Source organism: Hypanus sabinus, chromosome 20, assembly GCF_030144855.1.
Source record: "Hypanus sabinus isolate sHypSab1 chromosome 20, sHypSab1.hap1, whole genome shotgun sequence".
NCBI lineage: Eukaryota > Metazoa > Chordata > Chondrichthyes > Myliobatiformes > Dasyatidae > Hypanus > Hypanus sabinus.
In genome coordinates this window covers 28120930-29162761 of record NC_082725.1, presented here as the reverse complement: position 1 = coordinate 29162761, position 1041832 = coordinate 28120930, and the positions used below count along the sequence as shown (strand labels likewise).

Below are 1041832 nucleotides of genomic sequence, written 5' to 3'. Positions count from 1 at the left end.
GGAACCACCAATTCCCGTACGAATCTGGAGAGACACGGGGGCTGAGCTGTCGTTGATCGGCAGTAAGGTAATAGAATTTGGTCGAAAAACGGGCATGGTAGCGGTGAAGGGGATCAGCAAAAAGATAGAAATGGTGGCCTTACATGAGGTCATTATGGATTGTGAGCTGGTGTCTGGACCCGTTGAAATAGGGGTGCCATCAGAGTTCCCGAGAACTGACGCGGACGTCCTTCTCGGTAATGATTTAGCAGGTGGTAAGGTTTGGGCAGCCATGATGCCGACCCGCTGACCGGCGAGTGCTGTGGCCCTGCCCCTAGATTCCCAGATCTATCCCGCATGCGCGGTCACTCGCAGCCTGTCGAGAAAGGCAGCTGAGAGCAAGAGCAGTTTAAATCTGGCCAGTTTCGATTTGGCCAAGACATTTCTACCGACCCTGTACCACGAGGGTTTAGAGGGTGGTAAAATGAAGAGTAGTAAAGTAAAAGAGGATAAGGGAGCGGAGATAGATCTGCCTTTAGCGAGGAGAAAGGTCCTAGAGGCAGAAAATAAAGATGAGGAACCGATAGAGCGGTTAAGAGGTCCAGAGTTGGACATGGATGATCTGTCTGGTTTGGCAGAACTGTTAGAGGAAGTTGAAACTTCTAAAGGTGTTCCCGATAATGAAATGAGGGCAGTCCTAGATGAAAAGTGTGCCCTTACTTCGAAGAAGTCTGCTGGGTTGGCAGATGAGGTTGCTTCAGCCCGCGGGGTTGAGTTTACTCCAGAAGGGAGTTGCCCAGAGAGTACCTGGGAGAAACGGGGGAACTTAGAATTTAAAGAGGGTACGGGTATTGAAAGCCTGGAAGAGGCCAATGTCCCGTTTGAGTGTGTCCAAGATGGGGATGCACGTGGTACTGAACCTAGTAACGGAGCTCAGAAGAAGTCTGAGGTATTTGATTCAGTGGAACGAGACGGCTGTCCTTGTGGGTCATATAGACTTGGTTTAGGGGAAAAAGGGTTAACCTTGGTAACTGTGGGAAGTGTGTGTTCCCAGGTGTTTGTGCTCGAAGGTGTGTTCAAAGTTAATGCAGAATTTAAGAATGGGGAGATGAGGATTACTATTGAAGGAAACAGAAAGTCTGTAGTTCCCAAGTCGAATGAAGAAATTTTAAACCTGGCAGGTCGCTTACAGAGTGAGCCGGGAGATAGTGGGGCCCCCCACTCTATTGTTATGCCAGGATGGGGTGTGAAGAGGCCGAATTCGAAATGCTGCTTGAACAAAGAGTTCGAATTAAAAACCAATAGCCTGAAGGGTCCTGACAAAAGGGCTAGCCACCTGGGTAAAATTAAAGAATTAGGTGGAAATGGTCTAAGTTTGGGACACAGTGTTGATAAAATATCCCCTATGAAAGAGGCAGGTGGGAGTTTACCATGCCAAATTACTCAAGTTCCCCACAGGGGAACTCACCGGAAAAGAGGCGACGGTTAATGGGGATGCCATTTTAAACAGCAAAGCAGGTTGTACGGGATTGCGCCAAAGCCTGTGAATAATAAAGACAGCCCCTTGGAAACCTGCCGGTTAAGTAAAACGAACGAAACTATTAGTATTCGCATAAACTTTTGTAGATGCACATAAGCGAAGATCACAACTCCTTAGTTTTGTTGCTGAAAAAAAAAGGTGATTATTAAGTTGAAGTCTGATGCTATGAGACTTTAGTAAGGTACAAGATGTTACAATATTAAAGGAAATGCCACTGTAATTGTTAACCGTTTGGATGTTGAATTAAATGTATACCATATTGCTCTGTAGTGAAAAGAAAAGCTTGTGTATTGTGTTAGATTCTAAAGTTCTGTAAGACTCTGTACAACTCCGTTTTTAACCGCTGGTAAAAACGCTGTTAAGAGGGGAGGTGTTATGCCCGCAGCCCCCTCCTTTGTGAGAATCACAACAGCACTAGTTGGGGGGTGCGGGAGTCAGTAGACCCAGGAAATGGGAGAGAGACGTGTCGGATGCCTCGTTCACAGCGATGCAAAATAATGCGACATTGACCATTGTCTCCTGGAGACAACGTTTGTGGATTGGGGACTATGCTACGTGCAAGCCCTCGGGCAAAATGGGCTGGTTGAGAGAGGGATTGCATCATCCCAACCTGATTGACATCTGAGACCCCGTGAGGAAGTATAAAAGAGGGTCTGGGGAACAACCCCTTCAGACGCACCAGAAGAAATGCTAACGATCCCGTAGTAGCGGGAAGCCATTTGAAGGAAGCCACGTGTGTTCAATTCCGTGGCTGGAATCAGTGGCTGGAACCACAGAAAACAGCTTTTAGCTAACAACGGGAGAATCCGCTCCCCCGGCTCAATGGATTTGTTTCAGAAAAGACCCGGGCAAGTTTCTTTTCTCACAAATCTCTCTCTCTCTCCAACAAGTGAAAACCCAGCAGTCCCCAAAGGCTGAAGCCTGCAGGAACTGAGTGACTTTTATATTTCCATCAGACAATATATTATCCCCTAGACAAACGATCAAGCTGTTTCTTATTGATGGTTATTATTAGACTCATGCTTTTAGATTGAGTAGTGACGACGTATATTATCTGAATGTTTGTATTAATCTTATTTTTGTGCCCCTTTATAAATAAAGACTTTTAAAAATAGTACCATCAGAATTCAACAGACCTCTCTATCTTTGCTGGTAAGTGACCTAGTTACAGGGTACATAACACAATATACAAACATCTTTTTAATAGGCAGATGCAGCATTTAAATCAAAAATGCCTGATTGATGACTAATCACATAGCTGATAGCTGACACAAAGGGAGCTGAACAATAATGAACTCAAGGAATTGCTCTGAGCCTCGAGAAAGAGATTCTGTTGTACGCAGTTCTCCATGCACAATAACACTAGGGAAATCTATTAATGAACAAAAGTCTTCCCTCTAAAGAAAATGGTTGAATGAGGATATTTACTTAGAATTAAGGCACATATAGAAATGTGTATAGTTCTAGTCAGTTTTTGTTATCCTCATTGATAGGATGAGGTTATGCAGAATAATAATTTACATAAGCTCAGAAAGAAGAGGAAGATACATGGGTAAGATTTTCCATTAAAGAAATAATCAGTATTTGATATATTGCTACAGTTTCTGGATTTTTTTTCTTATAAAATTAATTTGTACTGGTGATAAAACCCAAGGTTTTATGACAAACTTATTTGCATAATTTAATTTTAATAAAACTGAGGTGAAAATGAATAAAATTTTTAATCAACAGCCATAAAAGCGGTTGCTCCAGTGATAAAACATATATTGTTATCCCAGCTTGCCAGATGATAAATTGCTCACACCCATCCTGTCTAATCCAAACTGCTCAGCTCGGTTAGATTGACCTGGTCCTTTCTGTCAGTTTACAAGTGATAAAAATAAAGACTAAGTCTAGCACAGCACCGAAGTATAGAAGTCTACACAGAATAACAGAGCACAGGCAGCAGGAAGAGAAATAGAAAATCTGGATGCCTGAAAGTGAAAACATAAAGAAATGAGAAGCCAAAAGTAAAATGCCAGATCAGCATTTGGTTAAAATATAAACAAAAGACAAAGGACTCAGGATGTTCACAATTTCAACAAAGAGGCTCACCAAAATGGTGCCAGTGGAGTTTAAATCTAGCATGTAGTAACCATGTGCTCTCATTTCCCTGTCGGGCCAATGTGGACCAGGTAGACTATGTGCCAGCAGAAAGGGTATACAGTGGGGGTTATGTTTGTAGCACACACTGTAGTTTAAGTGTTTGTCACTCTCTGTATGGTTTAGTGTCTGTTTTGTCCTGCCACTTAGGGTGCTCAGTTTAGGTAGGAATCTGTAACTGGGTTTAGCTTGAAGGGTCATTGAATGTTCAGTGTTGTGATCTTGTAACTTAGAGGACTAAGTAATTGTTTGACTTTGATGTCTGGTTGAGTGTTCCACTGTTTGTAAATAAATAGTTAATGTACTTACAATCAATGTCTTCTCTCCCATTCACTGAATCTGTGAATCTGCTTCCCTGTAACAACTCAAGACCCAGAAAATATTTGAAACGGATGAAGATTAACCATTTTACCACTACTCCTGTTGTAGGCTCCTTTTTCCACTCTTAGAAGGGCTTTCTCTGGATGTGGGCCAATTGATGATCTGTTAGCCACATAGTGTTAAAGGAGTTAGGAAATGCCATTAGAATTGAGAAGTGGACTTTGGGGGCTTGCTGTCATTCAGCTTCATGGCTTAGATACCAGGAGCCTTTCATACCAAATGGACGCTAGATGAATGAAAAACAAAATAGAGAGAGTACAGAGATTTACTGGAATGTTACCTGGGTTTCAGCACCTAAGTTAAAGAGAAAGGTTGAACAAATTAGGTCTTTATTCTTTGGAGCATAGAAGGTTGAGGGGGGACTTGATAGAGGTATTTAAAATTATGAGGGGGATAGATAGAGTTGACATTGATAGGCTTTTTCCATTGAGAGTCGGGGAGACTCAAACAAGGGGACATGAGTTGAGAGTTAGGGGGCAAAAGTTTAGGGGTAACATGAGGGGTAATTTCTTTACTCAGACAGTGGTAGCGGTGTGGAACGAGCATCCAGTAGAAGTGGTAGAGGCAGATTCAATATTGTCATTTAAAGTAAAACTGGGTAGGTATATGGACAGGAAAGGAATGGAGGGTTATGGCCTGAGTGCAGGTAGGTGGGACTAAGTGAAAGAAAGCATTGGGCATGGACTAGAAGGGCCAAGATGGCCTGTTTCTGTGCTGTAATTGTTATATGGTTATATAGGAGACGATAGAGGTATATACAATTATGATGGGTATGGATAGAGTGAATGCAAGCAGGCTTTGTCCACTGAGGTTAGGGGAGAAAAAAAAACAGAGGACATGGGTTAAGGGTGAAGGGGGAAAAGTTTAAAAGGAACATTGGGGGGGGGAAGCTTCTTCACACAGAGTGTGGGAGTGTGGAATGAGCTGCCAGATGAAGTGGTAAATGCGGGCTCACTTTTAGAATTTAAGAAAAACTTGGACAGGTACATGGATGAGAGGTGTATGGAGGGATATGGGCCAGGGGCAGGTCAGTGGGACTAGGCAGAAAAATGTTTTGGCACAGCCAAGAAGGGCCAAAAGGCCTGTTTCTGTGCTGTAATGTTCTATGGTTCTCTGAATATTAGCTAGGAATGGAAGCACCAAGGGATTATTTTGCAAACCTGAGATTGGACTCTCAGAGTGGTGAATGCTATTCCTGGTAATGCTGTCTACAAAATGCATGACACATGGTTGTGTTACTCATAGCACTTAAGTGGTAACATCAGGAATATATGAATGCATGCTCCGTGATAGAAAACTCACACCATTCAGCCTTGGAAATGTAGTTAAAAAAAGGATGCGTCCATCCTTGTCCTTCGGGTCTTCGCAGAATTTTGAAGAAAATTCTGAAATTAAAAAAATTACTTCATCTTGCTGTCATCCATCAGGGTCTTCAGTACCTGCTTAAATGTCTCAGGGCTTTTGATGGCTTTCCTGCTAAATGTGCCCACCAAAGACTAATCCTGTCAACCCTTCCTGTCAAGCTTTACCACCCAGTTTCGCCCCACAGACTTTGGCTAAAAATCAGCTATCACCAACATTCCAACACCCTAAAATGGCCATTCATTTTCCAACAGTTGTAGCAATGTTTGAGATGATTGTGGGAGAGTAACCAGGATGAAAACACTTTCACTAAAATGTAAAGTGATTGACTGTGAATTGTCAGCCCAACTTACATCTTTTCTGAATTTTATGTCCATAATTGGCACCGGTTTACAAAATTTTGCATCGCTTACTTTGGTACACCTTTATCCCAATGCCTCAAGTATTTTCCACTCACTTCACTGCTGTCACCTCTGTTCACTGTCACAACATTTTAGTTGAAAACTGGTAATATTTTCAAAATGCCAGGAGAAAAATCATAAATACACTTGCCCTCATCACCTACTATATCTATCTACTGTCACAGCAGTTTTGTTTAGGAAAAGAAATAAGAAATGGAAGATGACTAATGCTTATTCCCCAAACTGTTAAGCACTGCTATTATGTCCATTAAAACACCCTAAACTTCGTTCCCAGTTGATATATTGTGGACTAACATTCCAATTCACACTTAATTATGGAGAAAAAAACCATAAAACCCAAAATTTAGCACTGTTGCCTCATAGCAGTTGGATGAGTCACTCTTGAACTAATGTGTTCCGTGGCTTTGTTGTGTGAGCTGATTTGGAAGGGGAAACAGAGATATTTATCAGTGAGTAATCCAGGTATTATTGTGAGAGTTTCATATGGAACAAATGGAATAACATCAACCATAAATACTTAAGCACTTCAAAAAAATGTTTTTTAAAGTAATATTATATGAAGTTAGAATGCACGTGAAACTTCAGGTAATTTTTGCTGTTTTGTTTAAGATAATTTGTGCAATTAATTATTTTATGTTTGCGATTTAAAGCCAATTTTTAAATGTTCTACGTGTTTGGGAATATTTCAATCATGTATGGCTTTACTACATTTTATATAATAAATAATTCAATGAAACTTAAGACACTTACACCAATAAAATAGACAAGTTACAGGTAAAATGGAAATCTTATCTGAGCAGCACTTTGTGAGCAGTAATTTCAAAGCAGTAATTTCAGTTTGAAAAACAAGTCAGCATGTCATCTATAATAAGTGGACTTCTTAATCAGTTTCAGATATTACCACCAGCCTACCCCCCCCCCCCCCACCCACCTCACTTGTCAGTTTCGGTATCAATGTACCCAATGGCAGACCAACATATTTTTCAAAGCATCTCATTGAATGCTGGAAGGGGCTAAATGGCCTTTTTCATTCTTTCTATTATTGGTGTTCTGTTATGTGTTATGACTAAGATGCTATTCTTGAGTGAAATACATCAGTCACCACAAACATAAAAACTGGGGTTCTTCGTTTTTACTTGGTCGGCCTTGTGTTCAGAATGAGTAGGAAAGCAATGAGATGGTACTAAAATGCAACAAAGAAATTTAAGTACCCCTTATCTTTTTTTAAGGAGCAGTGTCTGATTCTTGAACACACAAATACTTTCTTAAGGCCTGGCAAGAAATTTAGGTTTGGATTAGGACTGATTTTAAGCAACCTTGACCAATGATAGTATGGGACAGCAGCTAGCAATTGTCAGCTGATGTCAGTCTCTACTAATTTTTAGATAGATAACAAATTCCATCAATTTCGCCATAAACTAGCTTGTGCTAGTCTGAATTATATTTGCTACATTCTGAGATTTCTAAAATGATTATTTGTGCAAAGGCATTGTGAGTGCCATTTAGCCATGTTTAAAATAAAACACAGCACAAATTGGCACCTACTGTCAGTCGGTGTACAATAAAGGAGTCAGAAGTATAACATGATCATGTAAAATGATAGGTTTAGTCAACTTGCAGTACCCAATGCAAAATGTAAAACTTTCACTACTGTGAAAGTGAAGGAAAGGGTAATGGATGTATGCAGAGATAGCTGATAATGTAAGAATTGAATTCTAGTCTATGTTCACTTTATCAGAAATAAAATCTTTACATGAAAATTCTCACTTCAGCTCTGTGGTCCAGGGTACTATGGAATAGAAATGAAAAATTTGATTTAATGAAGGAAAATTCATCATTTGTCAGAAGCATTTATACAAATGACCAACGACACAGTTCCACTGCCCTTCCAATATTTGGTTTCAATGATTTTAACAAAAAACTCTACCCCAAAAGTATTACTTCTTGTCAGAAAATAATCATTAAGTTTTATAAATATTATATTCAGCAATGTGAACCATAATCTCCTTTTAAATAAATAATCTTCCATCTATTTACAATTATGTGATTTTATTTTGTCTTTGCTGACATTAAGTCACAATATTTTCAATGTGTAGGATTTTCCTGCAAGGGTCAGTTAATGTCATCAATATAACAATTGAAATCAGAGATAGAAAGAGGTGAAATATAAATTTCTGGACTAGTGACTAATCTTGCACAAGCCATCATGTATGAAAGAAAGTGCAGTCAGAAAACACAATAGTATTTCCTACAGCTATAGCATTATCTATTTGGAATGATGCCTTCGCTATCATATGAGGTCTAAAAGCCATCCATGTACATGAAAAATTATGAGATTGGTTTTCTATGTTAAGTACTGATTCACTCTATCAATCCCTTCATTTCTGTCAGATGGCTCTTACAAGCAACTTGTAATTATGTGTTCTTACTGAGAACAACTGATATGGGAACAAATAGCCTTCTATATCATTGATGTTTTTCATATTTTAACCTCAACACCCTCTCAATACAGCATACTCCAAATTAATATTGGCTTTGCATAAACTCACTAAAGGTTAATTTTTCCTGTGAGGTTTGAATAATACTTTGAAACTTCAGATAGAAATTTATACAAGAGATTCAATATAGCCATTATTTCTGAACTATGAGTGTCAAGAAAATCGCAAAGTGAAAGCTATTTAGGATGGGCGGGGACCCTCATAGAATTTGGTGGTAGAAGCATGTATCAAAGCGTAGAGTCTGTGGGAATGATCTCTGTTTGTCAAAGCAACAATAAAAGGCTAGGGCAGAAATTAGAATGTTGTGTAACTGGGGATTTGGGAAAGGCTTGGACATAGGAGTTCAAGTTTTCTCATGAGGCTAGGACAGGGGTCAGCAACCTTTACCACTGAAAGAGCCACTTGGACCCGTTTCCCACAGAAAAGAAAACACTGGGAGCCGCAAAACCCGCTTGACATTTAAAATGAAATAACACTGCATACAACGTTTTGTTTTGCCTTTATGCTATGTATAAACAAACTATAATGTGTTGCATTTATGAAATTGATGAACTCCTGCAGAGAAAATGAAATTACATTTCTGCATGCAACAAAAACATTTTGAACTCCGAAAAAAAGACGTTGGGTTGAAGGTTACTTTTAAGTAAAATACTCAACGTCTATTTGAGTCCTTCTTGTATTTATGAAAAACGCCAAACTTAAATTTGCCGCCAGCAGCAAACCAAAAATAACGTCAGCCAGCTGTCAACCTGAAAAATAAAAGGACTATTTCACTGAACAATGAAAACATATGAATATACGTAAAATAATAGGCAATTAAAATATTTATCATACTTGTTCAGGTTGACTCACACCTGACAATGCAATCGTATTTAGTAGGGATGGATCGATGCTTAGGGGAGTGACCGGGAAGGATAATGTGTTTTTTTCCTCTCTGAACTCACAGAAGCGTTTCCCAAACGATGTTTGCATTGCGATGATTGCAGAATGTAAATACTCCGAATTTATCATGTCGTGACCTTGTTTGAACTCTCTCAAATTGGGGAAGTGAGACAATGTGCCTTTCTGTAAATCTCTGGCAAGCAACGTCAACTTGCGCTCGAATGCCAAAACATCCTCCAACATGTGCAGGGCTGTACGTCCTTACCCCGTTGAAGAGCTGTGTTCAGCGTGTTCAGGTGCGCTGTCATGTCTACCATGAAGTGTAGCTTTTCCAGCCACTCTGGCTGTTCCAGCTCAGGAAAGTTGAGCCCTTTGCTGCCCAGGAAAGTTTTCACTTCTTCCAGACACGCGACAAAGCGTTTCAGCACCTCCCCCCTGGACAACCATCAGACTTTGTTGTGCAGCAGGAGATCAGAATATGCAATTTCCAGCTCGTCCAGTAACAAACGGAATTGACGGTGATTTAAACTTTTTGCCATTATTTTATTGACAATCTGAATGACAACATCCATTACTTCTGTGCATTCCGGAGGAAATGTTTGAGCGCACAGTGCCTCTTGGTGCAAGATGCAGTGAAAAGTCAGCAGCTTTCTGTCCAGCGACTTCTGCAGTAAAGCCACAATTCCCTTGTGCGTTCCCATCATATTCGGTGCCCCCATCAGTAGCTACTGACACCAGATGGGTGGTCTTTATTCCTTTGGCTCTTAAACAATTCAAGACAGCCTCACAGATGTCCTCCCCTCGTGTTTGGTCTTTTAGAGGTATCAACTCAATCAGTTCTTCCTGTGGCCCGGCAGAGTTTACATACCGGCAGAACAACGCTATTTGTTCAATATCACCTTTGTCTTTAGACTCGTCACAGGCAATCGAGTAGGCCACAGCTGAATTGATGTCTTTAATTTGCTGTCTTGTGATGTCTTCTGCCATTTTTATGGTTCTGTCTTTGACAGTCTTTGCAGAGAGGGGCATATCCCTGATTTTCTGCACAATTTCACTCTTGTTTTTAAAGTCCGTGAATAGATGTTCTGAAATCTTAATGAAAGATTCTTTTATATATTCACCATCTGTAAACTGCTTCCCGTGCCTGACTATTTCCTGAGCGGCAATATAACTGGCGTATGTCGTTGATTTTCCAGACTTCATCCATTTCTGGAAATGATTTTTGCTCAGATCAACCTTCCGCATCAGTTCCGAAACGGCTTTTTCTCTCTCATCTCCATCCGGATATTTTTGAGCAAAGGCTGCGTGTTTATTCTGGAAATGCCTTGCGACATTTGACTTTTTGTTGTTTGCTAGTTTCTCATTGCATATTAAGCATACCGGTAAACCAGTCTCGTCAACAGTGAAAGCAAATGAATCTGTCCATGTATCATTAAACGTTCTGTTTTCTTCAGTCACTTTTCTTTTTTTAGAATTCTCCATAGTTGGCTTACCTTGGATCGAAAAATTAAAGAAATCGCGCACTGACGGGTGTCAGGTATTGGCAGTGGTGACGTATATTAATAGCGATAAAAACACGTTGTAGCGGTGTGCTCACGCAGTCAGTAAACTGCAGTCGAATAACTTTATTCGAACTAAACAGCCTTGCTTTTAAGCCTCCCTCAACCCAGCCCCCATGGACGCAGATGCTGCAAAAGACGCGTACTCACAAACCCCCGTAGGCTATCTCCCTTAGCCGGAATGCTGGCTAATTGTGAGGAAATGTGTCGCCACACTTAGATTGTACAAGATCACCATAATCTTCAAATTTAGAATTACATTTCAAAAGCTAACAAACTAACATAAAATACATTTTAATTAAATACTGACCAATTATTTCCCAAAGCCACAGGGAGCCGCAGCACAGAGGTGAAAGAGCCACAAATGGCTCGGGAGCCGCAGGTTGCCGACCCCCGGGCTAGGAGAACCACGCTCTAAATACTGTCTATCAGAAAAACTTAACCTGATTTGGTCACTTTTGATTCAATTGCTGATATATTGGTGTGGGGTGAGGTGAAGATATTTACAGAAGTATTTTGAGTCCTGTTGAAATTTTGAAAAGGGTTCCTGAAATTTAAATGTTTTGCTTTTTTATACATTTTATAAGCTACAGCATGGGTGAGTTCAACAGAATCTAGTTTTCCACATTTGGAATTTATTAATTATTTTACTTCATCACTAATCAGAATAACAATGAATTTTGGTAACTTTTAGCTGCAGTCATCTTTAAACATGGCTGCATGTTGGAATAGGTCCATAGTGACTGTTCTTTTAAGACATATCGAACCAATAAGCTGACGTTGTTACCTTCAATACAAGGATAACATCTCAACTAATGCGAAGCAATGCCTAGAAATGAACAGGAGAAGATATTATATCATGTATAGAATAATTCATGAGTGGATAAATCCAAATATTAAATATATTTGATATTAGCATGCAAATGAGTGTAGGTGGTGTGATGACATTATCACATAAAGTATAATGTAAACACAAACTGTTTATTCAATAAAGTAGTTCAGGCACGTTCAAAAGCCATGTGTATTTCTACAGTTTATTCAGTGCATCATTTACCAATGTAACAATTATGTGCAGGTGTTTGATCTATGAAGGTTTAAATTATAAACTCTGTGCATGATGACACTTTGTCACTTTGTGACAGATATGTCTTTGAATTATGTGTCTGTTTTGTACTATAAGATGTAATGATCCACTTTCCATCCATATTAATACACTGCACTAAAATACCTAGAAACTATGTTGTCCTTTTTTTCTTTTCAGAAAGTTAACTTAGCAAATATGTTTTCCAGGAATGCATCCTTTCCGTATATTGACAGGTAGCTGTGTATGTGTCACCTCTCGATATGCCATAACCAGTAACAAGTATAGTTCAGGATAAAAAGAAAAACTGACTCAACGTCTAAGGATCACAATGACTGAAAATATCAGCAATGTCAAACCCTGCTATCCACAAAGAGAAAGTGGTTGGGATGACACAACATGCCAGTACACTTGCATTCAGCCCTGAATCAGTGGCAATGAAAGACACTATAGTATTCAGTAGAACGGCCAGTCTGCAGACTGACACACGGGGGATAGAGCTTCACTCAAGGTGGAAAGCTGACAAATATGTTGCTAAAGTTGAAAGTTTTTCACAGACTTTCTGGAAAAATTGAGCTGTTTTCAATTGAAAAATAATACTGGAGAAGTCAAAGATAATTCTGAAAATGTACAGATATGGAATATTATCATAAATGATTGCAAAACAAATTATTCTATTAATGGAGAAAGTGCAGAGAAAAAAGAAATCATAAGCGTGATGGCAGATTTCAAGTTATAAGACCATAAGACACAGGAGCAGAATTAGGCCATTCAGCCCATCAAGTCTGTTCCACCACTCCATCATGGCTGATACCAGATCATACTCAACCCCATACACCTGCCTTCTCACCATATCCTTTGATGCCCTGACCAATCAGGAATCTATCAACTTCCACTTCAAATACACCCAGAGACTTGACCTCCACAACAGTCTATGGCAGCTTGTTCCACAGATTCACTACACTCTGGCTCAAAAACTTCCTCCTTGCCTCTGTTCTAAAAGGTCATCCTTCAGTTTTGAGGCTATGCCCTCTAATTCTGGATACCCCCACCAGAGTAAACGTAGTCTCCACATCCACCTGATCTAGTCCATTCAATATTCAGTAGGTTTTAATGAGATCTCCACACATTCTTCTAAATTCCAGTGAGTACAGGCTCAAAGCTGCCAAACACTCCTCATACATTAACTCCTTAAATCCTGGAATCATCCTCATGAACCTCCCCTGGACTCACTCCAATGACAACACATCCTTTCTGATATATGGAGCCCAAAACTGTTGGCAATCATCCAAGTGTGGCCTGACTAGTGTCTTATAAAGTCTCAGCATTATCTCATTGCTTTTACACGCTATTCCCCTTGAAATAAATGCCAACACATCATTTGCCTTCTTTACCACAGACTCAACCTGTAAACTAATCTTCTGGGAGTCTTGCACAAGGACTCCGAAGTCCCCTCTGCATCTTCAATGTTTGAATATTCTCCCCATTTAGACAATAATCTGCATGATTATTCCTTTTACCAAAATGCATTATCATAAATTTCCCAGCACTGTATTCCATCTGCCACTTTTTTTCCCTATTCTTCCAATTTGTCTAAGTTCTGCTGCAATTGCATTGCTTCCTTATCACTACATATCCTTCCACCTATCTTTGTATCATCCACAAATTTTGCCACAAAGCCATCAATTTTACTATCAAAATCATTGACAGCTGAGGACCACCTCTAGTCACTGGCAGCCAATCAGAAAAGGCCCCCTTTACTCCCACTTGCTGTCTCCTGGCTGCCAGCCATCCCTCTATCCAAGCCAGTATTTTTCCTGTAACAATATGGACCACAAATTTTAGCTCCACCCCTATGTTTACAGAAGAAACTAGAAGTGACTGTAAAGTGACTTTACGGAAGTGACGAGAGCAGCATTTCTACACTGAAGAATTATTGCAGAGGAACATCTGTTTCTGCCATGTAATGATGTTGAAAAACTAATTCACACCTTTTTAGTGACATTCCAAAGCAATCTGTTGATAAACTTCAACTCATTCCTGACACCACTACTAGAGTTTTAACCAAAGCAAGGATGAGGGAATATACCACTCCTAAACTAGGTCCACTGCATTGGCTTCCTGTATCTTTTACAATTGATTTTAAAGTTCACTTACCTGTTTTTAAAGCTTTCAATGGTCTGGGACCGGAGTATATCACAGAATCATTTTTGTTTTATAATCCTGCTCGAGCTCTCAAGTCTTCTTCCACCAGCCTCTTACATTTAAATAATCTCCCTCAAAAGAAATAAGGCAGGTCAGCTTTTTCGAACTACATTTCTAAACTGTGGAATTCAATTGCAAAAACTATAAGGGATGCAGACTCGGCTGACACTTCTAAACCATCGCTCAAAACCTATTTTTTTAGCCTCGCTTTTAACTAATCTCTGTCTTTTATTTTCATGCAGTGAATAAACGGAGAAATAAACTAGTCTTTAAAGATTGGGTAGTCGCAGTATAATTTTCCTTCAGTGAGAGAACTCCTGGTTGTTTATATCCGATAAGACTTAAAATCTTTCAGTTTAAAACGTTGCAGTCGGCAAAACCAAACCATCAAGGAATAAGCTGCCAGAAGAATGAGGTGAATCACCTGCATGAGGTGGGCACAATTATAACATTTAAAGACATTTGCAGAGATTAATGAATAAAAAAGAGTTAATGGGATATATGTCAAGTTCAGGCAAATGGGATTAATTTAGAATTGGAACCTCGTGGGAATGAGCTGGCCACAGAGCCTCTTTCTGTGCTCATTAACTGCATGACTCTGAAATACAAGCAGAGATTTTGGGGAGTATTCAGCTGATCCAAACAGGATTTGTTGAGAAAGAACTAAACCAAACATTCAAATGATGACTCTTCAGCATAACTGGAACAGATAGAAAACAACTTTGACTTAAGGATGATGAGTCCAAAGGGAATTTCAGTGATAGGGTGGAGAACAAGGTTGTAGAGTTAACAATACCCTCAGAAACATTTAATTAATAGATGAAGGACAGCTATCAGATTGTAATAAAAGTGGAACAAAATAGCCTGCAAAACCATGAGATTAAAAAAAAATGACTTTATAAAAGCAGTTGTAAATGAGTGTGTCCCCACAACATCACTCATAATCTTCATGAACCAGAAGCGCTGGATCAGCCATGTGATCTGTGATCAGCTATCTGCTGAGGGCTAGTTCAGAGGCATTCAAGTCCAATGACTAAGATAGTTATAAGAAGTCCAAGAAAGCCATCTCACAGGTTAAGTGGCAATTCTGGACTAAACTTGAAACAATGAAGGATGCTCAACAGCTCTGGCAGAGCTTGGATACCTCTTACCAAGTGAAATCAAGCGACATAAGAGACAGTAGCGCCTTGCTTCCAGATAAGTTCAATGCCTTTTAATATCGCCTCGACCACAAAAAACATGGAGGGACCATCAAAAACTCCCATATCCACCGATGGTCCTGTGATTTCAGTCTCTGAGGCCAACGTGAGAGCATCCTCCAGGAGGGTGAACCCACAGACAGCATCCAGCCCAGACTGGAGTATCTGGCCGAGAATGAAATACCTGTGCTGATTGATTGGCTGGAGTTGTTACTGAGACCTTAAGCTTTTCACTTCAGCAGTCTGAGGTACCTACCTGCTTCAAGCACACTACAATTACAATGGTGCCTAAGTTGCAGTAATGTGCCGCAATGACTATTGCCCAGTAGCACTAACATCCACAATGTGAAGAGTTTTAAGAGACTGATGATGGAACATATTAACTAAGCCCTCTTCTGTATTCCTTTTTCACTTATAATTGTGGTCCTGTACGTAGTTCTAACTCCATAATCAAGTTCACACACGACACCACAGTGGTTGGCCTGATCAGAGGGGATGATGAGACGGCCTACAGGGACGAGGTCCAGCACCTGGTCACGTAGTGCGCTGACAACAACCTGGCCCTTAACACCCAGAAGACCAAGGAGATCATTGTGGACTTCAGCTGTGCTAGGAGCCACACTCACGTCCCCATCTACATCAACAGTACTGTAGTGAACCATGTATCAAGCTTCAGATTCCTTGGTGTCCACATTTCTGAAGATCTCACCTGGTCCCTGAATTCCTCCATCCTGATCAAAAAGGTGTAACAGAGCCTTTACTTCCTGCGGAGCATCAAGAAAGCTCACCTCTGTCCCCGGATACTGACGGACTTTTACCGCTGTACCATTGAGAGCATACTCACCAACTGCATCTCAGTGTGGAATGGCAATTGTCCCGTATCGGACCACAAAGCACTCCAGCGTGTGGTGAAAACTGCCCAGCGGATTATCAGCACCCAATTGCCCACCATTGAGAACAGCTACCATAAATGCTGCCTGGGAAGGGCGAAAAGCATTATCAAGGATGCATCTCACCCAAACCATGGGTTTTTTACTCTCCTCCCATCTGGTAGGCGCTACAGGAGCCTCTGCTCCTGCACCAGCAGGCACAGGAAGAGCTTCTTCCCTGAGGCTGTGACCCTGCTGAACCTCATATCACCGCACTAGGCAGTATTGCACCCATATTGTACAGTCTCAGTACTTTTATATTTGTGTGCTGTAGCACTTACTTTTTATTCGCAGTTTTTTTGTAAAACAGTGTTATTATAGTGTTAAATAGTGTTATTCTTGGCATTTCTGGTTAGATGCTAAGTGCATTTCTTTGGCTTTGTATCTGTACTTGGCACAATGACAATAAAGTTAAATCTAATCTAATCTAATCTAATCCTGCCTGAGAAGCTACATGGACCTACTCCAATTTGCCTATCAGCACAAGAAGTCCACAGCAAGTACCATTCCACTCAACCCTGGAACACCTCGACAACAAAGTTGCATACATCTGGATGCTCTTTATCAAATACAACTCAGCATTCCGTACTATCGTCCCATCAAAACTAATCAATAAGTTTCAAGACTTTGGCCTCAAGACCACCAGGTGCAAAAGGATCCTCAATATCCTCACTTGCAGACCCCAGTGAGTTCAGATTCTCCTCTACTATCTCCATCAACACAGGTGCACCACAAAGCTGTGTGCATAGCCCCTTGCTCTACTCGCTGTACGCTATGAATGTGTGGCTAAGCATAGCTCCAGTGTCATGGTTAAATTTGCCAATGACACCATTGTCATAGGCCGAATCAAATGTGGCGATGATCTTGCCCTTCAACAGAAAATCCCTCAAAAAGTAATGGATATCAAGCTGCCCATCAGAGGTAAAGTCCTCCCCACCACTGAGCACATCTACACAGAGTGGTTTCGGAGAAAGCAACATCCATCATCAATGACCAACCCACTCCCCCCTCCCTATCACTGAGGTCATGCTCCTTCTGGCATCAGGAAGAAGGTACAGGACCATCTGGACCCACATCACCCAGCTCAGGAACAGTTATTACCCTCAACCAGAGAGGATAACTTCACTCAACTTCACTTACTCCATCACTGAACTGTTCCCACAACCTATAGACTCACTTTCAAGGTCTCTTCATCTCATTTTATCGGTACTTATTGTGTATTACTTCTTTTACTTCTTTAGTTTTGTATTGCACAGTTTGCCATCTTTGGCACAATGGTTGTCCACCCTGTTGGTGTAGTCATTCATTGATTCTATTATGGTTATTGGATCAATTGAGTGTGCCTGCAAAAATATGAATCTCAGGGTTATACATGATGACTTTGAGAATAAATTTGCTTTGAACTTTGAGGAAAAAGAATGGCTGCAGAGCCCTGAGATGCAAAACAAATAATTTGCCGAAAATCAGATACAGAAGAAAATGGTGTGGATAGTCATCTGATCTGGAGCTCTCTGAGGAGAGAGGACAGGTGATTTATGGTTGGTTACATCAGAACTGCTGCATTCTGACATAGAGAGTAAAGGCTGAAATTATTGGATTTGATAAGTGGTCTGAAAGCTGAAAATTATCTAATAGAACTTAGAAGAGTGCAGCACAGTTGTGCCGACCCTTAAACCCTGCCTCCCATATATCCCGTCACCTTAAATTCCTCCATATACCTGTCTAGTAGTCTCTTAAATTTCGCTAGTGTATCTGCCTCTACCATAGACTCAGGCAGTGCATTCCATGCACCGACAATTCTCTGAGTAAAAAACCTTCCTCTAATATCCCCCTTGAAATTCCCACCCCTTACCTTAAAGGCTCTATCTATTCCTCTAAATATTTTGTATACCTCTATCATGTCTCCTCTCATCCTCCTTCTCTACAAAGAGTAAAGCCCGAGCTCCCTTAATCTCTGATCATAATGCATACTCTTTAAACCAGGCAGCATCCTGGTAAATCTCCTCTGTACCTTTTCTAATGCTTCCACATCCCTCCTATAGTGAGGCGACCAGAACTGTACTCCAAGTGTGGCCTAACCAGAGTTTTATAGAGCTGCATCATTACCTCGTGACTCTTAAACTCTATCACTCAACTTATGAAATCTAACACCCCATAAGCTTTCTTAACTACCCTCAGATCTCTCTGCTCCTCCACACTACCAAGTATCCTGCCGTTTACTTTGTACTCTGCCTTGGAGTTTGTCCTTCCAAAGTGTACCATTTCACACTTTGGGTTGAACTCCATCTGCCACTTCTCAGCCCACTTCTGCATCCTATCAATGTCTCTCTGCAATCTTTTACAGTCCTAAACACTATGCACAACACCACCAACCTTTGTGTCATCTGCAAAGTTGCCAACCCGCCCTTCTACCCTCACATCCAGGTCGTTAATAAAAATCATGACAAGTAGAGGTCCCAGAACCGATCCTTGTGGGATACAACTAGTCATAACCCTCCAATATGAATGTATTCCCTCCACCACGACCCTCTGCTTTCTGCAGGCAAGCCAATTCTGAATCCACCTGGCCAAACTTCCCTGGATCCCATGCCTTCTGACATTCTGAATAAGTCTACTAAGCCTACCTTAACAAATGCCTTACTAAAATCCATGTAGATCACATCCACTGCACTACCCTCATCTACATGCCTGGTCACCTCCTCAGAGAACTCTAACAGGATTGTTAGACAAAGCCATGTTGAGTGTTCCTGATCAGACCATGATTCTCTAAGTGCCCAAAGATCCTATCTCTAAGAATCTTTTCCAACAGCTTTCCCACCACAGACATAAGGCTCACTGGTCTATAATTACCTAGATTATTCTTTTCTGAACAAGGGGACAATATTCACCTCCTGTGGACAATGAGGACATAAAGATCCTAGCCAGAGGCTCAGCAATCTTTTCCCTCGCCTCGTGGAGCAGCCTGGGGAATATTCCATCAGGCCCCAGGGACGTATCCGTCCTAATATATTTTAACAGCTCCAACACCTCCTCTCCTTTAATATCAACATGTCCACAACTTCAACCTCACTCATATTGTCCCTACTGTCATCAAGTTCCTTCTCATTGGTGAATACTGACAAGAAGTGTTCATTGAGGACCTCGCTCACTTCCATAGCCTCCAGGCACATCTTCCCGCCTTTATCTCTAATCAGTCCTACTTTCACTCCTGTCATCCTTTTGTTCTTCACATAATTGAAGAATGCCTTGGGGGTTTCCTTTACCCTATTTGCCAAGGCCTTCTCATGTCCCCTTCTTGCTCTTCTCAGCCCCTTCTTAAGCTCCTTTCTTGCTACCCTATATTCCTCAATAGCTCCATCTGATCCTTGCTTCCTAAACCTCATGTATGCTGCCTTCTTCCCTCTGACTAGATCTTCCACCTCACTTGTCACCCATGGTTCCTTCACCCTACCATTGTTTATCTTCCTCTTCAGGACAAATTTATCCCTAATATCTTGCAAGAGATCCTTAAACATCGACCGCATGTCCATAGTACATTTCCCTGCAAAAGCATCATCCCAATTCACACCCACAAGTTCCAGACTTATAGCCTCATAATTTGCCCTTCCACAATTAAAAATTTTCCTGTCCTCTCTGATTCTATCCTTTTCCATGATAATGCTAAAGGCCAGGGAGTGGTGGTCGCTGTCCCCCAAATGCTCACCCACTGAGAGATCTGTGACCTGATCCGGTGCGTTATCTAATGCTAGATCTAGTATGGCATCCCCCCCAGTCGGCCTGTCAACATACTGTGACAGGAATCCATCCTGAACACACTTAACAAACTCTGCCCCATCTAAACCCTTGGAGCTAATCAGGTACCAATCAATATTAGGAAAGTTAAAGTCACCCGTGATAACAACCCTGTTATTTTTGCACCTTTCCAAAATCTGCCTCCCAATCTGCTCCTCGGTATCTCTGCTGCTTCCAGGGGGCTTATAGAATACTCCCAATAGTGTAGCTACTCGCTTCCAGTTCCTGACTTCCACCAATACTGACTTAAAAGAGGATCTTGCTATTTTACCCACCCTTTCTGTAGCTGTAATAGTATCCCTGACTAATAATGCCACCCCTCCTCCCCTTTTTCCCCTTCTCTATACCTTTTAAAACATTGAAATCCAGGAATATTGAGAATCTATTCCTGTCCTGGTGCCAGCCAAGTCCTTGTAATCGCCACTACATCATAATTCCATGTATGTATCTAAGCTTTCAGTTTATCACCTTTGTTCCTGATGTTTCTTGCATTGAAGTACATGCCCTTCTTCCTTACTACCTTTATACCCGTTATTCTGCTTCTCTTTCCTCAAAGTCTCTTTATATGTTAGATCTGGCTTTACTCCATGCACTATACTTGCAGTTCTCGTATGAACTTTATCCTCCTCCACCTCACTATCTGCTCTAACACCGTGGTTCCCCTCCCCCTGGAAATCTAGTTAAATCCCCCTGGAGCAGAACTAGCAAACCTTCCCGCAAGGATATTAGACCCCCTCCAGTTCAGGTGCAACCCGTCCCATCGGAACAGGTCCCACCTTTCCTGGAACAAGGCCCAATTGTCCAGAAACATGAAACCCTCCCTCCTGCACCAACTTCTTAGCCACGTATTTAGCTGCATTATCTTCCTACTTCTAGCCTCACTAGCACGTGGCACAGGTAGCAATCCTGAGACTGCAAACCTGGAAGTCCCGTCCTTCAACTTTGCACCTAACTCCCTAAACTCTCTTTGCAGGACCTCCTCATTCTTCCTATCCACATCATTGGTCCCTACATGGACCACAACATCTGGCTGCTCACACTCCCTCTTGAGAATATGGAGAACTCGATCCGAGATATCACGGACCCTGGCACCAGGGAGGCAACAGACCATCCGGGATCTCCCACAGAACCTCTTATCAGTCCCCCTAACTATCGAATCCTCTATCACTACTGCTCTCCTCTTTTCCCTGCTTCTCTTCTGAGCTGAGAGTCCAGTCTCGGTGCCAGAGACGCAACCACTGCAACTTGTCCCTGGTAGGTCGTCCCCCCCCAACAGTATCCAATTATTATTGATGGGAACGGCCACAGGGGTGCTCTGCTCTTCCTGTCTATTCCCCCTTCCCTCTCCTGTCAGTCACCCAGCTACCTGTCTCCTGACTTTTAGGGGTGACTATCTCCCCGAAACTCCTGTCTATTTCTGCCTCTGCCTGATCTGAATTTCATCCAGCTCCAGCTCCGGTTCCCTAACTCGGTTTGTCAGGAGTTGCAGCTGGATGCACCTTTTATAGGAGCACCCGACTGCCCTAACTGCTGCTTCTATTACCCTCTTCTAAGTTAATTGGATTAATTAAAGGAGCTTACCTGGCCTTATCTTACTGGGAGCAAGCTCATCCTCAGCCTCCTAGATAGAAGATGTTGTCCTGCTCTTCAAGGTTTCACTGAACTTATGCAGGAAGGAAAGGTCAGAGAGGGAATAGAATGTATAGTAGAATGATAGTGATAGACAACTGAAGTTCAGGATTGTCCTTGAACTCTGAATGGAGGTGTTCTGAACGTCAGACACTAATTTGCTTTAGTTTTATCCAGGGTAGAGGAGAAACCGGAGGCCCACCCAATGCACTACACTGGAAAGGAACAAGAGTGAGTGATCTGTTGCTTTGTCCAGTGGGACTATTTGGGGATGAGAGATGGGAGAAATGTACAAGTTAAAATGACAGATTTTGCATCTCCTAGAATTGAATGTGATTGTGACGTGAGGAGAGGACTGGTTGTTCAAAGCAGAAAAGCAAACTCGGGAGCGAATCTTCCAGAATGTTGAGAGCGGGGAAATAGATGATGTGTCTGGTGGAGGAGTCTCATGATGAAAAATTTGAAGGACAATCCAATGAATGTGTAAACCAGTAGGTGGAATTGTGCAGAATCTTACCCTTGATCAGCTAAGACAGGGGTCAGCAACCTTTACCACTGAAAGAGCCACTTGGACCCGTTTCCCACAGAAAAGAAAACACTGGGAGCCACAAAACCTGTTTGACATTTAAAATGAAATAACTCTGCATACAACGTTTTGTTTTGCCTTTATGCTATGTATAAACAAACTATAATGTGTTGCATTTATGAAATTGATGAACTCCTGCAGAGAAAACAAAATTACATTTCTGCATGCAACAAAAACATTTTGAACTCCGAAAAAAAGACATTAGGTTAAAGGTTACTTTTAAGTAAAATACTCAACGTCTATTTGAGTCCTTCTTGTATTTATGAAAAACGCCAAACTTAAATTTGCCGCCAGCAGCAAATCAAAAATAACATCAGCCAGCTGTCAGCCTGAAAAATAAAAGGACTATTTCACTGAACAATGAAAACATATGAATATACGTAAAATAATAGGCAATTAAAATATTTATCATACTTGTTCAGGTTGACTCACACCTGACAATGCAGTCGTATTCAGTAGGGATGGATCGATGCTTAGGGGAGTGACCGGGAAGGATAATGTGTTTTTTTTTCCTCTCTGAACTCACAGAAGCGTTTCCCAAACGATGTTTGCATTGCGATGATTGCAGAATGTAAATACTCCGAATTTATCATGTCGTGACATTGTTTGAACTCTCTCAAATTGGGCAAGTGAGACAATGTGCCTTTCTGTAAATCTCTGGCAAGCAACGTCAACTTGCGCTCGAATGCCAAAACATCCTCCAACATGTGCAGGGCTGTACGTCCTTACCCCGTTGAAGAGCTGTGTTCAGCGTGTTCAGGTGCGCTGTCATGTCTACCATGAAGTGTAGCTTTTCCAGCCACTCTGGCTGTTCCAGCTCAGGAAAGTTGAGCCCTTTGCTGCCCAGGAAAGTTTTCACTTCTTCCAGACACGCGACAAAGCGTTTCAGCACCTCCCCTCTGGACAGCCAGCGATAAAAACACGTAGCGGTTGCTACACGCAGTCAGTAAACTGCAGTCAAAGATAGCTTTATTCGAACTAAACAGCCTTGCTTTTAAGCCTCCCTCAACCCGCCCCCCATGGGCGCGGATGCTGCAAAAGACACGTACTCACAAACCCCCGTAGGCTATCTCCCTTAGCCTGAACGCTGGCTAATTGTGAGCCGGTTCGGATGTGTCAGGAAATGGGTCGCCACAACATCTTATTTAGATTGTACAAGATCACCATAATCTTCAAATTTAGATTTACATTTCAAAAACTAACAAACTAACATAAAATACATTTTAATTAAATACTGACCATGTAGCGGTGTGCTACACGCAGCGCTAAAATTACGACACGGAGTCGGTAACTGCAGTCGAAGGAAAAAACCTTATTCGAAATCTTCAGCCTCACTTTTAAGCCTCCCTCAACCTGCCCCCCATGGCGCAGAGGCTCCAAAGCTCTGTGCTCGCAAACCCCCGTAGGCTATCTAATTGTGAGTCCGTTCGGATGTGCCAGGAAAAGGGTCGCCACAACCAATTATTTCCCAAAGTAACAGGGAGCCGCAGCACAGACATAAAAGAGCCACATGTGGCTCCGGAGCCGCGGGTTGCCGACCCCCGAGCTAAGAGGAGAGAGTGAGACCAGAAATGTAGGAGTTAAAGGAGATGTAGATAAAACCCTATCAGCAATTGTAGAGGTGTAGTTGTGGTTAAGGGAACAAGGAAGGCGTCTCAGCAGCATTAGTGTAGGAAGTCTTGTCGTCACAATAGATATAGTGGAGATGGAAAAATTAGGAAAATGGAAAGGAGTCCTGGTGGATAACAGAGAGGAAAGTAATGTAACTGAGACTTCTGTGGCAATCAGTGAGCTTGTAATCAATATTTGTCATGAGCCTATTCCCTGAAGTGGAGACAGAGAAGGCAAGAAGTGGAGAGTTAGCGTAAGGGATAGATTGTGCAGAACTAACGGCAGAGTACAAGTTGCAGCAAAAATAATAACTTTTTTCCCTTCTATATGAGTTCAGGAATAGCACCAATGTGGACAGACAAAAATGTGCAGGATGAAGTATTGAAGGAATGAAACAAGGCAAGTGAACGTGATGATGGATGGAACTGCTTAGAACTCTATTCCAAGCTCTGTCATATGAGGGATTACCAGATGGACAAAGAAAAAGATTTAATGATGTGCTCAAAAGCTTAATAAATAAATATAGCAAACCCATTGATTCCTGGAAATCACCGGCCATGGAGTATTTGTGATGGTGTTGAGAAGCTGGAGACCACGTACTGGTGGCACAGAGATGTCTTGCTTAAGTAGAGAATTATCTGCCCACTCTCTTGAGTCTGAACCTGCCTTATCAGTGGAAGACCTTATAATTCCAAATTGGCCTTGTCTGTGACCTGGAATCAAAAAAAAAATCAGAGTGGCAGTAAGTTGGCGAGGAAGAGAAGGGGTGTTGGAAAGAAGGATTAGCATAGAGTGCTCCTATGTAAATCCATGACCAAACAGCATATCAAAAGGAAATCAGTACTATCAATATAATACTTTCACAGAGATTTATATATATTTACTTATTAATCACATATACATCGAAACATACAGTGTGTCAACAACCAACACAAACTGAGGGAGTGCTGGGGGCAGCAGGCAAGTATAACAAGAGGGAAAATCATAGAGGGATTAGAACTGGACTTGGACAGAAATTACAAGATTCAAGATTCAAGTACATTTATTGTCAAAGAAAGTATAAACTACACAACCTTGAGATGTGTTTGCTCACAGGTAGCCACCAAGCAAGAAACTCTAAAGAACCCAATTAAGGAAAGAAAAAGAATAAAAATAAAACGACCAACACGCGATGTGCAAGAGAAAGAAAGGAATACAAATCATGCATACCATTGAAGCTAACAACAGCTTTCTGAACCAAAACTGAGTTTGCAGATCAAAACCCCAGAGCAGCTTGAAGAAGGCCAAAAGCCTCACTTATCAATTCATCATATTAGTGACACAGAATACTGCTGCTGGGGCACTTTTCATAGCCTTAGTACTGTGGAGATGACCAGAGTGATGAATACCATGGACATGACAGACTGAAACTGATGGAAAGATGAAAGATTTCAAGAGTGAGTTATAGATCCTTGGCCAGTCAGAAAACACTTAAGTTACATTAATGTAATTAATCAATGTCAACATGGATTTGTGAAATTGCATTGGTCAAACATGCTAGTTTTTGAGAATGTAAGGGGCAGAAAAAATAAAGAAAAGCCGATGAAATGTGCATTTGGATTTTCAGAATGCTTTTAATAAAGTCCTACATCAGAAGCTAGAAAAGGAGTTAACACAGCATTTGAACCCCACTGTGTCTCTCAGAATCTGATGCTGTACTCATCAGCTCTGAAATAATGTAAGCTAATGGGCCACATCAACACACGTGGGACTGAGGTTAAATATTTACACAATGGAAAATGGTTGGCAGAGAGGAAACAGACATGAGCAATAACTGTTTTTTTTTTCAGTGTAGCCTATAGTGATTTAGTGAAGGAAGACAGAATGATTAGAGATCTGACTGAAACGTAGAGGATTCAGGCAGGATTCAACTGTGTGGATGCAACTCGAATGTTAGCCCTGATTGGGGGGGGGGGCATAGAGTGAGGGGCTACAAAGTCAGATTAAGATCAGGATATTTGGGACTGTGAAAGTCATGGAAATCACAAAGGGGATGTTTGTAATAAGGTGAAACCAAAGTTGATCACACGAGCTATGCATGCAGTGCCATCTAGTTAGTAGATAAACAAACACACTTAGTGAGGGCGAACATAAACAAAAGATCATTCCAGAACTGTAAGGTACAGAATAGAGCTATTGCTGGCAATCTAAAACAAGACAGACACTGTAGACATAATACCTTTGGAGCTTCTATGTAATAGGTGAACAAGGACAATTAGGAAGCAGCAGTTAGAATGAGAGCATCTATCAACTGTATAGTTCTAAAAGCATAGTTCCAACTTGGCAACATTGGTCTCTTCCTTTTCACAGACATTGTCCTTCTGCTCTCCACTTCTTCCTCTGTTTGCAAAATAAACCACAATTGCACCCTTCATTTTTCACTGTTGTAATGATAGGTCTTTGACCTGAAATACCTGCTCTGCTTTCTTCTCTGCAGTTGCCGCTTGAATTGCAGAACATTTTCTGTTTTTACGTTGAAGGAAGTAAAAATGGATTAGAGTGATGCATTTAGTGTCCATCCACATATTTTGTAGGAAATTTGATAATATTATTGTAATAATGTAAAACCATTACTGAATATAAGGCACGTTGTACAAAGGTTGATATCAATCTATATTAGAAATCTCAACCTGTGCCATAGACATTAGAAACTTAGGTGAACAAACAACTGTGCAGAACAAAGAAGAATATAATTATTGAAAACCTACTCAGAAAGTGAGTAACCACAAGTAGTGGTGCACAAGGCAACTAAAACAATTAAATCATGCAGCAACTGTAAAGTGACTATTAACTAATAGGTAACACGAGTGAATCTGCAGATGCTGAAAATAAATAAAAACACAAAATGCTGGCAGAACTCAGCAGGCCAGACAGCATCTATGGGAGGAGGTAGTGACAACGTTTGGGCCAAAACCCTTCATCAGGAGTGAAGTAACATGGAATAGTCAAGGGGGGATAAGAAGTGGGGGGGGGGGAGGAATAAAGTAGAGAGCTAGGAAGTGATAGGTTGGAGGGAAATGGGCTAGGAGGAAGGTGGAGAATTATGGGAAATAGAGAAAGATAGGCTGGGCTGGGGGGATATTATAGTGAGGGGTGAAAAAAGAGAGAGAAAGAGAACCAGACTGAAATAATAGCTAGGGATGGGGTAAGGGGGGGGGGGGGGCAGGGGTATCAACGGATGTCTGTGAGTTGGATGTTCATGCCGGCAGGCAGGAGGCTACCCAGGCGGGAGATAAGGTATTGCTCCATCGACCTGCGTGCGGCCTCGTCTTGACGGTAGAGGAGGCCATAGACAGACATGTCGGAGTGGGAGTGGTCTGTGGAATTGAAGTGCGTGGCAACCGGGAGATCCCGCCACTGCTGGAGGACTGAGTGCCGGTGTTCGGCGAAACGGTCTCCCAGTCTGCAGCAGGTCTCCCCAATGTATAAACAGCCACATCGGGAGCACCGGATACAGTATATCACCCCAGTTGACTCGCAGGTGCCTCACCTGAAAGGACTGTCTGGGGCCTAGGATGGTGGTGAGGGAAGAAGTGTGGGGGCAGGTGTAGCACTTCTTCCGTTTGTAGGGATGAGTGCCAGGAGGGAGGTCCGTGAGGAGGGATGGGGGGGATGAATGGACAAGGGAGTCGCGTAGGGAGCGATCCCTGCGGAAAGCCGAGAGTGGGGGAGAGGGTAAGATGTGGCTGGTGGTGGGATCACGTAGGAGGTGGCGTAAGTTACGGAGGATTATACGTTGGATCTGTAGGCTGGTAGAGTGATAGGTGAGGACCAGGGGGACTCTATCCCTGGTGGGCTGGTGGGGGGATGGAGTGAGGGCAGAGGTGCGTGAAATATGGGAGACGCGATGGAGGGCAGAGTTGATAGTGGACAAAGGGAAGCCCCTTTCTTTAAAAAAGGAAGACATCTCCTTTGTCCTAGAATGAAAGGCCTCATCCTGAGAGCAGATGTGGTGGAGGCAGAGGAATTGAGAGAAAGGGATAGCATTTTTGCAGGAGACAGGGTGGGAGGAGGAATAGTCTAGGTAGCTGTGGGAGTTAGTAGGTTTGTAGTAGATGTCGGTGGATGTGTCGGAAATAGACCAGGTGAATTTGAGGGTGGGGTGAAAGTTGGAGGGGAAGTTAATGAAGTCGACGAGCTCAGCATGTGTGCAGGAAGCAGCGCCAACGCAGTCGTCGATATAATGCAAGAAAAGAGGATGACAGATACCGGTGTAGGCTTGGAACATAGATTGCTCCACATGGCCGACAAAGGAGATATCTTCCTCTTTTAAAGAAAGGGCTTCCCTTCATCCACTATCAACTCTGCCCTCCATCGCGTCTCCCGTATTTCACGCACCTCTGCCCTCACCCAGTCCCCCCGCCAGGGTTAGAGTCCCCCTGGTCCTCACCTATCACCCTACCAATCCAACGTATAATCCTCCGTAACTTCCGCCACCTCCTACGGGATCCCACCACCAACCACATCTTCCCCTCCCCACCACTCTCGGCTTTCCGCAGGGATCGCTCGGTACACGACTCCCTTGTCCACTCATACCCTCATCCCTCCCCATAGGCCTCCCTCCTGCCGGGGTAGCCTCCAGCCTGCCGGCAAGAACATCCAACTCACAGACCTCCGTTGATACCCCTGCCCCCCCCCCTTACTCCTTCCCTATCTATTATTTCAGTCTGGTTCTCTTTCTCTCTCTTTTCCCCCCTCACTATAATCTCCCCCCAGCCCTACCTTTCTTTCTCTTTTATTTCCCATAATTCTCCACCTTCCCCCTAGCCCATTTCCCTCCAACCTATCACTTCCCAGCTCTCTACTTCATCCCTCCCCCCACTTCTTATCCCTCCTTGACCATCCCATGTTACTTCACTCCTGATGAAGGGTTTCGGCCCGAAACGTCATCACTATCTCCTCCCATAGATGCTGTCTGGCCTGCTGAGTTCTGCCAGCATTTTGTGTTTTTATTAACTAATAGGTACTGGACAACGAACCACATGCACTATTACCACATCAAGAGCTTTATGTAGAACTGGTGAGAGCTAAGTTCTTCATGAAATTAGACAGTGCATTTATACATTTAATTAAATTTCAATAAAGACAGCCAAAATTTCTCACCATTAATCCACAGAGTTGTTACTTTTATACAAAGCTTTCAGATGGAATTAAGTCATCATTTCCATGATTTTTCTACAGCAGAGATTTCAGAATGCAGAGGTAGGTGATTTTGTTACCTGGTATGGCTACGCTTGATTGTTAGTTTTCAAAACAAAACCTAATTATCATTGTCCTTTTAGATTATTACAGGGACTTCTAACAAATATGGTGAAATATCAATCTTTATCTTCCAGCTAATGGATGATAGTTTTCCAATAATCACTGAGAAAAAGCAATTTAGATGATTTTTCTAAAATGAATCGAGAAGCAAACTTATAAGGGCTGCAGTGCTTCTGATAACATTACAATAGATAATATAAATTGTAAACAGGTCAAATATGTTTGAAATGGACACATAGGCTAAGGTAATATATCATAAATGAATTAAATTCAGGATATACCTGCTGTATAAATATGAATATTTTTGACTTAGGCTACACATTCTTAACTGGTTTGCAAAGAGATCTTTAAGGTTTGATCTCAATGCTGCAGAACTAGACCACCAAAGACATCTTTGGAAACATGCTTGTGACAGAATGCTCCTTCCAATTTCTGTCAAGAAAGCAATACTAACTTCCTAGTGTTTTTAAATGCTCATTTTAAATGGGTCTAGGATTGATTCATGGAGTCATGTAGAACACCAAATGTACAATTAAGGAGTCATGGTCGATTTATGCAGCCATGACAGGCATGACGAGTTACGGTCAGAAAATTGGTCTTCAAGTGCTATCATATCTGTTTCAGTGCTTTGTCTGATGTAATAATGGGAGATAGATATACTTGTGATATATCATCACTGTTAATGGGGCAGATTTTAGTTATGTATGTATTCTCAAGGAAGCTTTGAAGGGGCAGACTCATCAGGATAGTCCAATTCTATGATTCTTCATTTAGCTATTTTCCTGTTCCAGTATTGTAAAGCACTGCATTCTACCCACAGGAGTTAGCACAGCAGAATGTTAATACATCATAGACTCTAAACATATTTGAGTTTCGTTCATCCCAGAGGGATACCTAATACAGCAAAAGAAAAGTTATGATGCACGTCTCAATGACTTATTTGCAATTGGTAAAGAGAAGCAAATAATACAGCATGAATATGTGAGAGAATTTAAACCAACAAACAAGCACAACCTGCAGAAGTATGATATTAATGAGGCTGTACATGTTTAGCATACCAAAATTATCTCGTGGAAAAGAAATGAAACTCAGAAATATCTGAGTTGATTGAATTTTTGCTGCAAAGAACAATCCAGAACATGTCAATGAAATACACCCAGTTGCCACTTTATTAGGTGCATCTGTACACCTGCTCATTACTCAGCCAATCATATGGCAGGAACTGAATGCATAAAAATATGTAAACATGGTCAAGAGGTTCAGTTGTTGTTCAGACTTGACATCGGAATGGGGAAGAAATGTGATCTTAGTGATTTTGACCATGGAGTGGTCTAAATCCAGTAAGTGGCAGGCCTGTGGGCAAAATCTCCTTGTTGATGAGAGAGGCCAAATGAGAATGATGGACTGGTTTAAGCTGACGGGAAGGCAATAGTAACTCATATCACCACACTTTACAACAGTGAGTTGCAGAAGAGCATCTCTGAATGCACAACTTCTACTGCAGATCCTTGAAGTGGATGGGTTATGGCGGTGGAAGACCATGAAATAAACTCTGTGGCCATTTCATTAGCTATAGGAGATACCTAACAAACTAGCCACTCAGTGCAAGTAATGATGAATTTATTCTTGGAGTGGATACAAAATGAATCAAAATGATGGTACAAAACAACAGTGACCTGAATCAGAATGTAACACGTTCTTCAGATCAATTAAAGGTCACAATATCAGAGTACTACGAATACCTAAACACTTAAGAAACTAGTTAAGACTGAATGCATATTTGCTTGAAACTTGTGAAATGCTGTTCAAAGTGGGGAAGCAGTGAGATGAACTTAGCTGAAAATATTTAACTAGATCATGCATGTATAAGGTATGATGACATTATTGTATATAAGCACGCAGTTGCTTAAAAAGAGGAGTGAACATATTATTTGAACCTCACTGGGTCTCTTAGGATTCACTTGATGTAGTACTAACTAGCTCTGGAGTAGTGTATATACAAAGTCCTTCCATAAACCATAATTGCCAAATTAACAATTAATTGAAGCAAAGTTCAAGTTGAATGTTTAGCAATTATGTACTTTCCATAATTTTGACAGATGGGTTTCTAAAGAACTGCAAAACTACGTTAAGAAATGCTCAGATTCGAGACAGTTTTGTGAAGGACTCTGTAGGAAGGAAATATTGCAGCATTGTGCTGTAATGGTTGTGTAGGGTGGGTGGCGGGAGAGCATGGTAGTTATTGTAACAACCGAGGTTACAACAGCAAACAATGTGGGTTCAATTCCGCCACTTTTTGTAAGGAGTTTGTACATTTTCCCTGTGAACACATGTGTGACCTTTGGTTTGTTCCCATATTCTAAAGATATCTGGGTTAGTAGGTTAATCTCTCATGAGGTGTAATTGGGCATATTTGTAAAAATGAACAAAATAAATATACTTTTATCGCCTACGGAGAAGCTTTTCTACTTTTCAAGTCTTTCATTTCCCAAAAAGCTGTCAAGAAAAGGTGTCTAATGTGCTTAAATGCAATAACATCATGGTGAAATTTCAAGTCAAAAATTTGAAGGTGTGGGCCTTTGATATGACTCTGACGTCCAGCATAACCACAAGGGAGTTAAATTTAAACAACTAATGCATCTCAACTTAAAGGCTAGTATGGCAAATGGTGTCTAGGAAATAATTGCAACAGTTTAAAATCAGTGCAACTTACTGATCCGTAAATCAGGTTGAAATCCCTGCACTTGGAATAGCATATGAAATATGCATATTTACATGCAGAATAGGTAGAAATACCAACAAATGCTGATGGCTACAAATGCTGGCTCAGTCAGAGATACCCATATTTTGTGAATATATCAACAAAAAACTCCTTTCAAATTGTCATTTATTCTGAAGACCCTAGATTCTGAAGGCAAAAGCTTAAAATTCAAGACTGTATCCAAGGGTTCAGGAAGCACTACTCCACACCGGGAGGTTGGAATCTGTGACTTGCCCTCAGCAAAAAAAAAATCTGTTGAAGCTGAAGACCAAATGTGGATTTCAAAACTGAGCTAAGTTTTTCTTGAGGCTGTAACATCAAGGGTAGCAGAGTAAATAGATTTGAGGTACAGATAATCTTATTGATTGATAGGCCAAGTTAGAATGGAAATGATTTACTCCTGTTCTACTTTATTATTACTTTTTGGCAGAACTAAAATAAATGTAATGTAGAATTTTATACCATGCAGAAATTTCTGTAATGAAATAAATTAATGCCACAATTACTTTCTGCTATCAGAATACACTTACATTTATATAAGACTACAATACAATCCAGTTTCTGCTTTTCCTATTTTACATGTACAGACATGAAGAACATGAATAGTCATTAAAAGTTATAACATCTTCTAAAGCAAGTGGGAATGAGAACAGAATCTAATATCCCTAGTTTTATTGCTACAGTAGGTTTATTTAAGTTGTAATGAAGTCGGTAATGTCTTCTTGTCAATTTAGCATGACAAGCCTAATAAACAGATGCAGTAATGAAGTGCTAAATTTTGTAATAATGGCCACAAGTCAAGTTCAATATATAAAAAATTAAGATAGCTTCCAGCAGTAGTATTCAACTTTAAATGTAATTTCTGCGCTATGAATAACATAATTTGAGAGGAAATGAGTCTTTGGTTAATAGTGCAGCAAGAGTTTTTTTTCATGTAAATCACACACCATTAAGGTCCTCAGCATTAGAACAGAAAAGGCTCCTGGCTGATGACACTAGTGTTTGCTGAAAGAAGTCTTTTATACAAGCAAGTTTAAATTTTACTTTGAAAGGACTAAAAATGTTTCTCACACTTTTTATGCATTTGCTTATACTTATTTGGAATAATTCAATGGAAGAAAATAACTATTAGTTGACCTGAAACCAAAATGCACTTGCAATGTAATTGTGCAGTTTCTGAAGTTGTTTCATATCAGAGTTACCAGAAGAACACATTACAGTGCAGAATAATCAAGTTTTTTATACACCTAACATACCTCTACTGCCTATTTACTGCCTACTAGGAATAACTCCAGAACTTAATTTCTTTTTTAATTAATTTGAATCATTGTTTTAGTCATTGTGTGTGTCTGTGTCCTTTGATTCATTTTGTATTCTACTATTTTCCATTTTCATTGCTCAATCTGTATCTTCCATTTTGTGGGACAGTCTTTGCAGCCGCCATTTTGTGAACTGTTTGGTGAATTGACTCTTTCTTCAGGATGATTTGATCAGAGCAGTTGAATGCTGACACAAGGAGTTTCTGCTAAACCTTGGTCCATTACCATCTAAGAAGCTGCTTACTATGTAAAATGGCAGGTTTGCAGAAGGAATAGCCTGTGACTAGTTAGCTAAGCCCAGTGTTTGCGTGGCCTGGTTTGACTGATTTGACACAGTCTGTTTTGGGAAAATCAAAGGAAATCACTCTAAGGCATGAGGCTAGAAAAAAAGCCAGTAAGCAATACAGCTACCCCTGGGCTACATCCAATAAGAATTTGGCACTGGCCAGTTAGATGGACTTGAGCCAACAAAATTGAAACATCATAGATTTATCTGATAAGGAAAACAATTAGAATGAAGGATTTTGAGAGCACAGGAATGACTAATCATCACAAGAGTGGATAACTCCATCTCGGAAATGTGGAGATTACATTGGGATTAAGAAGAACACCTTGCCAGTGTAGACTCCTTTTCTCCGATATTGCCTTTTCTCTTATTTGATTCTTCATGAACGGTCAGGAAAATCGAGTGGGTGTCCACAAAGGTATTCAATTGTGTAAATGCATGTGCTTGTGAACTCAGAAAATGAAGGTTCTCGTCAATAACAATAAATACAGATTCTTTGTTATTGAGGTTAATCTTTGTAACACAAGTTGACAGGTTGTGACCGAAGGGTTATTGCTAGGATTAGCGTTTGGGCCCTTACTATTCACAATATATATCAACAATCTTGCAAATGGCATATTTCCAGTATTGTTGGTGCAACTAAACCAGATGGATTTGTCAGTATAGAAGATGGCATAAAGGGATAAACTGAGTCTTCAGCAGGATAATGTGGGAAAAATGTGGGATCAACAGCTCTGGTGTAGAAAACTTTGTGAAAAAAGCAGTACTTGGACAAAAGTTGATAGAATGAATAATGTTGATATTCTGAGGGAAATGGTATGCTTGTGCACAATTCACTGAGAACCAATATGTGAATGCATAAAGCAATTAGAAAGAAAAATAATATGTTAGGCTTTCTTTGCAGCTGATTTGAATGAAGTGGGAAGGAGTTTTTGCTGCAATTGCATATGACCTTGATGAGCTGGCACCTGGAACATCCTGATCTGAGGATGTATGCTATTCTGACCTCTAACATGAACCCCCAGAGATAATGCCCTGTCCATAAAAAAAAACCTCCCCCATTCAGGAAGTATAGAGGATTCACAGAAAATCCCATTTGCTGACCGGAGACACATTCCAAGGAGCACGCAATAAGTTTCAAGCAATGTCCTTCAACAGTGCACTGAGCAAAAGACTGTAAAGTTATCATACACTGCACTGATTGCAACAGATACAAGCACATATCAACACTTCATTCAGTGCTGGACTACTTTAGCTCCAGCACATCAACAGGAGAACATAGCAGGAAGTCAGCTGGGCATCTATCAGATACAGCTACTTCCTCATGCACAGGGGTATGCAGGAAAGGCTCTCAAGGCATATCTTGCTCTAAAGTATGTCTATCCAGTATCTACCTGAAAGATCTTCCTGAGCAATAAGTAAAAGCATGTGTGATATTTGACCATCAGAGCAATGTGTTATTGGCAAAATTAACATTCTCTGACACAGTCAGTGTTCAAAGTTCTGTTTTCCTATATGTTCTAAAGACATGTTCTGGAGCATCAGTTGATGGAAGAAGAACCGATGGATTTGTCATGGAATCAATAGGAGGAGAAATCTGCTTATCCTTGCCAGCCTTCATTGACTACAACCAAGTTCCCAATAACAGGAATGAACTCTCAACTACTAAAGCTGCACAAGGTCATTCACATCTTTAGGCCATCGCTGAGAAGACTCCCCCCGTTAACTCTTCTGCTGGGATTCTCCTGTTGCTTGGCAGAGACAACATCCATGTACATAAGGTATATGAAGAATACAATGGTTAGCACAATGCACCTTATGCCCAATGACTGGACCGAGGTTAGGTCATTGTGAGTGAAGTCTTCCCTGATGGTGCACATCAGCCCACCATCAGCACATTTGTCTTAAATGTTAGTCTTTAACATCCTGGAGAACAGATGCCCAAGTCATTTCAGATGCTGTGAGAGTAGAATCTGTGTGAAAGTGATTACTTACCTAAACCAAGCATGTTGATGTACTTATCTCTGCTCAACCAGCTTTAGGCAAGCTTCCTTTTGTCCCATGGAAGGTGGTTATAAATTGGTATCTTGCATTTAGATGAGGGCTTCCTTAGAAACATGAACAAAGAATCTAGCAAGGATGAGTCAAACAGTCCATTGGAAACCAGAGATGAATGATCATTGCACGGAGTTCATATAGAGACTATTCAGTAGCACTTATGCTGAGTTAGCACCAGATCCCAACAAAGAAAGCTGGCATTGGCCCAACTTCGATGTTTACTGCACCCACAAACATGCACCAATATGAACTGTCCTTGACTCAAATGCACAGTCCAAGGGCAGATTACTGAAAAATGTGCTCTTGCAGGGTCCAGGCTTCACTGACAGTCTGCTCAGAGTCCTCAAGCACTTCAGAACCGAGTCCGCCTCAGTGATAGCAGAGAGTGAAGAGATGATCCACAGTTTCCTAGTGAGAGAGGATCAACCCGACCACCTCAGATTCTTGTATCTTTGTGATCACCAACTGGACAAGGTTCTGGAGTACAGCTTGAGAGTTCATGAATTTGGTAACCGTCCTCACTGGCTGTGGCAGTCTATGGCTTTAAGAGCACAGATGTCAAGGGAGGGAAGGAATTTGGGACTGAGACATGGAAGTACATAGAAAGGTGTTTCTATGTTGATGATGACCTTAAATAAATTCTCTAGTGCAGAAGAAGCAATCAGCATTCTGAAAGCAGCGTAAAATATGTTGGCACATTCTAATCTCAGACTGCATATGATTGCATCCAACAGTACTGAGATCATGCAATGTTTCCAAAGGTCTTGGACAGGACCTCCCTCCTATATAGCACAGTCTGGACCTTGGGTTGGATCTCATTACCAGCACCCTTACTTTCCAGGTCACTGATACCGAAAGACTCATTATGCATTGTGATGTGCTATTGATTATCAACAATATATTTCACCCTTTTGGATTTGCAGCTCCTGTCAGTATCCAGGGAGGTTTTTAAGTTATGAAAGTTGATCTTACACACTTGTAATGCGATGGCCCAGTCCCTGAAGAAAAATATGAGCATTGACAGCAGTGGTGGTTTTCTCTTCAGAATCTTAAAGGCTTTAAAATTCCTAGAACCTACATAACTATTCTGCTACTACAACACCAGAAGAAAAAAGTCTGCATCATCTGTGATGCATCAACTAAAGCCATTATTTCTGTTGTGTTCCTGATGGTCACAGAGGCTGCTGGACATAGTGAAGTTGGATTTATCCTTGGCAAGGCAAAACTTGCTCCCAAACCAGATCTCATCATACCAAGATGTGAACTTGGAGCTGCTGTTCTAGCAGCTGAGATGGAAAGATGATAACTAAAGAACTGGACAAAGAACTAGATGATATCCAATTCTTTACCTAGAGCAAGATTGTGCTTGGTTATATTTTTAATGAAACAAGAAGACTCTACGTTTATGAACATAATAGGATCCAATGTATCAGATGATCAACCCAGAAGAATCAATGATACTGTGTTATTACTGATCTCAACCTGGCTGATCACGTCATCAGAGGGCTCCAAACTAATTGGCTCACCTTCTCCTCATGATTAACTGGCCTGGCATTTCTTGATGACCCCTAGAAGAAACATCATCACAGCTGCTATTTTCAAAGTGAGAATGGTTAAAGACTGTATAGTAAGACTGTTTCAAGACCAGTTTCTGAGACTATCCTTCCTTACCATGATGCACCATCAATAACTCACTCTGAGACGTAAGGCGAGATATCGGCTTTTATTGACTGGAAGAAGGAACAAGCAGTGAGTGACCACCATACTACATCCTGGAGACTGAGAGGCCGGGCTCAGGCCTCAATCGCCTTTATACCGGGGTCTGTGGGAGGAGCCAAGGGAGCAGCCAGCAGGGGCGTGTCCAGACAGGTATATGTAGTTCACCACATACCAAAGACTTAGTGAAGTGATCATTTGATTCAGTTCATTTGATTCTGATCATTTGATCAGTTTCAGTAGTTTAGTTAGGCATTCTGTAGATGCAAGGTGGGGAGTGTTCTGGCCTCTAGAGGTAGAGTTCGTTTTGTATGGACATCTCTTTCTGTATGTAAGCTGTTTATTTTATATCATTTCCTATGCAAGTTAATTCAGATTCAATTTGAAACATATGGCAGGAAGATATCCATCTCCATCCTCTCTTTAGATGCTCTTGAAACAGCAATATCTTTTTCACAAGTTTGGTAAGATCACCCTTCATTCTTATAAATTCCCAAGAAAAGAGGTATAAGTCATCTAAATGCTTATGACAGGGCAACCTACTCAACTCAGGAATTAACCTAATCCAGGAGAGATTCACTGTCTCCGGCACCACTATATCCTTTCTTAAATAAAAAGACCAAATTTGTACACAGAATTTGTACAAAGACCTGAACAAAGCTGTGGAAGAAGCAGCTGGGGAGATCAGAAGTTTATTATTTTTAAAAAAAATCATTCATTTGAGCCAAAATTTGGGTAGAGTCCCATTTGTTCAATCTTACATTACAAATCATAAATTTTGTTTGATTAAAAAGCTGTCTTTCCAATATGACAATTCCAATAAACCATTTGTTAAGAATGTGCGGATGGAAATTCAGATTAAAGAACTTCACTGAGCTGACTCATGATGAAAGAAAAACATTTGAGAGAATATTCAAAATCATGCAAGGCTACAGGGAAACATCTTGGGAATGTGAATAACTGGACAGATCCTGCTAAAAAAAAATACACAGCTCAAAAAACCAAATGAATTCCTTCAATGCTTTATCAATTCTCTGATTCCACGATTCTTCATTCATGATGTCAAGTGTCCTCATTCTGTCTTACAAGATTTGATGATTCTATGAAACGATTATTAACTACTCACTGTACCAAATGAAATTGCATCTGAGTTTGGCATTACTGTTAATTAATTTACTAATAGTTATGCACGGACCATTTCATTGATCTCTGGGCCATTAAAGTTTCATGTTAACTATTTAATTAAATAAAGGGACATAAAAGGAATGCCGCTCTTACATTGCAAAGTGCTGATTAATGAGTGAACCAACATGCAAAATGCAAGAAGAACTCAACAGATCAGGCAACATTTATTGAGTGATATGAACAGCCAATATATCAGGTTTATCCAACAGAATAGAATAGGTTAATAGGCCATACCAAAACCCATCTAGTTAAAAAGGTAGAATAATATAAACCAACTAACCTGTGTTACAATAACCATTGACACTGCACTGGACGTTCTCATCCTAAGTTATAAAAGTAATCCGCCTAGGTTCCTGTTGTATTTGTAACAATAGATGTGAGATTGTGTTACCTATTGATTAGCTGGCATCAGAGGGCACTGAGTTCCCGTGTAGCCGTCCACACAAGCAAAACTTTAATATGTTCCAGAGAGAAAACAAAATTAATATCAATCCCGCAAATTGGAATTAACTGCAAAGTGGAAACCTTGAGAACTTACTGTTTATCAACTGATCAACTGCTGATAAACAGTAAGCACAAATCAAAAAGGTTTATGTCTTCATTCTGATTCCTACCTTTCAAAACTTCTATAAACGTTCTGAATGTGATGAGTGTGTGTCCATTGGAGCCTTTGTCAGTAGATCTTCAGGGTTTGAGGTAGTTCCTCTTCTCCTCAGTACAGCATTTGCTTTCATTACTGTTATTACTGTCATTACTGTTAGTTTTAGGTCAAATCCGCAATTAAATTTAGTTAGTTTTCAATCACAATACAATTCCTTTACCCTTTCCTGGTCAAAATTTATCTTAGTCTTCTAAGTCCCTGTTGGCCTTCAGTTTGACTATTCAGTGGACTCTCTGTGTGTCTTAACCCTGTGTTCCATCTACCATCTTGCCCCTGTCCAGGAGCTCAGGGGTAGTTATCGGCCGGGCAGTCCCCTCATCTGCGTCAGTTTTGCCCTACTGGTCTTGTCTCTCTCAGAGACTCACAGCAGCTCATGATCAAATGATCTTCACATTCTCTTCGTCTACTAGTCTTGCTTCCCAAGCTCAGAGTACAATGATTCATTGGATCCTGTATAAAAGTGGCCCCACATTAGGTGCCAAATTGTTAGGGAAATTAATTTGATAAAGAAATTAAATTAAAGTTGGACACAAATAAATTGTACACAGACTTCAAAGTGAGTAGATAATATCTGTATTCATGAATAAAGGAAAAATGACTCACTAACAGTGTGATAGTCAAGTTTTCCAAAGAACAGTAGTCATGGACTTTTTAGACAGGCATGCAGAGTAACAATTACATCTGTCAAAGTTAAAAAAAAATCAGACCTGTGTGTCTTATCAATTCCCACGAAAAATGCCAGAGCCAGTCTCTTGTCTAGCCTTAAAACACAGAGGTAGGTTGCTAAACATCATTGAAACTAAGACAGATTATTGCAAGCATGCTGATTGCTCAGGCCGAATGGTTAACCTTTATTTCTTACATATACAAGGCTGCTTAATTTCTTCGATCCAGTAAGTCATGAAAGTACTAAAGTATATTTTGTTTTATATATTAGGACCTGTCAGGTGAAGGAAAATCAGGACACTTTTTTATTTGTCAGAAACTTGACAGTGCACAAGGTCTTTCTTATAATTTATGACCTTCACTGTCTTCATCTTATTTACACGGCTGTGCTATGCACTAAGGTCTGCACTAGGCATATTGCTAATTAAAGGAAGGTACAGGGTATTAACAACTCAGATATTTTAACCCTTTTTTCATAATTTTCTTCCACAAGCTCATTACTGAATTGTACTCATTTGGGTGAACTGACAGATACAAAGTCACCATCATTACATAATATTAGCTTTTCAGTCCACACTCCCCCCCCCCCACACACACACATTTTCCATCTATCTTTCTTTCCGATGAGATTCAGCTATCTGCAGCTGTTTGCTGTCTCCACCTCTGAGCTCCCAGCCTCTGTCAACATTTCCACCCTTCCCTCCTCCATCTACCAAACACCCTTCCTCACCTAGATCCACCTGTTGCTTGCCAGCTCTTTGCCCATCTCTTCTCTTCTGCTCTTTATGCTGGATAACTCCCTTCTGTCTTTCAGTTCAGATGAAAGTTCACATACTAAAACATCAGCTCTCCATTTCCCTCCAGAGGTGCTGCCTGACCTGCAGAGTTCCTCCAATAGTTTGCTTATTGCTCTAGGCTGAATACAAGTTCATCCTGGTGGAATTAAAGGTGAAAATGGAGATCAACAGTCCAAGCTTCAGGATACAAATGTAACAGCAAAAAACAAACTGTTGGAAGAACTCAGCATGTCATGCTGCATCTGGAAGGGAAGAGGAAATGCTGAAATTTTGCAGCAAGACCTGCATCAGGATATATGCTGCTCATACCCCAGAGATCCTCCGTCAGTTTGTACTTTGCTCCAGGTTCCTGCAGCTGCATTCTTCACTCTCTCTCCAATTATTTAACGTCTGTGCTATTATATCCCTGATGAGGATTAACCATCCACAATACTTTAACATGCATTGTTCAGCAGTACATAGTAAGCTCAGAGCATCAACTTGGTTTTAAAGGTCCACTGATGTTTTTTTTCTAGGTCTGGAACCAAATTGATGACAGAGATAATCGATTTCCATGCTGTCTAGAAACCTGCTGTTTTCTAGACTATTGACAAATATTAGTTTAAACCATCACTAAGTCAACAATATGCAAGAACATTTTTTTTCATGCGGAACATGAGGAACGGATATGATCTATGAAACATTTAAGGGAGTTGTGCCAAAATAAGTCAGTTACATAATAGGCTATACCTTCAGTAAAATAGAAATGTATCAGCACAGATTTAATAACAATGACTATTTTAGTATTCAGTGTAGTCTTTTTTATATTAACAAAGATACCCTTGAAAGTTAATGAGCCCTAATCATTACAGTAGGCCATTGAGACAGGGTCTTTGTTATACTGAACAGCTGTTCACTGCGGAATGTCCTTCAGCAAACTGACAATGACTGTCAACACAAAGGTGCTGCACAAAATGCAATTAATTCTTATTCACAGACCTAACATATTAGCAGCATAACCTTTGTCCACTGGTCAAGTTCAAATCAATTATGAATTTTTGCTCCTATTACTGCTAAACATGGAACATTAGACCGAAGTACCACTTTCATTTCTTCTGACTCATACAACTGAAGCCATGCTCAATCATTATTATAATCAAACGTTGAAAAGTCATCTGGAACAGCTTTCTTAAGAACAGAGTATTTTGACCCATGTGTTAAAATTTACAATATGACAACCTCTATTTACATAGTACCTGCAACATAGCAAACTCATTCCAAATCATTTGACAATAGTGTTCCCGAGGCTCAAGAAACTGGTGCGGAGTTACATAAACACTTATGAAAGCAGATGACCAAAAGCTTGCCTGGAGGAATTGATCTTGAAGAGCGATTTAAATGAAAGAGATCTAAGGAATTGGAAAGGTTTGGCAGAGAACTTCAGAGATTGGGATACGTTAAGCGCCTGAAGCCAAACACAGAGATCTCAAAATTTTAGAATAAATGTAAACTTGTGTTAAGGAGGTTCTATGTGGCAGATTTATTTGGTAATATGTGAAATCTATCATGAACACTATTGTTATGAATTTTGAGCCTTTTCCAATATTAGTTTGAAAGTGCATGTATATTGGATACATGCTGTATTATTTCTCAACATGGTATTCACTCTTCAAGCTAGGAACCACTGCTTCAACTAGTGCAGCCACTTTGGATTAGATATACCTTTCAACCACAGATTTGTTATATACTTACTTACTGCCCATCTCTGGTGGTGCAAAGAGCTTCTTTCATCATGTCAGTAGCTTCCGCTTGGTTTTCAGCCATGCAAGTCCTGGATGGAGACTCAGGAATTCCATCACACTCAGATGTAGAAGGAATCTTCATTGCTGTTTCTGTAACAAATTTGTTTCAACAGTCAGGATTTTTAGCCCTGAGCTGAACCCACGAACATGGAGATCAATGGAACACTCTTAAACTGGCCTCCATCCTCTAACCTGACTGGCACTGGTAACCCTATCAAAAACCAAAGCATAAAGCTGTGATTTCAGCTGATATAGCTCACTGGCTCACTGAAGCATGCAAGCCTCCAAACCCTACGACAAGGTTGTGGCGCTCCTCAGGGACTTGTTATATGGATGAGCATTATGTGTGCCGAGTAACACAATGGACATTGCAATCTGTACACGCTGTCTTAAGGGAGTATGTACATTCACTGCATGACTGTGCTGTTTTCCTCCTGCTACTCCTGTTTCCTGCCATAGTCCAAAGACTTACCAGTTGGAAGGTTAATTGGTCATTGTAATTTGTCCCATGATTAGGTTAGGGTTAAATCAAAGGTTGCTGGGTGGTACAGCTCAAAGGGCTGGAAGGGCCTATTCAGTGATGCAGCGCAATAAAATAAAAAAATAAAAAAGATAATTGAGGAGGAGACCCAAGTTCAGGGGTTATAGTAGACCTCTATAAACTCTACGTGCTGAAGGAAATGCAAAGTTTTATCTTAAAGAGGAATGAATAAAAATATTCAGATGCAACTCAAATCTACCTTCAGCTTTACCCCAGGAGTGATAGCGTAAGAATAGCAGCGCCATTCATCTGAACGTGCTTGTCATTGTTATAGATAAAGATAAGCATAGGGAGAAGACTGTTACTTTCTTAAAGATTTTCGATCATTTACTAAAAAAACAGTAGATACATATTCTTCAGATTATTTGAACCTATTTGACTCATTTTATCATTTTGACTTTATCAGAACTAAAAGGAATATAATGCCAAGAAATTGCTTGTCACTGGGAACTTACTCTGCATGCTTTTTACATTCAGAAACAGTGAATAAGGGAAAATTGGGGCCTTGGGGATGAAGTCCAGCCAGTAAAGGAACTCATTACACACAAAATGCTGGAGCAACTAAGCAGGTCAGACGACTTCTATGGAAATAAGTAATCAGTCAATGTTTTGGGCTAAGTCCCTTCTTCATGACTGAAATGGAAGGGGGAATATGCCAGAAAATTAAATTACCTGTTGGCTCTGACATTCATGATCGTAAAGGTGCTTTGAGAAGCTGGTCAAGGAACACATCAACTTAGGCATGAGCTGTTGTTGAAATAGGCCCTCAGTAGATGCCATGTACCTGGTTCTGCACTCATCTTTTAAGCTGCTAAATAACAGACATCTATGTCAGACCACTATTTATTGGCTACAGCACCACCTTCAAACATAATTTCAAACAAACATCTCCAAACTTAGAAGCCTAGGACACAACACCCATTCTGCGACTAGATTTTTGATTTTCTAATCAATAGACTGTAGTCAATAAGAATAGATAACAACACATCCTCTAAGATTATCCTCAACAGCTGTCTCTTGCAAGGATGTGTCCTCAGCCCCACCTACCCCACTCTGACAATTGTGTGGCCAAATTTTGCGCCAACTCCATCCACATGTTTTCAGATGACAGTAGTGTAGTGGGACACATCTGAAACAATGAAAGGACAGGGTATAAAGTATTAGAAGAAGATGTGGAGTCTGATGTCATGGCAACTTTTTCCTCAATGTTAGCAAAATGGAAGATCGGGTCATTGACCTAGCTAAAACAACCAATGCCTATTGGTCAGCTAACAACCAATCCCAGGCTAACATTCACTATTGGTCATCTCAAATGCATTTTGGTAACAGTTTGAATACTTGTGTTCTGGATGCACTGTTGAGTTTTTTGTGGCTGCGTGGTTTTACTGAATAAAGTTAATTTCATGTTCTGGCTTTGTTCTATCTTCTCCTGGCTCAAGGTCTCATCAGCAGTTTAAGGCTTGCAAACACAAAAAAATTGGCGACAACATGCTGTATTATATTGACATGGCAATTTCAGCAGAAGAATTACTCACAATCTTACAACAGCAGCAAGCTCAATTTGAGGCAGCCCAACTGAAGTTAATTGAAGCATTGATCAGCAGGTTATCAGTGAGTCCAACATCTGAACAGAACTCATACAAGTCACTTGTGTGATGGAATGGGGTTTGCTGACCGTGAAGTTCTAAACTCTATCGCAGACTTTAAGTCCTATCCGACATAAATAACCATGAGCACTCTCACTAAAGGGAAATTTTGCTGTAACTACCTAATCTTCAAAACTAGTTTAGTTAACCGTTTATTCTCCACAGCCAGTTAGGCTGCCAGAACCTACTATTCAAGCAATGGGTGCCTTCTCCCCATCAAGAAGATACTTCCAGCTAACAAAGTAGTTTAAAATATAATTAATTTATTTATACCGATGCATGTTTATCTGCAAATAACATTCTTAAAAAGTATTTAAAACTCACAGAGGATTTCTACCTTAAACATTTCTCAATTCACAACCTATTTCTGAAACTTAAAACATTTCATAAGCATAAAACATTCTAAGACACAAAGGACAAAGGATTTCTAAAACACAGGTAGGATTTCTATAAACTAGAAATACATACCTATGATGGAGGCAAATTAATCATCCATCTGAAACTGAAGCTGGAGGAATGGATTCTTGTTCACCCTATGTTTCGTCCACATTTCTTGAAGTTCTATACCCCATTCCAAATAAGCCTGAACTACTCTCGACATTTATGTCCTTTCTCTCCCACTTGGGTGACTTCACATGGATATAATATTTTCCCAGATATCCTTTTAACACAAATTATCTTAAAGCGTTTTTTGGAGACAGAGACTTTAGCTTAATGTTCACAGTTCACAATTGATACTGTAAAGCTAACTTATTTGAGCACATGGAACTTTCCAACTGTGAAGTGCTCAGTTATTGATATACTAAAAGATATTATCAATCTGTTGTGCTAGTGTCCTTGAACTAATCAACCTATGATTTAGCTTCTCTGTTTGAAACAACCCAAATTAAGCAATTCATTACCTTATTGTGCATCTATCGAGCAGTAAAGCTGGTACAGTAAAGCTTGTTCAAATAGACAATACTTTGTTTTAACTTCAAACTGATTCCTGCATTCCAATTACATTTTAAGAACTCAAGACTGGCTTCATTTTATGACCAGATATTAAATAAACTGTCAGTTAAAAGTTTACTTACATATGTTTATGATCTTACAAGTGTCAGCTTTGTTTGGAAAACAAAGTTAGCAAACCTGAGATTTCCTGTCTAGGACAGTCAATATCCATCACAGTTGTTGCTTCCAGTTTGATTATGCCTAAAAATGATCATAAGATACTGACATCTGATGCTGTAGGTATCTTTAGGATGGCAGCAATATCTCCAGGATCTGGGCAATGACCATGCTCATTTATGGTGAACCCCACATACTTGATTAAAGACATCTGGAGGTTGTACTTTTGTGCCAAAGTCACAATCCAAAATATTGTAGATTATTCCATGCATATTCCATGCATTTGCATAGTTCTGTCTGATCCATGCCCATCATAATGATGCCATTCAGGAAGTGGCAAAACCATCAATAGCAATCAGCATGGTGTCCATAACCTGTTAAAAAACTGAAGGAGCTCCCTTTACCCCAAAAGGCAGGAAGATTAAGGAGAAAAACTGTGCTGTAATGGTGAGAAACTACTGTGAATTTTCTATCACTTCTACCTAGAGGTAGGTGTCAGCCAAGACCAACTTCACAAAGTAGCTTCAAATGTTCAATTTTGTGAAGAGATCTGCTGGTATTGGTAACGGGTACTGGTGTGTCTGCAGATTTTCACAACCATACAGTACTGTTGGCTTTAATAATGATGAGTATTAGAGCTGTCAACATGAATACATTGACAATTTTGATCAAACCAGCTTGTTGCAGGCAATCTAGTTCTTTCTCCACAATCAGTATGGTTGACAAAATCAGTGCAGAAACACTGCAGATCATCTTCTGCAAAGTTGAGGAAGATGTCATACGCTTCTACCAACACCGTACAATTGTGGACACCTTCCTAATGTTTGGATGCAGAATAGTCATTCCAGGAAGACTTCGATTAAAAGTACTGAAACAATTCCACCTTTGTCACCCGGGCATGAATCGAATAAAAGCCCTTGCTAAAAGCTCTGTGCAGTGGCCAGGCATAGATGAGGATATCACAGCCATTTGGAACCAGTGTATTCAGTGCTCAAGAGCAGCAAAGAATCCAAATACAGCCAATTTTCAACAATTGCCTCAGACTAACAGACCTTGGAGTACATATTGACTTGGCTTGCCCAATCATCTACCTTATCCTGGTTTACACCTACTCCAAATGACCAGCTGTATTACCTCTGAAGTCAACAATGGCAGAGGCTAACATTTATCAGCTTTTTCAGATATTCAGATGCTTTAGGATGCCATAATTGATGTTCATCCAATCAGGTTCAAAGCTACCCAAATGGAATATGGGGTGATGCACCTCCAACCTGACAGTGGCGTCATCAGAGCAGAAGAAAGACCCATTGACCAACATGTCGGAATGGGAATGGGATTAGAGATAAAGCAGTTTGCCACCAAGAAACCTTGCATTTTGCAGATGGAGTAGAGGTGCTCAACAAAACAATGCCATAATCTACGTCAGGTCTCACCAATCTAGAGGAGCCTGCCTCGCTAGCACCTGATACAGTAGATCACCCTAAGAGATTCTCAGGTGAGAGAAACACGTAGAAGGACTGTTTGGGGCCCTGAATGGAGGTGAGGGAGGAGGTGAATGGGCAGATGAAACATTTCTATTGCTTGCAGGAATAAGTGCTATGGGGGAGATAAGTGGGGGCGGGGAAGATGGATAAGGAATTTGTGAGAAGACAGATCCCTACAGAAGGAGAAGAATGAGGGTGAAGTAAAGATCAGCTTGGTAGTAGGGTCCTGTTAAGGTGGCAGGAAAGTGTGGTGAGTGCAGATGTCCAGGAAATGGAGGAGATGTGGGTGAGGGCAGCATCAATGCTGGAGGAAGGGAAACCCTGTTCTCTAGCTCTGTGTTTGATGATCTGCCTGACAAACCTGTTGTATCTTTGAGAACATGTGACCACATTTGTTTGCTGTGGCGATGTCTGTATGCAATAACTTCATAGAGCTTCCCTATTCATTTGACATTCTGACCTGGTACCTAGGGGTCATAGTCATTGCAATACTGCCTGGAATACACTGCACCTCCAGACTTGAATGACTTCATCTGACAATAAAGATCTGTGTGGCTGTTTTTATGCACTTGACCATCTAGATTGTGTATTGTTGATGTGATCAAGAAGATAATTAAGATTCACTGAAGCACATGCATATTTTTTGAGGTACAATTTTCAGTTAATTTAATCTCCATATGAAAACTTGAGACAATGTAGAGCTCTCAAGGACTTAAATCTCAAAAGCTCACAAGAGACACACAACAAACGTTTCTTTTTCAGTCCTTTGAAATGAATATGTATGATAGATTTTAATAAAATGCAAATATCAGTCATTTGTAATTGTGGAAAGAATGCTGGCCTACCAAGCTTATCAATTGCTGTAGTCTCAGTGGAATCTCCTGAAAGGCCTTGAAATTCATTCTCGGTCACTTCTGCTAGGTATACACAAAGAAAAATTTCCCATACTATGTATGAGATGATGCAATTATAGATTATGCTTAGCACTATCAAATTTGTTGAATTTCTTGGTAGCTAGACATTCTGTTCTTCTTTAGTGTGACCATTCAAACTTTGTAGAATCCCAGTTATTCTACATATGAAATAAAAGCAGCAATGTGAATTTTTTCCTTAATGTCATGATATATGCCAGAATACTATGGCCTGTACCCCTGTGGCCATTCCCCTCAATAATATGTGTACTACTTTGGATACCGATGGGTTGGCTGGGGTGATGAACTATTGGGGGGAGTGGCAGTGAACCGAGCCTAGCGCAGTGGCAACGAGAGGAGAAGAGGAATGTAGTAGTGATAGGGGATTCCATCGATAAAGGAAAAGACATGGGATTCTGCGGACATGAAAGTGACACCCTGATAGTATGTTGCCTTCCAGGTTCCAGGGTCAGGGACATCACAGATAGTGTCCATGGCATTCTAATTTTGGTCCATGAGCAACCACAACTCTTGGTACATATTGGCAACAATGATAGAGTTGTTGGGGAAAGTTTAAACTAATTTATCAGGGGGATGGGAACCAGAGTGATAGAGCTGAGGTTGGGACAACAGGTGTAACTACCCACCAATTTTTGCTTTATTACATGACCTTTCTTTTGCCTTTATGATGTTTTTGAATTTCCTAGTCAGCCATGGTTGTGTCACCCTGCCTTTTACCTGTTCTGCTTTAGGACATATCTATCTTTTGCCTTCCAAATTTCTCCCAAAAACTCCAGCCTTTGCTGTATTGCCACAATCCGTGCTAATATCCGCTTCCAATCAACTTTGGCCAGCTCCTCTTTCATGCCTCTATAATTTGCTTTACTGTACTGGAATTTTAATACATCTGACTTTAGTTTTTCCCTCTCAAATTGCAGAGCAAATTCTATCATATTATGATCACTACAAATTCTCTCTCTTAAGAGCCAATCTATCTGCATAATAAAATCCCCCATGACTATTGTAACATTGTCCTTACTACATGCCTTTCTATCTCCCATTGTAATTGTGCCCCACATCCTGTCTACTGCTTGGAAGACTGCAGATAACTATCCTCAAGGTCTTTTTACCCTTAGAGCAAATAGAGCAAAAATTGGTGGGTTATTAGAGTATTGGAAGCTTTCAAAATCCAGAAGAAGACAACTAAAAAAAATAAGGAGGGAAGAGAAGAAATATGAAATTAAGGTGGCCAATAATATCAAAGGGTGGATATTGGATGGTTGCAAAATGACATTGGAGAGGTAGTAATAGGGAAGAAGGAAATGGTGGACAAACTGAACAAGTATTTTGTATCTGTCTTCACTATTGAAGAGACTGATGGAAGTTTGAGAGTGTAATGAGGCAGAAGTAAGTGCAACAGATATTTCTACAGAGAAGGTGGTTGAGAAGAGAAGCCTGAAGTTAGATAAGTCACCTGGACCAAATGGAATACACCCAGGATACTGAAAGATGTTGTTGATGATACTGTGGAGACATTAGTAATGATCTTTCAAGAATCACTAGATTCAGGCAGAGGATTGGAAAATTGCAAATGTCACTCTACTCTTCAAGAAGGAGAATGGAAGAAGAAAGGAAATTATAAGCCAGTTATTTGACCTCAATGGTTGAGAAGGATACAGTTCACTTATACCCAGTGGCCACTTTCTTAGGTACACCTGTAGACCTTAATGCATAAAAGCATACAGACATAGTCAAGTGACAAACAAGAGAAAATCTGCAGATGCTGGAAATCCAAGCAACACACACACACAAAATGCTGAAGGAACTCAGCAGGCCAGGCAGGTTCTATGGAAAAGAGTGTAGTCGAAATTTTGAACCAAGATACGTCATCAGGACATGGTCAAATAGTTCAACTGTTTTTCAGATCAAACATTGGAATGGGAAAGAAATATGATCTAAGTACTTTGACTGTGGAATCAGAATGAGAAGCAGAATCAGGTTGAATATCACCAGCATATGTTGTGAAATTTGTTAATTTAGTGGCCACAGTACAATATAATACATGATAATAGAGGGGAAATAAATCAATTACAGTAGATATATATATCTACTATATATATGTATATATATATACACACATATTAAATAGCTAAATTTAAAATAGTGCCAAAACAAATAATAAAAGTGAGGTATTGTTCATGGTTCAATGTCCATTTAGGAATTGGATGGCAGAGGTGAAGAAACTGTTCTGAATCATTAAGTGTGTGCCTTCAGGCTTCTGTACCTCCTTCATTATGATAACAATGAGAAGAGGACATGTCCTGGGTGATGGAGGTCCTTAATGCTGGATGCCACCTTTCTGAGACACCGCTCTTTCGTGCAACGGAGGCTAGTACCCAAGATGGAACTGACTAATTGTACAACTTTCTGTAGTTTCTTTCTATCCTGTGCATTAGCCTCCCCCTCACAATACCAGGCTGTGATTCAACCTGTCAGAATGCTCTCCACTGTACATGTGTAGAAACTTTCGAGTGAACTAGTTGACAAACCAAATCTCCTCAAACTTCTAATGAAAAATAGCTTTTGTCTTGTTTTCTTTATAGCTGCATCTATATGCTGGGACCAGGTTAGACATATTGACACCCAGGAACTTGAAATGGCTCACTCTACTTCTGACCGCTCTATGAGGATTAGCTCATTTTACCTAGTCCTACCATTTCTGAAGTCCACAATCAGCTCTTTGTTCTTACTGACATTGAATGCAAGGTTGTTGCTGTGACACCACTCAGCTAGCTGGTATATCTTGCTCCTGTATGCCCTTTCATCTCAATCTGATTGATTGCTGGTGCCAGACAGGGTGGTTTGAGTATCTCAAAAACTACTGTTCTCCTGGAGTTTTCATGATCAACAGTCTCTAAAATTTACAGAGAATGGTGCAACAAACAAAACAAAAGATATTCAGTGAGCTGCAGTTCTGTGGGCATAAATACCTTGTTAATGAGAGGGGTCAGAGAAGAACAGCTGGATTGGTTCAAGCTGACAGGAAGGTGACAGTAACTAAAAATGACAAGTGACTTAAACTAGTAGTACAATCTCTAATCCTGCCATCTAGAAGACTAGGAGAAATAAGAGCAGAGGAACACATCCAATTGTGAATTTCCTTCTGAGTCACCTGAAAAGATAATAAAGTTAAATTCCAATAATTCAGCACACTTAGGGATTTAGCGATGCCAGATGGACATTTTCCAAGCCATTGAATGTAAAATACTTCAATCCCCTTTTTGTTACAAGTGACATAGTAGTAAATGTATTTTCCATTGAATCAGATGAGTTTAAAGGAAACACAGGAACCAGGGCCCTGATGAGTGAGAAAAGAATGAAGCATACATCAGTAGGTAAGCCAGACATCAAAGCATCAGTATTTCCAGGAGCAATACACAACAGTCACAGGGACTCAGTAGGTCAGGCAGCATCTGTGAAAGAAAAGAGACCCCCCCCCCCCCAATGTTTCAGGTTGACGCCTTTCATCTGGATACATCGTCACTCCATCATTTTTACTGGGTCCAGATCCTGGAGCTCCCTGCCCAACAACACTATAAGTGTATTGTCATCATGACTACTGAAATAGTCCAGGAAGGTGGTTCTACAGCTCTTTCCCAAGGGAAATTAGCAATGTGCATTGTGGCCTAGATACAGAAATCAATATCTCATGACAGAATGTTAGTTGTGTTCTCCCTTGAACCTTCAATTCATTTTGCTGGGTGAACAAATATATTCTATGTCTAATCTTAATTATACTTGAAGTAACTGAATTGCTAGTATGTTTCAGAATTTGTTCTGAGGAATCAAGTTGCTGTGGATCTAGAGTCATGAATAGGACAGACCAATCAATGGCAAGGAAGTCCCAGCTCTGGTAATGAATAGAACTGTCTTTCTTTGCTGAACATTATCACAACACTCTATTATCACCATTATGCTAAGCACTGTGATTTCAACATTCCTATTTAAGTCTATATTTCAAAAATAGGCTGTAATCTTGAAAAGTCAATGATCTCAACTCATGAAGAAGACACTATGGGGTCTTTATCTTCTCTTAGTAACTGTAACTTACCAGTCCAGCACTGCTTCTAATGATTTTGCTCATTTCATTTTTACTTGAGTGAGTAGATGGAAACTATGATCATGGATTGTGCTGCGACTGATGATTCGGGGGATTATAGTACCCATCAGTTTTCTGCTCTTTAAAATGGCTGTTCTTTTAGTTCTTTGAATATTTGTCTTATATATTTGGCATGAGCTAATCTGTAGGGCTTTGGAGTAATTTAGTCAAACAATTAAATTGACTATTTTCAGCGTACTGCTTCAAAATAAATTAACTTGAGAGGGAAGTCAAATATCCAGACACATAAAATGGCTGACTTGCTTCTGCATTAATTGGTCTTTTTGTTTATTACACCACTAACTTTCTTAAAGTTAAGGAGTAGGAATTAATGAACTGTTCAGAGTTACGGGTGGTGAATAAATTGAAGCCCATGTCCATGCTGCAAGTGTGAAGTGCCGTGTTGTTAGCGCTTGATCACTATTGTAACGCTGGACTATTTTGTTTGGTTGAGATCATGGGTCTGAAGAGTTAGGCTCACTGACAAAGCAATTCCAGAATCACATCAATTAAAATTCTGTCAACATAGAAAGACTAATCCAACCAATATCTTAAAAAGCTTAATAAGTGGCCCTTGTTTGTAAGTACCAAAGGTCCAGAAAATGAGAAAAATTGCCAGTTTAGCATGAAACTCCCATGGCCATTGCTCTCCCTGCATGATCAAGACACTAGAGATCAGGTCTATTATACCAGAGTCAACAGGAAATATAATCTCCTTTCAGCATTTAGGAAAACCCAGCAGTTAGCAGAATTCATTTATTTTTATTAAGTTTCTCACAGATACATACCCAGGTTTTATCATGAATCAGGCCAACCTCTTCACTTGACTAACCTGTGAAGTTCACTTGAGGGATAAAGCAAAATCAAAATGAAAAGTGTAGGCCATAGACCTTCCCAAATTCTCTGGAGCTCCATTTGCAGCTGCAGCAGAAAGCCATTCAACAATTATGTTCCTCTGTTTTTACATACCATCTGTCCTTTGGCTGAATCTGTGAGTCACTTGAGTTTACATTTGGGGTTCACTGACCTTCCTCTACTGGGGGGCAAGTGGGAAGATGAAATGCAGATTTTGTATCCATCAGCTTTGCAATGTGACTTAAATGTTCATTTGAATAAATGAATGAGGTCAAATATGTAAACTTATCTCAGTTTTTGTTGGCCAACTGAAGTTTGAAATACTTGTTCATTAGCAGTCAGAGTCAGAGGATTGGGAATTAACAGTCCTCAATGCATGTTTGTCTCCAATGTATCCTTGCATTTAGAAATTTACAAAACTCAACAAAAATGTGTCTGGATATTTGACTTCCCTCTCAAGTTAAATCAACAAAAATAAATGAATAGAAAGGCAAAATACTGTTGCTGATTTCACTAACTAGGGACATTTCAAACAGTTTAGAATTATTGAGGAACATCTGAAGTACCAGCATTTGTATAAGAAAAGATGTAATAAGCTCATACAAACGTCAGAGAATTTTTTTTCAGTGATATTGACAGAAAATAATATTGTCAAGGATGCCGGGAATAAAAGGTTCAGTTCTTACAAGTATATTAAGAGTAGGAGCAGGGCACTTAGTTCTTCAAGCTTGCTTTGCCATTTAATAAGTTCCAGTCTAATGTTACTGTAACTTCAATAATTTATTTCTATCAACCCCTAGTAAACTCTCCATTCTCTTTCTAAAAAACAATCCATCTTCCTCTGTTTAACTGTGTATTGTGTAGTATGCAGTATAGCAGTTAGCTTAATCCATTTCACTCTCAGCCAGAATAACCTGGCTTCTCTCTACGTTCCTTTATGTCCTGACTCATCAAGAATTTTTCAGCCTCAGCCTTGAATATATCCAATGAATTTGCCTCCACAACTGCCATTGCAAATTAATTCCACAGATTTGCCACAGTCTGGCTAAAAAATAATTCTCCTCACCTTTGTTCTAAATGGATGTTCCTCTATTCTGAGACTGTTTCTGGTCTTAGACTCTCCAGCATAGGAAACAACCTCTCCACATACATCCTATTGAGGTTTTCCAACGTTTGGTAGGTTTCAATGAGACGATCCTTCATACTTCTGACTTCCAGTGAGTACAGACTCACAGCCATCAAACTCTCCTCATCTGACAAGTCTTTCCATCCCAGAATAATTTTTGTGAGCCTCTTTTGAATCCTCGCCAATATCAGCACATTCTTTCTTAGATAAGAGGCTAAAAACTGCTCACAATACTACAAGTGATGCCTTACCTGTGTTGTACGAAGCCTCAATATTACACCCTTGCTTTTATATTCTACTCCTTTCAAAATGTTAGAAAACATTGCTTCTGTCTTCCTCATTACTGACTCAACCTGCAGGGAATCCTGCATCAGGCCTTCCAAATCCCTTTGCAACTCAGATTTTTGAATGTTCTCCGCTTTTATAAAACAGCCTACACTTTTATTTCTACTACCAAAGTGCATGATCATATGGTTCCTGACACTGAATTTCATCTGCCACATCCTTGCCCATTCTCCTGATCTGTCCAAGTCCTTCTGTAGCCTATTTGCCTCCTCAGCACTACCTCTCCCTCCACCTATCTTCACATTATCTGCAAACTTGGCCACAATGCCTTAAATTTTGTCATCCAAATCATTGATATGTAATGTAAAAAGAAACGATCCCAACTCAGGCCCCTGAGAAACACCACTAGTCACTGGCAGCCAACCAAAAAATGTTCCTTTTTTTGCAACCTCTTTGCCACCTGCCAATCAGACAAGATTCCATCCAAGCTACTATCTTTCATGTAATACCATGGGCTCTTAACTTATTAAGTAGTCTTATGTGTGGCATCCTATCAAAGGCCTTCTGAAAAATCCAAGTACACAACATCCACCAATTCCATTTTGCTTGTTGTTACTTTAAAGAATTCCAACATATTTTACAGGCAAGATTTTCGCTTCTGCCTATTTTATCATATGCCTCAAGGTAACCTAAAACCACAATCTTAACAATCAACTCCAACATGTTCTGAATCACTGAAGTCAGTCTAAATAGTCTATAATTTCCTTAATTCTTCTTCTCTCCTTCTTGAAGAGTAGAATGATATTTGCAATTTTCCAGTCCTCCAGAACCATGACAGAATCTATTGATTCTTCAAAGATCATTACTAATGCCTCTACAAGTTCTTCAGCCACCACTTACATGCAGACCATTTGGTCCATGTGACTTATCTATTTTCAGACCTTTCAGTTTCCTAACACCTGTTCCCTAGTAATGGCAACATCCTTCTCTTCTGCTCTTTAATACTCTTGAAGTGGCAGCATATTGCTAGTGCCATCTACAGTGAAGAATGATGCAAAGTACTTGTTCAGTTAGTCTGCTGGTTGCTTGTCCCCCATTACTACCTCTTCAGCATCATTTTCTAGCAGTCTAATATCTGTTCTCACCTCTCTTTCACAATTTATATATCCAAAGAAACTCTTGGCATCCTCTTTAACATTTTTGGCTAGTTTCCCTTCACATGCCATCTTTTCATGCTTAATAACTTATTAGTTACCATCTGTTGTTTTTTTAAAGTTTCCCAATTCTCTAACTTCCCATTAATTTTTGCTCTATTTTACGCTCATTCTTTGAGTTTTATGTTGGCTTTGACTTCTTCTGTCAGATATGGTTTGTCATCCTGCCTTTAGAATACTTTCCTCCATTGGATGTATCCATCCTGCACCTTCCAAATTGCTCCCAGTAATTCCAGCCATTGCTGATATACCATCATCCCTTTGACTTTTTCCTTCCAATCAATTTTGGCCAACTCATTTCATGTCTCTGTAATTCCTTATACTTCACTGTACTGCTGATGCATCTGACTTCAGTTTCTCCTTCTCAAATTGCAGAGTGAATTCTATCTTCTTACGATCACCAATCTCTTAGAGTTCCTTTACCTTAAGCTCTCTAATCAATTCTGGTTCATTGCACATCACCTGATCCAGAACATCTGATCCCTAGTGGACTCTATCACAAGCTGCTCTAAAAAGCCTTGTCATAGGCATTCTACAAATACCCCCTCTTGGGATCCAGCACCATCTTGCTTTACCCAATCTACCTGCATTTTGAAATCCCCATGGCTTTCATAACATTGCCCATTTGACATGCATTTTCTACCTCCTGTTGTAATTTGTAGACCACATATTTCAGAGGTTTGTATATAACTTCCATCAGAGGCTTTTTGCCCTTACAGTTTCTTAGCTCTACCCTCAATGTGTCACCGGGTTCGGACATAGCCCAAGTGTGGAGTAAAAGACACTGAAACGGGTTGATATTTCACAGACTTTAATACAAACAATGCTAAAGGGTAAAAGAAAACAATAAACGCTAGTCCAAACAGGGCCATTGACTAAAACACTTAAGTGGAAAATGAAGCCTACACCGCGGCTGAAAAGAAGAGCTAAGAGTAAAATAAATACCGCTAGACTTCAGAGTTAATTGACTCGACAGTCCACTTTCTCAGGCAAGGCAGAATGCAGATAACAAAATGTAGCTATGTCCAATTCTCAACAAATACTATGACGGAATAAATGGAGTTAAATACTATCACAATGAAATAATAATTAACTGACACGTGCATATTCACAAGTGCAAATGCTGAATTTGATGCGCTACCGAATCTGTGGTTGTGACACAATGAGTCTACATCTCTTGATCCTATGTCACCTCTTTCTCAGGATTTGATTTCATTTCTTTACCAGTAGAGCCACCACACCTCCTCTGCTAACCTGCCTGACCTTTCAATACAATGTGAATCCTTGGAGGTTAAGCTGCCAGCTATAATTTTTTCTTAGTCATGATTCAATGATGCCCACAGTGTTGTGCATGTCTATCTGGAACTGTGCTACAGATTCATCGATTTTATTCTGTCTACTGTGTGCATTCAAATACATCTTCAGCCCTGTATTCATCACCCTTTTTAATTTTGTCCCCCTTTTACATTGCAAGTCACACCATTGACTGCAATTGTGCCTTATCATCCTTGGGTCCTTACTAAGAGCCTCACACACACTGCCTCTGTCTGTAAATTAAATGCCCCAGCCTCAGCCCCAGTTCCCATCCCCCTGCCAAATTAGTTTAAACATTCCTGAACAGCTCTAGTAAACCTATCTGCAAGGATATTGGCCCCTCTTGGGTTTAGGTGTCACTCATCCCTTTTGTATAAGCTGTACCTTCCCCAGAAGGGATCCCAATAATACAGAAGTCAGATCCCCTGACCCCTGCACCAGTTCCTGAGCCACACATTCATCTGCTAAATCATCCTATTCTTACCCTCACTGATGTGTGGCACAGGCAGCAATCCAGAGGTTACTACCTAGATCCCTAAGATCTCTCATTAGGACTTCCTCACTTTCCTACCTATGTGATTTGCTCCAATATGTACCAAGAATTCTGGCTGTTCAACCTTTCCCTTTAGAATGCTGTGGACATGATCCGAGACATCCCTGACCCTAGCCCCTGGGAGGCAACATATCACCTGGATGTCCAAATTGCATCCACAGAATCGTGTCTCTATTCCTCTAACTATGGATCACTACTGCAATCCTCTTCACCTTTCTTCTCTTCGGCTGAGCCATAGCACAAGACTCAGTGCCAGAAACCTGGTCAATGTGGCTTCCCCCAACCTCCTTGGTGTTCTTATTAAGGAGAACAGCCACAGGGGTACTCTGTACAGGCTGCCCATTTCCTTTCCTTCTCCTGAAATCACCCACTTACCTGCCTCTTGCAACCTGGGGGTGGGGGGGGTGTGATCACCTCCCTGTAGCTCTTATCTATCATTTCTTTAGCTGCAGTTTCACGTTCCCTGAGGAGCCTGCCTAAAATTAACTAATAGCTCAATCTCAGAGAAGCTCAAATGTTTTCTTTCACATGCACCAAATCAAAACGTCTTTGAGAAGAGAATAAGCCTTTCAGCTTTTGAAAGGGTTTTTTTAAAACTTTGTTGTTGGTTCATCATTTCAGATCCTAGACCTGCTGGCAAGAAGATTATGTGGTAGAGTCCAATAATATCAGCAACTGAGGAATACTGCTTTGCAGATGGGTATTTGATAAATCACACAATGTTCCTCTTAAGTAGCATGGTGTGGTTAAATAAAAAAGAGATTTGAATTTAAATAAGCATCTTATCTTTATTTTGGATGCTGATCAGACTGTGGGTTTTAAAAGGATTTTAGCTGGACGCATGGTTATGTTCAGAATGAAGGGATATGGATCATGAGCAGGCAGAAAAATTTTAGTTTAATTTGGCATGGTGTTTGGTGCAAACATCACGGGTAATGGGGCCTGATGCCCTGATCTACTGTTCTATGTTCTATTAACGGCAAGACCTCTTTCAGCATTGAAAATGCTGGAAAATCTTAATAGCACAACACAAAATACTGGGAGAACTCAGCAAGTCAGGCAGCATCTATTGAGGCAAATGAACAGTCAATGTTTGGGACTGAGGCTCTTCATCAGGACTGGAAAGGAGGCGGCAGAAGCAAGAATAAAATGTTAGGAGGAGGGTGAGGAGCACAAATTGGCAAGATATAAGTGAGTTCAGAAGAGAGGGGAAAGTTAAGTAGTTGTGGGAGGGGATAAAAAGGAATGATGTAAGGAGTGGATGGGTGGAAGAGGAAAATAACTGAACAAGGAATTTAATAGGAGAGGACAACAGTCCATGGATTAAAGACAAGGAGGTGGGGAATCAAAGGAATGTGGTGTGAGGAAGCGGAATATAAGGGATGAGAGGGTCACCAGAAAGAGGGAAAACAAAGGGATGTGGGGAAAAATACAAGGATAACAAAAGGAAGTGGTTAACGGACATTAGGGAAATCAATATTGAAGCCGTCAGGTTGGAGATGACTAAGATGCGGTATGAGGTGTTGCTCAGCAGATCAGGCAGAATCCATAACAAGAGAAAAGGTTGCAGATCGCTCATCAAAAGTGGGAACGAGAAAAAAGTACATTAACTTCATATTATGAAAGGTGTCAGGACAAATGGTACTCCTGTCGTGTGAGGCCATGGTTACTCAGGTTATCATTGGATAACTAAAGATTGCTAGGCTAATAGCAGCAGTTAGACAGTATTAGTACAGAGAAAGAGCCATAAAATGTTGTGAAGTGCAGGTTGGCCAGGTATGTTGATGAAGAGGGAAAACCAATATCATATGATATTCTAATAATAGTGTTTGAAAATGTAACAAGTTAACATGGAAGCAAAAAATATTTCAGTGGAGCCTTGACTGATTACTTTATTATCTTCAGTATTTTTATTATCTGTAGGTGTTACTCTGCCTTTTTAGGGAGATGACAGTGTATGGTGGATTGGGACAGACTGACACTACTGTCAGCCCCAACCTTATCAAGGCCTGTGTCCTATTATCTCTTTAAAACATAGGCTGGGTTGACACTGAGAACTCCAAGTGAATATCAATCGATCAACCAACTCTAAAACATCTGAGTCTGTCATTTATTTCAGGTGTGGGCAGCAAATCATGGCAGCGTGCCTGCAAATTTTCCAGCCATTCATTTTCCTCCAGGGAGCACAATTTCATCCAATCAAGGTTGTGACAAGATCTACTGAATGAGTAATGATGAAAGGAGAGATTCTTACTCGAGGCAGCAAGTTGAGAGTTTGTTTCCTTCAAAAGGAGATAAAGATTTCCACCATAATCTATGACCCTTGTATCTGACAGCACTCTAAAATGATCTTAACATTTCTACTTCACATCAATAAAACTACACCAAACCTGAGGGGTTTAGACAGTGCTGTTAAGAAATTAGTACTTGAAAATGAAGGGCAATTAGCAGCAGCGGGTGACTTTCGGTTTGATGTATGGTCCTGTCCTTTTGTCTAATGACTCAGACCTTGCACACTGTCTGGCCACGGGCAGGGTAATTTCCAATGAGTCAGGGGTGTTCATGTGGAATTTATTTCAAGCTCCAGTGAAGAATACTGGACCAGATTTTACTGCTTTGTAGCCAGTTGTCAAATGCTGAACCATCAATTTTTCCAATGGATATTTACATAACTTAATGATAATAATTATGGAGAAGCTGGCATGACATAATCTCAGCACAAAACTGTCATAATTCACTATGTGAAGTCTGACTCCAATACCTGATATATCTTAACACAGGGCATAGAACAGTATAGCACAGTACAGGTTCTTTGGACCACAATGTTGTGCCAATTTTTTGACCTACTCCAAGATCAATCTAACCCATCCCTCCAAAACAGCTCTCCATTTTTCTTTCATCTATGTGTCTATCTAAGATTCACTCTAACATCCCCCCTATATTTACTTCCAAACATCAAATTATGCCCCCTCGTATTAACCATTTCCATCCTAGGAAGAAGTCTCTGGCCATCCACTTGATCGATGCCTTTCATTTTTTACATCTTTATCAAGTCACCTCTCATCCTCCTTTTCTCCAAAGAGTAAAGCCCTAGCTCCCTCATCCTATCCTCATAAGACATGCTCTCTAATCCAGACAACATTCTGATAATTCTCCTCTGTGCTCTCTCTAAAGCTTCCACATCCTTCCGACAATGAGGCTATCTGAACTGAACACAATACTTCAAGTTAATTATAATTAATCTTCCATTAATGAATGGTACTTTGCATTTCTGACTGTATCTCTATAATTACTTGAAATGTGTTCCCGTAATTCTTCTAAATAATACTCAAAGATTAATGTTAATTTGATCACACTAATGCAAAATTGGATCTGCAGCACCAGAACAAAATGGTTAAAACTGTAAAATGTTCCAAATTATTTTCAATTGAGAAGTTGACCATTTGGGACAGCATATCCCTGCTGTAATGTATCTTCCAATATGATATACTTCTCACTGTATTCCATCTTGCTCCTCCATTAATATTTCCTTCATATGCTTAAATATATCCATGCCGATTAACTCAACCACTTTGAGAGTTCAAGTTGATTTAGTAACCATTCTGAATGAACACTGTCATAAACATCCTGCAATGGGAATTGCCATTTCCTCAGTTCTGGCGTGATCTGTGACAGCAGCAGCCCCATGAGAAGGTGTTACGCTAATTCTTATACCAAACAGGAGAACGGTGTGAAGTATAGAAGAAGAACTGAGACACTGTCAAAATATTATTAATTCACTAAAGGCAAGAGTAGAAGGTGAATCCCATGAGGCAGGTGTAAAAGCCTGACCTTCCAGTGTCGAAGAATTGCTTGAGTTTGTAAAGCCAGTCTGGTGCTAAGCCTAATTTAATAGTCATAACTGGTTTTAGCTCAGGAGGTTATGAAAAGTCTAGCATTCATCATTACATGGTTGCAGTGACACTTTTCTTTTAGAGAGAAATCAAACCCAAGATTTAATAAATTTTGACAAGGTTCTCTGAAAATTAACCTACATTTAAAGTTCTTCTTTGAAACTGGGTACAATTCATTATCTTGGGTAGACATTAGCTCGACACTTGTTATAATTTATAAGAATTATAATTGAACCATTATGGAACTTTAAATGATATTGCAATTTATGTCAGACAATTGTATTTCAGAGTACTGTCTCATGTCCTGTGCAGTATTATGAATATTGTATTATGACACCAGGTTATTCAGTATTCTGCAAACCAATCTGACAGACAATGTGCAAAGGGTTAAAGTGTCACGACTTGCCTGGAATTACCCTGTCTCTAATGCACTCATTAAAGATCAAGTAGAAAACATTTATAAAATAGAAAAACAATAACAGCCTTTTCTTATCTATTTAAAGGAAGAATGTATGTCAATCCCACATGCTGTTATTGAATGGCATCAATCATTAAATTGCTTGACAAATGACACTAAAAGAAGCAGAGTGCTATAAAATGGTTGAGAATTGTAATGATGTGTTCACAATGACCTCTACAATCCTTTCACCAACAATTCCCTCTCCTTCAAGCCTTTGCTGATGAGTTTTTCTTCCAAAGTGAGCAAGCTTCTTAATGGGTTTAGGTACTTCAGCAATCGTTTGTCAAAACAGTTTAATAAAAATAACATTAAATTTAATGTGTTTCAGCAGCAACTCAGCATTATGCACCCAGCCACCTACACACACACACACACACACACACACACACACACACACACACACACACGTAATTTTGCTTTCCAATTGCAATGCGAAACAGCTCTGCACAAGTTGGACTATCTTCTTAATAGGACTATCTTCCCTAGTGCTCTTTCCAACATCAGAGCTGAGACAAACAAATTACAGAACAGCACAGGTTTTCAAAAAAAAATGTATCTGCAACTTCTGTAAGTCAGAGGTATGCTGCAGCTCCTGCTTACTAATGTTATCCACTTAATCTTGGTTTGCTGCACCCAGTGAGCTCTCCAGCAAGTGGAAGCATTTGTCTTGATGTCTGCAACAGCTTACTGAAAAACACATCCAAGCTGCTGAAATGTGTTAAACAAAGGCAAGAACTGTAAATTCTTATTAAAGTACTTGAGGAATATATTTTACATTGCTTTCTCAACTTTTTGCAGAATCATTGAGAGAAAAAAGTCCCTTGGAATAAAATCTTTTTTTTGCCTTCTTTTGAAAATTGCTCTGAGTATCTTCAAGTTATTGAATATTATCACAGCAATGCAGGAAGATCTAGATCCAAGATATATTCCTTCAAAGATGAAAGTAATTTTGACAAACAACAGAGGCATTTAATATTTTTCCAGTGTGAGATTACAGTATCTTAAAGAAATTCATCTAGAGGATTAATAAAGTGTCGAGAAAGTATTGCTTGGGTTCAAAGATACCTCAGAGCACAAGCTAAAATATAGTGATGACTTCTGACAGAATATTGCACTGTCTGCTGACAGAGATGCATCCAACTCACATAAGCTCTAAAAAGCACCTTGTTCAAATCCTAAAAAAAGCAACAAAGTTGAGAAAGCAAGAATTTTCAGATTATTAAAGTATTCAAGCATATAAACTGAAGGTACTGGTGGACTGCAGTAGAGCATCTTTATTGTTTTTTTTTCTTAAAATGTGTTTTGTATCCCCTAATTGAAACATAATAGAAAGCCATTTGCTTTTTGCCTCAGTCCTGTATCGTGCCTTGGTGCTTTAAGGCTGTTATTCAGTGCTTTACCTGTTTATTTTCTTCTCCCAATGTTAGCTTTCCCTTGCTCAGATAGTGATATTTGATGTTGTTATCTCATATTTCCAACTTCCTCTATTTACTCCCAGTTCACCCAGATCTAATTCCAACTGTTCTACTTAGTGCTTTCACAATACTTTCTATTTTTAATTATGGGAAAACAGAGGGTTTCTTCACACTTTCTTCACATCATTAACACAAACTAAAATATTCTTGTAGTAAACTGACTGCAGTCCTTGAAAATTAGTTACCATCTACTTAATTTGTATTTTTCTCAAGACATCAATTCGGTTAAGTTTCATTTGTTAATTATCACCATTATATCAACAAGACCATTTCATGTAAACAGACTAATTGTTATTTTATTTCAATCCCTTTCTGCACCATGCTTCCCTCAGATACCTCATCACTCTTTCTTTCAGAGGACTTTCTATTATTGTGGCCTCTACTGGTGTCACACTGGAAGATTTATCTCCTGTGCTTTCCTCTTAAATTGGCAGCGTAGTCACTTCTTTGTATTCTTGTGACATATCCGTCAAGAAAAGACAAATTCTATTCGTAACTTCCCTTAACACTGCTGTAAAGTCTGTCTGTGGAACATACCCTGAGCACCTTTGGTAATGCGGACAAAAATATTTGAATCATTTTCTTTTCTTTAAATTTTTTCTACATCTTGCCTCCTTAAAAAAAATCTGTAATGGGAATATATTAGCAGATGTGTTTTGGATGCAGCACTTTTTTTCCCCCAAGAAATCTTTTTTAGTGTTATTTTTTGTTTAGTCATTTTTACTCATTTTCTAAATGTTATTTCCTGAAATTAAATGCTCCATTATATTCTAGACCTTTACAATTTTAAATGATAGATGAAGCCATATCATGGTTGCCATGCATTATCTTCAATCTGGATAGCTTCCGACCTGATGCAATACTTTATATTTAATCTGGGTGGCCTCCAACCTGATACCTTCTCTCTTCTTACCTCCTTACCCACCTATTACCTCCCTCCCCTTCCCTTTCTTCCATGGCCTTCTGCCCTCTCCTATTAGATTCTCCCTTCTCCAGCCTTTATCTCTTTCATCACTCGACTTCCCAGCTCTTTACTTCTCCCCTCCCCCTTTCCTGGTTACATCTATCACCTGCCACCTTGTACTTTTTCTTAAATCCTCCCCCACCTCTGACTTCTCATCTTTTTATTCCAGTCTTGATGAAAGGACTCAGCCTGGCCTGGCTTGCTGAGTTCCTCCAGCATTTTGTGCGCATCTGCAGATTTTATCTTGTTTGCCATACCATTGCCTATCATTAGCAAAATATTCACTAATCCATGACCTGTATCTAATTATCTCACATGTATGTACTGTATATGATGATATAACTTGTAATAATTCAAATGCATGTACAAAAATAGTTATACCTTCTTGATTCTCACTCTGATCCCCAGATTTCGATGGAACAGAACATGTAATGCAACAGTACTTGTTCAGCAACACAGCATGCTGAGCTTAATTAGCATACTCTAACAGGCATGCCAGCTGAGATCAGCTAACTCACTATAGACAAATAATGAGTACAGGACCTTTTGTTCTTTGCTAGATGCTGCCTTTGCACACAAAGTTAGTAATGAAACAGGTTTCACTATTTTTCAAAGCAACACGCACAAAATGCTGGAGGAAGTCAGCGGGTCAACAGCATTGATGGAAATAAATAGACAATCGGCGTTTTGGGGCCAAGAACCCTCCTTGGGACTGAAAAGAAAGGGGAAAGATGCCAGAATATAAAGGTGGGGAAGGTAAAGGAAGTTAGCTAGATGGTGATAGATGAAGGCAGGTGGGGAGGAAGAGTAAAGGGCTGGAGATGATAGGAGACGAGAGTGGATCTTAGGAGAAGGGAAGGAGGAGAAGATCCGGGGAGGTGATAGCAGGTAAGAAGAGATAAACAGCCAGAATGGGGGGGTGGGGGGGGGGGAAGAAGAAGAAGAAGAAGAAGAGGAGGAGGAGGAGGAGGAGAAGAAGAAGCAGCAGCTATCCTTTTTCCCTGGCATCTTTTCCCTTCCTTTCCAGTTCTGAAGAAGAATCTCGGCCAGAAACATCGACGGCTTATTCATTTCCATTGATGCTGACTGACCTGCTGAGTGTGTCGCTCTGGATTTCCAGCAGCTGCAGAATCTCTTGAGTTCATATTATTCACCATGAGTCAATCAACAGCAATCTGCTTCAATGAACTCGACTCTAAATGATAAGTGTCCGAGACATGGGCTGAAGTCAAATCCTGATAATATCCACAAATCCCTAAGATATGCAGGATACAACATGAAAAACTTATATTGAGAATACTCTCAGAGTATTCCAAGGATTTAAAAAAGCGATGTACCTTTATTTCATTTAATATTAGCACAGTTGGTAAAATGATTGAAGAAGTTCAAAAGACTAGGAGAATTTTAAAGTTACTTTATGCCCCAAATCACTTAGTTTATCTTATTTCATTTTGGGCTAAAATTCCATTTACCCAGATCAGATCCCAAGTTATAAACGTACTCTCAACTCCCATGCCAAAGTACAGTATACAGATCCAGGAAAATCCCATGTCACCAGGGGTATAGTTCCAGAAAAGGATGTTCAGCTGTTTCACTGAACCACAGAAACCATGAGTCATGCCTCAAAATACACTCAGTGACCACTTTATTAGGTGCACCTGTACACCTGCTCATTAATGCAAATATTTAATCAGTCAATCATATGGCAGCAACTCAATGCAAAAAAACATGCAGACATGACCAGGAGTTTCAGTTGTTGTTCAGAGCATGGGGAAGAACTGTGACCTAAGTGATTTTGACCAAGAAATAATTATTGGTGCTGGACAAGGTGGTTTGAGTATCACAACAATTGTTGATCTCCTGTAATTTTCACGTCAACAGTATCTAGAGTTGCGCTTAGCCACATACTTATAATTTAAAAATGAGTAGAGCAGGGGCTAAGCACATGGCCTTTGGGTGGAGCTCTGCTGATGGAGAACATGGATGAGATGTTGCCAATCTGAACTGACAGCAAAGAAATAGAGGATCCAATTGCTCAAGGAGGTACTTTGTTTTCATTTAATATCAGCACAGTTGGTAAAATGAACGAAGAAGTTCAAAAGACTCGGGGAGGTGGTCCTTTATTTTTTCCCTTTAAATTGTGGTTATTTCAGGTCTTTTGCTCTGTGGCTATTTGTAAGCAAGCAAATCTCAATGTTGGATAGCTTATACATCCTTCAATAATAAATCCATTTATTGAGGCCAAGGTCTGGAAGTTTATTGATTAGTTTTGACAGGATGATGGTATTGAATGCTGAGCATTCTTGTGTATGCTCCTTTGCAGTGCAGGTGTTCCATAGCTGAGTGAAGAGACAATGAGATGGCATCTGCTATGGACCTGGTGCTCCAGCAGGCATTTTGGTGCAGACCCAAGTGGCTTCCTAGGCAGGAGGTGTTACATTTCAAAACAAAGAATGGTGTGGAAAACGATAAACATGCAGTGAATGGCAGTTCTGTGGGCAAAAATGCCTTGTTAATGAAAGAGGTCAGAAGAGAATTGTAATGTATGGATCTATTTCTTTTTGGAGCAATGACTCTGCATCAACATTATGTATTTATCTATTGTCTGCCCATGCGCTGTTGTCTACTCATGTGCATTATTTTTTTTCTCTCTTTCTCGCTGCAATCTGGATGTATCAGTTAAAGCTATTTCCTGCATGTGTGCTTTTGTTTAATTGATATGTAGTTGTTCACAAACACAACAAATTGACAATGAGTACAAACATGAGTGTCAGAAAATATCACAAATTGCACCAACAGTTATGGGATGAAGCAGTGAGAGGTAAACAGCACGAGATCATCATGAATAACAGTAAAAGACATGTTGAATTTAAAGTCAAAATAATGTGGCGATTGCTACAGTCGGGAAAGTTGATTAATTTGATAGTGCTAATGAAGGCAGAAAGTCATATATAATGAAGGCTGAACTGTATTGTAAAGCGAACAACATGCAGGAGCAAAAGAAAGCCCCTTCTCTTCTTAGCTTAATGGATACAATGACGTGCAGTCTCTTATACAACTTAGTAGCCCCTGAAAAGCCAGCATGCAAGCAATTTGATGATATTGTTACAATTTTACAAAATCACTTGAGCCCAAAACCGTTGGCAATAGATGAGAGATTTAGATTTTGCACAAGAAACTAGTCAAAAAAAATGAAAACATTTCTGAATACATTGCAGAACTGCACAATTGCACTGTTTACACATGTGCATTATTCTCTAACTCTCTCTCTCTCTCCCTCTCACTACAAGGTGAAGACACCAGTTAAAGCCATCTCCCATATGTGTGCTTTTAATTAATTGATATGTAGTTGTGCACAGACACACCAAGATTGAGCAGACTGGTTCAAACTGACAGAAAGGTGACAGTAACTCAATCATGCATTGCAACAATAGTGAGCAGAATAGCATCTCTGAATGTATAGCACATCAAACTTTGAAATGGATGGGCTACGTCAGCAGAAGACCACAAGCATACATTCAGTGGCCACTTTAGTGGGTACAGGACGTACCTAATAATGTGGCCACTGAGTGTATTTTTACAGCAGAAATGTAAATTAAGTGTTCATTAAAGATATTGGAGAATACATCAATAAAACTTTTAAATGTTCATAATTTTTTAAAAAATAATTATTTCCTGTTATTTCCTCTTAAAATTATTACCTCAGAATACAAAATACAAATAAACCAATTAATCATATTCCAAAGTGACTGCAAGTCTACAGTCTCTTGTATTTAATGAGTGAGGATTCTCTCAGGCTAAATATGGGACTGGTACTGACTATATTCCTTGGAATTTTTAATTCGGAGGATCTTTCCTGAGTCCCACACACAAGAGCCATTACAAAGAAAGCATGGCAGCATTTTGACTTCCTTAGCAGTTTGTGAAGATTCAGCATATCATCTAAAACTTTGACAGACATCTATAGATGTGTAATGGATAATATATTGACTGATTACATCACAGCCTGTTATGGAAACACCCAAGCTCTGGAACAGAAAAGCCTATAAAAAGTAGTGGGTACAGATCAGCACATCACGGTTAAAGCTCCACCCCCCCCCCCCCCCCAATTGAGTACAGTTACATGCAGAAAAACAACATCCATCATCAAGGATCCTCAACATCCAGGCCATGTTCTCACTGCTGCCACAAGGAAGGCCATTCAGAAGCCTCAGGACTCACAGCACCAAGTTCAGGAAGAGTTTTTGCATCCTCAACCATCAGGATCTTGAACCAAAGCAGGTAACTTCACTCAATCTAATTTGCCCCATCACTGAAATGTTCCCACAACCTATGGATTCACCTTCAAGCACTCTTCTTCCCATGTACTCAAAATCTATTGCTTATTATTGTTTTTTTTTTACATTTTTTTCTCAGTTCAGGCTAGTAGAATCTGAGGTACAGGTATAGCCAAGCATGCTCATTTGTCAGTTACTAGGAACTTCTGGACTATACCAGTGGTGTTTAGTATTGTGGCTTTCTGAAGATTTACATAGATATTGTTCTGTAATCCTAATAGTTTAATGCTATTGTGTAGTGCCTTTGGGATGTCACCAGTTCCAGATATTACTATCGGGACAATGTATACCGCCTTCGTTTTCCAAAGTTTTCAATTTCATCTTTTAATTCAGCATATTAATCTCAGTTCTCTACTGATAGTTAAATCCATGTTCTGATCAATCATTTCTGCATCTCCCCAATACCTCAACCCCTTTTCATGAAAATTACAACTCCATAATAAACACAAGAGATTCTGCAGGTGCTGGGAATTCAGAACAATGCGCAAAATGCTGGAGGAACTCAGCAGGTCAGACAGCGCCTATGGAAAGGAATAAGCAATTGGGCTCCGTCTCTTCATCAGGACTATAGATTCTGAGTTACCAAAATTCAAAAAAATCACTCTTTTTTAAAGCTATCTATCTGATAATTACACTACCCTAATTATCCTATGTCTTATGGTCTTATGTCTTAACAGTTTAATTCTCTGAAATCAGTCTTTTACATGTTTTGACTTAGCCTATATAATACAGGCCAAGTTTTAGAGATGTATTATTATCAAATTACGTTCTGATTTCTACAGAAATATTAGTGCCATATAATAAGCTAAAAAATTAATGCTATACTAAACTTAAAACATTTGATACCTTAATATGTTTTATATCATTATATACAGTAATATTACAGTAAGATTTAGGAGAAGTAGGCCAATTGGCCTATCGAGTCTGTTCCGCCATTCAACCATGGGTTGATCCACTTCATCCACTACATAGACTTTGCAAGGCAGAAACAGGTCATTTAAACCAACAGATCCCAACAACCTTCTTCCATTTCATCTGTCTTGATCAATGTATCCTACTCTTCTTTTCTTCTGCAAATGCTTAACTAGGCAGCGCCTATGGAAAGGAATAAACAATTGGGCTGAATCTCTTCATCGGGACTATAGATCCTGAGTTATCAAAATTCAATAATTCCACTCTTTTTTAAAGCTATCCATCTGATAATTATACTTTACTTGCTATATAGCCTTAATAAGCTGCATTGCTAATTTTAGCGATTAGTATGTTTGTATCCCTAGTTCACACTGCTGCCACTTAGATAATTATTTTCCTAGTAGTTCATAACCTCCTTTTCCTCTACATGCAACTTTGTACTTAAATACATTGATGTTCATTTTCTAATTATGTTCAGAGTTTACCACCATCTAAATAAAGAAATTTAAATATGCTTTTATATAATATTTTGACGTGACCCTCCTTTGTATTAACTATTACACCCACCCCATTTCACCCACATACCCTTGTATATTTAAATACTACCTTTAATTCTTGAATTCACTGCCCAGAAATTCCTTTCTCTAGTTCAAAGCAACAATGTTTAGGGTACAAAATATTCAACACACACTCACTAATGTTATCTTCTCAAGCAATCCCCAGGATCAAGGTTGATATGCTTCCACTCTGGTGTCATGGACTCTGAATTGTTACTGATGTTTGGGTGGGACTTTCAGACTCTTCCACAGAGGGTGCAGGAGGTTTCTGATGGGGCAAGTATGTGAGTAGTTTGGAAGGTGGTACAATACTTCTGCCATGGAACTGAGATTTACAGTACTATCCTGAAAGTTATAAACCAAAAGTCAGTGGGACAGCTGCATTTTTCTGAACTGGTTTTGAAAGTTTTCCTTGACTTATTAATCTCTTGCTGTGACAGAACTTGAAATTAAGTCTTTTAATGAATCTGATGTCAGGCCTGCGCTACAGAGTGACTGCGTGCAATTAGGACTCATTTCTGGAGACGGTGGTTTGGGAGAAGACACTGACTTTGGTTTCCTTATTCTTCCAGTGGATCTGAAGGATTTTGTGATGCATCGACGACAAATAACTGATATTTATGTATGGCTCAATAAGTCACTGATGAACAACTGCAATCCTGCTATTGATCCTCTTCCTTTTTCCTTCTGTCATCAGTGAAGCTAACTTTAGAACATAATGGCAGATATAGAAACAAAAATTAATTAAATATGTCCCAAGGTTATGCTTAAAAGTATCGATTAGCCATAACATTGATATAGAAATTTGATGTCTATTACTGGCTTTACTTATTCAGCAAGTAATGTAATAAAACTGATTAAACTTCACTGAATGACTTCTTATTGTTGAGAATTTATATGAAGTGAATATTGCTTGAGTCAGATTTTGAAATATTACATAAAGTATAATTTCTATATTTATGTAGAGACTTGATAGAGAAATATAAAATTATGATGGGTACAGATAGAGTGAATGCAAGCAGGCTTTTTCCACTGAGACTAGGGGAGAAAAAAACCAGAGGACATAGGTTAAGGATGAAGAGGGCAAAGTTTAAAGAGAACATTGGGGAGGCTTCTTCACACAGAGAGTGGTGGGAGTGTGGAATGAGCTGCCAGATGAAGTGGTAAATGCGGGCTCACTTTTAACATTTAAGAAAAACTGGGACAGGTACATGGATGAGAGGTGTATGGAGGGATATGGGCCAGGTGCAGGTCAGTGGGACAAGGCAGAAAAATGGTTCGGCACAGCCAAGAAGGGCCAAAAGGCCTGTTTCTGTGCTGTAATGTTCTATGGTTCTATGCCACAGCTTTACATACAACAACATTGCACTAAGAACCCTTCAGATGGCTCCAGACCTTGATCAGTATTGATTAACTATTTTGTAGACTAGCTTTTGAAGTTTTTAAAGAAACCAATTACATTTTACAATAATACAGAAATTTATCTCCATGAGTTATATTTACTTCTATTGTCACTAAATTTTTCATGGAATCAAAAAATATTATGAAGCAGCGAAGGCTGAACTGATGATTTTTAACACAAAAGACGCTTTAGTTAAATCCCCCCTCATATTCATCATTTTCATCCTGCACATAATATTTTTGATTTTTGTGTTGTCCTTTGAGAATTCAATTGAAAAATGTACTCATGCCATAAATAAGAGCAAAAGATAAGCTGCTTTATCCAGTGGGTGAAGCTGCTGTTCAGGCAATGAACAAGCTCTGACAGATGGATGAAAATGATGGTGAAGAGAAAGTGGTTTAACTTTTCTGGGAAACGGTTGCTCACCTGATGCATAGGCCCCAGCAAGTCTGTCTTTTGTTGGCTAACTAGAATAGTCCTAATTTCCAACCAATAAATATCCAACCAGCTTGCCTCCACCAACACTCTTATCCACTTGGCAGAACTTGTTCTTATGCTGAACATCTTTTCTTTTGATTTCTCACACTTCCTACAAATAAAATGTGTACCCATGGGCACTCATATTGCTGCCAGCTACACCTGTCCTTTTGCTGGCTATGTAGCCAAACTTACCCTGGCAAGTACTTACCCCTCTTGACTGTTTCTCCACAACATCAACAATTGCTTTAATGCTGCTTCCACTATTCATGGTAACCTCGTCAACTTTGCCACCATCTTCAATCTTGCCCATAAGTTCACCCGGACTATTTCTGACAGTCCCCTTTCCGGATCTCTGCATCTTCATATCCAGAGACAAATTATCGAGTGTGTGGATTCATATTAAGGCAAACGTGGGTAAAAAATATTAATGATCCAGGTTATTCTTTATAACTACTCAACAGTTCCTTGATCACGGTTCATTGATTAACTTCTGATTCCAAATCATCAAAATAGGTGAATTTATGCTCTCAGCCTATGAGTTGGATTTGAACTCAGGTCAGCAAATTTAGTCCAAGTCCTGGATGGTTAATTACCAGACTACCATACCTTATTAAGTGTTAATTTTAACAGTGTGCAAATTATTTGGTTGCTGCTATAGTGGAAGGAATGATATGCATGCTCTTTTGTATTGTATTCTGGAATCTAGTTGGTAATCAAGACAGGAAAGATGACAGATCTGCCATTTTGCTCTTCAGTTTATAAAAGCAAATGTTTCAAAATATGAATGATAAAGGACCATTTAAAAATTTTTGAAAATGTGTATTTATAAAGGCAGAATTATGACAACCTAGAAATAATAATGCTGCCTCTACTGCCGAGCATAATAATGTAACTCTCCAAGATATTGTTCGCCTTGAATTGACTATTACAGTGCACTTTTACTTGGCCCTGCATGTTTCATCCTGATAAAGTACAGCTCCTCAAAACTTTAATGCCCATGTTTGAACTGCCACAAAATCTGGCTCTGTCATCACCCCTGCATTTTCGACCTAAGGTGCATCTAGGTTAATTCAAACCTCCCTACGACCCGGTCCATGCCATATTTACAACCATCACTGTAGGTACAGAAGTCTAAAGTCCCACACCATGAAGTTTAAGAACAACTACTTAACTTCACCCATTTGGTTTTTGAACCAACCTGCAAAACCCAACTCACTCCAGACACATTGAATTCTTTGCTTTGTTTTAATAACGTTTGCTTATAAAATGTATATATTTTATGTTTAATTCATTTTGTGAATGCTGCTTGTATGATGCTATGTGGCTACAATACCGCAGTAAGCTGTCATTGCACCTGTGTGTACATTTAGTGTATGACGAAAATTCAAGTTTGACTTTGATTTTTGACTTAGTTTTAAAATCATCATTCCCTCTGTCAGTAGCAAACTCCTAGTGAGCAACCCATTGATCCTTGCTGTGGGACATCCAAAAGAATGAGATTTGTTTACATTGCATTGTCACTCATTCCAATTTTCTACGTCCTTATAATCTTTATCCCTTCCTTATTATAGATGTGCAGGAAGGGGGAAGAAAGCCTATAATTCACTGTGCTTTCAAATTATCAACGTAAAAGCATGGGTCAGCTGCCATTCATACTTCCTGTCCTTCAGTATGCCTACTGAGGATTTATAGATTTTCATCTTGTCTTAGAATGATCAAGTAAAATCATTCATCCGTATCAGTTCTTTTTCATAAGCTTGATATTTCCAAAGACGTGTATTTGTTTTTCAATGGATTTACCAGTATTTTGTTGATGCATTCAGAATTCAATGAATATTTATTACACTGGACAATATATATTTCCTGACTACTTTTGGGTGTAACTTATGGAATTTGGGCTGCTGACCCTGAAAATCACCACAAAATTTCCTATCAAGCACAGTTTTTTTTAATGAAATTGCTTATATTTGTTATTTCAATTCACAATTCAAGTCAGAATAGTTGATGCTAAGATGAAGGAAGACATTTTTTTGGTCCGCAAATCAAACTGGTCATCAAAGAGAGGTAATTCAAAGAAATTCAGGTGGGACCGGAGAAAGTTGCACAGAAGGCATTCCAGGAAGTTGCTGAAATAGCAACAGAGCTGGTTGACAACATGCTTCAAGCATACAAAACCATGAAGTGCAACACATTACAGAAGATTAATTTTTTACATTCCCATTTAGACTTGCTCCTCGCTGTCAGTGATGAGCATGGTGAAAGATTTCACCAAGACATTGTGGTCTTGGAGAAATGGTATCAGAGCAACTGGTATCTATCAATGCTTACTGATTATAGTTGGGCATTTAAGCGAGAAGCCTCAGACATTGAGTACAAATGAAAACCCTCAATGTTTTTGGCTTAGTTGAACTATTACAAAATGTCAGCACTGTTATGCAATTGAATCCATTATATTCCATGAAAGTTAATACAAGTAGTCTGAAAATGTACTTGTGTTTAGTTTCAACTCTATTATAAACAAAAATAAATTATGAGCCAGCAACACTTTTGAAAAATAATTGCTGTCTAGTGTTATCGAAGTACATAGATTACATACAACTTTGACATTAATCTCCGTACAGGCAACTATAAAACAAAGAAACCCAGTAGAACCCATTAAATAAAAAGACCATTAAATACCCGATGTGCAAAAAAAAAGATCATGCAAACGCAGTGATGAGTAAACCTCACGAATTGCGAGCTGAAAACTGGCACATCCCTCTCCTCTGGCCCCAGCACCTTGATCTTTTTGATTTGGCCTGGCACTTCCATCAGCCAAACCTTGGCTTGTTTCCCATTCTTGGACTTGGGGCCCGGGACTCGCTGCCTCAGTTCGATCCGTACCTGACCTCTCCAATCTGGCCAGGCGTTTAAATTGGTCAAACATCGGCTTGTCCCGGACCCTGCCACTCTGTCTCGCCTTGCCTTAGTTCTGCTGCTTCATATCACTTCCAAGTCCGTTGCAGCAACGGCCAAGTATTGGCTCGTTCCTCGCTCTTTGGCCTAAGCCCTGCCACCTCAATTCAGCCCATACACACCACGCTACACCTTTAAGACATCAGCTCAGACCTCGAAAGTGCCAGGTCGTACTGGCAGCTCAAAAGCTCCACTCTGATTCACAAAGGTCTTGCTTTGTCTTTAAGCAAATTGTTGAAAAATCTCTGACAGTTATGAGATGTACACTCTTTGGATCAGCAATCATTAACTTCATGTTCAGTCTCAGTCATAGTGCTCTTTATTTAGGTTTTTTATGCCTTTTATTTATGTTCATTTAGACCCAACTCCCAACTTGTTGCCTTTTGATCCTTGTTAGGTAATGTTGCAAATTTGGTGTTTGTTTCATTAGTGTCTCCGTTGCTAGACAACGTCAAATGATGGAAACTCAGCTTCTTCTCGCTGAGGAGCTTCCTGTGAATATGTACATTTTGGATTCCAGAAATGATGTAATACCACACAAGCTCCTCTAAACTCATACTGTGCTCATATGAGTACAGCATGAATATTTATACATATGAATATTTATTCTGTCTACTGAATCTTTTCATTGAATTATAGGGCCAGACATTGTGTTTCTACTAGTCAAATGTTATGAAGTGGTGCAGCGATGCAGCTAATAGTACCATCTTTTCATAGGGGCACAGACAGAAGTTCAATCCTGATTTGGGTTCTATTCTCTGTGCAGTTTGTGCATTCTCCCTCCTTCCAGGTAAGCTGGTTTCCTCCGGTATCCCAATGATAAGTTGGCCACCATAAATAAATGGTAAAATCTAGGGGAAATTGACAAAAATGTGGGGAAGAACATTAAAAAGATGGATTTAGAGTAGTATTAGTGTAAATGGGTTGCTGATAGTTACTGAGGACTTGTTGAACCAAAGGCTTTCTTTCCATGCTTTCTCTATCTCTGTTAATCTACACTTCAACTATTCTTCAGGTTAAATCTATTGCATCGATCTCCTCTCCTTTGCAAATATTAAAAATGACTGTAAATTAGACTCTTTATCCCCTTTTCCTGAGAAAAATGTTTTAAATCTTTCTTCATATTCTGTCTTAATTCAATTATTAAATTAAACTCAATCATTCTGCTTGCTTTGACCCTCTTTGACAACACTGATGTATTCATAATTCTATGCATAATGCAAATGCAAATCTTTGACATGCCATTCTGCAAGCTATACTGTTGCCCCACTCTAAATAAACAACCATTAAATACCATGAATTGTATGCAACGCTTATTTCTGAAAATATCTCAATCAGTCGTCTTTCATTGGTATCACCAATGACAGCTCCATTCAACATATTCAGACACTGAGGAAAATAATACTCATAATTCAGCCATTAGCATGTGTATTTGCTATGTAAAAAAACATTTTTATTGTGCAATCAGTCACTAGAGGGTGTTGATAACAACAGGATCACAACACAAAGAATTCCGAATTCCCCTCACCAGGGCCCCCAAGCTCTTAAAGTTCACTTTGGTTTTCACAGGACCATTGTGAAATTGTACTGGGTAAGGAATGCCTTTTTTTTAAATGGTACTCATTTCCTTAGACCCACAAGCACTATCAGAGTTGTTTTAAAAGATTCATATCAAAAAATATGTAATTTAAAAAATATGTAGAAATTGAGCAGTATACACCAAGAGAACAATTAAAATTCATTTTCTGATTCCAAATTAGACTTTTGCTTTATCATTCATTCTCAGAGATGGGCATCACTGGCGAGGCCAGTTTTTTTACTTGTTCCTGATTGGGCATCTCAGATTCCACAGTGATGAATAGGCCATCACAGCTAGCACAGAATATGTAAGGGCAGCAGACTTCCTTTCTTGAATGATTGAAGTAGCAGGCATAATTTTTAATAATTACCCATATGTTTCATTATAGTTTTACCTAGTTAATCAAATTTAAATTTCTTAGCTGATATTGTAGTATCTAAGCTATCCTTTCTAGACCAATAGTTTAGGCCTCTGATGATTGTCCAATCAGTTCACTATTTTGCCACTGTAATCTCAACATTGGCTTGCTAAATATTTATGATTAAAATGTTCATTTTAACATCATACTAATTTTAAATTGTCTTAATGAAAGTGCACCATATTTAAGTCCATCGAAAATGTTGTTCAATAGGAAAAGAAACAATTATACTGTAACTGCATTGAATAACTGAAGATTTTACACTCAAATCAATGCAAGTAATCTTACCACTCAATCTAATCATCCAACGTTACAGATCACTCATTATAAACTATGCACCAATGGTGCACTGTTATCCAGAGGAGTAGGAGGAAGCTCTGTTCTGTTGAAGGTGCATTCTTTTGGATGGGATGGTAAAGCAAGCTCCAGTTTGCTCTCTCTGTTGTAAAAAGTCCCACGAAATTATTTTAAACAAGCATATCCTCCTTAACCATGCCTATATCCATTACTCTACATTATTTAAAAGCAGTTTGATATTATCACGTTCTGTTGGAACATTTCCTAATCTGCAATAATAAGCCTACTTCAATGGGACAGCCTGCGAGTTATGTAAAAATCACCATAAGGTTTATCTGTCTATCTCTTGCACCAGTTGTAACTTAATCACCCACTCTACCTAAATGAAAGAAAAATCAATGGTGTTCATAAAGCATGATGGTGATGCTCCAAAACATCATAAATTTAACTCCAGAGCTTTATCTGCCATACTATATTGAACCAAACTGCCTAATCTTAAACTATAGCACAGTGTCTTTATTATGGTACAATGAACTTTATTAAACAATAAAAAATATACACCAGGGAAAATATTTTTGTTTATTCTTTATATTTTCAAAATGTGTTCCTTCTGCTTGTTTGTTGAACCCATGTTTCAAAATATTAAAAGGGCACTTGTTGCTACAGTAAAATTGTGTAACAATTGCAGCTTAAGAAATGAAAATCTGATTTTTTTTGTTTTACATACAGTGTTTTACTATGGTAATGAAACTAAGTGGTTCTGTCTGATTTCTCTACTCCGTACAGTTCAGACAGTTTTTTGAACTGAAGTCCCCAGTCTCCAAGGTAATTATAATCCTGCTCCGAATGTGCAGTGACTGAATCCAGTGAACTGATCGATCCTGCCGTGGATCCATGGCCTTCATATGCATATGTCTGGAGAGAGTCATATGGAGGAACACTCTGATCCAGGTCTGCTTCCTGCAGTTTTTGCTTAATAAACTCATGAATGTCAGGGCTGTTGAGGGCTGAGGGGGGTCTTTGCCTGGGTAAGGGTTGCACATCAGGCCTGACATCCCGCCGGTATCTCACTTCCTCAGCTGCTGCAGGGTTTCTGAGTGCTGTAATATCAAAAGCCTCTGTATCCTCTTCTCCTCCTCCCTCATCATCATATGTCACCACATTCTCTCGAATATCTTCTTCTGAAATAATGAGTGGCTCTTTCTTGCCCCGCTTCAGAGTGATGAACAGAACAATGATAGCTGTAAAGATAAGACAGTGGAAGTAATGAGATTTCAGGGAAAGACCAATACGGAATTTACTTCTTACATTTAATGCAAACGTAGGGTAAGCTACTCACACAGATGCTTCACCTGAAATTACCAAGTGCAGAAAAATTGCACCCATTGCTTCCAGCTCTTAGGATTTTAATTTAACAAAGTAGCATAAAGAAATTCAGATATTCTACAGATGCAACACAGGCATAATGCTGAAGGAACTCAGCACAAAAGGCAACATCTATGGAAGAAAATGAACAGCTCATATTTCAAGCCGAGATCCTAATCTCAGGACACCATGAGTTTTTTACAACCTATTAGTGCTTTTGAAGTTCCACTACTGAGGTAAAAAAATGAAATCAAATCATTAGAAAGAGGTGACATAGAGTCAGAAGGTATTCAATCATTGTGGATAGAGCTGAGGAATTTCAAGGGAAAAAAAAACACTTTGATGGGAGTTGCATACAGACCCCCAAACAGTAAGTAAAGATGTGGCCTACACATTATAAGGGGGAGATAGAAAATGCATGCCAAAAGGGCAATATTACAACAGTCAAGGGAGACTTCAATATGCAGGTAGATTGGGAAAATCAGGTTGGTGCTGGATTACAGGAGGGGGAATTTCTAGATTCTACAAAATGGCTTTTTCTAGCAACTCAGAGCTGAGCCCCCTAGGGGATCAGCTATTCTGGATTGGGAGTTGTGCAATAAACCAAAATTGATTAGGGAGCTTAAGGTAAAAGAACTTCAAGTGGCAGATGATAATAAAATAGAATTCACCCTGAAATTTGAGAAGGAAAAGCTAAAGTCAGATGTATCAGTATTACTGTACTGATTACAGAGCCATGAGAGAGGAATTGTCCAGAATTTCTTGGAAAAAAACACTGGCAGGGATGACAGTAGAGCAGTAATGTTTGGAATTTCTGGAGGTAATTCAGAAGACACATGATATATACATCCCAAAGAGGAAGAAGTATTCTAAAGGAAAGATGATACAACCGTGGCTAAGAAGTGAAGTCAAAGCCAACATAAAAGGCAAAGAGGGCATATAATAGGGCAAAAATTAGTGAGATGTTAGAGGATTGGGAAGCTCTTAAATACCAACAGAAAGCAACTAAAAGGTCATTAAGAAGGAAAAGATAGAATACAAAGGTAAACCAGTCAATAATATTAAATAGGATACCAAAGTTTCTTCAAGAACATAATTTGTAAAAGAGAGGTATCAGACTACTGGAAAACGATGCAGGGGAGATATTAATGGGGGATAATGAAATGGTGTGGCGACCCACTTTCTGCGCAGGTGAATCGGCTCACAAATAGCACGCTTCAGGATACTGGCCCACATTACCTCCAACAGAGGTGCCCAGTTCACCTCCAGCCTGTGGTCAGCTGTGGCCAGCCTGTTGGGAACGCAGCTACACCACACTACTGCCTGCCACCCATAGTCGAACGGACTAGTGGAACACTTCCACTGTCACTTGAAGTCAGCTCTCATGGCCCGCCTGAGAGGACCTAACTGGGTAGACGAGCTTCCCTGGGTCCTGCTTGGAATTCGCACAGTGCCCAAAGAGGACCTGCACGCCTCGTCGGCCGAGAAGGTGTATGGCGCACACCTGGCCGTCCCGGAAGAGTTCATACCAGCCCCAAGGGGGCAAGAGGAAGAACCTGCAGCAGTCCTGGACAGACTACGCGAAAGGCTCGGCAACCTGGCCCCCATGCTAACTTCACAGCACCGATGGACCCTGACCCATGTACCCAAAGACCTGCAGAACTGTAAGTTTGTGTTTGTACGAAGGGGCGGACACTGGACACCACCTCAGCGGCCTTACGAGGGGCCATTCAAGGTGATCAACAACAACGGGTCCACGTACATTCTGGACATTGGGGAGAAAGAGGAGGTTTTCATGATGGACCGACTCAAACCAGTCCATGTAGACGGTGCAGCCAGTCGAGATTCAGGCACTGCAGCGCAGAGGCAGACCTCCCAAACAGAGGCTGATCCAGACTGTGGACATTCGTGGGGGGGGGGTGTATCGCTGGTTCTGGGGGAGGGTTATGTGGTGACCCACTTTCTGCGAAGGCGAACCGGCTCACAAATAGCCAGCGTGTGGGGGGAGACTTTGGTAATGCACCTCTGATGTCATTTCCGCCCAGAGAGGGCGGGCGCTAGGGATTAAGTGCCAGCAGTTTGAATAAACTAGTCTCAAAACGACTTACCGACTGCGCGTCATTATTTCAGCGCTGTGTGTAGCACATCGCTACAATGGCGGACAAACTGATTAAGTATTTTGCATCAGTCTTCACTGTGGAAGACACAAGTAGTATAGTAGAAGTTCCAGCTGTCAGGGGGCATGAAAAGTGTGAAGTTACCATAATTTGGAAAGCTGAAGGACTGAAGTTAGGTAGGTCACCTGGACCAGATGGTGTACATTCCAAAGTTCTTTAAGAGGTGGCTAAAGAGATTGTAGAAGCATTAATAACGATCTTTCAAGAATCACTAGAATGGTTCCGGAAGACTGGAAGACTGTAAATGTCACTCCCCTCTTCAAGAAGGGAGAGAGGCAGAAGAAAGGAAACCACAAGCCAGTTCATCTGACCTCAGTGGTTGGCAAGATGTTGGAGTCGATTATTGAGGGTGTGGCCTCAGGGTACTTAGAATCACATTATAAAATAGGTCATAGTCAGCATGTTTTCAAGACAAAATCTTGCCTGACAAATCTGTTGGAATTCTTTGAAGAAATAACAAGTAGGATTCACAAAGGAGAATAATTGACATTGTGTACAGTACTTTGATTTTCAGAAGGCCTTTGACAAGATGTCACACTTGAGGCTGCTTAACAAACCATGAGCCCATGGTATTACAGGAAAGATTCCAGCATTGATAAAACAATGGCTGATTGGCAGGAGGCAAAGAGTGGGAAAAAGGTAGCCTTTTTGACTGGCTGTGACAGAAGGGAGCCTTTTCTGACTGTGTTGGGACTGATCACTTCTATGTTATACGTCAATGATTTGGATGTTGGAATTGATGGCTTCGTTGCAGAGTTTGCACATGATATGAAGAGAGGTGGAGGGGCAGATAGTTTTGAGAAAATAGAGAGGTTACAGAAGGAATTAGACATATTAGGAAAATAGGCAAAGAAACTGCAGAAGGAATACAGTCTCGGAAAGTGTATGGCCATGCACTTTGGTAGGAGAGATAAGAGGGTTAACTATTTTCTAAATAGAGCTAAACTTAAAAACTGAGGTGCAAAGAGGCTTAGCAGTCTCTGTGTAGGATTACCCAAAGGTTAATTTGCTGGCTGAATCTGTGGTGATGAAAGCAAATCCGATGTTAGTATTCATTTCAAGAGGACTAGAATACAAAAGCAAGGATGTAATGTTGATAATTTAGGAAGTACTGGTGAGGTCTCAGTTGGAATATTGTGAGCAGGTTTTGGTCCCTTATCTTAGAAAGGATGTGCTGAAACTGGAGAGGGTTCAAAAGAGGTTCAGGAAAATGATTTCAGGATTGAATAGCTATCATATGAAGCGTGTTTGATGAACTGGGATCTGTATTCACCAGAATTTAGAAGAATGAGGGGTGAACTCATTGAAACCTATCAAATGCTGAAAGGCCTTGATAGAATGGATGTGGAGATGATGTTTCCTATGGTGGGATAGTCTAAGAGCAGAGTACACAGACTCAGAATAGGGGCATCCTTTTAGAACAGAGATGAGGAGGAATTTCTTTAGCCAGTAAGTGGTGAATCTGTGGAATTCTTTGCCACAGGATGCTGTGGAGGCCAAATTTTATGTATAGTTAAGGCAGAGTTTGATATATTCTTGATTGGTCACAGCATGAAGGGATATGGGGGTGGGGGGTGGTGAGCGGGGAAAGCAGGAGATTGGGTCTGAGAGGAAATTTGGAGACTTGATGGGCCAAATAGCCTAATTCTGTTCCTATATCTTATGGTATTTTAGTCTTGTGCTAAAGTAGAAAGAACAGCAGCTAATTTAAGCACAGCAAGCTTCATAAATTGGTGATTTGAAAAATCCTTTTTATTTTATGATGCTGAAAAGGGATAAATATTGGCAGCACACAAGGGATAAATGTTTTCTATGTCACTCATTTGTGAGAGAACAAGGATTTGGTTTGACTTCTCATTTGAAATTGCACAGAGGTAGTGCAGTCTTGTGTTAACACTGCATGGATGGGTTAGCCTAGATTTTATTCTTCAATTTAAATCTTTTAAACTTTAATCTCCTAAATCTCTCTTAAACCTATCACTGTCTGACTGCTTCTTAAAAGTAAAATGGAATTGATGAATTTATTTTGAATTTTTTTTAATGGGTGATCAGGTCCATCTCTAGGAACCTGGTGTAAAGTCTCATACTTGGTCAATTTTACCATGACTCATGCAATTTGGAATAGTTGTTGTTTTCCTGTTCAGTGTTCAGAGTACAGCAGATTAGCATTTGTATTTATTAATGAGCAAGTTTGCTGATGTTCAGAGTAAAATAAATGAAATAAGAATGATAGCTAATTATGTGGCCTGGAACGATTTTGTGTCCACTGTGTGAAAATTTGTAGCTACTGCTAATAAACTGTCACAGAACTATCACAGGTCCATTTTAATTTCAAGCTGCACGGCATCTGGTTAAATAAATGATTTGTGCCTTAATTTCTTTGTTATCAGTGTATTTGTAAACAGATTGAAAATGAGATTGACTCAACAGGTCCGAAGATAAATGGGTTCATAAATTGTGGCCACAAGAAGTAGTTTGTAGACATCAGGAGCTGAAGGCAAGGAATTGGCTTGGCAAATACCAACTAACTGTAGCTTTCTCACTCTTTTACATTTTGTCTTTTACACTCTCTCTTTTATCCTCTCTCACTATCTGTGCCCTACTATAATTCATTCCAACCATGACAAACTTTGACATGAAGATAACACATAATTCATTGTTCTGAAAATTTAAAGTGATCCTTTCTCTTTAAGATCCTATTCTAATCTCACTTCCTATTTTTTTTATAACCTCCAGCTAGACTGAATAGGGGCGGCCCAGTCACCCACCACTGGATCAGTGTTAAACTACTCATTTATCCTTCCAAACACTTGGTCTGGAACTTGCATTCAACGAATGTCTCTGAGAATGGCACGGCCAGGTGAGATAAAGAGTACATGCTGACCCAGAAGAAGACAAGAAGGAGCCCAGACTTCAAACAAGTCTAGACCTTAAATAAAACCACAGCTCTCCAGTAAACAGCCCTATTATGAAAGATCATCTTGCATGCAAGCAGTGGTTTCATGGAAGGCAGTTACTAGGGATGCATCACTGGTAGTATGCCTATACAACCAGAGGTGTATCCCTGGTAACTACCCTGTGTATTCCTGGTATCCCTATTAGTGCCTTCCACGAAACCACTACTTACATGTCAGAATAGCAGTACTAACTAGCTTCATTCACCAAGAAACAACATTTCCTTGTCTACCTGCATTTAGGCAGGGAACTTCCCCTGGTGCCCCTCCTCCTTCCCTTTCTCCCATAATGCATTCCCCTCTTTTATCAGATTCCTTCTTCTCCAGTCCTTTGCTTTTTCCATCTACCACCTTCCAGCTTCTTATTTCATCTCCCTCCCCACCCACCTAGCTTGTCCTCCTTTCTCCCCCACCTTTTTTATTTTGGCACCTCCCTCCTTCCTTTCCAGTCCCAATGAATGGTCTCGGCCTGAAACATCATCTGGTTACTCACTTCCAAAGATGCAATCTGACCTGTTGAGTTTATCCAGCATTTGAAATGAGTTGGTTGTGTCAATGACCAAGACATCTGAAGATGTGCCCGGGACAATCCGAAGTGTTGCTATGATTCTACTGACAACATAGTATGCCCACAACTTACTTAATCTAAAGCACGTGTCTTTGAAACGTGGAAGGGAACTGAAGAATGCTACGGAAACCCACATGGTCACAAGGAGAACGTACAAACTCCTTACAGTCAGTGGAGTCTGTAAGGACTCCCAATTGATTTATGAAGTGTTGCATAGACCACTAGAAGGCAATGTCAAAATCTTGCAATTAGTAAATTTTTGCAATACTGGATGCTAATCGAGGAATCAATTTTGTATTTAACTTTTATGGATCAACTCAAGTCAATCTGTGCCACCATGCAGAACTATTCTGCTATGTGCAAGTCACTGCAGAGTGACAAATATTTTTACATATAAATGGTGCCATAAAGCTGGAGCAGAACAAGCTTCTCGTGAACTGTTCAGAAAATAAAAGACTTTAATGGCTAGATAGGTCAGAACTATTAGCGTAGATATTTGTAAAAGGCCAATAGCATTTTTGATATTCAGAAACAGTTCAAGACATTTAAAGATATTCCAAGACTGTTAAAAATATTACTAGAAATTTAAGACTTTCATCCTCACGCTGGGGCTATACGGCGTTGAGTCGCGTCCCCTGGGTGGTGGATGGGGGATCCCTCATGTGAGGGGTGCACCGGATAATATGGAAGAAGGTGCCGCGAACCAACATAGCCTAGGAGAAGGACCTCCGATTCCAGACCCGGGTAGATAGGACTCGTTAGCCTTGGATGGCAGCCTATCTGGGAGAGGGTAAACTCTGATTTCAAACCCGGGCAGGTGGAGCTCGTTAGCATGGAAGTGCCATCGCCTAGGGGAAGTGACCCCGACAGAAAACCCCTGGTCCTCCAGGTTGGGGGTTGTGCAATGGGCTAACAACCCGTTCACGTAAAACAAGCAATTGTTACAGAAACCGTCAACAGATTGCCAACCACTAATCCAGATCTCGGGAAAAGCAGGGCCCCATTCAGGAGGCTGAAGACGCACTGCAACCAAACCCGTCAGGAAGCCGCAGGGCTGACAACACTCCTTCACCCGAGGAAAACCATAATGGCAGTTCCAAAGCTGCTCTCACAGAAGAAATCTATCCTAATTGGAACATGGAATGTGAGATCGCTTTAGGAGACAGGTAGGTGCGCACAGGCAGTGAAGGAAATGAACCGATACCACCTCACACTCCTGGGCATGTGCGAAGCAAGGTGGAATACTTTTGTTGAGACCAAACTGCAGATGGGAGAAACTCTGCTCTATTCCAGCAAAGAAAAAGAGGAAGACCCGCATGAGGCTGGTGTGGCCGTGATGTTGTCCAAAGAAGCAGCCAGAAGTTTGATAGAATGGGAACCAGTGTCCGACTGTATCTTCACAGCCAGGTTTGAGTCCAGATTCCAGAAGGTATCCATTATCCTGTGCTACGCCCCAACTAACAACGCAGAGGAAGAAGAAAAAGATCTCTTCTACACCCAGCTTCAAGCAGTAGTTGGAAAGGTACCTAAGCAAGATATCTTGATCGTCATGGGAGATCTGAATGCCAAAGTAGACAGCGATAACACTGGCAGGGAGAGAGAGATGGGCAGAATGGTTTGGGGAATATGAATGAAAATGGAGAACTCCTTACCGACTTCTGTGCCTTCAACGAACTGACCACTGGAGATACCCTCTTTCCCTACCAACGCTGCCACAAGATAACCTGGGTCTCGCCTGACCATCAAACAGAGAACCAGATTGATCACGTCATAGTCCGCCCGCACTGGAGAAGTTTATTGCAAGATGTGAGAGCCAAAAGAGGAGCAGATATTGGATCTGACCACCATTTGGTTGTTGCAAAGCTGAAGATGAAGCTGTCAGCCAAGAAGAAGCAACAGAACACGCGAATAAAATTTGATGTTAGAAAACTACAGACGGAAGAGAACAAGAAAGATTTCCACATTGCCTTGCAAAACCACTTTGGGGCTCTTCAAATAGAGGAACAAGATGAGAGAACAGCGGAACACGCCTGGATTACCTTCAAGCAGGCCACTGTAGGAGCCTGCGAAGAAGTACTGGGAAGATCACCAGTCAACAGTAAACCTTGGATCAGGGACGAGACATGGCAGAAGGTGGAGGAGAGGAAAAAGCTCAAACAGGAGTTGAATCAGGCCAGAACCCGGCAACAGAAACAAATTGCTGCCAACAGGTACAGCGTGATGGCCAAGGAGGTGAAGAAACAGCTCAGAAAGCTCAGAAAGGACAAGAGGTCATACTTCAATGAAATAGCAGAGCAAGCAGAAACAGTGGCCAGTAAAGGGGACCTCAGGGCACTCTACATGACAACTAAACTTTTGAGAAGGAAGAAAAACAATTTCAACAGATCTGTTAGAGACAAGACAGGCCATCTGCTCACTTCGGTTAAAGATCAGCTGGCGAGATGGAAGGAACACTTCCAGGAAGTATTGAATAGACCACCACCACAGAACCCACCTGACCTGGAGCCTGGAGACCCACTCAACATCAATATAGGTGAAATCACCAAGCAAGAAATTCAAAAAGCCCTGAAAAGCCTGAAGAACGGCAAGGCTGCTGGAGAGGACAACATTCCTGCAGAAGCATTGAAAGAGGGTGGAGAGGTTATGGTGGAACATTTGTATATACTGTTGAATTTGATATGGAGAACAAGAGAGTTCCCATCAGATTGGAAGAAGGGCCTCCTTGTGAAGCTGCCAAAATCTGGAGATCTTTCACTGTGTGGCAAGAGGAGGGGGATCACCTTGTTGTCCATTCCTAGCAAAGTTCTCACCAGGGTCATCTTGGAGCGGATGAAAGACGCCATTGACCAGAGACTTAGAGATGAGCAGGCAGGGTTCAGGAAAGAGAGATCATGCATTGACCAGATAGCTACACTTAGAGTCATTGTGGAGCAGTCAATAGAATGGCAAACTCCACTATATGTGTGTTTTATTGATTTTGAGAAGGCATTTGACAGCCTGGACAGAAAGTCAATGTGGAGCATCTTACAACACTATGGTGTACCGGAAGAGATGGTGAATATCATCAAGCAGCTTTATGATGGCTTCTCATGCAGGGTCATCCACGATGGGAGACTGTCTGAAGAGTTCCTGGTCACTACTGGAGTCAGACAGGGATGCCTGCTGTCACCTCTACTTTTTCTTGTGGTACTCGACTGGGCTACAAGAACAGCCTATGCTGGCTCAGAGAGAGGCATCCAATGGACGTTAACAGGGAAATTGGAAGACCTGGAATTTTCAGATGATCTCGCTCTTCTCTCACACCGGCTTCAAGGTATGCAGAAGAAAGTAGATTCCTTGGGAGAGACCTCACAGCGAGTAGGCCTCAAGATCAGTCAGGAGAAGACCAAAGTTCTAGACATTAATAACAAACAAGAGGAGCCATTACGGATTGAAGGACAAATGGTTGAAGATGTAGACAAATTCACCTACCTCAGAAGCAAAATCAGTAAATCAGATGAGGACATCAGAGCAAGGATCGGAAAAGCCCAACGTGCTTTCATAACCCTGCGACCTGTTTGGAGATATACGGCCATCTCTGTCAAAACAAAGCTCTGTATATTCAGCTCCAATGTGAAAGCCATCCTGCTATATGGATCCGAAACATGGAGAATCACTAAAACCAGCTGCAACAAGATCCAGACCTTTCTCAACAAATGCCTCCGGCAGATCCTCCGCCTCAAGTGGTACGACAGAGTGACAAACCTAGACCTATGGAAGAGAGCAAACCAAGAGCCTATTGTATTCCAGATAAGGAGGAGGAAGTGGAGATGGGTCGGCCACACCTTGAGGAAGAGCCAGTCGAATGTCACTCGACAATCACTCGACTGGAATCCACAAGGGAAGAGAAGAAGAGGTCGCCCAAAGCAAACCTGGAAGAGTAGGCTTTTGGATGAACTGAAAGCTGCTGGTCAAACTTGGGGGACTGCAAAAACATCTGCTAGAGATGGCAGAAAGTGGAGGACTTTTGTTAAGTCCCTATGCTCCATAAGGAGTGAAAAGAATTAAAGAAGATAAAGAAGACTTTCATGTCTGTATTTCCTATCAGTTGCATGGGTAACTGTCGATATTCCTCTCGAATATTGATACCTATTTTTGTACATGCAATGTAGGTGAGGGCAGCCTACAGAAGAAATGCTTAATTTAAACTAGAAATAATATACAAGGCTATTTATAACTTACATACATCAAAGCTAGTAAAAGATTATTTCCTTTAAACATTTAATAGGATTAAATTACAAACTATTGAAAATTAATTTACTGTGGCAGTAAAAATGATACTGGCATTATGATAGAACAAAGCAATATAGAAATGGTAATATCAAAATTTTAAAATTTGGTAGAATAATTACTGTATATAATAGAGAGACAGACAATGTAATGGCTTAAAATAGGTTAATAAAATGGCAATCTGCTGTAAGTTTTGTCATCGCTTGGGCATTAAAAGATACAAACATCTATCACTGGATGACTTATAACCTCTCCTTTAAGCGTTAGCTCAAAGACCTTTCATGGTGAACTGTAATTTCTATTTAATGCACCCACTTTCCTTACGACTGGAGAATCTTGTGAGATGTATATCACTAAGCTAATAACAATTTCTCTTTTATCCAGCTGTTTTATATTGGAGACTGATCTTTCCAAAGTCTGACATAACAACACAACTGTACTGCAATGGAGTGTCAGCAAGATTATCTTCTCAGCTTGTCCCTGAATTGTACTGTGCTTTCTGCCCATGCAGAGGCATAGTGTGCATAACATTGACTGTGTGACAGCTTCAACAGAAATGCAAGGAGCCGCATTAATCAAGGAACATAGGCTTTTTTAAAAATCTCCATGAAGCCTCTGACTCTCACTCCAGAGGGAATGTGGAAAAAATTTCTTAAGCTTGGATGCCCATAGAAATTTACCTTCCAGACGTTCTTTGCCTTGAGGAGACAGGTAAGCAATAACCAAAACTAATGAGTCCAAAACAGAACCGATCTTAATAAAAGATTGAATTCCAGCAAGGCTACTTTATTGACACCACGCATTCTAAAACAATCTACTTTGATGCAATATTGTACCACACTCCCAATAACCATCCCATTGGAGTGAAGCTAATCGAAAGCTAAAATAGGAGACTGTTCTACCTATGACAACTATTTGGAGCTAGTACACAGGTCATATTTATTGATTATGCATTTTCATAAGCTGAAGCATTGTTAACTCATTCACTCAAGCAGTTCAAATTGACATCATGATCTACATGAGGATCATGGGTTAAAGGTCATGTTCCTGTATTGTATTGTTCTATGCTTATACACTGGATGGGCCTTACATTCAATACCTGCAAGGGAAAGATCCCACTGTTAATACCACCTTCTGACCAGCAAGGTGTCCATTGAGACCCCAAAGCTTTGGACCACTTCTTATATCTCAGATATCTCCTCTGAGGAATGGCAGATAGAGAAAATTAAGTTTGGCACTGCCGGTTGCATCCTGGAACTGCCTTTGGCCAGCAGAGGAAAAGGATGTTTTGAGATCATGATTTCATATTTTATTCAAAACTCATCAAAAGGCTCTGTGATCCCATACTCCTCTGAGACATTGATTACCTGCAACAGGTATTTCAAAGCACTGGAAAAATATCACCAATGCTATCTATGTGCAAAATCCTCCAAATTTACTGGGAGGATAAATGAATCAGTATTAATGCCCTCCTGAAGGCTAACAACACCAGAACTGAGGTACCAGTTATTAGTCATAAGACAACGCATGTTGCTTTCTTGCCCAATTCCAAATATTCAAAGCAGACACTTCATTCTGTGCTCTGCTGTGAGAAGATATCTAGGCAGACAGAAGAAAAGATTCAAGGATGTTCTTAGAGCTGCCTTCATAAAATACAACATTTCCATTAACTCTTGTCTATCTCTGGCTTATGGCCACAGAAAAAGAGGACAAGGAACATTTGGGATGGCACTCATGTCCAAGCACAGAGGCACTCAGCAGAATGCTCCAAAGGAGCATTCCACCTCACCAGTAAGCCAACTGGCCCTCATCAGCCACCTTCTGCCCCACCCTTGAAAGAGGCTACAGGATCCATATTGTCTTTATCAGCCACTTGCTGCCTCACAGAACTGGAATGGAAACAACAGAGTAGCCATGATCTTACTGAATGGCAGATCAGACTCTTATTTATGTTCTTAATTTCCTATACTTGATTCCAAAGGACTACTTAAGAAGTACGTGACAGATAGAATCCAGAAGCATTCACTTAATTGTGAAAGTAATGAATCTAACTATGATTAATAAACAAGCAATAAAAATTCTGTTATCTGGGAACTAGGAATAAAAATATTCAATTTTTGATCTTGCTGAAAAAAATGCTTTTTGGTTAGGCTTATATTTCTAATTCAGATGTATTTATTCCTCATAGCAATCCAATCCAAACTTATACCTGCTTTATTAAATACATGTATACTGTATATTTGTTTGTACATATCTGGTCAATATCTGTCATACTGCGATTTTGTAAACGAATAAGGAAAATGAACATTTGCAATTATAAAGGAAGTATAATGGAAGTCCATTATTACCAGTGCTAGCATGGCCTGAGGGAACTAACTGATTGAATAATGTGTCTCTGGCTTAGAGAGATCATTTAAAGAATGAGTAGGTTTGTTGAAGAACTGTGTGGCCATTCAGAGTACAGATTATTTTCAAACAACCAGCTACCATTCATTAATCAGGAATACACAGAATCATGAATCATCTGATATAGATATCTCCAAGCATCAACCGTGGATCAATGAGCAGCATTCATTCCCAGATATGTTCCATCAAGTTTGTGTTAAATACATTTAAAGGAATGTAATTGATAGCCTGCAGTAATTTTAGTGAAATAATCTCGTTTTAGAATTTAAATGATGTATATGCCAAATAAATCCTCCCATCATTTACTACTTTGCAATTACTCCCAAGTGCCCATTGCTTTCTATCACATTAAACCAAACCAATTTTTTCGCATTGCACACCCTTTTATCAAACTGCTCATGAATTAGTTTCACAATCGCTGGTTTGTACAACCTTCCCTTCTTCAAAGAGTTATTTGTTGCAATAAAGAATACTTCAAAATCATCTGCTTATTTTTCATTTTTTATTCCCTTTCCAAATGGGAATCAAACATTTTCAAATCGCATCATATCAACAGGAAAAAAAACTTGAGTTACTAACTTGGCTATACATGGAGATTTCCCAAATGTCATCTTTCTAGTGATTGTCTCTTTGTCCTGCGCTTCAAGCATATTTAGTGACGATAATCTTATCCCTGCAGAACTCACTGTGAGATTTATTTTTTTTCCTCCATTACTGGTGTCTAACAATCCCATGAATCCTTTTATTATGTCCTGGTAGAAAATATAATGTTGCACCAGGAACGAAGCTATTGATCATAAACAGTCACTGCACTTATCTTTTATGATTAGACAATTTAGCTTGAATAGGCAGTAATACATTATTTGAATGCAGTGGCTGGTGACCACTGCTCTCTGTGGGGAAAAAAAATCCTAGCTTTTTTTTTGCACTCCAGAAACGAGTCCTTATTAGATAAGACAATGGACAGATCAGTTAGCTATTGACTTGACAACAGTGATGCAGCATAGCATTTCAAACACCTGCTAGTAATATTGCAGATACAGCTTTCAATTATGTAAATGGCAAGCAAGTGAAACAGGACATCTGCTTAAAACAATAAAATACTCCAAACACGCTGTTCATTGTGCAACCTTCATCCTGGCTAATATCCTCGTTGACATTTTTTTTCTTTCAATCATCTGGCTGACTGCTTCAAAATGCACACTGCGTGATTACAAAATAAATTGGAAATGAGCACTTAGCATTATGAGCATACACACTCCCTTGGTTAGCACTAAATACATTATTATCTGACCCAAATTGTATTGATTTAGTTCCACGGTTGATGATACATTGATGTTTTCCATATTGCCTCAGTCATGTGAAAGTTTGAAGCTGGAATCTCCCTCAAATCTTGAGCCGACAATTATTACAAACAATTCCACCTGCTTCATAGAACAATGTCACAGGCTAAGCTGCAGTTTTGCTGTTCGACTTGACTATTTGTTTTCTGCATGTCTTAGCCCATCTGTTGGTGATTTTTAAAATCTATACGACCTGTAGAATACAAAGTTCACCTGGCTGGATTTTCATCCTTCCCAATCTATAACATTCAGATTGATGTCCTGCAGGCTATTCCCTAATTCCAACCATGTCTTACAGACCCGTAACTCCTATGTTGTAGCAGTAAAGCTCCCAACCTTAATTTAAATTTCTTTCAGACTCACCCCTTCCTGTCACTTTTTCACCTAAGTCTTCAGTGTTTCAGGAAATAAACCCTCAGTGGCCACTTTATTAGGTATCTCCAGTACATGGTCATGCTGCTGTAGCCCATCCACTTCAAAGTTTGAGGTGTTTTGTGTTCAGAGATGTTCTTCTGCACACCACTGTTGTAATGTGTGGCTATTTGAGTTACTATTGCCATTCCTGTCAGTTTGAACCAGTATGGTTGTTCTCCTCAGACATCTCTCATTAACGTGGCATTTTGTCCTGCAGAACTACCACTCACTAGATTTTTTTTTGTATTTTGCACCATTCTCTGTAAACTCTAGACATGTTACATGTGAAATTCCCAGGAAATCAGCAGTTTCCAAGATACTCAATTCAGCCCATCTGGCACCAACAATTATTTCATTCTCAAAGTCACTTAGATCACATTTCTTCCCTAATCAGATGTTTGGTCTAAATAACAACCAAACAGCTTGAACCTGTGTGCATGCTTTTATGCACTGTTACTACCAATTACATATCAGCAATATTTGCTTTGATAATCAAGTGTACAGGTGTACCTAATAAATTTACTACTGACTGCATGCTTGTCTGAATGTATAGCTTCAAATTAGATGTACATTTTCTTCATGCAAAATCTGAGAATCTGGTTCAAACACTGATGCCATAGATCAAGGGATTCACTTCTATTGTGTGTCCAATAATACACATTGTATCAAAAAGGACAGGCAGGTAGGCAAAGGGGGATGAGGTTGCTCTGTTGGTAAAAATGAAATCAAATCTTTAGAAGGAGGTGACATAGGTTCAAAAGATGCAGAATCCCTGTGGATAGAGTTAAGAAACTGCAAAGGTAAAAAAAAATGGATGAGGGATAGAAATTTCAATGGGAAATAGAAAAACAAGTTATAAGGGCAATGTTACGTGAGTCACAGGGGATTTTAATATACAGATAGATTGGGAGGATTAGGTTGATGCTGGATCCAAAGAGAGAGAATTTGTTGAATGCCTAAGAGATGGCTTTTTAGAGCAGCACGTGGTTAAGCCCACCAGGGTAATGTGTTTCTTGATTGAGAGGTGTGTAATGAACCAGATTTGATTAGGGAGATAAAGATGGCAGGGATCATAATATGATAGACTTCATCCTGCACTTTGAGAAGGTGAAGGTAATATCAAATGTATCAGTTTTACAAATGAGTAAAAGGAATTACAGAGGCATGAGAATGAAGCAGGCTGAAGTTGATTGTAAGGGAACACTAGCATGGATGATGGCAGAACAGCAATAGCTGGAATCTCAGAAGGCAACTCAGAAGTTGCAGAATAGATAACATCCAAAGATGAAGTATTCTAAAGGAAGGATGAGGGAACCGTGGCTGACAAGAGAAGTCAAAAATGGCCATGAGTTCATAAGCAGTTGGTACAAGGTAATAATAATAATACTTTTTTTTTAAAGTATTAGAAATGGCTGGCTACATTGGAAATGACAGATATGTTCAACTGCACAACAGATAAATTGATGATGTATACAGAACAAATTCAGCAGTAATCTGATGCAAATTAAATAGCCACTGAAAATCATTGCCAGTGTTGCTGAGTGCAATGGGTGGAGAAGCATACAATTTGCTTAGAAGTTTGACTGCTCCAACACAGCCAGCCAAAATGAGCGGTGCTGATATCATGAAGGTAATGCAGGAACATTTAGAACCAAAACTATTGTTGATTACAGAATGATTTAGGTCTCATAAGTGCAATCAAAAGGAAAGGGATTCCATTTCAGCTTACATGGCTGAATTGAAGAAATTGTTGGAGCATTGTCAGTCAATGTTGAGCTTAATGATGAACTGAGAGATCATTTAGTTCGTAGAATCTTCAAGAAAGCCTTGAAAAACAACTCCTACCTGAAGTGCAACTCACATTTCAAAGAGCAGTTGAAATCACTGTATCAATGGAAACAGCAGGGAGAGACTTAACTGAGTAGCAGTCAGGGATGAAATGAGCATGAACAAAATTGTAATGTCTAAACAGAGACCAACTTGGCCAAGCAGATTGTGTTGCCATTATGGCAGAGGCTCACATACACCATACCAATACAGGTTTAAAGGCAAAACCTTCAGGAAATGCAACAAAGTAGGACTCATATGAAGAGCATGTTGGGAAAACCAAAATAAATGGTCTGCACTGTGAAGAGAAAAATATATATAAAAAGTCAAGTTGCAGTTTCAAAAAGGGCACTAATTACATGATGTTGATGAAAAATCTGATAATGATTAAGAGTGACACAGCTGTGGATAGCCTTGAGATCTACAATGTGAAAACTAACAAGATACAAGTAAAGTAGGTTACACCAGAAGTTGACAGCAAATTAATTGAAATGGAATTGGACACTGGCTCTGCTATTACAGTCATTCCACAAAATGAATTGGAATGACATTTCAAAGATTTTGAACTAAAGCCTCCAGATATCCAGCTAAGAACTTATACTGGAGAAAAGATAGCTCCTTTGCAAATGATATTCATAACAGTGAAATACAATAGTGTGGGGCCGTAACAACTACAACTTAACCGGAAATCCATTCACTATTTGCAAGCTGCGTCCTCTGCAATAGAGGCAACTGAAAGTGAATTAAGAAAGGCACTGGATGATGCCACAGTGCTGTTCAAGGATGTCATTGAAAAACTCAAACATATCAAGGGTAAAAGTGCCACACCCAAGTTTTATGAAGCCCATCCAGGTCCTTATATATCTTTGATAAAGTAACCAGTGAGCTATTTTGCACGGAGGCTGACAGAATTCTTTCTAAGTTTGAGTGGAGCCCATGGTAAATGCCAGTGGTTCCAATAGCAAAGAAAAACGGATCTGTCAGAATCTATTATTATTTAATCTCACTATCAACCCAGTACTGCAAACCTTTCTGGAAAGAAACACTTCAGCAAGGTGGACAGCCGATGCCTACCTGCAGATGGAGATGGAAAAAGAGCCCCAAGTGTTTCCCACCATTAACACTCATGAAGGGGTTTATCGCTTTATTTGACTTTTTTTTTTGAGTTGCATCTGCACCTGCATTCTGACAGAAAGCTATGGACCAGGTGCTGCAAGACTCAGTGCTACATGGGTGACATCATTGTTACTGGTAAGGATCACAAGGGACAACTCCAAAATCTCATGACAGTTTTAAAAAATAGAAGATTGTGGACTTAAAATATGATGCAAGAAGTGTGAATTCTTTAAGGCAAGCATCACTGACTGTGGTTGCACCATTGATGCACAGGAATTACACAAGTGTATAGAGAAAATTCAAGTGGAGGTAGATGCCCCTAAGTCAAAGCCTGTGTCACATTTGAGGTGCTTTTTAGGATTTGTCAATTACTATAACATAATCCTGCCAAACCTGGCTATTGTGAATTTATTACTACAGATTCAGAAGAAACGGCAATTTACAAAGCAGTGTGGGGTGACTTTTTACATTTTAATTACACATTATGATCCACATTGTCGAATGAATTTTGCCTGTGATGCTTTGCATTTGGTATTGGTGCAATCATGCCACAATTTATGAATGATGGAAATGAATGCCCCAAGCCTCTTTTACTGCTGCACAGAAAAATTTTTGTTTGGGTAGTAAAACATTTTAAATGTACTTGTAATGGAGAGAATTTACTCTCATTAGTGATCACCAAGCACTGATGTCCATTTCCAGTCAACAAAAGGGTGCTCCAATAACAACAGCAGTATGAATGCAGGGATGGGCTCCATTTCTTGGAGGACACAATTACAAGATCGAACTCAAGAGGATAGTTTATTATAGGAATGCTGATGGATTGCCCCATTTACCCTCGGAAAAGGAAATAACTGAAAACTTTACAAGAGGACACTCCTCTTGATACATTCTCCCAAATTCAAATTTGAGTTCCCCCTATTACGGAAGAGATAATCGAAAGGTAGCCAGAAAAGATGCCACATTGTCTGAGGTCTCCATGACAACCTAAAAAGGCTGGGATGTGCAGCAGACGTTCCAGTTCTCCCACTTTACCAGCACCAGGCTGAACTTCCCCTTGACAAGGGTTGGTTTATATGGGGATTAACAGTTGTTGTACCACACAAGCTGAGAGCCACAGTACATTCCAGTCATCTAGGCCTAGTCAAAATGAAAGTACTGGCTCGAAGCTTTGTCTTTTGCTCTGGAATAGGTCAGCCGATTGAGCAGTTTCCTATGTACTGTTTGGGACGCCAGCACATCCAGTAGAAGCCAAGAGCAGCACCACTCCATCTCTGGGAATGGCCTGCATTGCCCTGGCAGAGGATTCATGTCAATTTTGCTGGAACATTCATGGGCACAAATTTCTTGGTTGCAGTGGATGCTGCTACAAAATAACCAGAAGTGTTCCCAATAGCTTCCACTACAGCCTTGACAATGGACCAGTTTGTGGTGTAACAATTTCAGTCATTCCTAAAAATGAATGGAATAAGACAGCTTACATCTGCACCATACTACACAGCCACAAATGGTTTGATGGAAAGTTTTGTCCAGAGTCTATTAAATGTACTGCAAGCAATGACAGCAGAACACACTACATGAAGATCGAACCCAAAGCTCGCAAATTTCCTCCTTGCATATCACTCTATAGCTCACCAGCTATACTGATCCTGTATTGACTCTTTCACTAATGCTTGGACCTCCTCACCCAGTCTCAGCTGAGACAAATTGAGGGCTCCTCAAAAAAGGAATTTGATGTTTCACACAAGCAGTCCTAGCAAAGGACTTCAGAGGTGATCAAAAGTGCCAACTTGAACAGATTAAGAACAGAAATGACCCGCTCTCCTACACAGTGGAGACTGAGTCTGCTATCATCTGCAGATGACACATCAATGAATTGAAGAGAGCAAGGTCAATTGTTAGAGAAGGAAGGCGAACAGAGCTGTCAGAACCACTCCTTGCAGTCCCAGAATCAACTCCTACAACCACCATGGAGAAGGCCTTAGAACCTGAGATTGTTTCACAGCCACATCTCACCTGCCAAGCAGAGTCACCCCATCCTTCCCACTTGCAGGAAAGACATTTTACCAGAAGAGTAAGAACTCCTCCACAGTGAGTCTTTAGATCTGAATGGGACACTTTAAAATTATTTACCATGCTCTGGATGTCTATAATGTCTATATAGTAGTGGTATTATACAATATAGAGTGTGTGTGTGTGTGTGTGTGTGTGTGTGTGTATATAGACACACACACACACACACACACACACACGACTAGAGAGCAGTATTGTACATATTGAGATGCATTCGATTTTAAGTTGGAATTTTTACTAAACAGGGAGTTATTTGATATTTTATGTATTTAATATTTCAGTACTGTTTGAGTAATATTGTTTTATTAAGCATTGTTTCTTTGATTACATAATTGATTATGGTTTATATGTCAGAAGTACATAAATGGATTTATGCCACCACATCATATACCAGCTCCTATGTCTTTCTTTAAATTAGTTTTTGGAGCTACGAAACATAAGAGATACAGAAAAATCTTTTTATAGATATATAAAGAGCAAAAGAGAGGCAAGAGTGGAAAATGATGCTGGAGAGGTAATAATGGGAAACAGAGAAGTGGGGGTGGGGACAAACTTAATAAGTATATTGCATTACATTTCACTGTGGAAAACACTAGCGGTATGCCAGAAATTCAAGAGCATTGAGGGGCAGAAGTGAGTGTAGTTGCTACGATTAGAAGAAGGTGATTGGAAAGCTGAAAGGTCTTAAGGTAGATAAGTCACCTGAACCAGATGGACTACACCAGAGTGTTATGAATGAGGTAGCTGAAGAGAATGTAGAGGTACTCATACTGAACTTTAATGAACCACTATACTCTGGAATCATTCCAGAGGATTAGAAAATGTCAAATGCCACTCCACACAGTAAGAAGGGAGTGAGGCAGAAGAAAGAAAATTATAGGTCAGTTTGCTTGGGAAAATGTTTGTGTCCATTAATAATGATGAGTTTTTGGCATACTTGGAGGTCCATGATAAAATAGGGCAAAGTCATAATGGTTTCTTTCAGAGGAACACTTGCCTAACAAACCTATTGAAATTCATTGAGGAAATAACAGACAGGATAGACAAAGAAGAGTCAGTGGATGTTGTTTACTTGGATTTTCAGAAGGCCTTTGACAAGATGCTGTACATGAAGCTGCTTAACAGGGAAAGAGCCCATGGTATTACAGGAAAGATACTAGCATGGATAGAGAACTGGCTGATTGATAGGAGCAAAGAGTTAGAATAAAGGGGACTATTCAGGTTGGCTGCCACTGACTAGAGGTGGTCCGCAGGGTTTAGCATTTGGACTGCTTCATGTTATGTGTCAACTATTTGGATGACACAATTGATGGCTTCCTGGCAAAGTTTGCTGCTGATACAAAGGTAGGTAGAGGAGCAGTTAGTGTTGAGGAAGCAGAGAGTCTTCAGAAGGACTCAGACAGATTGGAAGAATGGGCAAAAAACTGGCAGATGGAACATAGTGTAGGGAAGTGTATAGTCCTGCACTTTGGTATAAGGAATGAAGTCATAGACTATTTTTTAAGTGGGAAAAAAATACAAAAATCGAGGTGCAATGGGATTTGGAAATCCTTGTGCAGGATTCCCTAAAAGTTAATTTGCAGATTAAGTCAGTATTATGGAAGACAAATGCAATGTTAACATTCATTTCAAATATAAGAACAAGATGCTGAGACCTTATAAGGCATTGGTCAGATCACATTTGGAGCATTGTGAGCATACTTTGGCACTTATCTAAGAAAAGATGTGCTGGCATTGGAGCCAGTCCAGAGGAGGTTCACAAAAATGACTCTGGGTATGAAAGGTTTAACGCATGAGGAGTGTTTGATGACTCTGGGCCTGTACTTGCTGGAGTTCAGAAGAATGGGGTGGGGGGGAATCTCATTGAAAACTATTGAATATTGAAAGACCTAGACAGAGTGGATATAGTGAAGATGTTTCATGTAGTGGGTGAGTCTAGGGCCAGAGGGAATAGCCTCACCATAGAGGGACATCCATTTACAAACGTTTGTAGAACAGAGAGGAGGTGGAACTTCCTTAGCCAGAAGGTGCTGAATTTGTGGAAATCATTGCCATAGATAGCTATTGAGGCAAAATTATTGAGAATATTTAAAGCGGGGTTTGAGAATCCCTTCATTTGTCAGGGCATCAAAGGTTACAAAGAGAAGGCAGGAGAATGGAATTGAGAGCAAATGATAGAATGGTGGAGCAGACTCAATGGGTTGAGTGGCCTAGCTTGACTACTATGACTTATGGTCTTGTAAAACATTGTTAATTGAAAAAGCTTTTGATCGCCCCTTCTGATATCTCAATTCTTGGTTTTGTGTCAATTTTTTTACTCGGCAATGAAGCAACCGATGGTAATCAGAATGAAAAAAAGATGAATGATACATGAGCATCTCATCTTATTATGATCGGTGGGTTCTCTGTGACAACTGAAGAGGCAATGGGGTGCCTTGTAGCTCTTCTGAGTTCAGTCCTAACCTTGTGTGCTGCCTATGTGGAAATGTTTACTGGAAGTGTTGGCCAGAAGGCTGGCAGTCTATGTTAATTATTTGAAGTCTAGTTCCCTTTGAAAGTACTGCTTACAGACAACATGCTTAAATCACTTGCATGAAGGCTAGAGAATTTCCTATCCTGTCTAGGTTACAGATTGGTGAGTGGAAAAATAAGGCAACTGCTGCTTAAAATTATGTGAACAGAAAATGAGCGTGTAAGCACCTTCTCTCAGCTACAGCCTTTTTAATATTAACAGAGCCTTCTGTAATTTAAACATGGATTGTATTTGGATCTGCCAGCACTGAAAAACAAAAGAAGCTACTTTGATCCACCTCTGATAACTGGCTCAAACACTGCTTTGGATACACTAGTGTGACATTTCATTACTCTATTGAAAAGAGTCTGTGTTGCAAAATGTGCATTATCCAGATTAGATATAAAAAAATAAAGCTCTGTAGCTCACTGTTATGGAGTTTCAGTCAGCTGTAAATGATTGCACAAACTCATTCAAATAAAAGCAGGGAAAACTCCCAACCTCTTGGTTAACACCACTGAAACAAATAGCAGCTGTTTGCGAAGTCTTGCAGATCACAAATTGCTCCCACATTTGTGCATATAAATTACTGACCAGGCTTCAAAAAATAATTAAGTGGATGTAAATTAATGTTGACTTTCCTGAGAGACATAATGATGTGCTAATTCATTCTTAACTTCTCTGCTGAATTAAACCCCATGAAAGAAAAGCATGTTGATTTTTAACAACACCTCAAACAGTAATTCTCGATACATGCTAATTTGGAACTAAGAACTACCTTCCTTAGCTTTCTAGCTTGGATCTAAAGAATGGCTATGTATAAAATTTGAAAGGCGTGAACATCTTACTTGGAGCTTGGTAAATTGATCATAAGAAAAAAGGCTTTACAGCAGGATGCTGATTTAACATTGAAGGGAAATGTAATCTGCCATGCAGATCCTCAAAGCACCAGAACTATTCCACACATCACTGCCTGCCCTGCTCCACAGCAAAAAAAAATCCACATAGCTTACCAGTTTTATTAGTGTTGGTTTTCTTCTCTATGAGCTTATTGGGAAACTGACAACACAAGTTATGCATTTGCAGAGAAATGAGAACAGCTTCTCGCTTCTGGTAATACATTAGTTCAGAAAAGGTTGCATCATGCAGTTTCAAAACAAAATGTAGGGGATCCATTTTTGTGCTCCTTATTTTAGAAAGGATATACTGACATTGGGGAGGGTTCCGAGAAGATTCTCAAGAATGATTCCAGGAATGAAAGGGTTACCATATGAAGAATGTCTGGCAGCTCTCGGGCTGTACTCCCTGGAGTTCAGGAGAATGAGGGGGGATGTCATAGAAATATTTTGAATGTTAAAAGGCCCGAAGAGATTAGATATGGCAAAGTTATTTCCCATGGTAGGGGATTCTAGGATAAGAGGGCACAACTTCAAGATTGAAGGATGTCCATTTAGAACTGAGATGAAGAGAAATTACTTTCGTCAACGGGTGGTAAATCTGTGGAATTCGTTGCCACGAGTGATTGTGGAAGCCAAGTCATTGGGTGTATTTAAGGCAGAGATAGATTGGTTCTTGATTAGCCAGGGCATCAAAGGGTATGGGGTGAAGGCAGGGGAATGGGGATGACTGGAAGAGTTGGATCAGCCCATGATTGAATGGTGGAAAAGAATCAATGGGCTGAATGGCCTACTTCTGCTCCTATATCTTATGGTATTATGGAATTAGGGGGAATAATAGTGGTGGATAATAGGGAAAGTTTACAGTTCGATGGTGGGAACCTTCCATTTTTATGGCACTGACTGAGTGGAAATTGAAAATTGTGTCCTGCAAGTTACTTCTAAGGGTGGGAGATGGTGTCAGTTTGTTTGAAATAGATTTCTTGAGTCAAAATGACATAATAATTGAAACACTAATTCATAGAAACACATGCAAAACATGGACTGTTTACTCTTTTCCATAGATGCAACCTGGCCTGCAGAGTTCCACCAGCATTTTATGTGTGCTACTTTGAATTTTCAGCATCTGCAGATTTTCCCATTTTAATAATAAATAGATATAGCTAAAATTTGAATCTATGGTGCATTTTTCTTCACAGTATATGAAAAAATGTTAAATTTTCTTTTCAATCTTCCAAATATTGGAAGATCAGAAAGAGTTAAAGCAGTGAAAAGGATTTTAGCAGTAAATAGATTATTGTTTGACTCTAAAAGATGCTTTTGTTGTTTGTAAAGTACAAAACATTGAGGATACTTTAAGAAGCTAATCAAACATCATGAATTAGTATAGTATCTTGTAGGACTTTCCTGAGAAACTTCACTAAATACAACTACAAACAAATCAAAAACAGGGATGACACACACAAAATGCTGGTGGAATGCAACAGGTCAGGCAGCATCTATGGAAATGAATTATCAGTCAATGTTTCGGGCTGAGACCCTTCTTCAGGACTCATTGCTGATGTATCCTATGAAGGGTCTCAGCCTGAAAAATTGACTGTTTATTCACTTCCATAGATGAACACCTGACCTGCTGAGTTCCTCCAGGATTTTGTGTGTGTGCTTTGGATTTCCAGCATCCACAGAATCTCTTGTGTTTAAAAAAGTAAGGATGACTAATTCCTCAAGTGCATGTTGGGTGCTCACCCCAGTTATGAAGTAAACACTGACAGAGTCATAAGGAGTTGAAGAATCCTTGATTGAGTTCCACTGTCTATTCATCTCCTTTCTGTTGTCGTCCATTTTTGAGGTGGAATTTTCAAAAAACAAGGTTTCAGTTTGACTGTGAAAAGATTTTTTTTATCCAGAAAAAAATGGGCATGAAAAATGGGTGCAACCAGGAATAACCTGAACCGCATATTTACACTGAAGGCCTAATTAAACTATCAATCTGCACATCTTTGGAATACAGCAGGAAACAGATGCACCAAGAATAAATCTGCTTGGTCACAGAGAGAACATGCAAACTCCACAATGCCTGTAGATATGTGTTTGTATGTGATGGATAAAAGTGAACATAAGTTATCAGATAAAAGACTGGGTTATACAAATAAATTTTACAGAAATATGTGGATTTCCACTTCTTCATGCAATTGATTATTTATTCTGCTTTATAACTTTTGAATGAAGATTATCTGTACAAGAGCTTAACAAAGAATGTTGTAGATGTACAGTTGAGCATATCCTAACTGATTGCATCATGGTCTGGTGCAGAAACACCAATGCTCAAGAATGGAACGGTCTGCAGAAAGTAATGGACCACCACAGACAATACTCTCCCCACCATTGAATACACTTACATAGAGTATTGCCACCAGAAAGCAGCACCCATCAGCAAAGACTTTTACTATCCAGACCATGTACTTTTCTCACAACTACCATGGGTAGGAGATGCAGAAGCTTTAGATCCTACACCACTAGGTTCAGGAATAGTTTTTACTCTACAACCATCAGGCTCCCGAACCAACAAGGATAACTTCATTCATCACTACTCCGAACCAGATCTATGGACTCGCTTCCAAGGACTTTTTACAGCACGCATTCACAGTATTATTTTATTTGTACCTTGTGTTCTCTTGCCCATTGTTTGTTTGTCAATCTTTATGTATAGTCCCTTTGTAAATTTTGTTGTGTTTTCCTGTAAACGCCTGCAAGAAAATGAATCTAAAGGTTGTATATTATAAAATATATGTACTTTGAAACTTTGATCAGCCATTTGTTTCCCACAGTATATTTTTGAGCGACTATGAAACAGACTGCTACTCCATTATCAGCAGGCCAGACAGCATCTATGGAAAAGAGTAAACAGTCGACATTTCAGGTTGAGATTCTTTATCAGGAATGCCCTGGCCTGTTGAGTTTGTCCAGCATTTTGTATGTATTGCTTGGGTTATCAACATCAGTAGATTTTTGCTTGTTTGCCATTTCATTATCATCCACTTTCCGCAACGACCCAACACCTTCAGTACAAATTCACTTTCATTGAGCTCATGCTGTTCCCACTTCCACTGAAGACTTACCTAACAGGATCACAATGCAGAGCAGGATGGCTATCAATGCCCCAGTACTCAGGCCGGCTGCAGAGAGATATGCTTCAGTGCTGCACGTTCGAACTTTGCCACTCCTCTCACAAGCACACACCCTGATCGTTAGAGTGCTGGTGCTGCTCAGAATGGGACTCCCACTGTCTGAAACCACTATTGGCAGCTGGTAGACCTCCTGAAGTTTCCGACTGAATTTTCTGCGTCGTATCATAATGCTAGCTGTACTGTCTATAACAACAAAAATAACAATTAAAACACAATTCACTTTTAGTGATGTTCTTGTATTACCATTTCTTTATCTGCCAAAAGTAGAGTTAAGCTATGCAATGTATTGATTAGCAAGGATGTTCTTGTATTTATTTTTGCTAGAACAAAATTAACAGCAGTTAAGTATTTGGAATCATAAATCAAAAGATTATGTATTTTTTAATGAAAGTTTCTGAATTTTTGTAATAACAGGGCAAAATCATTTACTTTTCTGATGATTCACTTAAACCATGGCGTTTTTGTAGTATTGGGGATAAACAGAAACCTTATAACAGAATACTGAGTGATTACCACTTATTACTTGACCTTGAAGTTCGTTTGATTCTCCATTCATTTTGGAAAAACGGGAGGGTCAACTGATCGGAAGATGTTCTTCTATTTCATTTTCAGTTTTACAGGACCAACAAGTAATCAATTGTTTACATATTATGCTCACATAAGTCTTGCTACACTTGGATATATTTTAGAGAAGAGATATCACAGTATATGTATGCATATATAGAGTGAGAGGCAAATATAGGGAGGAATTTATAAAGCACATCCAGGAGATGATTTTTTTTTTGCTAAGCAAAGCTATTCCATAAGAACAGAAGACACAGGAGCAGAATTCGGCCATTTGGCCCATCAGGTCTGCTCCAACATTCAATCATGGCTGATCCTGTCCCCCGCTCCTCAACCCTATTTCATGGCCTTCTCCCCATAACCTTTGATGTCATGTGCAATCAAGAACCTACCAATCTCTGCCTTAACCACATACAATAACCTGGCCTCCACAGCTATCTGTGGTAACAAATTACACATATTCACCACCCTCTGGCTAAAGAAATTTCTCCGCACCTCAGTTTTTAATGGACTCCTCTCTATCCTGAGCTGTGCCCGCTTGCCCTTGACTCCTCCACAATGGGAAACACCCTTTCCACATCTACTCAGTCTAGGCCTTTCACCATTTGAAATTTCAATGAGATTCCCCCCCTTATCCTTCTAAACTTCAGTGAGTACAGACCCAGAGCCATCAAACTTTCCTTGTATGATAACCCTTTCATTCCCAGAATCAACCTTGTGAACCTCTAGACCCTCTCCAATGCCAGCACATCTCTTCTTACATGAGGAGCTCAAAACTGTTCACAACACTCAAGGTGAGGCCTCACCAGTGCCTTATAAAGCCTCAGCATCACATCCCTGTTCTTGTATTCAAGACTTCTTGAAATGAATGCTAACATTGCATTTGCCTTCCACACCACCAACTCAACCTGTAAGTTGACCTGTAGAGTGTTCTTTGCATCTCAAGTCCCTTTGCATCTCAGATTTTTGGATTTTCTCCTCATTTAGAAAATAGTCTGCACATTTATTTCTGCTACCAAAGTACATGACAATGTATTTTCCAATATTGTATTTCATTTGCCACTTTCTTGCCACTCTCCTAATCTGTTTAAACCCTTCTGCAGCCTACCTGTTTCCGCAACACTTCTTGCCTCTCCACCAATCTTTGTATCATCTGAAAACTTGGCAACAAAGCCATCTATTCCATTATCTAGATCATTGGTATACAGCCTAAGAATCAGTCTATACCAGAGAAGAAGTTATATTGAATTTTGTCTTGTACAATGAAGCTGTATAAGGATTTTGAGAACAGTGATCATAGCACTATGTTTCAAAGTAGTTATGGAGAAGTCAAGGCCCTAAATTGGTGGCCGGGGGAGGGGAAGAAGAACAGCTGATTTGAATAACATAGGACAGTGCCTAGTGCAGGGGTCGGCAACGTTTACCACTGAAGGAGCCAATATGGACCCATTTCCCACAGAAAAGAAAACACTGGGAGCCACAAAACCCGTTTGACATTTAAAATGAAATAACACTGCATACAATGGTTTTTTTTTGCCTTTCTGCTATGTATAAACAAACTATAATGTGTTGCATTTATGAAATTGATGAACTCCTGCAGAGAAAACGAAATTACAATTCTGCATGCAACAAAAACATTTTGAACTCCGAAAAAAAGACGTTGGGTTGAAGGTTACTCCATAGTTAGCCTACCTTGGATCGAAGAATTAAAAGAAAGCGCGCACTGGCGGGTGTCAGGCATTGGCAGTAGTGATGTATATTAATAGCGATAAAAAACACGTTGTAGCGGTGTGCTACACGCAGCACTAAAATAAAGACACTGCAGTCAAAGGTAACTTTATTCGAACTAAACAGCCTTGATTTAAAGCCTCCCTCAACCCATCCCCGTGGGCGCGGATGCTCCAAAAGACACATACTCACAAACCCCTGTAGGCTATCTCCCTTAGCCGGAACGGTGGCTAATTGTGAGCCGGTTCAGATGTGCCAGGAAATGGGGTCTCCACAACGTTTTTAGATTGTACAAGATCACCATAATCTTCAAATTTCAAATTACATTTCAAAAACTAACAAACCACGGGGTGCCGCAGCACAGAGATGAAAGAGTCGCACATGAGATGAAAGAGTTGAAAGGGTTGTTGACCCCTGGCCTAGTGAAAGCAGACTGGGAACCACTGCTTGAGATGTAAAAGCATACCCACAAGCAGGGGCTTTTTAAAAGTAAGATGGTGAAAGCCCGGTTCAAAGATGTTCCTGTGAGAGCGAAGGTCAAGGATGGAAATTTTAAGAAACCCCAGGCGACAAAAGATGCTGAAGTCAAGAAAATGGAAAATGGAATTTAATCATTACAAATGCAGGTGATGTATTTTGGGAAACTAAACATGGTAGGATATACAGAGTTCATGGTAGGGCCCATAAGTGTGTTGATGACTAGACAGACCTAGGGACACAATTCTATATATCCCTGAAAATATAGCACAGGTGGATAAGATAGAGAAGAAGACGTAGGCGATACTTGTCTTCATTACTTGTAGCATTGAATGTAAGAGCCGGGACATCATGTAACAACTGTATACATTAATAGACTGGACACACTAGAGTAATGTGTGTAGGTAAGAGTGCAGAGAAGATTCACAAGGGTGTTGCCTACATTGAAGTATTTCAGTTATACGAGGCAAAGTCATAGTCTCGGTTTATTCTCACTGGACTGGGAAGGCTGAGGATGTATATAAAGTGATGAGGATATCAAATAGGGTAGATATTAAGAATCTTTTTCTCCCCCCATGGTGGGATGCCTAATGTATAGGATAGGAGGTTTAGGTGGGATCTGTGGGGGAATTCTTTCATATGAAGGTTGACTCTAGTCTGGAATATGTTGCCTGAACTGGTATATGAGGCTTCATAACACTTAAAAAGTATCTAGACAAGAACTTGAATTTCTATGACACAGAAGGCAATGGACGTAATGCGGGTAAATGGGATTAGTGCAGATAGGTACAATGGGTGGCATGGACATGATGGGCTGAATGGCCTGTTTGTTAGGCACAGGAGTACATTCAGCCAGAGACTCATTCCACCGAGATGCAACACTGAGCGGCATAGGAAGTCATTCCTGCCTGTGGCCATCAAACTTTACAACTCCTCCATCGGAGTGTCAGACGCCTTGAGCCAATAGGCTGGTCCTGGACTAATTTCCACTTGGCATTATTTACTTATTATTATTTAATTATTTATGGTTTTATATTGCTATATTTCTACACTATTCTTGGTTGGTGCGACTGTAACAAAACCCAATTTCCCACGGGATCAATAAAGTATGTCTGTCTGCCTGTTCTGTTATTTGACAATGACAGATCTGTGACCAACTCTGGATATCAATTGGCTTACATAAACCTATAAATAATTGGTGTAAAATTAATAATTGTCCTTGAACTATTCATCATTTGGGAAAGGGTGCTCAAAGTGTCTTTAATATTCCTTGTTTGCCTATGGTTAGCAAGGACATGTGGGTTGAATTCACGCCTGTGCGATCAACTTCTTTTATTTTATTACTTATATACAAACCCCATTTCCAGAAAAGTTGGGGTATTTTCCAAAATGCAATAAAAACAAAAATCTGTGATATGTTAATTCATGTGAACCTTTATTTAACTGACAAAAGTATAAAGAAAAAATGTTCAATAGTTTTACTGACCAACTTAATTGTATTTTGTAAATATACACAAATTTAGAATTTGATGGCTGCAACACACTCAACAAAAGTTGGGACAGAGTTAAAATAAGATTGAAAAGTGCACAGAATATTCAAGTAACACCGGTTTGGAAGACTCCACATTAAGCAGGCTAATTGGTAGATTTTTGTTTTTATTGCATTTTGGAAAATATTCCAACTTTTCTGGAAATGGGGTTTATGTAGCGGTGTGCTACACGCAGCGCTAAAATAACGACATGGAGTCGGTAAACTGCAATTAAAGGTGATTTTATTCGGACTTCACAGCCTTGCTTTAAAGCGTCCCTCATCCCGCCCTCCCCGGGCGCGGATGCTCTAAGGGACAAGTACTCACAAACCCCCGCAGGCTTTTTCCCTTTGTTGTGGACCTGGCCTTTGTGCCTGTGTGCTGGCTATTTGTGAGCTGGTTCGAGTGCGCTAGGAAGTGGGTCGTCACAGAACCACCCCCCCCAGAACCGGCGATACACCCCCCAATGTCCACAGTCTGGGCCGGACCCGGTTTGGGAGGTCGGCCTCTGCGCCGAGGTGCCGGAAACTCGACCGGTTGTGCCACGTTCACATGGGCCGGTTTGAGTTGGTCCACCGTGAAAAGCTCCTCTCTCTCCCCCCAACGTCCAGCACGAACGTGGACCCATTGTTCCTGAGCACCGTGAACGGCCATTGTAGGGCCATTGCAGCGGTGGCCGATGCCTGCCCCGTCATACAAACACAAATTTACAGTTCTGCAGGTCTTTGGGTACGCAGGTCGGGTTCTGCCCATGCTGCAAAGTGGGTATGGGGGCCAGGTCACCGAGCCTCTCGCGTAGTCTGCCCAGGACTGCTGCGGGTTCTCCCTCTTGCCCCCTTGGGGCTGGTACAAACTCTCCCGGGATGACCAGGGGTGCGCCGTACACCAACTCAGACGACGAGGCATGCAGATCGTCCATGGGTGCCATGCGGATGCTGAGTAGGACCCAGGGAAGCTCGTCCGCCCAGTTGGCTCCTCGCAGGCGGGCCATGAGAGCCGACTTTAGGTGACGGTGGAAACGCTCCACTAGCCCGTTCGACTGTGGGTGGTAGGCAGTTGTGTGGTGCAGCTGTGTTCCCAAAAGGCTGGCCATAGCAGACCACAGGCTGGTGGTGAACTGGGCGCCTCTGTCGGAGATAATGTGGGCCGGTACACCAAAGCGAGATATCCAGGTGGCGATCAGGGCCTGGGCGCAAGATTCGGAGGTGGTGTCCGTGAGTGGGATCGCCTCTGGCCATCTTGTGAACCAGTCCACGATAGTCAGGAGGTGCCGCACTCCGCGCGACACTGGCAGGGGGCCCACGATATCCACGTGAATGTGGTCGAAACGCCGGTGGGTGGGATGGAACTGCTGCGGTGGGGCTTTGGTGTGCCACTGCACCTTGGCCGTCTGGCAGTGCATGCACGTTCTGGCCCATTCACTGACCTGCTTGCGGAGACCGTGCCAAATGAACCTGCTGGAGACCAGCTGGACGGTTGTCCGGATGGAGGGGTGCGCTAAGTTATGAATGGAGTCGAAAACACGGCGCCGCCAGTTTGCGGGGACGACGGGACGGGGTTGGCCGGTGGCAACGTCACAGAGTAGGGTCCTCTCACCTGGGCCTACGGGGAGGTCCTGGAGCTGCAAGCTGGAGACTGCAGTTCTGTAACTCGGGATCTCCTCGTCTGCCTGCTGCGCCTCTGCCAGCGCCTCAAAGTCTACCCCTTGGGAAAGGGCATGAATGTTAGGGCGAGAGAGCGCGTCCGCTACGGCAATGTCCTTACCCGAGACGTGCCGGATATCTGTCGTGTATTCAGAGATGTAGGACAGATGGCGCTGCTCGCGGGACGACCAGGGGTCGGACACCTTCGTGAACGTAAAGGTAAGCGGCTTGTGGTCCGTGTATGCGGTGAAGGGCCAACCTTCTAAGAAGTACCTGAAATGCCGGATTGCCAGGTATAGCGCCAACAGTTCCCGGTCGAAAGCACTGTATTTGTGCTCGGGTGGCCACAGGTGTTTGCTGAAAAACGCCAGGGGTTGTCAGCGACCCTTGATGAGTTGCTCCAGCACCCCACCGACTGCCATGTTAGATGCATCCACTGTGAGGGCGGTAGGGAAGTCCATTCTGGGGTGCACTAGCATCGCGGCATTCGCCAAGGCTTCCTTCGTTTGAATGAAAGCGGCGGCGGACTCCTCGTCCCAGGTAATGTCCTTGCCCGGACCCGACATCAGGGCGAACAGGGGGCGCATGATTCGGGCAGCTGAAGGGAGGAAGCGGTGGTAGAAATTGACCATACCTACGAACTCCTGAAGGCCTTTGATCGTGGTGGGTCGGGGAAATGGTGGACTGCATCTACCTTAGCGGGCAGAGGAGTTGCCCTGTCTTTAGTAATCCTGTGGCCCAGGAAGTCAATGGTGTCGAGCCCGAACTGGCATTTGGCCAGGTTGATTGCTAGACCGTATTCACTCAGTCAGGCATAGAGTTGACGGAGGTGGGACAGATGCTCCTGACGACTGCTGCTGGCTATAAGGATGTCGTTCAAATAGATGAACGCGAAGTCCAGGTCCCGTCCCACCGCGTCCATTAACCGCTGGAACGTCTGTGCGGCATTCTTCAGGCCGAATGGCATGCGGAGGAACTCGAAAAGGCCGAATGGAGTGATGAGAGCCGTTTTGGGGACGTCGTCCGGATGCATTGGGATTTGATGGTATCCCCGGACGAGGTCTACCTTGGAGAAGATCCGTGCGCCGTGCAGGTTTGCTGCAAAGTCCTGAATGTGCAGCACAGGGTAGCAGTCCAGTGTTGTAGCCTCATTCAGCCTGCGGTAGTTGCCGCACGGTCTCCAGCCCCCTGTCGCTTTGGGCACCATGTGCAGGGGGGAGGCCCATGGGCTGTCAGACCGCTGGATGATCCCAAAGTCCTCCATCCTCTTGAACTCCTCCTTCGCCAGTCGGAGCTTGTTCGGGGGAAGCCGCTGAGCGCGGGCGTGGAGGGGTGGTCCCTGGGTCGGGATGTGGTGCTGTACGCCGTGTCGGGGCATGGCCGCTGAGAACTGTGGTGCCAGAACCGATGGGAAATCCACCAGGACTCTGGTGAAGTCATTGTCGGACAGCATGATGGAGCCGTGGTGTGGAGCTGGCAACTGGGCTTCTCCCAGGGAGAACGTCTGAAAGGTCTTGGCATGGACCAGCCTCTTCCTTGGCAGGTCGACCAGTAAGCTGTGAGCCCGCAAAAAATCTGCGCCCAGAAGCGGTTGGGATATGGTGGCCAGTGTGAAGTCCCACGTGAACCAGCTGGAGCCGAACTGTAGCTGCACCATACAGGTGCCATAGGACCTTACTGTGCTGCCATTCACGGCCCTCAGGGGGGGACCCGGTGCCCTATTGTGGGTGTCGTAACTCGTCAGAGGTAAGACGCTGATCTCGGCATCGGTGTCGACCAAAAAGCGGCTTCCCGACCGCTTGTTCCACACATACAGGAGGCTATCCCGATGGCCAGCCACCGTAGCCATCAGCAGCGGCAGGCCCTGGCGTTTCCCGGGAACTGGCAGGGTGGGCGACAACGGCGGGCTTCTGCGCCCCACCGCTGGTGGTAGAAACACCATTGTTCGTTGGGCTCCCCACCCCTGCCTCTGGGGCTAGCAGGCTCTGTGGCCGGGCCTGGACTGGTTTGCTGCTGGGAGCGTGGCTGGGAGATCTGTGCGATGGACGCCCCACTCACCTTCTTGGAGTTCCACAGCAAGTCCGCCCGGGTTGCCACCTTCCGGGGGTCGCTGAAATCCGCGTCGGACTGCAGCAGGCGTATGTCCTCGGGCAGCTGCTCCAGGAATGCCTGCTCAAACATGAGGCAGGGTGTGTGTCCGTCGGCCAGAGACAACATCTCATTCATTAAAGCCAATGGAGGTCTGTCTCCCAAGCCATCCAGGTGCAGTAAGCGGGCAGCCCGCTCGCACCGTGAGAGTCCGAAAGTCCTTAGGAGCAGGGCTTTGAATTCTGTGTACTTGCCATCCGCCAGGGGAGTCTGTACAAACTCCACAACCTGGGCAGCTGTGTCCTGGTCGAGGGAGCTCACCACGTAGTAGTAACGTGTGTCCTCTGAGGTTATCTGCCGAACGTGGAATTGGGCTTCTGCTTGCTGGAACCATAGGTGAGGTCGCAGCGTCCAGAAGCTTGGCAGTTTCAACGAAACCGCATGAACAGATGCGGCGTCGGTCATCTCCGGTCCAAAAATTGTTTGGACCGTCTGGGTCACCAATTGTAGCGGTGTGCTACACGCAGTGTTAAAATAACGACACGGAGTCAGTAAACTGCAATTAAAGATGATTTTATTTGAACTTCACAGCCTTGCTTTAAAGCCTCCCTCATCCCGCCCTCCCCGGGCGCGGATGCTCTAAGGGACACGTGCTCACAAACCTCCGCAGGCTTTTTCCCTTTGTTGCGCGCTGGCTATCTGTGAGCCGGTTCGAGTGCGCTAGGAAGTGGGTCGCCACATTTATATAATTTCCAAGCAAATCTTTGGTGTACCTCCCAAATTTTAGTGAATAGATTTTTCCAAAATTCATACCTGACAAACATTTTTATTAAGTCAGTAATTGGATACAAGGGACTATTCACTTCATTTTAATTTTTTTGTCAATTTAAGCACATCTGTTCCCATACATTAACAGGATCCTTAAATATGAAGCTGAATGCAATTTGAAATACTTACATCTGGAAACTCATTTAATCAAATATTAGCTGCAAAATACATTAATGTTAAATTCAGTTACTGTTTTGAGATGGAGGGAATAATATATTCATAATAAATAATATTAAGATCACTGGTATGAAGTATGGATATGTTAACATTCTCGGAGTCTAATTTCAACAATTTTGTGATTGAGGTTGTTTTGATTCTTTGAGAATATATGTTCAATGAGAATTCTGGTGCATGGATCAGATGTTTCAAATTTATTCAATTATACAAAAGTAAATCAGTCCAGCTGGATGATTTTTGGAAAGAATAATATCAGAAAAGTATATATTTGAACCTTTTTCTTATTAACATGAAATCATGCACTTTTAAAAATTAATTCACAAAATTGTCCTCGAAGTAGTAAATCAATACTTCTACAGTTAGCAACTCAACCAAGCCAAGAAACAAGTTCCTCCTCCCTTTTTTGTCTTCCATGACCTTCTGTCCTCTCTTAATAGATCTCCCCTTCTCCAGCCCCTGTAACAATTTCACCAACGAACTTCCCAGCTTTTTACTTCATTCGTCCCCCTCCCAATTTTACCTGTCACCTTGTGTTTCTCCCTCCCCTATCCCACCTTTTAACTCTGCTCAGCTTTTTGTCTGCAGATCCGCTGAAGGGTCTTGGCCTGAAACATCAACTGTGCTCTTTTCATAGACGCTGCCTCACCTGCTGAGTTCCTCCAGCATTTTGTGTGTGCTGCTCCAATTTAATCAGTACATTTGAAAACATATTCAGCGTTTATTTCCTAATATACTTATGGGAATTTACTTATGCCTAAATTCATATTAGTATGTCTTTGAATTCACAATTAGCTTATCAGCTAACTGAAAATACCATAGTTGTGATTTTCAATTCCTTTGACCAGTATGTTGAGATTTAAATTGTAGCTTATGATATACTTTCAAAATCTCAATGTCAAATTGGAGAAGTAATCTAGCAACTGCATGAATACCAAATTAACTGTCTGGGGGCTCAAGTTACATGATACCCATTATAGACAACATAGTGCCAATAAACGTGGAAGAGAAAGAGAAGCAAACTCAAACCTTTAGAGGAAGTAGGATATTGAATGGATTCACATTAAAAAAACTATTAAAGGAACAAAAAAAAACCTCCTGCTTAAGAGGAAAAGGAGTATTTTAAAGAACATGAGCAGCATTGAGGACATTTCCCCTCAGGTCTGCACAACTACTGAAAAAATATAGACGTACAAAAAAGCTGGATGAACTCAGCAGGTCGGGCAGCGTCCGTTGAAAGAAGTAGTCAACATTTCGGGTTGAGACCCTTTGTCAGGACTGAAGAAGGAGGGGGCAGGGGCCCTGTAAAGAAGGTGGGGAGAGGGTGGAAAACCAATCAGAGGGAAGATCAAGGGGTGGGGGAGGGGAAGCAGGGAGGGGATAGGCAGGAGAGGTGAAGAAGGAATATAAGGGGAAAGCACTATGGGTAGTAGAAGAAGGCAGAGTCATGAGAGGCGATAGGCAGCTGGAAGAGGAGATAGAGTGAAGGTGGGATGGGGGAAGGGAGAGGGAGGGAATTACCGGAAGTTGGAGAATTCGATGTTCATACCAAGGGGCTGGAGACTCCCCAGACGGTATATGAGGTGTTGCTCCTCCAACCTGAGTTTGGCCTCATCATGGCAGTAGAGGAGGCCATGTATGGACATATCCGAATGGGAATGTGAAGCAGAGTTGAAGTGTGTGTCAGCCTGGAGATCCTGTCTGTTGTGGCAGATGGAGTAGAGGTGCTCGATGAAGCGGTCCCCCAATCTGTGTTGGGTCTCACCTATGTAGAGGAGGCCGCACCGAGAGCACCAGATGCAATAGATTACCCCAACAGACTCACAAGTGAAGTGTTGCCTCACCTGGAAGGACTGTTTGGGGCCTTGAATGATGGTTAGAGAGGAAGTGTCGGACAGGTGTCGCACTGACGCTTGTAGGGATAAGTGCCAGGTGGGAGATCTGTGGGGAGGGACGTGTGGACCAGGCAGTCACGGAGGGAAGGATCCCTGCGAAAAGCAGAGATGGGTAGAGAGGGAAAGATGTCCTTAGTGGTGGGGTCATGTTGAAGGTGGCGGAAGTTGCGGAACACTGGACCTGCTGAGTTCATCCAGCTTTTTTGTACGTCTTGATTTGACCACAGCATCTGCAGTGTACTTTGTGTTTACTGAAAAAATATGATGTTTGATCTTCTGTCTGCACCCTTTCTCCCCAGAACAGGGTAGCGCCTTATTGGAACATTTTTCTTACAGTAATTTCAGGTTGATTATATTCTGAATGTGATTCATTACCTTCGTTATCCCGTAGAGTAAAATTTGGGTTTGGTGGGAAAGTGTCCACAAGGGCAAAGTGAAATCGTGGTCCATTTGCAAAGTCATCCTTGTCTGTAGCACTTACTGTATGAATAACCTAAAAGGAGCAAATAAAAACATGCAAATTCTGTACATCTTACTTCTGCCTAATATAAATCTTGGTACATCAAATAAGTTTCTCCTCATATGTTTCCACAAAAAATTGCGACATGATTCACTTAAGGAAATGGAAATATATCATTAGTTTACATTTACCTGGAAACTACATTAAAGGAAGGAACACAAAGTTTTCCAACTCAAAATTTTATCCTTGATAGATTTTGCTGAACAACAGTATAGTAAGTTAACATTTGAGCCTTGAACACTGCTTGCAAAATGTAGTTCTGTTAAGTTCAGTAGATCTTGTTTTATGATCTTCAGAAGAAGAATAAAACATTAATAAGTATTACACAGCAAGCTCAGTACTACTGATCAGGGATGAATTTCTAACCTTTAATATGTATAATATTCAGGCAATCTTACGGTTAACTTTTTTCCATATTATAAATTATAACACAAGTCTGCGATGGTTATTGCAATAAAAATACTTTGTACCTGACCAGGTTTGGCATTTTCACAAAGGATAGTGTCATAATCCTTCACAATCTCTGGTGCATGATCATTAAAATCAAGAACCTGAATGGCAACAGGAACTTGCATAATCTGGGATGGATTGTCTACAAAATAATTAAAAAGAAAATTATATAAATACTCTCATCCTCTCATGCATAAAATTTGTGCAAATATACACATAGCACAATAACAAAACTAATATAATGTTAAATCATGCATTTCTGAGTGACAATTTGACAAATTTGCAAAAAAAAAGGATCTGGAATTGCCTCCAGTAAATAAAACGTCTAGAGCAATGTACCAATTTTCCAATATTAATAAAAGTTCATAAGATAACTAGCAATTTCAGATTTAAATGATATTGGGCATAGATTATAAATACAATTTTTAATTATCAGCTTTATTTATTATGAAGACCAACTGAATTGCATGTTTGTTATTTTTCTCCTTTTATTAGATGTGTCAAGCAGATTTATTTCCTGTGTGAATAAACTGAAAAGCTACTTGTTTAATTAGTTTACAAATATAATACATTAACATGTTGTAGACTGGAAAATCAAAGTTAATGGATCAGAATATTAGGCAGAGTTAAAACTAACAGCTAATTTGGTTACTTAAATTTTTCAACAAATAGGTTAGGCTGAAATTGCCACCAACATTTTTGTCGCAACCAACATGGTTGCAGGAAGGGTGTGATTGGCAACTAAATATTACTGGATTTAGTTGCTTCAGGTGTGATAGAGTAGGAGGGGCCAGAGGAGGAGGTGTTGCATTGCTTGTCTGAGAAAATCTTATGGCGGTGCTTTGGAAGGATAGATTAGAGAGCTCCTCTAGGGAGGCTATTTGGGTGGAATTGAGGAATGGGAAGGGTGTAGTAACACTGATAGGAGTGTATTATAGGCCACCTAGTGGGGAGCGTGAGTTGGAAGAGCAAATGTGTAAGGAGATAGCAGATATTTGTAGTAAACACAAGGTGGTGATTGTGGGAGATTTTAATTTTCCACACGTAGACTGGGAAGCTCATTCCATAAAAGGGCTGGATGGTTTAGAGTTTGTGAAATGTGTGCAGGATAGTTTTTTGCAACAATACATAGAAGTACCGACTAGAGATGGGGCAGTGTTGGATCTCCTGTTAGGGAATGCGATAGGTCAGCTGACAGATGTATGTGTTGGGGAGCACTTCGGGTCCAGTGATCACAATAGCATTAGCTTCAATATAATTATGGAGAAGGACAGGACAGGACCTGGAGTTGAGATTTTTGATTGGAGAAAGGCTAACTTTGAGGAGATGCGAAGGGATTTAGAGAGAGTGGATTGTGTCAAGTTGTTTTATGGGAAGGATATAATAGAGAAATGGAGGTCATTTAAGTGTGAAATTATGAGGGTACATAATCTTTATGTTCCTGTTAGGTTGAAAGGAAAGGTTAAAGGTTTGAAAGCACCATGGTTTTCAAGGGATATTAGAAATTTGGTTCAGAAAAAGAGGAATGTCTACAATAGATATAGGCAGCATGGAGTAAAGGAATTGCTCGAGGAATATAAAGAATGTAAAAGGAATCTTAAGAAAGAGATTAGAAAAGCTAAAAGAAGATACGAGGTTGGTTTGGCAAATAAGGTGAAAGTAAATCCGAAAGGTTTCTACAGTTATACTTAAAGCAAGAGGATAGCGAGGGATAAAATTGGCCCCTTAGAGAATCAGAGTGGTCAGCTATGTGTGGAGCCGAGGGAGATGGGAGAGATTTTGAATGATTTCTTCTCTTCGGTATTCACTAAGGAGAAGGATATTGAATTGTGTAAGGTATGGGAAACAAGTAAGGAAGTTTATGGAACCTATGACAATTAAAGAGGTGGAAGTACTGGCGCTTTTAAGAAATTTAAAAGTGGGTAAATCTCCGGGTCCTGACAGGATATTCCCCAGGACCTTGAGGGAAGTTTGTGTAGAAATAGCAGGAGCTCTGACAGAGATCTTTAAGATGTCATTAGAAACGGGGATTGTGCCGGAGGATTGGCGTATTGCTCATGTGGTTCCATTGTTTAAAAAGGGTTCTAGAAGTAAGCCTAGCAATTATAGACCTGTCAGTTTGACATCAGTGGTGGGTAAATTAATGGAAAGTATTCTTAGAGATAGTATTAATAATTATCTGGATAGACAGGATCTGATTATGAGTAGCCAGCATGGATTTGTGCGTGGAAGGTCATGTTTGACAAACCTTATTGAAGTTTTTGAAGAAGTTACGAGGAATATTGCTGAGGGTAAGGCAGTGGATGTAGTCTATATGGACTTCAGCAAAGCCTTTGACAAAGTTCCACATGGAAGGTTAGTTAAGAAGGTTCAGTCGTTAGGTATTAATGCTAGAGTAATAAAATGGATTCAACAGTGGCTAGATAGGAGATGCCAGAGAATAGTGGTGGGTAATTGTTTATCGGGATGGAGGCCAGTGACTAGCGGGGTGCCTCAGGGATCTGTTTTGGGCCCAATGTTGTTTGTAATATACATAAATGATCTGGATGATGGGTTGGTAAATTGGATTAGTAAGTATGCCGATGATACTAAGGTAGGAGGTGTTGTGGATAATGAGGTGGGTTTTCAAAGCTTGCAGGGAGATTTATGCCGGTTAGAAGAATGGGCTGAACGTTGGCAGATGGAGTTTAATGCTGAGAAGTGTGAGGTTCTACATTTTGGCAGGAATAATCCAACTAGAACATACAGGGTAAATGGTAGGGCATTGAGGAATGCAGAGGAACAGAGAGATCTAGGAATAACAGTGCATAGTTCCCTGAAGGTGGAGTCTCATGTAGATAGGGTGGTGAAGAAGGCTTTTGGAACGCTGGCCTTTATAAATCAAAGCATTGAGTACAGAAGTTGGAATGTAATGTTAAAATTGTACAAGGCATTGGTAAGGCCAAATTTAGAATATTGTGTGCAGTTCTGGTCACCGAATTATAGGAAAGATATCAATAAATTAGAGAGAGTGCAGAGACGATTTACTAGGATGTTACCTGGGTTTCAGCACTTAAGTTAAAGAGAAAGGTTGAACAAGTTAGGTCTCTATTCATTGGAGCGTAGAAGGTTGAGGGGGGATTTGATCGAGGTATTTAAAATTTTGAGAGGGATAGATAGAGTTGACGTGAATAGGCTGTTTCCATTGAGAGTAGGGGAGATTCAAACGAGAGGACATGATTTGAGAGTTAGGGGGCAGAAGTTTAAGGGAAACACGAGGGGGTATTTCTTTACTCAGAGAGTGATAGCTGTGCGGAATGAGCTTCCTGTAGAAGTAGTAGAGGCCAGTTCAGTTGTGTCATTTAAGGTAAAATTGGATAGGTATATGGACAGGAAAGGAGTGGAGGGTTATGGGCTGAGTGCGGGTAGGTGGGACTAGGTGAGATTAAGAGTTCGACACGGACTAGGAGGGCCGAGATGGCCTGTTTCCGTGCTGTGATTGTTATATGGTTATATTTTGTATATAGGTTGAAATTAATCCATAAATTGCATTAAAAAGGTTGCAATTCAAATCAGTTTAACCATTTATCACAAAGAACTCATTCAAACATGCAACAGGTAACCCCAAAATGAGGACCACATGGTTAAATGGAATCTTTTTAAGGATGGTTGAAAAATGCCTGACCAACTTGACAGCACACTAAGTTCAGTAATTTTGGAAGGTGTAAAATAATTAAAGGTTTAAGCTCCCACACTTACCAAGTTCTGATGCACAGACTGTAATGTTGTGCCAAGGTATATCTTCCCTATCAAGTTCCCTTGTGGTCTTTATAACTCCACTGTTAGCATCTATGCTGAAGTACCTCTCCACTTCTTCATCATCTTCAATGAAGTATCTAGCAGGAAGTAATTTAAAATAATTGAAGGTTCACAAAAGGACCCAACAATGTATTATTTCTTGATCTGATATAAATTGATTTCAACTTAATTTCGCACAGGCTCTTAGTATCTTCCCATTTAACTAAACAATCTGAACATCAAAATCTTTATCATGATGTGTAGTTATTGATCAAGAAAGTACTTTGTTTATTTAAATCCTGATCTCATTTACCTGGACAACACTGTGTCATAATAAAAAGTTGACAAGCTTTCAATTAAAAAGAAAGTTGGAATTAAAATGAAGAGTTGGGATTTATAACGCACTTCCACATCTTCTGGATATCCCCAAAATACTTGGCAATCAACTAAATTGAATATATTCACTGTTGTAGAAAAACAGATTGTGTAAGGTACAAGCAAAATCAATGAAATAATTCCTTTTCGGCCAGTGCCTCTGAGAAAGGTTGTACAACTGTTTTGTAGCTGGACAATAAATGTCTTGCTCATGGACCTGCCATGAGAAGTGCTGTGGAGCAACAGGACAAATAAAAAAAAATCTTGAGATACTAAAGGGACTTCCATTCAGTACAAAATAAATCAGATATGTGTCCAGTTGTTTTGAAAGGTTGAGATTAGGATTAACTGACGCAGAGTTTTGGATGTTTCTGATCAGTAGACAATGATGGCAGAGAAGATGCTGTGGGCGAGGGTACAGGAAGTGCTATGAGATGGGCACTAGCTTTGGTGGTTGAGGAATGAATGAGAAGTTCGAAAGCATAGGTGGTAGTATAGTGCTATTGGTAAGAGATGGAATTACATCTAGAGAAAGAGGTGATGTATCAGAGAATATCGACTCTTTGTGGGTGGAGTTAAGAATCTACAAGGGTAAAAAAAACATTATGGGAAACATATATAATCCTCCAAATAGTAGCCAAGATGTGGGATTGAGATTGCAAAAGAAGCTGGAAAGGGCATGTAATAAGGGTAATGTCACAATCGTAATGAGGACCTCAATATGCAAGGGGATAGGGAAAATTTGATTGGTGTCGGATCACAAGAGAGGGAATTTGTTGAATGTCTATGAGATGACTTTTTAAGAACAGCTTGTGCTTGAGCCTACAAGCAAAAATGTTATCTTAGAATAGGTGTTGAATAATAAACCCAATTCTATTAATGTAAAGGCACCCTTAGGAGGCAGTGGTCATAATGTGATTGAATTCACACTGCAGTTTGAGAGGGAGAAGCATAACTCACAAGTATCAGTATCACAATGGAATTAAGGGAATTACAGAGGAATGGGAGAAGAGCTTGCCCAGGTGGATTGGAGGGGGATACTGGCAGGATAGATGACAAAACAGAGGTGGCTGAAGTTTTTGGGAATAGTTCACAAAGCACAGGATAAGCCCCACAGAAGAAGTTGTTCTCAAATGGCAGGTCTAGGCAATCGTGGCTGACAAGGGAAGTTAAGTACTGCATAAAAGCAAAGGAAAGGGAATCTAAAGTAGCTAAAGTGAGTGGGAAGTTGGATGATTGGGAAGCTTTTAAAATCCAACAAAAGGTAACTAAAAAAAAAAGAATAAAGCAGGATATGAAAAGCCTTTTCAGTTATATAAAGAATAAAAGGAAGGTGAGAGTTGATATTGGAACACTGGAAAATGAAGCTTGTGAGGTTATAATGGGGACAAAGAAATGGCAGATGAACTTGATGAGTACTTTACAAATACAAATACAAATATAAATACTTTATTGTCACCAAACAATTGATACTAGAGCGTACAATCATCACAGTGATATTTGTTTCTGCGCTTCATGCTCCCTGAAGTACAAATCAAAGTAAATATAATAAAAATTTAAATTTTAAATCATAATTAGAAAATAGAAAAGGGAAAGTACAGTAGTGCAAGTCAGGTCTGGATATTTGGAAGGTACGGCCCAGATCCGGGTCAGGATCTGTTCAGCAGTCTTATCACAGTTGGAAAGAAGCTGTTCTTAAATCTGGCCGTACATATCTTCATGCTCCTGAACCTTCTCCCGGAGAGAAGTGGGACAAAAGTGTATTGGCTGGGTGGGACTTGTCCTTGATTATCCTGGCAGTCTTTACTGTACTACAGTTTTTACTACAGTCTTTACTTTGCTTCAGTCTTTACTGTAGAAGACACAAGCCATATGCCAGAGGTCTATGAGTGTCAGGTAGCAGGAGTGAGTGCTATTTGCTATTACACAGGAAAAAGTGCTAGGCAAACTGTAAGGTCTTAAGGCAGATAAGTCACCGAGACCAAATGAACTACAGCCCAGAGTGCTGAAAGACATTGCTAAAGAGATAATGGATAGATTGGTTATGATCTTTCAAGAATCACTTGATTCCAGCATGGTCCCAAAGGATCAGAGGATTGGAAATTGTCACTATCACTCCATTCTTTGAGAATGGAGGAAGACAAAAGAAAGGAAATTATAGGCCAGTTAGCCTTACCTCAGTGGTTGGGAAATTGTTGGAGTGTATTATTAAGAACAAGGCTTCAGGGTACTTGGAGACTAATGATAAAATAAGTCAAAGTCAGCATGGTTTCTGTGGAGGGAAATCTTGCCTGACAAACCTGTTAGAATTCTTCAAGGAAGTAACAAGTAGGGTGGACAAAGGAGAGGTAGTGGATGTAATATACTTAGAGTTTCAAAAGTCATTTGATAAGGTGCCTCACATGAGTTTGCTTAACAAGGTAAAATCTTATGGTGTTACAGGAAACATACTGGTATGGTTAAAGGTATGGCTGTCAGGCAGGAGGTATTGAGTGGAAATAAAGGTGGCCTTTTTTGGTTAAATGCCAGAGACTAGTGGTGTTCCTCGGGGTCAGTATTGGAACCATTACTTTTCATGTTGTTTGTCAGTGATTTAGATAGTGGAATTGATGGCTTTGTGGCAAAGTTTGCGGATGATACGAAGATAGGTGGAGGGGTAGTTAGCGCTGAGGAAGCAATGCAATTGCAGCAGGACTTAGACAAATTATAAGAATGGACAAAAAAGGTGTCAGGTGGAATACAGTGTTGGGAGATGTATGATGATGCATTTCTATAAAAGGAACAATAGTGCAGACTATCATCTAAATGGGGAGAAAATTCAAACATCAGAGGTTTTGAAAGGACTTAGGAATCCTCATGCAAGACTCGCAGAAGGTTAATTCACAGGTTGAGTCTGTGGTAAAGAAGGCAAATAAAATGTCGACATTTATCTCAAGTGAAATAGAATATAAAAGCAAGGAGATAATGCTGAGCCTTAATAACACACTAGTCAAAATGCTCTTGGAGTATTGTCAACAATTTTGGGCACCTTATCTCAGAAAGGATGTGTTGTCATTGCAGAAAGTCCAGATGAGGTTCATAAAGATAATTCTGAGAATGAAGGGGTTAACATATGAGGAGCAATTGGATGCTTTGGGCCTCTACTCACTGGAATTTAGAAGAATGCGGGAGGATCTCATTGAACCCTACCAAATGTTGAAAGGACTAAATAAGGTGGATGTGGAGAGGATGTTTCCTCTGGTGGAGGTATCCGGAACTAGGGGGCACAGCCTCCAAATTGAGGGGTAACCTTTCAGAACAGAAGTAAGGAAGAATTATTTTACTCAAAGTGTGGTGAATCTATGAAATGCTCTGCTACAGACTGTGGGTATATTCAAACGGAAGTTGATAGTTTCCTGATTGGTCAGAGCATCAAGAGAAATGGTGAAAGAGCAGGAGTAAGGATTTGAGTGGGATCTGGGATCAGCCATGATGAAATGGCGCAGAGGACTCGATGGGCTGAATGGCCTAATTCAGCTCGTATGTCTTACAGCCTTCTGGTCTCTTTTTGGGAGATGGGGAATTAGTTGGATTGAAGGAGAACCAGATAAGTACCTACTTAAAAAAGTAACTACGTGAGATAGGTTTCCAATATCAGCCTGAGATCTGCTCAGCCAGGTTGACTTCAGGTCATGCTGGTGTACATCTCAAGAGCTGTGAAAATTTACTTCTGCATGAGCAGTCTATGGTTAAGAGAGATTAGGAAAGGAAATTGAAAATAAAATGACTGAACTGATGTCCTGGTGTGTTTTGCAGACTATTGGATGCCATTGAATATGTCTGAATTCTTCTGTGTGTGAGCGTGACAGGAGATCCAGAATAACACTCTAAATTTGTATTAATATTGATTTTCAATATCATCACTTGCAATTAAGATTGAATTGTATAGCACACAAAGGGTGTCCGTGGATGAACATGACTGAGTTATTTCAGTGAAGTTGATTGAGGTATGACCATATTCAGGAAGCTGGTGAAAATAGTCTGGTTCTTCTTCAAATTGCATGCTGAGTTATATTATGTGCAACAGAAGGGGCAGATTTGTTTAAAAGTCCCATCCACCTCTTTAGAGAGAGAAGTAGAACTAAAGTTCACAGCAGGTTGTGAATCATTTGGAGATATAACAGTTTAATCAAGTACAGAGTTAAGGTAAGAAAATACAAATAATTAAGACCTGTGATGGCACGGAAGCACAGAAAAATAAATGACAAAACCTTTGAAAGAAAAAGAGAAATATAATTAAAATATAATTTTAATTTGAAGATACAAATAATCCTCACCAACATCTATTGTCTATATAGTCAGCAATTATGATCTGAAATTGTTGGCACCGGAGACCGGAAAGCATCTTGTCTTAAACTGGGATATTGTGTATTAAATTTTGTTGAACTTCATTGAATCAACAATGAAAAATGCAAGGTATGATAGTACAGGTCCAGATCTTCTGTCATTTTAATTCTTCTCACTATTCCATCTTAGATTTCACCCTCCTTGACTTCCCACATTAGCTTATTGATTTCTTTTCAAATTTCCTTCCTTCTCTGTCATTTTCCCTGCGTCCATATTTATCTGAACTTGATAAATTTCAAATATTTACTGATCATGTCTTGACATGATAATTTTCTTTCTGTCTTCATTGGTGCTGTCTGGTTGACTCAATCTTTCATTTTTTATATAAATCTGAGAGAATACCTGAAAATTACAATTATTTTCTCAGATTAAAAATTGATGTGTGTGATTAATTAGGAAAAATCACTTTAATTAGGAAAAATCAAGGTGCTTTGAAAGATAATATCACTCTTTAATGCTGTTTTCTAAAAGAAATTTCATTTCTCTGTTGAAAGCCAAAGCTAAATTATTTATAGCATATCAAAAACTTTGTGTGTTTAAACATTACAACTGTAATGGGTCTTCTCTGAGGGAGACTTTTATAAACCTTCCTTCAGCCAATTGACACCATATATTGTATTGATTTTGTGACTGATGCAAGACCTTTTTTTTGATGAAAATTTCAAGTTTGCTTTGAAATTAAAACCAATTGACTTCTCAATCTGGGCCATTTTCCCTAACTCATTAATTTATCAATCAAGGCAATAAAAATATTGAAAAGTTTAATGCAATATATTTAAATAAAATATTTCATATTTCCTTTGTGCAATACGATGCCATATTTCAAAAATGTTCCCTTTAAATTATCTACAGTACTGGATATAGGAATTCAAAGGATGTCTGTTTAAATGGAATATGTTCACCACTAGTCAGTTCCAATTAAACAATTGTTTCATTTATGTCAAAGAACTGTCAATCAATTTCTAGTGTTTTAGAAAGATCAAAAGCAGATTTTATCCATCACTGAAAAGGAGTTGCTGATGAGTAATGTAATTTTTTAATGCCTCTAAATGGAAGTCTATCCACCTTTACAATGAGCTCAATATTCAGGGCTCCTGTTTCAAATTGGTCTTGTTTCATAGTTCCTTTGCATAATGTGTTGTTCTTTCTAGCCATTGTGGGAATAAAACATGGTGATAATGTTGCAGAAATCATGGACATACAGAATATATATCATTCTGACAGTAGCTCAGTGCCAGTATAAAAGTACTGGATGATTCTTTTATTTTAATGAATTTAATATAGAAACACTTCTTCCCACTTCTTATAACTTCTCATCAAGGCACCATTTCCCAAAAAACAGCAGCACATACTGGCCTATGAACTCCATTAAAATAGTCATACTGTCCTACCAGCTGTAAGCATAGAAATTAGCCCTTTGGCCCAAATAATTTATCTAGACCATAGTGCCTATTTATGCCAACCCACAGTAGTCTTGTAGCCCTCTACTCTTTTCCTATCTAAGTACTAGTCCAACTGCATTTTATACATTGTATGAAATTGTCTCTGAAACTCATCACCTAAAACTGCTACCTTCTGAATGAAAAGATTGCCCCTGAGATCTCATTTAAATTTACTCTCATCTCTTATCTATACCTTCTAGGTGAAAAGCTCTGACCATTCCTAGCTCTGTCCCTGATAATTTTATAAACCTTAAAAGGTCTCCCCTCAGTCTACTATATTCCAGTGAAACATAATAATTGTGTCTGCTAAATGTTGCAGATGCTTGAAATCAGAGATAGAACAACAACTGGTAGAGATGCTTAGCAGGTCAGGCAGCATCTACAGAGAGAAGAAGATGAAATGAACAGTTCATATTGATATTGGAATTAAGTCACAAACATGAAAAAATTATGCTGTTTTACACTCTTTTATGATTATTGTCAGCAGAGGCTAATCAAACTCAACATATTTTGCAGATCAGCAAAGATAAAATGTGAATTTTTACTGAAATACCCAGACTGGAGGTTTTAATTAAATAAAGGAAGGACATACCTGATGTGGCTTTTGGCACTGTCAGGGTCTTGTGCAGTTACTGTTCCAACCATTGTTCCTGGTTTGGCATTTTCAGAAACCTCCATCACATAAAAAGGGAGTGAAAACTCTGGGGGCTCATCCACATCTCCAACAATGATTTTGAGAGTGGCAGTGTCCTTGAAGGGACCCATGTTCCAAAAACGAGGATCAATGTGAGTGTTTTCACCTTCAATCATCACAGTGTACACTTTTTTCTTTTCATAGTTCAGTGGCTGGAGCATGAGTAGACCATAAAGATAATCCCATTATTAACAGCCCATTAGATTTAGTGGGATACAAAACAATCAGGTTTGGAAATTTAGAATAAATATATGGCTGTTACCTTCTTTAGAATAATAACTCCTTCTCTGGTGTCTTTGTCAGTAGTGATGGTAAAAATGCCTAATCCATCTCCATCAATGATGCTGTAGCTCATGTCTGCATTCACACCAATGTCAGGATCAATTGCTTTAATCTTACCTACAGCTGTGCCCACTGTAGCTGACTCAGGGACATAGAGCTGGTAGTGTTCTACAAATGGATAGAGGATCATAACTAAACAATAATTTCTGACAGAACAACATCACAGATAGAATGTCAACCATAACTTAAAACTAAAATATGACACGCAATGCTTTCATTTTGTCTTTTTTTTAACACAGATTGAGGCAGTGGTTGGCTATAGTCCCCTTGGCAGGAAACACAGGCAATTTTATCTCACAGCTCTCATCTGTTCCTAGATCCGCCCCTTGCCCAAAATCAATGTGACTCACATTATGTCCAGCAGGAACTGTGCCAGTTAACTCAACGGTAATGAATGCCAGTGTGTAGTCTAGAGTGGGGAAATAGTTTGGGACAGATCAGGCTGACTACAATTACTTTCACTATTATTTTAATAAAATTACCATACACCCAAACATCTCCAGGTGCCAAATGATTTTAAGAGGTCCTGTAGTTATTAAATATGTTGGCCTGCTTATCCATTGTCAGACTTCCACCTTGAATGCCTTGGTTGTCATCTGTCAGGTTAGGTTTCAGCCCTCAGAGCCACTATACACCTCTGTTTGAAATACACACCCTACTGCTTTGAGTCCTTTGACTTGAAACTTAGACCACACCTATTCTATGTTCTTTTAGGAAAAGGGATAATAAGTAACATTGATTTTTTCCATTACTAACTATCTTTTTAAAGCAACAATAAAACTGAAACTGCTCAATATGAAATTATGAAAAAAAACAGAATCTTAGTGGATCAGGTGGAAAGAGGAACAGCTAACATTAGTCACAACTGGGAAAGGGAAAAAGCTTATTCTCTGAGCTTTGTCTGACTTTGCTTCTCTCTAGCTTGATGGCTCTGCAACAACTTTAGATTCCTGTCTACTCATGCATCCTGTTTATCTTAGGAATGGCCTTCTCCCTAAATTTTTTGGTCTCTTTACCTATGTCTTGCCTGTATTTGGACGTCCTTTGGTCACATTTCTCACACCTTTCTTCAGTTTGACAATAATGTTTGCTATATGTTTCTGCACAGGATATTAAGCATGCTTTACAAATTCAAATTGTTATTGTTAGGTCACAATTAACAGCCTGAAAATACAGGTGAGATCTTACTTTAATCCAAACTCTCCTACTGCTGCTGCTGTTGCTGCAACATCCACACATTCCTCTTTGGAACTTGGATAGGAGCTTCCGCAACTTAAATTTTGAAATTAAGTTTTCATTTACAACAACAACTTAGTCAAACACACCAATGACAGTGGACGTGTTAACATTGGGAAGAAAACTATATATTTTTTCATAGCATTTACTTTTTTATCCAGCCAGGCCAACTGTCAAAGGGCTGTGGTTGCTAATGCAACTGCCTATCAGAGTTAGGAAAGCAGACAGATGATAAAAACAATACACACCACCATGCCATCTCCAATACATTTGCAACATGACATTGAGACAGACTGTAGTTTTAGAATATGCATCACATTGATTGAAAACTGACACATACTTTGCGGGAACTTGGGAGGATTGTCATTGGCATCAGTTAACGTGATATTAATAGTTGTGGAACCCGACAGTCCTCCTATCTGTCCGGCCATATCTTTGGCTTGAATGACGACAGAATACTGTTCTCTTGCTTCCCTGTCCATATTGGGTAAGGCTGTTCTGATGATTCCTGCAAAACAGTGTAAGAAAATCAATAGTTTAGTATACATGGAAAATAATATTCTGAAACAATACAATTTTATGGAAGTTTCAATATAGAGCCTGGGCTGGTAAATATTAAAATATTACAAAGAAATAGATTACAGTCAGAAAGTATTAGTAATGTCCACATCACCCTATTATAAATTAAGTACAATCATGATGCTTAAAGTTAGTACATAGCACGAGAAAATTTGCTTTGAGTGTGATTAAACAAGTACATTTCATCATTTTCACATACTTCATGTAACTTTGTTTCATTAATAACATCAGTTTCAAACTTTTGGACTTTAATTAACCAGAGAATGTTGATGGACCAAACCAATTAACATTTAATTTCATAAATATATTTACATCTGCAATGATTGTAAATAACTCATAATGTAATTAAAATGCCTTTTTTCACAACATTAAAAATGATGTGCCTGACTCTGCCCAAAGACAACTTTTTTAATATTTATCCTATACTGAAATATTTCCCCATCAACAATTTATAATAGTGCAATAACTTCAAAGTTGACTGAAGTACAACCTTAACAAATTGAAACTTCTTGTGAATAATAAATTGGATGCTGAGCATATCAACTAACTGGTAAATAAAAGGGAAACAAGTTTTAATTATATTGGTATATCAGTATAGTATAGAACAGATGTAGAGTGTCTGGCTTGATTAATCCATTCCTTAAGCAAAACAAGTTAATTGAAAAGCTGCTAATCTAGTCCCTGGCATCAAACTATTGCAATTAGGAACATTTATAAAAAATGAGGTATTTAAGCTTGAAAGATAGACAAGAACATGTCAAAATCAGGAAGATACTAATGACACAGTAAACGTTAATTTTTGAAACACTGCAAATCAGGATATCTGATCAAAAAACTAGTGAAAGCAAAAAAATCATTGCAACATGTAGAGAAAAATATATCTTTATAAAGAAATATAATTAACATTTATGGTCTCTAATATAAGGTAGCAGAGGCACAAAAATACATAAATTCAATTAGGAATTTGATGTTTCAGCTTCTGGGACAATTCAGAACAGAAGGTGACAATTAAAAAATAAAGAGCCACCTATTTGGACAGGAAAAAAACAATGTTTCTCTTCTCTCATTATGCCTTGAGCCTTTGGAACTCCCGAACTCAACAGGCTGTGGAAGCAGAATTTTTGATTATTTTTTAAGGCAGAGTAGAAAGGTACTTTCTAAGCAAGAAGATGAAAGATTGTCGTAGGTAGATAGAAGCACAGAGCTGAGGTTACAATTAGATCAGCCATATCTTAAAATAATTGTGGGTCAGGTTTAAATAGCGACTCCTGCTTCTTTTTACTCATGAGTCATCTTTGACACTTAATAATATTTTTAGTCAATAGCAGCATAAGAACAACTGATATGTGGGACCTGAGCTCAAGGACTGCTTAACTTTGTTCTATTTTTCTATTTACCATGTATGAGGGAAACTGGGATAGTGCAGGACTGGGAAGGGGAAGTTTCGGATTAGTTGGTTTTAAGAAAAATCACCCCTGATGTACATGGTATGATTCCAAATTTGTTTGTAGTTTCACCAGAGAAAAACTTCTTTTTGAATGCCATCCATAGAGATCCTGTCATATTAGCACACTGAGGTACTACAAGGGACAAACAATAACATCATGCAGAATTTTGAGAGGCATTAATAGGGTAAATGCTAAGAGATGGATTCATTCAGCTGGAAAGTCAAGATCTCAAGGGCAAAGTCATAGGATAAGTGATAGGTTATTTAGTTCTGAGACAAGGAGAAATTGCTTTATACAGTGGGTCTAAATTTCTAGTGGACTCCAGCTGAGAAGGCAGTGTGTTATTCATCACCGAGAATATTTCAGGTTGAGATTGATTTGGGAACATAATTAAAGGGACCTGAGTGTGATTGTGACCAGAGATCCTCCCTCACTTCATTCACCAAATGTGACAGAGTTAAATGTAAAGAGAAAATATGAGAGAAGGAAGTGGAGAAAAGGAAACGTGCCTGGAGGCAGGGAGGTAGGGAAAGTCTTTAATGAATACTTTCCTTCAGTGCTTAACAGGGAGAGCGATTTTGACAAATGTGAGGTCAGCATAGAACAGGCTAATATGTTGCAGCACATCAAGGGTAAGAAAGAGGCAGAGTCAGAACTGTTTGACAGATTAGTCACTGAGGCCAGACATGACATACCTCCGGCTAACATGGGAAGCGAGGAAAGGGATCGCTGGAGCTTTTATGGGGAGATTATTCCTGCATCTTCCCTCGGCACAGAGGATTGGAGATTGGCAAATATTGTTGCATTGTTCATGAAAGGTAATAATGCTGGGAAATATAGACCTGTGAGTCCTAGTGGTGGGCAAGCTATTGGAGAGGGCTCTTAGGGACAGGATTTATAAGTACTTAGAGAAGCATAGTCTGATTAGGTTTACTCAGCCGGGCTTTGTTGAGCCTAAATGAATTTTTCAGCAGGTGACAAAACCAATTGATGAAGGTAGTGTGGTAGATGTGGTGTATATGGATCTTATCAAGGTGTTTGATGTGTTTCTTCATGGTGGACTCATTCAGAAATTCATGAGGCATGGGATCCATGGAAACATGACTATGTAGATATGGAATTGGCTTGCTCACTAAAGGCAGAGTGGATAGTAGAGGGAGGGTATTCTGCCTGAACACTGGTGACCAGAAGTGTTCCACATGTCCACAGGTGTTCAAAGAGCCCTTCTTCCTGTGATTTTTATAAACTACTTGCATGAGGAAGTAGAAAGTTTGCAGAGGACTCAAAGGTTGGTGGTATTGTGGATAGAAGGTTGTTGTAGGCTGCATAGGGATATAAATAGGATGCAGATCTGGACTAAAAAGTGGCAGATGGAGTTCAATCCAGAAACATGTGGACTGATACAGTTTGGAGATTAAACATGAAGGTGTGGTACAAGGATAATGGTCAGACCCTCAGCAGTGCAGAGGAAAACAGCAATCTTGGGGTCCAAATTCAGAGATCTCTCAACGTTTCTGTGAAGTTGAAAAGCTGTTTAATAAGGTATATGGTGTGATGGCCTTCATTATTCAGGGGACTGCATTCAAGCATTGTAGCTCTATAAAACAATGGTTAGACCACACTTAAGAGTATTGTCTTCAATCCTGTCTGGACATGCACCCCCCCCCCCCCCCCCGCCGCTGACTGCTCCTGTGGCTCCTCCCACAGACCCCGGTATAAAGGCGATTGGAGGCACTGCTCCTCCCTCAGTCTCCAGGATGTTGTGTGGTAGTCTCCTTGCTGCTGACGGTGCTTTCTTCCAGCTAATAAAAGCCTATCTCGACTCACCTTTCCGAGAGTTATTGATGGTGTATCACCTGGTTACCTCAATACAGGAAGGACGGGGAAGCTTTAGACAGGGTGCATGAGAGATCTACCAGGGCTGCATGGAATAAATAATGTGACTTATAAGGAAAGCCACACACATGAAATGCCAGAGGAATTCAGCACGTCAAGCATTCTTATTCTGGTTTCGGTCCCTTTACCTTCCAGTACCAATGAAGGTTCTTGGCCCAAAACATTAGCTTTTCTTCCCTCTATAGATGATGCCTGACCTGCTGAGTTCCTCCAGCATTTTGTGTGTGTTGCTCAAGATTCACAGCATTCTGCAGATTCTCTTGTATGTCTTATGAGGAATGTTCAGCAAACTAGGACTCTTCTTTTTGGAAAGTAGGATAAGACAACTTGATAGAGGTAAAAAGATCATGAGAGGCACAGGGAGGCAGCCAGCCCCTTCTTCCTAAGAGAGCAATGGCTAACACCAGGGGATATCCATTTCAATTGAGTGGAGGAAAGTAGATTAGGGAGATGTAAGAGGTAGAATTTTTTTCACAGAGAGTGGTAGGTATTTGGAATATATTACCAAGTGTGATTGTAGAGTATGATAAAATAGGTACATTTATGAATCTCTTAGATAGGCTTGTGGATGTAAGAACACGAAGGATTATGGGGTGTGTAGGGGGAAAGGGTTAGATTGATCAGCACAACATCATGGCTGAAGTGCTGTAATAAGCTGTACTGTCCTATGTTTTATGTTCAATCAGAAAGGAAAGGGTTGGTGGTGTGTGGCGATATTGATTTTAGTCAGCATATTTGGTGGTGAAAATTGGCTTCAGCGCACCTTCTTGCAGATATGTTCTCAGAATGTTTTCCATGGCCATTTTGAGCTTAGCAAGATCCTGAGGATAACAATGCATCAGGTAACCAGTTTCAGTGATAATGGTTCTGAAGTTTGAACACTAAAAGTGAACATTTACAGATCTTGACATCCTTCAGTTCTGCACAGGTGTGCCACCTAAAATATTTTGCTGATTTAGAAAATCTCAATTCCCCTCCCCCCCCCCCCCCCCAAACAGTCTACTGTGCCAAATATGACAGACTAACAACAGCACTCCTGCATACATTCAGGCCCAGGATATCCATGGCAGGTCAACAGAAGCAGGTAGGCTCCAAGGGGTGAGCTTTCTGAGCAGATGCAGTCATATGGTTTCTATCTCCCTCCTGAGGAGTTCCAATTGATTCTTTTGTACACCTCTTTCTTCTGCAAGTGAATAGCATTAAAGGGAATTTCAGAACAACAGCAGGGGATTAGAAATAGCAGTGATGGCTGATTTCATTGTTGCTGGGGCCTCCCGGCAGATCTTCAGGATGCATGAGTTTAAGTATCAGAAAATCGTAACAAAACTAGACCACCTGGACAATCGCTGCTTGCTGCAGGTCAGATCCAGGATAATTTGGCCCAGTACTCGTATTCTGCCCAAAACCTTAACCATGTTTCATTTTACTGACCCGCAGTTCTGAATGGTTGAAGGAACTTTAATCAGTGATCAGACTTAACAAAACTGATCACGCAAATTTGACATTATTCATTGTATTTCATGTACTTTGGTAACGAGAATATAGGTAACAATAGGATCACTATATGAACTATGAGAGAATACCCAGTCCTTTGCATTCTGAAATGGCTGCTGAAAGAAACACTGTTATTAACAGCTCAACACCGATAAAGGTCAAATTGCCTTAAGTTAAATATTATAGGTTATTATTTGTTTGCAGGAGTACATCATATCCTCCCATTTGACTAACATTACAGCATATACCAAAAGGAAAAAAAATCACCAAATATGCAACTGACATTTGACAAACATTTTTATTTTCATGATCAAAGTGTCTTTTGCATCTGAATATTTATTTCTTCCAGTTTTCCAAACCCCATCAATAGTAATTAAAGATTATAGCTGGCTGTCAACCACGTTCATACCTCAATTTCGTGCAAAAGTCATAGAGTTTAAATCTAAAAAGCTATCAGAATAGGAAATGAGTTCTATTTCATTCTTACTCACAAAACATTTTTGTAACAAGAACCCTGATATTTCTCCCAAGATATTTTAAAATAAATTTCCTAGTTCTTTCCATTAAATATGTTGTATGTTCATCTTCTCCTTGGTAAAGTGCACTAAACCAGATGACTTTACATTTCAAACATACTGTAGCATGCAAAAGCATTGTAGATTCCTAAGAGGCATATAATAACACAAAATATAAAATGTGAACATCCATTGGACTCAAAAAAATGTGGGTCAGACAAATTTGTGGTACATATCACAGACCTCACCATAATTAAGGTTCTAACAGAGATGATTAGCATCCAGGAGAATAAACAATTGCAAAAGACAAAATCAAAAACTCTGCTAAATCTCTCCTTGAACCTACTAGGTGATCAACCCAAAATACATGAAAGCAATCTAATATTATTCTACCACGACCCATTGCATTTCTCAGATAACATTCACATAGTTCCAGAGGCACATATCCACTAATTATTTAGTTATCAGTATCTGTAATTATGCTCAGTTTTCAATCCTCTTCCTAATCAGTTCTTCATTCAGTTCGTTTTTTCCAGGATTTAATCAACATAGTATACCCATTTTTGCCAGGATCCTTTCACACATGCCCAGCTCTGTGGGGAATAAGAGAAAGTAAATAATTCTTCTAATCTTCTGCCTTGCTTTAGGCTTGTTAATTTCATACTTCTGTTCCCTAGTTTGGCAACTGCAATTTAAATTAAATTAAACAGCAGCTAGATGAATAAGGTAATGATTTTTTACCATTACTTTCACGATGTGTTCATGTGAGTTCAAATCCAGCTATAAAGAACTAAACACATTACCCAAACAATAAGCTTACCTTAACCATGTTAATAAAAAATCTAATCCAACTAATCTGTATCATAGGCAACACACACAAAATGCTGGAGGAACTCAGTAGGTCAGGCAGCATTTATGGAAATGAATAAACATTTTGGACCAAGACCCTTCAGATAAGGAATGGAAAGGAATAGGGAAGATGCCAGAATAAGAGTGGGAGAGAGAGAGGTAGGTGGAAAAGTGATAGGTGGAACAGATAAAGGAAAAGGAGAGTAAGGAACCTGGTAGGAGAGAAGTGTGAACCTTGTGAGAAAAGGAAGGCAGGTGAGGAGAAGAGATAAGAGGCCAGGGTTGGGAATTGAAGAAGAGGGACAGGAGAGGGGGAAAAATTAATGGAAGTTGGTGAAATCAACGTTCATGCCATCAGTTTGGAGGCTGCCTAGATGGAACGTGAGGTATTGCTTCTCTAACCCGACAGTGGTGTCATTATTGCAAAAGAGAAGGTCATGAAGGTCATGGACCAACAAGTCAGAATGGGAATGAGGATAGAATTAAAACAGTTGGCCATCAGGAAATCCAGTTTCTTGAAAATGGACTGGAGGTGCTCAACAAAGCAGTTCCTGAATCTCTGTCGGATCTCACCAATGTAGAGGAGGCTGCATTGGAAGCACCAGTTACAGTAGGTGACCTCAGCCGATTTGTATGTCAAGTGTTGTCTCTCCTGGAAGGACTGTTTGGGGCTCTAAATGGAATTGAGGAAAGAGGTGAATAGGCAAATGTAGCCCTTCTGCCACTTGTAGGGATAAGTGCCAGGAAGGAGGTCAGTGGGGAGGGACAAATGGGCAAGGGAATCACGGAGTGAGCAATCCCTCCGGATAGCGGAGAGTGATGGGGAAGTAAAGATGTGTTTGGTGGTAGAATCCATTTGAAGTTGGTGGAAATGGAAAATGCAGAGGATAATGTGTTGGTTGCAGAAGCTCGTGGGGTGGTGGATGCGGACAAGTGGAACTCTATCCCTGTTTTAAGATAGCTGATAAAATGGTTGAGTGCAGAAATGGAGGAAATGTGAAAATGGAGAGGAAGCCAGTTAAATTAACTTATAGTTTATTTGGAACTAAGTTTGAACTTAAGTTTGGGCTTAAGACAGATTGAAAATTGATATTGAAAGTACATTTTCTATTTGATTATCTTCCAAGGCAATGCAATTGGTCCCCAAAATAATCTGTTATAAAATGGAATGCTCTATGCTAAAAGTCACGGTGTATTGAATTGAATTGACTTTATTTCTTACATCCTTCACATTCATGAGGGCAAAAATGTTTACATTACGTCTCTGGCTGAATGTGCAATGTGAAAATTATAGTATTTGTAATAAATAGTATGCACATTAAGACATACAACAGAGCAGTCAATATAACTTTGAAATACAACTGTGTCCGTGCGAATTAATCAGTCTGATGGCCCGGTGGAAGAAGCTGTTGTGGGGCCTGTTGGTCTCGGCTTTAACGCTGTGGTACCATTTCCTGGATGGTAACGGCTGGAACTGTTTGTGGTTGGGGTGACTGGGGTCCTCAATGATCCTTCGGGCCCTTTTTACAAACCTGTCTCTGTAAATGCCCCGAATAGTGGGAAGTTCACATCCACAGATAACCATAGATGGGCTGTCAACATCACTCTCTGCAGAGATCTGTGATCGAGGGAAGTACAGTTCCTATATCAGGGAGTGATACAGCCAGTCAGGATGCTCTCAGTTGTGCCCCTGTAGAAAGCTCTTATGATCTGGGGACTCATGCTGAATTTCTTCATCTGCCTGAGGTGAAGGAGATGCTGTTGTCTTTTTTTTAACCATATAGCTGGTATATACAGACCAAGTGAGGTGCTCGGTGATGCATGTACCAAGGAACTTAAAGCCATTCATCCTCTCAGTCTCAGATCTATTGATGTCAATAGGGGTGAGCCTGTCTCTGTTCCTTCTGTAGTCCACAATCAACTTCTTTGTTTTTGCAACATTGAGGGAGTGGCTGTTTTTTTGACACCACCATGTCAGGGTGATGATTTCTTCTCTGTAGGCTGCCTTGTTATTATTTGAGAAATGCCAATCAATGCAGTTTCATCTGCAAATTTAATTAGTAGATTGGAGCAGTGAGTGGTGACAACGTCATGGCATAGTCAATCCATGGTCAAACACAGAACAACTTTAACTTAATAAAACATTCGAAGCATTTTGCAGAGGTGAAATCACAACTTGCAGATTGATAGAGCTGTAGGAACTGCCATCTCACACCTCCAGGGACCTGGATTTGACATCCTGACCTCTGATGCTGAGAATGGAGTTTGCGTGTTCAGTTTGTGAACTCATGGGTTGGCTCTGGTTTGTCCAGCTTCTTCCCATATATTAAAGGCTTGCAGGTCGGTGGGCCACTTGACCATTGTAAATTGTTCTTAGTGTGATAATGAATGGTAGAATCTGGTGTGAGATGAAGGAAGCACAAAGAAATAAAATGAACGTCCTTGATGGTTGGCATGGACTTGAGGTGTCAAATTATTCTGTTAGCCTTTGTTAAAATTTTGCGTAAATATATTTAAGACATCTGCATTAATGTTTCTAATATTACATTATTCAATCATAATTGAAGATACAAATAGCAGGTGCACATTGTACCTCACTACTAATGGTCAATGCTTGGTTTGAGGGAACAGGCCTGATATAGTGAGCAGGATGGTTGATAGGGTCTTCATTGATAACCCAGCTATTTTCCAACATCCAGATGATTCCAGTCAGCAGACTAACAACTTCTCTTTACAGAACCAAATCAGAGAAGATACAGAAGTATAGAATTAAGAGAACAAAGAGCTTTATTTTCACTTCCATGACTCACTGTTGGTTTGTGTTTCAACACAATTGTCTCCATTCCACCAGAAGCCCCACCATCCTTTCACTTCCTGTGACGCTTGTAATGGTATTCTTAAGAGTTATGGCACTAGGGTCAGCCGTGGCTCAGTTGGTACTATCAGTGCCTCTGAGCTAGGAAGCTCAGCTTTTGCTACAGAAACAATAGCATGAATAACCACTTTCAGACAGAGTCTGTCAAAAGTAGGTTCTGTCGATTGTCATGTAAAGACAAATCTCTGTTGCTTGCAATAAATAAATAAATACAGTGATTTTGCTCCAAAATCATTCCTGGACTGATCAATAAATATGCTTCACAAGTCACTGATAGAATGCACTATCATGATATGAGAACTTGCTGCCTGCAAATTATTTGCTATATTTTGCCCGCCACAGTTCCTGAAGAGACAAAGGATTGCAAAGAGGGAGTGAGAGTTTAAAAGAAGTGACTGGGGACAGTTGGCATATTTTAATAGGTTTCAGTATTTGCATTTGATGACAGAGAAATGTATACAATATACATCCTGAAATTCTTTTTCTTTGCAGACACCCACAAAAACAGGAGAGTGCCTCAAAGAATGAATGACAGTTAAAACGTTGGAACCCCAAAGCCCCTCCCCAGCTCCCCCTCCCATGCACAAGCAACAGCAAGGCAATGACCCCCCCGCCCCTCCAGCAAAAAAAATCAGCATCCTCCCCCCACCACCCAGTGGGAATGGGAAGTTGAGGCTTTGTCTTATTGAGGCTTCAGCGAGGAGAAGTGTAGGCTGTAGGTAGATTTATTTTTGTTATATATTCGTACTGTATTTCTTACTGCACATTTTAGAGCAGCGAAGATGCCAGGCAGGGTAGGACAGTGGAATGTTCCTCTTGCCGAATGTGGGAATGCAGTTTCCCTGACAACTATACCTGCAGGAAGTGCATCCAACTGCAACTTGTAACTGACGTGTAAAGGAGTTGGAGCTGGAACTGGATGAGCTCCGAATCATTCGGGAGTTGGAGACAGGTGGATGGACACAGGGAGGTAATCACACCTAAGGTGCAGGACACTGATAATTGGGTGATAGCAGGAGAGGGAAGGGGATAGATAGCCAGTGCAGAGTACCCCTGTTGCCGTTCCCCTCAATAAAATGTACACCACTTCAGACACTTTTGGTGGTGGGAGATGACCGAGCAGAAGAAAGCCATATCGGTCAGATCTTTGGCACTGAGCCTGAGTTTGTGGCTCAGAAGGGAAGGGTGGAGAAGAGGCAATCTGTAGTGATAGGGAATTCACTGGTTAGGGGTACAGAAAGGAGGTTCTACAAATGAGAATGAGATTCCCTAATGTTGCCTCCCCAGAGCCATGGTCAGACACATCTTGGATCAAGTCCTTTGCATTCTTAAATGGAAGGGTGAGCAGCTGGAGATCTTGGTCCAAGTGCTAATGTATGAGAGGGCAAAGTGAATTAATGAAGTTAGGTTTTAAGTTAAAGGATAAGATCTCCAGGGTTGAGATCTTAGGATTGCTACCTGTCCCTCATGCTAGTAAGGCCAGAAATAGGAAGATCATACAGGTTAACATGCGGCTAAGGAGATGGTGCAGGAGGGAGGGCTTCATATTTTAGGATCAATGGGCTCACTTCCAGAAAGTGGCACCTGTACAGAAGGGACATTTGCACCTGAACTGGAAGGAGACTAATATCTGAGCAGCAAGGTTTGCTAGTACCACATGGTTGGGGAGTGGGGGGAACTTAACCTCGAGTTCCAAAGGGATGGAAACCAAAGCGCCTGAACAGATAGTTGAGTGGGTGTGGAGAAAAATATTGTTAAGCCTCCATACAAAGTGAGCAAATCAAATAGTTGAGCATGGTGAGCTAATGTTCTGAGCTGTGTATAGATCAATGTAAGGAATATTGAAGGAAAGGCAGATCAGTTTAGGGCATGTATAATTATTGCGTTGCAGATAATTAGTGAAACTTGGTTGCAGGACGCACAAAACTGGCAGCTCAGTGTTCCAGTGTTCCGTTGCTTTAGGTGTGATAGAGCGGGAATGATTAAAGTGGGAAGGGTGGCAGTACTAGTCAGGGAAAATATCACGGCAATGCTCAGTCAGGACTGTTGAGGCTTTACGGGTAGAACGGAGGAATAAGAAAGACATGACCACATTAATGGGATTATATTATAGACCACCCAACAGTCCTTGGGAGTCAGTGGATCAAATTTGTAGAGATTGCGGACTGCTGCAAGAAACATAAAGTTGTAATAGTAGCCCTGATGAGGGGTCTAAGCCCGAAACATTGGCTCTTTCTTCCCACCCACAGATGTTGCCTGACATGCTGAACTCCTCAAGCACATTGTGTGTATTGTTCTGATTGTGGGTGAGTTTAACTTTCCACAAATTGACTGGAACTCCCATACTGTAGAAGAGCTGGATGTGGAAGAGTTTGTCAAATGTGTTCAGGAAAGTTTCCTTAGAAGTCCCAACAAGAGAGAATGTGATACTAGATCTCCTATTTGGGAATGAGATAGGGCAGGTGACATAACTTTGCATCTAGAGATCCGAAGGCTAGGTTGGGTCCTCAAGTTGAGATTCTAAATTGGGAAAAGGCCAATTTTGATAGTATCAGGAAGATCTGACAAGAATGGACTGGGACAGTTTGTTATCTAGCAATGGTGTACATAGTAAGTGGGAGGCCTTCAAAATTTTGAGCATGCAGAGTTTGTATATTCCTGTTAGAATAAAACTAGGGATAACAGGTTTATGGGACCTTGGTTTTCAAGGAATATTGAAGCTCTGGTTAAGAGAAGGAGGAGTTAATGTAGCACATGTAGGCAGTTAGGATCAAATGAGGTGCTTGTAGAGTACAAGGAATGCAAGGGACACCAAAAGGAAATCAGAAAATCTAAAAGAAAGCCTGAAGAAGATTAATCTCGAGATTGTTTACAGCATACATACTTGATCATAAAAGTATCTCGAACTTTCAACATTGAGAATCCTAAGGGCTTTTACAGATACATTAACAGCAAAAGTAAGGGACAAAATTAAACACACAGTCTATAGAAGTGAGGCAAAGCAGCAGTGAGGTCATGGACCCTATGCAGATTACAGAGGAGGAGGTGTTTGCTGTCTGAAGCACTTCCAGTTGTTCCTAACTGCCTACACCAGCTATGCACCTCCTTCTTTTCTTAACTGGGGCCTCAACATCTCTTGAAACACACCCCTCCCAGGGCCTGAAAAGATGTTCCCTTGGCTCCTGTGGGAGTCTAGTGCAGAAATTGTAGGGGTCCTAGCAGATATATTTAAAAAATCCTTAGCCACAGGTGAGGAGCGGGAAGATTGGAGGACTGTTGTTCTGCTGTTTAAAAAAGGCTCTAAGAATAAGTCAGGAAATTATAGGCCACTGAGCCAGCCTTCAGTACTGGGTAAATATTGATAAGTATTATAAAGTACTGGATTTATAAATATTTGGATAGACATGAAGTGATTAGGGATAGTCAGCATGGCTTTGTGCATGGCAGGTCATGTCTAACCAATTTTATAGTTTTATGAGCAAGGAAAGTTGATGAAGGGAATGCAGTGGATTTGTCTACAGGGGATGTTATATTCAAATTGTATAAAACATTGGTGAGGCCTAATTTGGAGTATTGTGTGCAGTTTTAGTCACCTACCTACTGGAAAGATGTAAATATGAATGAAAGTATGAGGATAAAATTTACAAGAATGTTTCCAGAACTTGAGAACCTGAGTCATAGGGAAATGTTGAACAGGTTAGGACTGTAACCTCTGGAATGTAGAAGATTAAGGGGAGATTTGATAGGGATATACAAAATTATCAGGGGTATAGATTGGTTAAATGCAAGCAGGCTTTTTCTACTGAAGTTAGGTGAGACTACAACCAGAAGTCATAGGTTAAGGGTGAAAGGTGAAAAGCTTAAGGTGAACACAAGAATTTCTTCACTCAGAGGGTTCTGAGGGTGTGAAATGGACTGCCAGCAGAAGTGGTAAATGTGGGTTTGATTTCAACATTTGAGAGAAATTTGGATAGGTACATGGATGGGAGGAGGGGTATAGTCCAGGTGCAGGTCATTGGGACTAGGCAGATTAATGCTTTGGCTCAGACTTGATGGGCTGAAAGGCCTGTTTCTGTGCTGTAGTGCTCTCTAACTCTATTACATTTCTGACATGACAACAGTTACCATGCACCAAATGCACATTATTGGCTATGAAGAACCTGGGTTCCTTTGAGGGCATAACTTTCATCTTCACAAAAATTAATATTCTTCCCCTCCCTCACGACAAGCCCCCCATCCCTGGAGAACTGCTACAGAGCACCAGATTAATGCTTTGCAACTTGACAGCGTCTCTGAAAACAGGTGCAAATAGAGAAAATAAAACAAATATATATATATACATATATCAGATACTGGAAATCTGAAATAAAAACAGAAAATGTTGGAAATATTTTCTAATTTCAATGAAAAATATCAACATTCAAGGCAAACCCCTTCAATGGAGAATGGTTTAACCATTTTCATGCCAGTTTTATCATCACTGCTTTTTTGGTAGATCTACCATTTCAGGTGGATGACAAATTCCACTCTCACTTCCCAACAATCAGTGACATAGATTCAGAGTGATGCTTTGGATAACTGAAACTGTCTGGAAGCAGATTTCTTTAATGAAACTGGTGAGTCATAGACTGCAGTGAAGCTCCTTTATAAAATTATTTATTGGCAGAGTATGTGTCAACTTATGACACTCTGGCATCTAGCTTACTTCAGATGTTTAGCTACTGTACAAGTAAAATACCATACTGCCTGATGAACTCAATAGGTCAGGTTGCATCTCTGGAGATAAATGAACAGTCAAAGTATCGCGTTGAGTCCCTGTATATGGACTGGAAGTTAGAGGTAAGATAGCCAGTATAAGTAAGTGACAACAAGAGGTGGAAAGCAGTAGATAGATCAATTTGAGGGGGAACTGATTGGCAGATGGAGCCAGATGGGGAAGGGCAGAATTTAAATATTGATGGAGACTGAAAGGTGGTAGGTGGAGGAAACAAAGGGCTACAGATGGTGGCATTTGAAAGGAAAGAAAAGTAAAGAGCATGGAACCAAGGAAGGTGGGGTCGGTAGGTGGGAGAAGGGGGAGAGAGGTGTGTGTGTGTGTGTGTGTGTGTGTGTGTGTGTGTGTTTGAGAGTGAGATGAACAAATGGATGAGCTGGAGGAGGGGAAAGAAACTAGGTGATGGAGGCAAGGTGTCTGAGTTAGAGGAACTGGGCAGGTGAGAAGGAGAGGAAAAGGGACAGAAGGGGAGAAGATTACCTGAAGCTGTAAAACTCAATGTTCATGCTGTTGGCTTGTAGACTACCCGGGAGGAATATGAGGTGATGTTCCTCTGGTTTGCATCTAGGCTCACCTTGGTGGCGGAAGAGGTCGAGGACAGACAGGCTGGTGTGGGAACGGCAAGGGGGATTAATGTAGTTTGCAAGCAGAAGCTCAAGAAGGTCATGGCAGGTGTAACACAGGTGCCCAGCAAATCAGTCACTCTTGGTCTACCTTGGTCTCGTTGATGTAGGGGAAGTCACATCAAGAGCACTAACTGTAATTGACAGACTGAGAAAGATGCATGTCAATCTCTATCATTCACAAAAGGGCTGTTGAGGTTCCTGAATGGTGATAAGGGAGGGGGTGTACAGACAAGTGTGACACCTCCTACAGCTGCAAAGGAAAATACCTTGGAAGGGAGGGATATGTGAGGACTCGTTCCTCCAGTTCTCTCTATAGATGCTGCCTGGCCCATTGAGTTCCTCTGATTGTTTGCTTTTTCTCTGGTTCTGGATTCAAGCATCTGCAGTCTCTTGTGTCTCCACTTAGCTACATTATTGTAGCTCTGGAGTCATATTCATCCAACCGGGTGAGGATGATAGATATCTTTCCCTGAAGGACACAAATGAAACAAGTTGGAGGGGTTTTGTTGATGATAATATCGGCTTACTTTCAAACTCCAGATCTGATTTTAGATTCAACAGCATCCAAGGTAGAATTCAATCTCTACCTTCTCATGAATTATCCATGCCTTTGGATTACTAATCCAATAATATAACTGCTATGCCACAGTACTGACACCAAATCTTTCAGCAAAATACATGGATGCAGCACAAATAAAAACCAGCCAGGACGACAGAGGACTGATACAGAATGCACAAAGAACCAGAGAACATTACAGCACAGAAAGGGGACTTTTTGCCCTTCTTGACTGTGCCAAACCAGTTTTCTGCCTAGTCCCACTGACCTGCACCTGGGCCATATCCCTCAATACCCCTCTCATCCATATACCTGTCCAAGTTTTCCTTAACTATTAAAAGTGAGCCCGCATTTACCACTTCATCTGGCAGCTCATTCCACACTCCCACCACTCTCTGTGTGAAGAAGACCCCCCCCAAAGTTCCCTTTAAACTTTTCCCCTTCACCCTTAACCCATACCTGTTTTTTTCCCCCCCTAACCTCAGTGGAAAAAGCCTGCTTGCATTCACTCTATCAATACCCATCATAATTTCATATACCTCTATCAAATCTCCCCTCATTCTTCTACACTCCAGGGAATAAAGTCCTAACCTATTCAAACTTCCTCTGTAACTCAGTTTCTCAAGTCCTGGCAACATCCTTGTAAACCTTCTCTGCACTCTTTCAACCTTATTACTATCCTTCTTATAATTCGGTGACCAAAACTGCACACAATACTCCAAATTCGGCTTCACCAATGCTTTATACAACCTCACCATAACATTTCAACTCTTCTACTCAATAATTTACAAAGGCCAATGTACCAAAAGCTCTCTTTACTACCCTATCTACCTGTGACGCTACTTTTATGGAATGTTGTATCTGTATTCCCAGATCACTCTGTTCTACTGCATTCCTCAGTGCCCTACCATTTACCTTGTATGTTCTACCTTGGTTTTTCCTTCCAAAGTGCAATACCTCACACTTGTCTGTATTACACTCCATCTGCCATTTTTCAGCTCATTTTTCCAGCTGGTCTAAGTCCCTTTATCTATTGCACACTAACACTATAAGAGCCAAACTAATCAGGGAGATGGGAATTAGTCCCTTTCTTCCAGTGACCTTTGTAATTGGGTATTAGCAACACCTTTCATTGCTCAATGTATATTTCCTGTAGTGATCTACTAATCTGTCAAAATTATTGGTATTAATCTCAGAAAGGTTATTTTCCACCGACCAATGAATGCTAAATTGTAAAAGTAGGGAAATATGAATCAATTTCATTAAACTATAGTGTGATTTTATCTATTCTTACTGACTTTGCCTGGTACAATTACTGTAGATTACAAGCTTAATTAAAAATTTCATGCCACTGGTGTGTGACTATTCTTTGCAAGTTAAAGGGTCTGTACTGTAGTGACACAGATAACAGCACTGGAGCTAATAGACCTACTACATGTATCGGTGATTTAACGATGCACAGGGACTAGTTCCAGAGAAATCCTTTGCCACATTTCCAGAGACTCTTGCATTTCAGAGGATGTTTTGTGCCACTGCCTCAGGTCTACATGATGCTGACGAATTCAGGTGCTGTGAATACCAAGCTGTCATTTCACTGCTGTCCCACCTTTGGCAATGGTGTGATTTTCTGCTCATGAAAGCTGCCAATCACTGAGAACTTGCAAAACCTTATTCATGGTTTCCTGTAAATATGACACATGGGCCTAAGTAATCATGGTTTTTATTTCACATTGCAAAGGCCAAATACCAGTTTGCAGCACAGACAACCAACCATCCATCACATGGGAGATAACTGAGTAAAACTGTGTGTTGCACTTTACTCAAATCACTTTGCAAGGAGGCAAACAATTAACTCCTGGTAGAATAACTGCCTCCACGTGTAGAAATCCTTACCAAATTCATGCAATTAACACAACTTGGAGAGTATTACTTACTTCTTGTTTGGGCAACTTCATTATGTTTTATAATGAATAATATGATCAGGCAATTCAAATGCTCATCAAGATACTTCTTAAATGCTGTAGTTCCCTTCCAAATCTCTTACTTCTTACATTAAAATCTACAGTCTCTAGTTTTTATCTATCTCTGACATGGGGAAATGTTTCCTGCAGCCTGTCTTATCTACAATATAACCCTCTATTTTAAATACCTAATTTATGTCCTAATTTCGCAATTTCAATGTGAGACTAATTGAAAGAAATAAAAAGCCTGGAGATGCATGTCTAGATTTGTTTTTACTTTAGCTGGGCACACACTTACGTATATGGTATCATATACGCACCTTGATAAAAAAATTTAATTTGAACTTTGAAGTTCTGGTGGCAGCACAAAGGAATGGATATTGCTGCTTCTGTGAAAAGGCAATAATGTCCATTCTGATTGGAGCGTAACAGTATACATTAGACGACACTTGACTTTCTATCGAGTCAGAGTCATACCACATAAAAATATGTCCTGAGGAAAGGTGTTGGCTGAAGCATCAACTCTTTATTCCTCTCATAGATGCTGCTTGACCTGTTAAGTTCCTCCAGCATCTTACATCTATTATTGTAGAAACAGGTCATTTGGTCTACCAAATCCAGGCCAAAAAGCCCATAATAATACCATATTCTAACACTTGGCTCATAATTATTTATGATCAGGCAATTCAAATGCTCATCAAGATACTACTTAAATGCTGTAGTTCCCTTCCAAATCTCTTACTTCTTACACTAAATCTATGGTCTCTAGTTTTATCTATCTCTGACATGGGAAATGTTTCCTTCAGCCTGCCCTATTTACAGTATAACCCTCTATTTTAAATACCTAATTTATGTCTTCTGCTCCAAGGAAAATAGATTCAACTTATTCAGTCTCCTCTCATAACTCACCATTGCTGGCCATCCGGAACATACCTGCTTTTTGTTACTACAATCACGGAGGAGTTTGAGGACACACACTCAATGCTTCAGCAACAGGTTTTTCTCCTCTGCCACCAGATTTCTGAATGGTCCATGAACCCATGAAGGCTACCTTTGCTCTCTCCTTGCACTATTTATTTATTTTTATACTGTATATTTCTTACTATAACTTTAAATTAAGTTTTAATGTATTGCACACATTTCAATGGTAATAAACTTAATTCTAATTCCAAATTTGAGAATTATATGCCTCATCCCAGTCAGTATCCAGTGAATCTCCTATGCATTTCCTCTGGCACTATCCTCTAATGCAATGATCAGCAGTGCATGCAGTTCTGCAGCTGAGTATAAAAATTGTTTTATGAAGTTTTATGTTATGAAGTAACCTCCTTGCTCTAGTATTCAATGCCATATCTAATAAAGTTCATAAACCTTCTTAACCACATTATCTATGTACCTGTGCCACCACCTTCATGGATTTTTTCATTTGTACATCATTAATTGTTATCCCAGTTATTTCTAGTTCTATCCTTCTGTCTATTTTCATACCTTATCCAACTGATCTGTATCAGCATAATGCTTTTGAACATACCTACTTCAGCTATGCTTCAGGAAAGTAATTTCCTTTGTGCACAAGTGCCTCTGCAGTTATATGATATTTACCGATGTTTCACTTGAGCTAAGTAATTACTCATAACAGACATCTTTAATAGAGTCTTAAATCATGTTTTTGTTTCATAGCATTGCACTTTTCTCCAATCTCTGAGTAGTCATTCAATCTGAATTTTCTCATTTTGCTGTTCACCACTGTGATTATGTTACTGGCTGGTAACCTAGAGGCCTCAAGTATTGATACAGGGCTATAAGCAAAAATTTTATTAAGGGAACTTATTTATCAATTAAATTGCTCTGCATTTTGTTTCTTAAATTGTACTGGTAATGGTGAACTTGAAACTGTTTGATTATCATGAAAACCTTCTGTTCACCAAGGAAATCAGCCAGTCGTTACACAGTTTGGCGTATGTGTGACACCAGACCACAGAAGGTCATTACAGGTTGAACACCCCCAGTCCAAAATTCCAAATCTGAAAACCCCAGAAATCAGAAATATTTTTGAGCACTGACATAATGTTGCAAATGGAGAATTCCACAAGGTGCTGGGAAGGTTCCCACGTGATGTGCAGGTGTCTGCGTAACAAAGACAATTCTAAGAAGTGATCTCACATTTGTAATGAAGAGAAGTTAATGAAAAATAGAAATATACTACACAAAGCATAAAATGGAGATCTTGATTGTGTATTGAAAGTGTGGATTCATCAGCAGAATGAACATACGGCACTAAACGGCTTGCTGATCATGAAACAAGCAAATATTTATCATGACAAACTGAAAATTGAAGGTAATCTGAATATTCAATAGGCTGGTTGCTGAAATTTAAGAGAAGACATGGCGATGTATATATATATTAAATGTAATGCCCTGGTTAAGATTTTTACTACTATGCTGTAGGTATTTTATTTTAGCAGTTCTGTGAGAGCCGTCTACTCTAATTTTAGCATGTTTGAGTTTGAGCTATTTTTTAAAAAAGACACAATATTTATCTTGAGAAATCCACAGTTATCTCTCATTGTTTCTAGACTTGGCCTCTAAATAGGACAGGCATTGAGAAATGGAAATTTAGCCTATGGTGATTCCATCCAGTGTACCCTTTCTATTCTGGTCATGGACTGCTGAATCATGTATTGTGGTTATTGTGCCTAGTTATTTTTAGTTCAATTCATCTACTTTTTTGTATCCAACTTAGCTATTTCTATCTGCATAATGTTTTTGATCATAGCATCACCAAGGATTGCTTCAATTTGTTCACACATGCCCAGTTTAGTTGACCTTTAAGTTGCACTTTTGGATCTTGTGTCAGTGGCAGAAAGTGGCCAATGCCATCCAAATTTGACTAATACTTGCACCTGTGCAGGCCTGAGAAAGGGGCTCACAGGGATTTGTACAATGCTGTAAGCTTTAGTGAATCAGCAGTTTGTTAATTCATTCCAAATTATAGTGAACTTAATGGAAATAAAAAGTTGAGCGATATAAAGCAACACACACAAAATGCTGGAGAAACTCCACAGGCCAGACCACATCTATGGAAAAGAATACAAACAACGTTTCTGGCTGAGACCCTTCATCAGGACTGTTGAAAAAAAAGATCAGGAGTCAGAGTTAGAAGGTGGGGGAGGAGAAGAAGAAACACAAGATGATGGGTGAAACTGGGAAGGGGTGAAGTAAAGAGCTAGGAAGTTGATTGGTTGAAGAGATCCAGGGCTGGAGATGGGGGAAACTGATCAGAGAGGACAGAGGGCCATGGAAGAAAGAAAAGGGGGAGGAGCAGAGGGAGGTGATGGGCAGGTAAGGAGTTAATGTGAGAAAGGGAAAAGGGGATGGGGAATGGTGAAGGGGGGGAGGGGAGTATTGCCGGAAGTTCGAGAAATCGATATTTATGTCAGCAGTTTGGAGGCTACGCTGCTTCTGAAATATATTTCCTCTGAGGCCAATGGAGCCAAACATCAGAAAAGGAATGCCATGTGCAAAAAACTGTAGTTTTACAGCAAGTAACAAGGGCCAGTTTCTTCATTGTTTTGGGTGTTGATCAGCAGTTGCTGGAAACTGCGGGTATGAAAAATAGCAAATCTGTAGAAGTATTTAAGCATATAAAATTCTCTTATTATATTTGGCTCTGATTATTGATCAACTTTGGAATATTTGTGTTCATTAAGTAACTGCACATCTGCCTTCAAATGACATTTAGCGTGTAGGTTTATTGCCATGTAAGTAACAAACATAGTCATGAAGTCATAGTACAGCAAGAACCAAGCCATTCAGCCCATCTAGTCTGTGCCAAACTGTTAGTCTGCTGATTTCCATCAACCAGTACCTGGACCACGTGTGGCATAATTAACAACAATATTTCTTCTAAGCTATTAAAATTAGGCATAAATACTAAAATTGATCAGGTTTCTTCTTATGACTGGATGGGAAGTACCAGATGAAAAAAATCAAACTGGAATTCATTCTCAGTCAATAACAGTAAAAAGACAATAATGCAGTACTTGCATTTTATATTTTGCTCCTGAAATTGGATGTCATTGGTGTTAATGGGACCCAGTTTTTGAAATGGTATACAAAGCAGCACCATTACCAAATTGCATATTTGGTGCTTCTGAAGGTGGAGGAGTTAGAATGCACGGTAATTATGGGAAAGATTGAAGGGAAGAAAGCAGGAGGAAGGCAAAGACAAATAATAATGGAGACAGCAACCAGAGAACTGGAAATGAATACCAAAGAATTGATTCACTTGACCTGAAACAGGAGTGTGTGGGCCATGGCAGTCAAAGCTCAAACTGGGCATGGCACCTGATGATGATGATGAAGGTGGACAAATTTCCAGGTATGTTTGATTTAATTATATCTCAGTTAAGCTAACACATCATCACGTCATGCCGAAATAGTAAATGAAGAAAATAGCAGAATTTTGAAAACTTTGTTATTATTGACTCCAGCTGCATTGTGAGATAAATTCTTAATACTAAACAAATTTAACATGATCATTCACCTGTTAAATAGGGTTTAGTCCTATTGCTAACATGGTGGAAAATAGAGTTTGGTATCAATGAACTAAATATTTGTATGGTAATACTTCAAAAGCAATTCCAATATACCAAGTGATTAAACAGAACGGGTATTACTGAAAATGGTGTATATATATAAGTATTTACATGCTTCAAAGGAATCAATGAAATAGCCTGTTTACTTGTGTAGTATGGTCGAAATCTCTTCCTATGGTTTCCAGCAGAGTTTACTGCGCTCACCAGCAGGCCTGTGCGCAAGTTCTGGTAACACCTAAAACTCATCGAAGAGCCAGTCATGTGTCAGTCTTTAGCAGCATTCTGGATCTTGCAGAGAAATGGACAACTGTAAATATCATCAGTCTTTTCCTTCAGAATTTTCTTCCAGTTCCATTACAAGACCCTGAGTAATTACCATGCATTTTTGATGTGTTTGCCTTCTTGGTGACAAAAGGAAAGACCCCATGATTTTCTCTGGATGTTATACTCTTATCATCGGGGCCAAGTTAATTGCAAAGTATAGTTATCTGCCGTCTGCAGGCTTACTTGGGCTTCTGCTACCTTTATCAAATAGGTTTCAGTTTCTTAACAAGAAGATCAAAGTGAAATGAAATGGAAGTAGTAAACAATACTGATTGAACTGCTGTGCAGGTTTGCATAGCTCTATTTAAGGATGTTTGAACCTGCTTAATATGACTTAACTTTGTAAGGGAGAAGTAATTATATGTGGTTCATTGTGAATGTTGTTTTATATTGTACAATTACTGCTGGGCAATGGAAATTATTAAATTGCTTACAGCTACTGTTACTTCTCTATAGCTCATACAGATCAACTGTAAACCTCACTTTAACAATACCCTAGCCTAAATTTCAGATTTTCTCCAAATGTATTCCATAGATTTGTTTATTTTCTATAAAATGCTGCCCTGGATATTGGCAATATTCTTATGTTTGTTATTCTGGAGTTCCTTTGGAAAACAGTGAATCTTTGTGTATCAGTCCTGAAATTAGAAAATGCTACAAGTAATGGCAAAACGGGCCATGGAGTTTTCATTATCTCTTCTAGACCGTAAGACCATAAGGCAAAGGAGCAGAAATAGGCCATTTGGCCTGTCGGGTCTGCTCCACCATTCAACCCTGGCTCATTCTATTTTCCGCTCCTCAGCCCCATTCCCCAGCCACCTCTTCATAACCTTCAATGCCGTTGCCATGCAAAAACCTATCAATCTCCACCTTAAGTATACCCAATGACCCAGTCTCCACAGATGCCCGTGGCAACAATTTCCACAAATTCACAACCCTCTGGCTAAAGAGAAATTTCTCTATATCTCTGTGTTATATGGACACCTCCCTATCCTAGGCTATGCCTTCTTATCCTAGCCTCCTCCACCATTGGAAACATCATTTCCTCATATACTCTGCTTAGGTCTTTCAATGTTTGAAAGTTTGCAATGAGGTCCCCATTCATCTTTCTAAATTCCAGTGCGTACAGGCTCAGGGCCATCAATTATTCATCATATGCTAACCCTTTCAATCTTGGAATCATCCTTTTGAATCTCCTCTGAACTTTTTCAATGCCAGCACAACTTTTCTTAGATAAGGAGACCAAAACTGTTCACAATACTCAAGGTGAGGCCTCACCAGTGCCCAATAAAGCTTCAGAATCATATCCCTACCTTTATATTCTAGTCTTCTTGAAATCAATGCTAACATTGCATTTGCCTTCCTCACCACCATCTCAACTTGCAAGTTAACCTTTAGGATGTTCTGCACGAGAAATCCCAAGTCCCTTTGCATCTCAAATTTTTGGATATTCTCCCCATTTAGAAAGTAGTCTGCACATTTATTTCTTCTACCAAAATGCATAACCATGAATTTTCCAACACTGTATTTCATATATCTTTCTCTTGCCTATTCTTCTAATCTGCAGCCTTCTTGTTTCCTCAACACTACCTGTCGCTGCACTAATCCTTGTATCATCTGCAAACTTGGCAACAAAGCCATCTATTCCATCATCTAAATCATTGATATACAGCATTAAAAGAAGCAGTCCCAGCCCCTGTGGACCACGAGTCACTGGCAGCCAACCAGAAAAGGATCCTTTTATTCCCACTCACTTCTTCCTACCAATCAGCCAATGCTCTAACCATGCCAGTAACTTTCCTGCAATATCATGGGGTCTTAACTTGTTATGCAGTCTCATGGGTGGCACCTTGTCCAAGGCCTTCTGAAAATCTAAATATAGAACACCCACTGCATCCCCTTTATCTATCCTACTTGTAATCTCCTCAAAGAATTCCAAGAGGTTCATGAGGTAAGATTTTCCCTTAAGGAAGCCATGCTGAATTTGTCCTATCTTATCACCAAGTACTCCATAACCTCATTCTTAAACAACTGACACCAACATCTTCCCAACCACAGAGGTCAGGCTAACTGGTCTATAATTTCCTTTCTGTTTCCTCTCTCCTTACCTTAAAGAGTGGAGTGACATTTGTAATTTTCCAGTCCTATGGAACCATACAGAATCCAATGATTCTCAAAAGATCATTAGTAATGCCTCCATAATCTCTACTCCTACTTCTTTCAGAACTCTAGACTGCAGTTCATCGGGTCCAGGTGACTTCTGCCCCTTTAGGTCTTACAGCTTTTTGAGCACCTTCTCCCTTGTAATGGTAATTGCACTCACTCCTCTTCCCTTACACCAGGCACACTGCTAGTGTCTTCCACATTGAAGACTAATGCAAAATACTCATTTAGTTTATCTTCCATCTTCTTGTCCTCATTATTATTTGTCTGGCCTTATTTTCAAGCAATCCTATATCCATTCTCATCTCTTTTATTTTTTATATACTTGAAAAGCTTTTTCTATACAATCTGATATTCTTTGCTAGTTTGCTTTCATACTTCATCTTCTCTCTCTTTATAGGGATTGATTCTTTTAGTTGCTCTCTTTAAGCTTTTAAAAGCTTCCCAAACCTCTATCTTCCCACTAGTTTTTGCTTGGTTGTATGTCCTCCCGTTTGCTTTTACATTAGCTTTGACTTCCCTTGTCAGTCATGGTTGCACTATTTTGCCACTTGAGTGTTTCTTTGTTTTCAAAATACATCTATGTTGCACCTTCCTCAGTTACCCCACTCAAGCCATTGCAGTTCTGCTGTCATCCCTGCTAGCATCTCCTTCCAATTTACTTCAGCCAACTCTTCTCTTATGCCACTGTGATTTCCTTTACTTCACTGAAATACTGCTACATTCGACTTTACTTTCACCCTATCAAATTTCATGTTGAACTCAATCATATTGTGATCAATGTTTCATAAGGGTTCCTTTACCTTCAGCTCCCTGATCGCCTCCGGCTCATTACGTAACACGCAATCCGGTATGGCTGATCCCCTAGTCAGCTCGATGACAATCTTCTCTAAAAAGCCATCTCATAGGTATTCAACGAATGTACTCTCTTGAAATCCATTACTCACCTGATTTTTCCTCTCAACCCGCATGTTTAAATCTCCCATGACTATCAGAACTTTGACCTTTTGACATGCCTTTTCTATTTCCCCATTGTAATCTGTAATCCACATTCCTGCTATTGTTTGGAGGCCTGTATGTAACTGCCATCAGGGTCCTTTTGCTTTTGTAGTTTCTTAACTCAACCCAAAAGGATTCATCATCTTCCAATCCTATGTAACATTTTTCTAATGATTTGATGCTATTCTTTACCAGCAGAGCCACACCACCCCCTCTGCCTACTTTCCCATAGAATGTGTAATATTGGACATTCATCTCCATCAGCCATGATTCAGTGATGGGCACAACATCAGACTCAACAATCTGTAAAAGTACAACAACATCATCTGCCATATTTCTTATACTCCGTGCATTGAGATATAACACAGTATCCTTTTTGATTCTGCATCCCGAATGCACTCACCCTGCTGGCTGTAGCTTTATCCTATCATCCACCTGCTCTTGCAGACAGTCTGACTGCATGCTGTCTTGGCTTTTTCACCATCTGTCCTATCCTCAGTCCCTTCACTCTGGTTCCCATCCCCTGCCAAATTAGTTTAAACTCTTCCCAACAACTCTAACAAACCTGCCCACAGGAATATTGGTCCCCCTTGGGTTCAGGAGCAACTGCTGACTTTTGTACAGGTTGTACCTTCCCCAGAATTGATCCCAGTGATCCAAAAACCTGAACCCCTGCCTCCACAAACAGCTTCTCAGCTATGCATTAATCTGCCAAATCATCCTGTTTCTACCCTCACTGGCGTGTGGCACAGGTAGCTATCCAGAAATTACGAACTTGGAAGTCCTGCTGCTCTGCTTTATGCCTCGCTCACTAAACTCTCTCTTCAGGACTTCTTTGCTTTTCCTTCCTATGTTATTGGTACCGTTATGTACTAAGACATCTGGCTGCTCTCCCTCCCCCTCCAAAATGCTGTGGGCACGATCCGAGACATCCCTGACCTTGACACTTGGGAGGCAACATACCATTTGGTTGTCCTGTTCACATCCACGGAATCTCCTGTCTGTACCTCTGACTATTGAGTCCCCCATCACTACCTCTCCTCTCTTCTTCCTTTTTGCTTTCTGCACCACAGGCCCATGCTCACTGCCAATAACCTGGTTTCCATGGCATTCCTCTCAGGAGTGGGTCATCCTCCACAACAGTATCCAAAATGGTATACTTATTATTGAATCCTATGTTGAAGTGGATGGATAGAACTATCAGTGTCCAACCTAGCAGAATGAGTTGATCAAAGTTAAATATTACTGCTCACAATGCACAGATGTACCTATGTACATTATGATTTTATTGCTATACAACTGGAAAGATTTGAATAAAGTCAAGTATCTTAAAGAATGCTCAGAAAACACCTGCAAAAAAATGATCACAGATCATCTACAACTGCAAGTCCGGACAATATACAGGTGGGTGCCTACAGCTTAGAGATCTAAGAGGCAAAAATTGAAAAAAAACTATCTTTAAGATTGCAATTAGTTTAGTTAGGAATTGTAATTACTAGCTTAATTAATTTTGTCAACATTGTAAGCCAAAGGGCCTAGTCCTATGCTATGTCTTATGTTAAACAAACACGAATCTGATAACGTTTTGGAGGAGACTAGACTGGATATTCAAACAGCACATTGAGAAGGTAAACAAAACAAAAAGAAATAACTCCACTAATGAGATACTTCAATAACTGCTTCTTGAGGGAGTCAATTATTCTCTCCATATACTAAGCAGTCAAGATACAAGTTCCTTTATTCCCAGGTTTAGTCAAACATGTGCGAAGAAGTCACTCAACATAAGTTTCCAGTGTGACATAAGTATCACAACTCATAAAGTGATTGCAAGACCTAAGCATAAATTTTTGCAACCAGTAATATCCAATTCCAAGATTACACTTTGTAGATAAATATATCAATATTTAAGAGGCTCCTTTTGAGATCATTCCCGGTCAGCATCTAGTCACAGCAATACATCACTTTGATTCAATGGCTCCATTTGTGCCTAATATCAATAAAGGTCACTTGTGTAAAAGCCTGCCATTAGTGGCCATATTGTGGCAATCAGATATTCACAAAGTTTTCCCCTCTTCCTGCACTTACACAGAGGCCAATTGTTTTAGTATTAAGCTTTTGGCCTCTTCACATCTTTAAAAGAATACACTAGTATGTGTTAGTTCTCCCAAACCGGCTAGCAGAAACTAGGACTGGTTTGCTTAATAGGACATTTGTTCTGGTTACAACCTGCTTATACAAGCTACAACAACTACCTGGATGATCTAAAATATATTTCTCATAAAATGGGAAGCATAAGCCCAAACCTCTTTGAGCAATCGTTTTCCCCATGTTGTTTCGGACTGTACAATCAGTATTGGGTTGCTTAGTTTATGATACATAACATTTGTTTTCAACTCAGGTATAAAATCGCAGAATAACATAAAAGGTAAGCATTCAGTGCAGACTGGTCCCTCCAGCTGTATCAATTTCACCTGCATTCATGCTACTGCTTCTGAATCAACAGATCATGCGTTGAGGTCCCACTTCAACAAGCCTGCTGTGTACAATGAGGATCCTTTTCTTCATATACTCTTCGGTCACCAGACTTGTACACAAGAACAATAGTTGGTAATAAAGGACTTTGGAGAATCCAGTAGATACGAAAAGCACCACAGTAAAAACAATTTAATCCTATTCCCAAATCCATTCCCATTTCTCTGCAACTCTTTCATTTATTTATGCTATTTCCTTTGAAAACTATTATTGACTCTATGCCCATCATGAAAGCAATATAGATCATTGTGGAAAACTTGAAGTTGATTCCGGTTGAGTAATAACTGGTGAGGTTAATTGTCCATAAATAAAAAAATCGGATTCAAGCTAAGATTTACGATCTTTGATTCACATCATTCAAGAGGACTGAACTACAGTAAAAGGCTTTTACCCAGTAGAAATTCTTCATCCAGAATGCCTCTACTGAAAGATTTAGCTGAAGAAAATGGCACACAATGCCAATTATCTTTGAGGTGCCAATCTCTTCAGAGTAAATTCAGGTATGAATCAGAGTTAAGTTTATTTTCATTGACATATGATGTGAATTTGTTATTTTGTGGTAACAGTAAAGTGCAAAACATAAATATAACTGTAATACTAGAAGCGTTCATGGAATGTTCAGAAATATGATGGAGAAGGTGATGAAGCTGTTCTTTAAAATGTTAAATGTAGGTCTTCAGGCTCCTATACCTCATCCCAATGGTAGTAACACAGAGAGGGCATATCCCAGATTGTGAGGGTCTTCAGTGATGGATGCCAACTTCATCAGGTACTGTCTCTTGAAGATGTACACAATAGTAGTGAAGGTTGTACCCATGTTGGAACAGCTGATTCTACAACTTTATGCAGCCTCCTGCGATCCTGTGCATTGGAACCTCTGTACCAGGTGACCAATCAAAACACACTTCACCATGTGCTATAGAAATTTGCAAGAGTTTTTGTGACATACCAAACCTCCTCAAACTTCTAATGAAGCAGAGCCAATTGTCATTGATCCTCTGAGATGCTGACACCCAGAAAACTTGAAGTTGCTTAACCTTTCCACCGCTGAGCTCTCAGTCAGGACTGGTGTGTTCTTTCCTGACTTCCTGATGTCAACAATAACTTCCATTGAGAGCAAGGTTGTTTTTTTTTGTGTGTGATACCACTCATCCAGTTGATCTATCTCACTCATATAATAATAGAAAATTACAGCATCAACCCATCAACCCCATGCCAAACCATTTAAACTGCCTACTCCCATTGAACTGCATTGGGACCATACCCTCCATACCCCTACCATCCATGTACCTACAGTATCCAAACTTCTCATAAACATTGAAATCGAGCTTGCATGCACCACTTGTGCTGTCAGCTCATTTCACACTCCTATGGCCCTCTAAGTGAAGAGGTCTCCTCTCATGTTAAACTTAAACTTCTTACCTTTTACCTTTAACCCATAACCTCTAGTTGTAGAAGCCAGCCCAACCTCAGTGGAAAAAGTCTACTTGCATTTCCCCTATCTATACTCACATAATTTAGAGTAGCTCTATCAAATCTCCTCACAATCTCTACATTCCAAGAAATAAAGTCCTAACCTATTCAATCTTTCTTTATTACTCAAGCCTTCCAGACCTGGTAACATCTCTATTACATCATTTCTGTACATAAGTGACCAAAGCTGCTCACAATACTCGAAATTAGCCTGAACAATGTCTTATACGACTTCAACATAACATCCCATTTATGAGGACCAATATGCCAAAAGCTTCCTTTAATGGCCTATCTACCTATGATGTAACTGCCAATGAAATATGGACCTTTTTTCCCAGATCTATTGGTCCACAACACTCCTCACTGCCCTAACCGTTCTCTGTGTAGGACCCATCCTGGTTTGTCCTACCGAAGTGCAACTCCTCGCAATTATCTGAATTGAATTCCAACTGCCATTTTTCAGTCTATTTTTCCAACTAGTCCAGGGCCCATTGCAAGCCATCTACTACCATTCTCTGACTTACCCGATAAAACTAATGTCTAATCTAATTTATTACCTCATCTTGAGTACTGAGTGAGTGAACCTTCTCCAATATATTTCTTCATTGCCATTTGAGATTCTGCTAACAACAGTGCAGTCCTCAGTGAATTTATAGATGGCGCTAAGCCACACAATTATGAGTGTAGATCGAGCAGAATAGTGGACTAAGCATGCATCCTTGAGATGTACCCGTATTAATTGCTATTACCAATCTTCACTGTGGTCTCCTGAAGGATCCAGTTGCAGAATGCAATACAGAAGCCCAGGTTTTGAAGCTTGTTGAGTGGTAACGAGAGGTGATGGTATTGAAGCTGTAATTGATAAATAGTAACATATGTTAAACAATATCAAACCTTAGCGGAGAGCCCATGAGATTACGTCCACTGTAGTGCTGTTGTGGCAGTAGGTAAACTGCAGTGTGTCCAGGTCCTTGTTCAGGCAGGAGTTAATTCTAGCCATGCCAAACCTCTAAAAGCAGGCAATTGTCATTGAGGCAGTTGACCCTGTTCTTCTTAGGCGCCAGTATGATTGAAGCAGATGTTCAACTTCTGTAGTGAGAGGTTGAGGATGTCCAGACCCTGACCTTTACTGTAAATGCTTTTGTATTTTGAGTTCAGCAGGTATAAATATGGCACAGCCTTATGATAGCTTCTCCAAAGAAAAAGTAAATGTGAATCCAAAGAGCCCAGGTGAGCACGTGAATGGTGGCTATTAAAAATGCTCCCTTCAATAATCTTATATTCTAGTCAAGATGACATGACAATGTCTATAGCTGTGGACGGCAAGATGTAAATTTGTGAGGCATTTTCAGTCAATAAGCTATTAATTCTTTAGTTCAAGATTCAGTTATCAATGTCAGATACAGTATATATGAGATGCTATTGAGCCATTTGAAACAATTTGTTGCCTACATTGCATTGAATATTGAACATCTGTATTTTTGTACTGGTAGTACAATTTACAAGCCTCCTCTGATTAAAATTTAATTATTGAATTACTTCTCACTTAGAGTGCAAGCCACAGTTCTTCACCTTCAGCAAAAAAAATGTGAAGAAGTGTTTAACATTACCTTAAGTGCACACATTGTTCATTCACAGTTTAGCAGGAATATGAATTCCAATGGAAATCAAATTATTTAAAAATTGACCATTGCTTTAAAGCTAGCAGGGCAAATTTATCACAATGAGCTACATCTTCAATAATATTTGATGATATGAAACTTCTGATATTTGATAGTTCCAGAAGCTATTCACAACCAAATGTTAAAAGAGACAGAGACTTGGAGAAAATGCAATACAAAAGTAACCATATGAGTCAGCAGAACTGTTGTGAAAGAATTGAAGTATTCATTCAGTGAATACACAGAGCTATTCACTGTTTTATAGCACTAATGATAAATGATAATTGACAATTGACACACGGACTGAGCATGAAGAGGTTATGATGCTATTGTATATTAATCTCAGCTCTATTGATTTGCAGAAGTGCTTCAATGTTTGAAAAATTCATGATGTTAAATGGGCCCTAAGATAAGTTCCAACAGAAATAAATAAGAAATGCTCTGTCTTTTAAAAATCCAGCTCATCAACTAAATTGATGGTGAGCAAGATGTTCAAAGAAAATTGGGACTGTCCTCTGATTTACTTAGTAAAAGATAGGCAACAAAAGTTATATTATCATTAAATTCTAAAGCAGTATGTCCTCAATAAAGAAATAGGTTAAATATATTATGTAAGCATTTATTTCATAGCACTGGTGAAATCTTGTTGTGAATAGTAAATGTGCTTAACATTTTAAAAATTAAAGGATGTTATGACTAGCCATATAAATATATCATTTAAACTTAATCAGTAGACAATGTCTCCTGGCAGACAATTCAAAGTCAGCAATGGCTTATTGTCTGAGGCTTGATCCACAAATTCTTAATAATCAATATTTCTATTATTTTCTTAATAACACAATGAACATTACTCCAGTCTTATTCTGTCTGAGAGCTCAAAGTAAATTTATTATTAAAGTACACATACATCACCATATACAATCCTGAGATTCATTTGCTTGCGGCACACACTGTAAATCCAAGAAACACAATAGAATCAGTGAAAGGCCACACCAAACAAGTCAGACAAATAACCAATGTGCAGAAGATAAGAAACTGTGCAAATACAATAATAATAATAAATAAGCAATAAATATTGAGAACACGAGTTGAAGAATCTTTGAAAGTGAGTATAGAGGTTGTTGGAACAATTCAGTGATGACGGTGAGTGAAGTTGAGTAAAGTTATCACCTCTGGTTCAAGATCCTGATGGCTGAGGGGTAATAACTGTTCCTGAACCTGGTGGTGTGAGTCCTGCAGCTCCTCGACCTTCTTTCTAATGGCAGCAGTGAGAAGAAAGCATGCCTTGGTGGTGGTCCTTGATGATGGATGCTTCTTTCCTGCAAGAGCGCTCTGTGTAGATGTGCTCGATGGTTATGAGGGTTTTACCCATAATGGACTGAACCATATTCATTACTTTCTGTCGTTTTTTCAGTTCAAGGCCATTGGTATTTCCCTACTAGGCTGTGATGCAGCCAGTCAGTATACTCTCCACAATACATCTGTAGAAATTTGTGAAAGTTTCAGGTGTCATGCCAAATCTTCACAAACGTCAAAGAATCAACAATGTCACTTTTTTAGTCCTATCATCTGTATTCTCATCTCGTTGGAATGAAATCACACCATGTAACCTAATTTTTGCTAGAATTTTTTTAATTTTGTAATTTCTCAGTGGTTCTCTACAATGAAAAGGAAATTATAAATGACCTTGCAATTTCATCCATAAGCCCCCTGAACATAAGTTGAGGAATAAAAGTGTACTTTACTGACTTCCAGATATTAGAAATTAATCAGACAGAAAGAGCAATTTTAGAAATGCCTGTCTGACTTGACACCTTAATTAAAACAATCAGAAAAGAACACGGAAATGAGAATGTTCCTTCTCAATTGGTGCTCAGACAAATAAAGTTAATGTAAGCATTAGGTCCAATCCCAGTCAAGATGGTGCCAGGGAACAACACCACTTTGGGTAACATCTTCCAGATAGTCCATAAAGCTGTTACTTTCACTTTTACATCTTTTTATTTTAAATATGTTTCTTTTACTGTTAGAGCTTCTGATCCACACTTTGAAGATTAATTGAGCAATCTAATGCTTAGCTGTCTCTAAGAAAGTTCCAGGAATTTGGCAGCCTCAAAGCCTATAAGTTTAGAGAAGGGGCACGATTTCTCACTGATTAAAGCATCAAGGAAGATTGAAACATCAAGGTGAGTGCATGTTCAGCACCATCTAGCAGCCTTGCTGCTCCCAGGCAAGGCCCCTGTGTTTGAATTGTCTCTCTCCATTGATGTTGTCAGAGGTTGATACCCAAGTGCTGGGTTTGCAGTTTATGGATTCGACAGTAGTTCACTTCACTCTTTCAGTTTTTTGCTTTTATATTCTGTATTTTCACCCATTCTTTCTTGTTGCTGTTTGTGTGATTTGTTTGCTTTTGCATGTGGGGAGATTTGATGTTCTTGTTTCAGTTTGCACAATTTGTTTTTTTTTTGCGCATGCAGAGTTTGATGTTCTTGTTACTGACCGCATGATTTGTTTTTTTGTGCATTGTGTTGCTGTTTTCCTTTGAACAGCTTCCACGGTTTTCTTTGTTTCATGGCAGTCTGCAGGAGAGAAGACAAACCTCAGATTTGTATACTGCATACATACTTTGATAATAAATGTACCTTGAACATTAATAAGTTGCAGGCCAAGTACCTTGAAATGTAATTGATCAAGGCTGATATTCTGAGTTGCCACATCAGCAAAAATCAAGTGAATCAAAAGAAGAGCTGAATCAGGGAATGTCCATCAGGTTTGTTCTGAAATGGCTTCAGATTTTCAAAGAAACAAAGACTGAAAGCAATAAGGGCTTCCAGAGTATTGTAGCATTTGACAAAAGTTCTTTACCTTCAGGGATATATATACATGTTTTCATTCCACTGTGCCAAAATGCAATGAATACCAAGTACAGATTGGATGACATGTCTCTTTCAAAGCGATAATTAAAAAGATCTCCATTGCTGTACTTTAGTTGAAAGAATCACTTATCCTTGCACCTCATAGCTTCAAATTCAATTAACACATTTAATCATCTTTAATAAGCTTTGATTAATATGGCTTTCCAAATCAATTGCTTATAAATAGTAAATAAAAATAATTTTTGATAAGATAGAAAAATATGTCTGATTTATCTTCCTGGACAATGTTCATAATGAAGTACTATCAATTAATTTTGTGTTCATGCATTTAGAATTATTTCAAAGTAAATCAATTGAAAATTTAGCATGTACAGCACTGTCAGAAGTCAATAAGTAGAAGTGCGGCCATTTGGGGCTATTGCCTGAAGATCACAGATTTTCAGATTGCCTTTGAAGATTCCATAGCAACACAGTAAGCTCTTGCTGCTCAATTTTACTGTAATAAAGCATGCCAGTATTGGCTTCAATTAAACATTGTGCCACATAAGTCTGCTTGCTGATATTCTGCTGGATGCTTTTAATAAATGTACAACATTATCAGGGACATGCTAATTGTTTAATTCCCGCCTATTTCCCAATGCTAACAACAATGTTTTCTGAATGTTTTTATTTTACTTTAAGCATAAATGAATTCAATTAACCTAGAAATGCATGAATGCAGTGGACAGAAATAATGAAAACTGAGAGAAGAGATTAACTGTGAGGTACTCATCTGTCTCAAAATGAGTAAGTGATTCTCAAGAATCTGAACTTCAGGTCGAGGCGTTGTGAATTTTGTTCCTAATCTTTTGGTTTCTGTGGGCATACGAGACTCCCTTTTGTACACCAAAATTTGTAAATTTTGTAACAAGGTCAGGAAAGAACTAAAACAAAAATATGTTTGGAACACCCAATAGGTCAGGCAGAATTTGAGGTGAGATAAAAGAAAGTTAAATACGATGAGGGGTTTAGCCAGTCACCCTCCTCATATACTGTATATTAAAATGTCTTGGGGGTTTTCTTAATCTTATTTGCCTTGGCCTTCTCCTGTCCTCTTCTATCTCTCTGAAATCAATTTTTAAGCTCTTTCCTGGCTACCTTGCCTCTTCAGTCTTAAGTAGGCTTCTTTCTTCCTCTTGACCAGATGCTGCATATCTCTTGTCAATCTCGGATACTTCATCCAACTTTCATTTCCCTGCCTCGATGGGACAAACCTAACCAAGACCCTGTGCAAGTGCTCCCTAAACAACTTCCATGATCTGATTGTTCATTTCTCTGCATACATTCGTTCCCAATTACATTCCCTAGTACCTGCTTAATAGCATTGTAATTTACACTTTTCCAATTAAATACTTTCCTATACTTCTGCTCCTATCCCTGTCCAAGGGAATGGTAAAGGTCAGTGAGTTGTGGTCACTATCTCCAAAATGCTTACCCACCGAGATATCTGTCATCTAACCAGGTTTTCTTGCCCAGTATCAGATGTTACCTAGTATGGTTTCTTTTCTCATTGATTTGTCTACATATTGTGCCAGGAATCATTTCTGGGCACATCGAACAAATTCCACCCATCTACAGCTTTTGCACCATGGAGATGCCAATAGACATTAAGGATTTTGAAGTCATCCATGACAACAATCCTGTTATTTTTACACCTTTCCAAAATCTGCCTCCTGCTCTTTCCCCACTCTCTCTGTTGCTATTTGGGTGTCTCTAAAAGTTCTTCATATAGAGAGTTTGTTCCCTTTCTGTTTCTGATTTCCACCCACTCTAACTCAGAAGACAAACCATCCAAAATATCAGCCATTTCTGCAGTTGTGATATTCTCTCTGATTAGTGATGCCATTCCCCCCACCTCCTTTTCTTCCCTCCTTGTCCTTTTAGAAACATCCGAGGCCCAGAATATCTAGTAGCCATTTCTGCAATAGTTTTAGTCAAGTCTCTATGATGTTGTTTTTCCGTGCATGACCCATGCTGTAATTCTCCACAGTCAGTTAACCCATGGGTTGCAAGTACAACTACTAAGTGTCAACTACAGCTTATGTCCAAAGAGTTTGAGATTTATTGTAAACACACAAGATTCTGGAATGATGGAAATCTTGAGTGACACACGTGAAGCGATGGGGGAACACAGCAGGTCAGGCAGGGAATAAATGGCAAATGTTATTAAGTAAGAAGCTAGGAAGTGATAAATGGAAGAGGTAAAGGGCTGAAGAAGAAGGAATCTGATAGGAGAGGACAGTGAACCATGGGAGAAGGAGCAGGAGGAGGCTGTGCAAGGAGGCTATATAGATGGAACACAAGATGTTGCTCCTTCAGCCTGAGTATGGCCTTATCTTCAGTGTAAAGGAGGCCATGGCCCAAAATGAAAGAATAGCAATGAGAAAATGAATTGAAATGGGTGGCCTCTGGGAAAATCTGATTTTTGTGTCATAAGACCATAAGACATAGGTGCAGAAATAGTCTATTCAGCCCATTGAGTCTGCTCTACCTTTCCATCACGGCTGATCCCGGATCCCAGTCAACTCCATATACCTGCCTTCCTTTGATACCCTGACCAATCAGGAAGCTACCAACTTCCATTTTAAATATACCAATGGGCTTGGCTTCCACTGCAGTCTGTAGCAGAGTATTCCACAGATTTACTACTCTCTGGCTAAAAAAATTCTTCCTTACCTCTGTTCTTAAAGGTCGTCCCTCAGTTTTGAGGCTGTGTCTCTGGTTCTGGATACACGCACCATAGGAAATATCCTCTCCACATCTATCCTATCTAGTCCTTTCAATATTTGATAGGTCTCAATCAGATCCCACAAATTCTTCTAAATTCCAGTGAGTACAGTATCAAAGCTGCCAATCACTCCTCATATGTTAACCTCTTCATTCCCGGAATCATCCTCGTGAACCTCCTCTGGACTCTCTCCAAAGACAACTCATCCATTCTGAGATATGGGGCCTGACTAGTGTCCTGTAAAGCCTCAGCATTACCTCCATGCTTTAAAATTCTATTCCCCTTGACATAAATGCCAACATTGCATTTGCCTTCTTTACCACAGACTCAACCTGTAAATTAACCTTCTGGGAGCCTTGCGCCAGGACTACCTAAATTCCTCTGCACCTTTGATGTTTAAACTTCTTCCCATTTAGATAATAATCCACATGATTGTTCCATCTAATACACACAAAATGCTGGAGCAACTCAGCAGGCCGGGCAGTAGCTATGGAAAAAAAATGCATTCGACATTTCAGGCCGAGACTGGGTTGCTTGGCCTGTGGAGTTGTGTTGGATTTCTACCATCTTCAGACTCTCTCTTGCATTCCATCTGTCATTTTTTGCCCATTCTTCTACTCTGTCGAAGTCCTACTGCAATCATGTTGTTTCCTCAGCACTATCTACTCCTCATCTATCTTTGTATCATCTGAACCTTTGCCACAAAGCCATCAATTCCATTAACTAAATCACTGACAAACAATATAAAAAGTAGGGGACTCAAAACCGACCCCTGAGGAACAACACCAGTCACTGGCAGCCAACCAGAAAAGGCCTCTTTTTATTCCCACTTGCTGCCTCCTGTCTGTCAGCCATTCCTCTATCTATGCTAATATCTTTCCTGTAATGCCATAGGATTTTAGCTGCCTTATGTTTGGCACCTTATCAAACACCTTCTGAAAATCCAAGTAAATGACATTCACTACCTCTCCTTTGTCCACCCTGCTGGTTACTTCCTTGAAGAACACTAACAGATTTGTCAGGGAAGATTTCCCTTTGCAGAAACCAGGCTGATTTTGACTTATTTCATCTTTAATCTCCAAGTACCCTGAAACCTCATCCTTAGTAATAGGCTCCAACAATTTCCCACCCACCGAGGTTAGGCCAGCAGGCCTACAATTTCCTTTCTTTTGCCTTCCTCCCTTCTTAAAGAGTGGAGTGACATGAGCGACATTTACAATTTTCCAGACCTTCAGGACCACGCCAGATGGAGCGAGGGTGCTTCGAACCATTGCAATCACATAGCTTTCTGCATGACATCCAACAGTAGCAATACAAAACAGCATTTGACATTACCTTCATGCATCAACTCTTTCAACATTAGTCTGAGTGCATCTGTAACAACATCTAATTTAATTCCTCATCCACAGTGTGCCAAATCAAGTGACTAACTTGCTAGTTGTGCCTTGACAGCACACACGTAAAAAAGAACATCATTAAAATCCCAGGTAATTACTTTTGAATGAAACCTTTTTAAATTCAACATTGGTGATTATTGAGAACGATGGGGGAAAAAAAGTACTTTTTGGTCATGCCTGTTAATGTTTTCAGCCCAAATTAGTAATAACATATAAGAGACTGCAGATACTGGAATCTGGAACAAAATAAATGAGTTGCTGAAGGACAGATAGCTCCTGTAAAGGCAAGGGGGTTGAGGCACTTCATCAGGACTAGGGTCTAAAGGGGAGACAGACAGTATAAAGAACTAAGGGGGAGGGCTGTGCAGAAGCTTTCAAGTGATAGGTGGATCTAGGCATGGGAAGGGTTGATGGGCAATTGGAGTTAAGTAGGGAGGTGGTAGAGACTGTGACAGATGCTGAGAGGTGGTAAGTTGAGACAACAAAGAGCTACAGATGAAATACACTGATATGAATTGAGAGTAATGAATAGATACACAAGAAAGAGATAGGGTACGAGATTGTGTGCAGTTTTGGTCACCGAATTACAGAAAGGATATTAATAAGGCTGAAAGAGTGCAGAGAACATTTACAAGGATGTTGCCGGGACTTGAGAAACTGAGTTACAGAGAAAGGTTGACTAGGTTAGGACTTTATTCCCTGGAGCGTAGAAGAATGAGGGGAGATTAGACAGAGATTATATAAAGTTATGATGGGTATAGATAGGGTGAATGCAAGCAGGCTTTTTCCACTGAGGCTAGGGGAGAAACAAAAACAGAGGACATGGGTTAAGGGTGAAGGGGAAAAAGTTTGAAGGGAACATTAGGTGGGGGGCTTCTTCACACAGGGAGTGGTGGGAGTGTGGAGTGAGCTGCCAGATGAAGTTGTAAATGTGGGCTCACTTTTAACATTTAAGAAAAACTTGGACAGGTACATGGATGAGAGGTGTAGGAAGGGATATGGGCCAGATGCAGGTCAGTGGGACTAGGCAGAAAAATGGTTCAGCACAGCCAAGAAGGGCCAAAAGGCCTGTTTCTGGGCTGTAATGTTCTATAGAGATACAAAAGGTATTGTAAAATGTGGGAAATTGAATTTTGAGACTGAAGACATCGGTGAATAGAGTCTGCAGCACACTGCTTGAAGAGTTGCTGGAGGCATCAAGACAGGTACTTTAATCACTAAGGCATAAACAGACCTCAGAGCTGATGTGTCTACATAGGGTTAGTTGTTGATAGGTACCATGGTCGACAACGGCATGGTGGGACAAACGGTTTAGACCATTGAACCATAGGATATAGAAGCAGAATTAGACCATTTGGCCCATTAAGTCTGCGAGTCTGCTCTCCCATTTCATCATGGCCGTTGCATTTTTCCTCGCAGCCCCAATCTCCTGGTTTCTTCCTGTATCCCTCAAGCCATGATTAATCAAGAATCTGTCAGCCTCTGCCTTAAATATACCCAATGACTTGGCTGCCCGTGGCAATGAATTCACAGACTCACCACACTCTGGCCAAAGAAATTCCTCCTTATTTCCATTCTAAAAGGATGCACCTTTGTTCTGAGCTGTGCCTTCAGGTCTTAGACTCTCCCACCATAGGAAACAGCCTCTCCACATCCACTCAACCAAGGCCTTTCAATATTTGATAGGTTTCAATGAGGTCATCCCTCAATCTTCTGAATGATACAGGCCCAGAGCCATCAAACTCTCCTCATATGACAAGCCTTCCAATCCCGGAATCATTTTTCTGAACCTCCTTTGAATCCTAATATCTGCACATCCTTTCTAATGATAAGTGGTCAAAAGCTGATACAACACTCCAAGTGAGGCCTCACCAGTGCTTTACAAAGCCTCAACCTTACATCCTTACTTTTATATTCTAGTTCTCTCAAAATGCATTCTAGCAACTGTTTCCAAGGTCAGTACAAAGATGCCTTAATGTGCTTAAACAATCACTGCTTAAAACTGATGGAAACAACAACTGTGGTTGGAAGCGCTCATGGAGCGTACCAGGGAGGAAGCGTTGGTGCAGAGCGGTGTTACAATTGCATTTAAGGAAATGGAGTTTTAAACTCCCTATACCGACTTGCTTGCTGGCAAACGTGCAGTCTCTGCTGATTAAAATCGGTGATCTCAGAGCCAGGGTGCTGAATCAGAGGGACATTAGGATCGTGTGTGTCCTTTGTTTCACGGAATCCTGGTTAACCCCTTCTGTACTGGATGCAGCGATTCAGATCGATGGGTTTACTATACACCATCAGGATAGATCTATGGAGTCTCTCAAAAGCAGAGGTGGAGGAGTATGCCTCATGATCAACTGTTCTTTGTGCATGAATATATCAGTGCTGTCCCAATTCTGCTCACCAGATCTGGAATATCCAGCAGTTAAGCGCCGTCCATTTTACCTACTTTAGGTGACCTGAGTAATGGGATGAACATGAACGAAACAGCACACCCTAAGACTTCACCATTATTTTGGGCGATTTTAACCAGCCCTGTATGAAAAAATCACTAAGCAATTACCATCAACAGATCACTTGCAATACCAGAGGAACCAACATACTGGACCATTGCCACACCACTATCAAGAATGCCTACCATGCTAGTCCATGCCCTCACTTCTGGTAGTCTGATCACCTGGTTGTACTTCTGCTCCCTGAGTATAGGCAGAGACTGAAGACTGCAGCACCAGTAGGGAGGACTGAGAAGGTATGGACAAGGGAAGCACAGGCACATCTACAGGACTGCTTTGAATCAGTGGACTGGACTGTATTCAAGGATTCATCTTTGAACCTGGATGAGTATGCTGCAGTTGTTACCGACTTCATTAAAACCTGCTTGGATGAGTGTGTGCCTCCAAAGACTTACTGTACGTTCACAAACCAAAAGCCGTGGATGAACCAGGAGGTACGCCATCTACTGAAGACTAGATCTGTGGCATTCAAGTCTGGCGACCCAGGCCTGTACCAGAAAACCAGGTATGATTTGCAAGGACTATTTCAAAGGGCGAAGAGACAATTCCGAATGAGGTTGGAGCTGATAACGGACATACGACAACTCTGGCAGGGTCTGTAAGACATTACTTCCTACAAAGTGAAACCCAATAGCATGAACGGCAGTGACGCTTCACTTCCACATTAACTTAACACCTTCTATGCACCCTTTGAAAGGGAGAATATAACTACAGTTATGAAGATCCTTGCTACACCTGATGACCCTGTGATCTCTGTCTCAGAAGCCGACATTAGGCTGTCTTTAAAGAGAGTGAACCCTTCAAAGAGGATAGGTCCAGATGGAGTACCTGGTAAGGCTCTGAAAACCTGTGCCAATGAAATAGTGGAAGTTTTCAAGGACATTTTCAACCTCTTACTGCTATGGTCAGAAGTTCTCACTTTCTTCAAAAAGGCAACAATTAAACTAGTACCTAAGATGAATAATGTGAGCTGCTTTAATGAGTAATACCCAGTAGCATTCACATCTATGGTGAAGAAATGCTTTGAGAGGTTGGTCATGAATAGACTGAATTCCTGTCTCAGCAAGGACCTGGACCCATTGCAATTTGCCTATTTCCATAATAGGTCAATGGCAGATGCAATCTCAACGGCTCTCCACACAACTTTAGACAACTTGGACAACACCAACACCTACGTCAGGATGCTGTTCATCAATTATAACTCAGCATTTAATACCATCATTCCGACAATCCTGATCGAGAAGTTGCAGAACCTGGGCCTCTGTACCTCCCTCTGCAATTAGATCCTCAACCGACTAATCGGAAGACCATAATCTGTGCAAATTGGTGATAACATATCCTCCTCACTGACTCAACACTGGTACACCTCAGGGATGTGTGCTCAGCCCACTGCTCTACTCTCTCTATACACATGACTGTGTGGTTAGGCATAACTCAAATGCCATCTATAAATTTGCTGATGATGCAACCATTGTTGGTAGAATCTCAGGTGGTGACGAGAGGGCATACAGGAATGAGATATGCCAACTAGTGGAGTGGTGCCACAGCAAAAACTGGCACTCAACGTCAGTAAGATGAAAGAGCTGATTGTGGACTTCAGGGAGAGTAAGATGAAGGAACACAGTCATAATACTGCTGGCCAACTGTTATTTGCATGAAGGCTATGATCAAATCAATCAGCTCAGCATATGCTGTTGGAGAGTTAATAGAATAACATCTTTAACTTTAAGAAAAATTGGACAAACTTCAAATTAATTGTTAGAATATTTTGTTCTTTTATTCAACCTCTTAAATATAGCAATCTATTTTAATGTCACACATTTACTGAAAAATGGAATCTTGTATTGAACCTGTACCTTATATTTACCATAATTCAGAACATCACAGATTAGTTATTTCGATATTCAGTGTGCAAAAGGTTATCTCAGCAACAAAAGAACATTTTCCCCTTTTGCACAGGCCTTCAATTTAAATCAGAGACTGCACCCACAAGTTATAATTTGACAATGGAAACAGTCTATTTAATATCTTTAAATCAACCACTTTCATCAAGGAACCATTTAATAGTTCGTTGATGCTTGTATGTTTTTCACCTAGCATAAAAAATTGACTGCATCAGAAAGAAATTATGTCCTGTATTGAGGGAAATTTTGCATTAGAAAAAGGTGTAACAATAAATCTGTTGAAACTGGCTTTAATTTAATGATTTCTGCACTTAACAGTATGGAACTGTACATTGTGAACCAGCAAATGATCATTGAAATGGAATAATCAAATTTAAATCTTATTTTTTTGTTTAATTTTGTGTTTAGAGGGAACCAAATGAAAGACAAGAGATCCAGGTATGACTGCTGGAAATCATTTTCACATATGAAATGGCAATTCTGGCAAAACTTGACTCAGTGAAAGATACTCGACAGCTGTGGCAGGGCTTGAATGTTATCTCCAAGCAACATAGGTGACAAAATGTTTCATTCCCAGATGAGCTCAATGCCTCTTCTCACTTTGACTGTCAAAACATGGGGTGCATCTTCTCAAACTCCAACAGCCCTGTGATTTCAGCCTCTGAGTTTGATGTGAGAACATCCTTCAGGAGGGTGCAACCATGGAAAGCATTCGTCCAGACAGTGTACCTGGCTGATTACTAAAGACCTGAGCTGATCAACTGGATGAACTGTTTACTGATACATTTAACCACTCGCTTTGGCAGTCTGAGCTACACACTTGCATCAAGAAGAATGCAGTAACTTTCTTCAGTGACTACATCCACTGTGATAAAGTGTTTTGAGAGGTTGGTGATAAAATATATCAACTCCTGCCCGAGGAGCAACTTGGATCTACTGTCACATCAAGTCAACAGTAGATGCAATTTTATTGGCTCTTCACTCAACTCTGGAACATCTGGACGGTGATGATACATATAACAGAATGATTTTCATTAACTACTGCTTCTCATTGAATACCATCATCCCCTCAGAAATAATTAATAAACTCTTGGCCTCAATACCTCCTTACCTCCTTGTGCAACCGGATCCTTGATTTCCTCACTTGCAGACCCCAATCAGCTCAGATTGACAACAACATTTCCTCCACAACACCATCAGCATAGCCGCACCACAAGGCTATGTGCTTAGCCCCTTACTCTACTCCCCTTATACTTATGACTGTGAGAATAAGCACAGCTTCAATGCTATATTTACGTTTGCCGAACACACCATTGTCATTGACCAAATCAAAGGTGGTGACGGATCAGAATAAAGTCAGCAAATGTAACATGCTGACTTGTTACATTTCAGCATGGTTTGGAAGCATCAATGCCCTTAAGTAGAAAATCCTACAAAAAGTAGTGGATACAGCCCAGTCCATTATATAAATCCCTCCCCACCACTAAGCACATCTACATGGAGCTCTGTCACAGGAAAGCAACATCCATCATCAAGGACCTCCACCATACAGGCCCTGTTCTCTTCTTGTTGCCACCAACAAGGATTTGCAGGAGCCTCAGGATGCGTACGTCCAGGTTCAGGAACATTTGCTACTCCTCAACCATCAGACCAGATGAACAAGAGGGGATAATGTCACTCACCTTCATTCAAGCCAACACTGAACTGATCCCACAATCTAAGGAGTCGCTTTCAAGAATGTATCGTCTTATGTTCTCAATATTTATTGTATATTTATTAAAATTTTCTTTTTTTTCTTTTTGTTTTGCATAGTTAATCATCTTTTGCACATAGGTTGTTTGTGTGTCGTGTTGTGTGCAGTCTTTTATTGATTCTGCTGTGTTTCTTTAAATTCACTGTGAATATCTGCAAGAAAATGAAACTCACGAGTTGTATATGGTAACATTCTGTATATGTACTTTGATTATAAATTTGCTTTGAACTTTACTTACCTTTCTTGAAACTTGTGCCTGAAATCTTGCAGAGAACACAATGGCAATTTAAAACAAGCTGACACAGAAATGCCCCAACAGTGAGGAGTGAAGCTTTGCAGCTACTTACTCGGTTTCTTATACAGATGCCCGGTAGCAGAATTCAAGCTGAGAGATCATTTGAGAGACCTCAGAAGTTACTTTGACAACATTAAAGAAAAGCACATCAGAGATCAACTTTAGGTGCTATTTACATAATGCGACTTTGGAGTACAAATGGAGCGGAAGATGAACAGCGATAAGCACCCGCAGGAGTCAAACCAGCAGAATCATGAGCCCTAGGGGCAACTCCATCTTGCTGCTTACAGACGTCCACCAGCACTACAGAAAAGGGTCCAGCATGGGAACTCATTTGGCCAGATACCATTCCAATCACATAAGTTGTACATGCAGAGGGCAAGTTTCTTCAACAAGTCACTGTGTCTCAGGAGGTTTAATTAACTGTGTCAATTCATGATTGGTATCTGCAGTTGCTGGAACAAGATAGGTCTTGTCCAGAGGTTAGAGCACACAAGTCTGAGACGTCAGTCCAGTCCAGTGCCATACTAATGGAGTGTAGTGCCATACTGATATTAGTAGCAATGGCTTTTGAGTTAAGCATTAAAATCACCTCCTCTCTATGTTTTGTTGGGGTCTCATCAACAAGAACAAGCAATGAAGTTACCTCCAGCAGCCTGTCCAATACTGAAGTCAAAATCACAGGAACTAAAACTGGTGATCATATTTCTACTAATTGGTGCAGAAGTTCCTTTGTGTGAACAGTGACTAAACCTATGTTATTTAATTGGGATGTGTGAAAGGGACATGTGAGCTGCTACATAAATACAAGCCTTTCCTAGTGACCACCTTTATCAGTATACTGTTTATTGCACAAGAAGAGTGGAGTGTAATAAAGCTAGCTGACTAAACTGGTAGGATGGTTTCTAACTCCCCAGAAAAAAAGCCTTTCAGTTTGTCAGAAGATATAATTATAAGTTGAACCAGACTAATGGATGTAATTTAAGGTAACTCATACTTCTGTTAAACTGCACTCTCCTGCTTTATTCCTCTTTCAACTAAGTCCTCCCATTTCCAATGAACTTTGCAGGCTTGCTGAATAACAGTCAGAAACATCAATAAAACTCTGGTACATTCTAGAAACGACATTAAATAACAATAATTTTACCAGTGCCTAGTCTTCCACATCAACTTTCACAACCTAGGTCATTTTACAGGTTTCTGCTGTCAGAAGGGTGTTGATTATAGATAAGGGAAAATGCAATCTCTCCAGCTTTTTTTTAATGCCACTGTTCTTTTCCTGCCTTATTGTCATATGGCTGATGCAGATGCAGATTTAGTTCCAAAACAAATTGCCATCTAATCCTTCCATCAGTAACCACTCTATCTTGGTTTTGTTTGGCTATCCTATTCATATGGCAATACTGTGGTGACTCATTTCCTGGCACATCCGAACCGGCTCACAATTAGCCAGCTTTCCGGCTAAGGGAGATAGCCTACGGGGGTTTGCGAGCACAGAGCTTTGGAGCCTCTGTGCCACGGGGGGCAGGTTGAGGGAGGCTTAAAAGTGAGGCTGAGGATTTCGAATAAAGTTTTTCCTTCGACTGCAGTTACCGACTCCGTGTCGTAATTTTAGTGCTGCATGTAGCACACCGCTACAATTGGTGACCCCGACGGTCCAAAAATGACCGACGCCGCCTCTGTTCATGCGGTTTCATTGAAACTGCCGGGTTTCTGGACACAGCGACCGAACCTATGGTTCCAGCAAGCCGAAGCCCAATTCCACCTTCGCCAGATCACCTCAGAAGACACCCGCTGCTACTACGTGGTGTGCTCCCTCGACCAGGACACAGCGGCCCAGGTCGCGGAGTTTGTACAGTCGCCCCCGGCAGATGGCAAGTACACGGAATTCAAAGCCCTGCTCCTCAGGACTTTTGGACTCTCACGGAGTGAGCGGGCAGCCCGTTTACTGCACCTGGATGGCTTGGGCGACAGACCTCCTTCGGCTTTAATGAATGAGATGTTGTCTCTGGCCGACGGACACACACCCTGCCTCATGTTTGAGCAGGCATTCCTGGAGCAGCTGCCCGAGGACATACGCCTGCTGCTGTCCGACGCGGATTTCATGACCCCCGGAAGGTGGCAGCCCGGGCGGACTTGCTGTGGAACACCAAAAAGGTGAGCGGGGCGTCCATCGCACTGATCTCCCAGCAGCAAACCAGTCCAGGCCCGCCAACCCCCGGCCCAATGAACACTGGTGCTTCTACCACCAGCGGTGGGGCGCAGAAGCCCGCCGTTGTCGCCCCCCCCTGCAAGTTCCCCGGAAACGCCGCTGATGGCTACAGCGACTGGCCATCTGGATAGCCTCCTGTATGTGTGGGACAGAAGGTCGGGACGCTGGTTTTTGGTCGACACTAGTGCCGAGATCAGCGTTTTACCTCCGACGAGTTACGACACCCGCAGCAGGGCACCGGGGCCCCCCCTGAGGGCCGTGAACGGCAGCACAGTAAGGACCTATGGCACCCGTCAAGTGCAGCTACAGTTCGGCTCCAGCCAGTTCACGTGGGACTTCACACTGGCCACCGTAGCCCAACCGCTTCTGGGTGCGGATTTTTTGCGGGCTCACAGCCTACTGGTCGACATGCCCAGGAAGAGACTGGTACACGCCGAGACCTTTCAGACGTTCTCCCTGGGTGCAGCCCAGTTGCCAGCCCCTCACCTCGGCTCCATCACACTGTCCGACAACGACTTCACCAGGGTCCTGGCGGATTTCCCATCGGTTCTGGCGCTGCAGTTCACAGCGGCCATGCCCCGACACGGCGTACAGCACCACATCCCGACCCAGGGACCACCCCTCCACGCCCGCGCTCGGCAGCTTCCCCCGGACAAGCTCCGACTGGTGAAGGAGGAGTTCCAGAGGATGGAGGAATTGGGGATCATCCGGCGGTCCGACAGCCCATGGGCCTCCCCCCTGCACATGGTGCCCAAAGCGACGGGAGGCTGGAGACCGTGCGGCGACTACCGCAGGCTGAACGAGGCTACCACACTGGACCGCTACCCTGTGCCGCACATTCAGGACTTTGCAGCAAACCTGCACGGCGCACGGATCTTCTCCAAGGTAGACCTCGTCCGAGGGTACCATCAAATCCCGATGCATCCTGACGACGTCCCCAAAATGGCTGTCATCACCCTGTTTGGCCTTTTCGAGTTCCTCCGCATGCCGTTTGGTCTGAAGAATGCCGCACAGACGTTCCAGCGGTTAATGGACACCGTGGGACGGGACCTGGACTTCGCGTTCATCTATTTGGACGACATCCTCATAGCCAGCAGCAGTCGTCAGGAGCATCTGTCCCACCTCCGTCAACTCTGCGCCCGACTGAGTGAGTACGGTCTTACAATCAACCCCGCCAAATGCCAGTTCGGACTCGATACCATTGACTGCCTGGGCCACAGGATTACTAAAGACGGGGCAACCCCTTTGCCCGCTAAGGTAGATGAGGTCCACCACTTCCCCTGACCCACCACGATCAAAGGCCTTCAGGCATTCGTAGGTATGGTCAATTTCTACCACCGTTTCCTCCCTTCAGCTGCCCGGATCATGCGCCCTCTGTTTGCCCTGATGTCGGGTCTGAGCAAGGACATTACCTGGGATGAGGAGTCCGCCGCCGCTTTCGTTCAAACGAAGGAAGCTTTGGCGAACGCCGCAATGCTAGTAAATCACAGAATGGACGCCCCTACCGCCCTCACAGTGGACGCATCTAACACGGCAGTCGGTGGGGTGCTGGAGCAACTCATCGCAGGTCGCTGGCAACCCCTGGCGTTTTTCAGCAAACACTGTGGCCACCCGAGCTCAAGTACAGTGCTTTCGACCGGGAACTGTTGGTGCTCTACCTGGCAATCCGGCATTTCAGGTACTTCCTAGAAGGTTGGCCCTTCACCGCATTCACGGACCACAAACCGCTTACATTTGTGTTTACGAAAGCGTCCGACCCCTGGTCTTCCCGCCAGCAATGCCACCTGTCCTACATCTCTGAATACACAACGGATGTCTGGCACGTCTCGGGTAAGGACAATGCCGTGGCGGATGCGCTCTCTCGCCCTACCGTTCAGTTGTCCGGATGGTTTCCAGCAGGTTCGTTTGGCACGGACTCCGCAAACAGGTCAGTGAATGGGCCAAAACGTGCATGCACTGCCAGACGGTCAAGGTGCAGCGGCACACCAAAGCCCCACCGCAGCAGTTCCATCCCACCCACCGGCGTTTCGACCACATTCATGTGGATATTGTGGGTCCCCTGCCAGTGTCGCGAGGAGCGCGGCACCTCCTGATTATCGTGGACCGGTTCACAAGATGGCCAGAGGCAGTCCCGCTCACCGACACCACCTCCGAATCTTGCGCCTGAGCCCTGATCACCACCTGGATATCTCACTTTGGTGTACCGGCCCACATTACCTCCGACAGTGGCGCCCAGTTCACCTCCAGCCTGTGGCCAGCTATGGCCAGCCTTTTGGGGACTCAGCTGCACCACACAACTGCCCACCACCCACAGTCGAACGGGCTAGTGGAGCGTTTCCGCCATCACCTGAAGTCGGCCCTCATGGCCCGCCTGCGAGGAGCCAACTGGGCGGACGAGCTTCCCTGGGTCCTACTCGGCATCCGCACAGCACCCAAAGATGACCTGCACTCCTCGTCGGCTGAGTTGGTATACTGCGCGCCCCTGGTCGTCCCCGGGGAGTTCCTACCAGCCCCATGGGGGCAAGAGGAAGATCCCGCAGCAGTCCTGGGCAGACTACGCGAGAAGCTCGGTAACCTGGCCCCCATACCCACTTCACAGCACGGGCGGAACCCGACCTGCATACCCAAAGACCTGCAGAACTGTAAGTTTGTGTTTGTACGAAGGGGCGGGAATCGGCCACCGCTGCAGCGGCCATACGAGGGGCCATTTATGGTGCTCCGGAACAACAGGTCCACGTTCGTGCTGGACGTTGGGGGGAAAGAGGAGGTTTTCATGGTGGACCGACTCAAACCGGCCCATGTGGACCTGGCGCAACCGGTCGAGTTTCCGGCACCTCGGCGCAGAGGCCGACCTCCCAAGCAGGTTCCGGCCCAGACTGTGGACATTGGGGGGTGTATCGCCGGTTCTGGGGGTGGGGGTTATGTGGCGACCCATTTCCTGGCACATCCGAACTGGCTCACAATTAGCCAGCTTTCCAGCTAAGGGAGATAGCCTACGGGGGGTTTGCGAGCACAGGGCTTTGGATCCTCTGCGCCAAGGGGGGGGGGCAGGTTGAGGGAGGCTTAAAAGTGAGGCTGAGGATTTTGAATAAGGTTTTTCCTTCAACTGCAGTTACCGACTCCGTGTCGTAATTTTAGCGCTGCATGTAGCACACTGCTACAATACCTCCTCCATAAACCTACTGAATAATGGCCAAGCTTCAGCTTTCAAAATCCTTCCTCTCACTAGATCCTTCTTTGTCAATCACATCAAATGTGCACCAACAACAATAAGCACCATATCCATCCAAATTTTGCAACTTCAGTACGACTCTCATGTGATCTGGGTGTTCTCTCAATGCATAATATACTTGGACATTTCAAGTAATATCAAAGCTGTACAGGACTGAAATAGCCCCTTGGCCATCATGACCTTGCTAACCTTTTTGTCCATCTACATTAATCCCATTTGACCATGTTAGGACTATTCTTTCATTAGTGTCTATTTAATTGTCGATCAAAATGCCTCTTGAACACATTGATCGCATCTGACTGCACCATCTATGGCAGTTGAGAAGAAGGACCACAAAGGTAGTAATCTCAAGATTACTGCCTGTGCCACGTGACAGTGAGAGTAGGAATGGAATGAGGTGGAGGATAAATGCGTGGCTGAGGGATTGGAGCAGGGGGCAGGGATTCAAGTTTCTGGATCATTGGGATCTCTTTTGGGGCAGGTGTGACCTGTACAAAAAGGACGGGTTACACTCGAATCCTAGGGGGCCCAATATCCTGGTGGGGAGATTTGCTAAAGCTACTGGGGAGACTTTAAACTAGAATGGTTGGGGGGGTGGGAATCAATTTGAAGAAACTAGTGGAGAGGAGGTTAGTTCACAAATAGAGAAAGTTAGTAGACAGTGTGTGAGGGAGGATAGGCAGGTGATAGAGAAGGGGACCGCTGAGACCGAAGATGTAAGGGAGAAGGAAGAAAGAGGTAATAAAGTTGATCATATCGTTAGGGATAAACAGAGAGGAAGAGGTGGAAAGTTTTTTAAATGCATCTATTTTAATGCTAGGAGCATTGTAAGAAAGGTGGATGAGCTTAGAGCATGGATTGATACCTAGAAATATGATGTTGTAGCTATTAGTGAAACATGGTTGCAGGAGAGGTGTGATTGGCAACTAAATATTCCTGGATTTCATTGCTTCAGGTGTAATAGAATCGGAGTGGCAAGAGGAGGAGGTGTTGCATTGCTTGTCTGAGAAAGTATTACAGCGGTGCTTTGGCAGGATAGATTAGAGAGCTCATCTAGGGAGACTATTTGGGTGGAATTGAGGAATGGGAAAGGTGTAGTAACACATAGGGGTGTATTATAGACCACCTAATGGGGATCAAGAATTGGAGGAGCAAATTTGTAAGGAGATAGCAGATATTTATAGTAAGCACAAGGTTGTGATTGTGGGAGATTTTAATTTTCCACACATAGACTGGGAAGCCCATTCCGTAAAAGGGCAGGATGGTTTGGAGTTTGTAAAATGTGTGCAGGATAGTTTTTTGCAGCAATACATAGAGGTACCAACTAGAGAAGGGACAGTGTTGGATCTCCTGTTAGGGAATGAGATAGGTCAGGTGACGGAGGTATGTGTTGGGGAGCACTTCGGGTCCAGTGATCACAATACCATTAGTTTCAATATAATTATGGAGAAGGATAGGACTGGACTCCGGGTTGAGAGTTTTGATTGGAGAAAGGCTAACTTTGAGGAGATGCGAAAGGACTTAGAAGGAGTGAATTGGGAAAATTGGTTTTATGGGAAGGATGTAATTGAGAAATGGAGGTCATTTAAAGGTGAAATTTTGAGAGTACAGAATCTTTATGTTCCTGTTAGGTTGAAAGGAAAGGTTAAAAGTTTGACCATGGTTTTCAAGAGATATTGTTAACTTGGTTCAGAAAAAGAGGGAGATCTACAATAAATATAGTCAGCATGGAGTAAATGAGGTGCTGGGAGGAATATAAAGAATGTAAAAAGAATCTCAAGAAAGACATTAGAAAAGTTAAAAGAAGATACAAGGTTGCTTTAGCAAGTAAGGTGAAAATAAATCCAACAGGTTTCTACAGTTATATTAATAGCCAAAGGATAGTAAGGGATAAAATTGGTCCCTTAGAGAATCAGAGTGGACAGCTATGTGTGGAGCCGAAAGAGATGGGGGAGATTTTGAACAATTTATTTTCTTTGGTATTCACTAAGGAGAAGGATATTGAATTGTGTAAGGTAAAGGAAAACAGGTAGGGAAGTTAAAGAGGAGGAAGTACTGGCACTTTTAAGGAATATAAAAATGGATAAATCTCCAGGTCCTGACAGTATATTCCCTAGGACCTTGAGGGAAGTTGGTGTAGAAATAGCAGGGGCTCTGACAGAAATATTTCAAATGTAATTAGAAACGGGGATGGTGCCGGAGGATTGGCATATTGCTTATGTGGTTCCATTGTTTAAAAAGACTTCTAAGAGTAAACTTAGCAATTATAGGCCTGTCAGTTTGACGCCAGTGGTGGGTAAATTAATGGAAAGTATTCTCAGAGAAGGTATATATAATTATCTGGATAGACAGGGTCTGATTAGGAATAGTCAGCATGGATTTGTGCATGGAAGGTCATGTTTGACAAATCTTATTGAATTTTTTTGAAGAGGTTACGAGGAAAGTTGATAAGGGTAAAGCAGTGGATGTTGTCTATATGGACTTCAGTAAGGCCTTTGACAAGGTTCCGCATGGAAGGTTAGTTAGGAAGGTTCAATCGTTAGGTATTAATATTGAAGTAGTAAAATGGATTCAACAGTGGCTAGATGGGAGATACCAGAGAGTAGCAGTGGATAACTGTTTGTCAGGTTGGAGGGCGGTGACTAGTGGTGTGCCTCAGGGTTCTGTACTGGGTCCACTGTTGTTTGTCGTATACATTAATTATCTGGATGATGGGGTGGTAAATTGGATTAGTAAGTATGCAGATGATACTAAGGTATGTGGCATTGTGGATAATGAAGTAGGTTTTCAAAGCTTGCAGAGAGATTTTGGCCAGATAGAAGAGTGGGCTGAATAATGGCAGATGGAGTTTAATGCTGATAAGTGTGAGGTGCTACATTTTGGTAGGAATAATCCAAATAGGACATACATGGTAAATGGTAGGGCACTGAAGAATGCAGTAGAACAGAGTGATCTAGGAATAATGGTGAATAGTTCCCTGAAGGTGGAATCTCAAGTGGATAGGGTGGTGAAGAAATCTTTTGGTACATTGGCCTTTATAAATCAGAGCATTGAGTATAGGAGTTGGGATGTAATGTTAAAATTGCACAAGGCATTGGTAAGGTTGAATTTGGAGTAGTGTGTACAGTTCTGGTCACCGAATTATAGGAAAGATATCAACAAAATAGAGAGAGTACAGAGAAGATTTATAAGAATGTTACCTGGGTTTCAGCACCTAAGTTACAGGGAAAGGCTGAACAAGTTAGGTCTTTATTCTTCGGGGCGTAGAATGTTGAGGGGGGACTTGATAGAGGCATTTAAAATAATGAGGGGGATAGATCGAGTTGATGTGGATAGGCTTTTTCCATTGAGAGTACGGGAGATTCAAACAAGAGGACATGATTTAAGAGTTAGGGGACAGAAGTTTAAGGGTAACACAAGGGGGAATTTCTTTACTCAGAGAGTGGTAACTGTGTGGAATGAGCTTCCAGTAGAAGTGATAGAGGCAGGTTCAGTATTGTCATTTAAAGTAAAATTGGATAGGTATATGGACAGGAAAGGAATGGAGGGTTATGGTCTGAGTGCAGGCCAGTGGGACTAGGTGAGAGTAAGATGGCCTGTTTCGGTGCTGTAATTGTAATATGGTTATATTGTGTTCCAGATATCAACCATTCTCAGTACAAAATAAAAAATATTGCATTTCATTTTTTATTGTTAAAGGTGACAAATGATTATTTAAAAAAACAATCGATTTCATAATTTCCTTCCCTATTTTTGTTCTCAATTACAGAGTGTTTAGAACTTCAGTCCCATTGACTGCATCCCTTGATTCCTTCTTCATTGTCTCTCCCACATCCATTGTCTGAATGCAAGGAAATGGTGAATCATACATACAAGAGATTCTGCAGATGCTGAAAATTCAGAGTAACAAACACAAATCGCGGGAGGAACTCAGCAAGTCAGGCTGCAAAGCTGTAGAGGAATAAACAGTTTGTATTTCAAGCCGAGATCCTTTATCAGGGCTGGAAAGGAACTGTGAAGAAGCCAGAAGAAGGTCAAAGGAGAGGAAGGGGTACAAGCTGTGAGGTGATAGGCGAAGCCAAGTGAAGGGAAAGGTGGGTGGGTGGGGAGGAGGGATGAAATGAGAAGCTGGGAGGTGAAGAATGAAAAGGGTTAAGAGCTGAGGAAGGAATCTCACAGGAGTGGACCACAGAGAAAGGGAAGGAGCAGGGGTACCAGAGAAACGAAATAGGCAGGTGATGAGGAGAGGTAAGAGGAGAGCAAGAATAGGCAATGGATAAAGACAGAAGGAGGATTGGAGATAAATCACTTGGAGAAATCGGTGTTCTTGCTGTTAACTTGGAGGATATCCACGCATCGTCCAATGTCATGAAATTAGAGGAGGCCGTGGACCAACATGTCTGAACGGGAATAGGAAGTAGAATTAAAATAGGTGATGATGGGGAAATCCTGTCGGTTGAGAACTGAGTGAAGATGGTCAATAAACGAATCGCGCAGTCTACATTGTGTGTCAGCAACATAGGAAGGCCGCACCGGGAGCACCAGATACCGTAGTGAGTTGCTATGGATTTGATCTGCCAAGTGCAGGTACAGAGTCCAGAATGGACTGATATCCCACAGCAACCTGCTGGAGAATCTGCAGTGAACCACCAGTTTGCCATCAGCTCAATCTATACCAAAGTGCTCCTTCAGCATACCAAATGATTTGCATGCTTTTAAATATTTTATTAGACAGATTTTTAGAGTCAGTTGAAAAAGAAAAATAGTTAAGAATGCAGCTCCAGCTGCTATTAATATTCATAGCTATCTATAAAAATACTTGGGTTATTTCTGTTTCATATAACAACTGGCTGTGCTTCACAAAAGGCATTGCTTAAAGAGCTGGCCATATACTCTAAGCTTCTAAAAACCTCCACCACCGGATGTCAAGGGAATCAAAGCTACAGAAACAATGAAATAAATTGATTCAGCTGAAAATCCATTGGTATAAAAATCCCTTCATTTGCAACTGAAGGGAGTGATAGTCTTATTTACAGTATTTGAAACATCATAAGGCAGGTTTTTAAATAGCTAATGGCATTTCTTGCATATGATGCAAGCATATTTGAACCAATTTTGTATATGTTGCCAGTAGCACATTTTAGCTGCTTTACAGTATATTTGCAAAGTTGGCTTTATTAATCTTTTTTTCCTTTGATATCCACAAAAAGAATGAAAAATACAGTGCTTTTACATAATACATTGCAATCCGAAATCACCATCAATGAAAGATCACCATCACCAAATATATCCTTCTGCAAAATAATTCAATCAGTAGCTCAGTTTTTGAAATGTCCAGATGGGAGCATCAGGTCATGGAAAAGGCTTTTTCTATCTCAAGGCCAATTCTGTAAATTGTTTTCTCATTTAGTTAGTAGTTAAATATGTATTTTTATGTCACTGGTAAATGCAATGCCGCAACATAAAACAAGTAGCAGGAGAGGTGAAAATATGCAAGGAGATGATGTTATAAAAGGAGTTAATAATTATACTGTACCAGCAATTTTATAAAATTTACAAAAATTCATAACAAGAACTCTGGCAAGTGGTATCTCTAACTATGACTTGGGAGACGCTTCTGAATTATCAGTTTCAGAGACAAAACTCCTTTCAGAAATATAATTTTATGAAGTGACAATTATCTCTCATTATAATGAAATCAAACAAGATCAAGCAATTATTGATAAATATCTGTACAGAAGGTTTCTTGTCAGTATACTCAAAACATGATTACTAAGGTGCATGCACATTTCTGAAATTTGATTAATCTGAAAACTTTGTATATTTAGTGCACAAAACAGAAGACGCATTTAAATCACTTAAAATGCCAGGTAATGTCTTTCTGCCTTTTACCCGCTTCAGTGTAAAATTTAATGAAGAATTTACTAAAACTAGTGGAGAAATCTCCCTTGCTGGGATCATCTCAAGCTGTGACATAAATATAACATGCTAAATTGAGAACTGGCTTTTATGCACAATGAGCTGACAGAATAAAACAGCCCAAGCTGGGAATACAAGACTTTAGATAAAGATTCAATTAATGTCACTTTTCATATTGTTCCCCTTTACAAGTGCGTGTAGCAATTTTTTTGATAGCTACAACTACTCCCTCAGTGAAGCCAATTGTCCTCCTTTCTGCACATTTTGTCAATCATCTTCATTAATGATTCACTGATTCCTTGAATCATTGATTCGCAAATGGTCATATCGTTTGCCCAGAGGTACACAAAATGCAACAATCTCATACTTTGATGTTAATTGTTGTACATTCTTTTAATAAGTTCAAAGCCTCTTGAGTGGTGAATAGGAAAACAGGGAAAAGTTTATTTGCTCTTTCCTCTGAGAATATTACTCACATTCAGCCAATGAGATTGTGCAGATTTTATTTGCAACACATGATTGTGCTGCTGGATCCAGTTCTAACCGAACCATCAGGCTCGCTGATGACACAACTGTAGTTGGTCTCATCAACAAAGACAACAAGTCAGGATACAGAGAGGAGGAAGAGTGGCTAGCAGAATGGTGGAAATACAACAACTTGAGTTCCAACATGGACAAGACAAGAAGATGATTGTGGACTTCCAGAAGTGCAAGCTGACCACTGCTCACTGCCCATAACCTGCTCCTCATGGACAGAGTTAGGAGCACCAATTTTCTGAGAGTGCACGTTACATGCAATTTACCTGGTTCCTCAACACCATTTCTTTGCTCAAGAAAGCACAGGAGTATCTCCACTTCCTGAGGAGATTGAATTGAGGGAGGATCTAACCACCAACCCCCCATTCTAACCTATTTTTGCAGAGCACTATCAAGAGCGTCTTGACCTGTAGCAATACCAGCTGGTATGGCATCTGACGACGTCCCTACAAAGGACTGCGCTGACTGCTGAGAGGATCATCAGGGTCTCTCTTCCACACATTAGAGACGTTTATCAGGATTGCTGCATTGTCTATGATGCCTCCCATCCATCCAACCACCTGTTTGACATTCCCTGCCCCACTATCAGGTAGGAGATACTATAGCATTAGGACAGGTACTGTTAAGATGGGAAACTGCTTCTTCACCTAGGCCAGGGGTCGGCAACCCGCGGCTCTTTTACCTCTGTGCTGCGGCTCCCTGTTGCTTTGGGAAATAATTGGTCAGTATTTAATTAAAATGTATTTTATGTTAGTTTGTTAGTTTTTGAAATGTAATTCTAAATTTGAAGATTATGGTGATCTTGTACAATCTAAATAAGACGTTGTGGCGACCCATTTCCTGGCACATTGGAACCGGCTCACAATTAGCCAGCGTTCAGGCTAAGGGGAGATAGCCTATGGGGGTTTGTGAGTACGTGTCTTTTGCAGCATCCGCGCCCATGGGGGGCGGGTTGAGGGAGGCTTAAAAGCAAGGCTGTTTAGTTCGAATAAAGCTATCTTTGACTGCAGTTTACTGACTGCGTGTAGCACACCGCTACAATGTGTTTTTATCGCTGGCTGTCCAGAGGGGAGGTGCTGAAACGCTTTGTCGCGTGTCTGGAAGAAGTGAAAACTTTCCTGGGCAGCAAAGGGCTCACCTTTCCTGAGCTGGAACAGCCAGAGTGGCTGGAAAAGCTACACTTCATGGTAGACATGACAGCGCACCTGAACACGCTGAACACAGCTCTTCAGGGGAAAGGACGTACAGCCCTAAACATGTTGGAGGATGTTTTGGCATTCGAGCGCAAGTTGACAGTGCTTGCCAGAGATTTACAGAAAGGCACATTGTCTCACTTCCCCAATTTGAGAGAGTTCTAACAAGGTCACAACATGATAAATTCGGAGTATTTACATTCTGCAATCATCACAATGCAAACATCGTTTGGGAAACGCTTCTGTGAGTTCAGAGAGGAAAAAAAACACATTATCCTTCCCGGTCACTCCCCTAAGCATCGATCCATCCCTACTGAATACGACTGCATTGGCAGGTGTGAGTCAACCTGACCAAGTATGATAAATATTTTAATTGCCTATTATTTTAAGTATATTAATATTTTTTCATTGTTCAGTGAAATAGTCCTTTTATTTTTCAGGTTGACAGCTGGCTGACGTTATTTTTGGTTTGCTGCTGGCGGCAAATTTAAGTTTGGCGTTTTTCATAAATACAAGAAGGACTCGAATAGACATTGAGTATTTTACTTAAAAGTAACCTTCAACCCAATGTCTTTTTTTCGGAGTTCAAAATGTTTTTGTTGCATGCAGAAATGTAATTTCGTTTTCTCTGCAGGAGTTCATCAATTTCATAAATGCAACACATTATAGTTTGTTTATACATAGCATAAAGGCAAAAAAAAACGTTGTATGCAGTGTTATTTCATTTTAAATGTCAAACGGGTTTTGTGGCTCCCAGTGTTTTCTTTTCTGTGGGAAACGGGTCCAAGTGGCTCTTTCAGTGGTAAAGGTTGCTGACTCCTGACCTAGGCTGTAAGACCGCTGAACTCCCTGCCATCAGCCAGGTCTCATCATACATGAATTGTAAGTTGCATTATACTGCTTACGTTTTAACTTCTGACATAAATACACCTTATTATTTGTTAATTTATTTGTGGGGATATTATTTTATGTGTTGCATGTCTGACTTTATAACTATGTTGTGCACCTTGGTCTGGAGGACCATTGTTTAATTTGGTGAACTTGATTTTTAATACTGCAGTGCCATTCAAGAAATTCTATTGATTGGATTTTTATAATTCAATTAAGAGCAAAGTCAACTTTGATAACAGGCACCAGCAGCCTCAGATGTATGTAACTGACATATTATGATTGTCTCAATCTCTTGAAGTTGTTGGCCTTTGCTGTCAAATTTTGAAAATAGTCTCCTTGAACAGGTAGAAGAAATTGAACTTCAGTAATGACAACCAATCAGATGGTTGATAAGTATGTAAAGGCCAAGCATTTGGAGGGCACCACGATCAACAGTGCCCTGACAACGTCTCCTCATATGGTGATGAAATCTTCCAAGGTTGGAGAACAACTCAACCTAACCATGATTGAAGATCTTCTATTGTACTGATTAATGTGGCCTAATTTCAATCTTAGATTAAAAAAAAATCCTGAATGCTTGAAAAGAACTTAATAAATATATTGATTATTTAAACACCTGTTCAGGTTACATTCAGGATAGCCCTCACCTAATTTTTACCTGATCCCTGTGTGTGTATTTTTGTGTATATGACAATAAAAGTGCAAAGCAAAGTACATTGAACAGCCAACATTGCAGCCTGGTATAGAAAAATTGATATAAAAATTAATGGAAAACTATGCAAAAAGTATCCTGGGTAAAGCCCTACCCACCACTGAGCACATCTATACAAAGCACTGCTGCTAATAAGCATCATCCATCATCAGTGACTCCCACCACCCAGATCATGCTCTCTTCTTACTGCCACCATAGGGAAGAAGGTACGGGAGCCACAGGACTCACTCCACCAGGTTCAGGAACAGTTATTATCTATCAATCATCAGGCTCTTGAACTAATGGGGTAACTTCATTCAGCTTCACTTGCCCCATCATTGAAATGTTCGCACAGGACTTTCAAGGACTACTCAAATTTTACTTATTTTCTAATCTTTTCTTGTTCTGGTTGCAAGTTATCATACTAAAATGTTAACACTGCTTCTCCTTCCACAGATGTTGCCTGCCTTGCTTTGTGTTTCCAGCTTTCCCTGCTTTAATTGAGATCTACAATGTTTTATGTTTGCTATTTACCAATAGCTTGTCCAACCAGTTCACTTGTCAGGACAACACTTAGAATCAAAGTATTTTATTTTATATGAAAGTAATAATTAAACAGGATCAAGAAAAATAAACCTGTTAAAAGGTGCCATGATGATTACACAATTTGCCAACAATTTTATGCATCTAAATGCAATATATTTCTTTGATTTATTAATGTTCAGTTTACAGTTCTGCTGTAATGAACAGCAACATTACACCAAAATTCTCATGCTGAATTTTGACTTGACAATTTCATTTATAAATTTTGCCTAATAAAATGCTGTTCAGAATCATTTCACTATTATAAAGAATGGCTGCACATTGTTGCCTTCTATATGTGAAATGATTACTCTTGTCCATTTTTTATATTAGATTATCTTATTGTAATAACCATTGTAACTTGGACATCCAACAATTAGGAAATTTTCACTTTTTACTGAAACTTGTTAACAATGTTGTGAAGTTTGGATAACGATGTGAACTTTCACGTGGATTGTCATCTTAATTCCAATAACATTTATAAAGCAAATCCTGTGTGTGTGTGTGTGTGTGTGTGTGTGTGCGCGCGCGCGCGTCCAACAAACACAAAAAACAAGCTTGCACTTCCTATCATTGTTGGAAGCACATATTTAACTGACACTACTATCAAAATACTTAGTGCATTAATTGATAGTGCACCTGGAAACCCATCAAGCTGGAAATCCTACGTTAGGTGAAATGAAAATTATTTGAAAGATTTCATTTCATGCAATATTTAGAAGTAACCCTTCTTAGAGATACTATTACAATTATATAAAATATTTTTCATCAGGGTGTTTGTTTGCCTTATCTGACTGTGGAATGGAGCCTTACACTGCATAAATTTCTCAGTTTTGCTTGAGTGTTTTGACAAATGAAAGTGACAATAACTACTGTATGACCTGCTTCTTGAGAGAAAACTTCAGTAGATTTAGCAAGAGTCAGGAGCTAGCAGTATAAATTTAAAAGCAAATGAAAAATAACACTGAAAGCCTTGTCCATGTTTCCGTGTTCTGAATGTCTTTGTATTGAACAAATGTAGCAGCAGATGTTGGCACGTTACATTTTTATACAGTGACAAGAAAGTTTACTGTTTCATATCTGCCATTATGCCATAATTCTAAAGTGGAGCTTTAGAATGAGAGAGACCAACTGCTGAGTTTGACGTCTTGAAGCAATGAGCCCTCAAGGCGCATCTGTCTCATGTGGAAGAGCAATGCTGGCGTGACAGTAACACACACAGATCCCAATACATCTGCTAATGTGCGCAGGTATCTCTTTTCTTGTTACTGACTTGTGAAATAAAAGTGAAAGTCATTGCAAATAGCAGATATAAATTAACAATAATAGGCCAAAACATTCAACACATGTACCTCTGACTGGGCCACCATCGCTTTTACAGAGGCAATTAATCAATTAAGTACAAAGAGTGGAAGCAATGAAGCTGACAGTGTTTTATAGGAGACTAAATTCCCTCAAGGCCAGGTCATTATGCTAATAAGTTAAGATCCTTGTTACCACAGTGCATCAAACAGGACTGCTGCCAATTTGGCTAGATTATGGTAGGCAGCAGTGTTTCATAAACCAATACCAAGTTCTGAACTAAGTATTAGGGCAAGGGGAACAAATGTAGGATATTCTAAGTAATCATTTTATAACATAGAAAATGTGGTAGGCATTATGATCACAGTAACCTCACACTATTTGCAAGGTGTGACAAGACAAATATGATCTAGGATGCATGGGATAGTCCTCCCTTCTTTCATGAAATCTGTTATATCTCCTGATAGAATAAACAGACCTTTAAGTGAATATCGCGTCCAAACAAAATCAAATTCAAATCTGAACTGGCATGACAACCTAGGTTGCATTCAAATCTCTGGAATGTGTCTTGAAAGTGCAACTTCTCAACTAAGAATCAAGAGTGTCCCAATGGGCACATTGGAGAATATTAAATCAATTGAAGGTTAATGATCAATTGATTGAAAGCTGTGATTTTTTTAAAAGATGGAATTTTAAAAACTTGATCTTTGCCAAATATGGAGTCAACACTTCTCCGCTTCCCTACCCAGAATCAGACTGCAGAACTGTCTCTCATACCTAGACTAGAACATGCAAGTTAACATAATGCTAAATGCTGTTTACAGTAGTGGTACTCTGCTGTTTCTGGCAGAGGCCTGTTGCAAAGGTTCATGCAACCCTTCAGACTGATTGAAATCTCAGGCGAAACTGATAGGTATGCAGAATCATATAAATATTAAATGCAGCCCTCTGTTGTTTCCATAACTCAGAAAACTATAACCAAAAGTAGATTTACCTTGAATATATTTTCAAGTCTAGTCCCAAGGTATTATTCCTTTCCCTCTTATTTCTTCTGCTCTCCTCTTTTAATTTGTTTCTATTTCTCATTTCATTTCTCCTAATCCCTTTTCTCTTTATGACAGAATATTATGTCCCTTCTCTCCTTTTTCCCCATATTGTTGTACAATTGTATCTCTTGCTCTGGGTCTGAAATTATTGGTTGGGAATTGAATAGAAAGGGATAGTCCAACAAATGGTCAAGCCTATAACAAGTAAAATGAGTTAACATATTTTTGATGAAAAAATTAAAAATGCTGCTGCCTGTTTTTTGTTACACTAATTCAGCTTCAAGTTGCTTCATATGTTGGGAATGAATTTTAGATTGTGACTGTTAATAAAGGAAATAAGCTTTGGCAAAGATCTTTATCTATAAATTGACACATTGCATTCACACAAAATGCTGCAGAAACTCAGCAGGTCAGGATGCATCTATGGAAAAGAGTAGATAGCTGACATTTTGGGCTGAGACCCTTCTTCAGGATATTGCACACATCTCTCTCCTGTTGCTTGATTTGTACTACTATTCCTTACCATTGCTGAAACTCTGTTGAAATCTGTCCATTCAACTTGGGATTTTACCCCATCACAATCCTCTCAGTCTGCTAGGATTTGTCGGATCAATTGCATTGCTGCTGATCAATGGAACAGAACATAAGGAGCCGAGCTGATCAGGAGCAATAATGCAGGTTCAAAAGTAGAAGGATGGGTAACAGAACACATTGAATATAAAGACTGAAGATACAGAAGGGTCATGCCTGGTGAAACCAGTGTAACATGAGTTCTACCTGCAAATAGGAAAAACATATTGATTATTTGTATAGACCTATGAAACAAAGAGGATATTTCTACAGATCTGAAAACCCATATAAAAACAGAACACTACTTTTGAAAGACTACTGGTTTCGTGTTCATCGGTTTTCTAAAGGGTGTGGGGTATTTGAGTTTTTTCACCTGAAGCTTTCTCTCTGTCTTTCACTCTACTGATATTACATGACCACATAAGTATAATCCCCTGAATATTTTGAATATTTTCTATATTAATTCCATATTTTATGAAAGGCTAAAATTAGTTTTGTTTCAGCTTGCTGAACAATGCAATGCCTTTGTTGCAGCCAATCTTTAAAATAATCCAGATAAAGAGATTACACTTAAAGATAATGGCATCATTTGAAAAGAATAATTGCCCAGGTGTGCAAAAAGAAAGCATCAGGGCACAAAAGTCATCTCACCAGTTTCCAGCCTGCATCAGTGACACGGGCATTAAAAGTAGGCCAACTTGGTAGTAAAAAAGGATAAAGACAAAATAATGGGACTGTATTCTGCGCTAAGTTTTGAGATGGTGCTAACCTTTCACAACAAACAAATCTATCCATAAACCTTTAACAAGCTCTTTGACACTGCTCTCCCATTTTGTGATGTCAGTTGTAATGAAAAGTAAGTTATAGGTGACCTGAGATGTCCAAAATGATGATATTATCAAGCTGGCTGAGTTGCCAGACAGACTGAAAAAGTTACACAAACAATAAACATATTTACAAGAGTATATACAAAAAGTGGTGATATTCACATGGATCTTGAAATTGATGCTATGTTGAAATACTAATTCCAAGCAATTATGATCCCTGAATATGAACTTAAGTGTTTTAGGGTCAGTGAGATTATTCAGCAAAGCTTATTATTTTGTAAATAGTGGACACTTTTGTTATTTTATGTATAATATTGTTTTCATTTGCATTCTGATTTGAATGTGGTTAATATTTTGTGTGGAGAGATGACACATGAACACAAAATTAGGAGCAGGAACAGGACAGTTGGTTCCACCATTAAATGAGTTATGGCTGATCACACTATAATGTCAACTCTCCATTCCCATCTACCTACAGTAATGTTTAATTGCTTTGCTTATCAAATATTTATCTACTTCTCTCTTAAAGATCTTCAAAAGACACTGCTTCTACCACCCTTTGAGAAAGGACATGTAGTACTCTGAGTGAAAAAATTGCTTCATTTCTTTCTTAAATGGGTGACCCCTTCTTATTAAGCTGTCACTCCAAGTTCTAAGTTCTCCCACCACAGGAACTATTCTCTCTCACTCATGCCAGCAGTCACAAGTCGACAATGTTGTGTCTTTGCACAGCCACATACATATTAAATAAAAGCATGCAAGTGGGAGATGGCTTTAACTGGTGTATGAGAGAGAGAGGGAGGGAGGGAGGGAGGGAGGGGGAGGGGGAGGGGGAGAGGGAGAGGGAGAGGGAGAGGGAGAGGGAGGGAGGGAGGGAGGGAGAGAGAGAGAGAGAGAGAGAGAGAGAGAGAGAGAGAGAGAGAGAGAGAGAGAGAGAACAATGTGCAAGTGTATACAACCAATCAGTATGTAGTGTTGGGGGGGTGGGGTCATTGCTCTAAAAGTAATAGATCCATACATTACACTTGCTCCCCCTTTAGATTAATGCAACATAAAACTGTGTATTAATAAAATTTTCTATTTCCCTTTTATAAACCCATTTTCCAAATCAATGTGCTTTCACAATAACAGTCCATAACTAACTTCACAGTTCTAAAGGTTCAGTCTTTTGGGTGGCGCTCTGTTCTTTCAAGATAGCACCTCTGGACCAGTGGAGTGGCATCAGGTCTGGCAGATGTCCTGTCAACAATAACGTTCTTGTAGTGCCTTTGGAGCTGTGGGTTTGGTAGGTGTCTTGTCTAAAGCAACGTTCTCGGCTTCCAGTGTCACACTGCTGCCAGTGACATCATCACTGAGAGATAAGTCCAGTGACAGTAATGTGTCCGTCTTATTAGATGCAATCAACTCAGGTGTGTTCTTCGGTTGAGCATCCGGTATCTGGTCCACATCGCGTCTCCATGTCTGATCTCCAACATCCACTGTATACATCAGTGGTCCAGTTCCAGTGCTATACTACCAAGTGTCCACTTGTTTTCTCGGGAATCATGCACAAGGATTCCTGTCCAATCTCGATGTTCCTTGCTAGTTCACTTGGCAACATGCTGAACTGTTAATTCTGCATTTCCCTCTGTAGGTTTTCAGGAGGTCTTCAGTTAACCCATTCACCGCTGGCCGGTAAAGAGCTAACTTGAAATAACTGATGTCATTTTTCTTCATGAGCAGTCGGAATTATTCTGATGTGTGTTGTGGTCTGTTGTCACTCACCATTGATCCTGGTAAGCCACTTCCAGGGAAGCAAGTCCTCAGTCTTAGCTGGGGTGGTTGACTTCATTGGTATAACCTCTGGCCACTTCAAGTGAGCATCCACAGCGATCAGAGACATGGAGCCCATGAATGGCCCAGCAAAGTCAATATGTACTCATTGCCCTGGTGACAATGGCCACTCCCACAGATGCACTGGTGCCTGTGGGGTGCACTTTAAACTTTTCGACATCCTGAACAGCTTTTTGGCCAAGTCTTCAATCTGTTTATCTATTCCTGGCCATCATACATAGCTCCAGGTGCACTCTTTATCTTGACTGTACCCTGGTGTCATTTGTGCAGATTTTTTCACACTCTGGTGTGCAATTTAAAAGAGAATCACAATATGACATCCACACACAAAATGCTGGTAGAACACAGCAGGCTAGGCAGCATCTATAGGGAGAAGCGATGTCGACGTTTCGGGCCGAGACCCTTCGTCAAGACTAACTGAAAGGAAAGATAGTAAGAGATTTTGAAGTAGAGGGGGGAGGGGGATATGCAAAATGATAGGAGAAGACCGGAGGGGGTGGGATGAAGCTAAGAGCTGGAAAGGTGATTGGCGAAAGTGATACAGAGCTGGAGAAGGGAAAGGATCATGGGACGGGAGGCCTCAGGAGAAAGAAAGGAGGTGGGGGGGGGAAGCACCAGAGGGAGATGGAGAACAGGCAAACAACTAAATATGTCAGGGATGGGGTAAGAAGGGGAGGAGGGGCATTAATGGAAGTTAGAGAAGTCAATGTTGATACCATCAGGTTGGAGGCTACCCAGCTGGTATATAAGGTGTTGTTCCTCCAACCTGAGTTTGGATTCATTCTGACAATAGAGGAGGCCATGGATAGACATATCAGAACAGGAATGGGACGTGGAATTAAAATGTGTGGCCGCTGGGAGATCCTGCTTTTTCTGGCAGACCGAGCGTATGTGTTCCACGAAACGGTCTCCCAGTCTGCATCGGGTCTCGCCAATATATAAAAGGCCACACCGGGAGCACCAGACACAGTATACCACACCAGCCGACTCACAGGTGAAGTGTCGCCTCACCTGGAAGGACTGTCTGGGGCCCTGAATGGTGGAGAGGGAGGAAGTGTAAGGGCAGGTGTAGCACCTCCTATCTTTCTCCTGAGGCCTCCCATCCCATGATCCTTTCCCTTCTCCAGCTCTGTATCACTTTCACCAATCACCTTTCCAGCTCTTAGCTTCATCCCACCCCCTCCGGTCTACTCCTATCATTTTTCATTTCCCCCTCCCCCTCTACTTTCAAATCTCTTACTATCTTTCCTTTCGGTTATTCCTGACGAAGGGTCTCGGCCCGAAACGTCGACATCGCTTCTCCCTATAGATGCTGCCTAGCCTGCTGTGTTCTACCAGCATTTTGTGTGTGTTGTTGTTTGAATTTCCAGCATCTGCATATTTCCTCGTGTTTGCTCTTTAAATCCACACATCTGTGTTCTTTGACATAGGTCTCATCTTGCTGAGAACTCTGGAAATATAGGGTTACAATGAGCTGGCCATCCTTGCATGGTGATCTCTTTGGCTTTTGACAAAGTTGAATCATTCCTTATTTCCCTGTGTGCTTCAGAATTTATTACCGGCAACTGGTCCACCAATGCAGTGTGGAAAACTTCTGCTGGGTCGCAGTGTGAGGACTTCTTCTTCAGTTGCCAATAGTGGAAGATGTGACAAGCCAACCTTGTTGTTTGATGCCCTTGAGCTCTATGTCATCAGAGTGGACTCCTTGGAAAAGTTCCCAACGTTGTAACCGGGTAGCAGTCATCGCTGGAATTCCCTTCTTGAAACTGAAAATGGACACAATGGGCTAGTGATCTGTCACTATCATCCATAGAGATAGTGGCGAAAATTCCTTATTCCCCATGCTGGATTAAAGGTCTCTCAGGTCAATCTGTGTGTAGTTGTATTCTACACTCATCAGTGATCCTGTTTTTGAGCTTTCCTTCTGGGTGTCCACTTGTCTTCTCGGTAATTGCATGCCAGGACTTGCTATTCAATCTCGAAGCTCCTTGCTGCTTAACTTGGCAGCTGTCTGAACTGTTTATTCTGTAGACCATACCTAAATTCTCCTGAGAAGACAACATCTCATTCTAGGTGTTAGTTGAGTAAACCATCTCTGAAATGTTCCCTTTAACATCCTTTAATAAGGAGACCAGTACTGTACGCAGTTTTCCAGACTTGCTTTTATCAATACCCTATATAAATAAACACACTCTCTGTACTCAATGCCTCATTAATAAAAAAGCACATTCTTTTAGATTTCCCGATTATTGCTTCACTTCAGCAGTAGGTTTTGACAAGTACTAGGGTGTCCAGATTCTTCTGCATCTTGTCATCTCTCATGCTTAGACAATCTGCTTTTATTGTTTACTAATGGAATGGACAATGTTACATTTTCCCATCTTAGTTTCCACTTTATACTGCTTGCCACCACTACCTCCAAACCCTTGGCAATTTCCGGCTTATTTTTGAATACCTTAATGGCGTATTGTTCCAAAGCTAGGTAAATATCGGACCCTAGAGGAGAATAACTGCCTCTTAAAGGAGGCTTATCTAGAAGACATTTTTGTCATTTCTTCAAGCTTCATATCTCCCTTGATGTCTCTAAAAACCAGTGGCATTTTAGGCATTAGCCAAATTACAATGGCGTTATTATTATTATTATTATTATTAATAATAATAATAATAATAATAATAATAATAATAATAATAATAATAATAATAATAATAAGTACTTTATGGATCCCAAGTGGGAAATTATTTTGTCAGAGCAACAACATCTAAAAACACATTTAGCAATAATAATAAATATAATAATATTAGCTGATAATAAAATACAGAATAATATACAGATAATTTACTAATGTGCAATTATAATGTATGAAACTAAGATAGAGTCAATTGTACTATGATGTATGTTTTCCTGTTGCACAGAGATGAACTGTTGTATATGCTTATTGCATTTGGTAGGAAAGATTTTCTGTAATGATCCTTGTGACAGCAGAGCTGAACGAACCTGTACAAAAGGGTGCTACGCTGCTTATCAGCCCATCATGAAGAGGAGTTACCTGATTGTCCATAATGGATTTTGTTTAGTGACCTCCTCTCCACCACTAACTCAATTATCATCTTATTGATGTAGTTTACCCAGCAGATTTGATATTTGAAATTACATTAAGGCATGGAACTTTTTTTTGTAATTAGATAACCACATGGCTTCCATGTCTTATCCCCCCTTGTTCGATCTCTTCCCCCCCTGTGTTCATGACACTTCTCATGCTTTGAATTTTTTCAATGATTTTAAGTTCCCTGGCCCCCTCCGTCGTATTTTCACCATGGACGTCCAGTCCCTATGTACCTCCATCCCCCACCGAGATGGTCTCAAAGTTCCTCTGGTTTTTTTTTTGATTCCAGACCTAACCAAATCCTCTCTACCACCACTCTCCTCCGTCTAGCGGAATCAGTTCTTACTTCTCAATAACTTCTCCTTTGGCTTCTCCCACTTCCTCCAAACCAAGGGTGTAGCCATCGGCACCCATATGCCTGCCTTTTTGTTGGCTTTGTGGAACAGTCCATCCCCCTCTTTTCCTTCACTACATCGATGACTGCACTGGCGCTGCCTCCTGCACACACACTGAGCTCGTCGACTTCATTAACTTTGCCTCCAACTTTAACCCTGCTCTCAAATTTACCTGGTCCATTTCCGACACCTCCCTCCCCTTTCTTGATCTTTCTGTCTCCATCTCTGGAGACGGCCTATCTACTGATATCTACCATAAGCCTACAGACTTTCACAGCTACCTGGACTATTTCTCTTCCCACCTTGTCTCTTACAAAAATGCTATCCCCTTCTCACAATTCCTCCGTCTCTGCCGCATCTGCTCTCAGGATGAGGCTTTTCTTTCCAGTACGAAGGAGATGTCTTCCTTTTTTAAACAAAGTGGCTTCCCTTCGTCCACCATCAACTCTGCTCTCAAACGCATCTCTCCCATTTCGCGCACATCTGCCCTCACCCTAGCCACCCGCCACCCCACTCGGGATAAGGTTCCCCTTGTCCTTACCTACCACCCCACCAGCCTCCAGGTCCAACATATAATTCTCCATAACTTCCACCACCTCCAACGGGATCCCACTACCAAACACATTTTTCCCTCCCCCCCCCCCCCTTTCTGGTTTTTGCAGGAATCGCTCCCTACGCGACTCCCTTGTCCACTCGTCCCCCCCATCCCTTCCCACCGATCTCCCTCCAGGCACTTATCCTTGTAAACAGAACAAGTGCTACACCTGCCCTTACACTTCCTCCCTCACCACCATTCAGGGCCCCAGATAGTCCTTCCACGTGAGGCGACACTTCACCTGTGAGTTGGTTGGTGTGGTATACTGTGTCTGGTGGTTGGTGTGGTATACTGCTTCTGGTGCTCCTGGTGTGGCCTTTTATATATTGGCGAGACCCAATGCAGACTGGGAGATCATTTCACTGAACACCTATGCTCAGTCCGCCAGAAAAAGCAGGATCTCCCAGTGGCCACACATTTTAATTCCACGTCCCATTCCCATTCTGATATGTCTATCCATGGCCTCCTCTATTGTCAAAATGAATCCAAACTCAGGTTGGAGGAACAACACCTTATATACCAGCTGGGTAGCCTCCAACCTGATGGCATGAACATTGACTTCTCTAACTTCCGTTAATGCCCCTCCTCCCCTTCTTACCCCATCCCTGACATATTTAGTTGTTTGCCTGTTCTCCATCTCCCTCTGGTGCTCCCCGCCCCTCCTTTCTTTCTCCAGAGACCTCCCGTCCCATGATCCTTTCCCTTCTCCAGCTCTGTATCACTTTCGCCAATCACCTTTCCAGCACTTAGCTTCATCCCACCCCCTCCGGTCTACTCCTATCATTTCGCATTTCCCACTCCCCCCTCTACTTTCAAATCTCTTACTATCTTTCCTTTTGGTTAGTCCTGTCGAAGGGTCTCAGCCCGAAACGTCGACATCGCTTCTCCCTATAGATGCTGCCTGGCCTGCTGTGTTCTACCAGCATTTTGTGTGTGTTGCTTGAATTTCCATCATCTGCAGATTTCCTCGTGTTGTCTTCCATTTTATTGGGAAGGGTAATTAAAAGTTCAAATTACACTTATTATCAAAGCATGTATACTAAAAACAGTTTTGAAATTCTTCTCCATACAGGCAGCCACAAAATAAACAAACTCAATACAATCCATTAAAAAAAGACCGGCAAACACCCAATGTGCAGAATAAACACAAACCATGCAAACAATAAAATTAAGCAAATAACTGTAACCCCCTGGGTCGCCTCAGGCTCGCTCAGCTCGTTCTTGTCTAGGTGGAGCAGCCTTCGGCCCCGTCAAACTGGGTAATCAGCTGGTGTGGATGCTGTGTGATGTCCCCGCCTCGCCCACAAACAGACAGTACACCATATGCGATTAAATGAGTACAATTTATAAAGGTTACTATAACTAAGTGATTAATAACGATACAGTATATATGAAGAGAAAATTAAAGAAAAGGCGCCAAACTTATCAAAGTCCAAACCACTTCGTGCACAACCGTTGGAGCTCAATTACTGAAGTCTTCTGGCCACCATTCGATCCCCTCCGAACTCCTCGACTCGCAGCTCAGGACCCTCCAAACTCCTCGACTCTCCAAACAGCTCAGGACCCTCCGAGTGGTCAACCAAGCACATCTAGCTTCATCCCCCCTCCTCGGAGAATCTCCCGGCCTCGGACCCCCCTTTGGGGTCCAATCCTTGCCCAGCTTAGAGCATTGCGTCCTCTCTCTCGACCCCCTCGCGCCGATCTGCCCAAAAGCCCGACAACAAAAGCTTATAGACTCAGAAGAAAGAACATTAATCCCCATTTGGTTTACAAAGGAATACCATTCTCGTTATCAGTAAATTAGCATTCCTGCTAGTTAACAAAAGGAAACCCTTTCCCAACAGTAACAAAGAAAAAAAAGAAACCCCCTTTACACACTTCCTCCACCAAATAAATGTCATGTCCTCATGACTACTAAATAACTCGCCACCTTTCCTGCCAACACACCGTAACCCAAGCACAAACAGTGACATCTCCTCCCCACACAGTAACCCTCACGCCCTGTTCCTCAGGCGCTACTTAGGCTAACTATCTGGGAGTTCCCTAACCCTTCTGAGGCCTCCGTACCCCCTCACCTAAACCCTTCAGGCTCGGACACAACTGGGGATACCTTGGGTCCACTACCAACTCCTCTCTCAACCTCTCACTCATGCCCCACACTGCACACAGCTAACCCTCCCCGCTACACCTGACTCAATGGGAGAAGGGCCAAAGGTCTCTTCCTCAATCGAGGGAAAGTCAGCAAAAGGCAGCATGTACCACACATCCAGCACATCATCCATCGAATCTGTATTCTTCCTCATTCCTGTGATCGGTAGCTGCTGTTTGATCTTCTCCAAACGGAAACACGTGGCCTGCACTGCTCCCGCAGTCTCTTCAGCCTCCTGTTCAGTATTCACTGCACTTCTCTCCAGCTTTTTCTTCCTCATGACTTCTTCCAGATCAACTTTCAGGTTTTGCACTTCATTTGAACTGTCGATGGTCATCTTCAGGTTCCCTTCAAGCTTCCGCTTCTCTCTTCTGAGATTTGTCTGTAATTTCTTCACCTCTGCAAACTCCCCTCTCCGGGTTCTCAGTTTGCTATTACCCTCAGTCAGACAACTTTCTTCATTCTCTCCAACGTGTAAGTCTTCCGAATGGTTCCAGGTCACTTTCTCCAGTCTCTCCGTCTTCATTTCAAACTTGATTCCGTAGAGACAGTCTCTCACGAGCTGCGACCTTCGCCAGCCCTGGCACGTGTACCGAAAACACTTTAACTCGGTAGTTCTCAGCTGCTCCTGCAACGACCTCACTTCATATTCTCCTGAGGCAAATCCAAATACCAAGAGATCATCCACATACACCAAAACTCCAAACGCCTCCACATCCCCTATGGTCTTCCACTTGCACTGCAGGAAGGTTGCAAGGGCTCCAGATATGCCCTGTGGCATCTTTTCGGACCCGAAGACTCCTAGGGAATTTATAACGGCCGTCTTCTCCTTGTTGGCCCCACTCATCGGGATCTGGCAACATCCACTCCTCAGATCCAGCACCTTAAACCACTTCACACCACTTAGACAGGCCATCGCCTCTCTGGCCCTCAAGGCCATATTCTGGTCACTGACAGTGCGCCTCTTCAACGCAATATAATCCATACACACGCTGCCTACATCTTCCACGGCTGTAGGGGCCAGTCGCCGCAACCTCTCTCTCTCCGAGGTGTCTTCAGCAGTCAACTCCCCTCCCTTGTGGTATTTCGCAGCGTCCACGAAGAGGGTCTCACCCTCAGATACTTCCCCCAGGCCGTACCACCACTGGCTCTTGTTTGAATTCGGTATCAGCCCAATGCTGCTACACACGTCCGCACAAGCAGCTCGAAACCCTGGGTGCATCGACAATGCCTCCAAACAACGCTCACCCGTCCTCCGGGCAGGCTCCCAAGCGCACCAGCAGGATTTTGGTTCTTTCTCGAACAGAAACGCTGCCCGTCTCAACAGTGTCCGGACACATCAGCATTAATGATTCATGAACCTCAGTCTCCTCCACATGCGCCTCTAAGAACTCCATTTTCACTGACCAACAACCGTTGTCTGGATAATCACCGGCACTGGTACCCCGAATCTCCAGTGCCCTCAATGTTGTCAAGGGTAAATGCTTCCAATAACGGTTATGAAACAAACTGTACAGCAACTTCACCGGCGCCCCGGTGCCGAGGATGGCTTTAACTTGACTTCCATCCATCCGTAACAACACCTGTGCGCATGGCCCCTCTAAGCCTTCAGGAATAGGGTCTGTTCCTTTCGGGAGTTCCTTGGTACATTGCTGGGAACGTGCTCCCCCAGAGACCCCAAGCCGTTCCCCACTGGGCCTCCTCTAAGTTTCCCGACACCTCTCGAATCAACGGAACAACTGATCCCCTTGACAGATCCCCTTGGCACCACAAGCAATTTATCTGCCCCCCTAGGCAAAAAGGGATACCCTAAAAACTTCCCACCAATCTCCTGCCACAGATATAATAAGCCCCCCAGCTGCGGCATTTGACTTCCAGTCGAACCACACGCATTTTCCCACACTTTCCCAGAACTGGCAGCGGTCACTTCGAGGTAATTGCGCCTGACAGTTCTAACAAAGTCACCAGCCCGCCTACTCAAACTTTCAACCCGTCCCTGTCGCTTTTCCTCAGCCAAGCACTGCCACTCACCCAACAACTGAGGGGTCCGCTCTGCCCCTTTAGGGCTGGACATTATTCCAACAACCGGGCGGAGCCCACCACTGCTGAAACATCCCAACCTGTCACTCCTCACTCTCCAAACAGTACGGACAACCCATGGTCCCACCACCATTTCGTCAGCCAACAGCAACCACCCCACCCAACACACACGCAGCGATAACCAGCAATCGCACACCCACAAAGGCACACCAGCCCTTCGCCGCAGACACAATTTAAAGAGGGTGATCACACAGCTTCCACAGAAATCAACCCCGGACGAGCACCCCACAATGTAACCCCCTGGGTCGCCTCAGGCTCGCTCAGCTCATTCTTGTCTAGGGGGAGCAGCCTTCAGCTCCGCCAAACTGGGTAATCAGCTGGTGTGGATGCTGTGTGATGTCCCCGCCTCGCCCAAAACCAGACAGTACACCATATGCGATTAAATGAGTACAATTTATAAAGGTTACTATAACTAAGTGATTAATAATGATACAGTATATATGAAGAGAAAATTAAAGAAAAGGCGCCAAACTTATCAAAGTCCAAACCACTTCGTGCACAACCGTTGGAGCTCAATTACTGAAGTCTTCTGGCCACCATTCGATCCCCTCCGAACTCCTTGACTCGCAGCTCAGGACCCTCCAAACTCCTCGACTCTCCAAACAGCTCAGGACCCTCCGAGTGGTCAACCAAGCACATCTAGCTTCATCCCCCCCCTCCTCGGAGAATCTCCCGGCCTCAGACCCCCCTTTGGGGTCCGATCCTCGCCCAGCTTAGAGCATTGCGTCCTCTCTCTCGACCCCCTCGCGCCGATCTGCCCAAAAGCCCGTCAACAAAAGCTTACAGACTCAGAAGAAAGAACATTAATCCCCATTTGGTTTACAAAGGAATACCATTCTCGTTATCAGTAAATTAGCATTCCTGCTAGTTAACAAAAGGAAACCCTTTCCCAACAGTAACAAAGAAAAAAAAGAAACCCCCTTTACATAACATTCAGAACTGAAGTTCATAATAGCGAGTCCACAGCCATGAAGCCAGTATTCAAAGCGTTTAGGAAGATTTGGAGGTGGTCAACCTAATTAATTCTGATATTTAAACATTTATGGTGTAATCAAAGAATAAGTACGATGGCAAAGATAAGGTTCAAAACAGTATTATTTATTCAGGGCAAAGTATGCAGTATGATGAAATGTCTTATGTAACAGAAGATTGAGAGATGGTTTTTTATGAGAAGGACGCAAATATGTTTATCTAATGATATGAAAAGTAGCTGTAATATCCCAAGGGACATTGACAAGGTAAATCTTGAGATTTTGCAGGATCACATTGTGGAGATACCTTTCACTTAGATAGCAAGAAGTTTCCACTATTTCCTGCACTAAATGTCAGCTATCATGCAGGGTAATTTGAAATTCAGGTGCTTATAAACCAATAACATAATATTGGGAAATAAAAAAAATATATAATGTATATTAAACATATTGGACTAATATGTTTATATGGTCTATGCAAATTCAGTTTCCATTGGACCTCTTGAAAGGCGAAGATCAGTGATTGGGTAGCAATTTACTAGCACCTCCATTCACTCCTTGACGATTGTGGAGAAGGAAATCTTAAGCACGGAAGTAACAATAAAGGTTCCAAGGCTTTAGAAATTATTAATGAGAGTGTTGCTGACAGAAATACAAATCAAGATGGGTAGGTGAATATGAAAACCTCTGTCCCTGAATCTGTACTTACATTCTACTGAATCCTTGAACCTGGGTACAGCTGAGAATGAGAAATCCTTCATATAACACAAAGCTTAAGCAAGCAACGAACATGTATGTCAGTAAACTGGCACCTCAGTGCTTTTAGAATAATCTCCTCATGTGTTTCTGTGCCCTTAGTGATCCCTCAGGCTGTATTCATCTTACACCATCTGTTGACAGGCTTGCTTTTTCAAAAAATGTTCATGATTTTTCATTTAAAGTTTTGGAAATATTTTAATAATATTCCATGCCAAGTGCTACTTTCTAATCGATTACCTTATTACACTGATAATGAATAATGCTTAGTTTATCAACTGTCATGCAGCCACTTTCATTATAAATTGTTATTTATCAACTATTATGTAGTAATTAGATGGCTACCTTTGGCAGCTTGAGGTGCACAAATTAGCTGTTGTATTTACAATAATAGCCCAGAATTTTCAGCGGAAATAACAATAAGGCTTTCTGTTTTCACCATAATATTAGAGGCAATCTAACATCAGTTTCTGGAAAGGTGCGTAAATGAAGATGGAAATTCAGAAGCTGCTCCTTCACCAGCGAAGCATCTTTGTTGAGCAGATGACAATTCAAACTATTAAATTGCTGACTATTGTTATGAATGATGAACAACTCTGATGGGCAGAAGGGTACAAAATCGCCAATGCCCCCCCCCCTTTTAGAGAATCGCAAATCGCTACTATTTCGACACTGTTATCAAGGAAATAAGAGAGACAAAAGGGACTCTGCCAGGGCAGTTGTTATTGATACACAGCTCATACAAGTTAATGAGAGAGAGACAACTCAGAGATACACAAAGTGGAATGTCTCCTCCTAACAAAAGCAGAACGGAACCACTGATTACTGCTATTGTCTCTTAGAGAAGGATTGTTTATTGAGTACTGTTCTATTCATTGACACCCCTCAAGGGGCAACCAGAGTGTGCTGGTTTGATGGGTTGCATCATCCCAACCTGATTGACACCTGAGACCCCGTGAGTGGGGATAAAAGTAAGGTCTGGGGAAACACCCCTCAGACGAACGAGGAGAAACGTTATGAGACCGATGGGGGCTTGTGTGTGTGTCCACCCTTGCCTGGGTGACGAGTCCACCAGGGAACGGTCTAGCTAAATGACGGAGGGGTCATACGTGAATGGCCACAACAACAACGCATCGACGGATCAAGATCGTAAAGGAAAGTCGCCAAGTCAATAGCGGTTACTGTTCTCTCTCTCTCTCTCCAACAATTGCAACACAGCGACCAAAAACTATCGCAGCCTGCATGAACTGAACTGAACTTTATATTTCCATCTGACAATTCATTATCCCCTAGACAACGATAGAGCTTATTTCTTATTGATTATTATTATACCCGCACTTTTAGTTTTAGTACTGATGATGTATATTATCTGTATATTTGCATTGATATTATTTTTGTTTATTTTTACTAATAAATACTGTTGAAAATAGTATCACCAGACTCCAAAGGACACTTCTGTCTTTGCTGGTAAGACACCCAGTTACGGGGTTCGTAACAACTTGGGGCCTCGTCTCGAGATTAGATACCAAATTGGAGGGCCAGTGATTCGGGCTTTTAGGTCCAGACTTTGATCTGGTTGCGCGGGTAACCAGACGGGAAACCAGCAAAGATGGACGTAGACAAATTTACACAAAACCCGACTTTGAAGGCGCTAGAGGATGCCACAAAGACGGACTTGGTAAATGTTGCGAAAGGACTAAATCTCGCAGAGGTGAGGTCGTCAATGAAAAAGTGGGAGATGCTGAGGGCCATAACTCAGTATTATATTGAGAAGAATGAGGTATGAGGTTTTCGGCTGAGGTATTGGCAAATATCCCTGAAAAGGTACCAGCTATTGGGACGGCTCAGTTAGAGTTGGAAAAATTGAGGCTGGATACGGAACAGAGGAAAAGGGAGTATGAGCTACAGTTAAAGGAGTTAGAGGTGAAAAGGGAGAAGGAAAGAGCTGAAAAGCAGAGGGAGCATGAACTTAGGTTAAAACAGCTGGAAGCAGCTGAAAAGGAGAAGGAAAAAGCTGAAAGGGAGAAGAAAAGAACTGAAAAACAGAGGGAGTATGAGGAGAAGGAGAAACAGAGGCAACATGAGCTGGAAATGGAGAAGTTAAAGCAAGAGAGAAGGGTCCAAGGGGCAGACCAAGAGGAGAGATTTAATGTTAGTCGGGAGTTTAGGTTAGTACCTCCGTTTGAGGAGACGGATGTTGATAGTTATTTCTTGCATTTTGAAAAGGTGGCAGTGAATCAGGAGTGGCCCAGAGATCAGTGGGTGGCGTTGTTACAAAGTGTGTTAAAAGGGAAGGCACAACAGGCATATGCGGCGTTGTCTGTGGAGGAGGAGGAGTCTGAGAATTATGAGAAAGTAAAGGAGGCTATTCTTCGGGCCTACGAGTTGGTACCTGAGGCATATAGACAGAAGTTCAGAGATTTAAAGAAAGTGTGGTATCAGACGTATGCAGAGTTTGCCTATGAGAAGGGTGTGCTCTTGGATCGTTGGTGTGCGGCAGAAATGTTGGAAGAGGATTTTTGGCATCTCAGGGAGTTAATCCTGATTGAGGAATTTAAGGGTTGTGTTTCAGATGATATCCAGATGTATTTGAATGAGAAGCCGAATAAGTCTATATCAGAATTTGCCAGGTTCGCAGATGAATATGCCCTAACCCACAAGACAAAGTTTTCCTCGAATAAGAGTTACCAGAGAGACCATAGGAACGGTAGAGAAAGCCCGATGGCTGAGGCAGAGATTCAGCCAGGAGCTAGTGGTAAAGGCAAGGAGGAAGAAAGGCAGGTTGGCAGGAGGGTTCCTGGCTTGACCTGTTTTAATTGTGGAAAGGTTGGTCATATTGCATCTAAGTGCTTTGCTCCAAGGAAGGAGACAGAAAAAGGGAACGCAGCAGTCCCTACAGGGTGTATTGTGCCGATCAGCAAATCAACAAGAAAGCCCCAGGTAGATAAAATACGAGAGGGGTGTGAGAAATTTATTTCAGAAGGGACCATGTCTGTGAAAGAGGGAGAAACACCAGTTCCAGTGTGGATCTGGAGAGACCCTGGAGCTGAGCAGTCATTGATTCTCAGTAAGGTACCAGATTTTGATCCTGAGATGGGAGAGGTAGTTTTGAGAGGCATAGGAAAAGGGACAGAAGCTGTAACTTTGCATGGGATCATTATAAATTGTGATCTGGTATCTGGACCAGTTGAAATAGGGGTGCGATCAGAATTTCCGAGAGCTGGCGTGGAGGTCCTTCTTGGTAACGATTTAGCCGGTGGTGAGGTTTGGTCAGCATTTAAGCTGCCGAGCCCGCCTGTAAGTGTTGAGGACCCGCCCCTAGGTTCCAAGATCTATCCCACATGCGCGACCACTCGCAGCATGTTGAGAAAGGCAGCTGAGAAAGAGACCAGTTTAATTCAATCCAGTATCAATTTGGCTGAGACGTTTTTACCGACCCTGTACCAAGAGGGGTTAGAGGATGGTAAAACAGAGAATAGGGAGGTGAAAGAGAGTAAAGGAGAGGGGGTAGACCTACCCTTAGCCAGGAGGAAATGTATAGAGGCACGGAATAAAGATGAGAAACAGATAAGGTAGTTAGAAGGTCCAGGTTTGGACATGGATGATCTGTCTGGCTTGACAGAACTATTTGAAGAAGTTGAAAATTTTAAATGTGTTCCCGATAGTGAAATAAGGGCAGTCCTAGATGAAAAGGATGCCATTACCTTGAAGAAGTCTGCTGGGTTAGCAGATGTGGTTGTTTTAACCCACAGGGTTGAGTTTACTCCGGATGGGAGTTGCCCAGAGAGTAGCTGGGAGGATCAGGGGAACTTAGAACTTGGAAAGGGGATGGGTATTGAAAGCCTGGAAGAGGCAGATGTCCCATTTGAGTGTGTTCAAGATGTGGATGCACATGGTACTGAACCTAGTAATGAAACTCAGGAAAAGTCTGAGGTATCTGATTCAGTTAAAAAAGAATGCAGTCCTTTTGGGTCAGATGGACTTGGTTCAGTGAAGAATGGGTTAACCTTGGTACTAGTGGAAAGTGAGAATTCCCAGTTGTTTGTGTTAGAAGTTGTGTTAAAAGTTAGTGAGAAGAAGGCTGGTGATGTGAATAATATTATTGAAGGAGAAGGGAAAAGTGTAGTTCCTAAATTGACCCTAAAGAAAATTTAAAGTCTGGGTTGGTGTCAGAAGCAGTAACCAGGCTGAAGGAACAATGGCTTGTTAACAAGGTGCCAGTGAATCAATTACAGCTTGATTTGGAATGTAAAGGTACCCCACTCGCTAATGTTATTCAAGGGTGTGCTGTGAAGAGGCAGAATTTGAAATGTTGTTTGGACAAAGAGGGATCATTTGCAGATGTTAAACTGAAAACTTATAGAAGGGTCCTGAAGATAAAACTAATGACTTGCTTAAAAATAAAGAATTGTGTTGAAGTTCGGAAGATGGGCTAAGATTGGAAAACATTGTTGATAAAATCACTCCTATGAAAGGAGTATGCACACTGGTGAGCAAGCTAACCAAGTGAGAGTTAAGTGGAAAAGGGGCGAAGGTTGACAAAATGCCACTTTAAATAACAGGATCTGGTTTTGAAGGATTTCGACAAAGCAAGTAAATAATACAGACAACGCCATGGAAGATTGACTGTTGAGTTTAAAAGTAAAATAAAGATTAGTATTTGCATAAACTTTTGTAATGTACTATAGAATAATCACACACGTATTGGTTCACATTTTGTAATATATACTTAAAATCACAACTCTTTAGTTTTTGTATTGCTGAAGAAAAGGAATAAAAATAGGTGGTTATTAAATTGGAGTCTGATGCTACATGAATTTATTAAGGTACAAGATATTAAGATATTAAAGGAAGTGACAATGTAATTGCTAAATGTTTAGATGCTAAGTTGAATGTATATCTGTATTACTCTGTAGCTAAAAACTCTTTTGTACTGTGCTAGATTCTGTAATTTTCTAAGACTCTGTATTAGTTAATTTTCCCCTTTGGTGAAAATTCTTAGAAGGATGGGGGTGTTACGAATGATGAACAACTCTGATGGGCAGAAGGGTACAAAATCGCCAATGCCCCCCCCCCTTTTAGAGAATTGCAAATCGCTACTATTTTGACACTGTTATCAAGGAAATAAGAGAGACAAAAGGGACTCTCCCAGGGCAGTTGTTATTGATACGCAGCTCATACAAGTTAATGAGAGAGAGAGACAACTCAGAGATACACAAAGTGGAATGTCTCCTCCTAACAAAAGCGGAATGGAACCACCGATTACTGCTATTGTCTCTTTGAGAAGGGTTGATTATTGAGTACTGTTCTAATCATTGAAACCCCTCAAGGGGCAACCAGAGTGGGCTGGATTGATGGGTTGCATCATCCCAACCTGATTGACACCTGAGACCCTGTGAGTGGGGATAAAAGAGGGTCTGGGGAACACCCCTCAGACGAACCAGGAGAAATGCTACAAGACCGTTGGGGGCTTGTGTGTGTGTCCACCCTTGCCTGGGTGACGAGTCCATCACAGAACAATTTAGCTAAAGGGCGGAGGGGTCAAACGTGAATGGCCACAACAACAACGCATTGACGAATCAAGATCGTAAAGGAAAGTCGGCAAGTCAATAGCGGTTACTGTTCTCTCTCTCTCTCCAACAATTGCAACACAGCGACCAACAACTATCGCAGCCTGCATGAACTAAACTGAACTTTATATTTCTATCTGACAATTCATTATCCCCTAGACAACGATAGATCTTATTTCTTATTGATTATTATTATACCCACACTTTTAGGTTTAGTACTGATGATGTATATTATCTGTATATTTGCATTGATATTATTTTTGTGTATTTTTACTAATAAATACTGTTGAAAATAGTATCACCAGACTCCAAAGGACACTTCTATCTTTGCTGGTAAGACACCCAGTTACGGGGTTCGTAACACTATCCAGTATGTTCCTGAAAAAAGTGGATTTCCATCCCCTCAGAATTGTTATTTTGTTTTAAAATTACACACAAAAGCTTTATTATCTTAGAACTAACTTAATAACATGTATTACTTCATTCTGTAAAGTATTTAAATTACTATCTGGTCCAATGTCCCTGAAAACTCTTCAGTTTAATTCATAGCTAGCAAGGTTGGCATCACAAATCACCTACAGTGGATGCCAGACAGCAACTGACATTGGTAAAAGGGAAGTTCATGCCCACAAACCCCTTGAAGTTACTTACTTGTTTTTGGGATTTGGCTAGCTTTTGTTGTTGATTTTTAATTGTCCCTTGAACAGAGGGGCTTGCTGGGCTAGTTCTGAAGGTAGCTCTACGGTAAGCACATTATCAGACAGGCAGGAAGAAAATGATTGAAAATGAACACTTTACATGATAACTAGGTCATTTTGAAGTTACCAACACTTTCAATTGTTTTCTAATTTGCAGAATTAAATTTCTCCGGTTTATAGGCAGTAGTTGCACTTGATATTCCATGTGTCTGCATGTTAATCTTGTAACAGAACCAGAACGATACCTTGTCCTCACTTTTGTGAGCAGGTACACTTAGTATCAATAGTAAACACTATCAATTTATCTTTGACCACAAAACTCATATCTGTATAACAGTGACTACTCTAACTTATTTTGGGACATACTGCTGTTATGCAAGTGACCACATGGTTGCATATCTTGGTATTTTTCTTTTAACAGCAAGTCTTTCCTTTACCACATCATCATCACTACCATCTTCATCACCATCATCATTACTACACCCTATCTTTGTTATATGTGTCTTCAGACAACGTGGATTCACAGTTATGCATCGAACCTATTTCTACCAACTTCTCCAGATATGCATCCAAAATTCACAATTATGCGAAGCTGTTGGGACGAGAAGCACTGCTTTCCCGCCAATACAAGTCACGTGCGTACGCCTCACAGTCTCACTCCCACCAGTCTCGCACTGGTTTTGGCAGCGTGTGGATGTGCTATCTTGCGCTCTTAAACTTCTGTTGTTATTACCTATGGTGCACTGATTTTGTGCTTGAAATATTTAACTACACCTCCTAAGCGTCCTATGTCAAGTCCTGGGCCATCAGCCAAGCAGCAGAGAACCACTTTAACACTTGAAGAAAAGTTGGAAATTATAAACAGGGCAGCGTCAGGTGAAGGTAACACAGCTCTGGGATGCTACCTTGGCCAGAGTGAGTCCACGATCAGAAAGATAAAGAAAAATGCTGAGAAAATAAAAAGTGCAGTGATTGCTTCATCACAAGTATCTTCAAAGATTGTTACCAAAGAGTGTAACCCGATTATGACAAAAATGGAGAAAATGTTGAGTTTGTACATTGAGCATGAAACAAAGAAAAAAAAACAACACAGCTCCGATCATCTTTGTCTGAAAACTTTGGAAATTTATGGTCGCCTTTGTTCAGAGGCTAGTGATATTGTTAGCTTTAATGCAAGTAGGGAATGGTTTTTTATGTTTGTTAGTCATCACAGGCTTTACAACTTAGCTGTGCATGGTGAACAAGCTAGTGCTGATCTCAAAGCTGCTGAATGCTACCCTTTGCAGTTGCAGGCTATGATAGCTGAGTTAGGCATCACACCAAAGCAGGTGTTTAATGCAGACAAGACTGGGATTTTTGGAAGCATATGCCGAAACGCACTTACATAAGTAAGGATGCATTAACTTTCTATGATTTATTACATTGAATATTGCCTTAAATTGATGAAATATAATATGAATGTTGCCTTGTGGTACTGCTTTTGTTTTGTATTGGTGTGAAAATGTGAAGAAATTACAAATAAAACATATTTAGGAAGCCCTACAGAACGCATCCCTATTTTCTCCATTTAAATAATTATTTACATTATGCGTTTTCCATACCATGCATCGACTTTGAGGAGCATATCGCCCGCATATAATGAGTATACGGTGTATTATCATCATCAGATAGCTTCTACTTCTTCTTCTTCTTCTCCTTTGCTTTTGAGGGCATTTGGCCAATGCTTCAATGTCAACCACTTTTGCAACGAACTTGTTGGAAGTTAAAACAAATTAGATGGTTTAACAAATGGAGATATTATGAACGTGGACAGAAGCACGACAAAGTTTTGAAGTGATTTTTGCAATAATTCATTTTTGCATTATTCATGTCCAATTAGTTATTTCCTTGATTAAACCAATTCACTTTTAAATGAATGGTGTTTATTTTCACAGCAAAAATAAATAAGCATAAATGTTAAGATATTTGCATTAGAACACGGAGTGGGCAACACAACAAGTATTAGGCCCTAAGATTTATTTTTGAGACTGAAATGCTCCAAAGTGCCTCATGGTGCTACTGGGTTGGTGACACTTCAACAACTTACCTTGGGCCACATAGAAATGGCAAGGAACTGAGTGGGAAATAGTGAAGTGAGCAGGAGTAAAATAGAGAATAGCAAGACAAATCGGAGACAAGAAGGAACCAGGTGAAAGTGAGAAAACAAATTAGGGACAGAATCCAACATTAGCATTGTAGTGGAGTTGAGTGAAACAGTCCCAGATCTTGATAACAGAAAATGTGACAATTGCAGTTGTAAATGTTAAATATTGAAAATTCTTAAACACAAGAGATTCTGCAGGTGCTGAGAATTCAGAGCAATACACAAAATTCTGAAGGAATTCAGCAGGTCCGGTAGCATCTGTGGACGGAAATAAACAGCTGACACTTCCGACCAAGTCCCTTGATTAGGACTGGAAAGGAAAGGGTAAAAAGCGAAAATAAGCAGACAGAGGGAGCTGGGGTCATAGTTCTACTGACGTATGCAATGCCACATACTATTTGTATTGTTCATTAACATGCTCCAGGATGTCCCTTGGGTCAGGCCACAAGATGATCAAGCTTTCCTAAACAGAGATTTATTCCAGGTCTAACAAATCTGCATACAGACATGATACTCCAATAGTACTTGCAGGACACCTAATGTCTATCTGAGTCATAGATTCTCATGTCTCAATACTCTTGCTTCAACAACATGACGGATGGCATCTATGAGTAAGTGTGACCTCTCCTCCCTATACCAGATGCTTAGCAATCCACTGTAGAACCAGCTAAAGGCAGAACATCATTCAATTATTGGGTATGAGGTTGGTGAACATACTGAAAAAAGTATTAAAGAGAGCAAGGGAGGAACATTTTTATCACAAGTTGCAGTTGATACTTGTAAATCCATTACAACAAATTGTGGGTAGTAAAACTGTGAACTGAAGAAGAGAAAAATCCATATCAGTAAAACTGTGGAAGGAAGTCAGCTAAAAATGTAGCACTTCCTTTATGAAATTATATTTTTGTTGAATGCACCAAGGAGAGTTACTGCGTAATAAGTAAATATTCCTGCCATAAATCATTGTCAGTAGGGATGTGCCTTCAGTGATTTGCATTAGCAAATATTGGAGCAGTCCAAGTAAATTTCTGTGTACGTGTGATAATTCAGTAATATTTTGTTACTGAAGATATAATGAAGTAAATACTGAATGTAATTTAAGTAATGTGTTTTGAAGAAGACCTCTGCTTTGGTAGTAGAAAAATTAGCACAATGGCGCACACAATGTAATTTCATGTAACTTCCTTGCTATCTGACAGACATTTTGCTTGTGGAGTGCACAGTGGAATCTATTGGTGGCTCTCAATGTCATTGGTAGCAATTTGCCTTTGGTACTATATAGGTGTGTGAGGATTGACTGTCAGTGATACTCACATCCCAACTTTTGTTCTACTCTCTCCTGTGGATCCAATCTGCTGTAGCAGCACAGTTGTTGGCCATTATCTCTTCTTGCACTCTGTGCTACAGAGTGAAGATTAGTTTTTTCCCCTCTTTGATTTTGATCTGTAGCACTGTGACCTGCTCTGATCATTAGCAGGGCCATAGCTCACAAGTGACAGTGACACTGCTGAGGAACAACTGTGTAGTGGTTATTATTTCAGGTTGCAGTTAGCAAAATGTTGATTAACAATGAAGCAGAATGAAGCAGATTAAGGGGTAATTTCCCTCAATAAATTTTCCATTTGTTTTAAATGTTCTGGACCAATGCACACATTTTAATTAAACCTCTGCCAGACTCACAAAGGTGTTAATTAATACATAAGACACGCATAGGATTAAATTATGAATAGATAAAAAAATCTCACTTTCATCAGAATAGAAAACCACTTAAAAGTCCTTTACCTGTGAATTAGTTAATCCATTTTAAGGTCAAAATTGTTATAGTTTTCAATTATGGATTTAGAAGCAGATCTCTCTGTTCCTTCGATTTTACAAGTGATTGAGCATTCAGAGCATTAATTTTAAATTCAGTTGCTGTAGCCCACAATATTTTAATTCCTAGAACTCATTTTAAAGTTCTTTATGATTTCCAACTTGTTCTTAATGAAATCTATGTACATAGTGGTGCTGGAATATCTCAGGGGCTTTACACTTACCAGGTGTGTCCAAGACCAAGATTCAGAGAATGATCTGGAACTTACCTTCCCAATGGATCCTAGCCAAGTGGACAGTTAAAATTGCTGAGGTTACTTACAATGGCAGAAATCTATTTATACCTACTCTTCCAGAAATGTACCCAAAGCTTGTTGCGACATATGCACATTAGATTTGTCAATGCCTTTAGGAACTGCAGCAATCTTTATCAGATGGCTTAAAAGGGAAATCTCAGGGAAATTGGGTGGCTCTTTTATAGTCTTGTCCCACCTTAACACTACAGTTGGCATTGGAGGGGGTCCAAAGGAAGTTTATGAGAATGATCCCGGGAGTGAAAAAGTTAATGCATGTGCAGTGTTCGATGGCACTGGGCTGGGCCTGCATTCATTGGTTAAGGATCTCATTGAGACCTATTGAATATTGAAAGACCTCGATAGAGTACACATGGAAAGGATATTTCCTATGGGGTGGGGGGTGGAATATAGGACTAGAGATTATAGCCTCAGAAAGGTATTATTTTAGAACAAATAAGGAGGAATTTCTTTAGGCGGGGTGAGGAATTTGTGGACTTCATTGCCACAGATCTTTATGAAGGCTAAGTCATTGGGTATATTTAAAGCAGAGGTTGATTTGCTCTGGATTCGAAAGGAGGTCAAAGATCATGGGGTGAAGGTAGGAGAATGTGGAGAGGGATTATAAATCAGCCATGATGGAATGACAGAGCAGACTCGATGGGCCTAATGGCCTTATTCTCCTCCTCTTATGTCTGATGATTTAATATAATCATACACACTCTCTGGAACTCTGTCTCTTTCTGATATTAGCCACTTTGTATAGTGTTACCAATTTTTATCGTACTTTTGTGGAAGTATCTTCAGTCATTTATGTTCTCTATGGAAAAACGTCTGAAGAATTCCTCATATCTCCACTGTAACTACACTATCCCTTGCTTCATTATATCTGTCAATATAAATCCATCTCATATTCAGCCTTTATGCTATTTCTTTGGCTTGTCATTGATTTCCAAACACAACATGTGAAGCATGAGTGATTTTTTAAATATTAAAGCTATAACATGAATCCAAATTCTTACTGCTTTTTTTTTCTTCTCATATAAAGGTGATATACAGAACCAAGGTCAAATAATACATTGATTTATGTTTTTATCTGCTAAGTAATGAAAAAGTCTTCTTCCTATAACCTCAAAGCTAATTATTACATATTTAAAAATTAAATTACTCTTGACAAAATATACTTCCAATTTGATCATTGTAATTAAAGCAGATTCTTACGACAGGATAGTGTAATGCTATCTTGGGTGCCTAAGACTTTTGCACATTACTGCATTTACCTGTAGATTTTGGCATCTAGTTTAGCAATGTATACCACATGCATCAAAAATGTTATATAATTCTTTATAATTATTGAATGTTGCTGCTTTTTACTCAATTGGGGTACAAACCAACACAGCAAATTCCTAATAGATGTAAATGTCTATAGTGAATACAGTTAATCCTTGATCAATTAAACAATATCGCATCATGAACTTTCCTATTAATTTCTACTGGACAATCATAAAGCTTGGCATTATAAGCTAAGTATCGCTACTAACCGTGGGATAAATGTTGATGTCATTAACCTTTCTTACACTGAAAATTAACTCTTCAGTCATTCATTTCACTTTCAGGTCTTGAGCCAAATTTCACCTAAGCTGGTCAATCTCATTGATTATTTGTCTTGTCCGTTCTAGTGCTTGAGGTCCTGTCTCCCTCACTAGTTATTTATCAATGAGTATCTTCAGCAATGTAATTGGCACAGCATTTGAATTTAAGGGTGCAGGGCCAATTTCAGCTCATGGCAGAAACTGTTGGATGCTCTACTCCAGAGAGGATTTAGTTCCTTAATTGCATTCCCTTTCTGAGCATCCATTGATGGACAACAAGTGCTTTAGTTATTTTTAATTATAAACTTTGGCAACACATGAGAAGACCATTAGCTCTTTTAGGAAATCCTTGTATTTAATAAGGTCATGTCTGATCTTTGTCCATTACCCTCGTAATATAAATCCATCAATCCTACATTTACAATAAAATATTGAGTCAAAAGAATTACTCTCTGTGAATGAGGGTCCCAAATTTTTTCAACAGTTTGTGTTGTAGAAGTGTTTCTTAACCTCAGACCTAAAAGGTCTGGTGCTATCTGAGCAATGAATCCTAGTGTCAGACTCACCAGCCAGCAGAAAACTATGGTTTCAGAACTTTTTAAAAATATGTAATTCTGTTTAGTTCCAAAGAGACAAAGGAGTAGTCTGATCACTATGTGGGAAGTTAATATTCAGCCTTAGATTAAATATATCTGCTAAACAGTCATAGACTCTGAGTTGCACAGAACAGAAATGGGCTCATTGGCCCACCATATTCTTGACAATCTTTTTGCCCATCTACACTCATAGTTTGCCCACATTATGTCCATATCCTTCCACAGCTTTGAGATCTCAACATTTCCTTGTGTTAAAAAAAAACTTTTCCCTCAACCCCCCCCCCCCCTTTAAAACTCTTCTCCCTCACCTTAAAACTGAGTCCTTTTGATTTTATATTCTTACCATTGAGAAAAGATTCTGACAGTCTGCTCTGCATTACCTAATCTTCTTATAATTTTATATACTTCTGTCTGGTCACACCTTAGAGTTCTTTGCTCCAGAAGAAACAAGCTCAACTTGTCCAAGCTTTTATTAAGATCCTCTGATCCAGACAACCTCCTGTGAAGAGAAGTTTTAAAGGTCGCACATTTCAACAGGGACAAGGCAACGCGGTGAAATTGACAGTTACCTTTGTACTTTGAAGAATGGAATATGTTTAAGCAATGCTAATATCTGTCACAGATTAAAGTACTGGATTTATTCCGAGGGAGTGGCCTTTCAGTGAAGACTTCTGATAGAGTCATTCAACCATATAAACAAAATGATCCTGGTTAATGTCTTTTACTGTAAAGTAAGTACATGTTCGGCACAGCATTGCGGGCCGAAGAGCCTGTACTGTGCTGTAGGTTTTTTATTTTTTGATGTTACTGCCCATTAAAACAGAAGAAAAAGAAATGATAGAATTGCTTAGTCACATACATTCCATTTCTACTGATCCATTAATTTAACAGAATATGCAGGGAAAATAAAGAGCTCAGATCATAATGACAGTCTAATGTTGAGTCAGTAACTCAAATCACATTCATCATCTTCTATGGAGCTAATTGTGGATACTCTCCCAGAGGAGTCCCTGACCAGGTAATTAATTATGACTGGCTTCATAGCGGGTGTCAGAAAGGTGCAGCGGCAGCTGAATGTGTGCAAGGCAGATGGAGAGGAGACTATTAAATGCCGCTTCTATCGAGTGAAAGTATGTCCTATTGTAAATTCGTTTCTGGTTTTCAGCAGAGGCTTTCAACTGAAGAACAGCAATCACAACAGAATCTGGTTCGATATTAGAATGAGAGAGGACTGTTAATTGTAAAGGCAATTGATTAGAAAGAAAACCAATTTCAGTGAAATAAATAGACAAGTAAATAAAAGTTAAACAAAATTAATGCCCACTTGCACAGTGCCCTAATGATATAAAATGATCTACTAAAGATGGTTGAGCATGCAAGTTAAATATTTTCAAACAGTAATTGTAGGGAAAAATGTGTAAAACGAGATGTGAAGATAATACATTGATTATGTTTGGCCCAGTATAGTTCTGAAAAAAAGTGAAAACATTTATAGGAAAATCTTAGCTTCATGTTGTTAGTGTGAAAGGGCAATATGGCTTCTTGCATTTGACATACACCTCTCTTTGAAATTTCATAAGGAATCTTGATTGATGTATAATGGACATGACCCATTTTCACTGTAGTCAAGTCATACCATAGGGGACAATTTTCATGTTTCTTTTTATTCCAACCATAGACATGCAAGTGGGATCAAAACACCAGAGAATAAACATGTGTTGAGCTCTGGCCTGCCTTGATATTTAAGGAGGTGGATTTCAATTGAAATAGGAAGAGTTGAAAACACAGATTGGAGTTTCATCAATAGTTTCCTATTGGGCTAACCTTGAACAATTACAACTCTATCAGGTTATCACTAGTCCTGCCCTCAATCTTTTTAGTTTGATTCTTATTTTCAGCAGATCACTGGGACTGAGAATCTTGACTCCCATTTCAGTTTTGAGTTATTGAGGTAGTTTTTCTCAGTGATCATTGTCCCTAAGCCGAATCATAGGTACGTACATGTGAGATACAGTCTTTATTTTAGGTGTTAAGATTGTCATATTTCGAACTCTAATGTACCTCAGTAACAGTACTTTTACCTCAGAGCCAATTAGTTATGGGTCTGACTCACACTCACTTCAATGCAATAGTAAGGTGCCAACTTTCTGAGGAGATTTTTCAGTCAGGGCCTTGTCTACTAAATGAGATAGACATTGAGGCATCAACATTTCTTCTTATTTCTGATGCATGCTTATTGAACACCAGTTCAATATTAACTTCACCTTCAACTTCAGTTCAATATTAGTCCAGAACCATAGTCTTATTGTGAAAACATGCCTTAGGTATAAATTTAGTTTATAAGCCACTTACATGCACAAATTTTAAAAAAAATAGCAGAAATAGTTGTTCTCTTAAGAGTCAGCCTTGAATTTGGAATAAAACTAAACTCTCAGGGAAAAAAAAACATCTTCAATTTGTAGCATTACAATGGGACTATGTGGGTTCTCATTTTCTTACAACAAAGAAAGAAGCCTGAAGCAAGAATAATTTCATCAATCACATTCTCGTATTATTTCCCTGTAACCTATTCTCCCTTACATGCTCAACTTCACCCTGATTCTCCTATCACTCACCTTCACTGCAAGTAATTTACAGAAGCCAATTAATCTACAAAACAGCACATTTTGGGGACGTGTGAGGAAACTGGAACTCCAGAACAATACCTATATGGTTGCAGAGAAAATGAGTAAACACCACACCGTCAGCACTAAAGATCACAAACAAACTGGAACGAAGAGGCAGCAGAACTACCTACTGCATCCCAATACCTACGCCATCCGGCTATATAGTTGCACACTTCAGATACCACAGAAGTGATGGTGATGGCATCCATCTCTCTCGAAGGAGAATGGAGTGGTGACACTGGAGTAACCACTTCGGGGCACAAGCCTGGCTGGAAGGTATAGAGATTCTGGGGTGCCCCGCCGCCAAGGTCCTCCTCTCGGTCTCACCAATGTAGTCCAAAGGAAGACAAAGCAATACATTTGGCACCAGCTTGGCTGTGGGAGCTACTGGAAGGATGTTCAGTGACGTCCAACTGCCTTAGGGGCTCCACTCTCTGGGTTTACTCCTGTTGCCTTTGTCTCTCCCAAAGTTGCCCACAAGTAGGGTTGTGGTCATAGCTGGGGTCACAGAAGTATCTAGAAGATCATCCACGCTCTAAAACGCTAAACCTGCTGTAGTGACGATAGCTTCACTCTGCTTCTGAATTTGTTACCATCGTCAATGGAACCAAATCGACTGAATGACAAGCACAATGCATAATCATCACTAAACGGTGCTGATGTCTTTGTTGTTAGTCCATAATGGTACTCGTACCTTGAAATCCATCCACAGTTGATAAAACTAACAACAAAGCCGTATTTCCCTTAATGGAATTTTAATCCTCAGCTCTGGTACAAGTGAAGATTATATTGATTCATACAACCTTGGCCATTATATTAACACAAAAAGGGATGGTGCACAAATGATAATATTGATCTGAGGTATAATTTCCAAAATCACTACTAGAGAGAGAGAGAGAGAGAGAGAGAGAGAGAGAGAGAGAAAAGGAAGTCTCTGAATTCTACCTGTTTTGGGATCCACAGAAAAGTATGGTTGTCCCTGCAGAATACTGTACACCACCCTCGCACTGTTCCCATATGTAGGATCATCAGCATCCGTAGCTGTAATCTGAAGGACTGAAGTACCTGCACATAGATACAAACATAGGGAAAAGGTTTTAATGGAAACTGCACCTAACATTTCTCAATGCCACTTGGGCGTCAAGAAATTGTTACCAAAGTTTTTGACAAACATTCAAAAAACATTGCAATAAATTTTATGTTTATATACTACTTTGACTGGAAGGAAAATAATTTCAGTAAACTTTATTCCCCGGTGCCAGAGACAGTGAAGCAATCGTACCAACTGCCTTGCCAGAGGTAAAAATTCAGAACTACATTCATCTACATGCTGTTTAAATTTCTTTGTTCAATGACTGAAGAACAAACCCCCCACATCCTCCAGCCCCCTCCCAATGAGCTTTTTGGTCACTTCTAGAATGTTATATCAGCTGGTGTGATTTTCCTTCGAATTCTTTTGCAATAAAATCCAAATTCACAGTTTTCTATGCTTCAAATAACACTACATCTCAGAGTATAATTGCAAACTCATATTACAGGCTTCACTAATGGAATGTTAGTCCTATACTATATAAAGGGCCTTTATGAGCCATTGCATGTCAAATATTTGGCTGAACTAATGAGAATTGAAATTTACACCAATGTTTTAAACATTTAGACGTGTTTTTTCTGCCACTGAGAAACCAATTAATCATGATATTTTGAGCCTTCCATAGAAACAAACATATGCTAAGGTTGTTTGTATAAATTAGTCATGAACAATAAAGGTTTTTGTCACTTATTATTGCCTATTCTTACAAATAAACCACTTGTGTTACTATTAAATGTGTCTGCATATGACCAAAGTAAACACAAAAGTGCTGTCCAAAGCCTGCTAAGGATGTAAAAGAGGCAAGGTAAGAGTAGGTAATTTAGCCCATTATTCAAAAGCATCATGTGCGCTCTTTTACCTCCATGCTATTTTTCTTCTCTAACATGGGTAGTGGCGTGGACTGAGGCCTCTACCAAAGGAGTAAGGCACTCCTTCCCTCTGCTAACCTGAAGGTCACCCTTGGGAAAAGTGTAGAACCTGCTTAACATCCCAGATCAGAGTCACATGGGAAGTGGTAGTGGATGATTGTGTGAACAGCTGTTGCTTGTTACAAGTCCTGGTTATGCAACCACGAATGCCAAGCAGACAACCTTTGTAGAGTATTGTTAATGGCTGGGCACCCCTCTTGAAAAGAGACTGCCCAGAAGAGGACAATGGGAAACCACTTTTGTAGAAAAGTTTACCAAGTACAATCACAGTCATGGCAAGATCATGATTGCTTATGTCATACGACACAGGATATAATGAACAAAGCAAACAGCATTACACTTAATTTCCTTAATATCTAAAATCATACCTTGCTTCCATTTAAAATGAGTGACCCTGAGTTCGAGACCACCTCATGAAGGGATATATCCTCTATTTATCAAACTTGACTGGGACACAGAGAACCTGATAGATTTGATAGCCATCTACATATAAAAAACTCCTTCCCCTTTCTCTGTGAATGGCTCAGAAACTGTGTAGGCATTTTATTGTTTTTTTATAAAAAATTTTATTGAATTTTCAAATAGGTTACAGAAGGAAAAGAAAATTATTTTAAAAAATTATCAACCCTTCCCCCCTCCCCCCTAACATATCCCCGTAGAAAGAGAACAAAAAAGAGAGAAGAAAAAAGAAAGAAAGAAAGAAAGAAAGAATGCCTGGATATCGGAAGATCCCCAGATGCTCCATGGAGTTCATAATAGCTTTATTATATATATTTATTTCTTTCCCCAGATAACCAATAATTTTATCTTCGGAGCACCTATATGTTTAATCCTATCTTTTGTAAATAAGGGAGCCAAATTTTCAGAAATATTTCATATTTATCTCCTAAATTTTAAGTAATTTTTTCAAGTGGAATGCAGCTAAAAATTTCATTCTTCCAACGATCTATACTTAAGTATGAATCCGATTTCCAAGTAACTGCAATAGCCTTTTTGGCTACTGCCAATACAATTTTTATGAATTCTTTCTGATATTTATTCAGTTTGGATTTCGGTTTTATCCCTTCAATATCACCTAGTAAAAATAATGTTAGATTATGTGGAAGTTGTGTTCCAATAATTTGTTCCAATAAGATTCTTAAATTTGTCCAAAAAGGTTGAATTTTAAAACAAGACCAAGTAGAGTGTAAAAAAGTACCAATTTCTTGATTACATTGGAAACATTGATCAGATAAATTTGGGTTTAATTTATTTATTTTTTGTGGTGTAATATATAATTGATGTAGAAAATTATATTGCACTAATCTTAACCGGACATTTGTTGTATTTGTCATACTGTCAAGACATAGTCTTGACCAACTTGTTTCTTCAATTTTAATATTCAAATCAGTTTCCCATTTTTGTCTTGACTTATGAATTCCTTGTTTAATTGCCTGTCTTTGAATCAAACTATACATACAAGAAATAATTTTTAAAATTTTTCTTTTTTGAATTAAAATTTCTATTTCATTAGGTTTCAGCAATAACATTGTTTGACCCAATTTATCTCTTAAATAAGCCCTTAATTGGAAATAACAAAGAAGAGTGTTGTTTGATATTTTGTATTTATTCTTTAATTGATCAAATGACATTAATACACCTCCTTCAAAACAATCTCCTATATATCTAATCCCTTTTTGAAATCAATTGTATAAAAGTTGGTTATCCATTGTAAAAGGAATAAGTTTATTTTGAATTAAAGGTCTCTTTGCTAATAAAGATTTCTTTATCTCATTATCAACATTTATCTTATCCCATAAATCAGTCAAATGTTTTAATATAGGAGATTCTTTCTTTACCCGTATCCATTTAGATTCCCACTGATATATAAAATCTTCTGGTATATTTTCTCCTATTTTATCTAACCCTATTCTAATCCATGCTGGTTTATCTTCATCAAAAAAAAAGCTGCAATAAATCTAAGTTGATTTGCTTGATAATAGTTCTTAAAGTTTGGAAGTTGTAACCCTCCTAGTTCAAATTTCCATGTTAAGGCATTTTATTGTTGTCCCACCTCCACACTCAGTACTATTGAAACCTTGTAAACATTGGCTGAAATGCTAATTTAAGTAACTTTTAAAGAAGAATTCTGCTGCAGGGAATGCAAGCAGGCCTCAGGAATCTGGGAGCCATCACTATACAATTTATTCTATAGAACAGCATAATGCTTCAAATCCATTTGAGTTACATAAAAAAGTTTTAAATGCATAGTATTGAGAACTCTGTTATTGAGGTGTTTAGTTAAAGAAGATTCAGAGTGTGTGTGTATTTCTTTACACAGCAAGTTGTTGACACATAGACCAAACTACCTAGTTGAATAGCTGAGAGTAATACCTTAGAAACTTTTAAATCTACACTCAATAGTTATTGCAACAGACTATTTGAACAGGAATTTGACAGGCTTTGTTCGGCCAAGTGGCCTGTTCTTGTCAAAAAATGCTCAAATGTTCTAACGTTACAAGAGTGGTGTACTGAAAACACATGTCAAATCTTGAAGTGGATGGACTACAGCAGCAGAAGACTAGAAACATTCTGTCAGTAGCTACTTTATTAAGCACAGCAAGTACTTAATAAAGTGGCCTCTGAGAATACACTTGTTTATTTCAAAAATCATACTTTAAAAATTGTTCTCTTTGATTTCAACTGATTGAAATTACTTTTGTTTTAATGTCCTGATAAAAACCTGTTGTCAAATATCAGTCTCATATTAATTTGACATTGACATTTTTTGCAAGGAAATTATTTAATTTCTAGATAAGAGAGTTTAGAATTCAGGTGGTAACATACCAATTGCCCTTTAGAAGTTCTGCTTGCTATATAGTTCTGTAGTGCAGTTAATTCAGCTGAAAAATGGATATGGCTGTTGCAGTCTGCCTATGTGATAACATCCATTTAGTGCAGTCAATCAATTTTTACTCTATGGCCTAGAACAGTGAAAGGGTCAGTTTTGCTCTTTGCTTTAATGAAGTTTAGCAGAGATATGGGTGTCTGTAGAATACATTCTATGAACTTTACATTGTGCTAATATTCTGGTACTTTCAGTGGTGAATATGGTTATTTTCAGATCAATATGTCTATTTTTGAATGTCCTAGAGGTTCTGAAACATTTTCTTTCCATCCATCAACCAACAGCTGCAGTCACAGTATCCACTCTTTTTGTCTAGGCATTTTTCTTAAAGTTGTCTCTCTGAATCAGAATCAAATTTAATATCACAGGCATATGTCATAAAATAGGCTGTTGTTTTGAGTATATACACACATATATGTGAAGCTTTACATCAAATTTGGTACCTTACAATGCTTTTGCAATTATATGTAAGGCTCTCAGTACCAGTAAAAATGGTGTTGACTGTTCAGGCTAACAAAATGGCTTCTCTGTATTTTATAATGAAATGGCTTCTCTGTAATGCTGTAATGGGACTCTGTGTCTCGTATGTTTGAGTTATGGTTCTGATAAGGGGAAGAATAGCCAATGGAGGGAGAATTGTTATGCTATCTTGTCTGTGTAAGCTGAGCGCGAGTTCGCGGTCTTTATCAGGAGGAGAGCTAGGAGGACAGACGTGTGTGGAGCAGGCAGTGGTTCCAGAGCGATTGATACTGGACATTGGAGGTTCGGATGGTGGCCGAAGGCTCGGAAGGTCGTTGTGGAAGGAACCAGAGGTGTGAGCTCCAACGTATTAAAATATGTGCACAAACTGATAAACTGATTATTACTTTGGCGCCTTTAGGTTAACTGTTTCTACTAACCCATCACTAAGAAATCACTATAAAGTTGCAATTACTTACTGGCCTTTGGGTATTGTCTGGTATTTGTATTGTGAGCGTGTACTGGGGGGGGCATTACACCGTATTTACACCAACGTATTGCACTACTGACGGGGCGACGGCGGTTCACCCTAGGCGAATGGGGGTCAACTGGGGGCATGGAGGCTACATATGCATTTCACAAAGTCCACAACTTTACAAAGGTCCCCCCCCCCACAGCCCAGCCACTACCACATAATGCCATGTCAAAGATGATGAGATATAGGAGCAGAAGTTGGGCATTCGGCCCATTGAGTCTGGTCCATCGTTCAATCATGGCTGACTTTTTTTATCAACCCTATTCCCCTGCTTTCTACCCTCAACTCTTTCCACGTCCACTTTATCCAGTTCTTTCAGTATTTGGTAGATTTCAATGCGACCTCTGCAATGTTGACATTAAAGTTAACAGTTTGTAAATATATCTGACACTTACAAAGACATTTAAAACACTTCTAAAATAATAAAAAATAATATATTTAAAAAAGTAATGATGAGTCCTGTTGAAGGGTCTCTTCAACAGAAGGCCAGGGATGTCGGACTTCAGACTCAGGCCAACATGAATACAGAGGTGTGTGGGGAGCACAAAAAACAACATTTTGTGGCTAGCCATGTTCATCAAAATGATGCCCATCATCTCTGAGATCCCCCTGTGCTTCTCCTATTTCCTTTTCTACGTAGCCCAAAAGAAAATGAATTCATTCCTAAGGAAAGAGAATTGCACAGACAATAATGCAAATTGTTGGTTTCATTTCTCTTGTGAAATACAATGAAAGTTCAAGGTTCACAGTAAATTTATTATCAAGATCACCATATACAACCCTGAGATGCATTTTCTTGTGGGCATAGTCATTCAATCCATAATAGAGTAACAACCATAATGGGATCAATGAAAGACTGCACTAACTTGGGTGTACAACCAGTGTGCAAAAGAGAACAAACTGCAAATACAAAAGAAATAGCAATAATAAATATAAAAACAAGCAATTAATATCAAGAACATGAGATGAAATGTCATTGAAAAAGTGATCCCACAGGTTGTGGGAACATTTCCATGATGGAGCAAATGAAGTTATTTCCTTTGCTTCAAGAGCCTGATGGCTGAGGGTTAATAACTATTCCTGAACCCAATGGCTTGAGTTTTGAGTCATCTTTGCTTTCTTCTTCATGGCAGCAGTGAGAAAAGAGCATGAACTGAGTGGTGGGGGGTCCCTGATGCTGCTTTCCTGCAACAATGGTGTAGATTTGCTCAGTGGTGGGGAGTGCTTTGCCCATGATGGACTGGGCCATTTTCTGTATTACTCCTAGGCTTTCTGTTCAAGGGTATTGGTTTTTCTACACCAGAATGTGATGCAGCCAGTCTATATACTCACCACTACACATCTATAGAAGTTTGTCTAACTTTCAGATGTCATGCCAAATATTTGCAAACTTTAAAGAAAAGAGAGACACTGCTATGCTTTTTTTTGCAACTGCACTTATGGCTGGATCCAGGACAGACCCTCTGAGATGAGAGATGAGAAGATCCTCAGCAACCAAGGAATTTAAAGTTGCTGACCATCTCCGCTCTGATCCTCTGATGAGGACTGGCTCATGGACCTCTGGTTTCCTCCTCTTTAAGTCAAAAAACAACTCCTTGGTCTTGCTGACATTGGGTAAGAAGTTGATGTGGCACCACTCAGCCAGATTTTCAATCTCCTTCCAATATACTAATTCATCACCACCTTTAATTCAGCCTATGACAGTGATGCCATCAGTAAACTTGAATATGGCATTGGAGCTGTGCTTAGCCACACTGTCATTACTGTAAAGTGAGTAGAGCACTCAGTCTCGTGGTGCGTCTGTGATGATAGAGATTGTGGAGGAGATGCTGTTGCCTATCCGAACTGACTGGGGTCTGCGAGTGAGGAAATCGAGGATCCAATTGAAAAAGGTGGTATTGAGGCAAAGCTTTGAAGCTTATTTATTAGTTCTGAGGAGATGATGGTATTGAATGCTGAACACACATTTGAAGTAATCATACTTTGTTTGCAGTTACCTGCATTGGCTGGAGTCCAATTGCCTAGAGTATCTTACTTAAAGCACAATTGGGTTTATTATAGAGCTTGCAGTAGAATGCACTGTTGTGTCATACAGAAGGAATGGGTTGTGACTGGTACAGGAGCACAGCAGTATCACTACACTGAGTAAGTGATTACTTGTTCGAAATGAGCTCAGAATACTACCATTTGAAATGTTATTGGTTATTTGCTTATTGTTACGCACACTTATTGTTATTTTATCTTTATTAAAACTTTCCTTTTGTCTTACTGGATATTGAAAACCAACTCAGCTAAGAATTGGTTGCAAGAAAGAACTACAATATTTTGAAATTCCAGGCCCTTACCTCTTACTGTATGTCAAGCAAGGACGTGCGTGAGCTTACACAAGTGTTCGCTGGTCCTTCCATATTATAATGGACTGCAGTGACATATAAAAGAGGCCTAGCATAACAACACACACAAAATGGTGGAGAAATGCAGCATGTCAGGCTACATCTATCGAGGGGAATAAACAGGCAATGTTTTGGGCTGAGAAATAGGCAGCGAGGTCTGAATGATGACTGGGCTGCAAACATCAAGATGCTGAAGATCTGCCTCCTGCCAAGTTTTGATGGAAAGCTAAGCTGGAGAAAGAACTTGATCATACACACAAAATGCTGAAGGAACTGAACAAGTCAAGCAGTATCTATGGAGGGAATAAACAGTCAATGTTTTGGGCTGAGACCCTTCATCAGAACTACATCTCCTGTCAAAGTTGCCATTAAAGTTCACTGTTTTCCTTAAAAATAACCCAATGTTCAAATATTCTAAACTATTAAAACTGAAGCAAATATTTTTAATAATTAAAATAATTTTTCAGTAATTATTACAATGAAGTTTTTAAAATTATGTTCTTCCTTCACTCCTAGTCTACATGACCTGAACACGATTGGTATTTTGCCTTCTATGATTGATTGGAATTTGGAATATTGGAAATCTGATGAGGAAGTGGGGGCAGGTGCACTTATAGTACTTGAATCGTCAGTGCATTAAAAGCTACTGACCAAGTACGGGTAAATGGGGTTAGTATAGATAAGTACAAACAGGGCCAAGAGCAGAGGTCCAAAGGGTTTGTTTCTGTGTGGTACAACCTCATGACTCTCACGGTTCTATGTCTGGTCAGGCTGTGGCAAGGTGTGAGAGTCAATTCCCCAGCATACTGCTGGTGCTGTTCCAGCAAGACTGAGGCTACACACTACAGTGATTAATGTTGGATTTGATTTATTTTGTATGACTGTATACAGGTAGTCTCATTCACTTCGATCAGCACATTTCATTCCAGTGTATGTAAGGTCTTAGGAGACAACGGTGTCATGGGAAAGAACAGCAGTGGAGAAGAACATTATTGTGGTGCTGTGTGGTACACGGCATTATCCAATAAAAGCTTCAAATTCTTGCAGGGATCCATGTTTATGGCTGAGTTCTTCTTAAGTATTTCTTCATGGAATGAGAAAGTTGCCTTCATCCATCCTTAATTCCGTTCTCAATAGAGCGGCTTGCTGGGCCATTTCAGAGTGTTATTTTAGAGAGCTGCGAAGAGTCAATGTCATTGCGGTGAAGTGATGTACAGGTCAAACCAGGTAATTATGGCAGTTCTTATGGAAGTTTGGCATGTAAAGCAATAGGGTATTTTTACAGCCACCATCACAAATGTGATGTACCACAGATTTGCTTAAAAGATGCAAATGGATTCACTCTCTGGATTTATGGCCAATAATTTAACTGCTAAATTTCCTCAGATATCGTTGATTAAGGTTCACAATTCCGTATGACATTCTTCAGCTTGGAAGCTAGGATCAGCCATGGCAACTTGCTGACAAGTGCAATGTGCAGAACAGAATAAATAATTTACACTTGAAAGCACATCATCTAACAACAGATCCCCAGTTTAACCTGCCACAGATGCTGGAGTTAGCAATGCTTTGTCCCTTAGGGTGCCTGTTTTACCTGTGTCTTGTTGTTTAATGTTATTTATATTCTCAATGAATGACAAGGTGATGGATGATTTAAACAACCACCTGCCAATGTTCAAGCTCTCTGTGCAAAAATCTAGTAGATTATATTGTCCTGGTAATTGTTGGACCTGCTCTAAAAGGTCATCGCTTTAAAGATTTTAATTAAGCCCTTCTCTCATACAAAATCCTTACAACATTTCAGAACATTTCTCACGACCGGTACCAGCTAGAAGAATGGGGAAATCGTCCCCTGGAAGTTAATCTTCGTGTCACATGCCATTCTAACTTGGAAATAGATCACCATTCTTTCCTTCTTGCTCAGATCAAAATCCGGGGACTTATTCCCTAAAATCATTGTGGTTATACCCATACCACAAGGACTGCCACTGTCACAAAATGCAGCCTACCACCACCTTCTCAAAGGCAACTAAGATGAGCAATTAAATACTAAGCTAACTCTGAGAACCCCACTTCCCTTGAAGGAAACCACACCAACAGAACAAATGTTCTTCAACCTCATCTACACTAAGTAAATATTAAAACTTGATGTTGGTAGGGTTGCTCGCAGAGCCTAGAGGTTAGGTCACAAATGTTTGATCACCAGTCAAGGTGCTGGTGATTTCACTGCTTACTTCACTTTTTTTACACCTGTCTTTCATCTTAAATGCACTTCTAGAACTGTTAGAGCTTGCGATTTACAGTTTGGGCAGCCACTGAGAGATCCAGTACTTTGCTGTCTCCAAGAAGATTCCAGTAAGAGAGTGTGAGCTCAAACACCCACAGGGCAAAGAAACTTGGAGACGGGGCTCAACTGATGTTTCTCCGGTTAATCACCTATTGAAGCTTTGAGGAAGATTGAAACATGGAGGCAAATGTAGAAGGTGAGCAAGGGTTCAGTGCTAACAGCCTGCATTTTGATCACTGCTGGAATCCCTCTGCTGCTGGAGAAGGAGTCCATGTGGTGGCCTTTTGCTGTGTGGCAGCTCACTGTGCCCGAAGGGTCGGCCTCTGCATTCGAGTGGTGACTCTCTCTTTCGGTGATGCCGATGAAATTAGTTTTTGGTGTTTTTGATTTACTTTTTAGCTGGTTCAGCAAAAAACTGTGGGAGAAGGACCTGTTCCAATGCTGTACTGTTCAATGTTCTACGTATCTTCATTCCTTCACTGTGCAGGAACTCCTTGGGGTATACATACAACTCAAGAACTGCAGCAATCAAGAAGGTGAGGTGTTTCTTTGTTCATAATTTTGTTAAGGTTCGCAGTGAACTAATGACTTCAATGCCATTTCAAAACGTGATATGTTTGTGAAGGGCCTTTGTAAACACTCAAGTAACAAACAACCCACTGGAAGATGGGTCTATTCCACATAAAATGCTGAAGGACTTCAGCAGACCAGGTAGCATCCATGGAAAAAAGTGCAGTCGACATCTCAGGCCAAAACCCTTCGGCAGGACTGGAGAAAAAAAGCTGAGGAGTAGATTTAAAATGTGGAGGAAGGGGAGAAAGAAACACCAGATGATAGGTGAAACCTGGAGGGGGAAGGTTGAAGTAAGGACCTGGAAATTCGATTGGTGAGAAAGACAGAAGACTGCAGAAGAAAGAAAAAAAAAGGGGGAGATGCACTAGAAGGAGGCAATGGATGGGCAAGTAGATGAGGTGAGAGAGGGAAAAGTGGATGGGAAATGGTGAGGGGGTGATGGGAGCATTACCGAAAGTTTGAGAAATCGATGTTCAAGCCATCAGGTTGGAGATTACCCAAATAGGATATAAGGTGTTGTTCCTCTAACCTAACAACTGTGGAGGAGGCTATGGATGGACGTATTGGAATGGGAATGGGAAGTGGAATTAAAATGGGTGGCCACTGAGAGATCCCACTTGTTCTAGCGGAAGGAGTGTAGATGTTTGGTGAAGCAGCCTCCCAATTTATGTTGGGTCTCACTGACATACAGGACATCACACCGGGAGCACTGAACACAGTAAATGACCCCAACAGACTCACAAGTGGTGTTGCCTCACCTGGAAGGACTGTTTGGGGCCCTGAATGGTAGTGAGGGAGTAGGTGCAGGGGTAAGTGTGCCACTTCTTCCACTTGTGCAAGGAGGTAGATCAGTGAGAAGGGACGAATGGACAAGAGAGTCACATAGAAAGCGATCTCTGTGGAAAGCATAAAGTGAGAGGGAGGGAAAGATGTGCTGGGTGGTGGGATCCTGTTGGAGGTGGCGGACATTTCAGAGAATTACGTGCTAGAATTATGTTTTTTATTTTCTCCAGTCCTGCTGAACCATTAGGCCCAAAACATCGACTGTACTTTTTTCCAAAGATGCGGCCTGTCCTGCTGAGTTCCTTCAGCAGATTGTTTTTGGATACAGTTTCCAACATCTTCAGTCTCATGTGTCAATAAAAATGTTAATTTTTTTATATATGATCCTCTCACTGGGTCTCGTACTCCAAATTAGCTCATTAGCTAACTCTGCTAACAGCCACGTGACTCAATAGTGGGAAGGCCACCTTTCTTAGCAACATACATCTAGGATCTGTATGATTTGAGGTTAAACCAAGCAGGAACATTGGAATTAATGAAACTTTGATATGTGCAACTGTTCTGTAAATACTACCCATACATAGTAATAAGTAGCCCAGAAATGACAGATTACACATCAGCCTAACGTTATAAAAAAAGTATATTAACCAATTTTCAACTTTATCAAACAGTTAACAGAGAAAGAAAAATAAAAGTAAAAGGGCCCATTACAGTTAAACCAGTCTAGATGTGCACATAAACATTGGAGCTCATCTCTGTAGTAGGTGGGAGTATTGCTTAATTCACTGTGCTGAACTCCCATCACCAACCACAGGCAGAACTTCCCTTCTTGGAAAAGACCATCTCATGAAGCACTCCTTCTAAAAGGATGTTCCCTTTAGATGGGATGCTCCAGGCATCTTCTCTCCATACCTACTGCTAAAAAGCCCCAAACCAGATGACTGTCCTTCAGAAATCCCTTCCCACCCTGCTCTCTAGAACCTTCTCACTCATCCCACAATCCTGATCGGCTGACACAACATTCCTAAGTTGGGCGACATTAATCCTTAACTTTAGTCAAAACCAAAACCTCTTACCAGCAGGTCACACCACATTTACAGAAACTGCTATAATAAAATACCTCAGAGCGTAGCAGTAGAAACCTTAACCATGGCACTACAATTAATTTTCTGTAAAATGCAAAACAACAAAGCTACCAATCCTCTGAATTACAGATCATTAACATATCACACATTATAATTCCAAAAGTCTAGTGTGAAATTATTGTTGAGGACCTACATAAGGGCTAAAGCAGGCTTCAACTACTTCAGTGATTAGTACTCAACCAATTCAGATATTATTAAGTTATAATAAATCAGGTACATTCACCACGACTAACATATTTCTATCATTTTTTTTACTTTTAGTAGTTTAATAAACATTTATCAGCATTTGATGATGAATACAAAAAGGAAGAAAAAAATATACACTCAAAGGCCACTATATTTGAAATACCTGTACTCCCGCTCATTAATGCAAATATCTCATCAGCCATACATAAGACAGCAATTCAATACATAAAAGCATGCAGACATGGTCAAGAGGTTCAGTTGTTATTCAGCCTAAACATCAGAATGGGGAGGAAAAGTGACCTAAGTGACTTTGACCATGGAATGATTGTTGGTGATTTGAGTATTTCAGCAACAGCTGACCCCATGGGATTTTCACACATAATAGTCTCTTGGGTTTACAGAGAATGGTGCAAAAAAAAGCAAACAAAGGAAATCTAATGAATGGCAGTTCAGTGGGTGAAAATGCCTTGTTAACTAGTGAGTTCAGAGGAGATTGGCCAGACTGTTTTAAGTTGACAGTAAGGTGTCAGTAACTCAAATAACCACACATTACAACAGTGGTACACAGAAGAACATCTCTGAACCAACAACACACTGAAACTTGGATGGTCGCAACAGAAGATCACATTGGGTCCCACTCCCATACCTAATCAAGTGGCCGCTGGGTGTACATATTGAGAATATAGAAACAGAAAGTGTTTCCTTTTCAAGTTTTCTCCTTTCTTCTCTATTATTTTTTTTACCGAAGTAGCCCTCAGCCAAACAAATGCTGCTGTCTTTCACTGCAGCTTTCCAAAATCTGCATTATTTTATTTTCATAAACTCTTATAATGTTTGAGTCAATTACGTTTTTGTAAACAGAAGGCACCTTTTAAGCAGAACTTATATTGAAGGGGAGACCAACTTACAAAATAGTAACAATGAAATTGTTCAATAATCCAATTGTTGTGTAGGAAAATTATTATGAGAGAAGTGTGGTGGAAATGAATGATCACATAGACTGACAGTGAAATAAAGGAAGAGACGTGAGATCCTGAACAGGATCCTTGTCTTGGACACAAAATCAGAGGTTGTGGTGGAGGGATGTTATTCTGATTAGAGGTCTATGCGCACTATGTAAGGACCAGTGCTGAGACCTCTGTTGGTTATAATATACAACAGTGGCCCCCAACCTCCGGGGACCACTCTGATCACCTCTGATCTGGGCCGATATTTACGTGCCAGGCGACACCTACTTAATTAGCTTGTTTATTTTGGCTTTTTTTCTTAACAATGTGCTATCTGTGTTCCGGCTACCACTACACCCCTGCATACTTCGCATCCAGTATCATTCTGCGGGCCAGATGTTGGAGACCACTGATATATAAATGACTTTGACAAAAATGTAGGCAAGATCAATAAAAAGTTTACAGATGACATATTATAATGTTCTGTTCCTTCTGAAGTACTTTTGCAGTCATATAGATCTTTGGTTAGACTACATTTGAGTGTTGTATATAGTTCTAGTTGCAGTATTATTGGAAGGATGTGGAGCACTAGGAAAGAGAAAATCTTCACAAATATGTTGCCTGGTCTAGAGAATGCTATGGTAAGTAAAAGGTAAGTTTGACAGATTGGAATTGATTGCTTTGGAACATCAGAAGCTGAGGAGACAGAAGTATATAAAATTACGTGAGGCATAGATAAAATAGTCTTTTTTTCACCAGAGTGGATATGTCTTTAAGGTAATATATAAGGCAAGTTATTTTATAAAGTGAGTAATAGGTGCCTGGAATGGACTGCTGGGGGAAGTAGTGAAAGCAGGCATGATAGCAGCATTTAAGAGGCATTTAGATAGGAACATGGCCAGGCAGGGATATAGTCTATATGCGGATAGGTGGGTTTGGCTTGGACTAAGTGATGGGTGGCACAAACTTCACAGGCCAAATGGCCTATTCTTTACTGTGCCGTTCTGCATTCCATGTAAATAGCTGGAGTTTAGAGCATGAGAACTGTGATCATGAACTACACTTATGTTAATGTCTTGGATTACTTCTCTCTGTGTTGGGAAATAATAATGAAGTACATCATCAACAAGACAATAAGTACTTCAGAACAAATGTATTTGAAATGAAAAATACCCATTTGGTCCATAAAGTTCAAGCCAGTAATTAAAGGTTAGCCAGCCAGATTAGCCAAATAGTCTCACTATTTCTTCATTACAATATTATTAGCAGAAGCTTATGACTTTGTGTGGACCATTGCCAAATACAGGTTTACTAAAGGAGTTAAATGCAAATAGAACAAGAATAGTGAAAGAATGACATTGAAGCTATGATCCAGCACTCTAAGGCATTAACTTTTACAATGCCTTGTAGAATTTCAGAGAGAACATGAAAACAGTTGGAAGCCAGTGGCATTTTCAAAACCAGTACATTAAAGTCATTGCAATAAGTGCCTGCTTTTCAGAGTCAGAAATGATCCCTGTTCTTTTTTAAAATTCAAATATCATCTCTCATGATTTGCATCACATTTAAATTAAGGGACCCATTCTATCTGAAGAATAAAAAAGTACAGTATTGTTAAGGATGCCTGCAACCAAACTAATAATACCACTGCTCCATCCACCAAAAGCAGAACTTCTCAGCGGCAGAAATTTTAATTCTGATTCCAATTTCCATTCTCATTCTGATACGTCAATCCTTGGCCTACTCTTACACCCACAGGTTGGAAGAATAACACTTTATATTCCATCTGGGTAGCCTCCAGCCTGATGGCTTGAATATTGATTTCTCCTTCCAGCAACAAAAAAAATCACTCCCCTCCCCTCTTCTATTCCATACTCTGGCCTCCTACCACATCTCACCTGCCTATCACCTCCTTCTGGGTCCCCTCTTCCTTCCATTTCTCCTATGGTCCACTCTCCTCTCTTTTTAGATTCCTTCCTCTTCTATTCTTTGTATTTCCTACCCACATGCCTTCATATATCACCTTCTAGCTATCCTCTTTCTTCTTCCCCCAACCTTTTTATTCTGGCATCTTCTCCCTTTCCTTTCCAGTCCTGAAGAAGGGTCTCAACCCCAAAACATCAGCTGTGTATTCATCCCCCTGAATTTTGTGTATTTTGCTTAGGATTCTCAGCATCTGCAGACTTTCTCATGTTTATACTACAGTCTTTTGTAGAAGAAAACTCCTAAAATGTGTGTTTGTAACAATCACTTTCATCAATTTGGTATTTTTCCGATTTATTCAAAGTCTTGCTTTCAATTTATTTGATATTATAGAGTCCTTTAACTGGAACCTAGTGGCAGAAGTTCTATCTGCTTTGTTCTAGGATGTGAGGAACAAAAAGATGAGCCCAGCAGAAGAAAAGATTCTCGGTTCAGGTTTCCTTGAGTTCCCACCTCTCTCGCTGAAAAGGATCTGACCACATTGAAGTATACAAAAGTCACAGAAAGCAAACAGATCAAGTTGCATATCTTTTCCCATTTTAATGATGATACGATGTCAATAGAATTTCTGACTATAATTTCTATCTATCAGTGCACAACAGTCAGCTACAAATCATAGATACAAGATTACCTCACAGATGTGAAGTGAGAAAATTCTCAGTAGTGGGATAGTAATGGGAATTAGCACCAAGGAATTATTCCTACATAAATGCCAGTAGTTAAGATTTTTGCAATGCAATGTACTCTGCTTGTAAAGTTTGTCTGGAGAGTAGTCATTAGATTTCAATATCAGAAAGGGAGTATAATGCACAGCTACTAGTATAAGTTTTATATTATTTTTAAGTATATAAAGGGTAAAAGAGAGTTGAGGGTAAATATAAGACCAATAAAAAATGATGCTGGAGATACTATAATGAGAACTGCAGAGATGGCAGAGGAACTGAATGCATATTTTGCATCAGTCTTCACAGTGGAAGACATCTGCAGTATACCAGACATTCAAGAACATCAGGGAAGTGAAGTATGTGCAGTGAAAATTATGGCTGAGAAGGTGCTCAGGAAGCTTAATAGTCTGAGGGTGGATAAGTCTCCTGGGCCTGATTGAATGCACTCTCGGTTTCTGAAGGAAGGAGCTGGAGAGTTTGAAGAGGCATTAACAATGATCTTTCAAGAATCGATAGATTCTGGCATTGTACTGGATGACTGGAATATTGCAAACGTTACTCCACTATTTACTCCACTGGGATGCAGTAGAAAGGAAACTATTGACCTGTTAGCCTGACATTAGTGGTGGGAAGTTGTTAGAATCAATCATTAGGGATGACATTACGGAATAGCTGGACGCACATGACAAGATAGGCCAAAGCTAGCATGTTTTCCTGAAAGAAAATCCTGCCTGACTAACCTACTGCAATTTTTTGAGGAAATTGCAAGCAGGGTAGACAAAGGAGATGCAGTAAATGTGGTTAACTTGGATTTTCAGAAGGCCTTTGACAAGGTGCCATACGAGGCTGCTTAGCAAGGTCAGAGCCCATGGAATTACAAGGCAGTTACTAGTGTGGGTAGAGCTAATCAGCAGAAAACAGAGAGCGACTAAAGGGATCCTATTCTGGCTGGCTGCCGGTTACCAGTGGAGTTCTACTGGGGTTGGTGTTGGGACTGCTGCCTTTTGCGATGTATGTCAATGACTTGGACTATGGGATTAATGGATTTGTGGCTAAATTTGTCGATGATACAAAGATAGGTGGAGGGGCGGGTAGTGCTGAGGAAATAGAGAGCCTGCAGAGAGACTTAGATAGTTTAGGGGAATGGGCAAAGAAGTGGCAAATGAAATACAATGTTGGAAAGTGTATGGTCATGTACTTTGGTGGAATAAATAAACCTGCAGACTATTACTTAGATGGGGAGAGAATTCAAAATGTAGAGATGCAAAGGGACTTCAGATTCCTTGCACAGGATACCTTAAAGGTTAACCTCCAGGTTGGTGGTGAAGAAGGCAAATGCAATGTTGGCTTTCATTTCTAGAGGTATGGAATATAAGAACAGGGATATGATGTTGAGGCTCTATAAGGCACTCGTGAGACCACACTTGGAGTATTGCGTGCAGTTTTGGGCTCCTTATTTTAGAAAAGATATACTGCCTTTGGAGAGGGTTCAGAGAAGATTCATGAGAATTATTCCAGGAATGAAAGGGTTACCGTATGAGGAACGTCTGGCAGCTCTTGGGCTGTATTCCCTGAAGTTCGGGAGAATGGGGGGGGGGGGGGGATCTCATAGAGATGTTCCAAATGTTAAAAGGTCTGAACAGATTAGATATTTCCCATGGTAGGGGAAGTCTAGAACACGAGGGCATGAATTCAGGTTTGAAGAGCATCCATTTAGAACAGAGATGCGGAGAAATTACTTTAGTCAGAGGGTGGTGATGCATCATCAATAACTCACACTGAGACGTAAGGCGAGATATCGGCTTTTATTGACTGGAAGAAGGAACCAGGAGTGAGTGTCTATCATACAATGTCTTGGAGACTGAGGCCGAGCGTCAGGCCACAGATCTCCTTTATACAGGGGCCTGTGGGAGGAGCCACAGGAGCAGTCAGCAGGGGGCGTGTCCAGACAGGCACATAGTTCACCACAGGTGGTAAATCTGGAATTTCTTGCCACGAGTGGCTGTGCAGGCCAAGTCACTGGGTACATTTAAAGCAGAGATAGATAGGTTCTTGATTAGCCAGGGCATCAAAGGGTATGGGGAGAAGGCAGGGGAGTGAGGATAACTGGAAGAATTGGATCAGCCCATAATTGAATGGTGGAGCAGACTCAATGGGCCAAATGGCCTACTTCTGTTCCTACATCTTATGGTCTTACTATCAATCAGGGATCCTCCTAGTGAGCTGAATTTCATACCTCTGCTGAATTCTCAACCATTTGTAAGCGTGAAAAGGGAAACCCATGGGCTATCTGTCAGGATCATGGTATTCAAGGTCTACAAATGAAATTTTACAGTTCTTTAACCATAGGATTTATTATGGATGGGGTGTCTGTCTTATGGAGGATGTTTGTGTGAGACCCCTGCCGCTATTTCACACTATACTGTATATGCCATCCTATTCTGGAGCTCATGCATTATGAGCTTATGAGGAGACTGGTGCTTTCCACAAACATGATCCAGATGCTCACTGCAAGAGATTAGGAATGGAGTGGAATTCCTGCTTTATGGAGACGTGTTTGCCCGTATTTTTCTTCATTGTATTTGAAAGTGCATGAGACCTGAAAATAGCATATGTCAATAGAAACAAGAGGAGAGTGCACAGCATTCTGCATGTCACTTCTGTTCTTACCATAGACCAAGTGCAGCATCAGAAGTAATATGAAAATCAGTGTGAAGAAATTCATCTAAAAACTGGGAAGACATTGCACCGGGAAGTAATCTATTCACGGGGAGCTGTGATCGACCTCTGCTCTGCCACAGAGAACATGCAGCAGCTGTGAAAGGAGAGACCGAACAACTAGAAAAAAAAACCCAGCCACTAACCATAAAAAAAACCATAGAAAGCACATCTCCCCACCCCTTCTGCTTTCCACAGGGATTGCTCCCTATGCGACTCCCTTGTCCATTTGGCCCCCCCATCCCTTCCCACTGACCTCCCTCCTGGCACTTATCCTTGTAAGCAGAACAAGTGCTACACATGCCCTTACACTTCCTCCCTCACCACCATTCAGGGCCCCAGACAGTCCTTCCACGTGAGGCGACACTTCACCTGTGAGTCGGCTGGTGTGGTATACTGCGTCCGGTGCTCCCGGTGTGGCCTTTTATATACTGGTGAGACCCGACACAGACTGGGAGACCATTTCGCTGAACACCTATGCTCTGTCCACCACAGAAAGCAGGATCTCCCAGTGACCACACATTTTAATTCCACATTCCATTCCCATTCTGATATGTCTATCCATGGCCTCCTCTATTGTCAAAATGAATCCAAACTCAGGTTGGAGGAACAACACCTCCAACACCTCAGGTTGGAGCCTCCAACCTAATGGCATGAATATTGACTTCTCTAACTTCCATTAATGCCCCTCCTCCCCTTCTTACCTCGTCCCTGACATATTTAGTTTTTTTTCCCCTCTTTTTTTTCTCTCTCTGTCCATCACTCTGCCTGTTCTCCATCTCCCTCTGGTGCTCCCCTCCCCCTTTATTTCTCCCTAGACCTCCTATCCCATGATCCTTTCCCTTCTCCTGCTCTGATTCTCTTTTGCCAATCACCTTTCCTGCTCTCAGCTCCACCCCCTATCATTTTGCATTTCCCCCTCCCCCTCCTACTTTTAAATCTCTTACTATCTTTCCTTTCAGTTAGTCCTGATGAAGGATCTCGGCCCGAAACGTCGACAGCGCTTCTCCCTATAGATGCTGCCTGGTCTGCTGCATTCCACCAGCATTTTGTGTGCATTGCACTAACCATAGTCACCATTTACTCTTAGAAACATGGAAAATCTACAGCACAATACAGGCCCATCGGCCCACAAAGTTGTGCTGAACATGTTCTTACCTTAGAAATACCTAGGCTTACCCATAGCCCTCTATTTTCCTAAGCTCCATGTATCCATCCAGGAGTTTCTTAAAAGACCCTATTGTTTCCGCCTCCACCACCACCGCTGGCAGCCATTCCACACACTCACCACTTCTGCGTAAAAACCTAACCACTGACATCTCCTCTGTACCTGCTTCCAAGCACCTTAAAACTATGCCCTCTCGTGTTAGCCATTTCAGCCCTGGGGAAAAGCCTCTCACTATCCACGTGATCAATGTCCCTCATTATCTTGTACACCTCTATCACGACACCTCTCATCCTTTGTTGCTCCAAGGAGAAAAGGCCGAGTTCACTCAACCTATTCTCATAAAGCATGCTCCCCAAACCAGGCAACATCCTTGTAAATCTCCTCTGCACCCTTTCTATGGTTTCCATGTCCTTCCTGTAGTGAGGTGACCAGTACTGAGCACAGTACTCCAAGTGGGGTCTGACCAGGGTTCCATAGAGCTGCCACATTAGCTCTCGGCTCTTAAACTCAGTCCCACGATTGATGAAAGCTAATATACCATATGCCTTCTTAACCACAGAGTCAACCTCCATAGCTTACACTTCACCATAATATGTAGATCCCGGATCAGTCCCGACCAGCATCTGAGCACCAACTGATAGACAACCTCGTGGTTCACAGTGGGGGTCCATGGCATAAAAAGTTTGGGAACCCATGCCTTAGGAGTACATGATATCTGACTTGAGTAATCACACTACTGCAGCACAAACCACCTCAGATTTGAATTATATTGGAGAATACACACTATTAATACATTTTCTGCAAGATAACATAAGGAGATTAATCTGCAAATAATAATCAACTTGATTCATTCAAAATCTGTTAAAGAATGTACAAATGATTTAAGCAGAGCTTACCAACTTCAGACATTTCAGGGACAGAGGCAGAGTAAGGACCCTCCAAGAAAGCTGGTGCATTATCATTTATATCCTGCACCTTGATGATAAACTCGCTCTCAGGTTCAAGAGGCTTGTTCGTTTTCCTGTCCAGAGCTTGAGCGTGCAGAATATAATGTATCTTCTGTTCACGGTCCAGACTTTTGGTTGCATGAATGTCCCCTGTGCTGTCATCAATAACAAATATAGAGCCAGCACCTTCCCCTGAAAGGATGTATTTGACCGATCCATCACCTTTGTCTGCATTTGAGTGAAGCTGCAAAAGAAATGACAGAAACAGAAGTAGACATGTAAGCACATATGTGTTTTAATCACATCCAGCCATCTCATCTCACCGAGCTTATTTTTTATTCTTCTTCAAGTATTCCCCAAATACTTCCTGTAATAGGATTTCAAGGACATTATTCTTATCTCACCTACATGCCCATTCTTCATGTGCAACTAAACCGAGATCATAATCTTTTATGAGGACGCTCCAGATTAACCCAATCTTGTTAGCCAAAATATATATTCTTTTGTGTATAAGGGAACATTTATTGGGAATGGAAAGGCTATTTAATTTTCATCCCCTATCTCAGGTCACCTTTAGCACTGTCATGCCAGCACAAAGCCAAACAAGCAACAATTTATCTTTTATATCATTATACTACACATTCTAATACTTTATCTACTGGACACTGGGAAGCTTGTAATTAAATCTTGAATTACGAGGTCTTACCTCACATCAAACTAACATTTTCTTTTAAGAAAAATTATAATCTATGACTAACAGTTGAAAGTAATTCCACTCATCTCATTACTGAGGTTTGCTTACTCACTGATATGAATTATTCAGGACTTATTCCATCTTTTACTTCAGCTTTTTTCACATTTTAAATTGAGAGGACATTAAGAAACTCTGGCACCACCATCGAACACTTAAAAGGGGCAATGTCTCAGGAAGGGAGCTTCAGTCATCTGGGACACCCAACCATTTGTATCATGCTCCTTTCCCAGTGCTGAGGTCCTATACCTCGGGATTAAATGAGAGCATCTTCTCCAGAGGCATCAAACAACCTGAAAATCATTAGCACTATCTCAGATTATATCTTTTTTCTCTCTCTGAATCCTGCATGATTTTATTTATGTTCATTTTGTTGTCTATTTTGTATATTTGTAAGTTGTGTACAATTTGTATTAATTTAGGTTTATGTTAACACGCATGTCCTCACCATGTAATATAATGAGCTGCTGCTAGAAGCTAATTTTCATGGCATTTATATATATTGTATGTTTGCCAATGCCAAGGATGACCCTGAACTTGAACTTGGAAAGAGCAGCATTTAACTAGCAAAACATCCACTAACTACTTGATTGAGAATACATTTTGTGTTAAAACATTTTGTTGATCTGATTTCTGATTAGTATAATAATTGAGCTCTGAAGATTTCTCAGTAATTCTGCAAATTTTTTAATGAACTCACTCTTCGTAGATCCTCTACCAGTTTATTTAGATTTGAGGAGTAGAAATTGTGGAGAAGGAGTCTTCAAACATCACCCATGCGTTTCTTTTCTCAGGGCTGGGCAATCTTAAAAGCACACCGTTACTGGAAAATAATATTTGAATTTAATTCAAATTAAAGGGATGGAGACAATTAAGGCTCTCAGAAGAAATGAATGCTGAGCTTGGCTTGTTCAGTGCCGAAGGACATCTTTCCTTAAGCATGGCTTGTATTAGGAAGTACAGCGCTTAACTTCTACCGCACTGTGATTGTCTGTTTGTTCGTTATTTGTCATATGACGTCAACAATCACAGTCTTTCCATGTCCATGATTAACCCAATCTTGTTCGATCGTTCTTGGCAGAGTTTTTCACAAGTAGTTTTCGATTGTCTTCTTCTAGGCAGTGTCTTTACATCACCCCGCCATTATCAATACTCTTCAGAGATTGCCCAGCTCCAAACTGTGATAAGACTATTAAATATTTCCCTAGCACAATAAATTGGATTTCTGACCTTCCAATCTAACTCATTTCGATTGTGTACCTTATTGTTTATCTGCAACATATTTTCTCTGTGGTTGTTACACTTTATTCTGTGTTGGTATTATTTTACTTTGTTCTACCTCAATGCACTGTGTAATGATCTGATCTGTTTCGAACAGTACAGAATGTAAGGCAAGCTTTCCATTGTAACTTGGTACATATGGCAATAATAAACCATTTCCATCCTATTGCATTTCCATGCCTGATTGTAACTCTAATTTAAAAAAATGAATGGATATTTCAGACCAAACTGTACCAGATATTAAATTCTGAACTTAAGGAAATGTTGACTGGGTTTCTTGAAGATGCTACAGGACTAGGGAATACATGGATGATCCTAATCAATGGTTCTACAGTTTTAGAGGCTTCATAATCTCTGTCAGATCTGCAGCCTCCACTACCAACATCTATAGGACAACTGCTAATCACCTTTAACCCTGAACCAACTTTTGCTGGGTACCAAGGCTCACCTAACATTTTGTGAATGATACCTGATGATTTTATGTTCATTCGAGGTTGTAGCTGAGAATATAAAGATCAAGTTCAAAAACAAGTTTATTGTCATTTGAACATATACATGTATACTGCCAAATGAAATAACATTCCTCCAGACCAAATAAAGTGTATACAACTCACACACACACAACACATAGGTAATATTACCAAAAATACATGAACAAATAATAAACATGTGAAAACCTGCAGATGCTTGAAATCAAAGGCAACACACACACAAAATGCAGAAGGATCTCAGCAGGCCAGGCAGCATCGATAGAAAGGAATAAACAGTTGATGCTACAGGCCAAAACTCTTCATCAGGTCTTGTTCCGCCTCAATGCACTCAAGGTCCTGATGACCTAAGCTGCCAGGAAATCTGTTAAAGCTCATTCGCACAGTAAATTTTTCTCTCTGCCCAACTTCTAGTATCATCGAGTCCAGCAAAGAAGCTGCAAACACTCCTTGGAATTCTTAAAAAATGTTCATTGCTCTTTTCTTACTTCTTGTATGTCAAAGTCTGGGCAGATAATTGGAGGCTTGTCTTCCAAAGCAAGCTGGAAGAGCAGGCAAAATTCTTCACTTATTTGTACAACTCTGATAGATACTATATGGAATACTGGCTCAGAAGTTTTTCAATTATATTAGATCCTCTTTTAGATGTCATACTGTAAATAAAGTTCCACAGCTTGAACAGGATATGATACAATCTGATTGGTGGTGTCAATAACATACCACCACCCTGATAATGATCATATGCCTCCTCAACGTCTGGCTTAGCAGAAAGGAACAAGAAGGGTTTGCATCACAGCATCATATATCATCACCAAACAAATGTAGATGAAATATTGCTCTTGCAAGTATTCAAGTATTCTGATCTGTGAGTTGGTAACATGGAGCACCACAAATCTCTCACAATCCTATCTCTATTTACATGTGAACCTGGACCTTCACCGGTCTGGGGTCAGTTCTGGTCCTTTATTATTTTGAAAAATGTTTCAGCAAAGTTCATGAATAGGCCGAGGGGCCTTTTGATGCTCTCTTCCCGGTTTGTGATAACTCCTTGAATAATCTGCATCCTTTTAATTTGATTTAAAATCAGATTTTCTTTTCTAACAGAGATGTGTTAAGGTTATACAGACTTTCAACTATTTTGATGCTACTGATCAGACAGGATACAAGAACCCACTTCCAGTTCAGAACAAAATCTTTTATTGTGCACAAATCAGAAAATGCATTATAAACACATCTCTTATACGAAACTATTAGTCCAGATTTCATATTATTAATTTTTATTAATATTTTATATTTATAAGTTACCTGTCAGTGGAGTGAATATCTGTTAGTTGTAAATGTTCTTTCATACATTTTTATATTTTTATATGAAGATGGTTCTTAAATAGAAACAATGAAAGAATAAAGTAAAAATGCAGTAACAGTCTTCCACACCCCTGTACTGGAAGAGGAAATCATTACATGACAGCGGCATACAAAATGCTGGAGGAACTCAGCAAATCAGGCAGCCTCCATACAGGGGAATAAACAGCGGACATTTTGGACCACGATCCTTCCATCATCATTCTCGGCCCAAAATGTTCACTGTTCATTCTGCTCCATAGATGCTGTCTAACTTGCTGAGTACCTCCAAAATTTAGTGTGTGTTGCTTAAGATTTCCCCCAACTGCAGAGACTCATCTGTTTACTACATGACAAAGTATGAAGCCCCAATGCAAAGTAACAACACAAAAGCATTGTGGAAGTATATTTGCTAAAATAATCCATAGATGTGCAAGTCACATACTTTCAGATGATTGCTCTTTGGGTTTGTATTGTTATTACTATAATTATTCTTTTTGACATGTATTTTGCTGCAATTTCTCAAAATTAAGCCTTTCAAGGCATAGAGACTGCAAGCAAGCACAATATAATAACATGTAAAATTTTGGAGAATAAAATTGAAATTAATAGATACCCCAGAGTGATTACAAGCCTGTAACCTAATCAGAAGGTTGGGAAATTTCATAACATTGCACCTACAAGAATGAAGCTTAAGTGAGACAAGATTATTGCATTGAAATAGTTCCCTTGAATGCAAAGCTCATTACTCATTCTACAGTGTCTTTAAGAATGACAGTTTTTGAAAATGTGCATACTAACTGTCAAAATGATCCATTTCAGGATAAGCAAATACACTTAAACTGTAGTTTCAAAGAGAATCTTCTAAGTAAAGTGTTTGAAAAAAACATTTAAAATCCGACACTTCATATAAATCCTTCAGGTTACCTTGAAAGGAAAATTATACTGTGAAAGCGTATTTAAGACTTTCCAATTATTGAACTCTGGCATATGAATAAGCTGCTCAAAACAATGAGAGAGTGAAAGTACAATTTACTGGAACCCAGAAGAGGCAGAGAGTAAAATCAGTAAATGCAACCATAAGAACGTTTGGCTGAAGCTTGTATACAAGGTATCAGTAGCATGAAATCAAGTTGCGAGTGAAATCAAAGAAAGCTAAGAATTTCATTCATTCACAATATTCTTAAGACAAAAATAATTTCCAGAGAATGATCTTTAATTCATATTCCAAAAACAGTTATGAATTGGAACCTTTAGCACTTCCACAACATGCTGTAGATGATCAAGATCTATCAGTGCATTAAAAGTTTTTAGATAACATGTGCGTTACTTCTGTTATTTATGTTCACAATATGGAGGAATATATTAAAATCTTGGGTATAAATTTGTACTCTGCAATCATTTGTAAGAAATTAATGTCTACAGCTGCATTTTGAATTCTTTTATGTTCCAGAATTTTTCTTTCTGAGAATCATCCTAGATAATTGAAACCCGCTGCTGACTTAATGGAAATTAGTTGTTTACAAAGCTCTGAATCTTCCATATGGGTCATAAGTGTCTGATTTAATTGGATGAGGAGACTGGACATGCACAATCACTATCCATTCACATTTGGCCAACTATCACCATGTGCAGTCATTTAGAAACAGGCTTTTACATCACCTGTGAGAACTGCTCTTGCATATCTAATCAGAACCTCTCTGAACAAGTCCCTGTCCAGCATAGGACAGCCATTTCTAGCAGAGCCTTTTCTGCAATTTATTTACCAGGTTCTTCTTTGGTTTTCCTAATCTCATGGTCCAGTAGTAAATAACCTCCCTCCTCTGCACTGTACAGAGCTCACAATCCCCTTCCCAAATCTATATACCCGGAAGAAGGCCCCCACCCTGCTGACTCCTAAAGATCTCACATCAACTGTTGACCTCCTTACCCTCAATAGTAAACTAAGCCTGACAACTAGCCTTCCTACCCAACTATCTGTACACTGATGATCTACCTCCTTCAACTCTTGCAGCTGACTCTCACCCCACCCTTTTCATTATCTCATTTCTGAGCTTTAGATCTACCAATTATCTCTAGGTCTTTTTCGGATACAGCTTGCCTTTGTGGGTCTTTCCCCTTGGAGCCCTGGACATGTTCCTGGTTTTACCATTCTTAATCTTCAACCCCTGCAGTGGTAGAGCTCAATATGAAAAGCACTTTAATTCCAGGGAGATTCGCTCAGTTGTGCACAACACATTAAGGCCCAGGGATTATAGAATTTCCTAGTAGTTGGGGCTTAAAAAATGTTCAGAAGCCTGTCATAAACTGACAGTTGTGGTTAGGTCCCCAACACAAGAAAATCTGCAAACTCCGGAAACCCGAACCAACACACACTAAAAAAGCTGGAGGAACTCAGCAAGTCAGGCAGCATCTATGAAAAAGGGTGGACAGTCAATGTTTTGGGGCAAGAAACTTCATCAGACCCTTCATTGTGAATAGGCCCTGGTCAATGCAGATAAACGTACATGTCAACAATTACTTCTCCAACAACTGGCCCTTTTAATCATCTCATCAAACCCTGAGTTCATCTCTAGCTATTTCCCCAAATTATCTTCTTGACCTCCCACTCATGTAGCATTGAACCAATCATCCAACTGAACTCCCTGATCTCCAACAATCAACATCACCTGCCACCTAACTCCAATTGCCTTACAATCCATACAACTCACTCACCCATTACAATCTCCTAGCCTAGGATACACTCCCCACAGCAAATCATTCTCATCCATCAAAGTGTTCTCCAACAACTTCCCCTTGTCGACTGTGTTCCTAGCTTCAGAGTAAAAAACTACAAATTTTATCATGTCATGTACATACTGCTCACACATGATAAAATATCAAGGCCTGCAATTCCCACCAAATTTCCTCAAAGCACCAACCTATCCCTGTACAGTGCTTCAATGAGTATTTTAGGCATGCTACAATTTTCATGTTTACAATTGCTCTATATATGTTTTTTTACAAATGTATTTACAGAATGAGATATAAGCATACTTAATTGTCACTGTCAACACCCAGGTCTTATGCTGAAACAAAATGCATTCCTAAAAGACAAGAGATGCAGAAATATTTTATTTACTCTTATTTAGCACCATTTTCAAACTGCAGGACATTGCATACTGTTTCCAAACTGATGAAGCTCTGCAGAGTGTAATTACGGTTATTAATGAAAGACATGGTTCAACAAATAATACCTGAATGTAATTTAAATAAAGGGCAATGCACTAGGAGAAATGTCTATGATTGAACCTGCTCTACATTACAACATCAAAACAAAATACTTAGTGTGCTACTAAAAGCTAAATATTTCAGAAGGCGTGTGATAACTTCTCTCACATGCACAGAGTGGCTACCAATCACTTCCCACTTGGGCACTCAGTGGAAAATGGCATGTCAAGTAGAAGATTGGAAAGAGTTTTTGAAAAATCAAAAAATGCTCATTGATCCCTCTAGGCTTTTAGACTTTATTTTGCTACAGAGTGTGATATTTTTATGTTTTAAAAAAATGACATACTGCGAAAGTGTGTGCCACAATGGACCAGAGCACGGTTATTTAGTTTGAATCTTTCACCCATGTATTCAAGCCTCATCCAAATTTATTGGATGAAAGGTTCCACTTACTAAATGAATACAAGGGTCTTAAGTTTTCTCAATGAAAATATTAAGGTAATCAAAAGCACATGTCAATCCACTTAACCACAAAATGCTCAATTTCATTCAAAGAGAGCACAGTAGCAGACAATGTAGAAAACATCAAATATTGCAGTAAGGAGCAATCTTCAAGGCCAACAAAATATACTGCAAAGGAAGCATGATTTTGTGACATACTTGTGTATTAATGTAGTTGTTAATAATGAGAACAAAAAGTAGAATATTTGCTTTAGACTCTGTGATATAATGATTCCAGGTATTTAAATTGAACATTTCAGAATCAGGTTTAATATCACTGGCATATGTCATGAAATTTGTTGTCTTCGCAGCATTTGTTTTTGGTATTTGTTTAAAAGACTTAAAAGTGATTTAAATGTTTTCAATGCTAGGAAAAAAATGAATTATAGTGTGTCTGTGTGTGTGTGTGTGTGTGTGTGTGTTAGATTAAATAGAGCAATTAAAAATAGAAATTAAAAAAAAGTAATGAGGTAGTGTTCATGGGTTCAATGCCCATTCAGGTAGTGGATGACAGAGGAGAAGAAGCTGTTCCTGAATTGTTGATGGCGTGCCTTCAGGCATTTGTGCATCCTCCCCAATGGTAGCAATGAGAACAAGGCATAATAACCTGGGTGATGGGGATCCTTAATGATGGATGCCATCTTTTTGAGGCGTCTCTCCTTGACGACAATGTCCTGCATGAAATGAAGGCTAGTCCCTATAGTGGCACTGAGTAAGTTTACAACTTTATCACCGTCCCCCACCCCCTCAACCTTTAATGCAGCCAGTTAAAATGCCTTCACGGTACATCTGTAGAAATTTACTAGTGACTTTGGTGGCATATTAAATCTTCTCAAACTCCTAATGAAATATAGCTGCTATCATGCTTTCTTTGTAGCAGCATCAATATGTTGGGTCCTCAGAAGTATTGACACCCAGGAACATGAAATTGCTCACCCTTTCCACTTCAATGTTTCTCAGTTAAAAGGGACATTGAAATAATAACAGATAAAGTAAAATAAAAAAGACTGGAAATGTGCATGTGCAATCATTACTTTACAAGAGTATCTTATGAAATGAAATGTCAAAAAAATACAATTAAACAAGGTTAAAAAAGCTTTTAATACAATTGTAACGTGACAACTGAATACAACTGAAATTCTGCTCTTAAAGAAGTACTTAGTAAAAATCATTTGACAGGCTATTATAAGAACGAATATCACCAATTTCTAGTCTATTAGAAAACAATATCTGGTAGCTTTGGAGTATCTACAACAATAAATTTAATTGGACAACTGCATTTGATATCCTCTACAATTGGCCTTTGATATCAGTAGCAATTTTGATTTCAAACATATATGTTAAGAATAACTGATACTCATCTTTCTCATCAATTCAACACAATTTCTATTACAATGTATCAAAAACACTCATGTTTCCTTCTTAAGTAATGCACCTGTGAAGCATCTGAGAAGTTGATACACAAAGGCATCTGCATCCATCCTCATAAAGCCTCAATGTGTCTGTCAGCACGTAATCCTGCACCACAGAAAGTGCCAATTGCAATATTTATTTTAGAAAATTGCATACTTTGGATTCATTTTCATAGATTTATTGAGAATGCCTGCAAGAAAATGAATCTCAGAGTTGTATATGGTGACATATGTGCACTTTGATAATACATTTACTTTGAACTTTGAAGACCAATAAGTTTCAGGTACACCAAAGTTCATCTTTCACCTGATTAATGGTCTTCCAGTAGCAGCTAATTTTGATGAACAATCCATAAATCACAAAATCCTCTGCAATAGGGCTGGTCAGAATGAACCATTGTCCAAGAGGAGGCTGATGATTGTTTTATCCTCACTACATTCCTGTTGAGTATGTTGTAGATTGGCAGTGTATCACTGGGTATGCAGGAAGGAACTGAAGGAGGAGAAACATTCTTGCTACTGATCAAGTGAGTGAGCTCTTGGTGCTTGTTTATCAGTTCTCGCAATGATTTTTTGAAGCTGCAGAAGAAGCATCCCAGAGGATCCTTTATGTCCTTCTCCCACAAGGTCTGCAGGACATTGGGCCTGTTGTCAAAGTTGTTCCTTTTTCTACAGAAGCTTTTCTACGAAGAACAGATTGTGTGACAATGAATTGACCATTGCATGACATTTATATGTAGCTTGATGCAGACACAATGATCACCCTCGGAATGAGGGCAAAATCAGCTGCATTTTACCTCTTTGACTGGGGGCCTGGCTATCACAGCCATATGGAAATGATCCATCCTGTGCCTGCAGATAAAATGGTGTCTGCTGCATTGCAAGAGTGGGATGTGGGCCAAGCCTATGTCAGGTACATCAACACCAAAAACTAATGGCAGAACTCCACAAACCACAATGATAAGAGCAGGATTAAAGCTACTTTTTTACAGGAGCAAATCTATTGTAGTTTCCCACATTCCTCAGTCATAGAGTCATAGAACACCACAACATTGAAGCAGGCCCTTTTACCCCATCTAGTCTCTGCTAAACGATAAATCTGTCTAGTCCCACCCGGCCCTCCACGTTCCGGCCATGAGTGTTCCTATCCAAATTTTTCTTAAATTAAAATAAACTGATCCGGCATCCACCACTTGCAGTGGCAGCTTGTTCCACAGTCTCAGAGTGAAGAAGTTCCCCCTCATGTTCCTTTTAAACATCCCTCTTTCACCATTAACCCATGACCACTAGTTGTAGTCTCAGCCAACTTCAGTGGTAAAAATTTGCTTGCATTTACCCTGTCTCTAACCCTCATAATTTTGGATACCTCTATCAAATCTTACCTCAGTCCTCTATGTTCTAGGGAATAAAGTCCTAACTTATTCAATCTTTCCCTGTAACAGGTCCTCAAATCCCAGCAACATTCTTGTAAATTTTCTCTGCACTCTTTCAATCTTACTAAAATCTTTCCTGTAGGGAGGTGACCAAAACTGCACACAATATGCCAACACACACAAAATGCTGGTGGAACACAGCAGGCTAGGCAGCAACTATAAGGAGAAGCACTGTCTACAGTGCATCTCCTTATAGATGCTGCCTGGCCTGCTGTGTTCCACCAGCATTTTGTGTGTGTTGTTTGAATTTCCAGCATCTGCAGATTTCCTCATGTTTGCACAGTACTCCAAGTTAGTCCTCACCAATGCCTTATATAATTTCAATATAACATCCCAATTCCTGTACTCAATACATTGATTTATGAAGGCCAATGTGCTAAAAGCTTTCTTTATGACTCTCTCTATCTGTGACACCACCGTCAAGTATTTATAGATGTGTATTCTCAGATTCCTTTGTTCTGCCACACTATTGCTCACTGAGGAGTGATGAAGGACATAACTGGGAGTCAAGTGATTTAAATTTAAAATAACCCTTCACCACTTTCCCAGTGCCTGGTGGAGATTTGGTATAATCTCAGAGCAGATCTCTTCAGAGAAATTTATATCTAGCAGCAAATTAGGAATTTGCGTGACCCTTCCAATTTACACCCATGACTCCTTGAGGTCAAAGTCATAGGATTTCTATCCCTTTTGTACTATAAACAATAGGAAATAATAGTGAAAGCCTAGAATCTAGTTGATGTTGTGTTGAAACATAATTGACTAATACCATTCATTATTCAGTGCTATTGCAAAAGAAAATTGTTTTCTTTACGGGTGTGTGGCATGACCATTTTGTGTGTTGAAGCATTGCACACTTTGAGGATCATTCCCAAGCAACAGACTGTGATGTTTGCTAGCTACATATCTACACACATCCAGGTCCATCTCCCATCCATTCCTAAATGAACAAGCTGATGCCTTGCCCTTCTGACCACAATTTCCATCAAAACACAAACCATATTCTCCTTTCTCTCTTAGAAAATGGGAAAAGGCCCTTTGGCCCACTGAGTCCCTGTCAGTGATCAACCATCCATTTGCATTGTCATGTGGCATGCCAAAGTGCTTGGGTATGGACTGTAGCTTTTTGTTGGACTGCAGATCATGGTCTCTTTGGGGATTTTGCTATTGCTTGCTTGGTGGACGGTGGGCACTGATGCTTCCTGCTGGAACAAGTAGGGGAGGGAATGGGGGGGGGGTGTTGAAGCTGTGCTGCTGCTTGTGCATGGGAGGGGCTAGGTGGACTTTGGGATTCTAATGTTTTTCTGTCATTCATTCTTCAGGGCTTTCTTCTGTTTTATGGATGTCTGTGAAGAGTAAGAATTTCACATTGTATATACATACATTCACTGATATTAAATGGAGCCATTAAACCATTGAACCATTGATATTCAAGCCTGGTCCTGAGGCAGAAGTTGTTGGGGAGCACATTTTACAGCTACCCTGACCTTAGGGTGCAATGAGAGTTTTCAGCAAAGATCCAAAAAAAAATACAACATTGCTGCTCCACTGTTGCATTATTCTAGCTAAATCTTCTCAATTTCTAGGCAACCTGTATTGAGTTGTGTTACAGCTGTTACTGTAGCTGTTGCAATGGTCGAGCAAGTGAAAGGTCACCCAATATGTCTAACAAGATTTTAATTAAAACTTCAATCATTTTACATCTGCTATTATAAAGTCCTACTGAAAGCAGTAACAGAGCTGTTGAGACAGAATACCAGAACAAAAGGTGCTTTCCTTCAAGTGTTTGGGTATTTCAAGAATCCTAACCAGACAGATCCTGAAATTATGCAGAAGTACAACTAATTTCATATAAAATTCCAAGTGGATATTGAGAAGGGGATTATTTAACACAGAGAAAGAGACACTCAGCCAATAGGTAGTGCAGGAATGGCAACCTCCTTTCTTGCAGTAAAATACTATCTGATCACTGACAGCTTGTGCAAGTAAGTAACAACTTCTCCCAGCACAAGTAAATTTCAAAACACAAATTGTTCAGTTGAACTAGGCTATGAATGTGACAGAGATGCTGTTATTCAGATGCTTCAGCTGTGGCTGAAGTTTGACTCTATTTTTCCCTCGCAATAACTCTGTACTTTGAGCACTTTCAGGTTTAATAATGAGTACAAAGTGTTTACCACAAATTTACCTGCTAACTTCCATTCTCTGGAGCAAATCTCCCTAAGTAAAATAATATTGACATAGAGATGGCATAATATTGGCAAGACCCAATTTACAGAGCACAGCCTGAACAAACCTGAGAAGCTAGAATGAATCAGGTGTCAATGCCGTGAAGCAATTTAAGATGTTTGTAAATACTTCTTAGATTCTCAAAAACTAATGTAAACTAACATTACCACTAAAAATCTTTAAAACGTATATAAGAAATTTTAAAAAATGTAAAATACTAAGGCCAGCAGATCAGAAAATATATTTATTTTCTCAATTAATTCAACAATAAAAACAAGGTGAATATTACCCCTCTATTGTAATAAATGGAGATGTTAAATAAGTGCCTTACATGGTTTAATTAGGTGGTTTTCCTGATGTGATTGTGGGAGAACTGCAGGTGTTTGAGTGTGTATTGCTGGACTGCAGAAGTCCAGCTATGGAGTGCAGTGGCAATGCATTTGTAATATTGGAATATCTACTCTGGGGACTGTCAGAGAGCTCTGCCTTGACAGAGTCTTTTGTGATTGTCCTCTCTGTGACTGATTACTGACGGGAAATCTGAGTCATTGTGTGTGGGATGTTGCTGCTAACCTGAAACTTTTAAAAATTCATGTATCTTATGTCCCCAGACAGGTGAATCTTAACCCAGTGTGATTAGAAAAATAGAAAAATAGAAAATCTACAGCACAATACAGGCCCTTTAGCCCACAATGCTGTGCCAAACATGGACTTACTTTAGAAATTATCTAGGGGTACCCATAGCCCTCTATCTTTCTAAGCTCCATGTACCTGTCCAGGAGCTTCTTAAAAGATCCTATGATTCCGCCTCCACCACCATCACTGGCAGCCATTCCACACACTCACCACTCTGCGTAAAAAACTTACCCCTGAAATCTCCTCTGTACCTACTTCCAAGCACCTTAAAACTGTGCCCTCTCGTGTTAGCCATTTCAGCCCTGGGAAAAAGCCTCTGACTATCCACACGATCAACACTTCTCATCATCTTACACATCTCTATCAGGCCACCTCCCATTCTCTGCCGCTCCAAGAAGAAAAGGCCATGTTCGCTCTACCTATTCTCATAAGGCATGCTTCCCAATCCAGGCACCATCTTTGTAAATCTCCTCTGCACCCTTTCTATCATTTCCACATACTTCCTGTAGTGAGGTGACCAGAACTGATACAGTACACCAAGTAGGGTCTGACTAGGGTCCTATATACCTGGAACATTTCCTCTCGGCTCTTAAACTCAATCCCACGATTGATGAAGGCCAATGCACCGTATGCCTTCTTAACCACAGAGTCAACCTGCACAGCAGCTTTGAGTGTCCTATGGTCTTACACCCTAAGATCCCTCTGATCCTCCACACTGCCGAGACTCTTATCATTATACTATATCCTGCCATCACATTTGTGTTGAAGTTGTATTGTACATTCTAAATATGTCGTACGATAGCATAGAAATGCTGATTTTTGTTTCTGAAATACAGGACTATTGAAATCAATGGAACCCAATTTTGGAAGAGAACATTAACTGACACATATTATCAAAATGCACAAATGGCATATGAAGTTCCATCAATAATATTGAATGCCAAGGGAATCAAGAGCTTTGGAATAGGGGTATTAAAAGAAATTGAGATAGAGTTTTAGCCAATAACTGATTGAAGGGCTAAGCGGTGATGGGGGCGGGGGGTGGGTAGGCCATACATCCTTTATTCTTTTATTTGTTGCTTACTTTATATTGACTAGAAATCAATTAATGATGTAATTTATTCTAAAAGCATTCTGTTCTCTGTGTCAACATGTAAATAACCCTATCCTTATTTTGTCTTTGACTGAAGATGCAAAAGCTGAAAGCAAGTAACATCAGGTTCAAGGGCAGCTTCTATCCAACTATTATAAGAATAGAGAATGGTCCCCTAATATAATAGAAGGGACTTTTGAACTCACAGTCTACCTTGATATGGCCTTGCATCTTAATGTCTGCCTGCACTACACTTTCTCAGTTATACTTTATTCTGTATTCTGTTATTGTTTTCTCTTGTATTATTTCAATGTACTAATTAAATAACCTGTATAGAAAGCATGCTAAACAAAGTTTTCAATGTACGTGTGACAATAATAAATCAATTTACCAATAGAGAAATACATTAGCTGTCATTAATATTACCTTACCTCCTTTTCCTTTCCTGAGAGAAGCTAATATTTACAGGATACTTCAATCAAGGTATTCAGGCTGATGGTCAAACAGAGGCTAGGTACCTTTAAATTAGTTGATTTAGGCAGAATGACTCGGGTGTCAGTACAAGCATGAAAAAAGGATTTTTCTTCCAATTTGTCGGCTTGAAATAGTTTCAAGTTTGAAGATCAGTCAACCCCCAAAGCTCTTCCTGCCCATTAAAGTGAGTAGAAAGCAAATCCTACTGGGCTTATGGACCCCCATGTTTGAATTCCCAATGTAAATTCTAGTGCTTTAAACTCCATGTTAGAGTAATTAATTTGTGCAAACAACCTATGTACCTAATACCCAGGATATAAGTCTAAATACAACTCCATTCCTATTCATGCAATCATTATCTCTGTCAATGCAGTCTGCTGTTTTCTGTCTGTTCAATGAATGCTAAAGTGTTTATTGGAATTATGGATGAATTGTACCCATCATAAGAGATTAGTGGGTAAAATAATCCTTTGAATTCTTCTCTGGCATCATATTGCAATACTTCTTCTAAACAGAGGTGTTTAAGACCATAAGATATAGGAGCAGAATTAGACCATTCAGCCCATTGACTCTGCTCCATCATGGCTGATTTATTTTCCCTCACATCATTCTCCTGCCTTCTCGCTATAATCTTTGACAGCCTAACTAATCAAGAAACTATCTGCTGTAAATATACCCAACTATTTAGCCTGCATAGTCAACTGCAGCAAAGAGTTCCAGATTCACTATGGTCTGGCTAAAGAAATTCTTTCTCACCTCTGTTCTAAATGGATGTCCCTTTATTCAGGGGCTATGGCACCTTCCCTGAACTCCCACACAATAGGAAACATTCTCTCCACATCCATTCTACCTGGACCTTTTAATATTTGACAGGTTTCAAGGAGATTTCCCCTCATTTTCCTAGATTCCCCCAAGTACATACCCAGATCCATCAAACACTCCTCATACATTAACCCTTTCATTCCCAAAAGCATTCTCATGACAATCCTCCAAAGCCACCTTAACTTTTCTTAGATATAGTCCCCAAAACTGCTCATAGTATTCCAAATGTGGTCTGACAAATGCCTTATGCAGCCTCAGTACTACATCTATGTTTTTATATTCTAGTCCTCTTGAAATAAATGTTAATATTGTATTTGCCTTTCTACCAGAATCATAATCAAGTTTATTATCACCGGCATGAGTCATGAAATTTGTTAACTTAGCAGAAACAGTTCAATGCAATACATAAAATAGAAGAAATATATAAAATAATAATAATTAAAAAATGAATTACAGTATATGTATATTGAATAGATTAAACATCCTGTAAAAAAGCAGAAATAAAATATATTAAAAATTGAGGTAGTATTCACGGGTTCAATGTCTATTTAGAAATCAGAGGGGAAGAAGCTGTTCCTGAATCGCTGAGTGTGTGCCCTCAGGCTTCTGTACCTCCTACCTGATATTAACAGTGAGAAAAGGGCATGTCCTGGGTGCTGGAGGTCCTTAATAATGGACGTTGCCTTTCTGAGACACCGCTCCTTGAAGATGTCCAGCGTACTTTGTAGGCGAGTACCCTAGATTGAGCCGACTGTATTTACAGCCCTCTGCAGCTTCTTTCAGCTCAACCTGCAAGTTAACCTTCAGGGAATCCTGCACAAGGACTTCCAAGTCCCTTTGTATCTCTGATTTTTGAATTTTTCCCCCATTTAGAAAATAGCTTACGCCTTTATTCCTTCTACCAAAGTGCATGATGATACATTTCCCTACACTATATTCCATCTCTCACTTCTTTGTCCATTCTTCCAAACTGTCTAAGTCCTTCTGTAGACACCTTGTTTACGCAATACTACCAGCTCTCCAACTATCTTCCTATTGCCTGCAAACCTGGCCATAGAACCATCAATTTCATCATCCAAATTATTAACATACAACATAAAAATAATCAGTCACAATACTGACCCCTGTGAAACACCATTACTCACTGGCAGTCAATCAAAAAAGGCCCCTTTTATTCCTACTCTTTGCCTCTTGCCAGTCAGTCAATCCATAAGACTATAAGATCATAAGACATAAGGGCAGAATTAGGCCATTCAGCCCATTGAGTCTGCTCTGCCATTCCATCAGGGCTGATCCCAGATCCCAGATCCCACTCAACCTCATGCACTTGCCTCCTCGCCATATCTTTTGAAGTCCTGACTGATCAGGAAAATATCAACTTCTTCCTAAGTATACCTTCTGACTTGGCCTCCAACGCAGTCTGTGGTAGAGCATTCTCTGGCTAAAAAAATTCCTCCTTACATCTGTTCTAAAAGGTCACCCCTCAAATTTGATGCTGTACCCCCTAGTTCTGGATACCTCATCATAGGAAACATCCTCTGCACATCCACCATCCAACCTATTTAGTCCTTTCAACATTCGGAAGGTTTCAATGAGATTCCCCTGCATTCTTCTGAATTCCAGTAAGTACATATCCAAACACTCCTCACATATTAACCGCTTTATTCCCAAAATCATCCTCATGAAACTCCTCTGCTGTTTTCTGTCTGTTCAAAACTGTTGACGATACTCCCAAGTGTGGCCTGACTAGTGTCTTATAAAGGCTCAGCATCATCTCCTTGCTTTTATATTCTATTCCCCTTGAAGTAAATGCCAACATTGCCCTTGCCTTCTCTACCACAGACTCAACCTGTAAATTGACCTTCTAGGGTCTTGCCAAGGACTTCGAAGTCCCTCTGCACTCTAATGGTTGAACCTTCTACTCATTTAGGTAATATTCAGCACTATTGTTCCTTTTACCAAAAAGCATTATCATACATTTTCCAACACTGTATTCCATCTGCCAGTTGTCTTCCAATTTGTCTAATTCCTACTGCAATCTCATTGGTTCCTCAGCAGTACCTACCCCTCCACCTTTCTTCATATTTTCCACAAACTTTGCCACAAAACCACCAATTCCATTATCTAAATCACTAACAAACAATGTGAAACGTAGCAGTCCCAATACTGACCCCTGAGGAACACCACTACTCACTGGCAACCAATCAGAAAAGACCCCAGTATTCCCACTCATTGCCCCCTGGCTGTCAGACATTCCTCTGTCCATGTATCTTTCCTATAATGCCATCGAGTCTTACCTTATAACCATATAACCATATAACAATCACAGCACGGAAACAGGCCATCTTGGCCCTCCTAGTCCGTGCCGAACCCTTAATCTCACCTAGTCCCACCTACCCCCCGCACTCAGCCCATAACCCTCCACTCCTTTCCCGTCCATATACCTATCCAATTTTACCTTAAATGACACAACTGAACTGGCCTCTACTACTTCTACAGGAAGCTCATTCCACACAGCTATCACTCTTTGAGTAAAGAAATACCCCCTCGTGTTTCCCTTAAACTTCTGCCTCCTAACTCTCAAATCATGTCCTCTAGTTTGAATCTCCCCTACTCTCAATGGAAACAGCCTATTCACGTCAACTCTATCTATTCCTCTCAAAATTTTAAATACCTCGATCAAATCCCCCCTCAACCTTCTACGCTCCAATGAATAGAGACCTAACTTGTTCAACCTTTCTCTGTAACCTAATTGCTGAAACCCAGGTAACATCCTAGTAAATCGTCTCTGCACTCTCTCTAATTTATTGATATCTTTCCTATAATTCGGTGACCAGAACTGCACACAATATTCCAAATTTGGCCTTACCAATGCCTTGTACAACTTTAGCATTACATCCCAACTTCTGTACTCAATGCTTTGATTTATAAAGGCCAGCATTCCAAAAGCCCTCTTCACCATCCTATCTACATGAGACTCCACTTTCAGGGAACTATGCACAGTTATTCCTAGATCTCTCTGTTCCTCTGCATTCCTCAATGCCCTACCATTTACTCTGTATGTTCTATTTGGATTATTCCTGCCAAAATGTAGAACCTCACATTTCTCAGCATTAAACTCCATCTGCCAACGTTCAGCCCATTCTTCTAACCAGCATAAATCTCCCTGCAAGCTTTGAAAATCCACCTCATTATTCACAACACCTCCTACCTTAGTATCATCGGCATACTTACTAATCCAATTTACCAACCCATCATCCAGATCATTTATGTATATTACAAACAACATTGGGCCCAAAACAGATCCCTGAGGCACCCCGCTAGTCACCGGCCTCCATCCCGATAAACAATTATCCACAACTACTCTCTGGCATCTCCCATCTAGCCACTGTTGAATCCATTTTATTACTCCAGCATTAATACCTAACGACTGAACCTTCTTAACTAACCTTCCATGTGGAACTTTGTCAAAGGCTTTGCTGAAGTCCATATAGACTACATCCACTGCCTTACCCTCGTCAACATTCCTCGTAACTTCTTCAAAAAATTCAATAAGGTTTGTCAAACATGACCTTCCACGCACAAATCCATGCAGGCTACTTCTAATCAGATCCCGTCTATCCAGATAATTATAAATACTATCTCTAAGAATACTTTCCATTAATTTACCCACCACTGATGTCAAACTGACAGGTCTATAATTGCTAGGCTTCCTTCTAGAACCCTTTTTAAACAATGGAACCACATGAACAATACGCCAATCCTCCGGCACAATCCTCGTTTCTAATGACATATTAAAGATCTCCGTCAGAGCTCCTGCTATTTCTACACAAACTTCCCTCAAGGTCCTGGGGAATACCTTGCTAAGCAGTCTTATGTGTGGCACCTTATCAAATGCCTTTTGTAAATCCAAATGGGTACAACATCCTCTGCTTGTTATTTCCTGAAATAATTCTAACAGATTTGTCAGGCAAGATATCTCCTTAAGGAAACAATGCTGTCTTTGGCCTATTTTATCATGTGCCTCCAATAATCTCAAAACCTCATCGTTAATAATGGACTCCAGCATTTCCCAACCCGTGAAGTCAGGATAACTGGCATAGAATTTCTGGTTTCTGTGACGTGCTGAGCTTTTAAGACTCTTGAAGAAATAAAGGCACTGGTGGGCTTTCTTGGCTGCAGAATCAAAGTGGTTTGAGGAGGACAGGCTGTTGTTGATGTTCACTGCTAGGAATTTGAAGTTCCCAACCCTCTCCACTTCAGCAATGTCGATGTAAACAAGGACAATGTGCAATAGTTCACTTCCTAAAGTCAACGACCAGTTCTTTTGTTTTGCTGATAATGACAGAAATGTCATTGTCATGACACCATGTGTGGTGAACTACGTGTGCCTGTCTGGACACGCCCCTTGCTGACTGCTCCTGTGGCTCCTCCCACAGGCCCCTGTATAAAGGCGATCTGAGGCCTATGCTCGGCCTCAGTCTCCAGGACGTAGTATAATGGTCACTCACTTCTGGTTCCTTCTTCCAGTCAATAAAAGCCGATATTTTGCCTTACGTCTCAGAGTGAGTTATTGATGGTGCATCACCATGTCACTATGTTGTCTATTTCCTTCCCGTACACTGATTCATCACAATTTTGGGGCACCACTGTTGAGAATAATTTTGGTGGAGATGTTGCTGCTTATCCTTATTAATTGCAGTCTGCTGATCAGGAATTCAACAATACAATTGTAAAAGGAGGTGTTGAGTACCAGATCTAACAGTTTGCTTGGAATTATAATACTGACGGCTTTGCAGTAGTCTAACATAGGTGCCGTTACTGTCCAGATGCTCAAGATATTTGTGTCTGTCGTAGACCTCCTGGTCAAGGAGGCAAACTGTAGTGGGTCGAGGTTGTATGGGAGGCTGTAGATGCATTGAAGCACCTCATAATGGTGGATGTCAGAACCACAAGTTGGACATAATTATGGTTCAGTTTCCCAAGTGTTCAAAGGTCAGAGTGCACTGACACATCATAGTGGTGATGAAGATGGTAAATACTAGCTTAACATGGGAAACATTGAATAGATAAACACTTTATTTTCAGTTTCCAGGTAGAATTTTGAATTATAGTTCTATCAGCTGATTATCTTTCTCTTTATCAAATACAGCAGATAAGGAAGATGCTTCACTGACTATCAGAGCATTGATACTCTAAATATAACAGCAGATCACAAAAAGCGTTACTGATTCTTAGAACATTGACTTCCATTTACAGTGTATTGTGTTTGACGTTCACAGTGTGGTCTCTACTACACTGGGGAAACCAAAGTTAATTTGAATGGCCTTTTTGCAGAGCACCTGTACTTATGTCACATCAAAAAAAGGATCCTGGGTTTTCAGTTGCCTATCTCTTTAATTTACTATCACAATTCCACTCTGACTTCTCTGTCTATGGTTTTCTGTACATTTTATAATGAGACACAACATAAGCTCGAGTAACAACACCTCATTCCTTGCCTGGGCATGTTGTGGCCAGCAGGACTCAATATTAAATTCCCTCATTTCAGATAACTTGCTTGTTTTTCCTATTATATCAAGACTGTCCATTTTAACATTTTCTGCTCCCATTTTTCTTTCATTTATACACTCAGTGGCCATCTTATTAGATACCTTCTGTGAGTCATATAGTCACAGCTGTGTATGTTCATTGTCTTCCACTGCAGTAGCCTATCCTCTTCAAAGTTTGACATGTTGTGCATTCAGAGATGCTTGTCTGCACGCCACTGTTGTAACATGAAGTTGTAAGTGTTACTGTCACCTTCCTGTCAGCTTGAAGCAGTCTGGCCATTGTCCTCGGTCCTCTCTCATTTACAGGGCATTTTCACCCACAGAACTGCCACTGACTGTATGTTTTTTTTTTGTTTTCACACCATCTTCTGTACACTCTAGAGACTGTTGTGTGTGAAAATTCCATGAGATCAGAAGTTTCTAGATACTCAAACCATGTATCTGGCATCAAAAATTATTCCATAGTCCAAGTCACTGAGATCTGATTTCTTCCCCATTCTGATGTTTGATATGAACAACAACTGGAACTCTTGACCATGCATGGTAGCGTAGCAGTTAGCCCAACACTATTGCAGTTCAAGCATTGCAGTTTAGAGTTCAATCCTGGCGTTGTCTTTAAAATAATTGTTCAGCCTACCCACGGAATGTGTGGGTTTTCATAGGTGTTCCAGTTTCTTCCCATAGCCCAAAGACATACCGGGGTAGTCAGTTACATAATTTCATCCCAATACTGATGTTCCTCTTTCCCATCCTTTTCACTCCCCCTCCCTCACTGTTAGCTGGTCTACCATCGCTTTCACTCTTTCTCAGTTTCTCAGTTTTGATGGAAGCTTTACAAACTATAATGTCAAATGTTTCTCTTTCTAAACACGCTACTTGATCTTCTGAGTTTTTGTTCCCCAGCGTTTTTGGTTTTATTTCAGATTTCCAGCATCTGCATGGTTTTTATTTTCTTCACATGACTTTTCAAATCTCTTTGACACATTTTGTAACATAATCTTCACAAGATGGTTTCATTGGGAATGTTATACTCCAATGCTAATGTATGACTTCAATATAAATTTTGTTTAATGATATTCCTATAATGTTTCATTGCACTACAGACACCACAGAACTACAAGTTTTTACAATTTAAATTTCTTCTGACATTGATGACAATATTTATAGAATACACAGGCTATATCATCCAGACATATTATTTAGTATTTATGGATTTTAAAAAAGTTAATGTTAAGAAATAAGTAGAACTGAATCCAGCAGATGTAATGTGGTGAGTCTTAGAACTTAAGAAATGGAAACAGAATGTGATATTCAATTACCTGCACCTGCTCCCATTTTCAACTCTGTTTCCACTGCAACATCACTTTCCTACAGTAAACCCATTGCAGTTGATTACGTTTATTTTCTACAATCAATAACTGAATCTCCACAACTCCCTTGCAGAGATTTTCAGAGATTTACTTTCCTCCAAGTGAAGAAATGTCTTCCCACATATTTTATGAAATCACATATTTCATGTATTTCTAACAAAATGAAAAGATCGTTCAACACATTAACTCTGTCCCAGCTCTCAGAATTATTCCAACAGTCCCATTCTCTAACTGTTTCTCAGTAACCTGTTTTTGCTTGTCTACTTTTGGCTGAAATCCAGTTTATCCCCTTCCCAATTTTCCTGGTATGATTTTCCAATCTTTCACAAAAGTAGTATTTTGAGTTAAATGCCAATGAAAGCAAAAAGTTCAGAAGTTCAATGATTCATTTACTATCAAAGTATACAACTTGAAATTCTTCTTCTCCGGATAGCCATGAAACCAAGAAAGAAAAGAAAGGCAGCTCGATCATCAACCCCCAATCCCACCCAAAGATGAACAAAAAATGGAAGAGGCACATCAACTCCCAAATCCCCCTTCCTGCACAAAAACACCTGATGTGCCTGTTCCATTTTGTTCAATTTTTGGGTTTTGGGTAGAATATAATTTAGGATTGATTGGGTGATTAATTTCTTATTTGCACAAATTGTCTTCTTTTGCACTTTTGTTGTTATCACTCTTTATTTATAGTTTTTCATAAATTCTATTGCATTTCTTTATTTTTCTGTAAATGCCTGCAAAAAATGAATCTCAATGTAACATACACATAGTTTGTTAATAAATTAGTTTTAACTGTGACTTGCAAGGTATCATTTTGGCTCCTGAGCATCCAAAGTATTCAAGTAAAATTGTCCTCTACTCCTTGACCTAGCAACACAAATCTAGAATTATAATCTTTGTAAGCAATGATAAACATGAAATATGGTCTCACGCTGCCTTGGGAATTCATTCCATTAACCAATGAAAGCAGGGAGTGAAGATTATGCACACAATATAATATGCTGAAGTGAATACTAGTGATTGGGAAGCAATTTTGAGATAAATGTCACTCGATAGCCCTATATTTAAAAAGCAAAATAAGAAAGGTAATTGAACTAGCTTACTGAAGTTCTTTTATCCATCTCTTTCACAAAGAATCACAATATCAAAGTCCAGCCACCATCATTTAATTTGATAATTAATTTTAAAGTGGATAACTTCAAACACACTACTCTGAACTGATTCTATGACCTACAGACTCATTTTCAAGGACTTATAACAACTGATGTTCTCAGTATTTTTTATTTGCAAAGTTTGTCTTCTTTTGCACATTGGCTGTTTGTCAGTCTTTGCCTGTTTATGTATAGCTTTTCATAAATTGTTTTGTATTTCTCTTTCATTGTAAATGGTTTCAGAAAACAAATCTCAAGGTAATATAAGGTTACATATGCATTTTGTGTTTGCTAATACATTTATTTTGAAATTGAGCATTGGACTTGAAAGTAGAAACCAATGAGTTGACCTTCAATGGACTTGGTACAATACAGTTCTCAGAATAAATGACAATATATCTGGAATCATGATATATGACGTCATCCTAAAAGTCTACTTTGTCTTCAGGATTATTCATGTGTAGTTTAAAGTTAAGATATTTTCACATCAAATTGGAGTTTGGTGACTATTTATGGTAACAAGTTTAAATATATGGCTGGCATTTTACAGAGGACAAACCCAGATGCCTAATTTATTGTAATTATTTACAATACTATAAGATGTTTGCATAGTTTTATTTGTCACCACGATCTCTTGCTGTCACATTTTACCTGTTTTTTGCCAATTTCTTGTATTAAAAATTCATGTTCCATATTTTGATACCAACTACCTATGTATAGCTCTCATGCTATAATTATTAACACACTATTAATGCTGTTTTTGCTCCTGTCACAACACAATTTTACACCCACTCTCTCCTTGTACTGCAGGGGAACCCCTGTAGTTATACTAAATTTAATTCTCTGATTTCCAATGCAATGCAGATTTCCAATTAAACTGCAAGTAGTATAAAACCAGGGTGTTATGTAAAAGGATTGAGTAAAATAGGTAAATAATCATGCATGTAAGTTTTAGTTACACTGTCTGCCAGCTTTATCAAAAGATCACCTTTAGCCTCTAATTCCCTATGTACAAAATCAAAACATGCAGATTTAACAATTTATTTGCAACTTTCCAGGATGAGGTTTTCCTACTGAATTATTTCCGGATTAAGTTATGCTTACTATACTAAATTGTGACCACTTTCATCAAATTTTGTCAGAGACCCAATTTCACAATTGTGTTGTATACAGTACATGCTCAGTTCAGCGATAAAAGATGTTAACTCCAAAAATTCATATTTACTTCTCACGAATGAATAAACTGTGAGAAATTAATACTTCTGTTTTCAACTGCTTGGAAGTTCACAGGGGTGGAATATTAGAACATTCTTCAAATAATTGTATGAATTACATAAATCTCTCCATCTTCATTTTGCTTTGAGCCTGTGGATATCTACATATGGAGGTGCGCATTGACAAGGCAGACAATTTCACTCTTGTTCTAAATGTTATTGGAAGCAAGATTACATCTTGTACAAACAACTAGTGCGCAGAGACAACGTACAATATCAGTCTCTGATTTTTTAATGAGTGCTGTCTACAATCCGAAGGGAGTATACTCAAAACAAAGTAATTATTCTAGGTGGAGCTTTTCCACTATCCAAATATTCATCAATAGCCGACATAGGGCCTTAAGCTGCCAGACAAATGCTAATCGGCTTTGTTTCTGTTTTGACTTGGTTCCCAGCATCTGTAGTATTTAGATGTGTGGCTGCTTGTCCTTTTGGAGAGGAAAAACCTGTTAAATATTTCTGTTAATTGCAGTCAATGCCTTATCAATAATTAATGGCAGGAGTTGTTTGAATGATGTTGCATGTTTAAATGAGTGTTTTAGCTAAGGTCTGTTTCAACTGCAGCTGGATGCTACTTGTTTGCCAAGAAATTAGCTTGGATCAGATTTTATTCTGAGAATTACAATTTAAATAATTGGCTGCAAGCCTCTTTTTTGAATGAAGAATAATACTTCAGTCAATTACGCATTTAGCAATTATAAAAAAAGCAAAAGCAAAACTGCAATTGCCGGAAACTTGAAATCAAAACAGCAAACATTAACTCAACAAGCCAGGCTGTATCTGTGCAGAGAGAAATAAAGTTAGCTTGTCAGATGGATGATCTTTTTATCAGAACTAGAAAAAGTTAGAACTAAGGCAGAGGTGCAAGGTTGGAGAAGACAAAGAGAAACTCTGCGAGGATGGAAGCCAAGGCAGAACAACTGACCTGAATGGTGCTCATCAGAACACAGAGCACAGAACGTCACAACACATACAGTACGATGTTGAGTCGACTTTATAACCTACTCTAATATCACTCTAACCCTTCCCTCCTACATAGTCTTCCACTTTTCTATCATCCGTGTGCCTACCTAAGAGTTTCTTAAGTGCACCTAATGTATCTGCCTCTACCACTTCTGGTAGGTGTTGCATGCACTCACCATTCTCTGTGTAACAAACGTACCTCTGACTCTCTTCCATTCACCCAATAATTATGCTCTCTTGCATTAGCCATTTCTGCCCTGGGGAATAAAAAATCTCTGGCTCTTTTCTGAATCTATGCCTCTTACCATCTTGTACAACCCTCTTTCAAGTTGCCACTCATCCTTCTTCACTCCAAGCAGAAACACCCAAGTTCACTCTACATACCCTCATGGAAAAAGGTTTTACCATCTGATAGCAGATGGGGAAGGTTTATTAACTGCAGCAGATCTATCCAGTACAACCTATGCACCTTTTCACCATAGAGAGATATAAATGCTCCTTCCGGGTGAAGTAGCCATTTACTTATACATCTTCCAAAAGGGCTAAGTGAATTTGGTGATCTTTACAGTGGAGAAACCAAAAGCATCCTAAATGGCCATGTTGCAGAACACACCTATTCAATCCATTTAGTAACCCTGTACCTCCCACTTTAATTCTTCAGCCCACTTCAACTCAGAGTTCTCTTTCTATGGTCTCATATACTGTTTTAATGAACTCCAGCTTAAGATCAAAGACAGCATTTCATCTTCCAACAAAGCACAAAACAAACCTCAGCACTCTACATACTTTGAACAATTCCAGGTAGCTAACCTTTCCAGTTTACATGAGGAATAGTCAGTTCAGATTGAGAAGTCATGAACTTGGAACAGTTTGGTCTCACAATTTCAGCATGTTATTTTATTCTCTCTGTTGCTTTCAGCTCTCTCTATTTACATCTCCTCCAAACAGACAATGATTTATGAGCCTTTCTCACCTTCTATCCGTAGCATTTGATTCATTCCGTTTCTCTTAATCTTGTCATCTCCACTCCTGTCCCTAATCCTCAGCTTGATTTTTTTAATAGAACTTTTTATTGTTCTGATGAAAGGTCACCAACCTGAAATGCAAGTCAAATTCTCACTCCAAAGATGCTGTCTAGAGTATTTCCGGAATTTTTTGTTTTTAGTTTTGCAGGTAAAGTTAAGTAAAATCAAAATTGTTAATCTATCATTTCTAGTTCTAGTGATAGGAGAGAATACTAAGAATTTATAAAACAGAAGACAACCAAACATGAAGGCACAGTTCCTCTCATAAACTCAAATATTGAACCATAGCCACCAGTGGAAAATACAATTATAGTATGATACGTTTTAATATGTTACACACCAGCAGCAATAGATATGAAATTGAGTCAGGTTTTTATAAATAAACATTTATTAACAGCTACTCAAAAACATTGAAAAGTAAACAAACAACTAACTTAAATGTAAGTTAACAGTGTTATGCATCTATAGTTATCAAACAGTCAAACTTAAAGACAATTCTTAACCGATCTTACTCAAGCACAGTCTTAAAGTGGTAGTTTAATAAGTCCATATGATTCATAAAGTAAGTGAGAGGAGAGACTTCCTGAACCAGCGATGACACGATTCTTGAAGAAGACGAAACTGCTGATGCAGATCCCAGCCGAGAAATGCCTTTCCCGGAGAGATCACGAAGAATAAGATTTCTCAGAGTAACTGAACTTTCACTGGAGGTGGACACCACACACCTGAGACCTTGCAGGGGTTAACCAAACGTACGTGTCAAAGTCCCCGTATGGATTATTCCAAATGTCAGTCATGTTTAAAATTCACAGAACGCTGCTGATTTTTACCCAATTTTTTGGGTTCGTATGAAGCTGGCAAATCTTCACTCTCTCTCTTGACTCTCTCTCCCCTTCTGCGATTACGTAACCACTGACTGTGGCTCCCCAACAAAACAACTACGCAACAAACTATGGTCTCCCCTTTTATACCAGCTGGAACATGCCATCATGTGACATCATATCACCCCACTATCAGGAGACAATTACATGATACCAATATCATGAGACAATTACATCATGCTCACGAGAAACTCACGGGACAGGTAACACATAAGCATGAAAACAAGTGCAAATGTACCTAATTTATCTCATAGCTATATCACATGGAAAGAAATGCATATTTAAATGTGATCATGTTTTAAAACATGTCATGGAATAATATTATTTAATTAATTTGGATTTTTCAGTGCAGTTGTATTTTATTTATTAATCATTTAAAATATATATCTGGTATTTACTTCATTTTAGCTAGCAGTCATTTCAAATATGGCAAAGATCTTAAATATAGGAAAGTGACCATTAGCTAACATCTGATAATAAATAACTCAAAATCAACTCAAATAGTTTATTATTTTCCCTGTGGAGAGGTACAATAAACATGTTTTGCGTTCATTCCATATTTCCCTTGACAAAGTGAATACTACTATAATTTATATTCTAAAACAACCAATTGCCTAACATTTTCCTAGCAGAATCCACCAAGAAATATCAATAAATTATTTCAAGTAAATCAGAATAAGGCTTATTTTCACTCCTGACTTCCTGAAGTCCACAATCAAATTGTTGGTCTTGCTGATATTCAGGGCACACATTGGAAAAAAAAATCACAAACACGATACTTGGACAAGAATATTCACACAAGCTTTTTTGAGATTTGTTTGATATTGATATTGATAGTGAGATTGAGTGAATTTCAATTGTCTCATTACTTTGGACAAAGCTGGGAAAGTGTTTTAACTGGTCTGCCAAGGATGGTTGAAGTTGGGAAATGGCAATCTCATTATGTAGAATCCAGGTATGTTATACAGAAAAAAATAACCCAGTTCATTAAAACAGTGTGAAATCCAGGAAACACTACCCCTTTTTAATATGGCAGATGAAAGCAACTTAATGTATCCGTCTGAATCAACTTTGGAAGTGTGAAGCATTTGAAATCTACATTTAAGGTTTTGTTACCCCGAACAATGAACAATAAATAAAAATGTAATTTTGGGAATAGTAATGGTATTCCACAGAAGAAAACATTTTTTCATTTATTTTTCATTTATCAGTTATCAATGCTCACATTAGCTTGTCTGCACAGTATGAAACTTAAAATATAACCAAATCAAAAGAAAACAATACATCAGAGAAGCTTTATAAATGACAAATAGTTTCTTCATGATACTTAACAACACCAAATTATTTAGTAAACACGGCTTCAATAGTCAACCACAGGTATCTACTGTAATTGTTTCCAGTATTAGCTACCAAACATTCAATTTATTTGCTCTATTAGCGTGTGTTTGTTACACCAGTAATAGATATTCATTCAATGGTGAATATTAGACATTATCAGAATGGTGAATGTTTACCTACAGTAATTGCCACCCTTTTGGCACTAGATCATCATTATTTGCAATGAACTAGTCATTTGATGTCAGCAACATGACAAGTTCCACAATCAAAAACTAAATATTTTTGGCTTTTAGATAAAGTCACTAATAAACTACTATGTATCAATCATTTTCTGTTTCAAGAACAGTAATTAGCTGCAAAATATATAAAGCAACATGTACAAAGTTTTTATATCATTAACTGTATTAGAAAGTTTGAACAAGTGGCTAAAACACTCTACATAATTTAGTGCAACACATTAAAGTTAATTTTGAGCAAAGTTCATAAAATGTAATAACTTCATACAGGTTAGAACATCAGAGATCAAATACCTAAAATTGAATTCTTGGATGGCAATACTAAACTCATTATAAGGTTATTTCATCACACATTGCATTCTACCTCTGAAATACACTCAACTGACCCCATACTACCAACCAGGGATCAACGTCCAGGCAATAGAATCATACAGCACACAATGAAGCTGTTCAACCCATTATGCTTGTGCTGGCTCTTTGAAAAATATTATTCAATTAAACCTTCACATCTGTTGTATATCACTGCCCTCTCAAGCAGTGCAGTCTAGTTCTAATTAACTCACTCTAGAAATATAAAAAAAATCATCTCCTTCCAACTCTATACACTCTTGTAAACTCAACTCAAGCATTTGGAAAATGTCCATAATTAATCTGTCCAATGCTTTTAAATATCACAACGTGGGAAAACATATTCTTAAATTGAACGGGGCATACTTCATGAAATCTGGGCCTTGTTTTTTTTGGAATCTGCCAAATGATCATGGCAAAGTTTGCATCCAGGGGATGTGATCTGTGCTTCTTTTAACTAAAAAATGTCTGATAAATATTTGTTAGAATAGGACAATTGAGAATTTATTAACCAGATTTAACTTTTCACCAGTGATGTGATTTGAAAGGAATAACCTTAAGAATTATTTATTAATGTGACAATGTGGAGCTGTAATCTTACCTTGCCCACGTACTGAGCTTCTGGTCCTATATGTTCTTCTAAAACAAAGAATTGGTTCCAGACCCAACCACGCTTAGGTCGATGATGTACTTCTTTCTCTCCCTCCAAATGCTTGTTTTGATTTCTTGTCAGCTTAATAGTGTTCTGGAGAGTTGATGCGAAGCAAAAAATCCCAAGGCAGAGCAGCACCAAACACAAAGGAAGAATGGGTGGAATTTTCATGGTGAGACCAAGACAAGTTTGGTTGAAATTCCTTTACTGTTGTCAAATGTTTTTCCAAGTGCAGGTCTGGCACAGTTTAATCCAGTATCAGAAGGCAACCTGAGAAGATCTACACATTTTCATGGCTTGACCATCCACTGGGGAAAACATCGATACTTATTCACATTATGGAAAACAAATATCCCTCAAGCAGGATGGTGATGGACTGTAGAGAATCTTAACAAATCCTCCCAGGACTTAACATGTTTGACCTATAGAGAAGATAACAGAAATAATAATTAAACATAATCAGAAAAATACAACCCTTCTGCAAGACCTTCACCTGAATATCATCAACTAAAGCATTTGAAACAGCATTTGAAAAGCATCAACAGAACTATTGTTATTAGATTATGAAATACCTCTTGAAGCCTAATGGTCAGAAACATAAATAAGAATTTCCAAACAAATTCAACGAAATGAAAGTAAGGCAACACCAAGCATCCACTGATCATAACATCTGCCATGAACCACTGCAACCAGATTTAAAATGTACTGTTTCTAAAATGTAAAATGTTGCTTTAAAGAATAACCCTTGGCATATTTAGAGCCAAAATTGTATGCATGCTGATAAACATTTTAAAAAATTACTAAGATTTCCTGATTACAATATGAATCCAACAGCAATGAATGCATTGGATTTAAAGGACTAAAATTGATTTAAAAATAAATACAAGAATCTCTCAATCTTTTTAAAGAGTCCTGAAAATTAGTACAGTTAGTAGTAACTTTGGAGGAAGATTAATTGATTAATTCAGTTGGGGAGTTTTGTGAACAAGTTCATTATTTATTGCAGTGTTTCTTAAATTAATGTAAAAGGTAGCAGAAATTCAAGTTGCAAGAAATGCAAACTGCACTGATAATCATGTAAGTTTTTTCATGATTTATGGAGACTATAGACTGTGTGCTGTTTCCATAGCTCAGTGGTTCTAGAATGTAAAGATAAGACTTTATTTGTCCTGAAGGAAATTACTGTTGCAGGGTTGCTCAGTCAGAAATATATATTTTAATATACAAAATGTCAGCATTGAGGTATGAAAAAGAATACAAAATGCACGTTAAAAAGTAATAGTTCAATATACAGATGTGTAATGAAACCATATACTTATATACTTAAGGAGGAGATGTAGAGTTTTGCAGCCACAAGAAAGGATCTCCTGTGGCATTCAGTGCAAGTTGGTGGAATCAGACTGTTACTAAACATGCTCCTCTGTTTTTCCAGCATGTCATGGAGGTGGTGAGAGAGATTGTCCACAATGTTCTGTAACTTTTGCAACATTCTCCCCTCAGACACAAACACCAAAGAATCCAGCTCCAGCCCCAGAACAGAACAAGCCTTCCTGACAAGCTTTCCTAAACTGCCCAGAACAGGCTTCCTTGCAGCATCTCAAGGTCAGAGCCTCCCAAATAGAAAAACAAACCATTGAGACTTACTCTTTTTCTTGTAGATTATTGAAATCTCAGTGCATTACCCAGTGATCTCACTTATTTTGTTTAATAACTTTTCATGTGGTACCTTATTGATGCGTGTATGAAAACCTAAACACACCCTACCGACTAACCACCTATTCTGGTGGTCACAACTTCAAAACACTCTTGACAAATTTGTCATTATTACCTCTAAGGGTCACAAAATCCTGAATTGTGGCATTTCCTCTACCTAGTAAGCTGCACTTTCCAATTTCATCATTCTTTAAAAAAATTAATGCCACCTGCCTTCTAACCTAACCATAATCAGAGGGGGGTTGGGGTTAAGGAGAGACAGGTGTGAAAGGTGTAAATATTAATGCCTTTGAGTCTGCATTTCAGAAGCAGAGTCCAATGCACAAACTGCTTCTCCCTCTTCTTTTCCCTTCATGTCTATTCTGTTTCATTTTTTGATTATGGGCCACTGATCTGAATTCTTAGTTTTTTTTTCCATCTGACCTTCTTGTTAGTTTATGCAGAATTTTGTTTTATTCCACACTTCTAGCATCGGTCTTACTTTGGTTTTGCAGCAATGATTCCTGATTAACACTAAACTTTGGAAACAGGGCCAATCTCCATTCTACCTGATGAATGAAATTTCTGAGCAGGTTTATGTTCAGACTGTTAAATTCTTATCAATCTACTTCTGCCAAAGCTACCATTTCTTTAGTGTGGTTGGTGTACAGCAAGATCTATAAACATGCTTTCTTTTTTCTTAATGAGATACTCATTTTTAAACTTTTTATTTAAAATTATGTTAATTCATCTGATGTCACAGAAGCTAGCCAGCACATAAGCAAAACTATGACATTTCCAATCATGTGTTTTTATGGAAATGTATACTATAAAACCAAAATATCTTAAGATTTGGCTACAGACAGTACAGAATGCTGGGTAGAAGCTGATTATTCACTTCTGGGATCTAAAATTTGGGATCAAATTCATCAAGGGTTGAGAAGATTTAAGACTCATCCAGCTGCAATCTATTTTGGACCAAGGTGAAATGAATTTAGACAGCTAAATTCAATTCCCAGTGGTTCTGGGGCATCAAAACAATACTACCACTAAGCTGACAATCTCATACAGAGAGAGGAGGCATGAAAGTGCAAGATGTTTCACACTAGTGAATTAAGCTATGCTTTAGAAGTTAGGTGGGGGATTTAGGTAAAAATCCATCCTCTGCTCTATGCCCTAAGAATGCATTGGTGTCAAGCTGAAGAAGTGAAGTTCAACTTATTGTTATGAGTGATGAACAGACCTGATGGTCAATGGGGTGCAGAGTTAACCATTCCCAACCCCCCTCCTGAGAACTATGAACTATTGCTGTTGTTATGCTTCTCATGAGAGAGAGATAAAGCCCAGGCAAGAACATTTGCTACAGATAACAGGGGGAGAGAGACTGTTGGTTTATTTGCTCGTTAACATTCCTCAGGAGATAGCAGGAGTGGCCTGATTTGGTGGACACGTTCATTCACAGTTGATGGATAGCTGAGACCCCGTGAGTGGGGATAAAAGACAGGTCTGGAGAGACACCCTCCAGACACACCAGTGGGTACTGACTGAGTGTTGAGAACCCACAGAACGGTGGGGGCTTCGGAGACCGAACCAGGAGATCGGTCAGTAAAACTCACAGTGTTGCAGCAGGGCCGGTGGGAACTTGTGTGTGTGTCCACTCATGCCAGAGTGACGAGTCCACCACAGAAGAACGGACCAGCTGAAGAACAGAGGGGTCATAACTGAATGACCACCACAACGACACGACGGATTAAGAAAGCCACAAAAAGGTTTGTCTGCCGCATCTGTTGCTGTTACTGTTGCAACTCGCTCGCTCTCTCTCTCTCCAATGATTTCAATACAACAACCATAACTACTTCAGTATTTATGAACTGAACTCTATACTTTCCTATGACAATTCATTTACCCCTAGATATTGATAGAGCTTGTTTATTATTGATTATTATTCCTACACTTTTAGGTTTATTACTGCTAACTTGTTTTATATGTATATTTGCATTTTTGATAATGTATTGTGTAGTTTACCAATAAACACCTTTAGTTTGGTACTACCAGACTCCAATGGATTCTTCTTTCTCTGCTGGTCAGACACCCAGTTACGGGGTATGTAACATTATATTGTATTACCCGCAAATCAGACAACAGATGATAAATTTTTACTTTCAACTACAGCTGGACCACAATAATAATGATAATGGGTGACTACAACTTGCAGTTTTCTGTTGAAATCTCTGGCTGGGCCAAACAGTCTTCCAACATGGATTGTCATCCAAATAATTTTTTTGGAACTTTATAATTCAATATTGAAATGTTAAAAATAGGAATGAAGATCAAAACCATTTTTTTAAATAAAGAGCAAGTAAATGCAGTGAATTGAGAGAAAAAATATATAACTAACATGTAATTATTAGCATTTGAAAATGTAACATATTTAAATAGATTAACACCTCTTACTTCGGTGGAATAAATAAAATGTCTTACTTAGGTTAAGCACTTAAATGCTAATATGTCAGGCATTATTTTTAAGTGAGGTTGAAGAAATCACACTCAATTATGAATCATTAGCTCTATTTATAATAATAACTCGATAATGATTCACTAACTGATAGGATTGGTATAAAGTAAATGCATTACTTCTGTTGGAAAGCTGAGGCATTTTCAATCACAATTATCTTCAATTAATCCATCAACTTAATTATAATATTACCACATTATTAAAGAATATTATGAGCAGATGGTGTGGTGGAACATGCAAAATAGATATCGTCATGAAACATCCAGGCAATTCGGCATTAAAATCCTTTGAAAGTCTGCCATGGATGTTAATAGATGAGCAAGGTTCAACCATTTTAAATCATCATCAAGTTCATTTATTTCAAAATAAAACCCAGAGAAACACCTATTATTACAAGTAATGATTGGTTCAGAATAATCTTTATCATATTTTTATTGTGCTCCAACGACCTCAGGAACAATATATAAATAAAATATGTTTAATCATTTCAATCTGCAGAATGCACTTAGAAAGACAAGATTCAGTTGAGAAAATCAACCGTAACGATTAAAGATTGAACATTGAATTCAGCCTGGTCTGATATATGTATTTGCTCCTCAAAGATGCACATCAAAAGCACCGAAAGTGATGTCAGGAAAAGGCCCACAGCTAATTCATTCTAGGTGACTGCTCCTGATCAATCCTGCTTTTTATTAGCATTTTTATCCTCAAAGTGCATTGACTATGCTATAACCTTGAGGTAGTAAGATTAATGTGTTCTGTCTGATTGTTTTGCAGATACTTTCTTAGCCAGAGTTTGCCTAACTTTTAAAATCCAACCAAGCACTTGTCCAGAAAAATGCCCTGGACCCCACATATAAATATGTTTGCGAAGAAAGGAAAACAGTGCCTCTACTTCCTCAGGAATTTGTGAAGACTTGGCACATCATCAAAAACCTTGCCAGACATTGATAGATGCATGGTGGGAAGTTTGCTGGCTGGCTGCATTATGGCCTGGTACAGGAATGCCAATGCCTTTGAGTGGAAGATCTGACAGAAGGTAAAGGATTCAGCCCAGTACATCACAGGTAAAACCCTCCCAACCATTGAGCTCATCTATAAACGGTGGTACATGAAATGTTTCCTAGGAGAGCAGCAACCATCATCAAGACCCTCAACACTTCAGCCATGCTCTTTTCTCACTGCTGCCATAAGGTATGAGGTGCAAGTGCCTCAGGACTCGCACCACCAGGTTCAAGAATAATTACTACCCCTCAACCATCAGGCTCTTGAAAAAAAGGGAATAACTGCACTCATTTAAGGACTTTTTTTCTTGTTATTTCATACTTATTATCTGTATTTGTTTGTTTAAAGCTCCAGAGCTTACAGTTTACAGATCCTGTTCACAGTTACTATTCTATAGATTTGCTAAGTATTGCCACAGAAAAAAAAATTCAGGGTTGTATGTAGTGACATGTATGTATTCTGATAATAAATTTTTATTTTGACTTTGATCGCATGTCGGGCCAGGTGCTGTATGTTTGGGGCTTCCAAATCATCAGATAGCTGATTTTCAGAGTTTTACTCCAAATTTTAACATCAAAATACAGTCATGGTCAATCCTGATTTCAAAGCAGAGCACTGTGAGATTTAGTCTTCCAATTATTGGATACATTCAGGTTACAATCTGTCCCATTATGTGAATTACAAATACAATTTATGAATTGAACACCACTTCTGAAATTCTGTTCTGCTCACATCAATGAACTGAATCTTGGAAGTGGTGTTCAAAGGTGTATTATGCCTTTAGTTAATGCAAAAGAAGACACTATTCTAAGTTGATTCTTTGAATAAATGAAAATGGCTAGTTCTGACGCTTATTCATTGATTGATCATTTGAAGTGACTTTAAGTTTATTTGACAAATTCATTAATAGCAAACTTATGCCCACTTTGATATCTGAATCAGGTTTTTTAATTATTATTTATTAGGAAGCTATCTAAGTATGAAGGACTGGTCAGCAACTGCCAGCAGGCTGGATGGAGAGCGAGGTGTCTCCCAGTGGAAGTTGGTTGTAGGGGATTCACAGTCTGTTCCTTAGCCAGAGCCTACAGCAATTTGGGCATCGAGGGAGAGAGGAAGAGGAGAGCCATCCGCAGTCCTCCGATGGGGCAGAGAGGGCCTCAAGGTGGCTGTGGCTCAAGAGAGGGGAGCCATGGAGTCATATGTAGCTAGCCATCTGGACACAAGCTGGGGTCCGATCAGCCCCGGCTGGGTCACCCGGAGGAGGGCTTATGATGTTGAAAGACCCGAAGCACCCAATGATTCCAGGAACATCACTGATGATGTGTCCAGAAGTATCAGTAGATGTATGCACACAGTATTATCATTGGTATGTGTCGTAAAATTAGTTAACTTAGCAGCAGCAGTTCAATGCAATACATAATATTGTTATGTCCGCAGCCCCCTCCTTTGTGAGAATCGCAAGAACACTAGTTGAGGGGGGGGGTCAGTAGACCCAGTAAGTGGGAGAGAGAGACGTGCTGAATAGACACAGGAAAGGGGAGAGAGAGAGACGTGCCGAATACCGCGTTCCACCGGGATGCCAAATAAGGCGACATTGACTACTGTCTCATGGAGACCACGTGAAAAGCCCTTGGGCAAGGTGGGCTGGTTGAGAGAGAGATTGCATCATCCCAACCTGATTGACACCTGCGACCCCGTGAGGAAGTATAAAGGAGGGTCTGGGGGGGGGGAACAACCCTTTCAGACGCACTAAGAAGACACGATAGCGATCCCGTCGTAGTGGGAAGCCATTTTGAAGAAAGCCACGTGCGTTCCGTTTCTCCTTGTGTGATAACACCGAAATGGACTTCGAACTAACAACAGGGAACCAACGCTCCCCTGATTCAACGGATTCGCTTCATAAAGACCCGGGCAAGTTTTCCTCTTCTCACCAATCTCTCTCTCTCTCTCTCAAACACGTGAAACCCAGCGATTCCCAAAAGGCTGAAGGCTGCAGACTTCTGAGTGACTTCTATATTTCCAACGGACAATATATTATCCCCTAGACAACAGTAGAGCTTATTTCTTAATGATGATTATTACTATACCTACGCTTTAGATTGAGTATTGACGACGTATATTATCTGAATGTTTGTATTAACCTTACTTTTGTGCCCTTTTATAAATAAAAACTTTTGAAAATAGTGCCATCAGACTTCAACGGATCTCTCTATCTTTGCTGGTAAGTGATCCAGTTACGGGATACGTAACAATATAGAAGAGGAAGAAAAGAAAAAAATATATTATTAAGTAAATTAATTACAGTATACACATATTGAATAGATTAAAAATCATGCAAAAAACAGAAATAATATTTAAAAAGTGAGATAGGGTTCATGGGTTCAATGTCCATATAGGAATTCAATGGCAGAGGGGAAGAAGCTGTTTCTGAATTGCTGAGTGTGTGCCTTCAGGCTTCTGTATCTCCTACCTGATGGTAACAGTGAGAAAAGGGCATGTCCTGGGTGCTGGAGGTCCTTTATAATGGACGCGGCCTTTCTGAGACACCACTCCTTGAAGATGTCCTGGGTACTTCATGGGCTAGTACCCAAGATGGAGCTCACTAAATTTACAATGCACTGCAGTTTCTTTCAGATCTGTACAATAGCACCCCACCACCAACACATATGAGGCAGTGATGCAGCCCCTGTTAGAATGCTTTCCATGTTACATCTATAGAAGTTTTAGAGTGTATTTGTTGTCATACCAAATCTCTTCAAACTCCTAATGAATATAGATGCTGTCTTGTCTTCTTTATAGCTGCATCAATATGTTGGAACCAGGTTAGATCCTCAGAGATCTTGACAGCTAGGAACTTTTAACTGTTCACTCTCTCCACTTCTGATCCCTCTATGAGGATTGGTATGTGTTCCTTCATCTTACCCTTCCTGAAGTCCACAATCAGCTCTTTTGCTGATCCCAGTAGATAGTTTCATATAAACCCAGGGAACAAAATATGATTTTGTAGAAACTATTCAATATTCAGTATCAGTATTTATCTGAAATTATAGTTTCATGTCTTATGTAAGACAACTGAAGTCTCATTTCAAACTATTTACAGATGGAACATAACTACCTACAAACTTAGCTCTAATCGGTAGCATTGTAAATGATGCATAATATTGGCACTGTGATAATCATTATATTGACTGAAACAGAATGAGTTTTGGAGTCAGATAGAACTTACAAATATGACCATTTATTGTGTAAGTGCTACAAATGAGGTAGTAATTTCTAGACAAAGCATAGGTAAACATCAGTTAAAAAGAGAAAAATATGTTGTACTTCATTGTAAGAGAACCTCAATGGGACCATAACTAACAGATGTTATGGAGTTTTGATCTTCTTTCATAAGTAAGGACTGAGACAGAGATGGAAGCACAACGAAGGTACATCAAGCTGATTCCCCAGATGGTGGCCAGTGATAGGAGGAGAGGATGGGAAAAGTAGTCCCAGTTTCTGTGTAAGTCTTAAATAATGTTAGTGAGGTAGGTAAATTTCAGGGTGAGAAGAATATATGAATAACTGAGTTCATAATCGGTATTTAGTTTCCTATGAAATGGGACAATATTAAAATCTGGATTGTACTCATGTTGTAATGTGAGTATTATTAAAAGTAAGTTAATACTAATCGGGGAAGCTATTGGTAGCAAGAGGTGGGATCCGGGGTTGGCGGGGTCTTTACTTCTGCTCCTTTTACTCCCAGTATGCATTGTACATAGTTCCTCCACCCATGCCGCACGAGGTACCCGGAAGCCTCCATATTGTAAATATCATTTGCCGTCCCAGATAAAGATGCTCTTTTGGCCATCAAGTTGTCGCATGCTCTTTTTGTAAAGTAGAAGTTACCACAATTCATGTAGGCATTCTTTGCTCCAATACTGCCTGACAATCTCATTCTCTCAGCACAATTATCCAACAGTGAGTAAGTTATGATAGAAATAGAGGATTATACTGATAAGTAAGAAATATGACTGATATTCTCTGCAACAGAGTTTTAACGAAGCAGAAAATTTGAAATGTCTAGTGGATAATCCAAAATCCATAGAACAGGTAGCCAGCAGAAACTAATGCCTCAGCGAAGACAAAAAAAAATGTTAAAATGAGGAAACATAAGCATAAATAAACTACCATACTGAATTGGGATGGCATGTATATCACTTTCTTTTTTTGCACATAATTTGGATGAGTAACTTGAGTGACCAGGTGAAGAGGAACAGGTAATCATGGCCTGTGCAGGGACACATTTGCAATAGTATACCAGCAGGATATACAAGAAGGATTTGGTTAATGGTCTTGCCACCTGGTGGTCCCAGAGGCAGGTCTGATACTGTTAAAGGATGGGTATTAGACATCCTTAGGCAAACTGCTTCTGACAGATGTCTATTATATTGGAAGGCTGGAGAACTACCAGACTTTATGACTTTATGATAGAAGGTCTTTAAGATGGAGAAGAGCTCCAAAGCCTCACAAGGAGTAACTTAAAATGAAAACTTATGGGATACATCCTGCTTATTATGGTCACACAGATTAATTGATGTAATTATTTTCCTTGTATTTCCTCCAAGAGGGCCATAAGCATGCTGTAGGCTTTGGAGGCTTGCATGCCTCAATGACCTGGAGAGCTATGTTGGCTGGAGTCAGGGCCTTGTGCTTTGGATCTTGATAGGGTCACCCTTGTCAAAGTGGAAAGACCACACTAAGGGTGGTCCGCCGATCCTCCAGGCTGGCGGTTTCAGCTCAGGGCTAGCAACTCCGACTGATCAAAAAAACAATTGCTACGGAAACAGCAATGTAGTGTCCTTCTATACAGACAGAGATGGAGAATCTTCATTGCTGGACTAAACGCCAATGGCATAGCGTAGTAAGCCTCCTTATATTTGTGTCATGTCAACAACACATTTATCATTTCTTGCAGTATGACAGGCCTCTTGCATTTAACTATGTGGTGTGGAATTTTCTAATGATTAATTCAACAGCATTTCCAATGTACTTTTGTTGCTTATTTTTCATCTTCCCTTAATGTGAATGAGGAATGCAATTTGGTAAAGTAGCCCCCGATATGCAGAGCTGAGTTCAAAGCACAGCATACTTGCAGTTTCTGTTGGGATAATTATCATACCATGAAAGTTTGATTTGATTTGACTGCCAGTTAAACTATTTTCAAAGCATATCTAACTGTATTAATGTTAAGCCAGGATAGTTATTAAATAGGCAAAATATTAAGACTTTTACTTCATTGCCGCTGTTCTTTTTTATTTTAATCAATATAGAGTTTAATTAGGAGTATTCATGCTTGAAAATTAGATAGTTTCTTAACAATTCAGTCCAAGAATAAGGGACAAAGATATTTGCTTGGTGAAACTCAGTGCTTTAGTAACAGATATAGGAGCGTGTGGCAAAATTCAAATATATAGAATGCAATCATGTATTAACTTTTCCATACGTAGTGTTAATCTCATCTCTTTGAGCAACAATGACAATCTAACCCTAAGGCTCAGTAAGTTACAGAAGTACAACTGTTGGGTGTTCATTTGGGTGAACAGCCATTTGCCGTAGTGCAGGGGAATTAAAGGTTATGGGGAAAAGGGACATTTGGGAAGCTGACTCCATGACCAGATCAGCCATGATCTTACTGAATGGTGGAGGAGGTTTGATGGGTCAGATGGTCCACTCCTGCTTCTTACTTATGGTTCCAGGCTCCACTCTCTGCTATAAATAGTATCATCTTCTCCCTATTCACCTTATTATAGTTCCATAGAATCATAGAGTGATTCAGACCACTGAGTCAATGCCGACCATGGTGTCATAGAGTCAAAGAACGCTACATCACAAGAACAGATTCTTCTACCCATGTAGTCTGTACCAAACTATTAATTTGCCTAATCCCATTGATCTGCACTCAGACCATTGTCATCCATATCCCTATGCAATCTTCTCTTAAAGGTTGAAATCAAACCTACATCCACCACTTCCACTGGCAGCTCATTCCACCCTCTCACCACCTTTTGAGTGATGAAGTTGCCCCTCATTTTCCCCTTAGACATTACACCTTTCAACCTTAAACCATGATCCTCATTTCTGTAGTCACCCAACCTCAGTGGAAAAAGCCTGCTTACATTTCCCCATCTATACCCCTCATAATTTCGTATGCCTCTTTCAAATCTCCCCTCATTTTCCTACACTCCAGGGAATAAAGGCCTCACCAATGTCACCTTTCCTGTAACTCAGATTCTCAAGTCCTGGCAACATCCTTGTAAATTTTCATTGCACTTAATCCTATTGATTTTCTTACTGTTGGTAGGTGACCAGGACTACAAATTTGGCCTCATCAATGTCTCATACAACTTCAGCATAACATCCTAACTCCTGCAGTCAATAGGCTGATTATGAAGGCCAATGTATCAAAAACTCTCTTTACCTGTGATGCCACTTTCAAGGAATTATGTATTTGTGTTCTCTGATCCCTCTGTTCTACCACACCCCTCAGATCCTTACTGGTCACCATGGAAGTTCTACCCTGGATTGTCCTCCCAATGTGTAACTCCTCACACTTGTATGTATTAAATTCCATCCGCCAATTTTTTCAGCCCAGGTTTTCCTGCTAGTCCAGATCCTGCTACAAACTTAAATAACCTACCTCTCTATCCAATAAGCCCCCAGTCTTAGTGTTATCCACAAATTTACGAAGCCCACCAGCTAGTCCCAGTTATGTACGATCCACCTGTATTCCTCTAAGTTCTATTTCTGCATGTACCAAGCAAATGCTTCTTAAATGATATTGATGGACGTGCTTTGAATACATCATCTGGAAGCTTGTTCCAAACACTATGACCCTCTGCGTGAAAAGCTATTATACCCTTTAATCATCCTAAAGGCCTTAAGCCTTTTCTATTCAGGAGAGACTGTTCCTAGTTTAATCTTCCCTGATATATATATAACATTTTAGTTTGGATTGCATTCTTATAAATCCAAAATGCTTCTTCTCCAGATCATCAGAATCTTTACCATACTACAGGGACTTATCTACTCAGAGCTCCAATTATGGTTTAACTATTCTTCCAACTTTAACATAATTTCTCTACTCTTCATTCTGATCTTGTAGAAGGCACTCCACTTTATTTATAGCTTTGGTCAAGTGCCCATTTAATTGTTCTCATGTCCAACCCTAGAAGATTCCCATTGATTTCGACTGAGGTTGTTTCTTTTATCTCTGCAGCAAACAAATCAATTTCAGATCTGACTCATTCTTTGCAGTTGGCAATCAATAGACTACGGTTTATCTAATCAATACACTGACATAGAAAGTTCAAATTAAATGTAAATATTTCTCTGTCAGGTAATAAATGAAGGAAATATTGTGAGTTTGCATTCCTGTTGTTCAGTGTCATGGACTTTGTTCTCCTCGCAGGCAATCCTTTAGCATCAAAGATTTCCATTAGCGTCTAGCTTTGATAAGTGAAAAATGCCTGGTGTAACTTTTTTATTGTGAGGTGGTTGTATGAGCAAGGAGCCTACAAATGATTTAAAACTAGGCTGTACTGCAGTCTTAGGAGAGGTACATGGGGATAGAGAGCCTAATGGTAAAGTGCTATATCAACCTTCCTTCAAATGGCAGTAAAATGAACTGTTCTTTGACTTCAGGCAATAGGATGGAATAAAATCCCCTGATTATCATTAGTGCTGAGGTGGAGATGGTTGAGAGCATCAAGTTCCAATTTTCCTATATACTAGGGATCGTGTCACTGCTCTTGGAGGGGCGCGGGGTTCACGTTGCTTCTCTGGGAGGGGCCACTGGGTCCAGATGCTCTCAGAGATGTTATCAAGATTCTGAGATTTATAGATAGGACTGTAGTTTATACTGGCCTCTTTCAGTTCTACGTTTTTTAGTGTTCTCACCCATTCTTTCAAGTTGCTGATTGACTGGCTGTGGGCTTGGGTGATATGTTAGTCTTTGTGTGTGGGAGGTGCTGGGGAGAGGGGTGGGGGTTTGCAAATTTTTGTTTTCTTTTCATGTATTTCTTTCAACTATTTATATTTTCTTAATAAGAAGATCTTATTAGGGAGTGTAATGTAAAGGCACCCTTGGGAAGACAATGATGGTAATATGATTGAACTCATACTGCAATTTGAGAGGGAGAAGCATAAGTCACATGTATCAGTATCACAATGGAATAAAAACAATTACAGGGACATGAGAGAGAGGTTTTCCCAGGTGGATTGGAGGAGGATACTGGTGGGGATGATGGCAGAACAGGGGTGGTTGAAGTTTCTGGGAATAGTTCACAAGGCGCAGGATAGACATATCCCACAGAGGAAGAGGTTCTGAAATGGTCGGTGTAGGCAACCATTGCTAACAAGAGAAGTTAAGAACTGCATAAATGCCAAGGAAAGGGTATATAAGGTAGCAAAATTGAGAGGAAAGTAGGAAGATTGGGAAGCTTTTAAAATCCAACCAAAGGCAACTAAGGAAGCTATAAGAAGGGAAATGATAAAACATGAGGGCAAACTAGCCAACACTACAGTATAAAACAGGATACTAAAATATTTTCAGTCATTTAAAAAGTAAAAGGGAGGGGAGAGTTGATATTGGGCCACTGGAAAATTATGCTGGTGCGGTAGTAATGAGGGACAAAGAAATGGCAGATGAACTTGATGGGTACTTTGCATCTGCCTTCATTGAGGAAGACGCTAACCGTGTGCCACAGGTCTGTTAGTGCCAGTGCTACTACAAAGGAAAAGGTGTTCGGCAAACTCAAATGTCTTAAAGTGGATAAGTTGCCTGGATCAGATGGAATACATCCCAGAGTCCTGAAAAATGTTGCTGAAGAGATAACAAATGCATTGGTCATGATCTTTCAGGAAGCACTTGATTCTGGCATGGTCTCAGAGGACTAGAAAATTGCAAATAGCCCTGCACTCTTTAAGAAGGGAGGAAGGCAAAAGAAATGAAACTGTAGGCCAGTTAGTCTAACCTGAGTGGTTGGAAAAGTGTTGGAGTCTGTTATTGAGGATGGGGTTTTGAGGTACTTGGAGACTAATGACAAAATACATCAAAGTCAGCATGGTTTCTGTAAAGGGAAATCTTGCCTGCCAAACATGCTTGAGTTCTTCGAGGAAGTAACAGCAGTGTGGATAAAGGAGAGGCAGTGGATACCACTTGGATTTTCAGAAGGCATTTGAGAAGGTGCTTAACAAGATACAATCCTGTGGCGTTACAGGAAAGATACTGGCATGGATAATGGAATGGCTAACAGGCAGGAGGCAGCAAATGGGAATAAATGGGGTCTTTTCTGGTTGACTGCCAGTGACTAGTTGTGTTCCTGAGGGGTCAGTATTGGGACCACCACTTTTCACATTGTTTGTCAACGATTTAGATAAAAAATGATGGTTTTGTGGCCAAGTTTGTGGATGATACAAAGATAGGTGAAAGGAATAGGTAAAGCTGAGGAAGCAACGTGATTGCAGCAGGACTTAGACAAATTGGAAGAATGGGCAAAAAAGTGGGAGTTGGAATACAGTGTTAGGAAATGTAAGATAATGCATATTGATAAAAGGAACAATAGTGCCACCTATTATCAAATGGGGAGAAAGTTCAAACATCAGCGGTTCAGAGGGACTTAGGAGTCCTCGTGGAAGACTCCCAGATGGTTAACTTACAGGTTGAGTCTGTGGTAAAAAAAGGCAAATGCAATGTTGGCATTTATTTCAAGGGGAATAAAATATAAATAAAATATAAAAACAAGGGGATAATGCTGAGTCTTTATAAGACTCTTGTCAGGCTACACTTGGGAGTATCATCAGCAGTTTTGGGCTCTATATATCAGAAAAGATGTGTTGTCATTGGGGAGAGTCCGGAGGATGTTCACAAGGATGATTCTGGTGTTGAAGGGGTTAACATATGAGGAGCAATTGGCAGCTTTGGGCCTGTACTCACTGAAATTTAGAAGAATACATGGGGATCTCAATGGAACCTACCAAATGTTGAAAGGACTAGATAGAGTTGGCTTGGAGAGGATGTTCCCAATTTTGGGGGTATTGAGAACCAGAGGGCACAGACTCAAAATTGAGGGGTGAACAGCGGAAAGGAGGATTTATTTTTAGCCAGAGAGTAGTAAATCTGTGGAATGCTCTGCCACAGGCTGTATTGGAGGCCAAGTCCATGGGTATATTTAAGGCAGAAGTTGATATTTTCCTGATCGGTCAGGTCATCAAAGGATAAGGGTGAGATGGCAGGGGTAGGGGGTTGAGTGAGATCTGGGATCAGCCATGATGGAATTGCGAGCAGGATCAATGTGTTGAATGGCCTACTTCTGCTCCCATGTCTTATGGTCTTACTTTTATGGTTTTCTGTATTCTATGGCTAACTGGAAAACACAAATCTCTGTGTTGTACAGAGCATTCATACTTTGATAATAAATTGAACCTTTGAACCATTAAATGCCAAACTTATTCTTGACCAGCCACATGGGGTATTATGGTCAAGAAAGCACTAAACACCTCTATTCCTCAGAAGTTATGAAAATTTGGTATCTCTGCCATATTATAAAAATGCACCACATAAAGCATCCTACCTTGGAATCACAGCTTGGAATGGCAACTATTCTACCCAAGATCCCAAAGAATTGTCGAGAGCTGTACTGGACTGTGTTCACATCACACAAACCACCACTTCAAGTACTCTGTCTACATTTCCCACTGTCTCAGGAAAGCAGCCAACATAATCTAAGACCCCATCCCATTTTGGTCATTCTCTCTTCTCCTTCCTCCTACTGGAAGAATCTTAGAACAGGTACCACCAGATTCAAGTTCAGCTAATATTCTGCTGCTATCAAAGTCTTAACTGGACTTCTTATATGCTAAAGCTGAACTCTTGATCTCAATCTTATTTGTCATGGCCCCAGCACTTCATTGTCCAGTTGCAATGCACTTTCTCTGCAATAATAACACTATATTTTGCATTCTGTCTTTCCTTTTCATATTACTTCAATGAACTTATACATGGAATTATCTGCCTGGATGGCATGCAAGCTGAAGTTTCTCACATTATCTCGGTACATGTGACAATAACTTGCCTCTTATATCTAAAATCTGTGGGCATGTTTCATGAAATCCCAAACTTTCAAAAGCAGGAATAATCATAGAAAATGAAAGTTAAATCGATTAATATTTAGTTGGGTAAAAGTAGACGTCCTCTACAAGGACACCTTTCTCCCTCATTCAATTGAAGAAACCTAGCTTTCTTCATCTACCTCCGCCTATTTCCAGATGTGCAGTAAGGCTAAATTAAAACTTCAAAATAAATAAATAGCTAGCAGTTTTGTGAACATGTTAATACAAAAAAAAAGTTTGAACTGTTTTACATTATCCCCTCTCCCCACATAACAGTTATACACATTTGGTGAAAATTTAGAACACTTTGCAATATCTTAATAGAGAGTAATTATTACATTGATTAAATTACCTACTGCAAAGCATGATAGTCATGCCAACCTTACATTTTTTAACTACATTGCTAGCTGATAGCTTCACATTGTGTGTAAGATGGTTAATAATAATCATTGATAACACAAAAGAGAAGCAAAGGTTAATTCCAATGATGGATAGATTGATCTGGGAGTTATCTATGCTAAGGCAGAAGCTGCTACTGGATTTATAAATAATATCATTAAGGATCAATGTATTGATGAGGAGGAGGAAGATTAATCAATTAATTCCTGGAAACCCTAGGGATGACAGTGTTGAAATGAGAAGAGGAGTCTCTGCTGGTAATACCCTGATAATATCAACCTCACTATATATAATTGATAATATATAATATTAAATACATAATATTTGATAAAACCTAAGGAAAATGAACAAGTTCCATTGATGCAGCCCAAATTTTGATGAAGGATATTGGCATGGTCAACTCTACAGAGACATGAAGGTACGGGATCATGCACCACAAACACTGTCATAAATATAAGCAGAATGGACACATTTCAAAGCTCAATACAAAAAAAAATTCAACATCTAATCTAATCAATAATCTTAAATAATACAGATACTTTACCTAATGCATCTAATATGTGCATTAAATGAGCATCTATATTATTTAAGATTATTGACTATCAGTGGCTCCAGATCTAAACAAAGTAATGACCAAAACTGAAATAAAAGAATATTAAAAAGGCACTTGAACAACACAACATTTTAGACAGCATCTATGAAAAGAGAACCTGAAGAGCTCATTGCTTTTCTTTTTTGCACAGATGCTGCCTGAACTGTTCAGTTTTTGCCGCATTTTCAATGTTCATTTCAGATTGCTAGAATCTATATATATATATATTTTAAATTTTCATTAACAAGAAGCTTTAGAACCAAGAACTAACGCAATATACAGAGCAACATATACAAAATGCTGGAGGAACTCAGTAGGTCAGGCAGCACCTATGAAGAAGAATAAAACATTGACATTTTGGGCCAAGACCTATAAAAAGAAACTGCATAATGAGAAAACCGGAAAAGAGGATCCAGAAATTAAAGTCCAGACCATTACAGAATGCAGGAGATAGGTCTCCAACCTGGTGTTTGGTGTGTCTGACCAAATGAGAATGAGTGGCTCTAAATTCTAAACACAATTTTGATCTGAAAACTATGTCACAAGCTGACTTCTGTGATTGAAACCAATCAAAGTCAACTTTTATGACTAAATGAAAAAAGGTGGATGAAGAGAGAGGAGAGGGTAGGGAAAAGAATGGATCAGAACGGCAGAATGAGGTTAGATGTATTTGATAGCCTGAAGGGTAAACAATGTCATGTCTGATTAGGCCAAATTTCCTGTTTCTATGGTGTAACTTTCATGTATTTCAACAAATCTAAATACTACTGAGCCTAAAGAAATGGCAGTATAAAATACGTTCAAAACACATGAAGATAAATGAGCTGATGAAGCTGATAAGAAGAGTGAACTGAGTCATAATTAAGCTGCTGAAGAAATGTTCAAAAATGAGAGATTTACTTGAACCAGAATTGAGAGTAAAGGAATAAGGTGTAGAGCTTATGAATTGCTTGAATGAGTTAGCACAAGGTTTATCATAAAAGCAGTTAAAATATATATTCTCTGGTCTATGTTTCTAATCTAAGGTGCTGGCTAATAATTCTCGATTTCTTTATTTAAAAAAATAAAAGCTCACATTGTTTTCCTTGATCTTCAACAAACAGAACATCAGGAATATTAAACTTCAAACCATGGAAGGAAGATTAAAAATCAACTTGGAAGTGATGAGACTTGAGTTATTAACTTCACATTCTGTTTGCTTACAAAAGTTAAAATAAACATCTGTATTAAATATTTGTTACAATGATCAATTGTGAGGCATATTATTTTGGACCAACATGAAATGCTTGTGCATTTGTATAATTATTTCTAAGTAAATCAAAATTTCTTCAGCTTTCTGTTGCATTTATATTTCAAATATGCCCTTTTCAAGAAGCATAAAATGTTGCTTGGACGCCTGGGCAGAGATTGTGGTCTGTACATGAAATTGATTGGTGATCAGACTGAAGGAAGGAAAACCACTGCAAGCTTGAGACAAACCTGCAAGGTTGAGGAATATAAGAGAATTCATTCATGGAGAAACTTCTGGACATAACATGGTAGATAGGGTCTTTGCTGAGGGCACTGAAGGACAATGTATATAAATGCAAGTTATGAAATTTACCTGCAGGAGGAGGAGAGCTCTGTACTACTGAATATATATATATATATATTCAACAGGAAATACTCAAAGACTAAACTAGATCAGAAAGATCTCAGTAGCCACAGTTGATTATATCATATACCCAGAAAAATATGCTCATTTTTTTTCTTCACATTGTCTAATCATTCTTCTGTTCCTTATCACTATCAACACCTCTCCTCAGGAAAATTATGCCGAACAGTCCTGTTACAGTATTAGAGTATTATTTTCTAATCAACATGGAGACAGACTCTGCTTCAACAACAGGGAGCCATATATATTATAACCATATATAATAATCTTTAAGTTAATACAATTTTAATGCAGCAATAATAGTGAACAACTGATACTGCACATAGCACACTTGTACTGTAACTACGGTACATTATCAAAGCTAGCTGTTTCACCCTTTCTGCGACCTTTAGTATTGCCCTCCAGATGCAATAATTCCAATGTTAAAACTGAGCATGTGTTAGGTAGGGAGCAGAGAGGTGAAGGGTGAACAAACAATCCAACAAGTTAGGGCAGAAGCAACAACATTTTTATGACTTAAAATTTCCAAAGAATAATAAAGTGGAGGGTGGCCAGGTAGTTTCAGAATAAACAAATATACTGATATGAAAAACTTGGATAAGTATTTCTGAATTAGATGAGCTAAAACAGTGGTGATTGGGCTACGATTGACTTACATAATGTAAAAACCTAAAATATAACAAGTGTATTTCTCTCCCTCAAATGTCTGAGTTAGTTTGCTTAACTATGCAAACAGGCCTAGTAGTATAAATACAGAACATCCAGCCTACTGGAATGTTCTCCTAATGATAATCCCTTTCACTAAAAGTCCATTATGGCAGTTTCTGTGGTAACTTCATGACATTTAGGGGTTGGACCAGCGTGATACAAGCAAGACAATAGAGACCTGTAAACAACTGAATTAAAGGATATGGGACAGTTACAGATGGGGAATGGATAAAGGTCCTTAAATAATGAGGGAACAATATAAATGAGTTCTGCAGGGGTGGAAGTAGAATAGCCATAAGCTTGTTCCCAAGATAGTTATTCTCAGCAGGAATTCAGTGAGAAATCGAAGCCTGCTGAGCATCAGTAATCTAGATGAAACGTTGGTGATAAAAGCACTGCTGAGTAAGGTTTAATTGATGAATCAAAGGAGTGTTTTTGATATGGTTGGATATTGACCAGACACAGGAGTCTCCAAAGAACATGAGGATCTTGTGGCGTGAATGATGTCAGATGCAGCTGATAATGCACCTGTGCTTCTGATTTGACCATCACAATTGAAACTTTGTACACAAGTGGAATAACAGAAACCAATTCCCACAATGTGCATAAGAAGGCTATAACTTGTACAATCAAGGAGAGTACATGATCTGCACTTATAATGTAATCAGGGCCTTCTTCCACCTGCACAAGAAAAATCAATCAATTAGAACACATTTCAGTTTGACCCACATGTGACTGAATCTTTTCAGATGAGAGGGCAGTGCTTAGATTTGAAAGTAGGTAGCCCTTGTGACATATTATAACTAGACTATTTTGTCCAACACAAGATTACAATGATTTCACTCATTTTCTAACTTTCAATATCCTATATTTCCAGCTGTGTGGCAAGCATATCCTCTGAAAACATATACCTAGCGATCCTTTTTACACAATGTCAATAGTTGACGATAAAGGAAAATACAGAGTTGCTTTTGAATGGAGGAAGTGCTGGTGGAGAAAAGTCACACAAAATACTGAAGGAACTCAGCAGGTCAGGCAGCAGCTATAGAAATGAAGAAGTAGTCAATGTTTAGGGCCAAGACCCTTTATCAGGACGGATGAAGAGCCTCGGCCTGAAATGTCGACTGTTTATTCATTTCCATTGATGCTGCCTGACATGCTGAGTTCCTCCAGTATTTTGTGTGTGTTGCTCTTGATTTCTAGCATCTGCAGGATCTCTTGTGTTTACAGAGAGGATTCAATTGGTCAGTGAGGACTGCCCAACTACTCCTAATGAACCTGTAAGGAATGTTGATGTTGGAATAAAGGAGGAGGAACAAGACAACTCTGAATGCAGTACAGACACTGAGTTCTAGACCACAATTGCACTGTTAATCTTTCCACATTACAGATTGGGTTTGAATTTAACAATAAATGTAGTTAATGCCGACATGATTAATTTCAACAACAACCACATTGCCCAGGCTGGTAAAATCATCACTTGTTCCATTAACATTTGTTATGTTTTGTAAACTCCAAAATATAAAATCTAATTGCAATAAAAAGACAGGAGCCCAAGAGATAACTTGTATACATTTGTTTTAACTTTAAGCTAGGCCCGCATATCACATAGCAGCATCAAGACATATGCCATGTACATGGTTTTACATATATCCACAATGAATTATTTAAACAAGAGTATACTCAACTAATATTACTCAAATGTTACAGAAATAATAAATACACAAAGTTCTAACCACTTAGCTATAAACTCCAACTCAATATGGAATGTATCTCAATCATACACACAGTCTATTATATAATGCAACGACTATATATGAGATCCACAGCATAGTAAATTTTAAATAGTCCCATTCAGGCCTAAATATGTAATCACTGTGGAGGCTTTCTTGCGCTTGTGGGATAATTCCTTCCTTTACAAGAGGGATAACTCTGCTTGGCAGGCTAGTCTTGAGGCTGTGAGACAATCTCAAAACTGGGACCTCCTCTGTAGTGCCTGCAGCAGCTGACTCTGGGACTGCAGGAAGTGGACACCCTTCCTATGGAGATGTTGACACCCTGAACAGTGTACGGCAAGCCTTACTGGACAATATGGATCAATATGTGTGAGTGTAGTGTCTGATGTCACCATTTCCTTTACTTTTTGGAAAACCACTTCACACTGCTTTGTCCATTGCCATTTCTTCCTGATCTTTAATAATGCCTTCAAGGGGTGAAGAATAGTAGCCAGGTTTGACAGGATCCTGTAAAAGCAATTGACAAATCTTAAAAAAGACCACAACTGTGAAACACAGACAAAGTGGTTGAGGAACTCAGCAGGCCAGGCAGCATCTATGCAAAAGAGTACAGCTGACGTTTGGGTGAAGTAGTTAAAATATGAAGCAAATTGTATCCCTTTACATCCAATGCACTCAGAAAAATTAGTATTCATTTCTCATTGGCTATTTCATTTGCTTCAAAATACTGCTCAATTTGCTCAGCATACAAAATCCAGTTATCTGTTGTGGATTCAAACATGTTAATCTTTCTGATGTAGTCAGCCATTTCTGCTTTTTTTAAAAACGATTCTTAACACCCAGTACTCAATGCTCATGAATCTATGAATTCTTACAATTTCTGCCTTTATTTTATACTTGTATGTTTCTTGTTTTAGCGTGACCATTTCACGGCACTTTTTTAAAACCTTGAACATCTCACTACGCTTCCCCAGGTAGGTAGTCATCTCTATTTCATTTTTAAAATACTTTGTCACCACTGTTATGTTTTGAAATTCCAAAACATATAAATTAATTGCAATAAAAATACAGGAGTCCAGTAGATAACTTGTGTACATTTGTTTTTACTTTAAGTAAGGTGCACACATATCACATGGTACCATCATGACATATGGCACTATTCAGAACATTTGCAAAGACAGCTGTATAAAAAGGGCCTGAAAGATCTGCGTAAGAAACTTACTCCTGATATCTCCTCTGTGCTTACTTCCAAGCACCTTAAAACTGTGCCCTCTCATGCTAGCCATTTCTGCCTTGGGAAAAAGCCTCTGACTATCCACATGATCAATGCCTCTCATCATCCTTTACACCTCTATCAGGTCACCTCTCATTCTCTGTTGCTCCAAGGAGAAAGGTCAAGTTCACTCAACCTATTCTCATAAGGCATGCTCCCCAATCCTGGCAAAATCCTTGTAAATCTCCTCTGAACCCTTTCTATATTTTCCACATCCTTCCTGTAGTGAGGTGACCAGAACTGAGCACAGTACTCCAAGTGAGGTCTGACCAAGCTCCTAGATAGCTATAACATTACCTCTCAGCTCCTGATCTCAATCCCATGATTGATGAAGACCAATGCACCATATGCCTTCTTAACCACAGAGTCAACCTGCGCAGCAGCCTTGAGTGTCCTATGGTCTCAGACCCCTGATCCTCCACACTGCAAAGAGTCTTACTATTAATATGATATTCTGTCATTATATTTGACCTACCAAAAAGAACCACCTCACACTTACCTGGCTTGAACTCCATCTGTCACTTCTCAGCCCATTTTTGCATCCTATCAACACCTCCAAGCAAGTTCTGGATCAAAAAAGCAATTTTCCCTTGGATCTCATGCCTCCTTACTTTCTCAATAAGCCTTGCATATGGTTCCTTGTCAATCGCCTTACTGAAATTTATATGCACTATATCTATAGCTCTAAGTTCATCAATGTGTTTAGTCACATCCTCAAAAAATTCAATCAGGCTCATAAGGCACGACCTGCCCTTGGCAGGGCCATGCTGACTACGCCTTATCATAGTATACTTCTCCAAATGTTCATAAACTTGATGCTTTCCAAAAGCTCCTGCACATCTTCTTTCTTAATGTCAACATGCTTAAGCTTTTTAGTCCACTGTAAGTCATCCCTACGATCGCCAAGGTCCTTAGTTAATACTGAAGCAAGTATCTCTGCTGTCTCCTCTGGTTCCATACACACTTTTTTGCTGTCACACTTGATTGATTGGTTGCATTCACTCACATCTTATCCTCTTGCTATTAACATACCTGTAGAACGCCTTGGGGTTTCCCTTAATCCTGTCTGTCAAGGCCTTCTCATGGCCCCTTCTGGCTCTCCTATTTTCTTTCTTGAGCTTCTTCCTGCTAGCCTTATAATCTTCTAGCTGTTTATCATTACCTAGCTTTTAGAACCTTTCATAAGTTCTTCTTGACTAGATTTGCAATAGCTGTACACCACGGTTCCTGTACCCTACTATCCTTTCCCTGTCTCATTGGAACGCCACGCAAATATCCCCTGAACATTTGCCTCATTACTTCCATACATTTCCCTGAGAACATCTGTTTCCAATTTATGCTTCCAAGTTCCTGCCTGATAGCCTCATATTTCTCCTTACTCCAATTAAATATTTCCTTAACTTGTCTGTTCCTATCCCTCTTCACTGCTATGGTAAATGAGATAGAATTGTGATCACTATCTCCAAAGTGCTCTCTCACTGCGAGATCTGATGCCTGACCAGGTTCATTTCCCAATACCAGATCAAGTACAGCCTCTCCTCATGTGGGCTTATCTGCATATTGTGTCAAGTAACCATCTTGTACACAGTTAACAAGCTCCATCCCATCTAAACCCCCCACTCTAGGGACATGCCAATCGATATTTAGGAAATTAAAATCTCCCGCCATGACAACCCTGTTATTATTACACCTTTCCAGAATCTGTCTCCCTATCTGCTCCTCGATGTCCCTGTTACTACTGGGTGGTCTATAAAAAGCACCCAGTAGAGTTATTGACCCTTTCCTGTTCCTAATTTCCACCCACAGAAATTCCGTAGAGAATCCCTCCATGTCTTCCTCCTTTCCTACGACCGTGACACTCTGATCAACAGTTCCTCACCCCCACCATTTTTACCTCCCTCCCTGTCCTTTCTGAAACATCTGAAATTGATAAATGGGGTGAGCTCAGCATGGGTGCATGAAGCAGCACCTATACAGTCGTCAATGTTACCAAGAAAGAGTTGTGGAGCATTACCGGGGAAGGCTTGGAATGCAGACTGTTCTATGCAGCCAAAAGTAAGGCAAGCATAGCTAGGGCCCATCAGAGTGCCCTGGTCTACACCTTGAGTATGGAGAAAACTCAGACAGAGGAGGGTGGTTGTGGAGTGCAGCTGGTTGTTTTTTCATTGAGAAAGAAGCAGAGGGCTTTAAGGCCTTCTTGGGGGATAGGAGAACATGAGGACTGGACATCCATGGTGAAAATGCGGCAGACAGGGCCAGGGAATTAAAAGTTGGTGAGAAGATCGAGAGCATGAGAAGTGTTGGGAATGAAGGTGGGAAGAGACTGGACCAACGGGGATAGAATGGAGTTGAGGTATTAGGACACAAGGTCAACGGGGCAGCAGCAGGCAGAGACAATTGGCCTACCTGGACAGTTAGGTTTGTGGATCTTGAGTAGGAGGTGGAAGCAAACAGTACAGTGTAAGACAATTATGAGCTTGGTGGCAGTGGGTATGATTTCCAGAGCTGATGATGTCAGTGATGGTGCTGGAGACAGTTTTCATCAACAAAAATATATTGTAATATATTTAGGATATTACTCAAAATTTACTGAAATAGTAAATACACAGCAACATTCCATTCCAAGTTCAGAAGCCCCAAGATGACCAATTCACTGCCTTAGGCAACATACTAACCCGGTTAGAGTCACTGACTATAACTTGTGCACACGTCAAGCATTGGTATACCTACTGCATTAGATACAACACTGCACCTCTCAACCTCAGTGTTTGGTAGTCAGATCAGGGATTGCCTTTCAAGTTTCATTGCTTCTGTGCATCAATATTTAATCAGATCTAGGACAGTGACCTTATATTCCCATCCTGCCTAGCAACCTTCTGAATTTTTAATATTCAATTCTTGAGAAGTTTTCTCATCCTCACTGTTAAGATTGGTTGATAAGAGACAAGAAAACACTAGTTATACACAGGGTACTGAGCTAACTAATGCAGAAATTTATTCTTACCTGCTTGCACTAAATATGTCCGTACTCATTATACTATGGTGCCGAAAATCAGCTCTGTTGAAATCACTTTTTTTATGTCTTCTATGTTTAATCTGTCCCGTAGTGTCTCACATAAGAGTGGGAAGTTTTACATTCAATTAAAAATGGTATTACCATGTTGAAATGAATTAATATCAGCAGCATATTAAGGTAAGCATAAAAATGCAAAATCTTCAAGGTAACGTTTCTACAACCCTATCGGCCAAGTATGAGAAAATGGTATGGTAAACATGTTTGCCTGTTTCAGTGCACATTTTAACCTCTGTTACTTGGACATTCTGTATGTCAAACAGTACTGGCAATAAACATATTGATTTCTGACCCCTTAGTTATTTAGGTGTTGCCTAAACACACTTTCTGCCTTTTTTTGGGTCATGTTTATCATTATATGCAAAGATTTGTGTACGTACCTTTGATGTTCTTGGTCTCATTTGCTTAAATGGATAAGCATTCCCATTCTGTATTAGAGTTTCAGGAAATTTCTTGCAGTTTATCCCAATTGCACCAAAATATTAAAATTATTCATAAATAGGATATAAATTTTTTGATGAATTTGTTACTTACTTCTGCTAAGAGACATGATCTTGCTACAGAAATTGAGAAAATTAATAGCAGGAAAGTTTTGGAAATAAAATTGTTGTCATGCAGTGGATTAATTTGTAATTACTTGAATAAATTACAAGTGATAAGAATGCAAATTTGCAAGATTCCATGCGAAATCTATAGCTCAAAATTACAATATAAAGTACTGTGAAAAAGTCTAAGGCATATATATGTAATATGCAAGAATATAATGTTGAAATTTATGAAGCACTGGTGAGGTCTCACTTGGAGCATGTTTGGGTTCCCTACCTTTGAAAGGGTGTGCTGAAACTAGAGAGGGTTCAAAGGATTCCAGGATTCCACAAAAATTATTCCAGGATTGAATGGCTTGTCATATGAAGGGTGTTTGATGGCTCTGGGACTGTATTCACCAGAATTCAGAAGAATTAGTGTGACACCATTGAAACCTATCGAATGGTGAAAGAGTGGATGTGGAGAGAACATTTCCTAAAGTGGGAATGCCTAGGACCAGAGGACACAGCCCCAGAACTTCCTCATAGAGTGGAAAAGTGGAGGAATTTCTTTAGCCAGAGAATTCATTTCCACAGGCAGCTGTGATGGCCTAGTTTTTATGTGTATTTAAGGTAGAGGTTGATGGATTTTTGATTGACCAGGGCATGAAGGGAAATGGGGAGAAGGCAGGAGTGGGGCTGAGAGGAAAATTGTATCAACCATGACGAAATAGTGGAGCAGACCCGATTGGCTAAGTGGCTTAATTCTGCTCCTACAGTGCCTATAAAAAGTATTAAGTCCACCCCCTCCCCCTTGAAGTTTTGATGTTTTATTGTTTTACAATATTGAATCACAATGGATCACAGTAATTTGTTTTTTTTTGCATTTATAGCAGAAAAGACTCTTTTGTGTCCAATTTCTAAAAATCAGTCTAAATTTATTACAATTATTGAAAACAGAATAATTGAGCGCATAATTACTCACCCCCTTCATGTCAGTATTTAGTAGCTGCACCTTTGTCAGCAATTACAGTCTTGAGTTTGTGTGGATAGGTCTATATAAGCTTTGCACATCTGGACACAACAATTTTTCCCCATTCTTCTAGACAAAACAGCTCAAACTCTGCCAGATTGCATGGGGATTGTGAGTGAACAGACCTTTTCAAGTCCAGCCACAAATTATCAATTAGATTGAGATCTCGACTCTGACTTGATCACTCCAGTACATTATATTTTGTTGTTTTTAGGTCATTCCTGTGTAGCTTTGGCTTTATGCTTGGTGTTACAGTCTTGCTGGGGGCGGGGGGGGGGGGGAATCTTCTTCCAAGTCACAGTTCTCTTACAGACTGCATCAGGTTTTCCTCCAGAACTTCCCTATATTTTGCTGCATTTATTTTACCCTTACCTTCACAAGCCTTCCAGGGCCTGCTGCAGTGAAGCATCTCCAAAGTATGATATACCCATGGCCATGATGATGTGCGGTGATTACCAAAAATCTCAATGTTGGGATCATCAGACCATAGAACCTTCTTCCAGCTGACTTCAGAGTCTCCCACATGCCTTCTGGCAAACTGTAGCTGAGATTTCAAATGTCTTTTTACCAACAGTGGCTTTCCCTATGCAGTTCTCCCATAAAGCTGCAACTGGTGAAACACCCAGGCAACAGTTATTGTACACACAGTCTCATTGTCTCCCATCTCAGCCACTGAAGCTTGTAACTCTTCCAGAGTTGTGACTTGTGTTTTTCAAAAACCTTTTCCCTGGAGTTGCTCGGCATGTTCTTTTGTGTTAATGGTGTAGATTTTGCTAGGACACTGACTCAACAGCAGTTGGACCTTCCAAATACAAGTATATTTTTACTACAATCTATTGAAACAATTCAACTGCACACAGGTCTCGAAAACAGATTCCCATTTTACTAATTATATGACTTTTGATCAATTGTCTGCACCAGTGATGATTTGGTGTATCATATTAAAGGGGAGTGAATACTTATTTAATCAATTATTTTGTGTTTTCTATTTGTAATTAATTTAGATCAATTTGTAGAGATTTATTTTCACTTTGACATAGAAGTATCTTTTTCTGTTCATCAGTGTCAAAAAAGTCACATTAAAACCAGTGTAATTCAATGTTGTAAATACTGTAATAAAACATAAAGACTTCCAAGGGGTGGTGAATACTTTTTTTTGTCACTGTGTATCTTAATGTCTTATTGTCTTATGTAGCCAGGGTATTCAAGACTTTTGCACAGTACTGTAGTAATTTCATCTATTGCACTGTACTGCTGCCACAGAAAAAATATTATGACATATGTGCGTAATGATAAACCTGATCCTGATTTGGGTCTCTATTGTGGACTAAGAGTGGGAAGGGAGCATGAAGAGGGGAATTGTGGTTGAGAAAAGGTAAGGGAGAGGGGAAGGAGTGGGAAGCAGCACAGAGACATTCTTTAATGATCAATAAACCTACTGTTTGGAATCAAATGACATTGCCTGGTGTTCTCAGGGCTGGGTGTGTCTGCCCCATTCCAACCCACTGCCCCCGCACCCCTTGTCTGCTACCTGTCTCACACCACTCCCACAGCAATCCATTGTCGCCATCCTCAACATCCTTTGCTTACGCCAGATTTACAAACTCGTGCTCTGATCCATGTTGACAAATGCAGTACTGTGCAGAAGTTTTAGGCACAATAGCTATATATATCTAACACTTTTACGCGATACTGTATGTTGAAAAAATTCCAAAATGTAACGACTGTTGTGATTTTAGAAAATCAATCTCTTAGCAATTAAGATTCCAACTCATTGGGTCAATTTTGTAAAGTTTTTTTTAAAAACCTGGTAAATGGAGAAACAATGAACTGAATGGGTTTCAGCAATTAAGTTACAGAGAAAGGTTGAACAAGTTAGGTCTCTATTCATTGGAGCGTAGAAGGTTGAGGGGGGATTTGATCGTGGTATTTAAAATTTTGAGAGGGATAGATAGAGTTGACGTGAACAGGCTGTTTCCATTGAGAGTAGGGGAGATTCAAACTAGAGGACATGATTTGAAAGTTAGGGGGCAGAAGTTTAAGGGAAACACGAGGGGGTATTTCTTTACTCAAAGAGTGATAGCTGTGTGGAATGAGCTTCCTGTAGAAGTAGTAGAGGCCAGTTCAGTTGTGTCATTTAAGGTAAAATTGGATAGGTATATGGACAGGAAAGGAGTGGAGGGTTATGGGCTGAGTGCGGGTAGGTGGGACTAGGTGAGATTAAGGGTTCGGCACGGACTAGGAGGGCCAAGATGGCCTGTTTCCTTGCTGTAATTGTTATATGGTTATATGGTTAATGCAGAATAGCAGCTGCAGAACAAAGTAGTTAGCAGATGTATCAGATGGGTTTGCTTTTACATAGAACAGTAAAATTATACAGGTGAATACAAGTAGAATGAAGTTTTGTTACCTGAAACAAAGGGTTTGGAGGCATTTGATCAAAGAGATTGTAAATGCTGTTGAAAATGAGTTGAACAATGGCACAGGAGCAAATAATGCAAAACACAGAGAAAAAATAGGGTAATAGGCTTTATACTAAAAAGAGATAAGAACAGATGTTAAAGCATTTACTGTCTGGAATAAAGAGAGTGGCTGTGAAGGATTAAGCTGTTGTAAAGTCTGGGGTCGATTTAATTTGCTTCTATGGACGTAGGCTTAAAAGTTCTTTAGCAGAACGCCAAAACAAAACAGAGCTATAAAGTTGAAATATTGCATCCTATGCTGTGCATTAGCATCTGTCAGGTTATCAAAATCAAAGCTCAGTTTATTGTCAGATGCATAACTTCGTGTGCGCAGGTGCAAGATAAACTCACTTGCAACAACATCACAGGCACCTAACAGTCTTTCACAAGAAAAACATAAATTAGATGTACCTGTAATTTATACAGCTTTTTTTGTTACTTGAATCCTGAGTCTTCAGCAGGAAATTGAGATTTTTAACCATACTGGTCCAAAATAAGACTAATTTATTAAGTGAAAGAGCAACCGTGTTTTAATAAATGAAACTTAAAATAAGATCCGTAGAGATTTTGAAAATTCAAAAATGGTGAATACTCTTTCAAATGGTAGGCAATTATTTTACTTCAATAACAATACAAACATTTGACCAGTTGTTATTCACCCATGTCGGATTTCTGCTTTGTAACATTTCTATGATACGTTCCAGCCCCCGGCTGTCCATAATCAATGGACGCTGTCAAATACAACCCTCAGACAGCTACAGAGAAAAAAATACAATTGCAATTAGACAGCTGGTGTGCAGCTACAAGAAGGAAATCCAAGACAAGAATTAATCCTTCTACTTATCTGTTTTGCCCTTAACTAATACCTGTGTGGGAATAAAAATGAGTAAAAAAAACCACTGCAATTAAACTCTGTATTTTCTTCAACATCTTGCTAATCTCCCAAATTACAATAATCCTACTGCTCTGTTTCTTAGCTCTAAATGTTGAATTTGCATAATATTTTTGGACATATTAATTATTTTTATGCGCTTTAATGCTTTTCAATAGATAGCAGTAATTCTTCTGATCAATAATTTTTTTTTAACAGTACAGCATATTTATTGGGGCTGAATGATAATTACAGAGCATGGTTACTATTTTCTTTATTACTTATAAAATTACAATAATAGAATTACACTTTTCCCTAGAAATTGAACCATTTATTAAAATAAAATATGACAGTGAACTGTAGGTGTGAAGACCAGATCAACCCAGCGACACTGTACTCCTACTGACCGTTTGTTTGCTAAGAAGCCATTCATCTTACCACAACCTGGCTGCTTGTTCTTGTCTCTTTCTATTCTAGAATTCACATTTACAAATCAGACCATCATATCACTTTAAGATGAGCTGGGTGATGTAAATTGATTGGCTGAAATTCAGAAGAAAGCTGTGGCAATTATGCCCAGTTTTCAGGACAGGCTATGCCTGCAAGTTCTCCGTGGCAGGTGCCCCCATTTCAGTATTCCAACACCCTATTCCTGCCCCAGTATTGAAATGGGAGGAGGGGGAAGCTAGTGAAACAAACACTCTTTTAATCCAAAGGCAGGGAAGCTTTCAGAGGCAACCATTTGTATTGGCTGGCAATGTGCTCAAGATGTTTTAGGAGCGGAAACCATAATCATGCTGCTAATAACTTGCAGTTTGCCTTCCACTTCTGAGCCAGCTGTCCAGTTAGATTAAGGTGAGTTGCCAGTTGCTGGGTGTTGATGGAGTAGCAGTAGAGCAGCAGAGGTTCTTCAGAAGCCTTGGATAAGGGCAGATTTAATTCATGAGCTCCTAATGAGAACAGGCACATCCAAAAGAAACATGGAAAGTTTACAAGCCAATCGTTGGCTATCCTTTCTGGATTATTCCCATTTAGGTGGAATGAAATAGGGAAAAAGCCCCTTACTTGAAGGTGTCACTGGGTTTATTTTAATTCTTGTTAAGCACATCTTTTAATATTATTGCTGCTTTACAATATCCATTATTGCATATAAGCATCTTTCCACCTTTCTTAATTCCACTTATTGGTTTCCCATACCTCAGTCAGAAAAGCTTTGGCATCTATTGAGGTAGCATAGGAGCATTCATTCCAATCCTCCTCCATTCACTACTTTTGGACTTCTTTCCTCACCTAGCATGAAACATTCCCTCAATATGAATTAGCAAGCTCCAAAACCTGGGCCTCTGTACCTCCTTCTGCCAACGGATCCTTGACTTCCTCATTGGGAGACCACAGTCAGTGCAGATTGGAAATAACATCTCCTCCTCGCTGACAATTAACATTGGTGCACCCAAAGGATGTGGGCTTAGCCCACTTCTCTGCTCTCACTACACCCATGGCTGTGTGGTTAGGCCGGGCTCAATTGCCATCTGTAAATTTCCCAAAGGAACAGCTATTGTTGGCAGAATTTCAAATGGTGATGAAAATGCTTGCAGCAATGAGATAGATCAGCTGATTGAGTGCTGTCACAAACGATCTTCCACTCAACATCAGTAAGACCAACAAATTGATAGCGAACTTCAGGAAGGGAAGAATCAAGGGAACACATACCAGTCCTCACCGAGGGATCATCAGAGGAAAGGGTGAACAGTTTAAAGTTCCTGGGTGTCAACATCTCTAAAGTCCTATCTTGAACCTAATACAATAAATCAATTACAAAGAAAGTACGACAATAGCTATATTTCATTAGGAGTTTGAGGAGACTTGGTTGTCTCTCACAAATTTCTACAGGTGCATCACGGAGGGTACTCTAACTGGTTGCATTGTAGTGGTGTGCTACACGTAGCGCTAAAATAACGACACGGAGTCAGTAAACTGCAGTTAAAGAAGATTTTATTCGAACTTCACAGCCTTGCTTTCAAGCCTCCCTGATCCTGCCCTCCCCGGGCGCGGATGCTGTAGGGGGCACGTACTCACAATCCCGCGCAGGCTTTTCCCTTTGTTGGTGAAGCAGACCTGGCGCCCTTTTGGGACAGGCCTTTGTGCCGGCGCGCTGGCTACTTGTGAGCCGCTTCAAGTGCGGTAGGAATTGGGTCGCCACCTAACCCCCCCCACAATGTCCACAGTCTGGGCCGGACCCTGTTTGGGAGGTCGGCCTCTGCGCCACAGTGCCGGAAACTCGACTGGTTGCGCCAAGTCCACATGGGCCGGTTTGAATCGGTCTACTGTGAAAACCTCCTCTCTCCCCCCAACGTCCAGCATGAACGTGGACCCGTTGTTCCTGAGCACTGTAAATGGCCCCTCGTAGGGCTGTTGCAGTGGTGGCTGATGCCCGCCCCTTCGTACAAACACAAACTTACAGTTCTGCAGGTCTTGGGGTACGCAGGTCGGGTTCTGCCCATGCTGTGTAGTGGATATGGGAGCCAGGTCACCGAGCCTCTTGCATAGTCAGCCCAGGACTGCTGCGGGTTCTTCCCCTTGCCCCCTTGGGGCTGGTATGAACTCCCCGGGGACAACCAGGGGTGCGCCGTACACCAACTCAGCCGACGAGGCGTGCAGATCGTCTTTGGGTGCTGTGCGGATGCTGAGTAGGACCCAGGGAAGCTCGTCCGCCCAGTTAGCTCCTCGTAGGCAGGCCATGAGAGCCGACTTTAGGTGACGGTGGAAACGCTCCACCAGGCCGTTTGACTGTGGGTGGTAGGCAGTTGTGTGGTGCAGCTGAGTCCGCAAAAGGCTGGCCATAGCTGACCACAGGCTGGAGGTGAACTGGGCGCCTCTGTCGGAGGTAAGACACTGATCTTGGCACCGATGTCTACCAAAAAACAGCGTCCCGACCTCTTGTCCCACACATACAGGAGGCTATCCCGATGGCCAGCCGCCGTAGCCATCAGCGGCGGCTGGCCCTGGCGTTTCCCAGGAACTTGCAGGGCGGGCTACAGCAGCGGGCTTCTGCTCCCCACCGCTGGTGGTAGAAATACCATTGTTTGTTCGGCTCCCCACCCCTGTCTCTGGGGTTAGTGGGCTCTGTGGCCAGGCCTGGTCTGGTTTGCTGCTGGGAGCGTGGCCTGGTGATCTGTGCGACGGACGCCCCACTCACCTTCTTGGCGTTCTACAGCAAGTCCACCCAGGCTGCCACCTTCCGGGGGTCACTGAAATCCGCGTCGGACAGCAGCAGGCGTATGTCCTTGGGCAACTGCTCCAGGAATGCCTGCTCAAACATGAGGCAGGGTTTGTGTCCACTGGCCAGAAACAACATCTCATTTATTAAAGCTGATGGAGGTCCAAGCCATCCAGGTGCAGTAGACGGGCAGCCCTCTCGCGCCGTGAGAGTCCGAAAGTCCTTAGGAGCAGGGCTTTGAATTCCGTGTACTTGCCGTCCACTGGGGGACACTGTACGAACTCCGCAACCCGGGCCACTGTGTCCTGGTTGAGGGAGCTCACCACGTAGTAGTAACGTGTGTCCTCTGAGGTTATCTGCCGAACGTGGAATTGGGCTTCTGCTTGCTGGAACCATAGGTGAGGTCGCAGTGACCAGAAGCTTGGCAGTTTCAACGAAACCGCATGAACAGATGTGGCGTCGGTCACCTCTGGTCCAAAAATCGTTCGGACCGTTGGGGTCACCAATTGTAGTGGTGTGCTACACGCAGCACTAAAATAACGACACGGAGTTGGTAAACTGCAGTTAAAGAAGATTTTATTCGAACTTCACAGCCTTGCTTTAAAGCCTCCCTGATCCCGCCCTCCCCGGGCGCGGATGCTGTAGGGGGCACGTACTCACAATCCCGCGCAGGCTTTTCCCTTTGTTGGTGAAGCAGACCTGGCGCCCTTTTGAGACTGGCCTTTGTGCCGGGGCGCTGGCTATTTGTGAGCCGGTTCGAGTGCGCTAGGAAGTGGGTCGTCACAGCATCATCATTTTTCATGGAGGGGCACTGCTCGGGAAAAGGAGAAAGTTGCAGAAGTTTGCAAATTCAGCCAACTGCATCATGGGCACTAGCCTCCCCAGCAGTGAGTATATCTTTAAAAGGTGATGCCTCAAAAAGGTAGCATCCATCATTGTGTACCCTTATCACCCAGGACATGCTCTCTTCTCTTCTCATTGCTCCAATCAAAGAGATGAGACAAGACCTTGAAGAAACTTTTTAGGAACAGTTTCTTCCCTTCCATCATCGGATTTTTGAATGGATAGTGAACCCACGTACACCAGCACGCTATTTTTTCTTTCTTTTTCTCACTCTCTTTTTACACAACTTGTTTAATATTACACACACACACACACAATATATATATTGTTTTGTGTAGTTTTTATGATATATGGCAATGTACTGCTGCTGCAAAATAACATATTTCATGAGATATGCCAGCAATATTAAACCTGATTCTGATTCTAAAATAACACACACAACATTTTGGAGGGACTCAGCAGGCCAGGCATCCATGGAGAAAAGTGCAGTCGACGCTTGAGCCCCAGATCCTTCTGATCCCTTTTTTTCCCAGTCCTGCCAAAGGGTCTCAGCCCAAAAAGTCAACAGTACTTTCTTTTCCCCCATAGATGCTGCCTGGCCTGCTGAGTTCCTCCAGCATTTTGTGTGTGCTGCTCGTATTTCCAGCATCTGCAGAGTTTCTTTTGTTTCTGATTCTGAAGTACAAGCTTTCTGCAATATTAGATTCCAACCTGAAAATTCGTTGAATTATTGCTAAGTTTTCTATCTACTGACGACTGTATAGGTTTACCATAGCCAGTAGATATCACTATGATTTATTAGCTTTTATTCGAGAAAATGTGGACCACAAAGCAATATGAGCAATACTATAACCACAATAATGTTTCCTGGTGGATAGATTTCAGTAAGTTATCAGAAGTCAATTAACAGTATTTTTGGCACGCCGAGTAGTCCTGAAACTAATAAATCTTCATTCTGTTCATACAAAGCTGTACAGAACAGAAATGGGCTCTCTGCCCACCATTTCCATACCAACATTTTTCCTCATTTACACTAATCACAGTTACCAAATGCATACTGTAAATCCATTACAATCATGCCATGGCAAATCAAGATCTTGTCTTTATGCTTCTTAAAGGTTATGAAGTCTCCACCATCACTTCAAGCAGCACACTCCATACTCCAACCACCTTCTGTGTGAAAGAATTCCACGTTAGGTCCCTTCTAAACTTCCTACTTCTCATACCTGAACCATTACCCAGATATCAACTACTCTCTGTGTTAAATTCTTATTCCTCAACTTGCCTTTGAGAACCACATGCATACATAATTAGGTCATAACATTTATCATTTTAATGACCACCTTAACTCACTATGCAGAACAATCCTATTAAGTTAATGCACTCAAGATTACAAAATACAGATGGAGCCTTTTTGGTGTCTAACATTTACTAATCAAGTCAAATTCAAAAAGCAGGGCAACATTTTTTTTTAAATCAGTATATGGTTAAAGAGAAAAGTAAGATGATATATGTTTAATGATATAACTATTTCAACATCTTTCTTGCATCTCCTCACAAAGATAGCACAGAATTAGCTGGTAAACTAAATGATGGAGTGTTTTATTGAATATAATGAGTTACAGGAGGAAAAGAAGAATTTTTCCCATGTGTTGCAGATCAGTCCTCCCTTAGCAGAGAACTTACAGAAAGTTCCATCCTTAGCTTTGTTACGATAAACACACTCAGAGTTTACAGAATATAGTACTCTAAGATCAGGAATGGGCCAACTAGCCCACAAAGTCTGTGCTGACAATTAATTCTTCCAGCTTCTCATTAGCTAGCTTTATTTTTGCTAACCCCTTCCAAGTGCAGATTACCCCCTTTCATTATATTTCCCCTCTCATTTGGGCACGGAGATGACCATTTCAGTTGCCTTTGCTTTAAACTCCTGAGGTTCTGTGATTGCTTTCGCATTTACTTTTCTCAAATAGAATCATATACTTTCTGCTTTGCACACCACAAGTGTTGAATTCTATCTTGATATTTATACTAATATTTTCCCTCATACTATTGGCCCATTTGAATCAGACATAAATGTAAGTGGCTTTGACATTTTCTGTCACCTAAACAGTAGGCAAATAATGAATTGGTATCAAGTGCAAGCCGATTTTGGAAATTATTGCTGATGGTCCATAAACCTAATCCCATCCTCATAAGTCATCTTTCACTTAACCACTCTCAAAATTGTTTTTATGAAAACCGCAAAGAAAAGTTACTTGAAACAAGCATAAAATTAATATGGGTATTAGTTTGACAGTTCATGCTAGGTCAGTTTATGGAGCTGCTACACTAATGTTGACAGTATAGCAATTATCACAAACCTGTTCATATTCTTTTCAGTTGCATATAAAGATGATTGCACGAGCAGAGTGAAAGGGACAGAACAAGTGAAAGAAGTGAATTTTTCCTCCCAATAGTTAAAAAGTGCTCTGAACTAATATTCAATAATTCTATCAACTATAAACTTTATTAAGTGTTATGATAAATACTGATAATTAATGTGGATTTATGATTGTGTAGGTTTTGGAAACAATTGTTTCAATGATATACAGCAGAATTATTTCTTACTAAACTGCGTGGACAGGATAACAAATGCCTTGGAATACATTATGAATTTGAAATGTGAGACGTGATTCATCAGGCAGTTTCCATCTCATTTACTTAAAGTCTTTCCAGTGATATATTGAAATGTGCTCCACAATTTTTCCTAGTTTAATATGCTTTAGGAATGTTGCTGCACAATTTAATGCCAATTTCAGCAAAATAATGTGCAGTTTTATACATTCAACAAGTGACTACAAGGAATTAGCTTGAGATTGCAGTAACTCATTTCAAATAGTGGCTTAGCAAACAGGAAAAAAAAATGGATCAATGAACTTCATACTCTGGACTAAATTTGACCCTGAATTCAAAAATAGAGAGGTTGGGTGTATTATCCCATTGTTTCTGAATTCAATCACCAACTCATCATTTGCAATCTCCTTGCAAAATTTTCGTGCCTTAAAAATTTAATTACCTTTGTTTTAGATGATGGAAAAGTACAGGCAAAAATGAAGACACGGCTGTGTGGGAAAGCTGGTGTTACAGAGATGATATTGCTACCCAATGTAATTTGGTATGCAGGGAAGAACTCTGAAAACAACCATATATATTATTCTGATTACAAAATTAACACATGACTCAATGCAGGAGAAGTATTGGTATGAACAATATGGTTTGACATGTGTAGGAGCCTTGTTGTGAAGACATTGGGGGTCAAAAGATTTTCCTGTACCATACAAAGTTTTGGTGAGACCACGCCTGGAGTACTGTGTGCAGATTCCATTTTTTATCTGATAAATTGCTACAGAGCGAATATATGGAAAGTTCACCACACTGGTTCCAAGATTGGCAGGATTGTTAAAAGAAGAGAGATTGGATTAGTGGAGTTCAAGGGAAAAAGAGGGACCTCACTAAAAGTTACAAAATTCCTATAGAGCTTGACAGAACCTAGAATAAGTTGATGCTACCGAACGTATGCAACAGCTTACATGTAGTTCAAAAGGCAAGGAATTTGGCTAAAAACCTGACTAACGACACCTTTTCTGTGGTAAATTGTAGTAAATTATCACTGCAAACAATGAAGAAATGAGCAAAAGCAAAGCAAGTTTGAAGGATGAACCGTGCTGACACATTGCAGAATCGGTGCAGATGGAGTGAGCCATTCGGAGAGGAGAGTTCCAGACAGATGAGTTCCAATGCCTATATAATTGACCCAGATGTGAGGTTGGATTGCTCCGGGCTCAGAGCCCACTTGGAGAAATCAAGAGTGGCTTCGGGCTGGGCAGTGGGATCTAAGCCCAGAGCAACTCACTGGGTGGCGTGTTCTGGGCATGCAGCCTTTTTTGCTGTGATAATGCCTGGGTCCAAGTGGGAGGTGGAATACGCTGTTTGGACAATTTAAATGATATACTGGAAAGACGGTGTCAGGATCGGAATTGAGAGATAATTTCGCTCAATCTCCCGCGATGTTTACTTGCTCTCTCTCAATGGTGCAGAGGCAATGAAGACTGCCCCCGGCTGCTGTGCTCCATGCCTGCTAATATGATGGACTGATATCGAGGCTTGGGCTTACTCTGGGCTGCAGATCTAAAGACTCATTTTGGTTCAGAATGTTGTTGCTCCTTTCTATCGTTTGCATGATTTGTGTTTTGTTTTCCTTTCTCGGCGCATCGGGTGGTTGGTCGGTCTTTATCTTTTCAATTGGATCCTTTCAAGTTTCCTGCTTTGTGGTTGTCTGTAAGCAAACAAATCTCCAGGTTGTATATTTATACATTCTTTGATAATAAAATGTACTTTGAATCATTGAATAAAGAGTCACAGTGTCAGAATATAGGGTTACACATTAAGTAACTGAGATGAGGAAAAGTTTCTTCATCCAGAAGGTGAAAAATAGCAGAATTTTCTACTACAGGAGGTATTGGAGGCCAAGTCAATCAATATATTTAAGGAGGTAGATAGATTTGGAGACACCAAAGACATGAAACTATATGAGGATGGAAAAGGAGTGTTGAGATTGTAGATCAGCCATCTTAAATGATGAAGAAAGCTTGAAGGTCCAAAAATCTTTTACTCCTGTTTTCTACAATTTTATAACAATGCAGTCCTGCCTTCCAAACCAAGCTCAAATATGCAATTGAATTGATCACCAGCACTCCCCATACAAATCCACAAATAGAGAATGCTTCCTTGGTATCAGAGCATCTATTCACGTTGAAGGGAATGATTTGGGAGTTTTTGCAAGAGAACAAAGACGAATCAATAGCTTGTAATAGAATATGAAGCTTGTCACCTCAAGGAGCATAAACATTTTGAAATGTAACTTGATTGTATACACAAAGAATAAAGGAACAGAAGACTATGCTGACGTGGTTAAGTGCAGAAAGGTTCTGGTAAGAGCGCAGTAATGGCATAGACCAAATAATGGCCTGCTTGTGTACTGAAAATATTGTGTGCACTATTGCATTTTATGTCACTTTTCACAACCTCAGGACGTCCCAGAAGAACTTTACAGTTAATAAAGTACTTCTGATGTTTAGTCACAGTTAATAACATCATAAATAATAAATGAAATAAAAACATAAAAGAGAACTGTGAGCAAAATATAATAGTTCAATTCTTCGAAATTCAGCTATTAAAGAAAAGCTGCCATATGAGCCTAACATAATGACACCATATTCCAATTCATAACTTGGACCTAGTTCTAGTGCTTTCTTTGTTAAGCATTCCATAATTACCCGACTAGCAGACCACAGTACGTGCGCTTGCAACACTGTGTGTCAGACAGAGTGGTCAGCAGCACTAGGGCTCCACAGGGGACTGTCCTGTCTCCCTTTCTCTTCAACGTCTACACCTCAGACTTCAACTACTGCACAGAGTCTTGCCATCTTCAAAAGTTTTCTGATGACTCTGCCATAGTTGGATCCATCAGCAAGGGAGATGAGGCTGAGTACAGGGCTACAGTGGGAAACTTTGTCACATGGTGTGAGCAGAATCATCTGCAGCTTAATGTGAAAAAGACTAAGGAGCTGGTGGTGGACCTGAGGAGGGCGAAGGCACCGGTGACCCCTGTTTCCATCCAAGGGGCCAGTGTGGACATGGTGGAGGATTACAAATACCTGGGGATACGAATGGACAAAAAACTGGACTGGTCAAAGAACACTGAGGCTGTCTACAAGAAGGGTCAGAGCCATCTCTATTTCCTGAGGAGACTGAGGTCCTTTAATATCTGCCGGACAATGCTGAGGATGGTCTATGAGTCTGTGGTGGCCAGTGCCATCATGTTTGCTGTTGTGTGCTGGGGCAGCAGGCTGAGGGCAGCAGACACCAACAGAATCAACAAACTCATTCATAAGGCCAGTGATGTTCTGGGGGTGGAACTGGACTCTCTGACGGTGGTGTCTGAAAAGAGGATGCTGTCCAAGTTGCATGCCATCTTGGACAATGACTCCCATCCACTCCATAATGTACTGGTTAGGAACAGGAGTACATTCAGCCAGAGACTCATTCCACCGAAATGTAACACTGAGCAACATAGGAAGTCATTCCCGCTTGTGGCCGTCAAACTTTACAACTCCTCCCTCGGAGCATCAGACACCCTGAGCCTGACATCCTGGACTTATTTCCACTTGGCATGATTAACTGATTATTATTTAATTATTTATGGTTTTATATTGCTACATTTCTACACTATTCTTGGTTGGTGTGGCTGTAACAAAACCCAATTTCCTTCGGGATCAATAAAGTATGTCTGTCTGTCTGTATATAAGAACAATTTGAGAAACTGTCACATCCCTTCCCATTGCTAAAGTAGGACACCTTTTTACTCCCAAGTTTGAATTTGCTGGTATTGAAGCTCAGTTTTCAGAATAAGGAGCATCCAAGCACAAACCTTCAGATGCTGGATATCCAAGCAACACACACACAATGCTGGAGGAACTCAGCAGGCCAGCAGCATCTATGGAAAAACGTACAACTGGCGTTTTGGGCCGAAACCCTTTGGCTGGACTGAAGTATGTTGTAATATGAAGTATGTTACAATTTGGATTTGACCTACTACCCAGTTTTCAGCCTCCCCCATCACCCCGTTCACCTTTAATTGTTGGGGCTAAATCCAAAAGGCAAACAATATCTGGTGTCCAGCAGAAGAGACAGGTGAACAGATGTACCAGTCTTCTGCAAGTCTGGGAAGAGAAACACAAACAGCTGAATCCTGATAATTTCATTCATAATCATCGGCACACTGGCTTATACTGGGTTTACAGCTGGTGCAGAGATATACTGGCCTTGGAGGTTCACTAAATTGATTCTGGAGATGAGGGGGTCAGTCTATGAAGAGGGATTAATTAACCTGGGAATATATTTGTTGGAATTCAGAACAATGAGAGGGAATTGTATAGAAATATATAGAATTATAAAAGCGACAGATAAGATAAAGGCAGCAAAGTTACTTCTACTGGTAGATAAGACTAGAAGTAGGCACTACAGTCTCAAGATTTGGGGTAACAGATTTCGGATGGAGATGAGGAGAAAATGCTTTTCTCAGCAAGTAGTAAATGTATGGAAGCATTAGGGGCTATATCATTCAATATACTTATGACAGTTGCATAGGTTTTTGCATTGCCAGAAATTTAAGGGTTCTGGGGAAAAGGAAGGTTAAAGGAGCTAAGTCCATGGCCAGATCAGCCATGATCTTATTGAACGGAGAAGAAGGCACGCTGGGTAAGATGGCTGACTTTTCTTCCAATTCCTTATGTTATGTTCCTATGTTCGCACAGTTCTCAAAGAGTTTTTGTATGAAATTTCTGACATTGTAGCATGTGCCAGATATAAGATCACAGTTCAATATCCACCATTGTGTATAAGCAGTTTGTACATTCTCCCCATTTTCCTTTTCCTTTAGGATGCTCCAATTCTCTCCACATTCCAAAGATGTACTAGTTAAGGTTAGTGATTTGTGGGCATGCTATTTTGGCACCAAAAGCTTGGTGACAGTTGTGGACTGCCACCAGTACATCACATCCTTAATGCAAATGATGGATTTCACGTCATGTTTTGATGTTTCAATATACAGGTGATAAATGAAACAAACCTTTATTTTATCTTAAACATAATTAGCTTTACAATCAAAGCAAACAAGTATTTTAAAGTTATTGCTTAGATATCAATGTGAGGCAAGAATGAGACTGGAAACAAGTAAGATTAATCCAGAAAAGCAGCAAGTTGTGTGCATACATCTACTGATGTTTCTGGACACATCATCAGTGACGTTCCTGGAATCATCGGGTGTTTCGGGTCTTTCAACATCATACACTCTCCTCCAGGTGACCCAGCCCGGGCTGATCAGACCCCAGCTGGTGTCCAGATGGCTAGCTACACGACTCCATGGCTCCCCTCTCTTGAGCCACAGCCACCTTGAGGCCCTCTCTGCCGCATCGGTGGTACTGCGGATGGCTCTCCTCTTCCTCTCTCCCTCGATGCCAAAATTGCTGAAGGCTCTGGCTAAGGAAGAGGCTGTGAATCCCCTACAACCAACTTCCACTGGGAGACACCTCGCTCTCCATCCAGCCTGCTGGCAGTTGCTGACCATTCCTGCATAGTTAGATAGCTTCCTTTCAAAGGCCTTTTCCAAGTGATCTTCCCAGCATCATCACCTGTTTCGTAGACCAGACACAAGGACAGTGTCTGGTTGCAGGGTGGTGGCTGTGATATGGTCGGTTAAATTATTTCTTAAACATCATGTGCACGTTAAGAATACAGAACGAGGAATCTGGGATAAAAGATTGCTTATGTCAGATTCTGAAAATGAATGTACCATTCTTTATTTTGCTAAGGAGTGCAATGAGAATGATATGAAATTTTCTACACGCCTTATTAAAATAAATGTTGAAATAGTACATGATATTTGGTGGCTCTGAAATTCCTGTAGAATGACCTGAAGTTCTGGCATTCCTTCATGATCATGAGGAAGTACGGAACATTCACAAAAACTTTTCAAAGCCATGTTTGTTTGCACTGTTCTTTATGCATTCAAATGCTCAATTTCTCTTGGGCTTCAACATCAGAGAACAAAATTAACATTGATGACTTATAAATCAGAATTTGATATCATCACATTAGTACTGGGTAAACATTACTGGAGGGGTTAGGGGAGTTAGTATTATGGTTTGTTACTACTTCCTCTACCACCTCAGCAGGTCAAAGAAATTTGGCATATCTCTGTAAACCCTCACCAATTTTTATAAATAGACCATGGGAAGCATTTCAACTGGATGTATAAGGCAACAGCTCTGCATGTGACTACAATTAACTGGAGAGTTGTGAACTTGGCTTAGTGCATCACAGCAACCAGCCTGCCCTCTGTGGACTTGGTCTATACTTCTTACTGCCTCAATAAATATCCAGCATTATCAATGATCCCACCCACTCTGGATATTCTCTCTTCTTCCTTTGCCCATTGGGCGGAAGATATTAAAGTCTGAAAGCATGGACTAATTGGTTCAAGGACAGCTTCTATCCCACTGCTATCAGACTCTTGAATGGATCTAGAATAACATGGATTCTTGATCTTACAGTTTTCCTTGGTGATAACATCTTCTCATCGCTGACAATTAACACAGAGGCACACCTCAAGGATGCATACTTTGCCCACTGCCCTACCATCTTTACACTCATAACTACGTGACTAGGCACAGCACAAACACCATCTATAAATTCACAGATTACTCCAGTATTGTTGGTAGAGTTTCAGGAGGTAATAAGGAGGCACACTGGAGTGAAATGGATTAGCTGATCAAATGGTATTGCCAAAGTAACCTTGCATTCAATGTCAGCAAGACCAATGAATTGATTGTAAACCTCAGAAAGGGGAAGTTGGGAGAACACATGTTAATCCACAGTGATTGAGCACATGAAAACTACCTCGTCTACTATTCCTTTTTTGCACTTTTTAAAATTTATTGCAAATGTAATTTGTTATGCCTTCACTGTACTGCTGCCACAAAGCAAATTTCATGCCTTATGTCAATGATAATAAACCTGATTCTAAATCTCATTTTGATCTTGCACTTTATTGTTTACCTGTGTTGCACTGTTTAGGGAGCTTCTACACTTTATTCTCCATTGTTACTGCTTTACCTTAGTCTGCTTCAGTACACTGTCCAATGATTTGATTTGTCTGAGCAATATATAAGACAACTTTTACAATATATCTGGGTACACTTAACAACACTGAACCAATACCAATACTAATATTGGTTAGTTAGCATTGGGGAATATTACTGGGCGTGCTAGTACAGTAGAGAACAGCACTGCGATCCTAATAATCATGGCTGAGCACTTATCTTTAGTGCTGTGGGTTTATTACTGTGCTGGGGCATGGCATGTGCTACAGTATGCCATCTCCATGGCCTATACTCATCTCTGCAGTATCTGGACAGCAAAGACACAAATGCTAGACTATTTTTTATTGCCTTCACTATTACAATTCCAAGCAAGCTCACTTCCAAACTCCAAGGCCTGGGATTCAGCACCTTCCTTTGCATAAGATCCTTGACTTCCTTATCAAAAGAGCACAATCAACAAAGATAGCAGGCAACATCCCCTCCACAATTACCCTCAACACTGTTGCCCCAAAGGCTGTGTACCGATTGTCTACTCTTCTTCCTATACACTCATGACTGTGCGGTCAAGATCTGCTCTACCTCCATCAACAAATCTGCGGACGATTTGTAAAGCAGGCTACATAATCAAAGTTCCCAACTATCATGGACATTCGGTCTACACCACACTCCATCGGGCAGAAGATAGCAGCCTGAAAGCACAAACCATCTGGCTCAAGAGCAGAATGTTTCTCTAGTATGATAAGGTGGACACTTGATCTTCAATCTATCTTGTTACAGCCTTGCACCTTACTGTCTTCCTGCACTGCACTTTCTTATAACTGTAACACTTAATTCTGCATTATGTAATTTTCTTACCTGGCATTACCTCAATTTCATTGTTATAAAGAAATAATATGCATTGATGGCATGCATAAAAAATAAAGCTTTTCATTGTGCCTCAGCAGCAGGTGTAGCAATAAAAAACAATTTTCCATTTTCACATGCTCATAAACTGAGCTCCAGGACATTGTTGACTCAGTCACTGACATATATGAGAGGTGGGCCTTATGTTCAAAATTCACAAGACCAACATCTGCAAGATCAAGATCCATAACCAAAATCAAATACCAAAATGCCTCTGCGGTACCACACTTCCCTCTAATAATAAATGTTCATGATAAATTACTAGGAAGTATGATCTACTTCCTATATTTTGGGTGCCACCTACTGTTGAAGCCAGAATTTGAAGATGAATTTCACCACCTCCTCTAATACAACACTATAGAGTTTAGCTGATGGATGAAAAAGATATTTGAAAATGTATCTTGATACAGTACAACACTCACAGCAAGCCAGCTATCTGGTGATCTCTGCAGTTTGATATGTCCTGAGACCTAGACAATAGCAAACATCTCACGGTGCAGCAATATATCATGAGACCATAAGGCACAGAAGCAGAATTAGGCCATTCGGCCTATTAGATATGCTCTGCCATTCCATCATGGCTGATTTATTATGCCTCTTCACTCCATTCTCCTGTGTTCTCTCCAGTATCTTGGCACACTTACTAATCAAGAAGCTATTAACCTCCTCTTTAAATATACCCAAAGACTTGACCTCCCCAACCATCTGCAGCAATGAATTTTGGCTAAAGAAATACTCTGGTTAAATAATTTATACTTCATCCCTGTTCCTCCTGACTATTTAGCTAAAGGAGTTCCTCCTCATCTCCATCCTCAAGGGACATCCTTCCACTTTAATCTTCTACCCTCAGGTCCTGGACTAACCCAGTATAAGAAACATCCTCTCCGAACCCACTCTCTCTAGGCTTTTCAATGTTCAGTAGGTTTCAGTGCGATCCCCTCTCACTCTTATAAACTCCCAGAGCCATCATACATTCCTCATTCATTAACCATTTATTATCAGAATCATTTTAATGAAGCTTCTCTGGACACTCCACTGCCAGCACACCTTTTCTTAGATAAAGGGTCTCAAAGCTGCTCACATTACTCCCCATGCCGTCTGAGCAATGCCTTATAAAGTCTAAGTATTATATCTTTGCTTTTATATTCTAGTCCTCTTCAAATTAATGCTAACATTGTGTTTTCCTTTCTTACCACAGACTAAACCTACAGTTAACCTTTAAACAATCCTGCACGAGGACTCCCAAGTCCCATTAGACCTCTGATTTCTGTATTTTCTCCCCATTCAGAAAACAGTCTATGCCTTTATTTCATCTACCAAAGTGCAAAATCATATACTTCCTAGCACTGTATTCCATCTGCCACTTCTTTGCCCATTCTTCTAATCTGTTTAAGTCATTTTGAACTCACTGCTTCCTCAACATTATCTGCCTCACAACCTATGTTCGCATTGCCCACAAACCTGACCACAAAGCCAATCAATTCTGTCATCCAATTCACTGACATATTCCATGAAAAGAAGCAGTCTCAACACCAACCCATTTTGAACACCACTGGTCACCAGCAGCCAACCAGCAAAGGCCCATTTATTCTCACTCTTTGCCTCACATCATTCAGCCAATCTTCTATTGGAACGATTTTGTCCCTATAAAGTCCTCCAAATCAACTGGAAGTATAAGCAAAGTTAATGCCTTATCCCAGGCTAATATCTACAAAACTGAGGCAATCATCAGTTGGCTATGTTGGGAGGGCCACATTGTTTTGTCTAAAACACATATGTATACATGATCAAACGTATCCCTGAATCTAACGATATATTTGTTGATTTGTTATTCCTAAAAATTGATTATTTAAGATGTATACATTTTATAATAGATAGGCAAGATGGCGGCGCGATGCAGCACGCAGTGGCCACTCCAGGAATGAATATCTGTTATCTGTAAGTAGGGGCCGTGTACAATCCTGATTTGATGGAGACGGACATGTGAAGCACGAAGGAACATCTGGTGAAACTTTTTAAATGCTTGTTTCGCTGCCGCTGCTACAGTGTGATCGGAAAAATCTTCAGGAGGAAGGCCCCAAATCCTCGGCTTTGCCTGTTGCTTGGTGGCTGGTGCTGGAGTTGAAGTGTTCAGCAGAGATGGTGCTTGGTGCTCGGTGTCAGAGGGCTGGTCGGAGGCTCGAAGTTTTCGGACGGACTCGGAGTTGGCTGTGGTTGGGGCTCCCAGAGTGCTGTATCGGCAAGCTGCGGTGCTGGAGGTTCATGGCAGGAAGAGTTTTTCTTTCTACTACCATCTGCATGAGATGATGGGCTGTTGGGACTTTGAGACTTTCTTTTAAACCATGCCATGGTCTGCTCTTTATCACATTACGGTATTGCTTTGCACTGTTGAAACTATGTGTCATAGTTATGTGGTCTTTGTCAGTTAGTCTTTTATCAATTATAGTATTGTCTGCACTGTTGATACTATATGTTAAATATAATTATATGTAACTATGTGGTTTTGTGTATGTCTTGTAGCTTTAGTTTTGTCTGATGGGTTTGTAGTTCCTTTCCGGGGAACGTGCTAAGACAGTAGCGCGATATCAATACGCAGCAGCCTCTCCGGACTCTAGATTGGGGATTACCAAACATGATGTGGTTTTTCTTGTGTGGTCTGTTTTGTGCTTTTTCATGATAGCATTCCAGAGAATGTTGTCCCATTTTTTAACTGCATTGTATTTGTGGTTTTTAAATGACAATAAACTGAATCTGAATGTACATCAGATTGAATATGAAAATGAATCTGTTACCAGTATTCCAATCTTACATTTTGATGTATTTTCATGTGGTTTCCTACACTGGTCAAAATTCTTATATTGTTCCAGTTATTTGTTTAATATTTCAAATGTAATTACCATAACATAACCTTAGAAAACTAGCTTCATCAGTGTCATTGCAATTATATGGTATACCGCTTTTCATTTTAAAATTATATTTTTATGAATCTTCCAGACAGAAGTTTAACCTGCAACCCCTCCCACAAGAACTTACTTGCCAACCTCTGTACAACTGAAGCATCTTCTAGAATTAAACCATTTGCTTTTCCACTGATAATGATCCAACAGCCACTAATAAGACCATAAGTCAATCTCCAATATCTGGCCCATGATACTTCTCTGTGCAATGGGATCCTCAATTTCCTCATTTGTGACTTCAGTCAGTTCATATTGCAAACACCTGCTCCACCACAATTTCCCTCAGCACAGGTGTACCACAAAGCTGTGTGCTTAACCCCCAAGCTACTCAGTTTACACAGATGACTGAGTGTCCGAATACATCTCCAGTGACATATGACACCACTGTTATCAGTAGAATCAAAGGTAGAAATGAATTAGCATAGAGGAGCGAGACTGAACAACTGATTGAATAGTGCCATAACAACATCAACCTGTCACTCAACATCAGGAAAATCAAAGAGCTAATTATTGACTATAAGAGGAAAATTACAGAATTTCATGAGCTGGTCCTCATCAGAGGATTGGACGTGGAGAGGGTCAGTAACTTTAAACTCCTTGATGTTATCATTTCAGAGGATCTATCCTGGAAAAAGTACGTAAATTCCTCCTCACAGAAGGTGTGACAGCCTCCAGTTTCATAGAGGTTTGCATAGATTCAGCTTGTCATCCAAAACTTTGACAAACATCTACAGAGTATTCTAACCGGTGGCATCACAGACTGGTATGTAAACACCAATGTCTAGGAACAGAAAAGTCTGCAGAATGTGACAGATAAAGTCCAGTCCATCACAGGTAAAGCCCTCCCCACCATTGAACACATTCACATTGAAAGGTTCAAACGTTTGTTTATCATTTAGGTATGTATGCAGTATACAACTCTGAGACTCTTCTTCTCCAGACAGCTGCAAAACAAAGAAAAATCATGGAAATCAGCTCAGAGAGAAACCCACTCACCCTGCACAAAAAAAAGGGCAACACGATAACCAAACTCCCCTCCAAACGATTCAACCCCCGCATGAAATGCCACAAGATAATTGACCTCCAAATCCCCTTACCCTAACCCCCCACACGCACACAAAATGAGAAAGAACGGCAAAAACACACAATGTAAAATCCATAAGACTGAAAAATAGTCCATAGTCCAAAATCCATAATGTAGAAACCTTGGTGTCACAAGAAAGCAACATCCATCATAATGGACTCCACCATCCGGGCCATGCTCTCTTCTCACTACTCCCATCAGGCAGGAGATACAGAAGTCTTTGGTCTCACAACACCAGGGTCAGGAACAGTTCTTACCCTACAATCACCCTGAACCAATGTGGATAACTTCGCTCACCACAACTCTGAACTGATTCCATAAGCCACAGACTCACCTTCAAGGACTCTACAACTCATGTTCTCAGTATTGTATCTTGTGGGCTTGCATCTGAATTTCCAATTAGTGTTTCAATCCCATAGATAAAACACCAATACTAACAATTATCCCCAAATAATTCAGAGGTAGGTACAGGAAAACTTGCCCATCAAACTTGATCAATGTGATAACATTAAATAGAAATCAAACTTTATCCAGGTGTGGATTCAATTTTACGCATCCTATCTAATCTCCAGAAGGGGTGACCCTGTATGAATCCAATATCCATTTCTGGCTACCACTGCGAAACTGACAAAGAAAAACTAATTTAAGCTATTGTGCGGAATAGAAATAACAAGATACTACACAAAATTAAAGCAATTTCAGAGTGTTGAATGTTTGCTCAGCTTACTTTGCAGTCATTTCTTTCATTTAAACAAACTTTCATTAAATCTTTGAAAGAAAAACATGAACAAAATTCAATCTCCCACAATTTTATCCCTTCTCTCAAGTTGTGTGAATTCACAGGTTAATTGATATAATGCAGCCTCATTAAAAAGCAGCTTCAACTGCCGTTCAACTGCTCTTCCAAAAATCATTCATTCTAAACTATTTCTCAAAAGGAGTTTTCTATTCTATCCCTTAACTATCCAATGATTAATATTACTGCTCCTCTTCAGAGAAATATTTTTCCTGCAAATCTGATTTTAATGTTCTCAATTAGGAATTGCATTCCATTACCGAATATTAGTTTAATTCTCTATCCATTTTCTCCACATTACCTTTTTTCGTCAGTTTCATGCTTCTTGACGTCCTTAACATTTGTATTTCAAAGCTTGCCATGTCATTTTTAATCTCCATTGTTTCATTTCATTTTCTTATACTCTAATAAGATCTCTGTGCCCTTCCATCAGTTTGTCATGTTTAAATATTTTGAAGCTGCTGTCAATGCTTGTAGGTTAGGTCCTATTGAGATGGTATGGAAATGCCTTCCCAGTAGAACTCTATCTTTCTTCACAAGGGAATAGATAAGATCTTATGGAACTATTTTAAAGAATAGATAAATACACTTCAGTCCTTGCAAATATTAATTTCTTGAAGATTTCATTAGCAAACAAATAACTTGTATACTGCATTTTGTAGTTGAATTTGTTGTGTTTCCTACATTACAACAGTGATCTTGTTCCAAAAAGAGCTTTTAAATGAACCAAAGCTGAAGAATGTGCTATGAAAATACTAAGAAAAGGCAATGCTTCACATGGGTCATTTGGGGACCGCTTCATTAAATCTTTTCACTAAATCCACCACAACAGACTGATTTCCTGCTGACCACCCATTTTATTTCTACTTCCCATTCCCATTCTGACATGCAGCTCCAATACTGCCATATAACCATATAACCACATAACAATCACAGCACGGAAACAGGCCATCTCAGCCCTCCTAGTCCATGCTGAACTCTTAATCTCACCTAGTCCCACCTACCCGCACTCAGCCCATAACCCTCCACTCCTTTCCTGTCCATATACCTATCCAATTTTACCTTAAATGACACAACTGAACTGGCCTCTACTACTCCTACAGGAAGCTCATTCCACACAGCTATCACTCTCTGAGTAAAGAAATACCCCCTCGTGTTTCCCTTAAACTTCTGCCCCCTAACTCTCAAATCATGTCCTCTCGTTTGAATCTCCCCTACTCTCAATGGAAACAGCCTATTCACGTCAACTCTGTCTATCCCTCTCAAAATTTTAAATACCTCGATCAAATCCCCCCTCAACCTTCTACGCTCCAATGAATAGAGACCTAACTTGTTCAACCTAATGAGGTCACAATGAGGTCACACTCATGATGGGTCAGCAACACCTTATATTCCATCTAGATAGCCTCCAACCTAATGGCAGGAACATTAATTTATCTAACTTATGGTAATTTCTTTCCTCCCATTCTCCCACTTCAGTTCCCCATTCTTTCTCCCCTCTTACCCCTTCCCTTCTCCTCACTTGCTCATCACCTTTCTCCGGTTACCCTCCTCCTTCCATTTCTGCCATGGTCTACCGTCCTCTGCCATCAGATTCCTTTTCTTCAACTAAGAAAATGCATGCCTCTCACTTTTTTTAGCTCTATTCCATTTCTCATTAAAGGGCCCAAATGACTGCAAAGTGCACTGGAATGGGATAGGGGATTGCACCTTGAAGTCATGAAGAAAGTATTCATGCCAGAAAACAAAGTTATAAACCATCGCTGATTGAATGATTCAGTGCATTGGGGTAACATCAGCTATTGACAGCAGATCTCTAGGAAATATGCTCGATCTATCATTCTATGATCTTCAGATTTATCAGGGCATTGTCAAGGGAAAAGAGCAGTCAACATCTATTTGCCCTGTGACTGGAACATTCCTTCAAACATTCCTGGTACTGATCTAGGGGATCAACATGAAAATTCTAGATTAAATGTAATTTTTGAAACAAAGGAAGTAAGAGTAGGAATAGGTCTTTTGGCCCTTCCAAACTGTGCTCCAAAACAACATAATCACAGCTGACAACCCAAATTCACCATGACCTTCTGCTTAATCCCCATGATCCCTTAGGCACAAGAACTATACCTAACTCTATCTCGAAAACATTTTGGCGATTTGGCCTCAATTATCTTCTGTAGTAGGAAATTTCAGAGTTTACCATACTTTTGTTTTGAATATATTTCTCCTCATCTCAGTCCTAATTGGTTTAATGCAGATTCCTTAGTCTGTGACCTCTGGCCCTGGATTTCCCTACCATTGGGAACATCTTAAGCCTTAAACTTAATGTTACTCCTCACAATATTTTTTGCCTCAAATCAGAAAAACAGACAGTATACATTAATATTCGTGTACATTCCAATTATTTGGCTAAACAAGATTTATTTCTTGACCTCAGAGTACCCTAAATCATTCAGAGCCAATGAAACATATTTGAACAATGGTTATTTGTCTAAAGTAGGTAACATGGCAGCTGGTTTTTGTATGGCCAGCTTCTATAAACAGCTATATAATAATGACCAAAAATCTGCTTCCCGGATGTTGATGTGCAAACACTGAGCAAAATATCTGGTACATTTTACAAGGGAACACACACACAATGTGCTGGCAGAACTTAGCAGGTCAGGCAGCATCTACGGAAATGAATAAACAGTTGACTGTTTATTCATTTATTCAACAAGGACTGGAAACAAAGGGGGTAGTAGCAGAATAAAATAGTGGCGTGAGGGAGAGGAGGTCAAGCTAGCAGGTGATATGTGAAGACATGTGGGTGGGGGAGGGGGATGAAGTAAGAAGAGGGAGATAAGTGGAAAAGACAAAGAGCTGGAGAATGATAAATCTGATCGGAGCGGAGTTTGGGTCATAGGACAATGCAAAGGAGGAGGGGCACCAGGGACAAGGTGATAGGCAGGTGAGGAGATGAGGTAAGAGGCCATTGTGGGGAATGAATAAGATGGAAGAGGAGGGGGGAATACAGGAATTTTGAGAAATTGGTGGAGAATTTTCCATAGGGAAATTTCACTTTTTGTGGATGGAGCTGAAGTGCTTGATAAAGTGCCCCCCCCCCCATATATAATAGGTCTCATCAATGTAGAGGAGGATAAAGACTATAAGACATAGTAATAGAATTAGGCCATTCAGCTCATTGAGTCTGCTCCACCAATCTATCATGGCTGATCACAGATTCCACTCGACCCCATACACTTGCCTTCCTGCAAAATCCTTTGATGCCCTCGCCGATCAGGAACTGATCAACTTTCAACTTAAATATACCCAAGGTCTTGGCCTCCACAGCAGTCTGTGGCAGAGCATTCCACAGATGTGCTACTCTCTGACTATAAAAAAAATCCTCCCTACCTCTGTTCTATAGGGTCACCCCTCAGTTGTGAGGCTGTGCTCTCTGGTTCTGAATAACCCCACAACAGGAAATATCCCCTCACATCCACCCCATCTAGTCCCTTCAACATTTGGTAAATTTCAATAAGATCTACCTGCATTCTTCGAAATTCCAGTGACTACAGGCCAAACGCTCCTCACATGTTAACCTCTTTATTCCTAGAATCATAGTCATGAACCTCCTTTGGACTCTGTCCAATGACAACATGTCCTTTCTGAGATATGGGGCTCAAAACTGTTGACAATACTCCAAATGCAGCTTGGCTAGTGTCTCATAAAGGCTTAGCATTATCTCCTTGCTTTTATATTTTATTCCCCTTGATATAAATGCCAACATTGCCTTGACCTTCTTTACCACAGACTCAACCTGTAAATTAACCTTCTGGGAAACTTGCACGACAACTCTGAAGTCCCTCTGCACCTCTGACGTTTGAGCGTTCTCCCCATTTAGATAACAGACAGCTCTATTGCTCCTTCTAGCAAAATGCATTATCATACATTTCCCAACACTGTATAAAAGCAGACTTTTTATAAGGTCTGACAAAGAATCAGTTTAATATCTCAATCAAATGGCAGTTTCACCAATAGTTCCATAGCGTTAATGAGGAAAATTATAGTAAAAATTGTCAGTTCTAGTGACTTGTATTTTACCTGCAGTGTTTTCTAGTTGAGCACAGAATTACTCTTCTCACATTCGTCTTCAGTCTTCTGTTCAACTTCATTAGTGGCCGCCAAACATCAATCAACCACAAACTATCCTCCAAGAACCTTCAGTGACCAAATTCGGAACTATTTCAGGAAAGGTTCAATTTTGCCGCATTCTTTCCTCTTTCAAATTTGTTTATATTTAAGGAACTGTACCTTGGTCCACATCAATTCAAAATGTCCAATTATATCCTGGTTTTCATCCCCTCAAAAATGATCAATAATCTTCAAGACCTTGACCTCAATGCCTCCTTATGCAACTGGATCCTCAATTTCCTCAGTTGCAGACTCCAGTCAGTTCAGACTGGCAAAAACATCTCCTCCACGATCTCCATCAACAAGGTGCATCACAAAGCTCTGTGTTTATCTCCCTGTTCTACTCACTTGACACTTACGACGGTGAGGCTAAGAGCAGCCTCATTTAAATTTAAGTTTGCTGCTGACACCAATGCATTGGCCGAATCAAAGTTGGTGATGAATCAGCATAAAGGAGGGAAATTGAAAATCTGGCTGAGTGGTGCTATAACAACCTTTTACTCAATGTCAACAAAACCAACGAGCTGATTATTCACTTTAGGAAGGGAAACCAGAGGTCCATGAGCCAGTCCTCATCAGAGGATCAGAGGTGGAAAAGTTTAGCAACTCTAAATTCTTCTGTGTTATTATTTCAGAGTAGCATGCAGGGCCCAGCACTTAAGTGCAATTAAGTAGAAGGCATGGCAGCACTTCTACTTCCTTAGGAATTTCTGAAGATTTGGCATGACATCTAAAACTTTAACAAAACTCTGTAGATGAGTGGTGGAGAGCATTTTGACTGGCTGCATCACAGCTTGGTATGGACCTAGCAATGCACTTGAACAGAAAATCCAACAAAATGTAGTGGAAGCGGCTTGGTTCATTACAGTTAAAGCTGTCTCTGCCATTGAGTACATATACATGGAGCATTTTCGCAAGAAAGCAGCATCTATCATCAGGGACCCCTACCACTCAGATCATGTTGTTGTCTTGCTGCTGCCTTCAGGAAGAATGTACAGTTGTCCCAGGATTCAACACCAGCTTCAGGAACAATTATTACCCCTCAACCATCCAGTTCTTGAACTAGATAACTTCACTTGCCCCATCATGGAAATATCGCCACAACCTATGGACCCACTTTCAAAGAATCTTCATCTCATGCTTTTGGTAAACATTGCTTATTTACTTATTTATTATTATTATTATTATTATTATTATTATTATTATTATTATTATTATTATTTCTCTCTTTTTGAATGCACAATTGTTGTCATTTGCTCACTGGTTGGTATAGCCTTTCATTGATTCTATTATGGTTATTATTCTATTATGGATTTATTAAGTATGCCCACAAGTAAGTGAATCACTGAGTTGTATATAGTGATGTACATGTACTTCGGTAATAATATTACTTTGAACATTAAAGATTTATTTGTCATATGCATCCATTCATTAAATGTGCTGTGATATCATGCCAACTAGGTTTGGAGCCCAGAAATATTGTTTGGCATAGTCTCCCATTTTCATCACTACTGCATCTTTGCCTGCTTCAGAATGAAAAGATTAGTTGTTTCTATATTTTAATTGTACTGCATGGTAACTGGCACCTAGAGAGCACCAACTTGTGTTAAATTAAAGGCAGGTGCATAGAAATAATGATGTACCTGAAAAGGCACAGTAAATGGGCATTGCAGTAAATGTGCCTTTCCAGTCACTGTCGAATCTTCACTGCGCTCCTGACATGAAGCTTTGGAAATTACATAGGTTTATATTTGTATGTATGTAGCCCAATGCTCTTATTGATTGCCTGACTCTCGATGTCTTAAGAACATGCCCTCTGTTTGCAGCGGGGCATTTGAAAGGCAAGTTTTTGGGATCAGCTCAGCCACGTGGACATTCATGTTAGACAGCTTCAGGGTTGAGGGTTTTTGTTATTGGAGTAGTGGTGGGAAGAACAACAGAGACCGATGCAGTTTGGCGACAGCTGCATCACAGCAGTTGCCAGTCAGGCTTGAACTCAAAACAGGACTGCCTTAGGGACTCCAGCTCCTGATTTTTCATTGGGGTTTACTCCCAAACCCTTTCCCATGAGTAGGTATGAGTGGATACAAGAGCTGCAGGGGGAGGGGAAGCTTGCTACATGGGCAACAGCTTGCTCTTCATATTGTACTGTCCTGGCTTGTATATCATAGACAGCCAGGACACAATATCATGGTCAACTCCAACTAATGGAGGGCCTTATCAGTAGGAGGGCAAGGAGGCAAATACATAATCAAGGGGTGGACTGGAGGTTAGGTGAGGGATGGGGTGTGACTGGGTGTCATGGGAACAAGGTAGCAGAGAGAGACCCAAGAATGACAGTACAAAATAAGCCTTCCTGCGGGGAACCCAGTCCAGTGTTGTACTGGAAAATTCATGTCCTGGGATTGCCCACAGACAGATGTCCCCCGAAAATGCGAAGGAAGGGGTGGCGTGGTAGCGTAGCCGTTAGTGTTTACTTTACAGTGCCAGTGACCCGGGTTCAATTCCTGCCACTGTCTGTAAGGACCTTGTACACTCTTGCGGTGCATATGAACTTCCTCTAGGTGTTCCTGTTTGCTCCCACATTCCAAAGACATACAGGTTAGCAGGTTAAATGGTCACGTGTGTAATTAGGTGGCATGGGCTCGTTGGGCCTGAGGGATCTGTTATTGCACTAAGTCTCTTATAAAAAAGTTATCATCAATACTCCAAAAGGAACTTTGCATTGGTCACCAAGGGAAATCACATCAATGGTGCAGAGATGCTGCCTAGTCAAGAATCCAGAGTCACATACAGTGACGTGGATATAGTCAATATTGTGACTCAGTCTGGGGAAAAGAATCAATTTCACTGGCATAAAGCAGCATAAAAATGTTGTGTAATTGAACTTCTAAGCAGAGTCTCTTGTAGTTTAAAAGTACACATAAACCTGGAACACTATATGTTGGAATAAATATCCACCTAAATTAACTTGGTCCATTAAAAATGGTTGCCTCTGTTCCAATATATAACTTCCAACCACCTAATGTTATCAATCTGTTTTCTCCAAGGCATAAAATGTGGGCTACACCATAAAACTTAGCTGCATGGAAAACAAGTCAGTGATAAAAAATGCTGTTTTTCACTTGTTAATTTTAGATATTAATAATTTATATCCTGTATAATTGAGCATTGCAGGATATGCATACAAAATATGAAGTAGATGTGAAAACTAAAGAGGTTTAAAATATATTTATAACTTTTTCCTAGTCTTTCAAAAGTCATCTCATAAATTGGCAACTCATTGTTTCCTTTAGTCACAATTCATAAATTTTTGTCATATTAAGTTGTTCCCATTATGAAAATATGATATTGATGATCTAAATTGAGCACTTTTTAGACTTTTTGAAGAATATCTTATGGATCAGCCTCCTGAATCATTTCACTACTGCATTTAAAAGCCATTTTTCAATTTATATTTTTCTTTCATTTAGTGAAAACTGCCATCTCATACAGCTGTGGTGCCTCCATTTGAAGTAGAAATGTTTGCCTTCAATACACTAGGGAAAATCACACTTGAACGCCTGATCAACCAAACACCAAATGAATATTTAATATACAGTGGCCCCAGTAAGATCATAGCACAAGCAATCAATTATAAAAATGCATCCAATAGCCAGATTTGACATCATACTTCATACCTGCCATTTTCTCTTCCCCAAAAAATATAAATTATAACAATACATTAGACCACTTTAATTCAGAATCCACCAATGGTATCAGCCTTACCTTGTCTGAATGCCCTAACATTTAGCAAACTACTCAATTTGTAAGATTTAGGCTTTTCACTGCATCAATGTCTCCGCTGATCCTACTCCTCTGAGAGGCATGCGACTGTGTGATTTCAAATCTCTAATCTCTGATGAACAGTTTCTGCACGTCTTAAAGGCTTCCTCTCTGATTGGTTAGGCCTGTGCCTACCTTCCTTTTAATCTCTCCTGTTTCCTTCCCCCCCCCCCCACACACACACACACCAACCCTCTCCCTCTCTCTCTCTCTATCCCTTTCTCACTCACTCACTCACTCTCTTCCCTTTCTTATCAAGCACTTCAGGACAAAATAACAGTAAATGCAGGAAGCACATTGTATCACTGTACACAAGAAAGTTAATTAGTTAAAGGCTTGAAGCTGTATTCACACTACCAGTGAGAAATGGTAAGAGCTAAGCATCAGTGTACACTCATCAATCCTGGGCAGAGGGGTTTTGGCAGTCAGGTAGAGTGGGAGTTAACTGAGACAGAGAGATACGAGTCCTTTGGAAGAGAGCTGTTAATAAATTTAACACCCTGTGCAAAGCCACTGCATCTACTAAACACTTAACTTGTGGCTCATTCATCAAGAAGTCAGAGTCCAGCACCGAATGTATGCTTCAGCTCCGGGGATGTCTGTTAGTACTCTGATTTTGAAGAGCTCAAGGTAAATAGCAAACCTTCCCCAAAACTGCACCTAACTCAACAGGCATAAGAACAAATTGGAAAATATGCAAAAAAAAATTGCAGCAATTTCTTTTTGAAACTAAGTCACTGGAGATAATTTATACCCTTGTCATATGAGAAACAGCAATTCAAATAGACTTCATGCAAAATTCATGGTGAAATTGGCACCTTGTTCCACATGCTGTCTCCTCGAGTTTGAATAAAAAGTACTGAGAGATGGAATAACAGCTGTGATTTTACCTAGCATCGTGGCCACCCGAGCTACAGTATAATTAACAGAGCATCTGTGCATCACATCTGACAGACACCATTATACGTGCAATCACTTTGGAGGAATGGGAGGTGGGTGCAATGGGCCAGCTCGGGCAACAAAATGTGAGGCTGACTGCAACGTGCAGCCAAGTAAAGAAATGCACGTTGCTGATTGGCCTCTTAACTTTCTGGTCAATATTAGAGGCTGCCTGGTTGAAACCTTCCGATCTTTGATCTTTCTCACTCCTACCACTTGCTGCAAGCAAATGAGAAAACACTTCACATTGTCCGTGTGGAATTGCATCATACAGGGGAGAAAAAACCCAGATTCAATACCCAGCCTGTAGTTTGTCTATTTAATTAATCAGAAATAAAATACCAAGAGCATTGTAATATACCTCACTGTATCCTGAACTGTTCAGGAATGATGGATTGATGAAGGGAAGTCAGGCATTTGAACTCTCAAGCCTGTCATTCAGAGGAGAGGATGCCAGCAACTGGTCCTCAGCTGACATTTTAACAAAAAACAATTATACTGCAACTAAATTTCCATGCAACAGCTCATACAATCTTACACTCTGAAGTGAAAACAACATGAATCTCGACTAATTCAGTAACAAAGTGAATTTATTGACAGTGTGCTGCTGTGCTAATGCTTTCCGGCAAATTACGTAGACATTTCCCTTATGGAGCATTTGGATTTGACAAGCAAATGGTTGTCCTTTGAGATCAACAGCAGGGAAATCTTAAATCTACTGCCAAGAAAAGATCTGCATGATCTGTCCATACAGAAGACACGACTACATTTCAGTTCCATATTTCAACGCGCAACAAATTCATCACCATGGATAGAGCACACTATATACTATTAATTACTCTCATGAATAGAAGGATAACGCACACAAATAAATTCTATTGGCCACTATTTTTGAAGAGTGACAGAAGTATGTGTAGGCGAACATTTTGTGTCCAGTGACCATAATGTCATTAGTCTCAAGATAATTATGGATAAGGATAAGTCTGGTCCTTGAATTGAGGTTCTTAATTGGAGAAGGGCCAATTGTGTGGAAATAAGAAAGGATCTAGGAAGAGTGGATTGGGATAAGTTGTTTTCTGGCAAGGATGTGTTCAGTAAGTGGAAGGCCTTCAAAAGCGAAATTTTGAAAGTGCAGAGTTTGCATGTTCTTGCCAGGATGAAAGGCAAAGTTAACAGGCATAGGGAACCTTGGTTTTCAAGGGATATTGGCGATCTGGTTAAGAAAAAGAGAGAGGTGTATAGCAGGTATAGGCAACAAGGAACAAATGAAGTACTTGAAGAGTACAGAAAATGTAAGAAAATACTAAAGAAGGAAATTAGGAAGGCAAAAAGAAGACATGAGGTTGCTTTGGCAGATAATGTAAAGGTAAACCCGAAGGGTTTCTACAAGTATATTAAGAGTAAAAGGATAATAAGGGACAAAATTCATCCCCTAGAAGATAAGAGTGGTTGTCTATGTGTGGAGCCTCACGAGATGGGGGAGATCTTAAACAGTTTTTTTGCATTTACTCAGGAAACTGGCATAGCATATATGGAAGGAAGGGAAACAAGCAGTAGTGTCATGGAACATATAGAGATTAAAGAGGAGGAAGTGCTTCTGCCTTACAGCGAATAAAGGTAGACAAATCCCCCAGGCCTGACATGAGATTTCCTTGGACCTTGAGAGAGACTAGTGTAGAAATTGCAGGGGCCCTGGAAGAAATATTTAAAATGTCTTTAGCCACGGGTGCGGTGCCGGAGCATTGGACAGTAGTTCATGTTGTTCTGTTGTTTAAAAAAGGCTCCAAAAATAAACCGGGTAATTACAGGCTGGTGAGCCTGACATCAGTAATAGGTAAGTTATTGGAAGGTGTTCTGAGAGATTGGATATATGAGTATTTGGACAGCCAAGCGCTGATTAAGAATGGTCAGCATGGCTTTGTACATGGTAGATTGTGTTTAACGAATCTTGTAGAGTTTTTCGAGGCGGTTACCAAGAAAGTAGATGAAGGAAAGGTTGTTGATGTTGTCTACATGGACTTTAGTAAGGCCTTTGACAAGGTCCCACATGGGAGGTTAGTTCAGAAGGTTCAGACACTAGGTATCCATGGAAAGGTTGTAAACAGGATTTGAAGTTGGCTGCATGGGAGAAGACAGAGAGTGGTAGTGGATGATTGCTTCTCAGACTGGAGGCCTGTAACTAGTGTTGTGCCTCAGGGATCTGTGCTAGGACCATTGACGTTTGTTATCTATATCAATGATCTAGATGATAATGTGGTAAATTGGATCAGCAAGTTTGCTGATGACACAAAGATTTGCGGCATTGTGGAGAGCGAGCTTCCTCGCTTCGCTTTCAAAGCTTGCAGAGGGATTTGGACTAACTTGAAAAATGGGCCAGCAAAACGGCAGGTGGAAGTTAATGCATACAAGTATGAGGTGTTTCATTTTTGGAAGGACAAATCAAGGTAAGACATACACAGTAAATGGTAGGGCACTGAGGAGTGCGGAGGAACAAAGGGATCTGGGAGTTCAGATACTTAATTCCCTGAAAATGGCATCACAGGTAGACAGGGTTGTAAAGAAGGCCTTTGGCATCCTGGCATTCATAAATCAAAGTATTGAGTATAGGATTTGGGATGTTATGGTGATGTTGTATAAGACATTGGTGAGGCTAAATTTGTATTGTGGCAGTTGTAATCACTTAACTATAGGAAGGATATCAGTAAGATTGAAAGAGTGCAGAGAAGATTTACTAGGATGTTACCAGGTCTTCAGGAGTTGAGTTACAGGGAAATATTGAACAGGTTAGGCCTTTATCCCTTGGAGCATAGAAGAATGAGGGGGGATCTGATAGAGATCTACAAAATTATGAGGGGTACAGACAGAACAAATGTGAGTAGGCTCTTTCCACTTAGATTAGGAGAGATAAATTTGAGAGAACATGGCTTTAGGGTGAAAGGGGAAGATTTAGGGGGAACATTAGGGGGAACTTCTTCACTCAGAGATTGGTGGGAGTGTGGAACGAGCTGCCATCTGACGTGGTAAATGTGGGCTCACTTAAGTTTTAAGAATAAATTGGATAAATACATGGATGGGAGAGGTCTGGAGGGTTATGAACTGGGTGCAGGTCAATGGAACTTGCAGAATAAAGTTTTGGCACAGACAAGAAGGGCCAAATAGTCTGTTCTTTGTGCTGTAGTGTACTATGGTTCTACGGTTTATTTTAATGAGTACGATAATTCACTTGCTAGTGCTAACTAACATTAACAGCTATCATGGCACTGATTTCTAACTTGATCCATTTCAATCTCCATAAATAAGGTTTGTGCATCATGAAGCTCATGAGCATTTTTGACTGACTTTCCAATGGTTAGTGAAACCAACTTCCCATACAGGAGCAACATTGGCTAATCTTGCATTTAAGGGTCATCGAGTTACAGAAACATAGAACATAGAGAGAGGCCCTTTGGTTCAGCTGGTCCAGGCTGACCAAGATGCTCATCAACTCCGGTCCCAATTATCTGTGCTTGGCTAATACCCCTCTGAACTTCACCTTTCCAAGAACCTGTCCAAGCACTTCTTAAATGTCAAACAAGAGAAAATCGGCAGATGTTGGAAAACCAAGCAGTACACGTAAAATGCTGGAGGAACTCAGTAGGCCAGGCAGCACCTATGGAAAAAATTAGAGTCAACATTTTGAGATCCTTCATCAGGACTGGAGTAAGAAAGATGAGGAGTCACAGTAAATGGTGGGGGGAGGGAAGGAAGAAACACAAGGTGGTAGGTGAAACTGGGAAGTGGAGAGGGGTGAATTAAAGAGCTTGGAAGTTGATTAATGAAAGACACAGGTTGAAGAAGGGGGAATCTGCTAGGATAGGACAGAAGGCCATGGAAGAAAGAAAAGGGGGACAAGGATCAAAGGGAGGTGATGGACAGCTAAGAAGATAAGGTATGAGAGGGAAGTGGGTATGGCGAATGATGAAGGAGAGGGTGGGGGCCATCACCAGAAGTTCAAGAAATCGCTGTCCATGTCATCAGATTGGAGCAAGGAAGATTATCCAAGCCTGTAGCAGGATCTGGACCAGCTGAGAAAATGGGCTGAAAAATAGAGGATGGAATTTAATGCAGACAAGTATGAGGTGTTGCACATTTAGAGGACTAACCAGGGTAGGACTTGTTCAGTGAGCAGTAGGATAATGAGGAGTGCTGTAGAACAAAAGGATCTTGGGATACAGATCCATTATTCATTGAAAGTAGAATCACAAGCAGAAAAGGTTATAAAGAGAGCTTTTGCATATTGAACGTCATAAACCAGAGTATTGAGTACAGGACGTGGGATGTTATGTTGAAGTTAGAGGGAAGATTTACAAGGATGATGTTAGGATATGAGGACTTGAGTTATAGGGAAAGTTTGATTAGGTTGGAACATCATTACCTGGACTATAGGACAATAAGATTGGGTGAGATTAGAACTACAGTTCATGGGTCAGAGGTGAAAGACGATATGTTTAAGAGGAATCTGAAGGGAAGCTTCACTCTGAGGGTGCTGAGAGCGTAGAACGAGCTGCCAGTGAAAGTGTTTGATGCGGGTTTGATTTCAAAATTCAAGGCAAGCTTGGGTCTGTACATTGATAGTGGTATAAAGAGCGCTATCATCCGGGAGCATGTTGTTGGGACAAGGCAAAATAATAACTCACCATAGATTAGATGGGCTGAATGGCCTGCTTCTGCACTGTAGAGTTCTGTGCATCTATGTCTCTATGATTCTAAATTTATCTCCTTTCACCCTGAACCTATCACTTTAGTTCGGGAAAACACCTTATCTGTGCCCCTCGATCTTATACATCCTCCATAAAAATAAATATTAAAGATTATCTTTATTCGTTACATGTACATCAAAACATACATTGAGATGTGTCATTTACATTAAATCAAATCAGCAGGAATTGTGCAGGGCAGCTTACGAGAGTTGTCGTGCTTCCAGCACCAACATAACATACCCACAACTTACTAACCCCAATTGTTAGTCTTTAGATTGTGGGAGGAAACCGGAGCATCTGGAGGAAACCCACATGGTCTCAGGGGGAACATACAAACTCCTTTACAGACAGCAGCAGGAACTGAACCCTGATCTTACAGCTGGTGGTGTACGGTGTTGCACTAACCCTTACACTACTGTGCATATTTAGTGTGTGATAGAATGCTAGAAACATAGAAAACCTACAGCGCAATACAGGCCCATCAGCCCACAAAGCTGTGCTGAACATGTCCCTAACTTAGAAATTACCTAAGGTTACCCATATCCCTCTATTTTTTCTAAGCTCCATGTACCTGACCAGTAATCTCTTAAAAGATCCTGTCGTATCCGCCTCCACCACTGTCACCAGCAGTGCATTCCACACACTTACCACTCTCTGCGTAAAAAATTACCCCCAGCATCTCCTCTGTACCTACTCGCAAGCACCTTAAAACTGTGCCCTCTTGTGCTAGTCATTCCAGCCTTGAAATGGCAACTGAAATGAGCAACCATGGGAATATAAGAAATATGAACACAAGTAGGTCCTGTATTAATGATTCAATTGAATTCCATTCAGTGATAGAATACAATCCAATGATGGAATATTGGCCTTAATTCCACATTCCTGCTTGGTCCAATAACCATGCTTGCGTGCCACTGTGGTTAGCATGACACCATTACCTCTTGGGGCTTTCCAGCATTCGGAGTTCAATTCTGACACCATTCTGTAATGAGTCTTTGTATGTCCTTCCCGGGGAATGCGTTGGTTTTCTCCAGGTGCTCAGTTTTCTTCCCACAGTCTAAAGATGTACCGCGTAATCGGGAGCAAGTTACAGCTTGTGATTCAGCTGGGAGCTCGGAGAATTCGACCGTTGTATGTAGGATTTAAGCCTACCTGGTCAATACCTGTGGAGGAGGGGAAACTGCGCAGGCACGAGTGACGTCAGCGTCGAGCGCGCACTTTAAAAGGCAGGACTTCTTGTCAGAGCGGGCAGCGGAGTCCGTGGAAGCAGAGTCCTGAGCTTTGGCTAAGTGGGCTTCGGCATAAGGGGTCTTCGGTAAGCCTGTGTGATTGCTCGCTGAGGGGTAGAAGGTAAGGTCGCTAGGTGCTTTTTAGACTTATTCTATTAATCCAGTTCAGGTATGGGGGAGACAGTCAGAGCAGTGGTGTGCTCCGTATGCAGTATGTGGGAAGTCAGGGTCAACACAGTTGTCCCTGATGACCACACCTGCAAAAGGTGCATCCAGCTGCAGCTCCTATCAGCCCGAGTTAGGGAGTTGAAGCAGGAGCTGGATGAACTACGGATCATTCGGGAGGCAGAGGCAGAGATAGATAGGAGTTATCAGGAGGTAGTCACACCAAAAATCCAAGAAGTAGACAGATGGGTGATGGTCCAGAGAGGCAGGGGGAGCAGGCAGAGAGAGCAGAGCACCCCTGCGGCCATTCCCATTAACATTAAGTATACCGTACTGGATACTGTTGATGGGGATGACCTACCAGGAATGAGTTGCAGTGGTCCTGCCTCTGGCAGAGAGGTTGAACCCTCAACTAGAAAGGGGAGGAGGGAAGAGAAGAGAGCGATAGTTTTAGGGGATTCTATAGTCGGGGGGCAGATAGGAGATTTTGTGGGGCAGATCGGGAGTCTCGGATGGTATGTTGCCTCCCTGGTGCCAGGGTCCGGGACATCTCAGATCGGGTGCAGGCTATTCTTGAGAACGAGGGCATGAACCCAGATGTAGTGGTCCATGTAGGGACCAACGATGTAGGTGAGGTGAGTGAGGGGGTCCTGCTTAGAGAGTTCAGGGAGTTAGGAGTGAAGCTGAAAGGCAGGACCTCCAGGGTGACAATCTCGGGATTGCTACCTGTGCTACGTGCGAGTGAGGCAAAGAATAGAATGATTATGCACATTAATACGAGGCTGAGAGCATGGTGCAGGAAGGAAGGGTTCAGGTTTTTGGATAATTGGTCTTTGTTCCAGGGACATTGGGATCTGTTTCGAAGGTACGGTCTACATCTGAACTGGAGGGATACTAACATTCTTGAAGGAATGTTTGCCAGTGCTGCTCAGGGGGGTTTAAACTAGATGTGCAGGGGGCAGGGATCCAGATTACGAGAGAAGATGATACGATGAGGGATGAGGGACAGGTGGGGAATTCACATTTCCCAAATATTAATTGTGTAAAGGAGAAAGGTGAGACAGAACATGTGTTGGAAAAGTTACATGTACAGAGGGTTGGTCAGAAGGAGCATGGGGTTAAATGTGTAGAAGGTTTGGGTGATCTTGAGAAGGTCATCAAAATTCAAGGTGCAATTAGCCCGATGGAAGTTCAAGGAGCTGGGTTAGGTACAATAGATAGTGTTTTAAGCAAAGAGAGGAGGAATGGGCTAAGAATTCTATACTTGAATGCACGTAGTGTCAAAAATAAGACAGATGAGCTTGAAGCTCAGATGAAAATGGGGAACTACGATATTGTTGGGATAACGGAGACATGGCTGCAAGGGGATCAGGCCTGGGAATAGAGTGTACCAGGGTATACGTGCTATCGTAGAGACAGAAATATGGGAAGAGGGGGTGGGGTGGCCCTGTTGGTGAGGAATGAGATTCAGTCCTTAGCAAGAGGTGACTTGGGAACAGGGGAAGTAGAGTCTGTGTGGATTGAGCTGAGGAATAGTAAGGGTAAAAAGACCCTAATGGGTGTTGTGTACAGGCCCCCAAACAGTAGCAGGATTATTGGGTACAAGTTGATTAGGGAGTTAACATTGGCATGTGCTAAAGGTAATGCAGTCGTTATGGGAGATTTCAACATGCAGGTGAACTGGGAGAATCAGGTAGGTGCTGGACCCCAGGATAGGGAGTTTGTGGAGTGTCTAAGGGATGTATTTTTGGAACAGCTTGTGCTTGAGCCAACCAGGAACTAGGCTATTTTGGAATTGGTGATGTGTAATGAACAGGAATTGATAAGTGATCTTGAAGTAAAGGAGCCATTAGGAAGTAGTGATCATAACATGATAAGTTTTTATCTACAATTTGAGAGGGATAACGGCAGATCAGAGGTGTCAGTGTTGCAATTAAATAAAGGAGACTACGGAGCCATGAGGGAAGAGCTGGCCAAAGTTAAATGGGCAGATGCCCTGGCAGGAAAGACAGTGGATCAGCAGTGGCAGATATTCTTGGGGATAATATAAAAGATATAAAAGCGGTTCATTCCAATGAGAAGGAAGGATTCAAAGAGGGGGAAGGGCCACAGTGGTTAACAAAGGAAGTCAGAGATGGTATAGCATTAAAGAAAAAGAAGTATGACAGGGCTAAGATGAGTGGGAATACAGATGATTGGGAAAGTTTTAAGGAACAGCAGATCTTAACTAAAAGAGCAATACGGAGAGAAAAAATCAGGTATGAGCTCAGTCTAGCCAGGAATATAAAAGGGGATAGCAAAAGCTTTTTTAGCTATGTGAAGAGATAGTTAAGAACAATATTGGCCCCTTGAAAATGAATTGGGAGAAATTGTTATGGGAAACAGGGAAATGGCAACAGAATTTAATGCGTACTTTAGATCTGTCTTCACCAGAGAGGACACAAGCAATCTCCCAGATGTATGGATGGGCCAGGGTCATAAGATATCAGAGGAATTGAGACAGATTGACATTAGGAAAGAAACTGTGATGAGTAGACTGGTAGGACTGAAGGCTAATAAATCCCCGGGTCCGGATGGTCTGCATCCGAGGGTTCTAAAGGAGGTGGCTCAGGAAATTGCAGATGCATTGGTGATCATTTTCCAATGTTCCTTAGATTCAGGATCAGTTCCTGAAGATTGGAGAGTGGCTAATGTTATCCCACTTTTCAAGAAGGGAGGGAAGGAGAAAACGGAGAACTATCACCCTGTTAGCCTAACGTCAGTCGTGGGGAAAATGCTTGAGTCCATTATTAAGGACGAAATAGTGGCACATCTTGATGGCAGTAATAGGATTAGGCTGAGCCAGCATGGATTTACCAAGGGCAAATCATGCTTGACTAATCTGTTGGAGTTTTTTGAGGGTGTAACAAGGATGTTAGACGAGGGTAAGCCAGTGGATGTTGTGTACCTAGATTTTCAGAAGGCATTCGATAAGGTGCCACATAGGAGATTGGTGAGTAAAATCAGAGCTCATGGCATTGGGGGCAGGGTTTCAACATGGATAGAAAACTGGTTGGCAGATAGAAAGCAAAGGGTAGCAGTGAATGGGTGTTTCTCGGACTGGCTGGAGGTGACTAGTGGGGTACCACAGGGCTCTGTATTGGGACCACAGCTCTTTACGATTTATGTCAATGACTTAGATGAGGGCATTGAAAACTATATCAGCAAGTTTGCTGACGATACTAAACTGGGTGGCAGTGTGACATGTGAAGAGGACGTTAGGAGAATACAGGGAGACTTGGATAGGCTGCGTGAGTGGGCAGATACTTGGCAGATGTCATTCAATGTGAATAAATGTGAAGTTATCCACTTTGGAAGCAGGAACAAGAGGGCAGAGTATTGTCTGAACGGTGTAGAGTTAGGTAAGGGAGAAATGCAAAGAGACCTAAGAGTCCTAGTTCATCAGTCAATGAAGGTGAATGAGCAAGTGCAACAGGCAGTGAAGAGGGCAAAAGGAATGTTGGCCTTTATTACAAGGGGAATTGAGTACAAGAGCAAGGATGTCCTTTTGCATTTGTACAGGGCCCTGGTGAGACCACACCTGGAATATTGTGTACAGTTTTGGTCTCCAGGTTTAAGGAAGGACATTCTGGCAATTGAGGAAGTGCAGCGTAGATTCACTAGGTTGATTCCTGGGATAGCAGGGCTGTCTTAAGCAGAGAGATTGGAGAGATTGGGCTTGTACACACTGGAATTGAGGAGATTGAGAGGGGATCTGATTGAAAGGTTTAAGATAATTAAAGGATTTGATAGGATTGAGGCAGGAAATATGTTCCAGATGTTGGGAGAGTCCAGTACCAGAGGGCATGGATTGAGAATAAGAGGTCAGTTATTTAAAACAGAGTTGAGGAAGAGCTTCTACTCCCAGAGAGTTGTGGAGGTGTGGAATGCACTGCCTTGGAAGACGGTGGAGGCCAATTCTCTGGATGCTTTCAAGAAGGAGCTAGATAGATGTCTGATGGATAGGGGAATCAAGGGATATGGGAACAAGGCAGGGACTGGGTATTGATAGTGAATGATCAGCCATGATCTCAGAATGGCGGTGAAGACTCGAGGGGCCAAATGGTCTACTTCTGCACCTATTGTCTATTGTAAGTTAATAGGTCATTGTAAATTGCCCTGTGATTAGGTTAGGGTTAATTGGGGTTGTGGGGTTGCTGTGGTGGCATGGCTCAAGTAGACAGAAGGACCTACTCTGCACTGTATTGCTAAATAAATAAATCTTTGATTTCCCTAAAATCTAAAAGGCTACCTCAGTCATAAACATACTTATTGATTCTACATCCACAGCTCTCCGCAGTATGGAATTCCAGTGATTCACATTCCTTTCAGAGAAGCTCTTCTCTGAATCAGTTTTAAATACAGTAGGTGATCCCTTTTCACTTCCAAACTTTGAACAGTAGGTCAAAGCAGATATATTCTGTCAGCACTCACCAGTCACACCCCAATAAGATTTCATGTGTTTCAGTAAAATAAGAGATTAAAAAAAGCAGTTTAGACTCAGTGTACTGAATCTTTCCTCCTCAGATAAGACCTTCATAATCTGCTGTGCCTTCTAGGTAAGAATTTTGTTTCTAGAATGAGTCAAAACTGTATGTAATAATCCATGTGTCATCTCACCAAAATCCTTGGCACTTACAGCAAAACTTATTTTACTGTTGAATTCCATTCTCTGTAATAAAGGCCAATATTGCACTTAACTGCTTAATCATTTGCTACTCTAACACTTAGTGTTTCTTGGACTTGAAAATCCTCTGAAAGAAATCATCATTCAATATTTGAATAAAGTTCAGCTTTTCTACTCTTTTTTTTCCAGCTAGGGTATTTCCCCATATAATGATGTACCTGCCAAAATCAAGCATACACACAGTTTGTTTACATATTGTTGCCGGCTCTATAGGTCCTCCTGATATTTCTTTTTCTACAGAACTATGAATCATATGTGCATTTGATTCAACATGCCTGGTCTTAATGTCTGACACCCAAAAGGATACAGTCATACAGTCATTCGATTCATGCCTGATCAGAATTGAAAAGGAACTGAACAATCTGCAGTTTTCACAAAGCTGAATGTCCAGCCAGTACCCATTTCTTTGACTAATAAATGAAATACAGTACCTCATGGGCTACTACCTGAAGTCTCAACAGCTCACAGATGGTCTGTTTCTAGGGATAGTGGCCACATTATTTTGTAAACCTGGAGCTACAAAACGTAAAGGTGAAAATAAGGAACATGCTGGCCCAGTGAGAATGAGGCGGGATTAGAATATAGACCTCCATCCCCTGTCAGTGACACCAAACATACTAGTAATTGCTCCATGGCCTTCTTTTTCCAAAATTTGTTATATTAACACACATGCATTGCTACATATAATATGTTTAGTGATGTGGTCCACTTTTTCCCCTTTACATTCCTAACAATTTTTACTTAAAACTATGGTTAAACAAATTCAGACCATAAGACATAGAACACAGTCCTAAATGGATTTCCCTCTATTCTGAGGCACTACCCTCTGGTCCGAAACTCCTCCAATATAGGAAACATCTTCTCAACATTTACTCAATCTAGGCCTTTCAATATCTGATAGGTTTCAATGAGATCTCCCCCATCATTTTTCTAAACACCTATGTGTTCAGTCCCAGAGCCATCAAGCACTGCTTGTACATTAACCCTTTCAATCCTGGGATCATTCTTATGAAACTCCTCTGGAGCCTCTACATTGCCAGAACATCCCTTCTTAAATAAGGTATCCAAAACTGCTCACAAAACTCCAAGAAAGGCCTCACCAGGGCTTTATAAAGGCTCAATTCTACATCCTTGCTTTTATATTCTAGTCCTCTAGAAATAAATGCTAACATCGCATTTGCCTTCACCTCCACTGATTCAACCAGAAAATTAAAGTTTAGAGAATCCTGCATGAGATCTCCCAAGTCCCTTTGTACGCTCGATTTTTGAATTTTCTCTCCTTTCAGTCTTTTCATTTCTCCTACCAAAGTGCCTGACCATAAACTTCCTGACACTGTATTCCATCTGCCACTTTTTTGTCCATTCTCCTAATCCAAGTCATTCTGTAGCCTCTCTCCTTCCTCAAAACTACCTGTCCTTCCATGTATCTTCATATTGACTGCAAACTTAGCCACAATGCCATCAATTCCATCATACAAATCATCGACATATATCATAAAAAGAAGCGGTCCCAACACAGACTCCTGTGGAGCACCAGTAGCATCAGCAGCTGACAAGAAAAGCCTCCCTTTGTTGCCACCCTTTGCATCCTGCAAATCAACCAATGTCTTATCCATGCTACTCACTTTCCCGTAATACCATGGGCTCTTATCTTGTTAAGCAGCTTCGTATGTGGCTCCTTCTGAAAATCCAAGAGCACAACAGTCACCAATCATCCTTTGTCTATCCTGCTTGTTGTTTCTTCAAAGAATTCCAACAGATTTGTCAGGCAGAATATCCCTTAAAGAAACCATGCTGACTACAGTCTATTTTGTCCTTTGCCTTTAAGTATTCCCAAACTACACGCTTAACTATCAACACTAACATCTTCCCAAGCACTGAGATCAAGCTAACAGTCCTATAATTTCCTTCATTTCCGCCTCTCTCCTTCTAGAAGAGTGGAGTGACATTTGCAATTTTATACTCCTCTGGAACCATGCCAGATTCAGGTGATTATTTAAAGATCATTATGAATGTCTCCACAATCTCTTCAGTCACTTCTTTCAGAACCCTGGGCAGCAAGCCATCTGATCCAAGTGATTTACCTGCCCAAGAATTTTCTCCTTAGTAATGGCAATTTCACATACTTCAGCCCCCTGATACTCTTTAAATCCCAGCAAGCTGTTGTTGTCTTCCACAGTGAAGATTAATGCAAAATACTTACTCAGTTCTTCTATCATTTCTTTGTCCCCCATTATTACTGCTCCATCATAATGTTCTAGTGGTCTGATATCTACTTAGTTTTTTTAGTTGCTTTCTTTTAGTTTCTAAAATCTTTCCCATCGTCTAGCTTTCCACTAATTTTTACTCTACTCTATGTCCTCTCTTTGGCTTTTATATTGGCTTTGACTTCTCTTGTCAGCCACGGTTGTGTCATTCTGCCTTTAGAATACTTCCTCCTCTTTAGGATGTATATATCCCACGTCTTCTGAATTGCTCCCAGAAATTCCAGGCATTGCTGTTCTGCTGTCGTCCCTGCCAGTATTCTTTTCCAATCAATTTTGGCCAGCTGCTCTCTCCTGCCTCTGTAATTCCTTTTACTCCATTGTAATACTGACGTATCTGACTTGAGCTTCTCCCTCTCAAATTGCAGGGTGAATTCTATCATATTTTAATCACTGGCCCTGACGGGTTCCTTTATCTTAAGATCTGTAATCAATTCCAGTTCATTGCACAATTCTCAATCCAAAATAGCTGATCCTTAGTTGGTTCAACCACACACTGCTTTAAAAATCTATCTCTCAGACTTCTAGAAATACCCCCTCTTGGGATCCAGCAGCAACCAGATTTTTCCAATCTACTTGCATATTGAAATCTCACATGACTATTGTAACATTGCCCTTTTGATATTCTTTTTCTTTCTCCTATTGTTCTCTGTAGATCACACCTTTATTACAGTTTGGGGGTCTGTATGTTACTCCCATTTGGGCCTTTTTTAACTCTTGCAGTTCCTTCACTCTTACCTACAATGATTCAACACCTTCTGATTCTATGTCTCCTCTTTCTAATGATTTGATTTCATTTTATACCAACAGAGCCATACTACTCCCTCTGCCTACATGCCTCTCTTTCAAAACAAAGTGTATCCTTAAACATAGAGCACCCAGCTGTAATCTTTTTTCAGCCAGGATTCAGTGATACCCCAACAATGTACATGACAATCTGTAATTGTGCCACAGGTTCATCTGTATGCTGTGCGCAATCCAATATAACACCTTCAGTCCTGTATTCACCCTTTTCAATTTTAGAGCATTCAACCATAAGATATACAAACAGAATTAGGCCATATGGCTCTTCAAGTCTGGTCTGCCATTTCATCACGGCTGATCCAATTTTCCTTTCAGCCCCAATCTCCTGCCTTCTCCCCATATCCCTTCATGTCTGATCAATTAAAAATCAAGATTTTGTCTACCTTTTATATTGCAACATTCTTCTGACTGCAGTTTTGCTCTATCATTAGTCTCTCCTGGCTAGCTGTATCACTACACACTGCCTCTGCTTGTAAACCAACTACCTCACCATCAGCACTATCACTCCGGTTCCCATGCCCTCTGGAACTACTCAGAAAACTCACCTGCAACATTATTTGTCCCCCTCAGGTTCAGGTGTGTGGTGAACTATGTGACTGTCGGGACACGCCCCTGCTGACTGCTCCTGTGGCTCCTCCCACAGGCCCCTGTATAAAGGAGATCTGCGGCCTGACGCTCGGCCTCAGTCTCCAAGACCTTGTATGATAGACACTCACTCCTGGTTCCTTCTTCCAGTCAATAAAAGCCGATATCTCGCCTACGTCTCAGTGTGAGTTATTGATGGTGCATCAGGGTGTAAACTGTCCCTTCTGTAAAGTTCGTACCTTCCCCAGAACAGATCCCAATGATCCATAAATCTGAACCCCTGCCCCCTGCACCAGTTCCTCAGTCTGCTAGACCATCCTATTCTTACACTAACTGGCGCATAGCAAGGGTAGCAATCCAGAGATTATGATCCAGGAGGCCCTTTTTTTTTCAGCTTTTTACCTAGCTCCTTAAAATCTCTCTTCTGGACTTCCTCACTTCTCCTACATATGTCGTTGGTGCCAATATGTACCAAGACTTCTGGCTGCCTACCCTCCCTCTTTAGAATGCCGTGGATCCAACCCGAGACATCCCTGACCCTGGCACCTGGAAGGCAATATACCATTCGTGTGTCTCTATTGCTCCCACAGAATTTCATCTCTGTTCCTCTGATTATAGAATCTCCGATCCTCACTACAGTCTTTTTCACTTCTTCTGAGACATACCAGACACAGTGCCAGTACCCCAGTCACTGCGGCCCCACCCAGAAAGTCATCCCCCTCAACTGTATCCAATGTGGTATTTTATTATTCAGTGGGTTGGCCAGAAGGCCCATTTCCCACCAGCTGGCCATTTCCCTTACTTCTCTTGACAATCATCTCATTACTTGCCTGCTGCAACCTAGGGGTGATAACCTCCCTGTAGCTCCTAAATATCACCTCCTCTTTCTTCCGTATGATCACTCTCCGAAGGGTTCCTTTACGGGTTTCATAATAAAATCTGGTTCATTACACAACTCCAAATCTAGAATTTCCTTTTCCCAAGTGATCTCAACTGCAAGCTGCTCTAAAAAGCATTCTGCAAATTCCCTTTCTTGGGATCCATCACCAACCTGATTTTCCTAATCTAAATACATATTGAAACCTCCCCCCCACCCCACAACTACTGGGAACCAAGCTAGGTACAGGGCTATTTAAGTAATAATGCTGCGTTTGTTCTCATTGACTATTTATCATACTCAATTGAGGAAAAGAGGGAATCTTATCTTCCCCTGGCATTCCTCTCCGCCCCTTCTGCGAGCACCACTGTACCAACTCCAAAAGTAGCTGGGCCGCTCAGAGCAGCTGTCCTGATTACGTGATTATAATAGGAAAAGATTTTCCAATATACAGGTGGACAGCAGCTTAGTCCTTTATTATACCAAACAAATTACATTTATCCATTCTCTAAACAGCAGAAAGACCAATCACATACAGAGAGGTTTTCTGAAAAATTCTTCCTAAATTTTATGGAATCTACACAAGAGAGTGTTGGCCATATGCCACAGTCCTTAAAAGAGTATGTATTAATATTACATAAGCCACATATGTTACACAGGCTTTGAACCGGTAGTGTCAAATGCTTGATTTTAGGCTTTATTTGTTTAGATTAATTGAGTTAGTGAACTAATGGGTACTGAGTTGGCCAGAAAAATGCTGTACTTTGTGGCAGCTTCATCATTTTAATAGAAACAACACCAAATTAAAAGAGAACAGAACATGTCAGAGCTACATCTTTGGACACAATCAGTTGAATAATCTTTTCAATTCAAACGAAGAGCTTGCAATAATATTTTTAGAGAGTAAATAACACAGTGAAAACTGATAATTAAGCTGGGAATGTGTCTACATTGAATGATATTCTATGGAAACTACTCTGTTAAGTGAAAGGCCTAAAAGCTTGTACCACCAAGTTCAAAGACGGCTTCTACCCCACTGTAATAAGACCACTATATAGTTCCCCAGTACAACAAGATGAACCCTTGACCTCACAATCTACTGTACCTTGTTATCATCTTGCATTTTATCTGCACTGCATTTCCTCTGCAGCTGTCGCACTTTACTCCACATCGTTCTCTCTCAATAATCTGTGTAACTATTTGATCTGTCCGAAAAGTACACAAGGCAAGCTTTTCACTGCATCTCGGCACATGCGACAATGATAAACCAATACCAATAGAAAAACACAATAGGTTAACAAGTCTTAGTGCTAAAGATGATCCTAGAATAACAGTTAGTGGGGATTGGGTTTCCAGAAAATAGTCAATATTATATTTTTCTGCAATGGGAAGTTATATCAACAGCATTAAGAAATGCAAGTTGAGAAATATTTATTTATTTACTTATTTGCACATAAATAAGGATTAACAGCTAATTTTAATCACGATATTTAATATTACAGTGCTACATCCATCCCAACCAAGGTGCAAAAATAGTCTACTGAAACCATTGACGTTTCCAATTTGCATTGAACAGCAAAGGGGAGTGAATTGATTAAAGAGGTGTAGAATGCAACAGAATAGAATTCTATAGAAGACAAGTTAGATTGAGTAGCCAATACCATTACAAAAGATCCCAATACAAATAGTATGACTATGTGGCAATTAAAATGTGACAAAAAAACAGTTGATAAGCATTATTCAGTGTTCTCTTCACATGATCTAAATGCAAATTTGATAATAGTCGTCAACTAGACCTGACATACACATATATTCAGTTGTTTGACCATTGACACAGAAATAGGACCTTGAACTTGAAGAAGTTGTAGAACTTAGTTGATTCCTAGTTTAGTACAATGAAAGACTTTTACTGGATTTTGTAATATTGCAATAGAACTGGTCCCATTACATCAGTTACTAAAGAAAGGAAATAAATGTGTGTATATATATATATATAGCTTTCCTTGTTGCGAATGACTTATAATAAATGTAAGTACAGTCTTGGAAGGCAACCTTTGTTACTTCACAATAAATTTTACGTTTGATGCTGTGAATTGTGGAGTGAGTAATGTATTCATGTAATAAATAATGGCCAAGAGAAATCAAATGAATTTACAACACATACACTAATGAAGAGTGAAAGAAACTATGCTCAAATGGAGTAGAGGAAAATAGTGTCAATGCCTTAAAATTAAGTAACTAAATGCTAAAATAAACCTGACATAAAACAGAAAAGACGAGCAACACACACAAAATGTTTGAGGAACTCAGCAGGCCAGGAAGCATCTATGGAAAAAAGTACAGTCGATGATTTTGGCTGAAGCCCTTTGGCAGGACTGAAATGTCGACTACCTTTTCCTATAGATGCTGCCTGGCCTGCTGAGTACCTCCAGCATTTAGTGTGTGTTGCTTGGATTTCCAGCATCTGCAGATTTTCTCTTGTTTGTGGTAAGACAGAAAATGCTGGATATGCTCAGCAAGTCAGACAGGATCAGTGAAAATAGCTGAGTTAATATCTATTGTTGGGACCTGTACCTCATTGTGAATGTAGGTGCTAATTTTTCATTACTAAGTGCCTTGGAACTTCAGAGACAGTTAATCACCAATTTTATTGGTTGATTTCATACACCATCCAGACCAAGTTGAGTGAGGATGAAATTCAAGGTGTAATATCAAGATTTCCATTGCTGAGGACAACTTAAACAAAAATGAAAAACCCTGGAATGTTAGCTGAGTATTATGTTTACTGACTCGCACCTTGACAGCTACAAAATTGTGTGACGTGAAGGAAGATTGAAACAAGAATAATGAAAACTGTAAGCTACACTGAACACTCAATCAAAAAGTACACTTAAAAAGCAAATACATTAAGTTAGCTTTGGAAGTCAAAACAGAATTAATTAATCAGATGCTTCTGTCTGGAAGTTATGCATTTTGCATTGGATCTTGTTCTATTCAAACTTGCAGTGTGAATCTTTGTGCTGAATCATACTTGTGCATTTAGGTTCACACTAAACTACAACCTATTTAATTATTTCAGTAGAGAAGAGATTAAAACATACTTCAAATCACGCTTATCTAACATTAGGAATTGAAGGATAACAATGTATGAGGAAATGCTATTCTGACATCTGAAGCTCATCTCACACTAGATCTTATTGCATTTTGAACAATTTCAGTGCTCCTGTCTCCAACATTTATATTGCAAACATTTATCACAGAGTAGATGGAAGGATTTGACAATTGGACCAACAAGTGTTAACATATGATATTTCAGTAGTTAATAACCAGGATTAAAACAACTGATTTTTCATAATTTGAGATAAACATACATAACATGATATACACTCTTAAATGCTACTTTCTTAGATATAGGAGTGGAACCCTGTGTGGCCTTCTACTGCTGTAGCCCATTCATAGATGCTCTTCTGCATATCACTATTGTAACACCTGGTTACCTGAGATACTGTCAACTTCCTTTCAGCTTGAATGAGTCTGACCATTCTTCGCTGACCTTTTTGAGATGGGTGGCATTACTAGTCAGGGAAAATGTCATGACAGTAATTAGTCAAGGCAGATTGGAGATGTCATCCAGTGAAGCTTAATGGGTGGAACTGAGGAATAAGAAAGGTATGACCACGTTAATGGGACCATATTATAGACCCAAACTTACAGAGATTTCCGAGGATATTACCAGGAAACTGGATGAAGGCAAGGCAGTGGACATTATCTACATGGACTTCAGCAAAGCGCTTGACAAGGTCCCACATGGGAGGTTGGTCACAAGTCTCAATCACTAGACATTCAAGATGAGGTAGTAAATTGGATAGAACATTGTCTTTGTGGGAGAAGCCAGAGAGTGTGAGTAGATGATTGCCTCTCTGACTGAAGGCCTGTGACTAGTGAAGTGCCGCAAAGATTGATGCTGGTTCTGGTGTTGTTTGTCATCTATATCAATGATCTAGATGGTAATATGGTTAACTGGATCAGCAAAATTGTAAATGACACTAAGACTGGGGGTGTAGTGGACATCAAAAGGGACTATCGACGCTTGCAGTGGGACTTGGACCAGCTGGAAAAATGGCAGATGGAAGTGAAGTGTTGCACTTCAGAAGGATCAGCCAGGATAGGTCTTATAGAGTGAATGGTACGGCACTGAGGAGTTTGGTAGAACATAGGGATCTAGGAATACAGCTCCATAAATGCTTGAAAGTGATGTCAGAGCGTGATAAAGTTGTGAAAAAAGCTTTTGGAACATTGACCTCCATAGATCAAAGTATTGAGTACAGGAGTGGGGGTGTTCTGTTGAATTTGTAGAAGTAGTTGGTGAAGCTTTATTTGGAGTGTTGTGTGCAGTTTCAGTCACTTGCCTACAGGAACTATGTAAATAAGGTTGAAAGAGCTCAGAGTTCTGGGATTTCATGGCTCTGGGGTTGTGCTGATTCTAGACTGGTGCCCCTGATTGCAGCGTCATGGGAGAACACGGAACACTGGGAGCAATGGGTCAGCTGCCAGGTGTTGTGTGCCCAGAGAGCTGCGCCATTTTGATGCTGACTTTCCGAGTACAGATCTCAGAAAGAATGACGCAACAGACTTTTAACATTGGAAATCGGCAAATTGTTTGTTATGTCTCCCCTCTCGCTGTGAAACACGGTCTCCTCTTTTTCCCTGATTGAGGAGAGAGTGCTGATGATTTTTTGCTGGTGGAGGTGGGGGGGGGGGGCAGTCATAGCCTTGTTGCTGCTTGTGCATGTGAAGGGGAGTTGGAGGGAGCTTTGGGGTTTTGGGGTTCTATCATTTCAACTGTCATTCATTCTTTGGGGCACTCCTCTGTTTTTGTGGATGTCTGCGAAAAAAAAGAATTTCAAGATGCATATTGTATACATTTCCCTAACATTAAATGCATCTATTGAAACCTATTGAAAATTTACTAGGATATCATCAGGACTGGAGGACCTGAGTTATAAGGAAAGATTGAATACATTAGGACTTTATTCCTTAAAACATAGAAGACTAAGGGGAGATTTGTTAGAGCCATACGTAATTATTATGAGGGGTATAGAGTAAATGCAAGCAGGCTTTTTGCACTAAGGTTGGGTGAGAATACAACTAGAGGTCATGGTTTAAGGGTGACAGGGGAAATGTTGACAGGGAACATGAAGGGAAACTTCTTAAAGAGCATGGTGAGCATATGGAACGAGGTGAATGTGGTGAATGTAATTTTAATTTCAATGTTTCAGACAAGTTTGGATAGGTACATGTATGGGAAGGGTATGGAAGAGTATGGTCCGGATGCAGGTCGATGAGAGTAGGCAGTTTAAATTGTTCAGTACTGACTAGGTAGGCAAAAGGGCCTTTTTCTCTGCTGTAGTTTTCTATGGCTCTTTGACTGTCTCTTTAACAAGACATTTTTGCCCACAGAATTGCCACACACTGGGTGTTTTTTTTACACACTTGTTCGTACTACTGGAGCTGGATGTCTGAGGTCAAGAGAGTGGAACTACCCCAGTGCAATGGCTTTTCCTCTTTATAGACTCTTAGAAACATAGAAAACCTATAGCACAATAAAGGCCCTTCAGCCCACAAAGCTGTGCCGAACCTATCCCTACCTTAGAACTACCTAGGCTTTACCCATAGCCTTCTATTTTTCTAAGCTCCATGTAGCCATCCAGGAGTCTCTTAAAAGACCTTATCGTTTCCACTTCCACCACTGCCGCTGGCAGACCATTCCACGCACTCACCACTCTCTGTGTAAAAAAACTTAGCCCTGACATCTCCTCTATACCTACTTCCAAACACCTTAAAACTGTGCTGTCACTTACACACAACCCTGTAAAAGTATCAGCAGCAACAGAACACACCTGGAGTCTGGTTTTGCTGTTAACAAAACACAATTTTATCAGGGACTACGTAATAACCAGGCAAGTCAAGAGTTACTGGTGTTATGCATATATAGGTGTAAATATATAACTACAGTGTGTTTTGCTTTACAAAAGCATTGATTTCAATCTGGCAATCTGCAGCCACAGAAAGTAACGTGAAAGTAATGCAAATGGCTAGGGCAGCTCAGTTACTACTGTCTGGCAACTGGAGCTGTGAGTTTATGAGGCCTTGTCATATCATAGGCAATGGACAGCAAAAGAGATAAACAATAATTAATTTATCTTCCCTGATAATTTGATTAAAATTTACCTTGTTGGCCGGTGGAAACATTTGCCTCCAATTTGTGTAAATTTGGGACCCATGATAGTGTAGCAGATTCTGTATCAGAATCAGATTCAGTTTTAATGCTACTGTGATTTGTTGTGAAGATTGTTGTTTTGCAGCAGCCGTCCATTGTAAAACAAAATAATAAAAAATACAATGAGTAACATATGTAAACAACTAAATAATGAGTGCAAAAAAAAGTGAAGAAGTTTTCACTGTCCATTCACAAATATGATGACAGAGGGGAAGAAGTTGTTCCTGGAACATTGAGTGTGTGTTGTCAAGCTTCTGCATCTGCTCCTTGATGATAGAAATGAGAAGAGAGCATGTAGTGGGTGATATGGGTCAGTAATGATGGATGCTGCCTTCTTGTGGCATCACATTTTGAAGGTGTCCTCAACGAAGCTGGATGAGTTTACAAATTGCAATCCTGTGCAGTGGTCCCGATGTACCAGATTGTGATACAAAGAGTACAAATGTAGAAATTGGCAAAAGTCTTTTGTAACATTCCAAGTCTTCTCAAACTTCTAATGAAATACAGCCCCTGTCATACCTTCTTTGTAATTGCCTCAATATTTTGGACCCAGGATATACATTCAGAGATACTGACAACCAGGGACCTTCCTTTAGTCTATAATCAATTCCTTGGTCTTACTGACATCAATTGCAAGGTTATTGTTACTCAACCAACTGATCTCTCTTGCTCCTGCATGCCTCCTCACCACCACCTGAAATTCTGCCAACAATAATTATGTCATCTGCAAGTTTATAGATGGCATTTGTGCTGTGCTTAGCCACACAGTCATGGGTGTAGAGAGAGTAGAGCAGTGGGGTAATCACGCATCCTTGAGGTAGGCCAACGTTGATTGTCAGTGAGGAAGAAATGTTAATTTCTATCTGTATTGACTGTGGTCTCCCAGTGAGGAAGTCAAGGATCCAGTTGCAGAGGGAGCTACTGAGACAACGGTTTTGGAGCATGTTGGCTAGAAATGAGGGCATGATTGTTTGGAATGCTGAGCTATGATCAATAATGAGCAGCTTGACATATGTATTACTATTATCCAGGTGATCCAAGGTCGAGTGAAGAGCCAGTGAGTCTGCATCTTCTGTAGATCTATAGGGGTGAAAGGCAAATTGCAATGGGAGATTCTGGTCATGGACAACCTCTCAAAGCAATTCATCACAGCAGATGTGAGTGCAACCTGTTTATAGTTATTGAAGTAGCTCACATTTCTCTTCTTAGGGTCTGGTATGTTGTTACCCTCTTGAAGCAGGTGGGAATCTCCAACAATGCAGGCAGTGAGAGATTGAAGATGTCGTTGAACACTCCTGCTAGCGCTATCAATCAGAAGGTTATGGTTCGCTTCCCGCCACGGTCTGTAGGAAGTTTGTACATTCTCCCCATAACTGCATGGGTTTCCTCCAGATGCTCCAGTTTCCTCCCACATTCTAAAGATGTATGGGTTAGGATTAGTAAACTGTGAGCGACCATGCTGGTGCCAGAAACATGATCATACACGTGGGGTGTCTGCGGTACATCTTCGGAATCTGTTGGTCTTTGATGCAAACGACACATTCACTGTATGTTTCAATGTTTTGATGTATACGTAACAAATAAAGCTAATCATTATATATTTGCACTTAATTGCAAGTAGATTAATAACATCTCTTCCCACACCTTTTCCTGGCTTTTACCCCCTTTCTTTCCAGTCTCGCTGAAAGATCCTGACCTTAAATGTCAACTGTTTACTCCCCGTCATCAACAAGCCCGGCTTGCTGAGTTCCTCTGTAATTTCTGTGCATTGTTCCAAAATCTCTCTTGTAAAAGAGCTTGAAAGTTTTCTTAAATTAAAGCATCAATCAACATTTTGCCAACCTTATCATTACACATAGGCAAATACATATTAATTTCATATGCCTTGATGTTATATCAGAAGATCACAAAATAATAGCAGATAACCAAAGCTATGACAGCCTTTCTCATTTATCCAGTCATAGGAACTTAAATGTTTAATGTTGCTTAATAATAGATAGCAGTTTATTCTAGGTATCAATATTGATACCTCTTAAGCAGCCCACCAGAATCAAGAATTACTTGATAAAATTAATGTCCTGACATTTGCTCTAAAATATGCATTTCTATACTCTTAACCTATCATTCCTTATTCTACCTCCACAGATTAATTTGAAGTGATATTCCAGGCTGACTTCTTTATATCTTCAAAACCACAGAGACCTTGCAAATATCACCTCTCTGATGCCTCATTTCCAAAGACAATGCTTAGCTTCTACAGTCTTATGTCACAACTCACCTCCTTTACATTAGAGATTAGCTTAATGGTTGTTCATTGCTTTCAGTCCTTGAATGTATGTCTTACTGCTTCACAATCAGGACTGGGTGCAGTCGTAAAGCTGGAAACTAACTATAGCTTCATAAAACTTATTTATTGCCTTCATTGTTCTTCATTCTGCTGTCTTGGCTATGTAATCTATTATTCTATTGACCAATGATTGAGGTTCAAAATCAGATTTATCACTGACATACTGTATGTTGTGAAATTTATTTTGTGGCAGCAGTAGATTATAAAACAAAGAATTACTATAACTATAAATAGATAGATAGATAGATAGATAGATAGATAGATAGATAGATAGATAGATAGATAGATAGAAAAGTGCAGCAAAAGAAGAATAGTGAGTTGATATTTATGGGTTTGTGGACTGTACAAAAATCTGATCATGGAGGGGAAGAAGCTATTCCTAAAACAGTGAGTGTGGGCCTTCAGATTCTTATACCTCTTCCCTGATGGTGGTAATGACAAGAGAGTTTATCTGGGTGGAGAAGGTCCTTAATGATGGATGTTGACTTCTTGAGGCATCACCTGTTGAAAATGTCTCAATAGCAAGAAGGCTTGTGTTTTTGATAGAGCTGGATTATGCATAGTTTTAATTCTGTGCATTTATTAGGACTTTTGAGACCCCTCCCAGTTTTGTTATTACCCACTACATTAAGTATACAGTATATGTCATCTATTTTGTTTTTCATTTTAATTGCATTGTTTTTGTCTACATGAAGTTCGACCTACTACTGTTCCACTGATTTGCCTAATTTGTAAAAATAATTGATCTGGATTTTGTAGTCAGTAATAAAGGAACACTTGTTATTTCTTATGCTGACAACATATCTCTAACTATCAGTCAGAAGGATTCTTATTCAGGCGTGTAGTTTCAAGCAGTTAGCATAAATTATGGTATTTAATTATTTGTAATATGTTCAGAAGGCAGAACAAAGAAGAGAGCATGGGAACAGCAGAGATGGGATTAAGAAAGAAATTTTAAGTTTATGGCACAGTAGAGCAAATTAGACAGAAAAATTGAAAGTCCCACATTAACTACGCATGTATAAACTTCAGGAGTTGCTGTTCAACATGCCGCAGCTGAGACAAATATCGACCAAGATGAAATTATTTAACTGCCCCTCCTAATTAAATCGCAAAACTAAATTATTTGGTCTTGAGTTCCTGGATGTTGTTAAAATTTAGAAACAAAACATTTGATCTGTTGCTGAGTTATAAAATACTCCATGTATTATTTGTCATTGATAAAACTTTGCTGATATTCACTGTTCTCTCTTTCTACTAAACAATTAGGCATTCCTAGATCCTCTTTTTAATAATGCAGAGTTCATCAGCCCAAATACCCAGAACTCTGGACTCTCTTTCAGGTGGAACTTTGTCAAAAGTGTATGAAAGCCAAGGAACATCAAGTCAAACAGATAATGGAAATAGATAATGAAATCTGCAAAGGAGGCTCTTATTCTTTTAAAATGATGAAAGAATATTGTCTTTTTTTCTCCCTGCATAAACATTGACAGACCTTCTGATTTCACTTCCCAGCAATTCATTCCATCATTTCCTACATTTTTGACCGGTAATTGATAATACTTAATGTAGAAAGTAAGGAATGTTCCCTATATCTGCTTTGTCTATCTGATTGACAACAGACACCCCTTTGACCCATTCCCAATGTTCGGGTACTTCCCAGGATTTTATTAACTTTCTAATACTGGCTGTCTACAAACCCTTCACTGCTTTTATTTCTGCACTATTTACTTTGCTTATATACAACTGTGACTTTTCCTTTTGAGTCCAGTTGTCATGTCTAGGACTCTGATCTCACTTACAGAGAATTAATTTACACTCCTGGGTCAATTTTGTTGAAAATCAGTTAAAAATCATTTCCTGAGTAAGGGAAATCTCTATGAGAGATATTAAGTACAATGGCATAGAGCAACATATCTTACAATGTAAAAGCTTTCTACTGGAATTACCAATTAAGGAAATTAATCCATTCAGCCAATCATGGTTGAGATGTTGCCAAACCTTCTTGAAAAATAGACAAGCCATGATATCAGTTGGATATGAAATCGGAAAAGTAGGTAACATCATATTTTAAAAATCTCTGATCTGTAAGTATCTAAAAAAATGGGATCTGGGCAAATTATATTTATTAGACAACTGTTCAAAAGACATGAAACAGTTATCCAAAAATAAGTCACGAAAACATATTACATCCTTCGTTTTCCAAACCAAAAAGGCTTGATCCATGACAGAGGGTTGAAAGAAGAAATTAGATATAATAGGACAAACAAAGCCACCAAATGCATACAGGAAACAGATCTGGTCAGCAATATTGAATTTCAAGGAATGAAAACAAATTCAAGAATGCTATTATATTACTGTTGCTGAGCAGGTATAGTATTTCCTAATCTAATTTCCAAAGCAAAAATTGATGGGATACTGTGATGAATTAAGCTAAACTTATCAATATTGTTTTAGTAAAAGAATGAAAACTATTGTTCATGCATCCATTTGTGCAGCAACTAACTTCCACTATAAACAAGCAGAGTAAGTACATCATATGGGCACTACGGTAACATCACAGTTAGCGCGGCATCATTGGAGATCAGGGCATTCCAGGGTTCAATTCCTGAACTGTCTGTACAGAATTTGTACATTCTCACCATGAAGTGAGTAGGTTTTCTCTGGGACCTCTGGTTTCCTCACACAGTCCAGAGACATACCGGTTAGTAGGTTAATCGGTCATTGTAAATTGTCCTGTTATTAAGCTAGTGATTGATAGGTGGGTAGTTAGGCAGTGGAGCTTATAGGGCTGGAAGAGCCTGTTCCAAGTTGTATCTCTAAATAAATAATTTTGATTCCATTCCATTTTGAAGCACAACGGATATATTTTTTTAACTCTTAAAAACGTGAACACACATCAAACAGTATAAAATATTCCCCATTACTTCAATTTATGGAGTTCATTTTCTATTTCAAGTTGATAATTGATCTTTCTTTCTATTTTAATTTAGAGATACAGCACGATAACAGATCCTTCCAGCCCACAGGCCTGCCCTGACCAATTGCACCCATGTGACTAATGAACCTACTAAGATGTACCCCTTTGGAATGTGGGAGAAACTGAAGAACCCAGAGGAAACCCCTGTGGTCATGGGAAGATTGAACAAACTCCTTATAGACAGCAGTGGCACTGAACCCGGGCCACCGGTGCTGTCATAACATTTTGCTAACTACCATGCTGACCACTTTTTCCAGTTTTTTCTCCCTCAAAAATACAAGCATTTAGTGTTTTTTTCAATTTTCCAAATATTAATATGAGTGGTGGACACTCAAAGGCATTAGCACTAAACAGTTGTTCCCGGTTATGAATGTGTTATTATTCCCCTGGGAATACAGCATAATGAAGAGCAGGAGTCGAGGAGAGATGACGTTGGATTTGGGAACAGGAGCATTTGGCAGGAATCCAATTCTTCCCAAGAGATTCAAGGAGATATTATTCAAACTGGACCTTAGCATGTTACAATGTTTGAGATAACTGTGCTCCCAATAAAATCTGTTATCCACTAGGAGCACATTCCATTTCTTCTTTTAAAATTACATAGAGGTTAAGTATCGTAAGTCAATTTTAAATGGTGTTAGTCCTTTAAAACTCTGGGATTCCTGCTGAGATATGCCAATTAAGAATGATATTAGTCATGAAATCATGTTAACCAATGTACAGTAGGGCTAGGATCAATAGACATGTATTAGTGCTCAAACTCTTGCTTAACTAAGTCATTGACATTAGAGACCTTAAAGTAAATGCTCAGTTAAGATGGTGCAGAGGTTATTAATTTACCAACTTATTTCCACATTAAGAAGGGAGAAGCTTGTCTCATTTCAAATTCTCAATTGCAATTGGTAAAGAGTGAAGATACATGAACACAATTTTTCCTCGGACAATAATTTTGCTTTACTTTTTAACTGCACTTATTGATGAAAACATGATTATCTGAGTGAGACACAAGAGACTGCAAATGCTGGAACATGGAGAAACAAACTATCTAAAGCAACACACACAAAATGCTGGTGGTACGCAGCAGGCCAGGCGACATCTATAGGAAGAAGTACAGTCGACGTTTCGGGTCGAGATCCTTTGTCAGGACTAACTGAAAGAAGAGACAGTAAGAGATTTGAAAGGGGGAGGGGGAGATCTGAAATGATAGGAAAAGACAGGAGAGGGAGGGGTGAAGCTAAGAGCTGGAAAGTTGATTGGCAAAAGGGATACACAGCTGGAGAAGGGGGAGGATCATGGGATGGGAGGCCTTGGAAGAAAGAAAGGGGGAGGGGAGCACCAGAGGAAGATGGACAGCAGGCAAGGATTGATTGTGAGAGGGACAGAGAGAGGGACCCCATCCTCCCGCCACCCCACTCGGGATAGGGATCCCCTTGTCCTTACCTACCAACCCACCAGCCTCCAGGTCCAACATATAATTCTCCGCAACTTCCACCACCTCCAACAGGACGCTACCACCGAGCACACCTTTCCCTCTCCCCCCTTTCTGCTTTCCGCAGGGATCACTCCCTGCGTGACTCCCTCATCCATTCGTCCCCCCCATCCCTTCCCACTGATCTCCCTCCCAGCACTTATCCTCATAGGTGGATCAAGTGTTACACTTGCCCTTACACTTCCTCCCTCACCACCATTCAGGGTCCCAAACAGTCCTTCCAGGTGAGGCAACACTTCACCTGTGAGTTGGCTGGTGTGATATACTGTGTCCTGTGCTCCTGGTGTGGCCTTTTATATACTGGTGAGACCCAACGCAGACAGGGAGACCGTTACGCTGAACACCGATGCTCTGTCCGCCAGAGAAAGCAGGATCTCCCAGTGGCCACACATTTTAATTCCACGTCCCATTCCCATACTGATATGTTGGTCAATGGCCTCCTCTACTGTCAAGATGAAGTCACACTCAGGTTGGAGGAACAATACCTTATACTCGGTTTCGGTAGCCTCCAACCTGATGGCATGAACGCTGATTTCTCTAACTTCCGTTAATGCCCCTCCTCCCCTTCTTTCCCCATCCCTTATTTATTTATCTACTTTTTCCCCCTTTCTTCCTCTCTCTGTCCCTCCCACAATCACTGCTTGCCTGCTCTCCATCTTCCTCTGGTGCTCCCTTCCCCCTTTCTTTCTCCCTAGGCCTCCCGTCCCATGATCCTCCCCCTTCTCCAGCCCTGAGTCCCTTTTGCCAATCAACTTCCCAGTTCTTAGCTTTATCCCTCCCCCTCCTGTCTTTTCCTATCATTTCGAATCTCCCCCCACCCCCACTTTCAAATCTCTTACTACCTCTTCTTTCAGTTAGTCCTGACGAAGGGTCTCGGCCCGTAACATTGACTGTACTTCTTCCTATAGATGCTGCCTGGCCTACTGTGTTCTACTAGCAGTTTATGTGTGTTGCTTGAATTTCCAGCATCTTCAGATTTTCTCAATTTTGTGTTTTTAAACTATCAAAAGGACTGATGCAGTATTTTGACACAAACATCCACAATTCTGTGAGGTCCTGAAGGACAGGAGAGTAGCAAATGTTGTGCCTTTGTTCTAAAAGAGGAAATGGGATAAAGTATGCAATTATAGGCCAGTAAATCTCCCAGTGACAGGGAAACTATTGGAGAGACTACTTAGGCACATTTAGAAAGGCATTGCCTGCTTAGTCAGCATAGCTTTGCATGGGGCAAGTCAGGAGTATGATGAGCATAAGGAAGTGGATGTTATCTACATGGGCTTTAATATGGTATTTGATAAAGTGCCTCATGGTAGCTTGATTCTGAAGATACAAATGCACGGGATCCAGGGTTAATTGCAAGTTTTGATATGGAATTAGCTTGCCCATAGAAGGGTGGGAGGTTGTCAATCTGACTGGAGGTACAGGGCCAGTGGTGTTCCTCAAAGATTAATGCTGGGATCTCTGCTGTTTATGATATATATCAATGACTTGAATGAAATGTAAATGGGTGAATTATCAAAACTGCAGAGGACTGAGTATAGAGAGGATGTGGAGCAGCTGGTGGATTGATGTGCAAAGAACAACCTAAGTCTGAAGATGGAGAAGACAAATGAAATCATTGCGAACTTGAAGAAGGTGCCGATGAACCATTGCTCCTCTGTGAATACATCGCTCTTCCATAGAGAGTTAAGTGTACCAAATTCTTGGGAGTTCACATCACAGATTACTTCACCTGGTCCCTCAATATCACCTCCCTGAACAAGAAGGCACAGCGGCGCCTCCACTTCCTAAGAAGATTGGGACAAGCAATGCTCTCCCCACCCAACTTAACTGCCTTTTACAGGAGCGCCATTGTGATCGTCCTGACAAATTGCTTCTCCATCTGGCATGGCACCAGTCGAGCATTGGATTTGCAGTCCCTACAAAGGAATGTGAGAACAGCTGGGAAGATCAAAGGGGTCTCCCCTCCATCCATCGGGAGCTCTGCATATGTAGGACCCTTAGTATTATTAAGGATCCCACCCATCAATCCAGCATTCTCATTGACTTTCTACCGTCAGGCAGGAGACTCAGATGCATAAAAACAAGAATGGTCAGAATGAGAAACAGTTTCTTCCCCCAGGCTGCAAATCTTTAAACTCCCTGCCATTTTGTAATCAAAGTGTTACTGGTCAATCTGTTCCGTACCTTACAATATTTAATATTAATGCACTTTAGCTTGTTGTTTATGTGTGATTCATCTGTAGATTTTATCATAAGTTATGTTTGTTATGTGTACTAGTGGGCTTTACACCCTGATTCGAAGAAAGTACACAGTTAAGGGTAAGCCCATTAATAGTGTTGAGGTAGAGCAAGATCACTGAACGTGACTACACAAGTGGATGTGGTGATAAAGGTGTACGGCATACTTACTTTCATTGGTAGGGGTGTTGAGTATAAGAGCAAGGAAGTCACACTGCAGCTATATAAAAGGTTAGACAAACTGCACTTGGGGTATTGCATGTTGTTCTAGTTGCCCTATTATAGGAAGGCTGTGGAAATTGAAGAAGGGTGCAGAAGAATGTTACCAGGATGCTGCCTAGAAAAAGAAAGTATGAGCTACAACAAAAAGTTTGAACAAATTTCGGCTGTTCTCCTTGGAGATTCGAAGGCTGAGAGGAAACAAGATGGAGGTTCTTAAAACGATGAGAGGCTTAGAAATTCTCTTTACTCCAGGGTAGAAATGTCAAATATCAGAAGAGATGCTTTTAAGGTTAGAGCAGGAAAGTTCAAAGGTGGTATGAGGGGCAACTTCATTCATTTTTTTATGCAGTGTCAGGTGCCTGGAATGGATTAGCAGATGTAGCAGTGGAAGCAGGCAGTTTGGTGATGCATAGAAAGGACACTTAACATAAATTGGCATCAAGACTGTCAAAACAGTACAGGATTCTAAGGACCACTGAGAGAATCATCGGTGCCTCTTACCCCACACACCCCCAACGCCATCCAGGACATATACCAGAAGCTCCACTTTCGCCTCTGTCTATCAAACAATCTCTGTGACCTCCTACTAGGTACTGCAGTATATGAACAAGAACTTCTAGGCTGGGTAACAGCTACTTCTCCCAGGCTGTGAGACATCTGAACACTCTGCTACCACCCAGTAAACATTATTTATGATGGAGCCAGTAGCATTATTCTGTTGTATATTTAACTATATGTTGTGTGTGCACTTTACATCAATTTGTATGTCTATAGAATATTTTGATTAACTGTGTTAACATTATTTTATGTTATAAATAATGTATGTGATGTATGTATTGTGTTATTCTCCTTGGTCCCAGAGGAATGTTGTTTCATTTAGCATCTGTACAGTTAAATGACAATTAACTTGAACTTGAATAGCCTGTCTAGTTATGTAGTGTTCAATGTATTTATTCCACAGATATGCTTGACCAGCTATTTAAATTATTGGGTGCTGCTGTTATCCTGAGGAAGAGAAAAATAAAAGGCATTGAAAGGAAATAACTTGAATTGAGCCATATATAAATCAATCATAACCTTGTTCAGAAGAAAGAATGTTAGAATGAAATCAAAAAGGCTAAAGCAATTGCATAAGTAAGAATAGAAGAACAGAGTATTATGACGGGAAGGTGGAATTATTGCGCTATAATTTAAACAAAAGCTAGTTTTCAATCAATCAATAGCCAATTATTTTTGCAGGCACTTAAGATGCTTTCTAAAGTTTTGCAAACATTGCAGCTTGATGTGAAAATGTTGCTTAAGATTATCAATCTCATTTAGAAATGTGACTGAAGAATGTATTGCATTAATGTTGCATGGGATAGGTTACTGAAGAGTCGAGTTCAATAGACATTTGATTAAGAAAGTTTGTATTAAACATGATTTTTTTTGCCTAGAAATTATATTTTCCTTTGCTGATGGCATGCTAAGATACTGTTCCATTTAGCATTAATTCCAATTTGAGGTATTCTTAAAAATACTGAAAAAATTGATCAGAAACAAGCTTTAATTAATATTACATATACCCACAACGAGGCATTAAAACATGACTTACGGTTCCACATGAAAGCACAGTCAATTGAAAGGAAAAGAAACCTACCAGGAGCAACATGATGAGAATATTATGTGAGATGGGTAAAACGTCTCCACTCAGAGAAAGAACACATAGATAATGGAACAATATTGGAAGAAATCACAAGATAACCACTGAAAAATAGTTTGCTCACACATACAAGTATATAACCACTCAAAGAGATTACTCACATCCGAGTACAAAAAGAAAAAGAGGAATATGGGGAGATGGCATGATGAAGAGGAAGAGGAGGAAAATGGTGATGGTTGGTGATAGTGGAAATGACTGCAAAGATGTCATTATGCTTGATACTCAGAAGCTCTAGCTCCAATATTAGCTTGCTGTGTTATGAGAATGTAACTTTGAGAATAAGCATCATAGAGATGTTTATCTCCATTGGGTGCAGTTTGGTACAAAGTGCTGGTACTGTGGAATCTGCCAAGGAATGGGAAAGTAAGCAGGATGATGGTGGGGTGGTGATAGAAGGGTCCATACGTCTGTGCTACTTCAGAGGTGGGATTCACCATTGGATGCTTTGATGAACTGGCTGATGTCGATGGCGAGTTGGCAAGGATAATGCCAGGCCTGACTGGTCAAATGTAGGGGTATAGCAGAGACCACCTTGAGCTCTCACAAGGTGTTACATGAGCACAAGACATCATAACCTCTACTTTGGAGCCAACTTAAGTTTAGTAGGAATCCTGTTAATTAGTGTTCACTGGCTCATGCAGCAGTACTGTGGAGTGCAGGCAGAGGTAACGATGCATCTTTCTAATCCACGGGGGTCTAACTCTGTACTTGCTAAGCATAATCTTTACTCACAAATGCATCTTGACAAATTTAATGAACAACGAGCAGAGGCAGCTTGATATCCTCATTAAGCAGCAAGGTGCCATTTAGAAGTCAATTTCTGCTCTCACTACACACAGGGATATTACCCATCAGAGGCCCTCATTCTCCAGGTGACGAGATGTTTTCCACTGATACAGGGATGCAGCTTGTCAGCAGATTACTTTCCCTTGTGAACAGGCATTTACTGGAAGTGAGTGGATTGAGTTCCTCCTCAAATAGCCATGTGGCACCGTTCCTTGCCTCTCCTTTCTACTCCACCCTCCACTCACACAGGTAAGAAAAGTACCAAGCACTTATGATACAGGATCAGGTCTGGGCCTGGAGTTTGGAGTTCGGCACTGCAGTCTGGAAGTCTGTCATTCCTTGGCACCTGGGTTCAGTCATTGCCAGCATTCACCAAGACATTTTTTTTTCATTCTGGAGACCAAAACAATTCCAGATGTATTAGCAACAACACTATCTGTCAGAGCAACTCAGCAGGGCAGGCAGCCTCTATAAAGGGAATTAAGCAGTCAATATTTCGGGCTGAGGCCATTCATCATGAGTTTGCATTGCCCAAGATTTCCAGCATCTGAAGAACCTCTTGAGTGCCCAGATGTATCAGCATCACAATTGATTATTACTACCTCCAGACATCCACGAACGGAGGGCCAGTGATGTTACACAGAGACATCCATTAAACGTGTGACTTAACAGCTAAATGCTAGAGAAAACATATTTTGGAAGATTGTTGAAACAGATTTTTGTCAGTTCTAAAGCTGCCCCATGCAGTCTAATGTCAGCAGAGTGTCCCTTCAATCTTCCAGTGAAGAGAGAATATATTATAATTTGCTCCAAGTTCTTCCTGAGACTATTCTACCACAATTAACTCTGTGGAGATTTGAGACCCAATTGATAATAAGATGCACTGAAATTTGTATTGCTAAATGACTAACTTGTTGGGTCCAAGTCTGATGATGGGAAAACATGAATCATGCACAAAAATGTTCTGTCTAATTTCATAAATAGTACAATTTCACCTTGAGATATGGTAAATTCTGTTTAATGGGGCCATCGACGAATCAGGGTAGCTGCTTATTTGGAACAACTCTTAAAGAACAAAAGCTAATTGAGAAAGTTACTGGGAAATTTTACAGAGGTAGATTATGATTTATTTGGGACATTATGCCACTTAATTGGGATAGGAGACTGTTTCTGAACAGTTTCTAACTAGCAACTGTTAGGCACAACACCATGTTTAGAGTGAACAATTTTGAAATAGCATCACTGACTGTTTGTGTTCAAAAAGCAGTGATTTTTGTCACTGATAACTGGCAAGTAATGAACAGTAAGAAAGTACAGAACTCACAACATTTTCAAGCACCCAGGCTTGGAGATACCAGAAACAGGAGTAATCTGAAATTATTTCATGACTTCACCAAGTTAGGAACTATGAAGAATTTGACAGTATCTACAATAAACTAGAATATTACAATTAAAATGAATATTTGGAGGATGCAATCATCTAAAACATTGTTTAAAGGCAGTCCACTATCTACACTAGGTGTCTGCACTGATTTTGTTCATTTACAGTTAATCATAAGACATGGCAGTGTACACTGGATCAATTCTTCTGTTGCTAACTTCCAGGAACTATTACCCAGTTTTATAGTACTGTAGTAGTATTAATAGTGTTCTAATTTATTCTGTGCTTTATTTAATTACATAATTTATTACTCAGACTGTAGTTTGTCTTTTTTATGCATTTCTAACCATTTCCATGAAACTACAGCAAATTAGAACAGCTGCTTAATTGGGCAAAAATGCACTGGTGATGATGTGTTCCAATTAACCAGAATCCTAGGTATTGTTATTGTAACCTACCCTAGGGAAACTGATTTTAGATCACGTGTTACTGAGAAAAAAATGTACTCCGAGAGTCAATTTTTAGGCAATATATCAATTACCACAATTTTCCATTGTCATTACAAGCAGACACTGTACATTACCAACTGTGAAACTCAACTTAATGCTGGATTTAGCATCCACTGATAAGACAGAGAAAAGAGCAGTACCTAAAGACATTCCACAGTCCAACCTTCAGCACTCATAACATTGTAACCTTGTATTCTCCACTTGATTAATCATTTACACTGAAATACTCTTATACACAGTATCTCTATTATTTCCCTGGTTGATTTTTCTAAATTAATATCTGTTTCCTGTGTGTGACTTGTCATCTCTGATTCCAGTATTGTCACAATCTCAAATGTATCAGAATTCACTTTATTTTGCCCCCTCAATGATCTTGAATATCCTCCCAGCAATACTTTCATTCTTCAGAATAAGGATGGCTCAGCTCTTCAATATCTCCTCATAATTCTAAAATCTAAAGTGCAATCCTGCTATGAATTCACGCAGAATTCACAATGTAGTCTTTCTCTACACTATTGCCAGTGTCGGGACATTGAATATTGTAGGAGAGCAACTAAAAATGATTTTGTCCTGTTCTTAGATAGTCCCTCAAAGTCTAGATAATTTACTACGATCAAAATGACATAAAGCTAATGAGATATACAACTCTGCCTTTGAGGGACCAAGTACACAGTGTTGGATGTATGACTGGACTAGTGTCATTATTAGCCTGAGGAAGACCTGTTAATTGTAAGCTTTTGACTAGATCTGGTCAGCCTTCACATTTTGCACATAAGTGTGTTTGAATGGCATTTTTTTTAACAAAGTAAAACAGCTAATGCTGCTTTACAATCATGATTTGAAGAAGTGTCTGACATAAGGTAACAGAATACCAGTAGCTGCAGCATAACTTCATGCTCCAGCTTTATTATCTACCGAGCAGTTTGTCTTGCAAAGCATTTACTCTGAAGGACAGAACAAATCTTTTGCTGTTGATTTCATTGCCCTATACATCATTACCTCCTGATATTTTCCTGTTTGCATCCTGCAGTGTAGATCCATTTGGTTTATAATCCCACTGCTTAATTCTTTTTCCTGATCACATCGTTTTACATTTAGCTAAATTAAGTGTCATTTGCTACTCATCAGCTCATTCTACAAACAATCTAGATTTGCATTGTTTTGTTTCCTCCTGTTCATTAATGTCACAACCTCTTCTCTGTAAAATAGTGCTATCTCCATTTACAAATAAATATACTTCTGTTCCCAGTTGTTAATCAATGTTTACACTGTAATCTCCACAGTGTCCCATCAGCAAACTGGTGCCAAATAAATTCCACTCAAAACCACACTTAGATTCCTCAGGTTTAGTCAATTTCAGTCCATGTCAGGAGATCGCCTGATGTTTGATTCTTTCCTACCTAGTGGTATAATAAGACTAGGACATAATGAATAGGATCAGAGTTAACGAAACAGCCCTTCAATTCAATAACAAGTTGGCTCCCGATCTGTACTCTAGCAATTTTCTACCCAAGTTATAAGCTCAAGCTAAAGGTCATCATAGATTCAGAATCCAATTCAGAATCAGGTTTATTATTACTGACGTTCCTCATGAAATTTGTTGTTTTGCCACAGTAGCACAATGCAATTAATGCAAAAAACATACATTACAATAAGAAACTTAAAAAATAGTGCAAGAAGTGAGCAAATTAGTGAGGTAGTCCATGGACTGTTAAGAAATCTGATAGTGGAGGGGTAGGTGGTGTTCTTATATGCATCTTCTGGCTCCTGTACCTTGCCCCCGATAGCAAGATAGCATATACTGGATGGTGATAATCCTTAAATATGGATGCTGCTTTCTTGGACCATCACCTTTTAAAGCTGTCCTCAGTGGTGAGGAGGCTGGTGTTCACGATAGAGCCAGCTGAGTTTATAACTCTCTGCAGCTTTTCGCTAATCCTCCACACCACACAGTGATGCAAACAATTAGAATATTGTCCATGGTACATCTGTAGAAATTTGCTAGAGTCTATGGTGATATACAAAATCTCCTCAAACATTTAATAAATTGTAACTGCTGGTGTGCCATTTTTGTAATTTCATTAATATGTTGGGTTTAGGATGGCTCTTCACAGATGTAGACTGACGCCCAGGAACTTAACACTGCTCACTCTTTCCACTTCTCTAATAAGAGCTGGTGTGTGCTCTCTTGACTTCCATTTCTTGAAACCCACAACCAATTCCTTTGTCTTACTGACGCTGAGAGCAAGGTTGTTGTTGCGACACCACTCAACCGGCTGATCTATCCCACCCCTGTATTGCCTCCTCATCACCATCTAAGATAATGCTGGCAATAGTTGAGTCATTAGTGAATTTGTAGATGACATTTAAGCTGTGCCTACCCACACAGTTATGCGTGTCGACAGAGTATAGCATGCATCCTTGAGGTGAACCTATGCTGATTGTCAGAGAGGAGGACATGTTATTTTCAATCTGCATTGACTGATCCCCCGGTGGGAAGTCAAGGATCTAGCTGCAGAAAATAAAAGAAGAACCTGAAAGCACGTACCACCAGGCTTAAGGTCAGCTTCTATCCTACCGTTAACAGTCTTTTGAAATGGACCTTCCGTACAATAAGATAGACTTTTGGCCTCACAGTCTATATTGTAATGATCTTAATGATTATCATTTGCCAGAATTTTTTTTGACAGCTATTATACTTTATTCTACATTGCTATTGCTTTACCTTATTCTACCTCAATTCCCTCTGTAATGATTTGATTTGTATGAACAGTATGCGAGATCAGCTCTTCGTTGTATCTTGGCTTATGTGACAATAATACACCAATACCTAAATAAGAAATTGTACACGTAAGTTGTATATAACTTACATGTGTGCAAAATAAACAACAAAAATGACACTAGTGCAACACTCGCAGTTGTAAAATTGGGAGAGATAAAACTTTGTACATGGTAGTCCAATATCTATTATCCATGTTTCTTCATCAGTCAAAAAACTCATGAAGGTGGAAAGGATCAGCAACTTTGAATTCCTCAGTGTTATTACTTCACAGTATCTGTCCTAGACCCAGCATGTAATTGCCATTACAAAGAAGGCACAGCATCACCTCTACTTTCTTAGAATTTTGAGTACATTCAGCATGTCATCTCAAACTTTGACAAACTTTTATAGATGTGCAGTGGAGCATATATTGGCGAAATGCATCACAGCTTGGTATGGAAGCAACCATGCCCTGAACAGAGAAGCCTACTGAAAGTAGTGGATACTGCCCAGTCCTCCCCATGACTGAGCTCATCCACAAAAATATTGTCACAGGAAAGTAGCATCTATCATCAAGGACCTCCGTCATTCAAAATCTGCTTTCTTCTCACTGCTCCCATCAGGAAAGAAGTACAGGAGCCTCAGGCTCCAAACCACCAGATTCAAGAACAGTGATTTCCCCTCAACCATTAGGCTCTTGAACCAGTGGGAATAATTTCACTCACCACTATACTGAGCTGATTCTATAACCTATAGACTCACTTTCAAGGACTCTACAAACTACTTTCTCAATACCTATGGTTTATTTATTATTTTTTTCTTTTTTTTGTATTTACACAGTCCGTTGTCCTTTGCATACTGGTTACGTGTCCATCTTTGTTGTGTGCTTTTCTTATTGATCCTACTGTTTTCTTTCCATTTACTTTGAATTCCCACAAGAAAATGAATCTTAGGGTAGTATATGGTGACATATATGTACTTTGATAATAAATTTACTTTGAACATTGAACTTTGGAATTCTTTCAACCTCTGCTCTAGTTTCACGTTTCTGGATGACCACATGGCTGAAGATCTATCCTAAGCCCAACAAGCTGATGTAATTACAGAGAAGGCATATCCACAGCTATAATTCATTAGGAGTTTTAAGGGAATTGGTATTTCACCAAAGACTCGTAGATTTCTACAGATATATTACAGAGCGCATTCTAACTGGTTGCATTGAGGGTCCACTACACAAGATCAAAAATAGCTGCAGGAAGATGCAAACTCAGCTAACTCCATCATGGACACTAGCCTCCCCAGCATCAAGGACATCCTCAAAAGGTGATGACCCAAAAAAATGACATTTACCATGAAGGACCCCCATCATCCAGGGTATGCCCTCTTCTCATTGCTACCACCAAGGAGGAGGTAGAGGAGCCTGAAGACACACAATCAACATTTTAGTAACAGCTTCTTCCTCTCTGCCATCCGATTTCTGAATGAACAGTAAACCCATGTGCACTACTTCCCTATTATTTTTTTTTTCTTTTCTTGTTCTCTTTTTGCATTAGTTATTTAACTATATGTATTCTTATTGTAAATTGTGGTTATTTTATTATGTATTGCAATGTAGTGCTGCCACAAAACAACACATTTCACAACATATGCCAGTGTTATTAAACTTGATTCTGATTCTGTTTCTAAATATACTTAATGATTCATTTTCCACAGTTCCATGGTGTGGGCAATTATAAATATTTGCAATATTCGTCAAAAAATTGTTCCACATTTCTGCTTTAAATGTATGACTACATTTCTGGAGACTATGTGTCCTTATTATAGATTACTTCAGTATCGTTGAGAGGAAATATCCCGTCCAGGGATTAAATATCCATTTGCCCTGTTCAGCCTCTGAATGTTTCAATCAAATCAATTCTCATTCTTCTAAACTTGAATATTAGTTTTGGTTGTTCTCATAAAATAACTATTGTGAACCTTCCTGCACTGCCTCCAAGGCTAATGTATGTTTTCTTAAATAAGCTAACCAAATGAGTATTCAGATTCCAAGTGTAGTCTCACTAACATTATGTACAGTTGTAGCAAGGCATCCATACCATTGTACCCCTTGCTATAAAATTATTATACTATTTTCAATCTTAATCATGGTACTTTATTCCAACTTTCTGCATTTGCACTATGAGGACAACCAGATCACTCCTGACATACTAATAGCCTTGAAGCAACATAAATATTTCCTATCTACAGAACTTCATTTGTCAACAAGATTCTTCAGAAGAAACTCAAATATTTATTGATAGCTCACTCCCTCAAACCTCTGCAATTCCCTCACGACTTGCTATTCTATGTCATACAATACATTAAGCCTACTCTATTCTTGCTATTTCAATGATTTCAAATATTGAAAAATGCATTTCCCTTCTCCCATGATCATCTTTCCACATATACTGAATTGACAGTCACTGCTAATTCCCTTCTCTTCCTTCCTACCTACGATCTTACCTCTACCTTATTTGAATAGCCCTATCTCCATTATACTGGCGTTTCCACTGATTTTATTATTATTATCTTTGAATCAGTTTGCTTACCCCTTTCTACATTTGGGCACTCTACACTGCTACTGTTCTTGAGATATCTGTGAAATCACAGCCTCTCTTTCTCTAACAAGGACATGCATTTCACTCGAGGGAGGACTTCAATCATAATTAGAGACATTCCGCTTTCAGGTAAGCATGCTACATCATTATTCCTGTGTGCATCTAACATTTATCCTGTAGACTAAAATAATGCATTTTGTGTCTGCATTTAAATCCGTATCATTGTGTGATAATACCAAAACTCTGTTGATGCATTGGGATCACAATTCACAGCTGATAGACTTTCATGGAGAATATAGCATGTTGTTTTCATTTATAGAACTTATGTTAAACCTTGCACCCTGTAAGCAGTCTGATCTATTTACAGCACAAATAAGTCTGGCTGATTTGTTCTCCAAAGCATCTTAAAGCTTAATAATATAATGCTAATGGCAGACACACACTAACAAGCTCTGTGTTTACCCTCTCAGCAAACAATGATACATGGCTAAGTCTACACAAATGTTCAGCTGTGTAAAAAGAGAACCAATGATATTTATTATGAGTATCACATTATGTGCTCAATTGTTTGATTAAATGAGCTATAATCAATGTAAGTACAAATGTTGACATTTTAAATTAGTAATCCCTCTGAAGAGTGAGAGGAATACATATTATAAAATGAAAGAACCAGACTGAATCCTTGAGCACAAAAACAGGTAATTTGACTCACAGTAATCATACTTCAAATTGCTGTTTAATTGTTCAGACTTCTCAATAAAAGACTGATATATATATATATATATATATTTAAAAGAAAGCAGAAGTAGGCAACACAAGAGTATCTGCTGATGCTGGAAATAAATAAAAAACACAAAATGCTGGCAGAACTCAGCAGGCCAGACAGCATCTATGGGAGGAGGTAATAACGACGTTTTGGGCCGAAACCCTTCATCAGGAGGCAACTGGGTAGCTATCAACTCTGGAGAAGAAAAGCAGGGTTAACATTTTTAGATTGACAACTTTTTAAATTGCTACATAATTTTCATAATCCTTAAAAGTATGAGATTTGTTCCATCAGGTTAGATGATGGGAAAATGAAAGTGATCTTTTTATGGCAATCCATTAAAAAAAATTAGTCATATGGAGCCAAATATTAAAATGAATATTAAAATCATGGCAGTATGAGCTGCCAGCAGAGATGTCTCTCACTGGCAATTTGGATTCTTTACACTAATGTTCTGGATTGTGTGGACAATGTCAATTGATCAAAATTCACCATTCCTTCTGCTGGCTACTACTGTGGATTTTTGAATGACAATTTTCCATTATTAGGTTGCTAATACAGTGAGGCCAGTTGGTGGCACAGTAACATTAGTGCCTGACCCCGGAGCAAAGGTTCCTGAGTTGGAATCCAGTCAGGCCGCTCCCGACACGCTTTCCATCCATGCCAAATTGACTGTCGAGCTCGCAACCCAGCCTCATAAAAACACTGCGCTGTGAGAAGGATGTAGGAGACCACTCACAGAATCTTTCCTCCAAGACAACCACTTGAAAAAATAAGTGGTCGCCGAGCCTCTGGCAGAGTATGGCACACAAAAAAAATACAGTGAGAATCCCTCTAAAGCATCTATTTCTCAATCTATTATGGAATATAGGCCATGAAAAGGGAGTAAAGTCAATTCTTGGTGCAATAGAAAAAGGGTAACATAGTACTTGCTCATGGAGCTCCATTTCTAAACTTTCATTGCACTGACATCCTTTGAAATGGCATTATTACCTTGAAATTCAAGACTTTCACCAACCTCTCTGTTGGCATGCTGCACATACCAGGAACCTGCCGATTGGAACAGTTCATTAAAATGATCCACCACCAACTTGCTCACGCAACCTCCTCTACCACGAGGCCTCCATTATGATGAGTTTGTCATTGTGAGCAATATTGGTGATGCAATGAATGAATGTACGATTGATGATGTTTATAATTCAATGACTTCCCACACTGATGCTGTCAGGAGAATAATTCTACTGCATGAACACTTTGGGGTGTATAGCTGAGCAGAATTATCGTGAAAATGATATGGGAATTAGACATCATCCATACATGGCTTTAGGGCACATCTGTCTATTAGCGCATGTTTACATTGGTACTAATATCTTATGAATGCTTTATAACATATCTAAATGTATTTTCCACACCAATGAGGTAATTTTACAGCTAGGTAAGGATTATACCAAGTGCACGTCAGACATTCTGACACCAGATGGAAGGGTTTTACTCACCATCATTGAAACTGGCTGCAGCCCATGCCTCATATATTTATATACGCTACTGTTCTGACAGAGGAACGCAGTGTCCAAGGCAGTTGAGCTAATTATTAGAGCTAAATGGTTATCTTGATTAACCATATTCATAGCAAGAACAAACAAATTAAAGTGGATATGGTCAATTAAAAGTTAACAAATTAGTAATCTAGAGAAACCTATACTAATGATTCTGTAATGTAAAATGAAAATTTGCATTTACTATGAGGAGATTAAGTTCACTGTTTACTCAGATTTGATTGGAAAAAAGACATATAGCATTAAATATGAAATTTTTAAGTTCATGCCTCCCAAATATGTTTTAATTAAAAAATTCATCAGGGCTGGACATGACTTAACCATCCCTGTCTCAGGTACCAGAATACCCTGTAATCTAGGCACCCCAGATCAACTGAAAAACTGGCCTAAAAAGCTCCCTACATCCTAGTGAATATCTGCGGCACACCATGATCACGTGTTCCGCTGTCTCTGATACCTTTGCAAAGTCATACCACCCGTTTCCATACTGAACAACAAGTGCCAAAGTGGAGTGCAAACCCATATGTCCTAACCTCAATCTCACCAACTACTCCCACCTATTCCTTCACAAAAGGCGCCTCCCCTGAACTGATAGAACCAAATTGTACTATCACCTCCCTGTCCCACTCCTATCCAACAATTTCTGCCATTTTCTAATCCCAGCCAACCTAATATAAGGTAAGGCTTCATACTTCCCCTATATTGATATAACATCTACCTGTGACTTAGTAAGAGGATGTTTTGCTACAACATCTGCCTTTTTATTACTCCATACACACAAGTGCTGGGATACACCCAATAAAACATTACTACCATTCCCACACTTTCCAGAACATATAAATTAAAATTCATTTCCATCAACAGGTCAGGTCTTCTTGAGTGCTTTGATTAAAAACTCTGCAGTACCGAGGCAGAATCTGAGCAGATCATGACACTGTTTGGCTGAACTTGTTTGACCCAGTGCCAATTAATGATAATGCCCATAAATTCTGCTGCATCGATAGACATCTGTCTGCTTTTTCCCCACCTCTCCGTTAAACCAGAGGATAAATATGGTAGAGCCCACTTGATTACTAATAAGACCCATCTGTAAAGATAAACAAAAAGGTAAAATATACTTCTGCTATAGATGATCAGACACCTTTCACCACCCACAAGACTCCGTCTACCCCCCAGTAACAACAAATCTATCAACACTGAGAGTATATACATATAGCAGGCATGGAACTCCTGGTCAGGCCACTTGGCCACATCCACAAATCCCCAAGTCGATACTCAACACACATATTGACTAATTATCAACCCAAAATATTTACCAACTCTGCTACAATATTTCCAATAATCCATTAAAACTGAATACATCAGATGGGACACCCCCTCCATCCTACTTTGGAAGTCCAGTATGCAAGGCTCAATTCTGCTCTCCACAGGTCAAGAGGCATTTCGCCTAGTTCAATCCCCAATGCATCTCTTGTTGAGGTCTGGAAAGCTCCACTACAGATTCTAAGTGCACTAATCTGTTGGACATCCAACCAATATAGCACTGAACGAGCCATCTCCCCATAAATCGTATAACCATAGTCCAGACAGGAATGCATTAACGCACGATAAATTGTCAATAGAACACCCCTAGAAGTGCTCCAGTCATACCTAGCCCCATAGCACGTAATGACCTGCTTACATTTATCCTCCAGAAACTTTGTGTGTTCTCCAAGTCTGTCTCCCATCCAGCTATAACCCTAAATATTTAAACATGGGAACCCTAGACAGCGAAGACCCATATGTAGTAATGTGAATATTATATAACCTATGTTTCTGAGTAAACACCATATATCTTGAGTTAGCAACAGAAGATTTGAAACCCCAATTCAAAGGCCATTCTTCCATTTCTGATAATGCTGTTTGCACAGACCTTACCACATAGGCAGTATTACCAGCCCCTTTTCCACAGAGCCCAATCATCAGCATATAAAGCCAAATCAAACCATGGCCTAACATTGTAAAAATATCATTAATCATCAGATTAAACAATATTGGACTAATAACATTATCCTGGAGGATCCCATTGAACTTTAGACTTAGTGTCCACTTTATTGGAATACACCTGAACACCTGCTTATTAATGCAAATATCTAATAAGCCAATCATGTGGCAGCAACTGAATACACAATAAAAAACATATGGAGATGGTGAAGATGTTCAGATGTCAATCAGATCAGACATAACACCAAAATGGGGAAGAAATGTGATTTAAGTGGGTTTGATGGTAGACTGACTGCTGATGCCAGCTTTTGAGTATCTCAGAAGCTGCTGATCTCCTGGAATTTTCACATACAACAGTCTCTAGAGTATACAGAAAAAGATACAAAAATTAAAATAAACACATCCAGTGAACGGCAGTTCTGTGGGTGAAAACACGTTATTAATCAGAGAGGTCAGAAGAGAATGGCCAGACTGGTTCAAGTCGATGGGAAGGCAACAGTAACTCAAATTACAACAGTGGTGTGCAGAAGTGTGTCTGAATGCACAGCTTGTCAAGCCTTGAAAGGAATGAGCTACAGCAATTGAAGACCACAAACATCCACACAGTGGCCACTTTACATGAGGTACCACATGAAGTAGCCACTACGTGTACATGCTTAACTGATAACTTGCTTCTCTAATAGCTGTTTAGTTTCAACGTGACCGGTATGGTACTAAGCTAAACTCTCAGGTGCTGCACATCCATAAATGAAAAGGATATTGTAAAACGTTCTAAAGTGAAATTTCCATTTTCAATAGGTACATTATTTTAGAAAGATGGTACACTATAATTACTTAAAAAATTAAATCACTGATCATTTCTTAACCTCACCCAAATTAAAGGAAGGTTCTTTATAATCTTAGGTTTTTTAATCCTGCAAAATCTGGAGTCAGCAGACTGCTTGCATGAGGAATGAAATGGCAGAGAAATTGCTGGTTCAGTTCTGCAAACTGACATCTAAAAAGCCAATCCATATTTCATACTTTATCAAATTTCTCTCTGATAGAATCTCAGACTCAAGCTTTTTTTTGTGGATAATTTTCTTTCCTTTGTAAATGAAGTCACCCATCCACACAACTGCCCATACCCACGTCCAAATGTCACATTCTTCCCGAAACACACCCATTACATTCCCCTCTATCTGTCAGTAGGGTGACAGTAGCTCCTATGATACGCCAATAATTTTTGTACTAATGATATAAATTATGTGACTAGAAATTTGTCTGTCAGTAGCACTAAATGTTTTCCATTATAGCAGTTTTTTTTTGTCAATTCAAAAATTCTACTCCATTGACTTCAAAGGAATTGCTTTCTAGAAGTGCAGTACAGACCTGCCATTTTATGCTTTGAACACAACCAATGATGATTTTACAATCAAAATTGTCAATGTAGCAGAATTTTAGAAATAGAGTTTGACTTAAATGCCTTATAACGATATGTATGTAGCAAATCCATCATGACAATGTTGAGTGAAAACACACTAAAGTTTTACATTCAATGTGCTTGCTTTCACTGTGTAAATCATCTGAAGCTAGCTAAACTTAGACAAAAGATTGCAGCATTTTTGACCAAATTATTTCTAAGCAAACTGGTTTTCCACAACTTCTTGTGCTCACTTAGAACCACACAGCAAAACAGATCTATTCAAAAACACTTGCCACCAGTCCCATCATATCAAATTAGACATTGTGACAATTTTCTGTCAGAAACAATTATAAAGCATGTACAGGTTTCCCCCGTTTATCGAACGTTCGCTTTATGACAACTCGCTATTACGAAAGACCTACATTAGTACTTGTTTTCGCTAACCGAAGAGGATTTTTGCTTTTACGAAAAAAAGACACCCGCTTTATACGTGTGTTTACCCTGAGAAAGACTACAATGACCGTGAAACCTTGCGTAGGTAGTTGTTTGCGTATGCACGTGCGTACGAGCCGATTTTTTTTTCCAAATCGACTTTGGCTCGCTGTCTTCCCGATTTTGATAAGTGAAACTACACCATACATACAATATTTCTACTTTATATAGGGTGAATATTTTTCATATCATTCTTGCTTTTACTATATGTTACTGTTATTTTAGGTTTTATGTGTTATTTAGTAGGTTATGTTTTTGGGTCTGGGAACGCTCAAAAATTTTTCCCATATAAATTAATGGTAATTGCTTCTTCACTTTACGACATTTTGATTTACAAACAGCTTCATAGGAATGCTTTACCTTCGGCTTGCGGGGGAAACATGTAATATAATAATTAAGTATATATGTTACTATTTTAAAATTAACTGCATTTAATTTCAGGATGGATATCAATATGTATATTACTTGCTTTACTCTTCTGACTGCGACTGAATTTGAACCCCATATTGCATCCCAAATATTATGCAACGTACACAGAATGCTGGAGGCCAGGCAGCTTCTATGTTTTGGACCCTTCTTCAGGATAGAAATGGAAGGGGGAAGATGCCAGAATAAAAAAATGGGATGAGGGGAAAAGGCTAACTAGAAGGTGATTGGTGAAGCCAAGTGAGTGGGAAAGGAAAAGGGCCGGAGATGATAGGAGAGGAGAGTAGACCACAGGAGACAAGGAAGGGTGAGTGGATCCAGGGGGAAGTGATAGGAAAATGAGGAGGAGGGTGAGGGACAAATAAACTTTACCAGAAGGAAAAATTGATATTCGTGCCATCAGGTTAGCGGCTACCCAAACGGAATGCAAGGTGTTGGGACAAGATGAGACCACCTAAATAAGATTATGTGAAATGCTTGGATAGGGAAGTGGAAAATTGATAATGGTCAATGTAATTAAGCCAAAATGGAACTCCTCGTGCTATAACAAAATTAAACTAAGTATTTGACTCATGAAATCTGAGAAACCTCCCCTTTTTGTTAATTCTTCACTGGGATCTCAAGGATGAAGATTCTGAGAGTGGATAGCAGAGATGCATGGTGTGCTTGTAGAAGTAAGGCAATAAGGAATACTCAGTCACAGGTTAGCTCAAAGTGAAGGCTCCAATCACTTGACTTCAATTCAGGTGCAGACTGTGAAACTTCAAGCTGGTATAAAAACGTTTGCTGCGTATCTCCAGCAGTTCATATCAAATAACAGAAAAGCCAGAATACTGATCAGACAGGTAATTGCCTGCTTCCTAGCGCTTGAATTAAATTGAGGTTGCTCCAACGATAAACCACAGGGGATCAAATGCAGTTCAGATCGTAAGGACATAAAGTGAATATACTCTCCATGGATTTGTGAATTAAATTCAGGTAAGAGAGTGCATGTCTTCAATCTCTTTGAGATGAACTTTCAAACAGAAGACCGTAGGGCTGGTTATTATGTGAATCAACTTAAACAGTGAAGAGGTAGTTCAGAATAAATCCGATAAGCCTATGCTATTGTTAGGACTGGATTTGTGTCTAAGAAGGGCACAAGTTCAATAAATAAAATAAATCAATTCTGCTCACTAATTTTAATGTCCCAATTGACAACTGAACAGAATCTGTTCAAGGATAAAGAAACATCTTCAAATAGCTAACCTTCCTATGATTCATTACTGGATTCCTTGTAATTTATTAGTCTCCTCTTAATATTTATCCATTATCTTTATGTTGCTATACCAATGATCATAGCAATCTGCTTTTCAAATAACCTGATAAAGGTGATACATATACACATAAACTATTTAATGTACAGTAATGTCAGATTAATCAAAATAATCTGATTTATAATCAAAACTGGAAGTTCTGCAGAAACTTCTGAATTAATCAAAGCAGATTTAATGCTGTCAATTTGCAAATTATGTCAAATATCCACAGTATAATGTATACAGTGTAGAAGTAGTAATACCAATGCAGGTAGTTACATCTGGCAAGGGCATGGTTAAGGAAAAACTGTGCCCTTCAAAGGCTGCAAGCATGTTTCTCAGAGCAAATTGATTAACTAAAAGTGAAGGCACCAAATCCCCATCTGTAATGCTTAACATATTTGCAAGCACTTTCTGATCACTTTTGTCTCAGCATCAACTGTTGCATCCTTTTATCTTTCTTGCTCACCCAACTTCCCCCATGATGCCCTCTTCCTTGTCCTGAACCCATTATTCACCTTACGAGCTCTGATACCCCTATATCCACTGTCCAAGTTATTCTTCTTCCCTTGCTCAATCCTATCCCAATAAATTGATGATCACCCAATTTCCTTCACTGGGTCGCATGCTAGAACACATTGTTCATAGTTCTCTCTTCCTAAGAACCAATAGCCTAACTTTTCAAGGGTTACCATGCATGGTTATTGTTGCTAACAGCAATTAAAAACCAAAAACGTGCAAGTGCTCCAAATCTGAAATAAAAATAGAAAATGTTGGGAATACTTGAAATATTTCAATGCTGCATGGTCATTGAATGCATTGTACTGATAGAAGCGGGGGTGTAGTGCTAGCTGGAGCACACCCAGCATATCTTTAAGAAAAAAGCCGAACTAAATAAGCTAATTAATTAGGTGCCGCCCAGGGTGATTTGAGTATCTCAGAAACTGCTAATTTCATGGGATTTTTACGAACTCCAGAGTTTACAAAGAATGGTGCCAATAACAAAAAAAAAATCCAGCGAGTGGATTTAACAAGACGTTTTCGCTCACAGAACAGCCACTCGCTGAGAACTTGAATAGAGGAAGGGACCACTAAGACAGTGACCATGTGAACGTAAGGAAAAGGCAGAAACTGTTGGGAAGCTGAAATTTTGAGGTCTGTGCAAGAGTAAAGAAACAGTGTTAGTACACTCACCCATGCACTTTCAATAGGGGTATGTAAAGAAGCTCAAAACAAGTATCGTTCCACATACCTCATGAAGAGACAGGCAGAACATGAGGCACTGCCGTTCCCATAATTACACCTTTGGTTTGGTGGAAGTGAGTGGAGTTAAAGATCAAGCCTTTCAAGGTGTAAATGAATTTATGAAGGCAAAAGAATCAGAATCAGAATTATTTATCACATGTACATGAAAACATGGAGTAAAATTTGGATGTGTTAACAACCAACATACCCAAGGATGTGCTGGGGCCGTCCACGAGTGTTACTAAACAATGTTGCCAAGTCGGCTGGTGGTGAATGGGTCTGTTTAAGCATCTGCCCAAGGAAGAATCAAAGGGCTTTCAAACCCTCCCGATATAGGGTGATGTTAAAGTGAGACTGGATGCCCACAGTGAAGACGAGTTGATTAGTTGTTCAGAGCTAGAAAGTGTTGTACAAGTGGTGATTGATAAGTTTGTGGCCGAAGGTAGACTGAGTCAATTTTAGAAAACCTAGCACATTTATTTTTCAACATAGTCCCCTCCAACATTTACACATTTATTCCAGCGGTCATGGAGCATATTGTTCTTGGACCTCCAGAAAGTGTCCACAGATGGGTGATTGATAAGTTTATGGCCTAAGGTAGAAGGAGATGAGTTATACAGCTCTTGTTACAGGCACATGCAGGTCAACTCTTTGAGTGATTATGCAGAAAGTTTGAAGTTAATAACTCATCTCCTTCTACCTTAGGCCACAAACTTATCAATGACCCTGATGAGTTATTAACTTGAAACTTTCTGCATAAACATTCAAAGAGTTGAACTGCATGTGCATGTAACGAGAGCTGTATAACTCACCTCCTCCTACCTTAGGCCACAATCTTATCAATCACCCCTGTGGACACTTTCTGGAGGTCCAAGATCCCTATGCTCCATGACCGTTGGACTGTGTGTAAACGTAGGAGGGGAATATGTTGAAAAATAAATGTGCTACATTTTCTAAAATTGACTCATTCTACCTTAGGCCACAAACTTATCAATCACCCCTCGCAGTTATATTGGATATCAACAGGAAGAGAAAAAAAAAGATCTGAAATAATACAGCTAAGGTAGAAAGACCTACTAGGACAAGAACAGACTTAAACAATGGATCAACGGGACTATTCCATTTTTGAATCTTTGGGGTTAAGGGGGCACCAGGCGGAGGAAAAGTCAACAGCATTTCACCAGACGTCATGTCTAATACAGCTTCTGTAATTGCCACCATCTTCAAGTTGATGCTGCTATCAGACATATGCATCTTTCTGCTACCCAATTTCCTTGCAGCAGCTCAGAGGAACCATTCCCTCAGTGACTTCACGGTTCACTCTTTCCTCTCTACCAACATACACTCCTCTCCCATTTAAGCACAAGGAATGGAAAAGCCTCCTTTAATCTGCTAAACCTCCTGACTGTTCTGGTGAAGGGAAAAGAGAAGGCCTTTCCTCATGACGATGCTAAGGTAAAGCTGAAGATGTGTGCATTTAAGTGATCATGTTTAGAATTCCATAGCAAGATATATGCCAATAAAGAATTCTTCAGTACATCTATTCAAAAGGGATATATTTAATCACGCCAAGTATTTGTTACAAGTATACATGCCTTGTTTGTTCAGTTTTAGTGCATGAGTTTATAAACATCTCATGGTTTCTCTGACTAGGAAGAGGGGAATATTCTGCTCCATTCCAAAGAATTACTAAATTCTGAGGACATCAGTCTACTTTTGTGGCCTTCCTCCTATTCCTTGCTGTGTTAGATTAAAAGGAGAAGATGAACGATCTTGAACGATCTTTTCATTATCATCTATTTGTGAGCATTATCTGTACTCCAGCAGAAGGATATATGAAATCCAGGAATAGAAAGGAGAGGTGAATATATACAGATATAAAACAACATCCTGGGATTTAGGATAACTTACTTCCACTTCAGTTTTGTGGGTTTTGATATGGCTGATGAAGCAATGTGAAACTATTGACTTGTCCACAGAGGGAACAAGAAGGAATGAACAGGAGTGGGTAGTTAGTGTGGTTTTCTGCTCCTTATACAGAGCCTGTATGTGCCTCCAATGCATGGCCTTGATTTTTTTTTTACAGTACCATCCCAAGTTTACTTTAGTCATTTTCCAGAGTCAGCAGTAATCTTCAGACTTTGTTCTTCAATTTTTTTCCTCTGTCCTCCTGATAATCTATTCCCAAATTAGAGCTCAGAAAAGAATGTCTGTTTCAGGAGTATGTTATGGTGATAAGCAAACATAGTGGCCTGAGCTACATTGCCAACAAAGCCAAGTCACTTTTATTGCCATTTCGACCATAACTGCTGGTACAGTACATAGTAAAAATGAGACGTTTTTCAGGACCATGGTGTTACATGACACAGTACAAAAACTAGACTGAACTTTGTAAAAAATAACACAGAGGAAAAAAAACACACAACAACAACTCTAGACTACAGACCTACCCAGGACTGCATAAAGTGCACAAAAGAGTGCAGGGATTACAATAAATAATAAACAGGATAATAGGGCAAGGTGTCAGGCCAGGTGCTGGGTATTGAGGAGTCTGATAGCTTGGGGGAAGAAACTGTTACATAGTCTGGTCGTGAGAGCCTGAATGATTCGGAGCCTTTTCCCAGACAGCAGGAGGGAGAAGAGATTGTATGAGGGGTGCATGGGGTCCTTCATAATACTGTTTGCTTTGCAGATGCATCGGGTAGTGTGGCTGGGACCTCAATCTTGGGTTGTTAGACCAGGAGAGACACCAATATTAGTTTCCTGGTTCTTTTAGAATACTTGGAGCATGTTGCAAAGGCAACATTGTGGTATCTTTCCAATGTGTTGAAATGCCTGCTGTAGACAGTCCAGCTCTCAGAATCACATAAGGTTGTTATGAACACCACAGCTCAATATAGCATAAGTTTATTTTTGCTACAGCTGAGATCTTGATCTTCAAATACATCTTTTCTTCAGTCAACCAAAGTCTGTGTTATTATATGGAAGACTGAGGAATTTTATCATTAATATCTGTATTTGCCGTGAGATGACTACTAAGTTATGGGAAGTACAGTATCAATGTTTTCCCCGTGCCATGCCATGAACCTTTATTATCAGGGAGCAGAATGATGCAGCATAGATCAGTTGGCAGAGGACCTTAGCCTTGCAGACGTTAAATGGCAGCTTTGTGCTATCAAATGATTTGAATAACATGTTCATTATCATGCATTTATAGTCCCAGAAGAGAGAGAATGATGGTTAGACAAGAAGTAGGAGTGAGTGATGCAGGTTATGGATACAGCTACAGTCTGTGCCAGTGCATAATACACATGGAATGCTGCAGGAACTCAGCAGGGCAGGCTACACTGATGGAGACAATGAACAACCGATGTTTCTGGCCAAGACCCTTCAATAGGACCAGCCAATGTTTCAGGACTGACTTGCTGAGTTCCTCCAGCATTTTGTGTTTGCTGCTCAAGATTTCTAGTATCTACAGAATCTTTTCTTGTAGATGCATGCATATGTGAGAGATGGGGGGGGGGTAAGAGGAGAGGGGAGAGGGAGGGGGAGAGAGGGGAGACAGAAGAGGGGGGAATAGGGGGAGAGAGGGGGAGAGAGGGGGAGAGAGGGGGAGAGAGGGGGAGAGAGGGGGAGAGAGGGGGAGAGAGGGGGAGAGAGGGGGAGAGAGGGGGAGAGAGAAGGGGAGGGAGAGAGGGGGAGAGAGGGGGAGAGAGGGGGAGAGAGGGGGAGAGAGAAGGGGAGGGAGAGAGGGGGAGGGAGAGAGGGGAGAGGGAGGGGGAGAGAGGGGAGACAGAAGAGGGGGGAATAGGGGGAGAGAGGGGGGAATAGGGGGAGAGAGGGGGAGAGAGGGGGAGAGAGGGGGAGAGAGGGGGAGAGAGGGGGAGAGAGGGGGAGAGAGGGGGAGAGAGGGGGAGAGAGGGGGAGAGAGAAGGGGAGGGAGAGAGGGGGAGGGAGAGAGGGGAGAGAGTGGGGAGAGGGAGAGAGAGGAGAGAGAGGAGGGGAGAGGGTGGAGAGAGAGAGAAGGGAGAGTGTCCGTAGAAAGGAGCGTGAGTGAGTGTTCTCCAATTCAGTGCAGGCCAGCAACCTATTCTGCGCTGTAATCTGCTGGGGCAGCAGAGTGAGAGTAGCTGATGCCAAGAAGATTGATAAGCTCATCAGGAAGGCTGGTTCTGTTCAAGCCTGGTAGTTGAGTCTAAGCGGAGGATCCTGCAGTAGCTACAGAGCATTACGGACAATCCCTCTCACACTCTCCATGATGTACTGGACAAACAGAGGAACACCTTTAGTAACAGCCTGAATCTTCAGTGGCACCACTGAACGCCACAGGGGATCCTTTCTCCCTGTGGCTATAAGTCTCTATAACACCTCCTCCTTAAGCATATAAGTATGTGGCTTCATTGCACATCTATATTTTGCACTATTACTTTTTAATGCACATTTCGTATTTTTTCATACCTCAATACTTGTGTTTTTGTATTTTAAAGTACATACTTCAGACTGAGCAACTTTGCAGCAATAATTTCCTTAGGGATAAATAAAGTTTTAACATATCTTACCTTAAGTAAATGAAATTTTTTGCAGCATTGCTCCATTAATCAGGGATTCTTTCCTAGAGAAGACAACTCAAACAAATTTCTTTCAGACTCATTCTTCCTGAGCTTTTATGAGCTACCTGGTCTCACTGGCATATAAATCCTCGATCCTGGAATGTGGTCATAAGAAGGAATGAATACTGAGAGACGGATTCCACAAGTGGGAGAAATCTAGAACTAGGTGCATAGTATTCAGCTAAGAGTGGCAAAATGATCTAGCTGGTGGTGCCGCAGTTTTACAATGCTAGCGACCCTGATTCAATAATGACCTCTGGGGAGTCTGCACAGTCTCCCTGCTTTCACATTGCTTTGCTTTCCTCCAGCATCCCAGTGATACCCTAAGGGGTAGCTTAAGCTGCTGCTGTATACTGTCCCTAGCACAGAGTGACGGAAACAGAATCTGGGAGGTGACAATGGGCAAGTGAAAGAAAATAGATTACAGAAAAATCAGTTGTGCAAAACAGAATGACAGGACTGCTCTGAAGGGTAGCATTGACACATGGGCTGAATGGTGTCATGAATGAAATCTGGGAAATTAGCCACTTAACACAGGGATGAAGAAATGTTCTCAACACAGGGGTATATGCATGATTGTAATTCCCTTTCTTGAATGCATTGCTTGTTGGTTACATTCAAGGCTGAAACTGATACTGTAGATGCTGGACATGTCCAAAAGCAAGAGGACCATAACCTTATTGAATGGCAGAAAAGGCTTGAGGGACAGTGTGGCTCACTTCCACTCTTATAAGTTCTCAAGGTTTTCCGTCAAAGTGGAATCTACAAATTGTGAAGAAACTCACAGTTTACTTCAGTGTGATGCGGCCTTTTGCAGCATCTTCTATATCTTTAGGCAGCGTTTCAAAGTATGTTTTCCTCAAGTGATGTGAGAACAGCTGGGGGATGAATTTCAAACTGCTTGCTTCATGGGAAAATGGTGTTGTGTAGTTTATTTTTAAGTCTCAGTCAGGGAGAGAAAATCTCTCAGAAAGAGATGGGTAAACAAGCAACAGAAAGAAACATTCAGAGCCTCAAAGCTCAAATTAATTGATAACAATTTGAAAAACAAAAGTTATTCACAAAAGGATTGATTATTTTCTTCTGAGTATGAAAGTGAATTTACCCTCCATTCTGTAAAACTTAAGGCAGAAAAATTATTCAGTGTGGGAAAAGCTACACTGGCCCCATGTGTATGCCACTGGCTCAGCTTAACAGATGGGAAAATTTTCAAATATCTGCAAAGGATCTTAAAACAGACATTATATTTTTTAAGAGTATAAATGAAGAACTAACACTAATGCATTCAACAATGAGGCCTCATGACTTATTTGACCCAATTGCACTTTGGATTCTTATATATCCTAAAGATGTAGGGCACTGGCCAATAAAATATCGTGCATCTTTCATGGGATTAAAATGAGAGTGCTAGGTCTAATTTCCACTTAACATTTGTGTATTTCCTAAAGTCCTGAAAACAAGAGAATTTTCCAAGTGAAGTGGTTATCAATTGAACTTCCAGGAAGTAGATACATTGAAGGTCATTATAAGACCATAGGACACAGGAGCAAAAATAGGCAGTTTGGCCCATCGAGTCTGCTCTGCTATTTCATCTCAGCTGATCAGTTTTTCCTCTCAGCACCAATCTCCTGCCTTTTCCCCTATCCCTTCATGCCATGACCAATCAAGAATCTATTATCCTTTGCCTTAAATATACAGAAAGGTGTGGCCTCCAAAGCTGCCTGTGGCAAAGAGTTCCACAGATTCTCCACTCTGGCTAAAGAAATTCCTCCTCATCTCTGTCCTAAAAGGGCACCTCTTTATTCTGAGGCTGTGTCCTCTGCTCTTACTCTCTCCCACTACAGGAAACATCCACTCTATCAAAGTCTTTCACCATTCAATAGGTTTCAATTAGGCCAGCACTCATTCTTCCAAATTCCAGTGAATATAGGCCCAGAGCCATCAAACACTCTACACATGTCAAGCCATTCAAACCTGAAATAATTTTTGAGTATCTGCTTTGATCCCTCTCCAATTTCAGAGCATCCATTCTAAGACAAGGGGCCCAAACCTACTCAAGTTACTCCAAGTGAGGCCTCACCAGTGCTCAACCTAACATCCTTGCTTTTATATTCTAGTTCTCTTGAAATGGAAACTAACATTGTATTTGCCTTCCTCACCACAGACACAACCTGCAAATTAACCCCTAGGGAATCCTGCTGAAGGACTCCAAAGACCCTTTGCACTTCAGATTTTTGTATTTTCTTTCCAGTTAGAATACATTCCACCCTCTCATTTCTTCTACCAAAGTACATGATCGTACACTCTGTGACATGGCATTCCATCTGCCACTTTTTTGTCCATTCTCCTAATCTGTCAAAGTTCTTCTGTAGCCTCTTTAGTTCCCCAAAACAACCTGCCCCCCCCCCACCTATCTTCATATTGTCTGCAAACTTTGCAACAGAGCCGTCAATTCCATCATTCAGATCGTTAACATACAACGTAAAAAGCATCAGACCCCTGTACAACCCCCCTAGTCACCAGCAGGCAACCAGAGAAGGCTCCCTTTATTCCCACTCTTTGGCCTCCTGCTAGTCAACCACTGCTTTATCCATGCTAGAAACTTCCCGTAAAACCATGGGCTCGTAGCTTCATGTGTGGCATCTTGTCAAAGGCCTCTGAAAGCACAGATACACAATATAACACAATTCTCCTTTGTCTATCCTGTTGATTATTTCTTCAAGGAATTCAAAGAGATTTCTCAGGCAAGGTTTCCCCTTGAGGAAGCCTATGACCTAGCATGTGCCTCTAAGTACCCTGAAATCACATCCTTAACAATTCACTCCAACATCTTCCCAACCACTAAGTTCAGACTAACTGACCTATAATTTGGTTTCTTCTGCTCCTCTCCTTTCTTGAAGAGTACCATGACATTTGCAATTTTATAGTGCTGATTTCTGAATGTATCAAGAATCTGAAACAATGCCATTCAACTCAATGTTAGTTATTGTAGCATCATTCAATAAATAAATTACTAATTAATTATCTTAAAGGACCAAATTTGAAATATCATATTTTATTGCCTCAATTGTCTTTGAAAGGCATTACACTTAAAGTAATAGGGATTTTCACTGTTCCACCCCATAACTTTTACTACATGATTATTTACTGAACTCCTTTCATTTTTGTTTTATTATTCATCACTTAATTCTCTAGCTTTTCTGGAAAGTTGTGACCCCTTCTGTGAAATCAAAACAAATACATTTGTTAAATTGCTCTATCATTCCTTTTTGCTCCCTGTTATAAATTCTCTTGCAGCATCTTGTAGAGGTAAAGAGAGTGAACAGGTCACAGGTGGAGGTGGACTTGGGCATCATTAGAACTGGCTGGAAGCAGTGTGTGAATTGCATATTGTACTACTGGTTGAGAGGGGCCCCTTGCAACGCAGCTGGATTGGGAGTGAGGAGGCGTGTAGGTTGACAGGTGAGTCAGACTTTAAAACAGTTTTTCATCTGTGCTCAAAGTATAGAGAATTGGAAAATGTAATTGAATGTAACAAAAATTGCTTAGCATAATCATGGGATTTTCTATTGCTTTCTCTTGGTACTTTAAATTTCTTCGAGATCAGCAAGCATGAAATACTAGAAGGGAACTAAAGTAACCAAGAATTGGGTGAAAGAAGGACTCAACCCCTCTGAAATGCTTGAATAAAGCAACAGCAACATTCTCATCTGTGCATTAGACTGCATGTGGGTTAATTAGCTGCTCAACCAACTTTCCTTGTAATGCATTCCCATCAACATGTGCAGGCTCCACTATTCTTCTTTTCCAAATCCTGTTTTGAACATTTTCAGTCATAATATTCCAATGTCTCAGCTGTTTATTTTGTGACAATATGCACCAGTACAACAAAATGTAGCTGGATATAATCATCCAGCACAAAAAATAGAATGGCCGCATAGCATGTGGGTATTCACAGTATTCTTCCGTGGCAATCAGGGGACATGTAGTAAATCATTCTATTTGGTAAAAGAGAATCATTATTCAATGTTCAGCGTATGGTTTAATCATTTTGTTTCCAAAATGTTAGCAGTCGGTATTGATGCAGTTTTAGTGGCATCTACAGCTGATGTGTGAGATGGTCCTATAAAGTGCTGTAATCCAATTTGACTTTGATTTCTGTCACACATCCATCAGGCAAATTGTTCCTATCTTGTGATTCCTGTTAACTCGCTTGAGTGTTGGATCATAAGGGATTTAAAAGTAATTTTATAAATATTCCAATTAAAAAAAACATTGTTTTTTTTGTAGGAATCACAACAAACATTGAACAAATGTGGAAGGATGACAGAAGGGTGGAAGAGGTTAAAAGCACAATATTTTAGGTTGATTGTTCGCTTGGCAGTTAGGGGAAGGCCATCTGCAGAATTAGTAGCTTATCCAGGCTCAAGTCAACAGGAACAATGACTTGAGGAAAGCTAAATTTAACAGTTTGACTCCTCTGATTTAATTAATTACCCCTCCTCTGCAAAAACCATATCCACAGGTAGAGTTGTGTGATTCAGCTCTCTTATGAATTTTAACGATTTCAACATAGTGCAGAAATGATATTTCAAGTCAGCAGGAGACGGGAACTTGAGTTTCTACCATTGGCAAAGCTTACACATGACTATGTGCCCACTGCAAGCAGCTTATAGGGCAGTCCTGATCATTTTCAGTTTCTTTACCATAAAAAGCACATTGAAGTAGAACGTGAAATTCTGAGCTTTTTGATTACATGTCCTTTCAGCAACCAGATATTTGCTTTGTTATCAGTTTGCACATAGAAATGCAAGCTTACCTATTTTAGTAATGGAAGAATTATTTCAACTGCACACCAGTTTTCCGATTCAGTGTTCGTGCAAACTGAGACTGCAATAGCAATGATAGCAGTGTCTAAAATATCTAGGTATCAAGTCCAACTTATGTGGAAGTTCAGTAGATTCAACTGGTCACATGAGTGACAGTGTGATTTTGCAAGCATCTCGTTCTCCAGAAGGACTCAGCAAAGATAAATTAATTAGTGGTGCAATGTCATCAGTGCTGGACACTGGAGCGAAGGCTCCTGAGTTCGAATCCAAGTCGGGCCATCCCTGAGCACACTTTCCATCCGTGCTGGGTTGAGCATCGAGCTAGCCACTCGGCCTCGTAAAAAAAAAAAACAAGGGTCGAGTCAGGAACGTTCATATTGTGACCCGGTTAATCCAAAAGGAGACCAATCCTGACACCACACGCCAGACCAGAATGGCTGACTGTCTGGTGCGACATCCTAAAAAAAGTTCAGAAGATTTTCCCCAATGGTGCCTTTTTCAAAGCTGTAACCATAGAAGCTCCAATCATAGCTTGGAGGCTGGAAAGAAACTGCTAATGTTCATACATCTCCATAAGTTTGAATCTGTGGAATTCATTGCCGCAGATGGTTGCGAAGGCAAAGTCATTGGTCATTGAATCTGGTCAGGTGTCAGATCTCTCAGTAGGAGAGCATTTTGGAGACAGTGATCATAATTCTATCTCCTTTACAATAGCATAGGAGAGAGATAGGAACAGACAGGTTGGAGAAGCATTTAATTGGAGTAAGAAGAAATATGAGGCAATCAGGCAGGAAATAGGAAATTAAATTGGAAACATGTTCTCAGGGAAAAGTACAGAAGAAATGTGGCAATTGTTCAGGGGATATTTGAGTGGAGTTCAGTATTGGTACGTTCCAATGAGACAGGGAAGTAATGGTAGGGTACAGGAACCATGGTGTACAAAGGCTGTAATAAATCTAGTCAAGGAGAAAAGAAAAGCTTACAAAAGGTTCAGAGAGCTAGGTAATGTTAGAGACCTAGAAGATTATAATTCTAACAGGAAGGAGCATTAGAAGGAAATTAGGAGAGCCAGAAGGAGCCATGAGAAGGCCTTGGTGGGCAGGATTAAGAAAAACCCCAAGGCATTCTACAAGTATGGGAAGAGCAAGAGGATAAGACATGAAAGAATAGGACCTATCAAGTGTGACAGTGTTCATGGAACCGGAGAAAATAGCAGAGATACTTAATGAATACTTCAGTATTCACTATGGAAAAGGATCTTGGTGATTATAGTGATGACTTAAAGCAGACCGGAACGCTTGAGCATGTAGATATTAAGGAAGAGGATGTACTGGAGCTTTTGGAAAGCATCAGGTTGGATAAGTCACTGGGATTGGATGAGATGTACCCCAGGATACTGTGGGAGGCGAGGGAGGAGATTGCTGAGCCTCTGGCGATGATCTTTGCATCATCAATGGGGACAGGAGAGGTTCTGGAGGATTGGAGGGTTGCGGATGTTGTTCCTTTATTCAAGAAAGGGAGTAGAGACAGCCCAGGAAGCTATAGACCAGTGAGTCTTACCTCAGTGGTTGGTAAGTTGATGGAAAAAATCCTGAGAGGGAGGATTTATGAATATTTGTAGATGTATAATATGATTATGGCTTAGTTGAGGGCAGGTCGTGCCTTATGAGCCTGATTGAATTTTTTGAGGATGTGATTAAAAACATTGATGAAAAAAAAGCAGTAGATGTAGAGTATATGGATTTCAGCAAGGCATTTGATAAGTTACTCCATTGAAGGCTTATTGAGAAAGTAAGGAGGCATGTGATCCAAGGGGACATTGTTTTATGGATCCAGAACTGGCTTGCCCACAGAAGGCAAAGGGTGGTTGTAGACCGGTCATATTCTGCTTGGAGGTCAGTGACCAATGGTGTGCCTCAGGGATCTGTTCTGGGACCCTTACTGTTTGTGGTTTTTATAAATGACTTTGATGAGGAAGTGGAGGGATGGGTTAGTAAGTTTGCTGATGACACAAAGCCTGATTGCCTCATATTTCTTCTTACTCCAATTAAATGCTTCTCCAACCTGTCTGTTCCTATCTCTCTCCTATGCTATTGTAAAGGAGATAGAATTATGATCACTGTCTCCAAAATGCTCTCCTACTGAGAGATCTGACACCTGACCAGACACAAAGTGTGGACAGCTGTCAGATGTTACAGCGGGACATTGATAGGATGCAAAACTGTGCTGAGAAGTGGCAGATGGAGTTCAACCCAGATAATTGTGAAGTGGTTCATTTTGGTAGATCATATATGATGGCAGAATATAGTACTAATAATAAGACTCTTGGCAGAGTGGAGGACCAGAGGGATCTTGGGGTCCGAGACCATAGGACACTCAAAGCAGCTGTGCAGATTGACTCTGAGATTAAGAAAGCATATGGTACATTAGCCTTCATCAATCATGGGATTGAGTTTAAGAGCCGAGAGGTAATGTTACAGCTATATAGAACCCTGGTCAGACCCAACTTGAAGTACTGTGCTCAATTTTGGTCACCTCACGACAGAAAGGACATGGAAACCATAGAAAGGGTGCAGAGGAGATATACAAAGATGTTGCCTGGATTGGGGAGCATGCCTTATGAGAATATGGTGAGCGAATTTGGCCTTTTCTCCTTGGAGTGATGGAGGATGAGAGATGACCTTATAGAGATGTAGAAGATGATGAGAGGCATTGATTGTGTGGACAGTCAGAGGCTTTTCCCCAGGGCTGAAGTGGTAGCCACAAGAGGACACAGGTTTAAGATGCTGGGGAATAGGTACAGAGGAGATGTCAGGGTTAAGTACTTTTCTCAGAGAGTGGTATGTGTGTGGAATGGGCTGCCAGCAAAGGTGGTGGAGACAGATACGAAAGGGTCTTTTAAGAGACTTTTGGATAAGTACATGGCGCTTAGAAAAATAGAGGGCTATGGGTAAGCCTAGCCATTTCTAAGGTAGGGACATGTTCAGCACAACTTTGTGGGCCAAAGGACCTGTATTGTGCTGTAGGTTTACTATGTTTCTATGTTTTTTGACAGTTTCTTAATTAGTAAGGGCATCAAAGATTTAGGGGGAAAGGCAGAACAATGGGACTGAGAAGGATAATAAATCAGTTTTGGTGGAATGGTGAAGTAGACTAGATAGGCCAAATGGTCGAGTTCTGTTCCTACATTTTATGGCTTAAGGATTTCTCTTTACATATAAATGTCAAGCAGATTATAGAAGAATTGTTAAACTGAATATCGCTACAAATGACAGAAAGCTATCTACGGATAATAAAGTAACTCACCAATCATGGGTAGAATTGCAAAAGATATTAATCAAGTAATTTCCTTTAGATAATTCTGATCTGATTGGTTTTGATCACCACAGCAAAAGGCATGAACTTCTTGGCAGTGTGAATTCATAAAATTACCTGCAGTAATCAATTCATAAAGTAGGAATGAAAGACATGCATTTAAATTTTTATGTTTTAAAGTCTCATTTGTACAAAGGTCATTTTCTATGTCTGATAGGCAGAACAAAATGGAAATCAACTACAGATGATTGGATGCATGCAATGCTTTCCATATAGTGAAAAACTGGGTGAGATCTGTTGAGATTAATGTCCACATCCTTCAGTTTCTGAACAGTCATTGTTGAGATTACAAAATTAAAGGAGAAAGTTTTTCTTCCTTTTGTCTTACTAAATGGTGGAGATTTCCAACATGCAAACTCAAAACATAGAGCCAGTTCAAAACTTGGGCTTCACAGTGACCACATTGCACATTTCTGCTAATGCTGAGCTAAGCAAAACAAGGAATATTCTAAATTCTAAGCTTGGCATTTAAAGCACATAAGCAAGTAGAAAATGTTCAAGCTTTGGCTAAAGGCTCATTTCTGGTTATATTGATAAAGGTGGAATAAAAGAAATCAAGTGGTAGAAAAAGCCTCTGCACTAATCCCGTGGAAAGATGTTGAAAACAACCTGTGTGACCTTGCTACAAGCTCAGGATATCTTGTGGGATACCTGTCTGCTTCTTACTCTCCCTGTAAGAAGACTATACCAAGTTGTTCATAAAGTAATACTGCAGTTATTATCAATGGGAAAAGCTTCGTGGCATGCCTGACACTGACCCTTATCCAACACTGGTTGAAGAAACGCACAGATTGAATATAAATTACTTACAGTCAAGCACAAGTAAAATGAAGGAACAACATTTATATCTTACAGTGCGAGAATCTTTTCCCATTTGCTTTCCATAATCAACCATACTGAATTTAAAAATATCACTGGAAGGAATGCACATTTCAGAAGATAACCCAGGACTGACATATAACTGTAATTTTGATTGCATTTCATCATCAAAGGTGCTGGATTTTGAATGTACAATGTAGAAAGGTCTCTATAGATAATAAAGGTCCCTTAAACAGCACTTGGAAGAACAGTGGAGGCTGGTCACATTTAGGTTCATTTTACCTATTACACCAGCTGCACTAAAGACAAAGACAAATGGTCTGGCACCAATAACTTGCACTTATATAGCACTTTCAATGTAGTGAAACATCCAAGCGGGAATATTATCAAATAAACACTGATGATGAATCACATTCAGTGGTATGAGAACAGATGGGCAAAGTGTTGGCCAAAAGTGTCAGGTTCTATGGAGAGAGAGATGGAGTGGCAAGGAAGTTTAAGGAAGACTTCAGTGTTTAAGACATGAAGGAGGAGCAATTGAGGCAGAGGCCAGAATTGGACTGCAGAAAACACAGATGTTTGCAGGAGGATTAGAGAATATAAAGGAGGGATGTAGGAGGGTCAGGTCAAGGGACTAGTTCTGGTGGTTGGTGGTCAGAGATACAGCTCAACAGGCGGAAGGCTCCCCTCGTATCTCCTCACATCTCGTTACCTGCCTACTTCCTCCTGCTAGTGCCTCCCTCCTTCACTTTCTCCTATTTTTCATTCACGTCTCTTATTAGATAACTTCTCTTTCAGCTCTCTCCTTTTCCCACCTATTACCTCCCAGTTTCTCACTCCATCCCCACCCCCCCCACATCATCCTCCTTGGCTTTACCTGCAACCTTCTAGCTTGTACTTTTTCCCCTCCCCGCTACCCCTCCTTCCGATTCTGACTTCTTCTCCTTTCCTTTTCAGTCTTGATAAAGGGTTACTGCCTGAAACATTGACTGTTCCTGCAGTATTTTGCATGTGTGACTCTGAATTTCCAGCATCTGCAGAATCTCATGTGTTTATAGGGCTGCAATTGATCTGGAGGAGTGGTGGGATGTGATAAGTGGATGGGCTTGATTTTCTCTAAGCTTAGGGATAGTACCATGGAGGGGGGTTACAAAAAAGACAACAAATAACACTGGAAAACAAAAATTCTGCTTCCTTAATATTTTAGGGTGTGTCTTATGGATTTTGGGCTGCTGATAATGAACATAAGCATGGATTTTCCCTCTCATGTACCATTTTTAACCCCTATATTCCAATTCATAACTCGTCAATTAAAATGTTGCCCACAATATAAGCTGTGAAGTTTTCTATTTTGTCTAGGCATGCTTAGGCAGGGCGGGTGCTGCATGACAGGGCAGGTTTTAGAAAGGGTATAAAAGCATCACACACGTACTGTTCCATGCATTGTGCTTACACGTATATCAATTTGCTATCACATTAATGCACATGCTCTATGTGCGCAGCATATTGTATGTACTCATCATAATAAAGTAATTGTATTTTCAGGAGTATTTGTGGGAGCAAAATGTCTCACCAATTTTGCAATAGTCGTGATACTTCCTGTTATATTTATGGCGAGTATACACTTAAATCTCAAAGGTGGAGCATGACCCTTATTATTATGAGCTGTACTTTGGTTGTAAAACTGGCAACAAAGACAAAGCCTGGGTTCCTCACATTTGTTGTGCAATGTATGCTGTCAATCTTGGAGGGTGGCTCATTAGTACTTGGAAATTAATGCCGTTCACTGTACTGATGATATGACGAGAGAAGGATCATGTGACAGACTGCTACTTCTGTCTGATCAGTGCATCGGATTTCCCTGATAGTAACAAGAATTCCACTGACTTCCCCAATCTCTCATCAGCCTTGAGACCTGTGCTGCATGATGATAGTCTTCCAGTACCGATCCACCAGAGACATGGAGTGCAGAGGAGGCAGATGAAGATGCCATGATACACAAGCCAGGAATAGAAAACAACACAGATACTGGAACAGAATTTTAATGCATTATGTTAAGTGAGTCTTATCTGATAGCTCAATCTGAGTTAAAAGACCTGGTCAGAGACTACAATTTGTAAAATGCAAAAGCAGAATTACTTGGTTCAAGACTGCAAGGGTTACCAGGCACAAACATTTCCTTGAAGGATTTCACTATTTGAGGCAGATGCCAAGATTAAGGAAGGCATTTTTGTTTGTCCACGTACCAAACAGGTCATCAATGACAGGCAGTTTAAAGAACTTCTAGTGGGACTGGTAAAAACTGCACGGATGTTGTTGAAAATTTTCTTGGCAACTGCAGAGTACCAAACAAAGTACAGCTGGTTGACAACATGCTTCAAGTATACAAAACCATGAAGTGTAACGTGTCACTAAAGATTCACTTAGACTTCTTCCCTGCAAATCTTGACACTGTCAGTGACGAGCATGGTGAAAGGCTTCACCAGGACATTGGGGCCATGGAAAAACCCTATCAGGGCAACTGGGATCCATCAATGCTGGTTATGACAAAGGGGATCTACCTGTGCAGGTAGGCAAATTCAGAATGAGGCTTATACAGAAAGGACTACTTTAAGTAGCTCTGAAACAGTCTGAATAAAATGATTACTGTAACAAAAGCATGCCTTTGCATACACGGTCTGCAGACCCAGAAAATCAAACAGTAAAATCCCAGAAGTAAGATCCAGATGTCTGATATATCTTCCAAAATGCCACTGCACACATCTGGCCCTTCTGCATGTAACAAGGCAGAAGCACCGAGTGTCTGAATGAGAATCACATGCTTTGTGAATCATGATTTTAGACCCAAACTTTCACAATCATGTGCTCTATAATGTAGCACACCGAAGTGCGATCCCACATAATCCACTTCTTGATATCTGGAAAATAAAGGAATAGAAGAAATTGTTGTTTTCTTCCAGCCAGAGGACAGTAACAAACAAGCTTAGGATATTTGAATCATAATGTTAATAATTAGATGGATATGTTTTCAAGAGGTCAGGTAAGAAGTGTTAAAACTGTATTCTATATACACTCCCTACTGCCTCAAGGAAATAACCAACATAATCAAACATCCCTCCCACCAGGTTCATTCTTACCTCTCCCTCCTTCAAATGGCAGAAGAGACAAAGACTTGAGAACATTGACCAACAGGCTCAAGGTCAACTTCTGTATTTTTGTATACAAATCTTGAATTGATCTCTTGTAAGATAAACTGCAACACTTGATCTCTCAACCTACCTCGCCATGGCTCTTTCACCTGATTTGCCAACATGCACTGCACTTCTTCTATAACTGCAACACTATATTTTGTATTCTGATATAGTTTTCCTTGTATATTGCCTCAGGATGGTCTGTCTGGATGGCAAGCAAACAAAGTATTTCACTGTATCATGGTACATGTGACATAAATCAAGTACCAATTCATTAAAAAAAATAAATATTTAAGCATAACAGAAGGAAAACTTCTGGGCCAAAAAGATCACATACAAGTATGAAAATATATCAAAAGGATTCACACAGAAATTTTTCTACATATCTAATAATATAAGAAGAAAAAGGTAACAACAATGACTAGCAGGTAGCTAAGGAACTTTACATAATTACTGAGGAAGGTAAAGAGGTTTAGGAATTCATCAGTACTAGAAGAGGCACTCTACCATAATCACTCCAGAACATGACAATTACTGTTTTAGTTGGAGACTTACTGCAGCAAAACACAAGATCTATACAGCATTCAATGTCAGCAATAACCATCTAAACAATAAAGAATCCAACCACTTTTGTTTGCCGTTCAAAGCATTACTAGATCCAATTCTCCATCATCAGTAACCTAGAGGTCACTAATGTCCAGAAACTCAACTGGACCAACTATCTAAACACCTCAGCTACAAGAGAAAGTCAGCTGGGTATTCTGTCTGAATGACACACCTCTCGACACCTAAAGAGCTTTTCATCATCTACACACTGTTAAGCAGGATATCCATTTAAATGACACTCCATCAGCCATCCTAAACATTCATTCTTTATAAAAAAGATGTACCATGGCTGCAACATAATCCATCAAAACCTTACAAACCTGCAGCCTCTACTACCAATAAGAAAAGTGCAGTACCACCATCTGTGGTTTTCCCTCCAAATCACATACTATTCTGTCACAGAAATACATTGCTGGCCCTTCACTGTCAATGAGTCTTAATCCTGGAATTCTCCAGCCAACATTACTCAAAGAGCTATATGAATTGTGGCAGTTCAAGATGGTGGCTCATTACCACTAAGCAAAGGCAATTGAAGATAGAAAATGAATACTGACCTCACTATCTTTATTCCACTGATTAAAAAAGAACTGTTAATGTTTCAAGTCAGAAATTGGAGAATTAGGAAGAATGGGAATCTATTCAGGTACCAGTCTCAAAACCATCAATTCTATTATTGCATATATTTTTATTAACAATTTATATGTAGGGGTTAAAGTTTCTAAATTTATGATGTCCAGAGGTGGTGTGAGGGATGCAACAAATTAGAATAGAACATAAATAAACTTGCAGATTTGAGAAATAAATTTCAACACAGGAAAGTATGAGGTGCTGGATTTTGATAAGAATGAAGTGGCCACATGTAACTTGGGAAACATGAACTCAAGCCCATAAGACGGTAACACATAGGAGCAGAATTAGGGTACTTGACCCTTCCGGTTTATTCCGTCACTCCATCATGTCTAATTCATTAACCCTCTCATCCCCTTTCTCTTGTCTTTCTCCCCATAACCTTTAACACCCTGACTAACCAAAAACCCTTCAACTTTTGCTTCAACCATACTCAATTACTTGATGTCCACAACCATCCATGCCAATGAATTCTACAGATTCACTACCTCTGGTTAAAGAAATTTTCTCTCATCTGTATTCTAAGTAGATGTCCCTCTATTCTGAGGTTGTGACCTCTGGTCCTAGACTCACCTGCATAGGAAACACTTGCTCCAACCTACTCTGTCTAGGCCAGGGGTTCATAACCTTTTTTATGCTGGGGCTAATACCATTAAGCAAGTGTACTGTGCATCTCAGATTGGGAACCCCTGGTCTGACCTTTCAATAATTGATAGGTTTAAATGAAATCCCCCTCACTCTTCTAAACTACAGTGAGTATAGGCCCTGAACCGTCAAAAGCTCCACACATATTAACCTTTCCATTCTTGGAATCATTCTCATAAACCTCCTCTGGACAATCTCCATTGCCGGTACATATTTTCCTACATAAGGCGTTCAAACCAGCTCACAATAATCCAAGTGCAGTTTGACTAATGCTTTATCACATCCATCCTCTTACATTCTAGACTTCCTGAAACAAATGCTAACACTTCATTTGCTTTCCTTACCATAGAAAAATCCTGCAAGTTAATTGTTAGACAATCCTGCCCAAGGACTCGCAACTTCCTTTGCCCCTCTGATTTTTTAATTTTCTCCCCACTTAGAAAATAGTATATGTCTTTATTCCTTCTATCAAAGTGCATGACCTTATACTTCCCAACAGTATATTCTATCTGCCTCTTCTTTGATCATTTTCCAAATCTGTTTTGTCCTCATGCAAACTCGCTGCTTCCTCAAAATTACCTGCCCCTCCACCTATCTTCATATCATCCACAAACTTGGCCACAAAGCTATCAAGTCTGTCATCCAAATCATTAAAATATTATTTGAAAAGAAGAAATCTCAATACTGACCCCAGTGGAATACGCTTGACACTGGCAGCCAAACAGAATAGGCCCCCTTTATTCAGTCCTCTAGCCTTCTACCAGTCGGCCAATCTTTTACTCATGCTAGTATCTTTCTTGGGCTCTTATCTTGTTAATCAGTCTCCTGTGCTGTGCTTTGTCAGAAGCCTTAAGAAAACCCTGCTGACTTTGGTCTACTCTATCATGTGCCTCTAAGTACCCCAAAACCTCATCCTTAATAATCAACTCCAACATCTTCATTTTCCCAACTACTTAATTCAGGCTAACTGGCCTATAATTTCCTTTCTTCTTCCTCACTCCCTTCTTAAAGAGTGGAGAGACATTTGTAAATTTCCAGTCTTCCAGAACTATTCCAGAATCTTGAAAGATTCTTGAAAGATCACCACTACTGCCTCCACTATCTATTCAGCTGCCTGGAACCCTGGAATGCAGTCCAGCTGGTCCAGGTGACTTTTCTACCTCCAAACCTTTCACCTTCCCAAGAACCATCTCCATAGTAAAAGCAATTACACTCACTTCTGCTCCCTGACGCTCCTGAATTTCTGGTATTCTGCTAGAGGCTTCCACAGTGAATACTGTTGCAAAATATACATTAAATTCTCTGCCATATCTTTGTTCCCCATTACGATCACTCCAGCATCATTTTCCAGCAGGTCAATATCCACTCTCGCCTCTCTTTTGCTCTCTATGTATCTGAAAAAAACTTTTGGTCTCTTCTTTCATATTATTGGCTGCTTTATGTTCGTATTCCATCTTTTATCTCCTTATGGCTTTTTTTAGTTGCCTTCTGTTTTCCAATCCTCTAACTTTCTACTAATTTCTGCCATTATTTTTTACAGATGTACAGAGAGCAAAGTTTTCCATTTCAGAGGAAGGGCAAATCTGAAAACTATCAAAATAACAAACAGGGGATTCAGAAAACATTTCTGAAAAGTGGATGAAACTTCTGAATCACTTTGATCTTACAGACCGGTGGAAGCAGGCACAAGGACCCTGTTCCTTATACTCTTCACGTATAATGTAGGAGAATATGGAATTCGCTACCTCATGGCATGGTTGAGGAGAACGTATAGATAGATTAAAGTCAAAAAAGAAATAAGTTCAGGAGAGATGAGAGTGGGGATTAAATTAGAAGAACAATGAGGGCCAGAGGCTGGACTACAGCATAAACACCAACACAGAATGTGTGGGCCAAATGTCCATCTGTATGCGGAATATGCTACCTAATTAATCTTTCCCATTCTGTTATATAAACAAGGTTATTAAATTAGATGCAGAGCTTTTTCCTCCTCAAGCATGCAAAGCTTCCAACCTATTTCTAGTGGTAATGTAAGCACATACGTTCTCATTAAAACCCTTTCAGCTGGAGTATTATTTCAGTTACAGGGTTACTGGACCTTAGCCACTGACTTTTTCAAGTTGCATGTTGTGCAGCATTTTAAAATTCACATTTTTGCAGGCTTCTCATTATAATATGCAAAATGTGTGCCTCTTGAGGGTCAAGTTATAATGAGGACTGTGTGTGCTGGAATCTTTAAAATGAATCAACAGTTTCTCAGCCCATGAGCATTGCGGTAAGCGGCTGCTGACAGAATCTAATCCTTTATTCAAGGCAGAATGCTTCTTCTGCACCTGTAAATCTGACAATGGCAGTAAGGGAATTTGAAACATGCCTCTGGCTTAAAGTATCTGCTACACAACAGCCTCGGAGAAATGTGAGGAGGGATAGGGTTGAGATTTGAAAAGCTCCCAGCTTCTGGTTTACCACTATGACAATAACTATAAATAATTACACAAATCTTAATAAGCTTAATGTGCTACTGTAGTATCTAAGACAGTTTTCAAATGATAAAACAATCAACTTTAAAAATTCAATATGACTGCAACCAAAGTAGCTTCAAGGTTTTGGTAAGTTATATGTGAATGCAAATAAAATAAAGACCTTCAGAATGTAATAGAACAAAGAAAGTTTACAGTGGTAATATTGCAGTAAAACTTATTTCTAATGGCATAAGATCGTGATATAAGCATCTTATGGTTGGAGGGCTATGAAGGGAATAATAATGACTTTGTAATTAGGGAGGAGTCCAAAGATCTATTTTCACAATATCATATTTTTGTGCAGCTTTTAGAACACCAAATTTCTATGCAACAAAAACATGAATGGGAATTAGGGACTTTCAGCATGGATGACACTTTCCATATTGTTGGTTTTGGGTTCCCTGATGCATCTATGCATGGTGCCTTAAGGTTATTATAGCACGGGGTAGTAGTGGGGGTAAGCTCCCACTACCTATTAAATACTCCCAATAGTCCTTGAAAACCAAGTCCAGCTCCTGGCCTTTGTAAACATCGCATCTACCACACAGAACGTTGACCATACAGAGGAGCCCTGCATGCAGTGGCCTGTATATGTTTCTGTACAACCTGAAGGGGAACTCACTGAGATGGGCTCAGTCTGATTGCTTCTTCTTCAGGTTGTCCAATGTCCACCCATGCTTATTTAGTCCTTTGGTTCTGCCAAGCATTACCCCATCCCCTCCTTAAACCAATAACCATAGCTCTCACTTCAGCCCCAAGTAGTAACACAGCTGACCTTTTATCGAATTTCACAAATGTCAATTACTGCTTGAATGTGCACAGCTCTTTCCTCTTGAAGAATGGGAATTACTGCACCAGTCAGGAATCTTTCCAAGCTGCATCCACATCAATCAAGGAGGTGATGAATGTACAAAAAGAGAGACTGCGAACAAGAGAGAGGCAATTTTCCCAATGCAAGCAGAAAGGCCGTGGGAAGAAACGTATTCTGTTGTCCAAACAGTCAGGAGCCCAGAGGTGCAAGAGTTGAAAGAATGAGTATGATTCTCTATGTCAATAGAAATATAAAGCAAGAGAAATACAAAACAGCATTTATTCTCTATTGTACCATTGAATTATATTTTCTCAGAATGTGAGAAGTCTATTTCATTCATAAGTCCATGCTAACTTTCAGAGCAATTCCATGAAGCCCAGAACCTATTTATTCCTTATTATTGATCCACTGTCCCTTAACTCCACCCGACCCCTCTTCCCACTCTCTCCTATGCAAGGAACAACATACAGCAAGCAGCCAATTAAATACCACTATTACACACCACTCTCTTACATCACAGTAACAAACACATAATGAATTTAGTGCAGAGAGGACAAATTTCTACACTTTACTATTGGTAAAGTTTGCTGGGTGAATGGAGAGGTCATATGTGGCACCTGACTCTGGCTTTCCATATCCTATGCATCCACATTGTTGAATACAGGACCTCTCACTGGAAACTCAACTTGCTGAACTTTTGTAATTGCTACATTGTTCCAAAACCTGTTTAGGCACTGGATATGTTAAGTGGAAATTCAATGGCTCCTAAGGTACAGAATGCTCTTGAATGAGCCTTGTCTCTGTTTATAAGATTCTACAGGCTCTTTTAACTTTTTTTTCAATTTCAATGTGTCCTGCTACTATCAACTACCTTCATGCATCCTGAAATGATTTTAATTCTTCATTTAGAATCTAACCTCTAATTTATATCACATTGTCGAAGTTCTTTAACTGTATTACAGCAAATCACTTTTTTCATCACAGTATTTCATCTGCCAGCCATCCATCCAGCCTTAACTATCCTACTCAGAGTTCAGTTTACTTCCAAGTTAACAGATCCAAGATTAGCTATTAAGTCTACATTAGCCTGCATTTTTAGTAATTCTTCAGATTCATTCAACTAATGACTTATTATGAAACAAAAGAACTTTCCCAATTAACAGAACAATGGGCTGGGCAATACTCTAGCATTATAGCTTCTCATAATATGTTAACAATTTCAATTTCATCCTTAACGTACTAAATGGAGGCTGATAAGGTATAAGTATTTGATAGATGCATCCTTTGTAAATAACTGTCAAGATCTGCTCTAAAGCAAGTGTGGCCTTGGGGACAAGGTGCCTTTTCACATTTAAAAAGAAGAATGAAATTGCGTTCATAGCAAATTGTCCATGAGCTTTGACTTGTAGGAATGCAGTAAACACACAGCTTGCCTTAGGCAAGGCACTATCTGCATTCATTCCGCAAGACTGCAGACTCCCAGGGGTTCGCAATTTGGAGTCCAAGGACCCCGGGTTAACAGCAGAAGTGCATGGCATAAAAAGGTTGGGAAACTCTGCTCTATAATGTATCTTTGATCAATGTACATTTCTCTTAATAAATCATATTCACTCTCTCCATTGTTTAGAACAAATTATTTGGGCATCGAGCAAGACACAGACCTACAGTTTAAACAGAATTTGCATGCTAATGCACGTATTACATTGTCATTGGATATCCTCACTCCTACTCACACATTTGAGGCTAATGGGGTAGCTTGGGATAGAACACCAGGACTGGAGAACTTGTGGCCTCAGGTTGTCAACATTGGTGGATAAGAATTGTCTTCTGGCACACCATATGAGCAACATCTCAGAAAACTGAGAACCTGCCCATTTGTTTGAGTTCTAAATGGAGCAAATTACTTCCTTGCAATGGGCAAGACACTTAGAATTAAACAGGCTAGATTTCATTCCATAATATCGTGAGACCTCCAGTAAATGGTACCTGATTTAAGGCTGTGCTGTCTTTACGACAGTTATTTAGTTTATAATATTTTCACCTAGTAATTCATTCGATAGTATTTTCTAGTTAGAATTAGAAGTGTTTAAAGTATATTCATTGCATGCAAAATATATCGGCATGCGATGACGTCACATCCGGTTTCGCCGCATCTTGTGGGAAAGTACCGGTTTGAAATTAACGCGAGAGTGGGGGCTCACCACGAGGCACACCTGAGCAGAAGTTGTTTTGCAGGCATGAGAAATCACAGTGAGAGCAACGCTGTAAGTTAATAGAAAATCGATATATTGAACTAAGATGTTAATGCCGATCCTGTTAGAAGTAACGATGGTCGATAATGTTTATGCTTTCGTTAGTTAAAAAGTTGCGGATAGTTTGCATGGAAGTGTATTTAAAGTAGTCAATGGAGCAGGTAAACTCTGCCTGTATACTGCACCTTAGTGTAATGTAGTTATAGTCACCTTTACAAGTATTTACAATTGAAATGTGATATTAAGGAAGGAACAAATACTGTATCAATCTTGTATTGTTTTATCAACAGTTTTCACCATATGTTAATGTAAATGGTTACATTAAATGGTTAATCTTACTGCGATCTGGTTCTTATTGACTGTGGTTTATCTCAACGTTTAATTCTGCGTTTCGTTACACGCGAAGGAGAACGTTACAAAGGCTAATTGGAAATGTCATGCTTAGCTCCTCAGAACAGTTTGATGACATCAGCAGAGGGATGTTTAACAATGGCATGAAATCACTGTGCTCAGCTTTTGCAACTAAGGGTTTACAAGTATTTACCTGAAGTGAGTGCAGGCTTATGTTCATAGTGGGCACAGAATTGTTAAATAGACATGTTAAATAGCCTTACAGTAATGTGAATTCAAGGCCAGGAAAACCTTAGATTGATTGATGTAGAAAGCAGAACACCTCTCAGTGTGTGCTTTTTTGAGTTCAAAGCTGAAGTATACAGATACTCTAAGCAAAAAAAAACTTAAGCCTTCAACTAACAGAATACTACCTATACTGGGAGTGATTGATGTTCATAGCAGATGCTCAAAATAGAATGTATTCAATAGCACTGCATTGTCCCCCTCCATTTTAATGAATACAGTGCTATAGGATATTTAAAGGAATGTACTTGAACAACACAATACCCACTCAAGGTTACATATGAAGGCTATGTAGCTTTAAGAAAAAGCGGTCTTACATGCAAGCTTAAATACAACATACCTTCAGGGACCACTTTATTAGGTACACCTGCTCACTAATGCAAATATCTAATCAGCCAATCATCTGGTAGCTACTCAATGTATCAATGTATAAACACATGCAGACATGTTCAAGAGGTTCAGTCTTAGTTTCCATACATAGCAGTCTCTAGAATTTAGAGTACATGGTGTGATAAATAAGATATATCTAGTGAGTGGCAGTTCGGTGGTTGAAAGTGCCTTGTTAATGGGAGTGGTCAGAGGCGAATGGCCAGACTGGTTCAAACTGACAGGAAGGCAACAGTAACTCAAATAACCACATCTTATAACAGCAGTGTGCAGAAGAACATCTCTAAATGCACAACATGTTGAACCTTGAAATGGATTGGCTACAGCAGCAAAAAGACCACCCCAGGTCCCAACTCCTAGTCCTAATAAAGTGGCCACTGAGTGTAGATTGACGTTTCAGGCCAAAGGGTCTTGGCCCGAAACGTCAACTGTACTTCTTCCTATAGATGCTGCCTGGCCTGTTGCGTTCCACCAGCATTTTGTGTGTGTTGCTTGAATTTCCAGCATCTGCAAATCTTCTCATGTTTGCACTGAGTGTAGATGTTGGCTTTACAAATCAAATCAATCATCTGGAACTGAAGAGTACAGAAAGATAATTCAGTTTTCATCTATTTAAAAGTGGATGCAAAGTCATTCAAAAACAAAAAAAATCTACAGATAATGGAAATTTGAATAAAAAAATGCTTGAACTATTCTGAAAATCAGGTTCCATCTATGAAGAGAGAAACAAAGCCAATGTTTCAGTTTTATGATCCATCCTGAGAAGGATAAATAATCTAGTTGCACTTCAGGAATTTAAAATAATCAGAAGCAAGATATGCAAACACTTCAGAATAACTGAGAACAGCAGATGCAAGAAGACAAAATTATGATGTAAAGGAAGAAATGAAAGCAGCATTATATAAAAGAAAGGTAAAGTTTAAATATTTAAGAACAATCCTTGGTTGGTGGAACTAGATGCAATATGAAGGCTGGAATGCTATTGTACTTTGTTTCCAAAACTGGGTTCCATTGAAGTTAGTGGACTGAGATTCAGAGGAGGACTATAAAAGGCGAACATCACTACATAGTGTACTTAGAACTGCTGACCAACAAAGTATTTCCAGGCAATTTAAACCAACTGGGGAGGATGTTAAAACTTCTCAAACATGCCACTTCAGACAACTACAGAAATCCTTTCAAGAGAAATTTAGTGCTGTGCCGAGAGCACGCCTGCATTTCAACCCTCAAAAACATTAAATAAATGTTAATGATAAACCCTGGGATGACTCAATAGTGTAGCAGTTAGCGCATCACTATTACAGTGCCAGTGATCTGGGTTTAATTCCCACTGCTGTCTGTAAGGAGCTTGTAGGTTCTTCTTGTGACTGTGTGCTATCTAGTTTCCTTCCACATTTCAAAGACGTATGGGTTCAGTTGAGTAAGTTGTAGACATGCTATTTTGGCACTGGAGGCACAACAACACTTGCAAGCTGGCCCCAACACATTTTCAGCCATCATCAACGATGCCCTTACCTGCATCTCCTCCATTTCCCGCACTTCGGCCCTCATCCCATCCTCAAGTCACCACATCAGGGACCGTGTTCCCCTTGTCCTCACTTACCGCCCCACCAGCCTCCAGATCCAGCATATTATCCTCTGCAACTTCCACCACCTTCAACAGGACCCCACCACTAAGGACGTCTTTCCCTCTCTACCCTTTGGTGCTTTTCGTAGCGATCGTTCCCTCCGCGACTGCCTGGTCCACATGTCCCTCCCCACAGTTCTCCTACCTGATACTTATCCCTGCAAGTGCAAGTGCTACACCTGTCCCTAAACCTCCTCTCTTACCACCACTCAGGGCCCCAAACAGTCCTTCCAGGTGAGGCAACACTTCACTTGTGAGTCCTTTGGGGTAATCTATTGCATCCGGTGCTCCCAGTGCAGCCTCCTCTACATCGGCGAGACCCGACGCAGATTGGGGGACCTCTGCTCCGTCCGCCACAACAGACAGGATCTCCCTGTTACCACCTGCTTCCAACTCTGCTTCACATTCCCATTCAGATATGTCCATACATGGCCTCCTCTACTGCCATGATGAGGCCAAGCTCAGGTGGGAGGAGCAACAGCTCATATACCGTCTGGGTAATCTCCAGCCCCTTGGTATGAACATCGAATTCTCCAACTTCCTGTAATTCCCTCCCTCTCCCTTCCACCATCCCACTTTCACTCTGTCTCCTCTTCTAGCTGCCTATCACCTCTCTCATGATTCTGCCTTCTTCTACTACCCATTGTGCTTTCCACTTACATTCCTTCTTCACCTCTCCTGCCTATCCCCTCCCCCACCCCTTAATCTGTCCTCTGATTGGTTTTCCACCCTCCTCCCACGTTCTTTATAGGGCCCCTGCCCCCGCCTTCTTCAGTCCTGATAAAGGGTCTCGGCCCAAAACATTGACTGCACATTTCAATGGATGCTGCCCGACCTGCTGAGTTCATCCAGCTTTTGTACGTGTTGATTCAGAATATGCCGGTTGTCGATGATGCAAATGATGTATTTCACTGTACGTTTCCATCTTTCAATATACATATGACAAACAATGCTATTTTATAATCTGGTAAAAGGTTAATGGAAATCCATGACTTGAAGAATTTTGCTGCAAGAATAGTTGCATATTCACATTGCTGCTGGAGGACCGAAGAAGCCTGGAGTAACTACACATACTCATATTAAAAAAACAAAATCAAAAGGGAATGATGCCTGAGAAGGAAACTATACTGTAAGAAAGTGAGCGTTGTAGTTATGTAAAACTTACATGCAAATGCTGTTTCAAAGTATTTTGCAACAAATAAATTTTTTTGTGGTTTAAGTACAAGTTAGTGTTGCAATTGAGGAAATGCAGCAGTCCATTTTGCAAATGATCACATAATTGCCTTGAAGGGGAGAATAGCATTATAAAGTTGGACAAAGTACCATGATGGGTATAGAGTCATCATGTTATTCAGCATATAAAAAGACAGAGCTTTCATTTCAACTCATCCCTGCAGACTAAGTTGCCTTCTTGAGCTAGTCCCATTTCCTATCCATGTACCTGCCCAAGTACCTTTTAATTATCACATAACACTCTCACTGGGCTTGGCTCGTTAGCTAACTCTACTAACAGCCACGCGACTCAGCGGTGAGAAGGTCACCTTTCATTAAAGGCAACATATGTTTAGGTTCAGCATGATTTGCGATTTAACCAAACAGGAATGTTGCGATGTTTCAATTAAAGAAACCTTGATTTGAGTGAATGCTGTGTAAATACTGCCTGTACATAATTATCGGTCAGCAAGAAATAACAGATTGTACACTGCATGTAACTATAAAGTAAGTATATTGATCAATTTCAGCTTTATCAAACAGTTACCAAAAGAAAGGAGGGGGAAAAGGGTTCATTACGGTTAGACCTTTCTAATTGTGCACACAACTGTTGAATCTAATCGCTTCCAGAAGCTGGGTATAACCATTACTCATGGTGTCAAACCCTTGGTCTGCGTGAAAGAAGCCACCACAGTCTGAACTTCCCTCAATATTCTCAGGCGTATCGGCCCTTCCTCCTTGTAGTCATTCATCTGCATAAAACACTTCTTGCAATGGGGACTCTCCTTCCAATGGCATTCAGCAGCATTTTCCTTCTGTCCTGCTCCGTAGTTCCCACCAAAATACCCCCAAACCTCTCTCCAACCCACTCTCTCTAGATCCTTCTCCCAATTCCACCACCCTGATTGGCTGACACAACGTTCCTAAGTCGAGCCAGAGGGCTTCTTATCTTTAGCTGAAACCAAGACATTCTCTCAGCAAGAGACATTGCATTTGCAGAAAACTGCTAAAATGAAATATCTACAGCATAGCTGTAGAAATCTTACCCAGGGCATTACAATTGTAATTATATCCACCTCTACCACTTCCTTGGTTAGGTTGTTCCATATAGTTTTCACAGCGGGTGGTGGTAAATGAAGATTCAGCTCACAGAACCGTTGATGTACTATCAGGAAGCATTGAATGTTTCAAGACCATGGTTAATCCAAAGGGAATATAAATTATACCACTTGAGGTAACTTGTCTAACATTATCAGATTTCCTAGGCCCATCATTACTTGCAACTAAATGTGACAATTTGAGGATGGTGGGTGATCAGCAGCATAGGAGAGCCCTGTAGTATGAAAATGCAATAGGTATTGAGATTGTGGGTTCAGATGCAGGAAGTGTGAACTAGACTGAGTGACTAAGTAATCAGGATCTCAGGAGCAACGACTGTAGGTAGAGTGATACAGCTGATTAGGTTTTAGGAGTGTGGGGTAATTTAAAGGGCTGACCAAGGGATAGATTTGGGGATTCACAACCAGGATAGCATGTGATTGGGAATCAAGAGGAGAGTAGGTGGAAATCGGGAATCGGCAGATACAGTGATCATAAGTTGGAAGAGTGTTGATGCTACAAAGGAGGGATCAGATGATTGGGATTGTAGGAGAGGTGAACAATAGTAGGTGGGGGTTTGGTACATTGTTCAGAGTCAAGAGACCAGGATGTCACAAGGGGTTGGCAGGGAGCATTATTTCCATGTGAAATATAAGCAGAGGCTCTTACCTTATATGCGAAAGTCTTCCAATAATTAGCATTATTGCAGCATTAACAAAATATAGTTGTACCAGAAGTGACTACTGAATGTCAATCAACCATCAAGCTCTTGAATCAGTGTTAATAACTTAACTCACCTCAACAATGAACTTATTCCATAACTTATGGACTCACTTTCAAGGACTCTACATGTTCTCAATATTATTATTTATTTTTCTTATTTGCATAGATTTTCTTTTGCATATTTGTTGTTTGATCATCTTTGTGTAGTTTCTCTCTGATTCCATTGTATTTCTTTGTTCTATCGTGAATGCCAGCAGAAAATTAATCTCAGGGTAGTATGTGGTGACATGTAGTACTTTGATAATAAATTTACTTAGAACTTTGAGTGTTTTAATGACAGAGAAAATGGCTATTCAGCCCACCAAATCTATGTTGGGTTTCAGGGAGCAATCCCATCAGCCTTTGCATTAATTAACCCTGAACACCTGCAATCTACTCACTCTTGCACATGTGAATGTCAGCACCCCTTTGATTTTTCCTAATGTATAAAACAGTTAACATTTCAGGTAAATGTCTTCATCAGAAGCGGAAAAGGTTAAAGAGGCATTGATTTTTAATCTATTAGAGGGAAGGAAAGATTGAAAAATGAGGTCTATGATAGAAAGGATGTTGGAGGGACTAAATGATAAAATACAGGAAAAGGGAAGAGGTAAAATGTAATGTTATAAGAAGCAAAAGACAAATCTAGAGAAGGTGTAAAACAATTGCTGGTACCCACTATACAAAGCTACATCATTATCTCCCACTTCTACCTAACAGTAAGCTCATTGATTTGAAATATTGACTATGGTTTTCTCTCTCCACAGATCCTACTGTTTCCAACATTTCTATTTCAGCATAAGATACTGGATATAGGTGACGTCACGTGATGACATAGGATTGAGAATTGGAAATCCAGCTCTCCTGTGAAAAAAAATGGTAAAATAATGTTTAAGTGAAGAAAAGTTAGTAAATACTTTTTTAAAATTACTTATAAACTACTCAGGATTGTCTTAAGATATGGCTTCTAAACAGAAGCAGAAGAAAACTACTACTTTGAAGACAACACAAGTTGGAAAAGAATCAAGGCCGGCTGCCATGAAAGAACGTTGGGCTCAAGCGCATTTTACCTCTGGTGATACAGAACAGGAAACTGCGGAAACATCAACTGTTTCCAAAAAAAAAAGCAATAGGAATTGCGCATGCATAAAAGAAGGGGCATGCGCAAACACGAGCAACCCAAGCTACAAATCCCAGCTATGATCGGAACTGAAAGTGAAAGTGAATATGAGGTGGAATCAGATTCTCTGGATAAATCAGACGAAGATGAAGAGACAAACAAAGAAGAGCAACAGGAAGAGGTTGGAGGTGATATTGGAGACATAAAAAAATCTTTGGTGCAAATAATGCATGAATTAAAAGCATTAAAAGTAATAAAACATATTAAAAATATGAAGATTATGTTTGATAAAATGATGAAAAGACAGGACAAAATGGACAAGAAAATTAAAAACTTGGAAGAAACAACGGGAGACACCATTGATAGAGTGAATAAAATGGAAGGTAATATTTCTGCCTAGACATCAGAAAAAAAACGGTTGTTGGAAAAAGTGGATGTACTTAAAACTTTTAGCAGACGAAATAATATTAAGATTGTTGGACTTAAAGAAGGTATAGAGGGAGAGGATCCAATAATTTTTTTTCAAAAATGGATTCCGGAAATTTTGGAAACGGAAGAAGGAACCCAGTTAATTGAAATTGAAAGGGCTCACAGAGTCTTAAGTTCAAGACCTCAAGTTGATCAAAACCCATGATCAATCTTGATAAAATGCTTAAGATATCAAGATAAAGAAAAGATCCTGAAGGCGGCTGCCCAACGTGCCAGAAAGAGAAATGGGCCATTGATAATAGAAGGGAAAACAGTTCTTTTCTATCCTGATATAAGTTATGACCTTTTGAAGAGGAAGAAGGAATTTAACCCAGCAAAAAAAGTTTTATGGGAAAAGGGTTATAAATTTATATTGTGCCACCCGGCAACCCTGATAATTTTTTTGGATGTCAGAAAAAGATCTTTTACTGATTATCGGGATGCGGAAGAATTTGCACAAGAACTCCCAAATATTCGCTAACCACAGCCAAAGATTTAAAAGTGAAATGGATTAAAGATGAAGACAGGGACAGTGAATGGAGTTGATGGATGTTTACGGACAGAAGACGATTTAAATATATTCTTAATTATATGATACAGAGGGAGAAAGGTAAAAATTTGAGAAATATTAATCTAGAGTAGTGATATTGTTTTTTCTTCTCTTACATATACTTTTTTATGTTACGGGGGTGCTGGGGGAACTTCGGATCAATTGCTACGGGATTCACGTTTGCCATGACCCGTACAACGGAGGGGGGTACTGTTGTGTTTTTTTTATTCACAACATTAGTAGGGGGTATTTTGTTTTTTTTTTCTTGATAATCTATTTTTCTTTAATCTTTCTTTCTTTGCCTGGACAGTCGGGGGGGGGGGGGGGCGGGGAGACACATGGCATCACGGAGAATTTTAAAAAGATTCCCCAAGGTACTATGAAAGTTGAAAAGTTAGGTATTACTACAGACTGGAGTAACCCTGTTAAAAATAATGACTAATTTACTGAATTTTTAAAGTTTTAATGTTAATGGGCTTAATGGACTGGTGGGAAGAAAAAGAATTTTAACATACATTATGAAAATGAAAATAGTTATAGCTTTTAGCTGCATTCCACTTGAAAAAACTACTTATCATTTAAGAGATAAGTATGAAATATTTCTGAAAATTTGGCACCCTTATTTACAAAAGATAGGATTAAATATATAGGTGCTCCAAAGATAAAATTATTGGTTACTTGGGAAATATATATACTAAAGTTATTATGAACTCCATGGAGCATGTGGGGATCTTCCAATATCCAGGCATTCTTTCTTTGTTTATTTTTTTCTCTCTTTCTACAGGGATATGTCAGGGGGGAGGGGTTAAGGGGAGGAGGGAAGGGTTGATTTTTTTTTCCTTCTGTAACCATTTGAAAATTCAATAAAAAAAATTATTAAAAAAAGATGCTGGATATAATAAAACATGTTCGATCCAAATACTACTTGAAATGAAGTTTCAGAAACAAAACCAATATGGAATGTTAGTTCAAGCACATAAGAAGTAACTTCAAGAATAATCAATCTGCAAGTGTTTGAGATTTGGAATGAATTAACAAATGAAGGACTAAATGCAGAAATGGAGAATGGGAAGCTTGTATCGATTAGATCGATTAAGAAGAATGGCTCTCCCTCATTCGATGGCCTTGTATGTATATTTTTAAATTAATTATTAATCATTGTTTGCCCTTCAAAATGACAAAGCTTATAATTATCCAGCAGTGTCCTTACAAAAGCAAAAGCTAAATTTCACAAGGAGGCAGTAACTCTTAGACTTTTTTTATTTCTAGCTCATCGTCTACAAAGACAAGGGACTGTATTGTGCAGTCTAATTTTTGCTATTCAATAGTAACTTCTGAAACAGGTTCATTTACAACTGAATAATGGAAAATGCCATGGAGCTTGCATTCAAGAGAAAAAAAATACAAATTAAATTTACTCTTGTTATCAATAATACAGAAGCATTAAACTGCCAATTTTTAGAACATAGAACTTTATTACTTTAAGCAGCAAAACTGCTGACTTCAGTTGTGCCAACAGAAAACATTATAAGCATTAATCTCATCAATTCAAACATATGTGTTTTTTTTAATATATTCATTCAACAGATGTACAGTTTGCAGACTGAGCCAGCATTTGACTGCTGGAGACATCAAACCCGGTGCCTACAGGCCCGAGTCTGTGTCCACTGAAGGCCTGTCCTGGGATTAAAGAACTGTGTCCATTTGTGGATGGGAGGGAGAAATGAGGCTTGGTTTAGGTGCTGTATGTTGCTTGTTGGTGTTCTGTCGAGCATTCCTGCACGTTGCCGGAATGTGCAGGCAACCCTTGGAGGTTGTCCCTTGCACATCAAGTTTGTTGGTTGTTAATGCAAACAACGCAGTTCACTATATGTTTCATTGTACATGAAACAAAGGTGAGGTGGTTCATTTTGGTAGGTCAAATAATATGGCAGAATATAGCATCAATGGTAAGACTCTTGGCAGTGTGGAGGATCAGAGGGATCTTGGGGTCCGAGTCCATAGGACACTCAAAACTGCTATGCAGGTTGACTCTGTGGTTAAGAAGGCACACAGTGCATTGGCCTTCATCAATCGTAGAATTGAGTTTAAGAGCTGAAAGGTAATGCTGCAGCTATATAGAACTCTGGTCAGACCCCACTTGGAATATTGTGCTCAATTCTGGTCACCTCACTACAGGAAGGATGTGGAAACTATAGAAAAGGTGCTGAGGAGATTTACAAGGATGTTGCCTGGATTGGGGAGCATGCCTTATTAAAATAGCTTGGGTGAACTCGGCCTCTTCTCTTTGCAGTGACGGAGGATGAGAGGTGACCTGATAGAGGTCTTCAAGGTAATGAGAGGCATTGATCATGTGGATAGTCATTTTCCCAGGGCTGAAATGGCGATCACGAGAGAGCGCAGTTTTAAGGTGCTTGGAAGTAGGTACAGAGGAGATGTCAAGGGCAAGTTTTTTACGTAGAGAATGGTGAGTGCGTGGAATGGGCTGTTGGCGGCAGTGGTGGAGGCGGAAACGATAGGGTCTTTTAAGAGACTCCTGGATGGCTACATGAAGCTTAGAAAAATATTGGCTATGGGTAAAGCCTAGGCAGTTCTAAGGTAGGGACATGTTCAGCACAGCTTTGTGGGCAGAAGGGCCTGTATTGTGCTGTAGGTTTTCTATGTTTCTAAATGCACTTGAATCATGGTTTGCCTTGGGAAGGTGATGATGATGAGTTGCCTTTTTGAGCCACTGTAGTCCTTGAGCTGCAGAGATGCCCACAATATTTTCAAGTTTGAATGATGTGTAACTAAATGGGCAATATCCAAGTAGTGAAGTTGTCGTGCCTTTGCTGCCCTTCTATTTTCAATTGGTAGAGTGGATGGGTTTGGAATCTCTAGTCTAGGGAGTCTTGTTGAGCTGCTGCAGTCCATCCTCTAGATATAGGTAAGTGAGTTTATTGTGTTCAATGTATTATTCAGCCTCCACGAATCTACCAGTAGCATTTTCCACAAAGTTGTTGTTCCAATGTGACACAGCTTGTATCAAAATAACCTTGCCGGAACTACAGAAGACCAGGTGACATCTCAGCAGAGGAATTCTGATTTGCTGCGAAGGCCAAGTGTGCTGTGCCTTTCCATCATCATGGGAGTCACCGTGCCTCAAACTGTCAACAGAATTCCTGATGGGCGCATCATCCCTTCAACAAATCTAAAATATCATTTTGTGAACTTTCAGAGAGGATATTTGTGAGTGATGGTAACTGGAGACTGCCTGAAGATGTCAAGCCAGCTAAAAAAAAAACAAAGCCCTGGAGAGAAGTGCAATCAAAATTGCAATGAAGATGCAACCGATTCATAATATACACACATAGTGTCCACAAGGTGATGACACCTGCGTGAAATAAATAACATATGTTTGACAATACAAATATTGAAAATACTGATGCAATTGGGAATGCCTGGAATACAAAATGGAAATATGTCATGTATGCAGGATACTAACGGCTGAAATGAATTCCATTAGACTGAGACAGCTCACAATCAATCACATATAAACTGCATAAAACTGAATGTCTATTTGACAATTTGCAAATATTATTTATTAAGTAGATCAAAATCATTATTGACATTTTTTAGTTCACATTTTGTCAGAAAACTTAGGTTTTAAAACCTACATGACCCAAATGACACCTTTGCTTAGATTACCACTAAATTCCTGCCTTTGCGGTCCCTTCAAATACCTGTCCAATTCTTCAAACAGTACTAACGAGGCAAAAACAAAACCTGCAGGAAGAACTCAACAGGTTGAGCATGACATACCATCCTGATGCAGGGGCTCAACATGAAATAGTCGACCATCTCTCCGCTTTCAAAGATGCTGCTTGACTCACTGAGTTCCCGCAGTTGTTTGTCTTTTTGCTCTGGATTCGAGATCTGCAGTCTCTTGCGCCTCTATCCTAATGAATCTGCTTCTATCACTCTATACTGACTTATTATTATTATTATTTTGTCAATTGACTAATCAATTCATCGGATCCATTCTGAGGATCTGTAAAGCATCATTAAAGGAAAATATAATCTCTTGTGTTTCAAATGCACTCATCCATTTTGGGCAGTATTAAATGCACAATATAGCACCACTCTAACTGTATTCACTTCTAAATTATGTCTCACTCAGATCAATGAACCAGATCTTTAGATGTGGAACTCAACGCACCACTACAACAGACATTTCCTTCCACTTCAGCTTATTAACACAAAATCAGTTCGCGTTTTAAACTCAGATGAAGTTTCTTGATTTAAATCATACTAAGTCATGGTATTATGTTGTAGAACACGTACCATTTAGTGTGAGTTATATTGCTGCTAAATGGCAGGCAGAATACAAAAGCAGTGAGAAAATCTTGTCGGCTGCATGTATTGAGATCAAAGAACACAGCAATATTTAAGAAGTCGGAGAGGAGAAAGAAGAGTAACCCATGCATGAAGAAATGTCTTGGTTCATATTTGAACTTGCCACCTGCAGCTTCTGCCTCCATCATATTTTACTACTTCTGGATACAGGGACTAAAAAAAGCCAACCCTTTGCTCCCAAGGGTGGGGAGGGGGCTTTAAAATTCAGAAAGACCCTCAGGCTCTATATCCTGTGATCTTACGCCTGAGCTGCCCTGAGAGACTTTAATTTCTTGCTGGTTGTCAATGGCTTTTGAACAATTCTGATGGTGACAGTTAAAAACCATTATATTTAAATAATTAACATAAATACAATTATGAGACAAATGATAAATAATTAAATAATTAATAAAATAATTATTATCAAAACTCATTAAAACTAGCAAAAAAATATTAACGTGAAATAAGCAGATAATTTTTCCCCAGATCAGGGCCTCCATTCACAGTAATGGCATCACATTTCCTGTTTTCTAGTCTAACGGAGTTGCTCCTTTGTGGCTGGGTTTGGTGGTAAACATGGCAATGGGACAGGCAGTCAGCTGATTTGGTATCTGGCCATCAAGATATAGACAGCATCTATACCTCCATTAGGAGTTTGAGGAGATCAGATACGTCACCAAAGACTCCAGCAAGTTTCTAAAGATGCAGCATGGAGAGCATTCTGACTGGCTGCATCAGTGTCTGGGTGGATGCACTACCACAAGGGATTGGAAGAAGCTCCAGAGGATTGTAGACACTGTCAGCTCCATAATAAGCTCCAAGTCTCCCCACCATTGAGAACATCTTCAAAGGGCAGTGCTTCAAGAATATGGCATCCCACCATGAAGGACCCTCAGTAACCAGGACATGCCTTCTTATTACATCTATCAGGGAAGAGGTATCGTTGCATGGCCCTCACTCAACATTCTAGGAAGAACTCTTTCCTCTCTGCCATCAGACTTCTACATGGTGCACACACGACACTTCCCTATTCCTCTTTTGGACTATTGATTTATTTTTGCTATATCTTAGAGTAAGCTGACGTGCCTGCACTGAATCCACAAAACAGCAATCTAACAACTAATGTCATTGACGAGGAACCAATTGTGAATCTGATCAACATCTTGGAGGATCAGCCAAGCATGCATACAAGTCTGGGATCTGCTGAGGCATGCACCATTTGTTAACAGAATGCACAATTTACCTTATTTACCATATGTCATAACTTATTTACCTTCACCAGCTCTCTGTGGTAAAACACAAGGCTGGAAATGTAACTCATTTAAGTCCATCACTCCTAACGTTGACAGAATACCAGTGAGCTTTTGCTAATTGAATATTGGATGGAGCATGTGGTACAGTGGCTTCGATAGTTTCTCTATGGAATCGATTATTAACTCCAGGGAATGCCTGAGGGATGAAAACCTCCCTGGGTTGCTGGTTATTTAAGTGTTTAGTGTGAATTGGGCTTCCACTGCTTGAAGTTAGCCCCTACTGAGCAACCGTAACTGGCACAAACCAGGAATTTTGAAAAAAAACCTGTGTGTTCCTGTAGGTGTTTGAGCCAGTTTGCAACAAGCTTTATTTTATTTTATTTTTGTACTTTGAGATGCAGCATGGTAACTGGCCTTCCAGCCCAACAATCCTGTGTTGCCCGATTATCCCAGGCTGAGCAAAAAAAACCTCTCAACCTAAACGTCTTTGGAATGTAGGAGGCAGCCAGAGCACCCCAAGGAAACCCACATGGTTAGGGGAAAGCATGCAAACCTCTTGCAAACAGCAGCAGAATTAAACCCGAGTCACTGGCACTGTAATGGTGTTATACTAACCGCTAGGGTCTTTCGTTGTCTCCTTATTTTGTTGAAGGGCTGGGAAAGTGAATGAAGGGATTATGTTCCAATGACTTGTCCACTGTTGTTCAGTTCGTCCACTATTACGTAATGATGTTAAAAGCTATGTTATAAACTTTGTAAAATAAATTTCAGGGAAGCTTTCCAGTTAACGCCCCTCTATCACCACCTACAAAGCATAAGTCAATATCACAACTAATAACACGTTGAAATGGGCCTGTTTGAGCTAGCTGCAGCCTATCAGAGGCCAAATAAATGCACATGGAATTTTAGCCTTTGACTCATATTGCCAAATGTGTTCAAAAATCAGACTCCATACTTACTGTAAAATAGCCTCCCTAGGCATTTATGACTAAACTCATATTGCATTATCAGACCTACTGGTGACCCATTTGAAATCACTGAAAAGCTAAGTGTCCAAACTAGAAATTTGGATACACAGAGCTTCACAGTACTGCAAAGGCCACTTGGTCCCATCACACCTGTGCCAGCTCCTAAGAAGAGCCACTTGGTTTGTCGCAGTTCAATGTTTTTTCAAAACTGGCTTGTACTTTCTTCAAAGCCTAAGCTTTGAACCATCTACAATTTAATGTAAATGCAAAGTAGGTTTTTGATGTTAGCACCAGCTAGAATTATAGTTTTACTACAATGGTGGTTTTACTGCAAGGGTACTGCATTGGTGATTGCGAAGAATAGAAAGAGAAATCTGGCAAAGACCGTGCACAATCCACAGCCAAGCAGTACTTCATTACAGTGGTTTCAGTCAGGCTGGGTATTGGTGTCCATCTCCTTGTCCAGATTTCCCTTTCAAGTCATAAGATTTCTTATTTGCATATTTAGAAGAGCTTCCAACCTGCAACTGGCCAGTGCTTTGGTGGTGATACAAAATGACATTTCTTGGACAATTGTGACCTGTGAAAGCCCAATCTGAGGATGACAGTTTCAATTTAGTTGTATACAGATCAGCTTCATAAGGTGGTGTTCCTACTGACTGAGGTGACATTCTGGTAATGACCTGAATTTATTTGCTGACTTGCCACTCCTTGTCAGAACGCCAATGCATTATGAAAGAAACCATTTTGAAATGCAGTAATTACTGTACCTCAAGCTAATAATATCATACAGCAATGTGATAATTAACATTATTAGTTTATTTTTGAAGTTAATTGAGTAATAAACATTAGCTTGAGTACATGCATAATTCCAAGGTCATGAGGGTGAGCTTTTATCCTTAATGGAGACAGTTGATATGTCATACAGGTAACCCTTAGCTCCGCTGCCTGGTAGGAGATTGAATTAAATTAAATGCCCATTTGTCATTTGCTTGATTTTACTCTTGAAAACTAGAAACGATGCAAAATCAGATTGTGAGAAAACAGGGAGAGAGACCTGTTAAAATATATGAGCAAATTTCACAAATGCAACTCATAACACAGTTATAATATCTGCAATATGTTCTCAATATCTACAGTATGTTCAGAATCTACTTGAATTTACCTTCTGCAATTTTAGATGGCAAATCCAGGATAATTACTGTGTGGAATTCATTGCCATATATGGTAGCAGAGGCCAAGTAATTGATAGGTTCTGGATTAGTAATGGAGTTAAATGTTACAGGGAAAATGGGGTTGAGAGGGATAATAAATCTGCCATGATGGAATGACAGAGCAGGCTCAATGGACAAAATGGCCTAATTCAGCTCCTATGTGTTATGGCCTAACATGCTGGCACAGAAGATTAAGGAGTGAATTAATGAGACCCTGAGAGTTGATTAGGTCTTCAATGATGCATTGAAGTGCATAGATGGACCATGATAATTTTCATGCACGGAACTCATCTGGCTGTCCTCTTCAGCCATTCAGAAGCATTTAAGAACTACCAATAGTTAGATTAAAAACTGATCAATTAGAAAAAGCTCTAAAACACCTTTAAGGAATTAAACATATTGTCATAGAAAATAGACATGTTCTAACACAAATCAAAGCTTAAGGATACGACCTACAATACGGATGGGGTGTTACATTACAGCCAGAAGCACTTTGCTGTTTTGTGACTGTATAAAGAGACAAAGTATTGTTCTTCTTACTGGGCAGCTATACAACTCACTACAAATTGCTCTCACACCCTTCAATGTCCAGAGGAATGTCAAAACGGGGAAGGTAACATGCAGCACATGATTGTGGAAATATCATTCAATTTGGAATCCCAGTGCCGAAATAACTGACAGCATTTTGATGTCAACAGTTCTGATAAGACACAGCAAGCTGTACCAATACCAGCAGATACCACATGAGTGACACTTATCCCTGCACAATAAAGGATGGAATTTGTCAAACATAAAGATACACTTGTGTTCTAAATGTACGTCGTGATCTCCTGCTGCTGTAGCATATCCATTTTAAGGGTTGACGTGTTGTGCGTTCAGAGATACTCTTCTGCACACTGCCATGTAACTAGTGGTTATTTGAGTTACTTTTGCTTTCCTGTCAGGTTCAACCAGTCTGGCCATATTCCTCTGAGGTCTCTCATATTCTCACTCCTCTCTGCCGAGCTATAAACTACAACTTGATATAGAATGCACCTCAACTATATAGAGTCAACAATTCAAAGTGCATGATCAAAGGAAGTATAAATCATACACCTTGAGATTTATTTGCTTACAGACAGCCACAAAGCAATAACCTGAACAACCCAATTGAAAAAGAAGAAAGAGCTGTGCTGAGAAAAAGTGGAAAGGACACACACATATTGTGCAAAGAAAGGCAGCAACCGACAGCATTTTGAACTGAATTAAGTCCTTAGATCCATTCCCTGAAGTAGGAGCTGGAACTGGTCCTCCACAGCATTCTTTATAATACAACTACTCAGTAGACATTCACAGCAAAGTAAGTTTTAAATTGTCCTATTCAGGCCCAAAGATTTAATTGCTGGGAAGGATATCTTACTCTTGTGAGGCAACATCTTTCCTAACAAGGGGGTTTACTCTGCTTGGTGGTTGAGATTTGTAGCTGTGAAACAATCTCAGGTTCTGGAGCCTCCTCCATGGTGGTTGTATAAGATGACTCTGGGACTGCGGGATGTGGTTCTGACAGCTCTGGAAATCTTTCTTCTCCAACAGTTGACTGTGTTCTCCTCAGCTGATTGATTTGTCATCTCCAGAGGTCATCTGATTTAATATCCACTGTGTAGGAGAGTGGCCCAGTTCTGTCCAAGGAACATCTAATTTGATCATCTCTGTAGTACCAAAAAATCTGCAGCCATAAATAATCTGGCAAATACCATGTGAATCCACTTCCAGAGCAAAGCAGGCAATTCCCAGGAATGGAGAGGCGCTGCTCTTGGCATCTTCTGGACACGCTGGCAAGCTGCTCAATCTGCCGATCTAACCCAAGCCAACAGACAGAGCTTTGAGTCAACAATTTCATTCTGTTCACATCTAGATGACCAGCATGAAGCTTCTCCAACACTTCACATCTCAGTTTAGATGGTACAACAACTCTTAATCCCAACATCAGGCAACCCCATCAAGTGCAAGTTCATCCAGTGTGTTGATCAAAATGAGGGAACTGAAATTTCTGGTAGGCATTCCAACTATTTTGGGTTGCATGTACACCTGAGACAGTGTGGTGTCTTTTCTCATTTCCCTTTTGACCATCTCTGCCATTATAGGGAGACTTTCAATATGCATTAGTGAGAATACATTGAGGAATGTCTTCTTTTGAAAATCTTTCAGGAATTTCATTTTCCAAGGGTACGCAGGACAATACATGAGCATTTCTATGAGTAGCTGTCTTCTGGAATTCCATCCTGTAATCACGTCCTGTAAGAAACAAAGCCCATCTCTGCGTTCATACTGCTGCTGCTAGTGGAGACAAGGAGCCACAGGCAAGCTTTAATGGATGATGTAGAGCATAAAGGGTGAGTAACGAGTTTGATGTCACCATTTCCTTTGCCTTTTGGAAAGCCATCTCACATGGTTTTGTCCTTTGCCATTTCAACACAGTCTGTAGTCATGATTTCAAGGGGTAGAGCATAGTATCCAAATTTGGCAGGAAGGTGTTGTAGTAATTAACAAATCCTAAAAAGGACTGGAATGTGAAATGTCCTTCAGCCTTGGGCCATCCACCACTGTTTGAACTTTTTCAGGACTTTTGTGCAATCCTTGTATGTCAATGGTGTGAGCACAGTAAGTTATGCTTTGTTTAAATAATTCACACTTGTCACACCATGCTCGGAGCCCATAACCTTCTAATCATTTGTAACACTCTCTTGTGATTTTGAAGGTGTTCATTGTCAACCTCACTGGTAACAATAATGTCATTAGATGACACCAAGTGCCTTGTGAGCCTTACAGGGCCTGGTCTATAGCTTTCTGCCAGAGTGGTTCAAAAATAAGTCTCTTATAGCAATAAAGTCCTTTGTGAGTGTTTATGTTGTGAACACTTGGACTCTTCTTCCATCTCCATCTATAGGTAAGCATCAGCCAAGTCTACTTCACTGAAGTGTTTTTCTCCAGAAAGGTTTCCAAAGATATCCTCTACCCTGGACCGAGGATATTGATCTACTCTCAGTACTGGATTGATAGTGACTCAGAATATCACCAACAATCCTGAAAAACCCATCCTTCTTGACTACTAGGACCAGTGGTGTTGCCCACGGGTTCCACTCAATATTGGAAAGAATTTCTTCAGCCTCCATGTGATCTAGCTCATTGGCTACTTTATGACAAATGATCTTTATGACAGATGACTTATGGAACTGTTAGTATCATTACCATTGGACAAAAGAAAGACTTTCTAAAATATTTCCCAATGTTGACAAGTATTGTGATAGATGTAAAACTGAGATAACTACACTGACACATATGTTCTGGTCATGTTCTATATTAAAACCGTTCTGGAAGTCAGTCTTTTCGACAATTCCTAAAGCACTTAGAATCAATTTACAACCTAATAAATTAACTGCTTTTTGGAATAATTCCTCAAAATATTCATGGTATTTCTCTGTCGAACCAACATGTCATTGCGTTTGTTACATTGATAGCTAGGAGGGCCATTTTGTTGAAATGGAAGGATATATCTGCTCCTACTTTGTCACAATGGTTCTCTCAAGTGATACTGTGTCTCAGTTTGGAGAAAATTAGAAGTCGAGCCTTTGAACCTTTATTTGATTTTGAGAAGAGATGGGACTCATTTGCTCGTTACTATCATTTCAGTTAACTGATAGATTTCCTCCACAATGTAAGTGTAAATCTTGTTTTGATATATTTTTTTCTTCTTGTTGGCAGCTTGATCTTTATTTTTAGAAGCTTTCTATATGATGCATGGCTCCGGAGTTGTGCCCTCAATGGGTTCTTTTTTTCCTCACTTTTCTTGCTTAGTAGGGGTTTTTTTATTCACATAAATTTTCAATCTTTAAGATAATTTTTGAGGCATTGTAAGTGTTGTTACTTTGATGTACCTGTGTATTTTGAATAATAATAATAATAATAATAATAATAATAATAAAAAGATTTGAAAAGAAAGGAACTAAATGTGCTTTGTATAATGTGGCATTTTCATTCAACACTATTTTACTTTTAATATATTTGAGTTTTCCAATGCCATCTTTGAACACTGCTGTGGCATTATATAGCACCTTTCTTAATTCACTTTCAAATAACTTTATTACAAGTAATGTGCATGCAAATTGTGGATGGATCTCCAATCAAGCTGTAGTTGTCTCAGCCAATCCTGGCCCTCCTGCTTTTATCACATACATGCCCAATGTGGCTTGTTGGTTATTGTACTTCACTGTTTTGAAAGTCATTCCCATAGTTTGCTCCAGTATAAGTTCTTAGTTGGATATCTGCATGGTTCAGTTCAGTATCTTGGAAATATCCCTCAAACTCATTTTGTGGAAAGAGTGAAACAGTCAAGCCAGTTTTCTATTCAATTTTAATTAATTTGCATTAACTTCTGTTGTAAACCATGTTGTTTGTCTCTTGTTAGTGTCCACAATGGAAATATTAAGGCTACCAAGTCCTATGACACTCATCATTATCACATTTTTCATCAACAGTATGTGGATTAGTATTTTTTTAAAACTACAACTTGACTTTTTAACTTTATCTTTTCCATGTGCTGTCCATTTATTTTTGTCTACCCAACATGCTCTATGTATCTGTCCTACTTTGTTGCATTTTCTGCAAGTTTTGTCTTTAAACCTGTGTTGCTCTAGCATAGCTCCTGCAACAACAGTATTACAATTTGTTTGGACAGGCAGATTTCTGTTTAAACATTGCAATTTTGTGCATGCTCACCTCCATTCCTAACTGCAATTCAGTTGTATTTCTGGCAGCTGTTTCCATTGATACAGCAATTTCAACTGCTCTTTTAAATGTGAGTTGTGCTTCAGTTAGAAGCTGTTATTTAAAGCGCTCTTACAAGATTTCACAATCTTTCAGTATGCCATTAAGTCTATCACAGAACTAACAATGCTCCAGCAATTTCTTCAATTCAGCCAGATAAGCCGAAATGGACTCCCCTTCCTTTTAATTCCACTTATGAAACCTAAAGCCTTCTGCAATCAACAAAGATTCCAGTTCTAAATGTTCCTTCTTTACATTAATGATATTAACAAAGCTTACTTCAGCAGTTTTGGTTGAAGCAATTAAACTCAGAAAACTGTGTGCTTTTCTACCTATTGCACTCAGCAATACCAGCACAATTCTTTCAATAGCTATTTCATTTCCTTCAAAATACTATTCAACTTGTTCAATATATCTCATCCAGTTATTTGTTGTGTAATCAAAGCAGTCTGCCTTTTCAATGTACTCTGCTATTTCTGCTTTTTACAAAAAAATTATTATTGTTCAATCACAAAAGAAGAGGAAACGTGCAGATGCGAGAGATCTAAGCATCATACACAAAATGCTGAAGGAACTCAACAGTCCTGGCAGCATCTATGGAAGAGCGTACACTCAATGTTTTGGGCTAAGACTCTTCAACTGGACAGGGCAGGACCGAAGGGTCAACAGTATTCTTTTCCATAGATACTCCCTGGCCTGCTGAGAACTTCCAGCAATTAATATGTGTTGATTATTATCGTTGTTGCTCACTGTTTATGAACCAGTGGCCATATACTTTATTTCTTAATTTTGTCCATTTTCTTTTTTTAAACTTGGCCATCTCCTTCTCTCCTTTCTGAAGAAAAAATCTGCATTTTTTAAGCTCAAACGTCTCTCTCCCCTTCTGAAGAAAATGTGCTGCACTTCAAAAAATATGTAGGTTGTCATCTCAGATTGATTTTAAAACTTGATCATTGTCAACATTATGTTTTGTTACTGCAGAAATTATTGAAAAGAAAAACACAAGAGCCAGAATGCATTTTGTCTACTTTGTTGTACATATGACATGGTGGAGTAATAACGTATGCCATTCCCATACTTCTTACATAATGAATTATGTAAACAAAGAATGCTTAATGAAACAATGTTACTTAAATATTACTGAAATACTGAATACACTGTACTCTAGAAAGTGTTGTGCATGAAAATGTCTGGAGATCACCAGTTTCTAACGAAGTCAAACCACCCTTTGCAACTGTGAAATTAATGTTTGTGCCAAGTTCTATCAGATCACTTTTCCCATTCTGATATTTGATCTGAATCTCTTTACTATGTCTGCGTGCTTTAATGCATTAAGTTGCTGCCATGTGATGGGCTGGTTAGTTATTTGCATTAATGAGGTGTACAGGTGTACCTAACTAATTAGTGTTCAAAAATCAAATGGCTCAAAGTAGCAAGTCATATCATTCATTTCAGAAATGATGTTCCTTATATGTTCCTTTGATGTACTTCATTGCCATTTCTCCTCTGTAGCTGCAGCCTTTCCCCTTGAATGTGCATGGATGTCATTTATGTGTCCCAAGACATTGACAGCACTGGGCCAGAATGAGCAGCAATTTCTGGTAATTGGCTGAGAGGCACAGGAAAGCCTGCTGCCTAAGAGACTGTGGCAGGATGTGATTTAATGTAGAGTCAATCCATGGTCCACTGTCAACATGTTTGATTCCTTCTTCCTCAGCCCCTTCTACCTTCCCATCTATCACCTCCCTTTTTTGTACAATCAATGATTTATCAATTTGCCAAAGAAAATAAACAGATTTTAAACTGTATTAAATCAGAGGGAAAACTTGAGTTGACACTTTCATTTATGTGTCTTCCAATAACCCTACAGACTCTAATGAGATGTCTGTGGTTTGCACCCTTGGATCGTAATGTCAAGAATTTCAGTTGCAGGGACCGGGTTCATGTCTGTTCTGCACTGCTTGGAAGTGAAGACCATATGAATTTATTATCAAATCATATTAAATTAGAAAGCAACAAAGTAGAAATAATAGCAATTTGGGAGTCAAGTTTACAGATCTGGTGCAGACAGGTTTCTGACTATATTAGCTAAAATTGATTCATACTGAAAAAGAGAGTATTTTAAATATCAAAACAGACTTAAAAATATACATTCAGCCTACTTTCCTCTTCTGCAAGGCCCAAAGAAATCAAGTCCAAATATTGGAACTAATCCATTCGTAGAATTATAGCTTATTTAATATTTATATACAATCTTAAGTCATTGTTTTATTGATGAAGATAAAGAACAATTTTACGTTGTTATACCTCACATCTCTGTATGGCACCAAAGCAGAAATAAAATTATAATTTTTCATGACAAATGTTTCTTAAAGTAAAAAAATAATATTAGACCTCATGTAGTTGCTTTAAGATCATGTTGTTATTCTTTGGGATGGCACCTTATAGCATTCTTTCATGATAGGCCTAGTGCTAAAGAACTGCTTGTTCAAACTATTAAGAATGTTGTTGCCAGAAAAAATAAACAGTGATATCAAAATATTTTCATACCAACTTGAAGACTAGAATTGTTAGTGTAATATTCTCTTAGCTGGTGAAAGTTCATGGTTATAAGAAATGAAAGATATTGCACCAGACACATATTGAATATTGTTTTCAATTTAATTCTCTGCATTTCTTAATATTAGCAACCTGAAATGATTGAGTTTCAATGCACTTATTTTACATATGTACACTACGCTTCATACAAGAGCATGACACGCCATATCAATTAGTCTGCAAGAACAATTCCTTTGTACCTTCACCAGATCTTGTACAAGCTAAAAGATATGATTTGGAGCTGGAGGAAAACTGCTTCTGCAGACTCAATCAGCCCTTGCAAACTGTGGGGAAAAACAAGTGAATTCTCAATATGTACAGAAGGTGCCAAATTGTGTACTTGGGATAAGTCGATCTTGTAAGTTTACACTGTAAGCAAAGATTTTGTACAGGCTATACACGCCAAACCCAAGATTAACAATTAACTTACCCCCTCATTCTTTAACAACTCGTATCTCTCCAATTTTTCCGGTCATTGTATAACAAGGTACAGCTTACCAGTCCCTCTAAAGAGGAATAAATTCCTCCATTTCAGCCTGACCCTTTTTGAAACATACCTTAAAGACAACAGTTCTGAAGCAAGTTTCAGTCAGTGGGCAATCTGTAGAAAGACAATTCTTCACTGCTCGCGAATCTGCTGGCCTACAGAAGTCCTAAAAACAATACTCAAATCTATTAGGCTCCCTGACTGAAGGGCAGATAAACAAATGGCAGTTCTGGTTCTGTAATTCCTTACTAATCCTTCTTGATCACCTTAGAGAAATAAATCCTCTGAAAGGATAACCTTTACTAAGTGATTTACACAATAAAATGTCATCCGTGTTCAATTGCACATGCAAATTTGCATGAGAAAGAGCACTGTATGAAAAGGGAATTAGAATTACTTAAAAAATTAAATAAGTTCTGTTTAGGGGCAAGAACATACAAAGAGGTATCAGTTCACAATTTGCAAAATGCATTTGGAGTTTGCAATTATAATGAAAGACAACTGACTCATGTATAATTCTAAGTTTTCAATATCTCCATAAAGGTATAATTATGAAGATTTTTATCAATTTAGCTAGTTGTACTTGATTACAATTTCTCAAAGAAAGAGCATCTACAGTCTACTGTCTCCAGGATACAACCAATCAGAACAATGCATAAATCTTTGCTGCAAAAAGAAATCATTCAGGAAATCAAGTTTTCTTGTTGTTAGGTACACACTGATATTGTTCAGCATCTTTGATCAGCCAGGATTAGGGCAGAAATACAGATGTGAGATCAAGTATGAAGAAGCCCATGCAACCGGGATGATTATATAAAATTGTTGAACACAGGTTCAAATGCATACATTTGTAATCTGTTTAGTTGAAAGTTTGGAGTTTATGTTTAACTTTAATGGAGGAGGAGAGACAACAGCATAGAAATGGAGCCAAGGTTGTGTAGTCAGTACGAAAAGTAGAAATGATACCCTTGTACGTACGTACCCTCCCTCTGGATGACCTAAAGCAGTCCACTACCAATGTAGTGCTTCTTAACTGCCAAATTGTTGGAAGGATAGAAGGCAATTTTGTGCACAGCAAGTTCTAACAAGGAACACTGATAACAACCAAATAATAAATTTTGACTTTTAGATTTAGGAGAAGGACTAGCTAGAACTCTGTACTGAATTTCCATCTCGATGCTTTCGGAAACTATCAAACAATCCTTCTCAGTTTACTGATAGCTGTCAATTCTGACAGTTCAGTGCTCCATTCGAAGCAGAGTAGTCTCTTAATATTGTATTTGTGTCTGTGGACTCCTACATTGTAATGTAAAAGTAATTAACAAGTTACAGTTTTTAAAATTTGTGGCATTTCATTTTCTACAAGTATTCCAAATCTTAGCTCTCCAAATTCCACAACACTGGCATGACTATTGAAACTACAGTTTTTAATGCCGGAGCAATGGTGAATCTGACCTTGATATTCTATTACTGGTTATCTGAAAACTAGATGCCAAAATCTGGAATATTGTGCTGGCCAATAAATATTTGAAAGTAAGTGATGAAACAGTTCAGCATGCCTTGTTTTCTTCCTTTCCTATAGCATACAAAGAATTGGATTTCTGACAATACAGAATTCCTTTCAAACTGGGTATCAAGGACTGATGAATAAACCCAGTCGAAGAGTCTCAGCCTGAAATATCAACCCTTTATTCCTCTCCCAAGATGTTGCCTAACCTACTGAATTCCTTGACCACTCTGTGAGTGTGTTACTCCGAGTTTCCAGCATTTGGTGAATCTCTTGGGATACTGATCAATTAATGTCCTGATTTCTGAGACATAGAGGCCATTAGAAACTCACGATTTTGATCAATGGGTTTGGGACAGCCAAAGCGCCTTTTTGGACCTTGATGGCTCACGCCACGTATTCCAAAGACAGCTTTCAGAACATCTCTGCTTCACTTCTCTCCATACCTCTGTCCTTGACTCATCTTATTAAAAAGATAAACTCCGTATCTTCTAACTAAACATTTTACAATTGTATGGATTCAAAACCACATTCAATATTTTCATACAGAAAATTATTCCAGCTATACACCTCTTCCAATGACACAGAAACATAGAAACGTAGAAAATAGGTGCAGGAGCAGGCCATTCGGCCCTTCGAGCCTGCACCGCCATTCAGTATGATCATGGCTGATCATCCAACTCATAATGCTGTACCTGCCTTCTCTCCATAGCCCTTGACCCCTTTAGCCACAAGGGCCATATCTAACTCCCTCTTAAATATAGCCAATGAACCGGCCTCAACTGTTTCCTGTGGCAGAGAATTCCATAGATTCACCACTCTGTGTGAAGAAGTTTTTCCTCATCTCGGTCCTAAAAGGCTTCCTCTTTATCCTTAAACTGTGACCCTTCGTTCTAGACTTCCCCAACATCGGAAACAATCTTCCTGCATCTAGCCTGTCCAATCCCTTTAGAATTTTATACGTTGCAATAAGATCCCCCCTCAGTCTTCTAAATTCCAGTGAGTATAAGCGTAGTTGATCCAATCTTTCTTCATATGAAAGTCCTGCCATCCCAGGAATCAATCTGGTGACCCTTCTCTGTACTCCCTCTATGGCAAGAATGTCTTTCCTCAGATTAGGGGACCAGAACTGCACACAATATTCTAGGTGCGGTCTCACCAAGGCCTTGTACAACTGCAGTAGAACCTCCCTGCTCCTGTACTCAAATCCTTTTGCTATGAATGCCAACATACCAATTGCCTTTTTCACTGCCTGCTGTACTTGTATGCCCACCTTCAATGACTTGGTGTACAATGACACCCAGGTCTCATTGCATCTCCCCTTTTCCTAATCGGCCACCGTTCAGATAATAATCTATTTTCCTGTTCTTGCAACCAAAGTGGATAACCTCACAATTATCCATATTAAATTGCATCTGCCATGAATTTGCCCACTCACTTAATCTATCCAAGTCACCCTGCATCCTCTTAGCATCCTCCTCACAGCTAACACTGCCGCCCAGCTTCGTGTCATCCGCAAACTTGGAGACGCTGCATTTAATTCCCTCGTCTAAATCATTAATATATATTGTAAACAACTGGGGTCCCAGCACTGAGCCTTGCGGTACCCCACTAGTCACTGCCTGCCATTCTGAAAAGGTCCCATTTACTCCCACTCTTTGCTTCCTGTCTGCCAACCAATTCTCTATCCACATCAATACCATACCCCCAATACCGTGTGCTTTAAGTTTGCCCACTAATCTCCTGTGTGGGACCTTGTCAAAAGCCTTTTGAAAATCTAAATATACCACATCCACTGGCTCTCCCCTAACCACTCTACTAGTTACATCTTCAAAAATTTCTATAAGATTCATCAGACATGATTTTCCTTTCACAAATCCATGCTGACTTTGTCCAATGATTTCACCTCTTTCCAAATGTGCTGTTATCACATCTTTGATAACCGACTCTAGCATTTTCCCCACCACCAATGTCAGACTAACCGGTCTATAATTCCCTGGTTTCTCTCTCCCTCCTTTTTTAAAAAGTGGGGTTACATTAGCCACCCTCCAATCCTCAGGAACTAATCCAGAATCTAAGGAGTTTTGAAAAATTATCATTAATGCATCCACTATTTCTTGGGCTACTTCCTTAAGCACTCTGGGATGCAGACCATCTGGCCCTGGGGATCTAACTGCCTTTAATTTCTTCAATTTACTTAACACCACTTCCCTACTAACATGTATTTCCCTCAGTTCCTCCATCTCACTAGACTCTTGGTCCCTTGCTATTTCCGGAAGATTATTTATGTCTTCCTTAGTGAAGACAGAACCAAAGTAGTTACTCAATTGGTCTGCCATGTCTTTGTTCCCTATGATCAATGTTTGGGTTGGTAGGTTAAATGGGTGCTGTAAACTGACCCTATTGTTTTAGTGAATTGTAGAGGTTGAGGGGAGTTGATATAAAAAATGGCAAGATTCTAAATAATGGGAAACAATATAGGATTTGCATCCATGGGCAGTGCCGACTTTGTGGGCCAAAGGGCCAATTTCCATGCTGTATTTCTCCATAATTTTATTTCTTCCATTTTAGCAGAGAAAACAAAGGAGGAAAGCCAACTGCACAGGTGTGAAGGGCAGAAAGGAGTGGGAGGAGGGGGATGGTTGTGTCCTCATTGAGTGCAGTCCTTCAACAGCCAGGATAAGATGAGTAGGGGCCACCAAAGACATGACATCTCTTGAGCTGAGACATTATAAAACCTTCCAGGTCTGCTTATTAACACTGTGATCCCTTTTCAACAGATTTACAACCGTATTCCTATACACATCTTAAATGTACACCTATCTCTTGGTTTGTCCTTAGATAGTGTTTGTGAGGCTATCCTTTCTGCTTCTTAACAGCCACTCCATATAGCTGTACTTGCTACACCACCACACCACTGAAAATACATGGGATTAGAAAGATGATTCGAGGTAAACTAGGTGCTGATCACTGGAGGAGCTGGTTCTATACATCTCTACTGCACTATTTGGGAGGGTTGCAAGACCAAGCAGATGCACAATTTGTCAGCGAATGAGTTATCAGATTTGTTAAGATCAGGGGTTCCGAAGTTTTTTTTAATGCACTGGACCCCTACCATTAACCAAGTGCTCCATGGCCCTATGTTGGGAAACCCTGGTTCAGTTGAATGCAAATGATAAGCATGGAGAACTCAATTCTTAAGCTCTTAAAGATAGTTGTGTGGAGTCGGGGGATCTGCTTTAGAAAGCCTGTGCCTGAAGACCTTGGTCAGAGTGCTCCAGGTTTGACATATGTCCATAAACACTTTGTTCTATCCCATGGTCCCTGAACTTCCCTCAGTCACTTGTAATGTTGACCACAAAGTTTCCAGTCAGTGATGTCATCACTGAGCGTACCTGCTGAATGATTAGTTCAGGAATTAAATCCTGAAAAAAAAACACTTCCTGGTTGTTTTGCCACACTCTGGACTTGGGAAACTTTTTAAGCAAACAAGTCAACTCAGAAGCTGCCTGTGATCTCTCCCAATTTCAGCAGAGTGTCAAAATCTACGTAAAGTACAAACGTGGCAGATTTGCTCCGAGGCGCACCTGAGAATCTTCCACAAGAACTGTTGAGTTTAAATATAAGCTCCAATTGATATCAGTATGGGTAGAAGCCTGCTTCATAACTCAATAGGTGGACATCTGATGCTAGGTAAAGATTAAATATTCTAGCTGCATCATGACCAGAATAATCCTGTCAAACTTGGTGGCTAACATAATTTCTTTAAAAAATAAGCACTGGCAATACTTATGTACAATCAATTTTCAATTGTTTAATACTGTGAACAACAGCTCTACACAATCTTATTTCTGGCAAAGCCATAATGTGTGGGTGTAGTGGGTGCATTTGTGGTAAAGAGGGAAGCAAGGTACACCAACTTAAGATCACCACTAGCTGCCTTTCAGATGATGGTAGCAAGATGTTTTATGAATGATTGCAGCCCTTCTTGTCAAGGCACACATTCCCACAGCATTGTTAAGGAGGGATTTCATATAGCGAAGAAGTATCTTATCGTTTAGAGCTGGTAATGTTCCTATATCTGCTGGTCCTTGTCCTCCTAAGTGGTAGAGGTCCTGGACTTGAAGAAGCCTTCATGAATTTCTGCAGGATATTTAATATATGCTTCAAGCTGCACTAAGGGACAGGGCATTTGAGCTGCTTGTTCAAGTCCAGATGAAGGAAAACATTCTCAAAAACATTAGTGTAGGAGGAATTACAAGCAATGGTATTCATAGCACTCCATATACTGTCCCCAGCAACTGAAGGTCCATGCAAGTGAGCATTCAGTAAATTTGTACTGAGACCTATGTCAGCAATCACCATGGTGATATCTGTGCTGCCAATATTTGTTGTACTTTCATAACATCTCAGTGTTGATTTGATGCCATAGGTAGCCAAACCTATTTAAAAAGGGCAATGTTCATCTTCTCTATCAATCAATTCAGTGGCTAGCACCCTTGTCTCTGGGTTTGAAGTTTGAAGGATGTAGTCCCATTGCAGAAAATTGAGCACATACTTCAGGCTGTCACTTAGTGAAATGCACTCATAGTACAGCATTATTGAGAAAAGTGTTGCTCCCCACGGGAGACACCTTTCTTTAGATCATACACTAAGCCATATCCTCATTGATCTCTCAGGTACACCCAAAGAATCCTGTGGTCCTCATTAAAGAACAGTGGGGAAATTCTCCTGATATCCTGGCAAAAAATATGAACCAACCAACAGAAACATGAAGAGGACTAGAAACTTAACTTTTTTCAGGGAGAAACTGCACTATGTGATGTCTTTGAAATACAGTTCTATTGATTTCAAAGAATCTGAACTTCAAAACCACTAGTATAAATCTGGACTGTCATGAAGTTGTAAATAGTAAAGTATTTCTAAACTTTTTATTAGATCACTTTAAAATGACCTGTCACAGTACACAATTTCAATTTCTCTCTTGCATTGTATTAAACACAAGTATATTTAAGAGTTGCACCAGCACACTATCGACAAATGATTGAAGTGATCAGATTGCGTAAATAATACAAGTGAGGATATTTATTTCTGCAATGCTAAAGCTCACCAATCAATTTACACCCAAGGATAACACTGGCAATCCTTCAATTCTCCTTTCAACAGTCTGACAGGGTGAAGGTGGAAATGCTCTGTAGCGGAACAGAGAAATTACTGGTTCCAGAATGTGAGTTCCAATTTCAGGATGTTGAAGAATGCACTTCAAACAGATTTAGTTTGGAGTGTGATCTGAATGAAGTGTTGGGGCTTGTGCAACCAACTGAAGCACCAAAGAACAGACTGGAAGATTTGGGAAATGTACCAAAAATCAACATTGAGAAGTTAAATATTAAGCAGTGAAGCCCAAAGCAAAAAGAAACCATCCGTTCAAGTCAAGGAACTTAGCCCAATACTTCCCTGGCAACATTAAGATCTCCATTTTCTGCCGATCATTTAAAAGTTCAAAGATCAAAGTTCAAAGTAAAATTTATTATCAGAATAACTACATGGCACCACATACAACCTTGAAATCATGTTCCTGCTGGCATACTCAGCAAATCTAAAGAATAGTAACTATAAACAGGATCAATGAAAGAGAAACAGCTTATAAGACAACAAACTGTGCAAAGGCAAATAAATAATAGCAATAAATAAGGAGAGCGTGAAATAACAAGATAAAGAGTGTAACAGCTGACAAACTACAACTTGGCTCCCCACCACCAGCTCGAGTTTAGGATTTCCTCATTCACACATCATCAGGTGGGAATTCCGAGCTTCCTGACTCTCACGTCAGGAGATGTGGCAGAGTTATCTGGAACTCAGTGCATTTCTTCTAAGACTTCAGACCATGACAAAAGGCAATTAGAAAACTCCGTAAATAATGGAAAGTTTAGAGGGATAGGGCAAATGCAGATAAATGGGATTAGCATAGTCATGCCTCAATGTGTATGACATGGGCTGAAGAGTTATGCACAGTTTAGTTTTGAAATTCTATGAAGCTATTTATAACCACAAAGGTGTGGTGAGAAGTCACATTGATCATGCAAGAATATGTCACAAAGGTGCAACTTTGAATGGCAAATGATAGCAAATTGAAAAATTTCATGCCAAATTGGTGAGCAGAAGTCAGAATTCATATCACTCCTTTTCAAAACCATTGGGGTCACTTTAAATTATTTCATATGTAGATTAGCTTGTGAAATAAAGTGAACAATATGTAAATGTTAAACAAGATTTCAGAAATTTGTACGTACCAGCTAAAATTTTCGGAAAAAAGCCATTGGGTGAGATTATGTTTTTTTAGTGGCGCTGATTAAGAGTAGAGCATTAGCCCAGGCATCAGGAAAACTCAGCTGAATCATGGGATTGTTAATATCCAATTCACTTGAAAGAAAAAGAAGTCAAATAAGTCCTCCACTGATCTAAAGAACAGCCCAGAATCCTCTCAAATAAGAATTGATCACAGGCCTCAATAAATGTGTTGACTTAAGTATGTGGGTTTATATTATTAACCTTCCTATCTAAAAGCTTTACAGAAAAAAAAAACAAATTCTTGCTGTGGCCAAACTATTTCAGAATGCTTAATCAAGTATAAAAGATCTATCAAATATCAGATGATAATTTAGTTTACTCATCATCTCAAACACTGAATGGAATTAAGTGGTTAGTCATCAGAAGAATAAATTTCTCAGCAAGGGAAAGGTGTTTACAGGAAATGGGACCAAATGTAGAGTAATACGTAAATTGACCACCAAAGTTGTTTTCGAATGTTTAAATCATTTCCAAGCTGCTTTGACCTGGACAGATTCATAAACATGGCTGATAATTCCCTGATGTCAGTCGCACAGTTAATGGCATCAACATGTCCAAAGCTGGCAATTCTGTGATTACTGAACTAAAACTGATATATTTGGTACAACTCACAACCTTTGCTTATAAGGCAGAAGAATACAAAGAGAAAATTCTACAGAAGATCAGGGAAAATTCATGACTTAAAATATCCCTAACTGTTCTACCAATGCTTCACAGCCTCCGCTGGACTCACTTTAATGTTCAATTGTAATTTCAGAAGCATCACTGCTCATTCTCTTAATGATCACAGACCTTGCACGTTATACAGCCCACGACAAGATTCTGCAATGCCTGTCTGACGGACCAGCCCATAACTTCTAGTGGAGGGGCCACAGGTGGTAAGGAATTTAATTAGGGCAGAGGATCATGTAGGGAATGGCTACACACACAGACACACACACACACACACACACACACACACACACACACACACACACACACACACACACACACACACACACACACACACACACACACACATACACACACACAAGATAACCTGGTCCAGAAATTCTATCACATAGTGCAAGGTAATATATTAGCAACAGAATATCTTTGGAAAACATATTATATTTCTGTTGGGGAGCATGAAGGTCTGAATTTCCTTTCTGAGGCCTTTGCCTGTATGGGATACTGACCTGTGAAGATAATTGCTTATGGGGTACAACAGCATGTAACACACATATGAATTCCATTTTTAACCACTAAACGCACTGTAATAGTAACTGTGAACTCTGCTGAGCTAAGCAATGCCACGCTGCCCCAAAGCACAGCCAACCAGAGATAGGGAATTGCTCTCATAAAGGGAAGTAGCCCTCCTAGTCAATAGCTTAAGAAGGAAGCTGAGTAGGATAGTATACACACTTGTTTATACAGCCCCAGAGAATTAGCTTAGACAATTTGGTACTGAGGTCAATTTGGTGGTGGGCATAGATTGGTGATTCAGATGGAGGCTCTGCTGAGTCCTTATGGTTCTCTTCCCCTCTGCTAGGACTTTAACAATTGAGCAGAACTGAAACACCCTCAGTTAATGTTCGGGGCCCATGACTTAAAAAGAGGTTAGGAACCACTACTCAACAGCAACAAAGATCTCTTTTATTTGATGGAGGAGGCCGATAGTAATACATAATAAAATGAAAATTCTGGATTGCATGTTGTGTAATGGACCAGATTTGATTAGGGAGCTTAGGATAGAGGAGCACCTGGTAGGCAGAGATCATAATGCAATAGATTCACCCCACAGTTTTAGAGGGATAAGATAAAATTAGATGTATCCATTTTACAGTGGAGCGAATGGAATTACAGGCATGAGACAGAAGCTGGCTGAAGTTGATTGGAAAGGGACACTACCAGGGATGACAGCAGAACAGCTGGAGTTTCTGGGAGCAATTCAGATGTCACAGGATAGATAGCATGAGACCTTACGATATAGGAGCTGAATTAGATTATTTGGCCCATCATGTCTGCTCCACCTTTTCATCATAGCTTATCCAATTTTCCTCTTAGTTACAATCTCCTGCTTTCTTCCTGTATCCCTTCATGCCCTGACCAATCAAGAAACTATCACCCTCTGCCTTAAATATACATAAAGAATTGACCTCCACAGCTCTCTGTGGCAAAGAATTCCACTCCCTGGTTATAAATTTCTCCTCAGCTCCATTCTAAAATGACCTCTCGATTCTGAGGCTGTGTCCTCTGGTCTTAGACTCTCCCCCCACCATATAAAACATCCTCTCCACATCCACTCTATCAAGGCCTTTCACCATTTGATAGGTTTCAATGAGGTCACCCCTTATTCTTCTGAATTCTAGTGAATACAGGTTCGGAGCCCTCAAATGCTTTTCATCTGACAAGCCATTCAATCCTGGAAAAATTTTCGTGAACCTCCTTTGATCCCTCTCCAGTTTTACTACATCCTGCATGAGGATTCCCAAATCCATTTACTCCTTAGTTTCTTTTTTGTATTTTCTCTCCATTTAGAAACAAGTCAGTTTTTCTACCAAAGTGAATGACCATACATTTCCCATCACTGTATTTCATCTGCCATTTCTTTGCCCATACTCCTAATACAAGTCCTTCTGTTCTGTCGCCTCTCTACTTCTTCAAAACGATCTGATCCTTCAAATATCTCCTGCAAGCTTTGCAACAAAGCCATTAATTCTATCATCCAAATCATTAACATATACAGTAAAAAAGAATCAGTCCCAACACGGACCTCTGTGGAACACTGCTAGTCACCCGCAGCCAATCAAAAATGGTTCTTTTTATCCCCACTCATTGTCTTCTGCCAATCAGCCACTGCTTTATCCATATTAGAATCTTTCCTGTAATACCATGGGCTTGTAGCTTGTTAAGCAGCCTCATGTTTGACAACTTGTTAAAGGCCTTCTGAAAGTCCAAGTACACAACAACAAGCCATTCTCCTTTGTTTATCCTGCTTGATATTTTTTCAAAGAATTCCAACAGATTTGTTACGCAAGACTTTCCCTTGAGGAAAAACATGCTGACTACTGCTTATTTTATCACTAGCCTCCAACTACCCTGAGACCGCATCTTTAATAATGGACTCCAACATCTTCCCAACCACTGAGGCCTATCGTTTCCTTTTTTCTGACTCTCTCTCTTCTTGAAGTGTAGAGTGATATTTGCAATTTTCCAGTATTTCAGAGCCAGTCCAGAATCTTGTGATTCTTGAAAGATCATTACTAATGCCACCACAATCTCTTCAGCCACTTCTTTCATAACCGCTGTGTACACCATCTGGTCCAGGTGACTCAGCTACCCTTTCAATTTCCCAAGAACCTTCTCCCTAGTCATGGTAACTTCACAGACTTTATGCCCACAACACCTGAAACATTCACCATACTGCCAGTGTTTTCCACAGTGAAGACTGATGCTAAATACTTCTTCAGTTCATCTGCCATTTCATTGTCACCCATTACTACCTCTCCAGCATAGTTTGCCAGTGGCCCAATATCCACTCGCACCTCTCTCGTACACTTCATATATCTAAAGAAACTTTTGGTATCTTCTTTAATATTATTGGCTAGCTTACTTTCATATACCATCTTTACCTTCATAATGATTTTTAGTTGCCCTTTGTTGGTTTTTAAAAGCTTCTCAACCAACTAACTTCCCTCTAATTTTTGCTATATAATATGCCCTCTCTTTGGCTTTTATGTTGGCTTTGACTTTTCTTGTTAGTCGCAGTTGTGTCATCTTTCCTTTAGAATACTTCTTCCTCTTTGGGATGTATATATCCTGTGCCTTCCGAATTGCTTCCAGAGCATATCCCAAAGAAGAAGTAGTGTCTAAAGTGTGTATGAGGTATCTATGGCTGTCAGGGGAAGTCAAAGATAGCATGAAAGCAAAAGAGAGTGCATATGATAGAACAAACATTAGTAGGAAGTTAGAGGGTTGGGATGTTTTTGAAAACCAACACCAATCAACTAGAAATGTCATAAGGAAAGAAAAGGTGAAATATGAATTTAAGTTAGCCAATAATATAAAAGAGGAGAATGAATAGCGGACTATTGGAAAATAAGAAGCAGTAGATAAGTAACCTGGACCAGATGTACTACATCTCAGGGTTCTGAAGAAAGTAGCCAAGGAGATTGTGGAGGCAGTACTAATGATCTTTCACAATGACTTGATTCTGGACTGATTCCAGAAGAGTGGGATGTCATTCCACTCTTTAAAAAGAGAGGGAGGTAGAAGAAAGGAAATTACAGATGAGTTAGCCTGACTTCAGTGGTTGGGAAGGTGTTGGAGTCCATTAATATGGATGAAATTTCAAGGTACTTGGAAGCACATGATAAAATAGGCCAAAGTCCGCATGGATTACTGAAGGGGAAGTCTTGTCTGACAAATCTGTTGGAATTCTTTGAGGTTCATTTATTATCAAAGTATACTACTCTAAGATTCTTTGTCCACAGATAGATATTTTTTACTTGGATTTTCTAATGGCCTTTGACAAAGTGCCATACATGAGGCTACTTAGAATGGATAGAAGTTTGGCAAGAGTCAATAAGTTGGAATAAAGGTCATCTTCTCTGGTTTGGCTGTCTGTGTTCTACAGGGGTGTTGGGATCACTTCTTACATTATATGTCAATGCTTTGGATCAAGGAATGGATGGTTTGTGACTAATTTTGCAAATCATACAAAACTAGGTTGAGGGGCAGGTAGAAGGACTAAAGGTGTAGGCTACTTTCTAAGTGAGGAGAATATTTTTAAAAACTCTGAGTTACAAAGGGACTTGGGAGTTCTTGAGTAGAATTCCCTAAAGGTTGACTTCCAGTGTGATTTAATGGTAAGGAAGGCAAATGCAATTTTATTATTCTGTTCAAAAGGACAAGAATATAAAAGCAAGGATGTAATTCTGAGGCTTTATAAGCAATTAGATTGCACTTTAAGTATTGTGTGCAGTTTTGGCCCCATTTTCTAAGAAAATATGTGTTGGCATTTGAGAGGGTCCTGTGAAGGTTCACAAGAATTATTCATGGATGAATGTGTTAATGTATGGGGAGCATTTCATGCTTCTTGGCCTGTATTCACTGGAATTTTGAAGAACAATGGGGATCTCATTGAAAGCTACCAAATATTGAAAGACCTAAACAGAATGCATATGAGGAGGATGTTTCCTTTGCTTGGTTAGTCTAGGACCAGAGGACATAGCATTAGAATAGAGTGACATCAATTTAGAGCAGAGATTAGGAAATATTTCTTTTGCTAGAGTATTGTGATTCTATGGAATTCATTGACACTGATGACCATGCAGGCCAATTAGGAATATTTTAAGCAGCATTTGACAGGTTCTTGATTAATCAGGGCATCAAAGTTTATTGGAAGAATGCAGGAGAATGAGGTTGAGAGGGATAATAAAGCAGCCATGATAGAATGGTGGAGCAGACTCAATGGGCTGAATGGCCTAATTCAGTTTCTATGTCTTAAGGAGAAAAAGAAACTGGTAAGCAAAACAAAAAGTGCACAGAAATCTACTGCAACTGAGAATTATTGGACGTTAAGTGATAAACACAAATGATAAGAAAGGGGGGGAAGGACATAGAGGTAGTTCATACACAGCTCTGAAAACATACCTGCTAGATAAAGGGGAGGGACTTTAATTCTCAAGTGATGCACAGGAGAAATGGAGATACTTACTTTGTGGATGAAGGAAAAAGGCAGCTAAAGGGGGAAGGGGAGAAAGAGACACTTGGCTGAGGTAAAGGAGCAGCACATCTGACAGATGAAGAGGAAGTACATACCTGGGGTAAGCAGAGACAAGAAGGAACACCCAATGCAAGTGGAAACAAGAAGCAGAAGAGGGTTGAGACTCAGGGTGGAAGAAAGTGAAAGGCACATAAGCAGTCTGACGGGAAATTTGGAGGAACGCTTGGTGGAGAAAGATGTGGGACACTATCTGTTTCTCTCTTTTCTCTGCCAGACTGCTTTATCCTCTGCACCTTTTTATAAACTTAAGAACTTTTTAAAAGCTATTTATAAATGCTTTTTGGGAGGGTGATTTTAGATGCATATCATATTTATACTGAGTTAAATACTGTAGGTAATTAGTTTTGCTACAATAAGTGTATGGGACACTGGAAAAATGTTTGAATTTACCCTTGGGGATGAATAAAGTATCTATCTATCCAACTGCAATGCATTTTCCCCTCCCAGGTCTCATACAGTCTGGGTTTGACTGGTCTGCTATCTACTTCAATTTACTTCAACACCACTTCTTCCCAGAGCGAACGTCATTTGCCAGCCGTGACTTGCAGTAAACAATTAGTAGTTACTGTACAAGGCAGTCAAGAGTCAAAATGATAATGTACCGTTAATAGAAGGTCAAGCCCCAAGAAATTGATGTAAACCCTTCCTACAATGATGAAAATTAGGAGGAATAGGTTAACAACAGGAAGGAAATAAATGGACAATCAAAAGAGCAGAGAAGTCTCCCAAATCCAGTAAGAAACAGGAACAGCATTATTGAAAGGTCATGTGCTAAGCTGATTAATTTTAAAATGAAGCTGTCTGATGTAATCTTTTCTGACTGGTGTTTAATTCTCAAGTCATGTGGCAGTGAAATCCTCATCACATTTTCTAACAGAACTTTACCAGAGGATTAACTCCAATAAATTTGCAAGTAAAATCGCTAAGATTATAAGCAACCAAGTTGGTGTTACTGATAATCCGTATAATTAAGCTTCAGAGTTCAACATGAAAGATGCAGTGAGCTTATGTCTTCAACACCTTCAAAGAAGCAGATTATTATCTCTCAGCTATATAATACTTCTAAAAAGCAAGCCATGATTTAGCACAACACTTTAAAGTACAGACAACTCCATTCACCCCGTGACCATGTGAGGTTCCTCCCACAATCCAAAGATGTGGGTTAATTGGTCATTGAAAACTGTCCCATGATTAGGTTAGGGTTAAATCGGGGTTCGCTACGCAGTGTGGCTCAAAGGACTGGAGGGGCCTATTCCACTCTATCTCAATAAATTTATAAATATGGCACTTCTCTCTTCTTTCTCAAGATATTCCGATCGATATAAGAGCCAATAAAGAACTGTGAAAACAAGCTGATGAAAGTTAATTTAATTTTGTGGCTTAATGTTGAAAATCTATTTGGTCACCTGCTGAAGGCACAAAATATACTTAAGTTATGGAAGTCTCATTTAAAACACTGGAGACAATTTGCATGCAGTAGAGTTTTAAAGAGAAGCCAAAGTAGATTGTTAGTCGAGATATGGATATCAACCAGGGCACTGGAAATAAACCTGTTGCTCTTTTTCACAATCTTATTTGAGGGACAAACAATGTCAATTTAGCCTTTAGTCTGAGAAGTGGTACCCAAGCAGGTGCAGCATTCCCTCCAGAGTGTCAGCTCAAAGTTTCACGTTCAAATCTCTGGAATAAGTCATAGATCTACAGCTTGCTTATAGACAGTACTAACATCTGAACTAGCAACAGACAAAAGCCATGGACTTCAGACATCTGTAGATCTACTTCTGCTCCATTACTACATGATTCATACAACAGTCCCTATGCCCCAACAGCTCTGTTCTGCCCAGGATATGCTAGGCCAATTTACCTATGTTTGGCTCATATGCCACTAAAGCTTTCCTATCTACATATCTCTCTGTTGGTACCTAGCTAAATCTGGCATGTTTGGAAGTTTGTATTTCAATTAAGTAAATCAATACTTTCTGATAAATTACTTAAGCTGTGGATCATCTAAATACATATCAAAAACATTGATTTTGAAACTTTAAATGCATAATAATTAAACTCAACATTTACCCTATTTCCTATATTCCACTACCTCAGTGTGAAGAAGATTGAGATGCCATAATGCTGTTCAAAAGTTTGAAGGAGAATACAAAATAAAACCATATCTCATTGCAATTGCAAATCAGAGGAAAGAGATTTTAAAAGACTACTGAATTAATCTCTTGCAGAAGAAGGGGAATTACTTTGCCAGTTGTGATCAGAATGGCCACAACTGGTAAAGTGTGGAAGAATAGTAAAAACTGATTTGATATAAGTTATCAAAAGCAAAGTGGATCGTATATGTAGCAATCAGAAAAATCAGAGGAGGTAAATAAATTGGGCAACTGAAAAGATGACCCAAACACCTTCCTTCTGCGTTGAATCAATTTATGATTCTATAAGCTAGAGGGTTAACAGAATGACTCAAATATTATGAAACTTAGAACAGGTTAGAAGTTGACCTGAAAGATCAAGAAATTCTGATCAAATGTCAAGAGAGTTGGACATCTGTATGATGAGACTGATTAAAGTAGATGAGCCATCCTCACCTCCAGCTGTGTTACTTGCTTATTATCATTTCCAACAGCAATCACTTTAATGGGTTGATTCAACAATTTCCCTGTCCTTGCCTTCACTGAAATCCAGATTACAACTATTCAGAATTGTTGTACCCAGAGTTTGCAGATTACTTAGTTTATGATGCAAGTGATAAGCCAAAATATCTCTCAAAGTATCTCCTAAATACAACTGGTATCACAGATTATACAGCTGCATAAAATGGGAAATCTCAGTTTAAATCAACCGAGCAAACTTGATTCATGTCTGTGAAATTATGGATTTCTAAAATATCCTTCAACATTTACACACTGGTGTAAAAAGGACAAAAATACTTATTGGTTTGTTAAAAACATGTTGTTACGTACTCGTGACACATGACAGTGGAGCCCTTGTCATGTGACTGGGGTTGAAGCTGTACTGGACTTGAGGTGATGGTCTTGTGATGGTGGAATGACGTCATTTTCCCGCCAGTAGAGATCATGTGACGGTTTTTTTTTACAGGTTATAAAAGGTAGACCCCACCCTGTGGGGAGGGGCAGTTCGTGGCTGGATTTGCCAGGTTGACTTCATGCCACTGCGTGTTTTAAGAGATGACGCAGTTTAGTTGAAGGATGAAGTTTTTATTTAATGCCTAAAGTTTAAAAGGTTATTGCCAGCAGGTTCTTTATGATTCTGTTAATTCGAAATTAGAGGAGAGTGAAGATTCGAAGTTGGAAGTTAAAGATCGAGGAGAATCGCTTTCTACGGTGAAAAAACCTTTGTTTGTTTGATCCTTATTTGGAAGGATTTCATTGACTATCTTCGTGTTAATCCCTAGGTTTATCTAGAAAGGATTGAAGGTAGTGATGAAGGAAAGGTCAGTGCCTTTAAGCCGTTCTGTTTCGTGAATTCTTCGTGGGAAGTTCGATGTCAGGGATCGAAGCAAGCGACGTGAAAGAGAACCTAAATCGTCCTATAAAGTCTCTCCTTTTAAATGGACTGTGAGCATATCGAACTTTTGGCAATACCACTTTAAAGAACTGTTTTGGAATACCACTTTAAAGAACTGTTTTTGTAATATCACTTCACGAACTGTTTGGGCTGCCGCTCAGCAGCTGTTTCCGGTTACGGTAGTGTTTGTTTACTTTTTGGGGGTTTGTTTTCTGTGTTTAATAAACGTGTTGTTTGTTATAAGAAACCCTTGCCGAACTCATATATTTATTGTTGCCTGAATACGTAACATTAAATATGGGGGCTGCGTCTGGATTGAATCATTTGAGTTTAAATGCTTGTTAACTTTTAAATCGGTGTTTTGGAAACGGGAATTACTCGGTTCTTTTGTTTGGCTTGTTGTGGTATTCGGCAGCAATGAATATTGATGAGTTTCTGGCTTCGCCAGCTGCGGAGGTGTTGGCAAAGGCGAAAAAAACTGAGGTGTTTGAGATAGCTAGTAGATTGCGACTTAAAGGTATTTTGCAGACTACTTCTAAGGCTGTAATACAGAGGAAAATCGCGTCACACTATGTGGATTCGGGTGTTTTTGATGAATCGATTTTAGAGTCGTTTCAAATAAGTAATCTGGAGATGCAGTTGCAAATCGAATAAATGAAATTGGAGAGGTGTAAATTGGAGGCGGAACAAAAGCAGAGAGAATTTGCATATGCAATGGAGGAATTAAGGACTGGAAATCAGTCTTCTGGTTCTAAAAAAAAGTTTGTTGCTAGTCAAGAAATTAATTTGGTCCCTCCATTTAGTGAAACAGAAGTGGAAAGGTATTTTCAACATTTTGAAACTAATGCTCGGATGTCAGAGTGGCCGAAAGATAAATGGTCAGTGTTGTTACAGAGTGTAATTAAAGGCAAAGCACAACAAGTTTACACAGCTTTAACAGCTGCACAAGCTCTTGATTATGATATTGTAAAGAGTCATGTTTTAAATGCATATGAGTTAGTCCCAGAAGCATATAGGGAAAGATTCAGAAGTTTGAAAAAGTCTGTGGAAAAAACTTATGTGGAATTTGCCTATGATAAAGCTATGTGTTTTGAGAGATGGGTTTCTTCTAAAAATGTAAATGGGGACTATGATACATTGAGAGAGCTGATTTTAATGGAGGAATTTAAAAGAAGCATTCCTGTTGAAGTAAGGACCTACTTAAATGAGAAGGATACTGATAAATTGCAGGACTGTGCTAGATTAGCTGATGAGTATGTTTTGATCCATAAGAACAAATTTCCTTAGGGCAGAATTTTTAAGAGGAAAAATAACACGGAGACTCCAGGTAAATTTGAAATTAAATCGGAGGTTAATGAGAAAGTTGATGAGAAAGGAAAGCCTGTGAAGGAAAGACAGTTTGGTCTTACTTGTAATTATTGTAAGAAGCCTGGCCATGTAATAGCTAACTGTTTCAAATTGAAAAAGAAAGAGAAGGAAGCAGTTCCAGATGCTTGTGTGCAACATACTGAAGCACCTGTGAAGTTACAGGGTTTGATAAACGCAAATGAGGCTTTGTTAGAGTCTGACCAAGTTAGAAAGGGATATGATCATTTTGTAACTGAAGGGTTTGTATCCTTGAAGGAAGGATCTACTCTGGTGCCAATAAAAATCCTTAGGGATACTGGTGCTTCGCAATCATTGATGTTAGACAGTGTGTTGAAGTTTGATGAAGAGTCTGATACTGGTGAGGTGAATTACATAAGAGGTGTTGGAAGTGATTTTATGCCTGTACATTTACATAAAGTAAATTTAAAGTCGGGGTTAGTTACTGGATTTGTTAAAGTAGGATTACAGCATAGCTTACCTGTGAAGGGTATTTCTTTATTGTTAGGTAATGACTTGGCAGGTGGACAAGTTTTTCCTGAAGTGCATTTGACAATGGAGTCAGAGGAACCAGAGTTGAATTCTAACACAGATTCTTCCTGTGTTGTGACTAGAGCTATGGCTAAAAAGATTGATGCGCAGAATGAGGTTGTTATTCAGGACTGTTCAACTCAGGATTCGAGTTTTGAGGATGTGTCAGAGACTTTCTTATCTTCGTTGTTTGAACAAGATTCTGGGAGTAAGTCTGACTATAAAGATTTATCTTTGTCTCGGAAGGAGATGATAGCAGAGCAGAATAGAGACTCTGAGATTATAAAATTAAAAGAGCAGGTTTTACTAGATAGTGAAATTGATAAGGTGCCAGTAGGATATTACTTGGAAAAAGGAGTGTTGATGAGGAAGTGGAGATCGCCTACAATTCCTGCAAGTGAGGATTGGAATGTTGTTTACCAGGTAGTTGTTCCAAAAGCTTATCGAAATGAGATTTTGACTTTAGCTCATAGTGTGCCTTTAGGTGGACATCAAGGGGTAAGGAAAACTGTGGACAAGATTTTAAAACATTTTTACTGGCCTGGTCTAAGAAAAGATGTGGCGATGTTTTGTAAAACGTGCCATACTTGTCAAATTGTGGGTAAACCAAATCAGGTTACACCAGTAGCTCCATTACAACCTATCCCAGCATTTGGTGAACCATTTTCTAAAGTTATTGTAGATTGTGTTGGTCCATTACCAAAGACAAAAACTGGTTATCAGTATTTATTGACTATCATGTGTACTTCTTCTAGGTTTTCAGAGGCAGTACCACTTAGGAATATAAAAGCTAAGACTGTGACAAAGGCCCTTATAATTTTTTTTACTTATTTTGGATTACCTAAGGAGATACAAACTGATCAAGGCAGTAATTTTATGTCTGGATTGTTTCAACAGATAGTTTATAAATTGGGAGCTAAGCAAATCACTTCGTCTGCATACCATCCAGAATCGCAGGGTGCCTTGGAGAGGTTTCATTCTACCCTCAAGAATATGATTAGGACATTTTGTGTGGAAAATGAAAGTGACTGGAATGAGGGTATAAACTTACTTTTATTTGCAGTAAGGGAATCGGTACAGGAATCTTTAGGTTTTAGTCCATTTGAACTTGTGTTTGGGCATAGAGTTAGAGGACCTTTAGCTTTGTTGAAAGAACAGTGGATTAATAAGGAAGTACACACTAATTTGTTGGACTATGTGTTGAAATTTAAGGACAGGTTACATAAAGCTTGTAGCTTAGCTAAGGAAAATTTAAAGTTGGCTCAGGAGAAAATGAAGACTTGGTATGATAAAGACGCTAGGATGAGGATGTTTAAGCCTGGAGATAAGGTGTTGGTTCTTTTCCCAGTGCAGACAAATCCTTTACAAGCTAGATTTCATGGTCCTTATGAAATTGTGTCTAAAATCAATGATGTGGATTACGTGGTAAAAACTCCAGATCGTAGATGGTCAACACAACTTTGCCATATAAATATGTTGAAACCATATTTTGAGAAACAATCTGATACTGTGACTGTTGTGGTTAGTGAGAATGAGTTTGATTTAACTAGGAACATGATAGATGATTCATCTGACTTTCATTCTAAATCCAACATTGTTTCTGTTAGGTTACCAAATTCAACCATTCTGGAAAATATTGATGAAAAATTAGCACATTTACAGTTAGAGCAGAGACAACAGATGAAGGAGTTGATTTTTAAATATAGGGAGTTGTTTCCAGATGTTCCGAGAAGGACTACCATAGCTTCACATGATGTAGATGTTGGGGATGCCAAACCTATTAAACAACATCCATATAGGATGAACATGGAAAAATGTGAACTTGCTGAGAAAGAAATTGAATATATGTTAGAGAATAATATCATTAGACATTTTAACTCGAATTGGAGTTCACCATGTGTTATGGTGCCAAAGCCAGATGGTAGTATTAGGTTTTGTACGGATTATAGGAAGGTGAATGCTGTAAAGAAAACAGATGCATATCCAATTCCTAGAGTAGATGATTGTGTAGATAAAGTTGGAAAGGCAAATTTCCTTACAAAGATTGATTTATTGAAAGGGTATTGGTGTGTTCCATTAACGGACAGAGGTAGAGAGATTTCTGCATTTGTAACTCCATCTGGGTTATATGAGTATAATGTTCTTCCATTTGGGATGAAGAATGCCCCAGGTACTTTCCAGAGGATGATTAACTCTGTGATTCAGGGATTGAAAGATACTGATGCTTATATTGATGATTTAGTGACAGGAAATGATACTTGGGAAGCACACATTATTGCGATGGAGAAATTGTTTGAAAGGCTTTCAAAAGCTAACTTAACTATTAATTTAGCTAAGAGTGAATTTGGACATGCCACTGTGACTTACCTTGGTTATGTTGTGGGTCAAGGTAAGGTAGCTCCTGTTCAGGCAAAAGTTCAGGCAATTTTAGAGATTCCCACTCCAACGGGGAAAAAAACTCTCAGAAGGTTTTTGGGAATGGTAGGATATTATCGGAAATTTTGTAAGAATTTTGCTAATGTTGCCCTTCCATTAACTAACCTTCTGCGGAAGAATGAGAAGTTTGTATGGATGGTGCCTTGTCAAGAAGCATTTGAAAAATTGAAAACAATGATATGTCAACAACCTGTGCTTAAGGCACCTGACTTTGGAAAACCTTTTTCATTGGCTGTGGATGCTAGTGATGAGGCTGCAGGAGCAGTATTAATGCAAAGGAATGAGGGTGATGAGGTTGATCATCCAGTAGCTTACTTTTCTAAGAAATTTAATAAGCATCAAAGAAATTATTTGACAATAGAGAAAGAATTGTTATCTCTTGTTTTAGCTTTGGAATATTTTGAGGTATATGTTAGTACAACTCAGAAACCACTTATTGTTTACACTGATCATAATCCGTTAGTTTTTCTGAGTAAGATGAAAAACAAAAACAGGAGATTATTAAATTGGAGTTTGATGTTACAAGAGTACAATATTGTGATGACTCATATTAAAGGTAAAGATAATGTGGTTGCTGATTGTCTATCTCGATGTTGAATGTACACTGTAATTTTTTTTTATGGAGTGGTTTTTTTTTCAATTGTAACACTCCTACTGTATTGTGAGTTATAAGCTGTTATATGCTGGTGTTGTGTATTGTATATGTTATAAAATTTATACCTTTGTTTTTCTTGTAAGCAATTGTTAAAAATTTTTGTTCTTGTCAGACCAAAAATGTTTTTTTGGAGGGAGGTGTTACGTACTCGTTACACACGACAGTGGAGCCCTTGTCATGTGACTGGGGTTGAAGCTGTACTGGACTTGAGGTGATGGTCTTGTGATGGTGGAATGATGTCATTTTCCCGCCAGTAGAGATCATGTGACGTTTTTTTTTACAGGTTATAAAAGGTAGACCCCACCCTGTGGGGAGGGGCAGTTCGTGGCTGGATTTGCCAGGTTGACTTCATGCCACTGCGTGTTTTAAGAGATGACGCAGTTTAGTTGAAGGATGAAGTTTTTATTTAATGCCTAAAGTTTAAAAGGTTATTGCCAGCAGGTTCTTTATGATTCTGTTAGTTCGAAATTAGAGGAGAGTGAAGATTCGAAGTTGGAAGTTAAAGATTGAGGAGAATCGCTTTCTACGGTGAAAAACCTTTGTTTGTTTGATCCTTATTTGGAAGGATTTCATTGACTATCTTCGTGTTAATCCCTAGGTTTACCTAGAAAGGATTGAAGGTAGTGGAGAAGGAAAGGTCAGTGCCTTTAAGCCGTTCTGTTTCGTGAATTCTTCGTGGGAAGTTTGATGTCGGGGATCGAAGCAAGCGACGTGAAAGAGAACCTAAATCATCCTATAAAGTCTCTCCTTTTAAATGGACTGTGAGCATATCGAACTTTTGGCAATACCACTTTAAAGAACTGTTTTGGAATACCACTTTAAAGAACTGTTTTTGCAATATCACTTTATGAACTGTTTGAACAGCCGCTCAGCAGCTGTTTCCGGTTACGGTAGTGTTTGTTTACTTTTGGGGGGTTTGTTTTCTGTGTTTAATAAACGTGTTGTTTGTTATAAGAAACCCTTGCCGAACTCATATATTTATTGTTGCCTGAATACGTAACAATGTCCATATCACAGATATCAGCCATTGTGGCATTTATTTAATTTATGAATACCATAGCCAATCAAAATTATTTAATAATACACAAAAACCTAAACTTATCAGCATTTACCGGGGCTGTTCAGAACAGTTTCCTTCAATGAAATGAATGCAAATCCAGGCTCTGACCTTTTATTGTGATTCCCCACCAGATTTGATCCAATTTTATATTCTTATGCTGGATTCTATGAGGTGTCAGAGGTTAGAGTGCATGTGGGCAAACCAATGGTCACAATTTTTATTTTTGCAATGAGTTTCCATTATTACTCACAGTTACATAGAGATATGCCAGCCATTAGATTAAGAAATGTTGGCTTTTCTCCTGCAGTAAATACTAGCTAGAAACTGGTGAGCCTTTTTTAAACATGAAATGTAACTTTTAAGATTTGGATCCAGAGGAAAGATCAAACAAAGTGTTACATGTAACCACCTATACATCCATTCCCAAAAACATATCCCAAAAAGAGACTTCTGATTAAGTTACGTTGTAAGCCTCTCATCTAACATGATCTTTGAATTAGCTAATACTCAAGTAATAATTTGATTTTTATTTGCAGTCAATGGTTTTTCTATTGTTACTTATTCAGTGCTGTAATATTTAAATTGAATGTCATTCTGTGCGCTCACTTCTATGACAGAATGTTCAGAACCCACTCAAGAGCCTTGAACATATGATTATGGTTCACATTTAGACTGGGCTGTCAATTCCACCTTTGAAACATGGGTTACTGTATTGTCAGAAGTGCTACTTTCAAATGGGATGTTAAACCAGGGACAGTGCAAGTCGACAGAAATGATGCTTCAAAGTTCTTTCTGAAGCATGGTTAAAATCACACCCTTAACTGACAGCATTCCTGAAATAGACTTTATTAACCTTTTCCTGTTTGTGGGAGCATATTGAGTTTAAATTATCTGCTGCATTTCCTACAATATAGCAATAAATGTGTTCTAAAATGATTCCACAGACCAAAAAATCCTTCGGGAAGTTTTAAGTTTGTGAAAATTATACCACAAATTTTCCCTTCTGTTTTTAACTCACAATGCTTCATTGAATTTAATTCCATTTTGTGCCTCTTTTTACAAAATAAAGTAATCCACTTCCATTAACTCATTGTTGATGATTTTAAAATCACTACCTGGAGTCAAGTCAGAAGCTGGGAGAACACTGGCTATTAAATAGGAAGCCAGCATAGTAGAGAGACAATTTCTGTCCACATACACAACAATAAAAATTAAAACAAAATAAATATTTAATTACTCCTATTCCAGAACTGATGTTCTCTCTGACAACTTACCACTAATGTTATTATTATTAATCACCTGCATACTATTGGTATACTACGATTGTGTTACACAATCTGCAAAGATCAAACAAGCCAGGAGGAACATTGATGGGATGTAATAGCCCACAAAGCACTGTTATCTCCATCTTCTCTTAAACCCCAAACAAACGGCAAAATTGCTCACCTCATGCATGGGCACACACAGTATTCAAAGGTGTTGATAAAATTCTGCTGTGCTTCTAAAGTATCTGTGTAGGTAAAAGACCTTCATTACTTATTTGATCCAATATACTTTCCTTAACAGCTCACAAAATGAAGTCTGCAGAAAGAACCTGAATAAGGGAGGCTTTGAGCAATGTACTTTGGTTGTACTGTGCATTAACTTGCTCTTGTGGCTCAGTTTTACTTTTAATATGCATGCAACATTGCACTGAAAATAGATAACAAGGAAAGGTCAGGTGTTTTTGAAGAGAATAGAGAATGCTAAAGCCTACATGAACCCTGATGTCAAATCCAGGGAAAATTAGCCTCAAATTACAAATATCAAAATGCAGGAAATGGGTGTTGAATCAGAAAAAACAAGGAACTTGCCAATAGCATACAGGGTTCAAGAACTCTCTCTATGAAAAGAACATTTTACATGCTTTCTATTCTACAAAAGAAGGAAAGTAAGATTTCAGCTGCCAGGAATAAAGTAGAAATTTGGGATTGCTTCTATCTTTCCTATTACTTATTCTCTGTGATTTTTCATCACATTCTTATCCTCCGATATAGGATTTGCAGAATTGCATTTCTAGCTAAAATCACTGCCCACTATTCTCACCACCCCTTTTTCAAAGTCCATTTCAAAATACTTGACATTGATTTTTCATTTAAGAGAATAATCTGCTGAATATAGTAGCCACATGAAATTTTATCATCCCTTCTGCTTTTTGCTGAGAAAGTTATTAAGTGCTTCACAGGTCAGTAAAATGTCAATGAAACATCTATGCGTTTAGTTGTATAAAGAACTGTGGGTTTCTACAGCAATCTAATTATTTATTACTCTCCATTGCCAACATTTGCTTTAAAGACAAATTTATTAATTAGTTGAATGTAGATGCAATTAATTTGGAGCTTTATTTGAACATTCTTTTAATCATAAGTCCACATAATAGATCAATAACTATTCTGCAGATTCACCCGATACCAAGAATAAATGGATATATTTCAATATAAATTATATGAAATATTTAATAGATTTTTGTGAGATGTGCAGTGAAAGAACCTAGTGTATCTAAAAAGTAACATAAACTATCTATTGAAATGTAAATGAAAATCTAATAAACTGCAGGTGTTGAAGACCTGAAATAAAATAGAAAATGAAAATAAAATGTCCAGGAGTTCAGGAAAGAGGAGCACTTAACATTTCAGTTCAAAAATCTTCATCAGCAATTAGGCTAAGTGACAGAGAAGATGGGGGAAAGCAAAGAGAATATCTGTAATAGGATGAAATAATGTAGTTATTAAATGTACAGTAATGGCTTGTTTATCCATGTAATGTACTGCAAATGATGTGAAGTCTGGATGATTCTCCAACTTCAGAAAATCGCTTTCTGCTTCTGATACTAACAGAAAGAAAGAGCAAGTTATGAGAAGTTGCAACAGGCTCAGTTGTGAAATAAGGTTCTTTATAAGTGTATTGTAATAGTGCCGGAGACCATATTCAGAGAGGTTGGAGGAGGAGTGGGATGGTGATTTAAAATGGCTGACTGAACCCAAGGGCTCTGCAAAATAATCACTCAATCTGCATTTGGTTTCTCCAACATAAAAGGGGCCGTAGGGCAAACTCCAAGTCCTGTACACCAGACTGAAAGAACTGGAGGTAAATTGCTGCCTTAGTTGGAAAAACTGTTTGGGTCTCTTCATGGTGGGAAAGGAAGTAGTAAATGGACAAGTATTACATTTCCTGTACTTGTATTGAAAAGCACATTTGATCAGAAAGAGATGGGGACAAAACAATAGACCAGAGAGTCACAAAGGGGGTGATTCCTCTGAAATATTCAAAGAGGGGAGTAAGATGTTTGGGAGTGGAACTTTGTTGGAAGATAGACTGGCTTGGATAATGGAAATTGGAAACTGTTAAAGACTTCATATTTTGCTGAAGATGCTGATCTAATGCTTTGCTACCCTCCAGAGTGCATAGTAAACAGGCTGTGTCACACTACTTTAAGGGTGATGAGCTGGCCCAAGATCCAACAGAATTCTACCCAAAGCACATATATTCCTTCCCTCCCCTTTGAGAAAACCTATGTATATTGATATCCCTAGAGAACAATATATTAAAAATCAAGCAGTTAACTATTTGACTTGAAATTTATTGTTTATTGGTGGTATCTTATAGCATTTCCTGGAACTTCTGCTGCAGCTTCTTTTATTTAGCGTCATTTAAGTTAATTCTGGAAAATATTTTTCTGATTAAATTGGATTCCCTTCATAAAAATAAGTTGGTTAGAGAAGTTAGTTAGAGAGAAGACACTTGACTCAAGTTTAAGGTGCTTTCCACCCAGAAAGTTACATCAAAGCAGCACCTTTTGCCTGTTTCCCTCTGGGACTATTCATCTGCAATCAGAAATATGTGTCAACCTCTTCACAACGTAGCCAAGCAGTAGTGGAGCACATTATGGCTGCTATAAAGGAGGCAAAGGCCAAAAAAGAGAGAGACAAAGCACCGGAATTCACAGAGAAGTAATAAGAAGTTCAGTTGAAATAGACGTTTGCCCAAAGGGAAGTCATCTGAGCCAGGGAGACCGGGAGAGCTGGCAGGTCCAGTAGAACAATGGAAAGTTTAATTGAGATCATTTCTAACTCGTTGTAGGTCAAGATTTGAGCTGTATTTTATTTGGAAAGGGCAGAATTCCCTGATGCCAAAGTAGTAACATTTTCAAATGCATGCCTGGCATTGGAATTGAAATTGGTTTATTATTATTGCTCACATACACCGAGAGAAAGTGAAAAGCTGGTCATACAGATCAAATCTTTACACAGTGCATTGAGGTAGAACGAGGTAAAAACAATAACAATGCCCAGAAACAATTCCCAATTGCTAATACTAGAGGACGTCCATTTCAGGTAAGTGGAGAAAAGCTTAGGGGAGATGTCAGGGATAGGTTTTTTACACCGAGAGTGATATGTGCTTGGAATAGCCTGCTGGTGATGTAGGGAGAGTTATGAGATTCTTAGATAACCACATTTATGTAAGAAAAATGGAAATTCATGGGCTGTGTAGTGTCAGACAGATTGTGGAGTAGGTTTAGAAAGGCTGACACTACACATTGAGCTGAAGAGCCTGCACTGCCCTATTGTTCTAAGTTGCACCACAGAATAAAGTGTAACATCTATAGAAAAAGCTCAGTGCAGAATCCTGATAAGGTAGATTGTGAGGTTAAGGGTCCATCTTATCATACTCAAAAGTCATTTAATAATCTAAGAACAGCTGGGTAGAAATTGTCCTTGAGCCTGCTGGTATGTGGTTTCAGTACATGCCTGTCCCATTTCTCATCTGGAATGATTTCAGACAGAAATGATCACCAGGACCATCTTGGCAGAGTAAAATTGAGCATGCGTCTAAAAAAAAATTACATGACCTAATTCAGAAGTTTCTGTGTTTAACACTGGTGACTCCATAGTTACTCTGGTTTGCATTTGCTGAAGGATACAGTGCCGACAACACTGTAGACAATTCCACTTGTCATCAATAAAGTATTATGTTGGCACACAAGAGAGTGGATAGGCATTGCTTCAACAGCATCTACAAATGATAGTTTTTGACAATGGCCTATTACTTTGGTACAACACCAAAATGCCAGAAAAGATTTATGTGCTCGCCTATTTGGGGTGAATGTAAAGCCATGATATTCTAACTCTGGAGGGAGACAGACAGTAGGGATAGGTGTTGGACAATGTACTTAATCAAGATTAGGCAGCCAAAGATTGAATTGTAATCATCTTGCTGCTTGATAAACTGTAAGTTTCCGGAATTATCCATACTATAATCAAAATTACAAGTACTCCTACATCTAGAAAGATTCAAACCTGAAAACTTCTTTCTAGGGAAATGTTACGTTCCTTTCTAAAAATAGCTGGTGGCTTAGAATTTTAACTCCAATAAAACGTGATAACTTTACCAATATAGTGTAAAAGTATCTCTCTGCTGACTTTAATTTTCACATTCCAATTCTATAAAGTATTTGGACACATCTGAGTCATAGAGAATAAACGGTGCAAATCTTTTCTTATAATGATGTGAGGAAGTAGGATCATCTGTTGTGGAAAAGTATACCATAAGGATCCAATATATTAGAGAATAATAAATATTGTATTGACAATAATTGCTTATATTTATATAATAAGTATTGGTGTTTAATTGAATAATGAAACAAAACATGGCACACTGACATTAAAAAAGACTCTTCAACCAACCCTTTTGTTGTCTAGGTCACCAAAATCTTGATTATTGAGATGTATTTATGGAGAATGAAGATAACAGCTGGGAAATTTAGGAAGTGGAATGAAGTTCTCTCACTTAGACCAAGTTAATTTAATATGCAGCAGTCAATGGTTAAGCAACTAAAATCCATATACAAAAAGGGATTTAGTTGGCAATGCACTGAGAGTGAAAAAAGGTTGAAGAGAATTGTTATGAATGTACCACAGCACTGAGTGCTGTGCGGGGTAGCCCCCTCCTTTGTGAGAATCGCAAGAGCATTATTGGGTTGGGTCAGAGGACCCAGGAAATGAGAGAGACATGGCCATTGTCTCCTGGAGACAACGTTTGTGGATTGGGGACTATGCTACGGGCAAGCCCTCGGGCAAAGTGGGCTGGTTGAGAGAGAGATTGCATCACCCCAACCTGATTAACATCTACTACCCTGCAAGTTAAGATAAAATAGGGGCTGTAGGCACAGCCCCTCAGGTGCACCAGAAGAAACTCTAGCGATCCCGTAATAGCGGGAAGCCATTTGAAGGAAGCCACGTGCGTTTGGTTCCCTTGCCTGGGGGCTGGTGGCTGGTACCATGGAAAATGACTTGGAACTAACAACGGGGAACCAACTCGCCCGACTCAACGGATTGGCCTCATAAAAGACCCGGGCAAGTTTTAAGCCGTCTCTCTCTTAAACCCAAAGAGCTGCGGCTTGAAAGGACAGTGACTTTTATTTTTCCATCGGACAATACAATATCCCCTAGACAAATGTTAGAGCTATTGCTTAATTGATAATTATTATTATACCCGCGTTTTTAGATTGAGTATTGACGACGTATATTCTCTGAACGTCTGTATTTATTTTATTTTTGTGTCCCTTTATAAATAAAGACTTTTAAAAATAGTACCATCAGACTTAACGGATCTCTCGATCTTTGCTGGTAAGTGACCCAGTTATGGGGTTCATAACAACAATTAGGGTCTCATCCAGGATTTGAAACCAAATTGGGGAGCCAGTGAATTGGGCTTGTAAGTCCAAACTTGGATCTGGTACACGGGTAGCCAGACGGGAAACCAGCAAAGATGGACATGGATGAATTTATAGGAAACCCGACTCTGGAGGCGCTAGAGGCAGCCACCAAATCTGACTTGGTAAATTTGGCGAAGGGGTTAAACCTCACAGAGGTGAGGTTGTCAATGAAAAAGTGGGAGGTGCAAAGGGCCATAACTCAGTATTACATCGAGAAGAATGTGTTTGCCGCTGAGGTATTGGAAAATATCCCTGAAAAGGAACCAGCTAGTGGGACGGCTCAGTTAGAGTTGGAGAAATTAAGGTTGGAACATGAAATTAAGTTAAAGCAGCTGGAAGCAGCCGAGAAAAGAGAGAAAGAGAAAGAGCTGAGAAAGAGAAAGAGCCGAGAAAGAGAGAGAGAGAGAGAGAGAGAGAGAGAGAGAGAGAGAGAGAGAGAGAGAGAGAGAGAGAGAGAGAAAGGGCCAACAAACAAAGGGAGCATGTGCACCAGCTAAAGGAGTTAGAGGTGAAATGGGAGCAGGAAAGAGCTGAGAGGGAGCAGGAAAGAGCTGAGAAGCAAAGAGAGCATGAACTTCAGTTAAAAAAGCTGGAAGCAGCTGAGAAGGAGAAGGAAAGGACCGAGAAGGAGAGGGAGGCAGAGAGACAGAGGAAACATGACTTGGAGATGGAGAAGTTAAAGCAACAGCAACGCGGTCAGGGGTCAGACCGAGAGGAGCGGTTTGATGTTAGTCTTGCGTTGAGGTTAGTACCCCCGTTCGAGGAGACGGATGTTGATAGTTATTTCTTGCTTTTTGAAAAGGTGGCAGTGAATCAGGAGTGGCCTAGAGCACAGTGGGTGGCGTTGTTACAAAGTGTATTAAAAGGGAATGCACAGTGGGCATTGTCCATGGAGGAGCAGAGTTATGACAAAGTAAAGGCAGCCATTCTCCGGGGTTACGAGCTAGTACCTGAAGCATATAGATAAAAGTTCAGAAATTTATGGAAAGGGTGGAATCATACGTATACCGAACTTGCCCATGAGAAGGGTGTGCTCTTAGACCATTGGTGCACCGCAGAAATAGTGGACGAGGATTATGGGCATCTCAGGGAGTTAATTTTGATTGAGGAATTTAAAGGTTGTGTTCCGGAGGAGATCCGGATGTATTTGATTGAAAAGCCGAATAAGTCCATCTCAGAATTTGCTAGGTTCGCAGATGAATATGCCCTAACCCACAAGACAAAGTTTTCCTCGAATAAAAGTTCCCCGAGAGACCGTGGGAATGATTGAGAAAGTCCGCCGGCTGAGGCAGAGCTCCCGCCGGGAGCTAGTGGTAAGGTTGAGGGGGAAAGGTCAGACGGCCAGAGATTTCAGGGCTTGACCTGTTTTAATTGCGGGAAGAGCGGGCATGTTGCATCTCGGTGCTTTGCTCCGAGGAGGGAGACGGGAAAAGTGAAAGCAGCAGTCCCTCTCGGATGTGCTGTGGTAATCAGTAAATCGACAAGAGAGCCCCGGGTAGACAGAGTACGAGAAGTGTTGGAGAATTGTCTGTCACATGGAACCATGTCTGTGAGGGAGGGAGACACACCAGTTCCCGTATGGATCTGGAGAGACACGGGGGCTGAGCTGTCATTGATCAGCAGTAAGGTACAAGAGTTTGGTTGAAAGAGGAGAATGGTAGCTGTAAAGGGGATAAGTAAAGGAACCAAAATGGTGTTGTGCTGTCTTTACGACAGTTATTTAGTTTATAATATTTTCGCTTAGTAATTCATTCAATAGTATTTTCTAGTTAGAATTAGGAGTGTTTAAAGTATATTCATTGCATGTAAAATATATCGGCATGCGATGACGTCACATCCGGTTTCGCCGCGTCTTGTGGGAAAACACCGGTTTGAAATTAGCGCGAGGGTGGGGGCTTTCCACGAGGCTCACCTGAGCAGAAGTAGTTTTGCAGGCATGAGAAATCACAGTGAGAGCAACGCTGTAAGTTAATAGATAATCGATATATTGAACTAAGATGTTAATGCCGATCCTGTTAGAAGTAACGACGGTAGATAATGTTTATGCTTTCGTTAGTTAAAGAGTCGCGGATAGTTTGCATGGAAGTGTATTTAAAGTAGTCAATGGAGCAGGTAAACTCTCCCTGTATACTGCACCTTAGTGTAATGTAGTTATAGTCACCTTTGCAAGTATTTACACTTAAAATGTGATATTAAGGAAGGAACAAATACTGTATCAATCTTGTATTGTTTTATCAACAGTTTTCACCATATGTTAATGTGAAGAGTGAACAGTAAATGGTTAATCTTACTGCGATCTGGTTTGCATTGGCTGTGGTTTATCCGGACGTTAAATTCGGCGTTCGTTACACGCGAAGGAGAACGTTACAGTGAAAAAGCGGCATTATCAGGTGTTTCAAGTGCTGCAATGTCAGCTCAATCCAGCATCAAGTCGACGCCGCCCAGCGACAGGGGCAGTAAACCGACATCAAGTAAGCCCACCCGGGCGTTATCAGGTGTTCCAAGTGCTGCAATGTCAGCTCGATCCGGGATCAAGTCGATGGCACCCAGCGACAAGGGCAGTAAATCGACATCAAGTAAGTCCACACAGGCAAGAGCCAAGGCAGAAGCCGCCAAGGTGCGACTACATTACGCCAAACAAGAAGCAGTTTTGAAAATGAAACAGGCCACCAGAGAAGTCGAATCCAGAAAGAAAGGGCCGCCAGACAAAGAGAACAGGCCGCCAGAGAAGCCGAAATCCAGAAAGAAGAGGCCGCCAGAGAAGTCGAAATCCAGAAAGAAAGGGCCGCCAGAGAAGTCGAAATCCAGAAAGAAAGGGCCGCCAGAGAAGCCGAAATCCAGAAAGAAGAGGCCGCCAGAGAAGTCGAAATCCAGAAAGAAAAGGCCGCCAGAGAAGCCGAAGAGGCCGCCAGAGAAGCCGAAACCCAGTTGGAAATGACAAAAATATCAACAGAGTTGCAAGTGCTGCAGCGAGAAAGAGAAGAAGAAGCTGCCATGGTGGAAGCAGAGTACATAGAAGAAGCTGAAGGGTCGCGTGATCTGACCGAAACAAGTTCTGCTTTAGAAAGGACCAGACTGGAACGCACGAGCGACTATGTACAATATCAAGCAGACAGGCAGGCTCGTCTCCCCTCTCCATACCTATTCGATAACTTCCCCAGCTACGAGGAAGAGAATTTACCCTCGCGGCTCCGCGTCGAAGTCAAGAATGAAAGAGCTGACAACCGATATTCTTTGACACCAAAGTTACAAAGTTCGATGTGAAGAGACGCGGAGGTTGAATCCAGGATGGCAAATTCCATGAGAAACGTGCGTTCTCAGTCATATAGGTGCCAACGTACTTCTCCAGCCCGCATGCCGCTTGCAGCCGATCCCACGCTGCAGTATTTAGCACGACGGGATCTCGTCACTTCGGGACTGTACCAGTTTGACGATAAACCCGAAAATTACCGTGCTTGGCACTCCACATTCACCAACGTGATCGACGGGGTCCAGCTCAGTGCAACCCAAAGGTTGGACCTTATGGCGAAATGGCTGGGGAAAGAATCACGCGACCAGGTGAGACGCATGCGTTCAGTGTACATCAACAAACCCAAGCTCGCCTTAAGCGAAGCGTGGGAGAGACTTTGGGAGAGATATGGGGTCCCCGACATTATTGAAGCGGCGCTATATCGACGTCTGGAAAACTTTCCTAAGGTGTCAGCCAAAGACCACTTTAAGTTAAGAGAATTCGGAGATTTACTCATGGAGATCCAAGGCGCCAAAGAAGATGGCTATCCAGCTGGTCTAGTATACCTAGATACTCCATCCGGGATTAGACCAATTGTGGACAAACTTCCATTTGGGCTGCAGGACAAGTGGCTGACTGTTGCCTCAGAGTACAAGGAAGAACACGGTGGTCGATTTCCTCCCTTTAAGCACCTCACTGAGTTTGTGCGCAAGGAGGCGAAGAGGCGAAACGACCCTAGCCTCGTAGGTCCAGGAAGCAGTTCGATTTACACCAAGCCAGGTAGATCCTCTTCGAATGTTTTCAACATTGATAAACCCGTGTCAGTGCTCAAGACCGAAGCCCTTACAACTAACAACGACCCTGGCAAGTATTGTCCATTGCATAACAAACCTCACCCCCTGAAAGCATGCAGAATGTTTAGGGAAAAACCCCTTGAAGAGAGGACGGCTCTTCTCAAGGAGAAAAGAATATGTTTTAGATGCTGTTCCTCAACCTCTCACCTCGCCAGAGAGTGTACGATCGCCGTGAAGTGTCTGGAATGTGATAGCCCAGATCACGTCGAGGCCATGCATCCCGACCTGTCACCGCAAACCGAGAGCGCTCCTTCACCCCCACAACAAGACGGCGGGGAGGGAGAGGCTCACTCTAGGTCAATAGCTGTCAGCACGAACTGTACAGAAGTTTGCGGTCAAGCTCAGTCAAGTCGTTCTTGTTCCAAGATCTGCCTCACTAAGGTGTACCCTAAAGGAGCCAAAGACAAGGCCATCAAAGCCTATGTCATTCTGGACGATCAGAGCAATCGTTCACTAGTCAGTCCAGAGTTCTTTAAATTGTTCAACATTGAGAGTGAGCGGTTCCCATACTACCTCAAAACTTGCTCAGGCAACATGGAAACCCAAGGAAGGAAGGCAGAAGGCATCCAGATCGAGTCCCTGGATGGTAAAGTCGTCATCTGTCTCCCTCCGCTCTTAGAGTGTAATGAAATCATGAATAACCGCGCTGAGATCCCGACACCAAGTGCGGTGCTACACCAGCCGCATCTCCACCACATCGCCAAACACATCCCAGAACTGGATCCGAAAGCGGAAATACTCCTGCTATTAGGAAGAGATGTTATCCGGGTACAAAAGGTTAGGCAGCAGGTCAATGGACCACACGACGCCCCCTTTGCACAACGCTTGGATCTAGGCTGGGTGGTGATAGGAAGGGTGTGCCCTGAAGACGTACACAAACCGATGGTTAACACACTCAAGACCAATGTGCTAGAGAGTGGCCGCCATTCAACCTTTCAACCCTGCCCGAGTGTCCCGTGCATCAAGGAAGCACAATAAGGCGTTAACAAGCGCGAGGCAAGCGACGAGTCGCTGGGCCAGTCAGTCTTCGCTCAAACGAAGTATGACAACAAACTTGCACAATCAGCTCAAGATACCATTTCTTTAAAAACCAAAGACACCAAGGTCTTCAGAGATGAAGCAAATAATGGGGTTGCCCCATTGCCTATCAGAGAACCATGCCAGCGCTCACCAGATAACAAGGAGCAGGCAGTCAAACGGTTCACGTCCTTACGGAAAACCCGGAAAAGGAAACCTGAGATGCAGCAACACACCCGATTGGCCCACGAGGTACTGTGCACCCTAATGGCAGAGGTCACAGCCATTATAAACGCACAATCATTCCTACCTGTGTCTTCTGACCCAGAAAACCCCTTTATACTTTCGCCATCAACGCTCCTTACGCAGAAGGCAGGAGCACCTCCTCCACCAGGAGACTTTTCAGACAAGGATTTGTACACAAAGCAATGGAGACAAGTCCAGGCTCTGGCAAATCAGTTCTGGTCTCGCTGGAGACAAAAATATCTACCTTTGTTGCAACAGAGACGAAAGTGGACAGAACCCCGCAGGAATCTTCAAGTTGGAGACTTAGTCCTGCTCAGGGACAAGCAAGCCACCCGCAACAGCTGGCCAACGGCCAGAATCACTGCTACATTCCCTAGCGGGGATGGACATGTCAGGAAGATTGAATTGAAGACTACCGACCAAGGCGATGTGAAAATTTACCAAAGGCCAGTTACAGAAGTTATTCTACTTCTACCCAATGACCTTAAGAGACTAAGTTTGTACTCTGCTCATTGTGACCTTACGAAGGTCAAGCGGGGAGTGTGCTGTCTTTACGACAGTTATTTAGTTTATAATATTTTCGCTTAGTAATTCATTCAATAGTATTTTCTAGTTAGAATTAGAAGTGTTTAAAGTATATTCATTGCATGTAAAATATATCGGCATGCGATGACGTCACATCCGGTTTCGCCGCGTCTTGTGGGAAAACACCGGTTTGAAATTAGCGCGAGGGTGGGGGCTTTCCACGAGGCTCACCTGAGCAGAAGTAGTTTTGCAGGCATGAGAAATCACAGTGAGAGCAACGCTGTAAGTTAATAGATAATCGATATATTGAACTAAGATGTTAATGCCGATCCTGTTAGAAGTAACGATGGTAGATAATGTTTATGCTTTCGTTAGTTAAAGAGTCGCGGATAGTTTGCATGGAAGTGTATTTAAAGTAGTCAATGGAGCAGGTAAACTCTCCCTGTATACTGCACCTTAGTGTAATGTAGTTATAGTCACCTTTGCAAGTATTTACACTTGAAATGTGATATTAAGGAAGGAACAAATACTGTATCAATCTTGTATTGTTTTATCAACAGTTTTCACCATATGTTAATGTGAAGAGTGAACAGTAAATGGTTAATCTTACTGCGATCTGGTTTGCATTGGCTGTGGTTTATCCGGACGTTAAATTCGGCGTTCGTTACACCCGAAGGAGAACGTTACAGGTGTCCTTACATAAGGTCATTATGGATTGTGAGCTGGTATCTGGACCAGTTGAAATTAGGGTGAGATCAGAATTCCCGAGGAAGGACGCGGATGTCCTTCTCGGTAACGATTTAGCAGGTGTTAAGGTTTGGGCAGCCATGACGATGGCCAGTCGACCGGTGAGTGCGGTGGCCCCACCCCTAGATTCCAAGATCTACCCCACATGCGCGGTCACTCGCAGCCTGTCGAGAAAGGCAGCTGAGGATGAGAGCAGTTTAAATCTGGCCAGTTCCGATTTGGCCGAGATGTTTCTACCGACCTTGTACCACGAGGGTTTAGAGGGTGGTAAAATGAAGAGTAGTAAAGTAAAAGAGGGTAAAGAAGCCGAGGTAGATCTGCCCTTAGTGAGGAGAAAGGTCCTAGAAACAGAAAATAAAGATGAGGAACCGATAGAGCGGTTAAGAGGTCCAGAGTTGGACATGAATAATCTGTTTGGTTTGGCAGAACTGCTTGAAGAAGTTGAAAATTCTAAAGGTGTTCCAATAATGAAATGAGGGCAGCCCGAGATGAAAAGGGTGCCCTTATCTCGAAGAAGTCTGCTGGGGTGGCATATGAGATTGTTTCAGCCTGTGGGGTTGAGCTTACTCCAGAAGGGAGTTGCCCAGAGAGTACCTGGGAGGATCGGGGGAACTTAGAATTTGAAAAGGGTACGGGTATTGAAAGCCTAGAAGAGGCCAATGTCCCGTTTGAGTGTGTCCAAGATGGGGATGCATGTGGTACTGAACCTAATAACGGAGCTCAGAAAAAGTCTGAGGTATTTGATTCAGTGGAACGGGACAGCCATCCTTGTGGGTCTGATGGACTTGGTTCAGTGGAAAAAGGGTTAACCTTGGTAACAGTGGGAAGTGAGAGTTCCCAGGTGTTTGTGCTCGAAGGTGTGTTCAAACTTAATGCTGAGCTCAAAAATGGGGAGATAAATATTATTATTGAAGGAAACGGAAAGTCTGTAGTTCCCAAGTTGAATGAAGAAATTTTAAACCTGGCAGATCGCTTAGAGTAAGCCGGGAGATAGCGGGGCCCCCCACACTATTGTTATGCCAGAATGTGGTGTGAAGAGGCCGAATTCGAAATGCTGCTTGAACAAAGAGTTTGAATTAAAAACCAATAGCCTGAAGGGTCCTGACCAGACGGCTAGCCACCTGTGTAAAATTAAAGAATTGGGTGGAAATGGTCTAAGTTTGGGACACGGTGTTGATAAAATAACCCCTATGAAAAAGGCGGGTGGGAGTTTACCTCACCAGATTACTCAAGTTCCCCACGTGGGAACTCACCGGAAAAGAGGCGACGGTTAATGGGGATGCCATTTTAAATAGCAAAGCAGGTTGTACCAAAGCATGTGAATAATAAAGGCAACCCCCTTGGAAGCCTGCCTGTTAAGTTGAAATCGACCAAAAAGATTAGTATTCACATAAACTTCTGAGAATGCACGTAAGCTAAGATCACAACTCTTTAGTTTTGTTGCTGAAGAAAAAAAATAGGTGGTTATTAAGTTGAAGTCTGATGCTACAAGACTTTAGTAAGGTACAAGATGTTAAAATATTAAAGGAAATGCCACTGTAATCGTTAACCATTTGGATGCTGAATTGAATGTATCACTGTATTACTCTGTAGAAAAAAAAACTTTTGTATTGTGTTAGATTCTAAAACCCTGTAAGACTCTGTACCACTTCGTTTTCACCGCTGGTGAAAACGCTTTGAAGAAAGGGGGTGTTATGAATGTACCACAGCTCTGAGGGGCCGAAGGGTGCGGGGTAGCCCCCTCCTTTGTGAGAATTGCAAGAGCATTATTGGGTTGGGTCAGAGGACCCAGGAAATGAGAGAGAGACATGGCCATTGTCTTCTGGAGACAACGTTTGTGGATTGGGGACTATGCTACGTGCAAGCCCTCGGGCAAAGTGGGCTGGTTGAGAGAGAGATTGCATTATCCCAACCTGATTGACATCCGAGACCCCGCGAGGAAGTATAAAAGAGGGTCTAGGGCGGGGGTCGGCAACCCGCAGCTCCAGAGCCACATGTGGCTCTTTTACGTCTGTGCTGCGGCTCCCTGTTGCTTTGGGAAATAATTGGTCAGTATTTAATTAAAATGTATTTTATGTTAGTTTGTTAGTTTTTGAAATGTAATTCTAAATTTGAAGATTATGGTGATCTTGTACAATCTAAATAAGACGTTGTGGCGACCCATTTCCTGACACATCTGAACCGGCTCACAATTAGCCAGCGTTCAGGCTAAGGGAGATAGCCTACGGGGGTTTGTGAGTACGTGTCTTTTGCAGCATCCGCGCCCATGGGGGGGCGGGTTGAGGGAGGCTTAAAAGCAAGGCTGTTTAGTTCGAATAAAGCTATCTTTGACTGCAGTTTACTGACTGCGTGTAGCAAACCGCTACAACGTGTTTTTGTTGCTGGCTGTCCAGAGGGGAGGTGCTGAAACGCTTTGTCGCGTGTCTGGAAGAAGTGAAAACTTTCCTGGGCAGCAAAGGGCTCACCTTTCCTGAGCTGGAACAGCCAGAGTGGCTGGAAAAGCTACACTTCATGGTAGACATGACAGCGCACCTGAACACGCTGAACACAGCTCTTCAGGGGTAAGGACGTACAGCCCTGCACATGTTGGAGGATGATTTGGCATTCGAGCGCAAGTTGACAGTGCTTGCCAGAGATTTACAGAAAGGCACATTGTCTCACTTCCCCAATTTGAGAGAGTTCAAACAAGCTCACGACATGATAAATTCGGAGTATTTACATTCTGCAATCATCGCAATGCAAACATCGTTTGGGAAACGCTTCTGTGAGTTCAGAGAGGAAAAAAACACATTATCCTTCCCGGTCACTCCCCTAAGCATCGATCCATCTCTACTGAATAAGACTGCATTGTCAGGTGTGAGTCAACCTGACCAAGTATGATAAATATTTTAATTGCCTATTATTTTACATATATTCATATGTTTTCATTGTTCAGTGAAATAGTCCTTTTATTTTTCAGGTTGACAGCTGGCTGACATTATTTTTGGTTTGCTGCTGGCGGCAAATTTAAGTTTGGCGTTTTTCATAAATACAAGAAGGACTCAAATAGACGTTGAGTATTTTACTTAAAAGTAACCTTCAACCCAACGTCTTTTTTTCGGAGTTCAAAATGTTTTTGTTGCATGCACAAATGTAATTTCGTTTTCTCTGCAGGAGTTCATCAATTTCATAAATGCAACACATTATAGTTTGTTTATACATAGCATAAAGGCAAAACAAAACGTTGTATGCAGTGTTATTTCATTTTAAATGTCAAACGGGTTTTGCGGCTCCCAGTGTTTTCTTTTCTGTGGGAAACGGGTCCAAGTGGCTCTTTCAGTGGTAAAGGTTGCTGACCCCTGGTCTAGGGGAACAACCCCTACAGACACACCAGAAGAAATGCTAATGATCCCTTAGTAGTGGGAAGCCATTTGAAGGAAGCCACGTGCGTTTGGTTCCCTTGCCTGGGGGCTGGTGGCTGGTACCACGGAAAACGACTTGGAACTAACAACGGGGAACCAACTCCCCCAACACAACGGATTGGCCTCATAAAAGACTCGGGCAAGTTTAAAACCCTCTCTCTTAAACCCAAAGAGCTGCAACTTGAAAGGACAGTGACTTTTATTTTTCCATCAGACAATACAATATCCCCTAGACAAACGATAGAGCTATTGCTTAATTGATGATTATTATTATACCCACGTTTTTAGATTGAGTATTGACGACGTATATTCTCTGAATGTCTGTATTTATCTTATTTTTGTGCCCCTTTATAAATAAAGCCTTTTAAAAATAGCACCATCAGACTTAACGGACCTCTCAATCTTTGCTGGTAAGTGACCCAGTTACGGGGTTCGTAACAACAATACAGATACATAGACTGATTGATGGGTGCTGGTCAATGAAGGGAGGTGACTGGTGATCTTTAGATCATGGAAAAATGAATCAGAATCAGATTTTATTATCACAGAGATTACACTGAGTAATTTGTTATTTTGCCACAGCAGCAGTATAGAGCAATATAGTATGAGGAAACAATATGAACACTTTAAAACTGCATTGCTAGATATCGTAATTAATTTCATTATATTATAACTATCTCGATAATTTAACCATTCTTAGTGAGAGTACAGCAAACATAATAACAGTTTAATGGTAGACTGGAAATTGACATATAATTGGCAGGATGTTGCTTGGAAAACCAGTGGTGGCTATTTCATGAGGTAATACATCAGAGCAAGTTCCTACCCTTGTTATATGGCTAGGCTGCAGACAGCAGCAATGGTGTCATCAGCTTCCTTCCTACTGAGTATATTTTATAGAAAGACCTCACTAAGAACAAATGAATCAATAGCTCAGTGTGTGCAAATTAATAATCAGTAGAGACAGAAGCAAAGAGTTGATAATTATAGCTAGACAATTGGCGGCTAAAATGGATAGTATAACACTGGAGAAATAAAGGTGTGCTAACCACTCAGAAAGATCAAAGCAATAATGGTTAAAACAAGACTGAACAGCTGATCAATTACATGAATGTCATTCATAATATGTGGCAAAAGATGACAAGCATTATGACAGTTTTATAGCTGTCAAACTTACTTGGATAGCAAGCCTCAAATATAATGTACTTTCTGACCTCCAAGCAATAGGAAATATATGTTAGATAAGACTGGTTATTTTAAATATTGAAATAAATATATTTATAATATATACCAGCCATTGGTGTTCTATGCATCAAGACTATTTTACATTATATTCATATTGAACTTTATTCTGCTCTGCTACGATGATCTTGTGGAGGCATTGTCAATATAAGAGAATGAAGCCATCTCATGAAAACATATTTTGTAATACAGGCTCATAAAATCATTAGAAGGTGACACCATAAAGTTTGTTCCAAAGCTGTCAGTGTGAAATATTAATTAGTGCACCCTCATAAAGCCAGATGCACGTTTGTGGAGCAATTTGCAATTCTCAACTTGGGCTCATTGATTAAACTTGCATAACTTGCTTGAATCAGATATGATTTTCACACAGTTCCCTATCATCACTTGAGTAGTTAAAGTAGTGATGTTGACCTTCATCCCAGGCGAGTCAGCTGGATTAAATTGGTCTGAAAAGTGCCGAAACCGAAGTGGGAGAAAGCTTCACATTTCTTTGCAGGTGTTCTGAAGATAATAATGAACACAGTGGGCTATTATTACATCGATGATTGTTCAAAGTTCAAAAAAATTTCAAAGCAAAATTTATTATCAGAGCACAAACGTGTCACCACATACAACCTTGAGATTCTTTTTCCTGTGGGCATACTTAGCAGATCTATAGAACAGTGATGGTGAACAGCATCAATGAAAAACAAGCTGTGCAAATGCAAATATAAATAAATAGCAATAAATAACGAGAGCATGAAATAATAAGATAAAGAGTTCATAAAGTGAGACCATCAGTTGTGGGAACACCAGAAATAGAATGAATGTAGTTATCCCCTTTTGTTCAAGAGCCTGATGGTTAACAGGTTGTAACAGTTTTAAAACCTGGTGGTGCAAGTCCTAAGGCACTTGTACCTTCTATCTGATGGCAGCAGTGAGAAAAGAGCTAGCTGTGCATAAGATGCTGTTAGGCTTTCAATATTACAATAATAACTACTTTTTATTGATGGTGAAATATTGTTGGATGTCCTTACAAACAAGCTCTTGCTCCATGTCATCCTATCCCAAGTCTTTACAGTATTGATCAGATTCTGAAGAGGCATTTAGTCAATTGGAAGGCAGCTACAGTCTCATCTTCTCTACAATACAACTCAATGTCTCACGTTGTCATATACAGCCATCAGAATCAGGTTGGTAAGTCAATGTAATTACATTCCTAATGCATGTAATTCATAAGAATCCATTAATCACAAATGACGGACCTGTTCATTCTCCCACTTCTACTCGTATCTGAGCGTTAGTCACAGCTATGGCAACTGAAATTAATTTACAGTGAAGGTTATGAAATTAAAATCAAGCAAACAAAAATGAATACACCGTCACTAAAAACACTGGAAGGTAAGAATTCATTCTTTATAAAATTAAGATTTGCATAAACTATTAAAAATTCTATGTGCAAACACTTTTTCCAACTTTTTCTATGTGAAGTATTTACTTGTCTCATCAGAAACTATTCATCACACTAGGAACTGCATCGGTGTCATTCAATGCAGCAAATGGCATTAGTTCTGCACGTAATGATAGCTTTGAAAAGTGAGGGATCAAAGGTCAAAGTTCATTTATTATAAAGTATGCATACTTTATGGAACTTTGATATTCGTCTCCTTAGAAGCAGGCTCAAAACAAGGAAACACAATAGAGCCCATCAAAAAAAAGACCGTCAAAAACCCATTGTGCAGAGAAAAAGAAACAAATCATGTTAACAATAAAAGTAAGCAAATAGCATTCAGAACAGATGCTTACAAAAGTGAGTCCACAGACAGGAAGCCAGGCATCACTGCAGCCAGCTCAGGAGCAGGCCACAGCCTCAGTTCATTAAAGAGCCAAGTAAACGTCACTGAGCTGCGAGCTGAACCAGCCCATCCCCGACATCCTGACACTTTCAATCTGGCCTGGTGCTTAAATTGTCCAAACCTCAGGTCATTCCTTGCTCTCGGATCAGGGCCCTGCCACTTCTATATACTCTTGGGGTAACACCTCACTGCTTCGATTCAGCCTGTACCTGACCTTTCCAATTCGGCCCAGTGCTTAAATCAGTCAAACCTCAGGTCTATTCTCGCTCTTGGGCTCAGGCCCTGCCTTGACTCGGATCTGCCCCATCTAATCACCTCAGGTCCACTCCAGCGATGGCTGAATATTGGCTCATTTCCCTCTCGCAGGCCCGGGCTCTGCCACCTGCACTCGACCCAACGTGCCACAGTCATACTGCACCTTTGAGACTTCAAGTTACACCATGAAAATACCAGGGCATACAGACGATTCAAACGCTCAATTCCAAAAGGGAAGTTACAGGCTACTGTCCACTGTGATTGTTTACTAAGTACATTGTACTTTATTATTACAAATTAATTGTAAAAATGCCAACAAGATTACTTCTGATCAGTGCTTCAAACTTCTTTTTTAATTGAACCTCTTTTAATGAGTCAACACGGCTTGATTGTGTTCTCCTAATATGGTAATAGGCTGTGATACTGAAGTTAAATATAGTGGGTTCCAGTTAATTGGGGTAGCCACTTATTAAGGACAACTTTGAAAGAACATAGGGCAATCAAGAAAATAGCCAGAATTCCCTTTGTTTATTTAGGACACTATTCTGCTTAATTGGAACAGGAGACTTGTTGAACAGGTTTAACTCGTGTCAGTCAAGTGCACGTGTGTGGCCATCAGAAACTCTACTGTGCTTAGAATGAACAGTTTTTAAATAGCATTACTTGCATGCATTTGTGTTCAAGAAGCAGTGATTTTTGTCACCGATGGTTGCTGAGCAATAAATAATAAGATAATTCATTACAGTTTTACTCATTGTGAATTCAAACATTCAGGCTTGGAAATGCCAGAAACATCCAGGAGTGAAAAGAAAACGATATCACTAGTTCATCAAGTTAGGGACTACAAAAAAATTGAAGGTATCAACAATTGTCTTGAATATTACAATGAAAATGAAGACTTTGAGGTTGCAACCATCAAAAACATTGTGTGAAAATGGTTCATTAGCTGCATTAGGTGTCTGCACTGATTTTTTTCAAAAGAACGCAGATACATACACTGGATGAACTACACTGTCAATAACTGTTAGGAACTAATACACAGTTTTATAGTAGTATTGATTGTATTCTTAATTTGTTCTGTATTCCATTTAAATACATAATTTGTTACTCAGTTAAATGGTCGTTTATCATTTCTATACTTTCTTAAATATTTCTCTGAAATCTTGGCTAATTGGGGCAGCCACTTAATTGAGCTAAAGTATACCAGACTTGCAAAAGTGTCCAAATTAATTGGAATCCACGGTATTTACATTTGGCTCATTGTTCATTTCCAACAGTGTCTTCAGACCCTTATGAAACTAAGGATGGCTTTTTGTGACCCACTTCTTTATACCTGTGCAAGGCCCCCGTACAAAATCCAGGTTTACTGGGAATGTGTAGGTACCAATGTCCTTTCTTCACTCAGTTGATGAATATTAGGCACTCAGTCAGGAACTCAGCTCTCCTCCTGAATGTCCGCTCGGTAAGGAACATCAAAACCAAACAAGCTATATATTTCACATGATATACGGATGTTTAAAATCGCAACTTTTAATCTTTAGTGTCGTATTTACATTCACAATTCTTGTGCAGCAATCCATAACACTGTGTTCTTCTTTGAATATGCTTTTATCTTGTCAACAATAATTAAACAGAGTTAAATCTGGCTGAAAACTTTTACAATATAATATGGAGATTTTCCAAAAGCTGTTGGAGACCGTCCTCAGTGGAGTAATATAATTATTACAGTATGAGGGGCTACAAATTAGATGTGTCCTTATTGCACTCAGAAACCAAAGTGCAAAATCCTTTGATTCTCAGAACAAAGAGAATTCATATCCTACTTGTCCACATAAATATAGCTGCCACTTAAAGCCAAGTTCAAAGGCAACTCTTAGCCTTTCAGTCTGTACCTGACTAACATGTCAAGTTCACCATATCAAACAGAACACTAAAATGTTTCCGAAGAATAATGCACCTGAATTGACTCTTAATGCATATTTTTGAAGTTAAAAGGAAATAACCCCCCCAAAATCCCAACAAATACTAAGAATGTCAAATTATTGCAATGATGCTTTTAAATATAAAGAAATAAACACTGTGAAAGAAATAAATAGCTCTATTTAATTATTTAAAATGTTTGTTCAAATTCCAGTGGAAACTTGTCCATACTTCTCGTCTTTTCTTTTACTTACTTAGCAGAACAAGCATATTTTATTTACTGAAGTCTGCCCTGTCAGTGCCGACTTGTTTGAACAACTCAGCCCACATGTTGTCCACATTTTATAAAAGTATTAAATCTCAAATGCTAGTAAAGTAAAATATAGTGGTGAGGGTATAGTCAAAGCCCAGTATTCAAAACACTTGCTTAGTGCTGGTGACCAAAGGGAGAATATCCCCCTATTGATTATTTGACTTTAACAAAAAAAACTAAAGAATTCCAATTGCTACAAATTTTAAATAAAACAGAAACTTTTGGAAATAGCCTTCAAGTCCAACAGTATCTGTTGACAGAGAAACAGAGTTTCAGATCCAAGACCCTTCTTCAAAATAGAATTATTTTGTCAACCTTTGTTCCTTCCTGAGATTGATGTTGACCAAACTGATTAAACCAATTAAATTTATCATTTCCCCCAGCTTACTGCCAAAAAAGTGTTTCAGACACAGCCTTGGATAACCAAGGAAATAAAAGATAATATCAAATTAAAAGCTCATTTGTACAAAGTCACAAAGAGTAGTGGGAGACTGAAGGATTAGAAAAACTTTAAAAAGCAAAAAAGAACAACAAGAAATAAGGAAAGGGAAGATACAATAAATTAGCACAAAATATAAAAACAGATAGTAAAAGTTTTTTATAAATATATAAAGCGGAAGAGTGTGGCTAAAGTCAACGTTGGCCCCTTGGAAGACGAGAAGGGGAAATGGCTGAGGCATTGAATGACTATTTTATGTCGGTCTTCACAGTGGAGGACATGTCTAATATGCCAAAGAATGATGTTATGGACGAAAGCGGATGTGAGGACCTAGATAACATCACTGTCACTAAAGAGATACTGATGTGCAAACTAGAGGGCCTGAAGGTAGATAAGTCCCCTGGTCCTGATGGGATGCATCCCAGGTTGCTGAGGGAATTGGCAGATGTTATAGTAGATGCGTTGGTAATCATTTACCAAAACTCTCTAGACTCTGGGCAGGTCCCGGTAGAGTGGAAGGCAGCAAATGTCACACCACTTTTTAGAAAAGGATGTAGGTAAAAGATGGGCAACTATAGGCCAGTTAGCTTAACATCTGCAGATCTGCAGTGAGGAAAATGCTTGAAGCTGTCATTAAAGAAGAAATAGCGAAACATTTAGAAAGGAGGGGTTCCATTAGACAGACGCAGCATGGATTCAGAAAGGGCAGGTCCTGTTTGACAAACTTACTGGCATTCTTTGAGGACATAATGAGTGCAGTGGATAGAGGGGAACAGGTGGATGTCGTATACTTGAATTTCCAGAAGGTGTTTGATAAGGTGCCGCACAAGAGACTTATAAATCAGATATGGATGCATGGAATTGGAGGAAGTGCATTGGCATGGATAATGGATTGGTTAACTAATAGAAGGCAGAGATTTGGTATAAATGTGTATTTCTCCGGTTGGCAGTCAATGAGTGGGGTGCTGCAGGGGTCGGTACTGGGCCCGCAGCTGTTTACCATTTACAGTGATGATTTGGAAGAAGGGACTGAGTGTAGCGTAGCAAAATTTGCTAGTGACACTAAACTGAGTGGGAAAGCAAATTGTACAGAGGATGTGCAGAGTCTGCAAAGGGATATAGATAGGTTAAGTGAGTGGGCCAAGATGTGGCCGATGGAATACAACGTTGGTAAATGTGAGATCACCACTTTGGAAGGATATAATAGAAGAACAGATTATTATTTAAGTGGTGAAAGATTGCAGCATGCTGTTGTGCAGAGGGATTTGAGAGTGCTTGTTCATGAATCACAAGAAGTTGGCTTGCAGGTACAACAGGTTATTTAGAAGGCAAATGGAATGTTGGCTTTCATTGCTAGAGGGATTGAATTCAAGAGCAGGGAGGTCGTGCTGCAACTGTAAACGATACTAGTAAGACCGCACCTAGAGTACTGTGTGCAGTTCTGGTCTCCATTCTTAAGAAAGGATATACTGGCTTTGGAGGCAGTGCAGAGGGGATTCACCAGGTTGTTTCCAGAGATGAAGGAGTTAACCTATGAGGAGAGATTGATTCGCCTGTGTCTGTACTCTCTGAAATTCAGAAGAATGAGAGGGGATCTTATAGAAACATACTAAATTTTGAAAGGGATAGATAAGATTGAAGTAGGAGCTTTGTTTCCTTTGGTAGGTAAGACTAGAACTAGGGGACATTGCTTCAAGATTCAGGGGAGAAGATTCAGGATGGAGATGAGGAGAAACTGTTTTTCCAGAGAGTTGTGAATCTGTGGAATTCTCTGCCCAGGGAAGCAGTTGAGGCTTCTTCACTAAGTATATTTAAGATATAGTTAGATAGATTTTTACATAGTAGGGGAATTAAAGGTTATAAGGAAAAGGCAGGTAGATGGAGCTGAGTTTACGGACAGATCAGCCATGATCTTATTGAATGGTGGGGCAGGCTCGATGCGCCAGGTGGCCTACTCCTACTCCTATTTCTTATGTTCTTATATTCTTATTTGATAAGCATCGCATACTACCATTTCACATATGAAGTATATAGTCAGGATTTTATTCTTTTGAAAGCCATGGTAGTTTGACAAAATACTTGATACCAAGGTGCAGAAAGCTATGATGGCAGAGTTGGAACAATACTCTAGGAACACTGGACTCAGACCAGGAACAAATGGCTTCTTACTTCTCAGTTGCAGCTTTGAATCTTCATTCTGGATAAACTGATCTAAACAGATTCATACACATACTCCTGGCTAGAGTGAACTAGTATAAATAAAGGATTTGATGAAGCAGAGATTGCCTTTGGTTCTCTAGTGATCAGGTATCTATTAGTCTCAAGCACAATCAATATTTGTATAATATTGACTAACAGCATTTGGAATCACTTGGGTGCCATGCTGGTGCAAAGCAATAACATTCTACAGCAGCTCAACAGCTGCATCAAGCTGACAGTTTACATTAATCCTGTAAAATGTTGCTGCCAGATGTCATTTGACATATAAAACCGAAGAGATGGCTGTTCACATGATTGGCAGTTGCAAGGGGTCATTATCGAATTAGTTGTGCAGCATTGATGAATATTCATTAATAAAAGGATTTTGAAAAAAAAATCATTTAAAAAGGACGTGTATTTTCCTATTATTTTAACAAATGCAATTTTTAAAATTAAAACTTTGGAACAGATGTGTGGGAAGGAAAGCTCAATGAAAAATGTGAGACTTTTGTTTTATCAAGCATAATTAAACAAGGTGCTATCACATTGAAAGAAAATTTAAAGCTTCAAGTTTCCACATTTTAATAGCATTGCAGCATTGTAATAACTCATTGTAAAGAGGACAAACAAGAAACAATTTTGTGTTTCTTTTCATTAAGAACATTTCATTAGTAGCTCAGTGAATAATGGGTAATATAAACAAGACTGCCAATTTTCAGCAAGGGTTCACAGAGTGACTAGAAACTGATCTTCAGTCACTACATCTCTGCACTATCAATACCTTTCACTCAGCCTCCAAAATCCATCCCATTATTTTGCACAAGTAATTCTTATCAACCCAGTGATGAATTTCTAAGTTATGATTCACTAAACTGATGATAATAATTTTACTGCCCAATGGAATAAATGTTCCATTGCTTATTGAAGCCTGGTCATATTTGAATGTTAAATTAAACTAGAATGTAAGATTATGATTTGATCTGCAAATGGGTAAAGGACCATTACAAAAAGTTGTAGTCATAAAACAAATGAATGTAATATTGCATTATAATGCCCATCACAGATAAGTTAATAAATAGAACGTGAATATTCAAATTTTGATCAGAGGGAAATTTTAAAGAATGGAAGAGGAAGAAGATGGGAGAAAGAAAGAGATGTAATGGCCTAGAGTGAGAATTCAAAAGTCATGGACAGAATTTGAGGGTTTGACCTATAAACGTAGAATTTATAAAATCAGAGATATATATAATAAGCTAGATTTGAAGGACAGTAGAAATTTCAGTGGTTGCAAGTCTACAACAGGGTGAAGACATGAAGAGATAATGAGGCCATGTAGGATTTGAAATTTAAAGGAAGAATTTTAAATTGAAATGTTGTCAAACCAGGGATCAATGTAGATTAGCATTCAGTTGCCATTTGTGATATGGATAGTCATTTGGAAATAAATCAGATTGATATAGAAGCAAACAAGTAAAATTAGCCTGGACAGAATTGTAATGGTCAAGTTCAGAGGTGAAAAAAAGTTAAATTCAAAAGCATTGCAACTCAAAGCGGTGGTTAAAAACAAGTAATTAAATATAATGACTTACAGAGATGAGTGTGAAAATTTATCATTCGTTTAAAAAAGGATCGAGTGCTTTCTTGGTGTGTATGACAAATAAACTCTTCTCTGGCCTGCTATACCTGGCTGGAAGTCTGAGAAGAGTTTATTTATCACTTGTTGCTTGCACAAAACAAGTTAAAATATTACCAGCTACATATTGTTCTTCACTGTCAAACTTTAGCACCAATGACATAGAACACAATTTTGGAAGTGCAACGCAGTGTGCAGTGAAAAAACTATGTTGTGCATTTAGCATCAGCAACCAAGAACACATTTCTACACCCAGGTACCCACAACATGATACACTGAAGTTCCATCTGTCAGTTCCTATCCCTGCAAAGTAGTGACAGATCTCAATATTGCAAATACACAGAATATTTGGTCTAAGAAGCAATAGCACTGGAAACATTAGAAGACTATAATAAGTAGATTGGAAGTTAAGTTCTACACTGCTTGCATTTTGAAATACGGACAATATGTGGATAGAGTTATGAACACTGGTTTTGATACTACAAACTTATGTGATAAAATTAATCTACTGGAAAGCTTCTGATGTCTTTCTTTCTCAGCTGTTCTGCCAATGAGGTTCTCAGAACAATTGAATCCTCAAGATGAGGAAAAGCTGAAAGTTATCATTTCTCATGATCTGCAGTGCTCACATCTCATATCACTGTTACAGTTATCTCTCCTTGGAGATAATTTTCTCTTGTTCCTTTTTCTCTGTAATGCCTTCCATCAGAACAGCACAAAATCACCCTTACGACAAGTGAAACCCAGGCATCCACAGTGTTACAATGCTATCGACCATTTTTGGGATTGAACTGATTTTTTTCCATTATGAGTTGGAAGGAAATGAGATGGTGATGGTGATAAAAGTGGGTGGCATGTGACTAATAAAACAAGGCAACACAAAGTGATGAGGAGTAGGCTTGAAATGACAGGAACTATGTATTAAATTACCTGCTTTGAGTGTGTGTTAGGAACAACAGTTATTAATGACACCTGTGATGTTGTTGATAGCAATCTATTCTTTATCAGAAATTTTAGATTCAAGTCCAACTCTAGAAATCTGAACTCAAAAATAATTACTGAAACTACTGTTTGTTATTGAAGGTGCCAACTCTCAAGGTATGGCCTGTTCGTTCTCTCAAGTGGCTGAAAACATTCCACTGCAAAGTAGGCCAGGGCAGGTATCACCAGTATTCTGGCCATTTATGACTAAAACTAAAACTGTTTATTTGCTTATTGAAACACAGATGTTTTGCAATCTTTTAATACAGGAGTCACATAGTTATTTGTTTATAAAGAAACTGGGATTCCATTAGTTCATAAAATTCACTTTAATAACTGCGGGTCCTACATTCTTTACTTTTCTCTGGAAATGTGGACGTCAATTATCCATAGACTGTTAAGTTTGCTTCAAGCTAAACTCTTTCCCACCCAAAAAAAAAGAATTAGCACGATTAGAAAACATAGCAAACCTACAGCATAATACAGCTCCTTCGGCCCACAATGGTGTGCCAAACATGTTCTTACCTTAGAAATTACCCAGGGTTACCCATAGCCCTCTACTTTTCTAAGCTCCATGTACCTGTCCTGAAGTCTCTTAAAAGACCCTATCGTTTCTGCCTCCATCACCGTTGCCAACTCAATTGTCAGTTCCACTCAATTGCCCGTTGCCAATTCCACTCACAATTCTCTGCATAAAAATCTTACCCTTGACATCTCCTCTGTACCTAGTTCCAGAGACCTTAAAACTGTGCCCTCTTGTGCTAGCCATTCAAACGCTGGGAAAAAGCCTCTGACTATCCACACAATCAATGCCTCTCATCATCTTATACACCCCAAGTCACCTCTTATCCTCCGTCGCTCCAAGGAAAAAAGGCCAATTTCACTCAACCTATTCTCATAAGGCATGCTCCCCAATCCAGGCAATATCCTTGTAAATCTCCTCTGCACCCTTTCTATGGTTTCCACATCCTTCCTGTAGTGAGGTGACCAGAACTGAGCACAGTACTCCAAGTGGGGTCTGACTAGGGTCCTATGTAGCTGTAACATTACCTCTCAGCTCTTAAACTTAATCCCATGATTGATGAAAGCCAGTGCACCAAGTAAACCAAGTTAATAGTGAGACAAAAATATGCTAATTTTATTGGGGCCCAGAGCTGCAAAACCCCAGTATGCATAAGGCCAAAGGCACTGTGTGAGAAGGAAACAGAGTGAGGCAAATTAGAGCTCTCAAGACCACTAGACATAGGAGCAGAATTAGGTCATTTGGCCCTTTGAATCTGTTCTGCCTTTTCATCATGGTTGATATATTATCCCTCACAACCCCATTCTCCTCATAACCTTTGACGGTGTTACTAATCGTGAACCCATCAACCTCTGCTTTAAATATACCCAATGACCACAGATTTACCACCCCCATCTAAAGAAATTCTTCATCTGTTCTAAAAGAACTTCCTTCTATTTTGAGGCTGTGCCCTCTGGCCCTACACTTCCCCACTATAAGAAACATCTTTTCCATATCCACTCTATCTATGCCTTTCAATACTCAAAAGGTTTCAAGGAGATTGTCCTCATTTTTCTCAACTCCAGTGACTACAACTCCCTTCCTGCCCTCCTTATTTACCTATCATCCTGTAACCTACTTCCTCTAGTATGCCCATTAACTTTCTCTTCATTTGTTTGAACATGCCTTCTCTAAGTGGGGATTTACAAAAACTGATAACTGACCAGCACATCCCTGGAAAGTGGGAGAAAAACAGAATGCTTAAGTGAAGCTCACACTGTCACAGAAAGAATGAGGTCAGAATTGAACTTGAATACCAACTACTGCACTACTAGCTATACTAGTAGTTCCAAGCATTTAGTTCCAAGTTAATCTATCTGTTCCTAGCTTCCAGTGAAAGACCCCATGGGCTAGGAACTGTTCAGGCAGGCTCCCATTAACATCCACCAAAATAGGTCCAACATGACTATTTGACAGCCTTTCTCTGCATTAGCACAACATAGGGTAGCACCACGCTTTATTAAAGGTCTACATATGCTAGCACATCAGATGTAGGAAAGACCTGGAAGGAACATCGTGAACTTTGTGAACTGTGTGGTTAATCCCCAATTACTTTTTATAATCAGCTTTTCATAGAAACACAATCAGCTAGTATAGCTAACTGTTCCATTACACAGTTGCTTTCCTGTCCACTGTCTTCAATATGTGTGAATGTGGAGAACAAAAATGCAGGTACCAATATACTGGAATAACCTCTATCAGGTCCAGTTTACCAAAAGGACAATGCATGATAAACATAAGAAAATAGCCCACTTTAACTTTATACAAAGTCAGAATTAAATTTTGAAGAATATTTACATAATCTATCTATTTTTGGAATGGATGAGGGAAAGAGAAAAAATAAAGAAACATGATTAGCATTTATGAACCATCTCTCACAACCTCAGGATATCGCAAAGCACTCTACAGCCAAAGAAAAATGTTGAAGCATTGTCACCCATACTGTAGGAAATAAACCATAGCACCAAAAAAAAGAATATTTATTAGGTAATAAAACAAATCAACAATATGGAACAAAGTGCAAGGTAACCATACTAAGGATATTTATAATTCCTTCTGTTCATTCTTTACCAGGGGAATTGGAAAAGAATTTCCAACTCTGCAAGAGCAGCAAAACTTCTATGCTGCTACATTATTATTCAACATGAACAGATATAAATATTCCATAAACACAAAAACCAAAAATAAAAATGCATTCTTTGCAAGACATTTCTGTATAGAGTGAAGAAATACTCACTGCTAAGAATCAGGGCTGGATTTTAATTTGTTTACACTGGAAGAAGGATATATTGTTCAGAAGGAAGAGAGAAATCCAAAGTTCAATAGAATACTTAAGTCAGTCACTTTTTAACTTATCAATTACATTATCATGTGCCTTCAGGGATTCCCAACTAATTAACATGACAGAGTCTGACCAACATGAAGTAGTTTCAACCACAGTGATTAAAGAGACATCACAAGAATAGGGACAGAGCCAGGAGTGATGGGGCACAGGCACATTGCTGGAAGAGCTCTCTGGGGTAGTGCCACATTTTAGTGACACCTCCTGAGGTGGTGCTTCAGGGGTTTGTAAGATATAAAAGTACAGTTTCTACATGGCTGAGCAAACTTGATGGTTAAATCTCAAAGGCCTGACTGGAGGTAAATACTGTGGTCAACAGAAAAATTGTGGTGACATGTGGGAATTCAACACCAAAAGTGTTTAAGTGATGTATAACAAACATACTTTTATCTATATACTGCTGTGCATAAAAAGCTCATCACTCTATTGATACACCATCTAGACCAACTTACTCACTGATAGAGTAAGTCCCTGAATGAATCCTGCCTCATATCCCACCTTACATTGACAACCACATTCAGTTTTACAATAAACCATACCTTTCCTGACTATGCATTAAACAGATACAGTCGGCCCTCCTTATCCATGGGAGATTGGCTCAGGGACCCCCCTCCCCCCCGAGGATACCAACAAACGCAGATGCTCAAGTCCCTTATTTAGCCTGTCCAGTGAGGTGCTCTTTAGACCCAGCGGAACCCCGGACTTTATTTAACCTGTTCAGTGTGGTGGACTTTAGGACCCAGTGCAGCTCTGAATCCGCAGTGTTTCTGTTCACGAAAATAATCACGATCACGATTGAAAATAAAGTGGAAGTAATAAAGCGATCGGAAAGAGCCAACTTTACAACACAGTGACAATGGGCGTTGGGCTATAGTTGTTCAACAACTGGAACAATTTTAATGGAGCATGTGAAAGGCCCTGCCCTGATGAAAGCTACAATTATTACTAAGCAACGCAGTGGTTTAATAATTAAAATACACATTTCTTAAGTGTTTTATATGCATAGTAAGGTAAAATGTATACTATATACTAAGACAAACGTTTGACGAACTGACGCTGAATAATACCGGATGTACCTGTTCCGACTTCAAATCCAACTTAAAGATGGACTCAGGAACGGAACTCGTTCATAACCTGGGGACTGCCTGTACATTTAAATTATCTCTAGATTACTTATACTACCTAATACACTGTAAATGCTATGTAAATAGTTGTTATATTGTATTTTTTAGGGAATGATGACAAGAAAAAAATAGTCTGTACATGTTCAAACAAGTGCTGGAGAGAAAACTTCTGGGTTTTCCCGATCCGCAGTTGGTTGAATCCACGTATGCGGAACCTGCGGATAAGGAGGGCCGACTTATCTCCCCATTATCTGAGATGCAGTCAAACAATAGGATACTTCTGGAGAAAATATTACGGGAATTTCTGAGGGGAGTCCCCAGAACAAACAACAATTTTGCAAAGGCACTGGCAATCAGAATCACAATCAGGTTTAATAACACCAGCATATGTCATAAAATTTGTTATCTTTGCAGCAGCAGTACAATGCAATATATAATAGAAAAAATATGAATTACAATAAGTACCTATGTTAGCTAAATTAATTAAGTAGTGCAAAAAATAAAAATTAAAAAATAGTTAGGTAATGTTCACTTCCATTTGGACTTTGGATGGCAGAGGGGAAGAAGCTGTTCCTGAATTGCTGAATGTGTGCCTTCAGTCTCCTGTACCTCCTTCCTGATGGTGGCAATGAGAACAGGACATGTCCTGGGTGATGGGAGTCCTTAATGACGGATGCTGCCTTTTTGAGGCATCGCTCCCTGAAGATATCCTGGATACTACAGAGACAAGAGCCTATGATGGAGCTGACTAAGTTTACAATTTTCTGCAGTTTATTTCGATCCTGTGCAATAGCTCGCCCCACCCCCCACATACCAGATGGTGACAGAGCCAGTTAGAATGCTCTCCATGGTACATCTGTATAAATTTGCAAGTTTCTTTGTGGACATACCAAATCAACTCAAACTCCTAATGATATATATTCACTGTTGTGCATTCTTTATAGCTCCATCAACATGTTGGGTCCAGGGTAGACCCTCTGAGATATTGACATGTAGGAACTTGAAACTGCCGACTCTTTCCAATTCTGATCCCTCTATGATGACTGGTGTGTGTTTCCTCATCGTACCCTTTCTGATGTTCTTTGGTCTCACTGAAATGATTACAAGGTTGTAACTGTGACACCACTCAACTAGTTGATACATCTTAATCCTCTATGCCTTCTCTTCACCATCTGAAACTCTGCCAACAATAGTCATTTCATCAGCAAATTTATAGATGGCACTTAAGCTATGCCTAGTCACACAGTCATGGGTGTAGAAAGGGTGTAGAGCAATTGTCTACATCAGTTGTGATTCCCATGATATATCAAGCCTTTACATTATTATCTTTGTCCCAGGAAAGGAAAACAATCATTATATTGAAATGAGTATACACATACACAGATGTGCAGTTTGCACACTATAGAAACCAACAGGTATACACGATAGATTTTTCTATGTCAAGAATACATACCCTCAAGTCAAACCAGAAACTGGAAGAGCAGTTTAAGCATTACGATGCTTTATTTGTCCTTGAGATTCATAATTGGTTTCCTCTTGAGTAATATTACCCTTTTAATCTGAGGCTGTGCTTTCTGGACATAGACTTTCCCAAGTTCAGTCTATCAAGGCTTCACAATAATTGTTAGGCAGGAGCATTGCAAAGGAATATCTCAACAGAAGCACCATGTAATCTTTCATGACACATTGGCCTCAGTTGTCACCATGCTCTCACTTCACCTTCAATGCTGATTATTAAGTTCAAGAAACCCATAGACTGGTAGGTAAATTGGAAAGGCTCTGATAATACAGATTTAACTGAATCATTGATATGTTAAGATATGCTGACTTTCAACCTGTATGCAACATAATATGATAGAATTGTATAAAATAATGACCAAGTTGGAGCCAACTTTACAACACACTGATAACTTTGCCAATTTTAACTTCCCAACTGCTCGTAAAATCATGTGCTTGTCATTTTTAATATCTTTTCCTCCCACATACCTAATATCAATGATCCAACATGCTGCTAATAGCTCTCCCAATGAATACTTGGGGAACCTTGAGATGAAGTACCAAATACTGAGGAGATGGATTATACAATTACAGATCCTGTGTAAGCCTTCCATTTTAGCATTTTATTGCAGCACCTCTTGTCCTATTGAAGTATGACAATTCCTTAAAATAAAACCAGTCTATAACAAGAATAGGTGTTTCTAAGGATGATTGAATGTTGATTACCTCAATCTACAATTGAACAGGCTGGTCATATCACAGAGAGCAAGCAGTTTCCACAGGACATATGCCATTGCTAGATGAAAGTAAATTGCAAGCTTACCACTGACCAGATGGTACATTGAGACAAAATTGGATGGCACTGAATGAAATTTACAGGATTAACCCTCTGTGAGCTCACTAAATTTATAAAGTGCTAAATCTAGAGTGTCTAACCTCCAAATATCCACTACATTTTTGGAATTGGGGCCTACTGTAGAAAATCGAATCTGTATTGGATGACTAGCTCAGACTTTAATCTCACAAAAGGCATGCATTTCAGATGCAATGGCCATGAAGAAACAACATTGGCCTTTTTTATTTCTAAGTCTAATGAATTTTGTAGAATATAGTTGAAATATCATTTCACCCATGTCCGGAGTATGTGACACTTTCTCTCATGATTGCTTCTGGCACCAATAGATAGGGATTTCTGGTGTCCATCAAAACAAAGTAATCAAACTGGCAAAGAGGAGTTACACTAAAGAATTTGTACAGGAACCAAACTAAGCAAATGTCTGTTCTTTTTTGTTTGGTCATGATTGATCTAACACACTCTCTCAAATTGCAAAAACAAAAGTAAACAAATTGTTACAGTGGATTTCAAGGAATAAAGGTACTTTTCTCCATTGATGGTAGAGACTTGAAGGTAATGTTTTAAACATATTAGGAGAAAATCTGGGACAGTTAGCAAAATGTTTACCATGCTGCCTCAGAACATGAGAGGCATGGTAGTGTAATGGTTAGCATAAAATAGTTACAGCACCTGCAACCCAGATTTGGCATGTCAACATATAAACTCAAAAACTTCTATAGTTGTACTGTAGAGAGCATTCTGACAGTCTGGTATGGAGGGGCTACTGCACAGGACTGAAAGAAGATGCAGAGGGTTGTAAATCTAATCAGTTCCATCTTGGGTACTAGCCTAGAAAGTACCCAGGACAGCTTTAGGGAGCGGTGTCTCAGAAAGGCAGCATCCATTATTAAGGACCTCCAGCACCCAGGGCATGCCCTTTTCTCACTGTTATCATCAGGTAGGAGGTACAGAAGCCTGAAGGCACACACTGAACAATTCAGGAACAGCTTCTTCCCCTCTGCCATCTGATTCCTAAATGAATATTGAATCTTTGGACACTACCTCACTATTTTTTTTAAATATACAGTATTTCTGTTTTTGTACTGTTACGCATCCCGTAACTGGAGAACTTACCAGCAAAGATAGAGAGGTCCGTTGAAGTCTGATGTCACTATTTTCAAACGTTTTATTCGTAAAGGGACACAAAAGTAGGGTTAATACATACATTCAGATAGTGCACATTGTCAACACTCAATCTAAAACGCGGATATATTAATAATCATCATTAAGAAGTGAGCTCTACGGTTGTCTAGGGGTTAATAGATTGTCCGTTGGAAATATAAAAGTCACTTAAAGTCTGCAGGCCTCAGCCCTTTGAAAATCGCTGGGTTTCACGTGGGGCGACCGAGAGAGAGAGATTGGGGGGAGAAGAGAAAGAACTTGCCGAGTCTCGATGAATCTTCCGTGAAATCGGGGGAGCGTTGGTTTCCTCTCCCCGATGTTAGTTAAAGCGGTTTTCTGTGATTCCAGCCACAGATTCCAATCCCGGAATCTAACGCACGTGGCTTCCTTCAGAATGGCTTCCCGCTGCTGCAGGACCACTCTCTCGTGTCTTCTTGGTGCATCTGAGGGGCTGTCCCCCTGAGACTCTCCTTTATACTTCCTCACGGGGTCGCAGGTGTCAATCAGGTTGGGATGATGCAATCTCTCTCTCAACCAGCCCACCTTGCCCGAGGGCTTTTCACGTGGTCTCCATGAGACAATAGTCGCTGTTGTCTTTATTCTGTATCCCTGGTGGGACCTGCAATTTGGCACGTCTCTCTCTCTCTCTCTCTCGGACTGGGTCTACTGACCCCCCCCCCCCCCCCTTTCGACGGGTGCTCTTGCGATTCTCACAAGGGAGGGGGCTGGGATCATAACACCTCCCCTCTTAAAAAGACGTTTTACCAGCGGTTAAAACGGAGTGGTCCACAGTCTTACAGGAGTTTTGGATCTAACACAATACACAAGTTTTTCTTTTCACAAAATACTACCGTTATACATTCAAGTCAGTATCTAAATAGTTAACGATTACAGTGTCCCTTTCTTTAATATCTTAACACTGCAAACCGTACATCAGACTTCAATTCAATAACCACCTATTTATTTTTTCCTAAGCAACAAAACTAAGGAGGTGTGACCTTAGCTTAGGTGCATTTACAAAAGTTTACGCGAATACTAATCATTTCAGTCATTTAACTTAACTGGCAGGTCTCCAAAGGGCTGTCTTTATTATTCACAGGCTTTGGCGCAAACCTGTTCAACCTGCCTGGCTGTCTAACAATGGCATCCCCATTAACCGTCGCCTCTCTTCCGGCGAGCCCCCCCCCCGTGGGGAACTTGAGTAGTTTTGCGTGGTGAACTCCCGCCCGCCCCGCTCATCGGGGTTATTTTAGCAACACCATGCCCCAGACTTAGACCATTTCCACCCAACTCTTTGATTTTACCCAGGTGGCTGGCCCTTTTATCAGTCCCCTTCAGGCTATTGGTGTTTGATTCTAACTCTTCGATCAAGTAGCATGTGGAAGGCAGCCTCTTCACACCCCATCCTGGCATAACAATAGAGAGGGGGACCCCGCTATTCCCCGGCTCACTCTGTGAGCGATCTGACAGGTTTAAGATTTCTTCCTTCAATTTGGAAACTACAGACTTTTCGTTTCCTTCGCCAACAATCCTCACCCCCCGATTCTTAAATTCTGCATTAACTTTGAACCCACCTTCGAGTACAAACACCGGGGAACTCACACTTTCCCCGGTTACCAAGGTTAGCCCTTTTCCCACTGAACCGAGTCCATCTGACCCACAAGGACGGCCGTCCTGTTCCACTGGGTCAGATACCTCAGACTTCTTCTGAGCTCCGTTACCAGGTTCAGCACCTCGTGCATCCCCATCTCGGACACACTAAACGGGACATTGGCCTCTTCCAGGCTTTCAACACCCATACCTTTTTCAAATTCTAACCTCCCCCGATCCTCCCAGTTACTCTCTGGGCAGCTCCCACCTGGGGAAGGCGCAACCCTGCGAGCTGAAACAACCTCCTCAGCCTTTTCAGCAGACTCCTTCGAGGCAAGGGTATCCTTTCCATCTAGGACTGCCCTCCTCTCATTATCGGGAGCACCTTTAGAACTCTCAAGTTCTTCAAACAACTCTGCCAAACCAGACAAATCATCCATGTCCAACTCTGGACATTTTCACAGCTTTATCTGTTTCTCATCTTTATTTCCTACCTTTAGGACCTTTCTCTTCGCTAAAGGCAGATCTATCTCCTCTCCCTTACCCCCTTTCACTTTACTACTCTTCGTCTTACCACCCTCGAAACCCTCATGGCACAGGGTCAGCAAAGACGTCTCGGCCAAATCAAAACTGGCCAGATTTAAACTGCTCTCGTTCACAGCTCTCTCTCTCGACAGGCTGCGAGTGACCACGCCGGCAAGATGGTCCTTGGGCGCTAGGGACGGGGCCACCACACTCTCCGGTCGGCAGGTCGGCAGCATGGCTGACCAAACCTTACCCCCTGCTAAGTCGTTCCCCAGCAGGATGTCCACGTCAGCTCTCGGGAATTCTGAGGGCACCCCTATTTCAACTGATCCATACACCAGCTCACAATCCAGAATGACCTTATACAAGGGAACCAATCTCAACTCCCTACTAACATTAAACCGCTCTGCTTGGTCTAACCCTTGATCTCTTCACTCGTTCTTCATCTTCTCAATTTCCCAGTCATGTTGCCTCTGTTTCTCTTTCTTAGCCCGTTCCTTCTCTTTCTCTTCTGCTTCTAGCTTCTTTAGGTGAATTTCATGCTGTCTTTGCCTTTCCCTCTCTCTCTCTTGCTTTTCCCTCTCTCTCTCTCTGTCAGCCACTTCCAGCTCTTTTAACTTAAGTTCACGTTCCAACTTTAATTTCTCCACCTCTAACTGAACCGTCCCACTTGATGGTACTTTGTCAGGGATATCTTCCAATACCTCATCTTCAATCACATTCTTCCCAAAGTAATACTGAGTTATGGCCCTTCGTACCTCCCGCTTTTTCATGGACGACCTCACTTCTGTGAGGTTCAACCCCTTCGCCAAATTTAACCAGTCTGATTTGGTGGCCGCCTCTAGTGCCCCCACCGTCGGGTTTTCCATAAATTCACCCACGTCCATCTTTGCTGGTTTCCCGTCTGGCTACCCGCGTAACCAGATTCAAGTTTTTTTTTGATTTACAAGCCCGATTCACTGGCCTCCCAATTTGGTGTCAAATCCCAGATGACAAACCCAATTGTTACGTATCCCGTAACTGGAGAACTTACCAGCAAAGATAGAGAGGTCTGTTGAAGTCTGATGTCACTATTTTCAAACGTTTTATTCGTAAAGGGACACAAAAGTAGGGTTAATACATACATTCAGATAGTGCACATTGTCAACACTCAATCTAACGCGCGGGTATATTAATCATCATCATTAAGAAGTGAGCTCTGCTGGTGTCTAGGGGTTAATAGATTGTCCGTTGGAAATATAAAAGTCACTCAGAAGGCTGCCGGCCTCAGCCCTTTGAAAATCGCTGGGTTTCACGTGGGGTGACCGAGAGAGAGAGATTGGGGGGAGAAGAGAAAGAACTTGCCGAGTCTCGATGAATCTTCCGTGAAATCGGGGGAGCGTTGGTTTCCTCGCCCCGATGTTAGTTAAAGCGGTTTTCTGTGATTCCAGCCACAGATTCCAATCCCGGAATCTAACGCACGTGGCTTCCTTCAAAATGGCTTCCCGCTGCTGCGGGAACACTCTCTCGTGTCTTCTTGGTGCGTCTGAGGGGCTGTCCCCCTGAGACTCTCCTTTATACTTCCTCACGGGGTCGCAGGTGTCAATCAGGTTGGGATGATGCAATCTCTCTCTCGACCAGCCCACCTTGCCCAAGGGCTTTTCATGTGGTCTCTATGAGACAATAGTCGCTGTTGTCTTTATTCTGTATCCCTGGTGGGACCTGCAATTTGGCACGTCTCTCTCTCTCTCTCTCGGACTGGGTCTACTGACCCCCCCCCCCCCCCTTTCGACGAGTGCTCTTGCGATTCTCACAAGGGAGGGGGCTGGGATCATAACAGTACATTTTAAAAAATCTATTCAATATACATAATTCATTTACTTGTTTATTATTATTATTATTATTATTATTATTTCTGCTAAATTATGTATTGCATTGAACTGCTGCTGCTCAGTTAACAAGTATCAATTCACATGCCGGTGATAATAAACCTTATTCTGATTCTGACCTCAGGAAAAAATGTCTTTAACTGTGAAGAATTTTGCTAGGGAATCCCTTGGTCTCAAGGAGTAGGAGAAGGACATGAATGCAGGTATGCCTCCATGAGATAAGGGAGGTGAATCAGGGGCAGGGGCAGGAAGGATAATGGACTCCTGCAGTTGTAGGGGTTGCAGGAGTCCATTGTCTTTGAATGACATCATCAAGTCTTTTACATGTCTCAATTAAAAACCTGCATCCCCTTTCTCTTTGACAGCTGCTGTGCATCCACTCAACATCCGATATTTTGGTGGAAGTGAGTGTACGGATTCCACAGACAGGTCTCGTTGAAAAATGTTTTTAATCAACATTTGAGGGCTAGTCCTCCAGGCCTCCGTATTAATTTCTCTAAGCAGATACAAATTACTGCAAACAACAACTCAGCACAATGTCAAATCCAGACTTTCAACTAGCAATGCTTTATTAGCAAAGGTCTTAAAGTGCATTTAACTTCATCTTCATATCAAAATAACAACTATTTACTTTGTATGAAGTATAATTTATCAAATATAGAGGATATTTCCTCCCACATAGAATAATGTTGACAAAAAAAACTTCATATGTTTTGTTTCTTGAGTTGCGATTTCCCTTTGAACAGCAAACATTACACCTAGTAAAACCAATTACATAAAGAGGCATGGAGATCAGTATAAAAGCACAAGGAATCAGTGACTCAGTCCCTCAAGTTGCTGTCTGTCAACAAGGTTGTTGCTAATCTTCCATCCCAGCATCATCTTCCTGCCAATCACATGCTCTTTGATTTCTCCTCCATCCAAAAATCTCTCACTCTTCATTTTGAATGAAATCAGCAACTGAACCTCCACAAGTCTCCAGCGAATAAATTTCTGAAGTTTCCACTTCCTGTGATGAAATTGCACCTCATTTCAAAAAGCCTTATCCCTCATTTTCAAACTATGAACCTCATACTCTGGATTCCTCAGCAAAATATCTTCCCTGCATCTATCCAGTTGATCTGTTTATGAAATTAAATCCTAATCTGTTAAATTCAAGAAGATGAAGGCTCAGCCTATTGAATATCACCTCTATCATAATCCCAAGAGCTGCTTTCTTTTGACAGAAAGAATATCCTCTTTTACATTAGTAGACCAAAACTATACAACACTACATTAGGTATGATTTCATTAAGATATCTTTATTCTTATACTCCAACCCTCAGCAACAGGGATAAAAAAAAAAATCACCTTTCTAACTGCTTTCCAGTTTTCAGCTACTTAAGTGCAAGGATACACAGGTCTATTTTAACATTGATACTTTGCAGTATCTCACCATCTATGTAGATAACTTGATATTTTGTTGTCACTTGCCATCTGACAAGCTATTGTCCATTCATACAATTTATTTATATCCTCATGGAGCAATTTTGCATCCTCATCACTATTCATCTTCCTTAAATTGTGTGTTATCAGCAAACATGGAAAGATTGCATCTTGAATGAGAGAATAGCTGGGCTCAAGCAGCAATCTCTCCAGGATGAACTGAGTTTCATACTGGAAGGAGTCTAATGGTCTCCCACTAATCAGCCAATGGAAAAGATGAAGACAACAGTACTAAAGGCAACAATACCAACTGTTTCCCATTCCCATTCAGATATGTCTGTCACACAGTCCAAACACCTTCTCACTCACCACCATTCACATCCTAAATAGTCCCTCCAGGTGAAGCTGTAGTTCACATGCTGATGTATCTGTGACATTTATTATATCCACTACTCCCAGTGTAGCCTTCTCTACATTGATGTGACCCAATGCAGATTGGGGTATTGCTTTATCAAAAGTACCCTTCCTTCCACCACAACAGCCCGAATCTCCCAGTGGCCAAAAATTTTAAACCCACTTCCCATTCCCACACAGAAATGTCTAACAATTTAGATTGGAGGAACAAAACCTCATAATATGCCTTTGTTGCATCCAAACTGACAGTATGAACATCAGTTTATAACTTCTGATACCCACTTCCCTCTGCTCCTTCCCTGCTTTTTTTTACCCTAATCCCTCTGGCCCCAGCACTCCTATTTTTTCACTCCACTTGATCTTGTGATCGGCCCATTAAATTCTTCTTCATCTCTGTTCTATATGGACATTCCTCTATTCTGTGGCTGTGCCCTCTGGTCCTAGATGCTGCCACTATAGGGACAATGCTCTCCACATCTACCCAATATTAGATACATTTCAGTGAGATGTTCCCCACCCCCATTCTGCTAAACTCCAGTGAGTACAGCGCATACTCCTCATACTTTAGTCCTTTCATTCCTGGAATCATTCTTGTGAACCTATTTGTACCAAATCCAACACCAGTGCATTTCATCTTAGATAAGAGGCCAAAAACTACTCACAATACAGCAAACGTGATCTGACCAATGTCTGTGAAGCCTCAGCATTAAATCCTCGCCTTTATATTCCAGTCCTCTCAAAAAGAACTGTAATATTGCATTTACCTTCTTTACCACCCACTCAACCTGCAGGTTGACCTTTAAGAAATTCTGCACGAGGAGCCCCAAGTCCCTTTGCACCTCTGATTTCTGAATTTCTTCGTCATTTAGAAAATAGTCCATCTATTTCAAGACGTACAAACAAGCTGGATGAACTCAGCAGGTCGGGCAGCATCCGTCGAAATGAGCAGTCGACGTTTCAGGCCAAGACATTGACTGCACAGTTCTGACGAAGGGTCTCGGCCCGAAACGTTGACTGCTCATTTCAACGGATGCTGCCCGACCTGCTGAGTTCATCCAGCTTGTTTGTACATCTTGATTTGACCACAGCATCTGCAGTATACTTTGTGTTTACTTAGTCCATCTCTTTATTCCTTCCACTGAAGTGCATTTCCCTGCACTATATTCCATCTGCCACTTTGCCAATCCTCCTAATCTGTCTCATTCTTTCTGCAGACTCCCTGCATCCTCAACACTACTGCCCGTCCACCTATCTTTATATCTTCTACAAACTTGGCCACAAAGCCATCAATTTCATCATGCAAGTCATTGACATATAATGTGAAAAGTATCGGTCCCAACACCAACCCCTGCAAAACACCTCTACTCACCAGCAGCCAACCAGAAAAGGCCCAATTTATTCCCATTCTTTGCATCCTGCTAGTCAACCGATCTTCTAGCCATGCTAGCATCTTTCCTTCAATACCGTGGGTTATTATCTTGTTTAGCAGCCTTGTGAGTGGCACCTTGTCAAAGGCCTTCTTTAAATCCAAGTCAGCAACATCCACTGAATCTCCTTTCTCTGTTCTGCCTGTTACTTCCTCAAAGAATTCTAACAGGATTTCCCCTGAATGAAATCATGCTGACTTTGCCAAGTGCCCTGGAACCTCATTCTTAATAATGGACTCCAAGACCTTCCCAACCATTGAAGATCATTTTCTTTCTTTCGCCTCCCTCCCTTCTTAAAGACTGGATGTGAAATTTGAAACGACCTACAACAACTGAGAAAGGAACAGAAGAATTAGAAGGACCCATCTGAAGAAGTCATATCAAATCAGGACCTTTTCAGGAAGCCCTTGTATTACCCATGGAACCAGGGCTAAGCACAAAGGAAACAGCATATGTATTCTTGTTAAATATGTCAGGCTCTGCATCCTCATATTTTCTGTACCACTCACAATACATAAGTAAATTACATGACAAACAAAAATATCTTGTGGTAAGTGGGTGTTAACTTTCAAAATTACATGCTGCATAGACACTACATGAATGGCTTGACAGGCTAATTAGCAGCCCCATCCAGGACTGATGGAACTAAATTCACACAGCTAAACAGTCAGGAAAGCCGTAATGTTGTTAATAAGAATTTTAAAAAAAACAATCAGTACTCTCTGTTTAACAGAGTCCCTTGGTGCAATGAAACAAATTGGAATGTGTGGTAGATTAAACGTCGAGATGAGGCAGCAAACAAATATTTAATAACTGGTGACAAAAGGTTGTACCTATCTTCTTCAGTGCTGGCTTAAGCTGAAATTGGTTCCTTCACTGTCCCTGTCTCATTAATGCATATTGCTAATGGTTACTTCAAAGAAATGTTAGCAAGTGCACTGATCTAATTTACAGATTCTTCCACCTGCTTGCTTCACAGGATTGGTTGGAAAAAAAATTGAAAAAGTTGCTTACACGTACAATCTATGATGGAAAGGCTATTACAAGAATAAGGCCTTTTAGTTCCTGTCTGAAAATTTCTAATCTTGAATTCAGGCCCACATAACCGTGTTCACTGACATCCATCATTATACCTTGTTTCATGGAGCCTGAATAATATTGCCTTATAGCTGCATTCAAAACTGCATCACTTAGTAATGTAACAAGAGCTAAAGGAAGAAAGGCCTGATTGCCTTTGTATTTCTTCAATTGTTCCAGAGGTGGCGTGAGCACTTCAATGATGTAATAAGGACTAAGATGAAGCATTATGCTACAAGTTGAACATATATTTACTTCAGAAAACACTACTTGAATTTGAGTGATACGACACATAAAGTGCTTCCCAATATCAGCTGGCTACTGCTTGATCTGACCTGGTGGTGGTGGCATCCGTTGGTCTCGAGAGACCATGGATCTGCGCCTGGAGTGTCGAGGGCACAGGCTTGGGCAGGGTTGTATGGGAGACCGGCAGTTGCCCAAGCTGCAGGCCTTCCCCTCTCCATGCCACCGATGTTGTCCAAGGGAAGGGCACTAGGACCCATGCAGCTTGGCACCAGTGATGTCGCAGAGCAATGTGTTGTTAAGTGCCTTGCTCAAGTGCCTTGCCTCAGCTGAGGCTTGAACCAGTGACCTTCAGGTTACTAGCCTGATGCCTTGCCCACTAGGCCACACACCTAGTGACCTATGACCTATGACACCAATATCTATTGGCTGGGTGGAATGAGGAGATGTTGTGGTAGCCGAATGAATAGGTTTGAACATCCACCAATAAGTAACTAGCAATAAGCTTGTGTAATTTCCTGGTTAGGCTTAACAGGCATAGGGGAGGCCATAAAATGGTCTTTTTACCTGTAGGAGAGGCAAGTACTGGCTCTAGCACAACCTTTATTGTGATTGGTTAAAATAGCAACACTTTTCAAAATAGTGACAAGTTCAGAATATCTATTGTTGGAGTAGTGCATGATTTCATTAAATATCTGCACATGCCATACATTAAAAGCACTTAAGTGACAACAGGTTTGCACAGGCTATGTAAACAGCAGTGAACATATAGGGAATCCACAATCCTGTGAAGATGGGCTCTCTCTAGACCATTCATGCTGTGCCCAATGTCCACATGTCAATGATAAGAGAGTAGACAGACATGATAGGATCAGTTCAAAGTTCGAAGTAAGTTTATTATCAAAGTACATATATGTCACTATATACAACCCTGAGATTCATTTTCTTGAGGGCATTCACATTAAATACAAGAAACACAACAGAATCAATGAAGAACCTCAATAGGACGGACAACAACCAATATGCAAAAGACAGTATACTGTGCAAATACAAAATGAGAAGAGATACAAAATAATAATAATACATGAATAAGCAATATTTATTGAGAACATGAGATGAAGAGTCCTTGAAAGTGAGCCCATATGTTGTGGGAATAGTCTGTGATGGGGTGAGTGAAGTTTATCCTCTCTGGTTCAAGAGCCTGATGCTTGTGATTGTTAGACCTATAAAATCTGAGACCTATCTATTATTCACAAATTCTGGATGGGATGCTTTCCCTCATTTGGAAATTGGTTATATGCAAAATATATGCAATCTGTAGTTCAACTAAGTTTATCCAAGGTACTTAATGCTGGAGATCATTTCTAGCTGATATTATACCTGACACAAAATTGGTCTATCCTGACTGCGAGCAGGCAATCATATTTTATACTCTGTGCTGTCACATCCTCTTCATTAAATGACATCTTTGTTAATATAATGCCCATTTCCCCCCACTGAGAGATAAATTTGGAAAGATAGCTAAGCACTATTGCTGAAATTGATCAGCTTTGGTACAAAGAATACTTTGTATGGATGCATGAAAAACTCAACTGACAAAGACCCAAGTTCTGTTTTTTTTTCCCCCACCCTAGGGGCTTAATGGTGCATTGTTACTCAATATAGCTGTACATCTGGAAATGAGAGACATAAAATTTCTAGACAATAATGTTCTTTTGAGAGTTTTCTACTGTGTGAAGTAGGTGCAGATATTCTTGGTTTCACAGTTTGTTCTGTCTCCAGTGGTATTGAGGTAAAACCTTCTCTGCTATTGACCCTGAAAATCACTTTACATTCTGAGGCGACTCTTGTTCTCCATTATCATGTCCTTTTGTTTGACTTACACCAACTTTCTGAGGACAGTGTTACAAATCTTACTTACCAGTTGATCTGATTAATCATTGATTTCACCAATAACAGAATTTGAATCATTCTCTAGGATGTAGTCTCTGCTTCTTTCTCACTTTGATGTCCATTCCTCAAATCCATTCTATCTTCTATGCCAAGTGTGAGATCACTTCTGCAAGCTTTCTCAACAACTTTTACAGTCTTTTATGTACGTGTGTAGGTACGTGTACACACACACCCACACTTTCCATTACACACTCTCTTTACCAATAATTCAAGCCCCATTTGAACATAACTCCAATTTTTCTGATGTTCCATCTGCCTAAACTACCCAGAGCATTACAGTTTACATTTATGGACCTGCTTATTTAAATTAGCTAATGTTTCAGTTTAGGGTTAGGATGGGCCAATAGCACTAGAACTTCTTAGTGAATTAAACTCCTGTCTACTGTACAGTGCTTCACTGGTGCCAAGTAAAATCTCAGCCAGTTTAGGTTTTAGGAGACAAGGGGAGAACATCTTTGATGAATTCAACAATATCTCCCAGAATTCAAGGTTTAATTAAATTCAATGTGGTCAATTAATTTATACCAATTATTTCAAAAATACTGAAAAAACTCATAGTACAAATCAGAGAGTTTTGCAGAACTAGAGTCAGTCATTTCAACTTTGCTCTAAGTGATAAACTCCAGTTATTATCTTTAAACATGAAAAAGCTAAAAATATAGTTTTGTTCAGAAATGACTTTACATGTCAAGGTGGTAAAGTATATCAAAATTGATCGCTTTTATGCTAAATTATCCAAAATATCTGGTCCTCATTTAAGCAGCACCAGAACTTATAAATTATCAACTATGCTTTCAAATTCTGTCATACTCATACTTTTCATGCATCTGCAATCTCTTTTGATCACACCTCAATCCTGATGCAGGATTCCATCTGAGCTGTTGACCATCAACTGACTTCTTTTGTTCCAGAGCCGAGCATTTGCAAGCCTATTTGCTCTACTCTTGAGTTTTGACACCTTTATTCCCCCTCTCCCCAATTCTAGTCTCCTAATCATTCTCAAACTTAAACTATACATTGTTGGCATTGTGCCTTGAGCTATTAAGAATCTCTTCTCTGAAATTTCCTCCCTCAAACCCGCAGTCTCTTTTTTCTTCCTTTCCACCTTAGGAATGATTCTAAAATCTTAACTCCATGACTAATATTTTGGCCATATGCCACGATATCCCCTTAAGTAATTCAAATCTATTCTGTTGCTTTTGGAAAAAAAATCTGAAATGCCTTACAATGTTTTTATCATATGGTAGGAAGTAGTTGATGGATTTCTGTCATTAAGTGCAGTTGTTTAAATTTATTTTACCCATAATGGCTGGTCTAATCCAAATGGACTACACAAGGTTTCTATACTGGAGAATCAATACACCTATGATTGATGGCAATGGAAACAGAATAGCTTCTCATCAGCCCATTGCATTTGCTCAAAGATATATTACTGTGGTCACATGAATTCGTATTATTTTACCATGCATATTAAAAATGCATTCGGATAACTGATTCATAATGTATAATATATTGAGGAAAATTGAAATAGTACAATAAAACCCTTACTTTGGTTGTTAGCTGCATGGAGTATAAAAACAAGAAGGACAACTTGAAGAACTGTTTGTCAATTTTACATGCTACAGCTAAGATTATTGCTTTTGCAATAGCCTCAAATAGAACCGTGAACTTACTGATGACAAAACATGTAAACTAGGACAAGTCCTAGATTTGACTCCAGAAATAGATTAAATCCCCCCTATAAAATGGTGTGCATCAGTCATCATGTCCTCTCAGCTTGAACTCTCACCCAAAACAATGTTCCCTTGAGAGCTCTTCCACGTCCTACTACAGTTAGTGCCTTCAAAGTACACTCTGTGTTACAGATTTGAAAGCCTGGTGGTCCTATTCCAGCCGCAAGTCTCCATCCTGTACAAACGGATCAAAGTTTTTCACGAGGCATGTCAGATATGGCTTGCTTGACAGCACTGTCACTTCTAATTCACAAGGTTGTGGATTCAAATCTTATTTGGGAAGTATGAACGCAGTAACCTAGGCTGTCACTCCAGGGTAGAACTGAGCTGCCACGGTACCATCCACAATGCCATCTCATAGTGAGCACCCAAGGTCTCTCCTCACCTCCCCCACAACCCCCAGGTAGCCATAAACGCACGTTTTTCTATGCTGGACATGCTGGAGAAATGAAACTAAGATATCTTCAGCATTATGGGTAAAATGTATCCAAAAATCAAGCACCGTAAAGATCGTTTGGTCAGTTTTTGGGAGCTGTGGCATACAGATTGGTTACCTTGTTCCCTACATTGATCATAGTAGTTACATTTCGCAAAATATATTATTGTAAAGTAGAAAGGCTGCATATGCACAACACCTGGAATCAATTGTCTTTCTCCAGTAAAGCTCCCTGGCCAACAGATGGTGCTTTTGCTAATGTTTTACTGAAGTGTGAAGGCTTACTTGCTGAAAATTCAATAGAATAACATATGATAATAATAAACCAAAGCACTTCCAGTTCCTTCCTCTTCAGGGAGAGGCTGGTGGAAGCCAACTGCTAGTTAGCCAGTTTACAACAGTCGACCAACATACAGATATGACAGCGACAATAAACAGCTCATTCTTAAAACAAGTGCGGCCTTTGGGTTGGAACACGTTCCCGTTTGATTCTTACTCAACAGCTGGTTGACCTGTTGTTGATGTCAATTCAAACAATTGATGTTTATGGCTCAATTCAGGGTAGAATTTCTTAAATGACTACTTTGTGCCCAAGATCTGGCTTAAATCTTAAACGCATACCAAACCCAGAAAGTCTGTCAAGATCGCCTGATTTTGTTTAGTTTAACTGTGTAGTTTACCGTATAGTGACTGGACCAGACAAATATCCTAATATCTATTCAGGCTTCTATAGAACTGCAGAATCTGCATTTATAGACATTGCAGGCTTTTTAACTAAGGTGGCATTGTTTCTCATCCTCTCAGTCGAATGCTCAAACACTTTGAATCACTGACGCTGCAAAAACTGTCTCGTTTATCACAATGTTAATCAAGCAATACAGAGATTAATTATAGCAATGCTGGCTTCACTCTACTCAAAATAAGCCAAATCTCTACCAGCCAAAGCCCAAACCTGAAACGGTTATGCTTTTCAGTACTTTCATTCCATGACAAACCATATACTTTGATTCATGAGGCCACCAGGCAGCACAGCTATTTGGCTGAGTACCGCGTTCAGTGCTCAGCGTCACCCTCTTCCCCAATGTACAGTGCTGCCATCTGTGAAGAGATACAGCAGCCAGCTAACTTCCGCATAAGTCATGAAGCGAGCTCGTAGCACAAGAATAGCATTCAAAAACACTGCTTTAATGTTCTAATGACAGTAAAAGTGGCAGAGCCAGTGCAACAGTGAATGATGACTGGACTCACAAAGATCACATATACTTGTTTGCTTTCTATTCAAGTATTTCACATTACACAACAGTGGTCCACGGGGAAAAGAGAAAGAGCACTTTGAGCTTCTTGTCAAGTTGAACATGTGGCAAGGGTCAATGAATAATCGTGCTGCATAAATAGGAGAACCCAAAGGATGAAATGTTCCCATGCAAACAGACCATCTTATTATTGATTTCTCCTACCAATGCCACAAACTGATAAATAAGCAGCCTGCAGGAGGCTGCATTCCAAGATCATAATATAAAGAAACATCAACCTGTAATTACAGCAATAATTTCCAAATGCAGAAACAGCACTTGGTAATTAAACTGAGCCTAATTTTTCAAGATCTCATTTAGGAAGTAAACAGAAGCAATTAGTTGTGACTTCATTAATCACTGGACTATTATTTCCACAAGGTGACAGATTACAAGGAAAATGTCACATGCTTTTGATTTATGATGTGTATGACAGAATCAAAAGACTAACTGAGTATCAGTAATTTATTTTAGAGACCTACATAAAGCTCCTAATCTATATATTTATTTAGTTGTAGTTTTTTGGCATGAGTTAGTGATACAGTTTAGAATTTCCATAATCTTTATATTCAAAATTCAAGTTGTTTATTGTCATTTGTTAGTACACAAGTGTAAAGGAGAGTGAAATGATTGTTACTCCAGATCCAATGTAGCTTATAAAAAATGCAATAAGCATAAAAACACAGTAAATATAAAGCTATAAAATTACCTTACGTACTTAAAGTGATTCTAGGTACAGGTGTATCTGACAGATAATGATAAAGTAGTGGTGGTGTGGTGGGTTAATGGGTATAGAAGCTTTGATCACCCTGATGGCCTGGGGAAGTAACTGTTGTTGAGTTCTTATATGTAAGCATATTGCAATTATATTCTGGAATTCTTTCATTTTTATCTTCCTAGCAAAACTATAATAATTTTTTAAAAGTATGCTAATGATTCACTTAAAATATCAAATAGGAAATATTTCTTAGCATGCATATAATACTGTTTGCATTGTTTATACGACCAAGTGTCCTCAAATAAGTTAAATAACAAAATTTTTTTAAAACCATTTTGTCCGAACATAACATCATAACATAGACAGGAAAGATCCAGACACAGGACAATGAGATAACTTTCTAGAGGTAACTCTGGTTGGATTATCTTACATCAGCAACAATACAATTTACATTTAATTGATGTCACAATTCCAAAGGGCTTCACAGATACCCAAATCAAGAAGGAAGTATTAGAAAAAAAGGTTTCGACCAAGAAGTAGGCTAGAAGAACAAAAGTGAAGCAGAGAATGACGAAGGGTTTCAAAATACAAGGACTAGATGGCTAAATTTGCTGTAACCAGTAGTTACAGAATACACAAGAAGCAGGTGAGGGTGACAGACATTAGTCTACAGAATCAGACAGGAAACAAAAGGGATCACATACAAAATGAATAGGATTGAAGTCAATTGATTGTTGATTTCAACAAAAAGAAAGTCTGTACGAATTGGTAGTTCGTTTCTATCACTTTGTCGCCTTGTGGTGAAAGCTGAATATGAATATCAAAATGATAGTTACGTAATTAAAAATTGCCAGTCTTGTCAGTCTTTATGATTTTTTTTTGTAGATTCTGTAGCGGTGTGCTACACGCAGCGCTAAAATTACGACACAGAGTCGGTAACTGCAGTCGAAGGAAAAAACTTTATTCGAAAACTTCAGCCTCACTTTTAAGCCTCTGTCAACCGGCCCCCCATGGCGAAGAGGCTCCAAAGCTCTGTGCTCGCAAACCCCCGTAGGCTATCTAATTGTGAGTCGGTTCGGATACGCTAGGAAATGAGTCGCCACAATTCTTTACTATTTCTTTATTTTTCCTGTAAATGCCTGCAAGAAAATGAATCTCAAGGACGTCCACTTCCCAGACATCTGCGCTCATCCCATCTTCCCGTCACTTTAACAGGGATAGAGTTCCTCTTGTCCTCACCTACCGCCCCATGAGCTTCGGCCTACTAACACACCATTCTCTGCAATTTCTCCCCCCCCCCCCCCCACCCCCGCAATGCTCCGTGATTCCCTTGTCCATTTGTTCCTTCCTACTAATTTCACTCCTGTCACTTAACCCTGCAAGCCGTCAAAATGCTAAATATTCCCATTCATCTTCAACCCCACCACCATTCAAGGCCCCAAGCAGTTGTTTCAGGTGAGGCAAAACTTTACCTGTGAATCTGTCAGGGTTGAATATTGTATCCGATGCTCCTGACATGGTCTCAGTTACATAGGCGAGACTTATCATAAAATGGAGGACCACTTCATTAAACACCTCCACTCCATCCATCAGAAGTAGAATTTCCCAGCCGCCAATCATTTTGATTCCTATTTTCATTCCCTTTCTCACACATTGCTCCATGGCCTCCTCTTGTGCCACAATGAGGCCACTCTCAGATTGGAGGGACAAGACCTCACATCTTGTCTAAATAATCTCCAACCTCACTGTTGATTTTACTATCCAACAAAAATAATTCCCTCTGCCTTCCCTCTTCTTTTATTCCCCATTCTGGCCACTTACCTCTTCTCACCTACCTAACACATCCCCCTGGTGTCCCCTCCTTCTTCTCTTTCTCCCATGGTCCACTTTCCTCTCCTATCAGATTCCTTCCTCTCTAGACCTCTACCTTCCAAGCTTCACCTATCACTTTCTAGTTATTCTCCTCCCCCTCTCCCCATCTTTTTATTCTGGCATCTTCCCTCTTCTTTTTCAATCCTGAAGAAAGATCTTGGCCTGAAATGTCGACTGTTTATTGATTTCCATAGATACTGCCTGACCTGCTGAGTTCCTGCAGCATTTTGTGTGTGTATCAAAGATCAATGACCGTTTAGATAAAAGTCCATCAACCCGAAATGGTATTGCTTTTTCACATGCCACAGATGCCGCCTGACCTACTGAACATTTCCAGCAGTTTTGTTCTCAGTTATTTTGCCTTTTCATTGCCACAGTTAAAGTTTATTGTCAATATAATAAGGAATTAAACCATTTGGGTTATCCTGCAAACCAAATGTTTGTTTTTCTTTCCATGTGTTTTAGGAGAGTAAACTTTCTGATCTACATGCGACTCCAGAGGTATACTGTGGTTGTCTCTGAAATAACCTCTGAAAACTTTAAGTGAGCCACTCACATTAAGGATCACTGGGGAAGGCAATATACATTTCAATTTATCCCTCCTTCTGCATCCAAATTACACTTCACTGCGACAACAACGAATTGGGAGAAAAACCCATGGAATATCAGTGTTATTGACAAGAGATACCTATTCAGAAGCTCTTCATACCAGTCCTGATATAGTTTGGAAGCACAATAGTTTAAACTTCAAGATCTTTTGTTTGGTTTTTGTGGATACATGAAAGAAGAACAAGGGTCAAAGGTTCTCAGAACAATAAGTTCCAATACACAGAGAAGCCTTGAGCAGCAGGAACAACTTCTCAACTACTTTTAAATCTGCTGTTCCCTTTAAACACATCTACAGATGAGGACTACTTCTCAGAACTTGTAACATGCATGTCCCATAAAATTGGATATGCATCTTGCACAAAGATCTTTTGGAAATGATCAGGACCATTTCTTGTACTTTTGAATTGTTTTAAGGAAAATTGCAAATATAGATCCTAGAACATAGAAAAATGAAGCACAGTACAGATGTTATGCACACTTCTAAAAACCTCCTCCATGGTCAATCTAACTCTTCCTTCCTACATAATCTGAAACGTTCCATTTTATTTCTTACATCCTATCTAAGGGTCCTTTAAATGCCTCTGTTGTATCATCCTGTGTGTGACTGAGCTTGCAATGAGCTTGTGATTCTCCAATAGTGTATTGAGATTCCTTGGCCTTTGACCTTTGTTCTCCTTTCATATAGCCAAGGAAGTTGACACATAGCATAAAAACGCTGAGGATGATATGGTGGCCATGTCTTCAAACTATGTGACAGAACTTGTAGGCAAAGTTTGGATGACATTACACTTGGTTCATGTCCAAATCGTGATTACAGCTTGGGTTGAACATAAATTTGACCTTGGGTCGCCGACAATTGTAAATAATTTCAGAGTGATCCATGCGCATAATCTAATGCCAACTGGTGCTTTCTTGTTTTCTTTTCCTATCTTCTTGAAGGATGAGAGCAGGGCTCTGCAACAGATGTGTGAGTCCTAGCTGAAATGTGTCTAGGGATCTCCTACTATGGTTCTAATGGATAAAAAGCACATCATAAAGCTGCCTGTAATTGAGCGGCAATTATCATCAAATTTACAGTCATATAAAGGTGACAAGAATGACTAATGTGGGAAATGGAATAATTCATACTACTGCAAAAGGGACATGAATATTCCTGTGATGGAGCAGTGGGATTTTTATCCTGAATTGCACTTTGTACAGTTGATTTGGGAGAGTCTAATCATTAACAGAGTTGAAGAATACTCTGCAGCTTGCAAAAAGAAAAAAATACTCTCTTTCCCTGTAAATTCTTCATCTCTGTCTAATTTTCATTATATACCTTTCTGGTCGTTGGCCTGTTACATTTCTAATAGTTTTTTTCCCTTTTTTTCTCTTCACTATTCTTGCACATTTCACATTATGATTTTGTTTGCGTCTATTTTTCTCATTTCTCCCTAATCACTTTGTTTGATCTCGAGTGCAGCAATGTTTAATTTGTAAAAAAGATCACAGCAGCATATTTTATATCTCATCCCATTTTCATTCATGTTGACTTCAATAGGGGAATATCTGTGATGGGTAGCCAGTCTAATATTGCTAATTTTACACTACCAGCCAAAGTCAAAAATGCCTCTTTTTGAAGATGTTTGTTCATGTTTCTGCTCAAGCTCTCATTGCCAGCATGTGAGCTGGAGTGAAGAAAAGGCCTAGAAGGTGCAAGCCGCAAGTGAACTTGGCCAAATATCCTTAGATGTGCAATAGACAGCATCCTAACACACTGCATCACTGCAAGGTACCAGAACCTGCACCGCAGTGGACAGGAAAACTCCACAATGGACTGTCAAAACTGTCTAATGCATCACTGGAGCCAGTCTACCAGCCATCAAAGACGTATATGCAGAAAGGTGCTGGAAAACAGAGATGAGGAAAATTTTCTTTTGCTAGAGACTGATGAATCTGCAGAGTTCATTGCAACAGACGGATGTGCAGGCCAAGTCATTCAATATATTTGAGGTAGAGGTTGATAGGTCTTGATTAATCAATGCATTAAAAGTTACGGGGAGATGGAAGGAGAATGGGACTAAGAGGAATGGTGGATCAGCCATGATGGGATGATGGAATGACTCAATAGGTACAGAATGAGGCCATTCAACCTTTGTCTTATGGCCTTGTGGAAAAAGGTCAGCAATATTATGAAGGATTTCACCCATCCTGTCCATGGACTGTTCAACCCACTCCCATCAGTGCAGCACCTACGTAGTATTCACATTAGGATCAGCAACCTCTGCCCACTAACCCACTGCTCCACACCCCAATCACCACTAATTTACTATTTCCTCTCTGAGACACCAAAGTATAGACACTCCTGTACCTAGTCACTTCATGAACATACAATCTATGCACATAAGCTACTTTGTGTATTTACATTTATTGCATCTTTATCATGTTGTTTAATCTTATTGTGGTTTCTCCTGTGCTACATCGGATGCAGAATAACAATTATTCTGTTCTCCCTTACACCTGCATACTGAAAATGATATTATACAATATTGAATATTACAGGATGAATAAAGGTAATGTTATTGAAGGAAAACAAGGATGTATGTCTCTAACTAGTAGCAGTGAAGGTACTTAGATTTAACTCTGTTACTGTCCAACTAATGTCAACTTGGTGCAAATTTCAGCATACTCAGCTAAAAGATCTTTGTTTCCTCTCCCACATGCAGGTGATTTCTTGTCCTATACATTAATTCCAAATTCAAGAAGGATATGGCGCAGAGAATTTAAAGTGTAAATTGTTCCCTTGTTCCACAAAACCTCATCAAGGATTTCAGGAAAGAGAATTTACTATCATCCTGCCTCATTTCTATTATCCCATGCCCAAGTGGGAGAAGGCACCATTAAACATTTTTAATAACATTCATGTTCAAAACATCATTAATGGACCATTAAATAGCTTGAGAGCTCTGAACCGTGACAGAAATGCACTACTGCACGGTTAATTTTCAGCTCGGCTGACAGAGGAAATGGATTGAAGGGCAGACAAGAATAAAAACTCTTCTAACCTTGGGCATGGGGATAAAATATTTGACTGCCTCACCATGACTAATGAGCTCCTCCTCCGACTTCTCCAGCCTACTCCAACCACCAAACTGGGAGATAACAGGCATTATAGAGCAAATCCTACACGTGCATGGGTGAGATGGGGAAAGAAAAAGATTGAATTAAACTATCAGTGTGTGGCAAGTAATTAACTTCCTATTAGCTAATGTGGTAAGGTAGGCATGACATTCATAGGGAGTACATTTAGAAGGCTTTAGTCCCTCACTAGGTAGCAGGATTCTATTACTGGATCTCTTGAATGAAATGTGTGCTTACAGTTACAATGAACTCAATCAGAGCTGGTAACTGGGCTTCTATGTACTGTTATCACATCAGATGATGATCATGGCTGGCCAAACCACAAGGGGAATTATTCACAAACAAGAGAAAATCTGCACATCTTGGAAATCCAGGTAACACGCACAAAATGCTGGAGGAACTCAGCAGGCCAGACAGCAACTTTGGGGGAAAAAAAAGTACTGTTGGTGTTTCAGGCCAAGACCCTTCGGCAGGACTGGAGTAAAAAAAAAGATGAGGAGTACATGTTAAAGGTGGGGGGGGAGGGGGGAGAGAAACACAAGGTGACAGGTGAAACCAGGAAGGGGAGGGAATGAAGTAAAGAACTGGGAAGTTGATTGGTGAAAGAGATACAGGGCTGGAGAAGGGGGAATCTAATAGAAGAGAGAAGGACATGGAAGAAAGAAAAGGGTGGAGAAGCACCAGCCATAATCCATGGCTTCTTGTTCTGCCGCGATGAGGCCACACTCAGGTTGGAGAATCAACACTTATATTCCGTCTGTGTAGCCTCCAACCTAATGGCATGAACATCGACTTCTCAAACTTCCGGTAAAGCTCCCTCCACCTCTCCTTCACCATTCCCCATCCTCTTTTCCTTCTCTCACCTTATCTCCTTGTCTACCCATCGCCTCCCTCTGGTCCTCCTCCCAAAGGATCTCGGCCCGAAACATCGACTGTACTTTTTTTTCCATGGATGCTGCCTGGTCTGCTGAGTTCCTCCAGCACCTTGTAGGGAAATTATTTACTTCCCCTTACTTTTCATTCGGTTGAGCTAACAACCAGCACAAGCCAAGGATAGGCTGGGAGCAGCCCACAAGTATTGCCACACATTCTGGCACCAACATAGCATTCCTTCAGTGTTCAGCAGAAAACAAGAAAGCAGAATACAGCAAGCAGCAAAACAAGGCCCCCTTCCTCTCTCTCACCCACCCTCAAACACCAGAACAAACATCCAGGCATCCAGATGCCTTCTGTTCTTCTTCCAGTGGATAGACTGTTGAGCCTGAAGGCTGGTATGTCCCCTGGACCTGATGGTCTGCATCCCAGGGTACTTAAAGAGGTGGCTCTAGAAATCGTGGACGCATTGGTAATCATTTTCCTATGTTCTATAGATTCAGGAACAGGTCCTGCTGATTGGAGGGTGGCTAATGTTGTCCCACTTTTCAAGAAAGGAGGGAGAGAGAAAACAGGGAATTATAGACCAACCAGTTAGCCTGATGTCAGTGGTGGGAAAGATGCTGGAGTCAATTATAAAAGATGAAATTACGACACATTTGGACAGCAATAGAATGATCAGACCGAGTCAGCATGGATTTATGAAGGGAAAATCATGCTTGACTAATCTTCTGGAGTTTTTTGAGGATGTAACTATGAAAATGGACAAGGGAGAGCCAGTGGATGTAATGTACCTGGACTTCCAGAAAGCTTTTGATAAAGTCCCACATAGGAGATTAGTGGGCAAAATTAGGGCACATGGTATTAGGGGCAGAATACAGCAAGCAGGAGAGCAAAACAGCAAACAAGCCCCTTTCCACTCTCTTACCCACCCCCAAACACCAGATCAAGCCTCAGGCAAAGTCTAGCCTCCACTCCACACTTTCGAAGGCCAGTCAGCCAGTCACGTGGACATGTGGCAACGGATGTCCAGATTATATACCTCCACACTGTACACGAAGGCCACCAACGAGGACATCAAAAAGGATATTTGTGGATGTTTGGCTGGCAAGTACTGCGGCTGAGGACCAAGGAGGACGAGAGCTGGTAGCTCATCGAGTCAGTAAGATCCTCAGGTTGGTGGGTCCGGAGACTGGATTTTCGTGCGAGAAGGGGGCATAATCCTGTAGGCCAGTCTGGAGTTCAGGGATTCCATCATCTGCTAAGTCTTGGAATCGATCTCGAAGAATGAAGCTTGAAAATTTATGAGAAATCAAAGTCTGATTTTCAAAAATCCGAAGTTCTGGGTCTGCATGTCTATAGTCGGGGAAGTCAAAAGGCCTGTTATCTGTGAGTTTGCTGGAGGCCTGGATGCTTGTTCTGGTGTATGAGGGTGGGTGAGAGAGAGGAAGGGGGCCTTGTTTTGCTGCTTGCTGTATTCTGCTTTCTTGTTTTCTGCTGAACACTGCAGGAATGCTATGTTGGAGCCAGAATGTGTGGCAACACGTGTGGGCTGCATCCAGCCTATCCTTGGCTTGTGCTGGTTGTTAGCTCAAACAATGCATTACTTACACACACACACACACACACACTCACTCACTCACACACACACTCACACACACACTCACACACACTCACACACAACTCACACACACACTCAGTCACACACACACTCACACACACAAACACTCACACACACACACAGACACACACACACACTCCAGTACCTGCAGATTTTCTCTCGTTGTGAATGCATTTCTCTGTATGTTTAGATGTACATGTGATAAAATAAATAAATATGAACTTTAATCCGAATCTCAGACAGTGGAGCAGGTTGAATGTGAACTGCCCCTTTGCTACACATCACAGAGTGCATCCAAATGAAGCAAAGGGATAGAAAGGCACACACGCTGTTGTACCGTTATAGCTGTTCCATGACAGAGCCAGGAACATTGTCAACACAGATTCTCATTCAGAGGCTGCTCTTTGGATTATTGTGCTGGCTCAGATGTGGATTGTTTTGTTCTTTATACGTACTGTGGGTTTCTAATAACAAAACATATTCTGGAAGAATAGAACTAGAACTTTTATTTACAACAGCAACAACTACACGTGTGTCTTACAGCGCCATTCTTCTCGATGTTTCTAGATCTTTCTTGGATTTCTGCGCATGCTCTGAACTCTGTCCAATCACGTTCTGACACATGATATCACCATATCTTCCTTTGCTTAAAAAGAAAAACAATTAACAACTTTGACCAGAGCAAATGCATAATTTAACATGTCTCTATCAGTCTCTTTGGTGTTTTATGAACACGAGTAGACCTTCTAAGTGGTTCACACATTTCTTGTGTTTCGTTGTTATTTTCATGTTTCATTCAGTCTGCATCAGTTAACTGTAACTCTGAAGTTGGCTCCTTCTTGAGGTCTTTTGTGAAGAAATCACAATTCATTTATTAACTGTGTAATCTCTTTTTTATGCTGAGACTTCATCATTTCAATAAACTTCTCAATTCCTTCACTTCTGCTTTCATTTCTTCAATTGGATCCTGATTCTTGCCACTCTTCGGCTTCAGATCAGTATTGAACTGTACCAGCAACTTTGGTTTTGGTGGCATTGCTTTGTCAGATGCTGGTAACAAAGGGATGGGTCTGGGATTTTTCTTTATGACTTCCTTTACTTTTGCCACATACTTTTTTCACCAAATTCAGTCTCTCACAGGCAGATAAACTTAGTATTGACTGTACATTTTTGGCACTACCACAAATGAAAGCCGGTGCTCAATATTCTGTTATACTTTTGCCACACATGTTCCTTTAACTGAAATGTCTGCACCTGAATACCCAATCACTTTTATATTTGTCTGAAGTGACTTTTGGTCTGGTTTTAATGCATTAAACTCAGACTCTGCAAGAACATTTATTTGTGCTCAAGTATCCAGTTTAAACAGAATAATATTTTGGTCCACTTGCAATGACATAGTCCAGTCATTCTTACTTTGTTTGTTTACACAAAGCACATTGATATAAAAACCCTCTCGTTCATTTTCAAGCACTGTATTTATGTGTTTTACTTCCTTTCTACTTCTGTAACAGCATGAAAAATGATTACTTCTACCATAGTGATTGCATATTTTTCCATACGCTGGACACTTTTTAGGTCAGTGCTGCCACCCACAATGATCACAAAGTTTTTTTTCTTTCAGATGTCATCTTGCTCTCTGTTGGTTTCGTTGCCGTTTTATTTTTTTTCTCTAACATATTCGCGCTTATTCAAAACGTGTACGCTGCAGTTTTCAATAAAAAGCTCTTTAGCCTGTGACTTTACAGTTTCTGAAGCTTTGCAGAGAATCAAAACTTTTTTCTAATTCTACGTCTGGTTTTCTTAATAGTCTATCTCTCAGACCATTGTCCAGAATGCCGCAAACAATTCTGTCTTTAATGAGAGAGTCCCATCAGCCTGCAAACTCGCATGATTTACTGCAGTTTCTCAACTCGGTAACAAATTGATCAATCGTTTGACCAGCTTTCTACTTGCATATAAAGAATTTGTACCATTCATACGTCACATTGCGCTTTGGCATACAAATTGCTTCAAGCTTGTCGATTATTGCTTTTAGATTCAAACTATCTCCATTCTCTAAAGTAAAATGGTCATAAAACTCAAATGAGTCGTCCCCTATTACATGGAGTTAGGATTGCTGCTTTTGTTTTTTCCGATTTTTTATCTGTTCTGATTGCCAATAAATAGATTTCAAATCGTTGTTTAAATCTTCTCCAGTTCTCTGCTATGTTACCAGCCAGCTGAAGTGCTTTTGGAAGTTACAACCCTTCCATTTGTAAAGCTGTTAGCAAACACTAAACAAGTTTACACTCTTTTTTTTCCCTGATTACCTTCGCTTCTCCCATGTTAGCAAAACATATTATTCTTCCAGACCAACTTCTGACACAATGTAGTATTTTTTATACGTACTGTGGGTTTCTAATAACGAAACATATTCTGGAAGAGTAGAACTAGAACTTCTATTTACAGCAGCAACAACTACATGTGTCTCTTACAGCGCCATGCTCTTCGATGTTTCTAGATCTTTCTCAGATTTCTGCACATGCTCCGAACTCTGTCCAGTCATGTTCTGACACGTGATATCACCACATGGATGGCAAAGGAAAATGCCACAGGGTGTAAGTAGTACGACTACATCCCTGTAATCTGCTGATCGGGTGTAAGCAACAGGACTGTACCCCTGTAGACTGTTGATGGGGTAATGATTTGCTGCAGGCAATGGCATCCTGCATCAAAAGGAATTTTACACATTTTCTAGATCAACATATATATGCTACTTCTCCTTCCTGAGTTGCCTTTACTTCCTGAGGGAGACTGAGGTCCTTTAGAGTATGCAGGCCTCTCCTTCACATGTTCTGCTGGTCTGTTGTCGCCAGTGCAATCTTCTTTGCAGTGGTGTGCTGGGGCAATGGCATCTACACAGTGATGTCAACCTCAATAAACTGATTAGAAAGGCTGGCTCTGTTATAAGAGTTAAACTGGACACACTGGAGACTGTGGTAGACCGAAGGACCCTATGAAAAATACTGCAATTCTGGACAATATTTCACACCCTTTGCATGCCACCTTGGCTGAACAGAGGAACATTCTTAGTAATAGACTAAGACAACTGCACTGCTCCAAAGACTGCTATATGAGGACATACTTACCCTTGGCCATTACGCTCTACAATGAGTCAAACATTTGCCGGGGAAGCAATGACACCCTGCTGGTAAACTGTGTGGTAACTTTTTTATTCTTTTTACTTCTCTTATAATATTTATATTTGTGCAGTTGTAACACTACTATGACACTATAATTTCCTTTGGGATCAAAAGGTATCTACCTATCTAATGGCCTCTTCAACTACTACTGACAATGTAGGCCTTTCATTGCACTAAATTCGCAAGTCTGGATGGAACGGTGTGGTTTCTGTGCCCTTCTAGTAGTTCAGATGCCACACAAATTTTGCCTTGCCATCTTTTAAATGGTAAATCTTGACCACTGGTAGAAATGGCCTCCTGCTGAGAGCCTTCCTCTTCCTCTTCCTCCTCCTCCTCCTTCTGAAAAATAATCAACACTTGCTCATGTTCCTGGTACTGCTACACTCCAAGGAGAGTGCCTGAAATCAGCATAGTGCGTACCATTCCACTGCCATAAAGAATTGCAGAAGCAATGAAATACCTACAGGATTGATAAATCACCTGCAAATGGTTGACGGTGCCAAGTGCAAGGCCATATTTCTTCCTGCTGCTGTGCAAAGTTAAGTGGGGATTTTAATGAAATCTTTAAGTTCCAAGCTGGGAGGAATTAGGGTTTTGCCAGACCTGAGATGTCTTTTAGCAGTACAGAATGGGGATAGTGAGTTTTGATACAATCCAGGCCTATTTTCAAATATTTGAAGTCATACATTGCCCTGTAATTTCTAGGATTTGTAACAAATAGCCTGTGTGGAGTTATAGCAGAAATTGAGAAAACTATGAGGCTTTAAATAAAACAAATTCATCTCCGTAGGCTGCATGCCCTGGATATGACTACAATATTCTTGCCTTCCATTCTACCATGATTAAATATTTTGTGAAATCAGTGAATGTGCTTAGAAGACAACTTAAAAAAAGCAAAAGTCGCTGTGATGAAGGTAACACCAATTCTCTCTCCCCCTGCAGATACTATTCCATCTGCTAAGCACTGCCAACATTTTATGCTTGTTTCAACAGTTAGATAGAAAGACGAGATTTGTAAAAGAAAATGTATTATACAGATCATCCAGATGTTTGCCATGGTTTTTAACACTGAAGAAGATTTTATTATTTATCAGTTCATTGGTTAAAGTGAACACAAAACTAATTTCAATAGGCCTTTCAACAGCACAGAAAATGGCACTGTCCGATATACTGTAAGGCTTTAAAATCTTTTTGAAGTGCAGTATAAATGGCCCTTCCAAGCTATATAACAAAACAATTTATAAAGATGGCACAGTAGCATAGTAGTTAGTGTAATGCTATCATAGCACAAGCGCCATGGGTTCAATTCCACTGCGGCCTGTAAGAAATCTACATGTTCTATATGTTATCCCCATGAGTGTGTGTGTTTCTTCTGGGTGCCCCAGCTTCCTCTCACATGCCAAAGATGTACAGCATGATAGGTCAATTGGTCACATGGGTCTAATTGGGCAGCAAGGGCCCGTTGGGCTGAAAGGGCCTGTTACCATGTTGCATCCCTAAATAAAAACATGAACCAATCAGTCTTCAAAAAAAACCTGTTTAAATATAATGGAAGAGATGGCTCACAGTAGAACTAGCTGCTCAAGTCATTGTTGTAAACCATTACAACCATAAAACGTCCTCATCAGCGTCAGCCAATATTAAGAAAATGAGTTTACATTATTTGGCTTAAATCTAACCTGCACCTGCAGGTTATTTTGCATCCTTTATCCAGAAATCAAGGATGGCTACCAACCTCAGGCAAATTTTGTCACTCAGCATATCAAGCATGGTTAAGCGCTGATTTGCTCTACCAATTACTGGGATACTTGTGTACTCAGAGTCAGATTGATTATCACTGACATATAACATGACATTTGTTTTTTTTGTAGCATCAATCCAGTGGAAAGACATAAAATCCTAAAAATTACTGGAAGAAAGTAAATAAAAAGTGAAAACAAATGGATTAACATGGAAGTGTTCATGGGTTCCAGAACTATTAAGAAATTTGCTGTCAGTATTTTGTAGGTCAGCTCTCACAACACTAATCTTGGGTAACTAGTTTTCTGTCTTCAGAAACTTGTAGACCATCTTTGTGAATTAGTCCCAACAAAAGTCTTTGAAGCTACAGAGGTATCCCAAGTTATAATATGCCACCTTTAAGTATGTTCTTCAATGGAACCGTTTGTCAGACACAAAGCAGTGAAATAAACAATCTCATTATAATTTTATAATCACCTAAGAGTATAGAACCTTGATGGATTTCGAGTTTGGAGTACTGTCGAGAGGGTCACCAAAAGACTACCTGCTTGTTGTGACTTTCAGATCCACCAGTTTCTCCAGTGACTTGATTACAATTACAACAGTAAGTATTGGCAACAAATCAACAATACTCGCTGACTGACAACACAGACTAATAAATCGACATACTATAGACAAGAATTTCTCTAAGAGGCAAACAGAAATCCATCTGGAATAACTCAGTGCCACAAATGTGAGAGCTCTAAACTTGGAATTGAACAGCTTCTGAGCAACTGCCATTAGGTTAATTTCCACCCGCACGCTAACACCTTTACAATGCCAATCACAATAAACAGGCTGACATTTGAATGGATCCAAATAATTCTGATTAGATCCCAGTCAACCATTTATTCTTGGTAAACCCATTCTGAACAACCTGCATTTCATTCCTTTAGTGAACGTTTTGTGAAATAAATTTCTTTAGTGATGTTACTGCTCGTGTGTGGTGAGTGTACCAGGATTATCGCCATGTCACTTTTGGCAGCTCCAATTTATGATGGTGATGGGATGATATTTTTTCTAAGTGTGTCGCACCAGACAGTCAGCCATTCTTGTCTGGTGCGTGGTGTCAGGATTGGTCTCCTTTCGATTAATCGGGTCATGATATGAACGTTCCTGACTTGACCTTTGTTTTTTTTTCCGAGGCCGAGTGGCCAGCTCGACACTCAACCCAGCATAGATGGAAAGTGTGCTCGGGGTGGCCCAACTTGGATTCGAACTCGGGAGCCTTCACTCCGGAGTCCGGCACTGATGCCATTGCACCACCAGCCAGTGATGATGATGAATTTATTTTCTATACACAGAAAACTGATGCAACAAACAAGCATAGTCAAAATTGCTGCATTGAACACAACATGAGAGATCAGGAGAATTACCAAGTAACAAAGTAAAAGGAAAACTGTGACAAATTCTCTCATTCCCTGAGCTGTTGCCAGCAATTTCACTAATCTAGAGGCCCTCCATTAGTCGAGGTCAACCATGGATGTGGCATCCAAGCTGTCCATGTGATACGCAAGCCAAGGCGGTACAATATGGAGAATAAACAGTTGCCCATGTAACAGGCTCCCCCCTCTTCCACAGCTGATAAATCCAAAGGAATAGCAAACACCAATACAGTCTGGCACCTGCGGCACTACAGAAGTTGACAGACAACGTAAGACTACCTTTGGGACTCCAGCTCTGTTTTTTTTCCATTGGAACTTTGATGCACCATCAATAACTCTCTCTGAGATGTGAAGGCGAGATATCGGTTTTTATTGACTGGAAGAAAGAACAAGCTGTAGTTGACCACCATACTACATCCTGGAGACTGAGGGCTGGGCTCAGGCCTCAATCGCCTTTATACAGGGGTCTGTGGGAGGAGCCACAGGAGCAGTCAGCGGGGGGGGGGGGGCCTGTCCAGACAGGTATATGTAGTTCACCACATTCACCCCCCCTTTGTCTTAAAAGAGAGTCCCCATGGGGTGAAGTTTCTTACAAGTATATTTACAGGTTAAGTCTATCAGGTGGTCGAATCTGTCGCTGCGATCTACGTAGCACCGGCTGTGATTGCACAGGTGCCGGTGGTGGTGATTGCACCGGAGACGGTGGTTGTGCTGGTTCCAGCCTAACTGGAGGTGTCAGCACACTAGGCGTCAGTGATCCCTCATGCATGTGTGAGGCACCTGGTATATGCGCATACGAGACGCTCGGTATAGGAGTGTCGTGAGGAGTCTGTGTAGGGCTCGGTGTACGCGGTGTCACCTCGGGTACAGGGTTCATAGTTACCGTGCAGTGTTCGGGGTAGTGGTCTGCTGCTCCTGCGGGCGCCAGGTCGCGGACGGAGTCCATGTCCTCCCGCCCATCAGGTAAGACCACGTAAGCATACTGGGGGTTTGCATGTAGAAGGTGAACCCTCTCAACCAGCGGGGAGTATTTATTGCTCCTCACATGTTTCTGGAGCAGCACTGGCCCTGGGGATGTCAGCCAAGCTGGTAGGGTGGTCCCAGTGGCAGACTTCCTGGGAAAAGAGAATAGGCGCTCGTGAGGGGTGGCATTGGTGGACGTACATAACAGGGAGCGGATAGAGTGGAGTGCCTTGGGGAGGACCTCCTGCCATCCAGAAACCGGCAACCCTTTTGACTTAAGGGCCAAAAGTGTGGCCTTCCACACTGTGGCATTCTCCCGCTCCACCTGTCCATTTCCCCGGGGATTATAACTCGTGGTCCGACTAGTAGCAATGCCCCTAGCCAGCAGGTACTGGCGCAGCTCGTCACTCATAAAGGAGGACCCCCTATCACTGTGGATATAGCAGGGATATCCGAACAGAGTGAAGAGCTGGCGCAGGGCTTTTATGACGGACATGGTAGTGGTGTCGGGGCAGGGGATGGCAAAGGGGAACCGCGAGTACTCGTCGATAATATTGAGAAAGTAGACATTATGGTCGGTGGAGGGAAGGGGGCCCTTAAAGTCAACACTCAGTCGCTCAAAGGGGCGGGTGGCCTTGATAAGTTGCGCCTTTTCAGAAAGGTAGAAGCGCTGTTTGCACTCAGTGCAGACTTGGTAGTCCTTGGTCATCGTCCTGATGTCCTCAAGGGAGTATGGCAAGTTCCGGGCTTTCACGAAATGGTAAAATCGGGTGACCCCCGGGTGGCAAAGATGTGCATGGAGGGCGTATAGCTGGTCGAGCTGTGCGCTGGCACATGCTCCCCGGGATAGGGCATCAGGGGGCTCTGAGCCTTCCAGGCCGGTACAGGATATCATAGTTGTAGGTGGAGAGTTCTATTCTCCACTGCAAAATATTATCATTTTTGATTTTGCCCTGCTGTTGGTTGCTGAACATGAACGCAACTGAGCGCCAGTCTGTCAGCAAGGTGAACCTTTTGCCGGCGAGATAGTGCTTCCAGTGCCTAATAGCTTCCGCTATGGCCTGGGCTTCTTTCTCCACCGCGGAGTGCCGAATTTCTTGAAGGCTACAAGAAAAGAATGCTACCGGCCTTCCTACCTGATTGAGGGTAGCAGCAAGCGCGAAATCGGAGGCTTCACTCTCTACTTGGAAGGGAATGGTCTCGTCCACCGCATGCATTGTTGCTTTGGCAATGTCCCCTTTAATGCAGCTGAAGGCCGCGCAGGCCTCGGCAGAGAGGGGAAAAGTGGTAGACTTGACCAGGGGGCGGGCCTTGTCTGCGTAATGAGGGACCCATTGGGCGTAATAGGAAAAGAAGCCCAGGCACCGTCTGAGGGCTTTGAGAGTGATGGGAAGAGGGAGCTCTAACAGGGGGCGCATACAGTTGGGATCAGGGCCAATGACTCCATTTTCCACGACATACCCAAGGATAGTGAGTTGGGTGGTTCCGAACACACGCTTGTCCCTATTATAAGTAAGGTTCAGGGCTTTGGCCACTTGGAAAAATCATTGGAGGTTGGCGTTGTGATCCGGCCAGTTGTGACCACAGATGGTGATGTTATCCAGATATGGAAATGTGGCCTTCAGTTGGCACTGGTCCACCATCCGGTCCATTTCCCTCTGGAAGACCGAGACACCATTTGTGACACCAATTGGGACGCGCAGGAAGTGATAGAGCCGGCAGCCCGCCTCAAAGGCGGTGTAGGGGTGGTCCTCTGGGCGGATGGGGAGCTGGTGATAAGTGGATTTCAGATCTATTGTCGAGTGCACCTTGTACTGAACTATCTGGTTGACCATATCCACGATGCGGGGTAGGGGGTATGCATCAAGCTGCATGAACCTATTGATGGTCAGCCTATAGTTTACGACCATCCTATTTTTCTGCCCGGTCCGAACAACAACCACCTGGGCCCTTCGAGGACTTGTGCTTGGCTCAATGATCCCCTCCCTGAGCAGCCGCTGCACCTCTGACTGAATGAAGTCCCTGTCCCCCGCGCTGTACCTCCTGCTTTTAGTTGCCACAGGTTTACAGTCGGGGTCAGGTTGGCGAACAGCGGTGGGGGAGGGATCTTGAGGGTGGAGAGGCTGCAAGTGGTGTCGGTAGCGCAGCTGTCGGTCAGCATGGTGCTGGGTGGGATGTGCGGGTCGGTGTGTGTGTGTGGTCAGTAGCAGGGTATATGGCGAGGTCCCACAAAACTGAGGATTCCTGACAGTGAGTGGTGGGAGGGGCCCGTCATATGCCATAGTCACACTTTCGAGGTGGCTCTGGAAGTCCAGCCCCAATAGCACAGGCGCGCATAGTTGAGTCATGACCAGTAGCACAAATTTCCGATATTCTGTGCCATCCACCACCAATGTCACTACACAACCCACCCGGATGTCTGTGGAATACGACCCAGAAGCCAAGGTGACCCTCTGGCTTACTGGCCATGTCACGAGTCCGCAGCGTTGCACCATGTCCGGGTCAATAAAACTCTCAGTGCTGCCTGTGTCAAACAGGCAGCTAGTCCTGTGCCCCTCCACCAGGATGTCCATCATTGACCTTGCAAGCTGGTGTGGGGCGCTTTGGTCAAGGGCTATGGTGGCCAGAGTTGAACTGGCGTCTTGGTGCCTGGTAAGCACCGGTGGGTAGGGGGCGGGTCATGTTGGCGCCGACAAAGATGGCCGCCCCCATCCGGGCATTCAAGATGGCGGCCCCCATGCCTCACACGCAGCGCTGCCCGACCCCGCTCGTGGTTCAGACTTACAGACCTTGGCAAAATGGCCCTTCTTCCCGCAGCTGGAGCAGGTCGCTTCTCGGGCCGGGCAGCGTTTTTGGGGGTGCTTTTCGAGTCCGCAGAAGTAACACTGTGCGGGCTTGTGACTGGCAGCAGCTGTGGTCGGGTTCGGGGAGTTTGTGGAATTGTGACTGGCAGCGGCGTTGGTGAATTCACTCGCGGGAACCGGCGGCAGCGGGGTCTGAGGTGTCCACGGAACTGGCAGGAAATCATGCGGCTGGACAGCATCAGCGTTGTGCAGAGCAGCCTCCAGCATATCAGCCGTCTCGATCACATGAGGCGGGCAGGCAAGATGGCGGCCCTCATGCCTCACACGCAGCGCTGCCCGACCCCACTCGTGTACATTTCCAGCAGCTGCTGGCGCACATACACTGACCTGATTCCTGTAACAAAGGCGTCTCGTACGAGGAGCTCCACATGCTGTTCCGCCGTGAGTGTTTTGCAGTCGCAAGTCCGCACAAGTGTCTGTAGGGCTCAGAGAAACTCAGCGCTCGATTCTCCAGGCTGCTTCCGCCACGTAGCTAAGTGATGTCTTGCGTAGACGTTGTTCACCGGCTGCAGGTACTGTCTTTTGCGGGCGTCCAGTGCCCCTTTGTAGATCGGCAGGCCTCTGATAAGTGAGTAAACTTTCGGGGTGACCCTCGTGAGGAGAATTTGGTGCATAACACCGGGTTCAGTTGCACTAACCTCCTCCAAGTATGATTGGAAGCATGCAAGCCAGAGTTCAAAGGCAAGAGCTGCTTCAGGGTCTTGGGGGTCCAAATCCAATCTTTCCGGACGTAAAACGCTTTCCATGTTTTAAAACTTCCAGTCAATAAAATTGATGCACCATCAATAACTCTCTCTGAGATGTGAAGGCGAGAAATCGGCTTTTATTGACTGGAAGAAAAAAACAAGCTGTAGATGACCACCATACTACATCCTGGAGACTGAGGGCCGGGCTCAGGCCTCAATCGCCTTTATACCGGGGTCTGTGGGAGGAGCCACAGGAGCAGTCAGCAGGGGGCGTGTCCAGACAGGTATATGTAGTTCACCACAAACTTACTCCCAAATCTTTCTCCATGACTGGGTATAGCTGCAAGGCAGCAGAGGTTTGAGATCAGAGTTTTCCTTTTCCTAGATGAACTGCCAACTATGGCCTAGGAGTCCCATCTACCCAAAGTGACTGGTTTTAAGGCTTCAGTAACATGTCTTTTCCCCTTCTCCTGTCAGTAGAAATAGCTAAGTCACACGTGGCCAGGAGCTGGACTTGGTTGTCAGAAGCTATTTGAGATGGACGCCTTTGGGAGCATTTAAGAGGTAGTGGGAGCTTATCCCCAATTGCTCCCCCAGCTATGACAAATTTAAGATTCAAGATTCATTTAATATCAAACATCGTTAAATTATACAACCTTTAGATTTGCTTACTCATAGGTAGTCACAAAGCAAGAAACCCGAAAGAACACAATTGAAAAAAAACATAAACATTAAAATAAAAGACCAACCCTCGGTGATGCACAAGAGCAAAAGAAATATCACACAAACATTTTAAGTGAACAACAGCATTCTGAACAAAAACTGAGTCATCAAATCTGAACCCCAGAGCAGGCTGGAGTAGGCCCAAAGCCTTGCTTTTCAGTTTGTCATATCAGCAGATAAGGAACACAACAGATGGGGCAGTCTTCACAGCCCCAATACTATGGAGAGAACCATCATGGAGAAAGAGCAAAATCTGCTCCTGCTTCCAATCCCAACACCCTGTCTTTTCAGCTTGTCTGGGCCAGCATTTAAAGGGACCCAACAATGGAACGCTGAACTGCTCCATGCCTTGGAGAGAGGAGCCTAATTTTCCTTATCAGTAATCAGGCATGGAATTAACTGCAAAAGATAATGATCATTTACTTCCAGGTGCAAATATTGCTGGAAAATTAAGAAACTAAGTAATCCAATTTTTTCTATGAGTAGTTGACAATACCCTAACATTAGGTCAAAGCTAGCAGTGATCACTGAACAGCCACAAGAAGTAGTGCAGGAGTCTACTCAGCCCCTTGACCCTGTTTGGGTCAATTGATTGAGATAAATTATTTGTATTTTAACACCATCTACCTTCCTTAATATAGAAAACGGAAGAAATAGGTTATTTGGTCATGCAAGGCCACTCCTCCATTACATATGACCCTCTTCTCAATCCCATGTTCCCTCTTTCCCCTAATAGCCTTTGTTGATAAACCCCTGATGTAGTGCATTCTCAGACCTTGTGGGAAGAAACTGCAAGGGCTCTTGCAGAGATTTCTGTTTCATCGGTGGCCACGGGTGAGGAACTGGTGTACTGGAGATTGGCTAATGTCATACCACTGTTTAAAAAAGTTGCAAGAGCAAACCAAGAAACAACAGGTCAATGTGTCTGATATCGGTGGTGGGTAAATTGCTGAAAGGATGTTGAAGTACAGAATCTACCAATACTTGGAGACGGCCTCTGATTTGGAACCATCAGTGTGGCTTTGTACTTGGGAAGCAGTGTCTGACAACTCTCTTGGAATTCTTCGAAGAGTTCACAAGAGGATAGTGCAGTTAATGCTGTCCATATGGACTTTCGCAAGGCTTTTAACAAGGCACCTCATAGTGGGCTAGTCTGGAAGGTTAGATCACATGGGATTGGGAGGAGATAGGGGACTAGATTCATAATTGACTCAGTGATACATATCAGTGGTAGTTGACCGGAGGACTGTATCTAGAGTGTATTACAGGGGTTGGTACTCAAACATTATTGTTTGTAATTTATGTGAACAAATTGGATATGGATGCATAAGACATGGTAAGTACGTTGGATGAAGATACTGAAATAGACAATAATGAGATAATGTAGAAGATTATGAAAAATTACAGTGGGGAACCATGTTCAGCAAAGCAGATGATCTGAGAACTGGCAAAAGGTTTTCAATCCAGATAAATGTGAGGATTTGTGAGACTTTTTCAGAGATCAAATCAGGGTAGAAATAATGCAGTAAATGCTGGGGCACTGGGGAGTGAGTGCAAGTTCACTATAAAGCAGGAACACAGGTAGATGAGGTGGTGAAGAAGGTGTTGGCATGCTGGCCTTCACCAGGCATGAAATGAGTGTAGGAGTTCTGTTGCAGTTATATTAGTATGGGCTCACTTGGATGATGTATGCAGTTTTGGACACCCTGTTAAAGGAAATTGTTATTGAACTGGAAAGTGTGCAGAAAAGATTTGTTGGAATGTTGCTTTGACTTGAGGCTAGATGGAGAAGGTGCATAGAATGAGACTTTGCTCCCTGGAACATGGGATTTGGAGCAGGTATCCTGATAGATCTACAATCATGGGGAGTTTGGACAAGGTGAAAGTACATTGCCCTTTTCCCAGGGAAAGGGGGTACTTAAAACAAGAGGACATAGGTTTAAGATCAGTACTGAAAGAACTAAAAGGGACAGGTTCTTCATGCAAAGGGTAGGGCATATTTGGAATGAGAGGCTAGTAAAAGTGATTGAGGTGGGCACATTAGAAACATATTAAAGCTAGCTCAATAAGGACATGGATAGAAGATTAGAGGGCTATGAGTCAAATGTAGGAAGTTAAGACGAGCTCACTGCGCAAAACAGTTGGTATAGATGAGATGGGCCGAAGGGCCTGCTTCTCTTGCCCTCGGTTCTCAGTCAGCCAGTTCTGTACGTTGGTGTCAAAAATTCAGATTTATTTGTACGTGCAGTCACAGATTAGACTTTCATATTCAATGTACAAGGACCAAATCCATTTTTTTGTGTTGATAGCAAGAGACATTGTTTAACTTAAAAGTTATCAAGATGACTCTCATAAAAAACAGCATTTACATTCAGGCGTAAATGAAGTCATTCTATTGAGATCTCCATCTTGCAATACCACACTTCTTAATTGTATATCTCAAATGCAATCTTTTAAAATAAAGGTTCAAAGATCCTACATTAACCTACATCAAAACGTCTTACAGCACAGTTCACTGAGAACAGCTCAGCCATTTCTTTCAAAGGCTTCAAAGGCTTTCTTTCAAACTCCAGGTGAATGGAAAGCAGAATCTTTCTTTCTTTTTCAATCTTTTTATTGAATTTCAAATATAAAAAAACATAACATAATATTGTATTAAATAGGTTACGAGTACATTAAACTTAATGTTAAATTAATAACAAGATAATAATATCTTATTAAACTATCGGCAAAAAAAAAGATCATATAATAATCAATCTAACCTGTATTGATTATACATGAAAGGGATTAAGAATAGTCAACAAAAGAAAAAAAATATATAAAAATGCAAGAAAAAAAATATATATATCTAAAAAATAATAAACCTGAACTAAACATGGGCAATAATAATAGTTTATATGTATATGATAGTGTCAAGAACTCCGGAACTCCATACCAGAACAAGAATAAAAAGAGAAAAGGTCTGGAAGCAGCCAAATTAATTCATATGAAAATGTCGAATAAACGGTCCCCAAGTTTCTTCAAATTTAATTGATGAATCAAAAATAGTACTTCTAATTTTTTCTAAACTCAGACAAGAAATAGTTTGAGAGAACCATTGAAATGTGGTAGGAGGATTTACTTCTTTCCAATTTTGTAATATAGACCTTCTGGCCATTAATGTTGCAAAGGCAATCATTCGTCTAATTAAAGGGGAAAGTCGACTATCATCCTCATTTGGTATACCAAAAATTGCAGTGATAAAATGAGGTTGTAAATCAATATTCCAAATTGAGGAAATGGTAGTGAATATGTCCTTCCAATAGTTATGTAAGGTAGGACATGACCAAAACATGTGGGTCAATGAAGCCACATCTAAATGACATCTGTCACATTGAGGGTTAACATGAGAGTAAAATCGAGCAAGCTTAACTTTAGACATATGAGCTCTATGTACGACCTTGAATTGTATTAAAGCATGTTTAGCACATATAGAAGAAGAATTAACCATTTGTAAAATGTTTCCCCATTTTTCAGTTGATATATTGTATTGAAGTTCTTTTTCCCATTCCTGTTTAATTTTACTCGATACCTCTGGTTGTATCTTCATAATCATATTATAAATAAGAGCCACCAATCCCTTTTGACAGGGATTTAAAGTAAAAATCATATCTGAAAAATCTATCAAAGTTGAATTAGGAAAGGATGGTAAAACTTCATATAAAAAATTTCTAATTTGTAAATATCTAAAAAAATTAGATTTAGGTAACTTAAATTTGTTAGAAAGTTGGTCAAAAGACATCAAACTACCTTCAAAAAAAAGATCACGAAAACATATTATACCTTTCCTTTTCCATATGCTAAAAGCTTGATCTGTTAAAGAAGGTTTTAAAAAAAATTAAGTAAGATAGGGCTAACAAGAACAAAGTTTTTCAGAGTAAAAAACTTATGAAATTGAAACCAAATTCGTAATGTATGTTTGACAATAGGGTTAGATATCTGTTTATTGAATTTAACTAAATCAGCAGGGAGAGAAGAACCAAGAACAGAGAATAAAGAATATCCTTGTGCATCATTACATTCTAAATTTACCCACTGTGGGCACAATGGTGAGTCTAAATCTAGTTTCCAATATATTAAATTTTGAATATTATTTGCCCAATAATAAAATCTAAAATTAGGCAAAGCTAAACCACCATCCTTTTTAGATTTCTGTAACTGTCTTTTACTTAATCTGGGATTTTTATTTTGCCACACAAATGAGGAAATTTTTGAATCAATGTTATCAAAAAATGATTTAGGAATAAAAATTGGTAAGGCTTGAAATAAATATAAAAATTTCGGTAAAATCATCATTTTAATAGCATTGATCGACCAACTAATGATAAGGATAAAGGAGACCATCTAGTAGTAATTTGTTGAATTTGATGAAGCATAGGTAAAAAATTCAATCTGAATAAATCTTTATATTTCTTGGTAATTTTTATACCTAAATAGATAAAGTTATCAGTAACAACTTTAAATGGTATCCTGTCATTCAGTAAAGTTTGTGCATTTAAAGGAAATAATTCACTCTTGTCCAAATTTAGTTTGTAACCAGAGAAACTACCAAATTGAACCAACAAGGATAGAATAGCGGGAATAGACCTATCCGGATCAGAAATATATAACAAGTCATCAGCATAAAGTGATAGCTTGTATAACTTCTCATTACCGGTAATACCAAAAATATTAGGAGATTCACGAACAGCAATGGCTAAAGGTTCTAATGCAATATTAAATAATAAAGGACTTAAGGGACAACCTTGTCTCGTACCACGAGATAATTGAAAAAAAGAGGATCTGTAATTATTCATAAGAACAAAAGCAACAGGTTTATAATATATTAATTTAATCCATGATATAAAATTAGAGCTAAAATTAAAATTTTTCAAGGCATTAAATAAGTATGTCCATTTAACTCTATCAAAAGCTTTTTCAGCATCTAATGAAATAACACATTCTGAGATTGTGGGTGGAGAAGTATAAATTATATTAATCAATTTTCTAACATTAAAAAAGGAATATCGGTTCCTAATAAAACCAGTTTGATCTCCTGAAATAATCTGTGATATTATCTTTTCTAACCTAATAGCTAAAATTTTTGTAAGAATCTTAGAGTCTACATTTAGTAGCGATATAGGGCGATAAGATGCACATAAAGTAGAATCCTTATCTTTTTTAAGAATTAAAGAAATAGTAGCTTCATAAAAAGACTGGGGTAATCTCTTCTTAATGAATGCATCATTAAAGATTTCACATAACCAAGGGGAAACCAAAGAAGAAAAAGTTTTAAAGAATTCTATAATATAGCCATCAGGACCAGGAGCTTTCCCTGAATTCATTGATGAAATAGCCTCTCCTACTTCAGCCATAGAAATAGGAGCATCAAACAAACTTCGATCTTCATCTGTCAGTTTGGGAATATTCAAATTGTTAAAAAATTATCCATCATAGACAGATCGCCATCAAATTCTGATTGATATAAAGATTTATAAAAATCTTGGAAAGCATTATTGATTTCTTTATGATCAGTAGTCAAATTACCATCTTGTTTACGAATTTTAATAATTTGTCGCTTAGTCAAAATAGCTTTTAATTGGTTAGCTATCAATTTACCAGTTCGGTCACTATGAATATAAAATTGAGCCCTGGTCTTAATTAATTGATTCTCAATTGAAGAAGATAATAATAAGCTATGTTCCATTTGAAGCTCAACTCTCTTCTTATAAAGTTCTTTGGTAGGAGTCACGGAGCAAATCTTATCAATTTCTTTAATTTTATCCACTAATAAAGCTATATCTAAATATCTTTGTTTTCTTTTACCAGCGGAATATGAGATAATTTGTCCACGAATAAAGGCCTTAAAAGAATCCCAAAGTATTCCTCTGTCAATTTCTTCGGTATAGTTTGTTGAAAAAATTAAGTCAATTTGCTGTTTTATAAAGATAATAAATTCTGGATCTTGAAGCAAAGTAGCGATGAGTCTCCAAGATCTAGTATTAATGGAAGAGTCCGAAATCTTGATAGATAACTTCAAAGGTGCATGATCCAAAATGGCAATAGAATCGTATTTACAATCAGTAACATCTGTTAATAAACGATGATCAATAAGGATATAATCAATTCTAGAATAACTATGATATACATGTGAAAAAAATGAAAATTCTTTATCTTTAGGGTTCAAAAACCGCCATATTTCAGTAATTCCCGAATCGACCATAAAAGAGTTAATAAAGCTGATCTATTCGGAAGAATTCGAATAGGTTTAGATCTATCCATCAAAGGGTTCAAACAACAATTGAAATCAACATTATCAACATATATTCATTTAGATTAGGAAGGGAAGTAAATAAATGTTTAAAAAATTCAGGGCAGTCAAAGTTTGGAGCATAAATATTAACTAAAGCCACTTTTCGATTAAAAAGTGAACCTATAGTCAACAAGAATCTGCCCTGTGGATCAGATATAATTTCATGATGTATAAACAAAATTGATGGGTCTATAAAAATAGACACACCCCTAATTTTAGCGGTACAATTCGAGTGAAATTGTTGACCCTTCCAGAACCTAAAAAAGCACTGATTGTCCTCCTTCCTAATATGGGTCTCCTATACAAAGATAATATTAGCATTTAGTCTATGGAATACTTTAAATATTTTTTTACATTTAATCGGATGATTTAAACCATTAGTATTCCAAGAAATAAAATTAATAGACTTGTCCATCATGCCAATATTAATTGTATATATCATAAAAAGTTAAAAAGACACATAACCCATAATTCAGGAAGAAGGAATAATGATACAGGAGCAACCGAAGAACATGACACCTCACCAATATTAATAATTTAAAGTCGGCCCATGAACTAAAAGCAAAAAAATAAAAAGCAAAAGCGTGAAAAAAGATCCCTATCCCCTCCCCCAACCCCTCGAAAAAAAGCCAAGCGGCAGGCGCACAAACTAATACTAATATTACCCCCATTTCAAGATGGCAACTCCATGAAAATATAAAAAAACTATATAACACCCAGATTAAAGTACAGGGTTGCAAAAAAAATATATATATATATATATATCAAAATGAAAAAAAAAGTGATATAGTAAAGCAAAAGATTGTTAATAAAAAAGGATAAACATTAAAGTTTGAAAAAGTGTAATATACCTTTAAAAAAAAGGATTCCATTTTCAAATACAAGAAAAATGATGTTTCAAAAGCAAAGACTTATGGGAAGAAGAAACGACATTTTGAAAAAACCATATTACAAAATATAAATGTGTTCAATCTATTAAAAAATTTAATAAAAAAGTCATCAAAATAGGATTAAAAAAGGATTCAATAGTCACTACAATATAAAAAAAAGTCCAAAAAATCCAAAACATTTGTCCCATTTCCAAGTACAAGCAAACAAATAAATGCTTACGGAAAGCAAGGTCTTATGGGAAGAAGAAATTACATCTTAAAAAAAATAAGTCATTATCACAAAATATAAACGTGTATATCCAATACAGAGAAAAAATAAGAAAAAAGACATTATAGAAAAATTAAAAAAGCATCTATAAACCATGATAATAATAAAAAAAACAGATCTATAGACCAAAGTAAGAAGCTACAACACAGCTTCATAGGTTAAAACCCAAAACGAAATGGCACCTTCTCTCCAAAAATTCTTCAGCATAACACATAGTTCAACTTATACTAGAAGATCGATATTCTTCGACGAATTTCTTCGCTTCTTCCGGAGTATTAAAGAAGCGCTGACTGTTGTCATTCAACGTAATTCTGAGATTCGCTGGGTATCTTAAAGCTTGTTTAAGTCCAATCGAATGAATCTCTGCCATCACTGGTTTAAAAGCGATTCTCGTTTTCATCACATCAAATGAATAATCTTCAACAATACGAAACTTAAAGTTTCTGTAAGAAATCATACCTTTCTGATGAGCTAATCGGATTAAAAGCTCTTTCTCCCGAGGATAATGGAGGCGAACAATCACAGCCCGTGTCTTGTCGCCCGTCGCCGAAAATCTCGCAACTCTGTGGGCACGATCGATAATAGGTTTAGCCTACATCACCGAAAACTTCCCATAATAAGTTAGAGAAAAATTCAGTTAAGTCACCGGACTCAACATTCTCGGGAAACCCGATGATTCGCAAATTCTGTCTGCGAGATCGGTAATTTTAAACTTATACTGATCAACTGTTTTAGCAGTCGACAGTACCTTCTTCTCCAACGTTTCAATTGTACGTATTTTTTCACAAATTAACTTCTCAAGAGTCGCGATCTTGTCTTCAAGCCGTTGAATATCCGATGCCTGCGATTGAAGCTTGGTATCAAGCGATCTAACAACTCCTTCAAGTTCAGACATTTTCGTGGTAAGTTTATTTTCCAAACTTGCCAGTTTACTTTCCAAATTTGCCGCTTTACTTTCCAATCTACTTTCCAAACTTGCAAGTTTAGTATCCAGAAGATTAGAAATTGCATCGAGAGCTAAAGGGTCTTTAGATGATTTCTTAGCTGTAGCCATTTTAAGTTTAGAAAGATTAGATCAAATATTGTTTTAGAAAAAAAAGTAAATCATAATTAACAACCCATATGATTAAGTACGAAAAGGTTTGATTAAAGGGTGATTATAGTTGAAAAGATGAAGAGCGCCTAAAAGGCAGATGTCTACGTCGCCATCTTGAAACTCGCCCCGAAAGCAGAATCTAATCACTTCAGATCTTAAAGCCGTGATTTTTCCTTTGGATTCCATTAACCCAATTCCAATCAAATCCTTGACTCAACTTATTTTTTCTTACTTTTCACTATTTGATTACATGGAACAAAATCCAATCAATTTTGAGTTTTAAGATTTTGTTGATCCTGCTCTCAATTTCCACCAATTCATTATGTTATTGCTATAATCTCTCATTCTTTTGTTTAGGTGTATGAACTGCTTGCACATAACATAAGAAATAGGAACAGAGTAGGCTATCCGGTATTGTGGAGAAGCCATAAATCCTCTGAGTAGTTTTACATTCAATGAAACACAGTTGTATCAGTCCAAGATACACAATGTACAGGTTTTACTTTCTTAAGTATGTTAAAGTGAATAGAACAATTGCTAAGCAGCTGCTGAAAATGATGTATTCTTATGAAACTTCAGAGTTTCAACAAACATTTATATTAATTTTCCTTCAGAGGTTTAGCTTCATGCCAGCAGGGCAGTTCAAACAACTTGTTGATATTTCTACTATTTGGCAAAAAATGAGCTGAGATCATAGCAATGACATGATGTTACAGGAGTGGATGGAGGATGTTGAGGAAGCTTGAAAGAGTTTAAGTGTTAAGAATGTGAGCAGAATCAGTCTCAAGTCAAGTCAAGCAACACACATAAAATGCTGGTGGAACACAGCAGGCCAGGCAGCTTTGAAAGGGAGAAGCACTGTCAACGTTTTGGGCTGAGACCCTTGGTCAGGAAATGTTCCACTAGCATTTTGTGTGTGTTGCTTGAATTTCCAGCATCTGCAGATTTCCTCGTGTCAAGTCACTTTTATTGTCATTTTGACCATAACTGCTGGTACAGTATGCAGTAAAAATGAGATAATATTTTTTCAGGACCATGGTGTTGCATGACACAGTACAAAAACTAGACTGAACTACATAAAAAACAACACAGAATAAAAAAAAACTACTGTAGACCCAGACTGCATAAAGTGCACAAAACAGTACAGGCATTACAATAAATAATAAACAAGACGATTAGGCAGTAAAGTGTCAGTCCAGGCTCTGGGTATTGAGGAGTCTGATAGCTTGAGGGAAGAAACTGTTACATTGTCTGGTCGTAAGAGCCCAAATACTTTGGTGCCTTTTCGCAGATGGTAGGAGGGAGAAGAGATTGTATGAGGGGTGCGTGGAGTCCTCCATAATGCTGTTTGCTTTGCGGATGCAGCGTTCAGTGTAAATGTCCATGGAAGAGAGGCACCAATGATCTTTTCAGCTGACCTCACAATCCACTGCAGGGTCTTGCGATCCGAGATGGCGCAATTTCCAAACCGAGCAGTGATGCAGCTGCTCAGGATGCTCTCAATACAACCCCTGTAGAATGTGATGAGGATGGGGGGTGGGAGATGGACTTCCCTCAGCCTTCGCAGAAAGTAGAGATGCTGCTGGGTTTTCTTTGCTATGAAGCTGGTGTTAAGGGACCAAGTGAGATTCTCCACCAGGTGAACACCAAGAAATCTGGTGCTCTTAACGATCTCTACCAAGGAGCCATCGATGTTCAGCAGGGAGTGGTCGCTCCATGCCCTCCTGAAGTCAACAACCATCCCTTTTGTTTTGTTCACATTCAGAGACAGGTTGTTGGCTCTGCACCAGTCCATTAGCCACTGCATCTTCTCTCTGTAAGTTGACTCATTGTTCTTGCTGATGAGACCAACCGTGGTCGTGTCATCGGCGAACTTGATGATGTGCTTCGAGCTGTGTCTTGCCATCTTCAGAAGTTTTCTGATGACTCTGTCATAGTTGGATGCATCAGCAAGGAGATGAGACTGAGTACAGGGCTACAGTGGGAAATTTTGTCACATGGTGTGTGGTGAACAACATATACCTGTCTGGACACGCCCCCCCCCCCCCCCACTGACTGCTCCTGTGGCTCCTCCCACAGACCATGGGTCCTCCCACAGACCCCAGTATAAAGGGGATTGGAGGCACTGCTCCTTCCTCAGTCTCCAGGATGTTGTGTGATGGTCTCTTGCTGCTGACAGTGCTTTCTTCCGGCTAATAAAAGCCTATCTCGCCTCACGTCTCCAAGAGTTATTGATGGTGCATCATGGTGCAAGCAGAATCATCTGCAGCTTAATGTGAAAAAGACTAAGGAGCTGGTGGTGGACTTGAGGAGGGCTAAGGCACCGGTGACCCCTGTTTCCATCCAAGGGGTCAGTATGGACATGGTGGAGGATTACAAATCCCTGGGGATACGAATGGACAATAAACTGGACTGGTCAAAGAACACTGAGGCTGTCTACAAGAAGGGTCGGAGCTGTCTCTATTTCCTGAGAAGACTGAGGTCCTTTAATATCTGCCGGACGATGCTGAGGATGTTCTATGAGGCTGTGATGGCCAGTGCTATCATGTTTGCTGTTGTGTGCTGGGGCAGCAGGCTGAGGGTAGCAGACACCAACAGAGTCAACAAACTCATTCATAAGGCCAGTGATGTTCTGGGGGGTGGAACTGGACTCTCTGAGAGTTGTGTCTGAAAAGAGGATGCTGTCCAAGTTGCATGCCATCTTGGACAATGACCCATCCACTCCATAACGTACTGGTTAGGCACAGGAATACATTCAGCCAGAGACTCATTCCAGCGAGATGTAACACTGAGCGTCATAGGAAGTCATTCCTGCCTGTGGCCATCAAATTTTACAACTCCTCCCTTGGAGAGTCAGACACCCTGAGCCAATAGGCTGGTCCTGGACTTATTTCCACTTGACATGATTAACGTATTATTTAATTATTTATGGTTTTATATTGCTATATTTCTTCACTGTTCTTGGTTGGTGCAGCTGTAACGAAACCAAATTTCCCTCGGGATCAATAAAGTATGTCTGTCTGTCTGTGTTGTAGCACAGACGTGGGTCAGCAGAGTGAACAGCAGTGTACTGAGCACACAGCCCTGGGGGGCCCCCGTGCTCAGTGTGATGGTGTTGGAGATGCTGCTCCCAATCCGGACTGACTGAGCTCTCCCAGTCAGGAAGTCTAGGATCCAGTTACAGAGGGAGGTGTTCAAGCCCTCCTTCTGGTTCAGACAATGAGCAGAAAGAGAAATGGTAGCAGAATTCAGGGACCAGATCAGGCAAGGGAAAACAAAAAAGAATAATTTTGATCCTCCTTGCTTCTCATTATAGTAAGTGTTATATTATTTAGTATTTTGAATGCTATACAAATCATAGACACTGTAAATCTCAAGAATGATGGAAATCTTGCTGATGTTAGTGTACAATGCTTCTACAAATTTCTAAACTACAGTTTTCATCTTTTGTGCCTCAGATATTTAAGAAATTATGTGGCAATTGTTATAACAGAAGAGATTTCTCAGCACCGGAGAACAGCTATAACCGAAGACTTACAATCAATTCACTGTGGAGCAGCGATTTGAAATAATACTCACTCTCACAACTGGGAGCGATAATCAAATGCCAAGTCAACCAATAGGAGGTGTGAAGAATCTGAACTATACCAGGTAGATTCAATCATCTCCAGATGACTGGAAATCCATAATAGTATGTTCGTTTAAAATGCCAACTAAACTAACTAAACTCAATAATCCTTTAGGGCCATTGAGTTATAGGAGTTATTAATTGTCTTATTTGGGGAATGCATCCTGTAGATAGGCCTAATTGTCAAACACCATTCTTAGTTTTGAAATTGCCAAATTATTTCAATTTGTTTTCTTCTCCAGTGCTGGGAAATCAATTTTGCTATAAGAATTGTCACATATTATTTTAAATATCTTCGCACTTTTTTCATTCTACATATACTTGGCCTTTGCACACATCTGCTTGACATCAAGAATTTTTCTGCAAGTGACCTTTCTCCCTCTTCCCATCACCATCATGTTCACACAGAATCGATAATCCCAAGGCTAGATACGGGTTACTTCTAGGCCCTTACTTTTATAATATTTTTCAGAGCCCCGTTTAAACTGACTACCTGACAATCGGAAGTTACACAAAGGCAAATGATCTGTTTTTTTTTAAATAAACATTGTTTTAATTAATAGAAACATAGAGAGCCTACACCACAATACAGGCCCTTTGGCCCACAATGCTGTGCTGAACTTGTACTTACTTTAGAAATTACCTAGGGTCGCCCATAGCCCTCTATTTTTCTAAGCTTCATATACCATTAAAGATCTTAGCTGATATCTGTACCTTAAATGTATTCTGAGTTAATTTAATCGATTCTTAGAGTTCTGAATTCTCAAAAATAAGTTTTAAGATTTTAAATTGTTTAAATTATTTTCCACTTTTCCTCTATGTCTTTGATCAACAAGGTTGTACCTTGTGGCCCCATTTGTTCAGTAGAGAATTTTAGAAACTCTATTACTAAACAGGGCTTATGCAGGGGGCAAATGCAAAGCATGGGATACACCCAGCAAAATTCAGTCCAATATCTACTGGTTTTCTGAGATTTATGTTCATTTACATGCTGGGCTAATATTTATAATCTGAACAATATTATCAAAGAACACAATGACTCCAAAGCTATTTTGTAGGTCATTTCACAGCCACCCATATTACTGTGGATCTGATGTTATGTAGTTTGGGCCTGTTTAGAATGGCAAATTCTCCTCAACACTGAAAGCACTTTACAATTTTGCGTGATTTGATCGAGGGTCTTTGGCATGAAACTAGATCATAGCTGTGGCCTGCAGCCATCGACAGTGCTGAACTGACTGACTCGGTGGCTGTGGCCGTGATCATCGGCACCCGGATTGGCTGCACTCACTTTAGCGGCTTGTGGCTCTGCAATTTGATGATATATGTTATTCCTTTGCTTTTTGTTGCCTGCATGATTTTTCCTTTTTTATTAACTCGCCTTCTCTTCTTGCTTTGTGGGGGTTTTCTTTAAAGGGATTCTCTAGTGTTTCTTTGTTTTGTGGCTGTCTGCCTGCATAAAGATGATTCCCAAGGTTGTATACAGTATATACACTGATGCTAAATTTACATTGAACTTTGAGATCCCTATCTCCACCAGATGTTTACATTTAACCACTTTTGATGGGGGTGGGTTGAGTTGATGAATGAATGGAATAAACTGGAATTAATGTTTTAGTGTAAATGAGTATTTGCTAATTGTGTGACCAAGGGAGGATTTATGGAAAGAAAAAACTGTGATACTATATCAAGATAAAGTCTCTTCATCAGATGGCAGTTTTGTAACTTGAATCATTAATTCTGTTTCTTTTTCCATAGATACTGCTTGACCTGATGTGTTTTGGGTGTTTCCTGTTTTTATTTCACATTTCCAGTATTTAAAGGGTTTATTTTGTTTCTCAAGCTAAAACCATAGCTGTTTCTCCTTCAGTAACGTAGCAGGACAAAACAAAAAATACAGAATTGCAGAAATGCAGGTTGCAAAAAGTTATATTGATGAGTTAACTGCTTAAATCTACTTACCTGTGTTTCAAACTTTTAACTGAAATTTACAACTTCCCTCCAAATTTAAATGATCAATACATTTGTACTTGGGCACTTGGTTCCCAGGATTTTACATTTCCATCATCTCAACATTCTGTATTCCTTTCTCAAGGAAAGTTGTTTTTGCTGCTTTTTTATAAAGAAATGTTTAATGCCGTATTCTACTTAATTCTGATTATATCATAAAGACACCAGATTTACCCAGGCTAGAAATGTGGTCTGTGAATCTTACATGAGAAGGGATTTTAAAGGCCTTGGTGAGACCGCCCCTAGAATATTGTGGTGCAGTTTTGGTCCCTTAATCTGAGGAAAGACATTCTTGCCATAGAGGGAGTACAAAGAAGGTTCACCAGATTGATTCCTGGGATGGCAGGACTTTCATATGAAGAAAGACTGGATCGACTAGGCTTATACTCACTGGAATTTAGAAGATTGAGGGGGGATCTTATTGAAACTATAAAATTCTAAAGGGATTGGACAGGCTGATGCAGGAAAATTGTTTCCGATGTTGGGGAAGTCCAGAATGAGGGGCCACAGTTTAAGGATAAAGGGGAAGCCTTTTAGGACCGAGATGAGGAAAAACTTCTTCACACAGAGAGCGGTGAATCTGTGGAATTCTCTGCCATAGGAAACAGTTGAGGCCAGTTCACTGTTTATATTTAGGAGGAAGTTAGACATGGCCATTGTGGCTAAAGGGATCAGGGGGTATGGAGAGAAAGCAAGTCAGGGTTCCGAGTTGGATGATCAGCCATGATCATACTGAATGGTGGTGCAGGCTCGAAGGGCTGAATGGCCTACTCCTGCACCTATTTTCTATGTTTCCATGTTTCTAAAACAGACATAGTCACTGCTTAAACAAGCACCATTTAAAACGTCATTGATTTCTGTATAGGTACAAAATGAAGGTTTCACAGCATCAGAGTGACCATTTTATCAGATGGTCTAAAAGCTCTTATTCTTCAGCATCAGTTTCTTGGATCAGAGTCAACAACACACTTTCTTCCTCAGTAAACATCAGTGCAATTCCACCAGGAGCAACACAACACAAGGTCTTTCATCCCAATTAAACTATGTGCATCTCATCCTACTCATACAAATAAAGAGATGGGGACCACTGAGAGAATAGATAACTTACAATCCTGTAGAAGGCACCAAGAGAAACTCCTCAGTGATAAACAAACGTGATTTTGTCAAACTCACTAAATGTGTGCCTGCTTCCAATAGATCACATCTTCAGAGCACATCAGCAAAGTCTGTCATAAATTCTTTTCACCCAGGCCTAAGGGATTAGAAAATGGATACTGTTAAATCTCTTCTCCCAGATGTGAATATTAAAAAAAAACACCATGGAAAGATCAACTGGTCCATTGAGTTTGCTGCACATCCTGTGGTTGAGCTTTAATGTGCCACCAAGCTCAGTTCTCTCCAACATTTCTACGCGCTTTCTAAAATGCCTTCTCAAGCACATACTCTGTTGAAAGGCAAAGAGCAAGCACCAGAACACTAAGGAAAATACCCTTGGGAATTTTTTCTCCTGTTCACTATGGCCAACTTATTCGCAGGATTCAAAATGACTGAAGCACATACCTGCTTCACATACATTTTAGGACAACACCTCATGTGAACTCATTCTGCTTTCAATCCTTGCAACAGATCAGTTTGTTACTTTCTTCATTCCATTTAACTTAAATGAAATTACCTTGCATAAACCAATAGTCATTAATGAAGGTCTAAAACTGACTTCCATACTCAGGATTATTTTATACATTTAGTCAGGAAAACAATAGTATGAACTACAAGTGTTCAACTTTAACAAGCTAACATTTTCATTAGCAGGATGACAAATTCTAAAGGAGCCTGATAAATGTATCATGCTTTTAGCACTGATGTTTCAGGCACTGTCTTCTTGAAAGAGACCATCCTAAGATAACCAACAATATTCACCAATTACTGTTAGAAGCCCTAATTTTCAAACATCTGATTCACAGCTATAACTATAGCTCAAAGGGTCAGACAGGTTGCTTGTGAATCCCAGTGCCGAACATCCAAACCAGAGATCATGACTTGAAACTCTGAAGGGAGTATCCCATGTTTTGCAAAGGATATTTTTGCAGAGCTTGTATAAGGAGGTGAAGAGGTGACACTGGGTTTACATAAACATTCCTATCAAACCTTCTTCCCACTTTCCGTACACCCTGACCATCCATCACTCTCCCACAAGAACTCTTCACAATTAGCTTGGCTTCAAAAGATAACTAAAATTCCTTAATTCTTGGGAAGCGATGGGACAAATAGGGAACTTAATGGTGATCATACATTTGAAAGGACTTGTTTTGTCTTGCAATTTCTCACTAGAAGAGCTGGGCAATCAATGTGCTCTGCCAAAGGGTCTCACTGGAATTGACATTATCATCTCAGCATGGCATTCAAAGATCAAGTCAGGATAAATATTGATTTGCAGGCAATAATTTAGCAGGGGTAACTTTAACTTCTTGTATTGGTGAAAATTGTAACAAAATGTTTAATTTATACTGCAGATTAAAAAAATTAAAATACTTTGATGAACAGCCTATCTGCATAATAAGCTGCTGCTCCAGCAACATTAGTTCTCCAAGACCATTACAAATGAGATCTAATCTCTCCATTTCACTTTATCTCTTCCCTAACTCCAACTTTCTTTCCCGGGGGGGGGTTAAATCATACTGAAAGGAAATCAAACTTATTTCACTGAAATAAAGATAATTTGTTAAAGTCAATCTAGATTGAACAAGGAACCCAAGAACAATGTTACCATGTACCATCACATTTGATGCCATACCTAGAGATTCTTTCTACTATTATAGCATGCTGTAAATTTGTTGCGGCCAGTACTGAATGGTTCTTCGTGCCAACGGTAGTATCTTAAAGCACATAATTTCCAATGATTGAATTATAAATATCTCATATATTACCATTATTTATAATTAAAAGGATCAGCTGGGGTGTGGAAATGTTTTTTTTTCATTGCCTTTAAACTTATTCTGGCCAGAAGTGGCCTATATTTCTTGCCAATCCACTCTCTTAAATTCAATCTATTGAAGCCAAATGGAATGAATTTCAGAAGCAGAGTACAAGAGATTGAGCGCACACAACTACAAGTTAGACAGTCACAAGAGACCGAAGATGGTGGAATCTGGAGAAACACATAAAGTGCTGGAAGAATCTAGACTAGATTAAGAGTCTTAACCCCAGGTGTCAGCTGTCCATTTCTCTACATAGTTGCTACTTGCCTCACTGAGCATTTCCAGTGCTTTTCTTTTATTTGCTTCAAGTTACTCCAATAGAAAACTTACTTTTTATTGTCTTTCTTTTTTTCTCACAGAGCCAAAATGTAAAGAAATTCAGGTCATTGTGAAGTTTCCTTCCCCATTTGTTCCACTTGCCATTTTCCCATTCATCAGGAATACAATTTACTGATATTTTTGCAAAATGGCTTGGCTTCAAAATAGATGAAATTTCTCAGAGCGTGGCACAGTTATGAAATGACTTTACAAAGTGTGAGAAGATGAGAGAGAAATATAGTGAGAGAGAAGAAGAGTGTGTTTTTATTTGACATATATGTCTGCACTGTACATTGCTATCAAACTATCAAATCCTCTACATTGTGAATGGCAATTAATTAATCAAGTCATAATTGAACAATTATTTTTCTTTCTGCTAATCATTAGGCAGAAATAAACTGGTATTTTGCATATATTTGTTGAAATTTAAATTATTGAATTATAATTTAATCAGATTATTCTACAGTGTGCATTGTGAAATATCAAAGTTACTTTATAATATTTGCATTTAGATGCAGCAAGTAGATAATCCATTATAATTGTTACCATTGTATCTATTCTGGAGACTACTTCTTCATTCAGTATAGCATTATGCTTTAATATTGAACAGAAATACTTTCTTGAATCTAAACTGAACACTCACTGGGAATGAACATTAAGAATCCAGTTTCTAAGTTAGCCAGGTCAATGAAATTCAACTTTCCTTATTTGCTTAATTGTAGGGAGTTTGGAGAGTCTTACTTCAGTAACACAGTAGTGTAGTGGTTAGCACAACACTAACCCAGGTTCAATTCCCATTGATATCAGTAAGGGGTTTGTACATTCTCCCTGTGACCATGTGGGTTTCCTCAGGGTGCTCCGATTTCCTCCCAAAGTCCAAAGGCTACTGGATGGTAGATTAATAGGTCATTGTAAATTGTCCCTAGGCTAGGGTTAAATCAGGATTTGCTGGGCATCAGCTTGAAGGGCCCAAAGGGCTTAATCTGTGAAGTACTTCAATCAAAAGAATAGGGGAATGCTAGTCCTAGCATGATGCACCGGGGGGATGAACTCAACAATGAGACCCAATGGTCAAATGGCAGTTCTTCAACACATTGTGGGCATGAAAAGGGATAAGGGATAGAAGTAATCATAGTTATCCACTGCAACTAAAAAAGATTCCAATTTTCGGAAGCCCAGGTTGAGAGAGAGGAACTCTCCCATTGCATCAGCTTTTCCACTTTAAAAACTCTCCAGCACAGGTTTCATTGTCATTGTCAAACACAATGGATGACCAACACAGCCATCTTCTTTTGATTGAATGTAAATGAACAAAATTAGCACAGATAATGGACTGTCTTCAAACAGTGTTTTCAATAATTGCATCCTCCAAATCCTCATTTGCATTGTAACATTCAAAATGATTGTCCATAGCTTTAAACTCTTCACAGTTCTTAACTTGAAGGATTGAAATAGTTTCATTTTCATTCCTGATCATTTCTGGCAGTGGTGTTTGCTCACTGTGATTTCTGATTGAAACTACCCTGAGCAAAGCAATTCTAAAATGTCTTGCTGCTTCCTTCTCACTTTCAGTGATAAAAATCATTGCTTTTTGAACAAATATACACACAACTTAGGCTATTTAAAGACTATTCACTCTAAGCACAGTCAGGACACAGGGTCTCAGCCCGAAACGTCGACAGTGCTTCTCCCTATAGATGCTGCCTGGCCTGCTGTGTTCCACCGGCATTTTGAGTGTGTTGTTTGAATTTCCAGCATCTGCAGATTTCCTCGTGTTTGTACTTACAAAGACATTGTTTAATTCAATACTCTGTGCTGACACTGCAGGAGGTTAAGTATACAGGTAGGCCCCGTTTTTCAAATGTTCGCTTTATGACAGCTCGCTGTTACAAAAGACCTACATTAGTACCTGTTTTTGCTAACCAAAGAGGATTTTCACTTTTATGAAAAAAAGACACCCGCTTTAAACGTGTGTTTACCCTGAGAAAAACTACAATGACCGTGATGCCTTGTGCGGGCAATTGTGTGCATAGACATGTTTGTACACATGCGTGTATGTGCTGATTTTTTTCTCCAAATCGATTTTGGCTCATTGAATTCCCCATTACGATAAGTGAAACTAGATCGTACATACAATATTTCTACTTTATATAGGCTGTATATTTATCATATCATTCCTGCTTTTACTATATGTTCATGTTATTTTAGGTTTTATGTGTTATTTGGTAGGTTATTTTTGGGTCTGGGAATGCTCAAAAATTTTTCCCATATAAATTAATGGTAATTGCTTCTTGGCTTTACAACATTTTGGCTTACAAACAGTTTCATAGGAACGCTCTACCTTCAGATAGCGGGGCAAACCTGTATAGGCATTGTGGTTCACCTGTGCTGATGGAGATTGTAGAGGAGATGGTGTTGCCAATCAGAACTGACTGTGCAAACACGAGGAAATCTGCAGATGCTGGAAATTCAAACAACACAGACAAAATGCTGGTGGAACACAGCAGGCCAGGCAGCATCTATAAGGAGAAGCACTGACTGTGGTCTGCAAGTGGGGAAAGCCGGGATCCAGTTGCATAAGGTGTATTAAGGCCTAGGTCTTGGAGTTTTGATTAATTTTGAGGGGATGATAGTATTAAATGCTGAAGTGTAGTCAATAAAATGCATTCTGATGTAGGAGTCAGTAGGCTTCATCACCATCCTGTCAAAGCACTTCATTACAGTGGATGTCAGTGCTACTGGACAGAAGTCACTGAGGTAAGTAACCACATCATCGAGGCAGTGCCAATATTTTATGCTTGTCACTCAAGCATTCATAAGCTTGCACAGATGCCACTGTGACTTAGTTGACAGCCCTCTTGTCGTAGTTTTGGTGAACAGCCGGCTCAAAAGTTCTATTCAGGAAAGATTACAAAAAGTTTGCTCTAAAGCTGAGGTGTCAACTTGATACCTGTAGCATTGTTTTGAAGAAAAGATGGTTGTCTCTGTGTCCTGCCATATGTCTATTTCAAATATAATTTTTAAAACAGACTTCCTGATTTTTTTTTAGTTATTTCATACATCACAATGTTTCGCTAAAAGCACTTCATTAACCCAGAATGCTGAATGATGTCTTGAAATTGTGAAGGGGATTAAGGAAAGCCCAAATGTTCTCTTTCATTTTGACACGGTCAGGAAAACGGTATTTCACTGCAAACTTTTCCGCAATTGCATTTTTAGTGGTCACCACACACACCTCCGTTAAATCAAAAGCCTTATTCCCTACACAATTTGTGCTTTTGTTTGGGTAGAACGTCACCAACAATAGGGAAGCAGTATAGGTTCGATAACTCTTGTTCAACATCTTGGCACATTTGCAGTCAGAAGAAGCTTGATTCGGGGTTAAACAGGTTATGAACCAACTCAAGAATCACAATGGCTCAGAAGCAGTAATCACTGATATATGTCAAGAACTTCACTTGTGAAATACACGATCCTTCACATTTTCCCAAAATAATATAAAATCTTAGTCCACTGAGGGAGAAAATGCTAATTCGGACTGAGCTGTAATTGGGTGGGTTGGGAGAGGATTGCCTCTGGCCTCAGAGGATAACCCCACTGGCAAAGTTGTTTGTACTGCTATGGATAAGGGGGAAATACAAGTCATACTATCATCTTATACATAAGGAAGTCCCACACACAATCATTCTGTTATTAATTATTGTAGGCTTCATTCATTCTGAAAGTGGGTTCAATAACAACCAGACTATATTTGGTACTGTTACTTCACAGTGTTTTATGCTCTCAGGTTTTAATTTATATTCATTATGCTGCTTGTGTACAATGTGATCAATGGCTTGTTAAATTTTCAACAGATAAAAGTCATATGAAAGCCTACATAACAGCCTGGCAAACAACAGTTTATAATTTTCATCTCAAATGAGAACTATTAAGAGAAATTTGTTTTTCAATATTTTTTTCCTTGCCAGATTTTTGCTTTCACAATGCTAATCTGATTTTTGGGGAGCTATAAAAGTGACACATCAAACAACAAAAGATGATTGGCTCTAAATGGGAGAGAAGTAAATAGGCAAGTATTTGAATGCATTCATTTGGATCCCTTTGTCTGCCTGCCATGTGGTCCTCATCATTATTTTATTGGCACTCACTCATTTTGTTTACAGAAAAGCTATCAGTACATCTCCAGCACCTCGATATCTCTTATGCAAATGAACTGGCAATAGTTAGAGCATTCCTCTTCCTTAATTAGCAACAAAGGACACTTGATATCCCAGTCTCAGCAAATTAACACAAACATATTTGCCTTTCATGTAAAGGGAAACAAGTTAAATAAACTTCTCATGAAGATACAACAAATTTAATTTAAAAACTATAAAATGTATAATATTTAGCCTCCAATTCTAATAACTTGTGTATCCCAATCTTTATTCAACACCCTTTGTAATGCTCTAACAAGATAGTTAAAAATTGTTTTTCTGGCAGTAATCATAATCACAAGAGATTCTACAGTTGCTGGAAATCCAGAGTAACACACACAAAATGGTGGAGGAATTTAACAAGTCTGGCAAAGTCAGTGGAGAGAAATAAATAATTGATTTCATGAGCCGAGATCCTTCATCAGGACTCATGAAGAAGAACCCTGATTAAAGGGCATGGCCTAGAACATTGACTGCTTAGTCCTCTCCATAGATGCTGCATGAGTTGCTGAGTTCCTTCAGCATTTTGAGTGCTTCCTGAATCCCAATTCTTCAGTGTGATTGGCTGCTTTGTAGCTGGATGCCAGTGATTCTTTTGGACCTACATCAGCAGCAGCTGATAGAAGAAAAGCAAAAGTCTCCAAGGTGATCTTTGTTACGTGATCTTTATGACATGATTTCTACAGAGTCCATTGACAAGCACCATTGCTTCACCACTAATGATGTTGCTGACAATGAAATGCTCTTCTTTGTTTTACACCGGGTAAATATTGACTGGACATTGTAATGCTCTATTGAAACGTGAATAACCCAAGTGCCCTCTAGTCTCTGCCACATTCCAATAACCTCCAAGTCTGAATGAAAACAACTAAGGGAACGGAATCCTATGAGAATCTAATTCCAGGAAATCTCATTCCTAAGTTTCGTATCAGTAAATGTCAAGGCACTTATCATTCATTGCTAGTTTTATCAAGTAAATGTGACTGATTAAAGTTTCCTTTAATGAGATGTTATTTCAAGAATTCCTCTGATGTTATGGTGGTAATTAAAATCTTTGCTAATTATATACTATTATAACTACATCTGTTCTGATACGTTGATAATAAAAATACATTGGTTACTACCATCTCCTGTAATTACTGGCGGTAATGAGGTTATAAATCTCAACTAACCAATTAACTGCCTCTTTGTACAAATTCAAACAAGACATAAAAAGTTAAAGACAATTGTTCAAACAGAACAATGCAGATAAATTGTTTTTTCTCTACACTTGGTACACATCAACTTTTTCCATTAATGCCACATTGGTGGCAGTGAAAGAAAAAATGTGTGAGAACATGGCATCCTTACTTTAAGAAACCATTACAGTGGTTTTATACCTTTTAGAGGCATATAATCTACACATTCACAGGCAGTACCTACCTGCCAGCAGTTACCTGCAGAGTTCACAGCATTTTGAATGCAGTGACTGCTAAGAGTTGAGACTGCTTCATTAAAATGCACACTTTGTGACAGACACAATGCAACTGAATTAAGGCTGCCTTGGAAATGCAGGGAAATAAAATACAGAACTAATTTCCCATTGGAGACTCTCAGGCACTGACCAGGTCCCTACTACTGGTGGCTCCAATCTATTGCAAGCATTATGATCATCAAAGCCATTCAATTTAGCATTATGTAGTGACACTGCAGATTGGTCAATGCTGCTTGGAGGTAGAAGTAGTGCATTCACTTGAGTCAAGTATAATATTCTCCGAAGGGGTTGTCTATTGTTAAGTCCTCAGGTGGCCGCAGAAGCTGACCTGGGATCCACTTATTTCCCCTTGTAGGTAAAAGAGCTACACGTGAAATTACTGTGAAGGAGATAATGTTAATTACACCCATGTCCCAGTTACAAATAGTTCCTGATTTCCTGTGTGTTTTGTTCATTATTCGAAAGAGTGGAAAATGCTTACAAGCTGTGGAATAAATCTCCAACTGAAAGTAATGAATGCAGCAAACGTTGGTGATGCAATCACTTACACAACCAATGGGAGAGGAATGACAAATATTCACATACTAACAGCAGGAGGTGCCTGATGGCTTATATCTCTGCTGGAAATGGGGACAAACACTTCAGAAATATATGCAGAGGGATTATTATTTGTGATTTATGGGTTAAAATGTACAAATGACATAATTTTTACCTCCTGATGAAGGGTTTCAGCCTGAGCCGTCATCACTACCTCTTCCCATAAATGCTGTCTGGCCTGCTGAGTTCTGCCAGCATTTTGTGTTTTTATTTTTTTAATTTTTACCTCTGTTTCTCAATATCTGTACATACATCTTTACTGGCCCACCAATGGTCAAGATCAACCTAGTTGTCTACATTGTTCATTCGTGGCTGACACAACCAGTGCGAGAGTGGCCGTCTCTGTTGCAAAGGACAGCTCTATAAGTGGTCTCATCTCTGCTGGAGCTGCAGTGTTCCTTTCTATAGGCCCGTATGTCTTCTGCTGCCTTCAGGAATTTCTTTTCACCTGACTTATGGCGTTGTTTAAGGGTGCTTCTCCACCAGGTGTGGTCAGCTGCAAGTTCTTCCCAGTTCCTCCCAGAATGGCCAGCATCTTCCTGCCTCGCTTGCAGACATCCTTGTAGCGTGGTTATGGATGGCCAACAGATATCTTGACTGAAGCCGGCTGACCCGCATGGGTTGGGTGTGGCCCAGCCAGCGCAGCCTATGCTGCCTGAGCAGGGTGAACATGGTAGGGAGGCAAGCATGAGAGAGAGCCTCAGCATTAGGCTCCCTGTCTCTCTAGGAGATGCCTAGGATGCAATGGGACACCTTAAATGGCAGGTGTTGAGCCTTTTCTCTTGCCATTTGTACGTCGTCCCCATTTTGCTGCCATTCAACTGTGTGCTGGTAGCAGGAGTTGTACACTGATATCTTTGTTCTGATGAAAATTTGGAGTTCTCCCAGAGATTTATACTGAAGCAGGGAAGAGTTTCTGCAGCCTTCCTGATGTGCTTGTCAATTTCTGCGTCCAAGGAGGAGTTGTCACTGATGATGGACTGCAGGTATGTGAGCTGATGAACAGCTTTCAGTTCATAGTTATCAATGGTAATGACTGGTGGTGCCTCTACTTCTTGTCACAAGATATTTGTCTTTTTCAGGCTGATAGTCAGACCAAATTCCTTGCAGGCCTGGAAAAAACGATCCATCAACCAGCGGAGTGTGGGTTGTGACTGCTGCATCATCAGCAAACAGCATGTCTCTGAACAGAGCCTTCCACATTTTGGTTTTGGCTCCAAGGCAGGTGGAGTTAAACAACCCGCCTTCTGATCTCGTGTGCAGGTAGATCCATTTGATGTAGAACCAAATGCATACCACGGGAGGACAAAGAAAACCCTGAGGAGCCTTGGGCAAGAACACAGCCTTGCTTATATCACCAAGGGGTGCCAACTGTGTTGTACCACATGGTCTTCTTCATGTTGTTATGGAAGGATTCAATCATGCTCTGTGGTCTTGGTGTGCATCCTTCTTTGGAGTGGATCTGAGAGAGCCTATCTCTGCTAACCAATCCAAATGTCTTGGCGAGATCAATGAACACAGCGTAAAGGGACTGCTTTTGTTCTCTGCCCTTCTCCTTGAGTTGGAGCAGGGAGAAAATCACATCCACAGTTGACTTACTGGCTCAGAAACCACTATGACTCCAGGTAGACACATTCAGCAAACTTCCGTAGGTTGTTACGAATTCCCGTAACTGGATCACTTACCAGCAAAGATAGAGTGGTCCGTTGAAGTCTGATGATACTATTTTTAAAGGTATTTATTGATAAAGGGCACAAAAATAAGATTAATGCAAACATACAGATAATATACAACGTCAATACTAAATCTAAGCGCAGGTATAATAATAACCGATAAGAAATAACTCTATCGTTGTCTAGGGGTTACTGTATTGTCCAATGGAAAGATAAGTCATTATCAGTTCGTTCAAGCTGCAGCGTTGTTGGGTTTAAAAGTGATGCGGTTTAAACTTGCTCCAGGTCTTTTATGATGCCAATCCGTTGAGTCGGGGGAGCGGATTCCCCCGTTGTTAGCTAAAAGCTGTTTTCCGTGGTTCCAGCCACCGATTCCAGCCACGGAATCGAACGCACGTGGCTTCCTTCAGATGACTTCCTGCTGTTACGTGGTCGCTTAACGTTTCTTCTGGTGCGTCTGAGGGGTTGTTCCTACAGCCCCTCTTTTATTCTGACTCGCAGGGTCGTAGATGTCAATCAGGTTGGGGGTGATGCAATCTCTCCCTCAACCAGTCCACTTTGCCTGAGGGCGTTCCACTTTGCCTGAGGGCGTTCACGTAGCAGAGCATCTCAATCCACAAATCTGTCTCCAAGAGACAATGGCCATGTCCCATAACTTTACATCGCCAGAGAAACGAGCCAGCCTGCCCGTCTCTTTTCCCAACCCAACAAGTGATCTTGCGATTCTCACAAAGGAGGGGGCTACGGACGTAACAAGGTGGAACAAGAAGACTTGGGTGAAGACTGCCAACATCGCTCAGGAGGGAAATGCCCCTGTAGATGTTTCAGTTACTTCTCTCGCCTTTGCCTTTGTAGAGGGTGATAATCCTGTTATACAGCACCTTTATTTAGCTCCTTGCCAGCTCTGACAGTGTACTTTATGAAGCAGGTGTAGTAGGGTAGACATGCAATACTTGATTATTGCCTGGTGCCCTCCCTGCTAAGCTTCTCTGAAGACAGAATGAGAATCAGGTTTAATGTCACCAGCATATGTCGTAAAATTTGTTGTTACGTAGCAGCAGTACATTGCAAAGCCTATTAAAAAAAAACTGTGAATTACGATAGAACATATATTTAAAAAGTTAAACAAGTAGTGCAAAAAGAAAAGCAGTGTGGTAAAGTTTATGGGTTCAATGTCCATTCAGAGGGGAAGAAGCTGTTCCTGAATCAGCTCCGCATTCAGTTTTTTCATTGTCAGAAGGTACTCAAATGCATCCAGAGCTGAGGTGGTGACAGTGTTCACTCTGGAATATACACAGGTCAACCTAATGGTTCAATCCATATCACCATCTGGGATTATTTCTCCATAGATGGATTTGAGGGAAGCTGTCTTGCTCAGCAGGAGCTGAGGGCTTTCTTGATACCATCATGCATTACCCTGATATTGCCTGTCACTGCTGCAGTCTGGATGTCTTCCCTGAGACGCATCCAGTACTCGCTGGTGCAGCACCTAGAAGTCTGCTGAATGGTATGTCTAACGACCCTGAGAGTCTGTAATTTCCTCTCAGTTAGTGAACTTGGCTAGGGCAACATGCTTGGCTTCAATGACAGAAGTCATCTCGCTGGATTTGGCTTCAAACCAGTTATTTGTTTTTGAGGTCTGCTTCCGAAAGGTGGCTAAGTCTATAGATGGTATTCCACAGAAGTTCCAGTTTCTCTGTGACAGAGCTTCTAGGCTGCTGGAAGCTCAGTTCTTTATCGAGTGACTTAGCAAACTCCAGCCGTTCTGGGAGAGATACTTAGCTGACATCAATGCAAGGATTCCCTTCTTGTTTAGCGCAATAGAGTTTCTTTCACTGTAGTTTGTGCAACACACCAGTGAATGGTCTGCGCTATGGCAGGCACGTGTGAAAAGCATGCTGCCGAGGAATCAGTACCTGATCAGGATCAACTCCACCTAGCCCAGTGTCTGCAGCGAGGGTATCTCCAGAAAGCCGTCTGTTGAAACTTGGTCAGGAAGCATGTGCTGGTGATCCATAAGCTATGATAGGTGTAGAACTCCAGCAAATGCCGTCTGCTCTTGTTCATGTCAAAGTGACCAAGGCAGGAGGGCCATGAGTCATGCGTCACCCAGGAGAACAAAACGTTCTTTACTGGGGGTATTCTAGATGGTGGCTGCAAGGTTTTTATAAAACTCATCCTTTGCCTCAGATGTGGAGCACGGCGTGGGAGCGTGCGCACTGACAAGAGTAACTGGACTTTTGGTAGTGTTGAAGCAGAGTAAGAAGTCACTCAGATCAATTGCTGCCTGGTTCCACCATCTTCAACAATCTGTTCCTCACTGGAAAGCCTACTCCATATTCCCTAGGCTTGTCAGAGCCCTTCCCTTGCAGAAAAAGATGTGGGCCCCCCCTTCCCCCACCGGCAAAATAAAGCATCGGCAGCCACCACCAAGCACTCAAGCATGCAACAAAAGCAGCAAAGACACAGACTTGCAGTACTCCAAAGATGAATCATTCACCCGGTATATGACATACCACAGGCTCTCTCTCTCTCTCTTTCTCTCACTAATAAGGGAGAAAGGGGTGCCTCCATTTCACAGCGAGAGGGGAAACATAGCAAACAACTCACTGGTTTATGAAGTGAAAAGATCTTATTGTGCAAATCTATAGCTCCCTGAAAGTGCAAGCACAAAATATATAGGGCGGTAAAATAATAGGCCTTGGGCATACTTGACTTCATAGCTTGGGCCACAGAGTACAAGAGTCAGGAAGTCCTGTTGCAGGTATTCAGTACATAACACTGGTTACGCTACATTTGAAGTACTGCGTTCATTTGCAGTTTTCCCATTACAGGATTTATTTGGAGCTTTAGAAAGAGTGCAGAGGAGGTTCACAAGAATATCTGGATTGGAAGTACTTGTTAAAAGTAGACACACTTGGATGTTTTCCCTGGAGTTTCAAGGCTGATGGGAGATCTGAATGAAGTATCTAAAACTATGAGGCATAGGTAGGGTTGATTACTCTTGCATCTCCTTTAAATGAATAAGGCTATGCTGGATATGCAAACTTTTTTAATATGAGCGGCCACTTATGAAGTGCATTGTCTCCCTCAGCTCATTACTTTACAGAATTCAGTTGGACTCATTATTGAGTTCAAGGGCAAACTGAGAGGTAAGATGCATGAAATTCTAAGGTCCAACATACTCTTGATTTTTCAATTTCACGCCCAAGTGTGAAAGTCCAGGAACTTGCAGCTGTCACTTTGCAGCCAGCCAGTAGCTCTCAGGACCATCGGCTGGTAGTCAGCGCATTCCAGCCCAATGTTTCAAATTAATGACTGTTCATCAAAAGCAACTTTTTAGTTCTGAAGTCTCATTAGTGAAATACATTATCTTTATTTCTTTTCCACAGAAGCTCCTTACGTTGAGATTTTCTGTTTTTATTCCAGCTTTTGCCACTGGGTAATTACATTTGTGTTAGATTTATAGTTCTCCAGTGAAAATCATTATTTGGTTATAACAAATCCAATTAAGAGAAAATAAGTAGAATCTTCTAGCTATATTCTTTTGAGAAATAACTGTTTTGACAAATCTGAGATTTTATATAAGTTCATAAGAGAGGCCAATTTATGGTTGACTTTGAGAAGAATCACTTCCAAAAGAACAATCTCCAGACAAAAACACACATACACCCACCCTGAATCATTTCAAATTAACTAGTGTTCAACTTACCTATTACTGTTGATATCACTTAATGCAGTAAAATGCCACTAAACAAATGCTCATCCTTTCAGGAACCTTACATTAGAGAAAAATTCAGTGTGATCAATGTGAAATACAACCAGAGATATTGAATACAAATCTCTAGAGGGCCATAAATCTAATTTCTGACTTAAATTGCACATTCAGATTGGAAGAATCTTCATGGAAAACCAAGGACAAAAAGCCTGGATGATAATTTTGATATTGCATTGCGCTTCAAAATCCATTTAAGACCATGCATGATCTTCTACTTATGTGCAGTTATTGCACGAGTTTTTTCACACAGTGAAACTCAAATTTGCTATATAGTTACAAGAGGACAGATAACTTTTAGACTCTTTAAATGCATTGTTGATAATGGAATAGACACAAGAGGACATGAATATTAAATGTACTTGGCTGGTGAAGGATCTTTTGTTACTCTTCCTTTCATCAGATTTGCTTTCAGGTCAGAGCAATAGGATAAACCAAAGGAGGACAATTGGATGGTGGAAATTCTGAGAATGTGAAGAAAACTTGTAAGTATGAGCACAGAAGTAATGATTTTCTTTTCTCATCCAGATTCCCTCTTTCTGCAACTTGGTAGTCCTTTGACCGGTCGTCCACATTATGGATGACATCTAAATTCAATAGAAAGCAGGTACATACCCCTTTTTGATTCCACCTTTTTTGCACATGCACCGGAGTCCCATGCTTCAATAGTGCTGGATGCTCACTATTAACTCTATTACTAATGTCATGACAAATTATGCCAGCATGTATCCACAGAAGTTTTCTACTGCTTGATAACTCTAAATATATTTCCAAATTCAATTTGAGATTTTGCAAAGAGTAATCATGGGTAATCTGTCAGCAGGAGATCATACTTGACCCATACAAAGCAATTTTTCTGGGTTTAAGACTACTAGTCCTAAAGGATTATCATTCTAATTATAAGATTTCCCACTATATTATTAGCATCATGCCATCTTATACTTGTAATGTGCTGCTGGCTAAGTATACTCTCCAGGAGATTGCTATAACGAAAATGTACACAAACATATTTAATTGATGTTTATGAAAAATTAATAGACATATTTTCATATAAAGTTTATTTTGTACAGTCAAAATCTAAGCCCTTCCCTTTCGCAGTCCCTGCATCCAACATCATCACAACAAAAACAAAATAAAAAGTCAATACTCTCTGAAGTGCAATAATAAAAAAAAAGTTTCATTTGTCAAGTGAGTCCGTGTATAAATCATGCACACTACAAAACAAAACCCCAGGGACGATGATCTAGTTGTTTGGTTAGATGAATTTGGTGAGATATATTTTCAGATAGAAATGAAAATGAATTTGAACATGAATTTGTTATGCTGAAGAGAAATTGGTAATGTGATTGATTACAGTTTCAACAGCAAAAAATAACATTGTAACACATACACTGACAATGATCTCTCATCTGTTTTACTATATAAAGAAATTTCTGTGATTGTTACATTAACAGAAAAAAACAGCCCATCACTCTGATGATTCTGAGCAATTTCATCTCATTTTCGATCAGTGAAACTGTGCTATACCTTCCTTGTCGCTATTAAAGGCAAGAACTAATTAACAGGGCCAGAGATACTAATAAATTTCAATGAACTAAGTTCTAGGTTTGGGATTCAGATCCATTACTAAAGACCTTTAATATATTTTTATATCATAACAACATGCTTTCCACCAACACTGAAATGCTGAATCATACTGTAGGAAACACAGCATCTAGGAGGGAGATTGAACATTTGGCTGAGTGGTGCCACAATAACAATCTCGATCTCAATGTCAGTAAAACCAAGGAGCTGATTATTGACTTCAGGAGGAAACCAAAGGTCCATGAGCCTGTCCTCTTCAGGGAACCAGAAAGTAGAGGTTGTCTGCAATTTAAAATTCCTTCAGGATGGGTCACTTCAGAGGACCCATCCTGGGCTCTGCGTGTTAAGTGCAATTATGTAGAAAGGATGGCAGCACCTCTACTTCCTTAGAAGTTTGCAAAGATTCATCGTGACATTTAAAACTCTGACAAACTTCAATAGATGTGTGGTGGAGAGTACATTGACTGGTTCCATTGCAGCCTAGTATTGAAAAACAAATGCCTTTGAATGGAAAATCCTACAAAATTAGTGAATACAGCCCAGTAAATCACAGATAAAGCCCTCCCCACCATTGATCATATCTACATGAAGTGTTGTCGCAGGAAAGCAGCTTCCATCATCAGGGCCCCACCACTCCCTGGTCATACTCTCTTCTCACTACTGCTGTTGGAAAGGAGGTACGGGAGCTTGAGGATTCTCATCATCAGGTTCAGGAACAGTTATAACCCCTCAACAATCAGGCTTTTGAACCAGTGGAGATGTTAATTTGCCCCATCCCTGAACTGTTTTTACAGCCAATGGACTCTCTTTCAAGAACTCTTCATCTCACATTCTTGTTATTTATTGCTTAGTGTTCACATAGCCAAACGTACTGTATATGAACTGGTGATGCAGCCTTTTGCTTTTATGCACCAAAATTCTAGAATACTCCACCTGGAGATTCTGTCTAGAAGTCCGGTTTTAGAGGGTGCTTATGAAACTCAGCGACCACTTCCCAGTGGCAAACAAAACAAACTACTAACTACTTTAATCATACTTTTTCTGGACAATGATCACTGCAACTAATAGCCTGTAACTTCCCTTTTGTAGTTGAGCTTTTGATCAGGCTATTTTGCAGTGCAAATTGAAGTCCTGATGAAGGGTCTCGGCCCGAAACGTCAACGCTACTCTTTCTCCATAGATGCTGCCTGGTCTGCTGAGTTCCTTCAGCATTTTGTGTGTGTTGCTTGGATTTCCCACATCTGCAGATTTTCCCATGTTTGTGGTAGTACCAGGACTGGTGAGCATGAGGAGACTAGACTGCTGTAAACACACATCTGATTCACTAATGAGAATCAAAATAAAGTTTGCAGATGCTAGAAATCTGAAACTAAATTAGAAAATGTTGGAAACACTCAACAAGCCAGGCAGCCTCTGCCAAAAGAGAAACAGAGTTAACGCATCAGGTAAAAGACCCTTTATCAGACTCTCTTGGAATGCTTATTCTTTAAATTACTTCATCAGACCCTTATATTTTTTGCATTTCTTTAAATTTTCAATTCACAAATAACCTTAAATGAAGAAAGAATGAGCCTTTTCATTGTCTGGCTCACAAGCAAATTCAGACCCATTGGCTGTGTGTCCTCTGAAATATTGCAGCATGCTATTCAGTTCAAGACACAATTAGAGATTGAAGATGAATGACAGCCTTATCAGCAGCCCACATCTCATGACGAAAAACATCTTCACAGATCCATAAACCTGATCAGTCAAACTTGTCATCAAAGGAGTCTAATGAAATCCTGATATGATCAGATACATGTTCCAAGGAATTCAGCTTGTTCTATAACCATTTCAATATGTTATTTTGAGAAAATAGTTTGGTGGAGATTAAAAATAATCCTATGCTGATTTTGATTACAAAGTGAAATCTGACATATTTACACATCGATAAAAAATAGGTGAAGGTTAATTCATGAGTCTATTTATAAATATACAAATAGTGCAAATTTTCTCCTGCAAGGCTCAGCATAACAGCCTACTAAAATAGAGATTTTGTGCTTATTTACTTTGCTACACAGATATAAACCTTCACAAAGAGCAAAATAAACTGCAGTCATATTTACGGATGACTGACAGACAGTTAAAAGCATTAAAATTCATGATCTACAGTTCAGGGTTTCCAAATTTACACCTTTCATCGGTTGAATTGTGCCTCCCACTAGTCTGCAACTGATGTAAAGAGGCATGAATGTCTGGGTGCCAGTTAATAAAAAACAATTGAAGAAGTCTATAAAAATTGTTTGTATTAAAGAGCTGGAAAATTGATGTCCTAACTTCCAGTGAACAACAAAACAATAAAAGAACAGCCTGGAAATACAAGTTTGTATAACTGATGATGTGTATTCATGGGCTAGGTTGGCACTGTAAGGAAGATTCGTTCTGTTGTAGCAAAGGGTCCAGCACCAAGCCCTGCCAGACCTAGGCTTTCAATCACAATAGCATCTGCTTCTGTCTCCTATTACCAAACACATTTTGAATCCAATTTATCAAATTGTGCTGGATCCCATAAGCTCAAAACTTTTGGGACCACTGGGGACCACGTCAAAGACCTTACTGAAGTCACTGTAAACCAAATCAAGTGCACTGACCTCTTCAATATATTTTATTATCCCTCCAGAAAGCTCAATTGTTCAGGCCGGTTCTCTCATCAGCAAATTGCAGATCAAACCTTACCAAGTGTCGATTAATCCTATCACTTATTTTTCAGTTATTTCCTTACCACTTCCACTGTACTAACTAGCTTATAATCAAATGGTTTAGCCCTTCTGTCATTTTGAATAAAAGTACCATATTTGCTGGATTCCAATCATCTGATGCAATATTTATGGTCAGCAACAATTTAAATATCTCTCTCAGGGATATTATCCTTTCTTTTGTTCCCCATCTTTATGACTTTTAAGACATCAAGTACTTTCTGCCATTCCATGCTTTTGATTCAGTGAGTGCTCTTGATTTGTGTGAGAACTGTCACTGAGTCATAGGGTTATGCTGCACAGAGACAAGCCCCTTAGCCTGACCATTCCATGCCATTTGAGATGCCTTGCTCTGCTAATTCCAGTTTCTGCAGTTATCCCATATCCATCTATTCCATTTCTTTCCATGTTCTGTTTAAATGCAGAATACAGTAACTTCTGTGTTGTCTTGTATTTAGAGTTCCTCTTGTACTCTCTAAAAATCCATAAGACATCACTCCAATTAAGTTCCTATATCTGGCTTGTCATTCCATTTGGAATAACGTTTATAAGGGACTCTCCAACAAATGGCAGAAATATGCAGTAGTGAACATATGAACATACAGTTTATTGTACACCCCAACATCTATCAATTATAACCAAAAAAGTTCAGGGAAGGTGTTAAATAATCCAAGGATTCAGTTATGTTTAAAGAATAATTCAATTCCCATTAAGTGTTTGACAAAGACGGATTTAAAATAAATGAATAGTGAATTTGTAAACTTATTAGACAATTAAACAGAAAATTTTTCTTATAATCTCAAATGTTCAGTTAAAAGCTAAAAACAAATCTTATTCCATCCTCTTCTATTCTCATGTGACGGTGACTTAATAAGAAATCCTTTTGCTCTTTCACGTATTGGATAAATCACAGAGTAACATATTCTGCACCATGTTGGTTACACTTTATCCATTCACAAATTCTCACATTTAACCTCACCTGTCTGTCATGATTAGAGCTAATTCTTCCTTGATAATGTTTCCTTGATATAACATTGACAGGTATTCCTCTATTCAGTTAGCTTTATGGTCTTGTGATCCCTGCTTTTCTTTGACCTGCACTCTTTTGGCATCACAGAGTTTCACCTTGTGTACTGTTACAAAGGTAAAATTATCACATCTGATTCCAACAAAATTGATCTAGTATTGCACAGACAATGAACATACACTGAACAAAATTTGACCCCATTTTTTATACCAGAAGACTTTGCTCTCTCTAAAGACCACTAAAATATGCTTTCAATGTTGTACTTAAATTCTAATAATTTAGAAAGCTGTTTGATTTCTACTGTCAGCTATGCACTCTTGGTTGCATTCTTGCCTGGATACTGGGTTTTAAAGCATGTTTCAATAACTTGTGAACAAGCATACTGAATATGCTGACAACTCAATACAACATAAAGATGCTGCATTTTTGCATGTGATGTGAGTGCGAATTTAAACTATAGCTTTACTTGCCCTCTCAGGTAGAAGTAAAAGGTCCCCATAGGTCTACTTAAAGGAAAATAAATTTATTTATCCTTAGTGCAGTGTGAAAAAAAATTATTCCTCATTCTTTTCAAAAACACAGTATATAGCATTTTGTCATAATTAGTTTGCTGTACATTTATGCTGTAAGCTCACCATTTCATGTAGTTTTATTGACTGAAACAACAGAAATTGTTTAGACCTAACACATTAACACGTAAGGTTGCATCCTTTTCTACAGATGCTCGTGTTTTTTTCAGCATTTTTTGTTTTTATTTCATATTTCCAGCATTGACAGATTCTATCTAGAGACTTCTAGAAAACGTTAAAATTATCTACAAGTTGGTCTTACTGCCACAAAATTGGATAGTGTGCTTCCAGGAATTAGACCCAGGAAAGCAAAACTGATAATGTATTTCGAAATCAAGACTTTGCGCAGTATGGAGGCTGCTGTCCATGATTTTCTTGGTGCTAGACAAGTGTGAAGGAAGCCATCAGAACAGCTAAGGTGAACAATGGCAGCCCCTTTGGACAAACAATGGAAGAAATACATGATTAAAGGTAGTGGATGGGATGCAGGTTGGGGTATGAGTTAGATGGGCCACTTTGTCCTGGATGCGACAAAGTTGCTTCCAAGCTGTTGGAGCTACACCTATTCAGGCAAGTGGAGAGCAGCATTTCAATGCACACTAGACTTAAAAGTGATGCAAAGGCTTTGGGGCATCAGGAAGTGAGTCATGCGCCAAAGGATATTCAGGCACCTGAGTTGCTCTCATGTCAATGTGGCAAGCCTGTTGAGATTCTGGTGAAAGATGACTCTCTCACCACTTTTCACCTACCACCCCCTACACCCCCCCAAAGACACACACACACACACTAGAGCATCTGTGCATTGATCAGAGATGCCCCAACACACAGAGGAAAAACAGCCCTGAGATGGTTTAAGCCATGTCACATACTGACACTAACTCAAGAGGATGCCTATTAGAAGAGAGATATAATAGATCCAGAGGCAAAGTTGATGGATCACATCTCAATTCTGATCTTCCTTGCCAACTTTAGTCCATCATTTACTCAATTGCTCTTTGAAAGCTGGGCAATGTAAGGGTTTATTGGCGGGGTCACCTTGGCTTTCAGGTCAAAGAATTTTTTGTTTGACTCATCATTCAGTGGGGACAGAGGGAGGGATGTGAAGGAATAATAGCCTAGTTATATGAATATTATATATACAGTATATAGTAAATATTTCTAAGACAAATGCCTCCGCTTAGCCTGCTGTTGGTTTTCCAAGCTACAGTATAATACATGAAGACTATCCTGCACACAAAATGCTGGAAGAACTCAGAATGTCACACAGCATCTACGGAGTGGAACAAGCAGTCAATGTTTCAGACCAAGACCCTTCATCAGGAATTCATCCTTCTGCATTTTGTGTGCTTACTCAGGATTTGAGGCATCTGCAGAATCTCTTGTGTTCATCAGACTATACTGACATGTCTCTAAGATCTGCCTTCATCAAGAAGTGGCTTAGAAGATATGGCCCAAATTTTTCAGGGTCTCATATAAGAAACTTTATTGTTGGAAACCTATAGTATAGTGAGAATATATTGGTGGAGAATGTTGTACTATGGACGTAGAGTAAATACAATTAGCACCCATTGATGTAAATTAAACTCTCCCACTAATTTTATGCAGAAGCAACACATGGTTGTCTAAGAAAGCATCATGTGGGATGAAGAACTGAGGTTCATTTCCTTAAGCTAACATCCGAGGAGTAACTCAATATTGGCTGTCCACTTGAGATTGAAGTTACACAGATCAACTTGCCTAAAGTAAATCATTGAACCACCAACCACATTTTATCCACTCAGTTCAGTTTGGCAGAGCAAGCAATCCACAGAGATTATACACATTGTTAGACATTTCTGTACAGCCACGAGAAGCCTATTTCAAAACCCAATAAGCAAAATAAAACAAACTCATTTAAAAGCCATTGCTTCGTGACAAAGCAAAATCGTGACCAAAATAGTGAGCTATTTCCGTGACAGTTTTATTTTTAATGCAAGGTAATATTTGAAACTGTTTAATTCAGGCAATCTTCTGAAGGTGAAGCTGTCAAAGTTAAATACTTTGAAGTTAGATTTGAAGAGAATGGCACACACTTGGAAGATGTGACATACATATTTTTCTTTTATATTTCCAAGCCTTGAAGTATTGTGCACGGAAGAGATTAAAGCTGAGTTTTCCAGATATTTTGTATCTGCAGATCTATACTTTGTGTATGTTCTCAGTCAATTTCCATAAATATTGGCTCAAAAAACAATAAGATCCAGGTTCTTTTTTAATGGTTAACATTCCAGAGCAAATATTAGCCAGCAAATGTCAAATGGAGATTTACAACTGTCTTTCAATAATAATGTCTGTTCAAGTTTAATTTTAGTCCAAATTGCACAATATTTATAATCTACTCCTACTACGTCGACTCAGGCCTAGGGGGCCAGCATTGGCCAGTATTGGGCTTTTATAATCCAAAAGATATTAAAGCAGGAAAGACAAAGACATTTACAGCAATACAGCGTATGAAATAAAATTACAGGTCTGCTATTGTCTTATCAAAAGATGGAATCGAGTCAAAGAGCTCATTCGCTCCTGTTCCTCTGCAACAGCTGATCACATCTCTCTAAGACCAGAATGGAATTTAACCACTGTTTATGAATTCCCAGCACTCATTAGGAGAATAGGTGGAAAAGTGCTGTGAAATATTAATAGTGGGACATAATCAAGCAAAATATGAAATTATTTTAATGAGGTTTCAATAAGGTTATCAATCTATTTATTTTGTATGTTTTATTAAAACTTCACTTCATTAAACCCCAAGGTGTTACTCTGATAAATCCAAGTATGTACCAATGATAGACCCAACTCATCCACCTTCATAGGGACAGAATGCTTGCAAGACAGGAAAACACCGTTGTTTGCCAAGGAAAGACATAACGATGAAGACGTCGGAGGAAGACTAACATCTAATATTCACAACATAGAGAAAGCCACACATGGATATATCTGACAACTTTCAGTGCCCAGTAGCTAATCAATAAACATTTACAGTATGCTTGCAAAATCAAAACTATTTGCATAGTTAAATTTATTTTGTCAACATGGACTATGATACTATAGAAATGGATGTCCAATTTATACAAGGCAAAAAAAAAACTCAGCAAGTTGAGAAATAACTGTGGAGACAATTCTCCAGATTCCAGTCCATTGTGCCTCCAATTTATCTCAAGTACTGCAACACAGACAGACAGACAGACATACTTTATTGATCCTAAGGGAAATTGGGTTTCGTTACAGTCGCACCAACCAAGAATAGTGCAGAAATATAGCAATATAAAACGATAAATAATTAAATAATAAGTTAATCATGCCAAGTAGAAATAAGTCCAGGCTGAGCCTATTGGCTCAGGGTGTCTGACACTCTGAGGGAGGAGTTGTAAAGTTTGACGGCCACAGGTAGGAATGACTTCCTATGCCGCTCAGTGTTACATCTCGGTGGAATGAGTCTCTGGCTGAATGTACTCCTGTGCCTAACCAATATATTACGGAGTGGATGGGAGACATTGTCCAAGATGGCATGCAACTTGGACAGCATCCTCTTTTTAACCAGATGTTAAAAACCCATCGTAATAAACCATACTGGTTAAGAAAGGACCTAAGCAACTCAAAGCATGAATGCAATTTGACCCATATTGATGGGGTGACACAAGAAAACTGCATAAATGAGATTATAAAATGAACCTTATTAAAAATGGTGATTGATCATTGCAAAACAACAAAATTCAATGGAATAGAGGTATAAATATCATGGATTCTGACTAACTGGGTCATCAATTAATGGGGCAGCCACTTATTTGGGACAAATCTGAAGGAAGAAAAACTAAGTTGAGCAGTTTCTAATTAGCATCAATTAGATGCCACACTCTGCTTATAGCGAACAGCTTTTAAATAGCATCAGTTGCGTGTGTCTGTATTCAAGTGCAATGAGTTTTGTCACTGACGTTTGGGGAGAAATAAGCAGTAACGACAATTCAGAACTGTTTTGCTCACCTCAGTTTCAAGCAGTCAGGCTTGGAGATGCCAGAAACAGTGGGGAGTGAAAATGAGCCTATTTCAGTACTTCAACAAGTTAGGAACTATGAAAAATTTGAAGGTGCCAACAACCACCTTGAATGTTACAGTAAAAATGAAGATTTGGAGGATGTAATCATCAAAAGCATTGTATGAAGGCGTCCATTATCTGCACCAGGTGTCTGTGCTGATTTTCTTTATTCAATCAAAAAACACGGCAGTGTACAGTAGATGAATTCCTCCATTGATATCTATTAGGAACTAATGTGCATTTTTATAGTTCAGAAGTAGTATTGATAGTGTTCTAATTTATTCTGTATTTAATTTAAATACATAATTTGTTACTCAGCTAAATGGTAGTTTGTCTTTTTTAAAAATATAGCTTTGAAACTTGGAACTTAAAAATTTCCATGAAACTTGGGGCAGCTACTTTATTGAGCCAAAATGTTCTGATCCCGATGAGTCTCAATTAACTGGAATCCACCATAATTGTAATTATGGAGTGAGCTAATATTTTCATTTTCATATATTGTTTAATCTTTCTCAGGTTTGGCAGAATTGACATTTTCTGTATATATAAACACAGCCTTAAATCCATTTTTTTCCTGGAATTTGGCTACTGCTGATGTGGTTAGCACTTCAATATCATTTCTACTAGTTTCAATAAAGGCCATTGGACCAATATTAAAATCTTTTCAAACCTTTTCATACAGTGAAGTGTTTAGACACCCATAATGTGAAATACTTTTGTTTGTGTTAAATCAAATCTGCAAGGATTGTGATGAGGTATTCCCCCCCCCCCAAGTGTCACCACATTTCTGTCACCAATGTAGCATGCCTGTATCTTGCTAACCTTAACCCATGTCAGATGTGGGAGCCTCCAGACAAAATCCACGTGGTTGTGGGGAGAACACACAAACTCCTTACAGGCAGTGGTGGAAACTAAACCCTGATCACTAATCACTGGCGCTGTAAAGCAAGTGCGATAACCTCTCTGCTACCATGACACCTATGTGAGACCATTGACATTTTGACTGTGTGATGGCATGACAGCAGAACGGTTAGCATAATGCTATTATAATGCCAGCAACCCAGGTTCAATTCCCGTCACTGTCTGTAAGTTAGTACCTTCCTCCCATCACCATTTGGGTTTCTTCCAGGTGCAACATGGGCTGGAACTGCCTGTTACCATGCTGCATCCCCAAATCTAAAATTCTAAATCTGAAGAAAATACTGATTCTAATTAAAGGCCATTAATCAGAAACTTTAAACATCTTCCTCTTTCCTCAGATGCGCCTTGATTTACCTTTTCAGAAGAACTTAAAAGCTACTTAATTGTCCCTCACTCTGACTCTGCCATTCAATGTCATGACTGATCTTTTACCTCAGCCCTACTTTCTTTGAATCCCTTAATATCCAAAAGTTCTCCTGATCTCAGTCCTGAGTCTCTGACCCCTTGAGATAGTGATCACTGGCTTTAGACACTTCAGCAATCATAGGGCTTTGTATTTTTTAGTTCGATGTGATGCCAACAGAGAGAGAAGATAATCAATAGTCATGAATTAAAGTATAATGCAAGTGAAGGGAAACATCAGCTGTACATTTGCCTATCTAGATCCATGCAGATTTCTTATGATTAAACTAAATCACTTCTCAAAATTTTAAAACTTCTGGCTTTTTCCATTTTCATTAGAAATAGTCATCTGTTGCTGTTTACATTCCACGTGGTAAAAGTCATGAGTTGATGTTGAAGAAGTCACAAATAAATAATACAGTACAACTTGAAGATAGTACACCTGACAGAAACACTGTGCCTATCTATGAAAGAGGAGGCGGCTGCTTAAAATAACATGCCAGGATGCCAGTCAAATGGGCTGTTTTGTCCTGCGATTTAACAAGTACAGCATTTGATTGCTAATGCACAGAGCAATCAACATCAAGGTAAATCCGAGTAAGCTTTTTAACATGCAAAAATGTCACAAATTATAAACAAATTTAAGCATCAGAAGCAATGTATAATGAAGTGCTAAATTAGGCTCCATTTTTAAAAAATGGAAAACTAATCATTGCCAGTCTTAGCAAATAGCACAAGTCAGATTGAATGCTTTATACCACTTAAAAAAGCAATCTACTGGTTATATAATACACTTCTTGGTTTATAAAAATACATTAGCCTTGCACTATACAATGTTTGAACTGTTGCACTTCCATGTAGTATCTAAATATGTCTCCATTTTTCAACTCAGTTTGGCCACAAAGCTGCCACTTAAATGATGCAACAATCTTTCATCAGAAAGGCAGAGAATACCTGTATAACAGAGGAGATTATTTTTTTTGGAGACACAAGAGGTTGCAGTTGCTGTAATATAGTATAACTAAAAGGGTTCGGGAAGTATTCAGTAGGTCAGGTAGATCGTATGGATGGAATCAGACAGCCGATGTTTCAGGTTGAGACCCCTCATCAGGACATGTTAACTTTTGCACATTTATAATTTATGTAGGCAAGTCACCAGAGGGTATTCTGAAGGGTAAGCTATGCAAGAATTTGGAAAGGCAGGGGCTGATTAGGCATATTCAGCACAGTATTATGCATGAGAGATCATGTCTCGCTAATTTGAGTATGCTTTTTTTGAAGCAAACAGTGTTAATTCAGGCAGGGTTGTAGATGTAATGTACAGGAACTTGAGTAAAGCCTTTGATCAGGTCTCACATGATAGGCTGATTGCATGGGGTGCAGGGAGAGCTAGCAAATTGGATGCATGATTAGCTTGATGGCAGGAAGAAGAGGGTGATGGCAGAAGGTTGTATTTCGGGGCAGAGGACCCTTACAGGTGATGCTCCCAGGTCCAATGCTCAGCCCATTGCTTTTTGTCATCGATACCAATGACTTGGATGAGAATGTACAAAGCATGATCTTAGCCAGTAAGTTTGCAGAGGATACTAACGTAAGTGGTACTGTTCTCACCTACTTTAGTGAAGGCAGAGAAGATATACAGAGGGACCTTGATCAACTGAGCAAGTGAGCAAAGTTCTGGTGAGACCACAAGACATAGTAGCAGAATTAGGCCATTTGGCCCTTCAAGTTTACTCTGCCATTCAATCATGGCTGATCCAATTTCCCCTCCTCAGTCCCACTCCCCGACTTTCTCCCGGTAACTTTTGATGCCAAGTCCAATCAAGAGCTCATCAAGCTTTGCCTTAAATACAATAATGACTTGGGGTCCACAGCTGTCTGCGGTAATGAATTCCACAAATTCACCACCATCTGGCTAAAGAAAATTCTCTGCATCACTGTTTTAAATGGATGCTCTCTATCCTGACACCGTGTCCTCTTGTCCTAGATACCCCAACCATGGGAAATATCCTTTTCACATCTACTCTGTCTTTGTCTTTTAACAATTGAAAGGTTTCAATGAGATCCCCCTTCATCCTTTTAAATTCAAGCGAGTACACAGCCAGACTTATTAAATGTTCCTCGTATAATAACCCTTTCATTCCCAGAATCACCCTTGTGAACCTCCTCTGAAACCTCTCCAATGCCAGCAAATCTCTTCTTAGGTGAGGAGCACAAAACTGTTCACAATACTCAAGGTGAGGCTTCACTAGTGCCATATTAAGCCTCAGCATCATATCCCTGCTATTGTATTCAAAACCCTTTGAAATTAATGCTAACATTGCATTTGCCTTCCTCAACAATGAATCAGCCAGCAAGTTAATCTTTAGAGTGTTCTGCACAAGGACTTCTACGTCCCTTTGTATCTCAGATTTTTGGATTTGCTCCCCATTTAGAAAATAATCTGCACATTTATCTCTGCTACCAAAGTACATGACCATGCATTTTCCAACATTGTATTTCATTTGCCACTTTCTTGCCCATTCTTCTAATCTAAGTCCTTCTGCAGCCTACCTGTTTCTTCAACACTACCTGCCACCTATTTAGATCTTCTAAAGCTGAAATCTAGTCACAGCCATGGGTACTTCATTAAGCAGTAAGGAAATGGGAAGCATACATGTATTGCTGGTCTGCTGGTATGATTGAAATGCAATGACTTTAGACTTCCCCTCCTGACTATTCTGCTGGTGAATGCACCATCTCTGGAAAATAAAATCAAATGAGCGGTCATCATCGGTTGATCTGAGGTAGAGTGGTAGGACTTTAGCTCATTTGGGCTTCAGTGATAATGGGTCAAGGCGAGGCAAGTTACCTGTGAAGAACAGAAACAGGAAGTTTGTCTGTGAGGCCGGTGTTCTGTACTGGGTGTCAGATGTGGGAATTTCGGGAGACTCCCAGACAGCCACATCTGCACCAGATGTGTTGAGCTGCAGCTCCTTGGGGACCAAGTAAGGGAACTGGAGCTGCAGCTTGATGACCTTCATCTGGTTAGGGAAAGTGAGGAGGTGACAGAGAGGAGCTATAGGCAGGTAGTCACACCAGGGCCTCGGGAGACAGATAAATGTGTAACAGTCAGGAGAGGGAAGGACAAGAGTCAAGTACTAGAGAGTATCCCTCTGGCTGTCTCTCTTAACAATAAAGTACTCCTATTTGAGTACTGTTGTGGGGGACAGCCTACCTGGGGTTGCAATAGTGACCATAGCTCTGGTCCAGAGTCAGGCCCTGTGGCTCAGAAGGGTAGGGAAATGAAGAAGGCAGAAGTAATAAGGGACACTATAGTTAGGGGCTCAGACAGCTGAATCTGTGGACGCAGGAAAGAAATGCAGATGGTAATTTGCCTCCCAGGTGCCAGGGTGCTGGATGTTTCTGATCGCGTCCACAATATCCTGAAGTGGGATGGTGAACAGCCAGAGGTTGTGGTACATATTGGTACCAACGACATAGGTAGGAAAAGTGAGGAGGTCTTGAAAACAGGCTACTGGGAGTTAGGAAGGAAGTTGAGAAGCAGGACCTCAAAGGTAGTAATCTCAGGATTACTGCCTGTGCCACATGACAGAGATTACAGGAATAGGCTGAGGTGGAGGATAAATGCGCAGCTGAGGGATTGAAGCAGGGGGCAGGGATTCAGGTTTCTGTATCATTGGGACCTCTTTTGGAGCAGGTGCGGCCTGTACAAAAAGGATGGGTTGCAGTTGAATCCAAGGGGGACCAATATCCTGGCACAAAGATTTGGTAAGGCTATTGGGGAGAGTTTAAAATACAATTGCTAGGGGGTGGGAACCTAACTGAAGAGATGGAGGAAGGGGAGGTTGGTTCACAAATAGAGAAAGCTTGGAGTTCGTGCAAAAGGGAGGATAGGCAGCTGATAGAGAAGGGATAAGCTCAGACTGATGGTTTGAGATAGTCTATTTTAACGCAAGGAGTATTATGAACAAAACAGATGAGCTTAGAGCATGGATCTGTACTTCGAGCTATGATGGCTATGATGGATGGATCAGGGGCAGGAACAATTACTTAGAGTGCCAGGCTTTGGATGTTTCAGAAAGGGCAAAAGAGTTTGGGCTGTGATCAGAGATAGTGCCACAGCTGAAGAAAGGGAAGAAGTCATGGAGGGATTGTCTCTGTGGGTGGAAGATAGAAACAGGAAGGGGTCAATTACTATACTGGGTGTTTTCTATAGACCACCCAATAGTAACAGGGACATCGAGGGGCAGATAGGGAGACAGATTCTAGAAAGGTGTAATAATAACAGGGTTGTCATGGTGGAAGAATTTAATTTCCCAAACATTGATTAGCATCTGCCTAGAGCAAGAGGTTTAGATAGGGTGGAGTTTGCTAGGTGTGTTCAAGAAGGTTTCCTGACACAATACGTAGATAAGCCTACAAGAGGAGAGGCTGTACATGAACTGGTACTGGGAAATGAACCTGGTCAAGTGTCACGTCTCTCAGTGGCAGAGCATTTTGGAAATTCCTTGTTATATGCGGGGGATACGTTCCTTGCAGTCTATGCATAATGTGAATAATTATTTAAATGGAGAAAATAGGGATGTGTTCCAGAGGGCTCCTTAAATATGTTTTATCTATAATTTATTCACATTTTCATACCAATACGACACAAAGGCAGTACCACAAGGCACATTCGTATTATATTTCATCAATGTAAGGTAATATTCAACATAATAAATCATAGGAAGTTAGCATACTAGGGTGTACAGTATTCACCGACAGTGGCAGGTGCGTTCGCTGTGAGAGTTGAGTGGGTGTTGTAGTGACGGGATCATATCAAGCACAGCAAGGGGTGAAGGAAGACTCACAGAACTCTTAGAACTCCCGGCAGTAGGAGATGACACCGGTTTGAAGAAAGGGGTGAGAGTTGTTTGCTTGGCAGCATTTTGTTTTTCAGCATAAATTTGCTTGTAGGGAAGACGGGTTGACGGCAGGGAATGACTGAAATGCTGACTCCGTTTTAAACTTGGGTCCATGTCCATCCCCATTTGTGCCAAGTGTTCCGACTTCCACCATTCCTTCACCGTTGGTAAACTCCCGGGATTTTCAAAATCGTCAGTTGCTTGCAGCATCTGAGAGATAGTTCGCCGTAAAATGATACACTTTGAATATTGATCACACCTTGTTCGAGTGGTTGAATCAGCGATGTTGTGTTAGGCGGCAGGAAACGCACTGTTATGTTAGGATGAATGCTGTCCAGATGTTTAAGATGGGCTGGCGCATTGTCAAGCAACAAAAGAACTTTAAAGGCAAGATTCTGTTCCTGGCAGTAGCGTCCCAGAGCTGCGTTACCTTTACCTGATGCCGCGCTGTTTATAATTTCCAGTTTTTTTTCCAAGTGTTAAAGCGGTTCTCTGCCACTCAGCTGATGGCCCAGGACATGACATTGGATGCTTAGGAGGCATAGTTAAATATTTCAAGCACAGAATCACTGCACCGTAGGTAAAACCAACAAAAGTTTAAGAGTGCAAGATGGCAAATCCACACCTTGCCAAAACCAATGCGTAACTGGCGGGAGTGAGATTGTGAGGCGTTCTCACATGAATTGTATCGGCGGAAAAGCAGCGCACCTCGCGGAACTGCGAGTTTTGGACGCATATAAGGAGACATCTGTAGAAATAGCTTCCTCGCATAACTGGGGATCCGTATAGTCTGAAGACGCATATAACGATAGGATGTTATGATCACAACTCTATCTTCTTTACCATAGCATTGGAGAGGGATAGAAACAGTCAAGTTAGGAAAATGCTTAATTGGAGTAAGAAGAAATATGAAGCTATCAGGCAGGAACTTGGAAGAATAAATTGGGAATGTATGCAGTGAAATGTATGGCAGAAATGTGGCAAATGTTCAGGAGATGTTTGAGTGGCATTCTACATAGGTATGTTCCAATAAGTCAGGGAAAGGATGATAGGGTGCTGGAACCATGCTGTACAAAGGCTGTTAAAAATTTAGTCAAGAAGGAAAGTTTACAAAAGTATGGAATGTTCAAAAAACTAGGTAACGATAGAGATCTAGAAGATTATAAGGCTAGCTGGAAGGAACTTAAGAATGAAATGAGGAGAACCAGAAAGGGCCATGAGAAGGCCTTGGTGAGCAGGATTAAAGAAAACCCCAAGACATTCTGCAAGTATGTGATGAGCAACAGGATAAGACATGAGAGAATAGGACCAATCAAGTTTAACAGTGGAAAAGTGTGTATGGAGCTGAAAGAGATAGCAGAGGTACTTAATGAATACTTTCCTTCAGTATTCACTACAGAAAAGGATGTTGGTGATTGTAGGGATGACTTAGGGATGACTTGAACGTATTGACATTATAAAAGAGGATGTGCTGGTGCTTTTGGAAAGCATCAAGTTCGATTAGTCACCAGGACTGGATGAGATGTACTCCAGGCTACCGTGGGAGGTGACAGAGGAGATTGCTGAGCCTCTGGAAATTATCTTTGCATCATCAATGTGTATGGGAGAGGTTCCAGAGGATTGGAGGGTTGCAGATATTGTTCCCTTATTCAAGAAAGGGAGTAGAGATAGCCCAGGAAATTATAGACCAATGAGTCTTACCTCAGTGGTTGGTAAGTTGATGGAAATAATCTTGAGAAGCAGGATGTATGGACATTTGGAGAGAATTAATATGATTATGAATAGTCAGCATGGCTTTGTCAAGGGCAGGTTGTGCCTTATGAGCCTGATTGAATTTTATGAGGATGTGACTAAACACATTGATGAAGGTAGAGCAGTAGATGTAGTATATATGGATTTCAGCAAGGCAGTTGATAAGGTACCCCACACAAGGCTTATTGAGAAAGTAAGGAGGCATGGGATCCAAGGGGACATTGCTTTATGGATGCAGAATTGGCTTGCCCACAGAAGGCAAAGAGTGGTTGTAGATGGATCATATCCTGCATGGCGGTCGGTGACCAGTGGTGTGCCTCTTGGATCTGTTCTGGGACCCCTTCTCTTCGTGATTTGGATAAATGACCTGGTTGAGGAAGTGGAGGGATAGGTTAGTAAATTTGCTGATGACACAAAAGTAGGTGTAGTTATGGATAGTGTGAAGGGCTGTCAGAAGTTACAGCGGGACATCGACAGGATGCAAAACTGGGCTGAGAGGTGGCAGATGGAGTTCAATCCAGGTCAGCTTGAGGTGGTTCATTTTAGTAGGTCAAATATGATGGCAGAATATAGTATTAATGCTAAGACTACTGGCAGTGTGGAGGATCAGAGGGATCTTGGTGTCCGAGTCCACAAGACACTCAAAGCTGCTGCGCTAGTTTACTCTGTGGTTAAGAAGGCATACGGTGCATTGGCCTTAATCAGCTGTGGGATTGAGTTTGAGTTTAAGAGCTGAGAGGTAATGCTACAGCTATATAGGACCCTGGTCAGACCCCACTTGGAGTATTGTGCTCGGTTCTTGTCACCTCACTACTGGAAGGATGTGAAAACTATTGAAAGTGTGCAGAGGAGATTTACAAGGATGTTGTCTGGATTGGGGAGCATGCCTTATGAGAATAGGATGAGGAAACTTGGCCTTCTCTCCTTGGAACGGCAAGAGGATGAGAGGTGACCTGATAGCGGTGTATATGATGATGAGAGGTATTGATCATGTGCATAGTCAGAGGCCTTTTCCCAGGGCTGAAATGGCTAGCACAAGAGGACACAGTTTTAAGGTGTTTGGAAGTAGGTACAGAGGAGGTGTCAGGGTTAAGTTTTTTTTAAACACAGAGAGCGGCAAATGCTTAGAATAGGCTGCCAGCGATGGTGGTCAAGGCAGATACTATAGGGTCTTTTTAGGATCTCCTGTATAGATAAATGGAGCTTAGAAAAATAGAGGGCTAAGGGAACCCTAGGTAATTTCTAAAGTAAGGACATGTTCGGCACAGCATTGTAGGCTGAAGGGCCTGTATTGTGCTGTAGGTGTTCTATGTTTCTATGAAGACCTCAGAGCAAGATTGCTGTAACAGAGGGACATCACAGTCTGCTCTATATTTTGCTTCACGAAAACATGGCTATACCCCAACATTTTGGATGCAGTTCTGCAGCTCGATGGCTTCACTATTCTCCACAAAGACAGGGCAGCTTAGTCTTTTAAAAGGCAGAAGGGATGGAATATGCTTTATGATTAATTCATTGTTGTGCACAAATACTGTTGTTCTGTCTCAGTTATGCTCACCTGACCTGGAACATGTAGCGGTCAAATGTCATCCATTTTATCTGCCAGAGGGACTTTTCCACCATTATCCTGGTAGCAGTGTTCATTCCACCTCTGATCAACGTCAGGCAGACACTGGAAGAGCTGCCTGACATAATCAGCAGGCACAAACCTGCACACCCTGATGCATTGTGGGAGATTTCAACCAAGCCAGCCTGAAGTAGTCTCTGAACAACTACCACCAACACATCTCCCATCGAACCAGATGAGCCAACATACTTGACCACTAGTATAACACCATTAAAAAACCATTCCATACCCACTTTTTGGAAAGTCCAATCACCTGGCTGTAGGCAAAGATGAAAAACCACATCACCATTGGTGAGGATAAAGGAGGTATGGTCAAGAGAGGGAGAGGAGTGCTTATAGGACTGGAGTCAATGGATAATATTCAGGGATTATTATTATTATTATTATTAAGATTATTTTAAGGGCAAGAAAACAATTCCAGTTGAGATTAGAGACAGAATCAGAAGCATGCTCTTCATTCTTCTTTGGAGCATCAGATAATATGGAGTAATTATTATAGAAAATCAAAAAGGAAAATATAGAGGGTGAATGTGCATGGTCTTTTTCGCAGAGTTGGGGAAATTAAAAACAAAGAGGGTATATAGGTTTTGAGTTAAACAGGAACCTAAGGGGCAATTTTCCATCCAGGGATTGGTCAGTATAAGGAATGAATTGCCAGAGGAAGTGATGGAAGCAGGTGTATTAACAATTTTAAACATGGTATTTAAACTTGTACATTGATAGCAAAAGTTTAGCGTGATATGGTCTCAAGTGGGCAAATGAGACATTTTTTTTGAAAATGGGAATGATTGGTCACCATGACCCAATTAGACTGATGGACCCTTTCCACACTAAATGACTCAGAAGTTGCTTTTCAAAATTTTCTTGAATTTGTTTCATTATGATACCAACCAAACCATGAAAACAATAATCTAGCAAATATGCTTTCAAAGGTAATCACTGTTTTTCGCTATTTAGAAATGAGTTGAAGATTCAGTGTTTGAACAAACAGAAATGTGTTTTTTCACATTCATACAAGCTCAGTAAAGAAGGGCATTTACTCCTTTGATCTCATGCTTGCTCTTTAAAAGTGTAATTCACTTTCCCTTTAGCTGCCAAGGGAAGGTGATTTATTTTCATTTTTTTTAACAAAACAATTCTCTTATGAAAGACATATCACTTATTTGGGACAACTCTTAAAGAACAGAAAGTAAATGTGAAAATAGCTTTGTTTATTTGGGACACTATGCTGCTTAATTGGGGCAGGAGATTGTTGCTGGACAATTTCTAACTATTGTCAGACATATCCACTTGTGCAGCTATTAGACATTACACAGTGCTGAGAGCAAACAGTTTTTAAATAGCATCAGATGCTTGTGCTTGTGTTCAAAAGCAGCGATTTTTGTCACTGATTGTTGGAGAGAAATACGCAGCAAGACAATTCAGAAATGTTCTGTTCACTGCATTCAGACTCGGCAATGCTAGAAACTGTCCAGAGTGAAAGTGAAATAATTTCTGTACTTCAACAAGTTCGGAACTATGAAGAATTTGAAGGTATCGACAATTATTTTGAATGTTATAATGAATATCCCAAGATTTGGAGGATGTAATCATTGATCACACTGTATGAAAACAGTTTATTATCTGCACTAGGTGTCTGCACTGATTTTGTTCATTTAGAGTCAATTAAAGGAATGCACCACCATACACTGGATGAATTCCTCCATTGATAACTACTGTTCTAAGAACTAATATGCAGTTTTATAGTAATGTAGTATCATTGACAGTTTTTTCATTTGTTCTGTATTTCATTTGAATACATATTTTTTTTATTCAGTTAAACTGTAGTTTGTATTTTTATAACTTTTTAACTACTTGCATGAAATGGGCTAATTGGTGCAGCCATATAACTGAGCCAAATTGTTCTAGTCCCAATGTGTCCCAATTAGCTGGAATCCACTGTATTTTCTTTGTAAGTTAATGCTTCCATCTACCCATTGATTATTGATCAGATTTAAAATAGTCTGTCCAAGCTAAAGCTGAAAACATTAATTTCAGGCAGAGGTTCAAATTTTGTATGATAGAATATTCTTTTGCACTAATGTAAATCATTTCTTAATTAGCTGGCCAAAGTCAGTCAACTTCAGTCAAAAACAAACTTCTGGAGGAACTCAGTGGGTCTCAACAACACTGCTAGAGGCAAAGAGAAAGCCAGCAATTCAGACTGAGGGCCTGCATCAGGACTGAGATGTAGAAAATAGATAGCCCGTATAAGGAGGTGAGAGGGAAGGGGGCAGACATGGCCTAGCTGGTGACAGCTACGATCAGATGAAGTGAAGGATGATGGGTAGATGGAGACAGAAAAATGAGTTGGTAGCCAGAGGGTTTAGATTTAAAGCCAGTTCAAAACAGAGGGGCAAGCTTTTTTTTACACACAGAGAGTGGTGGGTTCCTGGAATGTGGTGCCTGAAGTAGTTGTAGAGGCAGAAACATTAGGCATCTTTAAGAGATGCTTAGATGGTCATATGAATATGAGGGAAATGGAAGGATACAGACTTTGTGTAAGCATAAAGGATTAGTTCAGTTGACCATTTGATTACTAATTTAACTGGTTTGGCACAACATTGTAGGCCAGAAGGCCTGCTTCTGGGCTTTTATGTTCTAAGTCCCAATTGGAGTCAAACTTTTAGTCATGTGCATGCATTATATATGTAAATTATCTTAAAACTTATAAATTAGTTACATAATACTTCAATACATGATTATCATTTTTTCTGCACTGACACTAAGTTGTGAAAAGAAATTATACAGACCATATGACACAAAGTGGGAGCAAAGAAAACACAAATGACTTCATATTCAGTGTTATGTTAGTGAAAACACTGACAATTGGATTAAGCTGGTTTTTTATATGTGTATCAGTGGGCACAAGATAAAATGAAGAGTTTATTGTCAATTAGCTTTCCCTGGGTTAAGACCTTATTAAAAAATTAATTGAACCCATTTGTGGGCGCAAAATAAGAGCATTATAACATTTGGAGTATTAATTAGGCATAATGCCTTCATTACACACCATCTTATTATGTGGCATTCTTACAATTCCAAAATATTCTGAGTTTCATACTGTGAAAAATCCTCAAACCCAAAGGCTATGTAATAAAACACAGTAGGAATCCTTCTATACTGTTGTTTGCGAAGCATTACAGCATCTAACAAATTGCACAGCAAAATCTGATGGAAAATAAGTCAATATAACGTATTAATGGGACAATTTCTGACTGATGTGATGATTCTAACTGTTTTCATTAAAATACTATCTTTAAGATTCTGATGGCTGCAAAACTGTCTGGTATGGGTGGTGGGGGCTACTGTTACAAGTTACAGAAAATTATAAAATTAGTCAGCTCCATCATGGGTACTAGCCTCCATTAAATCGAAGACATCTTCAAGCAGCAGGGCTGCGTCCATCATTAAGGATCCCCACTGCCCACCACCCGGTTCTCACTGTCACCATCAGGAAGGAGGTACAGAAGCCTGAAGGCACACACTCACCAATTCAGAAATAGCTTTTTCCCCTCTGCCTTCTGATTTCTGAATGGACATTGAGCTCATGAACACTACCTCACTAATTTTGTTATTTTTTTCCCACTACTTATTTAAAAGACATATACAAACTTAATGTAATTCAGCTTTCTCCCCCCTCTATATTTATCATGTATTTTGTTGTACTGTTGTCATAAAGTTAGCAAATTTTATGACATATAAACCTGACTCTGATTCATCAGAACAATGGCAAAAACACACACGTGACACATTGTTACATGTAATAGAGACTCAGCAAATTAAGTGATGCCCTATGCTTGATCAGTAATCTAGTACAAAATATTGGCAATATTCAGAAATAATTCTATGCTTCATGGTCGGTAAATATCTTATAGTTAAGGTAGTTTTCCTCTGCATATTCATCAGAACTCTTTTATTCTCTGTAAGTGAAGTGTAAGAAAAGCTTAGAAATGTAACTTTTCACTGTTATCAGTCTTGGTTACATCTGCTCCTATGTCTTATGGTGTTAAAAGTGGTTGAGAAGGAGAGAAAAAAAAAAGGACCAGTCATGATTGAATGGCAGAGCACACTCGATGGGCCAAATGGCCTAATTTGCTCCTGTGTCTTATGGACACAAGAATTTCGGTCAACAGAAAGTAACATGCAGATTTGTTACCATTATAGTGCAACATCTCAAATATTGGGAAAAGTTTAGGCTGGAATAAATCCCACTTTCTAACTATGTTCAACAAGACCTAATCATTTATTAAACCCATGGGAGGTTCTTTTCCATAATAAAAGCATAGTAAGATACATACAGAATACAAAATATTACAAGCATACCATTTCAAAGAAAATGAAGAATGATACCCTTGATATTATTCCAAATAGAAGCTTGTCATTATAAACACAAAAATCATTTCAACTACTAGAAGACAGGCCACTGTAGAGTTATGTAAGAAAGGGTTGACCTCGAGAGCTGACCCATTCAGTATTTGTGTTGCTTGAAATATTCTTCCTGTATACATGGAGATCCTTTGGGGACATTGCAGTGCACTCCTCAAACATTTCTATAATAATCCAAATCCTATAGGAACTGAGTTTTACTTTAAAGCAAGAGGGTGCATTGAGAATTCTGTCAGGTTTGATGACTATAATAGCTGATATATTTTGACTTAATCAGTTATACATGATTCATCAGTGACAGATCTTCGTGAACAGTTTTTATCTGGATGTGTACTTTGGATGATTTACTCATTCATGTCTTGCCTGCTTAACTCCTTCATCAATTTTAAGGAGACAAGACACATACCTACACCAATGGATGGGAGGCAGTCCTACTGAAATATCAGATTTATTTATTATTATTATTTGTATTTGCACAGTTTGGCCTCTTTTCTATATCAGCAGCAGTCACTTTGTTCATCGTTTCTGTTGTGTGTCTTGGTTCTACCATGAATGCCAACAAGAAAATGAATCTCATTAGTTGCTCACTCTGGTTGTTCAAGATTGTTTAGTGACACTTCAGTGCACAAGAGTAAAGGAGAGCAAACTAATTGTTACTACAGATCTGATGCAACACACAAAAAAGATAAAGATAATGAAACACAAAACATAAATCCCTAAGATAGTTTATAAATAGGCATCCGTTAGTCTCATGAGACCATGGATTTGTGCCTTGGAGGGTTTCCAGGGTGCAGGCCTGGGCAGAGTTGTATGGGAGACCAGCAGTTACCCAAGCTGCAAGCCTTCCCCTCTCCACGCCACCGATGTTGTCCAAGGGAAGGGCACTAGGACCCAAGCAGCTTGGCACCAGTGTTGTCACAGAGAAATGTGTTGTTAAGTGCCTTGCTCAAGGACACAACATGCTACCTCAGCTGAGGCTCAAACCAGTGACCCTCAGATCACTAGACCGATGCCTTCTCCACTAGGCCATGCACCAACACATAGTTTATAAACATAACCTTCTGTTTATAAACACAAATTGATAGTATGTCCATAAAGTGATGGTAGGCACAGGAATGTCTGTACAGAAGGTTACAGACAGGAAATGATAAAGTGGTGGCAGTTGGGGGTGTGGAGGGGTGGGTTAGTGGGTGGAGGTTTTGATCAGCCTTATTGCTTGAGGAAAGTAACCTTATGGTTCTGGTGGTTCCTCCCTGATTGGAGTGGGACAAGCATGCCATGAGTGAGCAGGAGGATTGGGATTTGGTGACATATACATAATTTGATAATAAATTTACTTTCAATTTTGAGGTTGGGTTTTCAATTATTGAGCTCCATTGCAATTTTTCCCTTGTCTGAACAGAGAAACAATTATGCTCTTTCCACCAGGGAAAGGATCCAAAATTAAGTGAGGTTATTCAAGAATAAGTTGCAAAAGCAGAAGATGCCAAACCAGCCCTTTCACCTCACTACTTCCCTTCCCATCATCTAGGGAACCGTACATTTTTTTTCTCAAGTGACACAGGCCGGGCGATCACTTTATGGAACACCAGTGATTAACCCACAGGACTTTCCTCATCTTCTTGTTGCCCATCATTTCAATTCTCCACTCCATCCTCAGCATCAGGCTCTTGAATAAAAGGGGATAACTACACTTCCTTTACCCATCGTTGAAATATTCCTGCAAACAATAATCACACTTTAAGGGCTCTTTATCTCATATTCTCATTACTTATTTGTTTATATTTGCATTTGCACAGTTTGCTGTCTTTGACACTCTTGTTGATCTTTCATTGATTCTATTGTCATTTCTATTTGCCGAGTATGCCCACAAGAAAATTAGTCTTTGGATTGTATATGGTGACATATATGCACTGTAAATTTTGAACTACCTTAATGTGGCCTTCTGCACTGCCAGAACAAGACTCAATCAGTGTCTTATTTTCTGTTTGAGTATTTTGAAGACTTCTGGATTAAACATCATATTCTATAACTTCAGGAACTCACTTCCTATATCAGACTGGCCATGTCTGCTGCAAGTTATCTATCTGTTACAGTGACTCCATTTTCCTCTCTTCATTAGCACACTTAACCTGGGAATCACAAACTTGAGAATATCTACAGATGCTGAAGTCCAAATCAACACACACAAAATGCTGGAGGAAGTCAACAGGTCAGGCAGCATCTATGGAAAAGAGTAAACAGTCGATGTTTCAGGCTGAGAGCTTTCTCAGGGCTGGAAAAGAAATGGAGAAACTGGAAGCCCCGCATGTTACAACATTTTTTACTCTATTGTCTGTTCTATTGCTCTCTAACTGCTGCTATTAACAACCATCACTTTTCACCACAGAAAGCGTGACATCAACTGAGTAGAGATACCCCCTTTGCCCTAGCTATCCCTTGCCCCTCCTTCCCTGCAACTTCAAACTATTAACAACATTAGAAAGAGAAGTAGGAGGAGGCGATCCGGTCCAATGAGTCTTCTCAGCCATTCAAGGGCAGGAATAACTAATGTGAGGCGTCACAATTGGAGACTATAGTCTGTGCGGACTGGTGATAACATATCCTCCTCGCTGACAATCAACTCTGGCGAACCTCAGGGATGTGTGCTTAGCCCACTGCTCTACTCTCTATATACACATGACTAGCTGGCTATTCATAGCTCAAATACCATCTATAAATTTGCTGACGATACAAATGGTAGAAATTTAGGTGGTGAAGAGAGGGCATATAGGAGTGAGATATGCCAACTAGTGGAGTAGTGCCGCAGCAACAGCCTAGCACTCAGCGTCAGTTAAGCTGAAAAAACTGATTGTGGATTTCAGGAAGAGTAAGACAAAGGAACACATACCAGTCCTCAGAGGGATCAGAGAGAGTGAGCAGTTTCAAGTTCCTGCATGTCAAGATCTCTGAGGACCTAACCTGGTCCCAACATATCGATGTAGTTATAAAGAAGGCAAGACAGCGGCTATACTTTATTAGGAGTTTGAAGAGATTTTGCATGTCAACAAATACACTCAAAAACTTCTATAGTTGTACTGTGGAGAGCACTCTGACAGGCTGCATAACTATCTGGTATGGAGAGGCTACTGCACAGGACCGAAAGAAGCTGCAGAAGGTTGAAAATCTAGTCAGCTCCATCTTGGATACTAGCCTACCAAGTAACCAGGACATCTTTGGGGAGCAGTGTCTCAGAAAGGCAGCATCCATAATTAAGGACCTCCAGCACCCAAGGCATGCCCTTTTCTCATTGCTACCATCAGGCAGGAGATACAGAAGCCTGAAGGCACACACTCAGCCATTCAGGAACAGCTTCTTCCCCTCTGCCATCTGATTCCTAAATGGGCATTGAATCTTTGGACACTACCTCAGTTTTTTTAAAATTTACAGTGTTTCTGTTTTTGCACTTTAAAAACATCTATTCAATATACACAATTTATTTACTTGTTTATTTATTATTACTACAGTATAATTATTTTTATTTTATTTTTTTTCTCTCTGCTAGATAGTGTATTGCATTGAGCTGCTGCTGCTACGTTAACAAATTTCACGTCACATGCCGCTGATAATAAACCTGATTTCGTATTCTGTTTCTGATTAATTTAAGGTGCTTGGAGGAAAGAATGGGGGATGACAGAGGTAGTTTCTTTTATATATATAAAAAAGAGTGGCTGATCAGGCCACGGATTTAGTTTCATCTACCTCCCTTTTCCCCCATAACATTTAATTCCCTGCTATACAGAAATCTATCTGTGTTTTAACTGTACTTAATGAGGTAGCCTCTACTGCTTCCCCGGGCAGAGAATTCCACAGATTCACCACTCAGTATATTTTCTCATCTATATCTATTCTTCTGAATCTTGAGCCTATGTTCCCTAGTTCCAGTCTCTTTTTTTAGTGGAAACAGCTTCCCTACCTCAATCTACAGCATCCCTTTCATAATCTTAAACATATGTTTCTATAATATTGCCTCTGATTCTTCTGTATTTAAGTGAGTATAGTCCCAGGTGACTTAGTCTCTCCTCATAGACTAACCCCTTCATCTCCGGAAACAACCTGATAATCCTTTTCTGCATCACCTCCAGAGCCAGTCCATCTTTCCCTAAGTAATGAGACCAGAGCTACATGCAGTACTCTAGGTTTGGCCTCACCGATACACCGCAGTGATAGCTGAACATTCCTGTTCTTAAGTTCAATCTCTCTAATAATGACGGGCAACATACCATTTCTCCTCTTGATAATACATTGTGTCTGTAAACCAACCTTTTGCAATTCATGCACAAACACACTCAAGCCCCTCTGCACAACAGCATTCTACAATCTTACACTACTTAAATAATCTGACCTTCTACATTTTCCTCCAAATTGGATGACTTTGCATTTATCGTACTCCACCAGCCTTGCCCACTCACTTACTCTATCTATATTTCACTATAGACTCTATGCATCCTCTGCACAATTTGCTTTTCCACTCAATTTAGTGGATCAGCAAACTTAGATATGCTACACTCGGACCTCTCCTCCAAATAATTAGTGTGCCTAATGCACTGACTCCTGCCACAGTCTGTCCACTATTGCTAACCACCCATTTATGCAAACTTTTGCTTTCTATTGGGTACCCAATCCTCTAGCTAATATATTATGACCATCTTCCTTCTCTTATGGTCAAGTCTTTTTTAAAGGCACTTTATTGAACACTTCTCAAAATCCAAGTAAACAATATTGACCTGTTCCCCTCTATCCACCTCACACATTATATCAATAAAAAAAATCTCCAGCAAGTTTGTGACACAGAATTTGGCCTTCTTGAATCCATGCTGTGTCTGTCTCATGGAACCACTCCTATCCAGATATCTGATATTTCTTCCAAAATTATATTTTCATGCGTTTTCCTAACTACAGACAATAAGCTAATAATTGGGAATACGGCAGATGCAATCCAAGATGGCAGCGCAACGCAGCATGCAGCAGCCACTCCAAAGCTGATTATCTGCTATTTGTGAAGCGGGATGCCGTGCACAATCATAATCGGATGAGAAATGAACGTGGGAGCAGGGAGGAACATCTGAAAATCTCCAGGAAGAACTCCTTCGTTGCTGCTGCTGCTGTGAGGTCCGGGTCTCTGCTGGGAAGAACAGACCCCCAGTCCTCAGGGTCGTGTTGCCGATGGCCGTTGGCGGGGCTGTCTTAACACGCTCAGCAGAGGATGGTGCTCAGAGAAGCTGTGCCGGAGGGAATGGTCAGAGGCTCGACGGACTCAGAGTCCACTGCGTTCGGGTCTCTTTCAGTGTGTGTTGAGTCTGCAAGGCTGAGTTGGGCGGCGCCATGGAAGTCCATAGCAGGGGTATTTTCTTCTACTGCCTGCGTGGGATGGCGAGTCAATCGGGACCCTGAGGACTTGTGGAAACTGTGTGGTGGTTTCTTTCAAACTTATAGTCTTTTAACATCTTTGGACTATTTTTACTGTGCCCATGGTCTGTTTTTTTTAATCAATTATGCTATTGTTTGCACTGTTGTAACTGTGTTTTTGTGCAGGTCTTGTAGCTTTAGTTTTTGGTCTTGTTTGCCTGGTGGGATTGGAGCTCCTTTCCGGGGAATGAGCTAAGATGGTAGCATGATATTAATATGCAGCAGCCTCTCTGGACTCTGGATTGGGGATTGCCAAACGTTATGTGGATTTTCTGGTGTAGTCTGTTTTGTCATGTGTTTTGGTGATACCATTCTGGAGGAACATTGTCTCATTTTTTAACTGCATTGCAATTGTGGTTCTTAAATGAGAATGAACTGAATCGGAATCAGAATCTAAGTGGCTGATAGTCACCCACCTTTTACCTACAGGTTTACATCCTTTTTTAAAAAGTGGTGTGGCATTCGCTATCTTCCCGTCCACTGGGTCCTGCAAAGAGCCCAGAGAATTTGGGTGAATTATCAGAAATTCACCTACTATAACATCCACCAGTAATATCTGGGATGTATTTCATCAGTACCAGGTGATTGTCTACCTTTAGGCCCATTATTGTGCTCATCACTACCACTTTAATGTCAGCAATTGTACAGAGGTCCTTACCTTCCTTCTCATCCATAATCTCTCTCTCTGGCATCTTAGACATGTACTGCACTGTGAAGTTGGTTGTTCAAGGCCTCAGCTATTTCCATCTTACCCAATAATAATTTCCCTTTCTCAATTTTCAAAAGACCCATATTCTCTTTCACAATCCATTTCTGCATTTTGTAATTAAACAACATTGATTCCTGAGAATTCGGCAAAAGCATGTCCTACTAAGAAAAGTGCTAATTCCATTGAAAATGAATAACATTTTCTTACTTAAAATAATCAGGATTGATCATCTGAGGGTCTTTTGCACAAATGCAATATTTTTTAATATGTTTGTTTTCAATTTTATAAATTATATGAATATATGATAGCCCAGTATCCACAAAATCAGTTGTCCTCAGACAAGAGAGTATCATTTCAATTTGATAAAAAAGTGTGAAAAAAATCATTTAAAACATATAATATATATTCCAGATGAAATAGTAGAGTGAAAAAACTCTTTAAAACTAAAAAGAGTGGATTTACTCTTATCTGGGGGTGCTCAAAATGTGTCCCAAGTTTTTGTCAACACCATCAGATACTTATAAAAAAGCAATAAAATCAGGCAACCCCATGTTCAACTATATTCCTGAGGACCCCCTTTCCACCCTCCACATCTGCTAATTGCAACAAGGTCAAACAAGCTCCTGTAAGTTTGTTATTTTTCCAATAATTTTTACATATATATTGATGTTGCTACTGTCACAACTATGACATAGTATCTCTTTGTATAGAAAGAATTATTTTAAATTATGACATAAATTTATGCATTTTAATTAGAGGCTAGAGGCAGCTAGCAACAGAGGGAAAACAAGATGGCTCCTGTATACATCTCATGCATGTCATGTTAAAAAAATGTGTTTTTGTCACCACTGTCAGACTTCAACACCATCAGGTTTTCTGTCTGACAGTGGTGACACATAGTTTGACAGTGTTGACAAAACATCAAAATTATCCTCAATGGAGGCTTGAATATAATTTATGATCACAATAAATAGTAATATGGCTTGTAAAGTTTCATCAACCTCTTTATTTATATACATAATTTCCCCTTTATTTCTTCCACACACAGGCCTGCAGTATTTCCTTACTACATGTATCCCCATTGACTATAACCAGAAATGAATTTAGTTGCACCATTTCATAATCATTTTATAAAATGTCACCAAATTGAACATATTTAAATTCATAGTAATTTTGCACAATTTCATAGTAATTCCGTTAAATTCTGACCTTCCTTTTATGTATTTTAGGAAGTTCTGGCTAGGCAGCAGCTATCAATGGAGGAGCAAAGGGGAAGAAACAGGGAATACCAAAAAAAGCTGAGAGAGAAATTACATAGTGAGCTAGAGTTAAAGGAGGAATACCTGAGAAAGGAAAAGAAAAGATGGAAGAAGAGAGTAGAGGATGGGAAGATTAAAAACTATCAGTGATTTGAATGAAAGGGACAAAAGGAGTAAGAGAAAGGCATGGAAGCCTAGACAGCAAGAGTCAAGAGAACATGAGAAAGGGCCCAGAACGCCCAGAAACTCCCCCAGATAGTCCATTGGATCAGACTATACAGGGGCCAGCTCGCAGTCGGCAGTCTATAGCAGTGGAAAGGGAAAGAAAGAAAACAGGAGCAAGATATTTGAGAGAGATGAAAGCTTTCAAAAATAAACTTCAGGAGAAAATAAAAGATAGGAACAAACTGAAAAAGCATTGGTGATGAGAGCAAACTAGAAATAAAAAAAACACAAGAATCACGAAGAAAAAATACAGTGCAGATGCTACAGGGAATGACTTAAAAGCTCCAAATCAATATAAGACTAAATAAATAGGAATAATTAGCTTTTTATTGCATCTGACTGTGTTGACAAAAACTAAGTAATGACAGGAAAATCACATATTTTATGAAAAAATTACAAAATCAGGAAGTTGCACCAAAATATTGCTTGATTGCTGAGACCTTGTTCTATGAACATAGAAGTTTAGATTTCTTAGCATTTAAAATTTTTTCTTTCCAAAATTAAAACCCATTTTATCCAAATTCTCAAGAATCAGTGACAAGCTTTTACTTCCTTGAAAGCATTATACAAACAGAAGTAGTTCTCTACTAAAGGCAGTTTGATTTTTACAGCACACTTCTGCTGCAGTAGATTCTCATATGAACAACACATATATTTTCAATGCACTGCTTTCTATCTGAATTCTCTCAGCATTAAACCAGAATATTCAGTACATCATTATAATTCTTGGGGTTTGGCAAGAAGCCTGAACCTTGAACCCTGTGATCCAAATGGGCTCCAACCAAAGCATCCTCACTTTTCAATTCTAATTTTTTTAGAGATACAGTCTGAAATCCCATTAGCCTTTTGATTACATTTTGTTCCCGTTCATTACTTTTCAAGATTTGTGTATTTGGCTTCCAGTGTCCCTTTACTATATTCTAATCACCTTTCCATTAAAAACATTCTGCCTTTGTATCATACAAAATGATTTACTCCATGCTTATCCAGCTCTGCGATAATTTTGTCCATTGTTTTAATCTGTTTATGTCCCTTCACATCTTTCTGTTTTCACACACACACGCATCACATTTCCTTTTCTATGTTTATGCATAATCTGTAATTGAATCTCTGGGTTTCACACATGCAAAACCCAGAGATTCAATCTATACAGGAAATTCACTGGATATGTGGCAGCAACATCAGTTCCCCATAGCCCAGCATAGAACTGAAGAGATTCTCTTATACGGCACTGAATTTTTTTTTTATGTGCCATACACATTCGAGCCCACATTCTGCTAACTTAATATGCTTTGTAAATTTGCATTCTACTCCACCATCTGAGTCATAAATAAATATCGTGAAATGCTCAGTCCCCGTATTGATCCCCATGGAATATTTCAGTCAAACAATGTGTGTTAGCTACAGATCTGAGTTATAACCCTCTGGACTACAAAGGTTTGCTGCAGTGCAGGGGAACTTTGCTGAATATAGACACGAATAGGACTAGAACTTCTACTCTGAATGCGATCAAGAGTGCTTGAATCAGCATCCTTTAAGGTAATAAGAACTTTAGGTTGGTTCTGAGGAATTCATCATCTTGAATGCATATTTGGCTGCATTTCTCTTCATGCATCTGGTTAACATAATATTAGCATTAACTTGGTTCAGGCTATAAAGTGACTATGACTGGGTAGCAACACAACCTGGTCATTACCAAATAGAGTGGACATGGAGAGGATGTTTCCAATAGCGGGAGAGTATAAAACCAGAGGGCACAGCCTCAAAGAAGAACATAATCTATAGAACAGAGATGAGGAGGAATTTCTTTAACCAAAGGGTGGAGAATCTGTGGAATTCGTTGCCACAGATGGCTGGGAGGCTGAGTCAGCAGGCATATTTAAAGGTTGATAGATTCTTGATTAGTAAGGGTATCAAAGGTTACATAAAGAAGATGGGAGAATGGGGTTGAGAGGGAAGATAAATCAGCACGAATGAATGGTGAAGCAGTCTCAATGGGCCAAAAGCCCTAAATCTGCTCCTCTGTTGCATAGTCTTATCGTTTGCAAAATTTGGTAATTTATAATTTATAATGTGGGAACTTGCAATATAGGAAACAGGGAAAATGTAGATCAATTCCACCACTGAATATGGCCATGGCTCTCCCAAATCCTGACCCAACACTTCACTCTAGTTTTTGCCCTCTATCCAAACCCTTTGACTCCCTTTAAGTTTAAGTTTCCATCAATCTCCATCTTGCTTATATTTAATGACTGCCTCCATAACTCTCTGTTAAACAGAACTGTAATCATTTGGAATTAGAGATAAAAGCCTCCTCATCTCCATTCAGTCTACTGAGTTTGCTTCATCGTTCAATCATGGCTGAGTTATTTTCCCTCTCAACCCCATTCTCTTACTATCTCTCCATAAATTTTGATACTCCTACAAATCAACCGGTGCTTTGAATATGGCCAATGATTCAGCTTCCACAGCCATCTGCGGCAATGAATTCTACAGATTCATCACCACCTGGCTAAAGAAATTCATCCTCATCTCTATTCTAAAGGGATGTTGTTCTAATCTGAGGCTATGCTTATGGGTCTTAGACTCTCCCACTATTCGAAACATTCTAGTTCTAGAATGCTAGTTTCAGAAGTTACCCATTTAACTGGAGAGGAGGATTTTACTGGAACAGAATTCTCCCAGCATCAAATCTAATTTCAATAAGATCACCTGTCATTCTTGTAAACTCTAAATAGAACCAATTTATTAAAGCACTATTTATTCCAGGTGTCAACCCAGTGAGTTTTATCTGTACTGCCATGAGCAAAATATTCCTTAGCATGGAGACAATGTCTGTATGGAGCAGTTCAATGACAGTCTCACCAGCAGTGTATAAAGTTGCATCTTCACTTTTAAACCCCGTCAATAAAAGCCAGTGATCCGTTAGCCTTCTGCATTACATATGTATATATGCTGACATTTTGTGTTTCATTTTCACACCAGCCCAGATCCCATTGTACCACAAATTTTTGTAATAACAATCTATTGAAAATAATGATGCACTCTCTCATTCTTCCTTAATTCTCACATTTTCCCAATTTATACTCCACTTTTCAATCTACTGTCTCCTCATTTAACCTACCAATACACGTTTGCAGTATCTTCATCTCTCCTTCACAGCTTGCTAACCCATCTTTCTAGGCATGTACGGAAAATTTGGCTAGGATACATTCTGATCCTTTATTGGCATTAATATAGACTGTAAAATAACTGAAACAAGGCACAGAATAGCTAGTCACAGGCTCTAAGCCATTTGAAAGTCCAAATTTGTGTGATCCATCTCTAGGCTATACCTTACTACAAATCAGAAAAATCCAGCAATGAGCCACTTCTGTGAGAGCTATCAGTGAACTGGTTGGCAAAATGCCTGATCATATTCACTCTCTTCTCAGGAGTCCATGTTGGCTATCTTCATTGGTTCAGTAGTAAATGGTTTCAGGAACATCTCCACCTGCGAATGGGGAATTTGAAGTATAGGACATCCTACGCATCTCAGCCTATATGACCACAGATAGCTTTTTCAGAATGGAAAACACGTCAGCAAGTTGACACAAAGTACACTGCAGATGCTGTGGGCAAATCAAGATGTACAAAAAGGCTGGATGAACTCAGCAGGTCGGGCAGCATCTGTTGAAAGAAGCAGTCAACGTTTCAAGTCGAGACCCTTCATCAGGAATCTGGTTTGGTGTCGTCGTATTCGCATTATACTAACCTCACTGCCATTCTTCCCCAGGCTTTTCTGGAGGACAAGTCCCTATGAAGTTTATACTTTGCAGATATGGAAGTCAGAGTTGTGAAGCAGTTGTGAAAGGATCTTAAGATGTCATCAAAGTAATAAAATATAAAGTAGAAAGTAAAATCCTTTCATTTTAAACTTCCTTGGTTCAGCTACATTTACACAGTTTACACACTTCTTTCATATGATGAATGGTGTTTGGAAAAGCAAGTTTATTAATAAGTAACTTCAGGGAATCCTGTAACTAGGAGAGGTCAACATGGCAAGTCTTTTAATTTTAGAGAACTATACTAAAGAGATTTCAGCTGCAGGCATGTTTCCATTTGAAAAAAAAAGTTCCTATTGATTTGTAGCTGAGACTACTGCAATTTTAACTGCTGGTCTCACTAACCTAAGGAAAGGAATGGCTCACCCACTGCTCAAATCAGAAAGGAGTGAGAGAGATGCGGCAGGTTGCTTCTGGAAAATCAGAACATCTTAGCAGCAACAAGAACAAAACTAAATTTCAAGGAAGGGTTTTGAGGAGGGAAGCTCTCATATTATTTCAATAAGAAAAGAAATTCAGAAGGGAACATATTTGTTAAAGATGGAAGATTTGAAGGATTGGAAACTTTAGCTTTTTAGATGTCTGGAGGAGTGATGGCCATGTCCTTCTTTGAATTTCTGCTACAATTTGCCAAGAAAAGGATAATGAAGAGCCATGATCATGGGTTTTTTCTATTTACTGATACTTGATTTTACACCTCACTAAGTGTGAAAGTCAAGCTGAAGGACAAGTTTGGCATCTCAACCTAATCTTAAATTCAGTACAGGGTCAGGGTTATCTCCAGACCCAACAAGTGTATTTGAATTAGGTTGCCATTGTTTCTGGAGAGGTGAGTCACCCTGCTCAGAATTAACTAAAATCCCAAACTTCAAGTACAATTGAGAAGAAAAAAAAATCTTTCTAGTTAAAAGTGCCATTACAGGTTTAAACCATTTACTTAAACAAAAAAAAAAATAACTAATTTAACTGTGAACTAAACTCCTTTCATTCAGAAGTTTAAATGGGTATTAAAATTCATATGGGAATCCAAATGAGCCATTTCTAAATAACCATTTCTTGAAATATTCCCTCTTTAAAAAATTCTGGCTCTGAGATGGTCTGTTTCCTTGCAATCACTGATTGATCAGTGATGTCAGAAAGAAACACACTGCACATGACCAATAACAGACTGGATCTCCTGCTCCAAGCGCAATTGATTTCAACTCTATGATGACCGCAGAGTACAAACCATGTGCGATCTCATCAATCTAAAATTAATAATATACTCGGAATGCTAAAACAATATCTAGCACATAGGTAGCTCTTTTTAAACATGGTTATATGCCCAACGTTAATTCAAAAAAGTGTTAAAAAACAAAATTTGCTTAGTAGCTTATAAAGAGTCATTAGAACAATTGAGTTTGCCTGTAGGAGAACACAGAAGGAAGAAAGATTGATATACTAGCTTCATAAAACATATATGTCAAGACAAGATCCCATTTCATCAAATACCAATAGCTTCACACCAGCAGTGCAATGTTTTGAAAACATTAGTTCTCATCACTTACTGTACATGGCACAAAAATGAACATGTGAAACCTAGTGAAGTGACAAGACTCCTTACTCGCTAAGCAAACCATAATTTCTGCTGATGCAAGTTTCCTCAAAATAATGTTCAAACTTTTCAGTGATATAGAGGAGCACAGTTAAATAGTTGCAATTTATCAGCTTATTGCTCCAGAGTTTCTTAAACCAGGCAGCATTCAGGTATTGATTCTTTATAAATAAGTTTGGCCTGGAACTATAATAACTGATTCTGATTCTCCATCATATTAGGGGAACACTGCAAGAGTTAAAATGTGGAAGGCTTTAAGGTATCAACAGGATTGAATGTACTGCCCCAGCTTAATTAACAAATGGTTCTCCCTATTGGGAAAATCAATCTGACATATACATGTTATCATCTGCCTTTTGAAACACTATTTATTCCTCCTTCTACATCAGTGACTTCAGCAAAAGCCTGTGATGACCTTTTAGTCATTTCAAAATCTCCCCAATATTACACTCTGAAGAACAGGACATGTCACACTGCTGAAGTGGGATTAGAGCAGTGGTTCCCAACCTTTTTTTGGCCATGCCCCACCTGATCACCTCTAAAATCCTGATGCCCCCTGTGGTGATATATAATTCTTATTATTCAAAAAGTGAATTCCTATTCACCTGGAGGAAGCCTAAAAGACCATTGACTTGGTTTAAACAAGCTTCCAAAGAACATGGCGTTCATGAAAGAGAAAAATAAAAGAACCAAAGGACTGTTAAAGTTCTGAGGAAGAAATTACTAAGAAATTGTGAAAAAAAGAACATTAAGTGATATTAAAATAATAATAATAATAATAATAAATAAATAAAACACTGCCGATTCGTTTCTACAGCATACAAAGACAGATACACCGTTTAAAGGAGATGACACAATGTACACACCTTCACACCACCAAGAACCGAAAGCTACTGCAAAAAGCAGCATTGGCGCGACCTCATACGAGTTTCTTACGCGTTTGGACTTGTTCATTTGTTCCTTCCTACATCAGTCAATTCATTAATTTAATTATGAAAGCCATTTGATGGCTGTAATGATGGTGATACACTATATATACAGTACATATGCAATTACACATGTACATACACACAAGTATTTTTATGTACGCATACTGTATATACACATATGTATTAACTCGTACACACACTCATACTCACACAGACTTACTAGAAAAAAATCACTATTAATAACTCATTCTCGAATTGCCCCCCTTAAAAATAAAATTACCCCCCTGTGGGGCGTACATCCCACGTTGGGAACCACTGGGTTAGAGTTTCACAGTGCACTATTGACCCTAGCCCTCATCATCAATTCAACTCTTTTTTTATATATGCAAAAGGTAGAAGCTCAGTAGTACGGCCTGCTGAGCAGGTCCAACAATCATATCATCATCAAAACTTTCTGGTAACTGTAGGAAATAAGCCGATTTGAGATGTCCTATCAATGACATTCCCTTTTTTCTACAAATTCCTCCTCCATCTTTTCTCCCACTGAAAAATAGCTAGTATAGATCTCACAGTTCTGATGAAGGAAGACCAATCCAAAATGTTAGTCTCTTCTCTTTCCTTGGATGTTGCATGATCTACTGAATTGTTCCAACCTTTTCATTTTTCAAAATGAGAGCAAACAGTATAAATCTAACACTGTTTTGATCAGCAATGGAGAGATGCCATTGATGCAATCGAAACATACCAAAGATTGAGTTTGCTTAAATGGGGTAAAATTGCAGTTTTGTCAGATTTCTGGATCTATAATGATACATTTAGGTCTTACAATACCATTTTTAAAATATGATTTAGTTCAAAATTTTGCAAGGAAATAGACAAGAATATTGGATTTGTTCGGTCGTCATGTGCCATGTCATATGATGTAGGCAATAATGGTCTTTCCATGATCATGATTGTTCTTGGCAAATTTTTTCTATAGAAGTAGTTTGACATTTCCTCCTTCTAGGCAATGTCTTTAAAAAATGAATGACCCCAGCCATTAACAATACTCTTCAGAGATAGTTTGCCTAGCACCAATGGTCACATAAACAGGACTTCTGGTATGCACCAGCTGCTCCTACAACCATTCACAACCTACTACCCTGACTTCATTTGACCATGATCGGCGGGAGGCGAGGTGCTAAGAAAGTGCTAGACCTTGTCCAAGGGTGACCTGCAGTGTAGTGGAAGAAAGCAGTGTCTTACACCTCCTCTGGGAGAGACGCATCTCCACCCCCCCACCCAATATAATATTGGATTAGTAATCATAAAATCATAAACTGGAAAGAGTTCTTCTGTGAGTTACCCATCATCCTCTTTTAGAAATTCCACTCCTCCAGTACTGCTGGAACTCCTTAGCTTATACATACACCCTAGGAATAGCTTTACTATATGGACTACAGCTTACCAGAATCTTACAAAGACGTTCTGAGATGCACCAATTAATTCTGGCCTTGCTGACAACACCTGCGTCCAATGAATGAACAAAAAAAATGATAAGCACCACTGTTTCTCATGTATGCTGAGGGTAAACCACTTCTCATCGTAGTACTCCTAAGAAAATTATAACACAACACAGAAAGCATTCACAGTTTACACTTAATAGGAGGACTGACAGAAGAATTTGTAAACAAAAAATTGACATCTGGAGCTGCTAGCTAATAATTCTTTGAGAAACAATAAAGTATGACATTTGAAAAATGGATCACAGAGAATTCTAATGGATGCCATTTATTAAAAGGACAGTTTCTTTATTATTGGCTTGTGCAGAAGCAACAGAAGAACACAAACTTTCTGTGGTATTTAATTATTCACATGGATCATGAGTCAAAATCTAACTAGGACAGGAATGTTCAGCTCTCCATCACCTCTCAACCTGAGCCTGATCAATTCATTCATTAACCTGTTTCATCTCTTTCATGTTGTGGGCTATTACACTATATGAGATTATTTTCAAAGTAATTAAGTCTGAATTCAATGAATTCAACTATTTTCTTCAATGTAGGTAACCATAATTTTTACACACTTCTATTATTGAATACTGCTTTTATAGTACCAGTTACTTTTAACTCTTGCCCAGAGATTCAAATAATCGCACTTCATATTCTTAAAAATGAATCAGAAATTTTGTCAGAAGATTAAATGAAGGATTCAAAATTCATGTAAGAAACGTGCCAAGATATCAAGATTTATGTCATAAAGGGTAAACAGATATGCAATAAACTTCTTGAAAATTGCCATGTTGTCAGATCATATAGGAATGTTAGAAACTTTTCACAGGCTCTAAGTTTCAGCACATCATTTCCGGTTGATCGTGCATAATCACACAGCTGCCAGCACAAAGCTTTGAAGGCCTGTTCTCTGCAGCCAGCTCTTCAGCTACTCTGAAGTGCATCAACACTCTACCAGCTGTGTGGAAATGTTGCGACAAAAGAAATGGGAAGAGATAGGATAGTTACTTAAGGGAGTTAAAAAGCCTGGAGAGACTGATGAAGAACAATCCCAGAGGGATGGAGGTTCTCTACACCTTAAAGCTACTAAGAATGTCAAAGATCCAACCCAGATTCTATTGGCAAGTTGTTTACAAGACAGGAGTGCAATCTCTGAACTATGGATTAGCATGTTTTGCAGGTCAAGTACAGGAAGCCATTCTGGCTGCTCTTTTAGGCTGAAGAAATTAAATCAGATCTTTTGTCCCACTCTATCTTTCAATGAGTATTTTAATTTAAGCCAATGAGCAGCATATCTGAGACATGCCAGATATGAGCATTAAAAATCTGGTGTGACCACATGGCTTGGAAGCTGAATGTTAGTGGGAATTTGATCTCCACAGACAAAGCAGTACAGGCACCAATGAAGTCACATTTGAGACTGTAGGAAATTACAGAAGGTAGCATGAAACATGGACCTTTAAAAAGTATGGCATCAAGACTAATGGTGATAGGAACTGGTGTGTTGTGAACAAATGTAGTTTATCAGAGCATTGAGACTGAAAATGCAAAGCTCAATGTAAATTTATTATCATGTACTTTGTGTGTGTGTGTATATGTAATATATATATATATCACCATATACAACTCTGAGATTTGTTTCCTCATGTATATGCACAGGGAATCCAAGAAACACAATAGAATCAATGAAGGACCCCACCCAACAAGACAAACAATGAGCAAAAGACAGCAAATGATGCAAATACAAAAAAAAACCAAATAAGCACTAAATATTGAGAACATGAGCTGAAGAGTCCTTGAAATTGAATCCCTAGGTTGTGGGAACATTTTAATAATGAGGCAAGTGAAGATGAATGAAATTATCCCTATTGGTTCAAGAGCCTGATGTTTGAGAAGTAATAACTGCTCCTGAACCTAGTTATGAGAGTCCTGAGGCTCCTGTACCTTTTCTCTGATGACTACAATGAGAAGAGAGTATGGCCTGGGTGGTATGGGTCCATGATGATGGATGTTGCTTTCCTGCAACAGCATCCCTTGTAGATGCACTCAATGGTAGGGAGGGTTTTAACCATGTAAGACTGGGCTGTATCCATTACTTTTTGTAGGATTTTCCATTTAAGGTCATTGGTGCTTCCATACCAGGCAATGATGCAAATTGTGAATATATTCTCCACCACACATCAATAGAAGTTTGTCAAAGTTTTAGATGTCATGCTAAATCTTTGTAAATTTCTAAGGAAGTAGAGGCACTGCTGTGCTTTCTTTGTAAAAACACTTACATGCTGGACCCAGGACAGGTCCTGTGAAATGGTAACATGAGAAATTCAAAGTTACTTACCATCTCCATCGCTGATCCTCCCTGATGAAGACTGGCTCATGAACCTCTGGTTTCCTTCTCCTGAAGTCAATAATCAGCTCTTGGATTTTGCTGACATTCAGTCAGAAGTTGTTGTGGCATGACTCAGACAAATTTTCAGCCTCCTATATTCATGCTTCATCATCACCTTTAATTTGGCCTGTGGCAGAGGTGTCATCAGCCAATCTGAATATAGCACTGGATTTGTAGTTAGTCACACAAACACAAGTTTAAAGAGAGTAGAGAAGGGGACTATGCACATGGCCTTGTGGTGCACGTGCTGATAGGGATTATGGAGATGTTGCAGCCAACATCCTACAACTTATTCATTCATTTTGAGGGAATGTTAATATTGAATGCTGTGCTGTAGTCAACAAAGATAATCCAGATGTATAGTATGCACCTTTGCTGTACAGATATTCCAGGAATGAGCGAAGAGCCAATGGAATGGCACCTACTATGGGCCATGTTGTGACTGTAGGCAAATTGGAGTGGATCTGACAGGAGTTGATATGTTTCATCAGCAACCTCTCACAGCACTTCATCATAGTGGATGCAAGTGCTCCTGGACGATAGCCATTGAGCACGTTATTACATTATCAATTTATTCTTAGCCATGGGTGTAACTGAAGCCTACATAAAGCACTGCAGGTAAAGTTTGTCTGCAGCACATTGCACCAATGACTTGCGGAAGTACAGAAAAGAAAAAAATTCCTAGACCGAACAACTTTCCCACTGAACAGTCAGGAATCAAATTTTACTACAGATGCAAAGATGAAAGCAAATCTACGCTACTCAGAGTCAAGTTACAATTAAACAACATTTTTCATCCCGAATTTGTGCAAATGAATTTCAGGAAACTAGCTACAAGTCTTGCAGGGCATCCCGAATTAATTCTAGAGAATATTTGAAGCCCACGAGAAGTGGATGAATTACTGATACTGGAGCTGAAAGTCCAAGGGTACATGTTGTATCAAAAGGACAGGCAGGAATACAGAGGGGCAGAGTTGTCTTATTGAAATCAAATCAATAGAAAGTGGTGACATGGGGTCAGAAAGTGTTGATTCTTTGTGGGTACAGCTAAGGAACTGCAAAAGTAAAAAGACCCTGATAAGAGTTGTATGCAGACCACCAAACAGCAGTAAGGATGTGGTCTAGAAATTACAATGGAGACAGAGGATACCAAAAGATTCTTCAGATACATGAAGTATAAAAGAGAGGCGAGAGTGGATATCAGACCACAGGAACATGATGCTGAAGAGGTAGTAATGGGGGATAGGGAAATGGAGGACCAATTGAGAAAGTGTTTTGTATCAATCTTCACTGTGGAAGATCCTATCAGTATGATGGAAGTCCCAGGTGTCAGAGGTCACGAAGTGTGTGAAGTTACCATTACTAGAAAGAAGGTTCTTGGGAAACTGAAAGATATGAAGATAGATAAGTCACCAGAATCAGATGGTGTACACCCCAGGGTTCTGAAAATGGTGACTGAAGAGACTGGGAAGGCATAAGTAATGAACTTTCCAAGAACCAATAGATTCTGGAATGCTTCTGGAAGAATGGAAAATTGGAAATGACTTTCCACTCTTCAAGAAGAGGGAGAGGCTGAAGAAAGAAAACTGTAGGCCAGTTGTCTGACCTCAGTGGTTGGGAAGATATTGGGGTCAATTATCAGCATGAGAACTCAGGGTACTTGGAGGTACATGGTAAAATAGGCCATAGTCAACGTGGTTTCCTCAAGGAAAAATCTTCTCTGACAAACCTGATGGAATTCTTTTAAGATGTAACAAGCAGGATAGACAAAGGAGAATTGGTGGATGTTGTGTCCTTGGATATTCAGAAGGTCTTTGACAAGGTGCCACACATGAGGCTGATTAACAAGCTATTACAGGGAAGATTCTAGCATGGATAAAACAGTGGTTGATTGGCAGCGGGCAAAGAGTGGGAATAAAAAGAGCCTTTCCTGGTTGGCTGCCGATGACTATTGGTGTTCCACGGGGTTCTGTGTTGGGACTGGTTTTTTTTTGTATTATGTCAATAATTTAGATGATGGAATTGATGGCTTTTTTTGCAAATGTTGCAGAAGATATAAAGATAGGTGAAGGGGCAGGTAAATTTGAGCTAAAGTGGCTTCAGAAGGACAGACTGATTAGGAGAATGGACAAAGAAATGGCTGATTGGATATACTGTTGGGAAGAGTCTGCTCATGAACTTTGGTAGAGGAAATGAAAGTGTTGACTATTTTCTAAATAGAGAGAAAATTTAAAAAAAAACTGAGGTGCAAAGAGATTTGGGAGACCTTATATAGGATTCCCTAAAGGTTAACTTGCAGTTGAGTCTTTGGTGAGGAAGGCAAATGCAATGTTCACATTAACTTCAAGAGGACTAGAATATACAAACAAGGATGTAATATTAAAACTTGGTAAAGCACTGCTGAGGCCTCACTTGGAGTACTGTGAGCCTGATATATTTAAGGTTCTTTTCAGATGACACACATGTACACAATGATATACAAAAAATTCATGATGATATTTATTTACAAAAAAGAAACATTAATTTAACATGTACAACTTTTAATGATAATGTAAATTTGCTGCAACCCATTTCTTGAGTTAACTTTGGAAACCCAAATGATGTAATTAATGTATCACCCATCCCTGGACGCACTAGCAGTGTCCTTTGCTGATTCTCTACAGTTACGCTTTGAGCTGAGGAGCAGATTCAAATTCAGAGTTCTTCACTGTGCTCTTGGCTCTCTAGCACTGAGATTAAGTGGCCTATGTGGAACCTTTCTGAATTAATTATCAATGCTTACAAGAGAAACGCTTGGTATTCTATTATGCCACACTCTTTTTAACACTTCGTTCCTCATCACCACTCATCTGGTGGTCTCAGCATGTGTTATGGTATTTGCTTTGCTTCAAATGCCTTTCTTTCACCTTCCCTTCCAGCTTCAGCTGAACAAGACTCAAACGCATTTCCGAAGTCTTCTGTATAAAGAAATTTCTACAAAAAAAAAAGCCCTCTTGAGAAGTATTCATTTGAAAAGCAGCTCAAGAGCAAATTTTGAATTGATACATTAATGTATGATCTGATTGTTTCTTCACTGCTTCTTTTCCACCACTCAGTTTTCTATTCAAGGCTAGGTGATGAAGAGATATACAAGCATGACTGATTTTATTTCACTTCATCAATTGTCGAAGCAGAAGTGAATAAAGCTGTGAACCATTATCCAATATCATCTACTCAGAAAGAAACCTCACAAATATAGAATGGAATGCATGGTGGGTGACTATGTATGATTTAAGTAATTGAATGTTCAATTGCTGTCCTATAAAATCAGCAGTCTATATGGACTAACAGTTATAGCTTCATTGGGCACTTCCACAGGTGAAGTGATGACATTGTTGCCTATGATCTTCTGTTTTGGCCAAATTCTCATTCTCTTTTCTTGAGATTCTTATCCGTGAAGCGCAATGTTCACATTAAACAACTCAGCCACACTTTACATAGAGACTGTTGACAGTCATAACCAGGTGCAGCAAATTGTCAAGTTCAGCAAGGTTTTTACACATGACTTTTCATGATTGAATACTATACTGTGTTCCAGATTTGATCATTTGATTGATATTCTCTGCTATCCATGATTCTTTTTAAAACTTGTTGAAAACATCAAGAAAGCTATTTGAGTCAGGCACACACAAAGAAGAATCCTGAAAAATAAGCTCTTAAAATCTACTTCAAAATACAAAAGATTCTTCACTCAAAGGTTTAGTATTTTCGCATTCCTTTTGACAAAAAATCCAGGAATACGTATTAAAACATTTTTCTCAGTATCGTAGTTTTAACCTGAGCTTTTGTAGAGGAGCAGCAAGAATTTTTCCTTAATGTGCTAGTCAATAATTATCTCTCAACTAACATCAAATGAGAATACATGCGCATTATCTAATTATTATCATATTGTAGCGGTGTGCTACACGCAGCGCTAAAATTACGACACGGAGTCGGTAACTGCAGTCGAAGGAAAAAACTTTATTCGAAAACTTCAGCCTCACTTTTAAGCCTCCCTCAACCGGCCACCCCATGGCGCAGAGGCTCCAAAGCTTTGTGCTCGCAAACCCCCGTAGGCTATCTAATTGTGAGTCAGTTCGGATGCGCCAGGAAATGGGTCGCCACATAACCACCCCCCAGAACCGGCGATACACCCCCCAATGTCCACAGTCTGGGCCAGAACCTGCTTGGGAGGTCGGCCTCTGCGCCTCTGCGCCGGAAACTCGGCCGGTTGCGCCAGGTCCACATGGGCCGGTTTGAGTCGGTCCACCGTGAAAACCTCCTCTTTCCCCCCAACGTACAGCACGAACGTGGACCCGTTGTTCCGGAGCACCATAAACGGCCCCTCGTATGGCCGCTGCAGCGGCGGCCGATGCCCGCCCCTTCGTACAAACACAAACTTACAGTTCTGTAGGTCTTTGGGTACGCAGGTCGGGTGCCGCCCGTGCTGTGAAGTGGGTATGGGGGCCAGGTTACCGAGCTTCTCGCGTAGTCTGCCCAGGACTGCTGCGGGTTCTTCCTCTTGCCCCCTTGGGGCTGGTAGGAACTCCCCGGGGAGGACCAGGGGCGCGCCGTATACCAACTCAGCCGACGAGGCGTGCAGGTCGTCCTTGGGCGCTGTGCGGATGCCGAGTAGGACCCAGGGAAGCTCGTCCGCCCAGTTGGCTCCTCGCAGGCGGGCCATGAGGGCCGACTTCAAGTGACGGTGGAAACGCTCCACTAGCCCGTTCGACTGTGGGTGGTAGGCAGTTGTGTGGTGCAGCTGAGTCCCCAAAAGGCTGGCCATAACTGACCACAGGCTGGAGGTGAACTGGGCGCCTCTGTCAGAGGTAATGTGGGTTGGTACACCAAAGCGGGACACCCAGGTGGCGATCAGTGCCCAGGCGCAAGATTCGGAGGTGGTGTCGGTGAGCGGGACCGCCTCTGGCCATCTTGTGAACCGGACCACAATAGTCAGGAGGTGCCGCGCTCCGTGCGACACTGGCAGGGGGCCCACGATATCCACATGAATGTGGTCGAAACGCCGGTGGGCGGGATGGAACTGCTGCGGTGAGGCTTTGGTGTGCCACTGCACCTTGGCCGTCTGGCAGTGCATGCACGTTTTGGCCCATTCACTGACCTGTTTGCGGAGTCCGTGCCAAACGAACCTGCTGGAAACCATAGGTCCGGGCGCTGTGTCCAGAAACCCGGCAGTTTTAACGAAACCGCATGAACAGAGGCGGCGTCGGTCATTTCTGGTCCAAAAATCGTTTGGACCGTCGGGGTCACCAATTGTAGCGGTGTGCTACACGCAGCGCTAAAATTACGACACGGAGTCGGTAACTGCAGTCGAAGGAAAAAACTTTATTCGAAAACTTCAGCCTCACTTTTAAGCCTCCCTCAACCGGCCCCCCCCCCCCCCCATGGCGCAGAGGCTCCAAAGCTCTGTGCTCGCAAACCCCCGTAGGCTATCTAATTGTGAGTCGGTTCGGATGCGCCAGGAAATGGGTCGCCACAATATCACAAAAGTCATTCTCTAAGAATGCTTATTTCATCTCTTCTCAACATATCTCTCCAATTCACCTTTGACTGCTTACTGTGAGAGCATGTTTCACATTCTTATCACTCTCTGGATAAAGAAATTCCTTCTGGTTTCCCTCTTGAATCCTTCATGACTCAGATTGATTATTTATTTATTGAGTTACAGTGCAGAATAAGTCCTTCCAGCTCGACAAGCCACCCCACACAGCAATCCCCTGATTTAACCCCTCCTAATCATGGGACAATGTACAATGGCCAATCAATCAGTACATCTTTGGACTGTGGGAGGAAACTGGAACTCCCAGAGGAAAACCATGCAGTCACAAGGAGAACATACAACCCCTTACAGGCAGGTATGTGAATCACATCTGGTTTGCTTTTCCCACAAATTAGGACACTCTTCTCAACATCAGCTGTATCAAAACCTTTCAAAATGCTATCGAGATTCCTGAGGTTTCATGTAAGCTACATATTTCGACAGAAAGGACTTGCAAATTTTTTCCCTTATGACTAGAACTTTACCTTTCTGGAATAAAGCTTATATTTTTTTTAACTCTCCCAATCTAATATTTTCATATCTTGTTTTTAACCAAATCACTTATTTTTGATTTATGTGTTTTTGTTCAAAATTCCCTTGTTCGACTACTCTATTTTTACTTGATTTTCCATGTCATGTGTAGCATCTTTATTTTTCTTCAATATTGTACTTCACACTTCCCTTCGACAAACTTTATCACAATTATTGATCCAGTTGTACTATCACATTGCTCCATAGATTATGCTCATACGAGAGGCAAGAGGCTAAATTCCCCATACATAATATGAAATGAAAAGCTATTCTTGTCACTATAATCTAATCACTGCAAAGAGAGTATGTTTGCAATATTGCCTCATTTGGATCATATAGATACTTTCAGAGTAATTGGTCCTCAATGTCATTGAAAACTGTTAATTACACATGAGACAGCAAAAATTAGAGGGGAAATGGACTAGAGAAAGAAGAAGCCCATTTATTTTCCAAAAGTATTTTAACTCTTCTTCTCTGCTACAGAAACAGTTGTAAAATGTTAACTATCCATAGTGCAAGTAAGAGGATCAACTGTTCGATTAACTTATTTACTGCTCCAGTTTCTGGACAGCTGGACAACAAATTACCCAACATCTGTACTTTTTATAAACTACTGCCCTTATGTTACTCCAATGAATGTAACAAGCACGGATACCATTGAGAACACAAAAAAGATCAGTAACACTTGTTCAATAACTACCCCTGGCGCAGGTGATTGGATATCAAAGGCATTAATTCTACGTAAGGAAAAAGTGCGACAACTGTACCAGTGGTGATCGCCTCCCTGAAGCTCTAAACAAATTTTGTGCACACTTCAAGCCATGCAACACTACACCCCTACCAATGCTAACCCCTCCCAGGTGAGTAGCTACTGTCTCTCCCAGCAGCAGACGTGAGAAGGACTCTGCAGAGAGTCAACCCCTGCAAGGTGGCAGGCCAGATATAATTTCAGGCTGGATTCTCATGGGAGCGGGAACACCAGCTCACTGATGTCTTCAGACGTCTTCAACCGTTCACTCATCCAGTCTATTGAAACTATACATGCTTCAAGTCAGCTATAGTACCATAACTAATGCACTAAAAGAACTCTACAACTTCAGAACTAAATGACTACTGCCTGGTGGCACTGACATCTATCATTATGAATTGCTTTGAATGGCTGGTAATGGCATATATCAATAATTCCATTCCTGCCACAATGGACACTCACCAATATGCTTACTGACAGAACCACTCTATAAGTGACATGGCATCTGACACACACCTGGTCCCGACATACCTAGAAAACAAAGACACATGTCAGAATGCTTTTCTGGATTTCAGCTCACCATTGAATACTATTGTTCCAAAAACCTTGGTGAACAAACGCCTACCCCTCAGTCTAAATACACAACTGCAGTGCAAAGAGTCTGCATGTTGCTCAGCAGCTGCTTACCAAGGTTACTTTGGCCATTAAAGATCAGTTTTAAGATCCAAGATTTTTTTTTAATTATCATTCTTTAGTTCAAAGTGTAAAGGAGAATAAAATGATTGTGATTCTGGGTCAGATGCAGCATAATAAAACACAATAAGCATAAACAACACAATAACGTAACAAAAACAATAAATATGAATATAAAGCAATCCTATAATCCTATAAAACACTTATATACTGTACATTGACTAGTTGAATGTACATAAAGAGATGTTAGGTGATGTGTACGTAAAGGCGGTGGGGTGGGTTAATGTGTGTCGATGTTAATCAGCCTGATGACTTTGGAGAAAGAATCTGTTTTTGAGTCTAGTGGTCCTGACATGGGTGCAGCATAGCCTCTTCCATGATGGGACAAACAATCTAGAAATGGTGGAGGTGGGGGGGGGGGGGGTCTTGACATTGCTGTACTGAATACATATCCTTGATGGCGGACAGACTGGTGCCAGTGGTGTGGCAATGGGTCTAACTAGCTGTATTTTTTATTGCACTTTCAATTTTCATTAAACTTGCTGAGGTGCAGAAATTCTCTAACAAACAACTTTGTTTTGCCTCCTTGATTAAGTTTCCTTTGTCACTACTAAAGACCATAGATATGCTATGCTTAAGTTTGCTGAATCCATTCTGCATGAATCAGTTTCTTTTAATTATATCATCCAGATATTTCAGCCAACTTCATTCTCTCTACCTGTAGTTGCATTAACCACAAGTAATTAAATATATTTGTGACATCAAATGCATTATTTAGTGTCTGTCAATAGTTAGCTTCACCAGCTGAATTAAACAGATGTAACTGGAGAGAGAGACGTTGGCTGCTGGCCTTTCAATAACTACTGATAGTCAATGGCAGTAAAACTGAACATAAAGTGCTTGTGGTATTGCAAGCTCATGAATAGCATTACATAAATACAGGTCTTTATTCTTATTACAATATACAACAACTTGCCAGGAATAATTGAAATTGCTATTTGCGCATTACGGTTAAATTCACAATTTTCCACCGTCAGTACAAACATCTTGTCTCAGGAGTGATCCTGAAACTTTAACTGAATGCCTAACTTTTTATGGTACACTAATTCCCCAGCTCGTAAACAATAAAACTTGCAAATGTCTCACAGACCCAAGTGATCAATCACAATCAAGTTTATTATCACCGGCATATGACATGAAACGTGTTAACTTAGCAGCAGCAGTTTAATGCAATACATAATTGAGAATAGAGAAAAAATCATAAACTAAAAATCATAATAATAAATATGTAAATTAATTATGTATATTCAATAAATTGGAAAAAAAAACTTGCAAAATCAGCAAAACTGTATATTAAAAAAAAAGTGAGGTAGTGTCCAGCGATTCAATGTCCATTTAGGAATTGGATGGCATCGGGGAAGAAGCTGTTCCTGAATACTACTACTTTGTTCTTATTGGGATAAGCTGTTCCTGGTAACAGTGAGAAAAGGGCATGCCCTGGGTGCTGGAAGTCCTTAATAATGGATGCTGCCTTTCTGAGACATTGCTTCCTAAATGTGTCCTGGGTACTTTGTAGGTTCGTTCCCAAGATGCAGCTGACTAGATTTACAACCTTCTGCAGCATCTTTCACTCCTGTGCAGTAGCCCCTCCATACCAGACAGTGATGCAGCCTGTCAGAATGCTCTCCATGGTACATCAATGGAAGTTTTTGAGTATATATGTTGACATGCCAAATCTCTTCAAACTCCTAATAAAGTATTGCCGCTGTCTTGCCTTCTTTATGACTACATCAATATATTGGGACCAGGTTAGATCCTCAGAGATCTTGACACCCAGGAACTTGAAGCTGCTTACTCTCTCCACTTTTTATCCCTCTGTGAGGATTGATACGTGTCCCTTTGTCTTAACCCTCACTGAAGTCCACAATCAGCTCTTTTGTCTTACTGACGTTGAGTGCCAGATTGTTGCTGCGCCAACACTCCACTAGTTGGCATATCTCATTCTGTACACCCTGTCGTTACCACCTGAGACTCTACCAACAATGGTTGTATCGATGGTATTTGAGCTATGCCTAGCCACACAGTCATATCTCTATAGAGAGTAGAGCAGTGGGCTAAGCACAAACCCGAGGTGCACCAGTGTTAATCACCAGCAAGGAGGAGATGTTGTCATCAATCCACGTAGAATGTGGTCTTCCATTTAGGAAGTCAAGGAACCTATTGCAGAGGGAGGTACAGAGGCCCAGGTTCTGTAACTTCTCAATCAGGATTGTGGGAATGATGGGAATGGGGGAATCAACCCCCAACAAGAGTGCCACAGCATAAAGGTTACATTACAGGCTCATATCCAAAGAACTGAACCATTGATCTGGAGAGCAAATCCCTGAATGGAGATGAAGAACACAAATCTACGCAAGAAAATTTTGAAAAGTAAGTTGGTATGAGTCATGGTGATGAGGAAATTATACTGTTCTCATAGAGATACGACCCGTACTCTAGGTAAGAGCTTCTAGTGTTCATGGAAAGTGATCCTCACAGGAAAATGAGAAAAGAGGATATCAGATGCGCGTGTGTGTGTATGGATTGGGCAAATTCCTTCTCAACCTTTGACTAGCACTCAGCAACTAAAGCAGATATTGGTTAGTCTATAATTAATCTACAATTGTCCACTAAATTTCTGGAGACTCTACTACTTTGTTCTTATTGGGATAAGCTGTGGGTGTGTCTGTTTCCTCTTCATCTTAACAGATATTCAATTTGTTGAACAATTGATTGTTTTACTGTACCCTCTGCACCACTTTTATCTCATTGACCAATACTGTTGTCAATGGACAGAAGGTCGAAAATCTGAGCATGGAGTACTGTTTCAATAAACTCCAAATTCCTGGGCCAGACCATACTCAACTAAACAGTTGCAGATGAGGTCCACTCACAGATGAAATAGGACTTGGCAAGATCTGACAGCAGTTCTAGAGAAGAACTGCATCCATTATCCCTTAGTTCCCATCTGACCTCCGGTCTCCAATCTTTCTCCTCTCCCACTCTAATTTTGGATTAGCATGATAATCCATTGCACATTCTGCAGAAGGTTAAGTGGGAGTGGAAATTCAACAGTATTCTGGCCTCAGGTATTAATAATGGAAAAGAATCAATATGTTCACTTCACACTGACCATGTAGGATAACCCTTTATAAACTCGAGACCAAACTTTTTGTCTAAAATGAAGTCAAGAGTGAAACTAAAGATATTATTGAGAATTCAGATAATGTGAAAAGAAGGATCAACCAACAAATTGTCGTCAGTTAAGATAAAAATTGAAGAATCATTGCACACATTTACTTGCTTGGTGAAAGATGATTACAAAAGCAGCTAAGTAACAGAGAGGTAATGATAATGGTAGTATTTTTGTTTGATACTAGAGGTAGCTTTTGTGTGAGCTCAAAAAGAGGGGCACAGATGTCCTTCCTATTTCTTTAATAATGACTGTCACTTTGAATATTGTAGCATTCTTCTGAAGGCACTCATTAAAACGGATATAGAAGTTCCTCAGTACTTTCTTTTTCTCTTTGATGATTAAGCCAAATTTTCAGAGTATATTTCCAGTCCTGACAAATGTGCTGCAGTAAGGTTACTGCTAAAGTGATCCATCCCTTGACTAAATTTTGGTGAAACAGACACAACAAAATCTAATGGGACAAGACATGTTGAGACATTAAATGCACAATTAATGGTTTTTAAAAACATTTAATGTGTCTAAAGGAACATTTTTTTGATGGATATAGAATCATGTTAAGATGAATGCTATCTTAGTAATTAAACGGACCTAGGGGTATTTCAGATTTGTTCTCCACTCAAAATGGTGTGAAACCATTTCACATCACGTTCTCTTTAGTGTCATCTCTGTAATTAAGTAGAAACTACAAACTGCAAGATCAAATCATCAGTAAGCATTTCTAATTATTTACATTTCATTTACAGGAAATCAAGCTGTAAGTATTAATTGAAACTTAAAACTTCACAATACTATGCCATCACCACTTTTCAATTGATATCAGGAAGTGACTACTATGAATAGAAAGGAAGCTATGCTAGGGAACCAAAGGCTAGTGCAAAAGAGTAGTTCAGAGTTAAACAAGGGATCTGTCCAGCCTAATATAAGGATGCAGAATGTAGAAAGTAGAGTCTTAATCTTCAGCTATGTTATCATTTGTTTAATTGATTTATTAATTGCATGTTTATCTACCTCTGATACCCCTGGGGTTCTGATTAAACCATAATATTCAAAATAGCTTTTAATTAATTTCTGCTAACCATAATATTCAAAATAGCCTTTAATTAATTTCTGTTAACCATATTATTCAAAATAGCTTATAATTAGTTTCTGTTTCTCCTGCTCCTGTTTTTGTAATTAGTTAGTCTACAGTTGTCTTTGGATGACGTTGCAACTTGCTGAGCTGACTGATATTCCTAACCTTTAATAAAATCTTAGCAGGATCAATCTAGCTAAATGTGGGCCACCACTCTTGTGCAATCAAGCTGCAGGAATGCCCAAGGATTACAATGAACATGCAGGATATTTTTCTCCAGTCCTGCTGAAAGGTTTCTACCCAAAACGTCGACTGGTACTTTTCCCCATAAATGCTGCCTGACCTGCTGAGATCCTCCAGCATTTTGTGCGTGTTGCTCGGATTTCCAGCATCTGCAGACTTTCTCTTGTTTATGCCAGATATTTGTTTCTTTTGAGAAATATGCCGGTTAGAAAATTCAGTTCCGAAATGGGTTGCCAATTTACAATGCATTTCCTACAGACTAGCTGCATCAATAATGTGTCCCAATTAGTGAAAGCACTGCCAAGTCTTCATTTTCTAGATGCCAACCAAGGAGATTCAAGATAAATCAGAAATGTTGGAGAAACTCAAAAGGTCAGATAGCATCTGGGGAAACAGAAACAGTCAAGATAATGTTTCTCTTTCCTCAGAACCAATTTGGGTGATGCAGACTTCTCAACATTTGTTTCAGATTTCTGGCATCTACAGAAACTGCAGAGTTTAATCTTTATCTATTTAGCATATCAGAAGATTCACCAATTTCTCATGCTCTGATGATAGGAACAAACAATGCGGGCACTTGGGGACGAGATTAATTTGAAACTGCCAATAACGTAATGATGAAAGCCTACCAAATAACCCTGGTAGACTGTCAACAAGAATTTTGATTGAGGTTTTCATAATCATTACAGTTTTGGATACAGATAGAAAGTCAGTTCATAGTGCCAACAATAGAATTCAAACATTACAGATTAATGATTAATTTCCAGAAGGCAGAATGATGACAATGCAGAGTGTGTAAGGGAGCCGGAAAATGATCTGGCAGCAAATTTCAAAAGGGAACCAGGTATCCAGGAAAGCATCTCATGGATGAAGTTGCATTTCCAGATTAAACTTGAAACAATGCGCAATGTTTGAACGTTGCCACAAGGCTTACATACTATAACCTCTTATAAAGATAAATCACGTGACATGTGACAGTTCACTTCCAGATGAGCTCAAGGACTTCCATGCTCACTTTTCACCATCAAAACATGGAGAAACCGACACCACCTCTCACACCATCCCCCTCTCCCACCCCCCAACCCCTGATGATCTTCTGATTTCAGTCTCAGGTCGACGTGTGAGCAGCATTCAGTAGGGTGAAACCACGAGAAGCATCCAGCCCAGACGGAGTACCTAGTCAAGTACTAAAGACCTGCGCTGGATCAATTAGCTGGAGTCTACATGGAGATCTTCAACATCTTGCTTCAGTATTCTGAGGTACCCTCCTGCTTCAAGTAGGCTTCGATTGTGCCAGTGCCTAAGAAGAACGTGATAACCACTCTCTCTGACTATCATCCAGTAACACTTTTATCCATAGTGATGAAGTATCTTGAGAGGTCAGTAATGAAACACATCAACTCCTGCCTGAGAAGCGACATGGATCCACTCCAGTTTGCCTTCTAGAGTAACAGTTCCACAGCAGATGTTATCTCTTTGGCTTTTAACTCAACTCTGGAACATCATCATCTCTTCAACACTAATCAACAAGCTCAAAGACCTTGACCTCAATACCTTCTTGGCAAATGCTCTTGATTTCCTCACTTGCACCACGATCTCCATCAGCACAGGTGCACCACAAAGCTGTATGCTTCGTCCCATCCTCCACTCACTTTACATTTATGACCACGTGGCTAAGCACAGCTTTAATGCCATATTTAAATTTGCTGGTGACACCACTGTCATGGGCCAAATCAAAGGTGGTGATTGAAAATATGGGTGAATGGCGTGATTACAACAGCCTCTCACTCAAGGTCAGCAAGACAAAGGAACTGATTATTGACTTCAGGAGAAGGAAACCAGAACTCCATGAGCCAGTCTTCATCAAAGGATTAGAGATGGCAAAGGTCAGCATTTTTAAATTCATTGGTGTTATGATTTCACAGGACCTGTCCTGGGCCCAGAATGCAAGTGCAAATACAAAGGTGGCACATCACTGCCTCTACTTCCTTAGGAGTTTGTGAAGATTTGGCATGACATCTAAAACTTTGACAAACTTAGATACATAGTGGAGAGTATATTGACTGGATACATCACAGCCTGGTATGGAAAGACCAATAGCTTTGAATGGGAAATCTTACAAAAAAAAAATAGTGGATAAGACTGTGTCCAACACAGATAAAGCTCTATCCACTAGTGACGACATCTACACGAAACACTGTTGCATGAAAGCAGTATCCATCATCAGGAACCCTCCACCAGCCAGCACATGCTCCCTTCTCACTGCAACCATCAGGAGGAAGATACAGGAGCTTGGGACTCACACCACCAGGTCAAGTAACAATTATTACCACTCAACCATCAGGCTTTTGAATCATCACTCTTCTTCACTTAACCCATAATTAAAATTTTCCCACAACCTATGGACTTACTTTCAAGGACTCTTCATCGCATGGTCTCTATATTTATTATTTACTTATTGTTATCATTTCTTTCACAGAAACATAGAAAATAGGTGCAGGAGTAGGCTGTTCAGCCCTTTGAACCTGCACCGCCATTCAGTATGATCATGGCTGATCATCCAATTCAGAACCCTGTACCTGCTTTCTCTCCATACCCCCTGATCCCTTTAGCCACAAGGGCCATATCTGACTTCCTCTTAAATATAGCCAATGAACTGGCCCCAACTGTTTCCTGTGGCAGAGAATTCCACAGATTCACCACTCTCTATGTGAAGAAGTTTTTCCTCATCTCAGTCCTAAAAGACTTCCCCTTTATCCTTAAACTGTGACCCCTCGTTCTGGACTTTCCCAACATCGGAAACAATCTTCCTGCACCTAGCCTGTCCAATCCCCTTAGAATTTTATACGATTCAATAAGATCCCCCCTCAATCTTCTAAATTCCAGTGAGTATAAGCCTAGTCAATCCAGTCTTTCTTCATATGAAAGTCCTGCCATCCCAAGAATCAATGTGGTGAACCTTCTCTGTACTCCCTCTATGGCAAGAACATCTTTCCTCAGATTAGGGGACCAAAATTGCACACAATGTTCTAGGTGCAGTTTCACCAAGGCCTTGTGCAACTGCAGTAAAACCTCCCTACTCCTGTACTCAAATACTTTTGATATGAGTGCCAACATACTATTTGCCTTTTTCACCGCCTGCTGTACCTGCATGCCCACCTTCAATGACCAGTGTACAATGACACCCAGGTCTCGTTTTATCTCCTCTTTCCCTAATTGGCCACCGTTCAGATAATAACCTGTTTTCCTGTTCTTGCAACCAAAGTGGATAACCTCACATTTATCCACATTAAATTGCATCTGCCATGAATTTGTCCACTCACCTAACCTATCCAAGTCACCCTGCATCCTCTTAGCAACCTCCTCACAGCTAACACCACCGCCCAGCTTCATGTCATCTGCAAACTTGGAGATGCTGCATTTAATTTCCTCATCTAAATCATTAATATATATTGTAAACAACTGGGGTCCCAGCACAGAGCCTTGCAGTACCCCACTAGTCACTGCCTGCCATTCTGAAAAGGTCCCGTTTATTCTTACTCTTTGCTTCCTGTCTGCCAACCAATTCTCTCTCCACATCAATACCATACCCCCCAATACCGTGTGCTTTCAGTTTGCACACTAATCTCCTGTGTGGGACCTTGTCAAAAGCCTTCTGAAAATCTAAATATACCACATCCACTGGCTCTCCCCTATCTACTCTACTAGTTAGCTCTTCAAAAAATTCTATAAGATTCGTCAGACATGATTTTCCTTTCACAAATCTATGCTGACTTTGTCCGATGATTTCACCTTTTTCCAAATGTGCTGATATCACATCTTCGCTAACCGACTCTAGCATTTTCCCTACCACCGATGTCAGACTCACCGGTCTATAATTCCCCGGTTTCTCTCTCCCTCCTTTTTTAAAAAGTGGGGTTACTTTAGCCACCCTCCAATCCTCAGGAACTAATCCAGAATTTAAGGAGTTTTGAAAAATGATCACTAATGCATCCACTATTTCTTGGGCTACTTCCTTAAACACTCTGGGATGCAGACCATGTGGCCCTGGGGATTTATCTGCCTTTAATCCCTTCAATTTACCTAACACCACTTCTCTACTAACATGTATTTCCCTCAGTTCCTCCAGCTCACTAGACCCTCGGTCCCTTACTATTTCTGGAAGATTATTTATGTCCTCCTTAACGAAGACAGAACCAAGTAGTTATTCAATTGGTCTGCCATGTCTTTGTTCCCTATGATCAATTCACCTGTTTCTGACTGTAAAGGACCTACATTTGTCTTGACCAATCTTTTTCTTTTCATGTATCTATAAAAGCTTTTACAGTCAGTTTTAATGTTCTCTGCCAGCTTTCTCTCATCATTTTTCCCTTTCCTAATTAAGCTCTTTGTCCTCCTCTGCTGGTCTCTGAATTTCTCCCAGTCCTCAGGTGTGCCGCTTTTTTTTACTAATTTATATGTTTCTTCTTCGGACTTGATACTATCCCTAATTTCCCTCGTCAGCCACGGGTGCACTACCTTCCCTGGCTTATTTTTTTGTCAAACTGGGATGAACAATTGTTGTAGTTCATCCATGCGATCTTTAAATGCTTGCCATTGTTATCCACCATCAACCCTTGAAGTATCATTTGACGGTCTATCTTAGCTAATTCACGTCTCATACTTTCAAAGTTACCCTTCTTTAAGTTCAGAACCTTTGTTTCTGAATTAACTATGTCGCTCTCCATCTTAGTGAAGAATTCCACCATATTATGGTCACTCTTACCCAAGGGGCCTCTCACGACGAGATTGCTAACTAGCCCTTCCTCATTGCTCAATACCCAATCTAGAATGACCTGCTCTCTAGTTGGTTCCTCGACATGTTGGTTCAGAAAACCATCCCGCATACATTCCAAGAAATCCTCTTCCTCAGCACCCTTACCAATTTGGTTCACCCAATCTATATGTAGATTGAAGTCACCCATTATAACTACTGTTCCTTTATTGCATGCATTTCTAATTTCCTGTTTAATGCCATCCTCAACCTCACTACTACTGTTAGGTGGCCTGTACACAACTCCCACCAGTGTTTTCTGCCCGTTAGTGTTATGCAGCTCTACCCATATCGATTCCACATCCTCCAGGCTAATGTCCTTCCTTTCTATTGCGTTAATCTCCTCTCTAACCAGCAATGCTACCCCACCTCCTTTTCTTTCCTGTCTATCCCTCCTGAATATTGAATATCCTTGGATGTTGAGCTCCCATCCTTGGTCACCCTGGAGCCATGTCTCTGTGATCCCAACTATATCATATTCATTAATAACTATCTGCACATTCAATTCATCCACCTTGTTACAAATGCTCCTTGCATTGACACACAAAGCCTTCATGCTTGTTTTTACAACACTATTAGCCCTTATACAATTATGTTGAAAAGTGGCTCTTTTTGCTTTTTGCCCTGGATTTGCCTGCCTGCCACTTTTACTTTTCACCTTACTACTTTTTGCTTCTACCCTCATTTTACACCCCTCTGTCTCTCTGCACTTGTTCCCATCCCCCTGCCACATTAGTTTAAAGCCTCCTGAACAGCAGTAGCAAACGCTCCCCCTAGGACATTGGTTCCAGTCCAGCCCAGGTGCAAACCGTCCTGTTTATACTGGTCCCACCTCCCCCAGAACTGGTTCCAGTGCCCCAGAAATTTGAATCCCTCCCCCTTGCACCATTTTTCAAGCCACGTATTCATATGAAATTTTCTCCTATTTCTACTCTGACTAGCACATGGCACTGGTAGTAATCCAGAGATGATTACTTTTGTGGTCCTACTTTTTAGTTTATCTCCTAATTCCCTAAATTCACCTTGTAGGACCTCATCCCGTTTTTTTATCTATATCATTGGTACCTCTGTGCACCACAACCACTAGCTGTTCACCCTCCCATTCCAGAGTTTATTTGTTTGAGCTTTTCAAACTGCTTAGTCACCTGATCTCGCTTGCCCAATCAGTTGCTTTCTGCTGAGTCTGAGCTATTTAAATCTTGATTGTCTAATCAACAGCTTTCTGCTGAGCTATTCAAATCTTGATTGACGTGATTGCACAGTCCAACTGCCAAAACTGCCAGAATCTCTCAAGTCAAAGCCTCAAATCTCCACTCCTTCACTCGCCCACTCACTCACTGGCCGCTTTCCTTTGGTACTTGAATAGTTTGTTGCCTTTTGCCAGTGGTTAAAAGCCCAAGTTGGTGCAGTTTTTCATTGTTTCTGTTATCGTTATTATTCTATTATGGATTTATTCAGTATGCCTGCAAGAAAATTAAACTCAGGGTTGTATATGGTAACATGTATGTACTTTGATAATAAATCAAATACATGGCTGCACAACGGCTAACACAATGCTTTACAGTACAGGCGACCTGGGTTCAATTCCCGCCACTGCCTATAATGAATTTGTGTTCTCCCTGTGACCACATGGGTTTCCTCGCACAGTCGCAAGATGTACGGACGGTAGGTTAATTGGTCATTACAAATTGTCTCGTGATTACTTAAGGATTAAATCAGAAGATTGCCAGGCTGCGTGGCTCAAAGGCCGGAAGGGCATATTCTGTGTCATATCTCAATAATTTTTTTAAAAATTACTTTGAACATCTACCTGGAGATAGTTGTTAAATGGGAAAAGGAATTACATAGATTTAGGGTAAATAGGACAAGTGAACTCCCCTTTTCAGAATCAGCACCAGCAGAGCAAGCTGTTGAATCATTCACACACTCTACACAGTCTGCTGGCTGAGATATGGAGTGGAGCACTGCTGATCCCTGTGGTGGTAGGAATCCCAGAATGAACCATTGTCTTTTGGAACAAATGCCTTGGTAGTATGCAAGATTCACAGCAACCCTACTTGCAGAACAGACAGAACATAAGCACATGACTACAGTAAGCCTAACTAATAAAAGGCTGAATAATTTAGGGGAAATCTATAAATCTACATCTTTCTAAATAACAAAATCTGGATCAACTAGGCTTATACTCACTGGAATTTAGAAGACTGAGGGGAGATCCTATTAAAACGTATAAAATTCTAAAGGGATTGGACAGGCTAGATGCAGGAAGATTGTTTCCAATGTTGGGGAAGTCCAGAATGAGGGGTCACAGTTTAAGGATAAAGGGGAAGCCTTTTAGGACCGAGATGAGGAAAAACTTCTTCACACAGAGAGTGGTGAATCTGTGGAATTCTCTCCCACAGGAAATAGTTGAGGCCAGTTCATTGGCTATATTTAAGAGGAAGTCAGATATGGCCCTTGTGGCTAAAGGGATCAGGGGATATGGAGAGAAAGCAGGCACAGGGTTCTGAGTTGGATGATCAGCCATGATCATACTGAATGGTGGTGCAGGCTCAAAGGGCCAAATGGCCTACTCCTGCACCTATTTTCTGTGTTTCTATGTTTCTAAAATCCTGTCTTAGGTACCTTACTCCTTTACATTTGTTTTGAATAAAATAAGAAAGCTTGCAGAGGATTGTCTTTTACTATGTTTCAAGAAAAACAGTATTTAAATCTTCCTAGAGCAAACACGAGGAAATCTGCAGATGCTGAACATTCAAACATCAACACACACAGAATGCTGATGGAACACAGCAGGCCAGGCAGCTACTATAAGGAGAAGCACTGTTGACGTTTCGGGCCAAGTCCCTTCGTCCTGAAGTTATGTGTTGTTATTTAAATCTTCCTAATTTTTTCTCCATCTATGGCAGATTTCCTCATTTCAGTTTTCACAAATATTATCATTTGCCAGTGATGTTTTGAGATAGGTTTTGATGTATATGTGATAGAAATGTAATAGCATCTCTGTACACGTGATAGAAATAGCTCCTCTGTAATGTTCACTGCTGAGGTAAAGGTTTCTCTGTAGAAGCAATGTTTGGGTTATGGCTGGAGATAACAGGACTGTGGTATGCATGTTAGCCAATCGGAGATTGTTGCTTTGTCTTGTGTACCTGTCTTGGCTTGTGTTTCACTGTCTTTTGTCGAGGAGAGATGGAGAGGGAAGACGTGTGTGGAGAGAGCTGGTAGGCCACAGGACGGAGTGGACTGGGATCTGAGGGTCCGAAGGTCAGCAATGCTCAGAGGAGACCAATGGTGGAAGAATGACGACTGAGTGAGCTCCAACATTGAATTGAGCCCTTCTAAAAAATTTCATTACTAACCCTATATTCAGATTAAGATTCATAAAATTCAATCATTTAATTGCATAAGGTATACTGTCTGATAATTTGTGTTGTGGGTTTGTAACTGGGGGTACATTACACAGCATCCACACAGCGTGATTTCCCAGTTTGGCGGGGCCGAAGGCTGTTTCCTCCAGATGAACATGAGCTGGGTGAACCCCAAGGTTACAGATAAACTAATCTGAAATAAATCAATTTGATTAGACCGCAAATATGTGTGTGGCTATGCTGTCATGATGAGCAAAACCCATGACATTCTATACTACCAGCTGTGAAGAACATACTTGCAAAGGCAGAAAGTGTAACTGCTAAAAAATATACCACACCAGATCACTTGTGCATATATTACTTATTTCTATGGAATAATTAAAATTTATTTGCCATCTCCTACAACCATCTGTGAAAATTATAATTTTGTGTGATAAAGAAGCATGAATTTTTGCAATCAGAATCATAATCAGGTTTATTATCACTGGCATGTGTCATGAAATTTGTTAACTTTGCAGCAGTAAAATGCAATACATGATAATATAGAAAGAAAAGTTTAAATAAATCAATTACATTAAGTATATGTACAGTATATTGAATAGATTTAATAGTGTAAAACATAAATAATATATATATAAAAAGTGAGGTAGTGTTCATGGGTTCAATGTCCATATAGTAATCGTATGGCAGACATGAGAAGAAGCTGTTCCTGAATTGCAGTGCATGTTCCTTCCTGATGGTAACAATGAGAAGAGGTCATGCCCTGGGTGACAAGGGTCCTTTATAATGGACACTGTCTTCCCAAGTCACCACTCCTTGAAGATGTTTTGGGTACTATGGAAGCTAGTACCCAAGATGGAGCTGAACTTTAGTAGCTTTCTTCAGTCATGTGCAGTGGCCCCCAGTGCCCCCCCCCCCCATTATACCAGACTGTTTTAGTTGACAAACCACATCTCTTCAAACTCCTACTGAAGTATAGCAGCTGTCTTGCCTCCTGTATAGCTGCACTAATATGTTGGGACCAGGTTAGGTCCTCAGAGATCTTGACATCCAGGAACTTGAAATTGCTCATGCTCTCCACTTCTGATCTATCTATGATGATTTGGTTCATGTTCCCTCATCTTACCCTTCCTGACATCCACAATCAGCTCTTTCATCTTACTGACATTAGTGCAAGGTTGCTGCTGTGACACCAGTCCACTAGTTAGTATATGTCGTTCTGGTACGCCCTCTCATCGCCATCTGAAATCCTACCAACAATAGTTGTATCATCAGCAAACTTATAGATGGTATCTGAGCTATACCTAGCCACACACTCATGTGTATAGAGAGAGAGTAGAGCAGTGGGCTAAACACACACCCCTAAGGTGAACAATGTTGATTGTCAGCCAGGAGGAATATTATTACCAATCTACACAGATTGTGGTCTTCCATTTAGAAAGTCTAGAGTCCAATTGCAGAGCGAGTTCCAGAGGCCCAGGTTATATAACTTCTCAATCAGGATTGTGGGCATGATGGTGTTAAATGCTGAGCCATAGTCAATGAGCAGCATCCTGACACATGTATTTGTGTTGTCCAGGTGATCCAAGGCTGTGTGAAGAGCCATTGAGATTGCATCTGCCATAGACTATTAGGGCAACAAGCAAATTACAGTGGGTCCAGGTCCTTGCTGAAGCAAGAGTTCAGTCTAGCCATGACCAACCTCTCAAAGCACTTCATCACCATAAATGAATGTGCTACTGGGCAATAGTCATTAAGGCAGTTCGCACTATTCTTCTTAGGTTCTGGTATAAGCCCTTTTTGAAGCAGGTGGGAACTTCCAACCATAGCAGTCAGAGGTTGAAAATGTCCTTGAATATTCCTGCCGGTTGGTTCTGTCAACTTTCTGTGAATTTCAGATTTTAGGTTGCTGAGCAGCTTTGAAATAATGTAATTAAAATTGGCTGAAAATTTGTTGTATCATTACCACTAAAGTGCTGTTTTTTCGAAAAAAACTAGCATTAATACACTTCAACATGTCCAATCACAAGGTTGTTTACGTACAAACCTGTCTGAGTACAATGTAAGATTGTTCCTTTATTTCCATAAAGAATACTTTATTTTAATAGTCAAAAATTGAGGTCAGGTTAGTGACTCCTTTATATGATTGGGTCAACCTTCATAGCTTAAAGAACTTCCAAGTTTTTTCGGCAGGACATTTCTAAATTGGCAACCCAATTTATCTGCATCAAAATACTCTCTAGCTATTGTCAAAATTTTCAAATTTAGTTGTCCTCTGCATTTCTGGCTTTCTACCTGGCAGAAGTGGTAACTGATTCTTGAAAAGAGCTAGCAATGAGCTATTGCTCAAAATGAACAACTCCACTGTCTTAGCATCAGCCCCATTATAGTCAACCATTGTGGGATGAATCAGCATATTGACCCAAACCAAAATGTCAACACTTGGTCTTGTGATTCACAATGGAGACAACTGTCATTTTTGCAGCTGGATTCAGCTACCAGCTCAGAGTTAATTTTCTGGAGCCAAGCAGAAGTAGAATTGACTCTTTTTGAAACTAAATGGTCTGCTGCCACATTGAATGCTCGCAGTTTCAACTCCATCCACCCCAAATCCCCATTCTAAACATCTTAGCTTACTTCTGTAAACCTACCTCTGAAGCTGATCAATCCACAAAGTTCCCAAGCCTGCAAGGATGCTGTCCTGCAAGGAATCAATCCACAAACAATTCAGGTTCTTCTCCTAATTGGTCAGGATTCCCACTATCATGGTCATGTGATTCCAATGAGCAGAGATTCAGAAGCAGAGTCCCTATTAGTTAATTTCTGCACAAACACCAACTTGTTTCCCTACTGAATGAAGGCATTCTGAAACACTTTAATGGAATTCAGAATGTAAGGGATACTCTAAAGGTACTGTACAAATTCAAAGTGACAAAGCCTTAATGAGAAGGGATAAATAATTTAACTATCAGTATAACATAAATTTAGTGAGGCCTTCAGATCACTGGGCTCTAGAAAGAAGGCTTGTGCTTACATAGATTGTACAGGATTCCCCACTGCACCAAAGGGCAGGGATTATGGTCAATTTTTGTTTCACATAAAATTACACATTCTGCCTGAGGACATCTGACATCAAATGATAATGAAACAACACATTAGATGGCATTCTTCAGAAACAGTAAATAATGTGACACACAATGAGTGGGAGACAGGGTGGAGAAATATCTTTACCAAATGAGTTATTAGGCACTCCTTCCGTCCACTATCCTGCAGGTCACCTTTGGGCAAGGTGTAGCACCTGTTTAGGTGCCCTGTCAGAATCGTGTAAAGCCATGGGAGCAAGTGGTGGATGGTCGTATGAGCAGCTGGTGTATATCATAAGTCCTGGTTATACGACCACAGACAAACTCTGAAGAGTATTGATAATAGCAGGGGTCACCCATCTTGTAAAGACACTGCATAGAAGAAGGCAATGGCAAATCACTTCTGTAGAAAAAATTTGCCAAGAACTATCATTGTCATGAAAAGAACATGATCGCTCATATCATTCCACATAGTACATAATAAACTAACACCAATGAGGCAGAAATGCACAGGCAAACTTATTCTAACCTGCCAGCATGGACATCTACATTAGATCATATAAGTGTTTCTCCCCCCCCCCCACCTTCCCAAAACCCTCACACACAGGCTGATTCTTACTTCCCAAATTTAATAGATACTATAAATTTGCTAAGGTATAAAATCAGCAGTCAATATGATACTGTTATCTTCTCAGTGGGTTAAAAAATCTTTCTCAACCAACTCTGTAGCAGTTTTTAAAAAATCTAGACAGGACTGCTGTAACAGCTCCTAGCTTCTCTTCAGTTTTAATCAGATTATTGATCCTGCTGGTTCATTTCTTGGATATCTTACACAGCCAGATGCTCCTTCTGATAATAATCTTCCTTCTTTATTTGGGATTGACATTGATAATGAAGTAAAAGCATTGCTTATCTGCCTTGGAGTTCTGGTTAAGTGAAAATGCTAAATCCATCAGAGCAAACATGAATAATATATAAAAGTTTTAACAAAATCTATGTCTGGAGAAATCCAAGAGGGGAAGCAGTCCACTACAAGCAAATGCGCAAATAAAACTTGGGTTGTTGTTGTAAACTTTACCATTAATCAGATGAGAACAGTGTCTACAAAATTGAAAAGGTCAGGATCGTCCATTAAGTCAGCACTTTGCATCATTAGTTAAAATGCATTTTCAGCTGGGATAAGATTAAAACAGAACCCCATGGCCAGGCAGGTGCTATAATTTTATTTCAAACAATTTAAAGCGAGTGATAATTTGATATAGACAGAAATCAGAGTGGGGAGAAATCTTGTTCGATTCATTTGACAAAAGGTGTTTGTTGTCACCTGGAGACCACTCATTCAAGTGCTAAATAGAAAAAAGAGTCCATTTTTGCTTCAATAATCATCTCTTAAGTTGATTTAATGCTGCCCTTCATGAATATAAAAATCAGTTTATTTCCTTTCTCAAGGAAGTGATAACCAGCACTCTTTCTTTAGAAAGTGATTATAGGCACACTTCCGTTTTGCAGGAAGTAGCTAGGCTTGCATAATCCTGTTTTTTTTTTGTTTCTCTACATGTTTCTGCTCTTTTGTACATGAACAGAAATTGTACCTGCAATACTCACAGTATCCACATACAGTAAAAGGGCAGAATGAAGTCTTTGAAGATGCTTTTAAATGTAGAATGTTAAACAAATTCTTCTGGAACAACTCAAGTCATAAAGGAAATTACATATCATTTTTACAACTTTTTGAAGTTTATGCTGATATTTGCACATTGCTTAATGTCATACACCATGTTCAAGTAGCTTAACTCCACTGTGATGTTTTGTTTTATTTCACTACTGAAACAGACCCAGTTTTCTCATCAAGTCTAAGTATACACTGAGAAGAAAGTTGCCCTTGATCAGCTATATCCCACTTAAAATTGTAATGATAAATTTAGATTTTACGATTTCAGAAGTAGAAGCCTAGCAACTAGATCAGACATCTATTTACTCTGGTCACCATACCATAACTATCCAGCCTCTCTGGAGGAAAAAAAATCTAGAAAGGATGACTTTTCAAATAATGTTGCATCAAATCAACAACAAACTTCAAATGACATGACAACTATTATATATGCAGAGTAAATCAGTGGTTCAATGAAGAACAGCTGCTATTGGAGGCAAGGGATGAGACTGTTTGAGCCTTGACGGATTTTTAATTCATTGCTTGCTGCAGATGACGGGAAGACAGCAAATATCCTTTAATTAAAAGAAACAGGAGAGACAAACTATGTATTAACAGTCCTGTGAATTAATGCCAGTTATTCAGAAAGATACTAGAAAAAAAACCTCCTGAAAACAGGATGAATTTACTTTTGGAATTAATCAAAGACAGTTAGCATATACACAATATGCTGGAGGAACTCAGCAGGTCAGGCAGCATCTACGGATGGGAATAAGCCCATATTTTGGGCCGAGACCCTTCATCAGGAATGAGGTCTCAGCCTGAAATGTCGACCGTTTACTCCCAACTGTATATGCTGCCTGACCTGCTGAGCTCCTCCACCACATTGTGTGTATTGCTCTAGATATCCAGCACCTGCATAGCTCTGTTTGGTGGAGACCTCTGACCAATTTGATTGAAGCTTTTTTTTAAAAGAGGTAACAGATTGTATTGATGACAGCATTGTGATTGATACAGTCTGCAAGGAGTTTGGTATGTTCTTCGACAAGTTCCCGTGTTAAATACCTATCCAAGAAGTAGAGTTTATAAGATCCAAGGAGAGCCAACAAATTGCACTATTGAAAGGCCCCAGATAATGATGGTTGGAGGTGGGGGATTAATTAACTGGTGCATAATATCAAAAAGTAGAAATGTTAATATACTACTACATAAAATACCATAATTGTACACATGATTCAGTGGCACACCCCAGGGGCTTACACTGGTACTCCTACTATTTCTTAATAACATTAACTATTTGGATGTTAATGTAGGAGTTAGGAATAGTAAGATTTGAGCTGACATGGACTGTTGATAATGAGGAGGGTACACTAGATGACTGGGCAATCTTGACTGTTAAGATGGACAAAGCAGTGGCAGATGGAATCTAACCTTGATAACTATGACATGATACATTCTGGCAGGACTGAGGACAAGGGCACAGACAGTAAATAACAAAGTCACAGGGAGTTTTGAAAAACAAAAGGAACTTGGCGTGCAAGTTCGGGAATTCCTGAACGTGGCACCACAGAGAGATAATTAATAAGGCAGATGGGATACTTGCCTTTTTCAGCCAGGGTACAGAATACAAGATTTGATAGTTAGGGTACAAGCACATAAAGTATTGTTTAGGGCACAGCTGAAATATCATGTACATTCTGGTCCCACATAAAAGGACGTGATTGTACTGGAGAATACACAGAGGATATTCCCAAGATGCTGCTTTTGATAGAGATTTCAGTTATGAAGAGAGACTGGATAAGCTGGGCTTGATATTCTTGGAGGCAGCTTTCTTGTGGGTGGGGGGGGGGGGGAGAATAATACTATTCAGTTATACAAAATTATGCGGGAATTAGACAGGGTAGATAGCAGGAAACTATTCCTTTCAGCAGAACAACAGAGATGCCCCAAGCCCAGAAAAGTAAATTAAGGGGGAAGGAAATTTAAAGGGGATGAGGAAGAATTTCCCCTACAATCTAAAGGATGCTTAGAATCTGACATATGACATTTGGGAGATAGTAGAGGTGTGTTCTCTCACATTTCAGTATCAAAATGATCACTTGAAAAGGTAAGGTATAGAAGGTTTTTGCCAAGTACCAGTAAATGGGATAAGTATAATGTAGATGGGTGCTTGATAGTCAAGATGGACATAATGGACAGAGAGCCTGTTTTTGTCCTGTTCTGTATGATATATGGACAGAGAAACAATACAAAGTTTCAAGGACAGATAGGGCATCTTGACATACAAAGGCTTATCTTGCCAATTACCAAGGTGGAAACTTCAATTCCTGCACTTATATATACTCGTCGCATCACTTCAGACACAGTCAAATGATGTTTCCATGACTGACTTGTTGCAATTTGAGCTCCAGGAAATGACAGAGTCCTTTATTTCTTTGACATTCTTGCATAGTCACCACAGACAAGCTTCCACTCTTGTTCAACACCCCGGCACAACAGAATGCCAAAGACAGAAAATACAATCAGAACATTTCAAGCTTACATGATAACTTTTGACTGCTGTCAGAGTCAACCACAAAATCTTCTAAGGAATATGGAAAAGATTGGAAGGTGTCACGTACATTTTATTTAATACTTCCAAGTAGTAATTTCTAATACACAAGAACAAATTTGGAATAAATGAAATGCTAAGTTGATTATCAAAAACACTTCAATTTTCAGAGATTTTTAAAAAAAAGATTTATATGCTGTTAAGTTTTTATTCTAATATTTACCCCATATCTTTTGAACTTCTAGATCATATTCTCTTTCCTTCAGTGAACTGAATAGGGTCATAGATTCTGTTATATGCTTCACTTAATACAAAACCCAACAGCAAATTCCTAAACCTTTGCCAGAGATTCCTGGCAAACTGGCATTTCCACAATGGACTCTGTTTGGCTATACAGCAGTACACTACAAACTGGGAATCCTTTGGAGATCAGCCATAAGTTGTAACTTGTGCATTTGTCTTGACATTTCTAGCTTGCTGATGTACAGGAATACCCAGCAAAATCCAGGCAATTTTACTTAAATACTATTAATTATGGCTTAATTATTAGGCATAGTTGTACCACAACATGGGGTCACTAGCCCAGAATGTGTGGCTAAATGCAAATTATCTGTGCTCAGTGCAGATCCACAAAATTTGGACAAGGCCTAACACGTGGTTTCCCTGGTCAGGAGCACCACAGAGTCTTAACATCCTTTTCAATAGACAAAAGAAGAAAAGTGGTGAGTGTGTGTTAGAGGTGGATCAGATCAGATTCAGATTTATTTAGCACAGGTGCATTGAAATATACAATGAAATACATTGTTTGTTTTAACAACCAGCACAACCCAAGGATGTGATGTCGCACATTCCTGCGCCAACATATCTTTCCCACAATGTTCAACACAACAGTAGAAGCAGCAACAACAAAACAACAGCAACAAAAAAACTGACAGCAATGAAGTCAAAGATTGCTAAGTGATTGATTTTAATAGCGCTGAGTTAATTAAATCTCATTGTACTGTGACTAAGAACTATCACGAAGATGAGCTTGAAAATCTTATAGAGGATTAATATTGTAAGCTGCACTTTCACAGTGAATAGTAGGGCCCCGGGGAGTGTTTAAGAATAGAGGGAGCTAGAAGTTTGTTCCCCTGAAAGTGATATCAAGGGTAGTTTGGTGAACCTGGCTTTTGGCATGCTGGCCTTCATCAGTCAGGGCACTGAGTCTAGAAGTTGGGATGGTGCATTGAATCTGGAATGAGTGTAGAAGAGACATATTTATGATGATGCTCCAGTACTCAAAGGACTGAATTGTAGAGATAATTTGTGAAAGCTAAGAATTTTGTTCATTGGAGCACAGGGGAATGAGGGATGAGTTTATAAAGGTGTATAAAATAATTGAGGACACGGATAGGTTGAACATGCAGTCCATTTTCCCTCAAGGTTAGGAAATGAAAAACAAAAGGGCATAGGTTTAGACTGAGGAAAGAGATTAAATAGGAACCCAAGGAGCAACGTTTTTCATGCAAAGGGTGATCCATATGCAGAATGAGCTGCCAGAGCAAGTGGTTTAGGCAGGTATAATAACAGCATTTAAAATGGAGATGGACAGGTACATGGATAGGATGTGTTTAGAGAGATGGGTCAAATATGGGCAAATGGTACTAGCTTAGATGGGCACTTCGTTCAGCAAGGGGCCAAAGGGACTGTTTCACTGTTACAGGACACTATGACACCATTATTGGCATCACTTGAGTGTTTAATGCCAGAATTCTGTTTAAATACTGCAAAATAATGTTATCAAATGCTTCTCCACGCCATCCTATGTGATTAAATTCAAAATTCTGTGTTTTATAATTCAATCTTGCTTTTCTATTTCAGTAACGATTATAGTCGAGAAATGCTCAACCTACTGACTACAAATCCCTGAAGATTGCTCATAATAGATCACAGGTCATTATTGTGACCCCTCAATATCAACTGACTCAACCACTCTTCTGAACAACTAAATATTGCTGCAGTTGATATATCAGGGTGGCAAAGGCTAATACAAAAGAAGGTAAATGCCACCATCTATCCCCACACACACACACATACTCGGGTCCTTGTTTAGCACACAATCCAACAATAATGGAATTACTTATCAATCCATGGATCCCAACATACCCAATTAGAGAAAGCAATTGATTCTTAGATAGGTCTAAAATTTTTTATCCCCAAGCCTTTGGTCAATTGTCCATTCAATTGACTTCACCTTCATTATATGAAAACAAGCTCCTTCCATCTAACTCTTTAAACCAATCTAGATCAGCCCTGGTGCCACAGCTTAAATTAAGGAACATACCTATTTAACCACATTCTACACTGCTGCAAATGCCATGGATTTTATTTTGCCTTTTTATTTAAATAAAGACTAAAAAGACGCAATTCTAATTTTGTTTCCATAATTCAGTATGCTTTCATCATGAATCAGCCTTTTGGTTCCTGTCTGCGGACTTGTGTTTTCTATGATCCTAACTGACTGCAAGGTTTTGGTGTTTTTAATGATTCACTAATCTTATTTTGCATAGTGTGAGGAGCATCAAAGTTGCTGAAATTAGATCTCACTGCTCTCTGGCAGACACTTTTGAGGATGCAGACAATTAGAGATTCTGACCAACTCCAGTCTCTTGTTTCCCTCTTGTTGAAAACGCCAGCGGCCATCATTAAGATGAAAACATTAATATTTTACATTCTGGGAAATGAAAAGAATAAAGATAGCAGAGAAACACTTTTTAATGAAGCAGTTAGTCTTCTGAGGATCTGAAAAGGAAATATCACTTGATGGGGCGAGTCATTTTCTCAAATTCCTAAACCATTGGGCAGTATTTTAATTAACCACAGTCTATTTCATCTGTCAGCCAGCCTCTGAAGCAAAACAATATGAAAATGTTCACTTGTCAGGATCTGCACTCGCTGCTTTAAAATCATTTGGAAATAAATATATTTTTCAGCTTAGTCACCAAAAAAAAAATCCATCACAGTTGGAAAAGAAAGTGGAATATTCTTCCAAGGGTTACTGTATAATTAAGATGATGCACACAGGGGCCAGATATTACTCCTGGATGACATTTACCTGGGTATCTCGAGTGAAGTTCCCGGTTCCAGAGCTGGTGTTGGGACCTTCTACCCAATCAGTACCAAATATAACTGCCTGTACAATGCTTTTACCCAAAAGCCCTGTACTAGAAGACTCCAGGGAAAGGCTGTGCCCTGGACAAGAGAGGGGTACACAACCTGTGGTACCTGGAGCAAGAGAAGAGGCATTCCATGAAAGACAAAAAAAATTGAGAACCTATTGAATTTCCACCTATGACATTCTCATCAAAATTCTATTTTTAGTCAAAAATGTGATCCATCTCCCTAATGTATTAATATTGTCCACTAAAGCACTTAAAGATCCACAATATTACAAAGCAGGTCCACAGATTACTATTCAATGTTTGCTCCTTATCCCATTCTTCTGAAGAATGGAATACTTCCAGTGAGCTTATTGTACATCAATTGCCCTGCTATGTATCAAAAGTGACTCCAAAGATCATTTGGATGCCCAGAGGAGCTAAAGATGTTGCCAGAGGTTCTTGCAGACCTAGGCAACTGCTTCCAGTTTGTCCATGAAACAGCTTATTTTTCTCATCTCATATCCTTCTGTTCACTTCAAGATGCCTGGCATTCTGTTGGTGTCCATGATCTACAACTACAATCAAGCTACGGTTCCTCTGTGGTGGTGGATCCTTGCTTATGAACTTACCGAGCAGCTCTCTCCAACTGTGGCTCTGTGGAAGACCCAATTCCACGCCAACGTTGTCAGGTGCAGCGTTGCAGGAGGTTGAAACGTTGAAAGAGCAGGTGGTGTGCGCTGCTGTTGAAAGTGGGCTCCTGCATTCGAGCAACCTCTCTCTCTATGGTGAGTGACAGTCTGCTCATCAAGTCAGGGAACTCAGATAAGTGACACAGTAGATTGGAATCTCAAAATAGCGAGCTGTTGGTCTCCACTGTTGCAGGAGCAATATATATCCCTCTCTCCCTCACTCTCCCCCTCTCTAATGTTTCCTGGTATTCATTCTTTGTTTTTTTTCTGTTTCATGGATGTCTGTGAAGAGTAAGAATTGCAGATTGTATACTACATACATTCTCTGACATTAAATTGACCCATTGAACCATCCTTTTAAGTTGAGTGGAGATAAGTTTAAGGGAGATGTCAGAGGCAGTTTTTAAAAAAAAAATATATGCAGATTTGCAAGTGACAGGAATGCACTGCCAGGATGGTGGTAAAGAGCAAACAGATTACAGAAATTTAAGGAACTCCTAGATAGCCATAAGGAAGAAAGAAAAATGAAAGGTTATGGTGTACGTAGGAGGAGAGAGGCAGATTGATCATGAACGATCAGCACATCAACATGCATTGAAGGGCTCATATTGTGCTGTGCAGTTTATGTTCTGAAAGTTTCATAGATCTTCCCTGGAATGTGTTCTCTAACTTACCAGATGTTCCTAGCTCAACAATCTCATTCTCATTGCCTAATATTCACTTGATTAATATATAATTTTGCCCAATTAGGTGCTCAGATGCTGAAAAGAATTTATATTTCTTAATTTTAAATATTAAATGAATCAATCTTCCCTCTGCTTCAGTAAACCTTTTCCTACTGACCTTGTTTGGAAATTTTAAAATTCATTAGTTCTAATGTGAAGCCATTCACCTGAAATATTAACAGTTTCACAGATACTGCTTATATATATATTATGCACAATATAAGGGAGTTCCTACCTCTGTAGTGTTTAAAAGAATTTGTTTAATTTTGAAACAATCACTATTATGTTCCATTAAATCATCAAAATGTTCTGAGTTTTGGCCTCTAGTCTTACTTCTTGCTTTATGATTTTAAAAAAACTTTTACTGTCAACTCTTGGAGAGGGTCAGTAACTTTAGATTTTTCTGCATTATTATTTGAGAGGATCTGTCCTGGGACCAACATGCAAGTGCAATTTCAAAGAAGGCACTGCAGTGTCTCTACTTTCTTTTAAGTTTACAAAAAGTCAGCATCTCATTTAAAACTTTGACAAACTTCTATAGATGACAAACTTCTATAAATGTGTATTGACAGGTTGGATCACGGCTTATTACAGAAACACCAATGGCCTTGAACAGAAAGGCCTACAAAAAGTACTGGATACAGCCCAGTCCACCAATGGTAAAATCCTTCCCACCATTGAGTATATCTGCAAGGAGAGCTGTCCCAGGAAAGCATCATCAATTATCAAAGACCCACACCAACCAGGTCATGCTGTCTTCTCACTGCAGGCATCAAGAAGTAACAAACCTTCAGGTCCTACACCATCAGGTTCAGGAACAACTATTACCTCTTAACCATCAGACTCTTGAACCAGAGTGGATAACTGAACTGATTATAAGGATCACTTTCAAGGACTGTACAACTCAGGCTCTAATATTATTTACCTATATATTTTCTTTGTTTTTGGACAATTTGTCACCTTTTGCACATTGGTTGTTTGAACTTGCCTCAAAAACAGATTCTGAAGCACACTCTTGAAGTTACTTTTGTGAAATACAGTCAAGCAGTTCTTCCTACAGGAGACAACTGTGGGGTCTTATCTCCAACTCTGCAGAAATCTTGGATAAGTTTCATTCATCAAATATGAATGTTATTTTTATTAAGTGAGTGTTACTGAATTCCAAGGACAACCACAAAGAGCTTTGATAGTTAATACACCTGGAGGTTGAGCTTACAGTTTGTCACAATCATTGTGATAGACAAGAGGTCCTATAGCATTGTCAGAAACTCTGGGCTACAGAACGTTTTGTTGGATTTCACTGGTGTGTTGGACATCCCGCAGGAGGCCTAGACTGGAAGAAATATTGAAAGAGAGGCAGATGGTGGAAATCTACAGAAAATCTACCCCATAATTACAGTTGTTGCCTAAGAATTCATACAGTTATTACTGCTCTACTGAGAAAATTATGAGATTTCCACAGAGCACAGACTTGAATTGCAAGAATGTCTAGTATTTAAGAGTTTGCAATGGACACACAGAAATGAATGACACAGAAGAAATAGAAAATATGTATTCTAGCTGGATAGATAAAGAACATAACACCATAAGTAGGAATGTGTGGGTGATTTCCATATGGTTGGAGAAATAAAACCTGGAGGACCCTTGTGTGCAAAGAATCTGAAGTAGATTTCAATTTGCATTAATGACACAGAAGAAATAGAAAAATCCTCAAGCCAACTCTGCCTTTCAATAACATCACAACTGATGCCATGCCTCAATTCCATTTCCTGTACAATCTCCATAAACAGAATCTCAGAAATGAATATTCTTAATGATCACGGATTCACACAGAAGTGATCTTTTCAAAGAGTTATAATCTTCAGCATAAATATCTATCGCCTCCTTCTAGTTATGAATGGGTGACCAATTTCCAGCAACTATATCTTCAGCTCCAGCCATAATTTATTATGGAGAACAAGGATACGGCAGATGAGTTCAACGGGTACTTTGGATCTGTCTTCACTAAGAAGGACAAAGACAATCTCCCAGATGTAATAGTGCCCAGAGGACGTAGGGTAACAGAGGAACTGAAGGAAATTCTCATTAGGCAGAAAATGGTGTTGGGTAGACTGATGGGACTGAAGGCCGATAAATCCCCAGAGCCTGATGGTCTGCATCCCAGGGTACATAAGGGGGTGGCTCTAGAAATCGTGGAAGCATTGGTAATAATTTTCCAAAGTTCTATAGATTCAGGATCAGTTCCTGAGGATTGGAGGATAGCTAATGTTATCCCACTTTTTAAGAAAAGAGGGAGAGAGAAAACAGGGAATTATAGACCAGTTCTGAGGATGTGGAAGATGCTGAAGTCAATTATAAAAGATGAAATAATGACACATTTGGATAGCAGTAACAGGATTAGTCCGAGTCAGCATGGATTTACGAAGGGGAAATCATGCTTGACTAATCTTCTGGAATTTTTTGAGGATGTAACTATGAAAATGGACAAGGGAGAGCCAGTGGATGTAGGGTACCTAGTCTTTCAGAAAGCCTTTGATAAGGTCTCACATAGGAGATTAGTGGGCAAGATTAAAGCACATGGTACTGGGGGTAGGGTACTCACATGGATAGAAAATTGGTTGGCAGACAGGAAACAAAGAGTAGGGATTAACGGGTCCTTTTCAGAATGGCAGGTAGTGACTAGTGGGGTACTGAAAGGCTTGGTGCTGGGACTGCAGCTATTTACAATATACATTAATGATTTAGATGAAGGGATTAGAAGTAACATTAGCAAATTTGCTGGGTAGTAGTGTAAAAATGATGAGGATTTTAAGAGAATGCAGGGTGTCTTGGACAGGTCGGGTGAGTGGGCAGATGCATGGCAGATGCAGTTTAATGTGGGTAAATGTGAGGTTATCCACTTTGGTGGCAAGAACAGGAAGGCAGATTACTACCTGAATGGTGTCAAGTTCGGAAGAGGGGAAGTACAACGAGATCTAGGTGTCCTTGTTCATCAGTCACTGAAAGTAAGCATGCAGGTACAGCAAACAGTGAAGAAAGTTAATGGCATGTTGGCCTTCATAACAAGGGGAGTTGAGTATAGGAGCAAAGAGGTCCTTCTACAGTTGTACAGGGCCCTGGTGAGGCCGCACCTGAAGTATGGTGTTCAGTTTTGGTCTCCAAATTTGAAGAAAGACATTCTTGCTATTGAGGGAGTGCAGCGCAGGTTCAAAAGATTAATCCCTGGATGGCGGGACTGTCATATGTTGGAAGATTGGAGCAACTGGGCTTGTATACATTGGAATTTAGAAGGATGAGAGGGGATCTGATTAAAACATATAAGATTATTAAGGGATTGGACACGCTAGAGGCAGGAAAAATGTTCCTGATGTTGGGGGAGTCCAGAACCAGAGGCCACAGTTTAAGAATAAGGGGTAGGCCATTTAGAACAGAGTTAAGGAAAAACTCTTTCACCCAGAGAGTTGTGGATCTGTGGAATGCTCTGCCTCAGAAGGCAGTGGAGGCCAATTCTCTGGATGCTTTCAAGAAAGAGTTAGATAGAGCTCTTAAAGATAGTGGAATCAAGGGATATGGGGAGAAGGTAGGAACGGGGTACTGATTGTGGATGATCAGCCATGATCACAGTGAATGACGGTGCTGGCTCAAAGGGCCGAATGGCCTACTCCAGCACCTGTTGTCTATTGTCTCTGGATTCTCCAGATTGAGGGGACAAATCTTGTCATCGAGTCGAAAAATTCCCCTCAGCATCTACTCTGTTCATTCCAAATGTTTCCCACTGACACTTCTTTTCAAACATGTTTGCTTAACATTCCTGGGAAAGTAAGTGAGAGAGACCAAACTTATGGAAAAAACCCAGAAGTTTTAGCAATAGACAATTTAGTCATTTTCAGCATAAGGATGTCAACTTGTTTATTTCTAATATTAGATATGATACTGTCAACATTAAATTAGCATCATAGGAAAGGAAACAGATTAAAATATCTTAAATGTTCAAGGATTTGACTGCATGTTTGTCATTAGTAATCTGACCAATGGTGGAATGTTAAAGCTGGTAGCTGCTTTTGGAACAGCTTTAACGCAAGACTTGAGCCAATCAAGCAACACAGCATGGCAGCAATTTGCATATATAAATAGGCTACCTGAAGGGGTGCTCAACAGGCAACCTAGTAGCTCTGTAATAACTTTTCGATCAAGAGTTGAAAGAGAGAGTTAATGAGACAATCATATTCAGAAACAAAGACTGATGAACAGAAATGAGATAATCTTGCTTTGAAATCTGGGATGCTTAGATCTCAGCAAATGTTTAAATTCCCAATCTTAAAAACCTCAGGTAACTCAAGACATCTTTACACTATTACTTCCAAATTATCTTTTCTTATTTAAAATTTATAGGCCTGTAAATGTGAAATTTGATTCCTTTAAAGGCATTCTTCATTGACAGATAAAGCTGAATGTTCTGATTTACTACTTATTAAATCAATCAAGCTGGATATAATAATTATCTACCAGAATTATTAGAAATGAGCTTCAATTTCAAGCAGGCTTTCAAGAGTAGTGCTGAAAATGATGCACTTCCTCAGATTGTCATCTGAACATAATAAATGAGACCACTCAAGCAGTTAAGAGAAGAAAGACATGCATGAAATGGTCATTAGAAGTAAAAACATAGATATGTCTGTATACTATCAAGTAACAGAACTTGAGGCTGATATGACAGGATACAGGGACAAAGTTTAGGTACAGTTCATAGTGCAATATCCCTCCATGCAAATAAATGCACAACAAACAACAGATCAATGAAATGTGATAGTAAACGACAAATAAAACATGCATTTGCAGAAGAGCAGGAAAGAAACCTACCGAAAAACCATGACAATACTATGCAAGAAAATCATCAGTGCAACCAAAGCACTGATGAAAATACAATTATTTCAAATGCTACATAATCGGATGTTAACAGCAACGACACAGTTCCAGAACCTCCGCAGAATGCTGAAGATGAAGCTGAGCATACAGACAATATTTAACACCACACTAACAGAATATATGGCATTGACCCAACTAAAACACCTTGCATACCAAATCAAAACACAAAATCAAAATTTGCAAAAATTGTTAATACTTACAATATTATATCACATTTAGGAAAGCTTCAAACATTTGAAGAACTACACACAATAACATACTGTGCAGCATTAACAGCAATGAAGTGCAATGGCTCCAAAACAGAAGCACTCATTCATAGAAACCTAAAACGAACTGAGTAATGAAATGAGAACATTGAAATGGCAGAAGAGATTAAAAAACAAAGTTGAAACCCTAACTGCAGAAATAGCCCAACTAATGCAGCATAAAAAAGATAACTCAAGCAAGAAAGTTAGAGAAGATCTAAGGAAATACTAAGGAAATATAAGGTCCATACAAGATACGATCATCCTAACAAAAGCATTTTAAAGTTTATCGCTACACTAAAACAAAACCTTGGTGGATACAAAGCCAGACTAAATAGATACATGAACTGCACCAGATGAAGAAAACAGAATTGTCAGATCAGAAACAATGAAAAAGGCTTATATGGGACATTGAACCTAAATCCAAAGCACTGAATTACCAACAGAGATAATGAATTTTTGGTCTATTATTTGGTCAAAGAGGGTAATGAATATTAAGAAGCAAGCTGGATTCAGGAGGAAAAAGAACACACACACACACACACACACACACACACACACACACACACACACACACACACACACGCAACTGCTAGCAGAGGTTATAAAAAATACCCACAAATGGAAAAGTACTGGAAATGAAAATATTCCTAATTATTTTTATAAAAATTAATTTGCCTTCATCCATACCTATTAATGCATTTCACAACTTTCTTAAACATTCTGAAGAATTGCCTTCATTTCTGACAGGAGGTAAAACATCTCTGTTCCCTAAAGGGGAAATCACAAAAGATCCATCCAAGTATCATCCTATTACTTGTTTACAAACTATATATAAAATTGTAACATCATGTATCTCACAAATAATCAGCACTCAACTAGATAAGCACAATATACTTACAGAAGAGCAGAAAGGATGCCATAAAGCTTTAAAAGGATGTATACACCAACTGATAAATCAATTCCATAATTCTAAATTAAGCCCGTCGTAAAAGCAGAAATCTTTCATGTTGTTATATTGACCATCAGAAGGCATTTGACTCTCCCTCACAATCATGGTTAATAGAAGTTCTTAAGATATATAAACTACACCCAATACTTGTGAAATTCCTGCAACATCTGATGAAGCATTGGCATATTATAATCACCCATCTATTAACAACCAAAAAAATAACAACAACCTTTATTAAGATAAACTGAGGCATTTTCCAAGGCAACTCTCTAAGCCCACTATGGTTCTGTCTAGCTTTAAACCCGCTGTCTAAGTTACTGAATAGGATGAAAACTGGGTATCAAAGCAGAAACAATGAAATAATTTGCACCTTACATGAATGATTTGAAATAATATGCTCCTTCATCAGTTAAGCTAAAACAATTAATTCAAATAGTAGAAGTATTTTCAAAAGATATAAACAAACTTTGAACTGCATAACTGCAGAACGTGAAACATAAGGAAAGATGCAATGGATTTAATAGAATACAAAATGGATCAGCAGGACACAATACAACCGATAGATGGATATGAAACATATAAGTATCTGGGAAATTAAGAAAATAAATCATAGCATGTTAAAGGAAAAACTTGACAGAATTTATTTTGAGGCTTAAGAAAATCTACCAAACCAAACTCAACAGTAAAAATATAACAAATGCAATTAACACTTTCACTATACCTATACTAATGTATTCTTTCGGCAAAGTATCTTGGTCCGAAACCCCTAGGACACAAACTTATAAATGAAATCACACCTCACTATAAATAAAAGCCTGATCCCTCTTTAGAACACCACAAGTTTGTCCATTACAGATAGGACAATCCATAATAACTGTGCAGATATAATAATACAGAATAAACAAGCAAGAACAACTTATTTAATAGATATAGCCATTCCAAACACACATTACTTACAGAAATCAAAAGTGAAAAACACCAGAAATATGATGTTAAAAGAGGAAATAGAAAGACTTTGGAACATGAACAAGGTATACATTGCCCTGAGAGTAATATCTACAACTGGTGTCTTCCCAAAGGCATTACACAAGAGCATTAAATAATTAGGATGACACAGTAATATCTATGTAAATCTTCAGAAACCCACAATACTAAACACCACTGGAATAGCCCAAAAGATCCTAGCAATTGACAAATGACCATGCTTGGATATGTCCAAATCTCGAGGTTTTACCAGCCTGAACTGAGCAAAAATGAGTAATACAGAGAACATAACTTGTAAAGCCCTTGAAAGTGAGTTGATTTCAGAGTTGAAGTGAGTGATGTTCAGAAGGGTTTTGACTGAAGGCTGATAAGTGTTCCTGAAGCTGGTGGTGTAGAACCTAAGGCTCCAATGGCAGCAGCAAGAAGACAGCATGACCTGGGTAGTGAGATAGATGCTGCTTTCTTGCAGCAGCGCTTCATGTAGATATGCTCAATGGTGGGGAGGGTTTTACTTATGATAGACTGGGCCATATCCTTTGTAGGATTTTCTTTTCAAGGGCATTATTTCCATACCAGACCGTGATACAACAATCAATATACTCTCCAGCACACATCTTTCGAAGACTTAATATAGTCTTAATGCAATAAATTAAACAAACCAATTCACTTACATGGGCCAAATGTTTCAAAAGTGCACTAGTGAATTCAATGATATTAAAGAATCCTAAAAATAGCATCAGATTGACCCTTGGTTGAAGATATGTTAATGATAAGAAATATATTAATACTATTATAAAAGAATGACTGAAAATTAAGTGGTGCATTTATCAAGGAACTAAGAAATCATTTCAATTGCTGAGCTATTTTTAATATCAAAATAAGAGCCAAGAACAATCATGATTTGAAATATGTCCATTCTTTTTTCAGCCTGTGTATTCAATGCCATTAAAGTAAATGAGGTTAGCATTCATGTCCACATGCAATGCCTTGTTCCTTAGAGGGAGGTTTATGTTGCTGGAGAGAGAGCCTATTTAATATGATAGTGACAATTCTAAAGCAATCCAAATTGTTCCCTCTGACATTTTTTCCCCAATTAGTCTAATTGTTAATTATCAAACACTTCTTTCATTGTTTGATATTAAAGTTTTAAAGCAGTGTGCCAAAATATCAATGAATGTGGTTTGTTTAGATATTCACAATACTTCTACCTATTATCGTATTTTTAGCTGAGCAATATTGTATTGCTGTCTGTGAAAAAGGTCGCAGAATTATATACTTGCGATCTTTTATGCTGAAAGACTTCTTAGTAATTGCATCTCCTTTACAATGTGGAAAAGGCATCTGTGCAAGCCCTTCAGGTGCCATGGAAGTTATTCACTGTAACAGAATCAGGCAGGACATATAAGTTACAGATGGCTCCAAGTCAACGAAACTCAAGCAGATTGTAACTGGTGAACTGTGAAAAAAGAGATGCGTTAGAATACTTGGTTTGCAGAATCAGCCGTTAGATTTGATGAACTGTTCTCACGTGGTCATGTTCAACGTATCTTCTTAGAGCTCTGGTGGATTTAAAGAATAAGAAGCATTATGTATCATCTAGTGCACCCAAAGACTCATGGAAATTCCTATAAACTTGGCCAGATTTTCAACGGTTGGAAAACTCCTTTGAGCTAATATTGCTCTTCCACTGGGGCGTCAGTCAAAATTGCTACAAACCTTTCTCACAAGTGTGCATGGCTTTCCATTGGTTAACACAGAGCAAACAGCCCCAAAGGAATTTCTGGACAAAATATTCAAGGCAAAACTAGAACACGACATAAACTTATAATAGCAGATTTACTGGTCCATATTAGTGAATCGATTTAATGAGAAATTAGAGGCATTGGGTAATCATGGAGAGTCAGCATGGATTTTGTAAAGGGCAGTCATGTTGATCTAATCCAAATGAACAGTTTAAAGAAATCACAGAGTGTACAAATAAAGGAAGTGTGGCAGCAGAATGCACAATATTCAGAGGGTGGTTGATAAGATGACACAGTAAAGGGTTCTTACATGGTATGAAAGGAATCACAGCTGCATAGATAAAGAACATAACACCATAAGTAGGAATGTGTAGGTGATTTCCACATGGTTGGAGTAATAATACCTGGAGGATCCTTGTGTGCAAATAATCTGAAGTAGATTTCAATTTGTGTTAATAAAGGCCGGCATGAAAGTTGCCCAATTCTAGATCAGGGTTTTAAATAGTTCTTGTTGTTGCAGAAAGTTGGTGACACAGAGTCAGCCAATGGATAACAAATACTGTTTAATGTTAATAGAATTGTAATAATTAATTCAAAGAAAACTATAAGTGCACATAGTCAAAAAGTAAAATTTTATCTGTCACAGGTCTTCAAATGCAAAGTTCTGGGTTCAGGAACACATCAATACAATCACAAAGAAGTCACATTAGTGGCCATAGAGAGGTTTGAGCAAGCATGTTATGTCACCAAGGACTCCAGCAAATTTGTACGAATGCTCCATAGAGAGTATTCTGGAGGTTCTAATGCACAAGGTCAAAAAAGCTGTAGAGCAGTGGTCCCCAAACTTTATTACGCCATGGGCTAATACCATTAAGCAAAAATTCCATTGGCCGCTGGTTGGGAACCCATGGTGCAGAGGGTTGTAAACTCAGCCAGTTCCATCTTTAGGCTCCCCACCATCGAATACAGCTTTAGAAGGCAATGCCTCAAAACAGCAGCATCCACCATTCCCCAGGACAAACTATCACCAAATTGTTGAAAAGAAACAGTAGCAAATCTTGTGATTCCCCAGCACAACCATGGCAGTGGAAAACAGTGGCAGAAGCAGCAAATTAAATGAAAAATTGCCATACAAGCCTACAATATTTATGGATTATAACCATGTTGTAGTATTGTGGTATAAATTCCAGGCACTAAAGTGAAATTCACAAATAAATGCAGTTTAACATGAGCTTGCTAATATGAATTTATGACAAAGCGGAACACAACCGACTAATAATTGATTATGTGCATCCTTCCAAATAGTTGTTAGTAATGAAATTAAATGAAATGGCAAGAATATATTGCACAACTAAATAGTAAGTTCCAAATCCTGATTGATCTGCTATAAATGCTGACCAATTCAGCTGCACAGTTTGATAGCATTACTTGTCCAGTAATTAATAAATGAAAAGTAATGAATTCAAATATGGTGGGAAAAGTTGCAAGTATATCATTTAAATAATTTGTATGCAAATATAGGATCAGATTGTTGCTTATTTAGATTTATTTTTATTTTAAACTGATAGACTAACTGAAGTGTGTAAGCCCAGGAGAACAATAAATTTAATTCAGCTTTTTGTCTTAGTTACTGTACGTTTTACTCAAAACAGGCACTTTAAATACCCATTTCAGTTTGTTTTTATTTCATTTTCATCAATGTGATAGAAATGAAGTCAGTCTTGAATTTCAAATCAAAATAATAAAAAGCCTTTCAGGTCAAATTTGTACTGTTTCCCCCTTTTCCATGGACTCAAAATAATTTTGTTGTTAATAATACTCATTTTGCTCTAAAGAACTATCAGTATTACACAATCAAATCTAAAAGAAATACACTCTAATGAGATGAGAATCGTGCAATTAGATTTAAAAAAAGGGAATCAACAAGATAGGAATTATTCATTCAATGTTGGGGTTGTAAAGAGTAACACACAGTTCCAAAGTTCTGTGAAACGTCAATAGCACTTTGCAAAATTGAAGAAGTCATCTAATGCAGTACCAATGTGCTCATTAGCAAGCACTTTGCTTCTCACAATATTATCTACATTTTTCACCAGAGTGACAAGAAATATCCTTGGTATTACTTGGAAGATAAATTTTGATGACTCTTCTGAGAATATAGTTCTTCCTTCATTGACTATCTGGTACCATAAACTTGTAACTGCAAAAACCGCACCTCATTCAAGATTCTCAATCTGTCAAAATTCAAAACAGGAAGCAAAATAGGTATGTTTTGACAACTGGAACCTATACGGTGGTCTTCAGTTCCTTGGTTAAAGACACCACAAAGAAAATGATTGGATTATACTTTCCAGATCCCTGCAACAGTCACATCTAATTCTTTTGAGACATTTTCTTGAAAGGAAACACCACATATAACTATTCCTGAAGCTACCAACTTTAGAGAGATTCATTTACTGAGAAAGTCATCTCCATTGATACAGCTAAACACTCAATACAGTGACTAATTTCACTCTGTCTCTAGAATTTACTCCTTTATCTTCAAAACAAGACATGATAGCATAACATTAGTATCACTGCTGACTTGAAATGAATTTTAAGCAGTTTGGCAAGATCCAAATGTCATTTAATTCTTAACTATGTAAGGGTCAAATAGAGACTTTAAACAGCAATCAACAACCTTACCACCTGCTTGAAACAGGATCTCATGCTTTCTCAGTGCATATGGTGAATAAACACTTCTCAGGCTTCCAGCCGGGTACAGGTATTGATCTTAACCAATGTTTTGATGATAAACACTGCCATCTTCATCAGGGATGTCTGGTTATGTCTGGTCCAGCAGTATTTATACTTATTGTCCATTCCTTCTGCTTGGTTAGTCCTCATCCAGTCAGGTTTCCTCTGTCCCACCTTGTTAACAGTCAACTAACCAATCATGACAGATGGACAACAGGGTATAAATACCACTGGACTACACATGACCAGGAATCATCCCTGATGAAAGTGCGAGAGTCCATCATTGAAATGTAGGTCAAAATTGATATCTGTACCCGGCTGAAGAACTGAGAAGAGTTTACTTGTTACTACCTGGCTTCTGTATTTATCAATTGTGTGATATCAGTGTTTGAAACTGCCCAAAATTCTGCTTTAAGTAATTCAGAATGAGGTCCTGAAATATATACAATAAAATTAGTGTCTTAATTAGTTACAAAAGAGATTCTGCAGATTCTGGAAATTTTGAGCAAAGGTTCGAAATAAATTTACTATCAATTTATGTGTATATCACCGTATACTATATTGAGATTCAATTTCTTGCATATATTTACAGGAAACCAAGGAAATACAATAGAATTTATGAAAAACTATACATGAACAATGACTGACAAGCATCCAATGTGCAAAAGGTTTTTTTTTACAAATAAAACAATAAATAATATTGAAAATATAAGCTGCACTGTCCTTTAAAGTGAGTTTGTAGGTTATGGAATTAGTTTAGAGAAGAGGTTTTGAAGTATCCATTCTAGTTCTGAAACGTGATGGTTGGACGCTATTCCTGAACCTAGTGGTGTGGGATCTCAAGCTTCTGTACCTCCTGCCCAATGGTAGTAGTGAGCAGAGAGCAGGGCCTGCTTGGAGGGGAATCTTGATGATGGATGCAACATTTTTTTTTTCCATTCCTGGGTATTGGTGCTTCTATACCAGACCATGATGCAATTGGTTAGGATGCTCTCTCTACAGTGTATCTATAGAACACATATGCTAGAGGACCTCGTCAAGCCAGGCATCATCTATGGAGGGGGATAAATAGTCAATGTCTAAGGCAAAGACCCTTAATCAGGATTTTTAATAAATTGCCAATCTAAAATTGATGTCTAAGTGATAACTCATTGTTTTCACACAAAAATGCATTTATTCAGTGGAACACACACAAAATGCTGGAGGAACTCAGCAGGCCACGCACCATCTATGAAAAAGAGTGAACAGTTGCCGTTTCGGGATGACTCGACCTGAAACCAACTGTTCACTCTTTTCCAAAGATGCTGCCTGGCCTGCTGAGTTTCTCCAGCATTTTGTGCATGTTGCTTAGAATTCCAACATCTGCAGATTTCCTTGCATTTATACATTGGGTTCAGTGATAAGGTCAGCTTTTGATGCCCTTCCCTAATTCATCTCGAGTTGAATAGTTTGCTGGGCCATATAAGTATCCAGCATATTCCTGTAGATCCAGGGTAAGATACAGGCCAAACCAAGTAAAGTGATCAGATTTCCTATTTAAAAGTCAAAAAAGTACTGATATAGACAGTGTTTTAAAAGGACCATGAGCTTACCACAAACAATACTATGCTTTTTTTAAAACCAATTAACCATGTCAAAATCATTATTTGAATAAGACATTCTGAGAGGTGGAAATGTATCACTAAGGCCTTAACTAGAGAATTTCTACTCTATGAGAAATCATTCATTATAATTCAGGTCACCAGATATGCATTATTTAATTATTTAAACCCTTTATTCCTCAGTGCAATGTGAAAATTGACCAATTAAATATCATTCTGATTCCATAAATACAGAAATCATGTTTTACCAATCATTCTAGAATTTACTTTGTCTAGTATGACCATTTTAGCTTGCAATTCTATATGCTTTTTGATAATAAAATGCTTCAGTTTACAAGTAATATTACCAAATCACATACATTACCTTATAATCCATTGTAAATGCATTAAAGTTTAAGAAACAGGCCGGATTTTTGTTTAGTTTAAATATTTAGAAATACAGATCAGGCCTTTCTGACTCAACAGGCCGCATCACCCCACAACCCACTTATTTAACCCTAGCATAATCACAGAACAATTTACACAGACCAATTAACCTGCTCATCAGTACTTCTTTGGACTGTGGGAGGAAACCCAAAGTATATTTGTTGTATATTTACAATATTTATTGTATATAATTTTTCTTGTTTAGTATTTGGTTTATTTTTGTTCATTTTGCATATAAATACAACAAAGAAAATCCTAAATAAACTTCACAGAAAAGTAAATACAGAAACTTTAACCTAATCCAGGAGCACAAAATTAGTGAATTCTTAAAAATGAGGTATTGGATGTTTTGGCCCCTGTGACAGAGGATCAGCAATTTCCCTTTATGACAGAAGTCATTCACAGTAATTTATGACTTCAGAGGCATAAACCCTACACCAAAGATTGTGCACATTGCAATAAATTGTTTTGGCAAGAGGTGAGAATAAGAAAACTCGCACCGCTTCTAAACTTTCATATGTTGTTTCAAGAAGGCAGCATCCATCACCAGGGACCTTCATCTGCCAGGACGTGCTCCTCTTCTTTCATGACTACCATCACGGACGGACACACACACACACACACGTTCAGAAACAGCTTCTTTCCTCTGCCATCAGATTTCTAAAAGGTCCATGAACTCTCCATCCTTATTCCTTTTCTTGCACTATTTACCTTGGCAAATTTTAGTAATTCTTTTTGTCTTGGCATAGTGCAGCTGTAGCAGAACAACAAATGTAACATAAGTCAGTGATAATACATCAGATTCTGATTATTTCAAAACGACAAGTAATTACATTTTCTGAAAAAAGTAAAAATCCATGCATCAAAACCAAAACAGTTAATGCATATATAGATCATCTCGGAGTTCATAGGAGCCATGCACCTACTTTCTGCCTGTCTCTAATGCATTTTGTGTTGTACATTTTTATTATGAGTAATTTGTCACTTGGGTTGGAGGGTGGTAGATGGGAAGAGTGTAGATATGCATTCATGCTTCATATTTAGTCATTTTTAGACTTTAAAGCAGGGGGGAGGTGGGGGTATTTTTTTGTTGACCACTTGGCTTGTTGTGCTAAGATTGTTAACGCTTAAGCACATTTAAATATGCTAAGACTGCTTATTTCTTTATATCACTAGTTTTAGTTCCATTAGTTTTTTTTAAACATTAAAAGACACTCTGTTTTGGCGGTTTCTTAATAAGGGATCAAATGCACTTCAATTTGGAAATTCATCTTTTTCAGAGTGTGTCATACAGAGACAACTCCCTCCCACCCCCCCACCCCCGTTCTCAGTCTCTGAGTGGTTTTTGTTTGCTCCAAAGTAACCACTACAGAGTTTATTTTGTAATATAAAGGTGGTCATTAGATGCTGGTTTATATTACAATAGTGTATTCATAACAAAAGAAGTCTGTTTCATAGATCCAACATCTTGGCCAAAGGAACCGATCTGCTTGATTTGGACACATCAACATTTAGTCTAAATGTAGTGGCCTAACCACGTTGGACTTCAGATCTTTAGAACTTGAGTGAGGTAAGCATACCCCCAAAAATGGCACCAAAGCTTTGCTAAATACTTCACCCATTTCTCCCAGCTGAGGGATTGTTTTAAGATATATCTTGTCTCTAAGTAATAAAAACACTCGATGTTAAATGATCAAGTAAAAGAACTACAAGATAAAAATGCTTTAAAACATTAAACAAAAGCAAAAAATAAATTTAAAAGCCAAGTTATTTTCTAATTTGCACTTTTTTTCCTGAAGCCTTTTAATCCATATTTAACTTAATGTGGTCTAGAATCCTGTGTGGGCTTAAGCTGGTAGAAAAAAAACAAAGAGGCAGTTCCCCAGCATAACAATGGGGAATCTTATCAAAACTGAGCTCTTTGAAAGAACTCCACGTGGATGTAGGAAGAAGGAACATACTGAATTAATGTGGACGTCCATGACCAATTTTTCCTTAAATATTTAAACACCAATGATTCCATTCTGAAACACAATAGGAAGCAACATTCTCTATTTCACAAAGAGATGAAAGTTTCAAGGTATGACTTTCAAAAAGGGCACTTCAATATGTCAATGCCATGATGTCCAGCCAAAAGAAGTCTGGAAGACCAAAAGGAAAGTAATTGCCCAAGCATTGAGCAAAGAATATTCAGTTGTCCGTTCAGTGTTATGGTTTGAAAGCATTGATCCTCTGTGCTTTCCTTTTGTGCTGAAATATAAATGTGTCAGTTTAACTCAGTTGGAATAATCTTGCTCACAAGACTGAATAGTTAAATGTTAAAGCCCCAGTCTCTTGCAGGCAATACTCTAGAGTATTTGCCCAAATATTTCTGCTGAAAGTCTCCTGCTGGAAGGCTTGTGCTTCAGAGGAAACAGAAAACTGAAGACTGACTTGCCATAGAAGATAACAAAGAGGAAGGGAACTCCTGGGATTTGTTCACTAAACTAATTCAATTTATATTGTGCTCCAATCTCATGAGTACAGAGTTTGAATCCATATTCTCCTCACTTAAGAAACAGGTCCATTTAGCTCTGAATAGAATGTAAAAAACAGTGTTTCTGGAAAACTCTCACCCAGACGGGCAGAGATGTGCGTTCAGATTCAAGGTCAGAATGAATTAATTTACTTACATTTCAGGAAGAGAATATATTATAATCTAATTGCTGCCTCCAGAAAGTCATTTGGCAATCTGGATAGCACTTTCTCTATGGTACATCAATTCACAGGCAATTGGAGATACACAACGAATGCACTTTTCCCTGTTATAGAACATCCACTGAAAGGATTAAAAGTTTTCTCTTTCTTAATCAACTGGAAGGATGTCTTCCGCTTTCTGATAACTTTAGTGATGATACCACAACCCTTTGTCCACTGAGCAACCATTAAAAAACTATGTTGAAATATGAAGAATTTATTGAATTGCATTACAAGATGATAAAGCAGTCTGTGAACAAAATAAGACTGAGGTCAAGTTTTACCCCACTAATTATATGTCCTTAGATAATTTTTTATCTTACGAATGTACCACAGCTCTGAGGGGCTGAAGGGTGCGGGGTAGCCCCCTCCTTTGTGAGAATCGCAAGATCACTATTAAGTCAGTTCAGGAGACCCAGGAAATGAGAGAAAGTCATGCAGAATCCACAAAGAGTTGAAATGTGTCCTGGCCTCCAAAAGGCAGAGCCATTGATACCGGCTATTGTCTCTTGGATATGGACTTGTGTATTGAATCCGGTACGATGCATCGAAGCCCCCAGGTAATGAACCGAGGGGGAGGTTGGTGGAGGGATTGCATCATCCCAACCTGATTGACATCTGAGACCCTGTGAATCAGGATAAAAGAGGGACTGTGGGAACAGCCCCTCAGACGCACCAGAAGAAACGCTAGCGATCCCATAATAGCAAAAGCCGGTGGGAAGGCCACATGCGTCCATTTCCATTTGCCCCAGAATCGGTGTGCCTTTACCACGGAAGAACGGCTTTTAGTTAACAAAGGGGAAATCAACTCCCAACGACTCTCAAAGGATTGACATCATAAAAGGACCGGGCAAGTTTTAACCCGTCTTTCTCTCAAACCAAAACGCTGCAGCTTGAATGAACTAACAGTGACTTTTATATTTCCATCGGACAATACATTATCCCCTAGACAACGATAGAGCTATTTCTTATTGATTATTATTATTATACCTGCGCTTTTAGATTTAGTATTGACGACGTATATTATCTGTATGTTTGCATTGATATTATTCTTGTGTATTTTTATCTATAAATACTGTTAAAAATAGTACCATCAGACTTCAACGAACCTCTTTATCTTTGCTGGTAAGTGACCCAGTTACGGGGTACGTAACATTTAGATTAAACAAAATCCAAATGTAATAAGTAAGAGGAAATTTTAAATGCCAAATTTTGCTCAGTGTTTCAAATGATTAAATACTTCTTTCAAAAATTGTTTTTTTTCAAATGCCTGTCAAATCAAAAGGGATCAAATCTTGACAAATACCTTTCTTCCTTAGTAGAAGTAAACTCAACAGGCTAATGTTTCTAAATATTGCAGTTTTAAAAACTCTCCTAAAAAATGAACGAGACAACTTTTTTGGGCTTTGTGGAGTAAACATCCATAAAGAGATATTGAGCTGTGGGCATCACTAGCAAACATGGTATGACCTGAATGACTAACCTTGAAATGAACAAATTGTCTTCTAATCTCTATAATTAAGAAGAATATCTCTCAAAGTAGTCCATTTGTTCAACCATTCCAGCAATCTACAAGGACATCAGGTAGAGAAGTAATTATGGCAGGCCATAAATACTAGGAATGTTGGAAAACTTAAAAGAAAACAAAATTCAAGTGGTACCACACTTAAGAATTCAAACAGTACTGAGAATAAAACCAAGTTAACTATGTCAAGTGTAGCTCCATTAGTGGCACACTCAACTCCAAATCAAAATTTTTTGGTACAAATCCCTTTGTGGATATTTCAACACAACTATCAATGCAGAGAGAATGCTGCTCCATCAGATATGCTGCCTTTTGGATGAAGTAATAAACCAAAATATGGTAGATCCCTCATAATAATTAGTGCTACAATGTTTTCATGTAAATGTATCGCAATGAAATCTCTTGTAATCTGATTTTAGATGCATTGCATCACAAAGACATATTTTTTTTTTATCCTGCCCTTTTCTTCCTCCCTAGTTATTAGTAGGACACAGAGGCTGATATATTCTCTCAGCTTGACAATAAGTAGAATGGAAGACAAATTGATTGCTCCATTCTCTCCAGTCCATCGGCAAATATTCACCAGCAGCTAATTCCACTAAATCTTGACGTAGACTTGAAGAGCTATTACTTGCAAGGCTACACAGCTAGTGCTGGAAGGTATATTCGGGTCTTTTAGATTAACACGGGTAATAGGCCAGATGTCCTCCCACTGCATTGTACGCTTTCTGAGATCTTATCTGCTAATATCACACTGATGCTTTGCAAACTACGTGTCAATGTTTTCTAAAAATGACCAAGTGACCAAAAAAACATTGGAAATCACACTCACTGCCCAATTTATTAGGTACACCTGCTTGATTATTCAGCCAATCAGGTGGTAGCAACTCAATGCATAAAAGCATGCAAATATCAGAAAGATCACTCCCTACTTTGTACATACTTTTCTTATTTTGATTGTTCTTTCTGTCCTCACCTTTCCATGAGTGTATACTTCAGATTACTTTAATGTGGAGATCTGTGACAAATATGATTATATGATATATATGCACAGTATCTGAAATACATCTTATGGAAATGTTTGATGATAAACTTCAATAAAAAATAAATTACAAAAAAAAATAGGAAATAAATGTGGTCTAAGCGACTTGATCATGGAATGATTGCTGGTACAGGACAGGGTGGTTTGAGGGTCTCAGAAACTGCTACTATCCTGGGATTTTCACACACAACACCCTCATGCCATAGACCAATACCATTAAGCAAGGGGTCTGTGAACCCCAAATTTCCAGAGAAAGGAGTGAAAGACAAAAAAAAATCCAGCAAGCAGCAGTTCTGTGGGTGAAAATGCCTCGTTAATGAGGCCAAACTGGTTCAAACTGCACCTGTGTGTTACCCTGCAGCAGCTGATGACTCTGTGATCTCTGACTTGGAGATTGATGCAAGAACATCTTTCAAGAGGGTGGACCAGCAAGGCAATAGGCCCCAATCGTGTACCTGGTAGAAACAGTGAAAACCTATGCCAACCAACTAGCAAGAGATCTCACTGCTGCAGGGCTGGTTCCCACTTGCTTCAAAAGGGTGCCAATCATACTAGTGCCCAGATAGTGCAATGTGAGCTGCATCGATGACTGTTACAATCACACTAAAAGTGATGAAGTGCTTGAGAAGGTTTTCATGGTCAGAATCAACTCCTGCCTATCTTGCCTAACTGGACTTGTTTATCACCCCAATAGGTCTACAATCGATGCAATCTCACTCTCTCTCTACTCAGCCACAGATCACCCGAAGAATAGCAGTACCTATGAAGAGATGTTGTTTATTGATTCAACACCATCATAACCTCAGTACTAATCAGCAAGTAGCAAAATCTGGGCCTCCGTATTTCCCGCTACAACAGGATCCTTGACCAGGAGACCACAGTCTGTGCAGATAATATCACCTCTTCATTGACAATCACACCAGTGCACCTCAAAAATGCATGCTTAGCCCCCTTAGCTCCCTACACCCGAAGCTGCGTGCGGCTAGGCACAACGCAAACACCATCGACAAATTTGCCGATGACTCAACTATTGTAGGCGGAATTTCAGATGGTGACAAGGATGCACACAACAGCGAGATAGATCAACTGGTTGAGTGGTATTGTAACAGCAGTCAGACCAAGGAATTAATTGTAACTTCAGGAAGGGGAAGTTGAGGAGACGCACACCTATCCTCATTGAGGGATCAGCAATGGAAAGGGTAAGTGGTTTCAATTTCCTGGGTGCCAACATCCCTGAAGGTCTACTTGATGCAAACACATTGATGCAATTACAAAGACTATATTTCATTAGGAGTTTGAGTAGAATTAGTATGTCACCAAATATTCTCATGAATTTCAACAGATGTACAGTGGACAGCATTTAACGGTTTGCTTCACAGTCTAGTTGAGAGTGGCCACTGCACAGAATCAGAAAAAAAGCTGAAGGAAGCTGCAGACTTTGCCCTGAAGGAGCACTAGCCTCCCCAGCATCAAAGACATCTTCAAAAGAAGATGCCTCAAAAAGGCAGTATCTATCATTAAGGACCCCTACCCCAACCCACACGTCCCACATGTCCTCCTCTTATTACTACCATCTAGTAGGTGGTACAGGAGCCTAAAGACACACACACAATGTTTTATGAACAGCTTTTTCTCCTCAACCATCAGTTTTCTGAACAACGGTGAATCCATGTACACTACCTCACTTCTGTTTGATCTTTTTCACGAAATAATTTATAAACACACACACACAAAATTTACATAAAGATATTTATAGTTACTAATCTATAAATAATATATATATTTTATTCTAATTTATAGCTCTTTATTAGGTATTGCACTTTATTGCTGTCGCAAAACAACAAATTTCAGGACATATGTTAGTGATATTAAACCTGATTCTGAATCTGAGCTGACAGGAAGGCAACAGTAACTCAAATAATGACATGCTACAGCGGTGGCGCGCAGAAGAACATCTTTCAATGCACAGTACATCAAAACTTAAAGTAGATTGGCTACAGCAGCAGGAGACCATAATCATACACTCAGTGGCCACTTTATTTCGTACAAAAGTTACCTAATAAAGTGGTTACTGGGTGTATATACGTACACATATGCATATGTATATACATAAATACACACATATGTGTGTGTGTGTGTGTGTGTGTGTGTGTGTGTATATATATATATATATACACTAGCTTTTAGTCCCTGTTGAAGAGCACAAACTTGAAATCCTCTCCATATTTTACTGTTTGACCAGCTTTTACTGTTTGCCTCAATGATTTGCCTAGAAACCAGTTAGACTGAGGAAATGAAATTGGATGTGAGGACATAATACTTTTGACAGGGCAGGTGGTAAATATCTTGAGGACTAAAAGCAGCTGCTGAAGAGTCCAATAGTGACACAAACTATCTTGATAAGTTTAGAAAAAAACTCTAATAGAAGCTGCAACAGGAAAGACAAGACCAGAAGGGTATACAAAGCGTGAGTGGACAGCCTAACGCTAAAATCCTTATGGATACACGTTTTTGACAGGATACACCATTTTAGATAACTGATGTTGATGTATGTTATTGGTGGACATCTATTATTAGGAATAGAAAGAATTATTTCTGTATTTCAAGTTGACACTACTGTATAAGTCATCTTTTTCCTAAAAAAAAAAATCAAGAACATTCTGGATCCTTAAGTGGCTGAAACCCCAATATATAGATTTAAGGTAGGTCAAGAAATTAAGTTACAAATATTTATGGCATCTCTTAATTGAACCTGCAACAAGCTTTTGCACAATGATGGCTAATTTTAGGTGAGTACACCACAATGAAGGATGAATGCTCATCCTTAATCCATTGCAGGACACTAAGGTTGGCATAGCTTTTCAGTTTAGCAATAAATGAAATGGAAGGGCCAGTGTTTCAACAAGCATGCATCCAGCCAAGTTTACTGTGGGCTCTTAGAGAAACTAATTTGTTAGATTTTGCTTTGCTCTTTCAAGCCAGAATGGACCTAATTATGTCTCCTCTGACAAGACCTTTAACCTTAGCTCACAGTGAATTCAACATACAAGACATGGCAGATGGACCAGGCCAGTCCTACAAAGCAAGAACCCACTGGCTTCCAATCCAAAAGTCAGAGTACAACAGCTGCACAACTCTAATTAACAAATTACTCAGTTTTGCTTCTCTGGTTTGTTGAAAAATCCCTCCACTCAAAGCTGCCACCGTATTAAGCAAAACAGATGAGGTAGTTGACACAAATTGCCCAACATGTAAAGGAGGTATTCAGACATAATGTGCAAGCTTTGCACAATGCAAGGGTCAAAACTAAATGCAAGTGATATTATACAAATAATAAAATTATAAAACATGGTCCCTTCTTATTAGATTCATCCAAGCAGCATTTGCCCATCTGTTGAAGTGTTCTTATTAACACAAATTATCTCCTGACCGGTTACCAAATGTCATTTCCCTTATGGCATAATAATGCTTTCCATATCCCCTCCCTCGCAGCAATAAATTGATGATTAAATGTAAACCTGGTATTGCTCTGTATAAACAACATACACAAAATGCTGGTGGAACACAGCAGGCCAGGCAGCATCTATAAGGAGAAGCACTGTCGCCAGGAAGAAGGGTCTCGGCCCGAAACGTTGACTGTGCTTCTCCTTACAGATGCTTCGAATTTCCAGCATCTGCAGATTTCCTCGTGATGGCTCTGTATAGTTGGACACATTAAGCTGAGTATTTCAATTAATTTTTTTCTCAAAGTTTAAAGTAAACTTTGATTAATAATCGATTCATGCTATATTTAACTTAATGATAGAATGTCTTTTACTTAAAAGGATATGGAGTACATCTACAATATTTAGGAATACATGATGATGTTGAACATGATGGAGGGATGGGGTGGGGGGGGGTGGGGAAAAAATACCAATTTGGGAACACCTCACACAGAGACCAATTTGTACAATTCAGACGTTAAACTGGAACTTACAGGGATCGTTCATGGCCACTACCCAGAGGATCCATTTTTGCCAAGCTGATGCATCAGAACTTCACTCAGGGGCTACCAGAGGACAGCAGCACAAAAGGCTGAAGGCTAGTGAAAACATGGAGGTGGTGACGGAGCACGACATCTCTGATACATCACGTTAGCACGCTTTTTCCCCATTCTCTTTTACTACTGCTCCCTACCAGATATGTAGAGCTCACCAAATCAAACACATTCCAACTGACTAGCAGCAGTAATCCCAACCTGCATATCAAAGACAACTGCGTGAAACAAAAGACTGGTTGCAATGTGTGAAAGGAGCTCGTGGCCAATGAAAAATGAGTCATAGAAAAGTTCAGCGCACCAACAGGCCCTTCAGCCCATTGAGTTCATGCCAAACTATTTAACCTGCCTAGTCCCATTGACCTGCACCCGGACCATAGCCATCCACAGATCTACCATTTATGTACCTATCCAAACTTTTCTCAAACATTGACATCAAGCTCGCAATCACCACTTGCACTGCCAGCTCGTTCCACGATCTCATGACTCTGAGTGAAGAAGCTTCCCCTCATGTTCCCCTTAAACTTTTTACCTTTCACCTGTAACCCATGACTTCTAGTTGGAGTCCCACCTAACCTCAGTAGAAAAAGCTTTCACCCTATCTATATTCCTCATAATTTTGTATATCTCTAACAAATCCCCTCAATTTTCTATGTTCCAAGGAATTCCCATTCAATCTTTCCTTATAACCCAGGTCTTCCAGACCCAGTAACATCCTTGTAAATTTTTTCTCTATTCTTTCAGCCTTACTTATACATTTCCTGTAGATAGGTGACCAAAACTGCACACAGTACCCCAAATTAGGACTCACCAACGTCACCAACTTCAACATAGCATTTCATCTCCTATACTCAATCCATTGATTTATGAAGGCCAACGTACCAAAATGATTCTTTATAACCTTATCTACCCCATGACACCACTTTCAATGAATTATGGACCTGCACTGGCATGCAAACATTTGGGCACCCCTGGTCAAATTACTGTGAATAGTTAAGTGAATAGAAGATGTACTGATTTCCAAAAGTTAAAAATGAAACATTATTTTCAACATTTTAAGCAAGATTAGTGTATTATTTCTGTTTTGTATAATCTTGGGGTGAAAAAAAAGAAAGGAGCACCACGCAAATGTTTGGGCACCCCAGGAAATTTGAGCTCTCAGATAAATTTAACCAAGGTCTCAGACCTTAATTAGCTTGTTAGGGCTATGGCTTGTTTACAGTCATCGTTATGAAAGGTGATGCAAATTTCAAAGCTTTATAAATACCCTGACTCCTCAAACTTTCTCCTAGCAATCAGCAGCCATTGGCTCCTCTAAGCAGCTGCCTAACACTCTGAAAATTAAAATAAATGATGCCCACAAAGCAGGAGAAGGCTATAAGAAGAAAGCAAAGCATGTTCAGGTAGCCGCTTCCTCAGTTTCTAATGTAGCTAAGAAATGGCAGTTAACAGGAATGGTGGAGATCAAGTTGAGGTCCAGAAGATCAAGAAAACTTTTGAGAGAACTGCTCATAGGATTGCTAGAATGGCAAATCAAAACCCCCGTTTGATTGCAAAAGACCTTCAGGAAGATTTAGCAGACTCTGGAGTGGTGGTGCACTGTTCCACTGTACAGTGACACTTGCACAAATATGACCTTCATGGAAGAGTCATCAGAAGAAAACCTTTCCTGCAACCTCACCACTAAATTCAGTGTCAGAAGTTTGCAAAGAAACATTTAAACAAGCCTGATGCACTTTGGAAACAAGTCCTGTTGAGTGATGAATTTAAAATAGAACTTTCTGGCCGCAATGAGCAAAGGTATGTTTGGAGAAAAATGGTACAGAATTTCCCCCCCAAACAAGAATTGAAAGACTCTTAGCTGGCTACAGAAAGCATTTACAGGCTGTGATTCTTGCCAAAGTTGGTGTTACTAAGTACTGATCATGCAGGGTGCCCAAATTTTTGCTTCAGGCCCTTTTCCTTCTTTGTTATTTTGAAACTGTACAAAAAAATGGAAAAATGATTCTTGCTTAAAGTATTGAAGAAATGTGTCATCTTTAACTTTATGCCTCTTGGAAATCAGGTCATCTTTTACTCACTTGCTATTCACATTAACAGAAATTTTGACCAGGGTTGCCCAAACTTTTGCATGCCACTGTATATTCCTGGATCCCTTTGCTTTATAGCATTCCTCAGTGCCCTACCATTCACTGTGTACGATTCAGTTCAATCTAGCATTTTCCAGCTTCTCCAGATCTCACTGCGATCTTTGATAGTCTTCCTCCCTGTCCACTATATTCCCAGCCTTGGTGTCATTCATAAATTTGCTGATCCAGATAACCACATGATTATCTAGATCATTGATATATATGACAAACAAGAATGGACTCGGCACCAATCCCTAGAGTACTCTACTAGTCACAGGGCTCCAGCCAGAGAAGCAACCACCTACTATCACACTCTGTTTCCTCCCATAAAGCCAAAGTCTAATCCAATTTACTACTTCATCTCAAATACCGAGCAATTGAACCTTCCTAGATTTTGTCAAATGCCTTGCTGAAGTCCATGTAGACAACATCCACTGTCTTGTCTTCATCAATTCCCTGGTAATGTCCTCAAAAAACTATGAGACTGGTTAGACACGGCATACCACACATGAAACCATGCTGATTAATCAGTCCAGGTCTATCCAAATACTCATAAATCTAGTCCCTTAGAATACCTTTCAATAAATTTCCTAGCACCAATGTCAGGCTCACCGGCCTATAATTTCCTGGTTTATTTTTAGAGCCTTTCTTAACCAGTAGAGCATTATTAGCTATCCTCCAATCCTGTGTGCTTGACACTGAAGTGACAGTACAGACCTTTAATTGCTGTCTCTTTCACACACCTTGCATTACAGTTTTAAAGATTAATAACAAATGTCAGAGATTTCCCTCAGAAGCTGGTAGTGCTCAGCATGGTCTACAGCATTTTGTCAGTCATACAGGCCATCAGACAAATATCAGCCTTATTAAAGTGAATCACACAAGAAAATATTTACTCGTGCAATTTAACTACGTCCTATGCTATTAGGTCAAAATTCCAGAAAATTTTTCCTCATCAATCTGAATTTAATTCTTGCTTTTCCTCAATATTTTTCTCTAAAATATTGTTGAAAACATGGTTCGAAAAAATTGTATCACATTTTATGCATGCTTGTGTTTCTCCACAGAAAAGGGTAAACAGATTTGGATACATTTTTAGCGGTGTGTGTATTGAGGCAATGTCCTTGAGTTTTTTTTTTGAGAAGTTACAGGAAGATAACAAACTGAAGGAGGACCCTCAATCCTGTTTCAGAATCAAAACAACGCCATGACAGATCTAATGTTTAGGATCAACTCTCCAACCTGGTCTTCATGCCTTCACATTCCATAGCATAAAAATAAGTCTAATGACACAGACAAAATTATCCTCAGCCTTTTGATGTAGAGTATTTCAAAGGATTTACAACATTCCCTTCATTCCTAAAAAAAAGTTTTATCCTGGGACCATATTATTTAACTCCAGACTTTTCAGTTGAAGGAAGTCACCTCTTGGAATACATCCTGGCCAGCTTTTCAAAATTCTGTTTTGTTTATATGAGATCACTTCTTAAGCCAGAGTCCACTTCCACAACTATAGTTACTTCTCCCAAAGCTAATAAGATCAAATACTTACTTGACAACAACATTTCAGTGAAAATTGATGAGATGTGACGAAATGGATTGAGAAACTAAAGCTTCAGGATAATTGAAGGGACAATCACAAATGGAGCAACACACACAAAATGCTGGAGGAGGAAATCAGCAGATCAGGCAGTATCTATGGAAAGGAATAAAGAGTCAATGTTTCAGACTGAGACTCTTTATCAGGACTACAAGGAAGGGGAAAGAAGCTAGAATAAGGTGGTGGGTGTAGCTGAGGGAGTACAAACTAGAAAATCATAGGGTGAATATAGGTGGGTGGGGAGGAGAAATGAAGTGAGAAGGTGGGAGGTTACAGTTAGAAAAGGTTAAGGATGGAAGAAGGAGGAATCTGATTGAAGAGCGTGGACTATGGGGGAAATGGAAGGACACCAGAGAGAGATGAAAAGCAGGTGAGAAGAGGAGAAGAGGTAAGTGAGGAGCCAGAGTGGGGAATGGAAGAATAGAGAAGGGAAGGGGAAAAATTGCCATAAGTTAGAGAAATTCATGTTCATGCCACCAGATTGGAGGGTACCCAGATGGAATACAAGGTGTATCCCTCAGCCTGAGAGTAGCACCTTCGTGGCAACAGAGGAGGCCATGGACTGACATGTCAGAATGGGAATGGGGGTTGGAATTAAAATGGTTGGCCACCCAGGAATTCCTGCTTGTTGCAGATTCAGGAAGGAGGATGGCACACATTCTCCTCTTTACATTAACAGAGGTTGAGAGGGTTGAAAGCTTCAAGGGATAACATCACCAACAGCCTGTCCCAAACTTACCATGTAGCCCTAAAAAGTGCATTAGTGCCTCTAATTCATCAGGAAGCTAAAAAAAAATACATTTTCTGCTTTGGAAAACAAAATGTAAGGGGAAAATATACAGTTACGAGGACTACAACCTCGTCATAGTCTGGAGGTTTGCGTGCCTCACTGATCTGGAGTGCTACTGTATGTAGTGTAGTGTATGTATGCATGTGTCAGGGCTTCATGCTTTGGCTCTCGGTAGGGTCACCCATGCCTAACAGATCAAAGGGTAGAAGCCAGACTAAAAGTGGTCCACCTGTCCTCCAGGTTTAGGGGTTCAGCTCAGGGCTAAGAACCCTGACTGGTAAAACAAATTTGGAACCAACAATGAAGCAACAATGAAGCATCCTTTCCATCTGACGGGGTCAATAGGAACTTGCATGACTGACAGTCAAGAAAACTGAGAGGAAGCTACTGACACAATGAAGGAAGTCCTGAACGCTGCCAGAGATGGAGTACCTTCACCGTTCCCTAAACGCCAGTGGCATAACAGGCAGTCAGAAAGTGTTCATGGACTGTTCAGAAATCTGACAGCAGAGGGGAATAATCTGTGTGCATCTTGCCACACCTATACTTCCTCCATGATGATAGTAAGGAAGACAGAGAAACACAAGCTTGACATCATTATTAAATCATGATTTCTGATCCTCTTTCAAACTTTGAGTCTGGGTCTCAGTTTATAATATTTCTTTGGCAGGAAAAGTATTTGGTTTCTGTGAGATGTTACTGATATTGAATAAGCATTCTCATTGCTACGACAAAGGTGACAGTTGAAAGCTTGCTGATATTCTTCACCCCCCACCCCATTCAGAATCTTAAAGGAAATTCTCACTAGTTTCTATTTTGTTTCTCCAGCATTAGAGTCTGAAATCAGTGCTAATTCTAGTTGTTCTATGCCCTGTTATCACACTTGAGGGGGTCCAACCAAATTTAGACTTGCATTTCTGATGAAAAGGACTCAGTAGAAGCCAGCAGGAAATAATCTGAATAGAGTGAATGCTCGTTGGCCTGCTGTGTATTTCTGAGGCTTGAGCTCTATGATTCACAGATTTCATTTTCATTTCTGATCTTCCCTTTTCATTAAAAAAAAATCACAAAGCAGATTTTTAGCCAAGCACCTTCAATGTTACATCATTCTGTTTCCACTACACCATGGTTGTCAGACACAGTCAGTCAGCTGTTGAGTGCTATTTGTAGCTATTAGTTTGCTAGTGCTACCTTGCTGTGAGTCATATTGAAAAGCATGCTCAGATCTGTGTGCAGAGTGATGTTCCTAGGCAGCTTATGAAAAAGAAAAGCGGGGGGTGGGGGTGATATACTTCAATTCCAACTTTAAAATGATCTGCAAGTAACTTTGAAAGATTCTGAAAGGATTGGAGATTTGTAAACCATGTTACTTTAATGACCAATGAGTCATGCCACAGATCAAACACCAAGGCATAAAATTACCTGGATAGGGCAAGACCGCATCTCCTGCCCTGGAGCAGGCAGCAAACTGGAGAACCAGCTACTGAGTTACACTGCCATTATAATTCAGGACACACACAGACAAAGTTTAAACCTTGGATACCATGTGGAAATTACCTTGTAGCATTCCATAACTAAAATAAATCATTGCCGGATGAATGTTTATTCAACATATTACTGACCAGTTCCTCAGTTATTCAGCTGTTTTTATTTTCAATTTAAAGACTTACTCATACATATTTCATGTTCAGATGAAAGATGTGAGACTAAGTGAATCTGAAATTCTAATTATGTCACAATAGGAGCTGATCCTTCATCTAAATGTGCTTCTCAAGTCTCAAAGTCCAGCTCTGGTACAGCCTTAAGCCATTGCAGGCATGTTCCACCCTGCTGCCTTGGTGGGAATTCTGCCTAATGAATTAGTGACAACTTAAATCTAGCGCAAGTGTAGCAGTCCTATTGGCATGTACAGCATATGAGAAATCCTCCACTGGCAAAAAATGCACATCTTTGTACATATTACAGAACACTGATATGTTGAAGACATTGGCAAACAATATTAGACTTCATTTTATATACAACACATCTGGATTATGTTCAAGTTAGGCTCCAGGCGATTTACTATCACCATGTTTTTAGAACAATTTCTGCAGGATGTGAATGACCTTAGTGATTCAGCAGAATATTCAGGCTGTAGACTAAGAAATAGGAATAGGAATTAACTTAGATTCCGATTTATTTATCACATGTTCATCGAAACATACAGTGAAATGTGTTGCTTGCATTAACAACTAACACAACTTAAAGTTGTGCTGGAGGCAGCCCACAAGTATTTAGGTTGGCAAGGGATGTGTTTTATTTCTATAGTTTTACGAACCATTCCCAAAATGAAGTAGAAGTATAATGGAGATATTAAAATGAAGGCTGACAATTTCAAAACTAGCACTAGACATACCCATAATAACAGCTCATTCTATTTAAACCCATAATAATTAGATCCAACCTATCAAAGTTTACTATGGTCTGAAAGGAACAACAAAAGTGGGCATAGCTAAGTCAGGATTATAGCTTATGGAATTTGGGAATGTTTCTTGACCTTTAATTTGTATACTTTCAGTTTCTACTATTAATGATTGACAATCAAAAGTCAACTAAACATTATTTAAAAATAGAATCCAATTTGTTCTCTCATGCTTGAATGAAAATAGATTCATTCCCATCTTTCAGCTTGTCAATAAAGGAGGCAAATGCAAGATAATATTTTTTCCATTATTGTTTGTCTCATAAAATGTTAGTTTATTTATAGCAATGATGCTGCCTCTTGGAAGACTGGATAGTTTGAGCAGACAATACCTGACAAGATTCTGAAATGTGTTCCTGAAAATTCACCCAGCATCACCAAAACAAACAAATAAAATGCATTATGGAGAATCATATGATTTTGTGTACTACATTCCTGGCCATGAAACTGCACAGGTTCTTGCCAATGTTATCTCCAGTAGAAAATGCACATGCAAAATCCTCTCAGGGTTTGCAAACAATGCAGAAATAGTCAATGCAGAAATATTTTATTCAGGAAAAATATTTTTCCTCATGTGTGCACACGCTGTTCTGAAGAGTCCCATGGTATTACTTGGAAGAGTAGGGATATATGTATTTTATCTCACATATTTAAACAGATCTTTCAGCTCATCAACCCAATACTGGTTTAGAGAGCATATCCATCATCTACTGACAGCTTCATCAACTGCTCCCCCACCCGCCAATCAATTTACAGCTGAACAATTTACAGCAGCTAACTAAGCTGCAGCATTGTCTTGCTATGGAGGCAAAACCCAAGTATCTGGGAGAAGCTGATCTAGTCAGAGGGAAGATGCATTAACTCCGGAGACCGTATCAGGTCAGGGGTGAAGCAGCTTACTGAAACAGTGTCCAATTGTCCCTGTCCGAATGTCATATGCAACATACAGTCAACTAAACAAGCATCCAGATTATCCACCCAAAATGATAGGCCTCTGTGTGCAGATGATGCATCCTAGCCAGCACAGTACAAAATGAGGAGCAAGCTGGTGCCCATACAATAGGCTTGCCCTCTCCATGTGGCCGATGACTCCAAAGAAATGGCAGAGACCAATGAAGTTTGGAGCCAACGACGTTGCAGGCACTGCCAGCCAGTGTTATACTCAACATGGGACTGCATTAATGACTCTAGCTCTGGATTTGTGCTCAGGTTATACATCTGAACCTTTCCCTAAAAGTGGGTATAGCCACAAGGCTGCTGAGGTTTGAGATCAGAGTTTTTCTTCTCAAGAATAAGCTGCCAACCATGGTTGACGAGCCATCTGTCCAAATTGAAAGCAGACAGTAATAGATTGCTATTTATGGGAAACGGGCACAAAATCATTGTTGCATTCTTTATATTGATAGTGGCTACATATAAAACATATCTGCATCTACCAGGAATGTGAAAGCGCATTAAGTACAAATCTTTCTGCTTTTAAATCCGATATCTCCCAAAATAAACTCAATAATGGAACAGTTATTACCATGCAGTAAAGCTCTTTATTGGTCAAACTGAATGCTCAAGTAGCCCTAAATCTAGTTTAATCACACAAGGGACCCTCCAAATTAAAAGCCATTTGGAAATACTGCACTGTCAGTTTTTTTTTTATCATTTCAATTACAAAAATAGATGCCAAGAATAATATTAAGCCCAGCTCACATTTTGGGGAAACAAGCCAATATTATGGGACTATGAAATTCAGATTTCTTATGCTGTAGGCAGACATTCAGTCCATTGCACCTATGTAGCTCTGAGCCACTTCCATCATCCCTAACCCCGCACATTTCCCTGCCACTTACCCTCTCTCCTGCCTGTCAATAGCTCCAATTTAAAACTGAAGAAGGATCCTGGGCTTAGACCTTACTATTTCTTTTTCCATAGATACTGCCTGACCTGTCAAATGTTTCCAGCATTTTAGAGACCATTATGAATCGACCCACCATGAGCATGCCTACCATGATGCCATTCAATACTAATCCCACTTGCGGCCCAACCACCACCCTCTGGCACCTCATTCCAGATACCAACAACACTGTGTAAAATAATAATTACCCCCCTGTGATCTTCTTTACCACTCCTCCCTCTTGTCATAATCCCACACCCTCTAGTTTTAGATGCCTTGCCTACCACTGGAAACAGACACTGGCTATTTATCCTATCTACTCTCTCAATTTTATATATCTCTATCACATTACTTCTTAGCTTCCTTTGTTCCTGGGAAACCAGCTCTAGCATATCCAATCTGTCCTGAAAAGAATTCCAGGCACATTCTTGTAAATATTTTCTACAATATTTCTAGCTTAATAGCATCAACCCTGTAGTGTGGAGACCAGAATTACACAAGTTACTCTAATTGTGACTTAACCAACATTTTGTACAACTGTAGCATGATGCTCCATCCTGTATTCAATGCCTTGGCCAGTGAAGGAAGCATAGCATACACACTATGCTTCACTACCCTTCTTACACAAGGAAATATTGAAAAATTTACAACTGCATGATTTTTTCTTTGAAAATTGAATTATCTCATCTCACCTCACTCCCAAGAAACATTGAGATCTGTTTCAAAAGCCTGGTATCAGGAATGTGAATAACATGGCATGCCAAATGGAGACAGGTGTGTAATTAAGACCTCGTTGGAGTTGGAGAAGGTATTAAATGGATGATAGACTATCTTATCAATGGGTTCAGAAAATTTTGAAGAGCTAGTATTAGTGGCAAAGTGTCAGGGACATCTTATGCAAGGTTTATCTCCCCCAATCTGAAAATAGATTCATAGATTTCATGCGATGATAATTCGACTGGCATGAGATCATATATTTTATAGAATATATACGAATGGAAGAAGTTTTACTCCATAGCTGAATACTCGACAAGGCTGTTTCTCAAATGCATTTCTGCTTTAGTGTGCAAAATTTTGGGCAACAAATGCAGAAGACTCCAGGCAGGTCAAAGAATCACCTAGCCAACCTGTTTACTGGGTCTGACCAAGGCAACAATTTGCACTTCTAGGCAGCAGGCCATCAAGGCGTTGTCCACGCTGATTAGCTGCTCTCTTCTGAATTTAGGATCATAGCCCAGTGTCCATGAGGAAGGAGCAACAATTTCCATTGCACACTCGGGGCTTTCATTACCACTGGGAATTAGGGTCTAGAGTGCATCCAGAACATTAACTTAATGCCATTTCTGCTTTAATGGTTTCAATTAAAGTCCTTGGGGACAAATAAGTGTAATAAACAAGGCTACATGACAGAAAGTTGTAATTCTAGGACATGCTACCTTTCAGCAGAGATTTGTCACTAACCTGAAATTTGAATTGGTAAATTTGGATTATTATTGCCACATGTATGAAGTACAGTGAAAACTTTCTATTGCATATCATTCAAGTGATTCATTGCAACAGTGCATTGAGGCAGCGCAAGGTAAAACATTAACAGAATGGAAGTGTAACAGCTTCAGTGGAAGTGCAGCAGAGGCAGACAATAAGGTGTAAGATCATAGTGAGGAAGCTTGTGAGGTTAAAATTCCATCTTATCCTACTAGGGAAGAATTGAATTGTTTTGTAACAGCAGGATAGAAGCTGTCTTCGAGCCTGGTGGTACGTACTTTCAGACTTTTATATCTTCTGCCTGATTTGTGGAGGACGGGGAAATGGCAGTTGGCATAGAAGGAAGTATATTTACGATAGGTGGAGGTTTTGCTTATGTTGGATTGATTAAGGCAGCAAAAAGTGCAGATAGAGTCCTTATACAGCTCAAATATACCAAGATAACACTAAAGAAAAATTTGTAGCCTTCTTGTGACCCATACATAGCCTTTGAAAAACATTTTCAGTTTACTGTTTGTGTGACCTTCCTGTATTAACTAGCTGCCATTACAAAACTGCAGAACTGTTCTGAACAAATAATTTTGCGAAAAGCATTCCTTGCTGGAAATAGTGCATTGGAAAATGTTAGCTATAATTTACAAAAGTACGACAAGATATTTTTTCTCATTAGCTTGAATAAAAAAAAAGTGCCAACCATAGTGCACATTTATCATTTACAACACACCTTGTGCAGATAATGAGTACAAGTTCCAAAAGTTAATTAATCTAGCTGTGCAGTTGGTAATTCATCAAGAAAATGGTTCAGTAAAATTTTGAAAGAAAGTGCCACCTTGCCACTTAGGATTAGGATATTGTAGCAACTTTGGTTGCAAATCAGTTATTAGTGGAGAACCAAATATAGATCCATAATTGACAGAAGAAAATGTGCACTATGATACTGGAGGAGAATAAAGTTATGACATAAAGCAAATAATTAAATTCAAATGTAAATTAAATTTAAATTGAAGCGTTAGAAGTTTTCTGACACTTAAAGGAAGTTAATATGAAAAGCCTCGAGGATTGAATAGTCTTTATTTATTTATTGAGATACAGCGCAGAATAGACCATTCTGGCCCTTCGAGCTGCATCACCCAGCAACTCCTAATTTAACCTTAGCCTAATCATGGGACAATTTAGAATGACCAGTTAACTGGTGCAGTTTAGGACTGTGAGAGAAAACCAGAGTACCCAGAGGAAACCCACGTATTCATCGGGAGGACATACAATCTCCTTTCAGATGACATCAGAATTGAACCCAGTTGCCCCAATAGCACTTGCTAACTTGGCACCTTATTAAGCAATTGGTATAGATTTTCTTCCACTCCAGTTAAGTGAAATCAATGTGGGACCCACAGATTCTTCAACAGGTAAGGGCCAGGTAGTGTCTAACAGGAGAGCGATTAAGCTGTTTGAGATGATGCGCAATTTTCAGGCAAGGACAATGAGCAACAAAGGACAGCAGCAAACATTCTCTGGTACCTGCTGCAGGATGTACAACACTTTTACAAGCAGCTACATCCTTTTGTTCTAGCTAACCAGAAAGGAACTTGTGTGGTAAGGTCACATAGACAGTTTAAGTACAAGTTAAACATGGCCTTGTTAATGATGTGGTCGCCATGATGCAGGCTCACATTTCTTCCCAATGAATTACTCCAGTAACAGACACACAAAGCTTAACTAATACCCCAGTGTACTGCTGAGGAACCATTGCTCTGCTGGAGGTGCTTACCTCGGGGCGGAGGAGAACCTGAAGCTAGATGACAAAGGATTAAGTTGAGATGGTAAAGCTTTTTTTTATAACCAGGGTGTTAGGTACAAGGAAGGACCTGCTAAGATAGAAGAGAGTACAACTACAACATTTAAAATTCATTTGGATGGATTCACAGACAGGAAAGGTTTAGAGGGAGATGGATGAAATGAGGGCAAGAGAGAGCAATTCAGGAAGACATCTAAGGTTGAAGGTCATCCAACTCATGGATGAATTGGGCTGGAGGACCTGCTTTAGTGCTGTACAATTCTGGCCCTAAGACCCACATTCTTTTGCCCACATTCTCACTCCAACTATCCCTGCTAACTCATTGACCAGTATCTTATCTGGAGCTTATTCCCCTGAACGGATGCAAACCCCTCCCCAGCTTCCTGTCACCTTTCCAGCTCTGATGAAGGGTCCCGTCCTGAAACATTGACTAGTTCTATTTACGAAGATGCAGCCTGACTGGGCGAGTATTCCCAACGTCTTCTGCTACCACTTTAGGTTTCTAGCACCAGGTTTGATTTAAGATTTTTGCATTCTCTGACATCTTGCTCATTGAATTTGTAACCAGGTGTCTATGCTAACAGCATGTATGCGTACTTAACTGCCAGTTTAATGCTCAGATCCACAGCTGAAAATGTGGCAGAGCAACTGCAGGAGCTCAGTTTGATTTCTGCATACTGATCAACAAGGAGATGATATAATTATATTGCTAGCAGATTATACACAGAGGTGTATCACTGTATAAGAGCCATCATGCGCTCTCCTGTATTAGTTGATAACCGAAATATTGAACTAACATGTCAAACTCAAATAAGAGCAAGAATGGATTAGTTTGAGGTAAACTGTGATGTTTCAATCTGGGACGTAGATAACAGCAATCTTGCAATACAAGAAGCATCTTCACAAAATATATAGGTGTCACAGCAGAACAAGTATATTTTAACAGTTCTACCTAACGCTCGTCAAGGGAAAAAGAGAACATGAAAAAGGAAAATGTGGTGAGAGGAAGCAGTTCACAAAGGTAATTCCAGAGCTCACAGCCTGAGCATCTAGAGGTATGCCACCACTAGTGGATGTGCAAGAGGGAAGAAATGGAGAAACTAAGCTTTTTGAATACAGGGAGGTTGTGCTAGAAAAGTAGGGAGGCACATGGATATCAAAGTTGAAAATGTGACACTTTTTAAATTGAAGGTAGTGCTAAGTTTTGAGCTGCTTAATATCAGATAAGGCACAAATTAATGAGGAAGCAGTAGAATTGGATAAGCTGAAATTTAGAGGCAGGGGATGGGAAGCTGGATAAGAAAATGCTGGAATAGTTATATTTAATGTAACAATTAAAGATTCTAGCCTTTGCAGGTTTCTACCGATTGCAGTATAAATGACTACAGACATGTCCCACATTGATAAACAGGGAGCCAATGTAGTTTGCAGATTTCCAGATTCTCCCCACACGTGCTGCTAATCTGCTCATTACTTCGAGCAGCTTAAATTCTATTTTAACAAGGCCATTTCCTTTTCGAAAAGTTGAAATTTGTCTCTTATTTCATATTCAACAAATCAATCCTGACATCTTTGATATCATGAGAATAAATTTCCCTTACTCACTTTTTAAGATGAACAATAATCAAAAATAGACCTTTAAATAAATCAAGAACTGGATAAACCAGGGGTTCACAAGTTGGGGTCCACGGACCCATAAGACCATAAAATATAGGAATGGAATTAGGCCTTTTAACCCATCGGGTCTGCTCCGCCATTTCATCATGGCTGATCCAAATTTCCTCTCAGCACCAATTTCCTGCCTTTTCCCCATATCTCTTCATGACCTGACCAATCAATAATCTACCAACCTCTGCCTTAAATATACAAAAACCCTCTACAGCTGCCTGTGGCAAAGAATTCCACAGATTCACCACTCTCTGGTGAAAGAAATTCCTCCTCATCTCCATCCCAAAAGGACACCCCTCTAATCTGAGACCACACCTCTGGTTGACTCTCCAACCTTACGAAACATTCTCTCCACAACTACTCCATCAATGCCTGTCACCATTTCATAGGTTTCAATAAGGCCACCCCTCACTCTTCTGAATTCTAGAGAATGTAGGCCCAGAGCCATCAAATGCTCTTCATATGACAAGCCATTTAATCCTGGAATTACTTTTGTGAACTTCCTTTGAAACTTATCCAGTTCTAGTGCACTTTTTCCTACAATAAGGGGCCCAATACTCCAAATTAAGCCTCATCAGTGCTTTATAAAGACTCACCATTATACCCTTGCTTTTCTATTCTATTCCTCTAGAAATGAATGCTAACATTGTATTTGCTTTCCGCACCACAGACTCAACCTGCAAATTAAACTTTAGGGAATCCTGCACAAAGACTCCCAAGTCCCTTTGCACCTTGTTTTTCTTTGTATTTTCTCTCCATTTAGAAAACAGTCAACCCTTTCATTTATTCTACCATAGTGCATGACCACATACTTCCCAGCACTGTATTCCATATGTCAGTTCTTTGCCCATTCTCCTAATCTGTCTAATTCCTTCTGTAGCCTCTCTACTTCCTCAAAACTACCTGCTCCCTCACCTATCTTCACATCATCTGTAAACTTCACAATGAAGCCATTAATTCTATCATTCATATCATAGATATAAAACATAAAATGAATTGGTCTCAACACAGACCTCTGTGGAACACCACTAGTCACCTGCAGCCAGTCAGAAAAGGCTTTCTTTATCCCCACTCTTTGCATCCTGCCAACAAGTCACTGCTTTACCCATGCTAGAATCTTTCCTGTAATACCATGGCCTCATAGCTTGTTAAGCAGCCTCATGTGTGGCACCTTGTCAAAGGCCTTTGAAAATCCAAGTGCATAAACATCAACCAATTCTCCTTTTATCTATCTTGCTTGTTACTTCTTTAAAGAATTCTGAAAGATTTGCCAGGCAAGATTTTCCCTTGAGGAAGCCATGATGACTCCAGCCTATTTTATCATGTGCCTCCAAGTACACTGAGACCTCATCCTTAATAATCGACTCCAAAATTTTCCCAACCACTGAGGTCACCCTAAGTGGCCTATAGTTTCCTTTCTTTTGCCTCTCTCCTTACTTGAAGAGTGGAGTAACATTTGCAATTTTTTCTGTCTTCTGGAACCATTCCAGAATCTGCTGGTTCTTGAAAGATCATTACCAGGGCCTCCACAATCTCTTCAGCTACCTCTTCTGGAACACTGGGATATACAACATCTGGTCCAGGTGACCTATCTCCCTTCAGAGCTTTCAATTTCCCATGAGCCATGTATCTAGTTATGGTAACTTCACACACTGCATGTCCCCAACACCTGGAACGTCCACCATACTGCTAGTGTTTTCTATGTTGAAGACTGATGCAGAATGCTTATTTAGTTTGTCCTCTACCTATTGTCCCCAGTTAATAACAGGGATCCATAGCATAAAACGGTAGACAGCCCCTGAGATATCACAAGTACATGTTAGACAGAATCATCATTCAACAGAATAATAAATTTATTCTAGGGAATAAAAAGCCTGTATAAAGTACTATTTTGACTGGCACAGTGAACCATCCAAATAGAAAGCATATTTTTCACTGTTTTTCTAATACAATTTACCATGAATTTTGCTGATTTTGTCCCTATGCAGGAATTGCATTTACAGCTTAAATGAAGGTGTCAACAGTAGTGGAAACAATTAGCATTAAATCAGATCAAGCAAGTAATGCTCAAGAGTGCAGACATAATTTCTAGCATTACGGCCCTTTGAGGTGACACTGGCTAAATTACAAACTACTGAATAACATTTATTTGGCCGAGTATTATTTTCAAAATACCACAGGGTCTGGGAACATGATTGATCAGCTGGTTGAGTGGTGTCACATCAACAACCTTTCACTCAGTGTCAGTAAGACCAAGGAATTATTTGTGCATTTCAGGAAGGGGGAGTTGAGGAAACACACACCAGTTCTCATTGAAAGATCAGAAGGGAGAACAATTGCAACTTTCTGGATGCCAGCATCTGAAGATCTACCCCGGGCCCAACATATTGATTGAATTACAAAGACGTTTATATTTCATTAGGAATTTGGTATGTCAACAAAAACACTTGACATTTCATGGAGGGCACTCTAATCAGTTGCATTAGCATCTGGTATGGAGGGGTCACTGCACCGGATCAGAAAAAGTAACAGAAAAGGCTGCCAGCTCCGGCATGTGCATTAACCTCCCCAGCATCCAGGACACGTTGGAAAGACAATGTTCCAAGTGGTGGCATCCATCATTAAGGACCCCCATCACCTAGGACATGCCCTCTTCTCATTGCTACCATCAAGCAAGAGATCCAGGAGCTTGAAGACACCCACTCAACATTTCAGGGACAGCTTGCTCCCCTGCACCATCAGGTTTCTGAATGGATGATAAACCCATGAATGCCACCCCAGAGTTTTGGTTTCACTTTTTTTTGGAACTAATTTAATTTACTCTTTTTTATATATATATTTCTTACTGTATTTTATAGTTTTTTATTATGCATTGCAATGTACTGCTGCCACAAAACAACAAATCTGACCACATACGCCGGTGATGTTAAACCCAACTCTGACTGCACTGAATTCAAAACCCAGGGCAGATTGTCACAAGACCATACACCATCTACACCCAGCATCCTTTGCCAGAATGGAGAATAGTTGTCGCAAACAAGAATGAAAGTGATTTAATGAGTGAAGAACAGCTCCCAACATGCACATAAAAAAATGAATTGCTTAAAAGGCATGTATATTAAAATTCAATTTTCTTAAACTTTGATTTGTAGTGTTTTGTATTCAAGATATTTTAATCTTTCAGGCATATTTATGCTTAGCTCTGCAGTTCTCCTAATATTAGTTTAGTAATGTTATTCTTGCAGCTTTTGAAACCATCAGAAAGCTTGAGATAGCACTGCAACAAAATATGCATCATATTATACTTTGACTGTTGCCATTCTTTTCATAGTTAATGCCTTGGGCTTATCAAATCTTGGATATGAGTGACAGAGCATTCATATTATCTTTAAGTGGACTACAAAAATTCAAACCACTGATGCTAGAAACACTCAAATCACATAGCACCTGTGGGCCAGAATGCAGTGTTCTTCGTCTTTGATGTGGAATGTTAACAATTTCTCTTTTTATAACTATTAACAAGCCTTAAAAAACTTACAGATTTTAATAGCTGATAATTTGCAATTGATTTTGTATATAGTGCAAAATTACGTCAAATGCTGATTTCCACCTAATGCGATACCAGTCTGTGGGCACTCTGGCAATCACTTATTAAATAAACAGTACAGTGAGAAGGGGCAAGATATTTCAACATCTTTGTCTTACAAATTTAACTCACATTCAGGCATAGGAATAGCAGTTATGACCCAATAATTTCTCAACAAAATAGTGTGTTTATCCTTCCTGATTCCACGAACACCCGAGAGCCTGATTATTCTTTTCTCCCCCCCCCCCGACCCCCCAACTGCTGTAACATTACACATGGCATCACTATGGGTTTATCTGCATCTTAAAGCACTGGAACTGATGTTAAAAGAAACTAAATTCTGATTCCATGTTCAAGAGCAAGATCCTACAAGTTCTCAATTGGTTAATATATGTATTTAGTAAATACGGCTTTTAGGAAGTCATCATCTCTTCCTGAGAGCTGTAATCCAGGGTTAAAGGAGAGCAAACCATAGCTTTCTGCCCACCTCAGATTTCAAATAAAAATTTGAGGAAAGTGAAGAGCAAAAGAGAATAGACTAAATCAGTCATTCAAACTTCCTCCACCTTTTGAAGTCAATGTTAATCCTTGGGATTAACATCACCAACCTACTCAATCCTACATCTCTGGAATTCCTTGCAGTCTTGAATGTAGTTAACATTCAAGCAACCATAGCATTCGTGTTAAATAATTCCGAAGTTGGAGAGAATTGTTGACTAGACCACATTGCTACATTGCTGAATTTCATTCTGAAACTGCATCTTCGAGCTCAAGGCCTCTAGAAGAAATTGTCTCTTAGTGTGAAATACTCATTTTGCAAGATTGAGGTTGATTCACTGTAGGTCAGGCTGCATATCTGTGACTCAGCTAAATACATCAAAATAAAATTATGCTTGATTGACAAAAGAATATTTTGATTATCTTTTCTCCTCAAGAAGAAGAAATAGGGACTTCACTCTTCATTGCAAAGAAGGGCAGTTTTCTACATATTACCTTCACAGGCCTGGTTAAATCCCCAATTAAGCAATAATTTATTGTCCAGTGCTTTTAGTGTACTTGTAAGATTCGCAGCAAGTTGCCCGCTAATATAAAGAACTGATACTGGGGCTTTGGGCCTAACCAGAACCGCTCCAAGGATTTGGATCTAAGAAGACAGTTTGGTTCAGAATGCTGTTGCTTCCTTCTATTATTTGCATGATGTGCCTTTTTTTCTCTTTTTCTGTGTTGTTCTTTTTTTTTTAATTGTTTTTTTCTGGTTTCTTTTCTTGTGGCTGGCTGTAAGCAGATAAATCTCAAGGTTGTATGATTTATAATTTCTTTGATATTAAATGTACCTTGAATCTCCCAGTGAGGAAAATAAAAAATACAATACCTCAGACAGTAAGAGAGCAAGCAAAGTTCAAACAATTTTTTTTTCCACAACCCATTTCTCATCTCCACTGAACCGAGTCGGAGAATCAGAATCACTATCAGGTTTATTATCACTGCCATGTGACGTGAAATTTGTTAACATTGCAGCAGCAGTTCAATGCAATACATAATCCAGCAGAGAAAAAAAAATTAAAGAATAAACAAGTAAATCAATTACGTATATTGAATAGATTAAAAAACATGCAAAAACAGAAATACTGTATATTAAAAAAGTGAGGTAGCATCCAAAGATTCAATGTCCATTTAAGAATCGGATGGCAGAGGGGAAGAAGCTGTTCCTGAATCATTAAGTGTGTGCCTTCAAGCTTCTGTACCTCCTACCTGATGGTAACAGTGAGAAAAGGGCATGCCCTGGGAGCTGGAGGCCCTTAGTAATGGATGCTGTCTTTATGAGGTACCGCTCCCTAATGATATCCTGGGTACTTTGTAGGCTAGTACCCAAGATGGAGCTGACTAGATTTACAACCCTATGCAGCTTCTTTCAGTCCTGTTTAGTAGCCCCTCCATACCAGACAGTGATGCAGCCTGTCAGAATGCTCTCCATTGTACAACTATAGAAGTTTTTGAGAGTATCTGTTGACATGCCAAATCTTTTCAAACTCCTAATAAAGTATAGCCGCTGACTTGCCTTCTTTATAACTAAATCGATATGCTGGAACCAGGATAGATCCTCAGAGATCTTGACACCCACGACCTTGAAGCTACTCACTCTCTCCACTTCTGACCCCTCTATGAGGATTGGTACATGTTTCTTCGTCTTACACTTCCTGAAGTCCACAATCAGCTCTTTTGTCTTACTGACGTTGAGTGCCAGGTTGTTGCTGCGGCACCATTCCACCAGTTGGCATTTCTCACTCCTGTACACCCTCTCGTCACCACCTGAGATTCTACCAACAATGGTTGTATCGTCAGCAAATTTATACATGGTATTTGAGTTATGCCTAGCCACACAGTCATGTGTATATAGGGAGTAGAGCAGTGGGCTAAGCACACCCCCCCCCCCAAGGTGTGTTGATTGTCAGTGAAGAGGAAATGTTATCACCAATTTACACAGATTGTGGTCTTCCAGTTAGGAAGTCGAGGATCCAACTGCAAAGGGAGGTACAGAGGTCCAAGTTCTGCAACTTTTCAATCATGATTGTGGAAATGGTGGTGTTAAATGCTGAGCTAGATTCGATGAACAGCATCCTGACATAGGTGTTTGTGTTGTCCAGGTGGTCTAAAGCCATGTGGAGAGCCATTGAGATTGCATCTGCCGTTGACCTATTGTGGCGATAGGCAAATTGCAATGGATTCAGGTCCTTGCTGAGGCAGGAGTTCAGTCTAGTCATTACCAACCTCTCAAAGCATTTCATCACTGTCGATGTGATTGCAACTGGGCGATAGTCATTAAGGCAGCCCACGTTATTCTTCTTAAGCACTGGTATAAATGTTGCCTTTTTGAAGCAAGTGGGAACTTCTAGCCCTAGCAGTGAGAGGTTGAAAATGTCCTTGAATACTCCTGTTAGTTGTTTGCCACAGGTCTGCAGAGCCTCACCAGGTATTCCATCAGTACTTTCCACCTTGCGAACATTCACTCTCTTTAAAGACAGACTAACATCAACCTCTGAGACAGAGATCACAGGGTCATCAGGTGCACCATGGATCTTCACAGCTTTAGTTGCGTTCTCCCTTTCAAAGTGTGCATACAAGATGTTGAGTTCATCTGGTAGTGAAGCATCACTGACATTCATGATATTAGGTTTCAATTTGTAGGAAGTAATGTCTTACAGAACCTGCCAGAGTTGCCATGCATCCGATGTCTCCTCCAAGCTCATTCAAAATTGTCTCTTCGCACTTGAAGAAGCCCTATGCAAATCATACCTGGTTTTCTGGTACAGGCCTGGGTTGCCACACTTGAATGCCACAGATCTAGCCTTCAGCAGACAATGTACCTCCTGGTTCATCCACGGCTTTTGGTTTGGTAATGTGCAGTAAGTTTTTGTAGGCACACACTCATCCAGACAGGTTTTAATGAAGTCAGTAACAACTGCAGCATACTCATCCAGGTTCAAAGATGAATCCCTGAATACAGTCAAATTTCAAATAGAAATTGAACTCAATCAATTTCTAACAGGGAACAATACTGTACTATATTTGCAACCATCAGCAAGGTTCTCAATGGCACTAATTTTCTTTTGGTTTTGTTGGGAATTATTGGCAAAGGAACAGAGAATGAGAAATAGACATGAAGAGGAGAGATGCATGCTTAAAAAATTGTCATCATACTTCAGTACTCACATTTCACATAATGTCACGAAACATACTTATTCAGATCTTTGCTTTATCAGACTCAACTTGCCTGCAGATAAAAGCTCAACAAATCACTTAAATATGATCCATGAGTCATAGCTGGGATGCCTGTCCCTTGTACATATTCTACTTAGCAATTGCTGTGTTAATTCTATTTTTCTCCTTGGCTGCATTGGTTGTCAATTGATGGCTGTACCAAGAGACACTGACAGACTCAGTACACTTGTCGTAATGTGACTATGGTATCTGCAACAGAATTAATCTGAAAATTTATGATCCTGTCATTTATCTTCTGATCTACCTGTCATTATTTGTCTGTTTTGTCATCATAAATAACTGAACGTATGGAAGAACAACTCTTGGACATGTAATTTATCATTGCTAGTTGTCAGCGCTTTAACAATTTCCTTGCAGCAGGTCATTTCAAGACACATCATTTTATAACATTTCCTGCATATTGCGTCCTACACATTGGATTGTAGTGTTACTAGATGAGTTGGCAAATACAGTTGTCTCTATCTGGTCTTCTAGAGCCCTCCCCTTGAAAAGACTAATCAAATCCTTCCTCCTCCATATCCATTAGGCAATTTTTGTTAAACCTCACAGCTGTTTCATTGGGACTGCCCCTTCATTTCAGCTCTTCATTTCATTTCTAATTGCGGCTACCTTGCTTTAAGTTAAATACACATTTCACGGCCAACAGTGATGTTGAAGCACAATTTCTCTCACCTTTGGATTAGACCAACAACACCAGTGCTGGAGAATCCACGTTGGGACAATGCTTTCATTAAATATTGATGATGACATTCTCTATTTACCCATTGTTTCTTGGAGTAATGGGAGATCTTTGTATACTTGTATTCAAACCCGAGGAGCCAGCCATCAGTAACAATGCCAGATTTATTGATAATGATCCACCATGTGATGGTATTTTTTGCTTCTCTGAACAGCAGCAATGGAGTTATTAGAGTGCTGGTAGGCAAGGGAGTTCCATTCTTCAGTAGAGGACACAAGGATATGCTGTTGAGTGGAGGATGTGAATTTAGACATGTACCTATGCACCAGCTGCTCTTGCCTTTATTTGTGGAGAATGCCAGCATTCACAACCCACTCTTAATATAACAACTTATTCATGGGATTCATCACTAATTTATGACATAATTGCAATCTTTCAGCCCATTGAATCTATATTGGCTCTCATAGCAATCCTACATCCTGTCACAATTAATTTCCTGTAAACTAATTGTACTGCCCTCACTGAGGTGTTGTAACATTGCCCAGACAATCAGCCAAACTCCATTGAAAGATGACATAAGGGTCAGGGTATAGCCTCCTAGATCCTTGGTTTTGTTACAGACTCAATGGCATGCCATGGTGAATAAGGAGTGAAACAAAATACAGTGTAATTATTGTGTTGTTCCGTTCACATAAGTAAATATACACAGATAAGAACTTACAACATTTACCTACAGGAAAATTAACTAAGATTCTAACAAGTAAATACTGCAGGCAAATAGTATGTGTAAACCATTAGCATCTGTCTAATAAACTAAAAAATAACATTAACATCAACTTACAAGCAATACTTCCGTTGGAGAAACAATAGGATGGCTTTAGACAGAAACGTCTTTCACTCCTGATATAGCCTCTGGCCTTCTGCCAGCCAATGTGTTTTCCTATTTCTTGAATGCATAGGAAATAAGTGAATACAGATCTGAAACAGCTCATTTAAATAAAAGCTAAATGTGCTTAATCACACAGAAAAACATAAGGGGCAGATCACTAATATTTTGTGCGTGATCATTAACTGCCCTTAATTCTCTTATCACCAGGGATAATTTGCAGTAGTCAATAGTCTACCACCCATACATCTTTGGAAGCCAGGAGGAAAACTGAACATCTAGGAGTAAGTGTGTACTTCACATTCTCCTAGATCAGGATCATGGCCAGGACCTCAGGACAGAATGAAATCTAGGTTTGCAGAGCTGCAAAGTAGCAGCACTAACCACCAAATTACAATGCTCTTACACAGAGGCATAATAGAGCACTTGAAAGCACATTTAAAATTCAAGTACACTTATCATATAGATCATGAGTCACATACAGGTCAAACCGCGGAGGACATCAAATTTTCACCACAGTATATTTATGAGTCAAATGGGATTTTACATCAATCCAGTAGCTTCATGGTCTCCATTAACAAATTTTATTCTTGATTATGTAATTAATTTACTTCTTAATTACCATCTCTGAATTAATGACTCGTGTTTTAGAACTACAAGTTCAGTAACACACCCCATGCAACTAAGATACATTACATTTAGTGCACGGGCAATTTGGATTATAAATATACAAGACTTTTCCTCCACGGTCTGACAAGTAAACTAGACTTATGAGCTTCATATCCTACACTGTATCCTTTGATGTATCAGGCACTTCTTCTTCTTTCAAATAGTAATGTTTGTTAATTTTAAATTTTCATGAATCAAGTGTAGGGTTGCGATGTACATCATATATTTCTGCAGCTTGGCACAGTGGTAACACTTTCATCTTAGGATTCACATGAATGTGAGCTCAAGTCTTAATCCATAACTTGTGGTTGGCGGTAATATCTTTGCATATGTTAAACTATCTTTCTTTTCAGGTGGACATATTTTGAGTCAGTAATCTACATTATGTGTGAGACCACATTTATCACCAAGTTCAACTTTGTGACACCACCACAAGCTGAGTTGCTTAAGTGCTGAAGTGCATAGCTATCAGACTGCATCTGGAGATTATGCAGGCAAGCAACTACTTGCATAAACATACTGGATCAATTCTCAGCAATCTAGCAGAGGTAAATGCTTTGCCCATGGCCACACTACTATCAACAGAACCCTTCCTTCTGTCCAAGGACAACCAATCACGTACATAGAACTGTAATTGTACTAAATATGAGAGGTTTGATATGGTGGCTTCATTGCTCAAGATCATAAGAAACTGCAAAGGGTTGTAGAAACAATTCAACACATCATGAAAAACCAGTTTCCACTCTACTGACTACACTTCTCACTGCCTCTCTATAGCAGTCAACATAATCAAAGACCCTTCCTATCCTAGACATTCTCTCCCCACCCCTCCCCCACAAGAAGGCAGATGATATAAAAACCCAGAAGCACATAACACCAGACTCAAGGACATCTTCTACCCCATTGTTTAATTCTATTGTACTGACCCTTTGTATGACAGGACACTTGACCTCACAATCTACCCTGTCACGGTCTTGCATTCTATTGTCTGCCTGCACTATCTCTGTTACTCTGACACTATATTCTGCATTATTTCCCTCTCTACAATTTTGAAGTACTGATGTGACATGATCCATATGGATGGCATGAAAGATGTTTTTCGCTATATTGCAATACGATAGAAATTTAAAGTGTACCAATTTAGATCTGGCATTCAAAAATGAGACATCCTCGTGGTGCTGTCAATTATCACCACTTCCAACAACAATCTTGTGGTCTGAAATCTCTTACTGTGAAGCTACAGCCTCAATTGTAACTCAGTGGGGAGTACAGGAGGATATCAAGAGAACTACTAATCATGTCCAAAAGGGTATTAAAGTAATAAAGTTGCAGCACAGGACTAATTGCCTACTGAATAGCTAATGCAGTTATGAAATTGCATTCCAACAGAAGGACTGAGTCTTTGTGATTTCTACTATATGCAAATTTTGAAAGGTTGCTGAACAATTAAGTGTGGCACGTGGCCAAGTGGTTAAGGCGTTGGACTAGCGATCTGAAGGTCATGAGTTCGAGCCCCAGCCGAGGCAGCGCGTTGTGTCCTTGAGCAAGGCACTTAACCACACATTGCTTCAGTCCACCCAGCTGAAAATGGGTACTGGCAAAATGCTGGGGGTTAACCTCGCGATAGACTGGCGTCCTATCCGGGAGTGGGGGTCTCATATTCTCAGTCGCTTCACGCCACGGAAACCGGCATAAGCACCGGCCTAATGAGCCTATAAGGCTCAGGACAGACTTTAACTTTAACTGAACAATTAACTAGCTTTCAGGAAGTAGCCTAAAGATTGCCTCCATCCTCAAGGACACATCCCAAAATTTGAATGTCAATAACAAATTGAAATATTCAGAAGTGCTGAAAAGGTACATCTCAGCTTCCTCTTAAGGTTCTCCGCCATCACAGAAATAACTGTCCTCAGCCATTTCTATTAACTGTATGACATGAATTCATAATATCAAGAAATAGATGCACTGAACACAAGTCCCTGAGTCAAGACAACATTTTGACTGCAAAACTAAAGACCCACCTCCAGAAACAGCACACCCAGTCATGCTGTTCCTGTACAAACACAACACTGGCATCAAGCACACAATTACAAAATGTTCAGAATTCCCCAGTCAGAGAACAGCAGTCAAAACCATTCCAGCTAATTGTTGATCAATCTTTCCACCGACAAAGTGACTGAAGGTGGCGTCAGTGCTGCGAGCAAACTTATTCAACAGGAACCTGCTCAATGATGTCTGGCTTGGGTTTCATTCAATCCACTTGCCTCCAGAACCAAACACAGCCTTGGCCCAGAACAAAGAACAGAATGCCAGAGGAAAAGCAAGATTGACTACCCTCAACATCAAGGCAGCATTTGGCAACCCATGCACAGGCAAAACTGAAGTCACTGAATATGTAAAAACCAGTAACCGAAGTCAGAGGGTAGTAGTTAGCATGACACTATTACAGCTTGGGGCGTCAAAGTTCAATCACGGCATCCTCTGTAAAGCACTAGTTTCCTGCTTGTGCTCCAGTATCCTCCCACAGTCCAAAGATGTACCAGTTGGTAGGTTAATTAGTCATTGTAAATTGTTCCATGATTAGGCTATGGTTAAATCGTGGGTTGCAAGCTACGGGGCTCAAAGAGCTGCAAGAGCCTATACTGCACAGTATCTCTAAATATAAATAAATTCCATATGTACCATCAAGCCCCAAAGAAACCAGTGCAAGTTTCTTGGTCCTTCTTAGAACACTACCCCATCTTCAGTTGCTCCATCAATGATCTTCCTTCCATCATCGTTTCAGAAATGGTGATGCTAAGCGATGTTTGTATAATATTCAATTCAATTTGCACCTCCACAGCAAATGAATCAGATCGTGCCTGCATCGTGCAAAGTCTCGGCAACAATCAAGTACTGTCACGGGGAAGGTTCTTAGAGGGACAGGGATGGGTAGGGAGGATACGCTGTACTATCCAACTCTGCACTTCTTCCCGCACAACTATCCAGGGCCCTAAATTGCCCACCCAAGTGAGGCAGAGGTTCACCTACAACTCTTTCAGTCTTGTTCATGGAGAGTACTGTCAGCAATATGGCCCCCTCCACATCAGTTAGACCAAGTTTAGACTGGCTGAATGCTTTGATGAGCACCTGTGCTTTATCTGCATTATCATGTTCTAGCTCCTGGATGCAAGCCATTTTAATTCCCCTCCACAAGGATCCACCGGTCCTGTCCCTCCTCCACTGACACATTAATGAGGTTAACCACAAATTAGTGGAACAGCACCTCATATTCCAACTGGGCAGTTCACAACAGCAGCATGAACATCAAATTCTCCAATTGCAGGTAACTCACTGCCTCACCTGTGCCTTTCTTTCGTGATGATCTAACCAGTTCCTCTCTCACACCACTCCCAAATGCTGTTTCTTTTCCTTCCTCCACTTCCGTTCCATCTGCCTGTCACTCACATACTCCATCTATTGAGTTCCCGATCTGGTTCCCCTTTGGATTCTACGCTCTACGTTCTTTCCCTTTTGCATTGCTTCTGCAGCCCTCTGTCACAGCCCAGCTTCTGTCGCTATTTCAATTCTCCTCTCCTCCACCTGCCTATCACCTAGTATCTGCTAATTTTCTCATCTTTGTATCACCTTTCCTCACATTGAGCTACCAATTACATGCTAGTCCTTGCTCTGTCCAATCCCCTCACCTCTATTCTTCTCTTCTCCCCTCTTTCAAGCCAAGATTACACATCTCAACCTGAAACACTGACTCTCCATTTTCCTCCACAGATACTGCCTGACCCACTGAACAGCTTCTTTAAAACTATCATCACTTGCATACTCCAAGACTCAAACTTAGAGCTACTTAACACACCTTTCATTATTATCGGATAAAAATCCTGCATCTGTACACTCAACAGCACTGTGGGAACACCTTCACAATGAGAACTGCCAGGTTCGTACCTGCAGATTAAGATCAATTATTCTGAATAGCATTAGGGAATTGCACAGCATCAGTTATGTGAGGTGGCACTGCAGGTATTTAATATGCAAACAGCAGGAATAAATATATTTGAATAGCCTAACAAATTGGCTGTGCATTCCTTCAGATTGTGGTGACTCAAGGCATCAGCTCACTAACACTATTTCACAGGTACTTAGAATGGATAATAAATGCTGGTCTTGTTAGAATGCCCAGCTAATATTAATTATGGCTATATGGAAGGGAATTAAAATAAACTAGATTTTATGGTAGTGCTGATGAAGGGTCTTGACCTGAAATGTTGACTGTTTACTCTTTTCCAAAGATGCTGCCTGGCCTGCTGAGCTCCTCCAGCATTTTGTGTGTTACCTAGAATTTTCGTACGGTAGGTGGATGAGTACTGATAGCTTGGAAATGAAATGTGAGTGATAGTGTGGCACCCCCGCTCTCTTCATCAATCACTGGTGAATTAATTTGGTATTCAGGACCAGATCATTTATCAAGTAACTTTCCATGGAACCAATGACAATGAATATGCAGGTTCCTCATGGAAAGCATCTTTTTATCAAGCACTGAATGCTTTGCTCATGCTATCCAGACACACCTGGAGCTGTTCCACATACTCCACTTGGCTTTGTATGTTACTTTTCCTTCAGCACCTGCTGCCATAACGGAGATATAGGTATCCCCCACTTTATTGAGAAAAAAATAAAATTGCTTTACGCCGTTTTGCTTCTATGAAAGACCTACATTAGTAACTATTTTCGCTAACCAAAAGAAATCCAAAGGGAATTTTCGCTTTTACGATAAAAGGCAAAAAATAGCATTCAGCGTTTGTTTTGCAGTGAGCCATTACAGAGGCAGCACACACCCTGAGTAGTGAGAGTGGTGTCGCCAAACTCCTTCCCCGGGAACTACACTCAGCATCAGGCCACCATAGCTTTGAAATGCGAGAGATTTTCCCTACAATTGACAGTGCTGCAATGATTGCAGAAACGTATGACTTTAATTTTGAAAAGGTGTGTAGGATTAGGGTAGGTTTGCAGGATGTTTTGAGTGCTTACAAAGAACCATATGATAGAAAAATGCGCGAACCTTCCAGTGTGCTCACTGTCTTCCCGATTCTGGTAAATGAAACTACATTGTATATACATTATTTCTACTTTATACAGGCTGTGTGTTTATCATATCATTCCTGCTTTTACTGTATGTTAGTGTTAGTTGGTATGATTTCGTAGGTTATTTTTCAGGTTTAGAAATGTTCAAAAATTTTCCCATATAAATTAATGGTATTTGCTTCTTCACTTTACGCCATTTCAACTTACAAAAGGTTTCATAGGAACGCTCTACTTTCAGATAGCATGGGAAACCTGCATCTGATTTTGTAGAATGCAACAAAAAGTGATAGTGGGTATAGATACTTCATGTACTGCAACTGGCCAGATTGAAGAAGATTCAAGAGGATCATTTTCAGAAGATGAACGATATTGTCCATAATGATTCTGCTAATGTATGGCTTTCATTGCATCAGCACTCAGCTACATGGACAGGAGTGAGAATTGGTGCGACGGGGAAGTTGGTGACTTTATCCTCCAGGCTACGTTGCTTCTGGGCAATGCTTGTAGAAAATGGTCACTATCACTATGGAATTACCTGGTCCAATTGAAGGCAGAGAATGCAAGGATTAGGGCAGTTTAGGGGAAGTTTAGTGAAATTGATAAAGGTAGTTTTTTTAAAAAGAAAGTTATGTGCCTGGAATGCACTCCCATGGGTAACGGTACATGCTGCAACCTGTACAGATTTATAGTGTATCATTGAATCATTTACTGAAGTTTATTGCTTTCAGTAGTACTTACTTAAGTTTGTTAAAAAGACATGGTTTATTCTTTGTTGAAGTGTATGGTAGTTCTTAAACCTAGATGAAATATTGGTACCCACCTTGAGCCAGGCACTTCCTATGATGACACTGGTTAGTGCCCTGGTGATTTTTTCACTCTGGAACTCCGTTCTGATTTGTATACCTCCAATGAAGGTCTCCCTTGATGTTCTGTGTGAATCTGGCAGCACTCTCCCCTTCCTCCAATGCAGTCACATTATATATTGCCATCTGACTGGGCAAGGCATCACTGAAGCTGAGACAGTTTGCAAATCCCCAAACTTAGTTCTGATAAATTGCGTGCTCTCATTAAGGAACCAAACAAATATTGGTGTTAATCATTTTTATGTGCAAAACAACCTTGCATTATTTCAATTTACTTCTGACCAACTTTGCACCATTTTTCAAGAAAACAGAATTAGAGTCAGGTTTCTGGAATTAAAACAAAACAAAAAACAGACAATCTCTAGGTACATTTAGCAATCCTCATCGTGTCCATTTTCTGAAAAGAATGCACACACACTCAGAGGTCACTTTATTAGTTATCTCCTGTATCAAGTAGTGACCAATGAGTGTTTATTCATGGTCTTCTGCTTTAGGTTCAATGTGCCATACACTCAGAGCTACTCTTGCAAACCACTGTTGCAACACCTGTTTATTTGAGGTCTTGCCTTCCTGTCAGCTTGAAGCAGTCCGTACATTCTTCTCTAACCTCTCTCATTAACGAGTTATTTTCATGCACAGAAACGCTGCTCACTGGATTTTTATTTTTTTTTCTAACCATTCTCTGTAGACTCTGGAGACTGATGTCTGTGAAAATCCCAGGAGATCAGCAGTTTCTGAGATATTCAAACCACCCCATTTAACACCAACAATCATCCTGCTGTCAAAGTCACTTACATCATATTTCTTTCCCATTCTGAGGTTTTGGTCTGAACAACAATAGAACCTCTACACCACGTCTGCATGCTTTTATTCATTGAGTTGCTGCCACATGATTGGCTGATTAGATATTTGCATTAATGAGCAGATGTACATAATAAAGTGAACACTGAGGGTAGCTGCCTGCTAACATCATTTATAAATGTGATCTTGAGAATTATCCCTATTCACTTATCTGTTTTAGTCTCCACTGAATGTGCTAATAAACTACTTATACATTGCTGGAATGTGTTGTAGTAGTGTTATGTTATTAGTGGATTAACAGTGTTACACCCATTAAAGCAAGTTAGAATGGGAAAAGAGAAAAACAACATTTCACACTAATGATTTTGTTTTTGATCACAGTAATGACAAAAGTGAAAATACTGTGGCAAGTTGGGGCTGAAGTACTTTAAGTTGGTCAGTGTACTAACCATAATTAAAGAGACACAACCATTGGAAAAAGCAGAACTCCTACAAACTGCCTTATGGTTCTGATGCATTAAGAATGGAGGGATAAATCATCTTGTCAGTTAAAACAGTCAAAGGAGCCACATTGAGAAGTGCCGGCTTTGCTGTTGAAGTGAGTGAGGTCATCTATGGATGTTATGTCCTAGATGTCTACGTGATTCACAAAGCAGGACGCAAACCAAGACATTTTGACACGGATAGCAAGCTGTTGCACATATAGCCGACTCCCCCTCTCCACGCAGCTGGTGAATTTAGAGGAACAGTAGAGACTGACACAGTTTGGCTCCAGCAGTGGTTTAGGAGCTGCCAGTCAGCATTTAACTCAATGGAGGACTACCTTGTGACCCCAGCTCCAGACTTTTCCTTGGGGTTTACTCCCAAAGTCTTCCCATTAGGTGAGTATAGGCACAGGCAGCAGAGGTTTGAGATTAGTTTTTCTTCTCCCAGATGAGCCGCTAATCACAGCTGATGAGCCCCATCTTCCCACTGGTCTCAAGATGCCTGTATCCTACATTTGCCCCTTTTCCTGTCAGTAGAAAAAGTTCTGTCAGGATTAGTAGCTAAGTCACATGTGAAGGCTAGGAACTGTACTTGGTTTTCAGAGGTTTTTTGAGATGCACATCATTGGGAGCATTTACTAGATAGTGGGAACTTAACCCCACTACCTCCCCTGATTGTGACGAGCTTAAGGAACCAAGAGTGAGTAGAAGAGCAATATTCAACCAACCTTGGTCAGTGGCATATTTTCTATATGATGTGTTTTAACTTCTGAAATAAAAGTGCTTCAGAGTGTACGCACAGTTTCTCAGCTACGTGGACAGGAATGAGAATTGGTGCTTGGAGATAGGAAAGTAGGTGGCTTTACTCTCCAGGACTGCTTCTGAGCAATGCTTGTTGTGGAAAATAGTCATCACCATCATGAATGTATCTAGCCTGACAGAAGGCAGAGGGTGGAAGTAGATTGAGAGTATTCATGCTAAAGGTCAGTGACAAGTGATGTTCTGCAGGGATCTGTTCTGGGACCCCTTTGCTTTGTGACTTATATAAATAACTCAGATGAGGAAGTAGAAGGGCCAGTTAGTAAGTTTACAAATGACACAAATGTGGTGGTGTTGCAGATAACATTATTTGCCATCAGGTACAACATAATACAGACAGGATGCAAAGCTGGACTGAAGTGGCAGATGAAGTTCAATCTGGAAAAAGTGTGAAGAGATACACTTAGCAAGGTTAAACTGGGAGGCAGAATACAAGGTTAATGGCAAGATTCTTAAAAGCAGAGGGATTTGGCTTGAATCCCAAGGCCCCATACTCCCCTCAAAGTTGCTACAGAAGTTGATAAGGTGGTTGAAAAAGCATATGGTATGTTCGCTTTCATGAGATAGTGAATTGTTTTCAAGAGCTGAAAGTTAATGTTACAGATCTATAAAATTCTGGTTAAGCCATACAAGAGTATTATGTTCAGCCCTGGTTGCCTTATTTATAGGAACGATATGGAAGGTTTACAGGGCACCGAGGAGATTTACCAGCATGTTGCCCTGATTAGAGAGCATGTCTGATGTGGAAAGGTCAGGCAAGCAAGGGCTTGTCTTTGGAGTGAAGGAGAAAGACTTGACTTGACAGAAGTGTACAAAATAGTGGACAGCCAGCACATTTCTTCCAGGGTAACAATGGCCAATATAAGGGAACATCATTTTGAGATGAGTGGAGTAACGTTTAACAGAGTTGTCAGAAATAATTTTATATACACACACACAGTGTTAAGTGCCTGCAACACACAGCCATCAGTGATGGCTGAGGCTGATACATTAGAGGCATTTAAGAGACTCATAGATAGAAGCATAGATGAAAAAAAAATGATTTATGGGCTGTGGAGAAGGGAAGGGTTCAATTGAAGTGGCTTTATATAGGTCAGCACAGCATCATGGGCCTTAGGAGCCATACTGTCCTATGTCACTGTAAACAAACACTTGCATCACAGAAAAGCTGAACTTATGTAGAACCTTCAAAACCCACAATTCCCCAAATAAATAAATGACAAAGGGAACAAATCACATGAACAGATTATTAGTGGAAGTTCTTATGCGGACAATGAAGTCCTTGGTTGTTTTTGCCCATGGACATCATCAATTTAATGACCCCGAGGTAACAATGAGCCCTCTCAAGTCAAATGCAGGAGGTGACCTCTGAACAAATCACATGCCCAAGAGAACTTTCTGATGATACATGCGGCAAGAGAAGACAGGTCTGTGAAATTGTTTGGAAGGACCCAGTGGCATTGAAGATCACAATAATCTCATCTTCAGAGATTGTCATTTTTACTGAGGCTCAGCTAAATACTTCCTTGAATTCCACATTTCTTGATGATCTATAGGCTAAAAAAAAAGCTTTTGAATGCATCATTCAAAGCTGCAAGCAGGATGTGGCATGTTAAAAAAGTATTGAAATCCTTTTTTTTATAGATGGGCACTACTTTGTTTCCTGCAATTGTCTCAGTCACACCCATTGTAGAATATCACGGCCATAATATCTGTGGTAAAGGAGTGCTATTGCCAGTATCAGTACCAGGCATATGTTGAGTGAGTAATTCAGCAGTATAATACTGGATGCACCCTGTGCTATTGAAGGCTGTGCTACGAGGCTATAGAACATGCCTGAACAATCTACAGCAAATTGTAAAGCCGCTCACAATCAAGGCATTCCTCCAACTTTTCCCAAAATTGTAATAATCATATCAACTAGAGAACAGTGGGAATAATAAGAGCAGGTCAACTGCTGAATACAAAAATCATAGGAACTGCTCAATGAGAAAATTCAGAACAAATTATAATAGACAGAAGATGGATTAGTACATAAAGTAAATCTGAAATAAAAGTTCCATGCTACTATGAAAACTAAAGTAGTACCTTAACATAACAAAGACATCAAGGTCCTTCACAGAAGTACTGTCATACAAGGCAAACTTTGGCACTGCGCCAAATAAGGAAACAGAAGACCATGGATTTGGATCACGTTTCAGAACCACAGTTTCAGCAATTCTGAAAGCCATTATTTTTAGGGGTTGGGGGGATTATGTATGTTCTCTCTGTGACCATCTCAGTTTCTGTCAGCTGTTCCAGTTTCTTCTACATCTCAATGTTACTCTGGTAGACTAAGTTGGCAAGATCCTGAGGAGCATTGACATATAGAGTGATCAAGGGGCAGTCCATAGCACTTTGAAAGAGGCAACACAAAATGGAGAAAAGGTGGTAAAGGTACATGGCGTACTTGCCTTCATCACTAGGGTCATAGTGTACAGGAGTCAGGAAGTCATTTTGCAGCTGCACAAAACTTTGGTTAGGCCATATGGAGTATTCAATAGTGCAATCACTCGAGTCAAATATAATGTTCCCTAAGGCAGATGTTCCCAACCTGGGATCCACGGACCCCTTGGTTAACAGCAGTGCTCCATGGCAGAAAAAAAGGTTGGGAACCCCCGTCTATCGGTGGGTCCTTAGGTAGCTATAGAGGCTGATCTAGCATCCACATACAGTCTGAGAAAGAGTAAGCGATGGCCGTAGCACACACAAAATGCTCAAGCAACTCAGCAGGCCAGCCTGCATCTATGGAAAGGAGTGAACTGTCGACATTTTGGGCAGAGACCCTTCATCAGGACTGGAGAAATAAAAGATGGGAAGTATGAGTAAAAAGGGGAGGGTAGGACTCTATGACCTTGAACTTCTTCCTCCCCCCCCCCCCCACCTTCTCACTCTGACTTCCCATCTCTTTTTTCCAGTCTGAACTTCTCTAGCATTTTGTGTGTATTTCTTCAATTTCCAGCATCTGCAGATTTTCTCCTGTAAGTGATGGCTGTGGTTAAGCCACATCATCAATATTTAGTGCAGTTCTGGTCACTAGATACTAGGAAGGATGTAGAGTCTATGGACAGGATGCAAAAACACTTTACCAGATTATTAAACAAAATGCAAAAAAATTCTGGAGGAAAACAAGAGAAAATCTGGAAATCCAGAAAACACACACAAAATGTTGGAGGATCTCAGCAGGCAGCATCTATGGAAGAGAGTCAGGTTAGAAGGTGGGAGAGGGAAGGTAGACACACAAGGTAATAGGCAAAACTAGGAAGGGGTAAAGCAAATAGTTCTGAAGTGGTTTGGTGAGAGAGAGACAGGGCTGGAGAAGACAGAATCTAATAAGAAAGGAAAGCAGGAAAAGCATCAGAGTGCAGGCATGGAGATAAAGTGAGAAGGGAAAGGGGATGGGAAATGGTGAAGGGAGAGGGGTGGCCATTACCAAAAGTTTGAGAAATCGATGGTCACACCATCAGGTTGGAAGTAACCCAGGCTGAATACAAGGTGTTGCTGCTCCAACCCGAGTGTGGCCTCATTGCGACAGTCCCGGGGGTCATGGATTGACACGTCAGAATGGGAATGGAATGGTTAATCAAAGTAAGTGGCCACTGGGAGATCCCACTTTTTTCTGGCAGACAGAGTGTATGTCCCTGGTGAAGCAGTCTCCCAATCTACATCGGGTCGCATCCATATACAGGAGGCCACACCGGGAGCACTGGATACAGTAGATGACCCCAACAGACTCACAGGTGAAGTGTTGCCTCACCTGGAGGGACTGCTTGGGGCCCTGAAGGGTAGTGAGGGAGGTGGTGTAGGGGCAGGTGTGGCACTTGATCTACTTGTAAGGATAAGTGCCAGAAGGGAGATCAGTGGGGAGGGACAAATGGATTAGGGAGTTACGTAGTGCGCCATCCCAGTGGAAAGCAGAAAGTTGTGGGGGATTGGGGGGGGGGGGTAAGATGTGCTTGGCGATGGGATCCAATTGTAGATAGCAAAAGTTATGGAGAACTATGTACTGGATGTAAAGGCTGGCAAGTTGGTAGGTGAGGGCAATTTGAAGCATATCCCGGGCGAGTGGCAGGAAAATGGGGTGAGGGTAGATGTGAGCAAATTGGAAGAGTGGTTGAGGGCAGTGTTGATGGTGGAGGAAGGGAAGCCCCTTTTTTTGAAGGAGGGCATCTTATTTGTTCTGGAATAAAAACCTCATCCTGAGAGCAGATGCAGCGGAGACAGAGGAATTGAAAGAAGGGGATGGCGTTTTTACAAGTAAAAGGGTGAGAAGAGGTACAGTTGATAGAGCTGTGAGAGTCAGTGGGTTTATAGTACACATCAGTAGATAAGCTGTCTCCAGAGATAGATATAAAGAGAGGGGGTGGTTGGGGGGGGGGGGGGGGGGAGTGTCAGAAATAAACCAGGTAAATCTGAGGGCAGGGTGGAAGTTGGAGGCAAAGTTGATGAAGTCAACGAGTTCTGCATGGATGCAGGAAGCAGCATCATTGGAGGCGAAGTAGCACAGGAAAAGTGATGAAGTGACCCCAGTGTAGGCTTGTAACATCTACTGTTCTACATAACCGGGACCCATGCAAGTACCCATGGCTACACCTTTATTTGAAGGAAATGGGAGGAACCAAAGTAGAAATTATTGAGAGAGGAACTCTGGTCAGGCGGCACCAATAGGGTGGTGGGAATAAGTTATTGCCTAGACTGGAGTATATTAGTTATAAGGAGAAACTGGACATATTGATTGTTTTCCCCAGAGCAGAGGCTGAGGGATTACCTTACGAGTACATAAAATTATGAGAGGCATAGGTAGGGGTAGATAGTTAATCTTCCCTGAGATGGAAATGTCAAATACTAGATGGCATAGCTTGAAAGAGAGGGAAAAGTCTGCTGCTTCTTAGGAGGTCCACAGAGATCAATAACAGCATCTCCACTTCAGCTTATGGGTTCTGAAGTGGCTGATGAGTCTAATGAGGAAACTGTAATTCACCATTTCAAATATCAATTACATCTTCAAACTTCAGGTGCTGATCATATTAGTTTTATACAATCTTGTTGTTCATCAAGATCATGATTGATCGATGCTCATAATCTCTTTTTAATACAAGTTTAAAGTACAAACATTCATCATAATGTGTAATGTTATTAAAACAAATAGTTCTGCATTAGTACAGGATTTTTTCCAAGGTTTGCAGTAATTTCATCAGGAATAGCTGCACTTGTGCTGATAATTCACTACAGAAAATTAAATTCTTTAATATGTAATGATGAGAATTATGTTCCAGCAAAGCTGCTTTTGCCTTCTTAGCTCCCTTCCGTTTAAATTATTTTTTACCTTGTTATGGCCACTTCAGAATCTTTTTTGAAATCTTCAACAGCACAGGAGATATTTACTACAGAAAAATTATTGGACTTGAAGTAGGGAAATGGAAATACCCAGGATTCCCTGCTACATTGGGGTTATATTTGAGTAATTATATTGATTTGATTTTAAGGGTGTACTAAATTTCTCACTCTAAGTGGGAAGTTTAGTACACTTCAATCAAAGTCCCAGATAACCAAAATTTGGTACAATTGTTCAACATACCAGTATGTTCTGCATATTTATATTAAAAATAAACAGCATAGGCACTGGAGGTAAAGAGCCTTTTTCTTTATGCAAGTACTCAGTTTTCTCAGCTTATCCAATCTGGTTCTCTTTTCCACAAACGTAGATCAATAACTGTGAAATGAGAGAATTGTCAGTTTGCTTAGCATTTGGAGGTAATATCAAATCAATGTTTCTTCCCCCACCATCCCCATTCCTTTCTCCATTCTTAATATATTTGGTTAAGGAGATTGATTGTTCAAAGTCCCATGGGTCACGTGACTAGCTCATGCTTCTAGCCATTGTTCTCGTGGCTGCAGGTAAAGTCAGACTAACGGCAATGAAATGAGGCATGCACCAGTTTAAGCTTTTATGTTTCAGATTCAGAGTTTGTCCACTCTATTTCTCTTTTTCATTGTGCTGCATGTCAAAGCAGTTCAATGCATTTACAAGTTCAATAGTTATAATTCAGAGTAACAGCATTAGATCACAAGACTCAAGATTAAGTGATCCTTTATTGCAAATGCCTGAGTACAATATACTTTTCAGTTTCATCATCTGCCATGTAAAACGACAATGCTACTGTGCAAGGACAGCATAGGCAGAGGAATAGTGTAGGTTAAAATAAAAAATGATGAATGACTCACTGATTTTACTGCAAGCAGGTGATCAACATTGTCATGGTGATGCCAAGGCTGCATAACAAAATGAGGGCCAACGCATGAATATTAGAGAGGCAAGCATCAATCTTCAAACAAAGCAAATATATGGAGAAATCAGTCCGTGGAGTATATCCTGTGGATTGTGTACTGAAATACTGCAGAGGAAAATGAAAGGAGCATTAAGTGGTAACTTTAATGACAATATGCTGATTTCAGACCAGGGCAAATGGAAATATCTGGCAATTTAAGAATGCCATATCCAGCTTTAGATTTTAAACCGCTCTTTCACAGTATGTGACAAGAGGTCTAGTATGGAAAGTGCTCTTGAAAGGCTTGGACTTTAAAATCAAGGAGAGTGCTGAAGAAAGAAACAGAATAGGTTCACAGGTGGATTGAGACAGGATGCTTAAACATACACATGACCATAAGATATAGTAGCAAAATTAGGCCATTTGGCCCACTGAGTCTGTTCCAACATTTCATCATGTCTGATCCATTTTCCCTTGCAGTCCCAGTCACCTACCTTCTCATGTCCTGACTAGTTAAGAATCCATCAACTTCTCCCTTAAATATACCCAATGACTTGGCCTCCACAGCCACCCGTGGCAACAGATTCACCACTCTCTAGCAAAAGAAATTTGTCCTCATCTCCATTCTACAACGACATCCCTCTATTCTGAGGCTGTGCCACTGGTCTGAGACTGGCCAACCAGAGGAAACATCCTCTCCACATCCACTCTATTGAAGCCTTTCACCATGTAATAGGTTTCAATGACACCACCCTCTTGTTCTTCTGAATTCCAGTAAGTACGTGGCCCAGAGCCATCAAACGCAATCCATATGACAAACCATTTAATCCTGGAATCATTTTCATGAACATCCTTTGAACCCTCTCCAGTTTCAGCACATTCATTCTAAAGCACCACAAACCTGCTCACAATACCCTGGTGAGTCCTCAGTGCTCTATGATATTTCCACACAACATCTTTACTTTTATATTTTAGTCCTCTTGAAATGAATCCTAACATTGCATTTACCTTACTCATCATAGACTCAACCTGCAAATCAACCTTTAAGAAATCATGCACAAGGCCTCCCAAGTCTCTTTGCACTTCAGATATTTGAATTTTCTCTCCATTTAGAAGATAGTCTACCCTTTTATTTCTTCTACCAAACTGCATGACAATACACTTCCAGACAATGTATTCCATCTGCCACTTCTTTGCTCATTCTCCTAATCTGTCCAAGTCCTTCAATAGGCGCTCTATTTAAAACTGCCTACCCCTCCACTTATCTTCATATCATCTGCAAACTTTGCCATAAAACATCAATTCCATCATCTAAGTCACTGACGTACAACATAAAAATCAGTCCCAACACAGAACCCTGTGGAACACCATCAGTCACAAGCAGCAATCCAGAAAAAGGCTCCTATTATTCCCACTCTTTGTGTCCTGCCAATCAGTCACCGCTTTGTCCATGTTAGTATTTTCCTGGAATACCATGGGCTCTTAACCTGTTAAACAGGCTCATGCGTGTCACCTTGGCAAAGGCTTTCAGAAAATCCAAGTACACAACATCATGTGATTCTCCTTTGTCTGTTATTTTTTTTTCCAAACAAATTTGTCAGGCAAGATTTTTCCTTGAGAAAACCATGCTGACTGTGGTCTATTTTATCATGTGCGTCCACATCTGAAACCACATCTTTAACAATCAACTCCAACATCTTCCTAACCACTGAGGTCAGACTAACTGGCCTAAAATTACCTTCCTTTTGTCTTCTCTCCCTTCTTGAAGAGCGGAGTGACATTTGCAATTTTCCATTCCTGTGGAACCATGTTAGAATCAATTGATTCTTAAAAGATCATTACAAATGCCTTCACAATCTCTTCAACTACCTCTTTCAGAACCCTGGGGTGCATACCATTCACTCCAGGTGACTTATCTACCTTTAGTCTTTTCAATTTCCAAAGAACCTTCTCCCTAGTAACTGCAACTTCACGCACTTCTGCCCCTGACACGCCCGAGCTTCTAGGATACTGCTAATGCTTCTACAGTGAAGACTGTTGCGACATACGCATTCAGTTCATCTGCCATTTCTTGTTCCCCATTACTACCTCTCCAGCATCATTTCCTAGCAATCCAAAAACCACTCTTGCCTCTTTTTTATCACTATACATTTGAAGAAACTTTTAGTATCCTTTTTAATATTATTTGGTAGCTTCTTTGAATTTCATCCTTTCCTGAGTTTTTTTTTCCAGTTGCATGCATAGTTTTTTTTTATTAAATGTTCCCAATCCTCTAAACTTCCCACTATTTTTTACTCCATTACATTCCCACTCTTTGGCTTTTATGCTGGCTTTTACTTCCCATCGGTCATCGCTGTGTCATCTTGCCCTTAGAATAGTTCTTCCTTATTGGGATGTACCGTACATATCATGCACTTTCTGAATTACTTCCAGAAATTCCAGCCATTTCTGCTCTGCCGTCATCCCTGCCAGTGTTCTTTTCCAGTCAAATTTTGGCCACTCTTTTCTCATGCCACTGTAATTTCCTTTACTCCAGTGTAATACTGATACATATGACTTTACCTTCTTCCTTTTCAAATTGTAGGGTGAATTTGATCATATGATGATCACTTACCCTTAAGGGTCCCTTTACCTTAAGCTTTCTTGTCAATTCCAGTTCCTTGCACAACACCCAATAACTGATTTCCCCCATGGGCTCTACCACAGGCTGCTCTAAAAAGATATCACAGGCATTCTAGAATGTCCCAACATTATTGTCCCAGTCTACCTGCATATTGAAAACCCCCATGACTATTGCAATATTGCCTTTTATGCATGCATTTTCTATCCCCCATTTTAATTTGTAGACATTTTTTTGGGGTGTAGGGAATGCGTGTATCTCCCATCAGGATATTTTACCGCTTGCAGTTCATCATTTCTACGCACAACAATTCAACACCTTCGACCCCATGTCACCTCTTTAGAATGAGTTGATTTCTTTTTTTTATTATTACCAATGGTGCCATGCCACCCACACCTACTGCCTGCCTTCCTTCCTGTCCTTTTGATACAATGTGTATCCTTGAATATTAAGCTCCTAGCTATAATGTTCTTTTATCCATGATTCAGTAATGCACGCTACAGGTTCATCTACATTATTCAGTGTACTGCACACATTTGAATACAACATCTTCAGTCCTGTATTCACTCTTTTTAATTTTGCCCTTTTACATTACGGCTGCTCTTGTTGACTGCAATATTACCCTATCATCAGCCTCTCCTTGCTAGTAGTCTCACCACATTCTGTTGGATGACTAACTACCTCATCCTCAGCACCATCAGCTGGGTTCTCATCCCCCTGCCACATTAGTTTAAACCCCCCTGAACAACTCTAGCAAACCTGCCTGCAAGGATATTGGTTCCCCCTGCCGCCACCCCCCCCCCCGAGTTTAGGTGTAACCTATCCCTTTTGTATGGCTGATACCTTTAGCAGAAGAGAGCCTAATGATCCATAAATCTGAATTCCTGCTCCCTGCACTAGCTCCTCAGCCACACACCTGCCAAATCATCCTATTATTACTCTCACTGGAGTGTGGTATCGGCAGCAATTCAGGGATTACTATTCTGGAACTCCTGCTTTTCAGCTTTCTACCTAGATCCCTAAGATATCTATTCATGACCTCCTCACCTCTTCTACCTAGTCACAAAGAGGATATCCAAACTCTATATTGCACTGGATGACAGGATTGAATTTGAATATTGACATGGTAATTCTGAACTTTACACAAAATCCTTGGTTATTAGTTTCCTTATTTGGCTCGTTGTCAAAGTTTCCCTCATATGACAATACTCCTATGAAATACTTTTATCTGTCCTCTGCTAAAAGGTTCTCCTTGTCTTTATAGTGGTATAAACACATTTTTAAAAAAAAGTGATGGTGATGGAGTTGTCTCCTGACGTGGCCAAGATTATAATTGGTTTCTGATGTATTAATAACCCTATTTTCAATGCAACAACTTATATAAACTGATAAGCTATATGGAGAAAGTAGACACGAGTGCAAATCACCAAAATGCATATAATTTGAGAAACTGAAGGGGAGGACAACAGGGGACAGTTAGTAAACGTAGTATGTTCCTGGTAGGGAACAGAAACCATGAAGAGGATTTCAGAAAAAATAATAATGATAATTAATTGATTCAGTTCTGCTATATTTTAAATATTCAAGGTTAAAAGCCCTTTCGATATAGGAAAGTGGTGCTTCTTTTTTTTTTCTTTTTTAAACAAAGTACAGATCCGGAGTGTTGTCCATCAAGAGTAAAGAGTTGCTCAAAACATATGCAAGTGTCCAGAAAGTTGAAAGAATGAAGAATTACAGGATTAGAGACAGTTATGAGTATCATCAGAGCAGTTTTTACTCAAAACAAATAAGATATTCCAAAGTTTTAAAGGTTTGCTTTTTATTCCTCTTAAGGCTTAGGAGATAAGGAATGTAATGATTAACATAATCATCTGATGCACAATTAAAAGAATCGGGATACTAAAAATTAAAATAAAAACATGCAAAATGGTAGCTGGAAAGCAACTTCTGCAGAGATAAGGCCTAAGAAACTCAAATTGGATTGAATTAACCTCAATTTCTAATGACAGGAATGACCGTAAATTTGGGTAATGCTGAGCCTCCCTCCTGTGGGAAAGCTATCAAATCAGTTGGGAAAGACCTACCACTAAAAAAAAATATTGGGGTCAAATGTTCTTCTTTGTCTTTTTTCCCCAGAACAATGAGGTATAGTAATATCATTGATAAATAAATTCAAACTCTTTTGACTTTCAATTTCAAAAGTGTGATAGATATTCACTATCCTGGGCAGGAGATCTCATGTTTTCTCAGCTTGCTTTCCAAAGAGCAGCTGCCATTTGCAAGAAGAAACAATTATAAGTACACTTCCAACTAAGGCTGCATTGTCTAGTATCCAGTCACAAAAGGAAGTCACTGCTCAGTTCTTAAAATGCAAATTGAAAACAGTAATCAGCTTGAAATTTAAGAGTTTTATAAGCAGTATTTAGTAGATTATCCAACTGTGTAGGACAGATGCTAGCTCACAGCGTCCTGTCTTACTGCTCAGGGTGAAGTACAAGATAATGGGCTGTGTAGGTTGGATTGTTTCAAACAGACAAGCTGATTCTTAAGTTGCTTAGAAGGAGGAATCTTGCAGAACAGATGGATATCTCTTAGCATATCAATAACTAATGTATTTATAGTTTGAAGCTTTGTGTGTAAAGAAGTTAGCTTCACAGAATTTACAGCCTTTGTTGTAATGTGTCTCCAAAGTGCCTTCAAACTAGTTGTGTTAAAAGGATAACCAAGGATTAATGTGCATCTTTGAAAATTAATGAACTATGTTTCAAATTACATTGTTAGCTGTAAGCATCTTCATCTTGGTAGGGAGAGATGACCCACGGCTCAAACGATGAGTACTGGCAGCTAAATCTATCTTAGAGAATAAACAAGTAAACTAGTCTTTAAAGTCTGGGTAGTTACAGTATAATCTCCCATTAGTGAGAGTATTCATAGCCATTTATATCAGATAGGGTTTAAAGTCTTTGTTTGAGTTTAGAACTTTGCAGTCAGCAACCCCAATATCATCACACAAGTCAGAGTGGTTATGATAGATAATATCATTCATTGTAATTATCAATGTAATTCAGGTCTTAAATAGTCAGCAGATTATTAATTAAAAGGAGTCAAACAATGGCATAACATTTTATGAAGAATATGACCTGAAGCAAATTCTACAAAGCACTCTCTTAAGCAAAAAAAAGGCTAGATTGCACAAAATAACAAGTTACTCATAACAGCCATCTATAATATACTGTTAAACTTGCACCATTGTGCAAGTTCAAAAATGTGGGCTGGATTTAAACTGCAGGTCCAAAGAGGTCCAGGCCCAAGAGCTAAAAAAACTAACCAATGTTTGGCTAATTTAAGCTCCGAGGCAGAATTAAAAGAGTAAGGTGTTGAGGCCGAGGTCAAAGGATAAACTGATGTTCAGCTCATTACACCACGAGGCTTAGCTCACCTCAGTACAGAACTACAGGCGGCAGGCCACAGCTGCATCAGCACTTGCCTCAGTAGTGAATTGGCTCCATACCCCTGGACTCATTTTCAGGAACTCTGCGGTTCATGTTCTGCATATTATTTACTTACATTTTTTATTATTTGCATGATTGGTTTTTTTGTACATTGAATGTTTGCTGAATTTTGTGGTGTTTCATGGACTCTACCGTAACTCTGTTCTGTGGCTGTCTGCAAAGATGAAACTCAAGCTTGTATATGGTATACATACGTTAATAACAACAATACTTGGGAAAAAGAAACGTAATATTTGCACTAATTAAAATTTTTTCATAGAGTCAGAACCAGGAAAAGAAATACATTTCATACAGGCTACTTTGCTAGAATGAATAAATGCTTAAAGATGAGGTAAAGAGAGTATATTGGGCAACTGACACGTTAGGGCTTCATTTAGGTAAATTGCTGTTGTTCATTCTGGAGAGCAAAACTAAATCCAAAAGCAAATAGATAAATTGCATTTTGCTGCAAAAGCTGCAGCTTCCAATCTATGGGCTCTGCATTGCTTCATAATCAGAGGAATTTTAATTTTATTGGAGAAACATACCAAGTAATATCTGGACAAATATTTTTGAAACCATTTAATGCTTCATTCAAAGCGATGAAGCAAACGGAATCAAATTAAATCCTGCAATCAAAATTATTACATAGCATGTATTTTATACGTTAGATTGTAATAGGTGCAAAAAAAATACACTGAGAACATAGTGGAGTAGGTGTGCTCTGAAATTAGTCTGTTAGAAATAAACTTTCTATTGGGAGATTCCCTATTGCTCAAAATATTAAAAATAAATAAGCACATTAGAGTTCTCATAATAGAATGTAATTATTTCTCCAATTTGAAGATTATGACATGAAGAGAAGGTCTGTACCCCCGCTACTTTTGAATAAAGAGATTACTCAAATTCAACAAGGAATGCAGTTGAAGAGGACATCTTCCTCCCCAATGCCTAGTGTCACAGAAATCATTATGTCAAAGACTGTGTGCATTGACAACCTGGAAGACTGGAATATAAAAGCAAGGATGTAATGCTGAGACTTTATAAGGCATTGGTCAGACTGTATTTCGAGAATTGAAAGAGGCATTGGAGAGGACACAGAGGTGGTTTATGAGAATTATCCTAGAAACAGAGGAGTTAGCACATGGTGAGTATTTGATGGCTCTGGGCTGGTACTCGCTGGAGTTTAGAAGAATGTAGGGGGATCTCATTGACACCAATTGAATACTGAAAGGCCAATATGAAGTGCACATGGAGAGAACATCTCCAATAGTGGGAGAGTCTAGGACCAGAGGTCACAACCTCAGAATACGAGGGATGTTCCTTTTGAACAGAGGAAGAGGACTTTTTTTTAGCCAAAGGGTGGTGAATCTATGGAATTAATTGCCACAGATGCCTGTTGTGGTCTAGTCATTAGGTATACTTAAAGCAGATATTAATAGGTTCTTGATTAGCAGGGGCATCAACAGTTACAAGGAGAAGGTAGGAGAATAGGGCTAAGTGGTAAAATAAATCACCTATGACGGAATGGCAGAGCAGAATCAATTGGCCAAATGGAGAAATTCTGCTCCTATTCCTTATGGTTTAATTAATCCCTCCCATGAATTCACCTGTGTATTCACCCATGCAATAATCTATCACAGACTATTATATTTGGCATTTTGAAAGACAGCACAATTAGAGATTCTGTGTAACCATGCAAACGTTTAGACAGTACTTCTTTTAAATTTTATGCAACTATTTAAAGAGCCCTATTTATTGCAGTGGTTGTAAAGTGTTTCACGGAGCCTCAAATTCTAATGCAAATTTCATGTACTGCTTGTGAAACCCGAACAAAAATGGAAAGTTACTTATAATATAGATTTCAGAGGTACCTTGAAATGGCGAGCAATGCACACAAAATCCAAATGAATTCAACAGGTCAGAAAGCATTTATAGAAAGGAGAAAAAAAAATTCAAACTTCAAGACTGTTTATGTCATCTCCTGCACACAGGTATAAAAGAGAATGAAATCATTGCTACTCTGGATTCAATGCAGCACACAAGGAAACAATAATAATAACACAAATATAATACATCAAATACCTGATATACATTGACAGTATGTTGATAAAGTGAAACTAGGCACAGGAGTGTCTGTATGCAAGGTGCTCAATGCTTCAGGCTGAAACCTCTGAAATGTCAACTCTCTTTTATTCTCTTGAAATGTTTATTCCCTTCCATAGATGCTGACCTCCTCCAGTATTTTGTGTGTTGCTCTAGATTTCCAGCATCTGCAGAATCTCTTGTGCCTACATCTTGGAACAGGGCAGGCACAAAACAATGGTCCTATTTTAAGAGCGATCAAGCAGTTAGTAAGGTTGCATGTCATTCTCGGGCCCTTATTCATGTTTAATAAGTACATGTTCTCTTTCATCCTTCTAGTCTGGTTGAAAACAAATCATTTAATGCTTGATCCTTTTATACTTAGAACACCCATGATAAAAGAACACTGAATAACAGAGGAGTGGTCTAAGCATCAGCTGCCATTAAATTATCAAAAGTGGTCTACAAGGAAAAGAAAACTTTAATAAATGCCTCAAACCATCTTGAAGCTGAACACAAAGTTACCAAAATTTATAGCCCAGGAACTTTGTAGAGATGTATCAGTTGTAGTAAAACAAAACAAACGCCGAGAACATTCAAAATGGAACTGGAAGGGAAATTAAATACTGGAAATATTCTGCAGGTCAACAGCCTCTAAAGAGAAAAGCAGATGAGGCAACTTTTCAGAACTGTGATGTTAGAAACCCAGTATCTTTTCCATCTCTCTTGGTAGAGACAAAGAAAGATGGAAAAACACAGTGGAATTGCAATCAGATTTAATTTCACTGGCATACTGCAGGTCATGAAATCTATTTTGCAGCAGAGGTACATTGTATATGTGATATTAAAACCTATAAATTATAAAGAAAATATATAAAATTTAAATAAGTAGTGCAAAAAAAGAGGACAAATTGCCCATTTAGAAACAGGACTGTGGAATGAAACAAGCTGTTCCTAAAATGTTGAGTAGGTCTATTCAAGCTCCTGTACCTCCTCCTGGATGGTAGTAATGAGAAGAGGGCATGTCTTGCATGATGGGTGTCCTTGATGATAAATGTCTCCTTTTTGAGGCATAGCCTTTTGAAAATGTCCTTGATGCTGCAGATGCTAGTGACCATGATGGAAATGGCCGAGATTACATTCTGTAGCTTTTTCCAACCCAGTATAATGGCCCCTCCATATCAGACAGTGGTGCAACCAGTACATCTGTAGAAATTTGAGAGGTTGCCTTTGATCACATACCAAACCTCCTAATGCAATATAGCCACCATCATACCTCCTTTGTAATGGCATCAGTAAGCTGGGCTCAGGATACTCCTTCAGAGATGGGGCAGTAATGCCCACTGAAATTGGATAAAAATACACATCTGTAGGAGATGAAACATGAAGGAAAGAAACCAGAGAAGGAAAATTGACTTTTTTTAAAAAAAAGTGCATATATTTGTTACAAAATCAGAAAATTTGAATTCAACATCAGGTCCTGAAGGCTGTAACATGTAAAGGAGGAGATATTATTTCACAAGCTTCTGGTGAGCTTCATTGGAGAGGTGTAGGAGACAAACGTTAGGGAGCACAATTGGATGGAGAATTAAAATGACAGTCAACCTAAGAGTTTGAGGGGGCAACCATGCAGATTGTACAGAGGTATTCTACAAAGTGATCACTTCCTCTAAGTTTGCTCAACTCCAAGATGCAGGAGTCAAATTGCAGCATTCTAAGTAGGAACTACAAGCAAATCATTTTTAGAATTAACATGATCTGGTCTGGCATCAATTGTCCCTTTACAAAATCAATTTTTAAAAAAATCACCAGCAGCATGCAATAGATTTTGACTTTCAATCCCTAAATTCAAGCTTCTAGTTTTGAGAAGCATCTAACTATAATACTGATGGTGAACAACAAACTATTGGTTGAATAATAAACTCTATCATCAACTTTTCTATTCTCTGGGCTATAACTTCTCTCAAAAATTTTGTTAAACCTTGAGCAGCAGAGTACAGAGGACACACCTTGTTTGGAGCTCCTTCCATCTCATGCATTTGCTGGTTGCCATTACTCCAATGAAATCTTCAGAATGAAAAGTGAAAAGATCTAATACCACCAAAGAGTGGAAATTAATAGTTCACCATCATGGAACCACCCATCTCCACAGGCACAAGAACCCACCAGAGGACACCTTCAAAAGGCAGCATCCATCAATAAAGGCCTATACCACAGAGGACACACCCTCTTCTCATTGCTACCATCGGAGAGGTGGTAAAACAGCCTGAAACCCCACAACATTTTATCAACAGTTTCTTCTCCTCCAGATTTCTGAACTGCCCAAGAACACTACCTCAATTCTTTTGCCCTACATTTAAAAAAAAACTAACTCTCTGGAATTTATATGTTGCATTCCAGGGCTGGTCTAAAGAGCTTGTATACGTACTATAAATAGAGAGAACACTGTGGCCAATGAGAAGTAGAGGAAATAGTAGTTTCCATGCAACTTGAGTAAGGGCAACTGAAGGAGGAATTTGGGAAAGCAATTCCCTGGAGCTGCAAGGTTTGCAATTAAGAGTCTCCACACGCTATCTTGAAATCAAAAGCAAGCTATAACCAGATTCCCTACACCTCCAGTATGATGACAAACACAATTGCCAGTATATATTAAAATGGGCAATTGCCATCTGTTATATCGTGGCAAGTTTATAAGTGCAATTGACTCCTTCAGTTTCCCCCAGGCTATTGCAGCTACCAGTCTGCACAAACGAGGCAAAATATCTTCCATCTAAGGAGAGAAAACAACAGCAGAATTAAAATTTTTGGGGCATTTATATACCAACTTTAACACAAGAACATAAGAATAGGATTCAGACATCAGGCTCTTCAAGCCTGCCCCCACATTTAATAAAATTATGGTGGATTTTTGCTGGCCTCTATTATTAGACCATAAGAACAGAATTAGGCCATTTGGTCCTTTTAGTCTGCTCTGCCATTTCATCATGGCTGATTCAATTTTCCTCTCAGCCCCGATCTCCTGCTTCTCCCCATAATCCTTCATGCTCTGACCAGTCAAGAATCTGCCATCTCTGCCTTAAATACACAAAAAGACTTGGCCTCCATGGCTGTCTGTGGTAAAGAATTCCAGAGATTCACCACTCTCTTGCTTAAGAAATTTCTTCTCTTCTCCATTCTAAACAGGCATCATTCTATTCTGAGGCTATGTCCTCTAGTCTTAGACTCTCCAACCATAGGAGAATATTGCTCCAAATCCACTTTATCAAGGCCTTTCACGATTCAATGAGGTCACCCACTATTCTTCTGAATTCCAGCAAATACAGGATCAGAGCTATCGAACACTCATATGACAGGCCATTCAATCCTGGAATTACTTTCATGAATCTCCTTTGAACCTTCTCCAGGTTCACCTCACCCTTTCTATAAACAAGGGGCCCAAACCTGCTCATAGTACTCCAAGCAAGGCCTCACCAGTGCTTTATAAAGTTTTGATATTACATCCTTGTTTTTATAACATATTCTAGTCCTCTTGAAATGAATGCTAACATTATGTGCGCCTTCCTTACCATAGAATCAAACTGCAAATTAATCTCTAGGGAATCCTGCAAAAAGGACTCCCAAGTCCTTTTGCACCTCCGGTTTTATATTTTCTCTCCATTTAGAAAATAGACAACCCTTTCATTTCTTCTACCAAAGTGCATGAGCATATATTTTTTGACACTGTATTCCATCTGCCACTTCTTTGCCCATTCTACAAATGTGTTCAAGTCATTTTGCAGCCTCTACTTCCTCAAAGCTACCTACCCCTCTACCCATCTTCATATCATCAAAATGTGTGACAAAGCCATCAATTCCTTCATCCAAATCATTGATATACAATACAACACATAACATGAACACCACTAATTACCGGCAGACAGTAAGAAAAGGCTCCCTTTATTCCCACTCTTTGCATCCTGCCAATCAGCCATCGCTTTATTCATGCTAGCATCTTTCCTGTAATACCATGGGCTCACAGCTTGTTAAGCAGCCTCATGTGTCACCTTGTCAAAGGCTTTCTGAAAATCCAAGTACACAACATAAAGCAATTCTCCTTTGTCTTTTTAATTCTTCAAATAATTCCAACAGATCTGTCAGGCAAGATTTTCCCTTGAGGAAACCATGCTGATTATGGCCTATTTTATCGTGTGCCTCCAAATTCCCTGAGACATGATTGAATCCAATATTCTCCAAACCACTGAAGTCAGACCAACTCATCTATGGTTTCCTGCCTCTCTCCCTTCTTGAAGGGTGGAGTGACATTTGCAATTTTCAACATTTCTGGAACCATTCCAGAATTCAGTGATTCTTGAAAGATTACTAATGCCTCCATGATTTCTTCAACCACCTTTTTCAGAACTCTGGAGTGTACACCATATGTTCCATGTGATTTATCTACCTTCAGACATTTTGGTTTCCCCAAGAACCTTCTCTATATTAATGATTACTTCACACACTTCATGCCCCCAATGCCTGGAACTTCCACTATACTGCTACAGTCTTCCGCAGTGAAGACTGATGCAAAATACTTAGTTCTTCTACCATAACAATATCTCCAGCATTGTTTTCCAGTGGTCCAATATCTACTCACACCTTTCTTTTATTCCATTTGTCTGAAGAAACTTTTGGTATCCTATAATATTTTTGGCTAGTTTACTTTTTTATTCCATCTTTTCCTTCTTTAAAGACTTTCAGTTGCCTTTTAGAGATGGATCTTTCTTCAGTGGGTTGATCGAGGGATGACTGTGCAAGCACGTGGATGTCAGCGAGTTAGACAGGTGCGAATTTTAAAGCAGACAGCATTACAGAGAAGGCGTCTGAGGAGTGGGTGGCAGAGCAGATGGAGGCAGTGGGAGGGCTTTGGCTCAAATGGACTTCGGTGAAAACCCGTTGTGGCCAGGTAGCTATCTGTGAAGAACAGAGACAGGAAGTATGTCTGTGAGACCAATGTTCTGTATTGGGTGTCAGATGTGGGAAGTCCGAGGGACCACATCCTCCCAGAAGGTCATATCTTTAGGGACCTTCAGCTGCAGCTCAATGACTTTTGTCTGGTTAGGAAAAGTGATGAGATGATAGAGGAGCTATAGGCAATTAGTCATATCGGGGCCTCAAGAAACAGATCAGTGGGTAACCATCAGGAGAGGGAAGGGCAAAAGTCAGATACGCTACTAGAGAGTATCCCTGTGGGAATTCTGCTGGAGGGGGGGGGGGGGGGAGGGCGACAGTTTAACTGGGAGAAGCAACAGCGGCCGTGCCTCTGGCAGAGTCTGGCCCTGTGGCTCAGAGGGGTAGGGAAAGGAATACAATGGCAGAACTAATAGGGAACTCTATAGTTAGGGGATCAGATAGGCGATTCTGTGGACGCAGGAAAGAAACGCGGGTGATCAGGATGCTTCTGATCGTGTCCACAATATCCTGAAGTGGGAAGGTGAACATCCCAAAGTCGTGGCACATATTGGTACCAACGACATAGGTAGGAAAAGGGACAGTGTCCTGAAAACAGACTACTGGGAGTTTGAAAGGAAGTTGAGAAGCAGGACCTCAAAGGTAGTAATCTCGGGATTACTGCCTGTGCCCACGCGACAGTGAGTATAGGAATAGAGTGAGGTGGAGGATATATGTGTGGCTAAGGGATTGGAGCAGAGGGCAGGGATTCAGATTTCTGAATCATTGGGACCTCTTCTGGGGCAGGCATGACCTATACAAAAAGGAAGGGTTGCACTTGAATCCAAGGGAGCCAATATCCTGGCAGGGAGGTTTGCTAAGGCTATTTGGGAGAGTTTAAACTAGAATTGCTGAGGGGTGGGAACCAAACTTCAGACACAGAGGAAGGGGCTGTTGGCTTATAAATAGGAGACAGTACGAAAGGGAGGATTGGCAGGTAATAGAGAAGGGATGCGCTCAGGTGCTGTGAGATGTGTCTACTTTAATGCAAGAAGCATCATGAACAAAGTGGATGAGCCTAGAGCACAGATCAACACTTGGAGCTATGATGTTGTGGCCATTAGGGAGACTTGGATGGCTCAGGGACAGGAATGGTTACTTGGAGTGCCAGGCTATTGATGTTTCAGAAATGACAGGGAGGGAGACAAGAGTTGGGGGTGTGGCACTCCTTATAATACGTAGTGTCGCGACCAGAGAAAAGCAGGAAGTCATGGAGGTATTGAATACTGAATCTGTGTGTGGAAGTTAGAAAGAGGAAGGGGTCAATAACTCTACTAGGTGTTGTTTTTTTAAAAAAAAGACCACCCAATAGTAAAAAGGAACATCGAGGAGCAGATAGGGAGACAGATTCTAGAAAGGTTTAATAATAGCAGGTTTGTTGGGGTGGGAAATCTTAATTTCTCAAATATTGATTGGCATCTCCCTATAGCAAAGGGTTTAGATGGGATGGAGTTTGTTATGTATGATCAGGAACATTTCCTGACACAGTATGTAGTTAGGCCTTCAAAAGGAAAGGCCGTACTTGACCTGGTATTGGGAAATTAACCTGGTCAGGTGTCAGGTCCCTCAGTGGAAAAGCATTTTGGAGTTAGTGATCACAATTCTATCTCGTTTACCATAGCATTGGAGAGGAATAGGAACAGATAAGTTAGGAAAGCATTTGATTGGATAATGGGGAAATATGGAGCTGTCAGGCAGGAACTTGAAAGCATAAATTGGGAACAGATGTTCTCAGGAAATGTACGGCAGAAATGTGACAAATGTTCAGGGGATATTTGCGTGGAGCTCTGCATTGGTAGGTTCCAATGAAACTGGGACAGGATGGTAGGGTACAGGAACCATGTTGTACAAAGTCTGTTGAAAATCTGATCAAAAAAAAAGAAAAGCTTATGAAGGGGCTCCAAAAACTAGGTAAGGATAGAGATCTAGAAGATAGAGAAGCAGGAAGGATCTTAATGAAATTAGGAGAGCCAGAAGGGGCCATGAGCAGGATTAAGGAAAACCCCAAGGCATTCTATAAGCATGTGAAAAACAAGATGATAAGATGTGAGAGAATAGGACCAATCAAGTGTGACAGTGGGAAAATGTGTATGGAACAGGAGGAGATAGCAGCGATACTTAATGAATACTTTGTTTCAGTATTCATAATGGAAAAGGATCTTGGTGATTGTAGGGATGACTTACAGCGGATTGAAAAAACTGAGCATGTAGACATTAAGAAATACGATGTGCTGGAGTTTTGGAGAGCATCAAATTGGATATGTGTCTGGGACCACATGAGATGTACCACAGGCTATTGTGGGGGGGCAAGAGAGGAGGTTGCTGAGCCTCTGGTAATGATCTCTGCATCATCAATGGGGATGGGAGAGGTTTGGGAGGAGTGAAGGGTTGCAGATGTTGTTCCCTTATTCAAGAAAGGGAGCAGACTTAACCCAGGAAATTTTAGACCAGTGAGTCTTAACTCAATGGTTGGTAAGTTGATGGAAAAGATCTTGAGAGACAGGAATTACGAACATTTGGGGAGGCATAATATGATTAGGAATAGTCAGCATGGTTTTGTCAAAGACGGGTCATGCCTTACAAGCCTGATTGAATTTTTTGAGGATGTGATGAAACACATTGATGAAGGTAGAGCAGTAGATCTAATGTATATGGATTTCAGCAAGGCATTTGATAAGGTACCCCACACAAGGCTTATTGAGAAAGTAAGGAGACATGAGATCCAAGGGGACCTTGCTTTGTGGATTAGAATTGGCTTGCACACAGAAGGCAAAGTGTGGTTGTGGACAGGTCATATTCTGCATAGTGGTCGGTGACCAGTGATGTGCCTCAGGGATCTGTTCTGGGACCCCTTCTCTCCTGATTTTTACAAATGACCTGGATCTCGAAGAGGAGGGGCAAGTTAGTAAATTTGCTGATGACACAAAGGTAGTTTTGGGTAGTGTGGAGGGCTGTCAGAGGTTACAGCTGGACATTGATAGGATGAAAAACTGGGCTGAGAAATGGCAGATGGACTTCAATCCAGACCAGTTTGTGTGGTTCATTTTGATAGTTCAAATATGATAGCAGAATATAGTATTAATGATAAGACTCTTGGCAGTATGTCAGATTAGAGGGATCTTGGAGTCCGAGTCCATAGGACACTCAAAGCTGCTGGGCAATTTGATTCTATGGATAAGGCATAAGGTGCATTGGCATTCATCAACTATGGGATTGAGTTTAAGTGCCGAGTGGTAATGTTGCAGCTGTTTTTGACCCTGGTCAGACACCACTTGGAGTACTGTGCTCAGTTCTGGTCACCTCACTACAGGAAAGATATGGAAATTATCAAAAGGGTGCAGAGGAGATTTACAAGGATGTTGCCTGGATTGGGGAGCATGCTTATGAGAATAGGTCAAGTGAACTCGGCCTTTTCTCCTTGGAGCAGCAGAGGACCAGAGGTGACCTGATAGAGGTGTATAAGATGATGAGAGGCATTGATCACGTGGATATTCAGAGGCTTATTTCTCAGGGCTGAAATGGCTAATGTGAGAGGGCACAGTATTAAGGTGCATAGAAGTAGGTACAGAGGAGATGTTGGGGGCAAGTTTGTTTTAAATACACAGAGTGGTGACTGCATGGAATTGGCTGCCGGTGATGACGGTGGAGGTGGATATGATAGAATCTTTCAAGATACTCCTGGATAAGTATATAGAGCTTTAAAAAAAAAAGTGCTATGGATAACCTTAGATAATTTCTAAGTATGTACATGCTCGGCCCAGCATTATGGGCCGAGAGGCCTGTACTGAACTCTATGTTTCTATTGGTTTTTAAAAAGCTTCCCAATCCTCTAACTTCCCACTTTTTTCTGTTAAATACCCCCTTTGGCTTTAACGTCCCTTTTAGCCATGCTTGTGTCATCTTGTGTTTAGAATACTTCTTTCTCTTCTAAGTATATAACCTGTGCCTTCCGAATTGCTTCCAGAAATTCTAGACATTGCTGCACTGCTGTCATCCCTGCCAGTGTACTTTTCCAATAATTTCTGGCCAGCTCCTCTCTCATGCCTCTAAATCTCTTTACTCCACTGTAATACTAATACAGCTTCTCATTCTCAACTTTCAGAGCAAATTTGATCATTTTATGTTCACTTACCACAAGGTTTATTTTACCTTAAGCTCTCTGGTCAATTCTGATTCTTTGCATAATATCTAATCCGGAATAACTGATCCCCTAGTGGGCTCAACTATGAGCTGTTCTAAAAAGCCAGCTCATAGGCATTCTAGAAAATCTCCCTCTTGGATTTCCACACCAACCTGATTTCCCCAATCTACTTGCATATTTTAATCTCCCACGGCTATTATAACATTGCCCTTTTGGCATGAATTTTATATCTCCCATTGTCATTTGTAGATTACATTCTTACTGCTGCTTGGGGATCTGTATGCAACTCCCATTACATTCTGTTTACCCTTACAGTTCCTTAGTTCTGTATATAACAATTCAATAATTTCTCACATTACATCATCTTATCTAAAGATTTAACTTAATTGTTTTTTAAACCAACAGAGCCACGCCAGACCCTTGGCCTTCCTACTTGACTCTTTGAGACAATGTGCATCATTTAAGATTAAGCTCTGAGCTATAACGTTCCTTCAGCCATGATTCAGTAATGTTGAAAGCATCATACTTGCCAGTCTGTAACTGTGCTACAAGTTCATTGACCTTCTGTGTACTGCACACATTCCAATACAATACCTTTAGTCCTGCATTCACACTTTGCAATCTGTACACCTTTTACACTGCAACTTATCTTGTTGATTGCAGTTTTGCCCCATCAGCCACTCCTTGCTAGGTGTCTCCCCACACCTTCCCTCTATTTGTGAGCCAACTAACTCATCTTCAGCACTACCATTCTGGTTCCCGTCCCCATGCCAAATTAATTTAAACTCACCCAAACAGCCCTAGCAAACCTGCCCACAAGGATATTTGACCTCTTGGGTTCAGGTGTAACTGTCCCTTTTGTATAGGTCACACCTTCCCCAGAAGAGATCCCAATGATCCAAAATCTGAACCTGCCCCTTGCACCAGTTCCTCAGCTGACCATTCACCTACCAAATCATCCTGTTCTTACCCTCACTGCCATGTGGTACATGTAGCAATCCAGAGATTACTACCCCGGAGGTCCTGTTTCTCAGCATTCTATCTAGCTCCCTAAAACTGTTTATATCATTGGTAGCAATACATAACCAAGACTTCTGGATGCTCAGGGATACCCTTGAGAAAGTTATTAACATGATCCATGACATCCCTGATCCTGGCACCAGGTCGGCAACATACCATCCGGGTGTCTCTATCTTACCCACAGAACCTCATCAGTTCCTCTGACTAAAGAATCTCCCAAAAATCCGCAGTTCTCTTCACCTCTGCTCTATGATACCAGACTCCGTGCCAGAGACCCGGTCACTGTGGCTCCCTCCCACCCCAACCCATTCCTCTCAATAGCATCTGAAGTTATATAGTTATTATTGAGGGGAACAGCCACCGGAGTATTCTGCACTGCTGCACATTTCCCCTCCTTCTCCTGACAGTCACCCATTTACCCATCTTCTGCAATCCTAGGGTACTTACATCCCTGTAGCTCCTGTTTTATCTCTTTATTCTCCCATACAAGTCAAAGGTCATCAAGCTGCAGCTCCACTTCCTTAATACGTTCTCTCAGGAGCTGCAGCTCAGTGCACCTATTGCAGATGTGTTTACCTGGGAGACTGGCGACTTCCCACATCCCGCACAGTACAAAAACACTGCCCTGGAACCATTCCTCATCTACTAGTGTATAGTGTAGTGATAATGAACAAATGAGAACAGAGAGAGTAACTTACAAGGCAGAGTTCTCAAGGACTCCCAAGTCCTTTTGAACATCCGCTTCTTGAATTTTCTTCCCACCTAGGTAGTAGTCCATGCCTTTAATCCTTCAAGTACATTACCATACACTTCCCTGCACTGTATTCTGTTTCTTGGCCTATTTGTCCAATCTGTCTGGGTCCTTTAGCAGACTTCCTAATCCTCAACACTACTTGCCCTTCCACTTATCTTCGCAAACTTAGCAACAAAGAAATCAATTCTATCATCCAAATTATTAACACGTAACATGAAAAGATGTAGTCCCAACACAGACCCCTGCAGAATACTATTAGTCACCAACAGGCAACCAGAAAAGGGTCATCTTTATTCCCACTCTTTGCCTCCTGCCAGTCTGCCAATTCTCCATCCATACCGGTACCTTTCCTGCAATACCACAGGCCTTTGATAAAAGAAATCAAGAACAAATAAATACAATCACCAATAACATTTCAAATGTTCAAGCCAAGATAAGACCAATTGTGGATTTGAGCAAGTGTAATAGCGTCTCAAATACTAAAATTCACCTGAATTGTTAAGGTTTTTGGAAAAATCCTGTTAAGTAAAACGGCTCAACTCCAGAAGCTACAGGCTGATCAAACCCAAGGCAATCCACTTATAAAGTGAGATTGCACTCCCAAGATATGTCAATTAACCATCATTCCTTCAAGTTACATTTTTTCTACTGCTGACTCAACTTGAATACCTCAGGAAAGTTATTTGATTAATGAGAATAACCAGAGGACACTCATATTTTCATTCTCAGGTTTACAGTAGACACGGGCGAGTGAAAAAGATATACAACACAAGTTTTGTTCACTGTACACGTGTACAGAAATTAAAAGGGGAAGGAAATAAGACTCAGGAAGGGGTATGAAAAGTTGATACAGCACAGTCCATCATTTGAAATTCAGCCAACACTGAACAATAGTAAACCAATTTACTAATTAACTAGTAGATATCTATTCCTCCCACAACAGCAAGTAGGAGCCAGTCCTTACTGAATTTAAAAATATTAGAAGGGAAATTTCAAAATATGACCTCACACAGCTAAGTGTTTTGCTAAAGCCTTTGAGTTGTGTTTAAAAGAAGCAGAATTCTGTTCTCCTTGTCAAGACCTCTTAAAACCCTGCCCTAGTATCATAGGTCATTTTCAGCCCAGAACACCGTTCCCCAAGGTTTCTGGTGGTACACCAAAATGTACATGCTTATTGCACAATTTACTCTAAAAGTCATGCAAAAGACACAAAGGGTCTCAGCCAAAACATTGACTCTTTATTCCTCTCTATAGATGCCGTTTCACCTGCTACGTTCCTCCATGTTCCTCCAAATTTCCAGCATACGCAGAAACTCCTGTGCTCTTACCATTTTATACTTACACATAATGCTCCAAGCAAACCAATTTTGTAATTATATCTTCACTAGCATATGGGCTGCTATTCTAATCATCATTTCCCTCCACCAGTGATACAGCATACAGTAAAGCTACAAAATATACAATGCTCATCCATCCCACTCCGACACCATTTCCCAAATTGGTGACCTCGACTACTAAGCAGGACGAGGGCAGCAAATACAAAATAAAACACTTCCAGCTTCGAGTCTGGTGTATGGCAATCAGACATTCATAAAGCATTCCAATTAACATTCTTCCATTGTTGCTGAAGGGATCCTGGAATTCTCTGCCCACAATAGTGAACAAGCAAGACTGCAGCAAGTCAGCTGTCTCACCACTCCTCCTTACAGGCGTTACTGGTGGTCTTGCCACTGGCAATTGAACTATAATTTTTTAAAAAGCTATCACACTGAGAAATCTCAGAAGATCATCAAATAACTCAGCTTTTTGAATCATCCTTGGCAAGAGTATGAAAGCATACTGTCAAAGTAAATTTATTAGCAAAGTACAGTTACGTCACCATATATATTGAAATTCCTTTTCTTGCGGACAATCACAATACCCACAAGGAACACAATATAATTGATGAAAATCACACACAAGAGGTGGACAATAACAAATGTGTAAAAATAAAAAAAACTGTGCAAATACAGAGAATAATAATAAGTAATAGATTGAGGACATGAGATGAAGAGTCCTTAAAAGAGAGTCCATTTTCGTGGATGCGGTTCAGTGATGGGACAAGTAAACTTGAGTGAGGTTATCCCCTCTGATTCAAGAGTGTGATGGTTGATGGGCAAAACTGTTTCTGAACCTGACTGTGAGACCCATGGCTCTTGTACCTTCTTCCTGATGGCAGCGGCGAGAAGAGAACATTACATGGATGGTGGGGGTCCTTGATGGACATTGCTTTCCTCTGACACTACTATGTGTAGATGTACTCAATGGTGGGAGGGCTTTACCCATGATTGATTGTGTCATATCTATTTTTCTTAACCCTTCCTGATTCTTGATTCCTTCCTCTTTCTACTCATTAATCCTAGCCATTCTTAACCAATACTACCTTCATCAAATGTTACCAACCCCAGCCACCTGTCTGCTTATTAACTCAACCTTTCCCCCTCCACATGGTGACCAAGTGTCTTTCTTCTCCTTTCAATTAATTAATCTCCTAATGACTGTCATCACACCATTCCCCTCCTTTGCACTGGTCACCTTCCCTCTCAACACTGTCCCAATGCAAATTTTTGAGCCAAAACATCAACAATTCATCTTTCCCTGCCCACTGAGTTTTTATAAAATTTTCCCCAGATTGTTTGTTGCTCCAGATTCCAGTATCTCCAGTTTCTTGCATCTCCAAGCAAACACTGCTGCTTTGTATCAGTGATCTTTCAGGAAAGAAACTTGTTCAGAAATAGTGTCACATGTTCCATTGGGCGGGTATCAAGAGGTAGACTAGACAGCAAGATTAACTGAACTACTGGTCTTACTTCAGTCATAATTTATTACTCACAAACAGTACAATCCCCTTTTCTCCACTGAATACATGAAAAAATTTGTTACAGTATTGTGATCATACACAGCCTGAAGGAAGGATTAGCAAGCTGTTCTGTGGAATTGGCAGATATAGTAAGTGTCCTTGACTCTTGATCTTTACTGAATTCAGATTCCAGTCCTGGTGCTCATCACCGACAGCCTGGGGAATGTTAAAGAAACTTTGCATTCATTTTGACAGATCTTTTTTAATATAAAAAGGTACCAACATCTTGCATGATCCTTACTAGTTAACCTTTCATCATGAATAATCTGGAACTTCTGTGGTTGAACTGGCTACTGACTTTAAAAAAATGCTGAATGCAGAAAAGATCACGTTATCAGAACTAAATCTAGCTTAACATCATACTAACATTACTACTAGCTGAGAAATAAGACATTCCTTTTATTAAAAAAGATAAATATTAACTTTATTTGTCACATGTACAAAGCATACAGGGAAAAACAATTTGCAAATCTATGCAGATTGTTATGAATAATCTGCAAGTTTCACCACTCTTCCAGCCCCGACATAATAATATGCTCACAACTCAAAGCCATCTTTATAACTCACATATCTTTGACTAAAATTGCAAACTTTAACAGTTTTTAGACTCCTGATCTATCTCCTAATTTGCTTCTCCCAGTGTTCAAGCACATCTCTCCATCAAGTCCCACCTTCAAAGTGCTTACCCTTCTGTGAACCAAAGCAAATCGCATTCAGACTTGGGAATTGAAGATCTACTGTCTTAATGAACTCCTTGCCCAATACGTAGCACTTTCTACAGTTGTTGCCCCCTTGCCTGTTTTATTAGTGAGTTTTCACTCCAGAATATGGATCCTTTCTTCAGTCTATTAAATTCCCAACCCACCTGGAACTCCATCTAGCCTCATTCTATTGATCTATTATTTGCCAATTGCAAATATTTTGATTTTTCTTATTCCCCGAACAAAGGCAAATAAATCTTCACCTAAAATAGCAGCACTCTGCTCATTTAGAATCACACTTGACTCTACAATCAAGATTAAAATGGATGGCTCCATTGTAACCTCAGAGGGCAAATGTTAGCTCTTAGACACATTTCCATAGCTTCCTCAATCAAACACCTGCCCTTCATTTCTTCTTCTCTCAAACATGGATTTTATTTCTTCAGGAAGTCTTCTTCCAGTTCCCAAACTTGCTGTGCCCAGCCCCTCACAGCCCACTTAAACTTCCAGACAGGACCTAAGGTAGACTAACCAGTCTTCTCTTGCCCCCTGAATACTTAATCCTACCTTATTTCACAAAGGCTCAGTCCCTTCCCACTGACATCATAATGGACTACAATGTCCTCTACCACTTCAAAAGATTCCAGTTCCCTGATCCCAATTAGTTCTTCACCACAAAAGTACTGCCCTTCCTTCCACTCAACAGCAGGAGGCTTTGAGAGCATAGCACAAAGAACAGTACAAATCCTTCAGCCATGATGCTGTGTTGTCCTTTTAATCTACTCTAAAGACAATACAACTCTTAATTCACACATAGCCCTCTTGTTTTTCTTACATCCATGTCTGTAGGCATCTGTTTCTACCATCAACACTGGCAGCACATTTCATGCATCCATCATTGTATCAAAAAAAAACTTACCTCTGACACTCAACTCCCAGACTCGCCTCCAAACACCTTTAAGATTGTGCCCCATCATATTAGCCATTTGCTTATCTGCTTCTTCCTTGAAAAGGTGCACACTCATTTGTCTGACAGTTTATGGTGAATAAGATCACAGCTCCACCAGTCTTCTCAGATTAAAAAAAAAGGTGCATATGGGTTCTCACTGTATAACTTTTTATGAAAATGTTTCTATTCAGGCTCACTTCCTGTCCCACTGTCCTTTACAGTGACATCTGCACTGGGGCCAAAGTCCCACAGTTATCTTGATCAAACTTTCTCCCACACTGCCTCCTTTAAGAAATCCATTCAAGCACACAGATCCTCCAGGTTCTGTTGTAAATGAAGCAAACCACAGAGGTGCCCCCCAAACATCTTCACAAATTATTAGTTTCTTCTCTACAATGGTGAGCAGAGCCCTGAACTGCATCACATCTAATCCCTGCATCCCTCCTCTCTTCCTGGATAGAGAGGAAAGTTACCACAGATAACTTCCTCATTTTACCATTTCCCTGCCCACTCCCCCAATTAGCCTCCTTATTTAAATGGATGAGCCTTCCCAATCTCCACTAGATGCAACAAGCAGATCATTAATACCCTTCCCCCATTTTAGAAGAATTATTCACTTTCCAACACCCTCGTCTCATCTTCTCTACACACCTACCATTCCCTCTCATAGCACTTGTGCCACACAACTACAGGGATGCAACATCTGCCCTTTCATGTCTTCCTTCCCCACCATTCAGGGTTCCATTCTCCCAAGTAGTCTTTCCAGCAATACAGTGTACTGCTTTTGATGTTTGCATTGTGATCTGCTCTACACTGCCAAAGCCAAACACATTTTCGGTGATCACTTTTGCACATCGCCTGTGTTTCATCTTCAGCTACAACTGAGATTAGGGCTGCATGGGAGATTAGTTCTCCACCTAACTCCCACTCTAGCCCATTCGTCTGCACTCTCCTGTGCTTTACAAGCTCAAGGACAAACACCGCTTGGACATATTGCAACTTCCAATCTCAAATTCAAATTGTTCAAGCTTCAGTTGACCAATTGGAGAGCTGCAAGCTCAGACAGGAGTAGATTAGTAATCCAATTTGACCAGCTGTCTAAATACAATCGGCCTTCCTTATCCGCGGATTCCATATGTGTGGATTCAACCAACTGCTGATCAGGAAAACCCGGAAGTTCACTCTCCAGCACTTGTTGCTTGAGCATGTACAGACTATTTTTTCTTAATATTATTCCCTAAACAATACAGTATAACAACTATTTATATAGCATTTACATTGTATTAGGTATTATAAGTAATCTAGAAATGACTTCAAAGTACAGGCAGTCCCCGGATTATGAATGAGTTCCATTCATGAGTTCATCTTCAAGTCGGATTTGAAGTCAGACAGGTACATCTGGTATTATTTAGTGTCAGTTAATTATATGTTTTTCTTAGTATATAGTACATATTTTACCTTCCTATGCATATAAAACACTTAAGAAACATACATATTTTCAATAATTTAACCACTGTGTTGCTTAGTAATAATTGTAGCTTTCATCGGGGCAGGGCCTTTCACACGTTCCATTAAAATTGTTCTGATAGTTGACTGACTGTAGCCTAATGCTTTTCTAATGACCGATGGCGTTTCACCTCTTTCCGATCGCTTTACTACTTCCACCTTATTTTCAGTCGCCATCCTGATTATTTTCGTGAACAGAAACACTGCGGATTTGGAGCTGCGATGCCAGATCCTAATGTCCACCGCACGGAGACACATTAAATAAAGTCCGGGCTTCCGCTGGGTCCTAAAGACTGCTGCATTGATACATGTTAAATAAGGGACTTGAGCATCTGCGAATTTTGGTATCTGCTGGGGGGGGGGGGGGGGTGGGGGGAGGGTGGTCCGGAACCAATCCCCTGCAGATAAGGAGGGCCGACTGTAGTCCTTTTTTTTCCCACTTGTGTATCAGAATTGACCATTTCTGCCAGTCATTGTGTCGGTTCAACACGAAAGCTGCAGATACCAGAAACCTTGAGCAATATACAAAATACTGGAGGAATTCAGCAGTTCATGCAGCATCTATGGAGGAAAGTAAACAGTCAACATTTCAGTTTGAGATCACTTCCCTCCATGGAAGCTGCCTGTATTACTGAGTTCCTCCAGTGTTTTGTGCATGCTGCTTAAGTTATTAAAATTCTGAACACAATTTGCCCTCCTAGGCACAACCCACAATCTCACCAATGAATCTTGTTTCACAAAGCGTATCAAAAGATATTCCCTTTGATCTGCACACCTTTTCCCCCATCAGTTTAACTAAAAGCTAACTTTCATTACTTTTCAGTCCTGACAAAAAGGTGCCTGGCTACAGTTTCCAGCAATTTGATTTTACATGATATTAGCAAGTCAGCTACTATCATTGTTAAGACCTTCCCAGCCCTGCAATGCGTGTCAATGCAGTGTTGCCTCAAATACAAGATTATCACTTTCCTTTAGTGCCTAGTCATTCAATTACATCAAACCACTCCAATATTGACCAAGGACTCCATGTTTATCCCTAATCAAATATCCTTCTCATTCAACAATTGCTCAATTTTCTTTCATCATTCACATCTTTCCACATTAAGATTGTTGCCTCTGCATGTTCAGTACAAATAATCTGCCCAATCATTTATGCTTCACTCAACTAAGAGATTACAGAAAATCAATCCAAGTCTGCTGAAAACTTCAATTTGGAAAATGCTGGAGTGATTGTATCACAGCTGTGAATCTGTTATCTACACAAGTGATCAGCATTTGAATTTAATGTTGGTTTATTCATAACAAAGCACCAGGAAAGAATGGATTTCTCAGTTCATCCCCAACCCACCCTTCCTACAGCTGGCAGTGCATGAACCCTACTCCACCCTGTTCCCCAGAGCCTCTGCCTGGGCTGGACACTGATTTGTGACCTTCTGTACCTTGTAGTCTGGGCCAGGAGGGCTTCAGCCAGTGCAGAGGCCCATTGATAACAAATTTAGCCCAGAGCTCTGCCTTGTGTCAAGGCCTGTATTCAGAAATATTCAGAGTTTAAAGATGGAGATGTTTTATGTACATCAAACATACAGTGAAATAAGTCAGTTGTGCTTATGACCAACACAGAGGATGTGTTGTGGGCAGCCCAAGACTGTTGCCATGCTTCCAGTACCAACGTGGCATTCCCACAACTTACAAATGTTTGTACTAACCCTAACCTGTACGTCATTGGAATGTGGGAGGAAACTGGAGGAAGCCCATGCATTCACCAGGAGAACATACAAACTCCTTACAGGCGGCATCAGAAATTGAACCCTGAACTTCCAATTGCTGGCGTTGTAAAGGTTTATGCTAACCGCTGGCCTAGCATGCCAATATTCAAAAGAGATGCACTATGGTAAGTAGTAACAAATTTAAACTCAAATAAAATAACAAAAAAAACAAGTCATATTGCATATTGAAATGACTGTGACCTATTGCCAGTTCAAAAGAGAAGATTCCTCAGCGCAGTATTGGAGGAATTCTCAGCAAGTTCGGTTTTGATATTAGACTCTCAGTGACAAGATCCGTTAGTGAGCCTGGATCTCACTTCACTGCCAAGAGATAAATGCCAACAGTTCCCCTTGTGTTCATGATCCATCATTCCACTGGAATGTTAGTGAATAAAAGTCCCCAAATCCATATTAAATGAAATCAGTGACAATTCCATTTGTTTTAAAGAAACAAGGGGTTTGGTCCAATGTATTAGTTGTAATTTTAGAAGGCTACCGAAAATTAAATAAAATTCAAGAGCAAAAGTCAGCAGAAGGAAAAGAATTGAGAAATGGTAGAAGTTTTACAGATGTGCAGTAAATCTCAACTAAGTAGCTACATGCCAAAGGAGGAAAGCAGAATATGAATGGTGATGAGAAGTTAGTTGGAGTGTTGTTTGTGGCTGTAATGGCAAGAATCAACATTAAAATGAGCTCAAGACTGAAGGGTTCGAACAGCAGGCTTAATTGTTGGGGAAGCCAACAGAGATTAAAACAGGTGGGGGTATAGGGTAGAGTGAAAGGAAGCATAAAACAAGATTGCCTTTCATATCTGACATTATCCATCAAATTTAATATGCAACAAGACATTACAGTGCACCTAAAGCATACTAGTCATTACATTCATTATTTCTTTGCCTTTACATTTAAAGGGCCCTATTACTTTTTAAAATGTTGAAGACAAAGGTCTGCAGGTTGCTAATAAACTCACAAGTGCTTATACATGAATAAGCATTACCTTTCACAATATAACATGCAAAATGAAAAAAAAGCACAGATATAGTCTTTGACAGTATATCTTGTATCTTACCCCCCTCAATAAGGGATCCCACTGTGGCTTCACATAACCCAACTTCAAAGCCATGTACATGGAGCCCTGATTCAATGTATGCAGGCGCATTAAATCAACTGACATCACCAGAATGGAAAGAGTCAACAAGCAAATATCAATCTCATTTAATAGAAACAGACACAATGGATATGCCAGCTTCCCCATGATTCTTGTAGCAAGTTGTACCAGGGCAGTATTTGAGGAGAATTCCTTTCAGCGATGTCCAACACCAACATCCTTCAGAAGGTCAACTCTGCTTTATCTCCCTGCAGAGTGGAATATTGGGTGTGGGCCACAGGAAACATTGCCAAAACTGAAAAACCTGCTTGTCGTAAGGTTGTTATGAGCTGATGGGTACCATATGCTCTCTAACTGTCCAGATTTATCTTTAAAATCTGAATCTCTATAGGTCTGTTTCTTTTGCTTTGAGGCATGGTATTTCAAATGCTTGCATATGCAGAGAATTACCTTTAGATATCCTGGTCATTCCCATAAAACTAATCTTGGTTTTTCTTTGTAGAGGAGGCTAGAATTTGTTCATGTGCCAGTTATATTTGACTTCATGGCAGTCTATACAATGGATACTCTGTGAACTTCAGTCAAAGTGAGAGAAGCTGATCATGGTGAGTCCCTGAAAGCTTTAGAAATATTGTTATATTAAAAATGTCAACCAGCTCACCGGTACAACACAATCCTCTGACAATGAATCCCAAGGAATGACCCAATATCAATTGGTCTTTGTCAAATTTACAAACTTCTGAATATTTATCCAAGTGCTATGTTACGGTCATTCTTTGACAGGGTATTCTCTCATCTTTGTCAACCACCTCTGCACCAATCACAATTCTCAGATCTGTTAGCACATCTCCACTTGCTTGCTTTAGTCAATGCTGGAAGGGAAGTGCTGCACAGACCGGAATCACTGTCTTCTAACCAATGAGCTACGCCCCTCACTGGCTAGGTTCACTTGTTAACCACTAGCACAGTTTGTTTGCAAATGGCTTGCAGGCAGATATTTTTGCACACTAGCCCAATTATTAGAATTTTTCCTCATATCCATCAAATTCTATGTTACCAATGCTAACCTTGAATTTTCCTGTATTTTTCCTTTTATTAAGCACAATTATGCTACATTTCTTTGTCATTATTTCATACCATAATACACTGATTAAATTGCAGTAGTAATTTTGTTTTTGTAGTTATGTCCTAGCAATATGATTTCTTAACTACAATGACCTTAATCCTCAATTTCACAATGACTATTGTGCTGTAATCTATGGAGTTCAACTTTAAAATAAAGCACTTGTTATCTTGTTTTAAATGTTAACACACTACTGTTCAAAGCCCATTCATGTCAATTTCTCGTTTACCAGATTCCTGGGTTTTCCTATCCATTTTAAAGCTCTGACATCTCTCGTTTGTTATAATTAGACATATACACTCAGTGGCCACTATTAGGGCATTGGTGTTTCCATACCAAGGCCATGACGCAACCAGTCAATATACTCTCCACTACACATTTATTGAAATTTATCAGAGTTTCAGATTCAGCACGTCATCTTCAGAAACTTCTAAGAAGAGGTGCTGCTATGCTTTCTTCGTAATGGCACTTTCACGCTGGACCTAGGACAGATCCACTGAACGAAAAGCACAGAAGAATTTAAAGTTGCTCTCCACTCTGATCCCCCAAAAAGTACTGGCTCATGGACCTTCAGTTTGCTCAAATCAATAATTAGCTCCTTGGTCTTGGTGGCATTGTGGGAGAGGCTGTTGTTGCTGCACCACTCAGCCAGATTTTCAACCTCCCTCTTGTATGCTAATTTAACACCACCTTTAGTTCAGCCAAAGACAGCGGCATCTTCACCAAACTTGAGTATGGCATTGGAGCTGTGCTTTGTCTCACAGTCATAAGTATAAAGCGAGCAGAGCAGGAGCTAAGCACTCAGCTTGTGGTACACCTGAGCTGATGACAATTGTGGAGCCAAGATTAGTGGTAATTGCATTCACTCTTCCCGAACAGTAGCACTAAAGACCTGTCAACTTGATTTGTCACTCCACCAATTTTAGCATGGAGTTAGCAATGATACAGAGACTATTACCTTTTTTAAGTGAGACTTCAATTTGGTGGCAATTTTAAAAGATCTTTCAATGACAGATGTTGGTTGCTTCCTAATTGGGTTTTAAGGGAAATAGAAGTCTTCAAGGGGTGATCAAGACTCTTAAGGGGGTACAGCTAGCGACACCTAAACTTGAGGCATGGCCGAACACTGGTAGAGCAAGCACTTCCAAAAAAGAAAGAAGTTGAGGCACTGAACACTGGAAGAACCATAGCTCCACAGGTGGTGAGCACTCATCATCACAATATGTCTGAAACTCAGCAATCTCATAGGACCTTACTCAACTAGGGGGTGCATAAAGTTGCAACCAGGGGCCCAACAATTCTCTTTGACCTGCAGCACAGAATGAACTCATGTAATTTAAGAGTTAAGTATATCTCCTCAACTTTCTCAACAGATCTACAGGAAAACAGGTTGTGCAACAATACAGCAGTGCTCAATCAGTGAATCTGCCGACCCTGAGGATTCCGAGGTGTTCAAATATTTAATACATTGTAACATACCTGGAGTGTGGTCTTATTCCATTCCCATCAGATCAGCAGTGTCACATGTGTCTTATTTGCAATACTGCACTATCTATTGAAGCCATGAAACCATCAAGATTGCAGGAACACTTCCATAAAAGACACCCTGAAAAGGCTACTTATGGTGTTACTCAGTTCCAGAAGATTAAAAAGACATTTGAAAAGCATTGTACACCCAAGTTATTTCCCAAGAAAACTAAAAACGGCCTTGATAGTGATTTCATTACTTCTTATAACATTTCCAAATTGATAGTAAAATGTGGAAAATCCCATATAATTGGTAAAAGATTAATAATACCTGCTGTACCAGAAGTGCTCACTATACTCAAAATAAATATCAGTATTTTAAAATCAATCCCTCTGAATAATAATTTAAGCTCATTGTATTGAAGAAATGAGTGAAAACCTTAAGCATCAACAATGCAGAGAGATGCAAAAAAAGATTTTAGGATACAACCGGATGAGTCAACTGTTTGAGACAATGAGACCTTGTTAATGGCATATGTACAGTTTATTAATAGAAAAGCTTATGATTAGATTCTTTTGTAAAAAGAGGAAAACAAATATCAAGGGAAAAAACAATCCATGATGAGCACAAAATGTATATTGAGGATAAAAGAATTCTGATTAGGAACATGATTTCATGTCCACAGATGGAGTACCTTATATGACAGGTCACCATACTGGTTTAGTGGCATTTGTGAAAAACTAAATTCCAAGTTTGTTTGTAATCCATTGTGTGATTTATCTTCAACATCGTGCAGCCAAAAATCTCAGCCAGCAGCTCCCCCAACCCCCAGCATGACTCTTGTAATATCTGCTAACAAATTTAAAGCTCATCCATTATATTTCAGAATATTTTGCCAGTTATGCTAAGTTAACAATGAAGAGTTTGAACAGTTGTTTCTTCACACTGAAGTGCGTTGGCTGCCAAGAAGTTGCTGCTTAAAATGTTTCTTTGATCTTTTTCAAACCCTGATTGAACTTTGGCTCAAAGCCTACAAAAAGCCTGGGAAAACTAGACTGAACTTCAACATAGAGATGTGGCATACCTAGCTGATCTGTATGACAAAATGAACAATACAAATATGAAACTGCAGAGTGAGAATTCCAGTTTAATCCAGGCAAATGTGCAGAGTCCACTTTTATTGGAAAGTTGGAACTATACATGGAAGGCATTGGGAGAAGAATGTTCTCAGTACCCCCAAGTGGAAAGTATGGCACTCTCTTTCATAGACTGTGATTTGCGAGAGTACTGCTTGAACCTGCAGTCACTGAAGGATTTTGTGAATTGATTCAAGGTTTTGAATGATTTGGAAATGCCGGACTGGGTAATTAACCCATTTCTTTACAAGGTGGGGGAACAGGAAGAGAGCTTGCATGAAGTTCAAAATGATGAATAATTTCAAAAAAATGTCAACTTCAGTGGTATGTGTCTACACTGTCAGATGAAGTTTCCTGGTCTTTGGAGAAGAGCTAAACTGTTTTTTGCATTTCCATCCTACATTGTTGAATAAGGCTTCAGTGCAGTGAACCACATATTTACAGAAAACAAACCACTTAGACATTGTTAGGCATGGGGACTTTGTCAGGCTGTTACACTCATAACTTGAACCAGATATTTCAACTCTTGCAAAAAACCATCAAGTTCAAGGAGCACATTGACATCAAAGCTGCTGTACTGTGCTCGGGTACTGTGTAAGCTAGGTATAAAGACATAAAAATTTAAAGTGGAATCCCTTTTGTCTTGTTAGCATATGGTAGACATGTTTTACACTATAGGGGTGCTGGAATGTATATTGTGCCTAAGAGGGATGCTGGCAATTATGAAGGTGCTTTGGGGGTGTGTTGGGTTGGAAAAAATAGGTTGTGAAACTCCATTCCAAAAAGAAGAAATTTCATGATATTGGTTGAGAAAATGTTATTTGTTAGAGCAGAGGAAAACTTTACTGCACTTCTTCAAATCCTATTTCAGATTTTTAATTCAGCACGGAGTCTGAACAGGCTATCAGACAGTTCCAGTGTTGCTGCCTTCCTTCTGGTTAATATTGTGCAAAAGCCTAAGTGGATATGAGCATCTGATTCTGCAACATGAACACAAAGTTCTTAGCTTCAACAGTGCCAAAAGTAGATGGCACTGTATACGACTGCGATATTACTTGGGAGGTTAACTGTCACTGCCATGCCTGGAATGTAGCTCCTCCAGCACCTCAACTCTCAACTTTGATGGTACAACAACTCTCAATCCCCTCATAAGGGAACCTCCATCATTCTGGTGCTGGTAAAAATGAGGAAACTGGAGATTCTACTGCACATTTAGCTGTTTTGGATGGTCATGTAGACCTGAGACAGTGTGGGGTCTTTTCTGGTATCTCTGGATCATCTGTCATGGTAGGAAAACTTTCAATTAGTGTTAGGGCAAATACGTCAAGAGTGTCCTCTTTTGTAAATTTTTCCCAGTATTTTTTCCAAGGGTAAACAGCATTTCCACAATTAGTCATCCTCTTGAATTCAATATTTCAATTGTCCTACAAGAAATAAAGTCCATCTCTGCATTTGCGCTGCTGCTGCTATTAGTGGCATTCTGTGGATTGAAAATGGATGCTAATGGCAGATTAGTAATGAGCATAAACTTTTTCCTATACAAGTACTGGTAAAAATGTTTTAAACCCCAAATCAAACCCTCTGAATCTGCACAGAATTTTTCTCAGCACCAATGAGAAACATCATGCAACTGCTAGGGGCATGCACTTTCGTCACTCATAACATGTGACAATACTGCCCCTATACCACAAGGAGAGACATCATAGGCAAACTTCACTGGGCAATGTGGATCATAATGTGTCAGTACAGAAACTGATGTCACCATTTTCTTTACTTTTACAAAAGCCAACTCACACTACTTTTTCAATTGTCATTTCTTCCCGGTCCTCAGTAATGAGTTCAAGGGCTGGAGTACAGTAGCAACATTTGACATGATCCTGTTACAATTCCTAAAAAGGGACAAAATTGTGACAGACCCTTGTCTTGGGGCACCCACCACTGCTGGAATTGTCAGCACATTGGTGCAGTCCATGCACATTAATAGTATGGCCACAGTGAGTGATGCTTGAACTCATACTGAACCCATAATCTTTTAAAACTATCTTGAAATTTTTGAAACGTTCTTTGTCATTCAGGTAATACGGAGTGCCTGGACAGAAAGATATTCTCTATCCAGGGACAGAGGGTATTTGTCTAGTCAGTACTGGGTTGATGGTGATATTAAAAATCACATCCTGACAAACCCATTCTTCTTGGTTTCTGGGACAAATGGTATTGCCCATGGGCTCCACTCAACCTTGGAAAGAATTCCTTCAGCCTCCATGCGATCGAGCTCACTGGCTACTTATCACCATGGTACAAGGAACCAGATGGTCTTTGTAAAATTTGGGTGTGGCATTATCATCTATCACCCTTCACACATTTGAGTGTTCCAATGCCATCTTTGAACACTGCTGTGACATCATCCAAGACCTTTCTTAATTCACATGATTAGATGGTTTGCCAGTCAAGTTAATTGTCTCAGCCACTCAACCCCACACTGCTGGCCCTGCTGTTTTTACCACATACAAGCCCAATGTGGCTTGTTGGTTGTTGTATTTCACTGTTACAAATGTCGTTCCCACAAGGGTTAGCTTTTCTCCAGTACAATTTATTTGTTAGATATCTGCAGGCTTCAGTTCAATCTTTGAAATGCCCAACTCATTTTATAGAATGACAAACAACTGAACCAGACTCCAATTCCCTTTGATTCGCCATTTACTTCTGGCATAAGCCATATTGCTTGGCTCTAGTTAGCTTTCACACCGTAAATCTTAAAGCTACTCAGTCCTATGTTACTCTCATCATCATCAGATTTTTTTCCCCATCAACAGTATGCAGATTAGTGCTCTTTTTGAAATTACTACTTGACTTTTTAATTTTTATCTCTTTCTTGTGCATTTCATGTTTTTATCTGCCTGATAGGTTTTTATATTTTATACCTTGTTGCACTTTTCTGCAAGTTTCACATTGATCTTTCACAACACAATTTGTTCTGATGGGTTTCTGTTTATACATGGCAATTTTGTAACATTCACTTTCATTCCTGACTGCAACTATTGCTTCTGTTTCCATGGATACAGCTCTTTCAAATGTTTTTCTCAATGCAAGTTGTGGTCCAGTCAGATTTTTTTTTAATATTTTCTCATAAGATTCCACAAACTAAATCTCTTAGTGTATCATTAAGCCTATCACTGATCTGACAATGTTCAACTTCTTCAATGCAGCCACATACCTTTCCATTCTCTTTGAAACCTAAAGTATTCTGCAATCAACATTTTTAGTGCTAAATGTTCCTATATTACATTCATGATATCAGCAAAACTCATTTTGGCAGGTTTGGTTGGAGCAATTAAACTTCGAAGCAAACTGTACGTTTTCCTACCTATGACAATCAGCAAAATTGTACTAGTTTTTCATTGGCTATTCCATTTGCTTTAAAACACAGCTCAATTGGTTCAGTATACAATATCCAGTTATCTCTTTTGCAATTGAATGTGTATCTTTCTAATGCAGACTGCCATCTCTATTTTTATATCATTTCTGGTTATTATCACCACTCAGTGCTTATGAGCACATGAATATGGCCTTTTTCAAAACCTCAACTGTCTCTGTTCTTCCTGAAGAAGCACTTTTTATTTTGAACTCAACTGTCTTGCAGCACTTCAGCAGGAAGTTAGTTATGTTGATTTAAAACTTCATCACCACATGTTTCGTATCTACAAAACAAAACACACGAAAAGAAAAAGAATGATACTTATTCATTGGACTTGCAACTGACTTATTGGACATTATTTGGAGCAGTGAAAGAAAAACCAAGAGAAGAGAGACTCTCTGATCAAATCCAAGGTCTGAAAATATAGCCGGAAGGGAATCAGTACAAAAATCAGATCATATGAAAATATTGAATATAGGATCACCAGATTCCTTCAAATTTAAAGGATGAATCCAATGTCCAACTTCTTATTCTCGCTCGACTTAAACAGGACATGATAGAAGAAAGCCAATAAAGATGAGAAGTCAGAGCAACAGATAAGGAAATACTGAAAACCCTTCTTACTCTGGCTTCTCATCTTTTTTCCAGTCCTGATGAAGGGCTCAGCCCCAAACATCCGCTGCATCCATAGATGCTGCCTGGTTTGCCGAGTTCCTCCAGCACTTTTTATGTTGCTTGGATTTCCAGCATCTGCAGAGTTCCTCATGATCTATTCCATTTGATCTCCTCTCAACTTTCTTAGCTACAAAGAATAGAACTCTGGACTCTCCAAAAAGGTAGTCACGTATTCAGATTAGAATGATATCAAAACAACTTTTATTGATACAGCACTCTTTATAGCCAAAGACAATACCAATGTCCCAGAGATAATGATGTAGCTACAAGAGTGCAATAATTTGTTCAGCAGGAACTGACAAACAGCAATCTTCAAGATGCCAAGGAAGGTTTTCCTCCACACAAAAGGAATAATTCAAAATTTCATGCCAACTCTTACACTTATCCTAAAAGAGAGACTAGATCTACTTTTGTATTTCATCCAGAACAATGCTCACTCAATGCTAAAATGCTTATTAGACAATAGTCAAATTTCTTGAGCAGTAGTCAAACCCAGAGTCCAATGATTTGGAAGCAAATACAGAATTATAAAAGGCACTGTGCAGTAAATCAGTAGCTGGACCAGATTAAATCAACAACATAGCGGAGCCAAAACTCTTAGAACACTGAATACTGTTTTACAACATGTTATGCTTACTGTTTCTCTACGCAGAAAGGCAAAGAGCCAAGTACTGGGGCCAGTGCTTTCATCTTATGATCTCAATAACCCAGATCTGAAATGACATTGTCAAGCTGCTTCCATCGCTATTTAAATTCCTTCAAGCCTCTGTCTGTATGCCACTCCAGTTCTTCAAAATTCAAAATAATCTAGTTCTACTTTTTCCAAAATTTAACCACTGCAGCATTAGTATAAATAATGTTGTGCTGTTTTCCAATTTTCCTAATGAGCTGCAAAAATGTTTAAACTGTTTTATTCAGAGCAGGGCTCCAGAGTCTTCACTCAAATAACACGAAGTTTTGAAATACTTTGAACAAATCAGCATAATTGGCTCTGATGCATAGGATCATTAGAAGTTATCTAAAATATTACAATGCTAGATTAAACAGTATGCATTGATTTTGTTTTCCTGCAATTGCTGTTATGTGTGCCTTCAAGTACATTTTTAATTGACAGCAAAATTCAATTCTGTTTCTACGCTGCCAATAAACGCTGTATGATCTCCTCAAAGAATGGGAGATGTTTTGGTGTTGTTACACAAGATATTTTAGCATGTCAGCAAAGACATCTGGAGAGCTGGGCTGCAAAAAAGGTCTTAAAAAAAAGGAAAACCTGAATTCAGATTAAGGCTGTCTGTCTGGAGCTTAGGGTTGGGCAGTTGAAAGCATTTACACAATGATAACATTTGGAAATGTGGAACACAAATTAGACAAGTTCAGGAATGTTCAAAGACTGCAGGATAAAGAATATTGCACCCTGCAATGATTTGTAAAGACGGGATTGAAATTTTTTGAAAAAAAAATTATCCAAAAAAGCTCATTTTGAATTGAAACAAAACACCAAGCAAGTCTGCCTTTCCCTTTCAGATGCTAACTGGCATCCTATTTTGAATGATTGCCCTCTACATAAACACGGGAATTCATCTATTGTGGAATAGTAGCTCCAAGTCGGTCTGTGGGTATTAAGAATGATTTCCCAGAGAACTTTAGTCAGAAGTTGAAAGCAGTTAACATTGCAGTTATATATAATCCAAACCATGAAGCAAATTACACCAGAATGTTATACCTTGCAACTCAATAACCTTGCAATTGCTATTTATTGCAGCCTTAACACTGGAATTTATAGTCTGATGAAGCAGGAGGTGATATTAAACCATTGGTACACAGGGAGATTAAACAACAATAGATTGCAACATGATTAAATTCAGTCTCCTGCATCTAAGAGATTTACTACACTATTGCATGGTCTCATTTATTTATTTTATTGCTTCCAGTGCTACACTTACAAATGAAACATCAACCTTTCCCAGCCATCTCACTTCAAGTTATCTGTAGAGTGTCAATTCAAGATGAACACAATGTAGAATAAAATCAAGATTCACAGAAAAAATAGTGCCAAAGCACCAGGAAATTGAGAGAAATGAATTAGTGGGCTACTAGAAAGCAATTGTAGCAAGACATTTCAGACAGGGAAGTACCATATTTATTATCTACATCAATGATTTTTTGCTCCCTCCATATGCTGGCTGGTGTTGTAGAGCCATCAGCTCTGGACTTGGAGGGGTATTGTCCCGATTTTGAATCAGGCTCTGTCCCAAACTGGGCAGCGGTATCTGTACAGAAGGCAGGCCTGGAAGTCAACTTCCATACTTTGCCACGAAAAACCCACGGACAACTAAACTGTCCATAGGGTCACTATGAGTCTAAGGCACTCAACAACAACTCATTCTAGCAAGAGATAGCTGAGCACTTCAGAACTGCATTGTCTGCAGTTATACTCTTTTACCTGTACTTGGTTAGAGCCTGTTCAATTTACCTCTAGGAGATGAATCTATTTTCAGGTGAAAGACATCTGATCTCCGTCTGTGTTTTAGATCAAGCCCAAGGGCATCTTATGTCCATAGTATTTTCCATTTTTATATTTAATACATGTGCCATTTTATTTCAGAATTCAACAGTTTTAAGGGGCTAAGAATTTTCCATAGGCTAAGTACTGCCTGATCTGTATCAAATAAAAAAACGTTAAAGATGGTGACAGGTTGGAGTTCCTACCCTAGCAGGGTTACAAAGCTTTAGATTTTTCTACTGTAGAGAGTTGCCAATGATAAATTAATGATCAAAACCAATTCTTTTGATTAATGGTATAGTTGGATGTTGGTTGAGGATTATAAGGAGCTGGCAGCAAAGCATAGTAGAAACCAAAATTAGGTTATCCTATGAGTTACAGAATGGTAGAGTAGGTTTGAAGAGCTATGTAGCATCTATAATTTTACTCATATTCACCAATGTTATTTTCCTACAAGAATTCCTCCCTTTTCACCCTAAGATGTTGCAGAATGTTAGAGTCAATATTATCCCACTCGGGATTTTCTAACATGAACCATATTTTTGAGACCCAGATGATGGAACCCCTTGGTTATAATCATTCCACAGCTACAAGTTTTTAGCGACTGTCAGCAACTATGAATGTAATATTCCCCACAGAATACGTAATGCAAATTATATTTCCACTGCACCTGAGTCTAGATACACAGACAATTTTGTAAAGAAAATATGAATGTCTGAAGCAAATAACTTGGAGAGCAACCCACATGATTGACTGAATTTTTTTTTAAATCAATCTTACCAATTTAAAAGTAACACTTTCCAGAATGAGTACAAAATATCCCAAATCAAAAATAATAATTTATGACAGAAACATAATTTAACTGGGCTTTGAAAAACAAAATGGCTAACACTTCAGGAATACTCTAGCTTCTTAGGCACAAGCTGTCTCCACCGAAGATAAAACCAAACATTTAAGCAAATATTTAGAGAGGGATGAGATGCTCGGAGATGTTCATAACCGCAGCAAAATTCAAATTAGAAAAAAAAAATCAATAACTTAAAATTTGTAATACTTAAATTGTGCAAATAACAAACAGAATACATCAGTGGAAAGCAGTGTGCAAATCTATTAATAGTAGAATGAACAGAGCAATGACAATTTCCAGTGAATTATGTGCAATCAAATTACATGTAGAGATGTCTACCTGGATGGGCCCAGCAGGCCACCCGCCATGGTCACCTGTAGTTAACTAGGCCAAGTGCAGAGAACCAAGTCAGGGAGTGGTACAGATGGTCATTGGGCCTAGGTGTTATTATTCATTGCTTCTACTTCTGGAATCTTGGCACCCCGATTCTCCTTCTACCGCCCACCCCCACTAAAATCCTTTGAAAGGCAGCAAAGCTTGGAACAGAGCTTTACCTGCTATCAAAACTACTTGAGCATTTACTTTTCAAAAATGTTTCTGACAAGCTTTACCACCACTACACAAAACAACACTAAAATCTTTTTCCCAGGCTAATTCTCAGAAGTTGTCAAAATATTTGAATTCTCGTTTGCATTAATAGAGCTACAGATACCAAGTATCAGGAATTGGTTCATTGTCATTAAAAAAAATTCTCCGATGTTGGAGAATTTCATTATAAAGCCACAGGGATTTACATAACAAACACCCGCATCAAATAACCATGTTCTTTCAACATGTTGAATCCCAAGGTTACACATTTAAAAACAAAACTGCAATCAAAGACGTCGGATAAGATTTACTGCACTGGAATAAAATAATTTACATCAAGAGATACACGATTCCTTGATGTAATCAATTGTATTTAATTTTATGAAGCTAGACAAAAATAACATTAACTTTTTAAAGTTTAAATTAGCATTCTTCTCCATAAATATTAAATGATCAACCTCAAAATATCTTGAACAAGATTGCAAATTGTCAGGTTATGCAAAACTAAAATTTAATAAAAAGTTCAACTGACACGAGTCATACCGACCTAGCTTTATCATAAAATTGTCATAGACTGTTACTTAAGTTCCAAGAAAATCATCCAAGGTATTTCAAAGTTAAGAATTCAATTTGAATTCAATAAATATGATAAGATTTTGGTCAAATAACATCCATTCATTCTAACGATGTTGGCATGCAATAGGAGAGGTAAAGAATTAAACAGTGGAATATAGTTACTAAATAAGATAGATACTTTATTGATTTCAAAGGAAATTAGTGTCATAGTAGCATTGCAAGTGCATAGATATACAAATATTAGAAGAGCAGAAAGAAAGAATAAAAAATAAAGTTACCTCAAACAGTCTAACAGGAGGGGCCATCACTTCTCCGGCTAAAGGTTGACTAATTATAGAGCATAAAGGGCAAGAGTAAGAAAGACCTCATATAGCACTCTTTGGAGTAGCACAGTTGTCTTAGTCTATGGCTAAAAGTGCTCCTCTTCAGCCAAGTTGGCATGCATGAAGTGCTGAACTGTAAAAGTACTAGTACTAGGCGTGACAGCACAAGACAACATCTTTGAAAATGCAGGCTTGGCCAAAATCATGGTCAGATAAATGAACGGTTAAGTCATCATAACATTTTTAAACAATGAGAAACATGAAATAGGGAAAGAAGAGTAGAAATCAAAGAATGAATCCCAGGATTGGATCCCAAGCAAGCAGCCTCTGGTCTTGTGTTTACAGAGCTCCAGGTTATGAGCCATGTCCTGTCCTCAGCTTCCACCAGTAATGGAGCAAAGCAGCTTAATACAAACTAGAGTAAAAACACCTTTTCCATCTGCACAGTCCACAACCTGATTGCATGAACACTGACTTCTCCAACTTCTGGCAAAGTGCTCCCTTATTCCTTTTCTTCCTGATCTAAGCAGATCTCCCTCTTTCACCAGCACCCCATTTCTTTCTCCTCCTCCACATACCCTATCTGCCAATCACTCACATTCTCCCATTGATACCCACCTCCTCCCCACTATTCCCATTTGCCTAAACTCTCAATTTCACGGTCCACCTTATTTTCCTTATTAGATTCTACTTTCAGCCCTGTATTCCTTCCACCCATCACCTCCCAGCTTGTCAGGATTCCCACACATCTCTAGTTCTTATGTCCATCACTTGGATCTATTTCTTGCCTGCTAGCTCTTGCTCTACACTTTCATACTAGCCATCCCCACTCAATCTTTCAGTCTAGTTCATGGGTTCCAGTCCGGGTGAAAGACCCCTTGCATAATGGTACTGGTCCAGGTCATAAAATTGGTTGAAAACCCCTAGGTGAAAGATCTGAGCCAGGAATTTGGCTGTCCATATTCTTCCACAGATGCTATCTAACCAATTGAGTTCCTCAACTCAGTATAACTGAGCTGGTATCAGGAGTTTTATTGATTGATAAATTATCAATTGATAGATTATCAGCCCCTAAATCAGGGCATGAAAGCTGAAACATCAAACTGCAAGTAAAAGAGAATGACCATGATAGATGAAGACTTATATTTGATGACTACTGACAGGTCTGTTCCATAATGCTGGAGATGTGTTGCTGCTCATGTTGATCTATTTAAATGCAATAAAGTCACTAGAACCAGATTAGTCACCACAAAAATCTCCATGCAGCCCTACAAAGACCAACATCAGTCGTTATGTATCTTTTATTTCTTTGCATTTCCCACAAGACAAATGGCAAAGCAGCTATGAATCCCAGCAAGCTTATTCACATGAAAAGATCATACAGCTCCCTGAGGATCTAGCTTTTCACTGAATGTTTAACTTGTGCTACTGAAATTTACCCCATGGATTAACAACATGGAGTTTATATCAGGATACTTCTGCTTTCTGCTGATGCACTGGAGGTTTTTTTAAAAATTTGAAATCATACTAACTTGCGTTCTTAACGATTGTGTTTTGAAACTTCAGAGTGTTTGTGATGAATACTAACTGGTTCCAAGGATAAATTAGGGACCATTAACAGGGCAAGGAATGTACATGACAAAGAATCAGGTGTATCCAGACCAGATGGTATTAGGTTAAAACAAGAGAAATTGATTTTGAAGGCAACAAAGGAATTTAAAAAAAAATAACACAAAGTGGTTGACACCAGAGGTGAAATCAGGTCCAATTACCATGTTTAAGAGACATCTAAATAGCAAGGCACGGAAGAATATGAGCCTAACACAAAGAAATTAGGTTTCTATCAATCAGAGGTTTCCAACCTGCAGCTAACAGACCCCTTGCTAACTGATATTTGTCCATGGCATAAAAACTTTTGGGAAACACACCAATTCCTTGAAGTTACATTAGTATTACACTCATCAATATAAACCACTAAAATTATGCTAATTTAAAACATAAATTGTAGAAATTTTAGTTACATTTCATTTTCTTCTCCATCCTTCCCCAACGAAGTATGCTTTGCAACCTTCTCCCCTAATTCCGCAGAGTCACCATTTAGTACATCTCATTCAGAAATAGATTTCCGAATTTCCTCTTGCTCTTTTCATGATGGGTTGGGAGAAACTGATCAACAAGGCCTAGTTTGGCAACCCCCTTGAGACAATACATTTCTTCTCTGTACCTCCAAGTGAAAATGCCACTGTATCGAAAAATAACTCCTGGCATGTTTCAGCCAAGGATTCCATTCCTTTAACACCTCTCAACTCTTAGGACTCCCTGAAGTGCTTTACTGCTAGAATATTGAAGTGTCAAATCAGGTTCTCAGACAACAACATGATAAGACCAGGCAATCCTTTTTAAACAGTGTTGATTGAGTGTTAAATATTGCTAAGGTTCTTAAGGTAGCTTCACCACTCTTCAAAATAGTGGGATATCCTGTTCTAGCAGCCACTCGTGCACAGACAGGTCCCGTTTAACATTGCATTTGATAGATGGTATCTTAAAAACTGGAGCGCTACTTCAGTACTATACTTAAGTATCAACAATGAAATTAAAATTTTCTCTGGATTGAAGTTCAAACTCAAACTTCAGATTTATAACTAACAGCATGAACCACCAAGTCCCAAATGTCATACAAATCAAACTAGTTTTGTATAATGAGAAGGCAAAAGCTGCTACCAGATGTGGTAGCTCAGGTGAATAAATTGTGATTTGAATGATAGACAGGGAAATGCCAATTTTAGAGCAATCTAGATGTCCAGCACTAAAGTCACTGAAAACTGATATGCAGGTTCAGCAAATGATGGAAATGCATTTTGTACTGTGGCTCCTACAAGAAGATTTAAGATGAACTTTATTGATCACGTGTACATCGAAACAGTGAAATTTATTGTTTGCATTAATGACCAACAGTCTGAGATGTGCTATGGACAGCCTGCAAGAGTTGGCATGTTCCTGGCGCAAGATAACAGGCCCACAACATACTAACTCTAACCCAAATGTCTGTAGAATGTGGGAAGAAACTCGAGCACCCAGAGGAAAACCACAGTCCAGGGAAGAATGTACAAATTCCATACAGTGACGGGAACTGAACCCTAATCTTACAGATGACACAGCAAAGCATTATGCCACCATGCTGACAAACAGCACAATACATCCTGTTGCAATTGTACAGGCCCTGGGCAAACTGTACGTGGAATATTTCATAGAATCAAAGACAGTTTGTTAACAGGCCCTTCTGCATATTGCACCTGTGCTGTCAATCAAATGTTTTTTTCTCAAATTATCTCCACAGTCTCATCAACTTCCCTCATTTGTACCAATCACCAACACACAAGGTGCATTTACAATGGCCAGTTAATCTATAAATAGAAATGCTGTCGCAGGAAAGCAGCACCCATCATCAGGGACCCCACCACAACACAGGACATGCTCTCTTCTCACTGCTGCCACCATCAGGAAACATGGAGAACTTACAGCACAATACAGGTCCTTTGGCCCACAATGCAATGCCGATCATGTACTTAATTTAGAAATTATCTAGGGTTACCCATAGTCCTCTATTTTTCTAAGCTCCATGTACCTAACCAGGAGTCTCTTAACAGACTCTGTTGTATCTGCCTCCATCCCAATCGGCAGCAGCCCACTCCACACACTCACCACTCTTGGCGTAAAAAGCTTACCCATGACATCTCCTCTGTACCTATTTCCAAGCACCTTAAAACTGTGCTCTCTCATGTTAGCCATTTCAGCCCTGGGAAAAAGCTTCTGACTATCCACATGATCAATACCTCCCATCATCTTATACACCTCTATCAGGTCACCTCTCATCCTCCATCACTCCAAGGAGAAAAGGCCGAGTTCACTCAACCTATTCTCATAAGGCATGCTTCCCAATCCAGACAACATCCATGTAATAGTGATGTGATGTTGAGGCTCTATAAGGCACTCGTGAGACCACACTTGGAGTATTGCGTGCAGTTTTGTGCTTCTTATTTTAGAAAAGATATACTGACATTGGAGATGGTTCAGAGAAGACCCACGAGAATGATTCCAGAAATGAAAGCATTACGGTATAAGAAACGTCTGGCAGCTCTTTGGCTGTATTCCCTGGAGTTCGGGAGAATCTCATAGAGATGTTCCAAATGTTAAAAGGCCTGAATAGATTAGATTTGGCAAAGTTATTTCCCATGGTAGGGGTTTCTTGGACAAAAGGGCATGGCTTCGGGATTGAAGGACGTCCATTTATAACTAGGATGTGGAGAAATTCCTTTAAACAGAAGGTGGTAAATCTGTGGAAGTTGCTGCCACGAGTGTCTGTGGAGGCCAAGCCATTGGATGTATTTCAGGCAGAGATAGATGGGTTCTCCATTAGCCAGGGCATCAAAGGATACAGGGAGAAGGCAGGGGATTGGGGATGACTGGAAGAATTAGGTCAGCCCATGACTGAATGGTGAAGCAAACCTGACAGGCCGAATAGCCTATTTCTGCTCCTATATTTTATGGTAAATGTCCTCTGCACCCTGTCTATAGTTTCCACATCCTTCCTGTAGTGGGGTGACCAGAACTGAGCACAGTACTTCAAGTGGGGTCTGACCAGGGTCCATAGAGCTGTAACATTACCTCTCGGCTCTTGAACTCAATCCCATAGTTGATGAAGGCCAGGCTATCTCTGCTTCCTTTCTTGAATAAGGGAACAACATCTGCAACCCTCCAATCTTCCAGGACCTTTCCCATCCCCATTCATGAAGCAAAGATTATTGCCAGAAGCTTAGCAATCTCTTCCCTCGCATTCCACAGTACCCTGGGGTATATCTTGTCTAGTCCCAGTGACTTACCCAACTTGATGCTTTCCAGAAGCTCCAGCATATCCTCCTTTGAGTCTATATGCTCAAGCTTTTCAGTCTGCTGTAAGTCATCCCTACAATCGCCAAGGTCCTTTTCTGCAGTGAATACTGAAGCAAAGTATTCATTAAGTATCTCTGCTATCTCCTCCTGTTCCATACACACTTTTCCACTGTCACACTTGGTCCTATTCTCATGTCTTATCCTCTTGCTCTTCTCATACTTGCAGAATGTCTTGGGGCTTTTATTAATCCTGTTCACCAAGGCCTTCTCATAGCCCCTTCTGGCTCTCCTAATTTCATTCTTAAGCTCCTTCCTGCTAGCCTTATAATCTTCTAGATTTCTATCATTACCAAGTTTTTTGAACCTTCAGTAAGCTTTTCTTTTCTTGTTGACTAGATTTTCAACAGCTTTTGTACACCATGGTTCCTGTACCCTAACATCCTTTTCCTGTCTCATTAGAACATAACTTTGCAGAACACCACACAAATATCCCCTCAACATTTGCTACATTTCTGCCATACATTTCCCTTAGAACATCTGTTCCCAATTTATGCTTCCAAGTTCCTGCCTGAGCTTCACATTTCCCCTTACTCCACTTAAATACTTTCCTAACTTGTCTGTTCCTATCCCTCTCCAATGGCATGGTAAAGGAGATAGAATTGTGATCACTATCTCCAAAATGCTCACTCACCGAGACACTTGACATCTGACCTGGTTCATTTCCCAATACCAGATCAAGTACAGCCTCTCCTCTTGTACGGTTATCTACATATTGTGTCAGGAAACCTTTCTGAACACACCTAACTCCACCCCATCTAAACCCCTTGCTCTTGGGAAATATTTGGGATCAATATTTGGGAAATTAAAATCTCACAAATGACAACCCTGTTATTATTGCACCGTTCCAGAATTTGTCTCCCTACCTGCTCCTCAATGTCCCTGTTACTATAGGGTAGTCCATTAAAAAAAACACCCAATAGAGTTATTGACCCCTTCCTGTTCCTAACTTCCACCCACAGAGACTCTGTAGACTATGACTTCCTCCTTTTCATCAGCCATGACACAGAAGGTACAGGGATCTCAAGACTCACACCATCAGGAACAGTTTCAATCCCTCAACTATTATCAGGCTTTTGAACCAAAGTGGATAATTTCACTTCACTCAATGTCACTTGCCCCATCATTGAAATGTTCCCATAACCAATGGTCTTACTTTGAAGGAATCTTTATCTCATGTCCACAATATTTATTGCTTATCGATTTATTTCTTCTTTTTGTATTTGCCCAGTTTGTTGTCTTCTGTACTCTGGTTGAAAACACTAGTCAAACACTCTGTCATTGATTCTGCTATGCTCATTATTCTTCAGATTGACTGAGTATACCCACAAATGAATCTCAGGGTTGTACATGATGACACGTGTACCTCGATTTAAAAACTTTGAAGTTTGAAACTAGACAATTTTGCTCTCCTTACCCAAAGTAGGTATTTGCTATTAAGTACAGTAAAGATATACTGAAATCTGTAAAGGCAAGTACGCTGCCCAAGAATAAACAGAGTACAAAAGAGCTGTATTTCCCAAAGAATAGACAGAATAACAAATACGTTGCCATCTGTTTAATAGAGATGGAACATTTCAGAAATTGTCAGCTTCTGGAATATGAGAGAGAGAGAGAGAGAGAGAGAGAGAGAGAGACAGACAGAAGTACATAAGCAGGTGAATGTTCAGAACATGTAAATGGGAATGTGAAACCACTGCACAAATCAGTCTAGTTATGATCTTATGATCTGTGGGGCAGACCTGCAAGGCAAAGTTGCCCATGTCCTATCCTTATTCATACATTTGTATTCAGGAGAGGAGATTATGCAATCTAAACCTAATAAATGCAAGACATGATTTTTATTTTTGTTTAGACTGTAATTCAGTGCTCAAGAGATTGTCACTTATCATGCCTGCAGAGAAACTGCATTCACAATAACCTATTTAATCTGCAAGGAACAGCCCAGATTGATGTGATTTTGAAGGATAGGTGATGATGTGATTGACATTTTCAGGGTATTAGGGAGGAACGATGGGTAAACAGAGATAAACTATTTGCATCTGTTGTGAAAGGTAAGATGGTTTACATCATATCTAAGCTATTTAGGAATAGCTGGGTTGCAATTCATCATAGTGACAGGAATTTGTAATTTTTTTTCCTACATACTGCTATCATAACTAGTTCAACAATTAATTTTAATGTTTGAGATTAAAATCTTCAATTATTTATCAAGATAAAGCATAGAGTACGCCCTTCAAGCTACACCACCCAGCAAGCCCCAACTTAACCCTAACTTAATCATGGGACAATTTACAATATACAATTAACCTAGTAACCAGTACGTCATTGGACTACGGGAGGAAAACAGAGCATCCGGAGAAAACCCACAAATTCCATGGACAGGACATATAGACTCCTTACAGTTGCCAGAATTGAACTCCAAACTTCAACATCTCAAGTTGTAATGGCAGTATGCTGATCTTTACATTACTTAAGCAGGCAATTAACAAATGATAAAGGGATGAGAATAGATCAGTGTTTGATCGTGGGCCACCGATCATTGATCATTTCAAAGATTGCCAAAGCCGGTTCCGTAGAGGCCAATTAGCCCTACCCTGTTCTCATAATCATAATTTCCTTAGAATGAAATCATTTGCCATGGAATACCTATCTGCATTGTCTGGGAGGCATCTGCTTGCTGGAACCCAGTTTATGCTTTTAACAGTCAAGAAAAAAATTGAATTCATAAAATCATTAAATTCATCATCTCTGGCTTCTACAAAAGCCAATACCAACAAAACCCAACATTTCTGAGAAATAACGCAGTTTCTTTTCCTGTTTACATTATGTTGCACAATAGAGAGAAAAAAAATGCATCATCTGCATGTTTATATGCTAAACATTCCTCAGGAATCATGAAGAAAGAACCTTTATAACTGTTTGCTAACTAAATACTACTTCCAGTGATTCATTAGAAAGCAGCAGCATCAATGCCCAATAGATGTGGGATGCAAGCTGTTCACTTTTTACATGTGCAGTAGCTCAAAGCTGCCATAAGGTGGTGGGAGATGTACATTTCAGTGATGAATGTACTGAAGCCCCAAATCACCATATGCCTTTTTTTTTAAAAACGTAAAAACAAAGATAGATAGTGCCAACATTTCATTGGCAAAGGTAAAAAGGAGTGCAATAGTTAAAAAATTTTAAGCTTTCAAGGAATGTATTAAATTACTGAGATACTCAAAGAGCTACTTTAAAAATAAACTATTACTCAAGAATATGATTCCGTCTCTCCCTACCCTCTAATATTACTCATTTTCCCCAGCCAGTAAAGAATGCATATTACTGCTTATAAAGATTTCTACAATGAACACAATTGTGATCACATTGAAAAACATGAATATACTCATCAGTTTGAACTTGCCTCACAATTTATGTCCAGGTACAGACAGTTAAATGGTTTAGGCATCATTTATAAATTATCAATTAGAAGGTGGGCACAGTTAACTTGCAAAAAAAATGGTAAAGTGATCTTTTATAGTTCAGCAGCCTCAGATTGACAAAATTGGATTTGCCCAAAAATTTTTGTTCTTCCTGAAGGAGGATTAATCTGCATATCAATTAGGCTTTTTGTTTTCTGAAACCGATCAATCTGTTCAATGACATCCATGTGCACCTACATAAAATGTGTGCAATTATTTAATCTTATCAAGCAAAATTTAAAAAGGTTTACAAATAAGATATTTCAACATGCATGTAATAGATTAACATACTAATGAGGATAACTTTTAACAAAGGTTCAATTGTTTCAATTTTGTGGTGATATAGCTTTCACATAATACACTGATTTTAAACTGAGACCAGGTCAATTAATTTCAATTGGTTTGGCTCAACACTGACAAGAACATTTGTTAGTTCTCACTCCACAATTTTGTTTTTAAATCTCTTCACAGAAATCAAACTGTAAAAGCAAAATGTTACCGGCATGCAAAAAAAATGTCTTATTTCTCGAGACTTGAGCATAATAAATATCCTGGACATCTCACCTCTCCCTCAATCTCCCTTCTCCTTCCCTTTCACACATGGTCCACTCTCCTCTACTATCAGATTCCTCTTTTAGCCCTTCACCCCTTAAACCCATCACCTCCCAGCTTTTCAATTCATCCCCTACCCTCATCCACATATCCTCCCCCTCACTTGGTTTCACCTATCACTTTTTAAGTTTGTACTCCTTCCCCATAACTCATCTTATTCTGGATTCTTCTCCCTTCCTTTCCAGGTCTGAGAAGGGTTATGGTGTGCAGCATGAGCCATTCATCCTTCTTCATAGATGCTGCCTGATCTGCTGAGCTCCTCCAGCATTGTTGCTCTGGATTTCTAGCTTCTGCAGAATATCTTGTACTGAAGAGATCTCCATGTCAAAAATCAGAGTTATATCTCCAGAAGTAAATGGGAGAACAAAAACTTCAGAATGAATGCAAAATAAATTAGCATACATCAATGACACCAAAAGTCAGTAGTTTCTGGGATGTGGAAGCAAAGCTCTTAGGAAATAATAAATCCATACCTTTAAGGCAAGGCAAATCATCTGGAATTCCTGAGAACATAATTAGCAGAATAAATGAGGAACCAGTTGGCATTTGTCTTTGGTAATTCTTGAAAATAAAATCACACTAGCATGCAGGAAGATTGGCTTACAGTCTAGTGGACAAGGGGGAATAAGCGTATTTCAGGTTGGGAGATAACTTGTGGGGTGAGCAAGGATTAAAGCTGGGATCATGGCTGCTTACAGGATAAATCAAGGAATTGATGGAGGGGATAAATTTTATGATACAAGTTCAATGACAATTAAAGTAAGGTTGTAATGTGCAGAGTGAAAAGGATGCAAAAGTGCTTCAGGAGATATAGATATGCTAAGTGGATGAATAATGCCGTGGAATTAAATCAGAAGTCTTGGGTTAAGAGTGAAAAGTGAGAAGTTTAAGGGAACACCTTCACTCAAAGGGTTGTGCAAGTGTGGAATGAGCTGCCAGCATATGCGGTGGATGTAAGCCTGTTTGAGATGTTTGGATAGGTACATGGATAGTAGAGATTTGGAAGGCTATGGTCCTAGTGCAGGTCAATAGGAGTAGGCAGTTTAATTGGATTTGGCACATTGGATGGGCTAAAGGGCCATCTGTATGCTTTTAAGAGTCAGAGAAGTAGTCTATTTCTGTATATAATAAAAAAAACTGCTTTTCCAGAGCGATATTGAAAGATGTTTATCTTCAAAGGAACTTGAGCATCCTCATAATACAGTAATGTATTGTTTACATGTAACAAATAATTGGGAAGACAAAGTACATTGAACTTTAAGAGGATTTGGGGGCAGGGATGAAGACATTGTATTCTTAGGTCGTCCCCCAATAGAGAATGAATTTCTCCCAATCTGATATGGTGACCTGAAGTTAACATTAGAATGATTGACACTTCTACAGATGAGACAGGAGGTAACTGCTTCAGATGTGTGTGAGATGCTGCATTCCTTCTGCTATTACAAAGGAGTGTGCATAAAGCCCAGAAATAATGCAGGACCCTGGCAATATGATAGCAAGAATACTGTGCACAGGTCAAGACTCTCCTTAAAGAATATATTTGTAACAACGTTCACCTGACTCCCAGGTGATGGATATGGATTGGGAGATGACTTGTTTGACACAAGCCAGATATAGCTTGTGTTCTCTACATTTTAAACCCAAGCTGGGATCTCTGAAATTAAAGGCCACAATTTCAAAACAAGTCAACCAGTCAAGATAGAGTTAAGAAACCTTTTCCTCCATTGTGGTGAGTCTTCAGGGTACAGTACCCAAAAAGGCCATGTAGACTTATTAGTTGGTATTTTTAAGCAAAAGGATAGTTTTTGGACATTATGGATTATCCAGGTCAGCCATTTTCTCAAATTAGTGTAGCAAGTACATAGGCTGAATGGTTCCTGCATTTCATATCTTCTAGCAGAGATTAGATTCTGAAGCATGATCTTCAAGTTAGGTATGCAATAAATAAAAGTTTAGCACAGTGGTTACTTCAATGCTTACAAATTCAAAACTTACCATTGTGCCATGAGGAACATGAGCTGTTGACTGCCACATTTCCCAGTCTTTATTTTCCACCTTAGTTAATGTTGCACAAACATGTATACATGATCCATTTTAACCACCAGATCAGAAATTATTATACATCAATATATTTTTCTAAAATATGACATTACAGGTGCTTGATCTGCAAGATGTTGCAATAGCATTTGAAAATAACAAAGGAAAGGAGAGTTGGTCCAAATTAGTTAATAACACTTATATAAGCCATACTAATTGGTTTCCCCAAATTCATTTTCAATACTCAACTAAACCTTCAGAATTACCTCAGCTTCTCCCATTCTCGGCTTTTTCAAAAAGCTCTTGGTATAATGGCAACATGTACGGCATACACCAGTCAGTAAGGAGTAGCAAAGAGAACCAGCAACTCAGTTTCCTGTAAACAACTAACAGAGATACCCAAGTCTCCTGAAAGCCTGCATTACCATCTGAATGTCATATTCACTATTGATGACAAACTGTGTGGTACTAGTAGAGAAAAAATGGAACTTACACAGCATTGTACATAAGTGAAATATGGTTAAAATTCTTATTTCTGGAAGATGAGAATCTTGAGAGAAAACAAATGAAGAAACATCCAAGTGATGAGACCTACCCACAGGTAGTTGATTTTCCCCCCCACTCACATCCATGGTAGAAAACAATATTACACCAAACGTGTCCCAAAAGTAATTTAATATGCAGGTCAGTTAAAGCATCAGATGATTTTGTTCCATGACAGAAATAGACAAGAGATGACAGACTCCTCTCTACCCGATACCTAGCATGAAATGATCAACTGTTTAAACCTTGAGATAGCAGTTGTCATAAAAGCGGGAATTCAAACAATAACAAAAATTAAATCCATTTTATTATTCCAAACTTTGGAATAATCAAGCCTGCCATTTGTACTCTACAACACTTTGATGTATTTTTCCCCTGTGGGCATCTCTGTAATGAATTAGAGTGTGAAACTCTTGTATGAAGCAAATCTATATTCAATATGCATTGGTAAAATTGAACTATGTTACTGTGACAGCAGAGAAAAGCTTCACCTCACACCCTGATCCTCTGATGCACCAGCTCCTTGTGTTGTTTTTTTATGTACAAGTCTTTTCATAAGAATGAGATATGTACAGTGTAATCTCAACCTTCCACATCTGGTGAATAAAACTCAAGGCAGATAGATCTGCTCATCCTGGGCTGTTTCTTATTCACTTGTCTGTTGTTTTTGCCTTACAAATCTCATACTTATAAAGTCATAGCTGGTTAAAATTGTAGTAATCAATTGGCCCCTGCTGCTGCTACCAAACCAGTTAGCATTTTTAAGCGGAGGCATGTATAAAATTGCAATAACACAAATATTTCCTATAAATGTTTTTAGAAATTACGATAAATAGCCTTTCGACTGGATCTTTCTGCAGTCAAAGTCTCTTGCTTCCAGCTGATATGTCATGCAGAGAAATCCATATGAAATACGAACGGCTTTAAGGAAATACGAACGGCTTTAAGGCTCTGCCAAGATAAATGGAGCCCACACTTATGCGTGTGTACGCTAAATTATCACTAGAGTTTAACTGCTTTGAACCTCTATGAAACAAAGCATCCAATCGGAATTGGGTGGTAAGCATTCAACTTTTGAGATTCTTAATACCATTGCATCTCTCACCCCCCAACCCCACATTTATGCTCTACAGAAATAAGACGCGGCTCTGAGGATTTGCACAATACACTGTTCTGGTGACTGCAAAGAGCGGTCCATCACAAAACATTAGAGCTTTCCAAGATAGTTTCACTGTTAATTCGTCCGCATCGATATTGGATTACTGTATAATGATCAGTCTGTGCAACGTCATTCTCGCAAGGCTTCTTTACAATGAAAAGAACTTGGGAAGGCTGATTTTTCCTTGTTCGGCGAGGTTTAAAAAAAAGTTCATCAAGAAAATACTTTCATCTTCACATACACGAGCTACAATCTGAATATTTCATGGACAACGCAAGCGAAAGACAAACCACCCACTTTATAGCACATTTTCGTCAGCCGGCGAAGCCTGCACACACCAAAAAGCATGTCATCATTTGCTGGAAACACAGAATACTCGATGCCCTGTAATTTAATTGTTCAGTGCAAGCTTCCTACTTCATTGTAGCCTAACATATTATTACAGCATATGGCATACCATGTCCTACCAGCCCGGAACAAATCCTAGGAAATGAGTAAGCCTGCGTGAATAACGGTGTAAATCACATCATAGCCAGAAGAGCACCTCGAAAGGAAACCCAAATCTTTTGCGAGCTCAGGGTTCTCTCAACTTTTATTTCGCTATTTCTATCGTCCCTGTGTATTTTAATGTATTATTCAGCGATCCAAGACCAGCTAGCGACAGGATATTACAGTCTGAAGCGGCTTACAATTTTTAAATAGCCCGTCTATTCACATTCTCTTTTACACTAGGGTTAAAAAAATTTTAAAATACCAGGAGCAGAAGTTTCAGCGACAGCAAGTGCAACAGAAGCAGCTGGAGATCTCGGGTACCCCCCCCCCCCACCCCCGAACGCAGCGAGCACCTTACTTGGCAATACTGCAGTACTCACACCAACCAAAGTACAACCCGATCATCTGGGGCTGAGAGAGCGCGGGAGCAAGGAAAAAGCGATGCAGAAAGAAACTTTAACATTACAAGTGCATCTTTTTTCCCCCCCCATTGAGAAGCTCGGAGTTTGAAAGTAACTGGACACCTTCAACACCGGATTCACCTTCCCAGGGCTCCAGAAATAAGAATCTATCGCGTTGATTTAATGATAGCACCCCAACATATCCCTGCACCCGCAGTTGGGCAGCAGATCAGCCCCTTCCTATACATTAGCTGCATCTTTTTTGCAGGTCGCCCCGCAAATAGATAAAGATTGTATTTTACTCACAGGAATAGAAACAAGCCGTTTAAATATTTCCTGCAGTCTAACTCAAGCCGTCCGCCAGTTCAAAACACCTTTTAAGCTTCAGGAGATCTCTCGGTCCCTTTCGCAGCTTCTTAAGATACTCCGAGCTGAACGATTGCAGAGCCGCTTTCCAAGGTGCAGCTTCAACGCGTCTTTCTCCTCAGTGAGCTCTTCCTCTTTCTTCAGCTCCAGGAACCCGGAGTGCTGACAGCGTTCAGTAAGAGAATGGAAGCGTACAGGTCTTCAAACCCATCGGTGTCCAGAGTAGGCTGGGTATCAGAACGATCACGTTCCTGATAGCCACATTGCTCTCTCTACGAGTGCTTTCGCTGCGTCTATGCTCCAGCCACTGCTGTATAATCAATCTAGCCTGACTGAAACTAATAGGCCTCTATTTAACCAGCCAATCAATATCCAGGATTCCTTAGCTCGTCCCCAGAGTGTTTTACACGATTCGTACAAACAATGGGAGTTTTCTCGCAGTTGAAAGAATCTTTCTACTAAAATTATCCATGCAAAAAGTATCGTTTTAAAATAGCTCAACTGAATGCTATTTATGAATTGCCTGGAAATAAATGATTAAAAATAAAGCAGGTGGATGTGTTAACTGAGTTTACCTGTGCAATGTTTATTTAAAGCCAGCCACAGCAAAACTCATTAAAGACTTCTCTTCAAAACTTACGTTCCTGTTATATAATCACCGATTCTGTGACGTATTGGTTCTGGTTTTCTGTGTGATTATTTTCTGCCATTTTACACTCAATTTAAAACACGTTCTCGTGTTCTAATTTGCTGCTCCTTGCCGTGGTTGCTCATTGACAATCAGCAGAATTGATCATCAGGGCACACTTTGGAAAGTTCTCTTGGTGAGGTTATTCAGTGAAAGACAAAAACACGGGTTGAACTTGTGTTTAGTATAAAGCCAGCCAGGACACCCGCTTGAGTTGTGGCAGTTGACCTCAGAGTCTGCAAGTCAAAAGTAGAAAAATATCTGAATTCTGACTCATGATTGCAATCCATCACTTTAAAACTCACACACTGAACAAAAACGCATTGACTTGAATTTGACGGTAATGCAACTCTAACAGGGGAATAGGTGAACTGTGGCTCAGAAATCAAATATTTCTGGAGGAACTCACAAGAAGAAGGCAACATCTGTGAAGGCAAAGGAACAGTCAAAATGTTGATTTTGAGACCCTAATGTGGTGAACTATGTGCCTGTCGGGACACGCCCCTGCTGACTGCTCCTGTGGCTCTTCCCACAGGCACCTGTATAAAGGAGACCTGCGGCCTGAAGCTCGGCCTCAGTCTCCAAGACCTTGTATGATAGACACTCACTCCTGGTTCCTTCTTCCAGTCAATAAAAGCCGATATCTCGCCTACGTCTCAGTGTGAGTTATTGATGGTGCATCACCTGGGTCACTACTGAGTTTAAAGGGGAGATTGTAACAAGTGGCGGTGAACCGAGGTGAGAAGAGGTTGATGGGCAGATGAAGCCCAGTGGAGAGGGTGGAGATAGAGATGGAGGATGAGCATTGTTAGGAGAAATAAAATACTGCAGTTTATGGAATATGTTAAGAAAAGAAGGCAAAGATTGGAAGCATTTAAGCCAGGGATGATTTTGCAGGTGCTGGAGGAACTCGGTAATTCAGGCAGCATCTATGAAGGAGAATAAATTGTCAATGTTTCAGGTCAACACCCTTCATCAGGATTGGAAAGGACAGAGACAGTCACCAAAATAAGAAGGTGGAGGGGAAGGGAAGGAGTACAAGTCAGCAGATGATAGGTGAGACCAGGTGAGTGGGAAATGTGGTTGGCGAGGGGCATGAAGTAAGCAGGGAGAGGATAGGAAGAAAAAATAAAGGGCTGAAGGAGGAATGTGATAGGATTTCAAGAGATATTGAAACCCTGGCTGTGTAAAAAATGGAGGCGCATAACAGATAGGACCAAAGGAGGTGCTTATGGAGAATAATAACTGCAAGAGGACAGATAAGAAAGAAATCAAAGGGTTAAAAGAAGGCATGAGTTTGCCCTGGCAGACAAGGTGAAGGAGAATCCTAAGGGATTCTACAGTTATGTTAAGAGTAAAAGGACTGCCAGGCAGAAAGTTGGTCTTCTGGAAGATCAGTATGATAATCCATGCGCAGAGCCAAAAGAAATGGGGAGATTTTGAGTGAATTTTTAACATCTTTAAATTACTCAGGAGCTGAACACAGTCTATAGAGGTGAGACAAAGTGAGATCATCTTCTTAATGGACTCTATACAGATAGGGGAGGTGGTGTTTGCTGTCCTGAGAGAAATTAGGGTGACTAAATCCCCAGGGCCTGACAAGGTGTTCCCTCAGATACTGCAGTAGACAAGTGTAGAAATTGCCAAAGCCCTAGCAGAGCTTTATAAATCATTAGCAACCGTTGGGGTACTACTGTATTGAAAGAAAGCCAATGTTGTTCTGTTGTATAAAAAAGGGTTCTAGAAATAAACCAGGAACATATCGACAGATGGAATTATAATGCAGACATGTGTGAGGTGTTGCACCTCAGCAGGAGCAGCCAATGCAGGGGGCATTGAGGAGTGTGGTGGAGTAAAGGAATCTGAAATATTGGTCAATAATTCATTGAAGCTGGCATCACATGTGGATAGGGTTGTAAAGAAAGCTTTTGATACATTGACTTCATAAATCAAAGTATTGAGTATAGGGGATGGAAATTTATGATGAAGTTGTATGAGTTACTGTTGAGGCCTAATTTGGAGCACTGTGTGCAGTTTTGTTCACCTACCTACAGGAAAGATGGAAATAACGTTGAAAAGGTACAGAGAAAATTTACAAGGATGTTGCTAGACCTGAGTTACAAGGAAAGGTTGAATTGGTTAGGACTTTATTCCATGAAATGGATGACTGAGAGGAGATTTGACAGAGCTATACTAAATTATGAGAAGTATAGATAGGGCAAATGCAAGCAGACATTTCCCATGGAAGTCAGGTGGGATTGCAACCAGAGGTCATCCGTTAGGGTGAAAGGTGAAAAGTTTAAAGGGAAAGAGGGGAAACTTCTTCACTCCGAGGGTCTTGAGATTGTGGAATGAGCTGCCAGCACAAGTGGTGCATGCAAGATCAATTTCAACATTTGAGAGAGGTTTAGACAGCTACATGGATGGTAAAGGTATGGAGGGCTAAGGTACCAGTGCAGGTCGATGGGACTAAGCAGTTTAAATGGCTTGACATGGACTCGATGGGCTGCTTCTATGCTGTTCACTTCTACGACTATGTCTCTAGAAGTGGATAGCGAAGGTAGCCAGATAGAATATGGGGCGCTTCCTTCTGGGTAACATCCAACCTGATGGCACAAACATCAAGTAGATCATCTGCTGATAATTACTCCCCCGTTCATCTTTTATTTTTCTATATTAAGGTTACTCTCTTGCCTACTCCCTTCTCTTTACCTACCCACCAGCTTCATCTGGTTGCCCTCCTTTTTTTTCTATTGTTCATTGGCCTCTTCTATCAGATCCTTTTCTTTAGCCCTTTATCTCTTCCGTCTAACCCCTCCCAGCTTCTTACTTCATCCTCCCTCACCCACTCACCCATCTTCCACCTCAACCTTGTCTCACCTATCACCTTCCGTCCTCCTACCTTTTTACTCTTACTCTTTTTTACGTAATAGAGCAAAATACTTTGGATGGTAGAAATCTAAAACATAATCAGGAACCACTGGAAATATTCAAAACGTCAGACCAGATGAGAAAATGGTGGTTGGGAGGCAGTGATGAAGCATAAAGTGAAGGGCCTGTGCAATGCTGCATCTCTAAATAAAACATAGTGCTACTTCACAACTAAAAGGATTTGGCCTTGGACATTATCTGTGAGGAATCTGCACTTCTCTCCATGACCATATGAACGTCCTTCAGGTCCTCTGGTTTTCTCCCATACTCCGATGAAGTGTTGGTTGGATAATGAGCTCTAAAGAGATGAACTCGTGAGACAGACGTTGTAGAAGTATGTAGACATAAGGAAAACGAGAAAGGGACAAAAGGGAACTGGTAAAATCTAATGAGTTGAATGGCCTCCCCTTGTATCATTATAAGTTCTCCTGAGTAATTCAACTATCTATTATCCAATTACACTAATTTTTATTCTGTGGGTGTTTCTTTCATTTGAATACTTTGATACAATGCTGCATTACATGCATGGAATATCCATTCTTGTGTATAATAATAATGTTCACAGAATTTCTTATAAACTATCTTTTGCTCAAAGCTATCCCAATGATTCCTTAGAAACTTTAGATTACATGGTGCACAAATGAAGTAGATTTGTTGTAAAAGAGGAGGCTGAATGACACAAGTGGGTGTTGAGTTTCCTGAGTCACAAATTAGGTTGCTCTTCTGCTGATGTACCATTTCACACAGAAAGTAAAAAGATGGGTGTATTTAACTCAAAAGCAATCAAAATGCAGATCCTGGATATTCAAAATTAATACAAAATGCTGGAAAAACTTAATAATTCAGGTGGCATCAAAGGAAGAGGAACAGTTAACTTTTCAGGTTGATGACCTTCATCAGAGTATTGATGAGAATTCCCTGATCTATACAAGTCAGAAACTGAATCTAAGATTTGTCTATTCAGATAAAAGGTCATCAACTTAAAACAGGCTCTTCCTCTTTCTGCTGATGCTGCCTGATCTGTTGAGAATTCCAGTCACTTTTTTAAACTTGTGTATATAGATCATGAATGTATACATTATGAGGAAGTTTCCTGTCTCTCCATTGGTAAGTATAACATGTCACAAGCAACTCACACAATATACTGGAGGAACTTATCAGGTGAGGCAGTATCTTTGCCAGTCCTGCTGAAGGGTCTCGGTCAGAAATATCATCTGTTCATTTTTCCATAGATGTTGCCTGGCCTATTGAGTTCCTCCTACGTTTTGTGTGTGCTGATTGGACTTCCAGCACCTGCAGATACTCTCTTGCTTATACTATGTCACAAGTATCCTGCATAGACCTTCCTTTCTATTGTTTGCCCACAACACAGCTGTCAAGGCAGTCGGGCCCACAGATAAGAAGTGTTGAGACTGAATGAGAAGACAAGACCATAACAGATGATAGGTCTTGTATTTGTCTAGTACCTTTCAAAGCATCCACAACATTTCTTCAGTCTTGAAATATTGCCACTGTTGAAATGTGGCAGATTTACAGCAAATTTCTAAAATGTGCAGCGGTGATAAGTGTAGCAATGTTAATTGAGAGATAAACATTGGCTACGATTGCAGGAATAATCATCCTGCCCTTCTTTGAAATAATGTTATGAAGGGAATAGATGGGACCTTAGCTTAACATAAGGATTGCTTTGTAGCACCAGTTTCCACCGCTTTCTTCCAGTCTTTGGACCGGAAATCGAACATGGAATTTTTTTCACTCAGTGGTGAGAATTATGCTAACCAGTCCATACCAGGTACTAATTTCAGCTTATTATGGCCATGCTTCAACATGGCTCTCCATCCTCTATTGTAAAGTAAATACTGTGGAATAGAGTTTATAAAGTAAGTACAGATACATTCATACATTTAATGCAGAGTTCTGTATCTCACCACAATACTCATGAGGAATGTGCCCATTGTCCATTTGATGGTGAGCATTAAAGAATCAAGTGGCTTCAAAGTAAGATTCTTGATGAAATAGTGATTGGAACAGAGCCAATATTTTATGTCTGTCTGATAAATCATACATTGTCCCTGAATACCGTATATACGCAATACACCAAGCATTGCTGAAGATTAATCATCTGTCTTGGTTTATTAGATTAGACTAGAGGATAGGCTTATCCAGAAAGTGAATTACTTCCCATTGGGAATTGAAATTCTTTCCACCACAAGCAAATTCTTTCTCCTGCTCGGAGCACTGGCTTGGCAGCCTGGTTTCAGTTAAGTAACGTTGTTTTAATGATTAAATGCCGCTGTTCCAGCGCTCTTGGAAGTTCACTGAATCTCAGCATTTGCCATTTTTGCCAAATGCTCACTTACGTAAAGTCAGACAATTACATTACTCAGGGTATTCTGAGTCATGGTGGAAAGATCACAACTGAGAGTTAAACATCCAAGAATACACATTGTATCAAAAGAATAGGCAGGTAGGCAGACGGGGTGGGGTGGCTCTGTTAATTAAAAAAATGAAATAAAACCTTAGAAAGATGTGACATAGAATTGCAAGATGTAAAATCCTTTGGGTAGAGCAAAGAAACTGCAAGGGTAAAAAGTCCCTGATAGGAGTTACTGGATATACAGTCTTTCAAACATTAGCCAGGATGTGGACTACAATTCAAAGCTGAAATGCTCTAAAGTGTGGCTGAGGCAACCATGGCTACAAGGGAAGTCAAAGGCAGCATAAAAGCATAAGAAATGGCATATACAGTAATACAGCAAACATTAGTGAGATGGTAAAGGATTAGGGAGCTTTTAAAAACTAATGGAGGGAAACCAAAAGCCATGAAGAGAAAAGATGAAATATAAAGGTAAGCTAGCCAATAATAAAAAAAAGTGGATACAAGAAGTTTTTCAAGATATAAAGAGTAAAAGAGAAGAGAGTAGATATCAGACTGCTGGAAAGGTAGTAACGACAAAGAAAGGGAAGAGAAAATTAAATATTTTGCGTCAGGCTTTACTGTGGAAAACACTAGCAGAATGCCAGAAATGTGATAGTGTCAGCGGACAAAAGTAAGTGTTGTTTCTTTTACGAAGGAGAAGGTGCTTAGAAAGCTGAAAAGTCTGAAGGTAGATTAGTCATCTCGACCAGATGAACTACACCCCAGGATTTGAAATGTGGTAACTGAAGAGACTGTGGAAGAATTAGCAATGATCTGTCAGAAATCACTAGGTTTTGGAATAGTTCTTGAGGACTGGAAAATTGTAAATGTGACTCTACTCTTTAAGAAGGGAGAGAAGGAGAAGAAAGGAAATTAAAAGTCTGATTTCAGTGGTTGGGAAAATGTCGGAGTCTATTAAGGAGGATGAGGTTTCAGGATACTTTGGAAGCAAATGATAACATAGACCAAATTCAGCATGATTTCCATAAAGAGAAATCTTGCCTGACAAATCTATTGGAAGTTTTTGAGACGGGATAGACAAAAGAGAGTTGGTGGTTTTTGTTCATTTGGATTTTCAGAAGGCCTTTGACAAGGTGCTACACATGAGGCTGGTTAACAAGATATAGCCCATGAGACCATAGGAAAGATATTAACATGCACAGAAGATTGGCTGATTCAAAAGAAGCAAAGTGTGAGAATAAAGAGGGCCTTTTCTGATTGGCTGCCAGTGACTAATGGTGTGCTGCAGAGGTCAGCATTGAGACCATTTTTCACATTTTATGTCAATGACTTGGATGAAGACATTTTGGCCAAGTTCGCAGATAACATAAAGATAGGAGGGGGGAGGGCAGGTAGTGTTGAGGAAACAGAGTGTCTCTAGAAGGACTTGGATTGTGAGAATGCGCAATGAAGTTGCATAAGGACAGCAGTACAGACACAACAGAAGAACTTCCATGCAGGTCTGGAGCAGAGCTTGTAAAACTGAAGTCTCCATAGAAGAGGTATCATCTAGTGGAACAGTCATCTTGGGAGCAGTCTGAAACAAAGTGGTAAGGATTTGACTCAACAGGCTTCGGCAAGAACAGATGGAGGTGAGGTAAGTTGTTAAGTTTATTTCTTATTGCTTTTTCTAAGTTAACTCTTGAAAGAATAGAGGCTATGTCTGAAGGGCCAGTCTGCATGTCAGATGTGGGATTTCCAGGAAACTTACAGACTCCCGGATGGCCGCATTTGCACAAGGTGCATTGACATGCAGCTCCTAAGAGACTGTTACGGAACTGAAGCTCAATTACCTTCAGCTTCTCAGGGAAAGTGAGGAAGTGATGGACAGGACATACAGGGAGGTATTCACCCCAAGGCGACAGGAGACAGATAAATGGGTATTTGTCAAGAGAGGGAAGGAAGAACATCAGATAATGGAGAACACCCATAAGGCTGTCCCCCTCAACAATAAGTACTCCATTTTGGGTACTGTTGGGCGAGTGGGGGGGGGGAAACCTACTTGGAGGAAGCAAAACCAGCCGTGCCTCTGACACCAAGTGTGTCCCTGTGACTTAGAAAGATAGAGAAGTGAAGATGATGGCGGCAGTAACAGCGGAGACAAATAGGTGATATTGTGGATTTAAGAAAAAAGCATGGATCGTAGTTTGCCTCTCAGGTGCCAGGGTCCGTGATATTTCTGAATGCATTCACAATAACCTGAAAAGGGAGAGTGAGCAGCCAGAAGTCATGGTACATATTGGTACCAACGTCATAGGTAGGAAAATGGAGCAGGTCCTGAAAACAGAATACAGGGAGTTAGGAAGTAAGCTGAGAAACAGGACCTCAAGGATAGTAATCTCAGGATCTCTTCCTGCTCCACCCAACGGTAAAGATCCAAATAGAATGAGGTGGCTGATAAATGCATGTTTGAAGAATTGGAGCAGGGGCAGGGTTTCAGAATTCTGAATCACTGGGACTTCTGGGGCTGGTGTGACCTGTACAAAAGGCATAGGTTGCACTTAAATCCGAGGGGGATCAATATCCTTGTGGGCAGGTTTGATAGAACTGTTGGGAATAGTTCAAATTAATATGACAGGGGATGGGAACCAGTAAGATAGAGCTGAGGATGAGCCAGCAGGTTTAAAAGTCGACGATGGGTGTAATATGAATGTTAGGAAGGACAAGCCAATGATTGGGTACAAATGCAGAGAGGGCAAGGATTTAAATTTTACCACAGAGGCAAAATTCAAAAGTGTGGAGGATGCAGAGCTGAAAGTGCTGTACTTAAATGCATGTAGTATTCGGATGAACATGTGTCACAATTACAGGTTGGTCGGCATGATGCTGTGGGGATCACAGAGTTGTGGCTGAAAGGAGGTCATAGTTGGGAATTTATTATCAGAGGGTATACTTTGTATCAAAAAGACTGATACGAAGGCATAGGCAGTGGTATGGCTCTGTTGGTAAGAGATGGAATTACATCTTTAGAAAGAGGTGGCGTAGGGTCAGAGAATATCGTAACTTTGTGGCTGGAGTTAAGAAAATATAAGGGTAAAACACACATTATAGGAATCATATGTAGGCCTCTAAATAGTATCCAAGATGTGGGGTTGAGATGGGGTTGTAATGGGGTACTTCAATGTGCCAGAGATTTGGGAAAATCAGATCAGTGTCAGATTGTAAGAGAGAATTTGTTCATGCCTGCCAGATAGCTATTTAGAACAGCTTGAGCTTGAACCTAATTGGGGAAAGGTTATTATAAATCAGGTGTCCCATATCTTATTAGGGCGTAAAAGGGAGGTGAGGGTTGATATTGGACCACTGGAAAATGATGCTGGTGAGGGAATAATGGGGGACAAACAAATACAGATGAACTTAAAGTAATTTGCATCAGTCTTCACTGTGGAAGACACTAGCAGTGTTCCAGAAGTCCGTGAGTGTCACGGAGCAGGAGTGAATGCTATTGCTATTACTAAGGAAAAGGTGCTAGGCAAACTGAAGGGTCTTAAGGTGGATAAGTCACCTGGACCCAATGGACTACACCCCAGAGTTCTGAGAGAGGTTGCTGAAAAGATAACAGATGCATTGGTCGTGGTCTTTCAAGAATCACTTGATTCTGGCATGGTCTCAGAGGACGCTAAAATTGCAAATGTCACTGCACACTTTAAGGGATAAAAGAAATTATAGGCCAATTAACCTTACCACAGTGGTTGGGAAAGTGTTGGAGTCCATTCTTAAGGATGAGATTCCAAAGTATTTGGAGATTAATGATAAAATAAATCAGTCAGCATGCCTTCAGTAATGGGAAATTTTGCCTGACAGATATGTTAGAATTCTTCTAGGAAGTCTACCCTGCTTATTACAAAGGAGAGATAGTGAATGTCATTAACTTAGATTTTCTGAAGGCATTTGATAAGGTGCCACATGTGACTGCTTGACAAGATAAAATCCTATGACATTACAGGAAAGCCACTGGCATGGATAGAGGAATGGCTGACAGGCGGGAGGTAGCAACTGGGAATAAAGGGGACTTTTCTGGTTGGCTGCCAGTGACTAGTGATGTTCCTCTTTGGTCAGTATTGGGACCGCTACTTTTCACATTGTTTGTCATTGATTAAGATAATAGATTGATGGCTTATAACAAAATTTGCAGATGATATGAAGAAAGGAGTAGGTAGTGTTGAAGAAGAGGACTTAGGCAATTTGGAAGAATGCGCAAAAAAGTGGCAGATGGAATGCAGTGTTGGAACATGTATGGTAATACATTTTGAGAGTCTTCATGCAAGACTCTCAAAGTTAATACTCAGGTAGAGTCTGTGGTAAAAAAGGCAAATGCAATGTTAGCATTCATTTCAAGGGAATAGAATACAAAAACAAGTGTAACCCACAGGTTTGGCTAGCAGCTTAATCTAGGGGAAGGCAGCCTCTGGCCCAGCCAAACTTGAGAAATTGTGTTTGGGTGGATGCTGTGTGGTGTGTTTCCTTGTTATAAATAAGCATCACAAAATAACAAACAGCACACATTATGCAATTAAGTGATTGAGATTTAAAATTCTTAAGTTGACTATAATGTTCATTAAATAAAAAAAGGAAAAAGGGTTCATTCTCATGAATCAGTCTAACGTGCAATGTTAGAGCTCACAGTTTTCCTGCCTGCTCACTCTCCATCGATTCTCCCCCCAGGCATTGACTCCCGACCCCATTCCAAGTCCACTTCATTCTGCAGACTACGACTTCCCTGTTCTGGCGTCTTCTCTCTCCAACTTCTGCCGAACAAAAAACCGCACAACCTTCACTCGAGCACACAAGAAAGGAAACCATCTCCCCTCATTGGCCAGCGCACAGTCTAAAGCACCCGTTATCTCCAGTCATAACCCAAACACTGCGCTACAGAAAAAATGATTACATTAGCAGGGATTCCTTTCCCAGGTCATTACACAAGATAATGCGGAGGCTTTATATGGCATTAGTTAGGCCACACTTGCAGTTTTGGGTTCCATATCTCAGAAAAGATGTGTTGTCTTTGGAGAGGGTCCAGAGGAAAGTTCACAAGGATGATTCCAGGAATGAAGGGGTTAACAAATGGATCATTTGGCAGCATTGGGCCTGCACTTACTGGAATTTAGAAGAATCTGGGGGAATCTCATTGAAATCTATTGGATGTTGAAAGGACTAAATAAGGTGAAGAGGATATTTCCTATGGTGGGGGTGTCCAGGACAAGAGAGCATGGCCTCAAAATTGAGGGGCAACCCTTTAGAACAGAGGAGGATTGTTTTTTAGCCAGAGAGTAGTGAATTTGGAATACTCTGCCACAGACAGCTGTGTAGGCCAGGGCTTTGGGTATAGCTATAGTGAAAATTGATAGTTTCCTGATTGGTCAGGGCATCAAAGCTTATGGCAAGATGGTGTATGGGTTTGAGTGGGATCCAGGATCAGCCATGATGGAATGGCACAGAAGACTTGATGGGCCAAATGGCCTAATTCTGCTCCTCTGTATTGTGGTTTTATAAACTTTCTTTATCAGTAAAAACTACTAGCAGGAACATTACAGCTTGAAGGTTGAAAACAGAAAATCGGATAAGATTTTGCAAACGGCTTCCCAAATAAAATGACGTTCAGTAGTAAGATTCATATGTAAACAAAAGAAATTCTGCAGAAGCTGGAAATCCAAACCAACACAAAGTGCTGGAGGAACTCAGCAGGACAGCAGCATCTATGGAAATGAATAAACAGAGACCCTTCTTCAGGATATTTTGTTCTTACATATGCTATATTCATACATTAAAACACTGCATGCTTATAATCCATGATGTATTCATACATCTTTCTCATGATTGCTTAAGACATTGAAGAGGGCAATTCAGCCAATCAAGTCAGAGGTTTCCAGTACAATCCCATCATCCCACTTACTTTTCATTTAACCTATTTCCTCCCATATAACTATTGTCTCTACTTGTTCCCCACTCCACCCTATTCTGAATACACTCAGCAATGTCAGGTGACATTTACAGCAGCCAAGTATTCTTCCTGCCTGTTTTTTTTTAAATAATTTTTTTATTGAATTTTCAAATAGGTTACAGAAAGAAAAAAATTATCAACCCTTCCCCCTCCCCTTAACCCCTCCTCTAACATATCCCTATAGAAAAAAAAGAGAAGAAAAAAGAAAGAAAGAAAGAAAGAAGGAAGGAAAGAAAGAAGGAAAGAAGGAAAGAAAGAAGGAAAGAAGGAAAGAAAGAAAGAAAGAAAGAAAGAAAGAAAGAAAGAAAGAAAGAAAGAAAGAAAGAAAGAAAGAAAGAAAGAAAGAAAGAAAGAAAGAAAGAAAGACTGGATATCGGAAGATCCCGACATGCTCCATGGAGTTCATAATAGCTTTAATATGTATATTTATTTCTTTCCCCAGATAACCAATAATTTTATCTTTGGAGCACCTATATATTTAATCCTATCTTTTGTAAATAAGGGTGCCAAATTTTCAGAAATATTTCATATTTATCTCTTAAATTATATGTAGTTTTTTCAAGTGGAATGCAGCTAAAAATTTCATTCTTCCAACGATCTATACTTAAGTATGAATCCAATTTCCAAGTAACTGCAATAGCCTTTTTGGCTACTGCCAATGCAATTTTTATGAATTCTTTCTGATATTTATTCAATTTGGATTTCGATTTTATCCCTTCAATATCGCCTAGTAAAAATAATGTTGGATTATGTGGAAGTTGTATTCCAATAAGTCGTTCCAGTAAAACTCTTAAATTTGTCTAAAAAGGTTGAATTTTCAAACAAGACCAAGTAGAGTGTAAAAAAGTACCAATTTCTTGATTACATCAGAAGCATTGATCAGATAAATTTGGGTTTAATTTATTTATTTTTTGTGATGTAATATATAATTGATGTAAAAAATTATATTACACTAGTCTTAGCTGGACACTTGTATTTGTCATACTGTCAAGACATAGTCTTGACCAATTTGTTTCTTCAACTTTAATATTCAAATCAGTTTCCCATTTTTGTCTTGACTTATGAATTCCTTGTTTAATTGCCTGCTTTTGAATCAAACTATACATGCAAGAAATATTTTTTTTAAATTTTTCCTTTCTGAATTAAAATTTCTATTTCATTAGGTTTTGACAATAACATTGTTTGACCCAATTTATCTCTTAAATAAGCCCTTAATTGGTAATAACAAAAAAGTGTGTTGTTTGATATTTTATATTTATTCTTTAATTGATCAAATGACATTAATATACCTCCTTCAAAACAATCTCCTATATATCTAATTCCTTTTTGAAGCCAGTTGTATAAATGTTTGTTATCCATTGTAAAAGGAATAAGTTTATTTTGAATTAAAGGTCTCTTTGCTCATAAAGATTTCTTTATCTCATCATCAACATTTATCTTATTCCATAAATCAATCAAATGTTTTAATATAGGAGATTCTTTCTTTTCCCGTACCCATTTAGATTCCCACTTATATATAAAATCTTGTGGTATATTTTCTCCTATTTTAGCTAGTACTATTCTAATCCATGCCACTTTATCTTCATCAAAAAAGGATGCAATAAATCTAAGTTGATTTGCTATATAATAATTATTAAAGTCTGGAAGTTGTAACCCTCCTAGGTCAAATTTCCATGTCAATTTTTCCAATGATATTCTTGACATCTTACCTTTCCAAAGGAACTTCCTTTATTTAACTCTTGAAAAAACTTCTGCTGTAATTGTATTGGTAGTGTTTGGAATAAATATTGTAATCTAGGGAATAGGTTCATTTTTACAGCATTTACTCTGCATACTAATGTTATTGGTAACATCATCCATTAATCAAGATCTTCTTGAGTTTTTTTCAATAATGGTGAATAATTTAATTTATATAACTTCTTTATATCATTATCAACTCTTATACCTAAATATTTTACACCATTTATCGGCCATCTAAATTGAGTTATTAATTGACATTGACTATAATCTCCTTTAGTAAGGGGTAGAATTTCACTTTTATCCCAATTTATTTTGTAGCCTGATATCTCCCCACATTCTTCCAATCTAAAAGATAATTTACGCAGCAAATACAATGGGTTTGTTAAATAAAGCAAAACATCGTCAGCAAATAAATTAATATTATATTCCTCCTGGTTAACTCTGAAACCCATAATATCTGGGTCTGTTATAATTAATTCAGCTAATGGTTCTATCGCCAACACAAATAAAGCAGGTGATAATGGACAACCTTGCCTAGTTGACCTTGTTATCTGAAATGATGTTGAAATTTGACCAGCAAACACGAGGAAATCTGCAGATCCTGGAAATTCAAACAATACACACAAAATGCTGGTGGAACACAGCAGGCCAGGCAACATCTATAGGGAGAAGCGTTGTTGACGTTTCGGGCCGAGACCCTTCGTCAGGACTAACTGAAAGGAAAGATAGTAAGAGATTTGAAAGTAGTGAGGGGAGGGGGAAATGCGAAATGATAGGAGAAGACCGGAGAGGGTGGGATGAAGCTAAGAGCTGGAAAGGTGATTGGCAAAAGTGATACAGAGCTGGAGAAGAGAAAGGATCGTGGGACGGGAGGCCTCAGGAGAAAGAAATGAGTGGCGTGGAGGGGAGCACCATAGGGAGATGGAGAACAGGCAAACAACTAAATATTTCAGGGATGGGGTAAGAAGGGGAGGAGGGGCATTTGACCATTTGTCATTACTTTAAATTTGGGATTAGTATTTAAGGTTTTAATCCATTTTATAAGAGATTTTCCTAACCCATACTTTTCCAATACCTTAAATAAAAAATCCCATTCTAATCTATCAAATGCTTTTCTGCATCTAAAGCAACTGCCACACTCATTTCCTCCCTCTTTTGTGCCAGATCAATTATACTAAGTAACCGAGTTACGTTGTCTGCCATGTTTGATCCATATGTATTAATTTTGGTAAGTATTTAGATAATCTATTGGATAAAATTTTTGCTATTATTTTATAGTCGGTGTTCAACAAAGAAATAGGTCTATATCATGCTGGCTTTCAAAGATGTCTATCTTTTTTTGGCAATACTATTAAAATAGCTGTCGAAAAAGATTCTGGAAGTTTATGCGTTCTTTCTGCTTGGTGTATTAACTCCATAAAAGGAGGAATTAGTAAATCTTTAAACTTTTTGTAAAATTCAGGGGGAAAACCATCTTCTCCTAGGGATTTATTACTCTGAAGTGATCCTAGAGCTTCTTTGACCTCTTTTAATGAAAAAGGCATAGCTAGTCCCTTCTGTTCTTCCAAATTCAGTTTTGGAAGAGTTATTTGTGATAAAAACCTTTCTATCTCAACATTATCATTTTGTGATTCTGATTGATACAGTTCAAAATAAAAATTCTTTAAAATTTCATTAATTTCTAAAGGTTTATAAGTAATTTTATTTACACTTGTTCTAATTGCATTTATCATTTTGGAAGTCTGGTCTGTTTTTAACTGCCAAGCAAGAATCTTGTGTGATCTTTCACCTAGTTCGTAATATCTCTGTTTAGTTCTCATAATTGCTTTTTCTGTTTGGTATGTCTGAAGTGTATTATATTGTAAATTCTTGTTAACAAGTTGTCTTCTTTTTTCTTCTGTCATATATCTTTGAGATTCTTTTTTCTAATTTTGTAATCTCTTTCTCCAATTGATCTGTTTCTACCATATATTCCTTCTTAATTTTAGAAGTATAACTTATCATCTGACCTCTCAAATATGCCTTCATTGCTTCCCATACTATAAATTTATCATCAACTGAATGTAAAATTGTATCTAAAAAAAAACTGAATCTGCTTTTTCATGAAATCACAAAAATTGACATTTTAATAATATTGAATTAAATCTCTGTCTGTAAATCAATTCCTCTTTATCCATCATTATCATTGCAATTATCAAGGGGGAATGATCTGACAATATTGTTGCTTTATATTCCATATTTTTCACTTTGTCTTGAATCTTCGTTGATAATAAAAAAAAAATCTATTCTTGAATAAGTTTTATGTCTATTTGAATAAAATGAATAATCTCTTACTTTTGGATTAATTCTTCTACATTTATCAATCAAATTTAAATCTTTCATCAATGATAAAGTTAATTTAGCTACTTTTGGTTTTGTAACAACCTTTGTTGATCTATCTAAAACTGGGTCTAAACAAAAATTAAAATCTCCACTATTAATATTTTGTCATATGCGTCAGCCAAATTCAAAAAGGCCTCTTGCATAAATTTTACATCATTTTCATTTGGTGCATAAATATTCATAAGAGTCCATAGTATCTGAAAAAAATTGACAATGTATAATTACATATTTCCCAGCAGAATCAATTAATACATTTTGTATTTTAATTGGTAAAGTTTTATTAACCAAAATTGCACCTCCCCTCACCTTTGAATTAAATGAAGCTGCAATAACATTTTTGACCCAATCTCTCTTTAATTTCTGATTTCTATCTCTGTTAAGTGTGTTTCTTGTAAAAAAAGCTATATCTATTTTCATTTTCTTAATGTATGTTAAAATTCTTTTTCTTTTCACCGGTGCATTAAGCCCATTAGCATTCAGTAAATTAGTCATTATTTTTAACAGGGTTACTCCAATCATAATAATATCTAATCTTTCAACTTTCAAAGTACCTCGGGGAATCTTTTTAAAATTGTTCATGTTTCAATGTGTCTCTCCCCACCCCGATTGTCCAGGCAAAGAAAGAAAGATAAAAGAGAAATAGATTATAAAGAAAAAGGTAACAAAATACCCCCCTACTAATGTTGTGAATTAAAAAATACACAACATTACCCCCCTTCCCTTGTACGGGTCATGGCAAACGTCATGATTACACACGTGAATCCCGTAGCAATCGATCCGAAGTTCCCCCAGGTCCAGCGTAACATAAAAAAGTATATATAAGAGAAGAAAAAGAATCACTACTCTCGATTAATATTTCTCAAATTTTAACCTTTCTCCCCCGTATCATATAATTAAGAATATATTTAAATATTCTTCTGTCCTTAAACATCCATCAGTTCCATTCACTGTCCCTATCTTCATCTTTAATCTGTTTCACTTTTAAATCTTTGACTGTAATTAGCGAATATTTAGGAGTTCTTGTGCAAATTCTTCTGCATTCCAATGGTCAGTAAAAAATCTTTTTCCATCATCCAAAAAAATTATCAGGGCTGCCAGGTGGCGCAATATAAATTTATAGCCTTTTTCCCATAATTTTTTTTTCGCTGGGTTAAATTCCTTCTTTCTCTTCAAAAGGTCATAACTTATATCAGGATAGAAAAGAAATGTTTTCCCTTCTATCATCAATGGCCCATTTCTCTTTCTGGCACATTGGGCAGCCGCCTTCAGGATCTTTTCTTTATCTTGATATCTTAAGCATTTTATCAAAATTGATCATGGGTTTTGATCAACTTGAGGTCATGGTCGTAAGGCTCTCTGAGCCCTTTCAATTGCAATTAACTGGGTTCCTTCTTCCATTTCCAAAATTTCTAGGATCCATTTTTGAAAAAAAATTATTGGATCCTCTCCCTGTATACCTTCTTTAAGTCCAACAATCTTAATATTATTTCATCTGCTAAAATTTTCAAGCACATCCACTTTTTCCAACAACTATTTTCTTTCTGATGTCCAGGCAGAAATATTATCTTCCATTTTATTCACTCTATCAATGGTGTCTCCCATTGTTTCTTCCAAGTTTTTAATTTTCTCGTCCATTTTGTCCTGACTTTTCATCATTTTATCAAACATAATCTTCATACTTTTAATGATTTAATTCTTGCATTATTTGCCTCAAAGTTTTTCTTATGTCTCCATCACCTCCAACCTATTCCTGTTGCTCTTCTTTGTTTGTCTCTTCATCTTCATCTGATTTATCCAGAGAATCTGATTCCACCTCATCTTCACTTTCACTTTCAGTTCCGATCATAGCAGGGATTTGTAGTTTGGGTTGCTCATGTTTGCACATGTCCCTTCCTTCACGCATGCACAATTCCTGTTGCTCTTTTTTTTGGAAACGGTTGATGTTGCAGCAGTTTCCTGTTCTGTATCGCCAGAGGTAAAATGTACTTGAGCCCGAGGCTCTTTCATGGTGACCGGCCTTGATTCTGTTCCAACTTGTGTTGTCTTCAAAGTAGTAGTTTTCTTCTGCTTCTGTTTAGGAGGCATATCTTAAGACAATCCTGAATAGTTTATAAGTAGTTTTTAAAAAGTATTTACTAACTTTTCTTCACTTAAACGTTATTTTACTGTTTTTTTTTTACGGGAGAGCTGGATTTCCACGTCTCGATCCTACGTCATCACATGACATCCCCCTTCCTGCCTGTTCTTGGAATGCGAACAGATACCAGAGCATTGGGGAGAACCACAGTGATGGCACAGTGACAATATGTCCATGCTTCACAGAACAGCTACCAAAGCCAGGATTAAACCTTGGTCAGTGCAGCTGCCTGAATGAAAGAGTAATGCTCAGAAACATACGCAGCACCAATTTGTGGTCAGCATTACAAAAAAATAATTAGCTGCAAAGTCACACAATTTGAGCAGCAGAGTCTAATGCTCATGTTATAGTTACTGACTTGGAATAGATGTCTAAAAATGTAGAAGGTAGATGCCTCATTTTGGACATGAGAGTAATATTTTAGCAGTACAACACTGAAGGAGGGCTAAACTTCCATGCTGAAAGCAATTTTTGAGAAAAGCAGACAGAATCTCTCCTGTGTGTCCAGACCAATATTTAGATCACAGCCAATGCCATTAAAGCAGATTATCTGCACATTATCAAATTGCTTTTTGAGAGTCATTGATTTGTATAAATTCCCTGTCATACATCCTGCAATATAATAGTGATTATACATGAAAACACTTCTTTGACAAAATGTGTTAGGACATTATGTGAGAGTTTCTATATAAATAAAAAAAATCCCTTTATTTTTCTAGTTTTCAAGCCATTAGTACTAGCTAATTGCTTAACATTACCTGTTACTGATTAGAACATTTTGTATAGAATTGGCAGAGCCATTTAAGTAAGGCAAATTTGCTGCTAGTCAGCATCTTTCCCATACAAAGCTACAAAATGTGCAAAACATGAAATTATATGGCACAAGATGAAAAATAAGAGGCAAAGACCAAGAGGAAACTGAAGACTCTTAACAAGTTGACATCATAAATACTCAGTGGCCAACTGAGTATGTGAGTATTAGGTATTAGGTACAATACCTAATATTTGAGTATTTGAGTATTAGGTACAACTGCACCTTATTGGTTAATGCAAATAGCTAATGGGCCAATCATGAAGCTACAACGTAATGCAAAAAAAAAAGCAAGCTGGTCTGGTCAAGAAGTTAAGACCAAATATCAGAATGGGAAAGAAATGTCATCTAAGTGACTTTGACCATATTGGTGACATATGGGGCGGTTTGAGTGTAACAAAAACTTTTGATCTCCTGGAATTTTCATGCACAAGTCTCTAGGGTTTACGAAGCATGCTGCAAGAAACAACAAAAAAATGAGCAGCAGTTCTGATGAAAATTGCTTGTTAATGGAAGTGGTCAGAAGAGAAGGTCCATGCTGGTTCAAGCTGACAGAAAGGCAACAGTATCTCCAATAACCATGTTAGTGTGGAGAAGTGCACTTCTGAACGCACAACACATCAACCCTTGAAATGGATGGGTTTCAGCAGCAAAAGGCCACTTTATTAGATACAGGGGGTACTTAATAAAGTGGCCATTTAGTACACGTTTTTCATACAAGAACTCAGGATGAACTTCATTAGGAGATGCATGGCTGTTTATCACTAAAATATAGGTTAAGAACGATGACTTAAGTCTGATCTCTTCTGGAGCGATGAAGTTGAAAGAATAGTCACAAGGAAAGCAGTATAAAGGCTTGGAATAAGAGTGACATTAGGTAGATATTGAAGAGGAAGAATGTCAGTGCATACATTGCTGCAGAGCATACAATGAATATAGATGACTAAAATGAATTAAAAGTCAATCATGAGCCTAAAGAAATGTTGATTTAGTAGAGATGGTGACATACTTAATAAATGAGCAAATCTAATACAGACACATGAAGTAAGGAAATGTGGTATCAAAATTAAGGGAATTTAAACACTAATAGGAGCCTGAACAATAATCTAATTTGGCTTCAAAATTGAAAAGGTTCAAGGTGCATTTATTATCAAAGAATGTATAAGTTATGCAATCTTGGCAGGCAGTTGCAAAACAAGGACCATGAAAGAACCCAATTTAAAAAAAACGTCCAACCCCAGTGCCCACAGACAGGGAAAAGTTTAAAGCAAGTCATGCAAACAATAGAAGCAAGTGAAAACAACAGCATTCTGAACCAAATTGAGTTTGTGCATCCAAATCCCTGGAACAGGTCAAAGTAGACCCAACGCCTCGATATTCAGTTCGTCATATTAGCGGGTCAATAAAGGCAAAGTGCAGGATTGGTGATCATAAAGCTAGCAGAGTTGGAAGGGATTAATAGTTAGTGAGAAGGGATCAGGAGAGAGCAGAGGTTAGTCAGCAAGAACAGATGTTATCAAGACCAGTCATGGTCCAGTTCAAATACTCATGGAAAGAGATGGCTGGAGTGGATTCAATGGACAGAGTGCAGAATGTATGTGATGAATAAAGATAATGGTTTCATCTTTCATAAGATTGAGTTAGGAGAAACTTTTCTTTTCCCAGCATTGAAAGTTAGATAGAAAGAGTAACAAACAAGGAGTTTGAGAGAGAATGTGATGAGACAGAATGGGATATTCCCAGAATATATGTGGAAACTGACTTCTTCCATATATTGTTCATCTTATTGATAGCCAGCAGTTAGCAAGCAAAACGGATGCCAGGAGTAGATCCTTAAGGAACTCCCAAGGATTAATGATGTCGAAATAAGAGAAGACAATGTGGATAAATCTTAAAAATAGCTGCAGTAGACCAATCAGAATAGAACCAGGTAAGTGCAGTTTCATTCACTAAATGATGGATTTCCCAGTTTTTGGAGTGGAATTGCTTTCATGTAGACTGTTTTATATTGTATAATTCAATTCAATGTGAACATTCAAAAATTTTGCATAATTTGATTGCAAGGAAGAAGTACATATTGGATGAAGAAACTACCTAGAAATGAATAGTGAATGGAATCTTCCTTGATCTTTCTTTGGCTAGCAAGTCGTATCTCAATGAGGAGAGCAGTCACCTGAGAAACACAATGTAATGCTGAAAGCCATTTACTCAAAATAGGCATCCAAAATGAATCCGAGGGGGGCAGAAAGGATATTGATACCATGACCCAAGCACATCAAGACAGAATGAATTTTTGAAATATTGAACTAATGATCAAAGAAACTCACCCCAACCTATTTACTGAATCAATGCCTTCAAATCAGTTGGATATATCTCTGGAATAAGAACTGAATTGGTAGATGGAACAGCAGCCCTCAGGATCTCTGTTGTGTTTTCGATCTTGTTATCATCTCTACATCAGAAATTGTTGGAGAGAGTTGTCAGAAAATCAATGACATGCTACATATTTCTATATTGCTATGGGAAATTAGCAGGAACTAAACTCTTTCTAATTTCAGTTGTCATGATTTGTAGGCCTGTATAAAACTTTTTGAATAGCATCTGCATACTAATACATTTGAGCATCCATTTCCTCTCCCAATGAAATGTGACAGTGATATTGCTCTCAAAATCTACAACCCATTATGAAACTGAATAAAAGTCAGAAAGTTTCATGAAAGTCAAGCATTGGTTTTCTGTAATTTCATTTTTTTCCAAATATTTGTCTCAGCTGCAAATCAAGAAGTGAATTGTTTAATAAAACCTATAGCTTTATATTTCAGAAAATGATATAAAATTTAGTTTCTTGGAATCTTCCAATTTAATTAATAATAACTTTCTGAAGGTCTTTCCCTTTTAATAATTCAAATTAAATAATAAAAAGTCAATTAGTCAATATCAAATATGATCCGGATCATTCACGTGTCAGGTTGTGTGGGTCTTAAGACAAGGTTCATTCAGGTGGTTGCAAGAGATCCTATACCATTACCAAAATCCATGAAATTGTTCACTATCTTAGAATATGCTAGAAAGTATTGTAATCTCACCTTTCAGGAATGGCAGCATTATGATTCTGTTAAGGGCTGTACTACTTTAAAAAAGTGCTTGCCATTTCCTGCTTTGGGAAATAAAAACATAAGAAATAGGAGCAGGAGTAGGCCATCTGGCCTGCTGAGCCTGCTCAGCCATTCAATAAGAGTATGGCTGATTTGACCAAGGGCTCATCTCCGCCTACCTCCCTTAATTCCCCTACTATGGAAAAATCCATCCAACTTGTTCTAAATATTTTTACTGAGGTAGCCTCCATTGCTTCGTTGGGCAGAGAATTACAAAGATTCACCATTCTTTGGGAAAAGCAGTTCCTCCTCACCTCCGTCCTAAATTAAGGAAGCCCGTGATGCCCAGATCTCACTGGATCATTTTATTTCTCCACAGGTCATCCAGTAATTTCACTATTATCTGCTGGAACTCAGTGCGCATGAGTAGCTATGTCTTCTTAAAGAAAAGGAATCACCACGGTTCAAAACCTATCTAAATATGGAATTTAAAACAGATATCATATTAATTTTATTGCAAGTATGAAACTGGTTGTGATTGGAATAATTAAAATTAAAGTTAAAAGATTAAAGTTATGCTTAAGTTTTATGTAATCCTTTTTTCGCAGATGGGTCTCAGATCTTTTTTACAGTTTGGAGTGCTTCAATTTTTTTTTCCCGTCACTCTGTACCAACTATTTCTTTAGAGTAATTGTTATCTTGACATCTTTAGTCTGCACCCTATCACAGATATTCTCTGTATCCCTTTCACCTCCAGCCTCTCTCACTCTACAATATGAAACACATCTGTGTTCTCAATTTACCTCACCATGACCTTACTCTTTACTTTCTACCTGCATTTCATTTTCTCTGAAAAGATAAGACATTTATTGATTGTTTAATTATTTAGATACAGTGTGGAAGAGGCCCTTCCAACCGTTTGCTGTACCACCCAGAAATCCTGAGTTAACCCCAGTCTAATCACGGGACAATTTACAATGATCAGTTGATCCATTAACCACCACGTTTCTGGGGAAAATGTACAATCTCTTTACAGATGCCAGTTATTGAACCCATGTCACTGGTACTGTTACTGTGCCATGCCATCATTCCACACGTACAAACAAGCTGGATGAACTCAGCAGGTCGGGCAGCATCTGTTGAAATGAGCAGTCAAAGTTTCGGGCCGAGACCCTTCATCAGGACCGAACGTTGACTGCTCATTTCAACGGATGCTGCCCGACCTGCTGAGTTCATCCAGCTTGTTTGTACATGTTGATTTGACCACAGCATCTGCAGTGTACTTTGTGTTTACATGCCATTATTCCGCACTCTGTCATTTTACCTTGTACTATTTCAATGCACTGTAATAAATTAACTTGTATAAATGGCATGTCTGACAAGTTTTGTTTTACTGGACTTTGGCAGATGTGATATTAATAAACCAATTTATCAGTTTACAAATTTACCAACATAAAAGCAGAGAAATTTAAGTTTGTGGGAGTGGATTGGGGAATGGTGGCCAGAGCATCAAGCTGCAAGAAACTTAAAGCAGGAACAAGGAATGCAGATCAAAGAAGCGAATGGTCCATCATTTCAACACTGGTCATTTCTTCAATTAATTCATTTTTTAATACAACAGTTCCTTCATTTATTCAATAGAATGTAGCTTTCCATGGGTTGATCTACAGTTTATCAAATGTTAATATCAAAACCTCCTATGCTAGCTAATTGGTAGATGTAAAACAATTAATAGAACTGTGGTGCTCCTTTGACATCCATCAAACCATTTTGTCAAAGAGTTCTAGAGTTGTCTTTTCAACAAGAAATAACTTTTCTTTTTCAATCTTTTTATTGAGTTTCATATAAATATATAAAAAAAACATAACAAAATAATGAATAGGTTATGAATACAATAGACTTAAGATTACATTAATAATAGGATAATAATATCCTATTAAACATCAACAACAAAAAAGTACATTAATCAATCAAGTCTATATAATTATATATGAAAAAAAAACAAAACTAATCATCCAAAGAAAAAGAAAAAAAAATTTAAAATGTGTGAAAGAAAATATATATATGAAACAAGCACTAAACTAAAACTAACATGGGCAATAATAACAGTTTATAAGTATATGATAGTGTCAAAGAACTCCGGAACTCCATACCTGAACAAGAATAAACAAAGAGAAGGTCTGGGAAAGGCCAAATTAATTCACATGAAAATGTCGGATGAACGGTCCCCAAGTTTCTTCAAATTTAATTGACGAGTCAAAAATTGTGCTCCTAATTTTTTCCAAACTCAAATAAGAAATAGTTTGAAAAAGCCACTGAGATGTGGTAGGAGGGTTTACTTCTTTCCAATTTTGTAATATAGACCTTCTGGCCATTAATGTTACAAAAGCAATCATTCGTCTGATTGAAGGAGAAAACTGATTACCATCCTCATTTGGTATACCAAAGATTGCAGTAATAAAGTTAGGTTGTAAATCAATGTTCCAAATTGAGGAAATGGTAACGAATATGTCCTTCCAATAATTATGTAAAGTAGGACATGACCAAAACATATGGGTCAGTGAAGCCACTTCCTGTTATTATCTAATCCTGTTATTAAACACACATTACGAATTTGGTTTCAATTTCGGAAATTCTTTACTTTGAAAAACTTTGTGCTTGATAGCCCTATTTTATTTAATTTTTTCTTTAAACCTTCCTTGACAGATCAAGCCTTTAGCATATGGAAAAGGAAAGGTATAAAATGTTTTCGTGACCTTTTTTTTGAAGGTACTTTGATGTCTTTTGACCAACTTTCCAATAAATTTAAATTACCTAAATCTAATTTCTTCAGATATTTACAAATTAGAAATTTTTTACATAAAGTTTTACCATCTTTTCCCAACTCAACTTCAACGGATTTCTTAGATTTGATTTTTACCTTAAATCCTTGTCAGAAGGGATTAGTTGCTTTTATTTACAACATGATTATGAAGATACAACCAGAAATGTCTGATAGAATTAAACAACAATGGGAAAAAGAACTTCGCTACAATATAACAACAGATAAATGGGAAAAAATTTTACAAATGGTTAATTCTTCTTCTATATGTGCTAAACATGCTTTAATACAATTTAAAATTGTACATAGAGCTTATATGTCTAAAGATAAACTTGCTCGATTTTATTCTCATATTAACCCTCAATGTGATAGATGTCATTCAGAAGTGGCTTCAACAAGAAATAACTGGCAGTCAAAGTTCAACAAACAGGATACATTATAGAATCCATTCAGATTTACATCTATACCATTATGATTTAATTCAACTCAATTAATTAGCTCCAAACAAACTGTTCTATGTAAATAAAATGAAAACTGTTGGGAGCAGATTTGCATGGAGCAAAATCAGTCTCAGTCAGGTTGTATGGCCTGTTTGTGTTCCCTAGACTTGATGTAACTCAATATGGAAGCAATTAATCAAAAGACTGAAGATAATTTCCTTCTAGATTACATGATAGCAAACAAACAGCTTGATTTTTAGTAATAAAAGCAAATGATTGTAGGAAATATAATGATCACACTATGCTACCTTTGGGCTAATTAATATGATTTAGTAAATTTGACAAGCTGAACAAACCAATCACAAAAACCAAAGGTAATTAGCATTAATTAGCTGTGAGTCCACCCTATTCATGGCAACCAACTGAAAGAAAAGAATCATTTAAAAATTTCTATTTCAGTACCAGCCCATACATTTTACTTCTCCTTGGTTTTGCGGGCTTGAGATCCTACTTCAGCCAACCATAGTAACGGACTTTAATTATCAATACACACATAATGCTTTGGAATAATCTGCTAATAATAATTGGCTTTTAAAATTTATCTTTGTAAGAGTAAAGAAACAATGAGACTTTAACACAGGCTAGAAGTTATGGAGAGAAATAAATTTCTGTCAGAAGCATCTAAATAGAAAATGCTTTCAAACGTGGCATTTGGAGTTTCACATAATTAAGACCATAAGATAGGCCATCCAGCCAATCGAGTCTGCTTTGCCATTTCATCAAGTCTGATCCAATGTTCCTCAGCCCCAATGTCCTGTCTTCTCCCCATATCCCTTCACGCCCTGACCAATCAAAAACCTATCAACCTCTGCCTTAAATATACATAAAGACTTGGCATCCATAGATGCCTGTGGCAAAGGATGTCACAGATTCACCACTGTCTTGCTGAAGAAATTCCTCAGCTCTGTTCTAAGCAGATACCCCTCTATTCCGAGGCTGTGCTCTCTGGTCTTAGACTCTCGCACTATAGGAAACATCCTCTCCACATTTACTTTTTCAAGGACTTTCACTATTTGATAAGTTTCAATGTGGTCACCGCTTATTCTTCTGAATTCTAGTGAATACAGGCCCAGAGTCATCAAACGTGCTTCATATGCCAAGCCATTCAATCCTGGAATCATTTTTATGAACCTCTCTTTACCCCTCTCCAGTTTCAGCACATCCCTTCTAACATAAGGGGCTTACTCAAAATGCTCCAAATGATGCCTCACCAATGCTATATAAAGTTTCAATATTACATCCTTCCTTTTATATTCTAATCCTCTTCAAATGAATGGTAACATTGCATTTGCATTTCTCATCACAGATTAAACTTGCAAGTTAACCTTTAGGGAATCCTACACAAGGACTCAAGTCACTCTGCACATCTGTTTTTTTATATTTTCTCTCCATTTAGAATATAGTCAATTCTTTCATTTCTTGTAGCAAAATACATGATCATGTTCTTCCCGATACTATATTCCATCTGGCACTTCTTTGCCCATTCTCCTAATCTAAATCCTTCTGTAGTCTTTCTACTTCCTCAAAACTATCTGCCCCTCCACCTATATATCATCTGCAAAATTTGCAAAAAAATCAATTCCATCATCCAAATCATTGACACATAATGTTAAATAGAATCAGTCCAAACACAGAAAAGGCTCCCTTTATTCCCAATCTTTGGCTTCTGCCAACTAGTACTGCTTTATCCATATTAAAACCCGTTATACTATATTTGTTAAGCAGCCTCACATAATTAAATGTGAACATCTACATATACCTGTCTGGACACGCCCCCTGCTGACTGCTCCTGTGGCTCCTCCCACAGACCTCGGTATAAAGGCGATTGAGGTCTGAGCCTGGCCTCTCAGTCTCCAGGATGTCGTATGGTGGTCAACCACTGCTTGTTCCTTCTTCCAGTCAATAAAAGCCGATATCTCGCCTTTACATCTCAGAGAGAGTTATTGATGGTGCATCACTATGGTCACAAACAAGCTGGATGAACTCAGCAGGTCGGGCAGCATCTGCTGAAATGAGCAGTCAACGTTTCGGGCAAAGATCCTTCATCAGGACTGAAGAAGGAGGGGGCAGGAGTTCAATAAAGATTCTACTACCCATAGTGCATTCCCCTTACATTCCTTCTTCACCTCTCCTGCCTATCCACTCCCCCACCCCATAATCTTTCCTCTGATTGTTTTTTCACCCTCCCCCCACCTTCTTTATAGGGCCCCTGCCCCCTCCTTCTTCAGTCCTGATGAAGGGTCTTGGCCCAAAACGTTAACTGCTCATTTCAACAGATGCTGCCCAACCTGCTGAGTTCATCCAGCTTTTTTGTACGTGTTGATTTGGCCACAGCATCTGCAGTGTACTTTGTGTTATCTATGGTCACAGTCAGGGGGAATTAAGCTTGATGTAAACATTTATTTTCACTTATCAAAATACCATATTTTTAAATGAACAGTATCTTGCTAATATTAAACAAAATACAAATAATACTTAATTTTTGAAAACATATGTAATAATTGGTATTGTTCTTACACAAAAACTCTGATTTGTTTTTAAGACTGAAGGATAGTTTCATTAACAAAGGTGATGACTTTTGCCTGGTCCCTTGTCTCTATCCCAATTGGTAAAGTGGTATTTGTTGAACATTGCTAAATGAGAAAACAATGAAAAGTGTTACAGATGTTGTAGAATAAACAATAATGAAGAACAAAGTGTTACAAGGGGGCACAATTTTAAGGTGATGCAGGAAAGTATGCGGGGGGAGGTGGGATGTCAGAGGCAAATCCTTTAGAGTGGTGGGTACATTGAAAGCCCGGCCCAGGGTGGCAGTGGATGCAGATACATTAGGGGCATTTAAGAAACTCTTGGATGGGTACATGTATAATAGAAATAATGGGAAGTTTATGTAGAAAGGAAAGATTAGATTGATTTTAGAGTAGGAAAAGGGTCAGCACAATATCATGGGCTGAAAGGCCTATACTGTGCTGTAATGTTCTATGTTCTAGATACAGAGAAAGTGCAGTGCAGTCAGACAATATGGCGCAAAGCCAAAATGAGGTGGACTTTAAGGTCACAAGCCCATCTCTAGGGGACCATTCAGTCTAATGACAGCAGGATAGAAGCTGTCCTTGAACCTGTTGATATGTGCTTTCAGACTGTTTTTTCTTCCTAAGGATTATTTTGATGAGGAGCAGGGCAGTTTCTCAGAATCACCACATTCCTGATAGATGGGTCACTGCGTACACAGATGAGTCACCTCATTCCCTACATGTTAACAGCTGCTATAGTTTGATAAGGTGCACACAAGTACTTCTATTCATACTATCCTTTGGCATTAACAGTCACATACAGATTCTGATTGCACTGTTTCACCAGCAAACCAAGCCATCTTCCTCAGACACAAGTTAGTCAAATGACAAATCTCTGCTAGAGACTCCTCCTTATATACCCTCTTGGGTGAGCAGGCATTGGGTGGGACTTAATGATCAATCCTGATTGGCTGATCTGAATTGCCTATTCCTGATGGGTTAGCTTGAATTGACCTTGTTCTGAATGGTCAATTTTTCAGGCCAAACACTCTTTAGGAGTGTGTGGTTCCAGACTGGAGCTATGCCTACATTCTTAGAAACTATGCTTAGGTTCTTCACATGCTCCATCTTTAGTGATTCCCTAACCTGTCTTTTGTAGGCATCTCTTCCTTTCTAAGGATGTTGACCTATCAAACCTTGGTCTACATAGGCACAATAAGCAGTGGTCAGCAATTCCACTTTGTTCTGCTCTCTTGTTTTATAAGGCACTATTGTATTCTGCTATCCTGGTCTTCAATAGCCTTCCAGTCTCACCAACATATACTTTTTAACACAGTGATAGAAGTGTGGAGTACACAATGCTCTGCTCACTCTAGAGGGTATACAAGAAGGTATCTCTAGGGCAGGGGTCAGCAACCTTTACCACTGAAAGAGCCACTTGGACCCGTTTCCCACAGAAAAGAAAACACTGGGAGCCGCGAAACCCGTTTGACATTTAAAATGAAATAACACTGCATACAACGTTTTTTTGCCTTTATGCTATGTATAAACAAACTATAATGTGTTGCATTTATGAAATTGATGAACTCCTGCAGAGAAAACGAAATTACATTTCTGCATGCAACAAAAACATTTTGAACTCCGAAAAAAAGACGTTGGGTTGAAAGTTACTTTTAAGTAAAATACTCAATGTCTATTTGAGTCCTTCTTGTATTTATGAAAAACGCCGAACTTAAATTTTCCGCCAGCAGCAAACCAAAAATAACATCAGCCAGCTGTCAGCCTGAAAAATAAAAGGACTATTTCACTGAACAATGAAAAAATATGAATATACATAAAATAATAGGCAATTAAAATATTTATCATACTTGGTTAATGGGATTTCTGCTCCTGGACCTCAGCGCACAGCGTCTGCACATCAGGGCTGTATGACGTCACCTTCATCTTTACACAGGATCGCAAGCTGTCATCTGTGAGGCGTGCGCGATGTTTGTTTTTAATAAAGTTCATGTTGGAGAACACCTGCTCACATACATATGTGGATCCAAAGATCGACAGGACTCCAAGTGCATACTTTTTCATGTTTACATAAATGTCGGGCATAGCATTCCATGTTTTGAACACAAGTTTGTCCGGTTTTGGAAGGTTTTCAATATCACTCCATTTGTGATTCTGAGCAAGAACGGCCTTCTGACGGGCAACATCTTCAAGGTCTGCTGTCAAGCGTCTAAACTTGGACACCCATATGTCTTTGTCGGCTATGTCGGCCAGTTCCATCTCAAGATCAGGTTGACTCACACCTGACAATGCAGTCGTATTCAGTAGGGAAGGATCGATGCTTAGGGGAGTGACCGGGAAGGATAATGTGTTTTTTTCCTCTCTGAACTCACAGAAGCGTTTCCCAAACGATGTTTGCATTGCGATGATTGCAGAATGTAAATACTCCGAAATTATCATGTCGTGACCTTGTTTGAACTCTCTCAAATTGGGGAAGTGAGACAAAGTGCCTTTCTGTAAATCTCTGGCAAGCACTGTCAACTTGCGCTCGAATGCCAAGACATCCTCCAACATGTGCAGGGCTGTGCGTCCTTTCCCCTGAAGAGCTGTGTTCAGCGTGTTCAGGTGCGCTGTCATGTCTACCATGAAGTGTAGCTTTTCCAGCCACTCTGGCTGTTCCAGCTCAGGAAAGGTGAGCCCTTTGCTGCCCAGGAAAGTTTTCACTTCTTCCAGACACGCGACAAAGCGTTTCAGCACCTTCCGTCTGGACAGCCAGCGATAAAAACACGTTGTAGCGGTTGCTACACGCAGTCAGTAAACTGCAGTCAAAGATAGCTTTATTCAAACTAAACAGCCTTGCTTTTAAGCCTCCCTCAACCCAGCCCCCATGGACGCAGATGCTGCAAAAGACGCGTACTCACAAACCCCCGTAGGCTATCTCCCTTAGCCGGAATGCTGGCTAATTGTGAGCCGTTTCGGATGTGGCAGGAAATGTGTTGCCACACTTAGATTGTACAAGATCACCATAATCTTCAAATTTAGAATTACATTTCAAAAGCTAACAAACTAACATAAAATACATTTTAATTAAATACTGACCAATTATTTCCCAAAGCCACAGGGAGCCGCAGCACAGAGGTGAAAGAGCCACAAATGGCTCGGGAGCCGCAGGTTGCCGACCCCCGCTCTAGGGGGACTTGTCATTTGACTATCGCGTGGCTGAGGAAAACAGTTAGAATTGCCGTTGAAACATTGCAATCGGTGTCTGCAAGGGTAGTATAGTATGGATAGATTTGACAACTAGTTACAAAGCTCCCATGGTCAGTTATACGACTACTTGTGCATATGACAATAAACTTAACCTTGACTTTGATGTTCAAATGTCATAAAATGTCCTGGAATGGACAAAAAGGCATCACTTCTAACAAAGGTTTGTGCATAAAATGCTCAGTTCAATTTCCCTCACTAGTCACTGGTTCTGCACTCCCTACTTCCAAAATGTTAAAATGGAGTCAAGAGAAGCTAAATCTCACCATGACATGTGGCTCTGAACATCCCCAAATCTGAGTAGTCCTTGGTTAAAATTGCAGTATTTTAAGACTGCACTGGTTCAAATATCATTTTAATTACCACTTGCTTCATTGATATTATGTTAGAAATCAAGGCTTAAAACCATAGTCACATTCAAAATTTCAACTTGTATTTGGCATAATCAAATTAAAGGTTATGGCTCAAGACCAAAATCTATCCAAACATGGGAAATCTGTCTTTAAAAAAAAAACAGTAGGTACAACTGCTTGGTATTGATTGATATTTTAATTTGCATTTCACTAATTGTCGCAGTATAAACCAAAGCACTTTAGTAGTATTTAACTCACTAAAGGGAGAAAGATAAATATGTTCATGTATAGTCCAACTTCTGCTCTATTGCTTTCAAACCGTTTGATCTGGTTGGTAAAGTCACCCACAATTTATTTCAGCTGTAATGAACTAAATGAGATATCTTGAAACCTATTTCCACTTCTCATAATCCATCAAATAAAAGCTTTCCCATGAACTGATATATTAAAAACATTAGATTGGTTTCACCTGCTAGATCTGATTTCTGGCAAAGTTTGCTGTGAATTAATTATGGATCACAGTCAATATACTCAGAACTGACCTCTGAAAAATTTCAGCTCCAAAAATAAAGTGAAAGATTTATGTAGATTAAACCAATACTTTCCTTATGTTTGTTGGATTATCAGATGGACTGGGGAAAAAAAAAGCCTAGTGTATGTTCAAAGTTCCCTCAAGGCATGTAACATCCCCACTGACTCTGAAGAACTTCTGGCCCATGGACAGTTCAAAAAGCGAAGGAACATTCACGATAGAGTTGAGAACCTTAAGGCCATATATCCGGAACACATAAAAGCCTTGTGTAAGCAGAGGAAAGAGCATATCAGCTCACAACTCACTCACCAGTCCTCCCTATTGATCCCATCTATGGAAGAGGCTGCATTTTCCACCACATGCTCATTAGCCATGTCAGAACTGACAGAACTGGAGCAGAAACAAATGATCCTCAGTCCCAAGGAACAGCCGAAGAAGAAGAAGAAGAAGAAAGGTCAGTGTAAAATATTTAATTAAAGGTTATAACTTCTTTTTCAGTGTTTTTTTTTAGTGTTGGTGCGTGCCCTAGTGGGCAAGGCATCAGACTAGTAACCTGAAGGACACTGGTTCAAGCCTCAGCTGAGGCAGCATGTTCGTGTCCTTGAGCAAGGCACTTAACAACACAAGCCCTTCTTTTGGACAACATCGGTGGCATGGAGAGGGGAAGGCCTGCAGCTTGGGCAACTGCCGGTCTCCCATACAACCCTGCCCAAGCCTGCGCCCTGGACACTCCAGGCGCAGATCCATGGTCTCTTGAGACTGACGGATGCCACCACCAACTTCTTTTTGGAGCATGGATCTGTTGTACTACAGCTTCTGTTTATTAAAGTAGTGATGACTGATACCAAAATGATGCAATATACATGTTTTTCTACATGGATAATAACTGCAAGGTCTATTTCTGAAACACCTAGCACATCATTTGAAACACTTCCTGGTAGTTTACAACACTGAGCAAAGTATCTTAAGAAACTTAAAATGAATATACTCAAAAGAACATGACTATGGAATACAGTACGGCAGATGGCCAAGAAATGGTTTTAATGGTAAACTATAAGGCACAAGAAGATGAATTATACTTTCATATAAAATTACTTAGAGTGAGGCCATTCTGTCCATCAGGAAAATGCTTTTTCCAGGGAGAGATTCCAGTGGTCCCATTTTCCTCTCTATTGACCTGTAGACTTTCAGCATATTCTTTCTCAAGCCCGCAGATTCATTTTGCTTTTAACTTCTATTTAAGCTATAGTTTGCAGTTCTCATTTATTTTCTTGTCCTTCAGATGTGAAATCACAGTGAGTGCATGCAAACCCCATACAGACAGCACCCGAGGTATAGGATTGAACCCTACTTACTGAAGATTTGAGCAGCACTAAGTGTTGAACTATCATGCCAAACCAGAGAGGCAACACTGAGTGAATAACTTTGGTGACGACCAAGAGGCTAGAACCGAAGAGAGCTGATGGAGATCCAACTGAAAGGCCCAGGACTCACTGCAGAGTGCGTAAAGGATGTACTAAGAACAAAAATGAGTGTTTTGTCTGGCATTTGCCTGCTCAGTTGGTGCCATAGTAGTAATACTGTCTGAGCTATCAATCTCCAATCTTTTCTGGTGAACTCGAACACAAAGCCAGCAACCGCCACATAGGTTTTACTTATCCCTGCACAATGAAGTATGTCCTAAATATGGAAAAAATTCAACAATACTTGTACATTCACAATCAGTCATAAAACCAAAAATGTTTTTTTTAATATGAAGTTTAGACTTTTAATATGCCAGCTTTCAAATGTTGTAATACATGCTGCCATTGATGCCTAATGTTACAAATGGTCAGTAACAGCTCTGTGCCTGCAAACTGGAAGGCTGCTACCTCTCACATTGTGCCCACACATGTCCCTTTTCAGGATTCACCAGGAGTTCTTGATGAAGACAGGACAGCAGAGAACAGCCTGAGGCAAATGAATGAAAAGTCTGGCTTGGCTGGCTATGTGCCATAGGAGTCCTTGAGAGGGAAGAGCATTATATTGTTGACCCTGCACAGCAGATGCCTGATCAATGGACTGTACGGTCAGTAGTTGTTTGACCTGCAGGTGCTTACATTGCCTGGCTCCAAGTCACAGATAGACTGTTTTCACTTCTCTGCCTGGAGTTAGAGTTCTTAGCAACTTGAGCAACACTCAGCTCAGTCTACCGAGCTGTGCAAGTCAGCGAAGGGTCTTGGTGTTGCTTCAGAGGAAGAAAGATAAATTCTTATGTGCCACATCTTTATTTTAAAAGCAGAGAAATGTGCTTGCACATGACATCTCCCTGCTCATGCAGCCAAGCAATATGTTGACATGCAGGATCTCTCTGTTCTTGGGGAAAGACCGGCTGTTCTCACTCAGGAATCATTTGTGTACCGTATAGCCTACGTTATAATAAGGGACTACTTTATATTGTGGCAACACTTTGTTGCATGCACTATTAGGCACATATGGATCTGTATATGTGTGTGTAAAAGTTTGATCTCTGTTAGTAAAGAACCACGAAAATTAGCTCCCATCTCCAACGTCTTTATTAATAGCATATTTGTGTAACCAGGCCACATACACAATAAATTGGCAACGAGGTTAATGAACCTACATTGTATCAGAAAACCGTGTTTCAATTGATAACGACACTTGGAGCAGAGCACAAGGAATGAGCCAAAGAGCGGGAGAAGGAGGCAGAGCGAGGCCGCGAGTCTGAAAGGAAGTGGAAGCACAGCTGGGGTCGGGAACGTCGGGAGACCAAGAGACAGAGTTGGAGCTGCGCCATATCCAGCGGAGACCACAGTCAGCACTGACCCCTAAGGACTGAGGGTCTGTCTCCTCAGAAGGGAGATTAAAAGGAGCAAAACACACAGCTAGACGGAGTGTGCTCATGGCATTAGCAAAAAGGACACATGAGTCAAAATGAAAACAAGGGGAAAACGGGCCTAAATTAACAGAACAAAGCTGGCGATGATTGGAACCATTACAGCATTTGATGGTGGCATTGAAGACTGGGCAATTTACATTGAGAGAGTGGAGTTATATTGTGAGGTTAATGATGTTAATGATGAAAGGAAAGCCAGTATCTGACTCAGTGTTAGGGGAACAAAAGCATAGGAACTGCTATGGAGCTTGTTAACCCCTGAAAAGCCAGCTGACAAAATGTTCAAGCAAATAGTAGACACTCTGCAACAGCATTTCAACCCCAAACCATTGGTCATCGCTGAAAGATTTAAATTTCACAATCAGAATCAGAGTAAAAATGAAAACATTTCTGAATATTGTGCTGAATTGCACAAATTATCAGAACATTGTTAATTTGCAGTTGGTCTAGCAGATGCATTGAGGGACAGGTCAGTGTGTGGCATGCACTGTGAAACCAGACAGAAGAAGCTTCTGTGTGAAAGAGACCTTACATTTGAGGAAGCGCTAAACATTGCAATATCAACGGAAGCAGTGGCATGGGGTGCTCCCGAGATAAAACTAAAATCTCTGTAATATGCCACAAATAAAATGTCACTGAACCGAAAGGAAGAAAAGAAATGTAACCATTGTGGGAACAGGTTACATGACCCAGATTACTGTTGGCTTAAAGACAAAGAAATCAGAAACTGTGGCAAACAGGGCCACATTGGCAGAGTATACAAAGCTAACCAACAGCAGAAAAGGGACAAAATAAGGAGGAACAAGAAACCCCAGAAAGGAAAATGCAACAAGGTACACAAAATGAAAGAAAGCAGTTATGATGAAAACTACTCCGACAAAAGTGAATTGTCTTTTTGACAACTTCACAGCATGAAAGAGACAGTTGATCAAAGAGTAATATGTATCACTCCTCAAGCGGCTGGCATGAGACTGAAAATGGAGTTGGACACAGGCTCAGCCTTAACAGTGATCTCAGTACACGACTACAAATGACTGTTTTCTCACATACCTCTGAAACAAACTAAACTAGTGTTAAAAACTTACACAGGACAGAAAGTGTGTCCCAAAGGTAAAAGTGACAGTGACCTACGGAGACAAAACACAGCAGCTGAACCTCTATGTACTGAATAAATGGAGGACCATCATTGCTGGGACGTGAATGGCTCAGGAAAATGCAGTTGGATTGGCACACCATCAAGGCACTAGATGTGTCAACAAAGGAGGATAGCTCGGTGGAGAAGATATTCACAGCTCTCCTCTCACCCATTGTCAACTTTTACAATGATGAGGAGGCTAGACAGCATCAACGATGAGGATGAACGCAGTATCCATGGCCACGACTCAGATGAAGATACAGAGGATGCAAGGGAGACAGTAAGCAGGATGAGGAAGACTACCTGGAAGTAAAAGAGCAGATGCACCAGGAGAAATTGACATCTCTCAAAAGACAGCTACAGCAGTTACAGGAAGGCACTTTGCAGGAGTATCAGAAAAGGATGAAGCAACTAGATCAACAATATAAGGAAGGAATATGAAATGCAGAGCTTCTTCTGCAACCGGAGACAGAACAAGTGGAAAGGAATTATTTTAAAGAGAAGAAAGCAGCAGTGAAGAAACTTGAAGATAAAAAGATTGAGTTAGAAGAAAAGAAAAAGTTGATTGAGAATGAGAGTCTGACAATGGAACTCACAGGAGATTCAATGGAGGTAAAGCCAATAAAGATTAGGATACTAAGGAGGTGACCTAATGACCCTGTTCCAATTACAGACAAAAGACGAAAACCTGCAACTGTGCAGTTAAATTACTTGTTAACAGATGAACAGGTAATGGAAGATCTGCAAACTCTCAATAAGTTTAAACTCAGAAAAGACCAGCATCTCTGTCTTCTCCTGAGCATCTTTCCAGCACTCCTGCTGAATCACCAGCACAAAGATAGATAGCACATGAATAGAAAATGGAAAGTTATATTTGTATATGGTATCATAAAGGCCAGGCTATCTATTTGGAATCTAAGGAGATTACGAAGATTGTCTGTGTAATTAGCTGAGTTGGATCAAATGAGATATGGGTAAGGACGACAAGTGATAGCATAAAGATGCGTATATATCTAGGACAGCTGCACAGAGGAGTCTTCATTATATGGAGGCGATCTGCTGCCCAGAACTCTTAGCAAGTTGGAGGTGCACATCTTCTTAACTCCCTGTACTCAGAAGTCAACTTTTCATAACTCTTATATGGAAATCTGTATTAAAACAAACAAGTTATTGACAGATGTTACCTGGAGAGGCAGAGAAGACCCCCTGGAAAATTGAGTTATAAATGGGTCTTAGACCAAAAGTAAAAGAAAGTCTTGTTATAATTTGATATCATTAAGCTACTAAGTAAACCAATGGTAGGCGTTTGTATGTTATGGGTAAACATATGTTATTTAGCATTGTGCCCCAAGTAAAAAAACAGTTGTCGCACTATTAAAATAAAAGGGGAGGAGTGTACTGTATAGCCCAGATTATAATAAGGGACTACTTTATGTTGCAGTAGCACATCGTTGCATGCACTATTAGGCATGTATGAATCTGTATATATATATATGTAAAAGTTTGGACTCTGCCAGTAAAGAACCATGAAACTTAGCTCCCATCTCCAATGTTTCTATTAATAGTGTTGTTTAACCAGGCCACATGCACAACAATATGCTTCACCGATGGCTGTTGTTCAGGGGTTACATCTCTGTATCTACTGAGAGCAGTAGTTGACTCATGAATGACATGTCATTACCTGACATGGCAAATTGCAAGACATTTAATGGTGTTTAGGTTGAAAAGTCTGAGATGGAGAGTTTGACAATCAATGTAGTCAACTGCAAAAAAAGTGCTTCCAAGAAACAGTGGTGACATGCTGGCTTCATCCATTCAGTTACCATTTGTTATGTTATCAGTGAACATCATAGCTGAGTCACATACAACCTTTACTGCTGTAGATAAAGAGGGGGCAAACCAAATGACAACCATGGATAATATTTCTCTGCTCTGATTATGTGAATGGATTGAAGTTTTATAAAATAGTATGTCCATAAGACCATAAGACATAAGAGCAGAATTCAGCCATTTGGATGATTGAGTTTGCTCCACCATTTTATCATGGATGATTTATTATCCCTCTCAACCGCATTTTCCTGCCTTCTCCCCTTAACCTTTGATGCCCTCTCTAATCACGAATCTGACAACATCTGCTTTAAATATACCCAATGATTTGTTCTCCACAGCCAACTGTGGCAATGAATTCCACAGATGCAACACCCTCTGGTTAAAGGTTCCTCCTCAGCTCTGTTCTGAAGAGACATTCTGAGGCTGTTCCCTCTGATCTTAGACTTCCCCACTATAGGAAACATCTTCTCCATGTCCACTCTGTCTAGACCTTTCAATATTTGATAGGTTTCAATAAGATCTCCCCTCATTCTTCTAAACTCCACTGAGTACAACCCCATCAAACGGTCCTCATATATTAACCCTTTCATTCCTGGGATCATTCTTGTCAAGCTCCTCCGGACTCTCTCCAATGCCGTTGCATCCTTTCTTAGATAAGGAGCCCAAAACTGCTCACAATGTTCAGTCTGACCAATGCATTATAAAACCTTTGTATTATATCCTTGCTTTTATATTATACTCCTCTCACTATGAATGCTAACCATGCACTTACTTTCCTTACCACTTATTCAACTTGCAAGTTAACTTTCAGGAAACTCTGCATGAGATCTCCCAAGTCCCTTTGCATTTGTAATTTCAAAGTTCATTCACCGCCTAGAAAATAGTCTAAGCCTTTATTCCTTCTAACAATGTCCATGACCATTCACTTCACAACACTGCATTCTATCTGACATTTCTTTGTTTATTCTCCTAATCTACCTTTCTGCAGACTCACTGCCTCCTTAATACTACCTGTAGCTCTACCTATTGTAGTATCATCCATAAACTTGACCACAAAGCAATCAAGTTGGTATCCAAATCATTGACATATCATGTGCAAAGAAGCAGTCCCAATAACGATATCTGTGGAACACCACTGTAAAGACCATGTGGTTTATTGATTCCACACTGCTATTGCAAAGAGCAATCAAATCAGTCAATTTTCAATGAGTTTCTAATATTTCCTGAATTATTTTCTTTACCAAATGTTAAAGCCATTATCTATTGAAGTCTAGTTATAAATATGTTTCCAATTTTAGGGCAAATTTTTGGGACAAAGTGGTTCCTATGTTGGACTGTTCTACAATCGGTGGACACTTTATGAGATATGCCTGTACACCTGCTTGCAATATAAATATCTAATCAGCCAATCAAGTGACAGCAGTTCAATGCCTAAAAGCATGGAGATATGGTCAGGAGATTCAGTTGTTGTTCAGACCAAACATCAGAATGGGAATGTAATGTGATCTATGTTACATTGACCATGGAATAAAAGTTGGTGCCAAATGGGATGCTTTGATTATCTCAGAAACTGCTGATCTCCTTGGAACTTTGCTCATGACTGCTTCCAGAGTTTTCAGAGAATGCTGCAGAAAATCTAAAAAAAAGATGCAGTGGGAGACAGTTCTTCGGGCAACAACAGCTTGTTAATGAGAGGGGTCAGAGTAGAATGGCCACACTGGTTCAAGTTGCCAGGAAGCCAACAATAACTCCAATAATCGCGTTACAATGGTGGTGTGCAGAATAACATGTTGAATATGTTGAACTTTGAAGTGGATGGTCTACAGCAGCAGAAAATCGTGAACATGCACTCAGTAGCCACTTTATGAGGTAGAGGAGGTACGTATTAAAGTGGACACTAAGTATACATTCTAATTGAAAACCTTTTACTGATAATGTTTATCTTTCTTTTCTACCAAGTATTAAACACAATTCTCTCTGGTTTACAGTCCTTCAGCCACTGAAGCAGTTTCCCCTTACTTAGGCTTGAGGACATTTAGAATATCCTTGTGATAAACATCTGTGGGAATGCAATACACAACACAGCTCAGCCTCTGAAACTGGAACTCTTCCCGTTTGTAGAAACACATGTTTTATTTACCAAATGAGCCACTAGAGGCTCAGCGAAAGGCATTTTCAAAACTACACACAAAAAAACATAAAAATATTGCATTTGGACGCAGAGCAAAAATTAAGCCACATAAAGCCGTTGCTAATTAACTTTACTATTTGGCCTTTGAACAAATGCTTGGAAATTAGTCTCTTTGAACATTAGGTTAACATAGCAAATGTAATTCCCTCGTATGCTTTTTAAAATGAGGTACTCACTTACTTAAATTGATGGTTTAATGTCTCCAATGAAATAGTCGATGAGGAATTTTAAAAACGAACACAAAACATTCATGTGCCAATAGCCATAAAAAACTAATTTCAAGACAATAGGACTTTAATGGAAAACTCAAAAAATCAGAAGTTAATACAAGCCTTATTAAAATGTTATTACTCTATCTGTTGTTACCCTTTTGCAGTTGCATTAATATTTAACTCTTATAATGAATCACATTCTTATTCAAACATTGATTTTGCATTAACCAACATCTAACAATAACAATAATTTCAAAGTCTTTAAGGCTTGCACTGCATGGAACTTATGACTAAAGAAGATGTTGAATAGGAAGAAGGTCAAGGAAAGGTCTTCTTCATAGCCCATCACTAATAGTTTAATATAGTCTTAAGAGTCATAGAGTCATATAGCATGACAGCAGGCCTTTTTAGCCCTACTAGTCCTTGCCAATCAAGATGCCCATCCAAGCTGGTCCCATTTGTCCATGCTTAGCACATATTCTTCTAAATCTTTCTTATTTGTGTACCTTCTCAACCTGCTGTTATTGTACCCACCTTAACTATTACCTGTCATCTTATTCCACATATATACCGCTCTAAAAAAGGTGCCGCTCAGGTTTCTTCTAAATCTTTCCCCTTTCAACTTAAGCTCATGCCATCTAGCTCTACATTCCCCAAACCTGGGAAAAAGGCAGAGTACATTTATCCTGTCTATGACACCAATGATTTTATGCACCTCCATAAAATCACTTTTCAATGTCTTAAACACCAAGGAAAAGTGTCCTAGCTAGTCCATCCTCTTCCAATAACTCAGTCCTTCAAGTTGTGTCAACAACTTTGTAAATCTTTCCTATACTCTTTACAGTTTAATACCATCTCTCCTATAACATGTTTACTAAAACCGAACACAATACTTTATGTGTGGTCTCACCAATGCATTGTACAACTGCACCATTAAATCCCAACTTCTTTACTCAATGCCCTGACCGATGAAGGTCAACCTGTCAAAAGTCTTTTTAATCATCTTGTCTACCTATGACTCCACTTTCAGGGAGCTATGTAAGTGAGCTCCAGGTTTTTCAGTTCTACAAAACTCATCAGGGCTCTTTTGTTTCCTATGAAAGTCGTACCTTTATTTGACTTTTCAAATTGTAACTTTTCTTACTGATGTGAATTAAACTTCATTTGTCATTCCTCAGCCCATTTACCCACTGAACAAAATCCCACTGTAATTTGTTACAGCCTTGTTTACTCTCTATAATATCATCTATTTTAATGTCATCTTGATTACGTCAGCATTATGATGTTTTCCTAAATCTTACTTGTGGAAACATCTGTAATTCTGAAGTACAGAGTCAGCCACTCTGTGAGACTGGGGAAGTGGAAGCTATAATATTTGTCATTGCAGTTCTGTGTAACTAATCATATGCAGCTCGACCTGATAATCTTTTGAAAAGCTCACATTTGCAACATGTTGATCTTCTTGCCTGTCGGTGAGTTCTGACCTCAGCTTTTTGCCAGGGGTCTTTTGGATTGAATGATAATCCACTGTGGACTGCTTTCCACCTCCACTCTGACCTCTCTGTCTTTATCCTCTTTCATCCTCCTACATAGTTGCAATGATGCTCAATATTAGCTCAAGGAATAACACCTCATCTGATGTATGGATATTAATACTGCCAATCACTCCAACATTACACACTCTTGGTTTGTTTTTCACTCTCTTTAGATATTCATATGTCTATACAAACTTATGAATATATTGATAAGAGCAGGAGCAGACTACTCAACCTTTATCCTTGCCCTACCACTTACTGGGATCTCAACTTTGCAATCCTCTTGCTTGGCAATATCTATCTTTTATTTGCTTTAAAATTATTCAAAAACTCTGCTTTCACCCACCCTATGAGGAAGATCATTCCAAAAAACTTACAGCCCTCCAAGGAGAAGAGCAATGAGCTTAGTTCTCCCCTTAATGGGCAAATCCTCTTTTTTGATCTGTGACCCCAATAACTAGCCGCTCAGTTCCTTCCATCCTCTTAGTCCTAGGTTGTGCAACAAGAGGAAACAGCCACTCCTGCATATCTACCCATTCCAGATACATAGCATCTTATCCATTGCAGTCAGCTCAGCTGGCACACTTGTAAATACAGCATTTCCTTGCCCAGCTTTTCTCATTTCAGGTATTGGAATGGAAAACTTTCTGTGAATGTTTTTTAAATGCATTTACAGCTTTCCATAAATAAGCAGACTTCAGATAAGATATCCAATATCCCATATATTTAAAACATAACTTGCCTGATTTTGTATGTTGTCTTTGTAATAAATAATAATTCCTAATTACATGTTTGCAGGCTTGCCCATTTATCAACGTATTTTCCTTTGCTGCATGTTTGCTTGCTCATTAAATTTGTTAATATCCCTTTGACATCTTCTTCTGTACTCTTCCTACTTTAAAAGTCTACTGTTCTGTACCATCAGCAGATTTAGAATTCATTCTTTCAGTGCCCAAGTTCAATTTGTATAAATTGAATGAAGTCGAGTCTCCAGCTTTAATACCTGTTGTATCTTGCCAAACACATAGACTTGCTTATACCTAATTTTTATTTCCTATTGGCCAGCCAATCTTGTATCCATACTGATATATTACCTCCTTTATACACACAATATGCTGAAGGAACTCTGTAGGCCAGGCAGCATCTATGGAAATGAGTATGGTCAACATTCTGGGTTGAGACCGTTCAGCAGGACTGGAGAAAAAAACAGTAGATTTCAAGGGTGGATGCGAGGAGGGGAGGGCGAAACACAAGGTGACAGGTGAAACCAGGATGGGGAGGGGTAAAGTAAAGTGTTAGGAAGTTGATTGCTGAAAGAAATACTGGGCTGGAGAATTGGTAATCTAATAGGAGAGGACCGAAGGACGTGGAAGAAAGAAAAGAGGGGAGGAGCACGATAGGGAGGTAATGGACAGGCAAAGAGATAAGGTGAGAGAGGGAAAAGTTGATGGGGAATGGTGGGGTGATCGTTACTAGAAGTTCAAGAAATCAATGTTCATGCCATCAGGTTGGAGGCTACCCAGATGGAATATAACGTGTCCCTCTAGCCTCATTGCGACATTGGAGGAGGTCATTGATTGACAAATTGGTCTGGGAATGGGATGTGGGAATAAAATGGCTGACCACTGCGAGAGCCTGCTTCTTCTGATGGAAGGAGTATAGGTGCTCGGGGAAGTGGTCTCCCAATCTATGTCGGGTCTCACTGACGTACAGGAGGCCACAGTGGGAACACCAACACAGTAGATGACCCCAAATGACTCACAGGTGAAGTGTTCCCTCACCTGGAAGGACTGTTTAGGGCACTGGATGGTAGTAGAGGAAGGAGGTATACAGACAGGTATAGCACTTGTTCTGCTTGCCAGGATAAGTACCAGGAGGAAAAACAGTAGGAGTGGACAAGCAGACAAGGGAGTCATGTAGGGAGTGATCCCTTTGGAAAGCAGCAAGTGGGGAGAAAGGAAAGATGTATTTGGTGGTGGGATCCCATTGGAGATGGCGGAAGTTACGAGAACTATGTGCTGGATGCGGAGGATGCTGAGTTGGTAAGTGAGAACAAAAGGAACTCTATTCCTGGTAGGTGGTGGGAGGATGGGGTGACAGCAGATGTGTGTGAATGGAAGAGATGCATTAGAGGGCATCACTGAGTATGGAGGAAAGGAAGACCCTTTCTTTGAAAAAGAAGGACTTTCCTTTGTTCTGGAATGAAAAGCCTCAACCTGAGAGCAGATGTGGCAGAGACAGAGGAAATGAGAGAAGGGGATGGTGTTTTTACAAGTATCAGGGTGGGGAAAGGTTTACTCGAAGTAGCTGTCAGAGTCTATGTGTTTATAATGGTCAATAGTAGATAAGATGTCCCTAGAGAAAGAGACAGAGAGATTGAGAAAGGGGAGGGAGGTGTTGGAAATGGACCAGGTAAATTTGGGGGAAAGGTGGAAGTAGGAGGCAAGGTTGATGAAGTTGACAAGCTTTGCATGGGTGCAGGAAGCAGCAACAATGCAGTCGTCAAGGGAAAGTGGGGAATGAACAGCAGTGTAGGCTTGGAACATAGACTGTTCCAGGTAGCTGACAAGAATGCAGGCATAGCTGGGACCCATGTAAGTACCCATGGCTGCACCTTTTGTTTGAAGGAAGTGGGCGGAGCCAACGGAGAAATTATTAAGAGTGAGGACAAGTTTCACTAGATAGAGGAGAGTGGTGGTGGAGGGGAACTGTTGGATCTGGAATCCAGAAAAACAGAGCTTTGAGGACTTGCTGGTGGGGGATGGAGGTGTATAGGGACTGGACGTCCATAGTGAAAAGATGATGGGGGCCAGGGAACTTCAAATCATTAGAAATATCCAGGGCATGTGAAGTGACACAGATGTAGGTAGGAAGAGACTGAACTAGGGAGAATAAAATGGAGTTGAGGTATGCAGATATGTGTTTAGTGGGGCAGGAACAAACTGAAACAATGGTCTACAAGGGCAAGTGGGTTTGTGGATCTTGGGTAGGAGGTAGAAACTTGAGGTGCGGGGCACGGAAACTATGAAGTTGGTACTAGTGGATCCCCAGTGCTTATAAGGTCAGTAATAGTGTGGGAGACAATGGGCTGATACAACTTAGTGGGGTCCTGCTCAATGGGTGAGTAAGAGGAAGTGTCTGAGAATTGTCGCCTGGCCTCAATAAAGTAGAGGTCAGATAACCAATCTACTACATCACCTACACCCGCCACCCCACCCCCCATCAGAGGGTTTGATGGTGAGGTTTTGGAATATTAGCTCTTCAGCCATGTTCACTTATTTTACACAATATTTGTTCATGTGATACCTTGTAAATACATCCTAGATAATGTGACAATGTGCTTGGTACTTCCAATGCCTTACATCTGGCACAGATTAATTCTTCCAAAAATTCCAATGGGCAAATTTGATTTTACTTTCACAAGACAATGTTGACCTTGCTTGATTAATTATTTTTCTCAATGCCATTTTATAACATTCTTACTACAGCTTTCCACATTTCCAGTAACATATTAAGCCTACAGTTTCCTGTTTTCTTTCTCCTAATCTTTTGCATTTGTTGTTTTCTGGACCAATGAAGCTTTCCCCAGATGTTGGGCACTTTGGAAATAAAATCTGCGCATCAAGTAATTCACCTTTCACTTTACTTAAGAACCTCAGAATAAGTCCCTCTGACCCAAATACAGGGGAAATGAAAGCTCTAACAGTTTGCTCAGTATCTTTTTCCTTGGTCCTTAGCTTGGAATTTTACTTGAGATTATTTTTATTCTATATTTCCTGAAAGGACAACCTTGACTGAAAGATCCTTTAACCAAATTAACTTCATGTATATGTTTCCTTAATATAATTTGCCAGATCACTTGTGCTAACCCCATAACAAGCCTTAAAGCTAGAGGTTTTGGATCCCTTACTTCCCTCCCTCAAGCTGATTAAATTTCTGTGGTATTAGAATTGTTGCTACCTAGGGCCACCATCATGATGAAGTTATTAATTATCCTAAACCTGTCTCATTGAACTATACCAGATATGTTATAACCTTCTCTTTGATTAGCCCCAGAATACACTGTTCTGAGAAACTATTCTGAAAATACTCTTCAAGTTTTTATTTGGACTTCCTTTGAACATTTGATTTTTCCATTTGATATGTAAATTAAAATCCCTCATGATTATCTCCATTTTTCTTGAAACACAAAACAAGCAAGATTTTCCTCCTCGTTGAGTTTGACAAAGATAATTATTGGCAGGTCAAGGTGTAGACTGTCAAAAAGAACATTCATTCCTATCACTGGTCGCTCGCACAGGTGGGATATCAAACCATGCTGTTTAATGACTTTTCTGAGTAACCAGAAGCCATTGTTGATCCATCTCCTCTTCTGCATTTTGCCCTCACATCATCTCATTCCCACCGCCACCACTCTGCAGTAACAATTTTCTTTGAATTAAAGATTAATTTTTTCATGCTGCCTGACCTGTTGAGTTTCACAAGCATTTTGCATGTTGCTTAATGTTTGAAAAGTTTATATATATATAAAGGCTATGGGTTTCAATCATAAATAACAGTGTGAGTTCATTATCACATTAAGAAAGAAAAACACTCAAGTTTTGTAAGTAATGAATTTGGATTTGTGAACACCTGTTACACCTGTTGTGGTAAATTAAACATCAGAGAACTGTGAAAGAAGTATTATTAGCAGAATTTTATGACAATCTGTTTTTGCATCTAACACAGCTGGTGTCTCTTCTCCTGGTGCCCAAGAAGAACAGTGTGAGCTGCCTCAATGACTATAGCCCAGTTGCACCTACATCTCCTAAGATGAGTGCTTTGGGAAGTTGGTCATGTCCAGAATTAACTTTGCCTAAGCAATCTTCTAGTGCAATTTGCCTATCACCACAATTTATCTACAGCCGATGGAATCTTACTGGCTCTCCACTTGAGCATGGATCTCTTGGACAATACAAGCACCTACACTGAGCTGCTGTTTATTGATAACAGTGTTCAACACCATCATACCCTCAGCTCTAATCATCAACCTCAAAAACATGAGCCTTGGTAGTACCCTATGCATCTGAATCCTTGACTTCCTGATCAGGAGATGACAGTCAGTGCAGATAGGGAAAAAACATTCTCCTCACTGACAATCAACAATGCTGGTTCTTCCCAGACTTCAGATTTCTGGATGGGCAATGTACCAGTGTACAGTACCTTACTACTTTTTTTCTTGCTTTTATCTTTGCATTTGTCTTTACTTGTTCTAACTATAATCTGTAAGATTGTCTAAGGGTAGTAAACACAACTCTCCCTCATTTGCTTTTCACATGATCTCTTGGCCATCCTGCCATTCTCCTTACTCGTATTAAATGTGATACAAAAAGCTATACTGAAATTACGACACAAGGTCTTGCATCTTCTTTCATTTATCTCTTCAGATGACTATATATTATCATTTGTGACCTTTATGTGGCTTACATCCAAAGTAAAAAGTTTTCCACAGGTTCTTTGAACTCTAATTGCTAATGTCAGGGAAGCAACTTGCCTACAAGTTAAAGTGATGTTATGGCAGTGTCTCGCCCTGATACTACAATATTTCTCTATTGCCACTCTGTTGCCCTTCCAGTATCTTTTCTTTCTGCCCCTGTCTAATTCTTTGACCTTCACTGTCCACATTACGCTTTTCTGAAACTGGGTATATTTTTCTTTCCTCCCAGCCAGCATCAGCCAAGATTCTGATAGAAAGTAAGAGAGAATTTAGTGCCTAAAATGGCAGTATTCTTCCAGCAGCTCTCTCATGGCATTGATGACTGTCCCTCTAATGCACCTGAAATGTGTGTTTGTGTGTGTGTGTGTGTGGGGGGGGGGGGGGGTGGGAGTGGAACCAAAGGAATATCTCTTGTTGGGGGAAGCCAGATGGGTCAAGCAGAAAAGGTGCAAGCAAATACTAGGTAAGCTGGGTTTAGACCATTGTGAGGCAGATTAGTTTTATCTTATGGTAAGTGTAAGATTGATATCAACGGTTTTTTTTTACTCAGAGACTGGGGAGTTCATGGCATGCTTTACCAGTGGTGCTGCCAAGGACAATTAAGAAACACTGATTTATTTTTTCTTTATACTGCACCAACCACTACCACTGGGCTATAAATGTGCAGGAGCAGTGTGTGGTTAAATGCCTTGCTCAAGGACAAACACAATACCTCGGCTGAGGCTTGAACTAATGACCTTTAGATCAGCAGCCCAAAGCCTTAATCACTTGGCCATGCGCCACATGGTAGGCCCATGATAGGCATATGGATGTCAGAAAAATGAAAGACTATATAGGAGGAAAGGATTTTATCAATTTCGAAGTTTGTTATAAAGTCAGCACAACATTGTGGACCGAAAGGCATCTACTGTGCTTTAGTTTTCTATGTTCTGTGATATGTTCACATTTACACATCATTGACCTTATCTTGCATTCAGCTTCCTGATATTTAGAAATTTTCTAGCTTGCTGAGTACTCTGACAGCAAAGGAAAACTGTTTGGTCTTTTTTGATGAGAAGAACTCTTCATCTGCCACTTCTGCAGGGCTGCCTGCTATTTTGCATGAGATATATACAACTTCGAGGAAGTGGTTAAGAGCTTTACAGTAGTAATAGTTGTCTTAGATATTCTCACAAGACCTGTCTAGTTAGCTAAGGAATTCAGTGTCTCAGTCGTAATTCCTCCAACATAAAAACAAATATAAACAGATTTATAATACTTGCATCACAACCTACTTAACCACTCAAGCTGTACCTGAATTTAAATTAAAATACTTTGGATGTGCTATCATATGCATGAAGTTGTTAGTGTGTGAAAGTCAATTAATGTGTGGCATGTTGACATTATTCAGCATGCTGAGCAATTAAAACATAAATAATTGGGTAATAATACTGTGATGCTGCAAGATTAGATGGTAAGTAATGTTCCTGGATTGGGAATTATATTTAAAGGGAAAGGAAAATGAATGATATATTGACATTTTATACCTGAGCATGAATTCAAAATTGCTCTGATAAAAAGTGTGTTTATCTGGCAGCAGCTGCAGTAGTTCCTTGTTGTAGTGAACAAGCAAAGAGCTGAAAATGTTTTGAATTCCTGAACACATAGAATCAGTAGTTACAGCTAAAGACTAATCATCTTTACTGTGGTTTTGAGTTTAGAGCAATTAGTAAACATTTGCTTTAAAAAGCATAGTGATAAGATGACAATCTATTACGTTTCTTTTACTGGAGGTAACTCCTTTGTTTAATAACATAGTGAAACAAAATTGCAAAGAAGGGTTTGATTATACCTTTAAATTGACCTTCTACAGCTTACTTTTAACTAGATCTTTTCACCTGGAAGGAACCCAAGGTTACTGGAGGTAATGTTCAAAATAATGTAGTCAGCCATCACATTTATTCAGAATAATCAGTTGTCAAGAAAAAAATTGGTCTTTGAGTGATGGGTCATGCATCAATCAGCCCAGTTCATTCTTCTGCCATCCAAAACAGCTTCTGAAGATAATAAATTTGGTTAAAGAAAAAGGTAATTTGTTTTATTCATTCATTCATAAAATTTGGGCCAGCATTTACTCCCCATCCACAAATCCACTCAAGCTGATTGACTTACTTGGCCTTTTCAGTTAAGAGGCAATCAGCTTCTGTTGGGCCTGGTATACCACTTACACTAAAGTGTGAAAAGACAGCAAATTTCCTTTCCTGAATCTTTGGCGTTTTATAATGGTCCCACAGGCAAAATTCCTGATACAAGTTTCTGTTTTAATTGTGGATTTATTTCTTTTAATAACTAACATCCAGATCTGGATTACAATTCCATTATCAAACATAATACAGTGCTACAACTGCTAAGTACTGAATTATTTTATATCCAGATGTTGTCATGTAATAGTGCACAGTGATATATTTTATATGAGAACAATATTCTAAAGTAGCATAAAGTTTTGAGATTATTATAATATGGTTATAAAAATGTTTTCTCATTGAATATAGTAATTTTAATTTTCACTCTACATATGGTTTTTGCAATATATGCAGCTGCCAAGAGGTATGTTACTGAACCATCTATTTATTACCTTTTATTTTTGAAACTTCATAGCTAGGGTTGACAGAATGCATTTAATTGCCATGTTTAATTCATGTTGATCTGTGGATGTCAACATCTGTCTGAATATAACCCCACAGGGCACATTTGTCATTTCCAAATTTCTTTAAATTAAAAAATAATGAAGAATCTAATTGGTTCGTTTCTCCTACTGGCGAGGTAAAGGTAAAATGCAACAAGTGGAGAGACCTGGAAATTAGATTGGTTATAGGTCATATCCGTAAGAGAATCTACAAATAGTTTAGATCAAGAGCAAGACACACAATGTGCTAGAGGGACTCAGCAGGTCAGGCAGCATCTACAGAGGGGAATAAACAGTTGATGTTTTTTATTGAGGCCCTTTATCAGGACTGGAAGGGAAGGGGGAAGAAGCCAGAATAAGATGATAGGGAGGAGAAAGAGTTCATGCTGGCAGATAATAGGTGAAGCCAGGTGAGCAGATAGGTGATGCTATGCTTTGTAACTTCGAAATATTAAATTATTTCAAAGGAAAACACAGAGTCAGAAAATCCAGGTCTGGCTTTGTCTTTATGTGATGGCTGTGAATGATGTATCAAATTAGCATTTTTTTAATATATAACCATAAATATATAATGTATTTAAATGAACAAGAATGCTTAAACAGTATATACAAAATAACTTAAATATTATTGAAATATTAAGTGCAGAACAGGTGGGTGGGTGGAGGAGTGTGGAATGAAATCAAAGAAGGAATCTGATAGGAGAGGAGAGTTGACCATGGGAGAAAGAGAAGGAGGAGGGGCACCTGAGTGAGGTGATAGGCAGATGACCAGAAGGGAAGAAGCAAGGGGGAGACAGAGTGGAAAATTGAAAAAAAGAGAAAAGGGAGGGCTATAAATTACTGGAAAATTAGAGAAAACAATTTCCATACTGACAGGTTGGAAGCTACATAGACAGAATATGAGGTGTTGCTACTACAATGTGAGGGTGGCCTCAATGTACTAGCAGAAGAGACCATAGACTGACATGTCAGAATGGAATGGGAAGTAGAATTGAAATAGGTCATCACTGGGAAATCCTATCTGTTGTGGTGGATGGAGTGAGCACGAAGTCCCCCAATCCATGTTGGGTCTCACTGATGATGAGGAGGCCACACTGGGAGCCACAGGAAACAGAAAATGATGACTTGTATATGAAGTGTTGCATGATGGTGAAGGGGCAGGTGCAGAACTTGTCCCTCTTGAAGTGCCAGGAGGAAGACTAGTAGGGAGAGACAAGTGGACAAAGGAGTCACAGAGAGAACGTTCCCTGCAGAAAGTGTACAGTGGAGGTGAAGGTAAGATGTGTTTAGGGGTAGTAGGTCATCCAGCTCCACAGTTATAATCCAACACATTGTTGTTGGGCATTTTCATTTTTGTTGGCTGGTCAACTGCAAAGCGTAAGTTCCAATTTGTTCCAATTGGAAATAAATACTTAACTTACATCATAGGATTCATTAAAAAGTAATTAAAAAGGAATTCGACATTTAAATCATAGTGTAATAATCTCTAATAAAAATGGACCTAGTTGTACCATCTACATTATCTGGACATAATGATGCTATTGCAAATTGCTCCTTGATTATCCTTGTAGAAGAAGGTAATGAATCAATGGTGTGTAAGTTAGGCTTCTTGACTATGATAATTCTCTCTGCCTGTTTGAGGTCCTGAGCGAGATATGAAATATATATGTTGTTAAATAAGCAAGGAAAGGGAAAGGCCTGGCTACACTGCCTTATCAGTGAGGAGAAAGATGTGGACCCAGTCTTGCAATAATGCATTAACATAAAAATGGTGATATTAAATATCGTATTTTTCCTCCATGCATTTCAAATTTATCTTTTGGCATATTATCATCCTCAACTTCCCTCTGCTGATAGATATAATCATCCTGTAATTAAACCCATTTAATATTATTCTTTGAGTTATTTTGGAATAGTGCCAGTTTGCATCTTGTCAACGAACAGTTCAGAGTTATCACAATTACAACCGTCTATTTTTTCATGTAAAATTCCTCAAAGATAGCCTGGAGGATGAATTTTAGCAAGTCACTTTCACCACAGAGGTCATTATTAGTATTTAAATTAGATGATAATGTCTGGTCTCAAATTCCATCTTATTTTTTGTACCTCTTCTTGAATGAATCCCACATTGATTAGAGAATTGCCCTAATCCAGGACTGGCTAAACGTTTGAAGAAAGATAGTAGAACTGAAAGAGCCAGATGATTGACGGAGGTGAAGTGGACCAGCACTTTTCTCTCCAAAGAATGAAAAAAATAAGAGATGAAAAAAGGCTTGTATGTTTATTGCACTTTTGTTTTTTTTAAACAGAACATCCCAAAGTACTTTCTGAAATATGATCACCTGTAATAGAAGAAACGCAACAGGCTCTGATAAATAGAAAACAGAAAATTGATAATCTGTTTTAACAATGTTGTTCAAGTAATAAACACTTCTGAATGCAGAATAAAGTGTTACAGTTACATGCATAAAATTAAACATAGAGATGAACAGGTCAGACCACATCTACGAAAAGAGGTGCAGTGTTAATCTTTCCCACAAATGTAGCTTGACCTGCTGACTATATCCAGCACTTTCTGTTTTATGTAAAAGAGAGATGTAAGTTACTTTACTGTAGATGATTCAGAATCTGTAACTTGTCTGCTCTTGGGCCCGGGCCCTGCTATTTCAATCCGGCCTGCTGGAAGAATTGATAACCCTTCTCACTGTTCACCACACCCCCAATCTTAGTAACAGGATTGCAGGAATGAGATAGATTAGATGGTTGATTGGTGTCACAACAACAACCTGGCACTCAACATCAGTAAGATCAAGGAAATGGTTGTGGACTTAATGAAGGAGAAGTCAAGGCAATACACATCAGCCTTCAACAAGGGATCAGCAGTGGAATGGGCGTGAACAACTCTGAAGACCTATCCTGGGCCTGACATATTGATGCAATTACAAAGAAGGCATAACAGCCCTTATATTTCATTAGGAGTTTGAGGGGAATTGGCATGTCACCAAAGACTCTTCCAAATTTCTACAAATATACCATGAAGAGCATTCTAACTGGTTATATCACTGTCTGGCATGGAGGGGCCACTGCACAGATGTCAAAGGCCTTGCTAGAGTCAATGTAGACTACATACACTACTTTTCCTTCATTAACTTTCTTGCTAGCCTCCTTGAAAAAAGAGACCTACTACATACAAAGCCATGTTGACCATCCCTAATTAGTTCCTGTATATCCAAACATATATATGGACCCTTATAAAATCTTCCAATAGCTTACTCACCACAAAAGACATACCCAGTGGCCTGTAATTTCCCAGCTTGTTCTTAGAGCCCTTTCTTAAACAATGGAACAATATTAGCTATCCTCCAATCCTGTGGCACTTCATGCGTGGCTAAGAACATTTTAACTACTTCTGCTAAGGCCCCTTCAAACTCTGCATTTGCTTACCCCATGGTCTGAGAAAACATCTTATCAGACTCTGGGGATTTATCCACCCTACTTCAAATTAGCAAGCATCTCATTCTCTAATCTGCATAGGGACCATGATCTCATTGCTGCTTTGTCACACTTTATAACCTCTCTGTCTGTGTCCCAAGTAAATACAGGTACAAAAAATCCTTTTGAAATCCCATATCTCTTTCAGCTCCATGCATAGATGTCCCACTCTGATCTTCATGCAGTCCAATTTTGTCCCTTTCTATCCTTTTGATTTTTAATATATCTATGGAAGCCCTTGTGATTCTGTTTCACCTGGTCTACTGGAGCAACCTTTGGCCTTTTTTTAACCCTTCTGATTTTCCTCTTAAGTGTTTTCTTGCATTTCTCATACTCCTCAAGTACCTCATTTGTTTGTTGTTACCTGGACTTGCTATGTACCTGCTTCTTCAGCTTAACCAGCTTCTCAATATCTCTTGAAAACCAAGGTTCCCGAAACATTTTATCTTTGCCTTTTATTCTGACAGGAACATACAACTCTGTATTCTCAAAATCTAACTTTTGAAGCCTCCTACTTACCAAGCATGCCTTTCTGGGAAAGGAACCTGTCCCAATACACAATTGCTAGAACCTTTCTGATCCCATAAAAATTAGCCTTTATTCAATTTATAATCTCAACCCAAGGACCAGACCTATCCTTCTCCATAATTATCTTGAAAATAATGGTATTACAATCACTAGATCCAAAGTGATTCCACCCCCGCCCCCCCCCCCCCCCCCACACACACACACTTCTGTCACCTGCTGCGTCTTGTTTCCTAATAGGAGGTTTATTATCACACTTTCTCTAGTTGGCACCTCTATATATTGATTAAGGAAACTTCCCTAAACACATTTGATCAACTCTATCCCATCTGCTCTTTCACAGTATGGAAGTCATAATCAATACTTGGAGAGTTAAAATCCCTTTATTTTTCTTGTAACTGTCTGTGACCTCTCTACTAGTTTGTTCCTCTAAATCCCACTGACTATTGTGTGGTCTTTAATAGCAGCAGTGCAAGTACTCAAGTCGAATATGATGCTCTCCTAAGGGGTTGTCTATTGGTGCATGTTCAGGTGGCTATCATGGATGATTTGGGGTCTACATATTCTGATGCAGTGGTGACAGGAGTAAGTGGTAATTGTGTTTAGAGGTTGGACATCTTGGTTGTTCTGTCTTTCCTTTCATAGCTGCTGCTTGTTCTCTGCAGCACAGAGTCATTTTCACGCAGTACAGCTCCCTCTTGAACAGACTTCCTCCAAGTGTATCTATTCAGTGCAATGTTTTCCTAGTTCTTAGATGTAATGTTGAAACCCTTCAGGCTGATTTTGATATTATCTTTGAAGCACTGCCTTTTCCACCAGGGGTGTGCAGACCTTCATTCAAAAGGGAGCAAAGGATCTGTCTGGGGAGACGTGCTCATGGCATCTGGATAACATGACTTATCTATCAGAGTTACTATTGCTTTATTGTGGTGGAGATTATGTTAACACTGCTCTCCTCCAGCATTCTGGTGTTAGTGTGTTTGTCCTTCCAGCTGATCCTCAAAATATTTTGTAAGGATGTATTGTTTCCAGGGCTATCAGGTGTCTAACGTAGGTGGTGCGTGGTTTAACTCCATATAGTAATGTAGGAAGGACGACTGCTCTATAATCCCATTAACATGGTCATCCCTTTCTTAATCCTCAATTTCACCACTTAGCTGCAGTAGGCAAGCTCTGCAGTCATAGAAGTCATAGCAGTCATTTAGCTGCATGAAAACAAGCTCTTTAGCCCATCTGATCGGTCCATACCATTTCAGCTGTCTACTTCCATCGACCTACACTGGGACCATAGACTTCCATATCCATACCATCCATGTACCCACCCAAATTTCTCTTAAATGTTGAAGTCAGATGCACATGTGCCATTTGGGCTAGCAGCTCATGCCACACTCTCTTGACCCTCTTAATGAAGAAGCTTCTCCAAGTTTTCTTTAAACATTTCACCTTTCACCTTTAACCCATGACCTCTCATTGTAGTTTCACCAAACCTCAGTGGAATAAACCTGCTTGCATTTAGCTTATCTATACCCCTTATAATTGTATATACCTCTATCAAATCTCCTCTCAATCTTCCAAATTCCAAGGAATAAACTTTTAACCTATTGAATCTTTCCTTATAACTCAGGTTCTCCAGACCTGGGAAAATTCTTGTTTAGTTTCTCTGTAGTCGTTCAACCTTAGTGACATCTTTCCTGTAGATCTGTGACCAAAACTGCATACAATACTCCAAATTAGGCCTGTCCAATGTCTTATACAACTTCATCATAACATCCCATTTCCTGTACTTAATACTTTGATTTATGAAGGCCAATGTACCTAAAACTTTATTTACAACCCTATCTACCTGTGAAATCGCTTTCAAAGAATTATGACCCCGTTTTCCCAGATCTCTTTGTTCCACTACAATCCTCAGTGCCCCATGGTTCACTGTGTAAGACCTACTGGTTGTTCCTACCGAAGTGCAAGAGCTCACCTTTGTTGGTATTAATTCCATCTACCATTTTTAACTCATTTTTCCAGCTGACGCGGATCCCTCTGCAAGCCATGAATGCCTTCCTCACTGTTCACAACACCCCAGTCTAGGTGTCATCCACAAATTTGCTGATCCAGTTCACCGCAGTATCATCCAGATCATTGATATAGATGACAAGCAACAAGGGACCCAGCACTGATCTCCATGGCACTTAACTAGACACAGGCCTCCAGTCAGAGAGGCAACTATCTACTACCTCTATCTGATTTCACTGTCAAATCCAATTTACTACATAATTTTCAAAGCTGAGCACCTGAACCTTTTTTACCAACGTCTTACGTGGAACTTTGTCAAATACCATGCTAAGGTCTATGTAGACAAAATCCACTACCTTGTCTTCATTAACCTTCCTGCAATTTCCTTGAAAGTCTCTGTTAATTTGGTTAGACATGACCTACCATGCACAAAGGCATGCTGACTAACCTTAGTCAGTCATGTACTTAGGTATCCAATAATTTTCACACTATTGATGTCAGGCTCATTGGTATGTAATTTCCTGGTTAATTTTTGGAGCTTTTTTCTGAAGCACAATGCCATTGGCTATTCTCCAATCCTCTGGTAGCTCACCTGTTGCTAAGGATGCTAGAGCCTGGCAATTTCAACACTTGCCTCCCACATGCAATATCGGGCCGTTGGGATTTATCCGCCCGAATTTGCCTCAAGACAGCAAACACCTTCTCTTCTGCACTCTAGATAGAGTCTATGAAGTTCACGCCATTTTGTCTATTCTATAGATTCTGTGACCATCTCCTGAGTAAACAAAGGTGCAAAAGATCATTTAAGATCTCCCCCACCTCATTTGGCTCCACTCATGGTTCACCATTCTGATCTTTCAGAGGACACATTTTGTCCCTGGCAATCCTTTTGTTCTTAATATATCTGTAGAATCCCCTATGATTCTCCTTCCTATTGTCTGCTAGAACAACCTCATGCTTTCTTTTAGCCCTCCTGATTTCTTTATTAAATGTTTTCTTGCATTTCATACACTCCATAAGTACCTCATTTGTTCCTACCTGCCTATTCCTGCTATGTAACTTCTATTTTTTCTTAACCAGGGTCTCAATAGTTCTTGAAACCTAAGGCTCCCTCGACCTGTCACCAATACTGTAAGACCATAAGACATAGGAGAAGAAATAGGCCACTTGGCCCATGGCTGATCCTTTCTATTCTTCTCCTCAACTCCATTTTTCAGCCTTCTCCCTACCTTTGATGCCGTGCCCTGTCAAGAATCTATCAATTTGCTTAAATACACCTAACGACCTGGCCTCCATGGTTGCACGTGGCAACAAATTCCACCAATTCACCATCCTCTGGCTAAAAAAATTTCTCCGCATCTCTGTTTTGAATGGACACCCCTCTATCCTTAGGCTGTGCCCTCTTGTCCTTGACTCTCCCAACATGTAAAACATACTTTTCACATCAATTCTAGTCCTTTTAACATTTGTTAGGTTAAAATGAGATCGCCCTCATCCTTCTAAATTACAGCAAGTACAGACCTAGAGCCATCAAACATTCCTTGTAAGATATCCCTTTCGTTCCTGCAATCATCCTTGTGAACCTCCTGTGGATCCTTTCCAAAGCCAGTACATCTTTTCTAAGATGAGGGGCCCAAAACTGTTCATAATACTCAAGGTGAGGCCTCACCAGTGCCTCAAAATGCCTCAGCATCACATTCCTGCTCTTGTATTCCAGACCTCTTGAAATGAACACTAACATTGCATTTGCCTTCCTCACCACCAACTCAGTCTGCAGGTTCACCTTTAGGGTGCTCTGCATCAGGATTCCCAGGTCCCTTTGCATCTCAGATTTTTGGATCTTATCCCCGTTTAGAAAATAGTCTGCACATTTATTCTACTACCAAAGTGCATGACCTTGCATTTTCCTTTTTTTTTCTTTATCAATCTTTTTATTATTGTTCTTAATATCAATAAAATAAAATTGGTACATAGATAATGGGATTACAAATATACACAATTCAACTGAACATGAAAGAACATATAAGCAATGATTACAGTATAAATGGGTATTTCTAAATCATAGAGGATACAATATACAAATAAACAAGGCAAACGTATGTATATCATAATATATAATAAAAAAACAGAAAAAAGAAAAAAAAGAAAAAAAAAACTAATCTAATAATCTAGTAACTAATAAAACAAAAAAAGAGAAAAAGGAAAAAAAAGAAAAAATGGAAAAAGAAAAAAAGGGGCTGTTTATAATATCTCACAAAAATACAAAGTCATCAGTGTCATCAGCTCCGATCCTCTCAACATATATAGAATCAAAACTGGAAAATCAAATAGGCCTGGAACAGGGTCATATTACATCATATGAAAATATTGAATAAATGGTCTCCATATCTTTTCAAATTTAATAGAAGTATCAAATACACCACTTCTAATTTTTTCTAAATTTAGACATAACATAGTTTGAGAAAACCAATGAATTACAGTAGGAGGATTAATTTCTTTCCGATTCAACAAAATAGATCTTCTATCCATTAGTGTAAGAAATGCAATCGTTCAACAAGCGGAAGATGATAAATGGAGTGAGTCTATCATTGGTAAACCAAAAATTGCAGCAATAGGAAGAGGTTGTAAATCAATGTTCAATACCGCAGAGATAATATCAAAAATATCTTTCCAATATTTTTCCAAAAGCGGACACGACCAGAACATATGAGTTAAAGACGCTATCTCAGACTGACATCTATCACAAATAGGATTTATATAGGAATAAAAATGAGCCAATTTATCCTTGGACATATGAGCCCTGTGCACAACTTTAAACTGTATTAGTGAATGTTTAGCACATATAGATGATGTATTAACTAATTGAAGAATTTTATCCCAATTCTCAATAGGGATAGTAAGGTTAAGTTCTCTTTCCCAATCATTTGTAGTCTTATAAAAGGGCTCTGAACATATCTTCATAATTATATTGTAAAGTTTTGTTATTAGCCCTTTCTGAAAAGGGCTTAGTTCAAACAAATTCTCCAAAATGCCTGAAGACACAAAATTTGGAAAAATAGGAAGTACAGTATTTAAGAAATTCCTAATCTGTAAATATCTAAAAAAAATTAAATCTAAGCAAATAATATTTATTAGATAATTGCTCAAAAGACAAAACAATTATCCAAAAATAAGTCGGAAAATCGTAGTAATCCTTTAGTCTTCCAAACTGAATAAGCTTGGTCTATAATAGAAGGATTAAAAAAAAACAATTGGATACAATAGGAATATTTAAAACAAACTGAATCATCCCAAAAAATTTCCGAAATTGAAACCATATACATAAAGTATGTTTAACTATCAGGTTGTCAATTCATTTCAGCAATTTAGAAAGAGCAAAGGGAAGAGAAGTCCCTAAAATAGAACCCAGTGCAAATCCTTGTGCAGATTTAATTTCCAGGTTCACCCAATGAGGGCTAAAAGATAAATCCCAATCCTTTAACCAACATATCAAATATCGGATATTGACTGCCCAATAATAAAATCTAAAATTAGGCAATGCCAATCCACCTTCCTTCCTTGCCTTCTGTAAATATTTTTTACCTAACCTAGGATTTTTATTCTGCCATATATATGAGGAAATTTTTGAATCAACATTAGCAAAAAAAGATTTTGGAATAAAAATTGGTACCGCTTGACATATATATAAAAACTTGGGTAAAATAACCATCTTAATAGCATTAATCCAACCTATCAGAGATAAAGATAGTGGTGACCACTTAGTAAACAAACATTTAATCTGATCGATTAAGGGTAAAAAATTAATCTTAAATAAGTCTTTATAGTTTTTTGTGATTTTAATCCCTAAGTAAATAAAAGACTCATTAACTAATTTAAAAGGTAAATTTCCATAAATTGGAACCTGTCTATTTAAAGGAAACAATTCACTCTTATTAAGATTTAATTTATGCCCGGAAAAAAATCACTAAATTGAGCCAGCAATGATAAAACTGCAGGAATGGATTTTTCAGGATTAGAAATAAATAATAATAAATCATCTGCATATAATGATAACTTATGTATATCTGTCCCACAATTAATGCCAAGAATATTCTGTGATTCTCTTAATGCAATTGCCAAGGGTTCTAAGGCAATATCAAATAATAATGGACTAAGAGGACTAATTGACTAGTGCCCCAAAATAAACGAAAAAAAGGAGATCTTTGATTGTTAGTAAGCACCGAGGCTACTGGAGTATGATATATCAGTTTAATCAAGGAAATGAATGTCGGACTAAAATTAAACTTCTCCAGCACATTAAATAAGTATGGCCATTCAACTCTATCAAATGCTTTCTCCGCAACTAATGAAATAACACATTCTGAAGTGCTATGTGAAGGAGTATAAACAATATTCAATAGTCTCCTAACATTGAAAAAAGAATAGCGATTTTTAATAAAACTGGTTTGATCTTCCAAAATAATTTGGGGTAATACCTTCTCCAGCCTGGATGCCAGTAACCTCAAAAAGATCTTGGAGTCTACATTCAATAAAGATATTGGTCTATAGGATGCAGTCAGTAGTGTCTTTATCTTTCTTCAATATTAAAGAAATGGAAGCTCTATAAAAAGATTGTGGCAGATCACCCAATCTAATTGCTTCTTCAAAAACCCTGCATAACCAAGGAGAAAGAGTAGCAGAAAAACATTAAAAAAATTCCACTGTATACCCATCTGGACCTGGTGCTTTCCCAGAATTCATGGAGGAAATAACCCCTTTAATTTCTGCATCCATAATAGGAGTTCCTAATATTGAAAGATCATCTGCTGATAATTTTAGAAAATTCAATTTCCCAAGAAAATCACACATGGTATTACGATCTTGAGGGAATTCAGAATGATACAGGGAGGTATAAAAATCTTGAAATGATTTATTTATCTCATCATGGTTAACTGTCAGATCCCCATTCTGCTGACGGATCTTAGTAATTTGACGTTTAACCAAAGCGTTCTTCAATTGACTAGCCAAAAGTTTACCCGATTTATCACTATGTATATAAAAATCAGATCTGGTTTTCATTAATTGATTTTCAATTGAAGTTGTAAGTAATAAATATGTTCTGTTTGAAGTTCAACCCTTTGTTTGTAAAGCTCCTTACTCGGAGTAATCGTATATTTCATGTCAATCTCTTTAATTTTATCAACCAATAGAAGAGTTTCCTTCTTAATGCGTTTTCTCAGACCAACAGAGTAAGAGATAATCAGTCCACGTATATATGCTTTAAAAGTGTCCCAAATTGTTCCACAAGAAATATCATCCGTGGAATTAATTGAAAAGAAGAAACCGTTCTGTTCATTCATAAATTTAATAAAGTCCGGATTTTGCAGTAAGGTAGAATCAAATCGCCATTGTCTAGCATTAGAAACTGTATCCGTAAATTTAATAGAAAGTTTTAATGGAGCATGGTCAGAGATGGCTATAATGTCATAATTACAACCAATTACCGATGAAATAAAACAAAAGTCAATAAAAAATAGTCAATTCTTGAGTAGGAATGAAAAATTCCATTATCAGTCAAAAAAGAGTAAATACAAGTGGCCGACTTATTGGGTAAAGTCTGAGTAGCTATAGATTTGTCCATCAAAGGGTTTAAACAGCAATTAAAGTCACCACCCATTATTAACTTATATTCATTTAGATTAGGTAGAGAAGTAAATAAGGACTTAAAAAAATCAGGACAATCCACATTTGAAGCATAAACATTAACCATAGCAACCTTTTTGTTAAAAAGTAAGCCACTAATTAACAAAAACCTACCATTCGGATCCAAAAAGATATCATGTTGGACAAATGCAATAGAGGAGTCAATAAAAATTGAAACTCCCTTTACTTTGGCATTCAAATTCGAGTGATACTGTTGATCCCTCCAAAACCTAAAAAAAGTGATAATTGTCCTCTTCCCTCACATGAGTTTCTTGTACAAAAATAATATGAGCATTAAGTCTTTGGATTACATTGAAAATATTTTTCCGTTTAATCGGATGGTTTAAACCATTAGTATTCCAAGAGACCAAATTAATGGTCTGAGCCATATTTCTAAAATCAACCCTTTGGTATATAAAGGGTTAACCAAATTATAAACTCATGCACCCGGAAGAGGAACAAAAATAAGGAGCGGACCCGGAAGTGACGACATCGCGGACATATTTGTAGTTCAAAATCAGCCCAAATGAGAAAACTGAAAAAAACTGGTAAAAGAAACATAAAATTTAGAAAAAGATCTCCCACCCCCCACCCAGTCAGGGATAGGCTGGGAAAAGGGAAAGATGAAACGAAATCTACCCCCATATCAGCAGAAGACAACTCTGTATATAAAGGATATTAAAAAAATCTACCCAAACTCTAAAAAAATTATAACTACTATACGACAACCAAACTTCTTAATATAATTGGTAGTAAAAGAAAACAAAAAGAATACAATCACTAGTAACTTATAAATCGGGTTAAAACCCAAACAAACAAACAAAAAATTAAACTGTGATAAGTGATGCATTATAGGAAGAAGACAAGAGAAAAAATGGCGAAATCATAAAAAAAGCCAAAAATATTTTAGAGAAAAAACCGCCATCTTAATAAAAAAAAATACACCTTCGAAGGATTAAAAATTCACCTTCAAATGATTAATAATAATAACCAAAGATAAAGTACAGTGGTTGAAGAAAGTAAAATAAAAAGATTAGTATGTTGAAAAAAAAACTTTAACTAGAGTATAAAATATAGAGTAAACCTACACCAATAGCCAGAAACAAAATCTGGTTTTGGAAATAAAAACCATCTTGCACGATCAAAATCAGTCATTTATTAGAGATGAGTGTCCCTAGCAGTAGGGACGTTCTCCTTCAGAAAGCTTCTCACGTCAGATGTAAAAAGGAAAACCCGACGTGGAGCTTTCGGGGGCGAGATTCTAAGCTTCGCAGGGTATAAGAGCGCAGGTTTTAGATTTTTCTCATAACGTTCAGAAATAAGAGGTTTAAAAAGAAGCCTTGCTTTCATTACTCCTGGACTAAAATCTTCTACTAATCGAAAATTGTGATCTTGAAATTTGACCATCCCTACACGCCGAGCCACACAAATAAGTTGCTCTTTAACATGCACATAATGAAATCGGACAATTACAACCGGTAGTTTAGCTGAAGCACTCGGTGATCGATGCATAATTCTGTGAGCACGATCGAGTAACGGAGGACTGTCTGGGAATACAGAGCGGAACGCATCCTTTAAAAGTTGAGCAAAGTACTTCGTGGGGTCTCCTTGTTCAATACCTTCCGGGAGACCAAGTATGCGTAGATTCTGCCTTCTGGACCAATTTTCAAAGTTGACACGCTTGGCTTTAATTGTTTCCACCTGTTTAATTGTCGAAAGTAAGTTCTGCTGCAGTTCTTCAATTATCAAGTCTCGCTTTCGGGCATCTTCTTGCAGAGCTGCGATTAGAACTTGCTGCTGGTTAACTACTGAATCCATCTTATCCATATAATCTTGAAAAGCCTTTATACCTTGTTTAAAAATTTGTCGTTGTTCTTCAAATTTTTGATTTAATACCTCCAATAGCATTTCATAAGTCAATTCAGTACGCTTAGGATTGGTCTGTTTTTTCTTTCCATTACCGTTAGAATTCTTCCCAGGTTCTCACCCTTTAGATCTAAGAGCCTTTTCTGTGCTCATTTCTTCAAAAATTCACAATATTCTCTTAACAATAAGTCCAAGAAAATAGCAAGAATCTTTTGGTGTAGGTACAAATAAGTTAAATAAGGGTTATCATAGGTTAAAAAAAGGGAAGGTTATGGAGCGAATCTGAAAGTGTTCATTCCATGAGTGTCTCCTGTTGACTCCCTTGCATTTTCCAACATTAAAATTTGTTTGCCACTTTCCCTAATTTGTCTCCTTCTCTAAAACAGATCAGGTTTTGCACATTCTCTTGCTGGCACTTCTACATACTGATTAAGGAAAATTTCCTCAAAACTTCTGACAAACCCTATCCCATCTAGTCCTTTTACAGTATGGGATTTCTGGTCAATATGTGAGAAATTAAAATCACCTACTATAACAGCCTTATGTTTCTTTCAATAGTCAGTGATCTCTACAGATTTATTGCTCTAAATCCCTTGGGCTGTTGGGTAGTCTGTAATACAGGTCCATTAATGAGGTCATACATTTCTTATTCATCAGTTCCACCCATAGCACCTCTTTAGACAAGTTACCCAGTTTGTCCTAATTGAGGACTGCTGTGACAATTTCCCTGACTAGTAATGCCATCTCAGTCTTGTCTAAAACAATGACCTCGGAATACTGAACAGCCAGTCTTGCCCCCCCTCTGCAACCAAGTCTCACTAATGGCTACAATATCATAATTCCAGGTGTTGATCCATTCCCTGAGCTCATCCGCCTTTCCTACAATGCTACTTGCACTGAAATAAATGCAGTTCAAGACATGGGTCGCACCATGTGCAACACATTCAATTCTGACTTTGACTGAGATCTTAACAACATCTGTCTCCACATCCACTCTCTGTTCTGGCACTGGTTTCCATACCCCTGCAACTCTAGTTTAAACCCCAAACCTCCCACTGCAGATCTAACAAACCTTTGTGTCTCACTGCTATAGACTCCGTTTCCACAGGTGAAAAAAATCATTTATCATTTCCCCATCTCTTTTGGTTGAGGAATACCATTCTGATCTTCCAGAGGATCAGTTTTGTCCCTAACAATCTTTTTGTTCTTAACATATCTGTAGAAGTGTCCTCTTTCTTTTCTTATACTCCATAAGCTGTCCTTTCTCAGCACTGCTGTGATATTTTCCCTGACTTGTAATCATTTCAACAACCACAAATATATCAACAGATTTCCAAATTTACAGATATACTGCAAGTACAAATATATTAACGGATTTCCAGAGGGAACAGTTGCTCAAGAAACTTGATTGGTACAAGAATAGAGTTGTCATGCAAAGAACTGTTAAAAAATTGATTTAGAGGATGCTCAAAGGGAGTAAGAAAATTGACCCAAAAGGCCCTTTTCTATACTGTAGGTTTAATGTAACATTAAAGATAATGCAAAGACAGAAATCTTTGGAAAAATGCTAAAGTCAAGGGAATTATGCCAACTCCCAGCTGGTTCATAGTGACAGAATTTTTGTCAGTAAGAGATCGGAAATAATAGATATGCATTATTGTTTCCTTAATCTCTATGGAATCCACAATCATTTTTGCGAGAGAGGTTCATGTTCCTGAACATTTCCAGGTGAAATCACACCATTGGAAGAATTGGACTTTATGATGACGATCCACTTTGGTTCATCTGACATCAAGTAGGAAAACAGTGACATTGATGTACTCTGTCCATACCAATATATACTCAAATTCAAGATTCAAGATCACTTATTTTCATTCTTCAGTACACAAGTGTAAAGGAGAACTAAATCATTGTTACTCTGGATCTGATGCAGCTTAAAGAAATACGATAAGCATAAAGAGCACAATTAAAAAAAACAAAATAGCAAACACAATAAATATAAATATTAAAGCAATCCTATAAAACACAATGCACAAGTAACTGTTACATACATAGACTGATTGTATGTACATAGAGTGATGTTAGGTGATGTAAATGAAGTGGTCATGGGGTGGGTTAATGGGTGGAGGTGTTGATCACCCTGACAGCTTTTGTGTCTAGTGGTTCTGGTGTGCATGCAGTGCAGCCTCTTCCTTGATGGGAGTGCAACAAATGGTCCATAAACAGAGCAAGTGGTATCCGTCATGTTATTGCTGGCCTATTTTTCTGGTTCTTTTCCGTATGTATGTCCCCGATGGCAGGCAGACTGGAGTCGGTGATCCAGAAGTTATTTTAACTACCCATCATAGAGCCCTCCTGTCCACTGCATGCGATGCAGCATGTTCAAATGCTGTCTACTGGACACCTGTACAAGCTTGTGAGTATTGATGTGCATGGTCCAGCTGTCTTCAGCCCCCTCAGAATGTAGAGGTTTTTGGTGAGTTTTCATCACTGTGGAGGATGTGGACGACAAAGGACCCAAGGTGGAATGGTCTCAGAATAAATTTATACTATATTTCTACTTTTCTCCTTATTTAAAACAGACAATCTGTGGACAAGATAATTTTCTGTACAGTTGGCACACTGCTCAAACATCTTTCCCAGCTAGAACTAATAGGGTGCATTCTTCCAGCACTGAGTTACCGAGTTCATTAACTACGCTAGCAGCAACGCCACAGGCAGCACTCCATCAGTAGGAACCTCAGGACTGGCATGACACGATAAGTATTGTTATAATCTACAAAGCTTTGGGAAAGAGCCTTGAAAAAGGAATCAATTGGAGGTCATGCTCAATCATTGCTGGAATAACATGCAGCTGCAGTGTTGATTAAAATATTCCACACTTGTGAGTCTCATATTTGTATAGGAAAGCATGACTCATTGTCTAATTGCAATCAATATTTTCCTTGAGTATGATGGCATTAGAACATCACATTGACTTCTTCAGGGGAAGCATCAGTGTCTGCAACAAAGGTAGAACTCCTAATAATGTGATTTATTTCTACATACTGGAGAATGTGAGAACACATTTGACCTTTGTTAGTGTTTCGAGAATTGCGAAAATAAAATGTAACCCTCACCATCGGCCCGTAATGAGTTAGCCATTACTGTGACAGCAACATAACTCTGCATTGCATGGGGAATAATGAATAATGATGAGAAGGCCTTTTCAAATAACTAAACAAGTCTAGGGCAAATATGATTTGGGTAAACACTAATATAAAAGTTTGAATGTTCTTTTATGGGAAAGTAAGGCTGTTGTTTCTAAGAATAGTGACACACCCATGCAAATTTACTGTACAGCAGGAAGCAATAAATTAAATTTAACTTATATCAGTACAATGTTAAACTGACACAAACATGAGAAAATCTGCAGATGCTGAAAATTCAAGCAACACGCACAAAACGCTGGTGGTACGCAGCAGGCCAGGCAGCATCTATAGATATGTTCAGTGTTCTTTGTGATGAGTCCTGGCCCTGCGTCCTGTACCCAAGGAAGGGTCCCAGCTCGGTGTTTCATGTTCATGTCTCTCCCTTGACCAAGGGTCTGGGTTCTCATCATGTCCGTGTGCCTCGCACAGCACAGGAGTACCTTGCCCAGCCCGGTGCTGGATGCTCACGTCCAGTCCTGTTGTCTCTCCCTCGACTAAGGGTCTGGGTTCTCATCATGTCCATGTGCCTCGCCCAGCACAAGAGTACCTTGCCCAGCCCGGTGCTGGGATTTCCTCATCCTGTGCTGAGGTTCCCTTGTCCCGTCCAGGGGTCTCTCATCCCGTCCTGTCCTGTCCTCTCATCCTTGTCCTGTAGCCTTGTCTTTCTAAATCTTTTTATTATTATTAGTAATATGGACAAAATGCAATTGATATATTGATAAAGAAATTACAAACATACAAATTCCATTACATATGAAAAAAACATAAACAATAGTAACAATATAAATGAGTTTACCAAGACATAAGCCATACAATATATGTATGAACATGGTAAGTCTAAATATTTCATAATATATGATATAAAAAAAAGAAAAAAGAAAGAAAAAAAATAATAAAAAAATATAATGCAAAACTAGCTAATCTACTAATCTAATAACTAATCACTAATATAGAAGAAAAAAGAAACAAAAAAGAGAGAAAAAAAGGGGGCTGTTTATAATATCTCACAAGAATAAATAAATATTCATCAATGCCGTCACTTCCGGTCCTCTCAACATACATAAGCTTAAAGCTGGGAAATCAAATGAACTTGGAGCAGGGTCATATTACATCATATGAAAATGTTGAATAAATGGTCTCCATAACTTTTCAAATTTAATAGAAGTCTCAAAAACAGCACTTCTAATTTTTTCTAAATTTAAACATAACATAGTTTGAGAGAACCAATTAAATACAGTGGGAGGATTAATTTCCTTCCAATTCAACAATATAGATCTTCTAGCCATCAGAGTTAGAAATGCAATCATTCGATGGGCAGAAGGAGATAAATGCAGTGAGTCTAACATTGGTCAACCAAAAATTGCGGTAATAGGATGAGGTTGTAAATCAATATTCAAAACCGCAGAAATAATATCAAAAATATCTTTCCAATATTTTTCCAAAAAAGGACAAGACCAAAACATATGAGTTAAAGACTCAATTTCAGTTTGACATCTATCACAGATAGGACTAATGTGAGAGTAAAAATGAGCTAATTTATCCTTGGACATATGGGTCCTATGTACGACCTTAAATTGTATTAATGAATGTTTGGCACATATCGATGATGTATTGAAGAATTCTATCCCAATTCTCACTAGAAATAATAAGGTTAAGCTCTCTTTCCCAATCCTTTTTGGTCTTATAAAGGGGTTCTGAACGTATCTTCATAATTATATTATAAAGTTTTGAAATAAGCCCTTTTTGAAAAGGGTCTAATTCAAATAAACTCTCCAAAATATCTGAAGGCACAAAATTTGGAAACGCAGGGAGTACAGAACTTAAAAAATGTCTAATCTGTAAATATCTTAAAAAATGAAATCTAGGCAAGTTATATTTGTTGGATAATTGCTCAAAAGACATAAAACAATTGTCCAAAAATAAATCAGAAAATCTTAGTAATCCCTTAGTTTTCCAAGCCAAATAAGCTTGATCTATAATGGAAGGGTGGAAAAAACAATTAGATACAATAGGACTATTTAAAACGAATTGAGTCAACCCAAAAAATCTCCGAAATTGAAACCATATACGTAAAGTATGTTTAACTATCGGGTTGTCAATTCGTTTCGGCAATTTAGAAAGAGCAAAAGGGAGAGAAGTCCCTAAAGTAGAACCCAAAGCATAAGCTGATACAGATTTAATTTCTAAACTCGCCCAACGAGGGCCGAAAGATCCACCCCCATCTTTCAACCAGTATAACAAGTATCTAATATTAACTGCCCAATAATAAAATCTGAAATTAGGTAATGCTAACCCGCCTTCCTTTTTGGTCTTCTGTAAATATATTTTACCTAACATGGGATTTTTATTCTGCCATATATATGAAGAAATTTTTGAATCAACATTAGTAAAAAAAGATTTCAGAATAAAAATTGGTATCGCTTGAAAAATATATAAAAACTTAGGTAAGATAACCATCTTAATAGCATTAATCCTACCTATTAGGGATAAAGATAATGGTGACCACTTAGTAAACAAACCTTTAATCTGATCAATTAAGGGTAAAAAATTAAATCTAAACAAACCTTTATGTTTTTTTTGTGATTTTGATCCCTAAATAAATAAAAGAATTGTTAACTAATTTAAAAGGTAAATTTCCATAAATTGGGACCTGAGTATTCAAAGGAAACAATTCACTTTTATTAAGATTTAACTTATACCCAGAAAACTCACTAAATTGAGCCAGTAATGATAAAACTGCTGGGATGAGCCTTGTCTTGTCCTCTCCTGGTTCTGGAGTCCGAGCCCGCATCAAGAGCCAGGTTCTGGGTCCTTGTCCATTCTCTCGCTCGGAGTCCAAGTCCAGGCTTCTAGTTCCCAGTTCCATGTCCTGGTTCCACTGTCCTTGTCAAATCCTAGCCCAGGCCCGGAATCCTTGTCTCATCCGGGGCCTGTGTCATGTCCAGTGTCCTTTCTTCCCCAATTCCCTTGCTTCCTTCTCATGCCTAGTCCTGTTCCTGGTACTTCAGTGTCTGTGTCTTGCATTTGGGTCCACTCATAATGCCCCCATTATGACACCAGCATTTTGTGTGTGTTGTGTAAACTTAAATTTAAATTGTATTGACAACATATTTTAAACTATAGCCAAAACAGTAATACTATATAATATAAAATAAAGAAAAAGGCCCATCTTTTTCTTATATATATATTAGTCTATAATGTGCATGTAATCATCGCGCGATCAATCTAGTTTGCTTCATTTCGTTTACTCATGTACTGAAATAGATTTGCCCTGAAGAACTCATCTCAGGAACAAATATTCATGCAACGTCCAAGAAAAAGCATCAAACTTGCTGTAAGGTCATGTGCTAACTAAAAGTCATCTGGTCATTCTCTGTGAGATCATTGTCTGCATGAGTCTTTGAGCTTGCATTGTCTCTATTGTGTACAGTTCTGGTCACCGAATTATAGGAAAGATGTCAAAAAAATAGAGAGAGTACAGAGAAGATTTACTAGAATGTTACTTGGGTTTCAGCACCTAAGTTACAGAGAAAGGTTGAACAAGTTAGGTCTTTATTCTTTGGAGCATAGAAGGTTGAGGGGGTCTTGACAGAGGTATTTAAAATTATGAGGGGGATAGATACAGTTGACGTTGATAGGCTTTTACCATTGAGAATATGGGAGATTCAAACAAGAGAACATGAGTTGAGACTTAGGGGGCAAAAGTTTAAGAGTAACATGAGGGAAAATTTCTTTACTCAGAGAGTGGTATCTGTGTGGAATGAGCTTCCAGTAGAACTGGTAGACGTAGGTTCGGTATTGTCATTTAAAGCAAAATTGGATAGATATATGGACAGGAAAGGAATAGAGGGTTATGGGCTGAGTCCGGGTCAGTGGGATTAGGTGAGAGTAAGTGTTCGGCATGCACTAGAAGGGCCGAGATGGCCTGTTTCCGTGCTGTAATTGTTATATGGTTATATGAGGATTTTTCCACCGCCGCGTCTGTCCTTCCAAATGAGTTCTGTGAATGTTTCACCATGTCCTTCTGCTATGTTCATTGTCTGTTTCCATTTTCTATTTTCCTTCTTTCTCCTCCCTCGATCCCACACTCTTTCTCAAAAATGGCTACCTTTGTACCCTCCAGAATGTTCCAGGGCATTTTATTGGACAAAATGTAAACAAGACAAATCCAATCAGCTATTACAAGCCTAACTTAATCAACTGACTTGATAAAAGCGAAAAACTAAATAGCTGAATGTATAATGTAATTAAAGGAACGAATATTGAAAAAAATTTGCAAAAATTAAATACTCAACAGTATAACTGTATTAATAAAATAAAGGATGGTCACAAACCAAGATATTACAAAAACATACTTAAATAAATATTTAAAGAGTAACGCTGTAGTAATTAACGTAACACTACTTCAGCACCAGTGATCTGGGTTCAGATCCACCTCTGTCTGGTAGGAATTCATATATTCTTGCCATGTCTGCATGGGTTTCCTTCAGGTGTTCTGGTTTCCTCCCACATTCTGAAGACTTAAGGGTTAGAAAGTTTAATTAGTCACATGGGTGCAATTGGGTGGTACGGGATCATTGGGCCGGAAGGGCCTGTCACTGTGTTTTATCTCTAAATAAATAATGAATAGAAACTCAAACATTTTTCTCTAAAATTACATAAAATAACACCTAGCCTGTGTAACAAGCTCGTGGGTGGGTGGGTCTGCGTGCCAGCTCATAATATTCCCTTTGTAGCTGCAATCCACCTGCTGCAAGCTTTTGCCTTTCACCTTGAGTCCACACTGCTGCCTGTGCAGACCCATGAAAGGCTTTGCCTGATCAGCTGGCCTCAGACTGTTGTCCAGGATCAACTGAAGGGTCAGACTAGACCAGGGGTCGGCAAACTTTAACACTGAAAGAGCCATTTGGACCCATTTCCCACAGAAAACACTGGGAGCCACAAAACCCGTTTGACATTTAAAATGAAATAACACTGCATACAACGTTTTTTTTTTGCCTTTATGCAATGTATAAACAAACTATAATCTGTTGCATTTATCAAATCGATGAACTCCTGCAGAGAAAACGAAATTACATTTCTGCATGAAACAAAAACGTTTTGAACTCCGAAAAAAAGATGTTGGGTTGAAGGTTACTTTTAAGTAAAATACTCAGTATCTATTTGAGTCCTTCTTGTATTTATGAAAAACGCCAAACTTAAATTGTCCGCCAGCAGCAAACCAAAAATAACGTCAGCCAGCTGTCAATCTGAAAAATAAAAGGGCTAATTCACTGAACAAGGAAAAAATATGAATATATGTAAAATAATAGGCAAGTAAAATATTTATCATACTTGGTTAATGGGATTTCTGCTCCTGGACCTCAGCGCACGGCGTCTGCACATTAGGGCTGTATGACATCACCTTCATCTTTACACAGGATCGCAAGCTGTCATCTGTGAGGTGTGCGCGATGTTTGTTTTTAATAAAGTTCATGTTGGAGAACACCTGCTCACATACATATGTGGATCCAAAGATCGACAGGACTCCAGGCGCATACCTTTTAATGTTTACATAAATGTTGGGGATAGCATTCCATGTTTCAAACACAAGTTTGTCCAGTATTCGGAGGTTTTCAATATCACTCCATTTGTGATTCTGAGCAGGAACGGCCTTCTGACGGGCAACATCTTCAAGGTCTGCTGTCAAGCGCCTAAACTTGGACACCCATATGTCTTTGTCGGCTATGTCGGCCAGTTCCATCTCAAGATCAGGTTGACTCACACCTGCCAATGCAGTCGTAGTCAGTAGGAATGGATCGATGCTTAGGGGAGTGACCGGGAAGGATAATGTGTTTTTTTTTCCTCTCTGAACTCACCGAAGCGTTTCCCAAATGATGTTTGCATTGCGATGATTGCAGAATGTAAATACTCCGAATTTATCATGTTGTGAGCTTGTTTGAACTCTCTCAAATTAGGGAAGTGAGACAATATACCTTTCTGTAAATCTCTGACAAACACTGTCAACTTGCGCTTGAATGCCAAAACATCCTCCACCATGTGCAAGGCTGTGTGTCCTTACCCCTGAAGAGCTGTGTTCACCGTGTTCAGGTGCGCTGTCATGTCTACCATGAAGTGTAGCTTTTCCAGCCACTCTGGCTGTTCCAGCTCAGGAAAGGTGAGCCTTTGCTGCCCAGGAAAGTTTTCACTTCTACCAGACACGCGACAAAGCGTTTCAGCACCTCCACTCTGGACAGCCACCGGACTTTGTTGTGCAGCAGGAGATCAGAATATGCGCTTTCCAGCTCGTCCAGTAACAAATGGAATTGACGGTGATTTAAACTTTTTGCCATTATTTTACTGACAATCTCAATGACAACATCCATTACTTCTGTGCATTCCGGAGGAAATGTTTGAGAGCACAGTACCTCTTGGTGCAAGATGCAGTGAAAAGTCAGCAGATTTCTGTCCAGCGACTTCTGCAGTAAAGCCACAAATCCCTTGTGCGCTCCTGTCATACTTGGTGCCCCATCAGTAGCTACTGACACAAGGTGGGTGGTCTTTATTCCTTTGGCTCTTATATAATTCAAGACAGCCTCACAGATGTCCTCCCCCCCGTGTTTGGCCTTTTAGATGTATCAACTCAATCATTTCTTCCTGTGGCCCGGCAGAGTTTACATACTGGCAGAACAGCGCTATTTGTTCAATATCACCTTTGTCTTTAGACTCGTCACAGGCAATCGAGCAGGCTACAGATGAATTGATGTCTTTAATTTGCTGTCTTGAGATGTCTTCTGCCATATTTATGGTTCTGTCTTTGATAGTCTTTGCAGAGAGGGGCATATCCCTGATTTTCTGCACAATTTCACTCTTGTTTTTAAAGTCCGTGAATAGATGTACTGAAACCTTAATGAAAGATTCTTTTAAATATTCACCATCTGTAAACTGCTTCCCGTGCCTGACTATTTCCTGAGCGGCAACAAAACTAGCATATGTAGTTGATTTTCCAGACTTCATCCTCTTCTTGAAATGATTTTTGCTCAGATCAACCTTCCGCATCAGTTCCGAAACCGCTTTTTTTCTCTCATCTCCATCCGGATATTTTTGAGCAAAGGCTGCGTGTTTATTCTGTAAATGTCTTGTGACATTTGACTGTTTGTTGTTTGCTAGTTTCTCATTGCATATTAAGCATACCGGTAAACCAGTCTTGTCAGCAGTGAAAGCAAATGAATCTTCCCATGTATCATTAAACGTTCTGTTTTCTTCAGTCACTTTTCTTTTTTTAGATTTCTCCATAGTTAGCCTACCTTGGATCGAAAAGTAAAAGAAATCGCGCACTGGCGAGTGTCAGGCATTGGCAGTGGTGACGTATATTAATAGCGACAAAAAGCACGTTTTATTTAGATTGTACAAGATCACCATAATTTTCAAATTTAGAATTACATTTCAAAAACTAACAAACTAACATAAAATACATTTTAATTAAATACCCATCATTTATTTTCCAAAGCAACAGGGAGCCGTAGCACAGAAATGAAAGAGGCGCATGCGGCTCCGGAGCCGCGGGTTGCCGAACCCTGGTCTAGACCATATTTCACCCTCCAGTGCTGAACTGACTGACAGATCCTGCAGTAAGGAATTCTGTCCTCATGACCTGCCCACCATCTCCCTCTTGTTTCCCACCTTCTTCTCTGTAACCTGTGTTCCACTGTTGTCTCCCATCAGATTCTTCCTCTATTAACCCTTTACATTTTCCACCTTTAACCTCCTAGCTTCTTACATTCTCCTCTCACCCCACCCACCATCCGGTCAATCTGGTCTCACCAATCATCTGCCTGCTTGTACTTTTCCCCCTCTGCACCCATCTTTTTATTCTGCCTTCTGCCCCATTCCTTTATAGTCCTGACGAAGGGTCTCATTCATTCATTATTCATTATACTTTATTGTCACCAAACAATTGATATTAGAGTGCACAATCATCACAGTGATATTTATTTCTGTCCTTTGTGCTCCCTGAAGTACTAATCAAAGTAAATACAATAAAAATTTAAATTATAAATCATATCTAGAATAATAGAAAAGGGAAAGTAAGGTAGTGCAAGTCAGGTCCAGATATTTGGAAGGTACGGCCCAGATCCACTGTGTCGATTTCCGAGGTCGGCGGCGGAGGCCTCACTTCCACCAGCTGTGGATGGCCACCAACGAGGCTCTACGGTGGTCGCTCCGGGGAAGTGTCTGGGGTATCTTGAGGTTTCTGACATCACTACTGTGTCGTCGTCTGCTTCGGAGAGTTGCTGGTCAGAATGGGCCATGTCTCCAGATGCCCTGACACGGTAGCAGGCTGCGGATCTCCGTGAACATGATGGACCTTGGACCAGGCCTCAACAATCGTGTCCACGTACGGTCTGGATTTGAAGCAATTGTGGCGCGTCGATGATCTCCAGCTGGGTCAGTAACTTCGCCAGGATGTTGTTGATCTTGCTAGATGTAGCAAATTGGAGGTTTAGAAGGGTTTCTTGGGTATAGGATAGTGTAGAGGGCAGTTTGCTCGGGAGAGCACGTGCAGAGTCACCAGTTACCGGTGCCATTTTAATTTATTTTTTTATTTATTCATCCTCAGATGCTAACTGTTTATTCCCCTCCATATGGTGCTGCCTGATCTGCTGAGCTCCTCCAGTACTTTTGTGCTGCTCAAATCCATGTCTCTATTCCTGCACACCTTTGGGGTAGAGCTCTGCTTACAAAAGGCATCTATGTTCCTGTAGGAGAACATTCTTCTGATGAGTATCATCACTGAATATGTGTTTGTGAGCACGCACACACAAGTCTGCGTGGCTGTGGTCTGTATGTGAGAGAAATAATGAATGTAGGGTTTCCTGTTCTGGAGAAAACTTCTCAAACCTCCTCTTGCCTGGCAGTTTGTTGGCCCCTTTGCTGTCCTGATGCACTGGAACATTTTGTTGCATGTATCTCAGTTTTGAGCATGTGTGTAAATCTGGAATCTGTTTGCTCTGCCCTGCAGTCTCTTTTACTCTATGACAGCTGAGGTGTGTCACTGCTTTCTGACTGTAGTGTGAAGTTACAAACAAGAGAAAATCAGCAGATGCAGGAAGTCCGAGCAACATACACAAAATGCTGGAGGAACTCAGCAGGCCAGCGAGCATCTACTGAAATAAATACAGTCGACATTTCAAGCCAAAGCCCAGTTCCTCCAGCATTGTGTGTGTGTTTGTGTTGCAATGTGAAGTTTGTGTTTTTTTTTAATGATTACCACTTTTCTTCTCATTGCCACAGAGGCTTTAGAAGACACTATGAGTGTAGTTCTATTGGAAACTATGTAATTTATGATTTATTATAACCTTGCGGGTAGAAAACTAATATTGTAACAGGATCTAGTTCTCTAAATGAAAACAAAAAGAACAGAACTTTGTATTCCTGCTGGCTAGTTTACAACTGGTGTTACAGCCACTGAATCTCCAACTTCTGATATATTGCTCCCCCTCTCTCTCCTGATCTACAGTACACAGCTTTCATCACTATGTCTCTATCTTCTCCTCCAGTCTTTCCATCAGCTACACACTTGTCCCACTGCTTTCCCTCCCCTACGAGTCCCCCCTGCCCTTCCATCTCACCTTCACTACCTATCAGATTCCACCATTCAGCTCTTTATCACTTCTATCTATCACCTCCCAGTTTCTATTTCTAATGTTCCTGCTCACCTCGGTTCACCTGTTGCCCACTGGCTGTAGCTCCAGCCCTTTCAAACACCTTTTCATATGGCCTACACCCCTCCATCTTTCAGTCCAGAGGAAGAGTCTCGTTCTGAAATGACGAACTGTCTATTTTCCTCCATGGATATTGCCTTACACACTCAGTTACTACAGCTTTTTTTCTGCTTTGCTAATCTTGTTGCAAACTTTTGGAACCAACATTTTATGAGGAGGCCCTGATTTGACAGTAGTGCTAAATGCAACATCTTATTTAGCTGACTAAAAATAGCAATTTTTTTAGCTCAGTGTGGTAGATGAAGTTAAAATACAGATCAGTTCTTATCAATTTGAATGGTGTGTTAAGAGCTGAGAGGCTGGATGGAAGTAACAAACTAGTATCTCATAATGCAAGAAAATAAATATTTTTTCAAAAATTCAAAAAAAGAACAACTTTTTTTCATTTTTACTGTGGAGACTCAGTGACAGGAGCTACTGACAGGTGAGTCTACATGAAACAATTGGCTGGTTGATGTCACTGTGAATGAAGTGAGCAGCTTGTAAACAGAGCCTGAGTGTGATTGGAACATTTGTCTTGCTAGGCAGAGAGATGGTTATACTTTGTGTGAACTTATTAGCTCTGAGACGGGAATATGTCATATTCTGTGTAAAGCAATGTTGATATGACAGAGCAACTGAGGAATAAATTTACTCTCAGAAACAAAGAATGGCTCAGCTGCCATTGTCCCATGTCACAATGTCCAATGGACAGACATTTGAAACTCAGTGTGTTAGGGATCCTTTATCTTGCTGTACCAGGCATCTCACTGGATGGGTAGATGATTGAAACTCTACATACCTTTCAGCACCAATATTTTCCATGCCAGTTGCCAGATGTGCAAGCAGATAAATGGTATAGCAAAGGCAACGGAGCAGCAGAGACATTAGTGAATAGGAGTATCTCAGTGGAGTATGGTATCTTACTTACTAGTGAAATTCAAGGATGAAGAGAGGAATGGCGGACAAAGGTTGGAATGGAATTGCATTGTATACTAAAGTAGAAATAAACAGAAGGGGAAATAGAATACATTAAAATAGGAACTAAAACAAGCATTGTCGGATGTAAACTAGAATTGAAGATCAATTTCTGATCTATAAGAATGAGGCAGCATTCTTGCAACTTCTTCATTCTATGCCAGAACTGTTGAGAAGGACAAGAAAAGAATAAAGATCGATATTAAAATTGTTATGGTCTTAGGCATTTTCCATAAATTTCTGGAGGAAGTTTAATGTGATGTTAATGTGCAAAATTTGATGAAACCAGTTTGCAGGCTTTCATTTCACCGAGACTCACAAATAAGACCACAAGACCATAAAACACAAGAGTATAATTTTGCATTCAGTCCACGGAATTGACTCTGTCATTCGATCATGGCCGATTTATCCCTCAAAGCATTCTCCTGCCTTCTCCCCATAGCCTTTAACACCATTACTAATCAAGAATTACAATCGAACAATCATCCTGCAACTTTTAGAAATTAATCCCTAGGTTAAAAAATCACTGAATATACACTATAGAAGCAAGTGGTGTGATGCACCATCAATAACTCACTCTGAGACGTATGGCAAGATATCGGCTTTTATTGACTGGAAGAAGGAACAAGCAGTGAGTGACCACCATACCACATCCTGGAGACTGAGAGGCCGGGCTCAGTCCTCAATCGCCTTTATACCGGGGTCTGTGGGAGGAGCCACAGGAGCAGTCAGCAGGGGGCGTGTCCAGACAGGTATATGTAGTTCACCACATGGTGTTCACTTTATTTAATATGAGTAAACATCACACTCAGCGTGTCTATAATTAGAAACTGTAATTTGCTTTATCTTGAATTCAAAGTGTACGATCTGAATTTCTGTGGTGATTCCCTTGGATTCTTGCTCGAACTTCAGCAGAATGGTGCAATCCCCACTCACCTCCCACCAGTTCCCCAGACTGCCTTTGCCTTTGTAAAAGTTTCAGGGCCCTTATGCTTGGTTGGGTTTATTTAAGAAAATTTTATGCTTTTTTTATTGAATCAATACAGAAATCACAGCATCCGAAATATAATACATGACTTGCTACTTATCAGTTGAAAGTATATATTCATTCATTTGAGGTTTAAGCATATAAAATCGTTCACTGAGGAACTTTATGTTAAGTTTTATGATTCCTTTCATCCTTTTTGGCTGTGTGATTCACAGTGCTGTTTGAAATGCTGAGTTCCTCCAGAATTTTGTGTTTGCAGCTTAGATTTCCAGTGTCTGCAGATTTTCCCATCTCTGGTTATTAGGAAGTTGTTGGTGATTCTAAGGTTTATTACTCCGCTTTCTTCTTCTTCTGACATTTTGGCAGGTAGCAGTCCAAGCTCATTATTCTATCACCAAGTCTCCATTTATAAAATGGAGAATAGCCTTAACTGATTCATTGCAATATGGGAATATATGGGTTTTGACAGCTGTGGTAATTGGGTTGAGGGAGGGTGAATGTGGTATCGTAAGTTTGGAATTCACTTCAGGCTGTCCCAATGACATTCTTGCAGAGAAAAGGCTGCCATCATCATTGTTTCATTCTCCAAGAAGGGAAACAGGGATAACCTGGGAAGCTATAGACCATTCAACCCCAGTGATATGGAAGTTACTAGAGAGAATACTTGAGGAGAGGATTTATGATCATTTTGAAAGCCATGGCCTAATTAGCAAGAGCCAGCATGACTTTTTGCAAGGCATGTCATGTCTAACTAACTTGATTGAGCTTTTGAAGAGATGATGAGGGTGATTGATGAAGGTAGAGCTGTGAATGTCACCTACGTGGATTTTATTAAGGTGTTTAACATGGTACCTCATCTAGAAGATTGAGATCCCTGGGATCCATGGTGAATTGGGAACTTGGATTCAGAATGCCCATAGAAGACAGACTATAGTGGTCAAAAGGACTTGTTCTGAGTTGAAGTCTGTGATTAGTGGTGTTTTGCAGGGTCTGTATTGGGCCTGTACTGTTTGTTACGTATATAAATGATCTAGACGAAAATGTAGATCATTGGGTTAGTAAATTCACAGATTATATGAAGATTAGTGGTGTTGTAGATTGTGAAGAAGACTGGCAAAGAATATAGTGGGATATAATTCAGTAGCAGATGTGGGTGGAGAAATGGCAGGTAGAGGTAAACCTAACCAAATATGAAGTGTTGCATCTTGCTCAGTCAAATGTAAAGAGACAGTACACTATTAAGAGCAAAGCCTTTAACAATGTTGATGAGCTGAAGGATCTCATGATCCAAGTCCATAGTTCCCTGAAAGTGGACATACAAGTAGAAAGGGTGGTTAAGAAGGCATATGACATGCTTGCCTTTATTAGTCGAGACATTGATTTCAAAAACCTGGAAGCTATGTTGCAGCTTTATAAAACTCTAAATAGGCTGCTTCTGGAGTAATGCACATAGTTCTGGCTGAGCCATCATAGGAAGGATGTCGAGGCTTTGGAGAGTGCACAGAAGCATTTTACCAGGATGCTGCCTAGATTAGAAGGCATGTGCCATAATGGGAGGCTGGGAAAACTTGGGTTAATTTCTCTGGAGTGGCAGAGACTGAGGGGAGTTCTGATTGAGGTTTATAAACTTACGAGAGGCATAAACAGAGTAGAGAGATAGTATCAGTTTTTCCCCCAGCTTTGTAATGTCTAGTACCAGAGGGCATGAATTTAAAGTGAGAGGGTGTAATTTCAAAGGAGGTGTGAGGGGCAAGTTTTATTTACCCTAAGTGGCGGGTGCCTGGAACGTGCTGCTTGGGAGGGTGATAGATACATTAAGGACTCTTAAGAGATGTTTATCACATCACTGTGAGGAAAATGGAGGGATATGGACATTGTGTATGCAGATGAAATTAGTTTAATTGGCTATTTGATTATTAACTTAATTGGTTTAGCACAACATTGTACTGTTCTAAGTTCTACCTTCACGCCTGTGTGAATGCACTTGTGCATTTGAATGCATCTATACAATCAAACAATCTTGTGTTTGGATCCTCTTCTGCAGTCAGCAGGTAGACCTGACCTTAATGCTCCTAAATGTCTCGATATAGCAGTAGATATGGAGCAACTGTGTATTTACAGTTTAGAACTCTTTTAATTTGAATCCCCTGAACAAACAAATTCTTCTGGACTGGCAGAAGATCCCACTGAGTCTATTTCTGACATTCACTTTGATATCCTGTGAAGATGGAAGCTCTGGAACAGCTGAATACTCTTGGTCAGTTTTTCTCGCAAGATCTAATTACATGGTAAAATATTAAGTACAAGGATGAATGATGGCTATTCATGTTTTGTTGGGAGGGATTTACAGGTACTGTGCACCAGTAAGCTAAATGCAAGGATTTATTTTAGAAAATATAATAAAATATTAATAGAAAATTGAAGTATTTTAATTATGTCAGTTGACATTAATCTAGAAAGCTACAACCTGAGTATGAATTTGCTGTAAGTGTAACTCAAACAATATACAACACTCTAGAACTGGCTTTAAGTGTATCTTTTTAGTCTGAAAACTTAAGAAAGCAGTGATAATAAACACGAACTGCAACAACAGTTTGATAGATAATTGGCCAGCAGTATTTCTGGGTGAGCAGTCCTCTATCAGATTATCCTAACCCAAACTAGACGGTCAAAATTAACCCAAAGATGTATATTAGCTATTACAGATATTGCTCTATCCCTTCCTCAAGACCAATCTTCCCAAACCATCCTTGAAATTACTTGTGTCATTGAAGCTAAATTTATTTTATTGAAAAAATTTAGACAGAGGCATGATGAATTGTATCCTCTTTGCCATTAGTGGGCTTGAACCACCATCTAACATTGTAAGAAGGAATCAGAAATAGTTGAGCAAGTAATGAAAAAATTAGGTACAAAACTTAGAATTGTTACTTTAGTGCATTAGATCTAAGTGTGTACCTGTTACTGCTGTGTGTTTTCATGGTGTGTATAGATGAATTTTCCCCTTCACTATGGGAGATTTTAGAACTGGAGATTCCAGTAAGAAGCAAAGCAGATAGAGAAAGAAAAAACATGCTTATCACTGCATTTCATAATAAGGAATGACCATATCGCAAATCTGTTTTTGTTCAAATAATCATTTGTTTACTGAGGTCACAGGCTGGGGACAAAGATAGATTTAATTTCTTTCTGGTAAAGTAATGCCATTAATATTACCTTTCTAATCCATTTGTACTGATCACGTTAATCAGTTTCTTATCCATACTGGCTGGCTTTTTCTTCTGGATGGAGTTTACATTTGAAAATAAACTGCATTTACACCCTCATACGTTAAGAAGGTTAAATACATTTTCACAAATGCATCTAAGATCCTTTATTGTTGTCAGTACAATTTTTGTTTAATTGTTTAATATTTTTTTGGCTGCTCTTCCTATGAACTAAATACAGGCTTGGTCAAAGTTTGAAGTGAAACACAAGATTCAGATTTTAATGACAGAACATTTCGTAACCAATTACAATCCTTAATTCTTCAACTTTCTTCCTGTCAGTCAAATGTCTTAATCATGTAAAATCTATTATTCTATTTAAGTGACTGCCCTTGTACTTGACGATTTCAGTATCTCAGTTGTATACTTTACAACAAGAATTAGATGAAAACAAAGGCCTTGGAATTAAACCATCCAACTTTAACAGACTAATGGAGTAAAACAACGGTGTAGAATAAAGCTGGTGATTTATTGCGTCTTTTAAAAATCTCTTAATTTTCAGAGTTCCATGTAATATGTTGCGGTAACAGTTGTCTAATACTTGGACATAACACTTAATGGCACTGAATGATGGAGGAATGTATACAACAAATGTATGTGGGTTATATAAAGCTTGCAGTCTAGCATCATGACTAGCAAATTAAAATGAGAAATTGTACGACCATGAAATAAAGGAAGCAAACCTGATGGCTGATTTGTAGGTAGCTGATGCTTTACTGATTTCGGAAGTGGCATATGGCTCTCAGTTCAAGGGCAAATTTAAAATGTTCAGTACTGTTGGCTAGAGACGGTCACATTGTGTGAACAGATATATGGAAAAATAAGTTTCACACCTATTTGAGATGAATGGCACTTAGTTTAGTTTTTAATATTAGATGGCATTTCAAATTCAGATCTGGATTCAGCTTCAATTCTATTTGTCACATATATGTGGAAACATATGGTGAAATGCATTGTTTGTGGTAAGAACCAACACCCTAAGGATATGCTGGAGGCAGCCTGCAAATATCGCTACACATCCAATGCCAACATAGCTTGTCCACAATATTTGGCAGAACAAAACAGTAGACAACAAATCAGAACATAACTAACAACAAAATAGCAACAGCAAAGCAGGTCCATTTCCTACTTCCAATCCTCCTTTCCACCACCCACACATATGCACAGGCCTCCAGCTCCAGCTTCCAGGCTCCAATCTTCAGGTTTTGGCCTTCTGGCTTTGATTTCCAGACTTCCAGTCGAACTTCATGCTTCATCTGTTCACTCACGTCATTAGCAATTTTAACTTGGAAAGTAATTTGTCAACATTGAGAAGATTGTGTTAACCGATTCTCAGAATGGTAGAGTAGTACGTGTTATTAACTATGGTAGATAGAATTAAAGAGGAATACTGCATGTTAAAGCCACTTTTGCCCAATGAATCTATGTCAACCATGTTACCCACCCAACTATTCCCAATTTCCTGTGCTTGGCTTATATCTATCTAAGTCTTTTGCCCTGCATTCCTATCAAACTGCTTCTTAAGTGATGCTAGTGCAGCTGTTTCAACCACTTCCTTTGGCAGCTTGTTCCATCTACTCACTCCTTTCTGCATGGAGAAGTTGCACCTCATTTTCCTTTTAAATCTTTCCTCTCCTACACTAAACATGTCCCTTAATTTTGAATTCTTTTATTCTTCTTGAAAAACTCTTAACATTCACCTTATCTATGTTTGCCATAATTTTAAACACTTCCATTAAGTTATCCCTCATTCTCTTATGTTCTAAAGACCCATCCTGGCCCATCTCTCCCTATTGCTATGACCCTCAATTCCTGGAAACATCTTTGTACATATTTTCTACACTTTTTGTAATTTAACCATATCTTTCCTATAACAGGGTGACCAAACTGTATACAGTACTCCAAGTGCAGCTTCACTGACAAGTTACACAACTGCAATATAATGTCCCCAAATCCAATTCTCAGTGCCCTGACTGATGAAGGTCTGTGCACAAATGCCTCTTTCACCATCCTGTCTACTAAGATGCTGCTTTCAATTAACTATGCATTTGTACTCCTGGGTTCCTGTGTTCTTTTACACTCCCTAATGTCCTACCATTCATAATTTTCCTCTGCCTTGACTTTCCAAAATGCACAACCTTACACAGATCTATATTGAAATCTATTTGCTACTCCTTTACCCACTTCCCTAACTGACCAAGATAACTTTCTACAGTAACGTTCTTCACTATCAGCAACACATACAAGCTTTGTGTCTTCTTCAAACTTACTGATCAAGCCTTGTGCAGTTGCATTCAAATCAGTTATATAAGTAACAAATAAAACCCAACACTGACCCCTGTGGTACTCCTATAGTCACTGACTCCCATTTTGAGAAATACCTTCAATCATCACATACTGCTTCCTATCTCTAAGCCAATTTTGAATCCACCCAATCAGTTCATCCATAACCTTCCAGGCGAGTTTTCCATGCAGGGCTTTGCCAATGTCCTTGCTGAAGTTCAAGTAGATGATATCTACCGCCCTACATCCATATAGATTTTTTTTGGGTTATTTCTTCCAAAGCACTCAAAGGTTTATTAAGCACAACTTGCCACACACCAAGCCATGCTGACTCCTCCTAATCATACTCTGCCTATGCAAAACACTGGTAGATCTTGATCCTCAGAATTCCCTCAAGTAACTTCTCAACTAACTTGATGTTAGTTTGATGGGCCCAAAGTTCCCTAGATTGTCCTTGAGGCCCCTCTTAAACAACAGAACAACATTAGCCACTTTCCAGTCATCAGGAAATTCACTAATGGCTAATGATGGAGCAAATATCTCTGCAAGGTCCTTCTCAATTTCTTTCCTTGCCTTGTGAGAAGTCCGACAAGTCACTTGGTCAGGCCCTCATGATTTGACCACTTTAATGTGTTTTAATGCTCATTTTCACCCCAATGAACACCAAGGAGAAATATTCATTAAAAGCCACTCCATCTCCTGTGAGTCGATTCATATGCAGCCCTACTGAAACAGGGCCTATTCTCTCCCTAGCTATCTTTTGATTCTTAATATAGATGTTGAACCTCTTCGGATTTTTCTTAATCCTCATACTCTCTTTTTTTTCCCTCTAGTTTTCCCTCAAGAGTATTGATAATCTTTTTTAAAAATCATCAACGGATTTACTCATATTCAACCACCTAAACCCAATGTATGATTCCTTCTTTTTCTTGACCAGAGCCTCAACGTCTCTCATCAGCCAAGGTTCCCTAAATGTGCCAGCTTAATCCTCATCCTAACAGAACATGCTGCTCCTAGACTCTTGTTATTACACTCTTAAAGGCCTCTCACTTGCTGCTCATTCCTTTCCCTTCAAATGGGCTCAGCCAATTGATCTCTAATAGATCTATACTTTGATCTGTATTGACTATTGAATATTTTAAAAAGAGCTGACTAAGACAAGCTGAAATTCAACATTAATTTAAACATTAGAATCAATAAAAAGGAATGGAAATTGCTCAGCAGAAAATACCCTGTAAGTATTTCTCATGCTAAGAGGCATAGATTGAATGGACAACCTGAGACATTTTTTCCCAGGTTAGAAATGGCTAATACAAGGGACCATAACTTTAAGTTGTTTAGATAAAAATACTGGGGAGATGTCAGAAGTAGGTTTTTTTTTTACAGAGAGAGTGGTAGACTCATGGAACACCCTGCAGGGGTGGTGGAAGAGGCAATACGTTAGGGCCGTTTAAGAGACTCCCAGATAGTCACATGGATGAATATAAAATGGATGGTTGTGTGGGAGAGAAGGGTTAGATTGATCTAGGGGTAGGTTAAAGGGTTAATACAATATCATGGGCCAAAGGACTTTTCTTTCTAGCGTGTATTGGACTGTGTTCAATGTTGAATAATGATAAAGGAAGCAAAGAAAGCAAGGAGAGCCTGCCACTGTGCCCGGAGAATGTTACCCATGTTTTCAACAATTTGGATATGGCCTCGGACTTACTTTGCAGTCTTACAGTTTTCTATATTTTGTGATTTTCTCATTTTTTGAGTGGGGGTCAAAGTGCCTGCTCGGTTTTGTTCATTTTTTTAAGGTTAAATGATTGTGCTGTCTTTCTTTTCTTTGTTTCATGGCTCCCTGGGGAAGAAGAATTTCAAAGTTATATACCTTGATAATAAATGAAGTTTTGAACTGACAGAAAATACGTTTAAATGAATATGAGACAAATTAATGAATGAACATCAGTTACAATGAGGGAAAGGAGGATTGTATTGTAAAATATTAGAAAGAGATTTCATTGTTTCACTTATTCCTTTTCTGGCAAAAATGACAGATTGCCATTGTACTTAGAATATGTCAAAAGATCAGTTTACATGATACCCAATTATCATTTGCACACTAATTCTACTAACCTTCCAAGCCTCCACAGTTCATTGCAAACTTGAGGCTTTACCATTTTGGACATTATGTGAAGAGGGAAGGTGAGACAAATGCAACTAGATGCTCCACTCATACCACTCATTGACTGTACTGCATTCAAAATCCAAATACTTTTCACGTTCAGAGGCTGCTGGAAAAAATCTTCAGAAAACGTACATTGAAACAATTTAAATTATAATAAACTGTTTAATTAAATAAAGCATAAATATACAGTGAAATAAAGAAATTAAAAAAAACTCAGCTTCAATTTTCACAAAAGTTTGCAAATCCTTTCAGCTGAAAGTTCTGTTGAATGGACCAGGAAGAAGAGGAAGATTTTTTACTTCCAATTCTCTTCAGTCCCACAACATGCTGGCTGATTTGTGTTTTAATCACAGCATGTGTCATTAACACACCATTAAAATTTCTTCAAGGTACAGCTCATTATTTATTTTACATAATTTTATAACAGCATCATTTAATGTGATGAGGTTAAAAATATTTCTTCTGTTTTATTAAAATATTAACTGTGTCCAATCATTAACTTCAATAAAGCATTTCGCTTCGAATATCTTGAATGAGGATCATAATTAAAGACAATCTACAATTCGATTGGTAATACAGCCAAGATTACATCGAGATCACTTTGACTGTTTAAACAGCTGAACTATGTACTCATGGAACTCTAAAGCTTTTACAATTCGTTTTAGGTGCTACAATCCATTTACACAGTTTGTTTTCCTTTTCATCTCCCAAGGTTGCTGCTCCTGGTAGTCAGGTTTATTTCATTTCCAAAGATAATCTATTTTGTTGTGGTAAATTTTTCACTTTTGTATTATCTGCACTGTTTGTCTTTTTCTTTCTCTTTTGTTCTCTATCCCTGCATTCCATTAACACTCAAAACTAGTAGGCATCCAATGTTTTCTTCAATGAGATTCATCCCAATTCACCAGTAATGTTGAATTTCCTTGCTGTGTTATCTTCTACAGTTTTAGCATAACCTTGCACACAGTTGGAATAAAAAGAGCTCCACCAGAAAAGGGCCAGTCCACTTTGCTTGTACACTCAGTGGTCACTTTATTAGGTATACTTCACACACTGTATGCTGGTTATTTAAGTATCAAATCAGCCTATCATGCGGCAGCAACTCAATGCATAAAAGCATGCAGACACGCTAAAGGGATCCAGCTATTGTTTAGACCTTGAATCAGAATGGGGAAGAAATGTGATCTGAATGACTTTGACCATGGAATGATTGTTGGTGCCAGACAGGGTGGTTTGAGTATTTCAGAAGCTGCTGATCACCTGGTATTTTCATGTAAAACAGTCCCCAGAGTTTACAGGGAATGGTGAGAACAACAATAACAAAAAAAAAAACAGTAAGCAACAGTCTTGTGGGTGAAATGCCTTTTCAACGAGGGAGGTCAGAGGAGAATTGTCGGGCTGGTTTAAGCTGATAGAAAAGCAACGGTAACAGAAATAACTCTGCATTACAAACTTGGTGGGCAGAAGAACATCTCTGAATTCACAACATGTCAAACTTGAAGTGGATAAGCTTCTGCAGCAGAAGGCTACACTGGATTCCTTGTACCTAATAAAGTGGCTACTGAGTGTAATTCTCAGCATATCAAAAGTTCACTCCTGCAGGGCTAGGGATATAAACAAGAGCAGCGAATAGAATCTGATTGAATATCTAGGATCAGATAGGACATGTGGAGTATCAAGGTAGTGATTGGAATAGAAGGGCAATAGAAAGAATGTGGTAATGAGTTATTTGTGGCAGACCAGGATTTGCTGTATACCTGTCTGCAACACTCAAGATTATTGATAACCTTCCCTTTATTAAGGTAGATTTTAAGTGATGGTCATGTATGGGATCTTCTTTTGCAGATATCACTCTGCCCTTCCTGCATTCAGGAAGGTCCAATTTGCCATGCAGAGCAGAAAAATCAGTATTATCCACTTTACAAATTGGAACTTTGGAAGTTTCCAAAGTAATCTACAGGTAATGAAGTAATTTTAGGATTTGTAGGATTGAACTCTTGTATTTTTAAATTTTAATAGATAAAATCACTTATGTGTAGGCTTTATTTGGTTGTATCAATTTGCATATTGCGATTGCACAGTATTAGTAGGGTGAGTGAGAACTATTTATAAATGGCAGATTGCAATAAAATCACCCATCAAAATACTTAAATATAATACATAAATCTTGTCTGCTTTAAGTCATTTGTTATTTCCATTGCATTCATTGGAAAGAGATACAAAACAAAGCAAAATTATTTCCTTTTGTAACTGTTAAAACTTCCAAGATCCCACAAAACACACCACATTCATAAAGTTCTCCCAATGTGAGCTTATATATTTATTTAGCTTAATTTCAATTACTAATAACAGAAATATATTTTCATTGATAAGTGACTTTGAGATGAAATTAACATTTTTGGATGTGTACTGATGTAATTGTATTCTGGCAAGTCTTGGTACTTTAGTGACATACTGCTGCAGTACAGTATTTGAGGAGAATTTGTCATCAGTGTTAGCAAAGATCTTGAAAGCCATTATCTTTGCCTTTAACAATAAGGTGGGCTTCCAACTTGCATTGAGCATTTTCTAACCACTCATATTTTTGGTACATTGGCATTAGTTCAATGCATTAAGCAGGCAGAATGGCATCAGGTTGCTGTGTCCATAATTTTGCTGATTTATTATTCTATTTCATAGCTTTCAGAGGATCTTCAATGGGAACATTAACCACCAGTGCCAGTCAATTTTCTCACAGGACTGCACACAAGGAAAAAAAGTTCAAATGGTGAAACTTAACATATATATCCCAACTATCCGAAAGTAGTGGCTGAGAAATATTTTTTTCAAAGATGGCCAAAGTAATGCCAATTATCTTAATTTATTACTGAAAAGTTATTCAGTGGATTCTGGCTAATTGGGATACATCAGCACACTACATTTTGGCTCAATTAAGCGGCTGCTCCAATTAGCCAAAGTTCCATGGAAGCAGTTAAAAAAAGACAAACTATCATTTAACTACAGAACAAGTTATGTATTTAAATGAAATAAAGAAAAAAATAGAAAGCCAGCAATACAGTACTGTGCTGTAAAACTGTATTTTTTCCTGAAGTTTATCGATGGAGGAATGTATGCAAAGTACACTGCTGTGTTCTTTCGATTGACTGTAAAAGAACAAAATCAGCTCAGATACCAAGTGCAGACAATCAATCCATTCTTTGAAGCTGATAGTGTTGCATGTTTGTAGCCAAGGGAATTATTCGGCGTGGCACAATAAAAAAGGTCTTCTTCATCGGCATTACAGATATCAGCTGCACAATATTTTTGAAACAAGTTGGGGAGTTTTGTAGATTTCCATATTTCTGCACTTACAACATCAACGCTATCTTTCTTGCAGTGTGCTTCCTTAAGTTTAATGGAGTGCCTACATTTCCATTGAGACAACCAACCATCTGAGGCTTTAAAATCTTTGTGACAGAGCTTCTTACATATCCCCTCTGACTGGCATTGGTCTGTACATATCAGTTGTGTGTTATAAAAAACACAACGGTGCCTGTTTTGCCTCAGACGGTTGAAGAAGTTTGGCATGGGTTCCCAAATCCTAAGGACTTTCTACAGGGGCACATTTGAGAGCATCCTGTTTGGTTGTATCACTGCCTGGTATGGGAACTGTACTTCCCTCGATCACAGGACTCTGCAGAGGGTGGTGTGGACAGCCCAGCACATCTGTGGAATTGAAATTCCCACTATTCAGGACTCTTACAGCAACAGGTGCATAAAAAGGGCCTAAAAGATAATTGGGGATCTAAGTCACCCCAAATACAAACTGCTCCAGCTGCTACCATCCAGAAACAGTACTGTGCATTAAAGCCAGGACCAGCAGGCTCTGGGACAGCTTCTTCCACTAAGCCGTCAGACTGATTAATTCATGCTGACACAATTGTATTTCTAAGCTATATTGACTGTTCTGTTGTAGATCTTACTGTACATACTATTTATTACAATTTACTATAATTTGCACATTACACCTTCAGATGGAGATGTAACGTAAAGATTTTTGCTCCTCATTTATGTGAAGGATGTAAGATTAAGTCAATTCAATTCACTGACATGCATACCTTGTCCAGTTACAATAGAAAACCATTGATTAAGGTCCTCTTCAACATTTGGATCCTTACCTTCACACTTTCATTTTTGAGATGTTGCTTGTTGGTTGTATCAAGCATGCTATTGTAGATTTCGGCACTCCAGTTATCTCTGCGGGCAGATGGCTTGTAATTTGCTCCAGATGAATAATTTTTTTGGCTAATATCAAACCCTTTCATGGCATCTTGGCGAGGGTCTGAATTTTTGCAAGTCTAAATAAAAAGCAAAATGATCAAAAATTATAGCATTTTGAATCAGTGTCCATTGTCCCAAATTGATTACATAGCACAAGCACATGCAACTGATGTTATTTAATAACTTTGCTCTAAACACGGAGTATTTTCTAATCCCTACACAACTAAATACAACTGATGCTATTTAGAAACTGTTCAGCAATAATCTGCTGTCCTAATTAAGCAGTACGGTATCCCAAATAAACAAAGGGAATCCCAGTTATTTTCTCAATTAGTGTTTGTTCTTTTAGGGTTGTCCCAAATAATCAGCTGCTCTGATTAGTCGATGACCCAATTAACTGGAATCACTGTATGTCTTATTTTATATGCTAAGCACATGATGTAGTAAATAATGTGTTTTTGAGTCTGCTTCTGAAATTCAATTCCAATGGCTTCTAAAATGACATCCCATCTAAGCTTAAAAGATTCAAATACAGGCAGATGACAGAAAATGTTAATGAGTGGACTCAAAAGTGAATGGAATTCTCAAAAATTAAGGGAGAGAGAGGGAAAAGTGAGAAATACAAAAATTTGAGAGGAACAAGGAGTCTTCAAGAGAGAAAGTGGGGGAAGTAGAGAAAAGGGAAGTGGAATATAATGCGGACAGAGTGCAAGGATATGAAAGAGTAAGTAAATACAAAGGAGAATGTGTGAGAAATAGAGGACAGAAATAATCCATCTCTGTCCTTGCTGTTGACCAGAATTAGAAAGTGATTACAATGCCTAAATAATTAAAAATGAACTAGAAGGAAATGTTGCAAACAATATAAAAAATTATTTCCATTATTGATTGTAGCTTCAAAACCACAGTCAAACCACAGGAACAGCCATATTTCAATAATCTATTCCTTGACTGAAAAATGGCTCAGAATGTTATAGGATGTGAAAAGTACTAAATGACTGGGAATTCTTTCTTATGTTCAATGCCAGTTATTGAAGTTCCTTCTAAAAAGCACAATCCACTGTTTTAACTCAAATTATAACTAAATAAAATAGGTTATTTCTCAACACCAAAGATGACTTGCTTCCTCTCCAGCCTTATGGATTATAATGTAACTATTGAGGCCTATGGAACAGCAAATTCTTTCACAGATGAGGCGGGTGGTGGTTGAATGGTGCAAGTACCAGTGTAATTACTAATGTAATCTGTTTCTTACACCATTTACGTGGAGCTTCTGTGCCTTCTGTATGTATGGACATCACATGTGTGTCAACATTTTAAGTAATTGTCCACTGCAGATTCCCAAGAGTCAGTGGGGTTCATGCATTTTTCAAGAATGATTTGAGCACATTCTTGTATCTTTTCTTTCCTTCCACTCTCTCTCTCTCTCTTTGTTACTCATCACCCATACCCCTACTAAGCAGTTAACTCATCTGTCTCTGTGTCTGTCAGAGGAGACAAAGTGTAACCAGGAATTAATGTTGGAGATGTTTTCTTGGGAGATAGACCTGACATTGGGTCACTCACTTGTTGTTCCAAAGAAATTAGAGTATTTTTTCAGAAAGAAATACTGATAGCATCCTTCCAGTGTCTTGAATTGCCTGCCATTGATAGACCATGTTTCAGAAACATATCGGAAGTCAAGGATTAATGCTAACTGGTAGACCTTGTCTATTTTTTCACATGTATGAGATCATGATCTTCAAACATTCTTTTCTTCAATCAACCCAGGACAGTGCTAGCAAATTGAAGATAATAGTGAATTTCATCATAGATATCCAATTTCTCTCAAAGTCAGCTCCTGAGAAATGAAAACTAAAAAGAAAATATCATTATTCCAGAAGGGTTCCGGAAATAATCCTGAAAGCTTTGCACAGGTGAGTCTCATGTCAGTGGCAGTGAAGCTACTGGAGAGGGTTCTTAAGCATTGGATTTATGAGAATTTGAGAGACCATGGCCTAATTAGGGAGATCCAGCATGGCTTTCTGCGAGGCCACTTGTGTCTTACTAACTTAATTGACTTTTTTGATGATGTGACAAGGGAGACTGATGAAGGTAGATTTGTGGAGGTTTTCTACATGGATTTTAGTAAGGCATTTGGCAAGGTCCCTCATGGAAGGCTCATCCAGAAGATTAATATGCATAGGATCCATGGTGAATTGGCCGTTTGTATTTAGAACTGGCTTGCCCATAAAAGTCAGAGAGTATTGGTGGAAGGGACTTATTCTAGCTGGAAGTCTGTAATTAATGGTGTTCCACAGGGATCGGTACTGAGACCTCTGCTGTTTGTGATGTATATAAATGATGTGGATGAGTGGGTTAGTAAGGTTGCAGATGATATGAAGATTGGCTGCATTCTGGATAGCTTAGAGGACTGGCAAAGTATACAGTGGGATACAGATCAGCTGCAGGCACGGACAGAGAAATGGCAGATGGAGTTAAATATTTAGATGGAGTTGAAGAAGAATGTGTGTGTGTGTAGGTTTCCTCCCAGTGAACTAGGTTCCTCTCACATTCCAAAAAAAAAAGACTTACATAGGTTGATTGGTCACATGGGTGTAACTGGGCAGAATGAGCTTGTTGGACCAGAAATGTCTGTTACATTGCTGTATCTCTAAAAAATAAAATAATATTTGACAGTACACTAGGTATACTGTTTGACAGACAACTCTGACCACATACCATCATATTATCATGTGTTGACTGTTTTTCTTGCTTTAAGCAGGACTATTTCTAAACGGTCACCCCTTGTTTTTGTTTTTCAAACTCTAATCAATTATTTTCTATCTCATCGTGTTTTGGTAGAGTCTCGCACTTTAAAAATATTTGTTCTCACACTTGGGCTCCAATTATTTCTTGCCGTGTAGTTTTGTGACCTTCCAAATTGTATCTGCATTGTTATCCTCAAAGTGCCTTTCTTCAATTAGACCAAACTATTTTATTTTTGTGTTCAGACTCACTAACTGCCTTGCCAGCTGATGTCCTGAGGTCAGCCAGTTAACAAAGATGTCTAAATAAGTATAACAGGTAACACAACGGTCTGTTATTGTATAAATTGATTATCTTATGCCCATGAGAAAGTCATCAAAATCATAACAGCCTTTCTTTAACTTAGCTCAAAACTGTGTAAGTCAGAAATTCTTCAGGCTTTTTCTTCACCTTCTATAGATTATTGGAAACCCTGAAGAAGTAACCAAAGCTTCACTGGGATATTTGGTGAATGACAAACTTTGGTTCGCATGTTTTCAAAAATTTGACGAGAAAACCAAGTCTTTCTTGTAAAGGTCAGAAAAATCATCAGAAATTGATAAGGTCCATTGCAATTTATCTCACTTAGCAAACATAGCAGGAAGGTATTTAAGAAGAATCTGATGGCCTACGTCATGCTGGGCTGAACTGTGCATATTGGCTGGAGTTTCTACATTAAACATTGTTTATCATTGTCAACAAAATATCATAGTGACAGGTCAGATAGCATCAATGAAGAGAGAAGCATAGTCAGTGTTTTAAATCAATAACACTTTACTTTCTCTGTTATTTTGAGTGTAGGGTTTAAGAAGATAAGAAAAAAATGCCTGTCTTTTCATGTTGTTTTTGAAATGCAGCATGATCTGACTTCCATACCATTTAGCCATTGAATCTTGAACAATCTTGTCACAGTTCTTTACTTATTCAAATATCAATGCAACTACCTAAGTCTGCATATTGATTCCTTCATTCCCAGTTTTCATTGGGTCTCTCACCACTTTGACTTCATGTTCCCTACAACTTATGCAAATACACCTGTCGTTGTTGCTTGTTGAAAAATTATAATGTGAAATTCTGGATGTTGTAATTATCATGAATATGATTAATTTTCTAATTGTATAATTACTTCCAAATGTTCAGTATCTGACAAATCACTTGGATTGTTTAATATTCAAGTTTTCTATTGAGTATTTTGTACAGATCATCAAACTCAATGAGATACTAAATTTTTTCTGGAAGACTTGCCTATATCACATTGTGATGGATAGCCTCAGAATTTTCCTTGATTTCTGTTGTTTTGTTGTTGTGGGTGGACACAACTGTTGAATATTTCATCTTTCAATAGGTTCTTTTAACATGTACAACTTTGAACACCTTTGAACACATGCTATGCTGATCTTTCATACTATGATGCTTTGGACTTAGCACTTTATCAGACTCTCCCTGAAATAGCCAATCTGATGGAAGGATCTCTTGCAATCTTACACATCAGGTCAATGATTAAAAAAAAATGCCTACCTGGTCAGGTCAGCCTCCTGCAGTGCTTTATAAAGGAGGGCAGCTAGTATATTCACTTGCTGTTTCCAATATTTCTAAACTGAAATCTCTCTCTCTCTCTGTGAAAAGGGTAGAAAATGATAGGTTTAATCAGAGGAAAGTGCCTTAAACAGCCACAGTTTTCACTAGAGCTCTGTGCTGCCTTGAAATGGCATGTCTCTTCAGCTTCCATCCTGTTGGCTCCTCTGATCACTCACCTTGCTGTTTGATACCTACTCTTCATAACATGTGTGTTTGTCCTCAAACATGAGTGTGTTTTCAAGTGTGTGGCAGTAGGGTAAATGCAAGGAAGTGGAGCGAGCAGTGTTACGTGAATATAAAACATGAAGAGTTCCAGCATATAAGTAATTATTATTTTAACTCGTTACCTGTGGACTAATTGCTAATGAAATTATAGATCTCAGGAAGAAAATTATTATATTGCTTTGATTGAACCAATTCCGAGCAGGTGTCAAACAACGGATGCTTGACAACACTCCTGAATGCTAGTGTCAAAAGGAAAAAATAAATTCTCGAATTTCTGACACTTGGGTTGTGCATTACTGAGATGCCTGAATTATCAGCAGCAGTTGAACCCACAAGCTGCAGTAACACAGTGAATGTTAAAATGCCAATAATATCATGAAAGATACCACCCATACTGATTATTGTTTGTCCTACTCCCATCAGGGAAGAGATTATGCAGCATCTACACTAGGACCACTAGACTCAAAAACGGTTATTTCCCCTGAACCATCAGGTTGATCAACACCTCCCATTAACCCACCTCACTATCACTACATGCACATTATCTAACATCACAATGTTGAAGCCTTATCAACCATACTGGGACAGTAGCTCAGTAAAGTCCTCTGTCTTGGGCTAGTCCTTCTATTTGTCTCTAGTTGTAGTTCATTGAAGATCCTATCTCTCCCAAGGATGAGGTGTTTGGAGCTTATGCTGGCAGTTCTGTAACTTTTATGGGGTGTGATTTCTAGCCCCATACCCAACCCTCCTCCTTTCGCAACTGAGCTTGGGAACGCTGTATTGGATCTAGAGTAACAAACATCTCATTCTCCTTTACAGTCATGTACTGAAGAATGGCAAGAAACCATTCTGAAACTTGAATCAAATTGAACCAGTCTGGATGGAGACAAATCGGTAAAGGTTCATAGGCAGTTCTTTGCTATCCTGTTTAACTTTACATATTATACACAGCACAATTCTTTGTAACTTTCCTGAGAATGAAATACCTCCCCTTCAGTGTTTTGACTATGGAATTGAATTCTGTGTGGAGGTTATCAAATCTGTCAACAGTTTGCTTATAAGTTGCTAATGATTTTCTCTGAGATTTCACTGGCAATTGATTAAAAATCCCTCAATGCCTCTCTCTCCACTTTCTGATTACACAAGGCTAATGACATATGTTTGTTGGGCATACATAAACTGCTTATTTAATGAATTCTCATCTCAAGAATGCATACTCAGTTTGATTTTTGACCAATATCACACAAATTTTATGAGGGATTAAAATTCTGATTTTATTAACACTTTAAAATGTTGGTAATTGGGTTTTCTTCTGTGCCGTATCTCATGCTTCATAGAATGTATGACCAAAACAGGCTTGGTGGAACCACAGTGGTTACTCATCATGTTAGCTTGCAAATCTGTTAATAGATTGAGCACGAGACTTTGATGGGCACAACAGATGAATCTGAATAAATTTGCATTGTTGTGTGGCTGATTATCTCAGTCATTCTCATTGTTAATGTATTCATAAGATCAGTCAATCGTGTCTGTTTTATTTCGTATGAATGATTCCTTCTCAATTCCTTTCATCTCTTGTTTTCAAGGTTTGTTTAAGAATCCCATTGGCCCCTTGTAACATCCTTTGATACATAGCTTGATCATTGTGTGTGTATATATAGAGAGAGAGAGAGTCAAAAAACTACCTGAGCTGACATTTTTGTGCCCCATTCATGCTGGCTTATTCTGAGTTAAGTGTATTCTGGCAGCAGACCAAGCTACAGGGGAAAAATTAGAGCTTGAGGACAACAAACACACATTTCAGGTACTTAACATTGGTATAGTATTCTATATCGATTCCTCTCTGTGAAGTGGGAAGAGGACACATGCCTATTAAATACTAAAACATTGCAAAGTTTACATCATGGCAAAAGCTATAAATCAATACTTGTAAGCATACATAATGATACGAAGATGGATCTGGTGGGATTTTGAAGGACCTTCCATTTCCTCCATTTATGGAATACATGGGAGGACGTACATGATCTGGGCAATACCAAGAATATTATGTCATATTCAAGAAGTTACAGTGTTTTGAGCAGCTGCCCTGAATTATAGATAGATAGATAGATAGATAGATAGATAGATAGATAGATAGATAGATAGATAGATAGATAGATAGATAGATAGATAGATACTTTATTCATCCCCAAGGGGAAATTCAACATTTTTCCAGTGTCCCATTCACTTATTGTAGCAGAACTAATTACATACAGTATTTAACTCAGTATAAATATGATATGCATCTAAAATCACCCTCCCAAAAAGCATTAATAAATAGCTTTTAAAAAGTTCTTAAATAGTTTACTAAAGTGCATTGAGTGGTAACTTAAGCTCAGTCCTAACCCCAGCACTTTAACATGTCTTGCCCCTGGTGGTTGAATTGTAGAGCTGAATAGCGTTGGGGAGTAATGATCTCTTCATCCTGTCTGAAGAGCATTGCATTGACAGCAACCTGCCGCTGAAGCTGCTTCTCTGACTCTGGATGGTGCTGTGCAGAGGATGTTCAGGGTTTTCCATGATTGACCGTAGCCTACTCAGCGCCCTCCGCTCTGCCACCGATGTCATACTCTCCAGTTCTGTGCCCACGACAGAGCCCGCCTTCCTTACCAGCTTATTAAGACATGAGGCGTCCCTCTTCTTAATGCTGCTTCCCCAGCACACCACCACAAAGAAGAGGGCGCTCTCCACAACTGACCGATAGAACATCTTCAGCATCTCACTACAAACATTGAATGACGCCAGCCTTCTGAGGAAGTACAGTCGACTCTGTGCTTTCCTGCACAGGGCATTTGTGTTGGCAGTCCAGTCTAGCTTCTCGTCTAACTGCACTCCCAGATACTTGTAGGTCTTAACCTGCTCCACACATTCTCCATTAATGATCACTGGCTCCATATGAGGCCTAGGTCTCCTAAAGTCCACCACCATCTCCTTGGTCTTGATGATATTGAGATGCAGGTAGTTTGAGTTGCACCATATCACAAAGTCCTGTATCAGTTTCCTATACTCTTCCTCCTGACCATTCCTGACACACCCCACTATGGCCGTGTCATCAGCGAACTTCTGCACATGGCAGGACTCCGAGTTATATTGGAAGTCTGATGTGTACAGGGTGAACAGGACCGGAGAGAGTATGGTCCCCTGCGGCGCTCCTGTGCTGCTGACCACCGTGTCAGACCTACAGTCTCCCAACCACACATACTGAGGTCTGTCTGTCAAGTAGTCCGTTATCCAAGCCACCATGTGTGAGTCTACTCCCATCTCCGTTAGTTTGTGCCTTAAGATCCTGGGCTAGATGGTGTTAAATGCACTAGAGAAGTCCAGGAATGTAATCCTCACAGCACCACTGACCCTGTCCAGGTGAGAGAGGGATTTGTGCAGCAAGTACGTGTTAGCATCCTCCACTCCCACCTTCTCCTGATACGCAAAATGAAGAGGATCCCGGGCGTGCCTGGTTTGTGGCCTCAGATTCTGCATTATCAGCTGCTCCATGGTCTTCATCACATGCGACGTCAAAGCAACAGGTCTGAAGTCATTCATCTCCCTTGGTTGTGGTTTCTTCAGTACCGGGACAATACAGGATGTTTTCCACTGTCTGGGTACCCTTCTCTGCTCCAGGCTCATGTTGAAGATGCGCTGTAGGGGTTCTCCCAGCTCAGACGCACAGGCCCTCAGTAATCATGGTCCAACCGCCTTGCTGGTACAGATCTTCCTCAGTTGACCTTTCACCTGTGCAGCCATAATCTTAGGCATGGGTAAGGTCTCCTGTGAGTGGCTATTTTCCTGAGAGGGAAGTGAGAGGAAGGACGAGTAGAGAGACAAGCCTGGTGTGGAGTACTGCGGTGAGGATGAGATTGTGCTATCGAACCTATTGAAGAAGTTATTCAGCTGGTTCGCTTTCTCCACATCTCTACTTATGTTTGCCCCCCGCTTTGCACCGCATCCAGTGATGATCTTCATCCCGTCCCACACCTCCTTCATGCTTTTGTTCTAGCTTCCTCCTATACTGCTCCTTTGCCCCCCTGAGCTGTACTCTGAGTTCCTTGATGCATCAATGGATTTTGTTCTGATGGATAAAGCAAGTGGATGGATCTGTTTTCCAGTTTAATTAGTTCAATATAGTTCAGTATCACAAATCTGTGACATAACTCATTCACTCCATTTAGAACATAACACATAGAACAGTACAGCATTGGAACAGGCCATTCAACCCAAAAGGTGGCGCTGAATGAGCTAAAACTAAATCAGAAACACCCAAACATGCCCTACCTACACAGTGTCCATATCCCTCCATCTTCTTTACATTCACGTGCCTATGCAAACATCTGTTAAGTCTTCAATTAGATGAAAGGGCTGATTGGGGACAAAAGGGTAAGATGAAGGAACACATAACAATCCTCATAAGGGGATCAGAAGTGGAGAGCATGAGCAGTTTCAAGTCCCTGGGTGTAAAGAGAACCTAATCTGATCCCAACATACTGATGCAGCTATAAAGAAGGCAAGACAATAACTGTACTTCATCAGGGGTTTGAAAAGATTTGGTATGTCAGCAAAAACACTCAGAAACTTCCAAAGACGTACTGTGCAGAACTTTCTGACAGGCTGCATCACTCTCGGGTATGGGAGGTGGGGGGGGGGGGGGGGTTGGTATTGCACAGTACCAAAGGAAGCTGCAGAGGGTTGTAAATTTAATCGGGTCCATCTTGGGTATTACCCTACAATGTAGCCAGGACATCTTCAAGGAGCAGTGTCTCAGAAAGGCAGCATCCAGTATTAAGGGCCTCCAGCACCCAGGGCATGCCCTTTACTCACTGCTACCAGTAGGTAGGAGGTACAGAAGCCTGAGGGCACACACTCAGTGATTCAGGAACAGCTTCTTCCCCTCTGCCATCTGATTCCTAAATGGACATTGAATCTGTGAACACCACCTCACTTTTTTAATACATATTATTTCTGTTTTTGCATGATTTTTAATCTATTCAATATAGATATACTGTAATTGATTTACTTATTCATTTATTTTTACTTTTATTTCCTTCTTGATTATCTATTGTGTTGAACTGCTGCTGCTAAGTTTACAATTTTCACGACACATGCCAGTGATAATAAACCTGATTCTGATTCTGTATTTCCCTCTACCATACCAGGCAGTACCTTCCAGGAATCCACAACTCTCTGAGTAAAAGATCTACCCCTCACATACCCCTTGGAGCTACTCCCTCTCACATTTAATGCAGCCCCCAAGGGAAACAGATACTCCCTGTCCACTACACCTATGCCTCTCATAATCTTATAAACATCTACCAGATTTCCCCTCAGCCTTCAACGCTCCAGAGAGAACAACTCAAGTTGATCCAGCCTCTCGTGACAGCATATGCCCTCTAAACCAGGCAGCATCCTATTAAACCTCTTCTCCATCCTCTCCAAGACTTCAACGTTCTTCCTATAGTGAAGCAACCAGTTCTGTATGTGATTTTGCAGCTGTGGCCCAACCTGAGTTTTTTTTATCCTGTAGCAATTAAGATGTATGTATTCTAGAGGAAAAGTTAACATCATTTAATTGAGTTCCGAATGAAGTTATTTTCCCAGTTTTTAGGTTGGAATTTGTAGAAGACGAAAAGTGTTGCCACATAATATCACATATGAAGTTCTTGATGCAGCACAACTTGAAGCTGGTCAGTCCAACAAGTATTACTGGAAAAAAGGCATTATAATTGAAAGCACTGTCTAATTACATATGGATTCTACTAAAGTATATCTTAAAGAAATGTTCTTGAGATAGTTGCACAGGACTCCATGCATTACCCCTGTTGAACAAATATGTTAAAATTCCCCTCATGAATCTAAATTTTGGTTAGCATAAGAATGACACAGAAAGCAAGAAATAAGTATAGAGGAGGTTGTGTTTGTGATTCTAATACATTTTGTAAAACATCTTTGAAAAATTATAAATCCTTTTTGCGGTAGTAAATATGAAGAGAGTGTTGGAGAGAAAGCTGATGAGAGAAACTGGTTGAGCATCGTCAATCCCTGTTATCCACTTGCATACATTTTGTGGGATTGGGAGAAAATGTTCTGGTGGATGAGAAGTGAGTGACTGCCATATTCTTGTACAACCTCTTTGCACAATTGACATTCAGCAAAGACAATCTTCCTGAATGGAATAGAGACCAAAAGGAAAAAAAAAATAAAACTATGATAAGGAGTGAAGCAAGAAAAAATTAGCTCGGGCAAGAAGTTGTACAGGAATCAGATGTATTATCAGTGACATTTAACATAATATTTGTTCTTTTGTAGCATTAGTATAGTTCAAGACATTAAAAATTAGCATAAATTACAAAATTAAATAAATACTGCGTACATGTACTGCAGATAAGGGTTCTTAATGATGGATGTTGACATCTTGAGTTACTATCTCATGAAAATGCCTTCATTAGTGGGGAGGGTTTTACCTGTGATGGAGTTGGCTGAGTTTACAACACTCTGTAGCTTCTTCTCATCCTGCACGTAGGAGCCTCCATATCTTGCTCTGATGCAACCAGTCGGAATACTCTTCACCACACATGCAGTGGTGAAGAGTATTACAACACATCAAATCGCATCAAACTCTTAGCAAAGTAGAGCTACTGCATCCCTTCTACGTAATTGCAACAATGTGTTGGATAGTTCCTCTGAGATGTTTTACACCCCCTGAAACTTAAAGCTGCTTACAGTTATTGACCCAGCAATGAAGACTGATGTGTGAGCACCATGTTAGTGTAGTGGTTAGCATGACAGTATTAGAGTTCAGCTGTATTCAGAGTTTAATTCCAGCGTTGTAATGTAAGGTATCTTTATAAGTCCTCCCAATAGAATGTGTGGGTTTTCCATCGGTGCCTCTCACAGTCCAAAATGTCCCGGGTAAGTTAATTGGTTATTGTAAATTGTTCTGTAATTAGGTTAGGCTTAGTCATGGTTGTGGAGTTGGGGAAACATGGTCCAAAGGGCTGGAATGGCCTACTCCATGCTGTATCATTAAATAAATAAAATAAAATAAATAAACGTCCCCCTCCTGAAGTTCACAATCACCTCCATACTCATGCTGAGATTGTGATGCTATTGTTGTGACACCACTCAACCAGCTGACCTATCTCACTCCTCTACATTTCTCCATCGCCATCTGAGATTCTATCAACAAAAGTGGCATCATCATTAAATTTTAAAATGGCACTTGAACTGTGCTTAGCCGAACAGTCATGAGTGTAGAGAGAGTAGAACAATGGGTGACGGATGCAAAATCCTGAGGTGTGCCTGCTTTGACTGGCAGCAAAGATGAAAAGGAGGAAAGATAGAAAGCATAACACAAAGCCTCGAGTAAAATTAGAGAGATGGTGATCTGACATTCCTCCCATATAATGCAATTAGCATATTGTACTCTGACTGAAAATCAATGGAAAGAATTCTGTAGGCTGAGTGCAATGTACTGATGTCACTACACACAGCTTTCTGTGCTACCAAATGGAAATGATATTTTCAGACAATATTTTGGAACATCTGTGGAAACTCCTAGGAAGTTATTTTAATTTATCTCAGATTACACCCAGTCATTTTTTATAACTAGTTGTCTAGATTTATCAGTGAAACAAAGAATGTATAAATTACTATTTACAAAAGGATTGTTACAGGTGTGGGTGTACCTGTATCTTAGAGACCGCAACAGATCAAGAAGGCAGCTCATCATCACCTTCTCAAGGGCCACTAGGGGTGTGAAAAATATGCTGGCTTAGCTGGAAATGCCCATATACTGTAAATGAACAAAAACATATATATTTAGAACAACCCATAAGTTAGTCCATGGGAGATATTTTGTTTTAATCTAATGTTGGAATATAACTGGGTATTTAAGGTGTGAAGTTCCTACTATTGGTTCTCTACACCAATATTCCTTAAGATTATATATTATATCAAGATTTTTATTCACATTTTTCATATATCTTTAGTTTATTCATGTGAAATTTAATCTCAATATTTCTCTCAATTAACCTCATGGGCTGTTTTATAGATTGAAATGATTGTGTATGGGATTCACTAGGGCTGATAGTTCCAGGTGACTCCTCTTTGTCTGGTGTTCTCAAGAGCTCAGGGTTCTACCATTAGTGTGAGTTAATTTCACTGAAGAGGGACATGCTAATATCAACGGTTGAATCTGTGGAATTCATTGTCATAGGCAATTCTGGAGGCCAAATCTTTGGGTGTATTTAAGGCAGGGGTTGATAGGTTCTTGATTAGTCAGGGAGTGAAATGTTACAGGAAGAAGGCAGGAGAATGGGGTTGAGGGAGATAATCAGTCAGTCAGGATGGAATGGTGGAGTGGACTAGATGGACTGAGTGGTTTAATTCTGTTCCTACGTCTTATTGTCATATGGAATCTCTGGTCTCATCTTCTAGTTACCCATTAGTTTCTCTTCAAATTTTCTACAACAGATGGTTGAGATGGGTCTCCTTTTCCTGAGTTCTCAGAGCAAAAGGATTAATGTAGTTGAGAACTTTCATAGAAATGAAGAGACTTACTGTTTAATGATCCAGGGTTGATTGACATTAGCACTTATTTATGTGAGAAGGTACATCCCAATTCTCAGGGCTGGAGATATTGGAAGACAATAGTGTCTGTTTGGAAGCTTGGGAGTGGAAATTCCTCACCACAGGTGATGCTAATTATCTGTCATTTATCTTTGATAGCATCTCCAACAACCCAACGGAAATTGTGATCTTTGTAAGGTAATGAAAAGACATAAAGAAATAATGGAGTAAGTCTTCATCATTTGCTTGGTCCATCAGCCGTCTCCTCGACTGAACTGAAATCAAGCCTTTGCTTACTATTTGTGCTTCAGTGAAAGCATTTAAACAAAACTGCTGAATATGGACCTCACCTGAGTCCATGAGAGGGTGAGCAGATCAGTGTCGCCACTGATTGTGCACCTTATTTGAAAATTAGTCTGATTTTTCCTCATCAGCATTGTGTAGAACCTACAGTACAATGATGAGTAAAGCAAGGTATGGAAGAATAAACTCAAATTATAGCACTTCATCTCTTATTTCCCCTGTTCTTGACAGAGATTTAAATGTAACAAGAACATTTTAACTGATTCAGCAAACCTGCTCAGCTCTTTTCTACGAATTATCTGCTGAGTTTGTGATTTATTTGCATCACGAGTTCCTGGTCGATAAAACAGAGATTCCTGATGATACATTCAGTGAGCACTTCTGTTCCAGAGAGATGAAATTGCTTTCACATATTATGGGGTTTGATCTAATCAGAATAAACTGGTCATAAGTAAGTTATAGTTAAAGGCCTCTAGGACTATTGATCAAACTAGAAAGAAAGCCATTTATGGATCTACCAGTAGACAACTTGTAATAACATATCACTGTGTCCCTGCCCATAAGAAGTTTAATTAAGTACATAACAAAACACTATATTCATAAAGGATAATGAAGATATATCAGACAATGTTCAGCTCTTCTATTTATTCACATTCCTTCATAATGAAAGCTACCATGGAGATCCCAGGCTCCAATGACCATTCTATCTTGGAGGAAATGTTGAAGCAAATAGCCCAAGGATACAAAAGTGTGAATTATCAATGGTGGTTCCATGAATTTTGTGGGATGAGTTGCAGGTAGGTTTCAAACACAAGCAGAGTACATTTACGTTTTGTTCGGTAATAACTTCAGGAAGTCCCTATATACTCTGAGAAGTATGTAAGGGTTTTTCTGAACAAAATTCCTCATTTGCTATTGTCATTAAGATCTTAATTTTTAGAGTAAACAGTGTGAAGACATCACCTTCTACCTTTGTGTCTACAACAGCCATCAAACACACATTTACACTAATTGATCCTTTTAAAAATATTTCCACATATTCTCATCATCTTCCTGAGATTCTACCACTCACCTACTGTACTCACCTAATGTAGTTTATAATGCTCAATTGACTTACAAGCTTGAAATTCTTGGGAATTTGGCAGCATGTTTTTATTGATATATTTAATTTTTTTCTTTTGTAAATCCTATCTTCTTTCCCACCCTTTACTCTCGCTATCTCTGTTATGTGTCGTATTTTTTCTATCTCCTTTCAGTTTCTTTCATCCTCTTATCCCCATCACACCAACATTGTTATATTTCCTGGTTATCTCTGTGCATTCTTTCTCCACCATCTTTCTGTCAGTTCTTCCTCATTTTTCCATTCATGTCTCCCCCTTTCTTTTCTTCAATATTTGCAATGCTCTTCAACAGTATTTCTTTACTCTACCATCTTCTTTACCTCATAGACTACAGTTAGAGCAAAGCTATGCACAACAGTTTTGTGGCTTTGTGATGAGATAAAAGATGTAGAAAAGTAAAGACAAATCCATCAAATTAAACTCATTTATAAGATAACAACTAAAGCTTCTACAAACAATAGGAGTCGTTATCCTCTCACACTCAATGGACAGCGGTGTAAGGAGTCAATAGAAAATAAGACATAGGAGCAGAATTAGGCCAATCTGCCATTCCACCATGACTGATTTATTATCCCTCTCAATCCCATTTCCTGCCTTTTCCCATAAACTTTGATGAACTGACTAATCAAGAACTTATCAACCTCTGTTTTAAATATACTTAATGATTTAGCCTCCTCAACCATCCTTAGTAATGAATTCCAAAGTTTCACCACCAGATAGCTAAGGAGTGACATACAGTAACTCCCATCAGGGTCTTTCTACCTTTGCAGTTTCTTAACTCCACCCAAAGGATTCTATATTTTTCGATCCTATGTCACCTCTTTCTAAGGATTTTATTTTATTTTTAACAACAGAGCCTCTCCATGCCCTCTATTTTCTTGCCTGTCCTTTTAATTCAAGGTGTATCCTTGGATGTTAAGTTCCCAGCTAATATCTACTTTCAGCCATGACTCAGCGATGCCTACAACATCATAAATGCCAATATCTAACTGTGCTTGAAGATCATCTCCCTTATTCCGTTTACTGCATGCATTCAAATATAACACCTTCACTCATTACCCTTTTTGATTATGGCCCCTTGTTACACTTCAACTCATCTCACTGATTGCAATTTTGCCCTATCATCTGTTTGTCCTTCTTCAGTATCACTACTCAATGTACTGACATATAACAATATATCTTTATCCCTATCACTCTTGTTCCCACGCTCCTGCCAAATCAATTTAAACCTCTCCCAATGCTAAGGCAAACCGGCCCACAAAGATTTTGCTCTCTCTTGGGTTGAGGTGTAACCCATTCTTTTTGTAAAGATCATACATTCTCCAGAAGAGATCACAATGATTCAGAAATCTGAAACCTAGCAATCAGGACTCTAATATAGAATATTTAAGATTAAAAGGTCCTGATGAGACACTAATTAAAATTATCCTCATAATTGCTTATGCAGATTTTTCTCTGAAAGACAACACCATCGATAAACAATTGGTGGTTGGAATTAAAGCATTTTGAGGTAGTTTGGTGGCTTTGTCAGCTTTGCTTGTGTGCGTTTTTTTTTCTGCAGGATGAGGGAAGCACTTAAAATCAAGGCTATCATGCCTGGCAATGATTTATAGATATTTTCAAGTAAAGTTTGACTGTTTTAGGATGTCAGAGTTCAGTCTTGGATCAGTAAAGCTCTGTCCTGGCGTTATTGCCTTCATCGACCTGACATACAATGAAAGAGTGGAAAGAACCCTTGTCTAGTCATTTTGTTGCATTGTGTTGGTTGTATGTTTTTCAGTTCTACATACTGAGAAGTTTTTCTCTGCAGAGTGCTTTTTCTGTCTGAATGCTGATTTGCATGAGTTTAATCTTATATTAAAACAAGATCAAATAGTTTGAAGTGAACATATGTGTGATCATATGTTTCTAATTGAAGTGTGCAGTTTTGTTGAGCTCTGCTTTCACAAAATCAATGTACATCAGTAACTGTTGCTAGAGCAACAAACAAGATGCCGGAGGAAATCAAGTTGTCAAGCAGTATCTATGGAGAGAAATGGACAGTTGACAATTTGGACTGAGATCCTTTTTCTGGATCAAAAGATAGAAGGGAGGGAGACAGTAAAAAGAGATGGCAGAGAGAAGCAGGGCAAAAGCTAGCAAGTTGTAAGCTAAGGGGAAGATACAGGAGTTGAGAGTGGAAATAGCAAGAGGCGGGGCGGTGACAAGTCGAGGCAACAAAGGGCTCCAGTAATGGAATCTGACAGGAAAAGAAGGTGGAACTTGGAATCATATAAGAAGGATGGACTGGGCATTTGGGAACAGTGGCAAAGGAGACTCAGTGGGAGGAATGTGTGAATAATAAGCAGATGAAGTGGGCAGAGAAAAGGAAAGAAATAGGGAAATTGTGGCTGGGATGCTTGTGGGAGGAACAGGAGAGGAGAGAAAGAAAACAAAAGGGATCATGTTGCCTGAAACGAACATGCCATCAGGTTGTAGACTTCTGAGGTGGAATATGAAATGATGTTCTGCTAGATTAGACTCTCCCCGGCATTAGAGGAGGGCGAGGTCAGATGGGTCAGTGTGGGAATGGAAAGGGGAATTAATGTGTTTGGCCACTAGGAGATCCAGAAAGCCATGACAGACAGAAAGATGGCATTCAACAAAGTGTTCACTTAGTTTGTGCTTGGTCTCACATTTGGTAGAGGAGGCCATGTTAAGGATACTCGATGCACTTAAGAAAGCTGGAGGAGGCAAATGTAACTCTGTGGATCACTTGGAAGGTAGTTTAGAGCCTTTAATGGTGTTGAGGGAGAAGGTGTAGAGCCAAGTGTTACACCAGTACGTTCACTGGTTTGGGGAAGGATGTGTAGGGTAGGATGAATGAACCAGGGAGTCATTGAGAGAATATCCATGGAGAAATCAGAAAGGGTTGAGAAGCAGAAAACAAGGTTAGTGGTGGGATAATTTTGTACTGTCAGATTTGTTGAAAGATGATTTGCTGGATTTGGAGGCTGATGGGGTGTAAGGTGAGAGCCAGAGAAGCTCTATCCCTTTTCTAGCTGGGGAGCAAAGGGGTGAGAACATAAGTGAGGGAAATTGAGGTGATGAAGGTGAAGTCTCTGAAATTCGTAATCTGCAGGAAGTCCTGCTTTTTTTAAAGGGGGGCATCTCAAATGTCCTGGAGCAGAATCATTTATCTTGAGAAGAGTTCTGATTCAGAGCCAGGTTTAAATCACTAAAGTCATTATTTAGTTAGGTCACTTTCTTACATGACATAAAATGTGTTGTACAGTCAAAGGCATCAAATTACTATAACTTTTGAAATAAATAAATATGCAAAGAAAAAAATAAGTTAGTGTTCATGTGAAATGAGTTGAGAGTTGGGGGCAAAAGTTTAAGGGTAACACGAGGGGGAATCTTCTTACTCAGGTTGGTAGCTGTGTGGAACGAGCTTCCAGTAGAAGTGGTAGAGGCAGGTTCGGTATTGTCATTTAAAGGAAAATTGGATAGGTGTATGGACAGGAAAGGAATAGAGGGTTATGGGCTGAGTACGGGCCAGTGGGACTAGGTGAGAGTAAGTGTTTGGCATGGACTAGTAGGGCTGAGATGGCTTGTTTCCATGCAGTAATTGTTATATGGTTATATGGAAATCTGATGGTGGAGGGAAAGAAATTGTTTGAAAGGAAGGAGAAGAAGAGACTACTGCAAATTTGACAGTGACTTTTGTGTCTTCACTGGCCACAGGAGCAATACCAGAAGACTGGAGAATGGCAAATGTATCTGATTGGTCAAGAAAGCTAATAGGAATAAAAATACACTAGTCAGTCTTAAACCAGAGGTGAGGAAACCACGGAAGAGGATTCATTGAAATAGAATTTACAAGCGTTTGGAGAAGAATAATCTGATTAGAGATAGTCAGCATAAGAGGTAGGTTGTGCCTCGTGAGCCTGATTGAATTCTTCAGAGAAGTAAGAAATAAATTGATGTAGGTACAGCAGTGAATGTAATGTATATGGATTTCCGTAAGGCATTTGATAATGTCAGGAGGCATGTGATCCAGGGAAACTTAACTGTATGGATGTAGCATTGGTTTGCTCAGAGAAGACAAACAATGATAGTAGATGGAATGAATTCTTGCTGGAAATCTGTGAGTTTTGCAGGGATATATTGGGGGACCCCCTACTCTTTGTGATTTTTGCAAATGATTAAAAGGAGGAAGTGACATGAATGTTGGTGGACTTATGGAGAGTTAAGAAGGATGTTGTAGGTTACAACATGGCATATCTAGGATGTAGAGCTGGGCTGAGAGGAGGCAGATGGAGTTCAGTTCAGAAAAGTGTAAACTGTTGCACTTTGGAAGATCAGACTTGAAGGCAGGGTACATGGTTAACGGTGGGATTCTTATCAATGGGGAGGAAAAGAAGGATCTTGCCTTCCACATCCATAGATCCTTCAATGTTGCTGCGTAAGTTGATAGGATGGTTACAAAGTTAGATGGTGTGTTGGTCTTTGTTAGTCTGGGCATTAAATTCAACAGCCAAGAGGTAATGTTGCAGTTCTATAAAAATCTGGTTAGATCACAGTTGGAGTATCATATTCAGTTTGGATTTTTAGATCAAGAACGTGGAAACTTTAGAGAGGGTGCAGAATAGATTTACCAAGATACTGCCTGGTTTAGGGAGCATATTATGAGGAAAGCTTGATCAAGCTAGGGCTTTTTTTTTCTTGAGTGAAGGGGGTTGAGAAGTGACTTGATAGAGGTATATACAGTTATGAAAGGCATAGATAGAGTGAACAGCCAGCTCATTTTCCCACAATGGCAATATCAAATAAGAGAGGCCATAAATTTAAGTTGTTTGGAGTAAAGTATAGGAGAGATGTTAGAGGTAAGCTTTTTACACAAAGGGTAGGATGTGCCTGGAATGCACTGCCAGGGGTGGTGCTACAGAGGAATACATTTGGGCCAGTTAAGAGACTGCTAGATAGGCACATGGATGGAAGAATACGTGACAGACTATATGGGAGGGAAGGATTAGATCATGGTTCCCAATATTTTTTGTGTTACCAGCCCCTTGGCTCCCAGACCACAACCCCAACAGCCTTCTCTCCCTTTCAGGCCATTACATAAAAACTATAAAGGAATATAACTTATGATGCACAGTGAAAGAAAATAGGAAATGCAAATTTAAAGTAAAAACAAATAATTGCAAAGGTTACTCAAACCTACTTACAGCCACAAAAAAAATCACTTCTTTATTTAATTACAATAAAAACAATTTTCATCAACAATATTAAAGTGTACATTCATAGTCCAAATGTTCAGTACTTTATCTGTTTTTCACCTTGCAATAAGATGGATGGGCTTGGAGCAGTAATATCAATTTCTGAACATCTGGCTGGATATCAGAAGGAGATTCAAATCTCTATGTTCAGTAAGTTACATTCTGTTTTGTTGCTTTAAAAGAAGTTGGGTGACTGCCCTGAAACTGCTTCACAAAATATGATGTTAGAAAGGAAAAAAAATCTTGACCTTTTTCTACAGTGTAGGTTAGTGTTGAAAGATTTCTTTCTGCAACCAAGTCTTGATGTAAATTTTTGAACCTTGGCTTCAGCACAAAATAATTTTACAGTGAGATCAGTTCTTCCTCCACCCTTCCTGTTCAGTAATAGATTTGCTACCCAATCTGGAATTTGGATCAAGAGAAGATCCTGAAATCTCTCTGACATGTCTTTATGCGGTTCACTCAGATGGGCAAACTATACTTGAAGATCATCATATGGTATTCTTTCTTTCTCTTCAACTTAAATGGGGTTAACTTGGACAGAAATGCGGAGAAGACTGATCTGACTTTGGTAAAATTTACATTATTTTCTTGCAATTGAGATTGATTTCATAAAATATTGTGAAAAATTCAGACAAATAAACAATGTCATGCCTAATATTCTTGAGCTGATTACTAAATAAAGCATTCAAGTCTTCAAAGAATTTTATTACAGCTTCAAACTGTGCACTGAAGTGTCTCAGGCAGTTTCTTTTTGAGAGCCATCTGACTTCTGTGTTCACCGTGTTCAGCTTTCTCAATACAAAGTTCTCAAAACAGTCAATAATTAAATGTATGGGACGTTCTGGATCTACATCTACCTACTGGTTTTGTCTTGTACTCCTGTTTATATGTCTTAGATACATCAGGGAAACTAGATCGACCATACAGCAGAAACCCATATGACAACTGGGAGAATGCACAAATTCCAAACAAGTGACACTGGAAGTTAGGAGACCTGAGCAATTGTCAATGCTGAATACAAAGAAGTGAGCTGCTGGAAGAGCTCAGGCAGCATCTGTAGGGGCAAAAGGAATTGTTGGAGCTGTTTCAGTTTAAAACTCAGCATCAGGACTAGAGGATAGGATTAAATCTAGTTGCCATGGATGTGAGGCAGTGGCATGATGATCTGTGCCACAATGCTAGCTGCGCATTATTTAGTTAAGCTAGAACCACTAAGGTTATCATCAACTTGTATGTCTTTCATCAATAGCTGAGAGCAAAATGGAATTCTTCCCTATTGTCATCTCAAACAAAAATGTGTTCCATCCTTTTCTATTATTCAGTCTATGACTTGATTGGACTGTTGAAAAGATCTGAAGAAAAAGCTGTGGCATCTGAATTTGACTTTTCTGTGACTCTGCTGATGCATGCACAACAGGCTAAATCACTGAAATTAAACTTTCTCTCAGAAAGCTCTGCTGCTTCACAGTTCTCCACAGAAATACCTGGAATCTCATAAAAGATAAGCATAACGTAATCCTATTGCCTATTATCACAATGTTTTCAGCATTTTAAGCTATGTGCAGCTCCGGTAAGAAAACTTTCCTTTGCACAATGACATTTAAGAAATTATTTTATAGTCCCATGGATGTAAGAAAAATGGAAGGATATGGGCTGTTTGGGAGGGACGGTCTAAATTGATAATGGAGTATGTTTATACACAAGATCATGGACCGAAGGGTCCTTACTGTTCTGTACTGCTCTAAGTTGTATCTTCTATGAGACACGAGAAGGCATTAATAATGTGAGGCTGAATGAGCCTAGAGTTGTGGGCTCCTATTTAATGACAGAGTCCCTAAAAGCTTATGAATTTTAAATGTTTCTACTCCCTGAATGTACAAACTGTAGGGGAGTCATGAGCAATAAAGGGGAATTTAAATGTTAGACTCACTCAGTCTGAGGCAGTCTGCCTTGTCAACCGTATTTCCGAATTGGCTCTGGCCTGGGTAAGATTTTAGAGGTAAGTACTTTTCCCTCTTTATCTCCATACTACTATCTCTGCTCCATGAAAATTTCATCAGATGTCTGAAGGGAAATGCCAACATCCTAACACAATGAGATTCTCATTTGGGAAACACCCCGCACTTAAAAGAGGTTTATTCTGCATCAGTATCTAGACCATGTATAAACCTTAATGAGCAAGTTGGTGCCAGTGGTCAATGATGTTCTGTGGGCTGCGGACAATTGTTCACTCTAGTTGAACGCCCGAGTTGGGTGGTCTTTCATTGACTCATTGTTGTTTTTATTTGATAGATCTGTTAAACCTGCCCACAAGAAAATGAATCTCAATGTTGCATATGATGACATATATGTACTTTGATAATGAAATTTACTTTGAACTGTGAACATTGAAACATGAGAGCTAATCACTTGCAGGAGCAAGGGTGGATGAAAGAGGATCTGGATGAAAGAATATCAACATCCAGCAAAACAATTGTTCAAAATCGAGGTCATGATAGACAGAGAGTTGGGGTGTCCACACCCTCTGGATGTGGGTTTTAGGTCCCTCCACTTGTTCACTTATTCTCTTCTACACCACACACATACATAACTCCTACTTAGTTCCTTTCCCGCTTAACCATACCTACAAAGGGGCAACATAAAACCATCTACTATCATTTGACCAGGGCCCATGATGAGAACAGCATGAATACTCCCAATAACTCCAATAAAGCTGTAAAAATACTACATTTTTATTGAAGGCCTCAGAAGGCAGTGGAGGCTAATTCTCTGGATGCTTTCAAGAAAGATAGCAGAGTCAAAGGAGATGGGGAGAATGCAGGAATGGGATACTGATTGTGGATGGTCAGCCATGATCACATTGAATGGTGGTGCTGGCTCGATGAGCCGAATGGCCTACTCCTGCACCTATTGTCTATTGTCTAAGGCAAAGGCTCAGGGACAGTACCCACAGTTGGGCATTGCCAGAGAGGAGTTTGTACTCATAAACAAAACAGCTACAACCCTGTTTTTATGAGACTATTAAATAGTTCCCTGGTATGGTGTGTTGGACTGTTGATTTCATAATGTACCTCGTTATGATCTTGCACCCTTTTATTTACCTGCTTTGACTTTCTCTGCAGCTGTTACATTTTATTCTGCATTGTTATTGTTTTACCTTGTACTATTTCAATGGACACTGTAAAGGTTTGATCTGTATGAACAGTGTGCAAGGCAACATTTTCACTGCATCGACGTACATGTGACATTAATTAGCCAATTCCAATTCTAACCCATTGAAACATGATTATATCAGAGTCTTTCTTATCCTGAGAAGTATTGAATGGTTCTGAGGCTTGTTATTTGAAAATTTCTTGTCATAGCTGAGCACTGTTTTCTTTCAGTGATGTTGGTTGACAGGTAAATATTAGCCAGGACATCCAGGACATCTCAACTCTGCATTAAAAAAGTATTGTAAAATCTTTCACATCTGCCTGAGAGGACAGCTCAGGCTTAAAATACCAAGTAGTTTAAAATTCTCCAATACTGTTAACCATTTTCTTGAGATAAGCTTTTATTGGAGTGTTCAAAGTTGCATTTGAGCTTCTGGTTAAATTTATATTTATCTTCTGCTCCTTAATTCCTTGTTGGTGAGTTTGTATAGAACCCCTACATATCTCTCAGTAATTATAGGTTCTATATATTGCCTTCTAATGTGTTATTTAGCTGTGTAGTAGTTATTCTATACTCTGTGCTATAGAGCTAAAAATTCTGTAGTGGGTAAGAAGATATTAGAATTTGGAATATTCCTTATAAATAGACATTGAAGTTTGCATATTCTGTCTAACATAGAAACATGGAAAACCTACAGCACAATATTGGCCCTTAGGCCCACAAAGTTGTGCCAAACATGTCCCTACCTTAGAAATCACTAGGCTTACCTATAGCCTCTACTTTCTTGAGCTCCACGTACAAAAGACTCTTAAAAGACCCTATCGTATCCACCTCTACTACCGTTGATGGCAGCCCATTCCACGCACTCACCACTGTCTGAGTAAAAAACAACTCTGACATCTCCATTGTACCTATTCCCCAGCACCTTAAACCTGTGTCCTCTTATGGCAACAATTTCAGATCTGGGAAAAAGCCTCTGACTATCCACATGATCTATGCCTCTCATCATCTTATACACCTCCATTAGGTCATCTCTCATCCTCCATTGCTCCAAGGAGAAAAGGTCAAATTCACTCAACCTATTCTCATAAGGCATGCTCCGCAATCCAGGCAACATCCTTGTAAATCTCCTTTATAACATTTCTATGGGTTCCACACCATTTCTGTAGTGAGGCGACCAGAACTGAGCATAGTACTCCAAGTGGGGTCTGACCAAGGTCCTATAGTGCTGCAACATTACCTCTCGGCTCCTAAATTCAATTCCACAATTGAGAAAGGCCAATATCAATGATGAAGGCACTGTATGCCTTTTTAACCACAGAGTCAACCTGCGCAGCTGCTTTGACTCCTATGGTCTCGGACCCCAAGATCCCTCTGATCCTCCACACTGCCAAGAGTTTTACCATTAATACTATATCCTGCCATCATATTTGATCTACCAAAATCAACCACTTCACACTTATTTGGTTTGAACTCCATTTGCCACTTCTCAGCCCAGTTTTGCATCCTATCAATGTCCCATTGTAACCTCTGACAGCCCTCCACACTATCCACAACACCTCCAACCTTTGTGTCATCAGCAAATTTACTAACCCATCCCTCGACTTCCTCATCCAGATCATTTATAAAAATCACGAAGAGTAAGGGTCCCAGAACAGATCCCTGAGGCACTCCACTGGTGACTGATCTCCATGTAGGATATGACCCATCTACAACCACACTTTGCCTTCTGTGGGCAAGCCAGTTCTGAATCGACAAAACAATGTCCCCTTGGATCCCATGCCTTCTTACTTTCTCAATAAGCCTTGCATGGGGTATCTTATCAAATGCCTTGCTGAAATCCATATACACTACATCAACTACTCTTCTTTCATCAATGTGTTTGGTCACATCCTGAAAAAATTCAATCAGGCTTGTAAGGCACAACCTGCCATTGACAAAGCCATGCTGACTATTTCTAATCATATTATACCTCTCCAAATGTTCATAAATCCTGCCTCTCAGGATCTTCTCCATCAACTTACCAACCACTGGGGTAAGACTCACTGGTCTATAGCTTCCTGGGCTGTCTCTACTCCCTTTCTTGAATAAAGGAACAACATTCCCAACCCTCCAATCCTCCAGAACCTCTCCAGTCCCTATTGATGATGCAAAGATCATCGCCAGAGGCTCAGCAATCTCCTCTCTCGCCTCCCACAGGACCCTGGTGTACATCTCATCTGGTCCCGGTGACTTATCCAACTTGATGCTTTCCAAAAGCTCCAGCATATCCTCGTTCTTAATATCTACATGCTCAAGCTATTCAATCCACTGCAAGTCATCTTTTTAATGAAAGGGACATTTAAACTATGCTTCTTTACCCTCCATTTAATTTCTGCCAGAGACACACATGAAATTTACTAAGAAATGTTCCACCAAAAACATGAGCTTCTTTATTTATTGGGAACAAGTAAATTTGGCAAATATTTCAAATATGATATCTTTTTGCCAATAACATCTTTAGTGTGACAGCACTTCCTGAACTGTAACTGAAGTGCCAAGTATTTCATTTATCTCACTCATGCCAATGACAAGTTACAATAGGCTGTGGGTTTAACAAGTAGATCAATGTCCATGGTGCCCCAAAAATGACAACATATAGACATGAGTTGGTGAAGAAGGAACATGGCATACTGTCCTTCAGAGACATAGAATATAAAAACTGGCATATTATGTTGCTCTATTACAAACCACTGGTTAAACCACAGGTGCAGTATTGTATGCAGTTTTGGTTGCCTCTTTACAGAAAGAACATAGTTGCACGGGAGAGAATGCAGAGGAAGTTAATTCATGATGCTGTATTTATGGGGGGGGGGAAGTGACAAGATAGGCTGGATTTATTTTCCTTAAAGTGACAAAAGTTGAAGGATGATCTAATTGAGGTGTATAAAATTACAAGAGGTATAGCTAGAGTAATTGTCAGAATTTTCTTTTTCTCTCTCCTGGGAGAGATATTAAAAGAGAGGGATTGTTGATTTACAGTGAGTGGATAGAATTTCAAAGAGGTTTTGAGAGTAAAGATCTTTACACAGAGTGGTTGAAATATACTCATTGCCAATGGTGGCGGCAAAGCCAGATACAAACATCAAGTTGAAGAGAGATTGAGACAGACACTTAAACAGGTAGAGCAGAGAAGCTAATGTGGACAAATAGGGTTAATGTAAGAACATAAAAAATAGGAGCAGGAGTAGGCTCTCCAGCTCATCGAGCCTGTTCCACCTTTCAATAAGATCATAGCTGATTTGATCATGGACTCACCTCCACCCACCTGCCCTTTCCCCATAACTGTTAATCCCCCTACTATGCAAAAATCTATCCAACCTTGTCTTAAATATACTTACTAAGGTAGTCTCCATTGCTTCATTGGGCAGAGAATTCCACAGATTCAACACTCTTTTGGAAAAGCAGTTCCTCCTCATCTCTGTCCTAAATTTACTCACCCAAATCTTGAGGCTATGTCCCCTAGTGTAGATGAGCAAAAGGGTGGCATAGGCATGGTTAGCATTTTGTGTGCTCTGCAATTATATGACTCTGTGAGAAGTATCTTTGGAGTTAAGGAAAAGACAACAAAGCATGTTTAAATAAATATATTAATATGCTATTTGGAATACTAATGGATTTAACAAAGTGGTGGCAAAGTACATGAGAGACTTGGGGTGGCTAATCCCTATTCTGAAACTTTCCTTAGATTTAACATAGAATCATACATGAAATTTCCTTGTGAGCTATCTTAGTAAGAGCTTAATCCATTTAATATTAGAATATGTCCTGAGTGAAAATGGATAAAGTTTGCATAAAACATATTAGTCATTTCAACACTAAGTAACATATATCATTCAGATTGGTATTTATTTCAAATGTGTTAGTATCCTATTTCTAGGAGTTCACTTTCTAGATATCCTTAAAGAGGTCCAAAGGGTTAGAAGATACTAATTTGCAATGTGATATTACTTCCCCATGTAGGAGAATATGTCAGTCTGAAAAATTTGTTGATTTCTTCTAATCTCTCAATTTAGGTATGCCATAACTAGTTTTTTTCTCCCCTTGCATTGCACTGAGAGTTCCTCTGTCCAACCCAGAATCTTGACTCTGATCAAGATCTACTCTTGAAAAATGTGGTTGACTGCAGAAATTATTCGTAGATTAAATGATAATAGTTTATCTAAAATCTTGCTGTTCTTTGGCTGCACATTGCTCAATTACATGAAATGCACAATGCTTCATGTGTACTATTTTAACTCACTCATCTGAAACTGTTTAACAATTGTATAAAACAATTAACCAGAGTTTTGCTAATGTATTATAAGCAATTATGGTTCTGGGCTATTCTAGTTAGTTAATTACTTCTTTATTCAGGACACTTGGTTGCAACATTAAAAGATTATTTGCAGTTGACCAGAGTAAATGTGTGAATTTATATGTATATTGCTACTAAATTCCTTGAGTAGTCCAACAGCATGCTGCTTAAATTAATGCTTTTAACAATTTTGAAAGCAATATTCATAAAAGTGAAACATGATGACATGCTAATTTCTTTTCCAGGTTCTATCTACAGAAGTAGTTTTGATGACTGAATATGAAAAGTAGAAAATAAATTACTCCTGCTTTGTCATACAAAAGCATAATGCACAAAGAATACAGTGGCAAATGAATTCAGTGCAATCTATTAAGTTCGAATCTGACAGGACATGTCTTTCCTTAGTTTCTTTGCATAATTGTATTTTTGAAGTGTGTCTCAAAATATGCATTCATTGTTTGAGATAAGTTGATAAACATGAACTCAGCAGCTTGAATAGATATGTACTTGACTTCCTACCAGATGCTCAGTCAATCAAGAACAGTGGTCTGAGTGAAAGAAATTTTCTACAGGGAATAAGATTCAGATGGCAACTTCTTTATTTAGATGGAAAGGACAACCAGTTCAAATATGCCCTTTTCGCCGTGTTTTAAGCATTTTCTTGCCAATCGATGACATAACACTAGAGAATGGTCCTAATGCAGAGTTTCAATGCAAAGTGTTGACAATTCCTTTGTCCCCACAGATGCCGCTTGTCAAGCTGAATGCCATTAGTAAATTATTGCCGTAAGTTCCAGTGTATGCAGTCTCATGTGTCTCCACTAGAAATTGGTTGATATGTTGTACTGTCCTTTAAATCAAGGTGGAATATTGCCAGCCATTTACAGAAAACCTAGTGAAGGAGATAACACTAGTATTGGGTCATTGCACAACACAGTAGTTTAGTGCTGTTGACGTCAATCCTACAGCCATTGCAAATACACTGTCCCAGGTTATCATTGATCCACATAATCTGTAACTTGAGCTTTCTTACGGATTTGTGATGGTATTAATCCAGAATATTGGGCCCAGAGAGCATCTTGGAGAAAATAAGATGATTACACACAATGTTTCTGTAGAACGGCTACAAGGTGAATGAAATCAAACAGGCCCTTAAAAGGGCTGACCAAAAAGCCAGGAAAATTAACAACGAGGAGGAACCATTTGCTACCACTTGACTTCCCTATGTTTCCACAGTTTCTGGAAGGATCACCAGGATACTGAAGAAATATTGGATTAATGCCACCTACAAACGCATAAAGAAGCTCTAGTAACAACTTATGCGGGTCAAAAATGGCCTGGGACTCAGGTTGGCTGACGTTTACAGGATTCCCTATGAATGCAGAGCAGCGTGTATCGGCCAGATGGGAGGCATGGTGGAAATCCACATCAAGGAGCACAGGAGATGTATCCATTTGGATTACTCTGAGAAATTGGCGCTTGCACTACAGTGCATTCACAATGGTCATAGGATTGACTTTGATGGCACAAAATTATTGTACCGCACCAACAGCTTTTGGGACCACCAGGTAAAGGAAGCCATTGAAATAAAACTAAAGAAAAAAAATTTTAACAAAGGCAAAGGTCTTACTATAATTAAGAACTGTAATTCAATTGTAAACAAGGTGGGAGAACAGAAACCTGATTGGATAAACCTAACCAATCAGGAGAGATGGACTATAGGGGTATAAATACCACTGGACTAGACATGCCTAGGCATCATTGTTGAAGAAAATGGCAGAATTTGTCATAAAAACATCTGTTATAATCAATACCTGTACCCAGCCGGAAGCACAAAAAGAGTTTATTCATCATATGTGCCAGAAAAAAAAACTAGATCCTTTTTCTCTCTCCCTATAAATTAATTCCTTGAATCCTAGCAAAATCTTTGTAAATCTTTTTTGCACTTTTCCCCTTTAATAAAATATTGAAACTCCTTTTATTCTACTGTACAATATGAAATCTGAACCCCTCAATGTGGCACTCTTGCACCTTGCCTTTATATTGTGCCTGAGAAGGAGGAATAAAGACATTGAAAATGGAACTGGAATTTGTCATTGCCTCATGTAGAGAACAGTGAAAATCTTGACTTGAATACTGTTTGTGCAGATCAATTCATTATGCAGTAAATAATAACAGAATGCAGAATAAAGTGAAACATCTACAGAGAAAGTAAAGAGCATGTTGACAATAAGGTACAAGATCATGATGATGTAAATGTGAATCAAGAGTCCATCTTTTTGTACCAGGGAACCATTTAATAGTTTTACAACAGAAGATGAGAAGCTGTCCTTGAGCCTTGCAGAACTTGCTTTTAAGCTTTTCTATCTTTTGCCTGATGGGAGAGGGGAGAATAGAGAATGTCTGGAGTGGGTGGGCTCTTTGATTATGCTGGCTGCCTTATTGAGTCCAGAGAAGGGAGGTTGGTTTCCATGATGTGCTGAACCCTGCCAATAAAGCAGTTCCCATACCAAGCATGAGGTTAGGATGCTTTTCATGGTGCATTGATAAAAATTGTTGGTGACCTGTTAAATTTCTTTTGCCTCCTGAGTAATTAGAGGCATTGGTGAGCTTCCTGGGATTTGATAACTCTCTGGCCTATGGAGAATGTCTGAACACCAGGCTTGATCCAATACTTCTTAAAGAGGCTAAAACATTTTAATGTTGCAAATGGATTATGATCCATTTTAGCTGTCCATGACTTAAAAAATCTTGGAAATTTTATCCAGAGGCCACAATACTTCAGTGGCTCCTAAATTCAGGTTCCAAATTGAAGAAAGGAAAACCATTTGATCAGTTTTAGAGAGAGGTATGGAGGGCCATTCCATACAGAGGGTCCTTGAGGATTCCAGTGCCATCTTTGAATGGGTCATTGGATTTACTGCTAATTTCAACTCTCAGTACCATAATGACCCTTAATCTGTCAAATGTAGTTGACACATTTCGCCATACTTGGAGTGTGCCAAGATACCATCCCTAGAGATTCAAATGCTATTTTAATTTCAAGAGAACATCAACTTACTTAAATTGAAAATCAATTTATATACATAAATTGTGTTTCAAAATATTTTCTGTGCCACATTATTAGAGTAAACAAGAAATACTAGAGTCATGGAGATTGACTCTGCCTCTTACTACTTGTTGGCTTTTCAGGCCAGATTACCTACTCCTGCTCCAATTTCTATTACTTATGTTCTTTTAATCAACAATGGAGAATAAGGCATATTGAGTACAAACATTTATTAAAGTTAATTGAATTTATAGATAAATCAAATAATAATAGTGTAGAGAAAGATGAAAAGATCAAATCAAAGGCAAATAATAAATATGAAAAAATGAAGGCAAAATATAGGATATAAATAAGATTATGAGACTCAGTGGTGTTGTAGTTAATTAAGGCAAAATAGAGCACATGGATTTGTTATTGGAAAGAGTTATTTCCATTCTTCATCTAGATTTCCACAGTAATATTAGTTCGCATCATATAAGCCACTAAAATGCTTTTGAATGATTAGAGTGCTGAAGTTCCAAGAGGCCGGTAGGCAAGATGGCAGCAACCAAGATTGCCGCCCCCATGCCTCGCATGAGGCGGGCAGGCAAGATGGCGGTGACCAAGATGGCGACCCCCATGCCTCGCACATGGCGCTGCTCGACCTCGCTTGTGGTTTAGACTTACAGACCTTGGTGAAATGGCCTTTCTTTCTGCAGCTGGAGGAGGTAGTTTCTCGGGCTGGGCAGCGTTTTCGGGGGTGCTTTTCGAGTTTGCAGAAGTAACACTGCGCAGACTTGCAACTGGCAGCAGCTGAGGTCGATTCGTCGGAGGGTTGCGGGGAGTTCACGGACTCGCGAGTGGCAGCAGCTGAGGTCGATTGGCCGGGTGGCGGGGTCTGCAGCATCCACGGGGCTGGCAGGAGATCACGCAGCTGGACAGCATCAGCGTTGTGCAGAGCAGCCTCCAGTGTGTCGGCCAGCTCGATCACTGAGCGTAAGGTAAGGTCGGCGTTTTCCAGCAGCCGCTGGCGCACATACACTGACCTGATCCCTGTAATGAAGGTGTCTCATACCAGGAGTTCCGCATGCTGTTCCACTGTCAGTCCCCTGCAGTCGCAGGCCCACACGAGTGTCTGTAGAGTGCAGACAAACTCAGCGCTCGACTCTCCCGCCCGCGGCCGCCAAGTCGCTAAGCGATGTCTTGTGTAGACGGTGTTCACCAGCCGCAGGTACTGTCTTTTGAGGGCATCCAGTGCCCCTTGGTAGGTCGGCAGGTCTCTGATGAGGAAGTGTACCCTCGGACTGACCTTGGAGAGGAGGATTTTGTGCATGTTAGCAGGCTCAGTCATGGGAATCTCTTCCAGGTATGATTGGAAGCATGCAAGCCAGAGTTCAAAGGCAATAGCTGCTTCTGGAGCTTGAGGATCAATGTCCAATTTTTCCAGAGTAAAATACTCTCCATGTTTTAAAATTCCAGCTAATAAATTTGATGCACCATCCATAACTCTCAGAGACATGAGGTGAGAGATAGGCTTTTATTAGCTGGAAGAGAGCACAATCAGCAGCAAGAGACCATCACACAACATCCTGGAGACTGAGGGAGGAACAATGCCTCCAATCGCCTTTATACAGGGGTCTGTGGGAGGAGCCACAGGAGCAGTCAGCAGTGGGGCATGTCCAGACAGGTATATGTAGTTCACAACAGAGGGTGCATTATTTTAAAATCAGAAAAGGGAAGACACTGGGAGCTTGTAATTAGGAAGAAAAATAAAACAGTTATGGACAGCAGTTTAAGAGTTTCCCATGGAAATATTTGTATATCTTGGAAATCTCTTTTTGAAAGAGTTTGGATGTTCATTTGTTGACTATGAAGGTAAAAGCATAGATTTTTGGGCATTAAGTGAATTAGATAATATAGTAATTAGGAGGGAACATGCATCAGTATGAATGGCAGAGTTTAGTTAAGGGGAATATCTTAATCTGCTTCTATTTTCTACATTGTAATAGTCTTTCTGTTATTATTTTTTGCTTCATTGTCCTTCTTGAAAAACTATTGTGTGAATTATTGTTTCTTTAGGAAGTACTTCATCCCAAGGTAATAATTTAAGGAATTGCTGATTCCATCTCTTATTCATGGACTTGGAAGTACATTCAGGTGCTAGGGGTCAAAGGCAATCTGCTATAAGTAACGGAGAATACTTCTTTCCATGATGGAGGAGCTCAGGCAGCATCTATGGAAAAGAGTAAACTGTTGACGTTTTGGGCTGAGACTTCTTCAGGTCTCCTGAAGGACCTATTTATATGATGTCCTTCACCACTATATGTTCAACTACATATCATTTTGTAGCAAAGAAGCACTTATGAACTATAGCCATTGTTATAATTGGTATTGGTATTTGTGTCATAAACATAGAAAATAATGTATTCAGTTTGAATAAAGCATGTTCCATTGAAAGAAATGTGAAAATCACTAGGTGATCTGTGTTATTGCAAAACAAATACTCGGTTGGACAACAGGGAGAAATCCCTTGCTCTTCAAGATAACCTCATGACATTTTTTTACATTCGCCTGAGAGGACCTTGACTTAGCATCTCATCTGTGATACAGAACCCTCACAGTGGAGCACTTGCTTGCTTCTGTGATTAAATGTTAGGTTAGATCTTAAAGACCAAACTGCCAATTTTTGACACTAAATTGATGAAGGGGTCATTAGGTCAAGTGGTCAATAATTTTGTCAAAGTAATCCATATGACTCCTTAAAGGCAAGAAAGTTGGGAGTTAAAAAGCTAGTCGCAGATATTATGTTCTGTATAATTGAACCTCACATGTTAGAAGTTGAATTGAATGATTGTAGTTTTTAGTGTGTTGAAAACAGAGTTGTACAGGTTAAACTGCTCATTTATTTCTTACTCCATTTCTTGTTGTATTTCTCCTTACAATGACTTTAGTGTCATGGAAAGATGCAGCACAGAAACAGATCTTCCTTTTTATGCCACTGAGTTTTGCACTGGTCATCAACAACCTATTTGCACTAATATGACAGTAATCCTTTTTTTTTACCCTCCCTATATTCTCACCCACTAATATGTCTTGTCCATTCTGCACCAAATGTCACCACTGGGCTATAAACGTGCAGGAGCAGTGTGTGGTTAAGTGCCTTGCTCAACGTCACACACGCTGGCTCGGCTGAGGTTTGAACTAACGACCTTCAGATCGCCAGCCCAAAGCCTTAACCACTTGGCCACGCACCTACCACAGTGGGCAATTTACAAAGGTCAGTTAACCTACCTATCCACATGTCTTTGGGATGTGGGAGGGAATGAGAGCACTTTTTAAAATGTAAATCTTCCTATAACTTTATTCTAAAATTTATGAAATAGTTTTATCCATCACAACCCATATTTACAGTTCTACAGTGTGTTGCTTTTCAATGTAATGTAGATTTTAGGGAATAGAAACTAGTGTAGGCCATTCAGATATCAGTGATATGTTGTACCAATCACACATCCTTTGATATCCTAGATATTATTCAATCTCTCTCGTGGGTAGAAAAATTAAGATATTTACTCTCCACAAGGAGAAGACTGTCCTCTCATCTGGGTTGAATGGACAAGTTCTTTCCTTCTGCAACTTATTTCAGATACCTTACTCAAGGAAAACATCGTTCCAGCAATAAGCTTGTCAAAATTGTGCATTTTTGTACCTTATAGCTTACCCAGATTGCAGGGTAGAGAAATGTCTTTACCAAAGGTGATGTAAGGTGCTCCCTCCCTCCTCTAACCTGCAGTTACCCTAGGGCAAGGTGTAGTGTTGAACATTCATCTGAACTGAACTAGGTTAGGAAACTCACTATACAACTCCGAATTGATCACAGCTCACACTGCATTGTCTCTGCACAAACATCAATGTCACTATTTTGATCCCAGCCCTACAAATTTGAACATGAATTCTACTGTTCTCTTTGTACCAATTGATGTACCCTTTGTGCCAGATGATCGATCATTTCTTCTTCCTGCTTCTGACATAGGGGTTCTTCCTTGCGATGGCAAATCTCTGAAGTTATTGCTATCGTACATTTGAAAACCTCTGCTTTTATATTCAGTCCTTATGGTTCAAATTTTGCCTTTCACTGTTATTGGCTAAGAGGCATCTGATTGACCTTTAATACCTTCTTATTTTCTTTAGTCCAAGCCAGCATCCATTTATTGCCCTTCATCTGCAAGTGATGACTGACAATTGGTACTTTTTGGAACTTTGGTTTAAATCAGTTACAAAACCAGTAACCAGTTGAATCACTCAGGGCTGACAGACAGCCCAACAGTCACAAACCTGCATGTCATATCTAAACAAAGAAAACTTCACAGACAACTTATTTGGAAATGATCTCTAGTCCAACAGACTACCTGGAACATCTTTTCGCCTACTTTAAAACACCAAAAGTCATGCAACACTAGTTCGCAACATGGAGAATGTAGAGCAATTTTACAAAGTGGCAGCCTCCATTCCTTCAACTTCATGACAAGAACAAAGACAGTTGGTTTGTCTGCTTCCAGTGTCCTCATGACCCATTCCAGTTCAACATTTTCATCTATATTTTAATTCCTCCATGGCCACCCGTCTTGGAAAGACTGCCCAGAAGGCAATAGCAAACCACTTCTGTGGAAAAATTTGCCAAGAACAATCATGGCCATAGAAAAACCAGGATCGATTATGTCATACAAAAAGGCACATAATGATGATGATACCTTAAATATCTTATGCATGCATAAGATTTAAGAAGCTAATATCACACTGGGGCTTTGTAGAATATATAGATAATACAAAGGTGTCAAAACAGCTGATTACGAAGTCCAAAATGGGCCACAAAATGTCCTTCATGAGCAGTGTCAAAGAATATCCCAAGGCATTTTACACTTCAATTAAGAAAAGGAGAATAAGTAATCAGAGAGTAGTTCCACTAAAGGATAAAAGAGGGGAATTGTGCTTGGAGTCAGAACAAGTGGCTGAGGTACTAAATGATTACTTTCTGTTGCTATTTAATGAGGAGAAGTTCAATGGTTTCATTTATTATAGGAGAATGTATACCGCCTGGAATATTTAGTCTGCACAGACATCCACAACAAAGCAGAAGAAACCCAAAATAATGAACAACAGAAAAATGTTAGAAATCTAAAGCTCAAGCAGCAGCAAGCATCAACTTTCATCCTCCTCCCAACAATTTCTGCAAAGGGGTCAGCACTCCCCACCCAGCAGACACCAGCAATGCCCCCACAGAAAGATCAAGATCTGCTGTCAACAAAAATTGTTTCCCCAGCAGTTTGACATGCCACAGGGACAGAGAGATGGAACCTATTTGCAGCCAAAGGGGAGACTTAGGAGCCGCTGTTACAGTCTACCGTGTTGCTCTTTATTCTAAGAATCTCTGACTTGAGAATCATCAGCAAACTCTCCTTATCATAGAGGGAAAGTGAGAGAGAAAGCGGTTGCTTGACCACAGAGACCATAGCCACCATGAATTCCCAATGTTCCTTCTCCCATAATGCCTCAGTTGACAGTATCAGCCTGGCACTGATCATCCACCGAGCCAGACCCCATAACCCAACGTCTGCTACACCATGCTTGAAGAATGTCAGAGAATGGCTGGTTGGTGAGCTCCGAGAATGGGGACTCATCACTATGGAAAAAAAAATGAAGTTTTGAGTGCCGTTACAGAACAGAGACCTCAATAGAAACCCACTCACATTGAAATGGGAAAAAGGGGCACTAAAGAGAGGAATTTAAACTGTTTCCACAGATGAGCTTGAAGAGGCAATCATTTGATACCATCTGCCTTGTCGGATAGTGAAAACAAAGTGGGTCATACTAAAGTACTGGGACACTTTGAGTCTAAGCACAGCTGGGTCATCCGAAAAGCAATATGGTAGATAAGTCCCCAGAGATTAATGGTATACTGTTTACATGTCAGGGCACTGGAGCAGGGATCTAATTGTAGGCCCAGTACTGTGCACACAGTGATATTAATTGAATAACAAATCCTGAGGTGCAAACAAAGTCAGTGTCAAAATTCAGGCAGAGATCAAAACACCCAGAGAAATCCAAAAACCAGAACTGGGAAATGAGCAGAGACAATATTCAGACAGACAGAGTACAGATATGAATGCTGGAAAGACTCAGGAAAATTCACGGGAACAATCTGGCAACAAACAGGTGAAGACACAGGACTGAAGTACATTGAGCAATAAACAGAGAGGCAGATGATAGGTGGAGCACAGTGAGATACAGGTGGCAGCAATACAGGTAATAATGAGAGTCAGCTGGAGACGCTCATGGAGTGAGTACTGTTTTGGATTCTCTCCATAACCTTTACTTTTTTTAACCTTTGATCACCCTTATTCAGCTTATTTTTACCTATACCAAAAGTCTCTTTGTTATTTTTTTTGTTTGGATTTACTGCCAAGAGTTTGTTGTGAACTTTTGAAGATATGCAAACAGAAATGTCTCTCAGGTCTAAGGGATGGGATCCCGGAAGCAATCCGAATGGTAACGGAAAGAAGCAGGCTCCGCCACAACAAACTCAATTAACTTATGAATTGTGTATGGAGGTTTTGGATAAAAAATTTGCTGAACTACAACAATTTTTTAAAGAAAATATGAAGGGTTTTCAAGAGTACATGGTTAAGACGGATTTAGTAATTAAACAGCAACAAGCTCTTATTGCGTCTCTGCAAGAAGATGCTCGGAAGCGAGATTTGGCTATTGAAAAACTGCAACAGGATTTAATTTCGACCATTAAGCTGATGGAAGCCCTTAAAGCCAAGAGTGACGATTTTGAGAATCGGTCCAGAAGACAGAACTTATGTATACTTGGTCTTCCAGACGGCATAGAAAAAGATGACCCTTTGAAATATTTTGCTCAACTTTTAAAAGAAGCGCTTCTGTCGATTTTCCCGAATAACCCTCCTTTATTGGATCAGGCACATAGAATTCGGCGTCGATCACCGAGTGCTACAGACAAACCTTCGGTGGTAATTGTCCAGTTCCATTATGTACATGACAAAGAACAACTTATAAGAGCAGCTCGTCGAGCTGGAATGATTAAATTCAAAGAATTTTGCTTCCGCCTGGTAGAAAATTTTAGTCCTGACCTTTTAAAAAGAAGGCTTCTTTTTAAACCGTTGATGGCTGAATGTTATGAGAAAAATCTGAAACCTGCGCTTCTATACCTTGCGAAGCTTCGAATTTCTCCCTCCAATGCTCCACGACAAGTTTTCACTTCAACTTCAGAAGTGAGAAAATATCTGGAGGAGAATTTCCCTACTGCTACAGACACCAGTCTCTAATAAATGAATGATTCTGATCGTGTAAGATGGTTCTCGATCTCTTAAACCAGAATTAAAATCTGGTTATTGGTGTAGGTTCATCCTATACTTTATACTTAAGTTAAAGTGTGTTTTTGTCATATTAATTGTTTTGCCTTATATACTTTAATCATTTAACTACATACTTGTCCATTAACTTTGTTCCTTCGAAGGTATATTTTTAATTCTTTGAAGGTGAATTTTTCTTTGATTAAGATGGTGGTTTTTTGAAAAAGATTTTTGGTTTTGCTTAAGATGGCGTTATGTTTTTATTTTTTTTCACCTTTTTCCTACAATCCATCGCTTATCATAGCTTAAACATTTTTTGTTTTGTCTGGGCTAGAGCCCGATTTATAATTTTTTTTAGTGATTATATTTTTATTCTTTTTACAACTAACTATACTTAGAAATATGGTTTTTATTATAGCAATTTTAATTTTTAATGTTGGGGTGATTCTTTTATATATATCCTTTATATATGGAGTGTTCTTCAGCTGACATGGGGGTAGGATTAGTCTTACTTTTTCCCTTTTTAAGTCATATTTTGGCTTTTTCTCTTTTTCTTGGGGGGTGGGGGGATGGTCTGTTTTCTAATTCTATTTTTTTTTTGTACCAGTTTGTGTTAGTTTTTTTATTTGGGCTGTTTTTGAACTTCAAATATGTCTGTGTTATTGTCACTTCCGAGTCTTCTCTTTACTTTTGTTCCTCTTCTGGGTGCATGAGTTTATAAGTTGGTTAACCCTTTCTATACCAAAGGGTTGATTTTAGAATTATGGCTCAGACCATTAATTTTGTGTCTTGGAATACTAATGGTTTAAATCATCCAATTAAACGAAAGAAGATTTTCAAAGTATTCCAAAGACATAATGCTCATATCATTTTTGTACAAGAAACTCATGTGAGGAAGGAGGACAAATTTTGTGTTTTTAGATTTTGGCGGGGTCAACAGTATCACGCAAATTCGAATGCTAAAGTAAAAGGAGTTTCAATTTTTATTGACTCCTCTATTTCATTTGTTCAACATATTTTTTCGGATCCGAATGGCAGATTTTTGTTAATTACGGGTTTACTTTGTAATAAAAAGGTTGCTTTGGTTAATGTTTACGCTCCAAATGTGGATTGTCCTGACGTTTTTAAGTCTTTGTTTACCTCTTTACCCAATCTAAACGAATATAAGTTAATAATGGGTGGTGACTTTAATTGTTGTTTAAATCCTCTGATGGATAAATCTTTATCTATTCAGACTTTACCTAATAAGTCGGCCACTTGTATTAACTCTTTTTTGACTGACAATGGAGTTTTTGATATTTGGAGATTCCGGCATCCTAATGACAAAGAGTTTTCTTTTTTCTCACATGTTTATCACTCTTATTCGAGAATTGATTATTTTTGTGTAGACTCTTGTTTTATTCCATTGGTAATTGGTTGTAACTATGATATTATAGCTATCTCTGATCATGCTCCATTATTACTTTCTATGAAATTTACGGATACAGCTTCCAATGCTAGACAATGGCGATTTGACTCTACCTTGTTGCAAGACTCTGACTTTATAAAATTTATGGAGGAGCAGATCGACTTCTTCTTTTCAACTAATTCTACAGATGATATTTCCTGTGGAACACTTTGGGATACTTTTAAAGCGTATATACGTGGACAGATTATTTCTTATTCTGTTGGTTTGAGGAAACGTACTAAGATGGAAACTCTCTTATTGGTTGATAAAATTAAAGAGATTGATAAAAAATATTCGATTGCTCCTAGTAAGGAGCTTTGCAAACAAAGGGTTGAACTTCAAATGGAACATAGTTTATTACTTACATCCTCGATTGAAGATCAATTAATGAAATCTAAATCTGATTTTTACATACATAGTGATAAATTGGGTAAACTGTTAGCTAGTCAATTGAAGAATGCTTTGGTTAAACATCAAATCACTAAGATTTGTCAGCAGAATGGGAATCTGACAGTTAATCATGATTAGATAAATAAGGCATTTCAAGACTTCTATACCTCCCTGTATCAATCTGAATTTCCTCAAGATCATAATACCATGTCTGATTTTCTTGGGAAATTAAATTTTCCAAGATTATCATCTGATGATCTTTTGATATTGGATACTCCTATTACGGATGTAGAAATTAAGGGGGCTATTTCCTCAATGAATTCTGGGAAAGCACCGGGTCCAGATGGTTATACAGTTGAATTTTTTAAATTTTTTTCCGCTACTCTTTCCCCTTGGTTAGGTAAGGTTTTTGAGGAAGCCATTAGATTGGGGAATTTGCCACAATCTTTTTATAGAGCTTCCATTTCTTTAATATTGAAGAAAGATTAAGACCCTACTAACTGTGCTTCTTATAGACCTATATCTTTATCGAATGTAGACTCCAAGATTTCTTCCAAGTTACTGGCAGCTAGATTGGAGAAGGTATTACCCAAAATTATTTCAGATGATCAAACTGGTTTTATTAAAAATTGTTATTCTTTTTTTAACATTAGGAGATTGTTGAATATTGTTTATACTCCCTCACATGACACTTCAGAATGCGTGATTTCATTAGATGCGAAGAAAGCATTTGATAGAGTTGAATGGCCTTACTTATTTAATGTGTTGGAGAAGTTTAATTTTAATTCGATATTTATATCATGGATTAAATTGATTTATCATACTCCAGTAGCCTCAGTGTTTACCAATAATCAAAGATCTCCCTTTTTTCGCTTATTTCAGGGCACTAGACAAGGATGTCCTCTCAGTCCATTACTATTTAACATTGCCTTAGAACCTTTGGCAATTGCCATTAGACAATCACAGGATATTTTGGGTATTAATCGTGGGACAGATATTCATAAGTTATCTTTGTATGCAGATGATTTATTACTATTCATTTCTAACCCGGAGAAATCCATTCCAGCAATTTTATCATTATTGGCTCAATTTAGTGAGTTTTCTGGGTATAAGTTAAATCTTAATAAAAGTGAATTGTTTCCTTTGAATAAACGGGTCCCAATTTATGGAAATTTACCTTTTAAATTAGTTAATGACTCTTTTACTTATTTAGGGTTCAAAATCACAAAAAAACATAAAGATTTATTTAGATTTAATTTTTTACCCTTAATTGATCAGATTAAAGATTTGTTTACTAAGTGGTCACCTTTATCTTTATCCCTAATAGGTAGGATTAATGCTATTAAGATGGTTATTTTACCTAAGTTTTTATATATTTTTCAAGTGATACCAATTTTTATCCCGAAATCTTTTTTTACTAATTTTGACTCTAAAATTTCTTCATATATATGGCAGAATAAAAATCCTAGGTTAGCTAAAACATATTTACAGAAGACAAAGAAGGAAGGCGGGTTAGCATTACCTAATTTCAGATTTTTCTATTGGGCAGTTAATATTAGATATTTGTTATGTTGGTTGAAATATGGGGGTGGATCTTTTGGTCCTTGTTGGGTGAGTTTAGAAACTAAATCGGTATCAGCTTATGCTCTGGGTACTATTTTAGGGACTTCTCTCCCTTTTGCTCTTTCTAAGTTGTCAAAACGAATTGACAACCCGATAGTTAAACATACTTTGCGTATATGGTTTCAATTTCAGAGATTTTTTGAGTTGACTCAATTCGTTTTAAATAGTCCTATTGTATCTAATTGTTTTTTTCACCCTTCCATTATAGATCAAGCTTATTCGGCTTGGAAAACTAAGGGATTACTAAGATTTTCTGATTTATTTTTAGATAATTGTTTCATGTCTTTTGAGCAATTATCCAACAAATATAACTTGCCTAGATTTCATTTTTTTAGATATTTACAGATTAGACATTTTTTAAGTTCTGTACTCACTACGTTTTCAAATTTTGTGCCTTCAGGTATTTTCGAGAGTTTATTTGAATTAGACCCTTTTCAAAAAGGGTTTATTTCAAAACTTTATAATATAATTATGAAGATACGTTCAGAGCCTCTTAATAAGACTAAAAAGGATTGGGAAAGAGAACTTAGTCTTAGTATTTCTAGTGAGAATTGGGATAGAATTCTTCAATTAGTTAATACATCATTGTTATGTGCCAAACATTCACTAATACAATTTAAGGTCGTACATAGGGCCAATATGTCCAAGGATAAATTATTTTTACTCTTATATTAGTCCTATTTGTGATAGATGTCATTCTGAAATTGCGTCTTTAACTCATATGTTTTGGTCTTGTTCATTTTTGGAGAAATATTGGAAAGATATTTGAACTTATAGTCCTTTAACATCTTTGGACTATTTTTACTGTGCCCATGGTCTGTTCTTTTTTTATCAATTATGCTATTGTTTGCACTGTTGTAACTATATGTTGTAACTATGTGGTTTTGTGCTGGTCTTGTAGCTTTAGTTTTTGGTCTGTTCATCTGGTGGATTTGGAGCTCCTTTCTGGGGAACGCGCTAAGACGGTAGCGCGATATTAATACGGAGCAGCCTGACCGGACGCTGGATTTGGGATTGCCAAACGTTATGTGGATTTTCTGGTGTAGTCTGTTTTGTCATATGCTTTTGTGATATCATTCTGGAGGAACGTTGTCTCATTTTTTAACTGCATTGTATTTGTGGTTTCTAAATGACAATAAACTGAATCTGAGTGAAGGCAGTGAGTGCTATCTACATGAACTTTAGCAAGGCATTTAATAAGATCCCTCACAGTAAATTAATTGAAAAGATAAAGATGCATTGGATCCAAGATGAACTGCAAGGTTGTATGCAGAACTGACTTGCCTATAAGAAGACAGTGAGTAGGAATGGAAGGCCATTTTTCTGGCTGGATGTCCATGACCTATGGTGTTCCACAAGGATTGGTGTAGGGATCTCTGTTGTTTGTTGCATAGGGCAATGATCGGGATGAAGGTGTAGATGGGTAGATTACCAAATTTTCAGATGTCAAGTTTGGTGGATTTGTGCACAGTTTCAAGGACAGTGCAATATTGATCAAATAGCAGATGGAGTTGAATCTGAGCAAGTGTGAGATGTTGCAGGTTAAATGAAAGGAGAATATATACAATTAATGGTAGGCCCCTTAATAGCATTCTGTTACAGAGGGATCTTGGGGTCTCGGTCTGTAGTTCACTGAAAATGGTTATGCAACTGGATAAGATGGTAAAGAAGGTAAAAATATAAGAGAAAGGCAGCTACAACAAAACTTTAGACAAGCCACACTTGGATTGTCGTATGCAGTTCTGGTCACCCATTTTAGGAAGGATGTGGAGATTGTGGAAAATGTGCAGAAGAGATTTACCAAGATGCTGTCCAGATTAGAGGATAGGAGTAAAAGTTGAACAAGCTTTTAGTTACAGCATCAGAGGATGAATGGAAACCTAATAGAGATTTTTACAACTGAGAGGAACATAGTTAGGGTAGACAGTCAGAATCTGTTCCCCAGAGCAGAAATGTTAAGCGCCTTGTTTTTAATTTTGGGGTGGGGGAAGGGGTAGTTTGAATACAACATGTCGGTCAACACTCTGCACAGGGAGTAGTACTTACTTACTTACTGCCCGCTAGGGCAGCAATGGTGGTCTCCCTTCTCTGTCTATCCTCGGCAGCACATAGGTATAGAAGGATTTTTCATTGTTGTTTCCATAACAACTTTTTTGGAACAGTCACAGTTGTTAGCCCTGAGCTGAACCCCCCAAACCTGGAGGATGGTGGACCACTCTTAATCTGGCCTCTACTCTTTGACCTGTTTGGCATGGGTGAACCTACCAAGACTCAAAGCACAATGCCCTGGCTCCAGCCAACATAACTCTCCAGGTTATCGAGGCACATAAGTCTCCAAACCCGATGACAAGGCTGTGGTCCTCTTTGGGGTCAGGAAGTGATAGGTGCCTGAAAAAGGTTACCGGGGCACTAGTGGAATCAGGCAGTATGATGGAGTTTAATGAGACTTTTAGATAGACTCATGAATATGAAGAGGATGGAAGGGTGCGGATGATAAACAGGAGAAGGACATTTATTATAAATTGACTTCTAGATTGAGGCACCATCTTATTTGATGTTCTACATTTAATGAGATCACCTTTCATTCTTCTAAGGTCAGGTAAGTATTGGTTCAATCTGCTTCAGCCTCAGTTTGTAATGGATCCACATTAACTTTTTTTTAGGAGCCTATGCTTTTTTACATATTAATAGAAGCTGTTTTTAAACCGGCTGGTTTGTTTTACATCTTACACTATTACCATTAATTTGGTTTCTCAATATATTTGTGCATTAAAATCCTCCATGATTATAATGTTACCCTTACTAGATATGCGTTTGCCATTCTTATTAATCTATGCCTTGTATTATAAATGCTATTCTCTGTATTTTCAGACCAAAAGACAATTTTCACAATATGTGCTGCCTTTTAGTTTCACCTAGACTGATGCTCCTTCTTGATTTTCTGAGCTAAGATTCTTTCTCTCCAAAACCTTTATCTCATCTTTTATTAACAGTTTGTGCTTATATGTCTTTGCGTGCAAAACTACCAACTGATTTGAGTGAGGCAAAAATCATACGTGAAATATAAAGGCAGACAGCAGGGATTATTTTCATTTCTTTCAGTTCATGATGACATTTTGTCTTTCCGTTTATCATTTAAAGACTGATTTCTCCAGTTTAATTAACCTGATCTTCTGAGTTTAAAGACAAACTGATCACATTTACATAACACTCTGCTTAACGAGATAGCTGTCTGCAAGCAGCAGTAAGTCTTTTACAGCTAACACCAAATATACTATTGTCACTGACTCCACACCAGTGAGTTGGCACAGTAGAAATGATTGTGCTGTGCATCCCTAATGAGGCCTGTCAGTCTTAAAGATGGGTGAAAACATCTTGAGTTCCCACTTTGCAAACAGCATGTCCTGCACTTACTTCAGATTTCTGCAACAGACACACACATTCCCTTCTCTTTCCTATCCCTTCTCACTTTCAATCTCTGTTTTGTCTCTTTATTTCATATGCTCTTTCCCAATTCAATTTTCCCCATATCTTCTTTCTTCTTATTCATCTCTCCTCCTTTCTTCTCCCTTTCTTGTACTTTTCCCTTTCTAATTCCCATCTTCACTCTCTTCCTATGAATTTTACCCCTTGAATTTTCTTATGTGTCTCTCTCTCTTTTCCCTTCTTCCTCCTATTCCCCCTCTGTCCTCTGGTAATACAGCAATAAACATTGGGTTTACTGTATATAACCATGCTTTATATTTTAAAGTCAGACTTCGTCCAAATCATCATCCATTGACTATTGGCACATTACTCTGGTGTAGGATCAATAGTCTCTGCTATTTCTTTGGGGATTTCATCTGAAGGTATATTGTTTGATTGTGATGATAACCCTGGACAACCATGGCAGTTACAATCCTTTTTTTTTGTTTTGCTAACCAATAATTTTTCTTTTTTTTAAGTGGGTTACCCTTTCCTAAACTAAGCTGTTTGGTTAATATGCTGGACCAAACTGAGTTGTCCTTCAAATCTGATTAAAAGGTACAAAAACTAACATATGGAAATAACTTACAGAGAAGAACAAGACTGAATCCCAATAATAAATTATGTCAGCCCAGTAAACACCAGCTAAGTTGAAAGTTATATTTGTGTTCAGTTAACATCACCTCAACATGGGGGGATTATACTTGGCAAAAGAAATGAGAGCATAAGTTTAGGTAACTCTGTCATAGAATTATGAAGTCAAAATAAGCAGATAAAAATCTAAAGTTGTTAAATTAAATAAATTAGATGTTAAATTACAAATATCTACAGCAATCAGCAGGGGAGATTTACAAAGACAAATATAACAGCAACACCCAACTCATTTTTCAGTATTCTCTCTGTTAGCTTCTTTAAATGAACTAGATCCGCTTCTCAATTAATGGAAAAACAAACTTCATCTGAATTTGTTAGGTATTCATGCACTACTATTCCACTGAGGGACTTCAAGGCCTAATTTGTTTAAAATAAATCTGGATGCTAAAATAGGAGCAATAATGTACTTGTGGATGAGTTTTAATTGACTGTAAGGCTTTACCCACCATTACGTTCTCTTTTGCCGTATGAGCAATTTCTGATCATTGATCAGAAACTGAAGACAATCTTGATAATTAAAAAAATAGACCACAGGCTTCTCTTCATTTAAAATCATGAACAGAAAGAAACAAACAAGCTAGAAAGTCCTACAGTTGCACTGCAGGACAATCAATGCATCACAAAATGTAAGTTAACTGGAAGTGAAGGAGATGCTTCTTAATCTCATGAACTCTGAGAACAAGGATTTTGCTTTCAGAGTAAGGAACTGAAACAAAACACACACAAGATTAGACTGTAGCTGTAAAAGCTTTATGAGATAACCTGATTCTGTTGGTGTGGGAACTGAGACTCCGGTACCACCTTCCTGATGGCAACTGTGAGAAGAAAGCATGTCCTGGGTGCTGGGGGTCACTGATGATGGATGCTGCTTTCCTGCTACAACACTCCGTGCAGATCTGCTCAATGGCGGGAAAAGCTTTACTTGTGATGTATTGGGTTGCATCCACTACCTTTTGTAGGATTTTCCATTCAAAAGTATTATTGTTTCCATACCAGGCTGGGATGCAGTCATTCAATTTACTCTCTGTTACGCATCTTTAGAAATTCATCAAAGTTTTAGATGACATGTCGAATCTTCGCAAACTTTTAACAAAGTAAAGACACAGCATGCTTTCTTTTTAATGGCACTTACTTGCTAGAACCAGAAACGATCTTCTGAAATGATAATGCCAAGGAATTTAAAGTTGCTGATGCTCTCCACGTCTGACCCCCAATGAGGACTGGCTCATGGACCTCTGGTTTCCTCCTCCTGTAGTGAATAATTAACTCCTTGATCTTGCTGACATTGAGTTAGAGGCTGTTATTGTAGCATCACTCAGCCAGATTTTCAGTCTCCTTCCTTTCTGCTTATTCATCACAATCTTAGATTCCACCAACAGCAGTAGTGTCATCAGTAAACTTTAATATGGTATTGGATACATGCTTAGCCTTACAGTCATTAGTGTAAAATGAGTAAAACAGGGGTCTAAGCATACAGCTCTGTAGTGCTCCTGTGCTGATGTTGGTTGTTGAGGAAGTGTTGTTACAAATTCATACTGACTGTTGTCTGCAAGTAAGGAAATCAAGGGTTCAGTTGCTTAAGGAGGTATTGAGGTCAAGGTTTTAGACCTTATTGATTAGTTTTGAGGAGATTATATTGTTGAATGCTAGCTGTAGTCGATGAAGAGCATCCAGATGAATGCATCATCACTGTCCAGATGTTCAAGGATTGAATGAATATCCAATGAAATAGCATCTGCTGTTGACCTATTCTGACTGTAGGCAAATTGGAGTGGATGCTAGTCACTCAGGCAGGAGTTGATATGTTTCATCACCAATCTCTCAAAGCACTTCAACACAGCTGATGTCAGTGCTACTGAATGTCGAAAAATGGAAAATTCAGAAAGTTTAGTTTCTTTGAATGTGATATTTATGTTTAACATTGAACTCTCTCTGTACATACCGGTTTAAATAATTATATTTAAACAGAACAGAAAACGTGGTAGAAAACCTTTTCTTCTATTAGTCCTTGTCGTGCTATTGATCAAAAACAAATGAGGTCCAGTTAATTTGCTTATTCACTATTTGCAAATGAGTGGATTTTGCTTTCCCATATTCTTATTGAAAGCAGGTGAACTGATAGTTAGAAAAATTAGACTTTCTGTCATTTCTTCTACACAAAATTCACTTTATATTTTGGATATTATATGCACCAAGAACACCTGCTTAAGACTTCTAGTCTTTCCAGCTGCAGACCTAACAACTTGCTGTAAGTGATTTGATTTCAATAGTTTCAATTTTTAGTTGATTGTTTTTGTTGGTGAGTTTCCAGTTGAAATGAAATTAAATATGCTATTAAAACTGGTTAAGTCATTAAGTCACTTCTACATATCTCAGTGCCAAGACTCCTCTTCATCCAAGAGTTAAAACAACCTGTAATATTTGACTAAGTTTCATTTTGGTAATCACACTTTGAATTAAACAGCACAAAATCCTGGGAGTGCATTTCCTTTGCATTTCATTTTGCCAAAGCGTTCCTCTGCTTTCCTTCCTAATTTGCCAGCATCATTGTGGATCCTGCTGCTGCAGGCAGATTTCTGTCTACACAGAAAGCAATCAACATTAAATAGATGCGTCCTGGTCAGATCCCCTTTGGAAGTGTGCCAGCCCCCTCTGCTGTTTTATCTCCGGTTTTATTGGATTCTACTAAAGTAACACGCACATGAGTCAAGCGTCAGTAAGTTTGCATAAATGCTTAATAGCTGCTTAAAATGCCTTCACCTAAAGAGAGAAAAAAAATACCCCCATGTGTCAACATATGCTACCGAGCACATTCATGAGCATTGAGGGGCATGAGTAAATGCAGAAGTGGAGAGAGGATTCACAATTAAACAGTTCTCTAACAAGCATTATGCACTATTCAACACTTACTAAAAATGGGAACCAGCTTAATTCTAATATCACCCTATTTTGCATAGTGAGGGTGGAGATTTGAAAGGAATATTGCTAAAATTGTTCATATCATTTCTGAGAAAGTGAACTTTTTGTCACTAATTTGCTGTTTGTGGAAATTACTGAAATTTATTTCCTATCTCTAATTAATCTTGAGAAAATGGTGATAAGCTTTATTCTTGAACTGCTGCTGACTATCAATTGAAGCTACTTGTACTCTTTGATGGACAATTCCTGGATATTGAGTTAATGGTAAAGAGAAAAATCAAGCTAATTCCAGATCTGTGTGTGTGTGGGACTTTCTGTAACCCCTATGACTAGAGTTAGTGAATACTATATTAACTCCAGGGACCAAGTTCAGTACTTTTGTTAACTCTACATTGAAGGCTGATAACTGTTAACATGTACTTTTGTGTCAAATGTGCAACTTTTTCATATATATATATATATAGGCATATTTCATTTGCATTTGAAAGTACCACATTGATTGCCCATTTTGAAAAACGTTTCACAAATGCATATATAGTTAATAATAACGGGTTCAATATTTTAACTACCATTTTCAGATTCTTGGACTTCTAAATATCTTGGGATTTAAATGGGATTTATTTGTTACTTGATGAACATGGAACATCTTAGATGAACCCAGTGTTCTTTTGTGCCTTCTCTTCAGCAGTTGGGTTTATACACATATCATGAATAAATTGATCATCACAAACTTCTTCAGGATTTACCATTGTTTGTCCAAAGTGAGCACTGTGTCAGAGTGAAAGTGTACAAAACAGCCCTTTTGTCCCATCCTGTCTATACCATTTTTTGATTCTATCTACATTTATCCCGTTTTACATTTATCCATTGTATTTTTCCATTTTAATTAAGATAAGAAATAGAGTGTGGTTGCAAGGATATATTTGAAGGTCTGCAAAGTTCTTTACAGCAGAAAAGGATGAAGGGGATTCAAGATTCAAGATAATTTTATGGACATTTCCTGTATGTAAGTGTTAAGGAAAGCAAAATAATCTGGATCTGATACAGCACAAAAAACACAATAAGATAATATATATATATATAGTGGCAGTACATAAGGTGACTCTGACAAGAAATGATAAAGTAGTGGTGGTTGGGGGTGTGGGGAAGTAGGTTAGTGGGTGAAGATGTTGATGTGTCTTATTGCATGGTGAAGGTATTGTTTTTGTGTCTGCTAGTCTTGGCATGGATGCTACATAGCCTCCTCCCTGACGGGAGTGGGATAAACAGTCCATGAGCAGGGTAGGTGGGATCCTTCATGACATTGCTGGCCTTTAAGGAACTGATCTTATCAAAGGCTCTGTCCTGGAACCAACATATAAATCTCATTTCAAAAAAGGCCTGGCAATCCCTCTACACTCTAAGAAGTTTGCACATCATCCAAAATTTTGACAAACTTCAGCTGTGCGATGGAGAGTTTATTGACTGGTTACATCACAGCCTGGTGTGGAAACACTAATGCCCTTGAATGGAAAACCCTACAAAACTGGTGGATACAGCCTGGTCCATCATTGGTGAAACCCTCCCCAACTTTGATCACATCTACATGGACACAAAAAAAGCAGCATCCAACATCAAGGACCCCCATCATCCAGTCCAAGCTCTCTTTTAACTGCTGCTTTCAGGAAGGAGGTACAGGAGCTTCAAGTCCCACACCATCAAGTACAAGAAAAGGTGTTTCCCTTCAACCAACATTCTGAAGCTGAACATGAACTAGCCTGGTTAACTTCATGTAGCTCAATACTGAACAGGTCACTGAACACAACCTATGAACTCAGGGTCAAGAAATCTCAACACATATTAGACCACAATACCATAAGATATAGGAGTAGAATTGGGCCATTTGGCCCATGGAACCTGCTTCTTCATTTCACCATAGCTGATCCAAATTTCCTCTCAGTCCCCATCTCCTGCCATCCTTCCATATCCCATCATGCCGTAACCAATCAAGAATTTATGAATCTCTGGTTCAAATATATATAAAGTCTTGGCCTTCACAGCCGCCTGTAGTGATGAATTCCACAGATTCACCACTCTCTAGCTAAAGAAATTCTTCCTCATCTCTGTTCTAAAAGGATACCCTTCTATTCTGAGGCTGTGTTCTCCCACCATAGGAAACATCCTCTCCAGATCTAATTCTTCTAAATTCCAGTGAATACAGGCCCAAAGTTATCAAAACACTCTTCATATGACAAGCTGTTTAATCCTGGGATCATTTTTCTGAACTTTCTTTGAACCCTCTCTAGTTTCAGTACATCACTTCTAAGATAATGGGCCCAACACTGCTCACAATACTCCAAGTGAGGCCTCCCAGTGCCTTATTAAATCTCAACAGTACATCCTTGCTTTTATATTCTAGTCCTCTTGAAATGAATGCGAACATTGTATTTGCCTTCCTCACTAGAGGCTCAATCTGCAAATTAGCCTTTAGGAAAGTCTGCACAATAACTTCCAACTCCCTTTGCACTTCAGATTTTTGCATTTTCTCCCATTCAGAAAATAGTCAACCCTTTCATTTCTTTTTCCCGAGTGCATGACCATACACTTCATGACACTGTATTCCAGTTGCCACTTCTTTGTCCATTCTCCTAATCTATCTAAGTCCTTTTATAGACTCCTCATTTCCTCAATATGACCTGCTCCTTCATCCATCTTCTTATTGTCTGCAAACTTTGCAACAAAGCCTTCAATTCCAAAATCTAAATCATTGACATATATCATTAGAAGTATCAGTCCCAACACAGACCCCTGTGGAACATCACTTACAGCAGCAGCCAGCTACAAAAGGCTCCCTTTATTCACACTGTTTGTCTCCTGCCAATCAGCCACTGCTTTATCCATGCTAGAATCTTTCCTGTAACACCATAGGCTCATAGCTTGTTAAGCAGCCTCATATGTAGAACCTTGTCAAAGGCCCTCTGAAAATCCAAGTACACAGCATCAACTGATTCTCCTTTGTCTATCCTGCTTGTTATTTCTTCAAAGAATTCCAACAGATTTGACAGGCAAGATTTTCCTTTGAGGAAACCATACTCTCCATGGCCAATTGTATCATGTGCTTTCAATTACCCTGAAAATATATACTTAACAATCGACTCCAACATCTTCCCAACCACTGAGTTTAGACTAACTGGCCTATAATTTATTTTCTTCTGCCACTGTCTCTTCTTGAAGAGTTGAGTGACATTTGCAATTTTCCAGTCTTTTGGAACCATTCCAGAATCACACGACAGTGAGAGTAGGAATGGAATTAGGTGGAGGATGAATGTATGGCTGTGGGATTGGAGCAGGGGGCAGGGATTCAAGTTTCTGGATCATTGGGACCTCTTCTGGTTCAGGTGTGACCTGTTCAAGAAGGACGGGTTATACTTGAATCCTGGGGGGACTAATATCCTAGCAGGGAGGTTTGCTAGGGCTACAGGGCAGACTTTAAACTAGTAAGATGGGGGGGGGGGGGGCGTGCGGGAATCAATTTGAGGAAACTATGGGAGAGGAGTTTAGTTCACCAGTAGAGCAAATAAATAGACAGTATGTGAGGGAGGAAAGGCAGGTGATGGAGAAGGGATGCGCTCAGCCCAAAGATGTAGGGGAGAAGAAAGAAAAGGATAATAAATTTGAATGCATTCTTAGGGATGAAAAGAGAGGAGGAGGTGGAGAGTATTGTAAATGTATCTATTTTAATGCTAGGAGCATTGTAAGAAAGGTGGATGAGCTTAAAGCGTGGATTGATACCTGGAATTATGATGTTGTAGCTATTAGTGAAACATGGTTGCAGGATGGGTGTGATTGGTAACTAAATATTCCTGGATTTAGTTGCTTCAGGTGTGATAGAGTAGGATGGGCCAGAGGAGGAGGTGTTGCATTGCTTGTCCGAGAAAATCTTATGGCGGTGCTTTGGAAGGATAGATTAGAGAGCTCCTCTAGGGGGGCTATTTGGGTGGAATTGAGGAATGGGAAAGGTGTATTAACACTGATAGGAGTGTATTATAGGCCACCTAATGGGGAGCGTGAGTTGGAAGAGCAAATGTGTAAGGAGATAGCAGATATTTGTAGTGAACGCAAGGTGGTGATTGTGGGAGATTTCAATTTTCCACATGTAGACTGGGAAGCTCATTCTGTAAAAGGGCTGGATGGTTTAGAGTTTGTGAAATGTGTGCAGGATAGTTTTTTACAACAATACTTCGAAGTACTGACTAGAGATGGGGCAGTGTTGGATCTCCTGTTGGGGAATGCGATAGGTCAGCTGACAGATGTATGTGTTGGGAAGCACTTCGGGTCCAGTGATCACAATAGCATTAGCTTCAATATAATTATGGAGAAGGACAGGACAGGACCTAGAGTTGAGAATTTTGATTGGAGAAAGGCTAACTTTGAGGAGATGCGAAGGGATTTAGAGAGAGTGGATTGGGTCAAGTTGTTTTATGGGAAGAATGTAATAGAGAAATGGAGGTCATTTAAGGGTGAAATTATGAGGGTACAGAATCTTTATGTTCCTGCTAGGTTGAAAGGAAAGGTTAAAGGTTTGAAAGCACCATAGTTTTCAAGGGATCTTAGAAATTTGGTTCAGAAAAAGAGGGATGTCTACAATAGATATAGGCAGCATGGAGTAAAGGAATTGCTCGAGGAATATAAAGAATGTAAAAGGAATCTTAAGAAAGAGATTAGAAAAGCTAAAAGAAGATACGAGGTTGGTTTGGCAAATAAGGTGAAAGTAAATACGAAAGGTTTCTACAGTTATATTAAAAGCAAGAGGATAGCGAGGGATAAAATTGGCCCCTTAGAGAATCAGAGTGGTCAGCTATGTGTGGAGCCGAGGGAGATGGGAGAGACTTTGAACAATTTCTTCTCTTCGGTATTCACTAAGGAGAAGGATATTGAATTGTGTAAGGTGTAGGAAACAAGTAAGGAAGTTATGGAACCTATGACAATTAAAGAGGTGGAAGTACTGGCGCTTTTAAGAAATTTAAAAGTGGATAAATCTCCGGGTCCTGACAGGATATTCCCCAGGACCTTGAGGGAAGTTTGTGTAGAAATAGCAGGAGCTCTGACGGAGATCTTTAAGATGTCATTAGAAACGGGGATTGTGCTGGAGGATTGGCGTATTGCTCATGTGGTTCCATTGATTAAAAAGGGTTCGAGAATTAAGCCTAGCAATTATAGACCTGTCAGTTTGACATCAGTGGTGGGTAAATTTACAGAAAGTATTCTTAGAGATAGTATTAATAATTATCTGGATAGACAGGATCTGATTAGGAGTAGCCAGCATGGATTTGTGCGTGGAAGGTCATGTTTGACAAACCTTATTGAATTTTTTGAAGAAGTTACGAGGAATGTTGACGAGGGTAAGGCAGTGGTTGTAGTCTATATGGACTTCAGCAAAGCCTTTGACAAAGTTCCACATGGAAGGTTAGTTAAGAAGGTTCAGTCGTTAGGTATTAATGCTGGAGTAATAAAATGGATTCAACAGTGGCTAGATGGGAGATGCCAGAGAGTAGTGGTGGATAATTGTTTATCGGGATGGAGGCCAGTGACTAGCGGGGTGCCTCAGGGATCTGTTTTGGGCCCAATGTTGTTTGTAATATACATAAATGATCTGGATGATGGGGTGGTAAATTGGATTAGTAAGTATGCCGATGATACTAAGGTAGGAGGTGTTGTGGATAATGAGGTGGGTTTTCAATGCTTGCAGGGAGATTTATGCCGGTTAGAAGAATGGGCTGAACGTTGGCAGATGGAGTTTAATGCTGAGAAGTGTGAGGTTCTACATTTTGGCAGGAATAATCCAAATAGAACAAATAGGGTAAATGGTAGGGCATTGAGGAATGCAGTGGAACAGAGAGATCTAGGAATAACAGTGCATAGTTCCCTGAAGGTGGAGTCTCATGTAGATAGGGTGGTGAAGAAGGCTTTTGGAACGCTGGCCTTTATAAATCAAAGCATTGAGTACAGAAGTCGGGATGTAATGCTAAAATTGTACAAGGCATTGGTAAGGCCAAATTTGGAATATTGTGTACAGTTCTGGTCACCGAATTATAGGAAAGATATCAATGTATTAGAGAGAGTGCAGAGACGATTTACTAGGATGTTACCTGGGTTTCAGCACTTAAGTTACAGAGAAAGGTTGAACAAGTTAGGTCTCTATTCATTGGAGCATAGAAGGTTGAGGGGGGATTTGATCGAGGTATTTAAAATTTTGAGAGGGATAGATAGAGTTGACGTGAATAGGCTGTTTCCATTGAGAGTAGGGGAGATTCAAATGAGAGGACATGATTTGAGAGTTAGGGGGCAGAAGTTTAAGGGAAACACGAGGGGGTATTTCTTTACTCAGAGAGTGATAGCTGTGTGGAATGAGCTTCCTGTAGAAGTAGTAGAGGCCAGTTCAGTTGTGTCATTTAAGGTAAAATTGGATAGGTATATGGACAGGAAAGGAGTGGAGGGTTATGGGCTGAGTGCGGGTAGGTGGGACTAGGTGAGATTAAGAGTTCAGCACGGACTAGGAGGGCCGAGATGGCCTGTTTCCATGCTGTGATTGTTATATGGTTATATGGTTAAAAGATCATTACTAATTCCTCCACAATTTCATTAGCCACTCCATTCAGAACCCTGGGGTATACTCCATCTGGTTCGGGTGACTTACCTACCTTCAGACCTTTCAATTTCCCAAGAACCTTCTCTCGAGTAATGGTAATGTCACACCCTCATGACTCCTGACAACTGGAACTTCCATCATACTGCCAGTGTCTTCCACAGCAAGCACTAATGCAAAATACTTACTCACTTTATCTGACATTTTGCTTTCGCTGTTACTACCTCTGCAGCATAGTTTTACAATAGTCTGATATCTGCCTCTCTTTTACACTTCATGTATTTAGAGAAACTTTTGATACCTTCATTAATATTATTGGCTAGGTTACTTTAGTTTACCATCTTTACCTTCTTAATGACTTTTTATATTTGCCTGCTGTTAGCATTTAAAAGCTTCACAATTTTTGAACTTCCTATGACATTTTGTTCTATTATGTGGCCTCTTTCTGCCCCTTATGTTGGCTTTGAAACATAGAAAACCTACAGCACAAGGCAGGCCCCTCAGCTCACAAAGCTGTGCTGAACATGTCCTTACCTTAGAACTACCTAGGCTTACACATGGCCCTCTACTTTTCTAAGCTCCATGTATATTCTAAGCTCCAAGCTCCATTTGACATCTCTTGTTTGCCAGGGTTGTGTCATCTTGCCTTTAGAATAGTACTTCTTCCTTGCAACATATACATTCTTTCCCTTGGAATTGATTTCAGAAATTCCAGTCATTGCTGTTCTGCTGTCATCCCTGTCAGTGTCCTTTTCCAATCAATTCTGGCCAGTTCCTCTCTCATGCCTCTGTAATTTCCTTTACTCCACTGTAATACTAATACACATGACTTTAGGTTCACTTTCTCAAATTTCAGGGTGAATTCTATTATATTATGATCATTAACCACTAAGTGTTCTTTTACCTTAAGCTCTCCAATCAGTTCGGTTCCTTGCACAACACATCAATTCAAAATAGCTGATCCTCTAGTGGACTCAACCATGAGCGGCTCTAAAAAAAACTATTTTGGATGCATTCGAGAAATTATTCCTCTTTGTATCCTGCACTAATTTGATTTTCCCAATCTAGCTGCATATTGAAATGACTGTTGTAAAATTATCCTTTTGGCATATTGAAATGACTTGCAAAATTATCCTTTTGGCATGCATTTTCTATCTCCTGTTGTAATTTACAGACCACATCCTTTCTACTGTTTGGGGGTCTGTATTAAACTCACATCAGGGTCTTTTTACCCTTGCAGTTCCTTAGCTCTATCCATAATGATTTAATACCTTCTAACCTTATTTCACCTCTTTCTAATGATTTAATTTAATTGTTCACCAACAGAGCCACACCAGCCACTCTGCCTTCCTGTCTACACTTTCAATACAATATGTATCCTTAGACATTAAACTCCCAGCCAGAATCTTCTTTCAGCCATGGTTTAGTGACGCCTACAACATCATACTTTTCAATCTGTAACTGTGCTACAAGTTCATCAACCTTATTCCGTATACTGCACACATTCATATATAATAGCTTCAGTCCTGTATTCACCTTTTTTGATCTGGTCTGCCTTTTACGTTGTGACTCATCCTGTTGAGTACAATTTTGCCCTATCATCAGTCTCTCCTTGCTTAGCCTCACTGCACATTGTCTCTGTAAACCAACTACCTCATTTTTAGCACGATCAGTCCGGTTCCCACCCCGCTGCCAAATTCATTTAACCCCACCTGAGCAACAGTAGCCAACCTGCCCACAAGGAAATTGGACCCCACCCCCGCCGGGTTCAGGTGTAACCCATCGCTTTTGTATAGGTACAATCACAAACAAGAGACAATCTGCAGATGCTGTAAATCCCAACAACACACGCAAAGTGCTGGAGGAACTCAACTGGCCAGGCTGCATCTATGGAAAAGCATATAGTCGACATATCGGGCCAAGACCCTTCATCAGGACTGGAAAGATGAAGAGTCAGAGTAAGAAAGTGGGGGAGGGTTGGAAGACCCCCTAAAGTGATAGGTGAAACGGCAGGGGGAGGGAGTGATGAAGTAAGGAGCTGGAATGTTTTTTGGTGAAAGAGATGCAGAATTGGAGAAGGGGGAATATAATAGATGACAGAAGGCCATGGATGAAAGAAAATGGGGAGGAGCATCAGAGCGAGGGAGGTGATAGTCTAGGAAGGAGATAAGGTGAGAGGGAAATGGGAATGGGGAATGTTGAAGGTGGCGGGGCATGACCAGAATTTCGAGAAATCAATATCCATGCTTTTAGGTTGGAAGCTACCCTAGTGGAATACAAGGTGTTGCTCCTCCAACCTGAGGTTGGCTTCATCTTGACAGTAGAGGAGGCTATGGGCTGACGTGTTAGAATGGGAATGGGAATGGGAAGTGGAATAAAAGTGGGATCTCCCACAGGCCACCCATTTTAATTCTACTTCCTATTCCCATTTCAAAAAGTTAACTATACTATTTTCTATAGATGCTGCCTGGCCTGATGAATTGCTCCAGTGTTTTGTCTGCATTCCCTTTGCATAGCTCATATCTTCCCCAGAAAGGATACTAATTATCCATGAATCTGAACCCCTTCCTCCCCACACCACTTCCTCAGCCATGCATTTACCTTCCAAATTGTCCTATTCTACCCTCATTGGCACATTGCACAGGTCCTGTTTCTCAGCTTTCTACCTAACTCCCTAAAATCTCTCTTCAGGACCTCTTCGCCTTGTGCACCAAGACTTCTAGCCACTCACTGTCACTATCACCTGAGACATCTCTGATCCTGACACCAGGGAGGCAACCCAGTGTCAGTGTCCCATCACAGTGTCTCTATTGCACCCACCAGAATATCATCTCTGATTCTCTAAGGAACTTTCTATCAACACTACATTCGGTTTCACCTCTCTGCTCTTCTGAGCCACAGCGCTAGCTTCATCCCAGAGACCCAGTCACTGTGGTTCCCCACGGTTGGTCAATAGTATCTAAAATTATATACTTATTATTGAGGATAACGTGGATAATGTCCACAGATGTATTCTGCACTGGATGTGCATTTCCCCTCTTTCTCCTGACAGTTTCTCAATTACCTGTTACCTACAACCTAGGGATAACTACATCCCTGTAGCTCCAGTCTATCACTTTTTCATTCTCCCACGAGTCAAAGGTCATCCAGTTCCTTAATATGTTCTCGCAGCTAGGTACACCTGGAGTACATGAGTTTACTCGGGAGACAGAAGACTTTCCACATCCCCCATGTTGCAAAACACTGACCTGGAGCCATTCTCACTACACTATACACTAATAGACAAGGAATGAACAAATAAGAACAGAGAGAGATTTTAAAAAAGGATTGTGATTTTATCTAAAACTTTATCTAGTTTTTCATTGATTGTATTATATTTCTTTGTTCTACTGTGAGTTCCTGCAAAAAAATCTCAGGTAGTATTCAGTGATGTATATGTAACCATATAACAATTACAGCACGGAAACAGGCCATCATTTTTTTATGACAATATATACTTTACTTTGACAAATGAATTTTTTCTGCTTGCAAATATTGTGGAAGTGAGTCCATGTTGGTCTTCAAGAGGGAATTGGAAAAATAAATGTTATGATAAAAGTTGCAAGGGTATGGAGAAGGGAGAGGAAGTGAAGTAAGAAACTTGCTTAAGTAGAATGCAGGCTCACATATACTGGCCCTAATGGGCCCATAGTCTCCTTCTATGCCCATGACTATATTGTGATCCAGTGATATTAGTACTGCAGGAAGGTAGTATCACCGATATTCCACTCCTCCATGTTGTGCTTCTATTATGCCATTGACCATAAGACAGCGGAGCCAAATTAGGTCATTCAGCCCAGCAGGTATGCTCTGCCATTTCATCATAGCTGATCCAATATTCCTCTCAGCACCATTCACCAGTCTTCTCCTGTAGCCTTTGAAGCCCTGACAAATCGAGGAACTATTATCTACTGCTTTAGATATACTCAATGACTTGGCCTTCACAGCAATCCATGTCAATGAATTCCCCAAATTAACCACTGTCTGGCTAAAGAAATTCCTCCTCATTTCGATTCTAAATGGCATATCTTCTGAACCTAGGCTTGCCTACTATAGGAAATATCCTCAAGTACATTCTATCTAAGCCTTTCAATATTTGAGAGGTTTCATTGAGATCCCTTCACTGTTCTAAACTCCAGCGAATACAAGCCCGGAGCCATCAAATGCTCCTCATATGTTAACTCTTTCATTCCTGGAATTATTCTTGTGAATCTCCTCTGGACCCACAACAATGTCAACACATCTTTTCTCGTAGTCTTGTGAGCAGTTCTGAACTGCTCATCTAAGTGGAGTCTGATCAATGCCGTATATAGCCTCAGCATTACATCCTTGCTTTTATGTTCCAGTCCTCTCAAATTGAATGTTAACATCGCATTTGCCTTCCTTACCACTGATTCAACGTACAATTTGACTTTTGGGGACTCCTACAAAAGTACGCCCAAGTCCCTATGGACCTCTGATTTTGAATTTTCTGCCAATTTAGAAAATAGATTAAACCTTTATTCTTTCTAGCAAGTGCATGACCATACACTTCCCTGCAATATATTCCATCTGTCCTTTCTTTGCCCATTCTCCCAAACTCCTTCCTCAGTACTCCCTGCCCCTCCACTTATCTTCACATGAACAAGAATCTTGTTCACAAAGCTATCAATGCTATTAACCAAATCATTGATATATAATGTGAAAAGAAGCAGTCCAAATACTAAACCCTGCTGAACACCAATATTTTCTGACAGCCAACCATTAAACACACTCTTTACTCACACTGTTTGACTCCTTCCAAACAGCCAATCTTCCACCCATGTTAGTTTCCTTCTTGTAATACAATAGGCTTTTATCTTATTAAGTGGCCTCATATGAAGCACCTTGTCAAAGGCCACCTGAAAATCCAAGTAAACAACATCAACTGACTTTGTTTTGCCTATCGTACCATTTATTTCCTCAAAGAATTCCAACAGATTTGTGAAACAAGATTTTTCTAATAGAAGACCATGTTGACTTTGGCCTATTTTGTCATGTGCCTCCAAATAACCTGAGACCTCATGCTTAATCATAGATTCCTACATCTTACTAACACTGAAGTCAGGGTTATAAATTTCCTTTCTTCTGCATCCCTCACTTCTTCAAGAGTGGAATGACATTTGCAATTTTCCAGTGCTCTGGAACTATTCCAGAACCTAGCGATTCTTGAAAGATCATTATAAATGCCCCCACAATCTCTTCAACTGCTCCTTTTAGAACCCTGCGGTGTTGTCCATCTGATCCAGATTGTTTACCTACCGTCAAACATTTTTGTTTCCCAAGCACCTTCTCCTTAGTAACAACAAAAGCACTCATTTTTCCCCGGACACTTTCAAATGTCTTGTATTCTGTTAGTGTCTTCCACATTAAAGACTGATGCAAAATACTTAAGTTCTGCATCCATTTCTTTGTTCGCTATTGCTAACCCTCAAGCATCATTTTTCAGTGGTTCGATATCCACTCTTACCCCTCTATTACTCTTCATATATATGAAAACCCTTTTGGTATTATATTTGATATGATTGGCTTACTACCTTCGTTTTTTCAAGTTTTGCCTCCTTATGGTTTTCTTTCATTGCCTTCTGTTGCTTTATATAAGCTTCCCAATCCTCTAACTTCCCATTATTTTTATTATATGCTCTATCTTTTTCCCTTTTATACTGTCTTTGACTTCCCATGTCAGCTATAGCTGCCTTATCCTCTCTATAAAATACTTCTTAATCTTTGGATTGTATCTATCTTGTGTCTTCCAAATTGCCCCCAGAAATTTTAGCCATTTCTGTTCTTCTGTTATCCATGCTAGTGTTCCCTTACAATCAATTTTGGCTAGCTCCTCTCTCATTCCTTTGTAAATCTGTAATAGTGATACATCTGACTTTATCTTTTCCTTCTCAAACTGCAGGGTGAATTCTATGATATTATAATCACTGTCTCCTTAGGGCTCCTTTATCATACTCTCCTGAATCAAATCTTGTTTATGGCAGAACACCCACTCCAGAATTGACTTTCTCCTCATGGGCACAAGTACAAGCTGCTCTAAAAAAAGAAACTGCCATCAGGATCTTTGTACTCTTTCAGTTTCTTAGCTCTACCCACAAGGATTCTACATCTTTTCATCCTAAGTCACTTCCTTCTAAGGATGTTTTTCCAACAGGGCCACACCAGTCCCTCTACCTACCCTGCCTGTTCTTTTGATACAATGTGTATCCTTGGATGTTATGCTCCCAACTGTGATCTTCTTTCAGGAATGACTCAGTGATGCCCACAGTGTCAAACCTGCCAATCTCTAACTGCACTACAACTTTACTTACCTTATTCTGTATTCTATGTGCATTCAAGTATATCACCTACAGTCCTGTATTCATTACCCTTTTTGATTTTCCCCATGTTACACTTCACCTCATCCCAACAACTGCAATTTTGCTCTGCCATCTGCCCGTTCTTCCTCATTCTCACTGTGCAATGCAAATACCCATATACCAACTGCCCCATCGCCAGCACTATCACTGTGGTTCCAAAACCCCTGCCGAATTATTTTACAGCCTCCCCAACAGCTCTATCAAACCTGCCTGCAGGATATTGGTCCCTTCAAATGCAGGTGTAACCCATGTTTTTATACAGGTCATACCTTCCAATGATCCAGATACCAGAGGCCCTATCCCCTGCATTAGTTTCTCAGCCATTGATGCACCATCAATAACTCTCCGAGATGTGAGGCGAGATACAAGCTTTTATTGGCTGGAAGGAAGAACAAGCAGCAAATGACCACCACACTACATCCTGGAGACTGAGGCTGGGGCGGTGTCTCCAATCGCCTTTATGCCGGGGTCTGTGGGAGGAGCCACAGGAGCAGTCAGCGGGGGGGGGGGGGGGGGGGGCGTGTCCAGACAGGTATATGTAGTTCACCACAGCCACTCATTCATCGTTGTTATCATTCTATTTCTGCCCTGATTAGCACGTCGCACTGGGAGTATACCAGAGATTATTACCTTGGAGGTCCTGCTCTTCTGCCTCTTCTCTAATTATCTATACTCACTACGCAGAACCCCCTTTCCCTTTTTACCTATGTCATTGATGGCAATGTGGACCATGGCCTCTAGCTGCTCATTCTCCCTCTTAATAATATTCTGCAACCACTTTGAGGCGGTCTTGATTCTACCTCCTGGGAGGCAACACGCCATCCTGCCGTCTCTCTCACAGCCATAGAATCTTGTGTCCAGCCCCCTAACTATCACACCTCCTATCACTATTGCTCTATCTGACTTTACTCTTCCCTGCTGAGCCTCAGAGCCAGCCATATATTTAGCCTGCTTACCTCTGCTGTGTGCTGATAGGTCATCCCTCTCCAACAGTAGTACTAATGAAGGGGGGGGGGGGGGGGGTCTCAGCCTGACACAACTGTTTACTCTTTTGCATAGATTCTCTCTGGCTTGATAAGTCCCTCATGCATTTTGTGTGTGTTGCCCAGTATCAAAAAGAGTATGCTTTCTACTGAGGAGAATGGAACCTTGCACTTACAGCTTATTCCCCTTACCTCTCCTAGTGGTCCCCCTTTTACCACTGGTCTTAATGCTTTCAATTTCTTACATAACCCAAACTGCTCATCTTTCCTGCTTCTTAATTAAATATTGGGGCTTGAATGATCTCTTTGTTATTATTTCAATTGCTGTCCTTCGAAGCTCGTCTAAGTAAACTCAAGTGGGCTTAGAGTAAATGCTGCATTAACAGCTCTACCGGTTTGAATCCAATGGTAGAATGTGGATTTGTACAGGTCATACCAATAAGAAAGCAAAAAGGTGATTTATGTTTCCATGAGAACTACCTCAGAAACCTTGTCTCTTCAAAATTTCCTTGAGTATGTGTCCAGGCCTTTCAGTTTCACTATTATAGATGTGATAGCATAGGAGAAATAATACACATTTTGTACTGACACTCATCATGAGGCGCCCAAACAGAAATCACCTGTACTGAGGTCCATTTTCTGACGCAAAATCTTCAGGCATCCCGAGGATTACAAATATTAATCATTTGTACTTGGTGCCCCACCTTGAACTTCAATTAAATTGCATTGAATATCGATAAGAGCAATAAAGTTATCACAGCTTCTGTGATAAAAGATCAATACAGACATATTGAAGAGGTCGTCAGCAATTTGCACATTTTCTAAGGGCACCTTTGCTGATCTTGTTCTGCATTCTTGATAAGTTGGACAGTATATGCTGACACCAGATTTTCTCGTTCTTACCCAACATCAGTTACTTTCGAGGCACAACATCTTAGAGCAGAGGGAGGAAACAGCAGAGTTTTGTACTTGCTTTGCTGATATACAGTAAACTGGGAAGTAGGCTCTAGCATAGCAGACATTTTGAGGGTGGCTCTGTTTAAGCTTGAAGTGTGAGGCCAAAGTATTAAGGCTATGGCTGTGGGGCTTCGATGAAGAGGCAGAGCAGTGTAATTTACAGTTTGGAGGTCATTTGGGTGACTCAGTTCTTATTGTCTCTGAGAAGGTTCCGGGAAGTGAGCGTGTACTTGGATGGCTTCAATGCTAAGAAACTTAAGGACTGGGCATAAACTGATGTTTGCCTTCATTTTGCTGGCTAAAGCATCCATGGATTGTCGATTAAGGTATTGGGGAAGATTGAGGCATCGAGGCGAATGTGGATGGCAAGCAAGAGTTCAATGCCGACTGCTGGAAAAGGAGTCTCTGAGTGAGACCGTGTGGCTCTCTGTGGCAGGCGGGTAGGCCTCTCTACCTTGTGTGGTGTCTTTCTCTTTCGATGAAAGTTGGTGATATTGGAGTATGTTAGTGTGGTTCTGCGTTAATGGATTGAACTTCTGCACTTATGGACCATGGACGTTTTGAGAGTTCTGTTTTTTATATTCTGTGCTTTTTTAACCACCCATTCCTTTTATGTTTTTTTGTGGGAGGGGAAGGTGTTTGGGGTTGATATTTTATTGCGTTTTGTTAGTTAGTTGTGTGGGGAAGGGGTTGTTTGGCACTAATATTCTGTTGTGTCTGTTAGTTATTTGTGCAGGTTAGGGGATGTTTGTGGGTTGATGTTCTTGTCCCATTTTGTAGGGGGGGGTGGGTATAATGCTTCTCCCTGAGTGACTTTCATATTCTTTCTTCATTTCGGGGCTATCTAGAGAAGGCAGTTTTAAGAGTTACATGCTTCGGTAATAAATTAATCTTTGAACCTTATCGAAGAATCAAGACAAGCGCAGGTAGGGCTTCTCAACTTTAATCTTTGCATTTGGAGTGTCAGGATATGAGACAGGGCTGTGGTTTTCTCATCCTGAAGATGTGGTAGATCAGAGAAGCTTTCAGTGTCTCTGAGGACCATGTGCCCAGCTGCAGCTCCTTGCTGACTATATTAAGTAACTAGAACTGGAGTTAGACACATTTAAGATCATCTGGGATATGGAGAACATCCACATCGATATAAATGCTATGAAAGAGAACGTAGGTTAGTAGGTTTGTAGATGACATAGACAGTGAAGATGGTTACCAGCACTTACAGAGGAATCTTGATCCGCTGGGTAAGTGGGCCGAGGAATGGCAAATAGAGTTTAATTTTGATAAATTTGAGATTATGCATTTTGGGAAGACAAATCGTAGTGGGACATCCATAATCAACAGTAGATTCCTGTTCAGTGTTGTACAACAGAGTGATCTAGAAGTACAACAGCATTGTTCCCTGAAAGTAGTGTCACAGGTAAACAAGGTGGTAAAGAAAGCCTTTTTCACACTGGCATACTGCAGCTTGGCCAAAGAGCAGATGTTGGAGTGCTTTTATATAAGATGCTGGTGAAAACACATTTGCATTCTTTTTTGGTCACCCTGCCATAGGAAAGATGTCATTAAGCAGGAAAGAGTGCCAAAGAGATTTAAAAGGATGTTGTCAAGACTTGAGAGACTGAGTTATGGACAGAGGTTGAGGGTATTGGAACTGTTTTCATTGGAGTGTTAAGAATGAGAGGTGATCATGTAGAGTTACATAAAATCACAAAGGGCATAAGTGGAGTCAATTCATACAATCTCTTTTCAGTGATTGGAGAACCAAGAACTAGATGGCATAAGTTTAACATAAGAGGAAAGAGATTTAATGGAAACCTGAGGGGCAACTTTTTGACCCAGAGACTGAGTAGTATATGGAATGAGCTACCAGATGAAGTGGTTCATGCAGGCATGTTAACAACATTAAATAAGTACATGGACTGGTCCATGAATAGGAAAGGTTTAGAGGAATATCAACCAAACATATGCAAATGAGATGAGCTAAGTCAGGAATCACCGTCAGCTTGGACCATTTGGGTTGAAGAGCCCATTTCACTGGTGAGAAGGAGAAGTTAAAATCAGATGTACCAGTATTACAGTGGAGTAAAAGGAATCACAAAGGTAGGAGAGAAGAGTTGGCCAGAATTGATTGGGAAAGAACACTGGCAGGGATGACAGCAGAGCATCAATGGCTGAAATTACTGGAAGTATTTGGAAGGCATAGGATATATATATACCAAATATGAAGAAATATTCTAAAGCAAATGTGACACAACCATTTGCTATCAAGAGAAGTCAAAGTTAACATGAAAATGAGACCATAAAATAGGGCAAAAATTTGTGGTAAGTTAGAGGATTGGGATCTTTTAAAAACCAACAGAAGGTTAAAAAAAGTCATAATACACTATATAAAAGAAAGCTAGCCAATAATATTAAAGAGGATACCACTGAAAAACAATGTTGAAGAGGTAGTAACGGAAGACAACAAAATGACGGGCAAACTGAATAAGTGTTTTGTATCAGTCTTCACTGTGGAAAACACTAGTAACAATGAGCAAGTTAAAAGGTGTCAGGGGGGCAAAATTCATTAGTATCACTAGTATCAAGAATCACAAGTTTCTTCAATAGTTCCGGAAGCCTGGAAAAGTGCAAACATTACTCCACCTGTCAAGAGGGGAGCGAGGTAGAAGAAAAGAAATTGTTGGCCAGTTAGTCTGACCTCAGTGGCTGGAAAGATGTTGGAGTCAATTATTAAGGGTGAGGTCTCAGGGTACTTGGTGACACATGATAAAATAGGCCATAGTCAGCATAGTTTCCTCAAGGTAAAATCTTGCCTGACAAACCTGTTGGAATTCTTCGAAGAGATAACAAGCAGGATTGACAAAGGAGAATAGTTTGGATCTGTGTACTTGAATTTTCAAAAAGCTTTTGACAAGGTGCCACACATGAGGCTGCTTAACAATCTATGAGTCCATGCTATTACAGGAAAGATTCTAGTATGGATAAAGCAGTTGCTGATTGGCAGGTGGCAAAGAGTGGGATAAAGGGAACCTTTTTTGGCTGGCTGCCGATGGCTTGTGGTGTTCCACAGGAGTCCGTGTTGGGACCAGTTCTCTTTACGTTACATGTCAATGGATGATGGAATTGATTGCTTGGTTGAAAAGTTTGCAGACAATATGAAGATGGATGGAGAGGCAGGTAGTTTTGAGGAAGTCAAAAGGCTACAGAAAGAATTAAGCAGATTAGGAGAATGGGCAAAGAATAACAGATGGAATACAGTGCTGGGAAGTGTATGGTTAAACACTTTGGTAGCAGAAATGAAAGGGATGGCTATTTTCTAAATGGAGAGAAAATACAAAAACTGAGGTGCAAATGGACTTGGGAGCTCTTGTGAAGGATTTCCTAAAGCTTAGTTTGCAGTTGGAGTCTGTAGTGAGGAATGCAAATGCAACAGTAGCATTCATTTCAGGAGGACTAAAATATAATGTAAAATATAATATATAATGATGTAATGTTGAATCTTAATAAAACTCTGGTGAGGCCCTGAGTATTGTGAGCATGTTTGGGCCCCTATTCTTAGAAAGTATGTGCTGAAACTGGAGTGTTCAAAGGAAGTTCACGTGGGGGCAGCATGGTGGCATAGTTGTTAGCACAATGCTTTACAGTACCAGCAACCTGGGTTCAATGCCCTCCACTGCCTGTAAGGGGTTTGAACATTCTCCATGTGACCGTGTGGGTTCTGGTTTCCTCCCATATTCCAAAGGTGTACTGGTTGGTAGGTTAATTGGTCATTATGAACAGTCCTGTAATTATGCTATGATAAAACTGGGTAACTGGCGTACCATGAAGGGCCAGAAGGGTCTACTCTGTGCTGTATGTCAATAAATATTTTAAAATAACCATTCCATGATTATCTGGCTTGTCACATGAAGAGCATTTTTAATGGATCTGGGCCTGTATTCACTGGGATTCAGAAGAATGAGGGGTGACTGCATTGAAACCTATCAAATGATGAAAGGCCTTGATAGAGTGGATGTGGAGAGGATGTTTCCTATAATAGGAGAATCTAAGACCAGAGGATACAGCCTCAGAATAGAGGGGTGTCCTTTTAGAATGAAGATGAGGAGGATTTTCATCAGCCAGAGAATGGTGAATCTGTGGAATTCTTTGCCACAAGCAGCTGTGAAGGCTGGATTTATGTATATTTAAGGCAGAGGTTAACAGATTCTTGATTTGTCAGAGCATGAAGGAATATGTGTAGAAGGCAGGAGATTGAGGCTGAGAGGAAAATTAGATCAGCCATCATGAAATGGCCGAGCAGACTCAAAGCACCAAATGGCCTAATTCTGCTCCTATATCTTATCTTCTTTTGTTATGTTTCTGTGACTCAGACCAATGTATAAAGTTTCCAGCAATAACCTTTGTATTTCCTATGCCAGAATGTTTTGGGTTTGATTCATCTAAGATTAGCCTTCTCAAGATGTTAGTGTGATAATCATGTGCTCTCTCTGTAAATGATTACTCAGTAGTCATCATCTTCTGTTAAATAGCAGCCTATCCACAGCGTGACACATCTGACTTAGTCCAGCATATGAACATTTGATTGCAGGCTCATTTCACCCATTAACATTCTTTATTGTCTCACCTTTTTTTTGCAATGGTAGTTTGAAAGTCATTCATTAAAACTGATGGTACTCTCTATATGACATAACCATCTGCCTCTTAATCAACTTAATCAGGCAACATAATCAAAGATCCCACCTGCCCTGTATATTCTCTGTTCTCCCCCTGCCCATCGGGCAGGTGACACAAAGGTGTGAATGCACATATTATATGCTTAAGTGCAGATTCTAAGGATGCTGGATAGATTGTCTGCAGTTGAGCCACCATGTTCAGCTCTTTTACAAACAGTCACTGATGCACTCGCTATGTTTAAACTCATAGATTGAATTCTATTATGCTTTCTCCAGATGCAGCAGCTCACAAAACTGCAAATTACCATGCCTCTTTAATTGCCACTGAGAGCTAAAAACTGGTTTTCTAACTGACTGTGCACCAACAATTGTCAAAACTATAACATCTCAACCATTTTCTTTTCCCTGACTCAGGAATCCTATACTACTGCACTTAGTGCCATCAATCACAGTTCCTGAGTGGTACTAAAGGGGGTATTTTTTCTGGCTGGCTGTTGGTTACTGGTTGTGTTCTGCTGGGGCTGGTGTTGCCTGCTTCATTTCATGTTATATATTCATGATCTGGTTGATGGAATTGATGTCTTTGTCGTCAAATTTCCAAATGATATAAAGATAGACAGAGGGGCAGGTAATGTTGAGGAAGTAGTGTGTCTGCAGAACGACTTGGACGCATTATCAGAACAGACAAAGAAGTGTGGATGGAATACGGTGTAGGGAAGTATACAATCATGTACTTTTCTAGAAGGAGTAAAGATGTAGACTATTTTCTAAACGGGAATCAAATTTAGAAATCAGACGTGCATAGAGATTTTGAAGTCCTTGTGTAAACTTCCCTTAAGCTTAACTTGCAGGTTGAATTGAATTGACATGTTTTTATTTCTTACATCCTTCACATACATGGGGAGTAAAAATCTTTGTTGTATTTCTTTCTGAATGTGCAATGTGCAAATTATAGTAATTTGTAATCAATAGTATGTACAATGAGATATACAACAAAACAGTCAATATAGCTTAAAAATACAATTGTGTCAGTGTGAAATAGTCTTATCAGACTTGTGGGCTAATGGTCTGGTGGAAGAAGCTGTCCCAGAGCCTGTTGGTCCTGCCTTTAATGTGGCAGTACTATTTCCCAGATGGTAACAGCTGCAGCAGTTTGTGGTTAGCGTGACTGGGGTCCACAATGATCTGGCAGGCCCTTTTTACGCACCTATTGCTGTAAATATCCTGAATAGTGGGAAGTTCACATCCACAGATGCATTGGGCTGTTTGCACCACTCTCTGTAGAGTCCCGCGACTGAGGGAAGTAAAGTTCCCATACCAGGCAGTGATGCAGCCTGCTCTCAATTAACCGTATAATAATTACAGCATGGATACAGGCCAACTTGGCCCTTCTAGTCCCCTGTACAAATCCTTAGGGTTTGGGGGCTCATGTCGAACTTCTTTGACTATCTAAGGTGAAAGGTTAAGTCAATAGTAAGAAAGAGAAATGTGAATATTCCCATATCATTTGAAAGGAAGTGCTGGCATTAGAGAGAGAGTCCATAGGAGGTTCACAATAATTATCCCATGAATGAAGGTTTAATGTATGAATGTTTAATGGCTCTGGGCCTGTGCTCAGTGGAATTTAGAAGAATGAGGGGGAAATCTCATTGAAATCTATTAAATATTGAAAGGCCAAGATAGAGTGGACATAGTACTGGGAGGGCTTATGACCAGAGACACAGCTTCAGAATAATGGGATATATATTTGGAACAAAGACGGAGTAAGTTCTTTAGTCAGAGGATGATGAATCTGTTTATGATCACATATGGCTGGGGAGGTCATAACATTGGGTATTTTTAAAGCAGATATTGATAGGTTCTTGCTTAGTAACTGTAGCTAATGTTACAGGGAGAAGAGGTTTGAGGGGGAAAATAAATAAGCCATGATTAAATGGTGGAGCAGACGTGTTGAGACAAATAACATTATACTTCTGCGTAGTAGCCTATGCCATAGCCTTCGTAAATGGCCTGCACTGTTGTGAGCATTTATACCTGTGCATTGATGTGTCTGCATCATTCTGCAATTCACCGCCAAAACGCTAGTTGGCAGTGGGGTTTCTATGTCATTGTGTAGAGTTTTTTCGTGTACTGAACACATCATGTTGGAGTCTGACCTAATAAACGTTGAACAAGGATTACTTTTATTGAAATGAATGCAATGCAGAAAAGAGAGAAGACGTCGGAGGAGATGATATGTATGACTATTGAACGGATTGAGGCAGAAGGAGGGTGAATTTTCTGTGCTTGTCCGGCCACTGAGAGACATAGATGAGGAAATGCATTTCAAATATTTTCAGATGTCGGCAGGTAGATTTAATGATTTGCTTCATTGTCTCCAACCATTTATTTTGCATCAGTGTACGCACAGTATGCCTATAGACAGGAGGAAATGCGATGCTACCAAGCAGACCAATTGCAGTCGCCGCGACGTGCAGTTACATTTTTGGAGAGGTGTGTGTCAGGCTAAGGCGTAGGGTAGGATGTAGGGTACAGCGTAGGTTATGTGGCTATGCCATACCTGCGGTGCTCATTTGACGCAGAAGTATAAATCAGCCTTATATTCTCCTCGTATGCCTTATGGACTTCCTAACTTGTATTCTGTACTTGAAAAACTTCTCCAAAGTACACTGCTTTTTTACTCTGAATACTATATTTAATTTTTCTTTCTTTCACTATCCTCATTACAATTTTTGCAATGATGGGTGATTTTTGCTTGCATTGAGTTAGTGAGTGTAGTAGTATGTAGATTATCAGACATCAGGATCCTCAGACAGTGAATTAGCTCTTTATAGGTGACAACTCTATTGAAAACTTTCAAATGTATAGTTCTGTTTTGTTTCTATGTCATAAGTACATGAGTCATTTACACTTAAAGATGTAGGATTTGCATTAGTGTACAACTTAGAGGAGAACTTGTCGATGGTGGCATAACACTAGATCTTCTTTCCTTGTCTTTTCAAATGATAGATTTGGAAGATGTTGTCAAAGAAGTCTCTTACTCTTTCTGCAGTACATCAGAATGAGAATGACCTTAATGCCAGTCTGTGAAACATAGCAGAATTGAGTGCCAAGCATAGAACGTAGGACATTACAATAACAGACAACACAATTACAACCAATCATTTACAAGACAATAGTGCAAACAATCAGGAGCAATCAACGACTAGTGCAAACTTCATTAATCAAACTTAAAGAAGTATGAACATATGAACAGACTAAATAACTATCAACAGAACAAGGAGAGCAGGGAAGTCTATTTAATGGATGTTGTGTTGGGACAGTTAGGGTGTTACACCTGAGTGAGAAGCTGGAGAGCTTCCCAACAACATAGCAGCACTGTAGCATAGTGGTTAGCACAATACTTTGCAGTTCCAGTGACATGGGTTCAGTTCCTCCAGCTGCCTGTAAGGAGTTTGTTTGTTCTTCCTGTAACTGTGTGGGGTTCCTCTGGACGCGCTGGTTTCCTTCCACAATTCAAAGACATACCAGTTGATAGGTTAATTGATCAGTGTAAATTGTCCTGTTATTGGGCTAAATTTACAGGGGAGCATGCTTGAAAGGGCAGAAGGGCCTATTCTGTGTTGTATATCAATAAATAAATAAAATAACAAAAGGAAAAGCTTCGGAGATAACATAGTCCTGGTGGTAGTGGACTTGTGGAGTCCACCAGATGGCAGTTTGGTGAATAGGTAACTGTTGGACTGGATGGAGTCAACATTGTTACAGTTTAGGATTTCAAAACCTTTCTATTCTTCCTCCTTGTTTTAAACTGACATTGAAGTGTGGTGTGTTCCAGCTATCATGTTGAATTGATTATTTTGTCCCAATTTCTTCTTAGAATAAGGACACATTTTCTAAGATTTAGATGCCTAGCAGAATCCCTCTGAACCAAGTCTGTGAGAAATATTTTGTTCATATGGTACAACTATTGTGTGACATCTAAGGATCAGGAATGTATTTTATTTACCAGCAAACAAATACAGTCAGGGCCAACAGCTCCATAACCTTCAGCTGCTTGGCAACCATTTTATCATTTCCTATTTGAAGAAGTATTGAATCTTCAAACAAATGTTGGACTTAAAATAATTGTACATTTCCCTTGATATTAGATTAGAGCATGCCATTAATAAATTGGCTATGCCTTTATTCAATTTATTTGTGCCCCTTTACTAACCAAAAGACTCATTTATGTATTTTACAATAATCTTTCTACTTTGTGGCCAGGCCATCAGGTAAGTGATGTTTCAACAGAGAGATTTTAGTTTCTAAAGAAAAAGCAATCTGAAGTACCAAGGATTAATGATCCCAATGATTATACAAGGATTATTCCAGCTGGGCAATTCTAACACTGAGCCAAAAGTGTTTGTGAAGTCCAGGGAGTTCAATTAATTAAACATCTATGTTTTAGTATACCTATTGCAACAGTGGTTCATCTGAAGCAAGGATAGGGAATTAGACTGTGTTAGGTTGTATTGGATTGAGGAAGCGGAGTTGTTGTCTTGCTATGATGTGAGAAATGAGCTGAGTGGTACTAAGTCAGCATTCAAGAAGAATCATGACAGCATTTCCATAGTTTAGATTCCCAGATGATGTTTGCATCCATCGACTGTGTAAGTGTTTTTTTTTTACTTTGGCTTTATCCACTTAAGCTGCTCTTAGAAAGGGCAAAGGATGCTCCGTTATCACATCTGCTTTGGAAACGTTACTATTTGGGTGAAATTATGCATTGTCCTGGCAAGATATCTAGTTGCTCTTTAGTGTAGTGGTTAGTGCAATGCTATTACAGCTTGGGAATACCGTGGCATCCTCTGTAAGGAGCTGGTACATTCTCCATACAGAATGCATTGGTTTCCTTTGCATGTTCCAGTTTCCTCCAACAGATCAAAGACATATCTGTTAGTGGGCAAATTGGTCATTGTAAATTGTCCCATGATTAGACTAGAGTTAAATTGGGGGTTGCTGGCAATGTGGCTCAAATAAAGGTATATTCCATGTGTATCTCTAAATAAATGGACAACTTCTTAACCTTCTTTCTGGACAATCTCTGTGATAATGAACTACAGGAAGAATTGTAAAAGTTAAGAATGATGACAATGGTTTGAAGTTGGGATTGGGTCTGTGATGAACAGGGCAGTTAGAAATACTGCTTACATATCATCATTGTGTGAAGTGAACCATCGGGCAGGCAGACTCTCTATATTGACTTGCTGGCTTATCACACACTGAATAAAATGGCAGTGACATTAGTTTAACTGCTTGGTTGTTTCAGTAAAAGTAGTGGAGGTCTGTTTTCTGGCACTGAGGTACAAATAGAACACATTTTCATATATACAACACTATAATGATTCACTTTATCCTGAGTCCAGCTGTGCTTTTGACTCCTGAGAATACACTCTGAGTGATAAGCAATATGTTTGTGAGTTGTGTATCAAATACATTTGATGAGTAAACGTTACAATGAGCGAAGGAAGTGAACCCAAGTGCAGGACACAGGTATGGAGATTCAGTCTGAATGCTTACACAGGCGTAAATGCCAAACAGCAAACAGGAGGGATCCTGACATAGAGCCTTGACTCAGAGAGACAGTCTCATAGGTAAACCTTAAAAATGGAGCTAAACTTAGAACAAATGGTTCTAAGAGGTCGGGAATTATAGTGATCTCACCGGAAAAAGACAAATGAACTGGCGACTAGTGGTTGTGACGCCGGATTCTTATACTGTAGTTCTGGAAGGAAACCAGGTATGCTGTCATCAAAGCACATTAAAAGTAATTGGGAAATAAATGGTTGGAACCGTGGCACAATCAACGGAAATTAGGAGCAAGATAGGGAATAAACGATCGGGACCGTGACAGTAACTATTTCCTTCAACATCCATTATAAATAAATATCAGATTACTAATCATCCATCAAGCAGCCTCAGTCATTCTAATGACTGAGGTAGCCAGTTCCCTGAGATTTTGAAATGTTTACAATTTACCATTCAAGGTTTCAAGACAATATATATTTCAGTACACTTGTTACAATTTTACACAGTTGTTACTCCTCTTGCCCCTAAGTGTAAGTTATAGTTTCAAATCCTATTCTATACACTTGAACAGAAACATAGGATGATATTTATTTCAATGGAGTACTGAGGCAGAGCTGACCTGTTTGAAATCCCCTGATCGCCATTGAATAACCCTATTTTCTTTCTTTTTTTCTGATATTTTCTATTAGTTTCTACAGAGAAGAATACAGAGTATAAGAAAGTGTATGTAAAAGGTCAGAAAAGATTTTTAAAAAAACTACCAGTTGCATTATTTCTGTTCATAATAACAATTACATTTCCCCCTATTCATATAAGTTAATCAATAGGTATATTGAACTATACCAATTTATTACAAAAGAACAAAAAGAGTCTAACCCCTACCAAAACTGAAGCTATTTATTAAACAGAAAAGAAGGTAAATACCTTCTTATATAATAAAAATTAGTAATAGCCAACATCTGAGTTTAAATAATGAATTGAAGTATTTGAAAATAATTCAGAAAAGGTCCCCACAATGTTTGAAAGTCTTGATGAGATTCAGAAACTGAACAATAAATCTTCTCTAAATCTAAACGTGACGTAATGTCACCATTTTATTTCTCAAATGAACTGAAAATATTCTGGCACTTCCTTGAAAAAGGAGCTAGAAAGTTTGTCTCATGTCTTAATTTTCACTCCGCTTTTGTTGTTAAAAGAGATTATTAAGATGTTGTCATTATGAAGTTTTGTAAAAGCTTCACAAGAACAAATGAATGCATGCATTTTGCCAATTCACAGCTGTGACTGCGTTTCAAAAGTTTGTCTTTGACCATAAACGACATTTCTCTATTCTGAATTTGTGAAATATCTTCTAAAAATTCAAGTCCTCTCTTTCCTCTCTTCCACATCTGTTAATGTATATAAAATTGGTTAAACCCTGTTTAATCTTCCTTTCCATCACTTTAACGATTCTTTAATTCCAGCTTTGCATCGATGGCCAATAAAATTGCAAGAAATCATAATGAAGAGCAAGATTAACAAGCAGTAACATGGTTAGGACAAACTGAAGATAGCCAAGGTTGCCTTGCATGGCTTAGACCATGTTTAATGAGCTTAATTAAAAATTTCAAGAAAAATTACTAAGCTTATAATGAGTTGTCAAATATACCATTTTGGTATTGATGAAAGTATTTGATGAACTGCTGAGTAAGATTCATTCAAAAGATGAAGGCATTTGTTAGCATAACTATATGGACTATTAAAAAGATGGAAAACACAGACTCAGTAAATGGATCCGTCCTTAATTGAGAATATGTGGTTTATCAGTGCTGCTGAGCTGCATAGATTTAATAGATAAGCTCCTTCTTTATCCTCGTGTATTCTGTTTGCTAACCTTGGACTAAGCTCTCTGAGCCCGAGTAATTGGGGTTTATCTATCTGTCAGGGAAATGGTAAACTTTATTGGGTGGATTTCTCGCAATGGCTTGATTTGTAAGCAATTAAGTTTAATATTGGATTTTACAGGTACTTGGGTAGCAAGAGCACTGCCTGTCTTCCCCATCTCCACAACAAGCTGTGAATCAGATAGCCATAGTTTTATATATTCAGTTATTTAACTGCTTAATAATGTATCTGTAAGAAACATAGTTGAAGTTACAATTAGTTTACTCCAAGGTGTTACAGCACATTATCATTAAGCAAACCTTGGATGAATCAAAAAAATATTCATTATTTTAACACTAGGTCTGAGTGGATAGGAAAACAAAATAAATGGGCCCTATTTGCAAAGGCAAGCAGGGCTTAAAAAAAGGAAATGGAAACACCCAAAGTCACAAAACATTTGAATGGCCAACAGCAAAGGTTGCAACTTATCGGTCTCTATTTCCATTGTCCTTTGTTGCAAGCTGAAAGGATCAGAAATTATGATTAGTTCAAAAGCTTGAAAGGGGGATAGTCAATGGAATTACATCACTGAGAACAGATTCAAATAGAGAAAGCTTCATGTTAGATGATTGTTGATGCAGAAGTAATTGCATCATTTCAAATGGAACCAGATAAGCAGGTGAAAAACAATCAAATTTAATTGGGTGCAGATCTATGACACTCTCAATATAAAATACTAAATCAGAACTTACCCTGGTATAGGCACTGACCTTATTTTGTGCTGAAAAACTACAATGCTAGTGTTGTTAGTATTAAGTTATGCATTTATCCATTAAGTTCTTCATTTATCAATGCAAATGTTGGAAGGGAAAATTTTTTCTCATGCATTCTTTGAGATTGTCCTTAAATTGATCGTATGAAGACATTTAGATTATCTATTTAGATTTGTTGTTCATGCTCTTGTCAAGGTGACAATGAAACAATAGAAACAAGTTTCCAACCTGCGTAGATGCGCAAATTGGACAGGAACTTGTAGTCATTGGGTGGGGGGGGGGGAATTCCCATATTTCTTCTACTTTTGATGTTTCAAGGAATATTATCGCCAGGTGAAACATTACTCCAAAATGTTTTGGCACTCTTTGTAAGCATTTAATGGGAGCAAAGAATATAATGTTTCGTCACTTCCCAGCCAGGGGAAAATTTATGTTGCTTTTCAACTAACTAATTGCTTTTCATAGTTCATTTTTCATTTGTGTCCTTGCTTATCCCATTACCTCCTACTTTTGGTTTTGTTTGTCATAATTTCTCCTGCCCTCCATGAATATCACTCATTTTTCTTTTTCTTCTTCTCTCTCCTCTTGCTGTTTCTTTTTCTGGTGACGACATCTCCAACTTTGTTTCAGATGATTCATTAACTTTCATATCTTCCTCTCCCTCTTCCTCCTTCCCCTTTCCTCTCTTCCCTTTCCCCTCTTCCCCTCCCCCCTCCCCCTCTCCCCTGTGTGTGTTCTATTGATCTTACCAGTGCATGCAATTTTATTTAAAAATAGACCAATGTATTAGCATCGAGATACACAACAAAAGCCAACTTAGAAATCTCAAGAATCCAGCAGGCTAAAATTAAGTTGAATATATTAGGAAAACAGTGTCTTTGCAGAAGTTTGTCAGAACCAAGGCACATTAATACTAATATTATTCTTGCATCTTCTGTGCAGTTTTGAGTATTTTTAGATGGTTGATTAGTATCCAAAGCTGATCCGAAATGGGAGCTCTGATTAGTGGACGTCAGATCACTCTCAGAGCAGAATTAGTCTGGTCATAAAATTGCTATATCGATTTTGTAAAATATTGAAGTAATTAATGAGTTATTTCAAGTATTTATTCAAACATATTTTAACTACCGAGGCAGAAGCAGTTTTGGCCTTTTGGTTAGCTAACTTTGGAATTATAATTATGGCCATTATTGAAGGGTGGCTGGTTACAAGTGATGTTTTCAATTATGCTTTTAATAAAACATTAGGTACTACATTCTCAACATTCTTGTGTTAGAGATGTTTCTTCTGAATTCCCTATTAGACTCATTGATTTGAATCACCTCCTGTCATGCTTTTTTCCACAATGGAAACATACCCAACGCATCTGCTCTATCAAAATCATTCTTCCTTTTTGAAGACATCTGATTGTTAACCAATCAGCTTTTTCTCAAAAAATAAGACACAGTTAAACTAATCTTTAATAAGATCTAGATATATCTTCATATTTCTGGCATCATCCATGTTAATTTTCTGTACATCCTTTCGAATGTAACTTGATTATATTTTATACAATATGGGCATAAAGACATGTAATCAGAGAGTCATCCATCACAGAAACAGGTCCTTCATCCCCCTGTTTCCATGTGAAACATGTACTGATTTATAGTAATCTAATGTTCAGTACTTGGCCTGTGGTGTTCAATGTCTTGTTGATTCAAATGCTCATCTAGATACTTTAATTGTTATGAGACTACTCACCTGGTCTACCCATCTAGTACATTCCAAATTCCAATTAACTTCTGGATGAAAAACAATTATTATCAACTCCCTCGAATTCACCCACACCCTACCTTAAACCTATGGGTTTATACTCCCTAAGTATGAAAACAAAATGTTTCTCATGGTCTGCTTTACTTATGTTCCTGATAATTTTGAATTCCCCTAACAGGTTTTTCCCTTAGCATCTTCTACTACAAGGAACCTGCTCCAACACTTCCAGTCTATCTTCATAACTCAAACCTCCATCCCACACAACATCCTGGAGACTCTCCTCTGCAACATCTCCAGTGCACCTACAGTCCTATAGTGGCAACTAGAACAGTACAAAGTACTTCAGTTTAGCAAGAAATCTTAACTTAAGAAGCCTTCTTCTATATAGTTATGCGCTGAAGTTACCTACTGGGCTCTTTTAAGTGGTTGGTATAATTTTGGTGGAGCTTTGGGCTGGAAGTTATTTCTCCAGTATTTGCCTTAAACTCAATAGAACTGAATTTCAGAAAGGAAGTTAAAATAATAATGTTACTGTATTACTCACTGAGCACAACAACAATGTTATTTTCTCTCTGTCTACAGATATTGCTTTTGATAAAAACAATTAGGCATTTAAAAATCATTTATAAAATGATCCTGCTTGTAGCCTGATTTGATTTTGAAAACAGGTGGTCTGTTATACCATCCGACAGAACCATGATCAGAATGTTACATTTGGGTTCTAAACATTTTGGAGAACTCCAAAGGAAATAGTGTTGTTCTTTCCCCTACATGGAGTTTTGAGTACCTAAACCAATCAGAATCAGAATCCGGTTTATTATCACCAACATGTGACATGAAATTTGTTAACTTAACAACAGCAATTCAGTGCAATACATAATCTAGCAGAGACAGAAAAACAAAAACAATAAATTTAATAATAATAATAACAAATAAATAAGTAAATCAATTACTTCTATTGAATAGTTGAAAAAATATGTACAAAAACAGAAATATCGTGTATTTTAAAAAAAGTGAGGTAGTGTCCAAAGGTTCGATGTCCATTTAGGAATTGGATGGCAGAGGGGAAGAAGCTGTTCCTGAATCACTGAGTGTGTGCCCTCAGGCTTTTGTACCTCCTCCCTGATGGTAACAGTGAGCAAAGGGCATGCCCTGGGTGCTGGAGGTCATTAATAATGGATGCTACCTTTCTGAGACACCACTCCCTAATGATCTCCTGGGTGCTTTGTAGGCTAGTGCCCAGATGGAGCTGACTAGATTTAGAACCTTCTGCAGCTTCTTTTGGTTCTTTTGGCCCTCCATACCAGATAGTGATGCAGCCTGTCGGAATGCTCTCCACGGTACAACTATAGAAGTTTTTGAGTGTATTTGTTGACATGCCAAGTCTCCTCAAACTTCTAATGAAGTATAGCCGCTGTCTTGCCTTTTTTATAACTACATCGATATATTGGGACCAGGTTAGATCCTCAGAGATCTTGACACTCAGGAACTTGAAGCTGTTTGCTCTCTCCACTTCTGATCCCTCTCTGAGGATTGTTATGTGTATAAAACTCATGTAGCACTGATTTTAGTGAACGCCTTCCCGTCTGTGGTGTCATGTTCACTGTGCTTCAGCACCACCTACTTTTCACACAAGTCCTTGGTCACTATTTCTGATTTAAAGAATTTCTTTTGGCTCCACTATGGAGAATCTGCCCCACTCTACCTTGCAGAATTGGTGAACTGTCATACTGAATTTCGATAGACCATTGTTAACTCATCAGTTATAGAAAGCACAGAAACAGACACTCACAAGTACAATTTTTAAAAAGTCATCACAAAGGCCTTCTCACATTAAAATATAGTAATGAATTTGTCAATGTGATTTATGCCAATTTACACTAATCCCATTTCCCTGTGTCTGGTACGTATCCTTCTGTATGTTTCTTATGAAAGTACCTGTCCCAATCTTTGTTAAGCATTGTATTGTAGCTGTCACTTCCATCTTTTTTGTCAGCTTGTTCCATTTAACTACTCTCTTTAAAAGAAACATTCCTCATATTTCCTTTAAATATCTCATTAATTTCTCACTATTCTCTACATTAAATACTGTGCCTTCTAGACCTAGCCTCTCCCACCCTGGGAAGAGTCTGACTATAAATCCAATCTATGCCACTCAATGAATGTCTTTAAGGTCATCCCTCATTGTCCTATATTCCAGTGGGTATAAAGTCAGCCTATTTAATATCTCCTGATAACTGCAGCCCTCCATTCCAGGCAGCATCCTTGTGAATCTCTTCTGCGCTCTCTGTTGTTAAGACATCCTTGCTGTAGTGTGGTGAACAGAACTGTACAGAACAGCCTGAGTGAGGTCCAGCCACATGATACCTCACTCGTGTACTCAATGCTTCAGTTTATGAAAGCAAGCATATCAAATGCAATGGCTTCTTCACTGCCCTGTTCGTGTGTGTCACCACTATCAGTGAGCTATGAACTTGAGGTCCTTAGGTATGTCAATGCTTCTGAGTTCTGTCATTTTCTCTCTGTCCTACCAGAATTTGATTTACCAAAGATTTATACTTCACACTTGTCTAGATTAAACAAGGGCAGATTACATATTTCAGAAGTAATTAATGATCTGGACTGTTACAAAAAACAAGTTAGTAAGAAAAGTAGATTATAATATTTCTAGATGAGGCTGCCTGTTGAGACTCCAGATGATGGAATATCATAAACCAATCATACTTATCAGATTATGACCTGAATTCTCTCAAGAGACAAACGGTGATTATGATGTGGATGAGGTAGAAATTTCACGAGAAAGCTCATCAGTTATTGTGCAGCAACTGGTTAGCGATGATATTATCAATGCAGAAAGATTTCAAGAGTGAGTGAACCTTGATTACCCTGAATCCGGTATCAGTTGTATTTTTGGCATTGTACTGCTGATGCTTTGACAAACCAATGTTCAGTGAAAGTAGGAGTGAGAGGAAGACCTAAAATTTTCAGTAATGTGTTTCCAGAGTTGATATATCGACTATGTGATTATGGTGTATCCTTGAATGATAAAACTATTTCTATAAATGACATAAACAACTTTAAAAAATGCCAAGTTATAGAGTCATAGAATTATACATACAGGAATAGGCCCTTCAGCACCTCTATTCAATGCTGAACCATTTTAACCATTTTGACCTGTGCTGGTTGTAGCTCTCAATACCAATACTAACCATGTACTTATCCAAACTGCTCTTAAATGTTAAATTCAAGCTTGTATGCACCACTTGCACTGTCATTCTACACTCTCATGACCTCCAAAGAAGTTTCCAATTATATCCCCTTAAACTTTCCCCATTCAAGTTTAACCCATGATCTCTAGTTGTAGTCCCACCCAACCATGGAAAAAAAGGCCAGCTTGCATTTCTCCTATCTATTCCCCTCATTATTTAGTACTGTCAAATCTCCCCTCAATCTTCTGTGTCCCAAGGAATGAAGTCCTAACCTATTCAATCTTACTTTATAACTCATGTACTCCAGTCCTGGCAAATTCCTTGTACATTTTCTCTGTACTCTTTCAAACTTATTTACAATTTTTCTGTAAGTAGGTGTCCGAAACAGCACATGGTACTACAAATTAGTCCTCACCAACATCTTAGAACACAAGACCGTTAAGGAGGTGGAGCTGAATTAGATCATTTGATCCATTGATTCTGCTCTGCCATTTCATCATGTCTGATCTAATTTTCCTCTCAGCCCCAATCTCCTGCCTTCTCCCTATGTCCCTTTATGCCCTGACCAATCGACAATCTATCACCCTCTGCTTTAAATATACGTAAAGACTTGAACTGCAGAGCTATCCAAGACAAAGATTCACCACTCCCTGGCTAAAGAAATAACTCCTCATCTCCATTAAAATGATGCCCCTCTATTCTGAGGCTGTATGCTCTAGTCTTAGACTTTTCCACCATAGGAAACATCTTTTCCAGACTACTCTATTAAGGCCTTTCGCAATTCAATAGATTTTGGTGAGCTCACCTTTCATTCTTTTGAATTCCTGCAAATACCAGCCTAGAGCCATCAAACACCCTTCATATGACAACCCATTCAATCCTGGAATCATTTTCATGAACCTCCTTTGCATCTTTCCCTGTTTCAGAACATCCGTTCCAAGATAAGGGGGCCAAAGCTGCTGACATTACTCCAAATGAGGCCACACTCCGCACATTTTGCTCTATGGCATTTAATGGAACCCAGTCAGCAAAGTTGAGTAATGTTAGTGGCTGAAACCATCAGAGAGATGCTGTTGCTGAAAGCAACTATTGCAGTATCAATCTGATGGTAGTAGCATAAATCAGCTAAATTAGGGTTCTTAAGTCCATCTGCCCAGCTACACATCTGTCACTTTTCCCTTTCTCCAATTCTGCATTTTTCAGCTCCAGTGGAACTGTATCTTCAATTAGGCAGGTTGAACAGATTCTGTCAGTTGGTTACTTTCTGTCATAATTCCCTGCTATCCCTATATACTAGTCAAGAATTCCCAATCCTCAGATTTCAGAAGAACAAGTGGTTGTCTTATTGAAACATATAAGATCCAAAATACATTTGACAAGGCAAAGGTTGAGTTGTTTTCCCCAGTGAGAAAATCACCAACAAAGGGTCATGGAAATAATATAACTGGAATCTCTGGAACTCTTTGTCCTTAAGAGAAGCAGAAGACAAATCATTAGCCATGCTTGCTTCTTCTATCATGAAGACACCAGAAATTTTAAATGCCTGAACGCGGAACCTGGATACTGTATCTGCTGGAGGAGCTGAACGAGTCAGGCAACATCTGTGGGAGGAAAGGAATTATCAATATTTTCTCTGTGTTCTTGTGTTCATTTAGTCTCAAAATGAATTTTAACTGGAAATTTAATGCCATAAATTGGAATCAGACCAATAATTTGGATCTCTAAAATTAAAGATTATCATCAGCAGGCCAGCCACTGTTTGATTATTGAAATGAGAACAACTGAAGGTCATGGTAAAGCTTCAGCATTGATCATCTCAAACAAAAAGGCTGTACTTTAATTGATAGAAATGACACAGTGTATGAACATAGACTTAACTATGTGATGAATGAAGTTGTATTGCTGTCGTTCAGCATGGAAGTATCAATCCCAACTCTCATTAATCAATAAAATGTGAATGACAGTAGATTTCTTTTTGCTCTAAGTCTCCTTCATACTTTGTGTTGAAATTGCCCATGCAATTTCTCCGTAAGCTTTCAGGAAATCATGTTTTCTTTTCATTTTTGGAAAGTTTGTACTGCATTGGAAACAGACACACAAAAAAGATTTAATTCGCCTGAAAACAGTAAGGTTATAAAGTGTGTGTGTGTGTGTTTTTTATACTCTACCTTTCTCTTGACCACAAAATTCAGGCCATTTTGTTTTTCATCAACAACTTCATTAAATTGAAATGTGAACATTTAATGAGGCAGAGTTCGGGGGGGCGGGAGGTGTGTCTAATATTTTGTAGGTGACTGCCTCTAACAATCCAAGGCCCTGATTCTCAAAGATATCCTTTTTCAACTCTACTCAATCAAAATATTGGCAAAAGTTTCCATCATCCACACCACACACCCATCTGTTCCATTCACCATGTTCAGTGAGCACTCCCCTCAACCTTCCTCTCTGTTCATGGATGAAGACCCTAGCTCCCTACCAAGAATCAAACTACAGTGAACACCACCTTCTGTGCCCCAAACACTGGCCCCTGTCATTCCAGTGAAAATCCAACCATCCCCAGTCAGTGACATTTCCCCGGAACTCAACTGGCTAAAGAAATTCCTCCCCGTCTTTGTCTTAATGGGATGACTTCCATTCTGAAGCTGTGTCCTCTGGTCCTGGACTCTCTCACCACAGGAAACATCCTCTCCATGTCCACACTCTGTTAACTTTTCAATATTAGATAGGTTTTAATGAGATCCTCCTCATTTGTATGAATGTTCTTGCTACCATTTAAAATGCTATATATCAAAAAAGAGACCCTTAATTCAGAATTATATCATTAATCTACTCTTTAACAGGCATTTGTATCATGACAATTAGGAACACCTAATTGCAACTTCAAGTGTTTTTTTTAAATTTGGAATACAGATTTTGCTTGGGAAAGCAAATCCTTATTCCCTATTGACTAATCTCACACACAAAGCAACCAGGAGATACGGGTGTCTGCTGCTCACTGTCCTCTTAAGCTAAGCGGGTGTGTGGCCATTTAGTATCTGAAATGCTCAAGCGCATTGTAGCCCTTGTCACCGCTGGAATTTGCTTTTTACATAATTTCAAAATTATATTAACATTATGTTAAAATGGTCTTAATATCATTTAAGCCACAGAAAGAAGTAAGATCGCCACCAAGATATTTTGTTGCTACTGCTTTAATGAGGAATTACGAAGTTTTGATCCTGTATTGCAAAGAGCAAGTTAATGAATGTCCAATCAGCAACTACAGCCTGAAAATTTTCACCAATCCACAATATCGAATAGCATTAACTTTCCTTAACAATGTTTTAAAGATCCAGCATCTCTTTGTAAATTCCTTCAGAATACAATTGAAGCACTCCAGTATGCAAAAGCAAAAAACAAGATTCGGGCACATAGCTTGACGACACCATTTATTGGAGTGACAAGTGAAAGATCTGCTTGCACCTACTCATGCTGACGTTGATTCTCTCAATGTGTGTGTAATCACTTGGATAATAGATTTCCTGAAGATGAAAGAGAATGACAAGCTTTCGACCCTGTTGATGTTGAAAATGCAAGCAATTTTGAATTTAGAAACGAGAATGTTGTACAACTGACAAATGCTCAGCTTCTATTACAATCTACAATGAAAGCATTGCCTCAAAAATATTGCAGCAATATTATGATTTCAAATTTATCTCTTCTGTGGAAGTTAAGGCTAGTTTAATTAAGACGCTCACTGATAAGTTGAAATACGAGCTTAGAATCAAAGAACTGACAATTCCTGTTAAAACCATTGGAACATTTCAAGCTTCTAGTGCAGACTATGGACATGGATTCAGTCTTATAAATTCAATCAAATGTAAATCCAGAAATAGACTAGAAGTGGAACATTTGGGTGATTTACTGAGGATGAAGATGTATCTTTCAACTGGATGTGAAGTTAATCTCGATAATGTGTATAGGCAATAGTTATGTAATAAAAAAGACAGACAAGAAAATGTTTATAAAATGTGAAAGATATTTTGTTGTACTATATTACATAAAATGAAAAGTATATATTTTTTCAATTTTTATTTTAAATATTCATAGTGTGCATATTACAAAAAAAATTTAATGATTTGTAGCGATGTGCTACACACAGCGCTGAAATAACAACACGCAGTCGGTAAGTTGCTTCGAGACTAGTTTATTCAAACTTAGCGGCGCTGGCATTTAATCCCTAGCGCCTGCCCTCTCCGGACAGAAATGACATCAGAGGTGCATTACCAAAGTCTCTCCCTGGGTGCTGGCTATTTGTGAGCCGGTTCGCCTGCGCAGAAAATGGGTCGCCACATCGTACATTTTTCAGGCCATGGAAATAATCCTGCTCAAGGCAATGGCTGGTCCATGCAGCTGTAAAGAAAATTGGAGGGAATGTTGCTGCTGCTACCTTATAGTTTCTGCATCTCAGTTTCATTCTGGACCTCTGACTGAGAGTTCCGGTTCTTCTTGAATTTCCTCTGGATGCACCAGTTTTCTCCCATATCCCAAAGGCAAAGGTTAATTGATCACTGCACATTATCCCTGGTTTCCAGGTGAATGGTAGAATCTGAAATGAGGGAGGAGGATTGTTGGCAGTGAGAACAGAATTAAAATGGGATGAGTGTGTGGTTAGTGTAAATGAATATTTGATGTTTGGCACAGAGTCAATGGGCTCAAGGGTCTCTGCCCATGCTCTAGGGCAGGGTTCCCAAACTTCTTATATCATGGAACCTCACCATGATGGGAAACCCTCCTATAAGTCTGCAAAGTGAGAAATTATTCATGTTCACTTCACACTAACACTTATCCTGAAAACCAACTGGATCTTCACTGGGATCATTGAAAATGGTAGAATGTGGAATGATACCAAAGCATGGGGCAAGGTTATGCTCTGCAGCTCGGGCAGTAAATGAAGGGGTTCCAAGTAGACAGACAATCCTCTTCATCTTCAATGATTAACTTCCCTGGCCTCCACCGCATATTTTCACCATGGATGTCCAGTCCCTATATACCTCCATCCCTCACCAGGAAGGTCTCAAAGCTCTCCGCTTCTTTTTGCTTTCCAGACCTAACCAGTTCCCCTCTACCACCACTCTCCACCATTTATCTAGCGGAATTCGTCCTAACTCTTAATAATTTCTCCTTTGGCTCCTCCCACTTTCTCCAAACCAAAGTTGTAGCCATGGACACTCGTATGGGTCCCAGCTATGCCTGCTGTTTTGTTGGCTTTGTGGAACAGTTCACGTTCCAAGCCTATATGGGTAGCTGTCCCCCACTTTTCCTTCGCTACATCGACGACTGCATTGGTGCTGCTTCCTGCACGCATGCTGAGCTTGTTGACTTCATTAACTTTGCCTCCAACTTTCACCCTGTCCTCAAATTTACCTGGTCCAATTCTGACACCTTCCTCCTTTTCTTGATCTTTCTGTGTCTATCTCTGGAGATGGCTTATCTACTGATAAATAACTATAAGCCTACAGACTCTCACAGCTACCTGTACTATTCCTCTTCCCACCCTGTCTCTTGCAAAAATGCCATCCCCTTCTCACAATTCCTCCATCTCTGTTGCATCTCCCCCAGGATGAGGCTTTTCATTCCAGGACAAAGGAGATGTCTTCCTTTTTTAAAGAAAAGGGGCTTCCCTTCCTCCACTATCAACTCTGCTCTCAAACGCATCTCTCCCATTTCCCGCACATCTGCTCTCACCCCATCCTCCTGCCACCCCACTAGGGATAGGGTTCCCTTTGTCCTCACCTACCACCCCACCAGCCATCGGGTCCAACTTATAATTCTCCGTAACTTCCGCCACCTGCAATGCGATCCCACCACCAAGCACATCTTTCCCTCCACCCCCCCTTTCTGCTTTCCACAAGGATCACCCCCACCCCCATCCCTGCCCACCGATCTCACTCCTAGCACGCATCCTTGTAAGCAGAACAAGTGATACACTTGCCCTTACACTTACTCCCTCACCACCATTCCGGGCCCCAGACAGTCCTTCCAGGTGAGGTGAGATGAGGTGAGCTTCATCCCACCCCCTCCGGTCTTCTCCTATCATTTTGCATTTCACCCTCCCCCCACTACTTTCAAATCTCTTACTATCTTTCCTTTCAGTTAGTCCTGACGAAAGGTCTCGGCCTGAAGCGTCGACAGTGCTTCTCCTTATAGATTCTGCCTGGCCTGCCGTGTTCCACCAGCATTTTGTGTGTGTTGTTTGAATTTCCAGCACCTGCAGATTTCCTCATGTTTGCACTTCACCTGTGAGTTGGCTGGTGTGATATACAGTGTCTGGTGCTCCCAGCAGGGCCTTCTATATATTGGTGAGACCGGACACAGACTGGGAGTATGTTTCACTGAAAACCTACGCTCTGTCCGCCAGAGAAAGCAGGATCTCCCAGTGGCCACACATTTTAATCCCACGTCCCATTCCCATTCTGATATGTCTATCCATGGCCTCCTCTACTGTCAAGATGAAGCCACACTCAGGTTGGAAGAACAGCATCTTATATTCTGTCTGGGTAGTCTCCAACCTGATGTCATGAACAATGATTTTGCTAACTTCCATTAATGCCCCTCCTCCCCTTCTTTCTGCATCCCTGATTTATTTATTCCCCCTCCCTTTTTTTTCCTCTCTCTGCCCATCACTCTTTGCCTATTCTTCATCTCCCTCTGGTCCTTCCCTCCACTTTTCTTTCTCCCTAGGCCTCCCATCCCATGATCCTCTTCCTTCTCCAGCGGTGTATCCTTTTTGCCAATCAATTTTCCAGCTTTTAGCTTCACCCCTCCCTCTCCTGTCTTTTCCTATCATTTCAGATCTCCCCCTCCCCCTCCCACTTTTAAATCTCTTTTTGTCTCTTCTTCCAGTTAGTCCTGACGAAGGGTCTCGGCCCGAAACGTTGACAGTGCTCATTCTTATAGATACTGCCTGGCCTGCTGAGTTCCACCAGCATTTTGGGTGTGTTGCTTGAATTTCCAGCATCTGCAGATTTCCTCAAGTTTGCCACTCCATCTGATTACAGCCCAGTTGTGATGAAGAATTCTATCAGCCACCTCTGAAGTTCAAATCTACTCATTGTAACAGAAGAAAGAGCTGAAAAAAACCTGTATAACCTGCTGCTTTGAATAATACACAGGTTACATTATGAAAGGAATTAAGACTTAAAAGAAAGAATCCCCAAATTTAACATTTTACTGATTTGAAGGCAAGGACTTATGAAAGACAGCCATGAATTTCCTCTTAACCTAGCCTGTGTAAATTTAGCATGGGAGTGCAACAATAAAGCAGTTTCTTGCAGCTGTGGTTATATGTTACTCTTTCCTTTTGATGTATGTTCAGGCAAAGAAGATCAAAAAAGATAATTTTGTGAATTTGTCTCTGAAAGTGCATTTCTTTTCTGCTGGATGTGCTCATCAGAAACATAAGCTCATTATTATAAAAAATATCATAAGCTCATAAACATAAACTCATTATTTTATAGACAATAAAAAGAATGGTCAAAAATGCCTTCAAGAATACATGCTGGATTTTAAGCATGTAATTTTAAAGAGTAATACATCCCAGCACAGTTAGTGAAATTGTTAAATAAAAGTGTGGTGTTAGGAGACACAAAACACTGTCAGTGATTGTGTCTTTTGAATGAGTAAATTGATATCATAGTTAAGTTAACAAAAATCCTATCATTTTAAAGCAAAACATTATTTATAGATGTTTAGTTCACCATCACAATCAACAAAGCGTTTAAATTTTAGCAAGTTAAATCACCTTCATCCTACATATCTGTTGTGGGTCAACAAATAGGTCTACCAGATTCTCAAGTGCTACATTCGTAGTGATGCTTGCACTCTACAAGTAGAGAATAAAATACATTTGATTCCAGTTGACTCGGTCATTTCAAGACCAGTACATTTTGGCCCAGTTAAGTGGCTGCCCCAATTAGCTGAAGTTTCACAGAAAATGACAAACTGCTATTTAACTGAGTAACAAATTATGCATTTAAATGAAATACACAACAAATTAGAACAACACCAATACTCTTGAAGTACCAATAGTTATTGACAGAGGAATTCAATTTACGCTTCCATGTACTTTTGATTGGCTGTAATTTGAACAAAGTTAGTGCAGGCACCTAGTGCAGATAATGGTTTTGATGATTACATCCTCCATATCTCCATTTTCATTGTAACATTCAAGATGATTCACAGTACCCTCATATTCTTCATATTTCATAACTTGTTGAAGTAATAAAATAATTTTGTTTTAACTCCTTGCCATTTTTGGCATCTCCAAATCTCAATGCTTGAAACCACAATGAGCAAAACTGTTGCGAATTGTCTTTCTGCTTATTTCGCGCCATCCATCAATGAGAAAACTCACTGATTTTTGAATACAAACTCATGCAACTGATGCTATTTATAAACTGTTCACTCTAAGCATAGTGGGTGTCTAACAACCACACAAGTGCATGTGACTGACTCTAGTTAGCAACTGTTTGGTAACAGTCTCCTGCCCCAATTAAGTGGCATTGCCTCCCAAATTAACAAAGGCCATTTTCGTGATTAATTTTGTCCCAAATAAGCAGCTGCCTCAAATAACTGATGGCCCGCTTAGCCAGAATCCTATGTATATAATTTTATTACGAATGTTGAGTATTTATTCCACAATTCTTCTCAGTAGTTATTCAATCCATAGGGTGAAACTCTCTTTTCTGCTTTTTGGTAAATTAATTGCGCATTGCTAGATCAGTGGTGTTGAAACTGCCTGTTACGCAAAATGTTGCATTCAAAGAAATGAAAATCAAGCTGATTCAATAAGATGCAGATGACTTGATCCAACAGATTCCCATCTAAATGGTGAAGATTATACTCTGTTCCATAACATTGGAATTCCAGCTTCTGATCTAAGAGTAAAATAGAAATAACATTGGAGAAACAGCATGAATGACTACACTATTTTACCGGAGCCTTTGTAGTGCCATAGTAGGAGGTCCAGCACCTCAGGATGCATTCTTCTGAAGTATATCACAGAGTACATCATCACATTAAATTACCTCTGCTCCCATGCATTCACTTCAACATCTTACAGTGTCCCTGTGAAGCTGTTTTTTTTCTGTCTGAATTCCCTATGGTTTTGGTAACATTTGTGTTATAGACTAAAACATCTATCCAACTATCCTTCTTTTTAAAACATTAATTAGGTTATCTGTATTTGAACCTTGTGTCTATTGGTATTTGGAACTATTGTGTTACACAATAAGGAATGGTTATACTATAATTAATTTATTGTGTTTCAAACTTCTTTGAGCCATCATTTCCATTTTTATCAGGTGTTCTTCCATTTGTTATGGATCTTAACTTGCTGTGAACTAAGTAGTTTAATGGAGGGAAAACATACATTAACATAAGAGGCACGTATCGCTTACTAATAAGGAAATAAGTTCATTTAAGCTGATCTATCTGAATTTACAGTAACACTTTTTAAAACCCCTTCTGAGAAGCTATTGATCAAAGATGTGTCTGGACCTTTCTCAAGAAACATATTACTTGACAAATCTCATTGAAAATATCACAGTTCAGTCATTCTGATTTCCAATCGAAATCAAACGTAAGAGCCATTTGTGGCTTTAACCAGTGTTAAATGCAGTGTTATCTTCCCTCCTTCACACAAGTCTTCTTGTACTAAAAGCTAAGAAAAACTTTGCTAGCATATTTACTTACATTACCCATACGATTTTATTGTTTAGTGGTGCATGTTCTTTTAAACGCACAACAATATAAGCTTATGTGAGCCACCTACAGTACTTGAATGCTAGCCTATTTTAACTACACTGGTGGGCTGGAACATGGCATTTGATCTCTGCACTACAATGTCTGCAATCCATCACTTTCAATGAATGCTATACATTACTCTAGAAAGCCATCAGCATCTGAACTATCTGTACTTCCCTTATATGTAGATCCCACAATACAACTGCAGCCTAGGCAAATCATTAAGATTTATTTCTAATCCTAGAATATCAAAAACACTTAACTTATTTAGTAAATTAATCCCAGACTTTGGTTTATTTTGGCCACTTTTTAACTCAACGATGCTGGGTTTGGCAATATCCTCAGAAGTTACCTTTTTTGACTTTCTATTAGGCACACAATTCAAAAATGCTAATTACAAAAAATAATCATGTTTAAAGTTAAATAAGTGAATTTAAATTTACATTTACATTTCAAAGTACATTTATGATCAAAGCAGGTATCCATCATACAAGCTTACAAATTCATTTGCTTACAGGCAGCCACAAAACAGGAAACCAACAAGGACCCAAAAAAAGGAGCAACACACACTCAAAATGTAGTGAGAGAGAAAAAGAAAACAAATCATGCAAACAATAAAATGAGCCCACAGCATTTAGAATGAAAGTGAGTCATTAAGTTCTCTGAGATTTTGTATTACAGGGCTTTGCAAACATTCATGGCTCTGGAGATCAGATTCAATCAGGACCTCGTTGGCAATTTTTGTGGAATTTGTCTCATTTTCTTTTGGCTCCCATGTACTACAGGTATGCAGGTTAGTAGGTTACTTAGCCATTTTGTATCGTTCCTTGTGTAGAAATCAGTGGTAGAATCTGAGGGAGTCGATGAGAAAATAAGGAGAATAAAAACATGAGATTAATGTAGGATTAACGCAAGTGGATTGCTGATGGCCAGCATGGATTCAGAGAGCTGAAAAGCCCATTCCAATACTGCATCTCTCTCTGTGACTCCAAGATTCTATCACTCTATTAGTAGGTGATATTATTTAGGAAGCAGAGCCAGTTTGAGGTTAAGGAAGAGTTCTGAACACAAAGGGTGGTAGTAAGTTCCTTCTCTCTTTTGCAAATGTCAATGATTTTGGGTTTGTAAGATCGAAGAAATCTTTTAAGCTTCACTAACAGTGAAATAGCCCTAAAGGAGAAATTTTCCTATGCTCCCACAGTATTGATGCTACTTTATGGTCCCTACTGTAAAATAAACATTAGCTGCCTTTTTAAAGCACTGACTTACTTATTGTTTTGAAATCATTGAGCATCCTTTGATCTGTTGATTCTTGATGCAGAAAAGTTTCAGGTGGCAGTGGGCAGAATTAGATATATTTAGAATTATTTCTTTAGAATATATCCTGGTGTGTTTTCTGTGAAGGGGAATAGTGATGGGTGGAGTAGTGCATAAAAAAATCAATGAGAAGTTTAGTTGGGCTCTGAAGACAAAACAAACTTTAAGTGCCTATTCAGAGTAATTAATTATCACAGAAATTGTATCCTATGATAACTATTGAGTTACGCTATATAAATGAGTGAAAATTTGTTAGGATGTGAATTGTTGAATTTAGTTACATTATATCATAAAAATGTGTGTGCATATAGTATATTTAACATGATGCAATGTTCCAAAAAGCTTAATTTAAGAATCAAGCAAAATAGACACAAACCACTTAAAGGGAGGCAAAGACAGAAAACTGAAGTCCCGTAGGCTGTAGGTTCCTTGGACATCTTGAGGCAAGGTGGGGGAGATGGCAAAGCAGTGACATTTAGGGAAAGAATTCCACAATGTAGAAACTAGCTGAAGGAATTATTTCAATTATTAAAAGGTTAGAATTGGGAATGCACAAGATTCCAGAACTGGAGGAGTTCAGTATTCTTGGCTGAAACTGGAGTTAAAATGGAATGAGAGATTTGAAAATAAGACTGAGAATTTTAAAGTCAAGCTTTGCCTAACAGTAAACCAACATGGACCAACAAGGACAGCTGGTGATGGATGAGTAGAAATCAGTGTAAGATACGGACAACTAAATTTTGGATAAATTTAATGCTTGTTAGAATTGAACAGATGGATGAAGGAAAGTCATTGGCTCTGTCAAACCTGCTCTTTTTACAAACCAGATGCAATTTACCTTATCATGGATTGGGCTTCCAATTTAATCAGCTGGGGGAGGATCCACAGAAAAAGAATATCCCTGAGTCATTATTGTGATCTTGCCAAATTCTTATTATCTATATATCCACAGAGTATTGAGCATTTAGTTTGGACACACGCCATCCATAGGCTAAATGTGGCCACAGACCTTCCTACAGCAACTACTTCATATGCACACATAATTTAATTTACTATAATAATTTTTTCTAATGTAGCCACAGCACAAAAATCTTGTCTGCTTTGTGGGGCTGAGAGCACTTCCAGCTAGACTGGTGCAATGTGTGTGTTAAAATATCTGTTGGCTGAATTCCTGCATGGTAACTTCACATTATTTATTCATTACTGACATCTAGTTTTCTGGAATAATTTTTTGAATATTGTATTTAAAATCCATTATAGATGCATTATACATAACAGCGATGATATTACAAAAAGTGTTTATAATCTAGAGTTCTGAGTGATATCCAAGCATATAAGCTAAATTGGGCATAGAAGCCAAAGTACCTTGAACAGCTATTACTTATTAATGAACACTGAGTTATGATCTATGTGGCTGAATTCCTGAAGTACAACCCAAATGCACAAGACAAAACTTTTGAAATTTGATTTTTTTTTCACTTGTTTAATCCGATTTTGTTCTAATATGCCTCAGTTCAAGTAAAGTAGGCCAGATCAGAGGAAGTGAATACGACTGGAAGGTAATCATATTTTTTCCATGCTTTCCAACATCCTGGAAACTAAAGGCAGTTATTGATGTGCTTTTAATTAAAAGTGATCATACCTGCTTTCACTTCAGGGTGAAATTACACCCGTTAGGAATATGAACTTGGCACCTCTGACCATGACTCACTATAGCATGGCTGATATTTTCCTGGAGACTTGTGCACCTAATGACATCATAATTGGTACACTTCATTTTTCCTTCATAGCAGTGCAACTTGGAGTTTCGCATGGAATCTAAGATCTTCGTTGAACATACTGTACACAGAACTATCTTCCTCTTCCTTATATAACCATATAAGCCATATAACAATTACAGCACAGAAACAGGCCATCTCAGCCCTTCTAGTCCATGCCGAACGCTTACTCTCACCTAGTCCCACCTACCTGCACTCAGCCCATAACCCTCCATTCCTTTCCTGTCCACATACCTATCCAATTTTTTTTAAATGACAATCTAAATGACAATTAAAAAAATCTCTTATTTTAATAACTTATTTCCTTGACTGGATGAAAACCACTGTTGTGTAAGATCTATTTATTAATTAGTAATTAGAAGTCTGATTTTTGAACGTGTTGGCTCAGATGTCAGCCTATTCTGCCCACGCAGTCCGTACATCAGATAAAGAGCAGCTCAGATCCAACATTCTGTGGCAATGCCTCTTATTGCTTCAGCTACGTCATTGCTTGGTGCAGAGAACTTGTATTTTCAATGTAGACCTTCTGCATTCAGGATCAACTCTAAAATCTAAGGTCAACTTTCATCCTGGTATTCTAGTTCTGTAATGAAAGAACATCGCATCATCAGAGAGGTTGTACCTCTTAGAAGAGGCATGAAAATGAAGGCATTTCTGACATGATATACTTCTCACATAACAGCAGCAAAGTTCATTCCAGTACTCTAATCTACACTTTGTGGCCACTTTATTAGGTCCCTCCTATATCTAATAAAGGGGTCAGTGAGTGTACATTGTTCGTCTTCTGCTGCTGTAGCTCATCCATCTCAAGCTATGATATGTTCTGCACACTACTGTTTTAACATGTGGTGTTAACATTTGAGTTTCTGTCACGTTCCTGTTATCTTGAACTAGTCTGGCCATTCTCTTCTGACCGCTCACATATACAAGGAATTTTCACCAACTGAGCCATGCTCACTGGATTTTATTTTTTGCTCTATTCTCTGTCAACTCTGGACTGCTGTGCATGAAAATCCCAGGAAATCAGTGCTTTCTAAGATACTAAAACCACTCCAACTGGCACCAACAATTATTCTACAGACAATATCACTTAGATCACATTTCTTCCCCATTTTGATGTTCGGTCTGAACAACAAATGAACCTCGTAACCGTGTCTGCATGCTTTTATGCATTGAGTTGTTGCCACATGATTGGCTGATGAGATATTTGCCTTAATGTGCAGGTGTACATTACATCCAAGGTTGACACTGACCAATGGAGGACCTAAAGAGGCATTAAGACAGACACACGAATATGGAGGGAATAGAGGGTTATGAATTAGTTTCCATAAAACCATTCATCTCATCAAGTATGCTCTGCTATTCCATCATGGCTGTTTTATTTTCCTCTCAAAACCATTCTTCTCCCTTCTCTCTGCAATATTTAATGCTTTTACTAATTCAGAACCTGTCAGACTCCACTTTAAATATACTCACTGACATGGCTTCCAAGCCTTCTACAGCAGTGAATTCCATAAATTTGCCACCTCTGGCTAAACACATTTCTCCTCATTTTTATCCTAAAGGGATGCCCTTCTATTCCGAGACTGTACCATTTGATCCTTGACCTGCTCATGATAAGAAACATCCAACTTCATGCCCATTGACATCATGGTCAGCATAGACCCACGGGGCTGAAAAGCCTGTTATTTGAGTTCTTTGTAATCATTCATTGGTCTTTCCCCTGATCCACAGAAAAATATGGTGACATTTAATTGTTCTCTGAAGTCCCACTCACTAAAGTAAATGACAATGGATTGAAGTTAAATTTGGGTCTTGTCAGCAACATCTTCATCTAATTAAATAAATTATGTATACATATATATTTTTATATACAATCTGATCCAATATATTCTATTCTCCATTTTGTTCTTCTTCATTTAAAAGTCCCATGCTTCCAGAATATATATATTAAATGAAGAAGAATAAAATGGAGAATAGAATTGATCAGAAAAATGCAGCAGAATGCATTGAAAATGTGCTTTCCTTTCTAGCGGAGAAGGACATTGACAGCAAAGTGTACTGATGTATTTACCTGAAACAAATATAATCAGGTCAGGATCAAGGGGAAAAAAGTTTGACCTTCAAACTAATTAAGTTTCATACCCAGCCTTATCCATAGATGTTTATTTTACCCAGATCATTCTTTATTAAACCACAACTCGTTATACATTCCTGTCAGTACAAGCTTCATATGAATCAGTGTCTCTCAAATTAAATCTCATCAGAAGACAGCTTGAGTTCAACTGGATGTTGCGCTTGACGGAAGGCTAGGAAAAAGCAAATAGAAAGGGTTTGTAGTCATTTTTCCCCACAACATTTTTAAAGTTATAAATACGGGTATTGGGTGGTATGGTTTTACTGCAGTTAGTACAATGTAGTGCAGCACATCTGTGAGATGGGGGTTCAATTCCTACTGCTACCTGCAAAGAGTTTGTAGGTTCTCCTGGTGATCATATGGACTTCCACTGGATACTGCAGCTTCACCCCACACTCCAAAGACGTATGGGTTAGGATTATTGATTATCGGCATACTATGTTGGTGCCAGAAACGAGGCAACACTTATGGGCTACGCAAAACAATACTGACTAATTTGGGTTGATGACAACATATTTCACTACATTTCCGATGCACATGTGACAAGAAACAAAAATCTTTATCTTTATTAATGCCACCTTCCCCATCATTTTCACCACCTGGCAAGAACTCTGAAGTGCTGTGTCAGGGCTCAACTTAACAGGAACCTATAGGGCAAAACAAATGCTTGGTCATTCCTTCCTTTCCTGAGTCTGTGAGAGTTTTGCTTTTTTTTTCACAGATCTGTCTTTCATGATAAGCATCACTGGTAAAGCTAGTTATTATTAAGTATCCTGGAGAAGGCAGTGGAGTGCTGCTCTTTGTCTTCATAGGAGACTTCAGTGCGTATTTAACAATCAACTGCATAGGGGTGGGTAATGAACTGAATTTTTATGATAATCTGCTAAATTTTCTGGTCATAATTATTTGAATCCACTTTTTGATTATTAACTGTACTTGATCCACAGCTGCCATGCTGGGATTTGAACTCATGTTGCTGAGTTGTTAATCTATGGCTCTGCATTATCATTCCGGTAGCTCAGCCACTGCATCACCACTTTATCAAATTCACGTTGCAGTAGTCCATCATTTGAAAAGCGGATGTTGTTAGACTTGCCACTGTGTAGTCTGATGAGATTGCATCATTCACTATTCCATGGGCCCTCACATGCTCATGCACCACTAAATAAATCTCATTCTATAATCCCTTACAAGTGCATTTGCATTGCGCTCTCTGTGTTATGCTTGTCATTCTGGGAGAACATGAGGATTGTGGATTGGTTTCCAATGCCGGTTTTCAATTTAAAAAGGAAAATGACAGTGCATTTAACAATGACAGAAAGCACAGACCCTGGAGCAGACTGAGATGAACTACAGCACGATGCTACTTTAAGGGTGCATTGTAGGAAATACCACAGAATAAAGAAACTCCTTTTGATTAAGGAGAGGCATTCCTCACCTAACAGCTTTGCTAGGCAGCTTGTTGTTGTTGATAGAGAGCTACTATAAGTTCATGCTGAAGAAAAGACTTTATAAATGGGATTTTGGAGATACAATTAACCTCCACTATTTTGTCAGTATCAACAGATGACGATGTCTTCAGCAGCCTTCGTTCCAGTTACGCCTCTCTAAAACTTTTTAAAGGTTGCTTGTCAGCTGTCTAATCTTTCTGACTGAAAATTCAAAAGACTACAAAGAAAAAAAAACACCTACAATTTGATGCTATTATTGTCATGCATGGTAAAATGTTCCAATTTATTTCAGTTCCCCGTCATGAAACAATGTCTGTTATTGTGTCACAGAAGGAAATATTAAGTAATTTAAAAAAAATGTTTTCTTGTACCGGATCTGACAGTCACTGTGACGAAAGCCCTTGACAAGGATGGTTTGGACCCAAATGCTGGGGTATCTGAAGCAAGGTTTGAGACATAATATCTACGTGGATCTGAACACAAAACAAATACTAGATGATATCACTAGTAGGCTTACAATTGAGCACTGAACCTATGTTCAGGTATTCCTTAAATAGTCAATTCTTGGCACCCAAAACATGATTATCAATTAATGGGAATTTCCTAAGCCTTTAAAGAGACCACACCAGCTATCCATGCTCCAAAGAATTTGAACATTTAAACCTCAGAAGCTGGCATGGTTGGGAACATCTCGCTACAGGACCCTCTCCCCTTTGGCCGACTCCTGACTGCCCTGGGTGCTTGGAGAAGCTGTGATGAAATTGTGGATGACAGTTGGATCCAGGATGTCTCTTCCTGGCACCAAGCACCTTTTCTTCAGTCCAAATCCCTTCTAGTCTACTAGGTATTGCTGAACACCTCAAACAGACCAAGTGCAAATATCTTTTCACTGTGAAGACATGTTCCTCCTTGATAAACCTGGGGTGTGGCGGGGCAGATGGTGCTGGGGATAAGGGGCTGGTGCAGGCAGGTTTTAATTTAGAGATATGGAAGGTAGGATTGCTCTTTAGGATTCTGATTAGCTGCAAGTTGTAAGCCAAATGAATGAGGGACTTGGGAACATAGGTGCCAACTTTCTGGATTCCACTCAGAAAGGCAAGTCATGAGTGGACAGCTAGACCTGTTGCCCGGCTGTAATGCAAAATCTCTCATGCTCTCATCTATTTCTCCTTGCAGTGTTATACAAGATCTTCTGCTGCAGGGAGCTTAACCTCAGCTTCTTGTTCCGGAAAGAGAGTCAGGGGATAAAAAAATTGGCACTCAAACAGTAACATCCCATCTGCCAAGTGCTGTAAGCGTTGTGGATGATCTCTGCCCAGATCAAATAGTCACAGCTCTCAGGAGGACTTTCCAAGGCCAGGCATCTCATGGTATGTTCTAAATCTTGGATGGTCAACTCTGTCCAGTTGTTGGACTGTGGGTGAAGCCCAGAGGAAAGGTTTGCTGTTGCTCCTATCAGCTTACAGAAAGCCATCAAGAAATGTGACGCAAATTATGTATCACAATCCAACAGAATTTCCATTGGGAGTCGACGGACTCTGAAGAACTGGTCCAGGATAATCTCAGCCATTTCCACCACAGAAGGTAGCTTCTCCAAGGCAATAAAGTAGCAGGCTTTTGAAAACTGAATGACACCCACCATGATGATCAACTTCACCTTGGATGGTGCCAGTCCCATGACAAAGTCCATTGAGATGTGTGTCTATGATCTTTTCAGAATGGGTAGGAGGTGGAGAAGCCCTTGAGGTCATATATGGGACTCATTATACTGGACGCACACCTTAAATGACTGCTCATATTCTCAAATCTCTGTCATTATTCCGGACCACCAATACCTCCTCTTGATAAACTCGGGGGTCCTGGCAATCCCCGGGTGTGCAGTCATTCTTACCGAATGTCCCCATTGGAAAACCTGGGACAGGACGGAACTTGGGCCAAACACCTGACCCAGAGGACTGTTCTTAGGAATCACCTCTTGTGCCTGAGCCTTGGTGCTTCCACCCTGGCTTGGGGCTAAATGGTGCTAGGCTGCTCCTCATGTTCCTGTTTGTCAAACTCATGGGACAGGGCATCTGGCTTCTGGTTCATTGACCTGGTTGATAGGTCAGGATGAATTCAAAGCCATTAAAGAACCATTTGACCTCCCTGCAATTCAGTCTCTTGGCCTCATGAATAGAAGCCAGGTTCTTGTGCTCAGTCCGAAGGATAAAAGGGTTCTTGGCCCCTCAGCCAGTGATGCCATTCCTCCAAGTCTAACTTAACTGCAAAATTCCCGATGTTATCATACCTCTCTGCCACGCATAGCTGACTGGAGATATGGAGCAGATTGTAGGCACTCCAGAGGTCTAATTTTATGAATACCCTTGCCCCATAGAGCATCTGGAAAGCCGTATTCATAAAAGGAAGGGAGTAGCTTGGTTGTTATATGGCTTAATCCCCTGTAAATGCATGGCTAGAGGCTCCCATCTTTCCTTTGTACAAGGATAAAACCTGTGCTGGCAGGTGAAGTGGAGGGCCGAATGAAGCCTGGGGCAAGAGCTTCCTTTATATTCTCATTGTGCTTCTCTGTGGGCCTAAGCACATGTTTGAATGATCTCACGGAGGACAAGTACCAGGCAGCAGGTCTGTGGCACAGTTGTAGGTTTGGTGCAGTGGAAGAGTCAAAGTCTTTCCCTTGCTGAAGATCGCTTCTGTCCTTGTAAACAGATGGAATTTTGACTGGTTTGGGTATTGCTGCCTCCGCTGGACTTTCCTTTGAGGACAACTCCTGAGAACGCTTTGGTGACAGAGGTGATTCAATGGGCCTCAGAGTCCTCTCTGCAAACTCACTAAATTCATCCATGGAAGCAAAGGCCAAATCAGAGTCCAACTCTCCATCTGTATCCACTGGCAATGGCAGCGAGCTGTTACAGAGGGTTCTTGCATCCCCAGGAATAAGCTTCAAGGATCAGCGTAAAAGGGTCTTTCCCTTCCTTGGTTATGACTGATTCCCTTCAGCTTAGTGGCAAGACTCCCAGGCTGCTCGGACATCTCCTTGGTATTCTGAGCTAGAAATTCCCTCTCTCTGGTTCTTATGGGATTCTGACTAGACTGTGTTAGGATTTGCACCATTGCATTAACCAGAACTGGATCATCCGCTCTTAAGGACCGGACTAGGTCTTCAGTAGGTCTCGGGTTGCCTTGCACTGAAGCCTTATAGATTTTTGATCACTGTAAAGTCTGGATGTTGGAACACGATGCCGTTAAAAAAAAAGCTTCTTAAAATGACTGGACCAAGCAATCATTATCCCCTCTCTCCAGTCTACAGATGGGTTATGCTGGGACAGCCAAGGTCACTTGAGGATCAAGGGTATGAGTGGAGAGTCAATAATGTAGAAACCAATGTCTTCCACACAAATCCCTATCCTCATTTGCAACATCAGTCTGTTGTGGGATCTGCCCAGAAGCTGGTGGTCAGCCATCTAAGACAGTTACCGGCAAGGACTGGCTCAACTCTCGAACCAACAGGTTGTTTCTAAATCCAGAAAATCACCCCCTGGTCCTGAGTCCACAAAAGCCTTCACCTGCCTCAGGTTCTTACCCAAGGTGAACTCTACCTTCAGCACAAAACCAGATTCAGTGGGATTGGGAGTAGTAGCTGCTACCATCGCAGTCCCCCTATATGTTGGAAGGTCTTGGCAGCTTCGGGCATTCAGCCTGCAGGTGACCTGCTTCCCTGCCTGGACCTCTCATCCGCAGAGAGTCTAGAGCAACTGACCTGCATGGGTTCGACTGGATCTTGAGCAGATGACAGGCTAGTCATGGCACAAAGTTGGGATGCTGAACTGCAATACACAGAGACCAACTCTCTTTGACACCCTACAGTGGTCTCACTTTCGCTCTGCTAGATGATTATCTAGATGAATGTACAGGTCAATGAGAAACTCTTACATTCTCTGTTGGCTCTCCCAAGGCAAGGATGTCCTTCAGTTTAACTTGGAGTCTGTGGAGATATAGCATGGCTAAAGCCTTCCTGTTCCAATCACCCCCCTAAGGCAAGGTCCGAAATTTGATTGCATAATCGGCCACTGACCATCACCCTATCAAATCTTCATCAGATGGTCTGAGACTTAGCTGGCTCCAGCGGGGTGATGAAATAGCTCTCTCAGGGCAATTGTGAATTCCTTCATCCGAGCAAATTGCTGACCTTTGTTCACAATGCTTGGTGGCCTAGGCCAGGACTTTTCCAGTCAGAAGAGAGGTAATGAAAGCCACCTTTCTATGCACTGAAACAAACAAGGTCAGCTGGAGTTCAAATGCTAATGAGCATTGGATGAGGCTGCCACATCAAGAATCCGGGTCACCGTTGAATCTCTCTGGGGTTGGAAGATGGACTGGTCTGCAGAGCCACTGGCAGCCTCACCTGAGCGACTTTGTCTTTCTCCCCGCAATAGATGCCACACAACAAGGAGGTCATGTATCTCCAGGGTCTGTCGTGAAATTTTTGAGCTGTGGCTGGTCACAGCTGATGAAAGTCTCCAATACCCACATTGGCTCAATTGTACTGTGATGAGAGTCCTGGACGATTGGACCCAAATGTTGGGGTATATGAAACAAGGTTCGAGATGCGCTATCAAACTGAATCTGAACACAAAGCAAACACTAGACAATATCACTAGTAGGTTTACGATTAAACCCTGAGTCTATGTTCAGATGTTCCTTAAATACTCAATTCTCTGCATCCAAAACATGATTATTAATGAACAGGAATGTTCTAAGCCCTTAAAGAGGCTGTGCCAGCTATCCGTAGTCTGGAGAATTAAGGCTGATTTATACTTTGCGTACGGGCTACGCTGCAGCCTACGCCATAGCCCTGATTTTCACTTCTGCGAAGCTCTACGCCGTAGCGAGCATGCGTTGGTGTACGCCAAAATGCTAGTTAGCAGTGGGGTTTCTATGCCATGGTGTTGAGTTTCTTTGTGAGAGATATCGATGAGGAAATGCATTTCAAACATTTTCATATGTCAGCAGGTAGATTTGACGATTTAATTCATCTATTTTGCATCGGTGTACACACAGTCTACAGACATGGTGAAGAAGAATCAACTGGAAACGAGTAGGAGGAAATGCAATGCTACCAAGCGGACCAATCACAGTTGTTGCAGTCTGCATCGCGCACAACATGTGAGTAACTTTTCTGGAGAGGTGCATGTCACCCTAAGGCATAGGGTATGTGTTACCTATGGCGTAGATGTGCCGTACAAGTATAAATCAACATTTAGAGTGTTTAAATCTCAGAAGCTGGTGTGATTGGGAGCATCTCGTAACACTCACTGGCTAGGCCAGGATCATGACCCATTCTCAATTAGCTGTAAATGATGTGGCTTTGAGAAGGAACTTCAGGCTAACTTGATTGTAGTGGGTCTGCAATCACATGTAAGCTGGATAGCTGATTACTTTCTCTGAAGGGCATTAGTGAAGCAGATGTTCTTTTTTAACATTCAGTAGTTTTAGGGTCACAGAATTGTTGTTTATTTTTTTTTGTTTTGGATTAATTTAAATTTCCTGTCTGCTGTGTGAAATCCAGGTCAAAAATCGAAGCCTAGTCCATTATCCTATCCAACACACTGCAACATCCTGTATCTTACCCATAAACCCAAGAAATTCTGCAGATGCTGGAAATCCAATTCAAAATATTGGAGGAACTCAGTAGGTCAGGCAGCATCCGTGGAAACAAACAGTCGATGTTTCAGACTCAGACCCATAAAAATAGGCTTTTAAGAAGGAAAGAGAACCAGCAGGAGGAGATGGTTTGGGGCAAAAATGCCAGAGCTCAAATCTATGTAGCTGAACACATGGCCAGCAAAGATGCAGCAGTTAAAGCAGAAGATGTGAGGGAGGCTTGATTTGAAAGGGTACTCAGAAACTGTACCTGTGGGCCTAGAAGAGGTTGTAGAGATAGGGAAGTACATATGGAGGCAATAATCAAAGGTGCCATTGTCACCAAGGTAAACATAAATGAGAGCTTCAGTCAATCATAATGAAAACAAATGACTGTTTCAGCCATGTAAGACCATAAGACATAAGATATAAGAGCAGAATTAGGCCATCGAGTCTGCTCTGCCAATCCATCATGGCTGATTTATTATCTCTCTCAACTCCATTCTCCTGCCTTCTCCCTGTGACCTTTGACACCAGGCCTACTAATCAGGAGCCTAATAAGACCATAAGACATTTGTTGTTTGTTGGATCTTACTCTGCCCACATAACAACAAAGATTCTATTTCAACTGATAATAAAAAAATCAATTAAAATCTGAGTTCTTAGTTCAGTCACCTCTCATCTTTTTGCCCTGTCTCAGTCTCGCAATGGATACAACCAAGATAAACCTATTGGCGGATTCTACATTGGGGGAACCTGGATTGTTGAAGGTTGACACCATACTGTCCATAAATATTTGTTCACTCCACCACCAGTGTGAGGTTACAGCAGTGTCTACCATGTATAAGACCTCTGCTGTTTGTGATGTATATAAATGAGATGGATGAAAACGTAGATATGTGGAATAGTAAGTTTGCAGATGATACAGATACTGTGGATTGTGCAAAAACAGGCAAAAAATACAGTGAGATATTGATCAGTTACAGATATGAGCAGAGAAACAACAGATGGAGTTCAACTAGGTCAAGTGTGAAGTGATGTACTTTGCGAGATCAAATGTAAGGAGAGAATACATTGTAGTGGCAAGACTCTTCACAGAGGTATTTTTGGCTCCAGGTTTACAGCCCCTGAAGGTGGGTACACAGGTTGATAGGATGATAAAGAAGAAATATAGTGTGCTTGTCTTAACTAGTCAAGGAACTGAGTTCAAATTGGGAAGTTATGATTCAGATTTCTAAACCTCTAGTTAGGCTCAATCTGGAGTATTGCATTCAGTTCATGTCTCCAGTAATGCATGTATCTATTTATTTTAGTGCAATGAGTCCCCTTAACACCATGTGGCAGGGGGATAGGAACCAGTATGATAGAGCTGAGGAAGAGCCAGTAGGTTTACAAGTATATGATGGATGTAACACAAATATAAAGAAAGACAATCCAATGACTGGGTACAAATGCAGACAGAGCGAAGAGTTGTACCACAGAGGCAAAATTCAAAAGGACGAAGAATGCGGGACTGAACGTGCTGCATTTAAATGCACAGTTTTTCTGAATAAGGTAGACTAACTTGTGGCACCATTAGAGATTGGTCAGTATGATGTGGGCATCACTGAATCGTGGCTGAAAGAAGGTCATAGTTGGGAGTTTAACATCAAAGGATGAAAAGTACAGGCAGGAAAGCAATGAGGGTGGTGTGGCTCTGTTAGTAAGAGATGGAGTCATAGCTTTAGAAAGAGGTGACATAGGGTCAGAAAATGTTGAATCTTTGTGGGTGGAGTTAAGAAATGCAAAGGTAAAAATATCATTATGGGAATCACATATAGCCCTCCAAACAGTGACCAAGATGTGGGATTAAGATTGCAAAGGGGGCTGGAAAAGGCATATCATAAGGGTAATAACACAATTGTAATGGGAAACTTCAATATGCAAGGGGATTGGGAAAATCAGGTTGGTGTTGGATCGCAAGAGAGAGAATTTGTTGAATGCCTATGAGATGGCTTTTTAGAGCAGTTTGTGCTTGACCCTACTTGGGGAAAGGATATCTTAGACTGGGTGTTCTGTAATAGCCCATATCTTATTAGAGAGCATAATATAAAGGAACCCTTAGGAAGCAGTGATCATAATATAATTGAATTCATACTGCAATTTGAAAGGGAGATGCATAAGTCAGATGTATCAGTATTACATTGGAGTAAAGGGAAATACAGAGGCTTGAGAGAAGAGCTTGTCCAGGTGGATTGGAGGAGGATACTGGCAGGGATGATGGCAGATCAGAGATGGCTGAAGTTTCCGGAAATTGTACACAAGGCGCAGGATAGATATGTCCACAGAGGAAGATGTTCTCAAATGTCAGGGGTAGGTAACCATGGCTGAAAAATGAAATTACAGACTGTATAAAAGCCAAAGCAAGGGCATATAATGTAGCAAAAGTGAATGGGAAGTTGGATGATTGGGAAGCTTTTAAAATCCAACAAAAGGCGACTAAAAATATAAGAATGGAAGAGATAAAATATAAGGGCAGAATAGCTAATTTTATAAAGCAGGATAACAGAAGATTTTTCAGTTATGTAAAGAGTAAGTGGGAGATGGGAGTTGATACTGGACCATTGGAAAATGATACTAGTGAGGTAGTAATGGGGGACAAAGAATGGCACATGAACTTAATGGATACTTTGCATCTGTATTCACTGTGGAAGACACTAGCAGTGTGTCAGAGGTCCATGAACCTCAGGGAGCAGGAGTGATTGCCATTGCTACTACTAAGGAAAAAGTGCAAGGTAAGCTCAAAGTTCTTAAAGTGGAGAAATCACCTGGGCCAGATGAACTACATCACAGAGTTCTGAGAGCAGTTGCTGAAGAGATAACAGATGCATTGGTCATGATCTTTCAAGAATCACTTGATTCAAGCATGGTTCCAATGGACTAGAAGATTGTAAATGGCACTCCACTCTTTAAGAAGGGAAGAAGGCAAAAGAAAGGAAATTATAGTCCGGTTAGTCTAACCTCAGTGGTTGGGAAAGTGTGGAGTCTATTATTAAAGATAAGGTTTCGAGGTACTTGGAGACTAACGATAAAATAAATCAAAGTCAGCATGTTTTCCTTTAGGAAATCTAGCCAGACAAATCTGTTAGAGTTCTTCAAGGACGTAACAAGCAGGGTGGACAATGGAGATGCAGTGGATGTCATTTACTTGGATTTTCAGGAGGTATTTGATAAGGTGCCACACATGAGGCTGCTCAACAAGATAAAATTCTATGGTGTTACAGGAAAGACATTGGCAAGGATAGAAGAATGGCTGACAGGCAGGAGGCAGTACATGGGAATAAAAGGGACCTTCTCTGGTTGGTTGCTGGTGACTAAAGGTGTTCCTCAGTTGTCAGAACTGGGGCTGCTGCTTTTCATATTTTTTGTCAATGATTTGGATTATGATATTAATAGTGTTGTGGCAAAATTTGTGAATGCTAAGAAGATAGGTAGAGGGGTGGTTAGTGTTGAGGAAGCAATGTGATTGCAGCAGGACTTAAACAAATTGGAAGAATGGGGAAAAAGTGGCAGATGGAATAACAGTGTTAGGAAATGCATTTTGTAAGAGGAACAATAGTGCAGACCATTATCCAAATGGGGAGAAGGTTCAAACATCAGAGATGCAGAGGGACTTAGGAGTCTTTGTGCAAGACTCCCAGAAAGTTAATTTACAGGCTGAGTCTGTGGTAAAGAAGGGAAATGCAATGTTGGCATTTATTTCAAGGGGAATAGAATATAAAAATAAGGAGATAATACTGAGCCTTTATAAGATACTAGTCAGGCCGCAATTGGAGTATTGTCAAAAGTTTTGGGCCCCATATCTCAGAAGGGATGTGTTGTCATTGGAGAGAGTCCTGAGGAGGTTCACAAGGATGATTCTGGGAATAAAGGGATTAACATATTTGGAGCACGTGGCAGCTTTGGACCTGTACTCATTGGAATTTAGAAGAATGCATGGGGATCTCATTGAAAACTAACGAATGTTGAAAGAACTAGATAGGGTCGATATGGGGAGGATGTTTGCTCTGGTGATGGTAGCAACCTTTTTAGAATAGAGGTAAGGAGGAATTTTTTTAGCCAGGGAGTAGTAAATTTGTGGAATGCTCTGCCACAGACAGCTGTGGAGGCCAAGTCCGTGGGTACATTTAAGGTGGAAATTGATCGTTTCCTAATCAGTCAAAGCATCAAAGGATATGCATTTGAATAGACACATCAGATTGGTCTTGAGTACAAACCTGAATGTCAGTGAATATTGCTGACTACACTGACAGTTACTGGAAGATTATGGGACAAAACAGTGGAAGAGTTAAACAGTATGGTGTAGGCCGTCATGGGCGCTAACAAAGGGACGCCTGAATAACTGCATGGTACATCGTGAAAGACGCACAACTAGCAAAGTTAAAGTGAAAAAAACATGGTGATGGCCTTAGACAGGAAAGATGACAAAGGTGATAGTACTGATGATGGCTGGGAGTTGTATATCAAGAGGGTTTAACTGTATTGCAGCACGAGCAATGTGAATGAGAAAAAGAAAGCATCTATGCTTCTTAGCTTAATGGGTGTTATAATGTACAGTCTCTTATGCAACTTAGTAATTGCTGAAAAGCTAGCAAGCAAGAGGTTCGACGAATTTGTTACAACTTTACAAAATCACTTGAGCCCTAGTCTGTTGGTAATAGCTGAGTGATTTGGATTTTACAAAAGGAACCCGTCAAAGGGTGAAAGCATTACATTACACAACTGCACATAAATTCCCAGTACTGTGTCTTTGGAGATGGATTTTCTGATGAGGTATAGGCTTGTATGTGGCATACATAGTCAAAACAGTCAACAGATGCTACTGTTAGAAAGAGACCTAAGGTTAGAACAGTCATTGACCATTGCAATATCATTAAGAGACTGCGCAAAAGGATACAGCAGAATTACAGAAAAAGAGATCAGACTGTGAAATGCACAAAATATCCCTGAATACAGCAAAAAAAGCTAAAAATGTTATTGATGTGGCAAGTTCTCCCATAAGGCAAATTACTGTTAGTTCAAAGAAAAAGTTTGCTGAGAGTGTCACAGACAAGGTCACATACAGAGAGTTTGTAAGCCAGAGGTAAAGCACAAACAAAGAGAAAAAACACACCAGGTGAGAAATTTCAATCACAAAGCTAAACAAATTCATAAAGTGACAGACAATACAGAATCAGACAATACAGATTCCTACAAAGGTAAGCTGTCATGCCTAGGTCTACATATTATTACTGAAGTAGATCACAAAATCAAATGTATCACAATAGATGTGAATGGTGTAAAACTGAAAATGGAGCTGAATACAGGGTCAGTTTTGTTTCTAATTTTAGAGGCTGACCAGAACAGATTTTTTTTCGAGGCTATCATTAGGGAAGACCTCAGTGATGCTAAAGACCTATGAAGGTGAAAAGCTGTTTCCCAAAGGCAAACTGAAAGTGTATGTGATGTAGGAAAGCCAAACACAGCAGTTAGAGCTGTATGTATTGAAAAGTGGAGAGCCAGCACTTCTCAGACACGAATGGTTGAGAAAAATCCAACTAAACTGGCACAAGTTCAAAGCTCTCAATGTGTTATACAGGCAACAGCAGGCCAAGTGATAGCACTAACCAGAGACTGGCACAGCTGCTTAATGCTTTTGAGAAGGAGTTTGAGAAGGGTATTGGTGAATTCAAAGGAATGAAGGCCAGAATTGAACTGGATGAAACAGCAACACCAAGATTCCATAAAGTGAGTCTGGTGCCTTACACAGTAAAGTGGGCGCTGAAGTTCAGAGCTCGGAGGCATCTGGAATCCTCTCCAAGATGGGGTGGAGCGATTGTGCCACACCTATTGTCCTGGTGATCAAGAAAGGGAAAATATATGTGAGGATTTCAAGCTGAGCATCAGCCCGGTCTTGCATACTGTACAGTATTCCCTTCCATGAATGGAAAACATTTGTGCATCTTTGACAGGCAGGAAGAGCTTTTCAATGATTGACTTGTCACAAGCCTATCTGCAAATGGAGACTGCGGAGTCAAGCAGGACATTCCTCACTATCAACACTCACAAGGGTCTGTTCCAGTATAATTGTTTTTGCTGTTGCATTAGCTCCAGCAATTAAGAGCTCCAAGATATCCCAGGAACACAATGTTACTTTGATGACATCATCATGACTGGCAAAAGTGATGAAGAGCACCCCCAGAACCTTGGTAAAATGCTTACCAGGCTGAGTGCGCAAGGAATGCAAAACAGGTTTTTCAAGAATGAAATCTCATATTCTGGACGTCATTAACAACCATGGCTTACATAAAGTGCAAGAGAAGATTGAAGCAGCACTACAGGCATTCAGACCTGCAAATGTGACATAACTCAGGTCACACTTAGGCCTTGTAAACTACTACAATTGGATTCTCCCAAACAGTGCCACAGGTCTGCATCCATTGAACGCACTGTTACAGACAGAAGCAAAGTGGAAATGGTCAGAAAGATGTGAAAGAGCATTCAAGGAAACAAAGAGACCGATAACATCAGATGAACTGCTCACCCATTATGACCCATCCCTGCCCATCAGGCTGGCATGTGATGCATTCCCTTATGGCATGGGAGCCGTTTAGTCACACACAATGAAAGATGGATCTGAATGTCCGATCGCATTTGCTTGAAGATCACTGACAAGCACAGAACATGACTACACAAAGGCTGACTGAGAGACACTTAGTCTAGCATGGGCAATAAAGAAGTTCCACCACTACCTCTATGGACAAAAGTTTACACTGGTGACAGATCAGCAGCCCTTCTGTCCATTTTCAATTGCAGCAAGGGAATTCCAGTGATGACTGATACTCAGTTACAACATTGGGCCCATTCTTATGACAGAGAGTTCAAGGGTACCAAACAACACAGTAACTCTGACAAATTGTCATGTCATCCATTGTTGGTCAATGAAGAAGAAAAGTTGTCATACTGTGACCCAGCAGAAGTGTTCCACACCACATTAGAGGACCAGTTTCCGGTATCAAATTCAGAAATGCAAAGGGAAATAAGGAATGATCCAACATTGTCAAAACACTATCATGCAAGGATGGCCAGCTCACAATAACCCAATGTTTCCAGAGTCGTCAGTGAGATGATTCCAACTATGGATATGTCAAAGAATGTTGGTGTGTGGATCTGATGTTGTAGTTCCCTCTAAGCTGCACACCAGAGTGTTAGAGAATCTGCATGAAGGACACCTGGGTATAGTCAAGATGAAGAGTCTTGCCAGGAACTACAGCTGGTAGCCAGGAATAGTTAAACAAATCGAAGACTTGGCCAAAAGCTGTTTGGGATGCCAAAAAATTCAAAATGCAAACCCACAAGTACCATTACACCCATGGGAATGGCCATAGTCACCATGGCAAACAGCACCTATTGACTTCGCTGGGCCATTCATGGACTCCATGTTTCTGATTGCTATGGATGCTCATTTGAATTGGCTGGAGATCATGTCAATGAAGTTACTCACCTCAGAAAAGACTGTTCCTGCTCTGTGGACAATATTCGCAAGAAACAGCTTACCAGAACAAATTGTGAGTTGTGAAAATCCACAATACACATCAGAAGAAGTCTGACTGTTCATGAAGAAAAATGGCATCAAACATTTCAAGTCAGCTCTTTACCACCCAGCAACAAATGGGTGAGATAAAGGGTTTATCCAAACATTCAGGAAGTACATTAAAGTAATTATCAAAGTGGACATTTCTCTACAGCACAAGGTGAACAACTTTCTTTTTGTGTATCAGAACTCTGTTCATGTAACGACGAATCAGACACCTGCAATGCTATTCATGAACTGGATTTAGAGATCTCGCATAGACCTCCTGAAACCAAATCTACAGGGGTTGGGGTGGGGTGGGAGGCAGAATAAGTAGTTCAACCAGTTGTTAAGTGAATCAGCAAGGAGCATTGAGTTTGGACAGGAATCCTTGTGCATGATTACTGTGGAAGACAAGTGGACATCCAGTAGGATGACTACAAGATCTGGACCACTGATGTTCACGTGGATGTTGGAGACCAGACTTGAAAATGCCATGTGGACCAGATACAGGATGCTCAACCGAATACACCTGACTCAATTGCATCCAATGAGACGAGCACATTACAGTCACCGGACTTAGCTCTCAGTGATGATGTCACTGACAGCAACATGACATTAGTAACAAAGAACATAGGAGCGAAGAAAACCTACAACACAATACAGGCACTGTGGCCCACAATGCTGTGCCAAACATGTACATACTTTAGAGATTACCTCAAGTTACACATAACCCTCTATTTTTCTAAGCTGCATGTCCCTATCCAGGAGTCTCTTAAAAGACCCTATTGTATCTGCCTCCACCACTGTTGCTGGCAGCCTATTCCACACATTTACCACTCTCTGCGTAGAAAACTTACCCTGATATCTCCTCTGTACCTACTTCCAAGCACCTTATAACTGTGCCTTCTTGAATTAGCCATTTCAGCCCTGGGAAAAAGCCTCTGACTATCCACACAATCAATGCCTCTCATCATCTTATATGCCTCTGTTAGGTCACCTCTCACCCTCCGCCACTCCAAGGAGAAAAAGCCGAGTTCACTCAACCTATTCTCATAAGGCATGCTCCACAATCCAGGCAACATCCTTGTAAATATCCTCTGCATCCTTTCTATGGTTTCCACATCCTTCATGTAGTGAGGCGAACAGAACTGAGCACAATACTCCAAAGGGGGTCTGACCAGGGTCCTATATAGCTGCAACATTACCTCTCGGCTTCTAAATTCAATTCCACGATTGATGAAGGCCAATACACCGTACACCATCTTGACCACAGAGTCAACCTGCGCAGCTGCTTTGAGCGTTCTAACCCCAAGATCCCTCTGATCCTCCACACTGCCAAGAATCTTACCATTAATACTGTATTCTGCCGTCATATTTGACCTAGCAAAATGAACCACCTCACACTTACCTGGTTTGAACTGCATCTTCCACTTCTCAGCACAGTTTTGCATTTTGTCAATGTTCCGCTGTAACCTCTGACAGCCCTCCACACCATCCACAACACCACCAACCTTTGTGTCATCAGAAAACTTACTAACTCATTCCTCCACTTCCTCATCCAGGTCATTTATAAAAATCACGAAGAGTAAGGGTCCCAGATCAAATCCCTGAGGGACACCACTGGTCACCAGCCTCCATGCAGAATATGACCCGTCCACAACCACTTTTTGCCTTCTGTGGACAAGCCAGTTGTGCATCCACTAAGCAATGTCCCCTTGGATCCCATGCCTCCTTACTTTCTCAATAAGCCTTGCACGGGGTACCAATCAAATGCCTTGCTGAAATCCATATACACTATGTCTACTGCTCTTCCTTCATCAATGTGTTTAGTCTCATCCCCAAAAAATTCAATCAGGCTCATAAGGCAGCACCTGCCCTTGACAAAGCCATGCTGACTATTCCTAATCATAATATACCTCTCCAAATGTTCATAAATCCTGCCTCTCAGGTTCTTCTCCATCAATTTACCAACCACTGAGGTAAGACTCACTGGTCTATAATTTCCTGGGCTATCTCTACTCCTTTTCTTAAATAAGGGAACAACATCTGAAACACTCCAATCCTCCAGAACATCTCCCATTCCCATTGATGATTCAAAGAACATTGCCAGAGACTCAGCAATCTCCTCCCTAGCTTCCCTCAGTAGGCTGGGATATATCTTGTCTGGTACCGGTGACTTATCCAACTTGCTGCTTTCCAAAAGCTCCAGCACATCCTCTTTTTTAATGTCTATATGTTGAAGCTTTTCAGTCCACTGTAAGTGATCCCTACAATCGCCAAGGGCCTTTTTCATAATGAATACTGAAGCAAAGTACCTCCGCTACTTCCTCCAATTCCAAACACACTTTTCCACTGTCACACTTGATTGGTTTTATTCTCTCATGTCTTATCCTCTTGTTCTTCATATGCTTGTAGAATGCCTTGGGGTTTTCTTTAATCCTGTTCGCCAAGGCCTTCTAATGGCCCCTTCGGGCTCTCCTAATTTCATTCTTGAACTCCTTCCTGCTAGCCTTATAATCTTGTAGATCTCTTTCATTACTTAGTTTTTTGAACCTTTCATAAGCTTTTCTTTTCTTCTTGACTAGATTTTCAATATCTTTTATACACCACTCTACCCACCCCCACCCTTCTCCTGTCTCATTGGAATGTACCTATGCATAATGCCATGCAAATAACCCCTGAACATTTACAACATTTCTGCCCTACATCTTTTCCCAATTTATGCTTCCAAGTTCCTGCCTGATAGCTTCATATTTCCCCTTACTCCAATTAAACACTTTCCTAACTTATCTGTCCCTATCCCTCTCCAATGCTATGGTAAAGGCAATAGAATTGTGATCACTATCTCCAAGATGTTCTCCCACTGAGAGATCTGACACCTGACCAGTTTAATTTCCCAATACTCTCCTCTTGTAGGCTTATCTATATACTGTGTCAGACCCCTTCCTGAGCACACCTAACAAACTCCATCTGATCAAAACCCTTTGCTCTAGGGAGATGCCAATCAATATTGGGGAAATTAAAATCTATCATGACAACTTTGTTATTACTGCACTGTTCCAGAATCTGTCTCCCTATCAGCTCCTCGATGTCCCTGCTACTATTGAGTATCTATAAAAAACACCCAGCAGAGTTATTGACCCCCTTCCATTTCTAATTTCCACCCACAGAGCCCACAGAGACTCAGTAGACAATCCCTCCATGACTTCCTCCTTTTCTGCAGTGTGACACTGTCCCTGATCAGCAGTGCCACACCCCCACCTCTTTTGTCTCTCTCCCTGTCCTTTCTGATAAATCTAAAGCCTGGCACTCGAAGTAGCCATTCCTGCCCCTGAGCCATCCAAGTCTCTGTAATGACCACAACATCATAGCTCCAAATACTGATCCACGCTCTAAACTTTGTTCATAATACTCCTTGCATTAAAGTAGACACATCTCAAAACATCAGTCTGAGTCCATCCCTTCTCCATCATCTGCCTATCCTCCCTCTCATTCTGCCTTTGAGCTTTCTCTATTTGTGAGCCAACAGCCCCTTCCTCCATCTCTTCAGTTCAGTTCCCATCCCCACAGCAATTCTTGTTTAAACTCTCCCCAATAGCCTTAGCAAACCTCCCTATCAGGATATTGGTCCTCCTCGGATTCAAGTGCAACCTGTCCTCTTTATACAGGTCACACCTGCCCCAAAAGAGGTCTTAATGATCCAGAAATCTGAATCCCTACCTCCTGCTCCAATCCCTCAGCCACACATTTATCCTCCACCTCACTGTATTCCTGTAATCACAGTCACATGGCACAAGCAATAATCCTGAGATTACTACCTTTGAGGTCCTGCTTCTCAATTTTCTTTCTAACTCCCTGTAGTCTGTTTTCAGGAGTTCTTCACTTTTCCTATTTAGGTCATTGAAACCAATATGTACCATGACCTCTGGCTGTTCACCGTCCCACTTCAGGGTATCATGGATATGATCAGAAACATCCCAGACCCTGGCACCTGGGAGGCAAACTACCATCCACGTTTCTTTCCTGCATCCACAGAATCACCTATCTGTCACCCTAACTATAGAGTCCCCTATTACTGCTGCCTTCCTCTTCCTTTCCCTACCCTTCTGAGCTACAGGGCCAGACTCTGTGCCAGAGGCACGGCCACTGTTGCATCTCCCAGGTAGGCTGTCCCCACCAACTGTACTCAAACAGGAGTACTTATTGTTAAAGGGGACAGCCACTGGGGTACTTGATTGCATCTGACTCTCCTGACTGTTACCCACTTATCTCCAGGTACCGATCTGACTACTTGCCTATAGCTCCTCTCTATTACCTCCTCACTTTCCCTGACCAGACAAAGGTCATTGAGCTGCATCTCCAGTTCCCTAAACCAGTCCCTAAGGAACTGCAGCTCGACACATTTGGTGTAGATGTGGCTGTCCAGGAAGCTGGGAATCTCCCAGATATCCCACATCTCACACCCACTACTGAACACCGGACTCGCAGACATACTTCCTGTTCCTATTCTTCACAAGTAACTTACCTCGCCTTGACCTGTTATCAGGTCAACCTGAATTTTACCAATTCAGCCACAGTTGATGACAGTAACCACGAGCTTTGAGGTATAAAGCTCAGTTTGTAGATTTGAGCATGGAAATCCAATGGTTAAAATGTTAAATCATGCCAAAGAATTAGATCAGCTCTTCGAGGGTCAGGGTACCATATATTCTTCAGGGGCTCCAACATTTCTGTGATCACTCTGAGATATTAATTAAATCATTTCACTTGATGTTTCATTTTCCCAGCTGAACTCAACTTATTGTCATTTTAACTCTCCAGAGCAATTCTTCAGAATTTCTACTTTTAATCTATGCGTCCCCAATACTCAGTCCTGTCCATTAACACGTGGTACTGTACCTGAGGACAATTTCTATTTTAATGTTAATCCCTAGGTACAAATTTCCTGTCTTTCATAGCTAACCTTTTATTCACCTTCTCTCTCAGCGGACTAATTCATAGAACTTTAACTAGCAGGTTTCTTTTTCACAATGGCCAGGCATTCTGGTGTAGTGGGATATTTTGCATTGCTGTCACAGCAATACACTTGTCTGGGAAACATACCAATCAATGAATTTACTTAAAGTATTTGATGAGCTGGATACATAGATCACGCTCATTCTTATATTCCACCCATTTTTTCGCAAACTGTGTCCCTTGCAGAGAATGGTTTCTTTAAAGTTAGGCTATAGAAATCATCAGAAGAAAGTGAAGACAGTGTCCTACTCAAAGATCACTCCTGCCTTCAATCGGTAGACCATAAGGGATACAAACAGAATTAGGCAATCTAGCCCTTTGATTCACTAGCATCAGTTCATCCTGGCTGATCCATTTACCCTCTCAGCCCCAGTCTCCTGGCCCATATTAGTTGATGCTCTGACTAATAAAGACTTGGCTCCCACCACTGCCTGTGGCAAAGAATTCCATAGATTCACCACAATCTGACTAAGGAAATTTCTCCAGGTGCCTTATCAAGCTTCACACCTTTCAGTTTCCCAAGAAACTGCTCCCTAATAATGACAACTTCACACCTTTATTCCCTCGATACTGTTGAATTTCTGAAATACTGCTAGTGTCTTCCACAGTGAAGATTGTTTCAAAATACTTATTTAGTTTGTCCTCCATTTCTTTGTTCCCTATTACTACCTCCCCAGCATCATTTTCCAGCAGTCCGATATCCACTCTCACCTCTCTTTTATTAACTGAAGAAATCTTTAGTTTTCTCTTTAATATTATTGGTGAGCATACTTTCGTATTCCATCTTTTCCTTCTTTGTGACTTTTTTAGCTGCTTTCTGTTGATTTTTAAAAGCTTTCCAATCCTCCAACTTCTCACTAATTTTTGTTCTATAATATGCCCTCTCTTTGGCTTTTATGTTGGCTTTAGCTTCTCTTGTCAGCCACATTTCTGTTATCCTGGCATTGGAATACTTCTTCTCCTTCGGAAAGAATATATCCCAGAAATTCTAGCCATTGCTGCTGTTCCAGCATTCTTCTCTCGTGCCTCTGTAACTCGCTTTACTAACAAATTGCATGGTGAATTCTTTCACTATATGATCACTGACCTCTAAGTATTCTTTTACCTTCAGCTCTCCAATCAATTCCAGTTCAATGCACAACACCCAATCCTGAATAGCCAATTTCCTACTGGGCTCAGACATGAGCTGCTGTGAAAAGCCATCTCATAGGCTTTCTAGAAATTCCCCCTATTGGGATCCAGCACCAGCCTAATTTTCCTAATCTACCTGCATATTGAAATCCCCCATGACTATTTTAACATTACCCTTCTGCCATGCATTTTCTAACTCCTGTTTCAATTTGTAAACTACATCTTTACTTTTTCCAGGTCTGTATATAACTCCTATCAGCATCTTTATACCCTTCAACATCTTCCAGCCCTGTGTCACCTCTTTCTAATGGTTTGATTTATTTTTTTTACCAACACAACCACTGCACCCTCTCTGCCTTCCTACTCAACCTTTTAGTACAATGTATATCCTTGAACTTTAAGCTCCAAACTATAACCATCATTCAACCATGATTCAGTGATGCCCATAACATCATATATGCCAATCTGTAGCTGCTTCTAGTTCATCTACCTTTGTATCATATACTGCGCACATTCAAATATAACACCTTCAGTCCTGTATTCACACTTTTTGATTTTCTCTGCCTTTTACCTTGCAGATCATCCAGTTGGCTGCAGTTTTGCCCTAACATTGGGCTCTCCCTGCTTGCAGTCTCATTATACACGGCCTCTTTTTTTAAACCAACTACCTTCACCTTAGTACCATCGATCTGGTTCACATCCTACTCCAAATTAGTTTAAATCCTCCCAAGTAGCTCTAGCAAAACTGACCACAAGGGGATTAATTCTTCATTGGTTCAGGTGAAACTCATTTCTTTTTTACAAGCCGTACCTCCCCTAGAAGAGATCCCAATGATCTATAAATCTGAACCCCTGCCTCCTGCACCAGTTTCTCAGCCACACATTCCTCTACCAAATCATCCTGTTCTTAACCACAATGGTGCATGGTATTGGCAGTAAACCAAAGACTACTATCTTGAAGGTCCTGTTTTTCAGCTTTCAGCCTAGCTCCCTGAAGTCTCTCTTCAGGACCTCCTTCCCTTTCCTGCTTATGTCATTTGTGCCAATATGTACCAAGACTTCTGGCTGCTCTCCCTCCCCTTTTACAATGCCATGAACCCAATTTCAGACTTTCCTGACCTTTCTTCTTAATCAATCACTAACCTATTTTCTTTCTCAAATATAGATACAGTATACATTGCAAGCCAAGTTATTGCCAGCTTTTCAAGGATTAAGGAGCAACTTTATTCGCCATATATATTTACATGTATTAGATATTTGCTGCCTTCTGCTGTCACAACATGCAACACAAAACAGCATTCAAATATTATAAACGTAAGAGATTCTGCAATTGCTGGAAATCCAGAATAACTCTGTTGAAGGGACTCCGTAAGTACCTATCTCAGCAGGTGCTTGCTGCATGTATGGGAAGGAATGAATGGTCAATATTTCAACATTCAATAATTATAAAGAATAAAGAATGAGAAGTTGCAGATAGAGAATACATTGTGCAAAAATACATAAATACCACCATGCATTTACAATGTAAACAGCATTATAAAAAGTGGTTAAATTGTTTACAGTGGAGTGAATAATATACTCGATAAAGGCAGGGGAGTGGGGAATTAATTAGCATAGTTAATCAGCTGCCTGGGGGAAGGCACTCTTAAGATGGCATGAAGGTTTTGTTTTAACAGCCCTAGAGAGCTGCTTTTGGAAAAGGCAGTTTGCAGAGTGTGTGATGTTTGTATGATATGTCCTGCCCTCTTTTTTTTTGTCTGGACATATAAAAATCCTGCGGTGATAGTAGACTGCAGCCAGTAACCTTTTCTACTGTCCTGGCAGTTCACTTGTATTGTGAGATGACACTACACCAAATCAGACAATAATGGCTGATGTGAGAATGTGAGATGACAGTGTAGAACTGCACTAGTATGCTCTGGAGAAGATGGAATTTTACCAACTGCCACATGTAAAGCTTTGCTTTAGTTGATGCCTTCGTATTATAGATTTTAAAACATGGAGGTTTCATAAGTATGTGACATCAGAAACAGAGAATTCTGTCTAGTCTAGAGCAAATGTCTTGTGGAGCTCTGCAGGATATCTCAACACAAGCAAACCTGTGAAGATATCTATTCTCAGTGCAATTCAATGGCATACAGAGAGAAAGAAAAGAACTACTGATCGTAAACATTAGAATTGTGAAGTGGCAGATTGTTGCAGAAGCAATGGCAGCTCTCCAGTAGGTATTGATTCAATCCTCTCTTTGCCTGAGTACAGGCAAGTTGTACTGGCTTAATGCTAGCAGCCCATGTAGCAATTAACCTGCAGGGCGTGGACTGTTGACACTTGGGCAAAGCTCGGTAATCTTCCGAATGAACTACAATCCTCCAGTTCAAGTTTGTCTGTTTTATTGGTCTGTGCAAGTTTAGCTTTCATAAGTTTAGCATTTTAGTAATCCATTGTGATTGGATTCACAAAATGAGGGATTCAGGTCAAGGTGACACGAACACAGGGTGCCATCAGCTTCAATATTTTCCATCATTTTTTGTTCCTGTGCTTGTATCTGGATTTGTTAAATGAATCTTATTGAATCTGATGGAGTGGTACCTGTTTGGTTGATTCTTGCTTTTCAACACCCAGGCATTCCAATCATGTTGTCATGTTGTCTACAGGAACACAGATGATGATATAAAACTGAAGACACATGGCATTTCAGAATAGATAGAAACAGAATGATCCATGCATATTCTGCTGGTGGCAATGAATGTCCACCATATTGTCATCTTCCCTTTGGGAAAGTCTCAAGCCAGGGATTCCTTCAGGACTGCTGTTTTAAGTTCACTGGCAACAGGATAATATTTAATTATAGTTGTTAGCACACTGAAAATCTTGGTGTCCTGGATATGTTTTCCATTTAATGAAAGGACCCTCAGTTGGAGACTGATACAGAAACGTGTATGGCTTCGGTCTGTTACTTGCAAAAGGTCAGTGTGCTAAACTAACTACACATTTACACATGGAGAAAATCATTTCCATCTTTATATCAACTTGCATGTTCCCAAAAGATAAAAAAGAAAGCACTATACTGTTGAATTTCTTTTCAACCAGCAACCAATCTGTAGCGTGCAATTCTTACAAGTGACTGGAATATAAAGGGAATCCGCTTCATGTGATATTGTCTGAGGCATCAAAGCCGACCATAATGAACAGACTCTATGGTTTTTCTTCAAATAAGATATTACAAGTTGCTTTAATGTACCCAATAAAAGGTGAAAAGTCCAATTGCACAACTCTACCTCAGTATTATACTGAATAGATTATGTGCTCAGATCTTGATGTGAGGTTGAAAACTGGACCCAAAGGCAAAATACTGTTAATGCTGAACATTGAAATAAAAAATAGGTCAGGCAGTTTCTGTGAAGAGGGAAAAAGTGCATGAAAGTTTCAGCTTATTGGAAGTTCTGAAGAAAGGTGAGTGACCTGAAACAGTAACTTGCTCTTTTGGAAGAATCAAACCTTTTGATTTTTGTGTTGAATGTATAATCACTGAGACACAAGGCATTTCATATACCATTGTGTTTGATGCTCCAACAGGAATGAGTGGAGTGTCCTAAAATATGAATTAACTAAAGGGAAAGAAACTGCAGTAAAAAGTTACTCATTACATCAACTGAATAAAACTCACTGAATGTGCCTGCAAAGTACTTTAAAATGTGATACCAATGCACAGACTGAACAAACAGAGCTGACTTTTTAACCATCTAATCTGTTACTTTGAATTAATTTTTAATGAGTAATATCTTTCAAAGCTTTAACTTGAATGTACTATTAGTTGGCAGACATTTGATCAAATCAGGATCAGAATCAGAACCAGAATCAGGTTTGATATAACTGGCATATGTTGTGAAATTTGTTGTCTTTGCTGCTGCAGTCCAGTGCAATGCATAATAATAGATAAAAATCTGTGAATTACAGTAAGTATTAAATTAAGTAAGTACTGCAAGACTAGAAATAATAAAATAATGAGGTACTGTTCATGGGTTCAATGTCCATTCAGAAATCAGATGGCAGAGGGAAAGAAGCTATTCCTGATTGTTGAGTGTGTGCCCTCAGGCTCCTGTTCCACCTCCCTGATGGTAGTAGTATTTTACTAGGGTTTCTTATTGATGGATACCACCTTTCTGAGGTGTCACATTTGCACATGATATCACTGTCACTTCTTATTTGTAATTCTTTTTAATTGTTCAAGCTATTTGTTGCTGCTTTACTTGATTTTTTTTTCTCTGTGTTTTTGCATTAATTCTAAGTCTAAAATATATAGGTCAATTGCAAGCTGACAGAGACAAGAGTCTCTCTGGGATGCCAGAAACTCATTGTGAAGTGTTAATGAAAAGAAACATTGTGAAGATATTGCTGGTTGTCAGGATTGATGTAACATGTATTAGCAAGAAAAAGGCAGGTTATGCCTTGGAAATGGACCATGCTGCTGAGTTGCTAACCATCCGACAAATTAACCCTTAATTGGATTGGTCAAAATGGGAAAGGGAGATAAAATAAATAATAGTTTGAGTGGGTTTTATTGAGATTCTTAAATGAGATAAAGGCCTTGAAAGAATTTATGAAGGGCAGCACAGTGACAATCGTGAAAATAGTTAATAAGAAAGAATTAAGAAGTAGAAGGTGGAAGGATTAATCCTTTTACAGCTGCTTTGCCATTCAATAAAAGTATGGCTGATCTTTTACCTTAGCACCTGTTTCCAGCACTAACTCTACTGTATGCCTCTTGATTTCATTAAGATCCAAAAATCTATCTCTGTCCTGAATATGCTCAGTGACTGATTTTGTTTATTAGCCAATAAACCTTTACAAGTTACTTGTTTAAAAATATGAAGATTCGGCACCCTCAGAATCAGAATCAGGTTTAATATCATTGGCAATGAGACCATAAGACCATAAGATATAAGAACGGAAATAGACTATTTGGCCCATCAAGTCTGCTCCGCCATTCAATCATGGCTGATCCTTTTTTCCCCTCCTCAGCCTCACTCCCCAGCCTTCTCCCTGTAAATTTTGATGGAATGTCCAATCAAGAACCTATCAATCTTTGCTTTGCGTACACCCAACAACCCGGCCTCCACAGCTGCCTGTGGTAACAAATTCCACAAATTCACCACCCTCTGGCTAAAGAAGTTTCTCCACATCTCTGATTTAAATGGTTGCTCCTCTATGCTGAGGCCGTGCCCTCTTGTCCTAGACTCCTCTGTCCTATGAGAAATATCTTTTCCACATCGAATAAACATTAATAATAAATAAATAATAAAGAAATGTAATAATAATAAATAAAATTAATAAATTGGCTAAGAAAGAAAAGCAGTCACTGAGCATATTCAGGACAGAGATAGATTTTTGGATCTTAATGGAATCATGAGTCCTGACGAAGGGTCTCGGCCCGAAATGTCGACAGTGCTTCTCCTATAGATGCCACCTGGCCTGCTGCGTTCCACCAGCATTTTGTGTCTGTGTCTTTACTATTGCTTTTGCTGCACGCTTAAGTGCTCGATGCTTTTTTTTTGCCGATGGGGGGGGTGGGGAAGATCATGCCTGTTGCCGCTTACATGCGGGAGGGAGGGGAGCGGGGGGGTACTTTGGGGTTCTAACATTTAACTGTCATTCATTCTTTGGGGTACTCCTCTGTTTTCATGGAATGTTGTGAAGAAAAAGCATTTCAGGATGAATATTGTATTCATCTCTCTGACATTAACTGTAACTTTGAAACCTTTGATTCTCTGTCTAATTCCTCCTGCAGCCTACCTGTTTCCTCAATCCAAATGCCGCTCCATCAATCTTCATATCATCTGCTAGCTTAGAAAAAAACCATCTGTTCCATCATCTAAATCATTGATATACAGCATAAGTAATGATCCCAGCACCAACCCCTATGGAACACCGCTAGTCCTGCGCAGCCAACCAGACAAAGATCCTTTCATTTCCTTTCACTTCCTCCTACCAATCAGCCAATGCTCTAACCATGCAAGTAACTTTCCTGTAATACCATGGGTAACTCTTAACTTGGTAAGCAGCCTCATGTGTGGCACCTTGTCAAAGGCCTTCTGAAAATCCAAATATACCACTTGTAAACTCCTCAAAGAATTCCAACAGGTTTATCAAGTAAGGTTTTCCCTTAAGGAAACCATGCCAACTTTGTCCTGTGTCACCAGATATTCCATAACCTCATCCTTAACAATTGACATCAGCGTCTTCCCAACCACTGAGGTTAGGCTAACTGGTCTATAATTTCCTTTCTCTACCTCCCTCCTTTCTTAAAGAGTGGAGTGACATTTGCACATTTCCAGTCTTCTGTCACCATATCAGAGTCCAATGATTTTTTGAAAGATCGTTACTGATGTTTCTACAACCTCCACTGCTAACTTTTTCAGAACCATAGAGTGCAGTTCAATTGCCCGGGTGACTTATGTATCCTTCGATCTTTCAGCTTTTTGAACACTTTCTCTCTCGTAATAGTAACTGCACTCACTTCTCTTCCTTCAACATTTGGAATACTGCTAGTGTCGTCCACAGTAAAGACTGATGCAAAATACTCATTCAGTTCATCTGCCATCTCCTTGGCCCCCATTATTATTTCTCTGGCCTCATTTTCTAGTAGTCTTATATCCACTCTCGACTCTTATTTTTTTCTTACTTAGAAGCATAGAACAAAACAGCACAGAAACAGACCTTTTGGCCCTTCCTGTCTGTGCTGAACCATTTTTCTGCCTGCTTTCACTGACCTGCACCTAGACCATATCCTTCCATACACCTCTCATCCATGTACCTGTCCAAGTTTTTCTTAAACGTTGAAAGTGGGCCCGCATTTACCACTTCATCTGGCAGCTCATTCCACACTCCCACCACTCTCTGTGTGAAGAAGACCCCCCAATGTTCCCTTTAATCTTTTCCCCCTTCACGCTTAACCCATGTACTCTGTTTTCCTTCTCCCCAGTCTCAGTGGAAAAAGCCTGCTTGCATTCACTCTATCTATACCCATCATAATTTTATATACCTCTAACAAATCTCCCCTCATTCTTCTACGCTCTGGGAATAAAGTTTTGAAATAGCTTTTACTATCCACTTTGATTTGTTTACAAACTTGCTTTTGTTTTTCATCTTTTCCATCCTAATAGTTGCTCTGTTAGGTTTATTTACCCTCTGCAGGTTTTTAAAAGCTTCCAATCCTCTATCTTCATGCTAATATTTGCTTTGTTGTATGCCCTCTCTTTTGCCTTTACATTAGCTTTGACTTCTCTTGTCAGCTATGGTTGTACTATTTTGCCATTTCAGTATTCATTCTTTTTGGAATACATTTATCCTGCACCTTCCTCATTCATCCCAGATTCCCATGTCATTGGTGCTCTGCTGTCATCCCTGCCAACTGCTCCTTCTGACTTACTTTGGCCAACTCCCCTTTCATACAACTGTAAATGCCCTTACTCCATTGAAATACTTCTACATAAGACTTTACTTTCTCCCAATCAAATTTCAAGTTGAACTCAATCATATTGTGATCACTGGTTTCTAAGGGTTCTTTTACTTTAAGCTCCCGAATCGCTTCCGGTTCATTACATACCACCCAAGCCAGTATAGCTAATCCCCTAGTAGTCTCAACGACTAACTGTTCTAAAAAGCCACTGTTACGGATTCAGCAACAATAAGTATTTGAATGAGGCAGGGGTTTTTATAACAAATAACACGTTTATTAAACACTGAAAAACAAACCTCCGAAAGTAAACAAACCACTCACGTAACCGGAAATCAGCTGCTGTGCGGCAGCTTAAACAGTTCTTAAAGTGATGTTGCAAAAGTTCAAAATTTACAGTCCATTTAAGGGAGAGACTTTTTAAGATGATTTAAATTCTCTTTCACGTTGTGTTGCTTCAATTCCCAGTCGAACTTCTTTTCCCACGGAGAATTTACGAAGATGGAAAATGAAATGGCTTAAAGTCACTGACCTTTCCTTTACCACACTGTACTCAATCCTTTCTGCTATTCACAGGGATTAACATGAGCACAGTCAACGAATTCCTTCCGAATGAGGATCAAACAAGGTCGAAACTGTTTCACCGTCGAAATTGACTTTCCTCAATCTTTTAACTCCCGAACTCTGATCTTCACTCTCCACTGATTCTCAACTATTAGTATTATAAAGAAACTGCTGGCAATGACCTTTTAATCTTTAGTCATTAAATAAAACTCCATCTTTCAACTAAACTGCGTCATAACATTAAATCACGCAGTGGCATGATGCAAATGTGGCAAATCCAGCCACAAGCTGCTCCTCCTCACAGGGAGGGGTCCTCCTTTTATACCCTGTAAAAGAAACCTGTCACATGACCTCTATTGGCGGGAAAATGACGTCACTCCACCATCACAAGACCATTATCTCAAGTCCAGTATAGCTTCAACACCTGTCATGTGACAAGTATATCACTGTCACGTGTCACAGGTACATAACACCATATTGCATGCATTCAATAAACTCAGTCTCTTGAGATCCATTACCAACCTAAATTTCCCAAATGACCTGCATTTCGAAATCTCCCGATGATCATGACGTTGCCTTTTTGACATGCCTTTTCTCTTTCCCGTTGTAAGCTGTGGTTCACATTCCAGCTACTGTTGGGAGGCCTGTATGTAACAGCCATCAGGGTCCTTTTACCCTTGCAGTTTCTTGACTCAACCCACAAGGATTCAACATCCTCTGATCCTATGTCACAGCTCTCTAGTGATATGATGTCATTTTTTACCAGAAGAGCCATGCTGCCACTCAGCTGAACTTTCTGTCCCTCTGACACTACGTATAACCTGGAACATTCAGTTCCCAACTACAGAAACAATTCAGTGATAGCCACAACATCATAACTGACAAGCTGTATTAGTGCAACAAGATCAACTATTTTATTTCTTATACTCTGTGCATTGAGATATAACACTTTGAGTACTGTATTTGCTATCATTTTTGATTCTGCATCTCCAATGCACTGATACTCACCCAGCTGCCTGCCAAAGTAGTTCAAACTCTCCCCAACAGCTCTAACAAAGCTACCAGCGAGAATATTGGTTCCCCTTTGGTTCAGACGCACCCATCACTTTTGCACAGGTCATAACTCCCCAGAAGATTTCCCAATGATCCAAGAACATGAATCCCTGCCCCCTGCATCAGACTGTCAGCCGTGCATTAATCTGCCAAATCAGGCTGTTTCTACTCTCAATGACATGTGGCACAGTCAAGAATCCCAAATTTACTACCTGGAAGGTCCTGCTTCTCAGCTTTCTGCCTACCTCTCTAAATTCTATTTTCAATTGTGAAATATGTTATGAAATTTGCTGTTATTGCAGCAGCAGAACAAAGCCATACATAATAGTAAGAGAAAAAACTGAATTACACCAAGTATATATGGTAAATAGTTAAATAAGTAATGCAAAAAAGTTCTTAAGTAGTGTTCATGTTTTCAATGTCCATTCTGAAATTGAATGGCAGAGAACAAGAAGCTGATCCTGAATCATTGAATGTATGCCTTCAGGCTTCTGTACCTCCTCCCTGATGGTAGCAATGGAAACCAGGCATGACCTAGGTGATGGAGATCCTTAAATACGGACATCGCTTTTCTGAGGCATCCTTCCTTGAAGATGTCCTGGATACTATGGAGGCTAGTGCCCATGATGGAGCTGAATAAGTTTAGAATTCTCTGCAGTTTATTTTTATCTGGTGTAGTAGCATCCACCCCCACCCACCCCCAGACCAGATGGCGAGACAGCCAGCTAGAATGCTCACCACGGTACAACTGCAGAAATTTGCAAGTGTCTTTGGGGACATAGCAAATCTCCTCAAATGCGTAATGAAGTATTGCTGCTGTTCTGCTGTTTTTGTAGCTGCATCAATCTGTTGGGTCCATCATAAACCCTCAGAGATATTGACACCCAGGAACTTGAAATTGCTCTCTCTTTCCACTTCTGGCATAAGATCCATGATATTCCAGTAAGATGGCAGTGTGTGTAAATGCAGCGACCTCATTGGGGCCAACCAAATAAGCTTATTCTTTGTACAATTTCTTTATTATGATCCAAAGGAAATTCTACTCCATGAACTTCAGGAACTGTTGGGCTACTCCATTAGTGAGTCGCTCATTGATTGGAGTAGCTGGACTGGTGATGGCGGCAAAGTCGGCCTCAGGTGTTGAAGGGATTGGCTGAGAAGTCAAAAGGGTCAGCCAAGGTGTCAAAGGAGCCACCTGGGATATTGGAGGAGCCAGTTTGGGTATGGAGGATCTGACCTGGCTGAAGATTGTGTTGCTGCCTCCTTGAAAGCATCAGAGTTCATGCAGTTTAACCATCAGAAATGGTCTCGGAAGTTTAACTTGCAATCCCAATACTCTGTTGGACAGTGATAATGAAATTTGCTGAAGACCTGATACCCTTATCTGGTGGAGGGACAGTTGACATAGGAGCTGCATAGCCTCAAGCCTTGAGCTTGCCTGATGCTGCAGATCAGGTGAGAGACTTGGAAGCACTACGGTGCAGCTGAGCTCAGCTGAGGCCTGGCCTTGCCCATTGGTGCTTCCCTCCCATATTCGAGTGGTGGAATCACAGGCTCTATTGTGTAAGTCTGTATGTAGCCAGGAGACTGTACCATCAATTACTCAGGCTCTTGGATGATGCATGTATCCATTTTTTTTGAGTGAATATTAGACCATAAGACATAGGAGCAGAATTAAGCCATTCAACCCATCGAGTCTGCTCCGCCATTATGGCTGATCCCGGATCTCACTCAACCCCATACACCTGTCTTCTCACTACATCCTTTGATATCCTGACCGATCAGGAAACTATCAACTTCTGCCTTAAATATACTCATGTACTTGACCTTCACTGAAGTCTGTGATAGAGCATTATACAGATTTGCTGCACTCTGGTAAAAAAATATCCTCCTGAACTTTGTGCTGAAAGGTCACCCCTCAGTCTTGAGGCTGTGCCCCCTCATTCTGGGTAACACCCACCATAGGAAACAACCTCTCCACATTCACTCTATATAGTCCTTTCAACAACCAGGAGGTTTCAATGAGATCTCCCTGCATCCTTCTAATTTCTAGTGAATACAGGCCCAAAGCTGCCAAACATTCCTCATATGTTAATCCCTTCATTCCCAGAATCATCCTCGTGAGCCTTCTCTGGACTCTCTCCAATGACAATACATCCTTTTTGAGATATGTGGGCCTTATCTGTTGACAATAATCCAAGTGCAGCCTGACAAGTGTCTTATAAAGCCTCAACATTATCTCCTTGCTTTTATATTCTATTCTGCTTGAAATAAAGGTCAACAGTGCAATGGCCTTCTTTACCACAGCCTCAACCTGTAAATTAATCTTCTGGGAGTCTTGCACAAGGACTCCTAAGTCTCTTTGCACTTCTGATGTTTGAACCTTCTCTCCGTTTAGATAATAGTCTACCCTAATGTTCTTTTTACTAAAATGCACAGTATTCTATCTGCCATTCTTTTTTCCCCATTCTTCTAATTTGTCAGTCCTGCTGCAATTACATTGCTTCCTCAGCAATACCTACCCTTCAACCTTTGACGCAAAGCCATCAATTCTATCATCTAAATCATTGACAAACAATGTGCGAAGTAGTGGTCCCAATACTGACCTCTGAGGAACACCACCAGTCACCAGCAGCCAACCAGAAAAGATCCCTTTTATTCCCACTCACTGCCTCCTGCCTGTCAGGCATTCTTCTATTCATGACCAGTATCTTTCCTGTAATGCCATAAGATTTAATCTTGTTAAACAGCCTCATGTGTGGCACCTTATCAAATGCCTTCTGAAAATCCAAGTAAATTACATCCACTGCCTCTCGTTTGTCCACCCTGCTTGTTACTTCCTTGCAGAACTCTAACAGATTTGTCAGGCAAGATTTTCCTTTACAGAAACCATGCTGACTTCCACTTATTTTATCAATAGTTTACAAATACCCTGAAACCTCATCCTTAATAAAAGACTCCAACACTTTCTCAATCACTGAATTTAGGCTAACTGGCCTCTAATTTCCTTTCTTTTGCCTTCCTCCCTTATGAAGAGTGAAGTGACTTTTGCAATCTTCCTGTACTTTGAGAACATTCCAGAATCAAGTGATTCTTGAAAGATAGCCAATGCATCTGCTATCTCTTCAGCAAAATCTTTCAGAAATCTGGGATGTAATCCATCTGGTACAGGTCACTTAAACACCTGATGAACTTTGAGTTTGCTTAGCACTTTTTCCATTTGTAATAACAATGAAACTCATTCCTGCTTCCTGACACACATGGACCTCAGGCACACTGCTAGTGTCTTCCACAGTGAAGACTAATGCAAAGTACCCATTAAGTTCATCTGCCATTTCTTTGTTCCCCATTACTACTGCACCTGCATCATTTTCCAGTGATCCAATATCAACTCCCACCTCCCTTTTACTCTTTATATAACTGAAAAATCTTTTATATCCTGCTTTATACTATTGGCTAGTTTGCCTTCATATTTCATCTTTTCCCTTCATATAGCTTTTTTACTTGCCTTTTGTTAGATTTTAAAAATTTCCCATTCATCCAACTTCTCATTCACTTTTGTTACATTATATGCATCTTCTTTGGTTGTTATGCAGTCCTTAACTTCTCTTGTCAGCCACAGTTTCCTACCCTTGCCATTTGAGGACTTCTTCTTCTGAGCAACAGATCTATCCTGCACCTAGTGAACTATTCCCATAAACTTCAGCCACCTCTGCTCTGCTGTCATCCCTGCTAGTATCCCCTCCAATCCATCTGGGAAAACTCCTCTCTCAAGTCTCTGTAATTCCTTTTATTCTGTTATGATACTGATACATGTGACTTATCCTTCTCCCTCTCAATTGCAGCATCTTTTCAATGATATTATGATCACTGCCTCCTAAGGATTCCTTTACATTAAGCTCCCTAATAAGGTCTGGGTTATTGCACAATATCCAATGTAAGAATAGCCTTTCTCCAATTAGGCTCAAGCACAAATTGCTCTAAAAAGCCATTTCATCGATATTCAAACAATTCACTCTCTCTTGATGCTGACACCAATCTGATTTTTCCAATTCGCTTGCATATTGAAGTCCCCCATTACAATTGTGTCATTAACCTTTTTGCGTGCCTTTTCCAGCTCTCTTTGCAATCTCAACCCTACATATTGGCTACTATCTGGAGTCCTAACATGTTTCTTTGCTTGATTTTTTGAATAATGTACTTGAAATTTTTCTATGTTTGGTATTTTGAATGTTTTGCATCTTGGCTCGAGAGTAATGCCTTCTTGTTCAGTTGTGTCTATGTACAGTTGAATGATAATTATACTTGATTTGATTTGATTTGATTCTGTTCCCTCTATGAGGACTGGTGTGTGTGCCCTTGTCTTACCTTGCTGGTCCACAATTATTTCTTTGATCTGACTGATGCTGAGTGCAAGGTTTGTGCTGTGATATCACTCAACTAGCTGATATATCTTGCTCCTGCGTGCCCTCTCATCACCTTCTGAAATTTTGCCAACAATAGTTGTATCGTCAGCACATTTATATATTTCATTTAAACTGTGCCTATCCACACAGTCATGGGTGTCGAGAAAGTAGAACAGTAGGCTAAGCACACATCCTGAGGTGTGTCAATGTCAATTGTCAGTGAAGTGGAGATTGTGAAGTTAGGAAGTCAAAGATCCAGTTGCAGATGGAGGTCCAGAGGCCCAGGTTCAGGAGCTTTTTGATTAGAACTGTAGGAATGATTGCACATGCAGAAATTGCTTTTCAGCTCAGTCTCAGAAAGCCATTTAATCTGTCAATATTAGTTCTAGAACTCCATCAGTAAACACATTGTCAATGTGACAAGCCCTAACTGTGGAAACCCATGAGAGTTTCATGTATTTCAATGAGATCTGCTCTCAGTAGGTTTAGTCTACTTTGTCTCTCCTCATAATAATGATGTTCAGAATCAAAGTTTCTATTTTCTGAGCCTTCATTTTACTCTCTCGATTACTAGAATATCCTTTGCTGGGTAGAAGGAACAGATACCACACAGAATTCCAGTTGTGGTCTCACAGAGGAATGGTGACTGAACAGTTTCTCTTTCCTCATATGCTGCTTCACTGGCTGAGTTCTTCCAGCATTAATTATTGTGGTTTCACTGTAGCCTTGTGCAATTGCACTGAGAAATCTTGACTCCTGTGCTCAAAGCTGCTTCCAATAAAGACAAACTGATAATTTGCCATTTTATTTCCTGCTGATTTATTCTTAGTCATTCTGAGCATCAAAGATGTTCTGACCCATTTACTTAGCCTCTCTATAATCCTCTAGGAACCTTTATGCATCTTCCTACACCTCACAATGCAATAGCTCTGCATTATAGATAAATTTGTACATGTTAATGTTGGTCATCTCAGCTAAATTATTAAAATAAAAGATGAATAGTTGGGCTTCCAGCACCAATCACTGCAAACCCTTCTGTCACAAGTTCTCAATCCAAAAATGATCTAAATAATCATAATATAAGTTAACCAATCGATTAATCAATACTCAGTCCATAGTCTATTACTCCCAAATGTTCAAAAGTTCAAATACATTTTTATCAAAGTATATATACTCTATACAACCTTGTTATTCATCTTCTTCCATGCAGCCACAAAAACAAAGAAAGCCAATAGAACCTATTCAACAAGACTATCAAACACACAATGTGCAAAAAAGATAAGAAATTGTGCAAACAATAAAAAAGTAAACACATAAGACTTAGAACTGTTTTTCACGAAAGAGAGTCCACAGCCATGATATCAATTCATCGCAGCAGATGGGCCATTAGCAGCAGGCCACAGCCTCAATTCAGCACAGAGATAAACGAGCTGAACACTGGCCCCTCCCTCACTTCCAGCCCTGACACCCCGAACTTTTCAATCTGGCCCTGCACTTAAATTGGCCAAACATCGGCTCACTTCTTTCTCTTGGTCCTGGGCCCTGCCACTTCAGTTATGTCCCAAGAGAACTCCAGAAATGGCCAGATATCAACTCATTCCTTACTCTCGGGCCTAGATCCTGTTGCGTTGCTGCAGCTACACTGCACCTGAGAGACACCAGTTCACCATATCCCACAGATCATTGTAAAAACGCCAGGTCGTACAGTCAGCTCAGAAGCACAACTCCGAAAGGGAAGTTACAGGCTATTGATTGCAGTGATTGGTATCCATAAAAAGTGTAATTAATGGAGTAGTTAAAAATATGTTTGCTGCCAATAAAGCATTGCTGTGTCTCACTAGCAGTATCTAAATGGGACTAATCCCAATCCCATATGATTTAATTTGGCTGCACCATTTCAGCTTCTGAAATTCCAAATGCACTGGCTCATCCATCTATTCTACCACTTGCAACAGCAGAAAACTCTGATCCATCAAACATGATCTCCCTTTCACAAATCTATGTTGACCTTACTCAATCCTATTACATTCTAAGTGCACTGTGACTACATTTTTCATATAGATTCTAGCACTTCCCTACTACTAACAACAAGCTAAATGTTTTGTAGTTCCCAATCTTACTCCTTCCTTCTTTCTTAAATGATGATGTCGTTTTTGCAGTTTTTAGCAAACACAAAGTAAAAACATGTTGCAGTTGCACAAAGCAAACTTCATTCACTTAAAGGAAAAGTTGGTCAATACTAAATCAAAATATATTGGATGCTGAACATTTGAAATCAAAATGAAAAATACTCAGATCAACAGGCAGTATCTGTGGATGGAGAAATCTCATATTTTGGAGCATCAGAGCTGGAAAATATTTGGATTAAAGCTGGTTTAACATTGGAGTGAAATTGGAGAGGGAGGAAATAGAGGGAATTTCTGGTGATAGGCTGGAAGTCAGGAAAGTAATTAATAATAGAAGATTGATTCAGTGGACAGAGGACTGGGAATCAAAGAATCGCTAACTAATATTGTGACATTGCAGTTCTGCTGCCAGATACTGATTCTGCAGAGTAATTACATCCATGTCAATCCATCCCATTTCTCTCTATAATGTATGGGAAGAGGTGGAAGCTGTGAGGTTTACTCCTTTGTATAGTAGGGGAGTTCAGAAACACGATATTGGACAAGTTTCATGGACAACTATTACACACCACCAACAATCCCCACAACTACATCCTGAGGCAATGTCTGTCAAAGAACCCCACACTGCTCCCTCCTTGACCTCTCCCACTTTTGATCTTGACTTGAATTTTGGGCTATCCTTTTGTAATGGGATACCTTGTTCACACCAACTTCAGTTATTTGCAAAATGTTTCAAGATATTTCACCAGAGATTGAAGAAACCATTATTTGAAATTAATGTATGGCCAAAAGCTTGAACAAACAGAAAGATTTCAGAAGCATTGTACAGGAAGAGGGAAACGTGTTCAAGAGGGAAACGTGTTCAAGAGGGAATCTCGGCATTTAGAGTATATGGCTGAAGTGACTGGAGCCAATCACGGCTGAATAAAAAAAAACAAACCTGAGGACATTCAGTGACTTTGCAGCACTGTAGAGTTGGAGCTGATTTGAAGAGATATGGAGCTCAAGGTCACTGTGGGATTTGAAAACAAAGGTGAACATTTCAAAACTGAAGCATTATGGTGATTCTGGGATGAAGCTGGCTAATTACAAATAAATGACACTTGCTATTTAATATTTTCCAATTTCTCTTTGTGCGCTTTCACATTTTCTTATTCAGATGCAGTAGTGCATAGATTTCAGAAGAGTGTCAAGAACATTTAAAGGGAAACTTGGGCAAAAATTCCAGATTTAAATAAAATCATCAAATTCCAGCTTTAAATGAAAAGAACTTCTGGCAAAACTTGCACCAGAAATGTTAATCGATCTTCTTCCAGGCTTTTTCAATTTTTGCTTTATATTTTTGCATTCATATTTTAATCTCTAGATTGATAAATGCATAGAATTTAAATTGGCATGCAATCATGATTGACACAGTATCCTGGATACACTTCATTTTAACATTCTGTCATTCATTTAAAATGTCTTCATCATTTGGTTCTGAACAGTATGATAAGTCATATTGTTCATATTTTCAAATTGAATTCTCAAAGGAGCAGTAAAGAGCAATTATATATTTCTTATTTGTCAAAAGCAATGGTATTTCACTTTTTATTGTTTCAAAGTAAAACTTATATAAATATTGCTTGCCTATTAAATCCACAGAAAGTAAAATATTACCTCAGTTTTGTAAAACAGAACTATTACTTTGAAATGCTTCTTGCTTTGTCAGTTTACCCAGAACCATTGATACAGCAAGATCCCAATTGCAAGTTTGCTGAGTAAACTGTAAATCTATTGTTGTCACTGTTGAGGAAGCTCTGGTCTTTGTTCAATTTATTCAGATTGTGCTGAGGATTCCATTATATCGAATGAAACAGCAGGAGAGTGAAAAAGGATTTCAATTTTAATGGCCCAGATTTGGAAATAAATATATTGTTAAGGTCATCAGATCTCAGTGTTATTAAAGTGCAAATCAGACAGCAAATTCCAGCTCTCAAATGTGCACAATTAAATTCAGAATTTATCTGTCCAAGATAGCATGTTCTTTCAGAGTTTCACTGCTCTAATAATTTATAGATAGGCTCAGCATCCAAATGCATGAAAACAGATGATAATATGGTATTTACCCATTGGGTGCCCACTAAATATGAAGTAAAGCTCGGTTAGTCATTTTATAACTTATAACATCTTCAATCCTGTCAAGCGACCACTAAAATTTAGGTTTCTGAACTGTGAAATCCCATTCCCTCAAACTGGAATTTGCATTAAAGAATTTTAAAAAATCACTTTTTTGTAATTTTCTCTCTCTCTCTCACACTATCTAGCTATATATCTATCTACCTACCTATCAATCTATCTATCTATCTATCTCCCATGTTGGCCAAGTGGTTAAGGCGTTGGTCTAGTGATCTGAAGGTCGTTAGTTCGAGCCTCAGAGAAGGCAGCGTGTTGTGCTGCTTTAACCTGATTGCAGAGCTTGACACATTGCTCTGCAATGACACCGGTGCCAAGCTGTATCGACCCTTGCCTTTCCCTTGGACAACAGCAGTGGAGTGAAGAGGGGAGACTTGCAGCATGGGCAACTGCTGGTCTCCCATACAACCCACTCAGGCCTGCGCCCTGGAAACTTTCCAAGGTGCAAATCCATGGTCTCTGGAGACTGACGGATGCCCATCATTATTATTATCTCTATCTCCCCCCTCGCCCTCCCCCCTCTCACCCTCTCCCTACCTCTACTTCTCTTCCTCTACCTTTCTCTCTCAACCTCCCCTTCAGATAAGCAAGGGAGCACCCTGAGGATCATGTTTTTTTTAATTTCTCAAGTACCTTCAATACCAGACAGCCCTCATTGCTGGGGGAGAAGCTCTATTTAATACAGATTGGCACTTCCATTGTATACTGTATAATGGACTACCTGACAGGCAGACCTCAGTATGTGTGGCTTCAGAACTGTGTGTCAGACATGGTTATAAGCAGCACTGTGTCCCATAAGGGACTGTTTGGCTCGCTTCTTGTTTACCTTGTATACCTCGGACTTTTGATACAACACTGAGTCATGTCAACTGCAGAAATTCTCAGATGACTCAACAATAGTTGGGTGTATAATGGGAGAATGGGAAGATGAATACCGGGACTTGGTGGAGGACTTTGTCAAATGTGGCAAGATGAATCACCTGCAGCTCAACATTAGTAAGACAAAGGAGTTAGTGATGGACTTTAGTTAGACTAAGCCTACATTGCTCCCTGTTACTATTAATCAGAATCAAAGAGAGAGAATCAGAATACTTTATTATCGCCAAGTATGAGGACACATACAAGGAATTAGATGCCGGTTTCCCTGAGCTCTCTCTCTCTGTACAGAATTAAAAGCAAACAAAAACAATAGTACAAATAATCATAAACTATATACGATGAGGTCCACCTCATTGAATGTACAGGTGGACTTGATTTATAATAGACTAAAATTCAAGTGTTCATAAGACTGATGGCATACGGAAAGAAACTGTTCTTGTACCTTTTTGTCCTGGCATACAGTGATCTAAAGCTCCTACCAGAAGGATGGAGTTGGAACGGTGAGGACGTAGATGTGGTGAGGACCTACAAGTACCTGGGGTGCACCTGGATGACAGACTTGAGTAAAGCACCGACACAGAGACTGTGTACAAGAAGGGCCAGAGTCGCCTTGACTTCCCGAGTTGACTGAGATCCTTTGGAGAATACAGACCTCTCCTTCACATGTTCTACCAGTCTGTTGTCATTAATACAATCTTCTATGTGGTGATGTGCTGGGACAATGACATATGCACAGATTTTGCCAATAGGCACAATAAACTGATTAGAAAGGCTGACTGTTAAAGGAATCAAACTGGATACACTGAGGAGTGGTAGAATAAAGGACCCCCTGGAAAATCCTGGCAATTCTGGAAAATGTTTTTCACCCTCTACATGCCACCCTGGCTGAACAGAGGAACAGTTTTAGAATAGACTAAGACATCTACACTGCTCCAAAGAGCACTATATGAAGTTATGCTTACCCTTGGCCATTAGCCACTATAATGAGTCAACCTATAGCCAAGGGAGTGATGACCCCCTCCTGATAGACTGTTTGTGGTAACTTAGTTTGTTCTTTCTACTTCCCTTCTAATATTTATATCTCTATACAGGTGCCCCCCACTTTACGAATGTTCGCTTTACGCCACTTTGCTTTTACAGAAGACCTACATTAGTAACCTGTTTTCGCATTACAAAGAGGATTTTCACTTAAAAAAAAAATTTTCCCATATAAATTAATGGTTCTTTGCTTTATGCCATTTCGGCTTAAGAAAGGTATCACAGGCACGCTCTACGGGGGGGCGGGGACGGACACCTGTACTGATAATGCTGCTGTGGCACTGTAATTTCCCTTGGAATCAATAAAGTATCTATCTATATATATAGCTACCTCTTTTTAAATCCTGTCTTTCTTTTCTCTTTGTTTTACCTGATTGTATTAAATACTTACCTTAAACTTCCTTGTATAATAACAAATCTTTAGTTCAATATTTTAAACATATTATTTGCCCTGTCCAAGTGGGTCTCAGAACACAAGCAGGATCAAGTGTTGAAATGGGTCTCTAAACACAGTACAATCTGATGCAAGATGTTTATGAAGTCCAGAGCAAACTGATTTTTGATGATTTCTTGGGTTCGAAAATGATACCTTTTGCACTGAATGGGGAAATACTTGAAACAAAGACACAATACAGGAGTTTCAAAAGGCATGGATGGTTTACACTAGTCTTGCGAGTTATTTGCCTTCTCTTTTCTGGTACTTACTGAAACTATGGAGAAATAATTTTCTTCAAAGATTGCCATTTCTTATCTGACAAGTCTTCAACAGCAAGTATTGTTTTGGTCTACTGTCTCACTATGCAAATAGGAAGTTACCGATGTCTAACCATTGTTCACTTTCTTCTGAAAGGGTAAACTATTACCTAGATTAAATAAACAATTATTTTCACTTCCGTGATTTCAATGCCTTTCCCTCTGGTTGAAGTAATTTATCATCCCTAGATGATAAACTATCCCTAGATTTGTAAACTATCAAAGTGAAATACTTTAACTATCATCTAAAAGACATTAGCAATAATTATTGCCAAAGTATTTCAGACCCATTTACATTCCAATAAATAAAATAAAACATGTTGCTGATCTCTTTTGATTTACAATGATTTCATCATCAGTTGTGGCGAAGCAAACGAATTTTGATAGTTGTCAGTCAAATTGTCTGCCTCGTATTGGAAGATTTCGACTTTATTGCGCGTTGTTGAAATCGACCCCATCCAACCAAATGGAGAGTTTGAAATGAAAGAGAGGTGGGAAGTTTGGTGGCTCAGGTTGGCTGCTTGCTTGCAGGGTTGTTCGCAAAACCTGGAGGTTACGTCATAAACATTTCATCGTCAGTTGAGGTGACATCATCAGTACACAATTAAGTGTTGTTCCTGCTGAGTGCTCATGTTTATATTGGTCTAACCCACTGTTCTGATTGGTTGGCTGTTGAGCTGGCCGCTAGTCACTGTGGGGTTCCAGCCAGATGGATAACTGAGTTATTTCCACTGACCCGTATCCCCGTATATCAGTTATTGTGAGCATTGGTTATTTGGGTGTCTGCAGCTCACCCTTCAGCCCTGATCCCACAGATGCATAGGTTTGTAAATTATGTTCAGTTCAATATGATTGTTAATGGAGTCTTCCAATGAGGAACAAGCTTCTAAGAATTCTCTTGATTTCTTGTTTTGTGCTTCTGCCAGGATTTTTGTGGTTTCCCAGACAAGCTTGTGTCCTTCATGGCCTTGTGTCTACTTACAGCTAGCTGATGTTCATACAGTCTCATAGATAAATTTTCTCCCCCATCTGTCCTACATAGTGGTTGGGGCAGAGTCCCATCGTATTTGGTACATTATGATTTTTCTCTCCATGTGGCTATTGAATCTTTTGGTCTTGAGACAAGCATTCTGATGGTTATGTGCTATCATTATTCCATGTGATTGGAGCAATCTTGCCATCATTTTAGAAATAATCCTGATGTATGGTAGAGTTAGCATCTCAATAATCTGTTCAATTGGAGTTAAGAGGGTATTCTCCACAAGGCACCTTCTGATGAAGTTTTATGGATCGTCATTGTGTATGAACATTTTGAAAAGGTATCCGCAACAGATAAACAGGAATACGGGCCAGTAGAGATTACTCAGCTATCTGGACAGCCAGGACCCAGTGGAGAATAGTGGCCAGTGCAACAGCCAACCAATGAGAACAATGAATTGGACCAATAAAAACGGAGCACTCAGAAAACAACAACATACAAATGTGCACTGGTGTCATCTCGACTTGTAACAGAAACTTTGCAACCTAACCTCCAGGCTCAGCCTTATAAACAAATGGAGAGAATTCCATTTCATTTCTGTCTTGTGCCTTGTAGATGGAGAAAAAGTATTTGAGTGCCATGAGGTGAGTGTCTTACCACATAAATCCAGCCATTTATCTACACTCATCATCACATTATTCCTGTAATTGGTCCAATTGAGTTTCTGGTCAATAGTAATATCTCGGATTTGATGTTGGGGAGTCGGTCATATTATTGCTATGGACCATCTCTTGCCTGACTTTCGTGTGGTCTGAATGTTAGTTGCAACTTATTAACCTGGATCTGAACGTTGTTTAAGCCTGGTTGCATGCAGACAATGGCCTTTTTTATTGCAGAGGGAAGGACAGAATGGCAAAAGTTATTTGCATTGCTATGATGGACCAAATTTGAGACCATTTATATAAAGTTCTCAATAGTAATCTAACAGGGAAATTAAAAGAAACATCATACTTGGAGGGATCAGTATATTGAGTGTGCTGCAGTTAGGTACAATTTAAGTGAATAGCATAAACATGTTTAAAAGGAAGCTTGAAACATACAAAATTATGGAACAAAATTTTGAGCGGCTAGATGGAAATATTATAGGTACAATAGTTGAAAAAATAGCTAGATTAAGGTTTCAGCCTTTTCACACTGATGAAAAATGACAAATGTATCTCAATTTTCTGTGTGATTAATGGAAAGCAATTTATATGAATGAATCATGGTCAATTGTAACATTTCAATGACTAGCAGTCTTTATATTTGGAGGGTCATTGAATTTAAGGATTAATGCATGTTGGAGGAAAGTAACATAAGTCAAGCCCCAGGACTGCAGTGGCTGCACTTCAAAGCAGATTATCAGAAGATTATGGGCAATATGATTCTTGTCAAGGATTGTTTTAGTTTGTTTCTAAGGCACACAATTTTGCAATGGCAGAAGAGAGAAATTAATCTCATGTTATATCCATTGATCAATATTTCTGTCCACCAACTGGATGAGGAATTGATCAATCTGCTATCATCTATTCTCTGTCAGCTGCTGTTGAACTTTACCTGTTATGTTATAATACATTAATTTTCTAGTATTGTCCCAGATCAAGATGACTGACTGCTGTTTGTCATTAGAGTGTTCTGGGGGCTGAAGTCTGACTTGGAAACCACTAGACAGTTAGCAGATGTTTGGCACGTGCTTCCACTCATGGGAACCTTTTGGATGTGGGACAGAATAAGTCACTGATGGGAGACTGAGATCATGGGCAGCAAACTGGAAAATAGGCTTAGAAGATTATTTGCTAGGACAACTGAAAACTACCACAATTAGAACTAAAAAACTCTTTTTTAATAATTTGAGCCATTTCACATTTATCCTTCCTTCCTGCTAGTTAATTGTAGGTTAGTCATAGATGGTCCTTTATTGATAATCCTCTTTCAATGTTTTTGGTAGATTATTCATGCATGGCACCCGTGTAAACTTTTCTTTATTTGTGAGTTAAATTGAGGGACTTTCACTACAAATCCACAGTAGGAGTCAAATCTACATTAGGACCCCTAACATTTTCACCATTTTGATCAATATACATCAGAAAATCAATCCATTGTAGTAGAATATTGGAAAATTAGCACTATCAAAAATATGCAAAGGCTGGAAATATGAAATGATACCAGAAAATGAAAGAAACACTCAACGTATCAGGCAGCATCCACAGAAAAAAAAGTAGTTAATATTTCAGGTTTGAGTCATTTCACCAGAACAGGGAAAGAACAGGAAAGATGGGGAGGATGGGTCAAACAATTTAAGCAAAAGATTATTGTTCTTTATCTGGGTAATTATATTGACAATAGGAAATCTGTTGGTCAGTCTACTAATTAGAAAATAATGAGCTAACATGTCCAGGTGGAATAGACAAGTTTTATCGCAGATAAATGGTAAGACTGGTTGACCTGTAGCTGGAGAACTTGATATTGAATGCTGCAGGCTGTGACATTCCCAGAGTGAAGATGAGGTGTTCTACATCCAGTTTACAAGGCCTCATTGCAACAGTGCAGGAGGTCATCAAGAGAACTGCAGAATGATCTGGAGCACTGAGTTGCAGTGACTTGGTGAATTAAATGGCAGACCCTGGAGCATTCCTGTGGCCTGAATGCAATTGTTCCACCAACTGGTCAAGTAATCTCTATTTAGTTTATCCAGTGTAAATCAGGTCACTTTGTCAACACTAAACAAGGGGTGATTAATAAGTTTATGGCCTAAGGTAGAAGGAGTCAATTTTAGAAAACCTAGCACGTTTATTTTTCAATATAGTCTCCTCCTACATTTACACACTTAGTCCAGCGGTCGTGGAGCATAACTTTCTTGGACCTCCAGAAAGTTTCCACAGCAGGCGTGATTGATAAGTTTGTGGCCTATGGTAGAAGGAGATGAGTTATACAGCTCTCATTACATGCACATGCAATTCAACTTTTCCAGTGATTATGCAGAAAGTTTGAAGTTTATAACTCATCTCCTTCTACCTTAGGTCACAAACTTATCAATCACCCTAGAGGAGTTAACTGATAAGTTATTAACTTCAAACATTCTGCATAATCACTCAAAGAGTTGACCTGCATGTGCATGTAACAAGAGCTGTATAACTCATCTCTTCTACCTTAGGCCACAAGCTTATCAATCACCCATCTGTGGACACTTTCTGGAAGTCCAAGATCCATATGCTTCAGACCAGTGGACTAAGTGTGTAAATGTAGGAGGGGACTATGTCAAAAAATAAATGTGCTAGGTTTTCTAAAATTGACTCCTTCTTCTACCTTAGGCCACAAATGTATCAATCACCCCTAGTACATAGTGTGGTAGAAATGCAACTAAATTGCTTCTTAACTTGTTTGTTGTTTGCATTAGTGAATATTGGGAAGGGAAAAGATGAAAAGGCAAGTGTAGTATCTCTATGATATGAATTTCAAGAAGTATGGATCTGTATGAGAATGTATTGGTTCAAAATAACATATTAGTGCTGCAAGCTAAGAGAATATCTTGAGCCTTTACAAATGATATTGTTTCCACAAAAAAGCATTAAAAATATTGTGGAGTGGATTAGAGTTGCATTAAATCTAATTGAATTTCACTTTGAAGTTACATATACTTGTTATTCTATGTGAGTTTACCCAAAGTCAATTAAGATTCAGTCCTTCTTAGTTATCAATCAGCAGTTTTTGACTTGAGGTTATCTTTGGGTTGATCCTTCTTTAAAGACACAGACAAAATTCAGAAATTAAATAATGTTCAATTTCTTACACGATAAGCTGCTAACCTTTGAGGGAGAAATGTGAAATTGGAGAAGTGTAGACAGCACAAGGGGACAAGGTCTCCTGCTGTGTAATTCACTCCCGTCTGCACAGTTAATATTGTCAACTCGTGTGCTGAGGCCCTGAACTAGACCAGAGAACAACTCATGTCACAGAATGAAGTAGATCAGGAAGAACAAGCTTGTCCAGGAAATCTCAAACTGCCTTTCAGAGCTGAGATATTTAATAACTTTTAAAGATGAAGACTTTGATTCTTTGTGATGGACAGCTTAAAATAATTTCAATGTTTATAAATGGGAAAGTTCAAGTAATTAATAAGAGAATCAACTTATTTTTTTTTTCCTTTGCACAGCACCTCATTTTCTCTCTAAATAGACTGGTTTCAGCCTGGCCAGGTCCAGGAGCTGACAGTAGACTCCTCATTACGAATGTTGGGGAATCTGAAGACCCTAATTTTCCTCGCGGGTCTGGGACAATCCAAAACTCACTACGAAGGCCAAGACTGCCGTGTACAATGATTGCATTATCAGCAACTTCCTGTACGGGAGCGAGACTTGGACCATCTACTCCAAACAGGAGAGGAAACTCAATAGTTTTCACCTGCACAGTCTTCACTGCATCCTCGGCATCACCTGGAGAGACAAAGTCCCAAACTCTGAGGTCCTCTCCTACGCTGGACTTCCCACGATGTTCACACTTTTAAGACAACACAGACTGTGCCGGCTGGGCCACGTCCATCGTACGAAGGATGGTAGACAGCCAAAGGACATCCTCTATGGAGAACTAGCAACAGGCAAGAGGAACATTGATAGACCCCAGCTTTGCTTCGAAGACCTCTGCAAGCGCGACATGAAAGCCTTAAAAGTTAAAACAGAGTGCTGGGAGGATACAGCAGATGACCGCAACAAATGGTGAGGTGCTCTTCAACAACACCTAAAGCAAGGTGAAAGATTGATCCTGAGCCAGTTTGAGGAGCAGAGAGCTAAACGGAGAGCACAGTGGACAGCGGACAACAATTTCATGACACCCTACACATACAGCAACTATGGCAGAGCCTATCGTTCCAGGATCGACCACAATAGCCACAGTCGACACTGCTTGACAAACCAGTGACTACCAGAGGTGCAGTACCCATGGTCGACCACGACCAACGGAGGCCGCGCACACACACATTTTCTGTGGATGGTCAATAAGTTTGATATTTGCAGATTTATGTGCGGGTCCCAAAACTTTTTGTTACATTGAATTATGCACACTGAAGGCACTGCAGATCAATAAGGGAATCTTGCAGAATGTGTGTGTGTGTGTGTGTGCGCGCATATATTTGTTGTGTGCACAAAGTGTTTCTTAGTATTTGGTATATTTACAGGAACAGGACTTTAAAAATTATTCTTACAAGTAGTGGGATTGCTAAATTGAGAATTCCAGGTTTGCGTTCTCATTTTAGTTGGGACCTTATTGTCATACGCAGAATCCCTAATAACATAAGTCAATGTAGCAATAGGAAAATGATAGTTAGTCTGCATCTTAACAGTTTGCAATGATTTGACTTGTCCTCTAAAACACTGACAAACTTCTATAGATGTGCAGTGGAGAGTATAGTGACTGGTTACATCTTGCCCTGCTGTGGAAACACCATTGCCCTTGAAGGGAAATGGCTTCAAACAGTACTGGATACAACCCAGCTCATCACAGGTAAAGCCCTTCCCATTAAAGAATACATCTACATGGAAAGCTATTGCAGGAAAGCAACACCCATCATCAATGCTCCCCACCATCCAGGGCATGCTGCCTTCAGGAAGGAAGTACAGGAGCCTCAGGACCCACACCACCAGGTTCAGGAACAATTACCCCTCAGCATTCAGGGTCTTGAACCAAACTTCACTCAACTTCACTCATTCCCACCTCTGAACTCTCAACAATCTATGGACTCATTTTCAAGGACTCTTCATCTCATGTTCTCAATATTTTTTTGTTTATGTAACACTTAGGTTCAGCCAGCATGTGTTTGTCTAGGGGAAGACAGCCTCTGGCCTAGCCAGATGGAGAAATCTCATTTGTGTGGATGCTGCGTGATGTGCTGCCCTGTTACAAATCTGTACCGCAAAATATCAGACAGTACACCATATGCAATTAAACGATTGAACTTTATAAATCTCAATCTGACTATAGGGTTTAGTAAAGAAAATAAAAAGAAAAAGGGCCCATCTTAATGAAACAGTCTAATGTGCACATTGGAACTCACAGTTCTGTTCTTCATTCCTCCTAGACCTCCTCCAAGTGTCATGGACCCTCGGACCCTCACTGCAAGTCCACTCCATCTGGTGTCTACCAACTCTCTCCACTTGTGTCTCCTCTCTTCATCTCCTACAGACAAAAGGCCACAAAAGCCCTTTTCTCCGACCCACAAGAAAGAACAACATATCTCTCATTGGATGGCGCTCATTCCAAAGTCCCTGTTATCTCTAGTCATAACCCAAGCAATGCTGCTACAGAGAAACCATTACATTAGCAGTGAAACATTGCAGAGAGGTCAATACATTAGCAGTCAAATCTTACAGTGCAAAATACTTATTTTTTAATAATTGTCATAATTTATTTCTTTTTGTTTTGTATTTGCACAATTTAATGCCTTTTGTACATTGGTTTCTTGTCCATCCTGTTCGGTGCAGTCTTCCACTGATTCTATTGTTTCTTGTATTTACTATGAACGTCTGCAAGAAAATAAATCTCAGGGTTGTATATGGTGACATGTATGAACTTTCATACTACATTTACTTTAAACTTTGAACTTTTAATCGAGCTATGAACTAGCCTCATCAGCAGTCATTCAGCCTGTGATCTCCATGCCAGACAAAAATGTACAAGCAGCCTAATCTCCGTCTCTGTTGAATGGGAAGACATCAGAGGCGCTGCAGTAATTGAACTAAGTAATAATTATACTCAAAGTGGAATTAGATTCTGTGCTGTGGATAAACCGAGGGATTAGAAAACATCTTCACAGGAATTCTGTTGCCCAGAGAACAGTGAATTCTAAGTCATTAAGTATATTCAATGCTGAGATCTAAAGAGTCTAGATTACAAGTAAGTCGGGAGATATGGGACATGGGCAAAAAGTGGACTATGGATAAATGTCATTTCCGATTCCTCAAATGAATGAAAGAATAAACTTGTAGGGCCACAAGAAACCCTTCTGGTCTAATTTGTTCTGAACTTATTTTCTTCTGTTAGTGGTTAAATTCAGTATTCAATGTTGATATATCAGTAAATAAAATGAAATTGCCAGAGAATTTTAGGTATTATTTTTAGAGAATTAAAGAAGTCACAAATAATGCTCCAATATTAAACCTTCATAAGGACCAGTTAGAGATAAGTCATTTTAGTTTCTAATCAGTAGGAAAGTAATTGAAGATTTCAGGAGGATACTACATTCACCAGATTTTAGGAAGATAAACCTTGATACTTTTCTGTAAAGTTAATGTAGATTATTGGATAATATATGAGATGTGTTTAAAATTATGAAAGGATAATGCAAGTGCAAAGCTGAAAATGTTTCAGTAGTTGATTGCATATAGAATAAGTGTCCAGGGAAATGATTTGGAATATTAAGGCAGCAGAGAAATCATCTTTAGTTAAGGTTCGAAGAGTGCAAGAATTCACTTCCAGGCTGAATGGATTAAACAGAAGCTGTGTCAATAGCCAAGATTAGCTTTTATAGGTAGATGAAGGAAAGAGGCAAAAAGAAATATGGGATTTCAACTAGGGCAAATAAATGTGTGTGTATATGTGTGTATATATATATATTTATATGGTATAGACTTTATAGACTTGTACGCATAGAGGTTGACTTTGTAGATGACCTCACATTACTATCACATACATACCAGCACATGCAAAAGAAAACTCAGTGTCTATGTATGTTAGGTGGACAATTAGGCTCAGAGTCAGCCAGAGAAAGACCACGACCATGACTTTCCACGTGGAGACTCCTCCGCCCGTCAAAGCAATATGCCATTGATAGATCCACCTACTTGGGCAACATCATTCAGCAGGATGGTGGGAGCAAGGTCAACATCCAGTGCGGACTCAGCAAAGCCAATAACACCCTGAGATCAATAAACAACGTATGGGGATCAAGCAAAGTGCAGCATCCACACCAAGGCAAAGCTGTTATGGAGCTCTATTCTGTTCACATCCTTGTATGGAGCAGAATGCTGGTGCATGCCAGAGCAAACTTGTCAAGCTGTCGTCATCCCTCACCATGAATCTTCGGAAGATCTTCCAGATTTTCTGGCCAAGAAAGGTCTCCAACCACAACATACTCTTTCCCTGTCACCAAGAGGACATGCCACAATCATCATGAGTAAACATCGGAGATGGATTGGGCACATGATGAGAAGCGAGGCCACCTTCATCATCAAGACAACACTTAATTGGACCCTTGAAGGGTAGAGAAAATGTGGGAGACCAAAGATAATTTAGCACCATACTATAGAGATATGACTGGGCCACAATAGATAAGATAACCAAGGACAGAGAGAGATGTAGGACCTTCCCTTCATTGCTGCCCTAAACGCCAGCAGTGTAGCAGGCAGTAACTAATTCACTAAACACAGAGTTTAGACCTAATGGCCTTTTTCCATTTTCTATGGAATTCTATGTAAACACACATAAACCCTCGTAAGAAGATACAAAAATAGACCAGGGATTCTGCATATTGAAGCTAAGCCATACTGTTAGCAAAAAAGAACAATACTTCTTGAATTGTTTACTTGAAGTTAAATGTTAATTTATTAATGTTCCAATTTGGAAGAAAGATCTGTGCAGTTGCAGCAGGAAATTCAAAGTAATTTGTCAGTTTCAACCTAATAGACAAGGAAAGACAAAATTATGAAATTTTATTTGCAACTTTTACAGTTAGTTTAGTATTTATAAGACATATTTACCTTGGCTGTATTATGCAGAGTTCTATGCTTTATTGTAGCTTTTAACTGGCTGTTTGCATTCTTTGGCTAGGACTTAGCATTAATATGCTTTTAAATCTCTTCGGCATGTTGTTAAAATATCTCTACTAAATTACAGACTTCAGTTATTCAAGAATAAAGATTCACTGACAAATTCCATTGATTATATTTTAGGACTGTAGATAATTAATATCCAATCAGGTCACATTTTTATTGTATTGGGAACTGACTTGGGAGATCTGTGTTTAGAGGCAGGCAGTTCCCAGTTATATTTTAGGTTCAGAACATGTGATAGACTTTCCAAATTCTCAGTCACAAATGGGGAATTAAGATATCATTAAAATTCTTATCTTCTCAGAGGAATGTCTTCAAAACATAATGCAAATGTAATTGTCTTTAAAATGATTGTGTTATTAATTTCAGACTGTAAGCTGGCATTTTAGTTGGTTAATTAGCTGCAGTCATGGTTTTGTTTACCCTCCAGTGTTATATGAAGTCAGTTGATACATTTACATAATTCAGTCTGCCTCAGCTTCGGTTTCAATTTATGAAACTGAGGTGAAAGTTCAAAGCCCATGTGCATGCTACTGCAAAGGCTGAACTACAAAAATAAAAGTGCAAATTAAATCAGGCAACCATGGCTTTAAGGCTCAGTTTTAAAAATTTGAAGTGAATAAGAAAAAATCTAAGTGAAGCTTGGAGTTTTGAAATGTTGGAACATAATTTATACGCATATGTACAAAGTTCAATAATGAAACTAATTTGCACATCATCAAATGTAGGGAGGATAAAGGCATGTGAGGTAAACTAAAGATCCTAGCCGCAAATATCGCCCTGAAATGATGAATAAAAGATGTGACAGAGAGAGTTGGAATGACTTGAGAACAGCTGAAAGGACCATAAGGGTCTCCCTACCATCCATCAGGGGCATTTAACAGGAGTGCTGCTTATGCAGGGCCCTTAGTATTATTAAGGATCTTGCCCATTTGTTCTTCTGCCATCAGGTAAACGTTATAGGAGCATCAAAACTAAAACCAAAAGGCTACTAAACAGCTTCCTCCCACAGGCAGTCAGACTGCTAAATAGCTGCTCTACCTGACTCTGCTTTGGACACTTAATTTGCACTGGACTTTTTTTTAACTGACATGTAGCTGTTGTGTTTTACTATTTATTGTTATGTTTATTATTTAGTGTTGCATTTGTTATGTTATGATTGCACTGCTCCTGGGAAACGCTGTCTCATTCTGTCCTGCAGAGCTGATGTACGGTTAGAATGACAATAAAGTTTTTATATCTTGAATCTTGAATCAACACTCTCTTTGATGTTCCACCATTGAGACAGGAGACTATGATGCATAAAAACAAGAACAATCAGGAGGGGAAACAATTTCTTCCTCCGGGGCACTTAGCTTCTGAACTGCCTGCTGCATTGTATTGGAAGTGTCACTGGTTAATCTATTCCATACCTTACAATATTTAACATTAATGCAATTTTTTTTGTTATTTATGTGTGATCCATCTGTTGACGTTATCTTTACCTTCATAAGTTATTGTGTGTTATGGTGTGGTATGTGTACTACTGTGCTTTACACCCTGGCTTGGAGAAACATCTCATTTCTATATACATAGAACCATAGAACATTACAGCACAGAAACAGGCCTTTTGGCCCTTCGTGGCTGTGCCGGACCATTTTTCTGTCATATGGTTATACACATTATATACATGTATACAGATAAATGAAAATAAATTTGACTTGACTTGAAGTGAAATCATTTGACAGTTGTAGATGAGGACTAGTATTTAACATATAGCTTTCCTGGTGAACTATTCAATTGTTGGTTAATTATATCAAGTTTCACTCATTACCCCATCTTGAATTTTATTTCAAATGCTGGCAATTCTTTACACAAAACATGGTCCTGATATATTAAATTGAACTTATATATTATTGTTGTAGATTTGTGATGGTTTAATATGTACTTAAAATGACATTAGTGCAGGAGTGCCTAAACATAAGGTAAATCTGACAGGAAATGATAAAGTAGTAGTGGTGGGAGGTGTGGAGGGTGGGTTAATGGGTAGAGGTGCTGTTCAGCCTTACTGCTTGACCATAGTAACTGTTTTTGAGTCTGGAGGTCCTGGCCTGAAATACTATATGGCCTCCTCCCTGCTGAGAGTGGGTCAAACAGTCCACGAGCATGGAGTGTGAGATTCTTCATGATACTGCTGGCATTTTTTTCTAGCACCTTTCTGTATAAACGTCCTCTATGGTGGGTAGGCCAGTGCTGCTGATATGATGGGTAATTTTCACTACAAATTGTAGAGGCTTCCTTTCTGGTCCAGTGCAGTTCCGTACCATGCAGTGAAGCAGCATGTCAGGTTGCTCTTTACTGCACATCTGTAAAAGCTGATGGGTGCTGATGTGATGCGCAGTCAACTCTCTTCTGCAGCCACAAATTTATTTTTATGAGCTACCTCCAAGTTCTTTGCACAGCTTCTTTCTAGGATTAAAATCTCATTTCAAACCTTTACATGTCTCCACAACCCAACTTTGCAGAACACCCTCGTGGATCTTCTTCCTACCACTTCTAGTTTTTGGAGGACTGCATTGCACCTTTGGATAATATTTTCAGGTTTAGCTCCTATGTGTAGCAGGACCAAACTTTCTGTAGCTTTAACATTCCTTTGTCCAAATAGAATTCAATTCATCTGGCTATATTACTCAGTCTTTATTGGTGGTTGTTACTCCACATTGACTGAAACTGCTTATTGAACTTTGGGAAGAGTAAAGACTAATATATCAAATGATCATTTTTTTCTCGTAATTCTTTAACAGCATAATATGTTTAGCAAAGATGACTTTTCAAGCATGATTACAATATTTAAAGTTTCAACCATGTTGAGATTTATTTAAAAATACATAGTTGCTCTTAAGACAGAAAAAAAAATCTCAATTTAGAGACTTAGTAGTTTGCAAGAAAATAATTTTGGCTTGTTTTATGAGTAAATTTCAACAGGTTTGGGATATCCAGAATGTGTAGTCAAATATGGAAGTCCTAACTTTACTCATGAAGAAATGTTGACATAACTTTTAACATTTTCTGTGTTGGTCTTCCTTTGGGCTCCAGTGCAAAGCTATATCTGCTGAGATTACATAGCAGTCCAAAGTACTTATTCTCATATTCTCATGTTTAGCTTGATGCATGATCAACCAGCTCATTTATTTCAGAGCAATTTACAGGACTTGGGAGAAGAAAGACACTCTGTGTATTATTTGTGCTTAGTTATTATTTTTATTTGTAATACTCTTCCTTTCCTTTAAAAACCATGAAGGCTGGAAAAACAAAAACAATGTTTTCCTGGCTGTATAAGGCTTCCACAGCAAATCTATGAGAGGGCTTATTCCGGCCTACCACAGTTACTTTGTAGCACAGTTAATGTGCCTTTAGAACAAGTCTCAGAGTGAAGAAAACAGAATCAGAATCAGGTTTATTTTTCCCGAAATACATTGTGAAATCTGTGGCAGCACTACAGTGCCAGGCATAAAAAATTCAGTGTGTTATAAAAATAAGTAAGTATTGTATAAGAGATATAATGGTCATGGGTTCATGAACCTTGCAGAATTTTCAGAGGAAGAAATTGTATTTACTTAACAAGCCTTTAGGCCATCAGTCAGCATCCCAGACAGTTGCATTTGGTTAATGGTCCTCTAGGATACACAATCAGAGCACTGGGAAATAGCTTTTAATTAATGATCATACATCTATGATTGGAAATTAAAATTTACTTTTCTTTAGTATTCTTTTTTGTAACTTAACTCCCTCGAGTTGTGTGTTAACTCTGCTGCTCTGCTCCCTTTGCATCCATGACAGTGTGGCTAGATGCAGTGTCAACTCAAACTTTAAGTTTGCTAATGATGCCACTGTAGGAAGGAGATTGCAAACCTTATGTCATGATGTCAGAACAATAACCTGGCTCTTAATTGTCAGTAAGACAAAAGAGCTGGCTGTCAGCTCAAGGAACTGGGTTGGGAGGGGGTGGTTAGGAAAGCAAAAAGCCGTTCTGTCCTCATCAACAGAACTGTTGTAGAAATGCTCTACAGTTTCAAGTTCTTAGATTGCTAGTGATAGGGATGCCTAAGAACTTGAAACCTCCATGTTGATGTCTTACTGGCATATTGATGTGCTGATCGAGAAAGTGCATCAGCATATGCAGTTGAAGTTTCTCTCATACTTCTATAAATGTGCTATAGAGAGTATCTGAAATGTTGCTCCTCAACCTGGTATGGTACCTGTTCTACTCTGACAGGATTTGCAAAGACTCAGTACCTCACAACTTCATCACTTCCTTCCATCCAGCCTATCTGCATAGTGCATCACTTCAGGAAGGTCAATAATAACATCAGGAATGCTTTCCATCATCGCCATTCCCTTTTCTTACTTCTAACTTCCAGGAGAAGACACAAGCGCCTGAAAGCCCATACATCCAGGTTTAAGAACAGCTTCTTCCCCACTACTATCAGACTTGGATAGACGGGATCTGATTGGATAGACGGGATCTGATTAGAAGTAGCCAGCATGGATTTGTGCGTGGAAGGTCATGTTTGACAAACCTTATTGAATTTTTTGAAGAAGTTACGAGGAATGTTGATGAGGGTAAGACAGTGGATGTAGTCTATATGGACTTCAGCAAAGCCTTTGACAAAGTTCCACATGGAAGGTTAGTTAAGAAGGTTCAGTCGTTAGGTATTAATGCTGGAGTAATAAAATGGATTCAACAGTGGCTAGATGGGAGATGCCAGAGAGTAGTGGTGGATAATTGTTTATCGGGATGGAGGCCGGTGACTAGCGGGGTGCCTCAGGGATCTGTTTTGGGCCCAATGTTGTTTGTAATATACATAAATGATCTGGATGATGGGGTGGTAAATTGGATTAGTAAGTATGCCGATGATACTAAGGTAGGAGGTGTTATGGATAATGAGGTGGATTTTCAAAGCTTGCAGGGAGATTTATGCCGGTTAGAAGAATGGGCTGAACGTTGGCAGATGGAGTTTAATGCTGAGAAGTGTGAGGTTCTACATTTTGGCAGGAATAATCCAAATAGAACATACAGAGTAAATGGTAGGGCATTGAGGAATGCAGAGGAACAGAGAGATCTAGGAATAACTGTGCATAGTTCCCTGAAAGTGGAGTCTCATGTAGATAGGGTGGTGAAGAGGGCTTTTGGAACGCTGGCCTTTATAAATCAAAGCATTGAGTACAGAAGTTGGGATGTAATGCTAAAGTTGTACAAGGCATTGGTAAGGCCAAATTTGGAATATTGTGTGCAGTTCTGGTCACCGAATTATAGGAATGATATCAATAAATTAGAGAGAGTGCAGAGACGATTTACTAGGATGTTACCTGGGTTTCAGCAATTAAGTTACAGAGAAAGGTTGAACAAGTTAGGTCTCTATTCATTGGAGCGTAGAAGGTTGAGGGGGGATTTGATCGAGGTATTTAAAATTTTGAGAGGGATAGATTGAGTTGATGTGAACAGGCTGTTTCCATTGAGAGTAGGGGAGATTCAAACTAGAGGACATGATTTGAGAGTTAGGGGGCAGAAGTTTAAGGGAAACACGAGGGGGTATTTCTTTACTCAGAGTGATAGCTGTGTGGAATGAGCTTCCTGTAGAAGTAGTAGAGGCCAGTTCAGTTGTGTCATTTAAGGTAAAATTGGATAGGTATATGGACAGGAAAGGAGTGGAGGGTTATGGGCTGAGTGCGGGTAGGTGGGACTAGGTGAGATTAAGGGTTCGGCATGGACTAGGAGGGCCAAGATGGCCTGTTTCCATGCTGTGATTGTTATATATGGTTATATGGTTACAACCAATGACTTCTCTTACATTCCCTTCTCGGTAATGTTGTGGTAGGATAATATAAATGTACATAATTCACAACCACCAACATTGAGTTGAGGTTTTATTTTCAGAGGCTGGTCTGATGATGTTATGACACAAAGATTTTTCAGCACACTTTTGTGTTTGGGTTTTGGAGTTCAATTATGTGTTCTGGGTTTCATTAAAAATAAAACGCCTCACTTAATTTTATTTGCAAAAACCTGCATTGGTGACCCTGAAGCTCTAGGACAATTCCGGAGTTATTGAACATGTCGGCCATCACAGTCACTTTGAAACTGCTGGAGTTTTGTAAGCAAACTGCCATCGCCTGGTTTGTACGAGCTGAATCCCAGTTCGATCTGTGAGAAATCACTGCCGACAACACCAAGTTCTACTATGTGGTAGCATCGCTAAGCATTTTCAAGGCAGTGAGAATGGTAAGTTTCCTTGATCACCCAAATGAACACGAGAAATACTGATCTCTAAAAACTCACCCTTTACAGACTTTTGGACTATCGGAGTCTGAGCAGGCCAAACAGTTGTTATCTTTACCCAGCCTCAGCAATGGAGCTAATGGACCACATGCTGCCTCTCCTAGGAAATCACCATACTTGTTTTATTTTTAAAGAATTCTTCATGCAGCAAATGCCTGATCAAGTTTGCATAGCCTCACTAAAGCACCCATGAAGGACTACAGCAAGCATGCTACAATGACTGAGAATCTACACTGAGCCAGGCAACAGTGAATCATTCCTCATCCTTTCTCTACTTCAATAGGCCCGATTAGCCAGGTCCCTAACATAAGGACACCCATGGCTGCAAAATGGACCACATCGGTTCTGTGTTTTAACCATTCTCACTTTGGTACAAATGCTTGGAACTGCAACCACTTTGCAGCTTCGTCACTGCCAGTGCATTGGGATATCAGAGGTCTGTGAACACACTGGGTTCCCGCTGCCAGGGTCTTCTACTGTTCATTATAGACATTCTTCCAGAGTGACGCCTCTTGTGTGACAAGGATGCTCAAGGGAGTGTGTTGCTGGCATTGCCTATTGATAAGAAGGCAAAGAGTGACAAAACCTCACTGGCCTGTCAGTTGATCGTAAGAACTGCTGACTTGTGGATGTCAAGGACCCCCAGTAAATTCCTCGCAACAACTCTGTCAAGCACATGCATCGCCACATGTGTGTTTACTCAACTGCTGAGTGAATTCCCTGACCTCAGCAAGCTCACATTCTCCACTAAAGTCACAAAACATGGGGGCAAGTGCTACCTTTCCACAAACGGCCTGCCAGTTCATGTGCATGCGCACAGACTGGACCCAGATAAGCTGGCAACTAGAAAGTCTGACTTTGCCAACATGGAAAGACTTGCCATTGTACGCCGGTCAAAAAGCCCTTGCACTTCACCCCACTATATGGTGCATCCAAATCCAAACATGTATCTCAACTCTGCATACTTTTTGAGCACATAATCCAAAACAGATTGATTATTAACCCTGCTAAATGCCAGTTTGGGTTGTCAACCATAGAATTTCTGGGTCATTGCATAACAATAGAAGGTGCAAAACTGCTCCCATCAAAATTAGCTGCTATTATGGATTTCCCACCACCAACACTACAAAAGAACTACAGGAGTTTTTAGGTATGGTAAATTTCTATCACTGCATCATTCTGCGAGCAGCTGAACTTAAGCTTCCTCTTGTATAGTATGCTTTAAGGCAATACCACTAATCAGCAGACATGACCAGGGCATTTGATGATACCAAATGAGCTCTTCCTAATGTGACCCTGCTGGCACTCACTACCAAACACGCCCATAGCCTTTACTACTGATGCCTCAGTCTATACAGTGAGTGCTCTGGATGAACAGTTGGTCGGAGGGCAATGGCAGCCTCTTGCCCTCTTCACTCGGTATCACTCTCCCCACTGACACGAAGTACAGCAGGTTTGAACTTCAGCTTCTTGCTCTATCTGGCTGTCCGCCATTTTTGTTTTCTTCTAGATGATCACCATGTCACAGCGTTTGCTGGCCATGGACCTCTCGCGCATACGACCACCCTTGGTCTGCGTAGCAGCAATGCCACCTGGTCTACATATTAGAGATCAGAATGAATATACAACATATCAAGGGAAAAAATAATGCCATGGTTGACTGCTTCTCAAGACGGGCTGTTGATGCCATACACATAGGAGCTGACTATACTGGCATGGCAGCCAACCAGTTACAAACCCAGAAGTCTGTGCTTACCAAACAGCAGACAAGAGCCTGTGGTTGGGTGACGTTAAGTTCAGGGATGCTGGGGTTTCTCTCCTGTGCAATATCTCAACAAGTTGCCCTTGTCTTATTGTGCCTGCAAACTGGAGATGGACTGTTTTCGACTCCATACATGGCCTTTCGCATCCAGGTCGGTAGGCCTCACAGAAACTGACTGCACTAAAGTTTGTGTTGCACGGCCTCAGAAAGGACATGTGTGATTGGACTGCAGCTTGTGAGGAGTGTCAGCGGAAAAAGAATTAACCATCATGTTCAGGCACCATTGGCACCTTTTGAGGTCCCTGAGCGATGGTTAAACCATGTCAATGTGTCCTCTTCCCCCTCCCACAGCTTCATGCACGTCCTTACCATGGTGGACCACACCACCAGGTGGCCAGAGGTCATCGCTCTAGCATCAACAATGTCCACAAACGTGGCTGAGGAATCCATCGGCTCCTGGGTTGCTCAGTTTGGCACTCCATCTGCTATTTCTTCTAACCACAGTCCCCAGTTCATTTCAGACCTCAGGGCTGTGGTGGTCCAGATTCTTAAACTACATCACATCATGATGTATCACCCACAGTCCAATGCCTTATGCAAACGGTTTCACCGTTCTCTGAGGGCTTCCCTGACTGATGAATATTGGCATGAACATCTCCCATGGGTCCTACTGGGGCTCAGAACAGCTCCAAAAGAGACCTTCAGTCATATATGGACAGATATTACAAATGCCAGGTGATTTCATTCCTGATGCCACAACTGCCGGGTCACCCTCTCAACAGAGTTCCACCCTCCTCAGTAAATTCAATTCCTCTTCACCTATTCCTACCTCCTATCATGATGTACCACACTCTTGGGTTTCTGTTGACCTATATACCACCTTGTTTGTTTTTGGCTGCCATGATGCAAACCAATATCCCCTTAGGCCCCCTTATGATAGCCCATTCAGCATTTTTGAATGGGTAGAAAAGACTTTTATCATAGATAAGAGGGGTAAACCCGAACGAATTTTGGCAGATCACCTTACCAACCCACCAAAATTTGATGTATTCCTCTGCCATGCCCCCAGCGTCACTACATGATTATGAACACGTCAACACACCTCTGAAGGTGCCAGAGGCACCTACTCTTTCTCCACCCATGGAACACAGGACCCCAGTGGGGTGGCCCAACCGAGCTCTAGACAGGTTCACAGTGAATTCTGGGGGAAGGGGCCTGTGTAGGGTAATGTAATTGGGAAAAATGCACATAATTCACAACCATCAACATTGCGCTGGGGTTTCTCTTTCAGAGGCCGGTCTGACAGGATGACATTATTACCTAAAGATTTTCAGCGTGCTTTTGTGTTTAGGTTTTGGAGCTCAATAAAATGTGTTCCAGGTGTCATTAAAAATAAAACACCTCACTTTATTTGTGAAAATCTATACTGCCACATTATCAAGCTCTTAATTCTACCACTCTGTTCGTCTGTCATTGTCAGTTTAGCATTTCCTTTTGTGCTACTTCAGAGAATACTACATTCTTTGTACTATGCTACTGTTTTCCACGCTGTTATATTTATTGTTGAATTTATTATTATCATGTATAGTGTTTACTCTGTAAACTTCATCCGAGCAAGGAATTGCACTCCGGTGTATATGACTAATCTGAGATCTAAAACAACAGCTTTCAACAGAACTAAACTCAATTAAGTGCAGTTACTTTGCAATCTGAGAATGGTTTCAACCCTTAAGGGCTATTTTCCCACAACAGCCAGACACCACCAAGGACATTATGTCTGCTGTGAAGGAGAATAATGGAGCCCAAGATTTAGTGGGGAAAAAATCCTGATGTTTTCGGCAGTGAAAACAATATCAGTACACAGGAGCTCTGTGCTGGTGTGGTCGGAAGATCAGCTCAGTCCACCATGGTATGATGCTGGTGGGAGATGTTTCCAGTTGTGGTAATCATCAAAAATAAATGCAAGCACATATATATTGCACTTCCCCACGTGGCTTATCAGTGAAAACAGTTGTAATGAGCCATTTCAGTCACTCTTTCATTGATGTTTAGTAATCAATTCAGAAGCAGTGATGGATTATTGTATCATCTGCATAACCTTGCCTGATTAATGGTGCACTATATTATAGGTAACAACTGGAATTTGGAGAGGTTCACCTGCTATCTTTTGGAGGGCCATATGCTTTGTATGCTCCTTTGAATGGAGTATCAACCTATCAACTGATACCCTATGGCACTTTGTCGGTGTACTCTGCTCATCCGAGACCTGAGGTTGCAAGAGTCACTCAGTGATATTCACTCTCGTTCCCCCAGCTCTTATGCTTCAGTTAGCAAGGCGTTGAACATGTAGCAGGTGACAATGAAGTCTCCATGTCTGCTTTGTGTGCTATATTGGGTGCTCCTGGTTGATGTAAGTGAGAGAATCTAATCCATAATGTGAGGTAGAGTCAAAAATTTGTCTTGCACACTGTCCAAACAGATCAATTATTTACAATGGTGTATTGATGCAGTGCAAGGTAAAACAAACCGCAGAGTGAAGTACTGCAAGTCAGTGTAGCCGAGTACATCTTGTAACGGCAGGGTATGAGTTGTTCTTGAATCTCGTAGTATAGTCGGCTCTCCTTATCTGCTTGGGATTGGTTCCAAGACTTCCGGCGGATACCAAAAAATGTGGATGCTCAAGTCCCTTAGATAAAATGGCATAGTATTTGCACATAACCTACGCACATCCTCCCATATACTTTAAATCATCTCTAGATTACTTATAATACCTAATACAATGTAAATAGTTGTTATGCTGTAATGTTTAGGGAATATTGACAAGTAAAGAAAACTGTACATGTTCCTTTCGCTCACAAGCGATGAACAAACGAGATGCTGATTTTCCCGTGATCTTTATGTTCTTGAGGCTGTAGTGCTTTACATAGCCAGCCAGCCAACCATGACTAGCCTTAAACTCTTTTCTCTCGCTCTCATCAACCCCGTCACAGTAGTGCTCATAGAGACTAAGCTTTTTCACGTATAATTTTGCTATTGACAGGGATATGCTTCTGTGACATGTCCTCTAGCCACACACTTAATGCTTTCTCAGTCTTCGCAAGCACTTCATCATGAACCAGAGAGACCATTTTTGGTAGCACTAACACATCCACGAATGTCAGCTTCTTTTTGCTTTATTGTGCAAATGCTCGATTCGTTCTTATCGACCTTATGGCCCACTTTGGAAAGTGACATGCCGCTTTTCAAAATATCTAATATTTCTACTTTCTCGGTGAGAGATAGCACTCTATGCTCCCTGTTAGCCTTTGAGGAATTGCTTTGGCCATGTAATTGCTTTTTAGGAGCCATTTTTTTACTGGAACAAAGTAGCGAACAAACGAGATGCAAGGTGAACAATGCTTGAGCAACGAATGCTAGAAGAGCACTTCAGGGTTTTCTCAATTCACAGTTGGTTGAATTCGCACATGCAGAACTCACGGATAAGGAGGGCCGACTATACACGCTCTCAGGCTTTTTTATCATCTGTCCAATGTGAGTGAGAAGAGGAGAGAATGTCAGGGGTGGGTGCTGCTGGCTGCCCTCCTGGGGCAATGGGGAGTATAGACAGAGTCCAAGATTTTTCTGAACTGCTTCCACATAACTGCGATTTCTTGCAAAGTAGTTGCTGTTCAAAACCACAATGTATCTCTGATGCGTGATTATCAGCTACAGGGAGAGGATTGTTCTCTCTGAAGCATTAGAGGCTGAGGGAGCGTCTGGTGAAGGTTTATAAAAATAATCCGAGGTACTATTAGTGCAGACAGTCTTTTAGCAAGGGAGGTGAGCCTGAGTACAGGGCTACGGTGGGAAACTTTGTCACATGGTACGAGCAGAATCATCTGCAGCTTAATGTGAAAAAGACTAAGGAGCTGGTGGTGGACCTGAGGAGGCCTAACGCACTGGTGACCCCTGTTTCCATTCAAGGGGTCAGTGTGGGCATGGTGGAGGATTACAAATACCTGGGGATACGAATTGACAATAAATTGGTCTAGTCAAAGAACACTGAGGATGTCTACAAGAAGGGTCAGAGCTGTGTCTACTTCCTGAGGAGACTGAGGTCCTTTAACATCTGCCGGACGATGCTGAGGATATTCTACGAGTCTGTGGTGGCCAGTGCTATCATGTTTGCTGTTGTGTGCTGGGGCAGCAGGCTGAGGGTAGCAGACACCAACAGAATCAACAAACTCATCCGTAAGGCCAGTGATATTGGGGTGGAACTGGACTCTCTGACGGTGGTGTCTGAAAAGAGGATGCTGTCCAAGTTGCATGCCATCTTGGACAATGACTCCCATCCACTCCATAATGTACTGGTTAGGCACAGGAGTACATTCAGCCAGAGACTCATTCCACTGAGATGTAACTCTGAGCGTCATAGGAAGTCATTCCTGCCTGTGGCCATCAAACTTTACAACTCCTCCCTCGGCGTGTCAGACACCCTGAGCCAATAGTCTGGTTCTGGACTTATTTCCACTTGGCATGATTAACTTATTATTTAATTATTTGTGGTTTTATATTGCTACATTTCTACACTATTCTTGGTTGGTGCGGCTGTAATGAAAGCCAAATTCCTTCGGGATCAATAAAGTATGTCTGTATGTCTGTTTGTATCTAAGGCAGAGATGGCAAGTATTAGAGAACATAGCTTTAAGCTGAGAAAGAGAATGTTTGAGGCATTGATTGTGTGGATGGTTAGAGGCTTTTTCCAAGGGCAGAAATGGCTAACACGAGGGGGCATAGTTTTAAGGTGCTTGGAAGTAGGTACAGGGGGGATGTCAGAGGTAAGTTTTTCACACAGAGAGTGGTGGATGCGTGGAATGCACTGCCAGTGACAGTGGTAGAGGTGGGTACAATAGGGTCTTCTAAGAGACTCTTAGGTACATGGAGCTTAGAAAAATAGAGGGTTATGCGGTAGGGAAATTCTAGGCAGTTTCTGGATTAGGTTACATGGTTGGCATAGCATTGTGGGCTGAAGGGCCTGTAATGTGCCATAGATTTCTATGTTCTATGTTAAAGAAGACCTGTAGGTAAAGATTTTTTTTTTACCAACATGTTAGGTGCCTGGAACATACTGTCAGGGATGGTGTTGAAAAGAGACATGGTAATGGTGTTCAAGAGGTATTTAAATAGGCATGTAATTATGCAGGGAATTGAGGAATTTTGATCATGTTTAGACAGATTGGTTTAGTTTAATTTAGTCTCATTGAGACAGCAAGATCGTTGTGAGCTGCTATAGTGACTGATCGGCAGGTGGCACAGACATCTACAATGATGAAATGCTTTGAGAGGTTGGTCATGACTAGACTGAACTCTTACCTCAGCAAGGACCTGGACCCACTACAATTTTCCTATCGCACAATAGGTCAAAGGTAGATGCAATCTCAATGGCCCTTCATACAGCCTTAGACCACCTGGACAACACAAACACCTATGACAGGATTCTGTTCATTGACTATTTCTCAGCAATTAACACCATAATTCCCACAATGCTGATTGAGAAGTTACAGAATCTGGGTCTCTGTACCTCCCTCTGCAATTGAATCCTTGACTTCCTAACTGGAAGACCATAATCTGTGCCGACTGTTGAAAACATCTCCTCCTTGCTAACGATCAACACTGGTGCACCACTGCTTAGCCCACTGCTCTACTCCTTCTGTACACATGACTGTGTGGTTCAGTATAGCACAAGTACCATCTATAAATTTGCTGATGATACAACTATTGGTAGAATTTTATACGGTGACGAGAGGGCATACAGGATTGAGATATGCCAACTAGTGTAGTGGTGTTGCAGCAACAACCTTGCACTCAGCATCAGTAAGACGAAAGAGCTGGTAGTAGACTTCAGAAAGGGTAAGATGTATGAATCTTCATAGGGGGATCCGAAGTGGAGAGAGTGAGCAGTTTCAAGCTCTTAACCTGATCCTAACATATTGATGCAGCTACAAAGAAGGTAAGACACTTCTATACTTCAGTAGGAGTTTGAAAAGATTTGGTATGTCAACAAAAGCACTCAAACACTTCCATAGATGTACTGTGGAGAGCATTCTGATAGGCTGAATCACTGTCTGGTATGGAGAAGCTACTGCACAAGACTGAAAGAAGCTGCAGAGGGTCGTAAATTTAGTCGGCTCCATCTTGGGTACTAGCTTACAAAGTACCCAAGACATCGTTAGGGAGTGGTGTCTCAGAAAGGCAGCATCCATTATTAAGGACCTCCAGCACTCAGGGCATGCCCTTTTCTGACTATTATCATCAGGTAAGAAGTACAGAAGCTTGAAGACACACCCTCAGTGATTCAGGAACAGCTTCTTCTCCTCTGCCATCCAATTCCTGAATGGACATTAAACCCATGTACACCACCTCACTTTTAAAATATATATTATTTCAGTTTTTGCACAATTTTTAATCAATTCAATATACATATACTGTAATTGATTGATTGATTTATTGTTATCTCTTTTCTTCTATATTATGTATTGCATTGAACTGCTGCTGCTAAGTTAACAATTTCCATGACACATGCTGGTGATAATAAACCTGATTCTGACTTTAAAGAGTCAAATGGCCTTTTTCCTGTTGTGTATTGTTCTCTGCTCTGTGTTATCTGCATTTTATATGAAAACAATTCTAATAATATAATAAAACAAACATCAGTTAAACCTTGCTCCAGCATTATTCTCCAAAAACTTCAAGGGTGAGAGGGATATCATTCAAAGTAGGGACCTTCCTTTGGGAGCAGCAAATGAGAGGGAGACAGAGACCATCATATACAGACACTTTTTCTGGTAGCATCAAGCGAGAGGCTGGTAGACAGAACTGAACACTGGCATGCCTTCTGCACTCACCTTGATGTTTTATATCTTCTTCGATGCTATACTCAGTGAGATTGGTGAGAAGTGGAGTTGATCATGGGTTTGAGGCCCATCTCCAAGCTCCTTGGCCTTGAGTAGTCCACTCTCCTTCCAGAGCCCTCTCGGAGATAGCAAAGCATCGGATTGCTCAGTCGGCCTGAAAGCACATCACAAACTGTACATCACAGGCTCCCAACAGTACCAGAACCACATCCGAAAGAAAAAGAAGACATAAAAGAAGTGAAAGCAGTTTTGTGGTCCATCTTGAAAATGTTGCCTGTGGTATTGTTGTTCACTGGCACCATCTTGACAAAACCTGCTTTTCAGAGAGATTGGACAATTTAATTTCTGAAGTGAGTGAGTCCTGGGACTGGAGGTCCAAGTGGTTGGCAGGTCCACAGGCCTTTGATCGACAAGACTTGGGCTCTAAACCCAGAAGTCAGCACACCTGGAGGTCAAAACCTGATGTTAGCTAGTCCAGGGGTCATAACTCAAAGGATGAAGCCACTAGGTCAGTGAGTTCAGTGGTCAGGGGCCTGATATCTGCAAATCTGGAGCAAAAGTCTGGAGATCAAAGGTCCAGAGGCGACCTCTTCTGTGATTGGATGCTCATCCGTGTATGTGGGTGGGTTAATTTTGCTGGTGTTGTCTGTGTATTTTAATTGCATGTTGTTCTGTTGAAAATTGTGGGTATGTTGGCACTGGAATGTGAGGCAACCCTTGCGGTCTGCTCCCAGCACATCTTCAAATTGTTTCGGTTGTTAACACAAACAACACATTTCAGTGCATGCTTCGATGTACATGTGATCAATAAGTAAATAAATAAATCTAAACCTAAATCTAGGTAGGATGTCGAATCTCTGAAGAGGCTCTGGAGTAAGTTTTTCATTGATTGACTTTGCCTCCTGGCCCAAGGTCTCCAACATAACCTCAGTTCCAGCTCTGGTACAAAAATGCTTACATGTTGTTGTCCTGCCAGCAGTCTTACTTCTAAGGACCCACTTGCAAACATCCTGTGGAGTTTGGGAGATGGTTAAGCAACTTGTTGCCTGTTCTGAGTTATGCTGTCAGATCTTCATACAGAAGTGTAGAGTATCATTAAGCTGTGAGATAAGCAACAAATAAGCACAATGAACAATGGTTCTACCGAGGCTCATTGCTGTACATTTGAATCCCAGTGTACATCTGGAAGATTAGAAATGGACTTTGAAGGAATTATTTTGTTGTTATGGACAGTATGTGTCACGCACATGATTATTTGTAGATTGTGCATGGATGAGTCTTTACCGGTTTTGTAGCAGGCCGTGTGGTACATAAATAATGATTATTATTTTAAGACTGATCCCCTTTAAAGATTGTTGTTGTTCCTTTTTTGCACCTTGGGCGGCATTTTTTTGCTGTTTCCATGGCATTTGACTGTTTTATTTTTACGAGGCTGAGTTGCTAGCTCGATGGAAAGCATGCATGGAGCCGGGCAGAGTCAATCTCAGGACCATTCGCTTCAAATTCACTACACCACCTGATATCACTACACCACCGGCTACTTAAAGATTGGTGTTTACAACAAACTGCTCTCTGGATTGCACCAATGTTTGTTGATGTCTCCAGAGACAGTCTGTGAAGAAGTCCTTGAATAAATGATACAGACCTTATTCAGCTCTTCTGCATTTACAATCTGTCTGCATGTTGCATCATTGACTTCATCAGAGGCTGGCAACCCACTGGGTTCAAGTGTTTCTTGGACATGATTTCATGTGGAACTGATCATTAGCCTGATCAACCCTGAGTAAAACAAATATTTGCACAATTATCTACTGAGGAAGGACAACTTATAACGCTCTAGTTCTCAATGGTGCCTGCCATACACACATAATATGCATTGAATGCATCCTTGCATTAAATGTATTTGGCCAGGCCATCTGCTCTTCATTGCCTCACTCATGTGCTGCTCAAGATTCTATAATGTAGAACTAAGCAATCCACAGCAACTGACACATCGCCTCTTCTGTAATGATCTGTATATCATGCAGTAAAGCTATGACAGTGTGACGGTCAATGTGCCTGCAACAGAGCTTTTGATAGAGCCATAGATTGATGTTGTCAAAGTTTTTATTCAATGAAGAAAACTAATTATATAACTTCTATATAACTTCTAGGTTGCTACTTTCCATCTATTCAGATGAGTAACTAGAAGAATATTAGGAAGGCATGATCATGTCTCTCTACCACATCAGTTTCTTGTTCGTGGTCCAGAATCAGAGATTGTCCTTTCTGGTTCATATGTGACAATATGTGCTTTATTCATGCACATTCAGGTCCTGATAAAGGGTCTCAAACCAAAATGTTGACTATTTACTCATTATTTGCTGCCTGACCTGCTAAGTTCCTCCAGCACTTTGTGCGCATTACATTTTAATTGTGGTTTTTTCTTTGTCACAGTTTGCTGCACCTGAATAGCTTGTTAGTTTGTTTCTGAGGGTGGCGAAAGATCAAACCCATTTGACGAGGAAATCTGCAGATACTGGAAATCAGCATACACAAAATGCTGGAGGAGCTCAGCAGGCCAGGCTGCATCTAAGGAAAAGAATAAATAGTCGACATTTCGGGCTGAGACCCTTCATCAGGAATCATTTACTTTGTTAGTGGAGAATAATCCGCAAATCAGCCAGCAGCACAGCATGAATCTAACCTTTGTTTTTGAAAAAGCTGCAGATAATTCATATTTTTCACAGTGCAAAATAAGAATTGCTGACAGAAACTTCACGGGTTTGATATTTAGATTCACCTTGTTTGCCAAGCCTTGTCTGCTATCTCATCAGATTTAACCTTACAGGAGCCTTGATTTCATGACTGTTGATATTTCGATTGTATTCAAAAGATATCCACTTCGACAATATTTTTAAGAGTAGCCATAGATTTTTATTAAAGATAAAGTTTATCTGATTTAATCTGGGTTTGTTAATATTAAGGAAGATATCAGCTTGTTGCAACCCATTATACATAACTTAATCCCTCATAAAATAACTTATTTTACAAGCACGCTTTCATACACTGAGAAGCAGATTTCAAACCCAAAAGCCTGTGTTATTTACATAATTGAATTGGTCCAATAACTGGTACTTATTGTTTGTTGGCTAGGTTATTGATCTTCTTCAAACAAATGCACTGTGAAAGTGGCTCTGAATAAATTAAAACTTTTAAGACTGAAATAAATAAAGTTCTTTTATTTCACCCTGCTGTTACTGCAATGTGATGTACAGTTCAATTGCCCATGACTTTTATTATAAGTTTGCAACTGTGATACTAATTAGCCAAGACATATTTATCTCAAAACAAACATAATAAAAATATATTGTATACCAAAAAAAGAAGGAGCAATGCTCTTCACATTTCTGAATGGGAGGGCTTCTCTCACTGCCAGCCAAGCAAAGTCTTGGTGTTGCTGATGAATTTCTTGCTAATTATTTGGGCAATCTGCTCAAGGAACCACTCACAATAGCCATCGAACCTTTAGAGAGACCATAAGACATAGGAGCAGATTTAGGCCATTCAAGTGTGCCCTGCCATGGCTGATTGAATTGAGATACGGTCTTGTGTCTTCTTCCTGTAGCAGCAATGTCCTCCTTACTTCAGTTTTAAAAGGATGTCCTCTAATTCTGAGACCATGTTCTTGTATCCTAGACTCCTATTAATGGGAATATCCTCTTAATGTTCATTCCATCCGGGCCTTTGGTATCTGAAAAGTTTTGATGAGATTTCCCCCCCTCTCATCCTTCTGAACTCCAGCAATTACATCAGGGCCTGTGGAGGTGATGGAAAAAAGTGAAGGAATATAACAGAAGACTCTTTTTCATCATGTGATAGCTCAGCTTGTCAGATGAAATGCTTTGTACCCCATAGATGAATAACGCATCGCCACTTTTTAGCAGGCTGTGGAACAATTTTCAAGTAAGTCAAACGTTATAGAGAAAAGGTTGGAAATTCTTCAAACATGGCCATCCAATAAAAACTCAAATACACAACCTGATACAAACTGATATATGAAACTTTTTCCCAAAATGCAGATTCTGTTATAGGATCACTTACACATACACCAATAATACAATCATGCACTGTCCATAAATCCATGCTCATTCATGATGCTGACATATTTTAATTGTTTTTACCTCACAATGCCTGCAAGATGCCTCTGGCTGATCACTGCCTGATAGATTTGTAGTCAAAGTTGTTAGTCTGGGAAAAAGATAGATAGTGCAGCTGTACCCAGCTTATCGGCACTTTATGTGGTAAAGTGGCTAAGCCCACTTTTTGCGACTTCAGAAACAGGTAGAACTCAATGTGAAGCAACACTTAGAGGCTGTGTATTTTAGTTCCAACCACAGCCTCAAGTAGTCACACACGGATATGGTCATCAGGAGAAGAATAGGATTAGGAATGCTTTTGCCCCAGTTGTCTAGGGATGTGTACATTGTGATTTACCATACTCACTCCATATTGAACTAGAAGGTTGCCCAGGTGACTTTAAACACCACACCTGCCCAAATACAACAGCACTGAGAGCACCTCACATCTGATGATCAGGTTCTCCTAACTTAATGACAGGCACTCTTTTTATTAGTCTTGCCTATCCATTTCAGCCACCTTTTGCTACATGCCTGGGCTCCTCTCAACCAGATTCACAGCAACTTCAGACTTAATGGTGAAGAGGGCAGAGGACTGCTCAGGCTAGTTGCTGAGGTGTATGGCCTTGCTCTTCCTTCAGACCTCTAGATACCGATCAATCTGCATGCCACCGTGGATCCGAGGGAAGACAGTGTCGTCCATGTTCAGAGAGACATTTATCTGGTGGTCCCATTGCCTAACAACATCACTCCTTCTTCCTGTAGATGAAGGTGATGATGCATTCTTCACAGACGCTACCAGCCGGAATACTGTACATTTCCAGCAGGTCCAAGTCTATGCTCTACAACAGAACTGAACAAAGCTCACTAGTGAGTTGTCACCTCCAGGAAATTTACTCAACTCAAGGGGATGGGTGGAGGTAGACAGCTCCTCAGGTTACTCCACACACTCCTGCTTGCTGTAGTTTAAGAGCTCCTACTCCTCAGGCTAAAAACACCACTGTACAAATGAGTGTTGGACCCACTAATGATCAGACCTCGGATAGTCAGGATGTATAGCCACTCCTATCATCCCATTCATCCTCAACGTGGGTGCTAGAGCCATTGTTGTACACTTTGCTTACACAGGACTGCATGGCCAAACACTTGAGCAATCGCATTGCCAAGTTCACCAGTGTTACGACAGTGGTGAGGGTCATCACCAACAATGATGAGATAGTCTACAGAGAGGAAGTGGAAGAGCTCAAGGCCTGGTGTTAGGCAAATAACCTCTTCCTTAGTGTTAACAAGACAAAGGAGATGGTTATCAATTTCGGGAAAACTCACAACTTTTGCACTCCCCTTTACATCATCAACAATGGAAAACACAAGCAGTTTCAAACTTCTGGGAGTACTCATCACACACAACCTCTCATGCTCCCAGAAGACATCTTACATAGTCAAGAAAGCTCACCAGTGCCTCTATTTTCTGAGGGGGCTGAAGAGAGCTGGACTTTGCACATCCATACTCATGTCATTCTACAGGTGCACAGTAGAGAGCATCCTGACAAGGTGCATCACTGGTTAGGATGGAAACTAGACGGAGGCCAACAGAAAAGCTCTACAATGGGTAGTCAGAACCGCTCAATGCACCACTGGCACTAGCTCAGCCACTATCAGGAACACATACAATGCTTTATTCATGGAAAAGGGCCATTAACATCATGAATTGGGTGGCGGTGTGGAGATACATCTCTACCAAAGAAGGTGTAATGCACTCTGTGGCAGCTGCAATTATCAGCTGCACCATCAACAGGGCACAGAAAAGTGTCCCGTAGCCGATCATCATCCTGATAATCTGGTAAACAACTGAGCTGTTGCATTACACCAGCCTGAGTAGATGTGTCTGGATAATTGGATTGTGCCATTCTGCTACAGCCAGAGGGGTGTTCTCTGGAGCTGCTTCATTTATGCTGTATCTTTTTAAGGAGAGGAATGTTTTCTCTCCCCTGCAATCTACTATGAACTGGCCAGCATTGAATATAATCCCGCAGTCAGGAGATGAGTGGTGTCACTTGGTTTGAGGAGAATTTATTATGTTGTTGTAACCCAGTTCTGTTCTGTTTAGTTGAATCAAGTTTGGACTCTAGAACAGTTCTGTTAAGTTTGTAAATATTTTGGGTAAAAAAACCCATATTTTATTTTCACCTTTACCTGCTGTCCCAGCGTTATGCTTACACTGGTCTGTCACGCACTCCCTCCCTCCCTCCACTAGCCTGCAGGTTACCCTTGGGCAAGGTGTAGCACCTGTTTAGCTCCCTAATCAGGGTCACATGAAGCAGGTGGAGGATGGTTGTATGAGCAGCAGATGCAGACCACAAGTCCTGGTTGTGAATGACGCTGGGCCGACAATCTCCGAAGAGTACTGATGATGGCTGGGGTCATCCATCTTGTAAAGGCACTGCCTCTTGCCAGTGACAATGCCAAACCACTTCTGTGGGAAACTTTGCAAAGAACATTTATGGTCACCCTGATCACCTACATCATATGACAAGGCACATAATGATAATGATTGTAAACATCATGAAGGTTTCCACCCACCCTACTCATGGACTGTTCTTTCAGGGAAGAGGCTAAGTAGCATCCATGCCAGAACCACCAGAATCAAAAACTAACTTTCTCCAAGCAGTAAGGTTGATCAATACCTCCCCCAGTAACTCCACCATGACTTTATTATTTCTTGTCAATCAGAATCAGGTTAAATATCACTGGCATATGTTGTGAAAATTGTTTTGTGGCAGCAGTACATTCTAATACATAATAATAAAAACTATAAGTTGCAATAAGAAGCATATATATAAGAAGAGAAAAGCTAATTCAAAAAGAGAGGAAATAGTACTGATGTAGTGTCCATTCATAAATCTGATGGCACAGGGGAAGAAGCTGTTCCTGAAATGTGGACAGTGTGTCTCTATGCTTCTGTACCTCCTCATTGATGGTAGCAATGAGAAAGGGGCATGACTTGTATTTTGGAGGTCCTCAACAATGAATGCCACCTCGCCTTTTGTAGGTATCCTGGATGTTGGGTAGGCTATTCCCCATGATAGAGCTGACAGAGTTCACAACTTTCTTCAGTGTCTCTTCCATACCAGAGGGTAACATAACCAGTTAGAATGCTCTCCATGGTACAACTGTAGAAATTTGTGATGGTTTTTGGTAACATGTCAATTTTCCTCAAACTCAATGAGACCTGGTGTGTGTTCCCTTGACTTCCCCTTCCTGAAGTCCATAATCAATTCCTTGGTCTTACTGATGCTGAGTGCAAGATTTTGCTGTGATACCACCCACCCAACCAGCTGATCTACCTCTCACCTGTATGCCTCCTCTTCACCATCCGAAATTCTGCCATCAGTTGTGTCATTGGCACATTTATAGATGGCGATTATGCTGTGCCAAAGCACAAAATCATAGGTGTAGAGAGAATAGAGAACTTGGCTAAGCAGGCATCCTTAAGGTGCTCCAGTGCTGATGTTATTTCCGCTCCACCCGGACTGTGGTCTCCTGGTGAGGATGTCAAAGATTCAGTTGCTAAGGGGGTACAGAGGCCCAGGTTTTAGAGATTATTGATTAGAACTGAGGGTATGATTGTGTTGAATGCTGAGCTGTAGTCAATAAACTGCAGCCTGATGTAGGTATTATTTTAGTCCAGATGATCCAAGGCTGAATAGAGAGCCAGTGAGACTGCATCTGCTGTAGACCTATTGTGGCAATAGGCAAAATGCAGTGGGTCCAGGTCCTTGCTTATGCAGGAGTTGATTATAGCAATGACCAAACTCTCAAAGAACTTTATCAAAGTAGATGTGAGTGCCACTGGGTGATAGTCGTTGATGTAGCTCACACTATTCTTCTTGACACCACTATGATTACTGCCCTTTTGAAGCAGGTGGGAACCTTTGACTGCAGCAGTGAGAGATTGAAGACATCCTTGAACATTCCCACCAAATGGTTTGCACTAGTTTTCAGAGCCTTACCAGGAAGACCATTTGGACCTGATGCCTTGCGAGAGTTCAACCTCTTGAAAGGTATTCTGATGTTGGTCTCCAAGACAGAGATCACAGGTTCATCGGATACTGTAGCGATCTGCACAGGTGTAGTTTTATTCTTGCTTTCAAAACATGCGTAAAAAGTGTTGAGCTCACTTGAAGTAAAATTTTCGGGGATCAGCAGCTTGTTGTTCAACTTCCAAGTCTCCCTGCTTGCTTTCTGATCCTCCTGTAAGAGAGAAGATTCCCAAAAGAGGCAGTGAAGAGAGAAGAACACCAGCATGACCATTAGTAGAATTGACTATGACTGCTCTTGATGTGAAGAGGAAATCTCTTTGGGACCTTGTTGACCATCCTGCCTTGATCCAGTTGGTCTGGTGTTACTCTACCTATAGGGTTGTTGAAGGCATTGCATGACTTTACATCTTTTACCATCACCATCCAGGGTCTGGAGGTGCTGTCGTGTCTCCTGTCGATACCGCAAGATCATCCAACTGCATCAGTAGCAGTGGGAGCCACAGGGGACATCCAGCTGCTAGTTTGGCATAGGCAAGGTGAAAACATTGGTCAGCCTGAATGGAGTGCTTTGGTGTATTACATCGCCTACCAGGGAAAAACAAAAACTAAACACTACTTTCAATGTACTAATTGAAAAGCCGCATCCCCGCAGAAAGAATCCCAGGCCAGAAGTACGATAATAACTGACCACGTCCCATCCCTAACCATACAGATAGATACTTCTAATAGTGGTGGAGATACCACACTCCTGTAGAATGGTCATGGCCAGTGTGACTTTGGCCAGGATTTGCAAGGCATTTACCCAATGCAGAGTTTACTTCATGCTGTGGAGGTAAAATATCCCACTTAATGAACTGAGCCTATGGTAAAGGAGTAATCACAGCAATGTCGGAGGTAGTAATGTTGATAGAACACTTTAGAGTCAATGAGTAACTACCAAGGAACTATTATAAATAAATATAATAATCAAGCAACATTTAAAAGTTTGCATATGATAATTGTGATGCAAAAACTGGAACATTGCTAGAACATTAGATCTGCTCAGCATTAATGCATATTACAGAAAGCTTCAAACTTTCCTGTTTGTACTTATGCACTGATTTCACCCTGCAATTGTTTTCCTGAAAGTATGCATTTGTACTTAATGAAATATTTAGTTGATGTTGTATGTTGTACACAGTCACTGTTAAGTCACCTTGAAAGCACGTTTTAATCAGCTCATACCAATTGCATCTTGTTTGTTTCAGACATTTCTTCAGCAGGAAGCCTTGATTAATCTTTAGCTCCAAAACTAAATTGAAATGTGATTGCACCAAGATGCAGATGCAGAAATGGTTGACTGTACCAGCTCACTCATTGACACCCCCACCCTTGAAAAGGTGAAGGAAAATGAGTGCTTTGATTTTTGTGGCAACTTTTATGATAGATTCATATAACGATGATTACAGTGCCAAAATGTGTTTTCCTCTTCTTACTTCAATTTGATTGAAGCTGTTGAGCTCTCAAACAGCATTAGGAAGACACTAACAATATTCAAAATTGCTGAAGGGTTTGAGACACCTTCATGAAAAACAAAATTGTTATAATTTTCTCACAGGATGTTTGTTTCATTGTTCATTAGACACAATATGATTCTACACTTATGAGTTTTTTTATGAGGCAGGAAGGATCTGGAAACCTTCTATAAATCAGGATCTGATATTCAGCCAATTAATTGTTTGCCTGGATGGAGTAATTAGATATCAAGGTTTCCAAGCAGTCTGTGTTCCTCCACCTACTCCATTCTCATCCTTTAGCATTTTTTATTCATGCTTGCAAAGAAAATAAAAACAGAGTGAATATTCTGTGACACATTTTAAGAAAGAAAACAAAGAACCTGTAAGTGTAATGTCATTGAGATACAACTGAAAATAAATTCACTGTAAATGTTTAATTGTACGCTGCTACAAGATTCTCATTTAAAAAGCCAGAGGCACAATGACACGATCTACTGACCAGCAGATAGAGAAAATGGTGAAATGGGAGGATTATATTTCCTGAGGGGGCAGGTAGTACATTCCTTCAGCTAAATATCCCATTATGTAGAGGAACTGAGCATTGTTACTCTCCATGGGGGGAAAAGAAAATTTACATCTTGTAAAATACCTGTGCAGGCAAGGACTGTTAGAAAGGCCACTGTGCAGGAACAGCAAGCAATTAGGAAAACAAACTGAATGTTTTCATTGACTCAAGAGATTCTACGGATGGTGGGGATGACAAATTGCTGTAGGAATTCAACAGGTCTGGCAGCATCTGTGGAGGGAAATAAACATTCGATGTTTTGGTCTGTAAGCGTTTAAGGGAAGGGGTGGAAACCTAAATAAGAAGGTGAGTGTGGGAGGAGAAGGATAGTTTTAAGGTTTACTGGCAGCTGATAGGTGAAACCAAATGAGGGGGAAAAGTGGGTAGGTGAGGAAGGGGGATGAAGTCTGAAGCAGGGAGGTGATAGGTAGGAAAAGTAAGGGGCTGAACAAGAATGAATCTGATAGCAGAGTACAGCAATATAAAGAAAATGATATGGGGAACCAAAGGAAGTGATGGACAGGTAATGAGGATGGGCAAGGTGAAGAAAAGAGGCAAAAGGGCCACCAAAGTGGGAACAAAACTAAAATGTGGGTGATGGTTGTGGTGGGGAACAAAGGGGAATGATTACTGGATGTTAGAGAAATCCATGTTCATGCTATCAGGTTGTTTTTGTTTATTGTTTTGGAACTCTGTAGTAAAATATAGAGGCCCTGCTTCAGTATTACATGGCAATATTGTGGTCATATCTTTGGTATTGTGTATATTATCAGTCTCTTTATTTAAAGAAGGATGATAATGCTTAATAGCTATATAACTGGAAAAGGTGGGTGGTCTTATGAAGGATAGGCTTATATCTGATGGAGCTTTAAAGACTGAGAAGTGATTGAAAAAAATAAAAAGTTATCTTGTATGGTTTTGAGAGGGTAGATATGGAGAGGTTTCCTTGTGTGGGAGAATCCAGAAATAAGGGTCACTCTTTTCAAGTAACCTCTCAAATACTTAACAGATGTGAGGTGAAGTTCCTTCTGTCTGATAGTGATGACTCTTTGACCCTTCTTCCTCAAAGACTGGGGAAACAAGTTCTTAAGGTACCAGTAAAGCAAGGGATAGAAGGGTTTTTGCAGTGTTACGCCCGTGGTCCCCTCCTTTTTGAGAATCGCAGGATCGCTATTGATTCGAGTCAGGAGACCCAGGAAATGAGAGAAAGACATGCAGAATCCACAAAGAGTTTGGAATGTGTCCTGGCCTCCGAAAGGCGGAACCATTGATAACAGCTATTGTCTCTTGGAGACGGGATTGTGTATTGAATACTGTACGATGCATCGAAGCCCCCAGGCAATGAACCGAGGGGGGAGTTGGTGGAGGGATTGCATCATCCCAACCTGATTGGCATCTGAGACCCTGTGACTCAGGATAAAAGAGGGTCTGGGGAACAGCTCCTTCAGACGCACCGGAAGAAATGCTAGCGATCCCGTATTAGCAAAAGCTGGTGGGAAGGCCACGTGCATTCATTTCCATTTGCCCCGGAACTGGTGGGCCCTTACCTTGGAAGAACGGTTTTTAGCTAACAACGGGGAAATCAACTCCCAATGACTCTCGAAGGATTGACATCATAAAAGGAATGGACAAGTTTTAACCTATCTTTTTCTCCAACCAAAAAGCTGCAGCTTGAATGAATTAAAGTAACTTTTATATTTCCATTTGACAATACATTATCCCCTAGACAACGATAGAGCTAATCCTTATTGATTATTATTATACCTGCGCTTTTAGATTTAGTATTGATGACGCATATTATCTGTATGTTTGCATTGATATTATTTTTGTGTATTTTTATCTATAAATACTGTCAAAAATAGTACCATCAGACTTCAACGGACCTCTCAATCTTTGCTGATAAGTGACCCAGTTACGGGGTTCGTAACAGCAGGTCGATGGGAATGCAGAGTTATTGTGATAACAAGACTGGCCATGATCTTATTAAATGGCAGAGGAAGGTTGTGCAGAGTAGGTTATGAGTCATTGGATACATATCTGCTGTACGGTCAAAGAACATAAAAACATAATTCTAATGAAATGACAGTTTAAATAAAACTTTCACATTTAATGTGTTATAAAACAATGACTAATAAATACGTTACCATGGAACAGAATTAATAATTACACTGTGATTCTTATTGTTAATGAGAATCCAACAGTTTATCCATCCAGAGGGATCATACGGTTCTCCCATTATAGCATCTAGTTGATCCTGAAATAATTCTACATTTGATCCCAACACTTCATTTTCAATGTTGATCTAAATATGTGATGAAAAATTTCCTCATATCAGTCCAGAATATTTTTATAGATTGAACCCATGTCTCTTAATACTTCTGCTACATTTTTAATTTGAAGCAATATTTCAGGTTTACACTTTCTAAAGCTTTAAGTAGTTTATTCATTGCTATATGATCATCTCTCCAGTCAGTGCTCATAAATAATTCTTCTTACATTATGAACCAAATTCATGAATTGTCATTGCATAATCTCAGCTTCTTGATTGCCACTTGTGTTATTCAAGTTAGATGCTGACCAGAGGACTGTTGTTTGATAACTATCAAATTGTGCTTTCCTTGCCTTGTCAGGACTACTTATGCTCTTGATATTTGAAACTGTTTTTCTCTTGGAGTAGCATCGGATTCTTAATGAAGGAAAAAAACACACACACATATTTTAATTATTTCTTGCTTCAAACTGCTGATTTTTCAGAGCGAAGGGAGTTTTTTACTACTCGGGTAAAAGAGAGGCGAGACTGAACAGGCGCATGATATCAGCCAGTAGCACGTAAAAGGTTTAAAAAGGCAAGAGATCCTCAATGGTTTTTGATTCAGAGTAAGAAGGCTGCGAGTGAATGGCTGATGTTTCGCAGCAAAGGGAGTTTTTTACTACTTGGGTAAAAGCAAGGTGAGACTGCGTAGGTGTGTGACATCAGCCAGTAGTGTGTGAAAGTGTTAAAAAGAAGACTGCCCTATTCAGCGGGCAGCGGAGTGAGAGGCAGCAGAGTGTAAGGGCTTTGGCTCAACAGGCTTAGGCGGTATAACCATATAACCATATAACAATTACAGCACGGAAACAGGTCATCTCGAATCTTGTAGTCATTGCTGAATGCTTACTCTCACGGTAACAGGACGAGGCGAGGTAGGTTTACCTGTGTTAATTGTGGAAAGGAGGTAGTATGTGTGTGAGGCCAGTTTTCTGTGTCAGATGTGGGGGGTCCTGGAGTCTCCCAGCCTCCTGGACGACCATATCTGCACCCGGTGTGTCGAGCTGCAACTCCTGAGGGACCAAGTTAGGGAACTGGAGATGCAGCTCGATGACCTTCATCTGGTCAGGGAGAGCGAGGAGGTGATAGAAAGGAGTTACAGGCAGGTGGTCATAATCAGGAAGGGGAAGGAGAAGAGTCAGGTACTAGAGAGTACCCATGTGGCTGTACCCCTTGACAATAAGTACTCCAGTTTGAGTACAGTTGGGGGGGACAGCCTACCTGGGGGAAGCGGCAGTGGCTGTGCCTCTGACACAGAGTCTGACCCTGTGGCTCAGGAGGGTAGGGAAGGGAATAGGAAAACAGTAGTGATAGGGGACTATAGTTAGGGGGTCAGACAGGTGATTCTGTGGACGCAGGAAAGAAACTTGGATGGCAGTTTGCCTCCCAGGTGCCAGGGTCTGGGATGTTTCGGATCACATCCAAGATATTCTGCGGTGGGAGGGAGAACAGCCAGATTGTGGGACATATTGGTACCAGTGACATAGGTAGGAAAAGGGAAGAGGTCCTGAGAAAAGACTACAGGCAGTTAGGAAGGAAGTTGAGAAGCAGGATTGCGAAGGTAGTAACCTGGGGATTACTGCCTGTGCCACGTGACAGTGAGAATAGGAATAGAGTGAGGTGGAGGATAAATGCGTGGCTGAGGGATTGGAGCAGGGAGCAGGGATTCAGGTTTCTGGATCATTGGGACCTCTTTTGGGGCAGGTGTGACCTGTACAAAAATGACAGATGCACTTGAATCGGAGGGGGACTAATATCCTGGCGGGAAGGTTTGTGAAGGCTCCTGGGAGAGCTTAAACTAGAATGTTTGGGGGGGGGGGTGGGTGGGAACTGAACTGAATAGACATGGGAAGAGGAGGTTGGCTCACAAATAGAGAAATCTTGTAGACAGTGCGAGAGGGAGGATAGGCAGGTGATAGAGAAGGGACGCGCTCAGACCAATGGTTTGAGATGTGTTTATTTTAATGCTAGGAGTATTGTGAACAAAGCGGATGAGCTTAGAGCATGGATCAGTACTTGGAGATATGTGGTGGCCATTGCAAAGACTTAAATGGCTCAGGGACAGGAATGGTTACTTCAAGTGCCGGGTTCTAGATGTTCCAGAAAGGACAGGGAGGGAGACAAAAGAGGTGGGGGCATGGCACTGTTGATCAGAGATAGTGTCACAGATGCAGAAAAGGTGGATGCCATGGAGGGATTGTTTATGGAGTCTCTCTGGGTGGAGGCTAGGGACAGGAAGGGGTCAATAACATAAGGATGTATCTAAACACATTGATGAAGGAAGTGCAGTAGATGTAGTGTATATGGATTTCAGCAAGGCATTTGATAAGGTACCCCATGCAAGGCTTATTGAGAAAGTAAAGAGGCATGGGATCCAAGGGGACATTGCTTTGTGGATCCAGAACTGGCTTACCCACAGAAGTCAAAGAGTGGTCGTAAACGGGTCATATTCTGTCGGTCACCAGTGGAGTGCCTCAGGGATCTGTTCTGGGAACCCTTACTCTTCGTGATTTTTATAAATGACCAGGATGAGGAAATGGAGGGATGGGTTAGTAAGTTTGCTGATGACACAAAGGTTGGAGGTGTTGTGGATGGTGTGGAGAGCTGTCAGAGGTTACAGCAGGACATTGATAAGATGCAAAACTGGGCAGAGAAGTGGCAAATGGAGTTCAACCCAGATAAGTGTGAAGTGGTTCCTTTTGGTTGGTCAAATATGATGGCAGAATTTAGTATTAATGGTAAGACTTCTGGCAGTGTGGAGGATCAGAGGGATCTTAGGGTCCGAATCCATAGGACGCGCAAAGCAGCTGCGCAGATTGACTCTGTGGTTAAGAAGGCATACGTCAGTCGTAGAATTGAATTTAGGAGCTGAGAGATAATGTTGCAGCTATATAGGACCCTGGTCAGACCCCACTTGTAGTACTGTGCTCAGTTCTGGTCAACTCACTACAGGAAGGATGTGGAAGCCATAGAAAGGGTACAGAGGAGATTTACGAGGATGTTGCCGAGATAGGGGAGCATGCCTTATGAGAATAGGTTGAATGAACTCAGCCTTTTCTCCTTGGAATAATGGAGAATGAGAGGTGACCTGATAGAGGTGTATAACATGATGAAAGGCATTGATTGTATGGATAGTCAGAGGCTTTTTCCCAGGGCTTTAATTGTTGCCACAAGAGGACATAGGTTTAAGGTGCTGGGGAAGAGGTACAGAGGAGATGTCAGGGGTAAGTTTTTTACTCAGAGAGTGGTGAGTTTGTGGAATGGGCAGCCAGCAACGGTGGTGAAGGCGGATACAATAGAGTCTTTTAAGAGACTTTTAGATGGGTATATGGAGCTTAGTAAAATAGAGGGCTATAGGTAAGTCTAGTAATTTCTCAGGTAGGGACATGTTTGACACAACTTTGTGGGCCGAAGGGCCTGTATTGTGCTGTAAGCTTTCTATGCTTATGAGAAACAAAGGGATTCGATTTCTGAATGAGTATGAAATAATTTAATGCTTGCCACTATAGAATGAGTCATAATGATGGTAATTTCCCTAGAATGAAATTGTATTGTGGCATGGTTTGTGCATTAGCAGAACAACAGTTTGTGGCAAAAGAGTTTCTAATAACACACCAAAGGTAGGATTTACGATTACCTACAATACATGCTTTGGCTCTTTTCTCAGGAATTCCTCAAATGATACGTGTCAACATTATTTACTTATCCTTCATACATTCTCTTCTTCTTTCTTGCTGTCCCTTTCTGTCGAGACTGAGGGAGGAGCAGTGCCCCCAATCGCCTTTATACAGGGATCTGTGGGAGGAGCCACAGGAGCAGTCAGCAGAGGGGGGCATGTCCAAGTAGGTATACATAGCTTACCACATTCACCCCTCCTTTGTTTTAAAAGAGAGACCCCACGGGGCGAAGTTTCTGACAAGTATATTTACAGGTCAAGTCTATCAGGCGGCAGAGTCTGTAGCTGCGATCTACGTAGCACCGGTGACGGTGGTTGTGCTGGCTCCAGCCTGACTTGAGGTGCCAGCCTGTTAGACATCAGTAATCCCTCATGCGTGTGCGTGGCGCCCGGTATGGGAGTGTTGTGAGGAGCCTGTGTAAGGCTTGGTGTGCGTGGTGTCTCGTGGGTATATACATCGGTGGGTACGGGGTTCATAGTCACCATGGAGTGTTCGGGGTAGGGGTCTGGTTCTCCTGCGGGTGCCAGGTCGCGGATGGAGACCGTGTCCTCCCACCCATCAGGTAAGACCATGTAGGCATACTGGGGGTTCGCATGAAGTAGGTGAAACCTTTTGACCATCGGGGAGTATTTATTGTCCTCACATGTTTCCAGAGCAGCACTGGCCTTGGGGACATCAGCCAAGCCGGTAGGGTGGTCCCAGTGGCAGACCTCCTGGGAAAAGAAAAGAGTCGCTCATGAGGGGTGGCATTTCTGGACGTGCATAACAGGGAGCAGATGGAGTGGAGTGCCTCGGGGAGAACGTCCTGCCAGCGAGAGACTGGCAGTCCCATTGACCAAAGGGCTGAGAGTGTGGCCTTCCACACCACGGCATTCTCCCTCTCCACCTCTCCATTTCCCTGGGGATTATAGCTCATGGTTCTACTAGTAGCAATACCCCTAGCCTAGCAGGTATTGGCACAGCTCGTCACTCATAAACGAGGACCCTCTAACACTGTGGATATAGCAGGGATACCCGAACAGAGTGAAGAGATGGCGCAGGGCTTTTATGATGGACGTGGCAGTGGTATTGGGGCAGGGGATGGCAAAGGGGAACCGCGAGTACTCGTCGATTATGTTAAGAAAGTACACATTGCAGTCGGTGGAGGGAAGGGGGCCCCTAGAGTCGACACTCAGTCGCTCAAAGGGGCGGGTGGCCTTTATAAGTTGTGCCTTTGCTTGACGGTAGAAGTGTGGTTTGCACTCAGCGCAGACTTGGCAGTCTCTGGTCATCGTCCTGATTTCCTCAAGAGAGTAAGGCAGGTTCCGAAATTTAACAAAGTGGATGGCAAATATCTGCATGGAGGGCGTATAGCTGGTCGAGCTGCGCGCTGGCACATTTTCCCCAGGATAGGGCATCAGGGGGCTCATTGAGCCTTCCAGGCCGGTACAGGATGTCATAGTTGTAGGTGGAGAGTTCAATTCTCCACCTCAAAATTTTATCATTTTTGATTTTGCCCCGCTGTTGGTTGCTGAACATGAACGCAACTGAGCGCTGTTCGGTCAGCAAGGTAGACCTTTTGCTGGCGAGATCGTGCCTAATAGCTTCCACTATGGCCTGGGCTTCTTTCTCCACCGCGGAGTTCCGAATTTCAGGGCCTTGAAGGGTACGAGAAAAGAATGCTACCGGCCTTCCTGCCTGATTGAGGGTAGCAGCCAGCACAAAGTTGGAGGCGTCACTCTGTACCTGGAAGGGAATGGTCTCATCCACCACATGCATTGCTGCTTTGGCAATGTCCCCTTTAATATACCTGAAGGCCGCGCGGGCCTCGGCTGAGAGGGGAAATGTGGTGGACTTGATCAGGTGGCGGGCCTTGTCTGCGTAGAGAGGGACCCACTGTGCGTAATAGGAAAAGAAGCCCAGGCACCTTTTGAGGGCTCTGAGGGTGTTGGGGAGAAGGAGTTCCAACATGGGGTGCATACAATTGGGGTCAGGGCCAATGACCCCATTCTCCACGACATACCCAAGGATAGCAAGTTGGGTGGTTCTGAACACACACTTGTCCCTGTTATAGGTGAGGTTAAAAGCTTTGGCTGCTTGGAAAAATTGTTGTAGGTTGGTGTCATGATCCTGCCAGTCGTGACTGCAGATGGTGATGTTATCCAGATATGGGAACGTGACCTTCAGTTGGCACTGGTCCACCATCCGGTCCATTTCCCTCTGGAAGACCGAGACACCATTTGTGACACCGAAGGGGACATGCAGAAAGTGATAAAGCCAGCCGCTTGCCTCGAAGGCTGTGTAGGGGTGGTCCTCTGGGCAGATGGGGAGCTGATGGTAAGTGGATTTTAGGTCTATGGTCGAGTACACCTTGTACTGAGCTATCTGAATGACTATATCCGTGATGCGGGGTAGGGGGTACGCGTCAAGCTGTGTGAACCTATTGATGGTCTGGCTATAGTGCACAATCATCCTATTTTTCTGTCCGTTCCGAACAACAACCACCTGGGCCCTCCATGGGCTAGTGCTTGTCTCAATGATCCTCTTCCTGAGCAGCCGCTGCACCTCCGACTTAATGAAGGCCCTGTCCCCCGCACTGTACCTCCTGCTTTTAGTTGCCACAGGTTTACAGTTGGGGGTCAGGTTGGTGAATAGTGGTGGGGGAGGGAGAGGCTGCAAGTGGTGTCCATAGCGCGGCTGTTGGCATGGTGTTGGGTGGAATGTGTGGGTCGGTGTGTATGTGTGTGGTTGGTAGTGGAATAAGTGATGAATTCCCACAGAACTGAGAATTTCTCACAGTGATTGGTGGGAGGGGCCCGTCATACTCCATTGTCACACTTTTCAGGTGGCTCTGGAAGTCGAGCCCCAATAATACAGGGACACACAGTTGAGGCATGACCAGTAATGTAAAGTCCCAATATTCTGTGCCTTGCACCACCAGTCTTGCTACACAACCCCCCCCAGATGTCTGTGGAATGCGATCCAGAAGCCATGGTGACCCTCTGGCTTACCAGCTGTGTCATGAGTTCGCAGCGTTGCACCGTGTCCGGGTGAATAAAACTCTTAGTACTGCCCGTGTCAAACAAGCAGCTAGTCCTGTGCCCCTCCACCAGGATGTCCATCATTGACCTTGTGAGCTGGTGGGGAGTGCTTTGGTCGAGGGTCACGGAGGCCAGAGTTGCATCGTCGTCTTGGTGCCCGGTAAGCACCCATGGGTTGGAGGCGGGGCAAGGTGGCACCGACAAAGATGGCGGCCCCCATGCCTCGCACGCGGCATGCAGGCAAGATGGCGGTGACCAAGATGGCGACCCCCATGCCTTGCACGCGGCGCTGCTCGACCCCGCTCGTGGTTTGGACTTACAGGCCTTGGTGAAGTGGCCCTTCTTTCTGCAGCTGGAGCAGCTTCTCAGGCTGGGCAGCGTTTTTGGGGGTGCTTTTCCAGTTCGCAGTAGTAACACTGCGTGGACTTGCGACTGGCAGCAGCCGAGGTTGATTCGCCGGCGGGTTGCGGGGTCTGTGGCATCCACGGGGCCAGCGGGAGATCGTGTGCCTGGACAGCGTCAGCATTGTGCAGAGTGGCCTCCAGCATGTCGGCCAACTCAATCGCCGAATGTAAGGTAAGATCGGAGTGTTCCAGCAGCCGCTGGCACACGTACACTGACCTGATCCCCGTAACGAAGGCGTCTCTTACTAGCAGTTCCGCATGCTGTTCCGCCGTCAGCCCCCTGCAGTTGCAGGCCCACACGAGTGTCTGTAGGGCCCAGACAAACTCAGCGCTTGACTCTCCCGCCCGCTGCTGCCATGTCGCCATGTGTTGTCTTGCGTAGGTGGTGTTCACTGGCCACAGGTATTGTCATTTGAGGGCATCCAGTGCCCCTTGGTTGGTCGGCAGGTCCCTGATCAGGGAGTGGACCTGAGGACTGACCCTGGAGAGAACTCTGTGCATCATGGCAGGCTCGGTCACTCAAATCTCCTCCAGGTACAATTGGAAGCATGCAAGCCAGAGTTCAAAAGCCATGCTGGCTTCCGGAGATTGAGGGTCAATATCCAATCTGTCGAGTCGTAAAATTTGTTCCATGTTTTAAATTCACTGTTAATAAAATTGATGTACCATCAATAACTCTAGGAGACTGGAAGTGATCGATAGGCTTCTATAAACATCGAAAAAGGGACAACGACCATGTTGAGACTGAGGGAGAAGCAGTGCCCCCAATTGCCTTTATACAGGGGTCTGTGGGAGGAGCCACAGGAGCAGACAGCGGGGGGGGGCGTGTCCAGACAGGTATACATAGTTTACCACACTTTCCTCCTCTCATTTCTTTCTGTTTCACCTATTTCTCTATCTATTTGTCTATTATTTTCTATCTCCCAGCTTCTGTTTCTCTGTCCCTTTATCTCTCATTCCCTTACCCCTCTTTCTCTCGCTTTGCCTCGATCCCTTTATCATCCATTCTGTAACTCTCCCTCTCACGGTCTTCTTTTCTGTCTGTCTGAACCTGCTAACTCCAATTCAATTATCCTTTGGTGCTGCCACACCCTGTTTTGGGGCATACATGTCAACCACCGTTACATGAAAATCTGCCATACGGCATCTGAATTATTTGCATATGGTAATCATGCCACAATGAAGGAATTTACTGGAAACTGTTCACATTTTAGGAGGATTCATTCACTAAAGAGAAGTAAGAACTGTCAGTGCATGGGCTTCTCTACTTCAGTGCTGAGGCCACACTCAGGTTGGAGGAGCAATATCCTATATATCTGATGACAGATATTTCCAAATATATTGAGATTTCCAGTCCTGATGTACATTATGCTGAACCCTCTGATTCTCACCTTATTAGTGGATTCATATTGGAGCAGTGTTCCCCTAAAATCACAGAAAACTCACTTCCTTTTGTTAATCAATAAAATTACACTTCTCTCAGCTACCTGCATTTGTACAAAACCCAACTTTTCAGGAATTATCAAGACACTGTTGAAATTATAGTTGTCATTGGACTCTTCATATAAAATGGTAACAGGTGAACTTGAGTCATACTTTTCGCTGGGAAACCTCCAACTTGATTCAATTCTCTAACCATTTTGTTACTTGGCTTTTCAGATTTATTTCTCAACCTCATTGATGGCTTCATTATTGCTTCTGCCGTCTACACCTTCTGGTGTTTCTCTGTTATCATGAGGCAATGCAAAACAAAAATATATGCTCAGACTGTACTGTATTGCTGAACAGTATCATTTATTGAAAAGATATTTTCGCAAAAAACAGCAAATTTTAAACACAATTTCAACAAGACAAAGGAGAGGGTTATCGACATCAGGAAACCTATTCCACTCACGCTCCTCTTCTCATTGGTGGCACAGATTTGGAAACAAGGAGTGCACATGTCACAAAATCTCTCATGATTGCAGATCACGTCCTCCAATAAAGCTCACTAGTAAGTGAATACCTGTGACCTTCTAATGATGCATTGTTGAGAGCAGCTTAACAAGCTGCATCACGGTGTGATAGAGATACTGAACTGTGGTGGAGAGTAGGGATCTACAATGTTAAAATATACTTACACCTAAGCAATGTATCATTGCAGCAGCCTAACCACTATCAAGGACATATATACAGAAAGAAGCCACAGTAAACCCAGCAATAATATCATGAAAGATCTCACCCACCCTGCTCATGGGCTGTTTGGCCCACACCCAACAGGGAAGAGAATGCACAGCATCCATGCCAGGACCACCAGACTCAAAAACTGGTACCTCCCCAGAACCATCAGGTTAATGAACAGCTCCACCCATTAACCCACCTCACCACACCCAACCAGCATGACTTTATAATTTCCTGTCTGATTTACTTTGTGTACAGGTACTCCTGTACCTAGTGTCATTTTATGTACATACAATCAGACAATGTATATATGCTAATCTTTTTGTGGTCTTGATGGTTGGTATGTTTTTTTTATGCTGCAATACATCTGAAGTAACAATCATTTTGTTCTTTACACCTGTGTACTGACAAATGACAATAAGCGATCTTGAATCTTGAATAAGAAGCATAAATAGAATAGCTATGTTCATTCTAAAGTTACCAGTTCACTGACAATAGCCTTTCACATAGGTGAGTTAAGATGTATGTAAAATCTGAAGGCATCATCTATTAAAATTATGCCTTCTAGTAAACTTTAAACACAAATTATAGAAATTAACACATCATTACCTTTGATAGAAAGCTTTAATTGGAGGAAATATGAGAGTGTGCCGCTGGCCATATTTCCATCAGGGAGATCATGGCTTCTCAAGTTGCCTCTGAACCTTCAAAGTCTATCATGCTTACCTAAATGTGGGTATATATTAGTGGCTGAGTTAGATTTAATTCGGAAAAGCAGAGCTCCTATTATATCCTGTTTAATTAGAGTCTGCAATTAACCTTTAGCTGGTCTCAGGAGCAAGAAGTAGATTACTGATACTGCACTGCTGATGAGTTTGTTTATTCAACTCCACCTGTCACCACCACAATAATGCTGATTTTTAAACCTCAGGATGTGGGTCCTAATGATTTCCTGCACTTTTCACTTAACAACACATTATCCAGACAAAGAAACATTTTTGAGATTTTGTAGTTTATATTGTAGTTTTAAAAAATGTCAGCAGATACATGTCCTGATTGTTAGTTTCAGCTACTCATTCCCCGGGTTTACAGAGAAAAAAATGGTAATATATTTTTGTAAATTGTATTAAGTCACATGTGCATGTCATGTGATGCTGTCAATATTTATTGGATTTTGTTACATGAGACTAATAATCTGGTTGCCCCTCTGATAGCCAAAGTCATTATATATATTAAAATTGTGCAAAAATTAGAGAATAATTTCCACCATCATTTGAAGAATCCATGTGTTACCTATTTGGTATTAGAAATCAAAGAGTAAGAGAAACTGTCAGTGAGTATAAATAAAAGCAGAAATGGCTGGCTTCATTGGAAAGATTGATGCATTCAATTGTACAAGAGATAACTGGGTGTTGCATATTGAGCAAATTGAGCAGTATTTTGAAGTGAATGAAACAGCCAATGAGAACTGAGGGCCAATTTTGCTGTGAACATTCAATTTAAAGGCATACAATTTGTTTAGAAGTTTGACTGCACCAGACAAAAAAGTCAAATTGAGCTTTGCTTGTATTATGAAATTAATGCAGAAGCATTTAGAACTGAAACCATTGTTGATTACAGAATACTTTAAGTTTTTTAAGTGGAATCAACAGAAAGGGGAGCCCATTTCAACATATGTGGCTGAATTGAAGAGATTATCCAAGCATTGTCAGTTCAGTAATGTGTTCAACAGTGCGAGAATTTGTTTAATTTGTGGAGCCTTATAAGAAAGCTTTCAAAAACAGCTTCTAACTTCAGCACAGCTTACATTTAAAAGAACAATTGAAATTGCAGTTTCACTGGAAACAGCAGACAGGGACACAACTGAGTTGGAGCTAGGAATGAAAGTGAGTGTGCAAAAAATTGTAACATCTAAACAGAAACTGGACTGGCTGATAAAAGAATATGTTACCATTGTGCCAGGGGCTCACATACAGCAGACCAATCCAGATGTAAAAGTAAAACCTGAAGAAAATGCAACAAAATAGAAACACTTACAAAGAGCGTGTCAGGCAGACAAAATGAAATGGTCTGCACTGGATACAAAAAAAAAACAAGTTGCAGCTTCAAAATGAGCATCAATCTGCATGCTGTTGATTGGAAATCTGACAGTGATGAGAGTGACAAAGGATTGGGTACATTTAGATTTACGATGTGAAAACTAACAAACCTTACATAATAAGTGAATTAAAATGGAACTGGACATGGCTTGGCTGTTTCAGTCATTCCATAAAATGAATTTGAATGGCATTTCAAAGATCCTAAACTGAAGCCTGCAGATATCAAACTAAGGACTTTCACTAAATGCACCTTCTGAAGATCAAGATACACATCCTAGAAAGAAGACAGAAGGAAAAGAAAGAGGAGGATGACATAAGAGCTATAGAAATGGAAGATGATAAACAAGTCCTAATTACTCAAGAAATTAGAAAATTCAGAGATACTCACAGGAAAATGGAAGATGAAGGAAGACAAGAAAAAGAAAGACAATAAGTTGAAAAGGAGAGAAGAGATGGAGAGAAAGAACATGAGAGAGAAAGAGCAAGATGTGAAGAGAGAAGGAACATGAGAAAGTCTCAGAGTCAACTTTTACCACCAAACTTAGAAGGCCCCCGAACCTAAGATTGTCTTCATAGCCACAAGTCTCGTCTGCCAAGCAGAGTGTTTTCCAGTGTCAGGAAAAATGTTATCCTACAAGAGGAAAAAATCCTCCATAGCGAATAATCTTTAGGCCTGAATGGAACAATTTAAAATTTACTATGCCTTGAATGTCTATATAGAGTACAGTATATAAATAGTATCTCTCTGTATATAAGTTGAGTTGGAGTCTATATCTGAGCAGTGAGGGGTGTTGTATATTTAATAGATCTGTAATATTGTAATCTGTAATATTGTAACTACATTGTTTGATTAAGCATATTTTGTTGTTTAAATAATACAGTATGGTTTTATATACGAAAAATGTGAACGGCATATAACATCATGACACCATGTCCTTCATATGCAGCTCACTTAAAGTTATAACAAAACTAGACACATTATTCCCGACTTGGTCTGTTTGCTTTCAATTAGTCTTATGTTACAAAACATAACAGTTTATAGTCAGAAGGTAGTAATAATACTCTGTACCTAAGAAATGAGGAGCAGTATGTTAAGTCTAAGTGGTGTGAGCTCTTGCTTATTAATATAATAGCAACCGTTCACCATAGTTCTATATGTCTCAGAAGATGGCACTTACAGCAATGGTATCAAGTAAACTTAGACAAACTCTCGGCCCAACCTAAGCACAAAGGGAAATCTGTGCAAAATGGAAAGGAAGAAATGGAGTTTACATTATATCAAAGCTGACTCAGAGGCAGCTGAACCAACTGTATAGGATCTACTTTCCTTCTAAAGATATAAGGAAGTAGCAAGAATCCAAAGTAGAAGTTCAAATAAGTAACCAGAATGCAGAAGTAAATACCAATCCAGCAGTGTATATTCCTATCATAGGTAGGATACTTATGGCAGGAAATTTAGCCATCTATTTTGTTAAATATTATAGTTAGCCTCAAGTATAGTTATTCAGTAAGAACTGAACTAATACTTGGAATAGGCAGTGGTTTTAATTTAACAATAGAATGATTGTCAAGGTAAGGATTATCTAAGAATGTCAAACATTCAATTGGGCAATCATGTTTAAAAATGCTTAAAAGGTTCAAATGTTCAAAGGTTCATTTACTACCAAAGCATTTATGCACATACAACTCTGAAATCTGTCTACTCCAGATAGCCAAACAACAGAAGAACATGAAAATCATTCAGAGAGGGAAACATCAATCCCATGCCCATCCCACCAAAAGATGGATGCCATCTGGGTATGAATATGTCCTTTACCCCACACAAAACAGGACCAGGAATATTAACCCCCAAAAGACAACCCCTTCTCCGCAAAAAGAAAATGAACAGAACACAAAAGAACATCAACTCCAAAACTCCTCCCCTCGCACAACAAAATGGAAAAGAACTGGCAATAAATAACACACAGATGACTGTTCACACAGATCCTTAAAGCTGGCAAACACACCAAGATCCTGGTATATTTAATGAGCATAAATTTGACTCGTTGGACAGGCTATGTTCCCTGCATGTTCAATATTGGGCAGGTACTCGACTTCAAGCTCTACAAGAGAACAGAGAAAATATTCAAAAAAGGTCTCTGGACAAAGGACAAAGGGAATCCAACATCAAAACATTATTTACTTGTCTATCTGAACTGTCAAGCACTCCTGCCCCTCTGTGATAGAGCCTGCGGTTTCCACATTACCCTCATCAGCCACCACAAAATAGAACAGGAGCAGGTCATTCTCAATCCCAAGGATCTTAGAAGAAAAAAGATGCTTCAAACAGAATGTGAACCACAGAAGGTTTTATTTCAAAACATATATGATATATCAATGCCTTTCCTTCCAATATATTGTCAGAAGCAAACAATTGATGATTATTTAATGTTGAGTTCCATTATGAACTGCTTAGAAGTAAAAGCAGTCCACACCAACTTGCAATCAAACCCAGACAACATTTGGATATGTGGTAATAAGAGCCAAGTAATGTTCCTGAAAAAAAGTGCAAGAGAAGTGATCATCAAAGGTGGATAATCTTATGTTTATACTAGTCCCCATTCACCAATGTCTTATCCATTCTGTTAGCCTTTCAAACACATAACATGCCTGACAACTGCAAAAATGAAATGCAAGTCAAACAAGCTCTATGAAAGAAGGGTGATTTACCAAGCTGATTACTGATTAGGCAGAGAGGGCAGAGATCAATATGTGCAAGAGATTCTTCAGATGCAGGAAATTTTGGGGAAATCACACAAAATGTAGGAGGAACACAACAAGTCAGGCAGCACCTATGGACAGAAATAAACATGAATGCAATAGATACTGTAGATGCTGGAAATCCAGGGTAACACACGCAGAATGGTGGAGGAACACAGCAAGTCAGGCGGCATCTACAGAGAGGAATAAAAAAAATAACATTTTGGGCTGAGACTTGATCAGGACTGGAAAGAAAGGGGGAAGAAGCCAGAGTAAGAAGGTGGGGAGAGAGGAAGGAGTACGAGCTGGAAGTTGATAAGAGACATGTATGACCTGCTGAGTTCCTCCAGCATTTTTAACATTATTGGGCTTTAAACTGTTTCAGCAAGACGAAATTGTCATTTGCATGTACTTATATTTGCCCTGGCTCAGTTAACTATGAAACGATAACATAGCATGTGTTGTAGAAAATGTTGCAGCAAGAAAAACAGAACATTTCCGGCCTCTTTGCTTATGAACATGGATGGAAATAGAGAACTTCCTTAACTAATTGATGTTATATATTTCTTTTCAGAGACTGAAAAGAAATATAGAGTGGACAAGGCAAATCATGTACTGAAGGTAATCAAAAGAAAGACTGGATAAAAAAAATGAATTAAAAAGAGTATATGCTAAAGCAAACAAAGTATATGTGGTAGAATAAAGTCCAAAATAGCAAAATGAATTAACTATCCAAGTACATGTGTGCCACCACAGAGATTCATTTTCTTACAGGCATTCACAGTAGAGCAAAGAAACACAATAGAATCAATAAAAACAGCTAGACACAAAGACTGACGAGCAGACGTACCACTAAAGAATTCAAATAAATAAACAGGTAAAGAGAAACAAATAAATAAATGAATAATACTGTCGACGGGCTGAGACCCTTCGTCAGGGTCTCGGCCTGAAACGTCGACAGTGCTTCTCCCTATAGATGCTGCCTGGCCTGCTGCGTTCCACCTGCATTTTGTGTGTGTTGTTTGAATTTCCAGCATCTGCAGATTTCCTCGTGTTTCCCTGCCAAATGAATGATACTAACAACATGAATTGTACAGTCCCTGAAAGTGAGTCCGTAGGTTATGGATTCAGTTCAGTATTAAGGTGAGTGAAGTTATCCATACTGGTTCAGGAGCCTGATGGTTGAACAGTAACAACTTCCTTTTCTGTCAAGTTGGTGCCAACAACTAATGCAACTAATGGCAATGTCCTGCACAAAACTACTTCATCTTTCTTTAAAATGTGCTACTACTAATCTGTGTGTGATTGGTGCCTGTAAGCTACGCATTGGTGATGCGTTTTTGAGCTGACTGAATGATATGGTGCCTTTGCTGTCTCTGAAGGAACTTGGTGTGGTTGAGAATGGACTATTCAGCCTAATGGTGGAGCTCAAACCCACGATTGGCTCCATTACTCACTGAAGCTGGCGTTTAAAATGTCGAGCAAGACTGAAATCAGCAAGGGTGAGAGCAAAGACTGAGGGGGTGCTCAGCGCTGTCTGCCTGCGTATGACCGATCTTCCTCTCCTTCTCACTTGCTGCTGTCGGAAGAAATTGCAGGAGTCTTGAATCTCGGGCAAGGTTTGATCGGCATGGTTTTTGGATTGGTCTTATTTTTAGACGATTCTGCAGTTCATGTTATATGTGTTTCTGGTCACACTTTTTAAATTTGTTATTTTGTGCGATTTTAATCGAGGTACTTGGATGCAGACAGGCTCTGCAGCCTGCAGTAAATGAACAACACAGTGCTAAACTGAACTGAACTGAACTACACTGAATACGGAGCAGAATTAGGATATTCGACCCATCAAGTCTGCTCCACTATTTCATTATAGCTGATCCATTTTTGTGGCTGCTTGTGGGAGGAAAATCTCAAGGTTGTATACTACATACATACTTTGATAATAAACACACTTTGAACAGTGATCCTGGTGGTGTGGATCCTAAGGCTCCTATAGCTCCTTCCCGATGACAGGAGCAAGAAGAGTGCATGGCCCTGACGGTCTGGGTCTTTAATAGATGCTACTTTCTTGTGACGGTTCTCATTATAGATTTGGTCTTCCATTATCTTATTTCTTGTTTTGTAATGGGATTAATTTCTCCTTGTGTATTGGCAAAAGTGGCAAATGTTCTTGGGTTCAGTCCATTTGACTTCTGATATCAGCTTGATTTTTATAATTTAACCCAAATAAATTGAATAAAAATATCTCATGCATCTGCACACTTCATTGAAGAATTCTACTTGTTTGAGAAAACAATACTACTTCCTTTCTTACTTATTTTATATGTGCTGTTGAAAACATAAATTAAAAGAGAGAGCTGTGAACAGACCACCTTTAATTTCAATCAGAAGCTAAATTAAACAGCATTGTCTATATGTAACATGTCCAAGTCATGCCATGCAATACACCAAACTTTTAGATACCTGCACATATTAAAGACAACTCTTTGTATTCACTACTAACATTAAAAACTGTTTTGACTCAAGATTGATGAAATGGAAGTGCAAGCTAACATACATGTTGTCATGTGAACGTAGTCAGCAGGGAGACTTAACTGGTGAACATGAAGTAATGTCTTTATTCGACAAAATGAGAAACAGCAGGCATCATTTTGGAAGAAAAGATCTGTTCGACCCAATGTTTATGTGCTAAAGATCACAGAACAATTCCATATTTACAATGCATCCACAATGCTTCAATTGAAGTCCACCCAAAACTTCCCAGCTCCTGCTTCGCATCTACACTACAGACACCTAAATGCATTTTAATCAGCATTATTTGCCCTTCCCATTAACCGTGATTCCCTGATTTTAGGAACCCAATGTTCAGAGCTGCATTTTAAATTTAATTTATAGTCTATATTCACATTTGGAGATTGGTGGCTGAAGTTAATTGCTGAAATTATTTGCTGTATGTGCTAATGCTAAAAATGTCCTAACAGTCCCTCCTGGACAAAAATAAATTTGTCCCATGAAAGACCAACATTAAGGAAGATTTACTCAAATAGGGCAGAAGTAATGTCCTGCTTCAGAATCCCTCCCAATCACTCTTTTTGCATCTAAATCTACCCTATCATCCTTAATGGCTACCTACAAGACACTAAGCAGAGAGATTGTTCCAGAAATTTGAACAACAGTTTTTAAAAATGAAGCTTCATCATTCATGTGCCTGTTGCTTTCTTCCCTCCTGGCTAATTGCAGTTTAATCACATCCTTCATCTTCATCCTTTCATTGTCTTTTAGCTAAAACTCTCTCTTTCCAGGGGCACCAGCAATATAAGTGTATCAGGCTCACAGGGCCTCTCCATTGATGTACGTGAAAGGGCTGGGGTGCTCTCTATTTGAATGACTGCAAAGACCTCTCTCGGATGGCACGCCCTTTCAAACTCTCCAGTCTATCGCTGGCTCAAGAACTGAAAGAGACCACCTCATTTGTGTTCTCCCCATTCAGGCCAGGGATGACTGCCTTCAGATGCCTTGTGCAATTTCATCTCTTTCTCAGTCAGCCACACCATCGAAGTTGTGAAACCTGATGTCTCTGTGTAACATGGATTCCTTCCCATCTATTTTCCCCAATATCTTTTCAACTCTGTGCTATACAACTCACTGTCTACCTTCATTACAAAGTACTATTACCATTACACATTAACACACTATTTACGAGTTTCTGTCACGCTCTCGGTGTCTTCTGCCTCTGCATTTGCTGTGGATCTGCTTCCATCAGCTGTGGTCGGGTCTGGTGCAACTGGCTGGTGTTTATCACTTGGATTCTCTGCAATGACACTGTTACTGGGTGTGTTTGATCTACTGCTCTTTCTGTGGGGGTGACAAGAAGGTAAGTTGTGCACTTTAACCTGGGTCCAGTGTTTTCACTGACTACCTCATAGAATCTGTACAGAGATGCAACTGTCATTTGTCAAAATGTTTTCCTGTCATGAGATGGCTGTGTAAATATGCTGTACTGTATCTGCTCTATGATATGCTGTGCTGCTTTGTAAAATAAGAATAAATAATAAAAATTTGAATTACAAAAAAAAAGTACCAACTGTGGTCCTATCTGTCTGGGAGCCAAACCTGCCTTTTCAGGCAGCACCCTCACCGTAACTTGGTCACCCGGCTGTGGGAGGACCACCTCCTTTCCCTCCAACTCCCTCTGATCAGTGATGTGCTGCTGTTTCTTTGCTCAGTCCTTCAGCATTTTAAGGTCTTTCACATAATGAACGTGTTGTCTCATTGTTACCACTGGTTTGCTAACTTGCACTACCCATACCATACAGTCTAAAGCTCTTACGCAACTGGGGAGTACTACTGCAACGGGTGCTGGTTTCACTTAATAATATGCCAATGGCCTTCTTGGTTCTGGACCAATACTGCATTGTAATACCCTTCCCTCATTGCTGTAGTTTAGCTGAAAGGGGCAACCCGCATCTGGTAATCCTAGCACAGGTGCAGATATCAGGGCTTACTTGATGTTGATAAAAGCCTTCTTCGCATCTGGCTCCCATCTTATTTACTCCAGACGGGGCTTCCCTCCTTTAATTAAGGCCTGTATTGGAGCCACTAGTGCTGAGGGCCCTGATATGAAACTGAGTCTGTCATTGAACATGTCCTTCCTCTCTGGGGAAATGGTGTAGCCTAGGTACAGTATGGTTTGCTTTCCTACCTGAGCTTTGTGTGGACTGGTTTTAAACCCCTCATCTCTCAGTATCTCAAAAACACTGGTTATTGCTCCTAAATGACTTGCTTCATTCTCCGAAGCAAATAGTAGATCACCTATTGTAAAGCGGGTCAGCCCGTAGGATGTTGGATTGAGTTTTTTCAAAGTCTGTGCCTGTGACCTTATGAAAAATTGTTGGGCTATTGTGGAATCCCTGGGGGAGTCTGCTTCATGTATCCTGCTGCCCATTGAGGGTGAATGCAAATTGGTCTTAGTACTTAGGTGCTAAAGGGAGCCCCTAAGATTCATTAGTGATATCCATGACTGAGAAAATTTTATGTTCTGGAGGCAGCCCTCGCAGGATGTAACAGCGCTCACCACAATGGGATGCAGTCTTGGTGTGGTCTTATTAAAGGCGTAGAATAGTCTATTGTTAACGGATGTGATCAATCTGCCTTTCTTACTGGACAGAAAGTCGAGTGAGTGGTTAGTGTAGTCTTTCTTCATATCCCCTGTTGTTTTAGTCCCTTCACTATACTTCAAACTGCTGCCAGGGCATCACCTTTCATAGGATACTGCTTTGGGGGTTTATGTAGGTCTCCCTCTATCTTAACTGAATTTATCTTCACTCGATTGCAACCTTGCATGCATCTAGCCCACACCGGGAAAACCGGGCAGCATAGCCCATATACACCATCCTGGCTCCAGTCTCTGAAGATCGGAGTAGCTGTGGCAATGCTGGCTAAGTTGTAAACACTATTGGTTGTACATGTTCTCAGCTCCTGACTTGTCCATATTACTTCTCTCTTTCTAGAATCGAACATGACCCCTGCTTCCCTTAGGCTGTCTATCCTAAGGATAGTGCCCTCATTATTTGGAGAGAACCAGAATTCCACAGGAAGTTGCATTCCCTCAGTATCATACCTGAGGCTGTCTTCTCCCTGCCCTTATTGTTTCACCTCCTGCAGTGGAAATGCAAATCACCACTCCAGTCAAGAGCAAGGGTAGATCAGTTATTGATACTGACAACCCCTTGTACACTAACATCTCGCATTGTTGGCTCCCTAATTAACCTCTTGTGTGCATCTGTGGATGACCACTGCCGACAATAGCGGCAGCCGATGGCTGTTTGTCTGACCTCACCAGCTCCATAATCTCATCAGCAGTAAATTCAGAATGAGAGGGTACTGCTGTGGAATCTGCCTGCTTTGGTAAGTGATTTTTACCCTTCCCTTGTTTTTCATAGCATTGCCTCCAACCATATCCTGAGAAGCCACAGCTGTAACACATTGTCTCCTTTACCCTCCCACATCTATTCTAGCAGTTACTTGTTACACAAAGCAAATTCTCTGCAACATCACATCAGCTACATTCGTTACAGTCACTTTATGACTTCTCTTGCTCTTCTATCTCAATGGCTCATTATACTATCATGGAGTAGGTTGATCTCTCCGCTATGCCCAAATCTAAAACTTCCTGGTGGGCTGAACTCAGGTCTTCCTTCATTATCATTCTCCAGTTATTCTCACCTCCCCCCACAGTCACTGCCTCACCTCTCCTCTTTAAAAACAATATGTTTCTACATTGCTGGCACCCCCGGTAGTTGCCCCTGTACCACCCTGCACCCCCTGTGCCATACTGTTCCCACGTATTCCTTGGGTATTTCACTTTTACTAACACATGTATATCTTTAGGGTGCATCAGGTGAATTTCAACCACTTCCTTGACGTTGTGCCAGAATTGTGAATTCACTCATGTGACTTTAAGCGATAGCAACTCTGACAACCTGTTCTATTTGTCCCCGGGGTTGAAGGGTTTATGAATGGTCGTAATCCATGTCAAGGGCTAGCTTCTGTCTTCAGGGTTCTTGACCTGATGTTGCCTGACCACAATTGGTGCCATCCTGACAGGTACATCTTGGTAAAACCTCTCCCTGAAATATATCCACACTCACTTCCACACGACACAAAATAAAAATGACCGATTCTCGTCAAAGAGTACGTATTTAAAAGTGCAGAGTACATGCTCTGCAATCTGCCACTTTTGTGCGTCTGAATTAAAGATGCCTGCTGTGTTCTCTTGCATCTCACTGTCACACCAAGTTTACAGATGTATTGGTAAAATACACACACTCTTGCAAACACATATGCTAAAATACAGTTCTCAGAATGAGTAAACATACTCCACGAGCATCCCAAACCTTTAATTACCAGCCTTTGTAACTAGTGGCCCTGTCTCACCAAACTAACACTCAAAGTTTAGTCTTTTACATAACACACATGCACGCATACACACCACACTGCTTTTATCTACCAGTTCAGCTCTCTGCCGTGTTCATGATATCTAGCGATCCTGTAGTCACAGGTCCAAGTATCAGGAGTGATTTTTTTTTGAAAACTACTCACTCACTTATACTGCTGAGCTAGCAGGACACACAATGGATTCCAAAAAGTCATCTTACTCCTGACCTCGAATGTCAGTTGATTATAGTCACCAGAGAGACTTACTGGTGGAAATGAAGTAGTGTATTTATTTGGCAAAATGAGACACAGCAGGCATCATGTGGAGACTCTTTCGGATGAAGAGGCCCCCTTAGCCCAAAGTTAAACGATATTTTATGTGCTAAAGATCAAAGGACAATTCTATATTTACAATGCATCCGCAACACTTCCATTGAACCGCACATAAACTTAACATCTGCCACTTCATACCCACACCACAGACACCTAAATACATTTTAGTTGGCATTGTCTGGTCTTCCCATTTACTGTGATCCATGGCTTTTAGGGACCAAATGTTCAGAGCTGCATTTTAAATTTAACCTATAATCTATATTCAGATTTGAAGACTGGTGGGTGAAGTTAGTTGCTGAACTTATTTGCTAATGGTGCTAACCCACAAAACGCACAAATAACACACACACAAAGTGCTGATTTGTGTTGGTATATTTTATGATCTTTACTTTTATAATAGATGTAGGTACAGTTTAATGCAGCAGGAATTAGTCCATCAAGCCTGTGTAACCAGTAGGAAATGTCAGATTGGTAACTCAACATTTTCATTTATGTTCAATTTTTAATCAATAAAAATCTGTGAAAAACAGTATGGGAATTTAAAAAATTACCACAATCTACTGGAAGGGGACAACTCCAGATATTGTCTAACTTAACTTTTCAAAAAAAGTTTTCTGTTTTTATTTCTAAATGACCTAGCAGGGTTTTAGATCATGTTCTCTTCTTCCTGAATCACTCAGCTTCTAAAATAGTTTCCATCCACCCCATCAAATGAGCTTCATTATATATAAGTACTTCAATTAGCGCATCCTTTTAGTCTTCCAAACTCAGCAAGTTGAATTTATTTCACATTTGCTTTATTTCCACTGAGAACTGCAGAATCAACACCAGTGTTTCAATGCTAATATACAGTAGAGCCATTTTAGCACTCTGCATGCTGCACTGGAGTTCACATTAAAAGTACCGATATATTTTTGGAAATACCTCAAAAGCTGCTTTGCAAAAGTATCACACGCAAAATGCTAGAGGAACGCAGCAGGCTGGGCTGGATCTATGGAAAAGAGTAAACAGTCAACATTTTGGGCTGAGACCCTTGATCAGGACTGCAGAAGTACTGGAGTTTTACTGTATTCAAACTATGTTGCAGGGTGGATTTAGGTAAACTAGAGTAGCGCAATAGAGAATGAGAAAATTCATCACGTATGAATATTTTTGTCTGAATCTTCATCTCTGGTGATTGCAAAGGACCCATATTCCTGGTTGAATATTTGCAAACGGAAGAGAGTGCCTGTCCATGTCTTTCTTCATGCAGTAGCCTGATGCAAATTTACATCAAATAATTAAAAACGGCTGTCAGGATTTCCTGAAGGTTATGACTGAGCCAGTCAGGGTTTCGTAATGATGCAGCTTCTGCCATGATCTTTTAACAAATATGGTGATAATTGACACATTCTTGCATTCTGCCATAAGGTTCTGATCCATCTTGAGTGCTAAGCAGTGGACAGAACAACAGATAATTGATGGAATGTTGCTTGCACAGAGGCTTCTAGGGGATGAAACTCTCCGATGCTAAATTCTGGGCTGGTGGAGTGTGGGGGGGAAGAATGCACTCCTATTGTCAGCAGAATTGCCCTTTAACTAATGAAAGAAATGAAGCATCACAATAGATTCTTAATCCTTTTCAGTGCTACTCACTGACTGAATGATTGCATCACAAAACTATGTGCTACCCCCCCTGCTATATTCATTTTATACTGTGTGGATAAGTACAGCTCCAAACTCATATTTAAGTTTGCTGACATTACCACTGACACTGATCAAATCAAAGGTGGTGATGTATTGTCATATAGATGGGAGATTGAAAATCAGGTTGAGTGGACCCACAACAGTGACCTCTCTCTTAATGTCAGCAAAACCAAAGAAAGGTTCAAAGGTTCATTTATTATCAAAGCATGTATACCTATACAACTCTGAAATTTATCTTGTCCAGATAGCCATGAAACAAAGAAAGGACATGAAAAGTCTTCTCTCAGAGAGGAACATTAAATCTCACCCCCCACTCATAAAATAGAATTGCATCTTGATCATCAACTTCTCCTCCTCTTGCATAAAATGGACCAGGAAGAGCGAGCCTAAAAAAAACCCTCCCTCCACACAGAAAAAAACTAACAGAACACAACAGAACTTCAAACCCCAAACACCTTCACCTCGCATAACAAAACAGAAAAGGGAATGGATGATAAAAGACACAGAATATAAAAATCATGAGTCTGAAAAAGACCACGGACCATAAACGCGATAGTCCAATCAGAACCCTGAGGCAGAGGGACAGCACATGAGGCAGAGAGGCCTTCCTGCCTGCCACAGTGAGCCACAGAGTGGTAGTTCACTCACAGATTCTTTGTTCGGCAGCAACTAAAAGGAAAGCAGACAACACTAAACTCTCACTTGCCATTCGCATTCGTCTCGATGTCTCAATCTTCCTCAATGCTTTAATCAGTGATTACTGATGCATTATCCAGAGAAATGGAGTTGAACATAGGCTCACACTCTGTCTTAAAGTTTCTGCAGATCTTAGCTGTTTGAGTACACAGTTGCATCTTGGAATCTTCTTGGAGACAACAAAGCATTGGATTATTCAATCAATCTGGATAATTTCTGGAGGTGGAGCAGAGTAATGATGACATTAAATGGCAACTCCTTTGCTTGCATCTTTGGAAACAGCTCTATTTCCATCTTTAATATCTTTATTTTTCCCCTTCAGGGTTCTTTTGAAGACACTGACTTCGGTTCTTTGTAAGAATGGGACCCATTCTCAGGGTTTCACCACTGGCTGTTGTTCGGCACGTCAAGGGCTCGGCCTAAGAGTCTGGCTCGGATTTGGAAGCCTCGGATCTTGGGGCTCGGGAAAAGGGTGGATTGAGGGTCTGTATCATGGTAAGAGACCCGTATGTTGTTCGGGAAGTCGGAATATCTGCGGTTGTGTGCCCAGATTTTGGGTACAGAAATCGAAGAAAACAACATAGCAAGCTGTTAACATTGTAAACCAGTGAGTTGTTTGTTATGCCTCCCCACTCACTGAGAAAATGGCGACACCGCCTTCTCCCTTACTTGGGAGAGAGAGAGAGCCTGTAGTATGTTGTAAACTGGGTGAAGCGCAAAGTCTTTGGGGTAACTGGAAGTCTGAGTCTTTGCTGTTACTTTGCTCACACTCCAGCGCTCGGTGGCGGGTGCCAATGCTTTTTTCTTTGCCGGTGGAGGGAGGGAGATTGTAGCTTGCTTCCGCTTACACGCGGGAGGAAGGGAAGCAGGGAGAGACTTTGCGGTTCTAGCACTTAACTGTCATTCATTCTTTGGGGCACTCCTCTGTTTTCGTCCGTGGTTGTGAAGAAAAAGCATTTCAGGCTGTATATTGTATACATTTCTCTGACATTAAATTGAACCTTTGAACCTTTGATCTCTAAACTACAAATCACAGGCTCTAACTTTCCCAGAAACACATTTAAATTGAAAAAAAACACACGTAAAGGAAGTAAATTTGCCATTTTGTGAGCTCCCTGGAAGACGTCGACCAAGGGTGTGTTGTATACTGGCGCCATCTTGACTGGACAAGGAGCTGATTATTGAAGAAGAAAGTTCCATGAGCCAGTTCTCATCGGGGAATGAGAAAGGGAGAGAGACGGCAACTTAAAGTTCAAGTTGAAGTTCAATTTCAGTTTATGTCATTCAAATGTACATATGTATACTGTCAAACAAAACAACATTTGTCTGGACCAAGATGCACAACACAGGACATATAACTCACATGCATAAAATAATATTGCCACAAATATATTATAAAATAATAAGGAGCAGATAGAACACAAGCTAAAATATAAACAGAGTAATGTTACTGTTACTTCATATGTGATGAGGCCTGGGTGTTGGCAGGGAGTTTGGTAGTTTTATGGCCTGGAGGATGAAGCTGTTTCCTATCCTAACCATTCTTGTCCCAATGCTATGGTACTGCCAGTCTAATGGAAAGGGTTTAAAGAGATTGTTGGATGGATGGGAGGGATCATTGACAATGCTAAGAGACCTGCATAATCAATGTTCTTGTTAAATATCTCCAATGGATGGAAGAGAAACCCTGAAGATCCCCTCAAAAGTCCTTGAACTCTTTTGGTCAGATGCCTTGCACATCACATGCCAGACAGTGATGCGGCTGGACAGGACACTGCTTATTGTGCTCCTGTGAATATTCGTTAAAACACCGGAGGGAGCCTCACCTGCCTCAATCTCCTCAGGATGTGGTGATGCTCCTGTGCTGTCTTGATCAAAGAAATGGTGCTGGGGGACCAGAATAGATCATCTGTGCACTCCCAGAAACTTGGTGCTCCTAACTCTCTCCACAGAGGAGTTGTGTATGTGCAGTGAGTAGATGTTAGCCTGCACCTTCCTGAAGTCCACAATCATCTCTTTGGTCTTGTCCACATTGAGACTCAAGTTGTTGTGCCTGCACCATTCTACCAGTCACTCTGCCTCCTCTCCGTACACCATCTTGTCATCATTGTTGAAGAGGCCATCAGTGAACTTGATTCTGTTTGAACTGGACCTAGCAATGCAGACAAGTGTCAGCAGCGTGAACAGCAGCAGGCTGAACACAGAGCCCTGGGAGAGCCAGTGCTCTGCTTGATGGAGCTTGGGATGTTGCTGGCCCTTCTGTCAGGAAGTCCAGGATCCAGTTACAGAGGAAGGTGTTGAGACCCAATGGGGAAAGTTTATTCCTCAGGTTCCGAGGGATAATCATATTAAACACCAAGCTGGTCACTAAGCAATGCCTTGGAATATGAGACTCCATTTTCTAGGTGGGATATGAGAGTGTTGAGTGCAGAGGCAGTGGCATGATCAGTGTTACAAACTTTGTGAAACTGGAAAGGGTCCAATGTACCAGGAAAATTAAATTCTTGGGTTTAAAATATCAAATGATCTCTCCCGGGACAAATACATAAATGTCATTTCAAAGAAAGCCTGTCAGTACTGTTACATATCCCGTAACTGGATAACTTACCAGCAAAGATAGAGAGGTCCGTTGAAGTCTGATGTCACTATTTTCAAATGTTTTTATTTATAAAGGGGCACAAAAGTAAGGTTAATACAAACATTCAGATAATGCACGTCGTCAATACTCAATCTAAAGCGTGGGTATAGTAATAATCATCATTAAGAAATAAGCTCTTCTGTTGTCTAGGGGATAATATATTGTCCGTTGGAAATATAAAAGTCACTCAGAAGTCTGCAGGCTTCAGCCTTTTGGGAATCGCTGGGGTTCATGTGGTGCGACAGAGAGAGAGAGATTGGTGAGAAAAGGAAAGACTTGCCAGGTCCTTATGAAGCATCCGTTGAATCAGGGGAGCGGGCTCCCCCTCCCCGATGTTAGTTAAAAGCGGTTTTCCGTGATTCCAGCCACAGATTCCAATCCCGGAATCTAAACGCACGTGGCTTCCTTCAAAATGGCTTCCCGCTGCTGCGGGATCACTCTCTCGTGTCTTCTTGGTGCGTCTGCAGGGGCTGTCCCCCTGAGACCCTCCTTTATACTTCCTCACGGGGTTGCAGGTGTCAATCGGGTTGGGATGATGCAATCTCTCTCTCAACCAGCCCACTTTGCCCGAGGGCTTTACACATGGTCTCCATGAGACAATAGTCACTGTTGCCTTATTTTGCATCCCGGTGGAATGTGCTATTCGGCACGTCTCTCTCTCTCCCACTTCCTGGGTCTACTGACCCCCCCTCAACGGGTGCTCTTACGATTCTCACAAAGGAGGGGGCAGGGATCATAACAGTACCTCTACTTTACGCAGATTTAGCATGTCATCTGAAACTTCGACAGACTTCTATAGATGCACAGTGGAGAGTATCCCAAATGGCTGTGTAACAGTTGGTGCGACTGTAACAAACCCAATTTCCCTCGGGATCAATAAAGTGTGTCTGTCTGTCTGTCTGACTGTCTGTATGGAAACACCAAAGCCCAAGAATGGAAAAGCCAAGAAAAAGTTATGGATACAGCCCAGTTCATCATAGGAAAAGCCCTCCTCACCACAGAGCACTTTACAAAGAGCACTGCCACAAGAAAGCAGCATCCACCTTCAAGGACCCTCACCATCCAGGCCATGCACTCTTCTCACTGCTACTATTGAGAAGGAGATACAGGAGCTTTTGGTCACATACTGCCAGGTTCAGAAGCAGCCATTACCCTTTAATCATCAGGCTTCTGAACCTGTGTGGACTACCTTAGAAACCACAACACTGAATTGATCACTGGACATAATCTATGAACTCACTTTCAAGAATCCTGCAACTTATGTTCTCGGTTTTATTTACTTGTGTATTTAATTATTGTTTTTGCAGTTTGCTTTCTACCTCAATTGGTTCTTTGTCACTTTGGTGTAGTTTTTCATTGATTCTATTGTATTTCTTTGTTCTACTTTGAAAGCCTGTAATAAGTATCAGGATAGTATTTTGTGACAAAAATGTACTTTGATAATAAATTTACTTTGAACTTTGAATTGTGGATCTTTCCTCTCCAATTTAAATTGCTACAAGAGGATTTGAGTAATAATGACATTATTATCTTGGTGCCTGATGACATGAAACCATCAGGTACACTATGAAAGATGCACAGAGAGGTGCTTGGCAGCTAACATGCTATCATTGAGAAAGAATCTCCTGCATGATCTGCTGTTAAAGCCATGCTATCATACAGCCCAGAAAAGGCCTTCAGTGAACTGAGATTCTGCCAACTATCAAGTACCCACTTACACAAATCTTACATAAATCCTATTTTTTCTCTCAATATTCCAATCTACCCTCCCCAGTTTCTATGACTACACAACTCAGGACATTTTACTTTGGCCATTCAATCCACCAGATTCTGTGTTTTGGTACGGGGGAGGAAACCAGAGCTCCTGGGGGTAAATTGACTGCGATCACGGAGAAAGTGCAAATACAACCCAGTCGGTACCTGAGGTCAAGATTGAATTCAAATGCTGGAGGTGTAAGACAGCAGTTGTATTCTTTAACATAGACTTACGTTTTGTTTGGCCAATGATTTCTGCATTATCTAGTATCTAGACTTAGGCTTATAGGCAGGCATTGAACAAACAGAGCACAATAAATCAGAGGTACTTGTTACACCTTGAAATTATTCAATTGCTAAGATTTTTATCTCTTAAAAATAAATTTCTGATTACTGTCAATCTATGGCACTGTTTAAGCCTTGCTTTGAGGTTTTCTTTGAATGGAGACCACCCCGGCTCCTATTCCGTGATCATATTTCTCACTCCTCTTTTCTCAGACCCCAAGCTGAGTATCTGATTAGTTTTGAAGAATCTAAAATTCTCTTCATTTCAGGTAGATGTAAATAAATGAATTTTAATCGCTCAGCATGTCCCTCTGACAGACACGTCTCCAGTCTGAATGATCCACAGGAAGATATCATTCTCCCACACAATGTCTTCCTGGCTGAATTAACACAGTAATGTTGTACTTGTATCAAAGTCATATAATGTAATATCCTCAGACCAATACATATCAGAACTAAGGAACCATCTTTGAAAGCCTTAGACTCAATTTGCTCAGAAAAGAATGTGTTATAGTACATAAAGCTAGATCTGTCTGTTGAAAGCTTATATACTGACTATATCATGGGAGTTTTCATACATCCCTAAAATTCAAAATTATTTGTTTTATTCAAGGACATTTATCTTTACTGTAGAGGTTAGCATTGAAAGTTAATTCCTGACTTCCCTTGAATCAAATGGGTCATTATTTCAGAAGGACCCCCACCATCCTGGCCATGTTGTCTTCTTGTTGTTGCCCTTAGGAAAGGTGCAGGAGCCTTAGGTTCCATTACACAAGATTCAGGAAAAGTTATTACCCTTCATCAGGCTCCCAACCCAACATGGAAAACTTCGCTCACCTTAACAGTGAACTAATATAAAAACCTAGAGCAACGCACACAATCTGTAAAAATATATAACTCATATTCTCATATGTATATATGTAACACACACACACATTGTGTGTCTATTATACACACATGTGTATATGTATTTATACACACACTTGTGTGTGTATTTATTCATAGATTTTTTAATCATATTTAGACAATTTGTCTTGTGTAGCACACTGATTGTTTGCCAGTCTTTTTTGTGTGTAGTTTTTCATTGATTCTGTTGTATTTCTTTGTTCTACTGTGAATGCCTATAAGAAAATGAATCTCAGAATAGTATATGATAACATATATGTACATACTTAGAAAATAAATTTACTTTCCACTTTCAACTTTGAAAATCAACTGCACTATTCATGGACTGCAGTAACATATAGGCCCAAACTGACAAAGATGACAGCTTTTGGTTGATTAGAAGTATGAGGGCACATTGGGATTCACAGAATTTCTGTGAATTTTATGCTTTCCAGCACATAACAGATTTTTTATAACTTGAGAATGTATTAAATTCACTGAATTTTAAATAAAACAGCTGCTGTAATGGAATTTGAACTTTTATCTCCATTTGGAAACTAAAGCTGTTTGGTAAAATTAGCCACTATTCTATTAGACATACCAGTTGCCACTTTTATTATCAAAGTGGTGTGCTTAAATTTGCAGCACTAGCCTTCAGAACAATTTATAGAAATCTAAATCAACCCATTACATCTATTTGTGCTGTCGGTGTTCTATCAGGAAGGAAGCAGCATCTCTGAAAATAACACTCTTAGAATGTTTATGACAAGGCAAAATGGAACTTTGACCTTTGCATTTATTCGTAAGTGAATGTATTACATAAGCAAGTGTTTCAAAGGGAACACATCTCTGGGTTGTGGAGAAAGATACAAGGTTTGGCAGTTATTTTTATGACAAAGAGGAGGTCACATGACTCATTAAGTCTATAACAGGTTTCAGAAGAATATTCCCATCAATCCTTTCCGGCACTTAAATATTGAATTGCTTTTTCAAAGAGCCTGTGCAGGTAGGATGGACTTACTGAGCATTCTTTGATTGCCTTATAAAAATGTGAATCGGTGTCAACTCCAAAAACAAATTATTATATTATTTTTAGAAGGAGAAAAAAATAGCTCATAAACTGCTCCAGATTTCAAACATTAAATTGCACCAACAATATTAGCTCCAACACTCCTGAATCCAAGCACTCCTGCTTCTCATATGTTTTTTAGATTGTCAGTATAAGGCAATGTTTGGTCTGTATATTGCTTATAACTCATCGTATCATTAATGGCTCCTTGGTAGCACTCTCAACTGCCCTACAGAGTTACTGTATGAGTTGATATCACTACACATGAGCATCATTGTGGCAACTCTCAGCAGATACATTGAAACGAGGCCACAGAACTATTTGGTATTTTTTCCCCAATGAGCTAGTAGCATACTTTCTTCAATTGACATAGAGAGAAAGACATTACATGAGAGCACTTTAAGAGTACTCCTTTGGCTGCAAGTCCAATGAACATTAGATAATTCAAAGAAAGACATGCCAGTCCAAAATGTGAGTCTAACTTTGTACTTACATTTAAGCAAGTGCGCACATCTCACAGGGAAGTATGATGACATATGCTATTTGTGTATTTATACCTATAACCCGTAATGAATTATTTAATCATAGAAGAATGTTTAATCAAACAATATATGTACAAGGTTACTTAAATATTCTTGAAGTATTAAATAGACAACACCTTTCCCTGCTTAGCTATAAATTCCAACTTAATAGAGAAAGTATTTCAACTATATAAATAGTATACTATATAAACATCTACATTTTAAATAGTCCCACTCAAGCCTAAAGATTTAATTGCTGTGGAGGATTTCTTATTCTTGTGGGATTATTTTATTCAATGGAAATAAAAATAGGAAGAATGTCCACAAATTAACAGTCAGCAATTTTATAGTATTATTCATTGACTTTTGTCTATAAATAAAGTATGCTAATCGCACTATTCAGTCAACTGTCTTCGGCTGAAACTTTTAGGACATGTTTTTTGTAACTTGGTAAACATACTATTTTTGGTGACTATTCTTCAGAATAAGCTGAACCCACTGCTCTATTCACTCTACACTCATATGTCCGTGGCTAAGCACAGCTCAAACACCATCTATAAATTCACTGATGACACAACTATTCCTTGAAGGATCTCAGATGGTTTTGAGGCATACAGAAGTGACTTAGATCAGCTCGTTGAGTGATGTTGCATCAACAAGCTTGCACTCAGCATTAGTCAGACCAAGGAATTGATTGCGGACTTCAAGAAAAGAAAATCAGGGAAACACATACCAGTCCTCAATGAAGGGTTAGCGAAAGAAAGAGTGAGCAGCTTCAAGTTCCTGAGTCAAAATCTCTGAAGACTTATCTTAGGCCTAACAGGTCAATGCAATTATGAAGAAGGTACACCAGCAGAAATAATTCATCAGAAGATTGAGGAGAACTGGGGTGTATCAGAGTTGGAGAGAGAGTCAGTAACTTTAAATTTCTACAGATAGACCATGGAAAGAATTCTGAACAGTTGCCTCACCGTCTGGTGTAGAGGCTGCAATGCACAAGATAATAAAAAGTTGCAGAGAGTTGTAAACTCGGCAAGCTCCATCATGGACACTGGGCTCCATACCATGGAGAATATCTTCAAAAGGCATAGCCTCAGAAAGGTGGCATTGATCATTAAGGACCTTCAACATCCAAGACATGCCCTCTTCTTATTACAACCATCAGGAAGCTGAGGATTTTATGAAAGGTTTAGGAATAGCTTCTTTTCCTCCATTATCAGATTTCTGAATGAACCATGCATCAATGAGCACTGCTCATTTTTGCTCTCTTTTTGCAATACACTTAGTTCTATATTCCTTATTGTAACTTACAGCAATTTTATTTTATGTGCTACACTGTATTGTGAAAATAACAAATTTCATCACAAAAAAGTAATAAAAGTAATTATAAACTTGATTCTGATTCAGATTCTTTTGTGTTGATTCTACTACCCCACTCATTTCTTTTTTCAATTTAGAAATGTTTAATGTCCGATTATTCTTCAACAGAGATGTGTTGATGGAGTAAATTTTAATTTAGCAGCCAATATTAAAACCAATATTGCATCTGAAGTTCACATGTGCAATTCCCAACTGAAAGCATAGCTTGACACACCAGAATCATGCTGAAGAAAAGCCTGCCTTTGCATGAACAAGTAGTAACAGCCTGTTTGAAAAGGTCAGCACTGACACTGAACTCTCCTCAATACTTTAGGATAGGAATTCCAGCCTACTTTTTATGGTCAAATTTTCATTCACCACACATTATGCATTCTGGCTGAAAGGATCTGACAGAACTATCAAATGGGCACACAAAATGTAATTGTGACTTATTTTCTCACATTTCAAACAAATCATTAGTTATTAGTTTTAGTAACTAATGTGTAACTTTATGTCATCTTCAGTTTTGCATTGTGATAAATTTGAAATTTACTTTCAAAGCAATATTTGAACAGTTTAAGAAAATGAAGAACTCAATTTACTATTGCAGCTAAGAAACTGAACATCAAAAATTGCAGGTTTTATGCAGAACATAACTGCATAACATTTGCATTCGTATTTCTCCGTGCTATATCTTGGTTGGTGCACCAGGGTCCGAACACATCATATAATAGCATTGCACTGTAGAATCGTGGTGTGGCTACTTTTAATGATCAGAACACAATTTCAAACAGAATCTTAAAACTTCATCATGTATATGGGTTGTGTGTTCTGCCTTGCAAATAAGCAAAGATTTTTTGTTCTGCAAATACCTTAAATGCATGTGAGAAGACATTTCAAAGCCTATCTCTTGACATTATCTCTGTGGAAAATTTAGTAAAAGTTTGCAGGTGAAAATGTTAATTGCTTCCATTGGTTCAGGGCTTTCACTGATAATGTGCCAAAATTGCATTGGGTGGTTGCTAGATCATCAGCACAAATTGTACCATATGATATTTAATGAAAAGTAATATAACTAATAATTCAACATGTTCTACCATACATTGACATGTCTACTTGCAGAGCCACTCAGTCTGTTTTTTCATCCACAATTGATTGATTGACACTGCATTATCAGCTGACATGATTGACATTTCCTAGCAATTTATTTCTAGTGTTATTATAGTGGGTAAAAAAAAGTCAGACTTTCCTCACAACTCATTTTCATTGTATATAAAGCCTTTTCCAACAGTCTGCATCAACATTGCCATTTCTCTTTATATTGAAAATGTCAATTCGATTAACTTGAAATTTCTTTTCCCAAAGCTCAGTGTCTTAAATTCTCCTAAGTGTCAATCCTGATACACAGAATCATCTCCATTCATTTGAAAATAAAATCAATACATAAAGAAAACATGACCTGTAACTCATATCCAACTTCAATCATGTAACTTCATATATTGTTAGTAGTGATACGCAGACACATGTCATAGTTCTGGATCAAGCAGGATGACGATACATCTGGCAAATGTTCACAGATTCAGCTAATTATGAATTTCATTCCTGCACTTGAGCTGTACCTTGAGTTATTTCTTACCAACTCTGAGAGCAACATCATCTGGCATTCACATCCCTATTTTTCACTTCAACACATTGGAATGGAAATCAAAATGAAAACCTGGTTCTGCACTCCACAGTGCTTTGTGTTATAAGAAATGCCAAGATGATAAATCATTTACAGTTTTCAGAAAACCTTTTCCTTCCTCAAAGCTTTTTTTAGACAAATTTGTTATGGGCACTGACTGTTTTTGCCAATAGGAAATTGGTATTTTCTTTTCCTTCTTGTTGGAGTTGTTATTTACTGACTGCTTGCTGCATTCGACCCTTCACCTGTGCTGTGAGCTTCAGACAGCAGGGCTTCAGTACTTTACTAACAAGTTGCCTCATCAATATGTTCCAAGTCAACTCTTGTGGGAGAAAATGTGTAATAGTTCAGAATGCATTCCTTTCAAAAATTACAGGGAATTAAAATTCTTCTATGAAACTACTATTATCAATCTTTCATTTGCTTCAAAATTTATACAACCAATGTTGTCAGGGATATGAATTGATCTTAAACAATTGGTAGTAAAATTTGTGAACAAGTTGGCATGAGATATTCCAATAAATCACGAGCACCATTAACACCTCCCACCAAATTGTGAATTGCATGGATGCATGCAAAGCTGTGTCATGGCACAGACATTATGTGTATCAATATAGCCTGGGAAAGCAACCAAGGACCTATCCTGGCCATTTTCTCTTCCTCCCCTCCTCTATCAGCCATGAGAGCATAAACCTACCAGGATGAAGTGCAGCCTCTGTCCAGCTGTTATCAGACCCTCAAACAGACCTCTCATACATTCTAAGATGAACTCTTAAATCTTCCAACATATCTTGTCATGTCTCTTACACTTTACTTGTCAATCTGCACTGTGCTTCCTCTATAATTATAACACTATATTCTGAATTCCATTCTCCTTTTTACCATCTGTCTTGATGGCAAATTTAATTGTATTTTGGCACAGATGGCAATAATATATCAATAATAACTAATTGTTGGTTTATTATTGTGGCACGGTGGCACCATAGCTACAGTATATGCAACCCAGTTTCAATCCCATGAAGTGTTTGTATCTTCTCCCTGTGACCACATGGGTTTCCTTCAGGTATTCCAGTTTCCTCCCATTGTCCAAAGATGTACCGGTTAGCAAGCTAATTGGTATTGTAAATTGAACTATGCTTAAGCTAATGTAAATTGGGAGATTGCTGGGCATGTGCTCAGAGAGCCAGAAGGGCCTATTGCATACTGTATCTCAATAAATTAAAAAAAATGATTAAATAATATTAATAAGCTGGTTAAATGTCAACAAGGAAGTGTCAAACACCTGGCTGAGAGTTGGAGACCTCTTCCCTGAAAGAGAAGAGTTCCATGTGGCAAGTCAGGACAAGGAGGTTAACACAAAAAATGATCAATAATAAAACACTAAAAAAAATTCAAGACAATAAGTGCAGAAAATGCCAAGAGAAAACAGAAACAATCCATCACTTTACAGGATCCTGCAGTAGTTTAACTCTATCTGAATACTTACACATCACAATCAAGTGGCAAACGTCATTCACTCCAAAATCTTGCTTTGAAATACAAACTCATGAAAGAAACCACGCCTGCCTGATCCAACCTGCCTGATAAATATAAGTCTGATCCAGTTTTAGAGTCAGACTCCCACAAATTATATTACAAATTGGATTGAATTGACTTCAATTCTTACATCCTTCACATACATGAGGAGTAAAAATCTTCACGTTATGTCTCCATCTATTATAGATAGGACAATCCATAAAAACCATCCAGATATAATAATGTAGGAGAGTGCTTGGCTCTGTCTGTACCTCAGATTTTACCAGCTTGAGCTGAGAAATAAAACAATAATAATTATTATAATGAACACCGCAGACTATAACTTCTGCAGGTGTTTCTCCACCAACATCACAGGCTGCGACTGTTGCAGTTGTTCCTCAGGGAGCAGTCCATTTACAACTGAGATCACTCAAGCAGATAAGAGAAGAATGACACACATGAAATGGTCATTAGGAGTAAGCACATTCATAATACCTGTATATTATCGAGTAATGGAACTTGGGACGGACATGACAGTATACAGGGAGAAATTTCATCAACAGTTTATTGCACAATATCCCTTCATGCAGGTAAATGTACAGTGAACAGCAGATCAACATAGAGTGATAGCAAAAAAGATAACATAGACATGTTAAACCAAATAAAACGAGAAGTTGCACAAGAACTAGAAGGAAACAAACCTAAAGACCACTACAATGCTAAATAAGAAAATAATGAAGACACCACCCCCAAAGCGCTAATGAAAATTGAATTACTTCAACCACTGCTTCACAAGCTGATGGTAATAGCAACATCACAGATGTAGAGCTTCCACAGAATGCTAATGATGAAGCAGAGCTTACAGACAAAATTATCCTAAATATAGTATCACCCCGACAGAATGTGTGGATACAGACCCACCAAAACAAATCACATCAACAAAATTTGGAAAAATTGTTAATACTCTGAACAATATTGTATTACCACAATATTTAGGAAAACTTGAAACATTTGAATAACTACACATAATACCATACTGGACAGCATTTACAGCAGTGCAAATACACCTCACCTTACTGTAAAAACAAACTAGTTTTAGAGTCAGAGTCCTATAAATTATATTGCAATTGATCCATTATTACAGATAGAAC

The 1041832-nt window shown here is 39.8% G+C and overlaps 1 protein-coding gene across 1 annotated transcript; it reads right to left on the bottom strand.

Moving 5' to 3' along the window:
• Positions 1 to 77872: 77872 nt before the first annotated feature.
• LOC132378672 (cadherin-18) lies at positions 77873 to 740256 on the bottom strand. Its single transcript, XM_059945774.1, has 13 exons — positions 739916 to 740256; positions 599752 to 599820; positions 271717 to 272189; positions 241256 to 241550; positions 220557 to 220676; positions 128852 to 129019; positions 127196 to 127383; positions 126832 to 127085; positions 119998 to 120134; positions 116280 to 116401; positions 115665 to 115782; positions 104295 to 104546; positions 77873 to 78496 (listed from the first exon to the last, which is right to left on the bottom strand). Exons 3-13 carry the CDS (start codon positions 271936 to 271938, stop codon positions 78006 to 78008), a joined length of 2367 nt encoding a protein of 788 aa, XP_059801757.1. The 5' UTR covers positions 271939 to 272189; positions 599752 to 599820; positions 739916 to 740256; the 3' UTR covers positions 77873 to 78005.
• Between the last annotated feature and the right edge of the window lie 301576 nt (positions 740257 to 1041832).

Bases quoted from the DNA above. Each gene is read 5' to 3' on its own strand.
- LOC132378672 (XM_059945774.1), bottom strand. From the start codon at position 271,938: ATGAAAATTCCACCCATTCTTCCTTTGTGTTTGGTGCTGCTCTGCCTT. The intron at 115,783-116,279 runs GTACAAAGTATT...TGCTCCTTTTAG, and splicing joins AAAATGCCAAACCTGGTCAG to GTTATTCATACAGTAAGTGC. The intron at 104,547-115,664 runs GTAATGAATCAC...TTGTTGTTATAG, and splicing joins TACTCTACGGGATAACGAAG to ACAGTACAGCTAGCATTATG.